This window comes from Maniola hyperantus, chromosome 8, assembly GCF_902806685.2.
Source record: "Maniola hyperantus chromosome 8, iAphHyp1.2, whole genome shotgun sequence".
In the NCBI taxonomy this organism is placed as follows: Eukaryota; Metazoa; Arthropoda; class Insecta; order Lepidoptera; family Nymphalidae; genus Maniola; species Maniola hyperantus.
In genome coordinates this window covers 12,689,265-13,790,412 of record NC_048543.1, presented here as the reverse complement: position 1 = coordinate 13,790,412, position 1,101,148 = coordinate 12,689,265, and the positions used below count along the sequence as shown (strand labels likewise).

The 1,101,148-nt window shown below is 37.9% G+C and overlaps 31 protein-coding genes and 2 long non-coding RNA genes across 68 annotated transcripts; 16 read left to right on the top strand and 17 right to left on the bottom strand.

Moving 5' to 3' along the window:
* Window positions 1-16,791: 16,791 nt before the first annotated feature.
* On the bottom strand, window positions 16,792-18,984 carry LOC117984678 (gem-associated protein 8-like). Its single transcript, XM_069500089.1, has one exon. The coding sequence runs from the start codon at window positions 18,823-18,825 to the stop codon at window positions 18,091-18,093; it is 735 nt and encodes a 244-aa protein (XP_069356190.1). The 5' UTR covers window positions 18,826-18,984; the 3' UTR covers window positions 16,792-18,090.
* Window positions 18,985-19,584: 600 nt separating this feature from the next.
* Window positions 19,585-26,484, top strand: LOC117984674 (zinc finger protein 684-like). Of its 5 annotated transcripts, none has more exons than XM_069500065.1 (7): window positions 19,585-19,924; window positions 20,611-20,823; window positions 21,801-21,902; window positions 22,601-22,690; window positions 23,611-23,682; window positions 24,635-24,768; window positions 25,359-26,484. In XM_069500065.1, the coding sequence occupies exons 1-7, from the start codon at window positions 19,876-19,878 to the stop codon at window positions 26,346-26,348; spliced, it is 1,650 nt and encodes a 549-aa protein (XP_069356166.1). In that variant the 5' UTR covers window positions 19,585-19,875; the 3' UTR covers window positions 26,349-26,484. The 5 variants fall into 5 exon arrangements, with proteins under 5 accessions (XP_069356166.1, XP_069356168.1, XP_069356167.1 ...); XM_069500066.1 differs by lacking the exon at window positions 19,585-19,924 and adding an exon at window positions 20,006-20,023; XM_069500069.1 differs by lacking the exon at window positions 19,585-19,924 and adding an exon at window positions 21,235-21,419 and having other exon boundaries at window positions 20,687-20,823.
* A 3,945-nt stretch (window positions 26,485-30,429) lies between these two features.
* On the bottom strand, window positions 30,430-44,659 carry Tbc1d15-17 (TBC1 domain family member 15/17). 4 transcript variants are annotated; one of them, XR_011237003.1, is made up of 12 exons: window positions 44,448-44,659; window positions 43,719-43,911; window positions 42,286-42,407; window positions 40,859-41,156; window positions 39,700-39,871; window positions 39,162-39,258; window positions 37,992-38,176; window positions 37,227-37,458; window positions 36,466-36,653; window positions 35,582-35,708; window positions 33,492-34,601; window positions 30,430-30,978 (listed from the first exon to the last, which is right to left on the bottom strand). XR_011237003.1 is itself a non-coding variant. In XM_034971311.2 (12 exons), exons 1-11 carry the CDS (start codon window positions 44,487-44,489, stop codon window positions 34,335-34,337), a joined length of 1,923 nt encoding a protein of 640 aa, XP_034827202.1. In that variant the 5' UTR covers window positions 44,490-44,659; the 3' UTR covers window positions 30,430-30,978; window position 34,334. The 4 variants fall into 4 exon arrangements, 3 of the variants coding, with proteins under 3 accessions (XP_034827202.1, XP_034827199.1, XP_069356223.1); XM_034971311.2 differs by having other exon boundaries at window positions 34,334-34,601; XM_034971308.2 differs by having other exon boundaries at window positions 34,371-34,601.
* Window positions 44,660-48,209: 3,550 nt separating this feature from the next.
* On the top strand, window positions 48,210-80,423 carry LOC117984591 (histone acetyltransferase KAT7-like). The gene is given in 18 exon segments (XM_069500354.1): window positions 48,210-48,389; window positions 49,329-49,436; window positions 49,438-49,496; window positions 50,391-50,594; window positions 50,596-50,671; window positions 50,957-51,067; window positions 51,069-51,120; window positions 52,013-52,161; window positions 53,759-53,864; window positions 53,867-53,921; window positions 54,333-54,460; window positions 55,080-55,273; window positions 56,180-56,376; window positions 57,359-57,536; window positions 60,073-60,267; window positions 73,312-73,405; window positions 78,077-78,330; window positions 78,754-80,423. Coding segments are annotated over 18 exon segments (2,271 nt in total). The 5' UTR covers window positions 48,210-48,374; the 3' UTR covers window positions 78,850-80,423.
* A 25,052-nt stretch (window positions 80,424-105,475) lies between these two features.
* On the top strand, window positions 105,476-115,209 carry LOC138402631 (uncharacterized). Its single transcript, XR_011236990.1, has 3 exons — window positions 105,476-105,524; window positions 109,348-109,432; window positions 115,174-115,209. It is a non-coding gene; the product is annotated as an uncharacterized lncRNA (long non-coding RNA).
* A 28,676-nt stretch (window positions 115,210-143,885) lies between these two features.
* Window positions 143,886-148,317, top strand: RNaseX25 (Ribonuclease X25). The gene is made up of 3 exons (XM_034971316.2): window positions 143,886-144,104; window positions 144,192-144,514; window positions 145,576-148,317. Exons 1-3 carry the CDS (start codon window positions 144,061-144,063, stop codon window positions 146,049-146,051), a joined length of 843 nt encoding a protein of 280 aa, XP_034827207.1. The 5' UTR covers window positions 143,886-144,060; the 3' UTR covers window positions 146,052-148,317.
* LOC117984676 (UBX domain-containing protein 1) lies at window positions 148,078-152,536 on the bottom strand. Its single transcript, XM_034971315.2, has 6 exons — window positions 152,377-152,536; window positions 151,878-152,298; window positions 151,079-151,263; window positions 150,298-150,471; window positions 149,351-149,469; window positions 148,078-148,388 (listed from the first exon to the last, which is right to left on the bottom strand). The coding sequence occupies exons 1-6, from the start codon at window positions 152,424-152,426 to the stop codon at window positions 148,342-148,344; spliced, it is 996 nt and encodes a 331-aa protein (XP_034827206.1). The 5' UTR covers window positions 152,427-152,536; the 3' UTR covers window positions 148,078-148,341.
* Window positions 152,537-152,907: 371 nt separating this feature from the next.
* Window positions 152,908-166,001, top strand: LOC117984590 (cGMP-dependent 3',5'-cyclic phosphodiesterase-like). The gene is made up of 16 exons (XM_034971213.2): window positions 152,908-153,089; window positions 153,805-153,915; window positions 154,324-154,419; window positions 154,799-154,932; window positions 155,943-156,048; window positions 157,029-157,163; window positions 157,943-158,091; window positions 159,204-159,429; window positions 159,841-159,995; window positions 161,101-161,259; window positions 162,221-162,309; window positions 162,654-162,843; window positions 163,284-163,425; window positions 164,158-164,303; window positions 164,761-164,857; window positions 165,672-166,001. Exons 1-16 carry the CDS (start codon window positions 152,961-152,963, stop codon window positions 165,792-165,794), a joined length of 2,187 nt encoding a protein of 728 aa, XP_034827104.1. The 5' UTR covers window positions 152,908-152,960; the 3' UTR covers window positions 165,795-166,001.
* Window positions 166,002-166,234: 233 nt separating this feature from the next.
* Pgm2a (phosphoglucomutase 2) lies at window positions 166,235-181,535 on the bottom strand. 3 transcript variants are annotated; one of them, XR_011237006.1, is made up of 13 exons: window positions 181,410-181,509; window positions 181,085-181,214; window positions 177,148-177,315; window positions 176,679-176,770; window positions 174,245-174,490; window positions 173,208-173,430; window positions 171,804-171,988; window positions 171,006-171,211; window positions 170,317-170,438; window positions 169,547-169,723; window positions 169,233-169,329; window positions 168,467-168,900; window positions 166,235-167,600 (listed from the first exon to the last, which is right to left on the bottom strand). XR_011237006.1 is itself a non-coding variant. In XM_069500126.1 (12 exons), the coding sequence occupies exons 1-12, from the start codon at window positions 181,151-181,153 to the stop codon at window positions 167,507-167,509; spliced, it is 1,833 nt and encodes a 610-aa protein (XP_069356227.1). In that variant the 5' UTR covers window positions 181,154-181,535; the 3' UTR covers window positions 166,235-167,506. The 3 variants fall into 3 exon arrangements, 1 of the variants encoding a protein (XP_069356227.1); XR_011237005.1 differs by having other exon boundaries at window positions 181,085-181,535; XM_069500126.1 differs by having other exon boundaries at window positions 168,747-168,900; window positions 181,085-181,535.
* Window positions 181,536-183,420: 1,885 nt separating this feature from the next.
* On the bottom strand, window positions 183,421-185,098 carry LOC117984382 (lysozyme-like). Its single transcript, XM_034971007.2, has 3 exons — window positions 184,937-185,098; window positions 184,169-184,324; window positions 183,421-183,551 (listed from the first exon to the last, which is right to left on the bottom strand). Exons 1-3 carry the CDS (start codon window positions 185,064-185,066, stop codon window positions 183,421-183,423), a joined length of 417 nt encoding a protein of 138 aa, XP_034826898.1. The 5' UTR covers window positions 185,067-185,098.
* Window positions 185,099-186,655: 1,557 nt separating this feature from the next.
* LOC117984383 (lysozyme-like) lies at window positions 186,656-189,532 on the top strand. The gene is made up of 3 exons (XM_034971008.2): window positions 186,656-186,957; window positions 188,348-188,503; window positions 189,381-189,532. The coding sequence occupies exons 1-3, from the start codon at window positions 186,828-186,830 to the stop codon at window positions 189,509-189,511; spliced, it is 417 nt and encodes a 138-aa protein (XP_034826899.1). The 5' UTR covers window positions 186,656-186,827; the 3' UTR covers window positions 189,512-189,532.
* A 6,351-nt stretch (window positions 189,533-195,883) lies between these two features.
* On the top strand, window positions 195,884-197,852 carry LOC117984381 (lysozyme-like). The gene is made up of 3 exons (XM_034971006.2): window positions 195,884-196,073; window positions 196,673-196,831; window positions 197,388-197,852. Exons 1-3 carry the CDS (start codon window positions 195,944-195,946, stop codon window positions 197,519-197,521), a joined length of 423 nt encoding a protein of 140 aa, XP_034826897.1. The 5' UTR covers window positions 195,884-195,943; the 3' UTR covers window positions 197,522-197,852.
* A 5,814-nt stretch (window positions 197,853-203,666) lies between these two features.
* Window positions 203,667-258,309, top strand: LOC117984241 (START domain-containing protein 10-like). Its single transcript, XM_034970863.2, has 6 exons — window positions 203,667-203,848; window positions 224,349-224,496; window positions 232,476-232,608; window positions 242,653-242,769; window positions 244,468-244,618; window positions 246,808-258,309. Exons 1-6 carry the CDS (start codon window positions 203,678-203,680, stop codon window positions 247,165-247,167), a joined length of 1,080 nt encoding a protein of 359 aa, XP_034826754.1. The 5' UTR covers window positions 203,667-203,677; the 3' UTR covers window positions 247,168-258,309.
* A 13,757-nt stretch (window positions 258,310-272,066) lies between these two features.
* fusl (fuseless) lies at window positions 272,067-300,494 on the top strand. Of its 5 annotated transcripts, XM_069500148.1 has the most exons (6): window positions 272,067-272,215; window positions 272,802-272,993; window positions 273,211-273,358; window positions 286,877-287,029; window positions 296,844-297,027; window positions 297,438-300,494. In XM_069500148.1, exons 1-6 carry the CDS (start codon window positions 272,121-272,123, stop codon window positions 297,713-297,715), a joined length of 1,050 nt encoding a protein of 349 aa, XP_069356249.1. In that variant the 5' UTR covers window positions 272,067-272,120; the 3' UTR covers window positions 297,716-300,494. The 5 variants fall into 5 exon arrangements, with proteins under 5 accessions (XP_069356249.1, XP_034827226.1, XP_069356247.1 ...); XM_069500146.1 differs by lacking the exons at window positions 272,067-272,215; window positions 272,802-272,993; window positions 273,211-273,358 and adding exons at window positions 278,640-278,884; window positions 281,677-282,530; XM_069500147.1 differs by lacking the exons at window positions 272,067-272,215; window positions 272,802-272,993; window positions 273,211-273,358 and adding exons at window positions 278,640-278,954; window positions 281,677-282,530.
* A 3,192-nt stretch (window positions 300,495-303,686) lies between these two features.
* Window positions 303,687-310,500, bottom strand: LOC117984694 (acylphosphatase-2). The gene is made up of 3 exons (XM_034971341.2): window positions 310,265-310,500; window positions 305,887-306,013; window positions 303,687-303,831 (listed from the first exon to the last, which is right to left on the bottom strand). Exons 1-3 carry the CDS (start codon window positions 310,326-310,328, stop codon window positions 303,717-303,719), a joined length of 306 nt encoding a protein of 101 aa, XP_034827232.1. The 5' UTR covers window positions 310,329-310,500; the 3' UTR covers window positions 303,687-303,716.
* A 2,640-nt stretch (window positions 310,501-313,140) lies between these two features.
* On the bottom strand, window positions 313,141-330,719 carry LOC117984691 (golgin subfamily A member 6-like protein 6). Of its 2 annotated transcripts, none has more exons than XM_034971334.2 (9): window positions 330,549-330,719; window positions 329,896-330,044; window positions 328,313-328,564; window positions 326,514-326,606; window positions 317,969-318,181; window positions 316,842-317,011; window positions 315,890-316,063; window positions 314,929-315,091; window positions 313,141-313,298 (listed from the first exon to the last, which is right to left on the bottom strand). In XM_034971334.2, exons 1-9 carry the CDS (start codon window positions 330,559-330,561, stop codon window positions 313,212-313,214), a joined length of 1,314 nt encoding a protein of 437 aa, XP_034827225.1. In that variant the 5' UTR covers window positions 330,562-330,719; the 3' UTR covers window positions 313,141-313,211. The 2 variants fall into 2 exon arrangements, with proteins under 2 accessions (XP_034827225.1, XP_069356175.1); XM_069500074.1 differs by lacking the exon at window positions 330,549-330,719 and adding an exon at window positions 330,381-330,503.
* A 7,085-nt stretch (window positions 330,720-337,804) lies between these two features.
* Pgant7 (N-acetylgalactosaminyltransferase 7) lies at window positions 337,805-347,072 on the top strand. The gene is made up of 6 exons (XM_034971332.2): window positions 337,805-338,104; window positions 340,240-340,399; window positions 341,263-341,434; window positions 341,702-342,638; window positions 343,199-343,349; window positions 343,812-347,072. The coding sequence occupies exons 1-6, from the start codon at window positions 337,912-337,914 to the stop codon at window positions 343,960-343,962; spliced, it is 1,764 nt and encodes a 587-aa protein (XP_034827223.1). The 5' UTR covers window positions 337,805-337,911; the 3' UTR covers window positions 343,963-347,072.
* Window positions 347,073-347,307: 235 nt separating this feature from the next.
* On the bottom strand, window positions 347,308-351,670 carry Tbcc (Tubulin-binding cofactor C). 2 transcript variants are annotated; one of them, XM_034971343.2, is made up of 3 exons: window positions 351,430-351,664; window positions 349,652-349,753; window positions 347,308-349,598 (listed from the first exon to the last, which is right to left on the bottom strand). In XM_034971343.2, exons 1-3 carry the CDS (start codon window positions 351,529-351,531, stop codon window positions 348,627-348,629), a joined length of 1,176 nt encoding a protein of 391 aa, XP_034827234.1. In that variant the 5' UTR covers window positions 351,532-351,664; the 3' UTR covers window positions 347,308-348,626. The 2 variants fall into 2 exon arrangements, with proteins under 2 accessions (XP_034827234.1, XP_034827233.2); XM_034971342.2 differs by having other exon boundaries at window positions 347,308-349,753; window positions 351,537-351,670.
* Window positions 351,671-353,313: 1,643 nt separating this feature from the next.
* LOC117984690 (spondin-2-like) lies at window positions 353,314-360,769 on the bottom strand. 3 transcript variants are annotated; one of them, XM_069500127.1, is made up of 10 exons: window positions 360,634-360,769; window positions 359,732-359,908; window positions 358,364-358,575; window positions 357,776-357,967; window positions 356,495-356,707; window positions 355,690-355,944; window positions 355,025-355,193; window positions 354,771-354,870; window positions 354,094-354,259; window positions 353,314-353,464 (listed from the first exon to the last, which is right to left on the bottom strand). In XM_069500127.1, exons 1-10 carry the CDS (start codon window positions 360,656-360,658, stop codon window positions 353,351-353,353), a joined length of 1,623 nt encoding a protein of 540 aa, XP_069356228.1. In that variant the 5' UTR covers window positions 360,659-360,769; the 3' UTR covers window positions 353,314-353,350. The 3 variants fall into 3 exon arrangements, with proteins under 3 accessions (XP_069356228.1, XP_034827224.1, XP_069356229.1); XM_034971333.2 differs by having other exon boundaries at window positions 354,771-354,849; XM_069500128.1 differs by lacking the exon at window positions 353,314-353,464 and adding an exon at window positions 353,818-353,974.
* Window positions 360,770-361,644: 875 nt separating this feature from the next.
* LOC117984769 (spondin-1-like) lies at window positions 361,645-377,112 on the bottom strand. Of its 3 annotated transcripts, none has more exons than XM_034971419.2 (11): window positions 375,476-375,597; window positions 374,734-374,932; window positions 374,198-374,409; window positions 373,404-373,595; window positions 372,811-373,017; window positions 372,166-372,423; window positions 367,010-367,190; window positions 366,862-366,937; window positions 362,967-363,138; window positions 362,633-362,750; window positions 361,645-362,004 (listed from the first exon to the last, which is right to left on the bottom strand). In XM_034971419.2, exons 1-11 carry the CDS (start codon window positions 375,509-375,511, stop codon window positions 361,922-361,924), a joined length of 1,734 nt encoding a protein of 577 aa, XP_034827310.1. In that variant the 5' UTR covers window positions 375,512-375,597; the 3' UTR covers window positions 361,645-361,921. The 3 variants fall into 3 exon arrangements, with proteins under 3 accessions (XP_034827310.1, XP_034827309.1, XP_069356224.1); XM_034971418.2 differs by having other exon boundaries at window positions 361,648-362,004; window positions 366,832-366,937; window positions 375,476-375,596; XM_069500123.1 differs by lacking the exon at window positions 375,476-375,597 and adding an exon at window positions 377,084-377,112 and having other exon boundaries at window positions 361,649-362,004; window positions 366,832-366,937.
* A 257-nt stretch (window positions 377,113-377,369) lies between these two features.
* On the top strand, window positions 377,370-380,674 carry Ced-12 (engulfment and cell motility Ced-12). Its single transcript, XM_034971417.2, has one exon. It carries the CDS (start codon window positions 377,493-377,495, stop codon window positions 379,689-379,691), a length of 2,199 nt encoding a protein of 732 aa, XP_034827308.1. The 5' UTR covers window positions 377,370-377,492; the 3' UTR covers window positions 379,692-380,674.
* Window positions 380,675-381,546: 872 nt separating this feature from the next.
* LOC117984770 (transmembrane protein 87A) lies at window positions 381,547-389,008 on the bottom strand. The gene is made up of 11 exons (XM_034971420.2): window positions 388,756-389,008; window positions 388,159-388,219; window positions 387,463-387,557; window positions 386,935-387,108; window positions 386,069-386,215; window positions 385,454-385,629; window positions 385,079-385,186; window positions 383,578-383,796; window positions 382,932-383,052; window positions 382,336-382,483; window positions 381,547-381,851 (listed from the first exon to the last, which is right to left on the bottom strand). The coding sequence occupies exons 1-11, from the start codon at window positions 388,846-388,848 to the stop codon at window positions 381,631-381,633; spliced, it is 1,563 nt and encodes a 520-aa protein (XP_034827311.1). The 5' UTR covers window positions 388,849-389,008; the 3' UTR covers window positions 381,547-381,630.
* Window positions 389,009-389,222: 214 nt separating this feature from the next.
* LOC117984771 (mesoderm induction early response protein 1) lies at window positions 389,223-393,299 on the top strand. Its single transcript, XM_034971421.2, has one exon. It carries the CDS (start codon window positions 389,420-389,422, stop codon window positions 390,608-390,610), a length of 1,191 nt encoding a protein of 396 aa, XP_034827312.1. The 5' UTR covers window positions 389,223-389,419; the 3' UTR covers window positions 390,611-393,299.
* Window positions 393,300-396,733: 3,434 nt separating this feature from the next.
* On the top strand, window positions 396,734-399,089 carry LOC117984499 (KIF-binding protein-like). The gene is made up of 2 exons (XM_034971126.2): window positions 396,734-397,868; window positions 398,251-399,089. The coding sequence occupies exons 1-2, from the start codon at window positions 396,896-396,898 to the stop codon at window positions 399,084-399,086; spliced, it is 1,809 nt and encodes a 602-aa protein (XP_034827017.1). The 5' UTR covers window positions 396,734-396,895; the 3' UTR covers window positions 399,087-399,089.
* A 711-nt stretch (window positions 399,090-399,800) lies between these two features.
* Window positions 399,801-406,934, bottom strand: LOC117984588 (UDP-glycosyltransferase UGT5-like). The gene is made up of 4 exons (XM_034971212.2): window positions 405,951-406,934; window positions 405,001-405,226; window positions 401,836-402,052; window positions 399,801-401,699 (listed from the first exon to the last, which is right to left on the bottom strand). The coding sequence occupies exons 1-4, from the start codon at window positions 406,806-406,808 to the stop codon at window positions 401,417-401,419; spliced, it is 1,584 nt and encodes a 527-aa protein (XP_034827103.1). The 5' UTR covers window positions 406,809-406,934; the 3' UTR covers window positions 399,801-401,416.
* Window positions 406,935-414,184: 7,250 nt separating this feature from the next.
* LOC117984504 (UDP-glycosyltransferase UGT5-like) lies at window positions 414,185-441,640 on the bottom strand. Its single transcript, XM_034971138.2, has 8 exons — window positions 441,448-441,640; window positions 441,266-441,378; window positions 440,422-440,565; window positions 439,149-439,170; window positions 436,483-437,379; window positions 424,191-424,416; window positions 421,545-421,761; window positions 414,185-416,453 (listed from the first exon to the last, which is right to left on the bottom strand). The coding sequence occupies exons 1-8, from the start codon at window positions 441,595-441,597 to the stop codon at window positions 416,177-416,179; spliced, it is 2,046 nt and encodes a 681-aa protein (XP_034827029.2). The 5' UTR covers window positions 441,598-441,640; the 3' UTR covers window positions 414,185-416,176.
* Window positions 441,641-441,932: 292 nt separating this feature from the next.
* LOC117984503 (endoplasmic reticulum lectin 1) lies at window positions 441,933-452,074 on the top strand. 2 transcript variants are annotated; one of them, XM_034971135.2, is made up of 10 exons: window positions 441,933-442,270; window positions 442,547-442,778; window positions 443,377-443,541; window positions 444,178-444,344; window positions 445,050-445,175; window positions 448,383-448,436; window positions 449,040-449,204; window positions 450,724-450,886; window positions 451,193-451,337; window positions 451,865-452,074. In XM_034971135.2, the coding sequence occupies exons 1-10, from the start codon at window positions 442,112-442,114 to the stop codon at window positions 452,049-452,051; spliced, it is 1,563 nt and encodes a 520-aa protein (XP_034827026.1). In that variant the 5' UTR covers window positions 441,933-442,111; the 3' UTR covers window positions 452,052-452,074. The 2 variants fall into 2 exon arrangements, with proteins under 2 accessions (XP_034827026.1, XP_034827028.1); XM_034971137.2 differs by lacking the exon at window positions 448,383-448,436.
* Window positions 452,075-453,058: 984 nt separating this feature from the next.
* Window positions 453,059-915,345, bottom strand: LOC117984500 (CUGBP Elav-like family member 1). Of its 14 annotated transcripts, none has more exons than XM_069500135.1 (14): window positions 915,158-915,345; window positions 878,895-878,926; window positions 853,369-853,435; window positions 612,311-612,349; window positions 611,282-611,384; window positions 604,939-605,059; window positions 600,052-600,134; window positions 557,179-557,227; window positions 470,006-470,184; window positions 468,934-469,198; window positions 465,902-466,123; window positions 464,441-464,467; window positions 459,965-460,087; window positions 453,059-459,494 (listed from the first exon to the last, which is right to left on the bottom strand). In XM_069500135.1, exons 3-14 carry the CDS (start codon window positions 853,410-853,412, stop codon window positions 459,223-459,225), a joined length of 1,527 nt encoding a protein of 508 aa, XP_069356236.1. In that variant the 5' UTR covers window positions 853,413-853,435; window positions 878,895-878,926; window positions 915,158-915,345; the 3' UTR covers window positions 453,059-459,222. The 14 variants fall into 14 exon arrangements, with proteins under 14 accessions (XP_069356236.1, XP_069356237.1, XP_069356232.1 ...); XM_069500136.1 differs by lacking the exon at window positions 915,158-915,345 and adding an exon at window positions 897,223-897,239; XM_069500131.1 differs by lacking the exons at window positions 853,369-853,435; window positions 878,895-878,926; window positions 915,158-915,345 and adding exons at window positions 623,645-624,692; window positions 684,402-684,455; window positions 804,853-805,068.
* Window positions 675,595-679,838, bottom strand: LOC138402637 (uncharacterized). The gene is made up of 2 exons (XM_069500092.1): window positions 678,866-679,838; window positions 675,595-676,134 (listed from the first exon to the last, which is right to left on the bottom strand). The coding sequence occupies exons 1-2, from the start codon at window positions 679,743-679,745 to the stop codon at window positions 676,130-676,132; spliced, it is 885 nt and encodes a 294-aa protein (XP_069356193.1). The 5' UTR covers window positions 679,746-679,838; the 3' UTR covers window positions 675,595-676,129.
* A 2,682-nt stretch (window positions 915,346-918,027) lies between the features above and the next one.
* On the top strand, window positions 918,028-984,730 carry LOC117984352 (sodium-dependent nutrient amino acid transporter 1-like). 3 transcript variants are annotated; one of them, XM_069500120.1, is made up of 10 exons: window positions 918,028-918,094; window positions 967,132-967,375; window positions 968,603-968,745; window positions 971,465-971,505; window positions 973,410-973,502; window positions 977,322-977,585; window positions 977,912-978,119; window positions 980,609-980,825; window positions 982,912-983,168; window positions 984,033-984,730. In XM_069500120.1, exons 1-10 carry the CDS (start codon window positions 918,062-918,064, stop codon window positions 984,501-984,503), a joined length of 1,971 nt encoding a protein of 656 aa, XP_069356221.1. In that variant the 5' UTR covers window positions 918,028-918,061; the 3' UTR covers window positions 984,504-984,730. The 3 variants fall into 3 exon arrangements, with proteins under 3 accessions (XP_069356221.1, XP_034826867.1, XP_069356222.1); XM_034970976.2 differs by lacking the exon at window positions 918,028-918,094 and adding an exon at window positions 951,732-951,883; XM_069500121.1 differs by lacking the exon at window positions 918,028-918,094 and adding an exon at window positions 951,739-951,883 and having other exon boundaries at window positions 967,136-967,375; window positions 984,033-984,726.
* A 32,607-nt stretch (window positions 984,731-1,017,337) lies between these two features.
* Window positions 1,017,338-1,018,111, top strand: LOC117984587 (spore coat protein YeeK-like). The gene has a single exon (XM_034971211.2). The coding sequence runs from the start codon at window positions 1,017,338-1,017,340 to the stop codon at window positions 1,018,061-1,018,063; it is 726 nt and encodes a 241-aa protein (XP_034827102.1). The 3' UTR covers window positions 1,018,064-1,018,111.
* A 17,701-nt stretch (window positions 1,018,112-1,035,812) lies between these two features.
* LOC117984261 (cytochrome P450 6B1-like) lies at window positions 1,035,813-1,038,614 on the bottom strand. The gene is made up of 2 exons (XM_034970884.2): window positions 1,037,354-1,038,614; window positions 1,035,813-1,036,222 (listed from the first exon to the last, which is right to left on the bottom strand). Exons 1-2 carry the CDS (start codon window positions 1,038,591-1,038,593, stop codon window positions 1,036,056-1,036,058), a joined length of 1,407 nt encoding a protein of 468 aa, XP_034826775.1. The 5' UTR covers window positions 1,038,594-1,038,614; the 3' UTR covers window positions 1,035,813-1,036,055.
* A 15,779-nt stretch (window positions 1,038,615-1,054,393) lies between these two features.
* Window positions 1,054,394-1,055,585, bottom strand: LOC138402693 (uncharacterized). The gene is made up of 2 exons (XR_011237040.1): window positions 1,055,471-1,055,585; window positions 1,054,394-1,055,001 (listed from the first exon to the last, which is right to left on the bottom strand). It is a non-coding gene; the product is annotated as an uncharacterized lncRNA (long non-coding RNA).
* Window positions 1,055,586-1,101,148: the final 45,563 nt, after the last annotated feature.

Below are 1,101,148 nucleotides of genomic sequence, written 5' to 3'. Positions count from 1 at the left end.
ATATTAACCTTCTCATGTCCTTTGTAATTAAACAAAAGGCCAGCCCTTTTAATAATAATAACCCACCAAAGTTATCTAATCCATTATTAGGAAGACGCTCTTCATGTTAAAAATACTACATTGTATCGATATCAGATAATTTGCAATTACCACCTATATGTATATTGGACTAAAGAATAAAATAGCCTAAACGGAACCCTTCGATAAGTTAGGGCAGGTAATAATTTTGTATTGGTTAATTTCCTTTGAAACTTTTACAAAATTTTACTCTGCTTGGGTTGTTTTTGAGATTTGGGCTTTTTAATAATTTTACTACGTGTTTAGCCTTGATTTTTAGGGTTCCGTACCTCCGTACTTCCGTTCCGTAAAGGAAAAAGAAACCCTTATAGGATTACTTTGTTGTCTGTCTGTCCGTCGTGTCTGTCACGAAAACCTATAGGTTACTTCCTGTTGATCCAGAATCATGAGTCTTATAGCATATAGCATGAGTCTTATAGCACAAGTAAAGGAATAAATTCGAAAACCGTGAATTTATGGTTACATCACAAAAAACTGTGTTCATGAACAAATTATTAGTATTTTCAATTTCTAAGTAAAATAACTATACTATTTAAGTGGGGTATCATAATATGAAAGGGCTTTGCCTGTACATTCTGAAACAGATTTTTATTTATTTTTATGAATAATAGTTTTTGATTTATCGTACAAAATGTCGAAAAAATACGATTGTAGTACTGAACCGAGGGTTCAGTGCTACAAGGTGCGCGAGTCTCACTCGCACTTGGCTAGTTTTTTTTTAATTAGAGGAAAACTTTGAAATAACTTAACACTTGCTTTGAAAGTTAAATAAGACCAAGCTACTTTACCGGTCAATTACGGTGGCATACGGTGCTAAAAGCTTTTGAACTTTCAGTGTAATTTTAATCAACCACCAGGCCGTAGAAGAACATCGTGGCTAAAGAATTTACGCCAATGGTTAGAAGATATGGGGAAGAGTACCCGATCTCTTTTCCGAGCAGCAGTGTCCAAGGTACAGATAGCCCTAATAATTGCCAACCTCCGATAGGAGACGGCATTTCAAGAAGAAGAAGAATTTTAATCGAAATCACGAGATTTGGACTCAGCACAGTTTTAGGCCGTTTCCCTTGGAAATTAGTTCAAATTTTTACCTAATAAAAGTAGTGATTAAAGCCATGAACTTTGGACCCAATTTCAGTACAGTTATAGGGCGTTTCGCTTGGAAATTAATTTAGATTTGTGGGCTAAAATTAATTGAATTCAAGAGAAATGAGTATTTTGATCAGAAGTGTAACCACACGGGGTTCGTTCGCCTCATATTATATTTTATTTTATTTGGAAAACCAACACCTAAAATTGATCTTGGTAATCTTAAAATTAAATAACTTGAAGCTAATAATAGGTTTTCACAGTTAGACACAGAATTAAAAATAAGATGAACACTGTGACAAGCAAACTATAACATAGGATTATTTAATATTTTATTATCAATGGTTAACAAATAAACTATTAATAAACTTAAATCTAAAAAAACAACATTAAATTAAAACTAAAATAAATTAAATTAAATCTAAAACCTCGTCGAGACCACCGCAGCGAGGCATTGTACCCAAGATGCTGGCAGCATTACCCCTTTGGATGGCCAATCTAACAAACTATAACTAGATATAATTACGTTTTACTATTCACATTGCCATAAAATAAGTCTATGCTGGATTCGTCATAAATTGAATTAAGATTGCGAGAAGCGCGAGCAATGAAGGAGTTACAATCTGTTGTTCCTTCTAGACACTGGTATTATAATATATATGTATAAAAAAATTATGTCTGGATGCACATATTAAAAGACGTGAGGCTACAAATGATTCTATAGCTATATTATGTTTAGAGTATTTATGTTTATATTTTCTACTTAGTTTATGAAGCTTATCTATGACATGTATCTCTGTCAACGTATCCGTGTAAGTCGGTACACAATATTCGAGGCGATAAACTTACAATTTTATTGAGAGCAACTCTGAAAACACCGACGTGTTTTGATGTGTTTTGTATTATAATTAGCATCAGATTAGTTTGATAGGTAAATTGAGGTAAAATATGATGTGCTAGATACTTTCTATGTTTAATTCATAATTCAAGCTTGTACCTAAGTCCTTACACATACTAAAACGTGGCATTGCTCTCTCTACATCCCGCCGAGTAATTCTGAGCTTTCTTAGGTATGTGTTGTATAGAAGCAGGCGTTATTTTGTATGTGTAGGCTTTCTTATGTGGTCCATACCTGTTAGCGACCATATCTCAGAGCCATATATACCATAGTATATACACAAAAATAACTCGATTTGATTTTTACATAGATATAGGTAGTTTAGAACCTTGAGAGTGTCATAGGTTACTTTATATACCAGAAAATCAAGAATTCCCATGGGATTTTTGAAAATGTAACTCCATGCGGATGAAGTCGCGGGCTACTAGCCCATACTAATATTATAAATGCGAAAGTGTGTCTGTCTGTCTGTCTGCTAGCTTTCTTCAGCCCAACAGTGTAACCGATTTTGATAAAATTTGGTACAGAGTTAGCCTATATCCCGGAAAAGGACATAGGCTACTTCTTATCTCGGAAAGCCAAAGTGTTCCCACGGGATTTTAAAAAAAACCTAAATACACGCGGACGAAGTCGCGGGCATCATTTAGTTTTTTATCAATAAAACTAACTATGCCCGCGACCTCATCCGCATGGACTACACAAATTTTAACCCCCTATTTCACCCACTTAGGGGTTGAATTTTCAAAAATCCTTTCTTAGCGGCTGTCAACGTCTTATTGTCCGATCCGTGCAGTGTGGTGCAGTACCTACTTAGTTTGATTGAGCTGTGCGTTGATAGATCAGTCAGTCAGTCACCTTTTCCTTTCATACATTTAAATCAAATTCTATCAAATGGTTTATTCGAAATAGGTAATAAATTACAGCTTTTGAAAGTCAGTTATTGCATTTGTAAGATGATTTTGTGGTGATAATTTTTGCGCGAACTTAAAAACTAAAGCTACAAGGGTTCCGAACGCGCCCAGGTCTGAGAAGAGCCCACAACAATCTCAGCCGGGTATATTTAGATAAGTAACCTCCATTTTGAACCTTAAACATAGCGACGTATGTTTCCTGAGCTGAGTGAGCGTAGGCGTATACGAATTTTCGTAAGTAAATATTACTTATCTCCGAATAAGTTTTCTTTTTTTTAAGTAAAATTTACGGCTTTTGTTGCTTCGTCTGTTGAGATAAGAGGGTTACGGACTACGGTGAAGGTTTACGGTTAGTCGGATATGTATATTGGGATGCAATAAATTCCTTCTATGTATAATGTATTAGTCATTTAACATGGCTAATATTCTTTTTAAAAAAAAGTGTTTACTCGATTAATAAGATTCATAGCGAATATGCGTCTGTGTAATTGTTGGTTTGAAAGACTGTAGGTATTTTATAATGTACTAGATGATGCCCGCGTGGGAACTTTTTATTTTCCGGGATAAAAAGTAGTCTATGTCCTTCCCCGGGATGTAAGCTGACTAGTTACCAAATTTTAGCAAAATCGGTTAAACTGTTGGGCCGTAAAAAGCTAGCAGACAGACAGACGGACACACTTATAATATTAGTATGGGTGGACGGATCTTTTGTCATTTTTAAACCTTCTCACTCTGAGAGGAGACCCGTGCTCTGTAGTTAGCCGGTGATGGGTTGCTCATGATGATGATGACTGTAATCTATATATATAAAAGATCAAGCTGACTGACTGACTGATCTATCAATGCACAGCTAAAACTACTGGACGGAAAGGCATGCAGCTAGCTATTATGACGTACCTACACATCAGCTAAAAAAGGATTTTTGAAAGTTCAACCCCTTAAGGGGTAATACAGGGGTTTAAAATTTGTGTAGTCCACGCGGAGAAGTCGCGGGAATAAGCTAGTTTTTAAATAAAGAAATAACCTACTCTTTTTTACCAGAATTTAGTGTGATATAAGGATACCTATTTACTACTATTTTAGTTACACTAATGTATAATATCAATGTATTTAAATGTAATTAAAATTCAACGTGTGGATTTTTTCACACAAAGTGATGGATCATAATGGTTTCTGTTAATCATTGTATAGAAATGATACACTTAATTAAGTATCTATTATTTTTTTATGAATACCAAAAACATTTTTCTATGGTAATAAACTAAAAACAATAAAAAACAATTTGGTAATATTACCATTTCATTTGCATAATAAAATCATTTTTGTATTATTATAAATCAAATATATCTCTTGATCTATACATTTTTATGTCTGTCTATTAAGTATTATTCAAATTTTTTCCCAAAATGGGTTTCAGCTTAATTTTAAAAGTGACGCGACCACCGCGACAAACAGCTTTCGGTTATAATTAAAATAATATTGAACCTTTATTTTAAACTAAAGATTTTTATAGTTCTTAATCTAATAGAATCAGTTTTTTTTTTATCTAAGAACTTTCAAATTATCATATTGTGTACTAACCACGACTGTTTCAGAATGCCCTTTTTTCTTATTCTTCTTGTTAGTTCTTTCGATAGGAATACCGGGAAGAACCAGCAAGAAAATTTAAAAAAAAGCAAAGAGAACAATTCCTTAAATAAAAAACTTTCTTATTTTATAAATTGCAGCTTCGTAAGAACGTCTGATACTCCTTATAATTTTATATCATTATTGTTTTATTTATGCAATAAAAATATTTTAGGTAGGCATTCTTTTGATTTAATTTTCGTTGTAAGTGAATAGATATTTTCAATTTAACACGGATTTTAGGTACTTACATATTATCCTGATATGCTAGTCGTGACTTAAGCTACTTTTGAATCATTCAATTAACTTAGATTTAGGATAATTTAAGCATAATATTCTGCTGGCAATTATGGTTATAAAAACCTGCATCATTATCGAATTCTATGTCTTAAATATATGTTTCCTTTTCGCAGATAGATTACCTGTATTTTAGAAGAACTAATTAATAATTATTTATTACACTCATTTAATAAGTATAATATCTGATATAAAAAGATAATTGTATCACTAATAAATATTATAAATACGAAAGTGTGTTCCTTCAATCACGCCGCAACGGATTACGAACCGATCGACGTAATTTTTTGTATAAGTTAACTAGAGTGACATAGACTACTCTATATTTATATGGGATTTTTTAAACCAAAATCCACGTAGTTGCGGGTATCATCAGCTAGTCTTATATTATTATCAATTATCATAAATGTGAAAAGTTGAATGTTTGTACCTACCTAATTTCTTCACATCACAATGACTGAATTGGTTTGACTGAAATATGGAATGGAGAAAACAAATAGGTACCTTGAATACTTTTATCCCGGAAGATCAAGGAGTACTTCTAAAGGGATTTTTAAAAAACACGTTTAGTCTATCATAAATTACGGTAAAGAACAATAAAAAAATATTAATTTAAATTTTAAGAGGTTGAGTTATTTACGAAACAAATCATTTTCCTAGATTTAAGGGATTTTAATTAATTATAATTTTAAGTATATTTTCGGTTACAATTTACAAAACTTAACCAAAGAGTGTTTACACAAAAAACCAATCATAAAAAATCAAAATACCTTAGAACGTAACTTTTAAAATATTTTGATAATCTAATATTCTTGATTCAATTATTCTTGAAGCAGTTACGTCATTGTTATCATTGTTTAAAGGAGTTACAGTATTTACAAGGTTTCCGGTAGGACGGGCATGTAGTAGGTAATGACTCCCCAGGTTCCGATTAGCAAGAAATAAGAATCTAGATCTGATTAGATCCGATCGTAGACTCGAATGGGCGACGCAAAAACTGGACTGGTATGAGAAAGCCTGGCTTTTTAATAATGACGATTACAGTTAACTGTGTTGCTGTTTGTGGTTAGAGATGTCATATTTTTAGAGGAGCATCCTCACATAAAAAAACCAGCCAAGTGCGAGTCAGACTCGCGCAGCGAGGGTTCCGTACTACAGTCGTATTTTTTCGACATTTTGCACTATAATTCAAAAACTATAATGCATAAAAATAAATAAAAATCTGTTTTAGAATGTACAGGTGAAGACTTTTCATATGATACCCCACTTGATATAGTTATTATACTTCGAAAATTGAAAATACTAGTTTTAGTTCATGACCACAATTTAATTTTTTTTGTGTGATGTAACCACAAATTCACGGTTTTCAGATTTTTTCCCGAATGTCTGCTATAAGACCTAGCTACCTGCCAAATTTCATGGTTCTAGGTCAACGGGAAGTACACTGTAGGTTTCTTGACAGACCGACAGGCAGACAACAAAGTGATCCTATAAGGCTTCCCTTTTTTCTTTGGAGGTACGGAACCCTAAAAACAGTTATATCCAAGGGCTTAAGACGTCGGACTCTTATTCGAGGTTCAGTCCCAGGCACGCACCTCTAACTTTTCGGAGCTATGAGCATTTTAAGCAATGTATTTGCCAAGTAGTCAAATTCGATTTAGATTCAATATTCGTCCGCGTGAATTTGGAAATGGCGGCTTACGCGGCTCTAGTTCCAATTTTGCCCACCTGAACAGATAAGTTTTTATTGTATCTTTATCAGATAGAGAGAGGATAGAGAAGAGCAGGCTCAGCGTCAGTTCACTGATTGACAAAAGCACGACTTTTCTGGCTATTGCACACTCTAATAATATAACATCTCACTGTCTTGATCAGCTATATGGAATAGAATATTTCGCTGTGGCGCCGATATGTTATTAATTTGTAGTTTTGATCGAGATTTTATGGCCTTAAACCAAATTCCATGGTCGAGTGCAGGTGTGTATTTTTGCTGCAGCTATTTGTTAGCAATAAATAGGGATCTGTTTTATACGAATTTTTATGTAAGTATTTTTTATACCTACTATCAAATTTCATCAGAACTTGTTTATATCTAGGAAATATCTGGTTATAAGTTTTTTTTCAGAAAAATATACCAAATGATTAAATATACCTACTGAATATTCCAGACGATGCCCGCGACTATGTCCGTGTGGATTTAGGTTTTTTAAAAATCTCTTTAATTATTTACTTATTTGGGATAAAATTAGCCTATGTGTTTCTCGCAGGTTTTAATTACCTAATATCCGCTACGGGGTGATTAAAGGACAAACCAACAAACAAAAAACAAGAATTTCGCATTTATAATATTATAGTGTATGTTTCGCTATATTTGGTTAGTAAAATTTAATGAAAAAGCTTGGCATCGACGAATAGGTAGCTAGGTTTCCGTTTCCGTCGCTCAATTCATTCAGTTCATTTACAGTCTTATGACTATTTATCTAGTGTAATCTACATATAATAAACTTTCTAATAATATGTAAGTATGATTTATTTTCATATCACCCATTTTGATTTAAAAAACAAATGTAAAATGCAAAAATCCTCCATCGAAATTTTCAGAACATAAAATTTATAGGGACCTATCTGCCTTAGTAATTTTTATTTCACCTGAGAAACAGGAATAAGTGGCTGTTTTTGTATATGATATTATGATTACAATATAAAATAGGTACATACATTAAATTTTTAATAACAACTTGAACACATTTAAAAAACATAGTCATCAACTTTTTGTAAACTAGTTAACTTATATACCTACTCATTTGTCTACCATTCAAATATTTATAAGTATTTACCTAAACCATTTTATATATTTTATAATAATTGTCGATTTCTTCTACATTTTACTAATTCTATGTTACTTTGTTTATAGTGCAGTGCATATTTCATTTAAATAATGTTGTGTACACATGTTAGGGGTTGTTGCTTAGATCTTAATCTATTGTTTTTGTATTTAGACTAAGTATGTATAGTTGCAACCTGTTTTGTGTGCCTTTATAATAAAATAAAATAAAAAAATTCAAAAGCCTAACAAATGGAGGTACAGAAAAATCCAAATTGTAGTATTCAATTAGTATAAGTACATGTCATGTGTCGAAAACTTTATGTCACCTCCACTTTCAAACTTTTTACAGAAAACTTACACAAGACTTTGAAACTAGTTGAAATAACATTTATTGCTGAACTTGACAAACTTCCAGATTTTTGTACCGGTAGAGTCTGATTTGATAGGTATCAAAAAACCTATTTAGTGTTAATCATGGGTTTTAAAAATTAGTTCTTTATTTTTTAATTCAAAATTACCTAGTTTAAATTTATTAAAATTTCTAGATTATTTAATAAAGAAGGAAACAAGAGCAGGTAGAAATCTAAAAATTTTAAACTACTACATGTCTACCTACCTAATCTACCACTACATAATATTTGTAAAAAAAAAAGAATATAAGACCGAAAAACATTCCTAAATATTTATTAAAGCCTTAGTCATCATAATATTTTAATATGTAATTCAATACTAACATATCTCTTCATAGATTATTTGTTAATCGAACAAATATTCCATCCATAAAACTAGTTTTTTAAACCGCTCACGTTTCAATACTTAGATAAAGTTTTTAATTACTTACTACATTCAAAACCGAACTTAAATACTCTATATTATTATTATAATAATTAATAGAGTCTAGACTTCGCAAATCGCAACCATTAAAACTTACTTAAATTTCATTAAAAAACTACCTACCTAGTTGTTTCCCGCAACTCCTGTCTCGTGTAATTTTGTTTAAATATACGTATCTCGTATTTAATCCTGTTTGATATTTTGTACTCAGTTATTATTTTTATCATATAACCTTCTTGTAATACTTATATTTTATTTTTGCCTCACCAAGCGAATTAATAATGGTTTAGTTAACATTATTTGTATCCCTCCTTTTTTTTTAAATCGCGTAGGTATGTCATCTGTTAAAAAGGGATAGCATTACATTACAAATGTTTAACAACATCTGACCATCAAAAAGCGTTATTAATTACCTATTTTGAATAAATCATTTGACTTTGACTTTGACTTTAACTAAACGGGGATTAAATGCTTGGTGAAATTTGGTCTTAGGGCGTTATTATTATTTTTGAAAGTAACGTTTTAATTTTATAAATTCATTCTCTTTACCTATTTGCAATAACTACCACATACTACATAATTTACTAATTACCTAATTTATTAGTGCTACATAATTATTATAAAGACCACCGCTGCGCTAAGTTCGTGTGTGTTCGGGTTAATCTCAGAAACTACTATAAGGATTTTTATACCATTTTTACCAATAGAAAGAGGGATTATCTATCTATTATTATAGACTATAATTTATTAACATTTTGCGAAAATTAACTACCGTTATGATGATAATAATCAATTAAGTCGGAAAAATCGTACCATCTGAGAATTTCCGTGTACTTACATGAAAACAATATATATAGGTATAGTGGAATAGTTCCCATATAGGTATGTAGTACTCATATAAAACCCACCGCATTATCCCACGAAAAGCTACTATAGGTATCATTGGGCATAATATGAATAATGAAAAGCAATCACAACCTTCAGCAATGAGGAATGCGATGTAGAAAGAGTATTGTCAAATAGGTAAATAGGTAATACCTTATACCTAGTTGGTTTAGTCTACATAACTTTTCGTAGAGTTTATAACTAGTCACTACCCATTTATTTTTAAATGCGAATGTGTTAATGTGTTGGTTTATCTTTCAATCACGTCACAACGGATCAACACGATTTTTGTTTGGTTATAGGTAGGTAGGTATGTAGTTTAAGAGCTAGAGTGTGACATAGGCTACTTTTTATCCCGGAAAATGTGTTCCCGCGGGTTTTGCAATACCTACCCTAAATCCAAGCGGATGAAGTCGCGGCCTATCAGCTAGTTACAAATACTAACACTATAATACTAGGTAGGTATGTTAAGTATACATAACACTAACTATGCAAAAAATACATATGTAATAGGACAACTATAACATAATACAATATATTATATTATATTATCTTATATTATATTATATTATATTATATTATATTATATTATATTATATTATATTATATTATATTATATTATATTATATTATATTATATTATATTATATTATATTATATTATATATTATAACTATAATATATATGCATTATAAATAAATGGCTAACTACATTTTAACTTAAGGCGGAACTTCCCGCTAAAGCTCTATAAAAAGGGCTTAAATCTTTGTAAACGGAGCACTTGTCTAACAAGTTTATTCAGAGATGTTAGGTACTTTTTTTTTACTTTTACCTACATAACTACCCAACACTTACTTATCTTGTATAACCTAATAAAACACAACTCTACAACTTTATATTACTCTCCTCTGAAAACTATTTAGTCTAACTGGTTCGGTTGGTAGTCTACTATCAACGCTTGAAGATTGAAGATCTATAAGTTGCACCCACAGGTATTTCATACGAGTAAGGTGTTAGGTGATGTAGTAGCGAATAGTTGAGGTATTTTATACATTGAGTTAGTGCAGAGATGAATGATACGCATCTAGCATTCTGAAGCAAGCCCAAAGCGCACCCAAAAGAAAACCCACCTCCAGAATCCTTAGCACTACACGTTCACCATAATCAATTCTGTGTTTTTATACACAATTCTAACACAACACAAAACACTGCACTGCAATCCGGGCACGGTATATACAAACCGGGGTTGTAATACGTGTTTAGAACTTATGATAGAGTGGTATTAAAACTTTGTTTGTGATATAGTTTTAGTTTAAAACGTGTTTTGGTTACCGGCGCGCGCACAGCCGTTCTTGGCCAGCTTTCCGAAGGCACTGACGCGGCCGAGAGGGGGGGACCATAACAGGTTAGTCGCATACCGTTTGGAACGCCAATTTCGAGGCTCCCTGGATAGGGACGCCGCGAGCCGACTCGATTCGTGGATAAGGTAATGATAAAAGATAGTGTTGGTCTGTTAGAATTTTCGGTTTTCGAATCCCGTCTTCATATACCTACTCTTTGAGAACATTATGGAAAACTCTCAGGCATGCAGGCTTCCTATGGTTTCCTTCACGGTTAAAGCAACTGATATTGCTTAAAACTCGCATTAACACATCTCCGAAAAGTAGAGGTGCGTGTGTGAAGTCTGCCAATTCATACACGGCCAGCATGGCGGACTATGGCCTAAACCCTTCTCATTATGAAAGAAAACCCATTTTCAGTTATAGTAAGCCGGCAATGGTTTGATGATGAACTCCATCTTCATATTATACCTACTCTACAATGATAAAAAAATATATTTTATGTAATAATATAGCTATAAGTAGGTTAGAAATGATTTCTATATATTATGTATATTTATATAGGATATCTATATATTTCTAAACATTTTCAAGTAATCTTTACCAAAAAAGCTCTTCTGAAATATTTTTCTATCAATTTTATTACCTATTTATATAATACAATATTTTAAATATATGTAGTAAATCATATAAAGCTGTAAAACAGGTATAACCGAGCTTTAGCTACGATATAATGCTATATTAAAGTTGTGCGGCCGCTTGCCCCTATTAAAGACATCAACGCGTCTCGTCATTTCAAATACGCGAACGTAGGCACGCGGTACACGCTTAGCATAACTATGTGCGATAGAACTAAAAAAAGAACATTTGTCATTTATACGAGTAACTTAGAGCAGAAATTTATAAAAATAGTGGTATTTTATTAACTTTAGCAAGTAATAGTACGTATAAAAGATGTTTTGAAAATAATATTTACACAAAAATAAATAAATAAAGTAGAAGAAAACACACAAGCAAAATAAAAATACAATACGGAAAAATAAGAAACATATTAAATAGCGGCATGCAAAAGCGGACTTATTGCTAAAATAGAAATAGAGTAGTGAGGAGAGTCGACAATTTGAAGCAAAAACGCATATATCTTGTCGTGTTTTCTCAACGGGAAACCAGTTGTAGATTGAGTTGCAAAATAAAGTCGATTTTAATTATTAAATTGGTGTATAATTATATTTATTTTATTGTAATTTGTAAATGTGTATATGGGTTGTTTTATGACTGAAAATAAAAAAACTATTATTATTATTATAAAATGTTAGGTAATAATCTAAACATAAAAGAAAAATGTGACTCTCTAACTGACTGACTGACTGACTAATTTAAATTACCGTATTCACCCAAAAGCTGATCCACGCGTCTGGTGACCCAAGAGCTGGTGCTTATTTCGCTCAACGGTTGAGCCTTGCCGTTCAGCGAGGTAATAGCGCCAGTGTTTTGGGCACAATGCCCATAAATGACCATTTGGACGACGTATATTTTTTGTAAATATAAATTTTTTTGTGATAAGTTTTTCTGTATGTATATACATTTCTATTGTTGTTATTCATTCATATTTTTAATGTATTTATTAAAATATCCTTAAAATATTATTATTATTATTATTATAAAAAAAGAATTAGCGAAATCGGTTCAGCGGATCTCGAGATTTATTATACCAATATTTTGTATTATTCTTGGATAAGCAGAGTAATCTAGCACAGTGAAAAGTGCACACGGACGAAGTCGCGAGCATAAGCTAGTTTTATATAAAACTAGCTTATGCCGACGACCTCGTCTGTGTCGACTAAAAAAAATTTCAACCCCTTGTCAACTCCTTTAGGGATTTCATTTTAAAAATCCTTTCTTAGTGGATGTCTACGTAATAATTAGCTAGGTATATGCATGCCCAGCACGATTCGTCCAGTAGTTTGAACTCTGCGTTGATAGATCAGTCAGTCAGTCAGCTTTTCCTTTTATATATCATCATCATCATTATCATGATCAACCCATCACCGGCTCACTACAGAGCACGGGTCTCCTCTCATAGTGAGAAGGGTCTTGGCCATAGTCTACCACGTTGGGCATGTGCGGATTGGTAAACTTCACACACTTTTGAGAATATTATGGAGAACTCTCAGCCATGCAGGTTTCCTCACGATGTTTTCCTTCGCCGTTAAAGCAAATGATATTTTATTATTTAAAACGCACATAACTCCGAAAAGTTAGAGATGCGTGCCCGGGATAGAACCTCCGACCTCCGATCAGAAGGCGGACTTCCTACCGACTCGGCTAGCACCGCTTTCTTTATATATATAACGATGTAATTCGATTAATTTGAATGGTATAAATTCCTCGTACTTGAAATGAAAGCTACGTGTCCTCGTACGGCGTACATCTCGGTGCCAAATAAAGATAAGGGAAGATATTGAAACTTTATTTTATTACTCTTATTTACATGTAGGTACAACAACCGTTTCTTTTGGGTTCCGTGCCCGAATGAACTGTTTCATAACCTCAAAATAAAATCTTATCTAACGAATAAAGACTTTATGACAGTTTTTGTATTGGAAATCTGTTAAAATGTCAAGCTTATCCATTAGATAAAGTTTATCTGGCGATTGTGAAACAGGCCCTGTGTAAATTTTTAAAACTAAATTAATATTAGGTACCTAGGTAGTAACTTTCTCACGGAACGGTATTCATGTTTTAGGCGACAGCGGGAACCGAACACCGGCATCACGACGGAACGAGCCATTGCGTCACGGCGTTTTAGCCCAGTTTAATGCATTTTACTCAGACCTCTTTATTTCATTTACAAATCACGCCCCATTCAAAATCTAAATACATAAAAGAAAAAGGTGGCTGACTGACTGACTGACTGATCTATCAACGCACAGCACTACTGGACGGATCGAGCTGTTTAGCATGCAGATAGCTATTATGCCGAAGACATCTGCTAAGAAAGGATTTCTGAAAATTCAACCTGGGGTGAAATAGGGCTTTGAAATTTGTGTAGTCCACGCGGACGAAGTCGCGAGCATAAGCTAGTTTCAAATAAGTACATTATCATAACGTGATAGAGTCGTGATAGCGTAGTGGTTACGACGTCTGCCTCTTTCTTATTCGGAAGGTCGGGGGTTCTATCCCAGGTATGCACCTCAACTTTTCGGCACAAGCAAATCCGCACTTTGCCAGCGCGTGGTGCATGGTGGACTATTGCCAAACCCTTCTCATGCTGAAAGGAGACTAGGAGACGCCTACGGGTTGGTCATGATGATGATGAACCACTAAGATTTTTGACTAGGCTCAATTTGCATCGCGGTAAGTGTAAGTTAGTAGCCCCCCCCCCCCCCCCCCCCCCCCTGAGTTCGTCTGGGATTTTCCTGTTTTTCCCCATTTTTAGAGCTACGAACTTCGTCTGTGTTGTTCCTTAAGAAAGTGAAACATGTAACATTAAGCTACGGATACTTATGGTTGCCCATTCGTCCATCCGTTTGATCAACCTAGCAAGTAAACTTTCTTGAAATTGTGTAATTATTCAAAACTTTCCATACAACTTTATTCACCAACCAGCTTCATTATCCTCTCGGTTAGGTTATTAAGGCCAACGTACGACTAGATATGTTAGGTAGTTAGCAAATAACGTTTTTCTAATTTAAAACATTTGTTTAACTTTTGAAAAACTCACTTTAATTCTACCATGGTGGTACAGTTTCCATTGCCATTATTGCTGTTTTGGACAGTTTTTGCATGGGAAATTGGTAGGCTTTAAAATAAAATTCATAAAATTCATACAAAAGTTTAATAAAAAAAACTTGTGATACATCATACAATATAAAATCTATTCCTTGTGTTAAACTTACTTAAAAGATAACACCATTGCAGAAAACTTTGTGAAGAAGAACAAACCATAAGCAGCATGCTTTGCTTTTTTAGACTTTCTATAGTTTGGGGGAGTCTTAGGAAGAAACATAGTAAAATAATTCCATTATATTATCCACTTAATGAAACATAGTAAAATAATTCCATTATTTAAATCAGGTAGTACTAGTGACCCCACTAACTTCAGACCGATATCTGTACTACCCACTTTTAGTAAAATCTTTGAAAAAATAATTTTAACTCAACTGCTTAATTTTTTCAACATTAATGATTTATTTCACACCAAACAGTTTGGTTTTACACGGGGTCGCTCAACAACCGATGCTGGTGTTGAGTTAATACTAAATATATTTGAAGCCTGGGAGGAATCACGTGATGCGCTTGGCGTTTTATGTGATTTATCCAAGGCTTTCGACTGCGTTGATCATGAAACATTGGTCGCGAAATTGCACCATTATGGAATTAGGGGTGCAGCATTGGAATTGATGAGTTCTTACCTAAATGATAGAATACAAAGGGTAGACGTGAATGGAAAGCGATCTCCCGGATCCGTTGTAAAAATGGGGGTGCCACAAGGTTCCATCTTAGGACCTTTTCTGTTCCTTATTTACATCAATGACCTTCCTTACCTCGCTAAGGACAATTACGGGATAGTCTTGTTTGCTGATGATACATCACTTTTATTTAAAATCAATCGATACTTAACAACTTTTGATGAAGTAAACAATTCTCTCACCAAGTTAGTACAGTGGTTCGAAGCTAATAACCTGCTTCTCAACGGGAAAAAGACAAAGTGTATTAAATTCACTTTACCAAATGTTAAGCAGGTGAAAACCACTGTGCAACTTAATAATGAGGAATTAGATTTAGTGGATACCGCTATTTTTCTTGGAATAACGTTAGATGCAAAACTTCAATGGGGCTCTCATATAAATAACTTATCGAACAGACTTAGTTCTGCCGCATATGCGGTAAAAAAGATTCGCCAGTTGACAGACATAGAAACTGCGAGACTAGTATATTTTAGTTACTTTCACAGCATTATGTCATATGGTATATTATTATGGGGTAATGCTGCTGATATTAATTCTATTTTTGTGCTGCAGAAAAGGGCTGTTCGAGCCATATACAGTATGGGGCCACGAGAGTCGCTGAGAACTAAATTTAGGGAAGTTAAAATTATGACAGTGCATAATCAATATATTTTTGAAAATTTACTGTACGTACATAAAAACATAAATAAATTTAAAAAAAAAAGTGACTGTCATAATATAAATACTAGAAATAAAAATAAACTTGTAATTCCCGCCTCTAGGCTCAGTAAAGTTAGCAATTCATTTGCTCGTAATTCCATACGTTTCTATAATAAGCTTCCAGAAGACATATTGGAGATGTCTCTCAACAAGTTCAAAGTTTTCATAAAACGTAAACTAATTGAAAAATCCTATTACAATGTAAAGGATTATTTAAATGATAAGCAAGCTTGGGAATGAGTTGCTTAACGACTTTGTGATAGTTCTAATAATTTTCAATAAATTTGTAAAGTGGTGATAATAAAAAGAATACCCGGCTGAGTTTGTTGTGGGCTCTTCTCAGACCTGGGCGCGTTTGGAACCCTCGTAGCTTTAGTTTTAAGTTTGCGTTATAATTATCACCACTATATTATCTTACAAATCTAACACTATACCAGACAATCAATAAGAGTAATTTATTACCTATTTTGAATAAATCATTTGACTTTGACTTTGACTTTGAAACTTCTATACCCCATCCATACATAACAAAACGCCTAATGCATTTCTGCAAGAAGCGATTTGTCTACATTTTAAGGCAGTTTAGCAAATACTTCTTTTACAATACTTTTTCTTAGGAAGAACCTCCTGTGGGCCATACTGCATTATTATATAGACTAAGCAACTTTCGCTGATGCGTCTATATCAGAAGTGCTTCGAGTCCAAATGTTGGTCCAATCTATTCTTGAACTGGACTGCATACATAACAATACGTCTCTAATGCATAATTTCTGCAAGGAGCGATTTGTCTACAATTAAAGTTAGCTTAGCAAATACTTCTTTTACGTTACAGCTACAAAAATGTTATAGATATAAAACCAAAGATATAAAACTCTAGATAAACCTCATACAATAAGGAACTCTTCAGTGTGTGTTTCTAAACAGCCTCATAGATGGCGCTGTCCATGCTTTTCCAAAGAGGTAAGAAAATAATGCAAAATTTTACTTCCCACAAGAAGTTTTTTTATAGTAATATAAAATCTAGTATCAAAGACAAGTGAGGTTATATAAGAACAAGAGACTTTTTTTTTAAAATTCAGATACAAGTTAGTCCTTGAATGCCAACTCACCTGGTGGTAAGCGATGTGACAATGCAGTCTTAGATGGAAGCAGGCTAATCGCTTTGCTGGAACTAGCCACAGCCAAAGCTTCCCACCAGACCAGACCAGAGAAAATTTAGAAAATAATAATATTGTAAATGGATGACTTGAAAAGAGCAACCGCTGAGTTTCTTGCTGGTTCTTCTCGGTAGGAACGGCATTCCGAACCAGTGGTAAATTAAACTAGTTAACGATTCATAAGAACTTTTAATAAGTCTACTTGAATAAAAATAAATTCTATTCTATTCTATTATAAAATTCCAAATTTCTTCTCGAACCCGGGACCTCCCACTATTAAACCACAGAGCTCACCAGTATTGCATGCAGTATTTCAGTATTCTAAAAATGCTATTATTATAATCTGTCAACTTTCTTTAGACGAGGGCAAAAGTTTGATTTAAGAATAAATTTATGACTTTTCTTGGAGCATGGGCAGATGTCAGGTTTTTAAGGAACACTCAGTGAGGGAAAGTTTTTCATTCTATTTTAGAAAGACTTTGTACACTTGTCTGTCAATACGTATGTATAGTGACACAGACTACATAGATATTGGTGCAGGCTTTACACACCTTTTGACACCTAAATGTATGCCACAAAAAATGGTGGCCCGTTACCAGGATTAGTAGACACAAATTATACAAGTACACATAATTTTATGTACAGGATTAGAACCTGCATCTCCCCTGGGTATCGCACCTGCCTAGTGTTCAAAAGTGCTTTCGACACAATACCCAAGGAAGACACAGGTTCGAATTGAAGATTTTGTTATTATTTTAATTGAATTTTTGATTTAGAAATTTTCTTGAAGTGTAGGAAAAAACTATCATACAAATTATAAATAATTCTACATTCAAGAATCGACAATAAAAAGATCATATTTATCAGATAACTCGGCACTATTATCAAAAACTAAGGTTGTATATCATAACAAATACATAAAACCTACTATGTATAACAGGAGTAAGAAAACCTGCATGACTCTCACTAATACTGAAGATCAGCTACTCTCCAAATTCAATGGAATATTCGGCCAGTATGCAGGTTTAAGTTTATCACACTCATTTTTGAGGTTACACATTTGGTACATTTCTAATGCTATCATCTTTTGATACATCTTACCATACAATTCTTTTTTTCGTGCTATTTTGTCTTCTACACTTTCCTGAGCCACTTCTGGCTGTGAATTATATTCCTCCTCTTTAGCTTTTAGACGTTCTCTTTCGCGCCTTGCCTCTTCTCTATACTTTGCATTGGCTGTTAAAAACTGTATAAACTCTTCGCTCACCTCAAACTCTTCCCCATCGTTTTCATCATTTTCTGAGTCACTGTCAGTGTCTGTATCATTTTCCTGCGTCTCGCACGCCTCAGTTTGAATGTCCGTTTGTTCCGCTGCACTATGGCCAAATACACTATCACTGATTCTCCTGTTACTCCTACTAGTTGTAGGCACAGCAAGGTGATTGCTTTGAATAATTTCATGCAACATACTATTCTCATATTGCAGAGATATCGCCTTCGCTTTCCAATAAGCGATTTGGTTTTTAAGCTGCCAGGTTGCAGCTACGGTAAAGTTTTCCGCCCAAGAAGACATGGCACTTGTTGTACAAAGATTGTTTTGGAACTTTCGTTTACTGAGCCTTTGCTCGGAGCGCTTCTTTTGCTTTCTTTGTTTTTTATTGGTTCTAGTATTTTGAACAGAATGTGATTCTTTTCCGGGTACTTTACGAAACATTTTATACTTTATTCTTCATTCAATCTGCATTCTGCGTATACCCTCCATAAGTTTACGTTTCTATTATTTTAGGAACAAAAATTGTTAAAAGTGTTAAAAATGAAGAACAGACATTTGACGTAAAGATTCTGGCAGGGTGCTTAAAATACTCCACCAATGTACTCTGTGTACTCCACAGAGTACATTGAATTGCTTATTTTAGCAGAATTATAATTATGTGGTTCAAAATTTCACATGCAGAGGACATTAGTGTTGCTTATGTTTTCAAAAAGCATCCCTAGATGGCGGTATGTGTCATTTTATGACTGTACCAGCTCATAAAAAAACTTCTTAAGTGTTGGTTTTTATAAAAAGCTATTTTAATGTACTATAAAAAATAATTACTTTATTTATAAAAGAAAATAAAAGAAGAAGTGAAATATTAATTTTCTTAAGTATAGTTTTTTCAGCATTCAATTTAAGAAACTTAAAGTCTAATAACTTTATTTTTTATTAATTTGCAATATTTTTTTGACTAGCTGTAATAGTTTATTTATTTAACAAATTAATACAATTAATTAGAAACTTAAATTCTCAATAATTTTATCTTTATTGGTAGTACTTCTGCTAAATTATACTGGCAGTACTGGCCACTGAAAAAATGTCTGACCGTTTGACGTCAACGAATTGGGTCTGTGGTTTGACGTTACGCCTATATGTTATTCGGTGTTTATTGGTCTGTGCACAGAGATGTGCGGTGGTGCGTTACGCCCACAGAGTACATTATATATGTTACGCCTTACGGGTTGGTCAGGTTCTGTCGTATTTTAAATGTTTGGATTAATTTAATCTAAGAATTTGCCATTTTAAATTTTCCGTTGAGTCGAGCTTTGGTTCCTCCGGTCAAGTGATATATTTTGTGCAACTGAGATAGGACATGTATATAACATTTTGAGATAGGACTCTTATTTTGGTAGTGTATTTTTAGTACAACTGAGACTAAGTATTATTAGTTAATTAGTGTCACAGAGTACTTTGTTATATTGTGTATTATAGACTTGCACTGTAATCATGTCATCAGCAAAACAATGCTGTGTTCCCGGGTGTAAGGAGAGTCAAGGTAGGTAGCCCTTATAGATATCAGCTTAGATATGCAATCTCAATACTTTATTTTTCTTCAAAGCTAGAAGCTAAAGCTTCCTAGCTATATCCAGCTAGGGTAAATACAAACAGTTTTAATCTATTGTTAATCTTAAATTTTGTCATGAGAAAAATAAGTAACTACTTATTTTTTTATAAATAATCTTTACTATACTTAATAGATTTATTCACAAATCACACACCTAAAACTGTTTTCAGTTTTGCATATTGTTATTTTATTTTTATAATTTCATATGACAGTCATTACCATTCATCATGATCAACCCATCGCCAGCTCACTATAGAGCATGGCTCTCCTCTGAATGAGAAGGGTTTTGGCCATGTCTACCACGCTGACTAAGCAGACTTCACACCCTTTGAGAACATTATAATAATAATAACTTATTTTGAATTTAGAATTTAGACACAAGAAACGAGTTTTGTACCCTCTGCACTAGGAGAACTCAAGCATGCAAGTTTCATGCAAAGCATTTAATATTTAATTACTTAAAATGCACAGAACTCCAAAAAGTTTAAAGTGCATTCCCAGGATCGAACCCTCGACCTCCGATTAGGAGGCGAACATCTTAACTTCACAGCTTTCATAGCTTTTAAGATGCAAATCTGAAAATCTTACTTAACACCTTATTTTTTCATTAATTACAGGCATGCAGCAAGTGCTGCATCAGTTTCCAAATTCAACTAAGGAACGAAAGCGGTTCAATGATTGGTTGTATGCAGTGGGTGGTGATATCATAGGCCTAGAAAATGAGCACATATATAAGTATCGACGTGTGTGTCGTAGGCACTTTGAAGAAAAGTATCTATGTCGCAATAACAAAATTAGTAATATAGCTGTACCAACATTAAACATGCCAGGTTTGTAAAGTTAGCAAGTACTTTTAAGAGCCATCGAAGTGATAGCTCATTGGTGGGTGGAGCTGGTAATATAGTGCTGTTTCCACAGATAACGGAAACAACGTTATCTGTGCGAATCACTCTTTCCCTATAAACGCATTTCACCCAGAGAGGCCCTGGGAAAAGGATTTTGCTTGAGATACAAGATTTTTTAGTCAAAAATTACCAAATAAAAATTCTTCTTCTTCTAGTGCCTCTCCATTACTGAAGGTCAGCAGTCAGTTTTTTAAACTTCTCCCTGTCCATGGCTAGGCGGAATAGTTCTCCGACTGTTTTAATGCCAGTCCACTCCCTGATGTTACGTAGCCATGACTTCTTTCTTCTTCCCACCCCTCTTTTCCCAGCTATTTTACCCATCATGATTGTCTGCAGCAGGCGGTACCTATTGTGTCGCAAAATATGGCCCAGGTACGAGATCTTACGCTGCTTGATGGTTTTAACTAACTCGGTCTTTTTCTGCATCCGGGCAAGAACCTCAGCGTTGGATACTTTAGCCGTCCAGCTTATGCGGAGCATCCTGCGATACGTCCACATTTCGAAGGCTTCGATCTTTTTCCGTAAGTCCTCCACTAGGGTCCATGCCTCGCAACCATATAGAACTACGGGCCAAATGCCAAATGCCAATGGCCAAAATAAAAATTGCAGATTGACATTTGGAAATACACCAATTTTTTGCATATTTTTCTTAGTTCTTTTATAGTTTATTTATGCACAAAGTTGTGTCATAATTGCTCTAAAATAAAAATTTATCAAGGGCTTATGGCCCTTTTAAAATAAATGCAATTTTAGTGTATTAATTGTTTTAGGGTGTATTATAATGGAGAGATAAATCGATATATGGCGTAGTTTTAGATCTAGAACACAAAGAATTGAATGTACATCATGTTGGTTGACAAATTATTGTTATTGTACAATACTTTTTGTTTATTGAATTACAGGACCATTAACACTTCCAAAGTACACATTTAGTGAAAGAAAACCTATGAAACTTTTCCAGACTAATGATGATAATATTATGGTAGAGCCATCAACATCAACAGGTATAACATATTACATTCTTTGAGCGAGCTGATATTTTAGATGGTTTTATGTGACAGTTAATAAGTTCATATAATATTTTCTTTTAAGGGAGATTGTACTAAATACGCACTTAGAGTTGTCTGGTACTACAAAACGAAATCAAATCAAATCTTTTTAGGGTTCTGTATTGATGGGACATAACCATAAACTAGCCTAAAATGTACAGTTAAAGTTGAGCACCTAGTAACCCTATATACTTGGCCTGCTACAGCATAACACTTGTAAAAGTTTTTCTTTTATATAAATAATATATTTACTCCCTTGTAGCTTGACTTTTGTAAGTAGTTCAGTTTTGTCCAAAGTTGGATTAAAACTTAATATTTTACAGGCAAGACTAGTACACTAGCTGGCGTACATACAATTATTATTATTACGTAACTCTTGTCTAAAAGTTAAAATCAAATTAATTTACAATTTAGCTAGGTAGGTAATTTGTTTGGGTAAACTTTTATTTAAATTATTGGATTTTTGTTTTATTCTAGACTTCACACGGGTAGTTTATTACGATTTTTATAGCTATCTCTACTTTTTTGAAAATAAAATATAGTCTATGTCACCAGGTATAATGGAGCTTTCTACTGGTGAAAGATTTTTCAAAATCGGTTCAGTAGTTCCACAGATGTCAAGATTTATCAGGTTTTTATTCATTTTGTTTTAGGTTCAACAGCCATGCAAGAAATTGTATCTAGTAATGATAGACCTTTGCCGCTACTCCAGACCTCACCAAAAGTACCAACAGCTATAACAGGTACTTTCTTTGAATATTTTAGTATTATAAGGTATTTAAAAAATATAATTTCATAAATAATTCAAGAAGAAAAGATACTTTCTCACTTTTTATGATGTCAATAAGTCTTATTTCCTCTGAGTTATTTTTAAGGCAAAGATACCAAAAGTAAAAAGTTCAATCTGCAATTATTAAATATTTCACACAGATGACATTAATATACCTAAAGATAAGAGGACCTTCAAGAGCATTGGCCCCGATTCTCTAGTCTCTGTCTAAACCAAATTTAGAGTATCTGCATCCTTTTCTTTTTACTAATGCTAAAAAAGGAACGGAACATGACTTTCACATTTAAAGACTCTAAAATTTAGTGCACAATACAAATTTAAACAGTAGGTTCGCGAATGCGTGCTAAAATCACGGGTTTTACCATCTAAAAATTAAATTTAGAAATGTCAAACTGCTTCTGTCCTTTTCATATTACAATAGTAAGAAGAGGGTGCGCATACTCTAAAATTAGGCTGTGCTTAGAATCGGTGCCATTAACTTTTAAACAAAACTTAAAATAATTATAACGATAGATGCTTTCCCAGACTTATTTCACACTGATATTCTGTATAGATTACACAAATTATAATGATTAGGTACATCTTAAACTGTAAACAAGCAATTCTTTTTCCATTAATATAATAAAATAATAATATGTAATTGGTTTCTTATAAACAGCTCTAATAATTTGGGTGAAATTTTGTATTTAGGCAATGCTTTACTTCTAAGTTTACCTATATGGGTGTGATCCCTGATTTCCTGCGGGAATTCAGGAATAACTCCAATCAAAATGAAAGATGCCGTGCGAAACTCGGTTGTAACCAACTGGATATAAAAATAATTTTAACTTTTTGATTTTTTATGTGTACTTATATATTTTTTGTTTGTTCTAGATTGTCAAAATTTGTCCAGTACATGTATGAAAATGAGCATGCATGAAAATACCTTGCAAAAGGAAAATATTGGTTAGTACTCTATAAATATATAAAAGGACTGACTGATCTATCAATGCACAGCTTAAATTATAAGATGGATCAGGCTGAAATTTGGCATAAAGATAGCTATCATGATGTAGAGATCCACTAAAAAGGATTTTTGAAAATTCAACCCCTAAGGGGGTAAAATAAAGGCTTGAAATTTGTGTAGTCCATGCAGGTGAAGTCGCTGAAGTCGCACATCTATATGTAAACCACGTACGTAGGTATAGATTCTACAACGGTAGTTCCAAATTTTAAATCCAGGGGCGCCACTGATGCATTTCCAACGTAGATAGAGTAATAAAGGTAGATGCAGGAACGTTTGCTTTCTCATTCGCACTAAAAAGAGAGTACAGATAAAGTTACTAATGTGATAAACAGAGACGCAGCTAACTTATTTTTTGTCCCTTATCGTGTAACTGGATTTTTTCAAGAATACATACAAGAAGTTGCAAAACAAACTTTGAGAATTCGTGGCATAATTGTATTTCTCATGAGTTATTTACTTGTTTTCACATAAAAAACGTTTAATACAAAAAATGTTGATCGGTTAATACAAATATTGACTATTAAACAATGGTAATAATTGTCGTGTTATTCATCGTTACGTCGTGCTATCGCTATCTCATACGCGGTTACACAGTACTTACATCTACCTATTATTCTATCTACGATTTCCAATTTTAGGCCCAAAGTTTGGTCTCTATTTCACAATATTACAAAGTACTCTGTGGATTCTGCCGGTGGCCACAGATCACTATATACTAGTCTTGAGTCTGTGTCAAAGCAAAGAGTATATAAAACGTAGTGATTGGTAATGATTATAATATACTCTTTGGTATAATTCCTTCTGTAAGAATTTGTTTACATTTTTTATTGAGATTAGAATTTAGAAGTGAGAAAAAATATTATCCATTTATTGATTATTGAAATTATTCAGATATGAATCACAAAGATCGATGTCGAACGTGCTTGAGCAGCGAGAAGGAAATGCGGCATGTCCACACCACTATAACTATAGCTGGAGATAATGTCCGATTGTCTGATATTCTACACAACTTTTATAACTACTCGGTAAATATCCTATTATTAGCGTAAGTGAGGTAGATATTTTATAAAGTTCTAAATATTAATTTGTGAGAAAAGTGTTGTGTAAGTTTTATTTTTCGTGCAATGGATAGATAGGTATGTAGGTACTCCACAAGCCCACAGCTGATCTGACTATTATTTTCCTTTCATCATGGATGTGTCTTAAGGGTTGTGTGTGAAACCCACCAATATCGAGGACCACATTTCCAATCCTCAATTCATTGAAGCTTTTTTCTTCACAAGCTAAATTATTATACGTTACTGCGTCTCTTTGACCTTCCCTAGTAGAAAGGCAACCTGTTAAAACTAAGTTTCTTTAAAATTATATTTAAAATAAAATAAGGTGATCCCGCGGATTAAGGTTTTTAAGAATCCTGTGGTAACTCTTAGATTTTCAAGGACAAAAAGTAGCCTATGTCCTTTCCGAGGATGCAAGCTATCTCTGTACCAAATTTCGTCAAAATCGGTTGAACGAATGGGCCGTGAAAAGCTAGCGGACAGACCGACAGACAAACTTTCGCAATTATAATATTAGTATGGATGCCTGTTTAACAATGATTTATTTTTATTTCCAGATAACAGAAGACAGTACACTACCCGAGAACATTTGCATCAACTGTGTTCATCAACTCACTATCACATATTCTTTCAAAATGCTCATAGAAACTAGCGCAAAAAAACTTTCAGAATTAAATTTAGTTGATTCCACTAGCGAGAACTTAGAAGCCAATTATGAATCAGATGAAAATCAACCACATAAAGAAGTTAGCGAATACAAAACACCTATTAAGCAATGTAATGCGAAGATAGAAAATGACATTACATTCTGCGTAGAATGTAAGTCAGAATTCCAATCCGTAAAACAACTTAAAGAACATTGCGCAAAAAGACATCCAATAAAATCTACAATAGGTAGAGACTGTGATTATTGCAATGAAAAGTTTGATGATTTCCGTTCCCTAGTATTACATAGAAAATTGCACCTAAAACCGTTTTTATGTGAGAATTGCTGGGAAGGATTCTACAGTTTATATGAATTGAACACACATTCCTGCCAACCTAATAAAAATAAGATTAAAAATAACACGGCAGAAAGAGAGTTGAGACAATGTGATCAATGCGGAAAGTCGTACCCACCTGGTTATATCAAAATTCATATGCGGACACACAGCAGTGACCGTCCATATAGATGTAAATTCTGCCCTAAAGCTTTCAAAGTACCTGGAAGCTTACACTCCCACGTCCTATGGAATCATAAAAGGACAAGAAATCATAAATGCGAAGTTTGCAACGCTACATTCATATCTTCTAGTTCAAGAAGCTCCCATATAAGAAAGAATCATTTGAAAGAAAAGAAGTATGGATGTGAAAGTTGCAGTAAGCGATTTTTCTCCAAATCTGAATTGCAGAGACATTCTCTGACACATACAGGTGTGAAGAACTTCCATTGCCACTTATGTGACAAGTCTTATCAAACCAGATACGGTTTGAATGTACATTTAAAGTCGCATACTCAAATGCAAATGAAAATTGAACATGAACTTGTAAATTATGTGAATATTTAATATTTTATGAAAGTAACTTTTGTAATGTGAACATTGACTGTTAAGTACAAGTAATTTATTTCTGTAATAAACATTGTGATCTCATTTGTAAAATTAAGTAGGTACCTAAGTAATATAATATTATTGTAATTAAAAATGAAGTTTCAATTAAATATTGCCATGTTCCAGACATTAAGGGCTGCACAAACAGTAGTTTAGTTTAGTTTAATATTCTTTATTGTACGCCAAAAAGAAAAGACACAAAAAGAAACATGTAAAAGAAGAATATACAATTAGCATAAATACTTTTTGTACTGCAGTTTTTGGCGCCATTTTAACTATGGTTCAACTATCATGTTAAAGCTACAGCCTTGGCTACAGCTTTAAAATAAGGACTAAAATTGTGACTAAAATCGTACTTTTGACATGTAATTTGAAACAAAGTTAAATTGCTTACATCACATTGGACTACTTGTTTTGCGATCCCTGGACTGGACTATATAAATTGCGTAGCCCAAACAAAATACTTATAGTTGACCATGAAAATAAAAACAGCACAGGTACACTAAAAATCTTTATTAAACTTGCAATAACCATTAACCAAATGTACAAAAGTTAAACAAGATATGCATAATAATTGAATCCTTATCACTATAGAATTTAAATAAATTGTGAACAATAAAGAATATGCTAATTTATTTAAATAATTTAAACATCATACTATAAAAATGAAATAACAAACAATAGGTAGGTATTTCTATTTATTCATTATGGCAACAATATAATTTTAATATAAGTGTTTTTCTCTTCACTTTTCTTTCACTTAAAAAAATGGAAATGCTATTATTGTTTATTGTTAGTTTTCTTCCATACCTACAATTTAAAAGTTTTCCAAATATTAATACCTACATAAATAGCCTCGATTTATTTTATTTAATGAAACCAATGAATTACTAATATTGCTTCAATCAACTATTATGTTCCACTTTGTTATCTTATAATATCCAATATTTAATGAACTTGGGTTTTTTTAATAATAAAGCATTATGATCACGTCACACTCAGAATTAAATGTATGATTTATTTAAAAAAAAAACAGAATTTATAATAAAATTGTCTTTAGGTTATTCAATACAAAACCCACTTTTTTAGCAACATTCGCGTATTGTCTTTTACAGAGTTTTTTGAATAATGTTTAATTATTATTAATAAACACTTACAAAATGGTGCATAACAATTTTTTAAAATAACTTCACAATGAGAAATAGAAAATAATAATCTGCCTCATCTAGAAAATAATTATTTACAATGTTAATAGCTGCAATAATAACTTTTTTAACAACAACTTGCAATATAAAATATCAATTTATCATTTTTCGACACTGTACATAAGTAATAATTATCTGGCAATAATCATGGCTTAAGGTTAATATCAACAAGGTGGGAAGAATATAAACAATTATAAGTATACAGTATTATTTAGAAATAAGCCAGCTGACTAAATTTTTGAAAACAATATTTTAATCCCTCAAAAATAAATAACACAAGCCTTAATGTGTAGAAGTCTAGAAGCAAAACCTAGAAGAAAAAATATAGGGAATATTATTCACTATTCGTGTTAGGATAATATATTTCTGCCACATTTTTTTACAATTAGTGATCTTAACTTAATGTTAATAGGTTCATAATAAGTAATAATTATTATACTTTCATTTTAAATAAATTGTTTATTTTCATATTATTACAAACTAGTATAGTGTGCTTTTTATAAAAATAGAAAATTATCACTCTTTCCTTCCAGTCTATATTTTGTATTCTTTCCGATATTTAATTTCAAACCGACTTCGAAAAGCGGATTTGGTAATTTATTTTAACACAATTTTATTGACATACTTGTTATTTACGTTGGACCTTTCAGTCATAGACTTTTTTGTAATCTAATAAATATGTGTTTAAATTCAGCCCACTGGTTTGGGCTAACTGGGTGCAGTGTGGAACAAACTACTTTTAGATTTTACTTTAACATGGTTAAGGAATAGGCTACTTGACTCATATCTAATTTCGTCCAATAAATGATTATTTATTATAGTATTTTGCTTAAGACAACGAAATATATCAATAACAATTATTAAAAACGCAGGATGAATATATAAATCCAATTTAAAAAAATACAGTTTTTATTTTTTTTGAAACGCAGAAAACGCTGTCAGCCATGATGTGACGTCATTAAATATGTAAACAAAGAAATGTCATCCCTATGTCACGCGGGGACTAACGTAGTATCCATATATATAAAATTTAGAGTCCTGACTAACTTTTATATCAACGCACAGCCTAAACAGCTGGTCCTAGATACATGAAATTTGGTGGGTGTGTTCTTTGTAGGTAAAGAGAAGGTATCCACTAGGAAAGGATTTTTTGAAATTCCACCCCTGAGTGGGTTAAATGGAGGTTTGAAATTTATGAAGTCCACGCGGGCGAAGTCACGTGCATAAGCTAGTTTTTATATATTTCTAAAAACTCATAGTAAACGTAAAAAAATATCGTTTTCTCTTTATAAATTGAATAAGTTATTAAGTAAGACTTACAACAAAGTGATCTTTGCAAAAATAAATTTGGGTTGAAGTCGTTAGTCATATAGGATCCCTTTAAGCAAGTCTTTGCGTGTTACGTATATTTATTTCACTGGGCACTCTAATCCACAACTTTCCTGTGGTCTTTATCGATGCGTTTTTTACTTTCTCGGATGATACAATAACGATAATTACTATATTTTTCATGTAAACTAGTATAGAAGTCATGTTTATTAAACTTTGGGAGGTTAAGCTGTTGTTTACAAATGCATGACGTCAGAGCACAGATAATCTATCGGCCAAACATGGCCGAGCAGTGTTTTCACCTGTCTAAGAAAAATATATTTTTAAATTAAAGTTTTACGGTTATTAGGGCGCAAAAAAATATAGTGTTAATTTTTTTGATATAATAGGACAAATATTAACCATTTAAGACCAACTTAAAAAAAGTGTCAAGTATAGGCTACTTGACACTTTTTTTCAGGATGCTATTTTCCATTGAAAGAGAGACACGTTTTTGACCAATCAACTTATTGTTAGATGACGTGATAATTTTGTCTCATCATATGACATCATATCGTATCTCCATAATCTGATCGAAAACACGCCCCCACTTCAGTGAAAACGCAAAGTTAGTAATGAGTAATTTTTTCTTTTACAGATAGGTCTTTAAAAGTTCGGTTTTCGGTCCACTTTTAAAACATTTACTACTGAAACCTGAAACTACCTTCTGACGAAAAAGGAAAACTTTGTCAACTTCTAAAACCTTTGTATAGACCTAATCAAAGTCGGTTAAACGAGATAACATATTTTAAGCATTTTGACAGCGACGCGCGATGGCAAAGCGTGAGCAAAATAAAACCTCTAAACAACCTCTAAATGGTAAAATTTGCTATACAGCAAGTCTATTCACGATCAAGCATGCACGACGCAGGACGACTCTGACGTACGTCCGCGCTATTCACTGTCTATCTGCACGACGCGGGCGGTGGTGGGGGCGCTCGCTGGGTGCAAAATTCATCGTGCACATCCAGCAAACAATTAATAATAATTATCGACATACGTCAAGCCTATTCACGGTCTTTTTACATCGTGCATGGCCTTGGCGGGACGTACAGCAAGATGGATGGTGAATAAAGCTTTAATTACGTGACCCGAGAGACATCTACAGCAGCGCGCACCTTCCACGGCACTTGTGTAACTCTTATCTGTAATCCACTCGTGTAACTGAGAGAGAGATAAGAGTTACGTGATACTGATAGAAGAGAGACGATTTATAACATAATAGTGTAACCAGAACAGAACGCTAGCAAAAACTTAGGGTTATCATTTTACTACCTAAACACAATTCAATGCTAATAACCATTTGTCTTATCTTGTACAGTACGCGGCAGAAAGTAATGTACATCGGCCTTTAGAATGTCATTTCGGCTTTGTAAAGCGCTGTCTCTGGCAGTCATACCGATATGACGTTTTGTCAGTCTCAACGACAGAGACAATGCTCTACAAATCTGCTATCTTGTTCTATAGGTCGATGTACATGCCGCGTACTGTAGTGATTTAGTATTTTTCAAAGCCGCAATGTATAGCGTTCAAAACTCGGGTCAATGCCCCACCTACGACACGACATTACACGCCACTTCGAGTGGCATATTTATGCAACCTTCGTTGACCTCTAGCGTCAGGCAGAGGAATAAACTTATTAATATAATAATTACAAGATTTTTTAATTATTTTTTTGAGATCTTATCAGTAATCGGGTTTAATAAAAACTGCCATACCTCTTCCAGGTTAGCCCGCTATCATCTTAGACTGCATCATCACTTACCACCAGGTGAGATTGCAGTCAAGGGCTAACTTGTATCTGAATAAAAAAAAAAAAAAACACCAGTACTATCACCCGTCTTCGTTTTTGCTAGCGTTCTGGTTACATCCTGTATATTTTTCAATATTAAGGGGCTGTGCGAGCTGAATTGCACCAGGGCTTTAATTTGTACAAATTAGTAACACTACGCCAACAGCGCCCATACGGTTTTCGTCACTATGGAAATTTGTAGGCCGTTATATTCGAGTGTAACCTGCAATAGAAGAACAAACTTTTAAGGAAATAAGGAGTTCTAAAGTATTTATAAAACTTTACAAAACGAGGGTACTCGATTTATATTTTAGACGAATAATAATAATCAGCATCAACTTCATAATGATAATAATAGTGAATTGGGTGTTTGACACTCCAATTTTTTTATTACTTTATTATAAACTAGGATAAAAATAATGACGTAAACTGAAAAAACTAATTAAATCCATCAAATAACAAAAAAGTTATAAGCATTTAAATATTTCTGATTAGACAGAGATAGCGATATAGAATAATTTTGACGTCACACCTTACTAATGCCATAGTAGCTTCGTGCGGTTTCATACAAATTTTCGTTTTGCGAGAAAGGGATAGAAGACCCTACCACTCCAAAATTAAAATGCCTGTAACTTTGCAAATCTTTGTTGGATTTTAATATTTATTTCAGCGTACGTCATTTTTTTTATCCTAGTTTATAATAAAGTTATAATATTTATCAAATTCAAAAGTAGGAAAATACCCAATTATTCAACATGGGGGTAGTGCAATATATAACGTTACGGGCGCCGGGATATTTTTGAAAGTTTTTGTATCTGTCAGATTTGGCAGATTAAAATTGTTTTTTCTTGTGTAGGTACATAGAAGCAGGTGTCACTTTATACTTCCGCAAAGTAATAAAATAAAAATACATAATTCCAGTATTAGATAGAAGCAGGCTATCTAACAGTAGAATTATAATATGGATCCGCAAATTTTTTTATTTGAGACAAAAAAAATAAAAATGTACGAAGTGCAACCAAGCTTCCTACATTATAAATATACAATTACAGTATCTACTACCACTTTTATAAGTCGTATCAGCAAAATTTGTTTGCACAGAAAGGGCGTTTGTGCACTCATCCGTATTCGGTGCGTATCGATGATTTTTCGAAGTGGCCGACATACAAATACGTACATTCGTTTCGTACTTTTTCCATGGATCCGTAAAATCACGGATGAGTGCAAAAGCGGAACCTAACGCAGACTAAAACCGAATGTACACGAATGAAATACGGACCTTATTGCTTGACGTTAATATTCTAAACACATGTACAACAGAACCTAACGCCGACTAAAACCGAATGTACACGAATGAAATACGGACCTTATTGCTTGACGTTAATATTCTAAACACATGTACAACAGAGACTCGTGCTATCTCGCTCATAATTCGCGCGTAGGCAACAACCCATAACGGACGGACGCGCGCTATGATTGGCTGACAAATTTTCGCACCATTTAAAAATAACCTTTCTGCGCAGGTACATCTTATAAAAGTGATGGTACAGTAAACAACTACGACATGCAATATTAATAGTACAGTACGACAAGGCTATCTTGGCGCGTGGCGAAAATCGGAACTAACATTGCCGTCAAGAGTCCCCTTTGTTCTTGTTTGAATATTCTAAGCCTTTCTTCACCAACAGCGCCCCCCTGTCAATGTCATTCAAGTGCCAAGAGAGCCTTGTCGCACTGTAACGATTAGTTCAAGTTAGTAGCAAGGTCAACCCCACCACAATCATTTCATACAATAGCAAGTAATAAAACGTTGTAAATGTTCTAGAAATTAATATCAGTCTGTTGTTTTCCAAATTTCTATGGAAATGTTTTACGAGTTACAAATACGGGCTCAATGACGTACATACAAATATTATAGACTACGCAACTTTGTATATTAGCTGACAAGAAATGGGGCCGATTCTCTTGTACATAATCTCAAAACTAAATTAACAGGTCTAAATCTAGTGCTATCCTTTTCCGCAAGCAACATCATGAAAGGGATAGCAATAGATTTAGACGTGCCATTTTATTTATTTATTATTTATTTATTTTACACTTTATTGCACACAACACAAAGTAAACATTGAAGAAACACAATACAGGATCTTAATCTAATAGATTCCGAAGGAACACGTGAAGTATCTGGGAGTATGGCTCGACAAAAGCCTCAACTTCAAGAAACACATTGAGGAGGTAGCTAGTAAAACCCAGAAGCTCACGGAAGGCCTGTACAGACTAATGCCAACAAAAGGAGGTCCTAGAGCTAGCAAGAGGAGGGTGCTGGCATCAGTGGCACACTCCGTTATTCTATACGGGGCACCAATCTTTGAAGGGGCTATGAAAGTGGAACTTTACCGCAAAAAGCTGGAAGCTGTTCAAAGGCGATTGGCAATAGGCATCTGCGGAGCATATAGAACAGTTTCCACTGAAGCCGTTCTGGTAATAGCAGGGCTGGTTCCTATAGCCAAGCTAGCCAGGGAGCGGGCGAAGCTATTTGAAAGCAGGGAACAGACACCTGCAGAAGTTCGGGAGAATACCCTGACGGAGTGGGAAAGTGAATGGACAGGATTAGGAAAGGGGACCTGGACAAGGGAACTGGTTACAGACCTAAAAAAGTGGCACAAGAGGAAGTATGGAGAGGTAGACCGGTGGCTAACGCAGGCCCTCAGCGGTCACGGGGTGTTTAACACCTACCTCTTCGCAATTGGAAAAGCGCCGAGCGAAGACTGCTACTTCTGTGGAGAGGAAGACACCCCGAGACACGCAATCTTTGAATGTCCCGGTTGTGCCGACCTAAGGACAGAAGCGCTAGGATCGACCGACGCGGAGGGTGTGAACGCCCGTAACCTTATATCGCGGATGCTGTCGAGCGAAGATGCCTGGCAACGATATAGCAAAATGCTGAGGGCTATAATGATAAGAAGAGAGCAGAGGGAAAAAGAAGAAAAGAGGAAGATAGAAATTTAGGAGGTCAGCACGAAGTAATGCTTACGCAGTTCCGTGCTCACCTTGGTAGGCATGGGGAGGTTATTTTAGTCCGTGCGAGTCGGACACACCCTGCCAGCAGGCAGAAGTCCGTAGGGATTTTTTCCTCCCCCGAAGAAAAGAAAAAAAAAAAAAAAAAAAAAAAAAATCTAATAGATGTAGCATGCAAAGGCGGCCTTATCGCTAAAGCGATTTTAGTTAAGTTTAGAGATTGTGTACAACGGAATTAGCCACAGTGTACATCGAATTTTAGAATGAGATTTTAGCTTTGTAGAGCGTTATCTCTGTCACTCATACCTATGTGTCCGTCGGTCCTTGTCGGTCTCAACACTACGAAATATTTCCTGCCGCGTATTGTAACTATCTTTAAGGAACTCTAGTAAACCACACAGACAGATATTTTCCTCTAGGAGGTATTTATAAAATTTGATTGGTTAATATACAAATGAAACTCAAACTACGTTTGTATGGAGAGTGCTCGGGAAACATCTCTTTAGCACTAGCACTACAATAACTACACCATAACACTACTGTACAATAGAATAACGTGCCTCAGAAGTTCATATCTAAGCCTATCTGATACATAACTTCCTCCATGTCCGGGTTGTAGGTCACATTACCGTTGGCAGCGCTGGTCTCCGGCTCGGCCTCAGGCTCCGAGTCCGTCTCCGGCTCGGGCTTAGCGGCCACGGTGGGGATGCCGAGGATGACTCGGATCTGGTCGGTTAAGTGTGGTGTTGATATGATCTGGTGGTAAATGCCTTCAGCCGTGCTCAGTATTCGGTCGACGTCGAGACACATTGATAGGTCGTTTACGTGCTGGAAACAGAACAAAAGGGCGATTAATAAAAAAATTGCGCTCGCTACGCTCATGTTCTTTTTACTTTCCGTTGTCTTCCTATAACGGTAAAACTACAGTAAATTCAAAAAATTCGCTATCCATAATATAAATAGAAATTATTTGTTTGTTGGTTTTTTCTTCAATCACACCACAACGGAGCAACGGACGTGTTTTTTTGCATTGATATAGTTGAAGATCAGGATATTGACATTTATTATTATTGCGAAAAATGAAAGATTCATGTATCTCTAATAATAGTTAAAAGTTTTGCTTCACTGATGGTACCCAAAATAAAAATACATCTAATTCTAAACTAATATTATAAAGAGGAAAGATTTGTTTGTTTGTTTGTAATCGATAAACTCAAGAACTACTGAACCGATTTTAACGACATTATCAGCGGGTAACGTGGGCTATATTTTATTTTCAAAAAAAAATTAGAGATCCCTTCAAAATTTGTTATAATGTGAATCAAGTCGGGGAAAATCGTCTCATTAAATACATAAAAGGAAAAGGTGACTGACTGACTGACTGATCTATCAACGCACAGCTCAAACTACTGGACGGATCGGGCTGAAATTTGGCATGCAGATAGCTATGACGTAGGCCTCCGCTAAGAAAGGATTTTTGAAAATTCAACCCCTAAGGGGGTGAAATAGGTGTTTGAAATTTGTGTAGTCCACGCGGACGAAGTCGCGAGCATAAGCTAGTCTAAATATATAAAAGGAAAAGGTGACTGACTGACTGACTGATTTATCAACGCACAGCTCAAACTAGTAGACGGATCGGGCTGAAATTTGGCATACAGATAGCTATTATGACGTAGACGTCCGCTAAGAAAGGATTTTTGAAAATTCAACTCCTAACGGGGTAAAACAGGGGTTTGAAACTTGCGTAGTCCACGCAGACGAAGTCGCGAGCATAAGCTAGTCTTATATAGGTATAAAAATATAAGTACCTTTAGTATTTCAGTGAAGCCATAATCTTTTTGAATGAGCACATCTTTCTCTCCGTCCAGTATAGCGACACAGACTAGCAAATGAAAGTTAGCACATGGCAGACCTGTCCACAGCACTTCCCATAACCTGGAACAAATCATTTTGTTAGCCTCTAGACGTCCACTGTTGGACATAATAAGCGCCCACACGTATCTGTACAAAGTTTCGTGACGGAGCTATTGACAGTTGAGGAGTTCCTTCGTAAGGAGATAACTGTACCTGTGTCATCAGTTCATCCTGAAAATCCTGTTTAGCTAACATAATTAAACGTATATGCGAAGTTTCATGTCTGTGCTGTAGAGCGTTGAGGAGTTCCCTAGTGAGAAGACAATCCTGATTACGTCATCAGTTCATAATGCTCGTAAGGTGACAATCCTGACTCCATTATTTGCTCATGATGTAAACCATGTTGGGCTATCTAAATTAAACGTATATGCAGTGTCCTGACGAAGCTGTTGACCGTTGAGGAGTTGCCTCGTAAGGAACCCTAGCTGTGTCATCAGGTCATAGCGAAAATCCTGTTTAGCTATCATAATTAAACGTATACGCAAAGTTTCATATCAATGCTGTTAACCATTGAGGAGTTTTTTAACAAAGAGACAACGCCGATTGCACCAACTGGATCATGTCAGTCACATAAATATGTTATCATCAGGACTGAGCGAGTCTCCTTAGGTCAATAGAAAGTGGTTCAAACTTGAGATGAAATCAGGAGTCAAAGACAAAGCTGGTTAAAAAAAACAGAAACTTGGAACTCGGGTCGAAGGTTGGAACATCTCAGAGAAACTATTCTCCTCCAATCCATACATATTAAATTCATATTTTCTATTAAAGACTAACTAACCTCATGATATCCGTGTGTGAGAACTCCCTCTTGAACCAAACCAGCAGCCATCGGAAGCAGAAGTACATATTCCCTGAGTCCTTGGCTGCCAAGTGCCGCGCAAGCTCTGGACTTGCAAATGCGAGCAGTTGCTGTAAGTTCAGCAATTGCTGCTTCATACCGGCTTGGTCCATGTCGAAGTTTGACGCCTGGAAAAGTCATTAAGTTATTAAGTCAAAGTCCTGTGAGAAAATAATGTGGTCAACGATTAGGTCAAGGTATTTGCCATTGTAAATTTCGAAGTTTACAAATAAGACAACAGCTGTCTCTTTACGAGATAAAAACTTATTCAATTGGAAAAAGATATTGGAGCATGTGCATATCAAGAAATCTCTGTCAGTATTTGTATGATAGCGCATTTGTGGGATATTACAATCTATAAAATCGTGGGAATTGTCTGTGACAATGTGACGTCGTCCTAACTGGCTTTATGATATAGAATCCAAACCGCTAGATCCCTATCGTGAAATATTGGCATACCAGGCAACCGTTAGGAAAAAACAGGAGAAAATCTTGAAATAAAGAATGTCAGTAGCACCAAAAAAATTTAGGAATATTCTGCAGGCTTGAAAATTTTGGGAACAAACAGAATTTTTTTTTTTGAAAATTCGATGACAAGTTAGCCCTTGACTGCGATCTCACCTGATGGTATACGTATGTGATAATGCAGTTTAAGGTTGTAGCAAGCTTATTTGCAAGGGGTAGGTATCGGGATAACTCACAATCTTGTCCATAAACCCGACGAAACACCAGAAGCTGTCCACCTCGCTGGCCAGCAGCAGCAGCAGCGGCGCCAGGATGTCGCTCATGCCCTGCACGTAGCCCAGGTCGAAGTTGTACATCACGTACGTCAGCAGGATATCCTGCAGCACCTGAAGGTTGGGGTTGTTGTCCCCCGCGAAGAAGGGGTGCGTCCTGTCTGTTCTGTTCACGTCTTTCTCTACCAAACTCTTCCTAGAATTTGGAAAATAGGTGCATATTGGGGCTAATTCCTTTGTACACAAACTCTAAACTAAACTAAAATGGCACGTCTAAATCTATTGCTATCCCTTTCATAACGTTGCTTGCGGAAAAGGATAGCAACTAGATTTCGACCTCTTAATTTAGTTTAGTTTAGAGATTGTGTACAAGAGAAGCGGCCTCATTAATTTATTAAGTTTAAACTTTTCTCAACTACTGTTTGTATTATCTCCAACTTTTTTCAACTATTATTTCAAACCTTTGGAGCAGACTGGCAGAAAAAATAAGACTCATGTAACCGGATACATTTCGGGTAATTTAGTGGAGTTTACCACTTTAGCTGACTTAGACAGATAGAATGTGATTCAAGATTGTATATTCAGGTATTGTAGTTGGGGTCACTACTTTTGGGACTTGGCAGGTAAAATAAGATTCACTAAAATTGTAGGCCGATATTAGGACAATTTAGTCACCACTTTGATACATTAATTAATATCCTCACCATCCTAGATGTTCATGTAACATACCTGTCTCGATACTCCGAGAATCTAGCTTCTTGGCCTTCGGTCATGGATCGCCACTGCAGTTTCATGGAGAAATACTCCTCTGTCCTCTTCTTTTGGAGAGTCTTCAGTTCTGCGTGCGTCATCCTCCAGGGGTAGTAGTCTAAAAGGTACTTCCACACCGAGTGACGTATTGAGTGTGCTACACCCTGGATGGGAAAGATAAATATCACAAAATCTTTACTAGAGAACTAGCTGAACCCCGCGACTTCGTGCGCGTGGATTTAGTTTTTTTAAATCTCTTGATTTTCCGGGATAAAAAGTAGCCTACGTCACTCTCCACGTCTTGAACTATACATCATGAAAAATCGTTGCGACGTAATTGAAGGACAACCCAACAAACAAACACACTTTAGCATTGGTACTACGGTGGCGCGCCCTTCGAAGGTACTCGTGGAATCTCTTCTAAGTCGTCTCACACTGAGCTTATCGGTTCGCGGTACCCACTCCAGAATACATAGACTCCAAAGGCCCCTTTATCAGGACTTGAGGGTGGCGGGGCCGGTCTTCTACACGGACCTCGTCTCATCGGCGGGGAACTACAACCGGCTACGGGAATTTGCGCACCATTGGCATAAGAGGTGAAGCAGCTTGGAGCGTACAGGTGCCAGGCCAGCACCACGGAGGAGCAGCAGCGGGGATTTCAGCTGTGGTAGTGAGGTCTACCACACCACACCACTATTGGGGGAGGGTGAGTGAACAAGGAGGAAACTCTAATGGCCATTGGCCTACAGACATCGCCAGCCCACTGCCACTTCATCTTGCTTAATCTTTGGGGCTACATCAGTTACTATGGTTCTCATGATGATGATGATGATGAAAAACCTATCGTGAGTGATTTCCATTATATATATCTCTCAACGGTTATACTCACGTATTTAGTCGACGTTAACCCGACTAGTTTCGAACCCATCCGGGGTCCTTTTTCAAGGACAACGGGCTGTGCGGGCAGCAGCACGCGCGGCGCGCAGTCTTAAGCGACGCGTGCGCTAATTGACTCCCTTTGACAAAGGACCCCGGATGGGTTCGAAAGTAGTCGGGCTAACGTCGACTAAATACGTGAGTATAGCCGTTGAGAGATATGATGAAATACCTTTTAGGATCTACGCGTTTTACATATAATTTAGTACTCACCCCTCTAAAAATAAGCTGTTTCACCCCCTCGACCTCGGTGATTCTTCCCTCAGTGTCATGCAGTCCCTCCCACTTCTCTGTGCTCAGCGGAGTGCCCCTGGAGTAAATCACTAATTCTTGAACAAGTTATTATTTTCCCGTATATATCAAAAATTCGAAAATGTGAAAAACTAGTGGAAACGAAAGGCATGGATGGCAATTTCGCTGGCTGGGTCGCGGTTCAAAAAGCTTAGTCTAAAAACACCGAAAAGGTTTGTCCTCAGTGCCTAGCTGCAACGATTAGCCGCAAAGTGCTAATGCGCGTGGCCGCCATTTTAGTGACGACAGCACTAGACTGAAGTTTCGAGCTGATGGTATATTTTTACTTAAATATACATCAAATGACGTCATTTCGATGTTAATGAGACATGGTTCCAGCGCAATAGCAATTTACGGTACTTATAACACCACCAATTACCTATCTCATGGCTGCAATTGAGAAATTTTAATAGAAATTACACACAAAAAAAACCCTAATAACTTTTTTTTAAAGTAATACCTGGGTATACAGGGCCGGGGCGGTAGAGTGGGCTTCACATTGATGACCTCATACTCATCACTGCGAGTGACGGAAGTAGCGTCTTCCATTGCGCTCATACTCTTCGTCAACAGGTCCGCGACCTCTTCCGTCACGTCCCGTTTGCCGTTCACGCCCTCGTTGCCGTAGTAAACTAGAAATTTAATGACTATTTTGAGTAGGACTATGTAATAAAACGAGGCTGGTTGACCAACAACTGTCTTTATTTTCAGAATACCCTCTTATTGTATAATATAATTACACTACAGTATAGGTAAAGACCTGTAGAGTGAAATAGGTTACTTTCATGCAAAAAATCACGTCGATCCGTTGCTCCGTTGCAACTTGATTGAAGGACAAACCAACGAACGAACACACTTACGCATTTATGGTAGTAATAGCCTAGTGATAATAGCGCCATCGCCGGCGCACTATTAAAGCACGAGCCTCCTCTCAAAATGTTCATGACGTCACACGTAAAATACATGCCTTTTGCTCAGTAATTTACGCTCGCTGCGCTCGTGCTCTTTTTTATTCCTTTACTTAGAATTCCATACTAAAACAAGGTACCCTAATTTCATCCAGTTTATTTGTAAACTGTAAAATTTTTTTTTAGCGTACCTCATCAAATCTTCAAAAAAAACATTCTTGAACAATATTTCGCAAACATAGGTGTTTTCGAAATAGCAACCGCCAAATAGTCAGTTTTATTTGAGTTTGTCCTCATCCCTAACTGCTAAAGCATAAAATATACAATATACAGCGGCAGAAAGTAATGTACATCGGCTTTGTAGAGCGTTGTCTCTGTCACTCATACCTATGTGACGTTTTGTCGCTCTCAACGACAGAGACAATGCTCTACAAAACCACTACCTCTTTCTAAAGGTCGATACTGTAAAAACACATACTGTAAAATCTGAAACACTAAATTGACAGTTTTAAAAGTATTGCTATCCTTTTTCTTGAGAAACATTGTGAAAGGGATACCACTACTTTCAGACACCAAATGAAAGGTTTATAGTTATTAGCGTTGAGGAAAATATAGTCGCCAACAAACTGGCCCACCAGTTTGGCGAGATAGAAATGTAAGACCCCTGTACAATTAATAAGAATAAATAAATTAAAAAAAAAAACTCCTTACCAATATCATTTAGTTTGGAGAACGCCTCCATAGTGGTAGCATAAGGCCTCTGTTTGAAATTAGACACAAAATTCCAGACTACGTCTGTAGTATTCTCCGAAAATATATCCAGCTCTGCAAATGATCTATTCAGGACCTGCGATTCTATATTTGGTTCCACGACGACGTATGTGTTTCTATCGTGCCTTGTCTTAGCCGTTTTGACGTGGTTCTTCAAATTGGCGACGAAAACTTCGGCGTTTCCGTGCTGGAAGTAGAAGGTATTGTGCCATACTCCCGGTTTTGTGGAGAACTGCATCTGTTGAGGCAAAACTCTAACTCGAAACGGTTTATTTTTAGTCAACGTAAACTATTGTAGTTACAAGACTAACGGCGGTTATGCACTCATCCGGTACGTTCCTTTTTGTTTAGTATGAGAGCTTATGACATAATTAGCTGATGCTCGCGACTTCCAGGGTAAAAAGTAGCCATGTCACTCTCCAGGTCTTAAACTATAGGTACCCATGCAAAAAATCACGTCGATCCGTTGCTCCGTTGCGACGTGATTGTAGGTCAAACCAACAAACCATCAAACAAACACACTTTCGCATTTATAATAGGGGTAGTGATGTCTTAGATAATGGCTGGTATTCTCACGGATGTCGGCTAGAACTCGGATGCGGAAGCGTAATCGCCGTTAGTGCACGTATTTTCTGAAAAATGTTTCAATTAACAATAAGTCAAAAAAAAACTTTCAATCAACGATAAGTCAAAATTACTTAGGTACTTACTATGAAAGTTACTTATTATGAAAAAAGCTGTCAAGTGCAAATTGGACTCTCACACAAGGGTTCCGTACAAGAAATAACACTTTTTAAACTTTTTTAAGGTTCCGTACCTCGAAAGGAAAAACTGAACCCTTATAGGATCACTTTGTTGTCTGTCTGTCTGTCTGTCAAGAAACCTACAGTTCCCGTTGACCTAGAATCATGAAATTTGGTGGGTAGGTGGGTTTTATAGATGGTATTAGGGGAAAAATCTGAAAACCATGAATTTGTGCTTACATCACACAAAAAAAAAAAATTGTGGTCATAAACTAATAATTAGTATTTTCAATTTTCGTAGTAAGATAACTATATCAAGTGGGGTATCATATGAAATGGCTTCACCTGTGCATTCTAAAACAGATTTTTATTTATTTTTATGCATCATAATTTTTGAATTATCGTGCAAAATGTCGAAAAAATAAGACTGCAGTACAGAACCCTCATTGCGCGAGCCTGACTCGCACTTGGCCGGTTTTTTTGTGATTTAACTACAAATTCACGGTATTCGGATTTTTCTCTTTACTTGTGCTAAAAGCATTTAAAAAAAAGCATTAATTTCATACAGATACTTAGTATCTGTCATTATTCTAGACCACCTTGCATAGTCAGGTGAAAAGTTACCTGTTGGTTGTTACGCGAGCATTTGAAGGTTTTCAGCTCGTCGAGCGGTATTCTGATGATGCGCGCGCGAGCGGCCGCGTAGTCGGACGTCATGGTGCCGCTGAGGGTTCTTTGGCGGCGACCTACATCAACATACAAATCCCGAGGTTAATAAAATCTCTAGATATAAAAACTAGCGACCCGCTCCGGCTTCGCATGGGTGCAACGTAGATACTAATGTGGTGTCTAGATGGTAAGAGGACTTTTTTTCCGACCTAATTCACATTATTTCAATTTCTCTAGGGATCTCTAATTTTTTGAGAACTAAACTATAGCTATAAACCTTCCTCTTGAATCACTCTATCTATTGGTGAAAACCGTATTAAAATCCGTTGCGTAGTTTAAAAGATCTACGCGTTCATACATACATACAGACGCGGGAAGCGACTTTATTTTATAATATGTAGAGATGAATCGCTGAATGTGTTGCTGATTGCAAATCTCGAGAACAGCTGAACCGATTTCGCTAATTCTTTTTTTATAATATTCCTTGAAGTACGGGGATGGTTCTTACGGAGAGAAAAATTTTAAAAATTGCCTGAAAAAGAATCGACTGTTAGGCGGTACGAAGTTCGCCGGGGCAGCAAGTTGTTAATAAAATCGTCTACGGCTGAGGTCTAATACTCTCGCGGCAACATTAAAAACCAAAAAAGTCACATTTTTGCAACACTTTTGTAGCAAAACTACTACATTCATATTAATATTATAAATGCAAAAGTGTGTCTGACTGTAGTGGCGGATTTGCCCTAAGGCCCAGTAGGTCCGGGCCTAGGGTGGCCAGATATTTTTTGCTGGATTGTATTTTAGTGAGAAATCGAAAGGTAAATTTTAAACCCCTCCCCCCCCCATTCCCCCTTGTCTTCACTTTTAAAATACAACTGCCGCCGCTTCAGACCAGAGTTTGATATTTGGTACATTAGTGTCAAATATCAAACTCTGGTCTGGTCTAGTGGGCGGTATATGGCTGTGGCTAGTTACCACTCTACTGGCAAGACCATGCAATCAAGCAATTTTGCATTAATTGATAAGGGTGGGTTTAATAAAACTTTCATACCCCTTCCTAGTTAGCCCGCTTTCATCTTAGATTGCATCATGACTTACCACCAGGTGAGACTGCAGTCGAGGGAATGCACTAATGGAATCTAATGGAATAAATAAACAAAGAAATAAAAGAAGCAACGTCATCTGTACGGTATGCAGCAGAAAGTAATGTACATCAGCCTTTAGAGTGACATTTCAGCTTCGTAGAGTGTTGTCTCTGTCACTCATACCTATATTATGATGTTTTGTCGTTCTCAATGACAGAGAAAACACTCTACAAATCTGCTATATCCTTCTATAGGTTAATGAACATTACTTTTTGCCACATACTGTATGTACATTGTTATAATTACCAATTGTGTTAACAACCGCCCACTCTTGATCCTGCGTGTCTGTATCAATAGTAATGAGGTCGTTTGGTCTCCATTCAATGCATTTTGAAGAGTCTGTATTCTGGACAATGCAGAGCATACCAATGGAGTTGAGGTCAGTGATGGCACGACCCATGGAACCCTTGAGGAGGACTCCATCTTGTGTAAATAAGTCCTGAAAAAGATTTTAACATTGTTTTACTTTAAGCAAATAAATATCCTTTGCTTTAACCGTGAAGGAAAATTCGTGAGGAAACGGTTCTGGCTGACAATATCTAGTCCCCTAGAATGTCTAGTTTAGGGTTCTCAAAGGTATGTGAGGTATGCTAATCCAAAAACTAGACCAACAAAGTAGTTATCAGAATAATGGAGCAGCATGATTGTTATAGTAAAATAAAAATAACTTCATGCTAAATAGGTATATATAATGTAAGATAAAAATCTTCTAAAATTAGAAGCAGTTGTACATATCTGCACATATAGGTCTAAAATATATACTCAATAGGTAGGTACAACATACACCTTTCATTGTTTGCAGTGTTTTCCAAACAAAAATAACAACAGTGGAATGTGACGCAATTTCTGCGAAACCAAGGCAGGATGGTAAATTCACGAGATTATTATTTCATTTGAGTGTCTTCGAAGTTCGAAGGTCAACTATGCAATAGAAACTAAAACAAGGAAAAGTATTGTAGGTTCTTGCGAACTTACCCTACATTGCTCTGGTATATCTTCCACCGAACTGCTGGACATCTTGGATGAACGCAAGGAAAGTAGAAATTATGGCCGAACACTTATTATGTACGCGTTTTATTAAAATTAAATCATCTTAAAACAACAAAATTTTTGTTACATGTATGATGTAAACAACAAAAAAGTAAAACGACCAGAAAAAACAGAAAAAACAGGATATCAGGCAGCACCACCGACCAAGTACAGACCATAGACATACATCCTACTCTATGCCATAGACCAATAACATTAAAACAAAAAGTACTCTGTGATTAAAACGTAGTGATTATAATTATACTCTTTGAATAACATGGCACCACACCGAAGATAGAATAATAGGTAAATGTAAGTACTGTGTAACCGCGTATGATATTAATATATATCGCACGACGTAACGATGAATAACACGACAATTATTACCATTGTTTAGTAGTCAATATTTGTATTAACTGATCAACAATATTTGTATTAAACGAAACCAGTTACACGATAAGGGACAAAAAAAAGGTTAGCTGCGTCTCTGTTTATCACATTAGTAACTTTATCTGTGCTCTCTTTTTAGTGCGAATGAGAAAGCAAATGTTCCTGCATCTACCTTTATTACTCTATCTACGCACCACACAGACTCCAGAGTCCAGAGCATGGCACTCAAAGAAAGAGTACATAATCACTACGTGCTATTCATAGATTATGTGCTATTCTTGATCATCGACATACGAAGTAGTAGGTACTTAGAAATTCTTGATTTAGCTTTGAGTCTGTGATTTTTGACACTGACACTTCATTTGTCAAAGGAGGTTATTGGTCTATGATACAAAAAAAGTCAAATGAGAATTAGGCCTTAAAGGACTGTTATCCAGGGCCGTAAAATAAATAAATAAAAAAAAAAAAAAAAAAAAAAAAAATGAGAATTGAGAAATTGAGATGTTGAGCAGGCCCTGTCAACTGAGGGCCATAAAAGATGCATCAGTCCATTTCTTTCGCACTTTCTATTCCTCTTTCGAAATCCACAGGACTATCTCGCTCCACTCACACAGTATTAAAGGCACATGTACATACAGCACACTATGATATTTTTTGCTCAAATCTTATTGGTCGGTGATTAGATCCAATCGGCTTTCATTACATAGAATTTCGAAATAAAAACATGTCGGTTTTGAGAGATTTTATAACCTAACCTAAAAAACTCAATTTTTCTCCTTAATCCATTGCGAGAGTTTAAACCTTGAAGTGTGCTGCAGTTATAACAGGATATTCGTTTTATATTTCTATTTTCAGTTTTTTATGTTTTTGTTTTAATTGAGAGATATAGTGGATGTGCTCTTTAAACTTGCCTGCCTAATTTAGGCTTAGTAATAATTGTTAGTGTTTCTAAATACCTAGTATCCTTTTTATCTGATATGAGGCAGTGTAGTGTACCTAAGTGTAAAAGCACCCTACATTACACGCCGTACTTTTTACCGACACAACTAGATGGAAAGCATGGTTGATTAACTGTACATATTTGCGTAAGTACTCCCTTAGGCAATTCAAAAATGTCAGGATTTGCGAATCCCATTTCTTACCTCGGTATATCGTAAATAATAGATTGACAAAAGATTCAATTCCCACGCTGAATTTGCATATTACACAGTCTTCTAAAACCCTGGTATAGTACATTTTTAATTGACAAATTTCTAGAGATATCCCCTTTACAGACTGGTAAACCCCTCGATGTTAACATAGTCGATATCCCATCGACTTCACAAACAGACAAACAAAGTAGGAATGAGCAAGCTTCTGTTATTTCAAGTCCTATAGATTTAGTAAATCCCTTGCCAAATATCCCGATTCCTTACAAACAGAAGTCACCAGATTTAATTCAGCACTCTATTTTAGAGCCAACAACTTCTATTACTCATTACTCTCAACCACTGAGTCATAAATATATCATATATATGATGTCCCACATTTACTCAAATGTTTCCACAATAATTTTCAGAAGAAGGACTTGCTCATCGGGAGTCAGCGTGCTCAGTGGGACTACATCGAGAAGCTGTTTGCTGTTGATGGTGTGGCAGGTGTTGGATGGTCTACCAAATTAACAGACAAGCATGTGAAACCAAATTGATATGACAGTTGAAGGCAAGTAACTGAACATTTGTTTTGTAACAATAGCTTTGTGATAATGTCCTTGCCATGGAAAAAATCCAATAAACTATTGGGCGCAGACCTTAGTTATGGTACTAAAACTTCTTGTTTTCGTGGTGTCTATGTTATCACGTTTTTGAAAGCACTGTCTCTGAAACTATGGGTTGTAGACCTTGTTGTTGGTCAATTTTAAGTTTCAGCGTACAAAAATCTCATCACGTGATCACATAGACACCATAAAAACAAGAAGTACCAATAACCAGGGTCGGCGCCCAATAGTGGCGAAGATAATTATGAGCATACTAGGTGATGCCAGCGACTGCGTGGATTTTCATTTTTCAAAATCCCGCGGGAACTCTTTGATTTTCCGCGATAAAAAGCAGCCTATATGTTAATTCAGGGTATAATCTATCTCCATTCCAAATTTCATCCAAATCCGTTCAGCTGTTTTTGTGTGATTGAGTAACAAACATCCAAACATCCACACTTTCACATCCATACTAATATTATAAATGTGAAAGTGTATCTGTCTGTCTGTCTGCTAGCTTTTCACGGCTCAACCGTTCAACCGATTTGACGAAATTCGGTACAGAGATAGCTTGCATCCCGGGGAAGGACATAGGCTACTTTTTATCCCGGAAAATTGAAGAGTTTCCACAGGATTCTTAAACACCTAAATCCACGCGTACGAAGTCGCGGGCATCGGCTAGTTTATAATATTAACATTAGGATTAGGATAATTAGGTTTAGGATAGTATAATTATGAGCATAAAAGATAATTTTTTGAAAAAAAATTTGAATCCTAATGAATTTCCAAACTACTCATTTAAATTCTTTAATTATATTTTAAACCCAGTGTGGCTAATTCCTTTGTACACAATCTCTAAACTAAACTAAAATATCAAGTCTAAATCTATTGCTATCCCTTTCATAATGTTGCTTGCGGAAAAGGAAAGCACTAGATTTAGACCTGTTAATTTAGTTTAGTTTAGAGATTGTGTACTAGAGAATCGGCCCCAATGTCTACTTTAAATCTAAATTGCATTATCAAATTTAGTTTATTAACATAATTATCTATAAAAAATAACCATGCATTACAGGTGAAACTTGCTGCGCAAGTCTTCAGCAGAGATGTGGCCCACAGCTTAAGAATACAGATGAACACTTATCGTCAATTACAACTGGAACATGGTTATTGTCTATTCTAAATAAAGTTTTTATATTTTGATAAATTTGATTGATTTTTTTTTGAAAAACTAAATTTCTTAATAAATTATTAGTAGGATACCGATAAATACTGAAAATCGGTAATTAATAGCAAAACCGTTAAAATCTGTAAAAAGGACATCACTAAAAAGTTACGGTTTTCCTGCTGTCACGCCATCCCTAATTTACGACAATCCGGGCATATAATTGCTATATATTATATAAAGTTAGAAAGAGATGGTCCTGTGGATTCTCATAGTAAAACCAATAAAATGTGAGACAGACGATCACTACAACAATGACAATTTGTTATATAAATCCTTGCCTCCCACTTCCCCTTACTACTGAAACAAACATCGTCTATGGAGTTGGTGGTCTGTATCCTATATGTTATTGGTCTGTGATGTTGAGGATTATTATTTTTTAAATAAAATTTAGTTTTGTGGAAATATTGTAAATAATAACACATGCATGAATTAATGTTGTGCTAAAGTTATATGCTTTTGTTTAAATTAACTATTACCAAAAGTGTTCATGAGGTTACTCGGTCAGTTTCGTCTCTAGGTCAATATGACAAATCTTGATGTAAGCATTCTCTAAATTAGCATTTTCTTAGGTGTTAAAGGAATTTATCAATACAGCAAACCAAATTATATCACTGATAGGTATTTAGAATTCAACCACTCTTTTATCTCTTACAGTTTCAACATAATAACTTGCTTTCCTAACACCAGGATAAGGGCCCAATTTACTGTCTGAAATCCTTCCTAGTCAAGTGATTTGAAGAGAATAGTACTAACTGGAATCACATTCATAATATACGACAATTAAGTCCATGAAGTTATCTAGGCTAGTAGATATTAGGTATCTATGTTCTATGCCTAATGTATTTTTGTCTCAATAACCACTAGTTATAAATACTTATTCAAATTAACATTATTATTTCGATTTGGAAATGGACGTCATTTTCGAAATCAGCACCTGAACTACCTTCAGAAATGATATTCAAAATAATTACGAATTTGAATTTGACAACCACCCTGGCGAAACTGGAAAGCACTGTGGTCCTATTAGTGGGAGGTCCCGAGTTCGATTCCTGGCAGGGGTTGGAATTTTATAATTTTTAATTACTGGTCTGGTCTGGTGGGAGGGCTTCGGCCGTGGCTAGTTACCACCCTACTGGCAAAGCCGCCAAGCGATTTAGCGTTCTGGTACGATGCCGTGTAGAAACCAAAAGGGGCATGGGTTTAATAACAACTGCCAACCCTTCCATGTTAGCCCGATTCCATCTTCGACTGCATCATCACTTACCACCAGGTAAGATTGCAGTCAAGGGCTAACTTTGTATCTGAATTAAAAAAAAACAAAAACAGGTTACTTAACCATATTGAATTTGAAAATACATAAACGTCAATTTTGAGATCAGTGCCCCGAAACACCTCGGAAATGACCTAATTAAGTAAAAAATACAGGATATTGAAATGGACATCCTTTTCACAATAATTTGGTAATCATGTCTTCCAGGTAAGTAACAGTAGCACAGATAGCAGCTCTGGCTCCCACATCAGACTCCAGCGCAGTGCGACTTCCTCCACCAGCTCTGGTTCTGCATCCAGCAGCTCAGACTCTGAGCTCTTCCAACTCTGAAGCGCCACCAAAGTCCCCCAAACCCGCGCCAGTGGAGGACAAGAAGTGAGTAACAGCAACTTGTCACTTAACCCCATTTTCACCCTGCAATGAAGCAATTTAACATAATTTACATAATTTTCTGTATGAATATACAGTTAAAACTATATTGCGAACTTAAAGTAATAAGTCCCGCAAATTGCTAATGCGCGTGGCGTGAAGTTTCGAGCTGATGGTATATTTTTACTTAAATATGGCAGGTACGTCAAATGACGTCAAATGACGTAATTTCGATGTTAATGACTAATGAGACATGGTTCTAGCGCAATGGCACGCTGTACGTAAACGATTAATGACGTAACAAGGCGTAACGACAAATATTTTTTAATTTTTGACTTTCCAGCAGAATTTACTCTACTTTTATGTCAAAAAATTGAAAATATTTGTCGTTTACGAAATGTGACGTCATTATTTGGACGTCGTCATTGACAAAATCCTCATGTATGCATCGATATAAATGACAAGACATGCCCAAGCAAACAAAATTTTTCACGGTTTTGGAACCAAATGAAATCAGCGCCACCTCTTAGATACTAATGAATGACCCGTTTGAAATCCAGACGTCACTGAGGTTGCATTGTGCTAAAGCACCAATGAGTCGGTGTCATTTTGTTTGTTGAATGGCCCCTGTCCATACAAGTCTTCTAAATATATAAAAGAGAAAGGTGATGACTAACTGATCTATCAACGCACAGCTCAAACTACTTGGACAGATTGGGCTGAAACTTGGCATGCAGATAGCTATTATGACGTAGGCATCCGCTAAGAAAGGATTTTTGAAAATTCAACCTCTAAGGGGGTGAAATAGGGGTTCGAAATTTGGTAGTCAACACGGATGAAGTCGCGGGAAATAAGCTAGTAATATACTATGTCAATGCATTGCATGCATTTTTGTTACAGAGTATCAAAACCCAAAGTGATATCTTCAAGCGACGACGAACCACCTAAACCTGCCACGCCCAAACCAATACGCCAAGAAGGCGTTCCACCAACCCAAAAATGCAGCATCAGTCTCGCTAAAGGCAAATCAATGGCTCCCAGAGTGACAACTGGCGCAAAATCGAAAGCAATATCCAAACTATATCTAAAGCTTCAAAATAGATGCAAATACTTCAAAGAAGAAGAGCATATTTTCACCTGATAATAGTTCTGAAAGTGAGTCGGAAAGCAAAGAAGTAAAGGTAAGCTTTATCAAACAACTAGCTGGAATTAGGTTTTTTTAAAAATCCCGTGGAACTCTTTGATTTTCATGTCACTCTCCAGGTCTTTATACCATGCAAAAATCACGTGAATCCGTTGCACCATGTGACCGTGATTGAAGGGCAAACCAAAATACAACACACTTTCGCATTTATAATAAGGGTACTGGTTAGCTTCTCTCAATAGGCTAGATTGTAATGATAGTAAATTACTGTTATCAGTTACCTTACGATCAAAAAATATATATTTAAAGGTTCAAAAACAAGTCCAAAAGCTCACCACACAATAGTAAAAAGAGTACAAGAAAGTCCAGCGACCGAAAAAGATACGCCGTCGCCTCGCCTCCGACTCCCGTACAGAATGATGACTCAACTCAAACTCCAAGGTAATGTTAAGAGAAGAGCCAGTAGGTCAAACGGACCCCCGCCTAAAAGGTATCTTATTTCTTTATGTACTAAATGATAGAACCTAAATCAAAGATGATAAAGCTAATTTGAGGACATTATGGCGAACTCTCAGGCATGCAGGTAATAATATAATAATAAATAATTTATTGTTTCACCAGAATTACAACCAAAATTAGGTTAAGCCACCGATGCCTAAACTAAGTTGTACACTAGTGCTATTATAAAAACATAATGGAATGAAAATATTATACAAACTAAAACATTTTTGACATTAGGTTACCAATAATATGAAGTTTTTATGAGGTTTCCTCACGATGTTTCCTTCACCGTCAAAGCAAGTGATATTTAATTAATTAAAACGCACATAACTCCGAAAAGTTAGAGGTGCATGCCCAGTATCGAACCCCCGACCTCCGATTAGAAGGCGGATGTCCTAACCACTAGGCTATCACAGCTTCTGCTCCATACGAGATTGGAACTATTATCTCGACTTGGTGGAGCCAAGTCTACTCCAGTACAAATTGCAGGAACCCATCCTATTGCTCGGCAAGGAAAAGTTCTCTGGTGTTGACATCAGGTGACAGTCAAGGGAGGTGGTCACTTAGCACAAGTGTATGCCATCAGACATGCCATCTCCAAGGCACTGATTGCCTTTTATCAAAAATATGTAGACGAAGCGTCAAAGAAAGAAATCAAAGAAGTCCTCGTCCAATACGACAGGAGTTTGATAGTGGCGGGCCCTCGGCGCTGCGAGCCCAAGAAGTTCGGCGGACCGGGCGCCCGTGCCAGATACCAGAAGTCTTATCGTTAATACTGCAGGCGGGCGGACGCTTTGGTATTGCACTGGTTCTATGCAGCGGGCGCAATACCATTGGGTGGTATTTAAAAAAAAAAACAATTTTTTTTTCTTGTGTTAAAAGGTGGTCGAAGACAAAAGTGCGTCCTCATGCACATCGAGTCAATCGTCAATTGAATCCGTGTCGTCGGAGAGTGACAATGAGTCCGTCAAGAAGGAAGGGCTGAAAACGGGGAAGACGAAACCTCCATCAAACTCTAGCAGTAAGGTTAGTTACATAGTACACATTGCAGTTTAAAAAAAAATTTTTTTTTACAAAAATATTAGCCATTTTATCATGATTTTAAGCTTATTTCGTGGTTTAACGACATTTTCATGAAGACCACGGGACCCGTGGTGACCACTATCTGTTAAAGAATTTTTAAAATTGGATGAGGTGTTTCGGAGATTACTACCTACATCCGAACTTACCCCTTTATAATATTAGTATCACATAGTATAAGTCCCGCAAATTGCTATTGCGCTGGAACCATGTCTCATTGTAACGCTCTTTAGAGCTTACTGCACTTCATTTTACACGAGCAGCCTGTGGGGGGACTACACGCAGAAACAGTATAATGCCCTGCGTGTTCAGTATAGTAACTAAAGATGGGCGTTATTGGCTATTTCTGGCAACGGTTAATTAACAGTTATTTAGTTTCAATACCAATATTGATAACCGTTGCCGAATATCAGTATCAGAGTTGTGTTTCAACTAATTTAATATGCGCAACGCGCAGCGGTTTCCGTAGTAGTAACTAAGCTAGCTGCCGTATCAATACCGTCTGTATAGCTAGCGCGCGCATATTCACTAAAATAAAACCAATTTTACTTTCATGAATATCGTGAAGTAATCAGAACCTTAAGTTCATAGCAGCAAAGTTTAATTATAATGATCATTGACATAGGTCAAACTATAGTGGACGCCTGCACGAATAGTTTGCCACAATCCAGTTAACCAAAAACATTTCACAAAGATTGATAAACCAAAGAGGACCTTATCTCTATTCCTCTAAGGCTAACTGTATTAAGATTGATAGATCAAAGTGTAATGGACAAGTACTTGTACAGTTAAGCCTTAGCGCAATAGAGATAAGGTCGGCTTTGGTTTATCAAGTTCTTAGTTACTAAGCCGGTAGCCAATAACCGCTCCTTCTCAGCTTTCAGTGAAAGAATGAAAGAGAAGGCATAATTATTGCATTTCTAGTTACCAAAAAACCAAACAATGCATTGTCAGTTGCCAGTTGGCAGCGTTGCGTTGTCAGGTGGTTCGTCATAGATGTTAGCTGATAACCGTTGTTAGCTACGACAATAACGTTACGGTACGCTATAGGCACGGCAGCGGTTTTCAGTTAAGTTAAGCTATAGCGGACACATGTCTAATAATAACGCATTCAGGATGCTAACACTACCATGCGTGAACGGTGCACATCCCTGGTGCGCAGGGTACGGGCTAGCTCCAATGGCATCCTGAAGGCATTTGCTGACAGGTTTGATTGTCAGTACCTGAACCATTGTCATATGGTGCACGTGCTGACCAATCAGGCCTGTCTTAGATATAGTATTAGGATTAGGTAAATAGTTATAAGATTACCAACATTAGTTTTTAAGGCGTGTGTTATTACTACAAAAATATGATGTTATGGTCGAAGGATTGTTATTTTTATTTTTATTTATTAACATCAGAAATGACAAAATATACCATCAGCTCGAACTTCAGTCCAGTGCTGACGTCACTAAAATGGCGGCCACACGCATCAGCAATTTGCTGGACTTTTAGTTCATCACATCTGACCTAAAATAGTAAATATTCTTCTTATTTCTAGCAAGAAACAACAGGCAAGAGTGGTGAATCTGGCGATTCACTAACAGGGTCGATGCCGAGAAAACTGACTCGCTCCCGCTCAGCGCGAGTGTCTCGCATAGCCAACGCGTCCCAACACACACAGACACCGACTCCGACACTGAGGAGAAGGCTAACGAACAGAGGTGAGACATCGACCTTATTATCAGTTTAATAAGAGTGATATTCCAGTTTTCTAGTTACTTGTCCGCATAGCCGACACGGAGGAGAAGAACAGAGGTAAGACATGGACCTTATTATCAGGGTTATATAGGTGATATTCTCATCCGCTAGCTGTAAGTTGACTCGTCCCAACTCAACGCGAGTGTCCCGTATAGCCACCGCGTTCAAAACGCACACCGACACCGACTCCGACACGGAAGAGAAGACTAACGAACAGAGGTAAGACATTAATTTATATTTATAATGAGAGCAATAAAGAAGATATTCCAGCTCGCTAGTTAATTGATTCCCACTCAGCAAAGTGTCCCGTCAAAATTGGTGCAGCTGTGTGCCATAAAAACAAAATTGAATTGAATTCCTTTCTTTCTTTCCAGCAAAGATGACAAGCGCTTAGCGAAAGCGCGAGCGGCAATAGCTAGATCGCCAGCATTACCGGTGACGCCCACCGCGCCCTCAGAGCGACGGTGTCCTGTCAGGGACTGTGACTCCATGGGGCATCTTGGTGAGTAAATGAAAAAACAGGCCCAAGTGCTTACGTGTATACGTGTGAATGGCTGTGCAATCTGCGGTTGGATGGGATTGCGTGGGTACGTGTAAATACGTGTGCGTATCTGCGTATAAATTGGTGGGCGTTCTGTATGTAAATGAATATTGAATTGGGTCCGCCATTCCAGCATCTTGGGAGCTATGTCGTGGGTGGGTGGGAAATGGGTGTACGTTCTGCACAATATTAGTGGGGTTGCGTGTCTGCGCGTAAATTGGTTTGCGTGTTTACGTGTAAATACGCGTGGTTTCTGCGTGTTATTGCCTGTGCGTATCTACGTGTAAATACGTATGTGTTTTGCGTGTTAATGAGTGTGCGTGTCAATGCAACGTGTGAAAGAGTGCGCTATGTGTGTGAACGGCGGCGGGGTGATTACGTATCTCGCGACAGGCGTAAATCTCGCGATCATTGCTGTTAAACGTCACACGTAACAGCGGCTAGAGAGAGACAGCAAATGAACTGTCGCATTGCTACTGCTGTCGCGTTGCTGTCACTACTGCAACGTTTTACGTAATCAGCCCACGGGTGTGCATATCATTACCAGTCATGGATGCATGCGATTTGTCTACTCCCACAGGTGGCAAAGCCCCCCGCCACTTCACGTGGGACGCGTGCCCGGTGTACCACAACGTGACGGCGGCGTGGTGCGTGGCGGCGGCGGAGGAGCGCGCCGCCGCGGCCGCCACGCGCCGCAAAGCGCTCGCCGCCATGCAGCAGAGGCCGCGCGCCATGCCCACCATAGAGCAACGCGCGTACCAGCTCAAAGTGAAGGTAAGCTATGCTGGCTCGAGACCTCATGATCCACACGTGCGGTTATTCCGTGATGCGGATAAGCTTGCCACGACATTAACGGGTCATTTAAAGTCGGTATATACAGGTGTAATTAGAATGCTACCGTAAACTTAGCGCTATTGTGGCTAATTCTGTTGTACACAATCTCTAAACTAAACTAAAATGGCACGTCTAAATCTATTGCTATCCCTTTCATAATGTTGCTTGCGGAAAAGGACAGCACTACATTTAGACCTGTTAATTTAGTTTAGTTTAGAAATTGTGCACCAGAGAATTGGCCCCAATATTACACTAGCTAAACACAATCCAATACCAAAAACCATTTGCCTTATACTTGTAATGTTAATAATTTAGTATTTTCAAACCCGCAATGTATAGCATGCTAATCTCAGGGTCAGTGCCGCGTGGCAGACGGGCGGCACCCATCTACGCAACGGTCATTGATCTCTTGCGTCTTTTAAAAACACAGGTTTTTTCTGGTATCCTATCAGCTGGTCTATTGTAGAAAATCTGCATCGATCATCATTACAATCGCAATTGTGGTGAAATGTAAAAAAGAAAATATAGTAAGTGAGCGTTAACCAATCAGAGGTAATTGCGATTCTGATTGTGATTCTACCGCAATCGAGCACCAGTACTGTCAACTGTCATCGTTTTTACTGGCTTTCTAATTACAGCCTGTATACAGTACGACAAGGCTCTCTTGGCACTTGAATGACATTGACAGGGGGGCGCTGTTGGAGAACAAAGGCTTCGAAATGCTTCGTTTATTCAAACAAGAACAAAGGGGACACTTGACTTAGTTAGGGCAACGTTAGTTCCGATTTTCACCACGCGCCAAGATAGCCTTGTCGCACTGTAAATGAGTCATTTAACTGTTCTCAGGACATGCGTTCAAAATGGAAGGGCAGTCAGGAGTTACGATCGATGCCCACCAACGAAGACCTAGGGGAGGAAAGGGAGCCGCTGCTGGAAGGGTTCGCGCCGGATTACGACTTGAGACTATTCCGTGATGCCCAAGCGCTGGCGGCTGTGAAGATTGAAGAGGAGCTTGGGGACATATGCACTGATAAAGGGACCAGGTAACTTCAAGGATCCTTTATGTTGCCGGTGATGGAAGGGTTCCCCCCCCCCTTGACCTGTGGTTGTTCTGCGACAATGTCGGTCTTGCCCGAGTGTTACAAGACCTGTTATCTAAACGTGAAGTACGTTATTACATTCATAAGGCTTTGTGAGGTATGAAAAGTAGAGTATTCAACGCAGGGGTAATGCTTTCTTCGTCTTGGGTGCTCCTCCGCCCTTCACTCAGGATTTTAGATGCAACTTCCTCACTACACTCGGGAGTTACTCGTTACGCTTGGGATTTATCCCGGCGTCCGTGACATGAGACATTGCATCACCCCCATGTTGAATAATCTACCATGGTGGAATTTCTTGATAAATTGTTTATTTATTTATTTACTAGCTTATGCTCGCGACTTCGTCCGCGTAGACTACACAAATTTCAAACCGCCATTTCACCCCCTTAGGGGTTGAATGTTCAAAAATCCTTTCATGGCGGATCCCTACGTCATAATAGCTATCTGCATGCCAAATTTCAGCCCGATCTGTCTAGTAGTTTGAGCTGTGCGTTGATCGATCAGTCAGTCAGTCCGCGTGGACTACGCCAATTTCAAACCCCTATTACACCCCCTTAGGGGTTGAATTTTCAAAAATCCTTTCTTAGCGGATGCCTACGTCATAATAGCTATCTGCATGCCAAATTGCAGCCCGATCCGTCCAGTAGTTTGAGCTGTGCGTTGATAGATCAGTCAGTCAGTCAGTCAGTCAGTCAGTCAGTCAGTCACCTTTCCCTTTTATTTATATAGAGATTTAGATTTAGATTTATTTATAGACTAGCGCTTGGCTGCAGTCAGTCTTATGCTGGCAAGATGGAGCGCGCTTGCCTAGAAGATATCTATCCACTCTTGACTTGATTAAAATGGAGGGGAAAAATGATGCCGGAAGGGTATTCCATGTCCTAAAAGTTTGAATTAGAAACGTCAACTTACTATGTCGTTTCAGATACGTAGTGATGGGCAAATACATGATGGAGGTGTGGTACCAGTCGCCATACCCGGGCGACGCGGCTCGCGTGCCGCGCCTCTTCGTGTGCGAGTTCTGCCTCAGCCACCACAAGTGTGCGGCGGGCAACGCGAGGCACAAGGCCAAGTGTGTGTGGCGACACCCGCCGGGAGATGAGGTAATTACTGACTATGTGATGGAGGTGTGGTACCAGTCGCCATACCCGGGCGACGCGGCCCGCGTGCCGCGCCTCTTCGTGTGCGAGTTCTGCCTCAGCCACCACAAGTGTGCGGCGGGCAACGCGAGGCACAAGGCCAAGTGTGTGTGGCGACACCCGCCGGGAGATGAGGTAATTACTGACTATGTGATGGAGGTGTGGTACCAGTCGCCATACCCGGGCGACGCGGCTCGCGTGCCGCGCCTCTTCGTGTGCGAGTTCTGCCTCAGCCACCACAAGTGTGCGGCGGGCAACGCGAGGCACAAGGCCAAGTGTGTGTGGCGACACCCGCCGGGAGATGAGGTAATTACTGACTACATGATGGAGGTGTGGTACCAGTCGCCATACCCGGGCGACGCGGCTCGCGTGCCGCGCCTCTTCGTGTGCGAGTTCTGCCTCAGCCACCACAAGTGTGCGGCGGGCAACGCGAGGCACAAGGCCAAGTGTGTGTGGCGACACCCGCCGGGAGATGAGGTAATTACTGACTACATGATGGAGGTGTGGTACCAGTCGTCATACCCGGGCGACGCGGCTCGCGTGCCGCGCCTCTTCGTGTGCGAGTTCTGCCTCAGCCACCACAAGTGTGCGGCGGGCAACGCGAGGCACAAGGCCAAGTGTGTGTGGCGACACCCGCCGGGAGATGAGGTAATTACTGACTACATGATGGAGGTGTGGTACCAGTCGCCATACCCGGGCGACGCGGCTCGCGTGCCGCGCCTCTTCGTGTGCGAGTTCTGCCTCAGCCACCACAAGTGTGCGGCGGGCAACGCGAGGCACAAGGCCAAGTGTGTGTGGCGACACCCGCCGGGAGATGAGGTAATTCACACTAATACCCCCGTGTTCAGCGGCGAACCCATCGCCCACAGCATGGGAGCTCTTGACCCGACACACAGTCAAAGCCTCGAGGCCGTGCGCCAAGAAGGCAGCCCGCAGGGAACTGGTTACAGACCTAAAAAAGTGGCACAAGAGGAAGTATGGAGAGGTAGACCGGTGGCTAACGCAGGCCCTCAGCGGTCACGGGGTGTTTAACACCTACCTCTTCGCAATTGGAAAAGCGCCGAGCGAAGACTGCTACTTCTGTGGAGAGGAAGACACCCCGAGACACGCAATCTTTGAATGTCCGGGTTGTGCCGACCTAAGGACAGAAGCGGTAGGATTGACCGACGCGGAGGGTGTGAACGCCCGTAACCTTATATCGCGCATGCTGTCGAGCGAAGAAGCCTGGGAACGATATAGCAAAATGCTGAGGGCTATAATGATAAGAAGGCAAGAGAGGGAAAAAGAAGAAAAGAGGATGATAGAAATTTAGGAGGTCAGCACGAAGTAATGCTTACGCAGTTCCGTGCTCACCTTGGTAGGCATGGGGAGGTTATTTTAGTCCGTGCGAGTCGGACACACCCTGCCGGTAGGCAGAAGTCCGTAGGGATTTTTTCCTCCCCCGAAGAAAGAGCGTAACCGGGTTCTTCCCCGCGCCATACCCGGGCAAGGAGGGCATGCCTTGAGGCCCGTATCCCCGTCTTCACCTAGGTCAAACGGAGACCTCGCTGCAGCTCATTCACCATAAATTTTTTTTAGACTGCATCATCACTTACCACCAGGTGAGATTGCAGTCAAGGGCTAACTTGTATCTGAATTAAAAAAAAAAAAAAATATATATACGGCGTGCAACGCGAGGCACAAAGCCAAGCGTATGTGGCGACACCTGCCGGGACATGAGGTAATTATATCATTACGAATGTTACAGCATTAGGGCGTTTGTGGACTCATCCGTATTCGGTTCGTATCCGTGATTCTTCGAAGTGGCCGTCATACAAATACGTACGTATTTCGATTCCATTTTTCGTATCCATTCGATTCGTATTTTTTTCGCAGATACGTAAAATCACGGATGAGTGCACAAATGCCCTTATGATCTAGGCCAATGTTATTCCAATCATCATCATATTCATCTGCCACACGCATGGCCACCAATAGACATAGGGTAGCTCTAATCTTAGCCACGTCTGACGACTAAGAGGATGGGATGGAAGCGCCTGAATGGCTGGATGAGGAACGTAGAGAAGAGTGTGGCACTGCGCATCATCCTCAGTCTTTCGCATCTATTTTTACGCCATATCTATTTTCTAGGGTTCCGTACCCGATGGTTGCCAACGAAGGCGCCGCTGTCCGTCCGCCTGTCTGTCAGCGGGTTGTATCTCATGAACCATAATAGGTAGAGACCTGAAATTTTCACAGAATGTGTATTTCTATTGCCGCTGTAACAAAAAAATACTAAAAATTTAAAATTGTCACCATGAAAATTAAAAAGAATTAAAAAGTGTTATTACTCATACAAACCCTTCCTGTGAAAAAAAGAGACGAGAAAACGAGTTGGACTCGCAACTCGCACTTGGTTTTTTTTGAAACCCCTTTTCATTATTATCAGCATTAAAAAAAATATCATCATCATAAGGTTTTAGAACTTTGAAACCATTTTATGATAGATCTCCTCTCACAGGTGTACAGAAAGGACAGTCTGAGCGTATGGCAAGTGGACGGACGCAAGCACAAGCAATATTGCCAGCAACTCTGCCTGCTAGCCAAGTTCTTTTTGGACCACAAGACGCTGTACTACGATGTGGAGCCTTTCCTGTTCTACGTCATGACTTGTTCCGACAACGAGGGCTGCCATATCGTCGGCTACTTCAGCAAGGTAAGTTTCGTGAAAATTGCTGAAAAAATTGCCGGCAAGTACTATCCTACCTACAAATTTTTTGTTTCGGACATTTCAGTACATGTGTCTATAAATAGCCGAAATTCAAGCCGGCAAGTATTGCCCTGCGATAAAAAGTTCCCAATATATTTTTAACTAGCGTATGCTCGCGACTTCGTTCGCGTACACAAATTTCAACCCTATTTCACCCCTATAGGGGTTGAATTTTCAAAAATCCTTTCATAGCGGATGCCTACGTCATAATGCCAAATTTCAGTCCGATCTCAGCGATTCAGTGCGCTGTGCGTTGATAGATCAGTCAGTCAGTCAGTCAGCCAGTCAGTCACTCAGTCACCTTTTCCTTTTATATTATATTCAGATTTATTTTATTCCTCCTACCCTGAAATGTCTTTTTATCTTGAAATCTTGAACTTGCACCTTGTATGCCCAGCAATATGTATTTTTGGTTCATTGTGGATGCAATAAGGAGTTTCCCAATAGTACCCTAATTGTCTATTTAAGAAACGGCTCCAAGCATGGGCAATATTGTCAACAACTGCCTCCTAGAAAGAACTTTGCAAGAAGTTTTTTTTGGACCACAAAGATTGTTATGATATCGAGCCTTTCCTGCTCTACGTCGTACACGCTAAGTTTCGAAAAAAAATGCGCAAATTGCTGAAAACATAGCCGAGAAGTGTGGCCAAGTAGTAAAATTATACTAATAAAAAGCTTAAGCTAATTACTAAGCTGATTTCTAACTTCATGGTGCTATAAGTCCCGCAAATCGCTAACGCACGTGGCCGCCATTTTAGTGACGTCAGCACTAGACTGAAGTTTCGAGCTGATGGGATATTTTTATTTCGGCTGACGTCATTTCGATGTTAATGTGACATGGTTCCAGCTCAATATCAATTTGCGGGACTTATACCCCAAGACGAGTCACTCTTAACCCTTCTGAAATAGTCTTCTATAGGTACTATTTTAGTTCAATGACTTCAACACACCATTGTTAATAGGAAATACGTGGATCGCGCATTAAAGTTTTTCGTTTATGAGCATAATATAGCGCCGTACGTTATAGTTAGCGTACTACACCATTGAGGCGCGTCAGCTGTGGGGTCAACGACCGTGCGCCACGCCCCCACGGGGGTGGGAACTGGGAAGTCTAGATTTTTTGATCTTTTATTTTACGTTGAGCCTAGGCGTGGTAGTTTGCTTTGTTAAACCAATTTACACCTATACCGGCTGCAAAACGGATTTTTCAATTTTTTTTTATTTTTTTTAAGTATATTAGCCATGTTAAATGACTAATATTCCCCTTTCCTCTCCAACTAAGCGTCAGGCTTGTGCTAGGAGTAGGTACGACAATAGTGCAACGGGCGGGGTTTGAACCGTCGACCTTTCGGTTTTCAATTTAACTTTTAGGTTTTAAATATTAACTAGCTGTTGCCCGGGATTTCGTCCGCGTCCTGCGGGAACTCTTTTTCTGTAGATTTGCCAAAAACATTCTTTCATACAAACCTTGCCCTGACAATAACGAACGCAAAAAAAGAGTTACCCAGTTTCATGCAGTCATTTCGGTAGGGCGATTGTCTAAAACTTGCATCAATCATTATTACAATCTCAATTGTGCTGATTGGCTGAATTTGTGCGATTCTTGTTGCAACAATGCATTGTGGCCAATAGTGAGCGATTTTGACATTGTAGCTGTCAAACAACCGCGGTAGAGCCACGGATGTTATGCGCGTACAAGTACAAGTAGATTCACTTTTAGGGTTCCGTACCTCAAAGGGAAAAACGGAACCCTTATAGGATCACTTTGTTGTCTGTCTGTCTGTCGGTCTGTCAAGAAACCTACAGGGTGCTTTCTGTTGACTTAGAATCATGAAAGGTAGGTAGGTAAGTCTTATTGCAGACAAAAGGGAAAAAATCTGAAAATCGTGAATTTAGGGTTACATACAGGCCCAGGGGTTAGGGTTACAATAATTAATAATTAGTATTTTCAACTTTCGAAGAATGATAACTATATCAAGTGGGGTATCATATGAAAGGACTCTACCTGTGCATTCTAAAACAGCTTTTTATTTGTTTTTATGCATCATAGTTTTTGAATTATAGTGCAAAATGTCTTAAAAAATAAGACTGCAGTACGGAACTCTCATTGCGCGAGCCTGACTCGCACTTGGCCGGTTTTTTTATGTAACCACACTTTCATGGTTTTCAGATTTTTTTCCTTTACTTGTGCTATAAAACTATTACCTGCCTTTCATAATTCTAGGTCAACGGAAAGTACCCTATAGTTTTATGATTCGCCCGAATTGATAGACACTACAGACAGACAGAGAGCTGATGGTATATTTTTATTTCGGCTGACGTCAAAATGACGTCATTTCAATGTTAATGAGACATTGTCCCAGCGCAATAGCAATTTGCGGGACTTATAACACAAAAGCAATTCCAAAGGTACTTATAGAAACCCCCAGTTGGCGAAGTACGCAATCGCGACGCCGCCGCCGCCGCGTGGCGCGTGGCGCGTGGCGCGTCGGCCGTGTATCGATCACGTTTATTTTCGGTCGCCTAGGTCAGTTATACCTCGCTATTGTCCCTGTCTCGACTCCCGCCTGTCTGCTGTCTGCGGGGGACCTTTTAGTACCTACCAATATTAACCCGTCAGGGCTAAAGTGACTATTTTTTAGGGTTTCGTACCTCAAAAGGAACCCTTATAGGTGACTAACCTAAGTGCGAGTCAGACTCGCGCACCGAGGGCTCACAGTCGTATTTTTAGGGTTCCGTACCTCAAAAGGAAAAACGGAACCCTTATACCCTACCTACCAAATTTCATGATTCTAAGTTAACGGGAAATACCTATAGGTTTTCTTGACAGACACGACGGACACACAGATAGACAACAAAGTGATCCTATAAGGGTACCTTTTTCTCTTTGAGGTACGGAACCCTAAAAATAAAGAATAAGCAAGCTGACATAGAGGTCACGACACTCACGACATAAAAATTTTAGAAAAGGACATGAAAAAATATTACTTAAGCTATTTTTATATTGAGCTGAAAGTAGAGATAAGATACATTTTAAACGAAATAATTTCGGTTCGTATTTGATGGCGGAAAGATAAATCATACCATTCAAATGCATCGAGGCATCTAGATTTCCTGAAACGGATAACAACCCTTAATATATATATATATATATATATATATATATATATATGATAAATACCCTTAGTAAGAGTTTGCACATTTCGATAACTTTATTAATTTCGAGTGTCGAAACTTAAGTAAAATAAACTTTAAGGCCGTTGTTTTAAAGTTTTGTTTTGAATGTTCAATACTACCGATGTTAGGCAGTTGACGTTCATTTTACTTTAATATGCTCATAGTAGAGCCGTGCACAGGGTACGAAGCCAGGTAAGCAGTAATTAGATTATGTCGAAAAATGAGAATTGATCTATTTCAACTAAGATATAATCTAATCAATATTTTTATGATGCCCAAAACTTCGTCGGCGTGAATGTTGATTTTAAAAATCCCGTGGGGACTCTTTCATTTCCTGGGATAAAAATAGCCTATGTCATTTTCCAGGTCTTTAATTATATCCATACAAAAAAATTCGCCAATCCGTTGCTCCGTGTCAGAGTGGTTTAACGACAAATTAATCAACAATTAGGTATATATTATTGACATTTATTGTACCTACTTAATAACATTGCATGCCATACTTGGTAATACACTGTTTCCAAAAAAATATTGTAACACCACTACACGTGTATTTTTTGCAATAAAAAATTATGAATTATGAATTATGAATTATGAACAAACAAACACACTTTGGCATTTATAATGTGAGTAAGTGCACGCCACTGAGTTATTATATTGTTTCGATACACGAAATTTGTCAACGTTGTCGAGTTGTGCAAACTTGTACTAAGCCTACAGAAGGGTTGTGGGCGCTACTTCGCTATCGTGCGATTTGTGTTACGATTTCAATTACACGCACCGCGGGAGCTGATTGTGATCGCGTCTGCTGTGAAAACTGAATGCAACCACTGATTTGTCTAATGGCATCTATTTCAGCCCCCCTTAGCATGATAGTTGGGGTTATCACATTGCTATAATCTCACCTGTTGTGATTGGCGGAATTTTTGGTGTAATTACTTGTTGTTATATCAGTGTACTAGCTGACTTGGCCTTGGCTCGCTCCAGTGGAATTCAAACCAGCAAAAAAACACACTTTCGCATTTATTATGGTAATTGTAGTGTTTCGATACACGAAATCTATCAACGTTGTCGAGTTGTGCAAACTTGTACTAGGCCTACAGAAGGGTTGTGAGCGCTACTTTGCCATCGTGCGATTTCTGTTGCGATTTCAATTACACGCACCGCGGGAGCTGATTGTGATCGCGTCTGCCGTGAACACTGAATGCAACCACTGATTTGTCTAATGGCATATATAGTACGCGACAGGTCGAGATGGCTATCGGGGTATGATGAGGTGGGGGACGCCCCGCACATTACACGTTACCCGCGATATTCTTCACCCGGTTAGCGCGGGGGCTGTGCGGGTGTGCTCTATAGGTTTTCTTGACAGACACGACGGACAAACTGACAGACAGAAACACAGACATCAAAGTGATCCTATAAGGGTTCCCTTTTTCCTTTTGACGAACGGAACCCTATAAATAAGTCGCGGGAAAAGTTAGTAAGTAAAAAAAGAAAGTTTAAAAAAATACGTTCATTAACGTGATCTAGTAAACTACGGCGTAGCGACGTAGCACTACGTAACGTAAATGAGAGTCAGCGTAGACGTGCTACGGCGTAGTGTAGTGAAAAACAGTAGTTTGATCAGATTATGCAGATTAAGGAATCAGATACAAGGCGGAATGTTTACCAAAAGACTAGCAAGAAGTATTTTTACTATTCAGTTTTTTTGTCAGTATTTTTGTTGCTTCTAAAAAAAGTATCTAATGACATTGTATATGTCCCTTTACAAATTGTTGATCAGTAATTTTAAAAATCATAATATTCTCAAGAAAAATACATTTTTTTTGCGTGTAAATCTTTTACATTCTTTTTTTAATATCTTTATTCTTATAACGCGTAAAATTTAACACCTCACGCGCCATTTTACCTTTTTGTGTTATATTTCATAAAAAGTACGATTTTGTCCCTATTGGGCGCGTTTGGAACCCTCGTAGCTTTAGTTTTCAGTACGTATTAAGTATCACCACTATATCATCTTACAAATTAAAATGTTGACCATCAGTAAGCGTAAAATTTTACCTATTCTGGATAAATAATTTGAGTTTGAGTTTATTTTAAAGGAGAACCGTACTTTTGATATGTCAGTTCACCCATAAGAGTTAAAATGGCACGCGAGGAGTTATTTTGTATGTACTATATAGGTAAGTCGTACTCTACTGACTTAAGTTTGGCAGCCCCATAATGAAAATCTTTATTGTAGCCTTTAAGATCTTAGTATTTTTTTAACAAGTGGACCAATTAATCGAAATACAATACTAATAAAAATATTTGGCAACTACATCCGTTTGGCTCTCAGACAGTTTAAAATCGATAGCCAAGGTATATGATAAGTGTCTCCATGAAACTGTGTATATCTAGGTAAGGTAGCTGGTGTATATGTTACAGGAAATGTATGAAACCTGGGAATTGTACCTATATACTTCCTACGAAATGCCGAGCCAATTTAGGAAATATGTAAAACTAGGCAATGCCCGTGACTTCGTCCGCATGAGTTTCGGTTTTTAAATCCCGTGGGAACTCTTTGATTTTCTGGAATAAAAGTAGTCCATGTCTTTCCCCGGGATGCAAGCTATCTCTGTACCAAAATTCATCAAAATCGGATTAAACAGATGTGCCGTGAAAAGCTAGCAAATCTCTCTCTGCTCATGACGGTCACTGGTGTGACCAGTTTCATTGTTTGATGTATAATACTAGCTTATGCTCGCAACTTCGTCCGCATGGATCACACAAATTTCACATCCCTATTTCATCCCCTTAGGGGTTGAATTTTTAAAAACCCTTTCTTAGCGGATGCCTACAACATAATGACTATCTGCATGCACAATTTCAGCCCGATCCGTCATTGATAACACAAACTTCTTATTGATCTTGGGAATTGTGTACATGTCCAAGGAACTCTATACAATGACGGATTACATATATTTCCGGTAACATAATAATATGTACCTATATAAAAAGTACAGACGTCGAGACAGAGAGTTCGACGCCCCCGCATCCGAATACGCGGCGATGCAACCGGATATACCTATAGATAAATTGAGATTTCGAAGCTCTACGAGCCATTTTTGTGAGGCATCGACAATAAAAACCATTAGTGTACCAAGAAATTTTAAGATTTTTTTAATTTATTTTACCTATCAAACAATAAATTTAAAAAGGAATTAAGAAACTATCATCGTAAAAAAAAAGTAGCTAACATCTAAATATGCATGCAATCACACACTCCCACTTACACACACACACACACACACACATAAGCATACACACACTGTTGTAATTTAATTATTGTATATACCTACATTTATTCTAAATCTATTCTGTTAAAATAGTTTTAATTATAATTTTAAGTAATCTCTTTTGGCCTTCTGTTATACCTAGATTTAGATTTAAATAATAATTATGTATTTACGCTGTTGATTACTTTCAAATAAACAAAATAAAATAAAATAAATAAAATAAGGCTTCATGTTATGGTGTCATTCATCATCATCATCATCATGATTAACTCATCACCGGCTCACTGCAGAGCACGGGTCTCCTCTAGACTGAGAAGGGTTTTGGCCATAGTCTACCACGCTGGCCATGTACGGATTGGTAGACTTCACACACCTTTGAGAACATTATGGAGAACTCTCAGGCATGCAGGTTTCCTCACACTGTTTTCCTTCACCGTTAAAGAAAGTGATATTTAATTAATTAAAACGCACATAACTCCGAAAAGTTAGAGGTTCGTGCCCGGTATCGAACCTCCGACCTCCGATTACAAGGCGGACGTCTTAACCACTAGGCTATCACAGCATGGTGTCATTACCAACTACCAACCAGTCATTTACCAACCAACCAGTTTCTGAAAACTATTCAATCATCAAGTCAGTGAATTGGTAGAATGATCGTTGATTTTCCTTCAGTTTTTTAACCAGTTTCAATGATATAGCAATTTAACTCGCTCATTAAGGGTTTCGTACCATCGTATCGTACAAGAAATAAAACTTTTTTTTAATTTTATGGCTGTTATTTGAAATATTTAGTATTGGTTGTTATAGCGGCAATAGCTCTCACCTATTACGGTTCACGAGATATGTACAACCCGCTGACAGACAGACGGACGGACAGCAGAGGCTTAGTAATAGGTCCCGTTGGCAGCGTTCGGGTACGGAACCAAAAAATATCAAATCTCTCCTATTACAGTTCACGAGTTACAGCCCGCTGACGGACCGACAGACGGACGGACAACGCATGATCAGCACAGGCTTAGTACTTAATAAGATACCGTTGGCACTGTTCGGGAACGGAACCCTAAAAATATATTTGATTTTTTTTTGTTGAAATATTTACAGCAAAGAATATATTTCAAAGAAAATTATTTATTAAACTTACAGTCTGCAGACTGTAACTGTCCAGTTTTAAAAATAAACGTAAATATTGAAGCAGTGAAAAAGCGAAGTCTGGACAGAAAAACCTTTTACGAAAATCAAAGAAACTTTCCGTTATTCCCGTAAACACAGACGGACGGACGCATCGAACGTTTATTTTACACAAGTTGCACTTTATAAATCTAGACGGGCGGCGCGGGGCAGACCGGGGGTCATCGAACCGGGCGGGGGGGAGCGGTTCCCGAATCTTTGACTACCACAGACCCGCCGCTCTTTGCCGCACTAAGTTTTATTGTGTTTCCATTTCCATTTTTCCATAAATTAATTCCTTATGATGCGAGCTTGAAGACCAAAGTCTTCGAACAGTGCGTGTTGCCAGTGATGACATATGGATGCGAGACATGGTCGCTAACTATGGGCCTCATAAGAAAGCTAAGAGTCAATCACGGGCGATGGAGAGAGCTATGCTTGGAGTTTCTCTACGTGATCAAATCAGAAATGAGGAGATCCGTAGGAGAACTAGAGTAACCGACATAGCTCAACAGGTTGCGAAGCTGAAGTGGCAATGGGCAGGGCACATAGTTCGTACAACCGATAGACGTTGGGGTCCCAAGGTGCTGGAATGGCGACCTCGCATCGGAAGACGCAGCGTTGGAAGACCCCCCACTAGGTAGACGGACGACATCAGACGAGTCGCAGGGAGACACTGGATTCAGGCGGCGCAAGACCGTGGCGTGTGGAAGTCCCTACAAGAGACTTATGTCCAGCAGTGGACGTCTATCGGTTGATGATGATGATGATGATGCAAATATGAAAAGAATTTAAACGATAATGAAATACCAACACGATATCAATAAAAACAGAAACAGAGCATCTACGCACACCCAAAGACCAGGGGTAGCAGCAGTGGCGTGCACAGGGTTTGAAGCCAGGGTAGGCATTAGTTAGGGGAACCTGTTTACTGGCAGGTCATAATGTAAAATTTGCATTGAGCTAAATAGAACTGGGGTAAGCAGTGCATTTATGCCTCTATGACCTGCACGCCACTGGGTAGCAGACCAAACGAGGCAGACCGGGGGACGCGCTTCTCATCTTTGACAACCACTGACCCGTCGTTCTTTGCCTAGTACTAGAGTTTATTCTGTTACCACTCTAAAAAAAAAGATTCCGACGAATTGAGAACCTCCTCCTTTTTTGAAGTCGGTTAAAAAAGAAATCCTAAACATATAAAAGAAAAAGGTGACTGACTGACTGACTGATCTATCAACGCACAGCTCAAACTACTAAACGGATCGGGCTGGTTGGCATGCAGATAGTTATTATGACGTAGGCATCTAGTAGTAGGATAGGATAGGTAGGATTTTTGAAAATTCAACCCCTAAGGGGGTGAAATAGGGGTTTGAAATTTGTGTAGTCCACGCGGACGAAGTCGCGAGCATAAGCTAGTTAATAAATAAATTGAGATTATTTTTTCCAAAAGCTAAACAAGAATAATATGCACTTTAAAGACACAAAGCATCGTCTGAAGCAGCTTTCCTTCAGTCAGATTTATTGCTTTACAGCAAATAAAACAAAAATATCTACTGAAATTATTTCAGCTTTTCTAAAATCCAACATTATAAATAGGTAGCTACCTATAGTTCGCGACTGGTCGAGATAGCAATCGGGGTATTTGACGGGAGGACGTCCCGCACACCCGGACGTCACCCGCGCTCGCCCGCACTGGCTTAGCGCGGGGGCTGTGCGGGCGTGCAGGGCGTCCCCACTCAGATTGCCATCTGAACAAGTCGCGTAGGTACTATACTTTAGAGGGTGTGTTAGGTTAGGGTTGAACAACGCATCCCTCTATGTCTAGACACTTAAACACATTCATCTATTGCGAATGTACCGCTTTTCGCCGCGCCGGTCGTCGACCCCGTCTGGAGCGAGCAGACGGCGAATCTGATGCTATAGGAACTGATCGAATCATACCTGAAAGGTTTGCCGTTCGCCCAGACGCGTGAATATCGACGATTAATTAATTCAGCGTATGACCACATTGGGGACTTTTTGTTTTCAACCCTCGAATACGACGTAGAAAGACTTATGCCTGAGATCTATAGAGCATACTTTGTCATACTTAAGTTTCAGTTAAAACGAGACAGGTTTATGCCAGCGATATAGCGCTGTCTCCTTTTAAAAGTGCGCTCTATATAGATCTCAATTTTAGAGAATTATACAATTCGAACCCTACATATTATATTGATTTTTTTTGTACTAGTTCTTGAGTTTACCAAATTCTTGTTGTTTTGTTCTTGTAACTAATAGGTATATAAAAAATCCGCGCTCGCTTCGCTCGCACATTTGTTATATGTTAGTTCATGCCCGCCCGCAGCTTAGTCCGCATAAGTTAAGGTTTTCAAAAGTGCGGTTTCCGGGATGCTAGCTTTCTCAGTAAGTACAGTACCTGCACGCCTAACATGCGCCCCACGAGAAAATTTTGTCTACACATTTACTCGTGTTATTTGTTATTTCTATTTAAATAAGACGAGAAAATTCGTAGACAATTTTTTCTCGTGGGCCGGCTAGTTAAAAAGAAAGGCCGTGAAAAGGTAGATATATAGACAGACGTGCTCTCGCATTTATATTATTACTTATTAGTAACTACCTTCACATTTTTTCGTAAATAAATACCAAAAATTTCGCGCTGGCTTCGCTCGCGCTTTTATTTTCAACTAGCTGATGCCCGCGACTTCGTCCGCGTGGAATTAGGTTTTAAAAACCCGTAGGAACTCTTTGATTTTCCGGGATAAAAAGGAGCCTATGTCACTCTCCAGGTCTTTATCTATACCGATGCAAAAAATCACGTCAATCCGTTGCACCGTGGCGACGTGATTGAAGGACAAAACAACAAACAAACACACTTTCGCATTTATAATATGGGTAGTGATTTACAGCACTCCCCTTACTCTCACTTACTTCTTACCTGAGTATATTATATTATGTTTGCTATAGAATTACTCGAACAAAAGCGTAAGTACCTATCTATCGATACATAATACGGCATGCAAGGTCTAGACGGCCCCTCGGCTAAAGAATCTAAAACTGCAAAGAACTTTCCAATTCCGAATCACTTGCCCCGCGGGCCCTTGTGGAGTTACGGGGCTTAATGAAGACTCAGGACCGAAAAGCGATGCTGCGCCTTCTCTAGCGGGAGGCGATATACGAAAAGTTATCTTCTGTCAAAGTACCGGACCACTTGGTCGTAAATAATTTAGTGCAGACTTTTTAGCAACGGCTTTTGGTCTAAGTGCATTTACTTATATATCGATGCAAATACGACATGCAAGGTCTAGACGGCCCCTCGGCTAAAGAATCTAAAACTGCAAAGAACTTTCCAAATCCGAATCACTTGCCCCCGCGGCAATGTCTTCTTACAGGCGAGCCGTGTTGTGAGGAACAGACGTCTGCATTTATTGCGTTTAAGCGTGAGCGCCGTCTAGACGTCTGGGAGCGTGTTTACATCCGCAAATTGTCACTGGGGTGCGGGCTGAGGGGTCGCCGATCTTATATGTGAAACGTTTCCATGTCTTATATCTGATGAGCGAGCTATGTCTTCTTGCAGGCGGGCCGTGTTGCTCGCTGTGAGGAACAGACGTCTGGAATTATTGCGTTACAGCGTGAGCGCCGTCTAGACGTCTGGGAGCGTGTTTACATCCGCAAATTGTCACTGGGGTGTGGGCTGAGGGGTCGCCGATATTATATGTGAAACGTTTCCATGTCTTGTATCTGATGAGCGAGCTATGTCTTCTTGCAGGCGGGCCGTGTTGCTCGCTGTGAGGAACAGACGTCTGGAATTATTGCGTTACAGCGTGAGCGCCGTCTAGACGTCTGGGAGCTAGTTTACATCCGCAAATTGTCACTGGGGTGCGGGCTGAGGGGTCGCCGATCTTATATGTGAAACGTTTCCATGTCTTGTATCTGATGAGCGAGCTATGTCTTCTTGCAGGCGGGCCGTGTTGCTCGCTGTGAGGAACAGACGTCTGGATTTATTGCGTTACAGCGTGAGCGCCGTCTAGACGTCTGGGAGCGTGTTTACATTGTGCAAATTGTCACTGGGGTGCGGGCTGAGGGGTCGCCGATCTTATATGTGAAACGTTTCCATGTCTTATATCTGATGAGCGAGCTATGTCTTCTTGCAGGCGGGCCGTGTTGCTCGCTGTAAGGAACAGACGTCTGGATTTATTGCGTTACAGCGTGAGCGCCGTCTAGACGTCTGGGAGCGTGTTTACATTGTGCAAATTGTCACTGGGGTGCGGCTGAGGGGTCGCCGATATTATATGTGAAACGTTTCTAATTTCTTTCTGAGGGGACATCAAAAGGATACGCGGGTGTAAATAACTAAATAACTCGCAATTCTGAAACGCCTCTGTAATTATTTTAAGAGCGCATGCTGAGTAGGTACGTAGACATCTAAACGAAAATCTTGTTCCGCAAACCATCCGACTAGGCTTGTCAACCGTTGTTTTATTGTCTACGCTGAGTTATTCGAAACAATTTAATCACAACAATTCGATAGACATTAAGTTACTCTCCACTAGTAGTCATCCCATGTTTTGTTGTCTACACTGAATTGTCCGAAAAAATTAACCACAAGAATTCTATGAAGTCTCTTGATTAAATTAGTTTAATCTCCACTAGTATTTTCAATTTGTTTCGTGCAATAGCGACTTTCCATCAACTAACATTAAAAATTTCTTATTTGGAAAGACCGTACCAGAATTTGAGATTTTTTTATTGACACGTACCTATTAAATTATTTTTGCAATTTTGGCTACAGGTCCCTGTTACGTCCATCATCATCATTATCAACCGATAGACGTCCACTGCTGGACATAGGTCTCTTGTAGGGACTTTCACACGCCACGGTCTTGCGCCTCCTGAATCCAGCGGGTCCCTGCGACTCGTTTGATGTCGTCCGTCCACCTAGTGGGGGTCTTCCAACGCTGCGTCTTCCGGTGCGAGGTCGCCACTCCAGCACCTTGGGACCCCAAATTCTATCGGTTGTACGAATTATGTGCCCTGCCCATTGCCACTTCAGCTTCGCAACCCGTTGAGCCGTTCATCATTATTCATTACACTTACAAAAAAAAAAATACAAAAAAAAAAACCGATTTCAATACACAATCACTAAAAATTGAAAAAGAATTTAATTTATTACCGAATATATTATGTATACAAAAGTTAATATTATAGTTCCATAATAATACTTTTTGGTGCCGGTGCCAATTAGCTTTAGCTGCGTGAATCGTCTAGACTTCATATTTTTGTGAGACTCCACAATGGCACCTCATTGGCACCGACCCCAAAAAATCCTCCTTTTTTGAAGTCGGTTAAAAAGTGTTTTTGTTCGCAGGAAAAGAACTCATTCCTGAACTACAACGTGTCCTGTATTCTCACGCTGCCGCCGTACCAGAGACAAGGTTACGGCAGACTGCTCATTGACTTCAGTACGTAAAGTATAACAAGCAACAACACTATGTTTCTATGTCTCTCTCACCAAAGTCCAAACCAGGAACTTGCTTGAAGACCTACGACTCCTCACTTTGGTAATAGGGTCTTGGACTGTACTATTGTACATGGACCTTTAGAAAGAGATAGCAATTTTGTAGAGCACTGTCTCCGTCGTTGAGACCGACAAAACGTCATATAGGTATGAGTGACAGAGACTCTACAAAGCCGAAATGTCATTCTAAATTTGTATAGTCCGTCGCGAGCATAAGCTAATTATAAATAAATAAATGTCTTTGCACCGGGCAGTATGGGAAGGTCCACAATTTTGGAACCACTTAATATGCTGACTGCCTCTAGTATAGCTCAAACAGCTGGCTCTGACATTTCACATGTAGGTTATCCTTATAAAGACACCCCCCACTAACAAGTATCTTGAGAATCCTTTCAAGCGAGTGAAGTGGGGACTGGTCAGCTAGTAATCAACGCGTGGTCCATTTAAATTCGCAAATCACACCTTTGTTTTGTCGTGGGGGCAAAGGAAATCCACAACATAACCTGGGCCTTCCAACAGCGTAACATAAACTAGCGTTAACAAAATATCAGGACTTTTTTTATTACAAAACGAAAACACAGCATAACCATAAAAATAAAGTTAATTCACGAGATTATTACATGGGCCAGTAAAGCTTTCACCGTTAAGTTAGTACACATTTCTTAAGTTGGGAGTTCATTTCTAGTAGCAGGCAGTGAGGCGTGTGCCCACCATGACGAGATGGGTCCAATCCCGTCACCCATCGAGATAGACGTCCACCGCAGGATAATGGACATAGGTCTCCTCTAGGAACTTACACAAGCCACGGTCTTGCGCCGCCTGAATCCAGCGGCTCCTGCGACTCGTTTGATGCCGTCTGTCCACCTAGTGGTAGTTAGTTTTAGCCTCAATAGCTCAACTGGTAAAGGAGTGGACTGAAAACCGAAAGGTCGACGGTTCAAACCCCGCCCGTTGCACTATTGTCGTACCTACTCCTAGCACAAGCCTGACGCTTTATTGGAGAGGAAAGGGGAATATTAGTCATTTAACATGGCTATTATTCTTTAAAAAAAAAAAAAAAAAACCCTGATATCAAGCGTAGTTTTGTGTGCATTTCTTGATAGCAGAGACGAACCCTTCGCACTTATATTGGAATTGGTCCACATTGTGATATTTCTTATTGTACGTATCACAAGCACGTATTATAAATCTATTTTGACTGTAATTGGTTTTGGCCAGTGGAATCGAAAACATAACAATTTTGGAGGCACATTTACTTAACCTAAGATTTTGCTTGGTTTCCTTTATAACTTAAACCCTCACGATGTAGAAATCTACTCGAGTGAAGTCGGGTCGGGTCAGCTAGTAATCAACGCGTGGTCCATATAAATTCGCGAATCACACCTGAGCGGTCAGCACGCAACCCTCGCGGGTTTGTTTTGGCGTGGGGGAGGAGGGGCCACGTCGCGACGCGGCCGTCGACCCGACCTGGATCGATGCACTGCAGTATGGATCGGTCTGCAGTCTAGACTTCCCCACGCCACCCTAAAGGGTGACTTCAACGAATTGTAGATGCGCGGAATTTTGATGGGAGTGTTAATTATTAGTGTTAACTTTTGGGACAACTTGCTAGTTCGGGTTGTCTTTAATTGGGCACGTCTCCACTCGGAGACATTGTTGGGGTTTATTAATTATTTACTTAGTATCGGAATGATTCGGGTTTGTTTACGCATATAATATTACTAGCTTTTGCCCGCAACTTCGTCCGCATGGACTACACAAATTTTAAATCTGTATTTTAGGGGATAAGGGTTGAATTTTCAAAAATCCTTTCACGTAATAATAGCTAACTGCATGGCAAATTTCAGCCCAATCTGTGTAGTAGTTTGAACTGTGGGTTAATAGATCAGTCCGTCAGTCACCTTTTCCTTTTATATACCTATCTAGATAGTTTTAGGTTGTTGTTTAAAAACCGGTGGGAACTCTTTGATTTTCGGGGACATAAAGTAGTCTATGTCACTCTCATTATCATCATCATCATCAGCCGACAGACGTCCACTGCTGGACATTGGTCTCGTGTAGGGACTTCCACACGCCATGGAGGGAGCCACGGTCTTGCGCCGTCTGAATCCAGTGGCTCCCTGCGACTCGTCTGATATTGTCCGTCCACCTAGGGGGGTCTTCCAACGCTGCGCCTTCCGGTGCGAGGTCGCCATTCCAGCACCTTGGGACCCCAACGTCACATAGTTGTACGAACTATGTGCCCTGCCCATTGCCACTTCAGCTTCGCAACCCGTTGAGCTATGTCGGTTACTCTAGTTCTCCTACGGATCTCCTCATTTCTGATTTGATCACGTAGAGTAACTCCAAGCATAGCTCTCTCCATCGCCCGCTGAGTGACTCTGAGCTTTCTTATGAGGCCCATAGTTAGCGACCATGTCTCGGATCTATATGTCATCACTGGCAACACGCACTGTTCGAAGACTTTGGTCTTCAAGCACTGAGGAATTTTGAACAAGAAGACATCTTGAAGCTTCCTGAACGCTGTCTAGGCGAGCTGGACAACTGACATATTGTCGTAGCGGAACCACGATGGTTTCGCAGTGGAACTATACTACAGGCGTTACGGCAGTGTGCGATAACCTTTAAAGTGAAAGGTGGCAGCATGGTTACGCTTTCACGCGTTGCTAAACGATAAAACTTATACAAATAATTATTTCGTTGGGACATTGATTTATTGGACACGTTTTTTTGACAGTTTATAGCCGCGTTTAAAACATTTTTTTCACTACAGTATTTTTAACTGTACCTACTCTAAGTCCCGCAAATTGCTAATGCGTGTGGCCGCCATTTTAGTGATGTCAGCACTAGACTGAAGTTTCGAGCTGATGGTATATTTTTTTTATTTCGGCTGACGTCAAAATGACGTCATTTCGATGTTAATGAGACATGGTTCCAGCGCAATAGCAATTTGCGGGACTTATACCATTACATTAAAGCTCTACGACTTTGATTCGGAACTGCTTATTTTGAATAACTTTTGATCTGCTACGTTACGTCAAACAACGTTTAAAATAAATAAAATAAAAGTTAGTTGAAATATTACTCATATTCCCCATTCATCATCTTCATTATCAACCGATAGACGTTCACCGCTGGATGATGGGCATAAGTCTCTTCTGGAAACTTACACACACCACGTTCTTGCGCCGCCTGAATCCAGCGGCGCGGCGCTGCGACTCGTTTGATGCCGTCTGTCCACTTAGTGGTACTTAGTTTTGCAACGTTTCCGTGCGAGAAAACCTAGTAGTAAAGTCAAAATTCAAATCATTTATTGAAATTGGGTACCATTGTAATCTTTCTGTTTGTCAGTTGTTGTATCTATATATATAAAAGGAAAAGGTGACTGACTGACTGATCTATCAACGCACAGCTCAAACTACTGGACGGATCGGGCTGAAATTTGGCATGCAGACGGCTACTATGACGTAGGCATCCGCTAAGAAAGGATTTTTGAAAATTCAACCCCTAAGAGGGTGAAATAGGGGTTTGATATTTGTGTAGTCCACGCGGACGAAGTCGCGAGCATAAGCTAGTTTGTAATATAATGTGGTGAATAATTAATTACATCAATTTAAAACTAGCTACGAGGGTTCCAAACGCGCCCTGGTCAGAGAAGAGCCCGCAACAGACTCAGTCGGGTATTATTTTTTATTATCACCACTTTACATGAAAAAATGAAAAATGAAAATGAAAAAATATTTATTTACCATAGATCAATCAATTATAACATTGTGTTATGGTACCCACACTAGGTAGTCCTGTGTCGTGGGTACCTAATAGAATTAACAATAAACAATTAACCGGTAAATTGACGCTCGGTTTACTAGTCTACGTTCACTTAACTAAGGTAGGTATTTATCTAAGATTAAAAATAAGGTTACAGTACAAGCTATGTTAAGATTAATTATATACATTATTGTTTTAAGTATAGCATATACATGTAATTATTAATATGTATTGCAGAGAAAAGTTCTCCATTCTCCTCCCCGCAACTAAACGTGAGGTTTCTTACTAAAACTCTTTGACTAGCCATAAACTTGAGTGAACTTGATCCCAAATCCCAATATAAGTTGAACGAAGAACAAAGCGATAAATAAACATAAACAAAGAAAGCGCCAAGTAAAAACCACGCCACGTTAGACTCAAATAAAACTCCACAACCGAACTACTAATACTATTTCCGTTCAACAATTCTTATAAACTCACGTAAACTATTTATCCTGTAAATAAACCACATTTTTGTTTTTTTTTTTAGATACAAGTTAGCCCTTGACTGGAATCTCACCTGGTGGTAAGTGATGATGCAGTCTAAGATGATAGCGGCCTAACCTGGAAGGGGTATGGCAGTTTTTATCAAACCCATACCCCTTTGGTTTCTACACGGAATCGTACCGGAACGCTAAATTGCTTGGCGGCACGGCTTTGCCGTAAACATTAAACGTAGAGTAGCCATTTTTGAAGTTTTATTTTGTAGCGGTCGGCCTTAGCTTTCGCTGTTGCCGGGTGTCCCCTGTATATCTCACCCTTTTATTAGGTTTTAACTTTTTATTAATAACCAATATATTTTGTTTAGGCTACTTGCTCACAAAAGTGGAGGGTAAAGTGGGGTCCCCGGAAACCCCGCTGTCCGACCTCGGGCTGATATCGTATCGGTCATACTGGAAGGAGGCTCTCCTCAAGCGGCTGTGCTCTGCGCCGGGCCCCATGCTCAGCATCCGCAACCTGAGCACCGACCTGGCGATCGCGTCGTCGGATATCGTGTCCACTCTGCAGGAACGGGGCCTTATGAAGTACTGGAAGGGGAAGCATATTGTGCTCAAGAAACAGGTGCGGTGCAATACTACTTTTACAAGATATTTTGCTATTTTTGTGTTTATATGTAAACTTCCCGCTTACTTTACAAATAATAATTATTTGGAGACTTTAACTTGAGGGTAACTCAGATTTATATTTAAGCAATTAAATATCACTTGCTTTAACGGTGAAGGAAACCTGTAGATATGCCTGAGAGTTCTCTATATTGTTCTCAAAAGGCGTGTGAATTCTGCCAATCCTCACTTTGCCAACGTGGTGGACTATGCCCAAACCCATCTAATTCTGACAGGAGACCTGTTCTTAGTAGTGAGCCGGCGATGGGTTAATCATTGTGAGAATAAAAGTTGGTATTTAAATAAACGTCTATGCGAAGCGATTCTTTTGTACCTGGAAGGTTATTCTGTGGCATTTGCTCACGTACGTGTTGGTGTTCAGGAGGTGCTGGAGGACGCGACGCGACGCGCGGGGCGCGCACGCTGCGTGGACCCCGCCAGCCTGCGCTGGTGGGGCGGCGGCGGCGCGCCTCGCTGACGCCGCGCCCCCCGCGCCCGCCGCCGCGCGCCCCTCGCGCCCCGCGTGCCACTCGCGCCCCTCGCGCCCCACGCGCTCCGCGTGCCCCTCGCGCCTCTCGCGCTTCGCGTGCCGCGCCCGCACAGCAGCGCGGCCAGGTCGCTGTTCTAGGGCCCTTCGACACATGGGCGACGGGCGTGCTAGTGTTGTGACTGACTGTGTATTGATATCTTCTAAATCATTTCAAATGTGTATCAAAAATTGCGGAATTGGCAGGATTCGTTAGCCTGGAGTACACCTTCGACCGCTAGGTACACGGTTCACTTACTGCCAAGTGTCGAAATTACAGATATAATTATTATTCAATACTCAAGCAACTGTTAATGCCATCTAGTAGCGACACGAGGCAATTATCAAAATTACTTTTCAAAGGCCCACATTTCATGTAATATAAGAAAGGGCTCCGGTACGAACCCTGCGGGTTCCGCAATTTTTGATATGCATTTAAAATTATGTAGAAATTTACTTGAAATGTAGGTAAAAACACTATCATAAAAATTAGAAATGTATCGATATCATTGCGTAGTGTAAGTGGTAGAGAGAGAGCCAGCGCGTGCTGCCTCTCCCTCTATCAAAGATCTACCTTTTGACCCTTTTATAAAAGCTGAAAGTTTCTCTGCGTATTGTCCCCAACACTGGGAGGAACGTTTGTTTGGAATGGATTTCCATTAAAAGTATAGTTTATTGCGACTATAGGTATTAACGTATTTAGTCGAAGTAAGCCCGACTAGTTTCGAACCCATCCGGGGTCCTTTTTACACATGGACTGAGCTCGCTGCGGTTGCAGAACCCCGAATGGATTCGAAACTATAGTCTGGCTAACTTCGACTAAATACCGTACGTATATAGCCGTAACAATCTATACTTATAATAGAAATCTTTCGCGATAGTTTAAACACAAAAAAGATTTAATTATATCGGAACTATAGTGAGTGATATTCATAATAAATATAACTAATAAATAATCGACTAGATATAGTGATTAGTTGACCGAACTAGTTTCGAACCCTTCCCGGGTCAAAGGGCCTCTGCTTACGAGGCGGCCCGCACGGATCGCTCGAGCTGTGCGGGGGGGGGGGGGGGGGGGGGCTAAGGGTGAGATCTATAAACGTACTCTGACTTTGCTTAGACTTAAGACAAAGTTAAAACGAGACAGATGTACATCTCTCACATACATCTGACTCGTTTTAACTCTTAAGTCTGAGCCAAGTCAAAGTGCGCTCTATAGATCTCGGCCTAAGATTTAGATTTTATCATATTGGGGCCAATTCTCTTGTACACAATCTCTAAACTAAACTAAATTAATAGGTCTAAATCTAGTGCTATCCTTTTCCGCAAGCAACATTATGAAAGGGATAGCAATAAATTTAGACGTGCCCTTTTAGTTTAGTTTAGAGATTGTGTACAACGGAATTAGCCACATTGACGGTTTTTGACTATTTGCATTCCAAATCCCAATGCAACGAACCTGATGTTGGATTGTGGATAATAAAGGTGGCAACTGACCTGGAACCTGTTGCGAATTACGCTAATTTAATAGGCTACTTGACAATTTTTTTAAGTTGGTCTTAAATGGTTAATATTTGTCCTATTATATCAAAAAAATTAACACTATATTTTTTGCGCCCTAAAAACCGTAAAACTTTAATTTAAAAAAATATTTTTCTTAGACAGGTGAAAACACTGTCGGCCATGTTTGGCCGATAGATTATCTGTGCTCTGACGTCATGCATTTGTAAACAACAGTACCTATAACCCTGTGGTTATACTGTTGTTTACAAATGCATGACGTCAGAGCACAGATAATCTATCGGCCAAACATGGCCGACAGTGTTTTCACCTGTCTAAGAAAAATATTTTTTTAAATTAAAGTTTTACGGTTTTTAGGGCGCAAAAAATATAGTGTTAATTTTTTTGATATAATAGGACAAATATTAACCATTTAAGACCAACTTAAAAAAATTGTCAAGTAGCCTATTGGTAGAAATCAAACGTGAGTTTTTGGCATCCATTTTCGAATGGATATGCGGTGTCTATGATTTGTCGTTCACTGGTTTCAGTTGTTCTATAGTAGAATGATGGTCTGGTGAAAATGTAATGCGGAGAACCTTCGCAGCTCGGCTGTAACGATTACGAATGTTCACACTGTAACATGTTACAGCTTACAGCACGTTCAAATGACACAGGTCAGTCGCCAGCTTTAACTGCATGATAATTTTAAGAATAAAAAAAATGTTTATATAGTATACAATTTGTAAATATTATTAGGTACAATTTATTGAATAGGCTAGTTCAATTTTTATTAGATAATAATATGAATAATTATGGTTTTATAATAATTTGTATTAATTTTAAATTATTATTGTTGTTAATTATTAATTATTAGTATAATAAATAATTTCTTACACATAAATCTACTAATATTTATACTTACTAATATTATAAATGCGCAAGTGAGTACGCCTACTACCTTTTCAAGGCGCATGCGTTTTAATTTTTCATCCTGGAGACAGACATAGGTTACTTTTTATCCCGCAAACTCAAAGAGTTCCCGCAGGATTTTTAAGATCCCATCAGTTTAACTGATTTTGACGAAATTTTGGTAAACAGATGTCTCGCATCCCGGAGAAGCGCATAAGGCTATCCCGTGGGAACACTGAGTCAGCGGGATGAAAAGTGGCTTATGTCACAGATCCATGCAAAAACACCCGCCGAGTGCGCTCCATTGAGGCATGGTTGAAGGTCAAACCAAAAAACAAACATACTTTCGCATTTATAATTTTGGTAGCGATGTTATTATTTATTGTACCTACATTCGCAAAATACAAACCAATAAATAAAATGGTGGCCTCAATTTACTATTGAGTGCTAAGTAATTGATTTTTTCCCACCTTTAACGAGAAATTTCCGTTTAGCCCGCGGCCGCAGCCGGTTAGCGGCAAATGTTGTCACAATATAGCATAATATTATCCATACTAATGTCACTTGCTTTATCGGCGAAGGAAAAGAAAGTGAGGAAACCTGCATGCATAAAAATAATAGTGCTACTTTACCCTGCAGCACAGATTCTCTTGACACTAGAGGAGGTATAGTAAGACTAGAATCTCATGGCAAATAGGCATAGGCAAATCGGCATAGTCACGAAATGTATTTAAAAAACCGGCCAAGTGCGAGTCAGGTTGCGCAATGAGGGTTCCGTACTACAGTCGTATTTTTACGACATTTTGCACGATAATTCAAAAACTATGATGCATAAAAATAAATAAAAATCTGTTTTAGAATGTACAGGTGAAGACCTTTCATATGATACCCCACTTGATATAGTCACTCACTTCGAAAGTTGAAAATACTAATTATTACCTAGTTCATGACCACAATTTAATTTTTTTTTTGTGTGATCTAACCCTAAATTCACGGTTTTCAGATTTTTCCCCAAATGTCAGCTATAAGATCTACCTATCTGCCAAATTTCATGATTCTAGGTCAACGGGAAGTACCCTGTAGGTTTCTTAACAGACAGACGGACAACAAAATGATCCTATAAGGGTTCCGTTTTTCCTTTTGAGGTACGGAACCCTAAAAACATAATTTTCACTATGACACTGAGTAACAATATTCATATAGTATGTACTATATATACGTAGTAGTACATACAATCTCTTTGCTATATATTTTTTTTTTTATTCAGATACAAGTTAGCCCTTGACTGCTATCTCACCTGGTGGTAAGTGATGATGCAGTCTAAGATGATAGCGGGCTAACCTGGAAGGTGTATGGCAGTTTTTATTAAACCCATACCCCTTTGGTTTCTACACGGCATCGTACCGGAACACTAAATCGCTTGGCGGCACGGCTTTGCCGGTAGGGTGGTAACTGGCCACGGCCGAAGCCTCCCACCAAATAAATACATAGGATATTCATCAGTGATATTCACAGAGTACAGTGTTGCCAACTTTGGAATTTCATTTCCGTATTTTTCATGAGATTCTGGTATACCTTTATATCTGTTAGTTATTCTTAGCTACTCAAGGCTAGGAACTATACAGTCTAGAGATTGTATAACACTTGACTAGGTATGGAGAATAACACAGCCAGCGAATGACCATTCGGTGTATTTTTTTTTTTTAATAGGAAGCCAACGGTATACAAAGAAAACTAATTATGATGACTTATATAACTTAGGACTATCAATGTATACTCACTTACAGGCTAACTCAACATGCTTAACTAGAACTTCTAAATAGTATAACTTAAAGTAAGACATTCTTTGCGTAGGTACCTAAAATCTATAATAATTTAATTAATTACTCAATAAGTTAAAAGTACAATAATTCTTACAACTAACAATGAAAACTACACTTAAGATTCTCTAGTCTCTCTCTAAACTAAATTTAGAGTATCTGCATCCTTTTCTTTTTACTAATGCTTAAAAAGGAACGGAACATGACTTTCACATTTAAAGACTCTAAATTTTAGTGCACAATACAAATTTAAACAGTAGGTTCGCGAGTGCGTGCTAAAATCACGGGTTTTACCATCTAAAAGTTAAATTTAAAACTGTCAAACTGTGTCTATCCTTTTCATATTACATTAGTAAGAAGAGCATGCGAATACTCTAAAATTAGGTTGTGCTTAGAATTAGCCCCATTTAGTACCCTACAATTTACAACTTACAATTATCAATTATTATACAGCCGAATCACATCATTCCTAGCGATGATTTAAGTAGATGTGAGTAGATAGCTTTATTTCATCTTCTAAGTGCCCGTTCGAATCAGTCCGAGCTCTCTACGCTCCATATCGCACATAATAAATTTTCTTCTCATTACATACCTACTTGTATCTATGTATGTGTATGACTCTACTCGACCGTAACTCAGTAACGGGAAGATGGCAAAAAAATAACTCTTTATAATATTAATTAAGCTGTGATAGCCTAGTGGTTAGCACGTCCGCCTTCTAATCGGAGGTCGGGGATTCGATCCCGGGCACGCACCTCTAACTTTTCGGAGTTATGTGCGTTTTAATTAATTAAATATCACTTGCTTTAACGGTGAAGGAAAACATCGTGAGGAAACCTGCATGCCTGAGAGTTCTCCATAATGTTCTCAAAGGTGTGTGAAGTCTACCAATCCGCACATGGCCAGCGTGGTAGACTATGGCCAAATCCCTTCTCACTCTGAGAGAAGACCCCGTGCTCTGTAGTGAGCCGGTGATGGGTTGATCATGATGATGATGAATATTAATTATGTTACCTACTTTTAACCGAAGTAATTTTACTTGAAGCTACTACCTACTACTTTGTTAATTTTTTTTTTATTCCGATATAAGTTAGCCCTTAACTGTAATCTCACCTTGTGGTAAGTGATGATGCAGTCTAAGATGGTAGCGGGCTAACCTGGAAGGGGTATGGCAGTTTTTAATAAAACCCATACTCCTTTGGTTTCTTCACGGCATCGCGGTAACGCTAAATCGCTTGGCGACACAACTTTGCCGGTAGGGTGGTAACTAGCCACGGCCGAAGCCTCCCACCAGACAATAAGATATTGGACGTGCTTTGATGAAAAATTACAAGATGACCATCACCAAATATACTTACCTATAGGTACCTATATTTTAAACATTGTCTGAAAGTTGTACAAATTTATTTATTTATACCTCATAAAGGTAAAGGAACTCATATACAGAATGACTTCTTCATCAGTCTGTCTGTTTATCCGTCTGTCCGCCCGATCGCCCATTACATTACTTATCGATGCCATAATAGTTAATTTATTCGATCATAGGTATAATATGTATTCTATTCTAATAATATATGTAGGTATGTAGTTATATATATATATATATATGTCGGAGAACAGGAGGATGGCTGATAATTATTATTCATCTTTAGCCGACATCAGAAGGTAGTAATTAATAAGTAGGTACTTTAATCCATGTTCTTTACAAATAGTTCTCAGTAACGTATCGCACATGGAAACCATCAACGTAACACCACCAGATCGCCCTAACCTAACCCTACCTATGGTCGCCTCCAACCACCCCTCACAGCGACCCCTCACCTCACTCTAAACTAGCTAACCTAAGCTATACACTACATCGTGTGATTAGGGCGCAATTGCTATTGCAACCTCTCAATCAAGTCACGACCTACTCCGTTATCTAATCATCTCAAGGTAATCAATCACAACTTCATGAACGCTCTTAAAAGGATCATTGCATCGACTCTCTTACGATCTAAACCAGATCTTATAATTGACTTCTCATTACTAATTCAGAATATCGCAATAGCTCTACCTTCTCCACTCTGTGCACATCGGCATACAGAACACCATAGCATCGTGCGCCACACGCGCCACGACTACTATCCACCCAAATAAGCGATCACAACAGAAACCAGGTAGAATGCAAGCTATTCGATCTCATGGGCAGCTCATTGTCTAATCCATTTCAACATTACAAGAGAGTCATCAATGATTCTTTACCAACCGGGTTACACGATTCTAAAGCGGGTACCTACTATCAAAGTTAACTTCAAGTTACTATCACACTAAACTATCACTTCAAACTAATCATTATCTCAACTGCCGGTATATCTCCAATTACACTCTAAATCACTAGCGTCTGCAGAAATAACCTTAACGGATGTCCTTATAATAATCTATCCACTGAGCCAAACGTTAACTCACGAATTACTCTAATATTCACCAATCATTAATATTCCATATTCGTCAAACAACTACGCGAACATTATTAATAGTGCTTTGCAGACAAAGTCACCGGATAGCATTAAAGGTTAGAATTACTTTAAGGTTACGATTTAACACAAACATTCTACATTATCACAATCACAGAATTAAATATCACGATCATTATTATTCACGCTAAAAGCTACCTACCTCGAATTACCTAAGCTAATCTGAATTCTAATAAAAAGGCTAGAGTGAATTCTGAATCAGACAACCTACGCGTGTCTGTCAAAATCCAACTCTGACAACTAAAATAAAGATGGCTACCTTCCGTAGAGTAAAGCTCATACGTTTCTTTTCACGGTGTCTACAGACAGTAAGAACTCTTTCAATATCGACCCTCCAATACGGCCATTCTGACATGCGACCGTCCTCGGGCGCTAGTATGTATCAAGCACAAACATTTTATAAACGTCAGAACATCCGCTCGTTCATCCTGACAATCAGCACAAGCACACAAACCACATTTTCTAAAGCATGCATATCACAACCATTACAAATAAAACAAGCATGACACAACCAAAGCATAGCCCAACTTTATCCATAGTAGCAACTTCTAAAACACACTGCACCATTTGCCATAATAGACTCACCGCTCATAATTATGTCTCATAAAACCCGAACTCCAGCAGTACCCCGCTACTGATCCTATCACCTGTTCCAAATACCCACCACACTATACACCAAGCTAACTCCCCTCAGCTGAAACGGCCACGCCGCCGTCCATCCATTATCGGAACAGCCACCTCGCCGTTTATCATCTAAATGGCCACCTCGCCTTTTAGACAACTCCCTTTTTTTCAAAACAGCCACCTCGCCGTTTATCATCTAAATGGCCACCTCGCCTTTTAGATAACCCCCTTTTTTTTCAAAACAGCCACCTCGCCGTTTATCATCTAAATGGCCACCTCGCCTTTTAGACAACCCCCTTTTTTTTTTCAAAACAGCCACCTCGCCGTTTATCATCTAAATGGCCACCTCGCCGTTTAGACAACCCATTTTTATAAATCAAATATTCTTTAACGTCGCAATAGCACTTTTCCAAAAGCAATTCACTAAGCTCTTCCTTATACACATCCAAACTCATCCTTTTGAGGTCAATCGGCAGCTTATTGTTCATTTTTTTTTTTTACAGCCATAGCGCAAACGCTTTTAATGCATGTACCACTGTGACATTCTGAAATGCATAGCTCGTGCGTGCATCCAACCGACCCACTCATCCTTACCTCATAAACTCGTTGGAAATATTTTTGACATCTCCTAATAAATACGCCCATATCCTCTATGCTCATACATCACAGTGGAAGGACCCCCACGCATACACAAATTCGTCCAATTCAGCACACACACCTAATGTGCACCCTCAAATTAGAGTTCTTGTCGCAAATTATTCCCAAAAACTTTAACTCATCAACCCTCTCCATCGTCGCATGATCATGAACTGCATCATTTTAGTTTTATTTAAGCGCACTTCCAAGTCATTATTACTAATTCAATTAATTATCCTCCAAAGCGCCGTTCAATTCCCATTCCTACGTTCCTTCAACATTATTCTATCATCTGCAAACAATACACAACGAACAATGGTCGCTATCGTAATGTCACCAATACAAGTTACAAAAAGAAAACAAATATTCCGGCGAATTTAAAAACCTTCTCCGTTTTTGAAGTCAGTTCAAACGGAAGGATTCTAATACACCACACATACCATACACTCTGAGGTACCCCCCGCTTATCACATTCCAGTGGAGATTCGTACACCCTTTGGTATTATTTTTCATTCTAGCAATCCCAGCGCACATTTTCAGTCCATTCAAATACGACTCTATCCATTCATAAGCTCTTCTTGCAACACCATATCCATCTATTTTATCCAATAATATTTTATGATTCACAAAGTCAAAAGCCTTAGTCACATCCAGAAAAATAATAGCAATAGGTACCCTGTCATTCAGGCTATCATTATCTATTCCACTTAAACAGAAACAATCCTCGACAGTGGAGCTGTCATTGCAAAAACCAAATCGTTCATCCACGAGCACACCATTGGCATTGATTTTTTTTTTGAGACGTTTCACCATTACCTTTCCAATCATTCCCGCTAATATTGGCACCAATGTTATAGGACGGTGCCACATCAATCGCCTTTTTTTTTTTGAACACGGGCTACAGGAAAGGTAACTATAGAAATTTTTAAGTTGCTAGGGAAAACCCCTTATTCAAACGACTGATTCACTATGTCTGCAAAGACACTGCATAGGCGAATAGCGCACTCCTCTACAGAGCCAGTCCTCATCTCATCTTAGCCCAGCTTCAGTGTCACTCCGTGACTCTATTATACCAAAAATCCCTTCAGTCAACCATACCGTTTTATTATTACAATTATCCATTTTCACCTTCTTAGAGGGTAAACACAGCACATAGAAAAGTTATACAACATCATGAAAGGAATCAAATGCCTCGCCGACGCTTTCCGAATATTCGAAAATGTAAGGGACAAGATAAATTTCATGAATAAAATTATTTCGTATTATCCCCGTTGTAGTCCCTCCCATATTAAGACCATGCAGACCTATATTGCACTTTTTTTTCAACCCTTACTGCCAATTCCCAAGTAGCATCATGATCTGAGAGTGCTAGATAGTCAATCTCAGCAGCTGAAAACATCAGACCACTAGCTATTAAATTAGATGACAACCGTGCTGGGACATCACACTCCCAATGTTATAACCATTTAGTAAGGAAACCAAGTAGTTTGGAACCCTCGTAGCCTTAGCTCCAAGCTTACGCAATTCACCATCACCACCATACCACATAACTCCTACAACTGACAGTCAAAATTGTAAATTAACTAAACTTAACTATTTTGAATAAATGATTCGGGTTTGAGTTTAACTCCATTAAATCACGGCCACTTTCACCACTCCTTAGCGCATCTCTACACAAAATAATCCTTTTTTCTTTCTCTTTTTATTCAAAACACACAAAAGTAAATCAAGCTTTTCAAGAAAGACCACGTGTGGGTATTAAAATTGGAAACATGTCTTGCACAAATAAATTAAAAAAAAAAAAAATTGTAACTTTTTTTTTTTTTTTTAAACAAAGCTAGTGTTGCAATGATTTTCGAAAATGTGGGCATAAATCGTGTATCCCACTTCTGATGTCGGAGAACAGGAGGATGGCTGATAATTATTATTCATCTTTAGCCGACATCAGAAGGTAGTAATTAATAAGTAGGTACTTTAATCCATGTTCTTTACAAATAGTTCTCAGTAACGTATCGCACATGGAAACCATCAACGTAACACCACCAGATCGCCCTAACCTAACCCTACCTATGGTCGCCTCCAACCACCCCTCACAGCGACCCCTCACCTCACTCTAAACTAGCTAACCTAAGCTATACACTACATCGTGTGATTAGGGCGCAATTGCTATTGCAACCTCTCAATCAAGTCACGACCTACTCCGTTATCTAATCATCTCAAGGTAATCAATCACAACTTCATGAACGCTCTTAAAAGGATCATTGCATCGACTCTCTTACGATCTAAACCAGATCTTATAATTGACTTCTCATTACTAATTCAGAATATCGCAATAGCTCTACCTTCTCCACTCTGTGCACATCGGCATACAGAACACCATAGCATCGTGCGCCACACGCGCCACGACTACTATCCACCCAAATAAGCGATCACAACAGAAACCAGGTAGAATGCAAGCTATTCGATCTCATGGGCAGCTCATTGTCTAATCCATTTCAACATTACAAGAGAGTCATCAATGATTCTTTACCAACCGGGTTACACGATTCTAAAGCGGGTACCTACTATCAAAGTTAACTTCAAGTTACTATCACACTAAACTATCACTTCAAACTAATCATTATCTCAACTGCCGGTATATCTCCAATTACACTCTAAATCACTAGCGTCTGCAGAAATAACCTTAACGGATGTCCTTATAATAATCTATCCACTGAGCCAAACGTTAACTCACGAATTACTCTAATATTCACCAATCATTAATATTCCATATTCGTCAAACAACTACGCGAACATTATTAATAGTGCTTTGCAGACAAAGTCACCGGATAGCATTAAAGGTTAGAATTACTTTAAGGTTACGATTTAACACAAACATTCTACATTATCACAATCACAGAATTAAATATCACGATCATTATTATTCACGCTAAAAGCTACCTACCTCGAATTACCTAAGCTAATCTGAATTCTAATAAAAAGGCTAGAGTGAATTCTGAATCAGACAACCTACGCGTGTCTGTCAAAATCCAACTCTGACAACTAAAATAAAGATGGCTACCTTCCGTAGAGTAAAGCTCATACGTTTCTTTTCACGGTGTCTACAGACAGTAAGAACTCTTTCAATATCGACCCTCCAATATATATATATATATAATATTTCTATTATGGATTGATATTTATAATAGTTATGTATATGTATGATATTTATGTATGTATTACTGAAATAGTTAATAATATTATATAATATTATACTACTTCATTTTTTTTTCTGTATTGCGTGTAAGTACTATCCAACACACCTAGTTTCTCCTTTCACCAAAGGTTGCCTGGAAGAGATTGCTGTGAGCAATAAGGCCGCATTTGCATACAATTATTTTTTAGTTTTAGTTTCTGTAATAGTTATGTAATATTTTTTGTGTGCAATAAAGTATTTCTATCTATCTATCTATCTACATTTTACTTTTTTTATTTTAATAGTAGGTATCATCTATCTAGCTATTTTGTGGTTTGCACTTAGTTTTCATCATCATAGAAAGGCTAAAGGAGTAGGCTTTTAATTCAATTTTGATTTTGATGGACTTTTGAGCTTAGATATGTAGGTACACGTACGCGACAGAAAATAATGTACATCGGCCATTACAATGACATTTCGGCTTTGTAGAGCGTTGTCTCTGTCACTCATACTAATATGACGTTTTTTTCGGTCTCAACGACACAGAGACCTAGTGCTCTACAAATCTGCTATCTCCTTCTAAAGGTCGATGTACATTACTTTCTGCCGCGTACTGTAGATGCACCTACCTATTCATGTAAGTTGTGATTGCCTAGTGGTTAGGACGTCCGCCTTCTAATCGGAGGTCGGGGGTTCGATCCCGGGCACGCACCTCTAACTTTTCGGAGCTATGTGCGTTTTAAGTAATTAAATGTCACTTGCTTTAACGGTGACGGAAAACATCGTGAGGAAACCTGCATGCCTGAGAGTTCTCCATAATGTTCTCAAAAGTGTGTGAAGTCTATCTTACTCTGAGAGGAGACCCGTGCTCTGTAGTGAGCCGGCGATTGATCATGATGATGATAATTCATGAAAAGTATAGGAATAGCATAGCAATAATATTAATTATAAAAGAAGGTACATAGTTCAGTTATGAACTAATCACGATTCCCCTGCCATTTTAATTATTTATTCTTCCGTATTATAATTGCACGTGTAGGTTTTTTGTTAAGCGTGTCCGGTAAAAAATCTAACTTTGCTGAGTTTATGGTCCAATAGGTAGGCATAGCGTACAGCATAGTTATAAAATGAATAAATGTTTTTAATTGACATAGCTTGTAAGCTTGTTATACGTGCCATGCTACCTATAAGTAGGTACTCGAAAGGTCGAGATGGCAATCGGGATATGAGGTGGATGACGCCCCGCACACCCGTGCCCGCACACCCGTGCCCGCACGTCACCCACACTCGCCCGCACCGGATTAGCGTGGGGGCTGTGCGGGTGTCCCACCCTGATTGCTATCTCGACCTGTCGCGGACCATACCTACCTACTTCGTTCGTTGGCATGTGGATTTTTAGGGTTCCGTACCTCAAAAGCAAAAACGGAACTCTTAGAGTCCCCGCAGACCACAAACTTTTTATCGGCCGATAGTTTGATCGGTTTCTTAATCAGTATGAAGATGTATGTAAGTGCGCAAATTATAACGATTACATCTTCATACTGATTAAGAAACCGACCAAACTATCGGCCGAAAAAAAGTTTGTGGTCTGCGGGGACTCTAATAGGATCACTTTGTTGTCTGTCTGTCTGTCGGTCTGTCAAGAAACCTACAGGGTAATTCCTGTTGACCTAGAATCATGAAATTTGGCAGGTAGGTAGGTCTTATAGCAGACATAAGGGGAAAAATCTGAAAACCGTGAATATACCTAGAGTTAGATAACACAAAAAACAATTAAATTGTGATCATGAACTAATAATTAGTATTTTCAACTTTCGAAGTGAGTGACTATATCAAGTGGGGTATCATATGAAAGGGTTTTACCTGTGCATTCTAAAACAGATTTTTATTTATTTTTATGCATCATAGTTTTTGAATCATCGTGCAAAATGTCGAAAAATACGACTGTAGTACGGAACTCTCGGTGCGCGAGTCTGACTCGTACTTGGCTGGTTCTTAACTTTAAATTGACATAACAGCAACATCAAGCTCAAAAAAACACGCTGTAAACAGCCATAAATAACGCATTCTATGATAAAGTCGACGTCACGTTATCATGAGAGTATTTTTAGGCTCAATCGTTATTTCCATCCGTAGGCTGGATTGACGTCAATCGAATCTAGATAATGTGGTACCTATACCTACGTCTTATGCTCCGCTTGGATATACCTACCTATAAATCTTTATTAATTTTAAAAATCGGCCGAGTGCGATCCGAACTCGCACACACGATGGGTTCCGTACAAGAATTAACACTTCTTACGTTTTCACGGTAGAATCACTGCTACATTGTCGCGATCGCAATCATCTCTGATTGGTTGATGCTCGCTCACTATTGACTAAAATGTATTGTTGCACGACGAATACTATAAGTTCAGTAACAATGGTTGCGATTGTAAAATTGATTGATGCTTTTATAGGGAAAACTTCCCGCAATCGACCAGCAGGTCTTTATTTCTCCTTCTTTGCGTCGTACTCGTAGTTATTTCGTCGCACATCACTTGACGTAGGACTGCCGCTTTGCGTTGAATTCGTTGGTCTGGTGTAGTGGGAGGCTTCGGCTGTGTCTTGCTATCATCCTACCAGTAAAGACGTGCCACTAAGCGCTTCGCGTTCCGGTCTGATGTCACGTAAAAAATGTTAAATGTTATTTCCTCCTACAACCTATATGACATTGTTATCTGCCAAATTTCATGATTCTAGGTCAACGGGAAGTACCCTATAGGCTTTGACTCCCCCGAATTGACAGACACACACACAGACTGACAACGAAGTGATCCTATAAGGGTTCCTTTTTTCCTATTGAGGTACGGAACCCTAAAAATGAAGTAGAGCCGGCGCGAGGTGAACAGTCGCCGGGTCGTCGGGTTCATGTTGAGGAGACAATGGCTCGGAGGACGCGAGAACCTCTCACTCAGAAGGTTAAAGGAGCAAGGGCGGTTGTGTACCTTCCACTTCGTTGGCAACAGTGTATGAGGGGTAAGTCCTGTCTGTCTGTCTGCTTTTCACCGCCCATCCGTTTAACCGATTTATGGCTTGCATTTCGGGGACAGACACAATAAACAGGCTATTTTTATTCCGAAAAATCAGAGTTCCCACGGATTCTTAAAAAAACTAAATCATCGAGGAAGTCGCGGGCATCATCTAAATATTTGGTACTGAGATAGCTTGCATTCTGTAAACGGACATAGGATAATTTTTATTCCTTAAAATCGCAAAGAAAGAGCTCGCACGGGATTTTTAAGAACCCTACAAGTCGCGAGCATCATCTAATAATACATATACATATATATTTATAGCCGAGTTTCTTGCTGGTTCTTCTCGGTAGGAAATTCATTCCGAACCAGTGATAGATGCATCTGACGATTCAAAAATATTTGTGAAAGTTTAATTGAATAAAAATCTTTCTATTTCTATTATTAGCTTTTACTATTTGTAAGCGCGTAAGGCACCTATAGTCCGCGACAGGTTGACATGGCAATCGGGGTGGGGATGCACTTCACACCCGCACAGCCTCCGCGCTAACCCGGTGCGGGTGTGTGGGCCGTCCCCTCGCCTCATACCCCGATTGCCATCTCGTCCTGTCGCGTACTATAGGTAGGTAACTCAAGATCGTTTCACTTCGAGGAGACAATGCCTTTGAGGGCGCGAAGTCCTCCCGCCTCAGAAGGTTATAGGACCAAGGGCGGTTGTGTACCTCGCACGTAAAGATTTGTCCTTAGCCTAAGAAGCTTCAAAGTCAAAGAACTTAGCTCGCTATAATTTATCTGAGATGGGGAAGGTAGGTACCCTACCCTACGATTTACGAATAAGTTTTACTTTTTTAGGGTTCCGTAGTAAACAAGGAACCCTTATAGTTTCGCCATCCGTCCTCGGTTAATCTCGGACACTATTACTAAATTCCAATTTCTTGTAAGCGAACAAAAGTCTACGAAACACAATAAACAGTGCAGTTGCTAATAAAATGACTCAATTACTAATCGAGGCGACCAATTTGGGAACACACTGGCTCTGGGAAGCGCGAATAGAGATTTATTTGCATAATTGACCGCCTCCATCTCGACGAACATTGACATTTTAGTTCCCAGAATATAGCCACAAGACGCGACAGCCCGAGATGGCAATCGGGGGTATGAGATGGGTGGAGGCCCCGCACACCAGCAGGTCACCCGCGCTCGCACGCACCGAGTTAGCGCGGGAGCTGTGAAGGTGTGCGGGGCGTTCCCCCCCAATTGCCATCTCGACCTGTCGCGTACATATATATATATGTTGAGCTGATTACACATATTATAGAGTCTAGAGATGTGCTGCAAAAACCACTCGCGCCAAACACCCAATGGCTTAAGTTATTTTAATTATTTGGTTTGGTATCTAGGCTCATTGCGAGGATTCATACCTATATTTTTATTGTTTTTATTATACTGTTTTTACTTACACTTCAAGGAAATCCACACTGATATTATATCCATACTTCCATACTAATATTATAAATGCGAAAGTGTGTCTGACTGCTAGCCTTTCACGGCCCATCCGTACCTACAACCGATTTTGATTAAATTTGGTACAGATATAGCTTGCATCCCGGGGAAGGACATAGGCTACTTTTTATCCCGGAAAATCAAATAATTCCCACGGGATTTTTAAAACCTTAATCCACGCGGATGAAGTCGCGGGCATCAGCTAGTTTCTATATAATTTTTAAATATATAATATCAAAAATTGCGGAACCGGCAGGATTCGAATCTGCATCTTCTGTTAACGCCTGTACCTAAGATTCGATTCCTGCCGGTTCCGCCATCTAAATATATAAAAGGAAAAGGTGAGTGAGTGACTGACTGACTGATCTATCAACGCATAGCTCAAACTACTGGACGGATATGGCTGAAATTTGGCATGCAGATAGATAGCTATTATGACGTAGGCATCCGCTAAGAAAGGATTTTTGAAAATTCAACACCTAAGGGGGTTAAATCACGCGCATGAAATCGCGAGCATAAGCTAGTGTTTGATATGTATTTAAAAATTATTCATTGCGAGGAGTTCATGACTCTTTCCACCTACATTTATAAAATCTAGATCATTCCATGAATCACGCAGCCTATGGTCGAAATTTTACATGCCGTGACGTGTACTGTAATAGGATCAGCTTACTCGGTTTTACGGAGAAATGTAAATAATCATAATGCAAAACACCGCTGCCTGGCATAAGTCCCACAAATTGCTAATGCGCGTGGCCGCCAATTTAGTGACGTCAGCACTAGAATGAAGTTTCGAGCTGATGGTACATTCGTTGTAAGTAGTACATGCAAGTTCTTTGATTTTTACTTAAATATACGTCAAAATATGACGTCATTTCGATGTTAATGAGACATGGTTCCAGCGCAATAGCAATTTGCGACTCTTATACCACTGAGTTATAGACTATAGATTTTAGAGATGCGAAATTTACACCAATAGATACAGGTGTCAAAAAAGTGCGCGCACCTACCTACGTAGGTATAGGTACTATAAGTAGGTACATAATTTATCAAAATTATTATTAATCGTTCGTCTTCTACGCGTTCGCGCATCGTTCACAATTTTGTACAGTTTTTGTTGACACTCGCGTGAAAGTTTCTGAAACCAATTATAAGACATTATGCGTTAACATTTGGGTCATGTCAAACAAACAGTCTTCGCACAGTTAGATTTCCCAATTTCATCATCATTATCATCAACCGATAGACGTCCACTGCTGCACATAGGTCTCTTGTAGGGACTTCCACACCACGCACGCCACGGTCTTGCGCCGCCTGAATCCAGCGGCTCCCTGTGACTCGCCTGATGTCGTTCGTCCGTCTAGCGAATGCTGGACATAGGTCTCTTGTAGGGACTTCCACAGTCCACACCACACGCCACGGTCTTGCGCCGCCTGAATCCAGCGGCTCCCTGTGACTCGCCTGATGTCGTTTGTCCGTCTAGTGAATGCTGGACATAGGTCTCTTGTAGGGACTTCCACAGTCCACACCACACGCCACGGTCTTGCGCCGCCTGAATCCAGCGACTCCCTGTGACTCGTCTGATGTCGTTCGTACGTCTACGTGGAGGGGTCTTCCCAATTTACTGAATGAAGAAAAGATCGACTGGTACTGTTGCTCATCCGGCAGGTTGATAGATATGATACCTGCAGGTTGCCAAACATCGTCACCTCTAGCATACTTGATAACTCTCTGTCCGTGAGTCAGAGAAACAAGATCACTAGTCGCTGCCCATATTATCATAAATGCGAAAGTGTATTTGTTTGTTGGTTTGATGGTTTGTCCTTCAATTACGTTGCAACGGATCGACGTGATTTTTTGCATAAGTAGGTATAGTTAAAAACCTGGAGAGTGACATAGGCTACTTTTTATCCCGGAAAATCAAAGAGTTCCCACGGGAATTTTAAAAAACTAAATCCACGCGGATGAAGTCATGGGCATCCGCTAGTGACTAATAAAGAGAATAACAGATTTGCGATTAGCTATATTATGCTCTATATGAGTATGAAGTCAGAGGGAATCGGAGGTTGCCATGGTGCAGAAGTGCAGATGCGGTTTGTCAAATAAGTCGTAACCAAATTCACCCTCAGAGTAGAATGTAGTCGGGACTCGGGGCACACCGCCCTGTCTTGATAGCCACTCAAAGCGGCGGTCCTTCGAGTCTCCGAGTTTTGTTTTCACCCATATGTAAAAAGTACCTCGATTAAATTAGAGCTGCGTAATTTGTCATCAAAATACACTTGGTTCCACTCCACTCCGTCGGTATGCGTTGTCCTTAACGACTCGAATCCATACAAAGCGCTATGGTAATTGCACAGTAAAGACGTCATGTCTTGCCGTCAGTGGCGTGCACAGGGTTTGAACCTAGGGTAAGCATTAGGTAACTAACTACCTATTTAATGACAGGTCATCATGAACAGACAGACAGACAACAAAGTGATCCTATAAGGGTTCCGTTTTTCCTTTTGAGGTACGGAACCCTAAAAATGAGCACTAAGCCATTACAACTAGGGTAAGCAGTGCTTTTATGCCTCTTTGATCTGCACGCCACTGCTTGCCGTGTAGTAATCAGTTATCAAATACGCACGTACGCGTGTACCTACGATTTATTTTTCAACGAAGTTAGGTAGGTACAACAACACAATTAAGAACCGCGACGGCATCAGCACTGCTTATAGTAGGTACGTAAACACACTCCACTGTGTAAACGTTTTCAAAAAGTTTCTCGTACAAAATGTCAAAAGCCCAATCATTTAGGTAGGTACTTATTCGAATTGGATAACTATAAACTATGTATCTGAATTATCTGATGGTTAATTTCTGAGTTTGCAATAGATAGTGGTAATAATTAATTACGTAAACCTAAAACAAAAGCTACCAATACGAGTATTATGTTGCAAAAGAAGTGATTATATACGGGCATTATGTAAAATGCCTTGTAAATAGCCACAATGCAAATGGCAACCGGGCAATGTGATTAATAAACATTGAAAGTTGCATTGTCTGAATATTATGATAATTTCCAATAGCAATAGACTTATGGTAGGTACCTACTTATTAATAATATATTTAGGGAATAAAAGGACTATCAATCAAGGCAACACATTATAAAAAAACTCTTGCATGGAGATCCTGTCTAAGTTTTAAGCTATGCATTGACTCATATCACTGAAGCTATGAGAAACATCAAGATATTCATGGTGATAATAGGTATCCGGTATTACCGGCATAATATGAAACCGGTTGTTTTAATTTTCGAGTTAGTTACAAGAATCGCAAAAGTCAGGAATGATTGAGGCGTGAGTAAGTACTGAGTAGTAGACTAGTGTCAGATGACGGAGTCGGAGGGCTCGAGGCGGACCACGCGAGGAGTCTACAATCATTCAACGTTGCTGAATGCGACGCGGCGCGAGGCGTCGAGGGCGTCGCGGCGTCGTGGGGGGTGGCGGGGCGGGGGCGCCAGATTCGCGAGGAGGCTTCCGCGGGCGGGGTCAGCGACCTCGGCACGGGGGGTGGGCGGCGGCGGCGGGCGCGCCAATGTCAGGGCCGGTGCAGCGGTCAGCTGACGTCTGGCGGCGCGCGGGGGTCGCGTCGCCGGCTCCGAGGTGCAGTCGGGTCTCGCGCTCCGCCAGAGTCGCACGCCTCTCCATTCCGCGCCGCGCTATAAATAGGAGCGGGCGGTGTCGCCGCGCGCTACTCCGGAACCGGGGCTGTTCTCCACGAGTCAGGTACCTGAAGTAGCGCGCGGAGCCTCCGCTCGCGTCGTCGCCCGGGATCGCAGCGAGCAGAATAGTGACCGCCGCACGCCCATTGTACTTCATCAGGTGCTCTGGTGATAATGGTTCCAGGCGCTTGTTGGAGTACACTTACCGTGTCGGCGGTTTTCGTCGGTGCTGCACGCGCGCCAGAGCGGCGGCGGCACGTGGCGGCGCGGTGAGCGCGTGGCGCTCCGCGGCGCCGGGCGCGAAGGTAAGCCGTGGGCCGTGGGCGAGGAGACAAAGAGGCGCGGTGAGTCATGCGCTAATCACGCCGGTCACCGGTTGATGACCGGCACACACCCCCTCCCTGGCTGCACCCTCGTGCTAAAAATTTGCACCGAGGCCTACACGAATCGCATTGGTCGTCGAACTCCTGCCGAAAGACTGAACAAAGGCGGTTCAAACTGGTTTTCGTATTTTTCGCCGGCGACGGGCGGCCGGCGCCGTTTTCCTGTACGATTCTCATAAGCCTATGTGCGTGTGCTGCATTCTCAGCCTTGTCGCTCGAAGGTCCTGCAAAAGTGAAATAGAAGGTGTTTAGGGTATTGGCGTCTTCTGTACGGTGTTTTGACCGTTGAAAGGTCAACAGAAGGTTCAAGCAAGTCTAATTTTATAATGAGGCAAGTGCAAAATGATTAATATTGTAATGATATCATTTTGTTGAATGGGTGATATTCGCAGGAACGTCACGGCCGACGCGACGTGCTGATATTTGCTTATCGCTGATTCTGGTAAGCCGTCGCTTTCGAGAACTTTGCAGCGTTAAGTTGAGTGTCAGTTTCAATTAACTGAGACTTTACGTCCTTTTCGTAAAGACAAAAATTGCCTTGAACCGCAAGAAAATGAAATTGCAAAAGACTTTGAATGCAAACAGCCAATAAAAGTCCAAGTCTCGGTTGGATGAGTCACTGGGAATGCATCTAATAAATTGTCGAAGTGGTCGCTGAGTATGCTTCGTGTTAGATTTCAAATTAAAGTGAAACTCTGACAACAAAAACTATCTCAATAATTTTTAATTTTAAATGATGACTCAATTTATTCTTTTTATGCCACCTAAGTCAGACTTGCTTTATTGTTTTCAAACGACGACACCAATGATTTTTTTCTCCAAACATGTGAACCCAAATTTTGCTAATAATTTATGACCATTCTAATAGCAATGTTTTTATCATAAAGTTTTATTTTTGTTTAAATTGTTATATCTAACTCCTTTGCTAGATTCTCTTGACTATTCAAGTTTATTTGGATAAAAAATCTTCTTCTTGGATCTTTCTTGGATATTTCTACAACATCTTGATTCTGGGAAGAATTGTGTTGTTCCTCCGTTAAAACAGAAATGCACATTTTTTGTATCTTCATGACTAACATGAGAAACTAATCCAATTGCTATCAGCTAACTTAGCCGTCGAATAAGTTAGATAGATCTAATTGTTAATTATACAACAGTGTCTAGTTTTTTGTCCAAGACTTTTTCCTGGCTTTTTGTTTGTTTTCGTTATTAGATTGCTTTTCAATAATCATAACAATTAAATCGATCGATACATTTATTTGATCGTTGGTTGTCATCATCAAACCAAACAGACTTCGTGTCCCAAGATTATTTGTTTTTATTTTCTTAATTATGAGATTGCTCTTCAATTAACATAATGTATCGGTGGATAATTTATGTTGATCAGGTTGTCAATAAAGACATCATCAAAAACCAAACAGACTTCATGTCCCAAGATCATTGAAGAGATCAGTAAAACAATTCATAATTGTCCAATTTAGGTTTTTCTGTAAATACAGTTCATGTCTTATCCATCAATAATATCACCAAAATTTGCATGGTTTGCTTTGTCATTGATTCTTAATATTTTTGTCTAAATAGTAAATATAAGATAAAGTATCGAAAAACATAAAAAGAGTAATAGGACAAATGTTGCCTACGCCTTTGTAGGCATTTTGTTTAATCCTTTTGATTTAATATTTAAACACCAGACAGGAAAATCTTTGTCTTTTTACTTTTAGCTTAAGTGTTTATATCTGGTTAATTTACCCACCAAATAATTTGTACCCAGAATATAACAAAATAAAGACGTTATTAACAGCAAAGTTAATGAAAACAAAAAGTAACTCACGGATTTCTTATTGCAAAATTCTGATGGATCATGGAATAAAGATGAATAATGTGCCACCAATTGACAGAAATTAATTAATTCATGAAAATTGGGAGCAGACGCCCAAATACTGTGAATATTTCAAAACAAAAACTTTTATCTGTGTAACATTGATCTGTTTGTGAAGCAAACGGTTGCCATGTCCTTATCTTTTGTTTTTTGGATGCCTTCGCCATGACTTTGAGTTATTTTTGTTCCCCTCGGACTTACCAATAGCGTCAGTTGACGTTTTATTCTCTTTGCCCTCAATGCATTAGCAATTTGGTCCAAGAGCTGGCGATTGGTTGAACTATATTTTTATCTTGTTCAATCTTATTTATTGAAATAGGTAGATATTAGTATGATCTATTACACTCTTCAATTTGTCGATAGGGAATTAATATGATTTTGTAATGGATTGCATTTGCTAGTGTTTTTAAACCGTGGGTTGCTTAGTAGGTAATTATATATTTGAACAATGGCTGGGCTTAATAATAAAACAGATTTTGCTCATTGTATCACAGACAAACTTGAACCTATATTGCCTATACCAAAATGTAACATTGTTCGTCTGTGATATTGGCCAGCATCGGGGTAGATATACTTTATCAATATTAGTTTGATATAGGCTGGTATAATCTTATCGATGCTTTGCCAATCGACTTCTGCCCTGACCAAGCCACACCATCCTCGATTGACACCTCACTTTGTCAGGTTGTCAATCTAGTTTTTCCATTGCTGTATTTTAGTGTACCCCATGTTCAATTTATGTATCACTGAATAATTTGTTTCTTACGTCTATCTCAATACCATGTTGATTATTGAGTCATTGAGTGAATGGGTTTTTGCATTAAGATTTCTAATATCGACCTCAGTTACCGACCTTGTGAGTCTACGGTGAGAATAATGAGTAGGTAGGAGTTACTTACTGAGAAATTTTTGACTTCAAAATACTTCTGGGAATATGATGGAAACCGTTTTGTGTTACGTTAGCAACTCTTGTAAAACTTGAAGTTCCGCTTCGAATTTGTTTTGTAGGCATATTCAGTGAAGCTATATCATTAATTCAGAAGGTTCTGAGCATTTATTCAGTCTTGAGAAACCTATGTCTCTATTCTATATACCTATTTAACAATTCATAGGCAGGTATGGTATGTCGCATTTTTAAATGTGGTGCTCCCAGTCCATGAATTTATGTGATACCAACAGATATTAGTGGTCATCAGTCCAATTTAATTTTGGGAAAATGAAAAGCACCCCTAGCGTTACCAATTTCTAAGTTTGGGGCATACCAACTTACAAATTTTAGTCTTTAAAACCAGCATCCTACCTATAAACCTAATAGTTGTAGATTTATTTCGTGGTTTGACGACATAGTAATAATGTAAATATCGGGTACGTGAACTCCATTTAGACAAACTTATAGCACTATAGCTACCTATATTGTTACATAGTAGATTTTGTGCATTCTTGGACATTTGAGCTTCGAATTCCCAAAAACAGAAGCAGACAAAAATAAAACTCAAAATTGTAAAACCGAGACGTACAAAATGTTAACGAAAGGCCTTAGCTGTATATTTTTCGGAAATCTAAAAAATTATAAATCACATAAGGTCATGTTGCTATTATGTAGTTACATACTTTCTTGGCTCTAGACTCAACGGAAACTTGGCCTTGAAATCTGTTTCACACCAGCTGGTCGATTACGGAAAAACTTCATCAATCATAACAATCTCAAGTGTTGTGATTGGCTGAATTTATGGTATTCTTGTTGCTACAACCATCATTGTAGCCACTAGTAAGCGAGCGTCAGTCAACAATCAGAGGTGTTGCGATCGTGACATTGTAGCTGTCATTATACCGCAATCGAGCACCTGTCTAGCGCCAAATCGGCTCTTCTGAAGGTTTCAATCGGGGTCTCATACCACATAGACAAATGTGGTATCCCTGAGGGCTACCTATTGTAGGTAATTTGAGGATATCATGGAGTTTCAACAGGGCGTTTTCCTATTGGACAGTATCAGTATGTAGATCAATATATTTCTCTTACAGAATGATGCTACCCCTTTCGTTCCTATACCTAAGCAAATGAAGAACACTATCTTAAAATGTCATCAAAATCCAAGCACACTTTACTACAAATTTTTTAATCATTTGGTCTGGTATTTTGACAAAGGAAATAATTTTGTTAAGCATCGTTCTTTCGAGGGGCCGTGTTACTTTTGCAAGGAAGTGCTTTCCACGTGCAAATGTTTTAGGCAACTGAATTGATAGCTTATATCACAAATCCTATCGATACTTACTGGTTATTGTCGCAGATAGCTATGTTAATGGTAAAGTGATGAGTTGATTGTTATGAAAGAGTGAACATGTGTACCTAGCTATACCTAATTGTATGGGTTGGCACACCAAAGTAAATTGTTAGCGTAATCCTGGTAAATCGGACACCGAATTTCTAAGTAAACTAAACAATAATTGACATGTTTAAATCTAATGCTGTCCTTTTTCGCAGGGAGCATTATGAAAGGGATAGCGATATATTTAGGTCTGTTATTTTTATTGTATTTATTAGGTTTACTTACATTAAAATAGTTCTATTCAAAAAATGCTACTTACTAAATGTAGTGGTCATTTACAAGTAAACACAACATTTGATTAAAAAATTGGTTACAAAAAAATACCTACTACAATAAATCGAGAGAAATCAGCCAAAAAGATATAATAATGATAATAAAGTTTTATTAAAGGCAAAAGAACCCAGTATACATATTATTCATAAAATATACCATTATAAAAATTAACAAATAACATGAAGTAAATATATAATAATTCTTTTTATACTTAATAATAGTGTTTAATAGAACACATTGCAATAATCATTGCAATAGTAGGTAAAACAATTGTAATAAAATTACTTATTTATATTACCTAACTACAATCAGCAAATAAATTATTTGATTTGAGTAAACTATGATTAAAAGGATTAAAAAATATAACCGACTAGGTTTCCTATAGAAATGTGTATTTAATCACCAAATGCATGCATAGCCTTTTGCTTCGAATACTTAATGAATAATAATAATGTTTAGAAGATAGTGGTACAACAGAAAGACATTATTATAACAAAATATGGGTGCTATAATTTTAACTTAACTCTAATTATACAGCTTTCCTAATATCTACCTACATAGTCAATAATAACAAAATGCCCAACAAAGACGAAAAGTGAAGGTGACTTTTTAGTAAACATATTGCCCGTAATTTTTATTACTAACTAATTCAACACTTTGCCTGAAACAGCTATATCAATATAGTAATATATTCTCAACGAAGGAAGCCATATAGTCCTAATATCTAGACTAATAATAAACAAAATGCCCAACAGTGACAAAATAGATGGCGGAATTTTCATTAGGAAAATCATAATATGGGCGGGTAATTTAATCACTTACCAATAATTAATTCATCATTTTGCCTGGAACAGTTTTATTAATAATATTAATCTCAACGAAAGAAACCATGAGTTCGATGACAAGAGAAGGTTCTATGTAGGCCTTTTCTATTTAGTTAATTGCATAATTTTGAGTTTTATTAATGATTTCAATTTATGGAACGGAACGTGTATAGTGTACCTACTGTATAATTTTAGCATATACCTACTAAATTTAAGTAAATGATCACTTAAATGATTGTTTTTTTATGTCTGTTTAGTTTTGTTTAAGTAGTTTTACTAATATATTTCGATCATCATTTTAAAGTTATTCCCACCTTGATATCTGTCTTAATTCCCAATGGCCGAATACAGAAGCATCTTAAAATAGTATAAAGTTATTGCTTTTCGACGTTGCTTATATTATTATATGATATCATAGGTATCAAATATCAGAAATACACCAATCAAAACTTGCTAATTTTTGCTACAGATGCATTCAGTATTCGAGAGTTAGATTTATTCACATTTGGCCCTTACGGCGGTTACGCACTCGTCCGATCCGAGTCGTGAAATACGTTCCTTTTAGGTTCCGTAGTAAACAAGGACACCTTATAGTTTGCCATGTCCGCCGTCTGTCCGTCCGTCCATCCTCGGTTAATCTCAGAGACTATTAGTGTTAGAAATCTGTAATTTGGCATGGGTATAAAAATATAAATATGAATCACGCCCGACAAAGTGTTGAAATAAAATTGTGATAATATTTTTTAAGGGTAGCTTCCCTACCTACACTGTAAAAGTGGGGATGAATTTTGTTCTCGTCTATCCCATAGTGTGGTGGTATCGGTGAACTAGGTCTTTTAAAAATACTGTGGGTGTGGGGAGAACATGCATGTTTTTCGATTTCTACGATTCGTTGTAAAATAAATATGATGTTTTAAAGTGCTAATTTTTATTAGAGTCAAGTGTCGTCGTGTCGTCCCCACCCCCTATATCAGCCAAATGGTAGGTAGTATTTAGGAACGTGAAAAAATTCACAGCAGTAGTATATAATCAATTTTAAAGGAAAACTAAGGCGTAGGCGTAATCGCCGTTAGCATAATATATTTTTTCGTTTTTTGAATGTACCTACGTACCTACTATAATATGAACTAGGTATTACTTACAGGCTGAAATGATAACAATTCTTATCTTTCGCTTTGCTAAAGAATTTTCTTAATAATGTTATCATAGTAGGTAAGTACCTATAAGGTAAGGTAAGTATAAGTCCCGCAAATTGCTATTGCGCTGGAACCATGACGTATATTTAAGTAAAAATATACCATCAGCTCGAAACTTTAGTCTAGTGCTGACGTCACTAAAATGGCGGCCATGCACATTAGCAATTTGCGAGATTTATATCTACCTACTGTCGATCGATTGGGAAAGTGGTGTTTTTCACATTGCTTTGAAATAAGTGTAAAATCCGAGTTTTCTAGGTGTTGTCGCGCCGTGTCAGTTGTCACTACAGATGCTGCTGCCGACATGCGCCTCGCTGGTGCGCGTTGCTTGACGAGCTGGCAGTAAGTACCTACATTATTGATGAGCACTTGATGAGTGAGTGAGTGAGTGACTTATCATCATCTTACAAATGCCACAACCGATCATCAAAAAGTGTAATTTATTACCTACTAGCTGACCCGCCCCGACTTCGCTCGGGTGGAATTTAGAAAATCGGCGTGGGAGTAGAATTTTCTAAAATCCTTAAATAGGTACCTACGTATTTTTCTTTTGTAACCGAAAACCCAAATATCAATTTTCATGGAAATAACTTGAAAAATCCCCTCTCATCCCTTTTTTAACCCCCTTAGCAGTAGAATTTTCAAAAATCGTGAAATACGTATTTTTTATTCTTAACCGAAAGCCTGAACATCAATTTTCATCGATGTTACTTTAAAAATGATAGACATTCATACAAACTTCCATCACAGTTCAGTTCTATACTTACATATTAATAGTTAATAGTTATAGTTGTAATAATAATTATTACACTGACCAAGGTGTCACAGTAGCGGTCAAACGTAGGTAGGTACGAGGCGAGACAAAAATAAAGTTTTCATTGTTTGTTATTGCCCCTTTGTTTTGACTCTGAATGCGTTATCGTCTGTTAGTTTTATTGGGATTCAATTTGTTGTGTCGGTGGGCGTTTTCTTAAATAAACAATACCTACTAGCTTATGCGCGCGACTTCGTCCACGTGGACTACACAAATTTCAAACTCCTATTTCACCCCCTTAGAGGTTGAATTTTCAAAAATCCTTTCTTAGCGGATGCCTAGTGCCTACGTCAGAATAGCTATCAGTACCCGTAGTACAAGATTTTACGTCTCACCAAACGAAACCAAATTCGAGAGTCGAAATACTTCCGCGTTACAGTAAAATGGACCTAAACAGCCTTGAATTGAAGTCAAATATTCAATGCCACTGATTTTAATTTCGCAATGTTTCCGCTTGGAGCGCTGGCTGTAGAAGTGTAGACAAACTTGAGCTTTAAAACAAGGGATTTAAGATCCAGTTTACTGTAACGCGGAAGTATTTCGGACTCTCGAATTTGGTTTGGTTTGGGTGAGACGTAAATCTTGTATCTACGGGTACTGTATGCTAAATTTCAGCCCGATCCGTCCACTAGTTGAGCTGTGACGTTGATAGATCATTCAGTCAGTCAGTCACACATTTCCTTTTATATATATTTAGATTTAGGTACTAATTAATATGACCAGATGGGCATCATCACACCGCGTAATGCTTATTTTTTTTTAAATCCCATGAGAACTCTTCAAACTTTTGGGATGGAAAGTAAATAAGTAGATTTTTTTGGTTGAAGTATAGGTATACTTATGAGCTTATCATCGGACATATGTGTATGTCGTGATGGTGGGTTATCAGATATCATAAGAGTCTAAAGGATGTTTATCAGGCGTGCATTATCTTTTTGGCTATGCGGGTTGCGATATGCTAAAACTAAAATACAATACCATCCTACGATGATCATTTTTTTGCACAGGATAAGTCGTACTTCAAAATTGAATTTCAATTTAGTAATGTTATATGAGGTCACTAGCTGACCCGGCGAACTTTGTACCGCCTAACAGTCAATTATTTAATTTTATTTTTTTAATACTTACAATTTTTTAAATTTTTCTCTTCGTAAGAACCATTCTCGTACTTCAAGGAATATTATAAAAAAAGAATTGGCGAAATCGGTTCAGCTGTTCTTGAGATTTGCGATCAGCAACACATTTAGCGATTCATTTTACATTATAGAAAAGATTTGAAACAATGTAACTTTTGAGTGTAGGCATTATAATCATCATAATCAACCCATCGCCGACTCACTACAGAGCACGAGTCTCCTAATGAGAAAGAATGGGTTTTGGCTACAAGCTGGCCATGCGTAGATTCGCAGACTTCACACACACCTTTGAAAATTATTTAGAGCTCTCATAAACTTAACAAAATATAACAATTTACCAAATTTATTTTATTTTTAATTTAATGTTTTTTTTTAGATTTCAGTTTATGCCTTCGAAAATATATTTCCTATTTTGAAAAAATAATGAAGCGGTCATTTCGAAAACAAAAAAAATATATATACAGAATTTAATAAAATATAATAGGACCTAATACGACACTGCCAAAATTTAAAACAAAAGATGGCAACAGGCAAAAAACAAACGAGGCAAATTATTGTGAACGCGATATATTATCTTTCGGTTCAGTTTTAGAATGGTCATCCTATTTACCCAGTGTTTTAGGGCTCAAAATCTCATTATGATTTTTAGTTTCATAATAGTAGGAATTGGATTGAATTAAAAACTCCAAAACATACCTATGGGCCGTGACAAGGTTAGAAGGAGACAGACACACTTTTTTAAAATAATTATTAGATAATTAGTTGGAATAGGACTGTGGTTTTTTTAATACTTTTTATTCAGATACTTAGTTAGCCCTTGAACTGCAATCTCAACTGGTGGCAAGTGATGATACAGTTAAGGCTCGCGAAACTTCAGTCTAGTGCTGACGTCACTTAAAATGGTGGCCACGCGCATAGACAATTGCCGGGACTTATAAGATATTGATTGATACCTGACGTACTTCATGAGTTTAGGTCAACGGGAACCCTTGACGGGTCTTGACAGACAGACAGACAACGAAGTGATCCTATAAGGGTTCCTTTTTTCTCGGAGATACGGAACCATAAAAACGAGTCAACTGTGAAGTAGAGCATGGACCGTGGCATGGACACCGGCGCTTATGAAATCATAAAATCTTAATTGGTCTAGCGTCGAGATGGTCCCATGATAATGTCATTTATCAATCTCTCAAATCTTTATGTCCCCACTTATCTTCCTACATAATATAGTCTATAGTACTATCTAGATAGGTAACGTAAACTTATTTGTGATAAAAATATAATAATAATGGCATTTATTCATTTTCTTTTGCATTCTTGTAAATCATAAAACAATCACGCATGGAATAGTGTTTGTCTATTCAACATAGTAGTATCTATTAATTAAAATATAAGTAGAAATCATAGATAACAGAAGGTAGGAATCAAGGTACCTACATACGCAAGTAAATATTATAATGCTCGACTTGACTGGGATATACTTAGATATAGTGAATAAATTCAGAAAGTTTCATTTCTGAAGATCGCTCGCCTCAGCGCAATAGATTTCTAGTGTTGTCATGCGTGAAACTCAACATGCCACATAAATTCAATCACAATACAGAGCGACAAGACTATCTTGGCGCGTGGCGAAAAGTCAAGTGTCCCCTTTGTTCTTGTATGAATATTCTAAGCCTTTGTTCTCCAACAGCGCCCTCCTGTCAATGTCATTCGAGTGCCAAGAAAACCTTGTCGCACTGTACTGTACATTGATATTGTACCTAGTCCTAGACGCTCTGCACTCGAAATTGTAAACGAATATCATGTAAGTATACCCGGGCACATAGTTCGTAAAACCGATAGACGTTGGGGTCCCAAGGTGCTGGAATGGCGACCTCGCACCGGAAGACGCAGTGTTGGAAGACCCCCACTAGGTGGACGGACGACATCAGACGAGTCGCTGGGAGCTGCTGGATTCAGGCGGCGCAAGACCTTGGCGTGTGGAAGTCCCTACAAGAGACCTACGTCCAGCAGTGCACGTCTATCGGTTGATGATGATGATACCTGGCACACACAACCCAGCTATAGTACGCGACAGGTCGAGATGGCAATCGCGATAGGGACGTCCCGCACACCCGCACAGCCTGTGCGAGCGCGGGTGTACGTAGCGTCCCCATACCTCATACCCGAATAGCCATCTCAACCTGTCGCGTACATAGGTAGATCCGATTTCCAGAAAGAGGTTAGCCGCCAATCCAACTCGGCTGAGCAGCGCTCGGGAAGCTTCGAGATGTCTTCTCGTCCGAAATTCCGAAAATTAAGTAAGTACGATTATTGTTTTATAGCTAAAGTGACGATAGACATGCTAAAAGTGCTCTTACCCATCATCTCTTTACCATGTCTATCGGCTAGACACAAAATTGGAATAAAAAGTTTTTTTAACATTCGTATCGGAATCTCATCAAAAACCTAAAGATACTTATCTAAAGCTGGCGACTGGCCTGTCTTGAACGTAACGTAGCTTAGTCAGAAGGTAGATGTAAAAAAATAAAATTTAAAAACCCCCGACACAAAAACCTCTAAAAAAATAAAAAACTACTTCCAAAACCCCTACAAAGTAAAAATAATAATTTTTGTTTTCTCAAAACAATTATTAGACAGACCTATCAACTTAAAATATAATTAAGTAATTTAAACAAACCCCTATAATAACTAGCCAAACCCGAAAAAATAAGAAGTCTAAGCTAATTGCAACTAGTATCAGCTTTCATGATAAAAAATTCTTAATTAGGCTACCTACTTAAAATCATTTAAATGAAATAGAGATCTTACTACTTGATGTCCGCTACTTCGTCCGCGTGCAATTAGTTTTTTAATCCCGTGAATGATTAAGAGACCTGATGGTATGACGCTCCTTCCTTGGAAGATGGGCAGGTCGCTTGTTTGGGAGGCAACGTTGTGCAGGACACTTTAGCTGCATCCCACATTAGGTGGCCTCCTATGGCGGGTGCAGCGGCCATCAGCGCGTGGGAGCTTCATGTTCGTGCCTTTTGGTGTGGAGACCTTGGGGCCGTGGGGCTCGGGGGCTCGAGCTCTTTTGAGAAAATCCGAAAAGAACTAAGGGGTAATCGAGTCAACCGGGGCCCCGAGAGCTGGCATCTACTTGGACAAAGAATTAATTTGGTCATCCAAAGGGGTAATGCTGCCAGCTCTTTGGTACAATGCCTCGCTGCGGTGGTCTCGATGAGGTTTTAGATTATTTTAATTTATTTTAGTTTTAATTTAATGTTTTTTCACTTTTAATTTAGATTTAAGTTCATTTAATAGAATTGTCTGTTCCTATTATACCTTCCAAATAAAAATAAAATGGTCATCCCGTGAATGTGCTTCGATTTTCTGGGATAAAATGGATGAGTCAGGCTCACGCACCGAGGGTTCAGTATTACAGTCGTATTTTATCGTCATTTTGAACGACAATTTAAAACGCATAAAAATAATTAAAAATCTGTTTTAGAATGTACAGGTTAAAGCCCTTTCATATGATACCCCACTTGGTTAGTAATCTTACTTCATAAGTTGAAAATACTAATTATTTGTTCAGACACTTTAAATTTTTTTTCACGGTTTTCAGATTTTTCCCCTAATGTATGCTATAAGAATTACCTACCTGCCAAACTTCATGATCTAAGTCACGGGAAGTACCCTGTAGGTTTCTTGACAGACAGACAGACAACAAAGTGATTCTATAAGGGTTCCGTTTTTCCTTTTGAGGTACGGAACCGTAAAAAGTAGGCTAAGTATGTCCTTCCCTGGGATGCAAGCTAGCTTGTACCCATCAAAAACATTTAAAGGGATGGACGTGAAATGCTAGCAGACAAACACACTTTCGCACATATACTATTAGTAGGTAGGTATAGGTAGACTTGCCAAATTCGAAAAATTAAAATTTTACACTCGCGAATATACGCAATATCGTATAATGACCTCCGCGCTCCGTTCCAAAGTAGCGACAAGATGGCCGCCATTACAGATACGCCAACTTGTTTTTAAAACCCTGCAAAACAAAACGCGGTTTGGGAATTGCACTGCATCGGCAGAAGAATTTTATTAGAAGGAACTGTATGAAAAGCGTTGATAGCCATAGATAGATAGATCATTCTTTATGGCCACACAAACATTGCGCACAAAAACAAGACAAATAGGAAAATATGGCATGCTTCAGACGTCGGCTTGTTTTCGGGAGATAGGTACAGACTCAGATCCCAGGCACGCACCTCTAAATTTTCAGTGTTTCGTGCGTTTGAAGCAATCTAAGCAATTAAATCTAATCAAATAAAAGAAAACATCGTGAAATCTACAACTATATGTCTTAGAGTTCTCTATAACGTTCTCTAAGATATGTGAACTGTGAAGTCTATCAATCCTTACTTGGTCAGCTATGGCCTAAACTCTTCTCATTCCATCCAAGGACCGTGTTGTGTCGTGGTGATAAACACCAGGGCAAAAATGCCTTAAACGAATTTTACCACTGCCGTGGAAGCAGGTATAGTGTATTATCTATGCGTGGACGGCCTGACCTTTTTATAAGGTGCATAAACCTGACTATTTACTTGTAACGGCGGACAAACGCAGCTTCTAACGCTGCACGTTGAAGCCCCGTTTGTGACGCTGTTGTGACTCCGTGCCGCCTTGGACGTCGCGCTTTGTTCGTCTCGGGCTTTAGGGCGTTTCGAGGTTATAATATAAATTCCCTTGTCACCCTCCGGCGAAGGGAGCCGCCCTCCGTCTGCCTCCGACCTTCCCCAAGTCCTTGCGTGCGCTAAGGTCAGGCTTCAGACGCGGGACATTAAAATTTATCTCGGCCCGAATTTATCTAGCCCGCTGTTTTGTTGAATAATAGCTTGAATGTTTTATTTATTTATTCGCCCATACAAGTTAGCCCTTGACTGCGATCTCACCTGATGGTAAGTGATAATACAATCAAATATGGAAGCGGGTTAACATGGAAGTGCCATACAGTTTCGTTAAACCCATGCCCCTGATCAGTTTCTACATGGCATCGTACCGGAACGCTTAATCGGTTGGCGGCATGGCTTTTGGTAGGGTAACTAGCCACGACCGAAGCCTCCCCACCAGGTAAAAGAGTGCGAGATGAATGCTATTTACCATAGATATTTATTTACTTCTTAAATAGATAAGGTAGCTACCTACTTACTTGTAGAATCAGTAAAATGTAATTCATATCATCATCATTATCATCATCAACCCATCGCCGGCCAAACACAGGATTCCTTTCAGAATCAGAAGGGTTAGTCTGCCATGCTGGCCAAGTGCCACGAATATCAAGGAACTCCTTGATATTCCGAAAAAACCGGGTTTTTAGAAACCAATCAACGAAGTCGAAGTCGCAGGCATCATCTAGTTTTCAATAGCCATAAACAAAGATTGTTTGACACAATGATGTATAAAATGTTTGACACCTTTGAGACTAAGGCTGAAATCTATAGAACGCACTTTGGCTTTGCTCAGACTTAAGATTGAGTTAAAACGAGACAAACTTATGTGAGAGATATAGCTCTGTCTCGTTTTAAGTCTAAGCAAAGTTAGAGTGCGCTCTATAGATCTCAGCCTAAGCCTGAGATACATAGAGCGTATATTGTTGCCTTTGTTAAAACGAGATAGATTTATGCCAGTGATATAACGCTGTCTCGTTTTAACAGTGTCTTTCTTGTCTGAGCAAAGCCAATGTGCGATCTCAACGTAAGTGGTCGATTAGCTACTTTTCCTTGGCTTATGATTTTGTCTTTTTTCCTATCTGACATTCATTTAAGTGTCTTTGTTAACCTCTGCTGTTGCCAAGTAAGCAACATAATAATTGTAGTTTTATTAGCACTTTTATGGTTTATCTATTGGGGGCGTACGTGATATATTACATAAGTACACCACCATATTTTGTTAGATTAATTACTGTTATAAGTTGAATATTATTTTCTAAGAACTTGTTAGATTTGTTGTATAATTGGTAAATACCTAAATAAAACTCCAAATATTAATTAAATACATTACATTACAATTAAGTGATACTTGTTTTTCTGAGTGATGCTTTTAATACAGTACAAAATTATTGTGTCAACCCTTACATTGTAACCTTGAGTTCCCTCTTCGTTGGACAAAAAGCTCCTAACGACTTATGTTGCCACGTGTGTGTCCTTATTTTTAACAAACACGTGGAATGTCTGAAGATAAACAATATTTGTACCTACCTACCTACTTACAGTCCGACCTAGGCGTAGCGCACACCTGCAGAGTTGAGTGTGAAGTGGAATAAATGTGCAGTACTGTAGTACTATTATATTATACTAGCTGATGCCCGCGACTTCGTACGCGTGGATTTAGGTTCTTAAAAATCCTGTGGGAACTCTTAAATTTTCTGGGATAAAAAGTAGCCTTATGTCCTTCCCCGGGTTGCAAGCTACCTCTGTACCAAATTTCGTCAAAATCGGTTGAACGGTTGAGCCGTGAAAAGCTAGCAGACAGACAGACAGACACACTTTCGCATTTATAATATTAGTAGGTATGTATTCTGTGACAGTACGCGGAAGAAAGTAATGTACCTACATCCGCCTTTAGAATGACATTTCACCTTTGTAGAGCGTTGTCTCTATCACTCATACCTACGTTTTGTCGGTCTCAACGACAGAGACAACGCTCTACAAATCTGCTATCTCCTTCTAAAGGTCGATGTACATTACTTTCTGCCGCGTACTGTACGTTTATACCTAGTTCATCCGCGGGTACACGACATATTTTTAGGGTTCCGTATTTCCAGAGAAATAAAGGAACTCTTAGGTATAGGAATGTCTGTAGTTCTGTACCTATGTCTGTCAAGACCCATCAAGAGAATCAAAACCTATAGGGGACTTCCCGTTGATCTAGAATCATGGGCAGATAGCAATGTCTTATAGCACAAGTAAAGGAAAAATCCAAAAAACCGGCCAAGTGGGAGTCAGATTCGCGCCTCGAGAGGGTTTCGAACTACAGTCGTATTTTTCGACATTTTAAATATGTATTAGAATGTACAGATAAAGCCCTTTCATACGATACTCCACTTGGTATCTTCTCTTGGTATCTTTTTTAGAAAGTTGGAAATACTAATTATTTGGTCACGAACACATTTTAACTTTTTTTGTGATGTAACCACAAATTCACGGATTTAATTTTCATAAGACCTACCTACCTGCCAAATTTTATGATTCAAGGTCAACGGGAAGTACCCTATAGGTTTCTTGACAGACAGACAACGAAGTGATCCTTGTATAAGGGTTTCTTTTTTCCTTTTGAGATACGGGACCCTAAAAACTATGAGTTTATCATCATCACAAAAAAGTGTTATTTCTGGTAACGATGGTACAAGTACCCTTCGTGTGCAAGTCCGACTCGCACCGATTTATTTTCATTTATTCTTGACTAAAAGCAGCATTCAGGCAGGGTGAATATTTACATTTCAATAGTTTTTTTTTTTAAATAAATATAAGACCGGCAAAGAAAAGAGGTTATCTGTGTCGGATTATTGGCACTGATTCCGGAATGTGCCTGTATTTTTGATCTTTCGACATAAAGCGACGACCTAATGTTTATAAACATGCGAAAAAAACTATTCTTTATTCAAACTGCAGACGCGAGGTGATCAACTGATCAAGGTTATTATACATAATAAAAATTATCATAACTAACTAATTAATTATCTATGTTTTGTTTTGTATAAATAATATATAGGTATTATAAGTATAGATTATGTTTAGCAACTATCAAAATCATTAGCGTATTATTTAAACAATCATACTCAACATTAGTTGCCTCCAAAATATAGATCGACTTAGGATCTATATAGAGCTCACCTACTTTGATTTGCTCAGACTGGTTGTCATTTATTTTACCAATTATTTCCTGTATTAAATACCTACTGATAATACCATATAGTTTCATGAGTGGGCACCTAAGGGTCAAATTTACTATGGTCACCTGGCAATCCCCTTTATTAATATTAATATTATTTTGCTAGTTGTAGGTACACAGAACAGAAGCTATACTAGCAGAGAGGCCGGCGGAGGACGCGTGGACGATAGGCGCAGACGGTCGGTGCGTTCAACTTCGACCTTGCCGATTCGTCCGTCTGGAGACTCCCTCCTATGGAGTGTAGAGCTAAGGAGCCCGATCTCCGTGTGTAAGAAGTGTCCGCTAACTAAAGGGTGGCGCTACGGTAGCCAATTGGTACATTTTAAAAAGAGTGGTAAATTTTAAATCTCTACATAAATAGTATACTATACTATTATATAAAGAGGTAATTTCGTTAAGTTTGTTTGTAGGGGGTAATCTGTGGAACTACTGAACCGATTTTAAAAATTCATTCACCAGTAGAAAGCTACATTATTCCTAAGTGACATAGGCTATATTTTATTTTCAAAAAAATTGAGATCCTTTCGAAAATTTCAATAAAGTGAAAAAAGTCGGCTTATCTGTGAGCTTCCGTGGCGTGCACTGCCTAAATGGACGGGCTACTACAGATAGGTTATTTTTTGTCCTGGAAAATCAAAAGTTCCCACGGGATCTTTAAAAACCTAAATCCACGTAGGCAAAGCCGCGGGGATCAGCTAGTAGTATATAAAATAAAGTCGCTTCCCGCGTCTGTATGTATGTATGAACGCGTAGTTCTTTTAAACTACGCAACGGATTTTAATGCGGTTTTCACCAATAGAAAGGTTTATAGCTATAGTTTAGGTAATTCTCAAAAAATTAGAGATCCCTAGAGAAATTGAAATAATGTGAATTAGGTTGGAAAAAATCCTGTCATTTGAAAGTTTCTGAGGCAATGACACCTCAATGACACCACATTAGTATCTACATTGCACCCATGCGAAGCCGGAGCGGGTCGCTAGTAAAGAAATAACTACGTAATATCCATAATAACTATAGTACGCGACAGGTCGAGATGGCAACAGCCCCCGCGCAAACCCAGTGCGAGCGCGGGTGACGTGCGGGTGTGCGGGGCGTCCCCCCGCCTCATACCCCGATTGCGATCTCAACCTGTCGTACAATCCTACGTAAATTGTTGAGGCATGGTATAAGAGTTCTGGAATGTCACTAACTAAGCAGTGATAGGCTAGTGGTTAGGACGTTCGCCTTCTAATCGGAAGTCGGGGGTTCGATCCCAGGCACACACCTCTAACTTTTCGGAATTATGTGCGTTTTAATTAATTAAATATCACTTGCTTTAACGGTGAAGGAAAACATCGTGAGGAAACCTGCATGCCTGAGAGTTCTCCATAATGTTCTCAAAGGTGTGTGAAGTCTACCAATCCGCACATGGCCAGCGTGGTAGACTATGGCCGAAACCCTTCTCACTCTGAGAGGAGACCCGCGCACTGTAGTGAGCCGGTGATGGGTTGATCATGATGATGATGATGATGAAGTACTCGACTAAATTTCCTAACTCCGCATGGGTACTTCAATCCATTAAATTAAACGACGATTTAACGAACGATTAATTTGACGACCTCCATAGCATAATGGTGAACCTGTGGTCTTATGTGGTCAAGCGTAAGGTTCCAGGTTCAATCCTCGGCGGACAATTCGGCAGTTTCATACTCAATGAACCAGAAACTTAATTTGCTGTAATCCGCTGAAACAGGTCGAATCTGTATGATGCAACATGCAGCATGCGAAATGCACCGCCCGCCCTCCCACTGCTAACCATGCAGGAAAAGCAGCCACTCGGCAAGCAATACGCACCACCACCACGCAGCACCACACAAATCCCAAAAGTCAAAACACATTCGACGCATGTTTCGCCCCGACACCGGAGCATCCTCAGATGTGTTACGTGTAGATACCTAATGTTGACGGCTTTGGTATACGGAAAAACGGAAAAGCTTCGAGTTTATGATTATACCTGAATTTGTTATAACCTGTAAATATGTTTTCTTAAATAAATATATTAATTATTATTATGTAGACCTTGCAATGCACAATTGCAATCTTTGCAATTTTGCATTCGCATGCTGCATATTGCATCATACAGATTCGACCTGTTTCAGCGGATTACAGCAAATTAAGTTTCTCGTTCATTGCATATCATGGGCAACAGTTTCATACACATCATCTCAACCCGTCGCCGGCCCATTACTGCACTGATCTCGTCTCGGAATGAGAAGGGCCCAAGTGCGGATGGATTAGCACATTTACAATTAAATATCTTATTTTTAATTCAAGTTAAGAATCTACCTATTAATTTAATTTAAGTTTTAATTTAAGCAATTATGTATCACTTGCTTAAACGATGAAGAAAAACGTCGTGAAGAAAACTGAATGCCTGAGAGTTCTCCATAATATCCTCAAAGAATGCAATTAATTCAGCCGCTGCCCGCTACATACAACCAAAGCGCCTATCTAGCGGAATTTTTATGAAATAAGAATCAGTAGTGCAGAATCTACGTATAGTTAGTTCATTTTACTCTGATTTCGAGTATCGAATACTCAAAATCTATCGACTCAAGGCTGTCAAAAATTTGCAAACTCGTGCTAAGACGAATTAACCCAATGAACTATAAAGTTATTGTTATGGATATGGCATAAAATAAATAAGGACTAAAATATAAAAGAGTACAAATCACTGATGCAGAGTTTTTGCCGAATTTTTTCAGTAGAATCTGCTAGTCGAAAGCGAGAAAACTGCAACAATCATTGCTACAATCTCAATTATTGTGATTGGCTGAGTTTATGGTATTCTTTCTGCAACAATGCATTTCAGCCAATAGTGAGAGAGAGAGTATCTTAGGTAGGTACATGAAATTGATTATTATTATTGATTTAAAACAACATTAATGGATTAATTAAAATGAATGTTTTGTTTATTGAAAGCAAAGTTGTTTTGTTTTGCTTTTGAGCGAATTCCGAGAAAATTAATATTATTAGCAGACAAAGGATCGGTGGGTGACTAACTGACTAAATGCGTGATTCACGAGGAAAACTTTGAAACTCGAATCGAACAAAAAAACCGAACTTTTGACAATAGGTACCTACTTACAATTGCATTTCGTGGAACCTGGAAATGTTGATATGTTTTGTTTTTGCACTCACGAACAGCGTCAAAATTTTATAAACGTGCAAAATGTTAACAATTAAATAAATACAATGTCACGATCGCAATCACCTCTGATTGGGTGACGCTCGCTCACTATTGGCCACAATGCATTGTTGCAATAAGAATAGCACAATTTCAGCCAATCACAACAATTGAGATTGTAATAATGATTGATGCAGGTTTTACAAAATAGACCTAGGTCGACTGATTTGCCAAACTTATTTAAGAATTCACCAAACATAAAACATTCGCCGTATCTCGAATAGTGTGGCCAGTTGATTTGTCTATTGCCGAACCGTCGTAAAATTTTTCCGAACTCATTCCGAGTCAAATCCAATAGTGGAGCCATACCATAAGAAAAATAAATAAAGTTTGTTCCGCTGCGCCATGCCGACATCTGCTGGTTGGTATAATCCATTGATGCAGGAATATGTACCGATTTATAAATAACACCTTCCCTGTCTCGCTCTTGGCCACCGCAGAATTGTACTGTATAGACTCTAGACTAAATCGACCGACTGTATGAAGTATTTCTTTAGGCTGTGCTTATCTTTGCTCATTTTAGGCCTATACTGCCCACAGTGGATGTGCAAAGCACACAATAATGTTTATGTATCACATTTTTGCATGTCTGCGTGTATTTATACTATTTATAGGTGGGCGGGCGCGCGACCTTGCGTCCGAGACGAGCCAACTATAGCACAAATTTATTTCACTCTTATTCATCCGACAAAATATCGTTGATTAACGTACATTGCTGATTATGATGTGATAAAATCTTGTATAAACTCGCTTGACTCTAAATTGCAGCAATATTCGTGGGTTTATGGTTAAATGGTATGTTAATTTTAACTGTGTGCTTAATATAAGAGTTTACGTCCCAACAACGTTAAATAGAATTCGAATGTCGAAACACAATAACGTCTGAGTAAGGCGGACCAAAAGATCTGTACTGACTTTAATTTCACAATGTTTCCGCTTGGAGCGCGGGCTGTAGATGTAATATCATCATCATTAACCGATAGACGTTCACTGCTGGACATAGTTCTCTTGTAGGGATTTCCACGCGCCCCGGTCCTGCGTCGCCTGAATCCAGCGGCTCCCTGCGACTCGTCTGATGTCATCCATCCTCCTAGTGTTCTGACGCTGCGCCTTCCGGTGCGCAGATGTAATATGTATGGACTAAATTAAACTTTAAACAAGGCTATTACGGTCCATTTTACTCAAAAAGTATTTCGATGCTTGAATTCTATCAACGTTGTTGGTGAGATGTAACATCTCATACTAAGCTCACTATTGAGTGTTACAGCGGTAATGGATGGCGTCCACTGCAAAGGTGCCGCGGCGATTGGTCGGTAGCACGCGTCAGTCGGACCGCTCGCCAATTTCGCACACTGATAAGTTCAACGACTTGTCACGGTGATGCACGAAACGAGTCGGTGCTTCAGTAATTGATGTGGTATGTAGACTTTCAAAATATGTAAAGACTATCGCCATAATAAGTCAATTAATGTCAAGCTTGTAATTGATATTTCTTTATTGTTTATATTTATGTTTTAAATAATTGTTTTAATTTTTATCTTACCTTGCCGTAGGATTTCACATTTGAAACGCATTCTTTGTTTTTTTACAGAATTAATCAAATTGTTCTCCTCATAAATCGATTGTAATGATCGATCCAAAGAACTTAATTTCAACATTCGGGTTTTTTGGTTCTTTATTGCACAATAATTTAAGACAGAGATAATCACGGAACTACATAGCTTAGTACTAAATAATAATAATTATTCTGAATGCAAATGTTTTCTTTTTTTTGTTTCAGGCAATCTACTAAACTTAGTTCCAGCTACAAACTAAATTTGAAAAATAACTATCATAATCTGTACATATTATTATGGCACTTGTACCTACATACTATGTATAATATCTATTTAGTAAAAAATGCAACTGCTATTTTTATAAAAATAACGTGCCTTATAACTCTATAATACATACTTTTTGAACTCATTTGATCTAATTATTGTACAAAGCAATTCTACTTATTTAAATTTTTTCTTTTGTGGTTAATTAATGTTCTGAAATCTGTAAATGCTTTGTGCCTACGATAATCCGTTTAATAATCCACACGATGCTTGTTCCACTTTCGTATTCCATAGCTTTCTCACATGCAATCACGGATAGTTTGCTGGAATTTCATAAATACAACTATAGTTATAAATCATAGTAATAAAGCGATACTTACTAGGAAAGTGATGCGTGCATCTTACAATGCGTGATCTTAGAGCAATAAAGGAAATCCTTGTTATTGTTCTTTTCTAATAAATGCTTGATAAATTATGACTTATCAAGCATTTATTAAATTAAATTTTGACTATTATTGAGTGATTGATAATATCATTGTATCAATTGTGAAGTATGTGATAAAGTGGATGATGCTCCACACTTGCTTTTGGCATATATTGTAATCACAGTTTGAGAGAAACACTAACATGTGAACTAAATTAAAATTTTATGCATGACGTACTTATTTTCAACTGTATTTTAGCAAAATTTGAACATTTTGGCATTAAAAGTGTATAAATTTGTTAGTGATTCTCTCAAATTGTTATAATTTTAGACTTAATAATAATTTGATTTTAATTTCGTTTGTAACGATGGGACTGGGATGGCAATTATAAAACCCTAAATTGTAATAAAAATATCAGAAAAAATATTACGTACATTTTTATTTAGCTGAATAAATTAGTAATCAAAATATAGTTTAACATTTTTATTTTTTTATTATAATTTATTTTTATTTTTCATGTACCAAAATTGTAGTTAAAAAGTAATAATAAATTGAGTTACATTATAAATGCTTATCTCTAAACAGAGATTTCTTCCAGATAATAATATTTTATTAAAATTCATTTTGGCAGAAAACGATTTTCTTTAGGTAATACCTAAAGAAAATAGTTTTTTCGTTTTTCGCAACTTACCATGTCCAATATTTTGTTTCTTGTATCCACGGTAGTACTCCCACATCGGCGAGCGGTTAAATAAAATTGTTCGCACAATTGAATCGGTGTCGCTTCGTCCGACGTCGTCGTTGTCTATAGTCTATAGTCTATAGTCTATAGTCTATAGTCTATAGTCTATAGGTACAATATTAATTGCAGCTGCTTATTATTAAGCATCTATTTTAGGGTAGCTGTGGTAGCCTAGTGGTTAGGACGTCCGCCTTCCAATCGGAGGTCGTTTTTAAGTAATTAAAATATCACTTGCTTTAACGGTGAAGGAAAACATCGTGAGGAAACCTGCATGCCTGAGAGTTCTCCATAATGTTCTCAAAGGTGTGTGAAGTCTGCCAATCCGCACTTGGCCAGCGTGGTAGACTATGGCCAAAACCCTAAGCCGGCGATGGGTTGATCATGATGATGATGATGATTTTAGGGTGAAATAAAATCTGCTTTAGAATGTACAGGTAAAGCCCTTTCATATGATACCCCGCTTGGATATTAGTTATCTTACCACAAATACCTACACGGTTTCGGATTTTACGTGTGCTAGACCTACCTGCCAAATTTTATGATTCTAGGTCAACGGGAAGTACCCTGTAGGTTTCTTGGCAGACAGACAGACAGAGAGACAAGCAACAAAGTGATCCTATAAGGGTTTCGTTTTTACTTTTAAGCTACGGAACCCTAAAACGAACCCTTATAGGATCACTTCGTTGTCTGTCTAAAAATACACTTTACCTATTATTTTAAATAGAACTTTTATCGATAGCTACAGGTACCAATAGTTGATGAAATCGCTAGTTTTTCAATTAGATATTGTTTTTTCCTATGGAGGTAGTTTTTCGTTGAAACCTGTCTAGATTTTATGGCCGCAATGAATATGTATAACGATGGTATATACAAGTCGAGAAGAATGGCTAAAGGCCACCGGTTCAATGAGCGGAGGCCTCATTTAGGTACATACCTACTTTACCTATTTATAGAGACGTGATTGATATAAATGTGATAGATCATTGTACCTACCTAGTCTCTGAAGTCTGGGTAAGTATACTAAGTATTTACTACTAACCAGTTACCACCTATTATAAGCTTTGGATCCTTCTTGTCCAAAATTCCTCAGTGCTTGAAGACCAAAGTCTTCGAACAGTGCGTGTTGCCAGTGATGACATATGGATCCGAGACATGGTCGCTAACTATGGACCTCACAAGAAAGCTCAGAGTCACTCAGCGGGCGATGGAGAGAGCTATGCTTGGAGTTACTCTACGTGATCAAATCAGAAATGAGGAGATCCGTAGGACAACTAGAGAAACCGACATAGCTCAACGGGTTGCGAAGCTGAAGTGGCAATGGGCAGGGCACTTAGTTCTTACAACCGATAGACGTTGGGGTCCCAAGGTGCTGGAAAGGCGACCTCGCACCGGAAGACGCAGCGTTGGAAGACCCCCACTAGGTGGACGGACGACATCAGACGAGTTGCAGGGAGCCGCTGGATCCAGGCGGCGCAAGACCGTGGCGTGTGGAAGTCCCTACAAGAGACCTATGTCCAGCAGTGGACGTCTATTGGTTAATGATGATGATGAATTGATAAATGATGGCGTATCCGGTATCCTGTGTTAGTAATATGTCAACCTAGCATGCGAACTAATTTCTAAAGATCGAATTACTAATCGCCAAACTCAGGTACCTAAATATTTAACTGAGTAGGTAATAAATTAAATGTTTTGACAGTTGCTGCATAATAATTCCTTAGTTTTTTTTAAATGAAAATATTACAATAAAACTTCAAGCTAGCCATATCTAATTACTACACGAATCATGTCCGCGTGGAATGGTGCCAAGAATACTGGCTGCATTTCCGCGCTGGACAGCAGGGAATATGTTGCCGGGAATATTTAATTTATTCTGTTTTTAGGATTCCGTACCTACCACAAAAGGAAAAACGGAACCCTTATAGGATCACTTTGTTGTCTGTCTGTCTGCCTGTCTGTCTGTCTGTCTGTCGGTCTGTCAAGAAACCTACAGGGTACTTCCCGTTGACCTAGAATCATGAAATTTGGCAGGTAGGTAGGTCTTATAACTGACATTCGGGGAAAAATCTGGAAACCGTGAGTTTGTGGTTACATCACAAAATTTAAATTGTGGTCATGAACCAATTATTAGTATTTTCAATTTTCGAAGTAAGATAACTATATCAAGTGTGGTATTATATGAAAGGTCTTTACACTGTACATTCTAAAACAGATTTTTATTAATTTTTATACATCATAGTTTTTGAATTATCGTGCAAAATGTCGAAAAAATACGACTGTAGTACGGAACCCTCGTTGCGCGAGCCTGACTCGCACTTGACCGGTTTTTTTAGTATTTGTTAGTTATGGTAAGCGGCAACAGAAATACTTACATCATCTGTGAAAATTTCAACTGTCTAATTATCACGGTTCATGAGATAGCCTGGTGACAGACAGACGGACGGACAGCGGAGTCTTAGTAATGGGGTTCTTTTTTACCCTTTGGGTACGAAAGAAGCGAATCGCAATTTAGTTTTGGAACGCGACTCTATCAGCTGAATATTTTATTCCTATCTCTATGTTTTATTCTCATTAGTCCATTAGTCCATGGCAACAACGAATCAAAACTCAGACTAAGAATCAAGGCGACTTGACATTAAAATAATAATACCCTGTTAGAGCAAGCTAGGTGTATAGTAAAGCTCTGAAGAGTGATAGAGACATAAACACAGTTTTTTGTCTTTGTCATTGTTTAGCTTTTTTTGGTGGGTACGTTGTCGTTTGTGCCCAACAAACCTCTGTGATAGTAATTTATTGCGAATATTACGAGTTTTTATTTAGTTTTCTGTTTTAAATTTAGTATTGAAGGTGTGTAGAAGCCATTTATGGTGTGTTGCTGTGTAAAAGTTCTAGCGAACGCAAATTATGAAACATAACCTCTCATACCTACGTAAGTGTGATTTCTTTTGTTGTTTTGTCCCTTTCGGGTATACTACACGCGTCTGACAAGTCTCCTTGATTCTTAGTCTGAGAATCAAAATGGCGAAAAACATGAGTGAAACAAGTTCATTGGCCGAATTCTCTATATTTAATCTGTACTGCGAGATGCGTCACATCTCACATCGAGTCTTAGAACCCGTTGGCGGTCGCCGGCAGACAAAAAACAACATTTGACGATATCTGGAAGGGCATCAACCAGTTTCTTCGATTCAAACGCCTCGCCCAGTTCCATTAAATGAAAATTAATACTGGTGTAAGTATTAAAACTACCCCGTTGATCTAGTGATCATAGCTTCTTCGGCTGTGCAGATCATGATTCACGAAATCCTGAATCGGACCAAAACCACAGAATATAATATAATAGTAGGTACTTACCTACTAACGTAAGAACCAAAACTTCATTGGTATTTTCTGTTCAGCAATTTTGACCAATTCTGGCGCAGTGGTAAACGCTGTGGTCTTATTAGTGGGAGATTCCGCGTTCGATTCCCGGCAGGGGTTTGAAATTTTATAATTTCTAAATTTCTGGTCTGGTCTCGTGGGAGGCTTCGGCCGTGGCTGGTTACCACCCTACGATTTAGCGTTTCGGTACGATGCCGTATAGAAACCAAAGGGGAATGGGTTTGATAAAACTGCCATAACCCCTTCCGGGTTAGCCCGCATCCATCTTAGATTGCATCATTACTTACCACCAGGTGAGATTGCAGTCAAGGACAAACTTGTACCTGAATAATAATAAAAAGAAGAGAAGTAAAGAATTTATTTTTAAGATTTAACGCCGTTTAAGTTAAATACTAGCAAGTTTAAGTAGACCTAGTGCACTTCCCAGCCCTTTCCGTAACATACTTAGTTCGCTTCTCATTTGAATATCCCAGTCTCATATCTGTTGCGGTCCCAAGGTGCTAGAATGGGACATCGCAGCGTTGAAAGAGGTGGACGAACAGTGAATCGCAGAGAGCCGTTAGATTCAGGCGACGCAAGAAAGGCCGTGGCATATGGAAGCCCCTCCAAGAGATTCAAGAGACCTATGTCCAGCCGTGGACGTCTATCGGTTGCTAATGATGAGTGTTCTCCTACTGATCATTTTATTTCTAAACTCATCCTACAAATCAAATCAAATCAAATAATTTATTCAAAATCCTAATCCTACTAATATTATAAATGTGAAAGTGTGTATGTTTGGATGTTTGTTACTCAATCACGCAAAAACGGCTGAACGGATTTGAATGAAATTTGGAATGGAGATAGATTATATCCTGCATTAACACATAGGCTACTTTTCATCCCGGAAAATCAAAGAGTTCCCGCGGGATTTTGAAAATTGTAAATCCATGAAGAAGTAATAATAAATTGCACTTTTTGATTGTCGGTTGTTGGATTTGTAAGAAGAACAGGGAACTGATTAATTAGTACTTACACCTTCTGCTGATGCTAATATTCGTAAAAACTATTGACCAATGTCATATTATTACATTATACTTAGTAATCATATTTCGGCGTTGTTATTTATTGCATGTAGGTACTGTACGTTACAAATGGTTGGCACATTGTCTATTGTGTTCGAAATTGGCGCGATCGAGCCAACTATATCATAATATTGTAGGCTCCATAACAAAACGCGAAATATTGGGACAGTTACATTGTAGAAGAAAGCCGTGATAGCCGTAATGGTTGTCGCCCGTCACGGCTTAATCACAACAATTAAGATTGTAATAATGATTGATGCAGGTTTTACGAAATCGACCTACTGGTCCACGACGCGCGTCTATTCATCATCATCGTGATCAACACATTGCCGGCTCACTACTGAGCACGGGTCTCCTCTCAGAATTAGAAGGTTAACACGCTGGCCAAGTGCAGATTGGCCGACTTCACACACCTTTGATGCAGATTTTATGAAGTCGACTACGTGACTCTGACGTGAGTCTGACGTCAGTCCCACAGTTATAAAAAGTTATGGACACCGTAGGCACGTAGTGCGCCGTCATTTAGTGACGTCACAGCTACGCGTGTAACCTACTTAGACTCATCCTAGGCTGATAACCTAGAACGCCTAAAATAACACGCCTAGCGCCGGCGTGCCGTAGGTAGCTGCCCTGAGAATATTATACAATCTATCAGATCAGGTAGGTATGGTAGGTATACGTAGGTACATTAGATCATCATCATCATCATGATCATCGCGGGCCCACTACTGAGTACGGGTTTCCTCTCAGAACGATAAGGGATTGGCCAAATGCGTATTGGCAGTCTTCACAGACCTTTGAGAACATTATGGAAAATTCTCAGGCATACAGGTTTTCTCACGATGTTTTCGGATATTTAATTGCCTAAAACGCACATGACTCCGAAAAGTTAGAGATGTGTGCTCGGGATCGAACGCCCGACCCGAGCGCGCCGGCCCGACCTCCAGAGGAGGCAGACGTCTTAGCCACTAGTCTCTCACGACTTATTAGGTAGGTACGAGTACATATACATTATGATTGAGTTATTATTCTTGGGTATCTCTCCCAGGGTGATCTGTAATTCGAATCTTCATGAAAGGGGCTATTCATTACCTATTATGGTTTCTATGAGACTATTTAGGGGTCATTTGGAACATATTTACTAAGTATTATATTTCTAAATATTTGAAATTGGACTGGCTAAGTGCTAGTTTCTTGATGATTGCAGAAGAAATATTTAGACATTCCTTATCCTGGAAACTCGTACTGTACGAAATAAAACAAAATGTGTAGAGCACAAGTTGCCCATAAAACGCATTCTCAGTGAGTCAGTCAGTCCCTGACTCATTTCCGACGCGGATTCTTGTGACGTCACAGGGCAGCGCATGCGCACACTATTGTGATTAGAATTTAAATCATCAATTCTTTCTGTCTCTATATATAAATAAGACGAATCGCAGGGAGCCGCTGGATCCAGGCGGCGCAAGACCGTGGCGTGTGGAAGTCCTTACAAGAGACCTATGCCCGGCAGTGGACGTCTACTGGTTGATGATGATGATGATGATGATGATGATGATATATAAATAGGTACAGTTATCACCACCCCTCCTCTTCCCGCGAGTGTTGTACGAGGCGATTAACAGCTGCTATTAATAAGCTATCTAACCACGATTTGCTATCCACGATTTGCCCTACTTAGGATAGAGATTTGTGGTAGCTTGTATGGAGTTTGTGCCAAATTTGTATCTTTACTCTATAGTAGGGCAAATCGTGGATGGATAGCTTATTAATTTCGGCCGTAAGGGAATATATCGCAGAACGGGCAGCAGCGTCCTCAGTGCAGAGCTGCGCTACTACCACATCTACTCATGTGCTACCACCTACTACTACTATCTACTGTGATACTAACCCGTCTGCTGCCGGCCGTGCTGATTATGGGCAAACCCTCCCGTTGGGAGAGGCCTTTAGTCCAGCAGTGGACTGTTGAGGCTATTGATTGATGATACATAAATACTGTGGAGAAGTTGTGTTACCATCATCGCTACTAGCTAGCGGCATTGCGCGGGCGGTGCGGAAGTTGATATAGGTACATAAGTCATAGACCACCACCTATAGACGCCTAATAGCCGAACACCCCCGCTCGCCAAGCTTGGGCACTTGCTTAGCATAAAAGTCGGCCCACGCCCGTTCGGTACCCTCATTCCCACGGAACACGGAACAGAAAATGAATTTTTCTGTTCCGTGCTCATTCCGCACATTGTCTTGATTACGTGACTTTTGAGTCCACCAATCACAACAAAGCACTCGACCCCTGTCCCCCGCCAACATTTTACGATTTTGTTTCTGAATGCAAAACCTTGTATAAGTATATGCGTACTCTAGGAGTTGAATTCTCTGTGACATAAACTGGACTTAAAACATCAAAGCTGTCTTGGAAACTTTAAGGACAGTCTGGAAATCGAATGTCCTCTCGAACATAAAGCAAAAAGTCACCCCTTTCATACGGGTGTTAACACACTGGAATTCGTAGTCAAAATTCACTATCGATGCCATCACCGCGTCTATGTTAGTCAGATTTATATTAGTGTACACATACCCTTACTTAAACTAGACATTCCTTTTGAGTACAGCACAGTTGGTAACAAGATTTAATGAAGGAGGAAAATGTATTTATAATCTAGCAGCGTTCTAGCACTTAGCCGCGAGTGGCGACTATTCACTATGCCCGCACACTGTAGGCTTCGTTTAATTAATTATTTAATTATTTTAATTTTTCATGAAGCTATATTTATTTTGTTTTTAGGGTTCCGTACCTCAAGATGAAAAACGGAACCCTTATAGGATCACTTTGTTGTCTGTCTGTCTGTCTGTCCGTCTGTCTGTCAAGAAACCTACAGGGTACTTCCCGTTGACCTAGAATCATAAAATTTGGCAGGTAGGTAGATCTTATAGCTGACATTTGGGGAAAAATCTAAAAACCGCGAATTTAGGGTTAGATCACACAAAAAATATTAAATAGTGGTCATGAACTAATAATTAGTATTTTCAACTTTCGAAGTGAGTGACTATATCAAGTGGGGTATCATATGAAAGGTCTTCACCAGTACATTCTAAAACAGATTTTTATTAATTTTTATGCATCATAGTTTTTGAATTGTCGTGCAAAATGTCGAAAAAATACGGCTGTAGTACGGAACCCTCATTGCGCGAGCCTGACTCGCACTTGGCCGGTTTTTTAATTTTACTTTGTTAATATTACTAACTAGCTGACCCGGCGAACTTCGTACCGCCTAACAGAAAAATTAACGTTTGCATATTCTATGGGCTTTTTACTTTCGATTGGTATGGAATTTGTCAATTAAACAAATCGGTGAAATGATTGTACCATGAGCAAATTGTAAATATCAATTTCATCATCAACATGATCAACCCATTGCCGGCTCACTACAGAGCACGCGTCTCCTCTCAGAGTGAGAAGGGTTTTGGCCATAATCTACCACGCTGGCCATATGCGGATTGGTAGACTTCACACACCTTTGTGAGCATTATGGAGAACTCTCAGGCATGCGGGTTTCCTCACGATGTTTTCCTTCACCGTTAAAGCAAGTGATATTTAATTAATTAAAACGCACATAACTCCGAAAAGTTAGAGGTGCGTGCCCGGGATTGAACCCCCGACCTCTGATTAATTTAGCACAATATAATGTGACGTTGTAAATTTTGAACTACTAATTAGCGTTTCGCTTTTAATTAAAATCTATTTTGTTCAAAGTATGTTGGTGCCACCTAGCATCAAGGTGCAGAACTACGCGTGGGTCGATGTTCAGAGTTCATTCGAGCCACAATAGATGGCGTTTGCTTCGTTGTCAATTGTCGTAAAAATAAAACAAAATAATTAAATAAAACCATAATATCATTTGTTTATTGTTAAGTCATTAACAAAACGGTTCTTATAATATATCCTTAGGTTCCGCAAATATTCAAAAAATGAATTGGCTTCATGATCAAACTAAATGAGTGCGGCCACACTCGGGTTGCGTCTGGCAACACCGATTGCTGAGATTTAGAATTTTCCTGGAGTCAACATGTGAAGACGAATTTTTTTCGTTCCAGGAAAATCTCACTTCTTTTCGCCCATGGCTTCGCCTGGAAAAATACAATAGTCATAAATTTTAGTCATCCTAACGTATTTTCAATGTTTCATCAGTTATGGTGAGTGAAAAATCAAGTAATGTGGATTCGACAAAATGGCGGTTTGGTTAGAGAAAATCCTAATCTTATGATTTCTTTCAGTTCCAGTTATTTTAACTTCCCAAATAAATGAGGATAATGGGTTGTGGGTGGACTTCTGAAAACCATTGGTGGCCAGGAGTTCAATAGGTGAGTTGTGTTTGATCGGGAAAATTCCACGTGTCGAAATTTTCACACAGCACAAATTATAATCTTGTTTTTCTTTGTTACAGGGTTTACGTTTACGTTTTACGTTTAGCTTCAGTTTTACGTTTTAGTTTACGTTTTAGTTTTCGGTTTTCGTATTTATTTCTCTTGCACATTCACGTTGGCAACTTAATTTCTATGGATAAGACTTGGTGAAAATCTTTGTAATGAAACATTTCGGTTGTGAAGAATCAAATAAATTGAGTTTTGGATCTTGGCCGATGCCGTCCAGCTACCTTGCAGTCTTCGCACCTACAAGTAAGCAAATGTTTGTATCCAGAACAGTTTAGTGAACCTTCTTAGTGTATGTGTACAGTAAGAACCCTGTCTTTACTACTGAGCTTTTATTTTGAAACAATTTTATGAATTTTACTGTGTCATCGTCTATTCCATGCCAATGGCATCTTAAATTTAAAACATAGATCTTATGTACTATCTACCTAAGTCATTCTAATGTATCTAAATTAAGTCTTGGCATTAAGCTAGAATAACTAAGCATTATTAGCCATCATTCTGTATTAAGCGACCCCGGTAAAAGTTACATAAAAAACAATTTTGCCTAACATCTAGCAAATTTCATTTATAACACCTCATATGCATTACAAGGGAGTCGACGGCTAGCTTCTATTCTTTACTAGGTAGATAGATCAAGTAAAGTAATTTAAAATTATTTTTTTTTTCCTCTAATCTTTGTAAGGTGGTAGATTATTCCGTATCCGGGTATATTTCTATTCCGCCCAATTTATCACCCTTACAAATGGCGCCCGAACGTTTTTTTATATAGTTATTTCAGTATATTTTGAGAAATTTTGTGAATTTTATGAAATGTACTCCGCTGATTGTACAATTTTCTAAGTAGTGACACATTGCAAAGAGCACTAAGCTGTTTTTTATGGTTAACTAACTAAATAATAACTAATAGTTAGAAATTTTGTTTGATAGTTTAAGTAATTTTCTGAGTATAGTCCAACAGTGGTTTTTTCTTATTTAATTAACACATTATAAATGGTGTTTATGCCGTTCAATTATGTTATTTGACTTACCTTGGAGGTGTATAAGTGAATGTTTGCCTTCAGTTTAGTAATAAACATTGCTTAACTGAGTTGTTGTTGGGTATTGCTTTCAATAGTAAGTACATCTTATGTTTGAAAATTCCGGTAACTTAGTATAATTAAAGTTTTGAAACGCTATGTCCTGTTAACTAGTTACACACATACATTTATAAATACTAAGAGTTACAACTTGTGAAACTAAATATATAAACTATATTCAGAGATTACATTAAGTTCAAGTAGGAAGTTATGAACAATTTTTTTTCAGTGACTTGATACTTCATTATTTTGTTGAAATTTTGTTTAGAGCTGTGTTAAGGTTATGATAAAAGCTACTTCACACACAAAACATGTTAAGTTTAAGTGAATGCTGGTAGTTTAAAGTGACATTTAGAAACAGATTTTGTTGTATTTTAGGTTATGTGTTAAAAGTGTAAAGTAACAGCCATCAAACCATTGCACAATCTCTTTGTTTTTTTTGAAAGATAATATGCTAGTCAGAGTTCATTGCAACTTTGTTGCCTGTTTACTTTTGTAATTGTAAAGGTTGTAACACACTGTGTACTCATAAAGGTGATACTGCACCTTACAATCATTTATTCAATTTTGGGAAGTTTTATTTTGTTATATTTTGTTTACTATAGTAATAATATGTGCTTGTATTATTAACAATATTTTGGAATAGGAACATAATTGATAAAATAGGTTAGGATAGACTTAAGAATATTGTTTTTGTTGTGTATTTTGCTTGTGTATATTTAATAGTTTAAATAACTTCTTTTGTGTTTGTGTTTAACCAATTTGTATAAGGCTAAACATAGACAGTTACACAAGCTCGATATTTTGTTAAATGTGTTTTGACTTAACACAATGGAACAGACTTTTGCCCAGTTTCATTCACTTTTGAAGGACGAATTGTGTTATGAGGTATCCATTCGTTCCGAAACTCCAGCACCTACAGTGCTAGGTTTAAAGAAACAGTTAAAACAATTAATTCAGGAAATTCCTTCTGAATCAATTTTAGAGACAGATTTCTCTTCTGAAAGTGAGTTAGGGGTTATTACTAAAAAACTTCAAGACTTAGAAGATTTATTAAAAAAGTGTTCTGACACTAAAGATAGACATGCCCTCTGTAGGTCTAAAGCTTTAGCTTCACATTTGTACTTTAGAATTTTGAGAATACAGTGTTCCGAACTCAGCTTAATAAGTAGGAAGAGTGAATTACATACAAAGTTGCAGAGTTTGATTTCCAGATTAGATGCTGACAATGAGTCGTCTCACGACGAATCACTGGATTCCGAGAGTACCGCCGTTGACTGCACTGGTGATAAAAATGTTGCCAAGTGGAAGTTAAATTTCAACGGACAGGGTGATCCGCGCAGTTTCATCGAACGCGTTGAGGAATATAAAAGATCTTATGGCGTTTCAGATGGAAAATTATTTGTTTCTGCATTTCATCTTTTTACAGGCCGAGCATTGTTATGGTACAGAGGCAACAAATGTCAAGTTTCGTCTTGGTCAGAATTGAAAACTTTATTTTTAGAGGAATTTGATGCAGTAGATTATGACTACAGGTTGCTAGGTGAAATTCGAGCAAGAACACAAGGCTCTGAAGAACCTGTGTCTATCTATTTCGCTGTAATGTTTTGCATGTTTTCAAGGTTGTCAACACCACTTTCCGAAGAACAAAAGTTACAAATTTTATTACATAATATTCGCCCTTTTTACTCAGAACAATTAGCTCTTGTTGACATTAAGTCTGTCGCAATGTTGAAGGAAAAGTGTCGCAAACTAGAGGCTGCGAGGCAGCGTTCCGCCTTATTTTCTGAGCCTACTAACAGTAAGGCAACTTTAAGTTCAGAGTTTGCTTACAAACAAGTGACAAAACAGATAAACACACTTTCAGTCACACCTGCACCTAAGGTTGATACAAGTAAAGGCACTGATTTTACGAAAACAAATAAACAACTATGTTACAAGTGCGGCAAGGGTAACCATTCCTTTAAATTTTGCAGGACAGTTCCGAAATTTATTAGATGTTTTTCGTGTGGACGTCAGAACTTTACAGTAAAGACATGTCCAAGTTGTAGTAAAAAGGCGACTAGTAAACCCGCTCCGGACAAAAATTCAAAAAACTAATTAGTAAGAACTGTGCAGAGACACAAGTAAAGAACTTGGTCATTAACAACAAAACATCCCTTTTACCTGACACAGTTCTGTATTCAGTGGATAAACGAGACTTTAGGCCATATTTAAAGGTTTTTGTTGACGGTTTTGAGATTACAGGTTTACTAGATTCCGGTGCTTGCGCGTCAATTTTGGGTAACCAGGCGCACAAGGTTTTTTTGAGATTCGGTTATAAACTGCATAGCAGTATTGATACCACATTTTCAGTGGCAAATGGAGACAAACTTGATTGCATGGGTTATATGTTTATTCCGATTACTTATAATTCCGTAACTCACATAATAAAATTTTTTGTAGTACCCTCTATAATAGCGGATGTTATTTTGGCTGTGACTTTTGGAAAACATTTCAGTTAGCCCCTGGCATTTTTGATAATTTAGAATTAATTAAGGCACCTTCTCAATTTTACAATATTTGTGCGATTGATAATAAACAAATTCATACCATCACTTCTTTTGAAAACTTATCATCTCAACAGAAAGAATTAGCCCAGTCTGTAGTAAATAAATTTTTAGATATTTCTTCAGAGAAAATTGGATTGGGTAGAACAAAATTAATTGAACATGTTATTGACACCGGTGATGCCTTGCCAATAAAAATAAAACAATATCCACTTTCTCCCGAAAAGAAGGAAGCTTTAAGTAAAGAGTTAGATAGGATGCTGGAAATGGACGTAGTTACTCCGAGTGAAAGCCCTTGGAATAACCCAGCAATTTTAGTGAAAAAGGCAAATGGAGACTGGAGATTTTGCCTAGATTGCAGGAAATTAAATTCAGTGACAAAGGGGGATTCATACTCAATACCGTACATTCCACAAATTCTAGATAGCTTGAAAGAGGCAAGGTTTTTATCATCAATTGATTTAAGTTCAAGTTTCTGGCAAATTCCGTTAGCTGACGACTCTCAGGAAAAAACCAGTTTTACAGTTCCTGGTAGAGGGTTATTCAAATTTAAAGTCATGCCGTTTGGCCTATGCGGTGCACCAGCACGACAGCAGAGGTTAATGGACCAGTTATTTAATCAAAATTTTTGTAGTGATATTGAAAATGGAATAGTATTTTGTTATATAGATGATATTGTTATTTGTTCTGCTGATTTTGAAACCCATTTAATTTTATTAAACAGAGTTCTGGATAAACTAAAAATGGCTCAACTATCCATAAATTTTGATAAATGTAATTTTTTTCGAAACTCTTTGAAATATTTAGGGTATATAGTGGATGAATTTGGTTTACGCACAGATCCTGGAAAAGTTGCCGCAGTTTTGAACTTTCCGACCCCAAAAACTGCACAGGAGGTAAAGATTTTCCTAGGCACTTGTTCTTGGTACAGGCGCTTTATTAGGAATTTTTCAACCATCGCTGCACCACTCAATAGACTAACGAGTAAAGGAAAGAACGCACCTAAATTTGAGTGGAGCGAACAGGCAGAGGTAGCATTTAATACATTGAAGAATGCGTTGGTAACCGCACCTGTTCTTGCGGTACCGAATTTTGAAAAACCATTCAAAATACATTGTGATGCTTCTGCATATGGTGTTGGTGGTATGCTGACGCAAGAAACCGATGGTTGCGATCATCCCATTGCGTATGTCAGTAGGAGCCTAAATAAAAACGAAAGGAATTACAGCGCGACGGAACGCGAGGCTCTAGCTGTGATTTTTGCAGTGGAGAAATTTCAGGCTTATTTTGGTTCCAAGCCAGTCACAATTATCACAGACCATGCATCCCTAAAGTGGTTCTTAAATTTAGAAAATCCCTCAGGACGACTCGCCAGATGGGGTTGTAGATTATCACAGTATAATTTTGTTATCGAACATAGGAAGGGTTGTGATAATGTAGTTCCGGATACCTTGTCGAGACTCATACACGTAGATGTAGTTGGTGATCGTAATGATAACTCTAGTCAACAAGTTTTGGTAGATGACTGGTATGACAAAACATTTAATGGCTGTAAAATCAATCCAGCAAATTTTCCGAATTTTTGTATTTTGAACGATAAACTATATCGTTACAGTAAATGTAAATACCAGCTTCTCAGTGAGTTCGACTGGAAAGAGGTAGTCCACAAGAACGACATCCTTAGAATTATGCAACAAAACCATGCAGATGCAACTGCAGGTCATTTTGGTGTGTTCAAAACTCATCGCAGATTATCCCTCAGATATTTTTGGCGTGGTATGTATAAGGACGTGGTTGAGTACGTTAAGAATTGTGATACTTGCTCTGCGTATAAACACACGACATCAGCCACTCCAGGTCTGCTTGGGAAGCCTAAAGTCTGCGAGAGACCTTTTCAGGTCATTTCGGCTGATTTAGTCGGACCTTTGCCTAGGTCTAAATCAGGATTTACATTTCTTTTTGTGGTGACGTGTTGTTTTTCGAAATATACAATGTTGTTTCCGTTACGGCGTGCCACAGGTGCCGCTGTTGTTAAAGCGCTAGAGAATTTTGTATTTTTGAACCATAGTGTTCCAGAGACTGTGATTGTGGACAATGGGTCCCAATTTACAGGATCTGAATTCCGTAATCTCATTAAGCGTTATAATATTCCGAAATTACACTACACACCACTGTACACTCCGCAAGTTAACCTTGTTGAGAGGTACAATAAGGTTGTTATGACTGCTGTAGCCGCTTTTGTGAAAGATAACCACAGGTCCTGGGACGAAAACCTGTACAAGGTCCAGTTCGCCATAAACAGTGCGGTTAATGAATCCACTGGATTCTCCCCGTTCTTCCTTGTCCACGCTAGAGAACCGGTTTTAAATGGTTCCTTCTATAAGGACACGGATAAGGAGTACGAGGCCGGAATTCCAAGGGAGGAATACGCAGGAAAGTTTGGAACTTTGGAGGACATATTTGGTCAGGTTAGGAGAAATTTGTTTCAGGCTCATGCAGAGTATGCAACGCATTACAACTTAAGGCGTAGGTCTGCAAGCTATTCTGTTGGGGATATAGTGTGGAAAAAGACCTATCCACAAAGCGACGCTACAAATTTTTTCGCAGCTAAGCTGGCACCTAAGTATGAAAAGTGCAGGGTTGTCAAGGTTTTGTCACCTTTGGTTTATGAACTAGTTAGAGTAGCTGACAACCACCCAATAGGCACTTGGCATATTAAGGATATTAAGAAGTAGATATTTGCCATTACTTAGTTTGGTCTAAACTGTTTGAATATTTAAGTTATCAATATTCAATTAGGAATTTGAATGAGTGTAGTGATGTTCTGAGTTAACAGTTACATTACCATGGTTCAGTTGAGGAGGAATGTAGTGGATGTATGTAGGGATGAATATGTGATGATTGGAATGCTTGTGGTAGACCAACCGGTTGAGAAAGTAAAAATGCAAATATCGTACTTTGGGGATAACGAAAAGGGGGGGTTTTGTGTTTTGTTTTCGTTTTCCTTCTAGATAATGGATCATTTCTGTTATTTTTCCGATTCTGTTCCGAGATCTATTTTCTAGGAGAGTTATTTCGTTTTTTTTTTCTCATATTCCGATTTTGATTCGGTTTTATTTTTCCGAATGGGATAGAGAACGGTTGCCATATCAGATGGACCCGTTCACAACCAGTTTTTCCGTATTTGTTGAGTAACAAATATTAAGATGGTAGTTTAAAAGAGTGAACCACCGTAGGCCTAGACGCATTCTATCAGTCAGCTGAAGAATGATGCCAAGATGTTTCCACTCAAGTGTCTTAGACACCATGAAGTTTTTTTGTATATATTCTTTTTAGAAGTTAGGGTTGTGTAGTTAAGTATAATGTATAAAACCTTACACTGTTTTCAGTATATTTATTTTGTTAGACAATTTTCCTTGTTAGTAGTAGATGTGCGTTCACGCGTAACTTCTGTGTTTTTTTTTGTTTGTTTCAGGCAAATTGTTAGTAGTTGTTGGATGACGCTGAGGGCAGCGTGGTTCAACCTGTTGAACCTTTTCGTAGGAGGGGAAGTATTGTGACGTTGTAAATTTTGAACTACTAATTAGCGTTTCGCTTTTAATTAAAATCTATTTTGTTCAAAGTATGTTGGTGCCACCTAGCATCAAGGTGCAGAACTACGCGTGGGTCGATGTTCAGAGTTCATTCGAGCCACAATAGATGGCGTTTGCTTCGTTGTCAATTGTCGTAAAAATAAAACAAAATAATTAAATAAAACCATAATATCATTTGTTTATTGTTAAGTCATTAACAAAACGGTTCTTATAATATATCCTTAGGTTCCGCAAATATTCAAAAAATGAATTGGCTTCATGATCAAACTAAATGAGTGCGGCCACACTCGGGTTGCGTCTGGCAACACCGATTGCTGAGATTTAGAATTTTCCTGGAGTCAACATGTGAAGACGAATTTTTTTCGTTCCAGGAAAATCTCACTTCTTTTCGCCCATGGCTTCGCCTGGAAAAATACAATAGTCATAAATTTTAGTCATCCTAACGTATTTTCAATGTTTCATCAGTTATGGTGAGTGAAAAATCAAGTAATGTGGATTCGACAAAATGGCGGTTTGGTTAGAGAAAATCCTAATCTTATGATTTCTTTCAGTTCCAGTTATTTTAACTTCCCAAATAAATGAGGATAATGGGTTGTGGGTGGACTTCTGAAAACCATTGGTGGCCAGGAGTTCAATAGGTGAGTTGTGTTTGATCGGGAAAATTCCACGTGTCGAAATTTTCACACAGCACAAATTATAATCTTGTTTTTCTTTGTTACAGGGTTTACGTTTACGTTTTACGTTTAGCTTCAGTTTTACGTTTTAGTTTACGTTTTAGTTTTCGGTTTTCGTATTTATTTCTCTTGCACATTCACGTTGGCAACTTAATTTCTATGGATAAGACTTGGTGAAAATCTTTGTAATGAAACATTTCGGTTGTGAAGAATCAAATAAATTGAGTTTTGGATCTTGGCCGATGCCGTCCAGCTACCTTGCAGTCTTCGCACCTACAAGTAAGCAAATGTTTGTATCCAGAACAGTTTAGTGAACCTTCTTAGTGTATGTGTACAGTAAGAACCCTGTCTTTACTACTGAGCTTTTATTTTGAAACAATTTTATGAATTTTACTGTGTCATCGTCTATTCCATGCCAATGGCATCTTAAATTTAAAACATAGATCTTATGTACTATCTACCTAAGTCATTCTAATGTATCTAAATTAAGTCTTGGCATTAAGCTAGAATAACTAAGCATTATTAGCCATCATTCTGTATTAAGCGACCCCGGTAAAAGTTACATAAAAAACAATTTTGCCTAACATCTAGCAAATTTCATTTATAACACCTCATATGCATTACAAGGGAGTCGACGGCTAGCTTCTATTCTTTACTAGGTAGATAGATCAAGTAAAGTAATTTAAAATTATTTTTTTTTTCCTCTAATCTTTGTAAGGTGGTAGATTATTCCGTATCCGGGTATATTTCTATTCCGCCCAATTTATCACCCTTACAATAATTAAGTATCTACCTACGTAAGCCTGAGCCCATATACCTAATTTGACCTTGCTAGCTGTTAAAACAATGATTTTTATGCAATCGATAACACGCGGTGTTGTTTTAACAGTGTTTTAACAATGGTCTTGTTATTCTTAAAGAGCAAAGTCAAAGTGCGCTTTATAGATGTCAACCTAAGGCTGAGATCTATAGAGCGCACACTTTGACTTTGCTCAGACTTAACTTAAGATTGAGGTTAAACGAGACAGATTTATGTGCTGTCTCGTTTTAACTCTGTCTTAAGTCTAAGCTAAGTCAGAGTGCGCTCTATAGGTAGATCTCACCCTAAGGTCATTGTATAGGTCTTAGAGAAAACTCAGAGGCCTGCCACAAAGCAGTACAGGTTATTTCTTGTTTTGAATCTAATGTGATGACTGATGTGATTGGAGTTGGTTTTCCTCTGTTGCATTTTAGTTGTGGAATGGAATGTAAAGGAACAACTGGCCAGAGTTGGTTCCTGCTCTTTCAAAAGCGTTGATCGTACTCTGTAGCCATCGCATCACTGATTTCCGTCGTTAACGTGCACAAAGTCCCGTGCCGGAAGATCACACAGTCCGTAACGACCCAATAAATCCTTTTCACGTATCGCGTGCGCGTGCGCAAGTAATTGCCAAGAAAAACGCGTCACGCCCGCGCGCCGCGCGTTTTTGTGCAACAGGAAACGCACGCGCGGTCGCGGTTTTTGCAAAACGCATTAATTTTTAATGCAATGCTGCCGAGATCATTGCCCGCGTTTATAATCTGTGAACAATGTTGGAAATGTGTGGGCTTTTTTAGAGAGTTTATTAGTGAAACTTTATTTAAGTGCCGCAAATTGCTATTGCGCTGAAACCATGTCTCATTAACTCATCGAAATGACATCATTTTGACGTCAGCCGAAATAAAAATATACCATCATCTCGAAACTCAGTCTAGTGCTGACGTCACTAAACTGGCGGCCACGCGCATTAGCAATTTGCGGGACTTATACTTAGGTACATAAAAACATTAAAATAATTAAAATCGAAGTGTAGGTCGGTCTTGGATTTAGAAATAAGTAGGCAGTTCTGCTTTTTAGGGTTCCTAAGGTAGGGGAAAAACGGAACCCTTATATGATCACTTTGTTGTCTGTCTGTCGGTCTGTCAAGAAACCTACAGAGTACTTCCCGTTGACCTAGAATCATGAAATTTGGCAGGCAGGTAGGTCTTATAGCTGGCTTTAGGGGAAAAATCTGAAAACCGTAAATTTGTGGTCATATCACAAAAAAAAATTGTGGTCATAACTGAACTATGAATTAGTATTTTCAATTATCAAAATAAGATAACTATATCAAAGTATCATATGAAAGGGCTTCACCTGTGGATTCTAAAACAGATTTCATAGTTTTTGATTTATCGTGCAAAATGACGAAAAAATACGATTGTACTACGGAATCCTCGGTGCGCATGCCTGACTCGCACTTGACCGGTTTTTTATTAATTTAGGTCATAGTCTTTAATTATACCTACAGTAAATTCAAATGAAAGTGTTCTCAAAAGAGTGTGAAATCTAGCTATACCAATTCGCACTAGACCAACGTGCTGGACTATGGCCTAAGCCCAGCTAAATCTTACTCATTCTGAGAGGAGACTCGTACTCACTAGTGAACCTGTGGTGGGTTGATGATGATGATGAAATTCAAGGAATCCCAAGGAATTTCGCTATAAACCTAATCAATATTTTAATGTTAAAAAAAATTAACGGCCAGGTCGTGATCCCAAACCGTTGAACCGTGCAGGTAAAGAACCCGCACTGGAGTGAAGGTCACTAGACATACATCACTTATCACAGGGGTCGGCCGCAAGGACAGTGCGTCGCCCCGCCAACCCCGCCGGCACAAGGTGTTACTCTACATACAAACTATAAACTGGGTACCTATGCTATGCTACTAAAATACAGTAGAAACTCGATTATCCGGCCCTCAATTATACGGACCCATTCGCGATTATCCGGACTTTTCGGTTTTCGGAATGATTTTTCGGTTGGTATACCAACCGAAAATTATTGTTCGACCAAGTGCGAGTCACACTCGCGCACCCAGGGTTCCATACTCGGGTATTTTTTCCGCCATTTTGTACGATAAATCAAAAACTATTATGCATAAAAATAAATAAAAATCTGTTTTAGAATGTACAGGCAAAGCCCTTTCATATGATATCCCACTTGGTATAGTTATGTACCTACTTATGTATCTTACTTTGAAAATTGAAAATACTATTATAGTGAACTACATAATATGCACAAAACCCGCTTTTCTTCATACATTCGATTATCCGGATTTTCGATTATCAGAATCCCTAACGACAACAATTTTAGTCTGGTTAATCGAGTTTCCACTGTAATATGAAATTGTTGTCAGATTAGTAAACTTTGTCTGGACAGTCTATAAAAATATTTCTCCTCTTTTCTAGTGGTTAAGACGTCCTCCTTCTTTTCGAGAGGTCGGGGTTCGATCTCGGGCACGCACCACTAAATTTTCGAAGTTATGTGCGTTTTTAAAACAATTATAATATCACTTGCTTTAACGCTAGAACCTTGAAAATTTTGGGAGCAGCTATTTACTTTCTATTTTCCGATATTGGTAGATAATTGACAGGGTAGGTAGGTTATGGTGCTTCTAACTTCTTAAATTTTTATACACTTACCTAGGTATAACAAGTTAACAAAAGCTTCTCATAATCAGAAACTATTGTTTTAATTTAAATTATTATGTATTCATAATAATTACCTACCTAGTTTTTTTGAATCTTATAATGCTTCATTGCTTTATACCGCCAGTTAATTACTTTTATAGATATTGTAGACTAGAGAATGGTCTACGCGATATGTATCACCTCAACTGCTTATATAATGTATCTATAGGTACCTAACTGTACCTATATGTACAGTACGCGGCCGAAAGTGATGAGCATCGGCTTTTAGAATGACATTTCATCTTTGTAGAGCGTTGTCACTTATATCCATTATCCATATGACGCTTTGTCGGTCTCTACGACCGAGACAGTGCTCTAAAAATCTGCTGTCTCCTTTTAAAGATCGATGTTTATAACTTTTGGCCGCATATTGTATGTTAGTACTATTACATAATATTCTGTGGTAATATGTATGAAGCCGGGCGAGCATAATAAAAGAAACCAGTAGGTCGATTTCGTGAAACCTGCATCAATCATTATAACAATCTCAATTGTTGTGATTGGCTGAATTTGTGCGACTCTTGTTGCAACAATGCATTGTGAGCGGGCGTCAACCAATCAGAGGTAATTGCGATCGTGATATTGTAGCTGTCATTCTACCGCAATCGAGCAGCAGAAATCAAAGCTCTCCTGACTTCTACATACATAGAAAAAAAAATCCTGCTTTGTAGTGATTTTGGAAATCGGGTTTTTTATACGTACCTAGGTACTGTTTTGTATAATGGTAAATACGTCTTGAACGGTCTATTCTACATTCCTCTATGCTTCAGGGATGGGTCCATAATGCACCCAATGTAATTGCTATAGTGATACATGATCATTGTATCGTGAAGCATGCGAAGTTTTTTCGTCCGGCATCGGAGCGAGGAGGTAGTGTAGAAAAACTCTCAAATGAGGTTATTTCTGAACGGTAAATAATAGCAAAAAGCTGGAAGCCAGGTCAGCGACTTTTATGATGGAATAAATTAGTATTATTCATTAGTAATAATATAGAAGCTGTGGTAGCCTAGTGGTTAGGACGTTCGCCTTCCAATCGGAGGTCAGGGGTTCGATCCCGGGCACGCACCCCTAACTTTTCGGAGTTATGTGCGTTTTTAAGTAATTACAATATCACTTGCTTTAACGGTGAAGGAAAACATCGTGAGGAAACCTGCATGCCTGAGAGTTCTCCATAATGTTCTCAAAGGTGTGTGAAGTCTGTCAATCCGCACTTGGCCAGCGTGGTAGACTATGGCCAAAACCCTTCTCACTCTGAGAGGAGACCTGTGCTCTGTAGTGCGCCGGTGATGGGTTGATCATGATGATTAGCAATAATACGTTTTTGGTATTAACATTTGAAATGCCGTGCAATGATGATGAATTTCTTCTTACTACAGCCTCCACTGTTTGTCCCTCTGTCTGTATTGCTTGAACCGTAACAGGTAGAGAATTGAAATTTTCACAAAGTGTGTAGGTAATTTCTATTGTCTCTATAACAATAAACGGGATGGAAGTTACCCCTGTACGGTGTACCAAATTTCGACAATATCGATTGAACAGATGGGCCGTGAAAAGCTACCAGACAGATAATTATTAGTATGGAAGTATGGATTACATCACGTAGCAAGACTAAAGTATGATTTTCCGGGAAGGTACCCGGTCACCCACCGGCTTCTGCCACCAGTGGATGCAAGAAGAAATCATATTTTCCCGTACAGCTAGGTACTGCGTTAGGATTGGAAATTGGAATCAATTTTTAAAATAAGTAGGTATATCGATACATCGACATCGAATCGATAAATAAAATATACCAAAAAACTTAGTTAACTAACTGCGCACGGGTAGCTTCCCGATTTTCCTATAGGTAATAACTACCTAGGTCTATCAAAAAATAGCACATATATATTGGATTGAATGCGGTTTTTTCTCCAGTGTGTGCTTTGGTTTGATAAACGAGATGCACGAATTGCGGCGACGACGGCAGAATAGTCTTGTCAGACATTCTTAGAGAATTTTCGGGACCTACAGGGTACAACCCCACCCCACCGCGCGGGCGCAGTAGGATGCCTGACCTATCTATCTTACACAAATCTTTCTAGAACGATAACAACTCACGATATCACAAATCATTTGCCGGTGAGGCGTGAATACAAAGCCTTTATGTCAACTATTAAAAACTTTTAATATGTCAACTATTAAAAACTTTTAATAGTTGACATAAAGGCTTCCATCCAGAGCAATGAATTAAAAAAGGCAATGCCATTCGTCATTGAGTTGTCAAAGTCAAACTGACAAATATGAATGTCGTGTTGCTTGTCAATGTCAGATGTTTACCACCTTTGTCACAGCCTTATTCATTTCAGCTGTTCGCTTTGTAATTATTGCTAATAATATTAAATGCTATTAAATTTAATTCCAATCGATTTTCCAATCATTGGACGCAACAGTAAAACTATTTAAAGTGTTTTGGTTACACAGTGGCAGCGCTAATAGCTTGCAGAAATGGGGATACTCCTCGTTCCTTGTTTACTCATTTCTCTAACCTGGTAAGTTTCCAACTACACAACATAATATTATTATCATTTGTTGCTTCTCTGAGCCGACAAAATATTAATCTAACATGTTTCCTACAGTTTAAACTACATTCAAACTGTGAAGATTGCAGACGGGTATGACTTTAAAGTAATAAGAAGAACATCACATAGTCATGACTTTGATTTGCTGATTTTTACTCAACAATGGCCCGCCACAGCTTGCAAAGAATGGAAGAAAAAAGACCATACCCACACGTGTACTATGCCTCCTAAAGTGGACTCATGGTCGATACACGGCATCTGGCCGACAAAATTAGGCGAAATGGGACCTGGTTTTTGCAATAGGACCTGGCTTTTTGACCCTGAACAAGTAAGACCTATAGAGGACCAGCTTGAAAAAGTGTGGGTTAACATTTTTGCAGGTAAGATTATTGATATATCTACACAAATATTATAAAGAGGTAAACTTTGAATGTAGGAGGTAATCTTTGGAACTAACGCTACAATTCTAAAAATTATTCCAGTGATATATAGCCACATTATCCCAGAGTGCTATAAATTATATATCACATAAACGAAATCGCAGGCAAAAGCTAGTAGGTATTTAACAAACAGGATGTGGTCACAACTCTTAATCACGTTATAGTGCCCGGCAAACAACTTGGGCCTGCAGCAGCGTATGTATGTATGTATGTATATACTTTATTGCACCACAGAAACACAAATGACAGGTTACAAAAAGAAATGTTAATAAGTAGGTACAAAAAGGCGGTCTTATCGCTAAATAGCGATCTCTTCCAGACAACCTTAACGCTAGGGAAAAACGAACAAATGGACAATGGGAGGTGGGAGAAAGTTGGCGAATCCGGGAAGTGAAAGTCGACGTATCAACCAATCGCGTGCACTCGCGCCGACTGATCAACCAGTCGCGTGCACCTGCCATTTGCCAGCCAATCGTGTCAATACTCAAGTTGTTTGCCGGGCACTATACATAAAGTGACTTTTGACAAAATTTCCTTGTACTGGAATTCCTATTAGTTAAAATATTTCCTTGAACTTATTAGTCTTGTTGAATACCATTCTAAAGATTAATGATATTTCTAATTCACATTGCTTTGGTAATTAGACTTTAACGGTGAAGCAAAACATTGTGAGGAAACCTGCATGGCTGAGTGTTATCCATAATGTTCTTAAAGTTGCAATCATCTCTTTTCCAGTGTGGTACAGTACGCAGCAGAAAATATTGCACATCGACTTTTAGAAAGAGATCTCTGTTGGCTCTGGCATTAAAACTGACAAAAGTTCACATAGGTATGAGTGACAGAGACAACGCTCTACAAAGCCAAAATCTCATTCAAAAGGTTCATGACAGCTACTGACACTATTGCTAATCTATTGCCGTCTTATTTTGACAGGAGACCCATGCTCAGTAGTGAGCCGTCGATAGGTTGATGATTTTGAACCTTATTTTTTTTACTTACAGGCACATCACTATATTCCCTGTGGGCTCATGAATGGACCAAACATGGTACCTGTGCTGCAGTCTTAGATGCATTCAATTCAGAGCTCAAATACTTCTCCAAGGGCCTGGACTGGTTACGTCAGTACTCAATGTCTGAAATTCTACAAGCGAAAAATATTGTACCTTCAAATACACAACAATATTCCATTGTAGATATCAATAATGCTATCAAAGAGAAGTTGGGAGTAGACCCAGTGATAGAATGTAAGAGAGAGGATGGTGAAAGCTATATATCCGAGATAAGAATATGTTTCACTAAGGATTTGAAAACTACAGACTGTGATGGTGTTGTAACAGGTACTGATGTTGATGGACAAACTATATTGACAAACTGTGATAAGTCAGAGGATATTACGTACCCTCAGTATGGGAGTAGTAATAATTTGACCATTCAGTTGTATAGGTTTATGTCTTGGTTGCAGTGGTTTACTTTATAATTGTTATTGTATAATATACTTATATATTGTATGTGATTATATGTGTAGTATATTGCTTTCATGTATTACTAGAGGATGCCTGTGACTTCGCCCGCATGGATTTGTTTTAAAAAATCTCATGGGAATACTTTAATTTTCCAGTATAAAATGTTGCCTATGTCAATTTCCGGGACGTAAGCTACCTCTGAACCAAAATAATATACAAATTGGTTAAACGGATAGGCCTTTAAGAATACCGTCGGAACTCTTTAATTTTTTGGGATATATATATTAAGCTATTTCCATCCCCGGGATGTAAGCTAGCTTTGTACCAAATTTCATCAAAATCGTTTAAACTGTTGGGCCGTGAAAAGCTAGCAGACAGACACACTTTCGCATTTATAATATTAGTATGGATTATGGCACAAAACTTAAATTACAAAAATATAACAGTTCGACAGAATACTATCAATTTAAAGTTACTAACATTAAAAAGCGACACTCACTCCCCACTGCCAATTTGTCGTCGCCCGCAACGTAACGGCGCGGCTACTGGCACTGCCGGGCTAGCTTCACTCATTTACCTTGAGCACTGATGTTACTTATCTATAGCGTTGCCCTTGTTCCGCTCGATTGACCAGTCAGTCTTCAGCCCTATCGTTACCCACGCATAAATCGTGCGCGGACAGGCCGATGTTCCGGTAGTAGTAATAGGTAACTAAATCAATTTGTTTGTATGGAGAGTCGGGGGTGTGATAGTATTATAATGTCGTTGTTTTAAGTGTACTAATACCAGTAGTCATGGACTAATACCAGTAATCATGGACTAATACCAGTAATCATGGACTAATACCAGTAGTCATGGACTAATACCAGTAATCATGGACTAATACCAGTAGTCATGGACTAATACCAATAATCATGGACTAATACCAGTTACTACAATAGTTGCAATTTAATATCATTAGTTTGTTAATGCTAAGGTTTATATTTATTTTTTTCCTTTTAATAAGTAAATGAAATAGTTAAAAGGTTTTTTAAATACATTTATCTGAACTAGTTCAGCTTTTTAATTTATTGAGCGCAGCTAATCTGATGTAAGCACTAAATGAAATGTCATGATTGATTCAGATTCAGATATCTTCAAATTATTTTAAAACAAATAAGCTTGTTTTGTGAATTCAACGAACTATAAAATTGCTGTGAATTTAAAACAGCTGAATCTAGAAAATTTAAAATTTTATGGATCCGAGACATGGTCACTGTGGTAAATTTGGGACACGCTTATATGCCATAGATGTAAGCTATATGTGCCCACTGCCTGTCATCGTCGGTACATAATATGGATAATAATTATGATGAATTAGCAAAAGTATTTAGTAGGCATTAAGTAGTAAGTAAATAATTTTTGGATTATTTTTCTTTACTCAGCAGTCAGCACAGTGTACCTACTACTTACACAATTATTAATAATATGCTTACATTATGCAAAAGTGCCTGCTCATATAAAATTCCGTTTATTACATATAAAAATTAAGAAATGATAATTTTATAACAACTGTTTTCATACAATAAAGTATTTATTGACGTTAAGTTTTCTTTTTTTTAATATTTACCTTTATCATTATAAAACTTAGATCCGATTGCACGACAGGCGGTTAAAGTTACGTTATGATTACCGTTACTGTTCGACCGCCAATAAAAAGCGAAGCGAGTTGTACGTCTGTTATTATTTATACTTACCTCCAGCTCCAGGATTAAGGTTGTACGGGAGCGGTGTCTGTGCTGGACCGTAGCAATAGGGAAAGAACAAAGGCGAACTTCATACAAAATCTATCTATCTATCTATCTATCTATCTATCTATCTATCTATCTTTCGTTAACTTGCAGTGTTCTATATAAAAGAGGTAGGTATATCTTGTACGATGGTACGGACCCTTGTTCTGCAAGTCCGACTCGCACTTAACCGGTTTTTTATAACATTTTTTGTTCAAGAATCGAGAGAACTTAATTTACCCTTTTCATTTGGTTTCAATAAATAAAAAAATTGTTTAATGAAATTTATTATAATTAGAACAGTCATTATCGACATTCATACACCACAAACATAGTATGTACTTAATTAATATTTAAAATGAAAAGTAGGTTCCAATCCAGGTTGCATGTTATTTTATCATTTTAAAAATACAGCCTTATAAAATGGTAATATTTTATACAAATTAGAAATGCACAGATAAATTATATTTCTTGCCTGTAATATTTGAATAAATGAAATAATGAAAAACAATACGTCTTATTATTGAATTATTTACTATTGAGCACCTCTCGACACTATGATGACCGCAGATGGTGCAAGTCCTGTAACAAATTTTCGTATTATTCAAAAATCTGATTTCTGCGCAGGTACATCTGCATAACTTATATAATTGTAATTCTATATTTTAGCAACTGTAAATTCAAATTATTTATTGTGGTTTTGGTTTATCATAAAACTAGCTTATGCTCGCGACTTCGTCCGCGTGGACTACTCAAATTTCGAACCCCCATTTCACCCCCTTAAGGGTTAACTTTTCAAAAATCCTTGCTTAGCGGATGCCCACCTCATCTACATGCCAAGTTTCAGCCCGATCAGTCCAGTAGTTTGAACTGTGCGTTGATAGATCAGTCAGTCAGTCAGTCATCTTTTCCTTTTATATATTTAGATAAAGGAATTTTTCCAATAATTTTTTTCTGTAACAAGACTGGGCCCAAAACTGATCGGTCTCCTTTATACAATACGCTCACGACTGGGACCTAAAATCACGAAGTTTGACAGTTTTAAATTAAATTAGGTTTGTCGGCCCTTCTCTTATTAGTTATTACATTGGTAAGAAAAGGATGCGAATACTTTAAAATTTAGTTGCAATCGGAATCAGTGGTACTGATTCTGAGCACAACTAAATTTTAGAGCATTCGCATCCTCTTCTTACTAATACAATATGAAAAGGATAGGCACAGTTTGACAGTTTTAAATATAATTAGGTTTGTCGGCCCTTCTCTTATTAGTTATTACATTGGTAAGAAAAGGATGCGAATACTTTAAAATTTAGTTGCAATTGGAATCAGCCATACTGATTCTGAGCACAACTAAATTTTAGAGCATTCGCATCCTCTTACTAATATAATATGAAAAGGATAGGCACAGTTTGACAGTTTTAAATTTAATTTAGAGTCGTCAAACCTCGTGACTTTAGCTGCGAGGATGCAGATACTCTAAATTTAGTTAAGAGAAAGAAAACAGAATCGGCGCCAGTACCAATGTTAAAATAGTTTCACGTTACCTAATGACTCTAAAGGTGTCTCGTAGTCCTCGCTGCCGAATATCTTCTTTGGGAATGTAGTCATTAACTTGAAATTCTCAGTTTGTGCGAACTCAGGACTGTGCAGCTGTAGATATAATCTGTTGAAAAAAAATTATACTTAACTAGCTGATGACCGCGACTTCGTACGCGTGGATTTAGGTTTTTAAAAATCCCTTGGGAATTCTTTTATTTTCCGGGATAAAAAGTAGCCTATGTCACTCTCCAGGTCTTAAACTATACCCATGCAAAAAATCACGTCGATCCGTTGCTTCGTTGTGACGTGATTGAAGGACAAACCAACAAACCAAGAAACAAACACACTTTCGCATTTATAATAGGGGTAGTGATGTACTACGCCAACATAACCCTTTACTTTATGGTATTTTGTTGTTAGTAATATAATTGCACCCATACATTTTTAGGGTTCCGTACCCGAAGGCTGCCAACGGAACCCTATTACTAAGACTCCGCTGTTCGTCCCTCTGTCCGTCTGTCTATCAGCGAGCTGTAATTCGTGAACCGTAGTGACTGTAGGTGAGAGTTGAAATTTTCAGAGAATGTGTTTTTTATTTTATTTCCACAACACATCTAGCTTTACAGGATTATTCCTAATGTGTATTTGTATTGCCGCTATAACAACAAATTATAAGTATTTCAAAATGGCCACCATGAAAATTAAAAAAAAACTTCAAATTATTTCTTTGCACAATGGTACAGAACCCCTCGTGTGAGAGTCCAACTCGCACTTGACCGATTTTTAGGGATTATTTGGTCACACCGACCAATCACAATCAATCAACATCAAACAAGTCGCAGCCACATGATTCAGGAGCGGCGCAAGACCGTGGCGTGTGGAAGTCTCTACAAGAGACTAAGTCCACCAGTGGACGTCTATCGGTTGATAATGATGATGTGTGATCTACTACCTGACTGCACTGAGCTGTTCCTTAGCGCCGAAGGTGTGCGACAGCGACTGTCCGTCGGGCAGCCGCAGCTGTATGCGCGCCTGCTCGTAGGAGCCGCGCGGAGCCACGGGCGCGGGCGCTATGGGCGCGGGTGCGGGCTCGGGCGGGGGCGCCGGCATGCCTGATGCCGCCAGTCTGAAGTTAGAAAGAAAAAAATATTATGTTTACACAGTGCGACAAGGCTATCTTGGCGCGCGGCGAAAATTGGAACTAACGTTGCCATCAAGTGTCCCCTTTGTTCTTGTTTGAATATTCTAAGCCTTTGTTCTCCAACAGCGCCCCCCTGTCAATGTCATTCAAGTGCCAAGAGAGCCTTGTCTATTTGTAGGTATAGCAAAACTTGTGTCAAAAGTGAGTGCATGTATATATATTATGTAGGTACACTGTGACCTACATGGGCAAGAAGTGACTTCAGATTAAACAAATGTAAGTCCGCGTTCAGGATTAAAAAAAGACGGCGTTTTTGTAGTGAAAACCCCAAGAAACCTAGGGAACGACACCAATATAGATTTCTCAAAAACAAGTTGGCCATTTTGAATTTGAAAATGGACATAATTTTAGTAATCAGCACCCCAAGGCTTGGGCTGAAGAACCGTGGATATGACATCCATATTGATTATTTTAAAAAACTACGTCAGCCATCTTGGATTTAAAAATGGCCGTTATTTTCGTGATCATCTCACTCATCTCTTGCTTCTAGAAATTGCAGGAGCAATTATTGCAGCACGCTCTAAACACTCACCTCCTGGCTTGCTTGTCCGCCTCGATCTGTGCCCGCACCCTCTCCCTGGCGCGCTGGTCTTCCAACTTCTCCCGGCGGCGCTGTTCCACCAGCTTCTGCATCTCCTGCTCCTGGAGCCGCAGCCTCGCCTCCTGCATGTCTTTGCCGGACTTGATACGCAGACGCTCGCGCTCTAAGGCTTCAGCCTATAAATAGAGGACAGTGTGTCTCATTAGTGTCAAGACAGATAATCTGCACTCGTCAAATCAGTAACTTTTTATCAAACGCGCACTTAGTATGCGATATTCTATGAAATACTGGAATGTGACGTCACATCATGATGATGTACATTTTTAGTTTAATCGATAATTTAAAATGGTTATTACACTTAAAACTAACACAGGACGTGGATTTGACGTATTTTGGAAGATCCTCTATTTGATAATCACTGAGAAATAATTTATTTTTGATGTAGTCAAATATCCAATTGCTGATCGACTGTGCAGTCCCTGTGTGGTTTATGTACAGTTTGTAATAAATCTCTTTACTAGAACTGCACACAGACTGCATGTGGACTGTACAGTCAATCAGCAGTTGGCTTGCCATACGGTCAGCATCTAAACTGCAATTTCACACTTCAAAACTGCAAAAAAACAGACATTACACAGCGGAGTAAGTTGCTTGCACTCCAAGTGCAGTCTGCCTGTTTTTAAATAGATGTTTAGAAACTAAAACCTAACTACTCTTGAAAACACGCACAAACAACAACAATACAAATGTTTTTCATGTGAGAGCAATATTAATAAATTTGCTAGTCTACCTTTTCTTTCTCTTCTCTCTCTTTCCGTTTTTGTTTCATCCTTTCCTCGAGTAAAGCCATTTGCGCTTTCTTCTCTTCCTCGGTTAATGGTTTTTTCTCTTCCGTAGACTCTGAGAAACTGCTGTGATTTGTCTTTGCCGCATGGAACTCCATTTCGTCCTGGTTTTTGAACAGTTTACCGCACTCGTCACATTTGAGTGATTTAGCTTCTTGGTCGCTTGGTTCAGTTGACAGAGCAGGGTCAGTCGACGGAGCAGGGTCAGTGGACGCCGCAAGTTCGGCTGATACCACAGTTTCAGGATGTGTAGTGGAACTTTGAATAGTATACCCTGCACTCGGCTCAGGATCGTCTGCATGTGCTAAAAGCCACTCCATTGCCGGCTCTACACCTTTATAATTCGTTACAGCCAGCGCTTTTTCACTAAAAACCGAAAGAACCGACATTAACAAAAATAACCTCCACAGAAGCAAACAGTTTTTTGAGATAAATTACACTTACGCTCGCTCTTTTGGAAATCCCATTTCGATCAATGTTTGTATCTCTGCCATTGTGAGATTCTGTATTTTACGAAATGGTTTTAAATTCTGTATTAAATTAACTATTCATCACTCACATATCAGCTGTTTTCGAGACTTTTTAACAAAGAGTATAAATAATAATCACCGACCAGAATAATAATTTTAAGGTGTTTTTTTTTTATATTTTTTTAAACAGATAAAAAATAGAGAACAGAGAATGGGGAATACCATAAATAAAAAGTTAACTTACCACAGACTTAATACAGTGGTGATGGGTAACTTTAGAAACGTGTTACGTGTCATTTGATTGATGACTATTTTCGCTTCAGTCTCTACATCTCATGCGCCAGCGCTATTTTCAAATTAATGGCTCTTTTATTATAATATCTCTATCAAGATCTCTATGGGCTCTACCGTCAACCCAACGCCAATTTACGTGCCAAAATGATTAGAGATTTGAGAAATCTTTGAAATCAGAGAAAGATATTAATTATTTTCTTTTTAATTAATTAGGTATTGATATTCTCAACTTTTTTCCTATCCTATATAATATAATTTTACACAATGGCTTCGATCAAAAAGCACGCCCGAAGGAGAACCCTACAATACAGTGACCCAGGAAAAATAATGGAGTTGGTGATGAATTTAAATGATGACAGTTCTGCCCAGTTACAAAATAAAGTTAACGTTTATGTATGTTGGATATAGTTACTTAATAATAAACTTAAAGAAATAAATAAGTGGCAAAGGCAGGGACTGCAGGGAGGATAAGCTGTGATAACCAAGTGGTTAGGACGTCCGCCTTCTAATCGGAGGTCGGGGGTTCGATCCCGGGCACGCACCTCTAACTTTTTGGAGTTATGTGCGTTTTAATTAATTAAATATCATTTGCTTTAACGGTGAAGGAAAACATCGTGAGGAAACCTGCATGCCTGACAGTTCTCCATAATGTTCGCAAAGGTGTGTGAAGTCTACCAATCCGCACATGGCCAGCGTGGTAGACTATGGCCAAAAACCCTTCTCACTCTGAGAGGAGATCCGCGCTCTATAGTGAGCCGGTGATGGGTTGATCATGATGATGATGATGAAGGGCAGGGACATAGTCCGAAAAACCGATAGGTAGACGTTTGGGGTCCCAAAGTGACGACGACCTACCGAAATGCGGAGCGATGCGTTGGAAGACTCTCCACTAGGTGGACATGGACAGATGACATCAAAGAGTCGCAAGGAATCGCTGGTCTCAGGTTGCAGGAGATTGAGGCGCATGGCAGTCCCTACAAGAGACCTGTGTCCACCAGTGGACACTGGACATCTATCGGGTGACGATGATAATGATGAAAATCTGAGCAAGTAAACGAACGCTCTATTTAGATCTGTCTAAGGAATGATTTGATGTATTTTAATCTAGTTGAAAGAGGAATGCGAAGCGGAGACTGCGTTCTTAATAGTGGTGCACGCGGAAGAGGCCTGGATCGAAAGTATTGGGTCCACGGCTTTGACTCGAAGGCATAGGATATACGTAAGTATCTCATACAATAAAAAGAAAAGGTCTGACTTCTGATTCACTCACTACCAGACTCATAACGCCTAGTCCAAAACTCCAAACCTTTGGACTTAGAAAGCACAATTTTTTAATAGAAGTCCCCTACGGAGCCGCACGCACTCGCGAAAAAAAGTACCTAAGCGCGAACAGTTTCATACAATTTTCATATCACAGAATATAATATTGCTGATAAATCACGCGCTAAAATTTTGCAGTGCAGGCTTACCCTAAAACTTTAATACTTGAGAAAAGTTGGACGGCTCCTGCTATAGGTATTGGCAATGGGAAATCCCATCAGACATGATATGACTATACTTAGTTATTATAAATAATTACGAAGAAGAAAATATAAAATTATGATGACTGAAAACTTTTAAATTTTAGCTGACACAGAAGCTCTCAAATGTTCTGAGGTCATCCGTGGATCAGAATGATCTGTTATCAAACTTCGGATCTGATTTTCAAGATATTGTGATGCCTGTAAGTACTTACCTACGTACCTTTCTACTGACTCGGGAAGCTGAAGAGGCATTGGGTAGAGCATTAGTTCGAAGAACCAATACACTCTGCTGGGGGGTACCATTGGCGATCCTGCACACACACGTCACAGTATTGAGAGGCTCCCCAACATAAGCAACAAAAAATATGCTGCAAGAGACCTTTGCCCAGCAGTGGACACATGCCGTGCGTAAGTATCAGGTGTTTATTGATATTTCAATGATAATCCATGATTAGTATAAGGCAGCAGATAATGCCTGTTTTGATTTTGGAATATAAATAATCTTTCAATTTTTGATCTTAAACCCTTGAGGATTCATAAATAAAATTAAATGACAATTAAAAAGTTTTATAATTACAGTACGTTGCAAAGGATGTCAAGAAACGGGTAAACATGTATCCCATAGCGGATAAGCCGTTCTCTGTGCTCGTGTGCGTGGTAGCGCCAAAGGTTTTGGAGGAAAATGCCTTCCAACTTATAAGCGAATGTTTTCTGTAAGTCCAATTAGATTTAGTCTAGGCTGAGATCTAGGTCGTCAAGCGGCTCCCGCTTTTTTTAAAAACAAAAATAGTGAGAAACGAGCAGAAGCGTCACCTGATGTTTTAAGTGATTACCGACGCCCATGAACATTTGCAGCACCAGAGGAACCGCCATGCGTTGCCGGCCTTTCAGGAATTTGTTGGTCGGCCCTTTGATTAACCCCATGTGGTAATCTAGTGGAACACCGCCGAAGAGAGTTGATTCCACAGTTTGCATGTGTGTGGAAAAAAGGACCTGGCACAACGGGTGGTCGAACAGCACCAGGCACTCAGGTGGTGAGGGTGAATTTGCTTCAGAGCACTCCCCATTATAAAGGGAGAACACACAAAGAGAGCTTACGTCTCTGCGGAGCTCCAGGCTTTCCAACGAGCCGGTTAGTTTGGGATCGTCCACAAGTCACAAATGGAAGGAGTTGGTACTGGGCTGCTCCGATCCAAAGATGATTCTGATTGATGATAAAACTGATTGTTCTCGATTTTCAAGCTGTCAATTGTTCAGGTTCACCTTCTCTAGCTTGTATTTTGGAACAGCAGATGAATTGTCAACTGGCCGAGCAGTTGAAAACGACTTCTCTAGCAGTTAGCATTGATTGCTCGAGATTTAGGGTCTTGGCTGAAAATCAGCCCTGCACCTATGCTCTTGCGTAGCAAGTAAACAGCATTATGCTGAGCTGGAACCTTTTTTCGGGTTGTGCCCCTCATGACACAGTTTATTCCGGCGCTTCTTCTGCTTGAGGCATGTTGGCTTTCCTCAAGGGGAGGAAGCGCTGGGATAAGCAATTGTTAGATAGGATACCGTGTGATGTGTGGCTCAATTTAAGCAATAAACATTTTTCTTTCTTTCTTTGAGTACAAGTTGTTCAACGATTAATTTCTCGAGCTGCCCGTGTAACAGTCTCTAAATGCCAAGATATTAAAAAGTTGCGTTGTTTGTTTATTAAGATTAAGGCAAGGCTATTTCTTAGGTTCGCATGGCCAGTGTTAAAGAAAGCCATTCAACTAGAATACGAATGCACGCTAAAGCTCAAGTGTCAACAATTACTCCGTGTTGCTCGCGGGTTGTTCAGCCAGGTACTCACCCAATTTTATCTTCTAGGTTAGGTAGGTAGGTACTTACCTACCCCATAGATGAATTAATGCTTAGCCCAGATTTTCGACCTACCTTAAAATATGGTCTGAGGTTGGAATCGAACAGATTTATTGAAAACTAGATGAAGCCCGCGACTTCGTCCGCGTGGATTTAGGTTTTTAAAAATCCTGTGGTAACTCTTCAATTTTCCGGGATAAAAAGTAGCATATGTCCTTCCCCGGGATGTAAGCTATCCCTGTACCAAATTTCGTCAAAATCAGTTGGACGGTTGAGCCGGGAAAAGCTAGCAGACAGACAGACAGACAGAGAGACAGACAGACAGGCACACTTTCGCATTTATAATACTAGTATGGACTAGCTGCCCCGGCGAACTTCGTACCGCCTAACAGTCGATTCTTTTTCAGGAAGTTTTTTAAATTTTTCTCTCCGTAAGAACCGTCCCCGTACTTCAAGGAATATTATGAAAAAAGAATTAGCGAAATCGGTTCAGCTGTTCTCGAGATTTGCGATCAGCAACACATTTAGCGATGCATTTTTATATATAGAAAGAAGATTAGTATACCTACCTAGTTACATATTAAGTACTTATTAGATTAAGGTTCCTTCACACTTTTCAAAATGTAGGTACCTAAGCGATCAGAAACAAGACCTTGGGAATCGCCGCCATCTTGAAAAATAATTTCTCAGATTTTTGCATTTTTATTGAAAACTTAGGGTAATGAAACTTAGGGTATTTAAATCAGTCTGAACTCTGACATTTGAATTGTCAGTGCCATAACACTGGAACACCCTTCCAGCACCAGTTTTCCCCTCCAATTATAATATGGGTACCTTCTAGTCAAGAGTGAATAGGCATCTTCTAGACAAGCGCGCTCTATCTTAGGCTGCATCAACACTTGCCACCAGGTCTGATTGCAGCCAAGCGCTAGTCTACAAATTAAAAAAAAAAGAATTATTCCAGGTGGCATCACTGGAGACGTTGCTCCAAATGGCGATGGAGCAAGCCAAGCTGTTGACCAGAGCGGAATACTGCTCCGTCATGTTGGTAGACGTGGACCGTATGGAACTTGTGAAGAGGAACCGACACTCGCAAACCGTGAGTGCATAATGTGTTTTACATTTGCAGCAAACATAGGACACCATCCACAAGAGGGCATACATTATAGGGCAGAACCTCAAGAACATCCGGACACATTGCGATACTGCCAATACCAAGGATTTAATTTTTTTGTGATATAACCACAAATTAACGGTTTCCAGATTTTTTTCCATAAGTGTGCTTTATGACCTGCCAAATTTCATGATTCTAGGATTTCTAGATCAAGGGAAAGTACCCTATAGGTTTCTTGACACACAGTTCCTTTTGAGGAACTCTAAAACATTAGAAAACAGTTTCGTTTGTGGTTAATGACTCAAAATGGTTAACGCCCACTGAGATTTTTGTCTCTGTCATTTGTATGGGATTACGTAACAGAGAGAGCGCTATACTAGATAACTTCTTTCCTTGGATAAAGTACAAATAGTACAAATACAATTTCAAGTAGTACACAGAAGGCGGCCTCAGTATAGTACACGCCACGCCATGGCAAGTTCTCTAGGTATATAAAGCTAGCTTATGCCCGCGACTTCGTTCGCGTGGACTACACAAATTTCAAACCTCTGTTCCACCCGCTCAGGGGTTGAATTTTCAAAAATCCTTTCTTAGCGGATGCCTACGTCATAATAGCTGTCTGCATGCCAAATTTCAGCCTGATCCGTCCAGTAGTTTGAGCTGTGCGTTGATAGATCAGTCAGTCAGTCAGTCAGTCAGTCAGTCACCTTTTCCTTTTAATACATTTAGATTCAAGCATTAGTAACGTAATTCTCTTATCGAAGGATGATCCCGAGCCAGAGAATCGGTTCCCAATGAACATCGGCATAGTGGGGGAAGTTATCACCAGCGGCAATGTAATCAACTGTAAAAATGCCAAGGACCATCCCGCGTACAACCCCGTCATCGACTCGCAACCTGGCGTGGATTGCAAGTTGGTCTTTTGCAGTTTTAGAATACAGTCATCATCATCATCATCATCAGCCTTGGACAGTCAGATCAGTTTGACATAGGCCTTCCCTAAAGAGCGCCAACATACCCGGTCCTCAGCCTTCCTCATCCAGCCACTTCCCGCCAGCCTCCTTATATCGTCGGTCCATCGTGCTGGAGAGCGTCCCCAGGATTTTTGAAAATTCAACCCCTATGGGGGTGAAATAGGGGTTTGAAATTTGTGTAGTCCATGCGGACGAAGTTGACGTGAGCATAAGCTAGTTGCAATATATTAAGCTATATTGAATCCTCGCTATGTTGAAAGAATTTTAATTCCATTTTTTCTTAGTGAATTTATGAAAAATAGCAATAACAAATTCTCCACTAGCAATGCTGTCACCCCGAACAGATAAGATAGATTGACTGGTAGTTTTGAATGATATTCAAAAAAGTTTTTTATGGACTTTTAAGCAGTCCATCCGTTTGTGGCTTCATAGCTTAAAAGTAGCTTTTAAAATCTCTTTGAGAAATGTTTCTTGGTCTACTTTAAACTATGACGGTTCAAACCCCGCCCGTTGCACTATTGTCGTACCTACTCCTAGCACAAGCTTGGTACTTAGTTGGAGAGGAAAGGGGAATATTAGTCATTTAACATGGCTAATATTCTTTGTAAAAAAAAACAGCATATAAGTCACTCTGATACATACCGTATTTGTAGATCCTGTTTTGGCGTTCACCTTCCTCCTTCTCTTCTTAAAATATATGGTTTGAAAATAAAAAGCTTACCCTGATTGAATTAAAAGAGATAATTACGAATAGGATGAATTACGAAAAGGCCTGTAGATACCTATACCCCTTACCCGTCCCTGTACGATGTTTAAATTACGGGAAACCAAATTCATTTTTGGTATTATTGCCCTGAAAAGTGGCGATATACCTCATAGCAAAGCCTTCCCCGCTGGCTGGGTTGGCTAAAATAAAAGAGCTAAAGTCCAAACAAAAATTTCCTAAATTGACCTTAACCTAAAATAAAACTTTTGCTTGGAATGCCAAACTAGGCTTTTCAGGAGAGTAAAAGATATTAAAACTAAGGATTGAATAGTTTTACGATTTTAGGGCCATCCTGTGTTTCCCGATCCGCGAACAAACCGGCATCATAGGCGTGGGTCAGTTAATCAACAAGGTTGAAGACCCGTATTTCGACGCCATGGACGAGGAGATGGCCCTTGCATTCAGCGTGTACTGTGGAGTGTGCATCATGCACTCCGTTGTTTACCAGAAGATTCGGGAGGCGCATATCCGAAATGTCCTGGCAAACGAATTGGTTATGTATCATATGAAGGTAGGTTAAACCGAAATCGGTCTTGTGATGATGCCCATCATTCTGCTAGTTGAGGAATAAAGAAAAAACTTTATTCTCATTAGATTTTACATTTTAAGCGGTGGTAGAAGAGTCTTGCCTTGACATACCATATAGTGTTTTATCTATGGTCTTCTATCCCTTTCTCGCAAAACGAAAATTTGTATGAAACCGCACGAAGCTACTATGGCATTTGTGAAAATGACGTCATAATTCTATATCGCTATCTCTGTCCAATCAGAAATATTGAAATGTTTATAACTTTTTTATTATTTGATCGATTTAATTAGTTTTTTCAGTTTACGTGAACTGAAAAAACTAATCCTATTTTATCCTATCCTAGTTTATAATAAAGTAATAAAAAAATTGGAGTCAAATACCCAATTGTCAAAGGTTGGCGACACGGAGGTGTCCCGCGTGCTGGAGTGCTTTGGCTTCCACGGCCACCCTCACTTCACGAGCCTGCACTTCAACATACGCGCCCTGCCGTTGCGTGAGCTGCCCTGCTATGCACTCAAGATGTTTGTCGACCTGGGCTTTGATAAAAAGTAACAGTTTTTGTTTTTATTTAGAGAGTTCTGTACGCTTAGAAGATTTTACGTCTCCACCAACGTTGCTAGAATTCGAGAGTCGAAACACAATAACGTCAAAGTAAAATGGACCTAAAGAGCCTTGAATTGAAGTCAAAAATTCAATGCCACTGACAACGTTTCCACTTGGAGCGCTGGCTGTAGATGTGTAGACAAACTTGAGCTTTGAAACAAGGCAGTTAAGATCCAGTTTACTATAACGCGAGAGTTTATGACACTCGAATACTATAAACGTTGGTGAGACAAAATTTCGTACTAAGCGTACTGTGGTTTTAGAAATACGAGTGGGTTGACGGTAAAAGGTAACGTGGTAGCCGAAAGTCAACTTTAGAAAAATTGGTCGATTTTGTATTTGTCTCTGCAACTTACACAGAAAAATGTTCTGGTTTTTAACACGGGCAGGGGAACTGTACCTACGGCTCAATGTGGTTTCCTTAAATTGCCTTAGTTTGATCCTTAATGATCCATATCTTCTTTTTAACCGGCTTCAAAAAAAGGAGGCAACTGTTTTTTGTGCTACGCGATTACTCCACCAATTATGAATTAATTTTGATTATTCTTTTTTTGTTTCGTAGGTCATACTTCTGAGGTGGTCTCATATAAATTTGGCGAAGATCTGATGAATATCTTTAGAGATAATAGAAAATATTGCACATCGAACTTTAGAAAGAGACAACGGTGTCATAGACCGTTGTCTCTGTCGTTAAGACCGACGAGACGTCAAATAAGTATGAGTGACATACACAACGCTCTATAAAGCTGAAATCTCTTACTAAAGTTTGATGTGCAATATTTTCTGCCGGGTCTGTTCTCCTATCCGTTGAGGGGTTCCGTTCTCTTTCTCTGAAGATATTCATCATCTGAAGTATGACCTACGAAATAAAAAAGAATAATCAAAATCAGTTCATAATTGGCGGAGTAATCGCGTAGCACAAAAACAGTCAAGCTGAGAATCTCCTCCTTTTTTGAAGCAGGTACTGTAAATTGCTCGCGAATAGTGTAATAGCTTAGTTAACAGTATAGGTAGGTTTTAACCAGGTTTACAATTGACCTCATTTCTTAGATTCAACATAAAGCCCCATAAACTAGTGCGTTTTATTCTACACGTGAAGAAGGGCTACCGGGACGTCCCTTACCACAATTGGCTGCACGCGTTCAGCGTAGCTCAGTGGGCTTATGCTGCTATCACCAATTACAAACTGGTCTCGCAAGGATATTTTACGTGAGTACCACTAATGTTTGAAAAAACCGATACGGTTACAACCATAGAGCAGAAACAAAGAGGAGTTGGCCTAAGCAACTGTGCACTGTGATTTTCAACTAGGTCCTGACGTCATCACTGTGGGCGGGGCCTTAGTTAGTATGCTGTCTGCGTTCGTCAGGTTCACATATATTGAGACTCGTATTATCGGTGTGTTTTCGCGTTTTTAAGAACAAAAGGATGAAGTGTTGTGTTTTATCGTGTCAAAGTTATTCAGACAGACGTTCTGATGCTATGAATGGTATCACATTTCATTTGTAAGTAATTTTATACGTAATTTCTACACTTATTGACATCTAGTGTGAGATAGCTGAACTATGTAGTGACATCAATATATCGATGTTAGGTCGCTAAGCGAGTAGTTTTGCTACTAACCCGCAGATGGAAAATTGAGAAGTGGGCGGCGTTCCACAACCCCTCACCCCGCAAAATGTCACTCGATATTTCATAGGGAAATCTTAATACAACATCTCCTCTTTGTTTCTGCTCTATGGTTACAACGAATTTATTCTAGCCAAGAAACATTTGTGGCGGTCTCTGTATCAAATTATACATGGCGCAGTAGCTAGCAAGAACCAGTTACAACAAGCAATCTAGATGTCGCTACGCAATCCTCAATCACGCTAACAAAGTTTTCTCTATGGGGTTCTCTCTATTTACATTATAATATAGTTCCGAGATACAATGATTGGACCAGCTGTGTCCCCGGGCACTACTGACAACACCAATAGTAATACTACAGATTTTCTTATTGCATGATAGGCGAGCGTTTGACAATCATGCTTTAAATAAAGCAATGATGAGATGTTGGACCACGCTTGCCTAGAAGGTGCCTATTCACTCTTGCCTTGATTTTTTTTTAATGGTTGAAAGTATAGTATCACTTACGTTGTTTTTAATAGTTTCATCATTACATTTTCAGGGATTTGCAAGCTTTGATGTATCTAATATCCGGTCTAGTTCATGATATGGACCATCGAGGCACCACCAACAGCTTTCAGATACAAGGGCGTAAGTTTCATATCCAATTTAGCAGTTTGTTTCTAACAAAGGATTAATAGGAGTTTTACAGTTTGTATTCGAACAGGTAGGTAGGTACATATTTGGCTGTCTCGTTGGTTTGGTGGCTAGTTCGTTCAGCTGCGGATTATGAGGTCCCGGATTCGAGTCCCAGGTCAGACTACAAAAGTTTTCCTGTTAAGAAATTCTCAATATGAAGTCAGTAGGTAACAGCCATTAGCTAACATACACCATTCTGGATGCAATCACAGATAAAACATGCTACATCAGTAGGTTTACGGGTTTTATTTGTGTCTCCATTGGTGTTTTTTTTCAGTAAAGCTATTTGTTCACAGAAACGACGCTAGCAGCTCTATACTCGAGCGAGGGTAGTGTGATGGAGCGTCACCATCTAGCGCAGGCGATGTGTATACTTAACACGGAGGGATGCGACATTCTGGAGGCGTTGCCCAGGAGAGACTACGATAGGGCCCTCATGCTGCTGCGGGATTACATCCTTGCCACGGATCTCGCTAATTATTTCAAGTTAGATCCTAAATTTTCCGTACCCAAAGGGTAAACCGGGACCCTATTACTAGGCCTCGTTTACGGAGACGCGGGGCGTCGCGCGTGGCGATGGGCGGCGCGGCCCGCGCTGAATTTAAACATATGGCGTTGTATGAGTGCGTTTACGGAGAAACAATTTTATACGCGTTTGTTTGAAATGGAGCATTTTTTGCGGCCGAGCCCGCGGATGGCATCGACGCGTCCCACCGGCGTTCATCGTGGCGGCGCACGCGGCGGCAATTCTCGATGAAGCAATGCCCGCAGCGGAACCTTCTGCCAGTCTTTACTCTTTATTTGGAAATCGCATAACGCAGACGCGCCCGCCGCGTGACACGCCGTGGGCACAGCGGCGAGCACCACCACTCTTCCCGCCTCGCATCTTTTTGATGTAATCCACTGTGTACTCCTCTTCGTTACAGGAATTTAAATGAATTCAAACTGATCTCGTACGACTTCCAAAAAGGTAACCGCTTGCATTCGAGCGCTTTGCAAAGTCTGCTGATGAACGCGGCCGATCTCAGCGACCAGCTCAAAGACTGGGGCAATGTCAAGAAGACTGCTGTTAGTACTTATCAGAAAATCTATATTTATACAGGGATAAACTAACTGACTGACATATACACGTATACCTTGACCTTGGTGATGATTCTGCCATTTCTGTGCACTTAAAACTTTGGTACCACCAATAGTTTTTCATGCCCTCCTGTCTTTGGGTATTGCTTTGACATGGTTTCAAGCGAGTCTGTCTATTAATGCCTACCTCAATTGAACTCGTCCAGAAGTTGGTAATTAAAGCTAAAACTGACTGTGTAACTCAAACCGTTGGGTCTAAAAGCTTGAGATTTTGCATGTAAGTTTTCTATATTACGTAAACTCACACATTGAAAACAATTTCAGAAATTTCACTGGGGTGGGTCAGCTAGAGTTCAATAATCCGTAATCATTATGATCGGCCTATTTACGTCCTTTTCTGGTCGTACGACAACCAATCAGAGGTGATTGCGATCGTGACATTGTAGCAGTCATTACACCGCAATCGAGCTGCGAATTTTATCTTACTGAATATTTTGAAATACAGTCAGTGTTTCTGATTTTATCTTACTGAACATTTTGAAATGCAGTCAGTGTTTCTGATTTTATCTTACTGAACATTTTGAAATGCAGTCAGTGATTCTGATTTTATCTTACTGAACATTTTGAAATGCAGTCAGTGTTTCTGATTTTATCTTACTGAACGTTTTGAAATGCAGGAAGCGATTCTGATTTTATCTTACTGAACATTTTGAAATGCAGGCAGCGGTTCTCACGGAGTTTTTCAAGCAAGGGGACGTGGAGAAGAGTCGCGGAGAACTGCCAGTCAGTATCATGGATCGTGACAAATGCTTCATTCCCGACCTTCAGACGCAGTTCCTTAATATGACGTGCATGCCGCTCTTTGAGTTAGTTTTCTGCTCTTGGATCTTCGTAAATAGATTAGATTTTACAGAGTTTTTCAAGCAAGGTGAAGGAGATGCCAGTTAGCATCATAGATCGTGAAAAGTGCTTCATTCGCGATGCTGTTTCTTAATAACGTGCTTGCCTCTCTTTGACATAGTTCACTGCTTTTTGCTCTTCGTAGATCAGATGTTACTGTTTTTAAGCAAGATGACATGGTAAAAAGTCGCGAGAAGCCGCCAGTTAACTTTGTGAGCTTAGCTCTTTAGATACTTGTGATAGACGTGACAACGTATATCAGTCGATTGAGGTTGTTAAGCAACGTTGACCCAAGTTAACTGGATGGATAACGATTTTGGAGGTCCTAATTTGGCCTTTTTCTTTCCCCTGTATCTCGGAGCACACGTTACGCCGTCAGTCCCGGTTATTATTATCACTAATATTTCAATTATTCTGTTTTAGCATTTTAGGTCATATGCTGCCGAAAGCCCAGGCGTGTGTGAAGGTTATAGAAAATCATATCGAGAGATGGGAGGCTGCTAGGCCAATTTTTTCAGAGGTAAGACACTATAAGGGGTTTGCCCTAATTTTTTTATCTTCTAGGATATGAGTAGACTCAAGAGTACGCATATACTTACATGGTTATGCACGAAAACAAAATCGTAAAATGTTGGCGGGGGACATGGGAGAATGCTTTATTGTGATTGGTGGACTCAAAAGTCACGTCATCAAGACAATGTGCGGAATGAGGGTACAGAACGGGCGTGGGCCAATTTTTATGCTAAACAACTGCCTAAGCTTGGCGATCAGGGGTGTCCGGCTTGGGCGTCTATAGGTGGTGGTCTGTGATCGGCAACGTTCCTGCATTGGAACCGGGGTTATTCGATTGCTGTTCGTCTAACGGCCTGTGCTTTTCTTACATGTGCGTGACACTTTTTATACCGGAAAAATATTTATTTTATTTTTATTTCTATCCCAAATTGAAAATTCATGTTCATGCTAATATTCTAATGTAAAAGTCTGTTAGCTTTTCACGGCCCATTCGCTCAGCCGATTTTGATGAATATAGAAAGCTTGCATCCTGGAGACGATTATAAGCTACTTTTTATCCCGAAAAATAAAAAAGATTTTGAAAACCTAAATCCACGCGGACGAAATTGCCGGCAACAGCTTGTAAATCTAAGTAAAAAAAAATCTCGACTCACTGATTGATTTAGATATTAGCACCCAGCCGATTGTTAGACCTAGAAAGCTGAATTTTGCACAGAGGTTCCGTTTATAATGCGGACAAGGAATAAGGCCGGATATTTCGAAATTCCTACGGGATAGGGAATAAACACATTATTTTTAATTATTATAATCTGAATGGACAGGTGCCGATAGCTGCCGGTCTGTCCGTGCTACTGAGCCCAGAGCTGGATGCTCTGATAGAGCAGCAGCTCAAAGAGAAAGAGAGACACCGCTTGGAGGCAGTCGAGGCTAACGGCGAGGACTGACTTTTGTTTAGTTTGTTTCGACTTCAACGATCGAAGTGTTTATTACTTCTGTATGAAAATGAGTGTGTTTTGGTAAAAAAGAACTACATTACGCGGCAGAAGGTAATGTACATCTAGCTTTTAGAATGACATTTCGGTTTTTTTGTCGGAGTTGTCTCTGTCACTCATACATGTGAGTTTTGTAAGAAGAAAGTTTATTTACAAAACTGTGCCACACATCACATCTTAAAACTAAGAGCTGGTTATTCCGGCGCTTCTTCCACCTGAGCATAAGCCCAACGCGCTTCAAGCAAAAGAAGCGCCGGAACAAACTGTCATGTTTGTCTCAACGACAGAGAAAACGCTCTACGAATCCGCTATCTCTTTTTACAGGTCGATGTACAATATTTTCTGCCGCGTACCGTTGGTGCTTTGTTATTAGATATATTTTAATAAAATACTTATTTATTTTAAAAAGGTGCTTTATTAGTGAAAAAGTTAACTTTTAACTTGTAATGACTACTTCTAAAGTTGGTGTTACACTTGGTTAGTTCTTTTTTGTAGTCTGTCTTAACCGTTTACATAAAGACATAAAAATAATGCTTTTAATCAAGCAAGGCTTCTTTATATTGTTTAGTGAAGTGAAACTATTTTTCGCAATGCAATTCGGAATGATCTGTCGACATAAAATACTTACCTATAGTTTTAAAGTAAATATAACTAATATAATTTTAAAGTACAAAATTCCATTTGGCTAAGTAACGCTCATAAATTATGGTTGAGACAACGCAGATGACGTCATTTTGTACCAGTTTTTTAGGTCTCAAAAGGAAAAAATGAGTTCTTATAAATTTACTTCGTTATGCGTCTGTCTGTCAGGCCCTTTTTTGCAGGAACGCAAAGAGGTATCAAGTTTTAATTAATATTATAGACTTAGGTCTATGGACTCTTGGAGGTATGAGAAAAATCAAGCTTCTAAGTGTTACCTACTCTTACCAGCAAGTCTGATTGCAGCCAAGCGCTAGTCAATTTTATCACGTCACGTCATCTATTAATAATGTGATTGGTCTATTGTGTATTAGTCGGCTTCAGGCACCCTAAGAGCTAGCGCGCACTACGGTAAATTTCCGTTCGCTTTTGTTTCCCCGCAAAATCTGTGAACTATAGAACTACATAGAAGCGCGCGCACTGCGGAGTTAATTCCGCACCGAATTTCGATAGATTTAAATTCAAATTTACGGATTTTAAAACGCACCGCAACTCACTGCACCGTGGTGCGCGCTAGCTCTAAGACAGTGAGAAGCGGTGTAAGTCCCACAAATTCCTAATGCGCGTAGCCGCCATTTTAGTGACGTCAGCACTAGACTGAAGTTTCGAGCTGATGGTGTATTCTTATTTCGGCTGACGTCAAAATGACGTCATTTCGATGTTAATGAGACATGGTTCCAGCGTAATAGCAATTTGCGGGACTTATATGAGCTACCGCCATTTACAACATTTAGGACATTTGGACCTTAGTGATTTTGAACCACATTACTTTTACATATCACAATTTGTTAAACAAATCAAAGGGAACATAAATATCACAGTAATAGCGTTAATCCTTTGGTAGAGCACTAAACAAATCAAAAACACTTTCATTTTCAAAAATGGTTAAAAAAATACTTCACATATTATGGTACGGTATTTGAATATGCTGTGCTTAGATCTTACTTGTACTAAATAAGGTGAGTTCAACCGATCAAACCGTTTTCCTCAGGCTGAATTAGTTCGTTGATGAATTCTTTAACCGTTTGATCGAGGAAAACTTTCTTGGCTTCTTGTTCTCTGTAAAAAAAAACAATAATTTTACTTAAAATAAAATCAACCTCTTTTGCAAGTTTTATTTTGATACGTTAAGCATTACCGGTGGGGCTCAGTGGTAGGATTTTTAATAAACTAGGATTCCAAAATGGACATATTTTCGTTTTCAGCGTCCCTAAAAACCTCGGACGTAATACCTATATTGATTTTTTTTGAATATAATAGAATAGAAATATTTTTATTCAAATAATGTTTTACAAATACTTTTGAATCGTCAAATGCATCTGCCACACAATCTATCTACATCTTTAAAAAAACACGACGGCTATCTACAATTTTTTTTAAATTTATATCATTTTTATTTTCAGCGTCCTGAAAAACTTCGTAAATCCAAACATATAAATCCTTTCAAACAAAAAAATAAGACGGCCATCTAAAATTCCAAAATGGACAACATTTTCGATCCAGTGCCCCAAAAAATTTCGGAACCGACACCCATATCAATTTCTCCATAACCTCCACGAGCATTTTGAATTTCAAAGTGATTATTGTTTTCAGCACCCCGAAAAAGAGGAACTCACTGGAAGGAGATCATCTCGCCGCTGGTGTAGTCCTGGTCTACTCACGCTAGTGTGGGCGCATCACACACGAGCTCGGTGTAGTACTTCAGTTTGGGCTCCGTGCCGCTCGTGCGTATGGTGACGCTCGAAGGAAATCATTTCGTCGCTCGTGTAGTTCTGGTCTACTCACGCTAGTGTGGGCGCATCACACATGAGCTCGGTGTAGTACTTCAGTTTGGGCTCCGTGCCGCTCGTGCGTATGGTGACGCTCAGGCCGTTGCTGCACTGGAAGAGATCATCTCGTCGCTCGTGTAATCCTGGTCTACTCACGATAGTGTGGGCGCATCACACACGAGCTCGGTGTAGTACTTCAGTTTGGGCTCCGTGCCGCTCGTGCGTATGGTGACGCTCAGGCCGTTGCTGCACTGGAAGAGATCATCTCGTCGCTCGTGTAATCCTGGTCTACTCACGATAGTGTGGGCGCATCACACACGAGCTCGGTGTAGTACTTCAGTTTGGGCTCCGTGCCGCTCGTGCGTATGGTGACGCTCAGGCCGTTGCTGCACTGGAAGAGATCATCTCGTCGCTCGTGTAATCCTGGTCTACTCACGATAGTGTGGGCGCATCACACACGAGCTCGGTGTAGTACTTCAGTTTGGGCTCCGTGCCGCTCGTGCGTATGGTGACGCTCAGGCCGTTGCTGCACTGAAAGGAGATCATCTCACCACTCGTGTAGTCCTGATCTAAACCTGTGCCTAGCACACCTAAAAGTAAAAAAAAAACCTTTTATACTGGATAAAAAAATTAATTTATTTTTACCATTTCTAGGATGCAAGCTATCTCTGACTTCAACTCTGGAGCTGTTAAAAATAACGAACAGACAGGCAGACTGAAGACTAAGGACTTCTCACATACACAAGGCCAATGGTCACTGGTAGAGATCTCTTATAAGTGCGTCCCTACTCCCTGTCCACTTTTTATCTTTTTTATTTTTATACCAAAAAAAAGATTAAAAATTTTGGGCAATGCTTTTTTCCACTGACATTACCCTGGCTGGCAAGCAAGGGAGAAGTCAGAATGGGTATTGTGAACTTACTCAAATGTTTTTCGCCGTTCACTTCTTCGGGTATTCGAACTCCTGCAGTAAAGTCGTTTATAAACGTTACTTCACATGATCCGACAGTTTTTGGATACTGAAAATAACAGACAGGTAAGACAAAAAAACCGGTCAAGTGTGAGTCAAACTTGCCCAAAGAGGGTTCCGTAGCTTGGGAGGGAAACATATAAATAGTTATTCTTATTTGGTTAAGTTAACCTATAATCTCAAAAACAAATCCCTTTTACCATTAAACAAATTCCTTTGTTACCAATTTGGTACGGAACCCTAAAAAGGCTAGTTGAATTACTTACCACCCCTGGTCCATGGTAATTCCTGATCCTGCTAAATATCTTCTGTATGAGCGAAGTTTCGTGGACGATGAAGTATGAGTTATGCGAGACGTGGTAGCCGTACTCCACGTACAGAGCTTGCAGCTGTGCCACGAGGGACGACCCTTTGGAGTACAGGTTCGATGCTAGGGAGGCCACCTAAGTTAGATAACATACTTGGGCTAGACTTGGGGCGATTACGCACTGCATCCGAACCGAGTCCGTGAAAATACGTTCCTTTTTGTTTTGTATGGGAGCTTATGACATATGTCGGATTCGGATCGGATGAGTGCGTGATCGCTGTCATCCGTGGGAATATCTCGGATTCAAATCGGACATATGACGTAGATATGTCAAAGATGTCCACTGAATAGCTTGGATTTGGATCAGAGATCGGTTGAGTGCGTAAGCAACTTCAGAGTTCGGTGCGAGTTTTTTATATTCGCATTTTCACGGACTCGGATCGGGTGAGTCCGTAACCGCTCTTACAGACAGAAAGACGGGCAATCAATTGATTCTATTAGGCCAAGTGTCCACTAGCAGTAAAACTTGCAGAAGTACGCTATAAAAAATCACTTGCATTGTGTAATCATTTGTAGCGAGTTAATTTCAACAAGTTTTGTTGCCTGAAAGAAGAAAAGCAAAGATGGTGGTGGGAAGGTGCGCGGCATTTGCGCATCTTTGGGTAAAACATGGTTTGACGACAAACACGACGGCCCGTTAGCGGGCTTTTGTCGTTGTAATTTACATACTTGTACAGCAGCGGAGACGCCATCTTTGTCGGGCACTCGTGGGCTGCACATGTAGCCGATCGCTTCCTCAAACGCGAACAGCGGTATCTTGCCCTGCTGCAGCAGGAGCAGGGTTGTGTTTCCTGCAATATTTTTTAAAAAAGAATATTAGTCATGTCGAATGACTAATATTCCCCTTTCCTCTCCAACTAAGCGTCAGGCTTGTGCTAGGAGTAGGTACGACAATAGTGCAACGGGCGGGGTTTGAACCGTCGACTATTCGATTTTTCAGTCCACTCCTTTACCGGTTGAGCTATTGAGGCATATGGCATGCATGAGCTATATGGCATGGCAAATATGGCGTGTTTATCATCATCATCAACGCCTCACCGGCTCACCACTGAGCACGGCTCTCCTCTCAGAACGGGCAGGATTTAGCCATTAAATCACGCTGGCCAAATGCAAATTGGCAGACTTCGCACACCTTTGAGAACATTATGGAGAACTCTCAGGCATGCATTGATTTTAACATACAGTACCTACTATATAGCAATTCTTTCTGGCAGTCCCTCAAATCAACGAACCTTAAATTAAAATGTTACTACTTAAATTGTTAATATATATTATTGTTTAACATTTTAGAGGGTGAGGAGTAAAAAAAATTTTTTTTCGGATACGTCATTTCAAAATTCAAAAAATGAATGGCTCACCCATCCACTTGAACCCAGTGAGCGTCTCGACCAACTGCCCCTTGCCCTTGGCGACGGCTCGCAGCATCTTGGAGCTGACGAAGCTCGCCAGCAGGAACACCTCGTCCTCGTCCTGCACGGAGCCGTGCTTGGCGTGCTGCTGCAGCAGCCACCAGCCCAGGAGTGAACCCATCTCGTTCCCGGAGAACACTTTCCAGGATTTCGATCTGGAAAATTCTTTCACCTTTACTTCCTTTGCAAACACCGTACTTCGTGCTTTCTTAGGGCATATGCCTATCGGTTTGGCTATAGGTCCCGCAAATTTGTAATACGCGTGGCCGCCATTTTAGTTACGTCAACACTAGACTGCAGTTTCGAGCTGATGGTATATTTTTATTTCGGCTGAAACAAAATGATGTCATTTTGATGTTAATGAGACATGGTTCCAGCGCAATAGCAATTTGCGGGACTTATATCTCGCATTGGCTGTGTTGTTATGTTGAGTGAAATAAGCAATTTCGTAGTTTGAAATCGTCATTTATCTCAGAAATCTGCCTGTCCACCTAGTGGGGGGTCTTCCAACACTGCGCCTTCCGGTCGCCATTCTAGCACCTTGGGACCCCAAGGTCCATCGGTTTTAGGAACTATGTGCCCTGCCCATTGCCACTTCAGCTTTGCCACCCATTGAGCTGTGTCGTTTACTCTAGTTTTCCTACGGATCTCCTCATTTTTGATTTGATCACGTAGAGAAACTCCAAACATAGCTCTCTCCAGCGCCCATCTCTCATTAAATACACAAAATTCAAAATGATAACTCACTCAACATTATATTCCGCAACTGCGAGTCTGTCAGCATCTGGATCGTTGACCAGGACAAGTTGAACCTTGTTATCTTCAGCTAATGTCTTGCTAAGCTTCAAACACTCCTTCTCTTCCGGGTTGGGGAACGTCACCGTTGGGAACTCGGGATTCGGATCTTGCTGTTCTTTTACACTGAGAGGTGCCTGAAAACACATTTTAAAAGATATAAAAGGAAAAAGTGACTGACTGATCTATCAACGCACAGTTCAAACTACTGGACGGATCGGGCTGAAATTTGGCATGCAGATAGCTATTATGACGTAGGCATTCGCTAAGAAAGGATTTTTGAAAATAGGCTACTTGACTCATATCTAATTTCGTCCAATAAATGATTATTTATTATAGTATTTTGCTTAAGACAACGAAATATATCAATAACAATAATTAAAAACACAGGATGGATATATAAATCCAATTTAAAAAAATACAGTTTTTATTTTTATTTGAAACGCAGAAAACGCTGTCAGCCATGATGTGACATCATTAAAAATATGTAAACAAAGAAATGTCATCCCTATGTCACGCGGGGACTAACGTAGTATCCATATATATAAAATTTAAAGTCCTGACTAACTTATATATCAACGCACAGCCTAAACATCTAAACAGCTGGTCCTAGATACATGAAATTTGGTGGGTGTGTTCTTTGTAGGTAAAGAGAAGGTATCCACTAGGAAAGGATTTTTTGAAATTCCACCCCTGAGTGAGTTAAATGGGGGTTTGAAATTTATGAAGTCCACGCGGGCGAAGTCACGAGCATAAGCTTGTTTTTATATATTTCTAAAAACTCATAGTAAACGTAAAAAATTATCGTTTTGTCTTTATAAATTGAATAAGTTATTAAGTAAGACTTACAACAAAGTGATCTTTGCAAAAATAAATTTGGGTTGAAGTCGTTAGTCATATATAGGATCCCTTTAAGCAAGTCTTCGCGTGTTACGTATATTTTTTTCACTGGGCACTCTAATCCACAACAGCTTTCCTGTGGTCTTTATCGATGCGTTTTTTAGATTCTCAGATGGATACAATAACGATAATTACTATATTTTTCATGTAAACTAGTATAGAAGCCATGTTTATTAAACTTTGGGAGGTTATGCTGTTGTTTACAAATGCATGACGTCAGAGCACAGATAATCTATCGGCCAAACATGGCCGACAGTGTTTTCACCTGTCTAAGAAAAAAATATTTTTAAATTAAAGTTTTACGGTTTTTAGGGCGCAAAAAAATATAGTGTTAATTTTTTTGATCTAATAGGACAAATATTAACCATTTAAGACCAACTTAAAAAAAGTGTCAACTAGCCTATTAGCCACTATATCAAGTCTAAAATTTCTAAAATTTTTACCACGGTTACATACCTTCAAGTTAGCAACTTCAAATGCCTTTACAATAGCATCATATCCGACCCCGTGCATGGCACTGTACACGCTGCTTATCGCTGCTTTTCTATTATCTTCTAGAACCTCCTCGTGTAAACTAGACTTGATATACTCCATATACTTTGTGGTGACTTCCTCGAAACAGTCCGTAACTAGATCGTGATTGCGGATCTCTTCGATGTTCCAGTGGTCGTCTGGTATGCTATAAATAGATTGGTTTTCTGTTTTTCGATAAGTTATCCTTGACTGCGCTCACACTTGATGGTAAGTGATAAGGTAATGCAGTCAAAGTTTTGGGATAGCTGATACAATGATAAAAGTTTAAGACTTATTTTCGACTGAATCTTCATCATCATCATCAACTGATAGACGTCGACTGCTGTACATAGGTCTCTTGTAGGGATTTCTACACGTCACGGTCTTGCGCCGCCTGAACCTAGCAGCTCCCTGCTACTCTAGTTCTCCTACGGATCTCCTCATTTCTGATTTGATCACGTAGAGTAACTCCAAGCATAGCTCTGTTCGAAGACTTTAGTCTTCATGTTAATGGTAAATATTGAGTTCAATACATCTCGACGGGGGGGGGGGGGGGGGGGGTGCATGTCGCACCATACAGATTAGACCTGTTTCAGCTGTGATAGCCTAGTGGTTTGGACGTCCGCCTTGTAATCGGGGGTCGGGTGTTCGATCGATCCCGGGCACGCACCCCTAACTTTTCGGAGTTATGTGCGTTTTATGTAATTAAATATCACTTGCTTTAACGGTGAAGGAAAACATCGTGAGGAAACCTGCATGCCTGAAAGTTCTCAATAATGTTCTCAAAAGTGTGTGAAGTCTACCAATCCGCACATGGCCAGCGTGGTAGACTATGGCCAAAACCCTTCTCTCTGAGAGGAGACCCGTGCTCTGTAGTGAGCCAGCGATGGGTTGATCATGATGATGAAGCTTTTGGTTCATTATATAGCTTTGCAGGGTTCAAGAGGTAAGACAACTACGTTAGCAAAAAGTACACTCACTTTAAACAAGTCCATATTTCCTCAAGTATATTGTCATCGTGTGGGGTTATGACCTGCGACCCGTTGCTCCAGTACACCTTGTACCCGTTGTCCTCTTTGGGGTTATGGGACGCTGTGACCATGATACCCGCGGCGGCTCCGTACAGGATCGTGGCGAACGACACGAAAGGAGTGGGGCAAACTTTTGAGAATAGTTGTACTGGTATTGATGAAGAGACGAAGACTTTAGCTGTGAGTTCTGCAAACCTACAATGATTTATGTAGATGTAGTAGATGTTAACTGTCTTTATTGCACTTCTCATGGAAAAAGAGGGGTCCATATCAATATTATAAATGCGAATGTGGCTGTCCGTCCGGTTAGGTTTATTTCCAGTTTTTTTTTTTAATTTTTAATTTACAGGTTTTTTCGCGTGCTACGCAACATTATAAGTCCAGCAAATTGCTAAATGCTAATGCGCGTGGCCGCAATTTAAGTGACGTCAGCACTAGACTGAAGTTTCGAGCTGATGGCAGATATATTTTTATTTCGGCTCACGTCAGAATTACGTCATTTCGATGTCTGATGAGACATGGTTCCAGCGCAATAGCAATTTGCGGGACTTATAACATCTATAATAATCACTGTATTTACAAATAAATAAATTATGAATTACAATAATTATTACAGCTACTTAATTTAAATTAGGTCGGTACATCTTGTTAAAAATCTAATTTCTGTGCTATGCCGTATGCAATAAACTTCTGTATTCATAGTAAGCATTTGATGTATTTATGATAAGTGTGTAGGTACTTATGCAATATTCTCAGTATAATTATACCGTTTATTCCAATGTTATCATTATAAAGTTTGTTTAAATCATCTTACAAGCACTTAAGTATAAACACGTAAATGTAAGGACTTTTATGGTCATTATTTGTATTAAACTAGCTGATACCCGCGACTTCGTATGCGTGGATTTAGGTTTTTAAAATTCCTGTGGGAACTCTTAAATTTTCCGATAAAAAGTAGCCTATGTCCCCGGGTTGCAAGCTACCTCTGTACCAAATTTCGTCAAAATCGGTTGAACGGTTGAGCCGTGAAAAGCTAGCAGACAGACAGACAGACACACTTTCGCATTTATAATATTAGTATGGAAGTATGGATTAGATGATGCCCACTACTTTGTCCGCGTAAGTTTCAGTATTTTAAAAACTTGTTTTTCCTTTTTCTAAGGCTATCTGACTCATCGCCTTGGCGTACAGCTGATTTGTTGGGGCTCCCAGCATTTGTAGGCTCAGCTCACACACACATACACTTACTCTCACTGCCATTTACTCAGACTACCTAGACTACGAGCTGGTCTACTCTGATAAGCCTCGACATCTGAAGGTAAGTGGTATTGCCTATGCACGCCGTTACTTCTCCACAGGTTGATCAGCCGATCAATTGGTTATTAGTGCGACCATGCCCCTCGCTAGTCCGAGTTCGGTCTTGCTCATGGGCCCCATGACCTAGGCTCCATTGGAGGGACAAGCAGGGGCCGAAACAACGTTGGTTGGTTGCCAAAACCCTTTGATTGTCGGGATCTCGAATTTTTCATTAAAAAATCAAGATCCGTGCGGACAAGTCGCGGGCATCATCTAGTTTTCTATAATCAAATCTTGGACAATTTCGGAAGAATTTTTGTAAACAAATTGTTATCATTTACAAAGTGTTGTTGACATTGGTGACTGATAAGAAATAGATTTAACTGACCCCACGAAGTGATTCGTCAATACTTACGTAGATGGGGTATCTGTTAATTGATAAAACTCGATGAGTTAAATATTTGCTAATTTTATTAATACGACTGCCACAATAACATTTTTAGAAACTGATGCAATCGGTCTATGCATAAGATTTTTAGTAAGCGATGCAATCAGTTGATGCATAAGATTTATAGATACTAGTACTGATGCAATCGATCAATGCATAAGATTTTTAGTAAGTGATGCAATCAGTTGATACATAAGATTTTTAGAAACTGATGCAATCGATCGATGCATAGGATTTTTAGAAAGCGACTCAATCGGTCGATGCATACGATTTTTAGTAAGTGATGTAATCAGTTGATGCATAAGATTTTTAGAAAGTTTCATTTCATGCTATAGCCAAAAAAAAATTTAAAGACCCACTTTTTTGGATGTAACATCCGTCAGATCGTCTTTATTCATATAAAATGTAGCCTATGTTACCCGGAAAATAACGACGAATCAATTGACATCTCATTCATCAAAATCGGTTCAGTAGTTTAGCCGCTACAGTGAAACACACAGAAACAAACATACATACATACATACATACCAAAATCATAACCGTTCTTTTGGCTTTGCCGAAGTCGGGTAAAAAGTTACAAGGTGTAGCTGTCGATGTAGGTAAAGACGTGGATGTTGCATTAGAATTGGACCTGAATACCTTTGGCTGTTGTAGCGGCCGTCAAAGCCCACGATGACACCATTGTGCAGTTGAGATTGATTACTAACTTTCTGGAGGTACGAGCACAGTCCCTGGAAACAAGCATAATTGGGTATTTTACTACTTTTGAATTTGATAATTATTATTACTTTATTATATATAAACTAGGCTAAAAATAATGACGTACGCTAAAAAATATTAAAATCCAACAAAGATTTGTTGAAGATGACATGAAAAAATTATCGCGTAAGTCGTCATAATGCCTGCCTACCGAAGGTAGTGGAGCGAAGGGGAAGCAAATCATTCAGGTTATTGATAGATGTTACTTTACGTTAAAGTGCGGAAACCAGCCCAGAGCGAAGAAAGAAAGAAAGATGTCACTTTATCTTACAAGTTGATTGGGCGACTGAACAAGGCTTCCCTCCATTCCACTTCAGTGGACAGGTACCCTAAGGTCCATATAACGTACCTGGGCAGTTTGTAACACCACAACGTCATTCATACACATGTACCCGGCGCCCATGCGCCCGCGCAGCCCTGCCGTGCCGAACTTTTGACGTTTTAACATGGTCTTTTTCAGTTTCTCCCATTTCGAGTTTGCTATATCGTCCAAAACTTCTTGACGAGTTGCTAGATTCTGGAATTCAAGGTTTTATGACTTTATGACCTGCCTTGGGCAAGAGTGTGTGTTCTTATTACTACCCATATTACATCACTACCCATATTATAAATGCGAAAGTGTGTTTGTTTGTTGGTTTGTCATTCAATCACGTCACAATGTAGCAATGGCTTGACGTGATTTTTTGCATGGGTATAGTTTAAGACCTGGAGAGTGACAAAGGCTACTTTTTATGTCCCAAAAATCAAAGAGTTCCCTCGGAATTCGGAAAAAATCTAAACCCTCGCGCACGAAGTCGCGGGTATCATCTAGTGGTCATATAAGAGGGAGGTGCTGAGTTCGATTTTTTCCAAGGTTAATTTGGGAATTAATATTTGCTCCAGTCTGTTTGGGTGGGAGACTTCTGCAGTGTTGCTTGTCACTACTCTACCAGCAAACCTTTCTATAAATATGTAGTTTTAGATGATACTCACAACTATGTCCACATGGATATAGGTTTTTTAATAATCTTATGGAAACTTTAGACAAAAATTATAAGCCCTTCCCCGGGATGCAAGCTATCTCTGTATTTTTGTCAATAATTATCAGTAAAACAGTTGGTTTGTGAACAGACTAACAGAGCCTCAATAGCTCAATGGATAAAGGAGTGGACTGAAAACCGAAAGAAACCGAGAGGAAAGGGTTACATTAGTCATTTTAACATGGCTCTTCTCATCATCATGGATCGTCATGGATTCTTCAAAAAAAATAGCAGACAGAAAAAGACAGATAGACACACTTTCATATTTAAAATATTAAATGGATATGGATGTAGGGTCATTCTCTTATTATCATGTCTATTTGGTGACTTTGGTGGCAATTTGTACCAATCAACCTTTATTGAAATGACCTTTAATATATAGGTCTGTTACAATATTTCTGTATAATGTTGACACACTGATGCAAACTTAGTTTATTGGCTTTGTGAATATTAACATAAGGTTAAGTAAACATATAAAAATATTACAATAAATATTTGATTTTTTTTAAATCTAGACATATTAAGCTGTGATAGCCTAGTGGTTAGGACGTCCGCCTTCTAATCGGAGGTCGAGGGTTTGATCCTGGGCACGCACCTCTAACTTTTCGGAGTTATGTACGTTTTAAATAATTAAATATCACTTGCTTTAACGGTGAAGGAAAACATCGTGAGGAAACCTTCATGCCTGAGTTCTCCATAATGTTCTCAAAGGTGTGTGAAGTCTACCAATCCGCACATGGCCAGCGTGGTAGGCTATGGTCAAAACCCTTCTCACTCAGAGGAGATCCGTGCTCTGTAGTGAGCCGGCAATGGGTTGATCATGATGATGATGATGATGAAGTATATTACAATATTGTTTGATTTTTAAAAATGTAAACATATTTAATTTCAAAGACATAATTCAAGATCACAACATGATCCAAAGTTGAATTGGAAATACACTTGGCAAATGTAGACTGTAACCTAAGCCCTAAGCTTTTCTCATTCTTTTATTTTATTTTATTTTTTATTCAGATACGAGTTAGCCCTTGACTGCAATCTCACCTGGTGGTAAGTGATGATGCAGTTTAAGGCCCGAAACTTCAGTCTAGTGCTGACGTCACGAAGCGGGCTAACCTGGAAGGGGTATGGCAGTTTTTGTTAAACCCATGCCCCTTTGGTTTCTACCGAACGTTAAATCGCTTGGTGGCACAGCTTTGCTGGGTGGTAACTAGCGACGGCCGAAGTCCCACGAGAAAAAAAAATTTGAGAGTAGACCCATGCTCCGTAGTGGGCTGGCAACGGGTTGTGATGATGAAGATGATAATACACATTAATTTCATAGTAGTTAAGTCATATATCATACCCGGCTGAATTTGTTGTGGGCTCTTCTCAGACTTGGGCGCGTTTGGAACCCTCGTAGCTATAGTTTTAAGTTCGCGTAAAAATTATCACCACTATTACCATCATCTTACAAATGCAACAACCGACCATCATAAAGTGTAATTTATTACTTATGACTTATGACTATATGACTTAATGTACAAAGCCAGGGTTGAGTCAAATAAAAAACGTCGCCATATTGTACTGTTAAAATTGTATACCTACTGTTGAACTAATAGGTCAACTTATGCAATCAATAATAAAATTGAATAATATCGTGAAAAAAAAAACTACATGCTTTAATAACTAAGTGAGTGACAAGTTATTGACTTAAGTTTTTGTTCTAAGTAGTTTACTTGTGGTTCAACTTTCAATAAGAAATGAAACTGGTTTCCTGGCACCCGAGAAGACAAGGACAAGGATTGCTGTACAAATTAGTATTAAGAGGGCTTAGGCATAGAGGGAAATACATTTTTGTATGTGGTTGGTATTCTACAGGGTTGACATGCTCACTTTGTGACCAAACCCCTATAAATAAATTATTATGTGTAATATAAATCGTAATGTATGTGTTTGATAGTGTATTATGTACGAAATAAAATAAAATAAACCGGCCAAGTGCGAGTCAGGCTCGCGCAACAAGGGTTCCGTACTACACTCGTATTTTTTCGACATTTTGCATGATAATTCAAAAACTATGATGCATAAAAATAAATAAAAATCTGTTTTAGAATGCACAGGTGAAGACCTTTCATATGATACCCTACTTGATATAGTTATCTTACTTTGAAAATTGAAAATAGTTACTAATATTATTAGTTCATGACCACAATTTTCAAAAATTCACATTTTTCAGATTTTTCCCCGGATGTCAGCTACAAGACCTACCTACCTGCCAAATTTCATGATTCTAGGTCAACGGGAAGTACTCTGTAGGTTTCTTGACAGACCGACAGACAGACAGACAGACAGACAGACAGACAGACAGACAGACGGACAGACGGACAGACGGACAGACGGACAGACGGACGGACGGACGGACGGACGGACGGACGGACGGACGGACGGACGGACGGACGGACGGACGGACGGACGGACGGACGGACGGACGGACGGACGGACGGACAGACAGACAGACAGACAGACAGACAGATAGACAACAAAGTGATCCTATAAGGGTTCCTTAGTAGGCTAGTTTTACAACCCATACTTCCATACTAATATTATAAATGCGAACGTGTGTCTGTCTGTCTGTATGTCTGTCTGCTAGCCTTAGTCGTAGTTGCAGGCAGCATCCAGTAAGTCATATATTAATTTTACACTACTTTGTGGTTTAAAAACACTTATATACTTACATAAGGTACTTTGTAGTTTGTACAGATTCGACGATTGTTCAACTGCCGATACCCCCCAGTAACCATTTTCATTATTTACTCATAATATACTAGCTTTTGCTCGCGACTTCGTCCGCGTGGGCTACACAAAATTCAAACCCCTATTTCACCCTCTTAGGGGTTGAATTTTCAAAAATCCTCTCTACCTCCTGTCTACGTCATAATAGCTATCTGCATGCCGAATTTCAGCGCGATCCGTCCAGTAGTTTGAGCTGTGCGTTGATAGATCAGTCAGTCTGTCAGTCAGTCACCTTTTCCTTTTATACATATATAGATAAAAGGAGGAATAGACTGACCAATATCTATAATAATAGCTCAAGAAACTTGAAATTTTTCTTTACAACATAAACTCCACTCAGAAAGAAAGCAGGGGAGGGTCAGCTCATAGTCAGTCTGGTTGGGCTTATTTGAATCATGTATTGCAAACATTTAATAGAACAAAAACATTGAAAATTGAAATTGATCGCACATTATGGAGTTTATAATATTAAAAGTAGGGACTTGTTGTTACCTTATCATGTTTAAGCCACCCGGCAAGCGCCGCATCAAGCTTGGGATCTCCGCTGTTACACACAACCATTTCAACCAAAAAACTGCAGAATAACAGAGGTCTTCAGAGTTAGGTAAACTTCACGTTTCAGCTTTGTGGAAAACGAAAAATTATGCCGTTTTTCTCACTTATAAGTATACAAAACTGTGTGTAAATCAGGAGGTAGGTATTATTATTTAAATTATTACTTGTAATCAAAGTCGGCGTAGACGTAGAGCCGAATCGATTGATTGATTGTTTGGTCTGTTATTTAACCGATTTGATAAGTATACAAGAAGATAGGTACCCGTGCGTCTGCGATATAGGCCAATGCAAGGCGAATGGAATATTTTATCATGAAACACTATGTGCCTTTCAATTCGCAAATTTAATCAAGATATTACAGAACTTGAAAAAGTAGAGAAACAACTTTGATTATAAGCACAAAAATAAGTCAAGCTATTTAGAACTTTAATTCAATGAAACAAGGTCGAAATTTCGAATCAACCATCAAAAATCTGTCAAACTTTGACATTCTCAATGACAAATGACGGAACGTTTAGAAATACCGTGATTGCAGATTGCAATGCTGATTTGGTTTTGTAGAATGGTTATTATTCAAATTGATTGGACCATACATATTGGGCATAAAAAACCCGCTGCTTTTTTGTGCTAACTCTAAAACCCCAAAAATCTTTGCCTATTTTCCAGAAACTTTATATTTTATTATTGTAAAATAACCTCCCACGTTATTGCTTTTTTATTTTAGTAGGCGATTTTTCCTCGTGATGTTCGAGATACGAATTCAGCCACAGCTTAGCAACCAGTCTTGTGCAACGAAGACTAACCAACTAGACTAGAACCATAAACTATACGTATATACTAGAACTAAGCAGGAGATATCGCACCAGTGTAGGAGTAGACCCAATAGGCATTGTCTATTCATGGTCTATTCCCTCATTCTCATAATACCTACACAGAATCTTATACGAGTAATTAAACGTCAGACAGCAACTGGTTGGATATCAAGCGCAGGATTGAAGTGTTCCGGTTGCGAGGCGCCAGCTGGAGAGCCAGTTCCCCCTTCCCATCCTCTCGAAAGGTGTTATGCCTGTGACCTTTGGGTACATTAACATGGATATAACTGTTTGTAAGGCGGCAACTCATTGGCGGTTCCTCTGGTGCTGCAAATGGTTATGGGCGGCGGTAATAACTGGACAGCAGGTGACCCCCTGCTCGTTTGCTCGCAATTTAAAAAACTATTGGTAAATAAATGGTTTCCTCTCAGAATTAAAAGGGGTTTAGCCTTCCCTAAGCTCGCCAAGTGTGGATTGGCAGACTTCACACACCTTTAAAAAATACAGTACCCGTAGTACAAGATTTTACGTCTCACCAAACCAAACCAAATTCCAGAGTCGAAATACTTCCGCGTTACAGTAAACTGGATCTTAAAAACCTTGTTTTAAAGCTTAAGTTTGTCTACACTTCTACAGCCAGCGCTCCAAGCGGAAACATTGCGAAATTAAAATCAGTGGCATTAAATATTTGACTTCAATTCAAGGCTGTTTAGGTCCATTTTACTGTAACGCGGAAGTATTTCGACTCTCGAATTTGGTTTCGTTTGGTGAGACGTAAAAAAAAGGTTTCTTCACGAAAACGTGTGCATTATAATTATTTTCTTAAAAATAAAAATAAAAAGGTTTGAAATAAGACATGATTTTAGAAAACTATCAAATTTATTTAATTAATGCACGTACGTATACAATTAGGCCTAATTTTATAAGATACAAAACTATTAGTAGGTACCTAGTTAACACCGGAAAAATTAGAGTAACATTTAAACAGGTACCATAAAAAATCCCACTGAACATAATAGTTTCTTCCCTAAATACACATTTCTCCTTATTATACTTATTTATTCTGTTTCTAAGTATATACCTAATCTATATAACTGAAAGCGTTCTACACACCAAAGCCACCGGGCGCAGCAGGGCCGACCCGTGGCGGGTTACCTCGGTAGCGGCTTCAGAATGTTGCAAGCCCGAACAACTTTGCCGGGGCATTCTGCGGCCATCTGCGGCAGCTGTGCCGTTCGCACTGACTCGATGAAAGCCGGTGGGAACTGAGCGAGCGGAGCACCACTTGCCGCGCCAGCATGCTGGTTAAGTGCAATCCGCCGGCATGTTTCATGTCAAAATCACCTCAGCGCAGCCGGTGTCCTGACTTGGCGAGTTGGGCCGCACTGAGCTGATTCTTAGTTCGGTCACTGGGCCTAGCGGCTATGGTGCGTAGAGCATTGAAGAATATTTGACTAGAGTCTAACAAGAGCTGATGTCGGGCAGGCTTCCTTGGCAGTGGCTTTTCCACCCGTTCCACGCGTTGAAGCCTTGTCGGTTGTAAATCGTCTTTGCGCAATTGGATGCCCTAGTGATCTCGGGCGTTATGAGATCTGAAATATAAGTTGCGTTTTAAACTAGAACCGCAAAGATTTCGTTTTTAAATAGGTAAGTAATATCATAAAGAGGTACCTATTTAAGTATTAGTTAGTTTGTGAATTTGTATGTAGGGGGAATCTCCTGCGGTACCTATAATAATGACCCGATAGCGAAAATTATTTCACAGATAGAATACGTACAATCGATCCCGAGCGTGATAGTCTATAGGTAAATTTTAGCTAGCCCAATTCCATCCTACACTGCATCGTCACTTACCACCAGGTGAGATCGTAGTCAAGGGCTAACTCGTATCAGAACAAGAAAAACTCAGAAATTGGCAAAGCGCGAGCGAAGTGAGTGCAAAGTTTTTTTACAATGGGACAAACAAATATGCTCCATGGGAGGCGCATATTTGTTTCTTTTCGGCACCCCTCGAAATCAAATCTAAGTAGGTAAGTATTCGCAATTTAATAAAACGAGCACAAATTTTTCTTTCGGTCCCCAAACCTCGAGGGCTGTGGGGCCCCTTGATCCGTGGACCCATGGCATTTTGCCCGGTTTACCGCCCTATAGTTATGTACCCCAACCAATATAGAGATATAAATTTAAAATGAGCTAAAAGAGCGCTTACCCGAGCACCTAACATTGCAATCCTTGCCTGGAGTATTAGTGTTGCTGCACCAAAACCTGTCATTGATCTGGAAAAGCCCGTAGCTCCGCGACCCATTGCTTTCATTCCTGATTGCGTTTGTTCTGCGATTGCTCTCTCGCTCTACAAGACACACCCCTGTTAAAAGAAACGATTAAAAAAATTATAATTTTTAATCGTCATAGGCGAGCGGTGTTAGCTTATTGGTACTAAGACGTCATAAATCACACATCGGGTTCGGGGGTTCCGGGAGTTATCCATTATGTTCTCAATGGTGTTTGATGTCGGTCAATCTGCATTTGGTCAGGTTGATGGATGGCTTAAGCCCTACACTCTTCTCATTCTTAGGAGATCCGTGCTCCGTATTGGGCCAGCTGGATGGTTGATGATGATGTTGAATGGTCTTGGATGTAGTCCTTTTATCGGACACTATAGAAAACTTTTCCTACATCTGTACTAAAGAATTTGTTAGTTAATAATACGGCGATCCCGATGATCGATAAAATTATTAAATCCGATCAGGCAGTCTCACAGTTTTCTGAATGAAAATTTAAGAACGAACTGGAGAGAGATTATAATTATTATTCTGACTAAAGTTATTTAAAATAGTTTACAAAATACTCAATGGCCTATGATCATCCTATGATCTACCTACAGTTAAAAACTAATTACAATAAAACATGTAGGTACCTAAGTATTTATTGACACTAGCTCAATTTGTTAAAACTTGTATTGCTTTTTTTAACTCACAGTCTCGAAGTTGTCTTTCGGGGAACCGCTGTCTCCTCAATTCTCGTACAAGTTCGCATCTTGTAAAAGTTTTTCCCTCGCACTGCAGAACTACCACTGCTAGAGCAATGAGGACTAACATACACTTCATTGTAGGAATTAGTAGAGTTCGGTAGATGTAGAAAGTAACAGATGTTTACCCTGTTGAAGCCATATATGTTTGTTGGAGTACCTGAAAATTATAATCTTATATATACCTGTGATTTTGTTGCATGTGTGCTTTTCCTAGGCTCGCTATCAAAATGATCCCGATTTCGAACAAAGAAAGTATGAACTTAATCCTCATTAAGCCTAAAAAGTATGTTATAATAAAATCAAGTAGATTGATAATTATTTTCTTTGACCTACATGATATTTACAACTTAGCTGACTCACTCCGGCTGCAGTATGATAGTCTTAATGAATGGTTCTAGGTACATTGTTGTTGCCTGTGTTCTGAGCTTATTTTCAAGAAATTATACAAAAATAACAATTTCCCGGCGGGTAATCGAAGGTGTCAGCTAACACTCATAACTCATAAGGTCACAATGCGATAGGGTCTGTACATCGTCTTTACAAACCTCACAGTTGGTTGACTAGTAAAGCTAGGTTTTGACAAAAAAGGGCTTTTCTGCATACTTAAAATTACCTATTACTTACTAGCTGATGTCCACGAGTCCATCCGCGTGGATTTAGCTGGTTTTTACCCCGTGGGAACTCTTTGATTTTCCGGGATAAAAAGTAGCCTATGCCACTCTTCAGGTCCTTAACAATATCCATGCAAAAATCATGCCGATACGTCGTCGCTCCGTTGCGGCGTGATTGATGGACAAATCAACAAACAAATAATATTTTATGAGTATGATTTTAAATAGTATTATAAATATGATACACAACGTATGAGTAATATTACTTACATAATAAATTATTAAGTAGGTATGTGTGCGATAAAATTTCGATTAAAATACATTAACCCCGTTCGTTAATACCTACTCTAAAATGCATTTATTTTATCTTGATTGCAAATAATCACTACACCTACATCAGTTAAATATGTAGGTGTAGTGATTATTTGCTGTGGATGAAAATGTGGATTTGGTTGACAACCTGTAAAAAAACTTTTTGCTGCTTCTTACAGAGACGTTTGGTGCGGAGACGTTAAGACCACTACACATCATACCACATCACCAAGCTTGCGGACTTGGAGCAGACTCATCTTACACCGGGCTGAATGGCATCGCTGGGAGGAGACCAGCTATGTCTAACAATGGATAAGTGAAGGCTGATAAAGAAGAGGCGGGAAATTTAATTTGAGCTCAGACGGGACCCGATGCGTGTAATGGAGTAATGATCCCATGAATAGGGTTGAAAGTGTACCCAGGATGGTCTTGGTAGTGGTACTTTAACTAGTTTTAGAGTTCGTTGGTGGTACCCCAGTACGGAACTCTCGGTGCGCAAGACTGATTCGCACTTGGCTGGTTCTTTTGTTGTGTTTGTAATTGCTAGGACGCGGACGAAATTGCAGGCAACAGTTAGTTAAAAATAAATCCAACCTAAAATCACCATTCTGCGGGTGAGTAATCTAAGTTGTAAATATTATGTAGGTCAAAGAAAATAATCGTCTATAACAATCTACTTGATTTTATTATAGCATACCTATCTACTTACAGACTTAATGAGGATCAAGTACATACCTACTTTCTTTGTTCGAAATCTGGATCATTTTGATAATGAGCCTAGGAACAGCACACATGCAACAAAATCACAGGTATATAAGATTATAATTTTAAGGCACTCCAACAAACATATCCAGACTTCAACAGGGTAAACATCTGTTACTTTCTACATCTACCGAACTCTAGTAATTCCTACAATGAAGTGTATGTTAGTCCTCATTACTCTAGCAGTGGTAGTTTTGCAGTGCGAGGGAAAAACTTTTACGAGATGCGAACTTGTACGAGAATTGAGGAGACAGCGCTTCCCTGAAAGGCAACTTCGAGACTGTGAGTTAAAAAAACCGGCCAAGTGCGAGTCAGGCTCGCACACTGAGGGTTCCGTACTACAGTCGTATTTTTTCGACATTTTGCCCGATAATTCAAAAACCATGATGCATAAAAATAAATAAAAATCTGTTTTAGAATGTACAGGTGAAGACCTTTCATATGATACTCCACTTGATATAGTCACTCACTTCGAAAGTTGAAAATACTAATTATTAGTTCATGACCACAATTTAATTTTTTTTGTGTGATCTAACCCTAAATTCACGGTGTTCAGATTTTTCCCCAAATGTCAGCTATAAGATCTACCTACCTGCCAAATTTCATGATTCTAGGTCAACGGGAAGTACCCTGTAGGTTTCTTGACAGACAGACGGACAGACAACAAAGTGATAATATAAGGGTTCCCTTTTTCCTTTTGAGGTACGAAACCCTAAAAAAGCAATAAGTTTCCACAAATTGAGTTAATATCAATCAATTACTATATAAATCATCTTGGCACCATTCCACGCGGTCATGATTTATATAGTAATTAGATAAGGCTAGCTTTAAGTTTTATTGTATTAAAAAAAAAATATATATATATATATATATCAATAAATACTTATATATTTTATTGTAATTAATTTTTAACTATAGATATACTTATATACTTTTTTAAGTATAGATCATCCGACTCCCTTAACTGTTTTGTAAACTATCAGTATTATGAATGCGAAAGTGTGTTTGTTTGTTGGTTTATTGGTTTGTTGGCTTGTCCTTCAATCACGTCGTAACGGTGCAACGGATTGACGTAATTTTTTGCATGGGTATAGATAAGGACCTGGAGAGTGACATAGGCTATATATGCCGGAAAATCAAAGAGTAACCATGGGATTTAAAAAAAACATAATTCAACGCGGATGATGTCGCAGGCATCAGTTTTAGTTTGTGGCGTACTATACATCTATGATCATCCGTCATCATAAACCTATCGCATCATATAAGTACCTCTCAGAATGAGAAGGGCTTAGACAATGGTCCATCAACCGGACTAGTGATCAAATGCAGATTGGCAGATATCAAGCACTTTTGAGAACATTATGGAAAACTCTCGGCATGCAGATGTTTTCCTTCCCCGTTAAAGCAAATGATATTTTAATTGATTAAAACACACATATAACTCTAAAGCCTCGTAAAACCTCATCAAAACCATCGTAGTTTTAGTTTTAAGTTTACGTACCTACTTAATTAATAATCACCACTACATCATTGTATTGCAAATTCAGCAATTGACCATTAGAAAGTGTAGATTATGGTACCCAATTTGAGTAGATTACTTTGACTTTATAAGCTATCATCGCTATGGCAATTAAGAATTATAATTTAAGTTAGTAATAATTTTTTTTAACAGGGGTGTGTCTAGTAGAGAGAGAGAGCAATCGCAGAACCACCGCGATCAGGCACGAAAGCAATGGGTCGCGGAGCTACGGGCTGTTCCAGATCAATGACAGGTTTTGGTGCAGCAACACTAATACTCCAGGCAAGGATTGCAATGTTAGGTGCTCGGGTAAGCGCTCTTTTAAAACAAGCAAATAGTTCACCATCATCATCATGATCAACCCATCGCCGGCTCACTACTTAGCTTGGGTCTCCCCTCAAAATGAGAAGGGAAGTCTACTACGCAGGCCAGCCACATTTGAAAACATTAAGCAAATAGTTTTAGTAGTTTAAGTTGTTATCAAGGTAGGTTCCGCGCTCTCTGGAATATAGATATTATTTCTCCTAAAAAAAGCATATTATTATACCTACCTTCGAAGATTATGCAAATGATAAAAGAGCGTGGAATTCACTCGCATAGCTTTCTCCAGCAATGCATGGTACAGCAATTACATATTAATAATATACTTATTACTGTAAATAATTAAAAATTTGAAAAGAGCAACCACCGAGTTTCTTGCTGGTTCTTCTCGAAGGGCAGTTCAAACCAGCGGTAACCAGAAACGATTTGAAAGCACTTGCAATAGTTAAGTTAACTTAAAAATCTCTCTATTTCTATATTGCGGTCGTCATCTGACGGTTCAAATAATCTTCGCTTCTCTATCGCGTGATATAATTTACCTATAGACTATCACGCTAGGGATTGTAATAGCCTATCTATATCTGTGAAAGGATTTTCGGCATCGGATCATTATTAAGTACGGAGAATACCCCGTACATACAATTTCACAAAAAAAGAATATTAGCCATGTTAAATGACTAATATTCCCCTTTCCTCTCCAACTAAGCGTCAGGCTTGTGCTAGGAGTAGGTACGACAATTATTAGTGCAACGGGCGGAGTTTGAACCGTCGATCTTTCGGTTTTCAGTCCACTCCTTTACCCGTTGAGCTATTGAGGCTCTACCAATCTTTGAGGTTCTAGTTTAAAACGCCACTTATATTTCAGATCTCATAACGCCCGAGATCACTAGGGCATCCAATTGCGCAAAGACGATTTACAACCGACAAGGCTTCAACGCGTGGAACGGCTGGAAGAGCCACTGCCAAGGAAGCCTGCCCGACATCAGCTCTTGTTAGACTCTAGTCAAATATTCTTCAATGCTCTACGCACCAAAGCCGCCGGCACAGTGACCATGGAACTAGGAATCAGCTCAGTGCAGCCCGACTCGACAAGTCAGGATACCGGCTACGCTGAGCTTATTTTGAGATAAAACATGCCGGCAGATTACACCCGCGTATGCTAACCAGCATGCCAGCGGGATGCGACTTGCGTTCCGCTCCGAAAGTTGTACCGGCTTCCAAAGTTCTGAAGCCGCGCCACCGAGCTAACCCGCTTTGGTGTGTAGAGCGCTTTAGGGTAGATATATGTACCTATTCATTGATACGTACCTAAGGACAAAATTAGCGAAACAAAGCCATATTATAATTAGGAGAAAATCCTACAGCCACAATTTAAGTATTCATTGGTTTTTTTAATAAAACACCTGAGTTTTTAACCGACTTTAAAAAAGGAGGAGGTTCTCAATTCGTCGGTATTTTTAATGTTACTCTTATTTTTCCGGTGTGTACGTACCTATACCTATAGTTTTGTATGTTATAATTAGGCCTAATTGTATATCCCCGTCGTGCATTCAAGTGAATAAAAAGTCAATGTTCTAAAATCATGGTTTTATTTCAAATTGTTTTAAGTAGTTTTATTTTTAAGAAAATATACGACGCGACTCACGAAAGACGGGACTGTCTATCTGTACCAACTGCATTTGGTAACAACAACGGGAACTAAATGGCGCTGTAAATTTTTTTACAAAAAAAATAAAAACCGACTTCGTTACACAAACACTAAAAATTGAAAAATAATTTAATTTATTACCGATTATATTATGTATACAAGAGTTAATATAGTTCCATAATAATACTTTTTGGTGCCGGTGCCAATTAGCTTTAGCTGCGCGAATCGTCTAGACTTCATATTTTTATGGGACTCCACAATGGCACCTCATTGGCACCGACCCCAAAAAATATTATTATGGAACTATATTAACTCTTGTATACATAATATAATCGGTAATAAATTAAAGTATTTTTCAATTTTTAGTGTTTGTGTAACGAAGTCGGTTTTTATTTTTTTTCGTAAAAAATTTTTATTTCACAATTTTTAGTGGCCCCATGGAATTATGCTATGACTGGTTAAAAATCTACTGTTTACTAAGCTATTACACTGATCGCGAGCAATTTACTCTTATCCGTTGAGGAGTTCCAGTATCTATCTTCGAAGATGTTCATCAGATCTTCACCAAATTGAAATGGGACCAACTTTGAAGTATACCCTTTCAAACAAAAAAAGAATTTTCAAAATCGGTCCAGGCGTTTTCGAGTAATCGGGGAACATACATAAAAAATCAAAAAAAAAAAAAAAAAAATCCTCCTCCTTTTTTGAAGTCGGTTAAAAATACTGCGCTACGCTAAAATATGCGGTGTACTGACATACTAATGCCTGAGTACCTGTATATTTCGTTACAAACAAACCTTTTCGAGTTTTCGCTAGTTAACTAGCTTTTTCACGCAGATAAACACGCGTATTTTTGGAAACCTACATAATGCATAAGTTATAATCAGACTGAAACCGTGCCAAATTTTGAAGAAAAGTATTTTACTTTTAGTACTAAGTTCACAGTTCACAGGGCAATATTTTTCCCGTATACCATACACGAGATTTTATCAAGTAGAGGAATGACAGCAGAAAATAAAATGATAAGTAGGAAGACAAGTGCGAGTCAGGCTCGCGCAATGAGGGTTCCGTACTACAGTCGTATTTTTTCGACATTTTGTTTTTATTTTTTTATAATTTATTTATCACCGACAACTTCCATACATAAAAGACCGCACATTTAAATACTTACAATAAACAGTATGGTCGTCAATTACAGGTGAAACTTTGCTTATAAACTAACATGCACTAACTTACAGACTAACAGATTAAAGTATAGATTAACATAATAACAGACAGACTTAATAACGTACAGAGTAACTTGACAGATTAACAGTAGGTAAAAATAAAATAGTTAAATATGTAATTTGCACAATAATTCAAAACTATGATGCATAAAAATAAATAAAAATCTGTTTTAGAATGTACAGATGAAGACCTTTCATATGATACCCCACTTGATATAGTTATCTCACTTCGAAAGTTGAAAATACTAATTATTAGTTCATGACCATAATTTAATTTTTTTTGTGTGATCTAACCCTAAATTCACGGTTTTCAGATTTTTCCCCAAATGTCAGCTATAAGATCTACCTACCTGCCAGATTTCATGATTCTAGGTCAACGGGAAGTACCCTGTAGGTTTCTTGACAGACAGACAGACAGACAGACAGACAGACAGACGGACGTCCGCCTTCTAATTGGAGGTCGGGGGTTCGATCCCGGGCACGCACCTCTAACTTTTCGGAGTTATGTGCGTTTTAATTAATTAAATATCACTTGCTTTAACGGTGAAAGAAAACATCGCGAGGAAACCTGCATGCGTGGGAGTTCTCCATAATGTTCTCAAAGGTGTGTGAAGTCTACAAATCCGCACATGGCTAGCGTGGTAGACTATGGCCACAACCAGTGGCGTGCACAGGAGTTCAAGCCAGGGTATGCGTTTAGGTATGAACTTATTTTACGGCAGTTTATAATGAAAAATAAGCATTGATTTATTACAATAAGGGTAAGCAGTGCGTTTATGCTTCTATGAGCTGCACGCCACTGGCCACAACCCTTCCCACTCTGAGAGGAGATCCGTGCTCTGTAGTGAGCCGGTGATGGGTTGTTCAAGATGATGATGATAAACAATAACATGTAGATTGTGTAACTAACAGAGTACCTATGTACCTACCTACTGTATTGTTTATGTTGTAGTCGGTTCTGGGACTTAACCGAATATCATTTTGCATCAGTTTTGCATTGTTATTATGTAAGTCTGTGTGCTATCAGTTGTATTACAAGTTTACCCTCGTGGCGCCAAGGTCAATGGAAACATCCGAATTAACTTCTCGTTATCTACGTGTGCGGTTAACGGTTAGTCACTAACGGGAAAATAATTGGAAGATTAATTTTATTGTCAACGCACGAAAACTATTATAAAATAAAAACAAACAAAAAAACGGTCAAGCGCAACTCAGACTGGCACACGAAGGGTTCCGTACCATCGTACAAGATATAACACCAATATAGGTGCCTACATTTTATGTTGTTTTATTTGCACGGCAGCCATTTTGAAATTTTTCTTATTTGTTGTTATAGTAACAATAGAAATATTATAGATTCTATTTTTTTATTATTTGTAGTTATCATCATCATCAACCGACTGCTGGACATAGGTCTCTTGTAGGGACCTCCACACGCCACGGTTTTGCGCCGCCTTAATCCAGCGGCTCCCTGCGACTCGTCTGATGTCGTCTGTCCACCTAGTGCTTTGGCGGAAAACTTCGGCAAGCTACGGGAGTTCGCGCACCACTGGCATAAGAGGCGGAACAGCTCGGACCGTGATCGTGGACCAGTGGGTGTTTGAGGAAGGATCCGGACCGCGGGGCACGCGGGGATCTGCGTGTTGTGTATGTCTGCCCCAGAAAGGGGAGAAAGACCAATTAGGGACAAGGACAGGAAAGAAAGAATTTGTAGGGAAGCCCCGGGAAAGAGCCACCGAGCAAGTACCGAACGGGCGCCCTCCCGCGTTTCGGCCCATATAACCGCGAGGTTGGTGGGGCCATAGGAGGTGGTGGGTTGTCCACCTAGTGGGGGGTCTTCCAACACTGCGTCTTTCGGTGCGAGGTCGCCATTCCAGCACCTTGCGACCCCAACGTCTATCGGTTTTACGAACTATGTGCCCAGCCCATTGCCACTTCAGCTTCGCAACCCATTTGTAGTTATAGTGACAAGAAATACTCTTTGAAAATCAATCTCTACCTCTTTAAAAGAACTCTCTAGTGTCTACCTCATTCTGTTCATGAGTTACCGCTCGCTGACAGACAGACGGACGGACAAACGGACACGCAGATGGGCGAACAGCGCAAAAAGGGCCCCGTTGGCAGTTGGCACGCATCCTACCTACTCATTAGATACCTATCTGGTAGGTAGCCATTGAATTATAATATAATAGCTTGAGATTTTACAAGCTATAAGTATTGCTTAGTTATGTACTTAGCTATTTTTTTAAATTAAATTAATTAAATAATATGAAATGACATGAAAATATCATATTTATTTTATGTAGAACTAGCTTATGCTCGCGACTTCGTCCGCGTGGACTACACAAACTTCAAATCCCTATTTCACCCCCTTAGGGGTTGAATTTTCAAAAATTCTTTCTTAGCGGATGCCTAACGTCATTAGCTATCTGCATGCCAAATTTCAGCCCGATCCGTCCAGTAGTTTGAGCTGTGCGTTGATAGATCAGTCAGTCAGTCAGTCAGTGAGTCACCTTTTCGTTTTATATATTTAGACAACTTGTGCTACTTGTGATAATAACAAGCGAAGACTCTTTATCATTAGTGCAGAAAGGAATTTTTACTGAGAAGAGCCGGCAAAAAAAACTCAGTAACTAACGCTTTGAAAATTAATATAATATTCCAGCGTTTATTATTGTAACACGAATGTTATTGCAATATAGATAATAACATAAATAAGTTACATTCTTAAGTACTGGTGGATTAAGAGCCAGTGCGAGCCAGACCTTCGTTAATTTATAAAAGCTGAAAGTTTATCTGCGCAGGGGGAACGACCAGCGGCTATGAAGTTTGGATCATGGTGGCTTTGGGAGGTAACAGTATAAAGACGTAAAAAATCTTCGGAATAGTATAAGAAATCACGTCATGCATTGCCAGATACTTAGTGTCGGGGCAACCCCCTGCCAGATAGATACCCATGAACTTTAACAATTTATTAAACTTTAATGGTGTCTGGCAGGGGATTGCCACCATACTATGTCTCTGGCAATACACGTAATTTCTAATACCTACTATTCTGAAGGAAAATATAAAAAAATATAGACTAACTAGGTAGGTATATACTTTGACGTAAGATTTTTACACCTTTATTACCTGTTATCGCCTAAAGCCACCACGATCCAAACTTCATAATCGATGATCGTTTCTCCCTGTGTCGGGAACAATACGCAGATAAACTGTCAGCTTTTATAAAATAGCGAAGGTTTGGGACGCGCTGGCTCTCTCTCTATTACTTTATCTCAGTTACGCATACATAACACAACAAAGATAACAATAGGTATGCAATTTGTTATTTCTTATCTACCAATGGGGTTGGTGTTGTTCATGTTGCGAACTTTATAATAAGTAGCAAACACTTATTAACCGACTCAAAAAAGGAGGGTCTCAATTCAATGCACGGACAATTTAAATTCAAAAGTCACAAAAAGCTTTCGGTTAACAATGAAGATTTTTGAAAATTCCACTCCCGAGGAGACAGGGGATGAACGTTTCTATGAAAGTCTGACATTTCCAAGTAGTATAGCCATGAAAATTTGTTGGCTTTTCAGTTAATAATGAAGTAATAATTACCTATGAAAACGCCTATTTTGCTGAAATTCCACGCGACTGAAACAGAGCGAGTTAGTTAGTTTTTCAGAGGTTCCTCATAAAGTAAGATTGTGTTATTTAATTTATACTTATAATATATTATTATAAGTCAATGACACACCTACCTATAAATTAAATAACACAATCTTACTAATATATTATATTACTTCGTATGGACAGGGTTATTGAACAAACAAAATGGCACCGACTCATTGGTGCTTATACACCAATGTAACCTCAGTGATGTCTGGATTTCAAACGGTTCGTTCATTAGTATCTAGGTGGCGCTGATTTATTTGTTTCCAAAACCGTGAAAAATTTTGTTCGCTTGACCATATCTTTTCATTTATATCGATGGTAGGTGTATACTTCATTCATCATCATCATCAATAATTCATCGCCGACCCGCGACTGAAAACGAGTCTCCCCTCAGAATAAGAAGGGTTTAGTTAGAGCATAGTCCACCACGCTAGCCAAGTACAGATTGACATACTTCACAAACCATTAAAAACATTATGAACTACTCTTGCGAATTTTCTTACAAGTTTCAAATATTTTCGCACATAACTCCAAAAAGTTAAGAGGTCCGGCCCGGGATCGAATCCCTGATAATTAAGAGGTCGATAACATAAGCATCAGGCTATCACCGCTTACTTGATTGTATAGGTCAAAAGTATGATAAAACTTCTTAATTAAATTATGCTTTGTACAGAACCCGGTTCCATGATTGCGAGGAATCCCCGAGTACGATTCACGCACACTATCGACGTAGGCAGGCACATGTACCTAGGCAGAGCATCTACACATGCAGGTTAAACATAGGTATATAAGCTTATGTTTTCCTGTTACTTCCAGCATTCATATCCAGACTTCAATAGCGTACACATCTCTTATTTTCTAACTATCAATATATTACCAATATCCAGTATGAAGTGTATAGTTGTGTTCCTCGCATTGGCTGTGGTAGTCATGGAAAGTGAGGGCAAAACTTTTAAAAGATGCGAACTTGTACGAGAATTGAGGGCCCAGGGCTTCCCTGAAGATAAACTTCGAAACTGTGAGTATTATAGCATATTATCAACCCATCGCCGGTTCACTACAGAGCACGGGTCTCCTCTCAGAGTGAGAAGGGTTTTGGCCATAGTCTACCACGCTGGCCATGTGCGGATTGGTAGACTTCACACACCTTTGAGAACATTATGGAGAACCTCAATAGCTCAACCGGTAAAGGAGTGGACTGAAAACCGAAAGGTCGACGGTTCAAACCCCGCCCGTTGCACTATTGTCGTACCTACTCCTAGCACAAGCCTGACGCTTAGTTGGAAAGGAAAGGGGAATATTAGTCATTTAACATGGCTAATATTCTTAAAAAAAAAAAAAACTCTCAGGCATGCAGGTTTCTTCACGATGTTTTCCTTCACCGTTAAAGCAAGTGATATTTAATTAATTAAAACGCACATAACTCCGAAAAGTTAGAGATGCGTGTCCGGGATCGGACCACCGACCTACGATTAGAAGGCGGACTAGCCCACAGATGGAAGAAATTACTCATCTGTGGACTAGCCCTAGGCAATGTTATGATAATATTACCGTGCCCTTAGCTACCACAGCTTGTTTAATATGTAGGTAGGTATACTTATTTTATTTGTTTTATAGGGGTATGCCTTGTCGAGAATGAGAGCGGTCGCAGCACACATAAAATGGGCACAGTGAACAGAAATGGTTCCCGGGACTACGGGCTGTTCCAGATCAATGACAAGTATTGGTGCAGCAACACCAGCACCCCTGGGAAGGACTGCAATGTTACTTGTGCGGGTAAGCTCTCCAAAATGCCAATAAAGGTCCTTCTTTTTCTTCTTCTTCAAGGGCCTCTCCATTACTGAAGGTCAGCAGTCAGTTATTCAAACTTCTCCTTGCCGATGGCTAGGCGGAATAGATCTCCGACTGTTTTATGCCAGTCTACTCCCTTATGTTACGTAATTATTAGGTCCAAAGAAGCTCAATAGCTCAACGGTTGAGGAGCAGACTGAATCCCAAAAGGTCGGCGGTTCAAACCCCACCTGTTGCACTAAAATATCATTGTCGTACCTACTCTTAGCACAAGCTTTACGCGCAGTTGTAGTTGGAGAGGAAAACAAATAACTAACATGGATATAAGTCCCGCAAATTGCTATTGCGCTGGAACCATGTCTCATTACCGTCAAAAAAACGTCATTTTGAAGTCAGCCGAAATAAAAATATACAATCAGCTCGAAACTTCAGAATAGTGCTGACGTCACTAAAATGACGGCCACGCGCATTAGCCATTTACGGGACTTACAGCAAATGTTTTACACATATAAAGTAATTAAATTAATTTCTCCAATTCCAGATCTGCTGACCGACGACATCACGAAGGCAGCCAAATGCGCAAAGAAGGTATATAAACGCCACGGGTTCAACGCCTGGTACGGCTGGAAGAACCACTGCCAAGGAAGCCTGCCTGACATCAGCTCCTGTAACTAAACTCTAGTCAGACTCTCTTCGCATTTGGCAAGAAAGAATGAAAGAAAGAAAAAACGTTTATTTTTAAAGCTGTGCCCACACATTACCAGTTAAACCTACGGGTTAGCCGTTATCTCGGCGCCTCTAATGCTTGAGCAGTAAAGTCAAAAGACCACGAGCAGAAGAAGCACCTGAATAAACTATGTCATGTGTGGCACAACCCGAAAAAAAGGTACATTAGTCATTACTTATTATAAAACTACAAGTAAAACTATCGATAAATCTAAATTCCAAAGAGTATTTTATAAACTCACGATATAATAAGGCTGAATAAAGGATAGTTAATTATTTATTGAATTTTTTATTTAAATTTCTAACCTAATAAAAAATCTAACCTAATAATTCATTTTTCGAATGAGTATATATGAGTGATTATACAGCCAACGCTATTTAAGAAGACAATTTGAACTCCGTGAGATAAATAGGTATGTATCTAAATTTATACATGTAAAACATTGTTTCTAATTAAATTACCCATTTATGCTTACATAGTAGTAAAGGTGTAACATTGTTTGTCTTATAAATGCCGCCCGCACTTGTCGCTAAAGGTCCTTTCAAACGTGCCACAACCACAGTCACAGTAATGTACGCGACAGGTTGAGATCGCAATCGGAGAGGGAATGCCCGCACACCCGCACAGCCTCCGCGCTAACCCAGTGCGGGCGAGCGCGGGTGACGGGGCATCCCCCGCTTCATACCCCGATTGCTATCTCAACCTGTCGCGGACTATAGCACACTATAGATCGAACCACAGACTAGGATCGAACGGCAAATAGATCACCGAGCACAAAAGTGTATGAAAACGCTTTCTATTCACATTTAAGTACTCGCGTTCAAATTCTGACACCAATGTGTGATCAATGCCGATGACATAGCATAGCGATTAGCGACTACAAAGTTCGCGGCCCTCGCACGTAACGGCCGACCACATCGCAACTACTGTACCTAAGTATTCTATTTCTGTATCTGCAATAATGCAACGCTGATAAGTAACGCTGCGCCGCGCCGAAGCGTTACAGCTTCAGGCCTTCAGCGGTGGCCGGTGCGGCTATTCACATATTTTCACAGACGAATGTCTAGCGACATTTTTGCCATTGTGGTGTGGTCCATGTGAATATACTCTAAGCTGAGTTTCACTATAACTTCCTAGGCATCCCTTTGAGAAGTTTGCAAAGCAGATTTCTATCTTCTCCATACAGGTAAGTATGTACGTAATAATATACAAACTTAAAGTAAACTTGAAGATGAACTAGAATCTTAAGTCTGATTTTGGTGAGTAGATAATTTTTTTGGCCAGAGGAATCATCATTACGATTGTCTTCTCAGTTATCTTAACTCGTAGAATTTACAATTAGGTATTAGTATTCAAGCATCGTATCTCAGCAGTAAAGTTCCGTTAAACAGTGGCCAAACAAATTATTTGCGCAGCCACTTCGCTGCTACACTACAGGGTAACAAATTAGCTTTCTCATCAAACATCGTTAATAATAATAGTAGCCAATCCAGTTTCTATCGCACCTCGAAGGGAAGAAATAAAGCCGAATGACACGAGCATCGTATTCACGACTGCAGCAAAGCCAAAAGGAAAGGTTATGATTTTAGCAATCTATGTATGAATATGTATGTTTGTTTTCTTATACGGCTAAACTGCTGAACCGACTTTGATGAATGAGGTGTCAATCGATCCGTTAGTACCTACAGGTTTTTCAAACTTACTTCAGAGTTCCTGACACAACTATAAAACCAATTTTTGAACAATAAATATTAAAAAAAAAGTTAGGTGTCCTGTCTCGCTATAATATTAAAAAACCAATTACGTATAATTAAAAAAAAACCAGCCAAGTGCGAGTCAGGCTCGCGCAACGAGGGTTCCGTACTAGTCGTAATTTTCGACATTTTGCATGGTTTAAATCAAAAACTATTATGCATAAATATAAATGAAAATCAGTTTTAGAATGTAGGTACAGGTAAAGCCTTTTCATATGATACCTTACTTGGTAAAGTAATCTTACTTTAAAAGTTGAAAATACTTACTAGTTATTCGTTCATGAACACATTTCATTTTTTTTTTGTGATGTAACCACAAACTCATGGTTTTCAGATTTTCCCTCTTATGCCTGTTATAAGACTTCCCTACCTGCCAAATTTCATGATTCTAGGTCAACGGGAAGTACCTACCCTAAAGTAGGTTTTGTTCCCCATTTCTCTTGACGGTCTTGAGTCTTGACGGACACGACAGACAGACGGACAGACAGACAGACAACGAAGTGATCCTATAAGGGTTCCTGTTTACCTTTTGAGGTACGAAACCCTAAAAACATACTTTGAGTAACCAGTAGAGGTAAGTACTACTGGCTACTACAACTAGCGTGCTGCTACGCCGTTTAAGCTCTCTCTATGTACATCCGGCATAAGGGTAGGTATTAATATACGAGGAGGGCCCTTACATTTAATAGGACAAAGGTTTATCTCTTCTAAGCAAACGGTCTCGTCTTAGTGTGGGTGGGGATGACGACGACGACAGTAAAATCATTCTTTCTTAATAGTATAGGCACAGAATATGTAATAGTACTAACGTAGTATAGGGGATAATTGAATAAGTTGCGCTCTCGTATTTAAGTTTCGCAAATTGCTAAAGCGCGTGGCCGCCATTTTAGTGACGTCAGCACGAGACTGAAGTTTCGAGCTGATGGTATATTTTTACTTAAATATACGTCAAATGACGCCAAAATGACGTCATTTGGTAATAAGACATGGTTCCAGCGCTATAGCAATTTGCGGGACTTATAACAGATAATTTGAAAGCATTTCTGTGGTCTTATAACTGGGAGGTTGCGGGGTTGATTCTCGGCTGGGGCAATTTGGGATTTCATAATTTCTAAACTATTGTTTCTGGTCTGGTCTGATGGGAGGCTTCGGCTGTGGCTTTACCCTTACAACCCTACTGGTGAAGTCGTACCGTTAAGCGATTTAGCGTTCCGATACCATGTCGTGTAGAAACAAATAAGGGGTATGGGCTTCATACAAACTGCCATACCTCTTCTAAGTAAGACCACTTCCATCTTAGACTGCATCATCACTTGTCACCAGGTGTGATCGCAGTCAAGGGCTAATTAAATAACGTGCTCTCCGAGCCAAGGGAGCAACGAAAAGGCCAAATTCGGACCTCCAAATTCGATCACCCATCCAATTACTAAAACCCTCAATCGATTGATATTTTGATATGCGATGTCACAACATGTAGGTACCTAGGCTAGGCCACACGTCCTACTTAATTTGTAGTTCCTGTAAGGCCCGGCGCCCATTATCGGCATCGGCACGACTGAGGATTTTAGGTGGCAAATAGCAATATACATTAACATAATGACAATAAAGTAGAAATTTCCATTATATATGGTCGTTATAATAAAAATACCGCTTCGGTATGCTTGAGGCTGCTGTATCGGCAGCCTTAAGAATGTTTTGGGATGCTTCGGCATCCTTCGGTACGGCCACTATGGTGCGAACGGGTCGATTTCATATCAAAATTCAATAACTTTTAAACTACTTGGAATATTGAAATCAAATTTGGAATGATAGTAGATGAATAATCACAGTTTTATATTTTGTAAAGATTTTATTTATTATTAAAACATAAATATTTAAATTCGAGTAATAAAAATGCAGTAAGCAATTTATTGCAGTTTGTTCATAATATTATTTATTCTATAAATGTAATTAAATTAATTTATACATGATTATTTCTGCGTGAAATAAAAACCGTGTATTTAAATAATTAAAACCAGCCAAGTGCGAGTCAGGCTCGCGCAATGACGGTTCCGTACTACAGTCGTATTTTTTCGACATTTTGCACGATAATTCAAAAACTATGATGCGTAAAAATAAATAAAAATCTGTTTTAGAATGTACAAGTGAAGATCTTTCATATGATACCCCATTTGATATAGTTATCTCACTTCGAAAGTTGAAAATACTAATTATCAGTTCATGACCACAATTTAATGTTTTTTGTGTGATCTAACCCTAAATTCACGGTTTTCAGATTTTTCCCCAAATGTCAGCTATAAGATGTACCTACCTGGCAAATTTCATGATTCTAGGTCAACGGGAAGTACCCTGTAGGTTTCTTGACAGACAGACGGACAGACAGACAGACAGACAGACAGACAACAAAGTGATCCTATAAGGGTTCCGTTTTTCCTTTTGAGGTACGGAACCCTAAAAATATCAAAACATAATAATATGTATGTAGTTAGTTACCGATTTCAGCATCTGTTGGCTACAGATTATAATAAAAAAATAATCAAGATTATATTTTTAATCCTGATTTGTTTCCAGAAGTGCCTTAGCTTCTTCTTCCAATCCCATGACTTTACGTACCTTAGACGAACTCATACTAGAAATGTATGGGTCTGAGGTATATCTACATGAGAGTATGCATCACATCCTCATTCGTACATACATACCACTCATATTCTTGTACATAAAAATTCATTATTTATATGTATTCTAAATTTTTACGGGTGAAGTCGTGGGTGCTGGCTAGTGTAAATAATAACTAAGAGACATATTAAAACTTAAAAAATTAAAACTTAAATTCTAAAAATGAAATAAGGCTAAGAATAACATACGGTGAAAAATAAACGGCAATATTTTAATACTGCCACTTAGTAGTATAACGCTGATTTTTAAAAGGGGGGCAGATTGGGGCAGCCAATTATTATATTTTCTTAAAGTACATTAATTTACTAATAAGAATACCATAATATCCAATCATCGGCAAAATGCGCTAATTGTTAAAAGTCGAGCGAAACATTTTATATGCACTATTTTCGGTGACATTAATTCCCAAATTAATTTTATATATTTTCATATTGAAATTAAATACAATTAGCACTTTAATATTTAAATGGATTACAGATTAAGCGAATAAAATAAAATAATCAATAGAATCATCAATGATTTTTTTTTTAATGCTATCTAAGTTTCACTTAAAATTACGTCTTAAAATAGTTGATTGAAAAGACTCAAGTTTGAGGTGTCATAATAAATTAACAGAAAGACTAGTAAAAAAAAACTCTGCGGAATGAACAAATATAGGTTTTGAGGAATTAGAAACAATTGTTGTTTTATTTATGTAAGACTATTGGAAAAATTGAATTTTGATATGAAATCGACCCGTTCGCACCATAGCGCGCCGCCCGGCGCCGAGGCACCACTCGGGGATAGCTTCCAAAGGTTGTTCACCCAAAATCTTCTTGATTGATTAGATTTCTCTTCTTCTTCAGCAAGAGCTGCTATGAGCACTAGATCCCAGTCCACCATATTAAATACAACTCAGACAACTAGCTTGTAACAACTCTGAGACTGTTTTGACGAGAAATTGAGATTGAGACGCTTCGGCAAGCTACAGGACGGTGCGGCATGCTGTAGGACGCCTCGTCATCCCTAAGAACGTTGCAGCATGCCAAAGCATAGTTTCCGACAGTGTGCGCTTGCATGTAGGATGCCGAAGGATCCTGTTCCTTGCCGATGCCGATAATGGGCGCCGGGCCTAAAACGAACAAAACTTTTCGTTAATTTATCTACCGCAGTCCGCAGCACAAACAAAAATAAAAGCTCGATATCCTATATCGATATCGAAAGAGCGATATCCCGCCATAACAATGATAAAACCTCCAAAAAATGTGTCATATCAAAAAACCCAATTAGCCTGGGGGTAATTAAAAAAAGCCACCGCGAACTAACAGACGTTCGTGACAAAACCCACTTGAAACTTAAACGCCTCAACTGGTATTCTCATACATTAGGTGTACAAACAATACCTATGCGAGCGGTCGAAAAAAGCGTTCTACAACCGCGCATGTGCGAACAACATGCATTCAAGGCTTTAAACCAACCAAAAACCACCTCTATCTTGTTCTCACAAGATATATTTTTGCTTGGCTGGATATTCTGCGTAGCATCGACTATCGAAGCTTTATTTAATGTATTCAAATATTAACTCTATTTAAATGATAAGAAGAGTTATTTTTGTTTGACACGTGTAAGTCCCGTGGAATATCGAAGCTTTTGGTTCAGTTCGTTTAGTTTACCCGGGCCGGTGATGTCGGGCGAATGGGCGGCGCGGGTTGGACGCGTGCCGAAGCGCGTGTTGCCGACGACTCGGACTTTGAGACCCTGAAGAACCTTCTTGGAACTTCGGATGGATGGAATCTGGAGTATGAGAAGGATGGCGTTAAGGTTTGGGCGGAGAATGCCGCGCATGGGGCGCTACGGACCGTCAAGGTTTGTTTTATTGCACGAAGTACGAACATTGTCTTTTGGAATTAAGGGTTAATTGCTAATAACAACATAGTACCTAACTACGTAGCTGTAGAACAAAGTAAGCATTTAATACAGGCAAAGGAGTTACTGCTGTTCTTATTCTATTTATTGCAGAAGTCTGAAGTTTATATCCAAAAATGTGCAATGCAGTTGCACATTTCCTTGAATTTTAACTGAATTACAGCTTAGCCGGGGGTTTACTCAAAATGATTTTACATTTTATTAGCTGGTGTCCGCGACTTCATCTGCGTGGATTTGGGCTTTCGAAAATCCCGCGGGAACTCTGATTATGTGGGATAAAAAGTAGCGCTTGTCCATCTCCAGGATGCAATTTAACTTTGTACCAAATAAAGGATGCCCGCGACTTTATCCACGTGTATTTAGGTTTTTTAAAATTCTGTGGGAATCCTTTGATTTTATTGGACCAAAAGTAATGCCTTTCCCCGGGATACAAGGTATCTCAGTACCCGTCAAAAAAGGTTAAACGAATGGACCTCTGACAGATAGACAAACACTTTAGCATTTTTAATAATTAGTACTAATCAGTAAGTATCCGAAAACTCATTGTTTTCTGAGCTAAGTAGATAGTTTCCTTATCATAAAGATGTGGGTATAGTCCGCGACAGGTTGAGCGTGCAATCGGGGACGGAACGCCCCGCACACCCGCACATCCCCCGCGCTAACCTGCTGCGGGCGAGCGCGGGTGACGTTCGGTGTCACCCCGCCTCATAACCCGATTGCCATCTTAATCCGACGCGTACTATAGTTTCCATTAGTGAGAAGTGGTAAAGTAGGTAAACTCTTGCTCAAATTAATAGATTTTGGGTCAGTACCATTTGCCGCAAATATTAACGATATTTCTCAAAATATTTTTGTTAAGGTTCCGTTTTTAGAGATACTGAAATATTTCGTTTTGCAGCTTCCTTTATATGTTTTTATATAAAGGAAAATTAGGTAAATTGGCCACTGTCATAACTGTGAACTGGCATCCATTAGGTAGGTTAGGTTAGGTTGAGTATCTCAGTTTTAATAATCTTTGCAGGATGAAGGAAAAACCTTGTTTCCTACAGGCTTACTAGTGATTGTACCTATATGCTTGCCATATGTAATATAGATGAAACTTCGCTATAGTAGGTAGGTACGTGCTTGAACAGTGTGGCACTGCGGAGTAGGTACCAAATGTATAAAGTGAAATCTTCAACATTTTGAGATAGGACATGTGGCCGGTTCACATTTTTAGGGTCCGTACCTCAAAAGGAAAAACGGAACCCTTATAGGATCACTTTGTTGTCTGTCTGTCTGTCTGTCCGTCTGTCTGTCAAGAAACCTACAGGGTACTTCCCGTTGACCTAGAATCATGAAAGGCAGGTAGGTAGATCTTATAGCTGACATTTGGGGAAAAATCTGAAAACCGTGAATTTATGGTTAGATCACACAAAAAAATTAAATTGTGGTCATGAACTAATAATTAGTATTTTCAACTTTCGAAGTGAGTAGGTATCAAGAAGTATTCGAATATCTAGTGGGGTATCATAATATGAAAAGTCTTCACCTGTACATTCTAAAACAGATTTTTATTAATTTTTATGCATCATAGTTTTTGAATTATCCTGCAAAATGTCGAAAAAATACGACTGTATTACGGAACCCTCATTGCGCGAGTCTGACTCGCACTTGGCCGGTTTTTACCGCTCTTACGTTTTTACGCTTTTGAGGTCAGATATCCAGGTCTTTCCTTCAACGCAATGCAGTGTTGACTGGCTCAGGATTTTCAGCGGTATCGAAGTACTATTGTTTCTAAAATACAATTGAGTATTTAAATATTGCGGTGATAGCCTAGTGGTTAGACGTCCGCCTCCTAATCGGAGGTTGGGGGTTCGATCCCGAGCACGCACAACTTTTCCGAGTTATGTGCGTTGTCATTAAATAACACTTGCTTTAATGGTGAAGGAAAATATCGTGAGGAAACCTGCATGCCTGAGAGTTCTCCATAATGAATATTTAACTGCATAAAACGCACATAACTCCGAAAAGTTAGAGAGGCATGTGCGTGAGCCCCTGACCTCTCGAATAGGAGGCGGATGTTTTGACCACTTGGCTATCATGGCTCATTTCAGACGATTAGGTGGGTGTTATTTTCACTACACCACTTTAGCAGTAGATAATAATAATATATGCGTGGTAAACCTCTATTTACAAGTAAGCGCTCCGGTACGATGTGCCAAATAATGCTATCAAGTGAAACTTGAATTTTCTCGCGGGACTAAAAGGATTATATCCATGGACTGAGGGCCAGCGCGTGCCAGACCTTCGTTATTTTATAAAAGCTGAAAGTTTATCTGCATATTGTCCCCAGCAACTGGGAGGAACAATCAGTGACTATTTATGAAGTTTGGACCATGTTAAAATTTTAAGGGCGTCTGGCAGGGGGTTGCCACGACACTAAGTGTCTGTAATTTCTAACACTAGCCCAAAGAAAATATAAAAAATAGACTTTATACTTTGACGTAAATTTTTTTACACCTTTATTACCTGTAATCTCCCAAAGCCTACAATGATCCAAACTACATAGTCGCGGATCGTTCCTCCCCGTGTTGAGGACAAAACGCAGAGAAACTTTCAGCTTTTATAAAATAACGAAGGTGTGGCACGCGCTGGCTCTCTCTTTATCAAGGCTCTTTAATCATTTTACGCTTACAAATTTCTGGGCATGTAAAATGTTCGTGTCTCGATAAATACATACAAGGTTTACCCCTTTGTGTGCACTTAGATATATTACTTATTTCATTAATTTCCCCTGAGACAGAGCTAGACTATTGCTAATTAAACTTAACCCTTGTAATAACTGTTCAAATGTAGGTATAACATTTAAATATAACTAACTGATCAAGTACAGTACTTATGTCAGAACACCGCATAAGCAAGGCAGCGTGCCGTGAAGGCAGTGCCGTGCACAGACTTTTAAGCCAGGGTAGGCATTAGTTAGGTAGGAACCTGTTTACTGGCAGGTCATAATGAAAAATATGCATTGAGCTTAGATTACAACTGGGGTACGCAGTGCATTTATGGCTCTATGACCTGCACGCCACTGCGTGAAGGTAAGGTAGCGATGTCGGCAATCGGGGAGAGAACGCTCCGCACACCCGGACAGCCCCCGCGCTAGCCTGGTGCGGTTGTGCGGGGCGTCCCCACACCTCATAATGTCAATAATTGCCATCTCAACCTGTCGCGCACCATAGTAGTCATGCAGCATGCTAGTAGCTGAAGACTTTTACGGTCATTAAGTATTAGTCTTTTCCTAGACTAACTTTCTAAAATCTGTCTCTTACTTATGATGATTTTAAAATATCTATTCAAAAAGGTAAGTATCACTCGAGGCGAAACCACAATTTTTTTTCGTCTCTCACGTTTGGTTTCGATGCAATCTTTTCACCAAAAAAAAAACATACAGTCGAATTGAGAACCTCCTCCTTTTTTTGAAGGCGGTTAAAAATTCGTCAAAATGGGCTGTAAAAAGTAGCAGCAGTAGACAGACACACTTTCTTACTTATAAGTAATATTTGTAATGACTAATGAGGATAGATAGTATCTTTTTTCTTATAAAATATAAAAAAAACAGTAAAGTGCGAGTCGGACTGGCACATAAAGGGGTCCGTTACTATCGTTCAAGATTTAATACTTTTTATTTTATTATATTCATCCATTTTTAAATTTTTATTTATTTGTTGCACATTTTCTGATTTTTTTAAATAGAGATAGCGAGCAAACGAGCAGGCGGGTCACCTGATGTTAAATTACCGCCTGAACGAACATTTGCAGCACCAGAGGAACCGCCGCCGATGCGTTGCCAGCCTTTTAGGAATTTGTTGGTCCACCCCTTGAATAACCCGATGTTGTAATCTAGTGGGAACACCGCCGATGGGAGTTGGTTCCACAGTTTGCTTGTGCGTGGAAACAAGGATCTGGCACAGCGGACGGTCGAAGTGCACCAGACACGCAGGTGGTGAGGTGGTGGTACGGTTCACGAAATACACCCCGCTGACTGACAGACAGACGGACGGACAGTGGGGTCTTAGTACTAGGGTCCCGTTGGCACCCTTTGGGTGCGAAACCCTAAAAATACATCTGGTATGTGCCTATACGTAGTACCTACCGTTTAAAAGAGAGCAATATAATTTCCTTTTATGCCGAGAGATAAGTTGAAAGATCTAAATTAAAACTTGAAACTACGTTTTAAAATGAGAGGACTTGACAAGATGAGTTGTGCCGTGCCGACTTTAATTTAACTGCAGCTTGCGAGAATATTTCAAATTTACATTTTAAAATCATATTTTCGCTCATAGCTTATAATAATTTATAACTTATAATACCTACTTTGCTATTCTCTTTCGGAGTCAATCATTGGCTAGGCCAAGTTAACTCACGAGAGTTCCCTTTTCCTCTTCTCTCACCTTAATTACCAGCTGACGCCCGTGACTTCGTCTGCGTGGCGTTGACCTCCCAAATCGATCACCCATACTTAAAGTTCCTTTTTGAGTCAACGTAAATTAAGTAGCATAATCGACTCATATAAAACACTGTAGTAACTAAGCTACACCATAGAAACCATAAAAATCTTGATAGGTACCTACCTATAAAAAGAAAAGTCTTGACTCATCAACGCTCAGCCCAAGTCCTTGGACCTAGAAAGCTGAAATGCGCAGAGTTTTCCTTTATAATGTAGTAAAGGAATAAGGCTGGATTTATCGAAATTCCCATGGGATAGGAAAGACTTATATATTATTTTTGCCGAGCGAAGCCGCAGGCGAATGCTAGAATACCTAATAATTATAACTAGCTTATGCTCGCGACTTCGTCTGCGTGGACTACGCAAGTTTCAAACCCCTGTTTTATCCCGTTAGGAGTTGAATTTTCAAAAATCCTTTCTTAGCGGACGTCTACGTCATAATAGCTATCTGTATGCCAAATTTCAGCACGATCCGTCTACTAGTTTGAGCTGTGCGTTGATAGATCAGTCAGTAAGTCAGTCAGTCACCTTTTCCTTTTATATATTTAGACTAGCCCATGCTCGCGACTTCGTCCACGTGGACTACACAAATTTCAAACACCTATTTCACCCCCTTAGGGATTGAATTTTCAAAAATCCTTTCTTAGCGGAGGCCTTCGTCATAATAGCTATCTGCATGCCAAATTTCAGCCCGATCCGTCCAGTAGTTTGAGCTATGCGTTGATAGATCAGTCAGTCAGTCACCTTTTCCTTTTATATATTTAGATTAAGATTATGGCCACACCACCCTTACATAGTAAAGTTATTCCATCGTATTTAAAACCTTTCAAATATTCATTATCTTAAAATCCATTATCGCGCCACCTCTTTTTAGTACTTACTCGTAAGTCGTATGCAAACAGAAATTAAAACGTGGAGAACATTTAATTTTAGTATGCGTTTTACATCCAATTATGTAAAGTTTTCGCTTATTCTATTACCATAATTTAAATGGTTCAACAAGATCTTGTACAACACCTCTACTGATAACAATTTACATGAAAAATATTTATTTACCAAACGACGATTTTCTATCAAGGACTTTTCATGCTAACAATTTTCTTATTAATCGTTTTCAGAGAGCACAAAAAATATTAAATTTTTCCTTTTTGCGCGGCCATTTTTCGAAGAGCGTTACCATGAATCAGGCTTTATTTTGGGGAAATCGAAGGGATTACTTTCCATTCGGGTAGGCACACAGGTAGGCGATTGGAACCTTATACCTAAATTTATTAAATACTTAACAATATAATTTAATATCTACACGAATCCTTAATCTATATCTTTAATAAGTGATGCAAGCAACTTCGTCCACGTTGAATGAAATATTTATAGATTCCGTAATGTAGGAACTCTTTGATTTACATTTTTCTGGAATAAAATGTAGCAGCTTATACATATATTTCTTTAATTCAGGATATACATAGGTGCCGTGGTATAGCCTAAGCTATCTCCATTCCCCGCCGGATCTGAATTTGGATATTTCTGCGAAAACTTTTGAAGTTTTCGGGACAATATCCAGATGTGAAATAGGTGCAGTCATTGAGGTATGTTTAGTATCTTTATTTTCACATTTATAATAAGTAGTAGGAAAACAAAATATATAAACGGAGAAACTGGCTATGATTATCTGACATATCGAAGAACATAAACCGCCGCCGGGCATAGATTAATTATTATTGGCGAGCTCCGTGTATACCGCCGGGTCTAGAAAAATTTAGATTTTGCATGTAGATTTTTTTTAATAATATACATGTGGAAGGAAAAAAGAGGAGGGGAATACTATAGAAAAGGAGGATGGATTGCATGAAAGAGGATAATATGTAAAAGGGGTGTATAAATGCGTTGACGGATAGTGAGTGGAAAAACAAGACATGTTGTGCCGATCACGCCTAGTGTGGGATAAGGACAAGAAGAAGAAAAAGAATATTAATTCGTCTTCTTGACCGTGAAGACCGTGGGAGTCTTCAAAGGATTTTAAGAATTTCCAGGTTAGATTTTTAAAAGCCTAAATCAACGCAGAAGTCGTCGAAAAAATCCTATAGTTAGGTAGGCACAGATAAAAATGATAGAATGGATAAAAATAAATTGCCAACTAATTAACTTCTTCTCACTATAATAAAAGTAGGCTTTAATGCGGGTAAAAACCGTCGGTTTATAATTACACCGACCGCTAGCCCAGTAAAATCATAATAGGGTATAATGTTCACTTTAACGGCACTGCTCGGACAATAAAGGCCACCGCTGTGGCGAGATAATCGCCTTGCCAGCCTTTGTAACAATTTCTTATGGTCTAAGATCCCGCTATAGAACGACCTTCACCGAGCTGGTTAATGGATGAAACGTATTTTATATTCAATTTAATATGTCAGTAAATATATTGCATATAGGTTGCCTAAAAAAATTTCAGTCCAGTATATGAGTAATTAATAATTAAAAAAAAAATTTTTTTTAATCATTTCACCGGTTTGTTTGATAATTTCAAATTTTAATTGATAAATTCTATACCAATCGAAAGTAAGAAACCCATAGAATATGCAAACGTTATTTTTTTCCCCGGGTAGGCAGGTATAAACAGGTAAATCGATACTAGTAACTTGCACCGCGTTAATGAATAAAAGTTAAATGAAAATAAACATTATTTCATTAACCTAACGTTTGCATATTCTATGGACTTCATACTTTCGATTGGTATGGAATTTGTGAAATGATTAATTTTTTTATTATTATTATTAATTAATCATCCTGGACTTAAATTTTTTAGGCAACCCATATGCAATATATTAATTGGCATATTAAATTGAATATAAAATACGTTTCATCCATTAACCAGCTCGGTGAAGGTCGTTCTATAGCGGGATCCATACTATTCATACTGCCGTTGAAAGTATTTGAGCTTTTTAGAACTTGCGCATGTAGCAAATTGCTAACAGCAGGTCCATTGATGTCAGAGGAATCTACAGCAGAGACTGAAGTTTCTAAGTTTATAGTCCGTTAAAAATTACTTCTCACGCGCAAATTTAACTCTATGAGACAACTATCATGTAAGATGTATGGGTTCATTAAAATAAGGACTAAAATCGTACTTTTGACATGCAATTTGACACATAAATTTAAATTGTGCGTAAGAAGGCATTTTTTACGCATTATGAAATAGCTACGTGAATCTTTAATTTAATAAGGAGGAGAAATGTTTTAAGTCTTTATTATACTTAAATTTTTAAGCCCTTGGTAACTCACCTATTGGTAAATGATAAGATTATTTTTACAGTCTAAGATAGAAGTGAGCTAGAGGCCATAGACACAAGTCTAACTTAGAAAGGATTTTTTAATGCCACATCCCTTATCGGCTCCTTCAAGGCATCGTTTTTTTCCGTATGTAAGTAAAACTGCCGTATGTAGGAGAAGCGGTGATAGCCTAGAGGCTCAGACGTCGCGCGTCGGCCGGACTAGTTGGGGGGGGGGGGGGGGGGGGGTTCGGAGTTCGATCCCTGGTACGCACTTCTAACTTTTCGAAGTTAGGAGCATTTTAAGCAAATAAAAATCACTTGATTGGACATAATGGCGAAGGACAACATCTTGAGGAAACCTTGAGGAATCTCAAGCATGCAACCTGAGATTTCTCCATAATGTTCTCAAAGGTATGTGAAGTCTGCCAATCGTGGTCCTATCAATCCAGCGTGGTGGACTATGACAAAACACGTCTTATTCTGAGAGGAGACCCGTGCTCAGTAGTGAGCCCTCGACGAGTTGATGATGATGATGAAAAGAAAAATAAGATCTTAAAAAATATAATATCTATCCAATACCAATTATTATATACTTTTGAAATATTCGTAGCAACATCAAAGCGTAGGCCCTCGTAGCAACAAGTTCTATGTTAAGTGGTTCACAGTACTTTTCGCCAACTCCACGTAATAGGGCGAGTATCTTTTGCCCCTCTGAGCTCTTCAAGTTAATACTCTTAAGTGTTACTTAAGAACGGAGAGACCCTCTCCTCTGTTGTGCGTACTGCTCTGCCCTAAAAATATTATTTAAATGTTATTATTAAGTAGTACCAGAGGGACATAGGCTACTTTTCATCCCGGAAAATCGAAGATTTCCCACGGGATTTTTAAAACCCTAATTCCACGCAAACATAGTCGCGGGGATCAGCTAGTATTTAAAAAAAATTAAACTTTAGAGTCAACTAGCTTATGCCCGCGACTTCGTCCGCGTGGAATTTGGTTTTTAAAAATCCCGTGGGAATTCTTTGATTTTGCGGGATAAAAAGTAGCCTATATCACTCTCCAGGTCTTTACCTATACCCATGCAGAAAATCACGCCAATCCGCTGCACCGTTGCGACGTGATTGAAGGACAAACCAATAAACCAACAAACAAACACACTATCACATATGATATGGGTACTGATTGTAGAGAGTAGTCAATTGATTTAAACAAGGTCTTTGGAGCGCTTGAATGGTATCTAAGTGTTGCCATTTACAAAATCCCGCTACGGATTACATTAACCCGCTTCGCTCGATAAAGCTCATGGTTCGTAATAAAATTTCCAACATTATTTTTTATTGCAGACACCCAATGCCGAGAACGATCTCACTGGCGCAATGCCGTGTTTCCCAAGCTCTGAAAGTCAGAAACCTATAGTGAGCGTTCACAAGGAGGAGACATATCATCTCTTAGCCAGGGTAGATAACGGTTATATCCGGAAAATGGCTGGCATCGATTGGATGCAAAAGGCCGAGGACAGGCTCCTAAAGGAAGTGTATATCTAAGTAGATGATGCCCGCGATTTCAACCTCGTGGATTTAGTTTTTTAAATCCCGTAGGAACTTTTTCATTTTCTGGGATAAAAAGTCGCTTATGTCAATCTCCAGGATAACCTATCTTTATATCTATCGCCGTAAGAAGTAAGAACCATCCCCGTACTTCAAGGAATATTATGAAAAAAGAATTAGCGAAATCGATTCAGCTCTACTCGAGATTTGCGATCAGCAACACATTCAGCGATTCATTTTTATACATCGATTAGATTAGATAGATTATGCTTATAACTATTCTAAGAATTCCGTAGGAACTCTTTGCCCCCGCAGCTGGCTGGCGCGGGGGCTGGGCGGGTGAGCGGGGTGTCCCCATCCGAATTGCCGTCTCGACTTGTCGCGGACTATACTTGATAATTACTAATTAATTTAATTCTCTCATAAATATGGAACTTTAGTAATCACTTTGAACCGCAAACCGAATGAACGCACAACGTTTATGTATTCGAATCCCTAATTAATGGTTAAATGGATTTGGCGTCACTGGGTTTACTGGATTTCGCGTACACATTAAGGGATAATACGTGAAATCAGAATTATATTTGACTAGCTTATGCTCGCGATTTCTTCCGCGTGGACTACACAACTTTCAAACCCCTATTTCACTCCCTTAAGGGTTGAATTTTCAAAAATCCTTTCTTAAGGGATGGTTACGCCATAATAGCTATCTGCATGCCAAATTTCAGCCCGATCCGTCCAATATTTTGAGCTGTGCGTTGATAGATCAGTTAATTAGTCAGTCAGGCAGTCACCTTTTCCTTTTTTTATATATTTAGACTGTAGCTTTAGCTTTAGTTTTAAGTTTGCGTAATAATTATCACCACTATATTATGTTACAAATCTAACAGCATACCAGACCATCAATAAGAGTAATTTATTACATATTTTGAATAAATCATTTGACTTTTGACTTTTGACTATAAAAGAGGCAGTCAAATTGCTTCCTTCCATACTCCGTGTTTTGTTGAATAGTATTACAAATTCAATGCCAGTGATAATTTTCCATCCATTCATGGATCCCAGACATGGTCGTTAACTATGAGCCTCATAGGAAAGGTCAGAGCCATTCAGCAGGCGATGAAAAGGGCTACACTTGAAGTTTCTCTGCGTGATCAAATCAGAAATAAGGAGATCTGTAGGGGAACCAGGGTAACCGACGTATAACTCAACGGTCCCACGCCAACGAAGTCACGGGCCTTATCTAATTAGTATTTTATGTTCCTTTGTGGAAATATAACAATATAGGTATAATGTAGGTATAACTATACAATTCTACGAACCTGTGTACAGTAGCCGGCAAGAAATATTGTACATCGACCTAATGAGATTTCGGCTTTTTCGAGCGATTTCTCTCTCACTCATAGCTATGTGACGTATCGTTGGTCCCAACGATAGAGACAACGCTCTACGAAACCGCTATCTCTCTCTAAAGGTCGACGTACAATGTTTTATGCTGCGTAGTGTACCTAACTACTCTACGATACATTGTATCCTAGCCAAATATTTCCTACAAGCATTATCTAAATAGCCAATACAATAGCACTGTATTAAGATTAATGTTCTTGTCCATTACGTTGCATGTTATTTGGGTTAGAATATTATGGGCTTTCGACTCCTCTAAGAGCTGTATATTTGGAACACAAGACTGTTCGGAAATTATCGTAGATCGTATAAATCGCGACAGATGGAGATGGCAGTCGGGGTGCCCGGTGCAGGATAGCGCGGGTTACGTGCGGGTGTGCGGGGCGTCCCCCCGCCTCATACCCCGATTGCCATCTTGACCTATAGCGTACTATACCTAGTATGTTTATTATAACTGACTCGTTGGTCCAGGAGTCAGCGTTTTCGACTGCGGATGACGAGCTTCGTTTCCCGGATCGAGCCAAGAATAGATTGGGTTTTTCTATTAAAAAAATATCAGTACTAGCCCGAGGTTTTTTTTTTTAAGAGGTTTTTTTTTTTAGGTTTAGGTTTTAAGAGGTTAGCGGTGCGTCACGTCCGTGTCTCGGAGAGAACGTAAAAGCCGTCGATCATGCGCCTGCAGATCTCTCCGGTCGTATCAGATTTCCGTCCCATCGGGCTTTGAGAGTGAGGGAGCAGAGAGTGTACAGTACGCAGCGGATAGTAATGTAAATCAGCCTTTAGAATGACATTCCGGCTTTGTAGAGCGTTGTCTCTGTCACTCATAACTATATGACGTTTTGTCGGTCTCGACGACAGAGACAATGTTCTACAAATCTGCTATCTTCTCTAAAGGTCGATGTAAATTACTTTCGGCCGCGTACTATAAACTGTGTTTGTGCACACACTTTTGCACTATCACCACCCATAATCGTTAACCCGTATTATAAATGCGAAAGTGTGTTTGTTTGTTGGTCTGTCGTTCAATCACCCCACAACACAACTGAGCAACGGATTGACCTGATTTTTTACATGGATATAGTTAAAGATTGACTTTTTATTTCGGAAAATCAAAGAATTCCCAAAGATTTTTTAAATCTAAATCTACGCGGACGTCACAGGCATCAGCTAGTAGTTAATATTTAGGACACAATATACATATAGGGCGTGACAAACTTTACATAAAATATATCATACATTTAGAATTGTTCCAGCCGCCTTCGCCAGAAGAATCGAATGAGAATCCCTACAAAAGTTTCTCAGATTAAGTAGTTCGTAGTTCGTAAAGATAAATATAATCGGTGGAGAAACTTTATATCAAACTAGCTTATGCTCGCGACTTTGTCCGCGTGGACTACACAAATTTAAAACCCCTATTTAACTCCCTTAGGGGTTGCATTTTCAAAAATCCTTTCTTAGTGAATATCTGCGTCACAATCGCTATCTGCACGCCAAACATCCCGATCCGTCCAGTAGTTTGAGTAAATCAGTCAGTTAATCAGCTTTTCCTTTTATGTATTTAGATGAAGTGGTTATTATTTATAAAAACGACTTATGCAGTGTTAATGGAGTACACAGTTTACAATACAGGATTCTGTGGTGGTTATGTTAGCGGCATTGAATATTCGAGTTGCCGCATTCTCTGCAAGTTTAATTGCGAACGGGAAAACCGCATGCGACCTAATTCCAGGCACGCACAACGATGCAACTATGTTACATTCCACACATTATAATTATTATAAGTTGTGCTAGAAATAATCCACAAATAATCTTGGGTACAATGCCTCGCTGCGGTGGTCTCGATGAGGTTTTAGATTTAATTTAATATACCGGACACCGGTATTTCAGTTTTACCGTAATGTCTTTTTTTTACTTTTAATTTGGTATTGTTTAATGGTAATAATATTTCTTAATCTAAAAAAATAATGGTTAAAATTTTAACAATAGGTGGATGACCTTTTCGTAAAACCGATAGACGTTAGGGTCCCAAGGTGCTGGAATGGCCACCTCGCACCGGACGACGCAGTGTTGGAAGACCCCCACTAGGGGAACGGACGACATCAGACGGGTCGCAGGGAGCCGCTGGATTCAGGCGGCGCAAGACTGTGGCGTGTGGAAGTCCCTATAGGAGACCTATGTCCAGCAGTGGACGTCTACCGGTTGATGATGATGATGATGATAAAAGTCTATCGCTTGCATCCCATGCATCAGTGTAAACAGACGACTTTCAACCATATCAAACAATAGGTTCAAGTCTAAATAATGTCCTTAAAAACACGCTGTACTTATACATATTAGAAAGAAAGAAAGAAAGAAAGAAAGAAAGAAAAACGTTTATTTTTTTAAGGCTGTACCACACATTACCATTATTAGGTTAGGTTATCCCGGCGCCTCTTATACTTGAGTAGTAAAGTCAAAAGACCTCAAGTAGAAGAAGCGCCGGAATAAACCATGTCATGTGTGGCACAACCCGAAAAAAAGGTCCCTACTCAGCATAAATGCCATATGTCTTGCACAAGTACAAAAACATACAGCGCTGGTTTTCAGTAGGAACCCTGATTCGGGTGGCGCCACGGAATTATTTCAATTGTACTTATCTAATCTATCTATTCTATATGTTAATAATATATACAAATTCACACATATTATACTTACTTATATATATATATATATATATATATAATTGGACACATCTATGCGCATGTATAAGGTATGGCTATGATGTAACCTAAAACTTGTTACAAAAAGGAGTACTCCGCCACATGATCCTGAAATTCTACCTGTTTCTCCAAAAGGAATTTTTTCAATTTAGTTTTGAATGAAAATTTACTATTTAAATTCCTTATTGGAGGGGGGATATTATTCCAACATTTAGTGGCGGAGTACGTAAAAGAACCTCTAAATGCGGCAGTGCGATGGAATGGAATACGAAGTTGATGGCGACAGCTTCGCAAACGGTCAGATTCACCATCGCCTACCCAATGAAGTTTATCGGCTAGGTACGTGGGCTTACTCAGTTTAACTACACCAAAAAGTAAACCAGCAAGATGTAACTTCCTTCTTGATCTCATCTTCAACAACTTATGATTGTTCAGAAAAGTTATTATACAAATATACAAAATTAAAAAGAGCAACCGCCGAGTTTCTTGCTGGTTCTTCTCGGTAGGAACGGCATTCCGAACCAGTGGTAAATTAAAACTACCTGACTATTCATAAGCACTTTTAAAAAGTTTACATGAATAAAAAAAATTCTATTCTATTCTACTCTATTCTAATTACACATTAAATTATCAACATAAGCTTTATTATATAAAACTACGGCTTATAAAAAGACTTTGACTTTGTTACGAAAGAATTTTACATCTCTTTAATAATAAAAGTAAGAACCTATTTAGGTACCCACTTTATTCATTTCCTTATACCTATTTGGTTTTCACACGCAACCTGTTGTTCAGAAATCAATACCGAAAGCGCTCATAGTGAAACCACGGGTGAAACTAACGTAAAACTAAAACAAGAGAACTGAAGCGTGCATAAATAAACTGCACGCGACCACCATTATCGCGTTTATCACGAGTTAAAAGATAACTAAATATCTAATGGCGTGAAACACAGTTTAGAGAGCTATACAGTACAGGCACAACAGGTTTAAAATATAAGTGAATTTTATAACAAAGTTGTCACCCTGATACTTAGCCAAGCCCATCATTAAAATCCTCCGAGAAAATACGCGTCTTATGTATGTAAAAGGAACAGCAGACTGACTGACTGATTCTATCAACGCACAGTTCAAACGACTACTGCGCGAATCGGGCTGAAAATTGGCATGCAGATAGCTATTATGACGTAGACGTCTGCTAAGAAAGATTTTTTGAAAATTCAACCCCTAAGGAGGTTTTTACCCCCTTAGGGGAGGGGTTTTAGGGGTTTGAAATTTGTGTAGTCCACGTAGTCGTACGAAGTCGCGGAGATAAGCTAGTAAGTACATAATAATTCAATGATAAAAGTAGTTTATGTTATGTTTTATTGGAGTAAAATATAATTATTTACGAAAATTAAAATAAACATAAAATCCCATGGATTTGACTCGCTCCTGCAATGCAGGGGGGGTGGAATTGAATATTTGGAACGAGCAACCGCTGTGTTTCTTGCTGATTCTTTTCGGTACGAACGGTATTTTGAACCAGTGATAAATTATTTTGATGATTCAAAGACACTTGAATAAAAATATATTCTAAGTATCTGTAAACCGAGCTTATGCTCCATATTATATTTTAGTAGGGGTACTGAACAGGGGCTTGTGCTTGGGGTACACTGAACTGTATGATAGCTAAGCTGAGGCAGGTGCTGAGGGGGCAAAAAGGGGGATATGGCTAATGGAGTGAATCCGCGGCCGCTCCCCTGGGAACAGAGAGATTGCCTCTTAAAAGAGGCTAAATCAATTCTACGTCCCTGGAGACCGAACACTTTAACAAGCTCGATCGATGGGTTAACCAATGATCGTTGAGGCATTTTTATTGGATGGTGTGGGTAAATAGATAGAGGCACATTTAAGTTTTATGGTTTTCCCAGTTTATTGGTCCTTTAGAAAAATGTCTTTAAATGTATTATGGACATTGAATTATTATTATGGAAAAGATTTTAATGCTTTTAGTCTGTCACACATACCTACGCGTCATACAGTTTTTGAGGGTACCAGTATAGCACGTCATACTCGGGTTAAGAATTCCTAATGGGGCTGAAAATATATACTTACATACAGTACGCAGCAGAAAGTAATGTACATCGACCTTTAGATGGAGATAGCAGATTTGTAGAGCATTATCCCTGTCGTTGAAACTGACAAAACGTCATATAGGTATGAGTGACAGAGACAACGCTCTACAAAACCGAATTGTCATTCTAAAGGTCTGCCGCGTAGGTCCTGTATATCGCTTAACATCCTTAATTAAATTTAAAAAAAATTAGTGCGTCATGCAGTAACTATAAAACATCTCAACCTCTCTCCGTCGCCCATTCTGAGCATTTTCATGAAGTACATATTTATTTAGTGACCTTATCATGGATCCATAACATGTCAACATTATAATAATAACGATATTTTAGCGTTTAAACTATCGTGAGTGATTTACATTATGTATAGTATATTTCTACGGCTATACTCACGTATACGGTCAGTTCGATGATTCCCTGACCCCTTTGATAAAGGACCCCGGATGGGTTCGAAACTCGTCGGGCTAACGTCGCCTGGATACGTGAGTATAGCCGTAGAAATATACGATATACGGTATAAATATACGATATATATAATAACGATATTAATACAGCAATAGTTAACCAAAGCCATTTATAGGTATAGAAGATAACTTATCCACAACGAGGAAAAATAATGAGCATTTCTAAGTAAATGTCATAACATTCCCTCATATCCTTTATATCAACGATATAAAACACTGATATAATAAATTATGGTAAAGCTTCATATGAAATGCGTATGATAGTAAATGAGGTTATATCGTCGGAATTGTCTGCGGGAGAAATGGCTAGAGGGGAATTTTATTTCATGACATAATATCATGATTTCCACGTGTGGGGAAAAATGAGAGGGAAATTACGTCATGTACATTTATTACTTACCAGTTTTTGGAGTTTTTGTGATTTGAGAAGTACAAAGTGAAAGTAAATGTAGTGTCATCTATGTACTATATTAATCTATGTAAACTTATAAGCAGCAAACCGCATCGGGAATGGAAATGACATCCTAGACACAGGTAAACTAGTTAGGAGTCAGATCCACCACCCACGCAAATGGCCAACTTGTAACTTTTAGAGTTTTCTGGTTTAGCTTTAAAATATTTGTGCGGGTTCGTTACAAAATGTGCGTCCAATAATATCTATACCTGGAGACTCAATAGCTTATAGGGCGGTCTGCAATCAAAGTTGCATCAAGGAGCTGGCGATCAAAGAACGGATGTTGGGAGAGGTCCGATCCCGAACACGCACCTCTAACTTTTCGGAGTTATGCGCGTTATAAGAAAATTAAATATCACTTGCTTTAACGGCACTTTAACGGTGAAGGAAAACATCGTGAGGAGACCCGCATGCCTGACAGTTCTCCATAATGTTCTCAAAGGTGTGTGAAGTCTACCAATCCGCACTTGGCGTTGTAGACTATGACCAAAACCTTCCCACTCTTCTCAATATGAGTGGTGATACCCCTAATTAATTTCAGCGTGTAATCTTAATAGAATGTTTGGCGATACGGTTTTGAAAACTGTTAGAATGTTCACCTCGCAGTGTTTGTTGGTAGTCACTCATAGCTAGTCTCATTTTATTAAAACTACTAGCTAGCTGATGCCCGCGACTTCTTACCCGTGGATTTAGGTCTTTAAAAATCCCGTGGGAACTTTTTGATTAGCTGGGATAAAAAGTAGCCTATGTCACTCTCCAGGTCTTTAACTATACCCATGCAAAAAATCACGTTGATCCGTTGCTCAGCTGCGACGTGATTGAAGGACAAGCCAACAAACCAACAAAACAATAAACAAACAAACCAATAAACAAACACATTTTCGCATTTATAATAATACATGGGTAGTGGTTCTAAATCCAAAAACCCCTATGAACCTATTCTGGATCCACAGAACCCAATGAAAATTGCCATACTTGAAGATTTAACTATAAGGTCTTACGCTCGCCAAACCTTTATCATCCCACTGCAAGAAGTCCCGATTGTTAGCCCAATAAAAGCTGACACTCTTGGCTCTCTGCCAGCCCCCTTTAACACAGGTCATTGAACCGCATTCTTAGTTTTTAGGGTTCATAAGACGAAAAACGGAACCCTTATAGGATCACTTTGTTGTCTGTATGTCTGTCTGTCTGTCTGTCGAGAAACCTATAGGGCACTTCCCGTTGACCTAGAATCATGAAATTTGGCAGGTGGGTAGGTCTTATAGTACACGTAAGAGAGAAAATCCGAAAACCGTTTATGGTTACATCACAAAAAAATTAAAACATGTTCATGAACAAATACTTAATCAGTATTTTTAACTTTTGAAGGAAGATTAATATACCAAGTGGGGTATCATATGAAAGGGCTCTACATGTACATTCTAAAACAGTTTTTTTTTTTTAATTTTTGTGCATTATAGTTTTTGATTTATCGTACATAATGTCGATCAAATACGACTGTAGTACGGAACCCTCGTTGCACTGACTCGCACTTGGCCGGTTTTTTTCCTGTAAAACCAGCCGTAAGTACTAGATACTCTACTTGATTGTAGAGCGCAATAGTATTCAAAACACGATTTCATTTTGTAAATAAAAACATTATTTTCCCCCTCCCGCACTAGGCAAGGCTTTGGATGAAGTTTTCAAATTATTGCTTTGTATTATTTTTCCCAGCTGTCTGCCCGAGGAATAGCAGCCGACTTCGATCAAAGAGTTATTTCCTTTAGTCGTAAAGCTTCCCTAGTTGTTCTAATAAGTTCGTTTCCGCTGGATTTTCTCTGTACACCTGCTTTGAAGGATTATTTGTTTTAGTTTATAAAGTTAAGCAATTTATTTTTTGAAACAGTAGGTATCATTCTATGATTTTCTTATGTTTTACTTTTTTGTACCATATACTTAGTACGCAATAGATCGAAATAGCAGTCGGGAAGGGCGGAAACGGATGTCCCTTCGCCTCATACCCCGGCTGCCATCTCGACCTGTCGCGGACTATATGTATTCGTTTTTGTTGTTAGTATTCTTTACCAGATGTCTCCTTATCTGCATCAGAAGATTTCATAAAACCTAAATCCACGTCATTGTCGCGGGCGTCGTCAATTTGTAGTATTAATTAATAAATAAAAATATTAATATAATTCCGTATGTTTTGTTTTGAACGCACCATTTGAAGCAAACAAGAAACTTTGCGTGTTTCTCTACCCTAGTTTTACGTGTTTCATTCTAACCCGGCGCTTTCGACGCTCACCCCAACACTTGGTGTGTCATGATGGAAAATAACTTTTAATTGAACCCGAAGTTTCTTTCATCAATTTTCGTTTTAAAGCTGTTTAATATTAAGTCTGAAAGTGGTTTTCTAGGCCACCGCTGTAATTTATTGAAACCCATAGATATTAAAAGTAGGTATAGGTTGTTACAGCTATAGTTACGTATTTAGTCGACGTGAGCCCGCCTAGTTTCGAACCCATCTGAGATCCTTTTTCAGTGACTCAGCTCGTTGCGCGTCTCGGTTGGGACTGGATGGGTTCGAAACTGACTAGTTTCGACGAGGATGGTTCTTACGGAGAGAAAAATTTAAAAAATTTGAATCGACTGTTAGGCGGAACAATGTTCGGCAGGGCAGCTAGTTATTGATAAAATGGATTTACAGATACATAATATGTTTGTAGGATCAAAGTAAAGAATTATCTTCAAGATACAGATTATTCATCACACACCAAAAAGGATTTCACGAAAGCGATACCACCGGGACACCACTTATTTTTTCTTTCTATCTTTCTCTTTTATTTGCGATCAGTCCCTGGACTGTAAACAGATTGGAGTTTCGTAATGTTCACTGCTTATTTGACGGAAAAATTGTACTCAGTTCGTACGACCAGTATTCATGCGTTTACGTTCGTTACGATACAAATCGCATCCAAAGTGCGGTTAACCCTATGCTTTGTACACATAAGCTCTACTCCGGGCTTTTAGGGTTTTTCCCACCCCTATTGTCACAAATCACAAGGGTATGACAAATTATGGTACACACTGCGCAAACTTTTTGTTTTATGTTCACCACTGCAGGATACCCTCCCTCGCTCGTTTGGGACTAAATGTGTTTTCTACGTTTAGTGTTGAGAGTAATTTACATCTTGTTTTACTTTATTGTTTTTGTACTCAAATTTGCAGTGAACATGTTTACAGTGGGTTTTAACAAGGAGCAAAATGAAGTAAAAATAACGACTGCCAACAATTCTTTTCTGAGTATCTCTACTAATATTATAAATGCGAAAACGTGCCTGTCTATCATGGTGACTGTCTACTAATTTTTCACGGTCCATCCGCTTAACCGATTTTGAGGAATTTTCAGTTCAGAGGTGGTTCAGAGGTAGCTTGCATCCCTGGGATGGACTGGGCTATTTTTGTCCCGGAAAATCAAAGAGTTCGATAGAGAATCAGAAAGTAAAAGATCTAAAAATTGACATGGGCTACTTTTATCTTGGAAAATAAAAGAGTTTCCACGAGAATCATCTAATTTGTATTATAATGGCGATTACGCACTGCACTTCCGTCATCCAAGTTCTCTCCGTCATCCGTGAGAATACCTGCGATTATCAACAAAAACAAAAAGGAACGTATTTTCACGGACTCTGATCGGATGAGTGCGTAACCTCCGTAACCGGTGGCATTGCATGATAGGTACATTTTTACAAAAATAGTTTGGTAGTTCATTCATAAGTTCTCATGTGGGCAATGGGCATACTTTTGTAGAGTAGGTCAGGAGCGTACAAAATTGCAAGCACAGCAAAAGCAAAGTATGTGCCTTAGGGGATTGGACCCTGTTCGCGTTGTGTGTAGTAAGAACTAAGAACATCCTGGGACAGAATAAAGGACGAGAGGGATGAAGAAAGCACTCAGAAAACTTTTGAGTATTATGATTTGGTTGTGTAGTAATGGCACTTAAAACTTTTCCATTTCATCCTCAGGTGGTCGCAGAGTTTGAAGACGTGGAGCCGGACGCGTTGTACGACGTGTTGCACGACCCGGAGTACCGCTCCGTGTGGGACACGCACATGCTGGCCGCGGAGGACGCCGGACACATCAACGTCAACAACGACGTCGGATACTACGCCAGTACGTATCTCCCGCGTCCGTTGTTGTCTCTAGCGGCCGTAGAGCCGGACGCGTTGCTCGACTTGTTGCATAGCGTACGTACTTCATGATTGTATACCAGACGGTCCGGAATAATTAACGATCAGAGCATTTTTCTAACGTCTCGTGATACTAAGGTCGTACCAATCAGACCCATTTAGGTCCGGGCTAAATGAGTTGCCCGCTGGGTTTAGAAACGCAAATGTTGCAGCACTTGTGTCCCTAAATTCAGAGGGCAATAAAGCGTAGGTATAAAAAAGGTTGCTTACAAAAAGCCTAGGATGTTTATGTGAGGGTTCTGTTAATTATAAAGAAACATTATTTTGCGGATTTTTATACGAACGTCATTAAAACAGTCCTAAAATTCTTATATTTAAAATTGAGAGCCCTTTAAAAAGTTGTTATGCCCTTCACGAAATACTTAAATGTAAATAATATAAATTATTTTTTGTAATAAATACAAAGAAAAAATCACTTTTCGAAGACGTTATACGGGAGTTGTACTTCTGTCTCAGAAACTCCGTCATCGAGTAAAACTAGCTCCGAAGAATTAATTAAAGGACGCGTGATAGTTGCATCGATCAAAACTTTGCTAATAACATCATAATTAAGGAAGTTTTGATTGATGAATTGCTTTGAGTCGTTTCGTAAGAGCCCCTCGTAGGATTTTCGGATAAAAGCGATGAAAGTCGAGTTGCTTTGACGTCGGCTTTCTAGTTGGGATGTCGGGGTTCAATCCCCCGTTTTTAAGAAATTAACTGTCAGCCAAAAGTCAAAATTCATTCAAATTGGATACTTTTGTATACTTTCTGATGGTCAATTGCTGAGTTTGCAATACAATGCTGTATTGGTGATAATTAATTACGTCAACTTAAAACCAAAGCTACGAGGGTTCCAAATGCGCGCAGATCTGAAAAGAGTCCACAATAAACTCTATCACTTTTTAAACGGTGAAGGAAAACATCGTGAGGAAACCTGCATGCCTGAGAGTAGTCCATAAGGTTCTCAAAATGTGTGTAAAGTCTGCCGATCCACACTTGGCCAGCGTGGTGCAATGACATTAATTTGTCTACACGTTCTAGAAACAGATGTGTCTATGATTTTCCAAAGTGTAAAAATATAACGTTTTAAAGTGACACACACGGGGACAAAGATTTACAAAAATCTTTGGGGAAGTGTTGGGGAGCTCGCTGCCTTTGAGAACATTATGGAATACTCTCAGGCATGCAGGTTTCCTCCCGATGTTTTCCTTCACCGTTAAAGTAAGTTATATTTTAATCGCTTAAAAACGCACATAACTCCGAAAAGTTAGAAGTGCGTGCCCGGGATCGAACCCCCGACCTCCAATTAGGAGGCGGACGTCCACACAACCATTAGGCTATCAAAGCTTCAGTTCTCTTAATATTTTACCTTTGACATTCAATTTCGCACGGCAAATTCAATCGAGCCCTACAATAAATACAAAGCTCTAAAGTCATTCTGACCGAAACGGGCCCACGTCCCATAAATAAAGCTTTCCATTCTATCGCCACACTGAAGTTATCGTACCCCGCAAATATTTGGTCAGACCTGTGTCGCTACCGGGTCGTCTCGTCAAACAATTTTCTTTTTCAACTTTGTGTGCCGTGCTAACATTTGGGAAAGTCTATTTAATGTGAGTTTAGTAATTTTTGTGCCTTTTGAAAAGCCTATTGTTTGTTTATTATTAGTTTATTTAGATTTATTTACGACTAGCTAGTGTTCGCGACTTCGTCCGCGTGGAATCAGATTTTTAAAAATCTCGTGGGAACTCTTTGATTTTCCGGGATAAAAGTAGCCCATGACAATTTTTAGATCTTTTACTTTCTGATTCTCTATCGAACTCTTTGATTTTCCGGGACAAAAATAGCCCAGTCCATCCCCGGGATGCTATGTCACTCTCCAGGTCTTTGTCTATACCCATGCAAAAAATCACGTCAATCCGTTGCACCGTTGCGACGTGATTGAAAGAAAAACCAACAATTCAACAAACAAACACACTTTCGCATTTATAATAAGGGTACTCTGATTTTAGATCGAGAACTTTTTTAAAGGCATGGTGTCGATTGGAAATTATCATTCACTCTCAAAATAACACACTTTGCTGTGAGTAGGTATGTCATTATAAAATATGCGAACTGCTAAAAAATTACAGTGGCAAGAGCTACTTACTATCTCGAAAAATGGGTTCTATTCCTATGGGATAAATTAATTGACGTGCATGTACAAAATGGCGGGCTAAAAATACCAAGGAAGTAAATATAGGCTAAGAGAAATTTCCTAAAACATTCCTCCTCCTTCCTCCTCCCTAAAGCATTTCCTTTCAAAAGGGAGAACTTTTCGATTGGCGATTACCTACCGAATCGAACAACTGCGAAATTCCTGCCGAAATCGAGACAGAAAACGGTTTCCCTTTCGAGAGGAAACACTTTTGGAGGGAGAAAATCGATAGGAATGTCAGGAAATTTCTCTCAGTATAAATGCCTCAAAAAGCGGTGCCAGCACTGTCAGTCTAGTGGTTAAGACGTCACTTCCGAGTCGGGGAGTTTTGGGTTCGATCCCGGGCACGCACCTCTAACTTTTCGGAATTATATGTGCGTTTTAAGCAATCAAGTGTCACTGCATTTTCGGTGAAGGAAAACATCGTGAGGAAACCTGCATGCCTGAGAGTTCTCAAAATATTTTCAATGTCTTTCAAAATGAAGTCTGCCACTCAGCATTTGGCCAGCGTGGTGGACTATATCCAAACCGTTCTCATAATATACTGAGAGGAGACTCGCTGTAGTGAGCCGGCGATGGGTTGATCATGATGATGATATGTAAAAGGCCTCAAATTACTCGTGTGTAAAGTGTAATCTCTACTTATATAGAAAATCATACGGCATGCCTACCTCATATTATAAAGGTACATGTATAAGGTTTACTATAGCTTTCCTCAGTGATCAAAGGGCCCTTTCTGAGTTAAATAATTCTATTAATCCAAATATGACGGATTTTCCGGTTCATAGGTAATATGTACCTATATAACTTAGAAACAGCGTTTTTCGGTTGAGTTAATTGCTTTTGAAATTGGCTGCATCAGCTTCTTCATCATGATCAACCCATCGCCAGCTTATTACAGAGCACGGGTCTCCTCTTAGAGTGAGAAGGGTTTTGGCCATAGTCTACCACGCTGGTCAAGTGCGGATTGGCAGACTTCACACACCCTTGAGAACACTATGGAGAACTCTCAGGCATGCAGGTTTTCTCACGATGTTTTAATTCACCATTATTATATTCACCGCAAGTGATATTTTAATTACTTAAAACGCACATAACTCCGAAAAGTTAGAGGTGCGTGCCCGGGATCGAACCCCCGACCTCCGATTGGAAGGCGGATGTCCTAACCACTAGGCTACCATAGCTTTTTTATCAGCATCAGCTTCTTAAAGTTGTATAATACAAGGAACTGTTTAAATGGTTTCACACTGTGAAATAGAAATGGGTGCCACACCATAGCAGTCGTCGCTGCTACGCTCTATGGTAGAGTTGCTAGGCTAAAATATAGTCGCAATAGCTCAACGGTTAAAGGAGCGGACTGAAATCCAAAAGGTCGCCGGTTCAATTTCCACCCGTTGCGTGCCGTAACACAAGGTTTACGCTTAGTTGGAGGGGAAAGGGGAATATTAGTCAATGTATCATGAAAAATATGGCTAATATTTAAAAAAAAATTGAAGTTCATATAAGGTATCTTTTTATTCTTAATTTTACGTATCGGTTATATATTGGTTACTCCTTTAGATATATAACATGTTCAAAATAATACACAAACCCTTGCTAAATAATAGAGTGTTGATTAATATTTTGTTGGGAAAATAAACAGAGACTTTATTGTATCGGTCACGCAATAATAACATCTTGAATTTCATCAGAGGGTTGATTATGAGAAGATTGATTTTTTTATATCTCATTTGTCTCGAGCGCCGCTCTTTATTGAATTATTTATGTGGGTTAATATGACAATAATAGTATATTCGAGTTACTTCGGATATTGTCCTTGATTTGAGGGAATAATTTTTAAAGCAATAGCACAATAGCTCAACGGTTGAGGAGCGGACTGAATTCCGAAAAGTCGGCGGTTTGAAAGCCCATCCGTTGCACTATTGTCGTACGTATTCCTAGCAAAAGCTTTACGCTTAGTTGGAGGGGAAAGGGGAATATTAGTCCTGATTAGCATGGCTTATTATTCTTTTATAAAAAATAAAAAAATCGATTTATTAGGGTTCTGTACTCAAAGGGTGACAACGGGACCCTATTACTAAGCCTCCGCTGTAAGTCCGTCGGTCCGTCTGTCTGTCAGCGTCTCGTAAATCGTAAAAGGTAGAGAGTTACAATTTTCACAGAACGTGTAAGTATTTATTTCTATTGCCGCTATAACAATAAATAATGTAAAATTTGAAATGGCTGCCATGAAAAATAAAATAAAATCCCTGTCTATAGAATAGAATATAATAGAATAGAATGTTTTTTTATTCATGTAAACTTTTTACAAGTACTTATGAATAGTCAGGTAGTTTTAATTTACCACTGGTTCGGAATGCCGTTCCTACCGAGAAGAACCAGCAAGAAACTATGTCATCCTCGTTATTCTTCTTATATTAGATTTCTTCTTGTATTGAGAGTTATTCCCCTTACTTCGATTATTAATTTTGGTGGATGCTAATGTGGTACGACTACGAACGCGTCACATTATTTTCCCAAGAAATCCTCTAGCAACTTACAATAATAATTATTATCTTTGAGGCGCATTTTTACGGATATCTGACAATCCGAATCCACAGACGCAGATATTTGTTTCTAGAACGTGTCTACAGAACGCGGCAGAAATAAAGTACATCGATCTCAAAACGTCACATAGGTAGGGATATCTACTCGTGTGAAATAGGTATAAGTGAGAGAGACAACGCTCTTTCTAATAGTCGATGTACATTATTTTACTGTACTGTACGCTAAGCGATAAGGAGCGCGCTATCCAAAAACTGGAAGGTCATTGCCAAAACTATATGGAGATGTCAAAATCAAATCATGAAGTTTCCCCAACGTACTGTCGTACGTCCTGTCCATATTGAATGACATATTTACGCATGGTTTCCACTCGCTCAAAACCCGAAGAGACTACGACCAAATTGGTACAATTTGCAAGATTCTTAGGGGTGTGATCGACTGCTCTGAACTACACAACAAGCTCTGCTGCGTTTATGCACCCTCTAATTACAGGTATCTCCGCCACCGCTCCAAATTTTTCGTAAGTCCGTTTAGTCGCACGGTAGCGCGTTCCAGGTCACCCATACCGCGCACTTTGGCTGCGCTCAACGCACTGCTGAAGGAGTCCCCTCGCTGTGACATATTTGCTGACAAATGGGCTGACCTCATGGGTCAGATCTTGCACTTTTGTGAAAATTTATAATTTTGCTTTTTAAAATTTATAATTTTAAGTTGTTAATTTTTGTAAGTATGTTTATGTTAGTTTGTACTCGTATTTTAATTAGTGTAATTGGCTTTATGGCCGTTTTAATTAAATAATAAATAAATAATAATAATAATAATAATAATGGTTAACATTTGCATTTTTTATTCGCAGTTTTCTAAATTAGAAGTGGTTTAATAAACTGGGCTGGTAGTGAACGCAACGTTCCGTCGTACGCTCGGTGCACTTTATAAATTGTATTGCGGATCCTGCTGCAGGCTTTTTGACCCGAATACTTTGAAGCTAATTTTTTCTCTGTACTACCTACATGTTTATTAATCATTATTATTATTATTATTTATTTATTTATTATTTAATTAGAACGGCCATAAAGCCAATTACACTAATTAAAATACGAGTACAAACTAACATAAACATACTTACAAAAATTAACAACTTAAAATTATAAATTTTAAAAAGCAAAATTATAAATTTTCACAAAAGTGCAAGATCTGACCCATGAGGTCAGCCCATTTGTCAGCAAATATGTCACAGCGAGGGGACTCCTTCAGCAGTGCGTTGAGCGCAGCCAAAGTGCGCGGTATGGGTGACCTGGAACGCGCTACCGTGCGACTAAACGGACTTACGAAAAATTTGGAGCGGTGGCGGAGATACCTGTAATTAGAGGGTGCATAAACGCAGCAGAGCTTGTTGTGTAGTTCAGAGCAGTCAATCACACCCCTAAGAATCTTGCAAATTGTACCAATTTGGTCGCAGTCTCTTCGGGTTTTGAGCGAGTGGAAACCCAAGTGCCCTTGGAGAAATTTTTGTAATACATAAATGGGTAATACTCGTGCAATTTTTTATATAAATACCTTAGAAAGGCTTTTTGAACCTTTTCAAGTAGCAAGGTGTACGTGCTTTCATATGGATTCCAAATACAAGCGCTGGTTTCTAGCTTGGCACGAACCAAAGCGTCAAATAGCAGTTTTATCGTGTAACAATTTTGAAAATCTCGAGTAATACGCAAAACAAACCCCAACCGCTGGAATGATTCGGAGGCGAGTGTAGAAATATGGTCATGGAATGTCAGTTTATGGTCAAATATTACTCCCAGGTCTTTTACATTAGTTTGTCTGGGCAATTGAACTCCGCTCATTTTATACGGGAAGAAAACTGGACACCTTCCGCGTCCAAAAGTCATGACCGAACATTTATTGGTGTTGAACTCCATTCTGTTTTCGTCACTCCATTTGATGACAGCATCGATATCATCCTGGAGTTCAACACATTCGGCCTCAGATTTTATTTCCATAAACAATTTCAGGTCGTCAGCGTATAGTAAACATATCATCATCATCATCATCAACCGATAGATATCCACTGCTGGACATAGGTCTCTTGTAGGGACTTCCACATGCCACGGTCTTGCGCCGCCTGAATCCAGCGGCTCCCTGCAACTCGTCTGATGTCGTCTGTCCACTTAGTGGGGGTCTTCCAACGCTGTGTCTTCCGGTGCGAGGTCGCCATTCCAGCACCTTGGGACCCCAACGTCTATCGGTTTTACGAACTATGTGCCCTGCCCATTGCCACTTCAGCTTCGCAATCCGTTGAGCTATGTCGATTAATCTAGTTCTCCTACGGATCTCCTCATTTGTGATTTGATCACGTAGAGAAACTCCAAGCATAGCTCTCTCCATCGCCCGCTGAGTGACTCTGAGCTTTCTTATGAGGCCCATAGTTAGCCATGATTATTACTTGTAGGATTTTGTTCTTTGTAGGGGACAACTATTTTTGGAGTAGACTGGCATAGGTTCAGAATGCGGCTTAAAACTGCTGAAGGGAATTTATTCAATTGACTACCTAACGCTTATCTCTATGATGTCTCTTATTCTCAGCTATTGTGATAATGAATGAGACTCTCTTTTTCTCGGAGAAGGTCCTATATACTATACAAGAAATATCAGTCGTGGTAACATAGACATCAGAAAAATTCTAACTGACTGGCTCATTAACGCACGGTCTTTGAACCTAGAAAGCTTAAATTTTGCACACAGGTTTGCTTTTTAATGCAGACAAGGATTACTGCCAGTTTTTTAGAAATTCCCTCGGGATAGGGAATAAAAAGATTTATATTTTCGACGAGCGAAGCCCGGTTGCAGGCTCCCTACTGATTTCTTCTCCCCCCCCCCCCCATCTCCCGAATAAGAGAGGAATATTTTAATAACTAGGCTATTAGGGCTCTAGCTCTAATAGTCATCTATATATATAAAAGGAAAAAGGTCTGACTGACTGATCTATCAACGCACAGCTCAAACTACTGGACGGATCGGGCTGAGGCATTCAGATAGCTATTATGATGTTGGCATCCGCTAGGAAAATTTTGAAAATTCAACCCCCAAGGGGGTAAAATAGGGGTTTGAAATTTGTGTAGTCCACGCGGACGAAGTCGCGAGCATAAGCCATTATTTAAATAATAGTATAGTAATACTTCCAGTGTCGTGTCCGGCACCGCTCAAGAACCGCGACTTCGTGCTGCAGCGCTCCTGGCTGGACACGGGCGAGGAGAAGATGATCCTCAACCACTCCGTCTTCCACAAGGACTACCCGCCCCGTAAGGGCTACGTCAGGTAAACTTCCCTTATCTAAGTGCTTGCATACTGTGAAGTCTATCAAAATATCTAAACCATATTTCATTCCGGACCAATAGTGTCGCTCCTGTCTGTGATTATGTGAAAAATCACGCTTTTCATTTATGTCACACTAGCGTCTAGCTACCTTGTAATAGATTGCCGAGGAGATTCTTGAATATTGAGGTAGGATTCTATCTTCAGAAAGAATAACGATGAATTTCTCATAGTTTTATTAATCACTGTTACCACTTTGGATGTTGGTATAGGAATAAATCGGTGTGTCGTAAGACTAACTATTACTGAAATGTACGGTGTGAATGTAGTAAACCTTCGTTCCCGTACCTACATTCACACTAATTCATTCCTATATTCACAAAATACAGATAAAATCACACTGTCAAGTCAATATTTAGAACCTACCTACAACTGTATACATTATTTTATAATAGGTACCTGCATTTATTTATGATATTTAACATTCGGCCATTCTAACTACATTAAGTTTGTCCTCAAACTTATTATACATAACAGTTTTTACCTATTTTCATAGTATTACCTATACCTAACAATATCACAAAATTCCAGCAATATGTACATTATAATTTTTAAGTAAATCATAATTATGTAATTAAATATTATTTATATTAATTGCTTTTACTCCTCATTTCATGAAATTATAATCCAAATACATCCTAGCAGTAGACATAATTTTGTAATAAGTATTAATTTTTCATTGGAATATTTAGGTTTAAGTGTTTTATAATCTTATGTACTAACTATCCATTTAACTAGAACTGTTTGTTTCCTCAAAAATAAATAAATTAAATTAAAGTAAATTCGTGTACAGCTTCTGAAAAATAATCTGGATTGCATCGAGGACTTCACCCAATTTGGGCCACCCTCGCTTTCCAATCCAATTAATCGCATCTGCACCGGACCCCTCACCGTCAAGTCAAGAACTCATCGTGCTACCAGACTTCACGGCCGTGTACGACTTCCAGATGTAACGACTCTACTACCCATCTGCACCGGACCCCTCACCGTCCAGTCAAGAGCTCATCGTGCTACCAGACTTCACGGCCGTGTACGACTTCCAGATGTAACGACTTCACTACCCATCTGCACCGGACCCCTCACCGTCCAGTCAAGAGCTCATCGTGCTACCAGACTTTACGGCCGTGTACGACTTCCAGATGTAACGCGACTCCACTACCCATCTGCACCGGACCCCTCGCCGTCAAGTCAAGAGCTCATCGTGCTACAAGACTTCACGACCGTGTACGACTCCCAGATGTAACGATTGTTAACCCATCAAAAACAATAATAGCATCACACGTTTTATCATGAGTATCAGATCAAATACCATTCATTAAAAACAAGACACAAAAATATCAAAACATCATAATAAGTATCATAATTGTACAACTGAAATCAAAGTAGGTAATCATTCAATCATATAACTTCAAATATCACTACATTTAAATATCAAAACATCATAACAAAGTATCATAATCGTAGTACTGAAATCAAAGTAATTGTTTATCCACTCATCAAATACTATTACACAACAATATCTAAACATCATAATTTTATAGTATCATAATCGTATTACTAAAATCAAAGTAATTGTTTATCCACTCATCAAATACTATTAGACAACAATATCTAAACATAAAAATTTTATAGTATCATAATCGTATTACTAAAATCAAAGTAATTGTTTATGCACTCATCAAATACTATTACACAACAATATCTAAACTTCATAATTTTATAGTATCATAATCGTATTACTAAAATCAAAGTAATTGCTTGATCATTCGTCAAGTACTATTACACAAAATAGTAAAACATCATAATAATAATATAGGATCATATTTGTAGTATTGAAATCAAAGTAATCGTTTAATCATATATATCATCAAATACTATTACACAAAAATATCTAAACATCATAATATACCTAGTATCATAATCTTACTTACATCAAAATAATCATAGTGTGAATAAGCTTAAAAATCAGTTCAATCTTTCATCGAGCCTGTCTCATCATCTAAGAATCACTGTGATTACTCAAGATTGTGATCCATGATCAACATGCCAATTGTTTGAATATTCTACTCTGCTCAGAAGTAGCCCATTTCCTCATTATGAAATCAATTTTATTTATACCCAGGATAAAGTCGTAAGTTACTCTCCAACAACCACTTTTTCATCTCACTAAATACCTAAGAATAATGAAAATGTCAAAAACCGGCGAATTTTAAGGGATATCGGGCTTATTTATTGGATAAAATCAAAATGACATATAACGTCACCATGGTAACGTAAGACAATAAGACGATCAATGTCAATCGACAATGACAAATACCTATTCATACTTCAAACTGATGTATAATGTATAATCTCAGTTTTTGATATTTACTAATTATTTGACTTATTCAATCGTTCTGGTCATTCCTATTTTTTTTTTTTTGTAGGTAAGCACTAAGTCTAACCACATATTTTGCACGCCATACATAAATGGCAAAATGTACCATCATTTACTTTGCTACTCACATATTTTGGCAAAATAAATCATTTCATTTCGTATCATTTCAATCATGCTATGGACAGCTAACAAAACTCTATTTCATAGAATGACTAATTTAAGATAGGTAGGACATTGGTGAAACGCACTATAAGTCATCCAACAGCAAATGTAGCGGTTAATTTTATTCTTGACATAGTTATTCTCGGACAAAGCCACCCTTGGTGAAATTGGGCCTTAGCAATATTAGAGCCATAAATACTAGAGATATCGTACTAATAATTTATCTAAAATGCTAGTTTCTCTAAGAGAATCCGTTGTGTTATTCGGCAAAAGTTTCTCTTTCAGTCTTTAAACTTTTATAGAGATCTCATTTCGGTATAACCGTTTTTTTTTAGAACTAAATTCTATTTATATTGACTATTTCATGTATTGAGAGCCTTCGGGCACAGAACAGATGTATCAAATGTTGGGATCAGCAGTAGACGTTGAAATCAGACATTATTTTTATTGATCAAAAGATGAGTTCGTTAATAATTCTAAATCGACTTTTAATCAAGCAACCAGACCACATCAAGAGTTTTCAAGCCATTTTTCATTTGTAATGACTATTCTATTTTAAATTATGGAATTTGTTTCAAATATGAATTAGGAGACTAATTTTGGAAAATCCATTATGAAAACCCCCGGATAATATTGTACAAAAATCAGCGTTGGATTTTTTTTTTCTTTTCTTTTAATATTTAAATAATGCCACCCTCTTGTTGTTTGTAGAATCGTCCGAAAACCTGTATCAATCACTATTACAATCGCAATTGTTGTGATTGGCTGAATTTATGTCATTCTTGTTGCAACAATGCATTGTAGCCAATAGTGTGCGAGTATCAGTCGATCAGAGGTGATTGTGATAGTCACCAATAGCTGTCATTTTACCGTAACCGAGCACCAGACAATAGCCTAGCTATTGCAGAAAAGTCCTCAATAAATTGTTTCAAGTAACCTGCCCCCATTTAGTGGAAATTTCAAGTTAGTGTCGGTATCCAAGAAACGACACTAATCTTGATATTTAATTGCAACTGGTTTCTTTTAATAATTACTCGTAAGTATACCTAATATAGAAGTTTGTTCGAGTTTGACCCTCATCATAATCTTTAATTCCAGCCATATTCAATGTTCACAAACCGCGTTTTTTTTTCTACTTCAATACTTTACTACTACTGTTCTGATAGTACACCCTTCTATATACAATACTCTTGGCTATTTACATTTCATTTTAATTAAGTAAATCACTTCACTAATAACCTATAAGCCTTTACCTGACATAGGTATGATCTAACATTTCCGCTATTAAAACTACCTACATCAATATTGAAGAGTAGGTATTACAGGCATTTAATTGCATGACAAACTATTAAATGACTTATCAGAGTTGATGTAATAATTAAATCAGGTAGTTCTGTAAAATGTTACCATTATGGAATTGAAATATAGGATACGTGCACATGCGGATAGTCAATTAAGTATGCGGTAATATTTGCTTCAACCCAATCAATGCATAAAGAGAAGGTACGAGTAAGTAAGTATGTAGTTTAAATCGGAATGACCACGTCAGCCACGCCTCCTATAGAGGGCAAACTTTTTTTTTTCTTGACGACTTAGACGATTAGTAATGTGCAAAGAGGCGCTGCCCAGATTAATTAAATACTAAACCCGATAATTGACTACAGCTTGTTTGTAATATTCCGAGGTTATTCGCATTTTTATTTATTTATTTAAACTTCTTCATCAATTAACTCATCATCACCATCATGATCACCCCATTACCAGCCCACTACTGAGCAGGGTCAATTAATCCCTCAATAATTATCTATTTATGGTTAATTGTTGTAATGCATAAGATTCCTTTTTAAATCAGAGGAATACCTACGCATTCGCGCTAAACTATAACTATTCATTTCTTTTCTTCAAGCCATTCTTTTATCGATTTTATTCTTACAAAATTTGTGTCTAAAAGTAACTCATCGACAATGTCACTAGCAGAAAATTCACTACTTACAACAAATTCTTACTAAAAATAATAAAGATTATTTTATTTCTGTTTTGGTTTATGGTTATATTACAGGTTAAATTACATACCAACATTGGGTTAAATGGTGACTATAGACCACAAACTACGGACGAATGGCGTAAGTAAATAATAAGTGGGTGAAATGCACCCAAAGCATCGATTAACAACATAGTTTCGTGATTAGCAAGGAATAAGTAGGTACCTATTTTGCAAACAAAACATATTTTTTTTTCCCTCGTTCTTATTAAATTATCATTTAATATTGTATAAGAACTGACATTATTTAAGGCTATATAAAAACTTAAAGCACGAGTACCTATTAGTCTTCACGCCTAAATTAATTACACTAAGTAAACACAAACACTTTGACCTTGACTTTGCATCTATCCATGAGTAAGTAGATAGCAAACAAATTGCAATCCCGAAAATTAAGCCAAATTCGTGTTCATTTTCATTTGAGATCAATTATAATTCTCGTGTAAATATTTATATGTTGGTAACTAAGTACTTTTTTTTAACCCTTCCTAATATGATCATATTGTTTGCTACAACGACACAATATGGCGAACCGACTTCCCTTTCTTAGCTTGTACCTACCTACTCACAATAGCTAATATCATTGCGAAATAAGATGAAAGAAAATCAATTAAAAGTTTTCGATTACGAAAATATTGATATCGGACTTTTAACGTTAAAGTAGGTGCCTACCTGCCATTCTTGGTAATTACGTATGTAATATGTATCCTGAATCCTGATACCCTCTTTTTCTTTTGTATTATAGCTACAAGTTTCCTACCAGTATGCAATAATAATGAGCTTCATGGGCTGTCGTTTTTCTTTGATATCCCAAGTCAATTGCATAATTATTAATTATTTACCTACATTTACATTAATGATTTAACCAGGCTTTATAAAAGATTGCAATAATTGCGCAGTCCCTATAATTTACCCAAAAAAAAATGTTTTATTACCGACCTGATGTATCTTCGTGCGATACCTGTACCTACTTGATGCTCGGACCCTCGCCAGCTCAAACGGCGGCGGCCGTATGGTGCCGCATCTATAGTCGCTCCAGGAAGGCAGCCTGGTGCCCGCACAATCGCGGCGGCGCAGCGCGGTTGCGGCGGCGCAGAACGGTCGCGACGCGCGGCGCGGCGGTGGCGGTGCCGGTTCCGGTTCAGCGCCCGCCGCGCCATCACTCGCCTTTACCGAAGGTAGTTAGGGTATATCTCGTCCAGTCGCAGAACCTCTTGACCGTACTATATCTCTTCTTTCGCCTTCAGTACAAATTTCAACTCGTCAGATCGCAGAACTTCTTGATCGTTCCATTATTTCGCCTTCCTTCAGTACAAGTTTCAACTCGTCCGGTCGCAGATACAACGTCGCTCAATAATAATTATTCTGATGTAGCAGCAGCGGTTCACTATAGGATGAGTCACTCGTCGTTTCTTCGTGTCGTCGTCTTTGTTTGCCGAATTATTGTGAGCATTTAGATTGCTTCGTACCACTTCTGATAATAGATTGCCGAGGAGATTCTTGAATATTGAGGTAGGATTCTATCTTCAGAAAGAATAACGATGAATTTCTCATAGTTTTATTAATCACTGTTACCACTTTGGATGTTGGTATAGGAATAAATCGGTGTGTCGTAAGACTAACTATTACTGAAATGTACGGTGTGAATGTAGTAAACCTTCGTTCCCGTACCTACATTCACACTAATTCATTCCTATATTCACAAAATACAGATAAAATCACACTGTCAAGTCAATATTTAGAACCTACCTACAACTGTATACATTATTTTATAATAGGTACCTGCATTTATTTATGATATTTAACACTTGCGAAGCGAAATCTCACAAAATTTCAAAATTATTACATTTTATTTCGCTTTATTTTAAAACTAGCTTATGCTCGCGACTTCGTCCGCGTGGACTACATAAATTTCAAACCCCTATTTTACCCCCTTAGGGGTTGAATTTTTAAAAATCCTTTCTTAGCGGATGCCTACGACATAATAGCTATCTACATGCCAAGTTTCAGCCCGATCCGTCCAGTGGTTTGAGCTGGGCGTTGATAGATCAGTCAGTCAGTCAGTCAGTCACCTTTTCCTTTTATATATTAAGATTTTGTGCACTCATGTTCATTCCCCCGAGCGAAGATGCTAAAGGGTTAACGAGCGAGAACGCTCGAATCGCTATATACTTAGTTACTTGCTAGAAAAAATTAGACAATGTGCATGCAACATGTCTATTTATGACAGTCGGACTCACCCATACCACTCCAATGATAAGCTGATAAGGCTTGCGTCAACTCATCACGGCCTTGGCAATAATCGCTGAAGCTTTTTACATAGGTGCTTATAGTCTGCGACATGTCGAGATGGCAATCGGAGTATGAAGCAAGGGGACGCCCCGCACACCCGCACGTTACCCGCGCTCGCCCGCGTCGGGTTAGCGCGGAGGCTGTACGCCTGTGCGTTCCCTCCCCGATTGCCATTTCGATTGGTCGCATACTATGTCGCGTATTATACTATGTATTCAATACAAAAAGAATGACACATTATTATAACTAATTCAAAAACACATAAGTATAATAAACCAATTTTGAAAATGAAAGAATTCCTACGGGATGTTTAAAATACCTAAATCCACATGAACGAAGTTGTTGGCATCATTTACTTGGTACATAGTTTGCATCCTGGAGATGGAGATCCTTTTATCCCGCAAAATAAAACCTAAATCCACGATGAAAGTCGCAGGCATCATCTAGTATATATCTGGAGTCATCTAGTAGATCTGCGTCCGTCTATCTTTCATGAATAGATAATATGAACTACCTATTTGTAAGACCAATATTTTAATTGCTCTTCTTGTTTGTCTTGAATAAGTCAAGCATCTCACCCCTTGAACCTTGTCGAAATAAATCTTTAAATACCTATGAATAAGTAAGGTTATTCAATAAAGTAACCACATTTTCTTGAAACTGGTTTTCTAAAGTCAAATTAAAACTAACAAAATGAGGCTTTTAAGTTTTACAGCAACGGGTATATACTTTGATCCTCCATTACATTAAAAAAATGTTATTTGAAGTTGTGTACAAGTTTGCTCCAAGTTCGCAATATGAAAATTAATTAATTCATATTTGGAGTAACTTAATACGAGTACTTAACTTAATACGAGTAACTTTTTCAGTAAAAAGTTAGGAAAACTAAGTAAGCTTGTTTTGGAAATTGGAATCGCTTTATCTCGGCGTCTTAGTCCAGTCACTTGGTAGTCTAGAAAGTTTTCCGGTGTTTTTTCACTTTTGATCGATTTTTGGGCGTTTCGAATGTATATGATATGGTGTGGCATGTCGATACACAATATCACAATTCGTGCATGAAAAAATGTACCACCAACTAGAAAAATAAAAAATAGGGTCAAGAGCGAGTCCCATAGGTACATTACATAACCATTTTCATCGCAAAATGAGTCGAAAAGAAGTTATTGTCAAAAAATTATTTTTGGGCGCCTTTTTCCAAGATGGCGGCGAGAGCTGCAAATATACGAGGTGGCCAAATAAAAATTCGAAACGAGCACGTCGAAATCTATAAAAATCATCAATTTTCAACACTCCCAGCAAACTTTCCAGGTACCTTTTTGAGCACCAAATAACTGTACGTGTCGTTTAGTGTGACAGTCGGTGTCTTATGAGGTTCTCCATGTCCGAATTGACGAGAGAAATCGGGGACCTCGTTCGTTATCGCCGGCGAAGACGCTATAATATTAAGATTGTAGGCGTGCAAATCATAGATGAAACTAAGTATTGTACCTAGCTTGTTCACACTTGATATTGGTAATCAATACTTCAATTCAATGCAGTTCTTACGTTCTACAAGAGGTATTGTTTCTTTAACAATTCGTTTTTGAACATGAATAACTTTTTTACGTAAAAGTTAAATTCGAGACAAAGTAAAACTGCCAAATTTACCTTGTCTCTTCAATACGGAAATTATTATTTCTTTTTTGGTGTAAAAACTGTAAATAATGACTCATACATCAGTCACCGTTGCGAATGACAATACTAGCGGATATTAGACAATAATAGTTCGTGAAATAATAACAATTACTTATTTCAGGTTACTTATATAAGTACGAAAAATAAACTAGAATCATTCGACCGTTTCACGAACTGCAAGCTTGAAAAAACATGGACGACTTCTCTAAAAAAGGAGTGTAATGTATGGTTCATATATACGTCATGTAGGTATATGTACAGTATGTGGCCGAAAGTAATGTACATCGACCTTTAGAAGGAGATAGCAGATTTTGCAGAGCTCTGTCACTGTCGTGAGACCGACGAAACGTCATATAGGTATGAGTACGCTCTACAAAGCCGAAATTTCATTATGAAAGCCGATGTACATCACTTTCGGCCGCGTACTGTGTGCATATGAGTGTTATTACCATTAACTTCTAAATACCTGAACAAGTGAACAGTGTATGGTAACTATCTATAACTTTAAAAAAAATATTGTTGCTATATGGGGCCATTTTCAAACAAGTTTTTTTTAACTTTTTAGTTTGTTTTTGGCCTATATGGCCTATTTATATGCCCTATATGGAACGGCTTCCATTTTTTTCGCTAGATCATGCTTTGGTTGGTATCTTCACGCCTTCTGGGCAGCCACGTTCTATCTTAGGATGCATGATCACGTGTTTGGTGTTATTGCAGCTAAGCAAAAGCCTATAATATATTTATTTAAACAAAACTTATTAATATTACTTCAATGGCTAAAACTCCATCGTCCAAAATCTCCCCCTGGAGAAAAACACCCAGACCTAAACCAATTTAAAAAAGTTTGTACCGTAAATAAAATTATCTCGAAAACATGAAATTGATATCTCAAGAGTTCAGGACGTAAGAAGTTTGCCATTGTTTTTGTTGCTAGCAAGTTATAATTGGATCTTTTCGTTAACAGCTTAAACCAAGCGAAAGAAGTTCACAGTGAACGGCTAATTGCTTTTAAATGTAATCCGTCTTCTCTTGGCCCTTCAACTCGCTTACCAAATTTATTTTAAGTTGGAAAATTGGGTATTTGACTACATCAAAATAGTTATATATAAATAATAATAAATCTTTATTTGTTCCAATTACAACTTTGCTTAAAATTACCCTCGACTCCCAAACTAGGAACCCGTGTCATGGGGGTCAGTCTCTTCCCAGATGTGCAATGACAATGATTATTATTTTTAGGGTTCCGTACCTCAAAAGGAAAACGGAAATTTGGTGGGTAGGTAAGTCTTATAGCAGACATTCGGGGAAAAATCTGAAAACCGCGAATTTGTGGTTACATTACACAAAAAAAAATTGTGGTCATAAACTAAAAATACGACTTTATTACGGAACTCTCGGTGACTCGAACTTGGCCGGTTTTTTAATGATGTCTTTGTTACAGAGCTCAGTCCTTGCTGACGGGCTTCGTGGTGAGAAGGCGGGATGGTCCGGGCAGCTGGTTGGGCTACGTGTCCCGGTCCGACCCTCGCGGGGCTCTGCCTGCTTGGTTGGTCAATAGGTAAGGAAGACTAAGTTCCTGCTCCTATTATATGTATAGAGAGACATAATACGTTAGCCAAAAACTTTGCGCTATTAGTAGGTATACTACCTAAACACAGTCCAGTACCAATAACCATTTACCTGACACTAATTGTAGTTTTAGTGATTTAGTATTTTTCAAAACCGCAATGTACAGCGTGCAAAACTCGGAGTCAATACTCGCCTACGACACGACATTGACGCCACGGCACCTATCTACGCAACGTTCCTTGACTTCTAGCGTCAGTCAGATGTTTTATTTGCAATAAATACATTGCAAACTTTTAAAAAATACAGGTTTTTTCCGCGTTTTTTTGTAGTAGGTATCTTATCAATAATTTTATCTGTAGGTGCTATCACCTGTCTTAGTTTTTGCTAGCGTTCTAATTACACCCAGTAGTATAATAACTTTTAGTAGGTACTTAATAAGTTTTTTTTACCATCATAGATCGGGAAACGCATTATAAAACTAATAAACAAAATGCCTTCTCGTTGAATCAGTCTATCTATTGATGAAAACTAAATGAAAATATCTGTAGTCGTTTCAACGATTGGCACGAATTGCGAACCGTTGTCAAACAACGGAGACTTGCTTGCTAGGAAATAGATGAATGCTGTGGTAAATGTTTCTATTGTGTTATATCTTATATTAGTATATATTGTGATTTTTCAAAATATTATCAGCAAATTAAAACAAGATAATAATATTGTAATCTAATAAAAATGATAAATTTTAAATTGTAAATTAGTGTAACGATTATTATTGATAACAAAAGCTGATGTAGTATAGTGGTGTGTAGTGTATAGGTACAGTGTATGAGCTTTTCCATTTAAAAACTGTTTTTTTAAATATTACCCAAATAATTGCAATTTAATATCAATTTTTTTAATCTTTATGTTATTGTTGTAGTAAGTAATAAATGGATTTATTAAAATAAAATAAAAACGGAAAAAGTATTAAGTATATAGGTACCTACTTGTTTACTGTAATTATAAGCAAAAAAAATATATACTTGTATAGAAATAGGAACATGTTTGTAATGTATGTCTGTATCAATTACACAATCCAACATTGTAAATTTAGATTTTCAGTAATAAAGGCTTTATTATTATTATTAAATGTTTCCAACATTCTTTAAAGTGGTTTAAATAAAAAGTGGTGATAGCGTAGTGGTTAGGGCGTCGGCCTTCTTTTCAGGAGGTCGTGAGTTCCATCCCGGGCACGCATCTATATAACTTTTCGGAGTTATGTGCGTTTTAAGCAATAAAATATCACTTGCTGTAATGGTGAAGGAAAACATTGGGAGGAAACCTGCACGCCTGAGAGTTCTCCATAATGTTCTCAAATGTGTGTCATCATCATCATCATCATCATCATCAGCCTGCGGACGTCCACTGTTGGACATAGGCCTTCCCTAAAGAGCGCCACCACACCCGGTCCTCAGCCTTTCTCATCCAGCCACTTCCCGCCAGCCTCTTTATATCGTCGGTCCATCGTGCTGGAGGGCGTCCCACACTACGCTTGCTTATGTGTGTAAAGTCTGCTAATCCGCACTGGGCCAGCGTTGCAGACTATGGCCTAAACCCTTCTCAATGTGAGAGAAGACCCGGCGATGGGTTATCATGATGATGATGATGATGATTCTTTAAAATAACCCGAGACCAATTGATATTTTAGGGTAACAGCACAGCTAGCTCCTCGCCTGGTGCAGCAGCTACATGCAGCAGCTCGCCGCTACCCGGGCTGGAAAGCCCTCACTGACACTCCCTACTTCAAGCCCTGGAGAAATCCAGAACAAGTGCCGCCTTATCGGATTAAACTCGAAGATGTAAGTTGTTGTTTTTATACAAATTATACCAACTCATTCGGAAAGAGGGTTCTACTTGTAATTTGTAACTCGAAATAGAGCCACTGTATTCATCGGCATCATTATAAACAGTGTTTTCTACGTAACCAACCCTTAAATCATATTTTATACTATTATACTGACTGGCATTGATATATTTTAGTATGTTACTAACTGCTGGCATGTCAATGTAAAGCGGTGGGTCTAGAGAGTTGGGATTTTTGCATTTAGGTTTTTTGCTTTTAGGGAAAGGATACTTAATTAAAAAATTCCACTCTGACGAAGCAGGTCAGCTATTTGTGAAAAAATATCAATTGTTCCGCACAAAATTACTTAATGTCAGTGACACTTGTAGATCGCAAATAAATGATTGTAAAATCAAAGTGAATTAGATATCAATGATAATCAGAAGATTTATTTACGATTCAACTGTCCAGTCCGTAAAGGAATTTACCACCGAGGAAAGACGAGGCGAAGCCGAGGATTTCTGAAGTGATTTTAAAAGAACAGAGTCAAGAAAAGCGCGAGCCGAGTCGTTTTAAGTTAAACGAGGCTGTTAATTACTACTTTTGCCAAGACTTGTATCGTAATTTTCTCCCATTTGCGAGGACACAATAAACAAAAGCAACTACTAAGCAATTTTCGAACAAGTGGGAGAAAATTTCGTTACCGTTAGTTTCTATATATTTTAAACCACTACATAAACCACCAATCGCAAAAGGTCAAAGTAAATAGGTATTAAACCTAAATTGGTTTCGCAAACCCCCGAAATTTCCTCAATGTAGGTACAAAGTTCCAATCAGCCTTTTGAAGTAATCGCTTTCCGAAAGGAAACCTTTATTACTTTCGAGAAAAGAGCAAACCTAATTACACAAAGTGCCATAGTTAGGTACTTTGAACCGAAGTACTTGTCAGTCAAGTAGATATTAGGTAACTTAAGTTTCGATCGTGAATTTCGAAACAGTAAAGCCAAAGTTGTGGTTGTGCCAATGCAAAGTACCTAATGATTAATTTCAAAAGAAATTTTATCGAAGACCTATAAAAGACATCACTTTTTACTTCGCTGAAATTTTAACTCAACACAAAAGAAATAATTTCGTACTTTGTTCTTTCGCGATTCTTCTTTGAGAAATGATATTTTGTTTTATGGGTCATTTCATATTTCCACAGACAGCAATATCCATAATAGAACCAGTAATTTCATTAATCTCTGTGATCTGTAGGGGGTCTATGGTATAAGTATACAGTCACTTTCTAAGAAAGTTCGCCCCAACCATGTTTTCACGCTGCTTTATATCAGGCAAGATTTGCCCAAGTACAAAACAGCCTAAAAGTGAGCCAACCTTTTACGGTGAACAATTAGTGGTAAGAAGCGGTTAGGTATAGCCTATATTAGTACTTAAGAACCCAGTCCTCTTTTCGAACCTCTAACATTTAACTTTTCGGTATTATGTGCATTTTGAGCTATTAAAATATATCACTTGCTTTATAAATGGTGAAGGAAAACAGCGTTAGGAAACCTGCATGCTTGCGAGGCGAGTTCTCCATTCCACATCACAACATGTTAAGCTGTGAAGTAAAAAGATGTTTGAAGTCTGCCTATCTGCACTTGACCAATCCCTTCTCATTTTGAGGGAAGACCCGTGCTCAATATAGACCAAATACCTACCGTATGCTGTGGTAGCCTACTGGTTAGGACGTCCGCCTTCCAATCGGAGGTCGGGGGTTCGATCCCGGGCACGCACCTCTAACTTTTCGGAGTTAATTGCGTTTTTAAGTAATTAAAATATCACTTGCTTTAACGGTGAAGGAAAACATCGTGAGGAAACCTGCATGCCTGAGAGTTATCCATAATATTCTCAAAGGTGTGTGAAGTCTGCCAATCCGCACTTGGCCAGCGTGGTAGACTATGGCCAAAAGACTTCTCACTCTGAGAGGAGATCCGTGCTCTGTAGTGAGCCGGCGATGTGTTGATCATGATGATGATGATGATGACCTACCGTATAGACCAATGTGATCTTCATAGCGAAGCCCCGATGTACATACAATGAACAGCAGTTTTACGCTATAGTGTTTTGATATTTTATTTTTGCTGACTGTATTTCAACGTCTTCGTTATAATGTTAATTATGATAAGTATAAATATTTATAATATCGTTAATTTTCCATAGTGTGTCGACCCCGATGCTCCACCACCACCACCAGAACCGAAGCCAAACACGTCGAAGAGTAAACTAGAAGTACCAGTCAAGGGGACCGAAAGCCACAGTATCGAAGACTTAGGTGACATATCATCAGAATTCAGTGTAGAAGTAGAAGAATTGTCAGATCTCACCCTTGATCCTGCTAAGAAGAAAGGCAAGTTCTACAAATTAGTTAAATCCATGAAGAATAGAAGAAAAAGCGTCCAAGTTGCCAAAAGTGCTGATAATCTAGTAGATGGCAAAGGAGCGGAAGAAAAACATGAAAAGAGAAAATCTTCGTTCAAATTCCATCGACGATTCAGTCTTAGTAGAGGACGAGAAGACTAGGTAATTAATTGTTATAAGAGACTAGTTTTTGATCACGGTTGCGCTCGTAAGACTTATCTGATAGAACAGTGGGGTAATTCGCTAACACTGTAATCGAAATGAAAGTCATCAAACTTATTTGCGGTTGGTTTGTTCTACATTGCTGCTGCACTGAGCGGTATAAAAGTAATATTTTGTAGCAAACCTTCAATGGATTAAAAATAAGTGTCAAAATGAGCTTGATAACTTTTATTTTAGGATTATGACTGAGTTAACAAATCACCCCGCCGCCGCGCTGATGTGTGTGTATATTGTTATGGGTTGTATTTTCATTGCCTGAAATAAAAATTCTTTATTTATTATTATTATAAAACCGGCCAAGTGCGAGTCAGGCTCGCACACTGAGGGTTCCGTACTACAGTCGTATTTTTTCGACATTTTGCACGACAATTCAAAAACTATGATGCATAAAAATAAATAAAAATCTGTTTTAGAATGCACAGGTAAAGCCCTTTCATATGATACCCTACTTGATATAGTTATCTTACTTCGAAAATTGAAAATACTAATTATTAGTTCATGACCACAATTTAATTTTTTTGTGTGATCTAATCCTAAATTCACAGTTTTTAGATTTTTCCCCTAAAGCCCCACCACCACCCATAAGACCCACCTACCTACCAAATTTCATGATTCTAGGTCAACGGGAGTACCCTGTAGGTTTCTTGACAGACAGACAGACACACAGACAGACAGACAACAAAGTGATCCTATAAGGGTTCCGTTTTTCTTTTTGAGGTACGGAACCCTAAAAATTGAAAAAACGTACCAGCACATCAGTTTTAAGTAGACTTTATCTCAATCGGTCCAGTGGTTAATAAGCAGGTAGGTCCTAAGTGATGCGCCAAAAAAAGGAAAGAAAGAAAAATGCTTAATGCTTATATTGTAAGTTGTGTCACACATCTCAGTCATCACAGTATAATAAAATACTTACCCAACAGCGATCACGCACTCATCCGATCCGAATCCGTGAAAATACGGATATAAAAAATATCTACGACATCCATACTAATATTATAAATGCGAAAGTGTGTCTGTCTGTCTGTCTGTCTGCTAGCTTTTCACGGCCCAACAGTTTAACCGATTTTTATGAAATTTGGTACAGAGTTAGCTTACATCCCGGGGAAGGACATAGGCTACTTTTTATCCCGTAAATTAAAGAGTTCCCACGGGATTCTTGAAAAACCTAAATCCACGCGGACGCAGTCGCGGGCATCATCTAGTGTGTCATAAGGTACCATACAAAACAAAAAGGAACGTATTTTCACGGACTCGGATCGAATGAGTGCGTAACCACCGTAAGGGTTAGTTATTTCGGAGCACTAAAACCAAAATGCCTCAAGCAGAAAAAGTGCCGTAATCAAAGTGTGTTATGAAAACAACAAAAACACTTTTACAATAATTCTAGAATATGTCGCAGAGAAATAGAGATTTGTATTAATTAAATTCGTTTTATCTATAAATTCAGCTAAAAAATTTACTCATTCGTCTTAAAATATTAAGTCTCAAAATTCGCTAACGTGTTATAGTGTATATATACGAGTACGTAAAAGTCATTGTTTTACTGATAATAATAATATAGTATTATTCAATGATGGTATAGACCAGAAACCAAATTTTTGGCTTGATTTTACATGCGAGATATCATTAAAGAGCTTGGTTTTTAATAGAAAATCCAATCGAATGATAATTAGGTAAGTACCTAAGTATATCAAAAGAAAGAGAGACGTTGTTAGTGTTATTTTTGTTCAGATTATGATATAAAAATTTTAGACTAAGTTGTTGAAGTAGCTTGGATAATGTACAAGTGCATTTTGTAAGAGGTTTCTTAATGTAAAAAAATTCCATAAAGTTTCCGGATCTAGGTAGGTATACAATTTCTTAAAACTTGATATCATTAAAGTATTAATGGCAAATAGGTATAATTATAGATTTATTAATTATTTACTTACTTATTTAAATATTTTCGGTCTTAATTTGTAATGTTAAAAGATTATACCTTTTGCATACCTAAATGTAACAAAAGAAAATTTTTGATCTGTCGAATTGCATGTAAGCCCCTGTGGCTTGGGAAGTGAAAAATTATTCTAAAAAACCGGACTTGGCAATTTTAAACACTTTTATATCAATTCTATTTTTTTTAATCAAAATAATATACATTTTTAATATTATCGTTAATAGGTACTGAAAGTTTAGTTCTACTCTAGTCAAGAGTTAGTTTTATATTTACTTGTATCACAAAACTGTTGAAAATGGTTACAATACGTATGAGTGAGATTTTAAATTAGATTACAAATTGTTTTGATAAAGATCTTCCTACGTCGCTCCCTCAATTTTGAGGATCGTGGCTCCCGTTTGATATGATCTTTGCTACGATGTTTTTCCATTTTCCTCTGTTTCGCGCCGCGTGGATAAAGATAGTTACACAGAATTCAAAATAAGTAGGTATAGAAGTGGCATGGGCGTGTAAAATATTCTTCTTCTCAATCGTTCACTCTTGACAGAGTGGTCTTGCGTATGAATTCTTCACTGCTGCTCGTGCGATCTACCTCCACTACTTCTGTTGGTGGTATTATGTGCGCATACGGAGACAGGCGTGTTTGTTGCAGAGAGTGGAGGGCACACTCCACTCGACCTTGTACCACGAGGTTTTCGATGGTACCACTCTTCCTTGTCATGTGCCCAAAGAACTTGAGAATTCGCAAGTGTACTAGTGACGAAAGCTTATATTACTCGAATATGTTACATGTATATTAGTTACATGGGGTCTTAAAAATATGGGTAAATGTAATGTATTAATGTAGGTGGGTAAATGTGGGTTCTCACATTTTTTGATTGGTTTCGGGCTCTTAAAGAGAGCAGATAACATTTCTATCATGTTATTTAGAATTTTGTGAATAGTGATAATGTTTACTGCTTATATTACTGTAGATTCTTTACTTATTATATTGAAATACAAATTAAAACTTTATAATTTAATTTGGCTCTATAAAATAAGTACATAATTATGTTGTATGCCAGTATTTTTTGAAAATAACAGCTAGTAGGTACATGAAACATATCTACGCTTTTACAAAAACATTGTGGAAAGTGCTTCAATTTGGAATGACTTTTTAATTTATTTTTTGTGTAAACTCTTGATTTTGTGTAAAAGTTCGAGTTCTTTCTAAGTACATTAATTACTCTCAAATCATCCAATTTTCAAAATAACTAAGTCAAAAAGGTATTTTATAAAGCTCCTTTTTGTAAATTAAGAGCCTCCTCTTTTGTTTAAATAACAAGTCAGCTAACTACTACCTAACTATAGAGCATTCACTATAACTTTGTCCCCTGCCATCATGGTGGCACCATTGTTTTGTTTGCTTTATTCATTAGAAATTAGAGTTTATCATTGTGTAATTTGCAATGGTGCAAATCACACATGGTGTAATGGTGGTGGTGGTGCATAGGCATAGGTGAATTAGCAGAGCATGTGCCAGCAGATCAAAAATAAAAAGGAGTTCTATTCGCATGCAGAAGAGTTCTAGAGTACCTGATACTTTTTAAAGATAGTTCTAACGTTTTAACCAAAAATATCGCAGTTAATGCTCTGCTAACTTCCGGTAGCAGATCATTTTCGAGCAAGACAGTTCTGTACGCATGCAGCTCAGTTCTATAGTTCCTCATACTTTATAATGATAGTTCTGGGCTGGCCAGTTAAGCTAAAAAAACGATTGAAAAAGTTGAAATTGTCAGGGGACAAGTTATAGTAAACGGATTGTAAGCTGGTAACTAAGTAGTTTCTTTTTAAATAGTTACCTATCTGTGGTCAAGCAAAATAATTCTACACGTCATTTATTATTTCTAGAGACATAAAATGTTGTGGTCTAGCGATGTAGGACCGGGCGCTAGACATAAGTGAGTATGCATAATGTGAGTAGGTACGGAATTTCGCCAACGGATTTGAGGAAAGAAAAGTGCAAAAATTAAGAATGTTGATCTTGCCATGGGTCCATTTTTTTCACCCCCTCTACTCTTATTCATAAAGGGAATGTGTTGAATACATGATATAAAATAATTTTAATGATTATTATTTACGTAACGATTTATAGTTTGTTCTGTGGTAAAAGTGAGGATGGATTCTTAAATAATATTAAAAAACCGGCCAAGTGCGAGTCAGACTAGCGCACTGACGGACGACGGTTTTGTACCTACTACAATCGTATTTTATCGACATTTTGCACGATAAATCAAAAACTATCATGCCTAAAAATAAATAAAAATCTGTTTTAGAATGAACAAGTGAAGCCCTTTCATACGATACCCCACTTGGCATAGTAATCTTACTTCAAAAGTTGAAAATAGCAATATTTGTTCATGAACACATTTTCATTTTTTTAACTTTTACTTACTTGCCAGCAGGACAGGAGTGGAGAAGGCGGGTAGAGATCTAGAGAGCCTTGAGGGGTGTAATGAATCGAAGTGATTGTTTTGCAGACGGAGACTGGAGAGTGATATATGCTACTTTCATCCCGGAAAATCAAAGAGTTCTCACGGGATTTTTAAAAACCTAAATCCACGCGGACGAAGTCGCGGGCATCACAATAATAATTCATCAGGCATCAAAAAAATTCAATAATCGGCCTAGTACAAAATAATTCTCATTTTTTGCAACTACAAGACATTGTGCGACAATTTGCAGTACATTTATATTATGGTGGAATTAATGACTCTGGTAAAGACGGCTTAGTCATTAGTCGTGGACGTAAGTCACGTTCATAACCAAATGAACAATAAGTAATGTATGGGCGAAGAGGGAATGTGAAGGGAGGGACCGTCAAACTTGGCGGCAAGATGTGTTTTGTTATTATTTAAGGGTCTCAGAAATAAAAATCCGGTCATAGTTGCCGTCACTCGGCTTTTGCATACTCAACTACCTCTAGCGCCTGCACTAATGGACGATTGTTGCAAAACAAAAAACACAATCGATTGAATCGAACAATCGAACAATTGAACAACCGTTGATTGTCGATTTAGTCGTCTTCACAAAGAATAATCGAATAAAAATTAATACGCAAAACGATAGAAAATCGAATTACTGTCTAAAATATGCACATATAGTTAGAATGTGAAACAATATTATGGTCTAGGTAGTATCTACACCACAACTACCACAACACACAATATCATGTGGTACCTACGTAGGTACCACGAAATCCTAACGTACATATGTACCTAAAATCATTAGGTAGTAGGTAGGTGCAAACAAGTTCAATCCTTTCGCGCTTAAAATATTAATAGATAGGATTATTCTGGGAAATAATTTCTCAATCATCTAGTAGGTAATAAAAAGTCGACTGTACAAAAAAAATGCCTTAGTACAATGTAAATGCCCACTAAATGGTTCTGGACAGTTCTTTTTTTTACGTTCATCGATCGAACACTGCATGAAAACATTACAATTACCTATCGAGTAGTTTTTTGCTCATCGTTTCCGTAATTTACTCTTTCAAGGTTCACTGTTACTTGGAAAAATTAAAGAGAGTTTCTACCTATTGACCTACCTAAGCCGTGTTTCTGTTATGCAAGGTGAAGCGGTAGGTATACTTGACTGTAAAACAACGCCACTCTTTATCAGGCTCAGGTTCGGTCTGGCACTGGCACTGGCATATTGCTGCCACCTTTGGGATAGCTCGACTCGATGGATCGCCGTCACCACCGTAATAGTCAAATCTACGACTTTTATCAAACGTCTAAACGCTTGCTTAGTAAGGGAGCTTATATGAAATGCATAGATGTGACGTCACAAACGTTTGAAGTAATTTGACGTACTTTTTTAGTTAAATCTATAATTAAAAATGGTTAGCAAACTTAAAACTAACATCGGAACGGGTTTTACGAATTATGGAAGGCCCTCTATTTAATAGTTCCCAAGAAATAATTTATTTTTGACATAGTCATCATCCCAATTAATTATAGAGGCGATCAATCTGCACTTACCTACGCAGATGAAATTGCTTAGCTTACAGCACCGGCGCAATGTAGTCTGTTTGTTGGTATTTTATCGGATATATTATTTTGGAGAATATTCTGGAACAGGGTTACAACAGCCTTGTTCCTTCTTTCGCCTTTTTAACACTGAACAGCAAGAAACCATGGACGTTGGCACCATAATGTGGTCGGCATCCAATCTTCACGTACGAAATTTATTCTAAATTTCTACATTTATTCTAAATCTATTCTGTTAAAATAGTTTTAATTATAATTTTAAGTTATCTCTTTTGGCCTTCTGTTATACCTAGATTTAAATTTAAATAATAATTATGTATTTACGCTGTTGATTACTTTCAAATAAACAAAATAAAAAATAAAAAAAAAACTGTTGAAATATTTTCGCGCCATTCAAAAATAGGATTTCTGTGCAGGTATATAGTACGCAACAGGTCGAGATGGCAATCGGTGTGGGAACACCCCTCACACCCGCACAGCCCCCGCGCTAACCCGGTGTGGGCGAACACGGGCGCTGTGCTGGTATGCGGGGCGTCCCCCTGCCTCATATCCCGATTGCAATCTTGACCTGTCACATACTATGGCGTAACTTATAAAAAGTGGTAATACTTGTACGTAACTTGATTTTGAAATACAAAAAGTCTTATCAAAATATGTTTAAGCGTACTTTTTATGTTTTGTATTAGCGAAAAGCGAAAAGTTGAAATGAAGATAAATAATTTTTTTTTTTTTTTATTCAGATACAAGTTAGCCCTTGACTGCAATCTCACCTGGTGGTAAGTGATGATGCAGTCTAAGATGAAAGCGGGCTAACCTGGAAGAGGTATGGCAGTTTTTATTAAACCCATACCCCTTTGGTTTCTACACGGCATCGTACCGGAACATAATATTTAACATTATAAAACATAAGATAAAATGTGAAATAAAATATAAAAATGTTGTACCTACTTATTATGTAAAACGTATAATAATGCGTTAGAAATTCGAATCTATTCCATTGGAATATTCTCGTGATTTAAGATTAAAGTAAGCGTTTCGTTATATTTATTATACCTATTACACTCGTATCTCTATTTAAACAATTTTATATATCTCTGGTAAACTGGCGTCAGATACTTACGTCTTAAGGCATGATTCCGAACCACGCTGCACGCAGCAGTGCTGCCGCAACAGTGCTGTCGCGGCACTACTGGTCCCCACTCCCCATACAATCTCTATAAGCTTATATGAGATTACATTGCGAGCTAGGCAGCATTGTTCCGCTATATTTCTTCTTCTTCATAATTTGCTTTATGGCTTTCAGTAGTGCCACACCGATCCGCTACATTTCTGCCGCGACATTGCTGCCTAGCTCGGAATGTAATGTCATATAAGCTTATAGAGATTGTATGGGGACCAGTAGTGCCGCGACAGCACTGCTGCGTGCAGCGTGGTTCGGAATCATACCTTTATGTTAAATGTAATAGTTTATTGCTTTGGTTTATTTAATTAATAATTTAGCTAAGTATATCAAAATATAAGAGCATTAAAAGGCTGGGAAAATGCGGCATGCACAAAATCGAAATTAATTTTGGTCGGAGGTACGCACTTTTACATGTCACTTGCTTTAACGGTGAAGGAAAACATCGCGAGGAAACCTGCATGCCTGAGAGTACTCCATAATGTTCTCAAAGGTGTGTGAAATCTACCGATCCGCACTGGGCCGGCGTAGCAGGCTATGGAATAAACCTTTCTTATTATGAGAGGAGACCCATACTCGATGTTGGCCAGCTATGGGTTGATCATGATGATAACGCGGACCAAGTCACGGCCAACTGCTAGTTGACACAATATAAAGTTATAACGGCGCGTGAAAACTCATTTTGTACGCATTATATTATGCTTTATGGTGCTTATTTTAATGTAGATTAACGGGTACAGTGCGACAAGGCTATCTTGGCGCGTGGCGAAAATCGGAACTAACATTTCCCTCAAGTGTCCTCTTTGTTCTTGTTTGAATATTCTAAGCCATTGTTCTCCAACAGCGCTCCCCTGGTCAATGTCATTCAAGTGCCAAGAGAGCCTTGTCGCACTGAACATACCACGATTAGTTTGTAGTCTTTATTTGTCGATATTTTGCACGGGTCGTGGTCACGACGGGACTGCGGTGCTGCGAGAAGTTCGAGCTGTCGTGGACAGAAGCGAACTAAAATATGTTGTTAAACCACGAAATAAGCTTAAAATCAATAATTTATGGTGCTTATTGGGCTGTATATCCTCATCCTCAAATCCTCAACGAATTGTTACACGATAACTAAAATGGGCATTAGATAATTATATAAAACTATTTTTTTTTTGTATTGACCTGTAAATTAAATAATTAAGATAATTAAATTGTATTGCTGTTCAAAAAAAAAACAAAAAACTTGTTACACATAGACGGTCTGTCCCCAGTCTCCCCTGATATACCTATTTATATAATTTCTTCTTAAGCTCGGATACGTTGACTTTGTGCCTTTGCTAATTTACTTACGTGTATCTTAATCTACGTATCATTAAATCATTAAGTTATTATCTAACTTTTACTATATCTAATCTATCGTATATTATGTAATCTAAATGTAATTTATTTAGGTATGTAAATCCTCGATTGTATGGATTCTTTGAAAGGTTTTAACTTTCAGACCTCCTTAGTACTTTTTCGATCTTCCTTATAACCCCGCAGTATCTAAAACGAAGAAGGAACGCATTTACTCAACGAACTACAAGCTTTAATTCAAACAGATAAATCTGTGTAGTGCAACGAGCAGCACACGATATGTACCGACCGCCCTCCTACTACTAAAGAAACAAGAGAAGACTCTACAATGCAAAATTGCAAAATGTGGATCTCCTGACAATGCTCCGGTGTCGGAGTGAAACGTACGTAGAGTGTGTTCTAGAAGATATGGATGGTGGCACAGATTACAGAAGTCTTTTATCTATGGATGGTGGTGTGTATTGCTTGCTTTTCCTGCTCCTGGAGTATTATTATCCACGGAAAGAAGTTAGTATTTAGCGCTCTCTTTGTTAAGTAATTCCATACCAATGACAGACACGAAAATCTCAATATTTTTGAGGCACCAATCAACACAAACAAATCACAGTCGGCGATGGGTTAATTAATGATGATGATTGCTAAAGTTTCATTAATCGGTGACATACAGAGCACAATGCAAAAGTATGTCTGTTTGTCTGTCTGTGTGCTAGCTTTTCACAGCCCATCCGTTTAACGATTCCAACGTAGTACGTAGGTGCAGAAATAGTTTGCATCCCAGGGACGGACATAGACCACTTTTTATCTCAGAAAATTGAAGAGTTCCCAAAAGCTAAGTCCACGCGGACGAAGTCGCGTGCATCAACTAGTGTAGAAATAATTGCACGTACCTTTACACGTGCAAAATAAATAAAAATAACAAAAAGACGTAGGTGCGTAGGTGTAACATAATAATATACATTGTCGTAGCGAAGTACCTACGTGATAGATTTTCTGCGATATGAATGTCAAGAATCCAAGCAATATGCATAAACATCTAAATAATTACCTACTAGCCAATAACTTGATTACAGGCTAGTCGTAATAAATGTGGTAGGTACCTATGAGTTTCACTATAATTATAATTTAATTTACATCTTCAATTATTATAGCCAAGAATAATTCTGAAATATCAGGCTCAAAGCAAATTAGTGCAGCGCGGAAGCGAAGCGATGCGGTGAAGATTTTTTTTTTCTAAAAATGTAACTTTGTAAACTGGTAGTGCACCCATAGCAGACTAGCACCAATAACGTCCTGATAACCCAGTAATCATCATTAAATGACAGCCATCAAATTCATTTGACATTAATTGATTCTACATTGCTGCTTCACTGGGCCATATAAAAGTTAGGAACTTTTCCTAATTTTTCTCCTGCTTCTTATTTTGCTTTGTGGCTTTACACAGAAAAATAAGAAGCAGAAGACAAATTAGGAAACCTTCAATGGATAAATAAGTGTCAAATGAGTTTGGTGGCTTTCATTCAGTGATGATCACTTATTTAGCAAATAACCCCGCCAAGTACCATACTTGACAGGTTCTACTGCAAGTACTTGAACCACTGTGCTGTATTACTCATGTGTTGACAAATCGATCTTATTTTACTTTAAATAAGTTTTCAGTCAGTCATTTGTATTACTAACAATCATTATGCCTATAAGGTCAAAATATTTTATTTATGAATAAAATATAAAAATCTATTATGAATCCTTATCTCCACAATGTACTGTAGGTTTATATAACTACATATCAATTTGTGTTTTTGTTGAATTTGCCTCAAAAATACTAGTAGATAAATGTATATCTATCTACGCAGTATAATGTAAAATGTAGTTGAGACAAAGTTCAGTTTACTTAGCAACATTATAAAATACTCTTTGCGTCGCGTGGCTGCAGCTCTCCCGCAATGAGTGTCGAGCCTAGGTAATTTTGGGATTAAGTACCTACATCCCTTTTAATTTGATTACGAAATTCGTTATCGAATACTGATACGCTAACGGCAATTACGCACTGCAATTCCGTCATCCGAGTTCTATCCGTCATCCGTGAGAATACCTTATACCAGCGATTATCTACGACATATTATGTCATAAGCTCCCGTACAAAACAAAAAGGAACGTATTTTCACGGACTCGGATCGGATGAGTGCGTAACCGCCGTTAGTATAGATTTGATTCAATTTTAAGAACTAAGTACCAACCTTTTCTTTACATATTACACAATTATTAGTAAGACAGCAAGCAATATTTCTTGGTAATTTGATTTAGCAGTTACTTAGGTATAATATTATATTATATAGAAGGAAAAATAAAAGGCGGAAGGGCATTCTAATCATAGTGGTGGAAATCAGAAAATTGCAAATTTACAGGCAAAAACATTGTTTTTTTTTCTAAGGAGGTGCTGATATAATATTGTATTAGGTGTATTTATAATATTCTCTTGTATAGTTTAAGTAAGTAAGTATTACCGCGAGTTGTGTGTTAGACAAAATGTTTATTGTCGCGTTAACATGTTCGGTTTGTTGGTGCAGTTAGCGGACAAATATATTATTATTACAATTGTATCGGTTGTTTCATTTGTCATTACTAATTTATTACTTACCTAGAATAAGTAGTCAACCTGTACCTACCTTTTTTTTTTTCTTTCTTTTCGTGAGCAAAATCCATCCTGGATATCACCGGCCACGGGGGAGCACAGTGGTTATGTTGGACTCCTACCGACTAAAAACCTCACGAAGTTCCACCCCACCGCTAACGACGGAGCACAAGGGACCATTAACGCCTCGTTACTCCGCCAGAGGATGTCCGTCACAGCAGACCCACCACTGGGGCACTACGTACCCCTAAACACCGTTAGAGGCATGCCGGAACCACAGCACGCTAACCAACCCAAGGACTACACTGTGAACGACAGACTGCCCCGTGTCCATCATCCACGGGTCCTCCCAAGGGCTAGGGCTCGCGGGGAGGGCAGTTCCATCTCCACGTTTCCCATCCTCAACATCTTCCTCGCCCGACACCAAACTGTACAGGCGAGAAACTGGTGGGGCAGCCAGTGATTGGATGGGTGCTGACTGATGATACACTCATCACAGCCACACCCTCCTCTCCTGGGGCTATGTCCCATGGGTGCGTCTACTGCGCCCTGTGCTTGGCATACTCAGAGGGACGCGCGGACTCCACCCATCCCTGCCAGGTCAATTAGCCATGACTAACACCAATAACCCATGAAGAGAAATTGCTTACCATGTTACCAGGGTACACCGGCCCAAGCGCTACTCTTTCCCCGGAAGGGACTCTCAACACTCGGGCACACGGGGAGGTTACCTGGCTGGCACCCCCTGACAACCTGTACCTACAGAGATAGCTTGCATGATGCATCCCAGAAACGGACATAGACTACAATTAACATACAGCATGAAAGTCACTCATTCTGAGAGTGAGAGGAGTGAGAGTGAGCTGGCGGCGATGGGTTGATGATGATGATGATGATGTGAAGGTACCCAATTTCGCTTACAATTTCTCAAAAGAAAAAAAATAAGCAGTCAAAAGTCTGTTTGAAAATTAGAAAAATTTGAAAAGTTTGAAATGTTTGAAATCTATCATCCTATCAGTAAAATATAAATAATTTAGTAACAAAACTTAAATATCTATAGGTAAAACCGCGTGATTTAACTTATAGTTAGCTAAGTAGGACTTAACTAGCTTTGATCTTCCAATGTCTTTTCTATTTTATTTGCCCTGAATCATCGTTTTAGTTTAGTTCTAAAGGTCGTAGAGCTCTATCGTACTAGTTTCGGAACGTAGCGTGCCGCCGCGCGCCGTCAGTTATCCTACGTTACTGAAAATCTGAAGTGTTACTTTTGGATTTCTTTTGATCTATATGAAAAAAGGTAGGATTTACTAATTAGACTTTTTTTACTACTACTACTACTATATTTATTATTGTTAATTTATTGTTTTTAATAATATTAAAACAATAAATTAACAATAATAAATATAAAAATAAAAATACAATATTTTTTATAACACTATTTATTATAAAATAGATAATTTATTTATCACAAAAAAATGTTATGAAAAACCGGCCAAGTGCGTGGCGGGCCACGCGCAGTGTAGGGTTCCGTAGTCACAATCCTCGAAAAACAGATATAACTCCTTAACCCGTGAACCCTACTTAGCCATGATAGTTTTCCTTTAAAATTGATTGTATATACTACTGCTGTGATTTTTTTCACGTTCCTATATACTACCATTTGGCTGATAGAAGGGAGGGGACACTTGACTCTAATAAAAATTAGCACTTTAAAACATCATATTTTACAATCGAAAAATGATGTTCCCACACCCACAGAATTTTTAAAAGACCTATTCAACGATACCCCACACTATGGGGTAGTCGAGAAAAAAAAAATCATCCCCACTTTACATGTAGGGGAGCTACCCTAAAAAAATGATTACAATTTTATTTCATCACTTTGTCGGCGTTATAAATATTTATACCCATGCCAAATTACAGATTTCTAGCACTAATAGTCTCTGAGATTAACCGAGGACGGACGGACGGATCGACAGACGGACGGACATGGCGAAACTATAAGGGTTCCTTGTTTACTACGGAACCCTTTATCAGTCAAATGGTAGTATGTAGGAACGTGAAAAATTCACAGTAGTAGTAGGATATATTATAATCAACTTTAAAGGAAAACTATCATGGCTTAGTTGTGACTACGAAACCCTACACTGCGCGTGGCCCACCACGCACTTGGCCGGTTTTATTGAAAATTCAATCTCTAAGGGGGTAAAATCAAGAGTTCAAAATTGTATAGTCCACACAGACGAAGTCACGGGCCTAAGCTAATTTAATTAAAGATCTACTGTAGAAGTAGGCAACAAGACATTGATTGTAACAAAGTTTATATTAGCTAAGTATAACATTTGCAAAATTGGACTTAATAGAACGTTAAACGTTTTTAAATAAAATTACTGCAATAAGCAATGGACGGACGAACAGAACAAAACTCTAAAGTTTTCCTTATTTAACTGTGGAAGCCTAAAACTATTTTAAAATAATGATGTTGTGTCACTGGCCATATTAATTATATATAAATTGGACACGAGTTACTGCAATAAAATAATTAAACAACACGATTGTGTTGTGTTTTATCCAAAATGTAATTAAAATGCTAGTTATGAATCAAAAGGGCTTGAACTCGGAGCCATCAAGTTATTAAAATACAAGTCGGTAAACATTTGATCAAGATTTTGCATAAATTAATTATAATTTATATTTGAAGTAGGATCGAAGGTTCGGAATATAAGTTACTAGCAGTTGCCCGCGACTTCGTCCGCGTAAAATTTCTGGTTTCTCAGGAGATCTCAATCCCGCTGCAAAAGGCCGCACTTACCTACTCACTCAGTCTCACCTTAAGGCACGGAACCCAGAATACCTAAATACCAATTTTCATATCTCTAACTTCAAAAAAAGGATTTTCAGATAACTTTTAAACCCCCATTTCACCCCCTTAGGGGGAGAATTTAGTTAGATCCTTTCTTATCTGATACCTACCCCCTAGAAAGAACCTACGTCTCCAGGTAAAAATAACAATAGTAAAAAAAAATCTATAAAAACATTTCCCCCCTATTTTACCACCCTTAAGGGGGGAATTTTCCAAATTGACTTATACAGATTTTTATTTTTTAAAGCTAATAACCTCAAAGTCGATTTTCATGTCTCTAACTTCAAAAACATAGGACTTTCATACAACCTTCGACCCCCCTTTTCACACCCTTAGGGGGGGAATTTTTCAAAACAGTTTCTTAGCTGACACCTACGCCCTAGAAAGAATCTACCTTCCAAATTTCAAGTTTGTAGGCTTTATAATTCCTGAGATTTCGTGATTAGTCAGTCAGTCAGTGAGTGAGTGAGACACGGAAAGCGCGTTGCAGCTGCGATCTGTCGGTGTTTCATATTGCAGCTTAGTGTGATTATTTTATATTTTATGAACTGTACGCATACGTTCAGTGTAGTTCCCGTCGCGCATTGTGTGTGTTTCAGGCTTAAAAGTGTTTTATTCAAGTTTTCTGATAGAAAGGGACTTTCGGAGTAAGTACCTACTTGGTATTAATATACCTGGGCGCGACCGGTGTCTGTCGATTTGTTGGAAAAAATAAAAATTTCAAATACGTTCATCCAAATCGTTAGTGCCGTTTCCGAAAACCAATATCTATACCAATATTATAAGTGCAAAAGTGTGTTTTTCTGTCTTTCTGTCACCTTTTTATAGCCTTTCCTTTTAACCAGTTTTGACGAATTTTGGTACAGAAATAGCTTGTATCCCAAAAAGGGCATAGGCTACTTTTTATTCGGAAAATCAAGGAGTTCTCACGGGTTTTGTAAAAACTAAAGACGTGGAAAAAAATCGTGTGCATTATCTAGTTATAACAAACCAGAATATAAATTAAGGCACGGGGAGAGTCAGCATGGGAGAGAAAAATATGTATAGAACGATATTTTACTTAGTAGTTAGTTTAGTTTAGTTAGTTAGTAGTTAATTAGGTAGGTAGGTACTTACAAGGAGAAAGCATGATAAATATCTTCTGTGTTTTAAACTATACAAGAGATAAGTACATGACATTTTAAATCGGCATTATTTGTACCTATTCAAATGACACACTCGCACTCATGGTTGGGAAAAAACAGTTAAGTACTAAGTTACAAAAACCTTTTTAGGGTTCCGTACCTCAAAAGGAAAAACGGAACCCTTATAGGATCACTTTGTTGTCTGTCTGTCTGTCTGTCTGTCTGTCAAGAAACCTACAGGGTACTTCCCGTTGACCTAGAATCATGAAATCTGACAGGTAGGTAGACCTTATAGCTGACATTTGGGGAAAAATCTGAAAACCGTGAATTTAGGGTTAGATCACACAAAAAAAATTAAATTGTGGTCATAAACTAATATTTAGTATTTTCAACTTTCGAAGTGAGTGACTATATCAAGTGGGGTAATCATATGAAAGGTACACAGATTTTTATTTATTTTTATGTATCATAGTTTTGAATTATCGTGCAAAATGTCGAAAAAATACGACTGTAGTACGGAACCCTCATTGCGCGAGCCTGACTCGCACTTGGCCGGTTTTTTTAAAATTAAAAACACTTGTTTTAAACATATTTTGTTTAAACAGTGGCAACTCTGCGCGGTGTCTGCATGCACTATCGAAAACCTACCATTCGCACTAGGTAGAACAAGTTGTCAATTCAACGAAACACACCCACGCGGAATTGTTTTACTACGTTATTTACTACCGTGTAATTTATAAATTAATTGCGATTTAGTTTAAGGGTAAAATATCTAACGGAAAATTACCCCACTAAGATAATAACAACAAGATCTTTAAAATAACCAATTCACGCGCACGAAGCCACGGAAAAAAACTATTTGTGCACTAATTACAAATACATAATATCGAAAACCTAGTTCTTTATCACAATCCTAATAATATTATAAATGTGAAAGTGTGGATGTTTGGATGTTTTTTACTCGATCACGCAAAAACGGCTGAACGGATTTGGATGAAATTTGGAATGGAGATAGATTATACCCTGGATTAACACACAGGTTACTTTTTATCCCGGAAAATCAAAGAGTTCCCGCGGGATTTTTAAAAATGTAAATCCACGCGGACGAAGTGGCGGGCATCAGCTAGTTTGGCATAAAATAAACTTTTTGACCATGAAACTCAACCCTCCTCTGTAGCGCTTCTATGGTACTTAGTCAGAATTTTATAAACTCCTTTATCATTAATTATACCCATTTGACTTAGAGCAAAACCTCACAAGCTCACTTCGCTTATTACTTTGTAATATTTTTTTGACAACAGATCGAGTCTTGTCTTTCTGTAGTCGCTGATACACATAAGTACACACTCTGTTATATCCAGTTATATGATATATCGCTGGTTGTAACTTGTACTTGGTCCAAGCACGGAAATATTTCTGGTCAGTATGCCAAACACTGACTTGCAATCAAGGCGATAATCACAATAGTTTCTAACATTAGGTACCCAGTAAGCATTGGATACACCTAGGTGAGTAGTAAATGAGTGGGTAAGCCCCGAATTAAAACTTATTTTCATTAATATTTGGACATTACCCAAAAATCTTGGGTAATACTAAGTAAACCCGGGTTAACCTAAGTATATTCGAACTTCCAACCTTACCCGTAACGTATATTATACCTAATGGAAGGTACTTACTATTAAGCATTATTTGCTAACACGGTTATTGTCTTTTTACATACCGCGTGCAAATCCGACGGTGTGCTAAAAGCATAAGTATGAAAAATTCTCTAACACCTTAAACAGCGATAATAAAATGCTTCCATTAAATTAAAACTTCACCACTTAGGTACATTGCGAAAAGGCTGCATTGGCACTTAAATGAACATTGACAGGGGGGGCTGTAGGAGAACAAAGGTTAAGAATATGCAAACAAGAACAAAGGGGTTCAAACACTTGACGGCAACGTTAGTTCCGATTTTCGTCACGCGCCAAGATAGCCTTGTCGCACTGTACAGTTTAAGTGTCCGTTCACACAGACCGGCTAGGACAGAATCGGACGGTGCTCTTCTTTTCACACAGACCTCCGGCGCGCGTACGGTTGGAACTGGCCGGAGCGACCAAGCTTTGTTTCACATAGACCGGCTGGAAGAGCACTATACTGAAAGAGTACGCAAACGGAGCTGTTCGGCTGCGCGAGAGCGGAAGAGCGCGTCATCAGAAATCATACGTAGCCGGTCGGCTCCTTTTATTTTTTCACACTAACCGCGTAAGGTTTGCTCTCCGGCATTCTCAATAACAAAAGAGGTGATATGTAAAAATATTAGGTTAGAATTAGATCGTCCAAGAAAAATATAGAGGTGATATGTAATTTATTTCAACTATCCAACACTCTATTTTAATCGCTATCAAAATCTGCTCTCCGGTTGAGCCGGTCTGTGTGAACGGACACTAAGTTTAGATTTGCGACGATCTCGATTAGGCATTTAATAACAGCAAGTTTCGTAACACAACCGCTGGATCTGGTTATTATTCTACCGGTTTTTGTTGAATAATTCATTAACCTTTAAAATAAAACCTAATTCAAAAAAACCACACAAGTGCGAGTCGAACTCGCGCAGGATGGGTTCCGTACCATAGAACAAGATTATAAGACTATGTACCTACTTTTGATATTTTTATTTTTAATTTGTATGAAGGCCATTTTAAAATTTGTCTTCTTGGTTTTGTATAGTTCATTGTTTTAGCGGCAATAGAAATATAATGCGTAAAAAATGACTCCTCACGCACCATTTTAACTTTATGTGTCAAATTTTTTTTTTTTTTTTTAAAGAATATTAGCCATGTTAAATGACTAATATTCCCCTTTCCTCTCCAACTAAGCGTCAGGCTTGTGCTAGGAGTAGGTACGACAACAGTGAAACGGGCGGGGTTTGAACCGTCGACCTTTCGGTTTTCAGTCCACTCCTTTACCGGTTGAGCTATTAAGGCTCTATTAACCTTTTTCTTTACGTTTCTCTCTACTGAGAGCCAGACTGGGGGCACACGATGCATTGCGGCGTCGCACCGCAAAGATTTCACCGTATCAGCGGGCACACGAGCGGTGCGGCGCCACAACGTTGGTATGTCGCAGCAGCGCCGTAGCAGCATTGGACAGTATCAACTGAGCGGTGCCGCTCCGACGTCGCAACGCATTCACCTCTCCCCGCCTCATCTCGGTGGTTGCAAGTCCGGTGCGGCGCCGGAGCGCATCGTGTGACATGCCACAGATATTTCTATGTACCTACAAGACGACGCAGCGACATACGCTCCGGCGCCGCACCCCCGCGCTGCCGCAACGCATCGTGTGCCCCCGCTCTTAGTAGCTAGACAATTTTTTTATTTAATAAACGTAACAACAGGGTAAAAATAATCTGCTTTTGTATGATCATCATCTCAACCCATCGTCGGCCCACTACTGAGCTCGGGTCTCCTATCAAAATGAGAAGAGTTAAGACCACAGTTCACCACGCTGGCCAAGCGCAGATTGACGGACATTTCACATTACACACCTTTGAGAGCATTATGGCGAACTCTCGGGTATGCAAGTTTCCTCAGAAGAGTTTAAAATATAATGAATTCAATGACGTTCAGTTAAGACTTAATGCTTTATGATGATTAATTATATTATATTTATTAAAGTATTACCATGGTGGTATAACTTTACAAAAATATTAAATTTGTTTAGTTGTTTGTTGTTAGTTTTGTACAGGCGTAGTAAGCTCGCGCGCCCGCAAGGGCGCGGGAGAGCACGTTCGAGGCATTGGCCTCTTTCGTGGGGATCTGCCGCCTGGCGTGACGACGCCAGGGTCCTTGGGGAGGCCCATGGGCCTACGGGCTTTCTCCCTCGGTGAGGAAGAAAGAGCTGGGAGCGGTCCTCACGCCGTCGTGATCCATCCTTGCCGGGTGGAACCCGCTTGTGGGAAGCCCAGCAAGGTGGTCGACGTGTGCGGAGGACACGCTCCGGGGCATCTATGTGGCGCGTGTCTCATCTTCCTCTCTGGCGTCCACGGTGGGTTGGGCCTCGCCGGTGAAGGCGGCGAGTCGACGCAATCCCTCCAGGATGCGCAGGAGCGGGTCTTCCCCGCCATTTTTGATGGCGTGGAAAACGTCTTCTAGCGCCTCGAACGCCACGGCTTTAATGGCCGCGACGCTCGGTTCGGCGGTCCTCTCGGGCTGAGGCGGGACTCCCTCGGCGGGTCTGGGTCTCTGGGCGGGTGGAGAGGGGGCGCGGGTTTGCGACGTCGCTCTCCTGCGCCTACGGCCTCTCCTCTTCCTCCCAGGAGCTTCCTTGGTGTCCTCTCGGGGCTTCGGGTTGTTCGCTGGCGTCCGAAGATTCGAGCCTGCGTTTGTCTCGGCGCGCGGCGGTGGTCCTGGGACTGTGGCCGCCACGGTGCCCGCGCGTCTGTTCCGTGCCTCCTTTCGGAACACGGGACAGCCGACGTGGTTTGCGGGGTGGCTGCCTCCGCAGTTTGCGCAGGTCGCTGGTGTCTCGCGTGGTCTCGGGCAGTCCTTTGCGCTGTGCTCTCCTGAGCAAGCTACACAGGCTTGCCGTCTGTGGCAATTGCTCGAAGCGTGACGAAAGCCCTGACACCTGTGGCACTGAGAGGGGCCCTTCTTCCCTCTCCAGGCCTCGATGCAGACTCCCGGCATGCAGAGCAGCTCCTTGATGTCGTAGATGGCGGGAATCGTGTTGGCGGTGCGCCGGAGGGTGGCAAAGAAGAGGCAGCCTGGCCTGCCTTTCCTCGCCTTGATCTGGCGCACGTATTCGGGTTCGAACCCCAACTGGCGGAGTTCCTCCTCGATTTCTGCCGGCTCGGTGTTGATGGGAAGACCGCGGATTGCGATCTTCAAACTCCTCTCGGCCAGCAGTGAGTAGGAGAACCAGGAAATTCCCTCCGCCTCCTCCAGGGCGGTAAGGTACCGCTGGACTAGACGGAATTCCTGGTCCTCTTGCGGAGTGAATTTGATGCCCTTTCCGAAAGGGCGGGCTGCGGGGTTTCTGCCTAACTGTTTTTTGATTTCCTTGAAGTGGAAGGTCCAGTTAGGCAGGTTCTCCACGATGAGCGGCGGGTAACGCAGCTTCTTTGGCGCTGGCGTGCTCGGTGGAGCGCCGCCGGAAGGGGCGGCGGCGGTGGCGGGCTTCGGTGACGGCGCTGCTCCTGCACGGTCTGCGTAGGAACGCGGGGCCGGCGGCGGAGCCTGGGTCGTCGGCGTCTTTGAGCGAGGGGGGACCGTCTTGGCGAACCGTTTCGCCTCGGCGGGTGCGTCCTCCTCGGAGTCGGTGCGCTGCCTGCGGTTAGGGAGCGCACGGCGATCCAATCCTTCCAGAGCCAGGATCGCGGCGTGATAGGCTTCATCCTGCCGGAGTCTGGGTGGTTGGACCGTTGTCTCGGCGTCCATCGGGCTGTCGTCGAGCGAAGGCATCGACAGCGGGCGCGGCGTGGCGGTTATCGCGGCGGGCGCGGGTGCGGCGCGCGATGTGTGCGCGACCGGCGACGCGGCGTATGGTACGAGAGCGCGCGCGACGGAGCCATGCGGGGCTACAACGTCTAGCGCACTCGCGGGTGCGACGCGCGAAGCATGCGCAGCTAACGGTGCCGCGGCGGGCACGACGGGGGCGCGCCCGACGGAGCCGACCGCCACGGTTGGCGGGGCTGCAACGTCGGGCGTCCGGAGGGAGCTGCGCGCGGCGGGGCGAGGGGGGGCAGCAGCCGGTCTGCGGGGGGCGGAGGTGTCCGCTCGCTCCTGCGTCGAGGCTTGCTGCCTTCTCGCTCGTCGTGGATCGCGTTGCTGGCCCTGAGAAGGGCCTTTGGAGGTGGATGGACGGTTGTCCATCCTCGCGCGGCTCTAGCGGCGCGTGGGAGCAGTCGTTGCGCTGCCCAATCGATCACCGGCTGGTGAGATCGGGCATCTCGGGGTGCAAGGCCTCTCCTCCGCGCAGACAGAGCGCGCGGGCGAAACTGGGTGGGGTTTTTCCACAAAAACCCAGGGCAGTTTCAAAAGGTGTGGGGCACGTGCGCTTGTGGACGACTGTAGCCAATCCTCTACTTTTGTAAAATAACTTTGGCCCTTATCCATCAATGAAAGTTTCAGTGATATAGCGCAATGCAAATCACAACTAGCGCCATCTAGGCAAACACCACACGCATACTACTACAGCTTACTATACTATTTCTAACTAGAATCTAGTAGTAGGAAAATGAAACACACTATAATGCGTGAAAAATGACTTTTCACGCGCCATTTTAACTTTATGTGTAAAATTTCAGGTCAAAAGTACGATTTTAGTCCTTATTAAGGGTTAAAGGTGAACCGTGCTTTTGACATGACATGAGAAGTCATTTTGTACGGACTATACACACTGAAAATTTTAACTCTCTACTTATTACGGTTTATGAGTATAGGATATGTGGTTCAAAATTTGTGTAGTCCACGCGGACGAAGTCGCGGAGATAAGCTAGTACTTAATATGGGTAATGATGTTGAATGGCCTTCACAATTTACGTCACTTACCACTTTTTGTGATCGATTGTGTTAAATCAATTTCCTACCCCAAGGTTGATGCCAACTATTGTATGTCGTTGATGAAGGAAACGGTCTTTCTATTTACACTTTTTCTACCAAAACAAGATTGGAATTATTGTCCTCTTACTGATGCGATCAAAGGAAGAGCACGTAAATAAGTGCCTAGCTAATTACAACTGACTAGCTTATGCCCGTGACCAGTGGCGTGCACAGGATTTCAAGCCAGGGTATGCATTTAGGCATGAACTTATTTTCCGGCAGGTTTTAATTAAAAATAAGCATTGATTTATTACAATAAGGGTAAGCAGTGCGTTTATGCCTCTATCAGCTGCACGCCACTGCCCGTGACTTACCTAATCAAATACCTACACCAAAAACCTATTTTACCTCCTTAGGGTTTGAATTTTCATAAACCCTTTCTTAGCGGATGCCTTCGTCGTAAACCCATCAAGTAGCTACCTATCAGCACGAGCCGTCCAGTAGTTTGAGCTGTGCGTTGATAGATCAGTCAGTCAGTCAGTCACTTTTTCCTTTCATATACATCAAATTTCTCATTGCTGAGGGCTGTGGCCTATTTGCTTTTAACATATAACTAGCTAATACCCACGACTTGCCTGCGTGGATATAGGTTTTTTTAAATCCCGTTAGAATTCCTCAAAATATTTAAAAAGATTCAAACATTTGTTTTTCAAACTGGGCAAATTATTTATTTGAATGGCAATATTTCATTTTTTCAAGTTGATAATACTATTTATAGACATAAGACAATGGTAATGAATTTACGTCAACTCAATAAAAGCTACGAGGGTTCTAAACGTGCCTTCGTCTGAGAAGAATGAAGAAACCCATTAACAAACAGCCGAATTCAAAACGACTAAATAGTTAGATATCCAAATAAGCGCCTGTTTCAAATAAACTACTTATTTGCAATGACTACAGAATTCGATACAATCTAACAGGAGCACGCATAACGAAGGTTACAAAGTTGGAAAAACTTAATTAGGGTTCCGTACCCCAAGGGTGCCTATGGGACCTTATAACGAAGCCCCCGCTATCCGTCTGTCCGTCCGCCCGTCTGTCTGAGAGCGCACTTGCACACTCGCACTTGGCCGGTTTTTTTTTGAAATGAGATACCTAACAAGGATTTTTCGAAAATGTTGAAGCAAACTTATTTAAAAAACTTGCTGAAAAGAAATAAACCGGCCAAGTGCGAGTCAGGCTCGCTCACCGAGGGTTCCGTAGTACAGTCGCATTTTTTCGACATTTTGCACGATAAATCAAAAATAAATAAAAAATTGGATTCATAAAAATAAATAAAATTCTGTTTTAGAATCCACAGGTGAAGTCCTTTCATATGATACCCTACTTGATATAAGTAGTTATGTTAGTTCGAAAATTGAAAATACTAATTATTAGTTTATGACCACAATTTTATTTTTGTGTGATGTGACCACAAATTCACAGTTTTCAGATTTTCCCCCTAAAGCAAGCTATAAGATCTACCTACCTACCTGCCAAATTTCATGATTCTAGGTCAACGGGAAGTACCCTGGAAGTACACAGACAACAAAGTGATCCTATAAGGGTTCCGTTTTTCCTTTTGAGGTACGGAACCCTAAAAAGCTGTAATTACGACACGATGACTGAATGATATTAAAAACAACTAACCACCCTAACTATAGACTCTACATTCCACAATTTATTGATCGTCGTACCACCACCACTGTCCGACCACTCGTGTCCTACTTTACGAAATCAAAACAGCTTAGGGCGAGTTTGCAAATATCGACTTGGTTGATAGATTTCAAGCATTGAAACCATAAAACACTTTGACATCAGTGTCGCAGTAAAAAAGACCTAAAAGCTCTAAAGTCGTTTATTTGGTAGGGTATTTTTGTTTTACAATATTTCCGTTTGGGATTGTAGAGTGTAGAGATGTGTTTGACATATTTAAGGTTGTTGGCTTTCTGTGTCATTTCAGCTTGCTAATCATCTGGGCTATGTCAGCAACTTTGGTAGTGCTACGGTTTTCCTCTTTGCAGATTATATCCCTCAAAGAGACAACCAATACAGTCCGCTGAGCAACTTTAAAAAGGCGAGCTGTCTCTATCCACGTCTTCGCTCCATACATTATCACAAGTAACCCATACTCGTTAAAGTCGATAACTTTGTTTGGAATATCGACTAGTTGAAGGTTTGACGAAGTTTTACAAAATGTTGGGCAGCCACGCTGGATTTTTCTGTCAGTTCACTTAAAGATATCTGGAAGAACTTAAACCTTAAAATATATGAGGCTGCTAGGTAAATTTTACTCTGACATATTGTTTCGATATTAGAAAATTATCAATGTATTTGAGTTGTGTAAACTCGTGCGAAGACTACAGGAGTGTATCGTTTATTTTTTCAGATGCCACCGAACGTAAACGACAACCTCCTTCCTCAAGTGACGCCTGCGAAGATTGTGAACAACGAGGACACCCGTGTTGAAGTTGAACAAATTACTGAGTGCGACTGTCGGGAAGCCCGCTTTGGAATCGGTTAGCTTTGTAAAGTTATCTACTTGGTCGCGCGTAGCCACTAGTACTTATTCGTATAAATGTCAACATAATATGGTTATACGTACCTACTACGTACCTACTACGTATTCGTACATTTGAGGGTCATATTTTTGCTTAACTTTATTTTCAAGCTGAGTTATAGAGCGTACTTATGTCTCAAATCAAATCAAATGGTTTATTCAAAATAGGTAATAAATTACACTTTTTGAAAGTCAGTTGTTGAATTTGTAAGATAATATATAGATAATTTTTACGCGAACTTAAAAACTAAAGCTACGAAGGTTTCAAACGCGCCCAGTTCTGAGGCATTAATTTGTCTGTATTTAACTATAAGTAAAGTCTGAGAAAAGAAGATATAGTTGCTTTTAACAATATCTACTACTTATAGATCTCATGAAATAAATCCGGCACCTCAGCCTTTACTTCACTCCGTGTTACTTTCATTGATTGTTTACAAACTTCCAGGCGACGCCATATTCTCAAGCTTCGTGGTGGCGCCACAGGCGGTTAGCGTGTGGCGCGGCACTTGGGGCATCATGGAGCTGCACCCCGAGTGGTTCCCGCACGCGCAGATATACATCCTGGGCATCGTCATACACGTGTCCTTCGCTTTGATCAGGTAACTTCCAGGCGACGCCATATTCTCAAGCGTCGCAGGGGCGCCACAGGCGGTAAGCGTGTCGAGCGGCATGTGGGGTACCATGGAGCTGCACCCCGAGTGGTTCCCGCACGCGCAGATATACATCCTGGGCATCGTCATACACGTGTCCTTCGCTTTGATCAGGTAACTTCCAGGCGACGCCATAATATTCACAAGCTTCGTGGTGACGCCACTAAGACGTAAATCTCAAGGCTAGCAAATATTATACTGCTGTGGCAGAAAGCTGATTCCATTCATGCATTCCCTAGTACTTACATATAAACTTGGCGTTCGACATTTCGACAAAACTAGAAAGCAAAGCCATTTGTTATTCTGCCAAGAAAGATTTCTCCAGAAATTTCATGGGACCTAAATTGGTAAATTTCTGATAAAATAAATTCCAATACAGACGAAGAAGTAGATTCCATTTTTTTTACAGGCACACGCTTGACCACAATCACACCTCATGGAAAGTGGTGATGTGGACTAATATGGGACATGCGCTTACCTTGAAGATGCCTATTCACTCTTGTCTAAATGTATAGAAAAAAATCTGCCTGTGTCCGTTATAGACTTTGAAACCCTCCAACCGATATTCTCCAAACCAGTTTCATTAGAAAGGCAATAATGAGAAGATGGTTTTAGCGTAGGTGTACACGCCAGGTATCCTTTAGTTTTACTATAAAGAAAGTGTAGAAAGAAGTTTAAAGTTGCAGTTTATATTTTTCAGATCGCAACTCCTAGCACGATCTAAGAATGCGTGGGGTGAAGGGCGGGCGGGCAGGTGGCTGCGCGAGCGCGTATTGAGCCGCGTGTACACTTACATCTTTCTGCTCGCCTGCATCATGCACTGGCGCGGCGGCTGGTGGCTTCTGGACAGTCTGGTTAACGCCGTCTTTCCTGATCCTGACAACCCTCGCAGGTAGGTACCTTGTATATATTATTATAGTATAGATTACTTCCTCTTAGACTCAATGCCTAATCATCGATCTTGGCGAAAGCATTCTGGAAACGGTCATAATATTATGTTGGAAAACCGACTTTTAAAGGGGATTGAAAAAATTCGTCAGATAAATTTGTGGACATCAGCTAATAGACACAAAATCAAATTACAAAAAGGTATTTTTATTTATTTCCAGGTCAGTCCTATTGGCGGGCATCACAGTACTGCTCTACTGCTGCATAGCCAGTCTCCGCTCCTCACGCAACATACTCGCGCCACCGTACTTCCTTGTGACTGACGGCAAGGAGCCCACCTACATATTTGCCACCCGGTTCCAGAAGAAGGTGAGCTATTTCCAGGCCAATTAGCCGCATCACAGTCCTGGACTACTGCTGCATAGATAGTCTCCGCTCCTTGCGCAACATGCTCGCGCTTCAATTCTTCCTCGTGACTGACGGCGAGAAGCCCACCTGCATATTCGTCACCCGATTCCAGAAGAAGGTAAGCTATTTCCAGGCCAGTCCTATTAGTGGGCATTACAGGCCTTGCATACAGGTGTATTTATTAAGACCATTAGAAGACTGCAACAAAACCAAGGTTGCTGACATAGCCCAAACAATTTTCAAGCCGAAGTGGCAGTGGGTAGGCCATGATCGCCATAGGCGTAAATGCGCACAAGTAAGCGTAGCGTGACTGCGCATGACTCTAATGCTCATGTCCCGTCTCATCCAGTAGTCGTTGAGATCTCTGCACTCGAAATTGTAGACGCGCATATACACCTAGACCTGCAACATGCGACCTGCGATATGTATTGTATGCTAGACCTGGGATACACAATCCAGCTAGGAAGGTCCAATTTCGAGGTAGAGTTTGACCGCCGATAATAACTCGGCTGGGCAGCCTTTGAAAAGCTTCAAGATGTCTTCTCGTCCTAAATTCCTCAGTGCTTGAAGACCTGCTCTACTGATGCTCTTCAAACAAAACAAGTGCGAGTGATGACATATGGGCCCGACTCTCCGAGGCATGGTTGCTAGCTATGAGCCTCATAACAAGCTCAGAGATCACTCAGCGGGTGGTGGAACTGTACTCGAAGTTTCTCTACGTGATTGGTGTCCCGAAGCTCTAAAATGGCGACCTCGCACCGGAAAGCCCAACGTTGGCAACCCTCCACTAGGTCAGACGACAAGGGAGTCGCAGTGGGCCGCTGGATACAGACGGTGCAAGACCGTGACGCGTGGAAGTCCAAACAAGAGACTATATCCAGCAGTAGATGACCATATAAAGTGAGGATGAATTTTTTTTTCTCGTCTACCCTGCAGTGTGGGGTATCGTTGAATAGGTCTTTTAAAAATACTGTGGGTGTGGGAGCATCATTTTTCGATTTCTAGATCCGTTTGTAAAATATGATGTTTTAATGTGCTAATTTTTATTAGAGTCAAGTGTATCTACCCCTCTATCAGCCAAATGGTAGTATTTAGGAACGTGAAAAAATTTACAGCAGTAATATATACAATCAATTTTAATGGAAAACTATCATGGCTAAGTAGGGTTCACAGTTAAGGAGTAATATCTGTTTTTCGAGGTTAATTGTGACTTCGGAACCCTACACTGCGCACCACGCACTTGGCCGGTTTTTTAAATGGTTACGACTCCAAACACTTATCTTAACATCTTGAAACATTGATATCAATAATTTGGTACTGTATCAATGAGCTTCGTTTTTGCTCGCCACTACATCCGATTGGATTTAGATTTTTTAAATCAAGTAGGAACCGTTTGTTTTTTGTTTTCTATTGAGATAAAAATATTTTATGTTCGCCTCCAGATTGTAAGTTATCTCTGAGCCAATTTGTACAAATTTCAAGTCAGGTCAACCGTTTAGCAGTGATAAGGTATCAGTCACACAGACACGTTTGGTTTTTTTATTACTTAACTAGGTGATGCCCGAGACTTCACCCGTAAAAGTTTTAATAATATATAGTGTGATTAGTGTGGATATTAATGAGTGGATAACAGAAGAAAGTCGTATCCTCTGAATGTAGAGGGAGACATCCCAACGAGCGTACGTCAGCGCGCGGGACGCGATGATAATGTAATTGTAAATTATATTATACAAGTCGTAATCTGTAGTCGTAGTGGACCCGTGGCTCTGCGCACTCGCTCCTCCGCAATGCGTGGCAGCACGGCCGGGCTCGGCGACTCGCTCGCGGGCGCCTCCAAGACGAACGGCGCGTTGCTAGAGTTCGCGGATGTGGTCTTCGCTAGTGTGATAGTGGCGCCGGCGGTGGTCACCTACTGGAAGTCGACGTGGTCGCTCATGGACCTGTACGTGCTGACGGCGTGGCCCGTGGCTAGCGCGGCGGCTTGCGCGGCCTTCGGTCTGTGCTGTGACCTGGTGTTCTGCGTGTTTCAAACCCAGCTCAGCGAGCACCTGCGGCCGGCGCGCCGCAAGCTGCTGTACTACGTCGTGTCGAGGATGTACACTTGCGTGGCAGGCGCGGCGTGCGTGGGCGCGTGGCGCGGCGTGTGGAACCTGCTGAACGAGTGCACGGGCGACAGCGCCAGGACGCTCATGTCCACGACGGTGGCTGCGACGCTGTCGCTCGCCGCGCTCAGGACCTTGAGGAACATATGCGCGGCGCCCTTCGCCGTCGCAGTCGATTCGCCCGAGGACTATTTCAATGTCCCCACAATGTTCCGGACGGTTGGTACCCTACTCGTACATTTACTGAAAGTAAAAAGTAAAGACCCTAGACTACTTTAATGTCCCACACACTGTCCGGTTAGTACTTTCATACCAGTACTGTGCGAAAGTGTGTCTGTTTGTCTGTTACCTTTTCACGGTTCAAACGCTGAACCGATTTTGTAGAAACTTGGCAACGAGATTTGCTCCCTAGAGATGGATATTATTTTATTTCAGAAACTTCAATAGAAGCCCGCAAGATTTTCATTAAAAAGACGCAAAATAATACGCAGTATACTACGCATTATAATAAAAATCTTCGACTATTATAATTATTATTACGTAGTTCGTTGTCCATGACACTCAATACAGTAATTCACTCTGGCACTGTTCAGGACGGTTAGTATAATACTTCGATGTCGAAACTCCTGTGGTATAAGTAGGTGAGCCAAGGAAAAGCCGATCAAGCCTAGATAAGTAACATTTTATCTCTATGATTCGTAGCTATGTTTCATCGAATAATTAGATATTTGGTGCAGATTAAAATCAAAGAACTGATAAGCATCTGTTACAGACAGACGGGGAATAACAGGATGTTACACCTACCTCAATTATCTGTTATGTTTATATCTGTATACTAGGAATATTATGTTATCATAATCACAGAACAGATTTTTGGTTGATCCTATATCGATAACACTGATAAAATACTTGCACAATAATCTGAGAGAGAGTTTACACGTGCTTAATAATATAATGTTCTCACAGGTTTATCAATTGAAAATTTTGGTAAATTTCTAACTTTTGGCAAAATCTTCTAAGTCAGGTTTCACGGCATTTCTTGAAGATTTTTCATGTGAAGGCAACGAGATTAATATCTTGTTGTTAGTTATTATAATGTCTTGTTCTTTGCTAGGTTTTTTAAACTGGGGTTCGTCATGTCAAAATAAAATAAATGGAAAAAAGTAAGGAGCGCGAAATGTTTGTACCTAAAGTTTCTGCTCATACTTCTTTTTCAAGTCGTAGGTACATTTTCTCTTTAATTTAAATATCCATAAGTAAACAGTGAAACATCCTAGAAACTCAAACACAACAACTTATTGAAATTGTATTTACTTAATTGTATTTAATTCCAATAATGAAAAAGAAAAAATAACAAATTGTTTGCAGGGTACATACTCGCTCGTGATTAGAAACGGTGAACAAAAGGAACTAAATTTTAGCGAAATACCTACATTTATCAATTAGGCAGACAGGTCCTCTCTCAATGAATTAAAACATGGTTAAAATGGTTATAGGTACAACTGTGTCAAAATGACGGAGTTTGAATGTTAAATTAAAGGACTAAGAGCCAGCGCGTGCCATACCTCCGTTATTTTATAAAAGCTGAAAGTTTATCAGCTGTGTATTGTAGTTAAGGAGAAACGATCCGCGTCTATGAAGTTTTAATCATAGTGGCTTTGGGAGATAACAGGTAGTAAAGGTGTAAAAAATATTACGTCAAAGTATAAAGTCTAATGTTTTATATTTTCTTCGGAATAGTACAAATCACGGCATGCATTACCAGACACTTATTGTCCCTTTCATTTATTAAAGAGTCAGGCAAAAAAGGCAGGGGTCGCCACGATAGTTTGTTTCCTGTTAACTCCCAAAGGTACCATGATCCAAACTTCATAGTCGCTGATCGTTCCTCCCTGTGTTGGGGACAATACCTACACAGAGAAACTTTCAGCTTTTATAAAATAACGAATGTATGGCACGCGCTGGCTCTCTCTATATTTGTTTGAATTTGACGCGTATCATCTAATGATAACAGTGTTCCCCTTTCGCTAAGCTTTTCACTTATGGCGGGTTTTTACGATGCTGAGCAAATACTATTTGGAGTTCTATTCATTATCATCACCAAACCATCGCCGGCTTCTACTGAGCACAGGTCTCCTCTCAGAGTGAGAAGGTTTTGATCATAGCCAAGTGCGGATTGGCAGATTTTATACACCTATGAAAAAATTATGGAGAACTCTCAGGCGTGCAGGTTAACTCACCATGTTTTCCTTCACCGTTAAAGCAAGTGATATTAACTCCGAAAAGATAAAAGTGCGTGCCCGGCATCGAACCCCCGACCCCCCGTATATGACGTCTTAACTACTACGCTATCACCGCACAATGGAGCTCAATTGTCGTACCTACTCCTAGCACAAGCTTTACGCTTAGTTGGAGGGGAAACGGGAATATTATTCATGATTAGCATGGCTAATATTCTTTAAAAAATAAAAAAATATACATTATACTAGCTTATGATCGCGACTTCGTCCGCGTGGACTACACAAATTTCAAACCTGTATTTCACCCCCTTAGGGGTTGAATTTTCAAAAATCCTTTCTTAGCGGATGCCTACGTCATAATAGCATGCCAAATTTCAGCCCGATCCGTCCAGTAGTTTGAGCTATGCGTTGATAGATCAGTCAGTCAGTCACCTTTTCCTTTTATATATTTAGATATTGCGATTGGAGATAGATAAGAGTAAGCGTGGTGTGGGGTGACACCCGGCAATATGAATAGACGACGACAGGGTGGCGAGAATTAGCTGTATGAGACAGGCTGATGGTGGCGATCGTTGGGAAGAGTATGTGTAAAGCTACGTGTGTTGTGTACACACGCTAAACGATCGTGTTGCGATTTACTATCTATATACTATATTTTGTTTTTCATAGATCGTCAGAGACACTCATAATTTTATCTTCCATTTAAATAAAAACACTCATGTGATACTATTAAAAAACTTACTTACGGCTCGTTTTTAAACTCACAACTCGTGTTTTAATAACCACCCATTATGCAACCGTTTCATAAAATACTATTATCATACTGTCACACTATATTATTCTGTGCTGTCACTAACGCTAAGATAGTATATTGTTATAATTGTTTATATATTAAATACTTTAGTGCATGGTTAAATCTATACGGCAGTAGAAGTGCGCTCGTCCGCTTTTACGATGAAATTGCGCAAAGAAAAAAGTTATGGGATTTTATATATTTTATAGTGAAAATACGCGGTATAAAATATACAGTTGTTGCTCTACAGTGTATAATAACAGTGTCTAAATGTTTGAGTGTTTAGTTATAATGAAGTCGAAACTATTTGTGTACAGTTGGTTAAGTAGTACCAAAAAGTGGACCTGAAATTGTAACAATATAATTAATCCTTGATAATAATTACCTACTTTATATATGTTTCGTACAAAATTACTTAAAAGGTTCCTTTCCTATACTGTAGTCTGTAACTACGAGACATCAAAGCTGTTACTAACTTAATACAATAATATTATATTATGAATCATCGCATATCCATACTTATACTTATAATAATATTATAAATGTGAAAGTATCTGTCTGTCTGCTAGCTTTTCACGGCCCAACAGTTTAACCGATTTTGATGATTTTTAGTACAGAGTTAGCTTACATCCTGGAAAAGGACATGGGCTACTTTTTATCCCGGATAATTAAAGAGTTCCCACTGGATTTTAAAGAAACCTAAATTCACATTATGATATAATTCCATATATGTTACTAGATGAATGATGATGTCGTGAGGTTGAATGAAGTTTCTAAAAACCCCGTGGGATCTGTTTGATTGTCTGGGATAAAAAGTAGCCTATGCCCATCTCCAGGATACAAACTATTTCTACCTATACCGAATTTCGTTAAAATTATTCGGATGGGCCGTAAAAACAAACGGACGGACAGACGTTTTGACCTTCCTGGCGCAATGGTAAGCGCTGTTGTCTTATTAGTGTCTATCTGTCTGTCTGTCTGTCTGTCTGTCGGTCTGTCAAGAAACCTGCAGGGTACTTCCCGTTGACCTAGAATCATGAAACTTGGCAGGTAGGTAGGTCTTATAGCTGACATACGGGGAAAAATCTGAAAACCGTGATTTGTGGTAACATCACACCAAAAAAAAAATTGTAGTCATAAACTAATAATTAAGTAGTATTTTCAATTTTGAAATAAGATAACTACATATATCAAGTGGGGTATTATATGAAAGGTCTTCACCTGTGCATTCTAAAACAGATTTTTATCTATTTTTATGCATCATAGTTTTTGAATTATCGTGCAAAATGTCGAAAAAATACGACTGTAGTACGGAACCCTCGTTGCGCGAACCTGACTCGCACTTGGCCGGTTTTTTTTACCGCACCGACCCGTTTGTTAACGACTCCTCTCACCAAAGATTTTCAGGGAAAGCTTTATCGAAAAGACCGACTTTACACACTAATGCATAAGTTTAGTTTTTTCTTTTGTATATTTCTCTCATTGTTTATGTGTGTGCGTGTGTGTGCAATAAAGTATTCAAACAAAACAAACTAGTTGACACTGGTACTCAGTACTAGTGTCGAGTAGTTTTGTATCCCGTACTTTATCTAATTTAATTTTTTAATTTCAATTTTATTTATTTTGTAGAGACAAACAGTTACAATTAGCTACAATTACTAAGCAGTCTCCAATGAGAAATTAACACTTATAATAAAAATTATGTCCACAACATACGGGCATAGTACCTGTATGAAAACTAGGCAAAGAGTATATAATCGCTAACTAGGTAGGTACGTAATTTATGGAACACGGAACAAACTAAAATGTACTTAAGTATAAACTATAACTAGGCAGAATTTGAAATTACATCCTTAATTGCTAATTACCTATGGAGAGAGTGATGAAAAATATCTTTTTTCGCGAATAAATGAAATTTATTGTCAAAAGAAAAACGAAGCGTAAGTACCTAGTTATTATCTGGAAACTCGATTTGCTAAACAATTCTAACGTTTGCTGGCTCTCACTGATCCCACAGATTTACTTTAAGAATTATCTCATATGGTATACGTATGGTTGTGTGAGAAAGCGTGCTAAGTATTTTAATCAATATTAATTATCTAAATATTTAAAAGGAAAGGTGACTGACTGACTGATCTATCAACGCACAGCTCAAACTACTAGACGGATCGGGCTGAAATTTGGCATGCAGATAGCTATTATGACGTAGGCATCCGCTAAGAAAGGATTTTTGAAAATTCAACTCCTAAGGGGGTGAAATAGGGGTTTGTTTGTGTAGTCCACCCGGACAAAGTCGCGTGTATAAGCTAGTATTTTATAGGGGGGGTATACTGAAGAGTGATATGACCTAACGAATAAATTTTTCAAAATTAAAATATGTGACCATACATTTTCACACTGGTCTTGTTTGCAAAAATAGACCTAGTTTTATGGTGCGCAAACGACATTACGCCTAAGAGTGGTGAAGCAATTTTATGGTCGATGTTACATAATTAAATACAATAATTGCTCATAATATTATTGTATTAGTTACATTACAACTAAGATAACAAATCATTAAGATCGTGTATATATGTCATATATTTTTTTAATTACTTATTATTTCTGATTACAATCGGCGATATAGGAAATGCCAGCCTATTTATTAATAGAAAATAAAATTTGGTTATTTACCTGTCAATCGTCGTGAAATCAATGATGTACACATATCATTTAATTATTTATCAGCTACAAGATATCTTTACTATCCGGATGTCATAAATAAAAATTGATTTAGGGTTCTGTGGCAAAAATAAACAAAAACTTATCGACTTTCCTTACTTATTTGTTAAAGGTATAATGTTTAATAATAATGTTTTTTAACGTTTACAATTAACACAAGAGTAGATACGCGCATGAAGTTTTATTTTCAAAGCTTAGGCGTATAACTAATTACTCAAAACATTGAATATTTAAAAAAAAATACGGAACACCTATTTGTTTAGGGCTTTATCTGGCTTGGACGAGTGCAATATAATATATAAAACCGCGAAATTTCAGATCCATCCATACTGCATTGGAAAATAGCTAATATTTGACGGGTATTTCCTAGTAATCTTATTTTCAATCTTTTCCTTATTTTTTATCTTTTCATAATATATTCAGGCAACGAGCAGTTGTGTTATATTTTTTTGTGTTTAATAAAATTATGATAACGCGGAAGTTAAAGTCGTTGAAAACTCTTGTTTAATCTCGAAATAAGTTTATGGCGCCAATCTATCATTTCGTTCGGAAATACAAAGACCTGGAAACGAAATATTTCTGGATCCAGAGCCGAGGGATTTCCTGACAGCTACGAAAAGACAGGAACGAAAGTGTAATTTGAAATTTCGCGGGATTATCTGGATCGTGCTTCATACAGTTCGGAACACAGTTGATACCTATAACAAGTATATTCGCGTCTACATTTGACCCTGCGCACTCAATCGCCAGATATGCGGGGAAGCACTATTTTGATCGTGGAATCATTCGTCGGACCGAAGATCGAAGCCATCTTGGAGGTCGTCGATGTCCTGTTCACAGTTTTTATAGCGGGGCCTTTGATAATCATTTACTGGAAGGCGACATGGGCTTTGATTGACATGTACATTTATCCAGATGATCGTCTTCTAAGCGCGATATGGACTACCGCTTTCGGAATGATATTCGGTCTCCTGCTGTCTTTTTTTCAAGAATTTGGGAAAACGAAATTGAAGCCTGACGCAGGAAAGGCGAAGTACTTCATCTTAACGAGACTGTATACTTGTTTTGCGGCTGTAGTGAACGTTGCAGCTTGCAGAGGTGTGTGGAACCTGCTTGAATTCGTCCTGCAAGATACTCGGTCGATTTTCATGTCGACGATCGCATCCACACTGGCTGTAATGGCTTTAAGGACTCTGAGGAACGTGAATTCAGCACCTTTTGGCATAACAGTTGACGCAGCGGAAGACTATTTTGAGGCGCCTACGTTTTACAAAACGGTATGTACATAAAATGCGAAGTGTAAATTTATCTGGCACAATGAGGTTAAACAAAATCTAGAAAACTTTTTGTTTTACTTCTTATAAAAACAATAATGGCATAGGTATTAAGTAGTTAAAGTTCTGGGATAAGCGTTAACTTTTATTTATTAGCTGCCCCGGCGAACTTCGTACCGCCTAACAGTCGATTCACATTTTTTAAATTTTTCTCTCCGTAAAAACCATCCTCGTACCTACTTCAAGAATTATAATGAAAAAATAAATCAGTTCAGCTGTTCTCGAGATTTACGATCAGCAACACATTCAGTGATTCATTTTTATATACAGAAATATCGTAGCCGCGCGCTACGTTATTTCGTAGCACCACTGAAATCTGTGAGTGAAGCATAACCCGAAAGTTTTTATGAGCAAATCACACCTGTTGGAATACCGTGGTACCTAGTCGCTCCGGTTGCATACGATACCAGAGTTTCGTAACCAGTTTTGTGCAAATAATGTTTTGTCTTACTACGAAACACGTGAGAAGACTTTTTATTATTTGTACGATACCAATATTTTTTTTAAATAAAATAATTTAGTTGTGAAAATGTCTTGACTGGTTACGTAGTAAAAATAAATTTTCTTTGTTCGATACTGGTTCATCATCATAATGAACCAGTATTGAACAAAGAATATTTTTTCTTACCAGTCAAGACATTTTCACAACTAAATTAAATACATTACGTACCAACCCAACCATATCACCGTAGAAGATATACTCACTTAACACTTTTATGCAGACCATTGCAATTTAAAGAAGGACAGTGCCATCTATATACCTATTTGATTTAATAAACTAATTGACCACCTACAAAATTCATGATTCTAGGTCAACGGGAAATACCCTATTGATTTTGATTCCCTTTTCTTGACAAACATGACAGACAGACAACAAATTGATCTATAAGGGTTCTTTGTGGGGTACGGAGCCCTAATTAAAAGCGCGTAGCGTAACCTTCACCGCAGTTGAAAGAAAGCAATTATTAAATTGAACTAAATAAAATAAAAAGTCGGTACCTCTCTGTACCTCTGTCGTCCGACCGCGCATCTTCGCGTGCTAGGTGCGTGGTAGATGCATCCGACTATTCGTAAGCACTTGTAAAAGTTTATACGAATAAAAAAGATTTTCATTTTCATTTTCATTTTTTTCATAGGTACCGCCTCCCAGCGCGACTTGCGCCTCACGATTTTAATACGTTTGTGTTTTGTGTTAAGAGAATAAATCCACAATCGATTAAAGGCTCCCCCACACAGGCTCGTTATTATAGGTCGACAATATCGCATGCGTTATTGCGATATCTGTTTTCAGTACATTTTGTATTAGGATGGTCATGTAGTTACACACTGCTGCGATAATACGTCCTACTTTTGCGGCGTTATTATCGCAGCAGTGTGTTACTACATGACCATCTTAATACAAAATGTACTGAAAACAGATATCGCAATAACGCATGCGATATTATCGACCTATAATAACGCGCCTGTGTGGGGGAGCCTTTATCAATTGTTCGATTCATTCTATTGTTTGTAACAATCGCCCATCGCTATTTCTTAAAATAAAAACTTAAGGCCCAAGACACGGTCTGCCCGCGAAATTCAAATTTAATATGGTTTTTCGCGATTTGTAAACTAACTAGCTTATCCTCGCGACTTCGTCCGCGTGGACTACAAAATTTCAAAACCCTATTTCACCCCCTTAGGAGTTGAATTTTCAAAAATCCTTTCTTAGCGGAAGCCTACGTCATAATTGCTATCTGCATGCCAAATTTCAGCCCGATCTGTCCAGTAGTTTGAGCTGTGCGTTGATAGATCAGTCAGTCAGTCAGTCAGTCATTCAGTCAGTCAGTCAGTCAGTCAGTCACCTTTTCCTTTTATATATATAGATACGACAAAGTAGGTTTATGTCATTCAAATTGAGCCTCTCGAAACTAGCAGTATCATCTTCACTCCTGTTCCTCACTGTTCAGCAGGAAACGTAATTTCAATTTTTTTTTGGATACCTATCTGTTTTTTATATATTTTTTTATTTATAGGATTAGGGATATCATTTTAAAGCAATAAGCCTTCGTAAATTTCGACATACCTTTTGTACCTTGAAGATTAGTTACCATTTACGCTTGTTCATTAGACAGGAAGGTATTTACAAATCTTATCAATGAATGATATGGCAATATTTGCATTTCCCATTGCTTGTAAGTAGCATAATATTATGGAATTGATTAAAGATGGATTAGGTATAACAGCCTCAATGAACAGCGGTTCATTTGAAATCTTTACATTGCATGCATTTCTGGTTTTGACGTAGCAATAGGTGTAACCGTACAAACTCAGTTATAAAAAGTTAAAGAATATGACAGAAAAAAAAGCAAAAAGAACTCTGAAGGAGTAGTCGGGTTGGTAGGTATTTAGAATGATGCTGTATTTCTTAGTATTTAGAAATATGTAAATATAGAATAATTATTATTATATATATGGTTTAGGATAGAACTCCAGCATACAAACCCAAATTTTCTTTTGTAATTTTGATTTTAAAAAAAATTAAGTAATTTCTGACCCCTGCTACGTGAGTAGTCTTGGGTCGGACTGAACTTTTCGGCCGTACGAATCGACCGTACAAATTTTCAGTCAGAAGCACTCGGGACACTTACCTATAGTTGACTGCGTTTTAATACTGCGAATTTTTCGTAGGTTTAACCTAGATATGGGTGACGTGAAATCAAAGAATAATAGGCCATCCTAGGTAGCCTTACCTAGCGTCAAAGATAGCGTCGAGATGGCAATTCGGGTGGGGACGCCCTGCACACCCGCACAGCCCCCGCGCTAACTCGGTGCGGGATAGCGCGGGTGACGACCGGGTGTGCGGGGCGTCCCCCCACCTCATTGCCATCGTACTATACTGTCGTGAACTGTGGCTATAGTCTCTGCAGCTGGAATTTTAGAGCGTTTTCTCTGCCACTCATGCATTTGCATGCTAGATATGTACTAGAATATGAACGTCGCTTATAGTTATAATTTATTGTAAACATCCTGTGTACTCATATCATCAGCAAATAAAATCTATTCTATTCTATTCTCGTACCTACCTATATGACGTTTTGTCGGTCTCAATTTTTTTTTATTTTATTCGTTATAGGCGCACGCTTGACCTCGATCACACCTGATGGGGAGTGATGATGTGGCCTAAGATGGGACGCGTTTGCCTAGAAGGTGCCTATTCACTCTTGTTTTAAAGATACCCGGATTATAATTGGCAGGAAACACTGATCTAGGAAGAATATTCCAGACCCTAGCCATGCGTATAAGGAATGATGACGCAAAGCGTTTCGTACGCGAAGATGGAATGTTGACGACATAGGGGTGGAAACTCGCCCAGTGTCTTGCGGTACGGTGGTAGAAAGGTGAGGGAGGGACAAGATCGAGCAGCTCCTGAGCACACTCTCCGAAATATATCCTGTAGTCAATGACAGTCACAACGCTCTAAAAATCTGCTATCTCCTTCTAAATGTCGATGTCCATTACTTTCTGCCGCGTACTGTAAATGAGGTTAGTACTCTCGACCCGTTTGTTTGGCAGATAAGCCATTATAGTAATTCGTTGACCTTCGCCGAGTGACGAGTTAGAACAGTGTCACTTATTGGATTATCATAGTTCACTAAGCAGTTTCTTGTACGATATTCAGGTCATGATTCGTAGCAACGTGGATCTGTTGTTTTGTTCAGCTTTTAATATATCACATACTAGCCCGCGACTTCGTTTGCGTGGCTTTACCCGCGGGAACTCTTTGATTTTCTGGGATGAAAAGTAGCCTATATCACTCTCGAAGTCTTTAACTATACCCATGCAAAAACTCACGTCGATCCGTTGCTTTCTTACGACATGATTGAAGGACAAACCTACAAAGAACAAACACTTACGTATTTATAATATGGGTAGGGACTAGCGGATACCCAGCGTGTGCTACTACGCTAAAAACCGTATTTCATTTTCCGCCCGTCTAAAACCATCTTCGCATTATTGCCTTTCTAATAAAACTGGTTTGTGGCACATCGGTTTGATGGTTTCAAAGTCTATGACGGACACAGATAGAAACATTTATTTAAATAGATTTGTGCTTTTACCAATATAGGTAGGTACAGTTCGTGCCAGGTAGAGATGACAATCGGGGTATGAGGCGGGGGGGACATCCCTTACACCCGCACGTCACCCGCCTTGCCGTGGGGGCTGTGTGGGTGTGTGGACGTTTCCTCCCGGATTGCAATCTCGACCTGTCGTAGACTATAGATCATAAGCCTTTCAACTTGTTACAGAGCAGCAGAGAAACGGCGCTGTATATACTGGACTGCGTGTTCTCGGTGACGGTGGTGGGCTCGCTGGTGGTGTTCGTGTGGCGCGGCTCCTGGGCGCTGCTGGACATCTTCCTCTACCCGCACGACCAGGTCAAGTCCTTCTGGACATCACTGGTGAGCACTTTTAAAAATGTAATGCTAAGTGTACCTCCTCCTTGCGTCAAAGTCAAGTCAAAGGCGAATCATTTATTCAAAATAAGTACCAATTGTACACTTTTTAATTGTCAATTGTTGGATTTGTAAGATAATGATATATTGATTATAATCAGCATGTAATCAGCCATATGAGTATCTAAGTAGGTACAGGGTTGTAATAAGTGCTTCTAAAGCGGCCCGAAAAATATAAGTAAAAATAACAGTTTGTTTCAAATTAGTATTCACAATCGTTATTAAATGTTCAAATGTTAAGGTTTATAATAATCAGAAGTTTTTTTTTTAAAAGAATATTTGCCATGTTAAATGACTGATATTCCCCTTTCCTCTCCAACTAAGCGAAAGCTTGTGCTAGGAGTAGGTACGACAATAGTGCAACGGGCGGGGTTTGAACCGTCGACCTTTCGGCTTTCAGTCCACTCCTTTACCCGTAAAGTTAGGAATAGGTACAATTTAGTGCAACGGGTGGGGTATGAACATTGAACCACCGATCTTTCGGAATTCAGTCCACGCTTTTGAGATATTGAGACTCTAAATCGCGGTTGGTTCGATAGTGCATACAACAGTATATAAAAGAGTCCTGTGACCCCATTTTAGGTCAGGACCCCTTTCCGAATGACCTTGTAGATAATAATAAGTCTGAAACATACACCGCGACAAATGCCGCGACATGCTCTTGCGATAGTCGTTGGGCGCTGCTTTGTGACATGCTTCCATTGAAAGACAACACAGAACACAACACAGAAAGCACAGAAACAGCATTAGGTATAGGTAAACCTTTTAACAAACGTCAAAACGCTCGCTTAGTACCTATAGAAATGTGTACGAATTATACAGATGTGACGTCATACACATTTGACGTAATTTGACGTACTTTTTTAGTTAAATCGATAAAATAAAAAATGGTTAGCAAACTTAAACCTAGCAGCAAATATGGTTTTTACGAATTTTGGAAGAATTAATTATATGTAATAACTACTGAAAAATAATTTATTTTTGATTTAGGCATCGTCAGCGAAAAGCTATTTGTTTAACTTTTATGTACCTAATTTAAGGAAAATTAAAGTACTTAGGTATATTACATTATGCTAGCTTATGCTCGCAACTCTGTCCGCGTCGACTACACAAACTTCAAACCACTATTTTAACCCCTTAGGGGTTGAATTTTAAAAATACTTTCTTAACGGATGGTTACGTCATAATAGCTATCTGCATGCCAAATGAGATGGACAAAATTTGCCCCAGGCTGAACTATGCCTATCATGATACTTAATGCCACGACTGAAAAACAAAATGCGACATTTTTTTCTTAAAATAGAAGATGTTTACTATTAAATGGCAGATATTATATCATCTCTGTACATATATTAAATGGCACATATATTATCATCTCTGTTCATTCTGGGGCACGCCTCCATACAATTTTTGTCCATCTCCTTTCAGCTTGATCCGTCCAGTGGTTTGCGATGTGCATTGATAGATCAGTAAGTAAGTCAGTCAGCTTTTGCTTTTATACAGGGTGTAACCAGAACACTAGCAAAAACTTATACTACCTAAACACAATCCAATAACAATAACGATTTGCCTCATTTTGTAGTTTTAGTGATTTTGTATTTTTCAAACCCGCAACGTACAGCGTGCAAAACTGGGGTCAATGCCCCGCCTACAACGCGGCATTGACTCCGAGTGGCTACTTAAGCAACGTTGGTTGACCAGTAGCGTCAGTCAGATGTTTTATTTCCAATATATCGTAAACTTTTACGAATTAATGGGTTTTTTTTAAAAAAAATCGCATTTTTTTGTAGAGTATTATATCAGTAATCATCAGTACTATCACCTATCTTAGTTTTTGCCAGCGTTCTGGTTACACCCTGTATATGCACCGCCCATCACACTAGAAACGTTACGTTACGTTTCGTCGTTCACTGCCAGTTTTATACAATTCCTTGTATTTCTCCTTTATTACACAGGATACTGACGCATTCGCATACGGTGGCGAAACGATTACCGCCTTTATGGCTTTAACGTAAAGCCGTTGATGTTTCGCTGTCGCATGCGAAATGTGAAATTTTAAATCATACGAACAGTAAGTAGGTAAGGTACTTACGACAGCTGTGGAAAACACAGCCGGATACATAGGTGATTCCATAAGAGTTCCGTTTCTTTTGAGTCATCATCAACATCATCATCATGATCAACCATCGTCAACCCATTACTGAGTACGGGTCTCCTCTCATAACCAGAAGGGTTTAGGCTGTAGTCCACTAGTAACAGACTTCATACACGTTCGAGAACATTGTGGACAGTTCTCAGGCATGCAGGTTTCCTCACGATGTTTACCAAGTGATATTTAAAAGCTTATTGCTTGGTTTAACGATATATTTTAATGTAGGTAACGGGTACATACCACGATTTTTATTGCACGGGTCGTGGTCACGACGGGACGGGACGGGACTGGAGTCCCGTCGTGACCACGACCCGTACAATTGGGTTGAAGTATCGACAAATAAAAACATCAAATTATTCGTTGTGTGTACCCGTTATCTACCTTAAAATAAAACAAGTGCTATTTATTAATTGTTTACAACGCACATAACTCTGTAAAGTTAGTACGTGCCCGGGATCGAACCCCCAATCTTCCGAATAGTAGACAACGTCTTAATCACTAGACTATTACCGCTTTTCTTTTAAGTTTGTCATACTAAAAATGGTGAATTTTAGCCAGATCTCAAAAGAGCGAAAGACCGTACGTTTTTTTCAGCATATGGGTCATACATCGTGATTGAGTCAGTGACCACAATTGGCTCTTCCTCTCGCTCCCCGACGTACCGCCGCGCGATTATCGCTTCGTAGCCGACTTTGAAGTTACAAAGTCACTAAGTGGTTTTACCTTCAATTAGCTAATGATTATTTCATTCAACAATCACATATCACGCAAATGGCAAAGTTATAACTTAAAGAGTTTTCTGCTTAAGTTTAAGTAGGTAGGTAACTAGCTATTTTAAAAATATGTGTGTGGTTTTTTTACAAATTTATGTGCACATTGGGGCCGATTCTCTAGTACACAATCTCTAAACTAAACTAAATTAACAGGTCTAAATCTAGTGCTTTCCTTTTCCGCAAGCAACATTATGAAAGGGATAGCAATAGATTTAGACGTGATATTTTAGTTTAGTTTAGAGATTGTGTACAAAGGAATTAGCCACAATGAATAAACTTACTTACATAGTCGGGAGGTAGGTACGTACTACGTAGCCTCTTTAATCTAAAAAAATAATATATAATACTAGGCAGTAGCGACTCGCCGCGTCCCGACTTCGCACGGGTACCTGGCTTATTACAATTTTCGTAGGAATCTCTAAATTTTTTGAAATAAAGCCTATATCAGTCGGGAATAATGTAACTATCTCATATTAAAAAAAAATTTAATAGTAATTAATTAATTACCCTTTTCAATTAAACTATAAAAAATTAGATATTTGGAGCAATCGTGTTTCTGTTTCAGAAGAAAGTTATCCAAAATACGTAAAAAAGACGTCATAACTCATATTGAGACATTAAAGTTATTGTATTTATCTACTAAAAGTATGCGGGAAGTTGCGGGAAAATCCTACATATAGTTTTATTCTACAAGAAATTATTATAATATGAATGACTTACAAGTCCCGCAAATGGCTATTGCGCTGGAACCATGTCTTATTAACATCGAAATAACGACATTTTGACGTCAGCCGAAATAAAAATATACCATCAGTTCAAAACTTCAGTCTAGTGCTGACGTCACTAAAATGGCGGCCACGCGCATTAGCAATTTGCGGGTCTTATAACTAACTCTTAGGTTTTATATGGTTTAACTCATGTCCATTATCATAGTATGACATTGAAAACTCTCCGTGGGATGGACGGACAGCTAGAAATACACGCTTATTAGTGACGGAGCATAACTGGGGCATTTACCCTATTAACCAGATCCTGCTAACGATATAATACTTCTTTAACTCCGCTATATTTAGATTCACGACCAGAAACATGGACTTGAAAATTAATTTGCACAAACGCAGGGTTTTTGTTTCCTTTCCAGGTTTTAAAACCTGTCGGTAAGAAAAAAGATAACAAAAACCGACTTCAATAACCACAAACACTAAAAAGTAAAAAATAATTTAATTTATTACCCAATATACTTATTATGTATACAAGAGTAATATTATGCGGGTATTCGCATCCGCAAATGCGGAACATTCGCATTCATTCAGACATCTACATCCGCATCCGCATACACGGATGTGAACTTCTAATAATCCGCATCCGCGAATGGCAAAATGTTGGCATCCGTAAAAACCCTGGTGTAGACTAGAGTAGATAGTGGTCAAAATTATCTAATTGTTGCATACAACATTGAGAAGGTTTTCATCGAATCTATGTCAGCTGATAAAAATCACGAGTTCAAGGTAAAGTCCAATGTGTATACGTTTTTATACTAAAACGTAGGGTTGCTACAGTAGGCGCCAGAAAATAATGTACATCGGACCTTTAGAAAGAGACTAGCTTATGCTCGCGACTTCGTCCGCGTGGACTACAAAATTTCAAAACCCTATTTCACCCCCTTAGGAGTTGAATTTTCAAAAATCCTTTCTTAGCGGATGCCTACGTCATAATAGCTATCTGCATGCCAAATTTCAGCCCGATCCGTCCAGTAGTTTGAGCTGTGCGTTGATAGATCAGTCAGTCAGTCAGTCATACAGTCAGTCAGTCAGTCAGTCACCTTTTCCTTTTATATATATTTAGAATAGAAAGAAAGCGTTTTTTTTTCTTTATTTATTTAGGGGCTTTTATATTTATATGCATGTCAGCCCCATTATAATCTAATACATGCAATCAATTGTAGAGCGTTGTATCTGTCATTGAGACCGACAAAACGTCACATAGGTATGAGTGACGGAGACAACGTTCTACAAAGCCGAAATCTCATTCTAGGTTGATGTACATTATTTTCTACCACGTAATGTACAGTCTTCTTTTTCTTCGATAAAAAACCACCACATATCACTACACGCAAGCAATTACTGTAATTGATGGTTGCTTGATTTTCCTACATGAGTAGTAGTGGGAAGGCGGACGGCGCATGACATGCTGCAAGTTGTACCATACAGATTTGTCTGTTTGCCGGATTATAGCGAATTAAGCTTCTTATTCCATGTATACCTACTTATCTATCATAGACTTCGGCAACGTAACGCCTGGTTCTATTCATTATAGTACAAATATTTGAGGTACGCGATCGAAAACGAGTCAAAGTTACCACAACTGGTACTAGCCCTATACGGCCTTAATCTGTAATATAAAATCTGTGATAAGTATAAGAATAAGTCACAAAATCACTCCATCACAATAATATGTGATAAAATCAACGTATTATCCTTTATCATTACCTTATCAAGCTATCTGTCTCAATGTCTGTGAACTGATAGGGAGTTACGTTACAATATTACGTCAAAGACCAAATCGGAAGTAACTGCATTTTTCCCGTAATTTCCTGAATACATTACGTAAGTCCAAAAAAGTCCTTGGTGGGAATGAGTACTTATAAATAATAATTTATAACAAAACTAGTTTATGCCCGCGACTTCGTACGCGTGGATTTAAGTAGGTTTTTAAAAATCCCGCGGGAACTCTTTGATTTTACGGAATAAAAAATAGCCTGTGCTTGTCTTAAACTAGGTCCAGGTCTTAAACTATAAGTACCCATGCATAAAATCACGTCGATCCGTTGCGACGTGATTGAAGGACAAACCAACAAACAAACACACTTTCACATTTATGATAGGAGTAGTGATTCCACTATCAATATTAGACACAAGATTATTCTAATAAAACTTGAGTAGTATATGCTCCTGAAAAAAAGTATTGCACAATCGAAGATTATGTACCTAAATGATAAAAGAGCGTGGATTTGACTTGCATATTTTTATTATACCTACATAAAATCTCTGAAAAGAGCAACCGCCGAGTTTCTTGCTGGTTCTTCTCGATAGGAAAAACATTTCGTAAATAGGTATCTACTTGTAAAAGTTTATTTGAATACAAAATATCTTTATCCTGTTCTGTTCTATTCTATTTTATACAAATGGATAAAAGTCTTGTTTACTCCTTGAACGTGTGATGATGATGATGATAACCATATGTATACCCATGCTACAAAATCATAAATGTTCAAATAAACATACCTAAACATAGTCCTTAGTCGATTATACTTATACTGGACAAATTATTGATTGCCATGTCGTGAAAGTTATCAATCACTATTTACATAAGAATAATATACTATTATGTCTGTTAAGTATCTTCATGTCTTGTTAATTTTCTCCGAACCGAAAAACCTATAATAGGTGTGAAAGAAAACAAGTCAATCAATGAATGTGGATCAAACGCAAAACTTCGATCGATAGCCAATCCCCGATCGCAATAGATAAACATGATGAGTTTTATAATTCTAACGGATTCGTCGATCGTCGGCAAGGATTTACATTTTTCAAAATCCCGCGAGTACTCTTTGATTTTCAGGGATAAAAAGTAGCCTATGTGTTAATCCAGAGTATTCCAGAGTATAATCTAGCTCCATGCCAAATTTCATCCAAATCCGTTCAGCCGTTTAAGCGTGATTGAGTAACAAACATCCACACTTTCACATTTATTATACTAGCTGATGCACGCGACTTCGTCCGCGTGGATTTACATTTTTCAGAATTCCGCGGGAACTCTCTGATTTTTCGGGATAAAAAGTAGCCTATGTGTTAATCCAGGGTATAATCTACATATCTCCATTCCAAATTTCAGCCAAATCTGTCCAGTAGTTTTTGCGTGATTGAGTAACAAACATCCAAACATCCACACTTTCACATTTATAATATTATACCTATTAGGATTAGGATTAGGATAATCTAGTAATTCAATGTTACAAAATTTGTACAGACAACTTAATTACAGTAGGTAGGTAGGTACCTACGCGGCAAAAGTGATGAACATCGATCTTTAGAAGGAGACAGCAGATTCGTAGAGCACTATGTCTCGGTCGTTGAGACCGACAAAGCGTCATATGGGTATGAGTGACAGAGACAACGCTGTACAAAGATGAATTGTCATTCTAAAGGCCGATGTTCATCACTTTCGGCCGCTTACTGTACTTTACTTAATTGTTATACCTATACTCTATGCACTCCTTAGTTCGTTGAACTATTTGTTTACGATAATAGTATTTACTGATAATGCATATTGTTGTATGGGTTGAAAGGCGCGGCACTGTGCGGAAATTTTGACGAGAGATTGCTTTAACTGGATGAAAAAGCCTATTTTCCACCTAGAACCAAACCTCGTAGAGCCAGTTTCTTTTTAATGAACTATAGTCGTCGCATTTTAAACTGAGTCGTCGAGTTATCTGTCTGTTTCTCTCGCACTATACCTATTGTACCTACTTATCAAAAACATTCAAGTCTCAGTAACAAGTTAAGTAATAAAATAATGTATGCTTCTATAAATAAATACTAAGTACATTAGTTGTTATTGTTACCGAATTCAGAATAAGTGAAGAAGTGGTAAAAGAACGTATCGGCTCGCAGTGCTGCTGTGTCTTATTGTAAAAATAAATGTATTTCAAAGTCTTAGGGCGTTTGTGCACTCATCCGTATTCAGTTCGTATTCGTGATTCTTCGATTCGATTCGATCGATTCTTCGGCCGTCAGGCGTCATACAAATACGTACCTACATTCGATTTGTATTTTTTCCACGGATCCGTAAAACCACGGATGAGTGCACAAACGTCCTTATAGTTTTATTTACGATGTTTTGATTGCTAGATTAACATAATGTTTAAATTTTTTTAACGACTTTCTATTTTATTTCTAAATTAGGGTTGTCAGGCAGGTCTGATTTAAGCCAGATATGTTTGGCTTTTTACTAGTTTTTTACAATCATGTTCGGCCAAATATATTAAGGTACGTGTCCGGCCTGTCTGGATTTCGTAGGCTTTTTGGCAGCGTAATGCGTTGCATGCAATGCATGCCGAGAGTGCCGATCATTATTTGTTGTTATAATTAGTTATAGCGGCAATAAATTACATACTCTGTGAAAATTTCAACTCCTGTGAGTGTGAATATTAAGGTTTCTCCTGCTTTTAGGGAAAAATGTCCAGTCTAATATTATAGCGCCGAGACTTTTGTATTTTGGTACCATTTCTATTATAATTAACAGTTCTGTGTCTATTTATTTACAGTTATTTATGTCGCCTGGTCTTTTCCACTCCTCTGCAAACATAATAGATATATTTAAATTGACAAACAAATCTCTCTAAGCCTCCAATTAAGGTTTTAAGTTTAACGACAATAATTATATTATAGTCTCAATCTTCATCCGCGTGCAGGTGTATCTTTACACACTGATAAGAGAATAATAGTGTTTATATAAAGATCAACCGAGGCGCCGTTAAAGTATTTACAGATGTGGCAATAAGTCGCAGCAAAGTGCTCCAAAACTGTTTCAATTCAAAAACGAACTATTTTTTTCAGAAACTATGAAAAAGTAAGTTATGAAAACAAATACAAGTGTACAATGCATTCTCATAGACGGCTATTCTATACGAACACAGAGAGTTCAGGCACATGAGCATCGTCTTTTAAACCTTTCCAAAAATGAAAATTCAACCTCTAAGGGGGTAAAATAGGGGTTTGAAATTTGTGCAGTTCACCCGGACGAAGTCGCGATTATAAGCTACTACACGACTATTAGTAATGAGCTAAGTCACGTCGAAATTCTTCGGACACGTACCTACGAAGCGATTTGCTTCCTCGTTTCTAATTCGAACTCCTAAAATATGGATTATGAAACGCCCTTCCGACGTCTGTTTTCTCCTCCACTTTTAATATACTTAGATAGGTAACTTCAAGTCAAGAGTGAAGTGCGCTCTATCTACGGCTGCATCATCACTTGCCACCAGCCAGTCTGATTGCAGCAAGCGCTAGCTATAAAAAAATCCGATCAGTGAATTGACAATGGGCATTTCGGTAGATCGTCAGAGCACAGTTAGTCGCGATTACTCTGTTTAATATCTACTTACACATTTAGTATAAGATTAGTCTATTTGTTCATTGCTGTCATATTAAAATATTAGGGTGAGACACGTAATTGGTGGTATTATAACATTTTGTGTAATAAGTATAACTTGTTTGTTTGGGAACTTCTGTTATCATTTGTCAAACAAATTAGAGGTATGTGATTAAAAGAGGTCAACCGAACTTAAAGACCTTGTTTAAAAAACTCACATAAGTATACTTAATTAGATAACTTATTGATATAATATAAGTGCGTATTAGCACAGAATATATATAATATAACTACTTAGCTGATGCCCGAGACTTCATTCGCGTAGATTCAGCTCTTTAAAAATCCCGTGAGAAGTCATTGATTTTCCGGGGCAAAAAGTAGCCTATGTAACTCTCCATTCTTCTTTAATTACCTCTACCCATGCAAAAAATCACGTTGCGACGTTATTGAAGGACAAACAAACAAACAAGCAACACACACTTTCACATCCATACTAATATTATAAATGCGAAAGACACACGTCTGTCTGTCTGTCTGCTAGCCTTTCAAGGCCCATCCGTTCAACCGATTTTAATGAAACCGCCATCGCCACGATGTTTTCCTTCACCGTTAAAGCAAGTGAAATTTAATGTATAAATCGCACATAACTCAGTAAGTACATAAAGGACTCTTTATTCACCAGGTAGTGGGCTACTCTCTGGTGATACTGACGTTCGCTGCGCAAGCGCCGGTGCGGTGGGCGGTGGCCAAGTTGCAGGGCGCGCCGAGGCTTCTGCTGGCTGACGTCTACCACCTCATCTCGTTCTTTGCTACCGTCAACGTGTGGCGAGGAATATGGGGCTTGCTGGATGTGTATTTCTTCCCAGGTAATTCTTTTTTAAATATCTTTATTTATTTTTACAGGGCTTTTATACAATATGTTAACATAGATTAACTTAATTAGCAATTAATTATATCAGGCTAGAGCTCTAAGCTTTATTGTAATATTTTCAAAAAAAAAATTATTAATAAAATCAAATTGTTTAATTAATATTCTATCTATCTTAAGTAACTTAAAAAAAATTATGTATTACCTAATGTAATTTCACAAGATACAATCAGTTTGAATCTATGGTTTTAAATTCGTCTCTTACCGAGAAGAACCAGCAAGATAATATTTACTCAGCGGTTGCTCTTCACAAAAAACCTAGAGAAATCTGGAAGAACACTCAATTCAGAAAATACATTATTTCAAAATTTAAATTTTAGCATTCATTCTGGGTACTTTTGTTAATAGATTCGCCCAAACTCAGCAACTGGAGTTCACACATCGCCAGCCTAGTGCTGCTCATTCTTCTCAACTGCTCCAACTCTATCCTAGTTCGAGGTGTCTACATCGACGCGGAGGAGCCCGCGGGTGACTGCGTGGAGTTCCCTTGTCACTACCTGAGGCTATTCTTCCAAAAGGAACGGGTCAAGAACCGACGCAAAACTCTAGAAACAACTTCTGCCGCCAATGCGAGGAAAGTGGAGGAAGCGAGTGTGCCCTTACAGATTCCTGAGGAAAAAGTATAGTAGGCATTTTCTATAGTATAAGTAACCACAAATCGGCACATAATATTGTTAGAATACGTGTTATTTCCGTCGGTTCACGTACGGCGTTCGAGTGGAATGGTCCTGACGTAGGACCGACCTGCCTGGCAGCGTCAGCCAGTGCTTCTGTAAGTAGGTACATTATTTTGAAAAACGTGCAGTATCTACTGTAGAGCGTAGGTACTTTTTCTTGCGATATTAGTACTTACCTTGTTTCGATATTAGTCTTCTTCTTTGAAATATCGTCTAGCGCCTACTAATAGGTATTCATGGTTTATCGAATGTTTATTTTGATTTTGAACTAAACCTGACCTAGGTTCAGTATGAGTTTGATGACTCTTAAGTTTTTCAAGTTTAATGCCTGACTTAATAAAATATTTAAAAATCTGAATGAAAAAAGAAAAAATGAAAACATCAAAATCAGAAAAAGTTATAATTTGTGCATAGGTATATAATATTAGGTAATTGCTGTCTACAATATTTTTAATATTATAGGTACAGTACCTATCTCTTTCATATTTTAAGAAATGAAATAAATACGGACCTAAATATGAGTAATATGGTACCTACTTCTTATTTGTAACTTGTAAATATTACATGGTTATAGTGCCGATTTGATAATAAAGACTACTTATTTAGTGTACAGTTGTTAAGTTGAGTATTTGTTGTAAGTTAAATTTAGTGAACGATTTTCCAATGCTTTATCAAAAATGTTGATACAGTGCGACACGACAAGGTTATCTTGACGCGTGGCGAAAATCGGAACTAACGTTGCCGGCAAGTGTCCCCTTTGTTCTTGTTGTCTAAGCCTTTGTTCTCCAACAGCGCCCCCCTGTCAATGTCATTCAAGTGCCAAGAGAGCGTTGTCGCACTGTAATATTGTGTTGATTTCTTTGGACAGAATGTGGTTTTACTCATTTTAATTTCTTAGCGCGAAATTGTTAGATACTGTTTTATTTTTTATATGTCTTATTATTTGGTTATCAGTATTCATGTTAATTATTATTTGATATTCTTTTTATTTAGGTATTCATTTATTTAAATCACGTGTAGGTATTTATTACGTTTTTTTTTTGGATGTCTATGATAATAATTTAACATGTTTAATGTAATTGACGAATAATATTGTAAATGTAAATATTATTTAGCATTTATGAGCTTCTGTAAATTTAAATCACTTAATTGTAATAATTTGTATAATATTTTGTGATTTCAACACGGGGACAAAAAATACGTAGGACCAAAACATATCAATGTCAATTAGTAATAATAATTATTAATTATATTTTATGAATGCATTGAAACTTAGTATAGATGGGGACAACGTAAAGAATTCAGGAATTCCTTTTATTTTAAGTACCTAACCGTTATAAGTCCTGATTTAACGCTAGTCGTAACAATAATTACATACCTAACTAGGTATCTAAATAACATTATTATAACTTAACAAATTCGGAGCACAACTAGCAAGTCACAATTTTCCAATATAACTTAATTTATTACTACTATGTAACTACAATTTTCGTACATGAAAAATAAAAATAAAATAAATAAATATAATTTTTATTGTGATAAATACGTAGGTAGGTACTTATATATCGAAATTCTCCAATAAAAATTGTATCTATTTTGGTTATGTAAGTACATACATACTAACCTATTTGTATGAAATATTTTTGTAAAATGTATCTTTTTATTCATCATGTTTCTGATAGCACATGAACTCTATAAAAGAATGTGGATATACCTAAGTTTAAAGGTTTGACAAGCTTTAAAATTTCACAAAGGGAGGCTACCGTAATAGTGATAATATTACAACATATAATACATTAAACTTGAATTAATTAAACGCGAAGACATACCTAAACCATTAAAAATGTGGCACGCGCGTTAATACGTGTACAGGGACAGCGGATTACCGGAAATTTTCTTCAGCTTTTTGTCCGTATCTAAGTTTCCCACAACTTCCTCCTAAAACTAAATATACCTAGAATTGTAAAACCTACACACCTATACACAACATTAAAATTTAGGTTTTAGAGTTCTTGATCTCAAAACGCTTACTTTGTTTACTAAATTATAGAAAGAAGCTACATGTAAAAAAGTTTCTAGGCCCAGCAATTTGAGCTATACCTACGTTGATATGTCAGTCAATCAGTTTCTCCATAATATTGCCGTCTATTAACTTAAAAGCCGTTGAGTGCAAACAATATTTTTAGGTGGTCAAAAACCATGGTCCTACGTGGCATTATTTTTTTGAAAATTCCCACGTTTTTTGGCGATAGCACAAAAATTTTTGCTCTTAAAGGACGGTAGCATAGAATAGATAGATGGTTCGCGACCGCGACTCTTGCACGAGAATTACTAATTTATGTGATAAAATTAAATTAAAAACCCCCGGACACAAAAACCCTCTAAAAACAAAAAATACTAAATCAAATTTGGTTCATTCGTTTAGGAGCTACGATGCCACAGACTGTTACACAAACACATAGATACACACGTCAAACTTATAACACCCCTATTTTTTGGGTCGGGGGTTAAAAATTAAAATAAACAATCCTCTTGTGTTTGTTTTTGGATTTCTCCGCAAATAATACTAAATGCTAACCGCTCCCTTTTTCAACATTCGTGACGCGTTCATTAATATTGTAAAATGACGTAAGCCACACTTCGAACACATGTACAAAATGTAATAATAAGTTTATGTACATAGATCTATCTGTCTAGATAAATTGCATCAATAAATCTATTCCTTTATTTATCGATTTTTATTATCAACGAAACCTATTGTATTCCATGATTCATCCATCCATCAGTCGAGTTTCCATCATTTCCCGGAGGCGCAAATATACCTAAGTAGAGGTAAGTCACGCAAATTGCTAATGCGCGTGGCCGCCATTTTAGGGACGTCAGCACTGGACGAAGTTTCGAGCTGATGGTATATTTTTATTTCGGCTTACGTCAAAATGACATCATTTCGATGTTAATGAGACACGGTTCCAGCGCAATATCAATTTGCGGGACTTATACTGTGGTGTATCTTAATTCTTAACGTGAAACTAGATGATCATAATTATTTATACTTATGCCTGAAAGTTCTTAAGGCTTAATATTCTCAAAGGTGTATGAAGTCTACCAATCTTCTTTCTGAGAGGAGACCCGTTTTCAGTAGTGAGCCGGCATTGGGTTGAGATGATGATGATGATGAAAAAGAAGAATTTCAATTGTTATCCTGTTTTTGAAAAGATTGACTCATAATCTAAATACATATAAAAGAAAAAGGTGACTGACTGACTGACTGACTGACTGACAGATCTATCAACGCACAGTTCAAACTACTGGACGGATCGGGCTGAAAGTTGGCATGCAGCTATATAGCTATTATGACGTAGACATCCGCTAAGAAAGGATTTTTGAAAATTCGAAGTTTGTGTAGTCCGTGCGTACGAAGTCGCGTGAATAAGCTAGTTATGGATAAAAATCAAATAACAATAATTTGTAGGAAGTATGAAATCACCTAGTCATTAATTACAATCAGGTAAGTAGATAGATAGGTACGACTGATTAAGGAATTTCCCTTTCAATTATAATGTCTATATCTATTTCTTTAAAGCCCCCTCAATAAATTAAAGAATATTATTAAAATTACCAATACCTACCCATATTAATTGAGTCTGTTTTTAATCTTAGTGCAAATATTCTTATTAGGTATTAACTTATCTCGGATTAACTTCTTAATTAAGTAGGTACCTACTTACTTAATAGAGCAAGATCCCACTGCCGCCACGACCTTCCTTGTTTTCTGAGAAACAAAATGTATGGGATAGAGTAATGTAAATGTGTACTATTAACGTACGCATATCTTCTAGCTTATATCTATTTTAAAAAAATACTCACTTTTATTAAAGTCTGATTTGATGACTTTCATGTATGTTTTACAGAATATTGTTAATAATTAATATTCATAATTCAATACAGCCAAAAACTTCTCGTCGGCAGTAATTTCGCTTTAAAGCTCGCAAAAAATAAAATAGCTTTACCTTACTTATAATCTACCGACATGGACGAGACTTGCCACGGAGAGATCACAGTGGATCAGGATGGAGGAGGCCTACACCCAAAGATGGGTACCCAAAATATAAATACAACCAATCTATAATCTGAGTCCTACATTTTACATAACAATACTCAGGAAATATACATGGAAATCAGCACTCAGACATTAAGTAAAGTGAGTAATGTTTATGCGTACATTAATTGTACACACTAGCACAACTATATCCACACATTTTGTTTCTCAGAAAATAAGGAACGTCTGGCGGCAGTGGGATCTTGGACCATAATTATTTATTACTACGATCGTATGATTTATATGAAGGTTACATGAAAAACGTTATAAAAAGCTTAACTTTTTATGTAACTACTAGCTTATGCTCACGACTTCGTCCGCATGGACTAAACAAACTTCAAACCCTTATTTCACCCCCTTAGGGGTTGAATTTTCAAAAAACCTTTCTTAGCGGAAGCCTACATCATTATAGCTACCTGCTTGCCAAATTTCAGCCCGATCCGTCCAGTAGTTTGAGCTGTGCGTTGATAGATCAGTCAGTCAGTCAGTCAGTCACCTTTTCTTGACTTCGCCGTACTGAGTCGCTAATTTAAAACGAGACAGATTTATGTGAGAGATATAGCTCTGTCTGACTCTGAGTACGGCCGAGAGCGACTTGTTTAGTCGCTTAGTCGGTAAGAAACGGGCAGATGGGCAGGTCATATTCAAAGGTGCCAGGATGAAAGGTGGGCTAAAACCGTGACAAACTGGTATCCTTTGAATTGAAAACGAAGACCTGGAAGGCCATTACAAAGATGGGATGATGACATCGCAAAAATTGCAAGTAAGACATGGAGTAGGTATTCTAGCTATAGAGATAGATGCATAAGGAGAGGAATGGAGGAGGCTTACACCGCCGCAGGCAGTCCTTACATATAAACAAAATAGATACCTACACAAATAAGTAACAAGCATGTTTTATTATAAGGAAAAATATTATAACTGCTATAAAGACAAAAATAAGATTTAGAAAAATAAACTAGATTTAAGCATAGTCAGAATAGTGGCATAGAATTAAGAATTAAAGGAATCAAAATAAAGCTTTTATTATTATTTACTAGCTTATTCCCGCGACTTCGTCCGCGTGGACTACTCAAATTTCAAACCTCTATTTAACACCCTTAGGCGTTGAATTTTAGAAAATCCTTTCTTAGCGGATGCCCACGTCATAATAGCTATCTGCATGCCAAATTTCAGCCTGATCCTTCCAGTAGTTTGAGCTGTACGTTGATAGATCAGTCAGTCAGTCAGTCACCTTTTCCTTTTATACCTAAGTATATTAAGATTAAGATTATTATATTATTACTCTCAAATAAACTCAGAAACCTCGTTTCGCTCGATCAAAAACGAGAACCGGGACATTGATTGTAAAAACAAGGAAAGGGCATTCATCGTCATCATCATCATCATCAACCAATAGACGTCCACTGCTGGACATAGGTCTCTTGTACCACTTCCACACGCCACGGTCTTGCGCCGCCTGGATCCAGCGGCTCCCTGCGACTCGTCTGATGTCGTCCGTCCACCTGGTGGGGGGTCTTCCAACGCTGCGTCTTCCGGTGCGAGGTCGCCATTCCAGCACCTTGGGACCCCAGCGTCTATCGGTTGTACGGACTATGTGCCCTGCCCATTGCCACTTCAGCTTCGCAACCCGTTGAGCTATGTCGGTTACTCTAGTTCTCCTACGGATCTCCTCATTTCTGATTTGATCACGTAGAGAAACTCCAAGCATAGATCTCTCCATCGCCCGCTGAGTGACTCTGAGCTTTCTTATGAGGCGCATTGTTAGCGACCATGTCTCGGATCCAAAATCGGAAAGGGCATTAAATAAATTAAATTATATTATTTACCAAATTTTATTTTTGAAAATGATTAGAATCTTATGCTAAAGTTGTTGTAATCAAGCCGCGACAGGTACTGCCAGTTGGTGAGGTCACACTTCTCAATCTTACACCCGGGGGAACCTTCCGTGCTTAGCCAGTTGATCCTGCGAACAAATAAGGTTGTTATAGTCATATTCTGTCAGTTTTCTACTATACTTGCGATCAGTGAAAAAGAACTTGACTATAGATAATACCGATTCACTGAGACGCGGACGCGTCGTGCTCGTGTAGAGTGACAGAGAATACAACCTCAAGAGTACACATGTATAAGGTTTCGCATGAAAACAAAAAATCTTTATTGTGATGGGCGTGGGCCGACTTTTATGATAAGCAACTGCCTAAGCTTGGCGATCGGAGGTGTCCGGCTATTAGGCATCTATAGGTGGTGTTTTGTGCGGTAGGGTGACAGATTTTTTATCGCACTGTCGTAAGATACTGTTTTGTTGTATAGAAGCAGCCGTTATTTTGCGGAAATCCATGATACACAATGAACCAAAAGCTTAATTTGCTATAATCCGCTGGCTGGAACCGATCAAATCTAGGTTTAAATGGTATAGGTATACAATTTTTTCCCCGGAATTTAAGCTAACTCCATACCAACTTTTATGAAAATCGGTTGAACGGTTCGGCCGTGAAAAGCTAGCATACAGACAGATAGACATACACACTTTTACATTTATAATATTAATAATAATAATAAATAATAAAAAAGCTTTTATTATTCCTTACCATGCACATACATTTTGAATACTTAGTTTTTAATTTTATCTTATTATTAACATTATATTATTACAATTAGTTTTAATTTTTTTCTTATTATTATAAATTATTTATTTATTTAAGTATGTAGTTATTTACAATTTGCAGGTGCTACCTGGCTTGGACCCACTCACCAAATCTCTTAAATATTTTACATATATTTATAATATTAGTATGGATTATTGTTTCTCGCAATCGAAATGAAAAGCAGAGTGTACCTGTAACTCGGTCATAAAACCCATTTTATCCTCGACTTAAATATCTGCCCTCGCCTCCGACTCGGGTCTCAGATGAAATGGTTTGTTTATGCCCTTGTTGTACAATCTACTATATTTACACTATCACATTTTGTTCACCGTGTCTGGCGTTGACAGGTAATTAATGAGTGAAGGAAATATAGGTATCAATAGAGTTGGAACTGATCCAAGGCGCTCAAGGTTTAGGGTTCGCCTTTCATTTTCTATTAATTTTTATATCATCAGGTACTCCAACAATGAAATCTGTTCGAGGTTTTTCTTATAAATCGAAGGTCCCGGGTTCGATTTTCAATCCCTGGAAACAGTTATCTGGTTTATCTGGCAAGAGACTGAGGCTTCCAGTAGCAGCCTCGAGTTTGGATATTTGGCAGTGTTATCAACGCCAGATTTCTCTCCGATCATGTCGGATTGCCATCCTTATGAGAGAAAGGGAATATATATGTATAATATACCTACCTGTGTTTGCGCATACACTTATGTACTACAATATCTCTTGCATAGAGCTAATCTCCGTTAGGATTCCGAAATTCAATCAGCAGAACACCTCAACTCCCAAAATCTCAACAACAAGCTCCAGGGAGGTCGTCAAAGAGTATACTAGTGGTCAAAATAAATAACTTTTTTTTAAATAGAAAATCTATGTACATAAAAATAAACCGCCGAAATGTATGTACCGCACCATGTACCCGCATAATTCCGAACGACATAATTATGTTTTGTTGTGTTTGTTATTGTTAGGACAAGTTTTGTATAAAAGACAAGTTTCGGAAAATTCACGGGAAAGACAGTTACCGCGGGTCGCATACGTAGTCGCGGGCAGAAAAAATGATTTGCCGAAATGTACGTACGTGCATAACGTCCGAACGACTGCACCAAATCAAAATATATAAATGGAAAAGGTGACTGACTGACTGATCTATCAACGCACAGCTCAAACTACTGGACGGGTCGGGCTGAAAGGCATGCAGATAGCTATTATGACGTAGGCATCCGTTAAGAAAGGATTGTTGAAAATTCGACCCCTAAGGGGGTGAAATAGCGTTTTGAAATTTGTGTAGTCCACGCGGACGAAGTCGCGAGCATAAGCTAGTTTGTTATAAGTCCCGCAAATTGCTAATGCGATTCTCAGATAAGATAACTTACATAACATCAATGTGCGGCTTACATCCCTGCACCTTGCCGTAGATGGTGCCTCTCTTGGTATTCTTCACCCAGCCGCAGATGCCGAGACTCTCCGCCAGGTCCTTGCAGTACTTTGTGAAGAAACAGCCTGGAAGAACGACATAGATTTTATTGGGTGCTTCATTATTTGTCATTAAGCATATCTACTTGACTTTTTTAGGGTTCCGTACCTCAAAAGGAAAAACGGAACCCTTATAGGATCACTTTGTTGTCTGTCTGTCTGTCTGTCAAGAAACCTACAGGGTACTTCCCGTTGACCTAGAATCATGAAATTTGGCAGGTAGGTGGGTCTTATAGCTGGTTTTAGGGGAAAAAATCTGAAAACCGTGAATTTAGGGTTAGATCACGCAAAAAAAAATTAAAATGTGGTCATGAACTAATAATTAGTATTTTCAATATTCGAAGTAGGATAACTATATCAAGTGGGGTATCATATGAAAGGGCTTTACCTGTGCATTCTAAAACAGATTTTATTTATTTTTATGCATAATAGTTTTTGAAAACTAACTATCGTGAAAAATGTCGAAAAAATACGACTGTAGTACAGAACCCTCAGTGTGCGAGCCTGACTCGCACTTGGCCGGTTTTTTTTTACTTATACTTTTTTACTTATAGACTAGCGCACGGCTGCAATCAGACCTGGTGGAAAGTGTTGATGCAGCCTAAGAAGAAGCGCGCTTGTCTAGAAGATGCCTATTCACTCTTGACTTGAAGGTGAAGGTAGGTACTCAATTAGATCGTATGTACACTTTATCTAGGTAGGTACCTATGTATCTAAATTTTAGATTTCACAATAGAGTAGGAGGTGTAGTGTTAGGGCGCCCTCCCTAGCATGAATGACCCTCATGATGAAGAGGGTGACGGGAATTAGTGTCATTAGGTAATTTCTTTGTCCAACAGTGGACTTATACAGACTAAAGAAGCCGATTAAGTGGGTATATTAATATGTATTATTAGAGTACAACTTTACTTTTTAAACTTATCTTGTTAATTAAAATGTTTTATTGGCTACCTATAGCTGTGATAGCCTAGTGGTTAGGACGTCCGCCTTCTAATCCGAGGCCGGGGGTTCGATCCCGCGGGAGTTTTAAGTAATTAAATATCACTTGCTTTAACGGTGAAGGAAAACATCGTGAGAAAACCTGCATGCCAGAGAGTTCTCCATAATGTTCTCAAAGGTGTGTGAAGTCTACCAATCCGCACATGGCCAGCGTGGTAGACTATGGCCAAACCCTTCTCACTCTGAGAGGAAACCCATGATCTGTAGTGAGCCGGCGATGGGTTGATCATGATGATGATTGGCTACCTTCTTAAACTCTAGTAAGTACTAGCGAATTAAAAGAATTACGTTACTAAAGTTCTTTGATAAAGCATGTCCGGTTTAGGAATATATGCGGTATGAGTCATGGTCTAAATAAAACTGCCTAATAGATACATGATAAGACGCAGGCGCATCTTGTTATCAGTATAGACTATAGAGTGATAAGACAATTTTAAATTGAGCTACCGGGTTGTCTAATATTGATTGCTTTGATCTGATTTATTTTCATTGTCATCGATTTCGGTTTTCAGATAGATTAACTAATTATATGTGCTATAATACTAACCTACCTGCCAAATTTCATGATTCTAGGTCACAGAATTCAACTCCTAGAGTATGCATATACAAGGTTTTGCATCAAACAAAATCGTAAAATGTTGGCGGGGGACAGGGGAGAATGCGTTGTGATTGGTGGACTTAAAAGTCACGTAATTAAAACAATGTGCGGAGTGAGGGTACCGACTTTAATGCCAAGCCTTATGTGCTTAAGCTTGGCGAGCGGGGGTGTTCGGCTATTAGCCGTCTATTAGGTGGTGGTCTGTGTTCTAGGTCAACGAGAAGTACCCTATAGGTTTCTTGACAGACACAACGGACAGACAACAAAGTGATCCTATAAGCCTTAAGCCGGCACTGCGTAATCCATTACATGGCTCGCTACGCTCGGGCACTATACACAGTGCAATATAATCTTTCTTCTCTCGTGATCGAAGACTCGTGATTTGAGTAGGTAAGACACGAGCCATCATTTCAGCCTGCGGACGTTCACTGCTGAACACAGGCCTTCGCCAAAGAGTAGGTACCGCTACACTCAGAGGTGTTTTAGGCTAAATAGGTATAGTGCATGCAATATTAGCTGGCGTATTTCCACTTGAAACCGTCATTAGCAATAACAATAGGATTACATTCGACATGCCATGGAAACAATAGGGCCCTAGACAAAATACTCATAGAGCCCATTCATTTTTAAAGGAGCCGGTTCAACCTTATATATTTTGTTGCAAACCAACCAGTGTTGACTGTTGATACTTTTGAATTCACCCGCTACGACTTAATCCTATTGTTATTGCTAATGACGGTGTCATGTGGAAACACGCCAGTGAATATTGAATGCACTATACTATTGCCCCGCGGGGTGGCAGGTTGCGTGCTCCGTGGGGCAACACAAGCCGCTTTGGGAGTAAGTATAATATTATATCGAACCACACCATCTAAAAGCCGGACGTGTCTACACTTGATTTGAAACAGTCTGATTATAATTAGATATCGACTAGATGTAGGTCGATGTCATTGATTTTGGGAGCTGACCCAAAAACCGGAGCGATGGGCTTAGTTAGAGTTATTATTTATCGTGGGACATCGTAACACCTTTGCTAATTACTTTATAAATAGTTAAATAGACCTTTGGCATTTGTGTATCAATCTACTAATACTTTTTTTCAATAACAACTACCTAGGTCACTGTTCTGAGACCTAGGTACAATGTCACGATAGTAATACGGTATTTGACAACTAGTCAAATCAGTAACTTTTTATCAAACGTCAAAATGCGCACTTAGTATGCGTTATTCTGTGAAATAGCGGGAATGTGACTTCACATTATAATGTCGTACTTTTTTAGTTTAATCGATAATTTAAAATGGTAAACTAACAAAGGACGTGGATTTTACGTATTTTGGAAGACTCTCTATTTAATAATCACTGAGAAATAATTTATTTTAGATATAGACAAATACCCAACAATGTAGATACCTACTAGTTCTACTATAACTGAATATATAAGGCCAACCTGGAAGGTGTGAAAAAGCGGTAATACCTAGTCTAGTGGTTAAAACTTAAAAAAGAGGCTGACCTCTTATTTGTGAAATTGTTGAGGGATCGATCGGTGGCTAGCCACCGGTGGTAATCCCGGAGTTAAGTAGACGCGTTTCCTTCCTTTTCCGAACAAGGCGGCAACTGTTTAAAAATTCAGCGCGCGTTTTTCAGTTTGCAAAATTTTGTACGATATCCTAGCTAAAGACTGAGCAAGCAGACAGAGTGAAGTGTAGTCGAGCCTTTTTAATAACTACCAAATCTCAGATTTGACATACCGTTTGAAATTGGAATATACAGGTGAGATTGCAGTCAAGGGCTAATATAACTTGTACAGTTCTTGCAATTCACGAAGGCGAGTAAAACTTTACTTGTGGATACGTCGTTTACATGGGCATTCCATAAGTGTGCGTGCATGTCGGACCAATCAGACGTGAGCAAGCGCTCGCAACGGCAAACGCACACATTTACTTTTCCTTACTTATACCGATACGGCTTAAACACAAGCATGAGCCACTCTCGCCCTCGTGAAATGCAAGAACTGTAATGGATTGAGTATACAGGTACTAGTAGGTGTACCTGCCTACTTTTTCATTTTATCTTAATAACAAAGTAGAACAAAATACATATAATTATTTATCTTCATAGAATCTTAATTTATGTCTAATAAATAAGCGGTATCCTTTTATCAAATTATCTAAGTTAATACCTACCAACAAATACTTAATTAATTATTATCTTTATTAGATAATTTTATCTTTTATCGCTTATTATTGTGCATCATCGTATCTATTTTGTTTTTGTGCCACACCTACTTGGTGGATAGGTACATTCGCCAGTTATGAACATCTAAAATATTTTTTATTTTCTACCCTACCTTAAAAAAGTAATTTGTGTCAAAAAAATAGAGACGTCAAACTTAAAGTACATAATAATATGGCAACACACCATGCCGGAATAAAAACCCCAATTTTTTTTTGTAAAAAAATCTATAGATAAATAGATTATTTTATTGATTTTAATTATTTATTACTACCTACCTCTTAGCAAAAAAAGCAGCGATAGCTTAGTGGTTAACTGACTTCGGCCTCCTATTCGGGGGTCGGAGGTTCGATCCCGGACACATACATCTAATTTTTCGGAGTCGGAGGAGTGTATTAATCATTGAATTAGAGATTGTTATAACTTGAAATAAAACTAAAGTACTACCTTGAACTTGTCCAAAAACTTCAAATTCGACTGCGACTAGGGTATTCGGATCTTCAGCACCCATTTCGAATAGTTAACTTTTGCACTTTTGCACTCGAAATAACAAAAATAATCAAATTAATAAAATATATAATAAATACATTAAAAAATTTGCAATACGTTTAACTTTTTACAAAAAAATATGTTATGTATTTATTTATGTATCTAGTATGTGCTAGTATGTGTACTAAATAGCTCGGTAACAGTTTTGGTACTGCCGCCCGCCCCAGTGCCAATCCTGCTGCCCGCCCTAGATATTTATGTACACGCTTATGTAGTTATAAATCGTAAATACATTAGTCGAATGATAACCAATGGTCATAAACTACATTGAATCGATCTGTGTATCGAAATTATATTCGACCTGGAGTGGGCAGGTAGGTAGGTATACCTAACGTAATTTCTAAATTGAGTTAGTAAATATTCCTAATTGTAATATTTTAGCCACTTAGAAAGTACGTTAGTGCCAATTTCTTATAAGTTTCTTAGAAATCCCTAAGAAATTCTCACTAGCAGCCTGGGGAGGAAGCTGGCGGTGTTGCACCCCCGTGCCTCGGTGAGTACGCAAAGCCGTCGCTCCTGCTCCTAATCTCTCTCCGGTTGTGTTGGATTGCCGTCCCATCGGAAGGTGAAGGAATAGAGAGTGCACCCGTGTGATAAGAGATATTCGAGTGCGCTAATGCATTATGCCGCTGAAACGTGGACACAGACAGTTAGCCTTGTCCACAAGTTCAAAGTCGCTCAGCATGTTATGGAGCGGGCTGTGTTGGATGTCTCTTTGAGGAATCTGCTAAGATAAGATTTTTGAAAATTCGACTACTAAGGGGATAAAATGGGGGTTTGAAAATTTGTGTAGCCCACACGGACGAAGTCACTGGCATTAGCTACTTAGTTTTACAGGGTGTAACCAGTTTGCTGGCAAAACTCGTATTCGTTATTGTTATACTTACTACCTAAACACAATCAAATACCAATAACCATTTTGAAGTTTTAGTGATTTAGGAATTTCCAAACCCGCAATGTATAGCGTTCCAAACTGGGGTCAATGCCCTACCTACGACTGGCATTGACTTCGAATGGCCTACTTACGCAACGTTCGTTGACCTATGCCAGATGTTTTATTTGCAACTAGCTTATGCTCGCGACTTCGTTCGCGTGGACTACACAAATTTCAAACCCCCATTACACCCCCTTAGGGGTTGAATTTTCAAAAATCCTTTCTTAGCGAATGCCTACGTCATAATAGCTATCTGCATGCCAAATTCCAGCTCGATCCATCCAGGAGTTTGAGCTGTGCGTTGATAGATCAGTCAGTCAGTCAGTCAGTCACGTTTTCCTTTTATATATTTAGATATATCGTGAACATTTACAAAATATAGGATATTTTTTATTCATTTTTTTCGCATTTTTTTGTAGTCAGTCAGTAATCATATCAGTAATCATCAGTACTATGAACTATCACCTATCTTCGTTTTTGCTAGCGTTCTGGTTACACCTGTATAATACTAGCGACGCACTCCAGTCTCGCACGGGTGCAATGTAGTGTCCGTTTGGATATTTTGTTATATTTCAAAAGAATAAGACGATGGAAGCTCCCATTAGGCTTGAGATAATAATTGATGAAATCACATTAAAATTCCTTGCATACATAGTTAAGAAGATTAGCGTAGGTACATTTGGACAGACGACGAGACGTTTTATACTACGTAGAGATAGAGATATGTATCGTATCGTATAAATCATGATTGCACGAACATTAAAGCAAAAGTAGTGGCCATTTAAAACAAGGCTAGTCCTCGATGTGCGGACGCGGGGGAGGCGCAGGCCGGCAGGGCGCGGAGTGGACAGTTCCGCTAATAACAATTATCCCATTGTTCTGATTGAAAAATCTGCTTCCTCATCAACTGCCCGACGATCTTTGGGAACCGCAATGCTTAGGATATAATAATATCTATTAATAACCGCCAACCGATGTCAAGGAGAGAGGAAAATAAAGTGCTATAACATAAAATATTGTATCTTACTTTTTAGGGCTCCGTATGTCAAAATAAACAAGTGCGAGTCGAGCTCGCGCAACGAGGGTTCCGTACTAAAGTCGTATTTTTTCGACATTTTGCACGATAATTCAAAAACTATGATGCATAAAAATAAATAAAAATCTGGTTTAGAATGCCCTTTCATAATTTGATACCCCACGTGATATAGTTATCTTACTTCGAAAATTGAAAATACTAATTTTTAGTTCATGACCACAATTTAATTTTTTTGTGATGTAACCACAAATTCACGGTTTTCAGATTTTTCCTCTAATGTCTGCTATAAGACCTACCTACCTAAAATCATGAAAGGCAGGTAGCGATGATTTAATAAACAAGTACTAAATACCAAAAACCTACAATAAAAAATAGTTTTCACGACCGAATGTTTACTAAATCACATCATAGATGGCGCTGTCCGTCATTAACTTGCAGTGTTGTGCCTAGCTGTTGGAGCGATAAATTTTTATCATACTGCTTTGGAATTCCTTGTACGATGGCAATGAGCCCTACCACTAGCAACTCCTCAAGCAGCGTGGCGGACGGCCTCTGCAGGGTTATGCTGTATCTTTGAAAGTTAGCAGGGTCCACCGATTCTCACCTATATAATCCTGCATTAGGATGTCTGTCCACAGAAGCGGAGCGGAACCCGAGTCTGTATTAAATGAATTTTTCAGTAGGATTCCCATTTCCAGGGTTTTCCTGTGGCCACAAAGGTTTCTTCTAACTAATTATTATACATATTATATATATCTGTGTTTAAGCTTATATGAAGTTTGGTAATAAAAAAACAACTTGCAACGATTTCTTTTATTTTAAGGAGTTTATTACAAAAAATACTTTTTCACATTATTTTATTTCAGTAGCACAGTTCAACCATGGCGCTTACGTATTTTCGCTTCGATTCTGTCCTTACACTCTGCAAGCTTCTTCAAGACAGCATCGTCAATTGACTCCAACTGGAAATAAATTAAAAATCAAAAACCATAGGTAGGTACTTATTTATATCTTGGTACTGGAGGTTTTTTTTATTCAGATACTAGCTGATCCCCGCGGCTTCGCCCGCGTGTATATAATATATATCACTCAGGAACAATGTAGTTTTCTATTGGTGAAAGAATTTTCAAAATCGGTTCAGTAGTTCCAGAGATTACTTCCTACAAACAAACTTAACGACATTACCTCTTTATAATATTAGTATAGTAGTATAGACAAGTTAACCCTTGACTGCAATCTCTCCTGGTGATAAGTGACGATGCAGTCTAAGATGGAAGCGGGCTAACCTGGAAAGGGTATGGCAGTTTTTAATAAACCCAAGCCCGTTTGGTTTCTACACGGCATCGTACCGGAACGCTAAATCGCTTGGCGGCACCGCTTTGCCGGCAGGTATTGTTACTTTAAGTATAAGTCCCGCAATTTGCTATTGCGCTGGTACCATGTCTCATTAACATCGAAATGACGTTATTTTGACGTCAGCCGAAATGAAAATACACCATCAGCTCGAAACTTCAGTCTAGTTCTGACGTCACTAAAATGGCGACCACGCGCATTAGCAATTTGCGGGACTTATATTCTGTAACGTCTTGTTATGCAATGGGAAACCACAGGCAAAACTGACCTAAGAGGGCGCCACAAGAGGTCCAGCGAATGTCAATGTCAAAATTAACATTGTTATGTTTGTTTGTAGCTTTGCTAAGGATTGTTGATACGATTGTTTCGTGAATTCCTAGATACAGTACGCGGCCAAAAGTCATGAACATCGATCTTTAGAGGGAGACAGCAGATTTGTAGAGCACTGTCTCGGTCGTTGAGTCCGACAAAGCGTCATATGGGTATGAATGACAGAGACAAAGCTCTACAAAGATGAAATGTCATTCTAAAGGCCGATGTTCATCACTTTCGACCGCGTTTTATACCTGGAAGCTCGTACAATTAAAATTGTAGCGTTTCAGTATAGCCGGTTCCATAGATGATTTCTTTTTTAAATTCCGTATTTTATTTGTGGCTTTTCTTTAAAAAAAAAACCGGCTAAGTGCGAGTCAGGCTCGCGCAATGAGGGTTCCGTACTACAGTCGTATTTTTTCGACATTTTGCACGATAAGTCAAAAACTGTGATACATAAAAATAAATAAAAAACTGATTTATAATGCACAGGTGAAGACCTTTCATATTGACTTGATATAGTTATCTTACTTAGAAAATTGAAAATACTAATTATTAGTTCATGACCACAATTTCATTTTTTTGTGTGATCTAACCCTAAATTCACGGTTTCAGATTTTTCCCCTAATGTCAGCTATAAGATCTACCTACCTGCCAAATTTCATGATTCTAGGTCAACGGGAAGTACCCTGTAGGTTTCTTGACAGACAGACAGACAGACAGACCGACAGACAGAAAACAAAGTCATCCTATAAGGGTTCCGTTTTTCCTTTTGAGGTACGGAACCCTAAAAATAATGCCAGCCCCATCGTTCCCTATAGATGATAAACTACTTATCTGGCCAGTTCGGTTGTGCGCCACCTGTCGGGATAAATCGGCAGTGTGGATCTCCATTGGACCATATTAACTTCACTAATTTGAACTTACTTCATGAATGAAATTTTCTTTAATGCTGGCCAGTTCGTCGAGGTCAGCCGCTTTTTCTTTTTCATACTGTGCGGTCAACTCTTGAAGTTCCAGCACCTTTTGCGCATCCTTTATGGATTTCTCTGCGCTTTTCCTTTCCTTTTCTTCGGCTTCCCGTAGGTTACTAGAAAAAACCAAGTCATAAAATGATTTACAGTGCGACAAGGCTATCTTGGCGCGTGGCGATAATCGGAACTAATGTTGCCGTCAAGTGTCCTCTTTGTTCTTGTTTGAATAGTCTAAGCCTTTGTTCTCCAACAGCGCCCCTTGACAATGTCATTCAAGTGCCAAGAGAGCCTTGTCGCAGTATAGTTGAAACTGAGGACCGCTCGCGGCTCCGTTCAGTGAACATATAAATACTTTTTATTCCCTATCTCGTAGGAATTTCGAAAAATCGTACCTATAACTACATTAAAGGGAAAATACCCAGTGGCGTGCAGCTGATAGAGGCATAAACGCACTGCTTACCCTTATTGTAATAAATCAATGCTTATTTTTAATTAAAACCTGCCGGAAAATAAGTTCATGCCTAAATGCATACCCTGGCTTGAAATCCTGTGCACGCCACTGAAAATACCTCTCAGCAAAATTTCAACTCTTTAGGTAGGGTTTGGGCGCTGGGCAATGAGTCAGTCAAGACTTTTCTTTTTATAAGTATGGTCTATTGATGAAAATAACCCTGGTAATGGATCGCCTTTTTTTGAAGCATGCTCGAAGGTGTCAAAAGGTGCGTAAATCCTGCGCCAGTATCTATGTAGTCTGTCTCGCTACGCGCATGTATCGTGCACACATACGTTCAAGTTTATCTTCACTTTCTAAAATAGAATCGTATGAGATTTGCTGATCTGGAGTTTAATATCTTTGGATGAAAGAGAAAGTGCTATATTTCACTTAAATGTAACAATGCACAAAAATTTCCCACCTCTTTGCCTGTGCGCGCTCCTGCTGGCGCTTACGACCGGCCTCCTGGCGCTTCTTACCCGCCTCCACTCGCGCGGCGCTTAACTCCGCGAACTGAGCTTCAAGCTCACTGAGCTCCATGTTCAATTTCTCTTGCTCATCCTCTTTGTTCTCCGTATCTTCATTCTCGTAGTCCCTGTAACATTTTATTATTTTTTATAGTAATTCGGAGTGCTTAGTGTGAGGATTTTACATCTTATTATCATCATCATCATCAACCGATCAAGATCAGTCTTACAAGCGACGAAACAAATTTAGGTAAAATGGGCCTATAGTCCCTGGATTTAAAGTAGAAAATTCAATACCACCAATTTCAGTTTTGCAAGATTTCTTAATGGCCGTAAATGTATGGACTATGGACGAACTTAAGCTGTAAAACTGTAAGGCTGTTTAGTTCAATTTTATTTTAACGCTGAAGTATTTCTACAACGTTGGTGAAATCTAAATATATAAAAGGAAAAGGTGACTGACTGACTGACTGACTGACTGATCTATCAACGCACAGCTCAAACTACTGGACGGATACGGGCTGAAATTTGGCATGCAGATAACTACTATCACCCCCCCCCCCCCCCCCCCCAATAGATCGGAGACGGTCGCAGTGATACAGGGATACATGCTATACACTCACCTAGGGTTGCCAGGTCGCCAAACCTAATAGCCGGACAGACCAGCCAGTTTGGCCGGACATTTGGGTAGAAATGCCGGACATCCTACATTATTGAGGATTTTGTGTCTGAGTAAAAAAATTGTATGTAAAATCAAAGCTTTTTTTTATTATTGTCATAAATCTTGTTGTCAGGTGGCACTGCCGCCCGCGGGAGTGCGGGAAACCGTTTATTTTGGCCGGACACGCAATCAAAAAGCCTACCTATGTCCGGCTTTATCCGGTCGCCTGGCAACGCTACACTCACCTCAAGTTGTCAGTCAGGTTGATGATATCACACAGTAAGACGTTAGCACTGTCCAGGTTGGGTTTGATGGACTGCAGAGTCTTCAAGCTGATTTCCTTCTGCTGCAGCGTCGCTTGCAGCATGGTTAGCTTCTTTTCGGCGTCCTGAACGTTTTGCGTCGCTTGCTCGACCTGAGTTATCAATACCCTTATAATAAATGCAAAAGTATGTTCGTTTGTTGGTTTGTCCTTCAATCACGTCCCAACGGTGTAACGGATTGACGTGTTTTTTTGCATGGGTAGAGAGTGACATAGGCTACATTTTATCTCGGAAAATCAAAGAGTTCCCACGGGATTATTAAAAACCCTAATTCCACGCGAACGAAGTCACTGGACATAGGCCTTCCCAAGAGCACGCCACCACACACGATCCTTCGCCTTCCTCATCCACCCACTTCCCGCTATCTTCTTAAGGTCGTCAGTCCAGCGGGTTGGAGGTCGTCCCACACTGCGCTTGCTGATACGCGGTCTCCACTCCAGAACACGTCTGCCCCATTGGCCATCGGTTCTGCGGCAGACGTGGCCTGCCCACTACTTCAGCTGGCTAATTCTTTGGGCTATGTCGGTCACTCTGGTTCTCCTACGGATTTCCTCGTTACGTATTTTGTCCCTCAGAGAGATACCCAACATAGCCCGCTCCATAGCCCGCTGAGCGACTTTGAACTTGTGGACAAGGCCAACAGATTATTAGATTAGGTAAGAGAGTGTGTACAATAGAATCGGCCCCATTATCTCACCTGTTCCTTGATGTGCTCAGCATCGTACACCCTCAAGGCGCGTTTCTTGTCCACCTCAGTAGACAACGTGTCCCGAACATTATCTCACCTGTGCCTTGATGTCCTCAGCATTGTACACCCTCAAGGCGCGTTTCTTGTCCACCTCAGTGGCCAACGCGTCCCGAACATTATCTCACCTGTGCCTTGATGTCCTCAGCATCGTACACCCTCAAGACGCGTTTCTTGTCCACCTCAATGGCCAACGCGTCCCGAACATTATCTCACCTGTGCCTTGATGTCCTCAGCATCGTACACCCTCAAGACGCGTTTCTTGTCCACCTCAGTGGCCAATGCGTCCCGAACATTATCTCACCTGTGCCTTGATGTCCTCAGCATCGTACACCCTCAAGGCGCGTTTCTTGTCCACCTCAGTGGCCAACGCGTCCCGGAGTGTCTTCTTCTGCTCCAGTAACATGTGCATTTGGCGGTACTCCTTTTGTAGAGCTTCTAGTTCCTGTTTCTCTTTGTCTTCTTCTTCTTTCTCTAGTTTTAGTTCTTCTTCATACTGTTTTATTTCATGGTCTATCTAAAAGTTCATCAATGGAATTAGTTTTCAACATCGATATAAATGACAAGATATGGCCAAGCGAACAAAAGTTTTCACGGTTTTGGAACCAAATAAATCAGCGCCACCTCTCAAATACTAATGAGCGACACGTTTGAAATCCAGACGTCACTGAGGTTGCATTGGTGCTAAAGCACCATACGTCCATACGACGTAATATATAAGTCAATGGTTTTCAATAAGATGTTTAAAAACTTAAATTTTATTGTTATTAGAATACTGAGTTGAATATCTCGGACATTACATTATCACGTATGATTGTTATTACAGGACATAGTATCCATGTGATTATCTAAATATATAGAAGGAAAAGGTGACTGACTGACTGACTGATCTATCAACGCAAAGCTCAAACTACTGGACGGATCGGGCTGAAATTTGGCATGCAGATAGCTATTATAACGTAGCTATCCGCTATGAAAGGATTTTTGAAAATTCAATCAAGGGGGTTCATTCAATTCTAAGGGGGTGAAATAGGGGTTTGAAATTTGTGTAGTCCACGCGTACGAAGTCGCAAGCATAAGCTAGTTCGTTTCATATATTCACATCTTTATCTAGACCCGAAATTTCATATTATCCCTAACAGGTAACAACCCTAGTTAGAACATATTAATATCTTTTTCTAACTAAAGAGTTTCGAAAGCGAAAGGCTAGCAGGTTTTAGCTAATCTGAAATACATTACCTGACTACAGTAATCACAAATTGGGTATTTTCCTACTTTTGAATTTGATAAATATTATTACTTTATTATAAACTAGGATAAAAATAATGACGTACGCTGAAATAAATATTAAAATCCAACAAAGATTTACAAAGTTACAGGCATTTTAATTTTGGAGTGGGAGGGTCTTCTATGCCTTTCTCGCAAAACGAAAATTTGTATGAAACCGCACGAAGCTACTATGGCATTAGTAAGGTGTGAGTCAAAATGCTATATCGCTATCTCTGTCTAATCAGAAATATTTAAATGCTTGTAACTTTTTTGTGATTTGATCGATTTAATTAGTTTTTTCAGCTTCGTGCGGTTTCATACTAGAGGTGTCAAAAAATAATGTACCTAATAAATTTATTAAATATATAAATGTATTCAAGATATTCGTTTTTAGATTAAAACAAAATTGAATACAAAATACAGTACGTACTAACTACTAAGTAGTGAAAATTTGAGAAAATTCTTCCTAAAAAATAACTCAGGCGTTCGATCTCTGATCGCCGCGCGCGGCGCGACCGAGCGACGAAATTAGAATAAATATTAGGTACAGCTGTTACAAATATCGTCGCGACTCGACGGTGAATAATTATTACATCGAATTTTCGTATTGGCCTGTTACATGTTGACTGTGATGATACGAGTATGCGGCTAGTATTTTTATCATTTTGTTTGTTTCGTAATACATTTTGAATGCAGTTTTATTTATTTGTGAACTTGAGTGTCGATAAATATTTAATGCGAATAATTGTAATGTAGATTAGGCAAAATAATGTAGATTAGGTACATTTTTGTGTTGTGATAGATTTGTGTCGCGCGTTAATAATACTCTTAGGCCCACCAGCCTGATTCTCTGCAATTTGCGTCACCACCCGACCGAACCGGTATAAATACAGCCGTTGCCACATGATTTGTGCATTTCTCTGGCAAATGTCGAGCGGTAAGGTCGTTTTGGTGATCGGTGCAATTTGCAGTAAGTCTTTCCATTATTTTAATGTTTTATTTGATTTGATTACTTTGATGTTTTACTTTTAAAGTCATAAGAAGGTAAATCTCTGTTTGTTGATTCGATATTTCTGTTTTCATTCATTTGTGTTTAAAAGCATAACCTAATTGTAAATAAATCATTTATTTTGATAAAATGACTGTTATTTTTAATAAAATCCGCTTCTGGTTCCTAAAATCAGAAGTGGGGATGTACTTGTGCCCACATACAGCTTTTTGTTTTGCGAAAAACACAGAGTTTAACCTTCTTACTTGTAGTTCAATAACTTGTGATGACATCATAATTTTGCTATTGTGAAATGTCATGTGAGTCGCCATGCCGTATGGCAAAGCGTACTTGTACTCAAAGCAGATTGCACCGACACCATAGACCGACACCATCATAGAACACGTTCGCGTTCGCGCTGTGATAGAAATGGCTTGAGATCACGTCGCGATAAGAGTTGCTTGCGTTTGCTTCATACTAAACATCACTCATATTATAAGAACAGCTATTCTGGTGTACAAAATAGGTCTAGATCTCGTACTGTTCATTCCCGTCAGCGCCGGATTAGATAGCAGTCCTACCCTCAACATAAAATGACAACAGATCCATAAAATGTCACGACTTACCGCGGTTGAGGAAAGTTCTGCTGGTGTTTGACTTTATACCTAGCTAAGCACGATGTATCCAGTTCAAATATTTTTGTCCAAATTAAATTGTTGTCCGTGTAAAATCCTTAGAAAATTGACATCTACCCTACTTGTTTTTAATAATGCAGTTGTCTAAATCAAGTGGTCGATCTAAGCATAAAACAAAGTTTTGTAAATCACGTGATCATCTTTTAGACACTAGCAGCCCAGAATTTCGACAAATACTCGATGTTATTCAAAACTGCCTCAGTGAGATAGAGGATAAGCGTAGTCTAGTCAAATAATAATAAAAGACGGGCTAGTCGATCTCTGTCCCATTCACTAACGCCGGCGGCCTCGCCGCGGCGAACTGCACCCTTCTCGCCTGGACCGCCGCTTTCTCAGCAGCGAGTTCAAACGCCATCATCGCTGTCTAAGTGGGCTCAGACGCTGCAGCGCCACAACACTGCCAGGTCTGGGGAGTCCTCGCCACTTGTTTGGTATTTTTAGGACGGAGAGAATAGTGAGTGCAATTGGTGGAATAAACCAGGTGAGATCCAACCTTCTTTACTTCTAATTTTGATGCCGCTTTTAATGACATTAATGCATGGCGTAAAGAAATTGATCATGTTCTTAACCTCAATCGATGGCATAACCGTGAAATAGTTTCGCGTATTTGTAATTGTTTAAAAGATTTTGTTGTGCAAAAGTATGTTTAAACGAATGGGCCACAAATTATTGGTCTTGGGCCAATTTTAAAACGAAGCTTATTCCGTTGTGCCCGTAAAAGGATGATATTGGTAACATCCTTATTGAGGTTATAACCAAATCTACGTAAAATTACTGTTAAACATTAGTTACGGAGCATCTCGCCGAGATACCCGCAATTCAAAATCGCAGTTTAAGACTAGAAAGCGTAGTTTTAGTTGTAGTGCTTCCTAATCATGTTTATTTCTATGTGGAAATTATAATCACAAAGTATAAGGTACAAAAAGCTAAAGCCTAATGAAAGATCTAGTACAGCGAACGAAAATAGTAATTTTCAGACTACCCGAAAATCTCAGCCAGTTGTTATAAAAACAAATTTTGGCTGAATTCAGTGTTCTTTTGTAAAAGAGGAAATCATAATTTGTAGACGTTGATTTATTATTTTTGCCAGTAAAGTCAGTGTTAATTATTGTACTGCAGTTCTACAGCGGGTACCTGTAGATATTTTGATTAACAGTGGATTGAACTTATCTCGAGTCGATTGCTAAACACTTTCAGTGTACTCGAATTGTTTTGCACATTACGTGGCATTGACAGCCAAGTGGTAGAATCAAATTATTTTAAGAGTTTTCTGATATAACATTAGAAATCAATTTTCATGTTGTGTTAGATCGTTGTATGAATATGTAAACCTGTCGTACTAAGGACAGGCGTAATTAACCGACTAGGAGCTACTTACATTTGGACACTGTGCTCACATTGATTTTATCTTTCTTTTTCCGAAATTTCTGGCACAATGCTGCGCACTTGGCTGCGGGTTTTGGCGTTCCGCACGAGTGCGAAGCTTGCCATGCTCTGGCGTGAGTGTGGAGGTGCGACCCGCGCACACTGCTCCGAGCTTCGGCGCTCTCCGCGAGCGCAACGGTGCGCTAGTATGGCGGCGCCATGCCGCGCATGCTGCTCCGAGTTTCGGCGCTCTCCGCGAGCGCAACGGCGCGCTAGTGTGGTGGCGCCATGCTGCGCCGCTGCCACATCTTTCTGCGCTCATGGCGAGCAAAACGGCTGGTGTTGCTGTGCCGTGCCACGCTGCTGCCGCGCCTTTTTGCGCTCTTGCCGAGCGAGATGGCGCACTGGTGTTGCTGCGCAATGCCGCGCACGCCACTCAAGCTCCTGCGCCCTTGGCGGGCGTAACAGCTCGCTGGTCCTGCTGCGCGATGGCGCGCACGCCACTCGAGCTCCTGCGCCCTTGGCGGGTGTAACAGGTCCAGCTGCGCGATGCCGCGCACACCGCTACGTGCTTCTGCTCTCTTCGCGAGGTGACAACCTTTGTTCGCGATGATTGGTGAGAGCGTTCCGTTTTATTAAAGTTAGTGTTCGTGATTTTGATACGTGTTCCAGTAAAGTACTTCCTTTGAATCATTGAGAATTCAGAAAGCAAATACCTTGCTCCAGCTTTGCTCACTTGTCTTTGTGATAAAATTACCTGATATGACATGCAAGCCAATGACGCAGTGTATTGGTGCGTTTATAGTTAAAGGTGGGTAGATTCAGTGCTTTAGATAAACCTGATTACGCTCGTTATCAGTTAAACATTCTTACCGTTTCGATTTTACAAAGAACTTTTGCTTGTTTACATATGTAAGCAGTACTTGAGCACATGTAAACCTTTACCGACAGTTTTCTATTGCGTTAATCCAATTTTAATGGAAAGGACTATTTTGATAAAAACATTTGCTAAGGCCAGCTAGGCCGAGCGGTTTTGATAAGGTCAAACAGACTGATATAGTTTTGTTGGTGAAATATACCTACCTGCCACCTATTTACAGAATTTAGATAGCACTCCTGCAGGGTTAGCATGTGCTAAGACATTTTCTCTCCGGGGAAAGGATAAAATGTTATCCCTTCCGACAGTTCTGTCCACTCTCCGAGCATATGAGCACAAGTGTGGACTGTGGATATTACCCACAGTGGCTAAGATGGAGAAAGACTTTTCGGTTTTTGGAAAACACAACCCTAACACAACTCTAACACAACTCTAACACAACCCTAACACAACCCTAACACAACCCCAAACACAACCCCAAACACAACCCTAAAACAACCCTAACACAACCCCAAACACAACCCCAAACACAACCCCAAACACAACCCCAAACACAACCCCAAACACAACCCCAAACACAACCCCAAACACAACCCCAAACACAACCCCAAACACAACCCCAAACACAAACCCAAACACAAACCCAAACACAAACCCAAACACAACCCGAACACAACAGAAAGCTCGAGACGTAAATTTTGGATTTTTTTATTTTAATAATTGAGTTTTGTCTCTTGTCCAAGCTAGAGAGGGGCAACAGTTTCAATTAGAAAGGTGTTGTTTTTCTACCCTCAGGGGTAGAAAATTTATTTTCATTTGACCGACGATTCGGTACTGGCTTAATTAATTGATGTAATTGATCATAAGTTACCTACGAAATTGAAATACCAAAGTAATGTCAAGTCACTTTTGGTAGCAGTATTTTACCTCGGTGGTAGATTTACATGCAAGATTTTTAAACAAGATTCGTATGTGGACCTTTGTTGACATTAGACTCCCAGGCTGAGGAAAAATTTGAATTCAGGCGTCCAGATAGTGGTGTCTCCAAAGTTGCACTAATTCTCCTGAAAGTAAGTGGGACGTTTTTAATGTGTTTTATGTTTACAGTTGCTCAGATGTGTAAATGTGTGCCTTTATACACGAGAGAGTGAGATGAGCAGCTGAGGCGGTCCACTGGCGATGCGTTGCACTGAGCACGCGACACGGGAGCCCGTGCAGACGCATTGTTGTATGCGTATGGGCTCCGGCCTTGCAGACGTGTTGTTGTACACGTATTGGGCTTCAGCCTTGCAGAAGCATTGTTGTATGCATATGGGCTTCGGCCCGTGTAAACACATTGTTGTATGCATATAGGCTTCTGCCTTGCAGACGCATTGTTGTATGCGTGTGGGCTTCGGCCTTGCAGATGTGTTGTTGTACACATATTGGGCTCCAGCCTTGCAGAGGCATTGTTGTATGCATTGGCCTTCGGCCCGTGTAGACACATTGTTATATGCATATGGGCTTCTGCCTTGCAGACGCATTGTTGTATGCGTATGGGCTTCTGCCTTGCAGACGCATTGTTGTATGCGTATGGGTTTCGGCCTTGCAGACGTGTTGTTATACACGTATGGGCTTCGGCCTTGCAGACGCATTGTCATATGCGTTGGGGGCTTCGGCCTTGCAAACGCGTTTTTGTACGCGTAGGGGCTTTTGCCCTCCAGACACATTTCTAACATGTAGACTTGATAGACGTGTGAGAATGAATGAGACACGTGCCTGAAGATGTATGTCGTTAGTAGAAGTGTGTGTGAAGGATTAATGCGATAAGTAGCCAAGTGTGTACCAGTGAATGAGGGCCTTGGATGTGTGATGGATGAAATAATAGGCAACTACTGGATTTTCTTACATCTACTTTAACCTTTATGTCCGTTCAACAGATTTTGACAACGATCACCATGATGAAAGCGCAGGTCTTTAGTCACCTTGTGCGCCAGCTGTGGATGCTTCCAACGAAGACGCTCAATGAGGGCGCGGCCGAGGACGTCGCGCACGCAGGAGTGGCCGTCTTAGGCCCACCAGCCTGATTCTCTGCAATTTGCGTCACCACCCGACCGAACCGGTATAAATACAGCCGTTGCCACATGATTTGTGCATTTCTCTGGCAAATGTCGAGCGGTAAGGTCGTTTTGGTGATCGGTGCAATTTGCAGTAAGTCTTTCCATTATTTTAATGTTTTATTTGATTTGATTACTTTGATGTTTTACTTTTAAAGTCATAAGAAGGTAAATCTCTGTTTGTTGATTCGATATTTTTGTTTTCATTCATTTGTGTTTAAAAGCATAACCTAATTGTAAATAAATCATTTATTTTGATAAAATGACTGTTATTTTTAATAAAATCCGCTTCTGGTTCCTAAAAATACCTATTATAGTAGATTTGTTCTTTTTGGAAATACTTGCGTCATTTTATAAATCGTATGAGAAAATGTTTTTCAAAGTGTAGGTATTATCATACATTATAAGTATTATAGGTAATAGGTTAGGTACCTGAAGTGGTATTGTTCTTTTTAGAAATCATCATCATCATTTTATAATTCGTATGATAATAAATATGTAGAAATGTATGATAATAAATATAGTAGTTACCTACTAAAAATATTTTTTTATAGGTAACTAGGTAAACTTACCTACCTATTGTATTGTAGGTACCTACTTGACATTGCTTTATCGTTCTACTTGTTTTTATTTTTACATACATAGGTAGGTACAGTAGTCCGCGACAGGTTGAGATGGCAATCGGGGTATGAGGCGGGGGTGACACCCCGCACACCCGCACGTCATTCTCGCTCGCCCGCACTGGGTTAGCACAGGGGCCGTGCGGGTGTGCGGGGCGTTCCCTCCCCGATTGCCATTTCGACCTGTCGCGAAGGTATGGGTTGGGTACCTATTAAGAGTAAAATTTAAAATTTAAATCAATCGAGTTAAATACAAGCTATACCCTAGTTCTCGACCTTATTGACGGTTATGAGAAAGTTGTGTTTTGTCATATTCTTGTTCAGTAGGTATCATTCATGGATTGTTAAAATGTTGTTCCCTATGTCAATAAGGTCGGAAATCGCTTGCACCCATTTATCTGCTTGCGCCTCACGGTGAAATCGGTGCAAGCAAATCTCGACCTTATTGACGGTTATGAGAAAGTTGTTTTTTGTCATATTCTTGCTCAGTATAATTCATAGATTGCTAAAATGCTGTTTTCTGACATATGTCAATAAGGTCGAAAATCGCTTGCACCCATTTTTCTGCTTGCGCCTCACGGTTCAAGCAATTTTTTTTTGTAACAAAATAATGTAACGTTAATAATTATTAAATATTTGTCTGTAACACGTGATAATATTGTGATACACACATGAACCTGTATTTGACACCTCTATTTCATACAAATTTTCGAGAAAAGGATAGAAGACCTTCCCACTCCAAAATTAAAATGCCTGTAACTTTGTAAATCTTAGTTGCATTTTAAAAAAAAATTCAGTGTACGTCATTATTTTTATCCTACTTTATAATAAAGTAATAAAAAATTGGAGTCAAATACCCAATAAGTGCTAGACGTGAATTCATAAGATCACGTTAGAGGCTTGCTTAATGAGGACGAAATGGCCGAATTTAATACTTACATTTTTAAGTCTCCCTGCTCTTTCTGCTTTCTCCGCAAATTGTTTGTTGAGCAATTCCAAATGACTATTCTTTTTGTCCGTCAACATTTTGACCTGTAATAATTAAACAATTTTTGGAGTATTTAATATAAGCTACCCAAATCCGCCAAAACATACAAATTTGTTTGGTACAATGTGTAGCATGCAAACATGCACCAATCCACACTACTAAAGGTGTGGGCCCATTGGCGAACAATTTGGCAAACATTCGTTGGTGGGGCCGGCGTCAATCGGCAAAATTTGGCATTCGCAAAACATTCGTCAAACTTTCGTGTTGAGCCGGCAATTTGGCCCGCATCAAAGGAAATAGGCGGCGATTTCCCCGCATTAAAGGACATTCGTTGTATGTGAATTCGTCAAGCATACGTCGAATCCCGAATGTGGTGGCTACACTGGCAACTGACTAGAAGATTTGCCGTTCGTCAAGATCGAAACATTCGCGCAGTGGGGCCACTCCGTAACACAACAAATCTTCTAGAACACACTCAATATGTTTCACTCCAACGCTGGAGCATCCTCAGGAGATGTTGAATCCACAATGCACAACTATTGCAAAGTGCAATTTGTATTGTGTATCGCTTGCTTTTCCTGCTTCATCAGTAGTAGGAAGAGTGGGTGGTGCATATCGCATGCTGCACATCATACTATACATATTTGTCTGTTTTGTAGGATTATAGCAATTCAAGCTTGTGGTTCCTTGTATAGGTATTTTTGAAGTAGTGCGCGTGGCCGCCATTTTAGTGACGTCGCAGCACACACTGCACACATTTTATTTCGGCTGAATAGCAATAGCAATTTGCGGGACTTAATAACTCAGATATTTTTTTGGATGGAAGTAACATTCATCTTTTTAAGTCACTTCCGTCGAAAATGGTCACCGCACAGAATGGCTGTTTTTGGCATCTTTTCTTTAAGGTGACGCAGGACGCTCGACCGAAATTGGCAGCGCACGTGGGTAACATGTTAGCTTTTCACTTGACATTGTATGAGAAAGGTGAGAGGCACGATGATTTTTGAGAAAAAACTGCTGTATTTATGTTTGCAAAGTAAAGTTATTTCAACTAATGAATAAATAAACTACGTCTAATGATAAATTGTTTTAGAATTTTCATATCCCTAATCTTATTTATTTACGCCCAAAGTTGTCATTAATTTAGTGTTAAAATAGGAATCTTTTGAGCCTCGTAACTTTTAAATCAATATTTTTTTCAATGTTTTATATATCAATAAACCTAGAAAATGACGAGATAAATCGATATAATTCTTAGTTTTGTGCGTACAATATCGAATATTGTTGTAATTTCCCTCCTACGTTTGTATGAAGAAAGCACCGAACTGAGTCCCCTTAATGTACCTAATCTATAGACTAGTACTTGGCAGCAGTCAGACCTGCATAGCAAGTGATGATGTAGCCTAAGGGCCGATTCACACCGGAATGGCATCGGCCGGCAGCGGGTAGTATTGAAGCGCGCGGCCGCGCGACCTTTTCGAGCTTTCAAGCGATACTGGTCTTTTAATAATGTAGATAAAGTTTAAAATTCCTTCACAATGAAAGTGCTCGCCGCGTCGCTGCCGGCCGCTGCCGTTCCGGTGTGAATCGGCCCTAAGATGGGGCTTGCTTAGAAGATGCCTATTCACTCTTAAGTTAAAGGTACCCATATTAAAAGTGGAGGGCAAAACTGATGCCAGAAGGGTGTTCCATATCCTAGCGGTTCAAATTAGAATTGAGGAGCCAATTCTTTAAGGTCCAATCGACTTACTTTCTCAGTTTTGGAGAACAGCTCCTCTTCATAAGGAGCAATGTCCGCCATGCGCTCCTCCCTGAACAGCATGAGGTTGAACAGCACCAGCAGCATGGAGTGGGAGGTGACAAGAGTCGGCTGCAGCAGCTGGGTGATGGTGTTGGTGAAAGCAAAGTGAGTGATATGGTTGAATGCTCGGGTTGTGTTGATGACTGGTAGCAGGTCCCAGTAGAAAGGCAAGTTTTCATTTCTTTCTTCTTCGGGTGGTGGCTGTAATAAAATAATTATTGTTAAGATGGGATTGTTGTTAGTGTATACAGGGTGTAACCAGAACGCTAGCAAAAACTTAGCGTTATTGTTATACTTACTACCTAAACACAATCCATTAACCACCAACCAATCCATTAATCAAATAATACCAATAACCATTTGCGTCATTTCGTAGTTTTAGTGATTTAGTATTTTTCAAACTCGCAATGTATAGCGTGCAAAACTCGGGCCAATGCCCCACCTACAATGCGGCATTGACTGCCGAGTGGCCTACTTACGCAACGTTCGTTGACCCCTAGCGTCAGTCAGATGTTCCATTTGCAACTGTTTGATTTTGCCGGGTAAAAAGTATCTTTCATTTCATAGAAATGGTACAAATCGAATAATTTATTTCCATAAACATTGTTGTGCTGTGATTGGTTCTAACAATAAAATGCTTAATACTTGGAATGGTATTTATTAGTAAGACTAGCTAATTCCCACAACTTCATCTACGTGGACTACACATATTTCAAACCCCTATTTTGACCTCTTAGGGTTTGAATTTTCTAATTTCTTAGCACATGTCTAAGTCATTTTACTTCAGCGGGGAGGGGCAATGCACGCACAACAGACGGAAACGTTTAAGTGCGGAAACCAGCCCAGAGCGAAGAAGAAGAAGAAGTCATAAAAGCTATCTGCATGCCAATCAGCCTGATCCGTCCAGTAGTTTGAGCTTGTGTGTTGATAGATCAGTCAGTCAGTCAGTCAGTTTTTCCTAGATTTGAGATCAGAAGTGGTTGACCTTGTTAGATTTTATCAATCTGTATTAAGGAAAACCAGCCCTCTCCCTCATCATCACCATCATTAACCCATCGTTGGAGAACATTAATGAGAACAGGTCTCCTCTTAAAATGAGAAAGGTTTTGACCATAGTACACCATGCTGACAAGAGCAGACAGGCAGACTCCATACACCTTTGAAAACATTCTAGACTCTTAAGGCTGAATATGCAGATAATTCCAAAATTTTGAGCTGTGTGTGAGCAGATATCTACCAGTAGGCTATCATCACTTTTAAATAACTGTGTAATACTAGCTGCCCCGGCGAACTTCGTACCGCCTAACAGTTGATTCTTTAATTTTTATTTTTTTTTAATTTTTTTTTATAATTTTTTTAATACTTCTCTCCGTAAGAACCATCCTCGTACTTCAAGAAATATTATAAAAAAAGAATTAGCGAAATCGGTTCAGCTGTTCTCGAGATCTGCGATCAGCAACACATTTTGCGATTCATTTTTATTATAGAGATTAGAGATGTATCAGTATGGATTTGTAGAAACTCATACCCACCGCAAGTATAGCATCTTTATCAATACCCAAGCGGTCAAACAGTACGAACAGAGCACTCATCAAAGCTTGCGGCTTCTTCATGTCCTCAGCTACCAGTAGGAAGTCTGGAAAAATCTCCTTCCAGCACTCTATCAGGTTATCTGTTATTGCTGAAAAACCATTAACAATAAATCAAAAATTCCCTGGTCCCTATTGGTGGCATAACAGTGAGAAATTTAGAGATCATTAAAAAAAGTTTTAAAAATACACTTCTATTACAAAAAGCAAAAGTCATGACAGTCTTTTTCAGATCTATTTGTTATTTCATCCTCAGACCTCGCCTCCAAGTGCGATTTTTTTTTTTTTTTCAAAGAAATCAACTCAAAATCAAAACAAAAAATCTTCAAAAAGTAAGTACATTGAACTTCCAGGGAAGAAAAATAAATAACATAGTTTTGATTTTTGGCACATGTATTCCTTATGCTCAGAAGTCTCAAGATCCTCACCCCTACGATGCCGGCTCCTTCCCCCACTCAAATGTCTCCCTGACCGAGGTGTTTTGTTTTTTACCATCAATGAATAAACCATCAAAGGCAAAAACATCTCCAATTATCTACAAAATTATTTTTTACTTCATTTTGATAGAACTACTTCATAACGCTTTTACCACTTACATTTTCCAGCCATGTCTGATTTTAACGTGAGTTTAACTTATTTTACAGTAATGGTGCAAACAATACTCCAGATATGCAGAAAACGTGCAAAAACTTTATTGGTGCTTGTCTTGTTTAGTTTATTTTGGTTTATTTTAAAATATTTCAAATTTCAACGGTGCTGTCAATTTGAAAAATTTAAAATGACATTCAATATGGACATTTTCATTTTTTTAACTGGTTTTACGGCCCTGGGTTCTAGCTTTTTTGAGCCTTATGGACGTATCATAGCGTAGACTGAATAAAAAAGCTAGACTAAAGTACTATGTAACTGAGATAGCGATAGCCCGACGTAACGATGAACACGTAGATAGAGTAATAAAAGTAGATACAGGAACGTTTGCTTTCTCATTCACACTAAAAAGAGAGCACAGATAAAGTTACTAATGTGATAAACCGAGACGCAGCTAACCTATTTTTTGTCCCTTATCGTGTAACTGGTTTTTTGCACACTATTAATTTAGTAGAATGTTATGGCTTCTAATTATAGTGTAATTTCCATCTTTCTTGTACAAACATTCTTGCAAATAGATGATTATTTATTTATTTATTGATTCAAGAATACATAAAACTTACAAACAAGGTGTGAAGTTTGTACTAGGCAGGTATATTACTTATTTAAACTTCGAACTAAGAACACATTCCTATTGTCAATCTTACTTAAGAAAAATGTCCTTGTCAACAATGGTTCTTGTTTTGTTATTGTTGCGATAATAAAATATATTATTCTCATGTAGAGTTTTAATATTTAAACCTACATTTGGTAGCAGAGCGTGGTTCTAATTAAAAATAAATAAAATGGTATCCACTACGAGCTATCGCAACATAGAACCGTTGACCAAGTCGAACTATGACACTTGGTGCCTACAAGCGCAATCGGTCCTGATTAAAAACGATTATTGGGACATCGTAAGCGGCGAAAAAACATTACCACCAGATGCGGATGCAGCGGCGAAGTTGGCATACAACAAAGAGGACTTAAAGGCAAGAGCTGAAATCCTACTTTTATTGTCACCTTCCGAATTAAAACAAATTAAAGTCTGCACGACATCTAAAGCGGTATGGGATAAATTAAAAGCTACTTACCAAAGCACCGGGCCTGCAAGGAAAGCAACTTTATTAAAACAGCTTGTTCTAAAGCGAATGACCACAGAGGAAGATATTCGTGATCATATAAATAACTTCATGGATATTGTGGATAAGCTTGCAGATATGGATATAAAAATACCACCGGAACTACTAAGCATAATGCTCCTCTACAGTCTACCAGCACAATTCGAAAATTTTAGAATAGCCATTGAGTCTCGAGACACACTACCTGAACCTGAAGATCTAAAAATTAAAATTATGGAAGAATACCAGGCCAGGAGTGGTGGTGAAAAACCTGAGAGTTCAGAAGCATATTACACAAAGAAAAATAAAAGGAGGTTGTACTGCAAGATCTGCAAAAAGAAAGGTCATAGTGCCGAGACCTGTTGGCATAAAAAGAAAAACGCCAGTGAGAAAGAAAATGAAAACAATAGACAAAATTTTAACATTTGTCTGAGCACTGCAGGTTCAGATACTAATGAAAATATCTGGTGTCTAGATAGCGGCTGCTCATCTCACATGTGTGGTGACAAATCAATGTTTTCTACAATAACCCCTGAAAATGGTAGTCTAAAGTTAGCATCAAAGAAATACACAAGTCAAATTCAAGGTAAAGGAAGAATTATAGTCAGTATAGAAAAACAAGGTTACAACCTTAATGACACTCTGTATGTTCCCGATGTGACAATGAACTTATTGTCTGTAGGCAAAATAACAGACAAAGGTCACAAGGTCGTTTTCGAACAAAATAAAGCCTACGTCGTAGGAAAAGACGGCGAGGTATCACTGACAGCGAAAAGAAGAAATGGGCTTTACTATCTTGAATGTGAAAGAAAAGAGACTGCCCAATACACACCAAAAGTGCATAGTGACATCATGGAATGGCATCGAAAACTTGGCCACATAAATGAGTCAGACCTAAGGAAAATGGCTGTAGATGGCCTTATGTATGGGTTAAATCTGTCAAACGAAAGGTTAGAAACATGTGAAACCTGCATCAAAGGAAAACTGTGCAGAGTGCCATTCACAAAACATGCCGCCCTGTACACAACAGATACGCTAGAAATCATACATAGCGATGTTTGTGGCCCTTTTGAGTGCGAGACACTGGCAGGTTCTAAATATTATGTCATTTTTATAGATGACTTCACACGGTATTGTCACGTCTATTTTATTAAAAGAAAAAGTGACGTATTGAATGTCTTCAAAGAATATAAAAATGAAGTAGAAACTTTACATAACAAAAAAATAAAATATCTACAATCCGATAACGGTACAGAGTACCGCAATAAGGATTTTGATGATTTTCTCAAATCGCATGGCATCCAAAGAAGGTTGACTACGTTTTATACCCCACAACAAAACGGAATTAGCGAGAGAAAGAATAGATCCTTGTTGGAAAAGGCCAGATGTCTACTTATCGAAGCCAATGCACCTAAAAAGCTGTGGACAGAAGCAGTAGCGACTGCAAACTATCTAATAAATCGCAGCCCTTCTAAAGCATTAAATGGCGATATACCATTCAAGAAATGGGTAGGTCGAACACCATGTGCACATCATCTTCATGTTTTTGGTAGAAAGACTTTTGTCCTAAAAAAGAAAAAACGAGGTAAGTTAACCCAGAATGCCAAAGAAGGCGTATTCATGGGATACTCGATGACGTCAAAAAGTTACAGAGTTTATATACCAGAGGATGATGACGTAGTGATGAGCAGAGACATCAAGGTCATAAATAAAATGTATTTCGGAGAAGAAGGTCAAAACTATGATAAACTTGTAGATGAAGAAAACTCACAGATGCCTAAAAACAAAAAGGTAGAACCAATAGAAGTTGAAATAACTCATAATGAAAATGATATCACCTCACAAAATCAAGAGGATGATGCAGATGAAATAGAGACTTATGAAGATGCACCAGAGGTCATAGAGATACCTGAAAATGGGAGGCCACAAAGAGAGAGGCACCCGCCAACGTGGACCAGGGATTTTGTTCTAGATGAAACTTCTGATATTTCTGTATGCGAACTAAGTGAGGAGGAGTATACTTACCTTGGTGATGTTGAATTAGTCTCGGGAACAGAAAAAGAATGCCATGAAGCTATAAAGTCAGAAATGAGATCACATGTTAAAAATGGTACATGGATTATTAAAAATAAAGATAAAGAAAGAAATGTTATCGACTTCAAGCTGATACTAAAAGATAAAGGGCAGAGAAAGAAGGCTCGCCTTGTAGCTAAAGGGTTCACGCAGAGACCTGGGATAGACTATAATGAGACATGGGCACCTGTTGCAAAACTGAGCTCACTCAGATTACTACTAGCAGTGGCTGTAGAAGAAAATCTGTCGTTAAATCAGATGGATGTTACAACTGCTTATTTAAATGGTGTTTTGGACGAAAATATACAAATGAAAATCCCAGAATTTTTAGAAGAATATTTAATAGAAATAATAAATGACGAAAGCAGTAATAAAGATTTCAAATTATTACTTAAAGCAAAAAGGATGTTAGAAGACTTAAGAAATACGAAAGGAGAAAAGGTGTGCAAGCTACAAAAAGCTTTGTATGGATTGAAACAATCTGGAAGGCAATGGTTTAAAAAGTTAGACACAGAGCTGAAAAATTTGGGTTTCAAACCATCACCTGCAGATCCTTGTATATACTTCTTAATCGAAGGAGGAGAAAAAATACTTATTTGTCTCTACGTTGATGATTTAATGATTGCATATTCGTCAGAACAAAAGTTACAAAGAGTAAAGAAATTGTTAACAACTAAGTTTGAAATGAAAGATTTAGGAAAACCGTCCGAATTTCTAGGAATAGAGATTAAAGTAGAAAAAGGAAAAATAAAGTTGACACAAGAAAACTATATTAAGAAAGCTCTTTGTAAATATAACATGCATGAGTGTAAACCAGTGAGTACACCCATAGAAGCAAGATTGAAATTGGATAAAAAGGAAAAGAAAGATGAAAGTTTGCCATATCAAAATTTGGTTGGAACGTTGATGTTTCTTGCTGTGGCTACCAGACCAGATATAATGTATGCCGTTAGCTATTTATCACAATTTAATAATTATTATGGTGAAGAACATTTTAAGTGTGCTAAACGAGTACTAAGGTATTTGAAAGGGACCCCTGTACTCGGAATATGTTATGAGAAGACTGAGAAGACTGCATACTCTGTTTATGGTTTTGCAGATGCAGATTGGGCTTCATGTACACTGGACAGGCGATCCTATACAGGGCACTGTTTCAAATTGTCTAGAGGCTGTATAAGCTGGGAATCAAGAAAACAGAGAACAGTAGCCTTATCTACAGCAGAAGCTGAGTACATGGCACTAACTGAAGCCGTAAAAGAGGCTATACATTTAAAAATGTTATTTAATAGCATTGCATGCAAGCAGCAAGATTGTGTACTCATATATAGCGACAGCCAAGCGGCTATCCAGATATGCAAAAATGAAATAGTGAGCAACAGAACAAAACATATTGACATCAAAACATTTTTCGTACGACAATATGTAAAAGAAAAAATAGTCAATATCGTTTATATAAGTACGGAACGGATGGAGGCCGACATTTTAACTAAGGGACTGCCATCTGAAAGATTGTCTAACCTAAGCAAAAGTTTAGGAATGCGTTAGGAGGAGATTGTGAAGTTTTTACTAGGCAGGTATATTACTTATTTAAACTTCGAACTAAGAACACATTCCTATTGTCAATCTTACTTAAGAAAAATATCCTTGTCAACAATGGTTCTTGTTTTGTTATTGTTGCGATAATAAAATATATTATTCTCATGTAGAGTTTTAATATTTAAACCTACACAAGGCATGCAACTTTAGTTGCGAAACAAACTTTGAGAATTGGTGGTAATTGTATTTCTTATGACTTATTTACTTGTTTTCACATAAAAAACGTTTAATACAAATATTGTTGATCGGTTAATACAAATATTGACTACTAAACATTGGTAATAATTGTCGTGTTATTCATCGTTACGTCGTGCTATCGGTATCTTATACGCGGTTGTATGTATTCTTGAAAAAAACCAGTTACACGATAAGGGACAAAAAATAGGTTAGCTGCGTCTCTGTTTATCACATTAGTAACTTTATCTTCTCTTTTTAGTGCGAATGAGAAAGCAAACGTTCCTGCATCTACCTTTATTACTCTATCTATGACCAGTGCTGTACGACAAGCATTATCCTATATGTTATTGGTCTGTGACAAGCATGTTTTTTTTAAATTTATTTTACGGCCCTGGATAACAGTCTTTTATGGCCTACGAGCATGACGAGCATGTTGTTCATAGATTATCTACTATATACTAGAGATAGATGTGCGACTCTAGATTTCTTTTTCAAAGTTACGCGTGTGCTCACATCTAGAGGGCACTAAAAGCGCGCTAGGCGTGCGGGAGCGCGAAACATTTAAATGCTATGTAAATGTACTTTACTAGAATATTTTATATTTTTGAACATGTTTTAAAAAATATCAATAATTCCATTAACGTTTGTTTAAAACATGTTTAAAAATATATATTACAAGACTGACTCTTTAAGATACTAAATTATAAAACACTATAGAAATAAAAAGGTTTTAAGGTTTTGTAAAATATTTATTTTCATAAATTCGTAACTAGGTACATAAAATACATACCCAAATTCAAGACCCACGAGATTGTGAAATAGGTAACGCTCAAATCCAAAATTTTTGGTTATTTACTTTTCATAACTTTCATATTACTACCACAACTGGTGTATTTCAACGATCTTCAAACTGGTGATTGCAAATTTGATAATTCGTAACTATATATTATTTCATTATCAGTCTTGCTTTCTAAATGTTGTCCTACTATCTCTTTTCATTGTTTAAATGGTTTCAAAGAGAGGAGTAGCCAGGTTTTGGAAAGCCATGCAGACATCTGAAAAAGTAATAACATAAAATATGCATTAGTCTATACTTACTTATTGTACTTAATTAGTTGATAGCTGATACCTATAATATAAAAATAACTTAGTCAATAAAGTTCAAAACAAATGTTGTAAGTACACTTAATTACAAAACAAAAAATTTACAGAATTAGTAGTTAATAATCCATAGCAATATGATAAATGCAAAAGTGTGTCAACCTGTCTGTATGCTAGCTTTTTACAGTAAATTTGTGTAACCGTTTATGATGAAAGTTAGTACAGAGATAACTTGCATCCAGGTAAGGACATAGGCTTCTTTTGTCACGGAAAACTCAAACAGTTCCCATGGGATTCCCAAAAACCCTAAATCCACGTAGACAAAGTGGTGGTCATCATCTGTTTGGTACAGAGATAGCTTGCATCAGACGGTTGTAACTTGTAGGCCACATTTATCCCGGAAAATTGGACTTCTCACGGGATTTCTAAAATAGTTCTTTCGAGCGGACGAAATCGCAGGAACTATATACCTAGTATCATGATAAAATACCTAATGTGCTAATGGTGCCTTAATGGTGCATAGAGTTTGACTCATTGAAGTAATTTTGAGTTAGATTACGAGTAAGCTGATTTTATACTTACCGAATTAGTCACATCCAGACACACATCGAGATCTCCGTGGCATTTTTCTGCACAAATATATTCACAGAAAAATCATTTCACAAAGCAAAAACAAGTCCGTAATCCGTAGCCGTGGTCAATCGTTCAGGCATGAATCGAGTCACTAAATCAATCCTTAGAATATAGTTATCGAGGTGGTGAAAGGAAATACAGACTACAGAGTCCTGTTATTAAAGCAGGGTCAGATAAATTTAACAGAAATATAAATATTTACTACAGCACACGAAAACATGAAAACTTGGTTATAATTTATTAATGTCATTAAAATTACACCAATGTGCTCGCCATCTATTGACGTCTTTTGTAAACTGTTCTCTATTTGTTTAGCCGTGCTCGCGCTTAGATGGCACCACAAGCGATTTTCAATTTGCGATTTTTTAATGTTCTAGAGTTGCACCCCTATGATGTTGTTAGACACCTCTAGACACAAAAGTTGTTGAAGTCTGTTGGTCTGAGTGTTGAAAGCACAGAGTACATTGAATGTTGAAAGTTGAAACGTCAATTATATTCTTTTGACGTCAACAAAAACCAAACCAACACCACAAAAAGAAGCTAATATTTTGTGGTCAGCTGCACTTGGTTTTTGTTTTATTAAAATATTCAATTTTATAACACTGTAGTTCTTGTTACACAAGAAGTAACAATGCGAATAACAAACTTGAGACGTGGTAGAATATTTCGTACAGCCGGAATATGTGTTGTTCTGTTAGTTTTAATTTACGCTTTGCATAGTTATTCTAGTTCAATTGCCGAGGACTCTTCAAATACATTACTTTCGAATGATCTTCCTACTTATTACAAGTTTCACAGAGATGTGTATCCTACAATAAAAACCGGTAAGTTTCAAAGAACTTCAAGATTTCTAATAATATTGAGAATAGTAAATGTACAGTTACATGCATGTCTATAATGTAGTATGATTCGCCGCCGGTGTTCTTATGTGGTTTTTTATCACCTACACGCTACGTAGACTTGCTTCGTATGAGTATGTGTAGTGGAGTACAACTTTTATAACATAAAACTTTGATAACATGCAAGTTTTTACAGCATAACTTTGATTTTAATATGATTGCAAAAGGTTGTAGGTACTGACTACTTTTCCAAATTTCTTCCCATTATTAATCTTATGATGATCGTTTATTAATGTATCTGAACAATTAAAGTAGGTATCTACATATTTCACTAATTTGACAATAATTAACTTTAGGTGCCTAAGTACTTAATGATTGTCACTTGCTATCACAATATGATTACCAAATATTTAAAAGTAATATTGGTATAGTATGCGGCCGAAAGTAATGTACATCGAACTTTAGAAGGAGATAGCAGATTTGTAGAGCACTGTCTCTGTCGTTGAGACCGACAAAACGTCATATAGGTATGAGTGACAGAGACAACGTTCTACAAAGCCGAAATGTCATTACTTTTGATGTACATTACTTCCGGCCGTGTACTGTACCTACTTAATTGAACCAATTCAAATTTAAACTACTAAATTTGAATCTAAGAATTTTCATTCTTTATTATTTACAATAGAAATACACATTCTGTGAAAATTTTAACTCTCTGCCTATCACGGATCACGAGATAAAGCCCACTGGCAGACAGACAGACATAGACAGCAGAGGCATAGTGATAGGGTACCCTTCAGGTATGGAATACTAAAAATGGGAATTAAATTAAGGTCAGTTGCTGGTTAGATAAGATTGTAATCAATCTATTACTTAAAATGTTTATTTTAATTACACATGCCCATGTTTCCTTTGATAATGAAAATGTTTTCGTGTAAAAAACATTATCAAGGTATTTCAATAGATAATCTCTATTTCTCAGAAGAAAACTTATTTATTTTAATCATAATGATAGATGGCAGTTCATTATTTTATGCTGTAAACTTAAACCTGATTCTATAATAGCAGCAATCAAAACTTATACAGTAGCCGGCAAGAAATATTGTACATCAAACTTTAGAAGAGGTTTCAGCTTGGTAGAGCGTTGTCTCTGTCACTCACACCTATGTGGCTTTTGTCGGTCTCAACAATAGAGATAATGCTCTACGAAACCACTATCTCTTTCTAAAGGTTTATGTACAATATTTCCTGTCGGGTTCTGTACTTACTAATTGAAATGTACAATCAGATATTAAAATGTGAAAAATAATTTACTTAAAAAATTTACTAGCAAGCAATTAGAATGATAATATTATTATCCTACCCTACTACTCAATATTATTAATGTGAAAGTGTGTGTTTGTTGGTTTGTTCTTCAATCACACTGCAATAAAACGGGTTTTCTTGCATGAGTAGGTATAGTTGAAGACCTGGAGACTGGACTGGACTGCATGTGCAAAATCTCAGACCCTATTTAAGCTGTAAAAAGTTTTTAAATGTTGTTTTATTTCGCAATGAGCTGTTTCCTTGTTCTATTATTATTTTGTCACATTATGCTGCAATTTCAATTGTATCCACTAGCGACGATGATCAAACATAACAAAAAGAGACATTTCTATATTGGTAAAGTTTAATTTACATTTTTATGCATTATATAGATATTATTTTATTTTTTTGTAAATTTTTGTATGAGTGAGTAGCTCCATATAGGCTACACATGGTCCTGATATTAAAAATAGCTGATACAATTTCTATTACATTATTTAGAGTAAAAGTGGTGATATCCTAGTGGTTAGGACGTTGGTCTTCTAATCAGGCATCCGAGGTTCGCTCCCGGGCATGCACCTCTAACTTTAGGTTATGTGCATTTTTTAAGCAATAAAATATCATTTGATTTAATGGAATTGGAAAATATTGTGGGGAAACCTGCAACTGGAGTCAAAAGTTATTTTCTAATGGAAAAAGTTGCAGAAATAGACTTGCTGTAAGTATTTATAGCAAGTCCAGCTTTGTGCTTGGTTAATTGGTTGACTTTAGCAAGTTTTATTGCTGGTGGCTTTAAAATATATTATGGATTTCAGAGCTGGGTAACTTCGAGCCTAAAACCAAAGTGTCAGTGAAAGGGCCGGGTGAGGAGGGCCTGCCGTATCACATGTCGCAAGAGCGGGCCAATGACATCGCCGACTCGGAGAGCAAATACGGCATGAACATCGCTGCCTCGGATGACATTGCTATGAACAGGTACAAAAAATTACTAGCGAGCGAACGCGACTTCGCCCCTGTGGTGATTTCGAAAAATCCGACCTTATTCCTTGTCTACATCATACAAGGAACCTCTGTGCCATGAGTTTGCGCTGGGTGTCTATTTAGATTATCATTGTAAATTGAAAAATTAAAAAGAGCAACCGCCGAGTTTCTTGCTGGTTCTTCTCGGTAGGAACGGCATTCCGAACCAGTGGTAAATTAAAACTACCTGACTATTCATAAGTACTTGTAAAAAGTTTACATGAATAAAAAAACATTCTATTCTATTCTATCCATATGAATATTATAATAGGTAACAAGATCACAGATTGATTGCCGAAGATGCATAGTTTTATACTTACTATGATAAACCGGCTTTACTCACGTATTTCGTCGACGTTAGAACCGCGACGCGTGCGCGAACTGAGTCCCTGTGAAAAAAAGGACCCTGGATGGGTTCAAAACTAGTCTGATTAAAGTCGACGACACGTGAGTAAAGCCGTTTTATCATACAATTATAATAGTAGTCACACACGATAGTTTAAACGCTAAAATGTATAGTTTTCTTTTAAACCTACTTGGTCTGGTCTGGTGGGAGACTTCGGTAGTAGCTAACTACCGAAGTCAAACTAGCAAAGCCGTGCCGCCAAGCGATTAGCGTTTCGGTACAATGCTATACAAGAACTGATAAGGGGTACGAGTTTAATAAAACTGCCATACCCTTTCCAAGTTAGCCTGCTTCAAATTTAGCCAATCACAACAATTGAGAATAATAATGATTGATGCAGTTTATCCGCAATCGACCTGCTGTTGCCTGTTCACAGTCAATACACAAAATCATAGTTGCAAATATTTTGTAGGTCTATCCCCGATACTCGCCTGGACGAGTGTCGGTTCTGGCACTACCCGCAGAATCTGCCCACCACGTCTGTGATCATCGTGTTCCATAACGAAGGCTTCAGCGTGCTCATGCGCACTGTTCACAGCGTCATCGACCGCTCGCCCACGCATGTACTGCATGAAATTGTGTTGGTAAGTTTGCTGAACATTGGGACCCCTTCCATTTATCACATACCTTTTGGTGGGGATTTTCTTGGCACGATATTGTGGTCGGCCTCTAAATCCTTCTATATACACGACTTGATTAAAACTACGACTTTGACTCTGGTTAAAAAAATTGAGTATCAGATGTCAGTGATAATAACAGGAGCTGACAACAGCCTAACTTACTCTCTAAGGCACAGTTGAGTAATATTTTTTTCATCCATTCACGATTTATGAGAAACTTTTTCATTATAGGTTGACGACTATTCCGACAAAGACGATCTGAAAGAGAATCTAGACAACTACATAAAACGATGGCACGGCAAAGTGCGGATAATACGAAATTCTGTAAGAGAAGGTCTCATTCGTACAAGATCTACAGGCGCCAAGGAAGCAACGGGCGATGTCATTGTATTCTTAGATGCCCACTGCGAGGTCAACGTAAACTGGTTGCCCCCTCTATTAGCCCCTATCTACAGAGACTATAGAATCATGACAGTACCAGTCATAGATGGCGTAGACCATAGAACTTTTGAATACAGACCCGTCTACCAACATGGGACGAATTACAGGGGTATTTTTGAATGGGGAATGCTTTATAAAGAAAACGAAGTCCCAGAAAGGGAAGCAGATAAGCATAAGCACAAATCCGAGCCTTACAAGAGTCCGACTCACGCTGGGGGACTATTCGCTATAAATCGGCGGTATTTCCTCGAAATCGGAGCATATGATCCTGGACTATTAGTCTGGGGTGGCGAAAACTTCGAACTTAGTTTCAAAATCTGGCAATGCGGGGGAAGTATCGAATGGGTGCCTTGCTCGAGAGTGGGGCATGTATATCGAGCATTCATGCCATATTCGTTCGGTAATTTAGCGAAAAATCGCAAAGGCTCACTTATCACTATCAACTATAAGAGAGTTATAGAAACCTGGTTCGATGAAGAGCACAAGGAATACTTCTATACTAGAGAACCTATGGCGAGATTCTTGGATATGGGAGATATATCCGATCAAGTGGCCTTGAAAAAGAAATTGCAATGCAAAGACTTTGGTTGGTTCATGGAAAACGTTGCTTACGACGTGTATGACAAATTTCCGAAGCTGCCGAAGAATGTGCACTGGGGTATGGTGAAGAATAAAGCTTCTGGGCTGTGTTTGGACACTATGGGTAAAGCCGCTCCAGCCTATATTGGTAAGTGCATTCTTCGATAAAGTTTTTATTGTGTCCATACTTTGTTAAATTATAAATGTTTGCACTTGAATACATTTTTGGTACTCTTTCTCTTTCATAAACTAATAAAATTAGCAATCCTTTTTCAGTTCCAATTTTGTCATTATTCGATTGTCTTTCTCTTGACACCAATTTTAGCATTCTTTAATAGTTTTATGGACATTTTTCAATAATTAATGTAAGCATGACTAAACTAAATGATGTCCACGACTTCGTCCGCGCAGATTTGTTTTAATCGCGTGGAAACTTACATTTTCCGGGATAAAAATGCACGTGGATTTTGGGTTTTTAAGAACTCTTCGATTTTTCGGGACAAAAAGTAGCCTATGTCCCCTTGGATGCAAGGTATCTCTGTATCAAATTTTGTCAAAAATGGTTAAACAAATTGGCTGTGAAAAGCTACCAGACAGCACACCTTCTTCGCATTAAAAATAATAGTAGGTATGGATATGGATATTTATGAACTTGTTTTTGATGATTTATACTGCTGTTTTTTGCAATGCCCCATTATTTCTTCCTAGGCACGTCTACCTGCCACGGCAATGGCAACAACCAGCTGTTCAGGCTGAACGAAGCGGGGCAACTGGGGGTGGGCGAGCGCTGTGTGGAAGCAGACGCGGATAGTGTTAAGCAGGCCATCTGCAGACTCGGCACTGTGGACGGGCCTTGGAGGTAATTTTTTTTTAAATCTTTTCAGGTTTGTCTGTGGTAGCTTCAAAGCTATGTTCAAATGTTTAGGCCTTGCACATCCATTGGCGCTAAAATATCTCAGCCAATCATAGCGCGCGGCCGTCCGCTATTGGTTGTTGCCTACGGGCTTGATTTGTACGCGCGAATTATGATCTGGATAGCATGAGTCTCTGTTGTTCTGGTGATTAAAATCTGAACGTCAAGCAATAAGGTCTGTATTTCATTGGTGTACATTCAGTTTCAGTCAACGTTCCGCTTTTCTGCGCTAACTAATTTTGCCGATGCGACTTATAAGTGGTAGTACTGTACAATGCCTACAAACTAAACCAAAAGGTTACAAACCAAAGGGGTACGGGTTTAACAAAAACTGCCATATGCCTTCCAAGTTAGCCCGCTTCGTCTTAGACTGCATCATCCGTTTTTTTGCAATAATACTTTTTTCAGGTTCGACGACAATCATAACCATTTGATTCACCGCCTGCACAGTTACTGCCTCACCTTGCAGCCCCACTCGCGGACGCTGGGCCTGGCGCCCTGCGATCCCAACAACACGTACCAGCAGTGGACTATCACACATAAAAAACCTAATTGGTGAAAGTGATTGTCTATTTGTTAGGCTAAAAGGTACAATTCAGCAAAAAATAATGTGGCTAATTTTGTTGTACACAATCTGTAAACTATACTACTGACAAGTCACTTATTGCTATCCATTACATAATGCTGCCATTGAAAAAGGATAGCACTAGATTTAGACCTGTCCACGCCAGTGTGTCCAGCCAAGTTCCAATAAGACAAGTTTTAGTTTAGCAAAATTAGCCATATTATTGTCAGTTTCTTGGGTCTAGTGTAAAATTTATTTAAAAAAAAGACAATTGACTATAATAATTAGAGACCTGCAGACTTTTGATCGACCAATATTTTAGACGGCTGAAATCATTAAAGGGCAGCTTATAGGGCTGATTTATCAATCGCCAGATAATGTTTAACTTAGAAATAAATTTGACAGTTTTGAAATATCAAAATTTTAATCAGTGATCTATTCACTTTGATCGAAGGCGTGAACTGGCTTAGTTAGTTTGTACAAGCTATGGCGCTCAGTCGACGTCAGACTTGTTGTAGGTTCGATATTCGAGCCAATAATTTTTAATCACAGATTGTTTGACTGACTTTTTATAGGATGCATGCGTTTCAATATTACAATCTGTATTATTTTTTGACGAAAAAACCGGTCTCCGATTGTCGGACGTGGGCGGAGCGCTTTAGACAACCAAAAATTAAGTCGGCGGAGCTACGCTTGTCCTGCCGATCAAAAGTCTGTGGCCATTTTAAAAATACTTTTAGACGGTAAATACGGTCAAACCAACGTAACGCGTGAAAATGTGATATCTTTTCAGAAAAAAATATGCGGCATCTTGTACGCGGAATGTCATCTCAAAATGGCGGAATCTTTAAACTAAACTGAAGGGTCTTAACTATCCTTTTTACTAAGGAAAAGCACTTTTAGTCATGTCAATGATGTAGTTTTTTTATAACCGATAATAGGCTTCGCGACATAAGAAGTGAAATGTACTTATCTAAATTCGATATGAAATTAAAATTGTAATGAAAACATTTTCTCGCCGTGTATCCGAACACCAAAATGGCCGATAGTGCATAAATATTTCAGTACCCACCAATATAAAACGACGGATATAAAACAAAAAGTTGGTTTGACTTTGCCTTTGAAAATAAACTGCCCATTACATGTTAGGCTTAGAAACAGTAATATTTTTATACTTATGTATCTATATAAATAACGGTCTACTTTATACATATTAATAATTCGGTCTTTTCTCCTTACATATTTTGTGCATGGCATGCTAAAAAAAAACTTTAATCATAATATTTATTATTATAAATTTATAAGTCGAATTGTAATATTTTTATTTTATTGTAAGTTATTTTTAAGCCTGACCAGAAAAAAAACACCTCGCCAATATCGCAGAAAAAACCCGTGGAACTAATTTAACCAATACCTACAATAAACTTTACAATACTTAGTGACCATAGACCATATACTAGTGGCGCCCCCCGACCAAGTTTTTATATTTCTGGTCAGGCTTTATATAGATAATTATTTTATTAGTGTTAATGTGCTTTTAAGAGATTAAAAAAGAGTCACAAAAGACATTTATTGGCATTTTTGTACTTAATCTATGACCATAGACTTTCCACACTAGAATTTTGATGCAAAGTGTAATTTGAAACCACATTTTCTTTCACAATCGTATCTAATTCGATTGTACACTAAAGTTAAACTAAACTAAAATTCTGAGAAATAAAAATTATTTTTTCTATAATGTTTTCCGTGGAATCTGGAAAATGACTCTGCATTGTTTAATCATGTCTGTTAGTTTTAATTCCGTGTACAAACTCTAACAGCACATCTATCTTCTTTGTGTACTTATTATTTAAGATTGAATAGTATCTCTATTTTGCCTTTAGAAGAACCTACTTTTATAACTTTGTAAAAAGTCTACTTGAATAAAAACATATTCTATTCTATTCCAACACATCTATGAAAACTTTGGTCAAAATAACACATGAATGATGAGTGTTTTTACATAAAATCCAACAATTTGATACTACTTACATAATACAAGTTTTAAATCGCCTGCGAAATCCCATCCTGACTAATTATAAGTAGTGGTTCTAAAACGTTTCCCTTATTTTTATCTTCTTTAGGTAGGATATTTTACGATTTTTAACTAAATTAAGCTGGTGATTATTAGTCTTAGATTATAAACTATAATTAAAAACGATTATTTTGTAAGACTGTTTTTACAATATTTACAAAATTAAGTCTCTACTCTCAAATCTTTTTGTCTTCATTTCTTTGCATGACTGAAACAGGTAATAATATGTTACGACTGCTATCTATGCTCATTTATCAAAATTAGCAAATAAACTGAATTCGTTAGAATCCAATTAGGTTTTTGAATAGTTGCCTTTGCACAATCGTAGTAGGTAGCTACTAACTTGGTTGTACAAAAATCTATTGAGATCTAAAATTATAGCCATTCTCTTTCGCTTAGAACACTATGTGGAGCATTCCATGGCAAATAAGAACTTCTGAGCGTTCAAGAATTGTGGCGTCACCATAGGTAGGTACTTAGTTTATAGAGTTCGTGAAAATTTAAATACCTACTCTATTTTGCCTGATTAAACTCAGTTTCATACTCAATAGTTATTGGTTACTTATTGTGCCTATCTAATAATAGGTAAGTGGTAGGTACTTATCTTTTCTTACACTCATGTCTTAGAATTGAATTTTGGTTACAATTTAGATTATACATAGTATATTAACATAACACTTATTTACTTTTATCTAACTAATCTAAGTATAATGTCTCTATGGGGACGATATGATGCGTTTATTTTAATATTCTGTTAATTCTCAATACCTACTATCTGTATATGTGTTCATGTTTAAATAATATCAAAATTTTGAGATTGTTCAGCATCCTATTAGACAAATACTAATTTATTTCTTGTATTATAAACAGTTGTCTATAATTTTAATTTGGTTTATATTTGAGTCGATGTATTTTAAATAGGTTTGTTATATTTATTAATATTTATGTATAGTAATAATAATAACCGTGATAATATTGTGGTATTTCACGGTAGGTATTTTTTACTGTAAAATAAATATTTATTGTTTAATTTGTTTTTACTTTCTACTAAACCCCCTTATAAAGGCCTGCACAGACGAGGGACTAATTTGAGAGCATTTAGCAATGGCGGCTGATGCGGCTCTAGTTCCATATTTGCCCACCTGAACGGAATGGGAACAGAACAGAAGTTGGTGGCACTGTACGACTGGTTTCAGAGGCGACGCTCACGGCCTGCTTCCCAAATCCGGGTTGCTATCGACAATTTCTTCAAATAAAAGTCAATATTTAATACAAAACTCTTTATTCATAAATAATATTAAATTTAATAAAAGCATCTATGTTGTGTTAGCTATGTAGTTGTTTGTATGCCTACAATCTACATATAATTTGATTATACTAAATTATTTATTGTTTACCTATTGATAGCATCTGATCAATAAATTATGAATGTTGATTACAATAAACCTCTGGGGCTGAGGTAATAGCAATAAGGTAAGAAAATATAATAAAAAATACGATTAAAGTAGGTACAAATTGCAATAGTACCAGTTTATGAATAAACTCCTTAATTAAGAAGTTTTTAGGTACACTAAATTGTAACACGTTAATGGTAGAAACACACTGGCTACAACTCGCACCACGCTATGTAACGTATATATACAGGTGTAACCAGAACACTAGCAAAAACTTAGCGTTATTGTTATACTACCTAAACACAATCCAATACCAATAACAATTTGCCTCATTTTTTTGGTTATAGTGATTTATTTATTTTATTTTATTTTCAAACCCGCAATGTATAGCGTGCAAAACTCGGGTTAATGCCCCGCCTACGACGCACCATTGACTCCAAGCGGCCTACTTACAGAACGTTCGTTGACCTCTAGCATCAGTCAGATGTTTTATTTGCAATATATCGTGAAATTTTACAAAATATAGGTTTTATTGGAGTTTTTTTAGAGTGATCATCAACACTATCGTTCTTTACTGTCGTTTCTTCGTTTCGTATCTATTAGCCAGCGTTCTGGTTACACCCTGTATGTACGCGATGTAACGCTTGTTGAATGTCTTTGCTCGGGGCGCCAGTTGGTCCGACAGTCGTATCTTGGAACTTGTATAATTTTTTTTTAAAATAATGTTACTTATATTACAATTTAGAGAAAACTTTGCAAGCTAATCAACACGCATCGCGTGACGTTGGTGCAAATAATATGTTCTTTTAGGGCTGTGAAGGTCCTTCCCTGTATCAAGACAACCGTCTCCGCTCCGTTATAATTACCGCCAATTTTTCAAAATATGTTTTTACCATTCGTGTTCCAGTTAAGAAAATATTGCGGAATGCACTAGAAAGTGATGAACCATTTTGTTCAACCATAAATAAACTTGTTTGGGGTAAAGTTACTAAAATTCTCAACATGAAAGGTATTTTGTACATATTTTACGAGCAAGCCAGGTTAATTTTTTTTAATAACTACTCTAAACTGGTAATGATTCTGATTATTTTATACAATTAAAATCAGGCACTGTTTATTTGTAAGTGAAGGAAGATTTCAAATCCAAAGGTTTATAATAAGTCCCGATATACAAGTTACTAAAACTAATATTATAATGGCGTTTTTGACCACCAATCATTCCAATTGCATACACGCTGTGAAACGTCCAAAATTGACCAATTAGGCGAGGGCACGTCAGGCGCTAACCAATTAAAATCGTCCAAGCTATCCCAGTGATTGCTGTTTCTATCTAATGAGGACATGTTGAAGTGCTTCTCCAGATCATCATAATGCAAATTGTACGGTGCAGTGTGGATGTCAGAGCAGTCTTCGACGATGCCTTTACTTGTCACATGTAGATAAATATCGCATTGAGTCGAACTGTGCATTCTCAGTTGCTGGCACGCTGTTACAATTTTACAATTGGTGCACTTCTCTACGAAAACGGAGGACGTAACTGGTCCGGTAAGCACTATACAGTTATCTAAATTAGTCAAATGCAGAGTTCCCATAACACCTTTCAAACCCACTGTACAATTTTTCAAATTCCTGAGTGCTACATCCCGTTGAAACAACTCGTCGTTTTCTAACGACAAAACTTTGTCCTCCTGCGAATCAAAACCAAAGAGTTTATCATCCCATTTGTTGCTATCCGTTTTGCCTGCGCCGTCGTGTTCGTCAAGCGAAATCTGTTTTTGGGTGTGGCTTTTGGGAAGTTTCTTTCTAGTGAAGCCGAATTTTTTGCGCGGGACGTATCTGTCCTCTAATTCGTAGCATTTCGTTTGCAAGTTCGCTACGATGCCTAAATATTTACGCATGTTGAACTCTTTTAGGAAAAATGAGGACGTCACGACGAACTTTTGTAATTCGTTTACTTCACGCTTGATGTTGTCAAAGTGTTGGGGCAAGATGTGTATTTCTAATGTGGGTATTTGGGATAATAGTTGCTCTATCATGTCGGATCGTATTTTGAAAGCTCCAGAGAAGAATTCCTCATTTTCGTTAGTCGCATCTACCTCTTCCCTTGCCTTGTGCGCTTTTTGGAGTTTCTCTAACCGCTGAGCGTCTCGCCTGCTCAGCCTCTCTAGGATAGTGTTTTTGTCACTCATTTTCCCTTCTTGAGCAACTCATCAACTTTCTTGTCAATTTCAGGACTTTGGTTGGCGGCTTCTTTCAAAACTCTAATGGTGTCTCGACTTACCCTTCTAGCGTCGGTAAATCTAGATTCTTTGTCCAGCTGAAAAGATAGGAAAATAATTGGTGCATTTTATGATTAAAAGTTGACCTAGAATCATGTATGGGGAAAAGTCCGAAAACCGTGACTTTGTGGTTTCATCACAAAAAAAATTTATGTGTTCATGAACAAATAATTAGTATTTTCAACTTTCAAAGCAAGATACTATACTGTACCTATGGGGTATCATATGAAAGGGCTTTACCTGTACATTCTAAAACAGATTTTTAATTTATTTTTATGCGTAAGAGTTTTTGATTTATCGTGCAAAATGTCGAAAAAGTACGACTGTAGCAGGGAACCCTCAGTGCGCGAGTTTGACACACACTTGTTTTTTTGATTTTACATAAAGTATTCAAGTTTGAAATCTAATCAAGATTGACAATATTATGATGATGAATCAAACATGATGATATATAAATGTTGTATAATATGTCTTTTTTCAAGTGAATGATTTGTGTTGGACACTGATTAATTAAAAAAAAGAAAATATCATACGTAAATGCAAATAAACAATACATAAATTAAAATATTCCTGATGATTACCTACTTACATATTTTGGATAGAATGTCTTTTGTTTATCAATGTATGTAAATATTAATTTAAAAACTTTTTTCACTACTCTTTGTTGTTGACATTACAATAAAAGTAGCATTAAATGCAACAAAAAGCAGAAATTATGTTGAAAATATTGATTATGGTAAAACCATAGAACAGAAAATATCAAACAAACAAAAAAATTAGGTTATTACTAAATTATTGACAGGACTTTTTAATTGAATGATTAGTTAGAAAGTGGTTAAAAGTAATTATTGATTTAATCTCAAATTAGAACAAAATGTAACAAGGATTAGTTTATAAAACAAATAAAATTATTAGCTGGACATACACTTAACACCCTGGTGACCCAACATCTTGCAAATTGAACATTAAAATTAATTTCTATGACCAGTAGAGTTAGTATGACATTTTACAGCTGCCCAACATTGATATAATTCCAAAACTTTAACTTCATAGCTAAATGGACTTTAACAGCCTTGTTTTAAAGCTCAAGTTAGTCCATACATCTACATTCTACAGTCAGTTCTCCAAGCAAAACCCTTGAGAAACAAAAATTGGTAGTACTTAATCATCATTTCTATGCAAATTTTACTGAATGCATAACTAAATCTTTAGGTCCATTTTACTTTGAAGTCAAATTCTATCAAAATTCGTGAGATGTAAAATGCCCCACTGGCCCAAGAGAAAGACACTACAAACTCCCAACGTATTGGTAGAAACTACACACAAATCTAGTAAAAAAGTGTTTCTTAGAATTATTAATTAATTATAATGGAAGCAATAACATTAGCAAAAAATACATTTTTTTTCAAAGAACATAGTTAAGTTTTAGATCTTATAAACTTATGTTTGTATTTTTACAACTTTTAAAATACTAGAAATATATACTATTTCCCAATACAAAACTATTAAAGTGTAGATTTGTTGGCGAGCACAATTTTTTCAGCAACCGTAACACATACTGAACTTTAATAATGGAAGGCCTAGTCCCATTGAATGTTTGTAGTGTGCATTCTATTATTTCTATAGGAGCCTGCCGGAATGTTAAATATGTCTCCTGCTGTAATCAGTGACCACACACACAGACAAATATTTGATTGACAAAAATAATAATGACCTTCTTGAGCAGTTCATCATCAGGTTTGACAAAGGTGAAGAGGCCGTAGCCGATTGTGCCAAAAGTGACAATCCAGAAGGCCGACTTAGCCGCAATGTTCATCTCACCAGTTATATCTTGCCCTCGTTGGTCCACACTTTCTGATCAAGCTCACGGGTTTTGTGCCCACCGATCTTCTCTCCAATCGTGTAATAGCCTTCCAACACCCAGTTGTAGTTCTTGTGCATATACAGACGGAAATCTAAAAGAGAAAATTTTCATTAGTGATTTCCACTATCCATATCTCACACCTGGCTTTACTCACATGTTTAGTCGACGTTTTTTAATTTTTTAATAAGTCAATAGTTTTAAAGTTAATTAAGAAAATAGACGAAAACTGTGACCATTACGAGCCTGAAACTTTGAAAAAAATATCAGTAATTAAGTAGATTTTCTGATAGTACAAAGAAACCTAGAAAGGTTTCTCTAAAAAGACTAGAAAGTCTTTTTACGAAAAACAGGTGATTTATAAAGAATCTTCTTTGTCCTAGCATACTCCAGACTATCTATCTATCTATCATAGCTATTAGATTTAAAACAATATGCCACAAATTCAATTTAAAATTACCCACAGAGATCATTTTACTTAATATGATACCTATTACCTAAGTGACTAACTGACTATAGTATTAGGATGATAGGATGCAAATACTGAATTAAAATTATAAAGGAATTAAATTATCTTTGATTCTTCGTGTTCCGGTTCAACACGAAGAGAACAATAATCGATTTTTAGTTCACAAGATGTACACGACTTGCAAATTTTGTAAAAGTCATCTTGGAAATGGCTCAGTGAGAATAGTGAGAACTTTTCCAAGAAAAGAAAACTATTGATGCATATTTCTATTTATTTTACGTTATAAAAGACTCACCTCTTTCGGAATTCAACTTGTACCACAGTCCGTAAGACACAGCGAATCCCACAGCTTCTGCTACAAAAATGGTCGCCGCAGTTACACCAAGCAAACGTTTAAACCCAGACCGAGGTTTCTTTTCCAGCATAATAACATTTACAATTTAGGATGATCTATTTAAAATCTTTTTATGAACATTTGCAATGAAAGAATCAAGAATCACAAGATGTCGCACGCACATCGAAATTCGAATTCCGATGACGTAAGAGCTCAAGCCAAAGAGTATGAATAAATGTATGTAATAAATACCATAAAGCATAGTCATAATGATGCAGAGTCACAATTTCCCATAGACAATTTAGATTTTAGCTGCGCGTTGCGCAATTATTGCGCAGCATGCGCAGATCCACGCTCTAGTTACACACATAACTCTGTGTTGCTGGTGTTGGTTGCTCACGCCACAGACAAACTAGAAAGGCTCAATTTTTTTTATTGGTTTCACTCATCGACATAGGAGGTAATAAAATTCTTTGGTTTTACTACCTTGGGTTCTAGATCTAGAACACTAGCAGTAAAAACTTAAAAAAGCAGTAAAACCACAAAAAAAGATAAGCTAGAAGTAGCTAGAAAAAGGCACATTTTTCCGCGCCGGATAGTTTTAAAACACTTGATCAAAGATCTTGCATTATATTTAGTCCCGCAAATTGCTATTCCTCTGGAAGGTCTCATTAACATCGAAATGACGTCATTTTGACGTCAGCCGAAATAAAACCTACCATCAGCTCGAAACTTCAGTCTAGTGCTGACGTCACTAAAATGGCGGTCACGCGCATTAGCAATTTGCGGGAGTTATATATTTTGCATAGGTACATTACTTATACATAACTAACTACTTATCTAATTATTTAATCATTGTTTGAATTTTGGCTTGAAAACACCAGGAAAAAATAAAAAACATTTTTTATAGATTTTATTAGTACCTAGGTACCTAATTGGAAAATATTAAATACCTAATTATTACTTAGTTGCTAATTGCTATAACGGATAACTTGTTCTTCTTCTTCGCACTCCTCTTCACAAGGCGCTGTCTCGTGGTCCGAATATTTATCAAAGCATTCTTCTGGAACCTCTACATCTGGACCCTAACGACATTAAAGCTCAATTTTTATTAATTCCTTAGTTAACTTATTCTCGCCTAACTCGTTAACTCGCCAAAAAAACGTGGTAATTTTCAAAAACTAATGTCTCAAAAAATGTCAAGGACCCAGGTTGGACTAATCCTAAGAATCCTACGTATAATTTTTTTTTTAGAAACTTTATTTTGAAAATTCTCGTGTTTTTCGGCGGTAACCACCGGTAACTCAAAAATTACTTTTTTTTTGCAGTTAGGTATAATATTAAGTACATTATATGTACTAACTACATAGATAAATAATACTTAATTTAATATGGGCTCCTGTTTGACTCTGCCGCAATCATATTATCGTTCTGCAAATTCGCGCTAACCCGAATGGATGGACGAATTAAGGTTTCTAAAATCCCGCGGAAATTCCTTGTTTTTCCTAATTTAAGATCCACAGAGAGGGCTATTCGATGTCATAGAATATCGTCTTTCGTCTTTTTTAAGCCTATATGCTGCCAGCCGACTATACCTGGAAAGTGACACAGGCTACTTTTTCATCTCGGAAAATCAAATAGTTCCCACGGGACTTTTCCACGAAATTAACGCAGACAAATTCACGGGCGTTAGCTAGTAAAACATAAATCTTACATTTAGATCTTTTCCAACGGCGATCCCATCGACCACGTAGTAGCGCGAGCGCGTCTTGTACCCGACGTATGCGTTGTCGACGCACTCCCCCGCGCACGGCTCCCACTCCTCCCACGCCGTCATCGGACACTCCTCGGACGCGTCCGGGTCTGGGGAATACTCCTCACTGGAAGCAATTTTATTCAAAATAACATCATACAGGATACGACACCATTGTGCAGTAGTAAACTCCTTTCATGCCGTCATCAGACGCTCCTCAGACGCGTCTGGATCTAGGGAATACTCCTCTCCCTGGAAGTAATTATTATGGGCGACATAACATCATATAGGATACGACACGATTGTGCAGGAGTGCGGTCCTCCCAAGCCATCATCGGTTACTCCTCAGACGTGTCCGGGTCTGGAGAATACTCCTCACTGGAAGAAATTATAGGCTAGGCATCATAATTACGACTCATTAATCGTGTCTTGATGCCCTTGACGCGGAGCACAGGAGAAGAGCCTATTAAAAAAAATAGTTTGCCTATCGTGTAGGTACCATCATTTCAACCCATCACCGGCACACGACTGAGATAAAATAACGCAGACCACCACTTTGCGATAATCACGGATAAGAAGGCTGTAGGCCATAGACCTTAAAGTTGTTTTGAAAAAATAGATTTTATTTTGGTCCTTACATAGGTGGTGGCGTGGTTGTCGGCGAATTTTCAATTTGTACTGATTGCCCGCTCACCCTCTGCTCTGGTCTGTCCTCATCTAAAACACACACACACACATCTAAAAGACATTACATTTTGCAACCCACTTAGGTAATTGCTCAAGTTGTTGACCAATCACACTTACTCTCAGAAAGCTCGTCAACTGGCGTTGAAATACGCCTCTTTCCTCCACTAAGCCACTTTTGCTCAAGTTGTTTACCAATTACACTTACTCTCAGTGAGCTCGTCGGCTGGCGTTGATGTCTCGCAGGCCAGGGTTGGATAGGTCCGCATGAGGTTGAAGTGTAGCTTCGCGAACGGCTTGATCAGCTCTTTTAACACCGATTTGTTGATCACCGCTCGTGCTATAGGCTTCGGTGGCATTGTGTCTTCATTGGGAGACTACAATTTTAGAAATTCATTTGAGTACAGTACTTTTGATTTCGCTTTATATTAGGTTGGGACTTGAGTCAGATTAGGAATTTTCTAAATTGGTTCTGGTTTGGTTTAAAGGTAGCCTTGGTCGTAAATAGATTTAAAAGGCTTTGTTCACAACACAGAAAAAATATATTTATAACTAAAAACACTATCTGCAAAGAAAACCTTACCCTATTGCTTGTTGCATAGCTACCATAATCATACTGCCTAGTCTGCTAGCAAATCCTGCAGAGACAGCAACCCATTTAATCTTCAGTAAAGAGCGACATTGGAAGTTGAAACTGAATTATTGCGTGTAGGTACCGTGTTACTAGTTGCAACTTTATACTGTCCCTTACCATTAGAAATCCCAGCCAAATGAGCCAGATTGTTTAACCTTACATACCACCTACCTGTACTTAGCCGGTATATCGCAGTTAAGCTCAAACACATTGGTTAAAAAACATCTATCTATACTTACATCAAATTTTATCCCGCTATCCGTACCAGCATCGAGTGGGTAAACATTCAACGTAAAACTCGGCGCCCATTTATTGGTAATGGCGTCACATAGCTCCATATTGGATACCCCGAGAAACCAGTCAGGAGAGGGAATTATAGCAGTCACGAGAGACACCAGGTGATGTTCCCTGCTCACACGAAATATGGATCGCGTCACCATATTTGGTCTTGGTTGTCTCGATGCTTTTATTACCGTACGGACTGATACGCCAACCTGTTTATTAAACACACTCGTCAGTGATGTTACTCTTCTTTAACTCTCCAGACTGCGCTAACTACTCGGGTCTGAGCAATGGTAAATTGCGCACTATAGATTTCAACGCACAGCTAAAACGAGACAGCGTTATATCGCTGCATGGTATAAATCTGCCTCGTTTTAACTGCAATCTTACACTGATTAACATGTCAGATACTCAAACTCTGTTCAACTTGCCAGACTCTACTTATCTGCTCAGACTCTTCTTAACTCTTCGGACTAGACTCAATTTCGTAGTTTCAGTTTTAAGTTAACGTAACTAAAATTATCACTTACTACAATAGTACCTATTTTGAATTAAAAAAAATCCTCAGACTACTCGATTGCTCAGATACTACCAACTCAACTGCTTAGACTCATTCATCTGCCAGACTTTACGTAGGTAGCTACCTAGTAAAATTTAAAGTAAGTACAAGAATAGGATCTTATTTATTCAGCTTTTTGTGAGTAAATACGACGTATGAGCAATTTAAGCTCATAAATTCACTTAATTTCAAGATAATTTTACCTGATTTATCATATCCATTTCCAATTTAGTGGTGTTTCCTTGTTCCGCCAACATTTTGAGCGCCGCGCTGGCTTCGGCATTCATTTTGAAAACGTTATAGTTTTGATTGTGGGACGCGCCCACGACGTCGCTAAAGTGCGGCGACACTGCGAGCTCGTGTTTGGGGAACATCAGCGGATGGGTGTGGGAGGACCAAATGCCATCGAAAGTGAGCTTGAAAAAGCACAGAGACAATAAAAAATACTTAAATGCATACAAAATAACAGAAAAATGTGTGAAGTATAATTTTATTTCTGTCGCACCGCGCACGTTTTAATTTTATTTTAAACTCGTAGGTACCTATCTATTGAATGTTCTTTTCTGCTCGCTAATTATTCGTCAAAATAATTTATAGCCAATACAAATGCTTTTTAACCTAGACTTCTTTAGTCTAGGTTAGTTTAGGTTTTAGAAAAAAGCTTTGTTATTAGATTGGTAGGTAGCTAGTGGGAAAAGCTTTAGCACGCGACAGGTTGGTCCCCACCCCGATTGCCATCTCGACCTGTCGTGTACTTCATCGTCGGTGGATAAGTAGTTAACTACTTAAATAGATAAATGTTTTTGAATGCCTCATCTGCTTCTTCATTTCATGCTGCTTCTTTTTTGTTATTTAAAGAATATTAGAGCATTCCCCTTTACCCTCCAACTAAGCGTAAAGCTTGTGCTAGGAGTAGGCACGACTATTATAGTGCCACGGGTAGGGTTTGAACCACCAACCTTTTGGAATTTAGTCCGCTCCTTTAACCGTTGAGCTATTGAGGCTACTAATTATGTTCTCTTTTCGTCAATTAAAAAAAAAAAAATTGCGCGAGTACCTACGAGTAAAGATGTAGCATTTCCCGTTTTTAATGTAAAACGTTTTCAGGCGCGTTGGACGATTTTTGGATGGGTAAAAACTTCAAGGTAACGTCACCGACATGCTAATTTTATTAGCTTATTTTTGTTCCTTAACGCAACCTAGTAAGGTGCATTTTTGATGAAAGAATCAAGTATGCTTTCGCCATCGACATAGGAATACGTAGTAGTACTTCCAAATTCTTTGGCTTTCGATAATCGGAGTACCTCCTGACAGCTCCTAATTTTTTTCATAGTTTTAAGTTTTTTAAAGTTAAGTAAGTTAAGTAAGTTTAAAGTTTTATTGTGGACTGCCAACTTGCGTTGGCAGTCCACAATGACTGCCATGTTTTTGGTATCCCTTATAAAACAGCTCCATATAAAAATTAGGTAGAAATAGGTACTTACTAAGTATTGAGCGTCTTCGCATACTTGGCAGTTACCGTTTTCCATAGGTGGCATGTCCTCCATGTTCCGGCGATCCTCGCAAACCTTCTTAGACAATGGCTCCACGAAGCTGTACCATACATCCGGCATAACAGCTAACACTGCGTATATTGTCACGCATTTGTTATCCTTCGGTGGCGCTATCCATTCCACCTAAAATTATATTGTACCTATATGCAGTGCCACCACTTATCTGCTCAGGTGGGCAAAATTGGAACTAGAGCCGCGTCAGCCGCCATTTTAAAATCCACGCAGATGAAGTCGCGTGTATGAGGTCTCAGCTAATATCCAAATACTTATATATTTATATATTTTATATATTATACTATATATTATGGTCATTGCGTAAGTGTGCGTGCATGTCGGACCAACCAGTCGCGAGCAAGCGCTGTCAAACGCACACATTCTGTGTACCTTACGTAGGTATACCGATACGGCTTAAACACAAGCATGAGCCAGTGGCCTTCGTGAAATGCAAGAACTATATAGATACTTATATAGATTTAGAGACCTAGGTATATAGATTTTAAAGTTTTGATTCAACTTTACCTGCACAGAAGTTTTCGCCGTCACATCTCTTTGGATAACAGTGTTGTTACAATTGGGACTCCAAACGGCATCCGAATCGGGGTAGGGTCGGATTTGACCAGGACTCAGAAGAATTGGCTTCCGGCGGTTCCTTTCATTTGGCTTCGTATCCCCGCGGGCAGATATGGTGAAGGCAATAAAAGTGGATACACCATCCGTTGAAAACAAGCGAACTGAAAATTTTATGTGTATAAGTCCCGCAAATTGCTATTGGGCTGGGATGTCTCATTAACATCGAAATGACGTCATTTTGAGGTCAGCCGAAATAAAAATATACCATCAACTCGAAACTTCAGTCTAGTGCTGACGTCACTAAAATAGCGGCCACGCGCATTAGCAATTATTTGCAGGACTTATACCTACCTAACTAACGATCGCCTGCTGCTTCACTCGGCGAAATTATAAATCCTCTTCATTCGGAATTTCAAAGAAGCTCTGTGCTAAATTTCAGCTTTCTAGGTCCAAGGGTTTGCCAGTTTGGGCTAGGCGTTGATGAGTCGTTGTTGGTCAGTTTTATCAGACCAGGTTAGATATTCTATTTTCCCAAGCTTAGGAAGTAGTAATTGCGTATAGTACGTAGGTATGTTCTCATAAGTAGTTAAATGGGTCTAACTATACTAGTATGTTTCGCGAGACGGATGCGCTTACACCACGCCATCGTAGACTGCATCGTCTCTTACCATCAGGTGAGATTGCAGTCAAGGGCTAACTTGTATCTTAATAAAAAATAAAAAATAAATTATGGTGCTTGCTTCTGCGCAAGGTGAAAAGATGAAAGTACCTATACAACGTTAGTTTTAGTACCTATACCACAAAACCTGAAAGTAGTTTGTGTAACAGAATCGATTGCAATCATTTTTACTACGGGTTATATTTTGACCAAAAAATACTTTAAAATCCTGCAAGTTTGGACACCCAGCTAGTTGAATGACCGCGTGCACCAGCTGATTCGAGCCGTGCAAGCGGGAACGCGCACGATCGACGCTAGCCATCTCACTCGCTCACAGCTCAACACCACAAGCTTATAACTTCATAAATTTTCATTAAATATGTTTTCTTTATTTTAGCGTTTAAACTACCGTGAGTGATTTCCATTCTAAATAATATCTGTCCCGGCTTTACCACGTATTTAGTCGACGTTAGCCCGACTAGTTTCGAACCCATGGGGGGGGGGGGGGGGGGGTTTATTTGTTCTTTATGTAAAAATATTCGACAGGTGTTTCGGTTTTTGCGTGAACTAAAACTAACGTTGTATAGGTAGGTAACTATGGGTGATGAAAATGCGCCAATGTAGTTAGATTAGACCCAACAGTAAAAAAACTGTCATACCCGTATAATTTTTGTTTGGAATGTACCGGGTATCATAAATATCGAGAATATCGACTTGGAATCGATTATCCGGTGGCAAGGGTTCCGTTTTGGTCCCCAACGGTCGACGGTCGCACACCTCATCGCAACAACAGATTTGAAGAAAAAGAAACCAGCAAAGCAGCCGTTTGTAATGTCCTGTAAAATCATTATTTTTATGATATTAAACATACCATACCTACCATCTAGGAATCCTAAAGATTTACAGCCACGTACCGTACGTAGGTATACTTAGCAATTATCACACGCTTTCATGTGCTAGAAACAACGACAGACGGACAGACAGACACACTTTCGCATTTATAATATTAGTAAGTATGGATATATAGGACGAGGTAGGAAAAGGATTTCATCTCATTCTATATTTCTCATATTATGAAAGGCACTTTAATACATAAAATTTTGCTATGGCCGAGCTCTTAAACCGGCCAAGTGCGTGGCGGGCCACGCGCAGCGTAAAAAAATTGCACTTTAAAACATCATAATATATTACAAACGGACCTAGAAATCGAAAAATGATGTTCCCACACCCACAGTCTTTTTAAAAGACCTAGTCAACGATACCCCACACTATGGGGTAGACGTGAAAAAAAAATTCATCCCCATTTTACATGTAGGGGAGCTACCCTAAAAAAAATATTTATCACAATTTTATTTCACCACTTTGTCGGCGTGATTATTATTTATATCCATGCCAAATTACAGATTTTTAGCACTTAATAGTCTCTGAGATTAACCGAGGACGGACGGACGGACGGACAGACGGACGGACATGGCGAAACTATAAGAGTTCCTACGGAACCCTTATGAACATCCACAGGCTGACGTGATATTGTGTTCTAGTAGGATCTGCAGGCACTTACCAACAATATCGAGTCTGGCTTTCATCACAGATGCAACTCAGTCACACGTAACACTATAGTGAGATGAGCTCAGAGCTGGAGTATCTATGTCGGTCAATTGTCGCCTGCCGACTGAATTTGAGCTAATTAAGAGCTTAGCGCACTGAATGACGTGTTGAATTACCAACAACTCGTTTGTACATTTTAACGTTTGCCCGATATTACATTTTATAAGCCTCAATAGCTCAACAGGTAAAGGAGTTGACTGAAAAACCAAAAGGTCGACGGTTCTAACCCCGCCCGTTGCACTATTGTCGTACCTACTCCTAGCACAAGCTTGATGCTTGGTTGGAGAGGAAAGGGGAATATTAGTCATTTAACATGGCTAATATTCTTTCGTCCGCGTGGACTACATACAGACCCCTATTTTATCACCTTAGGGGTTGAATTTTCAAAAATTCTTTCTTAGAATATGTCTACGTCATAATAGCTATTTCAGCCTGATCCATCAAGCAGTTTGAGCTGTGCGTTTATAGATCAGTCAGTCGGTCAGTAAGTCAGTCAGTCAGTCAGCTTTTCCTTTTAGAAATGTATATGATTATATGATATTTTGTTCTCCCTACTAGGTATTGTAATTAATGGATAGGGTTACGAAATAGAATAACAATACAGTAGAGACAGTGATTTCCTGTGTGGTGGTGGTGGAGAATTCGTACTGCAGGATTTCTGTTGCCATTAACAAACATTAGTGTAGTTTCTAGAAATATTAGCCTGGCTATGTCGCTTTCCAGAATGTAATGTAAGCGCTTAATTTCGTGAAAATCATGATCATTGTCTAAAGGTAAGTAAATTACGGACAGACAGGCACATTATCTTTTGAAAAATTGTTGATTTTAAATGGGTAAGTTTACTGCCAATTTTGTATTTAAGTAGGTAGGTATAGGTATTAAAAAATCAAAAAAATATTAGGTAAAACATTTATTGAAATAGATTATGCTAAATATACTTAACTACTTACTTAAACTATTACGCAAGTAGATTACAAATTCACAAATATTGATAGGTACTCTGCTATCCCATTTCTATTTCGTATCTACAGTCGCTTTAGTTACCAACGCTGAACGCATCTTTACCCGCGCTTTGACAATCGCCCACCCAACTTTTTGCAGAGATACAGTAGCAACTTGCGATACAGCCGCGAAAGGTCGCGATACAGTAGCGAATTGGCGATCACGTGCGGCTGTATAACACACTAGGTAGGTATATACCACTGTATCGCGGAGGATGCCCCTTGAGATTAGAATTTTCTCTACAAGTATCTCCGTTTGGACACAATATGTCTCTTGGAGTTCCATGCGTGTCCAGGCGCCACAGGCATCATTCTTCTTTCAGCTGAAAAAATAACTTGATAAACAAATACGCTAACATCTTTTACACTTTGATAAGTTAGTTTTGTCTAAGAACTAAGATTGAACTAAGTATATTTATAATCATAGATCAAACTACTCAAACTATAATTTATAACGTCCCTACCTGTACGTAGGTATACCTATCTATAATATTAAAGAACTTGGGAATTAATGATTATGATCTGGTGGAAATGGGCCTTAAGCACCTTTCATTTAAAACAAATTGATTACATTCCAATGCGCGGGGCCCAGTCTGAAAATTGGTCACGAGACCTAGTCCAATTTGTCAAGTAAAGTACTCGTAGGTATATATTATTATACTTACAAGTAAACAAGGCAGAGAGTATAACAAATTAGACAGTTTTAGAATTTTTAGCACAGTAGTTTTGTAGATGTACCTAGTATTTTTGTATAGGGTAGGTAAGTACGTCATATTTTTACTCGAATTCAGCAATCTCGTAAGTAGTAGGTAGTTAAAGTCGCATTCGCATGCTGTAATTTATTTAACCTTTCATTTTACTGTGGTAAGTATTTTATCGTGTGTTTGTATAACTATGTACCTAAGTAGTAATAATAAAATATTTTATCTATTTTGACTGTGTTACACGTACATGTTAAATCGTCCTTTTCTTCTGGCTCTGAACAGTCGTCCTCGCACTCGTCCCTCTCAAAATCATCGTAGTGATTCTTACAAAACCGCGGAACCTCTTTCCTTGTAGATGGATCAGCCTGGTTGTAATATTTTTCATTAGATACAGCTACTTACTTATTACACTTTTCAAATAAGTAGGTTTTTTTTTTTTTAAATTTTGATTTATATGGGTTGTATTTATATAACAGGCCGCCCCTTTCAGTTTAGCCCCTTACCATTTTGGACAGTATTTGACACTCCAATCTAGTGATTTCGCAGCCAAGCGCCAACTAATTGAAAATAATTATACTTACGTCTGGGTCATACTTTTCAACAGCAATACCATCAACAAGATGGTACCGCTCTCTCCACTTGTAGCCATGAAGTCTGCCGTTCTCACATTTGCCGTCGCAAGGGCTCCATTCCTGCCATTGGGACATTGGGCAGTCCTCCGATGATTCCGGATCAGTCACTATTGGGGCTTCACTACAAATAGCAAACCTTTAGCATTAAAATATGAATGAAAAAATCTTAAAATGATCAAAATAATATCGAGGGTATTCTGGGAGAACCGGATAAGTAGCGATACTGTTATATTGAGAAAAAGGCATTTAAAGTTTTGGATGATCATAGGTCCACGACGAAGCACAATTACAGAAAATTTTCACTACTTGTACTTAGATACATTATTTAAGATTATTTTCATACATTAATTTATGCAAAAATTGACATTAAAAGTTTAGAAAAGGGGAAAATTGGCGTGAAGGTATTGCAGTTATCTTGTTTTACCTGAAATACGTAAATACGCTGTAAATCTTTTAAACACACATTAATCTTTACATACTATACTAGGAACAGTTCACTGTCCCGTATTAAATAAGTTGATGTTAAAATAAATTGAAATAACATTCCAATTAAGGCGGTAAAAATTTTTTTTTCTCAATTATCTGTTTCTACCTGTATTTTTTTTTGGGAATCACTGCATTAGAAAAGCAAATAGGCGATATTTATTTAAATTAATGTAAGCTTTCTTAAGTTTGAACAAATTGACCCTGCAGATAAAATAGCACTTAAAAGTATTATCAAGGAAAAACCAAAACTAAACTAAAAACTATTACGTAATTTCCTTAAATCGTAGTTAAGGAAATTACGTAAGTAATAGTTTCCTCGCAAGACATCTCATCCTCCTCATCCTCCTCTTCAGCCTCTTCAGAACCACTTACTGTCTTTAGATTTTTGTACCAAGGTTCCAACTCCTCTGGTATTATATTTTTTTAAATTAAATTTAATAAATCTTTTTTTTTTGCTTCGGATATAGGTTGGATACAGGTATACATTTTGTTTTACTCAGATGGAAATTCATCATGACCCTTTCTTTTTGTTCTTGTACGAGTAACTCTAGTTTTTCCTTCTTTACCGGTAACGTCGAAGTAATTAAAAGTCTCACTCATATCATAATTGAAGTAAATTCTTTTGTCCCCCTTTACAAACTTCAGTCGTTTGATTTTAAGCCACTGCACTTTATTTCCTTTATTGTACTTATCTTTGTTATGAATAATCTTAGAAGCCAAATCTTTTAAATCATAAAACTCATGGTATTTAAACTATTTTGTTTTGTATGGCTCCTTTACTATCTTCTTCTGTTGAACAGTATGTATTTTCCTACGCCTTGCACGTTCGCATATTGAAATCCAGTATTGCATTGAATAAACTGATGTTTCCTTCTTTTATGATTCAATAGCACTGTGCATAGAATCGGCCTCCATGTATGTATGTCCGGATTCTAAAAAAATTTACTCCATAATCTGTAAATGATCAATATTCTGAACAGCCCACAAAAGAATTGCTGCCACATATTGATTCCTATTTTGACATGAACAAGTATCAGAAAAAAGGCTTATTTCAGTTACATTTGCTGGAATACATTTAGTTAAATAATGTAATTAAATTGTTCCAATTTCGCAGCTGCCTTTTTTACCGTTCAGTTCGGACCATAGAAAACAGTATGCATTATTGGGCAGACTTGCCTCATGAACAGTGAGATTAAGCACGCACAGTTTTCGAGAATAATACAACAGAGCCACTTTGCAATGAGGGATCTAAAGTACAGCCTGCAGATCAAATGAAACCGAAAGAAACTCAGGATCTTTGTTAGCTCTTTCCTTGTCTTTTTCCTTTTGCGCATTACAAACATTTTTCCTCTGTCACATGTGACATGTCACATGTCACAAGGACATCCTTTGGAATCTTTGTTGGCCGCTCTTTAGAGACTTGTAGGGCAAACCATCAGCTTTTCTTCTTTTTGCTACGTTTACTGCCCAACATTCAGGATTAGATTTTCTCCACCTTTTCATAGGTTTAACTTTTTTCCACATATTATTTAAAATTTCCTGTAATATTGAATTAGCAATTTCTGATGACTCTTTTTGTCTTTTATTTTCTTCCCGTAGTAATTCAATATTATTATTTTCTAACAAACCATCGATTCCGTCATTATTTGGCTGTAACCTTCTCTTAGTAAATCTTGAAGGTAGGTAGGTAAGTAGTAAATCTTTAAGTCACCATCGTGATTTATGTCTGGGTTGGGAAGGGGAGGAAAATAGGTAGGATCTTCGATATCAGATACATCGCCAAATAAGCTTTCCATATCTATTTCGATTTCGTCACTGATATTATATTCATTCTGTAGAACTCTTGATACTGGTTGACAACCTGAAAAAATACCAGGCTTTGTAAAACTAGACAATAGACATGTTTATTTAATCATCGTAAAAATATGCTTACAGTTGGTAAAGTAAGAGTAATCTCTCGGCTTGTCTTTCATACCGATACATGACAATAGGTATGCATGACTATTGAGGAGACCTATTCCCAGCAGTGCTGATATTATGAATATCTATAAATTATCATAATAAAAGTATGTAGGTACTTATGCAGAAATACATACCTGAACGACGCCTGGAAAGTCCATCGTTGTTCGTTTGATGGATATCAGCTGCTACAACAGTATGATGGACATCAGCTGCTACTACTGTATCACTTTCAGAAGAAGAATGTTGCCCTAGAAACATAAACCAAGCATTTACTTAGCGCCTAAACAACATTACAATCTTTTATTGAATAAAACAAAAGTATTACCTCAAAATTACCTTGTGTTGCATTGTCATTGATTATCAACGATACAATCTTCTTTCCTCTGCAAACCATTTTACACTGATTCACATAATAAACACAGTAATTACTTGAATTAAGATCTCGATGAAGTAAACACGTACGCACGTGACGACTGTTAACTCACACTAATATATAAAAACGTTAGCAAGCAAAACAGTCTAAGTAAGCCTTACCTCTATAGAAGAGGATCACATTGCATTTCTTGTAGCATGTAAAACAAAACAAACTCGCTTATTCTGTTCTGCCTGTCAATAAAACAAAGAACTCAGTTCGTTTTACCAATGAGAAACAAATAAGTACCAATATTTTGTTTTACCTGTTAATATAAAATACCATTATCTACAAGTGTTTTTGTGGGTGAAGAAAGTAAATTGTTTTATTCCGTTCTCACTGTAATAACCATTTAATTTTGTTTTTTAAGAGTCCATATCGGTTTTTGCTTTTAAATTTATTCCAAAAATATGCTAGATATTTTGTTTACCCAGAAGAAAAAACGGTTGTAAAAGCTTCGGCAGTTATATGGTTTTGCCAGATAAAAAATGCAACGAAAACTAAGTATCCTATGTTTCTAACTAATTTTTTTAAATTTTTGCACTTATTTGGTTCTGCCAGAATACCCTCGATATATTATAATTAAGTAATGGAAATATGAGTCAATGGAATAATAATTATCAATCCCAATTTTAAAAAGTCAATATTTTTTTTAAATAGAAATATAATTTTATTGATGCCACGCACAATATAAGTAGATACTCGTGTATGATAAATTTATGATGCCAAGTAGGTGTTTGACTAAATACCTAGTTAATTTATCACAAATTATGATCTTCAATTACGTTACCATCAAGGTATGAAACACATGTTAGAGGAAAAAGCCATGGTTTGGCAAATGTAGAGACCCACTGACGAAAAAATACTTTTAATATTATTGCATTAAACAAATCATGATTTTTGCTGTCATACTGGGTGGATGGTCTGGATGATCGTATTAATCATAAGCCTCACCCCCGTCGTCGGGCTAGATCGGATCGGTACCTGGATGGCTCTTCAGGTTCGGAGGGCTCCTCGCCTCCTTCTGTGGTCGTTTCTTCTGTAGACGGTCCTGGTTCTTCTGGTAAGTTTACAAAAACCTATTAATATCAATAAATTCCGGCAAAAATGTATAAAAATCATGAATAGTTACCGGTAGTTTCAGGTTCCTCTTCTTTGCATTCTCTATGGTAAGTTCGGATCAACTTTATGTGCAATCTTCCAAAAGGATGAAGGTCTTTCATATCCATTTCGTAAAATGGCGAGTTTTTGTCATACGTACTCATTTGAACCCTCGAAACAGCGTCTTGAGGAAATGTTTCGAAGTTTGGAGACTGGAGAAAAAAGCATTTAGACTGATTTATATTGTAATTTGTTGAACTGTATTATGGCAACTCAGAATTTCTAAGTCAGTCGTTGTCTGTGGTCTGCACTAAGTGCAACCATGCTTTTGTCGTGTATCCTAATTATTAATAGAAATAGAAATTAAAGTGTCTTTAATATAGAAGGCTGAAGTTTTACTGGCTACAAGAATCCTCCAAGTACACCTATCATGGTTATGGACCCAGGTCACGCCAGAAGAAATTAAAAAAAAGAAAAGAAAAGAACGCCACGCCGCGAAATGGAGGAACACGACAAAAAGAACAAGTATGGCGTCACGCCATTTGCCGGCTCAAATTATAGTAACTGGTTGTTTAGAATAAAGATTGTATTGCAAGCGCAAAATCTATACAGTTACGTATTTTCGTCAGAATCAGAAGAAAAGCCGGATTCTACGAAGGAAGGAAAATGCATGGACATTCTGGTCCAATGCATTAGTGATACTCATTTGGAAATAATCAAGGAGTGTAAAACGTCAAAAGAATTATTGAAGAAACTTGATGATACTTTTGCAAGGAAAGGTATAGCGTCACAGTTAATTACAAGAAAAAGATTGTTAACCCAGAAATATGATGGAGTGGAAGGTCTTGAAAACTATTTCATTGTTTTTGAAAAACTGGTAAGAGAATTAAAAGAATCGGGCGCTCAACCTAGTGAGAGTGAAGTCTGTTGCTACATGTTATTGGCTATGCCTCCGGCATTCCAATATGTAGTTACGGCGATAGAAACCTTAAATAGTTCAGATATTACGTTAGAATTTATTAAGAAAAGATTATTAGATGAAGAAATTAAAAGAATAGGTTTTGGAACTCAAGAGGAGAGTGATGCATTTATATTGAATCAAAGAAAGAAACAGAATAATAAGAAATTTAATAATTCGCCAAGCAGCAGCACCAGCAGTTTCCCATTTAACTGTTATAATTGCGGGAAGCGGGGCCACCGGAAGGCTCAATGCCGTTTTAGAAAAGCACAAGGCTCAGCTAATATTGTTCAGAAGGAAAGAGAAGATGAGGTTTCCTTTATGACATCTTCAGAAGCATTAGTAACACAGGGAAGTTCCAGAAAAATAGAGTTTATAGTTGATTCTGGGGCTACGGATCATCTGGTTAACAAAAGAGAATATTTTAGTAGGATCGAGAAGTTAGAGACCCCTATTAAAATTAATATTGCCAAGGACGGTGAGGTGTTAAATGCATATGAGTCAGGTGTTATTTATACAAAGGAGGTTAAATTGAAAAATGTGCTGTTTGTGCCAGACCTGCGGTGTAATCTGCTGTCAGTAAATAAAATTGAAAACTCCGGATTTGGGATAACCTTTGAAAATAATAGGTTGACTATTCACAAGAATAACAAAACAATACTAAAAGGTAATAAAATAAATAAGTTATACAGATTAACCCTAAATTTGAAAGATGAAGAATTATGTGCACAGAAAGCTTATAGCATTTCAGAAACTCAGAATGATTGGCATAGAAAACTTGGACATGCTTCAAAAGGAAAGTTAGAAAAATTGAAGTCTAGAAAACTAATATCTTTTGAAAACTCAAATAAAGAAATATTATGTGAACCTTGTTTAAAGGGAAGACAGACTAGATTGCCATTTGCAGAATATAATTACAAAAGTAAGAGAATTTTAGAAGTTATTCATTCGGATTTGTGCGGTCCAATTAATCCAGCGACATATGGTAACAAGAAATATATTTTAAGTTTTGTTGATGATTACAGCCATTTTACAACAGTCTATTTGTTAGAAAGCAAAACGGAGGTGCTACAGTGTTTCAAGAAATATGTAAATTTGGTAGAAACCCAATTTGATAAGAAAATATCTAGATTTCGGTGCGATAATGGGAAGGAATATGACAACATAGAATTTAAAAGCTATTGCGAAGAAAAGGGAATAAAAATTGAATTTACAATAAGCTACACACCCCAGCAAAACGGGAAGTCAGAAAGATTCAACAGAACTGTTGTAGAAAAGGCAAGAACTTTATTAGCCGACACAAGTTTGGAAAAACAATTATGGGGAGAAGCGGTATACAGTGCTACCTACATAATTAACAGAATTCCAACCAGCAGAGGTGTCATACCTGCTGAGATTTGGTATGGTAGAAGTCCAGATTATTCTAAAATAAAAGCCTTTGGTACTGAGGCATATGTACATATTGGCAAGGAGCACAGAAATGGAAAGTTTGATGTGAAATCAAAGAAGTATTACATGGTTGGCTACTGTGATAATGGATATAGACTCTGGGATTCCGAGCTGAAGAAAATTATTAGAAGTAGAGATGTAATATTTAATGAAAAACCAAGAAGTAACATGGAAACTTTTACATACATAGAAGAAGATGACTTACCATCAAACTTGCCATTGCCTTGTAGAGAAAAGAGCCAGCAAGATCAATCAATAAGTAGTACTGAGGAAAAAAGTACAGGAAAGACATCTACCGAACCTTATCAAGAAATAAATGATACAGAAAGGGAACAGAGACAAAGAAAAAGACCAGTATGGTTAGAAGACTATGAGACATTCCATGCTGCATACATTTCTCAAGAATTTATAAATGATGAACCAAGGACATTACAAGAAGCAGTGGAAAGCGTAGAAAGTGACAGATGGAAAGAAGCAATGGATAGCGAATTGCAGTCACATGAGAAACATCAAACATGGACTATGGTAGAAAGACCAAAGGATAAGGAAGTCATAGAAAGTCGATGGGTATTTCGAAAGAAATCAGATAATAACTACAAAGCCAGGTTAGTGGCAAAAGGTTTCCAGACTTCACAATATGAAGAAACATATGCTCCTGTTGGAAGACTCACAACGTTAAGGTCATTGCTTGTAATTGCAAATCATGACAATCTAAAGATAGAACAGTTGGATGTGAAAACTGCTTTTCTCCATGGCATACTTAAGGAGGAGATATACATGAGTCTACCAGGTCAGCATAATAGTGAAAAAGTGTGCAAACTTAACAAGTCAATTTATGGCTTGAAGCAAAGCCCAAGGTGTTGGAATAAAGTATTCCACGAGTTTATGTGTGCAAACAACTTCAAGTGCTCAGATTATGATAGTTGTTTATACTTATTACAAAACGAAAATGGTGAGATAAGTGTGTATGTGTTTCTGTACGTGGATGACATTTTAATTATGAGTGCATGTGAAGAGAAAATTAAAGACCTTAAGTTTAAACTAGAAAAACAATTTGAAATGGTTAGTTTGGGTCAAGTTCATAAGTTTTTAGGGATAGAAATAGAAAGAGAGTTTTCTAAAGGTATGATTAAAATTCATCAGAAAAGTTATATAGAAAAAGTTCTTACAAAGTTTAACATGAAGGACTGTAAAAGTGTAGCTACTCCTTGTGAAGTTGGACTGAAACTAGAAAAACCAGAAAGTTATACTTGTACCCAGCCTTACCGTGAGTTAATTGGGTGTTTGATATATTTAGTTATTTGTACTAGGCCTGATTTGTCTTTTGCGGTGAGCTATTTTAGTAGGTATCAGAACAATGCATCCGATAAACATTTTACCTACCTGAAAAGAGTTCTGAGATACTTAAAGCAGACGGCAAATTATGGATTAGTGTATAAGAATAAACCATGTAAGAATGTAGCCGAGGGATATTGTGATTCTGACTGGGCAGCTGATGTTGATAGAAAATCAGTGTCAGGTTACTGTTTACTGTTATATGGAAATATTGTACAATGGTCTACTCAAAAACAGAAAACGGTCTCTCTTTCAACTGCCGAATCAGAATATATGGCTCTAAGTATGATAGCACGGGAATCAGTGTGGTTTAAAGGACTTTTGAATAATCTTGAAATTCAATGTGAAAGTATAATTATTTTTGAAGATAACCAGTCTTGTATCCACATAGCTAAAAATAGAGAAAATAGCAAAAGAGTAAAACACATTGATATAAAGCATCATTTTATTAGAAACTTAATAGAACAGAATGTTATTGTATTGGTGTATATTAACACTTCAGAACAAGTTGCAGATGTGTTGACTAAACCGCTGCACAAAAATCTTTTTAATTATTTTAGAACCTGTATGGGAATAGAAGAGTGTTAGTAAATATTAATAGTTATTAGTATTACTCAATTTAAAGAATAAATATCGTTTTATTTGTTTACATTATTGGTTGTTTTTTAGATTAAATTGTCAAAACTTAATTGTCAAAGAATATTTTTGTCAAAGATTAAAAAGTATAGAATAACAGAAGGATATAAAAAGTCATAGATTATGAAAGTTGTAAAAGTAAAGTTAGGTAAAAATGTCAGAAAACTAAGATAGTGTGTAGAAGTATGAGATTGAAGAAATTCAGGGTTGAGGAGGAGTGTTGAACTGTATTATGGCAACTCAGAATTTCTAAGTCAGTCGTTGTCTGTGGTCTGCACTAAGTGCAACCATGCTTTTGTCGTGTATCCTAATTATTAATAGAAATAGAAATTAAAGTGTCTTTAATATAGAAGGCTGAAGTTTTACTGGCTACAAGAATCCTCCAAGTACACCTATCATAATTTTTACAAATTAAGACGTCAATTATTACATATTTCGGAGGAAGTTCTGAGAAATGTGTAACAGAAATAATACAAAAAATCCAGAAAGGTGGATTGCAAATAAGTAGGTACTTGTTCAGGCTACTTCCGAATTACAAATGATCACATCAATACTAATGTCTGTCTGTCTGTCTGTCTGTCTGTCTGTCCGTCTGTCTGTCTGTTTGTCTGTCTGTCTGTATGTCTGCTAGCTTTTGACGGCTCATGTTCTACCAATATTAATGAATTTGGTACAGAGATAGCTTGCATCCCGGGAAAGGCTACGTTTTATCCCGGAAAATCAAAGAGTTCCCACGGAATTTTTGAAAATCGAAACTCACGCGGAGGAAGTCGCGGGCGTCAGCTAGTACATAATATTCTCAAACTTACTTCATAAGATACACCACTATCTGTTCCAGCATCCCACGGATATAAATTCAATTCTCTTTCCTTCAACCACGTGCTATCTTCTTGGCACAATTCAAATCTAGTCACCCCCAGAAACCAGTCGGGAGAAGGATGAATCGCAATGGCCACTGTGAAGAGATGGTTCGTTTGGTCTGTACGGAAGAAAGCGTATGTCGGGCTGCTCATCTTAGGGTAACCGTGGCCTTTGCCCTTGATGAGTGTACGGATTCCATCTCCTATCTACGCTAAAAAAGGGTTTGTATCAAACTTTCACCTATTAATATTCTGTATATTTTTTTGGGTCCAGTTGGCTGTTTTGGCATAGTACCTACAGTACCTATCTGCGATGCCATTTGCACGGAAGCAGAGGTTTAATGGAAACATCATAATTAAGAACAAGAGCAGCAGAACAATTTTAAAAGTTAAATTTAAATTGGGTATTTTGGTTTGATCGCATGGATTTTTTTGTTTGAGTTTAAGATTCACCATGATTGAAATACTTAAACTCTGGTACAAACATCGTATTCTAATAAGGGGGAGGCCAATTTCATATTATGCGACATTATGGGACCTAGGATGTTGTTGATAATCAACAAACCTACTTAATAACAAAAATAATGTTATCACCTTTTCTCTGATTTCTCCTTCCAGTTTGCTACCATTAGCGTGCTCCGCGAAATCCCTGAACCCTTCAGTCACTAAAGAGCCGGGCGTCCATAAGATGAAGTCAGCTGCATGAGAGGCGCCAACTAAGTCACTGTACCGCGGCAACCAATCATTTTCTGGATAAAGACGTGGATGAGTGTTTCGCGACCAAATTCCTGTAAACGTTAGCTGGAAGGAAAATAATTACCTATACCTGTGTCAATAATTTTTGGTGTAGAAGTGGAAGGAAAATTATACCTGTGTCAATAATTTTTGTTGTAGAAATGGAATTGGTACACAACCTACGCGGTGCATCGGTGGTTCTGGTTGCAAAAGAGTTTTCTCATATCTTCCAGTTTTTTGGATTATAAAGCAAAAGTTATGGACGCATTTGAGTTTAGGTAAAAGTTTTTACAAAATAAGATTTTAGGGGCAGTAGGTAGGTAGGTACAGTCTGCGAAAGATTGAAATAGCAATCCGGGTATGAGGCGGGGGGCTGTGTGGGTAGCGGGCCGGGGTGTTCCCTCCCGATTGCAATTTCAATCTGTCGCACTCGCATAGTATAAGGCTCGTACCTCATACTTTGCTTCGTCACATATCTGGCACTCATAATTCAGCTGTGGTGTGACGTCGTCCGGTTGCCGCATGTCTTCGCAAAGTATCTGCGTCAGGGGCGCGCCGTCTTCAAACCAGACGTCTTCATTTTCCACCACCATCGCTCGTAATGTTATACATCCATTGCCGGATTGGGGGGCTTGCCAATAAACCTGTCAATTTAAAATATCAGCTTCCCTGCTTATGGTAGGGGAGCCCAAGAGGTCAAAAGGGATTTACTCAAACGTTGTGGGCTTATTGGGCTGTGAAGATTAGGTGCTAAAAAAGGTAGTATATTATGATGTATGCCTTTTCACTGGCGGGGAGAGCGTGTACAGGTTTTCAAAAATGTAAAAAATAGTCACAAAAAAATTCTCTAGTGGTTCAGATAATATTAATAGTGTAATGTAATTCTTATAATCTTACACAATAGGAAGGTATATTCTACGGATAGCTGTTATCCTTCTTTTCTGTAGTCATCTGAAGTCAGTTTAGAAAAAACTAGATAGGTACCTACTACCGAATAGCCAGCGAAGGATAATTCTTCGCTGCGCACTAACATCTGATTTGTGCTATGCTGTTAAATTTTTTATTTTGTAAGAAGAAGAATAAAGAGGCTAGTGGGAAGTGGCTGGATAAAGAAGTCTGAGGACTGGGCGCTCTTTAGGGAAGGCCTTTATCCAACAGTGGATGTCCATAGGCTGATGATGATGAGGAAGTATTCTGCGTGAACGTGGGTACCTACGTTCTTTTTTTTGAATCACGTGTGACTTACCTCAACAGAAGATTTAGGAGAGGACATTGTGTGCTCTACAGAATACAGACAGCGATCACTGAACTTCGCAGTGAGGGGGTTCAAAGGCCTCAACTCTCCGGGATACAGGGATATCACTCTCCTCGGGTTTTTTGGATCTGGTTTGATGTCACCTTCGGCGGATATCATAAAACCAGTGAATCTGGATTCGTCATCCGTCTCGATTATTTTCACTAAAATAAATAGGCACACTTGTTACAAAGTATTCCAGAACCTAACTACCTAACAAACCCAGGAGTTAATAGAAATTTAAAGATTTTTACATAAAAGAGCTCTGGACGATACGGAGGGATCTGTCTGCGCACGGGCATAGTTAAGAATGACTGACAAACAAATGCACGGCAGAGCAGATAGCAAATTAAATTAGCTAATTTCATTTCAGTTCTGAAACATGAGAACTGCTTGCGTCGCGTTATTTAGGTAATATGCGCTTAAATAAATTGTTCATTTCAACTTTCGTGACGCACATTGTAACATTTTTTTATTCAGCAAATTACCTATGTAAAGCTGCTCCGGAATGTATGTTCCCTCACTTCCATCTACAACCAATTTGAAGCGGCCATCGGAAGCCTGTGACTGCGTTGTCGAGGCATACGGTCGTCTGTCGCAGCGGAATCCAAAAGTTCCATTTTCCACGCAAACAACCAGGACAATGACAACCCATGATTTATGTATTCTCATTTTACGATATAAAGTCTGAAATATAATTAATAAAAATTGGAAAATATTACAAGTCTACGATTCCCTGGGCGTTAATGTGAATGAGGCCCCTGACCAATTTTCAGTCCAAAAATTTGTGAATGAGGCCCCTGACAAATTTTCAGTCTAATTGATACCTATTGTTAAAAAGATTACCTACCTAATTTTAAAAAGAAATTTATATAGGTAGGTACCTATTTCTATTTCTAATGTAGGTAGGTAGGTAGGTAGTAGATACCTAACAACCTACTTATATTTAACTAGCTTAAGCCCGCGATTTCATTCACGTGGATTACACAAATTTCAACCCCCTATTTTACCCCCTCAGGGTTGAATTTTCAAAAATCCTTTCCTAGCGGATGTCTATTGTCTACGTCATAATAGCTATCTGCATGCTAAATTTCAGCCCGATCTGTCCAGTAGTTTGAGCTGTGCGTTGATAGATCAGTCAGTTAGTCACCTTTTCCTTTTATATATTTACCTAGATCTTATACTTATTTTAATTTTTTTAATTTGGATATTACATAGGTAGGTACTTACTGATTTAGATGTTTTACTGGGTTTGATGGTGATCATAACAAACACAGTGCAATAATGAACACCATAGGATAAAATGAAGCAATTAATTGAAACAGAAATGCAGAAATGCCCTTATGGTATCAAATAACGGTCATTAGTCGTGACTCGTGTTGCCTTTCATCATATTATTAATAAAACCTAGAAAGTTGACCTCATCTCTTAATGGAGATAATTAGTAGGTACCTAGTTGTGATAGGTAGTTAGGTACCGTTAAATTTTGTAATCAGTCCTTGAATGCATTTCGAATTTCGAAACTTGGGATAACGTGAGTTAGAAATCCATATTAATATTAAAAATGCGAAAGTGTGACTGTCTGTCTGTCTGTCTAACTGTCAACTAGCCATTCACGGCCCATCCGTTCAACCGATTTTGTCGAAATTTTAAACAGTGATAGCTTGTATCCCGGGAAAAGACTTAACTACCCAAGTACTTAGGCTATTTTTTATCCCGGAAAATCAAACAGTTCCCAGGGGATTTTTTAAAACGTAAATCACCTACCACCTACTTAAGTAGGTGGGTACATTTCCCTTTGTTTTTGTTTGATTGTACATTCTAGGCTCAGATTCTAAGCCTTTATTCTCCAACAGCGCCCCTCAGTCAATGTCTCCCTTTATACACTGTGGTCAATGCTTCAAGTGCCAAGAGCATTGTCGTAAGTAGAAATTATCATCTCTTGTAGGTACTTACTACATACAGTCGCAGACTATGTTAATGATAAAAAAAACCGGCCAAGTGCGAGTCAGGCTCGCGCAATGAGGGTTCCGTACTACAGTCGTATTTTTTCGACATTTTGCACGATAATTCAAAAACTATGATGCATAAAAATAAATAAAAATCTGTTTTAGAATGTACAGGTGAAGACCTTTCATATGATACCCCACTTGATATAGTCACTCACTTCGAAAGTTTAAAATACTAATTATTAGTTCATGGCCACAATTTAATTTTTTTTGTGTGATCTAACCCTAAATTCACGGTTTTCAGATTTTTCCCCAAATGTCTTTTTTTTTTAAATAGATATAGCGAGCAAACGAGCAGGCGGGTCACCTGATGTTAAGTGATTACCGCCGCCCATGAACATTTGCAGCACCAGATGCGCCGCCGATGCGTTGCCGGCCTTTTAGGAATGTCAGCTATAAGATCTACCTACCTGCCAAATTTCATGATTCTAGGTCAACGGGAAGTACCCTGTAGGTTTCTTGACAGACAGACATACGGACAGACAGACAGACAGACAGACAACAAAGTGATCCTATAAGGGTTCCGTTTTTCCTTTTGAGGTACGGAACCCTAAAAAGCTTGGATTTGACTCCCTCCAGCAATGCACGGGGCTGCAATGGCTTGTATAGTACGGTATAGTAACATTGTAAATTGAAAAATTAAAAAGAGCAACCGCCGAGTTTCTTGCTGGTTCTTCTCGGTAGGAACGGCATTCCGAACCAGTGGTAAATTAAAACTACCTGACTATTCATAAGCACTTGTAAAAAGTTTACATGAATAAAAAACGTAGGTATTCTATTCTATTCAATTCTACTAGAAAATCTACAACTTCTAAAGGCGGAAACAAACTATCTATAGGACGCAAACCCAAGGTCGCGATTCGCGAGTAACTGTGTGCACTGTGCAGTCGTTTGGGACTTGGGACGCTGCTGCTTGTGATACAGGTATCTCTCGGACTCGGAAATCGGATGTCCGAGCGTTCTTTTCAATCGATTTGCCTGAAGATTGCATTGAAATGAATCGATACAAAAATCGGTAATCGTATTTACTTGAATCGATCTTCATACAAATCGAATGGTAACATCCCTATTGTCAACGCAGAATATGTACTCTTTCTTTATTCACCACAGAGTACTTTCAAGGATAAAAGCTTTCAAGTGTGGAGATTGTTGATATTTTTGGGGTTTGCCTTTTTGGACAAATTAAGTATTCTGGAGGCGCATTCGTGTAAAGGAAGTGTTTATCAAATGGTGAATAAATGTCTATGAAGCCAATAAAAATGCCGTCGGCGACGAAAGATTCTACTATTCTGAAGATCGCGGTGGAAATGCTCAACGCACCCGACAAGGTGCCGCAGTTGATTGAATTCGACCAAAGTCAGCCTCTTTCCAGTATTATTCAGCTGCTGTGCAATGCGTGGGGACTGCCTGACCCCGTCAACTACGCTTTGCAATTCTCGGAGAGCAACAATCAGAACTATATCACAGAAAAAAATCGCAATGAAATCAAGAACGGTTCCGTGCTACGTCTCGAGCAGTCCCCTGCGAAGACTGTTCAAGACATTCTGGCCAAGATCAACACCGGCACGGAGGCCGAACAAACGACAGCATTGACCAAATTATCCACAGTAAGCAGCGATCTCACATTCGCCCTCGAATTTATCAACAAGAAAGGTTTGTCACTTATCATACACAATATAGAGTCAGGCAAGTTCAAAGGCAGCAGCTTGAAGTATGCCTTAGTCACGTTTGTCGAACTCATGGACCATGGTATAATATCTTGGGACATTTTACAAAACCAGTTCATCAATAAAGTTGTCAGCTTTGTTAGCAACCAAACAAATGCACAAGACCCAAAGATCATTCAATCATGCTTGTCTATACTCGAAAATATTGTCCTCAATAGCTCTGGAAAGAATTCTCACGTTGAGAAGGAGATTACCATACCGAGTCTCATTTCACATTTGGAAAATCAAGACATTATTATACAGCAAAATGCAATAGCACTTATCAATGCTATTTTCTCAAAAGCAGACATTACTAAAAGGAAGACCATAGCTGCCACGTTGTGCTCGAAGCAGGTCAGAAATAAGATTTATGAGAATCTTATTACTAAGAATGTTTCTAAAGAGGGATTGGGTACTGAACTGGCACACCAACTTTACGTGTTACAAACACTGACGTTAGGGTTATTGGAGCCCAAAATGCGCACACGAGCGGATGCCCAGGAACAAGAATCACAAGAAAAAATTAAGGAACTCCGAAAGTTTGCATTTGAAAATGACAACAACACCAATATTGAAGTCACAACTAGACGCCAGACTGGAAGCTTGTCAAAAGACTTTAAAAAACTTGGCTTCAAGTGTGAAATTGATCCCATTAAGGACTTCAGCGAGGTCCCACCTGGTGTTTTAGCATTAGATTGTATGTTGTACTTTGCCAGGAACCAGCGGGAAGACTACACTAAAATTGTTCTAAGAAATAGTTGCAGAGCTGATGAACAGGAGTGTCCATTTGGTAAAACTAGTGTAGAATTGGTTAAACTATTATGTGACATACTGCACATTGGGGAACCACCAAGTGAACAGGGACAGACATATCATCCTCTCTTCTTCACTCATGACCATCCGTTTGAGGAACTATTTTGTATCTGCATAGTCATACTCAATAAGACTTGGAAAGAAATGAGAGCTACTACAGAAGACTTTGTCAAAGTACTCAGTGTTGTGAGAGAACAAATAAGCAGGGCACTGGCTGTATCGCCAAAAAGCTTTGAGAAATTCAAACAAAAGATCAAAGAGTTGACATACAATGAAATAACACATCTATGGCAGCAAGAGCGCACTAATAGAGAAGTCTGGGAGTCTCACGCTAGACCAATAGTCGAGTTGAAAGAGAAAATAACCCCTGAAATTATCGATCTCATTCAGCAACAAAGACTAGGAGTTCTGGTGGGGGGCACAAGGTTTAAGAAGTACATGAAAATCAATAGAAAGGATCGGTTTTGGTTTGTTAGATTATCACCAAATCATAAAATACTGCACTACGGTGACTGTGATGAGAAGAGTACGCCAAGTCTGGAAGAATTGGGAGCAAAGTTAGCTGTCTCTGATATTAAATGTGTGGTAGTCGGTAAGGAATGCCCTCATATGAAAGATTTGAAAGGCAAGATAAGCAGTCCACATTTGGCATTCTCCCTTATATTGAAGGCCGCAGAAGTGCCATCTTTGGACTTTGTAGCTCCGGATGAACAAATTTTCGATTACTGGACAGATGGTATCAATGCTTTGTTAAAGGAAAAGATGACAAGCAAATCTTTCGAGAATGACTTGGAAACTCTGCTCTCTATGGATATAAAAGTTAGGTTGCTTGACGCTGAGGGTATAGACATACCGCAGGACCCTCCACAGATACCGCCAGAGCCTGAAGATTATGACTTTTACTATGATAATAACTAATCTGTAAATATGATGAAAGTTGTAAGTATAGGGCTTCAGCCTTATTGCATAAGCGGTAAAAGCCATGAGATTATTCTGCCATATTTTTGCTAAAAAGTGGCTAACTACAAACTACTCTGTGAGTTATCACACAAAAACATGGGCATTCAGAAAAACTGATGCTTCTATCAAAGTATGACCCAAACTTAAAAACCTGCTCCTAGCATTTTTTTAGAAACATGACCATGTTTATTGGTTATTACTCAAAAGTCAAAATTACTTTTTGGAGTTAAGATTTTTTGCGAAAAAAGGAAGGCAGTATTAGGACACGTAACAGAAGCGAAACTTCTTATGCTTTCTGTATAATATTTGTTCTGTCTCGCTCATTCATATGGGCAATGATACTCGCAGTACTGCAAGAGAGTTTCCCATCAGAAAAGTCCATTAAGAAGCTTCACTTCAGAAAGGTGTGTCTACTGTCTGTGTGTACTGTCTACTGCATTGCACCTCAAAGGATACCTACTTTACTACAGCAGTTTCAACTTATGTGGCACAAGCTATCAATGACATATTATTATCAACTATGAGATTTACAATAAGAAAATGTGACAAGTTGTAGGACCATTCTGTTCATTCCTTATCATATTTTTATTAATCAATTTTATTATTATTATTATAATATTGGAAACCAATGTTTAATATTTAAAAGATTCTCTTAAGCTTTAAGTGATATTAGTAGAATTATTTACATTTTATTATTGAATTATTTTATCCAATATAATTATGACCTACATTATTAATTATTATAATCAATTTAAATGTAGAATGTAATATGGAATATTTTATTATTTTTTAACAACAATATTAGTGCAACTCCATTCGGAAGTTTTGTGTTAAGTTTTTAACGAAAAATGAAGTCAGACACCAAAGATAATAAACAAATGAGTTATCTATGATTATATAATTAGTAATTACAATATTAAATAAAAGATATATTTCAAGTACTTAGTTGTATTATTCTGATTTGGTAAGACCGATTATGCACTGTCGACTTGTCTATCTAGAACCGTAGAATCTAATTTATATGGAAGTTACTGTGTCTATGCGTAACTCTGCGCAACTCCGTGCGTACAGGCACAGCAACTTCCGTATCAATTACAGATTCTAACAGTCGCCGTCGACTGAGTTGCCGGGTGGACTAGTCGACCGTGCGTAGTGGGTCTAACAGCCGTACTCAGAGTCGCTAGTTTAGTTAAAATGAGACAGCTATATCTCTCACATAAATCTGTCTCGTTTTAACTCAATCTTAAGCAACGATTAGCGACTCTGAATGCGGTTGTAAGTGGCATATGATGGGCACAAGTCACTTAACACCCAAGTAGAAGTTCTTCTTTTCTTCTCTATGGCTCTTAGTACTGCGGTTTTGTAGTCCGCAATAGTTCCGCCAATGTCAATTCAGTGGAAAAAACAAGTTGAAGTTGAGGGAAGTCCAAATAATCTATATATAAAAATGAGTCCCCGAACTTGTGTTGCTGATCGCAAATCTCGACAACAGCTGAACCGATTTCGCTAATTCTTTTTTTTATAATATTCCTTGAAGTACGAGGATGGTTCTTACGTAGAGAAAAATTTGAATCGACTGTTAGGCGGAACGGAGTTCGCCAGGGCAGCTAGTCTATATATAAAAATGAGTCCCCGAATGTGTTGCTGATCGCAAATCTCGACAACAGCTGAACCGATTTCGCAAATAATTTTTTCATAATATTCCTTGAAGTACAAGGATGGTTATTAGGGAGAGAAAAATTTCAAAAAAAAACTTGAAAAAAAAATGGTACGAAGTTCGCTGGGGCAGCTAGTAAAATATAAAAATCACAACTATTGTAAGCGTACGAAAAATTATTTTTATTAAATAAAAACACATAATCACAGTGACATTTTATACACAATACTAATTATTACTTTACTGCATTTTGGACACTTCGAACTTTGTGTTGATGATTTCCTCGTCCGAGTCTAATAGTGGGAGTGAGCTAGTGGGGATGTTCTCTTCGACCCAGCGGAGGTCTGAGTCCAGGGAGTTGGGGTTGGGTTCAGGGTCTCGTTGTGACTCCGGGCTTTCGTTGATGTTTGTGGACCTCATTTTGACACCATACGCGTCGTTAACGAATTGCTCTTCTTCCTCTGTAACGAAATAGGTTGCGTTTTTAAGGGAAAACTTAATTAGTTACTTTTAGAAAAATGTTACTAGATGTCAAAGAATATTAAATGTAATAATTGTTGTTGAAGCGTGGATAAATTTAATTACTGACATCTACTTAATTTTAATCGTATTGTATTCTTTTAATAATATGCTCTGACATTATATTAACATTGCGTGCTGTATAAGACTAATAATTGCATTTGTTAATGTTTAATAACTTAATTTTTAATATTTTAATAACTTAAAATATTTGCACATTATTAATTTAGTCGAATGTTAAGGGCTCTTTATATTGTATACTTCCATCTTTTTTGTACCAACGTTCTTGCAAATAAATGATTATTTATTTATTTATTTATTTAAAGTTTTTGATAGCACATGCCGTCATAGGTTTTTCCTACCAGTGCCAGCACCTCAGTGGCTGCCTTCTTGTTGAAGGAACTGACCAGCACTGGGGTCACTCACCGTCATCATCCTCTGCGTTGTCGAGTAGCGGCGTGAAAGCGTACCGCTGGTTGTTGTTGGTGGGCCGCCACAGCACCATGATGACGCCGAGGACGCCCGCGAACAGAATGTGCCAGTACGCTTCATCCACCCACACCTCCTTCCAATCCTGATGATTGGGTACAGAAATGAAAAACAAGTCATTATTTAATTTAAAAAAAAACACTACTGCACTGTCAAAAGACAAACAAAAATGTACAGTGCGAGAAGGCTATCTTGGCGCGTGGCGAAATTGGGAACTAACTCTGCCGTCAAGTGTCCCCTTTGTTCTTTGAATATTCTAAGCCTTTGTTCTCCGACAGCGCCCTCCTGTCAATGTCATTCAAGTGCCAAGAAAGCCTTGTCGCACTGTAAAATTTTCCACATTTGTACAGCCACCATATTGAGTTTTTTTTTCAAAAAATTTATACCCAGTGTCACCTGGGACGATATAAGGATTCTAACGATACTTATCTAAATCTGTTCAGGCATTTAGAAGTTATGCTGGAACAAAGAAATTATATGAACCCTGAAAACTAAACTCTTTTCTATAGAACATAATCGCAGAGGTTACTCACCGAGATACAAAATAATATTCGATAAGACTTGAGCGAGTAGAGCATGAAGATCACCGACGCGAGGACCGCAAAGATCAGCGTGTTGGTGAAATGACGGTACAAGGACAGCTTTATTGAGTTTCTGCAACAAAAACATAACGTTTTTTAGCGTGAGTGATATCGGTTAGAAATTTAAACAACAACCTACAGGATTTACGTGATTAGTCAAAGTAAATCTGCGTCAAAATGACGTCATTTCGATGTTAATGAGACATGGTTCTAGCGCAATAGCAAAAACTGATGACCAGAGGGCGTCACAAGAGGTCCGACCAAAGTAAACTGTCATATTCAGTTTCATACAGTGCGACAAGGCTATCTTGGCACGTGGCGAAAATCGGAACTAACGTTGCCGTCAAGTGTCCCTTCTGTTCTTGTTTGAACATTCTAAGCCTTTGTTCTCCAACAGCGCCCCCCTGTCAATGTCATTGAAGTGCCAAGAGAGCCTTGTCGCACTGTACTTATATTATGGAGGTCCCACTTGACAATATTTTTTTAATTATGGCGTTTGACAGCTAGTATCACCACAGATGATACTACGTCAGGTTGCTTATGACCTGTCGGGATAAATTGGCATTGTGGACCAGTCATTACGGTTTATAGTGCTTACCTTCTCAGTTGTAGTGTCCTCATAGTGTGTGCGAGAGAGACGAACACCCACCAACAGATAGCGCTGTCCAGCAGCGATAGTGGCGCCTCCGATAGCAACAAGTCTCTATTTGAGTCCTCTGCCTTGTGGTGAAGCCTTAGCCAGGCCTCGATGGCGGCGAGAAGGCCCCAGAGGAGGCCTGTGCCTACTACTCGTTGCAGGGCTGGGCCTAGTCGAGGCCTGCAAATAAAAAACCCGTGACGTGTCGTATTCGTGGTCGTGTCGTGACTCGACAGAAGCGACACTTTTTGTAGAAAAAAATTTTTTTACTCTGACTTGTTTATATTATATATTATATAGAAATGGTAAATTAAATGAATGGAATTAATGGCTAAAATGCTTCCGCTTCGTTTTGATTCGTCTTTTCATTGGAACGAATTATACGCATTTTAAAATAATATCTTTGATTTATGAATCTTTGAATCTTAAGAGGTTCCGAGAAGGTCAAGCGGCTTGACGTCAAGTACGTAGATTTTTGCTTGAGTCAAGCATTTTGACAATTTACAATGTCTGCTTGATGCTTGAGTTGCATTTACGTGCTTGACGCGTGATTGATGCGATTTTATATTTTTTGCTTGACGTGACGTTCGCGTCGGCTTGATCAAGCAAAGCAAGCAACTTAATCGCATGTCAACTGTCAGACATGGCGGACGTCGACGCTCTGTTATGCGACAGCCACGAAAATTATGGCGAACAATGGAGCGGAAAAGAGTTTTTATTATAACTCACTAGCTGATGCCCACGTGGAATTAGGTTTTTTAAAAATCCTGTTGGAACTCTTTGATTTTCCGGGATAAAAAGTAGCCTATGTCACTCTCCATGTCTTTATCTATCTCCATGTCTTTATATATCTATACCTATGCAAAAAATCACGTCAATCTGTTGCACCGTTGCGACGTGATTGAAGGACAAGCCAACAAACCAACAAACAAACACACTTTCGCATTTATATAAGGGTACGGATTTTACTACACCGAGATGCCCCAGAAATCTGGAAAACAAAATCGCCATTGGCGCCGATTCTGTTGTCTTTCTCTAAACTAAATTTAGAGTATCAGCATCTTTTTCTTTTTAATATTGGTCAAAAAGGACGGAACATGAATTTTACATTTAAATACTCTAAATTTTAGTGCACGCTACAAATTTAAACAATAGGCTCGCAACTGGCAGCTAAAGTCACAAGGTTTGACAGCTCTAAATTAAACTGTCAAACTGTATCTGTCCTTTTCGTATTACATTAGTAAAAAGAGGATGCGTTGTTATCAGAATCAGCACCATTGTATTTTGATAAAAATCACTTTGTTTGTCTACCTCTGGACTACCTATAAATACGAAGATCACGTACGAAACGGGAAAAGTGCCTCTAGCTGCTTGATAGGCGCATCAAGCAGCTTGATCAATCAAGACAAATCTACGTGCTTGACGTCAAGCCGCTTGAGCGTCTCGGAACCCCTTTACTCACTTGACGATCCCAAATCCGAGTGAGACGATAATGACCAGCATCCGCGAGAGCGCTCTCTTTGCCACCGACACCCACTCAGCGAACATGTATACTTCAGAGTTAAAGTATCTGTCGACAAACATTATTTCTGTTACTAACTTTTTCTCACCAATTAATCTGCATAGATTGGTGTATAAATTATAATTCATTTATTTATTGCATAATTGTCAGTACAAAAAAGATGTTACATAAAAGGAAAAGCTGATTGACTGACTGACTGACTATCAACGCAGAGTTCAAACCACTGGATGGATTGGGCTAAATTTTTTTTTTATGCTCTTATATATATATTTATTTTTTATATATACTCCATACATCACTAGTAGTTAGACGCACCCAGTCCTGTTGATAGCGGAGTAAACGCCGTAGTACGTGGCGCTCTCGACCATGCCGAGTAGCGCCACGCCGCCGATCCAGTACTGAATCCGCAGCAGGTCGCGCCACTGCGACGCGCACACCGCCAGCCAAGCCGCGCATAGCACGGTGTATACTCCGCACATCACTCCAAAGAACTAATGAAAAAAGAAGTAATAGTTTCAAGAGACATAGAACAGGTAAGGGGTTTCTAGGCCAGTCTCGTTCCGACTCGAGACTTACGACTATTAAATACTTTTGTGTATAGGTCGCGATTTTGATTGATGTTTATATGAGAGGACATTTTAATAACTTATCTAAAAATTAGTTAAATTATACCTACTCTTCTGACTTATGCTTTTACTATATTATTATAAAACCAAATTCAAAAAATACTTCTCATCAAAAAATCGAAACACTTCCCAGTATATTTAGGCGCCATTTCTACGGACGAGGGAATCGCGACGATAGTCTCGCCGTGCTACCAAATTCGATACAACTTTTATAGACCAAACTCCACAAGGCGATACTATTGTCGACGATAGTAGGTCGGACTCTTTGCGATTCCCTCGCCCGTGGAGAAGGTGCCTGACTTACAGGCAACAGGGGCCATATAGCTGCAGAGAGATACCCCGAAGACGCGAACATTTCCACATGGAGCGAGGCTTGGAACTTCTTATCACTTCGCGCCGTCATCCATAACGCGTAAATGCCTTCCTTCTCCACCGTGAGAAGTGGCGCTCGCTGAAATATCATAATACTATATTAGAAGCTAGTGATATGCCGAATCATTAAAAATGTGGAAGCGCGAATACGGATCCCTATTCGGATCATTAACCTAGATCCGCGGAACCTGTATCAATCATTATTACAATCTCAATTGTTGTGATTGGCTGGATTTGTGCGATTCTTGTTGCACCAATGCGTTGTAGCCAATTGTGAGCGAGCGTCAACCAATCAGAGGTGATTACGATCGTGACATTGTAGTTGTCATTCTACCGCAATCGAGGTGCTGCGCGATTGCGGTAGAATGACAGCTACAATGTCACGATTGCAATTAACTCTGATTGGTTGACGCTCGCTCACTATTAGCCATCATTTCTAATTCAAATCTCTAGCTAGGATATGAAACACCCTTCCAGCATCAGTTTTCCCCTCCAATTTTAATATGGGGTCAAAAGTGACTAGGCATCTTCTAGGCAAGCATGCTACATCTTAGGCAGCATCATCAACCATGGAACCATGTCTCATTAACATCGAAATAACGTCATTTTGACGGCAGCCGAAATAAAAATATACCATCAGCTTGAAACTTCAGTCTAGTGCTGATGTTACTAAAATGGCGGCCACGCGTAGTGGCAATTTGCGGGACTTATACCAGCAGGTCTAATAGCAACCAAGTGCTAGTCTACAAATACAAAAAAATGCTTCCTTGAAGTGCAAATAATATATTTAATACTTACTGGATGTACATCAGTAGTATCCTTCTTGTCTTTGGGCGTTTTATCCTTGTTGTTGCGTAGATATATAACATCCTTGCCGGTGCACAGGTATGTCTCTACATTCAGCACGATGCTGTCGTTACTGTCGTACGCTGTCGCGGCGCTGTCTAGTGTATTTGTGCAGGTCACTATTCGCTGGAAAACAAAAACTGGTCAAATGCGAATCCGACTCGATGATTATTATGTAGTCTTCAATTATTTTTTTATTTACATGGCGGCCATTTTGTTTTTTTACTATAGCAGCATTAGAAATACACACTCTGTATAGGGTCCCGTTGGCACCTTTTGGGTATCCTAAAAAGATATAGTTTAAACTTCAAAGTTCAACAACTAATTCTAGTAGAGTTTTGCAGTTTAAAATTACAAGGTGTTCTTGAGTAGAACAAAGTATGGTTTATTTATTTATTTATAAGGTGTTTTTAAACCATATAGTGTTTTTAAATTATAAAGGTCTCATAGAAAAGTAAAAAAAAAAAATATATATAAAACCTTTTCAAAATAGTGGAAGTAGTCAGGTGAGCATAGAGTCTGTGTCCATGTGTTCACAATTGTGATGTTTGTAGGTACAGTCACATCACAACTCACTGAAAAAAATATTTGAAATTCTTTTAAAAAAACATTTACAATAAAATCAGTGCTGATCACGGATTAGAGGTGTTGATCATGTGAAAATGATAAACTTGAAAAATTAATTTGATCTGATCCGTCCAATAGTTTGAGCTGTACGTTGATAGATCAGTCATTCAGTCAGTCACCTTTTCCTTTTATATATTTAGATTGCGGAACCAGTAGGATTCAAACCTGCATCTCCCTGGTTATCACACCCAGAGTGCCTTAGACCGCTAGGCCACTGTTAATGCCCTCTAGTAGCGACATCCAAGGAAACGCAGGTAAAAAAATAAAAAAAAATAAGACAGTAGGTAATAGGTACATTACTGTATTTTTTATCTTTATTTTATTTTTAATTTAGTAATAATATGGGTACAGTTTGCCTGAAATAAAAGACATTACTATTATTATTAAAACCTGCCAATTCTGTAATTTTTGATATACATTTAAAAATTAATTAGAGATTTCCTTGAAGTGTGGTTAAGGAAAAAACAATATCATAATAATTATAAATAATACTTATGAATTATATGCACATGGGCAATTTAGCTATTAGTAATAACTTCTAATACTTACATGCTATTACTAATTGTGAATCTTTAAATAATGACTTAGCTAATGTGAAATTGCAGCTTTCCTGAAAAAAAAGATTAATTTCATACAGGCATTTACACACACACAATAATTATTATACTTACTTAGTAGTTTAAATTATAATAATTTTATCAAATGTAAAATGAAGCTGACATGTAATAATTACACAAGTAATAATTTGACAATATCTATTATTTTCTTCTTCTTCTTAATTTGCTTTATGGCATCTATTATTTTATTTTTAGCACTAAACAATTTTATGTCTCGCATCAGGTGCATAACTGCAGTGGTTCTAAAACTTATACTAAGTATATAGGTACAGTAGGTACATTTTAACATTAGCAATAAGTTCTTTTAGTGATAAATTATTTGTGGCATAGGAAATATGATAAAGGGTCTCTATAATAATCTGCTATAGCTAGTAATCGGCGCATTATCTCGCCACTTCAGTCAACTAATATGACTCATTAACCTATCTGCCATGTATGGATATTTCTTTTGCAAATTCTATTAAGTTCTGACAATTTAAATTAGCAATGAGTATCTAAGAAGCGAATGTTTGAAAAACAAGTTCCTTACCCCGTTGAGAGGTAAAATCCAATTTCCGACGTCCGAAAAACTAAATGCTACATTTACGATTGTCACGAACACTAAAATTACACTCCGCAACATTTTAAGTACGCCTCTCAATGTGGAGCAACTGCAAAATATTTAACAGTTTCTGTTTTTCCCCAATACATTATTTTTATTTACTTTATTGCGAAAACATTTTGAAAAAACATTTCAATTCAATATTGAGTACAAGCTTGACAAAATGAAATGACAAATAAAGTTTGACTTTGACAAATATAACGAAAAAATGATATTTAATTGTTTGAAGTAAGACCAGAGACAACAGAAAATACCACAGAGAAATATATTTATAACTGCTAATATTTGCGCAATTATTGAGTTATTTGCGCAAATAGTACTTGTTGCGTGTATCACTCCTTGGCTTTTTGGCGTTAGATGATGACAGTTCGAGTCTGAATTATTCGTCTGTGGTCTTAAATTGTGGTTAGTTCCGTGTCAAACAAAATATTTTTGTTTTTGTTCATCAAAATTAACATTTTTAGGGGAAAAATGTGTAATAATTGCGTTAAAATACACATATTTTGAAGGCAGAGTAAATGAGATAAATGTATATGCACAGATTAATTGTCATGTTTTGGAAGCATAATCCTTGTAGTAGTTGGTGGTAGTCATGTCAGATTGTGCGCTGGTAACCAGTGTAAGCGAACACGATGCTAGCATGGACGTGGGAAACGAGAAATCCCTATTCGAACCTCCTGCTAGTATGATGGTAAATGATTACGAGGACGACGAGAGAACATTAGACGAGGAAGAAGCTTTGGCGGCAGGTGAGCACCAGGACCCCAAGGCAGAACTGAACAGTTTGCAGCGGGAAGGTGATATGCCTTTAGAGGAACTACTCGCAATGTATGGTTACAATAGAAGCATGGATAAACCGATCCCGGAACAACCTCCAGAGGTGGTGCCAGAGGAGAGTGAGAAAACTGAGTCTGCTTTACAGCAGTTATACAGCGAGACTGCGAGCCCTGAAGCTACACGGTGCTTGCGGTCTGGTTCTAGACCACCCTCTGAAGAAGAAGATGACTACGATTACAGTCCAGATGAGGATGACTGGAAAAAGACTATTATGGTAGGTAGTGATTACCAAGCGGGTATACCAGAGGGTTTATGTAGTTACGACGATGCCCTGCCATACGAAAACGAGGATAAATTACTGTGGAACCCGAGTGTTCTAGATGAAAAGGTTATTGAGGATTACATGAGGAAAATTAGTGCTATGAATTCAACTTCAGGTATTGATGCAGTTCCAAAGGGCAAGCAACTGCGAGATGATGAGGAAGCACTCTTCCTGTTGCAACAATGTGGCCACAATATAGAGGAGGCCTTGAGGAGACGGAGAATTTCTGCCCAGACACCAGCACATGCAAGCGTTTGGTCAGAGGAAGAGTGCAGAAACTTTGAAAATGGAATTAAAGTACACGGTAAAGATTTCCACCTCATTCGCCAGCAGAAAGTGCGGACGAGGTCTGTCGGCGAGCTAGTACAATTTTACTATATTTGGAAGAAGACAGAGAGACATGATATATTTGCAAACAAGACCCGATTAGAGAAGAAAAAGTATACATTGCATCCAGGTCACACTGACTATATGGATAGGTTTTTGGAAGAGCAAGAGGCGACAGGCCCCAGTGTGGTGAGACCTGTTTCACCATCACAGATGATGGTGTATGTGCCTTCACCAGCTACACAACCTGATCCCTTAGCCTTAGGTGAAAAAGAGGTTTTTTCACAACTGAACACTCACACGACGCCTCCCAGAACACTATCAGCTGATGAACCAGAGCCCGACTTGGTTTCCTAATACATGTATTTTGGCTATGCCATAATATTATTTTATTATATTGTGTAGTATGCACTGTTTATGATATTTATTAATATGGAGAACTGCTGATCCCTTATTCATAATCTTTTTACTTATCACAAGGTTATTAGTTATAATGTTGATTTTTTTATTTTATATACAATGTAAATACTATAATAATACTATATTATATTTCATTACATAATATTTTATGAATAAGGGAAAAGGAAATTGAGTGTTTTGCATATGGAATCGTTGCTACATAACAACAAATCATTGCTTAAGTTTACACCACGTAAGTCAAAATTAGCAACTTTACAGGACAGCTACAAAACTTGCTGTTTCCAGACGTTTGGGTTCTTTCATGGATACTGTGCAGTTAATTTTTATGAGTTTCTGTTAGACTCATTCTTGTTCTCTTGTGGCTCTGAGTTCTAGCCCCTTTTGAACATTGGCCGAAATGATATTATCTCTAGATTTTCTAGTGAATGGCTTTGAAATGTAAAATCCGCCAAGGAATGACTTACCTGGACTTAAGAACTTTAAGAACAAAACGATACTGGCATGCCTGAAATGTCTGATAAACTGCTACTAAAATCAAGCTTTTAACTACTATTTATTAAATAAAACAATATGTTATAGATATTGTTTTAGAAGTACCAAATAAGTACTTAAATTTTTATGATAAATGAAATGACATCATGGTTTCATGAAATGTTGCACATTCTTAAATTGTGTTATTTCTATGTGAGAACTGCAAAATAAATTGAAAGTTTCAAATAAACTCCAGTGTAAATATATTTTTCTAAATATCCAGGAATGTAACTAATTTTACAATTCTTTGCAGTAATTTATTTTATAATTTTTCATAAATTATGGGTAATGCAAATATAACTAAATAAATAATTCAATGAAATCTGAGATTGTGATTAACTTTATATATTTTTTTAATTTTACTGTATAATTAATTATTGAGATAATAAATGTCTCAAATTATTTATTTAGGATTATTTAGATATGATAATACAAACGATTTACTTACTTTGAATAATAATTATTATTAATAATTTTTTCCATGATTTTAATTCAGTGGCTTTCAAATTTATTTATTTAGGATTTCATAATTATAATACTTTTATTGTGTCATTACTTATGGTGGGCCTGTGCAGACGAAGAACTATTGTCTGCAAAAGACCAGAATAGAATAGAATATTTTTTTTATTCAAGTAGACTTATTACAAGTGTTTTTGAATCATTAACTAGTTTAATTTACCACTGGTTTGGAATGCCGTTCCTACCGAGAAGAACCAGCAAGAAACTGAATTGGTTGGCTGGAGAAGAACCAGAATTGGTTACAAAAGAACTGCATGGCATAACGTATGATAAATTTTGGCAAAAACCATAATAAATTAATAGTCCTTCGTCTGTGCAGACCTTAAAAGTTACAAATTCATTAGATTATTTTTGGTTTATTGTAGATGTTAGGTATAGTACGCGACAGGTCGAGATTGCCATCGAGGAGGGAACGTCCCGCACACCCGCACAACCCCCGTGCTAATCCGCGGGGTAGTTACGTATCTCGCGACAGGCGTAAATCTTGCGATCATTGTTGTCAAACGTCCGGTTAGAGAGAGACAGCAATAGCCACAAAGCAAAATAAGAAGAAGAGAGACAGAATGAACTGTCGCATTGCTACTGCTGTCGCTACTGCAACATTTTACGTAATCACCGCGCCGGTGCGTGCGAGCGCGGCTCACGTGCGGGTTTGTGTGTGCCTATCAAATAGAAATGGAAATGCCAAGCTGTTTCTGTCGAATAATAATAACAACCTTATCCAATTAAATAAGAGTTGTAATAAGCATACAGATAAAGTTTGTAACACCGCACCGCCAGCATGCTTCTTTTGTTTTAGTTTCAATTGGCATAGAGAGAGAGCCAGCGCGTGCCAAACCTTCGTTATTTTATAAAAGTTGAAAGTTTCTCTGCATGTTGTCCCCAACAACGGGAGGAACGTTTGTTTGGATTGTGGTGGCTTTGGGAGATAACAGGTAATAAAGGTGTAAAATATTTTATTAATTTAATTTTAATTTATTTATAATCCATTGGATACAACATATTTACATTTTCTGACTCTCTCCAAGCTGGTGAGCCAGTTTGTTGGCGAGCTGTCAAAGTATAAAGTCTATTTTTTTTATATTTTCTTCAGAATAGTATTAGAAATCACGTCATGCATTGCCCTACCTTTAGTGTATGTCATGGCAACCCCCTATAAATTAGACTTTATACGTTGATGTAAGATTATTTACACCTTTATGACCTGTTATATGCCAAAGCCACTATGATCCAAACAAACGTTCCTCCTAGTGTTGGAGACAATATGCAGAGAAACTTTCAGTTTTTAAGAAATAACGAAGGTCTGGCACGCGTTGGCTCTTAGTCCAGTAGCTCTATGCTCTATATCTAGGTAGATAAGGTCGATATTTGATTTTCTATCAGAAACCGCTCGCAGTATTTGTAGTTCTATGTGTGCTGACGTTCAGAATATTTCCAGTGGAACAAATTTTTTTTTTTTTCCACCTTTTTAAAATTTCCAATTTTTCCAATATTTGATGTTACATTTTGCACTTCAAAACAAATATTGGTGTAACTTCATTATAATGAGAATAAACAGTGCAAATTATGCCCAAGACATTTTAGTTTCTTTTAAACAATTTCCCAGTACTTATTTCTTTTAGTTAAATACTTACCACGTCAATCAGGCCGATTCTCTTGTACGCAATCTCTAAACTGAACTAAAATGGCACATCTAAATTTATTGCTATCCCTTTCATAATGTTGCTTGCGGAAAAGGATAGCACTAGTTTTAGACTTGTTAATTTAGTTTAGTTTAGAGATTGTGTACAAGAGGATCGGCCCCAATACTTGGGTATGCCATTATTGCCATAAAAAAAGAATAGCTCGGACAAGGATTGCAATGAAGAGCCTCAATAGCTCAACAGTTAAAGGAGCGGACTGAAAACCGAGAGGTCACTGGTTCAAACCCCACCCGTTGCACTATTGTCGTACCTACTCCTAGCACAAGCTTAGGGGAATATTAGTCAGCATGATAAACTTGGCTAATATTCTTTAAAAAAAAATGAAGTTGAAGAGAACTAAAGCAACTCTAGCTACCCCTATACCTATTCAATGAACTCTGTGATCCTAGCTCTCTAGCTAGGATGCAGTTTACAAAAAGCCAAAACGTAAGTGTAGTAATCAAAGAACTTGCATGTACTACTACGATGGTAGTAATAACATTAGTGATAACTGATAGTAATAGTTATTTATGCAACTGTTGTATAATGTATGTTGTATAAATAATATAAAGAGGGGCATTAAAACACGAAAGTTTCGGTTTAACGATTATTTCGGTTATATATTCGGTTCGATAATAGTATGACTTTAGTGTTTTAATACCTAATTATGAACAGTTGCATACAAGACTAATTATTTATCTACACCCATAATATTATGAATCCTCTATAAAAGATTCTGAAACAGTTAGCTTACTGGTATTGTAACATTAAAACAGCCAGTCCTAGTAACTTATCATCAATTACTGAGTTTATACAAATAAACTAAGTGTTAATGAAAGAGTTATTTATTATAGTAGTAATTTACATTTTGTATACTTATTAAAATTTACTTGAATATTATGTTCTTTAATGTTGGAAGGTCCCGATCCCGATATAGTTACTCGGCGGAATATTTATATTTAAGTACCATTTCACTATAGATAGCGTTTAAAACACAGGCACAGGTTTAAAATATCTGAAAATTCTGGCAGTGACCTCTCAAAACATAAATCCCTCATTTTTTTGTAAACAAAACAATTTTTATTGTTTTGTTATCGAAATAATATCGAGGAAAAATGGCGAGGATTCGAATAACTTACTTTTAAAAAAAAAAAACGCGCGGTGTTAAGTGCCCTGTTTATCAAACGTTACAAGTCTTGTATTACAAGCGTTTCTCTTGTAAATTTGTGCATTTTTACAAGAATGCGTTTATCAAAACTACACTTGTAAACTACAAGCTACAAGTAATATCACTTGTAATACAAGTGTTTTTCACACTTGTATTTGTGGTTTTGTTTATCAAAAATGCCTTTGTAGCTTGTAGCTTGTAACTTGTAACGAAAAAGTTGGAGAGCCCCCGTTGACTCTTAATTTATTTTACAAGTTGTATGCAAGTATGATATTGTATAAAAGAATAAGTAATTAAATTATCTAGTACCTAACTAGTAGTAAATAGGTAAAATAACTATAAAATAATTCAAAGGTGTAATTTTATTAAACTTATCAATGTGGCTAATTCCTTTGTACATTGTTGCTCTTTTTAAATTTGACCAAAACGTGTCTCATATACATACGAGTATGCTGGCATAATCTTTTTCGGCAGATACAAGTCCAAGCGACTGACATAGCAATATTATCTCTTTCCACTTAGCTATTTTTGGTCTTTAGGTAAATTATCAGTAAATGAGCTAAATAAAATATAGTTTTTGTCATGAATTACTTAATTGAAGAATAATTGTGACTTTCGAATCAGATTTCGCCATTTTTTGCTGTGTAATTCGAATAGCGAATTTTTTTAAAGTCTATCTATTTTTCCAAATTTTAAGTCTAACCTTAATTCATGAAAAATAATGTATTATTTTTAATTTAAACTTTTTGTGTAGGTACTTCCTGTTGGTGTACCGAAATAGTATATATAAAAGTGGGTAGGTAAAGAAAATAAGAAGCAAAAGGTTTTACAAATAGGTTATTTAACACTAAATTAAATTATTTGAAAAAGTTTTATTTTTAACAATAACTTGACTATCTATGGTACCGTAATTTCTATTTTATCGACATTTATTACGGTTAAAAAATTATTTTGCAATTTAGCAAAAATAAAGTGTTATAAATTAAAAATACAAGTTCTACAAGTCTTGTAAAATCCTACAAGTCTTGTGAAATTATTTGATAAACATAATTTACAAGAATTTATAAAAAAGTTCTTGTAACTTGTAACTTGTGAGCTTGTAGACTTGTAATCATCTTGTAATCATTGTAATGTTTGATCAGGTGATTTGTTTCAGGTATACATATTAATCTATGTGTTTGATAAACAGGGCACTGCATAGATTATCTACTATATTAGGCACTGGTAGTGAAACGCGTGTGAACACAGAATACATTTACTGCGTGTGAATGTCAATTGTCAATGTTCTTTTTTTGAAATTCATAGAAATTGATAGAAATACCACGGATCACGACTGTTCGGTTAGAACGAGACAGATTTATGCCAGCAGTCTCTTTTTCACAGGAGTGATATAATGAAATTCAGTAGGTACATTATAACACTCGTTTGGATGCTTTAATGGTTATTAAGATATTGGGTGTTTTAATGTTGGCAATAAGTTATTCTTAACGATACAATTAAAAGAGCTCTTGCCACCATAAATATTCCTGCGCTCATTGAGCCGGCAGGGATTAGTCGGGATGATGGCAAGAGACCTGATGGATTGACGCTGGTTCCCTGGGAACGGGGACGGGCGCTAATGTGGGACGCAACTTGCGTTGACACATTGGCCCCGTGTCATATCAGGAAGACGGCATCAAGACCGGGAGCCGCAGCAGAAACAGCTGAAAACGGCAAGCGGCGCAAGTATGCCTCTCTTATAGAGAGTTACATTTTTGTGCCGTTTGCCGTGGAGACCCTGGGGCCATGGAGTCTTAGTGCTAAAAATTTTTTACGAGACATTTCACCGCGATTAATAGCCTCAACTGGTGACAGAAGGGCTGGCTCATTTTTTGCGCAGCGGATCAGCCTGGCTGTCCAGCGCGGAAATGCAGCCAGTATTCTTGGCACCATTCCACGCGGTCATGATTTATATAGTAATTAGATAAGGCTAGCTTTAAGTTTTATTGAGTTAACTGTTTCTGAATCTTTTATAGAGGATTTAAAGCATGGGTGTAGATACAATTATTAAAAAAACCGGCCGGTGCGAGTCAGACGCACAGAGTTAGAACCCATATGTTCATTGGCTAGAATCCAGAGCCGTAAAGCCGGTTTTAAAAAACCAGTTGACAAACAATTTTTTTTTGATTCCATGATTCCCTCCTTGGAGTAAATGTATTTTGTGATGATTCAATTCCAAATTTCCATTTTCACAACAAAATAAATGAATTGAAAGAGAAGTGTATTAGCAGTGTAATATTTCAGTTATTAAAATAATAAATACGAAATCATAAGGAACAAAAAATGATTATCACCGGAGACATGTCCGCAAAAGAAATCGTTAACGACCTAAAAGAAAATTACGCTAAAGTACGCAAATTATTGGACGAGGACAGTAAAAATGATCCTGAAAACGAGCCTTATTTATCGAAATACAAAGCCAAAGACATTCTGAATAACATGCGTGATGTGTTATGCAATATATCGGAAGCAGAATCAGGTTTAACTACAATACAAGTGGATGCTTTGAAAGGTGCTGTGCTCCTGTGTATAGGTAACGTTGACATGGAAACTGAGGACTTACCTGCATGTGAGAAGGCATTAAAAGAGGGGGAAGACATTCTCCTCCCAAGCGCTTTAGAACCAGAAGTAATTATATTACTTGTTAATGTTCAAAACAACCTCGGCTTACTGTGGTCGTTCAGAGATGAGCCGGAGAAAGCAAAGTATTATTTACTATCCTCGAAAAAAAAATGCGAGGATTTCAAAGCCACATTACGAATGCCTGTGCCTATAGAATCTATTTTAAGTATTACAACGCTAAGTGAGGATTCAGTAGTAACTGATTTTTTGGTTCTAGAAAAAGCCCACACTTTAACCCTGTATTATTTAGCTCAAGTTTATGGAAGTTTAAAGGAGAATTTGAAATCTGCTATATACTGCCATGTTACTTTAAGAAGGCAGTTAATGTATAAAGACTATGAGGCGATTGAGTGGTCATTAAATTGTGCAACGTTATCACAAGTTTTTGTAGAACAGAATGGTTTCTATCAGTCCAGATACCATCTTGCAGCAGCATCGACTATTTTAGATCAGTATGAGACTGAATTGTTGGCGTCAGAAAGTGATAGTGAGGTGTATTTGGCTAAGAAAGAGACTTTTAAACACAGGTCGGCTGATGTAGCTCGATGCTGGGTCAAATACTGTATATGCCTCATGTCAGCCTCTAAGGACAGACTAATGAGTGATGCAGACAATGTTGTAGATGCAATAACAGGTAGCTTATATGAATGTTCTTATCTTGTTTTTCATTTGTCCTCATTCTCAACTATCATCATTCATTACACACCTCGAACTTTTCGGAGCTATGTGCGTTTTAATTAATTAAATGTCACTTGCTTTAACGGTGAAGGAAAAAATTATGAGGAAACCTGCATGCCTGAGAGTTCTCCATAATGTTCTCAAAGGTGTGAAATGTACCAATCGGCACAAGGCCAGCGTCGTAGACTATGGCCAAAACCCAACTCACTCTGAGAGGAGACCCGTCCTCTGCAATGAGCCGGCGATCGGTTGATCATGATGATTATGATTATTTTAATCACATAGTTTTTACACTTCTGAAATAAAAATATCAACAAGATTTTGTTATTTATTTACAGACATGTCCAATTTGACTTTAGACGACGATGAAAATATCTGTGGAGGCGACATCAAACAACTAGTTTTCCCAGAACTTGATGTTTCCAAATACGAGGAGAAAATCGGAGACAAATTTTTGTTAACATACGAAGATGCAAGAGAAGTGTTCATCTGTTGTCAGGGATGGTTGAATAAAGCCAAAGACTATTATAGAGCTGATACGTTGGCTTCGGATCATATCGAATTAGTACAAGACTGTTCACAGGCTTATGCTTACCTCGCTTTCTTTGAAGAAGATGACGAAAGGAGAGCCAAAATGTACAAGAGAAGAGTTGATATGCTAGAAGATTTGCTTAAAGAAATAAACCCTACATACTACCTACAGTATTGCAGACAACTTTGGTACGAACTCGGTGAAGTCTACTCAGAAATACTGAACATTAAATTAGAAAAACTGAACATGTCTAAAGAGAAGCCTACGCCGCATTTATTAAAAAAAATTAATATGCTATGCGAGAAGAGTATCGAAAATTATGATAAATTTTTGGATTCGGTCAAAGATAAAACTGGATTGTTACCAGCTAAACTACAGACTGATGAAATTAGACCTGTCATCAGTGCTTATGTTTATATTGGAAGGAACAGCATGAAAAGGATTGCTGTTGGTAAAAACATATACTTGAATCATATAAAGAAAAGTTATGATTCATATTACGCTGTGGTTGACATCTGCAAAAAGGATCCAGAAGCAGCCAAAATGATGAAAGAGGAATATGCACTGTGTCAGGAGATGGTTAGTATTCTACCGCTGAAAATTAAAAAGGTGGAAAGTGAGCTGCAAGCTTTGAAATTATAAAAATAGCGTTAATGTTAATTGTTGCTGCATCAAATTTTTTTTTTGACTTTGATATTTTTTTCTGAAACTCATATGGTAATTTATAATTCTTTTACGATTGATGTATCTTAAAAAGGTCAAAATTTATCGTTTATATATAGATAGGGAAGTACATATAGTTTGCGACAGGTCGACATGGCAATCGACCGGTGTGGGGTACTGGGGGCGCTGTGCGGGTGTGCGGGGTCCCCCCCACCTCCACGACTCACCTCATACCCCGATTGCCATGTCGATGCTACTCGAATGTTATGCGCATTTTTGCTACTTTGTGCTATCACATATACTAGCTAGTAGCTATACTTGATAAAAAATAAAGCTATAAATATTTTTATTATTTTCAACTGTAGTAAGTATCTACTAATTAGATACCTAGTCATGAAGCTGATTAATAAAGTAAAAATAAAGCTATAAATATTTTTATTATTTTCAACTGTAAATGTAGATTGTACAACAAGTGCATAAAACAAAGCCATTTTACAGTTACATACTGAAAAAGTCTTCTGTTTTTTATATTTGTTTATTAGAGAATCCTATATCGTAATAATAGTAAAATATCAAGGATACAATATTTTATAAAGTATACAATAAACTGCAACAATTCTTAAAATTACTAATTATAAATTATTATACTATTAGCAAGATCAGGAGTTGGTTAATAAAAGAGGTTTCTCAAAAGAGTTTATATTGACTTTTAATTCTATTTAAAAAGGAGTTTTACAACTAATACGAAACGAAGTAAGCTCTTATCACTTAATGCACAATCTTTACATAACATAACACCAAATAAACATAAAATGCATCACGCAAACGACATTTTAACCAAATTACCGCGAAAGACCACCATTGACCACCATAACCAGTCACAGGCGGCAAAAATCCACGCCGACGCAGACTAATAACCCTAAATTTAGCTATGCATAGAGCATAGAACTTTGCTTCTCGCTGATAATACAATATCGTCAAAAAGTTCGCCCCTGATTGCTCCTGGGCCAAAGGTGCCCATCGAGCTGGCAGTATTGCCACGTTGAATGGCGATGGACAATCTTTGAACCATGTAGGACCAAGAGCACGGATCGCAGCCTCTTTCTCTTAGACGACCGACGACGGCCGGACAATTAAATTAAATTATTTTTTTACTGTAAAGGTATCTTAACAAAAAACTGGTTAAGTGCGAGTCGGACTCGGACGCAAAGGGTTCCGTACCATCGAACAAGAATTAACACATCTCAGACCAGATAGTATTATGTTCACTCCAACATTGCAAGTTAATGACGGACAGCGCCATCTATGATGTGATTTAGTAAACATATTGTTTGGTCGTGACTCGTGAATACTAATTGTTTTTTCTGTGTGATGTTACCATAAAATACAAATTCATACTAGCTACCTGTCAAAAATGATTGTAGGTCATCGGGAAGTATAGGTTTTGATTTCCTTGTCAGGTCTTGACACAACAAAGTGATCCTATAAGGGTTCCTTTTTTTACTTGAGGTATAGATCCCTACAAATATATATCTAAGCTCCACGTTAAACATGGCTGAAACAATGTTCCATTTTAAGTATAAATGAACACCTAAATAAACGAATATACTTTTGTTATACACCACAAAATTATTACAAAAAAATACGCTTAGTTATAATAACGCTCTGTTACTGGGAGGGCAATATTAGGATAATCATGTTAAAAATTATGGCTTGCAATATATTTTATCATAAGGAAATGTAACATTATACAGCCTTCAGCCTATTGCTAGCTACCAATATGTCTTTGGCAAACTAAATAATAAATATATTATAAATGTATAATATTATAATTATTATCACCTTACTGGCTTTTTATTAAACTACCTTTATAGAGTTTCGGTGTCTATTTACACCCGACTGCGGCGAAGCCCAAAGGAGGTTTGTGTTTGACCTGTGGGCTGTGGGTATCAACGCCAAACACTAATAAATAAGAAATACATAACTAAATAACTTGACTACTAATAAATAGTAACTGGTAACTGAAAAGCAAAAAACAAGCTTTGTCATAAACATACCTAAATGTTAGAAAATTTATGGCAGGCGGGGGCACTAGCCCACTACTTAGGACTTTCCTCCGCCTGCCATTTACATTTTCTAACATTTATGTTTATGACTTTATCAATTTCTATTGTTTGTTTTGCTTTTCAGTTACCAGTTACCTACCTTCTATTTATTAGCAGTCGGGGTTTTTAGTTTCTTTCATTAGGACTTCGGTTACGTAACTTTTGTCATTTTGTAACTCTAGTACCTATCCTGTGACCTCAACTTTAATTTACTTTTACTTTCAATCGTTTTACTTTTGTTAATAGATTTAATACTTTCACTATTAAATAGGTAATTAATGCGAGTAATACTACTATAGCTACTAAAATGGTTACGGCAACGTCTATGAGAGCTAGTTGGTAGATTGGGAGGTCTCTTCCTTTGGAGTACAGTTTTGCATTGTGCCCCCACCGGATAGTTCTTTCTGCGTAGAAGACCGCGGTGTCTAGGGGTAATGATTGTCTGTCGTGCCACATTTGAGACACTTGGCGGGCTTTTGCGACCGTTCTGAAAAAAAAATTTTTTGGATAGTGCCATTTTCGTTTTCAATGCGCGATTTGTTAAAATCCGCCAACACCGCCAGGCGTCATGCCCAGCATGCTGCCGTGGGAGGCGACGCGATAAATTACACATTTAAACTTACTCTTTCCTCAGTACAGCTTGCAACGCGCGAGTCAAAGAGGCCTCCGTCAAGTCTGCATAGGACAGCACCGTGGCGAAACCGGCCTCGGCCGCGGCGGCCGCGTTGAGGTGCTGGTCCGCGAAGAACGGCACCACGACCGTCGGCTTGCCCGCCGACACCGCCTCCGTCATGCCCAGCATGCCGCCGTGCGAGATGAATGCAACCACCTTCTTGTGTTCTAAACATAAGTATAAATTAGGGGTTTTCATTGAAAACAAAAAACCGGAGTGTGTATTTCTATTGCCGCTAAATAATAATAAAAACCGGCCAAGTGCGAGTCAGGCTCGCGCAATGAGGGTGCCATACTGCAGTCTTATTTTTTCGACATTTCGCACGATAATTCAAAAACTATGATGCATAAAAATAAATAAAAATCAGTTTTAGAATGCACAGGTAAATACCTTTCATATGATACCCCACTTGATATAGTTATCTTTCTTCGAAAATTGAAAATAATAATTATTAGTTTATGACCACAATTTTTTTTTTTGTTTGATGTAACCACAAATTCACGGTTTTCAGATTTTTCCCCTAATGCCAGCTATAAGACCCACCTTCCTGCCAAATTTCATGATTCTAGGTCAACGGGAAGTACCCTGTAGGTTTCTTAACAGACAGACAACAAAGCGATCCTATAAGCGTTCCGTTTTTCCTTTTGAGGTACGGAACCCTAAATACCGGTCAAATGCGAGTCGGGCTCACACACGAAATAGTACCACTTTTATGTCGAACACTGCAAGTTAATGATAGACTGCGCCATCTAGTATAGATATGTGATTTAGTAAATCAATTTATTCATGAACATTGAACACGTTTTAATTTCTTTTATGTGATGTATCTACAAATACGTAGTAGTAGGTACATGCAAGTTCTTTGTTATTTCCTTTACTTGTGTGCTATAAGACCTACTTAACTACCAAAAATGACTCTATAGTAGGTCAACCAGAAGTGCCCTATAGGTTTTCTTGACAGACACGACGGGCATACAAACAGACAACAAAGTGATTCTATAAGGGTTCCTTTTTCCTTTTGAGGTACGGAACCCTATAAACCAAGACGGCGTATTTCAAAATGGCCGCCATGTAAAGAAAAGTCCACGTGCTAATTGCTATAGGTACCTACTTGTAACTAGGTAGGTATAGTCCGTACAAAATGACTTCACGCGCCATTTTAACTCCAGTTAAAAAAAAAAGTACGCACCTTTAAAACAAGGAACAAAATCGTACTTTTGATATGTGACACAAAAAGTTAAAATGGCGCGTAAGAAGTAATTTTTACGCATTATACGACGGAATGGAGTCCGATTCGAAGAACCTATGACGACCTCCCTGGCGCAGTGGTGAACGCTGTGGTCTTAATAGTGGGAGGTCCCGGGTTCGATTCCTGGCAGGGGTTTGGAATTTTATAATTTCTAAATTTCTGGTCTGGTCTGGTGGGAGGCTTCGGCCGTGGCTAGTTACCACCCTACCGGCAAAGCCGTGCCGCCAAGCGATTTAGCGTTCCGGTACGATGCCGTGTAGAAACCAAAGGGGTATGGGTTTAATAAAAACTGCCATACCCCTTCCAGGTTAGCCCGCTATCATCTTAGACTGCATCATCACTTACCACCAGGTGAGATTGCAGTCAAGGGCTAACTTGTATCTGAATAAAAAAAAAAAAAAAAAAAAAAAAACCTACCTACGAGAAAATAGCTACTTGACGTAAAACGTTCAATTTAACAAAAAACAGCTATAGTAATTAACCTATAGTAAGTTAGGTACCTACACCTAGTTAATTAAATATTATTTTGAAACTACATAATTAATTATTATTGTAGAGAGATATATTATGTATCCGGACTGGCGGTTAGGTTTGTACTTATAATCTTTTTTTTTATAATTTACTAGCTGATGCCCACGACTTCGTCCGCGTGGAATTAGGTTTTAAAAATCCCGTGGGAACTCTTTGATTTTCCGGGATAAAAAGTAGCTTATGCCACTCGCCAGGTCTTTATCAATTCTCATGCAAAAAATCACGTCAATCTGTTGGACCGTTGCGACGTGATTGGAGGACAAACCAACAAACTAACAAACAAACACACTTATTGCATTTATAATAAGGGTAGGTACAGATTCATTAAAAAAATGTAGAAATAAAAAGTGGACAAGGACTATAAGAGATCTCTACCCTTGACCTTTGGCAGAGGCCGATTAATTCCCTAGTTCCTAAGTACCTTAAAAAAATTTGGAAGGCTATATGCTCTTCCGCGCGGTAGAAATCCCCTCGCACCCCCGCACCCAGTGACCTGTAGAAATAAATTTCTATGTCTGTCGTTGGCCAGATTTCTGTGAAAAATATGTTGGTACTTTTTAAGTCAGGAGGCGGGATTCAGGATTCAGATACTTACATATATAATTTTTTGTTTGATCTCGTGTACGTTTGAAACTACCTACACATTTTTACGGAAATCTTGCAAACCACATTCACAGAATTTTGTTTCTAGAACGTGTCTACTGTCTACATTGAGTTTAATTGGTTAGTATTTAAACGAGAACCAAAATACGTTTGTATGGAACACGCTGGGCAGCGCGCTAGGTAAACTTCTCTTAATTAGGATCTTGGACTGTAGTAATAAATTATAATGAAGTGATTTTTTGTAGGTATACCTTATACTATAAGGTGCTAGAATTAATTATTAAAGAGAATAATTTAAAAAAAATCATAATTTGTTTATTTATTTTTAACATGAACGTCACGCTGTACGGTAGGTGAATAATGACGTAATTTTTTTATTAATTATTTATTAATTAGGTAATTTCCACTGGAAAATATTTTTTATGTAAAAAAATTAAAAAAAAAATTGTCATTTACGCCATGTGGCGTCATTAATCGCTTTAAGTACAGCGTGACGTTAATAATTAATTATTTTAAAAATGAATAAATATCATGGTTTTTTCCCCATTTTTTCCTGCTATACAAAAAATCACTTCATTATATTACTACAGTCCAAGACCCTATTGGACGTCTTTGCGAAGAGAGTTCTGTACATAGATTTTGTATGGTTTAGGAGTGAAGACTCAACCAAGTAACCACCTAGTAGGAGTGAAAACTGAACCAAGTAAGTGTAGGAGTCGTCAGTAAACTTACGTATCAGCTCGTACTGCGGCAACCATTTGACCCTCAGGATGTTACCGAACTGTGTGCCCTCCGCGTCGCTGCCCTCATACTTCCATACCACTCTCTGCTTCAGCTTAGACAGGGCGTTGATGAAGATCTGCTCCTTGTACTTCGGGAGTGTAGAGGTCCGCAAGTGCGACCCGAAGCTGAAGAGCACCACACCATGCTCCGACTCGTTCAGGAATCTCTCGATATACTAATAAAAAAAGCGGTCAAGTGTGAGTCGGACTCGCACATAACGGTTCCGTACCATCGTAGAAAAAATAACACAATTTATTTTTAAGGTTCCGTAAAGGAAGCCTTATATAGGATAAGTGATCCTATGTCCTATAAAGGGAGTTTTTAAGTGCTTCTCTAAGGGTTTCTTTTTAACAAATCTGAAGAGCACTACACCGTGCTCCGACTCTTTCAGGAATCTCTCGATATAAGGGTTCCGTTTTCCTTTTGAGGTCCGGAACCCTAAAACCCGGGGAAGTGTGAGTCGGACTCACACATAACGGTTCCTTACGATCGTACAAGAAATAACCCTTTTTTAGGGTTCCGTAACTCAAGTTTTTTACCTATATTAAAAAAAAATTCATCCCCGATTGTTGAACCAGCCTGTCCTTTAATTTTATTAAGACACTAGCGGCCCGCCCCGGCTTCGCACCGGTAGCTTATTACAATTTTCATAGGGATCTCTAATTTTTTGAAAATAAAAATATAGCACTCAGAAATAATGTAGCTTTCTATCGGTGAAAGAATTATCAAAATCGGTTCAGTAGTGCCAGAGATTATTTCCTACAAACAAACTTACAAACTTCACCTCTTTATAAAACCAAGTAGTATAGATTGGCGATATGGATAAGTATCCGAAAGGACTTTTTTTTATTCCGTGGGAACTCTGAACGAAAAAAAAAATGTGAATAAGATTAACTTACCTGTGGTATAGGTTTCAGTTTAGAGCTTAAGTGCATCCCCCCAACTTCCACGAGTCCAGGTACTAGCGGCATGGCTCCACTGAACACATGAAACGTGTTCATAAATATCATAGACGTATTCCTGCCGAGATCGCGCAAGTCGGGAATGTTGCCAAACTTCTTCTCTAGAATCTCCCTCTCTTTCATCAGAATCTCTCTGTGATGCCATTCATGGAAAGCGATGCTAGTTAGCGTATTCTCTAATCTTTCCATGAAAGACATGTGCGATGTAAATGAAGTTGTTATGGTGGGCACATAGGATGGGTTATCGACTGCACCGAGCCGTGCCATCGTCCAGGGCATGCGTGACCCCGATACGAGACCCAATAAAGGCGCTTTCATCCTATAAACGTAATGTAAACCCAGCACGCAATCGCTCATAAAATTCTCTACTAACACCAAATCGTAATCACCTTTCAAAGCGTCGGTTAACGGCTGGAAATCTATCAAGCGTTCACAAATTTTTACCGCTGCTGTCGCAAATGGTTTCACTGGTAATATTTGTTTTGCAACGCTTCCTATTATTGGCACTTTGTACAAGATATTCTCATTTTCGAATTCGTTTAAGTCAATAGATTCTAGCCTCAACTCGTAAATTCCTTGGAAGCTTATATCGTGAACATTCGGGGGTGGATCTTGCATGGGGAAAAATGATGCCACTGTCAAATTGTGGCCCCTTTCCGCGAGACGCCTCAGGAAGGGCTCGATGACCATGTGGTGGCTTTTACCCGTGTGGGGGAACAAGCCGAGGATATTAGCCGAATCCACATTGTAACAAAGGAGAATAATGGACCAGATATAAAAGTTAAAACTAGACATGTCACACGTCTCTTTTCGTACACTATTGAAGTAGCACTGGGCGTTCAAGTCGCACCTGACCTAATAGTAATGATTTCTTAAATACAAAGCGCATTATAAAAGGCCAAACAGTGAATGTAATAAATGACGCGATCAGTAGGGATGATAAAAATCATAAAATCTCTCGATAAGTTAGATACCTATCTATAGTACGCGACAGGTCGAAATGGCAATCGGGGAGGGAACGCACCGCACAACCCTCGCGCTAATCTGGACTACTGACTAGTGGACCGAGCGATAGGTTGATCATGATGACTTATTAGTAAGGAAGTATAGCTATGAGAATTTATGAGCGCTTGTGATACCCCGGGAACGTATCCCCGGCCTCCCGGAGGCGGATGTCTTAACCACAATGCTATCACGGCGATAATTTTATTTTCTTTTCATGAAGGTCGTGTTATCCAGCTGTAACCTACCTATACCTATTGTACAACTTGAATAGGTACCAAAAGAGTGTAATATATTTGTTTAGAAAACACATGTTACGTTTATGAATGCCATAACAGCTCATAATAAATAGGTACTTATTTTCAATTTTTTTACTTTTTTAGGATTCCGTGGGCGTATTTCCTATTTAAAAATAATAATTACCCATACCTTCAACTTGACTGCGATCCCACCTGATGGCAAGTAATGATGCAGTCTAAGATGGAAGCGGGTTAATTAACTTGGAAGGGGTAGGTATAGCATCGATGTGGGTATAGCAGTTTTATTAATCCTATAGGTATATTATCTACCCCTGATCGTAACGTAAACTTAAAACTATGCTGCTCAAGCTACGGGGGTTGCAAACGCTTTGGTCTGAAAAAACAGACGATCCTAGATAATATGAGTTGCTGGTAGGAGTCACCCACAAATTCCCGCTCCTTTACCTTCAAGCTTGGCCGACATTGAAAATCAACAAAGAATACCTACTGCTACAAAATATCATGTAAATAACTAACCAACAATTGAAACTTGAAATTAAATTGACTCATAACTTATTTATCCACTAAATATTTAAAAAGGTGGCGGCGAAAACTACGATCTTATTTAGTGACTGTGTTGCAAGCAAAGTCATCTGGCATTTGGCAACCAAACGACCATGACTAATCTTACTTACCATCTTTATTTATAAACCGACTTCAAAAAAAGGAGGAGGTTATCAATTCGACTGTATGTTTTTTTTGTATGTTTGTTACGCGATTACTCCGTCAATTATGAACCGATTTTGATGATTCTTTTTTTGTTTTGTAGGACATACTTTCGAGGTGGTCCTATTTTAATTTGGTAAAGATCTGATGAATATCTTCGGAGATGGAGAACGGAACTCCTCAATTAATAAGAGTAAATTGCTCGCGATCAGTGTAATAGCTTTGTAAATTAAAAACAGTAGGGTTTTAACCAGGCATAGTATATTTTTAACCGACTTGAAAAAAGGAGGAGGTTCTCAATTCGAATGTATGTCTTTTTGTATGTTTGTTACGCGATTTCTTCGCCAAATACGAACCGATTTATAACGATTCTTTAAAACAGTAGGTTTTTAACCAGGCATATCATATTTAAATACCTAACTACGATGGGGCCACTAAAAATTGTGAAATAAAAATTTTTCAAAAAAAAATAAAAACTGACTTCAATAACCACCAACACTAAAAAGTAAAAAATAATTTAATTTATTACCCGTATATTATGTATACAAGAGTTATTGTAGTTCTATAGTAATATTTTTTGGAGTCGGTGCCAATGTGGAGTCGCAAAACACTATGAAGAGTAGATAGACGGTTCGTGCGGCTAATTGGCACCGGCTCCAAAAAATATTACTATAGAACTACAATAACTCTTGTATTAATACACGGGTAATAAATTAAATTATTTTTTACTTTTTAGTGTTGGTGGTTATTGAAGTCGGTTTTTAATTTATTTTTCATGTATGGGTAATGCGGGTTGCCTGAGAATCTACCTAAGCAGGTACTTATAAACATTCCTCGTGAAATGTTCTGTATACTGTGAAACCAGTAGGTGTTGAATTGTACCGAGAAATTTAGGCGCGTACTAATTTTTAAACGGAATCAAACCTGTGATTAATAGAGAAGAAATGAAAATGTATTGTATGTTATATTAGCCTATGTATTATGGTTAAGGGCCTACTTTTTACTAAGCTATTATACTGATCGCGATCGATTTGCTGTTACCCGTTGAGGAGTTCCATACTCTAAGCTAAAACTATTCATCAAATCTTCACCAAACTTACATGGTAGGTACCAACCTGACAGTACTAAAAAGTTACAACCTTTGTAAAGAAAAAATAATTCTGAAAATTGGTTCAGATTTCACGAAGTTAAGGACTAAAATCAATAAAAAATTGAACCGAAAAATCCCTAAGTAATATTTTGAAGGGATAAAAACTACCCAATATGTTAACCCGGAGTATTAGCCACCGTTGTACCAAATTTCATTTAAATCCGTACAGTAGTTTTCGCGTGATACGCGCACATACAGACAGACAGATATTATACAGACAAAAATTAAAAAAAAAACACAGAATGTAAAAATCTCATCTATACATTAACCATATACCTACATTTACGATACTGTGGCTAATAGCCACTCACTTCAGTGGCGTGCAAATAATAGAGGCATAAAAGCGCTGCTTACCCAAGAAATAGTTAACTCGGTTGAAATTGCTCATTATCTTTTGACTTGCTTACCTAACTACTGCTTACCCTGGCTTTAAACCCTATGCACGCCACTGGTAATAGGTAATACTAACTAGATGCGAATCTTGGCCTCTGCACTGGTTGCGAAGTCGAAGATTCACTTCCGCCAAGGCCAAGGCCAAGATCTTTCTTGGGAAAGACGCTAGCCGTTTGTTATGAATTATGAGTTATTACTCTAGCTCTAGGAGCGATTTTTTGCAGATCGTTTAACTCTGTGGTTTACAGCGTTAAATTATTTTAACTTTGTATCTATGCGAAGAATCATGATTCTAGATTTCTAGAACAACTAAATTACTTTTGTTCGAATTTTGAAGTAAGTAAGTAATAGTTTGAGTAGGTATTTGCCTATAAATTAAAACGTTTTTATATCTACTTCGTCCGCGTGGACTACATACATTTCAACCCCCTCTTTTACACCCTTAAGGGTTGAACTTTCAAAAATCCCTTCTTAGTAGTTTCAGCAGTGCGTTGATAGATCAGTCAGTCAGCCAATCACATTTTCAAACAGAAAAGTCAGTTAAATTTTCCTTTTATATAGGTATTTAGATTTACACTCCAGAACGATAGTTTTTAGGGTTGCGTACCTCAAAAGGAAAAACGGAACCCTTATAGGATCACTTTGTTGTCTGTCTGTCTGTCTGTCTGTCTGTCTGTCAAGAAACCTACAGGGTACTTCCCGTTGACCTAGAATCATGAAATTTGGCAGGTAGGTAGATTTTATAGCTGACATTTGGGGAAAAATCTGAAAACCGTGAATTTAGGGTTAGATCACACAAAAAAAATTAAATTGTGGTCATGAACTAATAATTAGTATTTTCAACTTTCGAAGTGAGTGACTATATCAAGTGGGGTATCATAATATGAAAGGTCTTCACCTGTACATTCTAAAACAGATTTTTATTTATTTTTATGTATCATCGTTTTTGAATTATCGTGCAAAATGTCGAAAAAATACAACTGTAGTACGGAACCCTCATTGCGCGAGCCTGACTCGCACTTGGCCGGTTTTTTTTATGTTTATGCCAGTTTTAGCTTTTATTTGACCAAATTATATCTACTTACGTATTGCGATAACCATGCCAATGACTAAAAACCGGTTAAGTGCGACTCGGACTCGTACAGGAAGAGTTCCGTACCATCGTACAAGTAACAAGATATAACACTGTGTAAGTTTTTTTTTATTTGCATGATGGCTATTTCGAAATTAGCTCTCTTGGTTTTTTTATCATTTTGTTGTTATAGTGGCTACGGTGGCAATAGAAACATACACTGACAACTCTATCTGTTACAGTTCATGAGATAAGTACAGCATACAAGCCAGCTGGCCTGACAGACAGATAGATGGGTGTAGGCTTATAAGGTACGTAACATAGGGACCCATCGGCGTTGGTACTTACATTTCCGGCACGGAACCCTGCAACTACATACCTACATATTTCAGAATAATATTAAGTATGTAAAATGAAATGTGATATGAAAAAGAGTCCACTTTTAAAATGCGACCTTCCATATCAAGTTTATTTAAAAAAAAAATCGAGATGGTTTCCAATTTCGAGACTAAGTAAATAAAAGTTTATGGGATAAGTATAGCATGGCAATAAAATAAAAATAAAATATCTTTATTTAAAAAAGGCATTATAATAGTGTACCTAGTTTGCTAGTGGTGTCCACACTAGGTAACCTGTAGGCTGTATCGTGGCGACCATGTATAACTTCCTAGTGTGTTTTACAGAGGACAAGGAGAGTTCCTCTTGCGATCAGAATATTTTATACAAAATATACTTAATTTTAAATAATATAAAAACAATGTTGGAAGACGTACTTTCCTAATAATTTTAACTTTGTTTTAGGGTCCCGTACTTACCTCAAAAGGTAGTTAGTTGTATTAGGACAGCGCCTAAGGCGTCGTTGCGTCAAATAGACCGAGAATACGACGCGACGACGTGATCATCGCGCGAATGCCAATAATTAGGAGTAAGGACACCTATTCGAGATCAGCACCTCGATTGCGGGAAACCTGCATCAATCAATATTACAATCTCAATTGTTATGATTGGCTGAATTTGTGCAATTATTGCTGCAACAATGCATAGTAGCCAAGCCAATAGTGAGCGAGCGTCAACCAATCCGAGGTGATTGCGATCGTGATATTGTAGCTGTCATTCTACGGTAATCGCGCAGCAGTACTTTTATATTTGAGCGCGCGTTCGTACGAGTTTCGCGGGAACTTGCGATGACTGCGTGATCCTATCGTATCTTTCCAAGGAATGACGGAACCAACGGTGCGCGAGTTCGACTCGCACTTGGCCGGTTTTTTTATTGCTTTGTGTACTCACCTACGTAGGTACCATATGGTAACCCCAAAGAACAAACGCATCGGTCAGATAATATATAATTAGATAATCATAGGTACGGGTTTTTGTACAGTGAGTTAGGTTGCTTATTGCCGGAACAATTGAATTTTTTGTTAAAGTTTTTGTGAAGTTCAAAGTACCGATTTATAATTATTTTAAACAATCTGCGGTAAGTATTATAAAAAATATTAATTGAAGAGCGAAGCGAGGTCACTGAGTCTACTTGAGTGAAATTGCACAAGTGCCCGTCTGTCCGTCTGTCACAGCCTTAAAACTTCTGAATTACTGAACGTGAATGAATAGGTAAATGAATGAATATTCATTGATCACATAAATTGATTATTAAAAAAATATAAATTGGTACCCACCTAATTAAAAATTAGTAACAAATACAAATGTGGTGTGGGTATGTCTGTGTTTGCGTAAGTTTATGTGTGTGTGTGTGTGTGTGTTGCTGTGTGTGTGTGTGTGCTAGTGTGCGTGTACGTGAGTGCCTGTGATATTTTGTGCAATGTACCTATGTATTTAATAGTTTGTATTTAATATAATAATTATGTAAACTGATGGTCTTCACCCTTTTGCATAAAAATATAAAAAGCTTTATTTCAGGTGGGGCTCCTAGATTCAATTCGACGCTATAATTAGGTAGGTAGATATGTCAAAAACGCCTACCTAAGGCTACATATTAGAAACTGAAACTTGTGTATAATTTCAGTTACCTATATGCTGTATTTGAACAACAAATACCAAAATTAGATACTTAAATATTATAAATAAACGAAATTAATTCATTTTAATGGGTATCCGACGACATGGTCTTCTCCGGTCGGCCGAAGGCCAAGCGGGGGCACGTGCCTCGAGGCCCGAGCCGAGGGCTCGAGGCACGAGCCTCCTTACCCGGGTAGGGCGCGGAGTATTCACGTTACCCCGGTGTTGGTCTTGTAGCCGGAGCTCCGCCGGCTAGGGCCCGCCATCTTTAAGGGGTATTAGTATTTTTAACATAACTTAACAATAATGTTAATAGATGGCGCTGTTAACATTATAAAAATATAGGGAATTATGGGATACCGCGAGGTTTCAACCGTGTGTTCGGGGCAAACCACTAGTTTATTTAAATACATAATGGAGTAGAATTATCCGCATCGTTGCGCTATAGTCCGCTTTTTTTAGGGTTCCGTACTTCAAAAGGAAAAACGGAACCCTTATAGGATCACATAGTATTTGTTGTCTGTCTGTCTGTCGGTCTGTCAAGAAACCTACAGGATACTAGCTTCCCGTTGACCTAGATTCATGAAATTTGGCAGGTAGGTAGATCTTAAAGCAGACATTCGGCGAAAATCATAATAAAATCTTTGCTTTTTCTTATTTTTTTAATTTTTTTATAAAAAAGCAGGCGGGTCATCCGATGTTAAGTGATGACCGCCGCCCATGAACACTTGCAGATTCAAGAGTTTCAGATTCAGATTCAAGAGAGAGAGAGAGAGAGAGAGAGAGAGAGAGACGAATGATGCAGCAACGGTGGCCTCTAGGTTAATATACCCAATAGCCACAGGTATTGCACCATTCGGGACGATGGGAAGGGAGGGTAACTGGCTCTCCCAGCTCGCGGCCGTAACACATTAGTTAGATGCTTTGCGGCTGGTGTGGTCGCTAGCTAGGCGGATTCGTGATAGAATCCTACCACGAAGATACATTCCTACCATAATTCCTACCTAAATACAGCACGCTGCAGAAAATAATGCACAAATGTCGACCTTTAAAAGGCAATAGCGGATTTGTAGAGCATTGTCTCTGTCGTCGAGACAGACAAAACGTTATAAAGGTATGAGTGACAGAGACAACGCTCTACAAAGCCGAAATGTCAATCTAAAGGCCGATGTACATTACTTTCTGCCGCGTAAGTACTGTACCTAATAGTGACTGCCTAGTGGTAAAGACGTCAGCCTCTTTCGGGAAGCCCGGGGTTCAATCCCGGGCACGCACCAGCTCTAACTTTTCGGTGTTATTGTGCGTTTTAAGTAATTAAATAAACAATCATTTGCTTTAACGGTGAAGTAAAATATCGTGAGGATACCTGCATGTCTGAAGGTTCTTAAAGTTCCGAAGTGGCTCCGATAGTGCGGTTGAGACAAGTCCATGGTTGAGATAAATGAACGAACAACCTTCTCCTATCTTACAAATCCAACAACCGACTATCAAAAAGAGTAATTGATTACCTATTTTGAATAAATTATTTGAATTTTGAATTTTTAACTTCTATTATCGACAGAAAAACACTACAAGATAATTTTTTACATTATTTTTATTGTCTTTTATTATAATTTATCAACTAAGCGTACAAATATAGGCAACCAATATAATAATAGTTTTACTCTTAGTATAGGTACGGCTATATAATTTGTTTCAGAAACAAGGAGAAAGCCGCAAATTAATCCGTTTTAAAATTAATAAGTTAAATACATTATACATAACTGCAACGAGTCTCTACTAGGCTAGGTGGCATTAACAGTCGCTTGAGTACCTACTGAGTGAAAATACAGAAGTACAGTGCGACAAGGCTCTTTTGGCGCGTGGCGAAAATCAGAACTAGCGCCGCCATCTTGTGAAGTGTCACGCTGTCCACTTATATGCGGTGTTGCTAAGTAAAAAATCTGAAATTCACTGTTTTTGTTAATTATTAGAGCCATTTCATATACGTACATAACATCACGATATAATATTCTGATAATAATCTGATTCAGCATAAATGTGTCTGCTTGAGCAGGTAAACATTACCAATAAGTTTCAAGCCCATGGCCTACAAATTGTTCTTTCTCGATTTGGAATCAGGGACGGCTTTTCTCATTCAGTTAAAATTAGATAAAACTTACTCGATTTTCGACACTAAAACTTTCAATATACCTATTCCGTAAAATTGAGGAGATTTTATTTGCTGGCAGCTTTTGTTTTACAACTACGCCCCCCTGTCAATGTCATTCAAAGGCCAAAAGAGCCTTGTCGTACTATACTATCTATGTACCTATACATAGAGGTATATCGTATACAGAATAAATATAATTACGAGTAATATTGCTATTGCTATTTAACAAATCTAGGTAAATAATTCTTATTTCACTGTAAAATTAATTAATATAAGCATTATCACTAATAGAGTAAAAATAGACAACAATTTCTTTCCTATGAGTCATACATTTCTATCATTTACTTAGTTTAATTGGCACCAATACGGTTTAGGAACAACTTAGGTACATAAATACAAGAAGCACCACTATTGATTAGATACCTACCTATTTCATACTATTTACGACCTGTTCCACAACCGCCAGATAAACTTTATCTGACGAATAAATTTGACATTTTGACAGATTTTCAATACAACAACTGTTATATATACGGTCAAAACTCAATAGATAAAGTTTATCAGGAGGTTGTGAATACAAGCCCTAATAGGACAATCAAATACACGGCAGGACGTCACAATGATCGTGCATACAGCATACTTTTACAGGAGGTACCTACTCTGCTATTTTGAAGATTTCATTCGAGGAATTGTACGTAGCAGCATGACGCTACCAACGCCGCGCCGCGCCCGCCCATAGCGACACAACGGGCGTAACGCTCCTGAATTAGATTTTTAACCAATCAAACTCAATGTTGGAATCTAGCAAACCACAGGCACAGATATTAATTTTTAGAATCTATCTACAAACATCGAGTTTGATTGGTTAATATTCAAATAGGAATTAAACCCTCCGAGCATGGAGTATAAAACTAGCTCCGAATAAACTTATGAGAGCGAACCCATGTGCGTTTTGCAATAAATATGCCTTCATTACAGTTTTAAATACATACCTATTACAATTTCTAGGAGCGGTGTTGAAAATCATCCCGTGTTTTTTTAGTCATTTAAGGTTGTAACTTACAAGGGGGAAAAACTAATGAGACGTGAAAATGACCCACCTACACCGTCGTACAATGCAATCATAGTTATGTTTATAGTACGCAGCAGAAAATAAACATCGATCATTAGAAAGAGATAGCGGTTTTGTAGAGCATTGTCTCTGCCGTTGAGATTGACAAAACGTCACATAGTATGAGTGGCAAAGGCAACGCTCTACAAAGCCGAATTCTAAAGGTCGATATGTAACATTACCAGTAGTCAGTACCATTACCATGTATGGCGAACCAGGAATTATAAAATGGTGTTACCTACTAGTGTTAACCTAACTTTAGATAGGTACCTAGTCAGACGAAAAGGTAGCTCGCATCGTTCCACTTAGTGCATCTTCTGTTTGGGCTCCTTCACAAACAGTTGCGAGATCTTCGACAGTAAATACCAGATGATCGTAACAAGTACTAAAAGGGCTAGGATATACGCTGCAGCGACGTCAAGTAGCGCTAGTTCGTAGAAGGCGAGCTCCCTTGCTGCAGTGTGTAGGGGCGCCGCATGGCCCCATCGGATGACCCGTTCCGTCCAGAATACGGCCGTGTCTAAAGGTGACGACTCTCTGTCCTTCCATATTTTGGAGATGCGACGTGCGTTTAGGCGCATTCTGAAATTAAAAAATATTTATTTTTAAATCTGATGAAATCTTCAGCATTAATAATTTTACAAGAATTTTAGGTACGTTTATCGCTAACACGCCGTGGTTTACAAAAATGAAGAATCTACACATCGATACATACGTATTATACCCACCTAAATAATTCGTGTGCGTTCCAGCTAATATCAGAAACAAGGGAATTTTTATACAACTTTCACCAGTAAAAAGAGGAATCATGAGAGAAAGTTTTAAAAGGAAGTTCTATTTTTACCTAAGTTTTATAAAACGTGCCACGTGCCTGCTTTGCATTGCATAGGCCGGCTCCCGCAAAGCAGTTTGAAATAGAAAATTTTGAATTTTAATAATTATAATGTGTCTAGTTAACTACTTATTTTACATTTAAAATTAATTATATTCTCATAAATATTAAATTCCATAAGAATATATTGAAATATATTCAATTGATAGATTAACGACACATAATTTGTATGGTACAATCGGAGCGGCAGTTGTTTCAGAAAAGTACACCTACGTACCTACACATAAAAGTGAGACCTACCAAGATTATAATAAATACCTATGTTGATAAGTGTTTCACATAAATATCCAAAGTCTAATGTTTTCTGATCTAAACGGCGAAGCAAGCAGTAACTTTCTTTGGTGACTTAGGAAATCTTAATAAATACTTACTGATAAAAAAATAAAAGTTGAGAAATATTATGAGAATTATTTACCCTTATCTAATAGCAGTCTACCTACTAAAACAAAGGCGCGGTCAAGTCTACTTAGTTGGTATTGTAGGATAGGTTCGAAGCATGGATGTAATAAATAAGAGTAAATAATAATTTTTAAGTCCTGTTTCACAACCACCAGATAAACTTTATCTAACGGATAAATTAGGCAATTTGACAGATTCCCAATACAACAACTGTCATAAAGTTTATCTGGAGGTTGTGAAACTGACCTTTAAGGTTTAAGGATTTAGGATACTCTCGATAGGATCTTACAATTAGGTATCTAAATACATTGTTGGTTTCTAACTTTCCCTAAGCATGTCACTTGCCAAATGTCAGTAATCTACCTAAATATGTTCCTACATAATATAATATCTAATGCTATCCATCGTCATAAAAGAAAAGTCAACTCATATTGGATGCTACAGGTAGGTAGTTCGCTCTGAAGCTACTGCAATTTGGCTGCGAACCAACCTTATCGCCTATTGTTAGTCATAGTGGTATACAACGAACCTATCTTGTTGTCATTGTACCTAAGTAAAATGTAAAGCAAACACGTCAAAACCGGACAAGTGTGAGTCGGACTCGCGCACGAAGGGTTCCGTACCATTATCTAGGTATAAAAACTAGCAAAAATCACGTTTGTTGTATGGTAGCCCCCTTAAATATTTATTTTATTCTGTTTTTTTAGTATTTGTTATAGCGGCAACAGAAATATCATTTGCGAAAATTTCAACTGTCTTACTGTGACGGTTCATGAGATACAGCGTGGTGACAGACGGACAGACAGACAGACGGACAGCGGAGTCTTTGTAATAGGGTCCCGTTTTACCCTTTGGGTACGGAACCCTAAAAAAAGTTGAGCTCTTGGTAAATGAAGACAGGTATTAAGTAGGTATGTTATCATCATCATCATGATCAACCCACTACCGGCCCACTACTGAGCCGGGTCTCCTCTTACAGTGAGAAAGGTTTAGGCCATTGTCTGCCACGCTCGCCCAATGCGGATTAGTAGACTTCACAGACCTTTGAGAACATGGGGAACTCCCAGGCATGCAGGTTTTTTCACGACGTTTTCCTTCACTGTTAAAGCAAGTGATATTTACATGTTTTAAAACGCACATGACTCGTGCTCGGGATCGAACCCCCGACCTCCCGAAAAGAAGGTGGACGTCTTAACCACTAGGCTATCACTGCTTATGTATGTTTTGTACGAATCAGTACCCTTATTAAGTATAAATGCGAAAGTGTGTTTGTTTGTTGGTTTGTTGGTTTGTCCTTCAATCACGTCGAAACGGTGCAACGGATCGAACGGTGGACCGTGATTTTTGGTATGAGTATAAATAAAGACCTGGAGAAGTGGCATAGGCCACTTTTTATCCCGGAAAATTAAAGAGTTCCCATGGGATTTTCAAAAACCTAAATCCACGCAGACGAAATCGCGGGCATCAGCTAGTCTGTTAATAAAGCAAAGGCAATTGTTTTTGACAAGAGATGGCCTACTTGATGATTAGTATAGGCAATTTATTTCTTGGCCATTCTTTTGCTTTGAACAGAGCAATAACAGGCCATGGACACGTCTCAATAGATAATGTAAACCTACCGACATTGGTCGTATGAATATACACAATACACAAATAACAACAATGCACGGGTTAAACCAGATAATTGAATAGTATACCTACGTTGATATGGAGATTAGACATAAGTACGTAACGTAATCACTACATACTAGACTCTTGAGCTAATACATGAACGTAAACATTATGGACTGAGAGCCAGCGCGTGCCAGACCTTAGTTATTTTATAAAAGCTGAAAGTTTCTTTGCATATTGTCCCCAACACTGGGAGGAGCGTTTGTTTGGATCATGGTGTCATAATACACGACTGGCTGCATGTCGAGCGCATACCGAGATCTAGGCGCGTAGGTATAGCTCGCGCTTTGTCCGTTTGTATGAAGTTGGAATACTGTATAGATAACATTACCGTGTCCGGCCGTGGAACAGATGCACACAATATGTATTTTAAATAACAACAATGTATATGTATGGTTGAACCAGATAATTGAATAAATAAACGTTGATATGCATATTAGACACTAGCTGAACCGCCCCGGCTTCGCTCGGGTGGAATTTAGAAAATCGAGGTGGGCGTTGAATTTCCAAAAATTCTGAAATACATATTTCTTCATTTGTTGCCGAAAACCCAACTACCAATTTTCATGCAAATAACTTAAAAAATGACGGACTTTCATACAAACTTCCATCCCCTATTTAACCCCCTCGGTAGTAGAATTTCCAAAAATCGTGAAATATTTTTTTTTATGTTTAACCGAAAGCTTAAATACCAATTTTCATCGATGTAACTTCAAAAATGACGGACTTCCATACAAACTTCCATCCCCCATTTAACCCACTTAGGGGTGCAATTCCAAAAAATCCTTTCTTAGTGGATACCTACTCTTTACAAAGAACACACCCTCCAAATTTCATGTTTCTAGGACCAGCGGTTTAGGCTGTGCGTTGATATATATGTCAGTCAGTCAGTCAGGATATATATATATAATGAGTATCTAGATATTTAAGTACCTAGTACAAACTAGACTCTTGAATTAGGAGTAATAGGTAGGTTACGTAGGTACTATTAGCATTTATCATAAACATGCATTTTCATTTTGAAAATGCATGTTTATGATAAAGCGTCTTTTGTGATGACAATAATTGACGACGGCACCGCACAACAGCACAGCTGAGTTTATTGTGGGCTCTTCTCAGACTTGGGTGCGTTTGGAACCCTCGTAAATTATCGATAATTATGACCATCAGTAAGCGTAACATGTTACCTACCTATTCCGAATAAATTAATTTGACTTTGACAACATACAGTATAGGTACGCGCCAGAAAATATTGTACATCGACTTTTAGAAAGATAATAGCGGTTTCGTAGAGCGTTGTCTGTGGGGTGCCAGCCAGGTAACCTCCCAGTGTGCCTGGGTGCTGCTGGTCCCTTTTGGATGTCTTCGGGCATCCGAGGGGAAGAGCAGTATTCGGGCCGGTGCACCCCGGTAACATGGCTAATAATCTCTCTTCGGGGATATTGTTAGCCATGGCTAATGACCTGGCAGGGGGAGGTTTCTCCGCGTGTCTCTCTGACTAGCAGAGGGCACAGTGGACGAGACGGAGGATGGGACGCGGGCGACGTGCGCGGGATCGCGTTGTTGCCCGTTGGGTCCCCGGGGGGGAGGAGGCGCACATCGTTGGTGCGCCTCGGACGTGTGGTGGGGGACCTCGTGAGTGGGGTCCCCGGTGGAGGGTCTGCCTCGGCAGATGTCGCTGACGGGGTCGCGGTGGTTTGCTTCGGCTTTCCCGAGACCCAGTCGCCAGGCGACGTGCAGGAATGCCGCTGGGTTTTAGTGGGTATTCCGGTCGCCTCTCGGCCGGCGAGTCCCACATACCTTCCCTCCAGTTGGTTGGCTGGCTTCCAGGAGGGGGGGATGCGTAAACGCATTTCCCAGTGTTAAAAAAAAGCGTTGTCTGTGTCGTTGAGACCGACAAAACGTCACATACGGTATGAGTGACAGAGAAAACGCTCTACAAAGCCGAAATCAAGCCGAAATCTCATTCTAAAGGTCGATGAACAATATTTCTTGCCTATTAAACCTCGATAAGAAGAAAATGTGTCTTAGGTTGAATGCGGTTGAACATCTTGTGATAAGCTAATAGCTTAAACTATCAAATAAGGTTAAAATGGCTATTAAACAAGATTAACTTTATGTCGTTTGAAACATATTAACCTCAGTAACCTATTTAATGAATTCGTGACCTTTTACGCAGTGATATTGCAAGATTGACGCCCAAGTCCAAGAGAGATGATAACATAAACCGACCGACTCACATTTATTATATTACTAGATGATGCCCACGACTTCGTCCGCGTGGATTTAGGTTTTTAAAAATCCCGTGGGAACTCTTTGATTTTTCCGGATAAAAAGTAGCCTGTCCTTCCCCGGGATGCAATCTATCGCTGTACTAAATTTCGCCAAAAACGGTTGAACGGATGGGCCGTGAAAGGCTAGCAGACAGACAGACAGACAGACAGACGGACAGACAGACACACTTTCGCATTTATAATATTAAGTATGGATTATTATCAACAAACAGTTCAAACTGATGAGTCTAGAGAGTTAAAAGGGCGCAGTTCGATGCTTTTTCATACAATCGTAGGAGGGTGATAACTACATTACTTGATATTTGTGCGCTCAAAACTCTATTATTCATGTCTGTTTCTTTGAGATGCCTTCTTTTATCTGTACCTATCTAACTATTTTTAGCCCGATTGCATGATCTAAAGTGACCAAATACTTACTCTGCGCTTAGCACGCTTTGAACTGCATCAGTAAGCGACTCTTCACTCAAGTCGTTATAGGACAGCACCTTAGCGAAGCCAGCAGCGGCCGCGGCGGCTGCGTTCGCCGGCTGGTCCCCGAAGAAGGGAACAACCACCATGGGCTTGCCGGCTGACACCGCCTCTGTCATGCCCAGCAAGCCTCCGTGGGCGATGAATGCGATGATTTTTTCGTGTTCTGCGAATTAAATCAAAGAAGAGATTAGGATAGAAACTTTGTATTAAAATAACTTTCACAAGGTGCTTTCGAATAGTCGAAATATAAGAAATTCCAAATGAAGGCAGGTATAAAAATATAGACTACATAAACAATCTGAATCGTAGGAGTGCCTACCAAAAAATATTTAGAACTTCTTTTTTGTTTCAATGTGATATTCTAATAAACCTAAGTAGGTACTAGGTACCCATAGTGCGCGATAGGTCGACATGGCATGGGGGGGGGGGCACCCTACATACCCGCACAGCCCCCAACCCAATGTAGGTACACCGATTTTTCGAGGTTTCTGGACCGATTGGCAATTTTTTTTAAATCTACAGGGTATGTTTCCGTGGCGGTCGAATCCTGATGCTACAGGGTTATTACTTATTTAAAATAATTTCTTTTATATCATATCCTTTAACTTTATTTTATTCTGATTCCCACTTCCGTGTTATGCCTATTGCCTACTCATGTGTTTTTCTTCTAGGAAGCATGTTTACAGGAAAATGTTGTGTTTATAAACCTTCAAACGATTGCAATGCAACTAAGTATATCTTCTTTGTCACTTCTTCGCATGCATGCCTTCGTGAAACGTGATCATTTTTAATTTGCTTTGGACTGCCGCCAAAGTTTTTTCCTCATCTTTGGTTTTCCATTACCCTACCCATATTATTAATGTGAAAGTTTGTTTGTTGGTTTGTCCTTCAATTACGTCGCAACGGTGCAACTGATTGACGTGATTTTTTGCATCGGTATAGATAAAGAGCTGGAGAGTGACATAGGCTACTTTTTATTCCGTAAAATCAAAGAGGTCCCATGGGGGTCGTCACGGGCATCAACTAGTAGGTATTTATATAAATAAAAATAAATAATCTTCGCATTCTCATTGTCTCAACCAAACCGATGGATGTCCTGACTGGTCGACCATTATTGCTGAACATAATACAGAGTGTAACCAAAACGTTGTCAAAAACGAAGACAGGTGATAGTACTGATGAATACTATGATACTTACCACAAAAAACGCGAAAAAAATATATAAATCCTAAAATTATGTAAAAGTTTGCGATATTGCAAATAAAACATCTGACTGACGCTAGAAATCAACAAACGTTGCGTAAGTAGGCCACTCGGAGTTAATGCTGCGTCGTAGGTGGGGGATTTACCTGGGTTTTGCACGCGCTACATTGCGGGTTTGAAAAATACAATCACCAAAACTACAAAATGAGGCAAATGGTACATATTGGATTGTGTTTAGGTATAACAATACCGCTAAGTTTTTTCTAGCGTTCTGGTTACATCCTGTACATGTATAGGGCTCTTTAGGGATTTTCAGTTTTCACACTACGACGCGACGGCATAAGGCCATTGACTATGGAACTAGGCATCATCATCATCGACCCAACGCAGGCTCACTAGCACGTGGCTCCTCTTAGAATGAGAAGGATTTGGCCATAGTCTACTACGCTGGCCAAGTGTGGATTGGCAGACTTCATACACTTTTGAGAACATTATGCAGGTTTCCTCACGATGTTTTCCTTTAACTCCGAAAAATTAGAGGCGCATGCCCGGGGTCGAACCCCCGACCTCAGGACTTAGGAGACTGACGTCTAAGCTACTAGGCTATCACTGCTTAGAAATGTAGTTATACCTATGTATAAATTATAGTAGGTGACGTATATTTTAGCCAAACAATGGTTTTGAGAACGACAAAAAATGTGTCACATTGTCATTGTTTCAAATGTTAAACGTTAACGCTTGGAAAATGTACATAATTAATTTGGAATTATACATTATAATTAAATGATGAGGTTTTAGATTCAATCTAATTCATTTTAGTTTTAATTTAATGATTTTTTTTTACTTTTGATTCAGATTTATTTGTCGATAAAGTTATCGATAACATGATAATCATTAAATGGTATTTCATAAGGCATTAATAAAAACCGGCCAAGTGCGAATCAGACTCGCGTACGTCGGATTCCGTACCATTATATCTATAAAAACGAGGAAAAGAACACGTTTATTGTATGGTAGCCCCCTTAAATATTTATTTTATTATGTTTTTAGTATTTGTTGTTATAGCGGCAACAGAAATATATCATCTGTGTCAACAAAATTTCACGTGTCTAACTATAACGGTTCATGAGATACAGCCTGGTGACAGACGGACGAACAGCGGAGTCTTAGTAATAGGGTCCCGTTTTATCCTTTGGGTAGGGAACCCTAAAAACTAAGCGTCATAGTAGTAACCATACCCCGTTGCTACTTGCCCCCAAGGTAATAAATTAAATTTAACCAGTAGTAATGTGTACCCCAAGCTGCACTAATGTAACCCATACTATTCCTCTTATACATCGTTGACTTAACTACTACTAATAATGAAAGTAACAAGAAACAGTAACTTACGAAGTAATTCATACTGCGGCAGCCATCTGACCCTCAGAATATTACCAGTGAGGGTTCCCTCTTCAGCACTTTCTTCATATTTCCATATAATCTGTTGCTTGAACTTGGATAAAGCGTTCACTATGATCTCTTCTTTATACTTTGGAATAGAGGCAGTTTTTATAAGGGAACCGAAGCTCAGCAGGATGACGCCATGTTCAGATTCGTTCAGGAACCTTTCAATGTACTGAAACAAATTAAGACAGTTTTGACAATATAGTGTCGTTTTATAGCCAGTGGTTAGGTACATGGAACAAATAAAAAAGATTAGGCAAGTATATTTTAAAAACCATACCATTATGTGGATAATGGAATCAAGGCGTCAGTACCTCTAGCAATGGGGATATGGGTGGGGGAGTTTTTCTTAAAATAATAATGCAGTGGACTCTCATTTTCAGATTTTTCCACATCGATTCGTCTTTAGTAGGTACCTTCTACCTGCCTACTTACCTATGGGATTCCATCTCTTAGGTTTAACGATTCTCTCTCTCTTTGCATCGTATTCTTCAGCTGAGGATGGTGACCACTTTCCATTAATCAGAATTGTAATTTTCTTGTAATGATAATGTGGTGGCCTCCTAGATGCTTTCGTATTTAACGACTATATTAATCATTTTATCATCAGAGGTGGACAATAACGTGCTCTCTGAGGTACGGAGCCGGAGGAAACAAAAATGCCAGATTGGTTCCGTTTGGTTTCAGTCGGTAACTGAATTCCTATTCAACGACTTTGGTCAACGTTGTTTACCAGGTGCAATCGATTAATATAGGCTGTTGCAATAGATCTTATCATATAGAAATAGGCTATACGCTTCTACAAACAAGAGTAAACAACGATCAAGATGGAGCGGTTATTGATTGAATAGTAACAAATTGGCAATAATTGGAACGGAGGACGTCCGTCTGAGTCTACAATTGACTTAACAAGTTTAGAACTAAGTAATTAATTTGACTTTCGTGTTTATTCACTTAAATGAATAAACAAGAAATTACTTATTTACTTTAATATAAAGGTCGAGACTATGACCTATCAGAAATAAATATTTCAGGAAGCAAATTACTGTGGATTAAAAATTTTAATCAGTTCCGCCATGTTGAATGTAAGCATAATACATATTATACATATATGTATTGGTTGAAATGCACATAAATCCGCAGGATCTAAACCCGGACCTCCCGAATTAGGAGATCGACGTCTATACCATTAGGCTATCATCGCGATATTACATAAAGTTTGTAAAAAAACCAAATCACGAACTTGCACAATAAAACTGCATTCCTTGAATCATCAAGGTTTATAAATAGAAAGGTCGTTGCACGGCAGTGCTATTGGCCACATGAGGACATGAACACAGACATGAGCAGATTTTCCGTAGGTACTCTGTGCCAGTGCACGGTGACTCACAATAAAGCATACACATGTGAGGGAATGAGAGATTTAGAACATTTTTTTTTTAAATTCAGATACAAGTTTTGCACGATAACTCAAAAACTATGATTCATAAAAATAAATAAAAATCTATTTTAAAATGCACAGGTATATACCTTTCATATGATACCCCACTTGATATAGCTGTTATCTTCCTTCGAAAATTGAAAATACAAATTTTTAGTTCATGACTACAATTTAATTTTTTTGTGTGATGTAACCACAAATTCGCGGTTTTCAGATTTTTACCCGAATGTCTGCTATAAGACCTACCTACCTTCTCATGATTCAGGTCAACGGGTAGTACCCTGTAGGTTTCTTGACAGACAGACAGAGAGACAGACAGACAGATAGACAGACAGACAGACAACAAAGTGATCCTATAAGGGTTCCGTTTTTCCTTTTGAGGTACGGAACCTTAAAAAAAAAGAAGGCCGAAGTCACTGCTTACAATCAGTATACCATAAGCAGCGATGATCTTAGAACTTAATCTGCGTTTTCTCTAACTGTGTCAAACAAAGCGGCAAAGTTCAGCTGCGCGTGCGGCGTGCTGACCTCACAACAAGTTCATTGACACTTCCTTATCTATAAAGCTTTGCACTTGCACGCCGCGCGCCAAAAAATACAGTTTTCCTGCTATATCGGCGCGAATGGTGCCTACCTACTTTAAAATGTACGATTTATGTAGGTCATTGTGGCGAAAACAACAAAATTTATCGAGGTTAGGCTTAACTACTTTTTATTTATTTTACCGACTTCAAAAAAGAAGGAAGGTAACAATAAGTTCAAGATTGGTTGTTTTTCGTCGATATAACGCAGTTACTTAGCTAAAAAGTGCTTTTATTTGAAAAAGTATCTTTCCATTCTATTCAATATCCATCCATACTTAATATTATAAACTGGCTGATGCCCGCGACTTCGTTCGCGTGGATTTAGGTTTTCAAAATCCCGAGGGAATTCTTTGATTTTCCGGGATAAAAAGTAGCCTATGTCACTCTTCAGGTCCTTAACTATACCCATGCCAAAAATCACGTCGATCCGTTGCTCCGTTGCGTCGTGATTGAAGGACAAACCAATAAACGAACAAACAAACACACTTTCGCATTTATAATAAGGGTACGGATGGGAAAGTTCGTCTGTCTATCTACTAGCTTTTCACGGCCCATCCGCTCAACCAGTTTTGAAGAAATTTGGTACAGAGATAGCTTGCATCCCGGGGACTAGCATAGGTTACTTTTCATCCCGGAAAATCAAAGAGTTCCCATGGGATTTGTAGAAAACCTAAAACCACGCGGGCGGGTACCATCTCTACCTAATACGTACCACAGAAGATATAATAGTACTAACGTATACGTACAACTTTCCTTTCTAGGTAAATAAATGTGATATTTCGAAATGGGGTCGTTAGGTAGTGCTGGAATGGCGACCTCACCAGGAAGGCACAGCGTTGGAAGACCCCCCACTAGGTGGATCACGGAGTACAAAAGGACGATATCAGACGAGTTGCAGGGAGCCGCTGGGTGCGCTGGATTCAGGCGGCGCAAGACCGTGGCGTGTGGAAGTCCCTACAAGAGACCTATGTCCAGTAGTGGACGTCTATCGGTTGATGATGACCATGATGATGCTATTTCGCAATAACTGCCTTTTCTGCTCATTGGTAATTTTGTTCTTTAGAAAGCCAACCCTAAAACAGCTAGTGTAGGTGGGTGGGACACCCACACAGACTGTTTTTGGCTGTGGTCGTTCTGATGTATGTCCAAAATTATCTGAAACGAGTTCAAGATTTATTGCCATCGAGGCGTCCCGTCTTCAAAATGGATAATGGATTGTTAAAAACTGCGACTGAAGACCCAATTTGCATAATATATTCGCAATATACCTACCTAATCCGCACTTTAAAAACGCCTAACAATTTCAGTGATTTAGTTTTACTGTAAGTACCTTGCCCGCTTGTACAGTACGCGGCAAAAAGTAATGTACATCGACATTTAGAAGGATATAGCAGATTTGTACAGCGTTTTCCCTGCGTCATTGAGACCGACAAAACGTCATACAGGTATGAGAGACAGAGACAACTTTCTACAATGCCGAAATGTCTATCTAAAGGCATGATTCTTGGTCAACGGGAAGTACACTGTAGGTTTCTTGACAGACCGACAGACAGACAGACTGACAACAAAGTGATCCTAAAAGGGCACCATTTTTCCTTTTGAGGTAAGGAATCCTAAAAATGCATTCAGAAAATAATACAAACTTTCGCATCATCATCATCATCATCAACCAATAGACGTCCACAGCTGGACATACATAGGTCTCTTGTTGGGACTTCCACACGCCACGGTCTTGCGTCGCCTGGATCCAGCGGCTCCCTGCGACTCGTCTGATGTTGTCCGTCCACCTAGTGGGGGTCTTCCAACGCTGCGTCTTCCTTTCGCATACGTACTTGATATATTAGTAGGAAGTAATAGCGGAAGCCTTTCTAACTTGTTATAATTGAATTACCTTCATTGAAACATTACGGAAAGCCATGCTATTGACCGTCTGATCTGGATCAAGGTTTATCTTATTGGCAGGTCACCAGTACTGTATAATATAAATGCATATGCGCGTAAAATTATATAAGCAAACCGGTTGATTCAAAGAAACCGGTTCCATTTGGGTGGAGAGATTACAAGACCTACTTAATATTTTGCTTTTTGCGAATGTGTCGGACCAATGGGTCAAAAAAATAGTATTATAGAGATGTAAGAGATGTCTTTATCGATGTGTTGTATCGTAGAGAGTATGTTTGCCAACAGATATAAATACATAAAACTAAAACAGGAGTTAGGTACAATGCACAGCGAATAAATACTTGAGTGTCTACACCATCGATAGGTATGTATGGTGTACACTGTACATCCAAATACGTACCTACCTGAGGGCAAACCGGTATGAATTTTTATAAACGTTCAAGTACGGCGTTAGGCGTAACTAACTGAGAACCTAGACAACATCATTTTCCGCAAACGTCACAACAACAAACATTATAGTATGTAGAAAGCCTGTAGAAAGGTATACTTTGAAGAGTATGAAAGTGAGCAAATCACACTCATATTATAAAGGCGAAAAATTGGATGTGTGTGTGTCTGTTTGTTACTCGTTTACGCAAAAGCTACTGGACAATTTGGCTGAAATTTGAAATGGAGCTAGATTATACGCTGGATTAACATATAGCCATAGGCTCCTTTTTATTGCGGAAAAAGAGTTCTTACGGGATTTAAAAACCTATATCGAAAGAAGTCACGAGCATCATAATACGGTAATTGACAACTAGTCAAATCAGAAACTTTTTATCAAACGTCAAAACGCGCGCTTAGTAATGCGAGATTCTATGAAATACCGGTGTGTGACGTCACAATCATTTGACGTGCTTTTTTTTAGTTTAATCGATAATTTAAAATGGTTATAACACTTAAAACCAACAAAGGACGTGGATATTACGTGTTTTGGAAGACCCTCTATTTAATAATCACTGAGAAATAATTTATTTTTGATGTAGCCCAATCATTTTGGTGAGAGGTGTTCGGCGGCAATGATTACTCCTAGGCGTGTTTCTTATGTAGGTACCTAACTACCTACCAGATAAAAATATACGTCGAGAAATGTAGCGGAAGTCGGAACGAATAAATTATTAGTTTATTTGCTTAACCGCATAACCTGATTGTTTGCATTCTACCGTTTCAGATTGCAATTTCATGGAGGTAAAAATATGCGTAGGTACCTAACTAAGTAAATAATATACTTAAAATGTGTTCTGAGCACGGATCTCCACTCAGAATGAGAAGGATTTGGCCATAGTCCGTCCGTCATGCTGGCCATGTGCAGATTGGAAGACTTCACATTGATGACTTGAAAAGAGCAAACGCCGAGTTTCTTGCTGGTTCTACTCGGTAGGAATGGCATTCCGAACCAGTGGAAAAACACTTGTAATAAGTCTACTTGAATAAAATAAATTCTATTCTATTCTATTCTATTCACGCACCTTTGAGGATATTATGGAGAACTAGTAGGCATGTAGGTTTCTTCACGATATTTTACTTCATCGTTAAAGCAAGTGTTACGAGTATTTAATTGGTTAAATGCACATAAGTAACTCCGAAAAGTTAGAGGTCGAATCCTGGACCACCAACTCGGAGGTCGACGACGTCTTGATGACTAGGGCCTAGGCTATCACCGCTTGAGTCTATGAAATTATGTAGGTAGGTATATAACTATCTATTTATCTAGACCTTACCGACTTTTAAGAGCACAAGCGTCCTTATCAGTTTCAGCATTTACTTAGCTAGAACAATCCAGTAGATCAAACTAGTCCAATCCATACTAATATTATAAATGCGAAAGTATGTCTGTCTGTCAGCTAGCTTTTCACGATTAACTACGACAGCTAGCTTTTTTTCGATTTGGGTAGGTATAGAATTTTATTACCTTAAACATCTCAGGAATGGACATACCTACGTGCATATTATACATATACATAGGCACTTTTTGTACCAGAAAATCAAAGAGTTTTCACGGGATTTTTAAAAACCTATATCTATCTACTTATCCACGCAGATAAAATTGCGGGCATTATCTGGTGGAACCTAAATTTGCAAAATTACCAAATAAACTTTTTCAGGTCTATAAAGCAACTTGGGAATTTATTTGATTTTATATTTAAAAGATACTTGGAGATTTCCTCACGATATTTTCTCCGAAGAGAACAATAAGCAGATACGACCGAGAGTCGAACACGCATATCACGATCCTCTGGCCAGAATTCCATGAACACTACCCATTACGCCATCACCGCCCTTTATTTACATCACCATTAAACATGTCTGTATGCAATTTCACAGCACGAAATACAAATTATTTTTTAGGGTTCCGTACTTCAAAAGGAAAAACGGAACCCTTATAGGATCACTTTGTTGTCTGTCTGTCTGTCTGTCGGTCTGTCAAGAAACATACAGGCTACTTCCCGTTGACCCAGAATCATGAAATTTGGCAGGTAGGTAGGTCTTATAGCAGACATTCGGGGAAAAATCTGAAAAACGTGAATTTGTGGTTACTTGACACAAAAAAAATTAAATTGTGGCCATAAACTAATAATTGGTATTTTCAATTTTAGAAGTAAGATAACAATATCAAGTGGGGTATCATATGAAAGGCCTTCACCTGCGCATTCTAAAACAGATTTTTATTTATTTTTATGCATCATAGTTTTTGAATTATCGTGCAAAATGTCGAAAAAATACGACTATAGTACGGAACCCTCGTTGCGCGAGCCTGACTCGCACTTGGCCGGTTTTTTTTATAAGGAAACTATACAACACAACAAGCAAAATTATTATAATTTGCAAATAAGTAGGTTTGTTGATTATTCTGATTTTCAAATAGGTACCAAACAACATACCTGGGGAATAACTTTCCTTGTAGGATCCAAATGCATTCCGCCAACTTCTAGGAGTCCAGGCACTAGGGGACCGGGACCATTCAACGCGTGGTAGGTGTTGAGCATCATCAGGGAAATGTTGCGTCCCATGTCCTCCAGGTCAGGAATTTTCCTGCCAAAATGCTTCTCTATCAGCTCTTGTTCCTTCACCTGGACCAAGTACCGGAACCACAGCTTGTGGTAGACTTTCAAAAACGTATTCGCCATTCGCTCATAAAATGTCATGCGTGAAGTATATTCAGTGCTGATTACGGGCACATACGAAGGGTTATCGGACACTCCGATTCGATCAGCGGACCATGGCATCAAATTACTCGTTAGTAAAGCAATCACCGGTGCATTTATCCCGTGTATATGTAAAAGACCCAACATGCAATCACTGTTAAAGTTTTCCACGAACACTACGTCGTATTCCTTATTCAGGGCCTCAGTCAAGGGGGGCCAGTCGACGGCTTTGCTGCACACGTTCAGCGCCATCTCAGCCAACGTATGGAAGTCCATCAATTGCTTCACCATACGTCCAACTATCGGCAATCGCAAAATTATGCTCGGGTTCTCATACCAGCTCAAGTCGAAAGACTCCACTCCGAGGTTTGCGATTCCTTCGAAGCTGATGTCTGTGTAGTTGGCTGGAGGGTTTTTGAGCGGGAAGAAGGACGCGACGGTGACATGGTGGCCTCTCTCCGCTAGCTTCTTTAAAAGCGGTTCGAAAACCATCTGGTGACTTTTGCCCGTGTGCGGGAAAAGTCCGAGAATTCGTGCACCGTGCACATAGCTGGAAAGCGCGAGGATCGCGGCACAATATACGTACGCGGGACGCATTTCGCGCGTTCCCTACACCGAGTCGAGTGGAACACTGGCGACACTTCCACTGGACAGTGCACCGATACGTCATACGATGCCAATGGCAGTAACACGGACGCTATTTTCAGAGTCAGTTACATGACCGTCAGGCGTGATAAGAGTGCAAGTGTGGTCTGAGAAGACGTTAGCTTACACACTCGAGTAGGTATAATACGTCTAGCTAGGTACAATGTTCCAGCAAACGGCACTTGCCGACCGCAGATAGATAACTAGTAATTATCATGTTGCAATTTCCTATAAGGTGTACCTACCTATAACACTTTCATAAACAAAATATGCAATTCTTGCGATATACCTTTAAGTAGGTTAACGTTGATTACTTTACTATTTATCATTATAGAGGCACGTTCATACCTCTAAATTTTCAGAGGTGCGTCCTATCACTCCTACGTTTTTGGTGTGTGCGTATAAACAAATTAAATATTCCTATATTATATTATCCTTTAACAGTGAAGACTGAAGGAAAACATCGTGAGGAAACCTGCATTCCTGATGAGAGTTCTTTATGATGTTCTTTCTCAAAGGTGTATGAAACCTCCAATCCGCACTGCGCCAGGCATAGCAAACGCTTTTCACTCTGAGAGGAAACCCGTGCTCAGGAATGGGCTGGCGATGGGTTGATCATGATGATTATGAGCCTATTATTTATGGTTAACAGGAAAATATGTATCTGTGGCTACTGAATACCTACTGATACAATTTTATAAGGTACTTAAAACTAATTGTATTTTTTGGTCCAAGTTGACCTACAATACAAGAACTTTAGGATGACGTCAAAATCCATTTCATCAATTAGAAATCGTTATATTCTTTTGTTATTTTTTGGTTACGTCAAGTAGAAAAATTGTTTTCTGCTAACCTCCTTTCACTACTTTACAGTGACCATTTCATAAATCTCGTAAAACGTGTAAATCTTTGGACCACGAAGTGAAATTCAACGTGCGAAAATCCGCGTTCAATAATTGATTGTACCTACCTACCTAATTCTTATTTGCGAAGTAGGTATGTTTTTTAGTAAAAAAATATTAGTGCATTAATCTATGACGTTGTGGGCCAGTTATACATATCGAATCGTACTCGATATACTACGATTCGATTGAAAATAAATAAGAAAGCTATGATGTTAGAATTTAATGGTCACTATTTGATACTTTAAAACAGGCCGATAAAGATGGCGGCTTCGAACCAATTATTCTGTTTGGCAGCTAATTTAAATGAGGACGCAAGTAGCAGGTAACGTTTACTTTCTTCCGAAAAAGCGAAAGTAAATGTTACAGTACGCGGCCGAAAGTAATGTACATCGACCTTTAGAAGGAGATAGCAGATTTGTAGACATGATGTTTTGTCGTTGAGACCGACAAAACGTCATATAGGTATGAGTGACAGAGACAACGCTCTTCGAAGCCGAAATGTCATTCTAAAGGCATGATTCTAGGTCAACGGGACCTAGAATCATGAAATTTGGCAGGTAGGTAGGTCTTATAGCTGACATTCGGGGAACAATCTGAATACCGTGAATTTATGGTCACATCACACAAAAAAAAATGTGGTCATGAACTAATAATAATTAGTATTTTCAATTTTCGAAGTATGATAAGTGATTACTATATCAAGTGGGGTATCATATGAAAGGGCTTTACCTGTGCATTCTAAAATAGATTTTTATTTATTTTTATGCATCATAGTTTTGGAATTACCGTGCAAAATGTCGAAAAAATACGACTGTAGTACGGAACCCTCATTGCGCGAGCCTGACTCGCACTTGGCCGGTTTTTTTAAACATCAAAACATAAAACTGACCATCGCACTTATGAGGTGTCACATCTAGAGCGTCACGCGTCGTTACCTATAATATCTACTCGCATTCTTTTAGAAATGTGGCTCAAGGTACCTAACAAAAACAATACCTAATAATAGATGGACTACATCGGGTACAGTAGTTATTAGCATGCTTTCATTGACTCGTTTTTTAGGGTTCCGTACCCAAAGGGTAAAAACGGAGGCCTATTAATGTAACTCTGATGCTGTCTGTTTGTCTGTCCGCGTGTCACAGGTATCTAGCTCGTAGACGAAATAAGTAACAAACCTGGTATTCCTATACCTATAAGTCCCGCAAATTGCTATTGCGCTGGAACCATGTCGCATTAACATCAAAATGACGTCAGCCGAAATAAAAATATACCATCAGCTCGAAACTTCAGTCTTGTGCAGACGTTGCTGCGCATTAGCAATTTGCGGGACTTATACCTACTTAATTTTTAATTACTTATTATAAATACGTACATATAACCTAATCCGTACAGGTGTAGGAGTCTACCTATTTCTATCTACGGCGAAGATTAGATCAGATAGTAAAAGTAGGTCACCCAGTTAATCGTGGGGCTACATTTCTTAACTTTCCAGTTTAGATACAAAACGACATTGTAAGAAATGAGTGACAACTGACTATAATAGTTACTCACCCAAATAATAATTTTGATGATCATCACCATCATCTACATAGCTCACTACAGAGCACGGGGTCTCCTCTCAGAGTGAGGAGGGTTTTGGCCATACACTACCACGCTGACCTTGTGCGGATTGGCAGACTTCACACACCTTTGAGAACGTTATGATATACTTATTTGCACACTATTAATTTAGTCGAATGTTAAGGGCTCTTTATATTCAATCTTTATACAGTAGAAACTCGATTATCCGGCCCTCGGTTATACGGATTCGCGATTATCCTGACTACCAACCGAAAATTGTTCGGCCAAGTGCGAGTCAGACTCGCGCACCGAGGGTGCCATACTCGGGTATTTTTTCCGCCATTTTGTACGATAAATCAAAAACTATTATGCATAAAAATCTGTTTTAGAATGTACAGGCCTTTCATATGATATCCTACTTGGTATACTTATTTTACTTTGAAAATTGAAAATACTATTATAGTGAACTACATAATATGCACAAAACCCGCTTTTCTTCATACATTCGATTATCCGGATTTTCGATTATCCGAATCCCTAACGACAGCAATTAGTCCGGTTAATCGAGTTTCTACTGTACTTCAATCTTTTTTGTACCAACGTTCTTGCAAATAAATGATTATTTATTTATTTGTTTTATGAAGAACTCTCAAGTATGCAGGTTTTCTCACGATATTTTCTTTTACCATTAAAACACAGCGTTAAAGCAATTACAGTAGCCGGCACGAAATATTGTACATCGACCTTTAGAATGAGATTTCGGCTTTGTAGAGCGTTGTCTATGTCACTCATACTTATGTGATGTTTTGACGGTCTCAACGACAAAGACAACGCTCTACGAAACCACTCTCTAAATCTCTTTCTAAAGGTCGATGTCCAATATTTCCTGCAGGGTACTGTAGTGATATTTACTTAATTAATTGCTTAAAACGCAGATAACCCCGAGATGTTAGAAATGCTCGCCCGTAATTAGAACCCCGGACCCCCGAACAGGAGGCCGAAGTCCTAACCACTAGACTATCGCCGCTTAAAAATTGTTTTGCTGTAGGTAATTAGGTTGCTTGAGCACTAGGTGAAAGGTTATCGAAAACGTTACACTGACACGGTTTTTAAATCTCTATCTCTATACATAAAAACCGGCCAAGTGCGAATCAGACTCGCGCACTGAGGGTTCCGTGGTACAATCGTATTTTATCGACATTTTGCAACGATAAATCAAAAACTACTTGCTAGATCTCGTTCAAACCAATTTAATTTTTTTATTTGAATATATAATACTACCTACTTATAATTAAACTTACAGCTAGCCTTATCTATAGCTCGTAAATATAATTATTAGAAAGCATGGGAGATAAGATTTAATTTTTTAATCTAACGTCAAAGTATAACAAGGCTTGACCTTAAAATCTTCTTAAATTCTAATGAAAGAACAAAAAAAAAATGAATTAGTCTTCTTTTTGAATAATCATTCATTAATACTATTGCAATTTGCAACGGAAGACAAGATTAAACAATAGGCTCTAATTAATGAACCAGTCCTATTTTAATAATCATCATTCTTTACTTTACTTACTACTAGCGGATGCCCACGACTTCGTCCGCGTGGATTTAAGTTTTTAAAAGTCTCGTGGGAAGTCTTTGATTTACCTACTTACCAGGATAAAAAGCCTATGTCACTCTCCATCGTCTTTAACTATACCCATGCAAAAATCATGTCAATCGGTTGCTCCGTTGCGTCGTGATTGGAGGACAAACAAACACACTTTCGCATTTATAATATGGGTAGGTACCTACTGATTATTGCAAAATCTAAAAACTGGTCTTTATAAAGCCTAACAAACGCCGGACAGGCCGGACACCGTCTAATTTGGCCATGCAACCAAAAAGACTGACTGTGTCGGTCTTTATCTGAACCGCGCCTGGCAACGCTAGTTGAGACAACAACATAACAATTCTAACAATGTTTGAATGTAATGTTTATTAATATCGATTGGTAGATACTCATCAACATACCTGAGGGACATCTTTTTTCGTTTCATTCAGATGCATGCCTCCCACCTCCACGATGCCAGGAACAAGAGGCGTAGCACCGTTCAACGCGTGGAACGTGTTCACGAGCATCAACGACACATTTCGGCCAAGATTTGCGAATTCAGGAATCTTTTTCCCAAACCGCTTCTCTATAAGCGCTTGTTCCTTATTCTGTACACTATAACGGAACCACAATTTGGCATATACCCTCCAAAAGGTATTCTCCATTCGCTGCAAAAATGTCATGGACGGAGTAAACGGCGTTGTCCCAACGGGTACATAAGCTGTATTATCGCTAGCTCCCAACCGCTCAGCCGACCAAGGCATCAACATACATGACGACAATCCAATAATGGGAGCTTTTATATCGTACACATGCAATAAACCGAACATGCAGTCACTACTAAAGTTTTCCATCAAAACGACATCGTATTTCTTCTTCAGAGCTTCATTCAAAGACGGCAAGTTGATCAATTTGCTGCACGTGCTTACGCCCATATCAGCTAATATATTAAGATCAGCCAATATTTGCATCAAGTTTCCTATTTTTGGTATCTTGTAAAGTACACTGCTGTTGAACGAATTCAAATCGAAGTTTTCCAAGCCAACATCTGCTATCCCCTCAAAGCTAATATCATGGTAGTTAGCCGGTGGATTTTTGAGCGGAAAAAATGAGCCCACCGTGACATCGTGGCCTCTCTCTGCTAGTTTCCGTAGAAGCGGATCGTAGACCATGTGATGGCTTCTACCCGTGTGCGGAAAAAGTCCAAGAATTCGTGCACTGTGTGCATGGTTTGAAAACGCGAAGATTGCCCCGTATATGATTGCAAACGCGACACGCATGTCGAGCGGTCTTCCCGGCAACAAGGCGGAAACTGTCTGTATGTTCAATGCTATTCATACATACCTACTAGGTAGGTACAAGTGCTATTTTCAGATTCAGTTTCATCTCGTTATCTTGACAAATTACTGTAGGTTTTTATCGAAATGAACAATTAAATCTGTCGCTAGCTGATCCACCCGGCTTTACTCGTGTGAAATTTAATATAGCTTTATTGTAAATGCATAATGTATAGCTACTGTCACTCCTGGATAAAGTGGCTTTCTAATGGTGAAAGAATTAATTGAATCTGTTCAGTAGTTTCAGCATTGATCGATTACAAACAAACAAATCTTTCCCCTTTATAATATTTAGGTATATGTACCTATAGTACTTTGACTGACTGACTGATCTATCAACGATTAGTCAGTCAGTCGGTCACTTTTTCCTTTTACAGCTCAAACTACTGGACGGATCGGGATGAAATTTGGCATGCAGATAGCTTTCGTAATACACGTAGGCATCCAATCCAAGAAAGGAATTTTCGAAATTCAACCCCTAAAATGGTTCGAAATTTGTGTAGTCCACGCGGACGAGGTCGCGAGAATAAGCTAGTATAATATTATATTAAAACAGAACGTTGATGAGCTGATTGATGACGTCTTATCGTTGTATAATTACGATGATACGGCAGAATTTATACAAGTCATTTATACATCATTAATTCATTAGAAGCGATCCTATTTACATTTCTAAACTTTCATACCTTGCCTTATTAACTAGGAAAATCACATTAAAATTATCAGGGCCTTGAATATATCTAAGGGGCTGCAAGTTGTTAGTTAGATCTAAATAAAACCGTGATAGCCTAGTGGTTAGGAAGTAATCGATCGTGGGTTCGATCCCGGGCAGACACCTCTAACTTTTCGGAGTTATGTGCGTTTCAAGTACTTAATTAAATATCACTTGCTTTAACGATGAAGGAAAACATCGTGAGGAAACCTGCATGCCTGAGAGTTCTCCGTAATGTTCTCAATAGTATTTTGACAAAGAAAGAGAGTTTATAGTTTTGAAAGCTTTCATAGGTACCTACATTTTGGCAAAGCAAATTCATCAAACTTATTTTGGGGCATTTTGCACAAATTGCAAATTACGTAACGAAGTATCTATGTATTTCGTTTAGTTCGTTACGTAATTCGTGCCAAAATAAGGGTGTCTACCAAACGCTAGCCCATAGTTCCGTAATAGGTAGGTATCTAATTGCAAAAATGTTCGCGGATTTTGAATAATATAGTCGGGCGATTTTTGATAAACCTAAATCGTTTATATTTTCACAATACTGTACCTACCTATCTATTGTAATTTGTAACCACTGGCAGAAGAACATCGTGGCTAAAGAATTTACGCCAATGGTACGGGAAGAGTACCCGATATCTTTGTGCAGATGATTGTGCGATTTGTGTGCAGGGCGCTCACCCGCAGGCAAAGCTTCGCGCTCGCCACCCCACCCGGTGACGCTGTAGCGGCCAGTAGGCCCAAACGTCCATCCATCTAGCAGTGAATGTCTATCGGTGGACACAATTTTAAGGACCAAAGCGCATTTCAGCGCAAATGCGTTTGGACCTTTGTTAATTCAGAAAATTTAATTCAGAAAAAAAGCATACTAAAAATTAGGAATTTTATTATCAAAATACTTCACAAGTTGACATTTTGGATGTCCACACAACAACAATCACTTGTTCGAACGTAACTCTCCTTAGGGGATTCTAACAATAAATAAATAATGATTTCATGGAATTTGGGAACTCTCTTCTCTTCTTCATCAAACTGCTATCAACACCACTATCATTCTGAAAAAGAAAAAAGCGTGTAACTAGTCGTTAATAGCTCTTGCTCCAGTAAAACATTGAAAAATAAAATATTTTCATAACTAATGATTAGCTAACTCAGTGTCTAACACTGAACAATAGCCACCAAGCTCATTTGAGTAAGCATTCACCCCGCAGGTCCTAAAATATAAAAGCTGGACTTGAAGGACAAACCAACAAACAAACACACTTTCACATTTATATTACGGGATGTGATAATGGGTTAGATTTTGCATTGTTTTGCTGTCTACTCTGCAGGCACTGAATGTGAGATGTTACACCTTACAAAAAAGCCTTTTCTTTTTAGGATTGTGTGTATTTGAGATAACTACAAACATTGTTCTGAAATATTGTAGGTAATGTGATGTAGTTTGATAATAATTTAAAAAATAATGCATTTTAAATAATAATTTAAAAAATTGGGCATTTTTCGGTCTTATTATGAATAACGGGGTGAATTTTCTTTAAATTTTCAGTTAATTTATTTATTTTTAAATCCTTTGTTTTGATTTCGGATAGACTTAATACTTTGAATTGATAAACTATGATAGCAAAAAGAATTTTGTGGAAAGTAAACGGGAAAAACAGTTGCGGGGCAGCAGCTAGTCATTAATAAATTACATAGCAGCAAACATCTTTAAACATTAGTTTATATTATCTTAGCTTAGACAAATAAAATCACAATAATTCACATTAGATAAGATTACTCATATTAGTTATCAATGTATGTACAAGATAGGTAAGCAGAAGCACTCAAACTGTCTAAGGTTAAGATCTTACTTTAAAAAGTATTTACATAATGCTTAAAGGTATAATTAAACACATTTCTGTTTTAGTAAGTATAAATAATTTGCTCAGGTTTCTTTCCAATGGAATTCCTGAAAATAATTTCTTAGCCATCAAAAAAAATATAAGAAATATATATATATAATATTATTATATAACTATAGAAAAATTTACATTATTGAGAATTTTTTTAATGCAAAATCTTAAGTTTCTAATCTCAGCAGTTATGTCTAGTTCATACTAAGTTAGTAATTTACACAAGTGGTTATTATTTTAGTAACTAATTAAAAATTGGTTGAGTAGTTTAGTAGTTAATCGTGATGATCCATTATATGTGTGGTAGGGTAGCGCCCCTACCACACATCACTGCTCGTTGGTTCGTTGAGTCCTAACTCCTATATAATCGTCTAATTTTTATACAATATTATAATGATATTACAGGCTTACCCATAAAGATATAAGAAGAAGGAGAGCAAATAGAATGCTAACTTGATCCAGCCTTCCCTCTGACACACGGTCAACACGTCCGCATTCATAATACTTGTGGGGTCATACAGGCCCGGCCCTGACATTACTGGCCTGTTTCGGTATCTGTAACAATCAGTTATTTCTTTTAGAAGTACAAACGAGATGGACAAAATTTGCCCCAGGCTAATCTATGCCTACACTAACTTAATGCCACGACTGCAAAACAACATGACTTTTTTTTTCTTAAAAATGAAGATTTTTACTATTAAATGGCACGTATATCATCTCTGTACATTCTGGGACACACCTCCATATTTTGTCCATCTCCTTTATGTTTGAGAAAAAATCTGAATAAGTCATACTTATTCTCATACTTAGTCGTACTCATAACTTTCATGGCGTCCTGGCCCCTAAAGTGCCCCCTATCTCCTAGGGGGCACATATCTTACTGATATTCATATTTTTTTTCAAAGTCAGATAGTTGTCAACAATCGTGCTTAATAAAAAGCAATTGATAAGTTCTAGGTTGGAGCACGCTTATTGAACAGGTATGGTTAGACATAGGTCTTAGACTAAGAGAAGGTCCCAAGTTCAATTTTAGAGGACCTCTACTCATTTTTAAGACACAATCTTTAGGTATGAAGTTTTGTTGCATAAGCATAGTGATAACTGTGTTTGACAGTAGATTTAACATTTGCAATCATTACATAAAGAAGAAAAAATAAGAACTGATATCTTAACGAATTTGGAATGAATCAGCGTTGATGTAAATCTATGCAAATGCGCTCTTACTCACAATATTCATAATAACATAACCTCTAACCTGTGAATGTGGTATAAGATCAATGGAACGTTTATCAACAGTGAGAACCATTCTCCCGACAACAGGAATAGTAGGTTTATAATTAAATGCAGCAAATACTCCGGTAAGACCAACTGTAACGAGAAAAAAATAGGTTACTTTAAGCAAGTCACAACCGCTACATTACAATGTTAAATACTTACAGGATTGAGGCTGTTGCACTGGTCTATTGGATTTTTATAATCGGTCTTGAGTTCATCAAACGCTATCACGTGAAATATTGAGAAAAATATTAGAAAAGCATCAACAATTAGGGCTATAATATACGAAAACGCTGGAAAGCTAAACGCCATTTTGGCCACAAACTAAAAACAAATCTGACAAGTGACAATTGACAAGACAAATTAGACAATAGCCATTTTAGAGTTCGACAATACGTGGTTTAAGATATTATCAATTTTTAATGATGGGCCCTTTTTTAATAATTATGTAAATAAAATAATGTATTTAGTTACTACCATATAGTTTATTTAAATTAATTTCATGTAAATTTTTTCTAAATGTTACGCTTACGTCACCATAGCCAAAGTTTTTATTTTGACTAATGACATTACTCCAAGTCATATGTTTGCATAGCCGACCAATTTATAAAGTCGCAATAAGTTGTGATGTCATTTAGGTAAAAGTGGTCTTTTATGTTCAGTAGTGTTATATTGTTTAGTTGAAGTGTGGTTGCAATATGTGCAAATAAATGATAAAAATAATTAAATTTTCAGATATTACACTTACTTTTAGGCTACAATTACAATGTTTTAAACAAGTGTGTTATAATAATAGAATTTCAGTGACATTGTTCTAAAATTCAAGATGAAAGTTTTGTGTTTATTTATTTTAAGTGTAACAGTATGTGTTTACGGTATTGAGCATGATTTTAAAGGATTTGATGATAGTATATTGTTTGGAATAGTGTGGCCAGGAACCTTGGATACACCGGAGAATTTGATAGATGGAGAAGTAAAGCCAGAGGTATAATTTCTTCTATAACAATACTGACATATCAACAGAAGCTAGTGAGATTTTGCATGTAGGTTTTCTCTTTATTGTGATTAACATTATTATCCCAATAAGTAAGTTTTTCTGAAATGAATCTCGAGCGATTGGTCTGCTAATATATAACAAAATTTACATACCAAAAGTTGTTTTACCTTAACACTAAGTTAATTCCATTTTTAGTTCGTAAAGAAGTATCCAAATTTAACCTCTTGCATTTACTTTCAAAAAATGTAAATATTTTATTTCCAGGTACAAGATGTACTAGAAGTGACAACAAGTCAAAAAGAGAAATATAAGTGCCATTTACCTGTGCTACGTCCCAATCAAACAACAACAATTGAGAATTATGATGGGCCGTCACCTATAAACCTTCTAAAGCCTCTCTTCTCCCAAAAGATCTGTTCGTATAGACTGGAGAGCTATTGGAACTATGAGGTGTGCCATGGAAGGTATATCAGGCAATACCATGAAGATAGAGAAGGTATTTTTCTTATGTCAAATATTTGATGGTATAAAATTCTAGGCTTAACTCATAAGCCTAGAATTAAAGCCTGGCTTCAATTCTACTCAGCTTTTAATGCTACTTCATTTAGCTTTTTTCAAAATTTACAATTCATGCCAGAGTGATTGCTGTCATCCCAAATCTAAATATATAAATGGAAAAAGCGACTAACTGACTGATCTATCAACGTGTAGCTCAAACTACTGGACGGATCGTGATGAAATTTGGCATGCAGATAGCTATTATGATGTAGGCATCCACTAAGAAAGGATTTTTAAAAATTCAACCCCTAAGGGGTGAAATAGGTTGTTTGAAGTTTGTGCAGTCCTATATACTCAATATAATAAGGAAAAGCTGACTGACTGTTCTATCAACGCGCGGCTCAATCTACTGGATGGATCAAACTTAAATTTAGGGTAGTAAAATAGAGGTTTGAAATTAGCGTAGTCTATGCAAACGGATACTCTTTTAGATAAGAGAAAGACAACAGAATCGGTGTAATTAGCCATTCAAAAATAAGATGCATGCAGGAATGCAAGCAAAATCCACACTTCTTTATCGTTAAAATGGATTTCAGGTAAGAGTGTCAAAACGCAGGAGTTTAACTTGGGTAAATGGAATGAGGAGAAGCAATCCAAATTGGAAGAAAGCTGGAAGTTGGCACTGGAAAGTAAGGAGACACCTAAAACAACTAAAGTCGAAGGACAGTTGCTATCATATGTTGAAATGATAATGGATTCAGGTATAAAAATATTTTTTATCTATGCTCATATCTTATGATCCTGGTTTTTTTAAAATGTGACTTATTTACATACATCTTCATATGAAAAAATATATTAAGGCATTTTTTATTTAAGGCATGATTTATCTTGCAAAATGTTGAAAAATACCAGAGTATGGAACCCTCGCGGGAGTCTGACTTGGCCGATTTTTTTACTATTTCGATTTTGCACTAGGTCCGCTTCCCTTTGTCTGGTCTTGTCGTCTTGTACATTCCATTTTTTGAGTTTATTGGCTCTCAGGGTGGAAACAGTACTTTTTTTATTGTTCACAGAATATACAATAAAATACACAGACCGCCATCATCTAGAAACTTTAGAATTTTATGTGAGGATGGCGAGTACTGGTCGGATGGTGTCTATTTCTCCCCATTGGTTGGCACTAATGACCACTGAGGGGTTTTTAACTTTTAGTACGTAAAAATCCTACATAACCCGATTTCCCCTCCAGGGAAAAAGGCTTCACGCGTTGTCAGTCGCAAATCTACTGCAACATTTTCATCTCCTCGAGTTCTTGCACATGCTTTACCAGGGCCAGCCATGTTTCACCACCATATGCAAGTACTGGTCGGATAATGTCTATTTCTCTTCATTGGCAGGCACTAAATGTGACCTGAACAACATGCAGCGCCGCACGCGAGTCCGCTACGTGTGCTACACCCACGGCCGCCACGAGGTCTACTCCTTCAAGGAGACCTCCACCTGCGAGTACGAAATCATCATCCTGTCGCCCCTTTTGTGCCAGCATCCTCAGTTCAAACCGCAGGTATGTAATTTTCGAACGTTTATTAATAACTAGCGACCCGCCGACAGATGGAAATGGCAATCGGGGAGGGAACGCCCCACACACCCGCACAGCCCCCGTGCTAACCTGGTGCGAGCGAGCGTGGGTAACGTGTGCGAGGCATATCCCGCCTTATACCCCGATTGCTGTACTTTTAATTACCTGCCCCCCCCCCCCCCCTCTACTATATAAGTCCCGCAAATCGCTATTGCGCTGGAACCATGTCTCATTAACATCGAAATGATGTCATTTGACGTATATTTAAGTAAAAATATACCATCAGCTCGAAACTTCAGTCTAGTGCTGACGTACTAAAATGGCGGCCATGCGCATTAGCAATTTGCTGAACTTATACTAGGTAGTGTTAAGTGGGTTTTGTTGGTAGTCTGTGCCCAGCCTAACTAACACCCTCTGACATTCTCCACGCATTCTCCTCGGCGAATAGTGTCAGAGGATGTAGACTCTCGAGTCTATGGTTTGGGGAACTCTACACTCTCTGGGGATGCTTAGAAGATAAATAGTTGATTGTACTTACTTAGAAAATAATTTAATAAGCAAACAGTGATTAAAAGTATGTTAAAGTATATCAAAGGGGTTTTATATTTAACAGTAGCAGAATTTAGTAACAAATTATTAATAAATAGTATATTTTAATAGTAATTTAGTAATAAATAGTATTTTTTCAAGGAAGTTGATGAGAACGCCATAAATTGTTTGCCGATCGGAGATGCGCCGAAGAAACCAAGAAATTTGTTGAAAAGCGAAGTGGAGAGCTTGCGCTTCCACCATCAGACCATAAAGCTGATGAATGATGTAAGTCACATTAAAAAAATATAATAATTATGCCTGAAGTTGATTTAGTAATGTGATAGTGATAAAAAGTCCTCGTAATTCCGAACATAAACATTTATTGGCACCGATTCCGTTCTAAACTAAATTTAGAGTATCTGCGTCCTTTTCTTTTTAACAATGCTAAAAAGTGACAGAACATGAACTTTACATTTAAAGACTCTAAATTTTAGTGCACGCTACAAATTTAAACAGTAGACTCGCGACTGTGCGCTAAAATCACGGATTTTACCATCTAAAAATTAAATTTAAAACTGTCAAACTGCGTCTGTCCTTTTCATTTTACATTAGTAAGAAGAGGATGTGAATTAAAGATGGGCGTTATTGGCTATTTACGGCAACGGTTAATCAACAGTTACTTAGTTTCAATACCGATATTGTTAACCGTTGCCGAATATCGGTATCAGAGTTGTGTTTCAACTAATTTAATATGCGCAACGCGCAGCGGTTTCCGTAGTAGTAACTAAGCTAGCTGCCGTATCAATACCGTCTGTATAGCTAGCGCGCGCATATTCACTAAAATAAAACCAATTTTACTTTCATGAATATCGTGAAGTAATCACAACCTTAAGTTCATAGCAGTAAAGTTTAATTTGATCATTGACATAGGTCAAACTATAGTGGACGCCTGCACGAATAGTTTGCCACAGTCCAGTTAACCAAAAACATTTCATAAAGATTGATAAACCAAAGAGGACCTTATCTCTATTACTCTAAGGCTAACTGTATTTAGAATGATAGATCAAAGTGTAATGGACAAGTACTTGTACAGTTAAGCCTTAGCGTAATAGAGATAAGGTCGGCTTTGGTTTACCAAGTTCTTAGTTACTAAGCCGGTAGCCAATAACCGCTCCTTCTCAGCTTTCAGTGAAAGAAAGAAAGAGAAGGCATAATTATTGCGTTTCTAGTTACCCAAAAACCAAACAATGCATTGTCGGTTGCCAGTTGGCAGTGTTGCGTTGTCAGGTGGTTCGTCATAGATGATAACTGAAAACCGTTGCTAGCTACGACAATAACGCTATGGTACGCTATAGGCACGGCAGCGGTTTTCAGTTAAGTTAAGCTATAGCGGACACATGTCTAATGTGAATACTCTAAAATTAGGTTGTGCTCAGAATCAGTACCAGTGTTATTCTAGTAGACCTATTCCACTTCTTGATACGCCTTACTCACAACCTTGAATGGAAAGCTGGAAGAAATCTCTGTTTCATCATCATGATCAACCGGCTCACTACAGAGCACGGGTCTCCTCACGATGTTTCCCTTCACCGTTAAAGCAAGTGATATTTAATTACTTAAAACCCACATAACTTCGAAAAGTTAGAGGTGCGTGCGCGGGATCGAACCCCCGACCTACGATTAGAAGGCGGACGTCCTAACCACTAGGCTATCACAGCTTGATGTTTTGTGATTGATCTCTGTTTAGAGATAAGCATTTCCAATGTAACTTAATTTATTATTACTTTGTAACTACTATTTTGGTACATGAAAAATAAAAATAAAATATAGGAACGCGACAATATAGCCGTGAGTCAGACTAGTGGACTTATGGCTGAAATATCTGATAAACAGTACGCGGCAGAAGTTAATGTATACATCGACCTTTAGAAGGAGATAGCGGATTTGTAGAGCATTGTCTCTGTCGTTGAGACCGACTAAACGTCATATAGGTATTAGTGACAGAGTTAACGCTCTACAAAGGAAAATTTCATTCTAAAGGCCGATGTACATTATTTTCTGCCTCGTACCTACTGTACTTTTGTAACTTATCGACAGATAACAACCGCTGTGTGTGTTGAACCTAAAATAAAATTGTTAAGTAAAGTTCGGTTTTTGTGAAATCTAGAAAATTGAAAGTTTTTGTTTAAAGATACATTTTCGGAATTACGAAGATACTCATAATAAAATTAAATACCAACAGCCGTACTCAGAGTCGCTTAATCGTTGCTTAAGTTTAGTTAAAACGAGACACAGCTATTTATTTTATTTTATTTATTTTATATCTAATTAGAACGGCAGTGCCACTTACACTAACTAGATGATTAATAATAAATTTAAATACAAATAAAGGTACAAGAAAAAAGACATAAAATACAAAACGATAAAAGATAAAATATAATATGCTATATCTCTCACATAAATCTGTCTCGTTTAACTCAATCTTAAGTATCGATTAGCGAGCTCTGAGTACGGCGGTTAGGTATTTAACTAGGCTTTTATGTTTTATGCTATTAGAATAGAATTTAGATCATTTCTATATTTTACGCCTTGGTCTTTGTTTTATGTTTAAAGTGCTATTTTAATACAGTTTTTTTACATTAGTTTAATATAATCCTTTTATTATTGCAAAGAACATGTCATGTTGAAATATGTGATTTTTAACCGACTTCTTGGAGGAGATTTCTAATGAGAAGTTTGGAAAAAATGTGTAACTTTTTTTTGTTTTTTTTTTTTCCTAAATCTGGATGTGAATAATTATTCAAACCACCATGCAACCACTAAATTATTATATGTATAGTCCGTAAAAAAGACTCCTCACGCGCCATTTTAACTCTATAGGTCTACCTTTAAAAAAGGACTAAAATCGCACTTTTGACATGAAATTTGACAGAAAAAGTTAAAATGGCGCGTGAGGAGTTAAATTTTACCCGTTATATAGCGCGAATTCTAATTTTAGCCCGCTGGCATCTTAGACTACATCATCACTTACCATCAGCGAGATCGCAGTCAAGAGCTAATAAGAGTGAGATCTATAGAGTTCACTCTGCCTTAGCTTAGACTTAAGACAGTCGAGTCAAAACGAGACAGCTATATCTCTCACATAAATCTGTCTCGATTGTCTAAAACCTGCATCAATCATTATTATAATCTCAATTGTTCTAATTGGCTGAATTTGTGCGATTTTTGTTGCAACAATGCATTGTAGCCAATAGTGAGCGAGCGTTAACTAATCAGAGATGATTGCGATCGTGACATTGTAGCTGTCATTCACCCGCAATCGCGCAGCTGAGCAGAGTCAAAGTACGCTCTATAGATCTCAACCTAAATCAGATTGAGAGAGAGTATCAAAACAAAAAAAAAACACATGTTTTAATAATGACATTTGAGTAGCTATGACTTGTTAGATTTTGTTGCTTTATTAACATTTGTGTTGGCATGTCCACTGTTCAGGATAAAGAAGCTAGGGATGTACTTGCTGTATTGAAAGTTGAAAAAATCGACAAGGTAACTATTTTTTTTTTGTTGCATTTTTATTTTTATTTTTGTAGCTGTATTTTTGTATAGGTAAGTTTGAATTTGTATTTTTCTTTGTGGCTGTTTTTTTTGTTTATTATTGCATAGACTTGGTATGTAAACTGTTTACTACAGATTTCTGATTCATTTCTTCTATTCATGATGGTAATGTTTTATGCAATTGTAAAATATAATTTCTGAGAGGCTTGGTGTGGCACTACTGAAAGCCATAAAGCAAAATAAGAAGAAGAAGAATTTCTGAGAGTGTGCTAATGAACTACTTTACCTATAAAGTTCACGAAGTCGAGCTAATAGGGAAGTAAAGAATCACACGTCAGATAGCGAGTAAACCTAAATATATAAAAGGAACAGGTGACTGACTGACTAACTGATCTATCAACGCACAGCTCAAACTAATGGACGGATCGGGCTGAAATTTGGCATACAGATAGCTATTATGACGTTGGCATCCGCTAAGAAAGGATTTTTGAAAATTCACTCCCTAGGGGGGTGAAATAGGGGTTTAATCTTATAAAAATTTAAATCTTCGCGGGTAAATTTTAGATTTTGCATTTACAAAATCATTATTTTTAGGATGGTGAAACCCACCTCAAGTTTGAGCTACACCCACTCACGGACTTGGAAAACCCGGGTATAACGGACGAAAGCAAGGCCGCCCCGGTTGTTGACAAACCCAACCCCATCACAGACGACTCGCCCGTTAGAGCCTTTTTGAACGGCGAGAACTGCTTAAACGGGGTAAGTTATATATTATCGTGTATAATTCGCTTGTATAATGGTAAACCCACCTGAAGTTTGAACTACACCCACTCACGGACTTGGAAAACGCGGGTATAACGGACGGGAGCAAGGCCGCGCCGCTTATTGACAAACTCAATCCCATCACAGACGACTCGCTCGTTCGAGCCTTTCTTAACGGCGAGAACTGCTTAAATGGCGTAAGTTATATTAGGTTCTTGTATAATTCCGCTTGCGTAAGCGTGAGACCCACCTGAAGTTCGAGCGAGCTATCCACTTGAAATAGCGGATGTAATGGATGACAAGACAGCAAGGCCGCGTCTTAATGTCATCAACAGCATAGACAAGACTAAACTCATCACAGACGACTCACCCGTTAGAGCCTTTCTGAACGGCGAGAATTGTTTAAACGGTGTAAGTTATATTAGGTTCTTGTATAATTCACTTGTATAATGGTGAAATCCACCTGAAACGCTCACGGACTTGGAAAACGCGGGTATAACGGACGAGAGTAAGGCCGCGCCGCTTATTGACAAGCCCAATCCCATCACAGACGACTCGCCCGTTCTTGCCTTTCTCAACGGCGAGAGCTGCTTAAATGGCGTAAGTTATATTAGGTTCTTGTATAATTCGCTTGTATAATGGTGAAATCCACCTGAAACGCTCACGGACTTGGAAAACGCGGGTATAACGGACGACAGCAAGGCAGCGCTGCTTATTGAGAAGCCCAATCCCATCACAGACGACTCGCCCGTTCGAGCCTTTCTCAACGGCGAGAATTGTTTAAACGGGGTTAGTTATATTAGGTTCTTGTATAATTCCGCATGCGTAAGCGTCAGACCCACCTGAAGTTGGAGCGAGCTATCCACTTGAAGGCGCGGATGTACCGGATGACAAGACAAGGCCGCGTCTTGATGTCATCAATAGCATAGACAAGACTAAACTCATCACAGACGACTCGCCGTTAGAGCCTTTTTAAACGGCGAGAACTGTTTGAATGTGGCAAGCTATGGTTGAAAAATGTTTGCTCTTAATTAATCAATCAATCAGCCTGTTTGTGTTCACTGCTGGGCTGTTCTGTCTTTCCGAGTACGCGCCAACGTATTGAGTCCTCTGCATTTCTCATCCTTTCCGCTATATTCTGAAGGTCGTCAGTCCTACGGGTCGTCTCACACTGCGCTTGCTGGTACGCGGTCTGAGGTGTCCCCTCCAGAACACGTTTGCCCCAGCGGCCATCTGTTCTGCGACAGACATGCTTTGCCATGGACAGACATCGAAATATATAAAAGGAAAAAGTGACTGACCGACTGACTGACTGATCTATCAACGCACAGCTCATAATACTGGACGGCATCCGCAGGATTTTGGAAAATTCAAACCCTAAGGGGGTGAAATAGGGGTTTGAAATTTTTGTACTCCATGCGGACGAAGTCGCGAGCATAAGCTATTACTAATAAATACAATTGTTACAATGAAAACATTGGGTGATTTGAATAGCATTACGCGATATTTGTTATAGGGTACTGGATGGTGGAAATACGAGTTCTGTTACGGCAAACACGTCATACAGTACCACGTGGACCGCGCCGGAGACAAGACCACTCTGTTGCTGGGCAAGTTCAACGAGCAGACACATCTCGACTGGATCAAGGAGAACAGGGGAAAAGCTCCTAAGCCTGTTGGTAAGTTTGATTTTTAGGTATCTGTTCTCTTTCTATCGCGTAATCTCTTATATTTTATATCTCTCTTTCTCTTATAAGATAGGACTTAGCCTTTGAAGGTCAGCGCAGCGTAGGTACCTATATTTCTTGGATCACGTGACCAAGTGAGCTCGGTCTGACTATACTCTAAAATGTTAACCTGAAATAAATCAATTTTTTTTTAAAGGTCTATACAAATATCACCTCTTAAAGGGTCAATCATCCTCAGAGCAGATTTTTAGGTATGATTGATGGTAGAGGAAGTTAATTGTGTGTATTGTTATGTAGATAAACGCACGTCAGTATCCCACTTCTACTCCGGAGGGGACGTGTGCGACAAGACCGGCAAGCCGCGCCAGACGGAGGTCAAGCTGAAGTGCCTGGAGAACTCGTCCAGCCCCGCGCAAGTCTCGCTGTACTTACTCGAGCCTAGGTGCGTATAAGGCTTGATTTTAGACCTTACCTACTCCCAGTAAAGCTTATTTAACAAATCTTCACTTTCTTCCATTTTTATTTGGCGCGCCTGATGGACAAAACAACTAGTTTCTTTAACTGTACTTTTAAGCTATGTATCTGAATAAAACGGTTGTGACACACAGACTGACGCAGATGTGCTTCCATAAATATTCCGTTATTCCTTTAGCATAATATGGAACACTAAAAATATAGAGCTACTAACTTCTTTAACACGAGCAAATGTTTTTATTTTATTTATTCATTAATTAAAGTATATAACTTGCCAACGCCAACTTTATATATTCTATGCCACTGACGTTTGGGTAGTGTAAAAGGCGGTCGCTAAATATCAGCGTTGGGGCGTCTGGTACCTCAGATATTTGCCATAGAGGTTTGTCTGAGGGGCCCGACGTCTTAACACAAGCTGAGTGGCCTACCTGTTCGAGGTGTTGCACTGCACAATATAAAAAAAAATATTCTATTCTATTCTAATTTTCATTTCAGGACCTGCCACTACATCCTAGGAGTAGAATCGCCATTGATCTGCGATATTTTGCCACTCGCGGACGAAAATGGACTTATCAAGTCAAACAAGTCGGCCATTACTGATCAGGACACTTCGGTGGAAGGCAATGCAGATGAAGTAAGTGATATTAAACAGAAAGATGTGAACAAGTTTGGCTTTGATTAATTTAATAAATTAATTTATTGATATTTTTATTGTTTTATTTTTGTGTTTATGGACCAATCGGTTTTATTTGTGTACTCAAAAATTAATGTATTTTTGTTTGTCTCTTATGCGTTTTTATATCTTCTAATAGAAATAGAACCAGCGCGTGCCAGACCTTCGTTATTTTATAAAAGCTGAAAGTTTCTCCGCGTGTTGTCCCCAGCACTGGGAGGAACGTTGTAAATGTGTTAAAAGTATGCTCCTAAAAAAAGCATATTATACAGTCGTAGGCTATGTAAACGATAAAAAAGCTTGGATTTGACTCGCTCCAGCAATGCACGGGGCTGCAATGGCTTGTATAGTACGGTATAATAACATTGTAAATTGAAAAATTAAAAAGAGCAACCGCCGAGTTTCTTGCTGGTTCTTCTCGGTGGGAACGGCGTTCCGAACCAGTGGTAAATTAAAACTACCTGACTATTCATAAGCACTTGTAAAAAGTTTACATGAATAAAAAAAACCTTCTATTCTTCTATTCTATTCTACGTCTGTTTTTTGGAGGATCATCGTGGCTTTGGGATAACTGGTAATAAAGGTGTAAAATATCTTACGTCAAAGTATGAAGTCTAATTGAGTGTCTAGCTAGAGTGAGAGAGCCCCGAGAAATCAAAGATTTAAAAATATTATTCACACCACTCGCTCGACAATGCCTTATTAAATACCTGTTATTTAAAGGGAAGAGACTGGAAAAGCGCGGCAAATTAAAAAAAATATCAGTATGGAAGCTCCATCATTCATCCAAGGGCAGCTCTGAAATTAGTATGACAGACCTGGAATAACCAAATTTGACAAAACAGAAATTAAAATAAGTACGTCTAAAGTATCAAATTAGGTTATTCCAGGTCTGTCATACTAATTTTGGGGCTGCCATACTGATATTTTCTAAATTTGCCGCGCCTTTCTTTTCTTAACCAGACTCTTAATTTTATCTAAGTAGGCAGAAAAGGGTTTAAAATAATAGAAACATATTTTTCAACTTGACATTTATTTACATTTATATCAACAAAACGGGTGTTGTATAAAACGGTTTTTATATTAATTTCATACCAATTATTTATTATTGTTATACCTACTAAATAATATGGTGCCTCGAAACAGTGTAAAAATAAAATTTCACGTTTGTAGGGTAAGCCACTCCAGTAGGTTCCGTGACTCCGATAGTCTTAAGCCCCCAGTTCCCGTTGGCCCAGCATATTGCGCCAAGATCCTTCGATATGTGCGCCGAAACTGGCACCAACCCCCCAATTGTGTAAGAATAACCATTTCATGGCTATCGCAATCGTCAAGAATTCTGCCCTTTGATTGGCTGTGAAAAAATGTAAACAGCGAATCAACCAATCAAAGGGCAGAATTTCTTGACGATTGCGATAGCCATGAAATGGTTATTCTTACACAATTGGGGGGCAGATTGGCAGTCGGCCGTTCGAGGCAAATATGCTAAATGGCTTTGTACAAGTTCGCTAAGTGCATTCGCCAGTTTGGCCAACGTACACTAGAAGCATTATTTTATCTATATAAGCTGTAGCAGTTTTTTAACAATCATAATTCATATAGCCGTAGGTATTAATAGTATTACAATAGTCTAATCAAATAAATAATAATTAGCAGGCGATGTGAACATTACAATAAAACCCAGTAAATAATTTATCTCAGATTTTTCGTAACTTTTTTACTCAAGATTTTTTTAAATAGGCTGGATGCGATATTTTCTTTGACCTTTTCGTTTTTACCCGACTGCGGCGAAGCCCAAAGGAGAGTTATTAAATATTTTTTAACTCTACGTTTATTAAACTACGTAGACACTTAAATTAAAGAAACACTTTAATTTTTTACGTAATGTCACATCGTCGCTTTTTCAAATCATTGATTGATTAAAAATAAAATATATTAGGTAAGGCTCTTTTTTACTTTTGTCGTAACTGTCGTAAGCTCATCAATTTTCAATCAATTTAATTACATTAAAAATCAAATCACAACTAGAAGATAATAATGATCTAGACGTTTTGAAGAATTATTCTAGCAAAAGAAATAACACTGCCTTTTTATCTGAAGAAACAGCTGGATGTCTTAAGCCTGAAACATACAACGCGTAACGGCAGTGCGACGCGACGGCAACTGCTCTGCAGAACGTCAAACTGCAGCGCGTGACGTCGACGGCGCACAACTGTAGAAGCGAGGCTCCAATGCGCACTTTCTGCCACTCCTATTACTAAAAAGTGGATATAGTGCATACATTTTGAGCAAAGACTTGCCATATTTGATCTGCATCAATTGTCAACTATTTACTGTCATGTCAAAAGTACACATCGTACTTTTGACACAGAGTAAATATGGCGAGTGCTTTCTCACAATTATGCATCATATTGCAAAAAGTAGTTTAAGAAGTTATCGCCAAAAAACATGGGAAAATCAAAAACTTCTTTTTGTATTTAACGACTTTTTAGAAACAGGATGGCAGCTTTGTAATGAGAACCTGATCTGATAAGTTTCCAAAGTGTACTACAACTAGGAGCCGCCTTGAACGTTTCGCGTTCTGTTTGTTTCAACATTTACAGTGACCGGCAAATAACTTGAGCAATTGTGGTGATTCCCTTATAGTATAATTCCCGCAAATTGCTAATGCGCGTGGCCGCCATTCTAGTCTCTTTGGCGAACTGAAGGGGATGCGAGGGATTTCTACCGCGCGGGAGTACGCGATTGGTTGATCAGTCGCGATATACCGAATTCCGGAATTACGCTGCTTTTTGCTCTAGTTCTTTGTAGGTCCTACCTACTTGGAAATATATTCGCCCAGTTTTAGAATTAACTAACTCGCTATTAATAAATATTGAATTTCTATTTTTAGTAATATTTCTTGTTATTAAAATGCATTTTCATCTTTTGCTATCGATGTCATTTTAGAGGTTTTAGCTATGAGGGCGTTATCAAAACATTTTAATTTTCTTAATAAACTTTCGGTTAGAAAAATTATGTGAATCGGCAAATACCTGGAATAATAAATTTATGAATGAAGTTAAAGAAGCAATAATAGTACAGTCCGTTCACTATAACTTTTCCCCTGACGTTATTTTTGGCACCATTGCAAATCACACAATAATAAACCCTAAGCTCTAGGAATAAAGCAAACAAAGCAATGGTGCCAACATGACGTCAGGAGAAAAGTTATAGTGAACGGACTGTAGGTACTTAATTTAACTACCTACCTATATATAATAAACAAGTCCAAATTATACTTAAACCGTACTTAAACATGAAAACAAAAAAAACACATTTCTTGTATCTAAACCCGGACGTAAATATCTCCAGTGGGTAGGTAAATATAAAAAGTTTTAATTCATACAGTCAACACCAAAATAACTTTTTTAAAATTTTTTGAAGATCAAATTAGCTTTGATGCTTAGGTACGTCAACACACATATACACTATTTTAAAGGATAGATGGAGAAACTATTTTGCTTATTTGAAGTGGTAGTTATCTAGAAGAATTTATTTAAGCTCAGGTAAAACGCTTTCGGCAGCAGTAGGTACCTACTGCAAAATTTCACATGAACGCGTGGCGGCTTAGACACGTTGCAACGTTCAGAAATAGTTCCTATAGATTTGTAAAAGGAACGCAAACATGTCACAGTAATGAGCGTCACTTTATAAAATTTGCTTTTACTACAATTTCCAGTATAAAGCGGTGTAAAAAGACTCGCCATATTTGGTATATGTGTCAACTGTCATATCAAAAGTACGATTTTAGTCCTTAAGGACTTAAGGACTCAGTAAATGCTTCTTTTATATTGTTGTAGAGCTTTCTCTATCTACTCATAAAATATAGTATTTATGTGTGAAGGCAACGCCTCTATATTTTATATGTACATTCCATTTTTAAAAGCCAGCTATTTATGTTACATTAGATTTTATATTACAACATTGAGGTCTCGTCTTTACCTAGAGTTACTAATTTAATAGGTAAAAAAATTGTCTTATTTCAAAAATTTGTCTCTTTAATTAGATCACAACTATGAACAGACTATTCACACTGGTTGTGTCTAGGATTGTTTAAGTAGGAAGGTAACTGGTTAAAAAGAACAACCACAATTTTTTTTAATTACTTAGTAATTAGGTGCCTAGGTACTCAGAAAGATTTTTGGGAGGATGACATGATATAGGTACCTACCGCTCTAAAGAAATCAGGATGGAATATTCGGAGATCATAATAAATAAATGTACCTACTATGTTAATTTTTTTGTAACTTGGTGACGTGTTGTTTCGTGCTTTTACGGTTCTGGGTTCTAGCCCTTTTGACTTTGGAGCCTATTACTTAGAATATATTCTGTAGATTTTTAAGACATCATAAATGAATTTGGATTTTTTTCCTTATTATTTGGACACAGATGTTTTCTTCCCAGATCCTAATTGATTGGTAGGTGCAATAAACAATAATTATTTTGTAATTTAACGGTTATTTACAGCCTGGCGGACTGCTCAGGACCGGAGTCAGGCGCAGGGATCAGGAGGGGTTTCAACGCCCTTTGAGAAATCCGGATACAAAATTATATGTTACGAAAAAATGTGGCTGTTCTAATTTTGTTTATTTGAATTTTTAACAGTACATCCCCATAACAATTTTATTCATTTACTTACAACAAAGTAAGGGAAAGTCCCCTTTTGAACTTTTTACACGGAACTCTCACAAGACAATAATTAATTAATTTAGGTAGGTACATTGAAATTATATGAAAAAGTTGTTATTATACAGCTATACGGGAACTTATTCAGTCTAGATATTGTCTTCAGCAGACATTGAAAAATTGACTAAAATTAAACTAATACTCTCAATAAGACAAACATCGAAATCGTTTTTAAAATATTACTGAATTAAAAATTAGGTTGATCCTGATCGACGTGCGAACTTTTGTCGCGGTTTATTGGCTTGCTAGTGGATCATCACAAGACCGCGATTTTGTGAACTGACGGCTTGTCAGCGTTGTTTGAAATATGCAAACTACGCAGACATGTTGATTCAACAAACTCTAAACAAGTTGATGATAATGACACGTGTTAGCTGAACGATGAGCCGTGAGTAAAACCGCCGTAATCTTTAGGTACCGTAATCTTATGGCTCGCTCGTCGATCAGGATATTTTAATGATGAAGATAGGTACCATCAGTTTAACGCATTGGCACATTAACTAAATACTTCGGGGTAATCTTACTAAATTATAAAATTTTAGTGAAATATTTTAATTAAGTAAGTAAATTATATGAATAGGTACAGTTAATCCCCATTGAGCGATTCTTTGATAATTACATTAAAGTATTTACTATGACAATAAAAGGAATAAAATATTTTAAGTAAGTGATACTTAATTTATAAAAGAAATCACTAGACGTAAATATTAAAATGGTCTATATGTATGTAGCGTGTAGCATAATAAAGTATCTTTAAAAAGCTAAAAATGTTTAACAATATAAAAATACATAAGAAATAGAAGAAAATCTAATGTAAATGGCCAACGCCACACAGCTGGCATGATCTGGCGTAAGGTATTGGTCGATTTGGACAAGTGCATTGGCAAAACACGGGTTTACATTTGGATAAAACACGGACGCTATAAAATTCTTAGACATTTATTTTCGAATTTATTAGGTAGATAGTTAACAACTTTACGCCTCGTCTTACCCGCCGTGTATCGGCCTTTAGAACAAGATAAAAATAATTTGCATATGGATGTCGATTTTACACAAAAACTTAATCTATGTTTAAATACTTAATTCTAACAAAAATTTTTGACTAAAGGGTCAAGTTCGATGTTTTATAAATAAGTTAGTAGGTAAGTATGGGTAGGTATTAATAAAAAAAATATTAGAAAAATGTCTCAAAGATCTAATATTTATATTTCAGTCGATGTTAAACCATAGACGAATAATATTTAAAAATGCTGACAAATATAAACTAGGTAATTGTTTTTTTTAAACAACGAAAAATCTGTGTTATTTTTTCCATACAGGTAGGTATGTTGGTACTTACTTAAATTGATAATGTGGCCCGTGCTTCAAAAAATTTTTTTTTCTACAAATAACTTTGGTTTAAATTATATAAAAACGTTGTTTAAATATTGTTTGTCTATGGTTGATAATTTTTAAGTATTGAGAAATTAAAAAATGAGTTTGAACATTGAAAACAATAATTTAATTTGATCGCCGTGTTATTTATTGGGTTAGACAGAATGGTTACTTTATTCGGTAATCAACAAAAACAAATATTAAGTACACCGTACACTATTGACAACATGTAAGTAATAAATACATTGATCACTTTGAGATCATTATATTATTCTAAACACCTTATAATTTTAAACAAAGATGCAATAAAATTGTAACTGACCATTGCCGCATTGGTTGTTATAAAGTGGTAACACAAACGTACGTAAAAATTAAATTATAATAAAGTAATATTCTCAACGAACATAACAGTATATAAATCTACTAAATACTAATATGGTAGTTGACGGTAAGCTTTGGATGTCAAAAAATATTTGCACGGGCGTAGCCACGACGCGACGGGTCACTTTCGTCCACTATATAATACAAGAAATCATATATTTTTTTAAATATTACTGTATGTTTCTTTTACATTTCACTTTAGAAACAAGATTTTTCATATGATACGGATTTGTTAAATTACCGACCCACACCCACCCAAGAATATTGACCAGGCTACGTCCATGCTTTACGATTTTTTATTGACAAAGAAAAAGCGTATAGCTATTTAGCTCTTTGGCGCTCATAATATGATTTGTAACGGTTCCTAAACGCAATCAACTTATGCTTACAGTGACTAAACTTATCAGTTAAAAAATAATTGTTTAACTTTACTATTAATTAATATATTAAATAAAGAAAATTTTGGGAATACTTTGGAAACGATAAATCCTTTGACACAAACCTTAATCTTTATACTTATATAGATAACAACTGTGCACGTGGACTCCGTTTTCGAACGAACCTTATCGACTATTCAGTTCAAGTGCACCGGATACATCACAACAAACGTTCAAAAACTTTTAAGCTCTGCAATAGTTTTTCTCTTTTTTTGTATAATTCACTAGGAACGAGTTCTGGAATATTGTAATCTGGTATTCTAGTACGGTCTCGACAGCTCTTTCGAACGTTTCAACTGAACTTTGAGTCTCTTTGTACCTATTTGGAAGCCGTTCATGGCTTGGATGGCGGCCTGCGCGGAGGCCGCGTTGTCGTAAGAGACAAAACCGAAGCACTTTGAGAGGTTCGTTTGTTTGTCTATGAACACTTTGGCCGATATCACGTGGCCGAACGGTAGGAACGTGGAGGCGAGGTCGGTGTCGGTGAACTCCTGCGGCAGGTGGTAGATGAACAGGTTACCACCTTCAGGACCTGGAACATGATATAACGATATTTGTATAAATACTTTAGCTTTTTGTATACGCACTTATCATTATCATCATCATGATCTACCCATCGCCAGGTCACTATTGAGCACGGGTCTTCCTTCAGAATTTAAAGGGGGTTGGCCATAGTCCACCACACTGCCTGAATTCAAAATAACGCCCTCAAGGAACAAAATACCACTTTGGCCTCTTGTAACACAAATAACTCTGTATGACCCGTCTTGTGCTGTGTGCCGAAGGGAGGTTGGCGAAAACCAAGCAATTGGGCCGATTGAGATGTCATAATTCGAAAACATACCTAGTTAGCAGGCTTACAAAATCTTTGAGCATCAGTCGTGAAAATCATTATTTTGCTATAAGTAGCTAGGTTTTAGGATCCTGAAAATTTGTTGCTGAGATGTCAGGGTCTGAGCGGCTCTGCCGTAGTCAGTAATTACTGGAACATCGTTTTATTACCTTCAACTTGCTTCCCCGCCGCCGCGGCGGCCGCCGAGCCCAGCACGGAGCCCAGCGGCGCCGCCGCGTACGCCGTGCCGAACTGCGCCGCGTACGACGACCCCAGCGGCTCAGCCGTAGACCCTGATTACACAAACATTGTTTACATTTGTCCTTATGTAGGTATATCATTGGTTCAGTGATTCTGATCTACTAAGGGATGACTTTTACGTTAGGTACACGGCCAAAAGTGATGAACATCGACTGTCTCGGTCGTTGAGACCGACAAAGCGTCATATGGGTATGAGAGACAGAGACAACACTCTACAAAGATGAAATGTCATCCTAAAGGTCGATGTTCACCACCTTTATGCGCCTGTATCGCTGCAAAGTCGCGGTAGGCGATCTCCCTAAATATGTAGTAGGTAAATAAATATAATGTCGATATCGCGGAAAATAAAGTAGGGTTAAATTAAATAATAATATGACGTAGGTACTTAAATAGGTACCTAAACCTAAATTGTACTTAAATAGGTAGGTACCTAAACCGAAATTGGGATTTTTAGTGTGGGTTTTTTTAATGAAACCTTTTTTAATTCTTCGGTTTTATGTATTGTGGTCGATTCTCGCAGCAACTTGCGTTTGCACTGCGTCATTAAACTGATGTTTTCATCAACAAGGAAAATGGCTGCTATTAAAATCTACTTATTTAAATAACACACTCTTAAATGGTTTAATTAGTTCACACATGACACAAACCACATTTGAGGACAATCCTTTACACATTAGTATCCTAATGGTTTGATAATTCCGTGATCCAAGTAGGTACTTACCTAAGTAAGGCCGCGCATACACCTGTAAGTTTTACCTACTCACGTTAAGTAACTTACGACTAGTTAATTTAATTAAAACACTCTTATAAGTACATTTATATTAGTAAATTTGCTGTAGATTAATAACGTAAGCTACTTACGTGACTAAAAATTACAGCTGGTGTACTAATCGCGGCCTAACATCGTTTTTGATCGAACCTCACGTATCCTAAACTAATTAGAGTTGCCAACTGCCACTTCTTGATTTACGGATCAAAAATATGAGTTTTAGATTTTTACCGTGTTTTACATAGATATTTTTTTAATACTTAAGTAGGTAGGTACCTATTGTTTGAAGAAACAATTAATTACTCATATACTGGACTGAAATTTTTTAGGCAACCCATATGCAATATATTTATTGACATATTAAATTTAATATAAAATACGTTTCATCCATTAACCAGCTCGGTGAAGGAAGTGAAGGATCTTAGACTACTATCACAAAGACGCATACATACTTACAAAGTACTTTTACCACTTTTACAAACGACTCAACAAAAACAACTACCAGCTACCTATAAACAATATTTTAAACAATCTCATGCAAAAAAGATTAAAAAAATATGTTAGTCAGTAGGTAGATACGTAAAAAGTAAAAACTCATTTGTGTAGCAATTATTTATTTCACTGCATATTTCTCGAATAAATTTTGTAGATTTCCATTTAAATCTACTCGAAAGATGTATTCAACGATTGTCATCTTTAGAAATAAAAAAGTCGATACTTTTATCTTGTACATTAAAAACACAGAATTCTAAATAAAATAATAGAAACAGTAGGTAGAGGTTTGTGCTGTTATTAATTAATGAACAGCGTAATGGGCAAGTTTTACTGCCACTCATTCTGCATTGCTGACTCCTTTTTATTAATCATTGGTTAAAGATTTTCTTGGGATAATACGCGGTTCCAGATTCCATTGCTGCTTTCCGCATTTCGACTCTTTCGATTTTTTTTCTATGGCTCTTGAAGACACGAAGGAATCGTAAAGCCGAAAATCGGACCTCGAAAGTCGATTACACGTCCGGTTCCTTTAATCAACGTTGCTTAGTCAGCGCAATCAACTTTATGCGCTGTTGCAACTATGCAAGTATCTACAAATAGTTACTGATCAAGATGGAAGGAAAGAGACCTCACGAAGCCAGAGACGTTTGTTCAACCAGATAAAAGAAACGGTCGACACACCGTTCTGCGATGCCTCAACAGGGAGAAATGGCGGGAGAAAGGAAGTAATATCTCGAGGGAGACACAATGAAAATAAAATGAAAGCCAGAACTGAGGAATCGATTTGATAAATAAAAAAGAATCACTAGTATTATATCAACACAGAGAATTCAACCTCAAGAGTACGCTTATACAAGGTTGGCATGAAAACAAAATCGTAAAATGTTGGCGGGGGACAGGGGAGAATGCTTTGGGACTCAAAAGTCACTTAATCAAGACAATGTGCGAAATGAGGGTACCGAACGGGCGTGGGTCGACTTTTATGCTAAGCAACTGCCTAAGCTTGGCGATCGGGGTTGTCTGGCTATTAGGCGTCTGTAGGTGGTGGTCTGTGCATATCAAGCATCTAAAGTAACGTCCAACTTGTACCCCAATGCACATAGGTCTGATTATGCAATAACGCGCACTGTTCGCGCCATAGACTTTTAAACGTTGACAATTAGTTTCGATCGACATTTGACATTGACAATTGACAAGTGACAATGAAGTTTGTGTAAATGAAAAATTCGTTATTCATGAGTCATTATATATATAGGTAATTATAGTGTGAACACGCACTTTGCCACGTTTTTACCATTTCTATACATATTTTGAATTCTGTGGGAAAAATGTACAAACGCAGTGATAATTTCCTAAATAATTGCGACTGTAATGCTCAATAAACATATGTTAAGATATTATTTACATGGGAAGGTCAGAACAGAAATATAAAACTTAATGTTTAATGACAAAAAATAATGTTTGAACAACGACATTCATGACTTAGCTTTAACAGCTCAGGTTCATTACGATTACGTATCAATCATACGTGGAACGTGGTGGACATAGTACCTATCGTTTTAATAATTTACTTATCTACTGGTTATATTTTAAATATCAATGAATCAATCCTGGTTACCCTGGTAAAGGGCTGCCATTTTTTGGAGCACGCTCGTAAGTGTGTTGGCTCGCAAAAGGTGTATCTAATCAAAAACATTTCATGTTTTGGTTGCCAAGACTCACAAGTTCATAATGCTTTCAATGTAAAAAGTTATGACATCTCTAGTGCCAAGCCCTTAGCAGAACTTATATTTGTGCAGCCTATGGGGCTTGTCCCAAGTCCAAAGTAGCTCTTAAGTGCTCTGTAGGTACCATATTTATAAATAACTCAACTTATAGGCATAAGCCCTGACTCTACAAACCCTACATCTTGGTAAAAAAAAATTATACCTACCTACATTAATTTACATTTCATCCGACAAAAAATATACGACGTAAAAAAAGATTTCCAAACATATTGTAATGATTGAAATAAGTAAAAACAGCATTCGTTTCCACCAAAACTGATACGTAACCAATAACCATAGTTGAATACACACATAGAATAAATACAAAAACAAGCCAGACCTGTTGAAACAATATTGGCACACAATCCCACAATCCGTGCCTGTTTATGTCGTTATAAAAAAGTTTATCTGCGGTCCAAAAACTAAAATGGCGTCTTTTGCCGAATTTTAGAACTGAAAAAGCCTATTGTAACGTAAAACGCAAAGCAGTTCAATGCAAGATTAAAATGCACGAAAATAAAACCAAGCCAGTCCTCGATTTATGCAATTAATGAAAAATAGACAAGTTTTCAATGCAAATACGGTGCATTGACACCAATTTTGCAGATATTTAAGGCTTAAGCAGACGTAACGCGGTGCAACAGCGGCGCGCGCTCTACAAGTTGTAAAGGAACAGTATGATGCGTTCACACTGGGGATCTCGTACGCTAATATTCTGCTCGCGCTCTATGTAAGATATAGTACCCAGCAAGAAAGATTACACAATGAACTTGATAATTAATTACGTAATAACATACAAATGTAAATAACTTTACAAAGAGATTTTCGCTTCGTAGAGCGATATCTTAGGTCACTCACACCTGTGTGACGTTTTCTCAGTCTCAACGACAGATATATTATAATGCGTAAATTTTCAGATCTAAATCGCCATTTTAGCTCTGTATTAGCTGTCATGTTAAAGTACAATCTAGTCCTTAATTTAACGGTGAACCGTACTTTTGACATGGCAGTTGACAAATAGAGCTAAAATGGCGAGTGAGATCTCAAAATTACGTACTCTAACGCTCAACGAAACCGTTATCGCTTTCTAGAGTTTATGCCTTTCCTGCCGGGTACTGTGTTTCATAAACAATTCTTTGCAGGAATGTGTTAGAAATCATTAAACGCTTTCATTGCGACGCTTTTGCCGTGCTACGCCGCCGCGCTTTGTCTGCCCTGAGCTTTAGTAAAAAGTTTTATAAAAAAACAGTGAAGAAAAAAAAAGTCTATCATACAATTTATTGCAACAATCAGCGATACCAACAAGGATAGGTAAGTCATTCCATAACATATACTCTCTATGAATATGCCTTTACCTGTGATGTTAGTCTTCCCGAGAAGACCTGAAGTGTGAAAAAGGTTCATCGTTAATAAACGTTTTTTTTAACTCTCAACGTATTAAAGCCCAATCTGAAAGAGGAAAGTTTGAGGACAAAAAGATCATTACGGGTTTTTCACGGCCATCTTATGTGGCAACATTCCAATTAAGATTTGGACAGGTAAGGCAATTAGGCCGGAATTTATAGGGCCTTAATTGTCTCTCGGACGAATTTAGGGGAGGTACGGCGGAGGACAAAGTAAAAACGTCAATTAGGAGTTGGCATTTTGAAAATTGTATTAGCGAATTTCAGTGGGAAATTCTAGGATTTCATTGGGTCGGCCATTAGGAAAATTAAAAATTTACTGAGACTTATTTGTGGGAGTGCTCAATATTTTGTAAAGTACTTATTCTTAATAAGGAGTCTAATACTGCTCTTTAGTACGCGACAGGTCGATGGCAATCGGGGTATGAGGAAGGGGGACGCCCCGCACACCCGCACATCACCCGCGCTATCGCGCACTGGGTTAGCGCGGGGGCTGTGCGGGTGCGCGGGGTGTCCCATCGCGATTGCCTTCTCGACCTGTCGCGTACTAAGGCATAGTTGGCATATTCCCAAACATATTTGCTACTAATATTTTCATGTTGTTCTATGTAAATTTTATGAAGAGCAGGAAGATTTGTAATAAACTGATTTTGGGAGTGATTTTTAAGTTAATACCAAAGTTACTATTGTTACTAATATAGATAAATATAAGTAAAAAGTCCGATAGTATAATAATCTAGATCTAGATTCTCATCTACTTAATACTAGAAGTTATCTTCCATAAATGTTTTCAGACTTTAGACAATTCAAAAATAGTTACTACCATCTCTCCCAATGAAGACCAGCAAAAAATTTTGCATTTCTGTCGGTTTACCAACCGATAAAATCGTTCGAAGGAACTCCCGAGATAACTCATTATTCAATATCACGGCCGAAATTTTACCACATTTCGGAAGAGGCGGGTTCCTATGATAAGAATACCAATTAAAATTGTCATGTATCATTATCAAGATCACGGCCTAATGTATCCAGCCAAGTTTTAATAAGATAAAATTTTCTAATAAGAACTAGGCATTGTATGTTACACAAACCATTTTAACCGACTTTCGACCCCTTCCATAACTCAAAAACTATTAGGCCTATTAGGCTATTTTACACAGTTACAATTTTGAATAATTTCTATTAAGACCCGTTTGAAAGCTTAGAATCTTAAATTAAGGTTAAAGCTTGGAAATTTTATCTCATTTTGGGAGAGACAGATATCCTACGATAAGAATATCAATTGAATATTTTATTTTAATTTTAATTGGGAAAACCAACAGCTTACAACAGCTCTATTAGGTACAATCTTAAAATTAAGTAACTACAAGCTAATAAAATGTTTTCATGTCATGTATCAGTAAAAATACTTACATAGTTGTGGTGCAGCGGGTTGCGGCGCAGAAGCGGGTGCGATCGCTGTCGCCTGCGTCACCACAGGCTGCGTCATGGCCGCCAAAGCTGCCAAGTTCTGTACGCTGACGGGCGCTAGCAACCCCCCCAGCTGGTCCGCCGCCCCCCCTCCGATCCCGCTCCCGGTCAGCCCTGAGCCATTGAAACCGATATCCTGATAGTTAACACCTGAGACGAAATAATCTAAATTAAAAGAAAAAAAAACCGGTCAAGTGTGATTCGCACACGAAGGGTTCCGTACCATCGTACAAAATTATATACTTTTAATTTAATATGCAGCCATTTTAAATTTTTTATTATTTGTTGTTACAGCGGCAATAAGAATACACTCTGGGAAAATTTCCTTGAGATAGGTAGGTACAGTACGAGGCAGAAAATAATGTACATCAACCTTTAGAATGAGATTTCGGCTTTGTAGAGCGTTGTCTCTGTCACTTATACCTATGAGACGTTTTGTTGGTCACAATGACAGAGACAATGCTCTACAAAACCGCTATCTCTTTTTAAAAGTCTATGTAGGTACGTCATTTTCTGCCGCGTACTGTAATAGGTACAGCCCACTGACAGACAAACAGACAGACGGACGGACAGCGGAGGCTTAGTAATATGGTCTCGTTGGCGGTTGGCACCCTTCGGGTACGGAGCCCTACAAATGGTTAGGAACAACGAAAAATAATAAAATTGGGACAGGTATTAGGTATTAATTAACTAAAAAATATAGGTAAATAAGTCATGTGCCATTGAAACTGATATTTTGAGATTAATAAAAGTACCTAACTAACCAAAAAGAAAAAAGTTGGAAGTTGATAAAAGAAGTATAATGTAGCTCGAACTTAATTAGGTAATGTATGTTCTAATAAGTACAAACAACGAAGTGATCCTTAAGGTGATAAGGGTTCCTTTTTTCTTTTTGAGGTATGGAATCCTAAAAATCAACGCTAAGCAAATAATACTATTCAAGCTATTTAACAATGATAATGAATTCCAAGACCTACTAGCTAGCTCCACTAGCCCAAATAAGAAACTAAAAGATAAAAATAAAGAGACAAGCCAGGTCAAACTAAAGTCGAACTTGCGTAGAATGATTAACACAAACTAAATTAGGTAAATATAAATAAAATTACCGCAATAAAAAATTAAGGATAACAAAAAAAAACAGACAAATTGGCTCGATAAACAAATCGATGCATTTTTACGATCCTTTTAAATATCGATATCAGATCTCATACTGTTACAACATCCATAGTTAATTGGATAAAATCCAGTACGTTTATCAAATGAACCCAAAAATATTTATGGATAAAAGAAAGAAAGAAAACAACATGATTTTTTTGGAAAACCGACCCGTAATTATTTTCAAACTCAATGAATTTTAATGCGAACAAAAGATACTGTCGAAATGGTAGCCACAGTTTGCCTATCAGTATATTTTTAACATAATTAAAACATGGCAACTTCTAACTTTAACCATGGACTTACTTTAACTTAAATCGGTAGTTTAGCGTTTCTATACCACGTCCAAAAAGGAGATTTTCTTTGGAAGGCAAAAGCAACAATGGCACTTAAATGGGGGATAATTAAACGACTTGCCTCTAACTGAATGCATAATTAGTCCTAATCGTAACTGTTTCCAATTACGCTGCGTGCGTAAATTGCTCCAATTGTTTTCCAGTATCCGAAATTGGGGAGTATTGTTCGAAATTGTATATTTCTTGTTTCCTTTCTATTTTTAGTAATTGCATTCTTATTGTATCTATAGTAGAGGAGTCTAAGCGAAAATTTTCGGATATACTCGAGCGCAATGGGATATACATGCAGAAAAGTGAGCATTTCAATTTGAGCGTGACAGGAAATGGGAGAGTCACAAGGTTGCGAAAATCGGCCATGACCTTTAGTCGCGTCCAAATCGTCAGTATTTCGAATAGGAGCTACTTGAGGGTTCACTTTACTACCAGTGAAAGGCATACATCGTATTATAACCTTTTTCTTTTTAGCATCTAATCTACACGATCCGATAGGTCCCCACGACGCCTGAGTAAATCCCTATTTAGCCTCTTGGGCTCCCCTACTACTATAATAGTGTGTGCTAGTGGCATTTCAATGGCAGCCCACCGGTCGAAGGAAACTTGTTCAACCAATTAACATGTTGAGGATGTCTATTGGGGGAGATCTTAATAGAATGGGATTTATGGAACCATGTTAAGGCAAGGCGGTAGCCAAAGATAGAAGAGCATAGAAAGCTACTGAGTTAACCAACTAGTTCTAAAAAGGAATGAAAGAATCATCAATCAAAGAAAGAAGAACGGAATCTATTTAAAATTATAATTATATAAATTATAATTATAATTGATATTGCTTTTTTTATTCTGAGGACTAAATAGAATAGCGAATACTTTAGTATAAAGTATACGGAAAATCCTAAGGCCAATATGTTACTTAAGCAAACAGGTCTATCTAATGAAGACGAGAAGGCATACCTATTATGACGCCATTAGGTTAAAGTCTATAATTTAGCAGTAACAATGTGTTATCTTATAAATCTTACACAATAATGATACAATTTCTTAAATGGGTCGTAAAAATAGCTAAGCAATAAAAATCGATTACTTGCATAGATATTATTTGCATTACTATACTTTATTCGGACCTCAGTGACATGGCAACTTTATAAGGACGACGACGAAATAAAAGATTCTTTGCAGACTTTTTTTGAGATGATGCTTGCTGATTCTTCTCAGTGAAGAAAAGGCATTAAAACCAGTGTGGTAGATGCACTTGACGATTCAAAAGCACTTTTTTAAAACTTTATTGCAAAACCAAAGAGTTATACAAAAAAAGGACTTAAGGCTCGAGAACCTTATCTGCCAATTAACCTAGGAAGGTGTGAGAGGTACCTAAAGTGGGTGTGCTCAAAAACAATGTGAAAAAGAAGAGATATTGTAGAAGATTTCGTTAAAGGTTAATTGAATAAGAAACTTTTTAATGCTATTCACCTTGAAGCAACGTAGATCCCTGACCCTGCAACAAATGCTGTTGCAAGTTGACAGAGTGCAATTGCTGCAGCAGTTGCAACTGCGTCGCCGGCGACAGCGCTGCTTCTGACGCGAGATACGCCGTCGGCGCGACCGGTGTGTTCAGCCCCCATAGGCTCGCCTGCATCGCTTGGAGTTTCTTCTGCTCCTTCTCCTTCTGCGTGTCGGCAAACTTGACTACTAGAGGCGCTGAGCATCCTTCCATCGTTTGACTGTGGTGCAACGTCTGGAATTTTTTGAGAGAATAGTTGGATGAAATTTTTTTTGACGTTAGTTAACTAGAAACTATAAAGAGTACTGCTACTAAACACTGATCGTGAACGATTTGCCTTTATTCAATAGTCATCTAATAGGAGAGTTCATTCCAATGAAAGAATGATTATTACTATAGAAATTAGGCTCAGATTTGACGCAAATACGAAATCACGACGCGAAAAAAAATCCGCGTCGAATTGTATCTAAGCCACTGAAGTTGGTCAAAAGATGGATTAACTAGGTACCTACTTCTAATTAAAATGATTTCTTAGTTATGGCCGCCTGTTTGTGTCGTATAATATCTCCTGTGTTCGTGCTGTGGAGTACCGCAGTCAGGTGTTCTTTGATGGTCTCCTACCGCTCTCATTGTACCACGCTAATATCAGACTTGTTGGTATTGTAAAAGTTACCTCGATTGGAGACGAAGGTGAAAAATGTGCACCCCTTACTTTACTTCAGTGTCCCGCAGCACGCTGCACTCTTCAATGGCCTCTTACCGCATCCATTCTACCGAGCTTACATTCGATGTATTTTCGTAATCTATATATATAAAAGGAAAAGGTGACTGACTGACTGACTGACTAATCTATCAACGCACAGCTCAAACCACTGGACGGGTCGGGCTGAAATTCGGCATGCAGATAGCTATTATAACGTAGGCAACCGCTAAGAAAGGATTTTTGAAAATTTAACCCCTAAGGGGGTGAAATAGCAGTTTGAAATTTGTGTAGTCCACGCGGATGAAGTCGCGAGCATAAGCTAGTATTGTATGATTTACCTTGATGGCAGCGATGGCCGCCTGCTTGGACACGAAGGTAACGAAAGCGCACCCTTTGCTCTGTCCCTGCGCATCCCGCAGCACGGTGCACTCCTCAATAGCGCCGTGCCCAGCGAACAGCGCGCGTACGTCGTTCTCTGATAGCTTTTTATTGAGCATCCCAACGAAAAGCTTGCGTTCTGTGGACAATGGAAACAGAATATTAATATCATTAATCGTCAGGTGCGTCTTACAGCTGCAGGCATTTAAATGTCATTAAGAGACACTACATATATGTATAGAAGACAAAGATTTTAGAATACATGGATATAATTTTCCTTCTGGGTTTTTATCCTTCAGTTGATGCTAAAAACCCTGAAGTCTCTTATTTCATAAAAAATATTATGTGTATCTTAAATACTAACTTTTTGTCATTTTACAATAATTTACATAGGCAAATTTTAAAAATTGTAGTTAGTTCTAGGTGCATGACTTTTCAGCGTTCGCTGATAAGTGTTCGCTTATTGTTATTGGTATTGCTTATAGTTCGAATCCCAAACGTTGGATGTGTAAAACTTGCAGGACGGAAGGTTTTACACACGCACCTAAACTTCTTGTGCTTGTTAAAAGCATTGAATGAATGAATGAATGATTTACGAAATATTATGCATTACGAATCACGATTTATTGATGAAAGACATTATATCTGTTGTAACTATGCAAGTACACAAAGCCTTGATTGTTATTTAACTACCGTCTCCAGATGATCCTAACGACCCCACTCGTATATCACGGGCCAGTCGAGGGTTATGTAAATTGTTTAACGAACGTCGCCATCCAAGTCTGACGGCGCACTTAAGGCATTAACATTTTAAAACGTTATTTGTGTTAAGTACACAGTTACTGGGCTTAAAGCTCAACGTTCGGAGAATCTTCTTTGAATATTCTATGCTGCTCGATCCTTAAGGTCCCCGCATGCCCCTATTTGTGTTCAATGCTTAGGTACCTTTTGTTTATGTTACTTGTTGCTTGAATTGAACAAGTGAGGGCTACGGCATCTCTCAGGTTACCTGTCCATTTAAATGTATAAGAATAAAATAAGTTAAACAGCTTTTTCATCATAACCATTATCAACCGATAGACGTCCACAGCAGCCACAGCTGGGCATAGGTCTACTGTATGGACTTTCACACGCCACGGTCTTGCGCCGCCTCCAGCGGCTTCATGCGACTCGTTTGACGTCGTGATCTAGTGGGGGTCTTCCAACGCGGCGCTTTCTGGTGCGAGGTGGCCATTCCCCCACTAGGTATACAGAGGATATCAAACGAGTCGCAGGGAGCCGCTGGATCCAGGCCGCGGCGCAAGACTGTGGAAGTTACTCCAAGGGGTCTATGCCCAGCATTGGACATCTATCGGTTAACGATGATGATGATGATGAATATAAGGCATCTTCGAAAATCATTTTTTAACTTCGATTCAACGGAAAAAAATCGAATATATTATTTACTAGTAGACACTAAAAGTTCAGGAGGTACTAGAGGCTGCTAAAATCATTGGTCCTACACCAGCTATCAAAAATCTATCCTCGCCAAATGTTTACCCTGGCACACTGCCATGAAATCTGGGTTGCTGTATCCAATATCATTTAACTTCGAAAAAGATTTATCGACATAGTGCCTACCTACAAACAACAGGTTCACTTTGGAAAGGTTCTCTTTTTAAAACAGTAGGTAATTTCTAAATTGACTCTATGTCTGAGAAAATAATGCTTACGAAATACGGCGTCCTTTTTCATTCGAATTTATTTGAATAGCAACACGAAGTAAAGGTTGGTCGGTACTGTGGTCTTGTCTTAGCTTGGTGTCTTAGAGAACGTCACAGACAGTGAAAGTTATGCATGGTCTGTGGATCTATGGTACAAATCTAGAGTGAAGTGTCTGTGGCTAACTTCATATCAGTCAGTCGTTCATCGACATTCGTTTTCGAGAACGCTTAGGCACCGCGCGTGTGTACTGATTAATAAGGAACCAACATGGCGGCCTAGGAGGCCACCAACAACAAACACGTGTAATTAAATCCAAATTAATCTCCGATATATACATATATTATTCAGATACAAGTTAGCCCTTGATTGCAGTCTGGTGGTAAGTGATGCTACAGTATAAAGTAGAAGCGGGCTAACCTGGAAGGGGTAAGTATATGGCAGTTTTTATTAAAACCACACCCCTTTGTTTTGAACTGATTTAACAATGCAAATAAGCAGGGGGTTTACTTGAATATTGTAGTCTTATCTCAAACAAAACGTAAACATTCTGGGCATTTTGCTCCTAAATTTAAACATTCATTGAAACGTACCAAGCGTACAAAGCTTTCGAAATCCGCTGTGCATACGAACAAACTTTTTTGGTTTCGGTTTTGAGGTCATAGAATTAAATACTTTTCGGTATTACAATGCGTTGTTAGTTCAATCGTATTGCTGCTATCGGCATTTTCGGTATGTTGGGAACGAGTAGGTATATTTTATTATACCACATTTGATTCTATATCATACCAAATCTAAATAAAAGGAAAAGGTGACTGACTGATTGTCTAACTAACTGATCTATCAACGCACAGCTCAAACTACTGGACGGATCGGGCTGAAATTTGGCATGCAGATAACTATTATGACGTAGGCATCCGCTAAGAAGGGATTTTTGAAAATTCAACCCCTACGGGAGTAAAATAGGGGGTTACCTTTTCAATTTACTCCCACTTTCGACCTCTTGGGATTTAAATCCAAATATAGAAATCTCACGCGTAAAATATTGCTCTGCGCTAGGTTCAGAGTGCCAAAGTATTGAAATTCGTGGGAATTATATAACGGGTACTTTGCCATTTTTTTTAAATATTACGAAATGTGTCTCGCCAAACTGGTGGGCCAGTTTGATGGCGAGCTGAACCTAAACATGATTATTAAACTTTAGGTATCTTGCATACCTACCGACTTAAACTAAAAACAATAAATTTAGATCAAGGATTGGTCACCACCTAAAATATTATAATAGGGAGGTGGGTTTTGATTGCTAAATTCACAAAACCTTAAAACGTGTAGATAAATTGAATTGAATTATTGAATTAAATAATTAAACTCTATACTCAACATTATTTAGCATTCAAAAATTTTACCAGTCCGCTTCTATTTGTGTTTTAAGTAACAGACTCTATTTGGTTTCAACCGGTATTTTTCGCTATCTTTTATCTAATTTATCAGTTTATCTAAAACTTTACGTGGATTATGACGTGTAATTCTACAAATTAACCAGTTAAAACCGATTCAGGCGAGATGAGAAAGCTTTAGAACGTTTTTAGAACGTGTGTATGAAATTTCATTGAGAATCAAACGTGTGTTTGGAGTGCGCTACGAAAAAACTCCTCATAATATAACAGGGTTGGAATCCAGTACTTTCCCACCTCTAAACTTACTAAAAATGTCCATTTCAGTAGTAATAGCGAACTGCGCAGTAAGTATGTGGGTATAATATAACCGCTAGCTACCAGAAACGTATGAGGAATGACGTGTTTTACACGCGGGACACATGTTGCCCGGGATTTATTGCTTAATATAAGGAGAGAAATAAGCAATTGAAGGAGTTTACACAGCACGGACCCGCCGAGCCACTGCGAGCGTGCCGTCCCGAGTAATTTTAAGAAGATTTTCTGAGTAGGTTTACGTATATCTTCTTCTTCTTATAGTGCCGTGCCAAGACATGGGTCTGCCCGTAAAATTCAAATTTAATTTGGTTATTCACAATTTGTAAACTAATGCGACAAAGTAGACTTTATGGCATTCAAATTTCGCCCCTAGCAATATCATCTTTACAGGTCATTTTCAGAAATTAGTCATAATAATGACTAATTTGTGTTGTGAGTAGCTCACGACAAACTCATTATTTTGACTAATTTCTGAAACTGGACACTTTCAAGTAAAGATTTTTATACAAGCCTGTGAAGATGATACCAGGTGCTAGGGGCTCAATTTGAATGCCATAAGCCTACTTTTTTTGTCGCAGTTTACAAATTGCGAAAAACCAAATTAAATTAGAATTTCGCGGGCAGACCGTGTCTTCCACTTTAACGAACATAAATCAAGTGCCTAACTTGAAAAGTTACACTAGGGCCTCAGTACATAGCTTAGGTACCTTATACCTAGTACCTACTACTATGTTATATTCATTTCAATAACATTGGAAACTTCTCGAAACAATTTGTCTCGAATCGTCAAAAGCCGTCTGATATTGTAACACTTGAATAAATCAAATCCACGACAATGTGAAACGATCAAACTCTTCCCAGAGTTGAATCCGTCACAGACCGACTCAATCGTTCTATACAATATGTAGAATGGGATCTCGGCTTCACGGCAAAAGCCGATCCTGCTGGGCGTAAGTACCTACTGATCAAGTGATCAATTGTATAAATAGTAAATATGTGGAAATATACCGTGTACACGTAAATTGTTGAGGCGTTGTTCATCTATCTATATACGCAATACATAACAATTTTAAAATTATAATAAGTAATAACAGTACCGTAGAGACCGCGTCACGCGACACTAAAATATGTTCGAGTCCCCACGCCAACAGAGATGCAGTGGACAGCGACAGTGTCGCCGGAACCAGTAGTGTCGCTTGCGGCAAGCAGCACGGTCGCTTGTCGCTATCACCAGTCGCTGTCGCCTGCCCCCGGTCTCGGACAAGCCTTTTAGGGTCGCGCCTCTCTGTCGCTCACCTCAAATGCTCTCCATACTTTTCTATAGAAAGCAAGTTGTACAAGTGCGCACATCTCAGTCGTTTAGGTCAAAGTCTACGTTTAGTGTAGTAGGTACACATGGGCTGACGAGGTGACAAATTTTTTCTAGGTATATCAGAACTCACAAGCACGCGATGTAGGAAGACGGGTTGAGCCGACACATCGTTACTTGAAGGTCAAAGATTTATATGCAACGATACCGGTAACCGGGTAGCGCACGGTACCAAGAACTACAGCGTGTCGTGTTATATTTGCAGGGGAGCATTGTGTGAGACATAAAGCATGAACATTGGTGTTGGAATTTTCTTTGATCTCGGCATATTCTGAAGAATGTTTTCATATTTGTATCCATTTTCGTGCTTGTCTAGAAGAAGCCTGATTGTACTGAGATACACATTTTGAAATGAAATGAAATCTATTTTATATAAAAATCACAATTCGATGTCCGTCACCGGAAGCAAGCTATCTCTGTCTGATTAGGTCAACCTACCTCATATTGGAGAATAATTAAGGAGTCTTTTGCAAGTTCATTAAAATAAAATATCAATATAAAGTCACGGTACGAAAAGGGATTAGATTAGCATTAAAATGTTGCAAGAAAACGAGTCGAAATCCGACACAGGACGAGGTCGAGCGTGGATTTCAATCTCGTAAAAAAGGGTAACCCACATCAAGCGGCGCGGGAACATGCCCCTCGTTGGACATGCCAGACATGCCGATTACGATTGGACGAGTACCTAGCTAGACCCTTGCAACAAAAAGGTACAGTACGCGACAGGTCAACATGGCAATCGGGGAGGGAACGCCCCGCACACCCGCACAGCCCACGCGCTAACCCGGAGCAGGCGAGCGCGGGTGACGTGCGGGTATGCGGGGCTTCCCCCCCGCCTCATACCCTGATTGCCATCTCGACCTACTGCGGACTATACAGACATAAGCAAAACTATAGACAGAGACTTGAAAAAGTGAAGCTTACCATTCTATTATAGCACACCATAAATAGATACAGTGATGCACTCGAAGTTTACGGATGTATGTAGTTTTAACAGCTTTGTTAATGCAACTCATCATGATCATCATAGTTGATATTGTGAAATGGTGATGATAAAAAGAATACCCGGCTGAGTTTGGTGTGGGCTTCTTACCAGAACCCTACTAGCTTTATTTTTAATTTGCGTGATTAATAATCAGCATTCATCGATGTAAGCATTACATAAATTACCTTACAAATTCAACAACTGACATTCAAAAATGGTACCTATCTATACTAATAATATTAGTATAGATAGGTACCAAGGTTATTATAAAGAGGTAAAGATTTTAATATTGTTTGTAGGAAGTAATATCTGGAACTACTGAACCGATTTTGAAAATTCTTTCACCAGTAGGTAGAAAGCTACATTATTCTTGACCTAGGCTTTATTTCATTTTCAAAAATCAAAGATCCGTACGAATATTGTAATAAGCTACTCGTGCAAAACCGGGGAGGGTCATTAGTTTTGAATAAAAAGCTTTGACTTTGACTAAGGTAGGAATATTCCTCACGCATCTCGGTTCCCTTTATACTTTTCATCTAGTCTGTGCAAAAAGGATTTAATTCCGCGACCTCCAAACCTACTCAGAAAACTCATCCATACGAAACAATGGACCTCAAAGGAAATGCTACGCTCATTGGCTGGAATAGAATGTGCCCGTGTTAGATTGACAAAGTTGAAATACTTGAGTCCTACAAAATGTATGTCTATTAGGTTATCTTAATTTATTTTAATTGATTTATACATCTAAATCTACAATGATGTTATAAAGAACTAGTGTATAATTTTGGTTGTAGAGGGTAGGTAATCTCCGGAACTAAATGATCCAATTTTGATTTTTTTTTCACTGATAATGAAAAAAATATTAAAATCGGATACTTTCAAAGACTGATCCATGAGTGCTCACTTCACTACCCATATTATAATTGCGAAAGTGTGTTTGTTGAGAGATTTGTTGACTTGTGTTTCAATCACGTTGCAACGGACCAACGGATCGGCATGATATTTTGCATGGATATATTATTATGTAGTTAAAAAACTAGAAAGTGCTATAGGCTAATTTTTATCAAAAACTAGCTGCCCCGGCGAACTTCGTACCGCCTAACAGTCGATTCTTTTTCAGGCAATTTTTTAAATTTTTCTCTCTCGTACTTCAAGGCCGCCGAGTTTCTTGCTGGTTCTTCTCGGTAGGAAGGCATTCCGAACCAGTGGTAGATGCTCCGACTATTCGTAAGTACTTGTAAAAATTTATTCGAATAAAAAAGTTTTTTATTTATTTATAAGGAATATTTTAAAAAAAGAATTAGCGAAATCGGTTCAGCTCTTCTCGAGATTTGCGATCAGCAACACATTCAGCAATTCATTTTTATATATAGAGATAAAGAGTATCCAAGGCATATTAAGAAACCTAAATCTACGTGAACGAAGTCGCGGGGATAAGCTAGTTAGTAGGATATATTTAGATGTTTATTCCAGGCATGGACAATGAGCGCAAACCATTTGCAAATTCTACGGCTCTTGCATCTCCTGAATGAATGTTTAATATTCGGGAACGACGCGAGCAGGATGTGAAATCATCTCGGAGGATGCTGCGGTCTCGTATAACAACAACAGGTTTTGTTTGAGAGCGCTACGAAATTCACTAATGGCCTGCCCCATTTTATTCAGGCTTTTTCGACCGTGAACTGTGGATTTGAAAAGGAAGTGCTATTCTTATAAGTACCTACCGTAGGGTAGGTACTTATAAGAATAGCACTGTCTGTCCGTCTGTCTGTCATGAAAACCTATAGGGTAGGAACCTACTCCCTGTTGACGTCGAAACATGAAATTTGGCAGGTAATTAGGTCTTATAGCACAAGTAAAGGAATAAATCTATAAACCGTGGATTTGTGATTACATCACACAAAAAAAATGTGTTAATAAACAAGTAATTAGCATTTTCAAAGTAAGAAAACTGTACCAAGTGGGGTATCATATGAAAGGGCTTACATATGATACCCCACTTGGTATAGTTAGGGCTACCCGAGTACGGAACCCTCGGTGCGCGAGTCTGACTCGCACTTGGCCGGTTTTTTTAGGTAAAACAAGGTACCCTTATAGTTTCGTCCAGTAGATCTGTTTGTTTGTCCGTCCATATGCTCATTGTGATCGTTGCAATAGCTCATAAGTTATCATACTTTTAAGCTAACTTAAACTAAATAGTAATTATATAAGTCATGTCAGCAATTTTCACGACAAAAACGAGCCATCTCGTATCATCCAAATCAAATTTATTTAGTTTCCTATTTTGCCAATTCTTCCTTTATACAGGGTGTAACCAGAACGCTGGCAAAAACGAAGACAGGTGATAGTATAGTACTGATGATTACTGATATAATAATTAATACCACAAAAACATCACAAAAAATCTATAATTTTGTAAAAGTTTACGATATATTGCAAATAAAACATCTGATTGACGCTAGAGGTCAACGAACGTTTCCTATGTAGACCACACGGAGACAATGCACCGTCGTAGGCGGGGCATTGACCCGAGTTTTGCACGCTACATTACGGGTTTAAAAAATACGAAATCACTAAAACAACAAAACGAGGCAAATGGTTATTGGTATTGGATTGTGTTTAGGTACTATAACAATACGCTAAGTTTTTGCTAGCGTTCTGGTTACATCCTGTATAAAGTTAGAACTGCCAAAATAGGTAACAATAGATAAAACACAAACAAAATACTAATAAGAACGGTAAAAGGTCTCAACGCGGCCAGCTTATCACTTTGAACCAATTTAAACGTTGTCGTAAGTTGTAATTGTGTACTTAAACAAATACCATTTTAAAATGTTAAATGCCTTAATTGCGCCATCACGCTGAAAAGGCATCGCTCGTTTATCTAATTACATAAACCTGGAGTGCCCCGTAGACAGTAGGCTACGTTTAAGGTTTTTAAAATAATTGATAATACAAGAATAGGGAAAGCATTAAGACAGAGCTACAGAAGGCTCTAGTCAGACGAACATTTAGCCATCACCATCATCTCGGTATAAGCTAAGCTGATTCATAGCTCCATGATGTCGATAAACGAAACAGACCCATCGCATCTACACACACGAAACGTTTTGCGTCATCTACATTTATCATACGGATGGCTATGGTTTGGAATACTCTTCCACGATATGTGTTTCCTACCAATTACAACCCGGGTATCTTTAAAACAAGAGTGAATAGGCATCTTCTAGGCAAACGCGTCCCATCTTAGGCCGCATCATCACTTTCCATCAGGTGTGATTGTGGTCAAGCGTTTGCCTATGATGAAAAAAAAAAGACGATTCTGGAGAACTTCTAATCCATACTTCCATACTAATATTATAAATGCGAAAGTGTGTCTGTCTGGCTGTCTGCTTTCACGGCCCAACCGTTCAACCGATTTTGACGAAATTTGGTACAGAGATAGCTTGCATCCCGGGAAAGGACATAGGCTACTTTTTATCCCGGAAAATCAAAGAGTTCCCACGGAATTTTTAAAACCCTAAATCCACGCGGACGAAGTCGCGGGCATTATCTAGTAAGTAATAATCTTACTTAGATAAATAAAATAAATGTGGGTTTCCCCATAATACCTACATCTTTCTAAAGGCTGCTGCAACACATTCTGTTCGCCTAGGCCTTAAATGTTTTGAGTGCCAGCTCTCATATCTTCGGCTGCCGTCGAAGGTCATCTGTCATCGTAATACGACATGCTTTGGCTCTCACGGCACGGCGTAGTTGATTTGATTGATTGACATCTTGGATCGTGGTTAAGTTAGTGAGCTATGACCGTGGTCAGTCTAACAACCGACAAGAAAACGCACTTGGGTTTGGGACGTATGTCATGGTATGCGAGCTGTGGTTTGGCAAAGCCTTTACCTTCTGGCTTAATAGATTTTGTCAAACGCTTGTGAATTTGACAGACAGTAACTAAAAAAAAGGTAATAGATAGGGGGTCACAACAAATTTGGTAACCATCACCGATATGGATTTTGTTGCCCTGTTTGAGAGGGCAACGGTCTGAAGACAAATATGCTACTCTGCCGGCTTTGAGTGGTTGACATAGGTATTTATGGCGCCTGAAAAACGAGTTATCGTTACCAAAAATTACATGATAATATGGATATGGCTGGTGATGGTATAGAAAGTAAGTACTAGTTGTGTTCATGCAAACCGTATAAGGACTGATCACGATTCAGTTGCGTTTTCGAGCTATGCCCTTCTAAAGTACATGCAAAAATAAAAACGACAAGAAAAATGGCTGTTGCTCATGTAGAAAGTAAGTGCTAGCCTTACACATGCAAATTATGTCCAAAAATTTGGTTGCGTTATGGAGCAATGCTGATTCAAAAAATCTGCTTATATGGAGCTCAAAAAAAGACTTGAATGGATATGGCTGTTCATGGTGTAATAAGTAAGCTCTTGTTTTGTTTACATAAACCCCGTAAAGGCTGATCTAAGATTTGGTTGCGTTTTGGAGCTATGTCTGTTCAAACATATTGTTAAAATAAAAATGATGAGGAATATGGCTGTTGATGGTATAGATAGTAAGTACTATCTTTACACATACAAACTGCGTAAAAAAATATCAGAAATTCGGTTGCGTTTTGGAGCAATACCGGTACAACAATAATACAAACACAATTCAAACACATTTGAAGAAATTGATTTGGTAGGACTAAAAATAGGCGGTGTAATAAAGGCATTAGTCCATTTGTTCGATTCGACGCAGGGACAAGTTCATTTCCAAACAGCAGCCAACAGGATAAATTCCCTACAATAAAGCGACACTTAAGCGACAATAACGGGGCAATATTCAAATGGCCCAAACGTGCCTCTATTATATCGTCCAACTATGGCCACTATTTGAGGCCACTCTAAATGGAGTGTCATGGCTGCCGAGGTGCCAAAGGATTCAACACACATGACACACTTGCATGCGATTAGCAAGTACAACATCACGATATAAATTATAAGTGCCTATTTGTGTGACAAAAATGAATACTAATTGTTTTTGTGATGACACAGACTGTGTACTGAAGGTTAGAGTTATAAATTAGAGTAGTTATTAGCCCGTTCAATAGGATGTCTTTGACAGAAATGAAAATAAGTAAGTACATACGCAAGTACTAAAGTTTTTAGGGTTCCGTACCTCAAAAGGAAAAGGAACCCTTATAGGATCACCTTGTTGTCTGTCTGTCTGTCTGACCGTCTGTCCGCCATGTCTGTCAAGAAAACCTATAGGGTACTTCCCGTTGACCTAGAATCATGAAATTTGGTAGGTAGGTAGGTCATATAGCACAAGTAAAGGAATAATTCCGAAAACCGTGAATTTGTGGTTACATCTTAAAGATGGGATTTTGTTCAGATTTTTTTGCGCAACGGATCAGCCTGGCCGTCCAACACGGAAATGCAACCTGTATTCTTGTTACCATTCCACGCGGGCATGATTTGTATAGTAATTAGGTAAGGCTAGCTTTAAGTTTAATTGTAATATTTTCATTAAAGAAAGAAAGTAATAAAATCTTTAATAAATATTTGCTTAAAAATAATAACTTTTTTAGCGTTTAGACTATCATGAGTGATTTCCATTATATATAGCATATTTATATATTTAAGACTGCGACGCGTGCGCGAACTGACCCTCTTGATAAAGGACCCCGGATGGGTTCGAAACTAGTCGGGTTAACGTCGACTGGATACGTGAGTATAGCCGTAGAAATATACTATACATATAAATAATAACTTCATACAGCTAATAATTTATAGCAACTTCCAATCACTAAATGTTTGTACGTATTCAATAGAAAAGCTTTCATTGAAAACTCTAACAAAAGATTGGATGTTCGATCACAAAGCCATTAAGATGAAAAATACACGATCTCGGTTGGCTGAACATCTTAAGGATACGGGACGCAGCCCCATTAAATTTCGTAATCCTTCTAAAGGCTCCTTTACATTATAAGAACTTCTTCATGAAATTTCTTAGGTATAATGCGTCAAAATGACTCTTCACGCGTCATTTTAACTCTATATGGGTCAACTGTCATGTCAAAAGTACGGTTTACCTTTAAAATAAGCACTAAAATCGAAAATAAAACTTTCCACATGCAATTTGACACAAAGAATTAAAATGGCGCCTTAGGAGTCATGTTTTACGGACTATACGGCCTTACAAACTTAAGCTGGCTTATAACTTACAAATGAAACCTGCATCTGAAGTACTGGTCACCATCATGATCAACCCATCACCGGCCCATTACTGAGCACGGGTCTCCTCTCAGAATGGTTTGGGTCATAGTCTGCACGCTGACCCAGTGTAGATTGGCAGACTTCACACACCTTTGAAAACATTATGGAGAACTCTCAGGCATTCAGAAGAGAAAGGGCGGAGGGCGGAGAGAAAACCCTTCACCATAAAAACAAACAACACCATAAAAAAAGTGATATTTTAATTGTAAAAAATGTACATGAAAAGTTAGAAGTGCGTGTCCGGCATCAAAGACCCTTGAGACCTTAGTCTTTATTAGTCTCTAAGCTTTCAGACTTTACGTTCTTACACCATAAATGGTGAAGGAGCCCTAACTAAAGTCTGGAGCGAGTTGTGACGCTAAACGGGAACTAATTAGCTACCACCTTATTAAGTAGTTACAAATTTGTCAAAACTTGTTAAAGCACCAGCGCGCTGTTACTGCCACTACATAGTCTGTTTAATTTGTCGGAAAAGGTTGTACCAAACAGAACGCGGTGGCAGCGCGTCTAACGCGGCTGCTAGAATTTGTTATACACTGCTCTAACAAGTTCATACATTTTAAATATCGAAACACTAAGCCTACGTCATAATAAATATAGCTTAGCTTGTTTTTATGTCGTAGGTTAAATTAACAAATTTTCCCTTGGAGCGTTAGGTTTTTGTAGATGTATGGATGAACTCCAACCTTAAAAACTATTTTACCTGTTCAGGTAAATTGCGTTTAAGTAAACAAAGTAAAGTAAAGTTAACGTTAAAGTAAACGTTTAGAGTTTGATGCTGGACATTCATTGACGTTGTGGAGATCTGTGTTTTGTGTTGGGATTCAAAATGTTCCTTAAGTCAAAAGTTCGTTCTTTATCCATGTAACATCTAACCCACCCAACGCTCTAAAGCTTGCGACCCAGCCTTGTAAAATCGGTTGAAGGTACTAAAATTTTAACTTTAAAATCATGAAACACTAGATTCATTTCACTTTAACCTTACTGTGTTTCGACGCTCGAATTCAGCGTTGGTGAGATTTGGTATCTCATACTATGCACACTGCAATCCTATTAGGCCTACTGCACAAATATACTATTTCGTGCCTACTGTATGAAGTCGTTGCGCACTGCAGTTTGATATAGTCCATAGCTCCTTGTATTACAAATTCCACAAACTAACGCGTGCATTCAGTATTGATTATATGTAGACCGTACCTACTCCTACCATGCGGTTAAGTGCCGTCGCGGCGCACTGCCGTTACGCATCGTATGTGTTTCAAGCTTTACTTAGTTTGTTTAATTTGTCGCCAACTTCGCAATTAGGTACTTTATTACAATTTCGCTTACGTAAGGCGACAAAAACAAACCGTGTCGACGTCAGTAAAGTCATATAATTTTATACATTTAGGTTTAACCTAGTCATAAAATTATGCGACTATGTGCTTTTTGCTCACAGAATTCATGAAAAGGTAATAGAAATGGCATCTGCTGTTTCTAATACCGGTGATAGCACAGCTTTAGTGATACCGTGTCGCGGATCGCCGACTAAGCAATTTTTGCGCAAGGCGCACCCACACAGCCGAGGCACGGTGTCTTTTTTGATGACGACAACTTAAAACAAGCCTGCCTGGAGGAGATTGAATTAGTTCAAGCAATAAAAATACCTTTACTTCCTGGTAGGAATATGTATTCCGGAAATTTCCGGCCTGTCTTCCGTACGCCCTCGTACGTACGGGGCCGCGGAGATTTGCGAATTTAATACTGTTTTCCGGAGCTGGCGCGGAGCCAGGCCGCGTGGCAATTGAAACCGAGCTCTGAATTTTGTTAATCGCCCTTATGAAATTATATTGCACGCACCGATGCTAAGTCTTATTGTTATGAACTTATGAATTTACCCGTGAGTACCTACCTACCTATAACTACCTAACACTACACAATATTATGTTTGAATTTTGTACAAAATAAAAAAAGGAATTCGTGATTTGCTTCGTGAAAAAAACCGGCAAAGTGCGAGTTTCATAAACTAATTAATTCAAAAACTATGATGCGTAAAAATAAAAAAAAATCTGTTTTAGAATGCACAAGTGAAGCCCTTTCATATGATACCCCATTTGATATAGTTATCTTACTTCGAAAGTTGAAAATACTAATTTTTAGTTTATGACACCAATTTAATTTTTTTTTGTGGGATGTAACCACAAATTCACGTTTTTCAGATTTTTCCCCGAATGTCATGCCAGTGAATGCCAAATTTCATGATTAAAATGTCAACAGTAAAATGTCTGTCGGTCTGTCAAAAAACCTACAGGGTACTTCCCGTACCCTGTGGGTTTCTTGACAGACCGACAGACAGACAGACAACAAAGTGATCCTATAAGGGTTCCGTTTTCCTTTTGAGGTACGGAACCCTAAAAATTGCCCCGATTGCTATCTCAACCTGTCGCGTACTATAACAATTACTTTAAAACGCCGAGTCTAGAAACTTGAGATTTTGCATGTAGGTTTTCTTTATAACTTAGACCTCCCACTAAGAAAGGATTTCCAGAAATTTCACACACTCGGAGGTGGGAACGGTTCAGCTAGTTAAAAATATGAAAATAATATTTCTAGCTTTATGCTAAACTTCCAGTTTATTCAATAAAGTAACTAATTCATACTATTAAAAATGCGAAAGTGTGTTTGTCTGTCTGCTAGCTTTTATTATTGCTACTATGCAAATGTTTGGGACCGAGCTCATAGGAGATGTACGTCGGACATAGACTAATTTTCATTCGGGAAAATCAAAGAGTTTACGCGGGATTTTGAAAAAGGCTCAAGATCAAAGCGGACAAGTTATGTATAAGGTATCAATCTAATGAAACCATAAAAAAAGAAAATCCATCGCTATCCATCAAGTAGAGTATAGATCGGAATAGCCACACTTCGTACACGCGTTCTACCATTGTTACGGCCGAGGATTGACTCGCCGTAAATAAGACGGTAAATCTCCGCTTTATCGACGCCATATGTTTGCACCTGATCTGAGCATCAAGTGTACACCGACAGGGAAATAGAGGGCGATGAATGAAATCGAGATTAAGTGTTCTTTTATACAGGAAAAGTAAATATTGAATTAAAGCGATGTGTCTGTGATGTAACTCTGTAAGGTATGAACGCCCGTGATCGAGCATTGCCGTACATTTTCTATTAGCATGGATTATTTTTTATTAATTATTGTTTAAATAATAAAGGGCCCTTTGTAAGATAAATTCATCTTAATCACAGAAAATATAATAATAGCCTAAGTAAATGTTGCTGCAAGCCGAACTTAACTTAATCCTAACTAGAAATAGAAGTCTCTTGAATTCGGGTATGAATTTTGTAAATAATGTTTACATATTATTTGTTAACTAAATATATTATATTATAAGGAAAAGCTGACTAACTGATCTATCAACGCGCAGCTCAAACTACTGGACGGATCGGGCTGAAATTTGGCTCGCAGATAGCTATTATGACGCAGACATCCGCGAAAGGATATTTGTAAATTAAACCCTAACGGCGGTTACGCACTCGTCCGATCCGAATCCGTAAAAATACGTTCCTTTTTGTTTTGTATGGGAGCTTATGACATATGTCGTAGATAATCGCTGGTATCCTCACGGATGACGGATATAACTCGGATGATGGCTGTGCAGTGCGTAATCGCCGTTAAGAGGGTAAAATAGCGGATTGAATACTTGTGGACGAACTATACTAGTTCACGTGGACGAAGTCGCGGGCATAAGCTAGCCGTCAAATAGGTATTTTCAGTATATTTTCGCCACTCAATTCCCGACTGTTACAATGAGCACGAATGCTAATGTACTAGGAAGTGTTTCCATTCACGATCGCACTCAGTTCGCGTGGAATTGAATAAATTTGAAAGAGGAATGAGCCATATCGGCAGAGAGAGGAATCATTGTGAGATGAGCCGCTAAAAATGAGATCGACTCCACAGGAATTGTAGGATCGGCGACGTAACACAAACGTGGTATTAAAATCTACTATAGTGCACACTTTTAAGGGTTCCGTACCTCAAAAGGAAAAACGGAACCCTTATAGGATCACTTTGTTGTCTGTCTGTCTGTCTGTCTGTCAAGAAACCTACAGGGTACTTCCCGTTGACCTAGAATCATGAAATTTGGCAGGTAGGTAGATCTTATAGCTGACATTTGGGGAAAAGTCTGAAAACCGTGAATTTAGGGTTAGATCACATAAAAAAAAATTAACTTGTGGTCATGAACTAATAGTTACTATTTTCAACTTTCGAAGTGAGTGACTGTATCAAGTGGGGTATCATATGAAAGGTCTTCACCTGTACATTCTAAAACAGATTTTTATTTATTTTTATGCATCATAGTTTTTGAATTATCGTGCAAAATGACGAAAAAATACGACTGTAGTCCGGAACCCTCATTGCGCGAGCCTGACTCGCAATTGGCCGGTTTTTTTTTATTCCGATACAAGTTAGCCCTTGACTGCAATCTTACCTGGTGGTAAGCGATGATGCAGTCTAAGATGGAAGCGGGCGAACAGCTGGAAGGAGTATGGCAGTTTTTATTACACCTTTGGTTTCTACACGGCATCGTACCGGAACGCTTAATCGCTTGGCGGCACGGCTTTGCCGGTATGGTGTTAATTAGCCACGGCCGGAGCCTCCCTGCAGACCAGACCAGAAATTTAGAAATTATAAAATTCCAAACCCCTGCCGGGAATCGAACCCGGGACCTCCCACTAATAAGACCACAGCGCTTACCACTGCGCCAGGGAGGTCGTTTGTGAGAAATAAATTTGAGAACCCACTCGCAATATCTGCTCTACAAAATTACAGTTTGTAATAACTAATAAGTGTTATGAAAACTATGCCCCGTACGGGTAGGGCCCCAGCACACGAGTAGCCCCAGTGTAAAATAAATCAGGCTTTATCCCACTCTTTCTAAATAAATAGGCAAAAGGAAAACTACAAAGAGCATAAGTATAACCTAATATTATGTAACTAGTACCAAAGTATAACAATATTCGCACAGTTTCTCATACAAAATGTAGCACACTGCGCGCCAGTAAAAAATGCCTGCGTATTATATTTTCTTTGACGCCCTTTGATGTGAGAAAAACGTATTCAGGGCGTATAACACAATACAATCAGAGGCGACGTAACACTCTAAACGGGGGATATTATATCGAGAACAGTGGAGGGGAAAATTCACATCAAACGACAAGGGGAAAAGTGACCAGAATATGCTTTTGACCTATTTTGTCATCGTTGTCAACCGATAGACATCCATATTTTTTTATTTTTTATTTTATTCAGATACAAGTTAGCCCTTTGACTGCAACTCACCTGATGGTAAGTGACGATGCTGTCTAAGGTGGGTGCAGTCTCCTGGAAGGAGTATGGCAGTTTTTATTAAACCCATACACCTTTGGTTTCTACACGGCATCGTACCGGAACGCTAAATCGCTTGGCGGCACGGCTTTGACGGTACAGTGGTAACTAGCCACGGCCGAAGCCTCCCACCAGACCAGACCAGAAATTTTGAAATTATAAAATTCCAAATCCCTGCCAGGAATCGAACCCGGGACCTCCCACTAATAAGACCACAGCACTTACCACTGCGCCAGGGAGGGTATATAGCTAAATATATTGTCTCTATACTCTATCTAACTCTTCTTGAAAAGCCATCTCCTATCGGAGGTTGGCAATCATTAGGGCTATCTGCACCTTGGACACTGGCACTGCGCTGAAAATTCAATGGGCGTTAGCCACTGTTGTTTACGCCCAGTGACTTTTTGTCTTTGTCATTTGTATGGGATTGCGCAACAGAGAGAGCCCTATATTTACTTCTCTCCATGGTTAGAGTACCTATGGTAGGGATTACAAAGCGCCACGGTCACCTAGATCCAGCGGCTCCCTGCGACTCGTTTGATGTCGTATGCCCACCTATAAGCGCTTTTCGGTGCGCGATCGCCATTCAAGCACCTTGCAGTAAGTACTGTACATCGGTCTTTAGAATGACATTTCGGCTTTGTAGAGCGTTGTCTCTGTCACTCATACCTATATGCAGTGGCGTGCAAGTCATAGAGGCATAAATGCACTGCTTACCACAGTTGTCAGTTATAGCTCAATGCATATTTTTCATTTTACCCTCTCAGTGTACAGGCTCCTACTTAACTAGTGCCTACCCTGGCTTCAAAACCTGTGCACGCCACTGCCTATATGACGTTTTGTCGGTCTCAACGATAGAGACAATGCTCTACAAATCCGCTATCTCCTTCTTAAGGTCATTGTACCAACATTATTTTCTGCCGCGTACTGTATGTATTATTTGCTCTGTTTATTTTGGAAAACCCGTTATTTACAGTTTAAATCTAGAAAGTCTGCCTCAGTTTCATTGATCGATAGAGAAACCCATTGGGGATGCGGGCGATTTCTAAAACGCTGAATTCTGTCAACTTGTGAATATCATTGGCACAGTTCACGATCACGACGACGGTTATAAGTAGGTAGGTCCTATAGCACAAATAAAGGAATAAATCCGAAAACCGTGAATTTGTGGTTACATCACAAAACAATTATTAAAATGTGTTCATGAACAAATAATTAGTTTTTTCAATTTTCAAAGTAAGATAACTATACCAAGTGGGGTATCATTTAAAAAGGCTTTACCTGTATATTCTAAAAAAAAATTATTTAATTTTATGCATAATCGTTTTTGATTTATCCTGCAAAATGTCTAAAAAATACGACTGTAGTACGGAACCCTCATTGCGCGAGCCTGACTCGCACTTGGCCGTTTTTTCTGGTGTAAATAAACTTTAATCGGTTTAGTATTTTGTAGGTAGTTTTATGAATAACTGTGATAGTGTCGTGTTCACTATAGGCCGTGAGCCTGCGAAGACAATGGCAGGTACCTACCTAGGTAATACCTATCTAGGTATTACATAACATAGTATGCCAGACATGTCGCACGCGGGAGCCATGTTGAATGGTAACAATTCATTGCACGGATTTTGTACGGAACAAAAAAACTCTTACCTCCTTGTAAAATACGTTAAAATCGCTAACATTGTGTCATGTGCAGAGTGTAAGAAATATTTGTTGGAAATGCATTATTGTACAATGTAGGTATATGTAGGGTTAAACTCACGTATTTCATCGACATTAGCCCAACTAGTTTCGAAACCATCCGGGGTCCTTTTTCACTAGTCGAAACTAGTCGGGCTAACGTCGACCGACCAAATACGTGAGTAAAGCCGTTTTATCATACATGTATAATGGAAATCACTCACGATAGTTTAAACGCTAAAATGCATTATTGGGTTGAAGCTTTGCGTCTATTGTTAGCGCACTTATAATAATTAATTATCTCCGACAGAAGTCACGTGATGTGTTGCATCACCATCTTGAATAGATTGGTATAAAAGCGAGTATTTGATGATTCTTAAGGCAGTCTGTGTTCAACCTCAGACTCATTCGACTATTAAATGCTTTTGTGTTTAGGTCGCATTTCTGATTGAGTGGTTTCAATAGCAATTGTGCCCTAATCAAGTTAATATTGCAGTAAGGTTATTATGAAAGGCAAAACTCTCGATAAACCGCTGTGTGTCGTGGTTAATATTTAACTTCACTTCTGGTATGTTTATACTATATTCTAAACAAGGCATTTTTTTTGTTTAGAATACTCTTCTGCGATCTATGTTCCTTACCAATTACAATCCGGATATCTTTAGACCAAGAGTGAAAAGACATCTTCTAGGCAAACGCGCCCCATCTTAGGCCACATCATCGCTTTGTGTGATTGTGGACAAGCCAGTGCCTGAAGTGCATAATAAACTCTTTGATTTTCCGGGATGAAAAAAAGCCTATGTCCTTCCCCGGGACGTAGGCTAAATCTGTACCTAACAAATTTCATCAAAATCGGTTAAACTGTTGGGCCGTGAAAAGCTAGCAGACAGACAGACAGATAGACAGACAGACAGACAGAGACACTTTCGCATTTATAATATTAGTATGGATATGGATTAGACTGTATACTTTGACGTAAGATTTTTTACACCTTAATATGACCTGTTATCTCCCAAAGCCTCCATGATTCAAACAAACATCCAAACAAACGGTAGTGTTGGGGGTAATACGCAGAGAAACTTTTAGTTTTTTATAAAATAACGAAGGTCTCGCATGCCCTAACTCTCTCTATATAATGTTTTAAATATTTAAGTACATGTATATTTCTTTTTATCTATTTTACATTTTTTTCAAACAACGCCAACTTGTCAGAGATGTAAAAATTCTGCAAATTTAATTTAGCGTTAACAATGTTATTGTTTTAAACGAAATCCCGCAACAGACAAGCATAGGAAAGTATGCCAAGCACTTTAATCCTTTTAATTCCAACGAATGCACTCGCACGGCGCGCTACTAATAAAGTGGAAACCGCGTGTTTTATGAAAATTAATTAAAACCGCTCGCTGAATTGCCCTCCCGCGACTCACAAGTGCGAGATGACATCGTACTAAGACTTGCTTCGTATGAGATTTTATATCTCACTAACGTTTATAGTATTCGAGTGTCGAAAGTAGAACTAAAAACACAATAACTTAACACACAAATGATGGTAACACAGAATTAAATAGTAGACAACCTCCCTGACGCAGTGGTGAGCGCTGTAGTGTTATAAGTGGGAGTCCTGGTTTCGATTCCCAGTTTGGGAATTTATAATTTCTAATATTCAGCCGTGGCTATTCTACCATCCTACCGGCAAAGCCGTGTCGCCAAGCGATATAGGTAACTAGATGATGCCCGCGACTTCGTCCGCGTGGATTTAGGTTTTTAAAAATCCCTTGGGAACTCTTTAATTTTATGGGATAAAAAGTAGCCCATGACCTTCCTTGGGATGTAAGCTAACTTTGTACCAAATTTCATGAAAATCGGTTAAACTGTTGGGCCATGAAAAGCTAGCAGACAGACAGACAGACAGACACACTTTCGCATTTATAATATTAGTATGACTTGGTCATCGTAGGTAACGTTCCAGTATGATGCCGCGTAGACCAATCCGAATCCAAAAGAAAGCCCGTTTTCATCTTAGACTGCATCATTACCACGTAAGATAACAGTTAAGGGCTAATTTGTATTCGATAAAAAAATACTCTAAGCTGATATCCGCTTCTACCTACGTATAGACGAACATGAGCTTTAACAAAAGGTAATTACGGTACATTTTACTTTAAAGCTGAAGTGTTTCGACGTTTGAATTCTATCAATGTTGGCGAGATGTAATGTCTCATACTAAGCTCAGGCTTTTCATTTCGCTTGTTATGCTATCGCTCTCTGTTGCAATCACCATGAGGTTTTTAATTCCTGGATAATCTATAAAATGCAAATTTTTTTGACACCCGTTTCCTTGGCCAGTCTTTGAAATGACAAAATGTGTAATAATTATGGGTTTAAGACCTAATAAATAAAACATTCGTTTAAGATTTGCTTAATATCATTTGTTTAATATTCATAATGAGTGTAAAATACTCAAAGAAATAGTAAATAATTAAACAGTCGTAGCTTTAGTTTTAAGTTTACGTATTAATTATTATAACCTCATCTCATAGTAAGTATTGCAAATTCAGAAAGTGACAAACAAATTTTTTTACAATAATACCCAATCTGAATTTGTTGATTTGAGTTTGAAAAAATGCATTTTTCAATACCTAGGTACTGTTATTTTAATTTAATATTTTGTTACCAGAAAGAGCTGATGTTACAAGTTTTCTTTCTTACCTGAAAATAAAAGGAAAACATAATTAGTCATAAATACACTTAATTTTAAATTCTTGCAATGAAAATCCACACTCATTAAAATATGTCTTTCGGTGTTCGGCGTTTCGGCTATTGTCTATTTATATGCGTTTTTACTTTTTGTAGACTACTAGATCTATAAAAACGCATACTCACAACCTTGAATGGGAAGCTGGAAGAAATCTCTGTTTAGAGATAAGCATTTCCGATGTAACTTAATTTATTATTACTTTGTAACTACAATGTTTGGTACATAAATAATAAAAATAAAATAAATAAATAAATAGGTACCAATAAAACGTGAACTCTAAAATAATAATAACAAGGAGTAATTATCAAGATCTCTACAGACGTCTATTTTCAAAACAACTCCTTATTAATGTCAGTCCCGCCTTACGCTAAGTCTCTCCTAATACGCCCTAATACGGAGCATCTCAGACGCCCTAACAGACTACTCGATCCCCAATTAAGCCGTCTCGATACCTGAGTATTATCGATGTGAATCGATTCTGTTCCCGCTCGACTCGCCGCTGATCCCTAAATATTGATACTAGATATTCCCCCCTGTCGAGTCGGCGTCTTTCATTACGCTTTTGTTCTGTTAGGTTATGACTCGCTCACTCGCTCCGGGTTTGCATGGATGAGCTTTACCTATTACATATGACTTATACTGAGATCTATACAGCGTGTTTGATAAATCATAAGCTCTACATGATAATTTCTCATCATTTTGATAATCATAGCTTGCTGGATCTAATTTTAACACCTCTTCTATTGTTCCTATTTTCTTTTTCGTTTTTCTCCTTCTATCTACTTAGTTTCTCATCGCAAGCTGTGGCAATCACTAGTGGGTCTACAAAATAGCATTTATACGTAACTAAACTATTTCTCTTTTGTGTAGTTTTAAGTTTTTATTTGTTGATTGTCCTTTTGAATAAAAAATAAAAATAAAATAAAATAAAATTAATCATAATATTATAACATGACTATAATATAATCTAAGGATGCCATAAGTCTGTTTGAATCTATAAGCTTTATTTCTTGAAGACTGTATAACTTTTATTTTGTTTTTCCTTTAACTTATTTTGGTATTTGTGTTATTTTGTTAAGTTAATAATATCTAGCTTTGATTATACGTTTTAAAGGGCAATAACCTAATTCGCCTAAGAATCGACACACACTTGTGACACATACAATAATTCTTAGCATAATTTATATTCTTTATTCCAAATAATAAAATTTTACGGACACTTCTTAATAATATTATTAAACAAATAAAAATATGTTTTATTGACTAGTATTCCGTTTAGTCCTTCCGTCCGTTGTAGCGTCTTTGCCTACTGTCTGGAATGGAAGGGAATGAAAAGCGCGGAAAGCGGACAAATGCAGCTAACACCGGACGTCCATTATCGACTCGAATCAATTCGATATTCTCACCTCACTCGATTTACAAATATTGACACCCGATAGTCTACCGATAGTTATCGGTAGGTAGGTTCACTCACTTATCCTATCAGCTCGAATCGATTCATGGTCTTAGTACATTTACAAATATTGACTCTCGATATTCGATACTGCTTCGTCCACCTCAAGGATACGTAACATTTACATTGGCTCTATTATTATGGGGACTCGATGAATGTGCATACGTTTAAGTTTATCGATCAAAACAACAATGGAACTATAATATTTAAATTTTTCTGACGTCAGTAGTGTCTACATTTTTAGGTATAGTCGTTCATTCTGGTAGGTAGAAAAAATATTACGAGTAGGTATATTACATTTTGGTAAGTTTGATAATCTATCTAAATATATAAAAGGCAAAGGTGACTGACTGACTGACTGACTGACTGATCTATCAACGCACAGCTCAAACTACTGGACGGATCACGCTGAAGTTCGGCATGCAGATAGATAGATTATAACGTAGGCGTCCGCTAAGAAATAATTTTTCAAAATTCAACCCCTAAAAGGGGTTTGAAGTTTGTATGAAACTCTGTCAGTTTTGAAGTGTCTATATAGAAGTTTTGTAGTTAATATTTTTGCAATTAGCAGTATTACATATTTTATTAAGCTCATATGTTAAAATCTCATAGTTAAAGATCAACCCTAAGGGTGTAAAATAGGGGTTTAAAATTTGTGTAGTCCACGCGGACGAAGTCGCGGGTAAAAGCTAGTACAAGAATAAACGCGAAGGGTTCTGACGCATTTCTCAAGCACGCCCCGTCAGACTTGATCCCCAATTAGGGTCCATGCGATACCTTACGATACCTGGGATTATGTCGATTATCGGAAGCGAATCGATTCCACGGTTATAAACACGATCACCGGTGTTAACACGTATGATAAGAAATCCGTAAAATAAGAAAGCAGTAAAAGCTTACAGAAAACTAAAAAAACTGAAATATTATGACGTATTACCGTTTCTGATTAAAAGTAAAAATCTAGACATTTGGAGCAGTTTTCCAGTTTTTTTTTCTATTGAAGTATTTAATCCAATCGCTTTTCTATTTTATGATTAACTAGATGGTGCCCGTGACTTCGTCCGCGTGGATTTAGGTTTTTTTTAAATCCCGTGGGAACTCTTTGATCTTCCGGGATAAAAGATGTCCTTCTCCGGGATGTAAGCTAAATTTCATCAAAATCGTTTAGACCATGAAAAGCTAGCAGACAAACAGATAGAAAGACAGACAGAGATACAAACTTTCGCATTTATAATATTAGTACGGATTTAGGTTGAAGCCCCCTAAACGCACATGACATAAGTATCGAAATGTAATATATTATAATAAGTTATTGTATTATTAATTATTATAGTTTTCAAATAAATATGGATAATTGAAATAAATTATAGTAGCTGAGAACCAAAAGCTAATTATATTTATAACCAAATAAAATGAAGCGGACCCTGGCAAAGTTGAACAAACGCTAGGAAAGAAAAGTTACAAATAAAAAGCTTTCAGACTTTTCATATGGGTCCTTAACAGCCCGTAACTTACGTACGATAGGTAGTTATGTGAGTGAGTGAGGCAATAGGTCCCTATCACACAGTGGCGTGCAACTCATAGAGGCATAAAAGCGCTGCTTACCCAAGAAATAGTTAATTCGGTTGAAATTGCTCAATGCTCATTATTCTTTGACTTGCTTACCTAACTACTGCTTACCCTGGCTTTAAACCCTATGCACGCCACTGCTATCACACATATCTTTAGTTATACATTCTAGAACATGCTTGGTAGAACTAGGCAGTCTAATTATTCTATATCGAGGAGGCATAGTGTAACATCAAAATACCCATCTACATGCCATCATAGAAATGGTACGTGCATTTCGCACGTACACACGTGCCATTGTTATATAGTATTTGTGTACTATGTAGTATTCTGTTGCGGTCACAAAATATGTCTTATGAGCATTTAGCGTATTCTAAGAACGCGTTTGATTTGCTCCAAACGCGCCCTGGTCTAAGAAGAAGCCCACAAACATTCACCTGAACTGATTGGAAGCTTGGTGCTTAGTCATTACACAAAAGTAGGATTACCCTTTTTTAGATACAAAAAGAAGAATAATGTAATAAGTAAAGTTAACAAGAGTTTTCTTTAAAAACTACGTCGTCATTTTCTTTCGATTAAATAAATAATAGTATTATAAGTGCCCTAGTTATCCAAGTAATGTAAATAGGCCTATAACACATTTTCATCTGTATTAGGAGCCAAAGAAAGTAGAGCAAGCATCAAAAGATGGATTATAGTTACAAAGTCGACATCATCCTTGTATCGTTAATCATCAATTGTAAGCAAATAACTCGCAGCCTTGAAACTATCCGGAACCCAGGGCTGCCCCAATTTTGTAAGAATACTAGCTGATGCCAGCGACTTCGTCCGCGTGGAATTAGGTTTTTAAAAATCCCGTGGGAACTCTTTCATTTTCCGGGATTAAAAGTAGCCTATTGTCACTTTCCAGGTCTTTATCTATAGGTATTCATGCAAAAAATCACGTCTATCCGTTGCACCGTTGCGACGTGATTGAGGACAAACCAACAAACAAACACACTTTCGCATTTATAATAAGGTTACCGATAAGGCTACTGATTGAAGTGAAACTTTTTTAAACACGGCAGGTTAATTAAAATAAAACAAAAATTATTTGCATAATTACACTAATTCATCTAAATGCGAAATTTAAACTTAGATTAATTAATCTTTATTATCTTTACAATTTTGATTTCTCTCTGACAATATAATATACCTAGGTACAGTACGCAGCCGAAAATAATGTACATCGGCCTTTAGAATGACATTTCGGCTTCGTAGACCGTTGTCTCTGTCACTCATATCTATATGACGTTTTGTCGGTCTCAACGACAGAGACAATGCTCTACAATGCCGCTATCTCTTTCTAAAGGTCGATGTACATTACTTTCTGCCGCGTACTGTAGGTACCTAAATGTTTTAATTCCAAAAGCAATTGGCAAACTGTAAGAGTCATCAATTCACAACAAGGCCTTGTGTTATACAGTTTTTACAAATTAATAAATTACCAATTAAAAAAATTGTGTCTGTTTGTTTGTTTCTTCATTTCATTCCAACAACACAACCAATTTAAAAGAAAATTAAAATTAACACAGATATACCAGAGAGAAACTCCTGGAAAAACGTTTCCGAATTCCAATTTAAAAAATCTGAATCCACGAAGTTGCGGATAAAACTTTGTTTATTACGAAGTGCAGGTAGCAACCCTAGTTCCGGACATATCAATCATTTTGACAGCCCTAACCTTGAGCGCGGAATTCGCTTTGTCGTGTGGTGTCGTGTATCAGGCAGATAGTGGTTATAGGAGTGATAACAATGCATCTGTTATGCCAACTTCACACCTATGAGTTAACGCGATACCCCCTCTAGACTAGAGTTGTGGTGTTGCCACACTAGAGTAATATTGTGATAGACTAGAAATAAAAATTAAGTTGTAATGCCCACTTCTAGGCTAAGTAAACTTTTTTGCAATTCATTTGTTGGTAATTCTATACGTTTTTATAATAAGCTTCCAGAAGTCATATTGGAGATGTCTCTCAACAAGTTCAAAGTTTTCATAAAACGTAAACGTTTTGAAAAATCTTATTTAAATGATAAGAAAGCTTGGGAAAGAGTTGCTCAACGGCTTTCTGATAGTTCTAATTTTCAGTGAAAGTGATTTTGTAAAGTGGCGATAATAAAAAGAATACCTGGCTGAGTTTATTGTAGGCTCTTCTCAGACCTGGGCGCGTTTGGAACCCTCGTTGCTTTAGTTTTAAGTTCGCGTCAAAATTATCATTACTATATCATCATCTTACAAATGTAACAACCGACCGTCAAAAGTGTAATTTATTACCTATTTTGAATAAAACATTTGATTTGATTTTTTTAAACATATCTTTGAGAGCTAATGATAGAGTACTATACCCTATACGTGGAATGAAGTTAGTATAGCGCTGTCTCTGTTGCGGAATCGCATACAAATGATAGAGCCAAACAGAAAGAGCGCGATAGTAACTTCATTCCGCGGATAGGGTATAGTGGTATAGTGGAATCGTTTGAGATGAAAGCGCAAGCGGGGTAACTTGGAAGGGATGACTTCTTCTAGGTTAACCCACATTCATCTTTAATTTTTAGTAAATGTTGTGAAATGTGGAATGTATTGTTACATACAGGGTACTTCGGTGAAGATTTTTTTCACATAACCCGCGCTCTCCCGGACCGGGTTAGCACGGGGGCTTTGCGGGTGTGCGGGGCGTCCCCACCCCGATTGCCATCTCCACCTGGCGCGTACTATAGACATATTTTGCTGAATGGATTATTTATAGAAATTGAAAGTTTTTTTCTATAAAATAAAAAGGTGTTCTGAATTCATCTATCCTTCCGAGAAGAACCAAAAATAAACTAGTTGGTAGTTTATCTGTACTTACTAATATTATAAATGCGAGAAAGAGTATCCACCTGTCTGTCTTTTTATCCCGGCAAATCAAATAGTTCCCACGGGGACGAAGTCGCGGGCATCATCTAGTTATTTATAAGTAAAGAAGCTTTTTAGTATAGGTATTCTGGGTATAATTTTCCAATTTCAACGTAACCGAAAACGTTTCATATGACACCCCCTTAATTTAGTCCATAGTTTCTATGCAAATAGATGTGTTTATAGCACAATTGTACGCGTCTGTTTCGTCACCCTACTGTCTACGTCAGCGCATTATGTCGTGGGGGTAAGGGGAAAGAGGGGGAGGAATTCAATTTGCAAATTGTACTTGTAATATTTTCAAAGCCTCCTCCACTTTACTTTATCCGGTGTACAACAGTTACCTTTGTCATATTGTCACCTTTAAACAGGTAGGTAAAGAGTTGAGTGATCGTCTTTCGTATTTAGGGTCCCGTACCTCAAAAGGAAAAAGGAACCCTTACAGGATCACTTTGTTGTCTGTCTGTCTGTCCGACGTGTCTGTCAAGAAAACCTATAGGGTACTTCCCGTTGATCTTGGTTCATGAAAGGTACGTCATATGGGATCTTATACTACATTCTTGAAACATCTCCTTTCTTTTCTACGTCATAATAGCTATCTTCATGCCAAATTTTAGTAGTTTGAGCTATGCGTTGATAGATCAGTCAGTCAGCTTTTCCTTTTATATATTTAGATTATTATCGCTTGTAAAGAGTTAAGTAATAGCTTGTTATTTGTCTAGCAGCGCCTTGTTAATATTGAAGTGTCTCAACTCTCAAGGATCAAGACTGTTTGCAGAGTCATCTTTTGCTATTTTTTGTGGAGCTCGACTCAAGTATTGTTCGTGCTTTTGTGTAAGTCGAGTTGATTGGGAACGACGTCTTGACTGCTTTGAACTTCTGGAGTATAAAGGATTCTTAAAAGAGCTTTAACTTAAAAAGCTTTAGATAAAACGTCATAGTTTTTTAAGTTGAAACAGCTTCTGAAACTAATTAGTTGTTCGCTGAGATTTTACAGTTTAGTAAAAATAAAGACGGCTTTTTAAATAAAGAATTATTTATTTACTAGCGCATGCCCCCGACTTTGTCCGCCGGAAGGATACAAATGTAGCTCCCAGGTATATTGGAGATGTCACTCAACAAGTTCAAAGTTTTCATGAAACGTAGGTATGCTTTTTGAAAAATCCTACTACAACGTAAAGGATTAATTAAATATTAAGAAAGCTTGGAAATAAGTTGCTTAACAACTTATATAGTTCCAATAACAAAAAAATAAAAAGAATACCCGGCTGAGTTTGTTGTGGGCTCTTTTCAGGCCTGGGCGCGTTTCGAACCCTCGTAGCTTTATTTTTAACCGACTTCAAAAAAAGGAGGAGGTTCTCAATTCGTCGGAATCTTTTTTTTTAAGTTTACGTACGTAATAAAATTATCACCACTAATAACACCGCGTGGACTACACAAATTTCTAACGCCCCTATTTTACCCCAGGGGTAGAATTTTTAAAAATTCTTTCTTAGCAGATGTCTACGTCATAATAGCTATGTTTGCCAAATTTTAGTCCGATCGATTTTGAGCTGTGCATTGATAATGCAGTCAGCCAGCCAGGCACCTTTTCCTTTAATAGATATATTTAGATTGTGATATTAGGTTTGAATAAAAAGGACGGCTTCGCTTTATCCACATGAATAAAGGTTTTGAAAACCCCGCGGGAGCTTTTTAATTTTTCCGGGATGAAAAGTTGCCTATGTATTAATTCGGGGTATAAGCTATCCCAGCGGTTCAGTCATTGTGGCGTGAAGGAATCACAAACATCCTAATGATTAGGCTTATGTCAGTTTTCGACCTGAGCCGGGGCGGGCCAATTTTGAAAACTTGGCAACCTACACTTCAAAGGGAAAACAGATGGCAAGATTGCTCCTAATGATTGCGGATACCTTTATTGGAATCCGTAACCACAATTCATGGCTATGTCCCGCATCCCAGAAACTCCAGAAAGGACCGAGATGAAATATTCAAACGGCCCTCTACAACTTAGTTGGTACCTACCTACATTTGATAGATTAATTAATACTGAGATGGAATCTCTTCGACTTAATTTCAACGTAAAGGAGAATCACCAAGTAGAGTAAAGGAGAATAATCACAAGAGAAGGTTTCTTTGTAAAGAAGTAGGCCGGAAAGTGGTAGATATAAATAATATCTTAACTTCCTATTATTAGCGTAGTTTTTTTAAAGCCAAGTGTTAGGCTGTAAAGTGATGATGCTAAACTAAACTAGAGATTACTCAAGAGATCCTTTTATGTGCCACCGGCTTTGAGAATGAATGAATGAATGAATGCATGAATAAACTTTTATTGTACACCACAAAATTAGTACAAAAAACATACAACAACGAAAAAATATACAGGATGTTGTTATAATTTAGCGGATCGTGGCTCCCTCAAGAAATCACTCTTCCTTCACTGTTACGCCATGTCATGCCGTACGAAAGTATTGTAAGTTGTGTATTGTATTTTTAAAAAATATTAAAAGAATATAAAAATATGGCGATTGATTTTAAAGTTAGATACTTGTGTATGTAGACAATAATATTTGAATTTTCTTTCGCTAAACCCCCGTATTTACGTTATTCGGATTTATGGGTCGGCTCCGCGCACAAAAAGACCAAAACGTATGAGAGGAAATCTCCATAAGTAATATATGGGCGCGATAAAACGGTCGCGGGTTCGATATTAGGTTTTGATTTATCACAGTTCTTCGCGCAATGGATGTTCCACTCAATGCGAGCGGATTGCGCGTGAGGAATGGCTCCAACAGGAGATATTGGAAAACGTATAAATTTTCATTTTAAAAAGAAAATTCTGATTTATTTTGTTCTCCTCCTTCTTCATGCCCCCTTGGTGTTTCTATTTGGGTTTGCCTTGGGCGTCTCCGACCTCCGTTGATTCCTGTGCGTTGAGCTCATTGCTAAGGGTCATAACCCCTTATAATAAATATGGTAGAGGTCTAACTTAATAATTCAAAAAACATACCTATTAAAAATATGCTTCAAATATTACTTCGTATGGACAGGGCTATTGAACAAACAAAATGGCACCGACTCAGTGGTGCTTATGCACCAATGCAACCTCAGTGACGTCTGGATTTCAAACGGGTCGTTCATTAGTATCTAAGAGGTGGCGCTGATTTATTTGGTTCGAAAACCGTAAAAAATTTTGTTCGCTTGAGCATATCTTGTCATTTATATCGATGGCATTGGACGTTATCAGTTGACCATGAAGACGACGACGATGGATCTGACTAAATGTAAAACAGAACGGTCTATCGCGTACGTAGTGGATGGAGAAAACAATAAGGATCCCAGTCTAGAGGTGACGTTCATGACACGAATCCATGTCGCCCTGCTATTAGGTTATTGATCTTTAATGTGGCGACATACTGCACATTTGAAAAGCAAGAATTGTTTTACTATTTTTTTAAACGTTTACAGAAACAGAGGAATCATCAATATCCTGACGGCTTTTCAGGATTTTATTTATTTATTTATAATATAGTTTTACTGTAAGCATATTATTTGTTTTAAAACGATGCGACGCGGTGCGATGGATTTAGGTAGGAACTTTAACTTCTATAATGATCTGATTATTTTGGAAAATAAGTGCAGAAGAATATTGTCAGATTAGTCGTATTTTTCGGTAAAGACCTGATGATAATTTTCGGTGATGAAGAATTTGACTCCTCAACGTATAAGTAAGTCACCATAAAACGTAATATATAACTCACAGGTAGGTACATTTTCCACCCACTAACCTGTATGTTGAACATTGGTACATTATATAAATTGAAGTCGTTTTAATTTTCTTAAATCCATTGTCATACTTTCAGTTATTCTCTGAAATAAATATATAATACAATAAAAGTTCTATTATTTAAATAATAATGCTTTCTAAGGAATTTTCCACTTTTCAAAGCTTACAAAAGCCATAACGTATAAAAGCTAAGAACCCAATAAGATCGAAGAAAATAGAACATACTATGAATTCCAATTTGGAATACTCCGCGCATTCAAAACAAGGTAAGAAGAATTGAAAGATATAAAACTACAAATTCAACTTTAAAATCTCGAAACGCGCATAAATCACGATATGCATGGTTGAGTTTGTTTCTGTTGTGATTTAATACTTGGGCATGTTAAACAGTCTATCTAGCTTGAAGAAACGATAAACATTGAGAGAGAGAGATTCCAAGGTTATAAGTGACACCCAATCACGGAAAAGCACAGGGTTGGTAGAAACTCTAAATCTCCGCCCAGCTAGGTGATTCTCTAACTCAGTGTCTAACACTAAATGATAGCCACCGAGGTTGGTTAGTTCTACATTGCTGCTTCACTGGGAGATATTAAAATATTTTTTCGTAGAAAACCTTCAACGGATTAAAAAATGCGAAGTTAGCGAATCACCCTGCAGGGCGAGTTTTAGCGAGCCTTGTAATGTTAATGTCAGTCATGTCACTATGGCGTGTCCATGCCATGACTTATTTTAATTTTTTTGACGTTCTTAGAGCTTTTAGCATGAAAATTATGCTTGCCACAATGCTACAATCACAGGTGGGGTGATTGGTATATTTTACGGTATTATTGCTACACGTGGAGCAAGTCAGAGGTGAATGAAGAGGAAAAGCAGACGATAGAGTACATCATCTAGAGTTGCCCCTTTTACTCATACCAAAATCGTGAAGATCCTTTTGGTATCAGTGCCCAGGTTGTTACATGGTTCGGCAAACTGAACCATGCACCAATCTAATAAATAAGAGATGATTGTCATCGTCACATTATAGCTGTCAGTTTGACAATGGAAGGCATTTCTTGAGGATTTCATACAAGATTAAGAAAAACAATTCCCATTTCAAAATCTTCAATCTTTCAAGAGGAAACGAAAGACAGTGGGTGGAGTCGGAATACAAAATAGAGTTAGCAATCACAAAATTTTTGAATCGAAGCATGTATAAATCACTGAGCAGCGTCTGCACTGTAGAGTTTGCTTCTGTTATAATATATCGTATTATTATGCACGCCGCACGATGCCGCGTCCGCCCAGTGCGGAGTATGCGACGGACCTTTGAATTTAAACTTATTCAAACTGCTAGACTATTGTCGCTTTCCAATTTTGATTTTGTACGACGATGGACTGTTTCGATGCTTATACAAAGTTTTGTGGGGTTAGTATGAGTTTTATGTTTCAGGATTGCAGAATGTCGTACAAGGAATTATTCTTAAGCGTCTTTGTTAGAAATCTCGAACGAGAAAATTTACAGAAGAACAGAAGCACGAAACAATGCTTTTACAAAGTTTTGTTGAGTTAGTATGAGTTTTATGTTTCAGTCATTGATACTAGAGATAGCAGAATCTTCTAGAGATAAAAGAAATTTATCTTCAATTCAGTGGCTTTGTGAAATCTGGAACGGGAAAAGGCACTGAAGAAAAAGAGTGATTGACATAACTCAAAGGTTGGCAAGCTGAAGTGACAGAGGATAGGCCACGTTTGTTGCAGAACCGACGGCCGATGGGGAAGACGAGTTCTGGAGTGGAAATCGCGTACCGGGAAGCACATAGGACGACCAGTTGGAAACCGTGTAGGAGGACGTGCATACATCCTGTTGTCTAACAAATATAACGAAATCTGTCTGGCCATTGAGGGCTTTTGATGTATTAGGCATGTAATAACGTCATACAACACCAAGAAATTGTTACGAAAATCTTTATAATTAATGAGCTCAACCAAGCTTCGCAAACTAAGTAAAAACGTCAAACAAATAACATAGTCAAAGTCCAGGTAAAAGATAATAATATTATCACAGAATATTATGATCAAAGTTAATCTACCGAAGCGATGGAACGCCAGTAAGACGCGTCAGCCCTATTTGGATCATCGGATGTTAATTCCATTATAAATCTCTTGTCAATAAGTCTATTCGACGGATTTGAACCGCAAATTTAATATCCACGGACTTGACGGCCAGGATTTGCGACTAAAATATCAATTACCGGCAGAACCCTACTTTCAACAATCCAAAATCAACTTTGTCCGCGTAATTATTGAGTTTATTTTGCAACGAGAGCTCGTGTCTGCTTGCTTAAAATTGTCTCTGTGGATTTAAGGACGCCGCTTTTAAGTTTTCTGATTTAAGTTCGGATGGATTTAGATTAGGGTGTATAACAATCTCGAAATGTGGGGCGAATAATGTAAATTATGCTATGTTGAAGGGAAATCTAGGGGTTTCACCCAAAACTCAGGTAAGTTTGTGCTCTGTCTCTTGACGACAAAGAAAAGTTAACTAGAGCCTCTGAGTGTAGCTTCTAAAGTTAACGTTAACTGTTCGTTAAATCTGTCATTTGGAAAGGAAAGGGACGAAAAAATTAACTGACTCTTTTCCTTCTATAACTACTAAATGACACAGGGTAAGCCCGCACTGCGAAATTGCGCGATTTTGTCCTGTTCGGGCTTCCCTTAACGTTAATGTCCTGGAGCAAAAGTAGAGACTAAATTAACCCTAGACAAATACTTAATGATATTTTAAACTTCTGAAGTAAAACTTTTTTAGACGCGACTTGAAAGATTGCTTGAGAGTAACTTAGGTATATATTTTTCAGACGGAAGTAACGTAAAATGCCGCCAAACAGGTCCGCTGATTTAAAACCGCCATCTTTTATCGAGGTGGCACCTGCCAAGTAGTTATTGCCATAGATTAAAAACTCTATTTTTAGGTTATTAGACACATGCTATTATGGTAAAAATATTATGTTGCCAATTCATTTTCAAAAATTGAAAACGCGCGTTTATTTACTTCAACTGTGCACATTTACATGCATAAATCTAGGAAACACGAACACCATTTTTTAAATTTACCATTTAGGTACCATTTGTTTTATCATAATATTATGTACTTTGTCCTTACGGCGGTTACACACTCATGCGATCCGAGTCCGAGGAAATACGTACCTTTTTGTTTTGTATGGTAGCTTATGACATTATTATGTCGTCGATAATCGCTGGTATTCTCACGGATGACGGATAGAACTCGGATGACGGATAAGTGTAGTGCGTAATCGCTGTTACAGGGAGTCCTAATGCAACAGTGTAGTCTTAAACTATTTTTTTAATTTATCCGACTTTTATCCGACTACCTACTAAACAATTATTACAAACATTATTGTAGTTTATTAAACTACTACTAAATAATTCAAACTTCAAATTCTTAAGATAAAATAATGAATTGCAATTCAGCAGTTATAGTACAAAATGCTTTTGACGCCTTTATTCCTTTTGCGATTCTTTGACACTCAAGTCGACGATTTACGTACAACGTAACAACTTGCGAGGAGCACTATTTAGTATCTCACTACAAACATCTAAAGGCGTTCGCAATTTACCAGCTTTATAATGCCTCGAGCAAGAAGCGCAGTCATTGTCGGTGAAAAGAAGTAGAAAAAACCCGATCAAGTGCGAGTCGGACTCGTACACGAAGGGTTCCGCAGCATTGTACAAGAAATCTCAAACCAAAAGCAAGTTGAAGACGGACAACGCCATTTTGATGTGATTTAGTACACAAATTACTTGTTCTTGAACATATTTTAGTTTTTTGTGGTGTAACCACAAACTCACGGTTTTCGGATTTTTCCTGTACTTGTGCTAAAAGACATTGCTACCTGCTAAATTTCATTATTCTAGGTCAATGGCAAGTAGGTAAATACCCTACAGGTTTTGATTCCCTTGAATAGCAATTGGACCCTATCCAAGTTAATATTGCAGTAAGGTTATTATAAAAGGTAAAACTCTCGATAAGCCTGTGCGCGTCGTTCTCTATCGCGTCTGTCTACCTATCTGACTGTCGTGTAGGCCGTAGGGGACACGACAGACAGACAGGTAGACAGACATATAAACACACAGAAGTGAATTTAAATATTTATCACGACGCGCACAGGCTTATCGAGAGTTTTACCTTTTATAATACCCTTACTGCAATATTAACTTGACTAGGGTCCAATTGCTATTTGTGACCACTCAGTCAAAATGGCGACCTAAACACAAAAACATTTAGTAGTCGGTTGAGACTGCGTCTGAACGAGACTGCCTTTAAAACCATCAACCACCCATATTTATACAGTCGACTCAAAATATCGACGCAACAGATCACGTGACGTCCGTTTCAAAGCCGGCAAATAAAAGTGCGATAACAGACAGGTAGTTATCTTGTAAGGGTTCCTTTTTTACTTTGAGGTACGGAACCCTAAAATAATAACTTCTTGTGAGCGCCAACGCTTTTTAGTAAAGAAGTAGCTACTCGTAGTGTCGGTTAAAAAAGAAAACTGTCATGGACTTTAAATATGTTTACTTACTTCCAAGTTCCACTGTTTTACTGTACCCGTAGTACAAGATTTTACGTCTCACCAAACGAAACCAAATTCGAGAGTCGAAATACTTGCGCATTACAGTAAAATGGACCTAAACAGCCTTGAATTGAAGTCAAATATTCAATGCCACTGATTTTAATTTCGCAATGTTTCCGCTTGGAGCTCTGGGTGTAGAAGTGTAGACAAACTTGAGCTTTGAAACAAGGCATTTAAGATCTAGTTTACTGTAACGCGGAAGTATTTCGACTCTCGAATTTGGTTTGGTTTGGTGAGACGTAAAATCTTGTACTACGGGTATTGGTTATTTTGACCGCGGAAAACTACTTCCGAAGATGTTTATAAAAGGAGCAAAATATTCGTAACTCGACTTTAGTGTTTAGTTTTTTTACATAAAAATGATTTTAAGATGCTTATTTGACAAGGTATCGCTTGAGCGCAAAATCCCAAATTTTTCGACTCACGCTTTTAATGTTCAGGAGGTACCTACTGCATATTTTTTTTTTTTCAAAATTTAAGAATGCCTCTAAATATAAACTTTAAATATAAACTAGCTGATTTCCATAACTTTTTCCACTTGGATTTAGGATTTAGGTTTATAAATTCAGTGGGAACTCTTTGATTTTCCGGGATAAAAAATAGCTGTAGTTTTCCGGGATAAACTCCACGTTTTCAACTATATCCATCCAAAAAACGACGATCCACTGCTTTGTTGTGGCATGATTGAAGAGCAAGCCAACAAACAAACACACTTTCGTATTTTCATAATATGGATAGTGTTTTCAAAATTTAAATATGCCTCTATGTAACGCTAATTAATTATTATGTTCTTTAATGAATTCAACCTTACAGCTCCTATAGTTTATTTTCAAATTAAGACGGACCCACGACAGACTGGACGAAACTATAAGAGTTCCTTGTGTCTAAATATATAAAAGGAAAAGGTGACTGAATGACTGACTGACTGATCTTTCAACGCACAGGTCAAACTACTGGACGGATTGGGCTGAAATTTGGCATGCAGATAGATATTATGACGTAGGCATTTGCTAAGAAACGGTTTTTGAAAATTCAACCCCTAAGAGAGTGAAATAGGGGTTTGAAATTTTGTGTAGTCCACGCGGATAAAGTCGCGGGAATAAGCTAGTTTTAATATAAAACCCTATTCTATTTTATGCATACTAGTATAGTGCTACGACGAGTGGCCAAAGCCGGCGGGCGACTCACGAATCAATAAAAAGTTATAAAAGTCAATTTTAAAACACATTACGGCAGGTCAGGCGTGGGCCGGGATGCTGTATGGTGTACGGTGCTCAATGGATGTCGTTGCCAAGGTGGGCGGGGCCGGCTGATTGATGTTTGCGCCACGCTCTCGATATTAAGATCGCGTTTCGGGCCAGGCTGTGCGAGTGACTCGCGTGAAAAATCACATGAAATTGTTTTATCGAAGTGCTTACAACTTTTTCACACGCTGTTATACAAACAAGAGATACCTACTTGGCTAGTCCTGGATGAAATAATTCAGTTCAAAATCGACTTAGAAATCAGATAGTAGATTGTAAACAGCGAAAACACGAGTGTCTTAGAACTCTGACGCCAAGGGCACGTTGGTGTAAGAAACCGTGTCAGTCATTTGCGTAACCGCCGGAAGCCGGACGATACTCATCCGATCCGAATCCGTAAAAATACGTTCCTTTTTGTTTTGTATGGGAACTTATGACATATATCGTAGATAATCGCTGGTATTCTCACGGATGACGGATATCAGCAGTGCAGTGCGAAATCGCCGTTAAGGCCACACATGCCGGGGTTTGGGCGATGGACGAACCCGGTACCGGGTTTGGGCCTTTGGATGTCAGCATGTGGGACATTACATTTGCTAATGTAACACCTAGACTGGGTGGCGTCCCTAATTCTGGTGACGAATCAGTGTCAAATACTAGTTTAAATTATTTCAGATCTAGTCTGATGAAAAGCAGCGGCAAAATAGTAAGTGGTTCAGAGAAATAGGGGTATTAGGAGTTTTTCAGTTCTACTTTCTTAGGACCAGCGCATAGTCGGTGTGGAGTGAAGTGAATCTTTCTGAAACTTTTATGTACTTTGAAAAACCGGTAAAATTGATATTATATTACACTAAAAATAAAACACAAAGAACGCGCGTTGCGCTTAAAAGCGCCTGGGTTTGACAGGCGCTGCCGCCGCTATGGCAAAGTAAATAAAGCTTAGTTTGACTTATTTTCGAGAAAGACGTCGCACCTCAGTGCCTCAGCTCTGTCAACATATTGTCTTGGCGCCTAAGTTACTGCTATCCACGCCACGCCGCATCCTAATAAGAAACTCAAAGATTTAGAGCTAGCGCGCACCACGGTTCGGTGAGTTGCGGTGCGTTTTAAAATCCGTAATTTGAATTTAAATGTATCAAAATCTAGTGCCGAATTAATTCCGCAGTGCGCGCGCTTCCATATAGTTCTATAGTTCACAGATTTTGCGGAAAAAAACGTACGATTCATGCGCTAGCTCTGAAGCCCGTGTTTTCCCTAATTTCTGTTTTCATGACTTCGAAATATCTTAGACTTATCACAACCCCGATATTTTTAAGGGTTTGCTTATTTGACAAGATTTTTTAATGCCTTTTAAAGTTTTAATACATCGTTAAGTAGGTAGGTAAAAGAAAGTACGAAACAATCCGTGTTACCGTTCTCGCCCATTAGTTAAACAAATGTTTATTGTTCCACCCATTGTCTTCAAAAAGCTGATGTGACGTGACGCATCGGTCATTAGCGTACTCGAAATAAAACATGACCGGGCTATCGGGACCTTTTTAGATGAGAGACGATGTTCTTAGAGCGGCTGCACACGTTCCAGACGGCTCTGCCTGCATCGACGAATAGGTTATTTATGCCTTTTGCATGTTGCCACTTCCAGTGATAACATAGTATGGATCCAAGACACGGTCGCTAACTATGGGGCTCATAAGGAAGCTCAGAGCAGAGTCACTCAGCGGGCGATGGACAGAGCTATAGTCCGCATGAAATGAGAACTCACTCGCCATTTTAACTCTATGTCATGTCAAAAGTACGATTTTAGTCCTTATTTTAAAGGTGAGCCGTACTATCGACATGACGTTGACACAAAGTTAAAATGTCGAGCAAGAACTTAAAATTTATGCATTATATGCGAGTTTCTCTACGTGATCAAGTTAGAAATGAGGAGATCCGTAGAAGAACTAGAGTAACCGACATAGCTAGCGGGTTGCGAAGCTAAAGTGGCATTGGGTAGGCCGTAGGGCACATAGCTCGAGAAGAACCGATAGACGTTAAGACAGGGTCGCTATATGTGTTAGCTATGGGCCTCATAAGAAAGCTCAGAGTCACTCAATGGGCGATAGAGAGAGCTATGCTTGAAGTTTCTCTACGTGATCAAATCAGAAATGAGAAGATTCGTAGGAGAATCCCAGTAACCGGCAAAAATCAGCGGGTTGCGAAGCTGAAGTGGCAAAATAGCTCGAAAAACCGAAAGATTTTGGGATCCCAAGGTGCTAGAATAGCGAGCTCGCACAGGAAAGCGCATTGTTGGAAGACCTCCCACAAAGTAGACGGATAATATCTAGCGAGTCACAGGGAGTCCCTGGATTCAGGCAGCACAGAACCATGGCGTGTGGAAGTCCCTACAAGAGACGTCCAGCAATGGACGCCTATTTGTTGATGATGATGATGATGATGATGATGCCTATAAAATAAAAAAGGATTGAACGTGTGTGGCCACCATAACACTATAGTACTTTAGTAGTACCGACGGGGTTCATCGTTAAGTGGTTGCGTGTATTTATAGTGTTGTCACTTAACGGCCGGGCATTTGGTTCCCGAATACCGATGCATAACCGATTTGGAACGGTGGCGCGTCAATCGTCACCTACGACGCGACGGTCGGCGTAGGACACCACTTTTGCGGTTATTATTGTGCTGTGTAGAGTGTAGACAATAGGAAAACATGTTTGAGGGCTGAATGTAAAAATTTACGTTGGAGTTTTTTTTGTTGTACATACAGTCAAAGATGGTAAGCTCAGCACTGCTACTTACGCCTGTAAAAATGATTCGACAGATAACTGACGTGGAAACTGCATAAAATTTTAAGAAATAACTTGATATAGTTATCTTACTTCGAAAATTGAAATACTAATTATTAGTTCATGACCACAATTTAATTTTTTTGTATGATCTAACCACAAATTCACGGTTTTCAGATTTTCCCCCTAATATCTGCTATAAGACCTACTTACCTGCCGAATTTCATGTTTCTTGGTCAACGGGAAGTACCCTGTAGGTTTCTTGACAGACCGACAGACAGACAGACAGGCAACAAAGTGATCTTATAAGGGTTCCGTTTTTCCTTTGAGGTACGGAACCCTAAAACGTTACACTCCCGGTTCCGTCAATTAACTGTGTACCTATGACAATCGAAAGTTAAATGAAAGAAGACACTGAAAAAGTCTTATTGTCATAATTTGTAATAGACGCGTCAAGAATCTGTCAGGCCGCGACGCCTCTTTATTGGCACCTTGGCACGGCGACACCTCCAACAATGCTAATCATCTGAATTTGGTGTACTTTAGCAATGGACGTTATTTATAGTTCGCACGCAACATCTATCACTTTCAATTGTTTGCATTACTACATTTGTTTTGAGATTGATTTTTTCTTTAAAATTTATAGACTAGCGCTTGGATGTAATCACTTCTGCTGGCAAGCAGTGATGCCGTCTAGATGGAGCGCGCTTGTTTAGAAGATGCCTAAGTATTAATTTTTGATTTTAAGATATCCACAGTGCAGTAATCGCATGAGAAAGGTAAAGGTAAAGGTAAGCGGAGATAAAGGTTATCGCAAATAACATTTCATTTGAAAAACTATTTGCAGTAGGAGGCACAAATTTTCTACAATAGGCTACTTGACAATTTTTTTAAGTTGGTCTTAAATGGTTAATATTTGTCCTATTATATCAAAAAAATTAACACTATATTTTTTTGCGCCCTAAAAACCGTAAAACTTTAATTTAAAAAAATATTTTTCTTAGACAGGTGAAAACACTGTCGGCCATGTTTGGCCGATAGATTATCTGTGCTCTGACGTCATGCATTTGTAAACAACAGCATAACCCAGGGTTAAACAACAGCATAACCCAGGGTTATACTGTTGTTTACAAATGCATGACGTCAGAGCACAGATAATCTATCGGCCAAACATGGCCGACAGTGTTTTCACCTGTCTAAGAAAAATATTTTTTTAAATTAAAGTTTTACGGTTTTTAGGGCGCAAAAAAATATAGTGTTAATTTTTTTGATATAATAGGACAAATATTAACCATTTAAGACCAACTTAAAAAAATTGTCAAGTAGCCTATTGAAAATATGTGTCATAATCCGCCGAATCAATTGCATCGAAGAAATGCTTATGCTTGCAACAGAGGTCAGCTTGGCGATCAGATCTCTTGACGTACCTTACCTATACGTTGAATCTGTTACATGCATTTTCAATATTGAAAACGGCGTTACGTGCGTGTGCCCTCCTGTGACTTCAAGTTTATTTAAAGAAGCTCAACTTCGTCAGCTGGTATATATTAAAGTCCCGTGGGAACTCTTTGATTTTCTGGGACCCGACTTTTCTGTCAACATCTCTATACATTTGACGCTATAGGTAGCCCTTTTTTTCTTTGCGCATCACCATAGCCTAATACTTGACATATCGTCGATCAGTCGATTCAGGATCAAACCGAGAGTTCCCTTGCTCTAGTTCACTCTGACTCTACTGACTTATCACACCGATTTTTATCAAAGCTCGCTTATTCCATGGCCACATGCTGGGAAGGCGGTAATCCATTACACGGGCTACGTCACTCGCTAATAGAGACATCCCGCCGACCAGTTAGTGCCCTAACTGTTGTGCGATTGCACGGATACAACCAGACCAGCTATGATGTAATACCACTGTTATCTATTCTAGTATAATACGGGTATTCTCGTAATAGTTTCTAGTAATATGGTGTTTCATCTGTGATTGTACACTAACTGTGGGTCTTCTCCATTTGGCAGAAGACAAACCGGCGGGCTGATTACGTAAAACGTTGCAGTAGCGACAGCAACGCGACAGCAGTAGCAATGCGACCGTTCATAGATTGTCCGATAGAATGTGAACTAGAGCTCGATTGCTGGTTCTCTTCTTCTTCTTCTTATTTTGCTTCTGGCTATTGCTGTCTCTCTGTAGCCGCTGTTACGTGTGACGTTTGTCAGTAATGATCGCAAGATTTACGCCTGTCGCGAGATTCATAATCACCCCGCGGGGGTATAGGGTTCGAAGCGTGGCCTCCTTACCCGGGTAGGACGCAAGGTAACTCGGTACCTTAGTGCTCAGCGTCTATATCCGGCTGCTCGATTCCGGTAGAATGACAGCTACAATGTCACGATCGCAATCACCTCTGATTGGTTGACGCTCGACTATTGGCTACAATCCTTTGTTGCAACAAAAATCGCATAAATTCAGTCGATCACAACAATTGAGATTGTAATAATGATTGATGCGGGTTTTACGAAATCGACCTACAGGACTTCACCGGCTAGGATCTGCTATCTTGGCTTAGGGCCCATTAGGCTCGTTGTCAGTGAACTATGATAAAAAAGTGTCTTCTCAGTTGAATCTGCTTATCGAACTTAGAGGTGGTAGTGTTACCACTTACCATAGAGGCTAAAGGTTTCGTAAGGACAAGTGAGTAGACCTATGTTAAAAAAGTTGAGTTTAGCGTATAAAGCCCAGCGTGTGTCACAAACAAAACAGTATGTAAGAACTAATCAGGACTCAAGTAGGGTGTAGGCAGGATAATTGACGTCAGCCACTAATGTGCCGTGCGTGGGTGCACGAGGTGCGCCTCACACCTCGGCTTTTGCCACGTTTCACACGCAAAGCTAATAAGCACACGATAGAAGAGCTGTTACATTCAACTACTTGCATAGGAGAGCTTTTTTTACTCATTATAGGCAAACGCTTGACCACAATCACACCTGATGGAAAGTGATGATGTGGCCTGAGATGGGACGCGTTTACCTAGAAGATGCCTATTTACTCGTTTTAAAGATACCCGGATCATTTCAAGAGAAGGTCCTCATTAGACTCATGCGAGGGTGCACTGCACAAGGGTGCATTAGCACACAAACAACACGAGAACAGTAATTACAATAAAGTGTAATTTTACTTACTTTACGTAAGGTTATGTTGATTACTTATAAGCACGGCACACAACCGAAAGTGTCAGTAGCTAACTAGTATATGGAGTCGGGTGTAGGCAGGATAATTGACGGCAGGAACTAATATGCCGTGCGAGGGTGCACGAGGGTGCATTAGCACACGAACAACACGAGAACAGTAATTACAATAAAGTGTAATTTTAAATCAATAGTAGGTAAAACTAAAATTTTTGCTTATTTAAGTTTGCCATTTGTAAAATTGAGGTTTCATATTTCGTAGCGTAAGTATAGCGTGTGCACAATTTTTTTTTCATATTTTTAAAACAAAACTTTAATAACTTTATTATGTATGATTCTACATTTGAAACAATAAACCAAACAATTTTGGGCTCTTCTCAGACCTGGGCGCGTTTGGAACACTCGTAGCTTTAGTTTTAAGTTTACGTATTAAGTAATTAATAATAGTCACCACTGTATCATTTTATTACAAATTCAACAACTGACAAACAAAAAGGGTATTATTGCCCCCAATTTGAATAAATGACTAGAATTTTTTTAACTTTTGAACGCACTTCAAATAGGATTTATTTGAATGAAGCTCTATTAAATCTAATCCTATTCAGCCATTAACTAATATCTTACCATGTAATGTAAAATGTAAAAGCTCATGAAAATCGTGTTAAAAAAATAATACGAAAATTATTTATAAAAAGGTCAACTCAACTCATCAAAGAGAAATGATCCTTAACTTCTTTTTAATTAGATTTATATTAATTTTAACATGGTTGTTTTGTTCGGCAAAGTTAACATGACTGTGTTATATGGAGATTTGGTACTTAAAGCATTTGTAATAGAGTTTATATAAGGTGTTTACATAAAGCTGGTAATCTGATCCGGTGACAGATGTGATGAATCTCAGCTGTCAGCGGGAGGTGTGTTTACACGTGCTATATCGCAACTGAATGTGTAAATTGTATCAAGGTTCAGGTAGGATGATGAATTAGTTTGCCATGTCGCAAAATCTACAAGTAGTAAACCACTATTTATGGCTTAGCTGGTAACTGGTAACTAACAAAAATCACGTAATAAACCTCAAAATATACGTATCTGGTATTTTCTTTTGTGTCTGTCAATCCATCGTGCCATTTGCCATCGTGGTGACCTATACTTAGAGCTAGATCCTTCTCATTCGAAGAGATAGTCATGTGTTCAGTAGTGGGATGACGATAGATTGAGATTTGAGATGATGATGATGAAAAATTTATTTTCATTTCACTTGAAAACTGAAATGAAAATGAATTTTTTGTTCCATTACGAACATGTTACATAAAATAACAATTTACCAGCGTAATTTATTATTTACAGCCATGCAAAATGGTATAGGTGCATAAAATTAGATTACAAAATAAGTTTTAAGAAAATAATATTAAGTCACAATACACATACACACATAGTCTCAAAATATAAATAATCCCGTGAAAATTTCAATAAATTATTATCCAGCCTTATTCTTTATCTATGATAAGTATCATAAAGGGAAACCCTGTGCAAAATATTAGCTCTCTAGGTCCAAGAGTCTGGACTGGGCGTTGGTGAGTCAGTCAGTCAGTAAAATCAGGACTTTCGTTTTTATACCTTTTGATAAATTATAATAATTATTATGATACTGATAGCCACCACTAAAACAAAGACACCCTAATTTTTTGTTTTGCGGGACACACCCAATGCGTGATTACAGGATATTAGGAGTATTATACGCCATTGTATTATTATAGCTGCTCTGATAATCGTAAAACTTTTACTTACCAGCCCATCCGATAAAAGATCGTAAACCTGTTTTATGGCAGCTAATATTTTCGACATGTGAATTAAAGGGACGGTGAGTTTGCATCAAAAACATGTGGATATTTGGCATGTCGTTATGTGCTGAATGCATTGACTTATATATTACTTCGTATGGACAGGGCTATTGAACAAACAAAATGGCACCAACTCAGTGGTGCTTTAGCACCAATGCAACCTCAGTGACGTCTGGATTTCAAACGGGTCGTTCATTAGTATCTAAGAGGTGGCGCTGATTTATTTGGTTCCAAAACCGTGAAAAATTTTGTTCGCTTGGGCATATCTTGTCATTTATATCGATGGCTGAATGACATATAACTTGTTTTGTTGAATTTCCGTTTGCAATGCAGAAAATCGAGTAAATTCTCCGACAGATTTAATTGAATTTTCCGAAAGATTTCATTGAATTGTCAAACAAGTTAGGTACTCTTTAACGAATTACACGATAACGCAAACGCAATTCAATAAATTAACAGAAAACAGAGCTTTTACAGTGCGACAAGGCTCTTAGCGCGTGGCAAAAATCGGAACTAACGTTGCCGTCAAGTGTCCCCTTTGTTCTTGTTTGAATATTCTAAGCCTTTGTTCTCCAACAGCGCCCCCCTGTCAATGTTATTGAAGTGCCAAGAGAGCCTTGTCGCACTGTAACTTGTGAAAAAATGTTAAAAGCATGTACAAAAAAATGCAAATGTGTTACCAATTAAAATCCTTAAGAGTAACACATAATAACTCAGTATTTATTACTTTCAAAGAAATCCCTGGCAGAATTTGTCCTAAATTCTGAATATCAGATAAAAGTCCACCATTAAATAATTTATACCGCACCCTGTAACTTACAATACTTATTCCATTAGACACGCGACATCGAAAACAAGAAAATCCTAAAGAAAATAAAACAATAAACGTCATTCGTAACACAGATTAATTCGATTACGATTCGCACTTTTTGTAACCGCGTTACACTACTGTTATAGGGTTGTCGAATTTCTAAACTTATAACTGAAAAGATACTTACTAAAAAATAAACCCACGTGTATTTTTACCTATGATTGATGTATTGTATCATACCAACCTGAAGCTTAACTTGAAGAATAAATATAATTGTATACAAATATACCCACTTGGTGTAAAAAGTACAAAGCGGCCTAAATATTGAGATTTGAAATTCAAAGATTCATCCTTGCATTTCTCAAATTCAATCCTTGACATGATGAAATGGAGCTTTAAGTTTTCATCGTGAAAAAATAAACTTGTATTCTTATTCACAGCGTTTACCCTGTGTTTTAAAAGTACTCCTTAATAGTTAACTGACCAAACAAGCTACTATTTATTGCCTGTCAAGGTTTTTTGTTAAATTTACCATTACAAGGTCGTACAAAAATTGATAAAAACAGACGGATGAAATCGCAAACAAAAAGTAGAACTTTAGCGGTACAAACTTTTAATAAAACTTGACGACCTCCCTGGCGCAGGTAAGCGCTGTGGTCTTATTAGTGGGAAGTCCCGGATTCGATTCCCGGCAGGGGGGTTGGAATTTTATAATTTCTAAATTTCTGGTCTGGTGGGAGGCTTCGGCCGTGGCTAGTTACCACCCTACTAGCAATTACAATTCACATTTTACGTAGTACACACGCGTAACATACATACCTTACATTAATTATGTACTGGCCATGGTTTTTTCCCAAGGATAAAGAAAAAACACATTAAAAATTAAAAGAATTAAAACGGGTTTATATTCCTTTTATTATTTCTGAAAAAAATTAAATGTGGTAACCCTAACTACAGTTGGACCCACAGGCTTGGTTATGGTCGTAGGGGGGCCATAATTCACTATTTCCTACGCCCGTTCCGCTTAATATCGCCAATATCGCAACTTTTTCGCAGCTCCCGTAATTTCGCAGGCCCTGAATTATTATAACACAATGAATCATGGTCACACCGTATCGTTTTTTGGCGCGAATATGCGTAATGCGAGTGTGTTATTATTTATGGGATACGGGATCGGGAGCGCGAAATTTTCGTCCGAAGATCTGTAATGAATGGAAAAGTAGCCACATCAAGTTAACTTTTCGTTTCATACTGTATCCATCACTTACCATTTGGTGAGATCGCAGCCAAGGGCAACTTGTAGCAGAATTAAAAAGTTAACTTTTACCCCGGAAAATCAAAGACTTTACAAAGTAATATTAAATTAAGTTAATTAAGCTTTCTCAGTCAATCAAACAGTCAAGTAGATACCTATTAGTAATGCAACAGTATTATCAATTTTTCCTATACACCGTATACAACGTATCGGTTTTCGACGCGAATAATGTGAATGCGATATTTTATATTTTATACGGGGGCGGAATCGCGAGCGCGGCAAGCTCCGGCTTCGTATAAATATTATGGTATCACTTTGTTCGAACGAAGGATTTGGGATCGATGAGCGTTCAGCGGACTTAATCATCATCATCATCAACCAATAGACGTCCACTGCTGGACATAGGTCTCTTGTAGGGACTTCCACACGCCACGGTCTTGCGCTGCCTGAATCCAGCGGCTCTCTGCGACTCGTCTGATGTCTTCCGTCCACATAGTAGAGGATCTTCCAACATTGCGTCTTCCGGTGCGAGGTCGCCATTCCAGCACCTTGGGACCCCAACGTCTATCGGTTTTACGAACTAGGTATGTGCCCTGCCCATTGCCACTTCAGCTTCGCAATCCGTCGAGCTATGTCAGTTACTCTAGTTCTCCTACGGATCTCCTCATTTCTGATTTGATCACGTAGAGAAACTCCAAGCATAGCTCTCTTCATCGCCCGCTGAGTGACTCTGAGCTTTCTTATGAGGCCCATAGTTAGCGACCATGTCTCGGATCCATATGTCATCACTGGCAACACGCACTGTTTGAAGACTTTGGTCTTCAAGCATTGAGGAATTTTGGACAAGAAGACATCTCGAAGCTTCCTGAACGCTGCCCAACCGAGCGGGCTTATATTCACTAAATCAGTGTACAACACTGAATGGTAGCCACCAAGCTCATTACTTGTAATTCAATTCCGACGAATTGAGAACCTCCTCCTTTTTTTGAAGTCGGTTAAAAAGGTGGAAATAAATATATTTAATTTAATCACTAAAATTTTATTTTCACCTTTTTACAAACTGTGTTTCTATTTAAAGCACCGAGGAGTAAACCAATAGTCTCTGATTTAAAGTGACGCAAGCAGAAAGTCAACAAAGCTAAAATAATTTTATTAGCAAATATTTATCGATAATGCAAAATCTTGAAGGCTGTTTGTGAAAATCGTCCGCAAGGTCGTATTACGCAGTATAAATTAATCTGCCATTACATTGTGACTTTTATAGTATTGATGTACATTGTCGAATTTTACATAAATTAAAAAAAAAGATTATTTAACCGACTTCTTTTAAAACGCAATGTACACAAAATATATTTTTACAATCGGGTAAATGACACCTAATCTCGACCTTACTATTAACTAGGTACTGATTGTATTTATGCCGGTCTGTTATGTAAAGTACAGTAGGTACACAGTAGTTTATTAAACAGATCGTTTGTTAAGCCTATTAACAGGTTTATTAGAAGCTTGGATTATTATGACGTTGTTCAATAGAAGTGATGTATAAAACCAATAGGTATTTTACCTTCTCGTAACTATGCAGTTAAAATTGATTTTGAATAGTTAACAAATAATGCAAGCGCCACACGTTTTTTGTTTTAAAATCCTACAAGTGTTACCATTACCATCATTATTGTATATTTTTAGTCCACGTTTTTAGGGTTCCGTACCTCAAAAGGAAAAACGGAACCCTTATAGGATCACTTTGTTGTCTGTCTGTCTGTCAAGAAACCTACAGGGTACTTCCTGTGGGTACGACCTAGAATCATGAAATTTGGCAGGTAAGTGGGTCTTATAGCTGGCTTTAGGGAAAAAATCTGAAAACCGTGAATTTAGGGTTAGATCACACAAAAAAAATTAAATTGTGGTCATGAATTAAAAATTAGTATTTTCAATATTCGAGGTAAGATAACTATATCAAGTGGGGTATCATATGAAAGGGCTTTACTTGTGCATTCTAAAATAATTTTTTATTTATTTTTATGCATCATATTTTTTGAATTATCGTGCGAAAAATACGACTAGTACGGAACCCTCAGTGTGCGCGCCTGACTCGCACTTGGCCAGTTTTTTTTCAGATTCAGATCGGACTAGTAAGATAAACTGCTTACTTTTAATTTCAGAAAATTAATGACTTTTTACGGGACATTTAATTATTATCTAAATTCACAGGGATAAAACCACGCCGTGGATAAAACCGCAGTCATTATCTAATATGGACTATATATAGTCCGCGACAGGTCGAGATGGCAATCGGGGCACGAGGCGGGGGGACGCCCCGCACACCCGCACGTCACTCGCGCTCGCCCGCACCGGTGGCCCTACCGCGGTTGTTTGACAGCTACAATGTCACGATCGCAATCATCTCTGATTGGTTAATGCTCGCTCACTATTGGCCACAATGCATTGTTGCTCATTGTTGCAACAAGAATCGCACAAATTCAGCCAATCAGAACAATTGAGATTGTAATAATGATTGATGCAGGTTTTAGACAATCGCCCCGCGGGTTAGCGTGTGGGCTGTGCGGGTGTGCGGGGTGTTTCCTCCCCGATTGCCATTTCAACCTGTCGCGTACTATACCTACTTATGAAATAATGTTACTAACTGATGCCCGCATGGATTTAAGATTTGAAATTACTATACTATGGTGGGAACTCTTTAATTTTCCGGGATAAAGAGTACTCTTCAGGTCTTTAACTACTCGTAGGTATATCCGGCGAAAATTCAGGTCAAGCCGATGCTCCGTTGCGGTGGGATTGAAGGACAGACCAATAAACTTTCGCCTTTACAATTATAATATTATTATGGGTTAAATTATTAAAAAAATAGAGACAGTGAGCAAACGAGCAGGCGGGTCACCTGATGTTACATAGTTCGTTCCTCATCCATACTTCCATACTAATATTATAAATGCGAAAGTGTGTCTGTCTGTCTGCTAGCTTTTCACGGCTCAACCGTTCAACCGATTTTGACGAAATCTGGTACAGAGATAGCTTGCATCGCGGGGAAGGATTTTTATTCCGGAAAATTTAGAGTTCCCACAGGATTTTTAAAAACCTAAATCCACGCGGACGAAGTCGCGGGCATCCTTTAGTGTTTACATATTACACTTTTTGTATCATTTTGTATACTGTATTTATATTATCAACATTACAATTATTATGTCAGTCAAAGCGGACCTTCTGCCATGATTATCGACGAGATGCAAACAAGCGAGGCACGAATCGGTGTTATTTAATATACGTGTGTAAATAGACACAACATACCTACCTGTTTAGTGTTTACCGATTATGAAACAGGAAATTCTAGACCTATGTACATCTCTACATAGTAGTATAAAATAAAGTCGCTCCCCGCTGTCTGTCTGTATGTTTGAACGCGTAGATCTTTTAAACTACGCAACGGATTTTAAAGCGGTTTCCATCAATAGATAGAGTGATTCAAGAGGAAGGTTTATAGATATAGTTTAATATTGGTTTGTGTTAATTTGTTGAAATATGACGATATTTGAACAAAAAGTCGGAAGCTTCCATCGAAAATTAACAAATATTACGCGCAACGAAACGAGACGGAGGCGGCTGTGGTCGCATTTATAATATTAGTATGGAAGTGACACTACATAACTACATTGCCACCCATGCGAAGCTGGGGCGGGTCGCTAGTTACCTATAAGTACAATATATTATTATGCCTCTACAATGAACGATGGGAAAATATTTAATGTTTTTTATTGGTTTGTTTCCTTAACTCTACTCTAACAATTGGGTATAGTGTTTGCGAGGATTTCAAGGGAAAACCCTACTGCCTAAGGTATATTGCCTCAGCCGAGGTCCTAATAGGTATGTATTTTTCTCTATTTAAACCCTGTGACGATGCAGTCTAAGTTGGAAGCGGAATAACTTGGAAGGAGTATGCTGTATGACAGTTTCATTATTAATTAAAAACTAAAAAGTAAGTACTTTACCAATTAATCTTTGATGCAAAAAGGAAAACAGGTTTTAATTAAGTAGGCAAAATATGTTACGTTATTAATGTTTCTATTATTTTATACTCGTGGAATCCTTTAACCACCCAGTCTCCTTTGCCGAGCGACGAGTTTGCTTTATTAAAAACATCTAACGTACTAAGAGACGTGAAAATAATATAAATAAGGCTTTAATTGGTAAAATGTCAACACCGAAATCCTTTGATATTTAAGATACGAAAGCTATTCTTATAACCTTTGCTGTATTTATATCGCTGGTATATTGTCAAAGCCGTGATATTACAATTTCACTAGTGATATTATAATTAAACGGTAGATTGTCAATCGACTTCATTTCTTACAATTTAACGGCCTAGTTTTAGTGATATTGTAATTTCACGGGGTCATTATATTATTGGTGGACACTGTTTACCGCCTTGCTGATGTAAATATATGATTTTCCTACAAGCACCAAAGATCTTAACACAATTAACAAACAGCGTTAACACCCTGACCGAAAGCACCGTGTATCTACGAGGTCCTTAAAACTGACTCCTTGTAAATTTTAGAAACCTTTTTATTATTTTCTGTTTATGTTATTTTCCCCTTCACTAGCTTATAAAATCTAAATAAAATAGAGTTAGTGTTATTAGACAACATCATCTCATTATTTTTATGAAAAAAAAATCGCCTGAAAAACATCGACTTAATAAAGAACCTACTGTTGAGGATAAATTAAATGAGAATAGAAAATAAAACGTGCACCTATAAAGAACTTACCGCTTTGAAAAATATCTTTGAAACGGTTACGTTATGTTAGGTAGAGTGGTTGTGACATTTTCATACGGTCGCAACTTGCATTGCGGTGCAACTGTCAGGCGCGGTCTTAAAATTATTATTTTTAAACATTTCCTTCAAATTCTATATAGCTCTAGTTTTCTAGGATAGGGGTGCCGTCACATAGCGGCCGTTATGAGCCGTAAATGACATCACTAAAATGTCATTGAAACAAGATGACACGGTTTTGTAGATAACTTTTTTGACACAAGCCTCATCGCTGTTGTGTTTCTAATCTGATCGTCTAGAGAGCTATCTAGCGCCCTGCTCAAGTTTAGTGTTATCGTTGCTTTAGAGCTCGTGCCACCCATAAGGTCTTATAGAATGCCGCTTGTAGCATCAGTATACTTACCTACTTATATTTGATTGCTGGTTTACGAACAAAATTCGGGTGAATTTATTGTGATGGGACCATGATCGTATTAGGACGCCCCACCGCCCACGCCTAACATCGATCTCAAAAACTTTATCTTTAGTGATGCCGTTACAGAAAGGCCGTTATTAACTATTAATTATTATTGCCTATACCTTTGCAGGTGCTCGAAAAGAACAAAAAATAGACATAAGTACAAAAAACATTGAAAAAGATACGAATATTAAAAAGCCCAATCGGGGTGTATTTTATCAGTTCGCAAGTGACACGTAAAACCGGTAACATCGATTCCCGTGTCGCTACGAATCTATTTCGATTCCCCGCGCGATTCGATAACTCGTCGTCGGATTACTATCTGGCAACAAGCTTGCTTTGGCGTATTTGTTGCGATTCAATATATCGATATTGCGTTCATGCTTAGTCGCCCGAAGTGATTGAATGTATTATACATGTAAAACATCAGTTTAAAAATATAAGTTTGCAGGAAGCGAATAGTATACTTACTGTTTTTCTGCCATCGAACAATCAATCCATACTAATAATATAAATGCGAAAGTGTGTCTGTCTGTCTGCTAACTTTTCATGGCTTAACCGTTCAACCGATTTTGACGAAATTTGGTACAGAGGTAGCTTGCAACCCGGGGAAGGACATAGGCTACTTTTAATCCCGGAAAATTTAAGAGTTCCCACAGGATTTTTAAGAACCTAAATCCACGTGTACGAAGTCGCGGGCATCAGCTAGTACATATATATTTATACTACAGAAGGACAGACGGCCAGACGGACTTGACGAAATAAGCACTTACCAATGTGTTATGTATATAACAGCCATACTCAGAGTCGCTAATCGTTACTTAAGATTGAGTTAAAACGAGACAGATTTATGTGAGAGATATAGCTCTGTCTCGTTTTTACTAAACTTAAGTAACGATTAAGCGACTCTGAGTACGGCTGTAAGTATTATTGATTCATAAAGTACAACTTTTTGGGAATATATAAATAAATTCAAGAAATGTTTGCAAATAAATGGAATAGGTATCTATCTAGGTGCTTAAAACTTTGTATTAAACCATCAGCAATATGTTCCGATGATCATTATTTTTATCAATGAAGAAATCTTATGAAAATATCAAGATAGCATGACTACCTGATCGATACTATAGTATATATTTATATATTTTATTATAAAAACACTTAATAACAAGAAATAATTAATTAATTTACTACGATTACCTTAAGGTCGGTGTTATACTCTTATATGAAAAAGCTCCTTACCTGAAACAAAAAATACATTTTATTATTTTTTATGCAGGCATCAGCTAAAATAAATTCTCGAAGCTTTAATGAATATCAGGCATAACAGGTACCTACAGTTAAAAGTTAAAGAGCCGAAATAATCACATCACAAAGTTACAAACGATGTTTCATTCAGTAGATCATCAGCGCTATCATGTTCGAACAAGTTAGGTGAAACCTGCAATCCCTTGAGAACGTTATTTTCCTTCAGCTACCTACAGATATGCCGACAAGTTGGCTGGTGAGACGTTTCAAATAGTATTATTAATTTTAGTATGTCGGACTAGCCCAATCATATCTCACCCGATCAAAACTGTTTCAACTGTTGTGTGTCCGGTTCACAGAGAGGTGTGGACACCTGTCTGTGAACCGGAATACGTCGTCGCATCGCAAATTTGTACGGTACGGCACCGCATCGGAAATCTGCACAGTGCATTGTGCGACGTCGCCGTAGATTTTTACGACCCGACGTCGCATCGCAGTGTTGTGGTCTCAGTACGCTATCAATTACTTTCGTGGCACGTCTTGGCATCTTGTTAGCATATCTGTAGATGCTTAAAGTTTGTGATGGAAGTAGAGATATCTGTAGACAATATTCGTCAAGGAAGTTCACGTTCGTTGAAAATTCAACGGTGCCCCACTTCGAAAGTCGGCACAATTGGTTGAATTCCTAACTGCGAGCCATTATTACTAATGCACGCTTGTCTTTAGGGAGGCGCAACGCTAGGGTCACCACTTTCGTGTTTTTTTTTGTTTGTTTGAATCAAAAAATAATAACAGAAAAAATATAAAAGTGGACAGGCAAGCATTTATCTCTAAGAGATCTTTATCAGTGACCCGGAAAGTTCCAGGTTTTCAATCATTTTCATAACGATTTTTTTGAAAAATCCATGGGAAAAGACAGTTCAACAGCAGACAACAGCTAGTATTTAATGTTTTCTGCGGTCAAAGTATGGCCGCATAAATATATAAAAACGGCATAAAACTATTATCCGTGAGCATCTTAAGATAAAACAGCAACTTAACCTTGTATCGGGGAGTTCAGTTAAACGTCTAGCGAATATTAATGTGCGGTGGCAACCCTACAGCGTCCGTGTACCACGATAGTGATGCCGAGAGCCTTTTGTTTTAAACTCGATTAAAAGTTGAAACACGGCAAAGACGGTTAGAAGATCGTTAGCGAGTTTTAGAATGGGTTACGTCTATAGATCAAACCAGGCACTGGTTTTCGGGATCAGATCAGTGGTGGGGACTAATGCGTCAATGATTGCAATTTTAGTAAAACTTTTTAGGTGCTATTTGAGAGATTTGCTTGAGTAAGAGCTAGAGCGCACCACGGTCCGGTGAGTTGCGGTGCGTTTTAAAATCCGCAAAAATTTTAATCTATCAAAATCCAGTGCGAAATTGCAGTGCAGTGTTAGTTCTATAGTTCACAGATTTTGCGGAAAAAAAACGTACGGAAATATTCCGTGGTGCGCGCTAGCTTTTACGGCGGTTACGCACTCATCCTATCCGAGGCCGTGAAAATACGTTCCTTTTTGTTTTGTATAGTAGCTTATGACATAATAATGTCGTAGATATTTTTTATATCCGTATTTTCACGGATTCAGATCGGATGAGTCGCTGTTACTCAGGTTTTTTTGGACAGAAGTAAAATTCATACATCACTTCTTCTGATCAGCTGTTTTGAGGCCGCCATGTTTTACCGAGGTGGTACCGACTAGCAAGATCTACTTTTTAACCGACTTCAAAAAAAGGAGGAGGTTCTCATACTTACTAAGTACATAATAATCTTCATAATAATATGATGAAAACCTTTTTTCTGACTCATTTTCAAAAAAAAAATCCTGCGTGTGTTTAGTTTTGCTTGAACCGTGCGTAAAGTTGACACGTGTAATTTTTTAATAATAATTTTGATGTGAGCACTTATAACAAAAACATTATTTGTTTCGACGGGATACGGGTACTTTGTGCGTACCCAAGTAGGTCCGTGATAAAGACGTTTTGTTTCGTTGTCGGTAATACATAATCAGTGCAGACAGCCGGGCAGACATCCAAATTATAATGCACGAGCATTATATTTCGTGTCAGAGGATTGCTTGTTTGTATGCGGCTATTAATAATATCTAATTATTGAATGAGATTAGAAGAAACAACAAGAAAGATGGGTCGATTTACCTAAAATCTATATGATAATACAAAAATACTTGTCCATAATTGACTAATATTTTATCAATGCACAGCCTAAACCGCTGGGATTATAAACTTGAAATTTTGACAATATTTTATTTTATTTTTATTTTATTTATTAAATTAACTAACGGCTACTTACACTAATACATTTAAAAAAAACTTAATTCTGAAAATATTACTTACTAAATGTAGTCGCCAATTATAAGTTAATACAACATTTACAAACATAATATGTGACAAAATAAAAATACAAACATCAATAAGATACAGACAATAGGTTCCTTTTATGACGTAGGCGCACATTAAGATAGGATTCATGGAAATTTAACCCCTCAGTGGGTTAAATTTCCATGAATCCTAGGGGGTGAAACTTTGTATGAAAATCTGTTATTTTTTGTGTTATACTCATGAAAATTGATATTTGAGCATTCGGTCTAATTTGAAGAGGTAAGTACATGTATCAGGATTTTTAAAAGTTGTATCCCTTCATTGATTTTTAAAAGTCCCTTTCGGGCGGGTTAGCTTATCTTTATCTGTAACTAAAAGAAGAAACTAAACTGACTGATATACAGCTCTAGCCCCTGGGTCTGGAAACTAGGGATTTTTACGCGGGGTTCTTTTCTATAACGTAGACCCCAGTCCCACTAAGAAATAACTTTGTGACATTTAAACGGGATCTTTTAAAACATAAATGCGCATAGACGAAGTCACGGGACTAGGTAGTCCCTTTTATATTGTGTGTATTTTTTAAAATACTTAGTGAACATAATATATTTATTGTACGCAACAGGTTCAAATGGCAATCGGTGAGGGAACTCCGATCGCCATTTTACACCCTGATTGCCATCTCAACCTTTCGCGGACTATGCTTTACATGTATAATTTTTCGAAATTCACAAAAATAGCTACAATAATTTTGTTATGACTAGTAATAATTTGTTTTTTAACAAAATAACACCAATAACACTACGAAAAATATAAAAACAAATGCTTGTGCTTACCTAACAAGTACTTAATTAACAACGCATTTACCTGTATTTTGCTATTAAAAAGCAATCAATAAGAAATTTGTATACAAGTTTACAAACTTTTTAATTGTATTTTAAATAGCTACCGCAAGTAATTTGTTTTATGAAAATAGGTTAATTACCTATCTGTTTAAAGGAAAACTATGTTTATCTCAGTATTTGCTATTAATCTTGAATGTAGAAATTATATTTATGTCGTAATTGTTGTCATGATCACTGCCAATTAGCTTTAGCTGCGCGAATCGTCTAGACTTCATATTTTTATGGGACTCTACAATGGCACCTCATTGGCACCGACCCCAAAAAATATTATTATGGAACTATATTAACTCTTGTATACATAATATATTCGGTAATAAATTAAATTATTTTTCAATTTTTAGTGTTTATGTAACGAAGTCGGTTTTTATTTTTTTTGTAAAAATTTTTTATTTCACAATTTTTAGTGGCCCCATGAAATTATGCTATGACTGGTTAAAAATCTACTGTTTACTAAGCTATTACACTGATCGCGAGCAATTTACTCTTATCCGTTGAGGAGTTCCAGTATCTATCTTCGAAGATGTTCATCAGATCTTCACCAAATTGAAATGGGACCAACTTTGAAGTATACCCTTTCAAACAAAAAAAGAATTTTCAAAATCGGTCCAGGCGTTTTTGAGTAATCGGGGAACATACATAAAAAATAAAAAAAAAAATTATAAAAAAAAAAAAAAGATTCCGACGAATTGAGAACCTCCTCCTTTTTTTGAAGTCGGTTAAAAATAGGTTAATTACCTATCTGTTTAAAGGAAAACTATGTTTATCTCAGTATTTGCTATTAATCTTGAATGTAGAAATTATATTTATGTCGTAATTGTTGTCATGATCACGATGATTATCATCATGATCAACCCATCACCGGCTCACTACAGAGCACGGGTCTTCTCTCAGAGTGAGAAGGGTTTTGGACATAGTCTACCACGCTGGCCATGTGCGGATTGGTAGACTTCACACACCTTTGAGCACATTGTGGAGAACTCTCAGGCATGCAGGTTTTCACACCATGTTTTCCTTCACAGTTAAAGCAAGTGATATTTAATTAATTAAAACGCACATAACTCTGAAAAGTTAGAGGTGCGTGCCCGGGATCGAACCCCCGACCTCCATATTAGAAGGCAGGCGTCCTAACCACTAGGCTATCATACATTATGTTCTTCTATTTCACGCACGTGTTCTAATACATATTTATTAAAAAGGACGATTTGGAATTCAATTTTTATTCGCATGTGTACAGCCCTGACTCACTTATACATGACAGTGAGCTTGACGGGACAGTTAGGGTTGCCACCCGAACTAAAATAAGTAACAGTACGCGGCAGAAAGGAATATACATCGGCTTTTAGAATGACATTTCGGCTTTGTGGAGCGTTGTCTCTGTCACTCATACCTATATGACGTTTTGTCGGTCTCAATGACAGGGACAACGCTCTACAAATCTGCTATTTCCTTCTAAATGTCAATGTACCCACATCTTCTGCCGCGTATCTAGTCTCGTAGTCTACTGTACTGTACTTTACTTTGTAAGCGGTTTCGTCCGCGTCTCCTCGCGGTTTTAAAAATCCCGAGGTAACTCTTTGATTTTCAGGGATAAAAAGTATTTTTATTTTATTTATTTTTATTTATTTTGGACAGTACAGTTACATATTATCTATTAAAACAATGACTTAAATCTAGCAAACAAAATTGGCAAATATGTAATCAACTACACTATTCACAGCTTAGCAATAGAACTAGGGCGACACAATATGAGCCTACAATCATCACTCTCCATGTCTTTAACTGTCATCATCATCATCATCATCATAATCAACCAATAGACGTCCACTGCTTGACATAGGTCTCTTGTAGGTTGTAGGGACTTCCACACGCCACGATCTTTAACTGTAACCATGCACAAATAAAACACGTCAATCCATCGCTCCCTTGCGGCGTAATTGAAGGACAAACCAACATACAAAAACACTTTTGCATTTACAATTTAGTTACTGTGACTATGGTGTCGAAAAACCGTTGCACAGTTTGACAGCAAGGGTAATTTTTGTTTTTTTAAAAAATAAATAAATAAGTGATAATAACATAATAGGTTATACTCAATATAAGTCATTGGTTATACTTGTCAATTATGGCTATGATGGATTACAAAAATCACGCTGATAAAAACTAGTAGGTAGCTACTCTGTAATATTTTCAGAAAAATACCCTTTTATTAAGGTCTTCAAAAGCTGACAACCCTACGCGCGAGAGTGATGTGCAATGTGCATCGATGACACTCTACCGCGCTTTAACTGTAATGTTTACATGGCTCGTTTGCTCAGGGCGTTACGTTCCAGGGCCGATTGCGCGCGACCAATGCATGCCTAAGCATAATTTGGTTCTCGTGTGTGTTGTTGTAAACGAGCACATGGTACGGGGAAACGATTGGATGTGACGCGATCCGATGACAATTTGACGTAGATCCTGTGATCACATTTACGACTTTTTGTTTTGTAACATTTCATCCTGTAGTCTTTCTGTGGAACCAGATAAAGGACTTTTAACATTTATTCGTTAGTTGCTAGCGGCCAAGTAAAATCCATACTAATATTAGAAATGTAAAATTATGTCTGTCTGTCTAGTTCACTTTTATGATTAGTATGGATGGATTTGATGATGATCGGAATGCACCGACGGTAATTTGAAATAAGTGATTAAACTGTTAGCCGCAAGGCACAAAATATTAAGATAGAGCTGAATAATTGCTGTCTTTCATGACAAAAACTCAAACTTCACTTTATTAACTTTAGTATAGAGATAGTGGCGCTGTCTCTTTACGCTGGCCCTTACCTTATGCCTAGTTATTTATTTTGGTCTTGTCGTTGGGACTCGGGATGTCTTTTCACGACAAAATGTTGTAAAACAAAAAGTATTTAGTATGATCATTACGCTAAATTATTGGAAATGTAATGCATTCAGTCGACATTTTGCCGTTCAGTGACATTACGTTTACACGCCCCGCTAGGTTCTAGTTTTACGACCTAAATCCGATAGCGCACGAGCAATGTAAACCTAACTATTATTGATTTTCATTATTAACTATTGATGTGGTACAGGGAGGATATTCGAGGCAACCATTATTCAATGTGCATAATTAAAGGTGTTTTGTCGGGTTTATGAAGATTTTATGCAACGGTTACATTGTTACATTTATACGAGTGTTCTAAGGTTACTTGGGAGCTATATATTGATTTTATTATTATTTCACAAGTACTTAGTATTACAAATGGTGACCTATTTTGTAAATTGCATAGTTAAAAATGGAACACGACAATTCTTCCAATGATAAATACATTTTTTTAATGTACCTATTATCAAAGAAATTCTGTCTTTCTATAAGTACAATATTTGTAGTATAACAAATATAACAATGTGGCTAATTCCTTTGTACACAATCTCTAAACTAAACTAAAATATCACGTCTAAATCTATTGCTATCCCTTTCATAATGTTGCTTGCGGAAAAGGAAAGCACTAGATTTAGACCTGTTAATTTAGTTTAGTTTAGAGATTGTGTACTAGAGAATCGGCCCCAAATATCTTACTTCGGAATACCTAAGTAGTAGGATCTATCAACGCACATCTCATTCTACTGGAAGGATCGGCCATAAAGGCATGTAGATAGCTATTAATGACGTAGACATCTACAAAGAAAGGATTTATGAAAACGCCTAAGGAGGTAAAATAGGGGTTGCAATTTGTGTAGTCCACGCGGACAAAGCCGCAGGCCCAAAACCTTGGACCTAGAGAGCTGAAATTTTGCACAGAGGTGCCCTTTATATTGTAAACAAGGAATAAGGCCATAAACCTACCAAGAATTGAACATTGACCGTCTTGCTTGCAAGGCCTCAGCCCCCTTCCAGCATCAGTTTTCCCCTCCAATTATAATATGGGTACCTTCAAATCAAGAGTGAATAGGTATCTTCTAGGCACTTCTTAGGCTGCATCATCACTTGCCTCCAGTACCCGTAGTACAAGATTTTACGTCTCACCAAACGAAACCAAATTCGAGAGTCGAAACACTTCCGCGTTACAGTAAAATGGACCTAAACAGCCTTGAATTGAAGTCAAATATTCAATGCCACTGATTTTAATTTCGCAATGTTTCCGCTTGGAGCGCTGGCTGTAGAAGTGTAGACAAACTTGAGTTTTAAAACAAGGCATTTAAGATCCAGTTTACTGTAACGCGGAAGTATTTCGACTCTCGAATTTGGTTTGGTTTGGTGAGACGTAAAATCTTGTACTACGGGTACAGGTCTGATTGCAAACAAGCGCTATTCTTTTTTTTAAATAAAGATAGCGAGCAAACGAGCAGGCTGGTCACCTGATGTTAAGTGATTACCGCCGCCCATGAACATTTGCAGCACCAGAGGAACTGCCGATGCGTTGCCGGCATTTTAGGAATTTTGGTGAGGGTGAAATAACTTATACGGTGGCGCGCGGTGCAGTTGTAGAAAAAGGAGGGTGGAATGAGGTCAAAAAGTTCTTCAGAGCACTCCCCATTATAAAGGCGATAGAACACGCATAGACAGCTAACGTCTCTGCGGTGCTCCATTCTAAAAAAAAAAATTTAATGCGCCAGAATGATTTGTCAATATACCTTCATACCTAATAAGTTAGTCATTGCAGTGAATATTGAATCCAAAACACTTTTAGGCGTTGTTGCTTGGATGCAGCACAATCGAAGTGGCAACTCCATTGTTTTCTAAATACGCGCAGACAGTGACTCAGACAATTTGCATCAGTGCAACGCTTCCAAGATTATTACAACCTACCGAGTAGGTAGGTATGCTTTATACATTCCGATATCAGTACGTAGTAATATGTACATTTTCTGTCTCACTAACGTTGATAGTATTCGATTGTCGAGACACTTCCACTTTATAGTAAACTGGATCTTAACTGCCTTGTTTTAAAGCTCATGTTTGACTACACATCTACAGTCAGCGCTCCAAGCGGAAACGTTGCGAAATTAAAAACAGTGGCACTGAATTTTTGATTTCAATTCAAGGCACTTTGGGTCCATTTTACTTTGACGTTATTGGGTTTCGACTCTCGAATTCTAGCAACGTTTGGTGAGACGTAAAATCTTATACTAAGCGTACTGATATCTACAGTACGCGGCCGAAAATGATGAACTTCGGCCTTTAGAATGACATTTCATCTTTGTAGAGCGTTGTCTCTGTTTCTCATACCCATTTGACGCTTTGTCGGTCTTAACGACCGAGACAGTGCTCTACAAATCTGCTGTCTCCTTCTAAAGATCTATGTTCATCACTTTTGGCCGCGTACTGTACTCTGAATTTTGCGCATACATTTGCGTTTTGTTAAGAAATAATTACTCTGCTGAGTTTGTTGTGCGCTCTCCTCAGACCTGAGCGCGTTTGGAACCCTCGTAGATTTAGTTTTAAGTTCGCGTGATAATTATCACCACTATATCATCTACAAATCCAACAGCCGACTATCAAAAAGTGTAATTTATTACCTAACTAGCTGATGCCCGCGACTTCGTTCGCGTGGATTTAGATTTAATAAAAATCCCGTGGGAAATCTTTGATTTTCTGGGATAAAAAGTAGCCTATGTCACTCTCCAGGTCTTTAACTATAGTCATGCAAACAATCACGTCGATCCGTTGCTCCGTTGCGATGTGATTGAAGGACAAACCAACAAACAAACACACTTTCGCATTCATATTATAAGTGTAGGGGTAGGGGTTTGAATAAATTATTTGACTTTGACTTTGACTAAGAGTCTAGGTTCACTAGAAGATGAAGTCATCGAAACTAAAATACTCAAATGGAGATGGACAGTACACATGCTTCGAGAGAAGTCAAAGAAGTGGACCAAAGCTATTACTGAATGGAAGTTTAGGGATGACTCAAAGCGGGAAAAGGGTAGACAAAAGTAGGTTGGGTTAACCACATAAAGCAGATGACTGGGTCACTATGGGCAAGAGAGCACAAAACACTCATCGGAAACACCTGGAGGAGGCCTATGCGTCTGATTTGATTTCATCACGTAGAGAAACTCCAAGCATAGCTCTCCCCATCTCCCGCTGAGTGAGTCTGAGCTATCTTGTGTCCTGACGTTGGACCCCAACGTCTATCGGTTTTACGAACTAGGTATGTGCCCTGCCCATTGCCACTTCAGCTTCGCAATCCGTCGAGCTCCTCATTTCTGATTTGATCACGTAGAGAAACTCCAAGCATGGCTCTCTTCATCGCCCGCTGAGTGACTCTGAGCTTTCTTATGAGGCCCATAGTTAGCGACCATGTCTCGGTTCCATATGTCATCACTGGCAACACGCACTGTTCGAAGACTTTGGTCTTCAAGCACTGAAGAATTTTGGGAGGAATTTATCAACTTACTAGGGAATCAATAAGCCAATAATTTTGATATTGATTTCAGTAGGTAGTGATGAATATTGATGATGCTGGCGATTAAAATGGACGCTAATTGCTGTAGTTAAGTAAGTACCTAATAAACAACTTTGAATACAAGACGGTCTCGTGGTTTTCTCATTGTTATGAGAATTACGTTTTGTTGGTCAAGGATCTTTGTACATAGCTCCGCAACGATGACTGATAGCCATAATAATGAGGCTCTTTACGCACTGCATCCGATCCGAGCCCGATCCTTTACACTCAGAACTAGAAAAATTGGATTGAATCCGGATTCCGCTGGATGTCTATTTTACACTGCGTCCGTTTCGACGAATGTTTGTTTGTTTTACACCCTAGTCCCTAGTTATCAGTACCCTTATTATAAATACGATAGTGTGTTTGTTTGTTGGTTTGTTAGTATGTTGGTTTGTCCTTCAATCACGTCGCAACGGTGCAACGGATTGACGTGTTTTAGTTTGCATGGGTATAGATAAAGACCTGGAGAGTGACATAGGCTACTTTTCATCCCGGAAAATCAAAGAGTTCCCATGGGATTTTCAAAAACATAATTCCACGCGGACGAAGTCGCGGGCATCAGCTAGTTGCACATAAAAGTGCAATGTACGTAATAATGGGGACATGGTGACAGAAACAGTGCATATTTATAATAGTGATATAATATAGTGAATGGAGTAGTAGTTATAGAGAATGAAGTAAAAGACAAACAGAAACATACTTAATAGGTGATAAGAGTGAAATGTTACTTTAGTTACATGTCGCTTACGTATTCTCGAGGCTGGTCAGTCATACCCACTTAGATTTAATTCGCAGATTACGCAATGTAATGTAAGCATGTAAATGTTATGATGAATTTTAGATATTCTCGGCTTCGGAAAATGAGATTCGGATTTAGGGCGTAAACCCTCTTATAGATAGTAAGTATAGCTTCTTCGGATCGAGAATTCTCGGGGTTCGGATCGGATGCAGTGCGTAAAGGTCTTATGGATACAAAAGATAAACTGAACAATAAATTTGGAACAAAAAATAGGAGGATCGTTTAAACTAAAACATATTTAAATTACTCGCGCGTTATTTACTTTTAATGGCTTGCTCTACCTTTTGACAAGAATTACAATAATTGAGTATATAATTGTAATAATAATTGTAATGATACAATTTGCTATATGCAAATTTCAGTATTGAGATAACTAATGTTTCTATTTTTAAAGTTTTAAAGCCAATTTTTCCTAATTTGGATATTTAAGAATGTGTACCTAAATGTTTTTGAGATAAATTCTACTTATATAAATATATAAAAGGAAAAGGTGACTGACTGACTGACTGACTGACTGACTGACTGACTGACTGACTGACTGACTGACTGACTGATCTATCAACGCACAGCTCAAACTACTGGACGGATCGGGCTGAAATTTGGCATGCAGATAGCTATTATGACGTAGGCATCCGCTAAGAAAGGATTTTTGAAAATTAAACCCCTAAGGGGGTGAAATAGAGGGTTGAAATTTGTGTAGTCCACGCGGACGAAGTCGCGAGCATAAGCTAGTGAAAGATAAAATCGCTATTTTAGCAGAACAATAGAATTTTTGTCAAGATAATAAAATAGAGGGTAGTGTCATAGCTGCCTGCGCTTATCAACCCTCTGACTCATGTAAAATACGATTGAGTGAACGGCTCAGGAATTTGGAGTACAGAGAGACTGTACTGAGACATCAGAGAGTTTTGCACTGCGAGAGCACGTTACACGACGGGTTAGACCCGCTGCAAACCTATTTTTAACCGACTACCAAAAAGGAGGTGGTTCTCAATTCAGTCCGTTTTTTTTAAAATGTATGTTCACCGATTTTTTCGAGGTTTCTGAACCGATTTGCAATTTTTTTTAAATTGACAGGGAGTGGTTCCGTGGTGGTCCCATAAAAAATTCTGCATCCAACTCCTCAATCCTGATGCTGCAGGGTTATAAAACACGTGTGCTATAATATAAGTCCCGCAAATTGCTAATAGCGTGGCTGCCATTTTAGTGACGTCAGCACTAGACTGAAGTTTCGAGCTGATGTTTTTTTTTCGGTTGACGTCAAAATGACGTAATTTCGATGTTAATGAGACATGGTTCCAGTGCAATAGCAATTTGCGGGACTTATACCCGTGCCATGGAATTATAGAGCATAACAAAGCGAAGTAGAGCATTATTATGGTTTCTTCACACGGCATTTCTGTAATAAACCTCATTGTCACCCGAGCGGTAGATTACGCAAGACTTATGCACTTGTTCAAACAAAGCGCACCATTCCGATAACCACCTACCAACTACTCTGCGCCGCACCTCGACGACATGAAAAGGGGGAACTACAAGTTATTGTGATTGCAAAATTGATAAACGTGGCTTTCGTTCCCGCAGCAAAATCTAGAATAGGAACCTCTTTATTTTCCTAAGTTCAATGGTGTAGTCCATCTTGATACGTAAAATAATATTGCACCATCCGCAGTTCCTGAATAACTCTGCCCCGATTGTGTAAACTATACAATGAGCGCAGTCAATTGATAGATATAAATACAAATTCGATTGCTATGTTTCGTAAGTTAGTGATAAGCGACCTAGTCAAAAGCTAGCCAATAGCTGTACCTACCCTGAACCTGGAATTTAATATTACTATTAAATTATTTTTGTAATTTTAAAATTAATGAATCTATATTTTTACTTTTACATACCTACCTAGTTATCTACTTATTATTTTTTTTAGTCTCATTTCAAAATATATTTTTTGTATCTAAACTACCTTTATAAAGTGAAAGTATAATGAAATAGAAATTAATTTTAGAAATAAGAGTGTGTTAGAACTTAGAATGTGTAGAATATAAGAAAATAGTAATTAAGTATAAACGTAAAAAAAAATTTGTAACATTATATTATGCCTAGTAGTTAATTTAGTTTTTTTTAACATATTTATTAATTTTACAGTAGAACGTTTACCTACTGTTTACTTTTTAACCATACCTACAGACATACTGAATGGAATCTTTACCTACTTAAATTGTTATCCCCTTTGTAACTCTGATATCTGTACGGAATTTGCATGCAGTGTTTACTTTTAAATGATTTAACATAGTTGTGCATGATAGAAAAACCTATGTATTTATTATAGTTAGTAAGTTTTATGTTAAAATCGCTAGTAAACCATTCAATAAAAATAAAATAAAATAAAATAAATAACTATAGTTTAGGAGTGCTGTACCCTACATCATCAGGGTTGAGGAGTTGGAACTTGGATTCCAAGCATAAGGTCGTTGCTTGGTACCTACAACGTTAATTCACTATGAACACTTCCTGAATCTTGATAACTTAATATGTGGGCAGTAACTCTGCAGCATCAGGATTGAGGAGTTGGATCCAGAAATTTTTATAGGACCGCCACAGAAACATCCTCTGTTGATTATAAAAAAATTTTGCTAATCGGTCCGGTCCAGAAACCTCGAAACATCGATGTACATCTTCTATAATATAAAAATGAATCACTAAATCTGTTGCTCATCGCAAATCTCGAGAACAGCTGAACCGATTTTGCTAATTCTTTTTTTATAATATTCCTTGAAGTACGAGAATGGTTCTTACAGAGAGAAAAATTTAAAAAATTAGAATCGACTGTTAGGCGGAACGAAGTTCGCCGGGTCAGCTAGTATTACATAAAAAAGGGCCGAATTGAGAACCACCTCCTTTGTGGAAGTCGGTTAATGAAACGGATGTCGTTAGTTTTGATTCATTTACATCGATACGTTACACAAACAGCATTTACTTACATTCTTTCACTGTGCTTGTTCTGTTTGTTTTGTCGCGTTCGGACAAACAAACAAACATAACTGTTTGACAAACATTGTTTAACAAGTTAATGAGCCTCAATAGCTCAACGGGTAAAGGAGTGGACTGAAAACCGAATGGTCGATGGTTCAAACCCCGCCCGTTGCACTATTGTCGTACCTACTCCTAGCACAAGCTTGACGCTTAGTTGGAGAGGAAAGGGGAATATTAGTCATTTAACATGGCTAATATTCTTTAAAAAAAAAAAAATCATGATCATCACGATTAACACATCGTTCACTACAGAGCACAGGTCTCCTCTTAGTGTGAGAAGGGTTTGGCCTTAGTCTACCACGCCTGGCCATGTGTGGATTGGTAGACTTCACACACCTTTGAGAACATTATGGAGAACTCTCAGGCATGCAGGTTGCCTCACGATGTTTTCCTTCACCGTTAAAGCAAGTGATATTTAATGACTTAAAACGCACATAACTCCGAAAAGTTAGGTGCTTGCCCGGACTGCCCGGGATCGAACCCCCGACCTCGGATTAGAAGGCGGACGTCCTAATCACTTGGCTATCACTGCTTATCACTGTTACCAATATGTGTTGCCTTGGAATTTTGTAAATTAAAACATTAAGATTAGTTTAGGTTTTATACGGTTCCGTACCTCAAAAAGAAAAAAGGAACCCCTATAGGATCACTTTGTTGTCTGCCTGTCTGTCCGTCTGTCCGTTGTGTCTGTTCAGACAGACAGACAGACCACGAAGTAATCCTATATAAGGGTTCCTTTTTTCCTTTTGAGGTACGGAACCCAAAAAATGCTCAGCCCGGCTATAAGCTATGTACTAATTCGCAATCAGCAAATAGCAATATGAAAATCGCTAAAAAGAGTCGATTTGAAAAGGTACCTAAGTAGTAAAGTATTATAGAAATCTAAAATCTACTCCTACATTTTAACTTGGACGAGGTCACTGACCTTCTTTTAATTGGATTCATTACTTAGATGTAGAGAGTTCTAGCTTTGATGACACAGGTGTTTACAGTCTCATGATAAGAGATAGTGATTCATTGTTTAAGATTTGGGCCTGGAGGTACTGGGGGGGACAAAATGTTAAGCACCGGATCAAACAGTGGGCAAGGATATCTCTTAGATATATAAAAGTGAATCGCTAAATGTGTTGCTGATCGCAAATCTTGAGAACAGCTGAACCGATTTCGCTAATTCTTTCTTAGGGTTTCGTACCTCAAAAGGAAAAACGGAACCCTTATAGGGTCACTTTGTTGTCTGTCTGTGTGTCTGTCTGTCGGTCTGTCTGTCGGTCTGTCAAGAAACCTACAGGTGGTTAGCAACCAGCGACTAGAGGATAAAAATTAAAAATATACAAAACGAAAAGGTGACGGACTGACTGACTGACTGACTGACTGACTGACTGATCTATCAACGTACAGATCAAACTACTGGACGGATTGGGCTGAAACTTGGCATGCAGATAGCTGTTATAACGTAGACATCCGCTAAGAAAGGATTTTTGAAAATTAAACCGCTAAGGAGGTAAAATAGAGGTTCGAAATTTGTGTAGCGGCAAAGTGGCGGGCATAAGCTAGTCTTATTATAAAGGTATTAATTATAGTGCACTAGAATAACATTGAAGCACGAGGAATATTGGGGAGCGGATGGATGTGGAAGGCGGAGGACCGTGTTTGGTGGCGCGCTCTTGGAAAGGCCTATGTCCAGCAGTGGACGCACGGGCTGATGGATTGGATTGGATTGGATTTAACGAGCAATAAGCATCGAGTAGGTAATACAAGAGTGACGTTATCGTTTTGCGTCATCATTCCTCATACGTATGGCTAAGGTTTGGAATACTCTTCCGCGATATGTGTTTCCTACCAATTACAACCCGGGTATCTTTAAAACAAGAGTGAATAGGCATCTTCTAGGTAAACGCGTCCCATCTTAGGCCACATCATCACTTCCCATCAGGTGTGATTGTGGTCAAGCGTATACCTATAATGAATTAAAAAAAAAACGTGGTAGAGGTGCACAACTCTACACGTGGTTAGCAACTAGCGACTAGAGGATAATGCAAAACGAGGAAACAAACGCACGTTTATTTTTGGTCATAGAGGCGCATAGACCAATTTGTGTGTAGGTAGAGGCTGAAACAATTTTATTTTGAAAAGTTAGTAAAACCTGCCTCGACTTCCTGGTTCCTCGGTGGAATTTTTGTGTATATTCTTTCTAGGCTGGGTCATCGTTAAAAAAATTTACATGCAAAACATCAAGCTTACAGACTAGGTATTTGGCAGGTAGGTAGGTCTTATAGCAGATATTCGGGAAGAAATCTGCGAATTTGTGGTTACACCACACAAAAAAATTAAATTGTGGTCATGAACTAATGGTCAGCATTTTAACTCAAGCAAGATAACTATATCAAGTGGGATATCATATGAAAGGTCTCCACCTGTGCATTCTAAAACAGATTTTTATTTATTTTTATGCATTATAGTTTTTGATTTATCGTGCAAAATTTCGAAAAAATACAACTGTAGTACGGAACCCTCGTTGCGCGAGCCTGACTCTCACTTGGCCGGTGTTTTTTTTTTCAATTTGCATGGTAGCCGTATTGAAATTTTTGCTATATTGCACTCTGTGAAAATTTCAACTCCCTACCTATTGCGGTTCATAAGATAGAGCCCACTGTCAAACAGACAAATGGACGAATAGACAGACGGACAGACAGCGGAGACTTAGTAATTTTATTTTATTTTATTTTATTCGTTTATTTGCAATCAACAGCGATACATACAATATAATTTTACATAATAACAGACTGAAAATAAGGCCAAATAACATTACAATTTTTTACAGATTACCTACCTACTTAAATAGTTATTAATTATAAATTTATAACAGTACGTTAATACGGTAATAGGGTCCCGTTGGCACCCTTCGGGTACAGAACTACAGAGCCCTGAACATGAGAGCTATTTAATTAAAAGGCTCTGAGCACAAAGTGCTCTGTGCACGAGGCAATCAAGACTCGCATACAGACCTACATTGAAACGTTCTTGCACTACTATACAATTGTATTGTATTCTAGCTGCAATAATTAGATTTGTATAGATCAAAGTTGAAACTGGTGTGAATAAGCGATTTTAAGATGATCGCACATAACATACTCATAGGTTAAATTTAAAGTAGGTACGCGCCGAAGTTAACGCATTGTTCACTATTTTCCTCCTCCCTGGCGCAGTGGTGCGCGCTGTGGTCATGCGGGATGCGTACCGGGGTTGATTCCCAGCAGGGACAATTTGGGAATTTATAATTTCTAATTTGTCTCTGGTCTAGCGGAAAGCTTCTGCCGTGGCTAGACTTACCACCCTACTGGCAAAGTCGTGCTACGGGCTTAGTGTTCCATGCGTTTATATGGAACGCACTGTAATCTGTAAAAGGAAAAGGTGACTGACTGACTGGCTGACTGCGATCTATGAACGCACAGCTCAAACAACTGGACGGATCGGGCTCAAAGCACGCAGATAACTATTATGACGTAAGCATCCGCTAAGAGAGAATTTTTGAAAATTCAACCCTTAAGGGGGTAAAATAGGGGTTTGAAATTTGCGTACTTAGTCCAAGCGGTCGAAGTTGCAGGCATAAGTTAGTCAGGATTATAATATTATATTCTCTTATGTTTTATAATTTTTATAGTGTTATTTTATAGTTTTGTAGTGAAGGTTTTTTCTAAATAATTTCAAATAGGTACATATCAAAAATTGCCGACCGGCAGGAATCGAACTCGCGTCTCCTGGGATCGCGCCCGACGCTCTGACCACTAAGTTACGGCACGCTTGCTGCCAGTGACGAAATTTGTGATAATATATGTTTGTCTTCCAAAAAGACTCGTTCCAACTCCACTCCGTCTGTAGGTATGCGTTGGCTCTAATGCTTATGACGTCATCAACTCTACGTACAATGACTCCCATCCGGTGTTATTCTAATTACACAGCATGGTAATCAGGTACGATTTTATTTCAATTAATTCATTTTGCATATTATTATAATAATGCATCAATTATAATGCTTATATCGCTTACATGCTAATTGCTAACGCTTAGTTAATCGTATGTTCAGATTTGCATTATGTTATATTATACCTATTGATAATAATTATGGATCATTAAAACTCGGAAATTATGTCAGACCCATTACTTCGTATGGACAGGGTTATTGAACAAACAATATGGCACCGACTTATTGTTGCTTATACACCAATGCAACCTCAGTGACGTCTGGATTTCAAACGGGTCGTTCATTAGTATCTAAGAGGTGGCGCTGGTTTATTTGGTTCGAAAACCGTAAAAAATTTTGTTCGCTTGAGCATATCTTGTCATTTATATCGATCCAGACCCATGGTATTTTAATTAAATTACAACTTACAAACATTAGATGTTGAAACTTGTGTCCGGATTTAAGGCTGAGATCTATAGAGCGCAATTTGATTTTGCTCAGACTTAATAAGATTGAGTTAAAAAGAGACAGATTTATGTGAGAGATATAACTCTGTTTCGTTTTAACTCTGTCTTAAGTCTAAGCTAAGTCAGAGTGCGCTCTACAGATCTCACCCTAAGTCTCAATGCTGTAGCTAAATTATTTCTTTTGATTTTACTATTTACAAACCATTTGTTCCGGCATTTACTTAGAAGTTATGAAAGAATAAAGAAACTCATATATAAGTCCCGCAAATTGCTATTGCGCTGGAACCATGTTTCATATTAGCATCGAAATGACATAATTTTGTCGTCATTTGACGTATATTTAAGTAAAAATATACCATCCGCCCGAAACTTCAGTCTCGTGCTGACGTAACTAAATGGCGACCACGCGCATTAGCAATTTGCAGGACTTATACCTACATACATACTTATAATATGAACTCTGAAAACATTACACTCCTTTTTTGGGCAGTCGTATAAAAATAGAATAATGTATATTCATTTGACTTGTCGTCAGGTCAAGTACAAACTAAAATAAGACTTGACCTCGACTCGGGCTCCGAGCGTGTACAACGGGACGGGAATCAAGTTACAGCGGTTGCGGACACCGCTGCTGCCATTTGACGCGTTGTCAAATTTCAAATAGGTACGTTCATCATCATCATCATCATGATCAACCCATCGCCGGCTCACTACAGAGCACGGGTCTCCTCTCAGAGTGAGAAGGGTTTGGCCATAGTCTACCACGCTGGCCATGTGCGGATTGGTAGACTTCACACACCTTTGAGAGCATTTTTATTTTATTTTTTTATTTTATTCAGATACAAGTTAGCCCTTGACTGCAATCTCACCTGGTGGTAAGTGATGATGCAGTCTAAGATGATAGCGGGCTAACCTGGAAGGGGTATGGCAGTTTTTATTAAACCCATACCCCTTTGGTTTCTACACGGCATCGTACCGGAACGCTAAATCGCTTGGCGGCACGTCTTTGCCGGTAGGGTGGTAACTAGCCACGGCCGAAGCTTCCCACCAGACCAGACCAGAAATTTAGAAATTTTAAAATTCCAAACCCCTGCCAGGAATCGAACCCGGGACCTCCCACTATTAAGACCACAGCGCTCACCACTGCGCCAGGGAGGTCGCATTATGGAGAACTCTCAGGTATGCAGGTTTCCTCACGATGTTTTCCTTCACCGTTAAAGCAAGTGACATTTAATTACTTAAAACGCACATAACTCCGAAAACTTAGAGGTGCGTGCCGGGGATCGAACCCCCGACCTCCGATTAGAAGGCGGACGTCCTAACCACTAGGCTATCACAGCTGTTCAATAGGTACATTAGAGGAACTGAAATAGCTAATTCTGACTACTTTGGCACAGTCACTAGATAACTAGTGGACTAAGGCGCAGTTTGAAATAAAAAGGCGAAAAATTGTTTGTTTCCTTTGTGGTACAATAAAAGATACATCAAGGCATGAGTAAATAATATCCGGCTCGGTGGAAAGCTTGGAACACAGCAGAGACGTAAGCTCTCTTTGCGTGTTCTATCGCCTCTATTAATGGAGAGTGTGCCGAAGAGTTGTTTGATCTCATTCCACCCTCCTTTTTCTACGACCGCACCGCACGCCACCGCAAACAATTCCACCCTCACCAACTGGGTTTCTGGAGCACTTCGACCACCCGTTGTGCCAGATCCTTTTTCCCACGCACATGCAAACTGTGGAATCAACTCCCTTCGGCGGTGTTACCATTAGAATACAACACGGGGATTCAAGTGATGGACCAACAAGTTCCTGAAAGGCCGGCAACGCATTAATGGTTCCTCTGGTACTTTTTTTGTGTTGTTTCGGATTGACTATGCTGCGTAGGCCCTACTGGCCGCTACAGCATCACCGGGGGGGTACTGGTACTCCAAATGTTCATGGGCGGCGGTAATCACTTAACATCAGGTGACCCGACCCGCCTACTCGTTTGCTCGCCATTTTTATTTTAAAAATAAAATAAAAATTGGCATCTTCTATGCAAGCGCGCTTTAAAGAATCCGATCCGATTTTATCTGATTTTTTTATAGCGCCATATATCTTGTATGTACAGTAGTGGTGTGCTAGGGTAACTTCTCGTATAAAGATCAAAATAATATTGCGTCTTCGATTCACGCACGATTTGAGAGTTGAGACTAGAATAGATAAAATAGTTGTCTAATACTAAAGTAACTTTAATTCTGGACATCTCTTATCAAATCTTTTTTCATTTCATCGCTTGAATGATCGCAAAAGTATGTAGGTATAATGAGTCATGAGTCATGGTTAATGAGGAAATAGGTTGCAGAAATCTGTGACTCGCAAAGTCTTCTCGCAAGAAGAGGCTATCGTAATCATGAAATATTGTTAATCATCAAGGATAAGGCTTTTGTTTGCAAAGAAGATTAAGAAGTTTAAATAGCTGTTTTAAGCTTTTAAATAAATAAATATTCTTTTATTCGGGACCATACAAACACAGTAGGTACACAGTACAAAACAATTTACAATTTAACCACACACCTATCTACAATATACTTAGATAGAATCAATAGGGTACTATTGACTTAAGTACTACTATTAACATTTGCGAGTAGGCTAATCAGTTGGGATTTGTGTCGTTTTGTCTTTTACGCTTTTGGTCTGACAATATTCCAAAGTTACTCAATTTAAAAAAAAACAAAATACTATAAAAAGTCAAACTCGTATTCCTTGCATTTCAAATTAATAATCCTAATTTAAATCCCAAAAAAACTACGTAACATGACATTATGGGTCGTTTTAAAAATAAAACCAAAAGATTGGCTGTTGACAAAATCTTCGAGGACCTGTATTTATTCTTTACAAAGGTTACCTACAGAGGCTATCTTATAATATCTTAAGCATACCTAGGTATATTATGTACATTATAATGACAAGGCGCAATTAATTTGCTTTATGAGTTAATTTTTAATGTTTTTGGCATGATAGTGCTGGATTACAATCGCATCGAACTGAAAACTCAAACTCAAATTATTTATTTAGTAGTAAAATTTTACGCTTACTGATGGTCAAAATTATTAATTTGTAATATGATATAGTGGTGATAATTAATACGTACTTAAAACTAAAGCTACGAGGGTCCCAAACGCGCCCAGGTCTGAGAAGAGCCCATAACAAACTTAGCCGGGTATTCTTTATATTATCACCACTTTACAAAATCACTTAAACATATTAGAACTAACACAAAGCTGTTAAGCAACTCATCCCCAAGCTTTCTTATCATTCAAATAATCCTTTACATTGTAATAGGATTTTTTAATAAGTTTACGTTTTATATGAAAACTTTGAACTTGTTGAGAGACATCTCCAATATGTCATCTGATGATACATAAGGCATATGACAGCTAAGACTAGCCATTTTATAACCTGATAATAAGTTAATAATTAACTTTATAGTTTAAATCATTCTATAGTATGCTTTGCAACGTCAACTGCAAACAGAATAGTGTGGCCTAATAGTTCTAAATTAGGTTTATCCTGTATGACGGAATCCAAATAATTTCTATACAAAATGGGTCATGTTTTTTAAGTGTGATATGAAATAGCATTGGCAAAACCTTCTTCTAGAAAACCCTTGGCGTAATGGTGAGCTGTGTTTCTTAGAGTGGGAAGTACCAAGTTCAGTTCCCGACAGGGACAATAGGTATTGGAATTTTTAATTTTTAGGTCTTCACTGGATTGGTTTGGTTTGGTTTTAGGCCGTGTCCGTGGCTAGTTCAATTCAAACTCTACCGGCAAAGACCGAATAGAGATATGGGTTAAATTAAATTATCATACGGCATATCTTTTCTATGTTAGTCCGCTTCCATCGGCAAAAAGGCATCTTTAAGAAAAAAAAGGTGGGCTATGCTAAAAATGGCAACGACTATTTTTGGGGTTTACACAGCATAGTCTAACGGCTGAAATCAATAAGAAATCTATCAATCGCAAAGCAAAAATGTCATTTTTGACAAAAATTTAATTAGTTAGGTCTTTTTTTGATTAATAACGACGTTGCTAAGTCACTTATCGACAGATACAGATAGATTGTTATTGATTTATTTCGATTTTCAGCCGATAAACAGCAATTTATTGTAACTTAGGACCAGGTGATCATCAAGGTCAAGTACAAAGTTATTAAATAATAAACATAAGTACTAATAATAATATTATTTGCCTTTGTATCCACGACCTTCGCGTAGGTAAACCGTTCGCACACAGACATTAATTTTACTTGGCGAGGAAAACAGCGTAGGACATTAATTTCTGCTTATATGACGTTTTTAACCACTGCATGTACCGCACATTATTATTATCCAATTTATAACTGAGGTAAAATACGTATATTGTTATTCAATTGCTCTGTCACGCGTTCACAATCTACTTTGAACTTTAAACGATGGACCATAGGGTTTTGAATCGGAAAAATGCGGCTGAAAGACGACTGCGAGAATTCAAATTGTCTTCGTGAGTAAACCCAATTTATTGCAAAACAGCGACGGAAACTCTGTATTGTTTTTCAGTCTGCATGTCGGTCAATGTCGATGGCTTTCGATTTCAAACTCGGCGGCCAAAAAAGCGTTAGATGCAGTAATCGTCCGATTCGGCCAATGCCACGCTGACCCGGCAACCGATCGATGTAAGAAGAATCATCCCGAAGTTTTTGATATTTTGACTTTCATCATCATCTTCAACCAATAGACGTCCACTGCTGTACATAGGTCTCTTGTAGGGACTTCCACAAGCCACGGTCTTGCGCCGTCTGGATCCAGCGGCTCCCTGCGACTCGTCTGATGTCGTCCGTCCACCTAGTGGAGGGGTCTTCCAACCGTGCGTCGCTCCGTCTTCCGGTGCGAGGTCGCCATTCCAGCACCTTGGGACCCCACGTCTATCGGTTGTACGAACTATAATTTTGACTTTAAGGCTTTATAAAAAGTGGTGGAAGCGCCGGGATAACTAACCCTTAAGTATAACGTGATGTGTTGTACAACTTACAAATTAAACGTTTTTATTTCTTTCTAAGTTATCTGTATGTTAAGTGGGTATAATGTAACATCTCGAGTTATCTAAATCTCAATTTACTCGTACATCTCATGAAATCCAACTATTGCAAGATTGCGATAAACGTTTGTCCAAATATTTGGGGTTTGCGTTGAATGCGTAGTTACATAGAGCAATGAGTAGTTACTACAAAGTACAAACACCTGAGTATCACTATTAATGCCATATTACACATTTATGACTGACTAGCTGATGCCTGCGACTTCGTTCGCGTGGAATTAGGTTTTTTAAAAATCCCGTGGGAACTCTTTGATTTTCCGGGATAAAAAGTAGCCTATGCCACTCTCCCGATCTGTATCTATAAGCATACACATGCAAAAAATCACGTCAATCCGTTGCACCGTTGCGACGTGATTGAAGGACAAACCAACAAACAAACACAATTTCGCATTTATAATAAGAGTACTGATTTATGACACAAGTCATAACTAGATGATATCCGCGACTTCGTCTGCGAGGATATACATAATATAGATATTTTCAAAGTCCCGCGGGAATCCTTTGATTTTCCGGGATAAGAGTAGTTTATTAGTATACTTATTAGGATGGATATCACGGATTTATCCAATGCCACACTGGCCGAACAATCGATCTAAAATAATCATCCCGAACGATTCCAACAATTGGGACAAACATTTGTCCAAACATTGGGGTCTTATATTCTTGGCAGATTACAGCAATACACCTGAATTTCACTAATGCCACATTAACACGGCTTTACTAAATAATTTGCTGAGTGTGTATTGGTGTCGCGCAAATGCCATGGTAATTGACCCGACACGGCGAGGTGCGGGTATTGTTTGTTTATGTGTTTGCACATACGCATACCTCGGCGATATGTTACAGGCAAAGTGAACAATCATTATTTGGGATTTTAATGATGCCCGGGAAATAGGAATTATTACGAAATCCGTAGGGTAAATTATAAAATCGTAAAACAAGCCACAGTTGAAATGACGACCACGACCAATTTTTCAAAGCTACGCCTAAGAAGTAAGAAGAAGAAAATTATAAAAGCATGGTTATTCACTATTTATGTCAGATGAAGGACGAAATAGCCAAAAAAGTATTGAGGGGATGTACAATCTAAATACGAAGTAAGATTGGTGATTTCATTACATTTCCCAATAGTCTTTTTAGCTATTTTCAAGATTTACCAAAAAACATTGAAGTTTTTGCTCAAAAATTAGTTACTACTAACTACACTAATAAAAATATTTTTCTCAATTAAAATTCATGGATATTATTTTCCCATATTACTTATTTGATTAAAGTATGCCGTGTCGAACCAGCATATATACTAAATCCAATATTAACTATGTAGAACAAAATAAGGAAGGGTAATGTTCAAGCCTTGCTAAAAAGAGGTGTGATGTGCCAGAATAATGTTGAGTAAGGTAGTACTATAAAGTAAATGTAAAACGTGAAACAATTCAAGTAACCAGTGGCCCTACCGCGGTTGTTTGACAGCTACAATGTCACGATCGCAATCATCTCTGATTGGTTAATGCTCGCTCACTATTGGCCACAATGCATTGTTGCAACAAGAATCGCACAAATTCAGCCAATCAGAACAATTGAGATTGTAATAATGATTGATGCAGGTTTTAGACAATCGCCCTACTGGACATTATTCGAATTTCCATTTTTAATTACTTGATTCATAGCATGCCTTGCCAAACGGAGTCTTGCTAAGCGAGTAGTGTAGAGCATAGAGTAAGGTAATGAATGATAAGGCAAATAGAAAACGTGACACTGGGTTACAACTTACAGTCTAAGCCTTATTAGTGTGAGTGTTTCACGTTTTGTGGAGCTTTGGAGAAATTTCTGGCTCATGTATTACGATATATCAACCAATAGGATAAACCCAATCCTTCTTACCGATTGGCTGAAATTCAGCTTTAGAAAGATCATGTTAAATTCCGCCAGTCGAGCCTGAAAAGATTTCAATAGACAGTTTTCAGCCATTGGCTAAAATGCACAGTAGCAGTAGCACAAGCAACCATAATATTATGTAAAGTCACAATTTGATTACTATTCTTGACATAATATTATATTCATAAAATGGTTGCTATACGCACTTATGATTGACGCACTTATACGCAGATATGATTATGATTTATCAAACACGCTGTATGGAATTCTCAGTATAACTGCCGCACTCAGAGTCGCTTAATCGTTACTTAAGTTTAGTTAAAATGAGACAGAACTATATCTCTCACATAAATCTGTCTCATTTTAACTCAATCTTAAGTAACGATTAGCGACTCTGAGTACGGCTGTTAAACTTTATCATCATAACTTTGGTACTAGGTTGGCAGAATCTATAAGTAGGTATAAGATCCATGACATAGAAGTATTAGCAGCTGATAGTAACGGAAATATCAATCTAACAATATCAATGATTGTGACTATGACATAGTAATCAATCGCATTTTTATACCCATACGGGACGTTCAACGATTTATACAGGTAATCATTTGCCCAGGCTATGTCTGGGTTGCCTCACGATAAAATATGCATAGAAATTAGGAACTGTCTGGGAGAGCTACCTTATTAATGAGTGAAAACTTAGCTGAAATCCATCCAGTACTTGAGGTTAGAGTAATACAAGAAAGTGAATGAAACAAATTACCCTGCAGTGCGCAAAGACCACGGAAGGAATCCAACGCGCAATTTACAGAATGTATGCCTTCATATGTCACAGTTCTTCTATTCTAACTTCTGGTAGCCGCAATGGATCCGCTTGAGACATGCGTCACGTGTTTAAGGCTGTTTATTATGTGTTGATAGTGATGGAATTAGAATTAGAGCAACTGATAACAGCGAAGGTCATTTCGCCGGATCATGAAAATTGCTTGTCAAATGTATTTGGCAAGGCAGTTGGTGAACGTGATTAAACATGGTACATGATAGGGGATTGGCGATTAACGTTTTTGAAAAGCTACATTCTATTTATGAAGAAATAGTGATGGCGTAGAGTTTGAAGAACTGATAACTTAAAATATCATTAAGCAGGGTCCCGAAAACTATTTGTCAAATGTTTTGGCAAGACAGTTTATTGTATATGGCACATGAAAGTTAGGGTTAGAAGACCGCGGGATGAAGTCAGTTTAGCACTTTTTGAGATTAATGGTTTGAATGAACCTGTCTTCAAATTATAAGTACCTACTATGAAATGATAGTGATAGCATTGAATTTCAGTAGATATGTGATATTGTAGTGAAGGTCAATCCGCCGGGTCGTGAAAATTGTTTGTCCAATGTTATGGCAAAACTGGCAAGGCAGTTGGTTGAACTTGGCATATAAATCATGAGTTGAGATGAGTATCTCCTTTCACCAAAGGTTGCCTGGTAGAGATTGCTTTGAGCAATAAGGCCGCCTTTGCATACAATTATTTTTTAGTTTCAGTTTCTTTATTTTTGTCATGTTATGTAATATTTTTTGTGTGCAATAAAGTATTTCTATCTATCTATCTATCTATCATGATAGAGGTGGTTTAGGTTACAGGGTGACAGGATAAAATCGTTCCTACATCTTTTCAAATTAGTGCTTTTAAACAGGCTGTATTTTAGTTACACGAGTAGTGATAGTGTTTACTGATGGTACAGAATTTGAGGACATGATAACAGCGAAGGTCTTTCCGCCGGATTGTGAAAATTGTTTGTCAAATGTTTTGTAAGGCAGTTGACAAAACCTGGCACCTCATAGAAGATCAGGTTAGAGGATGCCAGGATGAAATCTATAAATGCTTTTAAACAAGCTGTCTATTATTTATAAAGGAAAAGTGTGAGGCATTAGAATTTAAGCAACTGATAACAGCGAAGGTCATTCCACTGGGTCGTGAAAATGGTTTGTCAAATGCTCTGGGAAGGCAGTTGGTCGAACCTGGCACATGGTAGGGCGTCGGGTTGGAGGGCGGCAGCCAGTAGGCGGAGCTGATGGGCGGGTAGTTGGAGCCCGACCTGCCTGCAGTCTTGCTGCGGGTGGCGCCAGCCTCGCCGCGCATCCTGCACACTGCACACAAACACAGCACAGCACACACACTGTCACCACATCGCGCGTCTGCATTCAACCGCGGTCGCGACACAACTAACGTAATCTAAGTATACCGATAGGTGCGCGCGCGCTGACTAGCGATCACTCATTCTTCTGTGTGTCACCTCGAGTCCCCCCTGCCCGCTAATGAGTTCCAGTATGCACGTACCGAGTCTTCGTTTTTCAATTATCGGCGCATATGCCACTGTGTCCTATTTATGGGCGCTAGAAATTAGAATCGTGCTATGGCTCCTTGAAAACCGTTTCAGGGTCTTATACCGCAGGATAAAGAAGAGGTCCTTACAGTGTGCTTATAGGTACATAAATAGGACTCAAATTATTACAAAATAGTATGACATAAGTGTTTGTTAACCACACATACATACCTACTCTAATGTCAATTTACAGGACCGTAAAATGTTGTTTTAGGCACTGTGTGTTTGTGACATAATCCCATTCCCATTGCTCTACCTCTCTCATAGGCAGACGGAAGTTTTGTTATAAAGATTCAAGTTATGCCTAAACTACTCAAGTAAGGGTGTGTGGAAAAAGTATACTTTCAAATTATTTGTAAGGAATCTTACAAAAAAGTTCAAGTAGGTAAGTAGGTAGGTATTTTCAGTCAAAATTTATGCAGTAAAATTAGACAAAAAACTAACGGAAAAATTGTCTTTTACATTTGTAGCCGGTCATTTATATTGTAAAACTAGGTGATGTCAGCGACTTCGTACGCGTGAGTTTAGATTTTTAAAAATCCCGTGGGAGTTCTTTGATTTTCCGGGACAAAAAGTAGGTATTCTATGTCCTTCCCCGGGATGCAAGCTGTCTCTGTACCAAATTTCGTCAAAATCGGTTGAAATCCGGCCGTGAAAAGCTAGCAGACAGACACACTTTCGCATTTATAATATTAAGTATGGATAAATGACTGGCTAAAAATATGGCTATATCACATAACTAACACACAGTACCTACACACAACAAAATTGCTATATCACAAACACTACTTTTCTTTCCACTCGCAAATGAATCGTTAACAATTTAATAGCTTTTACACTTAGCAATAACAGTACACCTCTAAGTAGGTAACTACTGGGCCACGGCCGTCGAATTCCACCTACGAAGTGTCTGTGTCCCCCTACTGCTTAGTATTCGTAACGTGACGCTAAGTGTAGAAGCACACTAAGCCCAGACGAACGTGCCCGTGGGGCGAGCGGGTAAAGAGCGAACTTTGCTGTTTTATCGTAAAAATGTTTTAAAACATTTCAAATCTTCAAATATTTGTATGTTAAAGCTTTAAGAATTACGCGTAACCTAGTTGTAACAGCAGCAATTATTATCATCATCATTATCAACCGATAGAGTAGGTATAGACGTCCACAGCTGGATATAGGTCTCTTGTAGGGACTTCCACACGGCACAGTCATGCGCCGCCTGAATTCAGCCACTTCCTAAGTACCTGGAACTCGTTTGATGTCGTCTGTTCACCTAGTGGGGGGTCTTCCAACGCTGCGTTTTCCGGTTAGATGTCGCCGTTCTAGCACCTTGGGACCCCTAACGTCTATCTGTTTTTCAAACTACGAGTATTGCCACTTCAGCTTTGAGCTAGGTAGGTATGTCATCCGTTGAGCTATGCCGGTTCTCCTACGACCTCCCTGGCGCAGTGGTAAGTGCTGTGATCTTATTAGTGGGAGGTCCCGGGTTGGATTCCTGGCTTTGGATTTGAAATTTTATAATTTCTAAATTTCTGGTCTCGTCTATTGGGAGGCTTCGACTGGCGAAACCGTGCCGCCAAGCGATTTAGCGTTCCAGTACCATGCCGTGTAGAAACCAAAGGGCCTGGGTTTATTAAAAACTGCCATACCCCTTCCAGGTTAGTCCGCTTCCATATTAGACTGCATCGTCACTTACCACCAGGTGAGATTAATTAATTATTAAGCAAGGTCGAATAGTAAGTACAGTACGTGGCCGAAAGTAATGTGCATCGACCTTTAGAAGGAGATAACAGATTTTGTAGAGCGTTGTCCCTGTCGTTGACACCGACAAAACGTCATATAGGTATGAGTGACAGAGAATGCTCTACAAAGCCGAAATGTCATTCTAAAGGCCGATGTACATTACTTTCGGCCGAGTACTGTATTAACCATATACCCGCAGAAAATAATGAAAAGGACCGCTCTAACATTAGACCATACAACTTAACCATAGCTTAAACTGTGACTTAACCATAAAGTTTAACACATAAAGCTTACACCACACATCGACCGACACTCAAGCCAAGTAAGGACTGAGGGCGTGTCTGAAGATGCAACTTAGTGGGAACTTGGCGGAAACTTAGTGGGAACTTAGTACAGACTTGAGATATCGTCTACCTTGTTTTGACTAACTTTATTGTGGTCCAACTTTAAGTTATATGGCTTTAGACTTAAGAAAGCGCTTCCTTGGTTCATTGTGTTGTTTTATTTGTCCAACTATCGTCTAATCAGATAAGTTCTAACTAGCTAACTAAGTGTTTATAAGTTGTAACTTGTCGTGTGTTAAATTTTTTGTGTGTCGCTAAAAGAGAACAGATAATTATAAAAATTCACGTTATTTGAAAAACTCTGTCAAGTGCGAGTCGGACTCGGACGCGAAGGATTCCGTACTATCGTACAAGAAATAACACTTAACTTTTTTAATTTTCATGGGGCCCTTTTGATGTTTATTATTTGTTGTTATAGCGGCAATAGAAATACATATTCTGTGAAAATTTCAACATTCTGTGAAACTCACGTCACTTGTCAGAAATGACATTTGACATAGAACTACCTTGCATCTACTATGGCTTGAAGGACGCCATCTTGTATGCTGTAAACAATACCGAAAAACTTGAAATTACATTTTTATTTTAGCAAGTTATTTATAATGACGTTCTAACTTATTTTATTTTGAATGAAGTCTCTGTATTTTTCTCTTTTCACGGTATAGGGTACAAGAGTAAATTCAAGATGGACAGTCTCCTTTATTTTAAAACTCGCCAAACATAAAACATTCGTTCGGCGTATCTAGAATTTATAGTGTGGCCAGTTGATTTGCCGAATGCCGAACTTGAACTCCAATCATTTGCCAAACCCCGACAAGTAGAGCCGTATTATCTCTACGCACAATAACAAAACTTTGTCAGAAGTTACAGGCGTCTAAAACTGCAGATTTAGCTCCTTCCGCTGGAGATATCGCAAAACTTGTTTTGACTGAGTTGCGAGCGAGATTTGTCTACGTGTCTCTAATCTCTGTAACTCGGGATTTGTAGATTAACACCTTCCGAAGTGCCGCGTAAGCTTTGCAAGTGTTCAGCTTAATAGACATTAATTATTATGAAAGAACGAAATGCGGAGTTAACAATGTTTTTTATTTATTTACAAGCGTATGCTCGCGACTTCATCCGCGTGGACTACAAAAATTTCAAACCCCTATTTCACCCTTTAGGGGTTGAATTTTCAAAAATCTTTTCTTAGCGGATGCCTACGTCATTATAGCTATCTGCAATCTGCATGCCAAATTTTAGCCTAATCCGTCCAGTAGTTTGAGTTGTGCGTTGATAGATCAGTCAGTCAATCAGTCAGTCTAGGAGGAAAAGGTGACAAGGTGCCGTGAAAAGCTAGCAGATAGACAAACAGACAGATAGACAGGCAGACAGACAAACACACTTTCGTATTTAAAATAATATTATTATGGAAGTGTGGATTACTAGCTGATGCTTGCAACTTCGTTCGCGTAGATTTAGGTTTTTAAAATTCCCCTGAGAACTCTTGGATTTTCCGGGAAAAGTAGCCTATGTCACTCTTCAAGTCTTTAACTGTACCCATGCAAAAAAATCACGTCAATCCGTTGCACCTTTGCGATGTGATTGAAGGACAAACCAATGAACCAACAAACAAACACATTTGCATTTAAAATATGGGTAGTGATGGGTACAGGGTAGTGATTAATAAATCGAACGTGGGACCTCTTATGTTCATGGCAACGTACCTGTCAGAGAGATCGTCACTAAACGGATTTAGGCAAAGAAAAATTTAAAACAAAAATACATGAAAACACGCCATCGCATGTGTTTATGTAATTTGATACCTACCATACCAGCGAATGCATTCCGCTTGTGCTCTATCCTTATCACATTCATCGAAACAGAAAGAGAGCAATACAATGCTGTCATCAATAGCATTAAAAAGTCATTAATGTCCAATCGATAATGTCCATTGGTATCACGGTTATGTTACTTCGGTATTAATTAGATATTAATTATTTATTTTATACTAGCTGATCCCCGCGGCTTCGCCCGCGTAGATTTAGGTTTTTAAAGATCCCGTATAGCCTATGTCACTCAGGAATAATGTAGCTTTCTACTGGTGAAAGAATTTTTAAAATCGGTTCTGTAGTTCTAAAGATTACCCCCTACAAACAAACTTAACGACATTACCTCTTTATATAATAACAACGGGCCGTGCAGCAGAAATCGTAATATTTTAATTTCGCCATAACTTCAAAACCAAACGTCCAATTTTAATCATTCAAAGACCAAATATTATCTCCATAAACTGTTCTTAGTTATTTATTTTGATAAGGATTAATAGCATGAGTAAAATAAACGCGTTTAAATGTAGTCCAAAAAAAATTCAAGATTTTTAAATAAAAAAATGGTTGCTGTGCCTCACTCGACATAGATGGGTATAGTGTGTCGCGGACTTTTTTGTAGATATTTATAAGATCTACAATTAATTAGAACATTTTATGGTTCTATCTTTTATAGTTTAGGCAGCGTACGCAAAATAAGTAACTTTTCTGGTTGATTTTTTACACCTTGTGTCCGAAAAACCCAAATATCTTACGGAACCCTATTTTTTTCCAAAATAAAATATAGCCTATGTTACTCGTGGATAATGTAGCTTTCGAATGGTGAAAGAATTTTTAAAATCGGTCCAGTAGTTTTTGAGCCTATTCAGTACAAACAAACAAACAAACAAACAAAGTTTTCCTCTTTATAATATTAGTGTAGACGTACATATAAATGCATTAATTGCATTTAGATTATTTAAACATTTACATTCTAAATGTTTAAAGGTTTTGTTATAATGATTATTTCCATAATATTAGCTACTAGCGACCCGCCCCGGCTTCGCATGGGTGCAATGTAGATACTAATGTGGTGTCATTGAGGTGTCATTGCCTCGGAAACTCTCAAATGAGAGGATTTTTTTCCGACATATTCACATTATTTCAATTTCTCTAAGGATCTCTAATTTTTTGAGAATTAACCTATAGCTATAAACCTTCCTCTTGAATCACTCTATCTATTGGTGAAAACCGCATTAAAATCCGTTGCGTGGTTTAAAAGATCTACGCGTTCATACATACAGACAGCGGGAAGCGACTTTATTTTATACTATGTAAAGATTATCACTATCCATATAATAAATGTGAAAGTGTGTATGTTTTTTGATTTATTGATTTATTCGTTTGTTGTTTGTCCTTCAATCACGTCGCCACGGAGCAACAGATTGACTTGATTTTTTTTGCATGGCTATAGTTTAAGACCTGGAGAGTGACATAGGTTACTTTTTATCCCGGAAAATCAAAGAGTTCCCACGGGATTTTTAAAAACCTAAATTCACGCGTACGAAGTTGCGGGCAACAGCTAGTAACTCGATATTTTACACAAAGTGGGTAGATTTGTATGATAAACAAATAATGGTTAAGTTATACATTCTACTATTATATTAATTAGTGCTTAAATTACTTAGATGTAACAAGTATTGTGATAAGTTATTTCCTTTTGTAACAATACAGACAGGCATATACGCAAAAGCGAATAATCTCATTAAATAAAGATTTAAAAAATTCATTCTATTCAGTTTTTTATAAGAATCTAAAAACGTTATGAAACGTATTGAAATTAAGATAATACTTACCGCCGTACTCAGAGTCACTTAATCGTTACTTATGATTGAGTTAAAACGAGACAGATTTATGTGAGAGATATAGCTCTGTCTCGTGTAACTCAATCTTAAGTAACGATTATGCGACTCTATACAATTCGCAGGTACCTGTTTATTTTGTAGTGTACGTTAAACTTATTCTATACTTATGATTAAAACTTACCATTTCTGTTTTCACTGTCAGCCGGTTTCATCTGTATCGGATGGTGCATCTGTAACAAAAAATGTCTTATTAGTTTTTTAGCAATCTCTACATGCAATCATAAACACAAGGAACAACAAGTTTATTTCACTAAGACGGTGTTTCCCAAACATGGTCCGGTAATTTTTGAGCATTTCAAACAATATTTATATTTTTTACCATGTTATAATAATGTAAAAAGTGAATTAAAATTATAAAAAATTACATGGATATTCCCTATCGTGTAAAAAAACGTTTTCATAGTAATCGTAAACGGTAGCAAATTCTGGCCCTTTACTGGCTGCAATAACCGAATATACCTAATTAAATAAACCGAATATAAAGGCCAATAACTGTGCTGTAAAATTTTGCTGCTCATGGGTGAGAAAAGTCTACTTTATAGTTTATTATTTAAACTATGTAATAGACTTGAGTTATATACACTTTACGAGCAAAATCTATTGTAAAGTTATTTTTTTATATTTATCCCTAGGCTTTAAGCGCCGATCCCACAGTCAACGTTCTAGAGTTCTGTATTCCACACTAATTATTGATTAGTCTCTGTATACAACGAAGTAATTGACCGCAACTGTCAAACAAGACCGTTAGTTGTGAAATAGACGCCTTAGCATGGGCAAGATTTACGGCAATATTCATGGCCTGTTTACGAGTATCAAAATACTTTGAATAGTACGTAGTTCTAAACGGTACATTCCGGATAATATTTTCTGTTTGTCTGCAAACAAACGAAGCTATTTCGACTATTTGTAAACATACGAATCGAAATGTCGTCAGGCATAAACAAACTGTCAAAGGAAGTATATTAACACACCTAGTTTCTCCTTTCACCAAAGGCTGCCTGGTAGAGATTGCTGTGAGCAATAAGGCCGCCGCCTTTGCATACAATTATTTTTTAGTTTTAGTTTCTGTAATAGTTATGTAATATTTTTGTGTGCAATAAAGTATTACTATCTATCTATCTATCTATATTAAGTAGTATTTAGTTCTAATTACGTACTAATATGTTTCTACTTTCTAGGTCATCATCATCATCAACTCATGGCTGGCGCACTATTGAGAACGGGTCTCCTCTCAGAATAAAAAGGGTTTGGTCTACCATGCTTGCCACGTGTGCATTGGCAGGGTTCACACACTTTTGAGAACATTATGGAGAACTCTCAAACATGCAAATTTCCTCACGATGTTTTGCTTCACCGTTAAAGCAAGTGATACTTAAGACATATTATATTAACGCACATAAATCTGAAAAGTTACAGGGTATGCCCGAATAGAACCCTAGGACCTAGACCTCCAGATGAGGAGGCCGACACGTCTTACGTTTTTCTTTCTTTCTCCTTTGTCTAAGAAAGGATAGGATATTATTCTAAAATTCTACTCGACCGAAACCAAGGAGGGTCAGCTCAGCTAGTTATGAAAAAAATAATCATAATAGTTTTCCCAGAACACATAGTTAACAATGTAGCATGTCTCTGTAGTCGTCAGCGCCAGCGCATGTCAATTGGCACGAGTTTATTTCCACAGGCATCTGTCGCCGGGAGATGTATTGGCGACTGACATTTCATACAGTAGGTAGTGGTCCGACCGCCGGCGAAAAAACGACTGTACAGTGTGACCTAACCATATAAGTAATATCTATATAATAGCCCATACTATCGGCGATTTTCTCTCTCAAGAAACGCACAATAAAACATTCCGTGTAAACGAAAGACATGCATATATATCAAAAGTTGCTCTCTGACTGTTCACATTGCTGACGACGACTCGCTTTACTAGTATTGTCGCTGAGCGACGAGCTTTCAAAAATAAACTCGCTCAGCAATATTCTTGCAGCGATGCTTGCTCGCTTGAACACGTGTAACGCACGCGCAGGTTTACACACAATGATATTAGAAGAAAATAGGTAGATACGTTATACGCGGACCGCAAGTGGCACGTTAAAACTAAGCTAATTAGCAAACCTGAGCTCAGTCGCCCGCTGTCGTCGCGCTATCGATGACGTCGTTGATAGTAATGTGTATTTTGTTTTCGTCTCCCAAAACAACCGAAAATGCCGTCGTGTGTGATGAGATTCTGCACAAACTACACAAGCAAGGTTTCCAAAAGTCAAGGAATCACATTTCATTCGTAAGTAAAACTATTTCTTTTATATAATTCGTATTTTTCACTTATTTAACAATAACAAACTCGTGCACGTTCGTGTAAAATGCAACTCATTGCAATTTGTACCTTATGTCACATGCCATAAGTACGTATCAAGTTATCGTTGTACGTATTTTAAAGTTTCCGATCAAAGAATATAAAATAAACAGATAGGTCTCTTCTGAGTATTGACAATTCAAATAGTGTGCATATTTCCTGTTTTAGGGAAGGATAAATTAACTATGGTCTAACATCTTTTTACGGTCCACTGCTGGGTCTCTTCATACAATGAGGGAATTTTGGCTATGGGTATGTAGATTGTGTAATAGTAAATATTTTCAAAAATAAAAAATATTTTCATTTCACATTTTATTCCTTTACCTACCTTCCCGCGGCTTCGTCCGCGTAAAATTTAGTAATTTTATTTCGACTTCTTTTCCATGTATGGGAGCCCCCTTTATTTAATTTAATTTAATTTTTATTATTTTTATTATAGCGGCAATAGAAATACATTCTGTGAAAATTTCAACTGTCTACCTATTACGGCTTACGAGATACAGCCCGCTGACAGATGGACGTACAGACAGCGGAGGCTTAGTAATAGGGTCCCGTTGGCACCCCTTGGGCACGGAACCCTAAAAACGAGCGGAACCGCGGGAAAAAGCTAGTTCGTAATATTTTAAATACCACAGTATAAGGTTTTTATTTTACTATACAACTACAGTGTAGGCATAAATCGGCATTAGCCGAAAAGACTTTACTGTTTTTTTTTCTTTGGAGTTTCTAGTTTACCGTCTCGTTCCGTCTCTTTTACGCTCGCATTATTAGGCATATATCCGTCCTTCTTCCACTCTTCTGTGCAGGACGAGGTAGTGCAAAATATAACCGTCTCTTTTTCGTGCGCAACTGAAGCTGAGGTTATTAGTTCACCGTCCTTTACTCTCTGTTGTGTGAGGTTAAAATACTATCTATGCGTTTATGTGTGTTGAGTCTTTCGGCGCTGACGCAGCGTGCCATTAATAAACATCGAATTTGATATAAGTAACCTATCTACCTATTTTTCTTCTAATATCATTGTTTACACAGGACTGAGCGAGCGCGGGCAAATGGCGAGAGTAATCGCTCGTCGCAGTTGCATACTAGCTTAGCATAGCCCGGCGACAAAACTATCGAAACTACACACTCGCTCCCGCTGATCGCCTACTCGTTTAAGTGTCTAGTTCTACTCGTTTCTCGTTGATCGTCAGCGGTCGGACCACTGCCTTAGCTTCTTACTTTCCATTTCTGAATGGCGGATTCGTTTTCAGCTTTTGGTTGTAGCTTGTGTCTTTATTTTTGAGCGTTCAGCCTACCCACCTAACATATTGCTGGTGGTGGTGTTAGGTCGTCAACTCTCTCATGTAAGTGAATGAGAGAAAATTGAACACTTTCCTGGCGCAGTAGTATTTGCGATAATCTTATAAGTGAAAGGTCCCAGGAGTCGATTCCTGGAACAAGCAATTGGAGAATTTATATTTTGTAACGTGTCTCTGGGATGGTCTGGTGGCAGGCTTCGGTAGGGGCTAGTAACCACCCTTTAGCCTAGCCAACTAACTAAATCAACGAGTTAGCGTTCCAGTGAGATGTCATGTAGAAATCGATGAAGGATATGAGTTTAAAGTTAGACTGCATCATTGCCTACCATCAGGTGAGATCGCAGTCAAGTTCGCAAGGGATCGCAGTTGTATCAGAATAAAAAAAACTGTGTCCATGAGCACAAAACACCTTGTTAAAGTTGGTCTCAAAAGTTCGCCCAAACAGTAGGAACCCCGTGTATCTTGGGCACCAAGCCTATATTATGAATCAAATGATGATTTGGCAGTGTATATTTTTCGTAAATAAAATTAATATGAATTTTTCTAGGAAGTTATTAATGTTAATGTTTTGTGCTAAAATAAACTGGACGAATACCTACACAACAAACAGATTAATAAACTAAGCTGCAGGTTAATAAATTTATAAACTGTTTGAAAATGTTCCACAACAAAACTGAGTTATTTGTACAAAGTCGGCTATACAAAGCTGGTAATGCAGTTACGGTCGCCCGATATTGTTTACTGCAACTAATTTTTCATGTACGAACAATAGCGTGCATAGATTTTTAGGTTAATAGTAACAAAACTTCTATTTTTCGTTGCTCATACATACAATGTATAGGTACGATTTCATGGAATGGATTTAGGTTTTTAAAAATCCCGTGGGAATTCATTGATTTTCCGGGATAAAAAGTAGTCTATATGGCATCGATTCGGATGCTTTTCTTTAATCTAGAATAACTGCATCTTTTTCTTTTTAATATTGCTAGAAAAGGATGGAATATAAATTTTACATTTTATGTCACTCTTCCCAAGTCTTTATATATCATACCTTGCAAAAAATCATGCTCTGTTGCCGCGTGATGGAAGGACAAACCAATAAACCGACATAACACACTTTCGCCTTACTGTGGGTAAAGAACTAGAGACTAATATCACAACGAGAAAGTGTGTCTGTATGTCTGTTGCCTTTTTACTAACCAATTTTAATATTTGATGCAGAGATAGCTTGCATCTTGGAGATGGACAATAGGTATAGGCTCCGTAACCCAGAAAATTAAAGAGTTTTCCTGTGATTTTTAAAAACCTACCTATATTTTTTTTTGCCTCATTTTGTAGTTTTAGTGATTTAGTATTTTTCAACCCCGCAATGTAGGTATAGCGTGCAAAACTCGGGCCAATGCCCCACCTACGATGTGGCATAGACTCCGAGTGGCCAACTTCCTCAACGTTCGTTGACCTCTAGCGTCAGTCAGATGTTTTATTTGTAATAGGTATATCGTGAACATTTATACAAAATATAGGTTTTTTTTCTTTGTGGTGTCATATCACTCATATCTGTTATCATCAATACTATTACCTACTTCGTTTTTGCTAGCGTTCTGGTTACACCCTGTATACACCTCTGTCATTCTGTGATTAATGGGTGAAGTTATGACCCAATTAACAAACGACGCAAAGAGAGAATTAAATACCGGAAACCAGGAAGAAGATACTTACAAATCGCATATGAATCAGGCTTAAGGTCTCGCAAAGCCCTCATCTAATTACGTGAACAATCATCAATCACGCCGCAGCGGGACAAACACTGTACAAACTGGACAATTTGTCACGCCCCGTAATCAGAGTGGCCTCGAGAAGCGTTAAACCCGATGCGATGGGACTTTAATTAACAACAACTAAATAAAGTCTTTATAATTACAAAGTAGTTTGCTGCTTGCTAGATATATAAGCATTTACATACTTATTGGCAAAGGAGAGTGTTCGCTACTGGGATGGAGACCTCGTATCGGATGGAGAAACGTTGGAAAACAACCATTCCCTTGGTCCGACGACATAACCAAGTTAGAGGGAAAAACTTGGAGCAGGCTTGTCCAGTACTAGGAAGAATGGTGTGTACGTAAGAAGGCCTACAGGCCTTTGTTAGCCCTTATTCGTCCAACAGTAATGGACGAATAAGGGCTAACAAAGAAGAAGAACAAGAAAAGAGGGTGCGCCGAGTGGCGAACTTGCGCGAGCTACCTGTTTAGTCATTCAATTTCCTAAATCCAGAGCCTCAATAGCTCAACCGGTAAAGGAGTGGACTGAAAACCGAAAGATCGACGCGACGGTTCAAACCCCGCCCGTTGCACTATTGTCGTACCTACTCCTAGCACAAGCCTGACGCTTAGTTGGAGAGGAAAGGGGAATATTAGTCATTTAACATGGCTAATATTCTTTTGTAGAAAAAAAAATCGGGTGCTTTCTTGCAACTGCAAGAGTATGAACGATGTGTCGGTGATATCGGCGAGCGGTGCGAGCGACGCGCCTCGATGGCGAACATGTAAATACTAAATACAGGATTACAGTCTAGGTATAGGTATTTTAGCAGAATCAAATAGAAAAGCTACTGATTTTTAATTTTGAATATTTTTCAAGGGTTTTCGATTGCAAAAATGCGTTTTAAAAGCGGTAAAAGCTCTTACGAGCACAAAGAAACCAACACTGTTATAGTTTTTTTTTGTTGAATTAAATAAATGAAATGAAAGTGAAATCCAAATTGATGGATATTATATATTTTTTTTGATTGAGTGTAATTTTGGGGTTTCTAAGGATGCTGGTTATGAATGAGATACATTTACGCAAACCAGCTGTTATGATTCGACGGTAGGTTTTTGAAAAAAATCTCACCAAAATATCCACCTGACTCTTTCTCCCGTGAAAAAAATCAACAATTTTTTATTTTCTTTTAAGGAAATGATTACAGACAAGTCAACCAACCATTTTCTATTAATGAATTGTTTTCACGGCACTGAGATGTGTATTGTAATCTAACAACGCAATTTAAACGGCGATGTATCACGGTTGTATCAGTCTAATCTCGGAAACCCTTCCTCTAATTACAGACAGACAGACATCAATCACTGTGAAACATGCTGAAATTCATGTTCACACTGGCGAAGCAGACTTGCGACTTAAATGCTACCGGTCAGTGTAGACAAACAAATTACAACTTCCTCTAGGCCGCACCAACTTATTATAAAAGAAGTAAGAAAATGTAGAAAAAACCCGGTCAAGTGCGAGCCGGACTCGCACAGGAAGGGTTCCGTTTCATCGTACAAGAAATGACACTTTTTATTTTTTCGTGAAGTAACCACAAATTCACGGTTTTTTAATTATTTCCTGTATTAGTGTTACCTGCACTTAGCATAGACATTGCTATCTGCCAAATTTCATGAATCTAGGTCAACGGACTTGACAGACAGACATATAGGTTCCCTTTTTTCTGGAGATACGGAACACTAAAAATGAAAATTTATCCTTTTCTACGCCAGCATAGGCCTCTGATTTAATAAGAGTCAACAAAGATGGTCAGCCAAGGTCTTTAGAACTCAAAGCCGAAATCTTTAAATTGCGAAATAGGTCTCTAAAATAATAAAATTTTGATTTAGGTCTCTATAATTTTTAAAGATGAAATGGATTATGTACAAAATCCTTCATATCCTGAGAAAGAATCGTGCTCTGTAGGAAGCCGGCGGGTTGAAGGAGACGATGATGATGAAATAAAGTTATATGCAATAACAAAATATGAATGGTTATTATGAATTAAGGCTCATAACACATTGCGGTAGAGGCGAAGAGATAACGTTCATTTGCGATGCTAGACCCAAAAACATGTAAAATAAGGCGTCAGTATGGGCCCTACGTATGAGCAAAGGTGCATCCGAGCAATACGAAACCTGCACTGGACTGACGGCTGTCAGTCACATTTTAGGGACCTGCAGATATTGACATTTCCCTCGCTTTTTGTTTATGAGACAGCTGTTTTTGTACACGGCAACCTCGACTTATTTAAAAATATGAATAACAGGAGACACCCATTAAGATTGCGTGCACAATATTCGAAGACAGCGAAAATGCAAAAAAGCATAGTTCGTCTCGCAATTAATATTTATAACAAAGTATCAAATGAGATAAAGAAACTGCCCATGACTAGTTTTAAAACATCACTAAAGACATTTTTGATAAGCAAAGCTTATTATTCTATTAAGGAGTATCTTAATGAATCGAGCATAATTTAATGATTACTTAATTCACGATTTACTTTTATTTAATATACATGGGAACCCCATTACATTAACTTAAAATTTTGAATAATAACCTCATTTTAACTCAACATTGTTCTTATCCGACTATTTGACATTTTATTCTTATTTGACATATTTCATTACCAGACACATTTTTACCTTATTTTTAAAATATGTACGAGTAAGATTATCAGAACTCGATGCTAGGTATAACATAACATATTGCATGCTAATAGGCAGAATTTGGCTGTACCTTTTTGTTTTTGTAACATCTCAACTGTTTACCCATATTCGCAATAAAGAAATTTGTATTTGTATTTGTATTTGTATTTGCATCTGTGTAATTAGTTTGGTAAAAATAGTCACGACTCCAGCGGGTCATAAACGGGTATCGAGAAAAAAGGGTTCGTAATCTCATAGGTATGGATGCCAGGGGACGCACCGGAGCGTCGTTGGTGCTTAATAAGAATATTTCCGATTGCAAATTCCGATAGAGGACTGTGAACTATGATCTAGTTAGGTAATACCATAGAGCAGAAACAAAGAGGAGATGTTGTATTAAGATTTCCCTATGAAATATCGAGTGACATTTTGCGGGGTGAGGGGTTGTGGAACGCCGCCCACTTCTAAATTTTCCATCTGCGGGTTAGTAGCAAAACTACTCGCTTAGCGACCTAACATCGATATATTGATGTCACTACATAGTTCAGCTATCTCACACTAGATGTCAATAAGTGTAGAAATTACGTATAAAATTACTTACAAATGAAATGTGATACCATTCATAGCATCAGAACGTCTGTCTGAATAACTTTGACACGATAAAACACAACACTTCATCCTTTTGTTCTTAAAAACGCGAAAACACACCGATACTACGAGTCTCAATATATGTGAACCTGACGAACGCAGACAGCATACTAACTAAGGCCCCGCCCACAGTGACGACGTCAGGACCTAGTTGAAAATCACAGTGCACAGTTGCTTAGGCCAACTCCTCTTTGTTTCTGCTCTATGGGTAATACATTAGAGTTGAAACCATCGTGAGTGATATTAATTTTAAACAGGTATAGCTAACACCAGCTAAGCTCACGTGGTTAGTCGAAGTAAGCCCGACTAGTTCAAACCCATCCGGGGTCCTTGTTCAGAGAAACTTTGCTCGTGCCTCGCCGGTCAGTCAAAGTAAGCCCGACTAGTTTCGAACCCACCCGGGGTCCTTTTGTTCAGAGGAACTTTGCTCGCGCCGCGCCGGTCAGTCTAAGTAAGCCCGACTAGTTTTGAACCCATCAGCGTGCAGATTCCTCTGAAAAAGGACCGCGGATGGGTCTAATTACTTTTTTTCTATTAACTTCGTAATAATTTATTTCTCAATCCTCCTTTCCAAATCTCTCTTCAAAACTTTACAGCTATTTATCTTGTAATTTTAACAGCCGTACTCAGAGTCGCTAATCGTTACTTAAGATTGAGTTAAACCGAGACAGATTTATGTGAGAGATATAGCTCTGTCTCGTTTTAACTAAACTTAAGTAACGATTAAGCGACTCTGAGTACGGCTGTAAGACGTGTTTATAGATTAATTTGTCACGGCTAATGAGTTTGCGGCCGCGGTCTTGGCGCAAACGCTCCACACTTCATTTATTTTTAAACGCATGTCCGTCCCCCGCAAACAACGAGACGTGTAATTAGACACCTAGGTACTTAAAAAGGGTGCTTATGTAAGGGTTATCTTTACGTAAAGCGTACTCACGCGGCAGGGCCGATTTAGAAGGCAGTTGGATTGGAGCAATCTAGTGTGGTCCCTATACACGGGTCTGCGCTCAGTGAGATATCGGATGCATATCTGCTCCTGCCTGCCGATCTAGGATCCGACCTAGAATGATCCTATACACGACATGTTTTGCAGGCAATCTAGGATTCTCCCCACTTTTTCACCCTAAATCGGCCCTGCTGCAGTGTCATGGCTAGAATTCTTAGATGACACTAGCAGAGTGAACTAGACTGAGAGAGTCTCGGTTTGATCCTCGGATAATCAAAGATTAAAAATATTATAATATTTAAAACTCTTTGCCTACGTCATCATAGCTATCTGCATGCCAAATTTCAGCATGATGCGTCCAGTAGTTTGAGCTGTGCATCGATAGATCAGTCAGTCAGTCAGCTTTTCCTTTTATATATTTAGATATAGTCTATAAAATAGACCATACCATCGCTTTCCGGATGGTAAATACCCTACATACCATTATTTATGTTTAAATAAAATAATATCAATAAATCGGCATCAAAATTCAATAAAAGAAGCCCTTTCATTTAGAGGAATGAAAGACCATTCACGGTCGAAGGGGCACCAACAAAAACCTTCCCCACAGTGACCCAGTCGAGGGTAGAAGATACAAGGGTAGATAATTGTAAGTGCCACATTGTCTCAATTGCGGCGCATTGAGGTCCCTCGTCAACTTTATTAACTTTGTTACCTTTTCATGTTGAGGTGTTTTGGGCCCTTCCGAAATGTCATCATATTTTTTGAGCTCTTGAGGTTTATTATGATTAAGTATGTTTTTTTTTTTTAATTAAAAAAAAAAAAAACTTATAACAAATATGTAAATAGGCGTAACTAATATATAATAATCTAATTAAATGAAATATTATACTGTAAAGGACACAACTTAATGTTATCTAATATGAATATTGATGTATATCCTAATGCATGTTTTGGAAATAAAGGCTATTTTTATTTATTTTATTTTATTTTATGTTTTTTGTATTGTTGGCGATTTTTAAATGCTACGTTTAGTATGGTGTAATATAATTACATAAATCACAACGAGAACAACATCAGGATCAACCCATCGCCGGTTCACTACACAGTATGGGTCTCCTCTCAGAATAAGAAGGGTTATATACCACGCTGGCCAAATGCAGATTGGCAGACTTTACTCAATTTTGAGAACATTATGGAGAATTTGAGGCATGCAGGTTTTCTCATGATGTTTTTCTTCACTGCAAACGGGCTGGACATGCAGGTAGCTATCATGATGTAGGCATCCGCTAAGATTTTTTTTTAGATTCAACTCTTAAGGGGGTGAAATTGGGGTTAAAATTTGTGTAGTCCACGCGGACAAAATCGCGGGCATAAGCTAGTAAAAGAATAAAATGACTGACTAACTTTTTAACGCGCAGTAGGCACAAATAATAAACAATGTGCAACGTGTATTTGTTTTGACATTACAATATCACTAAAACCAGGCCGTTAAAGTGTAAGAAATGAAGTCGATTGACAATCTACCGTTTAATTATCTATAGTGAAATTGTAATATCACAGCTTTGACAATATACCTGCGACATAATTATGTACAACTATCTAGTAGCTGCGTGTTAACTAACTTGTAACAAATTGGCAATGATATATCAAACAGTATATTTTTTATTACTGACAGAAAATTAGGGGTAGAGATTTTACTGGTTCTACAATAGTAAGTAATATTTTTTAGGATGAAATCCACCCCAAATGGTTCTTCAAAAGGTACAAACCTATAGTTTTGTTAAAGTCAGAGTAGGAATATCGAAATGGAGATTTACAATATCCCATCAAATCTCGAGGTTTTCTTTCAAGGAAAAAGGTCGACAACTTAAAACATAATAGAAATAAAATATATGCCTACCAATATTGGACAAGGCAAAGATATTGTAACTATAACTTTATTGACAGATAGGATAACACGACCAAAATCTTACGACAAGTAAAATAGCCAATTGGGTATTTTTCGTTTTTATGCTTATATTGTCCGCTGATTTGTTTCGTCTAAGACGGTAAAAAAGGCGTGATGGTCTGGTTGTTAAAACGCATTATTCCTCACTTAGAGCTCCTAGGTTTGAATTATTCTGATCAGGTACTACTAACTTAACTATACTTTAAACACCTGTGTGTTGATATTGAGTAAGTACAATTCAGAATGAGAAGAGGTGTGCAAATAAGAACCATTAAATAAATTCTAAATTATGTAGCCCGTTAATCTGTCATAAAATAACTTGCAGCTATGTCTCCCTATCCTATTCATATTTCTTATGATAGAACTGACTTTTAATTGGCAATGCATTATAAGACTATCCTAAGATAGACATGAACAGTTATGAATAGTTAACTGCTGAGTTTCTTCTCAGTAAAATCTGCCATTCAAATCAGTGGTAGAGTCACTATAAACAGAGAAACTTAACGTTTTAAAGGTGCATGTAGGTATGTATTTAACTAAGCAAAATATTAAAAAAAATTAAGTACAAATTTCGGTCTAAAAATATACGAAATATCCACTCTACATATTGAATAAATGTCTTTAATCCGAAGCCATTACGGGCATTGGTCAAAGTGGATATCGATTTGGCATTAACCGATTGTAAAGGCCATCAAAGGTGAATAAAGGCCTCACATTTTGGTGGAATCAACGACCTTTTAGACTTATTACACGGTCGGAAGGAGGGAATAAAAAAAAGCTTTGTGGAGATCTTTAGGATAATTTGTAAGTAACGCGTTGTCCAAATAGACCTGGGCTTTGATGTATCATGTACCTTTTTCTTTATAAAGCCTTAAAAAAGTTATTAAAGGCTGAAAATCTTTGATGAGGCAATGATTTTTTAAAATTGAATAAGTAATAGGAAGTACTTATTTCTTTCATTTTTTGACGAGTGACTGACTAACTATACTACTTTAGTTTTTCTAAAAGGTAAACAAATAGTTTCGCGCTGAAATGCGTGGAAATTGCACTATCGGCCTTTTGTACCTACTTTTCAAGATTTATTTATTGTAACCTGTCATTTGTGTTCAAATTGTGGTGCATTAAAGAATATACATACATACATATCAGCGGTCCTTGTTACCACGAACTGACATTGAAATCATGATACGAGTGAAGAACCGAACCCCAGAAGGTCTAAAGCGCCGGAAAAATTGCGTCGCTTACGCGTTTCTCCAAGAGAATTTCTGGAATTTGTTTATCTTTTAAGGAAACTAAAGTATCAGGGGGCACGGCACTGCCCCCGCCAAGACGAGCCAAACTAAAGAACGGCGCACTACATAACTACCTTTTCTCGAAGCGTTTCGTCGTTACCTATATCAGTGATTTTTTGTATTGTAATAATTTCAAACATTATAAACGCAGGAATCTGATATACTTACACTTAACTAATTTCAAAACAAAACGTTAAGAGCCCCTTAAAAAATTAAGTAGACCGCTTACAGAATATAATATTTTTGTTTGGTTTTCTATATGTGTATGAATTTATTTTATACTTAGTACTTCATTGTTGAGTTAGTACTTGCATGTTTATATATTTAGAAACAAAAATTAGAAATAGTGAGCAAACGAGCAGGCGGGTCACCTGATGTTAAGTGATTACCACCGCCCATGTACATTTGCAGCACCAGAGGAACTGTCTATGCGTTGCCGGCCTTTCAGGTATCAAACCAGAGTATCCTATTTTAAATATTTTCCATGAATAAGTATTTTCAGAATACTCTTTATTTTGTTGTTTCATTCATACTAATTTATTTGTAGCAAAAAATAAAGGAGTGAAAGAGAAAATGCTCCATAATAATAATTTGTAAGCCAATAGAACGAAGCAATGAGCAAAAGTCTAGTCGACTGATTTCCCTCGGCACTCTGTAACGTACTGATTCAGAATATAGAACAGCTTCGCTTTATTTAAAAAACACAAACCCTTTTTTTCAAATTGACGGTAGATTGTTTTTCTTACGTCTGCATTTATCACTACCCATATTATAAATGCAAAAGTGTGTTTGTTTGTTGGTTTATTGGTTTGCATTTATCTCGCAAGAGAGCAGCAATTGGTTATCAACGGCTGCTCTCTGATTTTGGGCACATCATACGGCACAGGAATAATAGCCTAGAGATGCTCTTATGAGAAAAAAAAGAAGACAAACTGAAGCAGACCAAAGAATTCTTGCCAGTTCTATACTATCGCTCTAAAATGGCCACCGACAGAATAAAATGGAAACAGTTGATCCATTCGAGCGAGATAACACGAGTCTCTATTGTTCTTGCGTTTAAAATCTTAATGTCAAGCACTAAGGTCTGTATTTCACTGGTGTACATTTGGTTTCAGTCGGCGTTAGGTCGCACTTTTCTGCGCGAACTTTAAGTGGTAGTAACTATAGTCGACGCATTTTAAACTGAGTCGTCGAGTTATCTGTCTGTTTCGCTCTCACCTACCTACGACCTGTAAGTGCGAGCGAAACAGACAGAAAACAGAAAACTATAGTACTGTACTCAAAGCTATATTGCAGCTACTTTATGGCAGTAGTTGGTACCCCTTTCCTTTCCTAGCTTTAAGTTCTAGCGAAGAAAAATGTTCGCTAATTTGTACGCCAATACAATAAAGTGATAAACAAAAGGTTAGGTCCAATGATTTCCCTTAGGCATTCGGTAATGTAGCGATTCAGACTCTCAGAAAAAACTTTAGCCTCAGTAGAGTTGTATACACTTTTTGATGTATTGATAGAGTTTATTCCTGAGGGAAAGAGATCTACACTATGGTCGAATAAATATTTCAATTTATTTTAAAACAAAGTAATAAGGGCTTCATGTCATTATTATAAATATGTCGTTATTTTATGATGACCATGGATGCAAATCACTACCCATCACTACACATATTATAAATGCGAAAGTAGGTTTGTTTGTTGGATTATTGGTTTGTTGTTTTTTGATTTGTTCTTCATTCACGTCGCAGCGGAGCAACAGATTGACGTGATTTTTGTAGGTATGTAAAGACCTTGAGAGTGACATAGGCTACTTTTTATCCGGAAAAAAGAAATATCACTTCAACAATGACACTGATAAACTTTTACAATTTCGAGTTACTTTTCGAAATATTAGTGCGTAGGGATCAGTAGGTACCCTTATTATAAATGCGAAAGTGTGTTTGTTTGTTGGTTTGTCCTTCAATCACGTCGCAACGGTGCAATGGATTGACGTGGTTTTTTGCATGGGTATAGATAAATACCTGGAGACTGACATAGGCTACTTTTTATCCCGGAAAATCAAATAGTTCCCAATGGGTTTTTTTAAAACCTAAATCCACGGGGACGAAGTTGTGGGCATCAGCATAGAAATATCACTTCAACAATGACGCTGATAAACTTTTACAATTTTCGAGTTACTTTTCGAAATATCAGAGCGTAGAGATATAAATATCACGTCAAACAGGACTCTTTAAAGCAAACAAGTTGAAAAGCGTATATGCAAATTCTCTATGCCAGTTTTCCGCGCGGTTCACTCAGTTGTGAAACCGAACAGGCCATGCAGAAGAGAAGTCAACAAATCAACATTAGATCAAAATGTTGAATCAAAATAAATATGGAAATTGTTATCGACTTGCTGTCCCACTACGTGAAGCTTTATTTTTGCACTACTTACACACAAAGGGATCCCCACTTTGATCTTCCGGGATTGCCATTTTGAGTCACCAACCAATCACAAAGGAAACTATGCTCTCTGTAAAACGATGTTTTCAGAAAACATTTGAAATATATTCGAAAACACAGTTTTCAAACATAATTGCCATTACCAGCAGTTTATCTTCAATATATAAAAGGAAAAGGTAACTGACTGACTGACTGACTGACTGACTGATCTATCTACGCACAGCTCAAACTACTGGACGGATCGGGCTGAAATTTGGCATGCAGATAGCTATTATGACGTAGGCATCCGATCTTCTTCTTCTTCTAGTGCCTCTCCATTACTGAAGGTCAGCAGTCAGTTTTTTAAACTTCTCCCTGTCCATGGCTAGGCGGAATAGTTCTCCGACTGCCAGTCCACTCCCTGATGTTACGTAGCCATGACTTCTTTCTTCTTCCCACCCCTATTTTCCCAGCTATTTTACCCATCATGATTGGCATCCGATAAGAAAGGATTTTTGAAAATTAAATCCCTAAGGGGGTGAAATAAGGGCTGGAAGTTTGTGTAGTCCACGCGGACGAAGTCGCGAACATAAGCTACTCTTCTATAATATAAAAATGAATCACTAAATGTGTTGCTCATCGCAAATCTCGAGAACAGCTGAACCGATTTCGCTAATTCTTTTTTTATAATATTCCTTGAAGTACGAGGATGGTTCTTACGGAGAGAAAAATTAAAAAAAATTGAATACACTGTTAGGCGGAACGAAGTTCGCCAGGGCAGCTTCGCAAATCTCGAGAACAGCTGAACCGATTTCGCTAATTCTTTTTTTATAATATTCCTTGACGTACGAGGATGGTTTTTACGGAGAGAAAAATTAAAAAAACTTGAAAAAAAATTGAAAACTGAAATAGGATAAAACAATATCCAATAGCTAAATAAAACAAAAATACAAATATAGCTCAATCAGCAATAAATAATTTTACATACTTATTGTGTTGTAAGTACAAAACATTCACGCTCGTTATCATCAAAGAAGACGTTAATGAAGCCCAAAAAGCAACCGTGTTCAAAGTTTCAACACTCGCAATATTATAACGCCGACACATTTTTGGCACTGCCGTGAAAGCGGTCGGCGAGTCGGTCGTCTGTGAACGCCCTAATACAGTTACGATTTGACTCAAACATTGATATTACATAACTTACCATAAGGTGAAATTGCAGTCGCTTACTTGTACCATACGAAAAAGTATCACTTCACCGTTCATATTATTATAAATGCGAAAGTGTGTTTATTCGTTGGTAATTCAATTTCACCGCAACGGAGCAACGGTTCAACGTGTTTGTTTGCATCATCTTGATCAACCCATCGCTGGCCCAATACTGAGAACAGACTTCACACACATTTTAAAAACATCCTGGAGAACTTTCAAACATGCAGGTTTTCTCACGATGTTTTCCTTCACCGTTAAAGCAAGTAATATTTAATTGTTTAAATCGCACATGACTTCGAAAAGTTGGAAATGTGTGCCCGGGTTCGAACCCCCGACCTCCCGAATAGAAGGCTGACATATTAACCACTAAGTTAACACCACTCATTGGAAATTATTTGTCAAGTTAAATTGAGAACCTTTCTGTACACACGTTGAGCTTTTGTGTATCAATGGTTTCGGGCCGACCTATACGTGCGTTAGTTCGCGTGGAAGTGATTGCGAAAAAATCTCTGTGATCCCTGTTTATTTCCAGCGGCTCACCGACGTGGGGACACTTTCGACCCCCAAAAGTTAGAGGATCGGAAAAATCGCCCCAACACCGGCCCGACATCATCCCAACAACGACCCAAACTAATGGAGCGCGCGACGTGAATGAACTTTTAAACTTGCCTGCGCGGCTTTTTTGTTTTAAGCCCGGTGCTCACTTGCGAGTTCGAGCGGAAAATTTCACGATCGACAGAATCGTCAATTCTTGTTTGAGGAAGGAAGATGCTCAAAAAACTCCGTCTGGCTTTGATGATAATGAATCTAATTATTATGACTTAGGTAGGTAAGGTATCCTTCGGTATAAAAGCGATTTTTACGCTCGGAAATTTTTGATTGGATATGAAATTGCTATCTCGTTGGTATTATAAAAGTCCGTCATTAGTATTTAATAACTTGCCTACTTTTATTCTTGGATCCACCTGAGTGAAATTTGTTTTCCTAAATCAATTTTGATCAAAGTTAGAGTAGTATAATTTTTTAGAATAGAGTACAACTGCGAATGCTTCCTCTAAATCGATACATTTTTAGTAGGTATACAAACAAATAAACTGACAATCTTGCCACGATCAGTTAAATTATTCATCCCTCACGATTTCTATTTGTAATAGTTTTTTCCGGTTTATCATTGAATACAAAAATTGAGAGGGGTGAAAACACAAACCAAAATGCTACGCTGTCTTCCGGACTGTTAGTAGCAACTTTATTCCAAAACGAGATGATCCCCGCGATTTCATCCGCCTGGATTTCGGTTTTTAAAATTCCTGTGGGAACTCTGTGTCTCTGTGAATTTTCCGGGATAAAAAAAAGCCTATAGGTCTTTCCACAGGATGCAAGCTATACCAAATTTCGTTAAAATTGGTTAAATTGATGGGCCGTCAAAAGCTAGCAGACAGACAGACACATTTTTCCAATTATAATTTTAGTATGGATTGTAAAAGCTTTACTAACTAAGAATCGAACCCGAATCATTTAGTAATCAAGACGCCATTGCACCGTTACGTCAAACTTGCCAATATAACCCTGCTATTATTGTTCCCAAACTTCACTAAAGCATTTATAATGAGCTCGTATGTATGAAGTCAACTTTACATTGATTGGGTACTATCCAGGATATTATCCTAACGAGAGTTGGGGGTCTCTTGCCTAGTCTCGCGAGACCCCTCAAGTTAGCGCTGACTCGCTATTCCATTTAGTTCATTTCACATCGCATGTGAAGGGGTCATAGTAATTTGGTTTATAATAAAGTGACTACGTGATTCACATCGCTGGGGATTATAATATGAGTTGATATTGAACCCTCAATTATTATGTACATATTGAGAGTTCCAACTAGTTCATATTCTATTTAAATAAAGAAAAGGTCAACCTACGAGTTTCTTGCTGGTTCTTCTCGATAGCAAGGAAGGGCATTCCTAACCAGTGCTCGTGATAGATTATTTATCTAGATGATTTAAAAGGACACGTAAAAGTTCAAGTTTGGATAAAAAATATTTAAATTTTTTAACACAAAAGAATGGGAACAATGAAAGCTTTGTTCTAGTAAAATAAAATAACAAAAGTTTAAGCTTAGGGGTTTCAGGTAAATTTTATTACTAATAAAAGTTGGGGAAGATTCTTGTAACGGTGACAAGAACAAATTTTTCCAAAATAGACTGTTTTTCCAAAGATTTAATTAATTAGGTATTGGAATGGAAAGTTGTGTGTTCGAAATCCGAAGTTCGATCATTACATGCCTAGCTTTTACCTTCTCTTAGCACTTAAACTATTAAGTAATTTGTAAATTACTCGAAGTGGGGAAGCGGCAGAAATATTTGACATATTTGAAATATCTAGTTTTTTCTTTTAGCTCTAGTTTTTAAAAATAACCCCACCACTAAAGGTGTAGAGCGTTATTCTTATCAATGTTTAGATAATATTTCAGTGACGTCATTCGGCACTATCTACCAAACTTAGAGCATTAATAGATTCACCAAAAAGTTGGAGTCTCTCTCTCTCCGGTCGTTCCTTCATTGCTGATGATCGTGGTCCTGGCAAACTGCCCTCGAATGGATAATCTGTTTCCACCGGCTTCTGTTGGTGGTCATTTTCACAATTTGACAAATCCACACCTGCTGGACACCTTTAGCTGTTCGGACCACCTAGTTGGTGAGCAGCCTCTCGGTCTTTTGCCCTCAGTGTTGCCCGTCACTATTAGCTTTTCTAAGCTGTCTCTAAAGTTGGAGTACTCACTTCAAAAAATGAACTATATTTTTAGAGAAACGTATCAAAATTGCTTTATATTATGCATGTATTTGGTAAGCTGTCGGAACTCCGAAGATGCCTTTTAAATTCACTTAACCCGTCATTTTCTATCACAAATATTGACTGCTAGTTCACTTCATTCGCTGCATATTGGTATCATGGAAGTTGATCCTTTGAAAATACATTTCCTAGCTCCTTTACATCGGCGCTGAGCAAATATAGCAAGTAGTGATGTGCCAACTAGGAAAAACAAAACTCGATTTAACCCGAGTTAAAATTCACGTAACTCGGGTTGAACTCGACTTACTTAACTAGATGGAGAAGTTAATGTTTTTTTTAAAATTTTTACCAATTCATGCCCTCACCTTAGCATTAATAGTAAAAATAATTAAAATTTTTAATGTGGCTTAATAATGTGATCGTATTTCCATTATATTTTAAAGAATCTGATCACTGTTTACACGTAACACGTTCACTCACTGGCGATTCAAATACATCCCAAACCAAAGATTTTCTTATAGGGCCCGGCATTTTTCAAAAACAGAATTTATAACACGAAAAACTACAACAATAACCGGCACTTTAAAGTTAACCTCAAATCTACATGAATGTGACACTTGTTTGTTATGAATGAATAAAGTCTCAAATGATCGGAAAACTTCGCTCCATGTTTCGGTTTCATTCGGTTTTCAAACTCGAGTCAGAGAGAATTCCACTCGAGTTGGTTCGAGTTAAGCCCAACTCGAGTTAACTCGAGTTAGTTACTCGAGTCGACCATCATAGGCCAACCCTTGAAGCCTTCAAGGTTCCTTTGTACTGCTCAAGACCGGGTACTATCAATAGAGACGATATTCCGAAATGTTTCATAGCAGATCGCAAATAGGTGCAGAGGTTCTTTAAACAGCATTGGACCGTGAAGAGAACATTTTATTACTTTATCAATATATCGGTCTTTCTAACATAATATTTTGAAGAATTTTTTGCAGCGGCAGTCGAAAGTGGTCTGCTGTTGCTAGCAAATGATCTGACTAACCTAACAAATGTTAACGGCTTCGATTATTATTTAAATGTATAAAAGGAAAAGCTGACTGACTGACTGACTGATCTATCAACGCACAGTCCAAATTACTGGATGGATCGGGCTGAAATATGGCATGCAGATAGCTATGATGACGTAGACATCTGTTAAATACATAAATAAATGAATAAATCAATAATCTTTATTTGCAAGAAGTAAATACCTAAATAATCTTTATTTACAAAAAATGCTAAGTAGGTAAGGATTTTTGAAATTTCAACCCCAAAGGGGCTAAAATAGGGGATTGAAATTTGTGTAGTCCACGCGGACGAAATCGCGAGCATAAGCTACTTAAATGTTGCAAATTCTCACGCAGTCTGAAACAAATGGACAGCAAGCTGTAGCTACATCCAGTGTAATAATTAAGGTATGATTCCAAACCCCGCTGCACGCAGCAGTGCTGCCACAACAGTGCTGTCACAAGCCTGTGAAAGCTGGTGACAGCACTACTGTCGCGGCACTACTGGTCCCCATACAATCTTTGTAAGCTTATATGACATTACATTCCGAGCTAGGCAGCAATGTTCCGCTACATTGCTGCCGCGACATTGCTGCCTAGCTTGGAATGTAATCTAAATATATAAAAGGAAAAGGTGACTGCCTGACTGACTGACTGACTGACTGACTGATCTATCAACGCACAGCTCAAACCACTGGACGGATCGGGCTGAAATTTGGCATGCAGATAGCTATTATGACGTAGGCATCCGCTAAGATAGGATTTTTGAAAATTCAACCCCTTAGGGGGTGAAATAGGGGTTTTGAAGTTGGTGTAGTCCACGCGGACGAAGTCGCGAGCATAAGCTGTGTCATATAAGCTTATAGAGATTGTATGGGGACCAGTAGTGCCGCGACAGGACTGTGACAGCTGGTGACAGCACTGTTGCGGTAGCACTGCTGCGTGCAGCGGGGTTCGGAATCATACCTTTATTGAGACGATAGAAAAGGTTTCAGTAATAGCACTCGACAATGTAGAGACATTGCAGCTGCTGCTATGACCAGGCAGTACCGCTTTCCTAAGAAACCTTAGGTTATCTGTTAAGCTTAAGTGCTACGAAGGACTTGTAAAGTACATTGTCCTTATTTCGCATTTACATGTGGCCTGATATAAGTCCTGTAACACTACGCTACAAAAAGCTTAACGACTTAGTGTGTTCGCATCTTAAGATCGCCACAATAGACCGAGCTACAAGCTCAGTGTGGTCACGTCCTAAGATCGCCGCAAGATGTTTCCGGACGAGTCCATTAGAAGGGGTAAAGGGTGCATTAACGTGATGTATAGTCGTTTATAACTGGGGATTTGGGTAGAAAAAAAAACGTTTTTTTTTCAATCGTACATTTTTAGATGATACTAGGCTGTTGCTTTACTTACTTCACCCGCCTTTAAATTATGTTTTGTTAAATTTCTCTATACATAATATAAAAAGACTTGTCCATCTATCAACGCTCAACCAAGAACGAAAAACTAATAATTTAACTATTATGCAAAAACGTTACCATAATATATTATATTATTGATATTTTACCTATAGTTAGTAGAAGTTTTTAAGTATTGTTAAGATTAGATTAAGTATTCGGCTGTTTAGTAAGAAAATCCATAGAAAAGTGTTCCTAATAACTGCTATTCAATTTTCAACCACAGCTAAATCCAAACGTATAGTAAAACCGTTTATGTGTATAAAGAATGGGCACGCATAATCAAGATCAAAGCAAACCTTTTTTCTCCATACAGCATTTTTACAAAGGTCCCGTATTGTGTTACACGAGAAATGAAAATGTTACCTTCGTTATTTCGTGTCATAAAGTCGGGCTAGCAATTTACTCGGCAGTGGTGAACTTTGGGTTGGTCTACCCTGACCGTTCCTTCCAGTTCATTGTCTTATCCGGCTTGCTCCATCAATCATGCCCGGGTCGGCCGAGACTATCCGGATAAACGAATATCATGATATTTTTGTGTACGTAGTGCGGTGAAGATCTATTTAATATATTTAGATAGACTTATATAAAATCTTTCTTTGAAAGTTTATGGGATTGAATGAAGATACTTAAGTTAATATTATTACTATTTTGGCCATAGTAGTATGTTAATAAACATGTTCTGTTTTATGAGAATGAACATAATATTATCTACGTAAAGGTTATTTCGTGTCATAAAGTTGGGCAAGCAATTTACTCGGCAGTGATGAACTTTGGGTTGGTCTGCCCTGACCGTTCCTTCCAGTTCATTGTCTTATCCGGCTCGCTCCATCAATCATGCCCGGGTCGGCCACGACTATCCGGATAAACGAATATCATGATATTTATGTGCATAGTGCGGTGAGGAACTATTTAGATAGACTTTTCATTTTACAAAATTCTTCTTTATGAATTTTTATGGGATAGAATTTATACTTATGACTATTTTTACCCCCGTCATCATCATTATGACTGAACCCATCACTGGGTTTTGCGGCGTGAGTTCGTCATTCCAGCACCTTGGGACACTAATGTCTAACGATTCTTCGAATTATATGCCCTTCCTATTGTCACTCACATTGAGTAACGCAACACGCTGAGCTATGTCGGTTACTTTGATTCTAGAGATCTCTACATTTCAGATTTGATGAAGTAGAGAAAGTACGAGCATAGCTCTATCGCTCGCTGAGTGTGATTGTGAGCTGAGTAATACATCATCATCATGATCAACCCATCACCGGCTCACTACAGAGAACGGGTCTCCTCTCAGCGTGAGAAGGGCTTTGACCATAATCTACCACGCTGGCCATGTGCGGATTGGTAGAGCGTAGGTAATACAATCCCTTGTATTACAAATCGAACACAATATTATATTATTATCTAATTCATACACGCGCCTTCCTGTTTGCTTTAACCTTTATAAAATTCTTGTCCACTAATAAAGTGGAAATTTCATCAATAGTTAATGTGTGATAACCGTTCAACTTGGGATTACAACTAGACCACGGTAATGTTATCATACAGTATTGTAACTCGGCCGTATCTTTGAAATAAATACCTACAGCAGCGCGGTACGTAAACATGCGATAGGGCTGCCCACCTTTCCAGATAATTTAAAAAAAACTTATCTCTGGATGCGTTAATGAAGAATTCATGCAACCAAAAACAGCACAATATTTCTTACTCGTCATACTAAATATGTACTTGAACTTATTTTATTGGAAAAACGGCGCGGTTATTAAAAAACAAAACACCATCCGTTCGTCACTGCGGCACAGTCGCGACTGGCAGTGTCCCGAGCACATCCCGAGATCGAGGCGCGTAGGTAAAGCTCGCGTTTCGTCCGTTTGTATGAAGTTGGAATACTGTATGATAATATTACCGTGACTAGACCACGGTTACGTCTGCAAATATACAATATACCTACATATTGTATGTGTATCGAAATTAATAATTATGTTTGTATGTACGACTAGAGCAAATAGTAATATTATATTGTTTATTACTATCGGATATCGATGACAATTCAATTACTCATAGTTTGTACATATTTAATGTTAGTGTGTATATGACTGTCCCGTTGGTCTTATGGTTTATTTATTTATTTCCACACAAAAAGAAAAAACACTTACAATATTGGTTTTTTCGTGCTCGTAAGCGCTTGGCGGCTTTTTTGAACGAATATTAGCCGCGTTAATTATGACAAATTTTCCCCTTTTCCCTCCAACTAAGCGAAAAGCTTGTACTAGGAGTAGGTACGACAATAGTGCATCGGGTGGGGTTTGAACCGGCAACCTTTCGGAATTCAGTCCGTTCCTTAACCGTTGAGCTATTGAGGCTGCTTTGTTACGTTACTACGTGAGCAACGTTATTATCCACCGTTAATTATTTGCCTACATAATAATGGTCAACCTAGTAACATACATTCTCGAAGACGTCTTGCGGTGACCTTAAGATCCGACCACACTAAGCTCATAAGTTCCTCGCAGCTTTGTTACAACTCGCTTATTGTAGCGCTACGTTGTAGCGGTTCGTAGCGGTCTACTAAGAAATACTCGTAACTTAGGGTTTCGTAGCAACAAAAACTTACATTTTGTTACTGAAACTACGGAAGTAAAATATTTCGGGAGTATTTGTTTGGTTCTGCGTATTATGAACTTTAATATTAAGACATGACAAGTACAACATGACATCGTGGTTTAATATTACTAAAAATGCAGAAGCTTGTTGATTCTTCAATCAGGCCGCACGGAATAATGGATCGATTTGATTCTTTACATAGATGTGGGTAAAACCTGGAGACTTACATAAACTACAGTTCAGTCAGTCAGGTCAAGTATTTTATATGTGTGATGCCCACGACTGTGCCCGCGTGGATTGATCTTTTTAAAATCCCGTCTTTGATTCACCGGAATAAAAAGTAGTCTATGTCAATATCCAGGTCTTTAACTATATCCATGCCAAAAATCACTCTGATCCGTTGCTCTGTTGCAGCGTAATTGAAAGAGGACGCCAACACACCAATAAACCAACCAACCAACATTCATTGATAATACAGGTAGTGATAACAAAAGATTATTCCTTGTTTTTACTAAGAGGTTTTTCAAAAGATCACCATTGTAAAACTACGACCACATAGAAGCTAATATCGATAGCGCAGCTCAGGCCGGGAAATTGAGAGGTTACGTCGCTTGACCCAAATGCACCTTCCCGCCGCCTTGTCTTATCCGCCATACATCATCCGAGATAGAACGACCGCCCGCACGGTAGCAAAAAGCTTTGTGAAATTGAATCTAGGTAACGGGGTCTTTACCTGCCTATACGTAGTAGTTATATGTGAGCAATTCACACCAAGCAAACGTATGCAGTAGATTCATTTTAATAGGCTATTTTCAGTATCTAGTATGTATAATATAATATGTAAGCTGTGCTAGCTTAGTAGTTATCGGGCTCCTATTCGGAGGGTCAGGGATTCGTTCCCGGACACGTACTCTAACTTTTCAGAGTTATGTGCGTTATCACTTGTTTTAAAGGTGAAGGAATATATCGTAAGGAAACCTGCGTGCCTGAGAGTTCTCCACAATGTTATCAAAGTTGTGGGAAGTCTGCCAATCTGCACTTAATCACTATGACCATGACCAATCACCAGGACATATGCCCGTACGCACGCCACATGTTTTCGTTCAACAGATATTATGACAAAAATGGCAAACACGACTAGTGACTTACGACAGACTGCTAAATTTATACAAATTATAGTAGTAGGGTGAAAAGACTATCCGTATTATAAAACATACACTATTATTTTCCTTCACAACATTACCAGGGTAGTATGAATTACAAAGGGGTCGTGACATATCTATCATAACGTACGGCGGGCGAGATAATGACCCGCAAAGGTTTGTCCGGGCGCGGCCGGGGCGACCTTCCAATTTCCTCCATTGTGCGATTTTATTACACCATCTACATGACAATGATAGTTCGAGAGATATATAGGAATATTTCACGGGTTCTTGTGCTTAAGTTATCAGCCATTTTGAATACTTATTTTTGGCGCAGTGGCTTCGTGCGTTGTTTGTCGTCTCTTAGTTCGACTCTATTTAGCCTCAATAGTTCAACGGTTTATACTGTGGGCTAGGTACAAACTTTTATAGATTTTGTCGTGTTTTAATTTTATATTATACTAGCTGATGCCCTCAACTTCGTCCGCGTGGAATTAGTTTTTAAAAATCCCGAGGGAACTCTTTAATTTTCCGGGATAAAAAGTAGCCTATGTCACTCTCCAGGTCTTTTTCTATACCCATGCAATAAAACACGCCAATCCGTTGCACCGTTGCGACGTGATTGAAGGACAAACCAACAAACAAACACACTTTCGCATTTACAATAAGGGTACTGATTACGCTAGATACAAAACTAGCCAAAATTCGCGAAAGAAAAGTTTTTTCTGTACATTTATACCTACCATTATGCGGCTACTTAAAATATTTTCATTTCTTTATGTCGTAGGTATGCTTTAGTAATAAAATTGAAAGATCTGAAAATTTTAACCTATGGGTATTTTTAAAACAATTAAATTCACTGCCTATATTTTATCTCATTCGGCATTTTTAGCTGTTTGCGCTTAACGTATCTCCAATATATTTTCAAAATTAAATAATATAGTTGTATATTTTATATAATATGCAGGTATAGGTAAATAAACCCATAGAAATAACATCCAGTTACGGTTAAATCAAATATTTGATTCGGTCCGTGTATGCTTTGTTTCAATAAAGGTAATCAAACCGGGCTTTAATAAAATATATTCCTGAAATTGATTGGAATACTGTGAAGTCGTATGACATATAAAACTGAAAACATATTTTATTATTGGAATACTTATTTTTAGTATCGACATCTAGTTCTACAAACAAATATTTACGGGGAAATTTTCCTGGATTTATAAAATTTCATTTAATTAATTTTCGAGCATGATAAATATTATATAATCGATTAAAATGTTTCTACTCTTTAAAGGGTTTTTCTGATCTTTAATCTATAGCCAAACGAGGTAGGTTTTATTATTTTACTATACCATCAGAGGTATCTCATTCAAAAGACCAATAATCAGTACCCATATTATTATAAATGCGAAAGTGTATTTGTTAGTTGGTTTGTCCTTCAATCACGTTACAACGGAGAAACGGATCGAAAAGTGATATTTAATTTCTTAAAACGCACATAACAGCAAAGTCAGAGGTGCATGCCTAGGCTCGAATCCTCGACCTCCCGTATAGGAGGCGGATGTTCTAACCACTAGGCTATCACGGCTACCCGCTACAGCACTTAAAGATTATCCCGTAGTGAGAACAAACCCTTAGTAAACGACGTTGTCAGAAAACTACCAGGTTCAGACTTGGTAGCCAGCAATTAGTCTCGAGGGTGTAATCTTCTATTGATTTTAGATTTCAAGTAGGATGACTATACATTTCGTGTTTATTTGGACTGTTCCGAACACTGTCTACTTGACTGTGTACTTGAGTAAGTAACAGTAGACCTCTTTCTTTATTGCTGTCTATGTATAAACATTGTGAGCTTAAATATATTATATGTATGTAGGATTTTGATAAATCTGAATTCTTGCAGACACGTCGCGGTAAAAATCTAGTTATCCATAAAAAAGTACATTCTGATACAATGATTCAACGAAATGTTTTGATACTTACCAATTTTACATTTCATTGATATTATCAACATTGTTTGAAATGATGTTAGATTCGTTGGAACCAATAATTAAATTGAATGTTTGGCCCCAGAACAAACCAAACCCTTTAATCATTAATCACTGTGACAACACGTATTTTGTACATACAAAATACAGGTTATGTCACAATCAGAAGCAGATCACATATTAAAGCCAAATTAAAACATTTTTTTGTAGTTGTCATAAGAACTTAATATTTTTTTACAGTTTATCTACTTCTGCATTTCGTTTAAAAGTTATAGTAACTAAAAACCTTGTTGATATATTCCGACAAATATAATATAGGTAACACCATCATTTTTAAATCGTTTGATGTTTTTTGTCTGAAACATTTTGAAACAACAGGGTCAGATTTTGTTTTTAATTTCACCTTGATAATGGATGGTCACCCTACTACTGAGGCATTCAGTCAACGGCTTAGTCTCGTAAGGCTGCCTATCCTAATGAAGACGAAAGGGTTGAAGTGGGACCCGTTTCAGACCTGGGGTATATTACAAACTTTGTTCAAATAACTAGCCATGTCTCACGGTCCGATTGTGATATTGCGGCTTTATGAGAAGCAATTGACTATCCATAGCCATACTTAATATTAAAAATGCAAATTTGTGTCTGTTTGTTACCTTTTCACAGTGATTGAAGCGATTTTGATGAAATTTAGTACAGAGACAGCTTGCATTGCGTCTGTGCTCTACGTGTCTACGCTAGGTGGGCTACGGTGGGTCTACACTAGACGAACCGAGCGCGAGCGAAGCACAAGCGGAGCCGTTCTCGGCTTCGTCGTTCGCGGCGTCAAGTGTGGACGTACAACGAACCTACAACGATCACTGTCCCCGAACGTAGTTTTCCGCAATTAATTGCACGGACGCATCTTCGGTCCACGTTTCCATGATGCTCGGCTCGAGCGACCGACGTCTGTAACTAAACACGTCCACGAGTGCACTGCGAGCGCGCAGCAAATCCCTTTGTGTTCGTCAAAAAACCGACAACAGGCGAAACGCAGCCGAGCACGAATGAAATGCTCGCAGCGCGCTCGTTTGAGGCTTGTAAGTCGGTCCACACTAGACGAATTGTGTTCGGCTCGTGCTCGATTCGCCTAGCGTAGACCCACCTAAGCTGAGCAATTTCCCCTCCGCATCACTCTCTCACTGCGCTTTTCTGCCTAGCTCCGCACCAGTGCAGTGTAGAGACAACCTAACTGGTTGACTGCGTCCGTCAGATGCGTCCGATAATTTTATTGGATGTTTTAAATTCCACTCTAGCGAAGCCAGGGCAGTCAGCTAGTTTATATATAACAGCTTATTCTGGAATGTTCTGAAGGATGTATTATAGAAACGATCCCGGTTTAAGAATTCAGATTATGCCGAAGGGTTTCGGCCCGATCATTATTTGCATCGACATTCCGTCCTAATAAACTATCGGCATTTCAACCCTACGTAGGGAACCCTATGACCACTTTCTTTGTCCGAATTTCGAATGAAACTTTCTAGAACAATGGAGAAAATTCTGGAATGTTAGACAGCGTTCTGATAAATTCTTCTATTTATTAGATAGCAGGCATAGAAATAACCTACCTATTTCTATTGAAGTCATTATCCCTTCCCTTATCCCATAACCCTTATTATCAGAACCTCAGTACCCTTATTATAAATGCGAGTGTTTGTTTGTTGGTTTATTGGTTTATTGGTTTGTCTTATAATCTCGTCACAACGGTGCAGCGGATTGACGTGATTTTGCATGGGTATAGATAAAGACCTAGAGAGTGACATAGGCTACTTTTTATCCCGGGAAATCAAAGAGTTCTTACGGGATTTTTAATAACCTAAATCCACGCGTACGAAGTCGCGGGAATCAGCTAGTTTATGTGTAGTGATGTGAAAATGTATCTGCCTGTCTATCTGTGTCTGTCTTTCTACTAGCTTTTCACGGCCCAACAGTTATACCGATTTTGATGAAATTTGGTACCTACAGAGTTAGCTTACATTCCGGAAATTGACATAGTCAATATAGCAATTGTATCCCGAAAAATCAAAGAGTTCCCACGGAACTTTTAAAAAACCTACATCCACGCAGACGAACTCGCGGGTATCGTTTAGTTTTATTATAAAGTAGTTTAAATCTTTCTCAAGTATGGACTTACTTTTCTTTGTAAGACAAAGTTCTAGACAGTATGGAAAGGAAAAGTAAAAAAGTCCAATAAATAAAAAGTTCCAGCGTATGTACTTTATTAACTAGAAGTCGTACAACTTTTCCCTAGATAAGTTTAAAACGTTAAGCGATGCAGAGTTGGTAGGGAAGTGTATTTTCTTTTATTTTTCAAAGAACCTGAGGTTATTCAAGGGGCGGACTAGGGCGGACCAACAAATTCCTAAAAGGCCGGCAACGCATCGGCGCGGCGGTTCCTCTGGTGCTGCAAATGTTCATGGGCGGCGGTAATCACTTAACATCAGGTGACCCAGCTGCTCGTTTGCTCGCTATCTCTATTAAAAAAAAACCTCATAGAGGTATCCAGGTGACACTAAAGCTGGCAACGTAAGCTGGCGGCTTAGAAGTGTTGAGTTCTTTTAAGACGATAAAGTATAGTACGCGACAGGTCGAGATGACAATTGCGGTGGGAACGCACCGCACACCTGCACAGCCCGCCTCATACCACGATTGCCATCCTGACCTGTCGCGTACCATCACAAAATCGTCGCTAAAAGAAAAATACCGGTCAAGTGCGAATCAGACTCGCGCAATGAGGGTTCCGTACTTCATTCGTATTTTATCGACATTTTGCACGATAAATTTGAATGAGATCTAGTAAGTAGTTTTTGATTTGTCGTGCAAAATGTCGATAAAATACGATTGTACTACGGAACCCTCAGTGCGCGAGTCTGATTCGCACTTTGCCGGTTTTTGAATAACATACAGTTGTTAGAATTTCTATTATTTTTAAACTCACTAATATAATAATAGTATGCTTTATACGATAAACCTTTAAGTAGGTATACATCGTGTAAACATACTTAGAACTATATGTACATCCATTAGTAAAAATTTTTTACAAAAAAAATAAAAACCGACTTCGTTACACAAACACTAAAAATTGAAAAATAATTTAATTTATTACCGAATATATTATGTATACAAGAGTTAATATAGTTCCATAATAATACTTTTTGGTGCCGGTGCCAATTAGCTTTAGCTGCGCGAATCGTCTAGACTTCATATTTTTATGGGACTCCACCATGGCACCTCATTGGCACCGACCCCAAAAAATATTATTATGGAATATATTAACTCTTGTATACATAATATATTCGGTAATAAATGAAATTATTTTTCAATTTTTAGTGTTTGTGTAACGAAGTCGGTTTTTATTTTTCTTGTAAAAAATTTTTATTTCACAATTTTTAGTGGCCCCATGGAATTATGCTATGACTGGTTAAAAGTCTACTGTTTACTAAGCTATTACACTGATCGCGAGCAATTTACTCTTATCCGTTGAGGAGTTCCAGTATCTATCTTCGAAGATGTTCATCAGATCTTCACCAAATTGAAATGGGACCAACTTTGAAGTATACCCTTTCAAACAAAAAAAGAATTTTCAAAATCGGTCTAGGCGTTTTCGAGTAATCGGGGAACATACATAAAAAAAAAAAGATTCCGACGAATTGAGAACCTCCTCCTTTTTTTGAAGTCGGTTAAAAATTGATCATAATAATTCACCACAGGTTTGTTAGAGCTTTCTATACAATTATTCACTTAACGGATCACTATACAATATAGTAATAGTCCGCGACAGGTGGAGATGGCAATCGGGGTACGACGCGGGAGGATGCCCCGCACACCCACACCGCACCCGCGCTCGCACGCACCGGGTTAGCGCGGGAGCTGTGAGGGTGTGCGGGGCGTTCTCTCCCCGATTGTCATCTTGACCCGTCGCGTACTATACCTCTATTCTATTCAATATTATATTGTATAGACCTAAGCCCGAATCTCAGAAACACCAAAGTAGTTAATACATATTAATTACTCCAATACACTCGATGTTCGCAACATGTGGGTCTCGTATAAACTCGTACTCGTATTTTCAAACGGCTTTAAGTTTCAAGTAATACCTACTTAGGGTTGTCAGAAAATGAATTGGTTAAGAAAACTAGATGTCGCCCGCGACTTTGTCAGCGTCCCGCGGGAACTGTCTTTCTTTCTTAGTGGATTCTTACTCTTTACAAAGAACACACCCTCAAAATTTCATGTCTCTAGGACCGGTGGTTTAGCTGGTTGGTGGCTTTAGTGGTTTGGCTTTGAATTTTATATAGGTACACGCTGAAATTTTAGTGGTTGTCTTCCCGCGGCAGAACGATTTGCAATCAGTAGTATTATCGAAATTTTGAGTTAAACTTAAGAAGTAACAATGTTTTTGTTTTGAAATAATAATAAAAAAATCATCAATTTGAAAGTGTGAGAAACAATAGTAACTAACTAGACGTAACGTGAATAGTAGGTAGGTACATCCACTCAAACCGCGCTGCCAATAAAGTGGACAAGTTTAGAGCAAAATAAGCTCACGCGCGTAGTGATACGGCGTAAACTAGCCTGCGCGCACGCGGTATTATTATTGGTTTGAGGTCTTATTAGATTTTTTCGAGTTCGAGTTATTCTCGATTGTAAATTTGCCATTTTTGACTTTAATAGTTTTTTATATTTATAAATCGATTGTAATACCACGACAAAATCATTCCGCTTCGGGAAAACGACCATTACAATTTCAGCGTGTATAAAGACAATTTTAACAAAATATATATGACAACTTGTTTCACTGACTCTACGTCCTGGATTCTACCAGTTCAGAAAGCAGATTTCATTTTTCGAAGAGCTGCATAAAACTTTTGGATGGTTGACAGCCCTAGTAATAACAAGTTACATTATAAAGGCGCCGGTGGGAGCCGTAAGCGCCGAGTTCAGCGCGCTTCATATATCGACATCGGAAGCCTGGCTATTAAAGTTATTGGCAAGGGATTGCAACCCACGTCCCTCCGCGACGCTAATGGCTAAGTGTGTAATGAAGAGGTTATAAAATAAACCACGATAACGGATATCGGTGCTCAATTTAATGAGTTTTCTTCTTTTAATGTACCTACCACTAGGATGAGCTTACAGCTAGATATAATTTTTTGCAGATTGGCACATTGGGTACCTACTATTTTATACACTTTCTGATGTTCAATTGCTGAATTTGCAATACAATGCTATAGTGGTGATAATTATTAATTCCGTAATCTTATCACTCATCATCATCATGATCAACCCATCACCGGCTCACTACAGAGCGCGGGTCACCTCTCAGAGTGAGAAGGGTTTTGGCCATAGTCTACCACGCTGGCCATGTGAGGATTGGTAGACTTCACACACCTTTGAGAACATTATGGAGAACTCTCAGGCATGCAGGTTTCCTCACGATGTTTTAAGTAAGTGATATTTAATTAATTAAAAAGCACATAACTCCGAAAAGTTAGAGGTGCGTGTCCGGGATCAAACCCCTGACCTCCGATTAGAAGGCGGACGTCCTAACCACTAGGCTATCACAGCTTCCTTTTTAGCCAACCAACTTATATAATATACTTACCTGTTAAGTACTAATAGATTAAAAATGCTATCTAGGATCTAAGCTAACTATAGTCTAGTAGATATGGTTTTCGAAATGCATGTTAAGTCATTTTGAAACGTTTTACCATCCAGTGAAGTCATGGCTGAGCCAAACTACATAATGTAAAGGCAAAAATAACATAAAATTATTGATGTCAAAATTTATAATACATCGAGAATGGTTACTTTATAAATTAAAAAATCGCATGCCAGGGAGCTATAGTCATAAATTTTTATTGACGTTCTCGATTCCAAAATAGCAGCGTTTATTTCATGTTAATGTAGAAGACCTTGAATATTCAATTTTCGAATGTTTTAAATGCCTATATTTATAGGTAAGATGGGGGCACGTGTAGCCTATTTCCGATAATTCATTATTATTATTATTTATTTTACATCTAATTGGAACAGCAGTATCACTTACACTAACTATAGATGATTGATGATAGAAAATACAAACACAAAAATACACAAAATACAAAGCGATAAAACAATATAGGATTTTGAATGTACATACTTAATTTTAATTTGAATTATTTTAACAAAATATGATCTCGGAACAGTTTGCACCTGGACCTAAACCTCAGAGTAACGCGGATTATTGCAAGAAAATTGTGCTGTATGGTTTAAACGAGTATCATCGCGAAACAGAGGCCGAACTAAATGATAGGTTAGTCCACCTATTTGGCGACATACTAAACATTAACATCCAAGGTTATATCGAAGACATGAATCGCCTCGGGAAAGGAGGCTCTCGGCGCCCAATAGTCATAGAACTGATAAGCAAACGTATGACTAAGTACATCTTACAGAACAGCCGATACTTTCGAAATACAGGACTTGCCGTTACAGCATTCCTAACCGGGAAAGCACTACAGGAGAGGAAAATGATGAGAGATGAATACCTAAACGCCCGGAAAGGCGGCAAACACGTATCTCTACGTGGCAGCAAACTGTCCATTGCTGGAAAAGAAACGAGCAGAGCTAGTGCATCCCATCAAATGAATGAGTCACAGCAGCTACAGTGTGACAACACTAACATGGACTTTCGTAGCCAGCCCGGTCATAAACCACATACCATCTCGGAGACATTTCGGAAGTAATAGTGAAGATGCTACTAAAGATAGTAATTTTAACATACTTATGCAGAACGCGCAGAGCTTAAAAAACAAATCACATATATTATCAAGCTTCCTCGAGGAACAAAATATAGACTTTGCTTGCATCTCAGAAACATGGATCTCTGAATCCCAAAAAGATCTAATTACAATAGACGGCTACAACTCTGCGGCGTCGTTTCATCGTAAGAAACGACAAGGAGGTGGTGTAGCAATACTAATTAAAAATGGGATAGAGTTTAGAGAAAGACAAGACATAACGGACTTATCGACTGAATACATTATTGAATGTTGCGCGGTAGAGCTACCTTCGCATAATCTATTACTCATAAATTTGTATCGTGCTGATCGTGAGATTGAGGTCTTCTTCACTTTCATAGAAACTCTACTTAAGAAAGTTTACGCTAAAATACCAAACAAAAAAGTTATAATAGCGGGAGATTTTAACATTGATGCACTTCCAATGCCTAAAATAAAAGATTATCGTAAACTCTCCAATCTGATGCTCGAACTAAACCTTAAACAAATAATTGATAAACCAACCCGGGTGACAGAAACGACTTCCTCGTGTATAGACTTAATTTTCACCAATGATAATGAGCTTACTTTTGTGGTTGAGGATCATGGTATCTCAGACCATAAAAGTATCATCTGCATATATAAGTTCCGCGGAAAAACAAATACAAATTCCACCCAGTACGTAACTAAACGTATTTTTAATGCCAAATCAATGACTAACTTTAAAACAAGACTGGAAACTATAAACTGGAACAAAATAATATCACTAAACTACAATGCAAACGAAAACTATAATAACTTTATAGAGCAATTAACCCAAAACCTTGACATATGTATTCCTAAACGCAGACTTAAGATTAAAGCCAGTACCAAAACCTTTCTAACCACCGGGCTAAAAAACTCATGCCGTCACAAACGCATACTTAAGATACTAACGAATGAGTCTAACAACAGTATTTTAAAGACACCATAAAATCTACAGTAAGTTACTTAAAAAATGCATTAAACTATCTAGGAAATTTAATAATGTAAAAAAGATGCGAAGCTCTAAAAACACAACTAAAACCATGTGGCACATAATAAAGGACGTAACGAATAAAAACAAACAGACAGACACTAAAAACATAATGCTTTCGACACAATCGGGCTTAATTAAAGAACCACAAGCAGTTGCAAATCTATTTAATGAATACTTCACATCAGTTGGCAAGTCATCCTATGATGACGGGACAGCTTCCAAAAGCTACAATACCTATATGTATAATAATGAACCGCGATCCCTTAACTCCTTGTTTCTAGAGCCGGCTACAGAGCAAGAAATATACAAAATCATTCGTAGATTAGAAAACAAACGCAGCTTCGGCGCAGATGAAATCCCACCGACATTAATAAAAACGTGTATAAATGAATTAACCCCTCCCCTGACATTTCTTATTAATCAATCCTTTGACGAAGCCTACTGTCCTGATAAACTAAAGATAGCTAAAATACGACCTATCCTTAAGAAAGGCGGGAAGCCAAAAGAACCGAGTAGCTATCGACCCATCGCCTTATTGCCCGCGCTATCAAAGATCTTCGAAAAAACCATAACAAACCGTATATACAGATTTCTGGAAAAATACAACATCTTGAAAGAAAACCAATACGGTTTTAGGGAAAATCGTTCGACAACGCTGGCTGTCTTTGAATATATACAAGCAATCCTGAACTGTCTAGAACAAAAAAAGTACGGTGTCGGGCTGCTACTAGATATGACTAAAGCATATGACAAAGTTTCACACAACTACTATTAAAAAAAATATACGACTCAGGTATACGAGGAAACGCTCACCGATGGCTAGAAACCTACCTGAAGGATAGACAACAATTTGTACAAGTGCAATATCGCGATGAACGGACAAACGGAATAAGCGACTTTCAATCGGACGTACGCGTTACGAACTGGTCTATACCACAAGGAAGTGTCCTCGGATGTACCCTTTTTTTGGTATACATAAACGACCTACCTAACATTATAAGCCCACACTCGCGATGCATTATGTTTGCGGATGACGTATCGGTCCTGTCTATGTGCACGAATGTGACAGAATGTGAAAACATCATCTCGGAAAACCTAGCAAACATTCAAAACCATTTATCACACAATAATCTAGAAATAAATCTAAATAAAACTAAACTCATACAATTTAAGCCGCACCAAAAACATCCACTAAATCTAAAACCACTCGCGAATAATATAAAAATTAAAGAAGTTAGTAACTTTACTCTTCTCGGTCTAACGATCGATACTCACCTGGACTGGAAGAGCCATGTTCACAACCTAAGCGTTAAGCTTTCGCGATTTGTATATGCTCTCAGCATACTGAAAGCAAATACAAATTACGAAACTGCTCTTTCCGCGTACTATGCATACGCATATTCTTGGATCCGATATGGGATAATCCTCTGGGGGGAGAGTACCAACGCACAGGATATCTTCATCCTGCAGAAAAAATGTATCCGTATCCTAGTCAACATAAAACCACGCGAAAGCTGTAGACCGCACTTCCTAAACAAAAAAATTCTAACCGTACCCTCAATATATATAATGGAGACGGCTATGTTTGTCAGAAAGCATAACAGTTTATACAAAACTACCGAAAACACAAAGAAACACGGAAGAAGCACACGTTTGCAAAATAAACTAGTATACCCCACCTATAAATTACAAATCTCTAGTCGCGGCCCGTTATACAGAACAACTCACATATATAACAAAATTCCTAAATATATTACAGACGAAAATAACGATAGGACCTTTAAGCGTAAACTCAAACAATGGCTCATACAGAATAGTTTCTATGAGATAGACGAATTACTGCAAAACTAACCATACCTACCTATTTAATACATGACCTCAATTGCACGACCGACACTATATTTGCATATCCTATTTGTATGTTTAGACTTTAGACCAAAGAATTTTTAAATACCTACTAATACTTATGTAAGTTATAAGAATTATTACTTCTAAATCCATGCTTCAGACTATGTTGTACTTACTATAACCTGTTAATTTAAGTTTAATATGACATTCTTACTGATAATCGAAACTATTTTATATTAACATACTTGTACCTACTTAATATTACTAAATTATTAACAAAGAAGAAACTAATTGACATTATAACAAACTTAATTAATTAGTGCGATCAATAAATAAAAATAATTTCGATTCAAAATGAATGCCCTATATAATTACATGATAAAATCTATTATAAAATAATGTAACACGTAGTTTGCATGTAATTGTATAATAATTATATATTTAGCATGTATGTATTGTTAATGTACCTAACTTTGCAATGCCCTAACGGGGCTTCATGTAACCATGAAAGCAAATGAATAAATAAATCATAAATAAATCACAATTATGTAATTGACTAAGAAAGTCTACAACAGTACCCAATTTGAATAATTGATTTGACTTTGACTTTGAAGTAGGCGCTCATTAGGACGGATTTTTGGAAATTCTACATCTAAGGGGGTTAAATAAGGGTTGAAAAGTTGTATGAAAGTCGGCTTTTGGACATTCTACCTCTTGCTTAGATTGAGTGTCTCTATAAATGACGTTACTCGTAAGTATTTTTCATTACGGTCTAAATAATAACTACCGAATATTATTTTTGGAGTGCTTCCCCACCTCAATTATTATCGAGACAATCGAATTATGATCGCAGCATCCGAGATCTTGACTCTCGCATTTCCAACGGTAATTAAATTCTATCCTACCCATCGTGGTTGTTTTTCCAGATGAATGTCTATTCTTTGTTCGGTGGATATTTGACGCCATTTCAGGTAAATATTATTCAGATGAAAATAATAATCATATCTTTTGTAAACAAAGTCGTTGAAACCTAAAGTACGCAGGCAAATATTAATGTTATGCCGGATTCTATAAAATATTCAAGAACAAATCTATTATTTACTTGACGATACCTGCGATTACGCCTGCGTGGATTTAGGTTTTATAAATTCCGTAGGATGTGCAAACTTTTCGATTTTCTGAGATAAAATTTGTGTCAGGTCTTTAACTATAATATCCAAAAAATTACATCAACAAGCTTCGTTATGGCGTGATTGAAGGAAAACTAACAAGCAAACACACTTTTGTATTAATTGGTATAATATTATTTGGATGATAGGCAACCACAGTAAGCAGAATCCATACTTATCCATACTAATATTATAAATGCGAAAGTGTGTCTGTCTGTATGTCTGCTAGGCTTTCACGGCCCATCCGTTCAACCGATTTTGACGCAATTTGGTACAGCGATAGATTGCATCCCGGGGAAGGACATAGGCTACTTTTTATCCCGAAAAATCAAAGAGTTCCCACGGGATTTTTAAAAACTGAAATCCACGCGTACGAAGTCGCGGGCATCATCTAGTATGTAATAAAGAGGTAAAGAAGCTTGAGCTTATCACTACACACAAGATAGTATAAAGAATTCCGTGAGTTCTACATAAAAGAGGAAGGTACTATAAGTATTCTGTGTATAGAGGATGTTCAGTTTACTTCTATAAACGTTAGAGCAAGCACCAATTACTTCGAGATAAGAGATTCCTCTATACCCCATCTCGGCGTAGGAATGTTTTTGTTTACACAACCTGTTGATGCAACCGTAACAATTTTCATTACCAGGCGCAAACGATACCGAAAAACATCCTTTTTGGCGCCATCGATTGTTACCGAGACAATCGAATTACCGATTCCACCATCCGAGATATCGAGATATCCCGCTTCCCTCGTGACTTCGGCGATAATTCAATTCTATTACATTACCGGGGTTTTCTCTCTCGATTGATTCCCTTTTTTTTCTAGTCTCAGAGTCAGTGTTTAGATTGGATATCGTAGTTCTAGGCTTTTTGTTTTTCTCAGATTCTCAAACATCAAAATTTTATCATTGTTAAATTAAAACATGTAACTACAAAAATATGATAAGACAAACACTCAGTCAAGATGCCCGATGGAAAAAAAATAGTTTATTAAAATCTTTTTCTGGTGGGAGGTTATACCGACTTATAGAAAGGTAGGTATGTTAAAATCCAAAATGAAAAATATGGGACGTATAATAAACAACTCGGAAAGCGCAGCGTTGGAAGAATAAGGTGAGAGCTGTTGAAATAGCGGTGCAAGACCGTGGCGTGTGAAAGTCCCTTTAAGAGACTATGTCCATCAGTGGACGTTTATCGGTTGACGGTGATCATGATGATGATGATGAATAAATAAGAGTGACTATTTCAGTTGTCTCGAACTACGAATTAGAAAAAAAAACTTTCAATTGAAAGCATTAAATACTTAAGTTTATAATAAGAAATCATCAACAGTTCCTAACCTATTTGCCCGAATAGCAGGTAAAACGGTGTTCGAAGGAATTGAGGGTAAATATTTGTTGATTGGTACTGCTTCGGTTAGTACCTAAACCTATTTATACATTTTTACTGTAAGTCGGAACTTAATTACTGCATCGCGGAGTTCCTTTGATATGGGGTCTTTTTAAGTCAATGTTTGTAATATTTCAAAGGTTATTTTATTTTAGACTTTATCACAGAATATATCTAAATATATAAAAAGAAAAGGTGACTGACTGACTGACTGACTGATCTATCAACGCACAGCTCAAACTACTAGACGGATCGGGCTGAAATTTCGACCACGTAGGTATATTTAATTGAGATTGATTGGTTGATATTCAAACGAGAACTTATTTTATGCCCGCGACTTCATACGCGTGGATTTAGGTTTTTAAAAATCCCGTGGGAACTCTTTGATTTTCAGGGATAAAAAGTAGCCTATGTCCCTTTCCAGGTCTTAAACTATACCCATGCACAAAATCACGTTGATCCGTTGCTCTGTTGCGACGTGATTGAAGACAACCAACAAACAAACACACTTTCACATTTATAATAGGGGTAGTAATGCAAAATTAAAGAGCCTCAATAGCTCAACTGGTAAAGGAGTGGACTGAAAACCGAAAGGTCGACGGTTCAAACCCCGCCCGTTGGACTATTGTCGTACCCACTCCTAGCACAAGCTTTACGCTTAGTTGGACAGGAAAGTTTTGTATTACAAAAAAGGGCAATACGCGCAATTTATAACTTAAGACCACGCGATTCCCTTCGAGAGAAATTTAAGGAAATAGATATCCTTACTGTAGCCTCTCAATATATTTATAATAACATAATTTTTGTAAGACAAAATATTCTTAGTTACAAGAAAATTGGTGATCTACACAATAGGCTAACTAGAAACAGAGACAAACTTGCAGCTCCTACCTTCCGCCTCAGGAAAGTCCAAAAGTTATTTGTGGGTATGGGTATTACCTTTTATAATAAAATCCCGCAAACTATTTTGGACTTACCTTTGCACAAGTTTAAAAAATCTATTAAAAATATGCTCCTGAAAAAAGCATATTACACAATTGAAGATTATCTAAATGATAAAAGAGCGTGGATTTGACCTGCAGCTCGTTCCGGCGACGCACACGACTGCAAATACTATTTTATACATGGCATAATCTTGTACCTATATCAAATATTTGAAAAGAGCAACCGCCGAGTTTCTTGCTGGTTCTTCTCGGTAGGAAAGGCATTCCGAACCAGTGGTAGATGCATCCGACTATTCGAAAGTACTTTTAAGAGTTTATTCGAATAAAAAAAATTTTTATTTATTTTATTTTATTTTAAAGGGGAATATTAGTCATTTAACATGGCTAATATTCTTTAAAAAAAACACGCGTGAAAACGCGCTAAATAAACTTGTCTAAGGTTTTTGCGACTCGTTTACGGATTCTTTCTATTCTAAGAGTTTGCTCGTGGCACTAAATAGACATAATTTTAGAAAGGATTTTGAATTAGGCTTACAATAATTTTCCGAATCACGGGATATAAATAATGAGATTTGAGCCCACTGAAAATTTGATAACTTTGAAGTTTACGCGCCTCGGCAATTTATAGCGATAAAGGGCGCAAAACTTAGTTTCATATAAAATTTAAATAAGGATACCACTGATGTACTAAGCACTAGATATAACAATTTGCGCGAAAATAATCAGTACCCTTATTATAAATGTGAAAGTGTGTTTGTTTGTTGGTTTGTCCTTCAATCACATCGCAACAGAGCAACGGATTGACGTGATTTTTGCATGGGTATAGTTTAAGACCTGGAGAGTGACATAGGCTACCTTTTATCCCGGAAAATCAAAGAGTTCCCACGAGATTTTTAAAACTTAAATCCACGCGTACGAAGTCGCGGGCATCAGCTAGTATCTTTATAAAACTTCAATCGTGTCACTTTAAAATTATCTTACCTCAAGTAATTGTGAGAAACTTACTCTGACTTATATCATCATCATCATCATCATGATCAACCCACCGCCGGCGCACTACAGAGCACGGGTCTCCTCTCAGAGTGAGAAGGGGTTTGGCCATAGTCCCCGGGTTGCAAGCTACCCCTGTACCAAATTTCGTAAAAATCGGTTGAACGGTTGAGCCGTGAAAAGCTAGCAGACAGACAGATCAATAATAATTAATAAGATCACTTATGTTACGATCTACAGTAATTAATTATAATAAGATTAAACTTTGTGTGTGCAATAAAAATACAATTCTACCGATCATTCTTTCCGTGTGTACGATCATCGCCTCACCCAGCCGGACGAGCGTACAATGGCACACACTTTGGCATTTATAATATTAGTATGGATAAAAGGTTGTGCGTCTTCATTTCTATATCAATGTAAAGTACGTTTCAAGTTCAGATTAAAGCTTTCAATCTATTTTCTTTATACCTAGTAGGCACAAGTACAAACAAGTTGTCATTCTGCGAGTAGGGATTATGTTCAGCTTAGTTACGACTTAAGCCCTAGATTGAAGCTCTGATATATTTTTGAATAGTAGGTATTCTAGGTTTCTACTCAGTTAATTCGTGAATTTGCTGACAATATAGTAGAAATCTTAGAAGCGCTTAGTACCTACTTATCTAAAATAGGAATACTTGTATATTGAGCGTTAGTAAGGCTGAGATCTATAGAGCCAACTTTGACTTTGCTAAGACTTAAGATTGAGTTAAAACGAGACAGATTTATGGGAGGGATATACTCTGTCTCGTTTTAACCCTGTCTTAAGTCTAAGCCAAGTCAGAGTGCGCTCTATAGATATCACCCTAAGTGTATAAAAAGTATTAAAGTATAATGGTAGCTGCATGCTATCACATGCGGTGTCATAGCATGCAGCTACCATTATACTACAAAACAACGACCTCTTTGTAGTACTACGCACTAGACGGGTCATTCCAAACAATTTTTTAAGGCCACAATTGTTTTTGGTTACAACTTGATGACAATGTGTCATAATAATTTTGAGAGCAACATGGAATGATTTTTGTTTAAAATAGCCCTTCTATACATATACGTACCGTACCAATTTAGTTCCACCCTATCAAAAAGATCGATAAGTCACCCTCTGAGCAAGTTCAAGGTCAGAATTCTATTTACCTGACGCCTAGTACACACAACATAAAATAAGGGGAGAAAACAACATATAAAACGCACTTACCCCGCTCAACGTTTTGATATTGTGCAAAGCGTCCTGCGCTTTCAAGGCCGCTTTGCGCGTGAAAAACGTCACAAAACAGCACCCTGCAACAGAAGCGCACACTTACATAAACGTGACACCAAACACAACGGACATGGGGGCAGCCTAATTACGTAGTGTCACAATCACTGTTAGCGTTAAGGTGGACTTTCAAGTCGAGCGTCTGTCGCGTCAGTGGCGCTGCGTAGTGGCGCTACGACAAAACGACAAATTAATGAGCTACGAAATTAATGTATAGTTGATGTTATTTTTTTTTTAAAGAATTTTAGCCATTTTAAATGACTAATATTCCCCTTTCCTCTCCAACTAAGCATCAGGCTTGTGCTAGGAGTACGACAATTGTGCAACGGGCGGGGTTTGAACGTCGACCTTTCGGTTTTCAGTCCACTCCTTTACCGGTTGAGCTATTGAGGCTCTAGGTTTGGAACAAAGCAGCGAATGCTCGCACTATCCCCAGTCTCTCAAATTATCTTTGGATAAACAGAGATCGAATATTACTCCGTCTCTCTTTGACTTGACTGAATAGGGATAGAACAGGCATTCGCTCGTTTGGTCTAAACGTTCAAACGTCATTGGAGCATAGCGACACTAGACTCCGCGTCAGTGTCGCTGCGCTCGGATGACGTTCCCTTTGCATAGTACATTAATTTGTCGCTCTGCCACATACATTAATTTGGCGTCACTGACGCGATAGACGCTCGACTCGAAAGCCCACCTTTAGTCACGTTAAGAAAGCCACACACATAACAACAAAACAAGACAAGTGTAGGTTTTTAAACAAACAATCTTCGTAGTTCGTCGTCAACCGACAGACGCCCACAGCTGGACATAGGTCTCTTGAAGGGACTTTCACATGCCACGGTCTTTCGCCACCTGGATACAGCGGCTCCTTGTGAGGAATTTCATGTCGTCTGTCTTCAAATAAAATTATCATTGCATTAATACTAAATTCTTAGAACAGCGCGAGTAGCCAATAATCATAAGGATTCGACATATGCCCACTGTCTATGGGCCCTTTAAGAAAGCTCAGAATCACTTGATCCATCGCTCTGGGGATTAAATAAGTTAATGCAATCCATCACGATGGCCAAGTGCAGATTGGCCAATTTCACACACCTTTAAGAACAATACGTAAGAACTCTCAAGCATGCCAGTTTCTCCACGACGCAGGTATTTTCCTTCACTGTTAAAGCACACGTATCTACCGAAAAGTTTGTGGTGTGTGCCCGGCATCATGTGCCTAAAAACTCCAGATATTTTTGTTTTTTTGTTGCTGCAAACACATTGCTGTGGTGTGGTGTTTCATGAAGAAGTCGATCTGAGTTAAACATTTTATATCCATGCCATGACAATATGTGACACTTAGATACCTACAATTGTAATTAATGAATACAGTTTTTTTTTTTTTTTTTTTTTTTTTTTTAATCTTTTATTAACAGGCTTTTACATTTACGTATGTCAGCCTAATGAATACAGTTGTAATTCTCAATATTTAAGTGAACTGTTGTGTTCTTTATTGAGAAGAAATAAAGGAGATGGACAAAAATTGTATGGAGGCGTGCCCCAGAACGTACATATATGTGCCATTTAATAAATATACAGAGATGATTTATCTGCCATTTAATAGTAAAAATCTTCTATTTTAAGAAAAAAAAGTCGCATGGTGTTTTGCAGTCGTGGCATTAAGTTCATGATAGGCATAGTTCAGCCTGGGGCAAATTTTGTCCATCTCGTTTCTTTAAACCGATATGAATACGTGCCATGACAACCTGCTAGATTGTCGTAGCGCTTTTGAGCGCTGACGCTTGTGGCGAGTTTCTATTCATTGATTACCGCAACAGATTAATTAGTCACACACCATAACTTAGTACTTAATATTGTGTTTGCACCATAGATCTGAAGCTTAATAGGAGCATGATTTACAGATTTTGAAATAAAATATGCAAGTTAATACAGATACAGTATCATCATCAACCGATAGACGTCTCCCGTAGGGACTTCTACACGCCGCGATCTTGCGCCGCCTGAATCCAGCGACTTCCTGCGACTCGTCTGATGTCGTCCGTCCACCTAGTGGGGGGTCTTCCAACGCTGCGTCTTCCGGTGCGAGGTCGCCATTCCAGTACCTTGAGACCCCAACGTCTAGCGGTTTTACGAACTATGAACACTGCCCATTGCCACTTCAGCTTCGCAACCCGTTGAGCTATGTCGGTTACTCTAGTTCTCCTACGGATCTCCTCATTCCTGATTTGATCACGTTGAGAAACTCAGAGCATAGCTCTCTCCATCGCCTCTGGAGCTTGAATACAGATGAATAACTTTAAAGAAGCAATCCTTTTGATTCTTTTATGATGCTGCACGTATGAAATATAGATAAGAAACAATACAACCTCTTAAATAGTACACGGGAGAAGGCATTGCGCGTGAAATCAAACAAAGGCTTCTATTCTTCGCATATTTGCATGAGAACTTACAAAAGGAGCTTTTTCATATAAACGTGTAACAAAGCAACAAAAATGTCAACATTCTATAACGTGAGGGCTTTGTTCCCGGAACAATGATGGCCGACACGTAGAGTCGGATCCCGAATATTTGATTAAGCTACCTAGTTCTGGTAACTTCCCTAAACTTCGGTCGAACTGAGACTTGATACCGCGCGGGTTACGATAGGTAGCACGTGAATCAAAAATATATGAGTGCGATTATATCCTCAAATTGGATATGTCCTCAATTTCAATATGTCATTACTCATTAACTATATTATGTCATTATCAACCAGAGTGAATCGCTTCTCACGCCCGTGCAGAATTTGCGTCAGTATGTGCCAAGCTTAATTTTGTCTCAAGAGATTATTCCAACACGTTCTAGCTTAATTTTGGTGACGTTTAAGAACTGGATTTGAATATTCAGATTTTAATTAATATTCTCAATCTCAAAAATCTCAAATTCAGTTTGGACAGGTGTACATCCGTCTTAACAGTGCCTTATTGGTGGAAAGAGTACCTAGAGACGTATCGCCTAAGGCTCTTTTGGCATTGAACGTGTTGTGAAGCCAACATAACAATAAATAATAAGCTAAACTTATACCATCAAACAGATTTCAGAACAATGGAATGGTGGAAATAGTAAAGACATAGCGCATAAGACTTTTTTGGCTTTAACGTGTTGTGAAGCCAACGTAACAATTAATAAGCTAAACTTACCATCAAACAGATTTCAGAACAAGGGAATGATGGAAAGAGTAAAGACATATCGCATAAGGCTCTTTTGGCATTGAACGTCGAACGTGTTCTGAAGTCACCAAAACAATTAAGCTAAAATTTCTAACAAACAAGGGATTAACAATTTCAGATTTCAGAATAAAGGCTGATTTCCAAGTAATTTAGAATGAGAAATATGGTCTTAGTGGATGTTAGGTTTTATTTTAATTAACTATTATCATCTTGAACATTATTTAACTTATTACTCTTTAACAATAACTACTTGCGTCTTTATAAGCCTTGCCCTTAAAGAGATAACCTACAAATAGTTACATAATGCATTTTGATTTTTAAAATGAGTACCTACGTACGTACGAGCCTTTAAGAGATAAGTACCTTTGTAATTTTTTTACGCATTATTACCTGTTACATTTCTAGGTAAAAATAAAATTAAAAGTAAACATAATCTAGGAGCAAAATATATTCGACTTTGTAACACGATTTATCGCGACATTAAATTCAAGAGAAAGCTAATCTTACGTTCAAATAAGGATAAAAATCTTTTTAGACCTAAATTGAAAGTAAAAAGTAAGTCGGGGATATAATATTCTCTTCATGTTTTCACTAGATTAGAGAAGGCTTTGACAGATGATAATGTTTTTCTTTAACTTAATTTTAATAATAAGTAGGTACTATATAAACGTGATTAATTTTTAATATTTGAATAAAATGTTTTTTTCTGGTCTCAAATTAACCTCAAAGTATTGCATTTCACTAATTGGTTTGGTCGTTTCTATTGCAGAATGATTTACTATAAAATTCTGCTATTTATAAATATTCTATGGACAAAATTACGCGGTTTCTTTCATCTTATCTTCTTAATATAAAAGGAAAAGGCGACTGACTAACTGACTGACTGACTACTAGATGGATCGGGCTGAAATTTGGCATGCAGATAGCTATTATGATGTAGGCATCCGCTAAGAAAGGATTTTTGAAAATTCAATCCCTAAAGGGGTGAAATAGGGGTTTGAAATTTGTGAAGTCCACGCGGACGAAGTCGCGAGCACAAACTAGTCGTAACATAAGTGAAAACCTGTAAAACAGGGTGTACAGTTGTTTCACTGATATCAAACAGCATTTCCAATTAAATTAGTTATATTAACGTCACCATTTAATTAAGAACTTCACAAACATTTGTCTGTTTCAAAGGCCGTTTCTAATCAATACACACACAATATGTTTTTGTTGGGATAATACGCATTAGTTATTTCCCACTTTGTGATTTGCCGACTGTATTTTACCACTGATTTGTTTTAGTATATAATAAATAGGTAATGTCAAAACACCTATAGGTTATTATTATACTTAGACAGTAGGTACATCGAAAAGTAACCTATACAGCCATGTTTACCGATAATAATTTTTACTATTAAAGACCTGTAATATTTTTATTCGACAATACTTAGACAATACCCGATTAGATAACTTAATAATGCAGCATGTGTGAAGTAAATTAGGCTTTAGTCTGTAGTCTGCGAGAGCCGTATTGTCCAGCGATAATTTCCAGAAGAAATTCCTCTGTTGCGCTGGCGATGACCTTTAGTACCTACTGAAAATTTGATAAAGTATACACAATATATCTAACCTTTACTCGTGCCGGTGATCTTGTCTCGCAGCACGTTGATCTGATGCACCCTCCCAAACTCCTCGAACATCAGCCGCAGATCGTTCTCGTCCATACTTCTAGGCACTTGTCCGACAAACATCTGAAACGTGAAAAAAGTGTATGTAAGTGATAGCTTCTTGACACTCCTCTATTCTTAATTTATTTTTAGGGTTTCGGGCCCATAGGGTACAAAATTAAGTCGTATTATTATCACTTTGCTGTCTGTCTGTCCGCGTATCTCACGTCTCCAGCTCGTAGACGATATGAACTTGAATCTTTTAATTTATAGACTAGCTCTTGGCTGCAATCAAGCAATTTATAGCCTCAATAGCTCAACGGTTTAAGGTGCGGACTGAAATTCGAAACGTCACCGGTTTAAACCCCACCCGTTGCACTATTGTCGTACCTACTCCTAGCACATGCTTGACGCTTAATTGGAGAGGAAAAGGGAATGTTAGTCAAGGGTGGCTAATATATTCTTTAAAAAAAACCTGCTGGCAAGACATGATGCAGACGGTCTATTGGTACTATATCAAAGGTGTAGTGGAAAACTTATGTCAAAAGGGCGTTCCATATCCTAGCGGTCCGAATTAGAAACGAGGAAGCAAATCGCTTCGTAAGTGTCCGTGGAACTTCGATTACGAACGGGATTATTATGAGATGGACCTGCAATAATTCATTTTTGTATATTTTTATTATTCGCTAGATGATGCCCGCAACTTCGTCCGCGTGGATTTAGGTTTTTAAAATCCCGTGGGAACTCTTTGATTTTCCGGGATAAAAAGTAGCTATGTCCTTCCCCGGGATGTAAGCTACCTCTGTACCAAACTTCATCAAAATCAGTTAAACCGTTGTGCCGTGAAAAGCTAGCAGACAGACAGACAGACAGGCACACTTTCGCATTTATAATATTAATAGTATGGATAATATTAATAGTATTAATTTATATATAGCGTTCAAATTTTTCAGTAACGACTGCATCCCCAAAATTTAATATTCCCATATTTTAGGGGCCTTAAATTTCTCTTCCTAGAGGTTTTAGTTTAATTAATTGTTTTCAGCGTAATGAAATGCATCGCTTTTCCAAAACTTAAACTAACTTGGTACAGTACGCTTAGTACGAGATTTTATTTCTCACCAACGTTGATAGTATTCGAGTGTCGAAACTCTTCCGCGTTGTAGTAAACTGAATCTTAACAGTCTTGTTTTAAAGCGCAGCGCTCCAAGCGGAAACGTTGCGAAATTAAAATCAGTGCCATTGAATTTTTGACTTCAATTCAAGGCTCTTTAGGTCAATTCTATACTTTGACGGTATTGTGTTCCGACTGTTGAATTCTAGCAACGTTTGGTGAGACGTAAAATCTTATACTAAGCGTACTGGTATTTATTCGGTAGCATTTAATTCAAACAGTAGCTGTATGAAAGTTACAGGAACATTTTGTGTTATGTAGCGAAGTAATTTATCAAATTAATAAAGTTTCATACAAACATGGTTTCTGTGTACAAGAAAGTTAATTTACGTAAAATCATTGAACAACAAGTTCTCTGCGAAATTGAAACGACAAATAATAATTCTCCACAAGTCTCGCACATTGGAAGGTATTATACGAATTCACAAATGAAGTGATAGGTGTATTCAATTAATTAATTAAAAATACATACCTATACCTACTCACACACGCATACACACACACACACACAAGCATACACACACAGTTGTAATTTTATTATTGTATATACCTACATTTATTCTAAATCTATTCTGTTAAAATAGTTTTAATTATGATTTTAAGTAATCTCTTTTGGCCTTGTGTTATACCTAGATTTAAATTTAAATAATAATTATGTATTTACGCTGTTGATTACTTTCAAATAAACAAAAAAAATATATTATAAATGCGGAAGTGTGTTTGTTTGTTGATTTATTGGTTTGTTGGTTTATTGCGTTGTTGGTTTGTTGGTTTGTCCTTCAATCACGTCGCAACGGTGCAACGGATTGACGTGATTTTTTGCATGGATATAGATTAAGACCTGGAAAGTGACATAGGCTCCATTTTATCCCGGAAAATCAAACAGTTCCCACGGGATTAAAAAAACAACCTAATTCCAAGCGGACAAAGTCGCGGGCATCAGCTAGTAATACTATATATTATCTCGATTATGTACAATTTTAATTTATTATAATCAGTTTAATTATTATAATCATCATCTTCTTCTAAATCATGACTGATTGATCTATATTCATCAGCTAGTATTACATACGATACTACTTATAACTGTAGACTCCGCAAAATAGGTGCAGCGACGCAATCGGGCGAGGCCTTTTTAATTACGTCAATATATCACTTCATTTGCGAATTTGTAAATTCACGCCGAACACCATCCAATGTTCGAGACTGACCAATTTCGCCAAAACTTCGTTAAAGTATAACCCTTTCACACGGCAGTCCAGTTTTTTGCAGGATCCCGATTTCTGCAGGATTCCGTTTGATGGCGAATGTGTTTGTATGCTAGCGTTCATAATATAAACACATTCGCCATCAAACGGGATCCTGCAGAAAACGGGATCCTGCAAAAAACTGGACGCCGTGTGAAAGGGCTGCACGGTAACTATTTAGTTCGTAAACAATATTGTCTGGCTTACAAAAAATGGTTTTATGTTTATGATAATACCTCCAGGTCTTTATCTATACTTACCCAAGCAAAAAATCGCGTCAATCCGTTGCACCGTTGAGACGTGATTGAAGGACAAACCAACAAACAAACACACTTTCCCATTTATAATAAGGGTACTGACTTATGGCTGTTTGATTGGTTTATGACATCAGTGTTAAAATAATACATAATATGATCAATCAAGCTGAACGCACACGTCACTTAAAGTGGAACAGGGGCACTGCTTTATTTTTTGACTAGCTGATGCCCGCCACTTCGTCCGCGTGGAATTGGGGGTTTTAAAAATTCCGTGGGAACGCTTTGATTTTCCGGGATAAAAAGTAGCCTATGTCACTCTCCAGGTCTTTATCTGTACACATGCAAAAAATCACGTCAATCCGTTGCACCGTTGCGACGCGATTGAAGGACAAACCAACAAACCAACAAACCAACAAATCAACAAACCAACAAACCAACAAACAAACACACTTTCGCATAAGGGTACTGATAAAGGATCCTATAAGGGTTCCGTTTTTCCTTTTGAGGTACGGAACCCTAAAAACAATCGTTAAGTATGTAGTCTATTATCATGAGTGCTGAAAAAGGGGCGGCTGGTACCTATTTACTACTATATACTACATGGCCTTGGGCCTTGGGCCTAGGGCGGCCAAGACTGCAAATCCGCCACTGCGCTGTTGTGGTGTGACTATGATATACTCCCGTTTATATAGACACTTTTTCACCAAGATATTGCGTAAGGTGAACCAAATAAAATATCCCGAGTAAGACTAAAGTTTAATAAAAATGCTAAAATAATCCAGAAGCCTCTATTCTTGGCAACTGAAGCGGTACCTGCATGATTTGCATATAACTAGCAAAGTTTTGCTTTTAAAATATTATACTACAAGTTTTATACTAAGTTTTATAATAAAATCATAAATTTTATGTAACGTTCAGTAGTTTTCAGTCCACCTCTTTGTCCATACATAATCAGAGTTTCCGAGGGGTTTTTAAAAACTTAAATCCACGTGGACCAAATCGCCGGCATCGTCATGATAAAAGTAATCTATGCAACTTTCCAGGTCTTTAACTACTATACCTATCTATATCCATGCAATAAGTTACATTGATCCGTTAAACCAAAAAAGAAACAATTTTTCATCCTTCGAATATTATAAATGCCAAAGGGTGCATTTTGCTAGTTGGTTTGTCCTTCAATCACGCCGTAATGGAGCAACAGATTCACATGATTTTTGCATGGATATAGTCAATGACCTGGAAAGTATACTTTACTTTTCTTCTTCTTTTATGCCGGAAAATTAAAGAACTCTTAAAGGGTTTTTGGGAACATAAATCCACGCGAATGAAGTCACGCACGCCATCTTGTTTAATATTTGTAGTGATTCACGCTTACTTTCAAAAAATCTGATACACCGAGCATAAAATTGGTATACTTTCGGTAAATGTGGAAAATCGCGTCCCGGTAAACGATAACGCGTTATCAGCTGAAAGTGGGTCGCGGTACATTCAGTAGAACGCGTCTGCTTCGTGATAATATCTTCAGTGCCTGATCATCTGATCACCTGATAGCACTGACGCATACTAAACAGTTCAACGATCCAAGTTAACCAATAGGATCTAGTAGCTACTTATCTCGTCTGAATGAACTTGGGGTTTGAAATTTTCTATCAAGACTTTAGTAAAGACCTTAGCGATGCTCGAGAGCTCATTCGCGTACATTTAGCTTTTCCAAAAATTCCATGGGAATCCTTTGGGTATTTTCTGGGAATGTCCTTCTCCAGGATGCCAGCTATCTTTGTACCAAATAATGTGAGTTTCTTTATTCCGCCATAATTTCTAAATGCTCAATATTTTGAATGTATCGTTAGATTAGAATCCTTATATCATCCCATATGACACTGGTTATAAATTTTTGAAGAAAAAAATCAATATGGCGGCTGTATGGGGCTGCATTTTCAAATGTGAAAAAATATTCGTCAATTGTTTTGACTTAAGAATAAGCACCAGACCTGATGCAGTGCAAACCGCAGTCGCGTTTTTCGAACAGTTTTTTTTGTTAAACTGATGATTAAAACCTGCAGCATTAATGCTGAATCCGCTGAATCAGAGCCTTTTCACCGTATGCCATGTGGCTGCAAAGACCATATTTAGCTCATTTTAAGTAATTTGTTTATGTTAGCACAAGATAAATAATTGTGTTATCTTTATTTCTTTTGATTGAGGGTTCAGAAATTTGGAGTTCGATTCTTTTAAGATGACTGAGGTCAGAGGTGGAAGACCGTTATACTTAAAAGCGGTATTGTTAAACCCATACCCTTAACTTATTGCTTAACGTATTACTCAGAATTGTACACACCTGTACGCTTATTATAAAATGTTACATATCACCACACTTTGCTAGAATATTCTAGAGTCGAAACACAATAACGTCAAAGTAAAATGGACTTAAAGAGCCTTGCATTAAAGTCGAAAATTCAATGCTACTGATTTTAATTTTGCAACGTTTCCGCTTGGCTGTAGATGTTTAGACTAACTAGAGCTTTAAAACAAGGCGTTTAAGATCCAGGTTACTATTTATTATTATTATTTAATTAATATATTTATTTTCACTTTAACGCGGAAGTGTTTCGACACTCGAATACTATCAACGTTGGTGAGCCATAAAATCTCGTACTAAGCGCACAGATGTATCGAATAATGTGAAAATGCTGTTCCGTCTGTCACCGACAATACCGTAAATTCGTGAACTGGTACACTAAAACGCGAGCTTTAAACTTCATCCCATGGCTTCCCATATCGAAGCGAGGGTTTGTTGCGTCTTTCACGATTGTTTGTACTTTCACAATGTAGGAATGAAATCTACTATCATATTTTATACTGTGCTGAGAAAGCCTATAGTGGTTAGGACGTCCGCCTCCTAATCGGAGGTCGGGGCTTTGATCCCAGGTACGCACCTCAACTTTTTTTAATTTTTTAAATTGTACCAATAACATTTACAATAAAGAGAAAAAGAGAGTAAAAGTGGACAGGGAAGCATTTATTTCTATGAGAGATCTCTATCAGTGACCCTTGGCTGTGCGAGAGGTTGTATAGGGAGTAGAATAGGTAGAAAAAGAAAATAGAATTAAAAATAGAGATTCCTGAGTTTTAAGTAGTTAAATATTAATAGCTTTAGCGTTGAAGGAAAACATCGTGAAGAAACCTACATGCCTGAGAGTTCTTCATAATGTTCTCAAAGGTGTCTGAAGTCTGCCAATCCGCACTTGGCCAGCGTTGTAGACTAAAGCCAAAGCCCGTCTCATTCTAAAAGGAGGCCCGTGCTCTTTAGAAAGCCGGCGATTTATTGATCATGATGATGAAGATGATGATGATTATTATACTCTTTTCTGTATTTATATAGGTAACTAGGCGATGCGTTTTGACCAGCATTTTTAATAAGCTATTCTATAGGTACCTTTAAAAAATTTATTGCCTTACTGAATGGTTTATTAACGCACAGATTAAGCTGCTGGGGTTAGAAACTTGAAATTTTGTCAGTAGGGTGCTTTTATACACTTAATAGCTTATTCGCCCTTGAAAAGGCCTATGTCCAGCAGTGGGTGCATACAGGTTGATGGATTGGACTGGTAGTAACAAAAAGAATTACCTTTATATAATCGGGGTCCGGCATGTCAGGCTTTTCGTCATTGTTGTTGTTGTTGATGCTGTTGTTGTTGTTGTTGTTGTTTATGTTCATCGTCATCATCCCACTGCAACAACAATGAAAAACATTTTAGTTATATTTCAGTACCAATAACCAACGTATTCCCTACACATTGTATTTAGTTAAGTCAGAGTCTTAGGGTGAATACACACTTGGGTATAGCGAAGATAGAATCTTGCGAGTCGACCCCTAGGCCGTACTTTAGTAGGTACCAGTTCACCTGTAATATTGTGCCCTTAAGAAATTTAGCGTTACGGTACGATGCCGCGTAGAAACGGATTAAAGGTTTAATCATCATCATCAGCATGGTCAACCCATCACCGGCTCACTACAGAGCGCGGGTCTCCTCTCAGAGTGAGAAGGGTTTTGGCCATAGTCTACCACGCTGGCCATGTGCGGATTGGTAGACTTCACACACCTTTGAGAACATTATGGAGAACTCTCAGGCATGCAGGTTTCCTCACGATGTTTTCCTTCCCCGTTAAAGCAAGTGATATTTAATTAATTAAAACGCACATAAATTCGAAAAGTTAGAGGTGCGTGCCCGGGATCGAACCTCCTACCTCCGATTAGAAGGCGGACGTCCTAACCACTAGGCTATCACTGCTTTTGAAAGGTTTAACAAAGACGGCCATATCCCTAGCAGGTTAGCCCACTTGTATCTATACTGTATCGTCACTAACCACCAGGTGAGATTGCAGTCATGGGTTAACGAGGTAAACAAAAAGTTCTTTTATTTCCAAAATATAGGTACAGTTTTAAATGAGTACAAAACCCCTTCAGTTCGAAAGAAGAATATTGTTATTAAATAGCCAAATAACAAGCTTTACGCTTAGCTGGAGGGGAAACTGGAACATTAGTCAGCATAATAAACTTGGCTAATATTTTTTTTTTTTAAAGTCTAATATTCTAACAACAAATTAATGATTAGTTGGTGACCCAGTAGTTAGAGTTGATTGAATGTATTCTTACCATGAGGTACCGGGTTCATGTCCCAGCAAGGCACCTCGTCTATAAAATAATAAAATTGTTATGGACAGTACCTTATTATTGTTCTAGAAAACCGATCGGCCCACAATTCATAGTCGGGGAACTTCGCCATATTGTTCTTATCACTGATAACAGCGTACACAGCTCGATTACACACGTTATCTGTTATCAAACTGGATCTAATATGTCGGCACAACAACCACAGGTTGAGACGCGAACAGTTGTGTTATGTTAGAAACGAAACTGTTTTGGCAGATACTGATGCAATTGTAACTTTTTTCAAACTACCTACATTTTATTTATTTTTTTGAGAGATGGTGATATGCATAAAGATACTTATTGCTATCCCACTTAGACTACCGTGCGAGAGTAAGAGGTCCCATTTACAAGTGATGTTCGATCTCTTTCTCTAATTTGTTAGTCGAAGTGAGATAGGGATAAGCAGCTATTTGCTTCATCAAGTAGGTATTATGAGAGAGCTGTTAGGTCATTCTGAGAGGAGACCCATACTACATATTATGTACTAACTGATGCCCGCGACTTCGTCTGCGTGGATTTAGGATTTTAAAAATCCCGTAGGAACTTTTTGATTTTCCGGGATAAAAAGTACCCTATGTCACTCTCCCAGTCTTAAACTATACCCATGCAAAAAATCATGTCGATCCGTTGCTTCGTTGCAACGTGATTAAAGGACAAACCAACAAATCAAAAAACCAATAAACCAACAAACAAACACACTTTCGCATTTATAATATGGGTTCCTACTGATTCTGAGTCCATACTCAGTAGTGTGCGGGCGATGATTTGATCATGACATATGTAGGTATTAGGAGTGAAATTCCAGGAAGTATAATATTATAGTACGCGACAGGTCGAGATGGCAATCGGGATGGGGAAGCCCTGCACACCCGCACAGTCCCCGCGTTAACCCGGTACGGGATAGCGAGGGTACCCTTAAAAACTTAATTTATCCACTTATGAAAGTGCATTAGATAGGTACGCACCTTATAAGTCATCATCATCATCATGATCAACCCATCGCCGGCTCACTACAGAGCACGGGTCTCCTCTCAGAGTGAGAAGGGTTTTGGCCATAGTCTACCACGCTGGCCAAGTGCGGATTGACAGACTTCACACACCTTTGAGAACATTATGGAGAACTCTCAGGCATGCAGGTTTCCTCACGATGTTTTCCTTCACCGTTAAAGCAAGTGATATTTTAATTACTTAAAAACGCACATAACTCCAAAAAGTTAGAGGTGCGTGCCGGGGATCGAACCCCCGACCTCCGATTGGAAGGCGGACGGCCTAACCACTAGGCTACCAAAGCTTCTACCTTACGAGTATAAAGATCATATTGTATGATTTATTAAAGCTAAAATCGTAGCACATTTAGGTAACACTTTACAAGGTGCTAGGATAAAACAATACCTTCGTAATAGGCTAGGGTAATATCGCTGTTGTATTGATCGAAAGATAAGACTGGTATAATGCTCGAGTACTGTACATTTTCTAATAGATATCGGACACAGAATTTATTATAAAATATTGTATGTATGTATTTAGGTTTTTAAATATCCCGTGGGAACTATTTGATTTTTCCGGGATAAAAAGTAGCTTATGCCCGTCTTTGAGATGCAAGCTATCACCGTTAAAGCATGTGATTTATAATTGCTTAATTGGCACACAGGTTCCAGGTTAGCCCGCTTTCATCTTGGACCGGTGAGATTGCAGTCTAGGGCTAGCTTGTATCTGAATAAAAACCGGCCAAGTGCGAGTCAGGCTCGCGCAATGAGGGTTCCGTACTACAGTCGTATTTTTTCGACATTTTGCACGATAATTTCAAAAACTATGATGCATAAAAATAAATAAAACTCTGTTTTAGAATCTACAGGTGAAGACCTTTCATATGATACCCCACTTGATATAGTCACTCACTTCGAAAGTTGAAAATACTAATTATTAGTTCATGACCACAATTTAATATTTTTTGTGTGATCTAACCCTAAATTCACGGTTTTCAGATTTTTCCCCAAATGTCAGCTATAAGATCTACCTACCTGCCAAATTTCATGATTCTAGGTCAACGGGAAGTACCCTGTAGGTTTCTTGACAGACAGACGGACAGACAGACAGACAGACAGACAGACAGACAGACAGACAGACAGACAGACAGACAACAAAGTGATCCTTTAAGGGTTCCGTTTTTCCTTTTGAGGTACGGAACCCTAAAAAACCAGCCAAGTGGGAGTGAGACCTGCGCACTGAGGGATCCGTAGTCCGTACCTATTCCAGTCATATTTTTTCTACATTCTATACGATAAATCAAAAACTATTCAGCATAAAAATAAATAAAAATCTGTTTTAGAATGTAGAGGTAATGCCCTTTCATATGATACCTCACTTGGTATAGTAATCTAACTTTGAAAGTTGAAAATCCTAATTATATTTTGTTCATGAACACATTTTAATTTTCTTAATATAGCTAAAAAATTCACGGTTTTCAGAGTTTTTCTCTTTACATGCACTAACTATAAGACCTACCTGCCTGTCAAATTTCATGATTCTAGGTCAACGGGAAGTACCTACCCTCTAGGTTTCTTGACAGACAGACAGACAGACAACGAAGTGATCCTATAAGGCTTAAGGTACGGAACCCTAAAAAAAAGCAATCACCACATTATTTTTGTTTTGAGTAGTGTATATTAATAGTATTTTCATATCAAAATGAAATCTAATTAGTCCGTCGAATGCGAATTTAAAAGCCGGCATAGCGCGTTAATGAACACGCAAACTGAATCGCAATCAAAAAATATGAAAAAATGTAGCTAAAAATAAAAATGGCGACATAATAATTTAGTTTCACGCAATATTTTTAACCAGTTTAAAAAAAATAGAAAAAATGAGATCAACAGGTATTCAACGCGTATTATTTTGGTGTATATTACCTACTTTGATTATTGTATGCCGAATCTTTTTTCATTGGAAAAGATAGTGTGGTTGTGAGGTTGGTCCAGTTTCATCATCATCATCATCAACACAGGTGACTAGGATAATGAATCCGCTGGTTCCACTATAGTCGAATTTATAATTAAACAACATTTTTTGACGTTTCCAGTGCTACCAGATTTTTATGAAAAATAAATAGTGGCGGTGGGGGGGGGGGGGGGACTTATTTTATTTCAGTATACTTTTACTAATTTTATTATGCTTCCTTTTTAACCGACTTCAAAAAAAGGAGGAGGTTCTCAATTCGTCGGAATCTTTTTTTTTTTTTTTTTTTATGTATGTTCCCCGATTACTCGAAAACGCCTAGACCGATTTTGAAAATTCTTTTTTTGTTTGAAAGGGTATACTTCAAAGTTGGTCCCATTTCAATTTGGTGAAGATCTGATGAACATCTTCGAAGATAGATACTGGAACTCCTCAACGGATAAGAGTAAATTGCTCGCGATCAGTGTAATAGCTTAGTAAACAGTAGACTTTTAACCAGTCATAGCATAATTCCATGGGGCCACTAAAAATTGAGAAATAAATTTTTTTTACAAAAAAAAAAAAAATCCGACGTTACACAAACACTAAAAATTGAAAAATAATTTAATTTATTACCGAATATATTCTGTATACAAGAGTTAGTATAGTTCCATAATAATATTTTTTGGGGTCGGTGCCAATGAGGTGCCATGGTGGAGTCCCATAAAAATATGAAGTCTAGACGATTCGCGCAGCTAAAGCTAATTGGCACCGGCACCAAAAAGTATTATTATGGAACTATATTAACTCTTGTATACATAATATATTCGGTAATAAATTAAATTATTTTTCAATTTTTAGTGTTTGTGTAACGAAGTCGGTTTTTATTTTTTTTGTAAAAATTTTTTTACTCTTCTTGTGTGAGCTCAATGTAAAATAGAGTAGCAGGAACTGGTTCATTGACTCATTCACATGACACAACTGGACCAAATACATCCAGTGGCGTGCACAGACTTTTAAGCCAGGGTAGGCATTAGTTAGGTAGGAACATGTTTACTGGCAGGTCATAATGAAAAATATGCATTGAGCTATTACAACTGGGATACGCAGAGACCTGCTCTATGACCTGCATGCCACTGCATACATCACTATCATCTTCTAAATACATAAAAGGAAAAGGTGACTGAATTTTTTTGCAACGGGTTATTACAATTTCTTTATTGCAAAATATATTGGTAGGTACTTAGTTATTAGAATTTATTTAGTTCAGTGCAAAAAATCGCACCTAGGGTCTCGAGCAAAACTACTAAGTATACTGCGTATTGCTAAGTACTGCGTCATCGTATACGTAAAAAATATACCGCATTATAAAATACAGAATGTTTAATGCATACGATGCACGAGTAGGTAAAAATATAAAATATGTTATACCCATTTCATGAAATAATTGGCGACAGTTTTCCATTTTTCAGGTAAATAAACTTTTCATAAAGCGCACTCAAACACGCCATTCAGGCGGTGTTTAACTCAATATGCATTTCAGGCGAAAAAAATATTAAGTATTGGAAAATTATAAAAATCCATACTTTATAGTACAAAAAATTAAATATGAAAGTGTGTCTGTCTGTTGTTACTTTTTTACGGCCCATCTCTTCACGAATTTTGACGAAATTGATAGCTGGCCTAAATCCTTCTCATTCTGAGAGGTGATCAGTGCTCAGTAGTGGACCGGTGATGGCTTGATCATGACGATGATTCCGGAAACGGACATAGGCTGCTTTTTCCCGGAAAATCAAAGAGTTCGCACGGGATTTTTAAAATCCTAAATCCACGTAAACGAAGACGCGGGCATATAAAAGAAAAAGCTGACTGTCTGACTGACTGATCTATCAACGCACAGCTCAAACTACTGTACCCGTAGTACAAGATTTTACGTCTCACCAAACCAAACCCAATTCGAGAGTCGAAATACTTCCGCGTTACAGTAAACTGGATCTTAATCGCCTTGTTTTAAAGCTCAAGTTTGTCTACACTTCTACAGCCAGCGCTCCAAGCGGAAACATTGCGAAATTAAAATCAGTGGCATTGAATATTTGACTTCAATTCAAGGCTGTTTAGGTCCATTTTACTGTAACGCGGAAGTTTTTTGACTCTCGAATTTGGTTTGGTTTGGTGAGACGTAAAATCTTGTAGTACGGGTACTGGACGGATCAGGCTGAAATTTGGCATGCAGATAGCTATTATGACGTAGACATACGCTAAGAAAGGATTTCTGAAAATTCAATCCCTAAGGGGGTGAAGTAGGGCTTGGAAATTTGTGTAGTCCACGCGTACAAAGTCGTGGGGACAAGCTATTTCAATAATACTAGCTTATGCTCGCGATTTCATTCGCGTGGACTACACAAATTTCAAACCCCCATTTTAACCCCTTAGGGGTTGAATTTACACAAATCCTTTCTTAGCGGATGCCCACGTCATAAAAGCTATCTGCATGCCAAATTTAAGCTCGTTCCGTCCAGTAGTTTGAGCTATGCGTTGATAGATCAGTCAGACAGACAGTCAGTCAGTCAGTCAGTCACCTTTTCCTTTTATATATTTAGATTATTACCGATATCAAACAACTCGCTAATCCAACAATAAATTAATTCAATATAATGTGCCCGTGTCGGTTAAACGCACCTTATCAGTTATAATTCCTCAATATTGTAATAGTTATAAGCATCCCCTTGCTTATTACCTACTATCATACATATCATACCATATGCCGTTTCTCCAGTGATATTGGGATAAGTGTCCATCGATTATGCGATGCTATAGAATATTAAAATGTTTAGGTGTGCTTGATTTTATTTGCATTTTGTTTGAGCAATTCTGTCGCAATTACCTATTTGATTTCAACAATACTAAACACATACTGTTTCGGTATATAATATTTCTAATGTTTAGTTACTTTTCTAAAATAAGACGACCTTTTAATTATTTAGTAAGTAGTTGAATCACCGGAATTAAACTCGGGTGTTTTTTTTTTTTTTGGGGACTATGGCTAAGAGAAAAACTTACATGCAAACTCTCGAGTCGCTAGACCCAGTGGTTTCAGCTGTATGTTCATATATAAGTCAAGTCAGTTTATCGTTTTATATTATAGATTTCCATATTATAATAGTTTCCATTATAATAGTATATTATTGGTTTTTGTATTTTTTTAAATAAAATAGTTAGGTTGTATTTAAAAGTATGGGTCTACAATAATAGAGTGAAGAGCTGCTGGTAAGATTAGAGGATCGAAGCAATAGATTCATTACCAATAGGAATTGAACGACTAAAAAAGCTTGTAAAAGTTCTAAAGTACCTATTTGATTCATACCTGAAGTACAAAATGTAATATAATCTTATAGCGCCGGTATAGCCTCTCTTTGCTAGTGAAGTGTGACCCTAATGCAGTGTAATTAGCAAATAGAGGGTATTATGTGACATCGCGGATATAATAATACAAATAAGCGAGTGACAGTTGTGACAGATATACGTTATTAGTTCTGCGTGTGCGTTGGTCGGGGTGGAGTTAACTGAATAAAAGGAAAACCTTCCTGGCGCAGTTGTGAACACTGTTGTTTTCTTAGTGGGAGGTCTCGACTTCGATAGCTAGCAAATGGTTTGGAAATTCATATTTTCTAAATAGGGTCTTGGACTCTAGTAATAAAATGATGTGATGTTTTGTATAGCGGTAGCTTATGGGGCTATATATGGGACTGTATCATCGCATACCACCACATGAGATCACAGTCAAGGGAAAATCTACCATAACTACCCATAATACACATTACATATACATGCGAAAGTGTATTTGTTTCTTGGTTTGTCCTTTAATCACGCCACAACGGATCAGCGGAACAACGTGATAGAGGATACAGTTCAAGACCTGGAGAATGGCAGATGCTATGTTTTATCGCGGCAAATCAAAGAGTTCCTACTGGATTTTTAGAAACCTAAATCATATGCAAACGAAGTTGCAGACGCTAGTTGTACCTATATTAATAGTACATTATGGCAAAGGCCGGGAAGTAGGCAATTGCCGCTTCCCACCGAGGCATATATATAGTGCTTTTCTCAAAAGAATGCAGGTAAATAAACACACTTTTTATATTACACATTAAATTAAATTTAACTGTATAATTCAGCATGGAATAAATTGCCCATAATGTAGATGGCTTTTTAATTTTAGCAATCTCATTAAAATACGCCAAAATACTGTTTCGGAGAAAATGTTTACCTACTTTTTCTCATTTTTCCGACTCATAAAGTTTTCATATACTTTCATGTATTTTTCTTTTGACTTCGCTGGAAGCAGGTTTTCCATTGCCAATTTGACTTCTGATCTTAAATGTGAGGGAGTACAATCCATCTCCATTTCACTCTCTGAACCGTTGGAACTAATTTTGATTATTATTAAATTTATATTTATTAAGTATAGGTATGTTATTTACATACAACAAATCAAGACGAATTTTCAGCTTTGCCGCCAATTTTTTTTATCAGCTGTGCCGACAGGCAAACGCATTTATGGCTATACAGCCACGTAAAGGCAATTTGTACTAAGCAAAGAGATTATGGTATGCCAAGAATGACCCTAGCACGCCGTTTCATACAACATTGCAGGAGCGTTGTAATGTTCCAAATTCAAAAAACGCTCCTGCAATGGATTTGATTTACTTTGTCCGAAAATTTGATACTTCGCGTATTCTTTTTTCGAAAATAATGACAATATTTCCATGCATGTTTGAGAAAAAAAAATATTCTTCAAAGTGATATCAACCCTTATAAATTTATCTCACACACGGACACACGGCTTTACACACGTATTGTATAATGTATAATGGAAATCACTCACAATACAATAAAATAAAAAAATAGTTTAAACGCTAAGATATCGACCATATTATTTCTTAGAGCATAATTCACATCTGACTTGTGTAATAAGGCAAAGAGGAGAACACGCAATGTTTGCTAATATGAGATAAGCTCGTTTTAGTGCAATGGCCTGCTTTTACAAGGTACTGCTTCGCTTGACACGAATACTAACATAATATGGGGTCAATTTGATGGCAAGTGGTGATTGTAAAGTCACTTGCTTATTGGGAAGTATCTTCAGTAAAAAAAATACAAAAATATAATATTTTTGACAAAATATAGCAATGTTGGAAACTTTTCAAGGGATTACAGATAGATTGATCATTATTAATTTCAGCTGTAAGAAGATGAATATGCAGTACTTACATGCCTGTGAACGGACGCATTAACATTGCACGTGGATTCAGTTTAAGCATCGTTATCAAACAATATAGTCTTATCAAAGAACTGATAAAAGTCATACCTATCTGAGGATTAAGTCAAGATGACCCAGGTTGTACCTACCCAGTACCTTCTTATTTAGTCATCGACCAATATTTGTCCGAACTAAGGTCATATTATGACGTGAATCATTGCAAAAAACTGTGTTATGAATCTTTTGAATCCACTAATAGTTCCTACTAGGTTTTACTAGGTTAAAAATAAAATGACAGTCACAAAAACTAAAAAAACCCGACTGCTAATAAATAGTAACTGGTAACTGAAACGCAAAAACAAGATTTGTATTCTATTAAATAGAAATCAGTACCCTTATTATAAATGCGAAAGTGTGTTTGTTTGTTGGTTTGTTGGTTTGTTGGTTTGTTGGTTTGTTGGTTTGTTGGTTTATTGGTTTGTTGGTTTGTTGGTTTGCCCTTCAATCACGTCGCAACGGTGCAACGGATTGACGTGATTTTTTGCATGCTACTTTTTATCCCGGAAAATTAAAGAGTTCCCACGGGATTTTCAAAAACCCTAATCCACGCGTACGAAGTCGCGGGCATCAGCTAGTTGATCATAAACATAAATGTTAGAAAATGAATGGCAGGCGGGGCAAAATCTCTTAAATGGATGAGTGAATAGCTATTTTTAGTATGGATGTGTTGATAATCATAGAATACCTAATAATAATCTTTAAACGCTTTTTAAAATGTTTGATAACTTAGGATTCACGGTAATTTGTTAATGATTACCAACGTGAATATATAGGTACCTAGGCAGTGGCGTGCACAGGGTTTGAAGCCAGGGTAGGCATTAGTTAGGTAGGAACCTGTTTACTGGCAGGTCATAATGTAAAATTTGCATTAAGCTATTACAACTGGGGTAAGCAGTGCATTTATGCCTCTATGACCTGCACGCCACTGTACCTAGGTCAGGTGTTTTCCCAACTCTAATTAGTAAGGAGGGCTTTAAAATTTAGATTTCCAGAAACAAGTAGGTATTTATTCAGTGAAACTTAAACTCATTTTCTTTAATGTAAGATTTTAATTAGTTCTCCAGTTAGGTTTAATTAAAGGCGCGAGTTTGGTAAAGTCTCGTGAGTAGAAGTCTTGTAAGCTGAGTGAAGAAAAGTTGTAAAATTGAACATTATCTTAATGTTATAAGTACGAGTACCTACAGGTGGAACTTTTTGAGTATCTAGCAGTTTAATGAAGAAGAAAACAAGGGCTTTTATGAATTTATGAAAACATGTTGCATGTTTTGTGTGTCAAAGACTAAAATAAAATAAAAATAAAAATCTATTTATTCAAATAAACTTTTACAAGTACTTTTGAATAGTCGGATGCATCTACCACTGATTCGGAATGCCTTTCCTATCAAGAAGAACCAGCAAGTAACTCGGCGGTAAAAAAACACACTTGATAGGTATAGAATAAATATAAAAAAAAAACAAATATGTAAGACCAAACAAACAAACCTATTTTTATTCCTAAAAGCGTCTTTAGTAGCAGACTAGCGGATGCCTGCGATTTTGTCCACGCGGATTTAATTTTGATTTTTATAAATTTTGGTTATACAACGATGAACCAACAATGTCCCAAACCAAAGTGCGTTAGGGATGTTCTTAAACACCTATAAAGATAGCTTCAGTAGGTCTGTACTCGGTGACATGCACAGAAATTCTACTATTATTGAGATTTCTGTGGTGACACTTCATTTACTTTTGTTGGAAGCTCGGAGGTTCGGCCTACAGGTTGATTCCCGAAAACCTGCAGCAATCGCACTTACAATCGCGATTGTTGTGATTGGCTGAATTTATGGTATTCCTGTTGCAACAATGCATTGTAGCCAATAGTGAGCGAGTGTCGGCCAATCAGAGGTGAATGCGATCGTTACACTGTAGCTGTCATTCCTGCGCACACGCATACCAACGCCGATGGTTTTAAACTGTTTACAGTCACATAGCTAAACTAATTTAAGTTAATACCAAAGACGATCTTGACGTTTGTATGCATAAGATAACAGCTTCTAAGGAAATAACATGATTGTACTTCATCTTGAAGCATGTCGATTGCGGTTAGTATCAACAAGCCTAATAGGTACACGGAAGAATAATTCTATACGTCACAATATTATTAAGTAAATCGTAATACGCGCTAGAATTACGAAATTTCGTAAAAACAATACTTTATTAAGTTCTTATTAGATACAAAACTGAAGAATTAGATAGCTGGTATTCTTTTAGTTTTTCTTGGATTTCTTGGATTTGGTAAACGATTCTACTTCAAGATAATATAGAGTCTACTAGATTTGTAGTTCGAGTTACAGAATATCATATTGTATGACAGGGAAATCATATTCACTTTGAGCATCTAAATAATTCGAGTTATATCGAGAATAATTAGAGAGAATTTTGAGTTAACGGGGTTCGAGTTAAAAAGGTTCCACTGTACCTACCCTATCTACAAATTATTAAAAATGCTCATGAAAATATTCATTGTCAAAATATATTTTTAAAATTTAATATATAGACCAGCACTTGGCTGTGGCCACACTTGCAGATAAAGTTATGCTGCAGCACATGAGTGGATATTCCTACTCTGTGGCTACAGTCTAAGGCATGCAGCACGCTTGACTAGGTGCTTTTAGACTTGTCAATTCAATCTAAGTATCGTGATAGAGACTTGATAAGAGCTAGGCTAGACAAGGGTCTGACTACCTAATTATAATTAGGTAGTCTTTCAGTTCTGCGCCATTCATCAGACATTGAATAGCACAATCTATCTACTTAATACAAACTTATAACTAAATTGACAGGTAGCAACTCTTTTTGACAGCGATGCTTTCGACAAATAGTGGTTACGTATATACATTGAAGTATTAAAATATACTTACGTTCATTTCGCCATGTTTTTATAATTTGAAACTAAGTACTCGTATAGCTTGTCAATTTAGTTTAAGTTTAGTGATAGGTACTTGATAAGAGTTAGGGATGTAGAGATTGTGATGGGCACTTACTTCGTCTTGGAGTAGGGCGACGACGGTGACGAAGACTTGTGGTTCCTGTTGGGGTGCGAGTGTCGGTTCGCGTTCGTGTCGAGGCCGCCGCCCGGCGATATCTTGCCGGCGAGTGCGTTCAGAGAGTGCAGCATGACGGGCGGCGGCCGCTGGCTTCCAAGCGGCCTGGTCACTATGAGGCCTCGCCGCCGTTTGCGACTCCACTATCAACCGCCGCCTTATCTCCTGATAAGCGCGGTGGCACGCCCTCCCCCCGCGTCATCGCCGACACTCAACACCTGACGCCGCGAGACACACTAGCGATTACACTGAACACCTCGAGGACTTGCTGCAACCCATCACTACAGCCAAAGTACTCATAAAGTCAGTCCATGATATCCGTCTCTTAGAAAGCGCTAAACCAAAGTGCTGGTTGGACTTTTCTGATTTTTCACTAACACTCAGACAATCTATTGGACAGTGTTCCTGTGTAAACATTTACTTAATGCCACCCGTACGAAAACGGGCTGGGTCATATAGTTTTGTATAAAAAAACCCCACACAGCACACTAGGTTCCTAGCCACTTGCTGGGATTTTGAATTGAGCTGACAAATCCAGCGAGAAAGGATTCTTTACGAACAATATATGAAACCAGAGTCTAAAACTTGAAGCTAAAGCAAAACGAATAGTTGCGTCAAAAATTTGAAAATTACAGTCAAAAACTGTACGAAAAAGCCCTATTTATGTTGTTTACATTTATCCATGTTTAAAGGTATTTTCTTAAGTTTCAAAAGACAAAAAGTTTCGAAACAAAAAGTATCTAGTGTGTTCCAACGCTACACACACGTTCAAGTCCTTTATATTTGCTTAAACTTCGAATAAGGTCAGCGTCCTGTCCGGTAGATACATATTAACGACATTATTTTGGTATTTCACTAAACTTTCGCACTGATTTTCACACTTTGTTTATCTTTTTTCACTTAGTGTCCTTTCTCACTCGCTGTAATTTACTATTTTCCTTAACTCTTCTCGCATACGTTTACCTATCGCACGTAGGCAGGTAGATCACTGTGACAACAAAACACAATATTTATAATGGCAGTTGCGATATTACAATTAATTTTAATAACGCGGAAAAAGGATGTAAAAGTAAGTAGGTAGCTATATTCATAACCGGTTCATAAAGATTTTCCGTTATAAAGAAGAAATATTATAATATTATAAAGCGTCTCTCTAAGGAGTTCGAATTACAATATTCTCGGGAGCGCCTGATATTAAGATGATAGCAATAAAATTTGATTCCTCGTAAACGACGTGACACGGTAAAAGATTCTCTAAGGAGTTATCCGCCCAAATAAATTAAACGAAGTAGCTATTAGATCTGTAATAATTTCCGTTTAAATTAAAAAACTGTGATATTAATTTTATATTAAATATTAATATAGACGAATTTTATATTAAACATTAATATAAAATGAACAATAGGTATTTTAAGACGGTGAAATGAGATGCTGGGTTCAATTATTTTGCACGCCATGCTTGGCAGGATATGCGACATGATTACCTAATTTTTAAGACCCCATGTAAATAATATACATGTACCTAACATATCTGAGAAAAGTAAATAAATGATTATGGTTATGATTATGATTATAAGGTAGGCAGCCGGCAGGGAATCCAAACCCATCTTAGATACGCCCAGTTTTCCATGTATAGGTACTTAAAGCGCATACTGAGGTACATAATTTTAATATCCAAAAAAGCTTCCTCTTCAGGTTTCCTTACCCGTACTGGACTCTCACTTGATGGTAGGTAAGCGATGATGCAATCTAAGATGGAAGAGGGCTAACCTAGAAGCGCTATGGCAGTTTTTATCAAACCGGTGCGGGTTTGATAAAAACTTTTGGTTTCTACACAGCATCGTACCGGAACGCTAAATCGCTTGGCGGCACGGCTTTGCTGGTAGGGTGGTAACTAGCCACGGCCGAAGCCTCCCACCCTATTACTAAGCCGTCCTGTCCGTCCGTTAGTCTGTCTGCCTGTCAACGGGCTGTATCAGACGGATAGAGAGAAGGGCGATCAACGAATAATTATTATAGGATCCCATTGGCACCCTTCGGGAATGGAACCCTGAAAAAGATAAGGTAAGTAAGTAGTGTGTGAACAACATTGTCAAAAATTTTTCTTTATAGTTATTTGATTATACCAAATATAAAGACAAGTGTTTTCCACTTGTTCTGTGTGCCAAGCGCTAAGTAGTTTTGTAGTCTTGCCAAACATTTATTCGCTCTGTAGTACGTGCATAATTCACCGTGGGTTAATTCGCGCTGATAAAATAAACTGCATTTGAATGTCAGTATTATTTTAAGCACAAACAGCTTACGTTGGCCTGAATTTATAATAGTTAACTTTTAAACTATTAAAATAATTGTAAGTACCAACTGTTAAAAGCCTTGGTAAAATTACAAGAATAATTTCATTTATTGCTATTTACATTACAAAATGTTATCAGTACCTACCCTTATTATAAATGCGAAAGTGTATTTGTTTGTTGGTTTGTTGGTTTGTCCTTCAATCACGTAGCAACGGTGCAACGGATTGACGTGATTTTTTGCATGGGTATAGATGAAGACCTGGAGAAGTGACAGACTTTTTTATCCCGGAAAATCAAAAGGTTCCCAAGGGATTTAAAAAAAAATAATTCCACGCGGACGAAGTCGCGGGCATCAGCTAGTTATTCATATTATTACTGCAGCTAAGGGCCGACGCGAACCCACGGAGTAGAGCGGAGCCGAGTTTATTTTGGTAATAATTTAAACTCAGCTTTATGCATTTTAAGTTTTAACATAGGTTGAAACTGGTATATTATAACGAAAAGAAAAGAAGGAGAATCATGCCAAAATAAATAAAGATTTGCTAGAGTTATTAAAAAGACACTGTGCCTTTGCTCTATTACACTTTCTAGGTGTACGTTGCGCCTTACTCTAGTTTTTGGAGAAAGCAATGCACAAAGCGGGGCCAGAGGGTTTTTTAAATAATGAAAATGCTTGTGACGCAAATAGCAAGTTTCAGCCGCATCAGCCGCACCTACAAATTGCATAACAAAGGCCCCATCGCGGTAGAGGTCGGTGCTGACGTGACTTTTGCGCTCGTACTTTTACGTTGCACCCTATGCTGCTGACTTCACTCTTCGTATGCACTATATTATTATAATATAGGTACCAGGATTGCATAGGCTTGAAAGAGATTGGTTATCGATGTTTGCATAAGAAATTCATGAATGTTTTCATAAGGGGAGACAATTAACCGTAAAAACTCGGTAATCGAATTTAGCTGCGACATTTTTATATAATACATCAATGAGGCCGGCTATTACGGAACGAAATTGTCGCAAAAAAAAGGTCGCGGTAGGGTGACCATGAATTAAATTTAAAATGATTTTGAAAGAACTTTTTTTTAATATTTCCATTCCATTTCCATTACTTATTGTAATGGTAAATCATTATCGATATCATTATCAACCATCAACATTTCAACAATATATTTTTTTCCACGGCTAAAATAAGTGATATTTAATTGCTTTTAAAGACAGGTAACTTTGAAAGTTAGAAGTGCGTGCCCGGGATCGAAACCTAGACCCAACGAATAGAAAGCCGACGTCTTAAATACTAGGTTATCAGTGCTAATGCTAATGCTAAGACGTATCGACAAACAATAAAACTCGCAGAAGTCATCTCTTATTGTCCTGTCAGTGTCAATATCTGCAAGTTTCAGTATACAAAATTTGCAGCAGACTCACCAGAGCTAACTTCTGCAAGTTTTATTGATAGTGGAAACTTAGCTTAAAGCTTGTGCTAGAAGTAGTTACAAAAATAGTAAATCGCGTAAGATTTCAATTTTTGATGTATCTGATTTCGATAATAAGAGCACAGATAAGAGTGGGCACTCTTTAACCGTTGAGCTATGGAAGCGTTTTTGAAGTGATTGTGTTGAATATCGTTAGAAAAATGTATTTCGTTTTATGTTCAGATACAACCTGCAGGGCGATTCGCTGAGTGTTCAACACTTAATGAGAGCCAAGCTCATTTGACATTGGTTGGTTCTACATTGCTGCTTTACCGTGTGATGGTAAAATAATGTTTCGTAGCAAACCTTCAACGGATTAAAAATAAATGTCAAATAAGCTCGGTGGTTATCATTCAGCGTTGAACATTGTGTTAGCAAATCACCCCACTGGACACAAAAGTCATGTGCAAACTTGCTTTTAAGTACTTTGAAGTTTTTATTACATAGTTTTTTCGAACACCTTTAATTATTCGTCACCTCTTCGTCCAGGATTTTCCTGTTGCGTGGTGTCCCTACAAACTGAACCCCCGCGAATTATCCGCATCGCCTATTACGTGAGCATAAATTGCGTTTTTTTTCATCGAGCACGCGAATTCTACGACGTCACGAAACTGCTGCGCACCCTTTAAAGCGTTTGACTCTTTTTAGACTTTACGACAAGATTTCCTTAAGATTTCATAATCATCATGATCAACCCATCGCCGGCTCACTACAGACCACGGGCTTTCTCTCAGTATGGGAAGGGTTTGGCCATAGTCCACCACGCTGGCTAAGTGCGGATTGACAGACTTCACACGCCTTTGAGAACATTATGTAGAACTCTCAGGCACGCAGGTTTCCTCACGATGTTTTCTTTAACCTTCTTTGCTCTGGGCTGGTTTCCGCACTTAAACGTTTCCGTCTGTTGTGCGTTTTCTTTAACCGTTAAAGCGAGTGATATTTAATTTCTTAAAACACACATATAACTCCGAAAAGTCAGAAGTGCGTGCCCGGGATCAAACCTTACTCCCGAATAGGAGGTGGATGTCCGAACCACTAGGCTATCACGGCACGGCTTATGATTTACTCCTCCATTTGCACATTCAGTGGCAAAACAACTCTTTAGTTGCGTAGAGATCTAACATGTAGATGATTCTTAAGAGAATTGGTCTAATTAATAATTTTGAGATGAATACGACGAACAGTAGGTACTTAAATCCTGTTGGGTACAACGCTATTTAAAGGAATAGAAACTATAACAGTAAATTGGGCTATTGCAGGGCATTATTGGTTGTAGGTACTGTGGTCTAGATAGCAGGCACCTGTCATTACAAAAAATTACCAAAAAATTCATACTGTATACATTAGTCATATTGATATAAGTCCCGCTAATTGCTAATGCGCGTGGGTGCCAATTTAGTGACGTCAGCACTTGACTGAAGTTTTGAGCTGATGGGATATTTTTATTTCGGCTGACGTCATTTCGATGATAATGATGAGACATTGTTCCAGCGCAATAGCAATTTGCGGGACTTATACCGTATCGTTGTCGTAGTCGTATAATTGAAATATCATTGATGTTTAGGTACCGAGGGGTTGAAATTTTTTTTCAAGAAATTTCCCATTTGATTGCCATATTTTCGTCGAAGCTTTTAATAAAGGTTATTGTCAGTATTTCGACGACGACGGGAATGGATTTCGCTGGCATTTCGTTGAAAATTGAAAAGCCATTATGTGACATTATGAGTTCGTTGGCTAAATAGCCCTAATTTCACGTAGGGGGACTTTTTGAAGGGGTTCTTATTTCACGACTCGAGTTGCTGTTTATATTGTCGTGTTTACGATTACGTACCAGTACCTAAGAAGCATTTATATAGGCACCTCTTAGGGCCGACGCATACAGACGATACCTACGATTCTTAGTAATAATAGGTTTAAAAAATCTTTATTTAGAAATCTGAATTTGAATAAAAATTTAGCAACGGTGGCACTGCAATAGTAAAACCGGTCAAGTGCGAGTCAGACTTACACGTGAAGGGTTAGTACCTGCTATCGTAAAAAAAAAGGATTATTTTGATTTTCATGGTGGCTATTTGGAAATTTTTATTATTTTTTGTAAAGTTAATCGCGGCAATAGAAATACACACTGAAAATTTCAACTCTTTACCTAACCTATTAAGGTTCATGAGATACCGCCCGTTGACAGACAGACGGACGGACAGCGGAGGCTTAATAATACGGTCCAGTTAGCACTCTTTGGGTACGGAATCCTAAAAAGACACTGCGTCTCTATTCCACTCCATTTTGCTAGTGGGCGTTGCGCCTAACGGCCGTAATTACTAAGCTATCTATTCACAATTTGCCTAACTAAGGATAGAGATTTGTGGTAGCTTGTATGGAGTTTATGCCAAATTTGTATCTTTAGTAGAGCAAATCGTAGATGGATAGCTTATTAATTTCGGCCGTAAGAGATCATGGGCAGAGTGAACTAGAGTGAGGAAACTCTCAGTTTTATCCTGAATCGACGATCTACCAAATATTACGCTAGGAGTAACGGGAAATCAAATATACCTAGTCATTTCATAGCCCACCTAGCGTCAAATTTAGGTAACATTTGACGCCTGCCAGTGTAGCTGAAGCCTCGACGTTTTGCTACAAGTCGTGAACTGTGACATAGGTTAAGTTGTAGAGTATAATGATTTGATCATTAAAGTGTTTCAAGCCTCAGGAGGTCAGTTCAGTGCGAACCGTCGAGGGGCAAAGATCGCGGCGCCCAGAGCGGACCGGTCAAGTACAATCTGCATTATCATTTACACTATTTTAGTGATGGTTTCACAGTTCACGACATTTAGGAAATTTGTAACAAAACGTCACGGCTCCACCTGCACTGGCAGCCGTCAAATGTTACCTATATTTAATACTTTCGGCTACCAGTGTAACGACTAGGTATCTTTGATTTCACGTCTACTTATACACGACTAGCTTATGCCTGCGACTTCGTCCGCGTGGACTACACACATTTCAAACCCCTATTTCACCCCCTTAGGAGTTGAATTTTCAAAAATCCTTTCTTAGCGGATGCCTACGTCATAAGAGCTATCTGCATGCAAAATTTCAGCCCGATCCGTCCAGTAGTTTGAGCTGTGCGTTGATAGATCAGTCAGTCAGTCAGTCAGTCACCTTTTCCTTTTATATATTTTTTATATTTAGATAAACAAGTTTAAAGTAAACAACATCGCCCGTAGAGCTAACAATATCCACTGTATCCGAGCATTTTAAGCCGTTCGTCCGCCTGCTGGAGAATTTCATTAATTTTCATTCGTCCAACTTTCGCCGCGCCTGATGAGTTATTCTGTTTTGAATTTCAGCGTTTTAGGCTGGCGCTACGAAACAAGCGATAATGACACTATTAAGTTGTCCATTTAGCGGCTGAAATTATAATCAACTAGCTGATGCCCGCGCCTTCGTACGCGTTGATTTAGGTTTAAAAAAATCCCGTGGGAACTCATTGATTTCTCGGGATAAAAAATAGCCTATGTCACTCTCTAGGTCTTTAACTATACCCATGCTAAAAATCACGTCGGTCTGTTGCTTCGTTGCGACGTGGTTGAAGAACAAACCAACAAACCAAAAAACCAACAAACAAACACATTTTCGCGTTTATAATATGGGTACTGATGATTTGTTTTAGCATGCGCTGAAATATTTAATCAAGCCACACGAGTAGGTATTATAGACCAGAGGGGAAGCTTTACACCAGCTCACCCAAACCACGACGTGTCACGGACGGTCGTGGTGTGCGTGAGCTGCGCTTGAGTGAGTGAACCTACAGCCAGCCGCTAGTATGAAGCTTCCCCTCTGGTCTATATATCTACTCGTGTGATCAAGCCGTGGCTATAACTTGATTCTGCTTTATTACTGGATTTGAAAAACGTGTTGCGCGTTGTATTGAGCAATACACGTTTTACGTATTTTACGTATTATACACTCAGAATGCATCATCAGTGTTTCTTTGCGTCTGTTGACTTCGACTTGTGTTTCTCGTATTTTCAGCCGCACACACCACTATCTATATTAATAATGCGAAAGCGTGTTTGATTGCCCTTCAATCACGCCGTAATGGAGCAAAGGATCGACGTGATTTCTTGCATGGATATTATAGTCAAAGACTAGGAAACTTTTAGTCCCGGAAAAGAGTTACTATGGGATTTTCAAAAACCTAAATCCACATGGATAAAGTTGCAGACATCAGCTGGTAAAGATTAATTTGGAGTTGCCTGTCTTGCCTTCAATATCGCAAATTTTATTTCTACTACCACCTGCTGTCTCTTATAAGAAACTGTTACTAAAACTAGAGCGTTCGGACCTATACCTACTTAAAACAAAAATATGTAAGTACAAAATGTGAGCAGTCGCTCTTTTTATATAGATATTGGGGCCGATTCTCTAGTACACAATCTCTAAACTAAAATAAATTAACAGGTCTAAGTCTAGTGCTTTCCTTTTCCGCAAGCAACATTATGAAAGGGATAGCAATGGATTTAGACGTGATATTTTAGTTTAGTTTAGAGATTGTGTACAAAGGAATTAGCCACATTGTGTATACCTTTAAGTGGCATGTCACATAGAACAAGACTGTATTATTTATTTTTTAAGTTCATTGAGAATGTGAACTTGCTGTTGGTGTACCGAAATCTATATAATATAAAAGGAAAAGGTGACTGACTGACTGACTGACTGACTGATCTATCAACGCACAGCTCAAACTACTGGACGGATCGCGCTGAAATTCGGTATGCAGATAGCTATTATGACGTAGGCGTCCGCTAAGAAAGGATTCTTCAAAATGCAACCCCTGAAGGGGTAAAATAGGGGTTTGAAGTTTGTATGAAAGTCTGTCAGTTTTGAAGTGTCTGTAAAGAAGTTTTGTACTTAATATTTTTGCAATTAGCAATATGACATATTTTATTAAGCTCATAATATGTTTAAATCTCATAGTTAAAGATCAACCCTAAGGGTGTAAAATAGGGGTTTAAAATTTGTGTAGTCCACGCGGACGAAGTCGCGGGCATAAGCTAGTTTAATAAATAAAATAAAATAAAATAAAACGCTTACTTTGAAGCCCCAAAATCCTATTTTGAAAGGAGCCCATGAAAGCCTTTACGTTAAACGTTGGTGGACGAAACTATTCCAATATGTATTGCTTTCTGACCGATTGGGACTTTACAATATAAAAATACTGTTTATTGAATTTAATTGAAAAAGTGACAGGATATTGAGTTTAGCTTGTTTCTAATTTACTTTTTGTGTTATTTTATAATGCTAGGCGACCTCACACCGAAAGCTCAGATTTTGAGACCCTCCACTAGGTGGATAAAACAAGTCGTAGGGAGCCGTTAGATTTAGGCAGCGCAAGACCGTGGTGTGTGGAAGTCTCTATGTCCAGCCGTGAACGTCTGTCTATAGGTTGACACTGATGATGATGATGATGATAATAGTATTATAATCAAGACCCGGGGCCCTACTATCATCGCGTAACTAGTAATGTTTCAATATTATTTTGACGTTTTCATACAAGTCTTGTATGTGGGATCATTTCTAGCTCAGTACAATTAATATTCAAATTGCAAAACAGCCCAATTGTTATGTGAAAATTTATTTCATACGTACATATTTAAAAGCAAATAAAAATGCATAATCCTACTAAAATTACATCCGACGGAATGTTGCAGGATGCCGGCGGCGGGAAAACATTGCGGGGAGGAAATTACGTTTCCGTGGCGAGCCAGTGCGGAGAATGAGTTCCTAATTTGTTGAGCGATTGTTAGGCGACAGTCTACTAAACGATTGCTATGAATAATTATCATCATGATCAACCCATCACCGGCTCACTGCAGAGCACGGGTCTCCTCTCGGTGTGAGAAGGGCTTGGTCATACTCTACCACGCTGGCCATTCGCGGATTGGTATACTTCACACACCTATGAGAACATTATGGAGAACTCTCAGGCATGCAGGTTTCCTCACGATATTTTCCTTCACCGTTAAAGCAAGTGATATTTTAATATTTTAAAAACGCACATAACTTCGAAAAGGTAGAGGTGCGTGCCCGGGATCGAACCCCCAACCTCCGATTAGAAGGCGGACGTCCTAACCACTAGGCTACCACAGCTTTAGAGTTAGTTATAGTACAGTTCAAATAACCATATGAGCTTAATTTAAGGTAGTTTCTAGTGTTATTTCTTGTACGATAATACGGAACTCTTCGTAGGTTTTTCCTTCTTCTCGGTAGGAACGGCATTCCGAACCAGTGGTAAATTAAACTAGTTGACAATTCAAAAGCACTTGTGAAAGTTTGTTTTGAATAAAAATCTATTCACTCACTCGTACTTGACTGGTTTTTAATTTATACGGAGTAAGTACAAAAACAATCTAGAACATTCTTGAAAATCTATCGTCTGACGAAAAAGAGAAAGTAATAGTTTCAGTATTCGACTGCGTTATTAAAATCAACAAAGTGCAATGTTAAATAGATTTTTACTGCATTAAAATTACATTGGATGCAACGTTGTATGCTGGCAAAGGCAGGAAAGCGCGGCGACGAAATTATGTTTCCGCAACGAACGCGCGCAAACAGCGGGATCCTAATTTGCGGAATAATTGTGAACCGCGAGATAAATCCCGCCTCACTGTTCACTATTCATACTTCTAGAGAACCACTTTATCACTAAATAATTTTAAATACATATCAAAAATTGCGTAACCGGCAGGAATCGAACCTGCATCTTCTGGGTTCGCGCCCGATGCCTAGACCACTCGGCCACGGTTTCGCTTACTGCCAGTGACGAAATTTGTGATACGTATGTTCACTCAGTACTGAAGCGACTGTTCTAGAGAACCACTTTATCACTGTTTTTATATAGTAACTAGCTGATGCCCGCGACTTCGTACGCGTGGATTTCGTTTTTAAAAATCCTATGGGAACTCTTAAATTTTCCGGGATAATAAGTAGCCTATGTCCTTCCCCGAGTTGCAAGCTACCTCTGTACCAAATTTCATCAAAATCGGTTGAACGGTAGAGCCGTGAAAAGCTAGCAGACAGACAGACAGACAGACGTCGCGGGCATCAGCTAGTTTATTATAATCTGTTTAATTATTATAATCATCTTCTTCTTGTAAATATATAAAAGGAAAAGGTGACTGACTGATCTATATTAATCAAAGAGTTTCTGGAGTTTTAAGGTTACTTCCACGCGGACGAAATCGCGAGCATCTTCTAGTAACATAATTATGTTATTGTTACATATTATCATTATTAGTTATAATTAGACCCCGTCATGTGATGCGTTGTTTAACGCATTGACAAGCAGACAGGCAATTAGGGGCCAATTTGTGCGTTTGCTTGGAACTTCAAACGACTTGGCGGGGCCGTTAATTGGTTCATGCTGTTTCATATCACCGCTGATTTTCGATATTCGACTACCTTTGAATCCGGTGGGAATTCATTGGAAAATATAATTATGAATTCCAAAATGATATACCTACCTACCTACTTGCGTATGTCATTATTTTATCTGTAACAATAAAAGGAACGTAAATTCTCAAACAACATGATATTTTTTTTTTCAAAAAGTGTTATGCTGTTTAGGCCCTATTGGTCGTTACAGTATCACCGGTATGTTGAGCAAGCGTGAAAGCTCTACCAGATTTTAGTTTGAAGACTATGCTCTCAGATAGCATGAAAGTCAAGCGCGATTCAGGATAATACTAGTGCCATCTAGTTATAATAATTAGAGCTCGTCGTGTGATGCGTTGTTTGTTGTACAAATAGACAGGCTAATTTGTGCTTGTGCAATGTGGGCTTGAAACTTAAAAGACTTCGCGGGGGCGGCGTTAATTGGTTCATGATGTTTCATATCACCGCTGATTTCGATAATTTGCTGGGTCCAGTGGGAACTCATTGAAAAATACTACGGATTCCTAAATGATGTACCTACTTATGTATGTTATTATTCTATCTGGAACAATAATAAGAACGTAAATTCTCATACAACATGATCATATTATTATGAAGACTTTTAATGCTCTCAGAAGGTATGCAAGTCAAGTGCGATTTAGGATACTACTAGCGCCATCTAGTTAGTTATAATTAGACTGTGTGATAAAGTACGTTGATATCAGTCAGTCAGAATAACGTTATATATTTGTTAATTTGAACAAAAATAATAACGCTCAAACAAATAAATCGCAAGATCCGAAGGAGGAGAATGGGGGCGAAATGTAAAGTAGTCCAAATTTAAATTACAAAACAGCAGTGCTCTCCCGGGTAAATGAATTTGAAACCAACCAGGCGGCCAAGCTCCAAGTTTAAAGGACGATTTAAGAAACAGGAGGCGCCGCAACATGGCATTGCTAAATCTCTACGCGACGTAATATTTCTGTAGCTGGAATTAAACAAAAATAGTGAAGTATTAATAAACTGGTCCAGTGCGAGTCAGACTCACACACACAAGGGTTCCGTACCATCGTGCAAGACAACTAAGTAGGTATATATTTTAATTTGATAATCAGTAACATTATACTAACTCACTATCTGACCTTGTATCAGTATCTGACTCACTATCGTACCTTAGATGATGTTTTGTACCTCAAAAGGAAAAACGGAACCCTTGTAATCTGTCTGTCAAGAAACCTATAGGGGTACTTTCCTTTGACCTAAAATCATGAAATTTGGTAAGAAGGTAGGTCTTCCAGCAGACATGAGGGTAAAAATCTAAAGACCGTGAATTTGTGGGTACATCACAAGAAAAAAAATTAAAATATGTTCATGAAAAAATATTGTTATTTTCAACTTTCAAAGTAAGATTACTATTCCAAGTGGGATATCATATGAAAGGGTTTTACTTTACATTCTTAAACAAATTTTTATAATTATTTTTAGCCATAATAGTTTTACATTTATCCACCATGTCAACCATGAACAAACGTTTTCCTCGTGTTGGGGACAACACGCAGATAAACTTTCAGCTTTTATAAAATAAGGAAGGTCTGGCACTCGCTGGCTCTCTCTTTATAACAGATACTTTAAGACATAATTACTACAAAGTAAATAAACTTTCAGCTTTTATAAAATTAGGAAGGTCTGGCACTCGCTGGTTCTCTCTCTATACCTTTAAGACATAATTACTACAAAGTAAACACTTATCATAAAACGGGTCAGCCCTTAAGATCGCTCATGTTTAGGTAACCTTCCAAACCGTAATATAGCAGGTGTGCTCGAAACTGTTACTAGCTTCCAATGTAAATATTAGTTAATTAAGTGTAAACCGAGGGAAGCAGTTAGCTCGCCCGGGATGTTTGACTTGAGATAGAGTTTAAAAAGCCCCGCCAACATTTCACCCCCAATCTCCTCGCAGCAAGCGTAGTTGATTTTGAAAACTTTGCATAGCGTATAGCCGGTTTTTAATTAGGATCTACGTAATTGGTGCTTTATGAATGGAAAAAAAAAACAGATAGGTAGCTCCCTGGTTCGATTCACGTCAAAGTTCATTTTGGAAATCCAATCCAACTACCAATATCTACATCCCGACTTCCCGACTAATATTATAAAGGCGAAAGTTTGTATGTGTGTGTGTGTGTGTATGTGTGTGTGTGTGTGTGTGTGTGTATATGTGTGTGTGTGTGTGTTTATGTTTGTTACTCCTTCACGCACAAACTACTGGACGGATTTGGCTGAAATTTGGAATGGAGATATATTATACCCTGGATTAAAACATAGGCTACTTTTTCTCCCGGAAAATCAAAGAGTTCCCGCGGGATTTTGAAAAACGTAAATCCACGCGGACGAAGTCGCGGGCATCAGCTAGTATTATATAAAAGGCAAAGCTGTCTGACTGACTGACTGACTGATCTATCAACGCACAGCCCAAACTACTGGACTGTGCGTTGATAGATCAGTCAGAAGAAGCCTGCTTCAAAAATGTCGGCCTTTCATACAAACTTCCATCCCCCATTTAACCCACATATGGGTAGAATTTCGAAAAATCCTTTCTTAATGGATATCTACTCTTTACAAAGCACACTCCCTCCAAATTTCATGTCTCTAGGACCAGCGATTTGGGCTGTGCGTTGATATATAGGTCAGTCAGTCAGTCAGTCAGTCAGTCAGAACTTTGAATTTTGTATATGGAATATAGACCCCTGCAGACTTAGGTTGCCGGCTTTGCATCATTGCAGTAAAATCCACTTAGACATTGTATGCGAACACTATTATTAAAGGCCGATGATCACGGTTTAGGCTGGTTGGTTTTGGAGTGTATCATTTCTTAGAGGCACGAGTGTATTAAATCTGATCTCAAACCAACACTTGAGACTCTTATTGTAAGTCAAGTTTGTACGGGTTTTTGTCCCAAAAAAATAATATTTTCGGGAAAATGTTATTTTTCTCTAAATGCCGAAAGTAAACCTAAAGCGAATGGAACAAATTACATAAAAATGGGTGAATTGAAGTGCCACTTCAACAAGTCAAGTAATGCCATAACTCCGTTACACGACAGTCGACACTTGACCGAATCAAATGCGAGCGGCAAAAAAACGAGACCTCTCAGATGTCGGGCCTACCATAAAACGATTTCGGAGTTGAACATTGCTCGCAGGTCTATTTAAGTTGGTCAAAAATTGTCGTCAGGGATGGTGATCATCGACTATCGATATCGGGAAATATCTGAAAATTATTTTCTTGCTGACTACGAAACTTCAAGGACGATAAAATTTGAATAGAACCATTTCTGCCTTTATATAAAACGTTAATATTTTTTTTTGTCTAACACAAAAGTTTTATTAGAGACTGAGGGCCGACGCATACTCACGGAGCGGAGTGGAGCTAGAAAAACAGTTTCAACTCAACTTTATAAGCTTACAGTTAATTGGTAGATATTATAATGAACATAAAACACGGAGACTCATAGGACACATAAGTTTATCCAGGTACAAATCTAGCGGAATTCTGCGAAAAAAACCCATAACATTTTCTTCTGTGTTTTGTCCGCGTATCATATTTTAGAGGACTTTTGTAGACGGATCAGGCAGATTTCCGCACGCAGAGATGCGGAAATGCGCTTAAAATGCTATGTTTTATGTGATCTGATATGGGTACCTTCAAGTCAAGAGTGAATAGGCATCTTCTCTAGGCCATCGCGCTCTATCTTAGCCACTTAGGCACTTGTCACAGGTCTGATTGCAGCCAAGCGCTAGTCTATTGAAATTAAAAAAAACTGATATTGCATATTACTGTTATAAAAAAATAAAAACACAAACATACGGTTTCATATTAAATACATATAAAGATTAATGAATGGATTTTTAAGTTATGTCAGAAATGCGTGTTTACATGTCCTAACTTATTATGTAAGATTTGCGTGCTTCATTGTGCTAACTTTGTATGTAGTAACTTATGTAAAAATGCGTGCCTAACTTATAAAACTTTTAATAAGCAGCCTACTTAGCTTAGAAATTAAAACATTTTGCAATAAGCTTTCATATTTCACAGTTAAGAAGGAGATAAAAAAATCACTTTGATTAACATTTTAATGAAAAGTCCCTTGACTGCAATCTCACCTGGTGGTAAGTGATGATGCAATTTAAGATGAAAGTGTGCTAACCTGGAAGGGGTACGGCAGTTTTCTATGAAACCCATACCCCTTTTGTTTCTACACGGCATCGTACCGGAACATTTTCTTAATATACCGGAAAAAAGTAGGTACATTAATAAAATGTTGTCTTACAAAATAATTAAGAGTCAGTTTTTATTCGTCGGGAACTTTTTAATTATTTATCTAAAGAATGAAAGAAGGAAGAAAAATTTAATATTATGATATTAAATTTTCCCCACATTTATATGTGGGAAATCTTTCACGCGTCATCATTCTTATAGTGCTCAGGATAATCTACATAAAGAATATTCATAATCATAATCATGATCAACTTATCGCATAGTCTACCACTATGGAGAACTCTAAGATATGCAGAGAACATAATGGAGAACTCACAGGTATGTAGGTTTCCTCACGATGTTTTGTGACATTAAAACACATATAACTCTGAAAAGTTAGAGGTGCGTGCCCGGGCACGAAACCCCGAACTCCGATTAGAAGGCGGACTTCCTAACCACTGGGCTATCACATAAAGTATATTAATCAAACAATAAACACTCATTATTCCTTTTATACGCTAGTTAACTGTCTAGGTAACTGCTCATTAAGCTAACTAGCGGGTAAAATAGTTAAGTACAGTTAAAGTTACCTAACTAACTTATCGGAAATAATCCCAGTAACTTGGCCAATAAAGTGCCGTGCAATTGGCCAACAATAGTGCGCATTGGTAACAAAATCTTATTAAAACTTGTCGCATGTTCACAAATTGTCTGACTTTATTCGAGTTTTCCGGGAACAGAAATTGTCCGAGAAGTCCGCAATCCCCCAGTGAATGAAACTTAAAAGTGGAATACGGTTGGTTACAAGAGAAAATTTTCTTTATTTTTCGACCCCCATTGGTACTGATTCTGAGCACGACTAAATTTTAGAGTATTCGCATCCTTTTCTTACTAATATAATACGAAAAAGACAGACTCAGTTTCATACTTTTAAATTTAATTTAGTGCTGTCAAACTTCGTGACTTTAGCTGCCAGTCGCGAGCCAATTATTTAAATTTGTAGCGTTCGCTAAAATTTGGAGTGTTTAAATGTAAAAGTCATGTTCCGTCCTTTTTCAGCAATATTAAAAATAAAAAGATGCAGATACTAAAAATTCGGTTGAGAGAAAGACAACAGAATCGGCGCCAATGTTAGTCGTAAGATAAATTCCATATTAGTTTCACGGTTCTTGAACTTATTTATAAGTTTAAAATAGTGTTGAGCAAAAGTCGTACTGAGTGCTAGTGCACTTGTCAGATCTATTTTTTTTTTTTTTAAATTCTTTATTATCAATAAACATTTTACAAAACATATATAACGTTATATTATAATGTTAAACTTAAATTATTAATACTTACAGGCTAAGTCGCGCCTCTTAAAGTTTATAAAGGAATATTATCTTACACGTTTAATCATAGATAGTTACATTTATATCACAAAACGAATTAATTGAATGCAATATACTTAAATGGTATATTCGCTTACAAAAAAAAAAAAAAAGTTGTCAGATCTAAATCCGAGTGAAAACGAATCGAAATGAAGCGATGTGAGGTTTTGTGTAACTTTTTAAGTCAACTCAGTTACAAGAAAGTTAGTAAGGTGAAATGTAGTGTGTGAAGTCTATACCAATGTATAGACTTCACACGCCTTTGAGACCATTATGGAGAACTATTGGGCAGTAGGTTTCCTCACGATATTTTCTTTCACCGTTAAAGCAAGTGATAGATAGCTATCTGCGCAAGCTAGGGCCTCTTTTATCATTATGGAACGGAACCCTAAAAAGAACCGATTCACTTTTAATATGGCTGGTAACCCGATCCGTTAGATGATGTCCACAGATGAGGTTGGCAGTGGCTAGATGATATTGTAATTGAATGGGCACCGCCTGCGGCCCGAGCGATGGAAATTGATAAAGTTTCCACGAAAATTCACTATTCGCCAACTTGCCAGGATGCTTAGTATGAGATTTGGTTCACAGTTTCGTTATAATTACCTCAGTTTGGTACATAGTAGGTCGTCCGGAGTTCGGGCTACGCTAGGTATATTAAAATCGATCTCACAGTTTCGGGAGCAGTCATGCTTAGTAAAATTAAATATCACTTTCTTTAATGGTGAAGGAAAACATCGCGAGGAAACCTCTCAATCAAAGTCTCAGGTATGCGCCTTTATAATATTCTCAAAGGTGAGTAAAATCTGTCAATCCACACCAGGCCAGGCCAGGTGGCCAGCGTGGTGGACTATTCTCATTCAGAGAGGAGAACCGTTCTCATTAGTGGGCTGGCGATGGGATGACAATGATGAAGATGCTTAGTATGAGATTTTATATCTCACCAAAGTTGATAGAATCGACTTTAACACAAAATGTTATAATGTAAAATGAGGCTTTCGAATTCAGATAAAAAAATTCAATACCACTAATTGTAATTTCATAATTTCGTTTGAAGCGCTAGGCTGTATAGCTAAACTTGAGCTTCAAAACAAGGCAATTAACCAGTTCACTATAACGCTGAAGTGTTTCGACACTCGAATACTATAAACGTTGGTGAGATTTATAAATCTCATACTAAGCATACTGCTCCCGAAACTGTGAGATCGATTTTAATAAACCTAGCGTAGCACGGACGAGCCAATAAGTACCAAGCTGAGGTATTGCTGAGCTGAGCTAATTATAAATGAAACTGAATCATTGTTCAAGTGTTTTTTTTAATAGTTGCGACAGAGTCATAGAGGCATAAAAGCACTGCTTACCCTAGTTTGATAATAGATATTAATTATTTACTATAAACACTTTTTTACATACCTACCCATATTTCTTATTGGTTTCTACACGGCATCGTTCCAGAACGCTAAATCGCTTGGCGCCATGGCTGTGGCCAGTTACCACTATATAGTGGTAACTGGCCACGGCTGTAGCATCCCACCAGGAAATTGTAATATTAAAGTACATATGGATTATTAAAATGTCCTTAATATATATGAAATTTTATGGATTTAGGTTTTTAGGTTAAAAATTTCCATGGGAACTCTTTGATTTTCCGGGATAAAATGTTGCCTTTGTCAATTTCCGGGATGCAAGCTAACTGTACCAAACTTCAAATAAATCCATTAAACGGGTGGGCCTTTAAGAATCCCGTGGGAACTCTTTATTTTCCGGGATAAAACGTAGCTTATGTCCTTCCCCGAGATGTAAGCTAACTCTGTTCCAAATTTCATCAAAATCTGTCAAACTGTAGGACTTGAAAGTCTAGACAGACAGACAGACAGACAGACAGACCAACAGATCTTCAGACACACTTTTGCATTTATAATATTAGCATGGATATGAATTTTGTAACCTTAATACGCTACTTCCTATCATTTATCAAACAGCATAGTTGGTGACAAAGCGGATAGTAGTAAAAAGAAGAAAAAATTGTATTCCCTCGAGAAGGATCAAATGAAACACAAAGGATTTCTATTTTTAATCAGCCTCTATTCCAAGAGATTCTCTTCGTAATAGAAAATTACTGTAGGTGCTAGATCCCAAGGGCTTTTAAGTACCTAAAGATAACGCAAAGGTATTCAATTACCTGCATAGACTAGGTAACAACGCCTTAATTGGCTGTAAATGTTTTACAGCACAGATACAATAAGGAATTTTACGTTAAGGCACTCTTAAAAGACTTGTCTTTTTAAAACTCAATTCTAGCTTATGCTCGCGACTTCGTCCACGTGGACTACACAAATTTCAAACCCCTATAAGGGGGTGTGACCCCTTATGGGTTGAATTTTGAAAAGCCCTTTCTTAGCGGACGCCTACGTCATAATAGCTATTTGCATGCCAAATTTCAGCCCGATCCGTCAAGTAGTTTAAACTGTGCGTTGATAGATCAGTCAGTCAGTCAGTCACCTTTTCCTTTTATATATTTAGATACTATAGGTTATTAATGTTAATGTTAAGGATGGAAGTATGGATTTGGATTTAATTGTGTAAAAAAATTCATTTAATGGGAATATAAAGGCAGTTAGATAACTATTCATAAAATGATCTGGGTTGATTTTATCTCAGGAATACCAACGGTGAAACTGAAAACCAACTAGGTACGTGAGCGAAGTCGTGGGAATCAGCTTGTTATAAATTGCAAGTTTGTGATTTTTCAGGCATGCAGGTTTCCTCACGATGTTTTTCCTTCACCGTTAAAACAAGTGATATTAATTTGCTTAAAAGATAACTTCCAAAAGTTAGAGGTGCGTGCTTGGGATCAAACCCCCGACCTCCCGAATAGGACACAGATGTCATAACCACTACGTTATCAGCGCTTTCTAAGTATAAGTCAGCATAAGTAGCGCTGAAAAATTTTCCCCATCAAGCGAATAGAATTTTAATTATAGAGACTTTAATTACGGTACCTTAAAGATGAATCATGTAGAGCTTTGCGTAGGCCAAGCTAAGTATTTTCTCATGATTTTCTCTTTCATTTAATTTTTCGAATACAAATACCGACAGTTGATTTAGTAATTAAAATTGCGTAATAAGGGAAATTTAAAAGATATCCAATTAGTGTAGTTGGATTTTCCATCAAGTTTCAATTTCAAAAATCGTCAGAGGTTCTACAAAATGAATAAATATATTCTGTGGAAATAAGGATTTTTTCATCTGCCCGACTTAAAAATTGATAAATCTAAATATATAAAAGGAAAAGGTGCCTGACTAACTGACTGAATGACTGACTGACAGATCTATCAATGCACCACTCACACTACTGGACAGATCGGGCTGAAAAAATAATTTCATTAAAGCTTAAAAAGCATGACACCAAATCGCTTTGGGTCATTAATCGGATCGTATGTTTTTATTTTATTCAAGTCTTATTACAAGAGCATACGTGTTATGAAAAGGATTGTATTGGATACGGTACCCACCTAGCCGGAGATGATCGAAGATATTTTTGGCAGACCAATCGACTGATAGATGACGTGTGATGATCAGTAACCTGATTGGTCCGCTGATCAATGCTCTTATGTGGATACCGCGCAACCTTATAAGTACAGCACAAACTAGTATACCCATAGACCGTGGATGCACCTATCTCTTTCAGCTGTCTTCTCGGCAGTGCACTCCATCAGTATAATGGCAGTATTAATTGGCGTCCGTTGTTTGCCTCCGCCTCGGATTAATGATCTTAGCTCGCTCTGAACAGGTAAAGCACGGTCCAGACTAGTTAGATTAAACTCTACGGCAAGAACATGCTATTCCATTAAGATGTCAGTCTCTTAGTTAAGGCGAAAACAAATCGGATGCAGCTGTTGAATGCGGCTGACGGACGTGGCTCACGGACGCGGCTGACGACCGCGATTTGTAAATATCTAGATAGTAAAATATACACTGTACTGTGCAAACTATCGGACGTAAGTAGTGGACGTAATCCTTGGCGCCATCCTTGTGCGCTCGGACGTCTAATATAATTCTGGCCCGCTGGATGTCTTTTCAGTCGAAAACGCTCGAATGAGTCAGCAAGCCGCGTCCCAAACGACTGCACACCTATCTGTCGGCGCCTGTTGCGGCTCTCAGCCACAGCTTACGGACACGTTCGAAAGTTTGTTTACACCTTTAGACATTTTATTGGAATGATCAACGCATTGCCGGCTCACTACAGAGCACGGGTCTCCTCCCAGAGTGACAAGGGTTTTGGCCATAGTCTACCACGCTGGCCAAGTGTGGATTGGCGGGTCGCTGGTCTGGTAATTTATAAGTGTGTTTATTTTTAATTAAAAATTGCCTCTGACTGGTTGTATTAGTAATGAATGTAACTTTATGCGTTATGTGTGAATACAATTAATTTTATTTAACAATTTTTATTCACTCTGATGTTGTCAAAGCATTAGATCGGTGCAACTGAGCAAGATAGTTACAGTACAGAAAAGCGCAAGATATCGACTGCTTCTCTAAAACAAATCCAGTGTACTAATGAGTATTAAAGTTGGAAGCTATGAAGCTGATTTTTAGGGTTCCGTACCTCAAAAGGAAAAACTTATAGGATCACTTTGTTGTCTGTCTGTCTGTCAAGAACCCTACAGGGTACTTCCCGTTGACCTAGAATCATGAAATTTAGCAGATAGGTAGGCCTTATAGCAGAAATTAGGGGGAAAATCTGAAAACCGTGAATTTGTGGTCACAACACAAAAGAAATTAAAAAGTGTTTTGAACAAATAATTAAGTAGTGTTTTCAGCTTACAAAGTAAAATTACTACACCAAGTGGGGTATCATATGACAGAACTTTACCTGTACATTCTAAAACAGATTTTTATTTATTTATGCATAATAGTTTTTGATTTATTGTACAAAATGTCGAAAAAATACGACTGTAGTACGGAACCATTACTACAGCCTAGGTGCCAAAGATTCCTTTGGCACCTAGCTACTAGTGTTGGAAAAGGTAGTAGAAATTTTGCATATAAAGAAAGATTGTCTTATTTCCAAATGTATTCGTTAGAAAAACGTAGGGAACTTTTAGATCTGCAATTCTTGTATAAAATTTTTAATGCTAAGATCGACTGTCCTCAACTATTGAGCAGCTTCAAATTTAAGGTTCCTGTCCATTATCCACGTAAACCCATTACACCACTTTGTCCACCGTTGTGTAGAACTGTCCTTGGCGCCAATTCTCCTGTCTCTAGATTATGTAAAACTCTTAACCACCACAGCTCTGTCATTGACATTAATTCTGACTCTTTATATAAGTTTCGGGAAAAGATCTTTGCATATTGGAAGTCTTGAGTAGGAAGTATTATCTTTAATCTTATTGATGTTTGTTTTTTATTTTGTCACATATGTTTGTAAATGTTGTATTAACTTATAATTGGCGACTGCACTTAGTAAGTAATATTTTCAGAATTAAGTTTTTTTTTAAAATGTATTAGTGTAAGTAGTCGTAAGTTAATTTAATAAATAAAATAAAAAAATAAAATAAAAATAAAACCCTCGGTGCACGAGTCTGACTCGCACTTGGCCGGTTTTTGTTATATAGTTTAACTTTGCTTCGAAGTTGTGGTCAATTCTGTTGTACACAACCTCTAAACTAAATTAACAGGCATAATGCTTTTCGACCAGAGATATGCTATAGCGTAGCAACTAAACTAAAGCGTAGTGGTGTAGCGGAGCAGGTAAGATGTTCTATCAAGATGTAGCCATGACGTAGCGAGAATGCATCTACGGTAGGGAGAGCACGGGGCTACATCATCCGTAGCTCCCACCCGTAGTGTAGCTCCTATCCATAGCACGCTGCATCCCTACTCCCTACGTATAAAAAACATGCTTCGTTGAACTCGTTTTAAGCAATGCTAAGCTATGTGGAGCAATGAAAATGATTGGGGCAAATCACACAGATCCATAGCAATTCAACGTAGCAAAGCACATCTCTGGTGGAAAATCAGCCTAAATCTAGTGATTTCCTTTACCGCAAGGAGCATTGTGAAAAGGATAGCAACACATTTAGAACTATGATTTTAGTTTAATTTAGATAGATATAGTGTACGACAGAATAAGCCACTTTGTATTATTTTAGAAAGAACGAACAAAGCTTGTTATTAAGTTACACAAAGGGACTTTGTAACGAGTAAAAAAAATAAACACACTGCTAAAATTTTAAATCTCATTCAAAAAATTTGCCAAACTAAACGCAACAACTATTTGCATAAAAAGACAGTAGAGTAGGAAAGCTAAAAATTTTACCCGCATAATAAAATTTATTTCGAAGCAATTACAAGTACATGAAAAGCTGGCGCTCCCGGGTTTTCCGGGTCACACTGTTTATATTATAAACAAGAGATGGGCCATTTCACAGTAACATGCACTCATCCGATCCGAATCCGTCAAAATACGGATACAAAAATATCTTACGTCATATGTCATAAGCTACCATACAAAACGAAAAGGAACGCATTTTCACGGACTCTGATCAGATGAGTGCGTAACCGCTGTTAGCATGTGAGAATCCTTTTCATATTATGTAACACTGTTTTTTTTTCTCGCAGGAGGAAATCCTCATGGTTGTCAATTGCCATGCCCGACTTCAATGAGGTTCTCCCGGTGACCTACGGACTAAAACCTCCTGACTCCTCCTCAATGTAACACTTGTTACCTTACTTAAAATAGCCCGTGAAAATTCAAAACGTTAAATCTCGCAAAGTTTGAAAATTATTACATTTAATCCCGCTATATTGTTTAAATTTCACGAGCGCACGATCATCGACTCGATTCAAGACGCTACATAGCGCGCGAACGAGAACACTTGTGTCGCTGCGTGTTACAAAGTGGATATCACTTATTCACACATCTTTATAAAAGAAAGACACAAAAAACCACCTGTGATTTACTACAGCACTACTAATTCTGATCACAATTCCTAGTTTAAACAAATGTAGCAAACGTTTGCGAGTGCGGAAATTGGAAAACCACTTTCCTTGAAAAATCGCCTGTGAAATCGCTTGTGAAGATAAATAATAATTTCACCGAATGAAAATGATTTTAAAGTATTGCCCTTGCTATTACAAATCTATACCCTTATCCCTCAAGACCCGTAACGGGACACAAAAAAAAAACAACTTGTTTCCCCTACTTCTCACATTATGTAGATAGGTTCCGTTGAGTTCTTTTTTAAAGCAATAAATGGATGGACCGGGACTCGAAATAAAAAATAGTTGCTCTAAGGAATAGAGAAGTAAAAATGATTGGTGCAAGTTATAGGCCATTTGCTACCGCAGAACTTAGGAAGCATAGGAAATATTCGTAAAGTTAAGCTTGTTACATACCTAACAAATGACATTTTAAAAAAGCCCACATTAATGGATTAGGATTGCGAGTTAGTAAAAACCATAAAAACGTACCATACAACAGTAATTATACAGAGAAAAAGAGAGTAAAAGTGGACAGGGAAGCACTTATCTCTATGAGAAATCTCTACCAGTGACCCTTGGCAGTGCGAGAGGTTGTAAAGGAGGTAGAATAGGTACAAAAAGAAGATAGAAATATTCATGAAAAGAACATGAGTATAACTTAAATAAGAACTCTTAATAATTTAAAAATTGTTTCCTAATCTGAAGAACATAAATTATTCAAAACGGAACGGCGCAGTTATTATAAACTTTCATCAGCAACGACGAAAACTTCAACTGTTAATAACCAGTGGTAACGATTGTTAAATAGCACAAATGAGCCATAAATACCTAATGCTTAGCAACTCGGTCTAAGACCCTCGCTTGTACCAAACAGTATAACTAAGGGCGGGGCAGCGAAAATGGTTATGGTCGAAGTTCAGTCCTAACTGCCCTTCTCTGTACGCAGACTAACGAACGAACGTGACTTTTACGTTACAATATGAAACTTTATTTCTATGAATGTAGGGTCTAAAATTTAAAACCAAGGTCGCAATCATGGCGACTGTGACAATTTGTTTCGAACGACTGTTAGGGAATTTTCGCGAGATTGGGTGTTATTGCAGCGTCTATTACGAATTTTCACTTCTTGGGGGAAACTTTTTAGAACACGTTCGTGTTACTGTAAGATTACGCGACTCAAAGTTTTCGGTAGGAATTTGTTTTGTTTTTGGCTAATTGCCGGAAACAAACGTCATTTCAGGGGACTAATGTTCTAAGTTTAGTAGAACTTGTACGTGATAGGTATCTATTGGTTTGTCAAGGCTTTCAAAATTCCACAATAAATTTTATCTTCACCCATGCAAACAATCACGTCAATCGGTTGCTCCATTGCGACGTGATTAAAAGACAAACCAACAAATATTTATACACTTTTGCATTTAAAATTTGGGTAGTGATAAAATAGTAGTACTATCATTTTGTAACTGTTTTGGTAGTACCTACAATGTACCTACCGACTGTGTTTTAGACAAATAATGTAAAAGAAGAGCAAATCTTTGTAACTGCTGATTTATACGCTGCGGTTGACTTTGCTCTGCCTCGTAGCGAATGTTTGTACTAAAAAAAAAAAAACTACTCGTGCGCGTAAGTTGAGACTCGCCTGGAATGCAACCCTCCGCCCGCTTCCCCTGTAACTTCCCCTCAAGCTCCCGTGTTGTACTGTAGACAACGCCATTTTTTTTAACATCTTAGTCTCGTACTTGCTTACGCCACGCAACGACGACACGCTCCGATTTTTGTCTATACAGTACAACCACGCGTCTGTGGCGTCACCGCCCCCCAGGTCTCAACTTATTGCGCACGGGTTAGTAACAATATGGAAATATTTTATTAGGTTTTTCTATTTTACATACTACTATCCTTTATCTGCGACATTTTAACCGCAAACGTTAATTAAGACCTCGGAAACGTCCCCGTGTTTAAAACGCAAGAGTAAATCTATTTTTTTACAAGTAACCATACATTTTTAGTTAAAAAAGAAAAATATGTAAACAAGCAGTAACCACCCACCTAAGTTAACAAGAAAGATATTAAAAAAGCTATTTTATAATTTTATAATAATTTTAAAAGAGATTGCCCATTTTCTTAGGAGCTTTGGGCCCCACCTAATATAATTGTTATGTCACCATGGTTTTAATTTTATTTTGTAGACAAATAATTAACTCTTTATATTCTGCAAACGATTTTTATTTATTCACCCTGGTTATAAAGAAATCTTATTTTTTATATTGCTGATATTGAGGTTATATTTAATTAATACTTCTTCAAAATAAATGCATGTTTACGATTCTAACTGTAATTGTGGATATTTTCAATAATAGAGTGAAAAAAGTCGTTATAAAACATAATCGTAAAAAAATAACACATTTAAAAAAAAAATATTTAAGTTTTGACACGACGCCACAAAAGAGGGCCCGTTCACGGACGATCTCCTTTACAACAACGAAGCGAGCGAGATAATCTGGTAAGTACCTATAAGAGAGAGTGTGCAATGTGGTGCGGCGAGTTGCGGTACGTGCGTTTTAAAATCCGTGATTTTGAACTTAAATCCATCGAAATCCGGTCAGGAACTAATTCCGGAGTGCGCGCTCTATGTAGTTCTATAGTTCACAGATTTTGCGAAAAAAAAAAATCTACCAACGCCATGTAGATTCAACATTGTAGTAGAGAAAGAGGCAGTGCTTGCTAGACCTTCGTTATTTTATATAACCTCAAAGTTTCTCTGCGTATTGTCCTCAACACAGGAAGGAGGAGTTACCCTCTAAAAAATAAACCTGGAATAGCGGTGGAATAGTTATACTCTGTTTTGTCTTTCTCTGTCATCAGTAATTTGACATTTGAAGGAAAAAGACAAAACATAGTATAACTATCCCACCGCTATTCCAGGTTTATTTGTTAGAGGGTAAAAGTTTAAGGGTATCTGGCAGTGCATGACGTGATTTGTAACACTATTCCGAAAAAAATATAAAAAAATTAACTTTTTTTATTATGTACTTTGATGTTAGATTTTTTAAACCTTCATTACCTGTTATCTCCCAAAGCCACCATGATCCAAACATCAAACTTCATAGTCGCTGATCGTTCCTTCCTGTGTTGGGGATAATAGCAGAGCAACTTTCAGCTTTTATAAAATAACGAAGGTCTGGTACGCGCTAGCTCTTAGTTCATAGAGGTCGAGGAACATAGGTAAACAGTAAAACTTGGGCGATTCCCTGAAATCGTAATTCACTCGCGCTACAAGGCAGTATCTCTCGTGGACCGCTGGATGTTCTGCTCTCTATAAATAACTACGTAGTTACCTACGTACTTCGTGGAATAATTTACACGACTCTAGCAAACAAAAGAATATAAATACAAAATCTTTTTTATTATTTAGAAGATGAAGATGAAGAACAGAGCTATATTTATCGTATATTTTTAGGGTTCCGTAACTCAAAAGGCAAAAGGAACCCTAATAGGATCACTTTGTTTTTTACCTGCTAGAAAGGGTGAGTTCGCTATTATTCATAATTTTACAAGTCGCTCCAAAGGTTCGCATACCTACCGCTGCAGCGGTAACCTAAGCTACTTTGCAAAACCTAGAGCCCCGACTCACTATATGTATCTACGCTGTGCTAATAGCAGTGGCGTGCACAGAGTTCGAAGCCAGGGTAAGCATTAGTAAGATAGGCCTTAGATACACCTTATATAGACTTACTGAATGGCAAGTCATAAAGAAAAATGGGCACCGGTCATTTTAAATAAGGTAAGCAGTACTTTTATGCCTCTACTAGCTTATGCTCGCGACTTCGTCCGCGTGGACTACACAAATTTCAAACCCCTATTTCACCCCTTAGGGATTGAATTTTCAAAAATCCTTTCTTAGCGGATGCCTACGTCATAATAGCTATCTGCATGCCAAATTTCAGCCCGATCCGTCCAGTAGTTTAAGCTGTGCGTTGATAGATCAGTCAGTCAGTCAGTCAGTCATTCAGTCAGTCAGTCAGTCAGTCAGTCACCTTTTTCTTTTATATGCCTCTATGAATTGCACGCCACTGGCTAATAGGTAGGTACATTTCGAGAGAGATAAATAGTAAAATACATTGCGGGCATTGTATTCGTGATTTACGCACTACGGAGCGGTCGCCTCGAGTGGAGTCGTATCTCTTGAACGAGCCACTGGCTGTTTTGTTTACAATAAATGATTGCTTCACGGAATGAGACTGTTTTGTCTCAGTTACTTGCAATGTTTTACGCTATGAAATATTAATATTATTAATTATTATCGTGGTTCAGACACATATAGTGAACAAATTGCATCGATTTATTATTGTTTTAGAATTTGGACTTTTGTAACCTCTGTTCTTACTACAGAATTCAAGAAAACGTGTTGATCAGATTTAATCAAATTATTTCAATAAAATGCGCGTGTCCTCTACAACTTATTATTGTTATTGGGGTTTAGGGGTAGGCGTTGGTTTCTTATTGGTTTAAATGCATAGGTGTTATTGATATATCATTTCATAAATACTTTCGCGACAATGACGGTCATAGATTAGGTTAAAAATTATTAAGTATGGTTCAACAATAACATTAGATAAATAATAATAAAAATAAGTAAGCCTATAATACAAGCAGCATAAATAATATGGGAATCAGTAATTGTCCTAGACACGGTTTAAATAAGATGAAGACGTGTGGATTTAGGTTTTTAAAAGTTTCGATCGGTGGGCAGAAACATACAGAACTCCTTTGTTTCAAAGAGAAACTATATATAATATAAACTATATTACTACCTATACTTTGGAAATGTAAAACAAGATTCTAAGCAGTGCAGTCAAATCAAACGTTAACTTGTAACCGAGGGCCTCTCCTTGCTTCAGTCTACATTGTTTGCGCGCTTCCCATTTTTGCTCTTGATTTTTCCCCTTTTACAGGTTTCTACGCTTCGGTGTTTTTTCAGAATGTTGAGTAATTTTGATTTACTTCATAATCTATCAAAGAGGTTTATTTATTAATCAACTAGCTTAATCCCGTGACTTCATCCGCGTGGACTACACAAATTTCAAACCCCTATTTCAGCCCCTTAGGGGTTGAATTTTCAAAAATCCTTAGCGGATGTCTACGTCATAATAGCTATCTGCATACTAAATTTCAGCCCGATCTGTCCCGTAGTTTGAGTCAGTCAGTCAGTCACCTTTACGTTTTATATATTTAGAATAATAATGTAGTCTTATAAGAAATGTCAGAGTCACTAAGCGCGCTATGCTTGGAGTTTATCTACGTGACAAATTAATCAGAGCTTTATATTCAACGATAGAACATTATCTGACTTCATGGGGCGAGTATTCAATAATTTTATCGATAAATAATAGAAAAAACATACAATAACATTTATATCCAATAATAATATGACGTATATTGGATACTTTCATCGAGCTCTCGTGGGCATCGCGTGAGGAATGGTACGCCATAATAAAATATTAGACCCAAACCATCACGGCAATGTCCCCCGCGGGAGTAAAGCAAGGAACGCCACTTATTAGGTAATCGAAATGTATTTCTCATACGCCCATTTCACCCTCACGAATACGTGGAAACAATAGATAAAGTTTGTTGAAATAGCACGCAGAATTCATAATTAGTAGGAGAATGACTAGAATACAATTTTTATTTTTTTCACGTACTTACAACTTAATAACGTATTTTTTCATGATTTGATATTTTGTCCATGAAAAACCTGCCAAGTGCAAACCAGGCTAGCGCACTGAGGGTTCTATACTACAGTCGTATTTTTTGATATTTCGCACGATAAATCAAAAACAACTTCGTGTAAAAATTAATAAAAATCTGTTTTAGTATATACAGGTAAAGCCTTTTCATATTCATATACCCCTCTTGGTATAGTAATCTTACTTTGAAAGTTAAAAATACTCATAATTTTTTCATGAACACGTTTTAATTTTTTTTGTGATGTGACCATGTATTGACGGTTTTGGGATTTTTTCCTAAGACCTTCCTACCTGCCAAATTTCATGATTCTAGGTCAGCGGGAAGTACCCTATAGGTTTATCCATCCATTTATCCCATCTAAATTCTTTACGGATTTTTGACGACCTCCCTGGCGCAGTGGTAAGCGCTGTGGTCTTATTGGTGGGAAGTCCCGGGTTCGATTCCTGGCAGGGATTTGGAATTTTATAATTTCTAAATTTCTAGTCTGGTCTGGTGGGAGGCCTCGGCCGTGGCTAGCTACCACCCTACCGGCAAAGCCGTGCCGCCAAGCAATTTAGCGTTCCGGTACGATGCCGTGTAGAAACCAAAGGTGTATGGGTTTAATAAAAACTGCCATACTCCTTCCAGGCTAGCCCGCTCCCACCTTAGACTGCATCGTCACTTACCATCAGGTGATCTCACCTGATGGTAAGTGTAGTCAAGGGCTAACTTGTATCTGAAAAAAAAAGAAAAAAAAAAGGATTTTAAAACGCACCGCAAGTCACCGCAACGTGGTGCTCGCTAGCTCTAACTGTCGTGAACTGTTACAGTTGAGTATTTGATTGTGAATATCAAATCAAACAGATACCTATAGACAGAGATCAACCTGCGGTCAGGGTACATGTAATTGCATGCTCACTATCGATCTCTAGTCGAGAACTATAAATTGCGATCGCCAGAGGCCGAGTACACAAAACAGCGATTAAATACTACAGCCGAACTAACGACCGGTCATTTGTTACGTAGATATTAGAGAAGCGAGGGTGCATCGCCGTTTGGTAGCGGGATTTTGGCGAAAGTAGAGTAACAGTTTAGATCTACTCTAGTTTTTTTTGAAATGAATTGTTTTAGCGGTTTCAAATAGAATAGAATGGAATGGAATGGAATGGAATGGAATGGGATGGGATGGGATGGGATGGGATGGAATGGGATAGGATGGGATAGGATGGGATGGGATGCGATGGGATGAGATGGGATTTAATGGAATGTTTATTCGAGGTATCATTTACATGGTGTAGGCAATATCGTCCTGTACAGCAGTGCAACACCTCGAACAAGTAGGCCACTCAGCTTGTGTTTAGAGGTCGGGCCCCTCAGACACAAACAGCCTTCACCACCACACCACACAAGTCACCTTTTCCTTTTATATATTTAGATTTATGCCAACACGTGGCGGGCGTGGGCCGTGCCACGTACGAGGCGCGGATGAGGCACGGATTCAAAACATCACGAACATTTTATATGAAGCAGTTCATGCTTCACCGTGTGGCGTCCGTGCAGCCATAAATCATCCCTTAGGCTATTGGTGACGTGAAGTGAAAGAAAAATAAGCGATTCATAGGCTACCTAGCCAGTGACGTCGAATCTTTGACGTTTTGTTTCCCCAATAGTCGTGAACTGTGGTAGGCGTCAGTCTCACTCTGAGATCTATAGAGCGTACTTTGACTTAGCTCAGCCTTAAGTTTCAGTTAAAACGAAACAGATTTATGCCATCGATATAACGCTGTCTCGTTTTAACAATGTCTTAAGTCTGAACAAAGTCAAAGTGCGCTCTATAGATCTCACCATCAGTCTATGTTGCTTGCAGCTGTAATGTGCCTAAGTTAAGTATATCTTCATAGGTAAGGTACCTACATAGCTTACACACACATTACAGAGTCTCGTATTGCGCCGCAAGGAAGCCAAGTTTTGAGTGCAGATAGTTATGAACTATAATAAACCGAGTTGGAAAGTTAGCGAACGTCTTTCACACCAACTTCGCCGTCTGCTCCTTGCGAGTCGACGTGCACGTTGCGGGGTATGACTCGACAGATTTAGAATACTTTTTATCCTCGACTATGGGAGAAGGTTACGCTTTAATGTGTAAACTTTTGTACCCATCTAGGAAAACATTTAGTATCTACTTTATCTGATCAAGTTTAACTGGCCTTGGCCCCATGGAATTATGCTATGACTGGTTAAAAATCTACTGTTTACTAAGCTATTACACTGATCGCGAGCAATTTACTCTTATCCGTTGAGGAGTTCCAGTATCTATCTTCGAAGATGTTCATCAGATCTTCACCAAATTTAAATGGGACCAACTTTGAAGTATACCCTTTCAAACAAAAAAAGAATTTTCAAAATCGGTCCAGGCGTCATCGAGTAATCGGGGAACATACATAAAAAATAAAAAAAATAATAAAAAAAAAAAAAAGATTCCGACGAATTGAGAACCTCCTCCTTTTTTTGAAGTCGGTTAAAAACAATTATGTATACAGGGTGTAACCAGAACTTAGCATTATTGGCAAACTACCTAAACACAATCCAATATCAATAAACATTTGCCTCATTCTGTAGTTTAAGTGATTTAGTATTTTTCAAATCCGCAAAGAATAGCGTGTAATACTCATTGACATTGACTCCGAGTGGGCTACTTACGCAACGTTTGTTGACCTCTAGTGTCAGTTAGATGTTTTATTATATACAAAATATAGGATTTTTTTAAATATTTTTTTGCATTTTTTAGTATCATAAATTAGTCCTGTCTTCGTTTTTGCTAGCGTTCTGGTTACACCATGTAAAAATTAATAGTCTAGTTTTAATACTAGCTATTTTTAGTTACAATTATTTCTCGAATATCACCATATTATATATTATCGTTTGCCATGAGCAATTAATGTTTTAATTATAATAATACTTTGAACAAAATATAAGTTGTTCATAAAACTTGAACTTTTAATTCCGAATCGCGTGCACTTAAAAAACCACTAATGGAACCAAATACCAAGTCAATGAAACCATTCTCCTTATTTTCGTGGAAATATGAAATTAAAGTTTCAACTGAATTATTTTAATGTTTTATGATGGGTATCTTTATACCTTAAATCGACGAGGCGCACCACACAGCCTTTGCCTAAACCTAATAAGTAGCTGCTAAATTTAGCCATGTAGGATACATTATAATGTTATCTGTACTGTGTACACAATCATTATTAAAACTGATGAATAAATATATCATGAATTTTTTCGTGAGAAAACTATCATGCCTGAGGTATCATAAACTATGATGCATAAAAATAAATAAAAATCAGTTTTAGAATGCACAGATGAAGAACTTTCATATTATGATACCCCACTTGATATAGTTATCTTACTTCGAAAATTGAAAATACTAATTATTAGTTTATGACCACAATTTTTTTTGTATGATGTAACCACAAATTCACGGTTTTCAGATTTTTGTGTGTGTGTGTGTGTTTTGTGCCCTAGTGCCACCTATAAGACCCACCTTCCTGCCAAATTTCATGATTATAGGTCAACGGTAAGTACCCTGTAGGTTTCTTGACAGACAGACGGACAGACAGACAGACATACAGACAGACAGACAGACAGACAGACAGACAACAAAGTGATCCTATAAGGGTTCCGTTTTTCTTTTGAGGTACGGAACCCTAAAAAGAATTATTGAAACAGATTAAGTTTTGACGGAGTTATGGAGTAACAAAGTAAAAAAAACCCGTATCGAATTGAGAACTTCCTCCTTTTTTAAAATCAGTTAAAAACTATACATAAAACGATTCTTACGTTATATAACGCCATTCGTTACATAGTAAACTCAATAGTTCGGAATTGGTGTCACTATCCACTTTACAGTGTTCTCTTCTAATGTGCGATCGGGACGTGACCAGATTAGAATTAGGCCTCTCCCCTTTCCTACAAATGAACTTAACTCTCTAGAAATAGTAGTACAGCGCAAATGCAATCAGTCTGCGGACCTCTCTGACGCAGTAGCCCAAATCACAAGTTTTTATGAGTATGAGGAGTATGAGGAGATCCAAACTTTTTGGCACCACCCCATCCATCACCATCATCCCCATCATCCACCACCTTCTTCAGGTCATCGGTTCAGCTGGCTGGAGGTCGCCATACACTGCGCTTGGACTCTAAAGACCCATGCGTTATAAGCAACCACAGGCTTGATTTTTGGCATAGAGATAGTTGTAAGGACGGAGAGTAACATAGGCTACTTTTTATAGCGGAAAATCAAAAAGTTACCACGGGATTTTTGAAATCCTAAATACACACGGACGAAGTCGTGGGCATCAGCTAGTTGATGATAAAATATATTATTATTATGATTGTAAAGCTCACGTGGCATCGCAGATTACAATATCGTTTCAATATGGTTTCAATGCAAAGTGGTGTGCTACGCGGCTCGAGTGCCAAATTTCAATCTGCTCACGTTTCAATCTACTCAAGCTATTACAAAATGAACACCGTGAAGTGTCTAGTCATGCCAAATTATACTTTGAATTGGAGTTGTTAATGTGTATTTGATTCCTTCTGTTGCAAAGGTGACCTTGATAGAAGATGGCAGTACAGAATTCAGTTCTTTGAAAGAAATTGATTACGATTTTGGGAGTATGAATGACAACATTTATACCTATAGTCTACCTATTGATGGCTAAAATTCAAACTTCCGACCATTTTACCCTTTCACGCATCTGCTGAGATCGCAGTTGAAACAAAGTACAAACTCACTATGAATTATTACAACACTCAGAAATAAAAGAAGTTAACTTGTATAAATCAAGAGGAATTTAATTTCCACATTCACAAGATTATGATGATGCAAGTAAATCACGGAGGAGGACCGTGTTTGGTGGCGCGCTCTTGGAAAGGCCTATGTCCAGCAGTGGACGCAAACAGGCTGATGGATTGGATTGGAAGTAAATCACTCAAAAATACACGTAATAATGTGCACATGCGTTTTTGTGTGTATTGTTTCGGAATGACTATGCTGGGCCCTACTGGCCGCTACAGCGTCACCGGGAGGGGTGACGAGGAAATTCTTAGAAGAACAAAAGTAATTGACATAGCTCAAAGGATTCGCATGCTAAAGTGGCCGTGGGCAGACCATTTTTGTCGCAGAACCCATACAATGGGGCAGACGTATTCTGGACTGGAGTGGAAACCGCGTACGAGCAGGACGACCTCAAATCCGTTGGGTTGATGATGTACAGAAGGTGGTAGGCAGCGGGTGGAAAGAAGGCGGAAGACCGTAGCGTGCTCTTGAAAAGGTCTATACCCAGCGGTGGACGCATACAAGCTGGTGGATTGGATTAGATTGTCATAGAGTAAAAATAATAATATGTGTCACGCGAATCCATCCATTCACGACCTATGATTCGGTGCACTAAAAATCCGTTTGCCTTTATCCATTCATTCGTTCAATCTCTCGTACGAATTCCGTATTGTATGTCGTCGGGTCTAGGTGCTCTAAAATACAGTTCCACGGATTTATATGGCAGATATTTCGAATGGAATAATATTCTGCTTTTGATGCTGTTCAACAATAGCCCTTGACCTATACAGCAACGTTTGGAATGTAATAATATAAAACATCACTTTGCTCATTCATGCATTCATTCGTTCAGTCTCCTTACACAGCATTTTAATATTTTATTGACATGATTTAATATCCACAATCCGTTTGGCTCGTAGTATAGAAAATATAAATGCGAAAATATGACTGTCTTTTTGTTTGTCTGCTAGCTTTTCACGGTTCATCTGTTTGATTGATTTTGACGAAATTTTGTGCAGAAATAGCTTGCACCTCGATGACGGACTTAAGCTACCCGGAAAATCAAAGAATTCCTACGTGACTTTCGATAATCTAAATCTACGTTTACAAAGTCGCGGGAATCATCTGTTTTGTACAAGATACCACGAATTCTGACCACAGAAGAGCTTACTTTTTATGCCGCAAAATTGAAGCGTTCCCACGACGATTAAAAAAATCCAAACCTATGCGTAGCGCGTAGGTACGAAGTTGCGGGAATCATCGTTTTAGTTCCAAAAGTCATGTTTTTACAGATTAAAATGTCCAATAACGTGGGAAATGATTTAATATTCAATATTTTTTAAACTGTCACCTTTTAGCTTCAAGTATTCTCAAACAGGGTTTTATACCGTACCGTTGGTTGTGATGAATGAGTTTTTGAATCCCAGCTGCCACCGAATGCAAAATATAAAACAATAACACCGGAAAAAATATTTATTGAAACGCGAGTTTTGATAGCTTTTCATATCAAAAATAAATATTTCTTTCTTTGCAACAGCGTTTTGAAAAAAATGCGGCTGTTTTCAATTATTATTTCTCGAATAAAAATATTAATATTTAAACCCTATTCTGAAATAGGAATAGAATGGAAATTTAGCTTTTTTGCTGAAAAAAAGACAAATCCAACTATTATTTCAGCAATAGTTGCATTTATAAATTAACTAGCTGATGCCCGTGATTTTCTCGACGTGGATTAAAATTTTTAAAAATTCCGTGAGAGCTCGTTGATTTTTTTGGATAAACCTATATCACGCTCCAGGTCTTTGCCTATATTATCTGGTGAATTCGAATCGGATGCAGTGCGAAAAAACCGGTCAAGTGCGAGTCAGACATGCACACGAAGGGTTCCGTACCATCGTACAAGAAATAACACTTTTAATTTTTTTTAAATGTAAATTACCACAAATTCACGGTTTTCGGATTTCCCCCTTTATTTATGAAAAACTTATGATATTCCAGGTCAACGGGAAGTATCCTATAGGTTTCGAATTTCTTGACAGACAGACAGACAACGAACGAAGAGATTCTACACTGGTTCTTTTTTTTTCTTTGAAGATACGGAACCTTAAAAAGCCTATCATACAGCGCGATTGTACGTACTCTTTAGCTTTTATTGCTTCCGCTGACCGGCCCCACTCGAAGAGATGAGCAGCGTCCCTTTGCTCAATCAATTATTCGTTTAGCAGTAACGTGCTCTGTAATTTATATCGGGGCTTCTGACCTATTAATCCGAAACCCCGCTCACACGGGCCTTCAAACTTCGTGCCAAACAATGTTTCATGTGTTCTTACCGGAAAATCGGAATAATGGCAAAGCAACCAAGCGATTTAGCGTGCAGGTATGATGCTGTACGTATACAAATCGATAAGAGGTATTGGGTTTGACAAAAATCAAACCCGGTTGCGATAGGGTCTGGGTTTGATGCTATGTACAAATTGATAAGGGCTATGGGTTTTTCTACAATTTTTTCGCTAAGCAAGTTACGTTACTAATAGTTGAGTTTTTCTTAAACAACACTTTTTACCGCGTTATCTCCTTTTCACAGCTTTGTAATAAACCAATATCGATTAGGCATGATAATTTATCACAACTATTATTGATGTTAATTAGCGAGTAACGTCCATTCGCTCATTCATTTACTATTCCAACGGAAACATCCATACTAATATTATAAATGCGAAAGTCTGTCTGTCTGTCTGTCTGCTAGCATTTCATGGCCCAACAGTTAAACCGATTTTGATTAAATTTAGTACAGAGTTAGCTTACATCCTGGGAAAGGACATAGGACATAGCATTTTATCCCGGAAAATTAAAGAGTACCCACGGGATTAGTAAAAAACCTAAATCCATGCAGACGAAGTCGCGGGCATCATCTACTATTATGTAATTTATAGCAGCCCTATTAATGCGGCACCCTTTTCGTAATATATAATTATACGGTGTGAACTTTGTTTCTATAATGATTTTGCGAGTGTAAGGGGTTGAACCTTCGTTTTTAATAGCATTAATCACTTGACCCGCGTATAATTATTATGTGTAGCACTCTGTCTACATAATTAAACTAGCTTGTACCCGCAACTTCGTCCGCGTGGATTACACAAATTTCAAACCCCTGTTTTACCACTTTAGGGATTGACTTTTCCTTCCTCCTTTCTAAGCTGATGTCTATGTTATAATAGCTATCTGCATGTTAAATTTCAGCCCGATCCGTCCAGTAATTTGAGCAGTGCGTTGATATATCAGTCAGTCAGTCACCTTTTCCTTTTAAGTAATATACAGATGATCTAATACTAGATAGTGTAGTTTATTTATTAGGACGAAATATAAAGAATACATTTGTAACACTTGTTACGTAGGGGAAGGGCTGCTGCGGCCAAAGAAACGCTGCGAGTATAGTAATAGCGTATATTCGATACTACAGACTATTACATGTTCCGCGTGACCAGTACTAGGATACCGAGGGCAGTGCCGGCTCGGCGGCTGCAAACCCAGGGTAAACCGTAATACCGGTTTAGGCAAGTCCCAAGAGTGCCGACTCGGCGGCTGCAACTTGTTACTTGCGGACGAAGGATACAGTACCCGTAGTACAAGATTTTACGTCTCACCAAACGAAACCAAATTCGAGAGTCGAAATACTTCCGCGTTACAGTAAACTGGATCTTAAAAGCCTTGTTTTAAAGCTCAAATTTGTCTACAGTCTACACTTCTACAGCCAGCGCTCGAAGCGGAAACATTGCGAAATTTAAATCAGTGGCATTGAATATTTGACTACAATTCAAGGCTGTTTAGGTCCATTTTACTGTAACGCGGAAGTATTTCGACTCTCGAATTTGGTTTCGTTTGGTGAGACGTAAACGGGTACAGAACATTGCACAGCTTTAGCATATATGGGTTTCAAAGGCGATGGGTGCTTGCGCGACATATCCACCTAGTGGTGCCATCTGTTATCGTTGTCGGGAACTAACGATATGTTAAACATTTTATATATTTTTATTTTTTTTATTTTTATAAAAAGGTCTATTTTAGGTAGCTTGAATTCCGTGATATTCAGGCACATGATGCCATAAAAAAAGAAACAAAAGATAAAGAAAGAACTGAAAGGTCACTGGTTCAAACCCCACCCGTTGCACTATTGTTGTATCTAGTGCAAACTTAGCGCTTAGTTGGAGGAGAAAGGGGAATATTAGTCATCGTTGGCTAATTTTGTTATAAAAACTACTTTTACGCTATATAATATAAACATATCACGAAATAGTTCTAATATAATAGCTGTACACACGTAGCTCCTTAAACGCATATAATTATGGGTTTGTATAATATTTTAATAACTTTATTGTATTATTAAAAAAATATTATTAAAATTTATTTTAAGAATCAAATTAAATTAAATTTATTGGATATTATTACATATTAAATTACATATAAGGAACACAAAAAAATACTTATAATACAGATAAAAAACAAGTAGGTAATAATTAAGTAGACCTAGGTCTAGTAGACGTATGAATGGGCAACCCCTGCACTAGTAAACACTGTATTACAGTGGGTTGCCTTCTCCATTTCTAAAAACCTGAATAAATGTTATTACAATTTGGTGCGCTAAGGTCGGACATGTTATACCGGTGTCTATTACAAGTGATAGTGGTGTGCATGAATGCGAGTGTGTGTGTGCGTGTGTTAAGGTGTGTATGTGTGTGTGATTGTGTGGGTGCGTGTGTGTGTATGTGTATTAATATGAATCTTGCCACGTTGTACACAGTGTAGGTGCCATTAATAGGCGTAGCTGGTCGAACGGCGCGCGGGCGTTGAACGGACCTTCATAAATTACTGCGCCACGTTAAATGAATAATTAACAAGTCAAAATCATTTTATAAGCTTTCCTACTGCTGGGTTATTGAAACTTCGGACACTTTATGTTATACTAGCTTAACCACTGTACTCCCCCGTGGCTGGTGGTATCCATGATGGATTTTCCTCAAGAGAAAAAAACCGGCCAAGTGCGAGTCAGGCTCGCGCAACGAGGGTTCCGTACTACAGTCGTATTTTTAAAATTGAAAATACTAATTATTAGTTAATGACCACAATTTTTTTGTGTAATGTAACCACAAATTCACGGTTTTCAGATTTTTCCCGGAATGTCTGCTTTTAGACCTACCTAGCTGCCAAATTTCATGTTTTAAAAAAAAATAGATATAGCGAGCAAACGAGCAGGCGGATTCTAGGTCAACGGAAAATACCCTGTAGGTTTCTTGCCAGATCGACAGACAGACATACAACAAAGTGATCCTATAAGGGTTCCGTTTTTCCTTTTGAGGTTCGGAACCCTAAAACCAACAAATTGTCAATAATTATTGTAAATTAATAATATACATATACTTGAAATTGATTTGCACGGTCAGCTCTGACTCATCTATATGGTTTGTAATGAAGATTAAATAGAAAAAGATTACCTAAAAAAAGGTGGAAAATTAATAATATTCATACTTGAAATTGATTTGCACGGTCAGCTCTGACTCATCTAGAATTTCGAATCACTAACTGACGCAATGTAAATCAGGCTTGAAACTCAACGAACAAGCCATTCCGATAATATTCATGCCTCAGATAATGAATACTTGTGATACACGTACGCCATTCGAGCAGCAGTAACAACTAACATCACAGCGCTCGCTGAGCTAATGGTCGATGGAAACGTGAGCAGGTTGGAATTAGGCCTTTCGCGTGCCGGATAAATGAACTTTATGCACTCAAACGGAATAATCGTCAATGCGATGCAATGCTGCTTTTTGAACGTGCTTCCAAACGCGCGGCTCTATTCAATCATCATTAGGTAATGAATAAAGTGACGCTTATTATTTTGAGTTCTATAACAATTGGATTACAAAGGTGTTAGAACAATTTTTTGCACGTAAAGTTTTTTTAACTTAAAAGAAAAAATAAAATAAAAAAATGTCAACAGAAATCCGTAAAATCTATTCCTCAGTACCCTTATTATAAATGTAAAAGTGTGTTTGTTTGTTGGTTTGTCCTTGATTTTTTGCATGGGTATAGATAAAGACCTGTAGAGTGACATAGGCTACTTTTTATCCCGGAAAATCAAAGAGTTCCCACCGTATTTTTAAAAAACCTAATTCCACGCGGACGAAGTCGCGGGCATCAGCTAGTAAAAATATAAGCAAAAAACGTTAATTGTTAAGAAAGGAAAATCACTAAGGTCCGCACCGTCGTCTATCACTGGTTATAAAAAAAACGTACTATCAAATAAATGTAAGGATAGCTTCAACCTGTTTATAAAATCATTATTTATGTGTTAAATCATAATGTTGTGTTTAATCATAATATATTGTGATATGTTAGCAAATTAAATGCTTTGCTTAAACTAATTGCGCTATTACATAAAATCACAAACATGACAATAGACGTGTTGGTCGGGTCGTAAAACGGTTAGCACCGCTAATTATTCATCAACGGCTGAGCAGTTGTTAACAGAGGGTTATTTCTTTGTACAAAATATTTAAGTAATCAAACTTATAGCCTTTCCTAGATGATAGCCTAGTGGTTAAGACGTTAGCCTGGAATTCGGTAGGTCGGGGGTTCGATCCAGCGCAAGTATCTCTAACTTTTCAGAGTAAAGTCGCGAAGTTTTCTTACATAAACACTTACTTACATTATGGTAAAGTTTTTGTAATGTACAAGTAAGCAAGTATAATATATACCTAGCCACATCACCATGACTTATAATTTGTATCACTGACTACTTATTCCAACTGCTGCTGTACACTTATACTTATACTTACTTACTTATAAATAGCTAATTATATTTTTTATAATTTTTTAGTGTTTACCCACACTTCAAGGAAATTGCCGATCACGCAATTTTTGATATGTATTTAAAATTATTTAGTAAATAGCTTATTATTTGACAGCTTTACAATGTACTTATAAGATTGTTTACATTAGTTTTCTTGTAAGTAGTAAGTGTATCCGCTGCCTTACGTGCATTTTAAGCAATTAAATATCACTTGCTATACCGGTAAGGGAAAATACTGTGAGGAATCCTGTATACCCAGTTGCCCATAATGTTCTCAAAGATGTTTGAAAAATATTCACTTGGTCAGCATGATAGACTACGTCGAACCCTTCTCATTCTGATAGGAGGCTCGTGCTCACAGTGAGCCAGCGTTGGGTTGACGATGAATGAAACTTAGTAGTATCTCAGCAAATAACAATAATAATTTACTTATGTACCAGAAATATACTCTGACGGTGCGTATTGTGTACCAATTACCGAGGGTTTTTGATAGAACCCGTTTAATTTTTTGTAGTATAGATCATTGAACCTTTTTCACAAAAGCAATGATGAGCTAGTATTAAAATCTTCCTGCTAATGTTATTTGTCTTATTACATAAAGTCACACATACGACTATACAGATGTCGGTCGGGTCATAAAACGGTTAGTGACGTCAATTATTCATTTGCGGTAGGTCAGCTACGCGGACGCTCGCTTACATTCTAACGCCTCGTCGGGCTACGGCATACCGCTACGTCGTAGATAGCGTAGTGTTTCATTTTATTTATTTACGTTTAAATGCTGCTATATAACATGATGCTTGAAAGTTATTTATGGAGGCAAGATGCAAGGCACCTTTTAAGCAAGGTGTTTTAACAATCTACCTACAAATATGATAGCGCAGTCTTCAAGCTCAATTTCAATTGTATACTTGTCTTGTTTATTTTTTATAGCTTAGATCATTGAACTGTTTCTATTGATGAGCTAAGTAATAAGCTATCAATATTAAGGTCTTCCAACGAATTATTTTGTCTTATTACGTAAAGCCATTATATACTTGTCTTGTTAATTGTTTATAGCTTAGATCATTGAACTGTTTCTATTGATGAGCTAAGTATTAAGCTATCAGTATTAAGGTATTCCAACGAATTATTTTGTCTTATTACGTAAAGCCACAAATACGGCTATACACATGTCGGTCGGGTCATAAAACAGGGTAGGTCAGCTACGCAGACGCTCGCTTACATTCTCGCCTCGTCGGGCTACGGCATACCGCTACGTCGTAGACAACGTAGTAGTTCCATTTTATTTAATTTACGTTTGCCTCTATAAAGAGGCATGATTTTAATTTCATGAGTCCACAACGTGTGTTTTCACCACGAGCCTTCCGACTTGAAAAGCAGGTTAGTGTAACTTAAGTTATTATCTCGCCATTATTTCACCGCGTTAACACGAGTACCCAATTATGTAGCGAAGGCTTGAAGCGCTAATTTAGAGCGCACTTCCGTTGAGCTCGTTCAGCTGTACAGCGCTTGATAAGCGCTGGAATTATCCAAATCGCACTATTGCGGGTAGTATGAGAATTTCTATTACTTAACACTGTGGTATTATGCTAAGTAGCGCAATATATGGCGTTGTAAATGTTAGCAGGAGTATATAATTTTTCACGGCGTATCGGTAACTAAACTAGCCTCATTAGGTAGGTGTAGGCTTAGTATAAAACACATTTCACCAACGTTGATAGAATTCGAGCGTCGAAACACTATTATTGAAGTAAAAGGGGACCTTGTTTTAAAACTCATGTACGTCTGTACATCTACTAACATAGACTATGAATTACGTATTATGTATTACGTATAATAAGTATGATATTAAATTTAAACCAAGCGAAGCTGGGTGAATCTATATGTGTAAAAGTAAAAGCTGACTGACTGACCGATCTATCAACGCACTGTAATTTTGCATGCAGATAACTATTATGACGTAGACATCCGCTAAGAAAGAATTTTTGAACATTCAATCCCGGAAGGGATAAAACAGGGGTTTAAATTCGTGTAGTCCACGTGGACGAGGTCGCGGGAATAAGCTAGTCAAATTATAATAACGAGAACGTAGCTCAGCTATTTAAAGATGCTAGTGCCAATATTTTTAGCGATTTTCACCGGTAAAATAAACGATACAGGTCTGAAACAAAGTTGGTAAACGTGTGAGAAGGTAGACAGATTAAAACGCTAGCAATAAATTACACAGCGCGAACGCTGAGCGAATAATTGATTGAGCAAATGGACGTTGCTCATCTCTTCGAGTGGGTCAAGCGATTAAAGCAATAAAATCGCACGCGGCCAGCTGTCTGATGAATTGTGATTTTATCGATTAACGCCCATTTTCAATTTTCAATCCATCTTTGATCTGTCGATAAGTTACTAAGCAATGTTGTTGATATTTGTCAAAAATACTTTTGAAAAATAACAACGTTTCTACAGATTAAAGCTATGCGATTAGACATGCGTGGTGTCTTCCCGCGCTTTCCTTTTTGTGTGTGTAATCATTAATTATTTAAAGTATCTTCTTCTTCATATGGTGCCATCTCCTATCGGAGGTTGGCAACCATTAGGGCTATCTGCACCTTGGACGATGTTGGGCGGAATAAAGAACGGGTACTCTTCCCGTACCACTGGCGTAAATTCATGAAGTATTTTCTTATTTTGATGTATTTTCCGTACAACATAGTTACTGTCGAAAACAGTAACTTAGCACTTGGTTTTCGGTATTTGGCCATAACTTGATAGTAAAAAAAATAAATTTATTTATTATCTTTTCTTTTTTTTCGCATTGTGCACTCTGCTGAAAAACTCCCACATTTAATTAGTATTAAGGCATTACATTTACTTTTTTCGTGTTGGATTCATATCCCAGACAATATCTCTTAAGAAGCATAGCTTGAAAAATATGTTAAAAATTGACGAACACAATATTGTAGGAACGAAAATTTTATATTCAAAATGTTATATCAAAACGGGTATAAAAATATTATTCATGTTCAATATTATTTTATGTTTCGGATTCGACGCCAGCTGCCGCACAAAAATGCATTCATCACACGGGGACACGGGACAACCTCTGAAAATACCCAATATCAGTCATGCCCAGGTAGCTTAAATAATATCACCGTGAAATATTACTCTTTGAGACATCCTGTATTTATTATTTTATTGTTGTGTATGGCCGCAAGCCAGCTCAAAAATAAATCTAAATAAGTATCTTTCTGCTCTGCACTCCAAATTTTAGACGAATATGTATACCTAGGACACAGAATCCAGTTAGGTAGGTCCAATTTAGAGATTTTTTATATTACGTTATTGGTTTTGACGATTTGTAAAAAAAAATCTAACGTTTTGTACCTAAAATAAATCTATCGTTATGCCGTTTTTATGTTCGGATCTCGCCGTTTCAGAATTTATTGTAAGCGATTTTATACATTGACGGAACTAAAAAAAAATTACACGTGAATCTACTACCTATATTCTATTCAAAATAGTCGCCATTTATTCCGTGGAATTGCTACATTTAGAACGTTAGGTCCGAAGTTACACAATACAGCATTTGTACTAGAGCAAACCATTGATATACATTGGAAAACAATCAAAGATTTACAGTTTCCAAAAACAATGGTCACGTTCTATGAAAAAGAATTGAAAAAAATAGTACGTATAATATAATAGATGATAGATTCGATTCGGGTGTATTACTAAATTTTCTTGCCGGTCCATTGTCTAAGAATTCTATAACTCTACTTAAATTCACTCTATCCATCAATCGAATTAGACTAAGGCTAGATTTAAATTACGCCGTGCCACACCAGTGTGAAAAATTATTGAGAATAATAACTACGCGGCGAGTGCATGTTTGAAATAAAACCAGTCAAGTGCGAGTTACTGAATAAATAAATCATTCATTCATTCATTCGGAATTGCACATGAAGGGTTCCGACTTCCATACTATCATACAAGATTTTACAACTATTATTTTATGTACTTTTAAATTTTTAATTTGCCTGACGGCCATTTTGAAAATCGCCATCTTGATTTTTTATTGTTTTTTGTTTTAGTGGCAATAGAAATACACAATGAAAATTCCAACTCTTTACCTATTACGATGCATAAAATATGTACAGCCCGCTGACGGCCAGACTGACGGTCGGACAAGGGAGGCGTAGTAATAATGTCCAGTTCGCGTCTTTCGGGTGCGGAACCCCGAAGTTCTATAAGTCCTGCAAATAGCTAATGCGCGTGGCCGCCATTTTAATGACGTCAGAACTGGACTGAAGTTTCGAGCTGTTGGTATATTTTTATTTAGGCTGACGTCAAAATGACGTCATTGCGATGTTAATGTGACATGGTTCCAGCGCAATAGCAATTTGCGGGTCTTATAACAAAATATCAAAGTCAAAGAATATTAAAGGACACTGTTACGTCTTTGGTTTGACTCTCATGTTGATATATCAATGGAGTGAACGAGTGAAACAAAAAAGGTGGGTTTTTTCCCCCGCAAAGCGTAACCCGCGAACGGATTGGTGCGACACATGCGATATTAGTAAAGTTATTCTCGGCGGGCGAATTTTGTCGGATTGTGTGAAAAAATCCGTTGAATGATGGGCGGATGACGTCATAATTACTGTTTGAGCTTTTTTCGGGTTGACTGCGTATTTCGCTTATAGCTTTTATAGAGCTTTGTTAATAGATGCAGTGATTTAGAGAACTGCAGTTATCTAGAAAAGAGCTTTTTCCTATTTTAGGTCAGTTATTCATAACACATTCATTGCTGTGGGTGAATCCGTACATGATATTTTTGGCATTCGACTGCAATCAGTTACTGTAATTGATTGTAATCAATCGTCTGTCTGTCAAACTTATGTGTGTTACACTCGGCAAAATTGTTTAGATGGCAACCTTTGATGATCCATAAAACTGCAAATGCTTGCGAGTGAAGACTTTTGAATAATTATCTTCTTAACATTAAAAACATTTGACGACCTCCCTAGCGCAGTGGTAAGCGCTGTTGTCTTATTAGTGGGAGCTCCCGGGTTCGATTCCCGGCAGGGATTTGGAATTTTATAATTTCTAAATTTCTGGTTTGGTCTGGCTTCGGCCGTGGCTAGTTACCACCCTACCGGCAAAGCCGCGCCGCCAAGCGATTTAGCTTTCCAGTACGATGCCGTGTAGTAACCAAAGGGGTATGAGTTTAATAAAAAAAACTGTCAAGACTCCTTCCAGGTTAGCCCACTTCTATCTTAGACTGCATCATCAGTTACCACCAGATGAGATTGCAGTCAAGGGCTAACTTGTTTCTGAATAAAAAAAATAAAAAAAACTGTTAGTTCCACTCACATTCACACAATTATGTATATCAAAAGCATACCTACATACGCACACCACAGATGAGATAAAATTGAATAGAACATTGAAGAGATGTTAAGAGAAAAAAAATCCGCTAAAAAAATTGGATATTTTTTGCCGTGACTCGCTGTTGTTAAAAAATACTTTCAACAGACCGAGAATGGTTACAAAACTATACTCGAAGCGAGTCGCGTCGCAGTCAAGGGCTCAAGGGTAGTTCACTAATTGGCAGACAACGAAAAGTACTGGCGGGAAATGCAGACAGATACGAGTAGCTGGGTATACCAATGCTTCTATAGCGATGGCAAAGTTAGGTCTATATAATATGTAGAGTCGTACTAGCATTTATATTATACAGAGTCATGCTAGTAAGATGTTGTGCTAGACAAAAATGTTTAAATGGTCGACAGGGTCAAGGACACAAAGTTGAGTGTGTTTGGGATTTGTGTGGTGCTGCGTGGTGGTGGTGCGTATTGCTTGCCTGGTGGCTGCTTCTTCCTGCATGTTTAGCAGTGGGAGGGCGGGGGGTGCATTTCGCATGCTGCATGTTGCACCATACAGATTCGACCTGTTTCAGCGGATTATAGCGAATTAAGCTTTTGGTTCATTGTAGATATGATAATGCAATATACATACGAAATGTACGAGTTTAAAATATGATGGACTAGCTGATGCCCGCGACTTCGTCTGCGTGGAATTAGGTTTTTTAAAAATCCCGTGGGAACTCTTTTATTTTCCGGGATAAAAAGTAGCCTACGTCACTCTGCAGGTCTTTATCTATACCCATGCAAAAAATCACGTCAATCCGTTGCACCGTTGCGACGTGATTGAAGGACAAACCAACAAACCAACAAACCAATAAACCAATAAACCAACAAACCAACAAACAAATACACTTTCGCATTTATACCTAATAAGGGTACTGATTGTGCGGTGGTATACAATAAATGCCGAAGCAGCAGGCGTGTGTTGGGCAACTAATTGACAGAGCGAGTGGGATGTCACTCAATGTGCCGGTATCAGGGAATTCTCCTTTTTCCTAACTCAATTTGAAACGGCTTCTTTACATTTATTTTAATAAAATGTTTGTATATTTTCCGCTCTTTTGCAATAATAATTGTCTTTGTGTATTTTAGATACAGAGAGAAGACATATTATCGTTTTTTTATTCTTGAAAATTTTGCTGATTTTGCTTCGTATGCGAGTCTGACTTGCATTTGATTGATTTTTTTTGTTGTATAGAAACACACGCTCTGTGAAAATGTAAACTCCCTAATCCCTATCTAATACGGTTTACGAGACACAGCCCGTCGACAGACGGACTGACAGCACGAGGCCTATAATAATGGAGTCCCGTTGGCACCGTTCGGGTACGGAACCTTGAAGATTTGTTCCACGTGGACAAGAGACGGGTATCAGCTAGTCTCGCTACAAATTAAGCAGGTAAATGACCAAAATAAAGTTTTGTCTCACCATTCTTTTAAAGTAGGTATACACTTAAAGAGTAATAAAAAGAAATACTCGTATATTTTATAATACCAAAGGTTGACGTACTGCAATTTCAATGGGGTGAACCGCTCCCTAGGGGCAATGAAAGTCGATGCAGCAATCACGTATTCAGACCCTAATTGACAGATTGAGTGAGACGCCACTCAGTGCTCCGACTCCTACTTACAGGCGATTCTCTCCAGATTTTATTTGATTTAGATAATATACCATCTATTGTACGAGTAAAATCTAAACATGTAAAAGGAAAACGTGACTGACTGACTGATCTATCAACGCACAGCTCAAACTACTGGACGGATCGGACTGAAATTTGGCATGCAGGTAGCTATTATGAAGTAGGCATCCGCTAAGAAAGGATTTTTGAAAATTCAACCCCTCAGGGGGTGAATAGGGGTGGAGTCGCGAGCATCAGCTAGTATCTTATAATAGCCCAATAGATATAGAGCCTCAATAGCTCAAAGGTTAAGGATCGGACTGAATTCCGAAAGGGCCAACTCGCACACGAAGGGTTCCGTACTATCGTACAAGAAACAACATTATTTATTTTCATGGCAGTCATTTTGAAATTCTTATTTTTTTTATCGGTAACAAAAATACACATTCTGTGAAAATTTCAACTCTCTACCTATTACGGTTGACGAGATACAGCCCACTGACAGACAGACAGACGGACGGACGCACAGTGGAGTCTTAGTAATAAGGTCCCGTTGGCACCATTTCGGTACGGAACCCTAAAAAAACACCCATGCTTAGTAGTGTACTTTATAAAAGTGTAGAATTCGGTCAGCGGCACGAATGCTCTCAAGAGCGGAAATTTTATTTTCTTTGTGTATAATGCGGGCGATATATCTGCGAATGGGGAGGCGAGTGTATTTTCAATTCCGACAACAATGCGCTGTTTTTCGCGCAAACTACCCACTTAAATATAATGCGGGCGATACCGTGGTGGCAATAGGTGGGTTTTTTACTTGAGGTTCTAGTTCAAGGGACGGGAGGTAGCGATTTAACTACATTAATAAAGATTTGATAATTATCAGTGCCTCCAGTAAAAAATATAGATTCTACGTGACATTGGCGAAGTGCATTGTGCTCGGTGTGGCACTACTGAAAGCCATAAAGCAAAATAAGAAGAAAAAAGATAGAGTGACATCCCAAAGCCCCAAGACTTATGTTATTTTAGAAAAGTTGAAATTTTCAGAATCAGTAGTTAACTATTGTTAGACGGATAAAAACTAGGTGATTTTATTATCTGTAGCGGGCTCTGCGGTGTAGCATCTATGCGAAACGTCACTCTAAAATGGCGCGTAAAAGGAGGTGTTTGCTCTTGTGTTGATGTAAATAATAGTTATTATGTGAACAGTGAATAAAAGCCTTCTAAAGTAAATCAAAGTGGTTTTCGTTCTAATATTATGTAGTTGAATGCTCTCAAGAGCGAAAATTTTATTTTCTTTGTGTATGATGCGGGCGATGTATCTGCAAATGGGTAGGCAAGTGTATTTTGAATATAACACACAATTCGATACCACAGTGATAGAAGAAATGACTGTATCCAGTTTAGTTCAAAGTTTTGCGCAAGCTATTAAGTGAGAGTGAGAGTTTTGTACAATGAAAATAGGTAATCCAGTTATTTAAGTATCTATTTTTCATTGTGGCAAGTGATGATGCAGCTTAAGATTAAGTGCGCGTGCCTAGAAAATACCAATTCACTCTTGACTTGAGTTATACCATCTAGAGCAATTTCAGAGAAACTGGGAGGGGCCACCAAAGTCACAGAACAGCGAAGTACTAGTCAATAATTTAAAAAAAAATAGTCAACGAAAATGCAGCTGATATTTTCTTAGAAATCGCTCCGCTCACAACTCGTTCCAAACGCCAAAGTTACCAACAGTGGTATTTTATTTAGAAATATTGTTCCGGGACACATGTGAGCCGTCGATAGACATTCACTAGCGCGCGGGAAGCACAGGTATTGAGTTAGGGAGGAAAAAGGGGCAATTTAAATTCTTATTTCCTCCCGATTATTACGCAAAGGTGCAATGAACGGGCTGTCGTGAAAATCATAAAGGCTTTCACAGAACGTTTACACTTATTTTTTTATCATTTATTAGATTATCACCTATTAGATTCTCATAACATTTGGTAGACAACAACAAAAATATAAACTTTTGAGGTACACAACTTGGCGTTTTTGTACCTCAAAAGGAAAAACGGAACCATTATAAGGATCACTTTGTTGTCTGTCAGTCTATCTGTCTGGCTGTCTGACAGTGACCTAGAATCGTGAAATTTGGCAGGTAGCTAGGTCTTATAGAAGACTTTCGGGGAAAAATCTGAAAACTGTGAATTTGTGGTTACATCACACAAAAAAAAATTAAATTGTGGTCATGAACTAATAATTAGTATTTTCAACTTTCGAAGTGAGTGACTATATCAAGTGGGGTATCATATGAAAGGTATTCACCTGTACATTCTAAAACAGATTTTTACAGACAGACAGACAGACAGACAACAAAGTGATCCAGAACCCTTATAGGGTTCCGTTTTTCCTTTTGAGGTACGGAACCCTAAAAATGTTGCGGGAACGAACACATTTTTGCGTAGATATGATGATGCTTGATGCCCAGTTTTTGATCAGAATGGCCGTTGCATATATTTATTTCAATATCCCATATCGTTAGTGTAAACAAAAAATAATAATACAAAACACCGCACTAACATCATTAAACGTCATTGAATAAAACGCGGTCCGTCGTACCTACGCTCATTACCGTCGCCCTGTAGTGAAAGCAGGGAACTCACAACAATTTATTCAGACGAGTTTTCATAAGATATCCAATGCTTTGACTTCTGAGAGTGTGCGTTGGCTTAATGATGTAAGAAATATGAGAACGCCGGAGCTCTCGACAATACGCTCTAATATCACAAAATATAGGGACGCACAAAGCTGAAGCTTCGTCGGTAAAATATAAAAATATTTTCTAGAAATTATAATGCAGAATGAACAAAGTTTGTGAATTGAAAATTGGTCAAGTGCGAGTCGGATTCACACACGAAGAGGTCCGTACCATCGTACGTGGTTACGTACTTTTTTAAATTTCAAAAAATTCAATTTTTTAGTAATTTTATTGTTACAGCGGCAATAGAAATGCACACACTGTGAAAATTTCAACTCTTTACCTATTACGGTTTGTCAGCCCGCTGACAGACGGACAGACAGATGGGCAGACAGACGTGCGGATAGAGTAGGCTTAGTTATAGGGTCCCATTGGCATGCTTCGGGTACGGAACCCTGTTATTGAAATATTTTTACATTTAAGCGCTAAGGTATACGAGTAGGTCAAGTATCTAAATAATATATGAAAGGAAAAGGTGACTGACTGACTGACTGACTGATCTATCAACGCACAGCTGAAACTTCTGGACGGATCGGGCTGAAATTTGGCATGCAGATAGCTACTATGACGTAGGCATCCGCCAAGAAAGGATTTTTGAAAATTCAACCTCTAAGGGGGTGAAATAGGGGTTTGAAATTTGTGTAGTCCACGCGGACGAAGTCGCGAGCATAAGTGTTATTTATAGGTTTTTTTGGGTAGTTTCAAAGAAACGCAGTTACTCCATTACTAGCTATATTTCCACTGACTCATGCATCGCGCGGCTGCAACCGCGCACCTTTCCTTTTACATCTACCTACATCCTATAACATCCCTCCGACATTATTTTCACAAATAAAGAACCTTATCCACTAAAAGACATAGGTAGGTGCTTAACTAAAAATATTTCCTATAATTAATGTGTTTACGAGGTCTTAAAGTCCGACGAATTCGATTGCTCGTATCCGGTATAGCCTGGGCTGAAGGTAGCGGGGAACCCGATGGCATAGGAACCGGCTCCGTGGCCTGGTCAATCCGTTCCGCCGATGTGCCGCCGCTGGGGCAACGTGTGCGAACCTCCAAGTCTACAGTGCCCGTACTGGCGACCTCATCATGTCGTTCGCGTTCTTGGTGTCCTTCCATCCCACTTTCCCCTTCAAATTTGCAAATTTGGTTTTTGTGTCTTTTTATTGGAACGTTACTGTCCATTAGACTTATTAAGTATAACGATTGACCAATTTTTTTCAGCACAGTTCCTTTGGCCCAATTTTGTTGTTTATTGTAGATCTTCACCAAAACAACTTCCCCTTCCTTAAAGTCTATGTTCCTTTTTCCCCGATAGTTTTTAATCTGTGAACACTGATTCCTTTTTACCGTTTTTGCTATTTCCCGGTCGGATGACGATGATGATCGCACCGGAGGATTTAGCAAATCTAATCTACAACGTAAATTTTTACCAAATAACATCTCAGCAGGTGACCGATTTGTGGTGGAATGTGTAGAATTGCGATAGTGGAACAAAAACTCATTTAACTTATTATTTATATCTCTTTTTGACGTCCCTGATAAAACTATGCTCTTTAAAGCTTTTTTAACGATCTTAACAAAACTTTCTGCCTGTCCATTGCTTGAAGGGTGATAGGTAGGCGAAGTTAAATGAGAAATACCATTGTAACTACAGAAGTTTTTAAATTCTGATGACGTAAAAGAACTGCCGTTATCGCTGCAGATTGTATGAAATAATCCAAATCTTGACATAATTTCGCTTAACTTTTCAATTACTACTCTAGAATTGTACCCGTTACTCACATCAAAAACTTCCACCCATTTAGAATAAGCGTCAACCACTACTAAATATACCTTATTATTAAAAGGGCCTAAAAAATCCACATGTACCCGGAACCAGGGTTCCGGCGGATACGGCCATGGAGTGAGCGGGGCGCGCGGCGGGGCGGCACGAAGCTGCGCGCACACTGCACATGCACCTACTGCAGCTTCTAAACTCGCGGACATCTTAGGCCACCAAAATCGCATTCTTGCCGAGGCCTTCATTTTAGCTACACCCATGTGGCCCGTATGCAACTCCTTAAGCACTGCGCCTTGCATAGCTTCGGGTATTACGAGTTTCGCCCCTCTCATTACGCACCCGTTTTCAAACGACAATTCATAACGACAATTAAAATACGGCTTTAGTTTATTATCCATCACCTTGTTTGGCCAACCGTTCAAGAGATAACTAGTAACTTGCATTAATATTTTATCCGACTTCGTACTTTGTTGAACATCTTTAAAGATCGCTGGCATTGAATTTGCGTCCCAAATGTAATAAGAATAGGAGCTATTATCGATTGTGCTACTTTCACTTCTAATCTGTTTACATTGATTATTACATTTTTTTGGTACTAATTCTGACTCATCGCGGATCGTGGCGCGGCTAAGGTAATCGGCCGAGTTATTTGCACTACTAACGTATTCAATACTGTAGTTATACGCTGCTAGGAACAACGCGTACCTTTGTAAACGGTTTGCTGTAATTTCAGGTATACCACGGCCTGGTCGAAAAATAGATAATAATGGCTTATGATCGGTTCTCAATATAAATGGCTCTGCTCTGCCATATAGATATTGGTGGAACCGCCGCACCCCGAATATAATTGCCGTAGCTTCTTTTTGTATTTGACTATACTGTTTTTCTGCTGCACTTAATGACCTAGATACATACGAGACGGACCGCTCCTCGCCATCGTCTTCTATCTGTGATAACACTGCACCGAGACCGTAAGGTGACGCGTCCACTGTCAAAATTATTTTCGTGTCAGGATTAAAATGTGCTAAAGTATTTTCAGAAGCTAACTGTTTCTTGATTAATTCAAAAGCCTCCGAATGTTCCTGTTCCCATTTCCAATTAATATTTTTTTTTAATAAGGAATGTAAAGGACATAAAATACTAGAAGCATTTTTGATAAAACCCCTATAATAGTTTACTAAACCCAAAAACGACTTAAGTTCGGTAACATTTGTGGGAACATTAGCCTTAAGAATAGCCTTCACTTTGTCTGGTGACTTATGTAACCCGTTTTTGTCGATAGTATATCCTAAATAAGATACCGACTCTTGGAAAAAAGTACATTTATCTTTTTGTAATACAAGTCCAGCATTTTGTAGTCTTTTAAAAACCTGGTTTAACCTCTCTAAATGTTCTTGATCATTTTTCCCTGTTATTAAAATATCATCTAAGAACTGAAGCACTCCATCTATCCCTGTTAAAATTAACTCTAATGTTCTTTGAAATATAGCCGGCGCACTTGACAACCCAAACACTAATCTCGTGTATTTAAATAAACCCTTATGTGTATTTATGCATGTCAATAATTGTGAATCTTCTTTTAACCTTAGTTGATTATATGCATTAGATAAGTCTAGTTTTGAAAATTTTACCCCGCCATGGAGTTTAGAAAATAATTCCTCAATACGAGGGAGTGGATATTTTTCAATTAAAAGTTGTTTGTTAAGCGTCGCTGAGTAATCTGCACACACCCTTATGCTTCCATTACTTTTTAAAACCGGAACTATTGGGCTTGCATACTCAGAAAACTGTACCGGCTCAATGACTCCTAAAGACATTAATCTATTCAATTCTGCTTCTAGTTTATTACGTAGGGCAAAAGGTACCGACCTGGCTTTAAAAAAAATAGGTTTAGAGTCTGGTTTCAAATTCAACGTCACTTCAATGTCTTTGCAACACCCTAATGAATCAGAAAAAAGCCTTGGGTATTTATTAATTAGGGCGTCAACACAGTCTTCTTTTGCTGTGCAACTATTTATTGGGCATATTTCTAGATTGAATTTAGTAATGAAATCACGGCCTAGCAGGGGTGGCCCGCCTCCTTTTACCACATAAACATCTAACATTTCCGTTTTATTTCTGTATTCAAACTTTAAAGGTAACATTCCTATTGTCCGAATAATGCTGCCATTGTAACTTTGCAGAATTCTATTGTTTTCCAATAATTTATGTTTAGAAAAATACTTATAATATGTAGAATCTGAAATAGCCGTTACAGCTGATCCTGTATCTAATTCAAAACACAAAGATACACTATCCACCACAATCGTTTCCCGCATCGGTTGTCCGTGATAGCTACGAAGATTAAATATGAGTCGCTTACCATCATCGCCATCGACCTGCTCATCCGAATGAAACTGTAGGAAATGCTGGTTGTCCTGTCCTTTCTTGGCGACACAGGCGCGCTGTATATGACCTTTGACCCCGCATAGCCTACAAGTAAACGACTTATATCTACAGATTTGGCTATCATGACCGAAAACATTACACACGCAACACTTTTTTTTATTAGCTGGCACTGTACGAGACGCACTTCCTTTCTTAGCACTATTCACTTGTCTTCCTTGGGACAACCCTGGTTGCCCGGCCGCTACTGCGTGTACCTCGACGAAAGGTGATAATGCTAGGTCTTGAGATGGCGGCGCTATCGTGGCTACTTGCCGTGCTCCCTCGCTAGCCCAATATACACTTTCCGCCCATTGCAACGCTTTTTCTATTGTTAGTCCCTCGAGGGACTTCTCGAAGAGTCGTTCCCGAACTTTGCCATTCGCCATACCGAGGACGAACCTGTCGCGCAGCATCTCATTCAGAACGACGGCCGGAAAACTGCAATCCTTTGCTAATCCTCGTACTCGGGCGGCCCACTCGCTCAAGGACTCACTATTGCCTTGACAGGCACTATGGAATTTATAACGTTCCGCAAACCCACATTTCTTTGCTTTGAAATGTCCATCCAGCAACGATACAACTTGGGCGTAAGACAGAGAGGAAACCTCATTAGGTAATGCTAAATCCCTAATGAGTTTATAGGTAGGTTCCGCACAACTACTCAGCAAAATCGCCCGCCGCTTTGCGCCTGACTTGTCCGCGACATCGTCGATTTCATTTGCGAGAAACCATTGTTCTATGCGTCCTTTGTACAACTCCCATTCCTGTGTTTCGTGATTAAACACTGTCAATAAACCCACTGACACTTTATCCATGCTTGCTCGCGTTTTAATTATTCGTCGCCACTGTTATTTATAGGTTTTTTGGGTAGTTTCAAAGAAACGCAGTTACTCCATTACTAGCTATATTTCCACTGACTCATGCATCGCGCGGCTGCAACCGCGTACCTTTCCTTTTACATCTACCTACATCCTATAACAATAAGCTAGTTCAAGTATATTTAATATAATTTCTTGAAAAATAACTACAATTATACATACTATGCAGAACCTTTTCTTTAACATAAGATTACTTACACCATAACATGCATCATCAAAGTTCAATATAGTGATGTTATAGAACCTATAAAATATCTTCTTAATTCCAACCAAAAAAAAAATTAAAATCATTTATTTTTCAGACAATAAATTTATCGATACTTTTATGTCACATCACTACGCTAACTAGCGCTTCATATGCTCAGCGTCGCCTCCAGTAGATACGAGTACAAGCAACGAGCAACGTTTGTAGATGAAATTTCGCGGTCTCGATAAAACCCGCTAGTGACGTCACCGCCCGCCCTGCGGTCACATTACGTTAATCAGCTTTTCTTTTGTCTCCACTACGTATGCGAGTTGATATTGACTTTTAGGTTGGAGTGTATTACAGTTAAGAGGGAAGAGACCATTATTATCGATAGTGGTAAAACTACGGCCACACATGCATATGTACAGTACGCGGCAGAAAGTAATGTACCTACATCGACCTTTAGAAGGAGATAGCAGATTTGTAGAGCACTGTCTCTGTCATTGAGACAAAACGCCATATAGGTATGAGGGACAGAGCGGGCTCTAAAAAGCCGAAATGTCATTCTAATGGCCAATGTACATTACTTTCTGTCGCGTACTGTATACACCTACGCGACTATTGGAGTTGCGTAGGTGTGCAGTGCGCCATTAAATTGGTATCGTGGGAGGCGACCGCCACGCATCTGACGTTTAAGCTTCGTAGCCGCTTTGGTCGCGTAGGTTTGTATGATGCTAGTTAAAATGAAAGTATGGAGTGCAGATGAAATTATGGTGACAATTTTTGGTAAAACCATATTTACGTTTAAGTCATAGTAGATACAAGATTGATCGGCATCACGGATGTATACTTAGACTTTACAAGTAAATATTAAATAATATAACTGAAAATAGCAACACAATTATTTTGTGCTTACCACCACTTCATTCAACCATGGTTTTACAAACACTAGATAAAAATAGAACAAATGTACTTTTGTTTTGTGTTAAAGTAAAAAAATGTTAAAATGTGTAAGTATTTCGAACTCTGTATGCAAAAGTCTTTTAGATTCTTTATGAATAATATCATTCCACAAAGCACATATTTTATCGACAAAATCTAAGTACATCACTAGCGGTAACTGGCGCTCCTAATGATACAAGCAGCGCTGCAGATGAAATTTCGCGGTGTCGATAGAGCCCGTAGTGATTCTCGCCCGAGGTCACATTACGTTAATCAGTTTTTCTGCGGCTTCACTTGCATAAGACTGCACCTAGTACCTAGTTACGAGCACGTAGTGCGCTATTTAAATTACTATCAAAAAATAATTAACAGTATCTTCCTGGTACAGAAGGATCACTCTACAAAGGTCAAAAAGTAGTCCCTACTAATCCATACTAACATCATAAATACGTGTCTATCTGTCTGTCTGCCTGTCTGCAGTGCATCCAAACAAAGAAAAATATCGTACGTCTCGTAATAATCAGTTATTTTAATCAAACACAACACGAGGTCGAGTTGGTCCACACAAAAACTTTTATTAATCAGAGTGCTCGAATAAAGGGAGGGATATTGTAACCACAAGCAGGCGATTATGTGCCCCTCCCCCGCGCTTGGGTAAGCATCGGTGTTATATTTCGCATGGGGTACAAATTACTCGGAGTTTTTAAAGGTGCCTTCTCAAAGTGCGAGAAAGCATGAGCAGTGAAGGGTTATTTGGTCGAAAAAAAGGCAAATTCAAAATTAACTATTTGTTTCAACTAGGGTTGCTAGTACAGGAACTCTACTACCAGTTCGGAAAGAAAATTCTACTGTGAAGAGCCGGGAAGAAACTCAACACTTACTCTTTTGAAATAATTAAAACCTATTAAACTACTCAAATTACCCGGCTGAGTTTGTTGTGGGCTCTTCTCAGACCTGGGCGCGTTTGGAACCCTCGTAGCTTTAGTTTTAAGTTTGCGTAATAATTATCACCACTATATCTTTCAAATGTAACACCATACCAGACCATCAATACGAGTAATTTATTACCTATTTTGAATAAAACATTTGACTTTGACTTTGAAATGTCTGGTAGATTTACTCATTGCTTCCGTTTACACGCATGCGTACAAGTCACTATGCATTTAGTGATGACCTATGGGAGGATTATCATAGACTTTGAGAAGTCACTACTATAATATATTTATAAAAAATATTTAACCACAAGCAGGTTATTTTGTGCCCTTCCCCCGCGCTTGGGTAAGCATCGGTGTTATATTTCGTATGGGGCAAAAATTACTCCCGATGGAGTTGGTACAGGTGGCTTCTCACAGGTCGTGATAGCGTGAGCAGTGGAAAGAGTTATTGGTCGAAAAATTTCGTGGCTCATTGTATCGTGTAACATTCCTTGTACAGACACGGAAGAAGACCCGGAGAGACCTCACAACTAATATTTGCGCTGTACCGGTACGATTCGAATAACAGTTTGGAGTAGATCTAGTTGTTCAAAAAAAAATCTATTTATTTGTTGAAATAGGTATGTAAGGTGTTGGTACAATTTTTATGTCACACTATTTCATGCCTATGTGAGGCGTACAAATTTTAGCCTTAAAACTATAATACAATTACGTCGACATAAGTCGTCGTTGCTTCCATTCACATACGGATAAGTCGCAGCATGTTTGGCTTGTGACCTTTAGAAGCGTTATCTCGTAGTGAGACGTCATGACGTCTTAGGCTGAGATCTATAGAGCGCACTTTGACTTTGACTTAAGATTGAGTTAAAACGAGACAGATTTATGTGAGAGAGATAGATCTATCTCGTTTTAACTCTATCTCAAGTCTAAGTTAAGTCAGAGTGCGCTCTATAGATCTCACCCTTAGTGACCTTAAAATGACGTCACCTATCCGTCACTGACGTCAGTATGCTACCTGGGAATCAGTACCCTTGTTATAAATGCGAAAGTGTGTTTGTTTGTTGGTTTGTTGGTTTGTCCTTCAATCACGTCGCAACGGTGCAACGGATTGACGAGATTTTTTGCATGGGTATAGATAAAGAGCTTGAGATTGACATAGGTTACTTTTTATTCCGGAAAATCAATGAGTTCTCGCGGGATTTTTAAAACCTAAATCCACGCGTACGAAATCGCGGGCATAAGCTAGTCTAAATATATAAAAGGAAAAGGTGACTGACTGACTGACTGACTGATTGACTGATCTATCAACGCACAGCTCAAACTACTGGACGGATCGGGCTGAATTTTGACATGTATATAGCTATTATGACGTAGTGATGTGTATTACACCTTTCATGTAGGTAGATCTCCAGTAATAAACGGACCGTCCGACCGAGCAGTTGTTTCATTGATCCATATCTACCATTTGGCTACGCGGTGGGATTGCTTACCCGTATTTTTTTAAAATTATTATCGTTAAAAATGTCGGCCTATTTGGGGAATTTGCAAGTTTTTGACCATAAAACTAGTGAATGGCAGATACCGGATGAAGTGAAACGGACCGTCCGACCGAGCAGTTGTTTCATTGATCCATATCTACCACGTAGGCATCCGCTAATAGAGAATTTTTGAAAATTTGACCCCTAGGGGGGGTGAAATAGGGGTTTGAAATTTGTGTAGTCCACGCGAACGAAGCCGCGAGCATAAGCTAGTGTGTCTATAAATATTTAATCATTGATTTGTTATAATTAGAATCTGTCGTTATGTAACCCTTTATGGTACACATCTCGGTAGGCATCGGTGTTGTATTTCGTGTGGGGTATAAATTATTCTCGAGGGAGTCAGCACGCTTAATGTGACTTCTCATGGTGCGTGATTATACAAACTGCGTCGCCCCTTACCTATAATCACAGCCTGGAACCTGATCACAAGACATTGTAAGCTCGAAAGTCATCATCATTATCATCAATAGTGGTAACTAGCCACGGCCGAAGCCTCCCACCAGACCAGACCAGAAACTAAAAATCAAATAAAATTCCAAACCCCTTGCCGGGAATCGAACCCGGGATCTCCCACTAACAATACCACAGCACTTACCACTGCGCCAGGGAGGTCGACAATCCTTAATCGATATCTGTTAAATATTAGGCTTGAAGTGACGTGAAATAAACGTTCCCTAGTAGTTTCATTGCCTACATAGTGTCAAATGTAAGAGACATTTGACGCCAGTGTAGGTGATGACGCCTCGTTTTGTTACAAGTGTTCTAACTGTCGTGTCTATTGTTCACGAACAGCGATGTCTAAAATCATTCGATCCACAGTTTGAAGCCATCATAAGAATGAATTTAATTACTGTTATTTATTTTAAAAGTACGTAATAATGCAGAAAGTTCAAACGTTATTCTCGCTGCAACCCCGCAGTTAATATTTGCCTGGCCATAATTAGTTGTATGTAAATACTAATTAACTATAGGTTTTAACCGAGCATACTTATGGATGATGTGATGCTATTTATATTGTGAAATTAACGGAGGTATCTGCCACCTGAAACAAAAGAGAAAATCATTTAAATATATAGGTACATAATATTACATTTTACTCAAAAATATGGTGTGGGACAGCTGTAATTGGTTAGCCACTCAAAATGTTTTTTTTTTAAATTACCCAATGATGAACTAATATTCCCCTTTCCCCTCCTAAGCGTTGAGCTTGTGCTAGGAGTAGGTACGACAATAGTGCAATGGGCGGGGTTTGAACCGGTGGTCTTCCGGATTTAAGTCCGCTCTTCAAACCGTTGAGCTATTGAGGCTGAGGTTTAACCCCACTGAGTTTTGTCTTTATCATTTGTATGGGATCACGAAACAGAGAGAGCCCTATACTAACTTCTCTCCGTGGATAAAGTAAATTAGAGCGTATAGTGTAGCATTACATGGAAAGACGTGATTGGTACATCATCATTATCAGCCTGTAGACGTCCACTGTTGGACATAGGCCTTCCCTAAAGAGCGCCACGACACCCGGTCCTCAGCCTTTCTCATCCAGCCACTTCCCCCCAGCCTCTTTATATCAGCGGTCCATCGCGCTGGAGGGTGTCCCATACTACGCTTGCTTAAACGCGGTCTCTACTCAAGGACTTTCTAGCCTCTACGACAGGCATGATTGCTACGAAATGTTAAAATTAACGCAAATAAAGTAATGTACAAAAGCTAGTTCTTAATTAGTTTGATTATTTACAGAACACAATTACAAGCAGCAAGTTGGCGTAACTTTCGAAATTGAACAAAATAAATTCCACAAAGCCCTCGCGGTAAACACCGTAATTTACCGACATAATAAATATTGGACGTCGAACAATGCGGTAATGGCGATTTTAAGATATCTTTTTTTTACATACTCAATTCTAACAAGTATTTTGAATTCTTTCACAGGTCCTAATATCAGTTTACCGATTCGCATTAAATCTGTCGTTCGTTTGTACAAGAAAATAAATAATCAGTTTACTTTTGCCATTATTCTTAACACAAAAGCCCGAGATCTCGCGGAGGACAGTTTGCATGGCCCTCGCTAAATAAATAACAAATATTGTGATAGCCTCGTAAATTATTATTCGGTGAGCCCCCGGTAAGGTCCGTGCCGTACCGGAGCAAAAGGAGCGCCAATAAGCGAGCATTATTAATAGAATCCTTTATTTGTGAAGACATCGGCGTGCGACTTTTGTTACTAGGGCTGTCAAATTGAAATAATATCAATACTTTGAACGCTCTTGATTAAGGCAGGGACACATCCGCACAATGGCAGATGTGAGGAAACTCTCGTTTGATCCTGAATTATCGATCTGTCAAATGGCAGATCGATAATGGCACAGGGTGGCGTCGTTTTCGTGTCACGGTTGTTTCTAATGCAGTTGTGATTTTTTTTTAAATATTTCATTGCACCATGCTACGATGATGACGTGCCGTGATGATGTATCCAGGCCTTAATTTTTCAAGAAAAATATTTTGTATTTAGTTGGCTTTATAGGTTAGACTGCAGGTATAGTCTCTACAAGCTTATTGGTCCAGCAATACTTTCAGAATATCAGATTAAAGGATAAACGTAGTGCAACCATTACACAGATTGGAAAGTGATAGGTTTTGAATTGAGGTAGTAGGGGTCTTAAGGCCAGATTTAATATTGACGAAATAAAAAACTTTTCATGTCAATCATATTTCTTCATTTTGTATTTTCCCTTTAACCAAAATAGTGGTTAGGTAAAGCGAAAATCAAACACTGATGATAAGCTTTGAACCGCACGTTTTTCAGATTTCAGTCTTCTAACACAAAAAACACAATTGATTAGAAGAAAAACATAATTTATTACCAAAGGTGAGCTGTCAGTGTCAGCCCTACTACGACGTGACTTCAGAAAAGGCCCGCAGGCGTTCTTAATGCTTTAATGAGTTTTTTGCGAGTGTGTGCGTAGCCTAACCTTGCCCGGAATGTATAGAGCAGATTTATGTTACGGTGCCGTAGACGCGACATCCTCCTAAATCTTCGCATTTACTTTTATAACCTCTGTACCTTCCCTTTACAGCTACGCTTTAGGTTATTTGAGCTTTGAGACCTGGGCCTGAATTATTGGCTAAAAGCTCTTGTACTTGTTGGACCAACATGTTTATTGTACTTGGGTTACTTGGTATATTTTGGTAGTTAAGCTGGATGCATCGTGGCCATCGTCGTTAACCAACAGACGTCATCCACTGCTGGACATAGCTCCCTTGTAACGACTAGCCACGATCTTGCGCTGCTGAATTCACTCAGTGCGACTTATTTGATGTCTCCTGTCTACTCAGTGGGTGGTCTGCGAATGCAACACATTCGGTGTGAGAGCACTATTCCAGCTCCTTGGGACATTAACATCTAATTTTTTCAGGGGACATGAAAGAGCCTCCCCGCGTGGTGTTTAGTTTTATACCGATCACAAGCACAGCAATGTCCCTGGAAGCAGCTACTACATGAACAAAAACAGTAGGCTGACTAATCTTTTCACCATGACGGCTACCTTTAAGACCGAGCTATCGCAGTTGCGGCTTTTTCGGCTGCCCATGTTTGAGGTGACTGTCGACTCGAGAAGAAGAAGAACGGTTTTTTGAACTATGTAACACTACCGATTACCACTTTATCTTCGCAACCCGTTGAGCTATCGGTAGATATGGTTTTTCTATCAATCTTTTGTGTCTGATATTTTGATCACGTACAGGAACTTTTTGGATCAGCAAGTCTGTACATTTATAGTGATTCCATTAACGGTTTAAATGCATATTCTACAAATAAGCAGAGAGTAAACTCAGCCAAAAGTACAATTATTATCATTCTCTCATACATAATTATATTTTATACTGTATTTAGTGTCACCGTACTAACCTGCACCGGAAAATTAAACCAGTACTTAATTATTATGCCGCGACGATAGCCGCAACATAAAATTGCTATGAATTTTCGGAAAATTTTTAGCAGTTTTTGGTTATAGCGGTTCGCTTAAAGAACCTTTTTAAATATAAAAAGTTATGGTCAGTAAGGAGCTATATCATAAACTGCAAATGCTTTTCAATAAAGTATCTATACAGCTGAAATTTACATCCCATAAACTTAAGCAACATAAAACCTTGGGGTCAATCAAAATAAAAAACGTTACTACGCTTGTCGGTGCCTCATTAAAAAGCCGTTCCGCGAAACTTGACCCATAACTCATAATACCTACTTTTTCACGTGGATAAGTACGGCCGTAGAGTGGGGCCCACTCCACTGCCTTGGAATTTATGATGATCTATTGATTTCCCCGAATTCCTTCCCTCTTCGTAAAATTTAGGTAACGGTGAGAGCACACTGTGTATTTTGATTTAGCTAAATTTTTTAAAGTAAAATACCTAGGGCGGAAATAAATATAATTTTTTTGCAAAAATAATCCTTTTAAAAGTTGCGAAACAAAGAAAATAAATCAAGCAGTAATATCAAAAATTTAAATAAATTGATCCTGGTTTCAAAGAAGTACGCGGTACGCCACGATTTCACAGTTCACGACACATAGGGAACTTGTAACACAACGTCGAGGCTTCGACGTCGCTGGCAGGCGTCAAATGTTGCCTGCATTTGAAGCTAGGTAGCCTATGAAACGCCTATTTTTCTTTGATTTGACGTCACCCATATCCTAATATTTGACATATCGTCGATTTAGGATCAAACCGAGAGTTCCCTCACTCTAGTTCACTCTGCCAATGCACCATGAACTTTTAAGTCTTTGCTTTTTCCTTCTGGGCAGAACCCGTACCCCTCTCCGCCGGAATCATCAATCCAGCCATCTAAGCTCGCTCCAAAAACCAAGTGAACCACTCAGATCGCCGAAGGCTTCCCGTTGCCAGTCTGGGGATCTCAGATTGCACTCGCATTGGTCTGCAACTACCGTACAATGCTTTTCAGCCCCATGCCTGTTTTATTTTTATTGTACTAATTTCAACCTTACAGCAAAGTGAATACAGCAGCTGAGTTTAAGTATTTATGACCAAAAGATGCTGCGTCTCCGCTGCATTCCACTCCGCAGTGAGTGTGATGCCTAAACCAAATAAACTTTGAGGTTACCTACACTAAAAATTTTGCTTTATATAATCTCGATCTACGCTTATAAATCTGGGGCAAAATAACAAGTGGACCCTAATTAAATACCGGAAAAATGCTTTGTTAGAAAAAGGAAGTGTGCACTCAACCTTTGATAGGGCAGTTTCCCCCCGATCCAGAAACTCAAGCCTACACCCCTAAATTATGTCTCAACTTGGTACACCCTCGTATAAAAGTTTTTTACTACTCCACTAAGAGTTTAATGCACAGAGACGACTCGATCCTAATAAAATACAGATTTGCCAAAATACGAAAAACAATCAAACTTCGTTCCAACTTTTTGTTGAGAGACACGTGCGGAAATTGCGTGAGGGGAAATTTTGTGAGAAAAATATAATGGAATAACCCATTTTATATCGTATACCTTATGTTTTTTGTAGTCCGGACATATTTATTAGGTCAGGGACCAATTTAGCGAAAAATCGCGATCTAACCCCGGACCTCCCAAATTACCCACCGACCACGTTTCAACCACCTGGCTATCACCACTCGTGTCTGATTTTACTTCTATTTCATCAAATCATATCAAGAAAGAAAAAATTAAAAGACGTTTATTTTCTAAACTTTGCCACACAATACCACATCGTATAACTTAAGAGCTGGTTATTCCGGCGCATCTTCCACCTGAGCATTAAGCTCAACGTGCTTCAAGCAAAAGAAGCCCCGGAACAAACCGTCATGTGTGGCACATCCCGAAAAAGGGCCCAAATCAGCATTATACTTTATGCCTTGATGCACAAAAGCATACAGCGCTGATTTTCAGCGGGTTAGAATCACAAATATAATCGTTTAAATTGTGTTTAACAACCGCCAGTAACCTATTTATAATTTGAGACTTTTGTAATCGCCATTACGCCATTGTTCGACGTCCGACGTCGGTAAATTACAGTGTTTAGTGCGGGCGAGCTCTGCGCAATTATTTCGCCCGATTCGATGGCTTCGCTAACTTGTTCGAAATAATTAAAGTTCTCCCACCCCTATATTTAGGGTACTTACCGGAATTATTTTGTTGATTTCAATTTTACTACCGCATATTTTGTTCAAATTAAATAACGACTTCTATACATATAGACTGGTATAGACCGCCATGTTTTGAAGAATGCTCGTAGGTGTCGTTCAACCAAAGGTGCGTAAACACCGCACCAGTATCAGTACCTCAGTACCCTTATAATAAATGCGAAAGTGTGTTTGTTTGTTGGTTTATCCCTCAATCACGTCGCAACGGATTGACGTGATTTTTTGCATGTGTATAGGTAAAGACCTGTAGAATGACATAGGCTACTTTTCATCCCGGGAAATCAAAGAGTTCCCACGGGATTTTCAAAAAAACTTTGTTTTTTTGTTTTTTTGACATGCCACTAAGCTGAAGTCCAGTATGACATGATATGACAGATAGTGGTAAAAGTTACAGTAAAAAGGGCAAAGTTTAACAGTAGCCTAACGTAATTTAACCCCCCGTCGTGCAAATGGACCTTAGTAAACGCTAACAAAATTCATGTATAATAACAAAAACAACCTAAAACACGCAACTCACAACAAAGACCAATCCATTTTCACCGAAAATTTCTCGACACCTGGCTACTCTCCGGAGAAAAAAACTTCGTCGAATTGTTAGTGAAACAAAAAAAAAGTAAGCAATAAAAACGGAAACATTGGCCAAACAAAAGAAAGCCCGGAGGGTCATAACTCGCGTCGCGTTTCCTTTTATACTTGTGACGTTGCTAAATTCGCTACATTGCCGTAGATGGGCCTCTTTTTAGGAGACGACTGACGTACGATAGAAGCACTACCTCGATAGTTCTCAAATAATTAGTTCTTAAATTTAAGAAAAGTACCTGCCTAACCCTATTGTGTTTCTCATCGCTATCAATACAAAAGTACTTTTCAATCTGAGATTTAATTGGTTTATTGAAGCATAATAATATTATCTTCAAATGAAGCGTACTCATATTGATCGAACTTCACTTGTATACCTATATTGATCGAACTTCACTTGTATTCATATAATATTGATCGAATTTCATTTGTAAGTTCGTTCGATTACATAGTATTTTAATTTACTCTGGAAGGATAATTGTTATGCTTAGTTACAGAAAAAAGGGATATATTTGTGAAAAAAATATGTTAGTATTTATTTTGCATCCTGATTATGTAAGGTGAAACTTTTCTACTGGACAGTAATATGTAATAACATCTCATTGAAAAAACGTTTCTGCAAATAAGGAATCTTAAACTTGAATCTAAAAATCTCAGACACAGAGACAGATACAGAGATATATTTGTCGGAGAACAAGAGGATGGCCGATAATTATTATTGATCTTTAGCCGACATCAGAAGGTAGTAATTAATAAGTAGGTACTTTAATCCATGTTCTTTACAAATAGTTCTCAGTATCGTATCGCACATGGAAACCATCAACGTAACACAACCAGATCACCCTAACCTAACCCTACCTATGGTCGCCTCCAACCACCCCTCACAGCGACCCCTCACCTCACTCTAAACTAGCTACCCTGAGCTAAACACTACATCGTGTGATTAGGGCGCAATTGCCATTGCAACCTCTCAATCAAATCACGACCTATTCCGTTATCTAAAGAGTCATCAATGATTCTTTACCAACCGGGTCATTCCAGCATTAATCAATCGATATTCCATATCACAACTACACCAATATTAATCATATAATATTCTGATAAATTGCAATTCTTCCATTCTAATTGACAACCACGGATGTCAGTGCCAAATCACTCTTTTCATAAAACGTTCCTTTTTAATAGAATCCATGATAGTAAGAACTCTTTTGACATCAACACGCCTACATATTCAATAATACTATTTCGGTTGTGGATCTTTGACAGATTTACGTTCCTTCACAAAGTATAATAATTCTATTTTGAAAATAATATTGTGATGATCCAGTTTAAGATAGTACACGCTAACCTGAAAAATTAATGGTGTCGCAATGGTAATAGACCCGTACCTCTAATCGCATTGCTCACGACATCGTAGCGGGACGCTAAATCACTTGCCAAAACTTTAAACTTTTACAAACTAAATTCTGATAATATAAAAGAGTCAAGAAGTTGGTACATGTCAGCTTAACGGAGTTGCGATGTAAATCGACCACTCCGAGGAGATGTATGGCCCGTCGAGTCGATTTACAACTAGAAATGCTTACCTAGACTACGTTTTAAAAGGGACACGAAGAAAATTGAAAGTATATTAAAATAAAAAGCTTTCGTATGGCTTCAGTCGAACCTGGTATCGGGACGCCATTTTTTTAAAGCAGCTTGAAGGTGTCAAAAAATGCTAGTGCAGCTCAGAACAAATACCTGTAGAAGTAGACCTATTGTGACTCTTACTGTTAGAGCGAGATAGCTAAATCCATTTAAGCTCTTATTAGAACGTGACAAAATGATTACTTTCCGTCCTTATCACCGTGGCCACTTTTTTTTGTATTTAATAAAATAAAATGTATTTGTACGTGAGATTTTGACAAACAACAGAAAAAAAAAGAAAAAGCTTATTATTATGTAAGTAAACCTTCAGAAAAACCTTGTGGTTCGATGGAAAAAAGGTAGAATAAAGTCTGTACAATGTACACAGGCAAAGTCCCTAATTAAATTACAGTTATCGGTTTTTTAGGAAACTTTTTGTCACGAAAAATTATTTATATAATATTTTGCAACACCCGCGTTGGCACAAATTCTCTTTATCTTTCTAAGAGCCGATTTCACCAACATGGCATACACTTTATACCCAGAATAAAGTCACAAGTTATTCTCAGATATAAAAATTTTAAGTTCACCAAATACTTAACCTACGAATACGAGATTAGTACTATACCGCCGATTTTGAAGATATATCGGGATTATTCCTTGGATAAAAATATCAAATCCATGGTAGCTCGTAACGTTGTCTACAGCTACCACGGAGCTGTAGACTAACTAGGCAATCAAGATTACAATACATTGACAGATACTTATTCAAACTTAAAACTTATGTATAGGTAGTTTTTTACATTTACTCATTGACTTTTGAATCACTCAGATTTTAAACCTGCCACAGACAACTAAAAAACGCTATGTCAAAGAATAGCTCATTAAATATTGGTGAAATTTATTTGAAGTTATCCAGAAGTAACTACTCTTGACATAGTTATTCTCGGATAACAGCACCTTTGGTGAAATTGGGCCTAAGAATAGGAGTATCCATTATATTCAAAGACGTTGGACCTTGATTAACTTGGTCTCGAGAGCACCTGTGACAGAGGCTTTATAAGTTATATTAAAACAATAGGTCGGCAGTATAATCCAGTGTCTTCAGCTACGGCCGGTTTACATTATTCAAGTTGCAATTACAAACCAAGCGGTAAGAGTTCAGCTTCTTCTTCAAACATGTGGTTATAACCGGCTGGGGTGATTACGTATCTCGCGACAGGCTTGCGACAGGCGTAAATCTCGCAATCATTGCTGTCAAACGTCACACGTAACAGCGGCTAGAGAGAGACTGCAATAGCCACAAAGCAAAATAAGAAGACGAAGAAGAAGAGAGACAGCAAATGAACTGTCGCATTGCTACTGCTATCGCTACTGCAACGTTTTACGTAATCACCCACCGTATTGTATTGTATTTGTGGGCATTTGGCCCGGATCGAATAGGCGGCTGAAGTCTTAACCATAAGTTTAGTCCAGGTCACGTACATCTAACTTTTCTGGCAGGAAAATATTGAGAGAAATCTGAGAGTTCTCTACAATGTTCTCAAAGGTGTGTGAAGTCAGCCAAACCCAACTTGGCTCACAGAGTAGACTATAGTCCAAACTATTTTTCATTCTGAGAGGAGACCTGTGCTCAACTTAGAGGGTCAGCAATGAGTGAAAATGATGATAAATTATAAACCTGCCCAGTAGCGACGGTGATAAGGACAAAAAATAATCATTTTGTCACATTCTAATAAGTGCTATTTAGCTATTTCGTTTTAACAGTAAGAGTCACAATATGGCTACTTCTACAGGTATTTGTTCTGTGTAAATCTATTGTGCTTGTAACTCAGAGCCCTATAAAATGGTAAGTGTAATAATGTATACTATACCATTCATTTCAGTCAAGTGCAGTAAGAAAGAATTTACAGAATTTACTGGTTCCAGTGACTAGAATAATGTGAACCGGGAATTAAAAAAGACAAAGGACTTGGAGTACTATCCAGGTATAAGATACTCTTGCTTTTTGAGAAAAGAAAATCTGCCCGGGTATTTTGTAAAGGAGGAAAATTACACTTTACGGTTTTTCCATCAAGAGATTAAAAGTCACAAAAGACCGTTTCCCTGCTCAGTTGCTATTGTCCTAAGATCCGTGGTTGGCTTATTTATCGCTGAGTGGAATTGTCGTGGTGGTGAGGGCGCATGCGTTGGTACCAACCACAGAAATCAGAATAAATATAGAAATGGTGAAATTGTCCCCACTCAGATGTACCTATAACTCCTATAAGTGGCCAGTGGAACTTCAATATAGTAACGCACCTATTTATATTAAAGTTTAAGTTTATTAGTTGCTTTGTTTGTAATTGGTAAGAGATACAAATCTCGGGGGAGAGTATTTCAAACTTTAGTCTTGCATAATATGAGGAATGATGATGCAAAATATATCAGGCCTATAGTGCGCGACAGGTTGAGATGGCAATCGGGGTATGAGGCGGTGGGACGTCCGCACATCCGCATGGGTTCGAAACTAGTCGGGCTAACGTCGACGACAGATATTATTTAGAATGGAAATCACTCACGGTAGTTTAAATGCTAAAAAAGTATCTATAGTGTTGTGTGGCACTACTGAAAGCCACAAAGCAAAATAAGAAGAAGAAGAATCAATAGTGTTTCTTAGCTTAGGTATTCTGCGTATTAGTCCGTATGTACTAAGTATCTACATAGTAATTACGATATATCTTTTTCTTAGGATTGTAGTATGTAGATTGTAGGTATACTATTTGATTCACTTACATAGTAATACGGGCGGGCGGCGAGTTTTCGAAGAAGAGGTGTACTCAATATTAATATTATTATGTAATAAAAATTAATATGTAAGTACTATTTTTTAAATAATTTTATACTAACATTATTATTTAATACTAATTATGTAAGTAGTATGTCAAATGGTAGGGTAAGCAAAGCCTTTATGCCTCTATTGGCGGACTGCCACTGCATAGTATTATATTGTTTAAAAGTGTGGAAGGTGGGTTCCACATAATATAGTATGCCGTACGATTGTCTTGACACAATATGTTTTCATGACACAAAATGTCGATATTATACGAAATGTTCTACCTCAACGCCCCTGGAATCTCAACTGGCATACATAATTTCTTCGGCACCCGCTCGCTACATTTGAATGTGGTGTATTAGTGAATGGAAAGATTTATGGGCGAGGACGACGGGTGCCGCGCGATTTATGGGAGGGTCCTACGTGTAACGCATCTTCGTTTTGCGTTGAGAATTATTTGATTTCCAATACTTACCCGTACGTACGGAGTGAGAAATGTCTTGTTGGGCTGATCAATGGTTTGCGAGTGATACGCGGGTACGTGGCACGTTTTATTTTATTGATTGGAAAGAGATTGCGTGTGGGTATAGTACGCGGCGGGTCGAGATGCCAAACGGGGAGGTAACGCCTCGCAAATCCACACAATCCCCGCGCTAACCCGATGCGAGTAGATGCGAGCGAGCGCAGGTGACGTGAGGGTGTGCGGGGCGTCCCCCGCCTCTTACCCCGATTGCCATCTCAACCTGTCGCAGACTATAGGTACAGGTGGTGTACAGGGACTAGCAGAAAGGCTTACAAAATTGCAAATTTTAAAAGATCTTACCTGAAATAATTTTACATAGTGATTTATGTTATTTATTTTCAATACCTAAAATATAAATTCATAGGAGAGAGAGAGTTCACGACAGTTAAAGCAATCACGCACTTATCCGATCCGAATCCGTGAAAATACGGATATAAAAAATATCTACGTAATATTATGTCATAAGCTACTATACAAATGACTACTTACTCAGGAACGTATTTTCACGAACTCGAATCGGATGAGTGCGTTACCGCCCTTAGGGAACTTGGAACAAACCTATGAGCGCCTATGACGATTGAAAGGTGACAGAAGGCTATAGTAGGGCTATGCAACAACATAGGCTGTCATAGCGACGAGCGTGGCAAAGAGTTTTATAGTATAACTCGATAGGAAATAAAAAAGAAATGAAAAAAGAAAGAGAGTAAAGGAATCATAAAGAACTTCTTATGTGAGAGGCAAGCTTTCATACCGCTTTGGTATAGCAGTCGTCAAAACAGACTTTATTATTGTAATAAACTAAGTTACGACATACGTTCAAAAACCTTAAATGTTTCCGATAAAGAAATCTCACATCGAAGTGGTATAAGTCCCGAAAATTGCTAATGCGCGCGACTGCCATTTTAGTGACGTCAGCACTAGACTGAAGTTTCGTACTGATGGTATATTTTTATTTCGGCTGACGTCAAAATTACGTCATTTCGATGTAAATGAGACATGGTTCCAGCGCAATAACAATTTGCGGGACTTATACTAAATAAATTGAAGACTTTTTCTAATATGTAGTGTGTGCACAATAAATTAATTTTTCGAGCGGGTCCGGCCAAATAGCCCAAGGAAAACAAGTTAGATGGCACGTGGTCAAACAAAAACCGTTCCACTCACATCTCCTATATTATTTTGTTGAGAATAGCCCCCAATTCCGACCTTTACGGAAACTAATGTTTACAATACGATATCATCATCATCATCATGATCAACCCTGCACCGGCTCACTACAGAATACGGGTCTCCTCTCAGAGAGAAGGGTTTTGGCCATAGTTTACCACGCTGGCCATGTGCGGATTGGTAGACTTCACACACCTTTGAGAACATTATGGAGAACTCTCAGGCATGCAGGTTTCCTCACGATGTTTTCCTTCACCGTTAAATCAAGTGATATTTAATTAATTAAAACGCACATAACTCCGAAAAGTTAGAGGTGCGCGCTTGGGATCGAACCCCCGACCTCCGATTAGAAGGCGGATGTCCTAACCACTAGGCTATCACAGCTTGCAATACAATAATATACCAACAGACTATGAGTTCCTGGAGCGTTGGCATTTTGAATATCACATTAACTTGTTAAAACCACTTTAATATTTTTAAGTTTTAGTTTGGGAGTCGAGGGTAATTTTTAGCAAAATTGTATTTTTCATTTTGGAACAAAAAAAGATCAGTAGGCGAGCTGATTTTCTCATCGCGTCATACCCAGAGTGTTAGTTATAACAGTGTGACTCTTTGGGAATTATAATGGATAAAAAGGTAGTTATCAGTGTGACTCGATGGGAAAAAAAATCGATGAATTTCCAACTGTGACACGATTGAGTGTGACTCGTTGGGAGCCCACCGGTATAAGCGAGTAGCTCCCAAAATGCTGAGAATATGAGGTTAGGGGATAACCACTATCCTGACCTACTAGATCTCCCACTAGCTAAATAGTCATACGATATCAGACGTAGTCATGTGGAACGGCCTAAAAGATCCATTAGTTGAGACGAAGAAGTCGAGAACTTGAAATAAAAGAAGCATGCCAGAGTGAACTAGAGTAAGAAAACTATCAGGTTGATCCTGAATCGATAATCTGTCAAATGTTAGGTTAGGGTTGAAATCAAAGATACCTAGTCGTTTCACAGCCCTTCAAGCGTCAAATTAAGGTAACTTTTGACACCTGCTAGTGTAGGTGAAGCCTCGATATTTTGTTAGAAACTTCATATGGTTTCTTGTTGTGAACTGTGACATAGTCATGTGGAACTCCCTACAAGACCCATCGGTAGAGGCGATGAAGTTGACCAAGGCAGTCGAGACCTTGCGATGAAAGAAGCATGTCCATACAAAAACTACTCATCATCATCATGACCAACCATACGGAGCACGGGTCTCCTCGAACAATAACAAGAGTCTCGAAGATAACAAGAGTCAGTACAGAACTTGAGATGAAAGAAGCATGTCCAAACAAAAACTACTCGCTACTCTTATATTATCCCGTTCGAGCGAATAGCTCCTAATGCTGACCATTACGGGAACTAATGTAAATGTGTTTGTACACCATTTATTGCTCTGGTCGCTCGTTTTGCACGGACGCTCGGCTTTTACATTGCTATTTCGATTAGTTTTACTTATATGTTGATGTTATTGCTGGACAAAAAAGAACTATTAAAGTTTATTGGTTAGGATGCATGTAACCGATTTGGAATTCAAATAAAATAATGATACCTTTATGAAAAGTCACGGCTACTAGGCAGTAGGTACCGATGATTCAGTTGCAATGAAAAGTATTTTTCACATGCTTTTTATGCTCGCGACTTCGCGTGGACTACACAAATTTCAAACCCCTATTTCACCCCCTTAAGGGTTGAATTTTCAAACTTGCCAAATTTTAGCCCGATCCGTCCAGTAGTTTGAGCTGTGCGTTGATAGATTAGTCAGTCAGTCAGTCAGTCAGTCACTTTTTCCTTTTATATATCTTTGCGCGGCATTGCATATTACACATTCTACAACCCCTGTAATATGCTTTACTAAGGTAAAACACAAAACAAAGACTTCGGTTTCGCTATAATGTATTCAAAAGCTGCAACGGATTATTTGAGAATAGTATTATGTTAATCTTGAACAACATCCATATTCCATATACATTGTTAAAAATGCGAAAGTGTGTTTGTTTGTTGGTTTGTCCTTCAATTACGTCGCAACAGTGCAACGGATTGACGTGATTTTTTGCATGGGTTTAAAAATCCCACGGGATTTTTAAAAAACCTAATTCCACACGGACGAAGTCGCGGGCATCAGCTAGTAGCTAATAATTTAGAGTACGCAGAAGTTCTACGAGTATACCGATCTGTAGTAGGCACATATATAATTCTATGAGATTAATGAAAACCTAAATCAAAGCGGGCAAAATCGCAGTCTCACAAGTACTGTACCCGTAGTACAAGATTTTACGTCTCACCAAACCAAACCAAATTCGAGAGTCGAAATACTTCCGCGTTACAGTAAACTGGATCTTAAATGCCTTGTTTTAAAGCTCAAGTTTGTCTACACTTCTACAGCCAGCGCTCCAAGCGGAAACATTGCGAAATTAAAATCAGTGGCATTGAATATTTGACTTCAATTCAAGGCTGTTTAGGTCCATTTTACTGTAACGCGGAAGTATTTCGACTCTCGAATTTGGTTTGGTTTGGTGAGACGTAAAATCTTGTACTACGGGTACAGATGTAGGTATAGACAAAACAAAAAGGGGCTTTACTATAACAACATTTTTTTTTTTAATTTATTTTACGGCCCGGATAACAGTCCTTTAAGGCCTTATAACAACATTAGATAATAAGGTCCCTAGAGTGCAAACTTTGCGTCAATTTCACACAGTCGTTTGTCCAAGTTCGCAAGAACAAAAAAGCGACAGAAACAAGTGACAAGTGAGATTTTTTATACGCGACTTGGCTCTTAAATATGAAGGCCAAGTTACTTGGGAACTGGAGATGAGAGGGGCAATAGAAAGTTTCCATTTTCCCTGTCAAATTACCTACACCCCCCCGTGTTGCGTCGCCTACTCAAGTAACAAACTAAGATTGATTCTTGAACAATCTTCAAAGAAGGCCTACTTAGGGTTAACTTGCAACATATTTCAAGTTTATCGCCGTGGTTACCGAATAGTGGTTAAGTAATAGAGTTCCGAAGGCTTCCTAAGGGCTAATAAACCTGGTGCTTTGTTCCAACGTATTGTATCTTTGTCGTGATGAAGTACTTCAAAACTTTACCAAACAATAAAATAATATGAGTATCAATTTATTATTTTTGAAGGCTTAAGCCTTGTAACCACGCTTTATATGTAGGTACATCATACTTTTATTAGCATTCAAAATGTTTCGTAGAAATGTTCACCATAGGAGTTTCGTACCTGAAACAAGCCAAAACAAAAAAAAATAGTATATTTAACAAAAACTAGTTAGAATTAGAATTTTACAAACTACTGAACGGACCGAGCTGGTCATGCAGATCGTAGGCATCCACTAAGAAAGGATGTGGGAGAATTTTCTTCAGATTTCTAACGGGTTAAAATAGGAGTTTGAAATTTGTGTAGTCCACCCGGGTGAAGTCGCAGACATAAGCTAGTTTCATATATTTTCGCATCAGAAGTTACTAGTCAAGCGTTCTACAACCGGGCGCTTACTAATTGAGTTTGAGACTTCGTAACTCAATGAGCGGACGGTACGTTATGAAACTGCGGCGGGAGAATCAGCCAGTTTCGGCGTTGTTACTGTTTAGGTTCAATTTATGGGACACAATTTTGTGTTCTAACTCGAAGCTCTCTTCTTTAAAGACACTAATTAATTATTCTACTAGTAACTATAACATACGACATGTCGAGATGGCAATCGGGAGGTAACCCGGTGCGTGTGAGCGCGGGTGACGTGACGATTGCCATCTCAACCTGTCGCGGACTATAGATGATGCCCGCGAAGGCGAGAAACGTCCGCGTGAATTTTTTGATTTTCCGGTAAATTAGGTACCTACCTACCTAACTTTTTTTCATCCGTGACGCATATGAAACGTCAATATCAGTTGGGATGTCAAGTGAATGGGCTGTGAAAAAGTAGCAGACGCTTTTATAATAATAATATTATCACAAATAAATATAGAGTAATATCAATTGAGTAATATCTTGCTCTTGTTAACTTTCCTCAAAAAAAAAACAACAATGTAAATACATCAGAATTCTTTAGAGATCCGTAATAAAACAATAAACCATAGTTCTGTCATAATTAGGTAGCTGTTCGTGTCAGACAATTAGATAATTCTCGTATAAAATAATATAATGGTGTAATTTTTATCAAAATAAAAAAATCACCTCAATAAACAGACATTAGTAAAAAATTAACTGTTAAGCAAGTACATAAAATGCATAGGAAATACAAAAGTATTAATTATTCAAACAAAGTTTAGCAAACTGCTTTTAAATCATTGACCGATTCAGAATGTCTTTCCTAATGAAAAGACTAAGCAAGTGAACGGTCGGGGAAGCAAGAGACACTTTTAAATAATTAAACAAATCCGCAATCTTGAAACGCTATCCTGCTTACCTCCCATAATTAAACCACTGAACTCGCGAGCGGAGCGTCGACGCGCTAATATAATAGAGCCAGCATAAACCGCTCTAAACCGGTTTAATATCACGGAACTGCGATGGCTCAACTTTTCGCCGTTGCGGGGGTATAACTTTCAACTGAGCTAGATTAACAATTGTGTAATCAGCTTGCTAGTTATTTTGCTTACGCACAATTTCACTACTTATTACAAATCATTTATGGCATTAATAGTTAATAATTCCTGGACTTTTATCCTTTTGCTTTACGAAATATACTGTATCTAACCACCACAGAGATAACCGCGTCCATATTAAATAAATACTAGAGACAAAAGTGTAAAGAAAATCCGCAATTTTATCAAGGAATTCTTCACAGTTCTTCTAATTAAACCACTAAATTGACAAGAGAAACACTAATTCGCTAAACATACTACAGCCAGTATAAACCGCTCTAAACTGGTTTAATAACGCGAGACTCAACTTTTCATACTGTAACTATAGCTAAAACCAGGCCATACAGTTGCGTGCTAGACTTAGTCTTTCTTTTATTGGTAGGTGTAGTATATACTTTTGTTATTTACTTTAGAATAAATCTAAATTCTTATTTCACTTACCTATGCTTACGTAAGTTAGGGATAAAATAGATTTACTGTTGCAAAAACCCGGTCAAGTGCGAGTCCGTCTCGTACACGAAGGGCTCCGTAGGTAGTATCCTACAAGATTTATATTTTTTTGTGATGTAACAAAATACACACAAAAAACGGTTTTCGTATATTTTTCCCTTTACCTGTGCTTTAAAATATTGCTACCAGCCAAACATGATTTTAGGTCAACAGCAAGTACCCTACAGGTTTTGATTTCTTAATGGGACATACAGACACATGAAATGATCCCATAAGTGTTTCTTTTTCACTGATGATACGGAATCCTAAAAGCCCAAATACCTACCTAACTTTATGCGGACGAAGTTACTGTAAAAAAAACCGGCTAAGTGCGAATCAGACTCGCGCACTGAGGGTTCCGTACTACAATCGTATTTTATCGACATTTTGCACGATAAATCAAAAACTACTTACTAGATCTCGTTCAAACCATTTTTCGGTGGAAGTTTGCATAATAATGTGCATCATACCTATATATTTTTTAGTTTTATTATTCTCTTATTTTAGAAGTAACAGGGGGGGGGGGGGGGGGAGACACACATTTTACCAATTTGGAAGTGACTCTTGCGCGAACTATTCAGTTTAGAAAAAAATGATATTGCAAACCTCAATATCATTTTTAAAGACTTATCCATAAATACGCCACAAATATGGGTTTGATGAAAAAAAAATTTTGAGTTTCAGTTCTAAGTATAGGGAACCCCCAAATTTATTGGTTTTTTTTCTATTTTTTTATGAAAATCTTAATGCGGTTCACAGAATACATCTAGGTACTTATATTTCAACAGTATAGCTCTTATAGTTTCGGAAAAAAGTGGCTGTGATATATGGACGGACAGACAGACAGACAGACAGACAGACATGACGAATCTATAAGGGTTCCGTTTTTTGCCATTTGGCTACGGAACCCTTACTAGCCTTAATAATAATAATTTAAAGTCAATATGCGTTTGCTAATTGAGTTTCCGACTAAAGGCATAAAGCAATTCAGCAACTTGGCGTCGAGATATGAAACTATGAGAGATCTCTGAGCAGTTTAGTTGTTGGGATAAATACGTTATGTAATTAGTTCATACTATGTTAATTACATTTTAGTTATCTATTCTAGTTCAAGTTGAATGAGATACATCGTTCTAATTAATTATATGATAGTTAAATTCTTCAGTTAGAAAATGTTTTGATGAAGTGCTTTTTCAAACTAAATTGCTCCCGATATCGTCTTCGTGGACCACACAAATTTTAAACCCCTATTTCACCCCCTTAGGGGTTGAATTTTCAGTCAGTCAGTCAGTCAGTCAGTCACCTTTTCCTTTTATATATATAGATTACCAGAGTCAACTAGAGTGAGGGAACTCTCAGTTTGATTCTGAATCGACGATGTGTCACAGGGGTTGTGGTTTAACCATGGGGTAAGGCTGAAGTCACACGATGTGTTTCCGTTACTGCGCTGTTCTGCTGTGGATTTGAGTACTGGGTGCCACACGTGCACTGTGTTGCAGCTTCAGCAAAAAGGATAGCGTTGTGAGGCGCATTTTCGTTCATTTCGACACGACTGTGTGTATTTCAGGCTTAAACGCTAAGATGTAACACACATTGTAAAGCTTCGGGGTTTTTCGCTGTGTCACAAAGCAGACTTGTTAAATATTATTTATGCTAATAATAATAAAAAATTCTATCACGAACATATTAATACCAGGCTTACAATATTCATTGATAAAACATCCGTAGGGCTTTAAATAAATACACATCGTATGGGAATTTTCGTTTAAACCGGCGGAAAAACGATTTTAGGTCCGCTCCAGTGACCGTGAAACTCGGGCGGGAACGGGATGCGTGGCTCAAAAATTTATAAATAGATAAATAATAAAACCTTACACGTAACCTACGCTTTCCAGGTATTTTATGTTCTTTTTGAGGTTCCGTATTTCCAAAGAAAAAAAAAGAAACTTATAGGATCACTTCGTTGAACGCTATATTCGTATTGCTTGCCTGGTGGCTGCTGTTTCCTGCTTGGTTAGCAGTGGGAGGGCGGGCGGTGCATTTTCGCATGCTGCATGTTGCATCATACAGATTCGACCTGTTTCAGCAGATTATAGCAAATTAAGCTTTTGGTTCATTGTACACGGTATATATTCAATAATCTTACTAGATACAACATCGTTGTCTGTCTGTCGTGTCTCCAAGTTGACCAAGGGAAATAAAACCCATAGGGTACTTCCCGTTGACCTACAATTATTATGGCAGTGGCAATGAGTTTTCAAGCAAAGCGAAAAATCCGAAAATCGTGAATTTGTGGTTACATAACAAAAAAAAATAAAAAAGTGTTCTTTCTTGTGTGGTTGGTAGCGAATCCAACTCCCACTTGGCCAATTTTTTTACATTTTTACATTTAACCACTTGGCACAATATTTTTATTGTTGGTTGCCAATTTAGAATATTTTATCTGTGTACCTTTATTTGTGTAAAGAGTATAATATTTTACCTTACCTGTGTAATATTTTCTGTGTAATATTTTACCTGTGTAAAGTGTACCTGACAGACAACGAAGTCATTCTATAAAGGTCCCTTTTATTCTCTGGAGATACGGAACCCTAAAAATTGATAGCATTGGTAAAGTGACATAGCAACGATGACAAACTTGCAATACAATAATCCAATTCTTATAACAAAAAACAAAAATCTTAAAGAAGCTTCACACGAGGCCATAATCCAAAATACTTACTTATAACAAAAACAAAAATCTTAAAGAAAGTTCGCACGGGGTATCATTCCTAAGCCAGTCCCCAACAAATTGAATCCGGGACCTGCGACCTGTGACCCGAGAGTGCGTAAAAAAGGATCTTTATGAGTTTATCGCCTTCCGAGCCGGGCCTCGGGTTAACTTGGGTACGCGTTTGCTTAGTTTTTATGGTTTCCTTATGGAGTTGTATAGGTTACATCTCAAGGTTATCGACGGATAAGATTCGATATAGGATTCGGTTAGATAGGTATGTTTTGTTCACAGATTTTGAACGAATCGTGATCTCGCCTTATCTTAAAGTACGCTTATACGGGCAATCGACATTCCGCAATGCTGACGATATGATTGGTCTGTTCAACATATCTTCGCTCCGCTCAATTTCAGTGGATAGGCACCCTTAGAGATCCAAAACAGAAGGTAATTTTAGTTTAAACAATCTGTGAAAATTGTTATAAAAAAGTTTCATGTTTTTCTAAATTGTATAGAAACACACTAAAACATAAGCCAAAAGGTTTCAAGGATAAGGGTAGTACAGTACGCGGCAGAAAATATTGTACATCGACCCTTAGAAAGATATAGCGGTTTTGTAGAGCGTTGTCTCTGTCGTTGAGACCGACAAAACGTCACATAGGTGTGAGTGAAAGAGACAACGTTCTACAAAGCTGAAATCTCATTCTAAACGTCGATGTACAATATTTCTTGCCAGCTGCTGTATATATATTTAATACTAGATAATGTCCACGACTTTGTCCGCATAGATTTAGGTTTTTTTTAAATCTTTATGATTTTTCGAGCTAATTTTCTTTTTGGCATAACACTCGTAATAAGAAGTTAGTTTGGAATATTTACAAAAAAAGAGGCTCAGGTACTTGTTCGAACGAAAATAATGACTAACCTAATTACAAAAAAAAAACAATACGAGACATTCGAATAAGCGCTGGAATTTAATAGGTCTCTCACTTAGAGCTACTCAAGAACAACTTCATAATTCTTATTTAAATAATATTCCTCCAGCTAGGTAATTATGTGGAAAACTTTTAAATAAAACTCCGCAATACATTCTTGGGTATCTGAAATCCAAATTGCTGGAATCCGTAGCTAAATTGCGGCGAATTTTTTTAAACTTTCCCGGCCTCATTACGAGCATTGCATGCCAATTGCTTTCATTGTTGCCAACCTACTTGTGAGTTGAGTCACCGTCGCCAAGGTAGTCTTGTATTTTTTGCGCAAGTCTTGATTCTTGAAATGATGAAAACCGGCCAAGATACGAGTAAGACTTGCGCACCGAGGCGATGGTTTCGTGCTTCAGTCACAGAATCTATATCTTCTAAATATATAAAAGGAAAAGGTGACTGACTGACTGACTGACTGACTGACTGACTGACTAACTGATCTATCAACGCACAGCTCAAACTACTGGACGGATCGGGCTGAAATTTGGCATGCAGATAGCTATTATGACGTAGGCATCCGCTAAGAAAGGATTTTTGAAAATTCAACCCCTAAGGGGGTGAAATTGGGGTTTGAAATTTATGTAGTCCACGCGGACGAAGTCGCGAGCATAAGCTAGTATATAATATTTTTCGACATTTTGCACAATAAGTCAAAAATATGCATTCAATCATTTGGTGAAAGAAATTTGCGCAAAATCATGTTTGCGCAAAAGATCAACCTGGGTGCTGAACGCAGAAATGTATAGCCCGTATTCTTGGCACTATTCCACGCAAGCATGTTTTGTATAGTAATTAGATTAGTCTACCTAATACCTCCCCATATTATAAATAAGTGTGTTTGTTTATTAGTTTTTTGGTTTGTTCTTCAACCACGTCGCAACTGAGTAACGACGTGCTTTTTTGCATCGGTATAATTAAAGACCTGGAGAGTGATTTAGGCTTCTTTTATCCCGGAAATATCAAAGAGTTCTAACCACGTGAACGAAGTGGCGGGCATCAGCTAGTTATTTCATAATTTCTTTATGTTGTTATTCTACGAGCGTATCGTATGAAAGCACAAAAAGGTTTCTATTTTAACTTTCCCAAGGCCCCTAGGCGATCTAAAACATATTTATCTCGACTACAAAGGATAACACTTCTATGAGTTTATTTTGAATTTGGATACAATACAATAGGATACAATAGCATGTTAACGAACATTTGTTTTATTTACATATGCCTGAAGCTCTATACCTACCTAGAATAATTAGACTAGGTATATAAAGGTGTCTAAACACATATGCGTATAAAATTGTATGTAATTCAGTAATAGTACATTACATTTCAGGCCTGAAATAAAGCGATTACTGGCCTAGCATTATTGGAAGGCCGAGGCGAAGCCGAGGACTTCTCAAGTGATTTTGAATTTATTTAATTTTTCTGCTGGAATGGCAACCTCGCACCAAAAGACGCAGTGTTGGAAGACCCCCCCACTAGGTGGGCGGACGACATCAGACGAGTCGCAGGGAGCCGCTGGATTCAGGCGGCGAAAGACCGTGTGTGGAAGTCTTTACAAGAGACCTATGTCCAGCAATGGACGTCTATCGGCTGATGATGATGATGATGATGTATTAGCAAGAGAGAAGATGAAAACTCTACTTATGAGCCTCATGATGACATTTCCCGAATTTTGAATAAGAAACTATAGCCAGTGTTTCCGCATTCCCGGCTGGCTGTATCTTTATTTGCCTCGTGAGAAAGTTAGGCAGTTGTTTTGTCCCGTTGTATTCACATAAGTTTCCTTAAGACTAGCGAAAGTAAATATGCGGCATGTGGGAGAATGTACAGAACTGATATACTTACAAATTATGTTATAAACGGAAGAGAGAAAGTTTTGCGAGTTTAGATGCTGAGTTTAGGAATAAGTTATTTGATGTATCTGTGTTACATTCTAAGATCCTAATCTTATAGTGACAATCTATACTTCTATATTAATATTATAAAGAGGTAAAGTTTTTAAGTTTATTTGTGAGGGGTAATTCTGGAACTTTTTTTAATATTTATTTATTCAAATACTATGGTGGTGCGTGAGGTGTGGGTAAATGAAATCCCGTATTCTTCTTCTAACCACCGATCTGTATTTCTTGCGAATTTGTATATACACACAAAGATATTCTACTATTTACAACGTAACTATATATACAATAAACTTGAAGAATAGCAAAAGGCCCGCGGTTCGATAAAAACAGAATTAAATTATTATAACGCGTGTCTGGCGTGCGGCCACTGAACATGCATGGGCACGGTGTCGCAGTGGCGCGTTGGAACAGACTGGCGGGTTGCAATTTATTAGGTCGGCATCGATATTCGATGCGCGGGCGCAGGCGGGTGCAGGCGGGACGTCACACGAACCGGTTTATGTAGTTAATTTCATACAGAGTGGCGGCGGCGCGCATACTAGCTCTGCACGCGACCTGCGGTCTATATATGAAAGGTGTGTTTGTTTGTAGTTTGTGTATGTGAATTTTAGTATGTATGTATGATAGTATGTTTGTTTGAAAGTGTGTGAAAGATCCCCATATACAAGTTAGCCCTTGACTGCAATCTCACCTGGTGATAGCTACTGAACTCATTTTGAATTTTTTTTTCACCAATAGAAAGCTACATCATTCCTGAATGACATAGGGTAGATCCCTACGAAAATTGTAATAAGCTTTCCGCACGACGTCGCTAGTCTAAATATAAAAAAGGTGACTGACTGACTGGTCTATCAACACACAGCTTAAAGTACTTGATGGATCGGGCTAAAATTTGGCATGCTGAAAGGTATTTGTTATGACGTAGACATCCGCTAAGGAAGGATTTTGATAATGTTATCCCTAAGGGAGTGAAATAGGGGGTTGAAATTTGTGTAGTTCACGCGGACAAAGTTGCGGGCATATGCTAAAAATACCATACTACAGGTTTATGTTTAAATTAATTTAACTTATTTTAAGTGAACGCAATATCCATATCCATACTTCAATATTATAAATGCGAAAGTGTGTCTGTCTGTCTGTCTGTCTGTCTGTCTGCTAGCTTTTCACGGCTCAACCGTTCAACCGATTTTGACGAAATTTGGTACAGAGGTAGCTTGCAACCAGGCGAAGGATATTTTATCCCGGAAAATTTAAGAGTTCCTACAGGAATTTTAAAAACCTAAATCCACGCGGACGAAGTCGCGGGAACTATCTAGTTTGTAATAAATAAGAGTTCCTTATTGTGTTGTTAGTAGGTATATTTTAGTGCTAATTTTCTATCCTTGTCATTCAGTTAAACTCAAAAAGAAAAAGAACTAAAAAAAAGAAAAAAGGAGAACAAAATCTAATAAAGAATCTATCCGGCCAATAAAACCTTATAGGAGTTTAAGATCGAGATGTGTGACATAAAGCGGTCCCAACAAATTGAATCTAGGACCTGCGACATGTGACCTCTTGACTCCGTAAAAAGGCTATTTATGTGTTTATCGACGCCCGGGCCCGCTCTTGGGTTAGGTATACTTCGATACTTGCCTCAGTTCGAGTTTGCCTAGACTTGTTGTCATTGGTTAAATAAAATAAAATAAAATAAAATTAGTCGATACTCGATAGGAAATGCATTCGGACTGCATGTGATTTTGTAAGGGTAAATTGAAACTTTATACTATATAAATTTTAATAACATAAATAAATTATATTATATAAATTATCATGGCAATCCCTGTGACAGTGGGTTGCCACGACACATAAGTGTCTGTTCCTCCCAGTGTTACAGACAATACGCAGAGATTTTTTTTTGCTTCAATTGAGCTTTTATAAAATAGCGAAGGTCTGGCACGCGCTGGCTCTCTTTCTCTCTCTCTCTCCTAATATGTAATTCGAATAACGACCTCCAAGACGGGGCCGGTCTTCTACACGGACCTCGTCTCATCGGAACTACTTTGGGGTGGTTGATGGTGGTGTAGGAAGACCAAGATGTTCCCCCAATATTCAGAAGCCAGGCTCCAGCACTCAATCGGTTTAATTAGCACTATTAAAACTATTACAGACGTACTTGCTAATTTAAAATTACGTGCATGCGTTTTCGCGCGCTAGACAGACGTGGACACAGGGACGGTATTGGAAGCCACTAGGCAGGCCCTCGGCCGCAGCGCGCCGCGGCTCGGGGCTGCGGCGCGGTGCGGCGGGGGCAGGCGCAAGTCGCCTGACCGGTTCCCCGATCAGCTGGCACGCGTGTGTGCGTTGCGTCAATGGCTGATAATATGCACACAGATGCCGCGCGGCAAAACTAATATTAGGTATCTAAATTATCTTATTAAATATGTACAATTGATTTTTATTTATGTGTAATGTAGCCCACACTACAACCGGCTACGGGAATTCGCGCACCATTGGCACAAGAGGCGCAGCATCTCGGAATGTACAGGTGCCGGGCAGGCCGGAGAAGCAGCAGCGGGGAGCCCAGCTATGCTAGTGATGTATAGCTAGCCCCCAAGGGGGAGGGTGAGCATAAGGGGCAAGGAGGTGCCATAAAACAATTTATAGGCAGTTAAGAAGGCGCCCCGGGAAAACGCCAAGAGCAAGTACCTAACGGGCGCCCTCCCGCGATTCGGCCCATATATCTAACCGAGAGGTTTTTTTTTAATAGAGTTAGCGAGCAAACGAGCAGGCGGGTCACCTGATGTTAAGTGATTACCGCCGCCCATGAACATTTGTAGCACCAGAAGAACCGCCGATGCGTTGCCGGCCTTTTAAGAATTTGTTGGTCCGCCCCTTGAGTAACCCCATGTTGTAATCTAAAGGGAGTTGATTCCACAGTTTGCATGTGCGTGGAAAAAAGGATCTGGCACAACGGGTGGTCGAAGTGCTCCAGAAACCCAGTTGGTGAGGGTGGAATTGTTTGCGGTGGCGTGCGGTGCGCGTGTAGAAAAAGGAGGGTGAAATGAGATAAAACAACTCTTCGGAATACTCTTCATTATAGGTTGGTAGGGGCCATGAGAGGATGGAGGGTTGGGTCGCTAGAAGTCTTTATTATTTGTGTCTCGTAATATGTGTTGGATAAAAATAAGCAGGCAACTTTGTGAATTACGCCATGGCCTGGCCCGCCCACGCGTCGATGTGGCATTTGCTGTTTATTAACTCCGTACGTGACCGACTCGCTTCGGCCGTGGAAGTTAGATTACATTGCGATATTAGTTACCGATTTGCTAGATACCGTGTAATTATTATGAATCGTATTAAATAAGTTAGATATAATAAGGTTGCCACATTTCTATATCCAAATAAAAGTAAAGTAAAGCTGTGGGTACACGTTACTATCACTGACATTCTATGAAAATTCCAATATCGTACCTACTTTACTGTTGAGGACAACGTATACAGATGGAGTGGAGTCCAGCCGATTTTTCAGATTTTTATTTTTTTAGGTTCTGGAAACCAATCGCATTATTATCTCGAAAAAACCCCTACGTTTTATGATATCTAAACAAAAGTGGTCACGACAGTGAACAATAGTTACCAAAATGTAGGCTGAAGATCAAAAATAAATAATTTAGGAGCCTCAACAGCTCAACCGGTAAAGGAGTGGACTGAAAACCGAAAGGTCGACGGTTCAAAACCCGCCCGTTGCACTATTGTCGTGCCTACTCCTAGCACAAGCCTGACGCTTAGTTGGAGAGGAAAGGGGAATATTAGTCATTTAACATGGCTAATATTCTTTATAAAAAAAAATTAGGTATACACAAGGTGCTGGAATGGCAACCTCACACCGGAAAGCTCAGCGTTGGAAGACAACCCACTACGTGTATGGGCGGCATCAAACGAGTCGCAGGGAGTCGCAAGACCGTTGTGTGTGGAAGTCCCTACAAGAGTCCTGTATCCAGCCGTGGACGTCGTGGTTGATGACTAAATAACATGTTATCTAATTCAAGCCATGTAGCACCGTATCATCACACAATTTGGTTTTATGTTTTTCATTTCGGATGAAAAAGCTCTAACCGACTGTTTACACAGAATTGGATTGCGGGTCACATTTTATTTTTGGGCCGTTTATAAATTTTTAACCCCGCAGCCGTCACCACGTTTCACGCTTGTACGGGCGGGCCTAATTCTTTTGCGTTCAATTCAATGAAATTCCTAACAACATTGCTAACACGTGAATTTGTATATTATAAAAGAAACTTTAACTATCTCTAATTAAACTTGCAGGCGTCAGTCAGGCAGTCAGCTTTTTCTTTTATATATACCAACAGAATTATTTTCCGCACTTAGACGTACTTAGTTGTCGCTGGTGCAGTTCCTCCCCGAATCACTCCAGTTAGCTGAACTTTCTCCAGAGTCCAAGCAGGCAAAAACTGTACCGTATCTCAGTTCATGGTAAATAAGTTGTATTGCGCCTCTTAGGCATTTCAACGAGAAGCTAGTTTTTACCTTTTAAGTAAAGAAGGGAAGTCTCGGAAGAATGTTCCATTCGTCGCCTCGCGATATTAAGCCGGTATAAGGCTTTATTATATCAGCGCGATGACGCTTCACCCGCAAGTTCAGACTTCAGTGGTTAATTACGTGAGGTGAGGATTTATATCGCGTTGGGATTGAGGATTTGTTTAATTACCCATACTTTACGGTGTCTCATGTCTAACTTAAAGGTACTTAACTAGATTTTACGGTGGGATTTTTTACACCTTGTACGGGAATTCGAAGGCACCTGGCCGTCTTTTTATGTGTGTGTGTTAAAGGTTACCTCTGTACACTGCTTCTTATTTTCTCAATTTTGGATTAAACCATGGTTAATTTAGTGGTTAGCTGGACGGACAATGGAGTCTTAGTAATAGGGTCCCGTTGGCACCCTTCGGGTACGGAACCCATAAAATTACCTATACTTTTGTCCCGAAATAAGGGCTATTTTCCCCCGAAATCCATACTATTATTTATTACTTATTACTCACTAATATTATAAATGCGAAAGTGTGTCTGTCTGCTAGCCTTTCACGGCCCAACCGTTCAACCGATTTTGACGAAATTTGGTACAGAGATAGCTTGCAACCCGGGGAAGGACATAGGCTACTTTTATCCCGGAAAGTCAGAGTTCCCACGGGATTTTCATAAACCTAATTCCACGCGGACTAAGTCGCGGGCATCAGCTAGTAAGAGAATAATGCAAATCTACGTAGGCCCAGTCACGGAGAAAATCTAACACACGGTACACCAAAACTTTTTTTTTTGCTTCTTTGTCACAGATGCGTAAACTCTACGAGTAAGAACGTGTGTACATGTCTGTCTGGGTTTAAATAATTCCAAACGCCAGCTAACCACGTCCCGCAAAACAACAAAAAAACATTCTCATGCCTCAGTTTGGCAACCGTACAGTTTGGTGTCTAATTATAAACGGAGAAAATAACGCAACTGGTTGTATCACAAGCTTGATATAATGCGTACGAAATGATCACGCGCTATTTTAATTTTATGTGTCAACTGGCCTGTCAAAAGTATGATTTTAGCCCTTATTTTAAAGATGAACCATACTTTTGACATGCCAGTTGATACATAGAGTTAAAATGGCGCGTGAAAACTCATATTGTACGGACTATAAGCTCGTGAAATTATATCCGTATTTTCACGGATTCGGTTAGGATGTTTTGCAATGCTATGTTATAATAGCAAACAACTGCTGAGTTTATTTTGTTCATTTCGGATCAATCAGGCGCGAGCAAGCGCTCACAAACGCACACATTAAGTGTACCTTACTCATACTGATACGACTTAAACACAGGCATGAGCCACTTGTCTTCATGAAATGCAAAACAGCTATAACGAGATGACGGCCAACCTCCAACACTGAAGAGACACGAGAAGGAGTGTTTCTTCTTCTTCTCCTGCCCAAGACTTTTTATATTAATTAAAAAGTCGTGTCTGGAATATTGCAACTACTCGTAGTTACTGACCACGTCAGAGTGAACTAGACACCCGCACTCAGAGTCGCTAATCGTTACTTAATATTCAGTTAAAACGAGACAGATTTATGTAAGAGATATAGGTCTGTCACGTTTTAACTCAAGTTAAGCAACAATTAAGCGACTCTGAGTACGGTAGAGAGTGAGGGAACTCTCGGTTTTATCCTGAATCGACGATATGTCAAATGTTAAGCTAAAGGTGAAAATAGTCGTTTCATAGCCTACCTTTCGTCAAATGTAAGTGACATTTGACGCTTGCCAGTGACGTCGAAGTCTCGGCGTTTTGTTACAAGCTCCCTCTGTCGTGAACTGTATCCACGTGATTGGCCACTAAGTCAGCTCGGTATTTAAATGAACTGTATGATAGCTAAGCAGTGTTTGTAGATACACACACAGTGCAAACTAAGTCGTTTATTGGCCGATGCTATTGGTTCTAGTGCTTTAGCTGTGAAATGAAAAAGCGCCTGTCTACGTTCTGTTTATCGACCTCCACCTTTTGGTCGTCATGCATACGGCGGATACAAAAAGGGGAACAGAAATACAAACAATTGCATCGTGTGCCACGGTGGGTGTATTATTGTCCAGGAATCTGGCTGGAATCCCAATTTAACTGCCTTGAAACATTCATTTTATTATGATCTAACTTCTATTGAATAGTTTTGATATTAATATGATAATAATAATGATTTGGAATATATTACATATACTACGTTGCATCCTTTAGTTAGCTATTAAGTATTAGTTTGATGGTTTTCAACGATACCATGGTCTATGACTGTATATATCTGATTTCATTTATATGTTTTATCCATCCATACTAATAAAATATTAGTATGGATTATAAATGCGAAAGTGTGTCTGTCTGTCTGCTAACTTTTCACGGTCCAACAGTTTAAAATATCGTTTCGTAGAAAACCTTCAACGGATTAAAAGCTCGGTGGATATCGTTCAGTGTTAGACACTGAGTTAGAGGATCACCCCACTGGTACCATGTTCCATGTACCGTGATCCGTACCTAAATAAGCTAGCTAGCCACTGTACAAACAAGTCTGTCAACATGTTACGCTAGTGCCTGACAAATAATACACATACAATTGTAAACATTTTTCTACAAAATACCACATGGCTATTATTAAGATAAATTGACACAAATAAAGCTAATTATACAACGTGCACATCAACTTTAATTGGCCCTACTTTTAGCTGACAAAATGAAAGTGCCCCTATATTTGCCTATCGATCGGAGATCCCTCCGCAGGCTTGCATACGGGGATATGCAAAAAAAAAGGGAAAGTAAATACAAACATTCGCGTCGAGTGCCACTTTAGTGCATTCGGAGCAGTGAGTAAATATATCGCCAGAGAGACTTCACATACTGTAATTATAGCCCCGTTATTTAACAGCATTGTACTCAGTACGGGTATTTTTTATACAAAGACTTTTAAGTGTAGTTTTCATTAATATTTCTTTCTAACTCTCTATAAATTACGAGTATGACTGATAGAATAGGTATGGCACTTACTTGTACCTACATAGTGTGCCTATGGTTATGTAAAAGTGCCCCTATATTTGCCTATCGATTGCAGATCCCTCCGCAGGCTTGCATACGGGGATATGCAAAAAAAAGGGAAAGTAAATACAAACATTCGCGTCGAGTGCCACTTTAGTGCGTTCGGAGCAGCGAGTAAATATATCGCCAGAGAGACTTCACATACTGTAATTATAGCCCCTTTATTTAACAGCATTGAATTCAGTACGGGTATTTTATATACAAAGACATTTAAGTGTAGTTTTCATTAATATTTCTTTCTAACTCTCTATAAATTACGAGTATGACTGACAGAATAGGTATGGCACTTACTCGTACCTACATAGTGTGCCTATGGTTATGTAAAAGTGCCCCTATATTTGCCTATCGATTGCAGATCCCTCCGCAGGCTTGCATACGGGGATATGCAAAAGAAAGGGAAAGTAAATACAAACATTCGCGTCGAGTGCCACTTTAGTGCATTCGGAGCAGCGAGTAAATATATCGCCAGAGAGACTTCACATACTGTAATTATAGCCCCTTTATTTAACAGCATTGTACTCAGTACGGGTATTTTTTATACAAAGACTTTTAAGTGTAGTTTTCATTAATATTTCTTTCTAACTCTCTATAAATTACGAGTATGACTGACAGAATAGGTATGGCACTTACTTGTACCTACATAGTGTGCCTATGGTTATGTAAAAGTGCCCCTATATTTGCCTATCGATTGCAGATCCCTCCGCAGGCGTGCATACGGGGATATGCAAAAAAAGGAAAGTAAATACAAACATTCGCGTCGAGTGCCACTTTAGTGCGTTCGGAGCAACGAGTAAATATATCGCCAGAGAGACTTCACATACTGTAATTATAGCCCCTTTACTTAACAGCATTGTATTCAGTACGGGTATTTTTTATACAGAATCAGCTGTTCATATACATAAGGTTGTTTATGGAGACAATTTAGTGTAGATTTCATTAATATGTGTTTATAACTCTCTTTATTACGAGTAAGACTGGCTCTTACATAGTGTGCCTATGTTTTTATATGTTTTATATGTTTTTATAGACCTCATATGGTGTAATTATAGCCACTTTATTTAACAGCATTGTATTCAGTATGGGTGTTTTTGATACAAAATTTCCTCTTCATAAACAAAAGTTTAAGGGGACATTTAAGTGTAGTTTACATTTGTTTTTTTTACTCTCTTTATTATGAGGAAGACCTATGTTAGTTATCAAAAATGGAACCGCAAGTTTTTAAAATTAACTATAACCTATAAAGACTGGTAAATATATTATAGCACTTAAATGCGGGGAAATGCAAAAAAGGGAAAGTAAATACAAACATTCGCGTCGAGAGCCACTTTGGTGCGTTCGCATCGGGTAAATATATCGCGAAACCGACTTAATACGATGAAACGTTGGGGCAGATGGGGTAATTATAGCCTTTTTATTTAACAGCATTGTTTTCAGTATGACTCTTTTATGAAAAAAAGATATCAGTGGGGTAATTTCTAAAGCATGAGTCGTTTGACTTTTCTATTCGTAGAAGCGTCAAAGCATTGACTTATATATTATGTATAGGGCGTATGGACAGGGCTATTGAACAAACAAAATGGCACCGACTCAGTGGTGCAATTAGCACCAATGCAACCTCAGTGACGTCTGGATTTCAAACGGGTCGTTCATTAGTATCTAAGAGGTGGCGCTGATTTATTTGGTTCCAAAACCGTGAAAAATTTTGTTCGCTTGACCATCTTATAGAGTATTCAAAAGTGTTTTGGAATTTTTTGGTTTGAATTTAAGAGTGCCTGTCTGTCTGCTACCTCTTCATCGTCCATCCGCTTAATATATTTAAGGTGCAGAGACAGCTTGCGTCCCGAAGACATTGCTACTTTTTATCCCGGAAAATTAAAAAGTCCCATGGGATTAACAGAAATCCTAAATCCTGGCAAACCAAGTCGCACGTAGCATCTAGTAAATTAATAAACTTTCAGCATTTGTACAGCTTCTCATCACAATTTCCTACGGGTTCTCGGGTCATATGTAATAAAAGATCTACTAACCTAATTAACCAAAGCCTTTGTACTGCCTCCGCATCCTTGTACATAACGATGTCCGGGGTAAAACATTTTCCGGATAATCCCGGACAATAGGGTAATAATGAGCTGATGATTCCAGGTTGGACAATGACGTTGTCCTGACATTCAAAAGTGCTTTCCACGCTGGAGACAACACCTACCCTCTGCTTCGATTGGAGCTAATGACTACAACAAACACAACAAACAAACAAACAACAAACAAACAAGAGTGAATAGGCATCTTTTAGGTAAACGCGTCCTATCTTAGGCCGTATCATCACTTTCCATCAGGTGTGATTGTGGTCAAGCGTTTACCTATATTGAAGTTAAAAAAAAACACTAGGTACATCTTTCTACTCCATTTTTGAGCCCGCACATTAAAGTGAATTAAATCCGCCATATTAATTTTTTAAGAATTTTATGTACCCAGTGATACTTGTGCTATCAAGGCAAATCTAATGATGTAACATTTATCAAAATCGGTTGAGCCATTGAGTGATTAGTTACGAGCGAACATGACTGTCACATACATACCTACAGGTCAAACACATAGCCCTCCTTTTTGGGCTTCGCCGCAATCAGTACCCTAAGTATAAATGCGAAAGTGTGTTTATTTGGTGGTTTGTCCTTCAATCACGTCGCAACGGTGCAACGAATTGACGTAATTTTTTACATGAGTATAGATAAATACCTGGAGAGTGACATAGACTTTTTATCCCGGAAAATCAAAGAGTTCCCATGGGACTTTTAAAAAATCTAATTCCACGCGGACGAAGTCGCGGGCATCAGCTAGTCGGGTGATAAATTGCTTCAAGTTATTGACTCAAAAGATCGCTTATCCATTTCAAATAAGATAAATAATAAATCGTTCTAAAACAAACACAGTTGAGATTAAATCTCGAAATCAACCGTGAAATTCCGAGGTAATTCCTGTTTCGTATATTAAAATTAATTCAATTCGGAAAAGCCGACGGAGTAAAATTTTAATTAGGCCCCGATGTGGAAACATTGACGTCAGATGTAAGAACAGGGCCGACTTCTTAGTTTGCCCTTCACGGTGGGGCCACTAGAAATAAAGGACCTGGCCCTCAATTTAAAATAAAGGTAGGTGATGTCCACCTCCGATTTGGGAGGTCGTCGGGGGTTCGATCCTGAGCACACCACCTCTCATTTTTCGGAGTTATAGGCTTTTTTTTATTTATTCAGATACAGGTTAGCCCTTGACTGCAATCTCACCTGGTGGTAAGTGATGATGCAGTCTAAGATGATAGCGGGGTAACCTGGAAGGGGTATGGCAGTTTTTATTAAACCCATACCCCTTTGGTTTCTACACGGCATCGTACCGGAACACTAAATCGCTTGGCGGCACGGCTTTGCCGGTAGGGTGGTAACTAGCCACGGCCGAAGCCTCCCACCAGGCCAGACCAGAAATTTTAGAAATTATAAAATTCCAAACCCCTGCCAGGAATCGAACCCGGGACCTCCCACTATTAAGACCACAGCGCTAAAATAGGCTAATTATAATATAACTTGCCTGGAAGAGATCACTTTTTCTTGCCATTTTAGTTCGTATTTTTAGTACTTAAAAGTTATAATTTTTGTTTCTCAACTAACATATTGAAAGAAAAACAAAAAGCAAAATTACAGGTAGCATCATTTTACCCGCAAAAGTTTACCGGCTAAAAGCTAAGACTTTAATAACTTTCACTCGGGCGTAATCAATATTCCCTCGCGTGCTGTCCAAAACTCGTTTTCTAATTCATGAACTTAGAGAAAGAACATTAAATTTAAAATATTTTAGACGGATAACAAACTTTGCTTCGCTTCTTCGTTTTATTACTCAACTACCTAGAGTTATTATTTTTACTGTCTAAATGTATGGACTAAGAGCCAGCGCGTGCCAGACCTCGGTTATTTTATAAAAGCTAAAAGTTTCTCTGCATATTGACCTCAACTCAAGGAGGAACGATCAGCTATGAAGTTCGGATTTAACGCTGCAAGGTCGTGGAGGAAGTGAGAGCCTATTTTACTTTGTTTATTTTTATACCAATTATTCAGTGTCTGATTTTATAAAGATAAATGCAAATTCGAAATGTTAAACGAGACCAACAAACATGTACTTACATTATGTACCTATAGCAAAACTTGCACCAATTGCACTTGCATCAATTTACGATTTCGGTGACCAATGAAAGTTTTCGTAGTGTGGATTTGCAAAAATCCGATGGCAAATTTAATTGAAAAAATCTACGGCAATGTTCGGTAGCAAGTATAATTTTTAAAGTGTAGTATAGTACATACATTTTGAGAACTCACTCGCCATATTTACTGTGTGTCAACTTTCATGTCAAAAGTACGATTTTAGTCCTTAATCTAATAACGTTAAACCGTACTTTTGACATGACAGTTTGCACATATCTAGAGCAAATATGACGAGTGCGTTCTCAAAATATATGCATGCATACACTAGTTTCAGATTTTGAACTAGTTGCCACTTTTCTTCGTTTTATTTTAAAAGAAATGCAGACATAGTTACGGTGGTCGTTTCTCACCTCAATTTCCTACGTTTTACATAAATTCGATAAAGGCTGGCGAGACTCCAAATATCGGATCGGAACCGATGTGAGGTTTTCAATGCTCTATTTGTTTCTGCATTATAGTGCTGTCGCTTATCACATTAGGAGGTATGAGAGAGACGGCGAATGGAATACGAAATCGAAGGCGCTATCAGCTGCTATGAAATAGGGTAGTAGAGGTGCATAAAATAGTTGTCCTCTTGGGACCAAATTCGCAATGCAGGGGTATCGTGTTTAAAAGGGCACAGCATGCACGATTATGCATGCTGAAATAAAAATATGACCAGCGTTTTCAGCAGTATTAATATTAAAAATAAATTCTCAAAATTCAATAAAGGTAAGAATTAGCTTTTAATTCATTAGTAAAGAAAAGAGTACTTTAATTAGCTAAATTCTAATCAAAAACTTTGAATTTCAAATCAAAAAACAATAGTAGATACCTTATTAACACTACGTATTGAATCTATTTAGAAAATAAAATTCAAAAATCTTAGCTCAATAATAAAAATAAAAATATAATTAACTAACTGAATAGTTAAATTTCAATATTACAAAAATATGTCGTTTGCTTCAGATGTTTAAAACAATATTTAGTACTAGATAATGCCCGTGACTTTATTCGTGTGGAATTAGGTTTTAAAAATCTCGTAGAAACTCTTAATTTTTGCAGGATAAAAGTAGCCTATATTTGTCTCAAAATCGTTAAGTGCATGGTCCATGAAAAGGTACTAGACAGACAAACAGACGCATTTATAATATTACTAGCTGATGCCCACGATTTAGTTCACGTTTAATGTTCCGGGATCAAAATTACCTATGACATGTTAATCCATGTATACTCAATCTCCATCCCAAATTTTAGTCAAATCCGTCCAGTAGTTTTTTCATAAAAGCGTAACAAACACACAAAAACTTTCACTTTTATTAGGATATTAGTGAGATGGATTATTCAGTACAATAAAGGTAAAAATTAAAAATTGGTCAAGTGTGCACCGGACTCGCACACAAAGGGTTCCGTTTCATCGTTCAAGACATCTTTTTTGTGTTTTGAAATGTACATGGTAGCCATTTAATTTTTTTTTTTATTTGTTGCTAAAGCGGTGATCTATTCACATTTTGTGAATCTCTACCTATTACGGTTCCCGAGACACAGCCCTCTGACAGACAGACGGACGGATGGACACCGGAGGTTTAGTAATAGGGTCCCGTTGGCACCCTTCGGATACGGAACCCTAAAAACAACAGTTGTTTCTAATGTAAAGCAGTCGCTAAGCTAATGGCCACGAGTTAATAACTCAAACTTTTTCACAAAGCGCAGTATCCATATTCATGAGGAGGCCGATACCTTCCCACTCGATTCTGCGTTTTATTCAATTAATTTCCGATATCGAATCGATTCTATCTTCACAAACCACTCAGCGCTCCCTTTAAAAGGTTTCAGTCTATGAATATTCTGCAAAGTACCCGCGCTAACAAGTTCGATGGGGGGTTCAGCGAATACATTTACATGATCGCAATGTTTTTTGTGGGGCATTGGGTGTTTCGGTAAAATTCAAGCTTAAGGCAGTGGTCCGACCGCCGACGATGAACGAGAAACGAGTAGAACTAGAAACTTAAACGTTGACGATCAGCGGGAAGCGAGTGTGTAGTTTGATAGTTTTGTCGCCGGGCTATAAGCGAGTATGCAAGTGCGACGAGCGATAACTCGCTCCATTCGCTCGCGGTCGCTCAGTCCTGTGCAAACCTGCGCGCGCGTTACACGTGTTCAAGCGAGCGAGCATCGCTGAACGAATATCGCTGAGCGAGTTTATTTTTGAAAGCTCGTCACTCAGCGACAAAACTGGTAAAGCGAGTCGTCGCCGGCAGTGTGAACAGTCAGAGAGCAACTTTTGATACCTATATGCATCTCTTTCGTTTACACTGAATGTACATTTATTATTGCGCGTTCCTTGAGAGAGAAAATCGTCGAGAGATAGTCGTTTTCTCGCCGGCGGTTGGACCACTGCCTAAGATTATAATGTTGCCAAGTTGTCATTATTTTTAATTCATCATGTTCAACACATCTCCAGCTCACTATAGAGCACGGGTCCCCTCTCAGAGTGCGAAGGGTACCTATTGGCCATAGTTTACCACGTTGCCGTTGGCCAAGTGCGAATTGGCAGACTTCACACATATTTTATAGTTTTTGTGGAAAGTCGTACGAACTTAGGTGCAATAAGTAGATACTTATTTTAGTCATTGGTCCAAAGTAATTTAAATTCCTAGCTTAGCACAATTTTAAACTGGTGGTTGCTTTTTGAATATTTGTGCTACAAGTTGCTGGAGCGAGCGAGTCCACTTTTTTATGATTTAAGTACGAAATAATCTTTTATAGTATAACATGCTTTATTTGGATTTTTTAAATATATTTTTAGACTTGTGTAAAGGTTTAAAATTGTCTATGGAATTTTATTGTAAAACTAGCTTATGTTCGCGACTTCGTCCGCGTGGACTACATAAATTTCAAACCCCTATTTCACCCTCTTAGCGGTTGTATTTACAAAAATCCTTTCTTAGCGGATGCCTACGTCATAATAATTATCTGCATGCCAAATTCAGCCCAATCCGTCCAGTAATTTGACTGTGCGTTAATAGATCAGTCAGTCATTCAGTCAGTCAATCAGTCAGTCAATCAGTCAGTCATTCAGTCAGTCAGTTAATCAGTCAGTCAGTCACCTTTTCCTTTTATGAATTTAGATAGTACATTAATAAAGTGTTTTCTGAGTTAAATCTAACCTTTATCAAAGTACCCAGTCGATGTAAGTAGTAAATTACAATAAGTTCCTACAATATAGGAGCATACTTAACCTACTTAGCAAGCCCTATATTTCATCTCCAAAAGAGGTCGTTATGACCCCTTGAACTACCTCACTACGTCCAAAACAATCCTATGGGACGAACTCTGGCACAATAAATTCATTCCAACTAAGTCTTGGCGAATCACAACTTCTTAGCAACTCACTATAAGTTATACGTGAATTGTGAGGAATGAGGGATACTGGTAACATAATAATGTGATTCTGAACACAAGTAAATTTTAGAGCATTCGCATCCTCTTCTTACTCATTTATAATATGAAAAGGACAGACATATTTTGACAGTTATAACTTTAATTTAGAGCCGTCTAACCTCGTGACTTTAGCTGCCAGTCGCGACCGTATCGTTTTTAAATTTGTAGCGTGCACTAAAATTTAGTCTTTAAATGTAAAATTCATGTTCCGTTCTTTTTTAGCATTATTAAAAAGAAGAGGATGCAGATACTATAAATTTAGTTTAGCAAAAAACAACAGAATCAGCGCCATTTTTTTTTAGTATTTGTTCGCTAAGTTCTAATGTGATGTGATCTTTAAATCTTATTCTTCGCGATGGAATTTCACATGTTCCATACGTCGTTCAGTTATGGCCATGCACATATAAAGTCGAATGGAGTCGGCGTCAAGTCTGTGTAATGTACGAAGACTTTAAACCATTGCGTCTAGCAACTTTTCAAAGGTAATTAAGTATTAGTGGTTTATATACTTCATAGCATATAAGAAAATACAGTACGCGGAAGAAAGTAATACACATCGACCTTTAGAAGGAGATAGCGGATTTGTAGAGTTTTGTCTCAGTAGTTGAGACCGACAAATCGTCATATAGGTATGAGTGACAGAGACAACGCTATACAAAGCCGAAATGTCATTCTGAAGGCTGATGTATCTACCTACAACATTTTCTATCGCGTACTGTACATAATAACTACTACTTTATAATTACGTCTAATGTGTAACTGAAATGTATGTATTCTCTCGGTAGATCCACACTAAAGATCTTAGAAATTATTCCTTTGTTGTTACTTGTATTAAATATATGTATATAACTTAGTTCTATAATAATAGGGCTCAGACACTGCTGCTCGTCCAAGTTAATCTCAAACTTTGCCTGACGCTGTATCAATTGTTTAGTCCTTAGCAAAGCATGCTAAATTATCAATTGCGGTACAATAGCTAGAGATGCAAGCGCTGCTAAACTTTTAATTGGAACGGAATCTCCGCACCGAAGGCGTTTTAATTAGGAAAATTTCCTATGAACAAGCGGCGCGGACGCCATATAATTTCTATGCAAATTGCGTCTTTAACTTCGCTTTATACAGAAGCAACACGCAAACGGATGCTTCCGAAGCAAGATCGGATGCTTCGTTTTACATTAATAAAATATGTCTTGGAAGGATGAACTAATAATTAGTTTGACTTCGTGACTTTGCGAGCTTCCCTTTTTTTTATCAAGCTTTCTTTGTTGAAGTGAAGTATTATTGAGTTTGACTAATGGAAGCTTTGTATAACATTTTTAGAAAATTTAATTTCCCAGTAAAAAATTTAGTAAGCACCTTTAGCATGATTAAGTTCAGTGCGCTGTCATACTGTGAGAAGGTGACGCGATTTCTTCATCAAGGTGTCAAAATGGGACATCTCCTCCACACCCAAGTGGCAAAGTGGAATAAGTGTCATGATGACATGTATGTAGATATAAACACACACACTCTCAAATGTAAGATATTATGAGAATTTGCGTCAACTTTTGTTATTAGTACCTATTGTATACAATGACATTACCTGACATGTGACTGGGAATTGTAACCAGAAACTATCTTGAAGGAGAAAATCAAAGGATAAAACTGACAGACGAATATGCTCAAAAGACTTATGACTCCCGCGGAAAATTAGTACTGGCGTCATGCTAAGGCTGTTGGTTGCCTCTTAACATTCTGCATCTCACTTTTGAGTATGTACGCTCGAAAATGCGTAATGAAATAGCATGCTCTCACGCATGACTAAGAAGCGAAAATTCGCTTCACTGAAATTGTGTACCATTACGAATGGCTTTGGCCCAATTAAACGACCAATAATACTAGCGTAACTCAATATTACAACCATTAATCTAATTGGTTATGTTGTGTAGCTGCACGTGCCTACGGATATCGCGTAGCACCGCTACGGGAGCACGGACTCGCTACGAGATACCTATTAGCGCTACAGAAATGCATCTAACTAATGATGCCGTGTTTGATTTATCGGCTACTATTGCAAGCTTGTAATTTAGACGACACTTTCCTTTAAGAGCTCAATAGTGCAGGAAAGGACTTCATTAAAAATACTTTTAAAAAGTTGGATGTATTTTCTTTGTAAGCAAAAATCTAAATGTTTTATGTGTTTATTTATAAAACATTCAGATTTTTGCTATCTGAATGTTTTATAAATAAACACATAAAAATACAACGCTTTGTACTTATTGAGAAAAATAATGTATAAAATATAATGACTTAATTATTCAATGTTTTAGTGGGAGTGAGGGAATAGAAATAAAAGAATTCATTGCTTCAACTCCGATCAATGTTCAGAATATTTTCATACGTCTTCGTACCATAATTATAGCATAATAATTAATAACCATTAATATTAGTGAATAGGTAGATTACCGACCATGAACTTTGTTATGCTAATTTAAAGGAGACCTTTTCCCAAAACTGGGGACTGCGGTGTGGATCTAGTATAAGTTATGTAAAACATCCTTTAGTATTAATTTAAAAATCGATCAAGTGTGAGTCGGAGTCGCACATATTATAGGGTTTCGTATCATCGTACAAAATAACACTTTTAAATTGATCATGGCGGCCACTTCGAAATTTCATTTGTTGGTATAGCAGAATAAGTACATAATATTTGTTGTTTGTTACACATTCTGTGAAAATTTCATCTCTCTACTTATTACGGTTCACGAGATACAGCCCGCTGACAGACAGAAGCCCCGCACACCTGTACGTCATTCGCCCCGCACTCGCCCCCACAGGGTTAGCGCAGGGGCTGTACGAGTGGGCGGGCGGGCTCCCCGATCGCCATCTCAACTTGTCGCATACTATACATATTTTGTGTTCGTAGCTATTGAGTAGCGGCGCTACGGGCTTACTCGCTACGAGATATCCATTAGAGCTACGGAACTGTATCTGACTAATGATTCCGAGCTTGATTTATTTGTTGTACAATGCTTGTTTGTACTCCTATCAAAGATTGGATTTACTATGTCTAGCATATTTTACATAAATACTTCCTTCGAAGGAGTCTTACAAAATATAAATTTGAGTTTATAATAACTAACAGTTCAAAGAAATACCTAAATTAAGAACTATGACTTTATAAACGTATTATTTCAGTAGATACCTACTCCATATTTATGAAGGGGATTAAAGTTAAAATTTTTTGATACTGAACCGTTTTTAAGATAGTTAACGCTGGTCTAAAAGTACAAATTAAAGCCCCCATAATAGTCAATTTTTGAAATAAATATTTCAAATTAATTCGGTGCTTTGATTAAAATATTGTTTTCAACAATACAAGACGATACTGGCTAGCTTGGATAGCCTTGTGCCGGGTAAGTTTTTAAATATACTTTTGGGGCTTATTTAAAGATTTTTTTTACAAATTTTTATGTCATTGACGATTATTGCTTTTGAAATTATCATATTATTATTTGTAGGAGTGTCAAAACAGTAAATGGAGTAAACCTTCGATTAACTTGCTAACGCGATTATTTAGCTGAACACTCATAGACAGAAACCTCTTAAAGAGTCCGCTAAGTAGTTTGTAAAGATAGAATCGATTTCGCATCGGATAATTGATTAAAACGCAGAATGGATTGAAGGTATCGGCAACGTCATGAATATGGATAGTGCGCTTTGTGAAAAAGTTTGAGTTATTAATTTGTCGATCCATTGAATCGGCGGATAATCGTTGGAGGAGCACTTTATTTGGTAGTATTTTAGGGTTCCATACCTCAAAAGGAACCCTTATAGGATCTTCCCTTATAGGTACTTCTCGTTGCCCTAGAATCATGAAATTTGGCAGGTAGGTAGGTCCTATAGCACAAGTAAAGGAATAAATCTGAAAACCCTAAAGTGGTTACATCACAAAAAAAAATGTGTTCATGAACAAATAATAAGAATTTTCAAATTTCAAAGTCAGATTATTATACCCAATGGGATATCATATGAACGGGATTTACCTGTACATTCTAATACTGATTTTTATTTATTTTTATGCATAGTAGTTTTTGTTTTATCGTGCAAAATGTCGAAAAAATATGACTGTAGTACCCTTGGAGCGCGAGTCTCACTCGCACTTGGCCTGTATTTTTGGTGTAGACCAGCTTTTTTGTAAGAACTTGTACACATGCAATTTTTTTAAATTCTCTCTAGCGGTTTGCACGTCTAAACCTTTCCCAATAATGAATAAATACACTAGTTCTTGAATTTACTAAATTTTCTTGTTTAATCAAAAAGTATATGAAAGTTAATGGATTAACATTAGACCACGAAAGTTTAAGTGAAGTTTTCGTAACAATAGAGAAAATATTTCAAACTTTATGATCTTACACTAAGTTCATGAATTAAGAAACAAGTTTGGACAGCACGCTTGGGATATTGATTACACTCTCAGCGAAAGTTTCGACTTTCTTCTCAAGTTTTGTGTTTAATAATGTTATTATTATTTCAATTTATTTACTTATCTTGCTTTAGTAGCTTTTTGATAAAACTTTTTTTGGAAAAATTTGGAAACTGGTCTGCGCCAGGGAAGTTGTCAAAACCATCCAATAGCACCTTTATTGGGCAATACTTCATAACTTCAATAACTCATAGAAACTGTGAATTTAGCCTAGTGATTAATACGTCCACGTCCTAATCTGAGGTCGGGAGTTCGATCCCAGGCACGCACCTCTAACTTTTCGGAGATATGTGTGCATCACTTGCTTTGGCGATGAAAGAAAACATCGCGAAGAAACCTGCATGCCTGAGAGTTCTCCATAATATTCTCAAAGGTGTGTGAAGTCTGCCAATCCGCACTTGGCCAGCATTGTAGTCTATGGCCTAAGCTCTTCTCAATCTGAGAGGAGACGAGTATTCTGTAGTGAGCCGGTCATGGGCTTATCATTAATCATCTATTTAGTGTAAGTGGCACTGTCGTTCTAATTAGATATAAATAAATAATGATTTGTATGGGTTGATCATGATGACTTCATTACAACGAATCGATGTTAATTGATGATATCGATCGACTTCTACAACTTCAAATCGTTCTGCTCGATTGCTCGATATGTCGCTTCGTGATATCGATTCCTAGCTGATCCGTGCAACATCATCCGCGTCGATTTTGGTTTTTAAAATTCCACTTCAGCCGCTTTCATTACAACGATTAGTTCGAGGCACTAATTACATAATAAAACCGATAATTGTCACAATATCAGACCGCTGCCGTTAGATACCAACACCGCAACGCGGACTACTAATTTATTTGCCACCGATTTTGGAGCCAAAACCGAAATTCATTTAGACCAGAAATATTATTTCAATGTACGATTACATTTTAATGCATACACAACTATAGTACCTACGCGACATGTCGAGATGGCATTCGGAAAGGATCGCCCCGCACACACGCATACCCGCACAGCCCCGCGCTAAGTTTTTACGGCCCAACAGGTAAGCCGATTTTGATGAATAGAATAGAATAGAATGTTTTTTTATTCATGTAAACTTTTTAAAAGTGCTTATGAATAGTCGGGTAGTTTTAATTTACCACTGGTTCGGAATGCCGTTCCTACCGAGAAGAACCAGCAAGAAACTCGGCGGTTGCTCTTTTTAATTTTTCAATTTACAATGTTATTATACCGTACTATACAAGCCCGTGCAGCCCCGTGCATTGCTGGAGCGAGTCAAATCCAAGCTTTTTTATCGTTTACATAGTCTGCGACTGTATAATATGCTTTTTTAGGAGCATACTTTTAACTCATTTTTTATGAGAATTGATACAGAGTTAGGTTACATCTCGAGAAAAGACATAGGCTACTTGTAATCCCGGAAAATTAAAGAGTTCCCACAGGATTTAAAAAAACCCGGCACGAAGTCACAGGCATCATCTAGTCATAAATGAGTTAATAGAAATAGTGTCTGCTGCTGTTCTACAGTAACGCACATTAGTATTTCACAAGGCACCACACCACACTCCTACAATACCAGAGTGATGCTTATACTGACTGCTTCTATACCTCATCCAAATTCTGTGAATTAAAACAATGTAAGTACCAGTTCGTCAAGTCAACGTTTTCATATCAGAGACTAATTAAAATTGTAAGCCGCCGTCGTCGGCTTTCCAAAACAGAAATAATAATTATAATTTCTGAAACATGAAATCTCAGATACCTAAGAGGTTTCTTAGTCATGTCAAAATTAAACCTTGAGTGGTTTTGCTGCTTGGATGTTATTAATTGATAATTTTTGTATCAAACGTTTAACATAATAATAATTATAAATTATTTTAAGGAGAGTTTTGAATATTTTTGAATCAAAATTAATTTGATTAAGACAATATTTTGTGTAAGTATAATTTCCATCAAATTCAGTAAATATTTTCTGAGAAAATGCTTAAGTATTAAATAAATTTAGTATTTATATGAATTAATGCGCTCATTAATTTAAATTTGAAATACATTTTGTGCATTACTAAATATTATTTGATAATAGTTTTGATAATATTATGAACGCTGCAATCAAAATACAGGTGTTATTTTAGTTTTAATATGCACACATCTAAATATATAAAATGAAAAGGTGACTGACTGACTGACTGATCTATCAACGCACAGCTCAAACTACTGGACGGATTGGGCTGAAATTTGGCATTCCGATAGCTATTATAACGTAGGCATCCGCTAAGAAAGGATTTTTAAAAATTCAACTCCTAAGGGGGTGAAATAGGAGTTCGAAATTTGTGTAGACTACGTAGAGGAAGTCTCGGACGTAAGCTAGTCTAAATATAAAAAGAAAAGGACTAGAAAAAGAAAAGTCTTATAGCACGCATTGTTAGCTAAAGACAGTTGTAAAGATCACGCATTGTTAGCTAAAATCAGTTGGTAAAGCCCTTAAAATACTACTTTACCAACAGTAATATTATGTTTCATACCCCAAATGAGGCATAAAATAGAACCTCCTTGAATTGCCGCACTACATCCAAAATAATCCTAAGGGAAGAGTTACACCTACTATAAATTCATTCCAAACTAAGCCTCCACAAATCACAACTTCTAAGTCCCTTATCGTCATTTATTTCTGGCTACTGGTATACATATAATGTTACTTAGTAGATATTAAGGTTAAACCTTGAACCTTGGTTAAAAGTTGAAAAATACAATCACGACGTAATAGTAATATTAATAGTAATAGTAACAGTAACAGTAACAGTAACAGTAACATTAACAGTAACAGTAATAGTAATGGTAATGGTAAAAGTAATAGTAAGTAATAGTAATAGTCATAATCCATACTATCCATACTTAATATTATAAATGCGAAAGTGTGTCTATCTGTCTGTCTGCCTGTCTGCTAGCTTTTCACGGCTCAACCGTTCAACCGATTTTGACGAAATTTGGTACAGAGATAGCTTGCATCCCGGGGAAGGACATAGGCTACTTTTTATCCCGGAAAATTAAAGAGTTCCCACGGGATTTTCAAAAACCTAAATCCACGCGGACGAAGTCGCGGGCATCATCTAGTCTAGTAATTCATAAAATAGTTCTAACACATTTAACCAATAACTCAGAGTGCAAATTATTATAATGTAAGTTTGGTATATTACCAAAATAAATACATACTTTAAAAACAGGGAAGTAGAAGAATTCATAAGATTTCTGTACAAGCCACTGATAGAAGAGACTTTTTTTTCATATCTAATCCCATAATGCTTTCTTTAACTATCGAGATGTAAAATATCATACTAACCATTATATAGATATTAGATAAAAACAAGCTTAAGTCACTGTCCAGGTCTTTAACTATATCCATGCGAAATAATGACGTCGATCCGTAATGCTCCGTTGCAGCGAGATTGAAGGACAAACCAACAAACACTTTCGTATTTTTAATATGGGTAGTGATAATTAATTTAATTGTATAAGAAAAAAATCACTATGTAACCATGTATTTAATGACCATTATGGAATTCCAGCTATGGAAGATTTTTTACAGACACTTATTACTCTCTTCTACAAGAAGTCATTAAATAGATAAGTACCTACCTACCAACTTATAGAAATTCCAAACTTTTAGTACCTAGTCATTAAACGATCCCCAAACGAAAGTCGATCCCGCAAAACCAAGTTGCAAAGTAAAACTATTTATTACTCAACCCATTTAATGTTTAATGAAGCACCCGATCCGTCTTCGGCAACCGTTGCTTTTGCATTACCCGAAGTTAAACGCGCAATTTGCATGGAAATTATACCGCATCCTCGCCTGCGTTCGCTTGTTCAGAGAAAATTTTACTAATTAAACCTTTAAGTAGCAATGTGACAGATCAACCCACTTGAACGTATGGTACCTTCAATTCAACCCTAAAAACCGGCCAAGTGCGAGTCAGGCTCACGCAATGAGGGTTCCGTACTACAGTCGTATTTTTTCGACATTTTGCACGTAATTTCCAAACCTATGATGCATAAAAATAAATAAAAATCTGTTTTAGAATGCACAAGTGAAGACCTTTCATATGATACCCCACTTGATATAGTTATATTACTTCGAAAATTGAAAATACTAATTATTATTTCATGACCATTATTTAATTTTTTTTGTGTGATGTCACCACAAATTCACGGGTTTCAGATTTTTCCCTAAATTTCTGCTATTAGACCTACATACCTACCAAATTTCATGATTCTAGCTCAATGGGAAGTACCCTTTAGGTTTCTTGACAGACAGACAGACAACAAAGTGATCCTATAAGGGTTCCGTTTTTCCTTTTGAGGTACGGAACCCTAAAAATGAAGTTGGGTTCTTACAAAATAAGTTTCTTAATATGTAATTTGTTTTATCAACAAATCGCGTCACTAGTGTGAACAGAACTTTATATTAATCACCGATATTATGTTTGTTCATTTTGGTAATTTGCTAAATCAATTTCCAACGTCTTGTATGCCAATACAATGTCGTTAACTAATGCCGCTTATACACGAGTAAATAAATTAGCCTGTATCTGACAGGCTAATTTATTTACCCGTGTATAGGCGTCTTTTGCAATATCATAGTACATGATAGACAGCTCCAAAGTTCTTGTTAAAGAAATATTAACAATCGGCCAAGTGCGAGTCGGACGATAAAAGCAATAACACTTTATATATTTTTAGGGTTCCGTACCTTAAAAGGAAAAGCGGAACCCTTATAGGATCACTTTGTTGTCTGTCTGTCTGTCTGTCGGTCTGTCAAGAAACCTACAGGGTACTTCCCGTTGACCTAGAATCGTGAAATTTGGCAGGTAGGTAGGTCTTATAGCTGATATGCCCCGATTGCCATCTCAATCTGTAACGTAACATTGTTTCAAATAATACAACACACTATACAACACACAACAATCCTGCCTGATTGATAGGCACATGTCAGTAAGAGGAACTAAACCACGCAGCACTATTTGCTTAGCTCATCGTAGCCCGAACAGAAATAGGTCATGTCGAGCCGATGTCAACCATACGTCTGACTTGACAAATGCAACTGTGTGTCTATGAGCAATTACATTGCTGTGGTTTTGACGTTCTCACTGATGTATCAGTGCATTGACTTGCCTTAGATTACCTGCCTTGCCTTGCCTTGTATAAAACACTAAAAAAATCTACCCGTTATAGATTTTGAAACCATCCAACCCACAATATACCCCGATTGCCATCTCAATCTGTAACGTAACATTGTTTCAAATAATACAACACACTATACAACACACAACAACCCTGCCTGATTGATAGCCACATGTCAGTACGAGGAACTAAACCACGCAGCACTATTTGCTTAGCTCATCGTAGCCCGAACAGAAATAGGTCATGTCGAGCCGATGTCAACCATACGTCTGACTTGACAAATGCAACTGTGTGTCTATGAGCAATTACATTGCTGTGGTTTTGACGTTCTCACTGATGTATCAGTGCATTGACTTGCCTTAGATTACCTGCCTTGCCTTGCCTTGTATAAAACACTAAAAAAATCTACCCGTTATAGATTTTGAAACCATCCAACCCACATGTCGTCCCACCAACCAAAATCGACAGCTACGCGTAGCAGTAGTTGACGATCCCGCTTCGCAGTCGCTTTGGTTGCGTAGGTTTGGATGTTGCTTTAAATTAAATATATAGAACATCGCGTTTTATAAAGTATGATGAAATTTCACACATTAAATTGTTAGAAAAACTAGTTGCTGCCTACAAAAAATTATTGTTTAGAAAGTCCCGCCTACTGCGTATTAGTAGGTACTAGGCAGTGGCGTGCAGGTCATAGAGGCATAAATGCACTGCTTACCCCAGTTGTAATAGCTTAATGCTCATTTTTCATTATAGCCTGCCAGTAAACAGGTTCCTACCTAACTAATGCCTACCCTGGCCTCAAACTCTGTGCACGCCACTGGTACTAGGTATGTATGATTTCAATAAATAGTAAGCGCTCAATTCATTAAATTAGTCCAATCTGTCACATAACACGTATAAAACAGTTCGTTCTATTGGATTTATCCCAAAACGCACGGAACATGAGGACCAATACATCACTGCATAATTCCCCTTGTATACGTTGGTCCAAACCATTGGACGAATGCACTTGGTAAACTTGTATTACCCTCTTGGTCCTTATTTGCCGTACTTATATGGCCACTGGTCAGTGCTAGCCAACTTGGCATCTTGTGTCGGTTCGAAAAACAACAAATGATCTTGGTGCAGTCCGCAAACAGTGTTCGCGTTGGCCGGCAATCGACAAGTGCATTTGGCCAACGTGTACTACAGACACAAATATAATATGATACTGACTAAGTACACAATCAAAAGGGACTGCAAATAGGTAGGTCACGTTGTGTTGTGGTCAGCGTGCATTTAATTTGGCTGATATACCAATTTATTTTTATAGCATTTTGCAATTATTGAAATTGAAATAAAACATAGATTATAAAGTTGCAGAATTTAGGGTAAGCTCGCACTGCGCAATTTTTTCTGCGCACAATTTTTTTTCATATGAAAATTGTATGAAGCCGCACGGCGGAGTTTTCTTATGTCACTGAATTTTGCGGAAAAATTACGCCGTGAAATTTTGAAGTGCGAACTAACCTTAAACAAAACTTAGTTCTGAATTTGGCTAAAACTTAGACGTCGACATGAGTGTAGCTATGATTCGTAATACAAAACCACCTTTTAAGCTGAGGTGGTTATCCGTTACCGTTATTAAATTTTTAAATTAAATAAAACGCTAAAACACTCAAAACATCATTGCACTAGACGCTAACTATCACAGTTAGAATAATCAAATGTACGGGCACAGAATACTAAAGCGATATCAAATTAGGTCAGTTATTGTCTTGTGTTGTGAGGCACTTAGTTGAATATCTACGAGGATGCTGCAGATTGCTGTTAATATTATTATTAGACACACATACTAGTCGATACGCGACTTTTTCCACGTAAACTCTATATTTTTTTCGGGATCCCAAGTATCCCAGAGTAGAGGGATGCAAGCTATTTTTTTTTATAAACCCACTCCCCTTAACGAAATGCTAAATCCCTTTTTATTTTATAAACAGTTGTTTAGTACATATTATGTCTAAAATTTCGTCATATGGCAGTAAGAATCAGGACTTTTACCGTAGATTGTACAAGTATAAGTCCCGCAAATTGCTATTGCGCTAGAACCATGTCTCATTATTAACCTCGAAACGACGTCATTTTGACGTCAGCCGAAATAAAAATATACCATCAGCTCGAAACTTCAGTCTAGTGCTGACGTCGCTAAAATAGCGGCCACGCGCATTGTCAATTTGCGTATACCTACCTGTTATCTCATCAACGCACAGCCTAAACCCGCTGTTCCTAGAGACATATAACGAGGGACAAGAATTTTTCTTTGTAGAAGTAGGTGTCCATGAAGAAAGTATTTTTCGAAATTTCACCCTAAGTGGGTTAGATAGGGGCTTGAAATGTATGTAGTCCACGCGGACGAAGTCGCGAGCATAAGCTAGTAGCCGATTAAAATAACTGACGGTAATGCTATTAATGATTTATATCACAATACAAACACTGTTGACCTGATATCTCATAGTTTAGTATTCTGGGTCCGTTCATTCGATTAATCAAACATTGAGAGAAGCGCCGGCCGCATTGATGTGACATGATTTGACAACGTGCTCCATTCTGTTGTTGTCTACTATTGAGTCTTTGACTGTTATCTAAGGCTACGTTAACACGGCGGCGATGCGAATTTTTCACGTATAAGGTTCTACCATCTGCATCTACGTCATAAGCACAACTGCTGCGTGCACACGCCACACGCGGGAGTCTTGAATACGAGAAACAAGTCTGTACGCTTAGTACGAGATTTTATGTCTCACCAACGTTGATAGTATTCGAATGTCGAAAACCTTTCGCATTATAGTAAACTGAAAGTAGTAGAAATTAAAATCATTGGCATTGAATTTTTGACTTCAATACAAGGCTCTTTAGGTCCATTTTACTTTGACAGTATTGTGTTTCGACACTCGAATTCTAGCAACGTTTGGTGAGACGTAAAATCGTATACTAAGCGTACTGTTCGTGTGAACGATACATGAACATAAGCACGGCGTGTCGTATCCCGTAACATGGATTCGAGATACGGCCTCCTCGCTGCTTCGGATGGTATACCGGAATAAATGTTTCTCGGACACGGGATTTTCTAATTTTTCACGGGATTTGCCCCCGTGCTAATCCGCTGCGGGCGAGCACGGATGACGTGTGGGTGTGCGGGGAGTCCTCCGCCTGATACCCCGATTGCCATCACGACCTGTCGCGGACCTTATGTATAAGTTAAAATTATGTAAACATTATGTGGTTTAGATGTCAATAGATGATTATGGTACCATTGAGCGTTTCTGATGATTGCGGTGGGAGATATTAAAACTGTATTACTTATTTTCATAAGTTTACAGGCCTTTTTAGTACACTACAATAACCTTTTAGTTTCAGGTTTACATACCTAATTAATTACCACAACTACATCATTGTATTGGAAATTCAGCAAGTGACCATCAGAAAGTATACCCAATTTGAATAAATGATTTAACTTTTACTTTCAAAAAGTTGTTTTACTTTTCACTTATTACATAAACTATTTAAACAGTAGAGATAATTTGCAGATGTGCTTTGCTTATACTTTTATTAAAGTAAGTAGGTACCAGCGGCGAAGAGTCAATATAACACGATTCCTATCGGCTTCCCTTTAAGAATTGGCATAATATAGCGTAAGTAGGTACTATTCACATAAATTCCGTAATACGTTCGTAAATACAAAGGTTCGATCGTCACAAATGCTAATTTTTCTTTTGTTATTAAGTACTAATTTAAGTTAAAAACATAACAGCTAATGTAAGTAACATACACCTACGTCCTACACCTTACAAGCCGTAAAATATCGGATTCCCTAGTTAGATTTTTGCTTAGTATTTATCTCTTTCATTTCCCTAGCGAAAGCGAAATGAGCGAACTAGGTCTGTCTCGCTCTACGGTCGACTAATAAAGAGCACACCAATTTAATCTGGCCCAGTAGCGAATACGAATTTGGAACTCTGACAGGTCAGACAAATTTGACGTAAATAACTCGGTTGGATCCGAGTTACCCTATAATACCTCCAAATTAAAAATTATATTAATAGTATTGTTTTAACAGGTACATGCTACTATTTTGAGTATTTTGTATTTTGAAGGGTTATTTGATATTGATACATATTTTGTTTTTGTGAAGCGGCCATGCTTGTTTGTTTTTAAAGTTGTTAGTGGTGTTTTATTTTGATATAATAAATTGGGGATGTGATTAATAACTTATAAGTGTAAGTTCACGGTAATTTTGATTCAGTTTGGTAAGCCAAAATCAGATATGGCCTTAATTCACATAGATTGTTGTTTAACAGATTTCTTGTTACGTAACGATAGTAGGTAATTTTTCTAAATTAAGTTTTGAAAACAAAAATCGAACAGCTGATATTCTTGTAGGTAAGTACGTTTCCGGCTTCCCTTTATCAGATTTTCACCCTTCGCCACTGGTAGGTACCTACAGACTCCTATCGATAGAACAGTTGTCATCTTAAAAACAAGATGGACTTATTATATTCAATTAATTTCCCTGAACAATGAATATTCATTACCATCCGTTTTCATTCAATTTACTCCACATCGATTAGAATCCATTTCTTACTGAACGATTGGTTTCATTTAATTGAAAGTTCAATGAAAACTTTTGCGGAACTCGCAACTTAAGTTGTCGATTCGATTTCTATTAAGTTATCATCTTGTCAGGACTTATCTTAAGAATTCTTTACCATTTACCGGTCAAACTTTTTTTTCATTTTTTAAGAGAAAAGTTAAAATTTATAAATTAGGTATAGCCTTAAGGTGGAGATGTCTCCCAACCCGTATTTGGCCAGTGTAGTGGACTATGGACTAACCCTTCCCATTCTGAGAGGAGATAATTGCTCAATAGTGGGCCAACAATGGATCGAGATGATGATGGAGCACGGTTTGACATCCTCTGATAGTCATTCACATCCTTAGTACCAAGTGACCAACATCATAACATTCTTCTGTTAGCTACTTGTTACTAGCTAGAAACTTGAAGTTAGCTAGCTAGATTTAAGCCTCCACTGTCCGTCTGTACGTAAGAAGGCGTCATCTCCTAAAACATAATATGTAGAATTGAAATTTTCAGAGTGCTATTTATATTATAAAAAAACCAAGATGGCGAATTTTAAAAATGGCCTCCATGAAAAATATCTTGTACGATGGTACGGAACCTTGCCTAAGAGTCCGACTCGCACTTGACCAATTTTTATTTTGTATCCATAATGTAATTGTATTTAAGGGGTATGTATGGGTTTAATAAAACTGTTATAAATACCTACTGTTTCCAAGTTAGCCCGCTTCCATTTTAGATTGTATCACCACTTAACACCAGGTGAGATCCCAGTCAAGGGCTAACCTGTAATCAGTACCCTTATTATAAATACGAAAGCGTGTTTGTTTGTTGGTTTGTCCTTCAATCACGTCGCAACGGTGCAACGGATTGCTGTGATCTTTTGCACAGGTATTTATAGATAAAGACCTGGAAAGTGACATAGGCTACTTTTTGTCCCGGAAAATAAAAGAGTTCCCACGGGATTTTAAAAAACCTAATGCCACGCGAACGTAGTCGCGGGCATCAGCTAGTGTAGGTAATTAAAAAAAATGTTTATACAATCACTATAATGGCCAGCTAGATTATATGGGTTCAGCTGGTGTAAAGCATTAATTATTCATATCGCTTAGTATCCGGTGGGTGTAACGAGCAACAAATAGATGGCTTGCGGATCTCAGGGTCCCGGGGGATGTCGAGACTTGGAATTAGACCGCGCTGAAGGGCAAAATCGCGGAACCAATTTTCGATATTGGATTTGTATGTAAAAGGGACGGTGGAGTTCAGATTCTAAATTATTCATTTGTAGCACAAAGTTGGCGGTGATTTGAGTTCGTAATAATTAAAACCAAATACCTACCTTAAAAATAGTGGAAAGAGAAAAGCTTCTGCTGATATCCTATAAGTTATTCTATGTTAATAGTAAGTTGGGCCCTTCTCAGAGACCTGGGCGCGTTTGGAACCCTCGTAGCTTTAGTTTTAAGTTTATCTTAAAAATTCAACAACTGGCAATCAGAAAGTGAACAATAGTACCCAATGTGAATAAATAATTTGACTTTGAGTTAGGTAATCAGTGGGCTGGTCTCCTCTCAGAATGAGAAGGATTTACTTAGGCCTTAATCTGTCATGTTGGCCAAGTGCAGAGTCAGAGAAGAGAACTCTCAGGCATGCATGTTTCCTTCACCATTAAAGCAAGTGATATTTTAATTGATTGAGACGCACATAGCTCGAATTAGAGGTGCGTGCCCGGGATCGAACCCCCAACCTCCCGAATAGGAGGCGGACTTCTTAAAGTGGTTAAGACGACTATGGGAGTTGGTCTATTCCTGTTCGTCTCCTCTTCACTCGGCCACGTATTTAGTAAAGTAGGTCTCATATAAATAATAAAATTAGTTACTTAGTCAATTATTTACTACTAGCTGATGCCCGCGACTTCGTACGCGTGGATTTAGATTGTTAAAAATCCCGTGGGAACTTTTTGATTTCCCGGGATAAAAAGTAGTCTATGTCACTCTCCAGGCTTTAAACTATACCCATGCAAAAATCATGTCGATCCGTTGCTCCGTTGCGACGTGATTGAAAGACAAACCAACAAACAAACACACTTTCGCATTTTTAATGAGGGTACTGATTCTGTGCTAGACGCTAGTGGCTAGTCTCATGTTTGAATTACTTTGAGGTGAGTTAAGTGCCTGTCTACCTGATATATTATTTCAATCTATAGTTAGCGATAGGTCGAGATGGCAATCGGGGTATGAGGCGGGGGGACGTCCCGCACACCCGCACGTCACCCGCGCTATACCGCGCTGGGTTAGCGCAGGGGCTGTGCGGGTGTCCGGGGCGCCCCCACCCCGATTACCATCTCAAACTGTCGCGTACGAAGTCAAGGCATTAAATATGATGTACCTACACTAACACACGTAGGTATTTTGAAAATCTATATTGGCAAGCGGATTAAATCAAAATTTTAACACATCACATAAGCTTGTTTATAGAGCCTTTGCCGTTGACGCGAAAATCAACGCTTGCGCTAAAACCATAAACAAGTTCATCTCTAGCACGTGTCAAAACTAAATCGAGCGCGTGTCAATTCTCGACAAAAACAATTACGTGAACAAACGGATCGCGATTTACATAGAGGGGCGACGTCGCCTCAGGCGGGACGCGATTAAAATACCCAAACGCGCACCTCGACGTGTTGACGTCCTGATGAGGCGAAATAAATTGTGCTGGGGCGGAAAGATGCCCCGCGGGCTTCGTGCCCTTTGGAAATCATGCTAATCATCAACCTCTCTTTTTTGCCTACATCCTTGGAAACAGTAAATTCTATTAAAAATAGTCAAATAAATAATTAATCATTTTGTTTATGAGAAATTCGAAAGCACACTTCGACACGACGTCTTATTTCAGCGAAAGAAATCCCGCAGGCTTTGTGCCCTTTGGAAATCATGCTAATCATCAACCTCCCTTTTTTGCCTAAATCTTCGAAAACAGTAATTCTATTAAAAAGTAACTAGGTTATATTATTTGACAGGTAATGAGTAGAAAATAAAACTTGCACGTCAACGTATTGACGTCCTGATGAGGCGAAATGAGTTAAGTTGGGGCGGAAATATGCCCCGCGGGCTCCGTGCTCAAAATCAAACTTGCACGTCCACGTGTTGACGTCCTGACGAGTGGATAAATTTTGTGAGGCCAAAAGATGTCTCGCTGATATTGTGCTCTTTGAAAAGCAGTGAAAGCCTAGTGGTTAAGACACGCTGCTATCCAATAGGTTGGGGATACAATTCTGGACCTCCTCTAACTTTTCAAGCAATTAAATATCACTTGCTTGAAGCGGTGAAGTAAAACATCGTGAGGAAATCTGCATATCTGAGAGTTCCCCATAGTGTTGTCAAAGGTGTATGAAGTCTGCCAATTCGTACTGGGCCAGCGTGGCCGAAAATATCCTATACCTTTCTCATTCTGTGAGGAGACCTATGCTCAGGGACCTATGCTTAGGATGGCGATGGGTTGATCATGATGATGATGACGATTATATTAATTGATTTCTATAATGACCTCTACCTATTTAGAAGTAGATGCCGGCAACGCATTGGCGGTTCCTCTGGTGCTGCAAATGTTCATGGGCGGCGGTAATCACTTGACATCACGTGACCCGCCTGCCCGTTTGCTCGCTATTTTTGTAAAAAATATTTAAATTAAGCAAACGCTTCAGTTAGTCGAGTCGACAGGTTGACGCTCTGATGAGGCGAAATAAATTGTGTGGGGCCAAAAGATGCCCCGCTGATTTCGTGCTCTTTGAAAATGATGCTAATCAGTAATCATAAACCTGTCTATTCTGCTTAGCCTACGTAATTTTGTGTCTCTTAAATCAGGGTTTTGTTGATAATAAATATTGTAATGATGAAAGTATTCTGTTCAAGAGCGGAGATGTTTATTTTTACATTTTTCATTTTACGTGTCTCAGTGAAAATGTATAAGCAGATTTTTCACTTCTTAAAAAATAATATTTTTAGGGAATCCTATGATTAGTCGAAAGTAGGAAAGCAAGTTAAATGTTCTTTTAAGTATTTTTATCCATCGCCTAACTGTTGTCCGCGATTTCGTCGTCGTCCCGCGGGGACTGTTTCCCGTGGATTTTCCAAAAAAAAACTATGTATTTTATACAAATCTTGTCCTGACAATACAAAATAAAAATTATCCAATTTGGTGCAGTGTTCGGAAGTTAGGTATGCGATTCATTTTTATTCATGTAAATTTTTTGAGGTAGTCTTCAAAACGGCTTTATCGATTTTGACGAGACTTTTAGAGGCAAGTAGTGTTTGTGAAGAGAGTGATCATGGCTACTTTTTCCAGGAAAATATGATAATATTATAGCCATCGCGAAATTTTAAAAAAACGTATGCAGTGGAATAAATTGCAAGCAAAAGCAAGTATCAAAATATAGAACAGAACTTCCAAAGCAATCATTTTTCCCCTAACCCATTTAACAAGGAACAAAGTACAAAGTAGATGTCGGACGCAAACGCCGAAAAAACAATGCTAAAACTTCACACGGTATCAAAAGCTGGCCTAAATCAAACTGTTGCGGGTAATGGAGCCGTCAACTGGCCGTCACTCACCAACACCGGCCGACACTCGCCGACACTTGCCGACACTGGCCGACACCTCGTCATCGGAACAAGGGCGGCCATTTAAAACTTTCCGCCCAACTGCAGAGGACAAACATTAGGGTAGGAGCACATAATTTAGTATGTTCCAAGTTTGGACGTGTTGTGAAATGTTTTATGGGCTTTTACAGAGAGTTATTCTAGGGAAGTTTTGATTGAAGACTTACCTACTACGTTATAGAGCATGATAACAAGTTCGAAAATATATTATTATCTTATCTTACTTCTACTATTATCAAGAGGAAAGATTTGTTTGTGATTTATAAACTCTGAACCTACTAAACCGATTTTAAAAATTATTTTACCAATACAAAGCTTTATCCAAAAGTAACATAATAAGCTATAATATACTATATAAAATCTCACACGAGCGAAGTCGGGCGGATTAGCTAGTACTTCATAAATAAGTTATTTGTCAGTATCTCTTGCTGTTTGATACTAAACTAAGGCATTTTTACTAGTGTGGAATTTTTTTAATTTTTTAATTTTTTATAAAGAATATTAGCCATTTTAAATGACAAATATTCCCCTTTCCTCTCCAACTAAGCGTCAGGCTTGTGCTAGGAGAAGTACGACAATAGTGCAACGGTCGGGGTTTGAACCGTCGACCTTTCGGTTTTCAGTCCACTCCTTTACTGGTTGAGCTATTGAGGCTCTAATTATACTGTGGTTTATTTTTATGTACGCAGACCCCAGTAGGTAAGGAGTTAAAGGAAACCCAACAGGATCTATTAAAAACGTAAATCCACGCGAGCGAAGTAGCTGGAAGAAGCTAGTGAAAAAATATATTAAATCCTACCATTTCAACGTTTAAATTTCGAACCCTTAATAACTTTCAAAGTAGGTATTTGTTAAATATCACATTATCAAAGAGAAAAATGTCGATATTTCTTAGTCTTTGCTTAAGAATTTTTAGTAGAAAATTCCTACGAAATATTTACTGTTGTTGGTCATTTTGTCACTATTTACTCAAATAACGCTTGTCCTTTAGTTTAAGTAGACAGGAAAAACCAGTCAAGTGTGAGTTAGACACAAAGGGTTCCATACCATAGTACAAAAATTAATACGTACTTTGTAATTTTTAGGGTTTCGTATCTCGAAAGGACAAAAGGAAACCTTATAGGATTATTTTGTTGTTGGTCTGCCAAGAAACCTATAGGGTACTTCTCGTTGACTAGAATCATGAAATTTGGCAGGTAGGTACGTCTCATAGCACACGTAAGGGAAAAAATCCGAAAACCGTGAATTTGTGGTTATGTTATCACAAAAAAAAGTGTTCATGAACAAATAATTAGTATTTTCAACTTTCAAAGTAAGATTAATATACGTAGTATCATATGAAAGGCCTTTACTTGTAGACTAAAGCGTATTTTTATTAATTTTTTTGCATTATAATTTTTGATTTATCGTGCAAAATGTCGGAAAAATAGGACTGTAGTACGGAACACTCGGTGCGCGAGTCTGACTCGCATTTGGCCGGGTTTTTTTTTGTGATGTAACCACAAAGTCACAGTTTTCGGATTTTTCCTTTACTAATTGTACCTACCAAACTTAATGACTCTAGGTCAACGCTACCTCCCACACTTCATGACTCTAGGTCAACGGGAAGTAGGTACGTTATAGGTTTTAATTCCCTTGATGGGTGATGGGACAGACAGCCAGACAAGCAGACAGACAGACAACGAAGTGACCCTGTAAGGGTTTCTTTTTTCCTTTTGAGGTAAAATTACTTATTCATCTCAAAATTAATAATAGAGTATCACGAAAGTACTTTACAAGAAATGTAAATATTAAACACATGAATTTGGTGAACTTCGAAAAAATCTAAAGCAGATTTGTTAGTGTATTTTGTTCTTTACCAAATTTTGGCGTCATACAAAAAATATCACCGTGAAAGTACAATATTAATGACTCGTCACTGCCACCAGCGACGACGCGGCGAACATTAAAGCTTTATAGGAGCTCACCTGCAAGATTAATTAGCACTAAAATATTATTTCGTCATTATAAATGATACTGTTCTGAAAACTAGGTAAATGTAATCCGTCTACTCCTTCTAAAGATATAACCTAAGAACAAACGAATATTATATGTACATAGACTGTATACTGTTTTTGGAATCTACACAAAACCTTTTATAATTTGATACCAAAATAGATTGATTTTTCTCAATTTTATTTTTCTTCTCATAATTTTGTTAGTTTTAATTGTTTCGGTAGAGCTGATATCGTTATAAAGTTACACGGACTAAAAAATAGGATTTGAAATTTATGTAGTCCGCGTGGACGAAACCGCGATCACAACCGCTTATAATGTGTCGCAGGTATATTATCAAAGCCGTGATTTCACAAGTGAAGCAATTTCACAAGTGAAGCAATTTCACAAGTGAAGCAATTTCACAAGTGAAGCAATTTCACTAGTGATATTATAATTAAACGGTAGATTGTCAATCGACTTCATTTCTTACAATTTAACGGCCTGGTTTTAGTGATATTGTAATGTCACGGGGTTATTATAGTGACATTATAATAAATCTAGGTATATTATGAGTGAATATGAGAATTAAAATTCGTTCGTATTGAGCGCGCTGCGAACACACTTCTCTTAATGAGACTGTCACTGCCAACAGCGACGCGGCGAACATAAAAGCTTTAATAGGAGCTTACCTGCAAGATTAATTAGCACTAAAGTATTATTTCGTCATTGTAAATGACACTTTTCTGTTCGGAACGCGCAGATTTGGTACAATGACAGTTATGGATTGTGTTGCGAAACTATCATAAGTCAAGTTTTAATACCGAAACTCTCTGTTCACGCCGAAATTCAACTTTTTTTCATACATTTACAAAATTAGAGTTTTATTAGCTCTCTTCCGAAGTAACCGCCGAGTTTCGTGCCGGTTCTCTCAGTAGAATCTGCTTTCCAAACCTGTGGTAGAGTTTTGACATTAAATGGTTAGTGGCACAAATGTGTTTGTTTTGTCCTTCTGTCAAGTTACAGAGAAGTATCGTGATTTTTACATGGATATAGTTAAAGATCTGGAGAGTGACATAGGCTACTTTTTATTCCGGAAAATCAAAGAGTTCTTACTGGATTTTTAAAAACCTAAATTGACGTGGAAGTCTAAGGCATATGCTTGTCTTACATATCTAATCAAAAGCTTGTATTACGACTTTCTCCGCATAGTTTTGGATTTTTAAAAATTCCATAGAAACTTTATAATTTTCCCAATTTAAAAGTAGCCTCTGTCTGTGCCGCGATACAAGTGAAAATATGGAGAAACAGAATACTTTCACTAATTTTAATAATACTAAGTCAATATATTACCGCTACTAAGTAATAGGTTTATTACCGCCCTTACGGTTTGCCAAGAAAAGTGTGTAAAGTACAAAGTACAAACTACTGTAGAGTCGAACGCTTTCCACTACATGACGCGGCGTCAAAATACGAAAGCAATTTAAGTTTAAATAATGGCCGCGGTGCACCCCTTTACCGCGCCTGTCAGAAACGTACAAGCCATAAACACTCCTATCTCAACACCAAATAGCGCTATTATAGCTTGATAGCGCTGACAGACACAAATGACACGGCGGACGTCAGAGCTCTCTCAATGTCACCGGTTGTACTGTAAGTAACTTTTTCCTGGAATTTTTTGGTATTATCTTGAAATCATTTTGATTTATGTATATATAATAATAGATAATAATTTGTTAATATGGAACGATGGGGGAATTACATTATTATTACAATTACAAAACCATACCATTAAAAATAAATAATCAGTCTGACTATATTAATTATGAAGCTCTAGTTAGTATTAGTAGCGACCAGTTGCGAGGAATGGGATTGAGTAGCTATTAGGCCGTTTTACTCTCATAATTTCATTTCTTTAAAATGTTTTTAAAGAAATGAAATTATTTCATTTTTGATGGGCATCAGTATTTTTAACATAGCTTTACTAGATGTTAATAGATGGTGCTTTTAAGATTATTGTGAAAACTATTTTATAGGAATTGTGGTATACTGCGAGGTTTTAGTTCGGGGCGAGCCACTAGTAGATAGGTATATAGATAGGTTACATAGTGTGATAATGTCGGTTTCGTTATGTAATTAGTTGGCTCGGACTAGTGACCGTACATGAATAATTACGGCAGCGTGTCGTGTGGCGGCGATTTAGATCATATAATTATGTTACCCCTTTTTCGTGACGCGACAACTTGATTAAATCATTAAATTAATTAATATTTTAATTGCTTGGTGACTTTTTTTTTTAATAACGTTAGTAAGAAGCAAGTCTTATTTTTCAGAAATAGTATAACAATTAACAATCACATTAATGTGAAAGTGTGTTTGTATGTTGGTTTATTGGCTTGTCGGTTTGCCCTTCGACGTAATGTTTTGCATGGGTATAGTTAAAAATTTGGAGAGTGTCATAGGCTACTTTTTATCTAGGAAAATAACCAGGAAACTAGGTCTGAAAACTTGTGCATGTAGATTCTCTCTATGTTGTAGAATCCCACTACAGCAATTTTAACTAATTTTCCGTTTATGAAAAAAATGTGTACCTAACTTATGGTACGCAAAAGGTCGAGATGGCAATCGGGGAGGGAACGCCCTGCACACCCGCGCATCCCCCGCGCTGACCCGGTGCGGGCGAGCGCGGGTGACGTGCGGGTGTGTGTTGTGTCCCCCCCGATGGCCATCTTGACCTGTCGCTGACTATACCTTATGCAAGAAGAAGGCTTAATCTAAAGGAATTATAAAAAATCCGCGTGCGCTTTCCTACTCTCGAAATTCCGATAGTTTTGTCCCTAGCTAAAATAAATTTTAAACACACATTTTCACTTTTTAATAACATTATCAAAATGAAAATACGTGAGTCCACACAAAGGACATTAAACGCGACGGACGGAATGTTCAAAAATATTTTCTCAAGCGTCAAGTTCTGGAACAAAAAGCGGCATGGTCGCCTTTAATGTTGTATGTAAGACGTAGGAACACGTTTAAGTCGGCGAAAATACTTGCCCACTTCACCTCTCTACTTTAAACGAGACACTCGAAACAAACGTAGACCACAAACAGCTCTCTACGGTACGGTTACGGTAAGAGGTAACGACATCTGTGACGTCACAAAAGACACTCAATTTTTTTCTCTACTTTTTCGCTCAAGAAACTCTGTAAGCACAAAGTGTGTGTGCTTAGGACTACCATAAATTATGTGACAAGAATATTCTTGTATTAATAAAAAGCTACCTAAATTTAAAGTAATTCCCCAATTTATGACGTCGTATTGTTTTTCATAAACATCCTATTCAGCAAATGAACTCATAATAATATTTTTATGCATTTTATTTTAAGATCACTTTTATTTTTTTAAATTGGGGAATTCATCTGCTATAATTTTACCTATCTAAGCGATTTAGAAACCATAGAAACCGATTAAAGGCCTTGCCATTTTGTTTCATTTTTATTTTAACTTCAGGTTTTGTAGCAACAATAAAAAAATTGTATTTTAATGTAGATAACGGTTACATACCACAATTCATTTGATGTTTTTATTTGTCGATATTTGAACCCAATTGCACGGGTCGTGGTCACGACGAGACTGCGGTGCTGCGAGCTGTCATAGGCAATAGCGAACTACCCTCTTTCCCGTTCTTTTCGCTGAAACTTCACGGCCTGTCCAGCAAAATACACTCACAACATCACTATTAACTTTCAATGTCGTATGATATGTCTTGGTTAAACCACGAAATAAGTTAAAAAATAATGTGTTTCTTCCTTATTATTTAATGTTTTTTTATTGGGAAATTAGTAGTCCAAGAAAGGCTCGCCTCGCCTCGTCTCGTAAAGAAGAGTCGTCGAAAGAGTCTGGTAAAAACCTAACCTATGGTAGATCTTAAACGCAGCTCCCGTCTTGCTCGCTTAGTAAAGTCCTTCACGCGCTTTGATGTCAAAGCGGAATCGAGCAGTGTATTATGAAATAGCAGAGACGTTTAAAATCTTGCTTTTAGTGCTTTTAGAGAGATTTCAAATCCTTTTGATATCAGTTCTTGAGTATTTTTTAAATCCGTTTAAGTAAATTCTTACAAGAATTTTTGTAAGCGTATTTTTTTCTAAATCTTGTCTAAGACTTCAAAATACTATTATTAAAGGCTGGTTTTAAAGTTAGTGGCAAGAGAGATTATATTAATTTTGCTAATGCCCACGACTTTGTCCTTCTGGATTTAATTATCCCATGGAAACTCAGATTTTCCCGGACAATAAATGTAAAAATCTGCAAAATTTGTTGTTTGCGAAGATCATGTTTGCAAGATCCGTTGATGTTGATATGAAGACGCAATAAGTCAATTCGCAAGTGGCAAGTTGGCTAGCTTCGCTGGCCAAATAAACCTGCTCCAAATGGCCTAGTAGGTACAAAAGTTGCCTAAGATCGAGTAGGTAAGGGCCAATCATTTTCCCCTAAGAGTTCTGGTCTTCTTGATAATCTTTTTAAAGAAGTCATCTAAAATGTTTTAAGTCTTCCTATTCACACTTGGCCAGCATGGTGGACTATGACTTAAACCATTCACATTCCGAGAGGAAACCTGTGCTTGTTACCTAGTGGATTGGCAATAGGTTAAGATGATGCGATGATGGTATTAAAATAGTCAGGTAGAATTTAAACATTTCGGATTTCACCGTCCTCAAACCCACTGAGCTAATTAAGGCTTCAAAACAATTATAACTTTGGGTTACCTACATTGCAGCTGTTCATATAAACCCAGAGTTCTATTCCGAAATATCAAATATTGGAGCAGCACCCCACCTCAAACAGTATATCACGTCATAAGCAATTACATTTCCACAAAACTGGGTTACATTCGAAACAAATCCGAACAAATATTAATTGGATAGCGTGGAATTGAGAGTAGGTGTCATTAATTAGAATAGTTGGTACAAGCAGTGGTAAAACATCAATGTAGCTCATTAAAATATTATTTTGTATTTAATCGATTATAATTAACTTTAGTGATTCATACGATCAAGAGTAAGTAATATACACAAATAATAATGGATAGGGTAATAGATAAATGCCTTAAAAAACTTAGCAAGTAGATAACAAACTGTAACTTAATTTAGTTTACTCACTTTTAAATTGATGTAAATTTATAAATAGAGCGTGCTATGTTGGGTATCTCTCTGAGAGACAAAATCCGTAACGAGGAAATCCGTAGGAGAACCAGAGTGACCAACATAGCTCAACGAATTAGCCAGCTGAAGTGGCAGTGGGCAGGCTACGTCTGCCGCAGAACCGATGGCCGCTGGGGCAAACGTGTTCTGGAGTGGAGATCAGCAAACGCAGTGTGCGACGACCTCCAACCCGCTGGACTGACGGTGGACTGGATGAACTAATAATTAATATTTTCAATTTTCGAAGTAAAATAACTATATCAAGTGGGGTATTATATGAAAGGGCTTTATCTGTGCATTCGAAAACAGATTTTTATTTATTTTTATACATCATAGTTTTCGAATTATCGTGTAAAATGTTGAAAAAATACGACAGTAGTACGGAACCCTCGGTGCGCAAACCTGACTCGCACTTGGCCGGTTTTTTGGAGGTACGAAAGTTAAAATCCAATGTTACTGCAGCTATCTTAGGAGTAGTAATAAAGAGAATGAAATATCAATTTCTTCTCAATATTAATGCTTCTATATGTAGAAATTGTAGATGCAATCATAAAATCAAAAGCAGGTAGGTAACCTGAAGGTCGCCGAGTGTGCTACTGAAATAGCTGCGACAAGATTTTACGTCAGAAAGTGGGCTGTTTTGCCTCAATTAAATTGGTGATGACGTATTAAGTGTTATTTATACAAGTAGACCAGGTGTTTTCTCCACGATTTCGTCCGGGTTTACTTTTAAAATTCCCCTTCCTCCTCATTATTATGTCCCTTTGGAATTCTTAAAATCCTTTTTCAGGCACTTACCCTATCGCAGAAGAAAGCAACTGTAGTTGTTGCATTTCACGAGGGCGAGTGGGTTATGCTTGCGTGAGTCGTATCGGTATAAGTAAGGTACAGTAAATGTGTGCATTTGCGAGCGCTTGCTCGCGACTGATTGGTCCGACGTGCACGCACACTTACGCAATGTCCGTGTATATGACGTAACCACAAGTAAAGTCCACTCGCCGTCGTGAATTGCAAGAACACTGATTACTATTTTTTCGCTCAAGAAATGTACAATTATTGATGTATGATTCCGTGCCAATAAAAGAGATTAATGTGCAAGTGCACACTGTCAGCGAGAACTCTTTCTCCACAAGTTTGTCGCAGCGACAAGAGCTATCAAACAAAAAAAATAACTGCGCTCGGACAGCTCTACTGTCATCCAAACCACACGTGTCTGCATTTCAACTTCGAATAATGGGAAATAACCAGAAAATCAGTAACCAATTTCAATGGAATGACAACAAACGAACAAATCAAACCAATAAAAACTTTCGAAGACGACCATAACCTATCCAAGTTAGAGTGTTTGCATCTTATACTGCATCATAATATGAATCATGTACGAAGTAAGTAGGTATCTAAGAAATACAAAAAGTTTTATCAAATCACATGACTGTGAGTGTAATCGTCAAGATTAAGATATTTAGAAAGCAACGTTGTATGCTGAATCTGCATACTTCAGCTTAACGGTCGCTCCATAGTGACGTTTGTTTGTACGCCGCCTGTTGTGTCGCGCGTCTAGCCCCGGTGTTTGTGTGGGTATAATGAGAGCGAGCAATCATCACAATGAATGGAGACTCGGATGCGAGGACTCTCTGAATGCCGCGTCCTTAGCCGCCGAGACTTAGTGCGGCCACGCGATATTGCGGCCGAGGATTAGCGGGACTACTGTGTGATGACGTCACAATCCTCAATATAGGATTAAAGAAAACCTAAAGCATAGTACTGATTGCACACATTTAGGCCGGAAACATACTCTAAGATTCCGTTTCATGACATATTATTAAAGTTACGTTACGGCAGTTACGGTTACCGTTAAAGTGGATCTTACGCCAAACAACCCGAAGCCAAAATAAATTTTCTATAATTATTCGAACACACTGAAAGCGCCAAATATATCATCATAATTCAAAGTCTGGTGGCGTTTTATCAATACACTATAAAATCGTTTCAATTACATTTATTCAATATCTATGAAAAAAAAAATCGAAAATTGATGCCCGATAATTTAACACCTGTATTAAAAATCCGAGTGTTTTAGTACAAAACGTAGAACTGGTACATATTTTAATTAAATTAAGAAATCCCTTTTTATGTGGCACAGTAAAAATTGGCAATATTATTGCAGCCATAAAATTCAGGAACTCATCTGAAAACAAGCAACGCCTTACCTAATTTCAATATTTACAACGGTAATGAGTCCAGGTTTACTACCCACTAAAGTGATCGCACATTACTTAGCACACAACGCACACGCCGCATAATATACAAAAATGTACACAAGGGTTGACTTTCCAATCATTAGACCTAAATACAGTAACCGGCAAGAAATATTGTACATCGGCCTTTAGAATGAAATTTCGGCTTTGTAGAACGTTGTCTCTGTCACTGATACCTATGTGAGGTTTTTTCGGTCTCAACGACAGAGACAATGCTCTACGAAACCGTAAAGGTCTCTTTCTAAAGGTTGAAGTACATTATTTTCAGCCGTGTACTGTAAATAAATTTGGCGGATTTCCTATAGGTACAAATACTGTCAAAAGTTAAAGTTATTTCCAAGCTAAATATTTATTTTACATTTGAAAAATCAGGCCTAATTTAAAAAAAAATATTTTTAGCGTCCAAAACAATGTTAATTAAACGCTATGCAAATAAGTCTACTTTTAAAATTACTCGCAGTGATAGATCACTACCCATCCGGGTGGCAATAATCCACGCTTCTTTAATTCGCATAAGCTTTTACTGATATCTGTGGTTTATTTGTGTGCCACTGGACACAATACCTTGATTAAAACAACGAAAAGCATTACTTGCGATACGTGTGGCTCGTTCGGTACGTATTGTTATGTGCAATCAGCATTTCAACTACGCCCATCGCAGTTTCTTATCATTGTGTGCCCGTTTTATATTTATTCCCGCCGTTAATCTCGTTTACGATCTTTTCTCTTTCACCTTTACTATCATCCCTGATTGCCACCCATAGATAACATTCATTAAACCCAAGCGTACCTGACAGTGTAAATTACGATGCGGGATGAGAAAAAATCCATTTTACATACTCGGTCTAAACTTGTTAGATAAAATGTCAAAGATTTAATAGCCTGACACATATAATATAGCATTATTTACTGCCCAATTTTTTTATATAATCAAAAGTAATGTACTCATTTTTGTTATGTAAATAATCATTTGACAGTCATATAAAGCTTTGAATTTTTCAGTAGTACTATTTAGTTAGATACTAGAAAATGTTTCATCATCATAATCATATTATCAACCCATTGTTGGCCCAATACTTCTAATACTTATTGAGCACAGCTCTCCTCTCAGATTGAGAAAGGTTTAGGTCAACAGTAAAAACTTTTTTAGTTCAAGTTTAATAAAAACTTAATGCATTGTCACCCTACAAACCCACAACAACGCCTCCAAGTCAAGAAAAAATCCGCATTCATTTCAAGAAAATAAAGACTGTCGGAACAAACCGCTAGCATCCACTTCAATATAGAAAATTTGCTCTTATTTTCCTAGAGGTGTCCCGCAAATCGACATGCCCTATAAACACAATTATGAAGATTTATTTTTAGGGTTCCGTAGCCAAATGGCAAAAAAGGGAACCCTTATAGATTCGTCATGTCTGTCTGTCTGTCCGTCCGTATGTCACAGCCAATTTTTTCCGAAATTATAAGAACTATACTGTTGAAACTCGGTAAATAGATGTATTCTGTGAACCGCATTAAGATTTTCACACAAAAATAGAAAAAAAACAATAAATTTTGGGGGTTCCCCATACTTAGAACTGAAACTCAAATATTTTTTTTTATCAAACCCATACGGTGGGGTATCTATGGATAGGTCTTCAAAAATGATATTGAGGTATAATTTTTTCTAAACTGAATAGTTTGCGCGAAGTATTTTTTTCCAAAGTGGTAACATGTGTGTCCCTCCCTGTCACTTCTAAAATAAGAAAATGATAAAACTAAAAAAAATATACGATGTACGACTACATTAACATGCAAACTTCCACCAAAAATTAGTTTGAACGAGATCTAGTAAGTAGTTTTTGATTTATCGTACAAAATGGCGATTAAATAGATTGTAGTACGGAACCCTCAGTGCGCGAGTCTGATTCGCACTTGGCCGGTTTTTAATATAATTTTTTTTGTCCGTATTCTCATTTATCTTTCTTTGTTATCGCACAATGGATGCTTTAATTTGTGTCCTAGTTAATAAGAAGGCAGGCTAAAGAGATTCTACCGAATATTCACGCGTCAGAAAAATTCAAGATTTGTATTAGTAGTTTATGCCGGTCTCTTAAATAAAAACCAGCCAAGTGCGAGTCAGACTCGCGCAACGAGGGTTCCGTACTACAGTCGTATTTTTTAGTTCAAAAACTATGATGCATACAAATAAATTAAAATCTGTTTTAGAATGCACAGGTCAAGACCTTTTATATGATACCCCACTTGATATATAGTTATCTTACTCCAAAAATTGAAAATAATAATTATTAGTTCATGACCACAATTTAATTTTTTTTGTGTGATGTAACCACAAATTCACGGTTTTTCCCCGAATGTCTGCTATAAGACTTACCTACCTGCCAAATTTCATGATTCTAGGTCAACGGGAAGTACTCTGTAGGTTTCTCGACAGACCTTTCAAATCCTACCGCAACCGTATTTCTTTCACACTCATTTTACTAGTCTCTCGTCTCAAGATGTCTTCCGAATGACAAATAAAAATCGCGTCACCCAAAAGTGTTACGACTTTCGTGTATATTACTTGGTAAGAGCCTTAACAGCGGTTAAAGAGAGGCAAGAATGTCCCTCTCGAGGAGCGTAAATAATTTAGCAAGCTGTCCTTTGTGTCATACCGACGCCATTAAATTTGGTCTGTTTGTTAGGCTAATTTCCCAAATTGCTCCTGGGAAATCTCTCGGTGAAAAATGTTGCAAAATTAAAATGTCGGACCAAGGTGAAAATTAATATGGCCACCGCGAACGGGCCTTGCTTTTTATTTATTCCTTTGCTACTTTGCCGTATTCTTTGTGGGTTGCTAACAATGGTCGTGTTTATTTATGTTCCTAATAACGTGGATGTATAATAATTATATATAGTACGCGACAGGTTGAGATGGCAATCGGGGTATGACTCCCTAGGCGGAGGATGCCCTGCACACCACCAGTGGCGTGCACAGTGTTTGAAGCCAGGGTAAGCATTAGTTAGGTAGGAATCTGTTTACTGACAGGTCATAATGAAAAATATGCATTGAGCTATTACAACTAGGGTAAGCAGTGCATTTATGCCTCTATGACCTGCACGCCACTGCACACCACCCGCACGTAACCCGCGCTAAGCCACACCGGGTAAGCGCGGAGGCTGTGCAGGTGTGAGAGGCGTTCCTTCCCCGATTGCCACCTCGACCTGTCGCCGACTAGACATTGCATGTAAATGAAGCCCCATTTTTCTTCATTATTTTGTACTTTTGTAGTTATTGTCTACAAGGAACCAAAAGCCTAATTTGCTGTAACCCTCTGAAACAGATATATGCAGCATGCGATATGCGCCGTCCGTCCTCCCACTGCTAAACATGCAGGAAAAGTCAGCCACCACCACGCAACACGACACAATGCAATCAAATTCAAAATAACGCTGGTAACGATTTTTATAGTACCTACTATGATCAAAGAAATCTGCCAAAATGGGTAAATTAAAATTAATCTGAGGTGGGATACTAATTTACTTCTTTACGACGTAGTAAATAAAATTGCAACAATATGTAGGTATAATTTCAGGTGATATCTACATTGTCAACCTTAATCATCATTATTGTTAAGAAATTAAAAATCTGTCGTCCAAAAACTCAATCAATAATAATAAAAAATCGGTCAAGTCCGAGTCGGACTCGCACACGAAGGATTCCGTACCATACCAGATATATACGATTCCGTACCAGAAATAACTTTTTAATTTTCATAGTGTCCATTTTGAATTGTTTATTAATTTTAATATTTTATTAATTTGTTGTTATAGCGGCAATAGAAATACACATTCTGTGAAAATTCAACTCTTTACCTATCACGGTTCAAGAGATGCAGCCCGCTGACAGACAGAGAGCGGAAGGGTGGACAATGGAGGTTTAGTAATTAAGGGTTGGCACCTTTCGGGTACTAACTGCCGCACTCAGAGTCGCTTAATCGTTACTGAAGTTTAGTCAAAACGAGACAGAGCTATATCTCTCACATAAATCTGTCTCGTTTTTACTTAATCTTAAGTAACGATTAGCGAGTGCGGCTGTAAGTCCAAAAGCACTGAACATAAACGCAAACGCTTAGTATGTAGTATCCACACAATATACAGAAGGCTTTCCGCAATAGTGGAAAACGTCCATCAAAACTCACAAACGTTTATGCATTCAACTCGTGAACGGTCAGTCGTCTGCTTTTAAATACGCCTTCCGCCTCGCTTCATACATACGAGAGTGTGACATCGCCCGACCTATTTCTGTTTCGGCGTACCGTATTGGACACTTAACCTATTATACCTACCTACTTGTGGTTTGCGCTGGAATGCTTTTGCTGGGAAGCTGCATTGTAGTGTTCCTTTTAGAGAAATAACGCTAAGTATTTATAAAACAACTTTATCTCTATATATTATAAAAATGAATCGCTAAATGTGTTGCTGATCGCAAATCTCGAGATCAGCTGAACCGATTTCGCAAATTCTTTTTTTATAATATTCCTTGAAGTACGAGGATGGTTCTTACGGAGAGAAAAATTAAAAAAAATTTAAGTATAAAAAAAATAAAAAAATAAAGAATCGACTGTTAGGCGGTATGAAGTTCGCCGGGTCCGCTAGTTACTAAATATTTCTAGTGAAAACTCCCGTGTCGTATGGACATATTTAATCCTATTGCAGTTTACACTAACTAGGTGTGTTGTTTTAAGGAGCAAATGTAAATAAAATGGTACAGTTTTTGCCCTTGGTGAAAAGTATGTAATGCCCAAGTAAAAAACTTAACTTTAACATAACCTAAGTACGATCAGCAATATACGCTACTAGATGATGCCCTAGATTGATTTTCTGGGAAAAAAAGCAGCCTATGATTTAAGCTAACTCTGCACCGAATTTCATCAAAATCAGTTCAACTGCTAGGACGTGCAAAGCTAGCAGTCAGACAGACAGAGAGTCATACTTTTGCATTTATGTCATGAAAAATGTCCGTCCGAGGAATTTAAGCTAACTCTGTCCCAAATTTCATCAAAATCGGTTAAACTGTTGAGTCGTGCAAAGCTAGCAGTCAGAGAGACAGTCACACTTTTGCATTTATAATATTAGTATGAAATAAATCCGCCTTCTGCCTCGCCTCATACATGCGAGAGTGTGAATGCATCTGACCTATTTGTGCAAACACCCGGTCGTGCGGACATTTATCCTATTACAGTTGTAGTTTGAATTTATTTAGATTGTTATTTTAGGGAGTAAATGTAAATAAGGCGGTAATTAATTAATATGGTTGATAAGTTGTTAGTTATTATGCTTGGTTTAAGTTAAAAAACTTTAACATTTTCCGGGAAAAAAGTAGCCTATGTCTGTCCCCAGGATTTAAACTAATTCTGTACCGAATTTCATCAGGATCAGTTAAACTGTTGGGCCGTGCAAAGCTAGCAGATAGTCACACTTTTGCATTTATAATATTAGTATGGAATAAATCCGCCTTCTGCCTTGCTTCATACATTCGAGAGTGTGAATGCGTCTGACCTATTTCTGCAAACACCCGGTCGTGTGGACATTTATCCTATTACAGTTGCAGTTGCATTTACTTGGTTTGTTATTTTAGGGAGCGCAATATGTGTTGTGTCTTAAATCCGTGACAGGCACTGCTTACATAGTGCATTTGGTTTACTTAGTTTCATTTATTTTTGGCTCAGATGGAAGTGCGTAGGTACGTAAATTACCGTGTTATTGAATTGTTTACTGTGCTAAATGTAGCTAAATTATAATAAGTATGAATCCCAAATTGTAAAGGGATTATTAAAAATAATTGTACATTATTGTATCATAGTTGCAGTGGGCAGGTCATGCCTGTCGTAGAGGCGCTGGCCGTTGGAGCCGGAAAGTCCGTGAGTGGAGAACGCGTTTAAGCAAGCGTAGTGTGGGACGCCCTCCAACGCGATGGACCGACGATATAAAGAGGCTGGCGGGAAGTGGCTGGATGAGGCAATCTCACCTGGTGGTAAGTGATGATGCAGTGTAAGATGGAAGCGGGCTAACCTGGAAGGAGTATGGCAGTTTTTATTGAACCCATACACCTTTGGTTTCTACACGGCATCGTACCGGAACGCTAAATCACTATACAGTTGTATTTACCTTGTAAACAGTACCGTAAAGTGCAGATAAGTTACGCTCTTATATTTTTCATTACTTCCCATTCACGATTTCATGCTCCATAACATTTCGTAGTAACTATCATACCTTATATTATTATCTGACTCTTTTAACCCGAGCGCCGGGAATATTACAAGAAAATCACATTCAATAGAGACACAGAGTAATAACACAAGTGTTCTGAAATGGTCATAGAGTGCTAGAGTCCATAGAGGCCAGATGGGCCGACGACGTTATGACGATTATTAGTGCAGAAATTCCATTGGCATGACGCCGAGGAAGGTGAAATAAAAGGGGACGTGAACAGTGTCAAACTCAAGTTAATACACTGGCAACGATTTTACGGCTGCCAGCAGTAAATATTGTACATCCTTTAGAAAGAGATACCTAGTGGATTCGTAGAGCGTTGCCTCTGTCGTTGAGACCGACAAAACGTCACGTAAGTATGAGCGACGCCGAAATCTCTTTCTAAAGGTCGATACTTACTCGGTGTACATATTTCCTGCCGGCTCCAGTACTAGACTTTTCATTCCGAATTGATTTTTTTTCCGGGTTGCAACTGGTTTTGATTTACAATTTGATATCCACTGTCTCAGTAAATACGTATCAATAGCAACCACGCAAAAATTCAAACCGTCTCTAATACTATTAACTTAGTCTTATAAATTAATTATTTTGATTTAATTTATTTTGCTCAAAAAACTAACCAAGAATTAAAAACTACAACATTAATTGAAGGACATGCACAAGAAGAACCCATCTCTTTTAATTATTATTCTCTGGTTAAAGTGGACCAAGGTCAACAGCAGAAAACTATTTTCATTTTCCACAACCACACTGTTACGTATGGCGGCCCAATTTGCTCTTTTATGCAGCAACTTGCGTCGCTAACTGCACTCGTAAAACTGAATCACGTTGCACGGTAACGGGTGAGACTAGAGAGAGCTGCGCTACACCGCCGAGCTAATGTAGTACCCATCTACGTAAAATTACCGTACCTACTACGTGTTGGTCTTAACACTTTTACATACATGTAGGCTCGCCGCCATTTAATTGTAAACACTTTGCTCATTGAACATCACGTCATCGCCCCACCGTCATTGTGAGATTATAAAAGCGGATGCGCAGTGTGTCACGAGACATTATTCGTGTGGCTCTTGCCGAGGGCACTTCTCAGTAGACACTATGTGTGTCGTACTGTAGGTTATTATAATTGTTGTTGTGACCTAATGTGGTTTAAGACGTTGAGGTTATAGTACTAGGTTGTGAAAGGTGCTGTGAATGTGTTTGTGACTGTGTAGTGCGTGTTCACTAGCTGTGTATCGGTAAGTCCTTCTTGTATCGTTCCAATTTGTATTAGACAAACGTGATCGTTGTAGTTGATGTTAATTGAACTAATTGTGGTGTGCTAGGTTAGCTGATTGGCCTGGGACCGGTATGGGGACATGGTGGAGCCGGTCGCTAGGTAGGGTTAGGTTTACCTACGTTACGTTACGCTAGTGGTTTTCACGTGTGATAAGTGAGTATTACAATGATTGTAATTGAAATTACTACCTTCAGATGTCGGCCATCCCCTTGTTCTCCGACATACATATAAGCAACCATCATAAGCCAGGGTCAACAACAAAAAACTATATTTTACATATCTTACACCAGGCTGTACTCACGTGTTTAGTCGATGTTAGCTCGACTAGTTTCAAACCCATCCGCAGCAGTCTCAACCGCAACGCGTGCACGAACTGACTCCTTGAAAAAGGACCCCGGATGGGTTCGACACTAGTCGGGCTAACGTCAACTGAACACGTGAGTACAGCCGGGTGTAAGATATGTATAACATGGAAATCACTCACGATAGTTTAAACGCTAAAACGCAAAACTATTTTCATTTTCCATAGCCAGCCCACACTGTTGCGTATGGCGGCACAATTTGCTCTTTTATGCAGCAACTTGCGTCGCTAACTGCACTCGTAAAACTGAATCACGTTGCACGGTAACGGGTGAGACTTGAGAGAGCTACAAAACACCGCCGAGCTAATGTAGTACCCACCTACGTAATATTAACTACCGTACCTACTACGTCTTGGTCTTAACACTTTTACATACATATAAGCAACCATCATAAGCCAGGGTCAACAACAAAAAACTATATTATACATAATATCTTACACCCGGCTGTACTCACTTGTTTAGTCGATGTTAGCTCGACTAGTTTCAAACCCATCCGCAGCAGTCTCAACCGCGACGCGTGCACGAACTGACTCCTTGAAAAAGGACCCCGGATGGGTTCGACACTAGTCGGGCTAACGTCAACTGAACACGTGAGTACAGCCGGGTGTAAGACATGTATAACATGGAAATCACTCACGATAGTTTAAACGCTAAAACAAAAAAACTATTTTCATTTTCCATAGCCAGCCCACATTGTTACGTATGGCCTAATTTGCTCCTTTATGCAGCAACTTGCGTCGCTAACTGTACTCGTAAAACTGAATCACGTTGCCTTGGTTACGGGAGAGACTTGAGAGAGCTACAAAACACCGCCGAGCTTATGTAGTACCCATCTACGTAACTACGTCTTGGTCTTCACACTTTTATATATGTATGAAAGCTTAAGCCCGCGACTTCGTCCACGTGGACTACACCAACTACAAATGCCTATTTTAACTCCTTAGGGGTTAAATTTTCAAAAATCTGTACTGTAGTATTCCGGCATAGCTCTGACGGTGTTTGGGGACACGTAGTGCCCCAGTGGTGGGTCTGCTGTGGCGGACATCCGCTGGCGGAGTGACAAGGCGTTGTTGGTTCCTTGTGCTCTGTCGTTAGCGGTGGGGTGGAACTTCGTAAGGTTTTAGTCGGTAGGAGTCCGACATAACCACTGTTCACCCCCGTGGCCGGTGGTATCCATGATTGATTTTCCTCACGAGAAAAAAAAAAGAGTTAGGTACTTAGGTAGTCATAATGTGAAACTCTACATCTAACCTTGGTGCAGAATGCAGACGTAAGATTAGGTTAAAATGTAAGGATTTCAGAACAAATTTAGCAAAATGCCATCTTCGTTTCCTTTAAAAATCCTTCAGGCTGCCGCCTACGTAACTAGCTCTATATAAAGCAGTTTCAGTTCCCACGACCCTCATATTCTCTATGACGCGGACGGCCCAATTTGCTCTTTTATTCTGCAACTTGCAAGGAAACGGATGTGAGAGCCACGCTACACCGCCCACACTAATAGTACATACTTTACCGTCATACGTCTTGGTTTTTACGTCTCTACAGTGAGAATTTCTTACAACCTTTTCACGAAAATGGATACGTAACAGCTATAACTGTAGCATTGAAATTTGTAAATTGAAAATTTCAACTATAAGAGTGAGAGAGGGAAGGATACTAGAGCCATTTTAAAAAACCATATTTAACAGTGTTCTTAAAACCAATGAACTGAAACACACAATCGTACATACACCTATAAACCATAAACACATACTTTCTACCTTACTCATAACTTCTACACTTCTCGTGCTTCATGTCTTCACTCTTGATCAACACAATATATTATGGCTAATGACTAATGACCCTTCCGTAGTCTGTTAAAAAAATATTTAGCTAGGCAAGAGCGAATTGCAGTTTGCAAAAAAAATTCTATTGCATATTACCAGTGTGAAGTACTTAGAGTGAGTCAGGAATGTCTCGGTTTCATCCTGAATCGACGATAATATTATGTCAAATATTAGGGTGATAATAATATTATGCGTGACGTGAAATCAAAGAAAAATAGGCGATTCATAGTCTGCCATTGACGTTGAAGCCTCGTCGGTTTGTTACAAGTTCCTGAACTGTGGCGCAACATAAAGGTCGTTGTTAACAACCATTTAGAAAACACTGTAGTTTCACTCAAAATCACTACATTGTTTGAAAGCATCACGAAGTAGTAACACAAAGTGGCTCATTAGTGGTGGTATTGCAAAAACGCCGTATGAAGTGGTGTGCCTAGCTGAAAGCGCGCCTTTCAACCATTATAATTATGTCTGCGTGGATTGCTTGCTCTAGAAAATTATCTCTTACGCAAGAGTTTTAATAAAGTGTTAACACAGTTGCGATTTTGCGATTTACATGAGTGACATAATATTAGAACTGGGCAAAATACATGCTTTGCTTAAATTAAAATACAAATTACGAAATACTATACTGTATTCATCCTTGGTACATTAATAATAATCATGTTAATGTTTTGTTAGTAAATTATGTGCCACTAACTAACACTGTCCGTAGAACCTGAAAAGAAATAAACACTGAAAAGCAACATAAAACCAGTAATCTTGTTTCTGAAACTCACTGTGCCTTCTCTCAATCCTCTATTTTGTTTGAAACTTCAAACTGTGTATTCTATCTGTTCTACATAAATATGAAAACTACTAGTACAGTTTCTTTTTAGTAAGTTTTGTGCCACTAACAAACACTGTCCGTAGAGCCTCAAAAGAAATAAACACTGATAAGCAACATAAAACCAGTAATCTTGTTTCTGAAACTCACTGTGTCTTCTCTCAATCCTCTATTTTGTTTGAAACTTCAAACTATGTATTCTATCTGTTCTACATTAATATGAAAGCTACGAACACAGTGTCTCGTAAGTAAGTTATGTACCACTAACACAGTGTCTAGTTAGTAAGTTTTGTGCCACTAACAAACACCGCCTGCAGAACCTCAAAAGAAATATACACTGAGAAGCAACATAAAACCAGTAATCTTGTTCCTGAAACTCACTGTGTCTTGTCTCACTCCTCTATTTTGTTAAAACCTCATACTGATTCTATCCGTTCTACATTCATATGAAAGCTACTATCACAGTGTCTGGTTAGTAAGTTTTTTTACAAACACTGTCTGTAGATTCTCAAAAGGAATAAACACTGAAAAGCAACATAAAACCAGTAATCTTGTTTCTGAAACTCACTGTGTCTTGTCTCACTCCTCTATTTTGTTTATAACCTCACGCTGTATATTCTATCCTACTAATACAGTGTCTTGTTAGTAAGTTATGTGCTACTAACAAACACTGTCCGTAGAGCCTCAAAAGAAATAAACACTGAAAAGCAACATAAAACCAGTAATCTTGTTTCTGAAACTCACTGTGTCTTGTCTCACTCCTCTATTTTGTTTGAAAGCAACGGCATAAAGTGCCTCGTTAGTGGTGTATTTTCAAAAAGCCGAATGGCGCAGTGTGGCTCTGGAACGGCGCCTTTCAACCATTATATAACTAAGCTGATTGCTCTCCATACTCGCGCTAGGAAATTACCGCAAACGCTCTCCACTCGGATTTTAAGGTGTTAACACTTTTAAGAATTTTCGGTCGAAGGAAGCAATAAAATGTCAGAAGTGGGGTGGAATCTGAAAAACTTGGAAGTGGTTAGCGTTCGATTTTTTTACGATTTACGTGCTCTGGTTTTCTGTTAGCGTGAAGTTTTTCGACATAATTAAAAAGTTCGCATTAAATTACACTTATATAAAGTCATAGTCAAAGTTTTAAGTTACCACTGTACTCTTTTTTTTTTTTGACAAATAATTAATAATGCAATGATTTATGTACCTAAACTCTAACATTAAAGCTATTTTAGCTGGCCTAGGTACTTATCGTAAAATAAAATAATAATTGTCGACTAGCTACGTAAAGACTTATTATAACTAGTTCAGTTCATAACACCTTGAAGCTTCATAATTACAATAAACATAAAGAAAAATGCTCAAAACTTGGCCGGTTCTTTTATTCAAAACTCACTAACAAACCAATCAATGTTTTTATTAAAAAGTTTTAAATATTTAATTCATATTGATAATATTTTAAGTTAATCTTTAATCTTCTTCTTCTAAATATATAAAAGGATTGACTGATCTATCAGCGCACAGCTCAAACTACTAGACGGATTGGTCTGAAATTTAGCATGCAGATAGCTATTACGGCGTAGGCATCCGCTAACAATGAATTTTTGAAAATTCAATCCCTAATGGGGTGAAATAGGGGTTTGAAATTTGTGTAGCCCACGCGGACGAAGCCGCGAGCATAAGCTAGTTGTAAAATATAATAAAATCAGAATAATTGTATGATTTCATAATATCGTTATCAAAGTTAGTACTGTTGCTTAACGAGGTTCATCGATTGTCAATTTGCGCATTAAATTGGACGTGCACAATCTGCGAATGATATCGATATTAAATATTTGAATGGCCGAATATTTGAAGAGGATGTAATAACATGGGATTTTAATGCATGGATTTTATAGACATCGCCATTGTATCAATAGGGTATTTTGCCCTTTTTTTAAAGTGTCTTAATTTGATAAACTAAAGTGATAATAAACTACCAAAAAATTCACAAAAATTTTATTCGATCGATAAGTGCAATAAAAATGCATTTCAATTTTTCATTTCAAATTTCACCGCGAAAACGCTACCCGCCATCTTTTTAGGTTCATGAGCTGTCATGACGGATACGGTAAGCAACGGTGTTAATACAATTTCAATCCATGTGATGTCACAATTGGAATTCATTATGGCGTCATCAGCTTCGTGCGTTTACAATTATTTACATTAATTCTGACTCTTTGTATAGGTTTCGGGAAAAGATCTTTGCATATTGGAAGTCTTGAGTAGGAAGTATTATCTGTAATCTTATTGATGATTGTATTTTTATTTTGTCACATATGTTTGTAAATGTTGTATTAACTTATAATTGGCGACTACCTACATTTAGTAAGTAATATTTTCAGAATTAAGTTTTTTTTTAAATGTATTAGTGTAAGCAGCCGTTAGTTAATTTAATAAATAAAAATAAAAAAAATAAAAAAATAGAATATTTTGCAGTACAAATAAAAAAAATGAAATCTTTCAAAAATAAAATTCGTTATATTATAGTTTTATAAAATAAAATTATCATTTTCGATTGCTTATTGCTGATACTACTTATCTTGTTTTTACATTTTTAGATATTTTTTTCTCGCTCGGTGTAAAATACCGTATTATTATAGTCCCACGCATACCTACGGAGTGTTCCAATACACCGCATGTGTGATTTTTTTTTTTTTTTTTGTATGAATATAACTTTGAAAAGTTAGAGGTGCGTACACGTGAACCTAAGACTTCCCGAATAGAAGGAGAAACTCTTAACAACTAGACTGTCACCGTTTAACTCATATTACTGACTATTATTACATCGTGCTGGTGCAAGTTGCTGGAATGGCGACCTCGCACCGGAAGACGCAGCGTTGGAAGACCCCCCCACTAGGTGGACGGACGACATCAGACGAGTCGCAGGGAGCCGCTGGATCTAAGCGGCGCAAGACCGTGGCGTGTGGAAGTCCCTACAAGAGACCTATGTCCAGCAGTGGACGTCTATTGGTTGATGATGATGATGATGATGATTACATCGTGAGCAAATTACACCAATAGGAGGGTATGAATCAAATCTCAAAGCTGCATTGTTAATCACTGTAAATTGAATGCAGTAATAACGTGGTATTACTTAACTACCAATTAGAATATTGCTGTTCAGTTGAATATGCTATTAGGTATAAGACGTAGTTCCTACTTCCGTTCCGCATGTATAATGCTTTTAATATTTATTACTATAGTTTAATCTTTCTTCTCAAAATTAGTCCCTTTTAATTTCCGTCATAAAAAATCAGCCTTTTCTGAGGCGGAATATCACTAAGGTTTGCGTAAAAATATTAGGTAGGTATGTATCGAACACACAAATTGGTGAAATATAAAAACCAGTCAAGTGCGAGTCGGACTCGCCCACGAAGTTTTCCTTACCATGAATCGTACGGTACGCGGCAGAAAATAATGACGTACACATAGACTTTTAGAAAGAGATAGCGGTATTGTAGAGCATTGTCTCTGTTACTAAATAGGGTTCCGTTGGCAACCTTCAGGTACGGAACCCTAAAAACCACGTTGTCGCGCAGGTAACCAAATGGTCCGCGAATCAATGAAAATGTCTGATATTAATTTCAGAAATACGAGCGTCGCCAGCCCGTAACGACTGGTAGCAAACTGCCCCTCGTAAATACCGCCCCGAAATGGAGCCAAATTAAAAATACATATGCCAACGTGTTATTTAAACTCGTAATATTCTGGATATCCAATATTTTTTTGATATGTAATTGTAGGTGCAGCAGTAACTATCTACGACCGAAGCCAGACGAGAGCTAATTTAATAATAACTAGCTTATGCTCGCGACTTCGTCCGCGTGACCTACATAAATTTCAAACCCCTATTTCACACCCTTAGCGGTTGAATTTTCAAAAATCCTTTCTTAGCGGATGCCTACGTGATAATAGCTATTTGCATGCCAAATTTCAGCCCGATCCCTCCAATAGTTTGAGCTGTGCGTTGATAGATCAGTCAGTCAGTCAGTCACCTTTTCCTGTTATATATTTAGATATAAATATCGAGAAGAGGTACTTTATTTGCAGGTGTAATTTTAATTCAAGTCAATTTCGTTCGTATTTACGTCTGACAGTTCGTTTCGCCTCCGCGCTCGCCCCCGCAACGATCGTATTTCTGACATTACGATTGGCGGAGCTTTCATTGATTCACAGATCATTTATTCCACAATTTTAGTTATAGCGAGGCGCCAAGTGGGTCGTATTTCAAATTGTTTGACGACTAAATTATAGTCTACTAGCTGATGCCCATTACTTCGTCGGAGATTTGGTTTTTAAAAATCCCGTGGGAGATCTTGATTTACCGGATAAAAGTAACCTATAACACATAGGATGACATATAACAATCCAGGATGTAATCTATCTTCATTCAGCCAAATCCGTCCAGTAGTATTTGCGTGAAAGAGTAACAAACACACACACACACACACATACACATACAAATTTTCACCTTTATAATTTTAGAGTGACTAAATGATGCCCGTTACTTCGTCCGCGGGGATTTATGTTTTTAAAAATTTCATGAGAACTCTTTGATTTTCCGGGATGAAAAGTCTAAAGTTCACCTTAGTAGTAGCTTTTTTAAGACTATTTTACTCTGACACTATTGTGTTTCGATGCTCGAATTCTATCAACGAGATGTTTAATTAACTAAGTCTATTGGCACCGTGGCTTCATGGAAACAAAAATGTATTAGGTAATCTTAGTTCAAGATCCTACAAAATCAAGAACCTAGTAAAATCAACAACATTTCTCAAATGAGAATATAACATCTTTTTCACCGGTCAAGTTATTTGTGAAAGAACCCCATCCCCTACGAAACTACGAAGGGTTTCCGATTTCAATGCGTTATCTCTTTACCCGTGTCTACACACCATTGACATACGAAAATTCAAAATAGGCGAACCATTGGTGCCCGTATTAAGAGCAATAAAAATAACTTGCTAAGCGTAATTAGATAAGCGTTTATATCGCAAAAGAGTAATAATAGGTACTGTAGCTGAAGGGTTGATGTAATGAAGAACCAGCTACATATAGTGATGTTTATTTTACACTTTACAATTGATATGTTATGTACAATACAGACGGGCTCGCGAGCTTTATATAATACAATAGTAGAAGATGTTGACGTGACGAGCGGATGATAGGGAATGTGGAATCTTGTAACGTGCGTGACCAGGAGGATTCCCCACTGCGTTCCAAATTTGAATATTGTTGTGTGGCAGCTGCGAAGTTTTCCTAATAGCTGCCAGCCAAGTAATGGTAGAGGTTGCACCTCTACAGTACCTACTAACAGGTAAGTTATAGAAAGTAAATAGGTACGTAATGAAATACGTTTTGTTACATAGAATCCATACTTTAATAATATAAATGCGAAAGTAGGTGTGTCTGTCTCTCTGTTACCCATCCGTTTAACCGATTTTGATAAAATAATTATAAATATAATTCGCTCAACGGTTGAGCCTTGCCGTTCAGCGAGGTAATAGCGCCAGTGTTTTGGGCACAATGCCCATAAATGACCATTTGGACGGCGTATTTTTTTTGTAAATAAGTAATTATGTAATTATGTTTTGAATCTTTTTGTTAAATAATGTCGTAAATTAGAGAGTTCTTATAGAAATTCAAAGAAAGGCAAGCCTAAAAAAAAATGATTATTTATAAATATAATTTGAATTCTGGTAAATCAAAAAGTTTCCACGAGATTATTAAACATCTAAATCTACGCGAACAAAGTCGACGGCATAATTTAACCTTTTATATAAAAAAAATATCACGGAATATTTTTAAGTATATCTAATAAAACAATATTTTGTTCAACAAGAGAAAAAGAAAAAGCTGCCTCTTTTATGACATAATAATGTAGGTAAATATGTAGATTTTCTACCTTCTAGAATACGGTATTTAAAAAGTAAAGAGACTATCTCAATGCTCACTGTGTGAAAAAAGGGAGGTACAGGTCAACCAATACTCTTTGGTAGGTTTCGGGGTTGGTGATCACTGATCAGGCAATAACTGTGTATCTAATGATTGTTATATCAATGGTAAACACTCGTACATACAGATTTCCGCCCGAAATCTGTACGTCTGAGAATAGCCCCCGAGAGGCGGAAAACCGGAAATAATTACTTTACTTCGTTATGCTGACGAGGGTTCAAAATATATGCGGCGTGTTTTGTAACGTTAAAAGGTTTAATGACTTCTTCTGCTTTAGAACAAAATTAATGGACACTGACAGATGTGATAGCCTAGTGGTAAGGACGTCCGCCTTCTAATCGGAGGTCGGGGATTCGATCCCGGGCACGCACCACTAACTTTTCGGAGTTATGTGCGTTTTAATTAATTAAATATCACTTGCTTAAACGGTGAAGGAAAACATCGTGAGGAAACCTGCATGCCTGAGAGTTCTCTATAATGTTCTCAAAGGTGTGTGAAGTCTACCAATCCGCACATGGCCAGCGTGGTAGACTATGGCCAAAACCCTTCTCACTCTGAGAGGAGACCCGTGTTCTGTAGTGAGCCGGCGATGGGTTGATAATGATGATGATGACTGACAGATGAAAGGTTAAAATTATTGTGTGTTTATTAAAAACTAGCTTATAACCGCGACTTCATCCGCGTGGACTCCATAAATTTCAACCCCCTATTTTAGCGGTTGAATTTTCAAAAATCCCTTCTTAGCGGATGCCTACGGATAATAGCTGTCTGCATGCCAAATTTCAGCCCGATCCGTCCAGTAGTTTCAGCTGTGCGTTGATAGATCAGTCAGTCAGCCAGTCAGTCAGTCAGTCAGTCACTTTTTTTTTATATATACCTACTTAGATCACATAATCTAACGGCTAACTTATAAGCTTACATTAATTTTAACTACCTATTACTTTAATATTTATATACTTTAGTACTTAGGTACTTACTAACACTAATTTTAGCCATTCATAATATTATTTTCACGAATTAAATTTGAAATAGTAAAAAGGCAGGCTGCAGATCACGAACATGTTATCCCCCCTCTTTCAGCGTCCATTTTAAAAGCAATATTTTTAAGAGCAATATTTTTCTGTTTATTTTACCTATTTGTAGGGTACAAATAGGTAAAATAAACAGAAAATATAAATAAACAACAATAAATCCTATCAAGTGCAGACTAGTAATTTTCTAAATTGGACATCGAAGGAGGGTGAAGGGACTTGAAATTACACGATATTACAATAAAAATAATTGTACTGCAAATTACAGGGGACCAGAATATTATTGCAAGTAAATTGAAATGGAAACTTAAAATTGTATAATGCGAGTAGGTACGCTACTCTTTTCCATAAAAATGTATTTAATTTTATAAAGATTATTATTATTTTACAAATAAATGTAAAAGTATTTTATTTTATAATTTAAATTAAATCACGTGTCATTCATAAAATAAAATTCAAAAATAAGTTTATTTTTTATAGCTATAAATAGAAATTAAAATAATATCGCCTACTCTACAAATTATTAGTAGTCCAGTCAATTTAGCTCAAAAAGTAGGGGTAAGGTTCATTGATATTATATATTACTTTGTATGGACAGGGCTATTGAATAAACAAAATGGCACCGATTCAGTGGTGCTTTAGCACCAATGCAACCTCAGTGACGTCTGGATTTCAAACGGGTCGTTCATTAGTATCTAAGAGGTGGCGCTGATTTATTTGGTTCCAAAACCGTGAAAAATTTTGTACGCTTGGGCATATCTTGTCATTTATATCGATGGGTAAGGTTACATTAATTCGCATAAAGCTGTAAATTTGTACAAACACCATTAAAATGAAAATATGTGTAAAGTCCCCATCGATTCGACATTTGCAAAAAAATATATAATTACTAACAATAGCTCCACATATATTTCAACCAATATTGTCTCCCTTATCAACATTATAGAAGCGCCTACATAAGCTTTCCTTATCGCTAGAACCAAGGAATCGCTTGTAAATTCAACGAGGCATTCTATTTAACTGCGCACCTCTGAACTCCCCAAAAGGGACGACCAGACAAAGGACTCTGAAGATAAATCTCATGTAAATCGAGTGCAGGTGTCGTGATTCAGTACCGAGTCTCAAGCCGTCTACGCTAATGTGTTTACCGTATTATATCAAGTGGTTTTATAGCCAGGATAACATGAGCTACCCTTCCCCGCGCACCAGCAATAAAGTGAAAGAAAACCGCGAAAGTATCAAGGAAACGCAAAGGTCTACATCACTGGTGATGCCATACAGCCTCAAGGTAGATTTTCGACAAACATCGTGATGCCGTCGTTTGCATTAAGTTTTATGACTTTCACGCTCTTGTAAATTGTAGGCATAATATTAAGTAGAGAAGTAGATGTACATAATATGGAAAGATAGGTAGGTAGATAACACCGCCTTTTATACCCTACTAGCTTATGCTCGCGACTTCGTCCGCGTGGACTACACAAATTTCAAACCCCTATTTTACCCCCTTAGAGGTAGAACTTTCAAAAAACCTTTCATAACGGATGTATACATTACAATAGCCATCTGCATGGTAAATTTCAGCCTGATCCGTCCAGTAGTTTGAGCTATGCGTTGATAGATCAGTCAGTCAGCTTTTCCTTTTATACGATTTAGAAGAAGACTAGCTGATGCCCGTGGCGACTTCATCTACGTGGGAATAGGTTTGTATGAAACGTTTGACGATTAAATTCTTTGACGATTTAAAAGCACTTGTGAAAGTTTATTTGAATAAAAATGTAGTCAAATCCCGTGGGAACGCTTTTATTTTCTAGTATAAAAAGTAGCCTATGTCACTCTACGGATCTCTTCATTTCTGATTTGATCACGTAGAAAAACTCCAAGCATAGCCCTCTTCATCGCCCGTTGAGTGACCTTTAGCTTTTTATGAGGCCCATATAGCTGTGGGCCTCATAAGAAAGCTCAGTCTTGGATCCATATGTTATCACTGGCAACACGCCAATCAAATAATAATATTAGGGTGCGTTTCCACTGGCGTGGAGCTGGGCGAAGTGGAGCTGAGTGGACCATGAATTGGCCAATCACAGTGTTCGAAAGCCCCACTCTGCCTCGGTGGAAACAGTTACCTTATTTTTTAAAACTTTATTAATTAATTTTATAGCCTCAATAGCTCAACGGTTAAAGGTGTGGACTGAAATTCGAAAGGTTGCCGGTTCAAACCCCACCCGTTGTACTATTGTCATACCTACTCCTAGCACAAGCTTCACGCTTAATTGGACAGGAAAGGGAATGTTAGAAAAAAAACTTGAATTCGTTGCAAACTATTGTTTCGTTAACTCCAAAGAGCGATATTTACCTTTTGCCAACAAGAAGTCATTAATATAGACGGGACGTTGCTAATTTAAAGGTATTAAGATTCACTCTGTCAACGAAATTATAATTGTATCAAACGCGCAAGAAATATTTATGAGCTCGCATACTCTACATATATTAGCGCATTCTAGGAGATAGCATGATAAACTGCAGACTTTTGTTTTATTTAACACCAAAGAGTGAATATATTAAAAGAGTGTACTCGGAGCGCGCTTCATACAAACATAGTTTGATTCTCATTTGAATATTGAACTCAAAGTCAAACTTAAAATTATTTATTCAGAATAGGTAAAATTTACGCTTACTGATGGTCAAAATTGTTAATTCGTATGATGATATAGTGGTGATAATTAATACGTACTTAAAACTAAAGCTACGAGGGTTCTCTCTCTCTCGAGGTAAACTCAGTCGGGTATTCTTTTTATTATCACCACTTTACAAAATCACTTAAACTTATCAGAACTAACACAAAGCTGTTAAGCAACTCATTCTCAAGCGTCCTTATCATTCAAATAATCCTTTACATTGTAATAGGATTTTTCAATAAGTTTACATTTTGACCAATTGTACTAATTGTCTGTGTCTATAGTTTGCCAGATTTCCGTAGAAATATTTAGTTTCAATGTTACACGCGTATAGATGTGTATTTATGGAACCACATACACAGATACTTATTAGTTTCTAAAACATGTTAACAAATTTTTTTTTGAATTTGATTGGTTAATTCAAATGAGAATCAAACTAAGTATGTATGCTGCGCGCTCGGTAGCGTTGGAGGTGAACTCCTAACGTTTTGCCGACAAGAAAGTCGTTAATAAATAAACCGCGATGTCAGCAATTCAAAGGTATTAGATTCACTCCGTCAACGTCATTATATATGGAACGCGCGAGGAATGCTAATTAGCTCCCGAGCTCTTGTACCTACATTATTATCTTAAAGGCGGATTCACACTATACTGCCAAGTGCCATCATAACCAAAAGGTCAATTATATTGGATATATGGAACGGTTACCACTACCCATACTATAAATGCGAAAGCGTGTTTGTTTGTTAGTTTGTCCTTCAATCACGTCGCAACGGAGCGAAGTAATTTTTTGCATGGGTATAGTTTAAGAGTTGGTGAGTGACATAGGCTACTTTTTATACTGGAAAATCAAAGAGTTCCCACGGGATTTAAAAAAAACCTAAATCCACGCGTACGAAGTCGCGGTCATCAGCTAGTACAAGTATAACATGTACTTTTAAATTAAAGACTTATGAATAACTAGCGGATTCCCGCGACTTCGTCCGCGTGGAATTAGGTTTTTTTAAAATCCCGTGGGAACTCTTTGATTTTCCGGATAAAAAGTAGCCTATGCCTAGCCTATCCGGGATGCAAGCTATCTCTGTACCAAATTTCGTCAAAATCGGTTGAACGGTTGAGCCGTGAAAAGCTAGCAGACAGACAGACAGACACACTTTCGCATTTATAATATTAGTATGGATTGACATTCCGATTGTTGAGTTATATGGTATGGACAAACCTTTATGTAGACTTTCTATAGGACAGACTTTTCCCCGCTTCAGACTAATTTGCATCGCGTGCTAAATTAGCAATCGAAACGTATGAGTTCCACACTTCATTAACAGCATTCAGTGTGTGCCTAACACAAATTAAATATAAAGTAGCTCAATGTAGTATTAGTTGAACAATATTGGCTAGTACAGGGTGTAACCAGAACGCTGGCAAAAACGAAGACATGTGATAGTACTGATTATTACTGATATGATACCACAAACAAAAAACGCGTTCAAAAGTTTTAAAAAAATCCTATAATTTTGTAAAAGTTCACGATATATTGCAAATAATGTGTCTGACGCTAGAGGTCAACGAATGTTGCGTAAGAAGGCCATTCAGAGTCAATGCCACGTCGTAGGCGGAACATTGACCCGAGTTTCGCACGTTATACATTGCGGGTATGAAACATACTGAATCACTAAAACTACAAAATGAGGCAAATGGTTATTGGTATTGGATTGTGATTAGGTAGTACAACAATAACGTAGGCCACTCGAAGTCAATGCCACATTGTAGGCGCCCGCATTGACCCGAGTTTTGCAGGCTATACATTGCGGGTTTGAAACATACTGAATCACTAAAACTACAAAATGAGGCAAATGGTTATTGGTATTGGATTGTGTTTAGGTAGTATAACAATAACGCTAAGTTTTTGCTAGCGTTCTGGTTACACCCTGTATAAGAGGTCATTTTAAAGTGCAGCGTTTAATTTTAGCTCACTACGTATCTATTTGCAATGCACAATGTCAGTAATTTAAACATTCATAAAATATTATTTTAGCTTGTGGAATGCAAAATATCTCCCTACAGAGCTTTAGAGCCGAAACACACTCGTCATTATATTTTTGGAGGCGCCCTACTGTCTGCTACAACGTCACCGCGTGGGGTGGCGAGCGTGCAGCACTGCCTGTTCAGCATCAGTTTTATAGCAAAGAAAATTGGCCGCAAGCTCCTCGCATCATGTGAAGGCGCGTCGGGTGATATCACGTCGACATGCAGGAAATATGACGTCACCACCAGGCAATGTCGGGACGCATCCGGCGCGTCCCCGTTACCTACACTTTGTGTCCGACGAAATGAATGAGCTTCATCCCTCTATAGATATTTACAACGATACAGATGGGTGATTTATGCCTTGATGAACCTACTATGCTAACTGTAAGTCTAACATGGTGAGTCAAGTCAAGTGATGACACACATAGCTCCGAAAAGTTGGAGTATGCCTGATTTGACTATTTAATTGACCAATGTTTCTATAAGTGTTAAGGATTTTTTGGATAACTGTGGGATTTGACATAAATTATTATTACTTTGAATTATGACATTTTGATAATGTAACTATAAGATTTTAAAATTTTACTGTCGTGGTCATTTCTATTTGTTCTTTTCTTAAATTTATTTTTATTGTAAGTACCACATATTTTGCACGCCATACATAAATGGCAAAATGTGAAAGGGACCATCTATATATGTACGATCATTTACTACTCACATTTAGCAAAATTAAATGATTTCATTTCATTTCATTTTCATTTCATTTCATTTGGGCTCAAACCCGGAACTCTCGACTAGGAGGCCGAAATGAGGTGATAGCCTAATGGTTAAGATATTAGCTAGTACTTTATATTTTTATGGTGTTCTTTTAAACTTACTCATTTTATAGAAAACCATTGGCGTAGTAGATATAACATTAAAGTAAATAAACACAGTTAATGTTACAAAAAAAGTCACTCCTGTTTTCGCAACGACAAAGATCTAGCTTGAGCAATAAATATTCGTTGGGATGCAAAAAGTGACGTCGGAAACTCTCCGTAACATGTGAAAACAGAGGACACGACATGTCGACGTGTCAGTGACACGGCCGGAAGTGCTCTCTCATTACGGCATGTCGGACCGTTTCCGTCACGTCCACGTCACGTCAGGTAAGCTTTGTAACACGTTGAATGAAGAAGTCACTTACATTCGAGATCTACAAAACAATGTACCTATTTGACTCGGTTTTGTGTATCATCATCATCATGATCAACCCATCACCGGCTCACTACAGAGCACAGGTCTCCTCTCAGAGTGAGAAGGGTTTTGGCCATAGTCTACCACGCTGGCCAAGTGCGGATTGGCAGACTTCACACACCTTTGAGAACATTATGGAGAACTCTCAGGCATGCAGGTTTCCTCACGACGTTTTCCTTCACCGTTAAAGCAAGTGATATTTTAATTACTTAAAAACGCACATAACTCCGAAAAGTTAGAGGTGCGTGCCCGGGATCGAACCCCCGACCTCCGATTGGAAGGCGGACGTCCAAACCACTAGGCTACCACAGCTGGCAGTAGAATTTAAATGGAACTAGATTTAGGTACGTTGTGTAACACTAGTAAATTAACACAATATAAACTATTAAGTAAGTACTAAGCAGGGGAAGTTTTTGCGAACACAATAAGATATAACTACTGAAATGACTAACGCAATAAATATTCGTTGGGGTACAAAAAGTGACGTCGGAAACTTTCCGTGACATGTAAAAGTAGAGGACACGACATGTCGACGTGTCAGTGACACAACCAGAGGTGCTCTCTCATCACGGTAATGTTGGACCACTTCCCTCACGTCCAAGTCACGTCAGGTAAGCTTCGCGTCACGTTAATGACCGAGTCACTCGCATTGTCAGTCAGCTAGGTTAATTCTAAGTTCATTTACGTTTGCATAAGCGCCTCCGAGTACGAACTGCAAAAGTGTTTTACGTGACTGCACCGAAACCTAGTTTAATGTTAATTTTTTCAAGGTTCATTTGCATACATTCCACATTTTATTTTCTCTTGCTTTCTTACACAGACCACCACCTATAGACGCCTAATAGCCGGACACCCACGATCGCCAAGATTAGGCAGTTGCCTAGCATAAAAGTCAGCCCGCGTTCTTCTAAGAATGAAGAGGGCCTAGGCTTATATTTCTACTCAGTGGGCTTAGGTCGTAATCCGCCACGCTGCCCCAGTGTGCATTTGGCCAAGCGCGGATTAGCAGACGCCATACATCTTTGAGAACACTATGGATAACTCTCAGGTATGCAAGTTTCCTCATGATTTTGCTTCAATTATTATTAATATATAACTTTGAAAAATTAGAGTTGCGTGCCCAGGATCGGGCTCCCGACCGTCCAAATAGGAGGGTGAGACGTCTTAGGCTATCATCGCAATTAACTAAACAATTTAAAAAACGAATAGTTGTAATGCCATGAACATAATTCATTGTGATCACTTGCAGTTAAAAGTGACTAGGAATATTTAAAAGCTATAACAAAAATAAAACAGCTGTGATCACAATGGAAAGTGTGCAAGTTTCATATTATGTGGCGTCAGTTGTTCTGGTATATAAAAATCGAATTAAACAAGAATAGGAACTAGATTCTGGTTTATTTTATATTTGGCTAGAAGAGACGAGCATAAGAGTACATATCCACTAAAGGGCAGACAAGCGTCTTCTCCGCTTCTTCCACTTTAGATCGAATGTTTAAATGTATCATCTCTACTAGTAATACAAATGTAAAAGTGGTGAGTATTGGTATATTGGTTTGTCCTTCAATCATGGCGCAACGGTGCATCCAATCGAAGCGATTCTTTGCATGGATATAAAATAGAATGTTAAAAACCTTGAGAGATAATAAAATTCGCGCGGACGAAGTCGCGAGCATTATCTAGTTTATTATAATTTATCCGTTCCCTTTCGATAAAATCAGTGGTAGAAGAGAAGAGAAAAATGGTTTTTAAATGCATAGCTGATGAATAACTAGACTGAAAAGGGCGAAAAACATAACATTAATGAATCGTAACATCTTTGAAATATGATTAGTTTGCGTTTTCGCTTCAATGAAAACATTAACTTCTTTTCACAACCCAAGTCTTTTACTGTCCGTGCGTTTCTGTATCAGTGGAAACGCGTCCTTAAGAGAGTGAGAGAGCATAAAAACTTTTATGCCCACTCCGCCCTGGCGGCGAAAATCGTAAAACTACATTCAGCGGCGGCCAACATTTTGCGACGTGTCGCGTCACCAATATTCCTGTGTCTAACATTTTTCCATTTTATTTCAGGTTTGTTCCTGACCGAGTTAGGGTCACCATGCAATTTTTTTTCTTCATTTTTAGGTTTTTAGGTTTTCCATTGATTAATGATGCGGTCTAGCTCAAGAATAAGTTTTATTAAAAGCGCCCAAGATACATTTGGGAGAGGTTTTTGATAAAAGCTCAAATTTTGTAACTTTTTCTGTGTAACCTGTGTATAAAGGAATTACGAATCATGAAATATTAAAAAAAAATCGCATTTAATAATTATATCTATGCTTTCGATTTCTGTACATCTAAATATATAAAAGGAAAAGGTGACTGACTGACTGACTGACTGACTGATTGACTGATCAATCAACGCACAGCTCAAACTACTGGACGGATCGGGCTGAAATTTGGCATGCAGATAGCTATTATGACGTAGGCATCCGCTAAGAAAGGATTTTTTAAAATTTCATCTTAAATGTTCCATCACGTGTAGTGGATGCTTACGTTATAAAACGAACCTAGTGTTAAAATTTTATGTTTCTTACTCTAGCGGTTTAGGCTGTGCGTTGTGATCAGTCTGTCAGATTTATAGAAGTATAGATTTCTATGGCATGTTCAAACAAGAAAAAACATAAGTAGGTACTTATAGGTAAAATAAAAAAAGCCTAAAAGCATTGTCACCCTAATCTCCACCCGGTAACAGTCACCAGTCAATTCGTTCCGGGGCACGCCTGTTGTGAATTTAGTCCGTGTGGATTTTTGATGTTTTTTTCAGGGTCAAAATTTCATCCAGGAAAATCAAGAAAATCAAACACAGAGATCCACTAAAGAGCGCGTGGGTGAGGAAGGCGGATGACCGAGTTTGGTGGCGCACTCTTGGAAAGGCCTATGTCCAGCAGTGAACGAATACAGGCTAATGGAATAGAAAAAAAAAATTAACGGATCGAGATGAAACTCAAACTCAACTCAAATCATTTATTCAGATTGGGTATTATAAGTACACAATTTCTGTTTGTCACTTGCTTAATTTGCAATACAATAATGTTAATTATTAAATACCTACTTAAACTTAAAACTAAAGTTACGATTTTTAAGCTTATTTGGTAATTAATTGTAGGTATATGACTAAAAAATAGCAATTCCCGCTAAAAATGTTTAAGTAACCCCTGTTTTGGAAATTTATTTTTATTTTTATATCTCTTACATATTGTGGTTCTAAATAAATTTGTTTTTACCTAAGTAGGTAGGTAACAGGATCGCATACACTTTCAAAAGCAGCCACGGTATGACAAGTGGCAACAGAGTTGCAAGAGTTACGAAATTAACCGTTACTTACGGTCATAGTTTGTTAGTAAAGAATTTTTTTGTATAATTCGGACAAAACGAGGACTATCGCGCCATTTTTATTTTAGATATGTGTCAACTGTCATGTCAAAATTACGATTCAACTTTACAATATGGACTAAAATCACAGATAATGTCCAGATATGCAACTAGCGTCGTCCCCTCAGTCCCTCTCGCTCAAGCAGATTTTCTTACTTGTGAAATTCCTTCTACACTTCACGTTGTTTGCCAAATACTCACGTACAAATACATTTTGGCAAACAAAAAAAAGTGGCCACGGTGATACGGACAAAACATAATCATTTTGTCACGTTCTAATAAGAGCTTAAATGCATTTAACTATCTCGCTCTAACAGTAAGTGTCACAAAAGGGCTACTTCTAATAGTCCTTGTTCTGAGACTAAAATCGTACTTTTGACATGACAATTGACACGTAAAGTTAAAATTTATATATATAATATATAATTTTAGTATATATTGTATTTAGTGTATATTTTATTATATTATTTTAATATTATAATATATAATAAATTTATTACCACACTCAAAGGTTAAGAGGATTCTAGAGTATTTAGGGCACAAGTGCAGTCTCTACATTAAAATATTATTTATCGGAATAGAACTGGAACTGACGTTAGCGTTCAAAACGAATTCATGTCAATGTCTTGTAACGGAAATAGACCGCGCTGCAGCCGGAGAAAATAGATGCACTAAAAATAGTTTATTGCAATTCATGTTCAATTCCAATTTAAAGGAAGGCGTCCACCAGAGATGGGTCGGGCACAACCGTCCTGCGAGCATTTTGTATGTACCTACCTACTTATACGTATTATACGTATGTTATCTTTCCCGCCGCACCTCTAATCAATGTAATTTAGAGCCTCAATAGCTCAACGGGTAAAGGAGTGGACTGAAAACCGAAAGGTCCGACGGTTCAAACCTCGCCCGTTGCACTATCGTCGTACCTGCCCCTAGCACAAGCTTGACGCTTAGTTGGAGAGGAATGGGGAATATTATTTCCAATACCTACGTTGGAAAACACAGAATCCAATTTAAAATTCCAGGTGTACCTACCTGAAAAAAAAGGGAACCCTACGCTACTTACGCATATTCCATAGGAATCTTACCGCGATAATATTATATTGGATGTCTCGATTTCTTATTTCGGAATAAACTGATGCAATAATGATTATTACCTGTAACAAAAATAAAGTATTATTAAAATTTATTAAGGGCAATTATAATGAAAACGATATCTTTATTAAATAACTAGCTTATGACCACGACTTCGTCCGCGTGGACTACACAAATTTAAAACCCCACTAAGCAAGGTTTTTAAAAACTCAACCACTAACCGCCGTACTCAGAGTCGCTAATCGTTACTTAAGAATGAGTTAAAACGAGACAGATTTATTTGAAAGATAGGTATAGCTCTGTCTCGTTTTAACTAAACTTAAGTAACGATTAAACGATTAAGCGACTCTGAGTACGGCTGTAAGTGACTGAGTTATCAAAACCTTTCTTAGCGGATGTCTACGTCATAATAGCTAACTGCATGCCAAATTTTAGCCCGATACGTGCAGTAGTTTGAGCTGTGCGTTGATAGATCAGTCATTCAGCTTTCTGTTTTATATATTTAGACTACATATTTAAATAAAAAATTGCACTAAAAATACATTTTATACTTTTTAATGCAAAGGTGAAAAGAAAATTAATACCAATATTCATTTCATATCCGAGTCAATACCGTATTAAAATTCAGCACAAAAACAAGGCCATAAATAATACTTTTTTTAAACACAGAAAGCGAATAGAAAAAAAACTAAAAATATAATTCATATCACACCTCCAGGCAATCAAATAACAGCATCAACTATTGGCGTGCATAATCATTTGTTCAAAAAAACCATGGAAAAAAATCCTGAATGTTACTGAAAAATAACGTTCGTAGTACCTAGCCATGAGTGTTCAAAAAGACTTTGTACCTAGATATATTTGTTTGTCTGCATGGTTCTGTTTTGGAATTCAGACTCGCAGAGCACCCAAAAATACATCGGACTGGATGCCTCCTAAAAGCGGAATGCACATATTTTGCCAGCTCCGTAGGTACCGTATGCACGGACCGAATTTTTGAATTATTTGTACGAAATCATATTCGGCAGCTGCAAGGAATAATATCGTTACTTATTTTTGTTAACTTTAAAGGACAGTGCATCTTGTCATTCTACAAAAAGAAAACTATTTAATTATTTTAATTTTTATGGCGGCCATCTTGAATTTGTTATGTCTTCTATGGGGTCTTCTTGGCGGTAAACACACAGCACAAACTTGTGTATTTGTCGGGTTAAATTGCACTATGTCTTCAGCAAACCAGTTGTGTACGATCAACAAAATATACATTTTAGTACATACTATTGGTACCTAATGCATAAAATTTGAGAAAGGACTCGTCATATATTAATAAGTACATATTATGTTACACTAGCGCATTAGGAATATCCTGTGAAGCTAAACGTAAGGGTTGAAAAAAAAAAATTGCTCTATGTGTCAACAGCTGTCAAGTCAAAAGTACGCTCATGTTAAGGACTCAAACTGTACTTTTAATATGACAGTTGACACGTATAGAGAATATAATATGGCGAGATCTTTCTCAAAATGTATGCACTGCACTATACATGAAATTACACATAACTGAACACAGAAGTTAGTAGTGTACTGATGTTACTGTTTATTCCATCTCCGTCAGGATTAGGCTTTTGCGTCGAAGCTCGCGGCAACAGGTGTCCCCCATCCCTCCCCTCCAATAGCCACCCCTAACCTCTTGCAAAATAAACACAAGAAATCAATTGGGAACAGATCCGATTGAGGAAATGTGATGAACTCTGTAAATTAATGATTTAAGACTTAGTAGCGTAAATACTTTTTTATAGAGATAGCGAGCAAGCAAGCAGGTGGATCAAATGATGTCCTGATGTTACGTGATTACGCCGCCCATGAACATTTGCAGCACCAGAGGAACTGCCGATACGTTGTCGGTCTTTCAAAAATTACCATACCTTTCAAGAAATACCATAAGTAGCGGGAACGTACTACGAGAAATCACTATCATCTTGAGCAATCTATCACCGGCCTACTACTGAGTACCGACACAGTTCACGACAGTTAGGAAACTTCTAACAAAACGTCGAGGCTTCTACGTCACTGACAGGCGTCAAATGTTAGCACATTTGACGAAGGTAGTCCTATTTTTCTTTGATTTCACTTCACCATAACCTAATATTTGACATATCGATTCAAGATCAAACCAAGAGTTCTTTCACTCTAGATCACTCTTGCACAGGTCTCTACAAACCCGAAACTTACGCGGACAGAGCCGTGGGCATCATCAAGTAAAACATAAATTCTTATTGAGTAGAAATTCACTTTGATAGCGTAGTTTTGAAAACTCAATTAACGCTTAGCCCGTCAATTTTCTCGAGAATTTTGTTTGGAGTATTTAAATTTAATAATACCTTTATTACTCCACGGTTCAGATAACGTGAGCATTTCGTTTCAAAATTCAATCTGAGCTTTGGAAACGTTTTATCAGATGCTAAATGTTTTCAATTTGTAAATGAAACTTCTGCTTTTCAATTCAAGGCATCTTCTAACACCCGGCGCTAGGTAATGCGGCTACAATAAATCTATCGAATCTCAAATCTAAATATAATATATAAAAGGAATGGGTGACTGACTGACTGACTATCAACTCAAAGCTCAAACTACTAGACCGATTGGGCTGAAATACGGCATGCAGCTAATGACGTATAGACATCCGCGAAGAAAAGATTTTTGAAATTTCAACCCCTAAAAAGTAAAACAGGAGTTTGAAATTCATGTAGTCCACGCGGACGAAGCAGACACAATGCGCAAAAATGGCGAATGAGTTCTCAAAATGTATAGGTACATTATAGCGTAGTTTGACGGTCAAGACATTTTTTTTAACCAACGATCTCTATGAACTGTTACTATTATATTTTTATATCTACATTGGATAAACGCGATGTGCAAAGTGGCCCATACATCTACGTATATCCCCACAGTATCGAAGCTATTCCACTAATTAGCCGTCGATTTGAAAGGGACGAGTCGAGGGGATATTGTGCTGCCTTCAAAGGGCAGCCCCGACCGACCGGAAACGCTTGAAATAAGACTGAATACGTACATTTTGTATAAGAGTTACAATAGTACTGTGTACATAATAACAATATATTAGTCATCATACTCATAAAGTTAAAAAATATAATATGTATTACAGATGCATTATTTTTTTACAACTTCTAACAAAACGTAGTCAAGGCGTCGACGTCACTGGCAGGCGTCAAATGTTAATAAATTAGTTTTATACATACCTAATGTCAATACAAACTAGGATACAAAATAGCAAAATTTCTTTGCCACTGATTCTTTGTGATTGTGTATTGTAGAGCATAATATCCTTCTGAATAGATGTTTATATAGGACAGTAGGGGAAAGATAAGTAAAATTTACAAATTCGAGCATGACAACCCTAAGTGCGCCTGAAAGGACCGTTGCGTTATTCACATCAAGGATACACTTTATGAGCCGAGAGTTCCCTTTCTGGCACTTCAAAAATCCCTTGCAAACATTTACAAGGGCCCGAAGGATGCTGTAAGATTGAAATTGTTACGGAAGCACTCTCTGTATACCCAATATGGGCGATGGAGATTACGATTATAAAAGTAAGGGAATAATAGGGATAGATTTTTACCAGCCTGCGCAGTCTAGTTTTATTAGGGATGGAAACCATCCAATATCTTTAAAATGTGTTCATTTATTATAATTATTTATTATAACTATAGCATGTATGTGTAGTTAAATAACAAAAAATAAATGGATGCCATACCTACTTGATTTTAAGAAGGAGATTTCAAACTTTATAGTATGGGTATTATTCATCCATACCTACTTATCCACAATTAATATTATAAATGCAAAAGTGTGTCTGTCTGTCTGCTACCTTTTGACGAGATTTGGTACAAAGATACCTTGAATCCCGGGGACGACATAGGCTACTTTTTATCTCGGAAATGCAAAGAGTTCCGGTCACAGGTTCCCATAGAATATCAAAAAAACTTTTTTTTTTTACATATAAACATTATCTTAATTAATAATTTCAGATCACATAAAATTCATGCAAATACAGTTGTATCCACAAGACAAAATATTATATCCAAAATTTTAAAGTTATTCAACACCTTCCACACGGCTATAAAATCAATTTTCATTACCTACCTTCACACTAACCAGACGCTCTTTTCTACGAAGAACTTGCGTTTAAAACCATAAAACAAGCCAAGTTAGCCAGCCAGAAACTATATTTTATAACACCGAGCCTCAGAATCTACGTTTACATAGCACAACCATGTAGTACGTTTCCCGAGGAACACTGCAAGGTAATTTCCTTGCAAGCGTCGAGTCTCCATAAGTATGGCTATACCGGGACATGTCCCGATTTTACAGAGTAATTTTCTATTATTTTCTCTTGTGGACTTATAGTCCGCGACAGGTTGAGGATGGCAATCGGGGTATATGGCAGGGGGAAGCCCCGCACACCTGCACTTCACTCGCACTCGCCCGTACCGGGTTAGCGCGGGGGCTAAGCGGGTATGCGGGGCGTTCCCGCCCCGATTGCCATTTCAACCTGTCGCTTACTATAGTATGTTGTGATTTATATTCATAGTGATTCTTAGTGGCTTAATAATACAACAATTAAACCTTGTTATTTTACTGCACTCAGTAATTGTGGCCAGCCCGTAAACTCGTAGACCTTCTACGGCGTAGCAATATTACAAAAATACCTGTTTTCAGACAAAGTGTTTAGCATGGCTTTACAACATACTTCTTTACTCTTTACTTATTTTATTAAAAAAGATAGACTTTATAGTTTGACGTAAGATTTTTTACACCTTTATTACCATTTTTCTCCATTCAGAATAAACGTTCTCCCAGTGTTGGGGACAATACGCAGATAAACTTTTAGCTTTTATAAAATAAGGAAGGTCTGGCACGCGCTGGCTCTTTGGCCATTAATTTCACTGAATCGTTCTCAACTCTCGACTATTCTCGTCCCTTCGTATTGTCATACCTAACATTATAATACGAGTATTAATACCTACCATTGTACCAATAACGCCTGAGGTAATTTCCTAGCGTGCATATTACATATTGCAGATCTAGTGTCTATTGGCACATGAGCACTGAATGGGGTAGAGGCTGTATAATAGAGGACTGATTATATCGAAATCGCCATTGAATAATAAGCCGTCTACGTGCATATTATGACTATCGAGCAGCTATTATACAGCTACTGTAGATCTATTATATGACCATATACAATTTAGGAATGTAGAATTATTACACTAGATTAGTAAATCACTTGTACGCCAGGGAGCGTAAGGGAACGTATTATCACGGACATGGCTCGGATGAGTGCATAACCGCCGTAAGGGCTATTTACAACGTCAGTGATTCAGTAAACATTGATGTACTCGTATATTAATTTATAGTACTTCTATGCAAGTAATATAATGCAATTGCAGATCATACCGTGCTATGTGCTATCTCACAGCCAAAGCATTTGAGACCGATTACAATAATTCATAGAATATTGCTGCATTTGGACGCAAATAGCTCCCGAATTAGATGCATCGCTCATAATATATCTTGACTAATGAGCAGCTCGGCAAAGCCTAAAATATTATTATCTTTCTTAGTGACCTAGTATCATAAGTTATTGTGATAGTTTGTGCTACTTTAGTGTGGCGAGAAGGTAACTTCCGTGTACTGTAGTGACGTCATTATAATTTATCGTCGCCTTTTAGGTCCAGTTGCATGACAGAGTGATAGTTACATACCCAGTTATACACATATAGGTACACAGATATAAACATAATATTATTTTAAATTTGTAGTAATTTTAGAATGTTTTTACTGTACGTAACCACGTTTAATAATTTGTATCTCCGACCTGCTATAAAATCATTTTCTTTATTTTATTTTATCACGGTTACCGGTAAAAGTTTGACTACCAAATAGAAACACATTGCACAGGATTCCTTATCCAAAATTTTACTCTTCTTAAATCTCTATATATACAAATTAGATGATGCCCGTGACTTCGTCCGCGTGGATTTAGGTTTTTTAAAATCCCGTGGGAACTATTTAATTTTCCGGGATTAAAAGTAGCCTATGTCCTTCCTCGGGATGCAAGCTATCTCTGTACCAAATTTCATCAAGATCGGTTCAACGGTTGGGCCGTGAAAAGCTAGCAGACAGACAGACATACAGACAGACACACTTTCGCATTTATAATATTAGTATGGATGAATCGCTAAATGTGTTGCTGATCGCAAATCTCGAGAACAGCTGACCCAATTTCGCTAACTCTTTTTTTATAATATTCCTTAAAGTACGAGGATGGTTCTTACGGAGAGAAAAATGTAAAAAATTCCTGAAAATAATCGACTGTTAGGCGGTACGAAGTTTGCCGGGACAGCTAGTATATTAAAAAAATAATTGCACATTTTGCTCAAGAAACAAAAATGATACTGAAAAATATAAAAATATGAAGTGGAGGGGCGCTTAGGTGCAGCTGGCCCTAACTCGTCACTAAGAGACGTTTCTGTAACGACCTTAAAAATTAAAAATCGAAAAAAAAATCGCAACATTCAAATTAATTCCAAGTACGCAACCAGACAAACGATCAAATTGGACGCGTGGTCGAGATTAAAAATCGCCGTTTTATTTCTAATTTATAATACCAATAGGGCAGCGCTACGCGTGCAGGGTGCGTTTTACGACCGGCGGAGGGCGCTAATGACGTCAAATAATTGGTGCTTTAAATGTAAATGATGACACACGCCTCCCCCTCGGGCTTTATTAAATTTTCGTCGCTCCGGAACGGGTGTCTGCGATTGTATTAACTGTGGCGGCGACAAGATTAGCCGCTTTTACGAGAAAAAGACCTTTCTGGATATTGTAAGTCTGGTTTTTTATTGTCGACGTGTATACGCTTAGCCGTGATGTACGTTTGTAAGAAGCTAGAAAGTGGCTGTTAAACAGTCGTAAAACAACACGCATCTACACAATATAGGGTTATAAATCAGCTTAGTCAGGTTTTCTGTGTATATCTATAATAGTCCGTTACAGGTTGAGATGGCAAACGGGAATGAGAGGGTTACATAGGAGCCGCCTTAAATATTTATTTTATTCTGTTTTTTAGTATTTCTTGTTATAGCGGCAACAGAAATACATCATCTGTGAAAATTTCTACTGTCTACCTATAGAGGTTCATGAGATACAGCGTGGTGACAGACGGATGGACAGCGGAGTCTTTAGGGTCCTGTTCCCTTTGGGTACGGAACTCTAAAAACAAATTTCAGCAACCGCAATGGACGCGGCGTGAGCTGCGGGCGGCCACCGGCACTAAAGCGTACGCTAACATTAATTAGCCGTTTCCTGCTTTCCAATACCATTCAAAATGTTTAAAATATATCGCCCCAATTACAATAATATTGCTTTTCACATTATTAGCGTTAACTATTTCGTTTGCAGCCGCACGCAAGGTCTGCTTCATTTAAATTAACAATAAATTAGTTGGGTGGAACCTAGTAAGCTTTTGAATATAATTTCGTCGTAAAACTTTTGTGATGTTTACCAACTTAACGGTGAAGGATAACATTGTGAGGAAACTTGTATGCCTGAGAGTTCTCTATAATGTTCTCAAAGATGTGTGAAGTATGCCAATCCTCACTTGGCCAGTGTGGTAGACTATGACCAAATTCTTCTCATACTAGCCGGCTATGGGATGTTCATGACCTATTCGGGAAGTATATCCACTAGATAGCGGCGCGGTTAATAAAGTGACGAGCCAACCGAAACCTATGGTTATTAACAGCGTGGTGCCTACATCTAGGTAAATACATAAAAGGAAAAAGCTAACTGAATAATTGATTTGTCAACGCAAAGCGCAAAATACTGGACCGATCGGGCTGAAATTAAGCTATTATAACGTAGACATCCGTTAATCATCATTTACACAGCTTTACCATGAAAATCGTAATTTTGAACTCCAAGTTTTTTTTTAACGGAAAAGTAGATTAATAATTGGATTCAAATTAACAATAAAATTAGTTATGAACCTAAAGTGCTGTTTAACTATTTTGTCGGAGAACTTTATTAAACAAAAAAAAAAAAAAAAATAGAATTGTCTAAGAAACGTAGCCCTTGACCACATATATACTCGTGTGCCTTGAATGAAATAATACCAAAATTTTAATCTTGAATTCGAAGAAGCTACTATTTTGCAAAGTAGGTAATAGTTAGCTCTGTTTCATTCGAATCGACATCAAAGTTAATTCTATGAATCTTCAGGACTATTTTGTCTATTTTGTCGAATACCTACATTTATTAAGCAAATAACTAAAGAGAATTTCCTTATTAGCGCAGCTTTCCCACTGAAATAATAATCTTAAACTCCAAGCAAGCAGAACTCGTGAAACAGCGTGAAAGGACGCCATATTAATTATTACAACAAACTAAGACCCAAAGTGCAGTTCGAATTAAATGCAAATTTCTTACGAGTTGAGAGAGCAGCTATTCAGCTCCCATTAAAACAATACGAATTTAAATCACATTCAAATTTTGCACTTCGATTTAAAGCCCAAGAGGTACGCGTGCCTAAGTGCAAAGCAAACAGTGGCACCGGCCAAGTTGGATCAAAACCGGACCGAACCAGTTTGGTCCAGTTTTAACTGACCCCGGGCTCTTCGTCTAAACAGGTCGATCGTTTTAGTCAATGGATGGCTACTGAGGGAGGCGGGTGTCAAACAAGATTGGCCGGTTCCATGTGATCCCAATTACTATGTGTAGAGAGCCAAGCCGCTTATGCAAATGACGATTTCCCGCGGACTCGTCTAATGGGCCGTACGGGAGGGGGCGATGCACTTTTAGAACCAACCCTGACGCCAGTTTATGCTAAATAAGGAATGCTTTATTGCCGTGGTAAATATTTGAATATATAAACAAATAATTATAAAATATGCAGCCTTATTGCAAAGTCAAACCCACTCCTTTGTTGATTTTTCTCTTTCTCACTATGCGTCGTATATCTACTTCATTGCTAGGATCATAACCCTTTTCTATTAATCACTTAATGGAACAAACCTTTTTTTTATAAAGAATATTAGCCATGTTAAATGACAAAATATTCCCCTTTCCTCTCCAACTAAGCATCAAGCTTGTACTAGGAGTAGGTACCTACGACAATAGTGCAACGGGCAGGGTTTGAACCGTCGACCTTTCGGTTTTCAGTCCACTCCTTTACCCGTTGAGCTATGGGATAGTAATGCGGTAGGTTCTCAGATCCTTCCGCATACAAGTCAACTAAGAGAACGAGATTTCAACTCGAAGTTAGATGCTATAGATGCTCTTCAAGGCATGGAGGAAACAAAAAGGTCAAATTCGGTCCTCTCAAGTCGGATATCCAGTTATCGACTTGTATCAACATTGACAGTCGCAAACGATTAGATTGCATTATCACAACTAGACCACACTTTCCTTGTTGGTTTATTTGGAACATTTTACTTTGTAATACGTACGATACATAATAAGTATCGCTTTGTCAAGTCGGAAATGTATAATACGAAAAAGTTGATGTTCTCTATACAATAATCTATTTGCTACAACACGGAATAGCTCCGAGTTTGCAAACCTTTAAAGTGTCGACTGAACTTGTTAGGAAAACTCGATATGTGCTAGAGAAGTGAGGATGCACTTTCAGATTGAAACTAACCTCAAAGGATAGTGATGTTTTTGGAAGGAACCTCTATATCCACGTGCCCCAGTACGCTTAGTACGAGATTTTACGTCTCACCAACGTTGATAGTATTAGAGTATCGAAATACTTCCGCGTTATAGTAAACTGGATCGTAACTGCCTTGTTTTAATGCACAAGTTTATCTACACATCTACAGCCACGCAGCGTTACAAGCGGAAACGTTGCGAAATTAAAATCAGTGGCATTGATTTGTTTGACTTCAATTCAAGACTATTTAGGTTCTTTTTACTTTGACGTTGTTGTGTTTCAATTCTCGACTTCTAGCAACGTTGGTGAGACGTAAAATCTTATACTAAGCATTTAGTACTGTACCCGTAGTATAAGATTTTACGTCTCACCAAACGAAACCAAATTCGAGAGTCAAAATACTTCCGCGTTACAGTAAAATGGACCTAAACAGCCTTGAATTGAAGTCAAATATTCAATGCCACTGATTTTAATTTCGCAATGTTTCCGCTTGGAGCGCTGGCTGTAGAAGTGTAGACAAACTTGTGCTTTAAAACAAGGCACTTAAGATCCAGTTTACTGTAACGCGGAAGTATTTCGACTCTCGAATTTGGTTTGGTTTGGTGAGACGTAAAATCTTGTACTACGGGTACTGATACATTGTATTAAGTATGAGGAGTTACAGCTTTATCGACAGGGTGATTATTAGATCAGTCATATAGGAGTTAAGACCTACTTTTTTACCCCGTGGGAAAATCCTTATAGATACAATCACGCTTGGGGAGGCACGGAGATTATGTCGGACTCTTACCGACTGAAACCCTACGATGTTCTACGCATCGCCTGGTGGCTGGGCTACGGGCTACGACAACCCAAGTAACATTAAAATAAATTATCATATTAATGTTTCAAATTATATTTGTTTGTTTGTCCTTCCATCACGTCACAACAGAGCAAAGGATCTGACGTGTTTTTTTCATAATTAAAGTTAAAGGCATAGGTTACTTTTATCTCCGAAAATTGAATAGTTCCCACGGGATTTTTATAACCCTAAATCCACACGACAAAGTCACAGGCATTATTAAGTTGAAAATTTATTTATTTTCAAGTCAGTAAACAGTTAATCAACCCCAAAAACTCTCACTCGTAACGTAACAAATTATATGCTGTCTTTGGATATAAATAAAATTCATAGAAGTACCGCTAAAATCATTTTTAGAATAGATTTCGCCCGGTATACCCGTTTAACCAAAACTTCCTACAAACCACGAATCGAACGAAACACTCCGACTGAGTGCCTGCACAAGCAGTATTTTTTGAAGAACTTTAATTGCTTAGTTTCCTTTGACTAGCAAGCAGAGCCACATGTGCACTGAACAAAAGCATTTCCTAGCTGCTGAAGAGAAGTTTTAGCTTCTCCTTTAGACTAATAAAGAAGCCAAATAGTTTAGCCTAAGCCCTTCCCGGCTTAAAGCCATTAACTTTCGTAGAATACCTAACATCCTTAGCATAAAACAACCAGATGCTAAACAAATCTTGTGTTGTTGATTTAAATATTTTCAGAAGGGACTTTTAATTTTTTTTCCAGTGTCATAAATACACATTATTTTATTTTATTAAAAATCTTTTAATAAGTAACAGTCAACCAGTTTAAATAAATGAAATGGAAACTAACTTTCTACAACCCAAAAATACGCCATTTTTTAAGTACAATATTGAATTAAATAAAGGTAAAATTTAAAATAAACGACAGCCAATAAAACTGATTGACAAAACGCAAACGTATTTTATTGGATAAACAATTTATGAAATGGAAGCAGTCACCGCTAGCGTAGAGTTTCATGTGTTTTAAACAAATTATAACGACCAGCACGGTCAACTGGTTAACCCTCTTGAAATGAGTATATACCTCGCACTCCACTCAAGAACTCAGAGGTAGTGGGAACTTTGACGACCTCCCTGGCGCAGTCGTGAGCGCTGTGGTCTTATTAGTGGGAGGTCCCGGGTTCGATTCCTGGCAGGGGTTTGGAATTTTATAATTTCTAAATTTCTGGTCTGGTCTGTTGGGAGGCTTCGGCCGTGGCTAGTTACCACCCTACTGGCAAAGCCGTGCCGCCAAGCGATTTAGCGTTCCGGTACGATGCCGTGTAGAAACCAAAGGGGTACGGGTTTAATAAAAACTGCCATATCCCTTCCAGGTTAGCCCGCTATCATCTTAGACTGCATCATCACTTACCATCAGGTGTTATTGCAGTCAAGGGCTAACTTGTATCTGAATAAAAAAAAAAAAAAAAAGAGGAACTTGTTAAAAACGCCTTTCACGTGTTCTTCCTATATTAAGATTGTCTCCTGACTTTTGGCCTGAGGGCTTAATATAGATTTGCTACAGAGCAAAGAGAGAACAGACTCTACCTAGTTTCAGAAATTTCCTGTTTACTATTTGTTATTTTATACGTATTTATGCATATTTTTTTTTATTGTTTTTTATAAGTATTATATTTTAATGTGCCTCGTTATCTGAAATAAAAAAATAAAAAGATGCAACCTAATGAGCCATGTCGGTTTTAGTTTAAAAAATAATACCTCATCATGAACCTATCTTCAGCCTACTTACTACTGAACACAGGTTTCCTCTTAGAATGAAAATTGCTAAGACCATAATCTGCCATGCTGGCCCAGTATGGATCTGCAGACTTCACACACCTTTGAAAACATTATGGATAAACTCCCTCACGATGTTTCACCTTGAAAACAAATGATATTTAATTGCTTCAAACGCACATAACTTCGAAAAGTTAGTGAGTGCCTGGGTTCGAACCGCCAACCTCCCGAATAGAAGACCGACGTCTTATCCATTACACTAGCACTCTTTCGTAATACCTACCTCCAATTTTTTTCCACCAGCTCTCAAACTATGATCATCGCGTACATAACGCATTAATACAATTACCGGCTATCGATTACATCGGGCGGCCGTTCAAAACAAATTGTTTGCGAACTAAATATATGCTCGCCGCGCCGTACGTTCAGCTTGCATGAAGTACCAACTTTTTTAATTTCTCCGTCGCCCTCGACTTTCCACTTTTAGGCTAATTGTACACCAAATTCAGCATGCGATGCTAATTTTTATATCAACAAAACATCAGTTTATTTTAAATAAATTTTTGCAATATTTTGTAGGTATTGAGTCGCTTTCTAGTCCGTTTTGGATGTTTTAACCCCATGCAGACATATTTTACCAATCATCCATGTAATAGAACTATGTCAATGTAATCAATGGTTTTTGCGACCGACGCGAGGAGAAACGTGATTATACAAGCTATCAGCTGTTCTGTCTTTAAAGCTTCAATACCAGCTTTCGATGTGAAATCGCCTTTACAGTCACATCGACCGGCGCGGAGTGAAAAAAACGAATGAGACATCAAGTAACAATGGAAATTTTCAAATATCGGCACAGAATTTGTGAGGAAAATTCATTATTAAAATACTTTAAAGCTGCCTCTTGTTTTTATTGCATATATATGTACTACAAGGACAACTTCAAAATCTTCTCGTGTATATTTTAATGTGGACAACGGGACATACCACAATTAAGTTTTTATTTGTAGATATTTCAACCTAATTGCACGGGTCGTGGTCACGATGGGTCTGCGGTGCTGCGAGAGATGAAGTTCGAGCTGTCAGGAGCAGTAGCGAACTACCCTCTTTCTCCTCACGTGTATTTCTGAGTAGCGAACTACCCTCTTTTTCCTCACGTGTATTTCTGAGTAGCGAACTACCCTCTTTCTCCTCACGTGTATTTCTGAGTAGCGAACTACCCTCTTTCTCCTCACGTGTATTTCTGAGTAGCGAACTACCCTCTTTCTCCTCTTGTGTATTTCTGATAGCATTATACTTCGTTGTTCTAAGTACAGTACGCGACAGAAAAAAATGTACCTACATCGACTTTTAGAATGAGATTTCGGATTTGTAGAGCGTTATCGTTGTCACTCGTGCCTGTGTGACGTTTTGTCGGTCTCATCTCTTTCTAAAGGTATATGTCGCGGACTATACCTCTGAAAAGTTAGAGGTACATGCCCGGGGTCGAACCCTCGACCCCGGAATAGGAAGCTGATGTCTTAATCACTAGGCTATCACCACTAAAGCATATATTATCTAATCATAGGCATGAGCTAGCATAAAATAAAGTGGAAATACCTAATACTAAATACAATAAAATATTTATACATGCAATGTAGTTAGGTTTAGAGCTTTCTGATCACTCTGCCGCATGAATAATTTACGATGCCAAAGTACGTTCATTTATTCACGTAACTATTCCATTTGTGATCTACTACTGATTGTCTAATTTTATCGATAGATTTACATTTATTGTGGAACCATTTCAAAAGGCTTGTTTTGAAAATTTTACACGACACTGCCCAAAAAAAGGAGTGTAATGCTTTAGAGTTCATGTATATACTCGTATGTGTAGTACGCGACAAGTCGAGTTGGCAATCGGAGTGGGGACGCCCCGCACACCCGCACAGCCCCTGCGCTAACCCGGTGCGGGATACCGCGGGTGACGTGCGTTGTGCGGGGTGTCCCCCCGCCTCATACCCCGATTACCATCTCGACCTGTGGCGTCCTATAATTTTCTGAAACTAAAGCTATAGATACCGAAATACCAATTTTTATTTATTAAATACTAGATGATGCCCGCGACTTCGCCCACGAGGATTTAGGTTTTTAAAAATCCCGTGGGAACTCTTTGATTTTCCAGGATCAAAGGTAGCATATGTCTATGTCCTTCCCCGGGATGCAAGCTATCTGTGTACCAAATTTCGTTACAATCGGTTGAACGGATGGGCCGTGAAAGGCTAGCAGACAGACAGACACACAGACACACTTTCGCATTTATTTTATTTTATTTTATTGGTTTGCCAACAGATAGTACACATATTATAAAATAACACTTACAATTCACAGAGAAAAAATTTAGAGTGTACACCCAATTACTGGCAAACCGGCATGCATTTTAAAAGTTTGCAAGTGCGGGATTACCAGTTAACTTAAAGCTAAAAATAAAAATATGAAAAAATAAAAAATAAAAACACTGCAATTTACAATAGTACTAAATATTAAATACTAAATATTACATAAAACAAGGAAAATAAGAAAAAAATACGAAGAAGCATACGAGTTTATAATGCTGCATCAATATACTGATGCAGCATTTTTTTGTACTGCTGCAAGGAGAGTGAATGAGGATCTACCTATTATCATATTTTTCGCAGTTTTAAAAAGATTTATGTTCGCGACATATTCTAATCAAGACATTGTTTTCTCCTAAGTTTGTTCTGCATCACCTTATAATATAAGGCTTGTACGTAGAAAATCGCGAATTTTTACGGGGCACAGAAAAAATTATTTTGCGTAAAATGTTTGGGCAGTCAATTTCATAATTTAAAATTTTGAACAGAAGTACCTGATCGGATACCCAGCTTATAATATTAAGTATGGATTTAATTTTCTTAAATTGAGAAATTAACCTATTTCAATATGATTTAAATCATATTGTACTTTTACAAAACAACATGTAAAAGGTACCATCTCCTAGTTAAATTAAACAAAATTCGAGTTCTTTTCTAAAGCAGCCGTGGCACGGAGCGTTCGCGAAACCACCCAAACACGTGACTATATTGCGAAATAATGTGACTCGTCCTAATGGCTCTACCGTTGGGAATACTAAGATTTTTACTATTCTAAGTAGGAAAAACTCAAGCTTTGTATTATTTTTATAGGAATAACCTATAAATATAACCTATAATCGCAGGGAGCTGCTGGATTCAGGCGGCTTTTTTTTAAATATTTAAAAATTTTTTTTTTTAATTTTTTTTTGTTATGCCAAAAAATATGTAAAAAAAAACATTGAGCCCTGTTTTTTAAGACGTAATAAATATCCTACTATTCCTACGTACTGTCGTTTTTGCTCATTTGATGTCCTCAGTCCTGTATCATATTAATTTTAACAGTATCATAAAGCTTTGTTCGGGATAGCTGTTCCACACGTATAATTCAATGGGAAGTTATTATTGTAACAGGTGATAAAAGTTCTTTCGTTCACATAAAGCTGACCCCCGTCGGCCATTACCTACCGTATAAAGAATTCATTGCGAACGTTATATATAATATGAGAGAAACGACACGTGCAGTAATTGTGTGCTTATGACTGTTTTAAACGGAAGTAGAGCAGTGTGGCTAATGAGGAAGTTTCCAGGCAACGTTCGATAACATTTTCATAGATGGCGCTAAATACTACCACCACTAAAAACGAAGAATAATACCTATAGCTATTTATGATCTATGCTTTAATGTTTAGGTGGTGTCAATCAATGACATAGATGAAGAGTAACAGCTAGCGTGCACTGCAGTTTTTCTTACGTTTCTTCCCCACAAAATCTGTGAACTATAATAGGGGTAATTAATTAATTTTGCATCGGGGAAGAAACATAAGGATTGACACGACCTAAGGCATAGATCATATAGATAATAGGTATGGTAGTATTCAGGTGGTAGTATACAGCGCCATCTATGAAAATTTCACACAAAATAACACTAAAATGCGCAAGCCTTACGTACCTACCCCATTGACGGGGCTCGCACGATTGGTTACTCCGACCGCAGATTTAGTGAGTTACATTATTTCGTTACGCTGCTTCCATAGCATTATTGTAGACCATAATATTCGCTTTTTCAAAATATATGCTTTACAATTTTAAATCATAATTTGCAAGGAATAGAGTTTAAAATAATATGGGATGTAGTTGTAGGCTCACCGCGGATTAAGCGCCTTAAAGTATAACATTATTTTGCAATGGATTGTGTCCACCGCGAATGCGGGTTGGTCATCCCTTCATACGGGTATGCTATGAAACATATACGGAGAAATAACATTTTATATTAACAAATACCAACATGTGAGTGACATAGACTTTTTTCCGGAATATCAAAGGACTCCCACGGGATTATAAAAAGCTAAATCCACACTGAATAAGTCGCAAGTGTCCTTATGATATAAGCCTCTTTTTATCCAGGAATATCAAACAGTTCCCACGGTATTTTTGAAAAATCGAAACTTACCCGGATCAAGTCGCGGGTATCATCTAGTGCCCTCCCTTTATCTCCAAAATTTACTAATCGAAAAATCTGAAATAATTACGGTAAAGAGAACTTTATGTATATTTTACAGGAAAAATAAAATCAACGCTCTAGTTATCATAGTTTTTTTCATATTAACAATAAATGTCTACAAACAAAGCGGTTGGACATCATAAGTGATTCTAACCGTTTTTTTTTTTCTTCTATAGTACGGAACCCTCGGTGTGCGAGTCCGACTCGCACTTAAACTGATTTTTTTTTGGTTGCAGTATATATCAATTTTGAGATAATAGTATTATGACAGTAGTAGGTAAGTCTAATATTATTATGCATTGAACTACAAAAGTTTGTATGATGTACGTACTAACTTAATCATACTAAAATGTATTAAAGGAAGGTAAACACTATAAAAGTAGTAGGTACTAGGTAATATTATGAAAGTTCGGTTAATCTACCTTATAATAACTAGCTGATAAAAGCAAGTTTACGGTACGAGACAGAGAGATGTCATACCTATTATTTTTGGAGGAGCAAATCTCATACATGAAATCGGTGCCTTCAGATCTACTTTGATCTAGTAAGAGAAGAGTTTGTGCGATAAAAAGAGAAGTGGAGTGTACCGGTAAGGTAGGTAGTATTAATTACTAGCTAATGCCAGTGACAACGTCCGCGTGGACTTCAAAAATCCCGTGGGAACTCTTTGATTTTCTGGGATAAAAAGTAGCCTATGTCACTCTCCAGATCTTCAGTTATAATCAAGTCAAACCATTGCTCCGTTGCGGCGTGATTGAAGGATAAACCAATGAACCAACAAACAAACACACTTTCGTATTTATAATATGGGTTCATTATGTCATTCAGCGTCACTGGTGCGAAATGGCCTACAGCCCTGCGCTGACCAACCCGCCTGCCCAGCGTGGGCGTTATGGGCATTACTTCTAATGAGCAGCGCCAACAGACAAATGCCCCCCGTTCCCGGCAGCCCTGCTATTCCCGATTACGGTTAGGTGGTGGGGAGTGGGTGGATGAGGAAGGCTGAGGACAGTGTTTGGTGGCGTGCTCTTGGAAAGGCCTATGTCCAGCAGTGGACGCAAACAGGCTGATGGATTGGATTGGATATGACGTCATTCATGGTTGGTGATGGATTCATTCATTGGTTGGTCATTCTGTGGCAACAGTGGAGTTGAGGCCTTCTTGCATGCTCTAGGAAAACAATATCATCTCTCTGCTTAGACCAGTACTTACGCCAGTTAATAAGTTGACCGTTAAATAATAATCCAGCTAATATCGCGGTCTCATACGAAATCCAGTTTACGCGCGGATTAAGGAAAAGCCTTTGGATCAATAAAGGGATTTCAGTGTGGCCGTCGAACCCTTTATGAGCCTAATCCTTATAAATGACACCTTAATCGGCTTGGAAAAACACTATCCTTATTTTTTCGTTTGTTTGTTTTGCTTTTCAAATTCCTAAAAGGCCGGCAACGTATCGGCGGCTCCTCTGGTGCTGCAAATGTTCATGGGCGGCGGTAATCTAATCTAGGTCTAGGAAGTGTTTCATGTAACGATATTTATATGTACAAATATGCATTAATTAACAGCTTTTATTTATATAACAGTTTTTTACCCATATTTGATTAAATTTGTATAATGCGAACTCGCCATCCTCACATAAACTTCAACAGTTTCTAGAGGATGGCGAACTGTTTATTTTAAAATGTATTATTGAAATTAACGTGATCCATAAAAAAAAATACACTTAACATCAGGTGGGTCCGCCTGCTCGTTTACTCGCTATATCTATTAAAAAAAAATTTAGAATGACATCCATCCTTATTTTTAGGGTTCCGTACCAAAGGAAAAAAGGAACCCTAATACACTTTGTTGTCTGTCGTGTCTGTCAAGAAACCTATAGGGTACTTCCCGTTGACCTGGAATCATGAAATTTGGCAGATAGGTAAGGTCATATAGCAGACGTAAGCGAAAAAATCCGAAAACCGGAAACCATGAATTTGTGGTTACATCACAAAAATAAATTAAAATGAGTCGTTATAAACCATACTTTAGGGATTATACGATGTAAAGTTAATAATATGGAAAGAAAACGACACAAAAGTTCATCTAGAGTTCATAATGCTGCAAATATAAGGTGCAGTCATTTTGATCCTAAAACTCATCGCAAGTATAATATAACCGCTTTTCGAGACAAAATGTACTACAATCACTTCCAAATCAAAAAGTACATACGTCAAGTTCTCATTAAAGGACAATCAATGAGGGGTAGAAACAAAAAGCCGCATCGGCCACATTGTAACGGATGAAGCCATGCGTTTTATTAAAATGGCCCTCTGCAGTCCGCATTAATGTAATAACAAAAACCATTATTACATCGAATTCAATGAAGGGCGCTTAATTTTATGTAAGATGGCTTGAGCGTTTTTAATTCTATTTAATAAGTAGTAGGTAATTAGTTCTGTTTACTAATAAAAGTAGGGTAGAAGTTAGTAAGAGCCAAACAAATATAAAATTTATAATCGAATATAATATAGCTGAAACCTGTTTTGTGTGCCTTTATAATAATAAAATAAAATAAAATAAAATAAAATAAAATAAAATAAAATAAAATAAAATAAAATAAAATAAAATAAAATAAAATAAAATAAAATAAAATAAAATAAAATAAAATAAAATAAAATAAAATAAAATAAAATAATATAGTACGCGGCCGAAAGTAATGTACATCGACCTTTAGAAGGTGATAGCAGATTTGTAGAGCGTTGTCCCTGTCGTTGAGACCGACAAAACATCATATAGGTATGAGTAACAGAGAGAACGCTCTACAAAGCCGAAATGTCATTCTAAAGGCCAATATTCATTAGAAATTAATAAAATTGCTATTAGTTAGTATTTGGAATAACTAAAATGACTGATCTAAATAGCAAAAAAATCATAGCTTATATGAATCGTAGAACCAAGTTTTTTTTATTGCACATAAATAGCAACTAATGAATAAAATCGTTTCAGCCTAGATATATCTAATCAATAGGTAGACAGGTAAACATTTCTCTTTTTTTCATGTCACTCTACAGGTTTTTAACTATACCTATGTAAAAAACTTGTCGATCCATTGCTCCGTTGCGACGTGGTTGTTGGACAAACCAACAAAGCAATAAACCGATAAACAAACACACTTTCGTATTTATAACAATATGGGTATGGTGATTGTAAAAATTGATTTCTTTTTGCTGTATTATGCGCTTGACGGCTTATAGAATAGAATAGAATAGAATGGTTTTTTTATTCATGTAAACTTTTTACAAGTACTAAGTATGAATAGTCAGGTAGTTTTAATTTTACAAATTTTACAAATCTAACACCATACCAGACCATCAATAAGAGTAATTTATTACCTATTTTAAATAAATCATTTGACTTTTTGACTTTGACTTTTGACTTTAATTTACCACTGGTTCGGAATGCCGTTCCTACCGAGAAGAACCAGCATATTATATAAGCAGTGCGCTCGGTAAATTCGTAGTTGGCAAAAAACATTCAATTTGCAGTTATTGGATCTAGAAGCCGAATGTACAATCATCATAGTAATAGATGGTGACTTTTTGTTTGATTTATGACACCCTATCGGGACTCCACTCTGCGCCCCTGTCGCCATTAAACAAGATTATCCCTTATGTAGATTAGACAGTACTCAAGGATTTGAGCGGTATATCATTTTAATGTCTATATGGGGTTTGTTAAGGGTAGGATTTTTTCAAAAAAGCGTTTTTAGAAATCTTTTTTTTTATTAATGAAATAAGGATAAGTTTTTGGAATAAGAACTTTGCCTTTATACCTCGGTGATCATCATCATCATCATCATCAACAAATCGCCTGCTTCCTACTGAGCATGAGACACTTTTCAGAATTCATTTAAATTCATAATATGTAACGCTTTAATTGTGATGGAAAAATCGTGAGGAAACCTGCATGCCTCCAGAGTTCTCCATAATGTTCTAACAGATGTGTGAAGTCTTCCAATCTGCACTCGGACAACGTGGTGGACTTAGCCCAAATCTTTTTTTTTTTGCATAACATCAAGTGCATTGCATTGTGCATATGATTATTAAATATTTTTGTCTTTTAGGAACATTTTTGTCAGGCATCGTTCTGAGGCCATCTAAGTTATTTTTGTGGTTTAAATTTCTTTTATGAACAATATTGAATACGTATACTCGTAATATTACCTATTTAGAAATCAAAATGACACTTTAAAATTTTGCGATATTAAGTACGTAAAATAATTTTTCAAAAATTACGTGTGCATTCAGTCGGTGCAGAAAATAACAATTCGAAAACAAAATTCGGAAACATTTTTCTACAAAACAGAATCAAAGGCAAATTAAATAATGAATGATATATCTACATAGATAAAAAAATCTCAATTAGGTACGGATATAACCCATCGAGTGCAAAAACCTCGGTCCATTTGTTACCAGACTACATTACACGTAAGTTATACCACCGTGTAATATAAAAGAGTACCGCTCCGGTACACGGACTCTCATTAAAGAACAATTAATGAGGGGTAGGAACAAAAAACCGCACCACCCGCGCCGACCACGTTCTAATGAATGTAGTCATGCGTTTCATTAAAATAGAACAAGAGATGTAGCTGTTTTACGTTAGACGTACTCTAAATATTAATGTACAAAAAAACTACCCTTCACATATCACTACCCATATGTGAATGTGTGTTTTGTTCTTCAATCACGCTGCAACGAAGCAACGCGCGCAACGAATCGATTTGATTTTCTTACTTGGATTGAAGACCGGAGAGTGATATTGCTACTTTTTATCGCAAAAATTAAAGAGTTCCCACGGGATTTTGAAAAGACCTAAAATCCACGCGGACGATGTCACGGGCATCAGCTAGTAACAGTATAAAACCGAATCGCACCAAGAAATCCATAATAGCAGAAATTTCACTTCCGCAGAGAGTTACATCGAATCGGCTGATCGAAATCTTGGATCCTTTGAATTGTCCTCGCGTATTGTTCTGGTCCAACAATGCGAACGGTTTATAACAATATCTTGTTATATTATCGATTTTCTATTGTATTCGAAACATCGAGATATCGAGATGGTATTAAAAAAATAAAACTTCCAGCACTTAACGGGTTGTCTTCTGAAATATTTCTCTGAATAAAAATTATTGTGTTTCTATTTCGACTGGTTGACTAAAAAAAACATTAATAGGCATGAGCTTAATTTTACAGTAAGTAAGATTTTAGATTGTTAATTGATTAATATTATTTTAATAAAATAAAGGAGCGAAAGAAGGAAGAGGAAAAATTCTGAGTTTTTACCTTTTCCTTTTATACATATATTTAGAAGATCATAGTCGCTTGGTATATATTATAATGTACCAAGCGACAGAAATACAATTTTACTATATCTCAGCGTTTATTAAGAGGGTCGTAGTCGGGTTTTAGTTTTAAACTTTATCTTGTTGGAAATTGAGCTGCCCTAATAATATTATTTCTCAATAATGTGATGACTTTACACACGAAGCCCGAGAGTTTACCGGATACGAGGGTCATTCATACCCATTGAAATATTTACCCGATGAAAATGTTTTCGGATCAGAATATTATAATGTGGTGGAAATGTATGGTCGATGTCGTGTATTATTATTAAATTTTATGCCCACGTTGAAAGAGTCATCGGTTAATTAATATTAAATTATGATAATATTTTCAAAATTTTATGGTCGATTAATATGCCTGATTTATTTTGTTAGCTGTTAACAAAATAAAATGTTAATTGCCTACCTATTAAACATTCCATTATTATTTTTAATCCAATCCAATTAATACTCAAAATTTCAGAAAAATGTTTGTTTAATGTACTTTGCTTAAGTTGTCATCATCATCATCATCATCAACGTTTCATGTAGGTTTCATGTATATTAGGGTTGTTGTTGCCACACGCTACAGTCTTGCGCCGCCGCCTGAATCCAACGACCCCCTTTTTACGTCTATATTATGATGCACAAGTACATATAAATAAACTAGCGTATGCCCGCGACTTCATCCACGTGGACTACACAGATTTCAAACCCCTATTTTACCCGCTTAGGGGTTAAACAAAAAGTCTTTCAAACAAAATGTCTACGTCGCAATAGCTATCTGCATGCCAAATTTTAGCTCGATCCGTCCAGTATAGTTTTAGCTTTGCGTTGATAGATCAATCAGTCAGCTTTTCCTTTTATATATTTAGATTCTTGACTAATCTTTCTGAAGAATATTTAAATAAATCCAACATCTACTTAAATCAATAAAGTTAGTTCGAAACTAAATTTCCAAATACTTTATGTAAGCAGAGTTCCAAATCGTCGGTGCGTCTCCGACACACAGGTACAGTTGGCTACGTGCTTCGAATAATGTATTAGTATTGACGTTAAATCAATAGATTACCGAAAGGGCATTCCGTATATAATCGCTGAATGGCCGTATTATGTGACCTTTAAGGCCCAAGACACGGGTCTGCCCCCGAAATTCAAATTTAATTTGGTTTTTAGGGTTCCGTACCTCAAAAAGAAAAACGGAACCCTTATAGGATCACTTTGTTGTCTGTCTGTCTGTCTGTCAAGAAACCTACAGGGTACTTTCCGTTGACTTAGAATCATGAAATTTGGCAGGTAGGTAGATCTTATAGCTGACATTTGGGGAAAAATCTGAAAACCGTGAATTTAGGGTTAGATCACACAAAAAAAATTAAATTGCGGTCATGAACTAATAATTAGTATTTTCAATTTTCTAAGTAAGATTACTATATTAAGTGGGGTATCATATGAAAGGTCTTCACCTGTACATTCTAAAACCGATTTTTATTTATTTTTATGCATCATAGTTTTTGAATTATCGTGCAAAATGACGGAAAAATTCGACTATAGTACGGAACCCTCGTTGCGCGAGCCTGACTCGCACTTGGCTGGTTTTTTTCACAATTTGTTAACTAATGCGACAAAGTAGACTTATGGCATTCTTTCGCCCCTAGCAATATCATCTTCACAGGTTTATATAAAAACTAGAGGATGCCCGCGACTTCATCCGCGTGGATTTAGGTGTTTAAGAATCCCGTGGGAACACATTAATTTTCCGGGATAAAAAGTAGCCTTCCCCGGGATGTAAGCTAACTCTGTACTAAATTTCATCAAAATCGGTCGAACGGTTGGGCCGTGAAAAGCAAGCAGACAGGCAGACAGATATACAATGAACCAAAAGCTTAATTTGCTGTACCTAATCCGCTGAAACAGGTCGAATCTGTATGGTGCAACATGCAGCATGCGAAATGCACCGCCCGCCCTCCCACTGCTAAACATGCAGGAAGAAGGAGGATTCTTCCTGCATATTTGCATTTCGCAGATTCGACCTGTTTCAGCGGATTACAGCAAATAATTAAGCTTTTGGTTCATTGTATATCATGGACTTCCGCAAAGTAACGCCTGCTTCTATACAACATTAGACAGACAGATAGACAGACAGACAGTCAGACACACTTTCGCATTTATAATATTAGTATGGAGTATGGATTAATCATCTCTGCAACATTGGTAGGGTACAGGTGGCTACGCACTCCCTATAATGTATTAGTATTTAGTATTGACGGTTAATCAATAGATTACGGTAACTGTTTGCCGTACATAATCGCGGGATGATCACATTATGTAAAACGGGGTAATTGAGCCGCCAAAATTGAAATTATCCCATTTTAGCCCCGACACACGCAGCGTTGGGCTAACGGTTGATAACTAAATTTTAGTTAATTTATTAGACAATTTGATATTATTATTAGAGACAAGTTGACTAGCCCCGGCTTCTCTCGATTGGAATTTCTGAATTGCTTTCTTAACTGAGTATAGTTAGAAGCGGTGATAGGCGATAGCCTTCTTTTCGCGAGGTCGGGGGTTCGATCCGGGCACGCACCACTAACTATTCGGAGTTATGTGCGTTTAAAAAAAATTAAATATCACTGACATTAACGGTGAAGGAAAACATCGTGAGGAAACCTGCATGCCTGAGAGTTCTCCATGATCTCAAAGGTGTGTGAAGTTTGCCAATCCGCACTGAGCCAGCGTGGCAGACTATGGCCTAAACCCTTCTCACTCTGAGCGGAGACCCGGCTCAGTAGTAGGCAGGTAATGGATTGATCACGATAATAGATAATAGTTAGATACGTTATCTATAAGGTATCTAACCGTATTCATTACTAGATATATTATTATACCCAATTAAGATACGATAAGATACGGTTAAGGATACATACTTCTCTCAAGATCTCAAGTTTTGTAAACCAAGTAGTTCTAGCATTACGTTAATACACTTATGTAAGTCAAACAGTCAGTGCCTTTTTATATTATAAACGTAAACAAACTGTCGAGAAAAGGTTGGTTTAAAGCTGATAAGGACTGCTTTTTAACTATTTGTCTTTCGAGATGACTTTGCCAACTAAGTGTTTCATCTTAATGCTAAAGTATATTAAAACTTGTTGCATCTGCACTTAAAAGTACTTTTAAGTTTAAAAAATACTAGTCTTTTAAAACGGTATTCTTATTTATTATATTCGTTATTCTTAAATTATTGGAAAATAAGGTAAATTCTGTAGAAAGGTAACTTAAATAAACTCTAGGTACTTTGAATGTAAGATATTATGATAATAGGTTATTTGTAAGCTCTATGTAATCAGAAAATACGGTCTGAGTATTTAGAAATTATCAGGTGAGGTAGTAGGTATATTATTTCATCATCAAATCAGTGAGAAGAGCTTAGGCCGTAGTCTGCCACGCAGGTTCAATGTGGATTGGCAGACTTCACACACCTTTGAAAACATGGAGAACTGGATTAGGAGGCGGACGTCTTAACCACTAGGCTATTACAGCTGCATACATAATATACAAACAAATTTAAATATTTACATGTTAACCAATACCATAGAAAAACAAAATGTTAAATTACCTTGACCATTCGATTAATTCCGATATTATTGAAGATTCATTACAATATGAAAATAAATAATGCCGTTTCACTAAGTGTTTTTTAAAACTAACGTCATTACTTTAATGAACCAGCCGCATGAAAAGCAGAGACCGATATCGACAGAAATATCTTTATATTCATATAATATAACTATTCATTTATCCGCCACAGGTTGATATTTACCAGAGCGCATCAAAAAACAAACTGTTTTCGCGAGCGCTTACTATATTATACAGTACCAATTGCGTTCCGATTGAATAAAATGGCCGTATCGGCTGTTTTATAATTTGCAATTTGTGCACAATTCAATGTTACAGGGAGAAGTGAGGACTCACCGTTCCAACTCCGTTGCCGGCCATGGTGAATTAAAGCGCTACATATTGTCACGGAACACGGCAATGGAACTTGAACTGATCGAGAATATCGCAACTGCCATAAACACTGACGCTACATCTTCGAAATAATGAAGGATTTGAGGAATACACACATAACACATACGCGGTTACGAAAACACGTTTTCCGGTTCGGGGAAAATTCGGTAGTACGTCCTGCGCCGGCAACCAAGCCGGCGTTACTGGCCGTGCCCGGCCGCCGGCGCCCGCCCGCCACGTGCCCCCGCCCGCCCTACGAACCTTTCTTTGTTTCGCATCCCCGTCGAGCGTGTTGAACAAATTTTAAGCCTTCGTCAAACAGAACGCGTACTTAAGGCGGAAACAAACTATCGGACGTGTCCGTAAGCCGCAGCTGACAGCCGCGACAGATAGGTGCACAGTCATTTGGAACGCGGCTTGTGGACAACGAGCGTTTTCGTTTTACAACATCCAAGCGGTCAAAGACGGCCCAAGGTTATGTCCGCTAGTTACGTCCGATTGTTTGCACAGTTCAGTATATATTTTATTATACAGACACCTATAAGTTGCAGTGGTCATCCGCGTCTGTCAAACGCATCCGGTAATTTGTTTTGCTTCGCTTAATGCGCTCGTAAAAACTTAAAAGTGTTGCGTAGTCACGCTATAGCGTTGCTTAACTTTGCATTGTAGCTACTATTCAAATTTGAATTAGACATACAGAACGAGTGCGAAAGAAAAAAGCGACACTCTGACGCGACGTCAGGACACCGACGATTATGATACATTATTATTATTATTATTATTTATTTATTATTTAATTAGAACGGCCATAAAGCCAATTACACTAATTAAAATACGAGTACAAACTAACATAAACATACTTACAAAAATTAACAACTTAAAATTATAAATTTTAAAATGCAAAATTATAAATTTTCACAAAAGTGCAAGATCTGACCCATGAGGTCAGCCCATTTGTCAGCAAATATGTCACAGCGAGGGGACTCCTTCAGCAGTGCGTTGAGCGCAGCCAAAGTGCGCGGTATGGGTGACCTGGAATGCGCTACCGTGCGACTAAACGGACTTACGAAATTTTTTTTACAAAAAAAATAAAAACCGACTTCGTTACACAAACACTAAAAATTGAAAAATAATTTAATTTATTACCGAATATAATTATGTATACAAGAGTTAATATAGTTCCATAATAATACTTTTTGGTGCCGGTGCCAATTAGCTTTAGCTGCGCGAATCGTCTAGACTTCATATTTTTATGGGACTCCACAATGGCACCTCATTGGCACCGACCCCAAAAAATATTATTATGGAACTATATTAACTCTTGTATACATAATATATTCGGTAATAAATTAAATTATTTTTCAATTTTTAGTGTTTGTGTAACGAAGTCGGTTTTTATTTTTTTTGTAAAAATTTTTTATTTCACAATTTTTAGTGGCCCCATGGAATTATGCTATGACTGGTTAAAAATCTATTGTTTACTAAGCTATTACACTGATCGCGAGCAATTTACTCTTATCCGTTGAGGAGTTCCAGTATCTATCGTCGAAGATGTTCATCAGATCTTCACCAAATTGAAATGGGACCAACTTTGAAGTATACCCTTTCAAACAAAAAAAGAATTTTTAAAATCGGTCCAGGCGTTTTCGAGTAATCGGAGAACATACATAAAAAAAAAATTGAGAACCTCCTCCTTTTTTTTTAAGTCGATTAAAAATTTGGAGCGGTGTTGTCGTCTGAAATACGTGACGTCGCCATGTTATTGACGCCTTGACGTGCGCTATGTACGCCTCCTGTCTGACCAAGCCTTTAATCTTATTCTTGCGTACTCCGATTGACTTGGAAGTTGAAGTTCCGTATCCGTTCGAATGACGTGATAATAGGGAAAATGCACGATTTTCCTACAGCTTCAAAGTTTTTCTGGCACAATGGGAGATGTCGCTTTGTTAGGTAGATCTTAGTTTTTCCGTTAAAGTACATTGAGGGAGTATTTTTTTAGTAAGGTAGTAACAAGTTACCTAAGCATTGGCTACATTTGCATCGTTCTATTACTAGCGCTTAGAAATCCATCAAGGTCAGAGATCTATAAAACTACCATGGTACCTCTACCAGTTGAAAAATATTTCATTCTAAACTCATTTACCACAATGATCAGTGTTAGATCCATTCAAAAAATCTCTCTGTGCATCGTATGTTTCATTGCTGAGGGTCTTGACCCCTTTCCATTGATAACAATAATAGGAGTTCGCTTGGGATGATAATGCTGTACGATCTCAGATCCTTTCGCATACACCTCTACTAAAATAATGAGATTTCGGCTCTTAGTTTACCGATGGCTTAGCATGTTCTCCGAGGTAGGTATGCAAAAAGATCAAATTTAGACCAATAAAAAAAATTATTGGTCCAAATTAGGTCTAGGTGTAATTCAATTTTATAGTTAGACTAGCTTAGTCCCACGACTTCGTCCGCATGGACTACACAAATTTAGAGCCCCTATTTTACCCCCTTAGGGTTTGAATTTTCAAAAATCCTTTCTTAGCGGATGCCTACGTCATAATAGCTATCTGCATGAAAAATTTCAGTCCGAGTAGTTTGAGCTGTGCGTTGATAGATCGGTCAGTCAGTCACCTTTTCGTTTTATATATTTAAGATGAAATTAAAAGTTGCATACCAATTTACAGACATAATTTCTAAATGCTAACAACTAAGAATCAAATCCGGAACTTCTTGCTTGCGCATCGCTACGTCACAGGGATTTTGAGATGTGATAATTGAGGGGCGGTCGTCATCGCGACTCGCAAAGCATCTCTCGATATAATTGAATGTTGCCAAGGGTTGCCTTTATAGGCCGATCAGAGGACCCCCGCTATGATGATAGCGTGTTTTGTATGCACATCTGAGCGTGTAATTGTATTCATGGCGCTATTGTTGAAAATATTAATGAGGGTGAAAAAATACTCTAAAAGTAGACGGGCATCTATCTTTATAGGGTTCTGTATACGAAGGGTGCCAATGGGACCCTATTACTAAGACTCCGCTGTGCGTCCGTCTGTCCATCCCTCCAACTGTCTGTCTGTCAGCGGGGTGTATCTTATGAATAGGTAGAGAATTGAAATGATCAGTGTGTTTCTATTGCCGCTACAAATTTACTATATCAACAAATACCACAAATTTCAAAATGGCCGCCATGTTATAAAGAAATAATTAAAAACTAAGTACATAATCTTGTACCATGCAATAGAAAACTCACTGGCATGCATGTTTATTTACGATGTTTTCCTTCACCGTTATTTAATTGCTGAAAACTCACATAACTCCGAAAAGCCATAGGTGCGTATCTAGAATCGATTTTCCGATCCTCCCCATGAGAATAAATCTGTTCAAGTAGTTAGTTTACTTCACCATTAAGAATAGGATCTAGGAAAATCATGTTGAGCTATAAGTAGGTAGTGTGTCGTTATATTAGCCTTAATAGCTCAACAGTTGAGAAGTGGAGTAAATTCCGAAAGGTTGGCATACCATAATAATAATATTTTTTTCAAAACTAACGATTATTAACAAATTGTCATTTTTTTGCAACACTTACATCTAGCTTTACAGGCTTATTCCTAATGCGCTTTAATTAAATTAAATAATAACAAATATATACCTACTGCAATAAGCTTAAATATTTTAAAGACTGTATAATGATGATATTTAAAAATCTGTACCTAACTATGGAAATAAGGTAGTAGAATAAATGGCTATTTTATTTTATTTTATTTAGTGGGTAGTTTTAAATCACCATCACATCAAAACTATACCGACGCGGGATGGTCGACGAGTTAGTATATAGATTACATAGATTCATACACAACTAGTTACTAGATGTGACAACAAAAAATATTGTTTCTATTTGATAAGTTAACAATTAACTCAAGATTCAAACCTCAATACTGAAAGTGTAAATGTTAATTTTAATTTGAAGTCATAAAAGGGTAGACACTTGCCTTTATGAAGTTATACTAAGCACGATCAAATATGTACCGAGACTGTATAGCTAAACATTTATCTTGAGAGTTTCAGAACATGAAACTTTGCGTTCAAATATTTGGATACTAAAGACCTAGGGGCACCAATACCTAACTGTGAACCTATGTACACAGTTATGTATTAATTAATAACAAAGATATTGGAGTTATGAATTATTTCGGTGATCTATTAGATTGAGACGCAAAAGAAATGAGGCACGTTTGCAAAATGTTTTTACCGGGATTTGACTTCAAGATGTACAGTACGTATCGACCTTTAGAAGGAGATAACAGATTTATGGAGCGTTAAATGTACATATGAACATAAACATTAAATAAACGGTAATAACTGTGTTAGTTAAAAAACTGTGTTACAGCTATTTGTCTCTGTTGTTAAGATCGACAAAACGTCAGATAGGTATGAGTGACAGATACAACGCTCTACAAAGCCGAAATGTCATTCTAAAGGCCGATGTACATTACTTTCGGCCGCGTACCTACTGATCACTTTGTTGTCTGTCTGTCTGTCTGTCAAGAAACCTACAGGGTTCTCCCCGTTGACCTAGAATCATGAAATTTGGCAGGTAGGTAGATCTTATAGCTGATATTTGGGGAAAAATCGGAAAACCGTGAATTTAGGGTTAGATCACACAAAAAAAAATTAATTGTGGTCATGAACTAATAATTAGTATTATCAACTTTCGAAGTGAGTAACTATACCAAGTGGGGTATCATATGAAAGGTCTTTACCTGTACATTCTAAAACAGATTTTTATTTATTTTTATGCATCATAGTTTTTGAATTATCGTGCAAAATGTCGAAAAAATACGATTGTAGTACGGGACCCTCATTGCGCGAGCCTGACTCGCACTTGGCCGGTTTTTTTAATGTGATTCTGCTCGCGACGCGAGGCTAAGGAGACTGCGAGGTGCGCGGGCTTTTGGAAAACATAAACAGTTCATCCGTGGTGATAATTTTAGGAGTAGGTAGTGGTCGAATTTTAGTTATTTACCTTAAATATTGTTTTCATGTTCTAATTCTCAATTCATAATGTACCATTCACCAAGCGAAATAAACTAATAAACAGATGTTATAAATACCCCTTATCTTCGCAACTATTTTGGCAACAAACGATAGGGCGTGTCCACACCGTTGATAACCATCGAAATATGTAAATGTCAACGATTATTTACGATTATGGTGTAGGTAAATGCATGGATGATATTTAGCGTGAGTCGCTATTTCGTCGTATGAAAAAATTTCGCTATTTTTAGGGTTTCGTACCTCAAAAGGAAAAACGGAACCCTTATAGGATCACTTTATTGTCTGTCTGTCTGTCTGTCGGTCTGTCAAACATCACACAAAAAAAATGTGGTCATGAACTAATAATTAGTACTTTCAATTTTCTAAGTAAGATAACTATATCAAGTGGGGTATTATATGAAAGGTCTTACTTCACCTGTGCATTCATTCATAGTTTTTGAATTATCCTGCAAAATGTCAAAAAAATAGATACGACTGTAGTACGGAACCCTCATAGCGCGAGCCTGACTCGCACTTGGCCGGTTTTTAAATCTTGCGAAATCTCCTGGGCTGGAAGCGATCACTTATTGAGAGTAAAGTACCTAAAACATTTTTTGCGTAGTCAAAATTAAGTAAAATACAGGACAAATTTTACTTTATTTTAGAAAATAATATACTTTAGCTACTTCCCTTCGAAAAAATCGAAACACCTCGTAACACCATTCAGTTTGAAAGTGTTTCGATTTTATTGATGAGACGCGTAATAATCCATACTAATATTATAAATGCGAAAGTGTGTCTGTCTGTCTGCTAGCCTTTCAGGGTCTATCTATTCAACCGATTTTGACAAAATTTGGTACAGAAATAGCTTGCATTCCGGAGAAGGACATAGGATATTTTTCATCCCGGAAAAATCAGAGTTCTCACAGGATTTCTAAAAACCTAAATCTACGCGGACGAAGTCGCGGGCATCATCTAGTATATTATATAACTTTCTTCCACGATATGTTTATAAAATAAATAATAATGCTAACTTATAAAATACACCTTCCGTATGCTCTGCAAACACCTAATAAACAGATCTCTTGATTATCGAAGCACGAGGGTGCCAAACCAAAATAAAGGGAATTGCCTCTAAACAACAAGGAGTAGATACATAATATAAAGGCGGCCTTAATTCACTGGCTAATAGAAAGAACACAAGTTTTCTACTTTCAAGCCGCTCAGCGTAGCAAAAGCAAATATGTACTCCCCGAATCGGGAGCATCGTATCGGCCCCACTAGAAAGTTTGAAGTGTGCATACGTGAAATGTACGCGGGGTTCCGTATAAAATACTAGCTTTTTAGCCCTCGACTGCAATCTCATCTGGTGGTAAGTGATGATGCAGTCTAAGATGGAAGCGGGCTAACCTGCAAGGGGTATGGCAGTTTTTTATTAAACACACACACCTTTGTTTTCTACACAGCATCGTACCGGAATACTGAAAAGGCGGCACGGCTTTGCCAGTAGGGTGGTAACTAGCCACGGCCGAAGCCTCCCACCAGACAAGACCAGAAATTTAGTAATTATTAAATTTCAAACCCCCGCCGGGAATCGACCCCGGGACCTCCCACTAATAAGACAACACCGCTTACCACTGCGCCGGGAGGTCGTCGAAAAAAGTTGAAGCCTGTGACTCTGTCCGCGTGGATTTAGGTCCAAATCCCTAAGAAACTCTTTGATTTTCCGGGACTAAAAGTAGCCTTTGTTGCGGACAGAGCAACGGATGCAGGGATATAGATAAAAAACCAGAAGAGTGACATTTTGACCTGAAAAATCAGAAATTTCATGGGAATTTTGATTTCACACGTATGAAGTCTCGTCATTATCTTGTTTTAAGTATTAAATAAATATTTATTTATTTATTTGTTTTATTCGTACTAAAAATTTGTAATAGTACCTAAAGATAAACAGTGGATAGGGAAGCACTTATATCTACGAGAGATCTCTGGCATTTGGGCATTGACCCTGAGCGTGACCAGTGGGAGTGACTGTAAAGGAATTTACAACAAATTTTTCCTAAATTTAGAAAATTAAATCACACGGAACCCTAATTTGCCGTGGGGACATTTTCAAGCGTCTACAGCCGGGTGCAGGATATCGAGTGCCATCACCGCGGCGCGCTCAAAGCGGTTCGTTGCTAGGCAACGCGCGATCCCCCGTGTAACAACGCCGCTGTAATTAAGACCTGGCTAGGAGTTAATACGATCACTGGAGCATATTGACACTGCACTGTGCAGTGTGCACTCTATCATATTGACATCAATATGGGACTTTTTTTATTTATTCAGATAGGTACAAGTTAGCCCTTGACTGCAATTTCACCTGGTGGTAAGTGACGAAGCAGTCTAAGATAGAAGCGGGCTAACCTGGAAGGGGTATGACAGTTTTTTAATGTAGGAATCGAACCCGGAACCTCCCACTAATAACTACTGCGCCAGGAAGGTCGTCTTGAGGAAAATTTGTATTATGAAAAAGAAAGAGATAAATTACAGTGGACCACTACAAGTAACTCTTGGCAGTGAAAGAGATTATAAAGGAAGAATAATAATAGGCACAATAATCACTCCCCTTATTATAAAATGCGAAAGTGTGTTTGTTGGTTTGTTGCTTTGTCCTTCAATCACGTCCCAACGGAGCAACAGATTGACGTGATTTCTTGCATGGGCATTGTTAAAGACCTGGAGAGTGACATAATATGCTACTTTTTATCCCGTAAAATCAAAAAGTTTCCATTGGATTTTCAAAAACCTAAATCCACACGGACAAAGTCGTGGGTATCATCTAGTTTTTTCATATAATATGAAAAAACCGGCCAAGTGCGAGTCAGACTCGCGCACTGAGGATTTCGTACTACAATCGTATTTTGTCGACATTTTGCACGATAAATCAAAAACTATTAAGCCTAAAAATAAATAAAAATCTGTTTTAGAATGTACAAGTAAAGCCCTTTCATATGATACCCCATTTGGTATAGTAGTAATCTTACTCTGAAAGTTGAAAATAGCAATATTTGTTCATGACCACAATTTAATTTTTTTTGTGTGATGTAACCACAAATTCACGTTTTTTACGAGTAGATTTGTCCCCGAATGTCTGCTATAAGACCTACCTACCTGCCAAATTTCATGATTCTAGGTCAACGGGAAGTACCCCGTAGGTTTCTTGACAGACCGACAGACAGACAGTGATCCTATAAGGGTTCCGTTTTTCCTTTTGAGGTACGGAACCCTAAAAACGGAATGTAACCCTAATTTGCCGTAAGACCTGGCCACAGGAGCATATTGAGTGACTCTACACGTGCTAGACTATATCGTATTGACATGAAGGGACAAAAGTTTGTAAGCTTTACTATGGCGCCCAATACATCATACCTTTTTTTAATTCACTAATAGGCACACGCTTGACCTCAATCACACCCAATGAAAAAATTTCAATTCATGACAAGAGCAGTTTGGAAGTTTATAATTTCAAAATATCATCCTATCATCAAAAACCATGATTCTGATAAGTAATTTAGATTCTAATACGATAAAACAGAAATAGCGTCTCTGATGATGATGGTGGAAGATGGAAATTGGAATTCTCTGATGGTCTTTGGAATCTAAATTTAATATAATACATAGACGCGTCAGTACCACAATTCTCTAAATTTGTAGCGTCTGTTGGTAGCAATGAATAGCGAAATACTCATATTGTACATTGTTGCGATTTATGGTTACCACTGCCGCTTGCAGTTGTGGTGGCTTCTCACGATATTAAAAACCTCGACTCGCAATGGACCTCATTTGAAAAGCAAAAGCTTGTATTTATGTATTGCTTGTACAGCGAATATACCTTCACATATTATGCACGAAACTTGAGATACCTACCAGATATTAGATATGTACTGAGCTGGTACCTTGGCTTTACACAATGCATGAAGTCAAAATGAAGGAACTGTGAAAATAAACATACGCTAAAATTGATTTTAATTATTAAGTATTTTAAGTCAGTAGAGTCCTTTTAGTGGAATTATGTAGTCCTTCCTATAATGAATGGTCTTACCATAAGTTTGCACTAAAACATTTAAAGTTTGAATTTCTAAACTTTGAAAGGTGTATGTGACGAATCCTATAACTTGTTTAGTTGAATTTACGTTTTCACAGAGGGCAATTAAATGGCTCGTACAATCTAGCGCCGTGACAAGCTACCTTAAGAATATGTTTGTCCCGAGCTTGCATTATTCATTGACGCTTCGGTTGCACATTGCTTGAGATTTGTAGTATCTGTTAGAAGCGATGGACGATAAATATGTAGCTGTTAGGTACGAAGAAAGATAAGTGTTCCAAGCCGTCTACCGTCCTGCTAACACACCAACCTCTTTATCAAATTCCATACATAGGACACATTTATTTTTTATTTATTGCACATTTTAATTTTCCATGACTGCCATTAGTGAATTTATAACAATGTGAAAATTGTAATCTTTTTATTTTTATAGTCTGGGACGTTGACCTTCCATTCGGGGGGGTCAAGGTTCATTCCCGAGCATGCACCTCTAACTTTTCGTGAAGGAAAACATCGAGAGGAAATCTGCATGCCTGAGAGTTCTCCATAACGTTCTCAAAGGTATGTGAAGTTTGCCAATTCGCACTTGGCCAGCATGATAGTCTACGGTCAAACTTTTCTCATTCTGAGAGAAGAACAGTGCTCAGTAGTGAGCCCTCGATGGCTTGTTGTTGATGAAAGTAAGAAATTGTAACAAATCGGCTAAAGAAACCAACTCGCGGAAATATGAAGGGTAAAAAAATGAAATTTTTCCTTAATAATAATAATAATATCATTCTTGATTAAATTGAATAAAAGAATAATACTAGTTGTATGTGGGCGTGTATGTGAGCGATAAATACTCGGTGGAATACGGTTACGATTGCCGTTTGCTGCGCGAGTGGGTTTAGTACGAGTTTCCACAAGATTTCGAGCGTCGCAAATCGATAATATCACAGCGAAATGATCCTAAGATTCAATTTAAAGTAATCTATTGAGTACTTCAGACTTCTATTCCACAATAATTTCTCTCGGGGCTGTAGATTCGTAAGGATGAACTTGAACTTACTTCAGAGTAAAACGAACATAAACAAGGGAGTTTAGGTCCTTCTTAATTTGTTATTAGGGTACCTAAGGCCTGAGTGAGGCCTTTTTGCCATATGTACAAACGGTGCCAGATGGTCAAACAAGAAGGCGTAGAGCCACTGTCACTCAGGATACTTTATGTGTATGAAGTATATTATTCAGACGAACGCTTGACGTTCCGCCCTAACCTAATGCTCAACTAGAGCGCGTAACGCCTTATATTTAGAGTCTACTTGATCATGCACGCTATTTTATCCACGTAGATTGAGGTTTTTAAAATTACGTCAGAGCTCTTTGCTTTTTCAGAATAAAAAGAACCTAGTAGTCTGGCGGGGTGATTACGAATCTCGCGACAGGCTTGCGACAGGCGTAAATCTAGCGATCATTGCTGCGTAACAGCGGCTACAGAACAGACAGCAATCGAGCTCTAGTTCACTCTCTATCGGACAATCTATGAACTGTCGCATTGATTTGGTTTCGGTACACCATCATATTTATAATTTTGGTACGGATTTCGTCACTCGAGATTTATCAACGATATCGAGACGTGAATGTTTGTACTAAGGCTACAGCGAGCTCTACGCTATCGTCTGGAGCCTGCATTATTCATTGCGTCGGTACTCGGTGGCGTGAAGCTTGAGATTTGTACCATCTGCCGGTAGCGATTTACGCGAGGGCGGTAGCTTGTATGCGTACTATGGGGGCTTTACCTAGATCTGTAGATACCTATAGTCCGCGACAGGTCAAGATGGCAATCGGGGTGGGAACGCCCCGCATACCTGCACATTGCACACTGCACAGCCCTTGCGCTATCCCGGTGCAGGCGGGCTCGGGTGACGTGCAAGTGTAGAGGACGTCCCACCGCTTCATACCCCGATTGCCATTTAGACCTGTCGCGTACTATATATATCCTTCCCCTTTCCTCTCCAACTAAGTATAAATCTTTAATATATATATAATGGGTACATACCACGACGGGACTGCGGTGCTGCGAGAGATGAAGTTCGAGCTATCAAGGGCAGTAGCGAACTACCCTCTTTCCCCAGTCCCGTCGTGACTATCAATAGATAACGGAACCCTAAAAACGACTCCATTAAAATATGCTATTATCGTTATATTAATATCGTCGTGGTAGTAGTAACTACATAGAAAGTCTGACTAAAGATTTCAATTTATTTTTCGCGTTCCGTACTTAATAACAATTTATTTTAGATATTTTCACAACATCACAGCGAGGACTGGGGGGCATCAGGAATTTTAATATCCGTTTTATTTAATGAAGAAAACACGGCGATGGCACATAACTTCCCGTACACCTAATATGTTACCGGGAACGAAGAGAGCGCGTTGTTACAATTTTAATATCGCTGAGGACGCTTCGACATTTCAGTGCCCATGTCTGCCCTTCAACATTACGGTTTTTTTTTTCTAAATATGTATCACATAATTATGTCGCTGATAACTTAATCTTCTATAAGGTATAGTGCATTCAATATTAACTGGCGTGTTTTTACTTGAGACCGTCATTATAGTAATAAATAACTTATTTAGGACTCACATCCCTTTTACTAAAAGAAACAAACTTTTACTATAAGAAACAAACTTTTTCTACCGTTTTCATACAAAACCGTTTATATCCAGCCTTATAAAACGTCATTATTGCACACTTTCTGGTGGAATTTCTACCACGTGTGGCGCAAGTGTGACGTCATCACGCTAACTTGCATTTCCTTTCGCCGTCCCCACTTCCGATGGCACTTCGCGTCGCGTGAAGTCGCATACATGGACACAATAAACTTAAATAGCACCTCCAGAACTCCAGAATTAAAGTGATCTAAGACATCATTTACAAATTTTGAGTTTTCACCTCTTTCAGATAAGAATTAAGTCTACGTCAGATATCAAAACAGACTGCTTATTGGCTACTACTACATAAGATCTCATTCTCGCAATTGCTAACTTCCACAGTCTATAAAAACCTGTATGATACAATCTCATATTAAGGTGTGGATATTTAATTGCTTAAAACACAGATAACAAAAGTTAGATTTGTATACCCGGGATCAAACCTTGGACCCCCAAATAGAAGGCCAATGATTTAATATCATAAAACTATCAAGGCCTACAATAAAATAACTATAAATTTTTGGCGAACGCCCACATAACCATCTCAAAAATTACAACGCTGTAATTTCCTGGTTTTGTCTTAGGTCACTTTACGTTTAGGCGGTGTCGACATTTACATATTCTGACCTTTATCACCACCCTGTCCTTTGTAGCTGGCATTGGTTTAAGATAAACTTGAACTAGTACGGCTTGGATTACTTGCTCTATATCTAACTGGATTGCAGCTTAAAGTTTACAGCTTCGTTATATGTATATACCTAGTTATCTAACTGACCCTTAATTAAATAATCCAATCCATCAGCCTTTACGTGTTCAATGCTGTATATAGATTTTTTGAAGAGCACTCCACCAAATACGGCCCTCCGCCTTCCTAATCCACCCGCTGCCAGCGGGTGGATTAGGAAGGCGGAGAGAAAAAGAGTTTCCGTGGCATTTTTTAAAAATCTAGATCGGACGAAGTACGAAGACTAATAAAATCACATCATCATCATCATCATGATCACCGGCCCATTACTAAGCAAGGGTCTTCTCTCAGAATGAGGCGAGTTTAGGCCATAGTTTGCCACGCTGCACTGGCCCAATGCGGATTGGCAGACTTCACACACCATTGAGAACATAAGGAAGAACTCTCAGGCATGCACGTTTCCTCACGATGTTTTCTTTCATCGTTATAGAGCACGTAATCTTTAATTGCACATAGCTCCGAAAGTTACAGGTGCGTGCCTGGGATCGAACCCCTGACCTCCCAAAAAGAAGGCCGACGTCCTAAACACTCTAACTTTTCGGAGCTATGTCCGTTTTTAATAATTAAATATCACTTGCTTTAACGGTGAAGGAAAACATCGTGAGGAAACCTGCATGCCTGAGAGTTCTCCATAATGTTCCTTAAGGTGTGTGAAGTCTACCAATCCGCACATGGCCAGCGTGGTAGACTATGGCCAAAACTAGTGCTCTGTAGTGAGTCGGTGATGGGTTGATCATGATGATGATGATAATGATAGTAGGTACGCGACAGGTCGAAAAATCGGGAAAAATCAGAAATCTTGGTGGGAAAGCCCCGCTTTGCTCCCTCCCTAGCCTAGTGCGGTATAGCGCGGGTGACGTGCGGGAGCGCGCGGCGTTCCCCGCCTCATACCCCGATTGCCATTTCGACCTGTCGTGTACTATAGGTACCTAATTCACACGCTACAGGCTTCCGATGGAACCGCAGCTCAGCCAAAACTTAACAAAGAGGCCTGCTTCATTTCCGGCCCTTTGTTACGTGGCCTGATGGCTTCTGAAATTATTCAAATTCAAAGAAACGACGAATCAAGGGGAGGGGAAGACACGAGGGGTGGGGGGGATCGACGGTATTCCACCTAATGGTTCATTTGCATCCGAGATTTGGATGAAACATTTTTTTATGAGGCATCTGCGGGCTACTATTGTTTTAAATTATTACCTTCTTTTAGGTAAATTCTCAAGCAGAGAGGCTTAATGTATGTGACTGTGACTTATTACGGTGTGTCTAGACTTTATGCTACAAATATGAGTTTTAATCATCTGGGCACAATACGTCATACCCATATTATAACTAAGAAGGAAAGTGTGAACCACACACGCCTACTTATTGTCGCATAGACCATGCGCGATAAAGTTTTACCACGAAGTAAAAACGTGCGACAATGCGGCATGCTACAAATACATTCGAAGTGGCCACGTTTCGCAAAAACCCCGCAAAAAAGAAACACACACAAACCAACAAACACACAGGCCCCCATATTATGATGTCCGTTCTATTCTATCATGGATACAAAAATACGTCAAGTGCGAGACGGAATCGCACAGGAAGGGTTCTATACCATCGTACCAAAAATAAAACTTTTTTTTTTAATTTCTTGGTGGCCATTTTGAAATCTTTATTACCTATTTGTTGTTATAGTGGCAATAAAAATACACAGTCTGTGACAAATCTCTATCTATTATGGTTCACGAGCTCACTGACAGACAGAGGGACGGGCGGACAGACGGACGGACAGCGGAGGCTTCTTCTTCTTCTTCTACTTTGGGGCTATACAGGTTCTTGATATCCGTGTATCACTGCGACCTATTGTGTTTGCCTCCACTTCACACTTCCTTGTCAAATTCTGTGGCCGCCAAAAACTTTTTTTTTTTAATTTCTTGGTGGCCATTTTGAAATCTTTATTACCTATTTGTTGTTATAGTGGCAATAAAAATACACAGTCTGTGACAAATCTCTATCTATTATGGTTCACGAGCTCACTGACAGACAGAGGGACGGGCGGACAGACGGACGGACAGCGGAGGCTTCTTCTTCTTCTTCTTCTTCTACTTTGGGGCTATACAGGTTCTTGATATCCGTGTATCACTGCGACCAATTGTGTTTGCCTCCACTTCACACTTCCTTGTCAAATTCTGTGGCCGCCAAATACAGCAGCACTTTTTTGACTGGAATTGAAGTAACATCCTCAGGCAGTAACAACAGCAGAGGCTTAGTAATAGGGTCCCGTTGGCACGCTTCTGGTACGGAACCCTAGAAAAAGCGTTATTATTTCACGAGTTTAATTATTTGGTTTCATCAGGGGGTTGAAGTAATTACCGGGTGAAGCCGCATCACAAAGCTAGTCGTTTCGGAGCGTGGTGTGTTTTCGACGCGCTTCTAATTGAAACTGAATTAGCGGTACAAGGCGAAATAATTAATTTTTGAGATAAAATTTATTAAATCCACCCTGGATTACAATAAAAACCGCACTTGTGGCTATTTTTTCTGCGTTCAAGAAAAAGAACATCGCTTTATTCGGATTAAAGAATACCCGTTTCTATAGAATATGTTTTGATGTACCGAATTTGGGGGTTTCCATAAAAAATACGTGGAAAAATTAATATTGCGCCTATGTAACAAGGAAATCCTTTAGAGCATTTGACTAGCTGAATGCATTATAAATTTGTAGAAAAAATAAAGGAAATCTATAAATAACTAGAGGATTTCCCGCGATAAAAAGCCCGGGAGGTAAGCTAACTCTGTACCAAGTTTCATCAAAATCGGTTGAACTGTTGAGCCATGAAAAGCTAGCAGACAGACAGACAGACACACTTTAACATTTATAATATTAGTATGGATGACCTAAGTCCTAAATCCACGCGGACAAATTCACAAGTAAAAGCTGGTAACAAAATGTAATTATTTTAAAATATCACATTGTGTCTAACAGCCGTACTCAGAGTTGCTAATCGTTACTTAAGATTGAGTTAAAACGAGACAGATTTATGTGAGAGATATAGCTCTGTCTCGTTTAACTCAATCTTAAGTAACGATTAACCGACTCTGAGTACGGCTGTAAGTGTCATTTTTGTCCAAGCTACTGAAACTCACGGCCACTTCATTACAAATGACCCGTCCAGTATAATGTATGAGACGGAGCGGCGGTAATTCGGACAAATTATAACACCGCCCGGGAAATTACTGGACGGGCATCAACCGGCCGAAAAATTAGACCCGACGTCGCGTCGCACGCTTTTAATCACGAGCCTTTGATTTCTTTCGTCGTGAATTAATTGCGGTTCGGGCTATTGGGTCCCAATCCGTCGCACGTTTTGCCGGAATGAGCAAATATTGATTAAGTTGCCTTTCAGCACATTTTATTTGGAAACAAAACATGAACAAACCTAATATAACGCAACAACCTCTATCAGAGTGAACTCTATGTACCTATCTAGTATACCTGCTATGTATATTTTGATGACTGATTTGAATGTATGGGTACATTAGAATCTGTACATTTAAAAAAACAATAATAAGGCGGCTGCATAGATGCATTTTTTTGCAATTGGGATGGTGAATATGTCAAAAACAAATTATATTTCTTAGTAATTATTGAATAGAGAGTCTCACAAAATTCGTAAAATCCACCTCCGCTGTTAGTTTTAAGTGTTTTTTAACCATTTTAAAATATCGGTGGGAGGTTCTGGTGGGAGGCTTCGGCCGGAGGTTCTTCTTGTGCATGTCCTTCAATTAATGTTGTAGTTTTGAATTCTTGGTTAGTTTGTCTGGTGGGAGGCCTCGGCCGTGGCTAGTTACCACCCTACCGGCAAAGCCGTGCCGCCAAGCGATTTAGCGTTCCGGTACGATGCCGTGTAGAAACCAAAGGGGTATGGGTTTAATAAAAACTGCCATACACCTTCCAGGTTAGCCCGCTATCATCTTAGACTGCATCATCACTTACCACCAGGTGAGATTGCAGTCAAGGGCTAACTTGTATCTGAATTAAAAAAAAAATCGATTTAATTAAAAAAGTACGTCAAATGTTTATGTCGTCACATCTTGTTATTAATTTCATACAATCTCCCTGAAAGGGAGCGTTTTGACGTTTGATAAAAAGTTGCTGATTTGACTAGTAGGCACCATCCCTGTTGTGCGTTTATAAACACATGACAGACATGAATTTTTATTTTTTATTTTATTCAGATACAAGTTAGCCCTTGACTGCAATCTCACCTGGTGGTAAGTGATGATGCAGTCTAAGATGATAGCGGGCTAACCTGGAAGGGGTATGGCAGTTTTTATTAAACACATACCCCTTTGGTTTCTACACGGCATCGTACCGGAACGCTAAATCGCTTGGCGGCACGGCTTTGCCGGTGAAGCAGTAGTACAAACCGCAGTTTTTATAAAACTTGTTTTTAAAGAATCTTAATCATTTTAGTCATTTTAATCATGACTAACATTCCTTTTTCGTACAACTTGTGCTAGGAGTAGGTACGACAATAGTGGAACGGGTGGGGTTTGAACTTTGAACCGCCGACCTTTCGGATTTTAGTCCGCTGCTATAACTGTTGAGCTATTGAGGCTCAATTACTTGTAATATTAGTGTACACAAATTAATTTGAGACAAGAAAAACCGTACCAATATAAAAAGTTGTGTATCAATAAACCCTAATCTTATCATACACGCTAGACCCAATTTAACTGCTTATTAGAAAATCTCGCGTGACTACACGCCTTTATCGAAAACAATCAAAGTACCCTTATACGAAAAGGTCAGCAATTTTGATTAACCTTTTGACACCATTATTTTTATAGCAGCTGATTATATTAAATCAACATTATATTTTACTGTGGGTAAATTATATTATTACACGACGCGACGCGACGGTCCAAAAAAAAGGAGTGGAATGTCCTCTGGGTATGGTCATGTATGTATGTTTGTTTATCACATGTTGGACGGACGACATCAGACGAGTCGGAATGAGTCGCTGGATTAGTAGATAGATAGTCCTTACAAGAGACCTATGTCCAGCTGTGGACGTCTATTGGACGATGATGATGATGATGATGGAATGCAAGCTATCTTTGTACTAATTTTCGTCAAAATACGTGAAACGTTGCGTTTTATATTAAGTAGGTATGGAAAAGACGATAGGGTCCCAAGGTGCAAGAATGGCGACCTCGCACCGGAAGACGCAGTGTTGAAAGACCCCTCACTAGGTGGACTTGCGGGCAAGACCGTGGCGTGTGGAAGTCCCTAAAAGAGACCTATGTCCAGCTGTGGACGTCTATCGGTTGATGATGATGATGATGTATGGAATTATAGATGAAGGTCTGTTTAAAGTTAAGCTCAAAATGATTAAACGAATCAAAACGCGGAGGTTTCAAGTAACACGGGTACCATTGTGCGTGGACGTTCGTTCGGAATGATAAGACCCAAAGTCGTTGACGCGTGATACAGATAGTAAATTATTGTGCTACGATGAGCACAAACAACCTTTTTTCCACAAATGGAAATAATATTGTTGGATACCTAAAGAAAATTCAAGCAAAGTTTAATAAATATAGGTCATTGAGCCGTATTAAACTTCTAAGAAACTATTAGGTAAATTTTGTCCGTAATTGAAATAATAAGGAGCCCAAACCAACGCCAGCATGTACCTAGGTACTTTACTCACGCAAAAAGGATTTAAAAATGACTGTAAAATTACTTATTTTAGCACTCTAAAATACAACAACACGAAACTATCTTTATAATTTTGTAGCACAGGGAGATTAATATTATGAAATCTTTCAGGTATATTTTCAGAAATCTTCTATACATTTAAAATTGGTGAAGTGTGAGTCGGATTCACACACGAAGGGTTCCGTACCATCGTTTATGAATTAACACTTTTTAATTTTCCTGGAGGCCATTTTGCAATTTTAATTTAATATTTGTTGTTATAGCGGCAATAGACCTACACATGACCTACACTGAAAATTTCAACTCTCTACTTATTACAATTCACGAGATACAGACCGCTCACAGACGGACGGACGGACGGACGGACGGATGATATCGGAGACTTTAGGCTGAAATCTATAAATTGTGCTTTGACTTTGCTTAGACTTAAGTCACTATAGCTATAGTAAGCTATATAACGCTGTCTGGTTTAAACCGTGTCTTAAGTCTAAGCAAAGTCAGAGTGCGCTCTATAGATCTTATTCTTAGTAATAGATCCCTAAAAATGAAAAACTGACTAAATGTCACTGTACATAAGTTGATATTAGGTATAGCTTTACAATTGCTGGGACTAGAATCTTCAGATTTTGCATGTACGAGTAGCTTCTGTTAAACGTAGACTGATATAGGATTTTTAGAAATTCCATAAGATCAGTCAAAGGAATATTTTTTTGTTTGACATTTTCGGTAGTAGGAAAGTAATAAATAAGCAAGCTTCCTTTAAAATGTGACAAAGTTTTAACGTCTACTTTCCTTAATCACGTTTAAGGATTCCGTAAGCCTACTTCAAAAACAAAAATAAATTATTAAAAAATTCCAAACAAAAATAAATTAAATTGTCAGTTTGTTCAAGCTGATTGATCACAAGCCTCGATTGGATCCGTAGCCATGGGACGATTCACACTTCCCTGCGGATGGATTCATTAAGACAATAAAAGTTCTGTATAAAAATCCAAAAATGAAAACATAAAGTTGACTGTTGACTTTTGAACGCATTTTTAAGGGAAGGGTCTATATCATTATTGTTATTCCAATAAGTAACTATATCAAATATAATTTTTAAGTATACGTGTGTGATAAATTGTCTATTTGATTGCATGTTTGTCATTTTTATTTAAATTGCTTCACATTTTTTTTGTCTCGTGAATGATGAATGTTGACGTACCTTAATGACTTATCATTTATGCACAAAAATAGTATGGTTGTGTGTGCCAAAGCGTGGTATTATTTTAAATAATAAAAATAGTAACTACTTACATTGATTAAAATAAACCAAAAAGACTTATCCGTTTACATTACGTGATAAATTCATACAAATAACTATCTATAATACGTACATAAACAGAACAAGAAAATAAATAAATAAGGTATATAATAAATCACGAAAGGCTACCATCGATTATAAAAACTACGAGTACATGCGGCTATTCATACTGTTATGAATAGCAAATTTAATCTTCTATATTCCTCGATAAACTTCCGTCCGAATAAATGCGATCAAGCGTGAACAATCCCCAATGCAAATATTTATAGAAGAGGTAGGGAGGACCTAGAAAAAGATTACCACTGATTGATTAGATCCGCAACAGGTAGGGAGGCGGTGGATACAGCTGAGCGCTTTTATCCCTCGCTTTTGAAAGCATTTGCTTTAAAAAACGGCCAAGTGCGAGTTGAGTGGAGTCAAGCCTCGCTCTTTCAGATGTTGAGAAACTGAAATTATCAAAGTTCACTTTAAACCGCTGGGCTGGGTCTAGGAAATTGAGATTTTGCATGAGATTTTCTCTGTAAAATAAACTTTACTAAGAAAGGATTTTCAGAATGTCCACCCAAGCGATGCCGGGGCGTATAAATTATAGCCAGTGATGTGAAAATTTATTGCATTTAAATAACTTTAGTATACGAAAACAACAAGCAAACCATCGATACAGGAAAAAACAAAACCATCAAATCTCTGAATACCCATCGCTTGAAACCGCATTACTGGTAAATATTTATAGCGGTACTGTACTGTCTAAAAGTTGGAAGCTTACAACCGACCCAAAAGAAAACTCTTTCACACAACTTTAGCCTCTATATCAAAATGTTATAGTGCACATGATTGCTTGAAAGTATTCTAACGTTAAACTTCATTTACTACCAAGTCAACATACGAGAGCCTTTCCTAACTGGCCCTTTAGGCACATTCCCAAAGGGTTACGGGAATTTCGGTACACATGTGTTTTCATGTAAATCTTGAGAAAATCCTATCAGGCTGTGGCCCAAAAGTATTTCCAACCTTTAAAAACAATCTCATAGTCTTATTCTATCATACTTTAGTATGAATCCTCAGCATAATTTACTCAGAGTTGAAAAAATCAAGTAAATACATTCTTATAAGCTTTGCTTTTAACAATCATTAAAGTGAGAGTGAAATCAACCAAAAAAATAAGTTTTTAGGGTTCCGTATCTCCAGAAAAATAAAGGAACCCTTATACGATCACTTTGTTGTCTATCCGTCGTGTCTGTAAAGACCGGTCAAGAGAATCAAAACCTATAGGGTACTTCCCGTTAAACTAGAATCATGAAATTAGGCAGGTAAGGTAGGTCTTATAGCACAAGTAAAGGGAAAATCCGATAAAAGGGAATTTGCGGTTACATCACAAAAACTTTAAAAGTGTTATTTCTTAAACCATTCCTGCGTGAGTCCGACTCGCACTTGACCGGATTTTTCTCATAAAAATGATTTTCTGTTAAAGACTGCATTAGGTATAAGACTGTACGCTAAAATTAGTTAAAAATTTCATATTTTGTGTTTGATCTTTTTCTGGAAAGGTACCTACTTCAAAATAAAATTACTACCTAAATAAATTCTTGTTTTAGGAGAAACTTCAAATCAAAGTTCAGATTATGATTTTTGATTTTATTTATTTGACGAATTGATTTCAATACCAGTACCTACTTCTATGTATAAAACTTTCTTATGTAAAATTACCTTTATTACGTACTAGCTTATGCTCGCGACTTCGTCCGCGTGGACTACAAAATTTCAAAACCCTATTTCACCCCCTTAGGAGTTGAATTTTCAAAAATCCTTTCTTAGCGGTTGCCTACGTCATAATAGCTATCTGCATGCCAAATTTCAGCCCGATCCGTCCAGTAGTTTGAGCTGTGCGTTGATAGATCAGTCAGTCAGTCAGTCAGTCATTCAGTCAGTCAGTCAGTCAGTCAGTCACCTTTTCCTTTTATATATATAGATAAAAAACTGGATTTCACCTGCGTCGAATTAGGATTCTTAAAAAACTCAATGGATTTTCACAAAATTCTTTCTTAGTGAATCTTCGTCAAAAAACCTACTTTCAAAATCTCAACTTTCTACACTAGAGCTGTAAGTTGATATTAATTCAGCTACTTAGTTTTTCTTCCATAATACAGGTTGTAACCAGAACGCTAGCAAAAACGAAGACAGGTGATACTATTGATGATTACTAATATGATAACAACTAAAACGCAAAAAATCTTTAAAAAATCCTATATTTTGAAAAGGTTCACGATCTATTGCAAATAAAACATCTGGCTGACGCTAGAGGTCAACGAACGTTGCTGAAGTAGGCTATTCGGAGTCAATGCCATATCTAAGCAGGGCGTTGATCCGAGTTTTGCACGCTATACATTGCGGGCTTGAAAAATATTAAATCACTAAAACAACAAAATGAGGCAAATGGTTATTGGTATTGGATTGTGTTTAGGTACTATAACAATAACGATATGTTTTTGCTAGTACACCCTGTATGTATAGATAAGCACCTGCGAACACTTAGCGTTTACACCCTATATAAGGCCATTATAAAACCCTTTCTCAGTCCTGAGATTACGTATATCCTAACAAAGAAAATAACAAAACCTTTTGTTTCAACCTTTAGGGAAAGCTCAAATCCCTTCGGGCTCAGATTTTATAAGTATACAGAGAAAAGGTTTCTATGCTATTTCAATGTAGGTATGGTGAAAAGCTGTGATAGCCTAGTGGTTAGGACGTCCGCCTTCTAATTGGAGGTCGGGGGTTCGATCCCGGGCACGCACTTCTAACTTTTCGGAGTTATGTGCGTTTTAATTAATTAAATATCATTTGCTTTAACGGTGAAGGAAAACATCGTGAGGAAACCTGCATGCCTGAGAGTTCTCCATAATGTTCTCAAAGGTGTGTGAAGTCTACCAATCCGCACATGGCCAGCGTGGTAGACTATGTCCAAAAACCCTTCTCACTCTGAGAGGAGGAGACCCGCGCTCTGTAGTGAGCCGGTGATGGGCTGATCATGATGATGATGATGATGATGGTGAAAAGAGAAGTTTTAAAACATATGAAGTACTAGATGATGCCCGCGACTTCGTCCGTGTGGATATAGGTTTTCAAAAATCCCGTGGGAGCTCTTTGGTTTTCCGGGATAAGAAGTAGCCTATACATTCAGTCTACAGGTCCTATACCGATACAAAAAACTACTGGCATGTATATAATATGGGTAGTGATAGAACGGAAAAAACTCGTGCATCACAGAAAAAACATCAGTTGAATTTTAAAAAGTGTCGAATTTAAAGAATGTATCTACAAGTGTTTTTAATTTTATTTATTTAAAATTTATTTTCAAAAGGCAGCAGCAAACATGAATAGCATAGCATAAACATTTCAACTGTAAACAGATTCATAACATAAAAGTAAGCGGTATAAAACATTGCTCATTTCTGTAAAACAGTGTCAACTCGAAACTTTACGGGGAAAAATGCACCGAGGATCCATTTAACAACGTTGCATTTATATTTCGTAACAAAACTAGCTGCGGGGCCATGGCTTTTGGCTAAATGACAAGCGGTGCGACAAAAGTAGGTACGGCAGCAAAACTCAAATAATAAATACCTAATATATAAAAGGAAAAGGCGACTGACTGACTGACTGATCTATCAACGCACAGTTCAAACTACTGGACAAATCGGGCTGAAATTTGGCATGCAGATAGCTATTATGACGTAGGCATCCGCTAAGAAAGGATTTTTGAAAATTCAATCCCTAAAGGGGTAAAGTAGGGGTTTGAAATTTGTGTAGTCCACGCAGACGAAGTTGCGAGCATAAGCTAGTTTAAAAATTATTTTCTAAAGGCAGCAGAAAATATGAATAGCATAGCATAAACATTTCAACTGTAAACAGATTCATAACATAAAAGTAAGCGGTATAAAACATTGCTCATTTCTGTAAAACAGTGTCAACTCGAAACTTTACGGGGAAAAATGCACCGAGGATCCATTTAACAACGTTGCATTTATATTTCGTAACAAAACTAGCCGCGAGGCCATGGTTTTTGGCTAAATGACAAGCGGTGTGACATACATAGGTACGGCAGCAAAACTCAAGTAATAATAAGGAGAGGAGGGACAAAAGTGCCTCACCTTCTCTACATGGATGACCTCAAACTGCTGGCACCAAATGCCACCCGCCTGCTGAATGTCACTGACTTCAGAAATTCCATCAGAATGGAGCTTGTACATCGGCCTTTAGAATGACATTTCGGCTTTGTAGAGCGTTGTCTCTGTCACTCATACCTATAAGACGTTTTGTCGGTCTCAACGACAGAGACAACGCTCTACAAATCTGCTATCTCCTTCTAAAGGTCGATGTACATTACTTTCGGCCGCGTACTGTAGGTACGGCAGTAAAACTTGAATTATAAATACTATGCGCTACTTAACTAAGTGATTTCCATTACAAAACACGTGAGTACAGCCAGGATTAGCTAAATTGATAATAATGATTATTATTAAAAAGAGAGAATCAGTTTTTAAGTTAAAAAGGTACCACCATAGTTTAGTTAATCTGCCTTTACATAGGAATATCAAATCACGAAGTTTGGCAGTCCATACTAAATGATAGACTTGCGCTATCAAATTAACTAACAAGACGTCTCACGCGTAAAATTACAATAAGGTTTCTGGTCTAATGAAGTTACTATAGGTGCTTTTTACTGCTTATATTATTTTGCTCTCCGATATGATGATTGGAGACCTTTTATTACATATTTTATTTTTAAGGCAGATCGCATGCAGTGTCTTTACATTAATTATTATACTAAGAAATAGGTTTCCAGTTATTGCATAAACATAAAAATAATATAATATTATATTGGCCTCTTCAGTATATCAGTGAATGTATACTAGGTACGTAAGCATCCCTATCGGGGACTATCTCTGGGATTGAGTGCTTTTATCTCAGTTGGTCACCGAAGTTAGCAAATTAGGAGTTTGACTGTTATTTATTGGACACTTTTCGTTTATGTTATCATCGTATGAAAAAATAACTGAAATACCGGCTCTTAAACTTTTATTACCTGTCGAAGCAGCCGCTTATGAAAAGTGGTCATGGCCCAGCAGTTAGCGAAAATATGCAACATTTCATTGCAAAGTCTAGTCAGTGTGTTTAGTATGAGATTGTACAACTGATCAACGTTGATAGTATTCAAGTGTCTAAACACTAACGTTATAGTAAACTGGATTTAAACTGCCTTATTTTAAAGCTCAAGTTTGTCTATACATCTACAGCCAGCGCTTTACGAGGAAACCTGAAATTAAAATCAGTAGTATTGCATTTTTGACTTCATATTAAGGATTCTTAGATCCATTTTACTTTGATTGTATTGTGTTTCGATTCTCGAATTCTACCAACGTTGGTGTGATATACAATCTCATACTAAGAAGGTACACAGATTCCATGCCGAGATTTCACCTGCAGAATGATGACTCAATGTAAGTTTTTTTTTTAATTTCAAGCGAAGCAAATATTGGAGGTGCTGTACAGCAATGGAAGTTATATTCTACCGGTGTTTTTATTTGTTCTAACTACAAAATTATAAAGGAAAGTGAATTGGTTATTAGACTACATCAAAAATAAATTATTTCTCAATGATTATTAAATAGAGGGTCCTACAAAATACGTAAAATCCACGTCCTATGTTAACAAGTCTAATAACCATTTTAAATTCTCGATTAAACTAAAAAAGTACGTCATTATGATGTGACGTCACATTCCAGTATTTCAATGCGCGTTTTGACGTTTGATAATAAGTTACTGATTTGACTTGTTGTCAAATACCGCATAGCCAGATTTTTTACTACTTATCTAAATATATATAAGGAAAAGGTGACTGACTGACTGACTGACTGACTGGCTGACTGACTGATCTATCAACGCACAGCTCAAACTACTGGACGGATCGAGCTAAAATTTGGTATGCAGATAGCTATTATGACGTAGACATCCGCTAAGAAAGGATTTTTGAAAATTCAACCCCTAAGGGGGTAAAATAGGGGTTTGAAATTTGTGTAGTCCACGCGGACGAAGTCACGAGCATAAGCTAGTTCATCGATATAAATGACAAGATATGCCCAAGCGGACAAAACTTTTCACGGTTTTGGAACCAAATAAATCAGCGCCACCTCTTAGATATCTACTAATGAACGACCCGTTTGAAATCCAGACGTCACTGAGGTGGCATTGGTTCTATTAGCACAACTGAATCGGTGCCATTTTGTTTATTCAATGGCCCTGTCCATACGAAGTAATATACATATAAGTCAATGTACTTATTATACATACGAAACTGGGAGGTGGATTTTTCTTTTATTCCTATTGACGAAGTCACATGAACAAATCTAGGCCGGTGTGGCCTAGATCTATTAATTTTATTAAAAGAATATTTAAAAGAAATCCATTTAATTTAATAACAGAACTAAGTATATAACGTTCTGCTGGATCAAATTTAGGCCACGGTAACCAATCTCAATAGAGAATAGCCAATATGCAGGATTAGTATAAGTGTGTACACAAACATAGTTGCACTCACTTTTACCTCAATCTCATTATTCATCATGATAAACCCATCACCGGCTCACTACAGAGCACGTGTCTCCTCTCAGTGTGAGAAGAGTTTTTTGGCCATAGTATACCACTCTGGCCATGTGCGGATTGGTAGACTTCACACACCTTTGAGAACATTATGGAGAACTCTCAGGCATGCAGGTATCCTCACGATGTTTTTCTTCACCGTTAAAGCAAGTGACATTTAATAACTTAAAACGCACATAACTCCGAAAACTATTAGAGGTGCATGCCCGGGATCGAACCCCCGACCTCCGATTAGAAGGCGAACGTCCTAACCGCTTGGCTATCACAGCTTTTTTTAATCATCCATACTATGCTATTAGTATGGATGATTCATATTGCATCATTGTAACCCCATTGAAATACAGCAATTATTAGCTCTGTAGAGAGACGGGTTCCAGTACAGTACCCGTAGTACAAGATTTTACGTCTCACCAAACCAAACCAAATTCGAGAGTCGAAATATTTCTGCGTTACAGTAAACTGGATCTTAAATGCCTTGTTTTAAAGCTCAAGTTTGTCTACACTTCTACAGCCAGCGGTCCAAGCGGAAACATTGCGAAATTAAAATCAGTGGCATTGAATATTTGACTTCAATTCAAGGCTGTTTAGGTCCATTTTCCTGTAACGCGGAAGTATTTCGACTCTCGAATTTGGTTTTGTTTGGTGAGACGTAAAATCTTGTACTACGGGTACTGTAATCTTTAAAAAATATCAACGAGGAAGTGAAAAAGAAGTGTACGAAAATATTGAATAACTTTTCATTACGTAGTCTAGATTCCGCATCGCGAATTCACTGGTGCTTGCGGTTGATTCAATTTGATCACTATAACTGCGTTCCAACTGTCGCCGACTAACCGCGGCCCGCTCGCCATCCAAGTCACGGACGGAGGCTGGGTCCCTCTGTAAGCGGTTTTGAAACAATCCTATTACATGACAGGTAGACAAATTGGAGACATAATTAGAAGCTTTTAACGCCACGTATACTGGTAGAACCTAAAATTAGAATTCATCACATAGTCATAATGTATATGAAGGCTAAGGCTGCGGCCTCCTTCATAATATGATTGTTGATATATTGCTGTATGAGATGTTTACAATTAAAAGACGGTGCTGCCGTCATATAAGTACAAGGCTGTATGCTGAGCTGCGACCTTATTTTTGCGTTGGCCACACACTTTTGATACTTGTTTATCGAGGCGTCTTACCCGAATGCCCGAAAAAAGGAATATAATTTTTTCAGGGTTCGTGATGTAAGTATGTATGTATGTAAGTTTCTTTATTCCAATCATAACTTCTAATTGTCTGAATAGATTTGTATGTATGGGTTATCGTTAGAATTAAAACATTGACATTTGTCGAAAAAAAAAATACTATGGCAGAGCAGTCGTTTTTAGGGTTCCGTACCTCAAAAGGAAAAACGGAACCCTTATAGGATCACTTTGTTGTCTGTCTGTCTGTCTGTCTGTCTGTCCGTCTGCCTGTCAAGAAACCTACAGGATACTTCCCGTTGACCTAGAATCATGAAATTTGGCAGGTAGGTAGATCTTATAGCTGACATTTGGAGAAAAATCTGAAAACCGTGAATTTAGGGTTAGATCACACAAAAAAAAAATTGTGGTCATGAACTAATAATTAGTATTTTCAACTTTCGAAGTGAGTGACTATATCAAGTGGGGTATTATATGAAAGGTCTTCACCTGTACATTCTAAAACAGATTTTTATTTATTTTTATGCATCATAGTTTTTGAATTATCATGCAAAATGTCGAAAAAATACGACTGTAGTACGGAACCCTCATTGCGCGAGCCTGACTCGCACTTGGCCGGTTTTTTAATTTTATATATTGTCATTTGGATATATTAGCTCATTGTTTAAATGAAGTAGCTTATAAATAAAAGTTTTTTTATTCATTATAGGCGTACGCTTGACCACGATCACACCTGATGAAAGTGATGCTGCGGCCTAAGATGGGACACGTTTGCCTAGAAGGTGCCTATTCACTCTTGTTTTAAAGATACCCGGATTAATAAATATAAATAATTAACACAGTTTTTGTCGAGGTGTGCGATGTTTTTGATAATAATAATTTGAATTAACTTTATTTACTTAGGCAGACGGGTGTGAGAGGCACTACGCGAATCCTTTCAAATCTCCTCCGTTTTTTCAATATCAACTTTATGTTAAAGTACATAAAGGTGAATTTTAGTTCTTATCAAGAAAACTCAGCTATTCTACTGCCTGGATATGCGTCGACCTGACAAGTTTGACGTTTGCTGTATGAACAACATTACAAAGACACGGGATCAGAAACTTTTCTAATTACAATTAAATTAAACCAACACATGCATTTTCCGCTAACAGTATCCCCGCAGCCTATATTCAACTACGGACAGAGTTCACTAAGAGGTGTTTGTATTGAAATTGATTTATGGAAATTTCGCGGCGAAGACGCATAGTCTACTGAGAGTTCGCATCGGGTTGTTACAATGAATAGATTGAATTTTTACTCTCTCCTTACTGATAGGTATACTTCAACTCAAGATCGGCTTAGGGCTGGTGCAGACTGAGCACCTCGAATGGCAATGAGTGGAGTGAGGCAAGTAGAGTAAGGGTGCATTTACATTAATTAGGTCGACGCCGAATGCATCGATCAATGTTTTAATGAACTGTTAAACATCGGTCGACGAATTCGGCCACCGACCTTGTAAATGCGTCATAACAGCGTGGCGAGTGAAGGCGGCTAGTCTCTTAAGTCTGAGATCTATAGACCGCACTTTGACTTATGAGTTAAAACCAGACAGATTTATGTGAGATATAGCTCTGTCTCGTTTTAACTCTGTCTTAAGACAAAGTGCGCTCTATGAATGCAAAGTCAGAGTGCGCTCTATGGATCTCACCCTTAGAGTCGATGGTCATTTGAGAAGGAATCGACGACGTTTGGGTTAGGATGGCATGGCTATTTGCACTTATATCTGTCCTCGCCTTCGGCTCGGGTAGGCAAACTTCTTGGATAAAATGGTTATTTTATGTCCTTGTTGTACAATGTACTTACTATTTTTTTATCAATCCCTTTAAAACACAACTGTCAAAAAATTGATTAAAAAGTCAACTGTTATAAGTATGAAAACATTATTTTATAAACAGTTTTCAAAATACTGATCAGTTTTTTTTTCATTTCCAGATATATTTTGATTTGATTCGGCTTTATCGTGGCGTATCAATATTGAATTTATTATGAAGATCATACACTGTCTTTGATTAAGTCGTGACGTGTATTGCTTTCGGAAACAAGATCAGAGGCAATATAATATTATTATTAATAATACATAAAATATAACCGTGTCCCGTAGCGAATAAAAAATATGAATTGTGGTATGATGAGTTTTATATTTTGTTGTGAAATATTTAGGAGACTTCTAAATGCACTAAATATAATCAAATATCGTAAAATTTAATACAGTGTAGGTACTTAGGTAAGTATTATACGATAAGTGCTGATTTTTACGTCATAGCAGGTTGGCTTGTTTGAAGTTTATTTAGCGACTAGCTTATGCTCGCGACTTCATCCGCATGGGCTACACAAATTTCAAACCCCTATTTTACCTCCTTAGGAATTGAATTTTCAAGAATCCTTTCTTAGCGGATGTCATCGTCATGATAATTATCTGCATGCCAAATTTCAGCCTGATCCGTTCAGTAGTTTGAGCTGCGTGTGATAGATCAGTCAGTCAATCAGTCAGTCAATCAGTCAGTCAGTCAGACAGTCACCTTTTCCTTTTATGTATTTAGATTGGAATATCAGCACTGAATGAAATAACATTGTACTTAATTTACGATTAATAAAACAATTGAAAAACTACTAGTATGATATTGATAATAATTAATTTCAGCAAAACTCATAGTAGACACAAATAATATTGATACTTAACTTAATAGAGTAGATAAACCTATGCAAAACACAAATCGGTTGGTCAGAATTTAATACGACCATAGTCATTATCAAAAAGGCGTAATTAAATTAATCTCTGTAAAGGGGTGCTCCTAAAAAAGGTTTTTTAAATAAAAAAAGTCCAGCGTTTAAAAACATTTTACGTAACATAACCGCCCTTTTGTCTGAAACTTTTTGTTATTGTATTTTCCCACGTAATTACTGCGAGTAACCACGGCGACCACCGAAATTAATACAAGGTGACTTACATCTGCGTCCCCGTCATATTTCAGAATAGGGGAGGTCCAGACGACGACGATGAAGCAAAGGATGCTGTACATTGCGTTTTGAATAAGTTTTTTATTTTATTTCATTCATAATTCAGGCAAACGCTTGATGGAAAGTGATGATGTGGCCTAAGATGGGGGACTCGTTTACCTAGAAGATGCCTATTCACTCTTGTTTAAAAGATACCCGTATTGTAATTGGTAGGAAACACAGATCCCAGTCTTATTTTGAACCTTAGCCATGCGTATGGGGACTGATGACGCAAAACGTTTCGTGCGTGTAGATGGAATGTCAATGACATAAGGATGGAACCCCACGTCTTGCGGTCCTGACATAGTTTTCTGTCACATCTACCAGTTTCAACGCAGCTTATCTAACCAAACAGGAGATAATAAAGCCTAAAAGTATGTCCGAAAACATAGAGACCCTCTCGATTCCCTCACTCTCATACTCCAATGAATAGGCAGTCCAACACGACTGGGGAAAAATCAAGTGCTTTTAATGCTCTACGAGACACGGAAGATCAAATATATTGAAAAGGAAAAGCTGACTGACTGGCTGATCTATCAACGCACAGCTCAAACTACTGGACGGATCGGGCTGAAATTCGGCGTCCTGATAGCTATTATGACGTAGATATCCGCTAAGTAAGAATTTTTGAAAATTCAAACGCTAAAGGGGTAAAATAGGGGTTGTCCACGCGGATGAAGTCCCAAGCATAAAATAGTTTTAATTAAATTTAAAAGGAGCAATGTACAAGGAACATTATAAAAGTAAACTCATGGGGTCTATTAGTGGCTCAGGTGCAGTATAGACGACGATGCTGAGCGGATATCCATTTGAGTTATTGGTAATTATGTGCGCTGAAAAAATGTACACACTGTTCAGTAAATAGGTGCAAAATATGCTGTGAAGGGAGGTTTTTTATAAGTGGATTTTCTGGAGTATTGACCACCTGGTTACGCCTTATTAAGGACATTTTCTTTATTACGAGTGTAATGTAGGAAAGTGTCCATTGGGTGATAGATCATGGCCTGCATCAGTACTATTTTGTAATAAATAAATTCTTTATTGTTCAAAAAACATACCTACAAGCACATCTAATCGTGTGCTACAAGTATGATCTGCATAATCCATACTAATATAATAAATGCGAAAGTGTGTCTGTCTGCTAGCTTTTCACGGCCCATCCGTTCAACCGATTTTGATGAAATTTGGTACAGAGGTAGCTTGCATCCGGGGAAGGACATAGGCTACTCTTTATCCCGGAAAATCAAAGAGTTCCCACGGGATTTTCAAAAACCGAAATCCACGCGGACGAATTCGCGGGCATCATCTAGTTTATTATAAAGTAGGTACATTCTTATATTAGACAGAGAGCCCGGTACGGCCAGAGTTTCGTTATTTTAAAAAGCTGAAAGTTTATTTGCGTAGGTAGTTTCCCCAACACAGGGAGGAGAGGATTTATCAGCGACTATGAAGTTTGGATCACGGTGGCTTTGGGAGATAACAGGTAACAAAGGTGTAAAATTTCTTACGTCAAAGTATAAAGTGTAACTTTTTTAATGTTCTCTACGGAATAGTCTCAGAAATCACGTCATGTATTGCCAGACACTTAGTGTCGTGGCAACTCTGCCAGATACCCTTAAACTTTTGTTAAAGTTGTAAAGGGTGTCTCGCAGGTGGTTCCCATTATTTCACTTTTTTCTTTTTTCTCAGTTTAGCGTCGATGACAGTTTAACACATCAGAGGCCTAGTGCTACACGACGCTATAGAAGCTTCGCTTCAAAAAGCTTTCATTTCTAAAGCTAATATCACTTTTAAACTTGAACTGCCGACATCACAATATTCTATCTATTAAATTGAAATGACCAAATGAAACTCTCTGAAGCATCCAATACTGTACATAGCTTCAAATACACAAGTTTCCTATCGGCCAGACGAGTTTATTATTAATATTAGACTTTCCCTCGACTCCGGGTATCGGAACACGAAACATCCATTTCCTAGTAAACCGCGAAGATAATAACTCGGATACTCAGTTCAGTTTATATTTTAGGAATTAGCCTATTTCAGTTTAGAAACTTTCTATTATGATCAACATTTATAATAATAATTAATCTATCTGTAATGTCTCTTATATAACTTAGCAATGTTGATATTTAGTAAAAATTGGTTCCGTACCATCGTAAAAGAAATGACACTTTTTAATTGTTTTTAATTTTCATAGCGGTCATTTTAAAATGTTTATTACTTATTTGTTATTATAGCAGCAAAAGAAATACACATTCTGTAAAAATTTCAACTCTCTACCAGTACACTAGATACAACCCACTGACAGATGGACGAACGGACGGACGGAAGGACGGACGGACGAAAAGCGAAGTTTTAGTAATAGGTTCTCGTTGGCACCCTTCGGGTACGGACTACGGAGCACTAAAATTTTAGTAGAGTTTAAACTAAATCAATAACAAGATTCCATAGGATTATTGTGATTAAATTAGTTCAATTCCCTCTGAAATTCTTGAATTTTTCGCCGGTGTGCGTTGTGCTTAAGAGAATTAAGGCCAAACAAATAAAAAGACAAATTGAGAAATGACAAATTTATTTTACATTACCTACACAGTCAAATTCTACTTGATAATAAAATTATTATTATTATTACGTGCCTGTCACATTCAAACGAGAGCAAATAGAAATTTATATAAAATAAAATGTTGGTTTTCCAAAAAAAAAAAAACTTCCAACGTAGGTACAGAAATCCGAATGAGACTCGAAAAGGAAGCGCAGTAATCATGGGTCGATCCATGAATGGCATAAAAACATGCGGGGACACAGATTAAAATCCTAAAACCCAATCTCGCTGGACAACTTCCAAAAGTTTCCTGCAGTGAGGTGATGTGTATGGAGGAGCAAACATCGTACATTGGACGTCACAAAAGTGATCCCATCATAGACTAAAGTAGAACAGAATAGATTTTAAGCCTGCAGCCCATGTGGGAGCGGGTGCATCTTGCGGGGAAGACAGCGTGTAGAAAAGACTTAATATTTACAAGAAATTGTAAGGAAGACGCGCGGACGTGTCCTAATCGAGAGCGGGTGCCAAGCGGTATGTAATGTATGGCATCGCGCCCGCTACCCACCTCGTAGTACACTCGAGTTATCTCGAGCAGTCGCAACCACTCCAAGCAGTCGCGGATGCTCCGAGCGTTCGTAGAGTTGTCAACTTTTGCGGTAGATAATGACTGCTCAAGTAGTTTGTATACTTTGTTCAACAATTAACTGCTCGAGCTATCGTGTATGGCCACGCTAATGATTAAGCCTCGCGATCACTAGAGCTAAAATATGTAGTCTTATTGCTGATAAGATTAGATTGGATTTGTGTCGGCCTACCGCAGCTCTTTCGTATCAATTGGGGAAAATAGATGTGATATTGTTATAAACACCTTAGCTTGAAATTAATCTTCATTTTTAAGTTGATACAATGTATTTTATTTATTGTTGTTCCATTATAGATCACAAAAAGCAAAACTGAACATTGCTGCTCTAGTAAATGACAACTCTCTGGCCCCCTGATTAAAACCCAACAAACCACAGCGAATAAAAAGAAGTTCTTGTACGAAAAAAATTAAAAAACCCTTGTAGTTTGACGTTCTCTTGATGATGAAGAACTCAGATGCTAGCAAAAGAAAGTCACATTTTTGTGTATGAATGGAAGAGTATTTTTATAATATATACATTTAGAATAATTTCATGGTAGAATACGTTTACGTTACGAAAGAGTTTAAGTGAAGATAATATTAGTACCTACTCTTTTGAATTAAATGTATGAAATGGCTATTTCGAACAAAAGATTTTCGGAAGAAAATTGGTTTGTTCGTTTATATTCGTCCTCGACATACTAGCTATTCTGTACCAAGTTTCGTCAAAATCTGTCGATGAATCTTTAAAAGTCCCGTGAGGATTCTTTGATTTTTCGGGATAAAAAGTTGGATATTATGTTCTTTTTCGGGATTTGTAAAACAAAAGATTTTCGGAAGAAGAATCAAAAATTCGTTCGTTCGTTTATGTCCATCTCTGACATACTAGCTATCTTTGTATTAAACTTCGTCAAAATTGGTGGACCGTGAAAATTAAATAGACAGACAGAAGAGACACTTTTACATTTATAATATTAGTATGGGTGTTATTCATTGGAATATCTCGTATTTCTGCCTCAAAAACTTAGCAAAAATCCAAAACTAGAGCCGACTGAAAAAACACTCATGTCCGAAACAAATGTAAGTGGTTAAGTGGGTAAAGGCATTACAGCGACCTCTGTCGGCGTGAACCAAGGCCAATGCTCTCCACAACTTAATGGAATAAAAACATAAAAGATATTTAGGGACCGTTGCAAGACGTAGAATACTAAGACAAGCTACCCAAAGCTCACATTAGTTTTGGTAAAGAAAACTTTCCTCTGTTTTGTTTAATTTACGATAAGTGCTTTTCAAACAACTAACGGAAAAAATATGAAGTTATCCTATTCATAGACCTACTCATTTCATGCTATATATACTAGCTATACTATACCTACGCATAATTATAAAGTAAAAAGTAAAGGAAAAGTTAAAAAAGTTATCAATTAATACTGCATTACAAAAAAACAATAAAATTATTGTTTGAAAGTCTCCAAAGTACAAAATTCAGCAAATAAACGCCTTTTCTTAGTAATTCTTCTACATTGCATTTATGTTGCATCATACGAGTTGTTCACGATTAGTTTTTGTAGTTAATAAGATTATTAAAATCCCAATCAGAACTTCTAATTAGATCCCTTACAAACGATATCCCATATTACGTTAAAGCTAAAAGGCAATTACTCTCCGCTAAGTAACTGAATCAATCTCATTCGTGAGTGTTAATTAAACAAATTAGTTAGGATCCCGTGTAAAATCTCGCGACGAATCCCGAGTTTTGAGAAGTTTGGAGGCGCGTACGTGAGTAATTTACTAATGCACCGTCGTACCGTTGGCGCGGGAAAATTTTACCGTAAGTCGGATGTAAAGTGTATGGTGATAGACGGAGCGATTTTTGAATGGATAGTGTCACTTGCATACACGAATACAAACGTCACGTCGTCGTGTGCAGTGTGTCGTGTATCGTGGCTGCAAATAGTGCTCGTGCAAAAACGCTTTCAGGCTAATCGCACTTTGGATGCGTTTTCGTACGAGTTTGACTCACGAGAAATCTGATAGACGGAGCGATCTGGGATTGTCAATGACACTTGCTTAGTAAGTAAGTAAATCATTATCATCATCATTTTCAACCGATAGACATCCATTGCTGGATGTAGGTCTCTTGTACGGACTTCCACACGCCACGGTCTTACGCCGCGTGAATCCAGCGGCTCACTGCGACTCGTATGATATCATCTGTCCACCTTGTGAGGTTGCAGTAAGTAAAAGGCTACGAATTTGACTCGTACGAAGACTTACAAACACGCACGAACTGGCGAATATTCGTACCCAGTCTGCGCGTCCCATACTATTTGAAAGGTCGGCATTATTCGTGCGTATTCATTCATCGAATTTTAAATCGTTTAAATCTACCACTGCTTTCAGATTCCATCTGAAACTGGTTCGGAATGTCATTCCTACCGAGAAGAATCAGCAAGAAACTCGGTGGTTGTTCTTTTCAAATGTTCAAAATGAAGTACCTAATATGACGCTAGAAATCAAGTTGTCATTTTTCACGATAAATCAAAAACTATGGTTTAGCATGCACAGGTGAAGACCTTTCATATTATGATACCCCACTTGATATAGTTATCTTAATTCGAAAATTGAACATACTACTTCTTAGTTCATGACCACAATTTTATTTTTTTATGTGATTTAACCACAAATGCACGGTTTTCAGTTCGGTTTCTGGTTCGGTTTTCGGTTTTTTCCCCGAATGTGTGCTAAGAGACCTACGTACCTACCAAATTTCATGATACTAGGTCAACGGGAAGTACCCTGTAGGTTTCTTGACAGACCGACAGACAGACAGACAGACAGCAGGCAGACAGACAGACAGACAGACAGCAGGCAGACAGACAGACAGACAGCAGGCAGACAGACAGACAGACAGACAACAAAGTGATCCTATAAGGGTTCCGTTTTTCCTTGTGAGGTACGGAACCCTAAAAACGGGCCGAATTGAGAATCACATTCTTTTTGGAAGTCGGTTAATGAGTTGCAGCTCGAATTTTTATTTAGAATGACTTGTCTAGTGCTTAGTACTAACAGAATCGCTAAGTTGATGTTTTTCGTAATTCAAAAGCGAGCAAACTTAAAATACGAATGACTTCATGAAATCGCTTTGCTCTACACTATAACCTATCCTTTAGCATTGGAACTTTGTACGTTGTGTGTGCGCACTCACATCATATTTGCCGCTTTCATTACTGATATTAAAAACAGAGATGCACATCCATTAATTAATATCAGTACGCTTAGTATAAGATTTTATGTCTCACCAAACGTTGCCAGAATTCGAGAGTCGAAACACAATAACGTCAAAGTAAAATGCACCTAAAGAGCCTTGAAATGAAGTCAAAAATTCAATGCCACTGTTTTTAATTTCACAACGTTTCCGCTTGGAGCGCTGGCTGTAGATGTGTAGACAAACTTGAGCTTTAAAATAAGGCAGTTAAGATCCAGTTTACTAGAACGCGGAAGAGTTTCGAAAATCGAATACGATCAACGTTGGTGAGACATAAAATCTCGTACTAAAGGATTTCACAGCTCGCGCGGGCTCACACCTTTGGAAAATTAAAATTGATGTCGCATCGCATCGTGCACAATGTGGATACCACTTTTTAATTATAGCGAAAGATGAATTATATATCACTACCCAAATTGTAAACGCGAAAGTGTGTCTGTTTGCTGGTTTTTTGTTTAATCAGGTCACAGCGAAGCAGTGGATTGATGTGATTTTTTGCATTGATACGGTTAAATAATTGGAGATTTACAAAGGCTACTTTTTATCGCGGCGAATCCGTTCCCACGGATTACAACATTAATGCACATGGTCGAAGCCGGGGTGTTTGCTTAGTACGAGATTATTTATTATGTCTTAGCAACGTTGATAGTATCCATGTGTTAAAACACTTCAGCGTTATAAAGTTAACTGGATCCTCGACGATTTTGACGACCTCCCTGGCGCAGTCGTGAGCGCTGTGGTCTTATTAGTGGGAGGTCCCGGGTTCGATTCCTGGCAGGGGTTTGGAATTTTATAATTTCTAAATTTCTGGTCTGGTCTGGTGGGAGGCTTCGGCCGTGGCCAGTTACCACCCTACCGGCAAAGCCGTGCCGCCAAGCGATTTAGCGTTCCGGTACGATGCCGTGTAGAAACCAAAGGGGTACGGGTTTAATAAAAACTGCCTTATCCCTTCCAGGTTAGCCCGCTATCATCTTAGACTGCATCATCACTTACCATCAGGTGAGATTGCAGTCAAGGGCAAACTTGTATCTGAATAAAAAAAAAAAAAAAAAATCCTAACCTGCCTTGTTTTAAAGTTCAAGTTTGTACACACATCTACAGTCGGCGCTCCATGCGGAAACGTTGCGAAATTAAAATCAGTGGTGCTGAGTATTGGACTTCAATTCAAGGCTCTTTCGGTCCATTTTACTATGACGTTATTGTGTTTCGACTCTCGAATTCTAACAACGTTGGTAAGACGTAAAACTTTATACTAAGCATATTTGTTGTTTGGGGCACCGCTTTACGTTCGCGTCAAGATCGGCTCACGTAGGACGCTGCGTCAGTGTCTACGCCACTGCTACGAATCAGTCTACGCCAATGTATGGTACGCGACAGTTCGAGATCGCAATCGGGGAAGGAACACCCCGCACGGCCGCACAGCCCCCGCGCTAACCCGGTGCGGGCATATATACTTATTACAAACTTTGGTACAGTGTTGCCAACTTATCCTTTCAGGTCACTGCGGCGCTAGTGGAGAATTAGGCATTGCTATATTTAAAATAAGAAATTCATCAACAAAAAATGGAATTCAAATTCTTTTAACGTAGCAAAGATTCAATGTAGCTTAATGTATTGCAGTACTAGCTAATGCCCGCGACTTCACCCGCATGGATTTTGAAATGGCGGCTAACGCAGCTCTAGTTCCAATTTCGTCGACTAGCACGGATAAGTTGGTAGCATTGTAAATCAAAACTCAAAGGTATTTTCATATTGACCGGGCGCAGCGATGTCGTGTCAATACAAACGCGTTAGGTCTATGTAATTGAAAATTGGCCCACCCTCGGGGATCAGATTTAATAATAGATAAGGGTAAATAGAAGCCCACCGATGTGACTAAAGCATCGTGTATTAGGTTACTCCGACAGATGAAACGCTGAGATGGTAATGCTATTGGTAATCTAAATATATAAAATGAAAAGGTGACTGACTGACTGACTGATCTATCAACGCACAGTTCAAACTACTGGATTAGGCTAAAATTTGGCATTCAGATAGCTATTATAACGTAGGCATCGGCTAAGAAAGGATTTTTGAAAATTCCACCCCTAAGGGGTCACCCTCTTTAGGGGTTTGAAAATTTGTGAAGTCTACGCGGACGAAGTCGTGAGTATAAGCTAGTAATATATAAAAGGAAAAGCTCGCGCGGCTGTATAGCTACAAAATGTCCCTTATTTGGAACTTCATCTAATAAAATTCAGATTAATTAAACGAGATGGACAAAATTTGCCCCAGGCTGAACTATGCCTATTATGAACTTAATGCCACGACTGCAAAACAAACAGCGACTTTTTTTCTTAAAATAGAAGATTTGTACTATTAAATGGTAGATATATCATCTCTATACACTTATTAAATGGCACATATATTTATCATCTATGTACATTCTGGGGCACGCCTCCATACAATTTTTGTCCATCTCCTTTGATTTCAATATTAAAGAAATCCTGGTGAATTACTAAGAGCATATTAGAAAAATAGACTAAAGAAAAATGCTACACAGGAAAAACTCGCAAAGATGAAATGCATCCGGAGAAATCTATCAAAAACAAAAAAACAAGCCGATTGTAGTACCAACCACGCTTGGATTATGCCTGTGCATGCCAAACTGACGAGAACTGGCTTCACCTTTATAGTATAGACACGTTGTTTACTAAGTTTCCGTCTATATTTTCGTTTTACTATGTACTATAATGAAGACAGACATGATGCGGAAGTCTCATCATAATTCTATGATAATTAACTAAGTGCTAAAGCAAGCTGCTACTCCATTACCATACAATATAAACAAAGGCTATGCATTAACGAAGATGCAGCAGCATCAGCTTAGAACGAAACGTCAAGGTTTAACAGTCGCTCGTGATACACCAAGAGCTAGTGATCAGTTTATTTAAAGTGTTAACACCGATTCAAAATAATACTTAGTAGCTTGATTAGTTATTAGTTAGCAAATAGTTACCTATAAGTAGCTGTTCAAAAGCAATTTTTTGAAATTTTATTTGACAGTTGACTACAAAATATTTAACCGACTTCTTTAAATAGTTATTCAATGAGGCAAATTAATTTAAATCACAGTTTTACGATAGTGTGTAGCGGGCTTTGGGTAGATTTTTATATACTTACTTATCGACATCGACACTGTTATCAATAGTATATTGCAGAATATTGTACCGTTTATTTAAAAAATATACAGTTAATAATTTTTAAGGTAATAGTACAATAATTGATCTGCACAGCGTTTAGTAAAAATACTTCGGGTAAGGCATTTTTCTTAATGTTTTATAACAATTATTAAAACTTTGTAAGCATATTTAATTTGGCATAACATCGGTGGCTTGTAGCCAGCACATGTGCGCACGAAAATAGCGCGTCCTCCATGTTTTTTTTTCAAAAGGTATACCACGAACCCACTTCACTACGACTGTGAAGGCCCTTAGCCTTTTTATCTGCTACGTTGATGACGTAAATAATTTTAAATACGTCATATCAAAAATTGCGTAACCGGCAGGATTCGAACCTGCGTCTTCTGGGTTCAAGCCCAACGCCTTAACCGCTAGGTCACGGTTTCGCTTACTGCCAGTGACTGTATATATGTATGTAAAATGATTTAGTAATTTCCTTGAAGTGTAGGTAAAAACGCTATCATAAAAATTATAAAAATATAGTTGATGACATATTTGGTTCGTTTGTAAAATTTTATTCTTAGAGAAATTCAAACAGTTATAATTTTTTTGGAAATAATTTCACACCAGCTCTTGGACTAGGCACAGAATTACGACGTCGCTCATGAAAGGATTACGAGCAGAGTGTTAACTTTAATAGGTACTGCAAGTGTGATTGTAACTTACGAAGATAAACAATAATGTGTGTTTTATAACACCATTCCGATCTAAATGATGGTGGATTAAATAATTGTAAATAGGTACGTGTGATTTTAGATTACTTGTTTCGTTTATATTTTAGTTTAACAGGTTTGTAGAAAAGAACAACGCTGGAAAAGGCAGAAGTATATCTAAATTTATAAAAGGAAAAGGTAACTGGCTGACTGACTGACTGACTGACTGATCTATCAACGCACAGCTCAAACTACTGGACCAATCGGGCTGGGCATGCAGATAGCTAGTCCACGCGTATGAAGTGCGTGCAAAACTGGAGTCAATGTCCCACTTACGTGGCATTGACGCCGAGCCGCCTACTTACGCAACGTTCGTTGACATCTAGCGTCAGTCAGATGTTTTATTTGCAAGCATATCGTGAACTTTTACAAAATATAGGATTTTTTTAAATTTTTTTTTCGCTTTTTTTGTGATATCCTATATCAGTAATCATCAGTACTATCACCTGTCTTCGTTTTTGCTTCGTCTGGTTACACCCTGTATACTAGATGGATCGAATAAAATAAACTCATCAGTCATCACCACTGTTATAGGTAAACAGCAAAATAACATCACAGAGCAACATTTTTTATTTGAAGTAAGTAAGAAGTTCTTGAGTGTGTAAGTACAGTATATTTATCAACTCGAGTATCGAACCTAACTTTACTGAAGCACTATTCTGAATCAGAATAAATATAAAATTTTCCTATCCATTTATGTATGCCTAGTACCGGAACCTTAAACCCTAGTCAACTAGACAAGTTCTCTCATAAATAAAGATGTCGAGAGCCCTCTCGTCTATACCCAGATACGACAAGACGTCACCTTTGTACACTATTTCGAGTATATCTACATTACTTTATTCATTGCGTGTTATCTAAACGAAGATATTAATAGAGTATAAGTGTAGCCGGCAATGTATTGGGAACATGTAAATATTTTTAGATGTATGAGTGGTATTTTCTCGAAGTGATGAATGCAACATCTTCGACAAGTACACTTTGACAAACGGGACGTTCACTCGCGATTTGTTTCATTGTTATTCTTCAGGAAATTTATAGGGGATGCAGCAAACCGTAACAACAGTGACTTTACGTAAATTGAGTTTAGCGCTTGTTATCTTTTATTCAGGGACTAAGAGCCCGGGAGGGCCAGACCTTCGTTATTTTATAAAAGCTGAAAATTTCTATGCGTATTGTCCCCAACACGGAGGAACGATCAGCGTCTATGAAGTTTGGATCGTGGTGACTTTGGGAGATAACAGGTAACACCAACAGGTGTATCTTACGTCAAAGTATTTGGTGAAATAACTTTTTATAAATCCGAAGAAAATATTTTAAATAATACACTTTATACTTTGACGTAAGAAATTTTTCACCTTTGTTACCTGTTATCTCGGGCATAGTCGCTGATCGTTTCTCACTGTGTTGGAGACAATACGCAGATAAACTTGTGGCTTTTATAAAATAACGAAGGTCTGGCACTCCCAGGCTCTCTCTCTATCGAGTTGTACCGTAGAGTTTTATGGTAATACCCACATTGCGCTTGCAACATCGCCCGCGGATGTAAATGCTTAACGGAAAATTTAATATAGATATGATTTTTAACGACGCATCTCTAGCTGGATCTATATTTGAATACATTGTCGAACAATAATAACGTAACTGCATTATTAAAATGGGTTTGGTACGTTATCTCTTAAAACCGAGGGAAATTGCCACAGATATACATTTTGTGCGAACAGTGCGTGTTGCCAGTGATGACATATGGATCCGAGACATGGTCGCTAACTATGGGCCTCATAAGAAAGCTCAGAGTCACTCAGCGGGCGATGGAGAGAGCAATGCTTGGAGTTTCTCTACGTGATCAAATCAGAAACGAGGAGATCCGTAGGAGAACTAGAGTAACCGACATAGCTCAACGGGTTGAGAAGCTGAAGTGGCAATGGGCAGGGCGCATAGTTTGTACAACAGCTGATAGTCGTTGGGGTCCCAAGGTGCTGGAATGGCGACCTCGCACCGGAAGACGCAGCGTTGAAGACCCCCCCACTAGGTGGACGGACGACATCAGATGAGTCACAGGGAGCAGCTGCATTCATTCAGCGCAAGACCGTGGCGTGTGGAAGTCCTACAACAGACTAGCAGTGCACGTCTATCGGTTGACGAGGTTGCTTTTCATTTCAATTAAGATAAAAATCTGTCGAACAATACAAGACTACTAATACTTTTACTTATTAAGTACATACGTCAACTAATACTTTAATTTAGGTGTGAGAAAGAGAAATAATACGAGACAGGTACATTACCTAGCCTGTATTTTCTAAATAACCTGTCCACAGAGATTGTAAAACTCTAAGTAATGATGATTGGAAAAATATTGGAAGGTGGATGGCACGGTTTTATTGGTATAGTCTCGTAATGCTAAGACGGTGGCTAATCTGGGAGGTAATTCTGCCGGATGGCTGATTGGTTATCGATCCAAGATACTGGCACCTGCTTTAAGCCCGGGGTGTTTCTTTAACGAACTTTATGGGCTTGTCTTTGCTGTAATGGGAGTGTCGGAAAAAGTGCAATGCTCTTAGAGTATTGAGAAAATATCTACAGGAATGACAATGTTTATTTAGAACTAGATGATGCCCGCGACTTCATCCGCGTGGAATTAGGTTTTAAAATCCCATGGGAACTCTTTGATTTTCCGAGATAAAAAGTAGCCTATGCCTTTCCTGGTATACAAGCTATATCTGTACCGAATTTCCAAAAATCGGTTGAAGGGATGGGCCGTGAAAGGCTAGTAGACAGACAGACAGATAGGCAGACACTTTTTCGCATTTAAAATATTAGTACGGATGTAGAAGTGTACCCAGATAGTAGTAGTAGAAGTATAACCCGAGTGAACTACTTGGTATTTAACGGATATACAGTATGGTGTTAGTTAGGAAAAATGTGGGTAGGAGCTGGCTAATCTGGGGAAGTAATTCTACCGGATGGCTGATTGGTTATCGATCCAAGTAAGTAAGTAAAGTAAGTAAAATATGCTTTATTGTACACCAAAACCAAAACAATAGACATATAACAAAGATAGCATGTACAATAGGCTGGCACCTGGTGGAAGCCCAGGGTGTTTCTTTAACGAACTGTAGGTATCGGTATTGCTGTAATGGGAGAGCAAAAAGTGCAATGTTCTTCGGGCATCGATAAATAGGTAATCTATCATGGGTGCACGACACTTTATTTAGAAGTACCTACAGAGCATCTAGAATGTGTACAAGATGTAGCGCGGACGTAAAACTGACACAATGTTTTTTCTGTTAAAAAAATACCACACAAAATTTGAAAAATAATAAGAAGGTAAGTATGTGCCTATCGTAAAAAATTCAGAGTTTAATGTATAGTACATTATTATTGCGTTAGTAAAACTAATTAACGTACGCGGCCGAAATTAAACTGCCTACATCGACTTTTACAAAGAGATATCGGTGTTGTCTCTATCGTAGAGACCGACAAATCTCCACATAGATATGAGTGACAGAAACAACGCTCTACAAAGCCGAAATGTCTTTCTAAAGGTGCATTATTTTCTACCGCTTACTGTAGCTCTATCTTATACACCGGTTATAGTAGCTGTTTTCCTATTTCAGGCTCTGCCTTCATTACAAGAATAGCCTCAGCCTCCTATTTCGCCTGAACGACGCAGCGGCCATGCGTAAAGCTGTGTGCACTGTGGAGCCCTCACGGCTGATTAGCCTAAAGACGCCCGCGCATGCGTTAACGCATCAAGCTATTGTACTATGTGGATACGCTTTACGAGTCATTTGCTAATTGCCTCTTTGTATTTCTAAAAGCCTAGTACTTGAAGCAATGATAATTCAGGTTAATACGTTGGTCTCCTAGTCGGGAGGTCCAGGGTTTGATCCCGGGCCCGTATCTCAAACTTTTCGGAGTTATGTGCGTTTTAAGCAATTAAGTATAATTTGCTTTAAGGAAGGAAAACATTGCGTGGAAAATTGCATGCTTAGAGTTCTGCATAATGTTTTGAAAGGTGTATGCAGTCTGCCAATCCGGTCACCGATTTTGGAGGACCAAAGGACAGCCTTTTTATCATGCCTCGAAGGGTTCGTTAAGCGCTTAGCTTGTCAATAGTTTGTGCTGGTTAACCGAGTTAGTACCTAACTTTATTATAGGTCATCGATTTTGAAGGACCAAAGGGCGCGCCAATGTGTTTTTAAATAAAAAAGAAAATTAGCCCATGATGACTGATATTGCCCTTTCCCCTCCAACTAAGCGTTGTTAAGCTTGTACTAGGAGTAGGTACGACAATAGCGCAACGGGGGAAGGGGGGGGCGGGTTTGAACTGGTGACTTTTATGATTTCAGTCTGCTCCTCTAACCGTAGAGCTATTGAGGTTCTATGTTATGTTAAGTCGTCGTGTGTGTGAGTGTGTAAAAAAGAACTTAAAACGTAAATAACAGTAGGTACAATTTATTTAGCGAAACTTTAAAAACACTGTATTATAAGACTACACAGAACCGATAGGGCCTCGTTCACGTGACACTTCTAATACAGTAAATCCGTCGCGATATCCTTGGTATCGAACACGTGCCCCGTACACTGTACTCTGCAGCACATAATACATTTGTTACTCTCTCAAATCATATCCCCGACAATATCATCTCGTGAGTCGACGTACCATGAAATACGTCTTGAGTGACTCTGCACAAGATGCCGCCACTAAGGGTATTGAGGCCCGTGTAACACCGAAAGCGATAACATTATCGCTCAAATAGTAGCATAGACTAGTAGTGACTTGTTGCCACAACGCATATCAAATTAATTGTGCTGGATCCAAGTCAGTTACTGAATGGGTCGTAGAATTTGACCCTTGTCTTTACCCTGTGTATAAAACAAACCGATCGACGCGCGTTCCTGATATTATTATTATCATGGTTCCTTAAGCTAAAGTCGAAATCATACTCTACATCTAGCTATGACTAATGCGATTTTGGCATACTGAATAAATGAAGAATTTGGGAGAAATGTAAGCAGAAAAGCATAAGAAAGTTTTGTCAAATCACACATTTAAAAAGTAGGTTACAATAATGAAGCTTCCATCAAAAGATTCATTCAAGTACTTCAGATAAATAAAATGGCTGTCAAAATACACTTCAAGACAACTGAGGATTAAGTTTAGTAGCAGAGTAATAACAGCGGTAAAATAAATTCAAAATTTCAGCCAATTCCGTCTAATAGATTTTGCTGAGTTTTTGAAAGAGTAACAAACATACACACAAACTTTCGCCTTTATAATATTAGTGTAATTAGGATAGTTTGAACACAGGTGAATCGCTAGCTCGCGTTACTCCACCGCCCTAAGCTAACTCGTCCCCGTACGAGCTAAACTTTCCCGTTGTAATATTTTATCCCCACCCCATCTAAATCACGGGACTTCTTTTACAGTGATTTGATGATATTGCACTTTGACGAATACAAGATTTGGATGAAGGGGGAAAAAATAAAAACAAGATGGATGGCGTCGTCTCAGCGACCGGCGGCGTGCCCGAATGAGACCTCTTTAGACCTCCTTTTGTGAAAGATATTGCACACTTAGAAATATCTATGTGCTCTACTCTTCGAAGAAATAGGATTAAAGAGATGAAAGTTTCGCTATAAGTTCCTAATATAATTTATTTTTCCCCAATTCAGCAGTATTTTCAAAAAAAACTTCCATAAAAACAGAAATGTTTGCATAAATACGGATTGAGACATCAGAAAAAAATGCTCTATTCTGATCGCTTTTAGAATAGGACTAGCGACCCACCCCGGCTTCGCATGGGTGCAATGTGTATACTAATGTGGATACATGTATGCTATCGCGGACTTTTTTGTAGAACTTTATAAGAGAAACAATTTCACCGATTTCGTTTAACTTTGACCATTTAGACAGCGCACGCCTCGGAAACTCTCAAATAGAGAGGATTTTGCCGACCTAATTCACGTTATTTCAATTTCCCTAGGGATCTCTAATTTTTTGAGAATTAAACTATACCTATAAACCTTCCTCTTGAATCACTCTATCTATTGGTGAAAACCGCATTAAAATCCGTTGCGTAGTTTAAAAGATCTACGCGTTCATACATACATACAGACGCGGGAAGCGACTTTATTTTATACTATGTAGAGATACAGAATACAGATGCTGATATAATATTTCTTAGTACGCGACTGGTTGAAATGGAAATCAGGGAGGGAACGCCCCGCACACCCGCACAGCCCCCGCGCTAACCCGGTGTGGGTGAGCGCGGGTGACGTGCGTCCCCGGTGCCTCATACCCCGATTGTCATCTCAACCTATCGCGGAATATAGGTAGGTACTTTAATTTAAGTATAGAACTAAAAGTCTATCTGTTTGTTTGTTTCTTCTTTACAAGGATTTTTGTAAATTCAACCTTGGGGGTAAAATAGGGGTTTGAAATTTATGTAGTCCACGCGGACGAAGTCGCGGGCATAAGCTAGTCTAAATATATAAAAGGAAAAGGTGACTGACTGACTGCCTGACTGACTGATCTATCAACGCACAGTTCAAACTACTGGACGGATCGGGCTGAAATTGGCAGATAGCTATAGCTATGTAGGCATCCGCTAAGAAAGGATTTTTGAAAATTCGACCCCTAAGAGGTTGAAATAGGGGTTCGAAATTTGTGTAGTCCACGCGGACGAAGTCGTGGGCATAAGCTAGTAGGTATATAAGAGAGAAAGAAAGAGAGAGAGACTTTATCTCGAAAATTAACACCATGAATGAAGTGAATGCTTTTATTTTTATTTTTTTATAAAGAATATTAGCCATGTTAAACCCCTAAAGGGGAATACCCCTTTCCAACTAAGCGTCAAGCTTGTGCTAGGAGTTTCGCAAACTCAATCTTAAATGTTTAGACTTGCGCTTTTCATCAAATTACTTCCAAAGCTTTAATACCTGTCTTTACTCGACTATCATGTTTGTAATCTTTCTGAGTGAAATGGGGCATACCTAAGAACTTAATGTATGTACGTCAAACTCGCGACATGAATCACTTTATATCACGAAGATGCTTTCAAGCTGATTAAAGTAGGTTTTATACATATTATAAGGGATTATTGTAGGTAGTCTGACTTATTATGATTGTTGTAACTTTATACAATTGAAGATAATATAATTATAACTTAATTATAAAGTAAACCAGAGTGAACTAGATGTGAGGGAATCCTCGGTTTGATCCTGAATCGACGGTATGTCAAATATTAGGCTATGGTGATGTAAAATCAAAAAAAATAGGGGTACTTTAGGGCTACCTGCGTCAAATCTATATATATAAAAGGAAAAGGTGACTGACTGACTGACTGATCTATCAACGCACAGCTCAAACTACGGGACGGATTGGGCTGAAATTTGACATGCAGATACTTTTTATAACGTAGGTATCCGCTAAGAAAGGATTTTTTAAAAATTCAACCCCTAAGGGGGTGAAATAGGGGTTTGAAATTTCTTGTAGTCCACGCGGACGAAGTCGCGAGCATAAGCTAGTGTACTATAATTTGACTCCTGCCAGTGACATCGAAGACTCGACGTTTTCATAGAAGATCCCTCTGTCGTGGACTGTGGTAAAACTTCGAAAATACATATTAAGTATATTAGTTTTCACCCACCTGTCAGTTCCACCTGTTAAAATCTTGTACTCCTGCATCTCCATGTCTCCCAAATACTGCGAAAAATCTGAAATAACAAACACAAATTACTTACTAATCACGATTTCTCGATGGTTGTTTATCTCTATGGGCTAACGTTTCGGTCTGATTTACAGATCAAAACGAAATAATTTAATTATTTTTCTTTTCTCTCTCTTTTCTTTTAAATCTATTTTATTCTGTGATTTTATTTTTATTTCTAGACTTATTATATGTTTGCAATGATGATATTCATTATTATTATAACTTAATATTTTCGTTTGTAGGAATTGATATGGGTGAAAATAGCGAACTGTCACCCATATCATGCTATCTTGAGAATATCATAGTTTACCAATTTGATTCCTCAACAGTAACAACCGATCGATTTATTTCCAATTTTAAACCTCCCCGCTCATCTTTTAACATTTCAAAAGGCAAAGTATTCGTGTGCAATGATTTACGCTTCCTTTCTATTTCCCCTGTCACGTCGACTTCAAATGACAGATCTCGGGAGGACTGCGAAAGATTTTAGGGTTCCAGGGGTGATTCCGTTTTTATTTTGTAGGTACGCTCTTTGCAAGGGAATTCTCACTTTAGGTTTACGAGTGCGGGCCGTGATGTGCATTTTGCGCAGATTGTCTTTTGGTCTGCCGTTGATTGATATGTAGATTTTTACCCGATTACAAAAGGGTCTTTTTTAAAAAAATCTTTAAATGAACTGCGTAAATGTAGAGAACTAAACCTACCTAATTTACATTTACAGTACGCTGCCGAAAGTAATGTACATCGACATTTAGAAGGAGGTAGTAGATTTGTAGAGCGTTGTCCCTGTCATTGAGACCGACAAAACGTCTTATAGCTATGAGTGACAGAGACAACGCTTTACAAAGCCGAAATGTTATTCTAAAGGCTGATGTACATTACTTTCAGACGCGTACTATACCATTTTGTGAATTGTTTGGTTTGAATAACATAGACCATAATAAATGTAGGTATACCTACTAATATTACAAAGAGTCAAAAGTTTGTGTAGGAGGTAATCTCTGGAACCAATGATCAGATTGTGATAATTCTTTCACTGGTAGATAGCTACATTATCCTTGAGTGCTATAAATGTTATCACGCGGACAAAGCCGAGGGCAATAGCTAGTATTTTCAATAAAGCAACACTGATTTGACTTCAAAAGCTTTTTTACTTCAAAGTGTAGGTACGAAATACTTATAAAAATAGCTTTACGATTTTTTTATAAAAATAATTATAGCAGATGCCTTGTACCTTAGAGAAAAATAACACTTTCAAGACAAACAACAAAAAATATTCTCCTTACATTTCAGTCAATCAACGTTGAATTTGTGAAATAACATTTTCTCACGTAATGGCTTTGAATAATTCGGAAGTTCAAAATTAGATGATAAAGTGTCACAAAAATAATCTGATAAGAGCTTTGATAAATTTCATTAGGTCATAGAGCTCGCTGACTCCAATAAAAGTTCTAATACTGAATTCGAAAACGGTAAAAAGTCCTCCGTCTTCTTTTTATAACCGAAAATATTGCGACTGTAAAAAGTAACGTCACGAAAACCGTGTCCGTTTTCTAAAGGGCCCTATACACTATCTTACATTTAGGTACGTTTTCTTCTGATTCAACAATTGTGCAGATTGAACGTATTCTTGAACGTGTGTAGGGGCCCCTAGAATCTTTGCACATGACGGGGCCCCAAGATGCAGGATGTAACACCCAACTAAAATTATCTGAATCAAACGTGACATAGTAATGGCTTACGGACGTCAAGTGTTCTTGAATATAGAAAATTGTTATTTGGGCGATTTGAACATTAACACTGTGTTAATAAGGACGTATGATTTACAATGCAACTTTAAATAAGTAGTTATGTATTTTTTTAGGTATGCTATGTTATATATGCTTTACAAAATATGGTTTAAACGCCACTTTTTAAGTCAGATTGATATTATGTGACTGCGTATTTATTGACAAAGTGGCTTGCTTAGCTAAGCTTGTACTTACATGTTCACGAGAAGGCCTTGGAGCCTCTAGTATGGAAGTTGTTATTAGTACAATACTATAATCGCAATTATTGGAGGTGGAAGTCATGATATTCTCATGAAATGAGAGTCAAACAATTTGGAAGTGATTGCAATCAGAACATTGCAGCTGTCAAATTTTAGTGACACGCGTTCAGTTTACGGAACTATTGAAACATTACAACGCGCGTTACCTGCGCGCAAAAAAGTTTCGTGTAAATGGGCTCTTACAACAAAATGAAAAAGAAGGCAATCGCTTCGAGCATAATTGAAAAAGATGGCGTCATCTGTCTTTGGTGTTTCATAATTTTCAGGTAAACAGTATTTATCTCTTTCATTTATATTAAGGGGGGTGAAGTGGGGAGTGGGGAGGCGTTAATGAATGGGACAGATTTTGCATAATTAAAAAGGGGTGCTCTAGATTATTTATTTCGATGAGTAATGGTTGCGCATCACCGACTCTGTCTTGTCATTGTAATTATTTTGATTTGAAATTTGAAAAGGTGGCGAGTGGTGAAATGGAAAATTTACCCTTTTTAAGTGATTCTAGATTTGTACTAAGACTACTTAAAATATTATTGGTATAAATAAATAACCCAAGACCATGTTCTTAACTCTAAGTGTCTTTCTCCAAACTCTTGCGAGTTTTGAAATAGTTGATTCGACTTCCAAATAAAGTCTGAACTACCCCCATTCACTTCTTACTAGTTAGTACATATAATACGTAGGTATATACGTAAGTCAGTAATATACTTAATAAGTTTTTTTTTTAAATAGATATAGCGAGCAAACGACCAGGCGGGTCACCTGATGTTAAGTGATTACCGCCGCCCATGAACATTTGCAGCACCAGAGGAGCCGCCGATGCGTTTGCCGGCCTTTTAGGAATTTGTTGGTCCGCCCCTTGAATAACCCCATGTTATGTTATAATCTAGTATGAACACCGCCGATGGGAGTTGGTTCCACAGTTTGCACGTGCGTGGAAAGAAGTTTAAAATAAAAATATTAATATAAAAGGAAAAGCTAACTGACTGACCTAGCAACGCACAGCTCACCCTAGTGGCTGGGCAAGCAGATAAATATTATGACGTAGACGTCCGCTTAGACAGGATTTTTGAAAATTCAACCCCTAAGGGGTAAAACAGGGGTTTGAAATTTGCGTAGTCCACGCAGACAAAGTCGCGCTAGTAAAAAAAATACTAAATACGTCCCTGGAGAATAAGTCAATTTTGTAATAGTTGATTCGATTTCTAAATGATAGTTTACGCGGTAATCAAGTTAACCCGTTCACTGCTAGTCAGATGTCAGTATACATTGTCATAAACTAAATTCAGCATAAAAGTTTGAAGCCGCTGGATCCAGGCGGCGCAAGACCATGGCGTGTGAAAGTCCCTACAAGAGACCTATGTCCAAGAGTGGACGTCTATTGGTTGATGATGATGATGATGAAAAGTTTAAAATAAGATTGTCCCTGAATAGATTGGCAATTTTATAACAGGTAGCTGATTCGATTTCCAAATTATAGTTCACGTATTATAAATTCAACACTCATTCACTGGCAGTTTGCAGAATATTATGTCAATAATTCATTTTATTATAAGTGATTTATTTCAAAAGGTATTATTATCCCTGGAGAATTCGTCAATTTTGTAATAGTTGATTCGATTTCCAAATGATAGTTCACGCGATTATCAATTCAACCCGTTCACTGCTAGTTAGATGTCAATATTCATTTAGCGAGCGGGTACAGTGGCGCGTGATTTGCCGCTCACTGCCCGCCGAAGGCGCCGTGATTCGAATAGCAAATCGCACCGAACACCGCCAAGGGGTATATCAGACCGCTTGGGAAAACATTTTGCTATTAACAATTTAATTCGCGTTAGGGTTACAATAATTATTTGTACGATGAACATGGTAGTGGAGGTTAGGCGCCTACTTAAGTCGACCGAAGATAAAGTTCTTAGGGTGCTTCTACACTTAAGCGGATCAGAATGATTAAAAGTATACAGCACGCGACTTCGTCCGCGTGGAATTAGGTTTTTAAAAATCCCGTGGGAATTTGATTTTCCGGGATAAAACGTAGCCTATGTCACTCTCCAGGTCTTTATTTATACCCATGCAAAAATCAGGTCAATCCAATGCACCTTTGCGACGTGATTGAAGGACAAACCAATAACCCAACAAGACAAACACACTTTCGCGTTTATAATAAGGGTACTGATTGATCAGTCGTATTTCGTCTGTGGATAGACATGCAACTGATAAAATGAGACCAAGAGTGTAGTGATAAGCCAAAGTTAGTCACAGCAAAGTTCATTCAAATTAACTTCTGAACTACGATGCATAATATATGGAGCCGAGCTTTTTAAATAACTACTTAAACTTAGCATAAAGTATTTTGATAAAAAGTTGAGGTTTTCGAGGTACTAAGTAGGTTTGTTTTTATTCAAAACATAAAATTTCGGATTCGGTTGTCGTCACGCTGTGCAGACGTTATCGTTACTTTGCCATCAACGTACAATTTATTAAGAGGCGAATTTCATTATAAATTTTTAAGGCGTGTGAAAGCACAAGTGGGTATTTTAGGGGACAAAGTTTTCGGGGGAAATTTGCAAAGTTTAGCCAGTTTTCCTTTTCTTAGCACCTTCGCACGTGCGAGGGACGGGAAAAGTTAAATCGACAAAAATAAACATAATCGTAAAATGTGACCTAAACCTTTTCGCGAACTTTTTGGGAAACTCGGTTTGGACTTTGCTTTTAGTGTAAATATCGAAGCAAAAACTTTTTGTACACGCTTGAAATTTTCCACATGTGACTGGATTGTAATTTATTTTATTTAATGCAAATCCGCTCCGAAATTGTGAGGAAACCTGACTCAGAGTTTGCCACTAAGTTTTCAAAGGTGTGTGAAATCTGCCAACCTGGACTTGAACAGCGTGGTGGACTGTAGCTTTTCATTCTAAAAAGCTTTGTGCTCAGTAATGGGCTGGCGATTGGTTAAGATAACGATGTGATGATGACCCGCCTCGGCTCGTGAAATATCTTTAAATTATTTCTTAGCAGGAATCATTGTTTAGCGTTACCCCTATTTCACCCCCTTAGAGGTTGAATTTTCAAGAAAACCCTTTCTTAGTGGATGCCTACGTCACAATAGTTATCTGCATGCCAAATTATAGCCCGATCCATTCAGTAGTTTGAGCTGTGCGTTGAAAGATCAGTCAGTCATTTTTTCGTTTTATATATTTAGATTACATGAAAAAATATTTTTTTTTTTTTTTTTTTTTTTTAATAGATATAGCGAGCAAGCGAGCAGGCGGGTCACCTGATGTTAAGTGATTACCGCCGCCCATGAACATTTGCAGCACCAGAGAAGCCGCCGATGCGTTGCCGGCCTTTTAGGAATTTGTTGGTCCGCCCCTTGAATAACCCCATGTTATAATCTAGTGGGAACACCGCCGATGGGAGTTGGTTCCACAGTTATAATATGTAAAGTCACTCACTGTACCTATCTATTTAAATGATTTATAATTTTGCAAAACGATCATCTGTTTTAGTAATTAATCCCCTTTCTTTGAGACACAAAACAAATCAAATCAATCGATATTTTAATATGTTTAGAACACCGCAATTTTTTTAAGTTAGGTAGGTACCCAATAGAATGTAAGTGACCGGCCTGACGGCATACGAATGCTTATATTCTCACCATGTTCTAGGTTAGAACATAGGAACCTAGAATTTTAGCCCGACAAATGGCCGGTCATGTCATTCAGTCATCAAAACAATACATCATTAGTTATTTTTAAAAGTGATCATTTATAACAGATCAATTCGATTTTTAGAGGATCAAATAATATTTTCCCCTACTTTACCTATTCTGTAACGACACATTCGAGCATGCTTCATAACATAGCGACTTGTACCTAGAATGTATGAGGGTAATTATTTTTTTAAAGGAAATTTATTTATTAAGAATAATACATTATTATCATTCAATTTTTCAGCAAATAAAACATTTTAATAATATTTTATCAACTAAAACAGAAGAAGCCGCTTATTCAAACTACTTATTAAAACAAAATGAAGTAAAGAAACACGTAATTCGATGTAAAGGAAAATAAACTTTAATACAAAAGATAAATTAACATGTTCATTTCCATTCTAAATAATATCTGTCCACGGCTATATAGTCAAAACCGCGGCGCGTGCGCGAACGGACTCCCTTGAAAAAGGACCCCGTATGGGTTCGAAACTAGTCGGGCTAACGTCGACTAAACACGTGAGTATAGCTGTGGACAGATATTATTTAGAATGTTCATATAGCATATTTTTTCATACAGATAACGAAAAATATTCCATCAAAGGATTTCAAGATTAGAAAGAAAAAAGATTATTCGCAAACAAAATCTTTTCCTATATCCATCTTTGAAATCAAAATAGTAGCGTTTTTTCCTGCATCGATAAATGCGAACTCTTGCTTTGAAGGACGTGAGCTTGCTAGGCAGACTTTTATATTCGAACTCTTTGACATGTTATTAATATACAAAAATATTACTTTATCTGTATTTCTCTCTCTTTCTAATTTAAGTCGGATATAGTCCGTACAAAATGAGTTTTCACGCGCCATTTAAACTCTATATGTGTCAACTGTTATGTCAAAAGTACGGTTCACCTTTAAAATATAGACTAAAATTGTACTTTTGACATGATACTTGACAAACAAGATCTATGTTTAAGGGCGTTTGTGCACTCATCCGTGAATTTACGGATCCATATAAAAATTACGAATCGAATGTACGTATTTATATGACGGCCACTTCGAAGAATCACGGATACGAATCGAATACGGATGAGAGCACAAACGCCCTAACAGTGAATGTCTATCGGTTCACAGTGATGATGACGATGATGATGAAATAACAACCACTAATAATTTATTTTTGAAACCCAACTTTTATGTTTTGTAATTCGTTTATCAAAAGATATGTACTGAAGCATTGTCATATTTTTCAGATTACCTAATGAAAAAATATCCGTTATAATCTCGATTCTCGCTACATACTTATTTATATCCTTTTAATATATCTAAAAGTACAAAGGATCGACACATTGATATAAGAAACCCAAAGATAGACAGTCGTCTTAAATATCGCCCTTTAAAGTCTAGTACGTAACCATATTCTCTTGTCTACTATACAATGTTCTGACCTCCGAATAAGAGGCGGACGTCCTAACCTACTAGGCTATTATAACTATATAATAATAAGTATATACCCACTCCTAAATTTAAACAAGCTTTTCAGTAAAATTAACATCTGTGGCGTAAGTGTATTTCATACAGAAATAAATATTCAACACGCCTTGTCATTTTCAGAAACTTTCATTAGTCTGTGTAGTGCATATCTAGATTTTTAATTTGATATAACATCTATACCTCAGAGTTATATTATATAATGTACACATACCGAAGGACATGGTGAGTTCAAGTAAAAAGGTTGACCAATCCTTTATCGGCAAATTCCAATATCGAACGTATAGAAACCGCTCCTAAAGGGAGCGCGCCTATTCATGCCATTGCTGGTACAGTCGCATTGACAATCTTAATACTTAAATATTAGAACTCGGATGATGCCTATGTCTTAAATATATAAAAGGAAAAGGTGAATGACTGACTGACTGACTGACTGGCTGACTGACTGACTGATCTATCAACGCACAGCTCAAACTAGATCTGTACGGATCGGGCTGAAATTTTGCATGCAGATGGCTATTATGACGTAGGCATGCGCTAAGAAAGGATTTTTGAGAGGGTGAAATAGGGGTTTGAAATTTGTAAAGTCTACGCGGACGAAGTTACGAGCATAAGCTAGTCAAATATAAATGATTTATTAGGAATTATTAAATAGAGGATCTTTCAGATTTCCACGTCCGCTGTTAGCTTTAAGTTTGATGACCATTTTGAATTATCGATCTAACTAAAAAAGTACGTCAAATTACGTCTATCGACATCATATTTGTGTATTTTATACAAACTCCCATACTAAGGTTTGAAGTTTGACAAAAAGTTGCTTATCTCTAGTTATAGTTGTCAAAACTAGTCATCAGCTTGCTCTATTTCTGTAAATAAAAGTAATCTGAATACTATCTTTATATATTCCTTTATTTTAGGCTTTTAGCGTTCCGCATTTCTCACCTTCACAGGATCACTTCGTTCTCTGTCGGTCAAACCTATAGGGTACTTGCCGCTGACCTAATATCATGAAATTTGGCAGGTAGCAATGTTTTATAGCACTAGTAAAGGTAAAAACCCGAAAACTGTGAATTTGAGTTTACATCACAAAAAAGTATTTTCTTGTACCATGGTAAAGAGGTTGATCAATCCTTAAAAGGTTGACCTTACTAGTAGGAGTTTGATTCGCACTTCACTGGTTTTTTTATTATTAATTCCAACGCCTTTTGAGCAAATGATATTGTAAGCAATTAAAATATAACTTGCTTTAACGGTGTACAAGTCATAAAAACTAATACATCATACACTTTTGAATTAATAATAATAAATTATGAAAACCATTTATAATGGTTCTAGTAAAGGAAAACATGTACTTAAACTAAATAATTCTCTGATAGGTATAGACATTATCAAAGACGTATTGATTTACTCGCCCTAGGCGTTTCAGGCTAGGGTGCGCTGTCAATATGTTTCCCGAATGGGGCTGAGCACTATTGTTTGTATTTTAGTACCTCATATCCCTTCGGCTATCTGATGCCTGAGATGAAATTACGTGTTGCTTTGATGTGGTTTGTTTGTTTTTTACCCTTTTGTAATTCAATGGAGCGTGTAAATTTAATTGATAAAACGTACCTACGAGTAATTTTGAAGGTTTTAAGAAAAAAATCCAATACACGTTGTGACTGCCCGTAAATGGAGTTACATAATAAGATCTATAGAAAATAAGGAATAATAAATGCAATTTAAGTGTGTAATTCTGTGGACGGTTCCGTAACAAATAAAATGAAAATTAATGCGTGAATAGATTTACCTTTTTAAATTTATAAATAATAAGACAAACTAACAGACTGACTTATAATTTAATTTTACATAGTTTAATGTACTTCTATAAAGTGTCCTATAGAAAGCATTTTGAAATTTTTTAACGCATTGACTAAAAAACTTAAATTCACGTGGTCACGGAAAAAAGTTATTTTTCTAAATTATTTGGTTCTGAAAGTAATACAAATTGGTGATTACGCATTTGAATCGAGAATATAAGATTCCATATAAATGCATTTCAAAAGTAATTCTACTTATTAGGCGATTATAAAAAGCTGCCATAAATATAACTTTGAATCGTGATAAAATTATGAATATTAAAAATGATGTACATTTTTGGACTCGAGTATACCTTTTGCCGAGAATTCTAACGTATATAATAATATGACCCATGACACAGTGAAAACTAAAAGGTCTGTGTGGGTTTTGTAGTATCGGAATAAAAATAATTCGATGAAATATTTTAAAGAACAAACGACGGGGAAAATCTCAAAATATTTAGGTCAGTTTTAGGGTTCCGTACGTAAACGGTGCCAACGGGACCCTATTACTAATCCACCGCTGTCCGCCCGTCTGTCCGTCTGTCTATTAGTCAGCAGGCTGTATCTCATGAACCGTAATAAACAGAGAGTTGAAATTTTCACAGAATGTCTATGTTTATTGCTGCTATAATAAAAAAATTAAAATGGCACCATGTACATTAAAAAATATCTATAAGTACAGAATCATGTACGATGGTACGAAACCCTTTGCGTGCAGGTCCGACTCGCACTTGACTGGTTTTTATCTTACAGCGAGACGCGGTGGGATCATAAAGCGGTGGGCTCCCAGAAGGACGCCTACGAGTATGACTCGACTTTTGACGATTTTAATTATCAGATGTTATCGATAATGTGACTGATAGCGGAACGTACCTACTTTCTGAGACACTGAGAAAATGTAAAGGTCAAAATCAGACCAAAAAAGTCTGTCACCCATCAAATCTACCGACTTGGGTTAACGTTGCTTAACCCGCTAAATCGGTTTGTATGTGCCATCACAACTAGCTACACCACCCTTGTTAAAATCATCAAGTTCGAAAACACTGAAATGGAGTATTTTTTACAAACTCATACCAATAAAAAAATTGTCAAGTGCAAAAACATTGAAATACTGAAACTCCCTTCAATAAGGAAAAAAGTCAAGTTCAAAAACACTGAAGTAAGTGCTGCAATTTTTTACAAATTCCCTCTCTTATAGGAAAAGGGCTAAAGGAGCATTATGTAAATGGGTTAACAAGAAAGCAATAGATCTTGTGCGAGTGGCACATCCGTGACCCAAAGCGCCGAAGACTACTGTCTGCTCAACCCTGAAGCTATAAATCATGGCATGGATCTTTTAGGAATTTCCTGAAGGGACAAAGGGCTAAGGCGAGCACAAAAGTTCACGCAACTTTACCTAGGTATGTAGAAGGAAATCTATTTAAACGTATGGTAGGCAGTTATTTTCTATCGTAACTCGTTTAAGGACCTCTCTGGCTCAGTGATCTTGCGTTCAAATAAATAAATAAATTATTCTTTAATTTTTTTAGCGAGTGAGAGATAAGACACACTATAGAGGAAGAAAATTATAAGTAACAAACAGAGATCACACACAAGTTCTAACATTACTATGCCTTTCAACTGAGAACCAGTATTGTACCACCAAAATTGTAGTTACAAAGTAATAATAAATTAAGTTACATTATTTTACCACTACGCCTGAGAAGTTTTAGGTTTTGAGTTTGTTATATTTTAATTGCCTAAGGCCTGTTTTTTCGCGAGGCTTCAATTATTGCAGCTAGCACCAACTTTAACGATAAAGCCTTTGGGAGCAGTGCCGCATTGAAACCAACATCATGTACGGGATAAACGAAATTTGCCTAAAAAAATAAGTACAAGGGGTTGTATGTAAAATCAATTTCACACCCCTATAGACTCTGACATACTTCGCAACTCGCACTCAATTCGCTCTGTTTTATCGATACCTACCTTTTCACATCTCGCATTTTTTCTGATGGAAAATTAGTATTTTCGTATCGGTATCATGGTGACATGTTATTAAACACACCTAGACAGAAAGGTAGGTTTATTCAACACTCAGAATGTAAGGGTGGAGCATAATATCTTATATCTTTTCAAAAACCATCATTAGTTCGTTTTCGCTTGAAAATAATATATAATCATAATATACATATACCGCCGTACTCAGAGTCGCTTAATCGTTACTTAAGTTTAGTTAAAACGAGACAGAGCTATATTTCTCACATAAATCTGTCTCGTTTTAACTCAATCTTAAGTACCTAACGATTAGCGACTCTGAGTACGGTGGTCAGACTCCTAATGGAAGATCTAGTAAAAAAGAGTTTGCAAGTAGGTACTTATATATTATGTGATGTAATAAATGAAGTAAAATCAATTTCACAGTCGATTCTCACTCGATTTGCCCTATTTTATCGATGCCTCTTCAGGTCCAACATTTTCCTGATGCGAAATTAATATTTTCGCTGTTTCCGCCTTAACGGACGCGTCGCGGTGTCATGAAACTACACGCACGAACACTCGCGAACCAAATGCGACAAGTCGACCGGGAAATTGACTCAAAAATACACCCGCCCAAATTGAATAGTCGTAAGTGAGTTACGCAAAACATGCTCGACTTGGTACGAGGGTGGTTCCTTGCTTTGTTCCTGCGTCTTGACATTGACGGGTAATTTTTTTTTTTGCTTTTGAAGATTGATTTATATTTAGGCGGAGGAGCTAGGGTGGTTACAGACTAGCGCTTTCTTACTCACAGCGTTAACCATTACGCCATGAAGAGCAACAAAGATCAAATTAGCTCGGTTTGTCACTCACTATGAACAGCCACCTTAACAATGCTAACGTGATTTGGTATTCCATTATTATTAGACTTCACAAGACAATCACGTATGTTTACAAATCTTACTTTAATATTATAAATGCGAATTTGTGTTTGTTTGTTGGTTTGACCTTCAATCACGTCACAAGAGAGTTGCAGACCGACGTGATTTTTTGCATGGGTTTAGTTAAACCTGGAGAGCGACATAAGCTACTTTTTATCCCGGAAAATTAAAGAGACCCCCACAGAATTTTTAAATCCCTAAATCCACGCGGAAAAAGTGCGGGCATCAGCTATAGTCGTTTATATTTTCTAGTTCATTAATGTAAGTACTGTTCCATTTAGGTTTTTCATACTTTGCCTGTATGTCGGTCGACATCAATGGTTGACACTTTACAAAACATTTCACAACTACTTTCATAAATGGTTTCCGTAATGCTTTCGCCGTAATTTGGTTTCCGTTAAAAATGTCAACAGTGAATTTTCACAGAAGCGATTCGTAGCATTAAAACGAAATTTTCTAAACCTTGGAATCTAATAGCAAAGTTTTTTCACTAAAAGCATACTTGTAATTAATTTCACATTTCACACGAAGGTTCCGTAACATCGTACAATATATAACACTGTGTACTTTTTAATTTACATGGCGGCTTTTTTATTATTTGCTGTTATAGCGGCAATAGAAATGTACATACTCTGAAAATTACATTTCTCTAGCTATAACGGTTCATGAGATACAGCCAGATAGACGGACAGACAGCGGAGGCTTAGTTATGGCGTCCCGTTGGCACCCTTCGGGTACGGAACCCTAGAAATGGTTAAAAGGAGACCGTTTTCCGTTTAGAACCTACGTTCCTAATAAAAGTAGGTGATATATTCAGAAATGTGAATAATTTTCAATTTGGCGAGGTGAAACAAAGGACGATGCGTAATTAATGGTCACATCAAAATCCTTTAGATATAAAGCCTTTGCCCCAATTCCGAGGGTTTTATACATGGCCGCCGCTTTGCCCGGCCATAGTCTGTGTCGGCCGCACCATAGCTGGCATGCCATTCGCATAGCTGGCGAGTTTGCGACCAATCAATACGATATAGAGAGACTATTTCGAGAAAGGGCTCCTCTATTCTGATTTGTCATCATTATTGCTCAGCAGGCGATGGAGAGAGCTATGTTTGGAGTTTCTCTACGTGATCAAATCAGAAATGAGGAGATCCCTAGGAGAACTACAGTAACCGACACTACGATAACGGGTTGCGAAGCTGAAGTGGCAACGGGCAGGGCACATAGTTCGGAAAACCGATAAACGTTGGGGTCCCAAGGTGCTGGAATGGTGACCTTGCACTGGAAGACGCAGCGTTGGAAGACCCCCCCAGAAGGTGGACGGACATCAGACGAGTCGCAGGGAGCCGTTGGATTCAGACGGCGCGAGACCTATGTCCAGCAGTGGATGTCTATCGGTTGATGATGATGGATGATTGCTCTGATATCTGCCTTGTTGGTCTAGTGACTAGCTTTTGAGGTGAATCATGCGAGTCGATTATGGAAAAGCTGAGTCGATCACTGTTTTATTGTGTGTACCTTCTAGGCAAGCGCGCTCAGACTTAGACCTCACCATTGCTTTCTTTAAAACATGATTGTCGCTAAGCGCAAGCCTATCATGGAATAAAAAAAAGGTTGTTATTGGCTGAATTTATTGTACACAAGCTTAACGCTTAGTTGAAGGGGAAATCGGAATATTATCATGATTAACATGGCTAATATTCTTTAAAAAATAATTATAATTTCTAAATTGTCAGTTATTCTTTAAAAAAATCAGGAGAATGTTCCAGTTAACTATCGTTGTTCTGACAGAACATTTTTTGTACAAAAATAAAATACTTAAAACGCAGATAAATGTCAGTACTAGTTGTATTGTACGTAGCTTTGTTGACATAAATTGTTCAGAACGACATGGCCCTCGTGCCTCTAAACTAAATCCTTTCCACTTTTGCTATGAATCTTGACACGGTCGGAGTAGCCCGGGGCGGGACAGTTTTTTGTTTTACTTTGTTCTGAATTCTTTGTAAGATACATTTTGTAGGTACATCCTCATAAATATAGATGCGTAGTTCTGATATAGCAAGAAACCTTTTTTGAACAACATTTTTGATACCTACTTAAATGTGTAAGGTAATGAATGCTTTTCTGATGTACGTGTTATCCATCACGTGAACGTATAACTTGAGTAAGTACCTACCGTCTAAGAGTTCTACTAAGATAGAAGAATGCTAAAAAAATATGGTAGAACAGGAACATAACAAAAGCTACGAAGATCTGGCTCGTCCAAACGCTTGTTTTGCCCATATGTTTATACTCTGCGAAGACGTGAACTTTGCGACTGGTCGAGATGAAGTAGATTGATGCTCTGGTGATGTGGTGCTGGAGGCGAATGCTAGGAGTCTCATGGACCGAGTTTGGTACCAACGTCTCTATACTCCAAGAACTCGGCATTAAACAACAACTTTCGGCGTTAGTATACAGAACCGCATATTTTTCTTCGGTCAAGTCTCCCGGCGGCGTGAGAGTGACTCCATCGAGCGTCTTGTCGTGCAAAGCAAGGTCCTCGGCACCAGAGGACGAGGAAGGTCGTCCATGCGATGAACCGATCAAATTAAGTCTGCTCTGGGCGGTCATATGATCATAGGGTTCCCCTAAAAATACAAAAAATTGGCACTCCCAATTTTTCAAAGAGGATTGATGTCCCTTTTTATGTTCAATTTCACTCGTTTTGTTAGGTTTTTTTATATTCATATTTTTTGTATTTTTCAAACAATTACGCAAACAAAAGTCAATATTGTTCCGACTTGAATGCCGCGCACCCTAAATAAGGTATTTTTTAATAACGCCTCCCAAATATTCGGGGGTACGGAGCGTGTGGTCACCCCGACTCGCTGTCAAAATGACACGGGTGATGGATGACGGTTTTTTTTTGTCCTCAATCATCATTTTATTGAAATTGATGGCTTGTTTGGAGCGCTTTTATTCGATAATCGCGTTTACGAGTGGTATTAATGCGGCCGTACAAAACAAACGTTTGCCATTCAATTTGTACGCTCGATATAAAAAATAATATTATTATGTAGAGTAATTGGTACAATGTGTGTTTTCTTATGGATGATGAATTTTCCTTTCATCGTGTAGTCGTATCTAGGATGAAGTAGCGGGCATCATCTAGTCACACTATCACACTAATATTACAAAGGCAAACGTTTCCTTGAATGTGTAAATTTATGTAAATGTGTATGTTTGTTACTCTTTCATGCAAAACTACTGGACGGCTTTAGCTGACATTTGGAATGGAGATAAATAATTATACCCTGGATTAACGTATAGGTTACTTATTATCCCCAAAAATCAAAGAGTTCCCATGGGCTTTTTCAAAAGCTATATCCACGAGAACGAAGTTGCGGATATCAGCTAGTTAAATAAAGTGGGTCAAGGCAAATTATTTATCTTCTTTAAAATTATCTGACCTATTTAATGGGCTTAATGGAAAAATTGTATTCTTCTTCCAAGCGATATATTCTAATATTTGGTAGAACCGCATTAAAATCGTATACATAAAAAGCAAACACAAATAATGGCGGGTTGTGACTTGTTAAAGTGTTAATTAATCATTTTTAAAGTTAACCTGGCTGAGAATAGAACCCAGGATAGATTTCGGAGTATGGAGTAGATATTTTAACCGCTATGCCAAAAAGCTAGAGCAAGTTTAGTAATTCGTGATTCCGTGTTTCGGAACTGCGGCGATTCTAATCTCGCAAAGTGCCGCCTAACTCGATTACTCACAGAACTGTCAATTAGACCAGCCCTTGTGATGTTTCGTCATCAAAGTTAGCCATTGTTATTAGAGAAAATACAATATTTTATTTAATAACTAGTCTATGCTCGCGACTTCATCCACGTAGACTTCAAAATTTTCAACCCGTTATTTTTCTCCCTTAGGGGTTGAATTTTCAAAAATCCCTTCTTAACGGATGCCTACGTCATAATAGCTATCTGCATGCCAAATTTCAGCCCGATCCGTCCAGTAGTTTGAGCTCTGGGTTGATAGATCAGTCAGTCAGTCAGTCACCTTTTCCTTTTATATATTTAGATTAAATACAGGGTGTAATCAGAACGCTAGCAAAAACATAGCGTTATGTTATACTAACTAAACACAATTCAATACCAATAACCATTTGCCTCATTTTGTAGTTTTAGTGATTTAGTATTTTTCAAAGGCCCAATTCCTACTATACTTGTACTCCATTAGACATAGAAGGGTTTAGGCTATAGTGCACCACACTGGCCTAGTGTGGATTAGCAGACTTCACACGTCTTTGAAAACATTATGTTTTCTCACAAATTCATTCATTCATCATTCCTTGTAAGTACTTAATGCAAAATCTTTACGAAAATCGAGAAATTGAATACTTTAATTAATAAAATTAATAAATACCTAATGTTCGACAAAATCACGTGTAATTTAATATCATTGCGTGGGTTTATTAATTAGTAACAATAATGATTTGTACCACAAAGCAAAGGTCGTTGGTACGCGAGGAAACCAGTGATAAAAATGTTTCACTAGATGCGGCGCTTTTTAATAACTATTTTTACATGTTCCATTTTCTAACGGACACCGGTTTCCGCACTCCTGTTATACGTAATTTGCTTCAGACACATTCCATTTTTAAAAATTAAACTTGCGCGATAAATCGAAATTTACGTTATCACATTTAAGTAGGTATAGGTAGTTTTAGTACCTACCTATAGTCTTTTTTTGACTACCCTCGTTAGTCTAGCGGTTTGACTGCAGATGACGAGGTTTTGCGTTTGATTCCAAAAACAGTTAGGTTTGGGGTTTTCTGTTAAGAAATTCTCAGTACTAGCCTGGAGTTAGAACGTTGGCGATGTGTGACCCCCGTGCCTCGGAGAGCACGTAATACGCCGGTCATGCACCTGATCTCTCGCCGATCGGGCTGTGAAACTGTGAGAATAGAGAGTGTGTATATTCTGTCTTAATTTTTTTTAACCTCTATAGAAATTGGCCGTCATGGCCAAAATTCGGTCGGGAAGATATTATTAGCTGAGTCTGTTCTAACTCTATGTTCGTAGAAACGGAGTGCGTCAAGTCAAGTCAAGTCAAATGATTTATTCAAAATAGATAATAAATTACTCTTTTTGATGGTCAGATGTTGGATTTGTAAGATATAGTGGTGATAATTATTACGCAAACTTAAAACTAAAGCTACGAGGGTTCCAAACGCGCCCAGGTCTGAGAAGAGCCCACAACAAACTCAGCCGGGTATTATTTTTCCAGCGTCTAAAGTGGACTACGATTGACAGGAGTGCGGACACCGATGTTCGTTGGATCATGTTGTTACTATGAAACACCGCATCTAGTGGAACACATTTATATCGCTGGAAGAAACCCTAGCCGTGCTAAAGGGGTGAAACCGTACCGATGCGTCGCCTAGCGTTTCACAACCCGCCGTAATTGGAGCGAATTCGTGAACGAGATGAAACACGAATACCTAGAGGTACGAGTAGTTAAATAGAAAAGTTCTAATGCAGTCATCAGTCTAAGGGTCTAGTCAGCTGACAAATATCTTACAGAAGTTAGCTCTGGCAAGTCACTTACTGACGTCACACGGATTGAAAAGCAACGGTGTTTTCTTAGTGAAATACATTACGATTTCAATCCATGTGACGTCACAGTCGGAATTGACATGGCGGGTACGGTATCATGCATTTTGGATATTTGAAGAACAAATAAAAAAGTGAAATCTTTATAATGTAATAAAATTCATTAAGTATACAATTTTATGAACAGAAATTAACATTTGTCGATTGCTTATTGCGTATCTTGTTTATACATTTTTAGATTATTTTCGATCGGTGTAAAATACCGTACCTATTCTTGACTGCTAAAGTTAATTCCATTTTATTGTACATCTATCAAACATTTTACTGTATATTATCTATCAAACAAAATGACAGCCATACATACGGCAATAAATTTTATTATCAGAAATATTTTATCTAATATATTATTCAATTTCGTTTTACGTCTCATTGTGGAAGTGAGTATAAAAAAAAGTATGAAGTTTACTACAATCCATCAAAGATAATAAAAATACGCATTGAGTTGAGAACAGTCATTTTTTCTGAAGTCGGTTATAAAAGTAAATAAAATACCTACTAAAAAATCTGTACATGCTTTTGAACTACGAAGTTCTTATCCGAATTTGTTGCTTGTTTTGAAAATGTATATACTTAAGTATCTTCGGAATCGCCCTTTGAAGACTTTCATTTTGGTATGAGCCCTAATAGAGAGAGAGCCAGCGCGTGGCAGACAGTAAAATTTGGATCACGGTGGCTTTGGGAGATAACAGGTAATACAGGTGTAAATAATCTACGTCAAAGTATGAAGTAATTTTTTTATATTTTCTTTGGAATAGTATTAGAAATTACGTCATGCATTGCCAGACTCGTAGTGTCGTAGCAAACCCCTGCCAGGCAACTTTAAAACTTGAAAGTTTAAGGGTGCCTGGCTGTGGAAGGGGGGGGGGGGGCTAAAGTTTAAAATATATAAAAAATTGACTTTACACTTTGACGTAAGATCATTTACATTTTTTTTTCGTAATTTAGGCACTTAAAATCCATGTTAGTTTTTGAAAATCCAACTCTGTATTTCAGCAAAAAAGTGAATAGGTACCTACTTAAATGTTCTTGCGATTGCTTGCAATAGCCAAAAGTTTACATTGCGCTGGCGAATACAGATCGATCTTGGTAAGGCCCCGAGGCAACCAAAATACGTTTCTAATGAGTCAAGTCTTTGAGTATCGAAATGAGGAACTGAATCTTAGTGTATCAGCGTTGATTGCTGTTTGGGCTGTTGTTAGAAGAGAAACTGAAGCGGAATGTTCCGCTGACGATAAACTTTTGTCAAAATAAACTAAAGTGAGGAAACACTCGGTTTTGATCCTGAATCGACATCTGTTAAATATTAGGCTGCGGGTGACGAGAAATCAAAGATACCTAATGTTTCATAGCCTACCTAGCGTCAAATCTAGGTAACATTTGATGCCTGCCAGTAGATGCCTCAACATTATGTTACAAAAATATTCATGATGAATGATAGCCACCGAAATTATTTTTGTCATTGGTTGGTTATACATTGCTAATTCACTTAGTGACATTAAAATATTTTTTGTAGAAAACCTTCAATGGATTAAAAGTAAACGTCAAATGAGATCAATCACCCCGCAGGGTGCGTTTAGAACACTCGTAGCTTTAGTTTTAAGTTTACGTAATTATTTATCACCATTACATCTTATCCAATATATGAAAAAAAAAATACAAAAATAAATAAAAACCGACTTCAATACCTAGCCACAAACACTAAAAATTAAAAAATAATTTAATTTATTACCGAATTTATTATGTAACAAGAATTAATATAGTTTTATGATAATATTTTGGGGTCGGTGCCAATGGGGTGCCATTGTGGAATTTTATAAAAATATGAAGTCTAGACGATTCGCGCAGCTAAAGCCAATTGGCACCGGCACCAAAAAGTATTAACTCTTGTTACATAATAAATTCGGTAATAAATTAAATTATTTTTTAATTTTTAGTATTTGTGGCTAGGTATTGAAGTCGGTTTTTATATTTTTTGTAAAAAAAAAATATTTTACAATTTTTAGTGGCCCCATTGGTATTAAAAAATATGCTATGCCTGGTTATAAATCTACTGTTTAACTAAGCTATTACACTGATCGCGAGCAATTTACTCTTATCCGTTGAGGAGTTCCATTATCTATCTTCGAAGATGTTCATCAGATCTTCACCAAATTTAAATGGGACCAACTTTGAAGTACACCCTTTCAAACAAAAAAGAATTTTCAAAATCGGTCCAGGCGTCTTCGAGTAATCGGGGAACATACATAAAACATAAAAATAAAAGATTCCGACGAATTGAGAACCTCCTCCTTTTTTGAAGTCGATCAAAAATAGATTATTTCACTCCCCAAATCTGTTGGAGTACTTCCAAATAAAGCGGTACAAGGCTCACGTGCCCCTAAATCCTTTCCACTTCGCGATGAATCTCGACACGGCCGTCGGTCGTGTGAGACGCCCGCGGCGAGGCAGTTTCATTTAACTTTGTTGGGAAATCTTTTTGTCCAAGATCCCAGTGTCGCCAGACGTTACTTATTTTTTTTAAAGAATATTCTTCTTCTCTTCTTCAAGCGCCATCTCCTACCGGAGGTTGGTAATTATTAAGGCTAACTGGATCTCGTTTACTGCTGCCCTAAACAGTGACCTTGAACTCATGTTAAAGAATATTAGCCAAGTTTATTATGTTCAATGCCACTGATTTTAATTTCGCAACGTTTCCGCTTGGAGCGCTGGCTGTAGATGTGTAGACAAACTTGAGCTTTAAAACAAGCCAGTTAAGATCCAGTTTACTATAATGCGGAAGGTTTTCGACACTCGAATACTATCAACGTTGGTGAGACATAAAATCTCGTAATAAGCGAATTTCAGCCCGATCTGTTTAGTAGTTTCAGCTGTGCGTTGATAGATCAGTCAGTCAGTGAGTCACTTCTTCAGTGAGATATTTAAGATCATTCACTTTTCTTAAAGTATGAATGTATAGTTTTACCACTACACTACCGCACACTACTAGTACACACTAGCCTACACATTTTACTTCTCTCAAAAAATAAGGCGTAAGGTCTGGCGGTACCGGGATCTAGAGCTCTATTTCTCCGAGAAATCTTTTGCCGTAGTGACTGGGCATAGTGCGCGTACTCGTAGTTTCGACGTTCTTTCTGGTATAGCACTCGTAACTGTGTGTACGAAAGCAGTAGTTTGAACGATCTTTCTTGTGTAGTTGTGAGATGTAGTTTTCAAGTTATTTTTCATAATAACTCTTAGAGAGTGAGCCAGCGTGTGCCAAACCTTCGTTATTTTATAAAAGCTGAAAGTTTCTCAGCGTAACACGTTCACTTCGTATGGCAACCCCCTGCCAGACGGTCTTAAACTTTAACAAATTGTTAAACTTTAAGGGGGTCTGACAGGAGGTTGCCATAAAACTAAGTGGCTGGCAATGCATGACGCGATTTTTAATACTACTCCGAAGAAATTACAAAAAAAATTAGACCTTACATTTTGAAGTAAGATTTTTTTACATCTTTATTACCTGTTATCTCCCAAAGCCACCATGATCAAAACTTCATAGTCGATGATCGTTGCTCTCTGTGTTGGGGGCAATACGCAGAGAAACTTTCAGATTTTATAAAATAACGAAGGTCTGGCACGTCCTGGTTCTCAGTCAATCTGCGTAGTAGAAGAAAGTAATTTTGAAAGTAGAAAGTTTGAAATACCACTATTTATAAAACCCTGACGTTCTATAACTGGACCTGACGGACGGCATAAAAAATTTTGGAAGCGGTTGGATGACGAAGGCACTCTTTCTATACTGCAGAGTAAACAACAAAAGAATTAAGAAATCTCTCCTGAATAATAAATAATCGATATAAAATTATTTCTATCCATGGCTTTTACCCGCAAAGCAATCTATTCAACTTCGTCGACTCCCCCAGTGTTTACTTTTAAATATTGATTGTCACACATTTGCCACAGTCGGCGGGCCGCGGTTCGCTGTCAAACTAACAGATCGTTTATTTAACTTTACGCAAATCCAACTGTAGTTTTGTATTACTGGCAGTCTGTTTCCGTCCACACGAAAAACTTTTGCATTCAACTTTTGCTTACTCTCAAATCAAAATGTTCTTTATTCAAATAAAACTTCATTTGTACTGTCAAAAGTCTATCTGTTTGTAATGAATCTACGGTCAGTACATTATCATCATCATCATCATTATCATCATCAGCAATTCATCGCCAGCCCACTACTGATTACAGGTCCTTTCAAAATGAGAAAGCTTTGGCGATAGTCTACGCTGGCCAAGTGCAGAGTACACACAGAGACTTCACACACCTTTAAAAAAAAAATTATGGAGAACTTTCAGGCATGCAGGTTTCCTCAAGATGAACGGTATGTATCCTAATTGTGAAAGTGTATTTGTTTGTTGGTGGGTCTTTTAATCATATCGCAACTCACAACAGAGCAACGGATCTACGGATTTTTTGTTTGGATATAATATGTACTTGAAAACCATGGAGAGTGATGTAGGCTACTTTTTATTAAATGAACAAGTTCACACAGAATTAAAAAAAATATAGTAAAACCACGCGCATGAAGTCGGGGAATTTATAGGACCTTCTAAAAATTTAAATCTATTGCTAGAGTTCTATCACGGATACGAGATGTTTTCCTTGCTCTTATCAAAAATATTCTCTTATTCCTTTGTCTGACGGCTAAAATGTAGGTAACGACAACTATTTGTGTTAGAACACAAGAAATTTTCATAGGAAGACGTACGTTCGTACAAATACGCAGTGGAATACGTTCAATAATCCTGTAAAGTCAATAAACTCACGCCGGTGGGGGAAACTTTTCCCGTATTTCTTTTAAACTCCAACAAACGTGGGAAACTTTCTCCTCTTATGATATTAGTGGGGGCTTAACGTAAATACTATTTGAATAAAGCCTTAAAAACGTACATTTGTGAACGGAGAAAACCCTTTTGTTTTTTTTTTGTCTAACAACCACTGATATAAACTTAACTTAACTTGATTTAACTTATTTAGTAATTAATTTAATTGTTATAGATTTTAGGTACGCAAAGAATGTCTTAGTTTAAGTTTTACTATTTAGAAGTTCTAGTTAAGCATGTTGAGTTAGCCTGTAAGTGAATATACATTGATAGTCCTAAGTTTATATAAGTCGTCATAATTAGTTTTCTTTGTATACCGTTGGCTTCCTATTAAATAAAATAAAATAAAGATATGAAATTCCAAAGTAGCGCTTTCCAAAAAGTCGAGCAAGCAACTGGGATTTGATAATACTTGTACGAGTAGAAGTATTTGTCGTGATTTTTGTAATTTTTTAATAATATATTAGACTAGCTAATGCCCGCGACTTCGTACGCGTGGATTTAGGTTTTTAAAAATCCCGTGGGAACTGCTTAATTTTCCGAGATAAAACGTAGCCTATGTCACTCTCCAGGTCTTAAACTATACCCATGCAAAACATCAGGCCGATCTGTTGCTCCGTTGCGACGTGATTGAAGGACAAACCAACAAACTAATACACTTTCGCATTTATAGTAGGGGTAGTGATTGCAAGGTGAGCAGTTCAATTTTTTTTGAGAAATACGGACTGATTATTATCCACGAAGAAAAGATAAAACGTACCTAACCAATTATTATTACTAAAATACATCACAAAATCCGGGGACAACAAATGCCCTGTTATAATCACAAATTGTGTTCTTGTAGCCATAATGTAGCAAATCTGTTGTAATTTAAAATTTATTTTTGCCACAACACAAAACAGTTACTAAAAAAAAATATGGTGTTTTTTCTCATTGCACTTCTTTTTTTCACGCTAGACTAAGCAGATGGTTTGCATACGGATATCTATACTTTTTATATCAATGGCAAAAGGAAATAAATTTACCGAAAATCTTTCGGCGAATATTTGATTCAGTTTTTAAGCCGCTTACGCTAAGCCAGATGTGGTAAAGGTTTCTTGGCACAATGTACCGTACCTAGTACCTACCTACTATCTGGAATATTGATGTAGTATCCTTGCTTTACAGGATTTATTAAGGGATTTCCTTTGTTTAAACTAAAAAATATTTTCTTCTTATTATATAGAAGATCTCATCTAATCCATACTAATATTATAAATGTGAAACTGGGTCTGTCTGTCTGTCTGCTAGCCTTTCACGGCCTATCCATTCAACCGATTGAAACTTGGTACAGCGATAGCTTGCATCCATAGGACATAGGCTACTTTTTATCCCGGAAAATCAAAGAGTTCCCACGGAAAAAACCTAAATCCACGCGGACGAAGTCGCGGGCATCATCTACATAGTTTACAATATTAGAGTAGGTGCCTATAGTACGGACAGGTTATGACTGTAATCGGGGTAGGGACGCCACGCACATCCGCACAGCCCCAGCGCTATCCCGGTGCGGGCGAGAGCGGGTGACGTGCGGGTGTGCGGGGCGTCCCCCGCCTTACACCCCGATGGCCATCTTGATTCTCGACTTGTCGCTGTTGCTGTTTATAAAGCATCTAGTTACAAACAAAAGGACCTCCAAACTCACTCCTTAAGCCAAACGTTCACGAAATAACAATTAACGGGTTCAAACAGACTCGCGATAAGAACCCCGGAACGCCTTTCTCTGGCCCGAAATCATTGAGTGTACAACGCTTAGAGTAACCATTCTCTAGCAATGATACCGCAGACGCTGCTAGAAAATTAATTGAGATAGATAGAGTTTATTTCAAGTGAAAGAAAGAAAAACGTTTATTTCTTAAATTGTGCCACACATCACGTGTTATACCTTAGAGTTGGTTATCCCGGGTTAAAAGTGAATAATGCGCATTATATCTACTACTATTTTCAGGAGTACACAAACGTAGATAAGTTTATCCCAGACATTGACTTATATATGACTTCGTAAGGACAGGGCCATTGAACAAGCAAAATGACACTGACTCATTGGTCCTAAAATGTTTATTTAGCACCAATGCAACCTCGGTGACGTCTGGATTTTAAACGGGCCATTCATTAGTATGTAAAAGGTAGCGCTGATTTATTTGGTTACAAAACCGTGAAAATTTTGTTCGCTTGGGCATATCTTGTCATTTATACCGATGATCCTAGACCTTTTCGGGCTTTTCAACCACTTTCACCCAATAACAAAAAAACAATTCTTTTTGTTTTTTATTATTATTGTGTGATTCAATTATTGGATTTCTGGAGGAGAAATTCGGAAATTTACGATTTCGAAACTGTTTCCGTCGTTCATGTTTCCATCGACTACGATAACTAGATAACAGTAGTTACAACTAACTATAGCTATACCGGAAAGGACATGCAAAAAAGATATTTGCAAATCAGTACAGTACATGGCCGAACCTGATGAACATCGACCTTTAGAAAGAGACAGTCGGCTAATTTCGGCTTCGTAGAGCGTTATCTCTGTCGCAAACTACCTATGTGACGTTTTGTCGTGGTTTTCTCAGTCGTTGTTCAAGTGCGACGGGGTGCGGTCGCACGACGGTAAGTAAGGTTTACTTTTTTCCTATTGAGGTATGGAACCATAAAAATTGTATTTTATACAAAAAATAAAACAAATCATCAAAATAAACAAATCATAATTGTTTAAACAGCTCCTAATAGATTAGACTATTAGTATTTCTTGCGATAGAGATAACGCTCTACGAAGCCGAAATTAGCCAACTGTCCCTTTCTAAAGATCGATGTTCATCACTTTTGGCCGCGTACTGTACAGCTACTCTAAGGGTTATATACTCGATGTCCGAAAGCGATAAAACTCATAGTAACGAGTATTATACTCACTTATGTGCGCCAGCTTGCCGTCTGTTGAGCACCTGCAATGAATACGGTTTAATCTTTAATTGTGCCAATCGTGCGGGATTTCTATTCTCTTATACAAAGGTTGGAGAGTTTTATGTAACCTTTATAGGACCTACAGGAGACAATGCACCTTTTCTAGTTGCAATATACATAACTACGTGACAGGTCGAGATGGCAAGTGGGGTGGGAACGTCCCGCACACCCGCACAGCCCCCGCGCTAACTCGGTGCAGGCGAGTGCGGGCGCTGTACATACTTCGATTGTCATCTCAACCTGTCGCGTACTATAACCTACCTATATTACTTTGAGAAAAGCTGAATTGTGTTAGATATTCGTATAGGTCTACTTTTCTTACACGTCTGGACACGTTTCTTGAATGAGATTCTAGATCTGTGCATGGCTGCAGTCACACTTGTACTTGTACTAATATTATAAATGCGAAAGTGTGTCTGTCTGCTAGCTTTTTACGGCTCATCCAATTAACCGATTTTGATGAAATTTGGTACAGATATTCCTTGCATCCCGGGGAAGGACAAAGGCTACTTTTATCCCAGAAAAGCAAAGAGTTCCCACGGGATTTTAAAAAACCTAAATCCACGCGGACAAAGTCTCGGGCATCATCTAGTAAAATATATAAATTATAAGAAGATGACTAGAATATATTAAACGATACAAGTCAGTAATTTCCTAAAACACAGGTGTATACCTAGCTTAGGGACAGTCGATTTTTCTGTATATCTACCTACTTAACAAATTGGTTTGTTATTATGTATAAGTATGTATTAGTTCTCGTAAGTAAGTATGTACAATTGTACCTATGTTTTTTGATCAATAAATAATTTATTTATTATTATTATTATTAATTATTATTATGCTTATATGCAAAATTTGTAATGAAGCGTTCACGTCACTTGCAAGATGAACCCCTGATCGCGATAAGGGAAAGTGATGACAGATGCTCCGCGAATCAAATAATGAGCGAACCGCGAGTCTGAGCCGTTCTCACCCCTGTTAACGAGGAAACTTCAGCTTTATCCAATGTTCCTATCATTTACGGGTGCGATTTGAGAGTAGCGGTTTTTATTTAACAACAAAACAGTAAGAAATAATTTTATTCTTGAAGAATGGACACGTGACGGATAGACGGACGGACGGACAGACAGACAGACAGACAACAAAGTGATTATATAAGCGTTCCTTTTTTCTTTTTGAGGTCATAAAAACTGCCTATTCTGGCATTATACATCCGTGATGCAATACAAGAGCGGGGTAGCTCCTACAAAACCCCGAAGCCCTCCACAAAAGCATAAAGGTATGATTCCGAATCACGCTGCACGCAGCAGTGCTGCCGCAACAGTGCTGTCACCAGCTGTCACAGTCCTGTCGCGGCACTACTGGTTCCCATACAATCTCTATAAGCTTATATGACATTACATTCCGAGCTAGGCAGCAACGTTCCGCTGTCGCGGCAGCGCTGCTGCCTGCAGCGTGGTTCGGAATCATACCTTTATTAGATTGCATGCGATGCGATGCTAAGAATCGACGCGTGAACGCAACCGTAACACACGCCTGGAACTGTGCCAGAGCTGGTCATTCATCACTATACGACCAATAGCGTTTTAGTAGAGCGGAATAAAGCCAAAGATTAGTCTAGGCGTTGGACGTTGGACGTCAGTTCCGTGCCATTTGAAGTGCAGCTATTATTATGAAGTATGAGTTTCGAATTTGATTACCTTTAGTGACTCAAGAGGGAATGCATATTATCAGTACCCTTATTATAAATGTGAAAGTTTGTTTGTTGGTTTATTGGTTTGTTGGTTTGTCCTTCAATCACGGCGCAACGGTGCAACGGATTGACGTTATTTTTTGCATAAAGACCTGGAGAGTGACATCAGCAGTCTTTTATCCACGGAAAAACAAAGAGTTTTAAAAACCTAATTCCACGCGGACTATTAAAAGCATTTTTCCATTTTTCATACAAATAATCTTTTATATCACCACCAATATTATAAATGCGAAAGTGTGTTTGTTTCTTGGTTTGTCTTTCAATCACATCGCAACAGAGCAACTGATCGACGTGATTTTTTGACCTGAAGAGTGACATAGGCTACTTTTTATCCCGGAATATCAAAGAGTTGGAGAATCAAGGGATTTTTAAAAACCTAAGTCCACGTGGGCGAAATCGCGGGCTTCAGCTAGTATTATGTAAAATAATAATCTGACTGACTGACATAATATCAATCCCCTCATCCTCCTCTCGACCGTTGCAAAGGCCACGAAGAAATGTAAAGTCTAACAATCTGCACTGCCAGCCGGGTGGACTCCGGACCGCTCCGCTTATTACTAAGCGCAACTTAAAATTGATCTCAGCACAATGATTGCCGCGCGCTAGTGTCAGCGATTCTGCTCTCGTTAGAGCATTCGTAGACTCGAAATTAAAACCCCCTGCTCCTGGTATGGGGTTCACGACGAAATGATTTGTGACATTTGACGTTTTCAAACGATTTCGTAGGATAAGCGGGAATTACTGAAATTCGGAATCAGATTTCGCATCGACAATTTGTTTAACGGGATCAGAAATTTATTTTATGTATAAAGAACGCTTCTAATTTAATTCATGGTTTCATCCAGAAGTAGGTATATACCTACTTCTTATAATAGAAATGTTAAAATATCTGAATATATCTGCCTTTCTGTCTTTTTCTTACCCCTTTACGACTCAACCACGAAACTGATCTAAAAATTAGGCTCAGAGATAAGTAGCTTGCATTCTGGGGACAAACATAGAATACTTTTCATCCCGGAAACTCAAAAAGTTTCCAATGGATTTAAAAAACCTTAGTCCACGAAGACGAAGTGTAATAGCATAAAGCTCATTTCACACTACGGGATGTAAAAATTTATATTATAGTCCGGTCAAAATAGACATCCAAGGTAACAATAATTCGCATAGAGCTAAAAATGGGTAGGAATGTTGGGTACACCGATCGATCGATAGGGACTTATCCCAATTCATTTATACTGGTGTGCCCAACATTCGTACCAATTTTTAGCTCTATGCGAATAATTTTTACTTTGAATGTATATTTTGACCGGACTCTAATATAATTTATATCCCGTAGTGTGTAATGAGCTTCAGAAGGAAATAGAAATAGAAATAGAAATAGTTTTTTATTTGCCAGAATGTGGTACAATTTGGTCTTAAATCTATTTTGAGCCCTTGACATTCAACCAATAATTTGGTGTGCAACTTATTATAGTAACTACATTATCATAGAATAATAAAGTGTGAAAATTAACAATCAATAATCTACTTAACTTATTTATATTTAAATGAATCTATCTAGAAAGTACCTAATGTTAACAATATGATTTTATTCAAATATAAAAAACCCCTGTCAAGTCAATAATAATTATTAAAAAAAAAGAAGTATACATGTTCATCAGTTAAAAAAATAGAAATAACAATCTTAGAATAACACCACAATACTTAAGGTCATATCCATATCAATGAGTCAGTCATATCAATCATAAATTATTAAATATAAACATTTTATCCGCCTCTTTAAAATTAAAAAAAAAAAAAAAAAAAAAGTCACTTATAAGGTTTTAGATACTCCTTAATTGAATAGTAGCATTCCTCTAATAACCATTTATTTAAGAATGATTTAAGTGAAGGCAGTGACATTACTTTAACATGGGGAGGAAGCTGGTTAAATATGGTTATTGCCATGCAATATGAATTATTTTGAAATAAGCATAATTTTATGCGAGGCAGTATCAATCTGTCTTTGTGTCTTGTTCGTTTTCCAAGTTCATCTCCATGTCTGGTGAAAAGATCAGGGTTCTTTTTTACAAAAATGCACATTTCCTTTATATAAATACAAGGCAAAGGGAGTATGTTAAGGGACTTAAACAAGGGTTTGCAACTATCCATATAATGTGCACCGCATATTGCCCGTATACACTTTTTTTGTACTCTGAATGCTCTGTCTATGTCAACTGAGTTGCCCCAAATTATCAAACCGTAAGTAAGTACAGATGATACATAGCCATGGTACGCGCTCAAGACAGCTTCTCTAGTGGCTACTTTCCTTAACCTTTTTAAAGCGAACACAAATTTATTAATTCTACTACATACATTGTCAATATGTTTTTTCCAGTTGCAATGTTTATCAAGTTCAATACCTAGAAATTTTGTTGATTCCACTTCACATATGACACAGTTATTACAATGTATCTGAAGAGGAATATCTTTAGCTTGAACGCTTTTAAATGCCACCATTTTTGTTTTTGCTACATTAAGTTTTAGATTATTTTTATCTAACCAGTCTGTGATCCGTCTAATAGTTAAGTTGATATCTGTCTCAAAAGTTTTTTCGTCAGTACACTTAATTAAAACAGTGGTATCATCAGCAAAGAGGATGGTTTTGTGGTGAGTTACATCAGGAAGATCGTTTATATAAAGTAAGAATAAAATTGGTCCTAAAATGCTTCCCTGAGGTACACCGGTTTTGTTAGACTTGAACGTGGATTGGTAAGTGTGTTTTACGCCGTTTACGATTTTTGTTATCTGTGTGCATTGCACCCTTTCAGTCAAATAGCTTTTAAACCAGTCTTTTGCAATTCCACGAATTCCGTAACGTTCCAGCTTTGACAGAAGTATATCATGGGACACAAAATCAAATGCCTTGCTCATGTCTAAGAAAATAGCAACTATGGGGATTCGATGGTTAATGCTCTCAGTTATCAATTTAATTAGCTTAAAACATGCTTTCGTAGTTGAACTATTTATCCGAAATCCAAATTGATCTTCATTTAATATATTAGTTTTAGTTATAAAGTTATTTAGCCTAGTGTACATGGCCTTCTCAAAAATCTTCGAAAATATAGTTATTAAGGTAATGGGTCTATAGTTAGACATTTCAGCTTTATCACCTTTTTTAAATACAGGATTTACAACTGATATCTTTAAGTGTTGTGGAAATTTACCAGTTTCAAAGGATAAATTAATTAAATGGCTTAGTGGGTGACAAATATGTACCGCTATTTCTTTAACAATATCAGTTCTTATGTTGTCATATCCTACAGATTTAGAATTATTGAGTGACATGATTAGTTTATATACCTCTAATGGATTACTTGGCGAGACAAATAGACTCACACTTTTATGATCAATGAGGTTATAAGATTCACTTTTAGTTACCTGTTGTGTTTTATTTGTAATTTCTATGAAGTATTTGTTAAATTCTTCAGCAATGTTTTGTGTATCAGAAATTTTTATATCATCTTTTTTAATATGTTCTATGTTAGATTTTTCGATATTATTTGTAGTTATATTTTTTATAACCATCCATGTTGATTTGCATTTATTACGTCCACGAGTGATCATTGTAGCGTTTTGTATTTTCTTTGATGTATTTATACATTTCCTCAAAAGTTTGTTATAGCCAAAGTATTGGTTTTTATTTAGCGCTTTATTAGTTGCTGATTTTATATATTTTAGATAAAGTCGCCTCTTTGTTACGCTGGATCTTTTTATTCCTTTGGAGAGCCAAAACAATTTAGTTTTTCTATTAACATGTTTGATGCGTATTAGGGGGAAGCATAAATTGTAGAATAATGTTATTAGATCAGAAAATATATCAAAAGCCATTTCAAGTCTAGATTCAGAAGTAACCTCCATCAAAGATAATGCAGATATGGCGTCTACAAACTTACGTCTATTATCTTTAGAGTAGTCTCGCTTAAATTCGTACCATTCTGCATCAATATTCGATTTGACAGTAAATGAATGTGTTTGGGCAGTTTCATGGTCAGATAATCCTAGCATATGTATATTGCTTTTAACCGGTTTTATATTGCTCGCAAATAAATCAATACATGCATTTCGTCTTGTAGGAGCATTAATATGTATTTCTAGGTTATAGTTATATAGTATTTCTTTTAGTTCTATACTGAATTTGTCATCATGCAATGTATTAATATTCCAATCACCACATATTACTATTTGATAGTCTTTATTAATTGAAATTTTGTCTAAGAGCAACTTAAGTTTTCCAAAAAACATTGTAATGTTATTATATTTTGGTATTCTATATATGCAGCATATTATAAGATTGAAGGACGAAATTTCTGTTGCGCAACATTCGAATTGATAATCGCAGGCCAACCCTTGAGGGATTTTAACAGATTTAGGAAGTGTCAATAGTCAATAGCTCTAAGGTCAAGAAGGCAGGAACTGAAATCCGAAAGGTCGACAGATATAATCCCGCTAGTTACCTATATCTACATAATATTTTTATTAGTTAGAGGGAGAAAGCCAACAGAAACATATAGAATTATGAGAATTCAACGGTGATAGTCTGTAGGTTAAATATGACTTATATTCGTCTAGAGGTACGCACAATTCACCGATTTCTTTAAAGCATCTAAATTTATGGGAAAAAGGAAAAACAGGTTTTTAACAGATTTTAAAATCAAAAGAGGAAGTTCTTCAACTTAAATCTAAGTATACTTAGTCCGCTTTTTTCGCTTCTGGCATGATGATTTTTTTTACAAACTAACTCAAAAATATTCGAAAACTGATCCGCAGTGAATCGACTATTATGGACGATACCGAGAATCAAACTTAGTACTTCCTTAAGGAACCGTCGAAATAGCACATGCCGGACGCATTTAGATATTATGCAAAAGATGTTTAATAAAGAAAGCGGTATTTTTCTCAGAAAACCGTTTAAGTTTCATTAAGAAAGTATAAAATGTGCAAACTACCCCCTTGTCTTATTAAAAGTCCAGTAGCTGAGTATGAAGTTTCCTTTATCTTTTAAAAGTTTTCTTATATTGTGGCTAATTCCTTTGTACACAATCCCTAAACTAAACTAAAATATCACGTCTAAATCTATTGCTATCCCTTTCATAATTTTGCTTGCGGAAAAGGAAAGCACTAGATTTAGACCTGTTAATTTAGTTTAGTTTAGAGATTGTGTACTAGAGAATCGGCCCCATTGTTTACTTATAAAGTTTTTTATGCTTAGTTTAGTTTTTGTTGTTGGCCCAAACGTTACTACCTACCTACTTGTTTTATTCTTAGGTCAGAGTGAACTAGCTAGACAAACATAGGTACAGATGCAATTTCACAATTTTGTGATATTAGTATTAGTATGGATTATTTCATGAACATTTTTTTTAAACAAGCATCAAACTCACGTGACTCAAAAATTCAAGTGAACATTATATTTGAATCAAAATTTTTAAACGTGAATTGCCTTTATCCTCGTACTAGTAGTTATGTTAGTTCACGCCACAGTGGAGACGCAGCCTAACAGCACTAGGTACAGTGTGCTTAGTATGAGATTTTACATCACACCGACGTTGATTGAATTCAAACGTTTGACGACCTCCCTGGCGCAGTGGTAAGCGCTGCGGTCTTATTAGTGGAAGGTCCGGGTTCGATTCCCAGCAAGGGTGTGGAATTTTATAATTTCTAAATCTCTGGTCTGGTCTGGTGGGAGACTTTGACCATGGCTAGTTAAGCCCTACCGGCAAAGTCGTGTTACCAAGCGTTTTAACGTTACGGTACGATGCTTCGTAGAAACTAAAGGGGTGTGGGTTTAATAATAACTGCCATACCCATTCCAGGTTAACCCGCTTCCATTTAAGACTACATCACCACTTACCACCAGGTGAGATTGCAGTCAAGGGCTATCTTGTATTTGAATATAAAAAAAAAGCGTCAAAGCTTTTAAGCGAAATGCTATTGTTTGAAAACTCAAGTTAATCCATACATGGAGCCAGCGCTCCAAGTGGAAACGTTGTGAAATTAAAATCCGTTATACTGAATTTTTGACTTTAACTCAAGGAACTTTAGGTTCATTTTACTCTGACACTACTAAGTTTTGATCTCGAATTCTATCATCGTTGGGTCCGATCTAAAATCTCATACTAAGCGCACAGCAGCAGGGTTGTAATTACGACTGTTCGCATTGAAACAACCACTCGTCAAAGTAAAGAGAGATTGTTACGGAGGCTTTTGAAGAGATAGCGGTCGAGAATAATAGGTAACCCTTCGCAAACGCGAGTCAACATTCATTGCCGGCTGAAAAAACTTGTATAGTCTATGAAAGTACAGCCAGATAGCGCAGAGTAGTTGTGTTGTTTTTGAAAGTCAAAATATTTTACTCTAAGCGCTATGTGGCGTTATGGAATTGTGGATGAAAACTCTGTTTACCTCTCTCTCTAAGTAGTTATATTCGTCACTAGCCTATTCCCGCAACTTCGTCCGCGTGGACTACACAAATTTTAAACCCCTACTTTACCCCGTTAGGGGTTGTATTTTCAAAAATCCTTTCTTAGCGGATGTCTACGTCATAATAGCTATCTGCATGCCAAATTTTAGCCCGATCCGTCCAGTACTTTGAGCTGTGCGTTGATAGATCAGTCAGTCAGCTTTTCTTTTTAATATATAACTAGCATATACTCGCGACTTCGTCCGCGTGGATCACACAAATTTCAAACCCCTATTTCACACCCTTAAGGTTGAATTTTCAAAAATCCTTTCTTAGCGAATGCCTACGTCATAATAGCTGTCTGCATGCCAAATTTCAGCCCGATCCGTCCAGTAGTTTGAGCTGTGCGTTGATAGATCAGTCAGTCAGTTAGTCAGCTTTTCCTTTTATATAATATAGATTTTGATCCTTCCATTAGTTACATAATGTTAGAGGCTTTTTTGAGAAAATCATATCGTGAACCTTAAAATTTACAGCTTTACGATGATAAAAAACAAAAAGTATATAAAATGAACTTAGTTGAATTTTAAACCATAAGAAAAATGTATATAGACTGTTGCTTCTAGGCCACTTATCTTTCAAATCATTAACTATGATGAGCACATAATACCAAAATATATGAAACTGAAAAGTTAGAAACGCTAAGTTGCCTTTTTCGGGAGGGGATGCTGAAAACGATAAGAGGATTAAAACCCGATGAGGGAGGATGCATGCGCCGTGCAGAGCAAAGAATGTACGCATATTATTATGCATATTTTATATCTACCAAATCCGCTTGTAACAATTTCATGAAGGATTAAGAACGGCCGAAATGCATAACGCGTGTAATGGTACGGGATATTTCGGACGTGAGACGTCTCTCATCATAATCAACCCATTGCAGGCACACTACTGAGAACTGGTCTACTCTAAGAATAAGAAGAGTTTAGGACACAGTCCGCCACGCTGCTGGCCAAGTGCGGATTGGCAGACTTCAACACTTTTGAGTAAATTAAGGTAAACACCCAGGCATGTAGATTGTAGGATTCCTCGCGAAGTTTTCCTTTTCAGTTAAAGCTAGTGATAATTAAATATTGCTTAAAACGCACATCATCATCATCAGCCTGTGGACGTCCACTGTTGGACATAGGCCTTCCCTAAAGAGCGTGACCACACCCGGTCCTCAGCCTTCCTCATCCAGCCACTTCCCGCCAGCCTCTTTATATCGTCGGTCCATCGTGCTGGAGGGCGTCCCACACTACGCTTGCTTAAACGCGGTCTCCACTCAAGGACTTTCCGGCTCCAACGGCCATCGCCTCTACGAAAGGCATGACCTGCCCACTGCCACTTCAGCTTGCTAATAGTTTGGGCTATGTCAGTGACCTTGGTTCTCTTGCAGATCTCCTCATTTCGGATCTTATCCCTCAAGGAAACGCACGTAACTCCAGAAAGATGTGCCGGGATCGAACTGCCGACCTCACAAACAGAAGGCGGACGTCCGCTAGCCGCTCGCGCTGGTACAGACGGTGTTCTGTAGTGGAGATCGCGTACCAGCAAACTCTGTATGGGACGACCTCTAGATGACCTTCTGCCTCTACATGTCTATTTGTCTTCCATCTTTTCAAAACCTAACCAAAGATCCAGCTTATATCCTGGACATATTCATTATAATACAATAATTTAAGTAGGTATTTATCTCAGAAAATATTATCTACCAGAAATCATTAAAGAAATGTAATTCCACGCGGATGACGTTGCGGGCAAAAGCTAGACATAATATACTACGTAGATCATTATGAGGTACGTTTCTATCCCGAGGATAGGATACCTATTAGTTCGATATAATCTGAAGCCACTATTCCACATTCAGCTTAATGTTGATCGCATATTAAGCATCCGCCGCATTCAACTTATTTTTGTGTATGAAAATGGGGGAGAAACTCAAGACATGCGCTTTGAAGTTATGCAGCTGTTATATTATACTGACGTCATCCAAATTCTTTCGTGCGTTCGATGCAATCGATGTGTGAAGAAATCTATCATACCTCCCGTACTTAATACATTGACGCAATCGTATGCGGCAGCAAAACTAGTAACACCTAGTACCTATTTTTAATATTTAAGACGTTTTGACGTAAATTTACTAACGCTCATTGTTTCAATTTTGAATTAATAAAAATGTATAGGTACCCATGGTCATTTTTCGGAGTTATATGTGCGTTTTAAAAATTCATATCACTTACACACACACTAAAAAGGAAAACATCGCGAGGAAACCTGTAAGAGATCACTGGTAGTGATGAGGTCATCTTTGTTTTTTAAGCACATCCTGTATTTTTTATTCTTTGTCATAGTATTTTTTTTTTTTTATTTTTTTTTATTCGGGTACAAGTTAGCCCTTGACTGCAATCTCACCTGGTGGTAAGTTAAGTGAAGATGCAGTCTAAGATGATAGCGGGCTAACCTGGAAGGGGTATGGCAGTTTTTATTAAACCCATACCCCTTTGGTTTCTACACGGCATCGTACCGGAACGCTAAATCGCTTGGCGGCACGGCTTTGCCGGTAGGATGGTAACTAGCCACGGCCGAAGCCTTCCACCAGACCAGACCAGAAATTTAGAAATTATAAAATTCCAAACCCCTGCCAGGAATCGAACCCGGGACCTCCCACTAATAAGACCACAGCGCTCACCACTGCGCCAGGGAGGTCGTCATAATTGAGGGAGTATTAAGGAATAAAGATGTTTTAAATTTAAATTAAACCTGTAACCCTCTAACAAATAAACCTGGAATAGCAGTGGAATAGTTATACTCTGTTTTGTCTTTCTCTGTCATCAGTAATTTGACATTTGAAGAAAAAAGACAAAACAGAGTATAACTATTCCACCGCTATTCCAGGTTTATTTGTTAGGGGGTAAGAGTTTTTCATAATATTCTCAAAGGTGTGTGAAGTCTGCCGATCCACACTTGGCCAGCATGGTGGAATATGACATAAACTTTTCTCTTTCTGAGAGGAGACCCGTACTCAATAATGGGATGGCGAGGGGTTAAGATGTTTATGATGACTATGATGATAATCATCATCATCAACCACTAGACGTCCACTGCTGGACATAGGTCTCTTGTAGGGACTTCCACAAGCCACAGTCTTGTCGCAGGGAGCCGCTGGATGATGATAATGAATAATACTAATACTATCCATCCCTCGCCAATTTATACTTATATTAATTTTACTGGTGATCACAAAGTACCTAGCTATCACAGAGCTTGTAAAGATCAGCCCCCCAATTGTGTAAGAATAACCATTTCATGGCTATCGCAATCGTCAAGAATTCTGCCCTTTGATTGGCTGTGAAAAAAATGTAAACAGCTAATCAACCAATCAAATGGCAGAATTTCTTGACGATTGCGATAGCCATGAAATGGTTATTCTTACACAATTGGGGGGCAGATTCTCAGTTATTGCAAGTCTGAAAAAAAGTTTCTTGCGATGCGTGCGGCTCGTCGCGTAATGTGCGATTGCCTCAACAGCGAATGCGCCGTAATAATAACTTCCACAATGTGCAGTTGCTAAGCTAACAGAGCTGCGGACTCCGACCAAGTTCCGGATACACTAGCAAGTTGTCTGTGAGTCTAGAATTAGGACGTGAGTCGATGCTTTCATAATGTATATTTTGTGGAGCGTAGGTACTGGCTCATTGGTCTAGTTTCTAGCTTATTCTGCAGCGGATGAGGTTCTGAGCTCGAGTCAGGCTAAAGGTATTGGGTTTTTCTGTCAAGCAACTTCTGGTAAGTAAGCTGTGATAGCTTAGTGGTTAGGACGTCCGCCTTTTTGAAATGAAATGAAATCATTTAATTTTTGCTACATGTGAGTAGTAAATGATCGTACATATATAGATGGTCCTTTCACATTTTGCCATTTATGTATGGCGTGCAAAATATGTGGTACTTACAATAAAAATAAATTTAAGAAAAGAACAAATAGAAATGACCACGACAGTAAAACTTTAAAAACTTATAGTTACATTATCAAAACGTCATAATTCAAAGTAATAATAATTTATGTCAAATCCCACAGTTATCCAAAAAATCCTTAACACTATAGAAACATTGGTTAATTAAATAGTCAAACAATTTTTTCTTAAATTTAGACATTGGTAGACTTTTAATGTTGTCAGATAGTTTATTATACAAAGTGACAGCCATACAATAAGAATTGCGGGAACATATCTCTAGTCTTCGCCCTGGTATTTTTAATTTAAGTTTATGTCGGCGGCGTCCGTTATCAGGCTTCATATCAAATAAATGCACATGTTTCTTTACAAATAGACATGTTTCAAATATATATAAACATGGCAAGGGTAATATCTTTTTTTTTTTAAACAAAGGCTGACACGGAGCTATTATATCCGCGCCACACAATGATCTGATGCATTTTTTTTGTACTCTGAAAGCATTTACGATATCGACAGAGTTACCCCATAGTATTAGTCCATAACGCAGTATAGAAGCAACATAACCATGATAAGCAGTTGTAGCTGCTTCTTCAGAGACTGTATTTCGGAGTCGATATAATGCATATACAAACCTATTAAGTTTTTTACAAATTATTTGTATTTGTTCCTTCCAATTACAATATTTATCAATTGTAACCCCCAAAAAAGTTGCCGACGGCACCACTTTTATTTTTTCATTATTATAATTAATGTTAAGGTTAAGGGATGAGCTGTTATAGGTCTGAAATTCAACTATTTTGGTTTTTTTTAAGTTAACGCAAAGGTTATTTAGGTCGAGCCAATGAATAATCTTATTTAGTGCAACATTGATGTCTTGTTCAAGTTCATCTTTTAACTTACTTTCAATTATTAATGTAATGTCATCAGCAAAGAGAATTGTGTCATTTTCAACCGTGTCTGGCAAGTCATTTATATAGAGCAAAAACAGCAGAGGCCCCAAGATACTTCCCTGGGGGACTCCCGATTTGACCTCTTTATATAAAGATCTATGAATAGATTTATGTTTATTTTGTATGGTCGTAATTTCAACACATTGTTGTCGTCTATGGCCTCTTTAGCCAGTCGTAGCCAGCACCTCGTATACCATATTTATAAAGTTTTTCAAGAAGAATCTCATGGCTGACACAGTCAAAAGCTTTGGACATATCCAGTAGTATAGCAGCAACTGCTCTTTGTTTGTTGAATGCACTATTTATCTTTTTAATTAAATCAAAGCATGCTAATGTAGTTGAGCAATTTTTTTTGGAATCCGTACTGGTTTGCTTTTAGAATCTTGTTTTTATCAATGAAGTCGTTTATTTTGTCAAGCATTACTTTTTCGAGAATTTTTGAAATAATTGGTATAAGAGTTATAGGTCGGTAATTATTCATCTCATTTTTTGCATCCTTTTTATGTATCGGTTTAACAATAGAATACTTTAATTTTTCAGGAAAAGTACCATCTTGAAAAGATAGATTTATTATGTGGCATAATGGCCCTGTTATTGTTGGTGCACAAGTTTTTAAAATCTTCGTTGTAATGCTATCATAACCTGTAGAGTTTGTATTTTTAAGGTTCTTTATCACTTTATACAGGTTATATTCAATAATGGGTGTTAAGAACAAAGTATTAGTGTTAAGTGGTATACTTTTTAAAGAGTTGTAAATATTTGTGGCTTGTTTAAACTTTGTTATGTTAATAAAGTAATCGTTAAATTTCTCTGCAATGGTATGTGGATCATTATGTACAACAGAGTTAATTTTTATTTCATTGATATCATTTAATTTATTGTTACAATTAAAATTATTCTTAATTAATGTCCATGTTGCTTTACATGTATTTTTAGCTCTCTTAGTAAATCCTATGCTCCCTATTTTTCGTGACCTAAAGATACAGTGCTTTAAAATTTTTGCGTATCTGGTGTATTTTCTTAGATTTAGTTGTTTATTAGATTTTGAATATATGTAATTTAAATAGAGATTTCTTTTATTAATACAACACTTTTTTATACCTTTTGTTAACCAACTTGTTTTTATTCCTTTTTTTACTGTTTTAACTGAAATATGTGGGAAACACAGATCATAGAATAGTGCGAAAATTTCATAAAACTTATTAAATGCTGCATTGGTTTCCGTCTCATCAAATACTTCGCTGAAGGATAGTGATGCGATGCATTTGCAAAATTTGTCTATATTTTCGCGACTATAGTCTCTCTTGCTCTCATACCAGAAGGTGTTATTTTTAAGTTTATTTGCTGTAAATTTACAACCAAGTGTTTGCGCGGTGTCATGATCCGAGAGAGCTAACTGATGTGTCCGGGGGGTGACTTTTTTATCTTCAATGTTACTTATAATAAGATCTAGGCAGCTATTTAGTCTTGTCGGTTTGGTGATGTGATTTCTCATGTTGTAATTATCCAGGATGGACGTCAATTCAATACTATCTCGATTTGTTTTTAAAGTGTCAATGTTAAGATCTCCACAAAGTATTAGCTTCTTATTTTTTTGTTTAGTAATTTTTTGTAACAAGACATTTAGGCTATTAAAGAAATTATCTACCTTAGATTGAGGTGTTCTATACACACATATGACTGTTAAATTATATATAGGGATATCAATACCACAGCATTCGAACTCATATTGTTTACACATACTAGTAAGATCTAGAGATACACATTCTATATTGCATTTTGTTAAAATACAGGTGCCACCGCGTTTCTTATCACTGCGGCTGTAAATAGCAGACAAGTTATAGTTACTTATACATAGGTTCTCGCTAAGGTCACTTCTAATAAAAGTTTCGGAGAGACATATAATATGAATTGCGCCGAGGGAGGATTCGAGCTCTTTGATCGCTATTTCTAATGAATCTTTCTTATTAAGGACACCTGCAATATTCTGATGCAGTATATTAAATGTGGTTGTGTTATTAATCTTGTCTGTTTTGTTTAGGACTCCAGCTATGTTTTGGTCTCCAGCTATGTTTTTGTGAAGGATTCCAAACTGTTTAGAAAATTTACTGTAGTCGCGTTTAGATTGTTGGAGTCCGTTTTATTGTGAATAGTTGTAGTATTTTTATTTGTTTTTAAGAAATAATAAGGAATTGTACCTTTACGTTCATTCGGAGTTTTGAAAGTGCCGTGTTTTGCTTTATTTTTATTCATTTGATTGAAATAGTAAGGTATAGTACCTTTTTTTGGCTGTGCAGCAATTTTGCGATTATTGTGATAGTTTTTCGTTGCTTCTATAATGGACGTTAGATATAATCGTTCATATTCTTTACAGTTTATTTCATGACATAAGGATTTACAAAACCGATGACTGAAATTTTTTGAGGGTAAATTTACATATTTTACATATTTAAAATTTTGTACAATAGTTTTAAGGGAGTGATTCAGTTTATATTCATTTAAATATTTATTTTTGAGGACATTAAGTAGAATTACATTGGTATTATTTAACACGCGTATCGCAGAGTATACGTTGTTTATAATGGCATTACAATTACTATCATTATGTCCAACTAATAATATAACAAAGTCTTTTGAAGTCAATTTTGAAGAGAGTGTCATACAATTTTCAAGAATATTTTCTGTAGATGCATTTTGCTTTGTGAAGCAAGTCACAATATAGTTAGTTTTGTTTAGGGAATCAAGATAATCTGTCATTTTCTCTCCTAGTCCGACGCTGATATCACTATCACTTAATATGATAATATTCTGTTTATTAGGTTTTTCCGTGTTAACTTTTCTATTTTCTAAACTTTTTTTTTTCAGATTCGTTTCATCACTGTTCTTCGGATTAGCTGAATGTCTCATATTTCTATTTTCCAAATTTTTCTTTTCCTGTTTTTTTATTTCATCCCTTTGCTCCGAGTTTCCTGAGTGTGTCATATTGCTACTTTCCAGAAATTTCTTTTCAAGACTTTTTGTTTCATCATCAAAAGAGTTTGTTTGTGATGTCCGGGTTCCTGCAGAATTTTTTTCTTCTATTTGCTTCTTCAGCTTTGAGATTTCCATTTTTAGTTCGGCTATTTCTTCGTAAGCGCTTTCTAGTTGGGAAGACAGCATCGTAATTTCTTGTTTCAGATCTGCTTGTGAATTGTCAGTAGTTGATAGGTCCGGTAGGCTGCAAGTGCTGACGTCTTTTAATGTCGAGTAGTGCAGGTCTTCCATCGAACTACATATTGTGACATTTTCCAAAGATGCGTTAAGTGATTGTACAGGTTTTATCATTTCTTTTTTGTTAGCTGAAGTCTGCGTGCCTGAAGTCGATGCTTCGTGTTTGTTTTGGATTTTCCTACAGTTATAACATTTCCACTTCATTTTGGTAATTGATGACATGGTATTAAATCTCTTTAGTGTGATGCTAGCACATTTTAAATCGAGTAAGTTGCTGCATCCAGCACAATGTAGATATTCAGTAGTCTTTATTGTGTGCGTGCACATCGAGCATGTTATGGTCCGTCTTGGTCTTGTAGACATTTTTAGTTATTTATATTATCAAGTTCTTAAAAGTATAGTATTGCATGTACAATTATATACACATATAGCCGAGCACCCAGTTCTCCGAGAGTGAGGCATGACACTCTAAGCCGAAGTAGGTATCTATTTTATGATTGTTACCACTACACCATTGTGGATTTGTCTTAACTGACGAAAATTGTGATTAGGTTCCTCTTAGTTAGTTCAAATATAGTTTTCCAATAAAATTACTGATTTCGTAAAAAAACAAATTATATTTGCTGTAGTACTTTTTTATATTTTTTTGACTTTTTTTGTAAATTTTGATATAAAATTTTACCAATATAACTATATTGCACCAATATTGTATGTTGATATTACTTTATACGTGGAGTGCCATCTATCGCTATACTTGTGAAAACATTTCGTAAGATGGGTGGTCGTCGATCGATTTCTCTGAAGATAAAAAATTATTAATAATCTATAGTGATACATTCCGTAGATGGCAGTGGTGGCGTATGGAAATTTCCAAGACTTGTCATAGTTTAATTAACGGTCACGTTATTTCGTAAACTATTGTTTTTGTAAAAACTTCTTCATATCCTTATTTTTTACACAAATTATTATATCTTTTCATTTCTTGAGGTTTTTATAAATAGTCAAACACTGTTAAATGACACAACACTGTAAAAATTTTGAGTTTTAAGGGTGATCACTTTCAAACAGTTTCAGTTGAATATTTACATTGTATACACTTCTTTTATTTGGATAACAGTTTTCCTGGTAGTTTATGTCAATATCTAACTGTTTTACACTTTTTGTTGATCAAATATCACTGTTTCAATTTTAATTATCACTTTGTGCACGGAGACCGTTGTTTGTGTCTCTGATTATGGAGGAAGGGAATCTATCTATCGAATCTTCTAATCGGAGGTCGGGGGTTCGATCCCGAGCCTCTAACTTTTCGGAGCTATGTGCGTTTTAATTAATTAAATATCACTTGCATTAACGATGAAGGAAAACATCGTGAGGAAACCTGCATGCCAAAGAGTTCTCCATAATGTTCTCAAAGGTGCGTGAAGTCTACCAATCCGCACATGGCTAGCGTGGTAGACTATGGCCAAAACCCTTCTCAATCTGAGAGGAGACACGTGCTCTGTAGTGAGCCGGTGATGGGTTGATTATGATGATGAACCCTGGTAAAGCTAGGGCCGCCATATTTTGAAGCATGCTCAAAGGTGTCAAAAGGGCTTATACCCCGCGCCAATATTTATGTAGTTTGTGTTGCTACGCGGGTGTGTCACACTCACAATTGTACGTATTTGTCTTCACTTTTTAATACAATTGTATGTGCTCGCCTATCTGGAATTTTAAGATATCTTTGATGTTAAGTAATTCTCAGTAGCAGCTCTAAGTTAGGAAGTTGTCTGCAGTTGACTTTGCTTTGTCTTAGGACACAGTTAAAGCAAGAGATATTTCATGGCTATGTCTTTTCTTATTTCTTAACTCTGTCTGAGCTAAGGCAAGGTGTAAGTGCAATACAAAAGTACTACAACTAAAAATTGTTAGCAAAACGAAAACATACCCTTACAAAAAATTTGATTCTCCAAAGTACACTGATATAAAAAAGGAGTCACGGACCTACTCACAGCATTTAATTCGAATATAACACTAAAAATTTCGGACATATAAAATAATATAAATTCGAAATCAAAAAGACTACATTAATATATAAAAACACACAACACAAAGAGGAAACGAAAATTTTAGTCACATTTCTTCGCCATTTATTTTACAACTGATTGAAAATATTGACGGACGTTTTTATATTTAAAAAATGTCAAAATGACAAAAAGTTTCTAAATATTAGTTTAAAAGTTTTTATCAAAATTAAACTTAATTGCAAAATACGACTTTCTATTCTACGCGCTCCAAGTTGTTGAGCTCATTCAGAATAATTCAGTACCTGTCTATTCAGAAGATACGATGGTAAAATACAACGAAGGATATGTGAAAATCGTCCCCTAAGGGGAGTAAAATATGGGCTTAAAGTTTCTGTAGTCCACGCGGATGAAGGGCATAAGTTAGTTCTTAATAAAAAACAATGATGATGTCTATATGACTAGATTCACTCTTTTATTGAAGATATTTAGGTTACCTTATTGCAGAGAAAAAAACCACTTAGAAGGTTGAGAACCTTGTAAGGAACAGCAAAAATAAACAAAAAAATGTTAGCCGAGTCATCGGAGCGCAATATCTGAAGCGTATGACAAAATTTACAAAACCCCTCATAAAAATGCAAAAACGCCGCCCTGGAAGTTCGTAATCGCATTTTATCAAAGTCAAATCTTCATTGCGGGGCTATATTTGACCTGATTGCATCATAAATTGTTCATGAATAAATAATATTGAGAGAGAGAAAGCTCTTAAGGGGAAGATTACGTGCAAGATTGATAGGCATCTATTGCTAAGATGATTTTTTTCCAGTTTAATATCATTATGGTAAAAGCAGGATTGGAATTTAAATCTTTTAACCGTTAGCCTTACTTACCGGCCCTTAAGCCACATAATTTATCTATACGTCTGTTATTTTCTAGTTATAGTTAAAAAATATACCTATTATTATTAAATTTAATTATATATTTTTATTTTTTTTATTTATTTATTAAGACCGAATCAAATAAGAGTAAAAAAAATACACAGTTAATAATGTTTGTTTATCGATTCAACAGAAAAAGTGCATTAAAACACAGTATTAATTCGTATGAAATGCAAAAGTGTGTTCATTTGTTGGCTTATCCTTCAATCACGAATGGAGCAACGGATCGACATAATTTTTCCAATAAATATAGTTAAAGACCTGGAAAGTGACATAGGCTATTTTTATCACGGAAAATAAAAGAGTTCCTATGTATCATCATCTACGTATATGTATAGACGTCCACTGCTGGACATAGGTCTCTTGTAGGGACTTCCACACGCCATGGTCTTGCGCCGCCTGAATCCAGTGGCTCCCTGCGGCTCGTCTAATGTCGTCCGTCCACCTAGTGAGGGTCTTCCAAGACTGTGTCTTCCGCGAGTTCCTACGTAAGTAGTTTTTAAAAACTTAAGCCCACACGGACGAAGTCGCGGGCATCAGCTAGTCCATATTAAAAACAAAAAACATTTTCCCTACCCTTAATGTGACGCTGTTTTAAATCACTCCACGATTTTAATACACTTCCTAAATAAATTGATACCTAAGAAAAAATATTAGCTTGCCATCGATATCGTGAGAAGTGGGAACGTGACCGAAATACCGAACACCGAAATGAGTTCCGTGTTCCGATTTGAGATTTGTTATCGGTCTTAAAGTAAATAAATATATTTATCTTGAGGGAGATTTTGCCAACCCAAACTACTTTCGCTCGCTCGTTCGCTTGCGATAAGACCGCCTTTGCATTTTGCGTAGAACTAAGTACAAAGAACTTACAAAATATTATTTATTCGCTAATAATATCGCCTATAACCCATATCCATACTAATATTATAAATGCGAAAGTGTGTCTGTCTGTCTGCAAGCTTTTCACGGCTCGACCGTTAATACACACTTGCGTGCATTTATTTTGTAATCTACTAACTAATCCCGCGGCTTCGTTCGCGTAGATTTAGTTTTTATCTACTAAAAATTGTGGGCAGGCCACGTCTGCCGTAGAACCGATGGCCGCTGGGGCAGACGTCTTCTGGACTAGAGACCGCGTATAGGCAAGCGCAATGTGGGACGACCTCCAACCCGCTGGACTGGCGACCTTAAGAAGGTCGAAGAAGCGGGAAGTGAGCGGATGAGGAAGGCAGAGGATCGTGTGTGGTGGCGTGCTCTTGAGTAGGCCTGTGTCCAGCAGTGGACGGAAACAGGCTGATTAATTGATTGAAAAATTTCAAAATATCTGTCCTTATTCCTTCAGTCTACAATATAAAGACCTGTGAACAAAATTTTAAGCTTCCTAGACCCAACGATTTGGGCTAGGCGTTGATGAGTCAGTCTGTGTGATTGGACTTTTTTAATCATGTTTTTTTAAATAATTCTCTTTAATAATGAATTCTAACCCCATAAACTACTGCTATACAAAGATCACGTCATTTTATTACTACAGTTCATGACCCTATTAATAAATTTGATAACGTATTGATGATCATATATTTTAAAATCACAGAAAGCCACATTAATTTAATTAACTTGGTCCGTGGGGTCCTAGCGCTATAAAACTTTTTAAGGAAATAGCAAAAAGGTTAGTCGACATCACAGGAGACCGAAGAGCTGGCAGCTACCTCGGACCAAGAATTAGCCTGGCTATTCAAAGGGGGAACGCTGCCAGTATTTTCGGAACCTTGCCTAAAGGGACTCCTTTTAATAATATATTTTAGTTATAATATTATATTTTTTTAAGGTTTTAGTTTTAGTGTAATTAAGTTATTATGTGCATGAAAATTTCAATTTACGTTATTCACGTCATTAACTTGTATCAGTAGAGGTGTATAACTACCCTTGCATCACCCCAGTCGATCGGTCAATACACGTTTTGTATATCCACACTGTATCCAAGTAACTGGCCGCGACCTCATCAACAATTGACTGTCTGATATCGATCTACGACTTAACGATTACGACCCGTTCATATCATACGAGTACGATCAACGATATACAATAGGGAGTAAAACGCGTACAATCTGAGAAAAGATTTCAGGAAGGAATAATTTTTGTATTGGTAAAGCATCAATAAAACTTCACTACCAATCATCATCATCATCATTATGATCCACCCATCACCGGCTCACTACAAAGCACGGGTCTCCTCTCAGAGTGAGAAGGGTTTTGGCCATAGTCTACCACGCTGGCCATGTGCGGATTGGTAGACTTCACACACCTTTGAGAACATTATGGAGAACTCTCAGGCATGCAGGTTTCCTCACGATGCTTTCCTCCCCTTTAAAGCAAGTGATATTTAATTAATATCACTTGCTTTAACGGTAAAACGCACATAACTCCGAAAAGTTAGAGCTGCGTGCCCGGGATCGAACCTCCGACCCCCGATTAGAAGGCGGACGTCCTAACCACTAGGCTATCAGAGCTTTTTTCACTACCACTCTTAAGAATATTATAAATGCGAAAATGTGTTTATTAAATACTAGCTTATGCTCGCGACTTCGTCCGCGTGGACTACAAAATTTCAAAACCCTATTACACCCCCCTTAGGAGTTGAATTTTCAAAAATCCTTTCTTAGCGGATGCCTACGTCATAATAGCTATCTGCATGCCAAATTTCAGCCCGATCCGTCCAGTAGTTTGAGCTGTGCGTTGATAGATCAGTCAGTCAGTCAGTCACCTTTCCCTTTTATATATATAGATTGACCACGTGCCTGGATGTCGCCACCCCACTGATCTGTTTCAACCATGAAACAGCCATAATCAAACTTCATGAAATTTATTATCCTCAAGATTAATGCTTATTGCCTTTTTAACATTACGAGGCGACTTCCTAAACTTTTTTATTTCATTTTTAATTAGAAACCTCTTTTGTTTACGACCTTCAAAGTTACTTCGCAGATTTTACGCATCCCCTTCCTTTATTACACTTTAAATTAATAGGTTTTTATACTGTGGCGTGAACTTTAGAGTTTCTTTTTTCTTTATAATTTTGAGGGATTGGAGAAGTCTCATTCGAGCACTTCCGAGTGCGCTCTATACAAACGAAGTTTTGTTCTAAATTTGTTTAATAACCAATCATATACTCAACTAGTGGTTAGAACGTCCGCCTTCTAATCGGGGTTGGGGGGTTCGATCCCGGGCACGCACCTCCAACTTTTCGGAGTTATGTGCGTTTTAAGTTATTAAATATCACTTGCTTTAACGGTGAAGGAAAACATCGTGAGGAAACCTGCATGCCTGAGAGTTCTCCATAATGTTCTCAAAGGTGTGTGAAATTTACCAATCCGCACTTGGCCAGCTTGTAGACTATGGCCAAACCCTTCTCATTCTGAGAGGAGACCCGTTCTCTGCAGTGAGCCGGCGATGGGCTGATCATGATACTCAATCGGTTTACACTTGACACGCTCTACAATACCCATGTTTGTAGTCCATCAGATTTTTGATACCTACTACAAATACGGATACTGACTGACTGACATAATATGTCAACGTAGAGCTCAAACCCTTGGATCTAGAAATTTAAAAATTTAGAGTAGGGTTTTCCATAGAATTTAGAATTGCTGATAGAAATCATATTGGATAGTTTTGTCGCCAATTTTAAACAATTCAGTAATACAAAAATAATAGTATCTATAGTTAATATCTAACCATTCAAAGCGACGCATCTACACAATCTCACGCTCCTGTAACTCTTCTATAATCTATTCTGAATTCTGTGGTGTGATCTATCTAATTATAGCGTACCTAGTCGAATATTCACTCGGGAATCCGACAGGTACGGGCCGGGCCTATTTACCTATACTATACTTTACTATAGCGGGAGCTATAATATCTAAATCAATTTCACTTACCTACATAACAATTATCCATGATAATGTAATTATAGAAGACATCTGGTTCCGCATATGAAAATGTAGAACATACAATATGAATGAACATGAATCATTGTCTGGCAACAGGCCGAATTATCATAACACTATTATAACATAGTTCCGACTCTTAAATGTTACCTTTAGGCCTAGCCCGCACAGTGATTTTTATTCTCGCGTTTTTTTATACGTGCGATTTATTTTCCGCGTACGGAATTTCACCTAGCACGCACTGCGAATGCGGTGAGCGCCATACAACTCCAGTACTGCACAAAATATTCGCGCGAATTTATAAATTTTTTTCCCGTGCGAATTTTATATCGCAAGTGCATGTATCTCCACATTATGATTGCAAGTGTTACAGAATTGCAAAAAAAATCGCGTGATTTTTATTTGCTGTGCGGGCTAGCTCTTAACAATAATAAAATCTTAGAGCTAGCGCGCACCACGGAAAATTTCCGTATGTTTTTTCTGTATCGCAAAATCTGTGAACTCTAGAACTACATAAAGCGCGCGCACTGCGGAATTAATTTCGCACCGGATTTTGATAGATTTAAATTCAAATTTACGGATTTTAAAACGCACCGCAACTTGCCGCACTGTGGTGCGCGCTAGCTTATATAAAACAGCTTCAAGTTATAAATACCGTACTGGAATTCGAAAAAACGTGGGTTTCCAAATATTTTCTCACGAGAATTGGGAGACAATAATATGTACCTACCTATTTGTAGCCAAATAAATTTATGAAATCCTTACCAAATCAAACAGGCAAAAATATATATGAATCTTGTCTAAAGACTGCGTAGTAATACGAAAGTGTGTCTGCCTGTCTGTCTGCTAGTTTTTCACTCCCCTACGATATATTACGATTCGATAGATTACGATTTATAGATTTTGACGCAGAGATAGCTTGCCTTATGGAAGTGGACATAGGCTACTATCTATAGTGGAAAATCAAAGAGTTCCTAGGGGATTTTTAAAACCTAAATCCACGCAGGCGAAGCCGCGGGCATTAGGCACGCAATTAATAGCCTCATCTGGTGACAGAAGGACTGGCTCAATTTTTGCGCAACGGATCAGCCTCGCTGTCCAACGTGGAAATGCAGCCAGTATTCTTGGCACCATTCCACGCGAGTATGATTTGTTGATTAGACAAGGCTATCTATAAGTTTTATTGTAATATTTTCAAGTAATTTTTTAAGATACAAGTTAGCCCTCGACTGTAATCTCACCTGCTGGTAAGTGATGATGGAGTCCAAGATCCAAACGGGCTGATCTGGAAGGGGTATGGCAGTTATATAAATCAGACATTTCATTTTTTTTCCTGATTGGATTTTTACATCCATACTATTCATACTAATATTATAAATGCGAAAGTGTGTCTGTCTGTCTGTCTGCTAGCCTTTCACGGCCAAACCGTTCAACCGATTTTGACGAAATTTGGTACAGAGATAGGTTGCATCCCGGGGTAAGGACATAGGCTACTTTTTATCACGGAAAATCAAAAAGTTCCCACGGGATTTAAAAAAAACTAATTTCACGCGGACGAAGTCGCGGGTATCAGCTAGTTAATCATAATTCATAGCGAACTTAATGAATGAACTCAAAGTAAAAAGACAACTTTATCTCATTCAAATCGTTCATTCACTGCGCATGTAGGTGGGAAGAGCAATGACCTATTACAATCTATTTTCGTGCCAATATTAATTAGAGTCCAGATTTATTGCGTTAAGTGTCGACGCATGTGCGTTTACTATTATAATTTTCTTGGTAGACGAGATTTTATTTGACATGCATGAAATAATATTATTATACTTTCTAAATATAACTTTATTTGTGTGACTATTACATTCATGCAACTTTGTCAGTGTGTTTATTAGGGCATCGTCAAATGTTACGAGATCAATAATCATGAAATTATCATTTTTATTGTAATATTTTAAATTTAAAAAAATATAGCTATATAAAAAATATGATATTAAATGATTTTGCTTGTATGAAACGGGATGAAAAATTATTATACTGATATTATCTTGTCCAGAAATATTTTTTGAAATAGTAGTTTCCTACAGAAAGAGTGCAACGGGACCCTATTACTATCTACCTACTAAGACTCCGCGGTCTGCCCGTCCATCCGTTCGTATATCGTGAACGGTAATAGGTAGGTAGCGAGCTGAAATTTTCACAGAATGTGAAAATCTATTGCCGCTATAACAACAAATAATAATTTCAAAATGACCGCCGTTAAAATTAAAAAATTGTTATTTCTTGTACGATGGTACCGAACGCTTCGTGAGCGAGTTCGACTCGCATTTGACTGATTTTTTTTTTATTAAGTTTGTTTCGCTTCAAATATATTAAATGAGTACTTTAACTGAAAATCTGTTTACAAGATAGCTTTCTTAAAACTTCCGCAACACATAGGGAAATTTATTTGAATCACCGTGAACTTTGTCTATCCAATGCTACATATTGGATAAAACAGAGTTTGAAACGGTTATTTGTCTTGAGGACTTGCAAACTTTCCGGTTTAGAAACTTCTGTGTATGTGTGTTTAAAGCTGGCTTCTCATGGGATGAGAAAGCACGAGCCATGCTGCGTTTTGATTTGAATAAGATTCACGCTACTCATCCTCAAGACTCTCGTATTCCATTTATAAATGTTTCAATTCAACAGGCTCCATCAACTAGTCGATCCAATAGGGATGGTCAAGGGATGGTCTAGCTCAGCGTTTCCCATTCGCCGGGTCGCGACCCGGTACCGGACCATCAAAATGTCATCATCGGATAGTGAAGAAATTTGTGATTTATTTGCAAATTATTTCAGCTCTGTTTTCGACAACTTTGCGGACGTTGATACAAACTTATATCCACCAATCGTCACTAGCAAAGAGACTACTCTGTCCGACATCCGGGTCACTGCTCAGGACATATATCGTCGACTCAAAAAACTGGACTCAAATAAAGGAGCAGGTCCGGACAAAATTCCACCGTTGTTTATCAAAACCTGTGCCAGTGAACTTTCTGTCCCATTAAGCATCATCTATAATTTATCGCTTCAATCAGGTGTTTTCCCTAAATTGTGGAAAACAGCTTACATTATACCTATCTTTAAGTCCGGAGACCGGTCGCGATGTGAAAACTATCGTCCAATTAGTATATTATGCTGTTTTTCAAAGATTTTAGAGTCGGTTGTATACGACAGTATTTACCATCACGTTTTCCCTATCATAACACCCAAACAACATGGCTTCGTTAAAAATCGCTCTACTACGACTAATTTGTTAGAGTACAAAAATTTTATTTGCAGGTCATTTGCTAGGCAAGGTCAAACAGACTCAATTTACACCGATTTCTCCAAGGCATTTGATAAGGTCAATCATATAATTCTTTGTCATAAACTAGGTGCTTATGGTATTTGTGGCAACCTCTTACGATGGGTGCAATCTTACTTACTTAAGAGATCACAATTAGTAGCCATTAAAGGGCATGTATCGTCACCAACCATTATCACCTCGGGTGTCCCGCAGGGCTCTCTCTTAGGTCCACTCTTCTTTAACCTATTCGTCAATGATCTTGTAGACAAATTACATTGTGAGAGTTTGTTTTATGCCGATGACCTCAAAATTTTCAAATCAATTGACAATATAAATGATGCTCTTTGTCTTCAAGATGATTTGAACGCTGTTGCTGACTGGTGCACCGATAATCGTATGAGTCTTAATATTGATAAATGTTTTGTGGTCAGCTTTACTCAAAGAAAGTCTAAGAAGATTGAATTTAATTACTCTTTGAAAGGTCAAACTCTCACAAGAAAGACATCGGCTAAGGATCTTGGTGTCATATTTGATGACAAATTGACGTTTAGAGATCATTACGAATACATAATTGCCAAATGTAACAAACTGGTAGGATTTATTTTAAGATCGACGAGGAATTTTAAAAAGCCTTCTAGCTCGATACATCTTTATCAAGCCATGGTTCGAAGTATAATGGAATATAATTCTGTAATATGGTCTCCGTACTATGCGGTTCATTGTCATCGCTTAGAAAGCGTACAAAAGAAATTTATTCGCATTTTATCTTATCGGCATCATTTCGGCCATAGGCGCACACCTTACCACGACAGACTGAAACACTTTGGGTTACGAACTTTAGAATTTCGCCGGAAGTATTATCATTTAATATCTCTACATAGGATTATTCACTCCAAAATAGATTCTCCCGTATTGCTGTCGTTGATTAATATTAATTATAATGTCCGATTTAGAAACCCTAGAACTTTTGCCCTTAGTGTATATAAGAACAATACTTCCTTTTACAATCCCGTTGTCCGTATGTGTCGCCTGTATAATGATCTTTTCACAGCTAACCGTAATATTGACATTTTTAATAATAATTTGAACACATTTAAAACACATATTAATCAACATTTTGCATCTTCTCCACTTTAAGTATATTTTTCATAGTTAATTTTCTTGTATTTCTTTTTTCTGTGTTTTTATAAATTGTATCTTATCAGTTAGTTAGTGCATATATTTATTTAAGAATTGTTGTGTACACATATTTAGGGTTACCGCTTAGATTTAATCTATTGTTTTTTATTTTTATTTGGACCATTTATAGCTGAAACCTGTTTTGTGTGCCTTTATAATAAAATAAAAAAAATAAAATAAAAAAAAAAAAAAAATCCCGGGTCGCAATATTCCCGCATAGTTTTAAAAATATTATCAACTACCGGTAATATTACTATTAATAAATGTGTATTATTTTACCTAATGGGACCAGCTTGGGTCTAAAAGTGTTAAGTGGGTCACGATTCACGAAGGAGCAACGTGAACATTACAGGGCCATGGCAGAACAATGTTTGGGAAACACTGATCTAGCTAGTCATATTAGCAACTTGTTTTCAAAAATTAAAATGCGCGCTTAGTATTGGAACTTATATGAAAGTATAGCTTATGCTCGCGACTTCGTAACGCGTGGACTACACAAATTTTAAACCCCTATTACACCCTCTTAGGGGTTGAATCCTTTCTTAGCGAATGCCTAGTAATAATAACTTCAGCCCAACCCATCCAGCAGTTTCAGCTGTGCGTTGATATATCAGTCAGTCAGTCAGTCACCTTTTCCTTTTATACGTATATTTAGAACTGCAACAGAAAGATTATTGTTAAGGGGTAACATTTTTCAAGCTTTTTCAAAATACCGCGAGCAAACAAGCAAGCGAGTCACCTGATGTGTCACTACTGCCGCCCATGAACATTTGCAGCACCACAAGAACCGCGAATGTATGCGTGATAAGGTCTTAATAAAATTAAAATGCAATGCAGTTCGTGCTTTCATATACCGTGAGAAGCTACCCTAATCTTAGAACTGTGAGATTCTGGAAATTAATGAAATGTGAAATCTCTTGGGTGGATTTGAACAACGCTGCTGGCTTGTTATAATTGGGGTAACAAAGTTTTATGTTGTTCTGAATTATGATGATTGGAAAATATGTAAGGCTAAAGCTCTAATTAACTTATGGTATGATACCATCTTAAATAGCTTATGGGTATCACGCGCAAAAGCAAAATATTTAATGCATAGCTCGTAAAGAAACTTATTTTTATTCCATAACAAGCTAGCCCTTAACTATGATCTCACCTGGTGGTAAGTGATGATGCAGTCTAAGATGGAAACGGGCTAAGTTGGAAAGGGCATGGTAGGTTTTATTAAACTCATACCCATTATCGGATTCTACAGAGTATCGTACCGAAACGCAAAATCGCTTGGCGGCAGAAGCCTCCCACCAGATCAGACCAGAGATCATTTAAAAATTAAAATAGAAAATTGAACCCGGGACCTCCCATTTATAAGACTACTAGCGCTCACCACTGCGCCAGAGAGTTCTTCACATAGCTTTTATACAAGGAACTGTATGGAGGTGTTTATAACTTCGGCGTGAAGCGCTGCAGTTGAACTTACTATAGTTCCTCGTACTAAAAATTATACACGAATACGCGCGCGTTCATTTTGTCCTACTATGCAGTTAATGTAGTGCCGCATTTCCGTCGCACATTATTGTGTATGTTTCAGCTTTGTCATCTGGATTTTATCAGAGATTCTTATCTACCAATTAATGTCTGCCACGCACATGTTCTGACATTATACTATGCCAGGTGTTTATCAACTTCTTCTTCCGAACGTGTCCGTTCTTCAGAACGTGTCCGTTCTTTAGAACGGACACGTTCTGTGACAAGTTGATAAACACCTTCTGTTCTGTTCTGTCCGTGCCAATATCAAAATTTTATTTCAATTGAAGTAAAAATATACAATTATTTACATTTTAATGAGCTGAAATCACAGCATACAACATCTGTTATATCAGGGAGCCAGCATCAAGCCCGGGAGCCGCAACAGAAATGGCTGAACACAGCAAGCGGAGCAAGTATGCCTCTCTTATCGAGAGTTACATTTTTGTTCCGTTTGCCGTGGAGACCCTGGGGCCATGAAGTCTTAATTCTAAAAAAAATATGAGACATTTCACTGCGATTTGTTTTTATTATAGATAGGTAATATTTACAATATGAATACTAGAGATTATCTTAAACAGCACATATTATAAACCTACTAGCTAAAGAAGGCTTAACGTGTACGTTATTGTTTCACTAAATTTGTACGGAGCAACAATTTTCTATGCACCATGCCACCCGTGAAATTCGGTTAAGTATGTATTTTGGATCGACTCCAAAACAATTAGTGCAGTGTAGTGTACGTACTCGACGATGGCGGCAAAATTGAGAGAAGCCCTAAACACTATTAGTGAATGTATATTATTATATTTAGCTGATACCCACGACTTCGTCTGCGTGGATTTACATTTTTCAAAATCCCGCGGGAACTCTTTGATTTTCCGGGATAAAAAGAAGCCTATGTGTTAATCCAGGGTATAATTTATCTCCATTCCAAATTAAAACAAATTAAAACATCGATGGTTGGAAATAACATACAAGTAAAATTTGACATGTAGACATCAGCGAAGAAATGATTTTTGAAAATTCAACCCCTAAGAGGGTAAAATAAGGGTTATAAAATAAGTCATGAGCATAAGCAAGTTGTGTATAATTTAGGTACAACAACTAATTGGTATACAACAGGTAGATGCATTTAGTGTCTATTGTGTCCGTCGCGTCAATGATTAACTGTAATAGGTTGATAATAAATCTTGGGATAATACCCAAAGGTATCTTCATGATTTATATAATGATTAGATTTATTTACATACACAACTAGCTGCCCCGGCAAACCTCGTACCGCCTAACAGTCGATTCAAATTTTTAAATTATTCTCTCTGTAAGACCCATCCTCGTACTTCAAGAAATATTATTAAAAAAAAAAGAATTAGCGAAATCGGTTCAGCTGTTCTCGAGATTTGCGATGACCAACACATTTAGTGATTCATTTTTATATTATAAGATGAAAGTGTAAGAATAATAATTAATCGTGAGTACAAACAACAACCGCGGTGAAATTTCTTCTAAAAATATTTTGCTCTAAAACTCAATGACCTCAAGGTCTCTACAGCATACGGAACAAATAGGCGAAACCGGCTTTACTCACCCTCAGCGGGTGTTACCGCTGAGGGTGAGTAAAGCCGGTTAGTTAAACCGCTTTTTGACGCTGGACAATGTCATCAGTTGTGGGACAGCACACGATTAGCTCTGCTTGCCTGGGTTACGGTGACGGGGCCAACCCACTACCTCCCATGGCCCCACCAACATCGCGGTTACATGAGCCAAAACGCGGGAGGGCGCCCGTTCGGTACTTGCTCGGTGGCTCTTTCCCAGGGCGACTTCTTGACTCCTTACAAATTCTGGTGTCGGGGCCAGCGACGAAGCAGGAACTGTCGGGAGACGATCAGCAGCTTCTCAGAGTGAAAAAGGTGTAGGCCACAGCCTACCAAACTGGCCAAGTATGGGTTGGCAAACTTCACTTGAGAACATTATAGAGGACTCTCAGGCATGCAGGTTTCCTCACAATGTTTTCCTTCACCGTTAAAGCAAGTGATATTTAATTGCTTAAAACGCACATACGAGTAACTCCGAAAAGTTAAAGGTGTGTGCCCAGGATCGAACCTGGATCCCCGAATAGAACGCCGACGTCTTAACCACTAGGCTATCACCACTTTCATATCCGTAAGTAGGTAATTTTATACACCTTTTCCTCCACTTTGCCGGAGCTGTTGCCGGCGCTTATGAAAGAGTTTGTTTTTATTCAGTTAATTATGCAGTTATTTTGAAATGCATAAATTATGCATTTTATTACCACACTTTCTCGCGGACATAATCGCTGACGCGTTAACGGTTGAAAATATTCCAAAAATAATAACAGCTTATACTATAAATCAAACGAAACTGGGCCAAGTGTGAATATAGGTAGGTACTGGTTAAACTCAAGAAGTGGAAACTGTAATCATGATCAACCGATAGACGTCCACTGCTAGACATAGGTCTCTTGTAGGGACTTCCTCACGTCACGGTCTTGCGCCTCCTGAATCCAGCGGCTCCCTGCGACTCGTCTGATATCGTCCGTCCACCTAGTGGGGGGTCTCCCAACGCTGCGTCTTCCGGTACGAGGTCGCCATTCTAGCACCTTGGGACCCCAACTTCTATCGGTTTTACGAACTATGGGTCCTGCCCATTGCCACTTCAGCTTCGCAACCCGTTGAGCTATGTCGGTTACTCTAGTTCTCCTACGGATCTCCTCATTGAGAAACACAAGCATATCGCCCGCTGAGTTACCATATGTCTCGGATCCATATTATGTCATCACTGGCAACACGCACTGTTCAAAGACTTTGGTCTTCAAGCACTGAGGAATTTTGGACAAGAAGACATCTCAGACATAAGTAGTGCACGCAACTATATCTAATAGTGAATTGAAGTAGAGAGCCACTTGATACAAGGAGCAAAAGAGCATGTTCAGTGAAAATACATGAAAAAGAACTATTTCCATCGATTGAAACGATGAAATGGACATACACGAGTACGCTGGAAGAGGGGAGTCATACAAAATGACAGTTACTTGTTGTGCCGAAAACTAATTATAACGATGTTTTTATTTCAATTTAATTTTATTAGTGACAGAGTTCGAATTCTTGCATCGCACCGCTTTACCTACGCCGCAGGATGACTACAATAAAATGCATTGTAGGCAATAGAGCGCGAGCGTCAACCAATGCGATTGCGTACGTGACATTGTAGCTGTCATTCTAACGCAACGAGCCACCGACCGGTTGGCAATCGCAGTTCCAGCGTACTTGTATTAGTAGAGGGCAGTGCTTACGATCGAATTAGCGCAACGATGTTTTTATTACAATTTCATTTTATTAGTGACAGAGTTCGAATTCTTGCATCGCACCGCTTTACCTACGTTGCAAGATGACTAAAATAATTTCAATTTGGAGGTCACACCTACGCGTGCGCATTTTATTTTCTCTTGTGCAATTTACTTGCGCTTGGTATAACATTATAATTTAAATCAAATTACAGTACGCGGCCGAAAGTAATGTATATCGGCCTTTAGAATGACATTTCGGCTTTGTAGAGCGTTGTCTCTACAAAGCCGAAACTCATACATATATGACGTTATGTCGGTCTCAACGAGAGAGACAGTGCTCTACAAATTGGCTATCTCCTTCTAAAGGTCGATGTACATTACTTTTGGCCGCGTACCTTTGTGTACGTACCTGCCTAACTAAAACTACTGTTTACTAAATTATTGACCTTATATGAAAGGTAAAATACTGTAGGTATTTTAATTATTTACTAGCTTATGCTCGCAACTTCGTCCGCGGGGACTACACAATTTTCAAACCTCTATTTCTCCCCCTTAGGGGTTGAATTTTCAAAAATCCTTTCTTAGCGAATGCCTACGTCATAATAGCTATCTGCATGCCAAATTTCAGCCCGATCCGTCCAGTAGTTTGAGCTGTGCGTTGATAGATCAGTCAGTCAGTCAGTCAGTCACCTTTTCCGTGCCTTTTCCTTTTATATATTTAGATGTTCTGACTTCTAACATGTACTTGACCAGTGTTTAATCGTAAATGTTACATTGTAACTAGAGGTTAGCTTATCTTACCCAATTACCTACAGTACAATTTATGCCTATGTACATCAAATGCTGCCTAGAGTCACAGTTGCATTGATTCGCTGAACAGCCAGGCTGATTCTATGCACATAAAACGAGCCAGCCTTTCTTTCATCAGGGCTGAATTCACTCATAAGAATTTTTTCAGAAGAGTCAATTACTTGCTGTGAAATATCTCGTAACATAAATGTTTGTTGCATAATAACTTGTCTTTGTTGAAAGATACAAATGGCTTTTACGTAGGTATCTAAAGACCGCTTAATTTCGTATTTTTTAAACATTATAGTTGAGAACGTTTTGGCCGAATTACAATGCATTTTTTTATGCTGCCAGACTTTAAATAGAATAATGTTTATAACAAAACTAGCGACCCGCCCCGGCTTCGCATGGGGGCAATGTAGATACTAATGTGGTGCCACTGAGGTGTCATTGCCTCGGAAACTCTCAAATGAGAGAATTTTTTTCCGACCTAATTCACATTATTTCGATTTCTCTAGGGATTTCTAATTTTTTGAGAATTAAACTATATCTATAAACCTTTCTCTTGAATCACTCTATCTATTGGTGAAAACCGCATTAAAATCCGTTGCGTAGTTTAAAAGATCTACGCGTTCATACATACAGACAGCGGGAAGCGACTTTATTTTATACTACTATACTATGTAGAGAGTGAAAATCAACTAAAGAACCAAAAGTCCAAAGAACTAGTCATGGTGAAGAAACTAAATCTGTTGCTCGGAAACTTAGGCTGAGATCTATAGAGCACACAGACTTTGCTCAGACTTAAGATTGAATTAAAACGAGACAGATTTAAATGAGAGATATACCTCTGTCTCGTTTACTAAGTAAGAGTGCGCTCTATAGATCTCACTCTTAGGCTTCCTGATTTGTTGGTGCAGTATTGATTCAATTTCAGTATGCTCGTTATACACAGTACAAAAAGCCTACCAAGCAAGCAAGCAAGCAATGTATGGAGTTAAGGTTAACCGATCTTTCCCTATTCGAGACGATTTCGCTCTCGTCAACAAAAAAAACCCGGCCAAGTGCGAGTCGGACTCGCGTACAAGGGGTACCATTATCTATAAAAACAAGCAAAAAAAAATCAAGTTTGTGGTATGGGAGCCCCTTTGAATATTTATTTTATTCTGTTTCTTAGTATTTGTCGTTATAGCGGCAACTTGGCCGGTGTTTTTCCTTTACTTTCTTTTTTTCTAATGTAAAACAGCTCTCATTAAGTAACTAAGCTATGTACATTGCACTGACTGAATGGAAAAATATAATTGCATTATGTATTGCATAAGACAATAATCAATAATGTATCGCACGGCATACGATCAAGGAGAGATATTATGTTAGAGATAGTATATTATGCGTTGACTGGGACGTAGCGTTCGCATCGCTTGCTGATAACTTACGGGTCAAATAATTACGAGGGACACTGTAGGTTCATATTTATTAATACATTGCTTTATTAAACTTCATATAACACTAGCTTATGCCCGCGACTTCGTCCGCGTAGACTACAAATTTCAAACCCCTGCTTTACCCCTTTAGGGATTTTCAAAAATCCTTTCGTAGCAGATGTCTACGTGTTAATAGATATCTGCATACCAAATTTCACCCCGATCCGTCTGGTAGTTTAAGCTGTGCGTTGATAGATTAATCAGTCAGTCAGTCAGTCGGTCAGTCAGTATTTTAAATGACTTTATGTAGCCTTTGAGAGTGGTGATAGCTGAGTGGTTGGCCTTCTATTCGTAAGGTTGGGGGTCCAATCTAACTTTTCAGAGTTATGCGGATTTCGGATTTTCCCTCTTACGTGTGCTAAATAATATAAGGACTTCCTACCTGCCAAATTTCATTATTCCAGGTCAATGGAAAGTACCCTATAAGTTTCTTGACAGACAGACAGACAACCAAGTGATCCTATAAGGGTTCCGTTTTTTCTTTTGCGGTACGGAACTCTAAAAGTATCTATATTTTCCAACTAACGTGTATATAAAGGGAGAAACTGATTGACATGATATAAACGAACAATTCAAGTGCGTAAAGTCGTGCGAAAGTCAATTGATAGAAACAAAGTATTAACTAAACACAAAAAAAACACATGCGCGCGAAAGCTACAAAACGTATACCAAAACGTAAATGAAACTAAACATCCGAGCTCAAATCCCCCAAACTTTTACCACGTGTTGATTACAAAACGCGCCAAAACAATATTGCATAGTCACTACTCTACACCGCAATTCTACCTACTATATGTTAGTGCATACAGTTAGTACTAACTTATATATAATATTATTTTATATTATAGTACGAATAGTACTGATTTATAATATCAAACATTCAAAGTAAACCTGTAGTCAGGGCAGTCTCTCCGTTTTAAAGCTCTAATTTTAAAAACTAAACTTTACAAAAGTTTATCCAAATTAACAACAACAATTTAGTATCTATAACAAAAATTTCCTATTTAGTAAATAAAACTATTTTTTGTATTGTTTTATGAGAAAGCCCTTGCATTACTAACGATTCATCTATAAAAGTTATATTGGTAAATCAGAAAATTTTATCATTTGATTTTGGATTGTTTAGATCTCAAAATAGCCTGATACCTAACTTTTAAAACAAAGCACTTTATTAAAATTTGAAATAGCTTTTATAAGCTAGTTCCGATTTACTTCGATAGACATTCAGCGTCTTGAAAACAAACTCCAATGCACCGTGAAAAGAAACGAAGAAGTCTATATTTAGTGTACCCATTTCAAGAAAAATAATATTGTTCCCTGAGAAAAGTATTGCCAAATGAAAACTAAAAAAAAAGTTACTTTTACTTACTTTAATAGACACAAAACAATCCTTAACCACACATGAATCCACAAAACACAGCACAAACACAACTGAAATCGAAACAAACGCGGCCCGAAATCCACCGAAATCTGACCAACATATGTGTGGTCAAGGAAATCGGGAAGTGTCAGGTAAAAACAATACTGCAGCGGGCACCACTCAACGCCACAAGTAAATGACAACTGCCCGGTCGTTAGACACACATTGCCGTGGACCTAAACTATTTATTTTCATACACAACGCATCAAACTGATCGATAGCTTTTATACAATGAACATGGAATGGTGTAAAACTTCTAAAACGTCCAAAACGTATAATAACCACTTTTCCCCTGTCCTCGCGCGACTATTTTTGAATCCGATGAGGCGCGGTTCTGATTGGACAGCTCCAGGTTATAAAATGACGTTTTAATGAGGTGCGTTTAGGATTCCCGCTATAAACTTTCTGCAGGAATTTTCAACGTTAGTTGTTTTTTGATAGAAACTGATACAAAAAACTTCACAACGCTTACTTCTTATAAGTTCCGAAAAAAATATTTATACAAAAAATCATCATCATTTCAACCCATCGGTGGTCCATTTCTGCGTACAGTCTCCTCTCAGGATGAAAGGCAAAATACTACTGTATCTTTATTATTTATTAGCTTATACTCTCGACTTCGTCCGCGTGGACTACACAATTTTCAAACCCCTATTTCTCCCCCTTAGGGGTTGAATTCTCAAAAATCCTTTCTTAGCGGATGCCTACGTCATAATAGCTATCTGCAGCCCGATCCGTCCAGTACATGAGCTGTGCGTTGATAGATCAGTCAGTCAGTCACCGTTTCCTTCTATATATTTAAATTTTTAAATGCGCTCTTGAATGCGACTTGAAACGAAGGATAATGCAGCAGTCTAAGGTGGAAGCGATCTAACCTAGAAGAGGTATGGCAGTTATTATTTAGCTCTCCCCTAATTGATTACCTCCGCATTCCTTTGACGGTAGGGTAACTAGCGATGGCTGATGCCTCTTTCGAGACCAGATTAAAGCAAATTTAGAAAATAATATAATATAGGTAGATACTGATGATGCCCGCAATTTCATCCATGTGGATATAGGTTTTTGAAAATACCGCGGGAACTCTTTGGTTTTCCGGAATAATGGCCAAAACCCTTCTCACTCAGAGAGGAGACCCGTGCTCTGTAGTGAGCCGGTAATGGGTTGATCATGATGATGTACGTTTATTAGGTGAAAGAAAATTCAAGTCCAGTAATTAAATAGTTTACATATTTATTGCATAGCAGACACTAAACCGTTGGAAAACATGAGGAAATTTTTTAATATTTTCAAATAAAAAAGTGAATTTGCTTTTTATTTCCTATTCCATCTAGTTCCGATAGAATCAAATATCCGTTCTAAATATTGCAAAATTGTAGGTCGCAATCGGTATTCCTTGACTGCGATTATTGAATACGCGCGGCATAATTTAATAAAACTGTAGAAAAAAAAAACTATTTTCCAATGAGGAATAACTTGCATAAGTTATTTTAAATCACACTAATATTATATAAGCGAAAGTTTGTGTGTATGTATGTGTGTATGTTTGTTACTCTTTTACGCAAAAACTACCGGACAGATTTGGCTGAAATTTGGAAAGTAGATAGATCATAATGGGATATAGGTACTAGGTCTAAGCAAAGTAATAAAAATAGGCGAATTAATTGAGGATCACAATGAATATATTCTCTACCACAAAGGGATAATAAAATTCAAGGAAGCTACGGTGTAGATTTTATGGTAAAAAAACATTTAGCAAATTTTTTAAATTAAAAGAAGGTGATTCGGGGCTTGTATTCAAATAAAAAGATCACAAATAAAAGTTGGTATGTCCTCAGCCTTACCAACAAGGGTAAAGGACAGTTGCTTGGAATTAAATGACCAAATCGATACAAGGGTTTTAATAATTGATTCAACCGTCGTCCGTCGTATGTCCGACGCCCGGAGTCCAATCCGTAGTAAACATTTGTATGCTTTATAAGTTGCATCGATCGTTTGTCTACGAACACTAGCACCGTAGCGTTCAGGATTATTCTTTAAAAATGTTACAGTATTTTTTTCTCTCACTCTCCATTAGCTACTGAAGATCACCTGATGTTTCATCGTCACCTGGCAGTAACCGTTTTTAGGGATCCGTATCCAAGGGATGCGAACAGAACCCTATAAGCCTTCGCTGTCCATCCGCGTCGGTTCATACGTCTCGTCTGTCTGTCAGCAGTCCCATGAACCATAATAGGTAGGGAGTTGAAATTTTCACAGATTTTTTGCCGCTACAACAACAAATAATAATGATTTTAAAATGAACACCATGTAAATTTTAAAAAGTACAAAATAATTATGTTGTACAATGGTAGACCATTGGTCAGACCATCTTATTTTGAACTAGCTTATGCTCGTGACTTCGTCTGCGTGGACTACATAAATTTAAAACGCAAATTTCACCCGCTTTGGGGTTGAATTTTCAAAAATCCTTTTTTAGCGGATGCCTACGTCATAATAGCTATCTGCATGCCAAATTTCAGCGCGATCCGTACAGTACTTTGAGCTGTGCGTTGATAGATCAGTCAGTCAGTCAGTCAGTAACCTTTTCCTTTTATATATTTAGACTTACTAGTCTAAATATATCATTACATCTACTGATGTAAGGAATTTTTGTAGTATAATGTTGCCACCGGAATTACAGCGTTTGATCATACCACGATATCAAATACACTGCATTGAAGTTATAAGATCGATAGTTCTATTTCTAGAGACCTATGCAGTCTATAGGCTTCTAACAATGAATAAGTAGAACAGTGCAGTCCTCAGTAAGTATACCTATCCGTAGATACGCTATGGTGTTGCTAGTGCCAGTAAATGGATCTTTGTGTAGAATATGTGAGTAAAGAGGTAAGTTTTATTCCTATTCTTCAATTTTAGCGTTTAAACTATCGTGAGAGATTTCTATTTAATATAATATGTCTCACCCGGCTATACTCACGTGTTTAGTCGACGTTAACCCGACTAGCTTCAACTAAACACGTAAGTATAGCCGGATGAGAGACATTATTCTTTAGGTCTAAACTAGAGAGAAATTCCTCTAATATTTGGGGAAATACCTCTTTGTCCCACTGGCGGTGGAGACGATGGGCTGCTGGGGCGAGGTACCAGTCCGCTCTTTAAACGCGGAGTCATTGACGCTATGAGACGTCTCTTATTAAAAGTATCTTCCTTAAGTAAGTGTAACGTGTAGGTATTTAAATTGAACTAGGTATTAATCAGACAGTATAATTGAGTAATTAGATTAACATGAGTGACATTAATCCGTGTGCTAAGCCGCGCTTTACTCTATTTTATCATTTGTCTATGACTGGCAGAGACAATGAGAGGCTTAGGAGTTTATCTCAGCTACTATACGTCATGTTTTAACGTAGGTAATTATTTTATCTTATTCAATTTAGTTTTATGACTAGCTTATGCTGGCAACTTCACGTGGACTACACAAATTTTTAACCCCCATAGGAGTTGAATTTTCAAAAATTCTTTATTATCAAATGTCTACGTTATAATAGCTATCTGCATGCCAAATTTTATCCCAATAGCAGTTTGAGCTGTGCGTTGATAGATCAGTCAGTCAGCTTTTCCTTTTATTAATTTAGGGAAGATAGCTCTTAACTGTAATCTTCCTGGTGGTAAGTATAAGGCAGAAGTGGAAAACCTGTTCAAGAAACCTCATAATGATTTTAAAAATCTAACGAGGTATCATTTGAGGGATTCTTAACAGGCCCGCAGTTCCTCTGGTGCTGCAAATCACTTAACATCAGGCGAACTGCCTCCTCGTTTGCTCGCTAACTCTATAAAAAAAAAGAAAAAATGGTGTAAACTGTAAACTAGTTTTTTTGGTCTTTCGCTTTTTATGTTCAGAAGTCAATCCAATTTTTTTTTTCAAAATTTAATGTGCCGCGGTAAAGCGGTAACTGTGTTAAATATCAACTTCACAATTACTTTTTTTTTTAAAGTTTTTTTTTTATTATTACAATAAAACTTAAAGATAGCCTTATCTAATTACTATATAAATCATGACCGCGTGGAATGGTGCCAAGAATACTGGCTGCATTTCCGCGCTGGACAGCCAGGCTGATCCGTTGCGCAAAAAATGAGCCAGCCCTTCTGTCACCAGATGAGGCTATTAATCGCGGTGAAATGTCTCGTAAAAAATTTTTAGCACTAAGACTCCATGGCCCCAGGGTCTCCACGGCAAACGGCACAAAAATGTAACTCTCTATAAGAGAGGCATACTTGCGCCGCTTGCCGTTTTCAGCTGTTTCTGCTGCGGCTCCCGGTCTTGATGCTGTCTTCCTGATATGACACGGGGCCAATGTGTCAACGCAAGTTGCGTCCCACATTAGCGCCCGTCCCCGTTCCCAGGGAACCAGCGTCAATCCATCAGGTCTCTTGCCATCATCCCGACTAATCCCTGTCGGCTCAATGAGCGCAGGAATATTTATGGTGGCAAGAGCTCTTTTAATTGTATCGTTAAGAGAGCCATGCCTAAACAGCCTACCAGAGCTCCTTTGGCAAGAGAGTCCGTGGATTCCAAATTTATCAACCTCTTTTCCACACGGACATCTGTGCTGATGGCACAGTGGTGTTCCCAATCTGAGACCTAGAGCCACACGAAAACTTTCGTTATCTAAAAGTGTGCCGAGATTTTTTGATGGCAAGACATGCAGCCAATACCCAGATTACTTTTAAAGTTTATTCTTAATTTATAATAATGGCTGTGACATAAAGACAGACATATGGACCGAAATAAACTATACCTATATCCTAAACTAAACTAAATTAACAGGTCTAAATTTAGAGCTATCCTTTTCCGCAAGCAACATTATGAAAAAGAATGGCAATAGATTTAGACTTGCCATTTTGGTTTAGTTTTGAGATTGTGTACAACGGAATTAGCCACACTATTTTGATAAAAAAACAGTATTAAATATTCAAAATCTCTTGCCTACCGCAACTCTTATTTTGTAGGAATGAATATAAAACTGTCTAAAGGAAATTTGTCCTGAAAGTTGAATGTACCTTGGCACCGTTCCAGATTACAGCACGGACAACTATATTGAGGATATTATTCTTACAGTGCTCATAAACTAGCTAGATTTACGGCAATTCGTATATTCAATTATGTAGCCGTCTTTAAATTCTGCAACTTTGTAAATGAAGAATTTTATGATAATAGCTGTCTTGTCAGCAATCACAATGTAGAAATACTTTCATGTAGATAGCATCGATATAAATGACAAGATATGATCAAGCGAACGAAATTTTTCCCGGTTTAGAAACCAACTAAATCAGCGCCACCTCTTAGATACTAATGAACGACCCGTTTGAAATCCAGACGTCACTGAGGTTGCATTGGTGCATAATTAACATTGAGTCGAGTTGAGTCACACCAATGAGTCGGTGCCATTTTGTTTGTTCAATAACCCTGTCCATACGAAGTTATATATAAGTCAATGTTTAGAAGCAAATTAATTCATGAAAACTTTTGAGTTGTGTATCCAAATAGTAACCGATTTAAAACTGCAAAAATGAAAACAGTTTTCATTTCTACAGTGTTTTTCTTGACTACAAAATATTTCCCAAGATAATTCTAATTTAATCCCAATAATTAACTTATTGGTTCGAATGGTATTTCACTTAGATCATAATAAAAGGTATTGTGTTATGAACTGAGACGGCTTTTAGGGTCCATTGTGGACTGCGTGAGCATACGGGGGCAATGTTGAATTCCTTGATTTTTATGTCAACTGTCACCCTCTAACAACCCGCGCATTACCTCACGGGACGTTTCAGTTAAATGGTATCATGGATGTAGGAAGTAATGCCAAAACGGCATACCTCTAGTCTTCTATGGGTATGCTTGTATCCAGTCACTACTGGTAAGGGTATATTATCACAACGTAAATACATACAGTGAAAGAAGACCCTTCGAGTTTTAGAGCGCTAGAGTGAGGTACTTATCTTAAGGTTTCACACATTGCATTGCTCGGTTGTAATTGTCAGCAATTTGTATCGCCCGTCTATGAGCCACTTTACGGTGTCTGTCGGAAAGATCATTGTCATCTTATGGAGTGTAAAGAATGTTTCCTATCTGTGATGTATGTAAACGCCTCGTAGAAAATTTATTATCTTAAGGCAGTGGTCCGACCGCCGACGATGAACGAGAAACGAGTAGAACTAGAAACTTAAATGAGTTGGCGATCAATGGGAAGCGAGTGTGTAGTTTCGATAGTTTTGTCGCCGGGCTATAAGCGAGTGTGCAAGTGCGACGAGCGATTACTCGCGCCATTCGCCTGCGGTCGCTAAGTCATGTGCAAACCTGCGCGCGCGTTACACGTGTTCAAGCGAGCGAGCATCGCTGAACAAATATCGCTGAGCGAGTTTATTTTTGAAAGCTCGTCGCTCAGCAACAAAACTAGTAAAGCGAGTCGTCGCCGGCAGTGTGAATAGTCAGAGAGCCACTTTTGATATTTATGCATCTCTTTCGTTTAAACGGAATGTACATTTACTGTGCGTTTCTTGAGAGAGAAAATCGCCGATAGTTAGTCGTTTTCTCGCTGGCGGTCGGACCACTGCCTAAAGAAACATAGCCTTTCTTTGGGATATTTTGGTTATTTCTTCTTCATTACTTCCTTTCCAATTGGTGTGTGAAGTATATTATCGTCGCACGATTGCACAAAGAAGTTTGTCCGTATTCTTTATTAGCTGTATACTTTCGCTGTCTTTCTAATAATGGAAATGCATTGCGTAGTGGTGTGTGTACAACTTAACAATGGAATCACCTAATTTTTGTTACTTTTGCTCATTGAACTTTTCACTACCAGTGTTCAGGGTGAGAGCGATGGAGAATTTTGCCATGCAAATAATAATGAGATAACTAGTTGTCCACAAGATATATCAGCTTTAAGAAGCATTGTAATTATAATATACTTAACTATATTGGCAAATTCATAACCTGATAGTGATCTTATAGTCCTCTTAAGATAAGTCTATTTAAATCCATAATAATATTATAAATGCGTATGACGTGTCTGTCTGTTACCTCATCACGGCATAACCGTGAAACCAATTTTGACGAAAAGTACAGAGATAGCTTGCACCCCGTAGATAGAATAGGTCACTTTTATTCCGAAAAATGAAAAGGTTCCCACGGGACTTTAAAAATCTAAATCTGCGCAAATGACTAGATAACTAGTGATACTAGGTAGGTACCTATATATTTTAAACTAAAGTTTGTGAAGAATTTTTTGTTTGAAGATGTCAGTCAGTCAAATATGAGTTTAAAATAATACTCAAATCAGATACAGTCTACAGATAGTATTTTAGAAAGAAGAAGGAGAAGAAATTCTTATCAATGCAGCATAAGATAATGCAACGAATGTTATTGTAGCTCTGTGCCATATACTTACGGTTATGGGAGGAGTGCCAGAAAATTTTGCGTTATTTCTTTTGATACTAATATAAAAATAAATCTAATTACATTAGTTTCCCTCTTTAGTTATAAAGCCAAGCGATGATAGCCTAGTGTTAAGACTTCGGTCTTCTAATCGGAGCGTCCAGGGTTCAATCCCGGGAATGTATCTCTAACTTTTCGGAGTTAAGTATGTGGTATTATACCAAGCGAGAAAAATCTAAAAATGTATAAACAAGATAGTATTAACAATAAGTAATCGAAAAATGACAATTTCAGTTTGTAAAATTACATAATCACAATTTTTTTAAATAGAGATAGCGAGCAAACGAGCAGGCGGGTCACCTGATGCAGGGCCGTCTTTACCCAGGGGTTCGAGGGTTGCGGTGCACCCGGGCGCAGATTCCTAGGGGGCACAAACCGACTGCCCATAAATTTACCTATCTACCTAGATTTGATTTCGGGCGGTGCCGAAAACGAAACAAATATATGCCTCCCATGGGCAATATTGTGAAAAATTTCACGCTCGCTTCGCTCGCGCTTTATCAATTTCTGAGTGTCTAGATTTGATTTTCGGAGGTGCAGAAAAGGACATAAATATGCACCTCCCTTGTGCGATATTTAAAAAAAATTAACTTTCGCACCCTGGCGCCGAATATGCTTATGCCGGCCCTGCCTGATGTTAAGTGATTACCGCCGCTCATGAACATTTGAAGCAACAGAGGAACCGCCGATGCTTTGCCGGCCTTTTAGGAATCTATTGGTCCGCCCCTTGAATAACCCCATGTTGTAATCTAGTGGTGTATTCATACAAATATCTATGCAATGCATGATACCGTAACCGTCATATTAATTCCAACTGTGACGTCACATGGATTAAAAATTGTAATGTATTTCACTAAGAATAATGCATTTTTATTGCACTTATCGATCGAATAAAATTTTTGCAAATTTTTTGGTAGTTTATTTTTACTTTAGGATCAAATTAAGACGCTTTTCAAAAATTATAATACCTATTATCTGCTTTAATCTGCTGGAAAACATCGCGAGGAAACCTACTGCGCGATTGCAGTAGAATGACAGCTACAATATCACGATCGTAATCGCCTCTGATTGGCTGACACTCGCTCACTATTGGTGCAATTCATTGTTGCAGCAAAAATACCATAAATTAAGCTAATCACAACAATTGCGATTGTAATAATGATTGATACAGGTTTTACGGAATCGATCTTCTGGATGTCTGAGAGTTCGGTATAATGTTCTCAAAGGTGTGGGTATCCACACTGGGCCTGGACTATTGCCTAACTCTTCTCATGCTGAGAAGTGACCCGTTCTCAATAGTGGACCGGCGATAACTTGTGATGATGATGAAGAATAATGTGTGAATTCAAACTAAAACAGATTAACAACAATAAACCGTTATTATTTATAGCAATTCGATATTTAGGGCACAATAATGGGCAATGCCCATTAGAACTTTGACTCATTCAGGAGATCACTTTGGATGCAAGCCAGATCGGACGGCGCGGATGCTGCAGGAGCGAAGACAATTCTATGATTGTTATTATGTAAAATGCAAAAACTACCATTTTTTGTGATCATATTTTTCTTCAATTACATTTCCTTTGAAATAGCAAGATGTTTTATTAGTTGATCCAAAAGCCACGGAACCGTGAACTTGTCTACAAAATTTTATTGAGTTTAATTGATTATTAAACAAACTGTGAGTTCGTTTGTTTGCTACATTTGATTTTAAAAGCTGTCCAAGCTTTTCTGATGGGTCACATTATGGATTATTTCTGTATTATTTATTTATTTATTTTACATCTCATTGGAACGGCAGTGCCACTTACACCAACTAGATGATTAATGATAAATTTAAATACAAACACAAAATACAAAACGATAAAACATTAAAGGATTTTGAATGAACGCTGAGAACATTGAATGACCTATTCATGCAATGCTCTCCGCGTACTTCAGTAACTTCCGAATCAAAATATGTATGTATTTATATACTCTATATGGCCCAATCAAACAAAAGAACCAAAGACCTAATGAAGATTTTAAAAGTCAGAACAGGACAAGGAACGAAAAGAAAAAAAGGTAGCAAAAGTAATAAAAAAATGGTTAGTCCTTGCAGAGATTAAAAAGTTAAAAAGTAAGAACGGAAAGAAGTAAGAAAAAAGAAAGAAAGTTTATTTAGTTACGACCCTCGAATTTCATTCAAGATAAATATTAGCATTTGGCCTTTGTAATTTGTCGCAGTTAAACTTTCTTACTTGTCGTCTTAGAGTTTCACTTACTTATTGCAGCCACTTTGTTTACTAAACTGGTAATAAAAAAGATATTAGGTAACTATTCTTGTCTATAATCCGGTGTTTGACAACTAGTCAAATCAGTATCTTTTGATCAAACGTTAAAACACGCGCTTAGTATGAAACACTAGCATGTGACGTCACAACGATTTAAGTGCTTTTTAGGGTTCCGTACCTTATAGGATCACTTTGTTTTAGTTTAAACCATAATTTAAATTGTTACTACACTTAAAACTAACAAAGGACGTGGATTTTACGTATCTTGGAAAACCCTCTATTTAATAATTATTAAATAGAGGGTTTAATCAATGAGAAATAATTTATTTTTGACAAAGGCAAATACCTTATTCCTAGTCTTAACTACTAGGCTATTACCGCTTTTTAAAAACTGGGGAAGTACCTTTATAAAAGTCAATTGTTACCTATAGTTAATATAAAATATTTGAAAACAACGTTGGGAGATTATTATCAAACTTAAATGGCTGTTATAAACGAGGTTTTATAACTTATCCGAGACTAAATCCCCATGTGGCTACTCCATCTATGTTATCCCGGGTACATAATCGGGACACAGCCCTGATACCGGGGGACGATACTCTTTATCCCGGATTAAATTTTGCAGAGGACTTTGCGACGTCTAGATGTCCCCACTGCCCATATCATGGGATAAAATGCGAGCTTACGATGGATTATGTTTTTAATCGATGTCTTTTAGATCCTGTGCAAAGATCTGCCTTGCATTGGCCAATGTTAAGTTCCTGATTAGTTAAGACATTTATTATATCACTCATCATCATCATCATGATCAACTCATCGACGGCTCACTACAGAGCACGGGTCTACTCAGAGTGAGAAGGGTTTCGGCCATAGTCTACCACGCTGGCCATGTACGGATTGGTAGACTTCACACACCTTTGAGAACAGTATGGAGAACTCTCAGGCATGCAGGTTTCCTCACGATGTTTTCCTACACCGGTAAAGCAAGTGATATTTAATTAATAATTAAAACGCACATAACTCCGAAAAGTTAGAGGTGCGTGGGCGGGATTGAACCCCCCGACCTTCGATTAGGAGGCGGACGTCTTAACCACTAGGCTATCACAGCTTGTTATATCACTACTTACATAATATCCGTGACTTTGCCCGCGCAGATTTAGATTTTATTGATCGTAAATCTATGAACGGAAAAGCTGTGGGAAATCTGCTTTGACACAATAAAAATAGCCTATGTTTTCCATCACCGTACCTATCTATTTTTGGGATGCAAGCTATCTCTATACCCATCAAAAATGGTTAGGCTGTGAAAAGGTAAAATAGACTGAGGGCGTTTGTGCACTCATCCGTATTCGGTTCGTATCCGTGATTCTTCGAAGTGGCCGTCATACGAATACGCAGGTAGGTACCTACTCATTCAATTAGTTTTTTTATGGAATCCGTGATTTCACGGATGAGTGCACAAACGTCCTGACAGTGCTAGTTTTCACTGCCTCAGAACTTAAAATCTCAAAAAACGTAAGTTTATTTCTAATGCAATGCGGTGTAGAGATTAATCCGGGGAAATACTTAATTTAAATAATAAATTTTATAACTATTAAATTAAAGGATGTAGCAATAACGTAAGCCGAGTTAATCATTACAAAACAAATCTAAACGAACAAAATGGAATTGTAAATATAATTATATGTACCCAATAAATAAACCTTTGATGATGAAAGGGCTTAAAAGATAAATAGAAAATAACGTTTCTGTAATAATGAGTACACTCTTTAACATAAGTATTTTTCTTATAGCTTAATATCGCAGCCCCTTGGCAGTTGCTATGAAACTAAGTCGATGTATTTCAAAATAACCCCAATTTAGGTATTTTCCCAAACCAAATCTCGCTTTCAAGGATGGTACACCTACCTACCCTAATTCTACTTTTTTGAATAATACTTATCGCTACATTTATAATTTTTATTATTTGTTGTTATAGCGGAAATAGAAACAAATGAAAATACAATAAACAAAAATACCAAAATTATTCTAGAACATAAAAATTACAGATCGAAAATATCATCTAAACCACCGCAACGAGGCAGGGTGCCCAGAACGCTGGCAGCGTTACCTCGTTGAATGGCCAGACTAATATGCTGACCGAGGTAACTGCCAGCCCTCCGGTCCCCCGTGGATTCCGCGAGACGGGATGAAAGGTCCTTAAAAAAGGATCTAGCATCCTCGCCCCACGAACCCATGATCTCCACCCCAAAAGGCACAAATATGAAACTATTTTCTATATTCTCATATTTGCGCCTCTTGGCCCTTTCTGCCTTAGTAGCCGCCGCTCCGGCCGCTTTTCTGAAGCATAAAACTTTATGCAGGTTCTATTATATTCAAGAATTGCAAGCAGAAACGGCTGAAAACGGCATGCGGCGCAAGTATGCCTCTCTTATCGAGAGTTACATTTTTGTTTCGTGTGCTGTGGAGACCCTGGGGCCATGGAGTCTTGGTAGTAAAAGAAATTACGAGACATTTCACCGCGATTAATAGCCTCATCTGGAGACAGAAGGGCTGGCTAATTTTTTGCGTAACGGATCAGCCTGGCTATCTAGCACGGAAATGCTGCCAGTAGGTATTCTTGGCACCATTCCACGCGGGCGTGATTTGTATAGTAATTAGATAAGGCTCGCTTTGAGCTTTATTGTAATATTTTCCCATATTTTTTTTTTAATTCAAGAATTTTTATATGAACGAATTTCGATTACGTAGAGTAAATCCAAGGAAAATCTCGTGATTGTCTCTTAAAGCCGATTCCAGATAAATTCGTGTTACAAAAACTGGTCTAGACAGATATGATAAGAACGCCAAATGAACCAGAAGATATGGCATAGAGAGAGAATATTAGATGCTCTGAATTCTGGCCAGGTATCAGCGCAGGTAAATAAGTCTGCCACGAGAGAGCCCACACAATAGCAGTCGGCTAATTTATTAGACTGTGCTTAGGTTTTTGCGGCCAGCAAAGAAGCGAGTGTATTTTTATACTGTTTAATTACAACTATCCTATTTTTATTAATATCTACGAACAGGTACAAACTGGATAAACTGAAATGTCGGGATCTTATTAAGTTGAAAAAAACCGGCCAAGTGCGAGTCAGGTTCGCGCAACGAGGTTTCCGTACTACAGTCGTATTTTTTCGACATTTTGCACGATAATTCAAAAACTATGATGCATAAAAATAAATAAAAATCTGTTTTAGAATGTACAGGTGAAGCTCTTTCATATGATACCCCACTTGATATAGTTATCTCACTTCGAAAGTTGAAAATAATAATTATTAGTTCATGACTACAATTTTTTTGTGTGATGTAATCACAAATTCACGGTTTTCAGATTTAGCCCCGAATGTCAGCTATAAGAGTTACCTACCTGCCAAATTTCATGATTCTAGGTCAACGGGAAGTACCCTGTAGGTATAAAAAATCCTCAAACCGTGAATTAATGGTTACATTACAAAAAAAATTGTGATCATGAACAAATAATTAGTACTTTCAACTTTCAAAGATAATTATACCAAGTGGAGTACACTATGAAAGGGCCATTTCTGTACATTCTAAGACAGATTTTTATTAACTTTTAAGCATAATAGTTTTTGATGCATTGTGCAAAATGTCGAAAAAATACCCGAGTACTCGTACTCGCACTTGGCCGGTTTTTTCAACCTCTTTTCACATGTGTCGTTTTTGATTTATTAGTGTAAGGTTTGCAGCAGATTTATGAAAGAGATAGTGTTATTGTTATTTAATTTTTTATAAACTAGCTGGGCATCGGCCTCCCTCTTCTGCGTTCTGGTGGATTGTCTTAACTTGCGCAAAATTGTCGCATCAGGTTATCTGAAACAAAAATATTATTTGTTTCAATTAATATAAATCACATTAGAGTTAAAACTATATGGAATCTTTTCTATAACATATCCATCAGTACCCGTATTATAAATGCGAAATTGTGTTTGTTTGTCAGTTTGTTGGTTTGTCCTTCACTTGCGTCGCTACGGTGCAACAGATTGACGTGATTTGTTGCATGGGTATAGATAAAGACCTGGAAAGTGACAAAGGTTACTTTTTATCCCGGAAAATCAAACAGTTCGCACGGGATTTTTAAAAAACCTAATTCCAAGCGTTTGAAGTCGCGGGCATCAGCTAGGAGTAGATAAAGTTTTCCCCGCTGTTTTCGTAGCTCTAGAATCAGGGGGCTGTTTGCAGAATTTACACCGTTAACCGGTCCCTCGTTCTCTTAACAAGCTTTCTAACAAACAGTAAAGAGAAAATTATAGGAATTCGTCCCCGCCCCAATTATTAAGTCCTCCTATTTTGTGAGTGAACCGGAGAATCGTTGCGCAATTGATTCATAAAGATGTTTAATTAAATTACTAAGGGCATTTGAATTTTAAAAGGCTATTCAATAATTGTTTGTAGTAACTACTATTGCGTCATCATCATCATCAAAACATGTTCACTGCTGGACATATCCACACGCCATGGTCTGTCCACTTTCTGATGCGAGGACCCCAGTCTTTCGGTTTTTGAACTATGTGCCCCGCCCTGATTCTCCGCGGTTGATTAATTATTATTACTGCACCACTACGCTGGGTAGTGCGGTGCAACGCTATACTTTCTGCACATGAGTATAGATACTTTCTGCCTGGTCAGGCCCATCTTTCCCACTGGGCACTCTGGGCACGTGCCCAGGGCCCACGATAAATTGGGGCTCACTAGTCCCTGCCAGATCACCAAACCACCGACCGATATTTTATTACCGAAAAACATGTTTATTTCGATAAAATCAAAGGTCAAAAAAGCCCACTCAAACAGAGGACCATAGAGATAGTTAACTATAGTCAAGACTGACTTATATTCGATGCTTCTTGTTTACCCCCGACCATCGATGAACCGACCCACTACTCTGTCATGGTCATAGAGGCCCAATTATTCTAATGTGCCCAGGGCCGATGGCCCTGTGCCTGGTACTTCAATACTGAAATCCACAGCGGTGAGGCGCCGCGCCGCAACGCACCGGAAACGCGCCTTAATCTTAAATGTCTTAAAATATGTCGTGTATTAATTTTGTGGTCTTAGTCTTAAATGTAAATAATATTATGTGATCCTGCCCACAGTCACCAAATTTTAAGTGTGAACGCCTACTTAAAATATGTAAAAATAACAAAGGTTTTTTTTTAATTGCGCCGAAACCATAAAAATTTAGTATGTACTACGGGCCATTTAATTGAAAAACATAAATAATAATTTAAAGTTGGTAATGAGATGTTTCCGTACATTTAAACTTTCCTTGCGTATCCGTTCAGCATCCTATAGAAATTAAACCGAATAAACTTCGATTTCCGAATCGCAATTTGATCCGGAACATGTTCGTATTTCTGCGCAAACAAATTTCACCCTCATGTGATTTTAATCGCAACTCAAAGGGTGAAGTTTTTGAACGCGGGCGTAATTAAAAGTTGCGTCTTTTACATGTAAATAATGTTGATGAAAATGTGTTTTTGATACTTGCTAGTTTGATTGGTTCGGACTATATTTAAATTAGTTTCCTTGGTGGCAACGATTACTCAGTACTGGCTGACCCACTGTGGCACTGCTCTGATCGAATTTCTGAAAAAAAAAATTAAAGGCGGTCTACTTAGACATAGAAGCTCAAGTTTATATAGCTAGCAAAGTGCTGTTCAGTACATTTATCTTTCTTAATAAAGAAAACCAATTGAATTCGTATGTTTTGTAATTTTGCTCATAATATTATTATAATATTTTTGCAAACAATTTAAAGAATTTTATACATCTTCTAAAATTGTATAGGAAACTATAATTATGGCCACTTTAAAAATGAGACGAAAAACTAATGTTGAATATGTTTTTGTAGTTTCGTAGTTTCTTGGATGCATATAAAGTACTGAAATTCTATAAATAGAACATGCTAGTTTATAAAACTAAAAGCTTTAAATAAAATAACTAAGTACTAAGAACTATCTTGTGTACATTTACATTATGATACTTTAAGACAATTTAATACTATCCGCAATTCATAATATTTCCACAGCAAGGAAACAAAGAGCATTCTGACGAGTAAATTTAAACTTATTTTCATAGAAAAAGCTAACTTAGCGTTTATTGTGGCGATAAATTCAAAGAACATTATTTACACAAAGCTCGGCGGACGTTAAATACCGTTTTCGAAAGACGTTGGAAACTGTGTTACAATGAATTTGCGGTACGGAACCTCGGCGAATTTAAGCGAACAACTAACCCTAGTTTTTGTAGATGACAGCTCATACAATATGAAACTTGTGATTGTCCAAATTATTGCATTGCAATTGTCTACACTAACAGCCGTACTCAGAGTCGCTTAATCGTTACTTAAGATTGAATTGAACGAGACAGAGCTATATCTCTCACATAAAATATCTTTCTCGTTTCAACTCAATCTTAAGTAACGGTTAGAGCCCTCGCCCACGGCGACTTTTTGTAGCGATACAGTAGCGATGTTGTCGCGCGTCCGCATCGATACAGTCGCGAAGCGGTCGCTAGCTGTGTGCCCTCGCCCACGGTCTCAGATTCAGTCGCGATGCAAACGCGATATTGTCGCGCTTCTGTGTCGATGCAAACGAGAAAAAATGTTGCACTGATGCTCGGTTCTCTATTCACGCGCCACCCTCCCTCCGTTCTTCCCCCGATGTCATCCGACAAAGTCGCGCGTTTGCATCGATACAGTCGCGATGCAGTAGCACGTTGCAAATGCGACTAACACGCGTTAGTAGTGATATAGGATACATAATATAAGGCGTGCGTTTAGTAAACGCGCGACAGCATCGCTACAAAAAGTCGCCGTGGGCGAGGGCTCTTAGAGTGGCTGTTAGTGTATAAATGGTAAAGGTGACTGACAGACTGACTGGCTCATCTAGCAACGCACAGCTCAAACTACTGGATGGATTGGGCTGAAATTTGGCATGTAGATAAATAGCTATTATGACGTAGATATCCGCTAAAAAAGGATTTTGGAAAATTCTACTCCTAAGGGGGTAAAATAGGGGTTTGTAATTTGTCTAGTCAATGCGGATGAAGTCGTGCACATAAGCTAGTAATAAAATAATTAGATAATGTAGTAAACTATGCTTGTAGTTTATCTATGTGACCAAATCAGGAACGGGATATAAACGGGGTGGGAATATGGGACGCAAGCTCTCTTACCAAATTTCGTCAGAATCGGTTAAATGGATGGGCCGTGAAAAGCTAGCAAATGAACAGACAGACAGACAAACACACTATCATGCTTTTAGAGTATATCTATACTCTAAAAGCATGATAGTGTGTTTGTCTGTCTGTCTGTTCTAAGATGAAGGCACACAATAGCAGATTTATATGCCTCAATAGCTATGTAAGTCGGTAAATAGCTTTGAGTAGCTTGATACAATTCTGAATATTCAGTAATGCGGTACTTTTGAGAGCTCTCCCAGAAACGATTATCCTCTCGTCAACTGGGAAATTCACGAAATGGTAGCGCCAGAGAGATGCCATTACTAGAGGGTGCAATGTCGCACATTATGGCTTTTAGCATGTGTAGTGATTTATGTTAGTAAAACGGTGCTTGATCTTTCACAATATCGCTATCTTATGACGATCATTTTTGAAATTGTTAAAAATTAACTTACTTGAAAACGTTTATCAGTTCCAAGCTGATTGAAATTTTTATTTTTTAAATTAATTTTGTAGTCAATAGGTTGAGAAAAGGAGCACTTTTTATGTATGAAACGCCTTATGTATGAAATTACTGCTAGAAACAAGCGGACAAGACCATCGTTCTGTAGAAATTCTTGCCTATATCGTAGCTGTTGGGATATTTTGATTTTATAGGAAAAATATCAGTAAAAGGAAAAACTTGGACGTCCTGTTTGAGATATATATTTGAAGTAAGTTAATAAGTCATCGAACGTAAAACAAAGGATTTTAGAAAAAATAAGAATAAGAATATATTTAAATATAAACAATTTAGTTTACAGCCAGTTCCAACAGTAGCCGTGGATGGTCTTCATGTGAAAAGATGGTTAATATGACAGTGTAAGAGAATTGTTACTTTATTTTCTATTAAGATCACCCTAATGGGTAGCACATTTTCACCCAGTTTACGCGCCACTCAGTGCGTACTTTACTGTAACTTTAAACTCTTTGCTTAATACCTTATCTTGCACTTGAGTACTATCTGTTGTATACAACAACAGATAGTAGCGCTTAACATAAACAATACACGACCGCGTTCTTTACTTATATCCAGCCATGGACGTTTACTGGTTACACCAATAGTGTAAGAGGATTGCTCCTCTATTTTGATACCATCATCTCACTGGGTAATGTACTCCCGCGCTGTTGACGCGCCACTCAATGCGTATTTTACTGTAATTTCAAACTCTTTACTTAATAACTTATTGAGTTCTACCTGTTGTTTTGTGCGGAGCTCCCATTTTATTATAAAATGCTCTGGATGTAAAACGATGCCATAGGATTACACAGACGATTTAATTGCAAGATGGCTGCCGAGTAATTAAACGGGATTCGTAATGAGTTCTCGTTTACATCAATTTCATGATGATTTTTATTTTCGGTCGAGCTTTATATTTTGGTACGTAATTAAATTATTTTTTGCAGTGTTTTTCCTGTTCGTGAAAAATAAAATTAATGTGGGAAAGTGAAACTCAAATTTTATTTTCTTGTATTTGTATTTTCGTCTCTGTGGCGTGATCACTTACCACCTCGTAAACTCACAGTCGTTAGCCCTTGACTGTGTGTTATTTTTTTTAAAGCAAAGGGCTTAGAACATAGGGTACGGCGTAGGTATAGGTCTACACCAATTCACGTCTTCATCATCAGGAACAGGAATCGTGCAAACAAAACAAGAAAAAAACTAAACAAGTGAAACAACAAATCTATACAAAGCCTAGCCAAAAAGTGGAGCAAATTTTATGGCCAAACTTGTTCACATTGTTATCTGAAGTGTTATCCGTATTCCGTACTGGCCTATTGCCAACAGGATGCTGATCTAGCTTTCCGGTCCTGCTGTGGTCCGATCATTTTTCAAATGCCCACTATAGGTAAATAAAAGTTTGGCAAGAAAGTCGCCCGTAGTGACTCACAGAACATGATAGAAGATACCCAGTCGCCATACTTTTCTGATTAAATTTCACAGACTGAGCCTATGTTCAAAACACATCTGCAGAGCGAAGTGCAGTCGAAGCACATAGATTTTCTTGATAACAACTTAAACAAAGCTTCCTTCACAACGTGATTCAAGTGTGAATTCTTATACCTAGGTTTCAAACTTCTATTACTACTTTTATTATTTTCATTTGGTCAGGCTGGGCTTCTTGGTCACGTGACCATGGCACGAGCCGCCAACAGTGGCTCCTGATCCCCTTTGATCTTATCAGAGAAAATTTTGAGACAGAAGGAGAGGTTAATTAAACTTTACGCCTCTGTGTTGTGCGAGCTAATTAATTTTTTAAGTAACTAATGTCAGTCGCGCGGAGCTTGCCTTTCTGGCGTCATGTAAGTACACTTATGCGACCACCACACTTGCACATATAAAATTGAACGAGAAAACGCATCCCGCGCTCATGACTTGCAGGTGTGGCCTGAGCTTAACTTGACGATACGACTTTGGTGGCAGGGCTACAGAAAATATAATAATTTACTGAGTAGAAAGTGAGTTAATTTATTATTTTGTTAACTAAATTAATATCACACGTTTATTCTAGCACGTAAATTAAATGAAGCTCTAATATTACCAGAGGAGTATTGAGAATAAAGCCTTGAAGTGGTCTTGTTCGTCCTAACGAGTGCTCTTGGGGCTATAATTTTACAACCGGAAACTTATAATAACATGAATATCCTCTGTTATAATACTTATAATGTGGATACTTATGTGGTAGAACCACAGCTTAAATACATGCCACAAGTATATAGCTATAAGTCCCGCAAATTGCTATTGCGCTGGAACTATGTCTCATAACATCGAAATGACGTATATTTGAGTAAAAATATAAAATCAGCTCGAAACTTCAGTCTAGTGCTAACACTGCTAACGTTACTAAAATAGCGGCTACGCGCATTAGCAATTTGCGGGATTTATACTAGACTTTTGTAAATGTTTGAGACATTTAGCGAACGTAGATGGCATGCGACGTAGTGTTCGATTGCCGCAATATAGTTTGATTTCTGCATTTTTGACTTTTATTAATTATACAAGCCTATACAACAACAACAACTTACCTTACAAATTCCACAATATACAACTAAATATTAAAATTACAAATCGAAAATATCATCTAACCATCCGTTTTCTGCAGAAAACTAATTTTTTCTAAATAAATTCTTAATTATTAAAACCCGCAACTATTCATGGTCCTCAGCCATCATAAGACGCAAAAAACTGACTGACTAACTTATATTTACAGACAGCTCGGATCGGGCTGAAACTGAAAGGCATGCAGATATACCTATATTATGACGTAGATATCCGCCTGACAGACTGACTGAGATATAACGCACAACCTAAGGCGATAGGGTTAGAAACTTGAAATTTTGACCCTAGGTTCCTTTTGAAACGTACATAGGCTCTCATTTTTCAAGTCCATCATTTTTCAAGTTATATCCATGAAAATTGGTATTTATCAAAAGTGAAGGACATGTGTTTCAAGATTTTCAACAGTTCCACACGAGCGAAGCCGGGGCGGGTCAGCTAGTTTTTCTAATAAATTCTGGTTCGCTTCACTGACCGCGGCCAAAATAATACGAATTCTTACTCTACTCACAGTATTTATTGTGTACTAGATGATGCCCGCGGCTTTGCCCGCGTGGATTGAGATTTTATAAAAATCCCGTAGGAACTCTTTGATTTTTCGGGATAAAAAGTACCCTATGTCCTTTCCCGGGACGCAAGCTATCCCTGTACCAAATTTCGTTAAAATCGGTTGGACGGACGGGCCGTGAAAGGCTAGCAGACAGACAGACACGTCTTAAAGCACTCGGTTATTCCAAGCCAAATTTGGGAAAGGGGGATCAAAATCAATACACGGGGGCTTTCCAAATTCCAGGTAGGTATTATGTATTAATGAAGACGGCATTTAAGTTGATTTGAAGGGAAATTACCAGTATTGACTCAAAGGGTTTCTTACTGGGAAATAATTGTAGGTTATTTTTACAGGGAAAGGGGTTTGAAAATTTTAGTATGGAGCCTGGCCTACTTAGTAGTCCGCCATTTTACTTTTTTCCAAAATAGCGGCCACGAGTAAAACCTGCATTAATCAATAGCTGGCATCAACACAACAAGTATTGTATGAGACAAAATCTTTATATAACCAGTATCTAATTATAGTGATATTTTTTTTGTTTAAAGAATATTATATAATAATATGTTAAATGACTAATATTATAGGTACGACTATAGTGCAACGGGCGGGGTTTGAACCGACGACCTTTCGGTTTTCAGTCCACTCCTTTACCCGTTGAGCTATTGAGGCTCTAAGGGTTTTTTACTAGAAAATAATTTTTGATTAGTTTTAAGTTATAAGTTTGCGTATAAGTAAACTGTATAGTATTAATTTTTATCACCCGTCGGCCATTATTAATTACCTTACAAATTCCACAATAATTATTGACATCAAAAAGCGTACAGTGATACCCAATTTATATAGGTACTTAAATGATTTAAGTTTTTTTTTTAATCTAAATATATAAAAGGAATAGGTGATATACTGACTGACTGACTGGTCTATTAACGCACAGCTCAAACTACTGGACAGATCAGGCTGAAAGTAATGCAGATAGCTGTTATAACGTAGGCATCCGCTATGAAACTATTTTGACTATTCAACCCCTAAGTCGCGAGCATAAGCTAGTTTTATATTTTAACTTGATAATATTATAAAGATAAAAACAGTTTAAGTTATTTATAGATCACGTTACGTTCAGTTACTACATTAACAATTTAATGGAGAATAATTTTCGTAATAATTGCCATTCGTCTTTGACCTCTTAAGGTTCGTACGCACCTGAGCGGCGCGGCGCGGCGCTTCAGTCCGACTGCAGAACGCGTCACCTCAGGCCGCTCGACGGTGCCTACCGCACTACAACTTCAGTACGCGGCACCTCGCGTCACTTGCGCGTCACTTTTATACCCGTTCGCGTACGAGCGCGAAGCGCCGTGCCGCGCCGCTGGGTATGTCGCACTAGCGTCACTGCACTGCGCGTCGCTTCGCTGCGCTTCAAAATATTCTCTCCAACCGTGCCGCGCGGCAACGCGCGGTGAAGCGCTGTGCAGCGCCGCTCTAGTGCGATATGCGCCATACAAAATGATAGAAATGATATTTTGAAGCTCTGTGCCGCGACGTGCAGCTCGCTGAAGCGCCGCGCCGCGCCGCTCAGGTGCGTACGAACCTTAACATCACCGGAAAATGTGCGACGAGAAGACCATGAGCCACTATTGTTGTGAAGATTTAGTTCATACTAGCGACTTTTTGTTTTAAAACTGTCTTGCGCCCTTCTAGTACACGATTTGTGTTGCGGCAACTAGGTAGGTATAAGGACTAATCATTTTTCTGATACATCATCGTCATCATGATGAGCAACTCATTGCCGCACGGCTCACTACAGAGCACGGGTGTCGTCTCAGAGTGAGAAGTGTTTTGACCATCATAGTCTACGTCGCTGGCCAAGTTCAGATTGGCAAACAGTGCGGATTGGCAGACGTTGATACGCATAATATAAACAGTGGACTTTATCCGCAAGATTTTTGTTATCAGACTAGCTGACCCGCCCCGGCTTCGTTCGGGTGGAATTTAAAAAATCGAGGTAGGGGTTGAATTTCCAAAAATCCTGAAACACGTACCTACCTATTTCTTCATTTGTGACTGCAAACCCAAATACCAATTTTCATGTAAATAACTTGAAAAATGACGGACTATTCTTTTAACCGATATTGACTAAAATTACCAAAACAGCTTGCATCCCAGAGTCGAACACAGAGGATGACTTTTTATCCCAGAGAGTCAAAGAGTTGCCATAGAATTTTTAAAAACATTCAAAACTAAATTCACGGCTAGAAATCGCAGCCATGATCTTGTATCGAAATGATTTTGCCTAATGTTTTTCACTTAGGGCTAAAACTAACAAAAAAAAATATCTGATACGTAATGGTGGGCATTTTATTTTACTGGAACCGCCAACAAAACTTCAAGTAGATAAGTATGATGATTTACCTAATATAAAAAAGTTTGGCGACTTTTTGTCGCGCAACATTTCAACATGTCTCTGGTATGTTTTAATGGTAATGCAAAGACCTCGGGGTTCTGCATAGCTATTTTATGCTTCGCTGAAAGCATGCAGGGAGTATTTTACTATTGCATAATTCTGTTTTTTTTTTAATTAGGATGTATATTTATGTTCGTATTTAATACATTATTGTTGTTTTAATTAAGTAGCATTTTATTCAACAAGTAAACGTATGAGTCTTAACTTAATATTTAAGGAAGACCTTAATAACTGGTCCACTTAAGGCATCATCCAAACCGGCGGCGGCGCGACCAAAGCAAGGAAGCGGGAACGTCCGCCGCGCGGCGGTCTACAACTACGATATTTAATGGTGCCATGCATACCTCCATAACTTTGATTCGGATGTTACTAAAGTACGCGGAGAGCATTGCAAGAACAGGTCATTCAATGTTATCAGCGTACATTCAAAACCCTTGAATGTTTTATCGTTTTGTATATTATACCTTTTTGTGTTAGAATTTAAATTTATTGAAAATGCTTATCTCTAAATAGAATTCATTTTCAAAGGCAAAAATTTTTTTTTTGACAGACAAAAAGTACCCCGAGTACTGTCCCTCGTCTGTAGAGGCCTTTAAGTTATCACAAGCGAACACATGATCTCTTAAGCCCGCCGCTAACGATTTAACAAAGAGCCCCACATTAAGATCCTGGTATTATGAGACAAAAAGCAGTCAAAGCTTATCTTAGCCGAACATTCACCCTCGTGTGAGGGTAAAGCCTTTAAATTTTTTCCCATTCCTCGCGAGAGTTACGAATGAGGGATATGTACCGTTTAAACCCTTTCTCTACCGCATTTCTGTGGTATGTTTTTTGTTACCACTTTTTAAGATATATACCATCACTAGCTGATGCCGAAATTAGGTTTTTTAAAAATTTAGGTGGAAACTCTTTGATTTTCCGGGATAAAAATTAACTTATGTCAATCTCCAGGTCTTTATCTATACTTACTTATGCAATAATTCACGTCAATCCGTTGCACCGTTGCGACGTGATTGGAGGACCAACCAACAAACAAACACACTTTCGCATTTATAATAAGGGTTGATTTCGTTGTGAATGAAAATTGCCTGAAAATTTTGGCTTAATATATCCATCAGCATTAACCCGTGAGAACTCTCGTATAATTTTGTGATGTTTATTGAATTGTACCTACAAAAAATAATAGCAATGCAAACATATTTTAAACTAATTGATGCCGGTGACTTCGTCCGCGTGGATTGAGGTTATAGGTTAGGTTATTTAGGTTTTAGGTTATTTTTCCGGGATATGAAGTGTAGTCTACCTAGTATGTCCCCTCTGCAGGATGCAAATTATCTCAATGCTCCTTATCAAAATGTTAGAGTAGGTACCTACATAGATTTGTTTGTAATTTGTTGCACCCTGAACATACTTGCTTTTATACCGGAATATCAAACAATTCCCACGGGATTTTTAGAAAACAAAGTCGTGGGCATCGTTATAGTTTTTAGGGTTCCGTACCTCAAAAGGAAAAAGGAACCCTGATAGGATCACTTTGTTGTCTGTCTGTCCATCGTGTCTGTATTTTTCAATGTTACTTAATTTATTATTACTTTGTAGCTACAATTTTGGTACATGATGAAAAATAAAAATAAATAAAATACCTATGCTTATAAAGCTGTAATAGATTAGAAATTAATTTAATCAAATACCTAAACTTATTATTGGATCGTCATAGGGAATCCTGGTTAAGAATGTCCTAGCCATCGACATAGTAGGTAATAATTTTATGTATGTATTATTATGTATTACTGAAATGTATGTATGTATTACTGAAATAGTTAATTATATTATATAATATTATACTACTTCATTTTTTTTTTCTGAATTGCGTGTAAGTACTATCCTACACACCTAGTTTCTCCTTTCACCAAAGGTTGCCTGGTAGAGATTGCTGTGAGCAATAAGGCCGCCTTTGCATACAATTATTTTTTAGTTTTAGTTTTTTGTAATAGTTATGTAATATTTTTTGTGTGCAATAAAGTATTTCTATCTATCTTTCTATCTAATTTCTTATTACATCGAAGTAGTACATAAAATTTGTTTGGTCCTAACTACTTGCAGATGAAATTCGATATGACATAACGATGTACAATTAATTTCAAATTAATATAAATTCCTGTGATATTCAAACCCGTGCGGTTAGATAATTACATAGGTGACAATTGACATCTCAGCATATTGTATACTATATTGTATGTTCACTAATAAAGCGACTGCTGAATAGTTGCGGCTTAAACAACTTATAATTAACACCTGGAGTCTATATAAGCATAAATAGTATCAAATTTCATATAGGGAGTTAATTGGTTTCTGAACTAATCAAATCTAGGCATAATCAAATGTCGAACTGTGCTGTCGAAAGTACTATTTAAAAAACCGGTCAAGTGCGAGTCAGACTCGCGCACCGACGGTTCCGTACTACAGTCGTATTTTTTCGACATTTGGTACGACAAATTAAAAACTATTATGCATAAAAATAAATAAAAATCTGTTTTAGAATGTACAGGTAAAGCCCTTTCATAATATGATACCCCTCTTGGTATATTAATCTTACTTTGAAAGTTGAAAATACTAATATTTGTTCATGAACACATTTTAATTTTTTTTCAGGATGTAACCACAAATTCACGGTTTTCGGATTTTTTCCCTAAATTGTGCTATTAGACCTACCTTCCTGCCAAATTTCATGGCATTCTAGGTCAACGGGAAGTACCCTCTAGGTTTCTTGACAGACAGACACAGACAGACGGACAACTTTTCCTTTTGAGGTACGGAACCCTAAAAATCATCATTAACGCAGAACACATAGTAGGTACCTACTCTATTTGATTAAGAGCGCCGGACTATTAATTCACCCATTAGAGATTGCCTTAATATACGAGGCTTGACAGAGGTCCGCTAATAGCGGACTGAGCTCTATCAATCACTGGTTCTGTAGGTACCTACGTAGTGATTTATTGATATAATAATACATTTACCTATTATAGAATATGAATATATAGTACGCGACGGGTCGAGATGGCAATCGGGGTATTAGGCGGGTGAATACCCCGCCCAGCCCTCGCGCTAACCCGGTGCGGGCGAGTGCGGGTGACGTGCGGGTGACGTGCGGGTGTGCTGGGCGTTCCCTCCCTGATTGCTGTCTCAACCTACTATAACCTACTATAGGTACATATATTGTATTAAATACGAGAGTGATTTCTGAAAATTTTTACTTAGTGAGGGACTATGTTATAAAGAATGCAAATCTTCACGATTTGATACTTTTGCGTCTCTCCATCATTGTACCTTGAGCCTAACTGCCAAAAGCCCCCACATGAAGCCAGGATGAATCAGCTAGTGATAGATAAAGACAACTACAAATCTCGATTAATCTCGCAAATGTAGGAGTGAGAGCATTGCGTACTTTCGCCGGAGGTTCTGAGCCAAAGGTCTGTCATTAGCGAATCGGGATCCAGCCTCATCAATCACTATTCCGCGCTGATTTATCGACACATGGCTAATGCTATTGTACTGTCCAAGGTAAGTATTAAGTTAGCTATTAGCTAGCTTTTGTGTTTCAATCCATAGCGTATAAACAAAAATGCGAATGCTGTACGATTGCATATTTAACGAGAGAAATTTTCAAAGTTAAAATCATTTTAGATACCTAAACTATTAAAAAAAAAGTTTTTGACGTTTGATTGTATTCTGTAGTTTGTATCTAAAAAGTGCAATGCGGATACGCCGGCTTGTTTGAAGAAAGTATGAAAAAAATAAGAAGACTGTCATATTATCAACTAACAGCTCGAACTGCTTGGTCTAGAAACTTGAGAACTCTGCGAAAGGGTTTTTATTATTATCTAAATATATACAAGGAAAAGGTGACTGTCTGACTGACTGCGACTGATCTGTCAACGCACAGCTCAAACGGACAGATCGAGCTGGGCATGCAGATAGCTATTATGACGAAGGTATCCGCTTAGAAAGGGGTTTGAAAATTCAACCCCTAAGGGGGTAAATCAGGGGTTTGAAATTTAAGTAGTCCACGCGGATGATGTCACGGCAATTAGCTAGTATAAATATAAAATCATAAAATATTAATGAAGAATAATAAAGCGAAGGAATTGCTGAAGTCTGTTTACTGTTGAAAAGAATTAATGTCTTTAAGTCTTCTAAAAACAGATTATGTTTCTGTTTTGTATTCAATTAAAGTCCGCACAAAATAGGCCGGCATGCAGTCCGGATTCTTGCTCTATCTATTCTAGTTTTCACATCCGTTTACACTTTACAGTCACGTGGTAAGCACATATTGCGCTGTAATGCCCTAAGCACATAAGCCTATCATCATCACAGCTTAGAATAAGCTCAGATCAACGTGTATATCGCAAGCTTGCAACACGTTCTGATGACCTGCACTGTAATCGATTTGTCTTTATGTAGATATCAATAGGACCTCACGTTTTGAGCTTACTGTCGTTAATTCCATTAAGTTAAGACCGTTAAGCCAGAGGAACCCAGTGCGACATTGAGGCATGTCACTGGGCTGCATGCTCCAATTATTAAATAAAACGTAGCAAGATCTTCGGTGATATTCGTAAGATTTTTTTTTGGTTTCGTTCCTCAAAAGGAAAAACGGAACCCTTATAAGATCACTTTTTTTCTGTCTTTCTGTCTGTTTGTCTGTCTGTATGTCTGTCTGTTTGTCTGTCTGTCTGTCTGTCTGTCGGTCTGTCTGTCGGTCTGTCAAGAAACCTACAGGGTACTTCCCGTTGACCTAGAATCATGGGCAGGTAGTTAGGTCTTATAGCCGACATTCGGGGACAAATCTGAAAACCGTGAATTTGTGGTTACATCACACAAAATTAAATTAAATTGTGGTCATGAACTAATAATTAGTACTTTCAATTTTCTAAGTAAGATAACTTTTTTTTTATCGCTGGGAAAATATCAAGTGGGGTATCATATGAAAGGTCTTCACCAGTGCATTCTAAAACAGATTTTTATTTATTTTTATGTATCATAGTTTTTGAATTATCCTGCAAAATGACGAAAAAATACGACTGTAGTACGGAACCCTCATTGCGCAAGCCTGACTCGCACTTGGCCGGTTTTTTTATTCCGATACAGGTTAGCCCTTGACTGCAATCTCACCTGGTCGTAAGTGATGATGCAGTCTAAGATGAAAGCGGGCTAACCTGGAAGGAGTATGGCAGTATTTATTAAACCCATACACCTTTGGTTTCTACACGGCCTCGTACCAGAACGCTAAATCACTTGGAGGCACGGCTTTGTCGGTAGTCGGCTCCCACCAGACCAGACCAGAAATTTAGAAATTATAATAATATTGCAAACCTCTGCCGGGAATTGCGTACTATACCTACTTATTGCAAAATAGTAACAAGCAGTCATATTCTTACTAATTCTTGTAGGTACCTACTTATCTAATTAATTCGTCGAATAATAGTACTTTTTTTTTTTAATTACCAACATAAAGAATGTTTAACCAATCTAATTTAGACAGCAAAAAACCACGAAGGTTTAAAAAGTGTGTCATTCCGTCTACTTCTTAATACATAATAATAATAATAGTGTTTCTAAACACTTATTACCATTACATTTTATACAAAAATGGGAATCATTACATTATTTGGATCTCTAAATTAAAAAACCTACTTACCTACCTTAGTCCTTAGTTTTAGAAAACTTGTAACTGCCTTCTGCAATACAAGGTTTTCCTAGTGCAGAGGGTAGGAAACTCGTTTCTTGTGTCTAAATTCAAAATTCAAAATAAAATTATATATATACACCTACCTATTTCAAGTCTGAATAGGTAGGTAGTTTGAAGTCGTTTCACAAGTTTACCTTGATATAGCTGTTTTGCGTGAACTCCGTCAACTGTGAAGTTCAGGTTTACAAAGATGTACCTACTCATAGGTACGATCCTTTTCGCATTAATGTACAAGATTACCCTGTTTTCATCTGATAAATAAAATAAAATAAACGGTATAAGTTGGACTTGCACACAAAGGCATTCCGTCGCATAAAAAATAACTCTTTTAAAATTTTTATGTGGTGCTACCATAAATGCACGGTTTTCGGATTATTCCCTTTACTTGTGCTATAATAGACATTACCACGATTCTAAGTCAACGGGAAATTTTGATTCCCTTCACTCAAGACCCGTGTCTTGACTCTTGACAGACAAACAACGAAGGGATCCTATAAGGGTTCCTTTTTCTCTCGATGTACGGAACCTTAAACACATCCAACGGCGCCATAAGCAAAATGCTGTGAGATCTATTAGAAGATACTATCCGGTCTAACTTCAGCACTCCAGAAACACTCCCGAGGCAATTCCCGTTTGATTTATTATTGTTCTTCAACCGATAAATCAGACTACAATATGGGCCGGCCGTTTGTGGAAGTTCTATTAATTCTCCTAGAACAATCTTCAACTGGTGAACAATGGGATTAAAGACAATACGCCTCAGACGTGAGATGGTATCGATATCTATCCGATTAACGGTAAATCGATTAGAGCCTAGGTCAATATAGTGGGCACGTGGTAGGCTTGCTGATAGCTTGTCTCATGCAAGCTATATTTTATTATTTACTAGTTGATGCCCGCGACTTTGTCCGCGTGAATTTTTGGTTTTTGTAAATCCTGTGGGAACTCTTTGGTATAAGGGATAAAAAATAAAATAGACTATGTCCGTCTCCGGAATGTAAGCTAACTTTGTACCTAATGTCGATTAATTTTTTTTTTAAATCTATAATATAAAAATGAATCACTAAATGTGTTGCTCATCGCAAATCTCGAGAACCGCTGAACCGATTTCGCTAATTCTTTTTTTATAATATTCCTTGAAGTTCGAGGATGGTTCTTACGAAGAGAAAAATTTTAAAGTTTGAATCGACTGTTAGGCGGAACGAAGTTCGCCAGGGCAACTAGTTTTATTAATAAACGTTTGATTTAAAAAAAATTAGCCGATATTACTCCGGTATTTTTAGTTTAGTTTAGAGATTGTGTACAACAGAATTAGCTCCAATGAGATTGAAGATAAAACACCTAGGTATCTTAATTTGCAAAAAATATTATGTAGAGGTATATGAACCGATTGTTCAAGGGAAAGTTTTGATTTAAATAATTTAGTAAGTACCTATTACACAATGAAATTAAAATATTAAAATTATATGTATATGGAAAGATGTAATCGCATAAAAAGGTAAAAACCACGTAAAAACTGACGGTAAAGACCCCGCCATTTTTCGTCCCCTCTCTTTATTTCGTACACCAAACACGTCCCATAGTTCTTTCTGAACGGAATTGCTTCCTCTAATCGCGAGGGCCAATTGAATTTGAACCTATTTTTCAACGGTACACGCCACAATTTGGCAAGCGTTTTACACCGCAGTGATTCCGATAAGGGACGCTACACTCTCGTCAAGGCGAATCACTACAAGATGATGATTTTATTGACACAAAACGGAATTTAAAATCAAAATTCATAGAAAAGAAGAAACTATCTGACTAATATAATCATCGCACAGCCCTAAAGACTGAGACCACACGATGCGTTTCCGATGCATTGCAGTGCAACAACGCTGTAGATTTGAGTTTTGGGTGCCACACGGGCACCGCTTTGTCACTCCGGAATAAAAGTATGGCGTTGCAACTTGCAATGCCAATCGCCATACTTGAAGAGAGAGACGAGGAAGGGTATTCCCCGCCTCGTCTCTCAGTCTCATGTCGCCGCACCACGTCGTCACATCGTGTGGCACGGTACAGCGATTTCTATGTAGATAGGAGGATGACGCAGCGGCACCGCTCAGGCGCCGCACCGCCAACGCACCGCATAGTGTGACTTCAATCTAACTGGTGCGATGGGTCTAGAAATTTGAATAAATGCATGTACGTAGCTAGATTTTCTTTAGGAACAACACAGACCCTCTCTAAGCATACTTTTCAGAACTTCCACACTTAGCGAAGCAGAGGTGGATCAGTTAGTTTATTATGAAGTTTTTTTTAAAAATAATGGCACTTATTAGCTTAGCTCAAAAGAAATCCGTAGGCTAGCTTATTTAAGTAGGTATGTACTTATTTTATTAGGAGAAAGTTGAATCCAACTGTTACGGTCGGGAATTTTCCCAAATACAAGAAGATCAAGCGAAAGTGAAAGAAAAATATAAAATGTCATTTTCATGGTGTCCAAAATATATGAAATACTAGAAGATGACTGCGACTTCACCCGCGTGGATGTATAATGTTTTTTTTAATTTCCCGGGAACTCTTTGATTTTCTGGAATAAAAAGTAGCCTATGTATGTGTTAATTAAGGGAAAAGGCTAAGACAAGCTGTCTCTATTCCCAGCCAAATCAGTTCAGTCATTGTGGCGCGAAAGAGTAACAAACATTCCTTCTAAGTTAGCCCGCTTCCATCACTTACCACCAGATGAGATTGCAGTCAAGAAAAAAATTCAAGCTTTACATAAGATATAAGATTCACAAGTGTACCTACCTCAAAATATGCCTCGTTTATCTTAGGCGAGAGTGTACAAAGACAAACCGCGAACATTTTCTTTTCAGTATCTGAAAGTCGACATAGCTTTGTATGGACGACGGAACGTTGTCGGGGGTACGTTGCGGCGTAGACTTTTACATCAATTATTTTCGTATTACCAATGGATTAAAACCTTGGGTCGGTGTAGGCATAGAGTTGTTATAATATTGCTAGAGCAGCTGAGTTCGTAAAATAGACTCAAATTAAAAGGTGTGAGGTGTACTATATCAGTATGCTAGTCGTGCTTTTTGTCATTTTGTAAGCATTACATTACACATCCCGTCTACCCTCGAGTGGAATTTTTAAACATCCTTTCTTAGTGAAGGTCTATTGTTATAAGAAAACCTACAAGCAAATTTTGAAATTTCCAGACTAAGTCATTTTCTTTGGTATGGATAGATTGGTGGTAGACCTGTTTTTGTGCCTAGACTTCTATCTTTCAATAAGAGACGCATTTCAATGACATACACTAAAGTAAACAAAAATAGTTATACATAGGTACTTATCATAAGTATAACTATTGAACGTACTTACTTACGAGAACTAATACATAAAATACATAATAACAAAACCAATTTGTTAAGTGTATTTAAATTATTTAAATAAACTATTAATAAAATTAAATCTAAAAAAAACAACATTAAATTAAAACTAAAATAAATTAAATTAAATCTAAAACCTCATCGAGACCACCGCAGCGAGGCATTGTACCCAAGATGCTGGCAGCATTACCCCTTTGGATGGCCAAACTAATTCTTTGACCAAGGTAGCTGCCAGCTCTCGGGTCCCCGGTTGACTCGATAACTCTTTTCGCAATTTCTTCAAAAAGAGCTCGAGCCCCCGGGCCCCACGGCCCCAAGGTCTCCACACCAAAAGGCACAAATACGAAGCTCCCATCGAGGTTTTCATATTTGCGCCTCTTGGCCTGTTCGGCGCTGCATGATGCATGGACCATTCATTTCTTGCCTCTGTTAAGCCAGACACCTCTATGGAACCCAAAGAATTGGATATAATCTTGCCATAGAGAGTGTGTGTACTGTAAACAGAACTGTTTATTATAATAAATAAATATTTATTAGTTTCAAACTTACTTTTATTTAAACACATTAGATACTTTAGTGATAAATTATATTTTTAAACTTTCAAAATTATTTTTAAGGACTTAAATAAACATTTTGACTAATCGTTAGTTGGGGAGCTTTTGTGGCATTTTATGTTTGCTACTTCATGGTCTATCTCTATTATCACATTTTTTAACATGTTATAAGTCCCGCAAATTTGCTATTGCGCTGGAACCATGTCTCATTAACATCGAAGTGACGTCATTTTGACGTCATTTGACGTATATTTAAGTAAAAATATACCATCAGCTCGAAACGTCAGTCTAGTGCTGACGTCACTAAAATGGCGGCCATGATCATTAGCAATTTTGCGGGACTTATACTATGGTGAATTGAATTGTTTTTTTTTTGCTTTCAGAAGTTTTCGTAAGAAGTAAGGACTTGAATAAATATTTTGATTAACCATTACTTGGCGGCGCTTTTGTAGCGTCTTTATGTAAGAGGTTTGCTACTTCATGGTCTATCTCTAAGACCGCAAGAAAGTTTCGATTGGATTGGGAGACGGGTGTCGTGAATCAACGTTATAAAATTTGTATTCAGGTGGCTTAGCTACTTTACTTTCTCCCTGGACTGAATTCGATCGATTTGAAGGAATATTTGATGTTGCTCCAACACGCTCAGCGCTTATAAATATGGGGTGCTTTTTGAATTAAAATGGTAAAAGCGAAGAGCTTATGACACTCTTTTCAGATAGCAAATTGGCTGATCGCAATTTACGACATTTATTGAAAGTTTACTGTTGTAAATTTATTTTTCTTGAACCAGAGTAGCCTACATAGCTCAACGGGTTGCAAATCTGAAGAGGCAATGGGCGGAACACGTAATTCGAAGATAGATGTTGGGGTTTTGAGGTGCTGGAATAGTGATCTCGCACAGAAAAACGTAGCATTGGCCCTCACAAGAGACCTATGTCCCGCATTGGACATCTATTAGTTAGCGACGACGTCCTGACGATGGCAATATATCCATTCATACTTCCATACTAATATTATAAATGCGTAAGTGTGTCTGTCTGCTCAAAATCGCTGCGTCAAAATCGGTCAATCGGATGGACCGTGAAAGGCTTTCACGGTCCATCCGATCAACCGATTTTGACGAAATTTAGTACAGCGATAGCTTGCATTCCGGGCAAAGACATAGGCTACTTATATCCCAGAAACTCAAAGAGTTCCCTCTGGATTTAAAAAAAAAAATCGAATCGAAGTCGCGGCCATCATCTAGTTATTTTATAAGTACTCTAAACATTTTCAATTAAACCGTAAAATCTACATAGAAAAGTTTTCATGTGAATTGGTCAAAACTGGGCCACCTTGATTCTTATCACTACGAGATATCAAAACAAACAGAAAATATGATCTAATTTCTGAAGTAAGCGATAAAAATGCGTAGCATCTCTGCTGTGTTGACACCAAATATTTGCACAGATGATTAAAGATTTATAAAATGACACTTCATACATGTTTTATTTATGACTCATAGTATTATTATACCGATGTAAAGTTAAGGTAATCCATATAATAATACAAAATCAAAATTGTAAGTTTGTCTCAACTTTTTACCGATTTCTACGAAACTTGGCTCAAGTCGTATGCAGAAAGATTTGGAAGCCCAAGGTATTATTTTACTTAGAATACCCCTACTCTACTGTCTCTAACTATACAAAACATTGGCCTTTGGTTTTAACCTTGTCTAAATATTGGTAAGTGATTTTTAAGTAAATGATTAAACATCACTTGCTTTAACAGTAAAGGAAAACATCGTAAGAAAACCTGCACGCCTGAGAGTTTTTCCTAATGTTCTCAAAGGTGTGTGAAGTCTGCCAATCTGCTGAGAGGAGACCCGTGCTCTGTAGTGAGCCAGCGATGGGTTGATCATGATGATAATGATGATGATGAAATGTTGGTTCCAAGCTGCATAGCAAAGACCCTTTCTTGAGGTTTGATATAACAGTGACGGTCAGTGAGCATCGGAATTATAATTATCCCGTGTTTTTATTTTACTTGCTCATTTCCATAACCGAATGCAGGCACTGTACCGTGGCAAGTGCACTAGTGATGTGCTCGTTGCAAGTTTGATAAGATTTCCGGTATTTTTATCGTAAAACTACGAAAAATTATAGAATAGAATATAATAATGTTTATTCAATGTATCATATACATGGTGTAGGCAATTTATCGTCCTGTACAGCAGTGCAACACATCGAACAGGTAGGCCACTCAGCTTGTGTTGAGAGTCGGGCCCCTCAGACACAAACCTCTATGGCAAATATCTGAGATACCAGACGCCCCAACGCTGATTTTTAGTGACCGCCTTTTATACAACCCAAACGTCAGTGGCATATAGAATTTCGTATTCATTCGTATTCAGTTTGTTTTCATGAATTGTGAAAATTCGATTCGAAGTGGCTGTCACAAAACGATAGATCCGTCAAAATACGTACCTATACTTAGAAGAAATACATATATGCGTATCGTATACGTATGTTTTATATGACGGCCACTTTGAATCGTATTTTTACGTATCACTAAAACGAACCAAATACGAATGAGTGCACCAACGCCCTAAGACATTGAAATGTGTAGTGCAAAGTTTTCATTTCAAAAACGTTAATAGTTTACGTCAGCAACACTTTTGAAACTATAATTTAAATTATTTTAATTACTTTTACATTGATAAGAGCTATGTAATAGCCTGGGTAAGTCGTATATTTTCTATGTATTACATGGTGATTGAGACTGGTACGTTTTTTTTATTTTATTTTTTTATTCAGATACAAGTTAGCCCTTGACTGAAATCTCACTGGTGGTAAGTGATGATGCAGTCTAAGATGATAGCGGGCTAACCTGGAAGGGGTATGGCAGTTTTTATTAAACCCATACCTCTTTGCTTTCTACACGGCATCGTACCGGAACGCTAAATCGCTTGGCGGCACGGCTTTGCCGGTAGGGTGGTAACTAGCCACGGCCGAAGCCTCCTACCAGACCAGACCAGAAATTTAGAAATTATAAAATTCCAAACCCCTGCCAGGAATCGAACCCGAGACCTCCAGTATTAAGACCACAGCGCTCACCACTGCGCCAGGGAGGTCATCACGTCTTAATGGAATATGTACGAATAAAAATGTAATTGCTTTATTCGATTGTAATTGTATAGAAGCAGGCGTTACTTTGCGGAAGTCCATGATATGCAATGAACCAAAATCTTAATTTGCTGTAATCCGCTGAAACAGGTCGCGTCGAGTGTGTTTTGGGATTTGTGTGGTGCTGCGTGGTGGTGGTGCGTATTGCTTGCAGAGTGGCTGCTTTTCCTGCATGGTTAGCAGTGGGAGGGCGGGCGATGCATTTCGCATGCTGCATGTTGCATCATACAGATTCGACCTGTTTCAGCGGATTAAAGCAAATTAAGTTTTTGGTTCATTGCTTTATTCGAAATAGGTAGATACTTGTATTATTTGAATTCTTTCTTTTTTTAATTTTATGTATCCTGCAATTTTGTGAAAAACAACTTAAATTAATTGAGCCCCGCGTAAGTGTTACAGGCAATTAACATACAAATTATTTTTATCAAAGCCAGTTCAGATAAGTCGAGTACACCTACCTAATTAAAACGTAGATTAAGCCTTCAAGTAAATAGTTAAAAACATCGATGTCACGCGCATGACACATCCCTATAGTTTACACCATCTTCAGTCTTACGTGCAACGCGCGTGCGCGCGACCGTGCTAGCGTATTTTCAATGGTTTTACGCGCGAACGAAAATTAAACTTATATGGCAGTGGTGAATCGGCCGTTTGGTGTTGTACCCAGTGCCAGAGACGACAGTCGGCAGGCGAGGACTCCTAGACATGGCAGGGTAATATAAGGTTATTTTATATGTCCGCGTTAATTACGCTTAACAAGGTCAAAACAAGAAGTACCTACTTACCTAGGTATCATATTAAAGGAAATGAGATCTTTCAATACCATCTTAGTTGATGTTTTACGGTATTGTTTAAAATATCTAAGAAAATCTTTTTTTTTAATTAACGCATTCTGTTTACGTACCTAGGTTTACGTCGTCGCTTGATTGTTTAGGTGTTTTAAAATACACGTTTTGTTTATGTTTAGAAAAAGACAAAATACAATATTGTTCTGTTATGTAAGCAGCAACAATGGTTCGTAACCTTAGGCCGTAACATTGTAAATATCTACTGAAGCGATAAAAAAAACTAGTGAGTTTAGTTATCCGTCTTTCAGTAATTTTTTCTCCAAAAAAATTTCTTTGGGTGGTAAACTAAATACAGCTAAATACTTACCTACCTACTCTGATAAAATTTTAGAATTGAAAAGTGATTGTTAAGAATATAAATTAAGTAGCAAAAAAAATCTTACTAGGAGCAAGCAATCGGGAAGGGGACGCCCCGCACAGCCTCCGCGCTAACCCAGTGCGGGAGAGTGCGGGTGTGCGGGGCGTCTGCCCGCCTCATACCACGATTGCCATCTCAACCTATCGCGGAGTTACTACTTAAAATGTGAAAGTTTGGATGTTTGTATGTCACAGTGACTGAACCATTTTGGGTGAAATATGGATTATGGAATGAAGATTGCTTATAGGTACCTACCTACCTTGAGTTAACGCATAAGCTACTTTTTATTCCGGAAAATCAAAGGTTTTCACTGAATTAATTTTTTATCCCGCAAAATCAAAGAGTTTCCGCGGGATTTTTAAAAACCTATACCTATCCACGCGATTAAAAAAGCTGTGATAGCCTAGTGGTTAGGACGTCCGCCTTCTAATCGGAGGTCGGGGGTTCGATCCCGGGCACGCACCTCTAACTTTTCGGAGCTATGTGCCTTTTAAGTAATTAAATATTACTTGCTTTAACTGTGAAAGAAAACATCGTGAGGAAACCTGCCTGAGAGTTTTGCATAATGTTCTCAAAGGTGTGTGAAGTCTACCAATCCGCACATGGCCAGCGTGGTAGACTATGGCCCAAAACCCTACTCACTCTGAGAGGAGACCCGTGCTCTGTAGTGAGCCGGCGATGGGTTGATCATGATGCGCGGATGTTGCTGGCCTCAGGCGACGAGGCAAGCCTGTGGAAGTTCCTACAAGAGAATATGAATCTAATAATAATAGAAATGGTAAATATTGTTTATAAACATTTTAATCTTTAATTGTATCAACATGTTTCTATATGGGTCCCAGACCTGAAATAAAATATTTTTATTTTATTTTATTATTTATTTTATTTATATGTCGTAGTATGGCCGTAGTCACGGAGTAGAAATATTTTGTACTCTGTGGTCGCAGTGGACACTGGACGTTTATAAAGACGATGACGAAGAAATAGCATAAATGAAACGAGCATTGGATATTGTGATATGCTCTATGATAATGAAGCACATCGAGCGTGTATCTGCGCGAGACCCAGTTTCAGACCAAAAAACGTGTTGCATTGCATGTCAAATAGAAAATGAACTTGATTACGGATTGATCGAAAGGAAAATGACAGCTGCACGCGATATCCAAACACAAAATAATATTCCTGGTATATTCTAAATCATTTTTGACTGACTTTTTGATAGAAGATTTTTATTATTTTGGCTTACTTGGTTATCATTCCATCGAATTTTGTAACTGATATTTCGTGTATGAGTTTCGCAAATTGCTATTGCGCTGGAACCATGTCTCATTGACATTCTTCGTTCTTGTTTGAATATTCCAAGCTTGTTTTCGAATATTCTAAGCCTTTGTTCTCAAACAGCGCCCCCCTGTCGATGTCATTCAAGTGCCAAGAGAGCCTTGTCGTTGCGGGCGTCAGCTAGTTAGTTTATTTTATTTTTTAAAGTCAGATACAAGTTAGCCCTTGACTACAATCTCACCTGATGGTAAGTGATGATGCAGTCTAAGATGATAGCGGGCTAACCTGGAAGGGGTATGGCAGTTTTTATTAAACCCATACCCCTTTGGTTTCTACACGGCATCGTACCGGAACGCTAAATCGCTTGGCGGCACGGCTTTGCCGGTAGGGTGGTAACTAGCCACTGCCGAAACCTCGCACCAGAAAAAGGGAGCTAGCTAGCGGATTATAGCTGAGTTTGTTGTGGGCTCTTCTCAGACCTGGGCGCGGTTTGGAACCCTCGTAGTTTTAGTTTTAAGTTTGCGTAATAATTATCACCACTATATCTTAGAAATCCAACATCTGACCATCAAAAAGAGTTATTAATTACCTATTTTGAATAAATTATTTGACTTTGACTTTGACTTTGACTTTAGCAAATTAAGCTTTTGGATCACTGTATATTATGGATTTGCACAAAGTAACGCCTGATTCTATACAATATTTTCTTGGTAATAAAATGCACTATGTAAAGATAATAAAAAAAAAAAAAAAAAAAAAAAAAAAAAAAACATACAGTCGAATTGATAACCTCCTTTTTTTGAAGTCGGTTAAAATGTATGTAAGATGGCTGATAAATCACTGTTCTACATTAAAGGGAATCGTGTTCTAAATTGCGTGTTTATGAAAGAATTCTACGTTTCACCCACAGTGTTTCTGTTACGCTCCAATCCCTCCCATTATGAGAGGTTTTGACGTACTATGGTGAAAATAAATTATGCTCGGTCTTTATTTTGTAGCATTTCTAAATAAAAAAAAAACGGTCAAGTGTGGAGGGTTCCGTAATACAGTCGTATTTTTTCGACATTTTTCACGATAAATCAAAAACTATTATGCATGAAAATAAATCGAAATCTGTTTTAGGCAGCGGTCCGACCGCCAGCGAGAAAACGACTAACTATCGGCGATTTTCTCTCTCAAGAAACGCACAATAAATGTACATTCCGTGTAAACGAAAGAGATGCATGTATCAAAAGTTGCTCTCTGACTGTTCACGCTGCCGGCGACGACTCGCTTTACTAGTATTGTCGCTGAGCGACGAACTTTCAAAAATAAATAAATAAATAAATAAACGTTTATTTCGGACGTTGCTATCCATAGATTGTTAGTATGTTAGTTACAATTTTTCCTTAATTAATAAGTTAGTATTGTTAGTTCATTAATGGGTAGGTACAATTAATTTTATTTTACTGACCACTACTACTACTACTACTATTTTAGCTACTGCCACACAGTGGTGTAGTATGGGACAGTCGGGCCTGGCCGCAATTTCCCTTAGGATGCCGTTGTCGCTGGTACGTAAGCGCTGCAGGAGAGATGCCGCTTTTTTGCGCATTATGGCAAAAAAGTCATTGGTATGAGCGTCTGCAAACATTTTAGATGCGCTACAGCGTCACGGCAACCTCAACAGTATCCTAAAGGCGTTATTATATTAAACACGCAGGGTGCTCGCTCAGCGATATTCGGTCAGTGATGCTCGCTCGCTTGAACACGTGTAACGTGCGCGCAGGTTTGCACAGGACCGAGCGACCGCGGGCGCGAGTAATCGCTCGTCACACTTGCACACATTAAAGCCCGGCGACAAAAATATTGAAACTACACACTCGCTTCCCGTTGATTGCCGACTCGTTTATAGTTTCTAGTTCTACTCGTTTCTCGTTCATCGTCAGCGGTCGGACCACTGCCTTAGAACGTACAGGCAAAGCCATTTCATATGATACCCCAGTTGGCATATTAATCTTACTTTGAAAGTTGAAATTACGAATTATTTTTACATGAAAACATTTTAATTTTTTTTTGTGATGTAACCACACATTCACAGTTTTACGGTTTTTTTTCGTTACTTTTTATATACTACCTACATACCTGCCAAATTTCATAATACTTACTAGGTCAACGGGAAGTACCTTATAGGTTTTCTTGACAGACACGTCAGACAGACAGATAGACAACTCCTAGATCCTATAGAATCACTTTGTTGCCTATTTCTTTTTCCTTTTGACGTACGGAACCCTAAAAATGATTTGTCGTAAAAACCAGTGATAGCCTAGTGATTTCATTTGAAAAAAAATGCAATCCTACGCGCTTTTGGTTTACTTCAACACGCACAATTTTTTTTGTTACGTGCCTATCTATAGTACATCGGAGTATGAGGCCATATTATTTGATTACTTTTTCGGTAATTGACAACTAGTCAAATCAGTAACTTTTTATGAAATGTCAAAACGCGCGCTTAGTATGTGAGCAACTATGTAATAGGTATTGAAATGTTAAGTCACAAGCAGCTATTTTAGTTTAATCGATAATTTAAAATGGTTATTAAACTTAAAACTAACAAAGGGTGTGGATTTTACATATTTTGGAAGACCCTCTATTCAATAATCACTGAGAAATAATTTATTTTTGACACAGGCAAATACCCAATTCTCGACCTGTCGCGTAGGTACTATAGATGTTTAGATAGTCTATCACAGTTAAGGTGATTTGAAAGACCCAGCCGCGAAAATTCAAATTTCAGTTAGGTTTCGAAAATAGTAGAGTCAAAGTCAAAATCATTTGACTTTGACTTTGACTGTAATCATACATCGAAGGCTTATGGTAATGAGTTTTGCGCGCATAACATTTATGCATCTACATGTTTTTCCATAAAACTTTGGTCAAAAATACTCATTTACTTCATATTTGTCCAAATCTGGGAAAATTCAGAAAATTATTTTTCAGGAACAAATATGAAGTACTTAAATGAGTATTTTTTTCGACCAAATGTTAAAAAAATCTGTAATTGTACTCTTCAATCAGGGTTTGTGTAACAAACCGTAGGCATTGCTCATCGCGTAGTTGGTGACAGCGATGTGACAATGTTATGAAAACTTTGCCTTGTTTGCACAGACATAGTCACAAAACAAACATTGGTCGGTGAACGTACAGGTATGAGTGTCATTTGCATTCGTTTTGTTTGATTTGGACAACTGTTGAGTTCCTACATTTATGTTTCGTTTTCGATGTTATTGTTTACGAATAGCCCAGCCTAATCCAGGTTCGATCCCGGGCATGCACCTCTAACTTTTCGGAGTTATAACAGCTGGTAATGTGTGTATACATGCATAAAAATAAACGGAGGTAACGCATTTGTGACAAGTTCATTGATTTGTTTACTTTGTGTTCGGTATTTGTTTGTTCTGCAATATTATTGTTATACGTATTTTTTCTACGCGTACATAGAAATATTATATCAGCATCTGTATTCTATTATAAAGCGATCAGAATAGAGCATTTTTAGGGTTCCGTACCTCAAAAGGAAAAACGGAACCCTTATAGAATCACTTTGTTGTCTGTCTGTCTGTCTGTCTGTCTGTCTGTCAAGAAACCAACTTCCCGTTGACCTAGAATCATGAAATTTGGCAGGTAGGTAGATCTTATAGCTGATATTTGGGGAAAAATCTGAAAACCGTGAATTTAGGGTTAGATCACACAAAAAAAATTAAATTGTGGTCATGAACTAATAATTAGTATTTTCATATGAAAGGTACCTGTACATTCTAAAACAGATTTTTATTTATTTTTATGCATCATAGTTTTTGAATTATCGTGCAAAATGTCGAAAAAATACGACTGTAGTACGGAACCCTCATTGCGCGAGCCTGACTCGCACTTGGCCGGTTTTTTTTATTTAGAAAAAAGGTTACTGACCTCGGTAATTTGCCACAGATATTTCAGTGGGCTACAGTTATTTTACATATTATTTTAGTTATTTTGTTTTATACCAAGCAGTTCATTGTTAATTTGGGATGGTTCCAAACATTTAAAAATAAGCAATCTTAATTACATTTACTTGTAACGTTTTAAAATAAGTTAAAACATTCCATTGTTTAGTTTTTCTTCTTTTTTAGGGTTACGTACCTCAAAAGGAAAAACAGAACCCTTATAGAATCACTTTGTTGTGTCTGTCTGTCTGTCAAAAAACCTAGAGGTTACTTCCCGTTGACCTAGAATCATGAAATTCGGCAGGTAGGAAGGTCTTAAAGCATTTTTAGGGAAACCGTGAATTTATGGTCACATCCTGAAAAAAAAATTTACAATGTGTTCATGAACATATATTAGTATTTTCATATAAAAGGGCTTTACCTGTACATTCTAAAAAAGATTTTTATTTATTTTTATGCATCATAGTTTTTGGATTATCGTGCAAAATGTTGAAACAATACGACTGTTGTTACGGAAACCATCGTTGCACGAGCCTGACTCGCACTTGGCCGGTTTTTTCTTCTTTTTTTCGTTTCCTGGCACCCAAAGAGCAAAGACCTGATGATTTCACGGACATTGTGATTCTGGTTTATGCTCTCAGCATTGTCCTTTGAATTGCAAGAGGATTTAGGTATTTAAATCATTATCATAATTATACATAATATACTTGTATAATTCGCGTTTTATTTAATTTTAAAAATCTCTGATACCTAATATAAAAGCCTCAATAGCTCAACCGGTATAGGAGTGGACTGAAAACCGAAAGGTCGACGGTTCAAATCCCGCCCGATGCACTATTGTCGTACCTACTCCTAGCACAAGCCTGACGCTTAATTGGAGAGGAAAGGGGAATATTAGTCATTTTAATATGGCTAATATTCTTTTTAAAAAAAATGAAATTATTAAATTTTAATGCTTAGGCGACCTCGCACCGGAAGACGCAGCGTTGGAAGACCCCCCCCCACTAGGTGGACGGACGACATCAGACGAGTCGCAGGGAGCCGCTGGATCCAGGCGGCGCAAGACCGTGGCGTGTGGAAGTCCCTACAAGAGACCTATGTCCAGCAGTGGACGTCTATTAGTTGATGATGAATGCTTAGGTACTCACTAAGTTTAGAACTCGAATGTGGCTTTCAATATTTTAAATTAAACTATCTGATCCGTCCAGCATCGCTCGGGTGGAATGTGGCGATACGATCCCGGGCACGCACCTCTAGCTGTTCAGAGCTATTTGCGCTTTAAGCAATTAAATATCACGTGCTTTAACGGTGAAAGAAAACATCGTGAGGAAACCTGCATCATGCATGCTTGAGATGTTGTCAAAGGTATGTGAAGTCTAGCACTAGGCCATTCTCAATCTAAGAAGATACCCGTGCTCAGAAGTGTTGATCATGATGATGACAGGAGCAAGTGTTGTGTCCTCTACAGTAACAATAGGAATATCTTCCTTGTTGTATCTTGGAAATTGTATTAGTTGCACCATATTAGTAAAAAAAATTGTAAGCGTGATAGAGCATATATGGAGTGAGATTGAAGATCCTGTGGCGACATCTAGTTTGGTCCATTGTAAGTTACTACGTCGCAGTGTACGATGGCTGTAGAATCTAAATATTTTTTCTCTGCTGAAATATGTATCTAATTTTATAAAGTACTAGCGACCCGCCCCGGCTTCGCAGGGATAGCTTATTACAATTTTTGTAGGGATCTCTAATTTTTTGGAAATAAAATACTTACTGCCTATGTTATTTAAGAATAATGTAGTTATGTACTGGTGAAAGAATTATCAAAATCGATTTAGTAGTTCCAGATATTACCCCCTACAAACAAACTAACAAACTTTACCTCTTTATAATCTAAATATATAAAGAAAGGTGACTGACTGACTGACTGACTGACTGACTGATCTATCAACGCACAGCTCAAACTACTGGATGGATCGGGCTGAAATTTGGCATGTAGATAGCTATTATGACGTACGCATCCGCTAAGAAAGGATTTTTGAAAATTGAACCCCTAAGAGGGTGAAATAGGGTTTGAAATTTGTGTAGTCCACGCGGACGAAGTCGCGAGCATAAGCTAGTATTAGTATAGACAAGCAATAATATAAAGTAATATTCTGAGACTCAAGTTTAGAGTCCTCTTCAGTTTCATCAAACTCAATAAACGATTTTCATTATAAAGTTATTATTAAACAATAGTCGCTTAATTAAGACTCTTATTGAACGATTTCAGATTTCCGAGTAGGTACCCATTTGGTCTCTGTTCTTTGAAATAATAATTCTACCTTGGGGTTTGAAGAAGACATTTTTCATTAAAGAAATGTATAAACAGCCGAATTTAATGCGGTGTCATGTATTTTCAATGTATACCCAATGTATATTGTTGGAAGTTCACTAAATAATTGTGTGAGTGATTTACAAATTAAGTAGGTATATCACGTTATGGAGTTCCGTTTTCCATTTTTGAAGATTAACCCGTCCCGGTCCCGCAAAAGTCCCGCAAATTGCTATTGAACGATGTCTCATTAACATCGAAATGACGTCATTTTGACGTCAGCCGAAATAAAAATATACTTACCATCAGCTCGAAACTTCAGTCTAGTGCTGACGTCACTAAAATGGCGGCCACGTGCATTAGCAATTTGCGGGACTTATATATATGTCGGGATAGGCCTGCTGCCTTGACGTGACGTGATATTCAATGAACAAACTGTTTACTACAGATAAACGGCGCTGCCGACATATATACATATATACCTATATATATATTTTAAAGAATATTAGCCATGTTACATGACTAATATTCCCCTTTCCTCTACAACTAAGCGTCAGGCTTGTGCTAGGAGTAAGTACGACAATAGTGCAACGGGCGGGGTTTGAACCGTCGACCTTTCGGTTTTGAGTCCACTCCTTTACCCGTTGAGCTATTGAGGCATTTAGTTTGAGGTTCAGGCGCGGTCTATGAATTCAAACATAGATATTATTAGTAAATCACTAAATCCCCAAATCAAAAACGAGAACTTTTTCTCTGCCGTTTACATGCCAAATTGGAAAACATAAATATTTCTCCCTTTAGAAAAAAAAAGCTTTTGGAAGGAAAAAATCAGAAAGAACTACTTACTGGAAATTTCTTTCAATGTGCTACTATTTTATTGTAGAGAACAGTAAACACCCGCTAACTTCATAACTGAATGTGAAATAAGATGTTAAAAGCCGGTCAAGTTCGAGTCAGACTCGCATACGAAGGGTACCGTACCGAAATAACGCTACTTATTTAATTTTTTCAAATATTCATGGCGGCCATTTGGAATTTGTTGTTATAGCGCCAATAGAAATACACGTTCTGTGAAAATTTCAACTCTGCCTGCCTATTATGATTCACGAGATACAGCCCGCTGACAGACAGACGGACGGACGGCCGGACGAAGGACTGACAGCGGAGGCTAAGTAATAGGATCCCGTTGGCACCTTTTGGGTACGGAACCCTAAAAACAGTTTTGTTAATTGCCTTCTGCTAAATTTAATTTATAAGTAGGTACAGTAGCTATTTAGCATGAGTAATAAAACACATTAAACTCATTGAGATATCACTCTGGTCGCGACTTTCACGTCGAATCATTCTTACGCAAAGTTGCTCATATTATTATTGTGTTAATTTTTTCGCAAATGGTACGAAAAGTAGAGTATTTTCCTCGGTGATAAAGCTGTCAGTCTTGGGTGAACTTAAATCCCTCGCTACACTCAGGACTCGTCTTAAATTTAATTAACTTAAATCGCTTCGCTCGTGATTTAAGTTTTTAACACCCTCGCTACGCTCGGGAGTAAACCTTGAGTGCTTTGTTACGCTCGCGATTTAAATCGTCAGCCGCGACAGAAGACACTGCTTTATCCCCTTGGTTAATAATCTACTATTACTACCACACACAACCTAAATACATACACGATAATATGTCAATGGGGCCAATTCTCTTGTACACAATCTCTAAACTAAACTAAATTAATAGGTCTGAATCTAGTGCTATCCTTTTCCACAAGCAACATTATGAAGGGGATAGCAATAGATTTAGATGTGTCATTTTAGTTTAGCTTAGAGATTGTGTACAAGAGAATCAGCCCCAATATGCAAATATCGCCTCCTTATTTTAAACTCCGTCTCAAAAAATCTGTTTATTAAAAAAAAATTTACACAGCACTTTCCAACAGACTTTCAAACGTTATTTTTATTATCTCGTGTAAGATTTTGTTTTTGTTTGTCACTGTGTACTCGTAACAAGTAGGTATAGTTCGTACAAAATGACTCCTCACGCGCCATTTTAACTCTATCGTTCAACTGTCATGTTAAAAGTTCGGATCACCTTTACAATAAAGACTAAAAGCGTACTTTTGACATGAAGATTGACACAAAAGTTAAAATGGCTAAAATTTTACTTCCCGATCCCCTGACTTCTTAACCACTAGGCTATCACCGTACTTCAAAGCAAAGTAAAACTTAATTGTTCTCAATGCTAAGGGCGAGGCCAGACGAGCGTAATTTTGTGAGTTGTCAGTCGCGTAATTTCTGCTGCATTCGGTTTCATACAAAAGTCCAGTTCGTGCCACACGGCGACGCAAAATGAGTTTGAAACAATGAGGATTTCTGCTAAGTAGAATTTCTGCGACCGAAATTACGCGACTTACAACTCAAAAAATTACGTCCGTTTGGCCTCACCCTTATGTGTCTGTTTTACAATAACGTGAATTGATGTAGGTATCACTACGCGTCTGCTCATGCTCCTTTTACAACTTTACACTAAGGCTGAGATCTATAGAGCGCACTTTGACATTGCTCAGACTTAAATATCCGTTGAAACGAGATAGGTTTATGCCAGCGATGGCGCTGTCTCGTTTTGACAAAGTCTTATGTCTGAGCAAAGTCAAAGGGCGCTCTATAGATCTAAACCTTAGGTACCTACTTACTCTGAATCGTTGGCAAGCACTTTTTTAATACAGTGGAATGGTATAAATAAGCTAAACTGAAATTATTATACTGAGGTAGTCATGTGCATCAGCTAGATATACTTATAAAAAATAAAAATCGGTCAAGTGCGACTTGGACTTGGACACAAGGGGTTCCGTACCATCGTACAAGAAATAACACTTTTTAATTTATTGACGGCCATTACAATTTTTTTCAATTTGTCGTCATAGTGGCAATAGAAAATACACATTTAAATTTCAAAAAAATAAATACAAAATTCAATTGTCTTCAACTTACTTCCCTAATCTGTGAATATTCACCGATTAGGGAAGTAAGTATATTTCAGTTTTACAGCTTGTAGGCTATGTCTAAAAATTCTGTAACATACAGACAAACCGGACGAAACTGAAGGCTTCCTTGTTTTACTATAGAACCTTAAAAATAGCCAGTGATCCAATTCACGCAAAAAGAGGCGAAAAAAATTAACTTCAATTTTAAATAATAAAATTTTAAAATATTCAACCGTGTTTAAATCTCCAATTAACGGAGTTTTTCTGCAAAACTGACTTATAATGATTATAAATTACACTAATTAAGGCTGGCCGCACACGAACCTCATTCGACAGCCACAGACGCCGCCACCTGAAGCTAGAAGCGGCTACAAAGTTGGCTGATGCGCGCTACAGTCACTTGTGGTCGGTGGTAGTGTCTTGCGGTCGGTGGCCGCTACTGTTTTTAACCCATACTTGCAGTATCATAATGGACTGACAATGTAATTGCGCTGCTGATGATAAAAAAGTCGACGTAGAAGATGAAAATACGGCTGAAAATACGAAAATAACTGACGCGACGTAATAGAGGGGTGGGTTATCACTTATCGCGCGACGTGGCTCGAATCAGTGTTTTATGACGGCGCGATAGTGGTCGGTGCCGGCCACAAGAAGCAAGCAGCGATGTTTGTGGTGTGTGGCGACCACCAGCGTCAACCGTGTGCGGCGAGTCCGTATAAAATGTATGAAAACTACAGGACAGGTCGGAGGCGGCGCTTTGTAGTTGTCGCTTGTGGCTCGTGTGCGGGGAGGCTTAGAAGTCGCTGAAGACAAAACAATACTGAAGTAGGTATTTTGCTCGGAATTATCTTACACTATGAATCAGCTAATTCTAGCATTAAGATGAAGTTTTTGAAATAATTTACGTACCTACTTCCTTTTTACTCACGTGGTTTGGCGTACTTACATAAACATCTTCGTGTCTGCTAATTATGATGTTTAATATTAATAGTCTTCAACTAAACGATTTTAGTTAGTCAGTATATAAAAAAAAGCTGACTGACTGACTGACCCAGCAACGAACAGCTAAACTACTGGACGGATCGGGCTGTTTAGCATGCAGATAGTTATTATGACGTAGGCATCCGCTAAGAAAGAATATTTTAAAATTCAATTTCTAAGGCGGTAAAATAGGGGCTTGAAATTTGTGTAGTCAAAATAAATCACGTTTGTTGTATGGGAGCCCGCCTTAAATATTTCTTTTATTTTAATTTAATTAGATATTTTAAAGTGAATATAATTATTATTATATCTAAATATTCTGTGAATATTGCAAGCGTCTACCTCTTGCCGTTATCAATATCGAGCAAAAACGAGCAAAAAAATCACGTTTGTTGTATGGGAGCCCCCTTAAATATTAACTTTATTCTGTTTGTTAGTATTTTTTTGTTATAGCGGCAACAAAAATATATAATCTGTGAAAATTTCATGAGATACAGCCTGGTGACAGGTGGAAAAACGGACAGACAGACGGACGGACAGCGGAGTCTTAGTAATAGGGTCCCGTTGTACCCTTTGGGTACGGAACCCTAAACATATTATGGTTGGTCAAAATATGGTCATAATGCTCGTATGGCTCGTAAGTCAAAAGGCACGTACTAATGTGCTATTAAAATACTTACGTAATTAGAGATAGGTAGCGCTCGGTATGCGATCACGTGTCTTTCAAATGCAATTAGTTTAACCGACTTTGATAAAAGATGACCATTTATTTTACAAAGATATTATAAAACTCCAGATAAGCAAAGGTCATACATTTATTGTATTTTAAATGGTGAAGACAATTATTTGTACGCTAGCGTGCGTTGTCATACGCTTAACGACACAGACTAAAATTGAAAAGCCGCCATAAAGCCGCCATGAAAAAAAATTGTTATTTATTATACGTCAAAGTCAAAGTCAAGTCAAATGATTTATTCAAAATAGGTAATAAATTACTCTTTTTTTGATGGTCAGTTGTTGGATTTGTAAGATATAGTGGTGATAATTATTACGCAAACTTAAAACTTTTTTTTTTTTTTTTTTTTTTAATAGATATAGCGAGCAAGCGAGCAGGCGGGTCACCTGATGTTAAGTGATTACCGCCGCCCATGAACATTTGCAGCACCAGAGGAGCCGCCGAAACTAAAGCTACGAGGGTTCCAAACGCGCCCAGGTCTTAGAAGATACGATGGTAGGGAACCCTTCGTGTGTGACCGGTTTTTCTATAATTATTTAAGTATTCATTATGATACGATTGGCTCCCCGATCATTCCATGTACCTATGTTTTTACAGAGTACGAATTGTTAAAGTTATAACCACCAGTATTAATATTCCACTAAAAATCGGCCAAGTATGAGTCGGACTCGGCCACGAAGGGTTCCGTAATCCGTACCATCGTACAAGAAATAACAATTTTTTTTCATGGCGGCCATTTTAATTTTTTTATTATTTTTTGTTATAGCGGCAATAGAAATAGGTACACAATCAGTGAAAATTTCAACTCTCTATTACGGTTCACGAGTTATAGCCCGCTGACAGACAGACGGACGGACGAACGGACAGCGGAGGCTTAGTAGACACCCTTTGGGTACAGAACTCTAAAAACTAAGTCATTACGGCTCTACGATTAATAAACTTGCTCTAATTTTTATATTCGGTCATAAATTCGTTTCACTAAATTACTTACAAATTAAGTGCTAATAATTGTTGATTTTAAATGCGGTCTAAATTTAACGTTACCGCTCGTGTGGTTATACAGGATGTAACCAGAACGTTATTGTTAGCGTTATTGTTATACTATTTAAACACAATCAAATACCAATAACCATTAGCCTCATTTTGTAGTTTTAGTGAATTAGTATTTTTCAAACCCGCAATGTATAACGCGCAAAACTGGGGTCAATGCCCCACCTAAGACGGGCATTGAGTCCGAGTGGCCTACTTACGCAACGTTCGTTGACCTCTAGCGTCACTCAGATATTTTATTTGCTTTATATCGTGACCTTTTACAAAATATTGGATATTTTTTGGCGTTTTTTGTGGTGGTATCATAGTATCAGTAATCATCAGTAGGTACTATCACCTGTCTTCGTTTTTGCTAGCGTTCTGGTTACACCCTATATATCACAGTTTTACTTTTAGCCAGCTAAAAGTAAAACTGTGATATATAGGGTGTAACCAGAACGCCAAGACGCCGTGAAGTGAATGCGAACGTGATTTTATTCCGCTACGTGAAACTGCTTCACCACCATCATCATTATTACCTATATCGCCGGCTCACTACTGAGCACGTGTCTCCTCTCAGAATGAGAAGGATTTGGCCATAGTGGCTATTCTACCACGCGAATCAAGTGCGGATTGGCAGACTTCACACACCTTTGAGAACATTATGGAAAACTCTTAGGCATGCAGGTTTCCTCTCAATGTTTTCCTTCACCAGTAAAGCAAAAGATATTTTATTGCTTATAAACGCACGATAATTACCAAAAGTAAGAGATGCGTGCCCAGCGGGGTGATTCGCTAACTCAGTGTCTAACACTGAACGATAGCCACCGAGCTCATTTGACATTAATTATTTTTAATCCATTGAAGGTTTTCTCCGAAAAATCATTTTAATATCACCCAGCAATGTAGAACCAAGCAATGTCAAATGGGCTCGGTGGCTATCATTCAGTGTTAGACACTGAGTTAGCGAATCACCTAGCAGGATCGAACCCCCAACCTCTCGAGTAGGAAACGTATGTCACAATCACTACCACCACTAGGTACCACGGCTAACTCTGTTCATTGCACCATACATAAGCTTATGAACTCGCGAATAAAATATTAAGTATAATTGGCACTGAATCTGAGCACAACCTAATTTTAGAGTATTCGCATGCTCTTCTTACTAATGTAATATGAAAAGGACAGACACAGTTTGACAGTTCTAAATTTAATTTTTAGATGGTAAAAACCCGTGATTTTAGCGCGCAGTCGCGAACCTACTGTTTAAATTTCTATTGTGCACTAAAATTTAGAGTCTTTAAATGTGAAAGTCATGTTTCGTTCCTTTTTTAGCATTCGTAAAAAGAAAAAGATGCAGATACTCTAAATTTAGTTTAGAGAGAGACTAGAGAATCGATGTCCAAAAATTTATATAAAAAAGTTGATTTAAATCATTAATGCTTTAAAGGTTGTATTTTAAATAATTAATCCTTTTTTCCAGACAGTCAGACGGGTATTCGACGTATTCAAGACACAAGTATGCACCATAGCCATATCATTCACACTCTTCAACTCGGTCCGGCTACCACGAGAGGCGTTCAAGTATGGCGACATCCCGTACTTGGTCATCTATTCGTTCTGGTTGCTCGTGGTTGCGCTACCAACGACGCTGCTGCAGCTGGCGATCGGCCAACTCAGCCACCAGGACCCAGTTGGAGTATGGAGAGCTGTACCTATTTTACGAGGTTAGTCAATCTATATTTCGAAGGTCTGGGAGGTCTGCCGGGCGACTCAGTCAGGCGATATTTTATATTTCATATGCAAACAGTAGAATACTATAAAGCTTATTTCAAACTACGGGATATCCATACTAATATTATAAATGCGAAAGTGTGTCTGTCTGTCTGTCTGCTAGCTTTTCACGGCTCAACCGTTCAACCGATTTTGACGAAACTTGGTACAGAGGTAGCTTGCTACCCGGGGCAAGCTACCTCGTAGGCTACTTTTAATCCCGGAAAATTAAAGAGTTCCTACAGGATTTTAAAAACCTAAATCCACGCGAACGAAGTCGCGGGCATCATCTAGTAAACTATATATTATAGTCCGGTCAATATTGGTGAATGTTGGGAACGCCAATATTGACCGGACTATAATGTAATTTATATCCCGTAGTGTGAAATAAGCTTTATTGTAGTATTTATATATAATCTAGCAGATATTATTATGTCTCCTATTTCGTTCACGTGAGTTAAGGGTTTAAAAATCCTGTGGGAACTCCGAGAAATTCTGATAAACCCGCTGGTGGCGAATTTTCCTGAATGAAAAGTATCCTTTTTCCATCTCCAGGACGCTAAACCCCAGTCGTCAAGATCAGCTGGTCAGTCGTTAAGCCATGAAAAGGTAGCTGACAGACAGATATATTTTCATAAGTATTATCTATGTATAGAATAGACGTATGGATAATAATATGTTTGTGTACCGAAGTCGGTTTTTATTTTTTTTGTAAAAATTTTTTATTTCACAATTTTTAGTGGCCCCATGGAATTATGCTATGACTGGTTAAAAATCTACTGTTTACTAAGCTATTACACTGATCGCGAGCAATTTACTCTTATCCGTTGAGGAGTTCCAGTATCTATCTTCGAAGATGTTCATCAGATCTTCACCAAATTTAAATAGGACCAACTTTGAAGTATACCCTTTCAAACAAAAAAAGAATTTTCAAAATCGGTCCAGCCGTTTTCGAGTAATCGGGGAACATACATAAAAAAAAAAAAAAAAAAAAGATTCCGACGAATTGAGAACCTCCTCCTTTTTTTGAAGTCGGTTAAAAAAAAAAAAAAAGATTCCGACGAATTGAGAACCTCCTCCTTTTTTTGAAGTCGGTTAAAAAAAAAAAAAAAGATTCCGACGAATTGAGAACCTCCTCCTTTTTTTGAAGTCGGTTAAAAATTGATAATTTTTGCTTGCAGGAGTGGGTCACCTGAAAATCCTTACGTCCTACGTATGCTGCATCTACAGCATGGTGTACATAGCACTGTCCGCCGCATACATGATCTGGATCGGAAAAGGCACCTTTCCATTGAAGGACTGTACAAAAGTACACATGACACCGGTAAGGCAATATTACGTCATGTTATTAAGTCCTAGTACATTTCCCCAGTAAGGCAGCTGTGATAGCCTAGTGGTTAGGATGTCCGCCTTCTAATCGGAGGTCGGGAGTTCGATCCCGGGCACGCATCTCTAACTTTTCGGATGTGTGTTTTATTGGTTAAATATCACTTGATTTAACGGTGAAGGAAACATCGTGAGGAAACCTGCATACCTGAGAGTTCTCCATAACGTTCTCAAAGGTGTGTGAAGTCTGCCAAACCCTTCTCACTCTGAGAGGAGACCTGTGCTTTGTAGTGAGCCGGTGATGGGTTGATCATGATGATGATGAAACTTTTGCGCTATGAAGAGAGCTATGTTGGGTATCACTCTCAGGGATAAAATCCGGAACGAGGAAACAGAAGAACAAAAGCGACCGACATAGCTCAAAGGATTAGCGGGCTGAAGTGGCAATGGGCAGGTCATGTCTGTCGCAGAACCGACGGCCGATGGGGCAGACGTGTTCTGGAGTGGAGACCGCGTACCGGTAAGCGCAGTGTGGGACGACCCCCAGTCCGCTGGACCGATGACCTGAAGAAGGTGGTGGGGAGCGGATGGATGAGGAAGGCGGAGGACCGTGTTTGGTGGCGCGCTCTTCGAAAGACCTATGTCCATTATTATATTATGTAATTTTTGATATGTATTTTAAATTATTTAGTAATTTCCTTGAAGTGTAGGTAAACATCTGCTAGTATTTAAAAAAATATTATTTTGGTTATTTTAACAGGAATTACAAGCTTTAAATACATCTGATGTGAGTCTGTAATTAATGTGTGTAGTGTTGCTTAGTTTTTAATTAAAATAGATGTAGCGCTACAGTTTGCAACAAACGTGAATTGCATTCTCACAGTTATGTTTTTCATATTATTTTATGTTATAATAATTTCCTTTGAGGGGTTTAAAGTTGCGGTGGAATTTTGTTTCGGAAATATTTCATACAGTTTAATAGTTGCAAGGGAATGACTGATTTTATTTATTAGGATATCCGCCAAAGACTGATCAAGCGAAAAACTTTCTTGTAAAATTTGCAATGGAAGATGTTTTAGTTTAACTAGATTTTTCCTGCGACTTTGTTCGCGTGGGTTTAATTTTTTTTAAGAAGGTTGTACACGGTCAAGAGGCTGTGATATCCTTGACGTCCACCTCCTAATCGAGAGGTTCGGGGTTCGATCCCGGGCACGCACCTTTAACTGCTCGGAGTTATGTGCGATTTAAGCAACTTAATATTACTTGTTTCAACGGTGAACGAAAACATCGAAAGGGAACCTCTATGTCTGAGAATTTTCCATAATATTCTCTGGAACTCTAACATGATCGCGCGCGCCCCTTTGTAAACTCGCGCCCCTAGGCACGTGCCTAGTTTGCCTTAGGGATAATCTGCATCTGCCTAGGCCCGTATTTCACAGGTAGGCTCGCATGTGTCCAGGTGCGGTCATCGAAAATGAAACAACAAAATCACTACCCATAAAAACCTAAATCCACGCGAACGAAGTCGTGAGCATCAGCTAGTAAATATATAAATGTTTATAGAAACCCCTTGCAACATATTTTTTTTCATTCTAGATTCATATTTAAAACTTTATGCATTATTTTGTGTGGTGTGTTATTGTATTTTAAAATGTAGGTACGTGCTCCAAACCTCATGTAATTCAGTAATTGGTCCGTGTAAAGTTGTTTGGTTTTTAATTAATAAAAATGTACTGCTACATTTCATGGTTAAAAAGTCCAAATACATATTGTTATGGATATTCATCCACATTTTTTTTGAAACATCGCATTTTTAAAATGATCTAATATGGCATGAACGTGAACGGTCGAAATGGCAACCGGGGAGGGAACACCCCGCACACCCACACAGTCCCGGGTGACGTGCGAGTGTGCGGAGCCCCCCCCCCCCCCCCCAATACCGCGATTGCCATCTTTACCTGCCGCGGACTATAATATAGTTGGCACCAATAAAGCAATTTTTAGGTAGGTACGTTCTTTTGACATCTTAACCGTTCTAATAGGTACTAAAAAAAATGAGTTTGTTTAATAATGTCAGAGTTATTGAAATCGGTCTGCGTGTTTAGTCTCTAGAGCGCCACAAAGCAACAGACAAACAATATTATATAGACTGATGAACCGCGACAGGTCGAGATGGCAATCGGGGTTAGCGCGGGGGCTGGGTGGGTGTGCGGGGCGTTCTCTCCCCGATTGCCATCTCGACCTATTGCGTACTAGTATTACTAAAACTCCACTGTCCATCCGTCTGTCTTGCCGTCTGTCCGTCTGTCACCAGGCTGTGTTTCATAAACCGTGATAGTTAGTTGAAATTTTCACGGATGATGTATTTCTGTTGCCGCTATAACAACAAATATAAAGAAATAGAATAAAATAAGGGGCTCCCATACAATAAACGTGGTTTATTTGCTCGTTTTCGCTCGAAATTGATAACAGCAACAGGGGTAGACGCTTGAATTATTCCCAGAATATTTGGTTATGATTATTCACTTTAAAAATAAATAATTAAATTAAAATGAAACAATTATTTAAGGGGGGCTGCCATACAACGGCTGTGAATTTTTTTGCCGTTTTTAAAAATATTGTATGGAACCCTTCATGCGTGAGTACGACTCGCACTTAGCCGGTTTTAAAAATTAAAAACTGCACTTTTTATGATTAAAATTTTTGTTAATTTTCAGAATGGCTACGAAAACAAAATGAATGCATCTGAATGTTTTAAGTGAGTATTAATTAATGTTTTTCCTTTCCTCGTAAATATTAAAACATTATCATTATCAGTTATTAACAATGCTATGTTATAAATTTTTGATATAAAATAGTTTTAGGTACCTACATTCCCAATAATTTAATATATCCGATACTGAACCTTAACGGAATTCGTTTTTTTTTTATCAAAAATATAATTCGATTGATAAAATAATATTATCTTCAGTCCCTTTATAGTATTTATATTTATCAAGGACTCTGCTACGCTTTTGGACAATGATATTTCGTTTTATGCCATAAGCTATTTGGACAGCCCTAAAATTTTATAGTGCAGGTACAGTAAGCCATTTAATGCTGTAAAATATTTAAAAACTGCACTCAAAATTCAACTCAGTGACCTGAGGTATATAATCGCTTTTAGCTTAAATTATTTCTATCATACATCCATGTGTATAAAAATAAAATATATATAAAGAAGCAGTAATTGGAATAAAATGCTCGTCATATAATATGCGGACGCCACTTTTGCCACTATAGGAACTATTAAATGAAACACATGATTTTTAGTATCATTCTTCAAAATAATTAATTATTCATTTATAAGTATTTTCTATTGTTTTGTGTAAAATTATTCATTCATATTATTCACAATGAAATACGCGAAAATTGCTTGGCATACAAGTTCACAGAGTGGGTATCTGTATAATTTTATGCCATTTATATTTAAAAAAAATTAAAAATTGTATAAATAAGTTTAGAATCTTGATATTATATTTAGTACTGAAATTTAGTATCTTCCCTGCTTTGTCTCTGGCCGCTGTACTATCTCAGTGTGAATAATTAATCCTAAAACTTCTATCTCAATACCACCGACGATTTCAACTGCAACTGAAACGCGGTTCGTGTGAAACACCTTAAAGGTTTGGTCACACACAACGCGGGACGGCAGTGGTGTGAAAGCAGCTGCTCCAAAGCAGCTCCTAGAAGTTGTGATAAAAGGAATTGTATGAAGGCGTTTACACAGTCTTACAGTCACATGCATCCGTATTTTTTCGCTTTATATAGCAGCTGTTGCTTGAATACAAAACATTATAGGAATGCTACATTAAGTCAGGAATGCTGTATTAAGTTAAATTTTAATCACAATCTTAGGTCTTTACAGGCAAAATTAATAATCAGCTTATGTGTCGATAAGTTACTGACAAAAAGGCCATACAATTTTAGATAAATTTCAGATAAATGTTAAAATCATTTAGAAACGGAGCCATTTCTAAATGGCTTATCGACATGTAACAGATAGAGTGATTATTTATTCTTTAGTCCCGTATTGATTGATCACAATATTCATCCCAGTATGTATATTTATGTAGATCACATATTGCGACCCAAATTTTGCTGTCCAAAAATCATGTTACGAGTAAATAGAATTGATTGTAGTTGACGCGTCGCTGCAGCCCAAACACTATCAGTGCGACAACGCTCACCACTTTTGCAACATTTTTATGTAAACGCGAGGGCAATGCGAAAAAAAAAACGTTGCCGCACTGTACGCTTAGTATAAGATCTTACGTCTCACCAACGTTGCTAGAATTCGAGAGTAGAAACACAATAAGTCAAAAATTCAATACCTACCACTGATTTTAATTTCGCAACGTAACCGCTTGAAGCGCTGGCTGTAGATGTGTAGACAAACTTGAGCTTTAAAACTAGGCTGATTAAGATCCAATTTACTATAACGCTGAAGTGTTTCGACACTCGAATACTATCAACGTTTTGGTAAGACATAAAATCTCGTACTAAGCATACTGATTGGACATAGACTGGTGTAGGCACGCGTTAAGTGTGGTTGTGCCGTGCTGTTGCAGCATCGCGCTGTGTTTGACCACAGCTTAAAATATATCACATTAACAATTTCAGCTCGACGTTTTTGGCGCCATTCACCGAACAGCCACAGTATCTCGGCGTAATGGCGATTTTAATATTCGTTTTATGGTTCTTTGTGCCCATTATGTAAGTATTAATTTCACTATAACACCATTTTCATAAACAGTGGCTGGCAGTGTATTTTGTTTTCATTTTAATGTTTACAATTAGTGTCAGGGAAACTGTTTCATGGTTTAAATGCAGTGTTTCATTGGTTAAATTAGCTTATCATGGTGGACAAGGTTTGCTGAATCCATTTAGTCTGATTAAAAATGCCTAGAGTTCATTCCAATCAATCCAATCCAATCCATCAGCTTGTTTGAGTCCACTGCTGGACATACGGCTTTCCAAGAGCGCGCCACCAAACACGGTCCTCCGCCTTCCTCATCCATGCGCTCCCCACCACCTTCTTCAGGTCATCGGTCCAGCGGACTGGGGGTCGTCCCACACTGCGCTTACCGGTACGCGGTCTCCACTCCAGAACACGTCTGCTCCATCGGCCGTCGGTTCTGCGACAGACATGACCTTCATTCACGCTCTTCATTCAAGAGTTCATTCACGCTAGTCAAATAGTAATAAAAAACAACTTAGGTAACAACTTTCTTACTTCATTAACCTCTTATCAACTAACTGACTCGTTCAGTAGTTAAACGTACTTAACAATACAAGCTATAAAATAATTAATGCAAAAGTATTTTAGTAGGTATATTAGGTTCTTTATCTATATCACTAGCTTGTGCTCGCGACTTCGTCCGCGTGGACTACACAAATTTCAAACCCCTTATTTCACCCGATTAGGGGTTTAATTTTCAAAAATCATTATAATAGCTATCTGCATGCCTCAGCCTGATCCGTCCAGTAGTTTGAGCTGTGCGTTGATAGATCAGTCAGTAAGTCAGTCAGTCAGTCAGTCAGTCAGTCAGTCAGTCAGTCATCATTTCCTTTTATCTATATAATAACCGATATTGAGGAATTCTAACTGGGTCTTCAAATAAACTAAATTCAGGCAGATCAAGTTACAGGTTTAGCTTATCGACTATACACTAAAATCCGAATAGTCTTTGAGACAAATTGGTCGGTATACAGAACACTGATGAGCTGACATGTCATAAACGACGTTCATTTCCAGCTACCTGTCCTTGCAAGGGGATACCTTGAACCAATTTATTAGGCATCCGAGGTGTAGACTTTAGATATGAATAGATATGATAGTAGGTTATGTTAAATTATAGACAATTATGCTCGCGACTTCGTCCGCGTGGACTACACAAATTTCTGATTATAGATCTGAGATATGCTTTCGAAAACCTCTTTGCAAAGAAATAATTGGAAAATATTACAATTCACGAAACTACATTGATGAGTTAGCATCTATAGGTATTCATTGTGAATCGAATTTACATCTACAAGTTTAGTGTGTAGGTATAATGATTAAATATTTAGTAACTATCTCTATTTACCATTCTGTGTTCTTAGGTGGTTCTTAGTATGAGATTTTTCATCTCACAAACGTTGTAGAATTCGAGCATCGAAACAAAAGTGTACTTAAATATAATTGACTAGCTCATGCTCGCGAATTCGTCCGCATGGACTAAATAAATTTCAAACCCCCATTTAACCCATCTAGGGGTGAAATTTCAAAAATCCTACCTACTCTTGACAAAGAACACACCCTCTAAATTTGTTGTCTCTAGGACCAGCGGTTTGGGATGTGCGTTGATATATAAATCAGTCAGTCAGTCAGTCAGGACTTCGCAGTTTATATGTACTGATTTAAAGTTATTCAATACTTACCACCGATCCTAATTTCGCAATTTTTTTGGTTACGGAGTTTTCTGTAAATGTATGGATGAAATTAAAACAAAGACAATAGGGCTCATTTTACTCCAACGCTGAAGTGTTTCAAGGCTCGAATTCTATCATCGTTTATGAGATGTAAAATCTTATACTAACCTTAACTGTGTGATAAATTGCATAGTAAGCAGACTACTGTAGACACCGATTTGTCACTTCAGCGTCGGTCTACCGACGACTGACAGATAGATGCGCCGGCCTATGATAGCTCCCGTTCATGTATGTTCAGGCATGCATCCATTTATCAGACAGACAGATGGTTTACATTTCGATCCATTGAAACAGGATATGGAAATAATATATGCTCGTTGTATCAATAAAAAGCTTCCGGCTGTATTCGAAAAAATACTTAACAGTGTAGAGAGTTTAGACAAAACCCAAAAACATAGTTTTCTATTGAATTGATTTACTATTGAATTTATTAGGTATTGGATTTTTTGATTTCTTAGGTGTATCACTAGGATATGTTTAATTTTTCTTTGTATAGTAACAAACCCTTCTAAATATTTAAAAGGAAAAGCTGACTGACTGATCTATCAACGCACAGCTCAAACTTAGAGCCTCAATAGCTCAACCGGTAAAGGAGTGGACTGAAAACCGAAAGGTCGACGGTTCAAACCCCGCCCGTTGCACTATTGTGGTACCTACTCCTAGTACGAGCCTGACGCTTAGTTGGAGAGGAAAGGGGAATATTAGTCATTTAATATGGACTTATTTATGGACAATTAACTACTTGACGGATCGGCTTGCAATTTGGCTTGCAGATAATTATTATGACGTAAACATCCGTTAAGAAAGGATTTTTGAAAATTCAACCCCTAATGGGGATTAAAGAGATTAAACAGTTAGAAATTTGTTTAGTCCACGCGGACAAAGTTGCGGGAATAAGCTAGTTATAATAATACTAGATACCTGCGAATTCATCTGCATGAAAAACCGTGGCCGTAAAAAGCTCGCAGACAGACAGACACACTTTCGCATTTATAATATTAGTATGGATTAGGTATGATTGAAAATACAATGTAATATTACTTGTATTTATTTTGTATCTAACACAATACGAAAGCATTAACCTACACGTTATTTAAGTGTATTAAATAGGTATGTATCTACTATGTATATTGATAAGCTTCATAAATTCCTTATTCACCATTTAAATACGAAACGAAAATAAGTTTATTAAAGCCGGTAATCGTATTAAAACTACTTATTTTAAAACATCAGCAAATATTCACCCACTATAAAATATGTGGCTAAAGGATTACAATTTCAATACCACATTTCGTTTGCGCTCCATTTAATATTTCCACTTGAACAAAGGTCGATTCATTATTTTATAATCCCCAACAGTTTTAGTTCAATTGGCCGCTAATAGGGCAACCCTCAAAATAGCTTCATTAACTATTTCGGACAAAAGACTTAAATGCCTTAATGACGTACTCATTTTGATCTCTGCTCCCCGATTATCACCAAATTGGCCTTATAGCTAACTAAATGCTCCTATTACTTTTATGGTGTCTGCCCAGTTACAGTACACGGAAGAAAATAATGTACATCGACCCTTAGAAAGAGATAGCGGTTTTGTAGAGCATTGTCTCTGTCGTTGAGACAGACATAACGTCACAAAGGTATGAGTAACAGAATGCTCTACAAAGCCGAAATCTCATTCTAAAGGTCGATGTAAATTATTTTCTGCCTCGTTTTTATACGTAATAACTGTAACAAAAAGACTTCGAGAACTTTTTAATCAGACTAAAATTAAATAATACCTATAGTAAAAAAAAATTAATAAGCTTCGTTATTTCAATTGCATCACTGGACTTACTTTCCTGAAAGCAGACTTTGTAAACTTCAAGCTTTATACTCTCTAAAGAAAGAAAACCGTTTTTGCATCACATCATAAACCATTGTTAAATTTTAGTGAAACGAATCAATGGCTAAACCTTGTAAGCATACATTTTGAAACTTGACATCCCGTATCAATTTACTAAGTGCACCATCAATTTTTACATTTATAACTTCTCTCTAATTTACTATGTTGTTCTTTTTCAGGTTATACCGCCTTCACAAAAGCCTCAGGATATCCCTGGTTATATTAGCTCCAATCATTATTATAGTTGCCATAATCTTAACCGTATTTTTATCAGACATAAACACATTATCAAACATGCTCGAATCGTGCGAGCATTGGATGCCATTATCACAACCGTATATTTGGCACAGTACGCTTGTACAAGCGTTATTGTCAACGCAAATAGTTAGTGGATATTTAATTAGTGCTGGAGGATCTTTATATAGACATTCTGATGTCAGATGGTAAGTTTATTTTCTATATTTTAAAGGCTTTTTCGTCTTTTTAACCGACTTCAAAAAAGGAGGAGGTTCTCAATTCGTCGGAATCTTTTATTTTTATGTTTTATGTATGTTCCCCGATTACTCGAAGACGCCTGGACCGATTTTAGAACCTCTATTTTACATCCTTAGGGGTTGAATTTCCTAAATTAATTTATCATATGTCATAATAGCTATCTGCATGCCAAATTTCAATCCGATCCATCCTATAGTTTGAGCTGTGCGTTGATAGATCAGTCAGTCAGTCAGCTTTTCCTTTTATATATTTAGATTATTTTGATCTTTTTCAGGACATCAACATTTGTAACAATAACAAATCTACTGTCAGGATGGCTGTCTGTATTCTTGTGGCAGTCAATAGGAGGCGAAGGAGTAAAAGATACTAGTTTTATTGCAATATTAGTTTTAATATATCAGTCTTCCGTATCAGAGAAGCGATCAAAGGAATGGCCGCTTCTGGCCTTCGCGTTGGTGTTGGTATCAGGCATTATTACTGTGGTATGTATTTTTAATTTTCAATATTATTTATCTACGAAAATTTCGAACCCCTATGTTACCCTCTTTTTAAAAATACTTTCTTAGCGAATGTCTACGTCATAATAGCTATCTGCGTGCCAAATTTTAGCCCGATCCGTCCAGTAGTTTGAGTTGTGCGTTGATAGATCAGTCATTCAGTCAGTCAGTCAGGTTTTCCTTTTATATATAGATTTACTATGATATTATACGGTATATCGATTTTGAATTTAAATCATCTGATATCTTCGATGAAAATTAAATAAAAATATACGTTACACCAAAATATAAAAATAGTTAACAATAAGATGTTAACTATATTTATATTTGGTGTAACGTTATAATATAACGTTATATTATATACATATTATGTATACGTTTGGAAAAAAAAAAACTTAAAGCTAGCCTTATCTAATTACTATATAAATCATGACCGCGTGGAATGGTGCCAAGAATACTGGCTGCATTTCCGCGCTGGACAGCCAGGCTGATCCGCTGCGCAAAAAATGAGCCAGCCCTTCTGTCACCAGTTGAGGCTATTAATCGCGGTGAAATGTCTCGTAAAAATTTTTTAGCACTAAGACTCCATGGCCCCAGGGTCTCCACGGCAAACGGCACAAAAATGTAACTCTCTATAAGAGAGGCATACTTGCGCCGCTTGCCGTTTTCAGCTGTTTCTGCTGCGGCTCCCGGTCTTGATGCTGTCTTCCTGATATGACACGGGGCCAATGTGTCAACGCAAGTTGCGTCCCACATTAGCGCCCGTCCCCGTTCCCAGGGAACCAGCGTCAATCCATCAGGTCTCTTGCCATCATCCCGACTAATCCCTGCCGGCTCAATGAGCGCAGGAATATTTATGGTGGCAAGAGCTCTTTTAATTGTATCGTTAAGAGAGCCATGCCTAAACAGCCTACCGGAGCTCCTTTGGCAAGAGAGTCCGTGGATTCCAAATTTATCAACCTCTTTTCCACACGGACATCTGTGCTGATGGCACAGTGGTGTTCCCAATCTGAGACCTAGAGCCACACGAAAACTTTGGAACTTACGTTTGGAAGTAATTATTATACTTACAAAAGAAAAGTCTTGTTGAATTTACACGAAACTTTTAAGTTTTTACTAGCAAAAATGCGTTCTTTAAGTAAATAACCCTGGATAAACAGTATTCATGAGATTATTTTGTGCCAGCTGCAACCATGCTCGGTTAGCTTATTAAAATTTGCATATAATCTGAACCTCCTGCCAACTCAATTACTATCCAATTTTATACGATTGAAATAAAATTATCAACTTTGCGAATCGGAATAAAATGAGAATATTATTATTCAAAAATTATATTTTATTCAAATCGCCTTTTAATTTTTAAATGAATGACTACCCATAATATAAATGCTACTAAAGTACTTTGTTGTTTGTTGATTTGTTGGTTTGTCCTTCAATCACGCCGTAACGGAGCAACGGATTGACGTGATTTTTGCATGCATATAGTTAAAGACTTCGAGAGTTTCAAAGGCTACATTTTATCCCGGAAAATCAAAGTGCTCCCACGGGATTTTTAAAAACCTAAATCCACGTAACCTAAGTGGCGGACATCAGCTAGTAAAATTATATTTCAGTCTGATTTCAGTGCATTATTATGCTTATAATCGTAACTCATTGCCCTTTGCTTATTAATTCCATGTTTACTTTATTCCTCTGGGAAGCTGCATTAATTGGATATTTATCTAATTAGCACGATTCCCACTGCGCCTAAATATTTGAGTAGCACTATTATAGGTAATGTTAGTAAATTAAGCACTATTATAGGTAACAACATGATACCCGCAACCTTGTCCAAGTGGTTTTAGGCTTTCAAAAATCCCGTGGGAACACTTGCAGCCTATGTCAGATGCCAGTTAGTCTAAACAAATGGACCGTGAAAATGTAACAGACAGACACATTTTCCCATTTATAATAATATTAGCATTGATAATAAATTGTTTTTAAATATTATGTGCTATCAGTTCTCTTTAACGAATTGTTATACATAAGAATTTTTGTCAATGCTCCAAAAAATTAAATATCACTAATTGCTTTAATGGTGAAGGAAAACATCGTGAGGAATCCTGCATGCTTGAGAGTTCTTGATGTTAATGATTTTAAGAATTACTCTTGGATTTTAATTTTCGTGGTTTAACGACATAATATTGTATTGTATGAAACGACATTCTACCATTAATATGGCGATTTTTAACTGCCGATATTTCGACTCAGTTGCATGACTCGTGGTCACGACGGGACTGCAGTGTAATGTTATGTACCCGTTTTATACAATACAATATGTTCTCCATATTGTTCTCAAAGGTGTGTGAAGACTGCCAATTCGCAGTGGCCTGGCTAAACTCTTTTCATTCTGAGAGGAAACCCGTGCTTATTAATCAGCCGGTTATGATCATCATGAATGGATCATGATGAAAAGGTTTTTCTCAAAATTTCAGCTGTCACTACTATTCCCCATATACGATAAACTTCATCGTATAGCAGGGGACTATTGGCGGATCTTCGCCTGTGCATCATCAGCTCTTGGGACTGCACTGACCGTGTCTGTGCTCGCCCAAGGTTTGGATCTAGCTGCAGTGCTAGATGAGCTGGTGATCCCGGTACTGGCTGTGTTCACTACTATTGTGGAAATCGTGGGATTTGTTTTCATTTATGGTAAGAACTTTTTTTAAATCTTTTTTTAGGGTTCCGTACCCGCAATATGCCAACGGGACGGAACCCTATTACTAATCCTCCGCTGCAGAAAAATTAAAAAGTTTTATTTCTTACGCCATGGTACAAGTAAATTTTGTTTAATTAGATGACAGACAGACAGATGGGCGGACACCGGAGGCTTTAATAGGGTCTCGTTGGCACCCTTCGGGTACGGATCTCTGAAAACACTTCCTTAGATTTGAAGGCAAATTTTCTGTAATGTAAAAGTTTATTCCAATAAATATCTAATAATGTTAATCTTTTTATTTACATTTCTTTGCTTAAAGGATATTCTTTTTAACCGACTTCAAAAAAAGGAGGAGGTTCTTTTTTTTTTTTTTTTTATGTATGTTCCCCGATTACTCGAAGACGCCTGGACCGATTTTGAAAATTCTTTTTTTGTTTGATAGGGTATACTTCAAAGTTGGTCCCATTTAAATTTGGTGAAGATCTGATGAACATCTTCGAAGATAGATACTGGAACTCCTCAACGGATAAGAGTAAATTGCTCGCGATCAGTGCAATAGCTTAGTAAACAGTAGATTTTTAACCAGTGAAATAAAAAAAAATTACAAAAAAAATAAAAACCGACTTCGATACACAAACACTAAAAATTGAAAAATAATTTAATTTATTACCGAATATATTATGTATACAAGAATTAATATAGTTCCATAATAATATTTTTTGGGGTCGGTGCCAATGAGGTGCCATTGTGGAGTCTCATAAAAATATGAAGTCTGGACGATTCGCGCAGCTAAAGCTAATTGGCACCGGCACCAAAAAGTATTATTATGGAACTATATTAACTCTTGTATACATAATATATTCGGTAATAAATTAAATTATTTTTCAATTTTTAGTGTTTGTGTATCGAAGTCGGTTTTTCAAGTACCTAATACTTTGGTTTTAAATTTTACTTTCATCCTTATGACGTCGACATTCTATATCTACACGCACGAAACGTTTTGCGTCATCATTCCTCATACTCATGGCTAAGGTTTGGAATACTACTAGATCTCTAAAACAAGAGTGAATAGGCATCTTCTAGGTAAACGCGTCCCATCTTAGGCCTCGTCATCACTTTCCATCAGTTGTGATTGTAGTCAAGCGTTTGCCTATAATGAATTTTAAAAAAACTTTTGTAGATTGCAACTTCCCATTAATGTTGGAGTGAGATTGAATGGCCAACATCACAAACATTTTATTTATTCAAACTATTTTAGCAGTTCATTAGAGGAGCCGACCTGACCCCGATGTCAGAACTAGGTACGGTTAAAACGCCGAGGCAAATAATAAATTGATTACAATTGTTAATTCACGCTGACCCTAATGGTCAACTACGACAGGCTTTAATTCAATTAACTGAACTTATTGAATTACTTTGAAAACAGCGAACGGCGCAAATTGCGGAGTTTCCTTTTGATTTATCATTTGTAAAGCAATTAATGTGAATGTATTTTGTTACTTATTGTTTTTGGCGTCGTCTGTATAGCTTCGTACAGCTTAATTAGTAGCAGAGTTTATTTATGGCGCTTAAATTGATTATCGAACAGCACCTACCTACCTTTTAAGGGTTCCGTACCTCAAAAGGAACCCCTTATAGAATCACTTTGTTGTCTGTCTGTCCGTCAAATAATAATTAATATTTTCTATTTTCAAAGTTAGATAACTATACCAAGTGGGATATCATATGAAACGGCTTTACTTGTATATTCTACAACAAGTTTTATTTTTATTTTTATGCTTAATAATTTTTGAAATATCGTGTAAAATGCTGAAAAAATACGACTGTAAAACGGAATCCTCGGTCCGCTAGTCTGACTCGCACTTGGCCAGTTTTTTTAACGTTGGGAAATGCGTTTACGCTTTCCTCCCGAGAACGGGGAGGGTATGTGGGACTCGATAGCCGGAAGGTGGTGAAGAGGTATTTATTTTTAGCTAGGCTATTATGGTTTTATTAAAATTCCACCATCTTTACTGCTGTGTTTCAAAAATCAGTAACGCTTGTTATCTTTGAATTGATTTAAAATTTATCTAATTTCAGGTTGGTACTACCTCACAGTAGACATACACTTTGTGACCGGTTCAAGGTTACCATGTTTCTGGCTAGTGACGTGGTGGTCTACTCCAGTACTTCTGATGGGAGTCACAGGATGGTGGTTGCGGTCTTTGCTGAGGGTCACGTGGGGTGAGGGGCAGACGCTGTGGCCTTTGGGAGGCGTGTTCATTGGGATTCTGGTAGTCATGGTGGTGATGGCAGCGGTGGCTGTAGCAAAGGAGGAGCAATTTAATTTATTAACTGTGAGTATTTTGAACTTTAATAACAGTACCTAAATACCTTCAAGGCAAGATTAAATAGGCAGCTCCTATGCAAGCGTTCTCCAACCTAGACCTCATTATTGTTTTTTATGTCGGTAAGCGTAAACTTATCTTGCAATAAATAATATAAATAAATAAATAAATAAAACGTTTATTTTTCAATCATCTAGATTACACACATACATTGATTTGATCTTGAACAAATTTGCGTGCTTGTTGACATAAGCATATACAATATTAAAAATGGTACAAGATCAAGAACTGGCTATCCTAGCTAGATTTAGATCTGTGTTAAGGATAGCCAGCCCTCTCCCTCGGTTAACTAAAAAGTAAATAAGAACATGAGTGCACAAGCACAAATCAGTTATTACAGAAGATTGCTGTTCTTTAACGTTTTTACACTTAAATAAAATATCATTGCGTAGGTATATAATTATTTGCGTTTTATTTTCATTTTATTTGTACTATTTTACTACATTGTAGTTTTCTCTGTACTTACTACTTTCATTGATGTTTATTACTTTTTTTCTGACGGTTCATTATTCATTTCTATTTTTTTTTTTGAAAGAATATTAGCCATGTTAAATGACTAATATTCCCGTTTCCTCTCCAACTAAGCGTCAGGCTCGTGCTAGGAGTAGCTACGACAATAGTGCAAAGGGCGGGGTTTGACCCGTCGACCTTTCGGTTTTCAGTCCACTCCTTTACCCGTTGAGCTATTGAGGCTTAAATTTACAATTAAATTTTTCATCTAATTCATTTTCAATAGTTTTCAATACTGTTTTCATCATTTAGTTTTGTGAGTTTCAATACACATACATAAATAATATCGTTTCTGTGTTACAGAAGATAGCATCAGCTTTCCGACCTTCTCGACTATGGGGCCCAGAGGAACCAATGGCAAGATACATTTGGATGTCACAACGATTTATAAACGAAAACGGATCCGATCAAGAATTCCCCACAGACACAAAAACATTTAAGCACATCATCAATAAATATCACGATAAATGCAACGAAATATACAATGAAGATTGGTTACATACAACTGATATATACCAAAATTCACCCAAAGCTCAAACTAAAAGTGACCTTCTCAAAAATGAAAATCCGCTGTATAATAATGTTGGAGCAATATATTCTATACCAACAGTATCAAGTAGTAAAAGAAAAAAGAAAGGTGAGGAACAATTCAGATCACCAAATGTTTGTATTGCAAAAGATGAATTAGGAGGTCCAGTAAATTGTAATTGCAACAGGCATTTTCAACTTAATGTGCCCGATTTAAGGAACAACGAAGTATCGACTAGTCTCTAGAATATAATCAGGAAATTCAAATCTGTACAACGATTGTTTTGTCTAGTCGAGATAGTAATGTAGGACGTATTTTCAACCACAAAATGCAGTTTTAGCGTTTAAACTACCGTGAGTGATTTCCATTATAAATAATATCTGTCCCGGCTGTACTCACGTGTTTAGTCGACGTTAGCCCGACTAGTTTCGAACCCATCCGGGCTGCTGCCCGTAGACCCCGTTGTGAGGGTGGCTGGGGGAGGGGGGGGAGAGTGCGTGCGCGAACTGACTCCCTTGAAAAAGGACCCCGGTTGGGTTCGAAACTAGTCGGGTTAATGTGAGTACAGCCGGGACAGATATTATTTATAACAACAAAATGCAGCTGCTTATACGTAATTTATTCTAGTATTATTGAACATTCCAAATGTATTTTATAAAAATATACGTTAAATAGTATAAGTAAGTATAAGTAGAGGTAAAAACTTTGATGTAGATGAGTAGGTAATTAAGTGCTTTTAAGCTTGATATGTTTTTAAATAGGTAGGTAGGGTATAGTCCGTACAAAATGATTTCACACACGCCATTTCAAGTCTATGATTCAACTGTCATTGTCAAAAGTACGGTCCTTTAATAAAAAGGACTAAAATCGTACTTCTGCCATGAAATTTGACACGTAAAGTTAAAATGGCGCGTGAGAAGTCATTTTAACGCATTATATATCAATCGGCACTGGAGTTTGTGACTTTGTGACAATATTATTACAAAAGCGTGTCATTGAGATGATAGAATAAAAACAAATTAGATCAATGAAATAAGTGAATAAATTTTGAGGGTTTAAATCCCTTAGAATATTGTCCTTTTTATTTCATCATTATCATCATCACATGATATAAGTGTAAACGTCCACTGTTGGACATACAGGCTGTAACCAGAACACTAGCAAAAACGAAGACAGGTGATAGTACTGATGATTACTGATATGATATGGTCCACCCCTTGAATAACCCCATGTTGTAATCTAGTGGGAAATATTGTTTCATTAGTATTTTTGCAGTTACACAATACACTACATATTTTTAAATTACAATAATTTATTGAGACAAGCAATTTATCCATCAGTCTAGTCATGCTTCGGTTGCTTAATCAAACACTTTCTCTTTACTTAACACTGTTCTACATAAACTATTCGTGATTTGGTAAGTTGTGGTTAATATTACCAATAAACTAACTATTGGCAACTGACGAGGTGCATAAATCGAAGGACCGATAGGATTAGAGCCTCGATAGCTCAACGTTTAAAGGAGCGGACTGAAATCCGAAAGGTCACCGGTTCAAACCCCACCCGTTGCACTATTGTCGTACCTACTAGCACAAGCTTTACGCTTAATTGGAGGGGAAAGGGGAATATTAGTCAGCATGATAAACTTGGCTAATATTCTTTTAAAAAAATACCGTGGTCTATGCAGTGTTGGCAAATGGCAGTCTCCCCACTAGGTGGACGGATGAAACCAAGAAAGTTACTGGAGGCCATCTGTGATAGTCCAGTGGTTATGGCTCAGTGGTTAGGACGTCTAATCGGAGGTCGGAAGTTGGATCCTAGCTAATCCACACTTGACCAGCATGGTAGACTATGGCCAAAACCCTTCTCACTCTGAGAGGAGATCCGTTCTCTGTAGTGAGCTGGTGATGGGTTGATCATCATGATGATTATTTTTAAAAGGGCAACGTTAAAAAACTTAGTTTTTGAAATAAAAAGGAAAAATGATAATCGTTCACGCAATGAGCAAGCCGCTGGGATAAAATGAAAAATGATCAAAGTTTTTAACATAAATCTTAAGGAAAATGTCCAGACAGTGTTTTCTGTGACCTTTGCAAGTGTGTAGCTAATGTACCTACCTAATAGTCTACTCGTAAGTTTATCAGCTTGTATGATACAAGGAGATGTGGTGTAAAGCCTCAGTAGCTCAACAGTTAAGGAGTGGACTGATTTCCGAAAGGTCGGCGGTTTAAATCCCATCCGTTGCACTGTCGTCGTACCTACTCCTAGCACAAGCTATACGCTTAGTTGGAGGGGAAAGGGGACTATCAGTCATGACTAACAAGGTTAATATTCTTTAAAGAAAAAAAAATTAGGTACAATATAGCTTGCCTCTTGCCTATTCTATTGACGAATGTGTAATGTGGATAGGTACTGAATTGGTATAATGAACCTACGCCTTAAAAATGAGGTTTAATACCAAAATATGGATGAAAACAGCCACTATAAGACAAACCTGTACTGTAGGTCCATTCCGGACAACCTGCATCAATCATTATTACCTACAATCGCAATTTTTGTAAAAATTTACACAAAAATTGCCTGGATTTATGGTATTCTTGCAATAGTGAGCGAGCGTCAACCAATCCGAGGTGATTGCGATCGTGACGTTGTAACTGTTTATTTACCGTAATCGAGCTAACGAAAAATTTATAAATGCTTTTTTATTCATTCATCCCTAAAAAATCCAGAAAAAGCAGATTTTACTTACAAGGAAATCAAAATAAAGCTACCATGAAACTTTGAACGGGTGGACCGGACGGTTCGGGAAAATTGGGTCATTCCTGATTGTCAATAGCCACTTCTATCTGAGCTTCTATCCAGCAAATGGTTATCCAATAAAAGTTGTCTGATGTCCTTCGGGACTAATCTCGCCGGCCGTATTACAGATTCTGATCAACGGTGCCCTAGTGAGACAAATTATGTCATTTATTTCCCATCGCACGAGAAGAGCTGTTGCAAACATACCTGTAATAAAATAGGAGGTTAGTGTTAAGATGCAATTCCTGCTAAGATATTTTTAAGCCGATGACCAATTATTAAGCGCTTGACAGTGATGCTGTGCAGTGATAACTGATAAGTGAAAAGAGATGGAAGTGCTCTATCATGGGGGGTTTAAGGGGTAGATTTCTCCTAAGTTCCTGACTTCGTAATCGCATCCAGGAGCTCTCATTTTAAGACCGCAAGGTCCTACACCAAATCAAAAAGTCACTGAACCTACCTATCGACTTTAGACTTTTACGTTTACTGCCCTAAGGCTTCCTTGTTTAATTAATTTTATTTTCTGTAAAAAAAATAAAAAGCCTCGGATTATTTTCCACAATAAACTTACATCTCGTAGAACTGAGGACATTTTTCTCACGGCGAAATTCAGTTACCTGGTCGTAGCGTAGCGTTCTATAGGACGGGTAATAACCGCGACGCAAGGAGCCCCCGGGCCCCCGCGCCGTAAGTTACGGCCGCATTTGTCCCTGCTTCCTACACCGCCCGATTTTGTGCAGGGTGCCTAAAATGGCCAAATGTTGCTTGTTTTTCTCGCTTTATTACCTTATCTACTATCAAGTACCAACCTCTACCTCTCATAAGACGGATTTAGATCATACTCTGCCTCACTACCACTGGCCCATTGGCAAACTTCACAGACAACCCGCAAGAACCCCCGGGGGTCGCGCCGTGAGTTACGGCTGCATTTGTCCCTGCTTCCTACACCACCCGATTTTGTGCAGGGTACCTACCTAAAATGTTGTGCAATCCGCACTACTAACTTAGTGCGGATTGCAAACTTCACCTTTGAGAACATTATGGAGAACTTTCAGGCATGCAGGTATCCTCACGATGTTTTACATGTAGGTACCTGGTCGAAGCGTTCTTTACGACGGGTAATAACCGCGACGCAAGGAGCCCCCGGGCCCCCACGCCGTAAGTTCCGGTCGCATTTGTCCCTGCTTCCTACACCGCCCGATTTTGTGCAGGATGCCTAAAATATTGTTTGATTTTTTTTTTGCTTTATTGCTCAACTATTGATTATTCGGGATAAAATTGATTGTCCCTGATGCAAGCTATTTCTGTACAAAATTTCATCAAATCGGTTAAACGTACCTATGGGCCGTGAAAAGGTACCAGACAGACATTAAAAGATATATAAAAAAAATTAATTAAGCACTTTCGCATTTAAAACATTATAGTATGGAAGTATGGGTTATCGACCTTTATAATTTTACACAGGAAAATTAAAAGGTGGGTTTTATCAGAGTTTCTAAATAAAAAGCGTCATTTTAGTCCCTCCACTTGTACATTATGGTGTTAATATTAGTTGTTATTAATTTAGAGAAAATACATGTTTTCTCAGCTAGGTGTTTCCGTTGCGCATGTATGCTTCCACCTTTTAAAATTAAAAGCTTGTTCTTCTTTTGTTTTAATATAGGTACAAATGATTCTAGAGGACGCGACAGGTTGAGATGGCAATCGAGATATGAGGCGGAGGGACGCCTCGCACACCCACACGTCACCAGCGCTCGCCCGCAGCGGGTTAGCGCGGGGGCTGTGCGGGTGTGCGTTCCCACCCCGATTGCCACCTCGTCCTGTCGCGTACTATACAATTTATACAATACAAATACAAATTTCTTTTCTGCGAATCTGGGTATACCATGGAGACGTGACAGACTTAAAATTACTTGTGGGTAAGTAATAACTATAAGTTAGGAATATTATAAGATGGTGATAGCAAAAGAATACCTGACTGAGTTAGTTGTGGCCTTCTGCTATTAATTTTATTATTATAATATTTTAATTTTATCCTAAAAGTACGCCTACGACTAAGTAAATTGCTCATAAGCTAATAAAATTGTACCTATATAGGAAACCCAGTTAAATCCCGCTTTAAATAAATAGTACTTCAAAGTTGTAAAGGTAAAGTAATGAGAGCATTCATACAAAATACACCGGTCGGATTGCCCCTAATAAATACCTAAACCCTGAACTATCAGTCCGGCACTGTGGGATACGGCTTAGTGATTTTCTAAGCTATAGGTGCATACTCGTACAAATTTCAATTCTTTTGCTCGTTTATTTTTTGCAGGCGTTAAATCTTAAATATAAAAGGAAAAGGTGACTGACTGATCTAGCAACGCACAGCTCAAACTACTCGACGGGTCTGGCTGAAAATTTTCATGTAGATAGCTATGCATTCGCTAAGAAACTGCTAAGAAAGGATTTTTGAAAATTCAATCCTTAAGGGGGTAAAATAGGGGTTTCAAATTTGTGTTGTCCACGCGGATGAAGTTGCGACTTGCGAGCATAAGCTAGTGCATATTTACTAAAGATGATAATATTATGAGACAGTTCGGTTCACTTTTCAGGATTCCGTAATCGAAGGGTGGTAACGGGAACCGTGCTACGTCCATCCATCCATCCGTCCGTCTGTCTGTCAGCGGGCTGTATCTCAGGCACCGTAATAGATAGGTACCTACTTACAGAGAATTTGAAAATGAAGTAGCACTACTGAGCTCAGTGAAGAGTGGTAGAAAGACTTCAGACACCTTTGAGAACATAATGGAGAACTCTCAGGCATGCAAGTTTCCTCACGAAATTTTCCTTCACCGTTAAAGCACGCATAATATTAGGTATTACTAGATGATGCCCGCGACTTCGTCCGCGTGGATTTAGGTTTTTACAAATCCCGTGGGAACTCTTTGATTTTCCGGGATAAAAATATCAAGCTATCGCTGTACCAAATTTCGTTAAAATCGGTTGAACGGATGGGCCGTGAAAGGCTAGCAGACAGACAGACAGACAGACACACTTTCGCATTTATAATATTATCTAAGTACTAGCAGATGCCCGCGACTTCGTCCGCGTAAAATTTCTGGTTTCTCATGAGATCTGAAATTTTCCCGCTGCAAAAGGCCTCACTTACCTACTCACTCAGTCTCACCTTAAGACACGGAACCCAGAATACCTAAATGCCAATTTTCAAATCTGTAACTTCAAAAACAGGATTTTCATATAACCCTTCCACCCCCATTTTACTCTCTTACTACCGTTTCTTAGCTGACATCTACGTCCTAGAAAGAACCTACCTTCCAAATTTCAAGTTTGTCGGCTTCATAGTTTCTGAGATTTCGTGATTAGTCAGTCAGTGAGTGGTATTTCTCTTTTATATATTTAGATGGATCAATATGCAATTAAGTAGGTAATTACATTATGCAGTCGCAATGCTTTTATAATTTAGGTAGTTATATTATGTTTGGCTTCCAAAACTAGAAACAAAGGAATTCAAAAATTACACACTAACACTGGCATAAAGCGAAAAACAAAAGCCTTTTTCGTTTGAGGAACAGCGTTTTCATCTGAAAGATTTAAAAGGGTGGAAGGCCCAGGGGCGTTTTTAACCCTCATCAAATAATTTACATGAAAGCTACTTAGTAAGTGGCAAGATGAATTACGTTGTACTGTACCTACGCTATGTGAATAAAAACTGTTGTAAATATATTCTGCATTCAGTGTGAATTTAGAAAAGATTTAGAAGTGGTGACGGCCTAGTGACTGTCACCACAACACTCCACCACCATTTCAAAATCTACACTTCGACACGAATACGAGTATTCGTGCAGTTCGGATTCGTCCTTTAGCTAAGGTAACTTTTATTAATTTGTAGAGCGTGTCTATTACATTTCTTTGATCCCTTTTTCGTACAACCATCGTGTGTATCCCCTAGAACCACTAGTGGGGTGTTCCACCAGTCACTACTCAGTTCGTCTCAACTCAAAGGACACTTTCCATAATTCCATAATATAAGAGATTTTCTTTGAATAATAATGGCTCCCAGATCCTCACTCAAGTCTAGATTTCATCTAAGTATATCATAGTAGGCAGTCGTAAATTCTTAAGTCTAACCTATGTCTTTAGATAAAGGATAGAGCAAATTTGTAGTAAATTCTTAGCACATTGTGATGTTTTTTAGGGTTCCGTACCTCAAAAGGAAAAACGGAACCCTTATAGGATCACTTTGTTGTCTGTCTGTCTGTCTATCAAGAAACCTACAGGGTACTTCCCGTTGACCTAGAATCATGAAATTTGGCAGGTGGGTGGGTCTTATAGCTGGCTTTAGGGGAAAAATCTGAAAACCGTGAATTCAGGGTTAAATCACACAAAAAAATTTAAATTGTAGTCATGAACTAATAATTAGTATTTTCAATATTCGAAGTAAGATAACTATATCAAGTGGGGGTATCATAATTATTATGTAAGGGATTTACTTGTGCATTCTAAAACATATTTTTATTTATTTTTATGCATCATAGTTTTTGAATTATAGTGCAAAATGTCGAAAAAATACGACTAGTACGGAATCCTCAGTGTGCGAGCCTGACTCGCACTTGGCCGGTTTTTTTAATATTCATTTTATAAACGAGTAGAGCAACCATATTTGGTTTTAAGCATATACTTCGGCTTAATGCCTTCGCCGCAAACTTGCACAAAGATTCAAAAACAATGCTTCTCATATGACATAAAACCTACCTACATTGCATTTTAGCTTCTATCGCATAGACTAAAAGAATATTTTCTTATGTACTTACAACTTGCATTATCTTGCGATCGTAGATTTAAAAAAAAGATAGAAAGCACGCGAATAAATTAGATGCATAATGCTTACAAAAATGAAGTGCTTGCCACTCAAACGTTGAGAGAACATTATTGATAGGAAATTAAACTTAGCTGAAAATTATATAATTTATATCAGATAAAATAACGTTGCTGGATGAAAAAGTTCATAATACAGATTTGAGGAATTATGTTAACTTAAAAACCTGCGTTTTATTGAAGCCTTTATTACATTTGCATGATACGCATAGTGTCAGACACATAATATAGACCGGTGTCATATTTTATTCGCAATAATTTCAAAGGCATGTAATAAAACGGAGTATGTAATATTATGTTGCAAGAATTACCTATTAAGATTTCCATACAATTTTGCCGAAAATGCGCCAACCCTAAGAGCACTCACTTTTCTCAATGGTCTGATTGCTCAGCACCAACAATTGGATGTTTTTAATATTAGTATATGTGAATTTAATAGACTATATGTATGAAACTTCTGACTTGGGCGATTTGGCGTTGCTGTAAGCATACCAAGGAATTGTTTAATAAATCAATCAATCAATAACAAACACAATAATATTACATTATGATGTCATTATATTAAAGTACAGCAGGTTAGTATCTTTTATCTTTTGATAATATTTGCACAAGAATAATAACACGGACTAGCTTCACTTTTTTGCAGATCGTTTACTGTCTGTTTTTTCCTCGTGTTTGTGCCTGTGCTCTGTTGTTCATGTTCCCGGAGACGGTCCAACTTCGGTACCTATTCATTACGATATTAGAATGTCTAATGTTCCCCGTTGAAAGTACAAGAACTATTTAAACACGGATTTTATGCGAGTATCTTTGCATGGAAGCATCCAAGCAAACTTGTACGAGGTTTAATGTAGTTTGGCCCGTGTTAAGATTCTTATTAGCAATCTTTGCTTCACTTTAATTGAACTTTGCGGATTTCGTTTCCTCGTCTCGGGATCTATCTCATTCGAAGTTTTAGTTGGTTTATAATGATATCGTTTGCTTTTACAAAACAGACGGAGATTAGACTAGGGTTAACCATCTAGGTAATTAACTGTTAGCAGAATAAATATTGCGTTTGGGTCAGATCATTATCGTTGGCGCTACAGCCCTTCGTGGGGGGCTTCAGAAGATGTTTCCATCAGCTATCCAGTCTTTTATGCCAGTCCGCTTTGCGTCTTGGTTTACCCCTTCCAACTATCGAAGTTTTGGCTGACCAATTATTCTGCGTCCGTCCGGGTGCGACGAGACGACATCAGTTTCTTTGGAGGCATGCTTATTGCTCATCCATACGCTGCACGTCAAGCCTATTGTAATCTTCCGATTTTAATATGCTGTACAAGTTATTAACCGTATAGGTAATAAGTTAATTAAACGTACCTATAGATACTTATAAGATTGGTACTACCTGAGTTTATGTTTAAAAGCAAGTGCAAAAGAATAGACCAAGAAGATTAGACCAAATGAATGTAGGCAAGAGCATAACCTAGCTAGATTAATGCTAACAATCAGTATATTTTCTCTCAATAGTGGTCAGTAAAATATGTAATCATTGCGTGCTCGTTCCCGCTAGTTTTGTATGGTACAGCAATGAATAATCAGTTCGAAGCTCGAAGTTTGGACAACTATGTACAAATTGCTCAGCTGGACGTAGTGGCCGAATTGCGCAACTTACAAGTGCGAGTAGGTACATTATGTTACATGTTTCCTGAAATAACCATAGGTTATAGTCATCGCATATGACCCCAAATGTCTATCAGTTCTAGAGTGGCAACATCCAATGCTTCTAGGCTCCTCAGTAATGGTGAGATCTATAGAGCGCACTCTGAATTATTAGCTCAGACGTAAGACAGAGTTAAAACGAGACAGAGCTGTATCTCTCACATAAATCTGTCTCGTTCGAACTCAGTCTTAAGTCTGAGCAAAGTCAAAGTGCGTTCTGTAAATCTCAGCCTAAGACAACTTCAAATGATTCGCTAGATACCCACTAGATACAAACGGCGGAAGACTACGGCATATTAAATACCTTAGACATGTCCTGTAGAAAACGTCTATCTGTTATCTAAGACCAACTATCATAAAATAATTCAACTCCCTTTGAAAAGCAGAGGGCAGACGTTTCCCAGCTGTCAATCGGATCTATCCGATATTTTTGCTTCAACTCACCCCAAGTGAAACCCTTTCCGCATTGTCAGGAGCACCCATGTCCCATATGCTGCCAAGTACGCTTTTAAAGCATATATTTTATAGCCTACCACCTACAAAGCTTGATTTACGTCAAATATGACTGTGACATTGCCTCATGCTACAACTGGACATCGATGGGCATAGCAGGTTTTCCCGAGAGCGCGCTACCACACTAACGCCGGAATTTACAGTCAAGATAGGGGCTTCTTTAGGGGCCATTCAGACGACATATAGGTATCATTATTCAAACTTTGCATAAAGGTTTAATAAATGTCATCTTAATAAGCCCTAACAGGAGCCCTTATAAATTCCAGTGATAGTCCTCTCTCCTCATGCATCCACTCCACTTCCCATCACCTCAGTCGTTAGTAACAAGGGCTGGAGGTCATCCCATGCCGCGTAGATACGCATAATGCAGTGCCCACTCCAGAACTCGTTTTCCTTAGTGGCCAGTGGTTCTTTGTCAAATTGTCTACCTACTGCTACTTCAAGTCAGCTTGCATGTCCATTGGGAAATGTTTGTCACTTAGGTTCTATTACAGATTTTGTCGTTTTAACGTTATGATATGATGATTTACTTAACATTGTGATTCCATTTATAAGATGAATATCTACAATAAATCACAATCCCCAACTAATCATAAAAGAATAATATACCACAGGAACCTTTTTCTAATGGAAAAATGTTATAAATTGGGCTCCACTTCTAACTTGTGCCATAAAAGTAGATTTAGTGCGTTTTGCGCGATTGTTGCTATACGCCATTTCGGTTTATTCTCGCGCACTCATTCGTGGTTCGTTAACTTTGTTGTACGAGTGTTCCGTACTTAGTTCATGACTCTACGGAAACCCACTGGCAAAAATTGTTTCACTCTCTAAAATTACCTACACACAAATTTAAACTTTAAAACTAACGGAGCAAAGTAGAATTTCCCATGTGAATCCATAATGTATAAACTATTTTTCAGCTGCATAATTTATGAGATTCAGAATGTTTTAACTCTGTAAATTAAAGAATGCCTCTTTGTTTTTCTCATGCTAACATTCCTTTAATAGTGTTTTTGTTACATATACGCTACTAGCGTATGCTCGAGACTTCGTCCGCGTGGACTACACAAATTTTAAACCCCTATTTCACCCCTTAGGGGTTGAATTTTCAAAAATCCTTTCTTAACGGATGCCTACGTCATAACAGCTATCTGCATGCCAAATTTCAGCCCGATCCGTCCAGTAGTTCGAGCTGTGCGTTGATAGATTCTATAATTATTTTTGCTGCTTGCTTATTATTTTGATCCAAATGGAGGCGGAGTTCATAGAGCCCAGAATACATTGGCCCAAAGCACGCCGCGAACATAACTAAGTTTGATTCAGAATCAGAAGTCGAGCTAGGCATAGCATACCTGGGGTACCAGCCAGGTAACCTCCCCGTGTGCCTGAGTGTTGCGAGAGGGAGGGGGTGTTGCCCTATCCCTGTCTTCATGTTGCTTGCGGAAAAGGATAGCACTAGATTTAGACCTGCTAATTTAGTTTAGTTTAGAGATTGTGTACAAGAGAATCAGCCCCATTATAACTCTACAAACAAAGTTAGTTCAAAAAGTAATTCTTACTGTTTTACTTCTTCTGTAGTACGGAACCCTCGGTGCGCGAGACTGACGGACACTTGGCCGGTTTTTTTTTGCTTTTGGTAAGTAAATAAAAAATGCTCTTGCAAATACTCTCGGTACATAAAGTTATTTGTGTTTGAAGTAGATTTATCCCACCGATTTAACTTTCGCCATACATTATATCCGTTGATGCGCGGAACATTTCTGTCATGATTTATTTGCCCCCCATTTATCAGGTTACTGTCACGTACACACCTCCTCGGAATAGTGGAACCATCGATATAAATGACAAGATATGCCCAAGCGAACAAAATTTTTCACGGTTTTGGAGCCAAATAAATCAGCGCCACCTCTTAGATACTAATGAACGACCCGTTTGAAATCTAGACGTCACTAAGGTTGCATTGGTGCAAAATAAACATTTTAGGACCAATAAGTCGGTGCCATTTTGCTTGTTCAATGGCCCTGTCCTTACGAAGTTTTATATAAGTCTATGAGTGGAACATATATTTTGAAGGAATAATACAGTTTGGGGACAGTGAAAGTGTTTCAATAGGCCTATAACAGGTTTCTTATAGAGGAAATACCGTTAAACTCTCTCTTTGTGTTGTATTCTTCATTGTTGAAGGTCGTGATCCCTTTCTATTAATCACATTTGGACGACTTCCCTGGCGCAGTAGTAGGCGCTGCTGTCTTATTAGTGGGAGGTCCCGGGTACGATTCCCGGCAGGGGTTTGGAATTTTATAACTTCTAAATTTCTGGACTGGCCTGGTGGGAGGCTTCGGCAATGGCTAGTTTCTGTCATACCACTTCTAGGTTAGCTTGCTTCGCTAGATTAAAGCAAGTCATTTTATTGCTTGAAACAAGCTTAAAACCTACGTAACTTGAAAAACTTAAAAGTTAACTAAAAACTAGGGTATCTCCGGATAGGGGGCCGAAATCTTAACTATTGGACTATCGCGACTTCTTTTTTTTAAATAGTCAAACCTAATTAATAATTCTAACCTTATTATTAATTTACGACCTGGCAAATCTGAGCTAATTTGTCGAATATCGTTCTTACTGAAATCAGAACCTGAAAAAGTTCGCACTGCCAAAAAGACAGACAGTGAGATAATGAGAAAACTAGAACAGTCCAAGCTAGCTGAAGCCGTTAATTATCCCTGAGCCTTCACAAGATTAGTGCCAATGAGGGGATTAGGTTTGCAGTCTAGTGCACCTAGGAAAAGGATTGGCGCCGGATTATGGTGATTCATAGGTAGGACCTGACGCTGGTCAGTGTACTCTAGTATTTTTCGCTGTAATTAGGAAGGCACTTACTTACACTTACCTACATAGAGAACTTAAAGAATTAAAAACTTTTCTAAAGTCAAAGCTTTTTTAAATGTTCTAAACGCGAAAACAATAGTTACCTATTCATCATCATCATCATCATCATCATCATCAGCCTGTGGAAGTCCACTGTTGGACACAGGCCTTCCGTAAAAAGCGCCACCACTCCCGGTCCTCAGCCTTCCTCATGCAGCCAAATTCCGCCAGCCTTTTTTTATTGTCGGTCCATCGTGCTGGAGGGCGTCCCACGCTACGCTTGCTTAAACGCAGTCTCCACTCAAGGACTTTCCGGCTCCAGCGGCCATTGCCTCCACGACAAGCATATCCTGCCCACTGCCACATCAACTTGCTAATAGTTTGTGTTAGCTTATAGATACCTATTGAAAGGCTGCAAAGTTGTAATTTTGGCGCAAGAGTTTGTATTAAATTTAGAGCCAGCGAAGTATTAGGTACAAGGTGGAAAATAAAATTATTCGTTAGATAAAGTTTATCGGGCAGAGTGATACAGGCCATAACCCAGATAGAATACAAAAGAGAGATAACGGTCGATTTATTGTATCTACTCGATTATTATGTAAAAATTTAATCGCATTTCGGAGGATTTTCTGTTTCCTATCAATTTCATACTTTAGATATAAGCGTTTTCCTCTTCATATAGAAACGGAATTCTAATCTCATCTAATTCTGTCAGACCGGAAATCAGGAATTTGTACGTCATATCCGGTGTACACCGACTGTTTCCGTTCATATCTATAACTCACATCCGCCAACAAATCAAATAACAAGCATTTCTGCTTTATTTGCCACCTGGAAAGAGGTGGGTAGGTGAATAACCTACGACGTAAAATATTATTTTTTGCTCCATAGCATAGGTGAAAAAATTGGTTTCAATTTCAAATTTGTTAACAATACCTACATAAATAGTTAAAAAATGACAAAAATGTGTGTAACATATTTTTTTAAATAACGAAAGTAATGGCGGATTATTTCTAATTAAGTACCTACCAATTTGGAGTCCCAAGGTGCTGGATTGGCGACCTCACTCCGGAAGGCGCAGCGTTGGAAGACCCCCCCACTAGGTGGACGTACGACATCAAACGAGTGGCAGGGAGCCGCTGGAATCAGGTGGTGCAAGACCATGTCGTGTGGAAGTCCCAACAAGAGACCATGTCCAGCTGTGGACGTCTATCGGTTGATGATGGTGTTACCAATTCACAATTTTTACCCCATAGTCGGTCCTTCAGGCGACATTATGAATCAACATAAAGCCTGGTAGGTATTATACTACCATAAATTTGTCCAACTCAAATTCAACATTAAAATAATAATATTATGAAATTCAGGTAACATTTAAAAAAAAGACTTTCATTTAATTTAGACATTCCTTTGAGCGTAATTTGGACTCTTAATTCGACTATGCCGTTAGACTAGTACAAATTGCGTTAACGTTACGAGATCACAAGACTGATCCAGATTTCATTTAGATAATTGAATGAGCATCTATTCTCCCTGAGAAAAGGTTCGGGGAGCAAATAGAGATGTGGCCAATAAAACAGCGATTTTAATCTTAAATTCTAGCATATATAAACAATTGCGCGACGCTGTCGCGTGTCACCCCGTCGCGCCGCAGACGCGTATCACAAAGTCTACTTTCAAGTTCCCTCGTGTTCTATGGCCACACCATGCGGAACGCTGACTAGCATAGCATCCGATCCCTTCCGTCGAGGTGTGATTAATTCCAAACGTTTACTGCATCTAGTTCCGGACAACCTTTGTTCACATTATTGCTAACCAGAGCCATTCATATAAACAATTGCGCGACGCTGTCGCGTGTCACCCCGTCGCCGCGCCGCAGTCGCGTATCACAAAGTTTACCTTCAAGTTTCCTCGTGGTCTATGGTCACACCAGGCGGAAGGCTGACAAGCATCCGATACCTTCCGTCGAAACGTAATTAATTCCGAACGTTTACTGTATCTAGTTCCGGACTTAACCTTCGTTTACATTATTCCTAACCAGAGTCTAAACAATTGCGCAACACTGTCGCGTGTCACGCCGTCGCGCCGCAATTGCGCATCACAAAGTTGATCTTCAAGTTCCCTCGTGTTCTATGGCCACACCAGGTGGAACGCTGACTAGCATACGATACCTTCCGTCGATTTTAGCGTTTAAACTACCGTGAGTGATTTCCATTCTAAATAATATCTGTCGCGGCTGTACTCACGTGTTTAGTCGACGTTAGCCCGACTAGTTTCGAACCCATCCGGGGTCTTTTTTAAAGGGAGTCTGTTCGCACACGTACCGCGGTTTTGCCTGCGGGCCGCGGGCTGCGGGTTGGGTTCGAAACTAGTCGGGCTAACGTCGACTAAACATGTGAGTACAGCCGGGACAGATATTATCTTCCGTCGAGTTTACCGTACCGTTTACCCTCTCTAGTTCCGTACTTAACCTTCATTTCACATTTGTTTACCAGAACCATTCATTTAAGCAATCGCGCGACGCTGTCGCGTGTCACCCCATCGAGCCGCACTCGCGTATCACAAAGTTCCCTCGTGTTCTAGGGCCACACCAACCGGAACGCTGACTAGCATCCGATCCCTTCCGTCGAGGTGTGATTAATTCTGAACGTTTACCGTATCTAGTTCCGGACTTAACCTTCGTTTCACATTTGTTAACCAAAGCCCTTTTTACCTACGCGGTTCAATTTATTGTGATTGAGCACGGGGATTTCGTGTTTTATGTGTGCACTAAGTAATTGATCGTAAAAATTGTCTTTTGCCAACATAAAAATTAGGACAGCAGCTAAATCTACAAAAAAACGGTCAAGTGCGAGTAGGACTTGCACAGGAAGGGTTCCGTACCATCGCGCAAGAAACAACACTTTCCAATTTTTTTTTGCGGAATTTTCGAAATTTTTAGTACTTATTGTTATAGCGGCAATAAAAATACATACTCTGTGAAAATTTCAGGTATCTATCTTTTATGGTTCACGAGATACAGCCCGCATGTTGCAGTCTGTACGTGGCATAACTTGTTGTCGTTACCCCAAACCCTTACCATTATTAGGGTCATGAGTTACCTTTAGCAATGAGGATTACTACGCAGAGAGAGAGAGAGAGAGGTATCAGCATCTTACGTAACAGAGCAAGCTTGTTATGGCAAAACTAATTGGCGAATGATTGCCTGTAGGTGGACCTACTCGACTGCTGAGGCGTCTGAAGGCGTTATTGACTGCTGTTTAATTAGGCCAGCTGTGGGTGCAGTAGGTATACTGACTAACTAATATTATTATAATAACTCAGAATGTACTATGTTTAGAATAATATAATTCGGACAAAGCCCTCGTATAATTATGATAGAACTTCACTTACAGGTAAGTTCGTTTAATCATATATTATAAACTCCCATTTATTTATTTATTGTGCTCGCGACTTCGTCCGCGTCGACTACATAAATTTCAAACCCCTATTTTACTCCCTTAGCGGATGCCTAGTCATATTAGCTATCTCCATGTCAAATTTCAGCCCAATCCGTCCAGTAGTTTCAATAATTGTGCGTCGATAGATCAGTCTTTAAACTACTCTTATCTTCAGACTAAAGTCAACTGCGACTAAATTTTTATTTACAAATTAGACGAAAATAACGAAACGATTACATAATGTGTCAATTATTTAAAAATAAATAAAAACACGCAGTTAAAAATGTTTTCTCATGTGTATTTCAAGACGAAGAGCACGAGAGACGAAGGAAAGCTAAATAAGGAAAAATCAAAAAAATCGCTGTGCTTATAGCCATTAACCAACTTACGAACAGAACGATATTGCAAAATTAATTGGCGAGTAATTGCCAGCGCTCGGCTGGTTTACGTCTGAAGGCGCCCTGCTATTGACTGCTGGTTAATTAGACCTGTTGTGAGAACACTGGGGATAACTGTGCACTGGGGCAAATAGTGTCGCAAGTAATACCTACGGGCATTATACATGAATCTAACGGTATGTCGACATTTTAGGTTCCTTGAGATGCTACAGACTTCTGGCTGACTGTGGGATTGCAAAACTAATTGACATAAGTAATGGTCAAACTGGTTTACGTCTGAAAGCGCCATTTATTTATTTATTTTATATATTTTATATCTAATTAGAACGGCAGTGCCACTTACACTAACTAGAATATGATTAATAATAAATTTAAATACAAATAAAGGTACAAGAAAAAAGACATAAAATACAAAACGATAAAATGCTATCGACTGCTGATTAATTAGACCTGTTGTGAGAACACTGGGGATAACTGGGGCAAATAGTGTCGCAAGTAATACGTACATGTATTATAAAGCCCCTTTAAATGTAATGGTATATCAAAGTTTTAGGCTTTGCAAAAGGTGACCGACTGATCTACCAACGCACAGTTCAAACTACTGGACGGATCGGGCTGAAATTTGGCATGCATATAGCTATTATGACGTAGGCATCCAATAAGAAAGGGTTTTTGAAAATTCAACCCATAATGGGGTGAAATAGGGGTTTGAACTTTGTGTAGTCCACGCGGATGAAATCGCGAGCATAATCTAGTCATTTATAAGATGCCATAGACTTAAAACAGCGGTGGGATGGCAAAAATAATTGGCATAAGTAATGGGCCAGGTGGTCCGTCCAGTAGTTTGAGCTGTGCGTTGATAAAACAGTCAGTCAGTCAGTTACCCTTTCCTTTGATATATTTAGATTTTGAACAAATTTTCTTGAAATAATAATTCTCAATCTTTTTTCATAATATGTATGAAATTCATAATATTATAATAATTTACGCAATTTGTAAAGCGAAATCAGTACACAGATTGTGCCAGTAAATTTCAGCACCGAGAATAATTTTCTTAGTCTAATGCAGACTAATTCAATCAGACTTAGCTGAATTTTACCAGAATTATTTAGTTTTCGATATACCGAAGTTTCGAATGTATTTCGAGTGGGTGGAATTCGAGTGAGAGTGGAAAAACTTCTACGGAACATACATGGTTGAATTATCGGGAGCTTAGAATTCATAAATGTTTTGCTCGGAAATTTTGGAGCATTCATCTGTAGTGGATCGGAGAGTTTGATATTAATTAAAGTTTTGGAGGTGAATAGATTTATCATGTTTTCAAGTACTTTTAAAGGTATTTTGAGTATTTGGGACGGTAAATTGGCTACCCAATTAGTGAATAAGTTCATAACTACCCTACTTTTTAGGGTTCCATACCTCAAAAGGAAAAAAGGATCCCTCATAAGTAGTCCCTTTGTTGTCTGTCTGCCTGTCTGTCTGTCTGTCTAGATGGTTTCATTTACTACAAAATATTTTATTTAAAACTAGATGATGCTCGCGACTTTGTCCGCGTAGATTTAGGTTTTTCAAAAATCCCGCGGGAACATAGGATAAAATGTAGCCTATGCCCTACCCCGGGATGTAAGCTAACTCTGTACCGAATTTCATCAAAATCGATTTAACTGTTGGGCCGTGAAAGCTAGCAGACAGACAGAGACACACTTTCGCATTTATAATATAAGTGTGAATGGATATCGCCTTTTCCAAAGTTTTTAATAATTACTAACAATTAGGTTTAAGTTTCGTGTAATTACTAACACCAATATGATCCTTGTTGGTCGAAATAAAAACATTTTTTTTTTTTTTTTTTTTTTTTTTTTTTTTTGTAGGTGCTTTATTATTTTAATATAGGTCCCTACACTACCTAGGAGCACAGAATATGTAATAGTACTAACGCTAGGAGCTAACTCTTGTGCTGAATAGGTAGCTATAGCAGTTTGCCGAAACATAAGACAGCCCTCTTGTCAAAGTTAGTAAAGTCATTGTGAAGATACACGGACGACATGTGATAAATTTTATATAAGCTTGCACTTAGACGTTGTGTACCCCTACCTACACCGGAGTGCCAAAGCTTCGCCGAAAGTTTTAAGTGTACCTACTGTGAATTTCATGTGTCCGCCCAATTGTAGCTCGTACTCGGTTCATATCTCCTGTTATAACTTGGGATTATAGAGGATTTATTGTGGCCAGCATACTTTACCTACTCGTATTGTTACTAGCTTTTTCCGCGACTTCATCCGCGTGTATCTATTTATCACTACCCATATTATCACTGCCCATAATTATAAATGCAAAGGTGTGTTCGTTTGTTGGTTTGTTCTTCAATTACGATGCAACGGAGCATCGCCGTGGTTTTTTGCATGGGCATAGTTAAAAATCTGGAGAGTGACATAAGTTTTTATCCCGGAAAATCAAAGAAAGTAAAGTCGCTGTCATTAGCTAGTTTAAATATATAAAAGGAAAAGGTGACTGACTGACTGACTGACTGACTGACTACGCACAATACGCGTATCAACGCACAGCTCAAACTACTGGACGGATCGGGATGAAATTTGGCATGGAAATAGCTATTATGACGAAGGCATCCGCTAAGATAGGATTTTTGAAAATTCAACTCCTTAGGGGGTGAAATAGGGGTTTGAAATTTGAGTTGTTCGCGCAGAGGAAGTCGCGGGAATAAGCTAGTGCGTTTATAAATCCCGTAGCGTAAAAGTAGCTCATGACACTTTCGAAGTCTTTTACTATATCCACGCAAAATATGACGCCTCAGTTGCGATGTGAATTATTATTGGAGGAAATAAAAGTTTTTTTCACTAATAATGCCGCAGACAACAGAAATTCGACGCAAGTCCACTTCTCGACGCGACTCATATTATTATTACCAAAGTAAGTAAGTACCTACTCTGTGACGCGAGCCCAGCACAATGCAGCCTGTTGCTTTGTTTTCATTACGCGTGTAACCTAATAAAGCGGTCTCCTCACTCACAAAGAGTTTGTCTTTTCATTATAAAAATCATATTTGCAGCAAAAAAGCCCTAGGTTGGCTTTTATTTACGTGCTCTGTTAAAACTCTGCGAAGTTTAATTTGATTTTCTAAAAAGAAGTCTGCTGTTGTAAGTATAGGTAAATAGAGTCTGACGCGAAATTCTTAGTTTATGTTTTTATGGTTTCGTAGTTCCTTATCTATGGTTCCTTATTGAACGAGGAAACCTTATAGTTTCATCACGTCCGTCTGTCCGTTTGTCCATCTGGTGTCATTTTTTTTTTTTTTTTTTTTTTTTTTTAATAGATATAGCGAGCAAACGAGCAGGCGGGTCACCTGATGTTAAGTGATTACCGCCGCCCATGAACATTTGCAGCACCAGAGGAGCCGCCGATGCGTTGCCGGCCTTTTAGGAATTTGTTGGTCCGCCCCTTGAATAACCCCATGTTATAATCTAGTGGGAACACCGCCGATGGGAGTTGGTTCCACAGTTTGCACGTGCGTGGAAAGAAGGATCTGGCGCAACGGACGGTCGAAGTGCACCAGACACCCAGATGGTGAGGGTGGAATTCCTTACGGTGGCGCGCGGTGCGGTTGTAGAAAAAAGAGGGTGGAATGAGGTCAAAAAGCTCTTCAGAGCACTCCCCATTATACAGGCGATAGAACACGCATAGAGAGCTAACGTCTCTGCGGTGCTCCAGGCTTTCCAACGAGCCGGTAAGTTTGGGATCGTCCACAAGTCGAACAGCCCGCCTTTGGATCCGATCAAATGGAAGGAGTTGGTACTGGGGTGCTCCAGCCCAAAGGTGGGAGCAGTACTCCATGTGAGGGCGGACTTGCGCCTTATAGAGTAGGAGCCTATGCTCAGGCGCGAAGTACCGCTTTGCTCTGTTGAGCACCCCAAGCTTTTTGGAGGCTAATTTGGCCTTGCTTTCCAAATGATCGCGGAATTGAACCTCGCTCGAAATGTGGACTCCAAGGATCCCAATGCTGTTGGAAGGTGTGAGGGGAGTGCTCTGAAAGAGAAGAGGTAATGTAAAAGGGGACTTTTTGGCGGAAAACGCGCAAACCTGTGTTTTAGATGCCATTGCCATTTTAAAAATAAGCTAACAGATCTGTGAAGATGTAACTTAGCACAATTACATAAACTCGTAAAAAACTTAAATTATACTAGTTACGACGTATAAAAATTTGAAAAAAAAAAGATTTTTCAGTGTAGGTTATAGGTACCACCTAAACATGAAAAGTCAGAGTCGAAAATTAAAATTGATTTACAAATCGAAAAAGGATTATATTTTATGGTAACACGTTTAACTTAATCTTAAGTCTGAGCAAAGTCAAAGTGCGCTCTATAGATCTCAGGATAAGAAAGAAGACAAGGTTTGCTTCAAAAAGTATCTATTAAAATTTAAAACGATTAGTTAAAGAGCCATCCCTGTATTTCTGTATCGAACTGCAAAATATGAATGGACAACTCCAATTTGTTAAATTCGTTCGGAGTTTGGAAATAAATTTAAAAGCGAGCGCTAACTTCAGACCACGTTTGTTTTGAAGGAATTGCTCGCGAGCGATAACTGATACGTGCCCCTCAATACTAATATCCGTTTTAAAATTCTCAAAAGAAACAACACTACTTTATAAATCCGAAATATTTTCTATCGTATCTTTAAGTGCCATAAAACTTGTCAATAGATTTTACTGAAATATTGCATCTTGAAAAAGGACAAGTTTTGGCATATTTTAATGTAGATAACGGTATGTACCACGATTAATTTGGCTTTTTTTTATTTGTCGATATTTCAACCCAATTGCACGGGTCGTGACGGGACTGCGGTGCTATGAGAGATGAAGTTCGAGCTGTCAAAAGCCAAAGCAAACTACCTTCTTTCTTGTTCTTTTCTCACGAGTTTTCCGGGAAACTTTCGATGTCGTACGATGCTGTCCTGGTTTGCATAATTCTACCACTGGTTTCGACATACTAGCTCGTTTAAAACCATCCTCACAATTGAATTGATATGTCGTTAAACAACTAATTACACAACTATTGTCTCATAATCCCGGGCTCTATTCCCGGCAGGGGTGATAATAAAAAATTATGATTTCGAAATTGTCTCTAATTTGGTTTATTATAGACTGCATTGTCTCTTACAGCTATAGTGCGCGTCAGCTGATCGAAATGGCAATCGGGGAAAGAGGCGGGGGACCGCCCCGCACACTCACACGTCACCCGCGCTATCCCGCATCGGGTTAGCGCGGGAGCTGTGCGGGTGTACGGGGCGTCCCCACCCCATTGCCATCTCGACCTGTCGCGTATAGATGAAATAACGGTCAACGGCACGGCTAACTTGACATCGTATGAAAATTAAGCACACTAGTAAAAGTTTAATAACGGTATCGGTTTAGTTGCAAACAAATCTCTAAAGCTACTAAAAGTTGCACACCTACTCATTTTGTATGGGCACCATTATTTGACCTATTGACCACTTTAACAACAAAGGTGTAAAAGGTGAATAGAAATCCATTAGAACCTTACTTCTAATAATTAGTTTATACAATGTGTTTTTTTAAAAATATTTTCTTGTTATCGCATTAATTTGGCATTCGGTATAGCGGCAAAAATGTTCATCATCATCGTCGTCTACAACGTCTAACTCCTAATCAGAGGTCGGGGGTTCGATCCCGGGCACACAGTTCTAACTTTTCGGAGTTATGTGCGTTTTAAGTAATTAAATACCTATCACTTGCTTTAATGGTGAAGGAAAACATCTTGAGCAAACCGCATGCCTGAGAGTTCTCCATAATGTTCTCAAAGATGTGTGAAGTTTGCCAATCCGTACTTGGCTGGCGTGGCGGACTATGGCCTGAGCAACTCTTATTCTGAGAGGAGACTAGTTCAGTCTAGCCGGTATGCATCTCCGAACAGCTTCGGTGGATACACACTTGCTGAAAAACATCTCTTCTCGTCTCCGCTTCAGACACCTCCGCACATCTCCGCTCTGGTGGAGTCCGGGCCTCTAAGGGTTTCTTTTTTCCTTTTGAGGTACGAAACCCTACAACGATAGATGTTGGGGCGCAAGGTGCTAGAATAGTGACCTCGTACCGGTTAGCGCAGCATTGGAAAACCCCCCACTTGCTAGACAGACGACATCAAACGAGTCACTAATTATGAGTTACGATCAATACTTTCGAGAACATTATGGAGAGCTCTCAGACATGCAGTTTTCGTCACGATGTTCCCTTGGTCGTTCAAGCAAAGGATATTTTTGCTTACAGTTAAAGAAGAACTTTATTCTCACTTAGAATTAAATTCACTTACATGAGAAATTTGACAAATAAACAGTAGAGTATCTTATCCACAAATGAACTGCGCGACTTTATACAAAACAAAGTGGGTAGAAATAAAATTATCGCAAAGTAAGCGAGACGGTCAAGTGCGCGGCACAGACAAAACACGGATTACTAGAGATAGCCGCTTTGCCGATAGCTTAGCCGTGATAGCCTAGTGGTTAAGACATCCGCCCCCTATTAGGGAAGTCGAGGGTTCAAACCTCTAAATTTTTAGAGATAGGTGCGTTTTAATCAATCTTCAATCTTCTCATATCTTATCTTATCTTATATATATATATAAAAGGAAAAGGTGACTGACTGACTGACTGACTGACTGACTGACTGACTGACTGATCTATCAACGCACAGCTCAAACTACTGGACGGATCGGGCTGAAATTTGGCATGCAGATAGCTATTATGACGTAAGCATCCGCTAAGAAAGGATTTTTGAAAATTCAACTCCTAAGGGGGTGAAATAGGGATTTGAAAATTTGTAGTCCACGCGGACGAAGTCGCGAGCATAAGCTAGTTAAATATAAGATTTTAGCGAAGCGTAAACGCATTACTGAATAAACAGACCACACCACACAGTCGCAATATATCCTACACGCCAAATTGAACTGACTACTTCGACAGGTTCCGTTCAGACAATAAAGAATAAATAAAGGGAAGCTTAATGCAGAAAGTTCCGCTGTTTCTCCGAGATAGCTCAACCCCTTTCTTCCGGTCGATAAAACTTTTATAAAAGGTGACGTCCCCAATGCATAGTTTGTAGGCGCGGATGATAAACTTTTAAACTTTACGACCGGCTGCGCTGCTAAACGCGGTAACGGTTGAAGTAAATCGTTGGGAATTTTTCCTTGTGTTTGTTAAATTCTTTGTGAACCTGAACAGCCTTTAGACCAGCGCAAAGTTATCTCTCACGGATGGACGGGTGGTTTTTGGCAGATCAGACTGCACACCCAATATTCGTACATAACGCACCTTTAGAATAATTATAGAGACCTAATTCAAAATTTTTGGATTTCGAGTTTGAGTGATAAAACGACTTTGGATGACCACTTCCATTGACTCTTAATAAAATTTAAAAGATAAAAACCCATTGGTGTGTAGATAGAGACAAATTTTGTGTCTTTCTCTCTATTTTGAGTCAAAAGAAATGGTTATCCAAAGACATTTTATCACTCGTCGAAATTCTTAAATTGTGAATTAGGTCTCTATAATTCTAAAGGTGCGATAAATAACACTATGGCAATTAACAATTATTTAAAATGGCATGTTTAAAATTTTAATTTTACATTGATTAACTAGCTTATGCACATGACTTCGTCTGCGTGGACTACAGTAATGTCGAACCCCTATTTTACAGCCTTAGAGGTTGAATTTTCAAAAATCCTTTCTTAGCGGAGGTCTACATCATAATAGCTATCTGCATGCCAAATTTCAGCCCGATCCGTCCAGCAAATTGAGATGTGTATTGATAGATCAGTCAGCCAGTCAGTCAACTTTTCCTTTTACATATAGATTTAAGATCAAAATAATTCTTAAAATTAGAGAATTTATTTAATGTTTAAAAAATTAGTGGCATGACGAATCAAAGTACGCTTTTCCGCCCATCGAATTTAGAAAACAAAGTAAATCGCTGGACTCAGCGGAACTTCACAACATAATATTATCACAAATTTAAAAAAAGAAAAACCGGCCAAGTGCGAGTCAAGCTCGCGCAATGAGGGTTCCGTACTACAGTCGTATTTTTTCGACATTTTGCACGATAATTCAAAAACTGATGCATAAAAATAAATAAAAATCTGTTTTAGAATGTACAGGTGAAGACCTTTCATATTATGATACCCCACTTGATATAGTCACTCATTTTGAAAGTTGAAAATACTAATTATTAGTTCATGGCCACAATTTAATTTTTTTTTGTGTGATCTAACCCTAAATTCACGGTTTTCAGATTTTTCCCCAAATGTCAGCTATAAGATCTACCTAATTGCCAAATTTCATGATTCTAGGTGAACGGGAAGTACCCTGTAGGTTTCTTGACAGACAGACAGAGAGACAGACAGACAGAGAACAAAGTGATCCTAGAAGGGTTCCGTTTTTCCTTCTGAGGTACGGAACCCTAAAAAAGGGTAAAAAATAATTTTTGTACTCTATTATTTTCAAACATCAGTGTCCAGATTTTTTTAAAAGAAATGTTACTTTAAAACTTTCAATTCTACATAACTAGCGTACAAATCATTTCCGAATGGAATGATGTTAAGAATACTAGAATTCGCACGCTGAACAACCGCGGCTGATTCTTTGTGCAAAACATGTTTTTTTGTTAATTTTAACACATTTTATCTTTCGTTTTTCTTTTTATTTAAGTGATAGGTATTTTAATATTCGAATGATGAAATTCGTAGATATACTCAGTACATAAACATTATTTCCTTTTCAAGTCAAGGTAAAACTGCAGAAAAGTCTGAAGTTTTTACATTTCGAGGAGTAAAAAACGTTATTCAGGGGTAATAAATAAACGAAATAAACACGGGCACTCCATTGCTTATTATTATTCACTGAAAGCGTCTTACACAACTTTTCCATCTCCTTAAAAGATCTTTCACGACTTACTTACAGGTACTTTTGGTTTTTATTCCCTTGAAGTGTGTGAATCAATAAATACTTCTTTTTAACCTGTACCTACCTACGTCTATATAGTACGCGACAGGTCGAGATGGCAATCGGTGAGGAAACGCCTCACACACCCGCACAGCCAACCACAGCTAACCCGGTGCGGAGGTTTCCTCCGCCTCATACCCTGATTGCCATCTCAACCTATCTTGTATATGCGAAGGCCCAAGTCTAGCTTTTCTAGAAGCCATCCAAAAAAAGAAGTCAAGCTTCTCAGAAGCTATAAAATACTCAAAATGTGTCCGTTCGTACGCCTAGATTGACGTAAGTCCAAGTACGTCGTACGCCTAGATTGACGTAAGTCCAAGTACGTCGTACGCCTAGATTGACGTAAGTCCAAGTACGTCGTACGCCTAGATTGACGTAAGTCCAAGTACGTCGTACGCCTAGATTAACGTAAGTCCAAGTACGTCGTACGCCTAGATTGACGTAAGTCCAAGTACGTCGTACGCCTAGATTGACGTAAGTCCAAGTACGTCGTACGCCTAGATTGACGTAAGTCCAAGTACGTCGTACGCCTAGATTGACGTAAGTCCAAGTACGTCGTACGCCTAGATTGACGTAAGTCCAAGTACGTCGTACGCCTAGATTAACGTAAGTCCAAGTACGTCGTACGCCTAGATTGACGTAAGTCCAAGTACGTCGTACGCCTAGATTGACGTAAGTCCAAGTACGTCGTACGCCTAGATTGACGTAAGTCCAAGTACGTCGTACGCCTAGATTGAAAACAGCTGCTCAGTTCCTGAAAAGGAGTTATATCTGTGACTTTATTTGCACGTGGGAGTCCAGTCTCATGAAATGGCCTCTTTTAGGAGATGTTTAGTTCTGTGTTTAACTATGGATAAAATACAATAGATTCCCGATCAATTTTGTGACTAAAACACTCAAGAGCCATACTTTACTCAACCGTATATTTTATCTGTCACCCGCAGAACCTCTGAGGGTATCGTGGAATGATCGCCGCGCGCGGTGTGGACCATTTGTTCGAGTGTCATTTGCCTGTGACGTAATATACTAAACGCGTATTGTGTTGAATGATGTCGTTTTTTATTCAAGTCCTTCACTCTATTATGAAACAAAAAAAATATTAAAAACCGACTTCCAACACCACTACAAAGTAAAAAATAACTATTGTTTCTACACGTGTATGTATGTTGAAGTCGGGCGAGCATCATCAGGTTTGAGGGTTCGGACTTGGAGTGTTATCATCAAGCCGTTGCTTGATACCTAAAATATCAATTCACTATCAGAAATTCCCGAATCCCCACGGCTTAGGAGTTCAGTACCTTGCAGCATCAGGATTGAGGAGTTGGGGTCCGAAGTTCAATGATGTAGTCTATGCTTGGCATCGAACATAATATTGCATCATGCAACATTAACTCAATATGAACACTTCCTGAATCTTAATAACTAAGGCGGGCAGTAACCCTGCAGCATCAGAATTAAGGAGTTGGATCCAGAATTTGTTATGGGACCACCACGGAAATATCCTCTGCTGATTAAAAAAATATTTGCAAATCGGTCCAGAAACCTCGAAAAAATCGGTGCATAAAAAAAAGAAACAGGCCCAATTGAGAACCACCTCCTTTTTGGAAGTCGGTTAAAAATCAAGGACGAATGGGATAGACAGAAACATGACAGCCATGTTTCAGATGAAATGCAAAGGGCTTACCTGAAAAATAGAGCGAAGGAAGAGAGGATGTTTTTAGTCCGTAGGCAGTTGGGCAACATCCCAAATGGAGTCTTCCATGTCAGAGGTATCCATGAGGATTTTCCTCCTTCCCAAACTAAAAAAAAAACCTTGACTGAGATCTCACCTGATGCTGCCGTCTGAACTCCAGTTTTCACTAAACCCATACCTACGCTTTATTGGTTGCTACATGGTACCATACAATCGGCTTTTAAGCCGAAGCTTTCTTAATAAAGCTGGCTCAAGCTTTCTTGAGTCATTAAAAAGTACATACAGTACACGGCCGAAAGTAATGTACATCGGCCTTTAGAATGACATTTCGGCTTTGTAGAGCGTTTTCTCTGTCACTTATACCTATATGACGTTTTGTCGGTCTCAACGACAGGTACAACGCTCTACAAATCTGCTGTCCCCTTCTAAAGGTCGATGTACATTACTTTTGGCCGCGTACTGTAACAATAGATAAACTTGATGATTCAAAAAACTCTAACGATTACGAACAGTTGAGTTGAGTTTGAGTATAATGACAAATTCATATTCTGTGTTGAAAATCAAAACTAAGAAAAAGCTTTTATTTGATTGTGAAAGGGAAAGACGTGCAATATCGCAATCTGGTCACGAACCCCGCGAATGATTTATCTTAAACGGAGGCTGAGTGGCGAGATAAGACATAACAAATCAGGGTCGGGATCGACAAACTCCTATAATATAGATATTCCTCGTGACAATTTTGTCAATTTTCGTCTATCTTTGAAAAGTTTTTTTTTAATTTTCACTTGACCATGTTCCTTTATTTTTGGAGTTCCGCACCTCAAAAGGAAAAAAGTAACACTTATAGGATCACTTTGTTTGTCTGTCAGTCTGTCCGTCTGTCCATCTGTCCGTCTGTCGGTCTGTCCGTCGTGTCTGTCAATAAAACCTATAGGGTACTTCCCGTTGACCTAGAATCATGAAATTTGGTAGGTAGGTAGGTCTTATAGCACAAGTAAAGGAATAAATCCGAAAACCGTGAATTTGTGGTTACATCACAAAAAAAAACTATATAACCACAAATTCCCAATTTTCGGATTTACTTGTTCTACAAGACCAACCTTTTCTTACCAAATTTCATGATTCTAGGTCAAAAGGTAGTGCCCTATAGGTTTTCTTGATAGACATGACGGACAGACAGACAATGAAGTGATCCTTTAAGGGTTCCGTTTTTCCTTTCGAGGTACGGAACCCTAAAAAGGAATAAACCATTATTAATATTATACCTACACGTATATACAGGTAAACATAGTCATTTCCGTTCTGTCATAAGTCAAACATATTTATTTACTGTAACCAGTCAAAGCTAAGAAAACTCAAAAAAAAAGACATGACACACTTACACCATCACCTGATGGTGTAAATGGAACTTACCATGGATTGTGAGTACAGTTAGATGTCTGCTTAATATCTTGACCACCATAAGAGAAATTATCTTCATTGAAATCATACAATTGAGTTAAGTGCAGTGAAAGCAAGTAGTAGTCCCGTTAGGTTAGTTAGTGCAGTCATATGCCTATTAAAATGATTTTTAGGGTTCCGTAGCCGAATGGCAAAAATGGAACCCTTATATAGATTTGTCATGTCTGCCTGTCTGTCTGTGTGTATGTCACAGCCACTTTTTTCCGAAACTATAAGAGCTATACTGTTGAAACTTGGTAAGTAGATGTATTCTGTGAACCGCATTAAGATTTTTACACAAAAACAGAAAAAAAACCAATACTTAGAACTGAAACTCAAAATTTTTTTTTATCAAACCCATACTTGTGGGGTATCTATGGATAGGTCTTCAAAAATGATATTGAGGTTTCTAATATTATTTTTTTCTAAATTGAATAGTGTGCGTGAGAGACACTACCAAAGTGGTAAAATGTGTGTCGTCTATATATGCTAGTTATTTTATAAGTCGATAATAAGTCGGTAATAAATATTATTCTTAATCTGAGCTTAAACGTTTATGCTCCGTTTTTTTTTTCGATACAAGTTAGCCCCAATCTCGCCTGATGGTAAGTGATGATGCATTCTAAGACGGAAGCGGGCTAACATGGAAGGGGTATAGCACTTTTTACTAAAAACACACCCCTTTGGTGTCTAGACGGCATCGTACCGGAACGCGTAATCGCTTGGCGGCATGGCATTGCCGGTAGGGTGGTAACTAGCCACGGCCGAAGTCGTCCACCAGACCAGACCAGAAATTACGAAATCATAAAATTCTAAACCCCTACCGGGAATCGAACACAGGTCCTCCCACTAATAAGACCACAGCGCTTACCACTGCGCCTGCGCCAGGGAGGTCGTCAACGGTTGTGGATGTCTTACCATTGCAACCTCACTTTTATATTTGCGAAAATATTTTTCAATCTATTGCATCTCGTCTGGTGCAGCATAAAAGAACAATCTGCATCGCGCTTTTGAAATTTAATCAAAACAACAATAGAGAGAGAGCCAATTCCATAGGATGGACGTATACTTAGATCTTGTACGCAGAATATCCGGTTTTACAAAACAAACACAATACCTGATGCCCGCGACTTCGTCCGCGTGGATTTCAGTTTTTAAGAATGCCGTGGGAACTCTTTGATTTTCCGGGATAAAAGGTCTTTATCCTTCCCCGAGATGCAGGCTACCTCTGTACCAAATTTCGTCAAAACGGGTGGGTCGTGAAAACCTAGCAGATAAACAGACAGACACACTTTCGCATTTATAATATTAGTAAATACAGACATATAAGTATGGAACATAGATATGGATGGATTATTCGACGAATTGTTACTAGCCCTTGACTGCTATCTATATACTAATAAATAAAATTGAAGTGTGAAATAACTACCTGTACCATAACTGAATCGCACTTTTTAAAATTTTTGTCTGTCTGTCTGTTTGAACGGGCTAATCTTAGAAACGGCTGCACTTATTTTGACGGGACTTTCACAGACAAGTAGAGGATAAGCAGGGAGTAACATAGGCTACGTTTTTCTACCTATGTACACCTAAATCTCCGAGATGACTAAACCAATTTGCGTAGTTTCTTTTTTAATTGATAGAGAAACTTTGCGAAATTGTTCCATAAAATCCTGATGCTGCAGGGGACCTGACCACCTAAACTGATGGGATTTAGAAACTGTCTGTTATAAATTGATATTGGAGGTACCTACCATAAAGACTATCAAGATTCAAGACTATCGTTGAACTTGAGGACCCAACTCTTTAACCCTGATGATGTAAGGAATTGCATTCCTAAGTCGGATAGAAAAAGGAACGACTAAACCGACGCGATGCCGCTTGCTTCCAAATCCTACTAAAAATTCTATTTGCATTGGGCTTTGAAATCGGTATGTTATTTGCCAGCGGGACAGGAGTAAAGAAGGCTGGTAGAGACTTAGAAAGCCGCGAGGGGTGCAACGGATTGACGTGATTGTTTTTCATGGATATAGTTTGAACATGGATGAGTTTGTTGTGGGCTCTTCTCAGACCTGGGCGCGTTTGGAACCCTCGTAGCTTTAGTTTTATGTTTGCGTTATAATTATCACCACTATATCTTACAAATCTAACACCATACCAGACCATCAATAAGCGTAATTTATTACCTATTTTGAATAAATCATTTGACTTTGACTTTGAATTTGATAGTTAAAGACCTGGAAACTGTAGAGTGACATAGGCTATTTTTATCCCGGAAAATCAAAGAGTTCCCACGGGGTTTCAAAAACCTAAATCCACGCGGACGAAATTGCGGGCATCATATTCTACCTACCTACTATTAAAATATTTTCACAGATATAAACGGCACAATTTTTATTCAAAAAATTCTATCAGAATAGGGGGAGGTGACGTAGAAGGCTTCAATTCCATCACACGACCCCTCAGGGACAGTCGGGGCAGTTAACTTTCAACTGGTCTAATATATTTCATAATTTAACTTCACAACAAAAAAATTCAAGACGTTTCTCTGGATTCTTGGAGAATACCTACTTAAGTGCAATTTCAATTTTCAAGTTATTAGCTTTGGTATAAAGTTGTTTTTTCTTTTGTCTATTTTATTTTTAAATTTTTACTAAAATATGTTTTTATTTCATTACACAGCACATTTTTTAGGATTCCGTACCTCAAAAGGAAAAACGGAACCCTTATAGGATCATTTTGTTGTCTGTCTGTCTGTCTGTTTGTTGGTCTGTCAAGAAACTTACAGGGTACTTCCAGTTGACCTAGAATCATGAAATTTGGCAGGTAGGTAGGTATTATAGCAGACATTCGGGGAACATCCGAAAATCCTAAAGTGGTAAAGGAACACCACACAAAAAAAATGTGGCTATGAACTAATAATTAGTATTTTCAATTTTCGAAGTAGGTACTAATTATATCCTATGAAACAGCTTTACCTGTATATTGTAAAACAGGTTTTCATTTTATTTTTCATGTATTTGATTTATATTCCAAAATTCGTAGAAATACGACTGTAGTACGGAACCCTCGCTGCGCGAGTCTGACTCGCACTTGCCCGGTTTTTTATTTTAAATATAATATTATATGGTATCGAAATAAGCCGAAAACTCGCGACTACGGGCTGTTCCTATTGTTATTTTTGATTAAATTTGGAAAAAACTCGGATTGCTCCTTTATGTCCCTGCACCGGACGAGGTTGGAATGGACATGAAAATATTTTACGCCTACACTACGAAATAGCCTTTGACGGGATGTGCGAATACGTTCCTGGTTATTCTATACAACGCTGGGATCGTCGTTGAGCTCATCGTTGAGTTTGGCCTTGAAACTTACCTACTTGACACGCAATTATAACAACTAATGAAACGAAAAACTTTAATGATACAACAGCTATGTACTTACGATTGTTTTATTAAACTGGGGTGTCGATCCCACTGCCAGAGTTCTAGAGTTACGACTGCAGATCCCGCTTTTATATGCTTTCTTACATCTCTAAAAGGACAACAGAAGGGCAAAAAAGCTGATAACAGCGGAGTTTGAAAAAACAATTATTTGAATGTTCCCAATTATAAAACTACCAGAATTACCAATCTATTCGTCAGATAAAGTTTATTTAGCGGTTGTGAAACAGGACCTAAGCTAAGTATTATGTTTTCGATCAGCATTGAAGTGTGTGAAGCTGTGTGCTTAGAGAATAGCACATCAGATATTGTTCCACACGTCGATATAGTTAGAACTTTATATATTTAAAAAAATACAATATTGAAAGAGTGAAAACTGAAATATTTTTGGACAATACTTTAAAAATGTATAAGTAAATGATTTTTTTTACGTTTGTATATTATAAATAATTATGGTAGTTCGTTTCTGAAATGTCAAATTGCAATGAAATAGTATTACATTTTAAATGAACTCGTAGTAAATAATATGGTTTTGCACTAACCTACTTGTTCTACATCCTTGTGCTTATTATTTAAATATCTGTTAAACTATTCAAACGGAAAATGCTTGAGCAAATCTCCATTAATAGTTTATCTTTAGAATATTTTCGTAACATGCAAGAATTCTAAACACAATATTGTAAGTAATTAAATCACAAAGCATCACACAAGCAAAGTTGATTAAAATCGGAACACAATTGAGAATTCGGAATCGAAACGGTCCAGCGGCCGGAACGTGTCCCTGAACGTTGCGCCAAAATTACTAAACGCTTTCCTCATCTACACTAATCGACTATAAAAGAGCCGATAACAAACTATCAAAGCATAGACACAACAATCAACATGAAGTTGATTGTTGTAGCAGTAGGATTGTGCTGTCTTGTGGCGGTATATGGACGAGAACTTGCCGAAGATGAAAAAGATCTCGTAGCTGCCGCCACGAAGGGGCACCACCACGAAGAGGGCGGTGGTAAGGAACACCATCACCATCACCATCACGACCACGGTGAAAAAGGACACAAAGGCCACAAAGGTCACCATCATCACCACAAAGGTGATCACGGTGAACACAGCAAACACCACCACGACGAACATCATCACGAACACGGTGGTCATCACAAGAAGCACTGGGACGAGCACGATCACCACGGCGACCACCACGAAGCCGGCCATCATCACAAAGGAGACAAACATGGCCACCACAAGCATCACGACAAGGGAGAGAAAACCGACGGCTACCATAAGAAATATCACAAGGATCACTTCCATAAAGACCACCACTTCTACGATGACCATCACGATGAAGGCAAACACCATAAGCACGGACACCATGAAGGACACCACCATAAACACGGAGAACACCACAAGAAGGGAGGACACCATGATCATGGTCATCACGAGCATCATCACGGTAAAGAGGGCCATCATGACAAGCATCATCATGATGAGAAGCATCACGGCCACAAGGGTCATCATGGTCATGATGAGCATCATCACGGCCATCACGATCATGGCAAGAAAGGTGGTCACAAGGACCATAAGGAATGGGGCCATCACAGCAAGCACTGATCTCTATTTCAAATTCAACTGTGATATTATTTGTAAGAATTTATACAACTTGTGTTTAACATAGCAAGTAAGGTAGTCGTTGCTTCCTTTCCTATTTATATCTTCCAATACTTCTCTTCATAGTTAAGTTTCTAGAAGACCAATGGCTGTGCTCTTTTTCCTTGAAACTGTTTTCTGTCTAGAATTTTATTTGTTATGTTAAATTCTAGTAATTCTAGTGAAAGACTTGTGTTGCCTTTGTTATTGTTACGGGTTTTGTTACTTTTGTAAATAAGCAAATATTTTATAATAAATGATTATCAAATAATGATTTCGTTGCATATTATTCAATAGACATAATGATCTTAAGATAGCAAAAACATTTGACTCAGAAAAAAATCGCTGTTGGAGATAAAATACATTTTTTTTTGAAATTTTAAGAATGCTTATACAAGGTTTCAACTTGACACACTTTTTAAACTTAGTATCTACTTAATAGGCAGTTAATTACGTGAAAATAAATTGACCTCAGACCCCATTTATTATTTCTCCAGTGAAGCTGCCAATAATTTTATCTAAGCTAAATATTTAACTAATTATCCAAAAATTATCTAAGTAAACTATTGATGCTAAATATACAGCAGCGCATGTCAATAAGCTGATAATAATAATGATGATTAGCTTATCTAATCGATACTTAATGAACTTAAGATAGTAAAAACCTTAGACCCAGAATAAAATTACTCGCTGTCGGAGATAAAATATACTTCTTTTTTTTAGAAATTTTAAAAATGCCTATACAAGGTTTCAACTTGACACACTTTTTAAAACTAGTACAGTACTTAATAGGCAGGTAATTACTTGAAAATAAATTGACCTCAGGCCCCATTTTATTTCTCCAGTGAAGCTGTCAATTTTATCTAAGCTAAATATTTAACGAATTATCCAAAAAAAATATCTAAGTAAGCTGAAGATGCTAACTCCCGGCAGTGAATGTCAATAAGCTGATAATAATAATGATGATTAGCTTATCTAATCGATATATTATAATAACTTGGTACCAAGGATTTGAACGATGTAGTTGTTTTTTGTATAATTCTGTTGGTGGTTCAATAAAAAAAATTGTAAAAGTGACTACTAGTAGGTAGGTACAGTTCGTAGTTCCTAATTCCTATCTGTAATAAACCCTTCAACTCAAAAACACTCTCATCCAAACCACGGTACGCTGCTCGTCTTTGTGACAGTTAAAGTGTTTATCTGCTGCTTTTTTCAACTAAAAGAGGCTCTTGACCTACCTTTAGTTCAATTATACCGGAAATATTAAAATACCAATTCAAGACTTTTTGAATTAGAAAATAGACATGTATGGTTGCTATATTCATCATAATATTATAATTGTATGTATAGATATATAGAGTGGAACTTATCTTAATGTGGATTAAAATAGTCTGCCGTCCTATTTCTAAAAAGCGGTCAAGTGCAAAAAGTACATAGTTTTTGAGTTATCGCCAATAAACGTGGGTTTCAGCAACTGAAAAAGAATACTATGTAGTACCCAACTAAAAGCCTTCGTCCTTCGTAGCATTCTTTTTTAGAAATATCAGTTTTCGAAAATACTCTCTAAAATTCATTAAGAACTTTAAAAGCTTACCTTCTCCTTTTGTGGTTAGTGAAGCAAACATCCTGCAAAGTGCAAGTTGCGCAAGTCCATCGAACCGGTGCTTAACTTGCTTTGCCGTAACTTATTCACTACTAACTTGCGCGAGTGTTAGGTAGTTAGAACTATCTTCATTAATAACGAGTGAGTTAATTCTTGAAGAGATCTTGTTGAGTGACGAGATTGAAATGTAAAAACTTTTAGCATAATATAAATTCTTAGGTTTGCGGTCCCTTTTGATTTTATTAAAACCACTACTCCATAGTACTAGTAGATTATTATTAAAAATGCGAAAGTGTATTTGTTTGTTTATTGATTTGTCGATTTCAATTTAGTTCCCGGAAAATTAAAGAGTTCCAAAGGGATTTACGAAGTTTTTTAGGATCCATGATAATATGTAAGTTGAGTTAAAATCTGCAATATAATATATCTGGTAGATGAATCTGACGATTTAAAAGTACTTGTAAAAGTTTATTGAATTTTTTTCATACAAGATTGATTAAGGAATTAAAAATACTCCTGTTAATTTATTAAATACTACTTCACCATTCAAAATACTAAATCAACTTAAACAATCAACTTAATTAATGGTTCGCAATTTTTGATATGTATTTAAAATTATTTACAACTTAAATAGTATTCACAGTCGGTACATAGTAGAACCAATTCCAAATGTTAAACAATGCAATAAAGATAAAGAACTAAGTAAAATTGCGCCGCGACATTTGTTAATAAAGTTAGACAAAATAGATAATTCTAATTTATTCAGGTCAATAGATAGAGCTTTAACTGCAGTAAAACTGCGCCAGAGACAACAGGGATGTATACAGTATAGTTTTATAACTAAACCAATTTGTATTCGGAATCCCTAAGCTCCGGTAGCAAGCGATACGAAGCGATATCGTTAGTTACGGCAATGTTATCGTATTAGATTCTATGAGTAAGTCCGCTTTAGGCTACATCATCACCTGCTATTTGGTGTAATTGCAGTCAAGCACACGTCTATAATATACAGTTAAAGCCAAGTCATCGCCATCATCGTCATCTCAACCTATATATACTACTGTGCATAAATATCTTGTAGGTAATTCCACTTAATCTTGCTGTTTACCTTCAACGTCTCCTTGCGACTCCTTTGATGTAGCCAGTACATTTAGGAGGGTCTTCTAACACTGCGCTGTTTGCGTTGTTGCGATTTGAGCTCCTTCTTTTTTCTCTTATTTGAGATGCAGATCTAAATATATAAATAGAAAAGCTGACTGACTGACTGATCGATCAACGCCCAGCTCAAACTACTAGACGGATTATGCTCGAATTCGGCATGCCGCTAAGAAATTATTTTTGAAAATTCAACCCCTAAGGAGGTAAAATGGAGGAGCTAGTAATTGTATATTTTTTCAATCAGTAAGTTTTTCGCAGTTTTTCCAGTTTAAAATAAAAATTATACAAATTTTAATTGGTAAACAGAGACTAATTGATTATTATCAACTTAAAATCTAAGTCGAAGTGACGCACTTGGTAGTTGTTATGTGGCCAAGATGCGCCTATAACAACTGTGTACAGACGCAAAGTAGAACCTCGTATAATTACAGCACTAATAAACATATACAAATTATAAATACTATCTGTCCCGGCTTACTCACGTGTGTAGTCGACGTTAGCCCGACTAGTTTCGAACCCATCCGGGGTCCTTTTTCAAGGGAGTCCGTCCGCGCACGCGCCGCGGTTTTGACTGCGGGACGCACGTGCCGCTGCCCGTAGAGCCCGTTGTGAGGGTGGCTGGGGTGGGGGGGGAGACAGCTGCCGATTTCCTGCTGTTCTTCATCACTGGAACCGTCACCGAAATCCAGGCACGCGGAGCTAATGGTGTCCCGTCCCACGACTGATGCCCTTGTCTTAGCGTCAAAAAGCGGTTTCCACGCTGAGGGTAGCATCCATCCATTGTCACGATTGAAATTCGGGTGGCGACTAATTTCGATCGCTTCCCGTATCTTCCGCGGTACTAGAAACTTTTCCCGGGACAATACGGAAACTAGTCGGGCTAACGTCGACTACACACGTGAGTAAGCCGGGACAGATAGTATTTATAATGGAAATCACTCACGGTAGTTTAAACATATACAAATTAAAGATTTTCATAATGAAAACAAGACCGAATCAACCATAGTTACCAGGAATACTAATCTAGGGCTAATACAAAAGCAAGAACACCAATACGAACAAATATCTGGGAAACAGTTAGCGATAATGCAGTTCCGGCCACTTACCTTTATTGCTTCACAACTTGCCATCGAGTCAATGACTACAATTTTTGTAAAGCAACTTAGTCTAGATAAACGTTTAAGTGCATTTAAATTGACCAAATGAACAAATAAATTATATTGGATTTACTGGAGTTTATTTTTGATCAGGTAAGCTGTGATAGCCTAGTGGTTAGAACGTCCGCCTCCTAATCGTAGGCCGGGCGTTCGATCCCGAGCACGCACTTCTAACTTTTCAGAGAGCGTTTAAAGAAATTAAATATCACTTGCTTAAACAGTGAAGGAAAACATTGTGAGGAGAGGATCGTGAACCTGCATGCTTGAGAGTTCGAAGTCTGCCAATCCGTACTTGGCCAGTGTAGTAGTTTATGGCCAAAACCCTTCTCACTCTGAGTGGAGACCCGTGCTCTGTAGTGAACCGGCAATAGGTTGATCATAATAAAAGGCTTGGAACAGGTGGTAAAATCCTGTACAAATACCTAGTCATGATGTTTCAAAAGAGCCTAGAAAGTAGGGCTACTTGAAACCATTACTTGTTGCCTCAGTCACCAACCTCAGAAAAAAACATCAACAACAACAATCAAATCAAGTTGAAGTCAGAGTCCAATTTAAGTCAAAATTACACTCTTTGATTGTTTTACTCTTTGTTTGAATTTGTATAGATAATAATTTCGCCTTCACATCTTTTTGAGCATCTTTTGCGCCGGGGTCGATGCATTCCCACAATTCTTCGTGTTCGAGATACGATTTCACAGCTAATTTCCATGTGTTGTAATTGTCTCGACCAGTTAACTTCTCGATAAGTGGGTTTATTGACGCCATGATGTCCTGAAAAATGAAGCCCTATGCGTTTGTCTGAAATCAATCTGAATCCGCGAATATACACTGTATTTTTTCGATTTTAATGTATTATGCGTAGTGGGCGTCCCGGGCCCATTACCTAATAAAACTATTTAAAATAAAACTCCTCGTTATAATTAAATTATATTCAAGATAAGAGATTTTACAAACGCAACAAATGGCAAGTGAAGGAAAAAGTAAAAAGACAGATCACAGACTGTAGTAAAGTGACCATGGACTAGTGATGTCCCTGTTCTAAGGTGGTGTTGTAATTAATTAGGGTGAAAAAGCTAAAGCTCTATTCCGAACCAGTTGTAGATGTAGCAAAGTTTAATATTTTTATTTTAGTGATTAACATGAAGATCCAATACATATTCAAATAAGTATCTACATTTAAATATTTGGACGAAGTAACGTTCCCCTTACTTCGTCCTAGAAACACCTGATTTAATACCAAGTAGCGCCTATAGAAGTTTTACTTCAATAATAAGAATAAATAAGTACCGCACACAGAGCGTCCTAACGTTAGCAAAATAATTTAGCTCCTTACCTTATAATTCGAACATCGATAACTTAACGGGCTGAAGAACTTGAACACTTTTACTTTCATAGGACACAATAGGTCAATAGATATTATGAAGCTGTTACGAATTTATTAACCTTGCAACTTGAATTATTCGTTTCACAACAAAAACTGATTCGACAAGAATTTCATTATGAATATCGAAAAGTCGAAGCGTAATTAAAACGGTGTTCAAATGAAGCAAAGTGTCATTGTCAAACGCTACGCTCCGGTGAGCTCTCGACGTCACTCGAAGCGATGCCTGCCGAATGAGAACCGTGATTAATAGTGGCTTAAAACATAAGCGACGAGGAATAAAGATATATATTTTTTATTAGCAAATCTCCTCTATGAACAAAGACTTATAAAACTTGGACTCAGCGCCCTCAAAAGCAGGCGAGAAAGGGGCGATCTAATTGAAACTTACAACACTAAATAATTATTATAATCAATAATGTCCCAAATTTTGAGAGCATGTTTCCGAGAAGCAGCAATCCTAGATTAAGAGGACATGGTATGAAGCTACTATATCAATTGCCATCGTCAAATCCATTAAAACACTTTCTGACCAACATAGTTGTTTACATATTATTATGAAATAAATTGCCTAAAGATGTAGTTATGTCAAGTTTTGTTAACCAGTTCAAGAATAGATTAGACAAACATTTGGAAAACTCGAAGTACTTCTGATATAGACGCATCAGCAAAAGCTGCTTATTCTATTTATTTTTAAACTGGTGATGCCAAACAAGCATGATGCCTGCGCAAATGAAAAAAAAATCATTGGCTAACGGTCATTCGATGAGCTCTCGATGTCATTCGGTAGAGAATCATATTTTTTTAATAGAGATAGCGAGCAAACGAGCTGGCAAGCGGAGTTATTATTTATATAAAGAGTTAGTGATGTCAAACTTTACTGCCCTCTGACTGTATTTACAAGAGAATTTTATGTTTCTAATAATTTATTCACACATAAGTATTATGCAAAACCACCTTTGTCTCCGATCTTGTTTTACAACCTTGCATTGGCAAGATCATGGCGACATTTCGATGACTTTATGACAAGCAGCATGACGCGCTGTGGTGGTTGATATGTAAATGCAGGGAACTTAACAATAATAAGCACGTCATAATATGATTGCTTAACTTTCTAGTTTATTCAAACTATCCACATAAGTTTCCCATCAAAACTTGGTGGTGTATTAATAGAAGTAATGCCCCGCAAAATGCAGTTCATTGTCATTCATGGCCTAGAACTCAATGCCAAAATCAGTTTTAACTAAAAAAATTAAACACAATTCACCACTGTTACCATACTGTTAAGCCTAAAAGCATGACCATTGACCAGCGGGGTGATTCGCTAACTCAGTGATCAACACTGATGAATATCAACACACCACCATCTCATTTGACATGTACTTTTAAATCATGGAAGGTTTTCAACGAAAAATATTTTAATATCACTCATTGAAGGAGCTATGTATAACCAACCGATGTCAAATTAGTTTTATAACTATCTATTATTTAGTGTTATCTGCCTTCAACATTTTTGATATGGTAAATTAGTAATATCAAATCGCTACTACTTATGATTTACATCCTATTATTTGTGTTTAAAGTGACTCAAACATCTGTAACCCTTTAGCGTTGAAAGTAAGTGAATATTCTTGTACGAAGATAGAAGTAGTCAATTTGCTTGACACCTATTTTATTGAAATGCTGCCTAATGAAATATGCATGAGTTGCTTAGGATGAAAGCTTTCTACCTAATTGGCGCGTTTTAGCTTGACTAGTTAACACCTGCGACTTTGATCGCGTCATATAGGCACCACCTAATTGATACTTTCTCTCTGCGTCGTGATTCTCATCACTTCTTTTAGATCTTTTCACGTTGATCTATGTCGCAGTTGGACTAGTAGTAAAGTATTTAATAGTTCCCAAGTAGCTATGAGCTTTCTCTTTCTTCTATTTTTTGGAAATCAATCAATTAAACTTGAAATAAATTTATCTAAATATATAAAAAGAAAAGGTGACTGACTGACTGACTGACTGGTCTATCAACGCACAGCTCAAACTACTGGACGGATCGGGCTGAAATTTGGCACGCAGATAGCTATTATGACGTAGGCATCCGCTAAGAAAGGATTTTTCAAAATTCAACCCCTGAGGGGTTGAAATAGGGGTTTGAAATTTGTGTAGTCCACGCGAACGAAGTCGCAAGCATAAGCTAGTAATATATAAAATCTAAATTGACATAGATTAAGCTGCTGGTTTTAGAAACTTTATTATTTATTATTTAAGAAACTTTATTATTTATTATTTATTATTTAACTTATTAAATTAGATTTTGTTGTAGGTTTTCTTAATAATATAGAGGGTGTAATAATAAAGAATTTATAGAAAATCCACCCTAGCGAAACCAAGGCGGATCAGTTATTCTAATGTTATAAAAGTGAAACTGTTTCTATCTGAATGTCAGCCCTTCTTTTTGGCGGATTTTGACAGTACAGGTGTACACTGCAGTGTACTGCAGTGGCGTGCACAGGGTTTGAAGCCAGGGTAGGCACTAGTTAAGTAGGAGCCTGTTCACTGGCAGGTTATAATGAAAAATATGCATTGAGCTATTACAACTGGGGTAACTGGGGTAAGCAGTGCATTTATGCCTCTATGACCTGCACGCCACTGAGGTACAGAGATAGCTTGCATCCCGGGGACGGACATGGCTACTTTTTATCTCGGAGTAGCAAATAATCCCCATGGGGTTTTTACCTAAATCCACGCGGACGAAGCTGCAAACACCATCTAGTAGAAAATAAAACTAAAATAAAATATGAAATGAAAAAAGGTAGGAACTTTAAAAACCGAACTTACTCACCTTTTGGTTTTGGCGATAAAACATCCATAAAAAAATCACGAAACCTGAGCTACAAAACATGCGGTGGTTTTATTTTTATTTTCCAAGCGCCGCATGTATTTCACCAGTTATCTCTGGATTGAAGCCAAACGAACGACTAGTGTTACATGTCCAATACTCGCCGCGTACAAGACACATAGCCTCTATCCTGGACTATAATTTATCTGCACCTTTACCAACCAAATGTTTGGAATGACAAATTTTCTCAAGATTGGTTTTTCTATGAAAAGCTAACAAAAAGACAGACAAATAAAATTCCTTGAATTCTATAAAATATTGAATGCCTATATTGTACCTTGAAATCAAGAGTGATTAAGTATATTATGTAAGGCTGCATCATCACTTGCCAGCAGTTCTGATTGCAGCAAAGTGCTGGTCTAAAAATAAATAAAAAACCGGCCAAGTGCGAATCAGACTCGCGCACTGAAAGTTCCGTACTACAATCGTATTTTATCGACATTTTTCACGATAAATCATAAACTACTTACTAGATATCGTTCAAACCAATTTTCGGTGGAAGTTTGCATGGTAATGTACATCATATATTTTTAGAAGTTACTGGGGGGGGAGGGGGGCACACGCACATTTTATCACTTTGGAAGTGTATCTCGCGAAAACTAATCAGTTTAGAAAAAATGATATCAGAAACCTCAATATCATTTTTGAAGACCTATCCATAGATACATCACACGTATAGGTTTGATGAAAAAAAATTTATGACTTTCAGTTCTAAGTATGAGATTCATTGGTTTTTTATTTTTTTTTGTATGAAAATCTTAATGCGGTTCACTGAATACATCTACTTACTAAATTTCAACAGTATAGCTCTCTCTTATAGTTTCGGAAAAAAGTGGCCGTATGTCACATACGGATGGACAGACAGACAGGCATGACGAATCTATAATGGTTCCGTTTTTTGCCATTTGGCTACGGAACCCTAAAAACGTTGCATGAAATTTCTGTTTAATATCTTTAATATTTAGTTCGGTGCAATTTATCTTTTAAACCTTTGTGCATCAATTTTTTATATCTACCCGCATATTGATAAAAATTCACCGGGCTAAGCTTTCGATCGCACATTTAATTACTTAAACGGGCCAGTGTTGAATCAATCACGTAAACCGTCGCATCGATACGTGACACCTGCGAAAACTGGGGGATGAACGTCAACAAAACGTAAATAACACGGGAAATGGGTATTTATCTTTTGTTTGCAAATATAATGCCTCCAGTACACAATAACCGAAAATTAAAAAAAGAATTTTACCGAAAATTGGTCCATTTTTTAGGGTTCCGTCCCTCAAAAGGAAAAACGGAACCCTTATAGGATCACTTTGTTGTCTGTCTGTCGGTCTGTCAAGAAACCTACAAGGTACTTGACCTAGAATCATGAAATTTGGCAAAAATCTGTCTTATAGCAGACATTAGGGGAAAAATCTGAAAAAGTGGTTACATCACACAAAAAAAAAATTAAATTGTTGTCATGAACTAATAATTAATAGATATATTGGCACCATTCCACGCGGGCATTATTTGTACAGTAATTAGGCAAGGCTAACTTTTTTTTTTCAATAAAAGAGTATTGAAATAAAATACTTTTGTTGGTTAAGCCATTTACATTATCCATTGTAATAAAAATTGTCATCTTAATTGAAATTTTCCGCGCTATCAATGTTATTTTATCATGAGAGTCCAATATAAAAAGGAATAATGGCTTCCAATTAATTTTTTTCTTAATCCTTTTGTGTCTTAAATGCAAATTTCACTGCAGCTGCGAAAACTGAAAACTGAAATTAATTAACTCGCTGCAGTAAACGTCGACGCAGACGACGGACTTTAAGAATATCAGAAGAATTCTTGTTAGCTTTGGATAGAAGATTGATGCAACTTCTCAGATAAGTACCTGTAGAACCATTACAGCGTTAGAATCTGTAATTTATATGGAAGTTACTAGTATAAACTTGGCAACTTCCATACAAATCTCGAACCTTCCATACAAGTCACCGTCGATCGAGTTGCCGGGCGATTAGTCGACCGTGCATTGTTATGCTCTTAGGCGAGTTGGGTGATTTTGGAATGGATAAAAACCACCGCACATACCTACTAATATCACATATCTAATAGTGCTCGGAGTGCTGATAGATTACATTTTTTTTTTTGATAGATATTTAAGACATCCATTTTTCTTGTTTGACAGATTATTTAAATTTTCACTTCGGTCGGCAGTCTCCACTGACAGTCATTTTCAGCCATTTTCCATTATAGTGCGACGGACTTTTCAGACTCGGAATTTCTATTATTAAAAAAAATTGAGTTATTAAATATCTACCAATATGTTACGTGTAATAATATATGTTACGTATGATATATGTATAATATGTTACGTGATATATTCCGGAGCATAATATTATGTCTTAAATTCATAAAGTTTTACTGTAAAAAAACCTGTCCTTTATCAGGTATAGGAAAAGAGTGCACTACGAATGATTTTCCGTGGTCTACGTAGGACTTATTAAGCGTGAAAAAAAAGAAAATATGCTGAACCCTCTTCTAATTGAAGATAATTTCGAGGTCAATAAACTTTACAGCTAGTTCGTTTTTTATTAAAACTCTTAGTCTGGCAGTTTTTGCTCTACCTTTCTTATAACCGCATTAGCACGCTTGAAAGACTTTTTTAAATATTCATCCTTACTTCATTATCGGATAGAACAACGCACATTTATTTGTCAGTACCTACCGTAAGCGCCGCACGCGTTAAAAAGAATAACTTTGTGTATCACTTACCACCAGGTGAGATTGCAGTCAAGGGCTAACTTGTATCTGAATAAAAAAATTAAAAAAAACATAATTTGTTATATTATATTAAACAACATCGTACATTCGTACATAATAGTGCAGGCAGGTCAGACGCACTTCGCATTTTATGCACCGCAGTGCACTGCATCGTGCCGCACCGCACCGCACCGCTCCGCAGCGCACCGCAGCGTATCTGTACAATAGTAGGTTTTTTTTTTTTTTTTTTTTTTTTCCTTGGAGGAGGAAAACCCTCATGGATTGCACTGTGCATGCCCGACTCCACTGCAGATGTTGCGCAGTGGCCTACGGACTAAAAAACCTCCTCCACTCTTCGATAACTCCGCTCGCGGCTTCCCGGAATTGCACGAAGCATTACTTCAGGAAGGCAGCTGTTTTTCAGGGCGTGGGTCTTTGCCTCTCCCATTCATCGTCTTCTCGCTTTTTTATTATATATTTGAGTAGCTTCGCGTACTTTTCCCATTCCTCTTCGTTCTTCAACATTCTGGGTATCAGGTTTTGCGGGTTTAAATTATCTTCATTTTCACCATTTACTAAGTTTCTCTCCTGTTGAAACACACGGCACTCAAATATAGCATGCTGCAGAGTATCCTCTTCCCCGCAGTATGAGCATTCCTCGCTTATGGCTTTTCCAATAGCATACAAATATGTATTGAATACCCCATGGCCAGTCAAAGCCTGCGTGATCCATCTATCGACTTCCCCGTGTTTGCGTTCAATCCACTCTTTAAGGTTGGGTATGAGTTCTCGGGTCCATGCTCCCTTGCCTTTGCTTCTCCATTCCGCCTCCCATTCCCTTAGCGTTTTTTGCCTTTCCTCTTTAGGTGTTTTCTGTTCTTCCTTACGGTATCGTCTTGTACGTTCCATAACCAGCCTCTCTATGGGTATCAGGCCAGCTATTACCTGTACGGCCTCCAATGAGGTTGTTCTATAGGCTCCACATATTCGTATGCCAAGCAACCTTTGTATTCTCGTCAGCATTTTTTGTACTTAGCCATCTTTAGTGTCTTTCCCCATACTGGCGCTCCATATAGCATGACCGAGTGAGCCACTGAAGCCAGTAACCTCCTCTTACTCGCCCGTGGTCCACCTCTACGAGGCATTAGCTGGCCCAGTGCTGCCGTTAAGCGTTCTGCTTTTCCCGCTACTTCCTCGATATGCTTATTGAATTTGAGGCTTCTATCGAACCAGATGCCGAGATACTTTAATTTTTCTCTAGGTTTTACTTCCACACCTTCTACTAGAAATGAGATGGGGCCGTGTCTTTTCTTTCCGCTCAACATTATTGCTTCGGTTTTCTCGGGGGCCAGCCTGAGACGCTTCTTTTTCATCCAGTCACTTATCCTTGTGAGCGCAGTGTTAGCCTTTCTCATTAGCATGTGGTCTTTTTGTGCCGATATTATCAAGGCTAGGTCATCTGCAAAACCTACGAGATGGACATCAGGTCCTAGGTCCAATCTAAGTACCTCGTCGTATAAAACGTTCCACAGTGTTGGTCCCAGAATAGAACCCTGGGGCACTCCGCTGCTTACTTCGAATATTTTCGAAGTTCCTTCGACGTCCCTCACGAAAACGCGTCTTTGTTCGAGGTAGCTATTTATGAGGTTATACATGTATTGAGGGAAGCCTCTCTTTTTTATCTCCTGAAGTATAGCTTGCCAGGGTGCAGAGTTGAAGGCATTCCTCACATCAAGCGCTATTAAAGCACATAGCTTTCTATTACAATAGTAGGTACAAAAATAACATTTATTAATTTTTTTTTAATTTTCATGGCATTCTTTTTTTTTAATAATATTGTTTGTTGTTATAGCGTAGCGGAAAACACATTTACGGTTCACGAGATCTAGCCCGCTGACAGACAGACGAACGGACAGAGTATGGGCAGTGGAGGCTTAATATAAATAGGGTCCCGTTGGCCCCCTTCGGTTACGGAACCCTAAAAATGGCATCTCCATACAGTTTTAACAGATATATAGATAAATCGATACCGACACTAAGGGCTGGACTATTAATTATGTATTCTGAGCTGCTCAAGTGCCGTATATTAGGTAAACTAGCTGACGCCTGACACTAGTACCTATTAGGATACCTAACTGCCTCGTTGTTCTAGTGGTTACCATATTCGACTGCAGTTACCTGCAGGTACGAGGTCTTGGGTTTGATTTCCGGTTTGGGCTAAAAAATAGTTATTTAGGTAGTTATTGGATTTTCTGTTAAGAAATTCTCTTAATTCATTTTTAGGTCACGGAAGTAAGCAATTCTTTTATTTTCGTAACTTGCAAACATCTCGGTACCTTCTTTATTTAATCTTAGAGCATATCTGGTTTATTTCCTCTTCTGAATTATATACACAAATGAGCCGTCACAGTGAATAATACTTTCATACACTGGCATGGTCCAACTTAAAAGCGACAGCGGAAATAGCAATAAACGTCATCGTTATCAGCCTTCCTTTAATTATTCATAGCATTAAATGTGTTAGGTTTATAAGAAAGGCCCATAAGAGTGCTTTGCGTAAGATCAAAATAAAACGTTAAACTTACATTAATTTATTATGACTCACGCACCACTCGACTAAGAGAGCGTTTTTTGACTCTTAGGTTTTGCGATTATTAATCATCAGTTCTTAGCTATAATAACCTGGCTGACAGCTTAACGTGCTTTTCCAGCCACAGAGGAAACTAAAGGTCAAACTCGGATTTCCAAAGTGACAAGAATCAACGCTGCTTAATCAGAGCAATCAATTGACACGCACTCTTGTAACTAGAGTACACATGCCTCACTTGTACCTACAACTCTGATCTGATACTACGACTACTGTTATTAGATAGTTGAAAGATAGACTGATATTATATTTCTTGGATCTTCCTTTCTATAGGAAGGCAATAGTTATGACGTGACGCTGCCTGAGTTCTAGATGTTGAGTAGACAGGTAAGTAATGATATGATGCTACATCAAACACTAGCCCGCGAATTCGTCCGCGTGTATTTAAAAATTCCGTAGGAACTCTTTCACTCTCTAGATCTTAAATTATATCCATGCAATAAAATCGCGTCGATACGTTGCCCCGTTGCGGGCTGATTGAAAGAAAAACTAACAAACAAACACTTTCGCATTTATAATAATATGAGTAGTGATTATCTTTTGTAACTTTTACCACACCCCACTTACCTCTCAACAAGCAAGCTGCCTCGTAAAATGGCGTCGATCATAAAAATATTTGATTAGGCCCGCTTTCCACCGCGCCGTGCCAATTCGTCGTCTTGAAACTTTTATTAGCTTCCACGCGCACTCGGAATTATTTAGTGTAATGTAGGTGTAATTTGCGAACAGCGACATCATACTACCACAGTATATCATTTATTGCAGTCAAGAAGTGGCCCTACCAAAGATTTATTATAGAAGTGGCTCAAGTATTATTTTAGATTTTTCAAAAAAATCCAAAAAAAAATCAAACTGGGATTATAGAGTCAGACCACTAAAACTTCAAAATGAGGCAACTGGCTATTGGTATCGGATTGTGTTTAAGTAGTATTTAACAGCAAAGTTAAGTTTTTGCTAGCGTTCTGGTTACAACCTGTAGATACGAGTATATTGAAATAGGTAGGTAAGTACTAAAACATGACGATTAGTATAGCTATATATATATTAGTAATAGATTATATATTATTATATTTGACAACCTCCCTGGCGCAGTGGCTTACCACTGTCCGCTTACCGCTTACCGCTGTGGTCTTATTAGAGGGAGGTCCCGGGTTCGATTCCTGGCAGGGATTTGGAATTTTATAATTTCTTAATTCTGGTCTGGTCTGGTGGGAAGCCTCGGCCGTGGCTAGTTACCACCCTACCGGCAAAGCCGTGCCTGCCAAGCGATTTAGCGTTCCGGTACGATGCCGTGTAGAAACCAAAGGTGTATAGGTTTAATAAAAACTGCCATACTCCTTCCAGGTTAGCCCGCCTCCCACCTTAGACTGCATCGTCCACTTACCATCAGGTGAGATTGCAGTCAAGGGCTAACTTGTATCTGAATAAATAAATAAAAATAGCTGTAACATAAGCAGTACTGTAGTGGCTATCATTAAGAAAAACGTTGGCACTTAGGTACCATGTAATATAATCGTTTTCTAGCATGTTAATGTATAAATGTACCTATGTTTATGATAATTTAGCGTATTTACACAATGGTTCACAACCACGCACGGTGCTCCGTGCAACATGCCTGATGTTGTCCGTCCACCTAGTGGAGTCCACTTACTTTAAATTTAAACCTAAAATACTGATTTTCTCAGTTATAGCAGTTTTGTACAAAGTTCTTCAAGTTAAGCCCGACTTAAAATTTGATATTGTCACCTCCAAGTTCCTAGGATCGTAACTCCGCTGACGAGGCTATAATTCCTCGACCTGTTTCGTCAGGCGTCAGTCTTTACTGCTGTACATTAATAAAAGTACCTACCTTCTATTTTATTTAGCTCTAAAGTACTTCGTCTTACGTATTCAACTTTGACTTTAATGTGTCTTGAGATTTTCGCCATTTTCGCCATCAAAGTTTTCAGTATGTTCTTAATTTTTTTTTATTCAGATACAAGTTAACCCTTGACTGCAATCCCACCTGGTGTTAAGTGATGATGCAGTCTAAGATAGAAGCATGCTAACCTGGAAAGGGTATGGGCACTTTTTTATTAAACCCACATCCCTTTGATTTCTACACGGTATAGGTACTGTACGGGGATACTAAATCGTTTGGCGGCACGTCTTTGCAGGAAGGGTGATACTAGAAACGGCCGAAGCCTCCCACCCAGACCAGAAATTTGGAAATTATAAAATTTCCAAACTCCTGCCGGGGAATCGAACCCGGGGACCATCCCCACTAATAAGGAACAAACAGCGGCTTACCACTGCGCCAGGGAGGTCGTACATACTAATGAGGTCTCTGCAACATTTTGGTTCGCTTGTTATCCAGGTTTTTAGGATTCCGTACCCGCAAGGGTGCCAACGGGACCTTATTTCCAATCAGTCCGCTCCTCCGGTCCCCTACCTATCCGGTCTGTCTGTCAGTTGGGCGTTATCTCGGTTACTACAAAAAATAGGTAGAGCGTCGAAATTTTCACAGCTCGGTATTCTACTATTGCCGCTATAACAGTAATAACTAAAAAAGTTCAAATGGCTCGCCATGTTGTTATTTGAATATTTGAGTTCCATTTATGAAGATCACCACTCCAATATTACAAACGAAACTATACCTATTTTCGAATTTAATCTCGACTGATTTTGAAAACATTTTCGAATTGGAATTCGAATGTTTTGTGATGGTTGGTAACTCAAAATGATTATCGCCACTGAGTTTTTGTCTTGTCATTGTAGGGATTACTTAACAGAGAGAGCCCCTATACTAACTTCTCTCCGTGGACTGCGTATATTAATTTACCTTTAATCCGATAAGTGCTTCCATATTCACGTGTCGGTAACTTACGCAGGATAAAAGGCCGTATAGGTTTGTGTCCTTACATGATCCGTCACTGCCAAATCTCGTACTGTTTACTAAAAAACCCGGCCAAGTGCGAGTAAGACTCGCGCACCGAGGCTTCCGTACTACAGTCCACAGTATTTTTTCGACATTTGCACGATAATTAAAACTATTTGGCATTAAAATAAAAATAAAACATCTGTTTTAGAATGTACAGGTAAAGAAAGCCCATTCACATGATACCCCATTGGTATATTAATCGTACTTTGAAAGTTGAAAATGCCAAAATTATTTTATTCGTTTTTTTTGTGATGTAACACAAATTCACGGTTTCGGATTTTTTCCCTTACGTCTGCTATAAGATCTACCAGCCTACCAAGTTTCATGATTCTAGGTCAACGGGAACTACCCTCTAAGTTTCTTTACAGACACGACAGACAGACAACGAAGTAATCCTATAAGGGTTCCTTCTTTCCTTTTGAGGTACGGAACCCTAAAAAAGGAGCTCTCATTCTGTTTGTTCGGCATTTCCTGGCGTATCATCCGTCATGCAACCAACAATGTCGGAAAGAGGCTGGTGGTAGGGCATAATAATCAGTACATACTTACTTGTCTTTGTATTCACCACGTATTTTGTTCAAGAGTTTAGGATGTGATAAAAATTAACTTCACTATGTTTGCCTGTCAAGCCAGAGCCAAAACCTTCCACCAGACCAAAAATCCCTCAAGCTTTCCCATCCAATTTGATGCCAGGAATTTTTTAAACAATTTTGAGTAGACAAAATTTAGTATTTTTTCACAGAACTTTTTCTCACAAACATAAATTTTTCGCCTACCAATCCCCAATATTGTTGAAGCTTATCCTCGGCACACCCCTTTATCCCCTCTTTCCCGTCCGGGATTGCCTTAAACAAATTATGGGAGGCCTACCGTATTGGGATGTTGACAGAGTCTATTATCAAACAACTATGGCTTGGAAAATATTTTTTCGTTTTGAAAACTTTTGCTTTTGTATTTTCAGGATCTTTGTCTATGTTTCTATATAATCATAACACTATTTATATTTATCATGAGGGTTAAAAAAAGCTTAAAAGCTTGCCTATCTGATGAAGGTGACGATGTGAACTGATAGAAATAGGTACGTAAAATTTACCTTTCGGACAGAAGGTCTGTTCAATCTGAAAACTTATCTAGGTAAGGTCATAAAAGAAGAGAAAAATTGAGTTATAATATCGTTTATTATAAAGTTAAACAAATTGCATTAAACGTAAAACGTATTTAATAACGTATATAATATACGTAAAATTATAAAATATTTAATAGAAGGTATTATTGTATTGATATCTTATTATCTTTTGTACAGGTTTGTGACATGGCACTGCACTTTTTACAAGTTTTTATATTGTTTTAATAATATGTGACTGATTATAGGTAGGTAGTTTACTAAATAAAACAAATTAACGCTTATATGAATGAGGACACTTAAAGTTATTTATTAATCTATGAAATAGGCTTGAATCTTAACCATAAATCGTTATCAACCACCCTTAAAAAGTCATGATCAGTCAGTTTCAGTGTCTTCGGTGTGACGTCACACTTTCCAATTTGGTATTTCTTCAGAATGCTAGCAGCGACGGTTCGAATTATACGTAATGCTAATTGTTCGCCTGAAAATGAAGTATTGACACATTATTAAAAGACCTCGAATAAACAAAATACAATCTAGAAATCGATATTGTAAAAACTTAATTTTCTAGTGAATTAAATATTGTACAATTTTACTATGGGTAATTCTAAAATACGAGGTTTTTACACGACTTCCTGAAATAAAAGTTTAATGTGACGGGGTTCATGTATGTATGTGTAGGTAGGTACGTGTTTCTTTTTATTCCAAGAGCGATCACGAACTCATCCAATCCGAATCCGTAAATACACTTTGTTTAGTGATCCTATAAAAAATACGGATATGAAAAATATCTTCGTCATATTATGTCATAAGCTACCATACAAATAGTTCTGACTAGTTCGGGACATATTTTCACGGACTCGAATCGGATGAGTGCGTATAATAGAAATGTCTAGACAGATTTGAATGTAAGTTACGTTAAAATTCTTACAATATCCCGAGTCACACTGGCTATAAACTTTTGCAAAAAAATTCAATACATCGGTTGTGTAGCTATTTTTATTTGAGATTGTTCTTTGCAACTTTGTAGATCGTTGACATTAAAATAATGACCTCGGTTAAATCAAAGAATCAAGCAATCGACATTATAAATTAGCAAGATTTCTACTGAACCTTAAAGTATTGTAATAGTGAAGGCAATAAATAATAATGACTTTAGAGATATATAGGTATTGCGGAAACATTTAAAGGTAATTAGTTGTGATGCCAATTATTATATTTTGTACTATAAATATTGCCTTGTCCATTGAGTTTCTATAATTACTAGATATAGGTATTTCTATTTAATAAATAGTTTAACGTCAAGATGTAATCATATTCTGTTAGTAACTTGGGTACACGATACTTAAAATTACGTTTTATATACCTATGCTCGTAGTTCAATAAAGTTTAGTTTTATATGCATTAAAGTTTGCCAAATTGTATTTTGTGTTTTCCAATGAAATAATCAACATTGGAAATTGTTAGTAAATTTAGTTTTAATAAAATATAAGCGTAAAAACAGGGCGTTATTTAAATAGATCGTATGTAGTATTTATCAATATTGTTGGTAGTATTTAGGGACATTCAATTTTATAACAAAAGTTTCGTAAGATTTATCAATTTAACTTACCAACACATTTTCTAGGCCCAGCACCAAAAGGTAAATAAGATAACTTAGTATCATCGTCTTTATTCGAAAAACGATCGGGATTAAATTCATTTGCATTTTCGTAATACTTTTCATCTCTTTGAATTGCTTCAACAGGAACACTTATTGTCACTCCTTTATCGAGATGCAAAGTTTTCCCTGGGAATGTATAGGTTTTAACGCATTTTCTTGTGATTATTGAATATGCTGGATATAATCTCAAAGCTTCTTTTAGAGTCATGTCTAAGTAATGATTTTCTTCGGAATTCTGTAAGCAATTCCTTGCCTTTTGTTGTACATCAGGATTTTTCGCTAACTCAAACAACAAAGCCGTAAGGACGTAATGACATGGTATGTAACCTTGTCCAATGAAAAGGGCCAAATAAGAATAGGCCGTCTCCAAATCAGATCCCTTTTTGTATGGTTTATCATTGTGTATATCCTCTTGGGATATTGAATCCGTCTTTTCAATATCCTTCATCAACTTAGATTCTTTTATAACTCGGGCGTATTTGCTAAAATATTGTTCGGGCAAAATGTTCAATCCCAACATTACGTATATCGAAGGAAAAATATCCTTCAAATAACTCTTTAGTTTGTCAAACAACGTTCTCCTTTGCATTGTTTCTCTTAACTTCTTTATAACAAAAGGATCGTCTAAATTATTATCGATAAGCAAATCTTTAAACACAACGTCCAATATACCAGACAATAATTGTTGAACGTTCGCATCTCCATTGGTTCCTGACAAACAGTCATGTAAACTGTCTTCAATTTTGTCGTCCATTGTGTTCAGTAATAGTTCGAATTTGATTCTCAATAGAGTCCATTTTTCTCCTTCGGCATAAAACAAATTGTTTCGTAGACAAACATCCCGAGACCTGGCCAGCCCGTAGCCTCGGCAATGGAAATTTGAGAAGTCTGTAGACAGAACCTTTTGTACTGAGTCCGGGTCCTTGATAATCAAATCTGGTATTCGACTCTTGATACATCCTACGTATTTCTCTTTAGCGTTTTCATTGTAAAGTTTGTTTATTTCTTCTGTTGTGTTCCTCAGTCCCAAAATTCTGTGATAATCCGTTCCGAAGAAGGGTACAGGAGTTTTGTTAGGTATTTCTCTGATGTACCAATAGCTGAAGAATTTCGTAACATAATCAAAAGTCAGGGCTACGATCAAAACGAGTAGCACCGCTAGATTTAAAAGAAAACTTTCGAAAAACATTATCGCGTTCGCACGTGGCGATATTGCGGTTAAAACTGAGATTGGATGCTGCGAGTGGGTCAAAGTAACGGTGAACCATGCTGTACAATTTTGTTAGGGATGTCAATTTATAGTCTGTAACAATATTGCAGCGGGAAATTTGATACATGCAGATGCAAGTGATAAATATGATATTAGGTATAAATGTGAAAGTGTGGATGTTTGGATGTTTGTTACTCAATCACGCAAAACGGCTGAACGGATTTGGATGAAATTTGAAATGGAGATAGATTATACCCTGGATTAACAAATAGGCTACTTTTTATCCCGGAAAATCAAAGAGTTCTCGCGGGATTTTGAAAAATGTAAATCCATGCGGACGAAGTCGCGGGCATCAGCTAGTATAAAATAATACTATTTTACAACTTTTTAGAGACTTCTCGAGATTTGCGATGAGCAACAAATTTAGTGATTCATTTTTATATTATAGAGAAGAAGATTAGTAAGTCAGTAAGATACAGCGCTCAGCTTAAAGTTCCGGGTACTTACATGTAACATGATTTCATACAAAGCTACATACTTTGTGCAAAAATACCCGATTAGCCTTCGTTTCTGGCTGCACCCCTTCGCTCTTTACTCCGTGGATTTTAAAGAACATAACAATTTTATTTAAAAAAAAAAATTACAGAAAATGGTGTTATTTGACACCCCTAACATTGAAATGCATCGTGTGGGAACTGGGAAGTAGGACTGAGGTCACACGATGCGTTTACGGTGCGTTGCGGCGCCCGTACACGCTGTGGTTTTGAGTGTTGGGTGTCACACGGGCACTGCATTGCCACTGCGGTAGATGTGTGGCCGTTCTACTCCGCCTCGTCTCTCCGGTCCCAAGTCCGTTGCGCGTGCGGTACGGCGCCGCACCACGTCGTAACGCCTCATGTAGCATAGTTAGAGCAATTTCTATATATAGTTCGCGACAATTAATCAAGATGGCAAGCGGGGTATAAGGCAGGGGACACCCCGCACACCCGCAAGTCACCTGCATTTATTCCGCACCGGGATAGCGCGGGGGCTGTGCGGGTGTGCGGGGCGTCTTCACCCCGATTGCCATCTCGACCTGACACTATATATTATACTATACATATACTATATTGGCTTATGTTCGCGACTTCATCCGCGTGGACTACGTAAATTTCAATTTAACTTAAATGGGAGTTTAAAAATTAAAATTCCACAAAATGATTTATTCCACTTAGGGGTGGAATTTCGAAATATCCTTTCTTAGTGGATACCTACTCTTTACAAAAAACACACCCTCCAAATTTCATGTCTCTAGAACCGGGAATATTATAAAAAAATAATTAGCGAAATCGGTTCACCTTCTCGAGATTTGCGATCCGCAACACATTTAGCGATTCTTTTTATATAATATAGAGACTAGCTTATTCTCGCGACTTCGTCCGCGTGGACTACACACATTTCAAATCCCTATTTCACCCCCTTAGGGGTTGAATTTAAAAAAATCATTTCTTAGCGGATGCCTACGTTATGATTATACGTTATATGATTATGTTATCATTAGCTATCTGCATGACAAATTTTAGCCCGATCCGCCCAGTAGTTTGAGCTGTGCGTTGATAGATCAGTCAGACAGTCAGTCACCTTTTCCTTTTATATTATGTATATTTCGATACAGATAACAAGATACAGGCGCACCGCCGCCGCGCCCGGACCCGCGCCGTCGCATCGCATCGTGTGTCTTCACTCTAACATAAAGAGAATAGATCGTAAATGGACATAGTTAAAGCCAGTGAAAGTACTGTTTATTCGAATTATGTACTCATAAACAAGTAGTACTAATATTTAGGTAAGTATGTACCTACCTATCGCTAGGTGAATGTAATAATTTCTCTTCGTTTATTAGGGTATCTTTTGTACAGCCGTTACGTTTCAAAAGGGCAACTTTCTTCCTTACTTTTAAGTGGGTAGAGGTAAAACTTACTCGCTTATAGCCGAAATTAATAAATTATTATGAATCTATCAGTATATATAATATCTGTCCCGGCTTTACTCACGTGTTTAGTCGACGTTAGCCCGACTAGTTTGGAACCCATCAGTCGTGGGACAGGACACTATTAGCTCCGCTTGCCTGGATTACGGTGACAGTGCCAGCGATGAAGATCAGCAAGAACTGTCGGGAGACAATCTGCAGCTGTCTCCCCCCCCCCCCCCCCCCCTCCCCCATCTCAGCCACCCTCGAGCTCTACGGGCAGCGGCACGCGCAGCTCGCAGTCACAACCGCGACGCGTGCGCGAACTGACTCCCTTGAAAAAGGACCACGGATGGGTTTGAAACTAAACGTCGACTAAACACGTGATAAAAGCCGGAACAGATATCAGTACCCTTATATAAATGCGAAAGTGTGTTTGTTTGTTGGTTTGTCCTTCAATCACGTCGCAACAGTGCAACGGACGTTGACGTGATTTTTTGCATGGGTATAGACAAAGACCTGGAGAGTGACATAGGCTACTTTTTATCCCGGAAAATCAAAGAGTTCCCACGAGATTTTAAAAAAACCTAATTCCACGCGAACGAAGTCGCGGGCATCAGCTAGTTATATAATAATATAATGGAAATCACTCACGAAAGTTTAATTAAACGCTAAAATCTATCAATACTTCAATAGGTACCTACTTCTCTGCTTGTTACTACGATGGTTTACTTAGTGTTTACCTCGTAAATTTTTATCAAATAAAGATACTTATTAGTTATTAGGTATTAAAGATTTATTATTATCTGTTGTTAACAGCCGAATCCAAGTCGGCTGCTCTAAAAGGTTTTGAAGATTCCCCTAGCGCAGTCGTGCTCTCATAGCTGATGGTCCCGGGTTCAGTTCCCAGCAGTAGTTTCTAACTTTCTAAATTGGAGGGTCTGGTCTGGGTGACTTTGGCTGTATTTAGCTACCACCCTACCGGCAAAGGCCTTGGCGTCAAGCGATATTAGTGTTTCGGTACAAGGCAATGCCGCGTAGAAACTAATATCTAATTTATTTAGTACCTACTAATTATAAGGTAGGTAACTACCTACCTATTAGTTTTATAAGTTAGCTTCCATCATAATGATACAGGTGAGAAGGCAGCCAAGGGCTAACTTGTATTTAAAAAAGCTCATCAAACTTCATGGGTACCAACTCATGAAAATAAAATAAAATAAATGTTTTAGTTTCTAATCATACAACAGTGACATCTAGTAAAAATCTGACAGACTATTACGTCAGAAATATATGAATCCACGGCAACACACACCCACGTGGCCACAGGTGACATAACAGTTCCGATGTAACTCAACAGATGTCGCTCTAAGTAAAACTAGCGTTTTAACATAGATGGCGCTACAATACAGCTGACTACATTGAGAATAAATTAGTTTGGGAAATGTTGAGATTATTTTTTTATCGAATTTCAGACCTTGAATTACGTGACTCCTTTTATTATTATTTTTTAATTGCTGGAGACCAACTTTTATACCCTAATTTTTACAGTCCCGTACCAAAAGGTAAAAACGGAGTGTCAGTCTGTCTGTCCGTCTGTCCGTATGTCCATCTGTCCGTCTGCCCGTATGTCCGTATGTCCGTCTGTCCGTCTGTCCGTCTGCTGTCTCTAGCTCGTAGACGAAATGAGTTAACAGACCTGAAATTATAGTACCTACTTATTTGGCGTAAAACGTTGACCCAAAACCGAATGAATTAGAAATTCAATTAAGTAAGTAGGTAGGTACTTAATTTCAAGGGGGCTCCCATATGAAAAAGGAGCCGGAAAAAAATCTTGCCCAACTATCGTAAAGCTGTGCTAATAGCATGTGGGATATAAATCATTCATTGAGCAGAGTAGGTACCCACGACAGAATTTTTTTTTCTTTTTTTTTTCTTAAATACTTATAAAGAAACTAGCTTATGCTCGCGACTTCGACCGCGTGGACCACACAAATTTAAAACCCCTATTTCACCCCCTTAGGGGATGAGTTTACTAAAATCCTTTCTTAGCGGATGCCTACGTCATCTGCATGCCAAATTTCAACCCGATCTGTCTAGTAGTTTGAGTTGTGTGTTGATAGATCAGTCAGTCAGTTTTCCTTTGTATATAATTTAGATGGGGGCCCATCAAAGTCAGTTTTAGACCTTTTTTGTGGAGGGGTATTGCCCCTGTCATGTCCAAAAAAAATGCTTTAAAAATTGACTCTGGGTACTTATATTAAAATAACTTGTCGTTTAAAAAGTCGTCTATGGTTTGCGCATAATATTCTAAGCCCATGTACGCTCATGATTCAAACGCGACATGATCTGGAGCACAGGAATCGATAAAGCCGCAAGGTCAGCCATTACTCATGCTTAACATCTCCAGTAATGCTCTGTGACATCGTTAATTATTGTCCAATATTAATTATCTTTCTTTATCTAGCGGCCGACTGTATAGGTAATAAATTATCGTGAATTGTTGGTATGGCAGCTATCGTACATCAGACTAGGACTGACCCTTAAGCATCTATAGATGTGCCAACAACTAACAAGTACACTGCCAACATGCTTCAATCTCCATCAACTGGGTCTTTAAAAAAAAACTTCTGATAAGTAATATTAGACTTTGTCCGTAACTCAAAAGTTAAATGGATCGCTTGCGCTTCTTCACTCCCACGACGAAGTTTCTATAATCTGTGTTCACTTCAATTATTTTTTCATCCCGATCAACTTTACAGGATGTAACCAAAACGCTAGCAAAAGATTATCGTTATTGTTATACCTACTACCTAAGCACAATCCAATATCAATAACAATTTGCCTTATTTTGTAGATTTAGTGATTAATTATTTTTTAAACCCGCAATGTATAGCGTGCAAAACTCGGGTCAATGCCCCACCTACGACGCAGCATTGACCTCTAGCGTCAGTCAGATGTTTAATTTGCAGTATATCGTGAACATCTACAAAATTTAGGATTTTTTTTAAATAATTTTTCACGTTTTTGTAAATTTTTTTTCAGTAGGTCATCATCAGTACTTCTACTTCTGCAGCCGAAAATCCAACATCTAAGTTGGACATCGAAGTTGACATGACTGTCGATGCTTTCACGATAATATGAAGACGTGATTAGTGATTATTTTTGAAATAGGTAAGAGTAAAGTAATGAGTTATTGATATTACTCTGTTATCGGGTAATGACTCAAAATCATAGGATTTATTATTAACTAGCTGATGCCCGCGATTCCGTCCGCGTGGATTTAGGTTTTTAGAAATCCCTCTTTGATTTTCCGGGATAAAAGTAGCTTATGTTATTCTCCGGGTCTTTAAATATACTCATGCAAAAAATCACGTCGATCTGCTTCTCTGTTGCGACGTGTTTGAAGGAGAAATCAACACACCAACAAACAAACATCCTTTCGCATTTATAATAGGACGATTAACCGGGAATTAATCCGCGATCGCGGATCAGGTACCCACAGGCTAGGTTCTTTGACTAATAATGAATATATAATATAATCTTTCATAGAATAAGAATTAGAAATAATGACATTGTTAAAGAAATATCTACCTACACGGATATACCTCAGTTTCGTGAAAAACAAAAGCAGTTTTGCTTTACTTAGGTACCTACTAAAAACAGTATTCATACAATGAATAAAATTTATACCGAAATCAAACATGATTAGCAAAATTTGAGGGCATGAAGATTAGATGACAATCACTGCAAAAAAAACTAGGTTCAAATATTATAAACAAAGCAAAATATGAAAGAGGCCAGACAATGTAGAATAAATGAGGAAGAATAATACTTACACAAAATATCATACAATCTAAAAAAACCAATCACACACTCAAAGAAGCCATTGTCAAAAAAAAAATCATTATAGTACACTGTGACCCGTTCGCGGACGTAATCAACTGATCGATTTCGTGTAACAAAAAGATCTATAGATCACTGATCGATCTCTCACTGCGAATGGGAAAGTGATCTCTTTGAAGGCATTATTGATTTTAAATCGGGCGTGGAGGCTTCATTATAAAGGGTGAGCACGTGGTGAGGTAAAAAATAAAAGAGAATTTACCTACCTCATCATTATGATCAACCCATCGCCGGCTCACTACAGAGCAAGGGTCTCCTCTCAGAATAAGAAGGGGTATAGTTTACGACGCTGCTGGCCAAGTGCGGATTGGCAGACTTCACACACCTTTAAGAACATTATGAAGAACTCTCAGGTGTGCAGGTTTCCTCATTAATGAAGGTTAATTATTTGAAACGCACGTAAGTCCGAAAATTTAGAGGTGTGTGCCCGGGATTGAACCCCCGACCTACAACTAGGAGGCGGACGTCTTAACCTAGCAACTTAACTAAGCATGTTTCACTCATAAATCTCAACATAAATAAATTATTTTTTAAATGCATTATAGATATGTGCTAGGTATAATGCGTACAAAATGACTTTTTACCCGCCATTTTAACTTTATGTGTCAAATAATTGTCATGTCAAAAGTACAGTCCGTTCACTTTACAGTGAACGGACGATTTTAGCCGTATCTACTTTTGACATGACAGTTGACCCATAGAGTTAAAATGGCGCGTGAAAGTCATTTCGTTCGGACTATAACTGATATTGACACTACAAAATACATAATACTAGCTGATGCCCGCGACTTTGTACCTACGCGTGGATTTCGGTTTTTTAAAATCCCGTGGTAACTTTGATTTTCTGGGATAAAAAGTAGCCTATATCACTCTCCAGGTCTTATAAACTATACCCGTGCAAAAAATCACGTCGATGCGTTGCTCCATTGCGACGTGATTGAAGGACAAACCAAAGGACCAATTAACCAACAAACAAACACACTTTCGCATTTATAATATGGGTAGTGATATGGGTAATGATTATTATAATACTAGGTGATGCTTGAGACTTCGACCGTGTGAATTTAGATTTGTAAGAAACCTAGTCGTCTCATAGCCCTAACTGTCTAACTGTGTCCTAAAAGTAAACTATAACCTGCCAAAATGAATTAATACAGGTGTACAAGTAGGTATTTTCCCCCCACAGGCATGTAAATAATTTCTTCATGGCGACACAGAGGCGGACCCGAGGCGATCCTGGCATTACCCTAATGACCACACCATTATGGTATCTGACCATATACTCTTGTTTATTAGGGATAATAACGCTAACGAGTTTAACGCTAACGAGTTTTTTATTCCATCCATCACAATTTTGGAACAGAAAAACTGCGATGTCAAATTATACGATCCGTCTAGGATTTTTTTTTGGCTGCGCTTTATGGGATCGGAACGGGTTGACTTTGATTTTTATTATCGATTATAATATTATTTCGATGATAATGATTATTATATTTTTTATCGACTTTATTAGCATTCTGATCAAATTTTATGATCAATTATGTGATTAGATTATGTTGGAATTAAAGCCGTTGTTTATGTCTATGACCTAGTAAGTAAAACCTATACCTACTCTATCCCATACAAATGATAGAGACGAAAATCTCAGTGGTTGCTAACCATTTTAAGACACCAACCAATCACAAAAGAAACTATAATATTTTCGATTGAATTTCGAATGTTTTTTGAAAACATGTTTGTGATTGGTGACTCAAAATGTTTAACACCCACTGAGATTTCTGGCTCTGTAATTTTTATGGGATTACGTAACAGGGATATCCCTACTTTTACCTCTTCCCGTGTGGATGAGTACAGAGTACTCTAAAAAATCAGTCAAAGAGAAATTTTTGCAATAAAATTTTTGGTCCAAATTTAACAAAACCTGACTTGTGCAACCCATTTATTTTATTGACGGTCAAAGTTTAAAATTAACCGTAACGCAACTTTAAAGTTTAACGGTCTCTCATGCTGGTGATGTAAATTGTAACTGATTCTATATGAAAAATTTACTCACAAGGTTAATGACTGTCTTGAGTGCTTTTTCCTGTAACTTACAGTTCCTTACTCCAAACTATGAGTGAATAGGTAATAAAGTTCGTTCTTTCAAAGGCTATCAATTAAGTGCGGTTTTAGTTAAATGCTTTAATGAAACTTAGGTACAAAACGACTTCTATAGGATAGAAACGGGCACCGCCGTCTTAGGCCGCCAAGGCTTTTGGGCATACAAGAATTTGGGACCCTGTTGAAAAGTAACAAAAGTAAGTGACAAAAACATTTTTCTGCTATGATCTTATAGGTATTTGTTACAAGTTATTGTACGTTTGGCATCCCTGAACTACATAATATTTCCTACCTTTGGTAAGAATCTCTTCTGGCCATAAAAAACTAACCAAGTGATATTTTTTAATACGATGGTACGCAACCCTTCGTGTTCAGTCCGACTCGCACTTGACTGAATTTTTTAGTACTTCAGTACCCTTTCAGTAACCTTATTATAAATGCGAAAGTGTGTTTGTTTGTTGGTTTGTTGGTTTGTCCTTCAATCACGTAGCAACGGTGATGTTTGACGTAATTTTTTTGCATGGGTATAGATAAAGACCTGGAGAGTGACACAGGCTACTTTTTATCCCGGAAAATCAAAGAGTTCCCACGGGTTTTTAAATACCTAATTCGAACGAAGTCGCGGGCATCAGCTAGTCCAAAATAATCTCGTTATTCGTTGACGGCGGCGGTGGGCAAACGCCCTAACTGCCAAACCGGGACAACTTACTTACTGACCGGGACACCGGGACACGGCGCTCCAGACCGGGACTTGTCCCGGTGTACCGGGACGTATCGCAGCCCTAGTCTATTGCTGACGTCACTAAAATGGCGGCCACGCGCATCAGCAATTTGCGGGACTTATACTATGGTACGCAACCCTTCGTGTTCAGTCGGACTCGCACTTGACTGATTTTATAAGTACCTACCTATATTATTCATAAGTACCTACCTATATTACTCATAAGTACCTACCTATATTACTCAATAGGATGTACCCATCTGCAACAGTTCTCTATCAACCATACGCTTGGCTTCACCAATTATGAAATTAAAAGTAACGTCAATCAGTTGCTATCTGGATTGACACATCTCTTGGACATACGGCGATCCCATGTTAATTTAGTGGTATATTGGAACTGGTTATGACTTCGATCACTCCAAGGTGATTAGTATAATTGATCTATATTGCGGTTTGAGATTTTCTTGTGTTTATTTGAATAAAAATACCAGTAAATTGAAAATCTAAATATAATATAATAGAAAAAGGTGACGGATCGGGCTGAAATTTGGCATGCAAATAGCTATTACGATGTTGGCATCCGCCAAGAAAGGATTTTTGAAAATTCAACCCCTAAGGGGGTGAAATAGGGGTTTGGAATTCGTGTACTCGGACGAAGTCGCGAGCATAAGCCAGTTTTACATATCGTCGATTCAGGATCAAACCGAGAGTTCCCTCACTCTAGTTCACTCTGGTAAAGGCACAAAATCCATACTAATTTTATAAATGCGAAAGTGTGTCTGTCTGTCTGCTGGCTTTTCACGGCCCAACAGTTTAACCGATTATATACTTTTTATATTAGATAATTTTTATCCCGGAAAATCAAAGAGTTCCTACGGGATTCTTAAAGGCCCATCCGTTTAACCGATTTGTATGAAATTTGGTACGTAGGTAGCTTGTATCCTGGAGACATGGCAACTTTTTATCCCGGAAAATCAAATTGTTCCCACGGGATTAAAAAAAATTAATCCACGCGGACGAGGTCGCGGGCATCCTCTAGTACCTATAATTAATAATATGGTAAATGTTGAATTCACCGAGGAGGTTGAATATGTCATTTCCGAACCAGTGGTAAATTAAAACTACCTGACGATTCAAAAGCACTTGTAAAAAGTTTACTTGAATAAAACATATTCTATTCTATTTTAAGTCGACTTAATGGTCCCCTAAAGACGCCTCTATTACTACTATGAATTCCAGTGTTAGAGAAGTTTTATATTATCTAGAATTTAGATTAATGACATTTTCAACATTCAAATCTTCTGGAGCAAATAATTATGTGCATTAGTCATTCAACTATGCATTTAACGCGGGCTACTTTTGACTAAATCTCTTTCAAAGATTTTATCTCACGAACAGCTCATTCAGAGATTGTGGAACCAGTTATAAAATACGTCTCATCTAAATTCTAATCGGAAGATTATGCCTGTTAGATCAACGGATTGAACGATTTAGCGACCCATAGTAGCCTGTTTTCTTTGCTTTAGTTATGAGACAATTAGTGATTATGAAGCTTATGCCCACTAGTTTGTCTGCGTGGACTACACAAATTTTAAGCTCCTATTTTACCCCCTTAAGGGTGGAATTTTCAAAAATCCTTTCCTCCTTCGATGTCCTAACCACTAGGCTATCAATGCTTCATCATCATCATCATCATCATCAACCAATAGACGTCCACTGCTGGACATAGGTCTCTTGTAGGGACTTCCACACGCCACGGTCTTGCGCCGCCTGAATCCAGCGGCTCCCTGGGACTCGTCTGATGTCGTCCGTCCACCTAGTGGGAGGTCTTCCGATAATCTTCCGGTGCGAGGTCACCATTCCAGTACCTTGGGACCCCAACGTCTATCGGTTGTACGAACTATGTGCCCTGACCATTTGCCACTTCAGCTTCGCAACCCGTTGAGCTATGTCGGTTACTCTAGTTCTCCTACAGATCTCCTCATTTCTGATTATCAAAGCTTAGGTAGGTCTAATTAATAATGTTTTATCAATCACTTTTTCCGTAACATCTCTATTTCATTTGCATAGCCGTTAATCAGCTTCAATACAAGGTCTTGTTCACTGGTCGCCATTAGATGTCATGTCTTACAATATCGGTCATTGTTGTTATTATTTACATTATGTTTTTGATTGTCTTGTTATTGTTGTAACAGGTTTGATATAATTTTCGTCGTTGTCTGTTGTAGGCATGATGCATTACCATGATATGACATAGTATCTTGATGTCTTACTGTCATTTAACATGTTAATAAGTATTTTTCTTCTAGTGTAACGGGTACTTCAGTTATTAATTTCTTTAAATCAATATAAAAATAGCTTTGATAGCATAGTGGTTAGGACGTCCGTCTTCTAATCGGAGGTCGGGGGTTCGATCCCGGGCACGCACCTCTAACTTTTCGGAGTACATAACTCCGCGTTTTAAGTAATTAAATATCACTTGCTTTAACGGTGAAGGAAATCATCGTGAGGAAACCTGTATGTCTGAAGTTCTCCATAATGTTCTCAAAGGTGTGTGAAGTCTACAAATCCACACATGGCCACTATGGCCAAACCCTTCTCACTCTGAGAGGAAACTCGTGCTCTGTAGCGAGCCGGCGCGGCGATGGGTTGATCATGATTATGATGAATAATCACTAGCCAGTGGCAACTGTGCGTACCGTTAACCGCCTTGAGACATGACTTTCAGTCCTCTGGACTGAAGACCTTAAAAGAGTGGTGAGAAGTAGATGGATAATGAATCCGAGGACTGTGTGTGGCTGTTGTGACGTGCTATCCAAAGTAGGTACCTATGTCCGGCAATAGATGCAAAGTAACCGACATAGCTCAATGGTTAATTGCGAAGCTGAAGTGGCAATGGGCATGGTTTTAAATACCGATTGAGACGTTGGGGTCCCAAGTTGCTAGAATGGCGACCTCGCACCGAAAGCGCAGCCTTAGCTGACCCTACTATGATGGACAGACGAAATCAAACGAAGTCGCAAGGAGTCGCTGGATTCTGACGGTGCAAGACCTTGGCGTGTGGAAGTCCCTATATGGACGACTATCGATGACGATAATAAATTAGTCAGATAAATCCGTATAAAAACAGTGAATCATAAATACGAAAAAAAAACCTGTTAGATAAGACCTAAGAGAACAATAAGACCAGAAGACGGTTCCAGTAACCCACCCTTATATAATGTCCGGCGAATCGACGCGGACGCGGCATTTCTAAAAAACTCCAGCGAAAGGGCCGTTCGAAATGAAAGTCAAAATAAAAACATGCGGTTAGTCCTGACCTTGCGGTCTGAGGACCGTTAGGAGAACTTTTTTCCAACAAAACGTTAGGCCACTGCTATTCCTCTCATCTTGAACCGCAAAAGGAGTCGAGTGATATCTGTGTTACGGACCTTTTACATTACCTCAAAACTTTAGACTATTCAGCGAGTTGATTTCGTAAAGCCTGCATCAATTATTATTACAATCTCAATTGTTCTGATTGGCTGAATTTGTGCGATTCTTCTTGTAACAATGCATTGTAACCAATAGTGAGCGAGCGTCAACCAATCAGAGGTGATTGCGATTGTAAACATTATAGCTGTCATTCTACCGCAATCGAGCAGCAGATGTTTCACAATTTTGAAGGCAGTACGCATGGATCGCAGGACTGGGACTGTTGAAGACTCGCATAACTTAACAACATCGGCTGTGTACCTACCCAAGCTGTACCTGTAAAAATTTGATAGTTTTAAAATCATTTCCTGAAAAAAACTCAGTTAAGTTTAAGTGCCTAAGGTAAGTATTGTTATTCTTTCAATTTATAGACTAGCACTTGGCTGCAATCAGACCTGCTGGCAGTTTAAGTATGGGGTGTTGTTGCCTAGAAAATGCTTATTCACTCTTGACTTAAAGATACCTTTATGAAAATTAAAGGAGGAAAGTATGAGTAGGTATTAATTATGTCAAGTCTGAAAATCTAAGTAGGTATTTTATCTTACCGTTTTATGCAGTTTGAGGAAAGCGTCTTCCATATTTTTCCGATATTATGATCAATGTTAATTTGCCCCGCTTTCTGCTATATCGGGTTCATATTAGATATCCCTTTCATTATAATTTTGTCTTCATTCTGTCTATCCAGTGTAAAGTCTCCCCAAGTTTGCGAGCCGGGACGCTATGGCGACGACAGTTTTGACTATAAATAAGTGTTGTATTGTATTCAATGTATGCCGCTACTGTGCGCCCGGCGGCGAAATACAAAAGAATTTGGAATCCTTATCGTGCCTCTACTCATCTGCTCCGGCTTTGTTTACTTTTAAGGATAACATTCAGGCTCCATTGAAAGTGATAAACTAGTTCAGGACAATATTATACTCACCCACTTATGCGAATAGTAATAGCCACTTCAAGATAATAGAGGTACCTACTATTTTTAGAACTAAAACATCATCTTCTTCCAAGCTCTTAGAGAGAGAGAGAGAGAGTATAATACTGATATTTTACTGAGCAAAATGTCAATATTAAGTATTTTTTCCTGGCATAATATCACTGATACCAACAATATTTACAATTTTCTTCCTTTCTTCTTCTTTTCTTAATATATGGCTTTTTTCAGTAGAATTTGACTTTAACTGACACTGTGTGACTGATATCAACTTACAGCTCAAATTGTTAGGTACAGAAACTTGAGAATATACTGGTATTTTCACGGTATTTTCTATATATCGTAAATCCTCATTAAGAAAGGTTATTCTGCAAGCCCACCCGAGCGAAACCAGGATGGGTTAGCTAGTTATTCACTTTCATAAAAACATACATTATCATCCCGTTCCATATATAGGATAATCTGTGTGGGATTCGGAATGGTTTTGGAGGCTTTCTTGCGATGTTTTTTGCAAGCTTAGATGCCGCTACAGTTAGTATAGTCAGCTTTTATTTTTTTATTCTTTTAGTTTATTCTTTTCAACGTGCTAAGAATGAATATGTGTTTAAGATTTTTACTAACTTTGTGATTTAATTTGCGTGTTCAATGATTCAGTATTTGTGGCTAATTCTGTCTCCAAACCTTGCTCCAAACTAAACTAAAATTACGTGTCTGTATGTCAGGTAAGTATATTCCTTCCAAAGTGTCCGAAACGGATAAGGATAGCACTACACATGCTATATTTAATCTATCTATCTATAATATAAATTGAATCACTAAATGTGTTGGTCATCGCAAATTTCGAGATAAGCTGGACCGATTTCGCTAATTTTTTTTTCATAATATTCCTTGAAGTAGGTACGAGGATGGTTCTTACAGAGAGAAAAATTTAAAAATTTTGAATCGACTGTTAGGCGGAACGAACGCATGGACGACACAAGAGCCCCGAAAAAGTTGTTGGACAACAAACCAGAGGGCCGTAGAGGCCGAGGAAGACCTAGAGGTCGGTGGATAGACGGAGTAGAGAAGGATATGACGGTTTTGGGGGTTTGGACTTGAAAGGAAGCTGCTTCTGACCGGCTCCGATGGCGTCAAATAAACTCGACCAAGTCAAGGCCCACCCAGGGCTGTAGCGCTTTGTTGATTATGATGAAGACTACGCCTCTATGGAGAATTTTTTTATCACAAAAGTTTCTTGCGTAAGTCAGTTGTTGATTGGGTTATAAAATTAATAGTTTCTTAAATCTTGGTAAACAGATAGCAATGTAATATTTCACTACAATAACATCTACACTCTAATTTTATAAGTAGGTACTTGTAACAAAACGTTTAAAGAGTAACGTTACAGGAGCACTAGATTCAATTAAGATATTATGTAATCAAGGTCGTGTAGACCGGGAGCTTTTATTATCTGGGAATGATCCAGTATTGCTTTCTTTATGAAACGGTCGATTAAATGCATTACTATCGCCTCTTTCATGAGTCATTGACGAAAAAGCGGAACGTAGGAGTGTAGAGTAGAAACTCATTATCAGCACAGTAGGTACCTAGTAGTTTATAATTTTCTACAGGGTCTAGCGCTCTCTGACGTTTTCCAAGAGCCTATATCCTTTGGGGGCTCTATAGACTCTCGGGTGTTGCTTTAAAATTAAATATGTGAGAATAATTAATATGCGGGATAAATATGTGAGAAGTTAAATAAAAATAAAATAATGTCGTTTAATCGGAGTTTAACTTTAACAGTACCTATGTAGATAGATTAGGTATCACCACAGATTAGTGAACGCTGAATGCAGAACTCTAAACTCAGAAGACCGTCGCCTGTGAGATAGGCGTTAATTTTGATAGCTTCCATGTGTGGTTACTCTGTAAAGTAACACCGTCCGCGTCGCTCGTTTGCAAGCTTTATGGTTTTCGATCGGAATCTAAAATTGCCTCTTACATGCCCCGTGATTGGTTCGATGTATCAACACCGTGAGGAAGCATGTGATAGCTTCTCAGTTAATTACATATTATAGAAATTAATTATTTGTCCTATCTTAACTGTTTTTGACGGGAATAATATTGAAATCATCAACCCATTGCCAGCTCACTACTGATACGGGTCTCCTCTCAGAATAAAGAAGGGTTTGACGAGCTCCCTGGCGCAATGGTAAGCGCTGTTGTCTTATTAGTGGGAGGTCCCGGGTTCAATTCCCAGCAGGGGTTTGGAATTGTATAATTTCTAAACTTCTGGTCTGGTCTGGTGGGAGGCTTTGTTCGTGGCTAGTTACCACCCTGCCGGCAAAAACCGTGCCGCCAAGAGATTTAGCGTTCCGGTACGATGCCGTGTAGAAACCAAAGGGGTGTGGGTTTAATAAAAACTATCATACCGTGGCGTGTGGAAGTGCTTAAAAGAAACCTGTCTGGCCGTGGACGTCTATTGGTTGATGATGATGATGATGATGACAATAATGAAGATAATGTTTACAGGTACGGAATCTGGTTCTAACAATGAAATAAAATCATTAGGTGGGTATACCAAAATCGTTGTTAACAAAGTCATTTCTCTTTACAAAGAAACAATGGTAGGGTAAAACACCCAGTAGTCAGCCTTTTAGTGAGTGATTAAATTGTGTTTATTAGTATTTTAAATATTAAACACTATGCATAAAAACAACCACTTGTTTGTGAAAGATTATTTATTAAATTAACTAAATAAATTAACAAAATATTATACTATTGTTAGACTTATAGAAAAAATTAACAATAATCATATTATGGCACTTTTTCCCAGTGCTCAGCCTCATTTTTCCACAAGTCAGCCATGGCTTACCCTAAAGTCAGCCTCTCACTTACTTTGCATATTTGGCATAGAAATTTCTTATTATATGTATTTTCATACATATCCCCACCGAATTCAGTGCATTTTAAATGGTATGGTACTATTTAAAATGCACTTATCACTTATCGCAGGGCAATTATCACATCGGTTGGTTGGTTGGTTGATTTCGGTATCGCTAGTCAATTCCTCTTCAAAATTATAACATCTTATTCTGTTTAAAGTACATAATATCTTATTTTTCTTCCTCTTTTTACTTTTGTTAGAACTCAACTGCTTTTCCGCTTTCCTTTTTTGTAATTCTTCTTTCTTTTTTGTCTCTCTTTTTTTTTCATTACGATTTTTATTTAATATTTCGTTCCCTTTCAGTTCTTTCATTTCTTCTTTTTGTCTTTCAAATTGTCTCCACTCTTTAGAAGAAATAGCTCCTATTCATGACATGATGGAACTCTAAAACAAGTGATTTTCAGTCTATAATAACTGTACATAAATTAAACTCTACTTCAAAAGGCTTTAAGGTGCTATTTAGAGCAACAGGACTGACGGTTGGTTACTGGATTCATAAAGCCATTGGTCGGCCACTAACATGCAATTACATTTGTACGCGGCTGACTACTGGTAAAATACACTTTTTGTCTTAGAAAAGTTAAGCTCAAAGTATTGAGCAAAATTGGAACTATTCGCTTCGTTAATATCAGCTAAATCTAAGATATTCCCCTAAAAACTAGTAGTCAGCCGCTTATGGCTGAGCACTGGATCTACAGTTAAAATTCGAAACCCAGTAATCGGCCACCTTAATTACAACATATTAAACAAATAAAATGCATGTAATAGTTGATTTTATCGCAAAATAAACATTTTATTGTAACACAAATAAATTATCCACCGCAAATAACAACATATAGACACAAAAACTTACCAAAAACTTTACGGGTTTCCTGAAGACAAAAAACAGTAACAATAGCGCGTCTAGTCATGTCTGTGACGGCGGTGCAAATGAACGAGCGTAGCTCGTCTCATTGATATGATATTGGTTTGCATGTCTGCGTATTAGCCAATAGAGAGACAAGGATTCGTTCAAACGTTATTTTAATGGTGTACACAAATTTTAACACTATTTATAGGGAAATAATGTCTGTTAAGGCTGACTACTGGTGCACGGCTGACTAGCGGGTGTTTTACCCTAGGTACCTACTGATTCTGAGCACAACCAAATTTTAGAGTAAGTATTCGCATCCCCTTCTTACTCATGTAATATGAAAAGGACAGACGCAGTTTGACAGTTTTAAATTTAATTTTTAGATGGTAAAACCCGTGATTTTAGCGCACAGTCGCGAGCCTACTGTTTAAATTTATAGCGTGCACTAAAACTTAATTAGTCTTTAAATGTAAAGTTCATGTTCTGTCCCTTTTTAGCATTGTTAAAAAGAAAAGGATGCAGATACTCTAAATTTAGTTTAGAGAAAGACAACGTAATCGGTGCCAATGTAGCAACAATGTTCCACACTATCTTCATGCCACATAGCGACGCGTACGTTCGAACCACCACTAACATCAATTAAACGCCCGATCAATCAATCGACTGGTCTCATTAAAGAACCCGCTTTTTATTTAAAATCTCTCCATTCCATACCACCTACACGTGGGTACTAGCCTTATAGCCAACGTAACACAACCAAGCGAAATTAAACTTTAACTTGTAAAGTTATGGTTGGATTTCGTTTGGCAAGTTCACCTACCTTAATGGCATAGGTACACAGTGTAATTACCTTTCTAGTTGGTAACCATAATAAGAATAAAGCATATTCATAACAAAAACTCATCCGGTACTCGATCGGGAGCTAAATCGATGCCTGTAATGAAATCGATACTGCTATATCGATGATGTAGAGAAAATAACCAGCTAAGGATCAGAAATTACTATAATCGAGTTGTCTTGGCCTTTGGCTACCGGCTAACGAAAAATTGTGAAGTCAAATTATGGAAAAATAATATAATTATTAGTAATTTTTCGATGGCTTAGATAGATAGGTAGGTACTTCTACTTGATGATTTTTTTATTGATGACAGGCAATCATAGGTTTTGCGCTCTAATACCTACGAGGTATGATTAAAATTAATGGTACCAATAACAGTGTTGGCCACTAATTTTGTATGTTGAAATTGCGTTTAAAACACTTGCTTATATTATAAGCAGTTTAACCTGCATCCATCTTAGACTGCATTGTCATTATCAGGTGACATGACAAACACCGAATACTGAAAAACATTTGTATCTTATAGCAACTTACTTCTTAAAGCTTCTTATTTACCACGTCATTTGTGATTTAATAAAAATTGATCATCGCCGCCCTGATGTCTCTGCCTTCGAGAGCTGCCTGCCTCTGCCTTCTCTGCCTGCCTAAAAAATACAATGTCCATGTGAAAAATATGTAATGGCCTTAGCAATAAATTGAATTATCAGTATTTGATATATAAATAATGCCAATCCACTCACGGCCAGTTTTGTAGACTACGGACAAAACTCGTCTCATTTTGAGACAAGACCTATGCTCAGTAGTGGGGATGATGACGGTACGGTAAAGTAGACCAACTTATACCTATTTATAATTACACACAGATACCAATCACATATTTTAATTACACTCCCTTTCAATAGCGATCAAAAGCCGTCCGTGTGCATTTGAATACGAAAAAAAATGCTCAAGCCGGGCTTAAAGTGAGCTGTAAATTAGACAGTAACACAGGAAATGGCTTCTTAGCCCGTCAGGTCGTGATTAGCGATCAATGTGATCAGTGCTATCACTGATCGGTGATTCACTGACGGCTGAGTGCCGGCCGGTAAAAAGATTGACATAGACTATGCCACAAAGCAGATAGTTTATGTAATTACTACCTACTATACATTGTGTAATACCTACTAAGGTCATTCAATAAGTAAAGAGACAAATGGCTATAGCTCAAAAACGGTTCAAATTGTTCTGAATGACATTGTGAACAGTTCCAACACTTACTTGAACTTCCTTAGCTATCATTTCAACAGTAATTCTTCTGTTATCACGAATAACTCGTATTTTTCATCATCAACATCAACCGATAGACGTCCACTGCTGGACAGAGGCCTCTTGTAGGGACTTCCACATGCCACAGTCTTGCCCTACCTGAATCCAGCGGTTCCCTGCGACTCGTTTGATTTCGTCTGTTCACCCAATGGGGGGCTTTCCGGTGCGAAGTCGCCATTCTTGTACCTTACGATCCCAACGTCTATCGGTTTTTGGTATTATGTGCCCCGCCCATTGCCACTTCAGCTTGGTAACTCACTGGCGTACTATAATAATATTACCGATTTAAAAATCTGCAAAACTTTTAGATAAGTATAAATTTTTCATGAATAGGTAAGGCGCATCTGTGGACTTTAATACCAGTTAATCTATGAGAAACTAGTAATCGTAGTTACCGTGTGTTTAAGTAAGGCACGATAATTGAAGATATGCTCGTATCATACATACCAGTCGGCTCTGAGTGACGTGTGATTACTTTGCGCTCACTCGGGTAAAATTAAGATGAAACCAACGCAACGGCTTGAAAAATGTACAGAGCGAATTATCTTTGTGCGAGGATTAATAAAGTAGTACCAGTTTTGATACTGAGGGTTGCGTCAGATTGACTTTTTAAAGTCTGTAACCTAGTATAACTTTTCAATAGGGTCTTGGACTGTAGTAATAAAATGGCGTAATTTTTTTAAAAGCAGTAGTTTATGTGGCTAGAATTCATTATTTACAAAATCATTTTTTTTTTAAATAATTAATTATTGACTTCACGCTGTACCAAAAGCGATTGATGACGTCACAAGGCGTAAACAACAATTTTTTTTCAATTTTTAACACAAAAAATATTTTCTCGCACATTACCTCAATTTTATCAATTTTATGTTTACAAAATTGAAAAAATTCGTCGTTTACGGATTGTGATTATTCACCTTTCCTACAGCGTGACATTTCATGTCCATGTTAAAATAAATATTTTTTTTTTAATTATTCTCTTTAATAATGAATTCTAACCCATAAACTACCGCTATATAAAAAATCACATCATTTTATTACTATAGTCCAAATACTATTTAGCTAACGTGAGATGGGCGATAAGGTAAAGCTGTCATGGTATGGAGTATGGACGAGTCACTATAGGTAGTCCTTAATGTAATAATTGGGTATTTGACTCCAATTTTTTTATTAGATACTTTATTATAAACTAGGATAAAAATAATGACGTAAACTGAAAAACTAATTAAATCGATCAAATAACAAAAAGTTACAAGCATTTAAATATTTCTGATTAGACAGAGATAGCGATATAGCATTTTGACGTCACACCTTTCTAATGCCATAGTAGCTTCGTGCGGCTTCATACAAATTTTCGTTTTGTGAGAAAGGGATAGAAGACCCTCCCACTCCAAAATTAAAATGCCTGTAACTTTGTAAACCTTTGTTGGATTTTAATATTTTTTTCAGCGTACGTCATTATATTTATACTAGTTTATAATAAAGTAATAATATTTACCAAATTCAAAAGTAGGAAAATACCCAATTATTGATCAGTAGGTAGGTACATCTTAGCTTAGGAGTTTCATAATTTTTATGCTCTTAGCTTCTGAAAAGTTAATTTTTTTGAAAAATCTGATAACGCTGCATAAAAATGTATGATAGGTATCAGATGATGTAAGATATTAGTCAAGTTTTTACAGAACCTTGTTCGAACAAATAAACAAATCATGCGCGTCGAAATAAACAATATCGCCCCGGTATTAGGTACTTGTAGAGTAATCAAGGGAGCTGGTGGCTTTTTTATTTTGACTCCTGATGCGTAATATATAGGTAGGGTGACCACAAAAATGTAGTTATTAAAATGTATTAATAAATAATAAATAAATAAATAAATAAAGCCTTTATTCCAATTCAATCATAATGTGGTTTTTGTACAATTTGTCACAAGAATTGCAGTTGCGTTACTACTATGGCTATTAGAAATATATTAATAAGAGATCATAATTCAAAGGAAAATAGACGGCAGAAGACCACCTGGCCGAAGAAGAACATCGTGGCTCAAGAATTTACGCTAATGGTACGGGAAGAGTACCCGATCTTTAGTTTTCCACATTGCAGCGTCCAAGGTGCAGATAGCAATCCAATTTTGATGAATTCTCTGATCTATTGATGTAGGTAGGTGTTTGTTTTCATAACAACGAGTTTTCACAAAAAAAACATACAAGTGTATGGTTGACAGTCGTCGTATGTAACCTCCCGGCCACACACTACCTGTGTGGCATGGGGAGTAGCGAGGAAAGGAAGCAGAGACGTAGTGTGGCTGCGTTACTGGCATGCCGCACGCCATACTTCTCGTTCGGGCATGAACGCCAGTGATGCAGCCACACTGCGTCTCTGCCTCCTTTCCTCGCTACTTCCCATGCCACACGGGCAATGTGTGGATGGGGTATAACGAATCTCATACACACATAATAATATGCTTTGTTGACTTTGCGTTCGCAGTATCAAATTCTATTGAGCAAGTTCTTTTGAAAATGTAAAAATGCGATCGCGGTTCCATAGGTACATTGCCTGAAAAGAGATTTTTCAACATGTTTTACGTAAAGGTATCACTAATGCAAACTCACCGCAATAATTTTGATTAAGTAATTTGATTTCTTTGGAAACGACTAATTTTAAATAATGTCTTCTATAAATGCTTTAGAAGTGAAGTGTTTTCCCTACACTACCCAAATACTACCTATATACACAGTAAGACATATAACTTAAAATAAGCTATTATGATTATATTTCAAATTTAAAAGTTTTAAACAAAATTATTAACTTTAGTTTTAGCATGGTTTTTACCTCAAAACACCGCTATAAACCATTAAATAGCTAAAGTGTGTAATTTTAAAATTACGTACACTTCAAACCAAAACTCATGGTTACCCTACAAGTAATAACCGAGAGCCGGTATCGAACCTGCGTTAATGACGTGCCTTGGGCAGCCTCTGTATCAGAAGCCATCTCGCCATTCACACACCCTGAAACCAACCCACTTTCTTCAACAATAAAGTCCAATTTCCAATAAAGCTTAGAATTTACAAAACACATGCGATAATAACCCTAAAAGCAGATATATTTATGACTATAATCGCTTGAAGGATGTAGACACGTGTTATGTATGGTCTGTAATCATAGTACTGTCAACGTCAAGAATAGGTCTCAATAATTGCAATGAGCGTTTTTAGTTTCATTCATTGAATGAGGCAAGATTACATGTATGAAAGGGTGTGGCTTCGGTGCGTGAAGAATCAAAAATTCATGGCGTATTGAATATCCGGCTTCTGGGTTTGGAAGTACTATAATATTTTTATGTCGTTTCTTATTGGAAAGGTATCCATTCCAATCCATTCTACTTAATCGCATCTTTCCAATCCAATCCAATGATAACCGATTTATCAGCCTAAATACATCTAATGCTGGACATTGATGTTAAAGCAATTAGTGATATTTAATAACTTAAAACGCACATAACTCCGAAAAGTTAGCAGTGCGTGCCCGGGATCGAAACCCCGGCTTCCGATTAGAAGGCGGACGTCCTAACCAAAACTTATCTACCAAATAAAATAAAAAAGGCTATCAAAGCTTAGACTACCCGTATGTTATTATAATAATAAATTCGTTCGTTGGTATCTTGGTTTGTTCGATTACATATTAGCACAGAATATATAATAGTATTAGTGTGTTAGTTTGTCCTTCAATTACGTCGCGACGGGGTAACTGATCAACGTGATTTTTTTCATGGTTATAGTTAAAGCAATAGAGAGTGATATAGGCTGTTTTTATCCCGGAAAATTGATGAGTTCCCACTTGAATTAAAAAAAACGAAATTCACGCAAACGAAGACGCGAGCATCAGCTAGTAGTTAAATATTAACTGTAATATTTCATTTATTCTTTCGCTTGTCCCTACCAATTGGTTTAAAATAGTTAGCAAAGAGTTCTTATAATAGGAATGAGTCATTTAACTCGCCAACGCTCGCATGCGACAGGCGGTTGCGAGCTGGTGGGAAAAAAGGCTATTATTCAGTACAGTAGCCCGCGCCTGCCGCCAGGAGCGTATGACTTCTGTACTGTCGGCAAATAAAGTGTTAAGTCTGTGCTGTATGAATAGTGCAAATTATGTTCTCCTGGATTTTGGCCATAGCAGTTACACTGAGGCCACATGATGCGTTTCCAGTGCGTTACGGCGCCACACTGCTGCGGATTTGAGTACAGTGGGTGCCACACTGGCACTGCATTGAAGCCCCGGCAGTATGGCGTTGCAACGCACTACTTTTCCCTGCCTCGTCTCTCTGGTCCCAAGTCAGTTGTGCTTGCGGTGCGGTGTCGCACGACGTCGTAGCGCATCGTGTGGCATGGTACAGTAGGATGACGCAGCGGCACCGCGCTGGTGTCGCACCGCCCACGCAACGCATCCTGCGACAGAAGCGTCAAGGTCAGGCGACATCAAACAAGGCGCAGGGAACCGCTGGACTGTGGTGTATGGAAATCCCTACACTCATACCTATGTTCACTGTGGACGTCTATCGGTTGATAATGATAATGATGATGATGGGAGATATTGCGGTGCACACGCGGGTGCGAAAACACAGAAACTTGAATTGAATACCTCATAGCTTTGAGGTAGTCTGGTCCCCCCCAATACCTCGATTGGCATCTCGGACGAGCACTAGTCAGATATACTTGTGCCGTATGCTAGTACGGTCTTAGATTAAAGATTGTTCTCCGCTGTGGTCAGAGCGCACACTGATAATATACCATACTGCTTTAGCTGTCTTCGATATTGAGACTTGTACGCATTCTGTCGTCGTCAGTATCGCAAGGCACTGTGATTACTACCAGTTTTTGTTGTGCAGGGTCGCGGGACACGTGGTGCGATGAAATTATGGTAATCACGCAGACTCCATCACAGCACGTGGTTAGGGTTCCGATGGAAAATTTACAAGTCATGTTCCTTAATCAATACCTACCTATCTAATCGTCTTTTTGCAATCACGAGGACATCTAATGAGGCATTCGCATCTTGCAAGCCTGATATAATTTACTTACCTACTTATAACATTTTAGGAAAGGAATTTTCAAAACCGGCTGCATTCTTTTTTTATACTGAGACGAGTTAGCTCTTGACTGCAATCTCACCTGGAAGGGGTATGGAATTTTTTCATTTAACCTAAATCTACCCCTAATCGGTTTCTACGCGCCAGCGTGCTGGAACGAAAACTCGCTTGGGTTTGCGGTAGGGTACTAACTAGCCATGACCGAAGCTTCCTACACGACAACCAGAGACATTTCAGAAATTATGATTCCCGAATTGCCCCTACCGGGAATCGAACCCGGGGCTTCCGGGATTTATATAACACAGCGCTCACCACTGGGAGGTTGTCAAAATGCATTTTTTGCTATAACTTTAAATACTTTAGATTAGCTTTATAATCTAAGCCTTATCCTAAGGCTTACAGTCCAATCCTTAATGCAAGAGTTTAGTTCTCTTTAATTATCCAGCTAACTTTAAGTCCAAAACGGAACCCACTGCCATGCAAATGAGGTTTTTTTCCACAATAATAATTGTCGTTCACATTCATCAACATCTGTTCTATTCGTCCCACCAACATCACGCATGCGCTCTGCTACAATGCTAGTGTAAGGAAGCGGTTACAGTAACAAGCAGACGTTTCCAGATATTCATTTTTCATTGCCAGCCGTTGTGCCAGATCCTTCTTTCCACGTAAAACTGTGGAATCGACTCCCATCGGCGGTGTTCCCACTAGATTACAACATGGGGCACTTCAAGGGGCGGACCAACAAATTCCTGAAAAGCTGGCAACGTATCGGCAGTTCCTCTGGTGCTGCAAATGTTCATGGGTGTCGGGAATCACTTGACATCAGGTGACCCGCATGCTCCTTTACTCGCTATCTCTATTAAAAAAATTGCTGAAACATTGTATATGCTCCCCCTAACCTCATGTACTCCCAATACATACCATTTGGTGATTATGACATAGACCTCCTATGTGGGACGTTCTTGGATCGATCCCCGATACGGACCTCTAATTTTTCGGCATTTTAAGTAATTAAATAATATTACTTGCTTTTCAAAATTCAAATTATGTATTAAAAGTGGGTGGTACTTGTGGCGATAATTTTGAATACACAAGCTTAAAACTAAATCTACGAGGGTTCCAAAGGCGCCCAGGTCTGAGAAGAGCCCACAACAAACTCAGCCGGGTATTCTTTTTATTTATCACCACTTCACAAAATCTTTAAAGATGAATAACATCGTGTAGAAACCCTGCATTGCCTAAGAGTTCTTCATAATATTCTCAAAGGCACAAGAAGTATACCAATTTGCAATTGTAGTTTAAGACCTGCATAAAGGGAAAAAAGATTTTTTATTTCGGAAAACTAAAGAGTGCCACGGGATTTCTAAAAATTCTAACTCCACGTAGACAAAGTTCTTATATTTCTCTTATAGGTAAAAAACATAGAAATTGTAGAAAAATAAGTATAAGTGATAAAAGGTTTGACTTGTATACTCAAATATCGCTATTCTAAGTTAACATGCTCCCGCCTTTTTGTACACTCTTTTTGACTCACTCACATCCGTTACCAAGTATTTTTCTCTTACAATAATAATTATTCCTTACAAATGGAATGCTATTTATGTTTCAAAAGAAACAAAAGGCGTCCACTACAATTATCACAAATGCGGTAATTATTGTTCATCATAATTTGACATGATGGCAATAAAACACTTATCTCGTCCAAATCTCTGTTAAATTGCAGAAAACATATCAACTTGTGTTTTAACAGTTTTCTTCTATAACGGTATCTACATGTAGATGCATGCGACTATTTTTTGAATGATATGAAAGAGATAAGTACTCAATCTAGCTAGGTCAGTAGTCTACAGGTTATAAATGCAGACCTGTGGGTAAGTACTAATTCTTAGATGTAATAAGAATTTTTACTTTCTATATCCGTGGGATTTAGCTAATAGTCTACCATACCATAGATAATATTATTCTTTGTGTAATTATTATCGGGAATAATACCTAATGTTAGTATGGAAGTATGGATTTTCTTGACCCAGTGGTCGTGTATTTTGTCAGAAGAGAATGTCGCGTATAAATATTCTCCCCCCCTTTGAGGTGGGGTTGTATTACTTTGATAGCGTACTCCAAGATAATATCTGCAGAATGCAGATATAGATCTTGTTATTATAATTCGTACGGGATTTCAATGAATAATAAGCCCCTGAAATATGTTATTAATAACTGAACACAATCGACCGATTTACATAAATATGTCGGTCTAAATTGTGTCCTTGTTTGTTAGGTGTCTTGGACGTAATTACCTACAGGACTTTTAGTACATTATATGCCATGGCTATTTTCCTTTTAAAATCATTTTAGGGTTCCGCACCTAAAAAGGAAAAAATAAACTTTTCTCGCTATCATATCAATCCATACAAATATTATAAATGCGAAAGTGTGTCTGTCTGTCTGCTAGCTTTTCACGGCCCATCCTCTTAACCAATTTCGATGAATTTTGGAATTTTCACATCCCTGAAATTCGAAGAGTTCCCACGGGATTTCAAAAAACCTAAATCCACGCGGACCAAGTCGCAGGCATTATCTTGTTTAGTATATAAATGTCTAGTACTTGTATAAAAGTTTGAATGATTGGATGTTTTGCACATTGACAGGGGGGGGGGAAGGCTTAGAATATTCAAACAAGAAAAGGACAAAGGGGATACTTGACGGCAACGAACGTTAGTAGTACTATTATATATTCTGTGACGTTAGTTCCAATTTTCCCCATGCGCCAAGATAGCCTTGTCGCACTGAACTTACTTTTTCATGGAAATTGGATTGTCAAATTACTTTATCATTACCATAATGCACCGAATTTTGCATGAAAATTACGTAAAAAATTGGGCAATCAGTACTACAGGAACTTTACTTCCCGCTAAAAAGGTTTATAAATAATTCATGACGCCATATTGCTCGTCTCCTGGGATACATACGTATTATTTTCGTTTTAGGGACCTTAAAAGGAAAAAGGAACCCTTATTGGATTACTTCGTAGTCTATCTGTTCCCGTTGACCTAGAATCATGAAATTTGATAGGTAGGTCTTAGCACAATTAAAGCAAAAATCCGAAAACCGTAAACTTGTGGTTACATCACAAAATTTTTTTAATATGTGTTCATGAAAATCCATTGAGTTACTAGTAACAAACAAAGTAAGTTGTTATAATAATAATATAATAATAATAAAATAGTCATTTATTTAGGCAACTTGAACCCATTTGAACATACATAAAAGTAAATTCAAATACAAATGTACAATTGTTAAAAATAATAATAATAAAATGAAAATAATAAAGTTACAAAATATACAATAATAAAATTTAAATTAAATTAAAATTAGAGATTGCCCCCAAATAGGAGGTTCGTACTTTATTTACGGTTATTGTCACGATGTACGGCAAGCCAGTACTTCAGTATGGGATTCTCAGGGCACTCAGAGCATACCCTGAGGACCTCGTTTTGAGAATCGCGGATGCGGGACCAAAATGCCGCAACACGAGATCTAACAACCGCGAAATAATCGGGCACTCTGGCGTCAGCAAACATGCCCGACGCACTGCAGTATTTAGGCAGTTTCATCAGAATGCGGTATGCGTTATTATACTGCACTCTGATGCTGCTACGTGCACTTTTCGTGGCGTTGAAGCAAAGCTGACACGTGTAGAAGCATTCACAATTTTTGTGGGAAAAATTATGGTGGGAATATTAATTGATTTAGGCTGAGTTTAGGTATTTACAATGTATGGAAAAAATACATTCAAATCGGTAGGTACGTCCGTTTGAGCGCTAAGATACATACAGACAAAAATGTAAAACTTATAACACCTCTCTTTTCGCGTCGACGTGGTTAAAACGAAGCACCAACTGACCTTTTTAGGTCCTTATGTTAGGTCCTTTTTAATATGTATTTCTGTAGAAAGTTACGGAACATTTATAATTATAGGTCAATACACAACCTTGTCAATCTAAATAAACTCAGGTATACTTGGTTCGAATCCCGTGTGTAGATTATTTTTTAAATATCTAAGGCTTGATTTTTTAATTTAATATTTGTAATATTTTGTGAATTTTTTCTCTATTTAAAATGTTTTTTTTCTTAATTATAACGACTAAATATTCTTTTTGTACTGAAAAATATTGAATAATGCGTTTCAAAAATATATTTAGCACAAAAATATGTTACCTTCTACATTCACATAATTTTTGTGAAAACAGAACGCAAATAAGTTAGAAAAATAAGGATTTATTCAGAGAAACCCTAACTCGCGCTATGGGTGTTTTTACGTTTTTGTGCTATATATACGGTCCCTTTTCCTTTTCAATCGGGGAGTCCGTTTCTACACAGTGAGACAGTGGTAACGGAGCGCTGTTCTAATCTCCGTTTCTGAGGCGGTTCGTTGGTCCCTAGTGCGTTTTCTGGGTTAGGTTAAGTCCTAGGTTCCGACATGTGAAACTGATGATATGTACTTTCGAGTGAAAATATTGCAGAGTGCCCATAGTGGCTGACGGTCATTGCAGGATGTATTTCCTCGCCTCCACTGCTGTAGAAAATTTGACTCCCTTTTTGACTTTTTTTAGAAATTCCCACACAAGAAGATCACGGGGTATTCGACCGCTAGGTCTGTTTGTTTGTATCTAACATCGTAGCGCTCAAACGGTGGACCAAGTAATTTTTTTTTTTCGGAAGTGAATTTAACTGAGATGGGTTTCTATCTTGGCTCTGTCTGATAAAATCTGTTTAGATAATTATCAGCTTATTTCAGCCGATTCTAATAATTATTGTATTGCCCTACCTAGGTAGGAAGTAGGTACCTCAACCTGTCGCGTCCTATAGTTAATGTTATTTGATATTGGTGCAGATTAAAGAAGGTGGGTGAAGATGTCCAATTTATCAAACTGAGAATTTATCTATTGTATTATGTATACCTGTTTTGACAATATCAAGGGTGATTTAAGCTTATGTAGCTTTCAACTAGTTCTAGAGGGTTATGTTTGTCGGCACATCACATCGTTACCTAGTAGGTAGGCCCGACCCTACAAAAAATATCACCACTAGTCCACTAGTTATACCTTACCAGGAAAGAAATCGTTAATAATATTTTAGCTATAACCACAGGCCATCCTATAACGATCAGCCTATTAAATATTCCTATGGAAACCCGGTCAACTAATATGTAAAAATAGTTTGATTAATAAAAAAATCGGTGAAGTTGAAGTCGGACTTGCACACGAAGGGTTCTCTAATCTGTGTAATTCTTTATCCTTTTTGATTTTTTAAAATTTACATTTTGAAATTCTATTAAGTATAAGTACGTAAATGTTGTTATAGCGGCAATAGCCTACCACCTGCCACCTACGCGTTTTATAAAAATTTCAATTCTATCTATTGCGGTTCGTGAGTTACAGCCCGCTGGCAGACAAATGGACAGACGGACAGCGAAGGCTTAGATAATAGGGTCCCGAGTTCCGTTGGCAGTTGGTGTACGGAACCCTAAAAATTGAACCCATAATTCCCTAGACAACGCCCGGGGCATTATTGCTTTTACTATAATCGGAAACTACCTACCTTAATTTTAGTCAACGAATTTTTGAATGCAAATTACGTTCTAACTACATTCAAAATTCAACTTTATTGTAGAGTTTTATACGGTTGAGAATTGGTTATAGTTTTGACGTACGACATCCGGTCACTTAGGATACCCCTAGGCGGTTGTTTATTAATGTTACTTCAACCAATTTTTGATTGAGCTTGTTGTTTATACCGATCCAGATTTCACCGAGTAAAGACTTTATTTTGGTTTTTGAGTTATGACTTATGATACGATTGAGTTATGAAGAGTTTTATGCGATCGATCATTAATTAATAAATAATTAATGGATTGATATACCTAGGTAACTAGGTATCTACAACAAAGATTATTTTGATTTCTTGTTTCTTAATTAATGAGGATGTTAGACATAGACTGGGGGCACACGATGCGTTGCGGCGTCGCACCGCAAAGATTTCACCGTATCAGCGGGCACACGAGCGGTGCGGCGCCGCAACGTTGTTATGTCGCAGCGGCGATGTAGCATCGTTGGACAGTCTGTTAATATAAACAACAGCGGTGCCGCTCCGATGTCGCAACGCATTCACCCCTCCCCGCCTCGTCTCGGTGGTTGCAAGTCCGGTGCTGCCGCGCCGGAGCGCATCGTGTGACATGCCACAGATATTTCTATGTGACGACGCGACGCAGCGACACCGCTCCGGCGCCGCACCGTCGCCGCAACGCATCGTGTGCCCCCGCTCTGAGGCCACACGATGCGTTGCGGCGCCGCACCGCTGTGAATCTGAGTATTGGGTGCAACTGCGTGGCCGCTCCGGCCAAAAAGTATGGCGTTGCAATGCACCACCCCTCCTTTTTCGCCGGAGGTGGGTGTAATCCGAAAGTGTGTCTGTCTGTCTGTCTGCTAGCTTTTTGCGGCCCATCCGTTTAACCGATTTTGATGAAATTTGGTATAGAGATAGCTTGTATCCCGGGAAAGGCCATAGGTTACTTTTGATCCCTGAAAATTAAAGAGTTCCCACGGGAATTTTTAAAAACCTAAATCCACGCGGACTAAGTCGTGGGCATCATCTAGTTTATAATAATTAGGATTAGGTAATAAAATTATATTTAGTACCTACTTGAAGAAAAGTATTTAAGAGAATCTAGATTCTAGATAGACTTATAGCTAAAGAGACAGACAGATAACGATCCTATTACCTAGGGTTTTTTTTTCACTTTGAGGTACGGAACTCTAAAAACTGATATAACGAAAACGATAATGCCATTTGCGCACGCGCCTCCAGCGTCACTTATTACGGAATGCTCAAGATCAGTATCGGAAGATGTAAAAATTTCTATGGTATTTTTATGATTCGCTAACTCCATATTTTATCAGCTGTGGGTATATATTTATTTGATAAAGTTATGTAGATTATTATTACAGGGCTTGAACATTTTTTTTTAAAGAATATTAGCCAATTTCGTCATGGTGACTAATACCAGCTATTCCCGTTTCCCCTCCAACTAATCGTTAAGCTTGTGCTAGAAGTATAGTACGATAATAGTGCAACGGATAGGGTTTGAACCGGCAACCTTTCGAATTTCAGTCTGTTCCTTTAACCGTTGAGCTATTGAGGCTCTAAACATCATTAGCTAAAATATCTACTTGGATATTATACCTATTGAGTACCGCACTCAGCGGACGACGGGGAGAGCTAAGTTGGGAGTTGTCTACGTGATCAAATCAGAAATGAGGTTCAAAATTGCAGCTTTCTAGGATCGAACTTCTAATCATAGTTTGCTTTATAGTTATTTATGCAACTGTTGTATAAAGAGGGGCATTTCGAGCGCTGTCTCTTTTTCACAGGAGTGTTATAATGAAATTCAGTACAACATTATAACACTCGTTTGGATGCTATTGGGTGTTTTAATGTTGGCAATAAGCTGACTGTTTCAGAATCTTTTATAGAGGATTTAAAGCATGAGTGTAGATAAAATATAAAAACACACACATAGGCTATATTTTATCCCGGAAAATTAGAAAGTTCTCGCAGGAAAAACTAGATAATCAAATTCCACGAGGATGACATCTTGCTACAGTTTGCATCCCTGAAACGTATAACTACGCTACTTTTTATCCCGGAAACGAGTTCAAAAAAGTCCTACGAGATTTTCGAAAAACCTAAATCCATGCGGACGAAGTCGCGGGCATCATCTAATTATAATATTATAAATCATTAGTTTACGTGATTTTATAGCCCCAAGGTAATTAAATATGCATGTGTTTTAGTTTTAACGAATTATAATCATTTTTCATTTTTATGATAAAATTCTTATAAGTAGATAAAGTAGTCTAGACTCTGTCTAGACAGTCACTGACCACGGCTTATATAAATTATGCGATACGATTTTTTTTATTATACTTTTAATATTGTATCGAGTGGCAATTTATTTATTCTTGCCAATAAATTGGCTCACAGCGAGTTTAAGTTATACTTAGTCCGTTCATCGTAACTTGACGCGTGAGTAATAAAATTATGTTGGCACCATTGCTAGTTAGCTTTATTCCTTAGAACTTCGGGTTTATTTTTGTGTGGTTTTGCAATGTTGGCAACGGATTAATCACTCGCACAGCTCACACGTCAAATTTTGATGAAGTATTTACTTCATATAAAAAAAAATCAAATCCATACTAAATATTTTAATTGATGCGAAAGTGTGTCTGTCTGCTAGCTTTTCACGGTCGATCCGTTTAACCGATTTTGACGTATGGTACAGAGATCGCTTGCATCCCGGGGAAGGACATTTTTAGGCTATTTTTAGGGTTCCGTACCTCAAAAGGAAAAACGGAACCCTTATAGGATCACTTTGTTGTCTGTCTGTCTGTTCGTCTGTCAGTCAAGAAACCTACAGGGTACGTCCCGTTGACCTAGAATCGTGAAATTTGGTAGGTAGGTAGGTCTTATAGCAGACATTCGGGGAAAAATCTGAAAACCGTAAATTTAGGGTTAGATCACACAAAAAAATTAAATTGTGGTCATGAACTAATAATTAGTATCTATTTTCAATTTTCAAAGTAAGATAACTATATCAAGTGGAGTATCATATTATGAAAGGTCTTCACCTGTACATTCTAAAACAGATTTTTGTTTATTTTTATGCATCTTAGTTTTTGAATTATCGTGCAAAATGTCGAAAAAATACCACTGTAGTATACGCAACCCTCAGTGCGCGAGCCTGACTCGCACTTGGCCGGTTTTTTTTCTATTACTTATCTATGGTCGTAGAAACGGACTGGATGTTCGTTGGAATACTATGTTGTTGTTATGTAGAAGCACAGCATCTAGCTAGTGGAACACTAATATCGTTGCTTGCAACTAACACCTTCACTTAAGTATTAGGATTCTGTACCCGAACGATGTTAACGGGACCCTATTACCCGTCCGTCTGTCCGTCAGTCCGGCTGTATCTCAGGAACTGTAATGGGTTGAGAGTTGAAATTTTCATAGAATGTGTATTTCTATTGCCGCTATAATAACAAATAATAAAAATTACAAAATGGCCGCCATGATAATAAAAAAAAAAAAAGTGTTGTTTCTTTTACGATGGTACGGAACCCTCCCTGTGCGAGTCCCGACTCGCATTTGACCGATTTTGTCATAACCGCATCTTGCGCAGTAGCGAGCTTGTATAATGAATTCGTTATTTTAACGTCACACCAATAAATCAATGGTCGTGATAAGAGAAGTATTATAAAGGGCCGACGCGTAGGCGACATCCAGTAATTAAACTCTGATCGGTATTCAAAAATAATGATGTCGAAACGGTAACAGTGGGACCAGAGTTGGCTGTTGGGAAAATAGGAGAAAATTACAATCATAATATTTGTTGTAATCCACTGATAAAGTTATATGGCATACTGAATTATACAAGGTGTAACCAGAATGCTAGCAAAAAGTAAGCGTTATTGTTATACTACCTAAACACAATCCAATACCATTAACCATTTGCCTCATTTTGTAGTTTTAGTGACGTATTTTTCAAACCCGCAATGTATGGCGTGCAAAACTCGGGGTCAATGTCCCGCCTACGACGTGGCATTGACTCCGAGTGGTCTACTTACGGAACGTTCTTTGACATCTAGCGTCAGTCAGATGTTTTATTTGCGATATATCGTAAACTTTTACAAAATTATAGGGTTTTATTATATATATTTTTTTCGCGTTTTTTGTGGTATCATATCAGTTATCATCAGTACTATCACCTGTCTTCGTTTTTTGCCAACGTTCTGATTACACCCTGCATGAATGTAAAGATACAATAATCTTACTCAAGTCTATTATTATTCTATTTTTAAAACTTTTTGTAATAATATTACTTACCTACATTGAATGAATACGTATTTTATTTTCAAAATATTTTATATTTTAGTCGTGTGGTTACAAGCTAAACTACCACAAGATACTTATACACCAAAAAATTTGAGCAACATGATAAAAAATTGTAAACAACATATAAATCTATTATGTAATTAATTATTAAATAATAACTAAACTGTATACATGCGGTCTTTATAAACAGTTTGTACTTAATTAATTAATTAAAAAGTACGCTTAACTTCATAATTGGCTCGTTACCCAATAATAATTAAACGTCAACTAGGTACCTACTTTAAAACTAGTCGACAGTTCAGAGCAATAAAAACGTGAGTAATTAAGAGAAATCAAAGGCGGAAACTATAGTGTTTTAATTAATAATAAACAATAAATCATTGAGGGGGGAAATAGGCGAAAAGGTGTTGTATATTAATAAAATAATTATTATCTACTGATTGCCCGCTGGAATAGCAGGCGTGGCGAGTTCACACGAACTCGAAATTTATTACGACAACCAAACGTAACTGGATACGACCATATTGCACTTATTGACGGACGTAAGAACATTTCAACATTCAATACGTATTTAACAAAACAGTCAATAGAAATCATCAATGTGTAATCCGCAATGTATGTTAGTCAATATCAATATATTTGTATCACTTAAAGTCGTGGTACGGAGAAGTGTTAGTAGCAGTCAGAAGTAACCGTTTTGATTTTTATTATTTGCAAAGAAACAATTTCCTGTTAAAATAAAGGTGCGATCGGACAATATCGATGTACCATTTATTCAAGCGTTTGTAGAGGCTACAGGGGGTGATTGGTATGGTTCATTTTATGAGAACATTTCGCGATAATAAATGGCACAATGAAATTAAAATAATGGGAAGGAGCGTCGATTATTTGCAAATGTCTCTTAATGTATGTTTTAAATTAATTTTGTATTAACTCTATAGGAAAAGATAAGAAATTTTATTCCGATTACATCCATTAAAAAAATTATTTGTTTAGTAAATGAAACAGTGTGATAGATGTTTTAAAGCTGTTCTTTGTTTAAAACCGTTATCTTTTGCTAAAAACGATGAAAATTAGTTTATTTGGTTTATTTGTACTAAAATACAAAGCATTTTTTATTTATTTGGCTTTGAAAAGAAACAAAATCAATCTGAATATTTTTTTATTAGAGAAAAAAATATGTATTGGCTTGGTACCTATAGCACACGAATAGATATTATAGTTTTTTTTAATAAATACGAAATAAGCCACTATTATTCTTCCATTTCCGATTCCCCTTCAGCAAAATCCAAAATCAAAATGCCCCTAATCTATCTTCGTCAACCCTCACGATCCTAATTGACACACTGTCCATGCCACCATTATTACGACGGAAAAGGGTTATGCAAAAAACTGGTCAAGTGCAAGTCCAACTCACACACGACGGGTTCCGTACCATCGTACAAGATATTACGTACTTTTTAATTATTTGGAATTTACATGGCGGCCATTTTGTATTTTTTATTGTTTGTTGTTATAGGGGCAATAACTTAAAAACATACTCTGTAAAATTTCAACTTTGTACCTATTACGGTTCGATTCGATATAGCCGGCAGACAGACGGACAGCGGAGGCTTAAGAATACTTAAAGCCCCGTGGCACCCTTTGGGTACGGGACCTTAAAAAAAACAATTTCTTCTAAAACAAAAAAAATACTATTAGTACCATACTGTACTTATACTATTTTCTAAATCTAAATAAATTAGCCTTCAATTTCTACTTCCCCTTCAGCAAAATCCAAAATCAAAATGCCCCTAATCTGTCTTCGTCAACCCTCAACAATTCTAATTGACACACTGTCCATGCCACCATTATTACCATTATGACAGAAAAGGGTTATGCAAAAAAAGCACAAAAGGTGTTACAAGTAAAAATTACCGGACTCTTATGAATATATTATAATGATTATGGGAACATATGCGCACCACATGGCCAATGGAGCATAAGGCCCCTATTGATATGTATTGATGTTATTTTTATTTCATTCACGATAAAAATCGTAGGAAATGGCCTCTTTTTTGCTTCAACTAATTTCATTATTGTTGTTGGCTACTTTAGCGGCTATGTGGTTTGTTATGTGGCGATTTTTTTTAAGTGTATAATTTTATTGGTTTCATGAAATAGCAATTTGCCATGCGAGTTTTCGAGTGCTTTTTTACTATGGATTTTTTTTGTGGCGTAATTACACGAAATATACCTACGCACAGCGGCGTGCACAGGGTTTGAAGCTAGGGTAGGCATTAGTTAGGTACGCCTGTTTACTGGCAGGTCATAATGAAAAATATGCATTGAGCTATTACAACTGGGGTAAGCAGTGCATTTATGCCTCTATGACCTGCACGCCGCTGCCTACGCACCAATCTATATTGATCCAATATTGCCGTGATGAATTTAAAAGTATAGTGTAAAATTATCTTTTATTATCAGTTTTTCCAATTTTTGATCAATGAATATTCATTTATTCATTCATTCACTTGCAGTTCGAGCGTGATTGTTCACTGACTGGGTGGAAGGGACGGGCTTAATAATCCGTTCCACAACAAGTAAGTAGGTACAACATTATGGAGAACTCTTACTAGGTATGTCGATTTTCTCACAATGCTTTCCTTCACAGTTAAAGTAAGTCAAACCTACTTAATTGCTCGTGCTTAAAACACACATAACTCTGAAAAGTTAAAAGTGCATGCCCGGGATCGAACCTCGGGTTGCTGTAAAAATACAAATGTTTTCAAACGGAAACATTTTTTGGGGATCTATAGTACGCGACAGGTCGAGATGGCAACCGGGGCATATAAGTCCTGCTATTTGCCAATGCGCGTGGCCGCAATTTTAGTGACGTCAGCACTAGACTGATGTTTCAAGTTGATGGTATATTTTTATTTCAGCTGACGTCAAAATGACGTCATTTGGATGTTAATAAGACATGGTTCCAGCGCAATAGCAATTTGCGGGACTAATACCCCGTGTGTGTTTGCGGGGCGTCTGCCCGCCTTATGAGGACATACCCGCACGTGTGTCGCGCTCGCCCGCACCGGATTAGCGCGGGGGCTGTGCGGGTGTGCAAGGCGTTCCCTCCCCGATTGTCATCTCGACCTGTCGCGTGCTATACTTCGTACTCATCGACAGACATTAATTTATTTTTAGATTGCTTTTTTACAAATAAAATAACAACGACGGGACTAGTATTAACTCATCGTAGAAAATTTCTTAAAATAAAAGCAAACAAATTAGTTTATGGCAAAAAAGCGTAATAAAACTTTATAAAGGGTAACGTATACCCATATTGCCTATTATCCACAGCAAACATTACGGTTTTTAGGGTTCCGTACCTCACAAGAACAAAGGAAAGGAAAGGAACAAAGGAAAGGAAGGAAAGGAAGGAAGGAAAGGAAAGGAAAGGAAAGGAAGGAAGTAGGATCACTTCGTTGTCTATTTGTCTGCCTGTCTGTCTGTCTGTACGTCTGTCAGACTGTCGTGTTTGTTAAGAAAACCTATAGCGTACTTTCCGTTGACCAAAATCATGATATTTGGCAGATAGTTAAGGACAGTTAAGGTCTTATAGCACAAGTAAAGGAAAAAATCCGAAAACCGTGAATTTGTGGTTACATCACAAAAAAAAATTAAACGTGTTCATGAACAAATAATTCAACTTTCCAAGTAAGATTTCTATATAGGTATACCAAGTGGGGTATCTTAAGAAAGAGCTTTACCTGTATATTCGACAAAAGATTTTTTTACGCATAATAGTTTTGTTTTGTAGACTGTTCTACGGAACACTCGGTGCGCGAGTCTGATTCGCACTTGGCCGGTTTTTTGTGTCAAGATATCAACACGCGTCACTGCGCTCGACACCGCAGCGTGCTTTATTCTATTCCCATTCCAATCTCAACCATGGTTAACATTTTTTTATATAAGGTCTTTCTGGTGTAATTTGCTTCAATTGACGCAATACTCCTTGTTATATTCTATTGTACGGTATACATTGCTGGTTGAACATTGATTTTTTATTAACTTAGGTATTACTTAGGTATTTAATTAAGTAGATACCACAGTTACCAAGTAATACCTCTACCTCCATAAAACGTTGTTTGTTGATTAATCTTTATTTTTCTCTCATTCATTTCACATTATAACTTATGACTAACTTACTAACTTGATTTAAACTTATGATTCACACCAGCAAATGGGGACGATGATCCTGCAGAAGAATGATTTGTATTGCATTGCCCTCCAAGTAATACATTCTGTGATTTCAGGTTGAAAAAAATCACGTATGTACACGACAGTAGAGCAGTAGGTATACTTATTAATATTTGTAATTACCAACATAGTATTGACAGTGGAAGCAGAATAAACATCAGGGTAGAAAGACCAAGAAAGTCAGGCAACTTTCGAAAAACCTCCGCAGAAATAGCAGCCTGGAACACACCTAAAATCCAGCTAGGTAACAAACTTCAATATAGCATGTTGGATATGGAATGTTCAAAACTTTAAAGGAGCCCTAGAAGATTTTGAAATAGAGCAATTTAACTTGGAAAGTCCTTTGGATCTCTTTTGCTTCAGACGCCATCTCCATGGGAATTGCAACGAGTCCGACCTACCTACTATCGTCGGCGATAGTATCGCCCTGTGGAGATTGGCCTATAAGAGAGGTATTGTATCGAATTTGGTGGCACGGCGAGACTATCGCCGCGATTCTCTCGTCCGTGGAGATGGCGCCTTAGTCCACCCGTAGTTATGTTTGAGCTCATATTAATTTTTGGTACTACATTACTAACACGCAATGGATATGGTAACAAGTAATGTCTTCGTAGGTAATTGGTGACATAATAGGTTTCGAAGCGTGCGCAGTGCGCACCCCAGTGGGCACGGTGTCGCGTGGTCTGATTCGCCGCGGTACGCCGTAGGTACAACGCACCTTGCGACGTTTTTTATGGGATAAAAAGCACTAACAGCTTTTAAGGGTTCTGCATTTCATGTTTTATAGCTTTAATCAGAATGAAATGATAAAAATAATTAAGAAACCTCTAAGTTTCATAGTAACGATTTTTTGGACGGTTATTCTTTCAATGTACTATGGTAAGAAAAACTGAGTTTAGAGGGTTAGACACATTTTTTTTTTGTTTGTTTTTGCTATAGCTTTACAATGTACAGTCTTGCTGTACTTGAATGTGATTCCATTTGACTTTGTATTCAGTAATGATCTACAAAATAACAAAGATCTAGTAGCCATAGAAAATCGACTCATGAAGGACTTCATGCTTACCTACTTCTTTGGCGCTACCTGTACTTCTTTTTGGCTTCCTTTACAATTTATTATTTTTGACCTATGTTGTCTTTCCTAAAGCTGTCACTAAAGCTAATCTTGTATTGTTATAGTCGACAATCGACAGTCGTATTAGTACTTTCAGACTGTGCAGTGTCCAATTTCCTAAGAAAAAATGATTCGTGGAACCCAATCCATATAGATCACTGAAGGATGACGAAAGGCGACGTCATGGTGGTAGCACGAGCCGTAATTATTGTCGTGTACAAAAACATTTTATTGTAGAAAAACTACTGAAATTCTTGTAGAAAAACTTTAAGGTCTAAGTGTAAAAAAACTACGAAAACAGGGCACGTTCCAACACAGAAATCGTGAACACAAAATTTTGTTCTCCAGCTGCCATTAGGTCTGTGTCATTGTGTTTAATATTGCAAATCATGTCATCCATGTTTTTATTAAAAAGCAAAAAAATGGTAAGTAGATACCGTTTTTTAAAACTATCGCTTTTTTACCATAACGCACCAAACGAATTTTATAATTTAGTTTTATTTTTATCTAAAATTAGATTTTTTAGAATTTAGTTTTATCTAAATACTAGCTGCCCTGGCGAACTTCATTCCGCCTAACAGTCGATTCAATTTTTTTAAATTTTTCTCGCCGTAAGAACCATGCTCGTACTTCAAGGAATATTATAAAAAAAGAATTAGCGAAATCGGTTCAGCTGTTCTCGAGATTTGCGATGACCAACACATTTAGTGATTCATTTTTATATTATAGAAGATACTCGTATAAAACGAAAAGGTGAGTGACTGATTGACTGATTGATCTATCAACTACTGCTAAAACTACTGCACAGCTCAAACTACTGGACGGATCGGGCTGAAATTTGGCATGTAGATAGCTATTATGACGTAGGCTAGCGGATGCCTAGAAAAGATTTTTGAAAATTCAACCCCTAAGGGGGCGAAATAGGGGTTTGAAATTTATGTAGTAGTCAGATGATGAATATGATACACTACAGAGGATTCCTAACTAAATTTGTAATAACGATAACTTTCATTATTTTTTATTATATCCAATAGGCATTGACCACAACAGTACGTTGCGATATCGTATAAACGGTCTCTCCATAAAAAAGTACTCTCATTTTAGATTATGTGGGTAACGTCTACAGGCAGGTGAGGCTTAGACGGGTCCTTTGTCCCTTCAAATGTCAGGCCAATTTGTATTGCATCAATATAGATTATGACCTTTCTAGCGCAGTGTTTCTTAATACTCCCCTCATAAGAAAATATGCGAGGTTTGATCCACGTTTATTTCAGGTCAGTTCAATTAACAGACCCCTTCCACTAAGTTATTTAGAAAGAAAGAAAGAAAGAAAAAACGTTTATTTTTTAAGGCTGTACCACACATTACCAGCTAGACCTGGTTAGGTTATCCCGGCGCCTCTAATACTTGAGTAGTAAAGTCAAAAGACCTCAAGTAGAAGAAGCGCCGGAATAAAGTATGTCATGTGTGGCACAACCCGAAAAAAAAGGTCGAAATTTAGCGATCCTTGGAGCTTGCATGATCCGCTGAACTTCTCCACGAAGCTTCATGGTTTGAAGTGACGAGATGAACATATTCAGGAATTTCTTCCGATCCGACTTCAACCGATAGACGTCCACGTCTTGTAGGGACTTCCACACGCCACGGTCTTGCGCCGCCGGAATCCACGGCTCCCTGCGACTCGTCTGATGTCGTCCATCCACCTAGTGGGGGGTCTTCCAACACTGCGTCTTCCGGTGCGAGGTCGCCATTCCAGCACCATGGGACCAACGTCTATCGGTTTTACGAACTATTTGCCCTGCCCATTGCCACTTCAGCTTCGCAACCCGTTGAGCTATGTCGGTTACTCTATAATTCTCATACGGATCTCCTCATTTCTGATTTGATAACGTAGAGAAATTCCAAGCATAGCTCTATTCAGGTGAATTTTAGTTAAAATCTTAATCAGTTTCAATGGCGATTGTGATTCCAAATGTGGTCAAACAAATAATAATCAGGAAAATGATACGAAATTGCTTGATAATAATATTATAGCTTTTTAATTTTCCCAAACCGTTTCTGATTGTTTCCACAAACACACATTAATATGTGATTTAGAAAAGATTGGAGCTATTGCTTAAGCTTCTATTACATTTACATGTGTTTCGTATGTTATATGTAAATAATTGTACATCTGTAATCACAGCCTATAAACGAAACGAAAACTGTTTCACCGTAATGCATAATGGAGCTAAAATGACGATTTAATTCCATACTCTGTTTCGTACGTGTATATTATTTTGGGTCATAGATCAGAAAACCAACAGAAGTTTGATATAGAGAAACTCTAATACAATAATCTAATTCACTAGTAGGTACAGGGGTTGTCACGCGGCCCATTCATACGTGCTTAGTAACTAATGACTACGTAACAATGTAAAGGGTATATTGTTAAAATTTAGGATTTTAAATAAATTTTTTTTTAAATTTTAGTCTAAATTTGTGTTGAATTCTCAATTCGGATGAAAAAAATTCGCTGACGATAAGATGTGTGATTTCTGTTCCTATATCTAGTGTAATGTATTAGAACTAAAGTTACCTACTAAAGTATGGGTAAAATATCAAAGTTTGTATTAGAAATAAAATAAGGAGTTTCGCTTCAAAAATTTGGGCGCTATTTAAACGGATTTCAAACTAGGGCGTTGTACTATGGAGTAGACGGGCTTAACGGATATTTAACCCACGCAAAAAATTTTGTAACAAGACAACATAATCTTCTTTTTTTGACCTATCATATATTCTTTAGGTAGTATCTAATTAGTTCTTCTTTTTCGCCAACACTTGCGTCAGAAATTTGTACAAAATCTCTAATTGTTCTTCAGAAATCGCTTACATCATGAGTCTCACATTTCAGCATAATTTCTGTGATAATAAAAACCAATATTTTATCCTACCCTACCCGGGCTAGTACGTTGTGGAAAATCCATGGACACGTAGGCACGAAGCGATTTGCCTCCTCGTTTTTGAATCGTACCGCTACCCCCGCGAACGCTCCATCTTTGGCTGCATCATCACTTGTTAGCAGGTCTTATTGCAGCCAAGCTCTGGACCTTTAAATTTAATAAAAGCTTTATTTAAAAACAGGCATTCACTCAGCTTTTTATACTTAGTTGGCAAGTTGACGGTAATAAACTATCATTTTACATTTATTACATTTCTTTATCATAGAAATAGTGGTTTAATTAAAGACAAAATGGTTGTTAAAACAATTAACACTCCGTTAACCATTTAAACATTTTAGGTATGCCGCATCTGCACTCTCCCTTGATCTATCCGCCGTAGATGACTTCTAAATAATTTTTCTAAGACATTAACAACTGCTCTACATTCATATAGAGTGGACAAAAAACCGAGGCGTGCAGTTAAGTAGATAAAACAACAGCAGCCGTCAAATTTCCTTCAGACATTAATCACACCAGTATGTTCGGTAAGATTGTAGAGTGACCATACAGTTCGAGAGAAATGGAAGCTTGATTTTCCTCTTGAAAAAATAAATAAATAAGTTTGAATTATTAAAAAATCTTATATTTTATCATTAATATTATATAATAATAGCTTATCCCCGCGACTTCGTCCGCGTGGACTACACATATTTCAAACCCCTATTTTACACCCTTAAGGCTTGAATTTTTAAACATTCTTTCTTAGCGGATGTCTACGTTATATTAGCTATCTGGATGCCAAATTGAAGCCCGATCCATCCAGTAGTTTTTTAAATTATTTTTAATTATTCTCTTATTTTTAAATATTTCTCTTATTTATAATTCTTTTTTTAATTATTCTGTTTGATTATGAATTTTAGCCTCATAAACTACCGATATACAAAAAATCACATCATTTTATTCTACAGTCCAAGACCCTATTTGTCTTTACTCATTGACCAGCACTGAATGCAATTCCGATTTTATATTATTATTATTATTTTTAATAGACTAAGCAGCTTTCGCTGATGCGTCTATATCAGAAGTGCTTCGAGTTTTCCAAATGTTTGTCCAATCTATTCTTGAACTGGTTAACAGAACTTAACATAACCACATCCGTAGGCAATTTATTCCATATGTGAACAACTCTGTTGGTCGGAATGTGTTTTAATGGATTAGACGATGGCAATGGATATTGTAGCTTCATATCATGTCCCCTAAATCTAGGATTGCTCTTTTTCGGAAACATCTTATCTTTTCAAGAAAATTACTGCAATTTTTAGAACTCTTATTCAATTAGCATTATAGTCACTCAGTTAATGAAATTCCTTGTATGTAATTGGCCGTATAGTCACCCTAGCGGCGTGCTCGCGCGGTCGCGCACTTTCTACCGCTAACGGTCGGCGCGTGCGCTCCGCACCTGTCCTAACCCCAGCACATTGTTCCATTGCACGGCCTTCATTAGCTTTCTACTAATTTATTGGCCGGCGAAATGTCTACAGTCTAAACTAAACTACTCAAAGAAGTTAAAAATACCGATACGTTGAGTACATTTTATATGCTTACCTACTAGATGATGCCCGCGGCTTCCTCCGTGTGAGTAAAGGATCTTAAAAATCTGGCAGGTATCCTTTGTTTTTCCGGGATAAAAAGTTTTTCGGGATGCAGTTTATCTCTGCGTCAGTCAGTCAGCTTCCTTATATATAAGGAGGCTATACATATGTAGATTCTAGCTGATGTCCGCGACTTCGTTCGCGTGGATTTAGGTTCTATAAATCCCTTGGAAACTCTTTCATTTTCCGGGATAAAAAGTAGCTTATGTCACGCTCCAGGTCTTTAACTATACCCATGCCAAAAATCACGTTAATCCGTTGCCCCGTTGCGTCGTGATTGAAGGACAAACCAACAAACAAGCACACTTTCGCATTTATAATAAGGGTACTGATTAGTATGGGAGTACTGACAACTTTATCCTTTTTTTATTTACTTTAATTAGCGTCCCACTCAGGCTTTGCACGTGTGTTGATTTTCAGTTGTATTTTTTAATAATATTTTTAGTTCTATTGATTCATTCAAATCCACTTTTATGCCAATTTAGAGATGCATACTCGTAGCTATCTGATCAACGGCCACATATTTTTGCGGATTCCGTTTGGCAAGAATTACGAGCAGAAGCGTTCAATCATATAAAAAAATCTATATTATTAACTTGTGTTTTTGTGGGCGTGGGTCCGAATCCCACTTCTGAACTGTAGAATCGAAGGTAGGCTCCTCGATAAAATGATAGACATACATAATCCTTTTAGTAACATTTATTTCTCTCGAACACTATTAGTTATTTGTTGTGATTTTATTTCGTTTACTTCTTGAGAATTTGATTATTCACTTTATTAGGTTGTTCGTAAATTTTCGGCCGTGGACCGACATTAAAAATGCGCCAACATTGATGGAGCAAGACTGGTGGTCAATACCGCCAAAAAGTTCTTATTTAAGTATAGACGTTATGATTTTAGTATCTTGACGTCTTGTAAAAATATTTCGACTGAATTTATTCAAATTAAGACTTATATTTTTTTACATTTAAATTTGAGTCAAATGAAGACTTTATATTTTCTTTATTTTACTGAAATCAACCTCAAATATTAATATTTATGAAATGATAAGCTAACACTAGCTATTGCAATAATGACAATACCCAGAACACACGAGTAGATATCTACTCGTGTGCCCAGAATTTATCTCATCTCCAAATCTTTGTTAGAGATATTTACAATGTCTGTTTTTTCGACTAATCTTATCAATAGTGTCATATCGAAAAATATGGTTCCCTTTTTTATATATTTGTAATGCAGTTTGAGTTAGATTTGCATCCACTCGATCAAAGTCAGACAGTTGGTACAGTGTTTTATTAAAAATGAAATTATTAACAGTTTATTCATCTTAGACGTTGTCTGGTTGTTTATTTTAATGTTTACGACATTGGTCCTGTAAAAGCAAAACAGTGTAACGCCAATTTTTATCAATAGAATGATAATTGACACCTTTGACAATAGAGAAATCATGCTAAAAAGTTATAAAATGTCTCAATAGATGATAAATATATCACTATTGGCAAACTAACCAAAACATATTCTGTGCCAAAAGGTGCAATTGTAAAATTCCATAGTTTACAAAAGTGGATGTAGCAATGTGCCAAAATTTATGATAAAAACTTTTCAAGATACTAAATAAATAAAAACAAAATTATTTTTATTTATTTTATTATACAGAGTTTGATAGTTTGAATGAGTTATGCCCGATTTCACGAACATCCCCTAAACAATCACATAGTTAGATGACCGCTAAGCTAAAAGGTCCCCTAAATCAACCCACAACTAAAATTTGTTTTCACGAGCGCAACAGGCCTCTTACTATGGGACTCCTTCGTATGTGACAGATTTTTTACGACGATAGTGAATGATACAGAGTTGTTGTTACCGGTTGTATCGGAAATGATTAATTTTTATAGAAAAAATACGTAATTCATGTATTATTTTGACGGAGAAATATTTCTTTTGTATTTTGACCGATACATATTATCATTTTGTGTGAATATACAATAAATCATCATATTTTTAGTCTATGTTTGACACTCTGTTAGATCTGTGCTTTGACTGTTTTGGTATATATTGCGAATTTAATTAAATAGAGTACTTGTAGTACGTGACAGGTCGAGATGGCAATCGGGGTATGAGGCGGGGGGACGCCCCGCACACCCACACGTCACCCGTGGTTTCCCGCACCAGGCCAGCATGGGGGCTGTACGGGTGTGCGGGGCGTCCCCCCGCCTCAGACCCCATTGCCATCTCGACCTGTCACGTACTACGAGTACTCTATTCACCGCGCATTTTGTATTATATTTTATTAAGTATCTCCAATAAATAAAATAAGTACCTTTTAGTTAGCAGTTAGCACCAAACAGACTTCAAACCATTCAAAATTTACCGTTAGGTGAGCAATAAACTACCTACCTAACCTTTTATGCTTTTATTTCGTAGCTTCAATAGTAGGTATGTGTGTTTTTTTTAGTTTTAATTTGGATTTAAGTTTATTTTACAGAGTTGTTATTTATTACAATACCTATTTCATTCAATATTATATAAAATTGGTTAGACATATAAAAACTTACCTTTTATCAGGAAATCCCAAAAAAATATCTATCATTTTCCCCCAACAAATATAATAATTATTGTTAATATAAATAACCTCTATCTTCGAAAAAATCTATTTCATCGAAATAGTTATCTCTGAACCAAATTTCGTCCAAATCGGTTGAATGAATGGGCCATGAAAAACTAGCAGACAGACAGACAGACGCATTTTCGCATTATTATGTATTAGTATGAAGGATATAGTATCAATCCTATCTAAATTATCAAGGAAATCAAATAAATCAGTGTCCATCATGCCTTCTTTAAGTAACTTTTACTTATGTGAAGGTTTATGGGACCAATTATCCACCTCCTAAATTTAGGAGACCGTTTAGTCAGTAAGGGACTCTTAAAAACTGGTGAAACAGAAACGATCCCCTAACTGGCCCCTAAATATGCTTAGGGGTCCCTTAAATCTTATGGGACGTTGGTGAGATTGGGCATTAGATAAGTATATTTATCCCTTACAGCCTTGAAAAATACTTTCATACAAGTTAATTTATCAGGAAGTTAAAAAGGGGGCACTTGTTGTCAAAATTGTAACAAACGTTTGAAAACATTCGAGGAGACGGTAAAAAGGCCGTAATTAAATAATATATGGCCACGGCAGACCGTTTGTAACAAAGGCGAAGGTAATGTCAAGTGGAAGCGGCGACGGTTGGCAGGTGTGTGTTCACCTGTTACCCACCATACCTCCGTAACCGTTAGTGACGTAATCGGTAAAAAGTCGGGTGAGATTTTGACGGCTTTTTGGACTTAGGCTAGTTTTCTTTTTGTAAAGAACTTAAGTGTGATAATTACATCCACTATTTTCTTTTTTACAAGATAGGCCGATTTTTTAGCCGTGATAGCCTAGTGGTAACGACTACCTCCTATTCGGGAGGTCGGGGGTTTGATCCCGGGCACTCACCTCTATCTTTTCGGAGTTATGTGCGTTCTAAGAAATTAAATATCACTCGCTTTAACGGTGAAGGAAAACATCGTGAGGAAACCTGCATACCTGAGAGTTTTCCATTATGTTCTCCAAGGTGTGTGAAGTATGCCGAACCGTGCTCTGGAGTGAGTCGGCTATGGGTTGAATACATACTCTGTGAAAATTTCAACTCTCTACCTATTTCTATATCTACGCATCTATATAATTATTCATATACGAGATACGCTTCTTCTTCTTCTCGAGTCGACGGTCACCTCAAATACGGGCAGCCCAAAAAGCTGTTACCGAGATAGCTCGGTCAGTAGCCTCTGACAGAGAGCGGAGGCTTAGCAATAGTGGTCTGTTGGCACCATTATGGTAGGTACGGAACCCTAATAATGAAGCCGATGCTAGCAGAGTTTAAAAGACATCGTCGCGTGTTGAAATATTACTCTTTTAATTACCAACTGCGCACCAAATCTAAATCTTCTTCTTCTTCTTCTTAATATATAAAAGGAAAAGGTGACAGACTGACTGACTGACTGACTGACTGACTGACTGACTGACTGATCTATCAACGCACAGCTCAAACTACTGGACGGATCGGGCTGAAATTTGGCATGCAGATAGCTATTACGACGTAGGCATCCGCTAAGAAAGGATTTTTGAAAATTCCCCTCCTAAGGGGGTGAAATAGGGGTTTGAAATTTGTGTAGTCCACGCGGACGAAGTCGCGGGCATAAGCTAGTCCATCATAAATTGATAGATAATAAATATTTTAATCCCAACTAGCTTATGCTCGCGACTTCGTCCGCGTGGACTACACAAATTTCAAACCCCTATTTCACCCCCTTAGGAGTGGAATTTTCAAGAATCCTTTCTTAGCGGATGCCTACGTCGTAATAGCTATCTGCATGCCAAATTTCACCCCGATCCGTCCAGTAGTTTGAGCTGTGCGTTGATAGATCAGTCAGTCAGTCAGTCAGTCACCTTTTCCTTTTATATATTAAGACTAGTCCGCGTGGATTTAGGTTTTTAAAAATCCTGTGGGAACTCTTCAATTTTCCGGGATAAAAAGTAGCCTATGTCCTTACCCGGGATGTAAGCTATCTCTGTACCAAATTTCGTCAAAATCGGTTGAACGGTTGAGCCGTGAAAAGCTAGCAGACAGACAGACAGACAGACACACTTTCGCATTTATAATATTATTAGTATGGATTCAGCTAATATGAACATCAATCAATTTGGTTATTCCATCAACATAGCTTCTTCCATTATAAATTGCGAAGCATATTCACTGTCAAGCATTTCAGCGAATTGAATAATGGAAAGATATTGAAGATAATTATTACATGTAACCCACTATCGGGAGGAAATCTTTGACAACCGGATCAGGAAATTACTTTGCTGTTTGAGATAAAATCTCCAATCTATATTGCATTAATAAAATATTAATTTCAATTCATAACGTCTTTGAAACTGTACTGTATTTGGGTTGATCTACTTTTTAAGGAGTGTCTTCTTCTTCTTAAGTACCTACCTATATAAAAGGAAAATGTGACTAACTGACTGACTGACTAGCTTATGCTCGTGATTTCATCCGTGTGGACTATTAATTTCAAGTATTAATTTCAAACCCCTATTTCACCACCTTAGGGGTTGGATTTTCAAAAATCCTTTCTTAGCTATGTCTACGTCATAATAGCTATCATAGATAGATCAGTCACTCAGTCAGTCAATCCTTTTATATTGTTTAGATAACGTAAGCACCTAAATATAAGTAAAAACCGGCCAAGTGCGAGTCAGGCTCGCGCACCGAGGGTTCCGTAGTACAGTCGTATTTTTTAGACATTTTGCACAATAAATCAAAAACTATGACTCATAATAATCAATAAAAATCTGTTTTAGAATCCACAGGTGAAGCCCTTTCATATGATACCCCACTTGATATAGTTATCTTACTTTGATAATTTAAAATACTAATTATTAGTTCATGACCACGATTTAATTTTTTTGTGTGATGTAACCACAAATTCACGGTTTTCAGATTTTTCCCCTAATGTCTGCTATAAGACCTACCTACCTGCCAAATTTCATTATTCTAGGTCAACGGGAAGTACCCTGTAGGTTTCTTGACAGACAGACGGACAGACAGACAGACAGACAGACAGACAGACAGACAGACAGACAATAAAGTGATCCTATAAGGGTTCCGTTTTTCCTTTTGAGGTACGGAACCCTAAAAATCAATATTGTATGTAGGTACCTACTTATCGCAAACGTGCATGCATAAAGAAATAAAATATATAACCATCTCTATCTCGGTTCAGTTGCACCGAAGGATTATAACAACTTTATGGCATTACGGCAAAAAGTGATTGATACTGACCATTCGCCAAATCGCTGTAAGTGCCGAAGCAAATATTCTCGAAGGGGTTGTAATCAGAACAGCAAACAAATAATATTCGGACGTGATACTGCTTACTATTATGAGTAAGGTCAGAACGTGATCGGGTTATGGGAGATTGAACTGTATTACAAGGTGATAAAGAGGAAAGGAATGCAAGAGAAAAGTTGTAATTTTATGGTGAAAATTCTCTGCAGCGCCACGTGCCCTAGCATTTCACCAGATAGTGATGGGAATTTTTTCACATTATTTATTTTCAAACTAGATGATGCCCACGACTTCGTCCGCGTGGATTTAGGTTTTTATAAATCCCTTGGGAACTCTTTAATTTTCCGGAATCAAAAGTAGCCTTTCCCCTTCCTCGGGATGCAAGTTATCTCTGCCTATACCAAATTTCATCAAAATTGGTTAAACAGATGGGCCGTGAAAATCTAGCAGACAGACAGACAGACAGACAGACACACTTTCGCATTTATGATATTAGTATGGATGGATACTGTGGCTAATTCCTTTGTACACAATCTCTAAAATAAACTAAAATATCACGTCTAAATCTATTGCTATCCCTTTCATAATGTTGCTTGCGGAAAAGGAAAGCACTAGATTTAGACCTGTTAATTTAGTTTAGTTTAGAGATTGTGTACTAGAGAATCGGCCCCATTAAGTACTAAGCGTGAAAAAATAGCAAAAAAAAGTCTTGGGTCAGCAAAGAATGAATTAGTAGATAATATGGACCCCCGTTGGCACCCTTCGAGCACGTAACTCTAAAGACCAAAGTTTCATTTTTAAGGTTAATGGTAAAATTTAACAAACCCTGAAGTTTTGCAATCCATTTTGCTTTAATTGACTATTAAAGTTTAAATGCAACCATAAATTTAACCGCCCGTCATGCAACTGTACCTAAAAATATACCTATAAATACTTTCTGTAGTATGCGTACAATCGGTCAAGTCAAAAGTATTGAAAAACTACGGTAAACCGTACTTTTGACATGACAGTTGACACAGAGCAAACATGTCGAGTCCTTTCTCGAGGCGTAGTATGTATTATGAGTAGGTATTATGCATACAATCTGTCATGTCAAAAGTATTGAAAAACTACAGTAAACCGTACTTTTGACATGACAGTTGACACATAGAGCAAACATGTCGAGTCCTTTCTCGAGGCGAGATTGTACCTACGCGTAACAAATGAAGCTGTTAGTCAAAACATGTTTTGATACCTTTCACATCCCTAAATATGAAACCAGAGCGTATAATGGCACGGTGTGGCGAGGTAACAGCCTGGCTTGTAGAATATTATTGAGACGATGCATAGTAGTTTACCGATGGTAAAAGACGAAACACCGATTTAACGATGGTGATAACATAATAATATTATTGTCTAAAAAAAAGTAGATATGTTGTATACGCGTTTATAGATTTAAAACTACCGCATTTGGGTGTTCTTTCGTAAAGCGCTCTTCAACTTCAAAAGTACGGAAAAATAAGAAATAAAAATAACAGACTGTTGACACAGAGCAAATATGGCGTCCTTTCTCAGATTGTAAGAGTGATAAATGAAGCTGTGAGTAAAATCATGTTTACAATACTTTACTTTTAACACATCCCTAAATATGAAATCTTACTTTTATACTTTTCACATCCCTAAATATGAAATTAGAGCGTATAATGGCACGGTGTGGCGATTGGCAATCATCGTGGTTTTTGCTGGCACGAGATAAAATTACACCTCGGATATTTGCTTGTGGTTCCATTGGACCAGATAGCTTCGTTCGTAAACATGGTTCCGGGAGTGTTTGCTTTAGTTTAGATTTGATAGATCTTGATGCGAGATATTGGTAATGGCCTGGCCTATAGAATATTATTGATACGATCCATAGTAGTTTCGTCTTTTTCCGACGATATTATATAATTATCGACCGGCCGGCAACCTCCCACTATACAAGGTAAAATTTTAGTTAAAAATTGAAGTAGTAGAGGACATTACCTTTACCATTACCTTTCATATGATACCCCACTTGATATAGTTATCTTACTTCAAAAATAATTGAAAATATTAATTATTAGTTCATGACCACAATTTAAATTTTTTTGTGTGATGTAACCACAAATTCACAATTTTCAGATTTTTTTCCGAATATCTGCTATAAGACCTACCTATCTGCCAAATTTCATGATTCTAGGTCAACGGGAAGTTCCCCGGTAGGTTTCTTGACAGACAGACAACAAAGTGATCCTATAAGGGTTCCGTTTTTCCTTTTGAGGTACGGAAACCTAAAAAAGAGGTAAACGTACTTAGTAGTAGGTACTACTGTCAAGTTAGCGCTAGTTTATTATTCGTTTTTGCCGAAAGCTAAGGTGTTCAAGTTCCAAACGCGAACCGGAGATCAAATAAGTTACACCCAGCATCCACTTCTTCCTACCATCATAAGCCGGGATTGCCGCGAGTTATGTCCCCCAAACACGCTATCCCGGTATTATACCGGCGATAAATTAGCTCTTCGCACCCGATACCGCTCGCGAATCGAACATCGATGATTTATGCACAATTATCGATTAATTCAAGCAGCGATCGTAAGTTTTGTCTCGATTAAGGAGTGTGAAATTGCCGAGTCTAAATCAAATCGTGTGGGTAATTTAATGATTAGTTTAACTTGTTTCAGGTGCAAGTAACAGTTCAATACTGCAAGTCGTTCCTAGTAATATTAAATCCTCCGTATCCGTAGGAGAACTAGAGTAACCGACATAGCTCAACGGGTTGCGAAGCTGAAGTGGCAATGTGCAGGGCACATAGTTCGTAAAACCGATAGACATTGGGATCCCAAAGTGCTAGAATGGCAACCTCGCATTGGAAGACGCAGCGTTGGAAGACCCCCCACTAGGTGGACGGACGACATCAGACGAGTCGCAGGGAGCCGCTGGATTCAGGCGGCGCAAGACCGTGGCGTGTGGAAGTCCTTAAAGAGACCTATGTTCAGCAGTGGACGTCTATTGGTTGATGATGATGATGAAAATTTAATCCTACTCCAGGTATAGTCGTACCTTGTAAGGAGCAGTTGCATACCAAGCGGTTAAAATTACATGACGGTTATCCTTAAACTTTGAACGTCAATATAAGCAAAATGGTTTTCACTAGTCAGTACTTGTAAACTGGGGACCAAAATAATTTTATCTTTAACCTTAATCATGGAGTGGATAACTGCAAGTTGTAAGATTCTAGTTTTCTTTTTTTGGTGGGCAAATTTTAGCGATAGCCGTAACATCCGTAACTCTAAACGCCTGATATGCAAGTGATTAAGTAAACGGTTCGTTAACGGCGACTCAACTGTTACAACTTACATTATTTTGACTCCAAAAAGTTAGAAAGTGCGTCAGTTGTTGCCATTAATCTATTACTTTGTAATTGATTAATTAGTTTGGTTAATTTTATTCAGATTAAATTAATCGTGATGAAACTTAAGCGTCATCGAGTTAATCGCGATTAACATAGTAATAGTAGTCGCGATTAATAAAATTAATCGTTAATCGTTAATTTGATTAATATTTTTGACAGATTAAATTGAGTTTTTAAACAAGAAAAAAATTACAAGGCTGAGAGTTGAACGATGTAATCTATGCTTGGCACTTACAATATCAATTCACAATCGAAATTTCCAAAATGTCCACAATTCAGGTGGGCAGCACCCCTGTAGCATCAGGGTTGAAGAGCTGGAACCGAATTTTTTTATGAGGCCATCTCGCAAACTTCTCCTATCGATCATAAACAAAAATACGTAAATTGGTTCAGAAATCTCAGAGAAATCGGTGTATCTACATACATAGAAATAAAACAAAAAGAAACATGCGTGCTGAATTGAGAACCTCCCCTTTTTTGGAAATTGTTTAAAAATGATTGTTTTACTTTTCCAACAATAATATATCTACTTATATTTAATCATATATTTTAATCGCGATTAACGATTAACTTTTTAATCGTTAATCAGATTAACTTTTTGCCAACATTGAGGTGCGTGCCCGGGATCCAACCCCTGACCTCCCGAATAGCATGGGGACGTTTTAAGCACTATGCTTTCACGGTTACATTTTGTATATATAATAAGACTAGACGATGCCCGCGATTTCGTACGCGTAGATTTAGATTTTTAAGAATCCCGTGGGAACTCTTTGATATCCCGGGATAAAAAGTAGCCTAATGTCACTCTCCAGGCCTTTAACTATATCCCTGCAAAGATCACGTCGATCCGTTGCTCTATTGCGACGTGATTAAAGGACAAACCAACAAACAAACACACTTTCACATTTATAATATGGGTACTGAGGGTACTGATAATATGGGTAGGTAGAGGTACTGATATATTGTGCTATATGTAAAGTACCTATAGGTCCCATAACCAACGAGGCAAATGAACGATTGTGCCGAGGTATGGACGTGCTGGTTTTTTGTCGGCAAAATGGGAGCAGCAGCCATCAGATATCGCCACAAAAACCCGCTGACGGCTCGCACAAAGGCGCCACCGGCAGCCTCGATTACGCCCTATGACAGAGCAGTTTGTTTTGAACAACACTCCATATTGATCCAAACAACTCGTCTATTTTGTGCTGGCTTTATTGGATTTTTTATGTGGCCGATCGATGGTTAGGGTCACCAATTGCTCTGATTTATCCTAGAGATGCTTCATTTCCCTTTTTACTTACTTTTATCTTCTACCAGCTGATGCCCGCGACTTCATCGGTGTGGAATTAGGTTTTTGAAAATCCCGTGGGAACTCTTTGATTTTCCGGGATAAAAAGTATTTACTGTAAAATATCTAATGTCACTCTCGAGGTCTTTATTTATATCCATGCAAAAAATCACGTCAATCCGTTGCACCGTTGCGACGTGATTGAAGGACAAACCAACAAACCAATAAACAAATACACTTCCGCATTTATAATAAAAGTACTGATAATAAAAGTACTCTCGGCCAATCGGACGAGTTTCTTTCGGTCAAGATGCCCCTTAAGTCTTACTAGATGATGTCCGCAACATTCTCCGTGTGGATTTAGGTTTTCAAAAATCACATTCAGGCACGGCGGGCTTCTCTTGTTTTTTTTTCAGTACACAATTTCTACCGTTGGTATATCAAAGTTCATAAAGCTGAGTTTATGTTACTATCAAAAACTTGACTCCACTCCTCTCTGTCTGTATGCGTCGATCCTTACTCCTTAGTCAACTGATTTGACAAATGTCAAATTATAACGTGACTTAGCTCAAGTTAGATTCTTAAATAATAATAATAATGTTACTTCCTTTTGCCTTTTAAATTTTTAAACACTGTGTCCTGGTTTCATTAATTAATTCATTGCCACCGTCACAGATAGTCGTCTGGGTGGACCGAATACACCAATATAAGTTGACCTTCAAAGTAGTTGATAAATTTAGCGATAGAGGTTGATATATTTTGGTATGTGTAGTAGTCGGGTACAGTACATTTCAGATAAGATGTACCTACTTGAGGAATTTCTGTACCTACAGGGTAAAATTCAAAATACTTACTTATACATATTTTCTTAAGAATAACTTCTCTAATTGTACATATTACTGAAAAAATTCGTTGTACAATTTTTTTACCAATTATGTATGTTCACAAAAAAATGCCCTGTATTTTAGTAGGCATCGGCCGCGCACCTCGTAGGGCCATTTAGAGCAGGCCATTCAAATATGTATTTTTATTTATGTGTGAAAAATAAAATTACTTTTTCATCAGAACTTTTAAAAGTCGCAGATCAAAAATATTCAGAGTTCATTTGAGAGGTAAAAAAAAAGTTTAAAGTAGTATTTTTTAAAGAACACTTTATATCAAACACAGAAATTCTACACTCTACTACTATAAGTTCAATTAGGTAGAGAAACAGTCCAGCCAAGATCATCATGTCAAAGAAAGAAAGAAAGAAAGAAAAGACGTTTATTTATACAATTGTGCCACACATCACAACTTAAAGCTAAGAGCTGGTTATTCCGGCGCTTCTTCCACCTGAGAACAAAGCAAAAGAAGCGCCGGAACAAACTGTCATATTGTGCAAAGCAGGTTAGATCATAATATAATAAAAAATAGGTAGGTAATTTAAAAAAAAAAAAAGAATATTAGCCATGTTAAATGACTAATATTCCCCTTTCCTCTCCAACTAAGCGTCAAGCTTGTGCTAGGAGTAGGTACGACAATAGTGCAACGGGCGGGGTTTAACCGTCGACCTTTCGGTTTTCAGTCCACTCCTATACCGGTTGAGCTATTGAGGCTCTTTCAAATAGACGTCATACTAAAATTTATTATATTTTTGAAGCTGACTGTACACGAAGCGCGATCTATGGTATTGTGCGCCGCTCTAAATTGTTGGTTTAATCGAGCTTTTTGTGATTACAGTTCAGCTTGTAAATGCAATACTGTGATTGTCCGATAACTGCAAAAAGTTAAATGGGAGCACAAGATAAGGTGTATCATAAGTGTGGCGTTCGGTATTTTTTGTTGTACACATACCACATTAAAAATATTAGAAAAAGTAATTTATCTTTATATTCAAATTGGCTGCTGGTAATTGAGGCAGGTTTTATGGAGTAGTAAAGACTTTGTACTAGTAAGAGTTTCATCAACTTTGGACAGTGCATCGAATCCAAAGGAAAAACTGCTGGCAAGAAACTTGGCTTCTTACCCTGTACCAGGCACAAGTTCGATCGTGCATGGGATGCATTTATGGGATTGCTCTGCTAAGTATCAGCTTGATGCATTGGATTCGGTGGACCGTCGCACTAGAAGATTCATTGGTGACGAAGCGCTGGTCAATTCTAAACTTCAAAGTTTGGAACATCGGCGCAAATTGCCTGTCTATCGGTATTCTACAGGATATGTTTCGGAGAGTGTGCCAAGAACTTTTCAACCTGGTTCCTCCTTCACCCTTCTACTCTACTATCGTACCGTAAGGCCGATGCCTTACGGTACGATAGTAGAGTACCGAGAGTACGGTAAGGTCTGCACCCGTACGTAGTTGAAATTCCACGGATACATATGAAGCGATTTGCCTCCTCCAACCGCAGGGCAGTTTGTTGGAGAGTTCGCGCTCAGAAAGTATGTATAAGTCCCGCAAATTGCTAATGTGCGTGGCCGCCAATTTAGTGATGTCAGCACTAGACTGAAGTTTCGAGCTGATGGTATATTTTTATTTCGGCTGACGTCAAAATGACGTCATTTCGATGTTAATGAGACATGGTTCCAGCGCAATAGCAATTTGCGGGACTTATATCTAACTACAGCTGCACTAAAATACATATAAATCATTGCTAAGAACAAAATTCTCGTGGTAATCATTTACTACCAACCGGAAGGTTGTATCGACTCAAAAATGTCGTTGATAGTGCACAAGTGCAACAGTATTGTTTACTTAGCCATCCCACTCAAAATGAGATAAAGCTTCGTAGTATAATATTCTGATGCGATTGTTTTAGAAGGCTTTCACTTATAAATGTCTAACATTAATAAATAATATTGTATCGATCATGTTATAATGATTAATACAATTCACAAAGTGCTGCGCGGCTGTTCTTTTCTATACCTACAGCATGTTCCGACGTTTTATTTTTTATTTTAAAAAATAATGTTAACTATCTTAATGATGACTAATAATATAGAAGCAGGCGTTACTTTGCAATTGTGGATTGTAAGGTCTACATCTCCTGAGGATGCTCCGGTGTTGGGGCGACACCTGCGTCGAGTGTGGTGGTGCTTGCCACTGCTTTTTCCTCCATGTTTAGCAGTGGGAGGGCGGGCGGTGCATGTCGCATGCTGATGTTGCACCATGCAGATTCGACCTGTTTCAGCGGATTATTTGACTGATAATAATTCCTTTCCTCCTGCAACTAAGCGTAAGCTTGTGCTACGAGTGGGTACGACCGTAGTGCAAGATTTTAATTAACTTAAATATTAATATTAAATTAATATAAATTAATTCCTTAACCGTTGAGGCTTGAGATTGTTTTCCGAAGATTTTTTGTGCGATACTCAATTATTATAAAAAGTTTTTGTAGTTATACTTATAATACTATTGAGTGGCTCAACTGCATTGCTAGGTTACTGCATAAACTAGGTTGAACTTATTTTCCACAGTTTTTAAACTTCCGAATGTAAAAGCATTACTACCTACTTTGACCAATTTTACTTCTATAAAGGTTATTTTTTTTTACTTTGTGCTATTATTCCATTCCAGTTTCATTATCCACTTATGTATGTATTCAATCAATATTGTAGAAATATTTTTTTGAGAAAAATAATCTTTAATTATTTTGACTTATAAGCTATATATATAAAATACAAAGTCCTGACTGACTGACTGACTGACTGACATATATATCAACGCACAGCCTAAACTGCTGGTCCTAAAGACATGAAATTTGGAGGGTCTATTCTTTGTAAAGAGTAGATAACCACTAAGAAAGAATTTTTCGAAATTCCACCGCTAAATGGGGGTTGGAAGGTTATATGTGTTATTCGGTGCTGTTCTGGGTGCGCGACCTGATGTTATAATGTTTGTTTCAGAAAAAAAATGCCATTTGTTTCCTGTAGGTCACGCGGGCGAAGCCGCGAGCAGTAGCTAGTACATTATACAATGCAGACGTGATGCAGTGTAAACCACTTTTTAAACTTGACTTGAACTTTTGACGACCTCCCTGGCGCAGTGGTAAGCGCTGTGGTCTTATTCGCGGGAGGTCCTGGGTTCGATTCCTGGCGGGGATTTGGAATTTTATAATTTCTTAATTTCTGGTCTGGTCTGGTGGGAGGCTTCGGCCGTGGCTAGTTACCACCCTACCGGCAAAGCCGTGCCGCCAAGCGATTTAGCGTTCCGGTACGATGCCGTGTAGAAACCAAAGGGGCATGGGTTTATTTATAAAAAACTGCCATACCCCTTCCAGGTTAGCCCGCTTTCATCTTAGACAGCATCGTCACTTACCACCAGGTGAGATTGCAGTCAAGGGCTAACTTGTATCTGAATAAAAAAATTAAAAAAATGAATCTTTGAAGCACGCTGTATAACTAAGCGCATAATTTTAGTAAAGCCGCCGAAACGGGCGGCGTCAAACTCAGACATTATAAATGTTTATATAGGAACTATTATGAATACCGGGTGGTCTGATAGCGACCACCGAACCTATGGTTAACTGATAATGGTAACAAAGTAGATCCAAGTATTATACTTACTTCAAAGACTATAATATACTTACAAACGCAACGAAGGAGACACGATAGAAGCTCACTACCGCTATGATATTGAACTTACAGAGACGACGATCTTAATCAAACTAGACCTCGATGCAGTAACTAGAGCTGGATAAAGCAAATACACCTAGTTGTAAAGATAACTATTAATTTTTAGTGACTTCCGTTCGTAGTCTATCAGAGACACTAGCGACCCCCCGTGGCACTTCTCGCGTGGTTTTTCAAATTAACTCCCGTCGCTTTATAGTTACAAGGGTGATGTATTAAATGTCTTCGCGATTTGTTTTATAGAAGCGAATTTACTAGTACTACTGGTATGAAATAATAATTATTGCATATTCTAACCGGATATCAACGCAGGCCCTATTTATTATAGGGTTACCACATACATAGGGCTTTGCTTGGACCTGTTTTGTTCTAGATAGATTCATCACTACCCATCTAAGATAGGTACTAATCTATACTAATTAATAAAATTGAAGTGTCAATATCTATGTATACTGTGACGTTGGGCGAAGGTACACTTCACACATACAAGGGTACAAAGGCTTCATTTTTAGGGTTCCGTAACTCAAAAGGAAAAACGGAACCCTTATAGGATCACTTTGTTGTCTGTCTGTCTGTCTGTCAAGAAACCTACAGGGTACTTCCCGTTGACCTAGAATCGTGAAATTTGGCAGGTAGGTAGATCTTATAGCTGACATTTGGGGAAAAATCTGAAAACCGTTAATTTATGGTTAGATCACACAAAAAAAATTAAATTGTGGGCATGAACTAATAATTAGTATTTTCAACTTTCGAAGTGAGTGACTATATCAAGTGGGGTATCATAATATGAAAGGTCTTCACCTGGACATTCTAAAACAGATTTTTATTTATTTTAATGCATCATAGTTTTTGAATTATCGTGCAAAATGTTGAAAAAATACGACTGTAGTACGGAACCCTCATTGCGCGAGCCTGACTCGCACTTGGCCGGTTTTTTTAAAATACAACTTGTATGAGCTTTGTCTGTATCTGTAGTTTTATAATACCTATTTGTGAGTAGATTTACTCTTGGATGTCTAACAAAAATTTCGTCCAAAGTCTGGCTTCCAAACAGCAACACTGTCTTATCTATGAAAATTACCACCAGTGTTGCCAATCGTAGATTTACCACAAAATGTAGCAAAGTAAAGGAGCTATTAAATTTCGATATTCCCAATTCAATGGAACAATTCCTATAACTCACGCCTAATGAACACTTTAAAGTAAAAGCGTGAAATGTAAATAAATACACGCGGAATAAGCAGCGGGATAAAATGTACGTGTACCAATACCTCTCGCGAACAATTAAGTCTTAATACTGCCAACTGAAGTTGTATTATGCAAATGCTGGGCTCGCGTGTACGCGCCCACGGTCGCTATAAATATAGTTGTCTATTGAGTTCGGTCGGGTGATAAATGTTTAATTAGGAGCTCTTTAAAAATGTAAGGTAATTGAGAATTGTGGTGCGCGAACTGTGAAATATTAGGGGCGGATTTTATTTGCGACGATACGTTTCTAAACGGTAGGCATACCTACTAGCTGATCTGCCCGGCTTCGCTCGAATGGAGCTTGCTAAATACAGGATGTAACCAGAACGCTGGCAAAAACGAAGACGGGTGATAGTACTGATGATTACTGATATGATACCACAAAAAAAACGCGAAAAAATATAAAAAATCCTATAATTTTGTAAAAGTTTACAATAAGTATATTGCAATTAAGACTGCCGCTAGAGGTCAACGAACGTTGCGTAAGTAGGCCAATCGGAGTCAATACCGCGTCGTAGGCGGTACATTGACCCGAGTTTTGCACGCTATACATGGCTGGTTTGAAAAATACTAAATCACTAAAACTACAAAATGAGGCAAATGGTTATTAGTACTGGATTGTGTTTAGGTAGTAGGTATAACATTAACGCTAAGTTTTTGCTAGCGTTCTGGTTACGTCCTGTAGGTATAGTCGAAATTCCAATGACGAAGCGATTGGCTTCTTCATTTCTAAATCTAATTTCCACATTTCCACGTTGCTAGAATATGGAATGCTCTTCCGGCTTTGGTTTTCCGTGTTTTTCCCCGCTAGCTATAATATTGGTACCTTCAAAAGAAGAGTGAATATAGGTAGCTTCTAGGCTCCACCTTAGACTGCATCATTATCATACTGTTTCATCATCATCATCATCAGACTTCCACTGTTGGACATAGGCCTTCCCTAAAGAGCGCCACCACACTCGGTCCTCAGCCTTCCTCATCCAGCCAATTCCCACCAGCTTCTTTATATCGTCGGTCCATCGTGCTGGAGGGCGTCCCACACTACGCTTGCTTAAACGCAGTCTCCACTATGAGACAGCGAGTTTGGACTTTCCGGCTCCAACAGCCATCGCCTCTACGACAGGCATGACCTATCCACTGCCACTTCAGCTTGCTAATAGTTTGGATTATGTCAGTGACCTTGGTTCTCCTGTGGATCTCCTCATTTCGAATCTTATCCCTCAGGGTATCATACAGTTTGGTGTGATTGAAATAAATAACTACAATAAACTTGTGCATATTGTAGGTATTTTTTGTGATATAGATTCTCTGAATAAGGAGTTTTAAAACTTCCACCACCACATCTTCAATAGTGAAAGAAGGTTAGCGCATCGCGGGAAACAAGGGTCAACTGATCAACCAATCACGTGCCCCCGTGCGGTAGAAACCCCTTAATGCCTCCTTCGGTCCGCTAAAGAGACCCAACTACTGCACATTTTTCAAGATCTTTTCACTATACGACAATGTGCCAACGGTTAGGATTTAAACCAAGCTCAAAAACCCACAGATATTGAAGCTTAGGTTAGGTGTTACCTGCTAGGATCTCTAGTAGGTAAATTGACTGCATCGGGAATCGAACCCAGGGATTTGTCTTTTTTTTGGTGAAGCTTTTTTAGAGTTTACATAAACAAAATGCAAGTGATAATCTGCTGGTAGAAACTTTGCCTCCTACCAGGAGGTCAGGGCTTCGACCCGGTATGCACTTTTAACTTTTCGTAGTTAATGTGCGTTTTAAGCAATGAAGTAGCTGTAACGGTGAAGGAAAACATTGTGAGGAAACCTGCATGCCTGAGAGTTCTCCATAATGTTTTCAAGTGTCTGAAGTCTGCTAATCCGCACTGGACGAGCATGGCAGACTATAGCCTAACTAAACCCTTCTCATTCCGAGGGTAAATCAGTTCTCAGTATGATGGTGATGACTGAACCAGATTAGGTACCTACTGGTAGGTTAGGTAGGTATATATGTAAGAATCGAATATACTCGTAAATTATAATATTAAATTAAATGTGCGTCATACCATAAGATTTTTGTGGGAAAATGAAACCTGTTGTTATAATAGTTATTGTATAAAGATTTATTCGAATATACAAAA

Excerpts from the sequence above, each read along its gene's own strand:
- LOC117984678 (XM_069500089.1), bottom strand. The coding sequence starts at position 18,825 with ATGTTTCGTAAAGTACCCGGAAAAGAATCACATTCTGTTCAAAATACT.
- LOC117984674 (XM_034971314.2), top strand. The coding sequence starts at position 21,107 with ATGGCTAGGCGGAATAGTTCTCCGACTGTTTTAATGCCAGTCCACTCC. Across the intron at positions 21,420-21,800 it reads GAAGGCTTCGATCTTTTTCC|GACCATTAACACTTCCAAAG; the intron begins GTAAGTCCTCCA and ends ATTGAATTACAG. Across the intron at positions 21,903-22,600 it reads AGAGCCATCAACATCAACAG|GTTCAACAGCCATGCAAGAA; the intron begins GTATAACATATT and ends ATTTTGTTTTAG.
- Tbc1d15-17 (XM_034971308.2), bottom strand. The coding sequence starts at position 44,489 with ATGTCCAGCAGTTCGGTGGAAGATATACCAGAGCAATGTAGG. Across the intron at positions 43,912-44,447 it reads ATATACCAGAGCAATGTAGG|GACTTATTTACACAAGATGG; the intron begins GTAAGTTCGCAA and ends AATCTTTTTCAG. Across the intron at positions 30,979-34,370 it reads ACAACCCGGACATGGAGGAA|GTTACACTCGAATATAACGG; the intron begins GTTATGTATCAG and ends CTTCTATTGCAG.
- RNaseX25 (XM_034971316.2), top strand. The coding sequence starts at position 144,061 with ATGGGGATACTCCTCGTTCCTTGTTTACTCATTTCTCTAACCTG. Across the intron at positions 144,105-144,191 it reads TTACTCATTTCTCTAACCTG|TTTAAACTACATTCAAACTG; the intron begins GTAAGTTTCCAA and ends TGTTTCCTACAG. Across the intron at positions 144,515-145,575 it reads GTGGGTTAACATTTTTGCAG|GCACATCACTATATTCCCTG; the intron begins GTAAGATTATTG and ends TTTTACTTACAG.
- LOC117984676 (XM_034971315.2), bottom strand. The coding sequence starts at position 152,426 with ATGGCAGAGATACAAACATTGATCGAAATGGGATTTCCAAAAGAGCGA. Across the intron at positions 150,472-151,078 it reads GCGGACAAGCAAGCCAGGAG|ACTGGCGGCATCAGGCATGC; the intron begins GTGAGTGTTTAG and ends TTCTAACTTCAG. Across the intron at positions 148,389-149,350 it reads GACACCTTTAGAGTCATTAG|GACTTGCACCATCTGCGGTC; the intron begins GTAACGTGAAAC and ends AATTTGTTACAG.
- LOC117984590 (XM_034971213.2), top strand. The coding sequence starts at position 152,961 with ATGGCTTCGATCAAAAAGCACGCCCGAAGGAGAACCCTACAATACAGT. Across the intron at positions 162,310-162,653 it reads CAGCTTTCAGATACAAGGGC|AAACGACGCTAGCAGCTCTA; the intron begins GTAAGTTTCATA and ends ATTTGTTCACAG. Across the intron at positions 162,844-163,283 it reads GATCTCGCTAATTATTTCAA|GAATTTAAATGAATTCAAAC; the intron begins GTTAGATCCTAA and ends TCTTCGTTACAG.
- Pgm2a (XM_069500126.1), bottom strand. The coding sequence starts at position 181,153 with ATGGTTGTGTGTAACAGCGGAGATCCCAAGCTTGATGCGGCGCTTGCC. Across the intron at positions 176,771-177,147 it reads TGGTGTTACAAACTGCCCAG|GGACTGTGCTCGTACCTCCA; the intron begins GTACGTTATATG and ends GCTTGTTTCCAG. Across the intron at positions 169,330-169,546 it reads ATTACCATGGACCAGGGGTG|TATCCAAAAACTGTCGGATC; the intron begins GTAAGTAATTCA and ends TGTTATTTTCAG.
- LOC117984382 (XM_034971007.2), bottom strand. The coding sequence starts at position 185,066 with ATGAAGTGTATGTTAGTCCTCATTGCTCTAGCAGTGGTAGTTCTGCAG. Across the intron at positions 184,325-184,936 it reads CGAAAGACAACTTCGAGACT|GGGTGTGTCTTGTAGAGCGA; the intron begins GTGAGTTAAAAA and ends TTCTTTTAACAG. Across the intron at positions 183,552-184,168 it reads TTGCAATGTTAGGTGCTCGG|ATCTCATAACGCCCGAGATC; the intron begins GTAAGCGCTCTT and ends CTTATATTTCAG.
- LOC117984383 (XM_034971008.2), top strand. The coding sequence starts at position 186,828 with ATGAAGTGTATGTTAGTCCTCATTACTCTAGCAGTGGTAGTTTTGCAG. Across the intron at positions 186,958-188,347 it reads TGAAAGGCAACTTCGAGACT|GGGTGTGTCTAGTAGAGAGA; the intron begins GTGAGTTAAAAA and ends TTTTTTTAACAG. Across the intron at positions 188,504-189,380 it reads TTGCAATGTTAGGTGCTCGG|ATCTCATAACGCCCGAGATC; the intron begins GTAAGCGCTCTT and ends CTTATATTTCAG.
- LOC117984381 (XM_034971006.2), top strand. The coding sequence starts at position 195,944 with ATGAAGTGTATAGTTGTGTTCCTCGCATTGGCTGTGGTAGTCATGGAA. Across the intron at positions 196,074-196,672 it reads TGAAGATAAACTTCGAAACT|GGGTATGCCTTGTCGAGAAT; the intron begins GTGAGTATTATA and ends TTTGTTTTATAG. Across the intron at positions 196,832-197,387 it reads CTGCAATGTTACTTGTGCGG|ATCTGCTGACCGACGACATC; the intron begins GTAAGCTCTCCA and ends CTCCAATTCCAG.
- LOC117984241 (XM_034970863.2), top strand. The coding sequence starts at position 203,678 with ATGGGCGGCGCGGGTTGGACGCGTGCCGAAGCGCGTGTTGCCGACGAC. Across the intron at positions 242,770-244,467 it reads CCTGCTTGGTTGGTCAATAG|GGTAACAGCACAGCTAGCTC; the intron begins GTAAGGAAGACT and ends TTGATATTTTAG. Across the intron at positions 244,619-246,807 it reads ATCGGATTAAACTCGAAGAT|TGTGTCGACCCCGATGCTCC; the intron begins GTAAGTTGTTGT and ends AATTTTCCATAG.
- fusl (XM_034971335.2), top strand. The coding sequence starts at position 275,185 with ATGCGTGGCAGCACGGCCGGGCTCGGCGACTCGCTCGCGGGCGCCTCC. Across the intron at positions 287,030-296,843 it reads AGTCCTTCTGGACATCACTG|GTAGTGGGCTACTCTCTGGT; the intron begins GTGAGCACTTTT and ends TTTATTCACCAG. Across the intron at positions 297,028-297,437 it reads GGATGTGTATTTCTTCCCAG|ATTCGCCCAAACTCAGCAAC; the intron begins GTAATTCTTTTT and ends TTTTGTTAATAG.
- LOC117984694 (XM_034971341.2), bottom strand. The coding sequence starts at position 310,328 with ATGGGTGCTGAAGATCCGAATACCCTAGTCGCAGTCGAATTTGAAGTT. Across the intron at positions 306,014-310,264 it reads AGTTTTTGGACAAGTTCAAG|GCTGTTTCTTCACAAAGTAC; the intron begins GTAGTACTTTAG and ends TCGTTCTTCCAG. Across the intron at positions 303,832-305,886 it reads AAGCCGCACATTGATGTTAT|GATCAACTGGCTAAGCACGG; the intron begins GTAAGTTATCTT and ends ATTTGTTCGCAG.
- LOC117984691 (XM_069500074.1), bottom strand. The coding sequence starts at position 330,477 with ATGTTTTTGCCTTTGATGGTTTATTCATTGATGGTAAAAAACAAAACA. Across the intron at positions 318,182-326,513 it reads GAGCAGGGAGACTTAAAAAT|ATAGACCATGAAATAAAACA; the intron begins GTAAGTATTAAA and ends ATGAACTTTTAG. Across the intron at positions 315,092-315,889 it reads GAGCGCGCACAGGCAAAGAG|TAACCTACGGGAAGCCGAAG; the intron begins GTGGGAAATTTT and ends GGTTTTTTCTAG.
- Pgant7 (XM_034971332.2), top strand. The coding sequence starts at position 337,912 with ATGCGAATAACAAACTTGAGACGTGGTAGAATATTTCGTACAGCCGGA. Across the intron at positions 342,639-343,198 it reads AGCCGCTCCAGCCTATATTG|GCACGTCTACCTGCCACGGC; the intron begins GTAAGTGCATTC and ends ATTTCTTCCTAG. Across the intron at positions 343,350-343,811 it reads ACTGTGGACGGGCCTTGGAG|GTTCGACGACAATCATAACC; the intron begins GTAATTTTTTTT and ends TACTTTTTTCAG.
- Tbcc (XM_034971343.2), bottom strand. The coding sequence starts at position 351,531 with ATGAACATTGCGGCTAAGTCGGCCTTCTGGATTGTCACTTTTGGCACA. Across the intron at positions 349,754-351,429 it reads ATGATGAACTGCTCAAGAAG|CTGGACAAAGAATCTAGATT; the intron begins GTCATTATTATT and ends CTATCTTTTCAG. Across the intron at positions 349,599-349,651 it reads GTCCTGAAATTGACAAGAAA|AGGCTGAGCAGGCGAGACGC; the intron begins GTTGATGAGTTG and ends ACTATCCTAGAG.
- LOC117984690 (XM_069500127.1), bottom strand. The coding sequence starts at position 360,658 with ATGAAAGCCAGACTCGATATTGTTG. Across the intron at positions 359,909-360,633 it reads AGCCAGACTCGATATTGTTG|GACATTACAAACGGCTGCTT; the intron begins GTAAGTGCCTGC and ends ATGATTTTACAG. Across the intron at positions 353,465-354,093 it reads CCGTTGGAAAAGATCTAAAT|GGTCCAGATGTAGAGGTTCC; the intron begins GTAAGATTTATG and ends TAATGTCGTTAG.
- LOC117984769 (XM_034971418.2), bottom strand. The coding sequence starts at position 375,511 with ATGATCACCATCAAACCCAGTAAAACATCTAAATCA. Across the intron at positions 372,424-372,810 it reads AAGGAGAAATCAGAGAAAAG|ATAGGAGATGGAATCCGTAC; the intron begins GTGATAACATTA and ends TTTTTAGCGTAG. Across the intron at positions 362,751-362,966 it reads TTGAAAAGTATGACCCAGAC|GCTGATCCATCTACAAGGAA; the intron begins GTAAGTATAATT and ends TATTACAACCAG.
- Ced-12 (XM_034971417.2), top strand. The coding sequence starts at position 377,493 with ATGTCTATGAAGCCAATAAAAATGCCGTCGGCGACGAAAGATTCTACT.
- LOC117984770 (XM_034971420.2), bottom strand. The coding sequence starts at position 388,848 with ATGTTGCGGAGTGTAATTTTAGTGTTCGTGACAATCGTAAATGTAGCA. Across the intron at positions 385,630-386,068 it reads CTATATGGCCCCTGTTGCCT|TTCTTTGGAGTGATGTGCGG; the intron begins GTAAGTCAGGCA and ends TTTTTTCATTAG. Across the intron at positions 383,797-385,078 it reads CTCGGATTTGGGATCGTCAA|GCCTCGACTAGGCCCAGCCC; the intron begins GTGAGTAAAGGG and ends TTTTATTTGCAG.
- LOC117984771 (XM_034971421.2), top strand. The coding sequence starts at position 389,420 with ATGTCAGATTGTGCGCTGGTAACCAGTGTAAGCGAACACGATGCTAGC.
- LOC117984499 (XM_034971126.2), top strand. The coding sequence starts at position 396,896 with ATGATTATCACCGGAGACATGTCCGCAAAAGAAATCGTTAACGACCTA. Across the intron at positions 397,869-398,250 it reads TGTTGTAGATGCAATAACAG|ACATGTCCAATTTGACTTTA; the intron begins GTAGCTTATATG and ends ATTTATTTACAG.
- LOC117984588 (XM_034971212.2), bottom strand. The coding sequence starts at position 406,808 with ATGTCTAGTTTTAACTTTTATATCTGGTCCATTATTCTCCTTTGTTAC. Across the intron at positions 405,227-405,950 it reads AACTGAAACCTATACCACAG|TATATCGAGAGATTCCTGAA; the intron begins GTAAGTTAATCT and ends TTTTTTTATTAG. Across the intron at positions 401,700-401,835 it reads CAAGCTGTACTGAGGAAAGA|AACGGTCGCAAAAGCCCGCC; the intron begins GTAAGTTTAAAT and ends TTTTTTTTTCAG.
- LOC117984504 (XM_034971138.2), bottom strand. The coding sequence starts at position 441,597 with ATGGCGTTTAGCTTTCCAGCGTTTTCGTATATTATAGCCCTAATTGTT. Across the intron at positions 421,762-424,190 it reads GCCGCAGTATGAATTACTTC|AACACGAAAAAATCATCGCA; the intron begins GTAAGTTACTGT and ends TTTAATTCGCAG. Across the intron at positions 416,454-421,544 it reads CAAAGCGTGCTAAGCGCAGA|AATGCGCCTAAACGCACGTC; the intron begins GTAAGTATTTGG and ends TTTTAATTTCAG.
- LOC117984503 (XM_034971135.2), top strand. The coding sequence starts at position 442,112 with ATGAAAGTTTTGTGTTTATTTATTTTAAGTGTAACAGTATGTGTTTAC. Across the intron at positions 444,345-445,049 it reads ATCCTCAGTTCAAACCGCAG|GAAGTTGATGAGAACGCCAT; the intron begins GTATGTAATTTT and ends TATTTTTTCAAG. Across the intron at positions 448,437-449,039 it reads AAGTTGAAAAAATCGACAAG|GATGGTGAAACCCACCTCAA; the intron begins GTAACTATTTTT and ends CATTATTTTTAG.
- LOC117984500 (XM_069500131.1), bottom strand. The coding sequence starts at position 623,778 with ATGCTGCACTCTCTGAACGCACTCGCCGGCAAGATATCGCCGGGCGGC. Across the intron at positions 605,060-611,281 it reads CGGACCCCGATTATATAAAG|ATGTTTGTCGGACAAGTGCC; the intron begins GTAATTCTTTTT and ends TTCACGTTTCAG. Across the intron at positions 469,199-470,005 it reads CGGCCATCGCTGCCATCAAG|ACGTTGCACCACAGTCAAAC; the intron begins GTAAATCATACA and ends AAAAAATTCCAG.
- LOC138402637 (XM_069500092.1), bottom strand. The coding sequence starts at position 679,745 with ATGGATAAAGTGTCAGTGGGTTTATTGACAGTGTTTAATCACGAAACA.
- LOC117984352 (XM_034970976.2), top strand. The coding sequence starts at position 951,800 with ATGGCAGTGGTGAATCGGCCGTTTGGTGTTGTACCCAGTGCCAGAGAC. Across the intron at positions 968,746-971,464 it reads CAAAAGTACACATGACACCG|AATGGCTACGAAAACAAAAT; the intron begins GTAAGGCAATAT and ends GTTAATTTTCAG. Across the intron at positions 978,120-980,608 it reads TATCAGGCATTATTACTGTG|CTGTCACTACTATTCCCCAT; the intron begins GTATGTATTTTT and ends TCAAAATTTCAG.
- LOC117984587 (XM_034971211.2), top strand. The coding sequence starts at position 1,017,338 with ATGAAGTTGATTGTTGTAGCAGTAGGATTGTGCTGTCTTGTGGCGGTA.
- LOC117984261 (XM_034970884.2), bottom strand. The coding sequence starts at position 1,038,593 with ATGTTTTTCGAAAGTTTTCTTTTAAATCTAGCGGTGCTACTCGTTTTG. Across the intron at positions 1,036,223-1,037,353 it reads TGGGCCTAGAAAATGTGTTG|GCGAACAATTAGCATTACGT; the intron begins GTAAGTTAAATT and ends CTTCATTTTCAG.